At 38.1% G+C, this 1,153,433-nt stretch overlaps 2 protein-coding genes, 1 long non-coding RNA gene, 2 other non-coding genes and 1 pseudogene across 38 annotated transcripts; 3 read left to right on the forward strand and 3 right to left on the reverse strand.

The window, feature by feature from the left end:
• Positions 1-119,258: 119,258 nt before the first annotated feature.
• Positions 119,259-611,373, reverse strand: Rims1 (regulating synaptic membrane exocytosis 1). 34 transcript variants are annotated; one of them, XM_090338589.1, is made up of 34 exons: positions 611,093-611,373; positions 542,594-542,674; positions 450,484-450,552; positions 407,994-408,207; positions 404,209-404,220; positions 348,056-348,396; positions 342,239-343,047; positions 298,274-298,341; positions 294,520-294,630; positions 285,134-285,233; positions 280,915-281,038; positions 277,029-277,075; positions 274,081-274,193; positions 271,122-271,252; positions 270,311-270,482; positions 270,031-270,184; positions 267,529-267,600; positions 263,405-263,561; positions 262,386-262,511; positions 260,759-260,821; positions 256,101-256,190; positions 249,592-249,675; positions 234,914-234,985; positions 228,420-228,602; positions 227,232-227,344; positions 223,127-223,156; positions 210,336-210,448; positions 203,771-203,937; positions 178,629-178,864; positions 128,832-128,970; positions 126,505-126,617; positions 121,810-121,911; positions 121,175-121,314; positions 119,259-119,905 (listed from the first exon to the last, which is right to left on the reverse strand). In XM_090338589.1, the coding sequence occupies exons 1-34, from the start codon at positions 611,254-611,256 to the stop codon at positions 119,687-119,689; spliced, it is 4,929 nt and encodes a 1,642-aa protein (XP_090194715.1). In that variant the 5' UTR covers positions 611,257-611,373; the 3' UTR covers positions 119,259-119,686. The 34 variants fall into 34 exon arrangements, with proteins under 34 accessions (XP_090194715.1, XP_090194681.1, XP_090194680.1 ...); XM_090338555.1 differs by lacking the exon at positions 223,127-223,156 and having other exon boundaries at positions 178,629-178,837; XM_090338554.1 differs by lacking the exon at positions 223,127-223,156.
• On the reverse strand, positions 206,017-206,118 carry LOC150060131 (U6 spliceosomal RNA). Its single transcript, XR_016536536.1, has one exon. It is a non-coding gene; the product is annotated as a U6 spliceosomal RNA (small nuclear RNA).
• A 363,653-nt stretch (positions 611,374-975,026) lies between the features above and the next one.
• On the forward strand, positions 975,027-978,999 carry LOC150060132 (large ribosomal subunit protein eL39-like; annotated as a pseudogene).
• Positions 979,000-1,000,425: 21,426 nt separating this feature from the next.
• LOC150060133 (uncharacterized) lies at positions 1,000,426-1,041,159 on the forward strand. Its single transcript, XM_090337786.1, has 5 exons — positions 1,000,426-1,000,482; positions 1,010,570-1,010,798; positions 1,035,549-1,035,845; positions 1,035,895-1,036,663; positions 1,040,275-1,041,159. The coding sequence occupies exons 1-5, from the start codon at positions 1,000,426-1,000,428 to the stop codon at positions 1,040,291-1,040,293; spliced, it is 1,371 nt and encodes a 456-aa protein (XP_090193912.1). The 3' UTR covers positions 1,040,294-1,041,159.
• A 20,118-nt stretch (positions 1,041,160-1,061,277) lies between these two features.
• On the forward strand, positions 1,061,278-1,078,971 carry LOC150060134 (uncharacterized). Its single transcript, XR_016536495.1, has 3 exons — positions 1,061,278-1,061,470; positions 1,075,502-1,075,670; positions 1,076,965-1,078,971. It is a non-coding gene; the product is annotated as an uncharacterized LOC150060134 (long non-coding RNA).
• A 5,733-nt stretch (positions 1,078,972-1,084,704) lies between these two features.
• LOC150060135 (U6 spliceosomal RNA) lies at positions 1,084,705-1,084,811 on the reverse strand. Its single transcript, XR_016536515.1, has one exon. It is a non-coding gene; the product is annotated as a U6 spliceosomal RNA (small nuclear RNA).
• Between the last annotated feature and the right edge of the window lie 68,622 nt (positions 1,084,812-1,153,433).

Below are 1,153,433 nucleotides of genomic sequence, written 5' to 3' on the forward strand. Positions count from 1 at the left end.
AGGTTCAGCCATCAGTATGGAAACAAAAAAATAAAGCATAAGAAAAAGAAAAGAAAGTAAACTACGGAGGGATGAATGTATTATGTCTAGGCCAATCAAGATCAATATAAACAACAGACATCAACAGTTCCTTTGTAGATCTATTATCAAAACAATATATGTTCATTGGGATAGGGGAAAGAACAAAAATACAGAAAATATTCTTGATATTTAAATCATTTCATATTATCATTTTTCAGAATATGCTTGAAAGTATAGACAAATAGATAAGTAGGTGATGCACATTTTAGATAGATAGATGTACATATACATGTACAAACATAGCCTCCCTCTTTTATTGTCAAGTTATCTAATAATCAGTTTTCTTTTAATTTAAGGTACTATGACTATGTCAACAAATAGTCTTGCATGATATTTATCAGAACAATTGATGAACCAGGATTAATTTGATGAATTAATATAGCTGGACATTTTTTTGCCAGTCCTGGGGTTTGAATTCAGGGCCTGGGCACTCTCCTTGGACATATTTTGCTCAAGGCTAACATTCTGCCACTTGAGCCACACTGCCACTTGAGACATTTTCTGTGAATGTGGTTCTGAGGAATCAAACCCAGAGCTTCTTGCATGCAAGGCCAACACTCTACTACTAGGCTACACTCCTGGCCCTGGTTGGGCATTTTAATTATTGTCTTTATATGAAATTAGGTGTTTCTCTTCTTCACATTTCATATAGAACTATGAAATGGTGATCTTTTTTTCAAAAAAAATTTGTTTCTATACAAATAACCTGGTAAAATCTAATCTCTATATGAATAGTTCTAATTAATAACACTTTATATCCCTAGATATTTTGAAATTCTTTAGAACAGTCCCCTTCTACCTGATTTTCAGTACATTTCTCTGGGAGATGCTTGTGTTTGTGGAGGGGAGTTCCGTCTTACAAATACAGATATTCTATTATCCTCCTGATTACAGAGTAATGTCTAACTTTTCCATCAGTTAAATACAGCGCTTTTCAGTCTCAAGTTTTGCCTAGAGAGATTGCAAGTGAATGTGGACATGTCTTCCTGTGCATTCTAAGCTGGAAATGGCTTATAAATGAATTCACCAGATATCACTTCTTCATCTCTGAATTTCCTAAAAATTTTCATTTATCGTTACATAATGCCTTTCATTTTCCTAAATAGGAGGCTCATTAAAAAGGGGATTTAGTTTTGCCTTTTAATGGTACTGTGATTTGAACTTAACATTTTGAGCCATGTTCCCAGCCATAGATGTATAAAATGAGAATGGCAGTATTTTCTTAAAGATGATATGACTAAATGACTTCTTAAGTCTAGGAACAGACATTGTTGTTGCCATTTGCTTAGGCCCCAAGTGTTAACACATTAGCAATTTGAGTAATGAAACCAGAGCTTCCAGAATGATTGATATCTAGTTCCTACTGCTCAGTCTCATTAGTTCATTCATCCATTCATCAAGTAATTATGAAATACTCAATTCTGAAACAGCAATTGAAGTAGGGCTTCTGTGTATTCCATCAGGTAAACAGCAATACAAAGTCAGCATTGGCAAGAAAACTATAATTTTAAGACACAATAAAACTTCCAGAGACACACAGGAATGCTGGAATAAGAACAATGGACATGAGAAGAGAGAAAGGCAAAAGATTTTGGATATGTGATCACTTCCACATAGTGCTAGGAGTAGACATTTGGATGCAGAGTAGCAGTAGTGACCCTCAGGAAACGTGGCTATGTGGCTGAGAACGTTTTGATAGGGTAAGTTAATAGCAGATAGTGTCACAGAAACTCCAGTACATAGCCAAAGTAAGCCAAAATTAGTTTGGGCTTGGTGCAGTTGTCTCTAATAATGAGAATGTGGGAGGATGATAGCTTAATTTCTGGTTGGAAGAGCTATTCTGACCAAGTCAGTTTCTATCCATTAAATATAGTAAGATCTAAGATAGGTACAGTGGCCCAACGCCATATTCATACCTACTTGGAAGAAACCAGGAGACCACAGTGTGAGATCAGCTTGAAGTGGGAAAAATGTTCACAAGACTCCACCCCGACCAATGGCTGAGCATGGGGGTGCATGCCTGTATTCTCTGCTCTGGAGGAAACACAATCGCGATGACACACACCTGTCAGTCACTTGCAAAATGCTGAGAAGCACAAGGAGAATGGAAGCCCAGGGAACAGAAAGTGAGACCCTACCTCAGAAATAACCAACTGAAAAAGAATCGTAGTCTAGCAGGGGTGAGCCCCTGAGTTCCACCATACAAAAAAATAACCAAAACAAAAAAATTCATACTGGGGTAAGACAAGGAAGAAGCCTGAGATACAAAATATTGGAATGCTGGAAATGTTACCTTATGGTTTTACAAGACCAGGGACATGAATTCCTTAAGACCTTTGTGCTCAGCTTCTCTCTTATCTTTTTCTAGCTCTGACTCCGGAACACTGAAACACTTTAGGATACCCACTGTTTCCTGGCCTCCTCTCACCACGTCAACTCATACCTCAAAATAAGTTAGTAAGAGACTTGCCAAAAATAATAGAATACACATGCCTGAACACCAGATCTTCACTCCCAATCTAAAGATATTTGTCCTTACGTGTCTCATTTGGTGATTTCATCTTCTTTTTAATTCTTGGAATCCTGTAACAAAACAGCACATGCCTGTTAGCCATTTTTGGTGGATTCTGCAAAGATAGAGAACAATATACTTAAGCAAGTTGCATTTGACATGAAGTTGGCAAGGCTTAGTGAATAGACTACAAGCCAAGACCAAGATTCTAAGAGATCTTGACAAGCTGAAATGATGGGCCAAATATAATAAGATGAAATTTAACAGGAATAAATCTCTGTACTTTGGTCAAAATTCCAATGAAATAAATGCAGCCTGGGAAGTGTAGTTGAGATAGAATTCCTGTGAAAGTCTTAAAAGATTTCAGTCTAGACAGTTTCAATGACTCAATTGTATAGTTCAACCTAAACTTCATGCAATTTTAGCTTAAGCTGGTGCATGTCAATTATTGAAAAAAAGGTGATGAGAGCTCTCTTCTGTCACTTCCCCCAAAATAAGATAGCCCTGTTCTTCCTTTCCCTTTTCTCCTCTTCATCCTTTCTCTCCCCTCCCCTCTCCTACCCATCTCTTTTCCTCTCCTCTCTTGTCTGGATTATTTTTCTTTTTTGGCTCATTAATTTCAGGTATACGTTATTTTCTTTTCTATTCAGTGTTCCCTCAAATCTTCACCCTCAGATCATACAGTCATTTGAGTAACTCAGATTACAAGTAAGTTAACACTGCCAAACAACTCCCTTTCTTTAAGGAAAGCCTATTAGGACTCCTTGGTTTAAAAAAATGACATGCAATGTATTTAGGAGAGGGATTTCTATAAGATTATTAAAAAGTTGGGAGCTTTCTGGAAGAAAGTCCCCATATGTAGATATAGGGATCTGGAAATACAGTGGCAGACAGGAAAGTAGGAGAGAAAAGACTCATGAGTGTTCTCCTGCTGGGAAAAGCCTTCAAGCTTTCAGGACCAAGGTTTAATGGTGGCTTGTTTTCTATTATAAAGTATAATTTCCAAATATTGATTACAAGTGATTTTCATGTAACAAGTATGTGTTTCAGGGAATATAAGATGGAAAGACTTCTGTGTGGGGCAGTGAACAAGAAAATAGGAATGGAGCTTGGGGTGAAGGAGTTAACAAATGACTTCTAGAATTATCTTTCTACTCTACCGAGAGGAAGTTAGGCTTCTCAGGTAAGGGAAAGGTTATCTGCCACGACCATTTTCAACATGGCAGAGGATGGGGGGCTTCTTGGGAGGGTAACTGCATGGATTTGGGATAACCAATCATAAGACTCCTTGCAGCATATACCAATCAAACCAGGCTGTATGTCAAGGGACTCTATAGATAGCCAGTCCAGGAGAAAGACCATACTCTGGAACCCCTTCTTTCCCCTGTTGGTCATTCAAATAAACACACTCTGTTTGCTTTAACCATTTTCTTGCCCTCTCGATCATTAACTGGCCTACAAAATGAAACTGAATCCTAGAAAATATCACCCTGATTATTTCTAAGTAATTTCAGTAATACTGGTATATTTCATTTGGCATTAGAATTGTTCAATATGATCAAATTCAAAGGTCACTGTGGAATACTGGACAATTTCATAAAATGGAAGGGAAATTGACGATTGAAGTCTTTTCTAGGGGATTGCGTGTTTCATTTATTGAACTGTGTTTTTATTACTTGAATCCATAGTACAGTGACTTAAATATCTCTTCGGTAATTAGTAAGATTACAGCCTTAGGCGTGCCAAGGATGGCACCACTGAAATACATTAATGTGATCATTTGTGTGCTTTGGAAATCTGAAATGTGACATGGAAGTCATTTGTTGAACAAATGATTTATTGAGTTGTTTGTTTTACTGTTGGGTTTACTTTTAAAAAGCAAATAAAGGGCCAGGAGTTTGCCAAGTGATAGAGTGCTTGCCTAGCATGCACAAAGACCGGGGTTCAATTCCTTGGTACCGCATACATAGAAAAAAGCTGGAAATGGTGCTGAGGCTCAAGTGGTAGAGCTCTAGCCTTGAGAAAGTCCAAGGACAGTGCTCAGGCCCTGAGCTCAAGTTCAGGACAGGCAAAAAAGCAGATAAATTGTATTGATTCATGGAATTCAAATTCTGATTGCAATTCTCAGATTTTTAAAGAAACAAGTTAACTTATGCTTTGCTAACAAATCAGCTTCAAATATATTATATTCTTCAAAGTTCTTTTGCTTCATGAATATTTTCCTGCAACTTGAGCAGTATTCTAACTTTAGTTTCTTTATACAAGGATAGAAGAACATCTAGAAATCATCAAATCACCCATAACACTTTGGTATCATGACTGAGATCTACTAAAGTAGTTAATTCTTCTTCTCCACTGCTCTGCTGGCTTGGGAGAATGCATTTCTGGCTTTCTGAGTGAAGGTGAATTCCCAACATCTAGGAATACCTTACTTGTCTTTCTCACACTCATTCCATGTGGTGACATTTTGCATGATTCACGGGCAGTGACCCATTCCCACCTTGATTCAGGGTTCAGGTGATCAGAATTATCGGTCTCAGTCTTTTTTCAAGACTCATAACCTTTTTCCAGATTGTTGAGTAGACGTTCAAGAGATCTAGGGAGAAAATTTCTTCCTAGACCTAAATTATTGTGGGTCTTTAATTTAAAGGGATAGTGAGATTTCATGTAGGAGACATCCTTTAGGATATCTAATGACAACATGTGCCTCCAAGAGAGCAGCAAAAATTGTGTGGCCACAAAAGATGTGCTACAGCATGAACATAGAGATAGAGGAAGATCACAAGTGAGAGCCCTTGAAAAAAAAACATGATGTGAGTTCTGGACATGTATGTCACTGTGGGAGGCTCACAAGGAGGGAGTCTCTAAGGAGAGATCCTCTCAACACTTAACGGTTGTTTCACAGGCAACCCATTCTTAAGGTTATACTACGAGGTATGCCTGTAAGCCCCTGGGAACTGTGGGAAATGCAAGCCCTTATTGGCTGGTAAAATACACCATCCTTCCTTAGAGGATTAAAAAAAATTAGCCCTCTAGACTTCAGTGGAATAATTTTGATCCATAAATTTCCAAGTTAAAATGTCTTTTCTGTAACATTATACAATATAGCTTCAAAATGAAATGGTCACTTGATGACCATAAGAACACCATCCTCTAAGTAGAGCTGCTCTATAGAAGATTGATGAAATGGCCAGAGGTTCCATATTTCCAAGCATTCATCGCCTTATGCACAAATCCATGGACAGCCTGTAAAGCCCAGATGGAAGTTTCTACTCTGGCCATTTGTCCCCTTCACTATCTTCCAATATGGAAGCTCCCACTTTTAACAGAGTAATTGCTATTCTTTTATTCCTCTTTTATCTTCTGCCTTTTTTAAAAATATATAAATATATAAAATGAATATTCAAACATCCTTAGCTCAGCCATATCCTAGTAAAATACAGGCACTCAAGAATTAACTCTCAAACATTCAGGACTCAAGAAAATTGCCTTTAAACCAAATTATTGTTTACTGATAAAACTGCTTGATTAGAGGTTTAAAAAAAGAGAAAGTAGTCTCATGGACAAAATCTATGTGTTTCATTTTTTTCATAACTATAATATGTATTAATTAAAATGTATTTGTGTAAATTATTAGTATACAGAAGCAGTTTAATATTTCTTTCTACTTATTAGCTTAATTTTTTACATCTGTATTAATAAGGCTTTCTCAAGAACAATATTATAGAAATGGAGATATGGTCTCTGCCTAGCAAGTGAAAGGCCCAGAGTTCAAGTCCACCTAGTATATACCCCAGTGAAATATGCTAGAATAGTAGGCTTATATTTTTTGAAATGTTAATGAGAACAGCTATACATACATATACATATGCATATGTATTTGTATATATGCCTATATGTGTCTACATGTATATACATGAATATGTGTATATGTACATGTGTATTTATATATACATATATACATACAAATATACATATATATATATATGTTCTCAGTAACATTTTCAAAAAATCCCAGTGTGTTTTATCTGGATGACTATTTGAGTTCTTTTAATCTTTTAGGAAATTTAGTCGAAAGCAATAAGTCTAGGTTTATTTATGTCAGCCTTTTAAATGGCCAGTTTATTTTAGAGAATTCAAAACCTATTACTAGAACATATGACCTGTATGTCTAAACTAGATACCTTTTCAGAGTTAAAAATACGTCGGACCAGGAGTTTGTCCTAGTGATAGAGTGCTTGCCTAGCATGCACGAAGACCTTGAAAAAATCCAATTTCAGTGCTCAGGCCCTGAGCTCGAGCCCGGGAATGGCAAAAAAAAAAAAAAAAGTATGTGGACTTAACAGACAGTGAACAGAAAATGTTCTTTTTCTATCTGTTATTCACTGCATATAAACTTCATCAATGTTTAAGAATTTTGACAGGTCTGCTATTTGTAACAAGTACCATTCAGATTATATAGCATCACTGACATATGGTCTACATCTATTTCTTTCAAGGTGTGTGTGTGTGGGTGTGCTTTCTCAAGGCTACCATTTGAGCCACAGTACCACTTCCAGCTTTTTCTATGTATATGGTACCAAGGAATCAAACGTGGGTCTTCGTGCATGGTAGGCAAGCACTCTACCACTAGCGAAACTCCTGGCCAAATGATGCTTTTTTTTTTTAAAGAAAATATTTCTACTTATGGTCACTAGCATGTACCCTTCCCTTAAACTTAAAGTTTCATTTTTTATAGAATTTTAACTTCAGCTGTTCTCCTGTCCTTTTGTTACTCTATGGTTCAGATCTTCCTTGAAGCATCTGCGATAAGGCTGATAGATGGCAATTCAAAATACTTACTTTCAAACAAGCTAGTTTTATTTAAGTCTTTGCTCATTTTTTGTTTTCCTTGCATATTTTGTAGTTATTGCTTGTAGATATTCTCAGAAGTACAACTTCTAACAAAACATCCTAAATAGTGTTTTGACACAATACCACTATGACATTATGACCATTATGATATGCCATTATGTATGATTGAATTTCAGGTAATCCCAGCCTAAGAACCAGGTCTTCTAAACTTGCTGCTTAAATTCAGCTTTCTTGGTACTGAGAACACACGTTAGTTCTATTTCACCTCCCATGTTTCAACATTAAGAATTGCAGCATATACAATTAAGAAGTAGAACATCCCAAAGATGATGAACCATTAAAACCAAACCACAGAGGTTTCTTCAAAGAAACTTGTTCAGGTATAAGAAGAGATGTCAGAAAAGTAATGGAATCATTTTATCCAGGTGAGGTGGACAATCCCAGCACCTGGGACAATCTCAAGTTCAGGACAGCTGGGACTGCAGAGCTAGTTGCAGGCCAACTTGAATTGCATAGAAACTCTATCAAAACCATGAGTAAAAATGAAGTTGCTTGTGCTAGTCCTTCAACAAGGAAAGCCCAAAGATTTTAAAGGTTTTATGCATGATTTCCTGACAGTAAAACATTTTCAGGCATATCTGAGGGAAGGTAAATTAGCTGCTTACTTTAATTCACTTGGTTATTTTATTTGTCATTGTATATCTTATTAAGTTTGCCATGTTCATACTACAGAATACCTTTCATTGTTGGATAGGATGTCAATTCATTTTCTGACATCTAGAATCTTGTTGGTCCACCAGTGGAAAGGTCAGATCTGCAGCCTTCTCTACTGGAGCCTACCCAATGTTCCACTGCCCAGACAGGGCAAAACACTGCACCTGGAATACCCTTGTCCCACTTTTCTGCCAGAGGATGTTTGCAGCACATTTGTCCTTGTGGTATTAGGAAGACAAACTATAGAGGAGAAAAATTGCTGTCAGGAAACCAAGCATATCCTGGAAATGCAGAAACAAGATACTGATGGGAGGAGAGAGAAAATTTTTTTAAAAAGTTGTCATTGCTATGTAAATAGTGATGTAATTCACTTAGCAGAATAAAGAAAAATCATCACCAAGCTAAGCAGAGGGGACCAAGAGGATTTGGCAATGAATTCTGTTTGGACTCACATTGGGATCCCCGAGAGTGAGCTGTGCAGGTCTGTGCTTAGATGTGATATCTGTCTACACTATATTGTGCTCATCAGCCATAGCCCTAGGTGATGATTAGGACTTTGGAGAGATGACTCCGGAGAACTGTGTAATGGAGACAGAAGGTCGGAACTCAAGGGAACATTTCTATTTTAGGGACTATCAACAGTTAAGTCTGTGAAACCTGTGAAGAGGGTTCTATTTACAATGGCATTGTAGACATAAATACAAAGGTCCAGGTAAAGTGAGGGGGTTATAAAAGCTGAGAAATGCCCTGGGTGGAACATAGATATGGAAACTGATGTCTCAAGCTGTTCTTGTGAGAACAAAATTTAAACCATAGGGCAAAAAGCAGCCAATCAATAGGCCCCACAAAACAGAAAGATCCAATAGAAAGTATCCAAACAAAATCCATAAAGCCCTAGACTCTACCTAGGCTAGCTACCTGCTAGCCTACATAATAAACATTGGTTGCTCTTATCCTCTTGTCTTGGCAAATCAGTTTACCATCTGGAAACCACTTTTTGGAGAAGAACAAGAAAGTGGAGAAAACCTTGTTATAGAGGCCGAGACCAAAAATATGTAGAGTACATAGATCAAAAGACTAATCATGCTTACAGTTAAATAATGAAAAGAGGGATACATATTTATAGTTACTGAGGGTATTACATTGGAGTGGTAGATGTATCTAGCATAAAGTAAAAGTTTCTAAAGTTTGACTCATCCAACAAGAAAACATGGGGATATTCTCTATAGGACTGTGCATGTTCAAGTACCACTACTTGATAAGGCCGTTACATAATAAAAATTTAAACCTGTGGGTTTAAAAAAAATTTAAGGCCAGAAGTTTGGCCTAGTGGTAGAGTGCTTGCCTAGCACTCTACCCAGGTTTGATTCCTCAGTACCACATACACAGAAAAAGCTGGAAGTGTTGCTGTGGCTCAAGTGGTAGAACAGCTACCCTTGAGAAAGCCCAGGGACAGAGCTCAGGCCCTGAGTTCATGCTCCAGGCCTGGCAAAAAAAAATTTAAAAAGCCATACATGGTAAGATATAAAAGGAAGGGTGTGTGGGCCAGAGTTTGGCCTAGTGGTAGACCTGGGTTCGATTCCTTGGTACCACATACATAGAAAAAGCCAGAAGTGGTGCTGTGGCTCAAGTGGTAGAGCTCTTCCTTTAAGAAAACCCAGGGACAGTGTTCAGGCCCTGAGCTCAGTCCCCAGGACTGCACCCCCCCCCCCAAAAAAAAGGAAGAGTGTGGTAACTACTAGTATTTGACATGAAAAATAAGTATATATGTTATATATATGTATAAATATATGTTTTATGTATAGTGTATGATATATGTGAATTTTCTCATATATGAAAATTAAGGTGCTCATGTATAGCAAAAAAGGTATTCATAAAGATAGGTAACATTTCTGATTAGTAATGAAATAAAATATTCATACATTTTTGAAAACAATTACAAAATCAGAGCAAAGTTTTCTCCCTTGAATATGAAAGGAAAATAATGGCATATGCTCCATTAACTCCCAGTTCTTTAGTGAATATTCTTGTAAATGATGACACTACCTTACATTATCCAAATCCGCCAGCACTAGGAAGTAAATACAAATGTATCACTCCAAGATAATCCCAGCCCCACACTTCAGCTATATAAATTATTCAAGCAATGTCCTTTATAACAGAAGGATCCAGTTCACACTCAAATGACTCATTTAGTTTTCACATCTCTTTATTCTTCTTCTAATTAGAATCAATCTTTAGTTTCCTTTGGCAGTATGACCTTGAATCTTGGAAGATAAGTATCAAATATGACCTCAAATAACCTTGCACATAAGTTCTTCTTAGATTCCTTGCCAGTGTATTTCATTTCTTGTGGAGATACCATAAAGCGAAAGTGTATTTGTGTCATTGCATCATTTCATCTATTACTGTTTATGTTAACATTCATCACTTTATTAATTACTGAGAAGATATTCTTTGCCCTTTTTAATTAATATACATTTAGTGAAGTTGTCCTCTGTAAGTATATAAATCTCTCATCTCCAAGTTTCCAACTAAAATATGAATATGGATTCATTGATTCTTATTTGATTATACAGTCTATTTCTAAGTATTTTTTTATTCACATTGTCCTAGATTTAGCCACTGATGGTTCTTCAAGTGGATTCCTTGATCCTTTGAAATGTTCTCCTCATGCAACAATGAAATATTCCTGATCATCTTGTACTTTTTCTTCCCAACCTCGGATTCAGCCATTTCTTCAAGGATCCCTAATTCCTCTTAAGGTAGAATTATATTTAGTAACCATCATCTGAGTGCTATGCATTGTAGACATAGATACTAAGCATTGAAATTTTGATAGCTAAATTTAAGTGTCAATATGAAGAGAATTAGGGAAAATCTCTAAGATTTTGTCAATTATTATTCCGAGAGTGTCCATGGGGCTGGTTCCACATGAAAATAAGTTTTGAATTGATAGACTGGGTAAGATCAAATGTCCTTGCGTAGACTTCTCGAATCAGTTGAAGGCCTACATAGGAGAAAAATGTGGATTCTCTCACAAATAAGAGATATCTCTTCTTCTCTGACTGTTGTTGTGGTTTGTTTGTATTACTTTCAAATATCGCCGGAAACATTGGCTCTTTCAAGGTCTCAAACCTAAGCCCTTCACATTGAAACAGTGCTATTGACTTCCCTGATTTTCTCGCTTGTTGTTGCAGATTTTGGCATTATGTACCTCCATAATCTGCTTTGTGAAGTCTTTCTGTGGATCTACTGCTGCTGTTCCATATAGAATTCTAAACGGTGTGCCCACGATTATTTCTACATTTATCTCTATGTCTATCCAACCATCCATTTTGAAAAACATGACTTCAGATTTGCACCTTCAATTTCAATGTGACATCACCCCCTTCATCCTCATTTTCATTCATTTGTTCCAGCCTTCTGCCATGAGAACTCTGGCTCCCCTTATCATACTAAAGTTTTGAATCTTGTCAGTCAACCACTCAACCTCACCTCCTAGCCCTGATGCTTTCATCGCTCTGCTTAGGCTCTACCATCCTTGCTCAACCATTGTTCCTAATACCCCTTGAGAAGTCCTATCCTCTGTGCAGCTTTTCCCACCTTTCTTGTCTTTCTCAGGTAACTACACCAGACTTGGAGACTGCATATTCCTGTCCCCTCTTCCTTCTTGGGGACATCTTTTGCTTCCTGCCCATTCCTCCCATCCTGTGTGGAGTATCATCCTATTGGAAACATCCTCATTTGTCTTTTTTAGTTCAGTCCATCACACAGTATGGGAAGTTTGCAATAAATAAGTTTGACATTTCCTGGTTAAAACAATTCTCCACTTTATCAAGTATATTTAGAAAGATACCTATATGAATATGCATATTTCAAACTTCCTTCCGCTATATGCTATTCTCAAGCTTTCAGTTTTGGGATAATTGCTAAACATAGGAAGGAAATTTATGGCCTTGAGATATGTAAAGAGAATCCCATATTCCACTTGAGAGCTGGCATTCCATGTCCCACTTATACAAGTTGTGTTATTCAAATTTAGGATCATGGCAGCTGTGCTACTATACTTAGCTGGAGGGTAGAAATTGAGATTTAATTTTGACAAATTTTTCAACACAACTTAAACTTTATTTTGAAAAAATGGATTATTTAAGTCCAAAACACTTATTTAGATGTGTGCTTTTTCAAGCCCTCAACTTAAAATATTCACAATCTAGTTGGAAAGTCATATATCATGATAAATACCTCATGTCTGGTGTAGTTCCTGTGGCCAGGATTTTGTTTTAAGAGATTTATGTCTCTAGAGGAGAAAGTTGGCAAAATCCTTTTATGTTTCTAAAACTTTGTGATTGCTTTTTGCTCTTTCATTTAGAAAAACAGCAGGCACTCCCTCATTTGTGGAGCCCTGAAATGCTGACTTATGAAGTATAATATTTAGGTAATAAATTATGAGGTAGCTTTACCAATAGCTGATTATTAAGCTTAGCTAAAATGTTGCTGTCAGGCATTTGTGGCTCTTGTCTATAATCCTAGCTATTCAGGAGGCTAAGAACAGAGGACCGTAGTTCAAGCCCAGCTTTGGCAAGAAAATTTGGGAAACTCTTATCTGTAATTAACACTAAAAAGCAAGAAGCAGAGCTGTAGCTCAAATAGTAAAGTACTTATTTTGACCAAAAGAGCTAAGGGATAGCATCCAGTCTCTGAGTTCAAGCCCCACTTCTGGCATAAAAAAAATGTCACTTATTTACTTCCCAAACACCACAGCTATTGGGTAGCAATATGCAGTTTATTCACAACAATAGTTTTCCAGAAATAGGAAAGAAACAAAGTAATATGGAATCAATCTCTCTGTTTCTCACTCTGAAATGATTCTTATCACTACTTCCACTTCAAAAGGAGTACTCTCGAATTAAGTTTTATATTATTTATTGCATAAGTAATGAAGAAAGCATACCTCATAGTATTAGAGTACAATCAATGAGATTGAGTCCTTTTGCCTGAGAAATAGGATTCCATGTTTAGACAGCATAAATCCAGAAGATGGGAACCCACAATTCTGTGACTACAAATCCTGCCTCAGCCACTCTCAGCTGCTCCTGTGAATTCAGTGTGTGACCCGTGTCAGAAATGGGATCATAACAAGCTACTTAATACGATTAAAATACCGTGTTGGTGTTGACAGTGAGGATCAGACAGTTAGGAAATTGATGAATTTTGAGTAGCCCCAACCATTAGACAAATTACTTATTTATAAAAGAGGATGAGAAGAGTAAAATCTTCCTTTATCAGACAAAATGAGAAATATCTGAGAAATAAAGGGGAATATAGTTTAAAACTTAATACTGGGCCAGGAGTTTGACCTAGTGGTTAAAGTGCTTGCCTAGCATGCACGAAGACCCGGGTTCAATTCCTCGGTACCACATACATAGAAAAAAGCCGGAAGTGGTGCTGAGGCTCAAGTGGTAGAGCTCTAGCCTTGAGAAAGTCCAAGGACAGTGCTCAAGCCCTGAGCTCAAGCCCAGGACTGGTAAAAAAACAAAACAAACAAACAAAAAAAACAATACTAAAGAAGAGTATTGAGAACCATTGAAAAAGAATAGGACAGAGAAAATCAGAAAATATTTTGTAATTCCAGATCTATTTTCTTTATGGGGTGAAGAAGCTGAAGCCACCAACACAAAAAGAGACATGCAGCCTCTTGAACAAACTAGCCGATCTAGCAGTTGGTTTGAGGTATCAGCCTTAAACCCTCAAATTGGGAATTTGGCAGTTCAGTAACTCCTTTGGTGTGATAGGCCAGCATCAGACAGGACAATCTTTCACTTTATGCATCTCAGAGGATGACAGGATGGCACCATCTTTGGGGGAGGGTCTGGGGGGATGGCTTTTGAGGTATTAGGTGTTACTAGAAATTCATTGCATTTATTCAGTTTTGAGCCTTGCATCTGCCCAGAGAAGAATTCAGGCAAGAAATAATTTTAAAAAATGTATTAGGAAGAAATCTGGCAGATAAAAGAGATTATGTAGTATAATGCCAAAGGGAACAAGATGCTTCAGTTTATCTTCATCTACCTTCAGGGGATTGACAATAGAATTAGGTTTCAGTAGAAGAATTGGACGTTTGGGATAAAGGAGTGCATATCTGGTTACAGATGTGACCTCTTTCCTGGATTCTGAGATAATTGCATAGTGACTGTGGAGAGTACAACTTAGCACAGTCCAAAAAGAAGGCGGAGTTGCCAGACATCCTTCCTACTTTTAATTCATGGCAAGAAAACATTCTAAGTACCCATTACAAACACATTTTCAATAGACTTAGTGAGTTGTGTCTGAGATGGGAACACAGTATTAGCCTTGGAGTACATACTGCAATACTCCTTGAGAAATTCCTATCTCTAGAAAGTCTATTGAACTGCAGTTACCAGTCAAGAAGTTTTATGACATTTTAGGTTGCCTTAAAATTAGGAAAAAATGTACAGGTTCACTCTCTGAGGTGCATCTCAGGCAAAGCATCTTGCCTCCACTCATAGATGGATTAAGACTGAGTTTTCAGAGTGATCAGCTGCTTGTAAGTGGCCTGTAGCCAGGATGCACCCACAGAAACAAAATGCAATGATGGGGAGTTCAGAGTGAGCCAGTATAATGGAAGCGGCACATCAGAGTGAAGGATGGAGGGAAGAGTCTGACCAAGGTACATTGTGTACATGCACACATGGACACATCAAAATGCAAACTTCCTTTCCAGTAAAACAATACCTGAATGCTGTTTCAGTTTTGGAATCCCACACTGAGATTTTTCATTTACCTATTTTTCTCACCCAAGCTTTGCTTTCTTAGTGTGCCTGTATGTGTTTATTTCTTTGAAACGTGCTAAAAACACTTGGCACATACAAAATATCCCTCATTTTAAGTACTATAATTATCAGCTCTAATTGAATAAATGTGGAATATGTGTTATACACCATGCTCTGTAGCATATCCTGTGGGGACAGAAAGTGCTAGAAGGTTTACTGAGAACGAAGTGTGAAGAAGTGTTTTCGGGAATTGATTTAAGGTGTCCCTGTGTGTAAGAAGACATAGTAAAATGGAACTGGACACACAGGCTTGGCCTGCTGCTGTAAATCCTCTGCTGAAATAGCACTGAATCTTGCAGAACCAGAGTTATACTAGGGGGAGGCAGACAAAAGTGAAAATAATCAACTTGAAGGTGTTACCCAGCTGCAGAAAAGATGTCATTTGCTCTGGGAGCTCCAGAGAAAATTGACAGAGATGTTAGAAAGAAGAACAAGCACATTCTCACAGATTCTGTTTGCTGCACTGAGATGCTTGATGCTTTTCTGAAGTCCTGGAGGAAACACCTTCCTTGAGACCTTCAGGCACAGGAGCAAGGTGAATGGACCAATCATCCTTGCAACAAGGCTTGAATTGGAAGAATGGGTTGGCATGTCAAGGAAAGGAAAATCAATGAGAACTCAGGAGGCTCGAATTGTTGGAAGAGGTCTAAATTGTACAGCAGTACGACTCATGACTGGATTAAAAGACAAGGAGAGACAAGCGAGTGTTGAGTGGCACAATGAATTGTCCTATTGAAATCTGTTATGTTAACTTTGATTGACATGAATACCACAACTGAGGTCTGATCATTAGTTTTGTTTTAGATATGTGGATCTGAGTTACTGAAATGTTGTCACATGGAGATAGTTGATACAAATTAGGATAGAATTATCCTCTCAGAAACATTCGGTAAGTGAAAGAAAGGCAAAGAGGGCATTGTCTACTTTGTTTGGGAATTGCTAGTTTGGAAAAAGAGCAAATGACCCATACAAGTGTGGGAATACAAACAAAGAGGCAGATGAAAAAAGGAGAGGAATTTCAAAATATATAGTAACTCCGACATCCGTTTAGGCTATATTTGTGTTTTACTTTAGAACACTGAATTTCTTGCTTTTTTTCTCTTTCTTTCCTTCTTTCTTTCTTTCTTTCTTTCTTTCTTTCTTTTTTTTTTTTTTTTTGGTGGATCACGGGGCTTGAACTCTGGGCCTGGGCTCTGTCCCTGAGCTCTTCAGCTCAAGGCTATCGCCCTACCCTGGAGACATAGCCTCACTTCCGATTTTCTAGAAGTTAATTGGAGATCAGAGTCTCGGGTCCTTTTGTGCTCGAGCTGGCTTTGAACCTTGATCCTCAGATCATCCTGAGTAGCAAGGCTTACAGGCATGAGCTACCATACCCAGCTTAGAACACTGCATTTCTTTAAGGAAAAATAACCATATACTGTTTGTTAGGTCATCTACCTGTACTGATTTATAATTTTGATCATGTTAGGATAAGAGCTAAGGAATGAACTTTTAAAAATTTATGCCAGTTTGAAAAAAAGTCACACCCACAGGCAGTTTGGATTACTACACATTTTACATTGTAAATGCATTGATGAGTTTGGCTACTGATGAAAACATTCTGACTAAGGAGATAGGTAAGTAGGCTAACTGCCAAATGACATTGACAATAACCAGGAAAAACAGTAAACAGAACATGAGTATCCTAGTCCCTAGAGTCATTTATATACCATGATAAACAAATCAATGTAGTTTTTAAAGAAAGGAAATCTTTATTGTCTCATTAGGAAAACTGACACACATTATGGATTTTCTGTATAGTGTGGCAACAAAATAACTTTCAGACAATCACTGATAATTACAACCTTGGGAAACATATGCTGTGACCTTTAATCCTAATTACTTAGGAGGCAGGGATTTATAAGATCATGGTTCAGATTCACTGGGGCTCAAAGTTTGTGAGACATCATCTCAACCAATAAAAAAAATCTGGCAATAGTGATACATGTTTGCAGGCTGTGCTATGCAGAAAGCAATGCAGCTCAAGAAAAAATGCCAGACTGCAAACTAACTCAAGTAAAAAGAGTTGGAAACATGGCTCCAATAGTAGAGTACCTATCTGGAGAGCACATGGCCCTGTGTTCAAATCCTAGTACTGACAAATAAATAAGAAAGGGAAAAGAATGGTAAGAATCAACTTTCCTTTCATTTTATTTTCTACTCCTTCTCAAATCTGTCCCCAATAATTTCCTGTTATCCTCTCTCGCTTAGACTATTAACTTCTATGTATTCTTGTGTCTGGTTCCTCTCAGTCTTCATATCTGTTCTCAGCCATTTCAAATGCACAGCTGATGCTGCCATCCTTTATTCATGGATATTGCAAAGAAAATTTTAGGATAAACTTGAGGATGAAGACTGAATCCTTGTGGTGCAGGCAGTGTATAATGATCACACGATCTGACATTGTAATTCCTTCATTCTTCTCTCTGCAATTCAGGTGCAAGAAGATTGTCAGACAATCCTGCATACGGCGTGGCCCACACGTTCATCTTTTATACTGGGCTCAAAGGCAATTTCCATGACCCTCAGAGGTGGCTCTTGGAGAAATAAGAGGAACACTGAATTAAAAAAGCATGTTCTGACAGGATCAATGTCTGTCACCTTTGCTGGGCTAGAAGGGATCCACAGGATCACGTTTGGGTATGTTCATCATTGTAGCTTCGTATATAGGACAACACAGAAGGGCTCAATGTCTTTGGGATGAATGAAGGACACTAATGGAACTCTTTGAATTGAGGACAGCTATAACTGTTCACATGAGCAGAATGCTTATAAAACAGCCACAGTGATCTTCTTCCATACACATAGATCTGATTATGTTTTCCTGCTTGACAAAAAATTGTGATAGTGTGTTGAGAAAATGCCTTCAATAGAACATTTTAGGATTAATTGACCATGAAAAAAATTTTGAACTTATATGGCATTAAATGTATTCTTACATTTGTATTCTGTCATTGTTAGTATAAAGGTGATGTACAGGGGATTTATAGTTACTAAAATTACATAATAAGTACATTTCTTTTTGGACAATGTTACCCTTTTCCTCCCTCTCTCCCAGTTTTTCCCTCTCATCTCCACCCACAAGTTGTTTAGTTCATTTTCAATGTAGTATCTAGTAAGTACAGCTGCTGCACCGCTTACTCACTGTCTCTCTATTTCTGTGCCCCCCACTTACCCTCCCAAAGACAGATAAACGAACAAGACAGAAGAGAAAACAGAAACAATAATCAAGATTAAAACCATTTGGTTCCATTTCCTATGGTTCATTCTGATGCTATTATATATAATCAGAGTGCGTTCGTATTTTAATGTTCTACTTGGAAAGCTTATTTTTCTTTAGTTCTTGGTTCCAAGTTTGGTTTCAGTGGTGCTAGAGTTTGAATGTTACATTTAGAGAGATTCTCAATTGCAGCACTGTTACTATGCATGGTTACTTACAGGCAGCTCAAGCTAGAACATAGGACCTCAAAATTGAGAGTTAGAAATGGCATGATTAGTGCCTGCTTAGAACCAGAAGTAGATATAAAAAAGCACCAGTTGTCTTGATATGAGGGTCCCTAGTAATGTCTATAATGAATATTTGGACATCTCACAGGGGGTGCATTACTTGCTTTGGAGAAGAAAAAAATGTTTTTATTACATGGGACATGACAACACAAGCCAGTTTAATTTAAGTAGATGTCTGGTATCAAAGGGAATCTGATTGCAGTTTGAAAGCAATGTGAAATGTAAGGTAAAAGATGGTTTTTGATTGTCCTACAAAATGAGAAATAATTCACTGAGTACCAGAAGCCTGTAATCCTAGCTACTCAGGAGATTGAGATCTGAGAATCAAAGTTGAAAGCCAGCCTGGGCAGACAAATCCATGCAATTCTTTTTTCTAACTGACCAGAAAAGTCAGATATGGAGCTTTGGCTCAAATGGTAGAGTACCAGACTTGAGTGGAAATGATAATCAAGAACACAAGGTCCTGAGTTCAAGCACTGTACCAGCACACAAATACACACATGAATCACTGTCTGGAAATAGGCTACTCTGAAGAAAATCATGTCTGAATAAATGAGCTACTTTGAAGTAATTGCTACTACTAAGATTCTAGTTTAGACTTCTGCAGGGAGTCTGACCTTATAGAAATGCCCTGTTTATTAGCAGATAGGGCTTGCCAAACTGTAAACACTTCACTTGAGGCCACACACTTATCTCCAAAACAATGCAGAGCCACTCTCCTTGGCTTGACTTTACTTTGCAATACTTTGTTTCCATATGGTAAATGAGAAGTTTCCATTGAAGGACAAGAACAAGGAATAATCGTGCTACACGACTATGATTTTAATATTCTCAAGTGGTTGTTCTATGCACGTACTACAGTATCTTCCCATCTATAAACACTGCAAATACTAAGGATAAACTGTCCTGTTTTCAATCTCTTTTGCCTCAACTCACACCAACACAGCCTCAGTTTAATGAGGCTGCCAAGACCTATTCTAGGAGTTTGTACTAATCTTACCTTCTGCTGGTGCCAAGACACTATTTGTACAAACTCTCCCAAGTATGTTATTTATTGACTGACCCATGAGCGCTAAGGAGGGATCTCAAAGCATATTATACACACATATTTAAAAAAAACTGCCACATCAAAACCCACTATTTTTTATACTCCATCTAATTCTATAATTAACGATGATAATGTTATATACAGTTTAATATAATTCATTTAAAAATCTTATTGAATTTGTTTTTCTTGGCATATTTAGTTTACATTTTACAATTTAAATTTCTTCTGGAGCTGCCAGCAATCCAAAAGATGAAACACTACATAGGACATTAGCTGTTGATTTTTCATAATTAAAACAATCTCTATATTTTGTTATTAGCACATTTTTATTTTCTTGTCTCCCACACATTCAATCAAACTCTCATCTCATGTTTTTTAGAGTACAAATATTTAGACATCAATATTTTTATTAGTAGCAGTAATGAGAATACTGTCATTTGTATTTTTATTTTATATAAGAAAATACTGTCAGAAACTAGAGTAGTTATTGTCCATAAAAGTTTTCTGAAGAGATCAGGAAGGAATCCTTATATTGAGTCTTATCCAAGTGAAAAATCACTCTTAATTACTTTTATTTTGCTTCATTTATTTTTCATTTTTAATTTTTGTACCGGTCCTGGGACTTGAACTAAAGGCCTTAGTGCTTGACCTGAACTTTTCTGTTCAAGGCTAGTGCTCTGGCAACACTTGAGCTACAGCTCTACTTCCAGATGTTTGATGGTTAACTGAATATAGATTTCTCACCCAGGATAGATTTGAACTACATTCCTCAAATGTTAGCCTCTTTAATAGGTAAGATTGGAGGTATAAGCCACCAGTGCCAACTAATTTTATTTCTATTTTAAACATTTACCTTATAAAACTGACCTGTACATAGGGAATTATCATTTTATATTATTTAAGAAAAGACAAAAAGATGATTGGGAGGGGTGGGGAGAGGGAAATGGGGACAAAAAACATGAGAAGGGATATCAGTGTGTGAGAAGTAACGTACCTACTACCTGACAAATGTAACTGGAACCCCTCTATACCCTGTCAGTAAAATAAAAGAAAAAGAAAAACACATCATTTCACCCAAGGAGAGAAAATAAGTATACTTACTATATATTCAAAACAACTCAAATTATTTTTTGATTGGGAAGAAATTGTATGTTTTGATAAATGGAACTGACTGATCAAATTTCCTTACAGAAATAAAATCTAAAATTTCCAAACAATCCTTCAGAAGAGATACTTTTTACTATTAGATTTTGGCTCAGCTCATTTTCTGATGCATATTTAATAAAATAAGCTTTTAGCTCCCTTTTCTGTTAAGTACTTAGAGCTTTATAAGTAATTTTTATAGAGCTGCAATGGAAAGGGACTCAAGATTTCTTCTGCAATGTAGAAATCCTTTTGAGAAATTGTCTTGTATAACTGATCTGCTTACAATAAGATGTTCAAGGACAAATGACAAATATTCTGCTCAATAATTTAAGATGCTGTTGCTGAGAGAGCTAGAAATCATATTTGTATAGAAAATATTTTCTAATATTCTCTTATCTATTGGATCATGATATTGAAATATATCTAGAGAAATATGTATATACATGTACAATGAATTATATATGATGCTAGTTTATATATGTATATATGTTGGGTTCTTCTTAGACGTTTGGGAGGGAGGTAAAATGGTGACAGAGCCCATGAATAATCCCGAGAACACAGACCAGGGAAACCAGACTCCAGGTACAGATCTAACTTTATTTTCAAAACATGCTCACTTAAATACAGATCAAGCAGTGGCTACTTTATCATACCAGCAGCAGTTGTTGGGTCTTTCCTGAATGCGACCATCAGCCAATGGTGTCCTGAGACACACCCCACTTACCAGGAGTATCCAGGGGCTCCTGCTTGAGGTGGAAGCAGCCAGGGCCATCTGGCTCCAAACTGCTTACGTCACTGAGTGTGCCCAGGAGTGTATGTGCCTTTTTCTATGCCGCCAGCTAGGAGGCCCCACAGTTCCCCCTTTTTCTTTATTTATGGACACTCATAACAGACTGTAGGATGGGGCCCAAATGGTGTGCAAAAACATTAGTTAGACAGCATGCAGGCAAGCCTGGATAAACTCAACCAACTTAGCTAAAGCAAACATGGCTCCTGCTGCTGTGGAAATGAGCGTGGTGGGCCAAAGGGGACCAATCAAACCACACCTGACACCAGGGGGCATTTTGATATCTTTTTAACTCCCCCCTTGATTTGCCTCCTTAATTGGGTCATCCTATCTCTAATAATTCCTGAGTAGAAACAGCATTGCTGTTCTAGGGCTGTGCAAAAGCCTCCCTGTTGTAAGAGAAGATAAAGGCCTGTTCAACTTTGAAGGATAACACCCACAAGGGAATTGAGGGAGTTCTCCAATTGAGTAATAGATCTTTCTATTGTTGTGCCCTGAGATGGGGTTCCCAAAGAAAATCACCGAGATTGAGGCATCTGAAATGCAAAAGCAAGGTTTATTGCGGGTACAAGCCAGGCAGGGAACTCCTAGCACCCAACACCTTGAGGCGGGAGGAGGAGGAGTTGTCGATCAGGGTCTACAAGGTCTTTTTAAAGGCAAAAGCCACAAATTTACAGCCATGGAAGGGGGGTCAGGTCAGGTGAGATAAAGTAGGGATTAGGGAACTCACTGGGCTAATGGCCCATTCAACTGTCACAGAGTAGTTTTATGGCTTAGAAAACAAATGCCATCCCTTGAATTTATCTGAGTTTTGGTTAATTTTAACACAGACAGGTAAGTTCCTGGGACTTAATGGCACCACAATTCTGTTTCTTTATGTATGCTTTTAGGTCACTCATAGTTTATATAAACAGCAAGATGGCCACTGCCTCAGAATGGGGGTGCTTTTTTAGCTCCTCATTTCCCACTTTTTTTTAGCCTAGTCAAATCCTTGACTATTTACCTCCGTGCAAACAGGGTTATACCAGGTGTGTAGAATCATCAGTTTTATAACTCTGATCCTCTTTGTTTTATTAAGGACATCATTGCATTAATTACACATGGGCCAATCAACAGTAACAGTAACATTAAAATAAACACCAGAGGGCCAATAGTGGCTGAGAATTAGGGAAGTTGCCCAGGGAGGCCAGTTTCACAACCTCTCATATCATCCTTGGGACCCCTGTCTCCCTTTCTTGCTCATCTAGTCTCCTCTTTATAGCTGCCATGCTATCTTTTATTACTCAAAAGCAACCTTCTTCTCCCAGGGTGACCCCCAAACCTCTAGGAACAATATATCTAGTCCTCTTCTGTTCTGGAGGACAACTTTAGCTAGGGACCTCAGTGAGTCAGTGAGCTCATTGATTGACTTATGCATACGTCTTAGGTCAGCATCTGTTTGGGACGCAAGAATATCAAAGTCCATCTCTGAGAGTCTGAATGTCCAAGATCCTCACAAGCTGTCTTCACCAGGGCGTGATGAGTCCAGTAGCTCTTTACTGGAAACCAGCTGATAAACACGTCCCAAAACCAACTTGTGAGGCCTGTAAGGGCTGGATTGAATCAGGGTTAGCACTATAAATGGCTCCTGGGGCTGCCTCTGGATACCAGAGATAACACATGGCCTGGGGGAAAGTGTCAATAATTGTTGTCAGACTCGGGCAGACAGCATTCTTTGGTTTAGAGGGGCATACAGTGTGCCCTCCTAGTTCTGCACCCAAGAAAGCCCTCACAATTAGGAAATATACATCCAAGCATAGCAATTCCTCAGATGGGCACAAAGAATAGTTCCACATCAGTATACCAATCCTAACCCTATTTGTATTATGGCTAGCTCAACTACATGCCAATTTTACTTTTTTTTTAATTTTATTTTTTATTGTAATTAGTAAAAGGGTTACATGATATTTGCCAGATAGAAGGTGCATTAATTCACATACATTGATACCCTTTCACATGTCTTGGTACCCATTACCCTCCCCCCCAAGCCCCCCACCCATCTTGGTTTTCCCCCCTTCCCTATCAAATTTCAAATAACCAAATACAAATAAATTCAATATATCAGATAACAAAGTGAGATACTATACCAATATGAGATAACCAAGGGACAGCAAAGGAGATGAGAGACAACATAGTACATTAAGGACAACAATCATTTGTTATATGGCTTTTGTTTCAATATCCTGGAGGCCCTTTCAATTAGCTTCATACTATATGTCCTTATGTATCAAGGTTTTGCTCTATTGCAGATCTCTGCTAGGAGAGCCCAAGGTTTCTACTGGTTATGACAAATGAGGGAAACCATTGAGCCTAAGTTCCTTTGAGTCTGGCTTACTTCACTTAATATGATTTTTTCTAAGTCTTTCCATTTCCTAACAAATGGGGCGATGTCATTCTTTCTGACAGCAGCATAGAATTCCATTGTGTACAAATACCACAATTTGTTAATCCACTCATCAACTGAGGGACATCTAGGTTGGTTCCATATCTTTGCTATGGTGAATAGTGCTGCAATAAACATTGTTGTGCTAGTGGATTTAGTATGCCCTTGTTTCTGGATGGTTGGGTAAATGCCAAGTAGTGGAATTGCTGGGTCATAGGGGAGTTCTATGTTTAGCCTTTTGAGGCACTGCCACACTGCTTTCCATAGTGGTTGAATGAGTTTGCACTCCCACCAACAGTGTAGTAGTGATCCCTCCTGGCCACATCCCCTCCAGCATCTGTTATTATTCGTTTTCCTGATCCTGGCCATTCTAACTAGAGTGAGGTGGAGTCTTAGAGTTGTTTTGATTTGCATTTCTTTTATGACCAGAGATGTTGAGCATTTCTTCATGTGTCTATAGGCCATTTTTGTTTCTTCTTCAGAGAACACTCTAAGTCTTTGGCCCATCTTTGAATGGGATGGTTGTTACTTTGGAGATTAGTTTTGGAGTGATTCAATTTTTTGAGCTGTTGATATATTTTAGATATGAGGCCTTTGTCCATTGTTTGGTTGGTTAAGATCTTCTCTCACTCTGTAGGCTTCCTAATTAATTTACTAGCTATGTCCTTTGCCATACAAAAGCTCCGCAGTTTAATGCAGTCCCACTTATCCAGCCTTTCTCTGATTTGTTGTGATTCTTGGTCCTTATTAAGAAAGTTTCGACCTGTGCCAAGGAGGCCTAGTGTATCTCCTATTCGTTCTTGTAAAGTTTTCAGTGTGTCAGCTTTTACCTCCAGGTCTTTGATCCATTTGGAGTTAATTCTAGTTCAAGGTGACAAAGAAGGATCCAACTTTAGTTTTCTGCAGGTGCTTAACCAGTTCTGCCAGCACAACTTGTTGAAGAGGCTATCTTTCTTCCATTTTATTTTTTTGACTCCCTTGTCAAAGATTAGGTGGCCATAGGTCTGTGGTTTAATATCTGGGTCCTCAGTTCTATTCCATTGGTCTTCCAATTTTACTTATAAGCTCCATTCTCAAGACAGGCTTATACCATCTACTACATACAGGAACTCTCGAGGATTTGTCTTTCTCCCTTTTTGTAGAACAAACATAAGACAATTCTTTCCAGATCCTCACTTATCCATAAACTATTCTTCTGTTTCCTCAATTCCTTTCCAAAGGTTTTCTTTACTATACTTTTTCTCTCTTCTTTACCTGACTATAGCCCTCAGTCACATTTAGCACCTCTCACATCTAGACTGTTCAGCACTGGATGTAAAATTCCCTTCACCCATCCAGAGTCACCATAATGGCTTTGAACTTAGCACAGATAGAATGTCCTCGCAGGATGCAGTTGTGGGTTGGTGGTGGAATCAGGCAGGACAGAATATGTGGCAGCAGCCTCATCACTCAGCAGCTCCAATGGACTGTCACACCTCCTTCTGGGTCACCTGTAAATTTCTGCACAGATTGATTAGAGAAGCTTACCCTAAGGCCTGACTTTGGTGAAATCTCCCAATGATTTCCTGGTTGCTTTTCCTGAGCACACTCATTTTTGAAGGCTGGCACCCCATTAGTTTTTAGGACAATATAGGGTTGAGATTCCAAAGTAATACCAGGGTGACAACTTTTAGTAACCAGATTTCCTTTAAACGAGGCTAGGATTCCCTAGACAGGCACGGAAGAACTGAACCTGTAGCCATTTCCCACAAATGCTGTCTCCACTCTTGCACATCTATTACTACTCTTTCTCATGCCTCTAACTTATCTTATTTTCCAAAAATGACTCTGATCCCTTAAGGGGGGGGGAGTTGATGAGTGAAGATTCAGCTTCTGTAACTTCTTCAAGCTGATTCAGGGATGTTGTCTCTACACCTAGCCAGGAACCCTAAAACCTTAGCTCATTTTGCCAATTTTACCAAGAAGTTGACAAAATTACATATCAGGAGCAATATTATACTCCAAATTAGATATCATATTCAACATTTAACAACTGCACAAACCTTTTCTTTGGCTACAGTAGTGTAGCTTACTTAGCACCCATTTGCAAAAGCATTTACTTGATTGTCTATGGAGCTTATTCTCTGTGACCCTAACAATGCTTCAGTTGTCAGATCTAAACAGATCCAAGCCTCAGATCCACAAACTTTCCTGAATTTGTGGCTGGTGTCAAATAAAAATTCGCTCAGTTAGGGCTTTAAATTACCCACTATCACAGATGATTGACAAGTTCCTGCCCAGTTATGAAAGGCATGGGCATTAGTAAGGCATGCTTACAAATTATTCTATGACCTCCCAGCTCTGATTAATTTTGAATGGCCAAGCACGAGTGACTCTAGGATCTGACACCATCTCTGCCATCCAAGCAGAGGCTTTCTGTATCTGGATGCTTCATTTCTTTTGTCCCAGGAATGTCTCACACAGGGATTGGCTTTTCATTTCATTGACTGCTGGATTTGAACTTAGGGCCTGGGTGCTGTCCCTCAACTCTCCAGCTCAAGGCTAGCAGTCTGCCACTTTGAGCTCCAAAGCAACTCTATCTCGCTAGCAGTCTGCTGCTTGATTAGATACCACAGTCTCACTGGGACTTTGCTTTGCCCAGGCTGGCTCAGAACTGCAGTTTTCAGATCAATGAGTCCTTTATAAAGGCCACTTTACTTCCAATTAAAGCAACAAGGTGGTCAACACAGAAGTAGCCTCTAAGCATGATCTTACCTGGAACTTGGTGAGGGCCAAAGTTACATCTGAATCAGGATTGCTGTCCTCCATGGGTCTGTGGGAAATTGCTAAAAGGAACTTACAAGAGCAAGCTGAAATAGCAATTAGGCAATCATTTTGGTAGTCCTAATTTTCCTTTTATTTTCTCTCTTTCTTGAAATAAATATTTAGGACAACTTCACTCTCAAATTTTGTTCAGAAACCCATTTCTAATTAATATTTTTAAAACTTTGCTTAAACAATTAACACTTTAGCCTTTATTTGCATTTGAAGGGCCCTATGGGCTCAAGACAATCCCTCTGCCTCCAGGTCTCCTTTTAGAAGAGGCATTTTTTTTTTCTGTAGTTTAGGTTACTGCCTAGAACTCCAACAACAGTTTAAACTCAAGTTTTTCCTTAATGCAAGAACTACAAACATCATCAGTGCACCAAAAGTCCACACTTGTTTCCTTCTTTTTCTAAAATACATTCAATTGCAAACCAGTGGCATGAAACCAAATCATAAGTAGATAAACTTTTAAACATTCCTTTTGAAAACTCTTTTCCCCAATTTAATACATTTTAGGGGGCAGTTTAAGAAACACTAATCACATCAACTCTGACATTGATAAACAAATTCTGATACTTATATCCAAATTTTTAACTCAAGGTAATAAATTCCTAATTCCCTAATACCTCTGTGCTTAACAGGATACAATGTTTACAATGTAAACAGCTCTATGCATTACAATATCAGGTCATTTTAATGCAGATTTCAGAATCTTTAGTAAAATAACCAGTTCCTCTTTAAAATAATGCAATAACCCTTGAGACATTGAAAACATTCAAACCTAATACTTTTCTTGAAGTTCAAACTTAGATTTACCCAATTGCCTTTGTGTTTCAAGTATAAATTTACCCATTGTTTTACATAGCATGCTGACAATTTAACCTTGAACATGTTCACTCATACCCATTCACACACATTCATACTCAAAGATCTTAAAGCGCGCAAAATTAACATCAGCCGTTCATTTTCCAGAAGTTTTAGTATCACAAGAGTTTTGCCAATCTTACTCTTGTAGGTGAGAACCAGGTTCAAAACAAAACTTATTCACAAGACAACTTAATTACATAAGGAATTTAACGAATGGGGTTAGAGACAGAGGCAGAATCATAAAAGGCTTTGAGTTGGGGCCACACTCTCTTGTGCATGAGCTGTAGATAGATCAGTCTGGAGACTAGGAACAATGGGGGAGGGTGTCCATACATTATTTCAAAAGGAGTAAAGCCTAGCTGATAGGGAGAATTCCTTACTCTAAATAGAGCAAAAGGAAAAAATGATAACCAGTCTGCACTGGTGTCTAAGGCCAATTTGGTTAAAGTCTCTTTTAGGGTCCGATTCATTCTTTCTACCTGTCCTGAACTCTGGGGTCAGTAAGCAAAATGTAGCTTCCAGTCTGTCCTCAGTGCAGAGGCTATTCCCTAACTTACTTTTGAAACAAAGGTTGAAAGTCCTTCCTTCTATTCTTGGGGCATTCTTTGGTCCAGTGTCCTTCTTTCTTGCAATAAGCACATTGGTTTTTCCCTAATTTTAGTCTTCTATTTTATCTTCTGGCTAGGAGCACCTGCTCCATCTTACTTTGCTGTCCATCCAAAATCCTTTTTATTTGCCTCTCCTGCCTTCTATCTCTCCTATCTTTTCCTTTCTTCTTGTTGCTCATCAGTTTCTCTTCTATTATACACTTTCTCTGCCACAGCTACTAGCTCTCTTAATTCTTTCTCGCCTCGTCTTTCCAAGGACTGCAATTTCTTCCTGATGTCTGGCGCTGCCTGGTTGATAAAGGCTAAAATAACTGCTTGTCTGCTCTCTTCCAGCTCAGGATCATAAGGGGTGAACTGCTTGAAGGCTGCCATGAGTCACTCTAGATAAGCTGCTAGACTTTCGGTAGCACCCTGCTTAACATCATAAACTTTGGCCATATTAGTAGGCTTGCAAGCTGCAGCCTTGAGACCCGCCAACAGAGCCTGGAGGATAGACCCGGAGCCGCTCCTTACCTCCTGCTTCATTGTAGTCCCAGTTGGGGCCTTCAGAAGGGAAGGCTATTGCAATCTGGGTAGGGTCTGTGATGGGGTCTCCCGTGGGGCCCGGGATTAGTTTCCTGGTGTTTTCCAGGATCCTGTTCCGTTCCTCAGTGGTGAACAGAATTACCAGGAGCTGCTGGCAGTCCTCCTAGTTTGGCTGGTGGGTAAAGAGGACAGTTTCTAGGAGGTTAGTAAGGTCTGAAATGGAGGGGCAAGTGTGGGATCTTTTGGTCCAGGTGGCCAGAACAGTGGACTAGGTACCTGTGGAGGCAAGAAAAATTTAACCCAAGGGTATGGCCCTGTTCCTTTTTAAATAATCCTCTCCATGTAATTACATAGGGAATTTGGTTGGGGTGTCCTGTATGCAAATGGAAGATGATTTCTTGTACCTTCCGGATGGGAGCCAGGTCAAAAGTTCCACTGGTGTGCCACCCAACATTGAATGTGGACCACTCAGAAGAGCAGAGAGTAACCCACTTTTTCTTTTTAATTATTACACTGTTATTACTGGCAGTCTCCTGCACATCCTGCCAATGTGCAAGGGTCAGATCTAAAGGAGTGGAGGTGCTGCCTCCCATGTTAAAAGAATAAAATAGGAAGACTGGTAGACTAAAAACAGACAACAGATAACAAGCAACAAGTTTAAAAAGACAACAGAAAGTTCAGATGGCGCTCAATTACTTTCAATCGGGAGCTACCCAGACACACTCCACCTGGTACAGGGAGGAATCTTCCCCTCCCTGGGGAGTGTAAAACAGACGGATACCCTTCTGGTGCCCCCAGATGGCTTAGGGTCCATTGCCCAGGTAATCCCTCCAGGATCCCTCCAAGATCACTGTCCAGACACGTCTGTCCCAGTGAGAACCTGCCAGATACGGACGCGATAACCACAGACTGAAAGTATAGGTGGCAACAACACAGACACAGACAAACAGCAAGTGCTCTTACCGGTTACTGAACAACAAACCTTCTGGGCTCCAGAGGGTCCAGAGGGTTCCTGGGGGATCCTGCATGGGCCCCACGTTGGGCCCCAAAATGTTGTGCCCTGAGATGGGCTCCCCAAATAAAACCACCATGATTGAAGCACCCGAAATGCAAAAGCAAGGTTTATTGCGGGTACAAGCCAGGCAGGGAACTCGCACCCAACACCTTGAGGCGGGAGGAGGAGGAGTTGTCAATCAGGGTCTACAAGGTCTTTTTAAAAGCAAAAATCACAGATTTACAGCCATGGGGGGGTCAGGTTGGGGAGGGTGAGATAAAGTAGGGATTAGGGAACTCACTGGGTTAATGGCCCATTCAACTGTCAGAGAGTAGTTTTATGGCTTAGAAAACAAATGCCATCCCTTGAATTTACCTGAGTTTCGGTTAATTTTAACACAGACAGGTAAGTTCCTGGGACTTAATGGCACCACAATTCTGTTTCTTTAATTTATGTATGCTTTTAGGTCACTCATAGTTTATATAAACAGCAATATGGTTACTGCCTCAGAATTGGGGCATTTTTTTAGCTCCTCATCTATCATATAGCTATATAGGTCTAGGTGGGTTTCAGATGGGATTGGGGCAAATGGGAATCATGATACCCTGTTAGAGGCACAGCCCCAATTTCCTCCCCAACATGCTTTGAGGGAAAACAACAGAGTTGCAGTTCCTATGATTGTATTGTTCATAACCATATCATGGTCCCATGCCTGGGGGTCAAATTTATTACTCTGGGCCTCCACAGTTCCTGTTTCTTCTGCTTCCCATGCCAGGGTAGACATAGGACAAGGTATCTTTGAGTGTGGAGGCAGTGTCTGTGGCATCATATCTGGCAGAGCAGTCATTCAGAGCAGTTTTTCTGAATAGGTCAGTGTCTTAGGCTGTACTGGTGAGGTTGCAAAGGTCAAGGCAGAACCCAGTTCAGCTGGCTGCAGCTGGCAGCAATGTTGCTAAGAGGCCATTTCGTGGTGGCAGAAACTTATAGATTGCCTACTGCTGAAATGTGAGAGTTAGCAGTGATAATGGCACACATGAGTAAAAACAGGGTATAAGGCCCAGTATTTGGTCCTTCAGGAGACATGTTTTGGGCCTGTAGGACCAGGGCCTTAAAATCCCCCCAGGTAATATGATGACTTTTTCCTGGCATCTACACAGTCACTGGTTCCCTGCGCTATGTGGGGATGTATAATCGGCCAGGAATCCAGACAGGCTTTTCTGTTTCATCTGGAAAAACACAAGCAAACCCTCACCCCATTGTTAACAGAGGGACTGGCTCCTGCCAGGTGTTGGTAGTTGGGCATGGTAGTATAGTGCCCCAATGCTTATAAGTGGGAGAATGTCAAAATTTAAAAGGTTTAATGTAAATAAAACATCAAGGAGTGGAATCTGGGTGAAGATCCATCTTCTGTAACTTCCTCAATCTGACTCAAGGACGTTGTCTCTATACTTGGCCAGGGACCCTAAAAGCTTAGCCTATTTTTACAGATTGATAGGCACACAGCCTCAGGTTCACATGCTTCTTCCCTGAGTTTGTGGCTGCTGTCAACCCAAAATACTTAACACTTTAGTTAAACATTGCTCTTAAAACCCTTTTCCCCCAATTTAATACATTTTAGGGGGAAAGTTTAAGAAATACTAATCACATCACCCACTTTACCATCAGATTTCCAGTGTCAGTCTACAAGGAAAAGAGACAGGATGAAGCCCTGTCCTTTCTAAAAAACAGACAGGCAAAGTTTCTGAAACTGATAAATTCATATTTAAATATCTGATACTTATCTCCAAATTTAAACTCAAGGAAATACATTCCAAGTTCCCTGTGCATTTTGCTAAACAGAATACAATGTAAACAGCTCTATGCATTACAATACTAGATTTTAAAGTAATCCCTCTTTAAAACAATACAATAATCCCTTGAGGCATTTGACTTTGCTTGGAGTTTAGATTTAAATTTAACCAACTACCCTTCTTTTGTTTCAAGTATAAACTCACCATTGTTTAATCTTGAACATGTTCACTCACACATATTCACACTTAAACATCTTAAAGTGAGTATCGGCTGTACATTTTCCCGAAATTTTCAAGAGATTCAAATAGATAACAAAGATGTGCATGCACACACACAAAAACCACAAGGATCCAGATTTAGGAATGGTACCGATTTCAAAGACAAAACTGGACAAGAAAAAAATACCCAAGGAAAAACATGTAACATGGACAAGACAGAGAAGCAGAGACTTTTAAGTAACCCCCAAACTTCTGATGGCATGCCTGGCCTTAAACTATCAGAGTAAAGGAAAGACCATGGGGCCCTGAACTCAGGGGGCGCCTTCCCAATGGAGATCTCTGTTCCCTGGTAGCTGACTGGTGGAGGCCATTCTCAAGCAAAAGGGAAAGCAGAACCAGACATTGACAGTAACTCAGAACAAGAACAGAACAACTCGACTGACTTCTACTTACCTCTGAAGGCCTTTGCTTTTAACCTGGGCGTCTTTTCCAAAACAGGTTGTTATAGGAGCGGCGGTAAAGGAAAACCACTGCTTATTGAAAAAAAAAAGCCATCCTTTATCTCAATAACATTTATGCTATTTGTATATTTATATACAAATTATTAGGAAATGATGGAAGACTTGGGAGCCCTGGTTGGGTGGCCTCCATGGGCTGCATATTTACTGCAGGGAGATCATGAAGAAACCTGCATTTGAAACCTGTATTTGCCTGACCCTTTTGATAACAAGAATGGGGAATTCTGAAGCTGTAACTGTATTAATTTTAGTAGCTCCAATTGTTTTTCCTGCCAATAGGCCACTGCTCCACCCATACAGGGCATGCGATTTCCAACTTAACTGTAGGGGGAAATGGAAACGGTGGGAGACTGTGGCCCCTAGAATTGGGGGAGCAGTTTTTTGCCAATTTTCTCATAAATAATGCAGTCATCATAGAATGCCGCAATATCCATATCTTGTAAAGTGTTTCTCACAAGAGATTATTGGGCAGGTCCTTTAAGACCCACGGCTGAACAGCTCTGGCCAGGGCAGAGGGCGTGCCCTTGCGAAGATGCTGCTAGGCCACCTAAACCCTGGAGCCATGGCCTGCGATGGAGTTTCTAGGAGGCGGGAACTTCCTGCTTCCTAAGGAAAGTTCTTTTAGCTCCAATATCTATTAAGTAAGGCCTGGGAGGAGATCTGAACTCCATGCAAGGCCTTGGCGTTGCCCTGACTTCAGCTTCATCATTAAAGGTGCATTTCAATTGTAAAATGTACCCCCAAAAGTATTGCCTGCATGATTGTTTTCCAATTCTGGGAGTATTTAAGGTGGCAGGCATTGTTTCAAACATTTGTTCTACAAAGGTAGGGTACAGGCCATTCTCAGAAACTGCCTTCTGATATTGAAGCGGTTCTAGGCTGTGGTTCCCAGATAACCCTGCAGCGGATTGCTGTCTGACTGAGGCTAAAGGAAGCATGAGAGAGGGAAGGGCTCCCCATCCCAGGAGATTCCTGAGGAGGCTGAGGAACATAAGGGAACCTCCATGGAGGACCCACCAGGATGTGGGGGGGGGTCTGCTTTCATTTTTGAACTTAGATCAATCAGAGATGGATACATTTGCTGGCTCGCACCTTTATCTACAGGGGCAGGGTGGCAAGGGTGGGTGGTTGGTCCCTTATGTATGGGTAACACAGCCATCGTGGGTGAGGCCGCGCCTTTATTTACAGGGGCGGCAGAGCACTCTCCCAGGGGGCCCCTAGACATGGCGACAAGCACCAGGACCGAGGTGGCAGAACCCCAGAGGCAATTCAAAATGGAGGCAACAATGGGGAACAAATCAGTATGCTCCCCTTTCTGACCCTGCCAGGCTAGCCTCTCCCAGATGGACTCATCCTGTATCCTGCCTCCAATCCCCCCCAGGCAGAGAGACAGAACAGTGTCATAAAATTGCTCAAGAAAAAAAAGCAATCCTTTATCTCAATAGCATAAATATACAAATTATCAGGAATTGATCCTGCTCTCCAAGATCCCTTTCCACATAATTGCTTGAAGAGATCCACTTACCTGCTAGTTGTGCTCCGCGTCTGGGCACCAGTTGTTGGGGTCCTTCTCAGACATCTAGGAGGGGGGTAAGATGGTGATGGAGCCCACGAATAATCCCGGGATCACAGACTCCAAAGACCAGACTCCAGGTGCAGATCTAACTTTATTTTAGAAAAAGTGCTCACTTAAATACAGATCAAGTGGTGGCCACCACATCATACCAGCAGCAGTTGTTGGATCTTTCCTGAATGCGACCATCAGCCAATGGTGTCCTGAGACACGCCCCACATACCAGGAGTATCCAGAAATTCCTGCTTGAGGTGGAAGCAGCCAGGGCCCTCTGGTTCCTGACTGCCCACGTCACGCCCGGGAGTGTACGGGCCTTTCGGCACAGTCACAGAAGCACAGATAGCAACCTGGGCTTCTACTCCACCAGCTAGGAGGCCCCATATATATAAACTTCTATATTCATACAGTGATATTATATACATTATTATATAAAATGATAATTATATATTTATATAATGACAGCAGAGAAACACATAAATATAATATTATATATAATATTTAATATATTTACATATAATATATTAAATATTATATATCATATAATAGTAATATGATATAAGCCATCATATTAACCGAGTATATATTCATATGTTAGTAGATTGTATAACACATCACATTTATATATAATACGTATATATTACATTTATGTTTATATATACTTATGTATGTACTTTTATAAATTTTTTAGACATTCACTACTTTTCTTTTTTTAATTGAATCTTTTGTTGTCAGTGGTAATATATAGAGGGGTTATAGTTACATTTGCCAGATAGTAGGTGCATATTTCTCACACATTGATACCCCTTCTCATATTTTTGTCCCCATTTCCCTCCCCCTATCCTCTTCCAATTATCTCTCCCTCTCCTATTTCAAATAAACAAACATATATACAATATAATAAAGTCAGATACAGTAATGATATGAGATTCATTAAACAATATGAGATTAACCAAAAGGCAAAAAAAGGAAAGAAATAACATAGTACATTAAGAACAACAATCACACAAGTTAAAGCTCTTGTTTCCATATCCTAGAGATCCTTTCATTTAGCCTCATCCTATATGACCTTATGTACCTAGTGTTTAAACTATTGTAATCCTCTGCTAGAAGAGTCCTAGATGTACTTTTATACATTTTTATAAATATTTATATGTTAAATATGATTAATACCATCATATGAAAAATATATAGAGAAATTTAAAGATGGATATTTTACTATCATGGTTTCTAAAATTTTAGAGATCAAACTACTTCTAATGTAAAAAGTCCTCCTATGACCGTAGCTGTAATCTATATATTTATTAATTAAGAGGAAAGAGAAGCCCATTAGTCTACCTAGGGTAGACTTTAATTCATCCAACCACCATCTCTCTATATAGTAATAGCCTTTGCCTATAGTTATGAGAAGTAAAGTGCGGTGCGAACATTCATCTCTACTTCCAACTCACTGTCACTGAGGTAGATTCCAGCACCCAGTGATCTCCATGGCTAGGCACAGTTACTGAAGAGGACATTTCAAACAACTCTTTTTGAACTTTATTTGGAGTGACTTCTGGGACATTTCACAACAGGAAAATGTGTACAGTTTGAACATAAACCTTAGGGACTTTCAACTTCCTAGAAATTCCTGAGATATTTGCACTTCTATATGGTGACTCTCATGGAATTTCATCACAGGCTGGAGTAGAGTTATCCTTGGAATTGCTACTGATGGAACTGGAAGAGATGATGAAGGAGGGTGGAAAGGCAAAAGGGGAAGATATAGGGAAGAGCAAGAGCAGGTGAGACAAAGTGCATGCAAGAGTTCTCTGTGGTGTTACTAGTTTGTTAGCTTGCATTCATAGGTCACTCATAGCCAGGAGCTCTTTTTCCAAAGGTAGAGATAAGAGAAATAGAGAATTATGAATAGGAAAAAATTAGACATCTCCAAATGTATTATTCAGCTTCATGACTCTACTTTCAAACATCCAACAAAACCTATTTATGAAGAAAAAAATTTAATAAGCTGAAATTCCTTGAAGTTAAATACACAGATGGTGTATTGTAGGCTTACCTCCCAGTAAAGTTAGAAGCAGGGGACTATTCCAGGAACAAGCACTGAGTGCATCTTCAAGCAGAATTAGGACAGAAAGAGCAATCCTCTTGCAACCTATAGGAAGAATGACCTTCTGACAGCACACCTTCAATCACCACAGCACCTATGGACCTGGCCCTAGGCCCTTCTTTTAAAAGGTTCCATAGCAATTACAAATACCATCACTCTGAAGAACACCCCTAACAAATTACATGGTTAAGAATTTGAAACTAATTGGCCACAGTACTATTTTATTATATTTAATTTATACTGAGGAATCCAGATTTCAGAGCCCAACAAATTGATGCCTTCTTTTGTGCTCTGCAATGGGAAGTATTTATAAAATATAAACGTATTTAAAAAAACTATTGATTAAAGATGGCTGGAGTAGAAGAATTGAAAGACTGCCACTCCTCCATGTACAAATCCTAGAGAAATTGTTACACGTTTAACTGGTAATAGGTAAACGGAGTTTTGTGGGTTGTGACAGCAACAAAACAAAACAAAACAGAAGCAATGTACAGATCCATTAACACTAAATAGTAGAATGAATAAATGAAGTGTGATATAATTATATCATGGTTGTTACTAAGTATTGATTTTGATGGAAGATCATGACTCTGACAAAATACCTGAGTAAATGTGGTAAGAAAGTAATGATTTCTTTTGGCTCTAATTGAAGAGGTTTTAGCTCATTGTAACAGGGATGCTGTGGTAGAGCAGAGCAGCTCACTTCATGGCAGCCAGAAAAGAGAATGTGTGAGTTAGCTGCCTTTCTTTAACTCCCTCTCATTCCATCCAGGCCCCAGCCTGGGGGAACATGAAGCTCTTCCTCTGTAATTGACTCTCTCTAGGACATCATCATGTACACAGCATGTCCAGAGATGTGCTGTGCTAATCTTTGTGTTTATCAATCCAAGTTGTCAGTTAACCTTCATAGTTACAAATGACAATAGCGATATCACTCTTCACAGAAGAATCTTTTTTCCATATATTTTTATTGTAATTAATAGAAGGGTTACATTATATTCACCAGATAGAAGGTGCATTACTTCACATACTTTGATACGCATTCTCATGTTTTATTCCCCATTTCCCTTCCCCCATCCCTACCCTCATCTCGTTTTCCTCCCTTCCCTATTCGACTTCAAATAACCAAATATGCATATATACAATATATCAGTTAACAAGGTAAAATACTGTAACAATATGAGATAACCAAGGGACAGCAAAAGAAATGAGAGATAACATAGTACATTAAGGACAACAATCACTCATTATAAGGCTTTTGTTTCCATATCCTGAGGTGCTTTCATGTAGCATCATACTATATGGCCTTTTGTATCTAGGTTTTGTTCTATTGTAAATCTCTGCTAGGAGAGCCCAAGGTTTCTACTGATTATGACAAATGAGGGAAACCATTCCTTTGAGTCTGGCTTACTTCACTTAATATGATTTTTTTCTAAGTCTTTCCATTTCCTTACAAATGGGGGGATGTCATTCTTTTTGACAGCAGCATAGAATTCCATTGTGTATAAATACCACATCTTGTTGATCCACTCATCAACTGAGGGGCATCTGGGTTGGTTCCATATCTTTGCTATGGTAAATAGTGCTGCAATGAACATTGTTGTGCTTGTGGCTTTAGAATGTCCTTGTTTCTGGACGTTTGGGTAAATGTTAAGTAGTGGAATTGCTAGGTCATTGGGGAGTTCTATTTTTAGTCTTTTGAGGAACTGCCAACTGATTTCCATTGAGTTGAACGAGTTTGCACTCCCACCAACAGTGTAGTAGTGATCCCTCCTGGCCACATTTCTCACCCCCCTCCCCGGCATCTGTTGTTATTAGATTTCTTGATCCTGGCCATTCTAACTGGAGTTAGGTGGAATCTTAGAGTTGTTTTGATTTATGGTCAGAGATGTTGAGTACCAAGAAACACAACAAATCCGAGAAAGTCTGGATAATTGGGACTGCATTAAACTGCAGATCTTCTGTACGGCAAAGGACATAGCTAGCAAATTAACTAGAAAGCCTACAGAGTGGGAGAAGATCTTCACCAACCATACAACCGACAAAGGCCTCATATCTAAAATATATCAACAGCTCAAATAATTGAATCACTCCAAAACTAATCTCCAAAGAAACAACCATCCCACTAAAAGATGGGCCAAAGACTTAAAGAAAATCTTCTCTGAAGAAGAAATAAGAATGGCCTATGGACACATGAAGAAATGCTCATAGAAGAATCTTTGTAAAAAATGTTCTGTGAATAAAACATAGAAAAAGGAAAAATTGTTCTATTTAGATAGAGTTTGAAAACAGGGAAAACTAAATATGATATTGTTCATAGATGGACAAATGTTAAAACTACAATGACAAACTCAAGAATGAATTATACAAGTGGTAAGAGTAGATGTGAGCTCACCACAACATTTGAGAATGTGATCTAAAAAAGGCTCACAGAGGAAATTAAAGATGCACCACTATTCTAGACCTTAAGGTACGTGGTCTACATATGTACAGTGCTTACATAACTGGTAGAAAGAAGGTGTGAGAAGAACTAAGCAAAAGTACCATTTGTGGTTTCTACTACCAAGCAAAACCTGTGGTAATTAAAACAGAAAAGTCTTGTTCTATCTCATGTAATTTTTATATGTTGAGATGCTGGTTCTTCTAACTAAATTCTGGTTTTTTTAGAAGTAATACTTTAAAATTTTTTCTCTTTTAGCTAACATTACACTCCCTCATAATATCTGCTAAATATCTATAGGAGGCTATCTTAAACTATCTTTATCAGACAGTGGGAAATTAGCAGTACTTATCAATTTAAACTTTGGCATGATTTACATTCCTCCAAATATATGTCAAGAGTGGTGTGGTAGGGTTATATGGTAAAACTATTTTAGCTTTGTGAGGAATCTCCACACCAATTTCCATATTGGTTGCATTAGTTTACATTCATACCAGCAGTATATGAAGGTTCCTTTTCCTCCATATCTTTGTCATGTTTTTTGTTTTTTTCTCTTTGGGTTCTTGAAAATTGCCATTTTAACTAGGCTGATATGGAATCTTGGTGTAGTTTTGATTTGGATTTCTTTTATGGTTAAGGATACTAAACATTTCTTCACATATCTATTAGTTATTTATCTTTCTTCTGAGAACTGTCTGTTCCACTCATTTGCCCTATTAATAATTTGGTTATTGCCAGGTACCAGGTAATCATAGCTACTCAAGAGATCTGAAGTGAAGCCATTCTGAGCAGGAGAGCCCATGAGGCCCTTATCTCCAATTAATTACCTAAAATGGCTAGAGGTAGAGTTATGGCCCAAATAGTAGAGCATTAGTTTTAAGATACGCGCACACACACACACACACACACACACAAACATTTGTTCTGTTAATTATTTCTTTTACTATATAGAAACTTTTAATTTGATTTAATCTCATTTATCAATTTTTGTTCTTTCTGGGTAGTTCAAATCATATTAATAAAATAATTGCATATACTTATATTTTCCTATTTAATACTTTCAGATCTTACATTACATTAATATATTTTTATTGTTATTTTGTCAGTCATGCATGTGGCTTGAGCTGAGGACCTGAGCCCTGTCCCTGAGCTCTTTGCTCAAGACTAACACTCTACCACTTTGAGACATAGCACAATTTCTGATTTTCTGGTGATTAATTGGAGATAAGAATTTCATTGACTTTCCTTCCCAGGATGGCTTGGAACCTTGATCCTCAGATCTCAGTCTCCTGAGTAGATAGGATTACAGGCATGAGCCACCAGAGCTGGGCTGTATAGATAGAGGTCTAAATTCAGTCTTTTGCATATAGACATTTTTTTCCTCAGTACCATTTATTAGTGAGGATGATCTTTTTTATGCTGTGTGTGTTAGCTACGTTATCAAAAATTAGATGGCTGTAGGTTCATGGATTATTTCCTTCTGCACTGTTTTATTTGTCTTCATGTCTATTTTAATGCTGCGACCAAGCTGTTCGGTTAGTTTAACTTTGTAATATAATTTTCAGTCTAGTATTGCAATACCTCTCATGTTGCTCTTGGGTACAATTCTGAAGAAATGTAAATGAATACACAAGAGATACCTAGACACTCATGTTTGCAGCTCGTTTTACAAGAGTTCAACTGGGAATCAGTAGGTGCCCAGCAGATGAGTAGAAAGAAAATATGGTACATACGGCCCATGGAATATCACTTTTAGTATAATGAGAATTAAAATTATATCATTCACAGGAAAGTGGATGGAACTACAGAACATCATGGTGAGCAAATGAAGCCAAGCTTAAAAATCTAAATTTCTAAATACACGTGTCTATGCATGAGACATATGTGACAAAATGGATTGGAAAGCCAAGAAGAACTGAAAAGATAGTGCAATAGAAGAGGTTAATCTAAACTGATGTGTGTGTGTGTGTGTGTGTGTGTGTGTGTGTGTGTATGTGTCAGTGTGTGTGTGCATGTATGATATAACAGGGTAAAACCTTTTATAAATATTTTATAAAATTTTCATTTTATAAAATGAAAATAAAAATGAATGATAGGAGAGTAAAACAGACTCAGGTAGGGGTAGATACTAGCAGGAGAGTAGAAAGTAATAGAAAGGGAGAGAGAAAATATAGCTCAAGTACTTTACATTATATATATGAAAATAGAACCCTAAACTTGCTGGGATTATTTTAAGAAGGAGGAAGGAATGAGGGGACAAAGTTTCTTTAGGCACATTGTATACTGTAAAGAATTGTCACAAGAAAATTCTCCTTGTGTAACTAATGTATGCCAAAGAAAACATTTCTAAAAAAAGATTTTGAAAAAAATCCTCAACACGAGTTTAGTGAAAAATAAACTCAAGGTAAAAGAAGTCTGGGAGTGTAGCCTTTGCACATATGAGAATTGCCATGGAAACTTGTATTATGTTAAAAATGAAGGAATATTTTCAATGTCCTTCATCTAAGGTTACACGCGGTATTATAGTGATACAGAGAAACTTGGGTTTACACTCAGAAAGCTGAGTTAAATTCTAGCTCACCCACTTACTAACTACCTGCCTTGAGCAAACCAATTTTCCTGCTTCATAAAATTAAATAAGAATATTTGTTACTATCTGTGATTATATAACAATTCCATGAGATCATACATATCATATATTTTGTACATTTGGGTGTCAGTGAATGTTAGAAGATAGTAATGCTATTTTGTGAATAAAAATGATAAAAAGTCAATTTTGCAAGTGGTGCTACTTCTTTTATGTTAATTAATACCATTAAATTATAGAACAAAATTGTATTTAATTTTAAATGTTCTATGGAATATGAAATAACCGAGTTTTACAATTACAAAGAAAGGACAATCCAGCTTTTCCTTAAATATGATTATATGACAAAGTCTGATATATCTCATGTCCATTTTATAGCCTGTCAACTTTCTTGAGTATAATAATGTACAGAGATGGAGTGAATCAAAATTATGCAAGATGATTGAAAACAGCTCCCGAGACATTACACATGCATAAATATTGTCTTATTTTTAGACCTTACTGTATAAATCACTGTCCAATTATAGTCAACAATAGGGGAAGAAAATTTCAGAGGGTACAGTTACGCTATTAATAGTAAGCCTGGGCACTGGTGGCTCATGCTTGTAAACCTAGCTACCCAAAAGTATGAGATCTGAGGATTATGATCTAAAGTTATCCTGGGTAAGAATGTTTATTAGACTCTTCAATTAATTAGCAAAAAAAATCCCAAAAGTAGAATTATGGCACAAGTGGTATAGTGCAAACTTTGGTGGAAAATGTAATGGGAGACAGTGAGGTCCTGAGTTCAAGCCCCAGTTCTGGCACACATTCACACGCATGTGCACACACACACACCCAGTGTAGGGGAGACACTTAAATCTACAAAGCACCATAAAATATTCATATTTCTTTGATGTGTATAGCCAACACTCAGTCTTCTATCTGCCCAAATCATTCTGTTAAATTCAAGGGTTTATATTTCATTAGAGGCTCAGTACTTTATTTTAAAATGGAGCTGCACAGAAAAAGGGGAATTCTTTTCTAGTCCATATTCCTTTAATACAATGTGCAAAATCATTATTGAGAACCCTATAAGCATCTTTAATTTTTTGCTTAAAATGAAAGCTATGTCATAGCAGAGGTGTTTGACTAACACATAAAAATTATCTATATAACTGTTAATGAAGGTTAGTATACGCTAGTAATTAAAAAATACTAAAATCACATATCATATTGGTATTTCATGAAATAGAATGAATCTTGTATACTGTATACTTCCTAATTCCTCTGATGAAATAACTTTGTAAAGATTAATCAAATCATAGCATGCCACAGTTGGAGAGAATCCATAAAATCATTTGGCGACACTCCTAGTTTTTTGTTGGTTTGTGATTTCTATTTTGTGTGGGTACCATGAGTCAAAGCCTCATGCTCTGGCTTGGATTTTGCACTCAGGAGTGGTGCTCTACCACTTGAAGTACACTTTCACTTCCAGCTTTTGGCTGGTTATTTGGAGATATGAATCACATAGACTTTCTTGCTTCAGCTGCTACTGGGAGCCAAAAATCACTTGGCTAAAGTCCTAGTATTTGATGTGAGGAAGTTGAACCTTCAAAAGCCAAATGATATATGCAAGTCACCTGGTGAGATAGAAAAATCAGTTCTGTTCCTGGGGCCTGGCATTCTCCCAAGGCCCTTGTCACAAAGGGTGTCATGGCAGGTCTTGTAGAGATTTCTCTTAATATCAGAGGTTTCTTCTCTTTCTTTTCTTTTCTTTTCTTTTCTTTTATTCCTTTGATAGGCCTCGGATTGAACTTGGGGCCCTAGTGTGGGCCTTGAGCTTTATCATTCAAGTTCAGCACTCCACCCTATGAGCCAAGTTCCACTTACAGTTTCCATGATTGTTCATTGGAGGTAGAGTCTCATGTACTTTCATGTCCAGGCTTACTTCTGTGATCCTCAGATTTCAGCTTCCTGTGTATCTAGGATTACAGGTATGAGCCACTGGTGCCAGGCTCAGTATCAGAGTATTTTTAACCAGCTTTCAAGTTGGGGATTGTGCAAGGGATGGATGAAAAAGAGATGTCATACATTAGATAGGTGACCAGTACTGCAATGGCCCTTGGCAAATAATATTGACAGTTTAACATCTAAAATCTCCTATAGTGGTGATCTTGCTAGGGAAAAACCTCCATTTTTGTCCCCACTTTCAGCGGTTACTATAGGTACTAGTAATAGGAATAAATGGAGTAAGAGAAATAAAAAAGATAATTGTTATATGTGGGGCTCTGAAGTAGAACAGACATATAATTGGTAAGTAGAAAGTGTAAGATTAACATTCTTTATGAATACACAAATATTGAGTATTTGTTATCTTCTGGTCAGGCACTATCCAAAGTACATATAATAGGAATACAAGCATGAAAGTAGTGTATTTGTGTATTTAGCTAGCACTATAATGTATCTAATCGGAAAAGTTTAATATTTATATGGTGTGAAGAAAGAAGGGGAGGTGGATTTAAGCTGTGTCTATCCTCTCTTTCTCTTTCTCTCTCTCTCTGTCAGTCAGTGTTTCTGCCTGTTTGTCTCTTGTTGATCCTTTAGGGAATCTTTTTTTCTCTTTCTCTCATTTCATCTTGTCAGTCTCTTTTTCTAAACAAGAACTACTAAATCATATTCTTAACAGCATCTGACTCAAGATGAAAGAGAAGACTTCTCTGTAAAGATGAAAACAGAGATAGAAAAATATTAAAAACATAATGGTAGAATAGATTAAGAAGAATCAAAGATCTCACTGGAAAAGAGTAATAAAACAGTCAACTCTAATACAGCAAATTAAGAAAAGAAGAAACTCATAAAACATTAAGTATGAGAAATATCAGAGAATCACAGATTAAAAGCATATAAAAATTTTGGATCATATAACATATAAATCCTGGTTAATGTAAGGAAAGGTATTAATAATATAAAGAAATTTTCCAGAAAAACTGGCTAATGAACAAAAGAGAAACTGAAAAACCTTAGTTTTTCTTCCTCAGCAACTTTATACGCATGTTTTAATTCAAGGAAAAGATAACTACTATCACATTTGTGCTCCAAACTGAAGTAGAAGCAATATTACACCTTTTTTTAATCAACGTAGTTAAAATTCTCATGGTAAAATAAGATAAAAATAGTTTAATAAAGAAAAAACTAGAAACAGACCACTTTACTTACAAATATAATTACAGAAATCCATTATTTAATATCAAATGATAAACTGGGCCCTGGTAGCTCACAAGAGTAATACTAGCTACTCAGGAGACTGAGATCTGAGGATCAGGGTTCAAAGCCGGTCCATGCAGATAGGGGTCTGTTTCAAGTAGCATATCATCAGCCCTGAATATACAAGCCTAGGGAGAGTGGGTGGCCCTGAGTCTAAACCCCAGACACAATCACAGACACACAGACACACACACACACACACTTGTGTGTGTGCAAGCGTGCCTAGGGAGTATTATATATTAGCAGTATTATATGTTAATGATTATATAATTAATAATATATTAATAATCATAACCATTAGCATATTGCACTACTAATATATTCCATTATTTATTATATCAATAATATGCTCATATAATAAAATTATGACATTAATAATAAATATATTAAATAAATACATAAATATAAGGAATAAAAGCAAATTATTTCAGTACTAACACACCCACTTGACATAGGAAGCATAATACCTCCCTCAATTTCAAACCACACTCTCTAGAACTTAACCTCCTGAGTAGCTAGGTAACAGGGGTGAGCCTCCCACTGCACATGGCTAATTTTAGTTTATTCATCATTCTTCTAATACATAATGCAATAATATAGCTAATAATTTTCACTGTGAAGAAAAGAACGTGGAATGGGCACATGGGTACAGCTGATGAGTATGTTTATCTAAATGGTGACTTCACCGCATTGTGGCAATATTTAGTCAAAATCCAACTGTGCCTGAGAAATCTCTCTGTAATTAGGCTTTGTGAGGATAAGAGCACCTGTTTGGGAATTCATTTTCTTATTCATAAATATCCTCTCTTTCCTACGCATCCCTTCATATCTCTTCAATACTGACAGTTGTTTTTTTTTTGTAAATCCCCAGTGTTTCCATCTTAGTCACAATATGTTTCTGCTTTGTTTCCTGACAGATATCTGCCATTCATGAAGACATTTCTTTCTCTCAGAAAATTAAGGAACCAAAGCTGCAACATTCTTTCACAAATTCTAAAAAAAATCACTATGAAATCTAAAGATTTCCTCCTTCCCCCTTCAGAAATTCCAGTGACTAAAGGAATTTGCTTGTCTGATTATCTGAACTCTGATCTTTCATGTTGCTACTAAATAAGCAAAGAGAGCATCCATGCTGAGGGTTCATGAAAGAACAAAACTGCTCTATAAGTGATGAACAAATCAGTTTTGTTCCAACCTTTTATTTTTGAAGCAAGGTCTTGTATATTGTTTAGACTAGTCTTTTATTCATGTACTCCAGAAATCTTCCCACCTTGGTCCAAATCACTTAGTTGCCAAGCTTGTGTGTGGAGGATGATTCAGTGTGACAACAACATCCTAAGTGGAGAAGCTGTGCATGTATATTAAATGGTAAGGTGCTAGAAAATGTGTCCTAGCTGTTTAGAGGTTGAGATCTGAGGAGTGAGTTTCAAAACTAGCCTGGTTAGAAAGTTCATGAGATTCTTATCTCCAGTTAACTATTAAAAAGCCAGAAGTTGAGCTGTGGCTCTAGTGATTGAACACTAGTCATTAATGAAAAAAGTATGCATGCAAGTGCACACACAAACACGCACACACACACACACACACATAAAGGAAAAGAAAGAAAATATTATCTTCCAGTAGTTGTTAATAAAAAATTAAATAATAATTTTTCCAAAAAAATTTAACCGGATAAAATATAGCAAGTTCTAGACAAAATTAAATTTATCATGTAAAAGAATAAATATTAATATTTAAAGAAATAGACTTAAAAAAATTAAACTCACATGACTTCTAAATATGAAATAATGTGTAATGCCCCCAACAGATGCAAATTTCTTCTTGTCCATTCATTAGAATTAATACTGCAGGCCTATATCAGACTCTAGTGATATGCTGAGTATCTTACATTGATTTCTTGTTTTCTTTTCTTTTCATATAATTGATAGAAGGGTTACATTATATTTGCCAGATAGAAGATGTATTACTTCACAAACATTGATAGCCTTTCTCATGTCTTGGTCCCCGCACCCCTGCCCCTCTTCTTATTCCCCCCTTCCCTATTCTGTTTCAGATAATGAAATAAACATATCAGATAACAAGGTGAAATACTGTAACAACTGAACAACAAAAGAGATGCGAAATAATATAGTACATTAAGGACAACAATCACACATTATATGGCTTTTGTTTCTATATTCTGGAGGTCCTTTTCTTAAATTGATTTCAACTTCTCACACTTTCTACCTTTTATCCTTGCTGGATTGTCTTTATTCCATGTTATCTGGTGATGATCGATTTTCTAACATCTCTAAAAATGTTAAGGGTTTGTATGAGATGAAACAACAGGCTTTCATGAAGAGTCCCACGTTAACCAATGGCTTAAAGTGAATTGCTAACTTATGGTATGACAATAGTTCAATTACTGGAAGCTATGAGAAGAATCAAGCAAGACGTTTGTGCAGATATAGGAAATAACAACTTTCAGATCATTTAACCCAGTTAGTTATGAAGAATTTACTTATGATGTCCAAAGAGAAATTCAGGAAATGAGGACTTGGTGTGGTGTGTGTGTGCGTATGCGTGCATGCATGCATGCATGTGTGTGTGTGTGTGTGTGTGTGTGTGTGTGTGTGTGTGTGTGTGTGTGTGTGTACTGGTCCTGGGGATTAAACTTGGGGCCTGGGAGCTGTGCCTGAACTTTTTTGCTCAAGGCTTGGACTCTACCACTTGAGGCGCAGCTCTGCTTCTGACTTTTGGTGGCCAATTGTACCTTAGTTTTGTAAGGACTTTCCTGCCTGGGATTTGAGGGGTTTTTTTTTGCCAGTCCTGGGGCTTGAACTCAGAACCTGAGCATTGTCCTTGGGCTTTCCTCAAGGCTAGCGCTGTACCCCTTGAGCCTCAGCACCAATTCTGGGTTTTTCTATGTATGTGGTACTGAAGAATCAAACCCAGGTCTTGGTGCATGCTAAGCAAGCACTCTACCACTAGGCCAAACTCCCAGCCCGGGATTTGTGTATTGATCCTTTGAGTACTGATCCTCAGATCTTAGCCTCCTGAACAATCAGGATTTCAGGCATGAGCTAATGACCCTTGGCAAGATGCAGGGAATTTTTATGAAAGGATGGATGACTGCAAGACAGATCCAAGTAAGCTATGATGTAGCTATTTTCACATTCAGTAAACAAAAGGGGTAAGTTAAGACAATCAAATCAATATTAGAAAGAAGCACACAGCTAAGATAGCAAAGTAGCCAATGGCTGGGATAAGACAACAAACCAAGAATATGTTGCTGGTCCTAAAGCCACACCAGATGTCAGACACATTGTTGAGACGTGCTGGTTTGATCCCTGGTGTACAGATCAGTTCTATAGAGTTAAAAAGGAAAAAATAAAAGGAAAAGATGAATACTAGTGCTGTGTATTTAGAATATGCTTAAATCTGTGCACCCTCAGGGCTCCAGAACCCACGCAAGCCTGTGTCATATTATTGGAGGATAGTAAATGGCTCCCTGTGCTCTGAGTCTCTCCATCCAGCACCAGTGGCTTATTTGCTCATTTGATTTTTTATACAATGATGTCAACAAATGCTGCAAGCTGCCATGCAAGCCTAAAGCCAGTAACATTGGTTTTGTATTCCTCATCTGGAGGGAATGGAGTAAAAGCAGACACTTCCAAAGGTCATTTCTTCCTTCTCTTCTGTTCTGGCACAGGAGAGCAATAAGCTAAACTAGCATTGTGAATGCTTGTCATCAAAACGGGAATAGCAGAGATGCATCAGAGAAATGCGATGGAAATACCAGTTTCATGTGTTGGAATGTATATAAGATACCCAATCAAAAGAATGAGACAGGAAACAGTGACTGGTTGTACTTTTGAGTTCTGAAAGGGTCATTCATGTCCTGGCTTCAAGAAAAAGCATTTATAAGTTCAAGTTGGGCATTATTGAAAACATTGTCCTCCTAAGTTTCCTAAGGTCCATTGGATTTATTTTGCTTGGATTGAGTTTTGTTCTGGTTTGTTCAAGTAGCCTTTCTCTGCTCCTTTCCAATCCACCAAGAATGTCCTTTATCATCGCTAAGGTAGTTCAGCCATTCAACTTTACAAGTCTGCCAGGAAGAAATTCAAGCAGAGGCACGTTCTCTGTCTCAGTGTGTTTTGCCTTGCAAGGATTGCAGTGTACACTGGGTACTTTCAGGTCTCATTTTATTGACTAACTCATATTTTTCTACATAATTTAAGAAAAAAGAACATACTTTCACATACTCATGAGAAAATTTCAGCGTTACTGTCAAAAAGTCCAGAATCATGCTAAAGGAAAAATTTTTCTTCTTTTCATATATTTTTTATTGTAATTAATAGAAGGGTTATATGATATTTGCCAGACAGAAGGTGCATTAATTCACACATATTGATACCCTTCCACCTGTCTTAAACCCCATTTCCCTCCTCCCACCCCTATCCCTCATCTTGTTTTCCCCCCTTCCTGATCCAATTTCAAATAACCAAATACAAATATATCCGATATATCAGGTAACAAAGTGAAATACTGTAACACTATGAGATAACCAAGGGACAGCAAAAGAGATGAGAGATAACATAGTACCTTAAGGACAACAGTCATTCATTATATGGTTTATGTTTCTATATTCTAGAGATCCTTTCATTTAGCGTCATACAATATGGCCTTTTGTATCAAGGTTTTGCTCTATTGCAAATCTCTGCTAGTAGAGCCCAAAGTTTCTACTGATTATGACAAATGAGGGAAACTATTGAGCCTAAGTTCCTTTGAGTCTGCCTTACTTCACTTAGTATGGTTTTTTCTAAATCTTTCCATTTCCTAACAAATGGGGCGATGTCATTCTTTCTGACAGCAGCATAGAATTCCATTGTGTACAAATACCACACCTTGTTGATCCACTCATCAACTGAGGGACATCTGGGTTGGTTCCATATCTTTGCTATGGTAAATAGTGCCACAATGAACATTGTTGTGCTGGTGGATTTAGTAAGTCCTTGTTTCTGGATGATTGGGTAAATGCCAAGTAGTGGAATTGCTGGGTCATAAGGGAGCTTTATGTTTACTTTTCTGAGGAACTGCCATACTGCTTTCCATAGTGGTTGAACGAGTTTGCACTCCCACCAGCAGTGTAGTAGTGATCCCTCCTGGCCACATCCCCTCCAGCATCTGTTGTTATTACTTTTCCTGATCCTGGCCATTCTAACTGGAGTGAGGTGGAATCTTGGAGTTGTTTTGATTTGCATTTCTTTTATGACCAGAGATGCTGAGCATTTCTTCATGTGTCTATAGGCCATTTTTGTTTCTTCTTCAGAGAAGACTCTCTTTAAGTCTTTGGCCCATCTTTGAATGGGATGGTTGTTACTTTGGAAATTAGTTTTGGGGTGATTCAATTTTTTGAGCTGTTGATATATGTTAGATATGAGGCCTTAGTCCGTTGTATGGTCGGTGAAGATCTTTTCCCACTCTGTAGGCTTCCTAATTAATTTACTAGCTATGTCCTTTGCCATACCAAATCTCTGCAGTTTAATGCAGTCCCACTTATTGAGCCTTTCTCTTATTTGTTGTGATTCTTGGTCCTTATTGAGAAAGTTTCGACCTGTGCCAAGGAGGCCTAGTGTAACTCCTATTCCTTCTTGTAAAGTTTTCAGTGTGTTGGCTTTTACCTCGAGGTCTTTGATCCATTTGGAGTTAATTCTAGTGCAGGGTGACAAAGAAGGATCCAACTTTAGTTTTCTGCAGGTGCTTAACCAGTTCTGCCAGCACCACTGTTGAAGAGGCTGTCTTCCTTCCATTCTATTTTTTTGACTCCCTTGCCATAGGTCTGTGGTTTAATATCTGGGTCCTCAGTTCTATTCCATTGGTCTTCAGGCCAGTTCTTGTGCCAGTACCAAGCTGTTTTGATAATTATAGCTCCGTAATAGAGTCTAAAGTTTGGTATTGAAATTCCTCCTGTGCTGTTCTTTCTGCTAAGAAGTGTTTTTGCTACACAGGGTCTTTTTTTATTCCATATGAAATTTTGGATTGCCTCTTCTATTTCTTTAAAGAATGCCATTGGGATATTGATGGGTATTGCGTTGAATTTGTATAGCCCTTGGCAAGATTGTCATTTTCATGATATTGATTCTTCCAATCCAGGAGCATGGGAGGTTTTTCCATTTCCTCAGTTCTGCTTTAATTTACTTTTTCAGGATTTTAAAGTTTTCATCAAAAAGGTCCTTTACATTCTTAGTTAAGGTAATTCCTAGGTACTTTATTTTCTTTGAGGCTTTTGCAAAAGGAGTTGCTTTCCTGATTATTGCCTCATTCCTCTCACTGTTGGCGTAGAGGAAGGCAGTTGATTTTTGAGGGTTAATTTTATAGCCTACTACCCTTCCAAAGTTTTGAATCAGCTCAAGGAGCTTGGGAGTAGAGTCCATAGGATTCTTTAAAAACAGAATCATGTCATCTGCAAAGAGGGAAAGTTTTACTTCCTCTTTCCCTATTTGGATCCCCTTTATGCTTGCTTCTTGCCTTATTGCACTGGCTAGGAATTCTAATACTATGTTAAAGAGGAGTGGAGAGAGTGGGCATCCTTGTCTCGTTCCTGATTTTAGAGGGAATGGCTTTAGCTTTTCACCTTTAAGTATAATACTAGCTGTGGGTTTGTCATACACAGCCTTTATTACATTGAGGAATGTTCCATGGATTCCTAGTTTCTTCAGAGATTTTAACATAAAGGGGTGTTGGATCTTGTCAAATGCCTTTTCTGCATCTATTAAGACAATCATGTGATTTTTGTCCCTGCTCCTGTTGATGTGTTGAATTATATTAATTGATTTGCGTATGTTGAACCAGCTGTACCTCCTTGTGATGAATCCAGTTTGATCATAGTGTATAATTTTTTTGATGAGTTGTTGTAAACGGTTGGCCAGTATTTTGTTGAGAAGTTTTGCATCGATATTCATCAGAGAAATAGGTCTATAATTCTCTTTCTTTGATGAATCTCTGTCTGGTTTGGGGATGAGGGTTATACTGGCTTCATAGAATGAGTTTGGTAAAGAACCTTCATTTTCAATTTCGTTGAAGAGCTTGAGGAGTATTGGTGTGAGCTCTGCTTTGAAGACCTTATAGAATTCAGCTGTCAATCCATCTGCCCCTGGGCTTTTCGTAGGTGGAAGGTCTCTTATTGCCATTTCTATTTCAGTGCTTGAAATAGGCCTGCTTAGTTGCGTTAGTTCTTCTTGGTTCAGTGTGGGTATGTTAATATTGGCTAGGAATTTGTCCATTTCTTCTAGACTCTCAAATTTGTTGGCGTAGAGGTTTGAGAAGTATTCCCTCATGATAATATGGATCTTGGTAATTTCTGTTGTGATATTGCCATTTTCTTCTGTGATTTTGTTTATTTCAGTATGCTCCCTTCTTTTTTTGGTAAGATTTGCTAACAGTTTGTCAATTTTGTTGATTCTTTCAAAGAACCAACTCCTTGTTTTGTTGTTTCTTTCTATAGTTTTTTTTGGATTCCAATTCATTTAATTCTGCTTTGATTTTAATAATTTGCTTCCTTCTAGTGGGATTAGGATTGGTTTGTTGCTCTTTTTCCAGGAGCTTAAGGTGACACATTAAATTGTTGGTTTGTGATTTTTCCAATTTGTTATTGTAGGCACCCAGAGCTATAAATTTTCCTCTGAGTACTGCCTTTGCCGTGTCCCAAAGGAGCTGGTATTTTGTGTGCTCCTTTTTGTTAAATTTCATAAACTGTTGGATTTCTGTTCTGGTCTCTTCGATCACCTATTGGTGATTCAACAATGTGTTGTTCAATCTCCATGAGTTACAGAGTTTTTGTTGGTGGAGATGGGTGTTCAGTTCCAATTTGACACCCTTGTGGTCTGAGAGAGTGCAGGGAATAATTTCAGTGTTTCTGAATCTGTCCAGGTTTGTTTTATGGCCTAAAATGTGGTCCATTTTGGAGAATGTCCCATGTGCTGCTGAAAAAAACTTATATTGTGTTGTTTCTGGGTGGAATAATCTGCAGATGTCTGTTAGATCTAGTTGGTCTATATAGTTGTTCAATTCTAGGGTTTCTCTGTTGAGTTTTTGCCTTGTTGATCTGTTCAAAGGTGAGAGTGGTATGTTAAAGTCACCAACAATCACTGTGTTTCGATCTATGTATGGTTTCAGTGAAAGTAAAGTTTGCTTGATGAAGTTTGGAGCTCCGGGATTGGGTGTGTAGATATTTAGGATGGTTATGTCCTCCTGGAGGAAAGATCCCTTTAGTAGTATGTAGTAACCTTCTTTGTCTTTTCTCACTAATTTTAGTTTGAAGTCTATTTTGTCTGATATGAGGATGGCAACTCCAGCCTGTTTATGGGGGCCGTTAGCTTGATAGAGTTTATTCCAGCCTCTCACTTTCAAAAGATATTTGTTTTTTTGGTAATATGTGTCTCTTGAAGACAGCAGAATGATGGATCTTGCTTTTTGATCCAACTAGATAATCTATGTCATTTAATTGGAGAGTTAAGTCCATTGATATTGAGAGTCAGGATTGAGAAATATTTATTAGTTCCTGCCATTTTTACAAGCTTTCATTAGGGCCTGTGTCTTGATAGTTTTTGTGGTTCTTAGATGTTATGAGTTTTGGGTGCCATGTCTTTCTCTGTATTACATTTGTGTTGGTTTTTTATGTGTAGAACATCTTTGAGAATTTTCTCTAATGTTGGTTTGGTTGCTACACAATGTTGCAGCTTTTCCCTGGAATGGAATATTTTTATTGTTCCTTCAGTTATGAATGAGAGCTTAGCTGAATACAGTATTCTTGGTTGGTAGTTATTTGACTTCAGGGCATGGCATATATCCTTCCAATCTCTTCTTGCTTGCATGGTCTCTGCTGAGAAATCTGTGGTTATTCTGATTGGTTTGCCTTTATAGGTGATTGTTCTCTTCTCCCTGGCTGCTTTCAGGATCCTATTTTTGGCCTCTATTGATCCAGTTGGGATTATAATGTGGCGGCGGGATGTCCTTCTCTGATCAGGTCTGTTTGGGGTTCTAAAAGATTCTTGTAACTGGATGGGCCTGCCCTTCTGAATATTTGGGAAGTTCTCTGAGATGATTCCCTGAGTTATATTTTAAAGGAAACATTTTTCTCTCTGCTGGATAAATATATTTCTAAAAACAACAAAGTGATTTTACAATTTTTATTCTAAGAATGCTGTCAATTGGTATTGACCAAATTTTGGCTGGAGAGAGTCAGATTGTAAATAATTTTGCTTTTGTGGTTTCTATTTCAGCTACTATGCTGCTATAGCTTGAAAGCCATCATATAAATGAATGGTATGATTATGTCCCAATAATATATTATTTATGAACATGTCACAGCATATTAATATTTTTCCTACCATTAAACTATATAAAATGTCAGGTGTGGTAGTGCATGCCCATAACACCTGAAAAGATTGCTTGCTTACTTTTTTCTAAGATATTTATTCCCAATTGAACCAGCATAATGTGTAACCAGAGATGAGGTTCAAGTGATGGACAACCATCTTTGAGCAAAAAAGTGAGCAGAAACTTTCCTTTCCTTGAATTCAAGCCCCAATACAAGCTCAAGAAGAAGAGAAAGGCAGGAAGAATGTGAGTTTGAGGCCAGCCTGAATTTAGGAGCATGATCAGTCTTTAGAAAAAAATGGTCTGAAATGTACTTTTAGCTCTTAGTGATTAAACAAATGTCATCGGGCCAGATTCAAGCAGTGACAAGGCCTGGAGATCTGAGATCCAGAGACACTAGTGATTCAATATGTACCTATATGAAGAATTGATGCATTTCCTCCAGGAATTTTTATATTCTCAATTCCCTACAATTAACAGCTTAACATCAAGAAATCACTTTTAGTATTTTCAATCTCTTATACTCAACAGCATGCTGTGTGCATTACTTGAATGAACCACAAGGCCACATTTATGGATTGTAACCAGTGACTTTCTGAGGATCAGAGAGCTCTTGCAATTAAATTTCCGGGATTGTGATTGTCAGGACAAATAATCTTTGCTGATGATGGCTTTCTTCCTACTTGGAAGAAACCATGTAAGGAAATCTTTGTTGGGAAGGGTGTATGTCAATGTAAGCTTGGGTCTTTTTTTTGCCATTCCTGGGACCGTTCTTGAGCTTTCTCAAGGCTAGCACGCTACCACTTTAGCCACAACACCATTTCTGGCTTTTTCTGTGTCTATAGTACCAAGGAATTGAACCCAGGGCTTCATGCATGCCAGGCAAGCACTCTACCACTAGGCTACATTCCTGCCCCCTTGGGTCTTGATTATAACATTATAGCCATATTTATTTTTATGAGTGAAGAGAAATATTTTATTTGTAATTTCTCAGCTAGTCTCACAGCTCATGAACAATTGGCATATTTCTAGATTCCCAGTAAAATACTTCTTTGTTTAAAAGGCAAAGAAAGAAGAGTTATTATCTGATATCCACTGGAAGAGAGTATTCAGTATATTTTCATCCATCCTTGGGACTGACATTAGCTTCAGTGTTTGTACATTGAGTAGAATCTTTTTGAATATATTTCTAGAAACCACATTTCTACAATATGGCTCAAAATAATATGTCTGAAAACAAGTCCACAGTGAATCATACAGATAAAATTCATGATTGTTATACAAATAACCAGACAATTTGGAGAAAATAGACTTTCTTAAAATCAGGCGGTTTGTTTGTACATGGGTTTATTCAGCATAAGGTAACTCCTACAATACAATCTTTATCTCTGTGCTGTTTCAAAAAAACCAAAGAAATTGACATTTGAATGTGAACTGAGGAAGAGGGAGGACATATTTCCTAGTAATTGTCATTATGGTTCATGTCATGTGGCAAATTAAGATGAGCTATTTGTCTATGGTAGATATCATTTCTTTCTGAGTGTTGGGTAAACTGTTGTTCAATTCTTCTTTCTTGCTTTATCTTTCTTAAGGGTATCAGCTAGTTTTGTTCATAGAGATTTTTGTTTGTTCTTTTGCTGATTTGGGGGCTTGGGCTCAGGTGCTGGGAACCATCCGTTAGCGTTTTTTCTTAAAGTAGGCACCCTAACACTTGGCCAAGAATTCCTCTTCCAGCTTTTTGTGTATAATTGGAGAACATAATCTCACAGACCTTTCTGCCCATGTTGGCTTCAAACCTCTGATCCTCAGATCTCAGGTTTGCAAGTAGTTAGATGTGGGCCACTGGCCTGACAATCACGGTTTTACATCTATCCTGAAATGTGAACTATGGTCATAGTATCCCACAAAAAATAAAGAGCAACATCATTCAAGTTCTTAAATAAGGATTAAATTCAAAGACCTCTGCCATTTGCTCAATGTCTTGGTAATTTGGTTTCATAAATAAATCATCTTCAATTTCATGGTGTTTTATCTTTGCCATCTTTTTTGTATTGTTAATTCATTCCCAAGTCAGTGTTAATTTTCATAGTATCTTATTTTTCTATCTTTTTCCTATTGTTAATTCACTTCCCAAATCAGTGTCTCATGTTGTTGTTCTACCAGATTGTCCAAGAAATGCCTGTAAACCCTTTATCCACTATTCAGGTCTAACTGAAGACTTAACCCTCTGAAGAATTCTTTTTACAAACTCAATTATGTCCCTCAGTACAAACCATGATAACTTGGAGTTAACTACTTTATATATAAATTTCCATGTCCTTCCAGCTTGTAAGATCGTATGAAATAGGTATTTACTCTGATACTAACATTAGAGAAAAGGCTTATGATTTCCATAGCCAAGAAAGCTCCCCCATTATGCCAGAACCCAATGACATCATGAAATCATGCACTCTCCAAGATGGTGAGGGAGGGGATGATAAGTACTCGAATGACAGGTAGGTAGCTTTAATTAAGCCAAAAGTTAAAAATAAAATCCTTGATGGAGGTGAAATGTAAGATGTAGAGGCTGGAAATGTCTTTTGTTTCAAATGTTTTATTTTGCAGAGGAGATTGCAATCTAAGTAACGCAGAAGGTGGATAAGTAGCGTTTCTTTGCTTAGTTTGGGCAACTTTAAGGGAAAACTCAGAGCTGAAATGGTGACTGAGTGCCCTTCTTGCTTTAAGGAAAAAAGAGATTTTCATTGGAGAGAAAAGAATCGCATTGGGAAGGAACTGTTTTCAAGGGAGCTAACATTAAACTGATAGAAAAGATAGATCCTGGGAAAGCATTTCATTTTCTGCAACTGTTCAGAGAACCTAAATTATTCTGAAAACCAAAGGAGTTGCAGCTTTGGAAATTCCATTAGACATCATTTATATCATTAGAGAAGGTCATTGTTATCAGTGTGGGTCTTGCCTAGCCAAGGAAAATGGAAAAATAGGAGTAGGAGCTGAAGGACAAGATGGAAGGCACAGGTTACAGATGCAGCCAACAGACAGATGGTGAGTCTCATGCCTGGATTTGTTTTGATAACCATTACCTATGGGCCCTCTGAAGAAGCCGATACTTTGCTATCATGAAAGAGGACATTTGGGTCTGAAAAACTCGATCTGAAATCATTTTGTACACATTGTCCAGAAGGTACAGTTGTTCAGTAAGTTTTATTTTAATAACATGTTGTCACATTTAACTTGAATTCTGAGAGACCAGAGTTCTCTTTAGTGTCATATTTTTCTTCACAGAAGAAAGATTCCATCTATCACAGTGAGACAGACTATTGAGACATCCATTAGCTTTAAGGGCTTTAGAAAATGTTTCAAGCTTAAAAACAGAAGTGTACAAGAAAATTAAAAAGGAAAACACAGAAGTTCAAAAGCCCATCCAAGAATACAAACTGGGCAATTTTGACATTTGAAAAGTAAGTATTATACCCCTCTTGATGTGAAAGTTGGCACAAAGTATACTCAGGAAGAGAAAGAAAAGTGTTCTAAAAACTACTTGAGATGAAGGGAATTATATTCCATCCATGCCAAATGCACAGGAGGATATGTGCAACTTGAGTCAGCTGGAGTTCTTATTCGGCCATTACTAGACCAGACCTTCATCTGCTACTTCCACCTCAGACTGGTAGTTCTGGGCTAACAGCAGTGGCTAAGCAGCATGGGATATACAGGGCACCTTTTTACTCCTGAAGCACAATATGCAGTGAGCAACAACCTAGTACCCTGCTTACAATGTCACTTGACTTTTGTGGTGGTTTTCTTATTGTGCTGGTAATCGGGCTTGAATTTAGGACTTAGGCACTGCCCCTTAGCTTTTTCACTTGAGGTTACTCCTCTACTATAGCTCTACTTCCATCTCCTTAGCTATCAGTTGGAGATAAGAGCCTCCTATCCTGTCTTGCCCAGGCTGGCTTTGCATGCTAATCCTCAGATCTCAGCCTCCTGAGTAGAGCTCGCTATGATTATTGGCATGAGTCTCCTGTACCTGGCCATATCTGTTTTCTGAAGTTCTAATCCTGTCAAATACTGCAGCATTTTTTTTTTGCCAGTCCTGGGGCTTGAACTCAGGCCCTGAGAACTGTCCTTGGACATTTACTTTGCTCAAGGCTATTGCTCTGCCACTTGAGCCACAGTGCCACTTCTGGCTTTTTCTGGGTATGTGGTACTGAGGAATCGAATCCAGGGCTTCGTGCATGCTAGGTAAGCACTCTGCTACTAGGCCAAATCCTGTAGCATTTTAACTCCTGGCTAGTTACTGCAGCATTTTACCTCAACTTCAGTTGGTTTCAAGTTCTACTCCACTTCTCTCCCACCAAAGCAATGCAACACATTGTTCTATACTTGAAGGAGCAATAAATTAAAAAATAGTTAATTCTCTAGGTACTCAATGTCTTTTCATTTCCATTTTCTTGCCACTAGGCATCTAGAAGAGCAATCAATCAGCCTTTTCCAATATGCTTTTTATTTCAACTTTAATTAGAGTAAATGGGTATTGTGTAGGTCTTTCTTCTAGTTTTCTTTTCCCTTTTCAATTTAACCATACTTCTTAAGAAAATCATGTTTTCTCTCTTCAATATTTTTATTAGCATATATTAATGGTACAATATAGGGCTCTTTCCTCACTCTTTCCTCACTCTTCTTAATTTTTGTAGGTTATACACTGGATTCTGCATTCTCCTGCCTCTTCTTTCATTTTTCCAGCCACCCCTCACCTTTGACATAACCCCACCCATCTTAAGTACCAGCTCCCTGATTTTTTATTAAACTTTGACTTTGCCTTTCTATGGAGTTACATTATTTTAGTTCTCCCTTGAATCTACCTTATGACCTATTCAAATATATGTACACAATGTATTTTAATTATATATTTATATACATGTATGTATATGTACATGCACATGTATAGGTACATAGATACACACAATTTTAATTAAATATTTCCTTTTCCTGCCTTATTTTTCTTCCTCCAATCATCTATTAGCTTCCATATCTCCCCCCAGCTAGTTTTTCATTTAGGTTCATGTCCATTTCCTTGTTTCCTTTTTCTTTTTGTGCATCTTGGGGCTTGAACTTGGTCAAGCTCGTCAGCTCAAGGCTACCGCCCTACCCATGAGCCAAGTCCCACCTCCCATTTTCTAGAGGTTAATTAAACATAAAAGTCTCTGGTCCTTTTGTGCTTTGAACCTAGATCCTCAGATCTCAGTCTCCTGAGTAGCTTGGATTACGGGTGTGAGCCACCATGCCCAGCTTTCATGTCCATATATTTTCTTTAGCTCTAGAATACTCTCACACTAATGTCTTCACATATAAAGGATAAGTTTTCAACTCAGTGACATCTGCATATTCTCATTGGTCACTTAAAAAGTAGTTGTAGGAGCCAGGTGTCAGTGACATCTGAGAATCTCAGTTCAAAGCCAGACGGGGCATGAAAGACTGTGAAAATCCAAATAACCACCAGAAAACTGAAAGTGGCACTAGTGCTCAAGTGTTAGAGCACTAGCGTTGAGCTGAATTGCTGAGGGACAGCACCTAGGCCCCAAGTTCAAACCCCACAACTGACAAAAAAAAATGTAGTTGTAGGGAACAGGAGAAAACCTAAAGAGCAATGCTGATTTGTAGGGATTTGGGGATTTGTTTTACATGTTGAAAGTAACAGTTTTGTTTAAGGACTCAGAAATAAAAAATCAGAGCAAACTCTCTATTTTCCTCTGTGGGTTGCTCGGCTTTCTGGCTGTAGTGGTGCAGAATGGCATCTTAGTTACTTTCTGTAGCAGGGGATGAATGCCGGGCAGTGCTTGGTTACTGGGTGGCTGGCTTTCCTTAATAGTGCTGGAGTAAGAGCTTTCTTACTCCTCCATTTCTTGGCCACATATTTCTGGATGTGATCATTAAGTAAACAGAATCAGGATGTTGGGTCCAACCACTTTCCAAATGCTCCACTTGATGACAGACTGAGATGAGCACAGTGACATTTGCAATGTGGGTCACTTTTGTCCCCAAAGTTCCAAGCTGCTTAGGAGGAGGGCTGCCACCTACGAGATGAAGAGAAATACCAGCAAATCTTTAGGCTTTCTCTATGAGGATTGTGAGTTATGGTGGCTTGAAGGAGGAAAGACTTCACAGCCTGCTTTCTTAGTCTTCTCGTGGTATTATTCAGTATTGCACTTGGCCTTAAGCAGTTCATTAAGAGACCAGGGGCTAAGGAGCATCTCAGTTTCCCTTGGCTGGCTTCTAGAAGTAGCTAATTATGCTTAAGGTATAATTAATTAAGGTGAGCTAGCGTTACCAAAAGGCAATGAATAATGGTAAGAAAGGTAAACAATCTTTCCCCAGAGCCTGATAGGGATTACTGTAGGTACTTGCAAATTTATTCACACAGAAGCAGAGACATCCCAGTTGATTTGATGTCGCATTGCATTGTGAATTTAGAAAGAAGTTACATTTCAAATTGCTTCTGATGGACAGTGGAGAATGACAGCAGGGTGACATCAACGAAGATACATTCTACTCATAAATTGACAGGTGGAATTGAAATCTCTTTGTATAAATACTTAAAGATAATAATTTTTAAGACACTAAATTTTATACCTAATGGGAGGAGGGCATGTTGATTTCAAAGCCCAAAATGATAGAAAAACAAATCGAATTGTGGGAGTGGAGGAAAAAAACATCTTTGGCAGTAATAATGGGTAAGAGACATGATTGAAATTGAGGGACAGAGACAAGTTTATTGGTGATATATGCAAGGATGACTTCAGATCTCTTCTCTGATACAGAAAAATGACTTTACTGCTGGCTGCCAGTGGCTCACACTTGTAATCCTAGATACTCTGTAGAGATCTGAAGTCATACTGGGCAGGAAAACTCATTGAGACTCTGCTCTAATTAACCAGTGAAGCTATAGCTCAAGTGTGAATTTGAGCAAAAAAGCCGAGGTGCAATGTGCAGGCCTTAAGTTCAAGCCCCAGTATTTGTACAAAATAAAAGAAATGAACAGGGCTGGGAGTTTGGCCTAGTGGGAGAGTGCTTGCCTAGCATGCACAAAGACCTGGATTCAATTTCTCAGTACTACATACATAGAAAAAAGCCAAAAATGGTGCTGTGGCTCTGGTGGTGGAGCTCTAGCCTTGAGAAAGCTCAAGTACAGTGCTCAGGCCCTGAGCCCAAGCCCAGCACTGGCAAAAAAAAACCTCACAAAACAATATCAACAACAACAACAACAGCAAAAACCAAATGAACAAAACTAATTTTCTTGCTTAGCTAAGTGTTTCATTCAGTGGGAACCAAATAATAAAATATTATTGATGAATACCATTTAGGGCCCTATGTCACTTCCACTGGACTTTGGTCCAGACAGCTTTAGTGAATGCTTTAGAGATTTGAGTTTCATGTTTACTTAAAAATTCACAGGGTTCATATTGTGTTATGACTTCCTTGTGCATCAACAGCTAGTTTCTCAAGTGAATTTCGTGTTTCTGACAGAACCCAGATTTTTCATTTCATAATGTTTCCACAGCTAGAGAAAGATATTATCAACTTGCCTGTTGAGGGGAGATCATCAAAACAGTTTTATTATTTTAATGACAAAACTTCAGGGACATGATGAGCTATTTTGGGCTACGAGGGAGAAAGATTAGTATGTGTAATTTGGATGAATTCAACCTCAAATGGAAACCTAACCCTTTAATCATATTTGTGACAAGGGAACATATGATAGAAGTTGCCTTTGTGATTTTCCCTGGGAAAATACACGTGTATACTTCATTCGAATAATTAGCTGGTTGTAATGGGAATTGTGATTATTTAGAAGATAAAAATAGAGGTTAAACTGGACACGGGTGGCTCACCTGTCTTCCTAAGTACCCGAAAGGTTGTTATCTGGGGATTATTGTTCAACTGAGATTCTTCCCTCCAATTAATAGCAACAACCCCCAGATGGAAGTGAGGCTCAAGTGGTAGAACACCATCATTGTGTGAAAAAGCCAGATGAATGTGTGAGATTCTGAGTTCAAATCCCAGTACCAGCACCAAAAAAACAGAGATAGAAATGAAATAAGAGAAAAAGGGATAATTACAATAAAAAACATGTGGAAAAAAAAGAAGAAGGGAAATGGAGTTTCAGTCACGTAAATATAAAAGTAACAATTTAAGATATTTGTGATAAAAAAGAAGTTAGGGGCAATATAAACAGACTTAAGGTCAAGGAAGTCCAACTGCCATTGAGATTTACTTAGCTAGAAAGGAACTGCGTGCACTCATTGAAGAATAGAATCAAAGGTATGTTATACTGATTACAAATTAATATGTGTTTCCTTTTCTTTTTCATTTTATTGAATCTAGCTTTAAAAAAGGAGTGACCAGGAAACAATAAAACAAAATAAACCATTTGAAGGACTGTGTTCTTTAGTGATTTATTATATGGTTTATAATCTATTAAATATTATACAACCACATACATGATATAGATCTATTATATGGCTTGATATGGAAAGAGAAAGAAACTGATATCCAAAGTTTTATCCAAAATTTTAATTCCATATATATTTGTAAATAATTCATTGTCGATCATATAAATATTTGTAAAAGATTTTACTTTGCAAAGATGATAGTAACAATGCCACTCCAGCCAGGTTTTTCTCCCCACCCCCACCGCTTCTTGTCTCAAATCCATCCCACCACCACTCCACTTACACCCAAGTGGCCCTTTCTGACTGTTGGGTAACGAGATGCTTTGTATTTCTGAGACACATCAGACAGAACAATACTGATTTCATCTCGATTTTGGGACATTTGTTTGGGAGCAAGCCATTGAGATGGCAGGGCAGGGGGAGGAGAGGGCACCTAGAGAATCCCCTTGTAGGTGTTCATGCTCACATCCCTGGCTGAGAAGCGACAGAAGAGTCCTGCCTGTGACAAAGCCACCCAGATGATCTTCAGCGGAAGACCGCAGCTGCATGTCAGGCACGCACAATTGCCACGTGGTGTTTAGTTTCCCTGTCAAACAACCACACAAGGAAAGCTGTTATTTCGAATTATTCAAGTCTTGTATTGATTTTTCATGAAGCAATAAGGAGGGAAAATATTATTCTTAAAAACAGAAAAAAGAAGTTATTATTATCCTCCAAAACAGAGGCATAAATTTAGAATCAACCAGATTTACAATACCACTACACAGATACAAACTGATTTCAAAGGAAACAAAATACTAGCACCACCCTTAAATTTCTAGTAAAAGTTCTCTATTGAAGTATTTACAATGAGAATCAGCTCCATATTATATGCTGAAAATGGAAAGTTATGTAAACTCAAGCATTATTGCAAATACATCTTTGTACTTGCTTAAGAAGCTAAGCAAGGTGACCTTATGTATCTTTCCTACCTCTAACTTCTGTCATTCTGTCTTCATCGTGTGGGTGTTCAGTTTGCTGAAAAAGCCAGATTTCAGAACAGCTTTCTTTTGGAAACGATGTGTTTAAAGTTAAGGGAAAAAATCTTGCCTTCCACACTGTAGAAGTAGCAGCTCTAAAAATAGATGTAAAAATAAATTGAAAATGCATAACAATTGTGCTGCAAAAGATACGTAGACACTGAAAGGAAAGAAAAATAAAATAGATGCGCTGTTGATTAAATGAGTAAACTGAAGTATTTACAGTATGATAATCTTTTGGAAATGACTACTGATACTATGAAATAAATGAAGAAAACTGTACAATATAACAGTTGAATTAGCATAAAATCATAATTTTTAAAACTGTGATCTTAGAGTGTGAGTTAGGAGAAAGAAACCTGGGTTGAATCTTCTATTATTGTTACTATTGTTATTTTATTATTATATCAATTTATTATCTTTAAGTGGTTGCACCAAGGGGTTACAACTCAATATGTCAGCATGTAAGTACAATGGGCTTTTATCAATGTCATGTCTTTCATCATTCTTCCCATCTCTCTCAGCCCCACCCATCCCTTTCCAAGTTCACTTTCTTATATGTACATTGAGTATTTTTTTTTACCAGTCCTGGGGCTTGAACTCATGGCCTAGGCACTGTCCTTGGACAGTTTTTGCTCAAGGCCAGTGCTCTGTCACTTGAGTCACAGTACCACTTCCGTTTTTTTCTGTGTATGCAATTCTGGGGAATCGAACCCAGGGCTTGGTGCATGCTAGGCAAGCACTCAACCACTAGGCCATGTTCTCAGCCCTACATGGAGTATTATATCTGCCTTCTACCCTGGCTGTGCTGATTCTTAATTTTCCCAGCAACAAGGCTCAAATCCATGCTCAGCAAATGCAGACAACTGGGAACTACAATATGTCAAGAAAGTTTTCCTGTGGTGGAAAGATACTAAGGTGGGGAGCCAAGAGATTTGGATTGCATACAGCAAGAAGTACATTTCTTCTTCTCTCTCTGCATCCCACCCCCGCTGTCCTCAGACACACATCAACACCATCCGTTTTTAAAGAGGGAAAATGACTCCGTGTTCCTCACGTACATCTGCACAGATGGTAACAATAATTCATCAGTTTCCTAACAATTTATCATCACTTTCTAAGGGTGGAAACCTCAGTGGGACTGAAGTTGCAATGAGCTCAAGCATTGTGCTCAAGTGTCTGCTGAGTATTTCTGTATCTAATTCAGCTTGATGAAGGGGGGCTAAAGCTTACAAGTGGCTAGAACTAACTTAATTTAGAAGAAAAAATTGTTGATTTCTGAAAAAGTCCAAGCAGTGTCGATGTAAAAAACTACAATTCACATGGGATTTGAAACAGAGGTGAGAATTGACAAATAGAGGGGAAGCGATTTCTTGACCAGACTCTTAACCTTTGCACAAAGTGGGTACTTAATAAATGTTTATAGAGGAAAAATACAATCCTATCCTCAAAATGACTGATGAGTGTAATGGTACATGTCTGTAGTCTCAGATAATTGGGAGGCAGAGATAGAAGAATCACAAATAAGTTGGAGATCCTACTTGCATAAATGGTAAAGCACCAACGTAGCAAGTGAGAAGCCCCAAGATCAAAATCTATTACTCTATTACTGAAAGAAAAGGGCAATGAAGGCAAAATATCTGAAAGAGGACTTTAAAACTGTAATGGAGAATAGTCACACTGCTCTTCAGGAGGGTAAGTTTGGATGTCAGGGTAATAGAATCAAGGAGACCTGTACAGAAGCCCATGATTTCATTTGCTCTGCTAGAAAATTGGAAATCAATAAAATTGCCTTATTGTCAAAAGAGATTAGTCTGACAGCTGAATATGAGATGAAACAGAAAGAGAAATTCAAGTGATTTTCACTTGAATGTGAATTTCACGTCTTCCTGACTTTGGCAGTCTTGCTTTCAGTGTTTGTACAGTGTTTGTTCAGCACCGTTAAAGCAACCCTCCAGAAAGACGTGTGTGTGGAGGAAGGCAATACCTGCAAAGGCCTGTGGAAACATCTCTGAAGGTTTTGTAGAGATTCTGTGGGAGTGAAGAATGCTATAGACATGGGCGATGCAATTCCAACCAAGTCTTCTAGATGAAAGTTGAGGTGAAAGCATACAAAAGGCTATAGCCTTACAACTCGAAGGATGCATTGCACAGCTGTGATTGCAGAGCAGTCGTGAGTAATTTTCCCTCTTCAGGTCATGATAAATAAGAGAACCAACCAGGCTCTCTCGTTAGAAGACAAAGATAAGAAGATAGCTGTCTTTTCCTGAGACATGAGGGTAGACCTTACTTTGATACAAAGGAACAACAACAAAAATAAAACCCTTCTGTGGAGTAATTCCTACATGGAAAATCTGGCATCTTGTTGACTGCTCGGTATTTGGCAATATCTGTCATTTCACTTGCAAAATAGCAAGGCAAGATTGTCTAGATTTAATACAGAGGCTGCAGTTTGGACGTACCACTAGTCTGTGGCTTCAGGCAAATTATTAAATTTCTGTGTCTCTACAACCTTGTTCAAAAATGAGTGTGTCTCTCAAAGCTTTCATATAGACTTATTACTGGAACTTGACATTTTAAATTACCCTGGAAGTGCTTGGAAGAGGCCATGCCTCATGAGTAGTCATTGACACATATCAGCTACCCACTAATGTGTTAATTTTGTCTTTTTCTGTCTGTTCTAAGGGAAAAAATGTCCATTATTATCAACCCTTCTGTGGACAGATGCCAGAGGGAGAGAGGTGGCTTGCTTGGAGGCATACAATGAATTATTTCTTAACATGCAGAAAGAACTCTTTTTCTCATGTCCTCTTGATAAAGACAAACATTTTTTTCTCTTTCTCTTTCCCAGACAAAGCTAAAAAATATATATTTAGTGAGTTGAACAGACCCGAGTCATAAATAAATTAGTTGCACTTTGCTTTTCCTGTCTGGGAAACCTGAGAAATATTTTTTTCGCTTTTGAAAGGACAGAAACAAAATACCAGATGACACAACATCCCAATGTCTGTACCTGCAGCCCAGTGAATCACAGAGGAAATGGATAATGTCATACAGGAGACTCAGATATTGTTGGGATTATTCAGTCATTTTATGAATAAAAGTCACTAGTGTCTTAAAGTGGAGTTTGTTATTTAAGGAAGACTTTGTCCTGTATTTCCAAAGATGTAAATGGCAATTGTTACTTTGGAGAATCAGTCATAAAAGAAAAGATGTGGCTGTATTGAAAATTTTTGATTCATTTGCTTTTGAGATATCTTTGTTCCTTAATAGAATGTTTAAGTTGCCTTAATAGCCATAGAAATGATTAAATCTCCAATATTTTTATACATACACGATGTCAGACACAGTGTGCAATCATAGTAGGAACAGTCATATCTAGCTCAACCACAACCATTTCAATAGGTGTGAATTTCCTACCTTCCTGAGAGCAGAAACTGAAGCCACAGGAGCAAAAAAACCAATAACGGTGCCCACGCCTTGAGCTCAAGCCCAGGAGTGGCAAAACAAAAACTAAATAGAAGCCAGGCATTCGTGGCTCATACCTGTGATCCTGGCTAATTAGGAGGCTGAGATCATGGTTCAAAGCCAGCCCAGGCAAGAAAGTCCATGAGACTATTATTTCCTGTTAACCACCAGAAACCTGGAAGTGGCACTGTGGTTCAAGTGATAGAGAAATAGCCTGCCTCGAGCTGAAGGGTTCAGAGAACAGCGCCCAGGCCCAGAATTCAAGCCCCTCAGTTGACAATAACATAAATAGAGCTACAGCTTATGGGGATTCCTATCTAAACTGGGACAACCTGAGATTGACACTCTGATCAAGATGGATTAGGCATATGGATATGTGTAACTGTAGCCTCTTATATAATTATTTGTAGATTCAAAAATAGTAATAATAAAAAAAGCTGTGGGATGGCATACCTATCTAGCTACTCTGAGGATCACTGTTCAAAGCCAACCTCAGGCAGAGAAGAGTATGAGACTCTTATTAGTTAGTGTATAAACAAAAAAAATAAGATTCAATAGGAGACCTGGAAATCAATAATTTTCACATATTTGATGCATTTCTAGTTTGAAAATTCATTATGAAGTCAACGTTTTGGTCTTATTTTCTTGGCTTTCCTCAATGTGGCACCCCCATCGATTCTTGGTGTATTATTATACAAAAAGCACTTCTCCTGTGAAAGATTCCGAGAATGTTAGGCAGAAAGTAAACCTGAAGTTATTTGTGATTGTTTTAAAGTAAAACCTAGGTTGCCTAGGCACTGACAAAAGAAAAAAACAAAAAAACGGTCATTTCAAATATTATGCTTCCAAATGTCTTGCTGAACACCACCGTCGACTCTATCATTATTTATTACAGACAAGTTTCCATGTCTTACTAACAAGAGACTGTTCTTTCACAGATGTGATGTGTCTTGAATGGCATAGAATTCTAATGATGTGATTCGTGGGAAATAACAAAATAACATTAGGCATAAATACATAGCTATGAGCCTCTTGCCTTAGCATGTTTGGCATATGAAATGCAAGCACAACTGGTCTCTCTCATTTCCTCAACAATTGCTTTAAGACATTAGAGGAACATAGAAAATATCAGAGAAACATCAGAAATTTCAGGTGGTTTGTGCACCTCAATTTGTTTCATTGACAAATATGACATCAGGATAGTTTCCTTTATCCTATTCTTTTTCTTTCATAAAACCATAAGATTCAGTCTTTACTTACACATACTGTTATTTAGAAAACCTGACAAAAACGGTGAAGCTGGATACTTTTTAAAGGGAACAGGAGGCATGGCTGAAGAAGTAGAGCACCAGCCATGATCCAAAAAGCTAAAGAGGAGTTCAAGACTTTGATTTCAAGTCCCAGTACTGGCATAAAAGAAAAATATATACATATATATATATATATATATGTAATTGAGATTTTAGAGGGTCCATTTTCTGATCACAAAGTAACTATGTTAGAAGACAAAAACAATCCTAACTAGGTAATAGGCATATCTGCAACTTTAAAAAAACATAAATAGCATATGAGTCAAGGAAAAATATATCAGCATTGTACAGTATATTACATGGATGAATGAAATAGATCTCAAACAAACTATATTAAATTGTTAGCTAGTTGTCATCTTTTGACTATTCTTGGATTTGAACTCTGTGCTGTGTGTTTGCTAAGCAGGTCTTCTATGAATTGAGCCATACTTCAGCCCTCCTACATGAAAGTTTGTAGAAATTTTCTCATAATATATACACAAAACACAAAGTTTTTGAATTATCTACTTACTGCAGAGATAGTTATATAAACTAAGTACTGCCTCACTAACCAATTTTGTGATGTAACTTTGATGACTTTCAAGAATATAACACTTGTCTTTGACTCTAGTCACCATGCTGTCCTTTGAGTTTATTCCTTCTACCTGAAATTTCTTGTCACTTCTTCCACTACTGTACTTTTTCTATCAATTCAACTTTTTTAGTGTCTCTGCATAAATAAAATCATGCAATATTTTGTCTTTTTGCTCCTGGATCACTTTACTTAATCTCCTCTTTTCCAGGTTCATCCAGGATGCACAAACCAGAATTATATTTAAAACAAAATTATATTCCAGTATGGGTTTACACAGCTTTTGTCCTCTTTCCATCCACTGATGGTTGATTTGGATTCTTGATTAGGTGAACAGTTTTGAAGTGAACAAGGGAGTGCATACATCTCCTGACACATTCCATTTCCTCTCTCTACATGCCTACCAGCAGGATTTCTGAATCATATGGCAGCTCTACTTTAATTGGGCAATTTGTTTCCTTGCTGTTGAGTTATCTATGTTTATTATATATTTTGGATATTAATCTCTTATTGAATGTATGGCTCTCAAAGTTTAGAATATTTTATTTATTATCCATACATCAGAAAACACAATTTTGAAAGTAGAAGTAGGCAACTTTTTCAAGAAGTTCTGGTAGGAAAACTAAATTAAGCCAAAGAAAGTAAAGAAATTGTAAAATATCAGAACAGAAATTCATGAAACACAACTATGACAAAAACAATGAGAACTGAAGAAGCCAAAATCTAGTCCTGCTAAAAGTTTGATAAAGCAGACACAAAAAACTAAACCTTAATAATTTATCTGCAAGCACTTCTTTAAAATAGTAATGAAGACCAGGCACTAGTGGCTTACTCTTCTGATTCCAGCTTCTCTGGAAGCTGAGGACTGAGAAGCACTGTTTGGAGCCAGTCCAGTCAGAGTAACCACATGAGATTCTTTGCTCCAACTAACAAGCAAAAGCCAGAATTGGGGCTGTGGCTCAAATTAGAGTACCAAACTAAAGCAAAAAGAAAGAAAAAGCTGAGTGAGAGCTTGAGGCCCTTATTTCAAGCTCCAGCCCTAGTAAATAAACAAATAGGTAAGTAAATAAATCAGTACCTAAATGAAAAGAATGAGAAGTCAAATCCAAATGTCAGTGATTTCCCCAAACATCTAAAGAAGAAATAATTTTAACTTTACCATAGCTGTTGTAAGAATAAACTCTAAGGAATCCTAAACCCAAGGAAACAAAATTTTATAGGTCAATTTTATTAAAGACCCTGGATTATAAGAACTATTTTAAATCCATTTAAACTACAAAGAAATATGACAATATATAAAGGAGGAATATATGACTAGATTGACTTATTCTTGGGAATTTACCAGTGGCTTGGCATTCAAAAATCAAGTATTACGCTGGATGCATACGGTAGCTCATGCCTGTAATTCTAACTTCACAGGAGGCTGATATCTGAAGATTGTGGTTCAAATCTAGTACAGGCAGGAAAGTCTGAGAGACACTTATCTCCATTAAACTGCCAAACAGAAATGCAAGTGGTAGAGTATTAGCCTTGAAGACAAAAACTCAGAGTTACTGCCCAGCACTTGAATTCAAGCCACAAGCTGGTGCATGCACACACACACACACACATCAAACATTAGAAATTTCCTTATTAAAATATTAGGAAAGGGAACTTATAATTATCATTTCAACCACTGTAGGAAACAACACATTTAATGAAATTCAAAAGTTATTAATTCACAATTAAAAACATAACTAAGAAAAAAGAAGTTCCTCTTGTTAGAATAGGAGTAACCACCCCAAATTTTACTGGAACATTGTTCTTAATAGTCTATTTTGAGTTACTACCAACCATCACTATCAACAATTTCTTTTATCGAGGTACTGAAGCAACTGAAATAAGGAAAAACAGAACAAAGAAATTATATAGCACTCGTACAGATATATATATATATATGGCCATTCTATTTACAATAATAATGGTGTGGAGAAAAATTGAAAATGGTTAAATTTTCAACAAATGGTTTTGGAACAATTGGGTGTATGTGGGAGGCAATCGACTTCCAACCTCAGGTATTCACAAAGGTAAATTTGTGAATGTATCACAGACTGAAATGCAAAACATCTCTGTAAAGCTTCTACTGAATAATACAGAAGGAATGTCCTCATGAGTTTATAGCAGAGGATCATTTTTAAATAGGACACCAAACCTACTCAGCCTAACTGAAAGACTGATAAATTTAACCTCACTAAAATGAAGCAAACTTGTTCAGAAGGCACCACTGAAAGGCAAAGTTGGGGAACAAAATAGATATGCAATGTCTATAATTGGCTACAGGTGTATATCTCAATCATATTGACCCCAAATCATTAAAAGCAAGGAAAAATGAGAACAACTATCTTCACAAATGAGGAAATACAAAACTCTAATTCCCATGTAACAGAGTGCTGAATCTCATGAGGGAATTATAAATAAAAGACGTATTTTCTATTTCACACCTAGTTTGAGAGATTTTACTCCTAAGGGTTGGTGGAGATGCATAGCAAATAGGAATACTTCTTACTAATGAGAGAGGTTGTTAGGACTGTAAATAGCATAGCTATTATGAAAAACCATATGGCGATTCCTCCAAAACATTAAAATAGAACTACCATATGATTCAGTAATCCCACTACTGTGTATATAGTCAAAGGAAATGATGTCCGGATATTGAAGATATCTCAGTCTAATATTCATTACAGTACAAGTGACAATAGCCAAGAAATGGAAACATCCTAACAATCCATCAGACAATCAACAGGAAAAGAAAACATGGTACATATACACAATGGAATACTAGTCAGTCAGAAAAAAGGAAGGTTTGCAGCAATGAGATGAAAATGGAGACATCATATCACATGGTGATGTGAAGAGAAACAATGCAGACATGCACGTATGTGATGTCACTTGTAGGTGGAATCTAAACTATTTATTAGAAACTGAGTGGTAGAAAGAGGATGATTAGAGGGTAAGAGGCTGGGGGTGGAGAAGAATGGGAGAAGGTGGGTCAGTAGGTATTATGTTACAATGAAGTAGCAGCTAGGTGGGCTACTGCCTTGGAGAGTGGCAATAAAATAATATTCTGTATGCTTTCCCCCAAAAAAAAACAACTAGAAGAAAGGCTTTTTGTGTTTATTTAAACATCTTTTAATTTTTAAATATAATTTTATTTCATTATTAAGGTGTTTTACAGAGGGGTTACCATTTCATAAGTCAGGTAATAAAAGCAATTTTTTTTTTGCCAGTCCTGGGCCTTGAACTCAGGGCCTGCGCTCTGTCCCTGGGCTTTCCCAAGGCTAGACTTTTACCACTTGAGCCCCAGCACCGTTTCTGGCTTTTTCTTGGTATATGTGGTACTGAGGAATCAAACCAGGGTCTTCATGAATGCTAGGCAAACACTCTACCACTAGGCCAAACTCCCGGCCCCAATAAGTGCAATTATTTCAAACAATGTCACCATTTCCTTTGCTTTCCTCTAGTTTTCCCCTAAGAAAGGACTTTAAATTTTTCATTATGAAGAAATTATAAACATTTTGGTATATAAATTTGGTAAATTAGCTTTATACATATTGCATATATCTTGGAAGACATAGTAATATATTTTTGTATAATTCTACATATAAGTTAAAAAGTGAATTTTAATACTTTTGTAAGAAGAAAAAAGTATAAGTTGAGATTTTTTTTATCATGATTGTGTGTGTGTGTGTGTGTGTGTGTGTGTGTTTGAGTCTGTTGGAGCAGGGGCTCAGGGCCTTCTTCTCTTTTTTGGCTTTTATACTCAAGGCTGGAAACTTACTACTTGAGCCTGACATCCATTTCAGGCTTTTTATTGGTTAATTAGAGATAAGAATCTCACAGACTTGACTATTCTGGGATGGCTTCAAACCAGAAGATTCAGGCCTCATCTACCACAACCTGGCAAAAGTAAAATTTTAAAGTCTTTTCAAAAGAAAGTAGAAATTGGTTAAAAAAGGAAAACGTTTAAGAGCTGATTAAATATTATGAAAAATCATAATAAACACTTTTATTAATAAATATTATCCCTATATAAATGAATGGTTAAGTACAATAAAGTACCTGTTCAAGAACCTCCAAGGGCCAGGCTTTTGGCCTGACTCATGCCTGTAAACCAAGCTAGTCAGGATGCTGAGATCTGAGGATTATTGTTCAAAGCCAGCCTAGGCAAGAAAGAGTGACTGTTATCTCCAATTAATCAACACAAAGCTGGAAGTAGTGCTGTGGCTCAAGTGGAAGGAAAACAAAGCAAAAAAAAAAATCAGATGAGGGACAGCTCCTAGGCTCTGCGTTCAAATCCCAGGGCCAGCAAAAAAGACTCTCCAAGGCAGGCTGGCGCAGACAGTGAGGATACAAATTCAGACACAATGGTCCTGTGAGATCAGCTTGCTGTTTAGCAGGGTGAATGAGAAAATTCCCATGAGAGCGAATGAATTTCCCATGAATGAATGGTTTGGGGGCTACACAAGATTAGGTAAACACCATGCTTAGAGAAGCTACCATCTGACTCATACTTGATTAACGAGTTGCGAACCAGAAGTCTTGGGCCTCTTTTGTATATTCACATGCGGTCTCAAGATTTTTAGTTATAAGAAACATAGATTTGGGACCGGGAGTTTTGCCTAGTGGTTAAAGTGCTTGCCTAGCATGCATGAAGACCCGGGTTCGATTCCTCGATACCACATACATAGAAAAAAAAGCCGGAAGTGGTGCTGAGGCTCAAGTGGTAGAGCTCTAGCCTTGAGAAAGTCCAAGGACAGTGCTCAGGCCCTGAGCTCAAGCCCAAGACTGGCAAAAAAAAAAAGAAAGAAACATAGATTTGAAGTTGGCTACTTCTTTGGGAGGACAAAATCAAAGCCCGAGCAGGTAAGAGTGGGAGACTAGAGTCAATGAAGTGGGAAGAGCTGGAGGGTGCAGTCAAGAATTGTTTGTAGAAACAACAAAGGTAAGAAAAATAAGGGGAGTGATGGAAAAGGGTGAAAATGTTGAAGTATGACACAGAGCTGGATGAAATGAATTCTTAAACTGCTTTGAAAAATGGCAAAAACAATAATTCAATATATATTCTAAAAAATTAAGAAAAGTAAGGAAAGGGGAGGGCTGGGAGTTGAAAGGAGTGCCATGATGAAGATGCACTGGATTCTTGCTCTGCTTTGTTGGATGGCAACTTCTTTCTATAGCTAGAAAATATATTTAGGAAGGAAGGAAGGAAGGAAGGAAGGAAGGAAGGAAGGAAGGAAGGAAGGAAGGAAGGAAGGAAGGAAGAAAGGAATCAGACACTGGAAGCTAGAGTCTGTAATCTAGCTACTCACCCGGCTGAGATCTGAAGATCTTAGTTTCAAGCCAGTGCAGTCAGAAAATTCTGTGAGATTCTTATTTCCAGTTAACCACAAAAAGCCAGAAGTGGAGCTGTGGCTCAAATGGTAGTATGCTAGCCTTCAGCACCCAGAGTTCAACCCCTAGGACCAGCAAAAAGAAAAGAAAATGCAGTCCCACTTATCCAGCCTTTCTCTGATTTGTTGTGGTTCTTGGTCCTTATTAAGAAAGTTTTGACCTCTGCCAAGGAGACCTAGTAGATCTCCTATTCCTTTTTGTAAAGTTTTCAGTTTATCGGCTTTTACCTGGAGGTCTTTGATCCATTTGGAGTTAATCCTAGTGCAAGGCTTTAATTTCCTTTTTCAGGGTTTTAAAGTTTTCCTCTAAAAGGTCTTTATATTCTTAGTTAAGTTAATTCCTAGGTACTTTATTTTCTTTGAGGCTATTGCAAAAGAAAAGAAAAGAAAAGTTAGCTACAAATGTTATTTTTTTTAAGAACTCACTGTTGAGACATTATTTAAGGGCATGTACTTTCTTGTTTCTAAGTAGAGAAGAATGGAAGCATGAGAGTTAAATGTTCAAGGATGTTTGAGAATCTTGTAATGTCATTAACAAAATGTCCCATGACATTGAACTCAGAGGTGATCCAGTGCATGTGAAAAAAAATAGGTACATTTTTTAAACTTTTTATATCTCAGTTGCTTTGTAAGGCATACTCAAGCAAATATCCTTTCTCAAGATTTTTTTTTCATAGTTTGACTAGAAGTCAAAATGAAATACTCTACAGGGCAATTATTATCACACTGCATACAATTAAGGCACTGAACTTGTACATGACAGAATGCTCCAAGGAGCTGGACATAGTGCTATGTGTTTGTAACTTCTGCTAGTTAGGATGCAGATGTAGAAGGATCAAAGGTTTGAGACCACTCTAGGTGTTGGTGGTTCATGTCTATAATCCTAGCCACTCAGGACGCTGTGATCTGAGGATCATCGTTCAAAGCCAGCCTGGGCAGGAAAGTCTGTGAAACTCAGATCTCCAGTTACCCACCACCACCACCACCAACAACAACTGTGAATCAGTGATAGAACACTAGCTTTGAGCTCCGAAACTCAGAACAGTCCTCATGGATTCCTGCAAAGGTCAAAGGGAAAAACGAGGAGTCTCTTTCTGCCTGGTTGAAAGGTGACTTCTCACCTTAGCCAGAAGTTTCTGATTTCTTCTAACTCTTTGAGGAAATCAGACTCACATAAAAAGAATTAACCCCAGGCAATGGTAGAATTAAAAGTAATGCTATTCTCACATCTTTCTAATAGCTTATAAAAGTGGGCCTAAGAAGGAAAGAAGTAAAATGCAATGGCTTCTGTATCAAAATAAGCATTTTAGTTTGGTTATCTTTCAAGTAATAGTTTTGTGTTTCGAATCTACAATTGGCAAAGAGCCACAAGATGAAAGATGGAGTGCAGGTTAGGCAAGCTCATGTGTCTTAAAGTCCAGGTTGTCGTTCAGTGTCATGCACAAAGTACAAGGGGAAGAGATTGGTACTCTAGATTAAAATGAAAGTTCTAGACTAGCTCAGGTTAGCTCTAAAGTAGAGATAAAAGTATAATGAGAAGCAGATTTTTGTATATGTGTGCTGGTTCTGGGGATAGAAGTCAGGTTGTAGGCCTTCTCCCTGAGATTTCTTTGCTTCGGCTAGGGCTCTATCACTTGAACCACAGCTTCACTTCCAGCTTTTTGGTCTTTCTGGTTGTATGGACTTTACTGCCTGGGCCCCTGAGTGCACCGGAGCCTTTCTACTCAAGAAAGAAGCTCTACCAAATTCCTGAAATATGCTGTGAGCAATTTGTTTTATGTCCAGTCAGAAAATCTTGTAAGTACATCTGCATATATCAGTAGGCTATTAAATATATAGAAATTAGCTAGGTGCTCGTGGCTTGTGCTTGAAGCCAGCTTAGGTAGAAAAGTCCATGAGACACTTGTTACCAGTTAACCAACAGAAAATCAGAAGTGGAGATGTAATACAGTGGTAGAATGTTAATCTTGAGTGAAACAGCACAGAAAGAGCTTATAAGGTTCGGAGTTCAAGCCCCAGTGCCAGTACAAAATAAAAATAAATAGAAATAGAATGGGAGTGTTTTCAGTCTTTGTTTTTTTATCTGTTACAGTTGCTTAGAAATAGTTATATCTTAACATATAATGTGCTATCCAGTTATGTCTTTCTGGATATATAACAGGTTTCCAATGTATTTTTATTATAAATAATAGTGTAACCCAATAATACATGCAGAAATTTATTTTGTTAAAAATAAATGTTTTGTCAAAATGAATACCTGTGAAATGTTTACAGCGACTGTCCTTTAACAAGATGGTGCCAACACAACGCTGCTTTCCTTAATGATGTGTACCATATAGGCAAATCAGACAATTTATTTAAAGATAGAGTCTCTCTATGAAGCTAGGGTGGTCTTAAACTCACTGTGCAGCCCAGGTCGGCTTTTAGCTCTTTATGTAGACAACCTGGCTTTGAACTCAGCCTCCCACGTGCCAAGAGTCCAAGCATGGACTGTCATTCCCATCTGAGTAAATATATTGTCTGTGAATAAAATTATAGGAAGAAGATAATCAATATCCAAAGACACTTACTGTGAATTGGAAAATGATTGAGAGAAAAGATATTGTCTCTTGTGGACTTAAGACTTCTCATTTGTTTCTCTTTGAATATCCATGTCCCCTTCTTTGTTATTTTCCCATTTTCCACAATGGAACTAGGACTATGGCAAAGCTGTTGACATTCCAGCAAAAATTCCAACAAAACAGAGTATCAGATTCTGATTATAGATCCACAGGAGTGTGGAACTGATGGCTTCAATTGCTGAAGGTGGCTGTGGAAGATGATAAGCATGGATACAGTCTTGAGCACTGTGATCCCCAGAATAAGAGTGTTGCCAGACCCCAGAGATCTCCTTTCATGCTCATGTACAGTTCTGACTCTTCCCCCTGTATTGTTCTGCCACATGCATGATAGGCATGAAGACAGAGAGTGCTGAAATTGTTTTGGAGAAGGGGAAGTGGTAAGGGAGAACAGTTTGATTGAGGAACAAGTTTGATCAAGCTTCCATATGCATATATGGAAGTATCACAATAAAAACTCCCTTTGCACAATGAGCCTATGAGAGTCACTAAAGAAATGATGGTTAAGTTCTGATAGTCTGGTCTCTGTTAGAGCTTTTTCCCCAGAATTTTCACTGCTTCATTATTACTACAAATACATAGATGCTCTAGTATTTGATCTGAAACTTTTCTTCTCTGCCTATTCATCATCCACTCCCACGTCGACTTTTTAGTTCTGCTGCAGTACAAGAAATTTGAGATTATAGAAAGATGCTTATAGAAAGAACTTATAAAGTACATGAAACATAGAGCTAACCCCTTTTTGCAGTAGTTATTCTTTAAATAAGGTCTTGTCCCTTTTTGCCCAGGGCCAGATTCAGATCACAAACCTATAGCATCTCAGATTACAAGCCCAGGCCAATACATCCAAGAAGTGATTTTTTTTTTTGAGATAAAATCTTCCTACTTTTCATTGCTTCTTGCTAGCTTTTGGCTGGCCTTCAACTGTGATCCTCCTATCTCTGCCTTCCAAGTAGCTGGGATTATAAGTGTGAGACACATCACTTGGCCCTGCTTTGTTTAAACCTGAGAAAATTCTCACTCTGTGGCTTAAAAGGTTTGCATATGACAACTATGAATTAATTCAATCATCTTTCTCTGCTGAACAACTTGCCTCCGAGAACTGTTAGAAAAAGAAAAAAAAAAGGCTTCAAAGCAAATGGATTATTTACAGCACGAAAGTTTCAGAAATGAAGCAAGATGTTCAACACTGTTTGGCAATACCATGCCTTATCCTTTCCATGCCTCTTCTTTGTGCCAGACTCTCTGGCTCTGCTTGCCTGGCTGACTACACAAAACCTCCACCTTGCTACAGAGCAATCTCTGCTAAATGCAACCCCACTCAAGGTATTTCTCTTGCTTAAAAGCATCTCAGAACTCATTTCCCCACTGATCTATGAAGGCAAACATCTTGGCATTTTGTTTTGTAAAAAGACCCATCATGAGGGATTTCTGCTTCCCTCTCAACACATTCTTCATCTTCAGATGTAGTCCACATTCTAGAAAAATCTGGAATAGAGTTTCCAGGAGGATCTAGGCTCTCACATCACTCCTTGTACATAAAATGTCTTCATCTCCAATGTCATCTCTTTTTGCTTGGCTCCATTGGTTTCTCCTCACTTTAAAAAAAAAAGCTTTATTGTTATATAATTAAAATGGCATGTACTTCATTGATGTAAAGTATAAAACTCAATGGCTTTTAGTGTATTTATTTACCAAATAGTGCACTTACCCATAATCAATTTTAGGACATTTTCATTGTCTCAAAAAGAAGCTTTGTAGCCATTCTCCTAACCATCCTTCCCACCCTCACCTCCCATCCACAGGCACCTACCTGTTTGCCAGACTATGTTCTGCTCCTGTTTATTTGTCTTTTCTGAACATTTTATAGTAATGCAGCTATAAGAAATTGGGTCTTTTGTAATTTGGATCCTTTTTTATTAAAGATTTATTAACATTGAATTTTATATCGTATTTCAAATGTCATGTTTAACAAACAAGTATTTAAGAAGGGAATCTCTGTATACAATCACTGGCACTTAGGTTTTAGAACATAATTAAAATTAAGCATTAATCTATGTAATAAAACATTATGTCTATAGAGTATATAGCCCATCATAGATTTTTATATCTATGTAGTTATGTTTATATCTCCAAGACCATGTCCATAACATTGGGTACCCAAATATTGAGTCATTGCTATTGTACTGTTTGGAAGTAATACCCACATATTAAGGATACCATGTGCCTTTTGTTCCTTTGGTCTCGACTTATCTCACGCAACATGATTTGCTCTAGTTTTGTAACTGTCTCTGAGAAAGATTGCCTCTCTGTCTTCTTTATTCTCCCATCACCATGTCTCCTATTAGATCCTGAGTTTTCAGCCTCTGGATTAGCTAGGGTTATAGGTGTGAGACATGTGCACTGGTGTTGGGTTCTGTGTGTATGCATATATGTGTGTGTGTGTGTGTGTGTGTGTGTGTGTGTGTGTGTGTGTCCCAGTCCTGTGGATTGAACTCAGGCCCTGGGTGCTGTCCCTGAGCTTTGCTTTCTATCACTTAATCCACAGCTCCCATTCTGGCTTTAAGTTTTTGGTAGTTAATATGAGATAAGAATCTCATGGACTTTCTGCCCAGGCTGGTTTTGAACCATGCTCCTCAGATCTCAATCCCCATGATTAGCAAGGATCACAGGTCTATCCCATGAGGGTCTTGCTGCTACACTCAGATTCTGTCTCCTCTGCATTTATTTCTCTATCTCTCCTCAGTCTCAGTCCTACAATTCTGCACCCTGAGCAGAAATCTTACATCTCAAAAACTGAAAAATCACAGCTGCCCCATAATAAGCAGTAAGTGTTTACAAAATGAATGGACAGATGGGCTTATAATTTGAAGTACAGGACATTTAGTTTAGTAATTGCAGAACTGGGAGAGCAGCTAGGAAGCATGTGACCATGTGAGACACAGCTTTCCTCTTTGGCTATTGCATTAAAATCCACAACCTCATGCACAAATATTTTGATCAAATAGAAATCCCTATAATACAAGTAATATTACCTATAGAGATCAAAAGTTTTCCATGTTCCTTGGCTTTTACTGGAACTTCTGAAGGTGTTCAGATGGTCAAACACTGTGTTTACCAGAGCACGACGGTTCAGAATTTCATGGAAGCAAGAAGAAAGGACAGTTTCAAAGGAAATTGTAGGCCAGTGTTTCCCCAGCTGTCAGGATGTTGGTTCAGCTATGACAGCTGACTTATACCTCAGTTCTATTAAAGTCTGATGTGGGGGTACAGCTCATACCTCTGACTTAACCAAGTCTCTGATGGTTCTTGAAGCACTACTTCAGACATGACTCTCCTAGGGCTGTACACAGCAGGGACAATGGTCACCCTGGGGAGACCTTTTTGATCTCCCAGGGGAGATGGGTATATTAGGCTATGCAAATACTGGGAATTTTTAAACTATCATATCAAAAGTTTTAATATGTTTATTTTCTCTCTTACCCTCAATGAACCTTTGGGCAATTTAGCTCTCTTGCAGCCATACTATGAACCAAAGCTGCCCATATATCCAGTATCGATTATTCTTTACACTGTGGTGTTTCCCTGTGCAGATTAACAAATTATCAAGGTTGTTTTTATTTAATATTTTGTAAGGAACTTGCGGTGTGTGTGTGTGTGTGTGTGTGTGTGTGTGTGTGTGTGTGTGTGTGTGTGTGTACATATAGCTGCTATAACCCAGGGCCTGGACGCTGTCCCTCAGTTCTTGTGCTCAAGAATGGTGCTTCACTTCTTGAGCCACAGCTCCACTTTGAGCATTTTGATGGTTAAAAGTGTTTCAGTGATTTGTCTTCCCAGGCTGACTTCAAAGTAGGATCCTTAGATGTCAGACTCCTGAGTAGCCAGCTTATAGGCATGATCCACCTGCACCCATGTTTTGCTAACAAATTTTATGATCATTTCTTGTGACTCATAATACCAATTCCCATGAATGGAAACTCTTGGATTTTTATCAGTTTGTAACTCATTGAGATGTACTGAAATTCTGGACATAATGGTTTAAGAGATAAAATAGAAGAAAATGATATCCATGAATGAAATGGGAAAATATATTCTAGGCTGTCTCTTTTTTGGCAAAACCTTGATGAGATCATATTTATCCAAGGCTCATTTTTTACTACCAGGAACATTTAGCCATGTCTGGTCCCACCTTTGATAGTGAGAAGTGGGAGACACTGCTACCCTCTAGTGGAGATACAGGAGGAGGATGGGAATGTTATTAAACTTGATCTCAGCTCCCTACAAGGGACAACAAATATATATATATATATATATATATATATACATATATATGTACACGTAAAACATATATAACATAATGACACATATATGTATGTGCATGTGTTGCAATATAGTTATATGGTATAATACACAGATATACATGTGGTAAAATAGTATATAGAAACCCTCTGCACTTGCTGTTTAAAATTTAAACTTTGCTAAAAATTAAATTCTATTAATGATTATCAATCCCCAAATGTAGGTAATACTGAGGTTGAGAAACACTGCTTTGAAGAAAATCATGGATTTAAAAAGTTTTTTTTTCTATTTCTGCAAATATTTCCAAATGTTAGGGAGACGCCAGAAGTTCTGCTAAAGGATAGTAATCTTTCGTGTAGATGCCTCCAGAGTGAGTTCAAAATGTGCATCTCCTTTATTTTCCAAATCTGAAGATGATGTTATAATTGAGAAGCATATGCTCATGACATCACCCCTAGGATACAGCCATTTAGTGACAGCACAAATATAAACCATGCTGAGGTGAGAATTGGATTTACTTTTTTAAAAAAAGACACTTATGTCAGCAGATAAAAACTAATTTAGCAGTAAGAGATGAAAAATTTGGTCTTTGAGTTTGGTGATGAGGAATGACCTACTTTGTGGAGGATTTCATTTCTGATTTCCAGAATCCATATTTTCCTCAGCACACGCGCCTTCCATACCCCAGACATCTTGCAAGCCATATGGTGCTCTTCGGGAATGACTTTCATTTGATTTTCTCCTTTCTTTAGAGATACTCCTTTTATATTCACACTTGCAAAAAATAAATGCTGAAGTTCTTGAGGATGAATCTTTTGTCCAAATGCTCTTCTTTCTTGAAGTGCTTACACGAGGACACTTATCACAATAGAATATATCTTAGGACAAACCCACAAGTATAGCTTTGTGTATACACTTTAAAATCATTTTATGTAACTTATTTGGAAAAATGAAAGGACTCAATTTTCTTTTGGAGTGAGAATGTCAGTAGTTACCTTATGGAGAAAGTCCTTTGGGCAGGTACTTTTGGAGATAAGAATGGGCAGGCAAAGAACTGAGCTGGGGGTAGGTATACGATAATGCAAATGCCATATCCTGTGGAGTTATTGAATGCATAGCAGGGGGTCATGGGCGAAAAGCATGAGGCAATGTCATCCGTGACGTCATCAGTTCCAGAGGAAGGTGGATGAGAGAAAATGGCTAACCACTGTTCCAAAAGGCAAAACCAAATAAATGATGGCAATGGACTATCGGATGGTGTGGAAAGCTTCCAATCAGACAGCAGGACAGAAGAAAATTAATTAACTACGATTAAGAAATGGAACTCATTGTACCAAAACAGAATCTGATCACTTCCTGAAAAGTCTGCCTTTGCTTTTGACTGTTCGCTATGGATTCCCCTTCTCCCTGGGATGTTGTGTTTCAGCCAGGCTAAGGCTTGTTTGCTTAGACTGGGATCACCTGAAGCACACTATTCTGTTTTCCTCTAGTAGGAGACCTGTGCCTGTGAGGCCTTTGCCTAAGACCATTCCATTTTTCATATCCTAGAAGGTCATACTTGATAAAAGTCAGTGGAAGCACAATTGCAATCATTCTCTGGAGGAAGACACTTCGCCTCCTGCTTTATGTTCCAGATCAGTAGAAGAACTTTCTAAGTTGATGGCCAAGCAGCTTTTAAGCCAATTTCAACATGTAGTTGAAGCCAAAGAAACAAAAACTGACATCCAGGAAAATTGAAACACAGTTAATTTAAATCGACTGCAATTATTCACCCCTGTGTCAAAAAGGGTTTAAATTATATGACACAGAAAACCCTCACAAAGCCCCTGTCCCCATTTTTCCCTTCTGCTCTAACCTCTAACATGGTATCCAAACTCAACTCACCACATTAGGTCAAGGATCTCTTATTATTTTCCATGTTGTTTTAAACTCTTTATTCTAATTCAGAGTATTTTAGTCCTTCCAAACCTCCTTCCGTCCTACTTTCTAGCCACTGTAAAGATCAGAAAAGTCATATGCCCTTGCCAAGCAATGAAAGGTGGCTACTAATTGTGACTTCAAACAGGAAAGTCAGCATAATTTTCTTTACATGTACAAGACACTGCTCTTTTTTAAGGACAAAAATCACTATTAATTCCTATACCAATGGTTAGTAGAATATAGACACACAGGATTCATACTTTACTGTCCCAGAGCTAGGAAATGCATATTAGCAAATCCCTTAGAAAAAGTGATTTTAGCCTATAAATGGCTGCTTGAAATACTCTGATTGAAAGTGACTGAAAAGGTGCTGTCCAAACATTTCTTGATGTCTTAATGGAATGAATGTCTAGGCCAGTACTGAGGCATGCTCACTGACTTCTGTCAGAAAGATCCTATCTTGTACCTGGGTTAGTGAGGTCACTGGCAGCTGAGCAGCTCCTCCAGGATAGGTGTTCTGATTGCAACTCGCTCACCTTAGAGAGAGCCTAGAAATGGCTCTGGCTTTAAAGATAATGGGTGGAACCCAGGGATTGGAGGAAAGTATTGAATGGCAAGTATCCTGTCTGGTTAGTTGGCAGAAAAAAAGAATGCCAATGTCATCGTATGTGCATGCACACACACACACACACACACACACACACACACACACACACACACACACGTGGGGGGTATATTTTGGAAAACTTATAGTCCATATATTCACAATGAAGAAAAATAATTTCAAAACCCTTATCTTAGGGGTTTTGGGAGATCTGTGCTTTCCTTTTCCATTAGTATACTATGAATGCTTTAAAGTTAGAAAAACTGTGGCTGATAATATAGAATCCATCTACGGATCTAGGAACAATTTTCTACACATAAGCAAATGTGGATTTTATAACTCTTTACCTTCAAAATCAGTTTGTGTTAAGTGATACATTGAACATGATACTAGGTTATAGAGGTAGAAGATGAGGGTAGCTAAATTAGTCCTGAGGAAAGGATATCCAGGCAACTGAATCATAAAAATATTCCAGGTAACAACTGAAGATCTAACCATCAGCACTTCTTTACTCATTTCAACTCTTAAGAGTTGACAAAATGTATCCAAATATTTATAAGCTTTCTCTTCTCTGTGTAAATTATAGACTTTCCTATAACTAAATGACTCCCTTTACAACAAAAGGAAAATATCGAAATCATGCTTAAGATAGTTTTGTGATTCAGGCCAAGATATGGATTGTAGCCAACTTTCCTGTTTTCCAATACTGGTACAACCATTAGGCCTCTACATCTAGCAAGTTGTCTACTAACGTTTTGTACTAGTTGCTCTGTTTGTTCATTAGGAATTTAAGAAGATTAAGCTCTTAATATGTTTATGAGTAGCAAGTGCATTAGCACATTTAAAACACTTCAAAACATGTGCTACATGATGATTTTTTTTGACAGTCGTAGGGCTTGAACTTGGGTCTGGGTACTGTCCTAGTACTCTATCACTTGAGCCACAGCTCCACATCTGGCTTTTTGTGGTTAATTGGAGGTAAGAATCTTAGGGACTATTCTTCCAGGGCTGGGCTTTGAACCACCGTCCTCAGATCTCAGTTTTCTAAATAGCTGGGATTATAGGTGTGAACCACCTGCAACTGGCACAATTGTGGGGGGGGGTTTTGCCAGTCCTGGGGCTAGAACTCAGGGCCTGGGCACTGCCCTTGGGCTTTTTCCTCAAGCCTAGTACTCTACCACTTGAGCTCCAGCACCACTTCTGGCTTTGTTATGTATGTAGTACTGAGGAATCGAACCCAGGTCTTTGTGCATGCTAGGTAAGCACTCTACCACTAAGTCAAACCCCCAGCCCCACAATTGTAGTTTTTAATTAGGTAGCAAGGATGAGGATGAGAAAGGGAGAGAAGGCTCTTCCTAAGTATCACTCAATGTTTCCCAGAAGTGAGATGAAACTCAGTTCTTTTTCATAAGGCCAACTATTGCATGTTAACTGATAAACTACATTGAAAAAACCCTTCAATTTCTATTATCACAGCTTGAAAACACTGTGTTCATTAGTGTTCATAGTGATTTGAGTAAGGATTTTTAAACTATAATGAAAAATAAATTTCTGGTTGCCTGTGTTTACATGCAGAGATTTTTTTCATATATTTTTATTGTAATTAATAAAAGGGTTACATTATATTCACCAGATAGAAGGTACATAACTTCACAAATATTGATATCCTTTCTCATGTTATGGTCCCCATTTCCCTCCCCCACTCTCCCTGCTCATCTTGATTTCCCCCTTCCCTATCCTATTTCAAATAACCAATTAAGCATATACACAATATATCAGAAAACAAGGTGACATACTGTAACAATATGAGATAACCAAGGGACAGCAAAAGAAATGAGAGATAACAATACATTAAGGACAACAATCACTCATTATATGGCTTTTGTTTCTATATTCCAGAGGTCCTTTCATTTAGCGTCATACCATATGGCCTTATGTATCTAGATTTTGTTCTAATGTGAATCTCTGCTAGGAGAGCCCAAGGTTTCTACTGATTATGACAAATGAGGGAAACCATTGAGTCTATGTTCCTTTGAGTCTGGCTTACTTCACTTAATATGATTTTTTTCTAAAGTCTTCCCATTTCCTTACAAATGGGGCAATATCATTCTTTCTGACAGCAGCATAGAATTTCATTGTGTATAAATACCACATCTTGTTGATCCACTCATCAACTGAGGGACATCAGGGTTGGTTCCATATCTTTGCTATGGTAAATAGTGCTGCAATGAACATCGTTGTGCTAGTGGATTTAGTATGTCCTTGTTTCTGGATGGTTGGGTAAATGCCAAGTAGTGGAATTGCTGGGTCATAGGGGAGTTCTATGTTTAGTCTATTGAGGAATTGCCATACTGCTTTCAATAGTGTTTGAACGAGTTTGCACTGCCACCAACAGTATAGTAGTGATCCCTCCTGGCCACATCCCCTCCAGCATCTGTTTTTATTAGTTTTCTTGATTCTGGCCATTCTAACTGGACTGAGGTGGAATCTTAGAGTTGTTTTTGATTTGCATTTCTTTTATGGCCAGAGATGTCCAGCATTTTTTCATGTGTCCATAGGCCATTCTTATTTCTTCTTCAGAGATGTCTCTAAGTCTTTGGCCCATCTTTTAATGGGATGGTTGTTTCTTTGGAGATTAGTTTTGGAGTGATTCAATTTTTTGAGCTGTTGATATATTTTAGATATGAGTCCTTTGTCCATTGTATGGTTAGTGAAGATTTTCTCCCAGTCTGTAGGTTTTTTAGTTAATTTGCTAGCTATGTATTTTGCCATGCAGAAACTCTGCAGTTTAATGTAGTCCCACTTATCCAGCCTTTCTCTGATTTGTTGTATTTCTTGGTCCTTATTAAGAAAGTTTTGACCTGTGCCAAGGAGACCTAGTAGATCTCCTATTCCTTCTTGTAAAGTTTTCATTTTATCGGCTTTTACTTCGATGTCTTTGATCCATTTGGAGTTAATCCTAGTGCAAGGTGACAAAGCAAAGATGGATCCAACTTATTTTTTGCAGGTGCTTAACCAGTTCTGCCATCACCACTTGTTGAAGAGGCTGTCTTTCTTCCATTCTATTTTTTTTGGTTCCCTCATCAAAGATAAAGTGGTCATAGGTCTGTGGGTTAATATCTGGGTCCTCAGTTCTTTTCCATTGGTCTTCAGGCCTGTGTGTGCTGTTTTGGTCACTATAGCTCGGTAATAGAGTCTAAAGTTTGGTATCGAAATTCCTCCTGCACTGTTCTTTCTGCTAAGAAGTGTTTTGGCTATAGGGGGTCTTTTATTATTCCATATGAAATTTTGGATTGCCTCTTCTATTTCTTTAAAGAATGACATTGGGATATTGATGGATATTGAGAAGGCTCTTTTCCAAACTCATTCCATAAAGCCAGTATAACCCTCATCCCCAAACCAGAGATTCATCAAAGAAAGAGAACTATAGACCCATTTCTTTGATGAACATCGATGCAAAACTTCTCAACAAAATACTGGCCAACCGTCTACAACAACTCATCAAAAAAATTATACACTATGATCAAACAGGATTCATCACAGGGAGGCAAAGCTGGTTCAACATACGCAAATCAATTAATATAATTCAACACATCAACAGGAGCAAAGACAAAAATCACATGATTGTCTCAATAGATGCAGAAAAGGCATTTGACAAGAACTAACACCCCTTTATGCTAAAAGCTCTGGAGAAACTAGGAATCCATGGAACATTTCTCAGTATAATAAAGGCTGTGGAGGACAAACTCACAGCTAGTGTTACACTTAATGGTGAAAAGCCCACTCTCTCCACTCCTCTTTAACATAGTATTAGAATTCCTAGCCCAAGCAATAAGGCAAGAAGCAAGCATAAATAGGATCCAAACAGGGAAAGAGGAAGTGAAACTTTCTCTGTTTGCAGATGACACTATTCTGTACTTAAAGAACCCTATAGACTCCACTCCCAAGCTCCTTGAGTTGATTCAAAACTTTGGCAAGGTAGCAGGGTATAAAATTAACCCTCAAAAATCAATTTCCTATATGCCAACAGTGAGAGGAATGAGGCAACAATCTGGAAAGCAACTCCTTTTGCTATAGCCTCAAAGAAAATAAAGTACCTAGGAATTAACTAAGAATGTAAAGGCCTTTTTGATGAAAACTTTAAAGCCCTGAAAAAGGAAATTAAAGCAGAACTGAGGAAATGGAAAAACCTCCCCTGCTCCTGGATTGGAAGAACAAACATCGTGAAAATGGCAATCTTGACAAGAGATAGCTCCAAATTCAATGCAATACAGTGCTGTCTTATCATTCATAGATAGCTCTTAGTTTGTTGACTGATGCATTTTTCTCATCAATGTATTGTAAATGGAACCACTTTTTTGTGTGCGCATATGTGTGTGTGTGTGCATGAATTTAATCGATTTTTATTTTTAATTTTAGGAGGATTTCTTTCTTTCAGTTACAAAGGAATTCGGCCAATGCCTACTTTTTCAACTTTTCAGTAGTGTCAAGGGAGAAAAAACATCTTTCAGATGTGTGTGTGTGTGTGTGTGTGTGTGTGTGTGTGTAATAAGTTATTTATCTATAGGGCTAATGGAGGGCCTACCATCTTGTGAGGAAATACACTTATTGTTAAAATCTGGGGGCTAAGACATGAGAAAGGGTAATAATGTATGTGAATTAATGCCCCTTCTATCTGGCAAGTATAATGTAACACTTCTATTAATTACAATAAAAATATATGAGAAAAATCTGGAGTCTTCCTGTTAGTCATCCATCACCATCTGTACTGAGCCTTAAACTGAGGATCTCTCACTTTTCCTGTTTTTGTGTGTGCTCAAGGCACTCTACCAATTGAGCAGTGACCTTTCTTCTGGCTTTTTGCTGGTTAACTGGTAGTAGTCAGTAGTCTTATAGACTTTTCCACTTAGGCAGGCTTCAACCAGTGATTCTCAGATTTCAGCTTCCTGATGGCTGAGAGCCATTAGTGCCTGCTTGGGGCTCCATTTTTGATCATTTGAACTTTGATTTCCCCATTGGTAGAATCTTGCAGTGCTAGACAAAGACAGCAGGCCAAAGTTCCTGCTACCTAGGTAGCCATGAGGGTTAGAAAGTGGTACCTCACAGAGTTCTATTTGCTAAGCACAACAGTCAATAGCTTCATTCTATGTTTGACTTCTGATATTTTCAATTTAGGATGCAGAGGAACTGTAATGCATATTTAGCATCAGAGGTTATTAATCACCAAAAGAAGGGATGGAATCGCTGCCAGAAGTATTTTATACACATTCAATTTAGACCATTTGGCAGTTACTGAAAAGTGTACCTAAAATCCCATGTTCATGAGTCTGAAGTCCTCTGTAACTGAAAGAAAGAAATGCTCCCAAAATTAAGTTTTAAAAACAAGTCTGCCTAAAATTGTGGTGCTTTATAAAGAGATTATCCAGCACTTTAAACATTTTATTGAGAACCACAGTCATCTTAAACACTAGGTACGCATCAGGCTAAAATCACAAGCCAGCAAGCTTTTTCTTTCTTTTTGATTATTCATTTGTTTATTTCTGTCAAATGGTTGTACAAGGGTCATTCCTTCCCTTGTTCTCCCTCCATCTCACTTTCCCCTTCTCCTCATCTTCTCCTTCTCACCTTTTCCACATAAGTATATTTATTATGTACTTATCCATCACTCCTCCTTCCAGTCTTCTAGCCCCTCTCCAAATTCAAGATAAGTTTCAACAGTGTCTTTGTTTTCTCTTGGGTCTGAGGCAGGAAATTGAACTTGGTAATTGTGATATCTGGCACTCTACAGCTTGTACCACATCTCCAACCTCTTGACTGTCCTACGATGCTTTGTTTTCTCCCCATACACATTCAAAAATTGTGCTCCTTACGACTCAGATGTTTGGTTCTTTTCTTTAGCCCCAGAGAAAACCATTTCCATGAGTAATTTCCTCAGACGCTTCTGAAAGTCATAGCCTCCTCTTTCTCTTCCTCCTTTGCTTTCCTTCCACCTCCCTCCCTGTATCCTCCTTCTTCCTCCTCTCTCACCTTCTTCTTGTCTTCCCTTCCTCCTTTTGCCTCCTTCTCTTTTTCTACCCCTCTTCCTCCTTTTCCTCCTCTTCTTCCCACTCCATTACCATCATCTTCTCCTCTTTGTTACAATCTCTTACTCCAGGTCTTCTGTATTTTTAAGATTTTTTTCTTGTAGACATGAAATGTTCCTAGTACATCACCACATACCTGCTTAGTCATCTAAAAGGATGACTCCTGATTGTAATAATAAGTCTATTTCCTCACAAAATGGTAGGCTCTCCATTAGCCTCATAGATTAATTGAAGAACTTATCTCACTTTTTCTCTTATGTTCATACTTTGATTGTGCCTTTAAAAGTGAAATACTGGAACTGTGAACTCTAGTGGATTTGTACTTATATTAACCGGGCATTCCAATTGAACTGTATTCTTCTTGTTCTACTTCTAAATAATTAACAACTATTCAGAGGATATTTATATTAATTATTCTATGGACACTTGGAGATTATTGCTTTTCTCACACTTCTGCAAGTATACAAGATTTTGTTTCTGGACTTCTATCATGCAGCTCTGCCACACTTGGCTCATAAAAAGTGCAGTTAAGCCCCCCCCCCCTTTTTACATCACTGCAGCACACATTCAAAATGCGGCTTGCAGTGAAGAATCTGGCTTGGTTGCCATCAATCCCTCAACTTCTTTCATAAACTGGGATCTGATTTCAACCATCCTGTGATTGAAGCTCAGTTTTGAAATCATTAAAAATCACATTATATTTATCTTTCTATTAGTCAATGTTATTCTCTCTGGTGTTCAAGTGAAAAGAAATATCTTGATGTTGTCTTCCACAATCACACTCCAGTTCTCCTCCACTCTCCCACACCTTCAGTGAAGTTTGCTCCTTTAAGTATGAAGCACCCTCAGGGCTTTGCATATTAACTTTAATTTCAGTTAGTCAAACAATATAGACATACATTAGTCTTTAAATTAAAAAACTATATATATAATATACTTAATATGTATAAAATACATGTAATACATAACATAATAAAGAATATATATATATATTTCCTTACTCAGTCTTGAACTCATAGACTTGAGCATACTTCCAGTGCTTTGTGCTTTAGTTTTTTTTTTTTTGCCTGACACAACCTCAGACCATGAGGTTGGTCTGCTTCTGCCTCCCATGTGGCTGGGACTATAGATACTAAGGAACACTTTGCCAGTTTACTTTTGAAATGTCTCCTATTTACAAGTAAAAGGAAACCAACAACCTCCTCTACTTGAGACTCACACTGATCATTTCAGCTCATTGGTTAGCACTTTGCCAGTGGATCCATACCTCCAGTCCCTCTTCCTTTTTAGATTTTACAGATGTCTATTTCTCCCCTTGTATATAAGGTCAAGTTCATTTCAGGTAAGCCATCAAAAGGTTTAGATCTTATTTTTCTTATGATTTTTCTGTACTTTCCAAAACTTGTACATATTGCTTTTGCCACCATCTAGAAAAACAACTAAATGCAATTTCTTATTCTTTGGCTTTCCTTAGAAAAGTTTTCTGAAAGAACAATGCAATTCTGCACTCACTGTCTTTTGTTGTCTTACTTCTTTGTTATTCAGTCTGGTGACATGACCTGTGTGACACAATGCCATCCTTCCACCCACTAATGTTCTAGGTAACAAATGCGGTAATATCTGGCTCTCTCTTTTCACTTCTTTGCCCTCCTACCATCATGGCATAGGGCGCCTGAGTCTACCCTTCTTGCTTTCCATGGTGTCCCTGGGCAACAGCACCCCAGGCCTCAGATATCGGGGATGGAATGGCAACACACATATATATCCAGGGATTGTGCTTCTCATGGGCTCTCAAATCCAACCTCAACTCTCCATTAGCTGTCTCTCCTGAGTGTATTGCACAGTACCTCAAATTCAAGTTTCCTGTTCCCCCAATCCCTTCTTTCTTTGTTATCTAAATTAATATCCATTATCTCATCCTCCAAACTAGAAAGGGATATTTTTTCTGTATATTTTTATTGTAATTAATAGAAGGGCTACAATATATTCATCAGATAGAAGGTGCATCACTTCACAAATATTGATATCCTTTCTCATGTCATGGTCCCCATTTCCCTCCCCCCACCCTCACCCCTCATCTTGTTTTCCTCCCTTCCCTATCCTATTTCAAATAACCAATTAAGCATATATACAATATATCAGAAAACAAGGTGACATACTGTAACAATATGAGATAACCAAGGGACAGCAAAAGAAATATATAGCTTTTGTTTCTGTATCCCAGAGGTCCTTTCATTTAGCATCATACTATATGGCCTTATGTATCTAGATTTTGCTCTATTGTAAATCTCTGCTAGGAGAGCCCAATGTTTCTACTGATTATGACAAATGAGGGAATCCATTGAGCCTATGTTCCTTTGAGTCTGGCTTACTTCACTTAATATGATTTTTTTCTAAGTCTTTCCATTTCCTAACAAATGGGGTGATGTCATTCTTTCTGACAGCAGCATAGAATTTCATTGTGTATAAATACCACATCTTGTTGATCCACTCATCTGGGTTGGTTCCATATCTTTGCTATGGTAAATAGTGCTGCAATGAACATTGTTGTGCTAGTGGATTTCATATGTCCTTGTTTCTGGACAATTGGGTAAATGCCAAGTAGTGGAATTGCTGGGTCATAGGGGAGCTCTATGTTTAGTCTTTTGAGGAATTGCCATTCTGCTTTCAATAGTGGTTGAACGAGTTTACACTCCCACCTGGCCATATCCCCTCCAGCATCTGTTGTTATTAAAGTTCTTGATCCTGGCCATTCTACCTGGAGTGAGGTAGAATCTTAGAGTTGTTTAGATTTGCATTTCTTTTGTGGCCAGAGATGTTGAGCATTTCTTCATGTGTCTATAGGCCATTCTTATTTCTTCTTCAGAGAAGACTCTCTTTAAGTCTTTGGCCCATCTTTTAATGGCATGGTTGTTTCTTTGGAGATTAGTTTTGGAGTAATTGAATTGTTTTAGCTGTTGATATATTTTAAACATGAGGCCTTTGTCTGTTCTATAGTTAGTGAAGATTTTCTCCCAGTTTGTAGGCTTTTTAGTTAATTTGCTAGCTATGTCCTTTGCCAAATAGAAGCTTTGCAGTTGAATGCAGTCCCATTTATCCAGACTAGAAAAGGATATTTTATTTCTTTATTTGCTTTTCATATCTGGTCATTTACCAAATTACCTGATTTGCAGCAAATGCATGTCAAGAATTGGGTATGGCGTCACACATCTGTAATCCCAGATATTTGGAGGTAGAGACCTAGGAGGATTGAATCCAAGGACAGTCCAGACAAAAATTAGCAAGACCCATCTAAAACACAAGCCAGGCATGGTGGCATACACTTACAATTCCACCTAACAGTAGGTGGAGGTAGGGAGATCATAGTTTGAAGCCAGTCTTTAAAATGTAATCTAAGTCCCTCCTGGTAATACAACTAAAAGAAAAATCGCCAGAAGCACGATTCAGGTGGTAGAGAAATTGAACGAGGGGCCCTGAGTTTAATCACCACTGTATATCTCTATATCCATCTATTTTTCTTTCTGTCTTTCTTTCTCTCAATATCTATCTTACCATGTAGCTTTCTAGCTAGCTAGCGATCATCTATCTGTGTAAAAAAGTCACTTTGTATTTATTTCCTAGAAAGTGCCACTAACACGACCCTTAATAGCTGTGTCTGCAGCAGCCGGTCACTCTCCCAAACATAAATGTCTAATCCCAGCTAAGCTACATCCCCTACATTCCCATATAAATTACTCATTCTTACCATGGAGGGAAAGTCATCAAACACTAGTGGACTCTTGCATGCTAATGACACTTCATTAGGCTGGTAGCCAGGTTCTGTCAACATCTTCAGCATTTAACTATTTCTTCTAGGAAGTGAGATAACACTTTGCAACAACTTCCTTTGAAGTTAATTGTGATTCATTTGTTCCTATGTCTTTTTTTTATTTTAAGATCAAGCACTTTATTAGAAATCTGTTTGATGTTTGAGAAGACAAATTTAGTAGTTAAAATTATAAAATAGCAGTCACTTCATGGAATGTCATCATGGTTGTATTCTATTGCTGGTGTCTCCACTGTCACATTCCCATGAAGTATTTGTGTTACACGGGTATAAGCCAAGGGAGATTTTTTTAACTTAACCTGCTCTGGAACTCATCACTGAGTTGCAGAATCAGAACCAAAACTCATGCTTTTCACTGGGCTGATAAAGTGACAGACAGGTGAAAACTGCAATGCATCACCTGATCATTCTTCCCAAAATGAGAAATTCACTTATGCTCTGCCAGCCTTTTTTTCAGTGATATTTTGGTTTCTTGTGAATTAATAGAGGAATCACAGCATGGCAAAGGGAAATAATGTGGTCTCTGCTTGGTGCTTTTAACCCAAAGGCAAGAGGGGAGAGAAATGGGTTATGTCCCTGAGAAGCCTGTTTCATTTTTGTTCCCATGTCTTGAAACCAAAACATCCTTAAATTAGACTGTGAGTCTCCTAACACTGGTACTAGAATTATCTTTCTAAAATACAGAGTTGATCTTACTTTTCTTTTAAAATTATTCCAGAGGGACTCTCTTATCAAATACTTAAAATGTAGATCTCATCAGAACAACAGAACATTGAAAATGTAGATTCTTCTTCCTTTCTACTGCTGTCTCTCAGTACTTTTCCCATTTCTACCAGGAATTTGAGCCTCATCACTAGCAAACATGGGCCGTTTTATGAACTTCGGGTTTCTAAGCTTTACCTGTGCTCTCTTCCCTGCTAAATTGCCACCTCTCCTTGAGGTGAAAGTTCTTACTCACCAACTCTGTTACCCAAAGGCACCATTACCATCTCTTCCATCTACTCTCACAGTGCAGCGTATTGACTCTGAGTGTTCGGAGTGCTGAGGTGGAAGCCTAAGCTTTATATGCTGGCTGTCTTAATACACAGTAAGTTGCTTTCAGAAGAGGCTCTCATGGTAGATATGGCCAAGAAGTCTCAGAAGATACCTTTGCCGAGGAAAGTTCCACAGGCAAGGGAGACCCTTAGAAGGATTTGGGAATCCTGATGGCTTTAAGCTGTTCTGGATGCTTTGGGGATAAGGCTTACCCTGGCAGAAGAGCATGCATAATCTGGTAAACAGAAGCAAATAGAAGAGTTGCAACGATCGAGCTGTTAGAAACAGAAAATAACTTCTTTCCTTTGAAGGTATGGGTTCACAACACAGATGGAAGCAAACTTCTGTTCACCAGCATGGCAAAAGCAAGAATTTTAGAGCCATGGGAACATAAAGAACTGAGATATCCAGAAGATAAACTCAATGGCTGATTCCACTGATTCAGCTCCTTGACACTAAAGATCTACTCTGTTCCTGGGCCTTGCTGAGATAGATAAAGTAAAGATCCAAATAGTCCACAAATATATCAACAGGTGCTGTGGGTCAGGACCTCTGTTTTTCAGGAGTAGTGAGGGATTGGTCCAGGATGCTGAGTGGAAGCATTGAGTGGATTGTGGTGATTATGAATGTGAGTGCATGACTAAGATGTCACAGAACAAAAATCTGTCGAAGAGAGGTTAATTAAAATGTGAATTTGGCAGGCTCTAAGATTTTGGACAGCTTTAAAACTTCTAAAATATTGCCATGTTAATATGCCCTTAGGTTTCTTCTTATTTCTTTAATTGCCATCTGTTAAGTGAACTGTCATCTTGAAGTAGAATAAAGTTTTCAAAAGACTTGAGTATGAAATCTGCTTTCCAAAATCATTTGTGAAAGTTTTTTTCTTCTTGCTTTTTATTTTGAGTATTGCTCTGCCTAAGCTAATAAACCTTGTTTTCTTTTTCCCTTCTTTTTTTGGCTTAAATTACTTTTCTCAAGAATGGTCATTCTTACCACTATTTTAATGTTCTTGTGATGTAGTGGATGAAAACTTCAAATCATTCTGACCTTCTGAAAATCACATGCTAGTTTTGAGGAAGCAATTAAAAAGTACTGCTAAGAGCCCAGAGAACGCATACTCAGTAAATCCAAAAGATTATGAGACACTACTTTGAAAACGTACCAACAAATAAGCTGGAATATCTAGAATGAAAGGCTAACTTTCTAGAGGCATACAAATTGCAGATGCTGAACCAAGAAGATATAAACCACTTAACAGACCTAAATAAACAATGAGGTCAGAGAAGAAATAGAATAGTATCCCAACAAGGGAAAGTCTAGGTCCAAATGGAATCACAGCTGAATTCTCTAAGGCCTTTAATGAAGAACTAAACTAGCACTCCTCAAACTTTCCCACGAAGGAGTAGAGCATGAAAGTACTCTTAGTTTTAGCAGCTTCATATCCACCAACTATGAATTTGACTATAGCAGAACCCACTGCTATCCTTTTGAATACTTGAAATCATTTTCTCTATGACTGCATTTTATCAAAACAAAAGTATTAAGTGAGTACACGAGGTATGGTTGGTAGCTCATGCCTGTAATCCTAGATACTCAAGAGGCCAAAAACTAAGGATTAAGATTTGAAGCCAGTCCAAGAGAAAAGTCTATGAGACACTTGCCTGCAATTAATCAGCCAAAAGTAGAGGGTATGGCTCAAGTGGTAAAGCTGGTGCCTTAAGTAAAAAAAGCCAAGCAGGGGTGTTAAGAACCTGAGTTCAATCCCCAGTAGCAACATGTGCATGTGCGTGTGCACATACACAAAGAGGTCAGAGTATTCATCATCACTCTATTACATAAAAGGTAAAAAGAGATATTTATGTTTCCACATCCTGGCTAGTAAATAGGAAAATATGGGTGCCTTTTGAGCCTGCTAATTTTCTGGAGCAGACTTTGACCTTATCTTTTATCTACTTAAAACCTGCATCTTGCAGAAGTGTGATAATTTAGTTACTATGTATCCAGATCATGAAAAGAGGCATTTGTTTATGTTCCACATCCTGGCTAGTAAATAGGAAAATATGGGTGCATTTTGAGGCTGTTAATTTTCTGGAGCAGACTTTGATCTTATCTTTTGTCTACTTAAAACCTGCATCTTGCAGAAGTGTGATAATTTAGTTGCTATGTATCTAAATCATATTATATGTTAGGTTGTATTAAGTGCATCGAAGCTGAGCCTGGTGTGGTGGTTCATGCTTGTAACCCCAAACATTTAGGGAGTGGTCAGGAGGATCTCAGTTAATACGATCCTGGGTAAAATGTTATCAAGACCCTCATTTCCTCCAGTAAGGTAGTTAAGATAGTATATGCCAACAATTCCAGTGGCTCACATCTTTAATCCTAGCTACTCAGGAGGCTGAGATCTGAGGATCGAGATTCAAAACCAGCCTAGGTACTAAAATCAGTGGGACTTAACCACCAGAAAAGCAGAAGTGGTACTGTGGCTCAAGGAATAGGGCCGTAGCCTTGAGTTGAAGAGCTCTCAAGGACAACACCGAAGCCCAGAATTCAAGCCCCATGACTGAAAAAAAAAAAAAAAGCAAGGGATTTGGGAATTGCTTAAGTGATAGGAAGCTTGCATAGCAAACATAAAGCCTTGAGTCTGAACCCAGTATTTCTAAAAAAAAATAAAAGTGAAAACATAAAATTGTATAGAAGTCTGAAGACAAATGGGCATGTGAGACTTTCACCAGCTGGCTACTGGTGAAATGAGGTTTGACTCTATTACAGACATGAGCTATTCATTCTAATATTCCTACCCTAAGGACTTGATTGAGATTTTGTAGCTTTTCCTTTGTGCTTTCCATGTGCCCTGTTCACAGGCATTTTTGCCTTGGTTCCAATTCCCAAGTCTTCCATTTCCACAGAAGAGAAAATGTTCTCACCTTCCCATGGTCCAATTCAATTCCACATCAGTGGTGGTGGCCAGTTGCCAGTCTCATTCAGCCCATGCCATGACGGCAAAGGAAGGATTACTGCCGATGTAAAGCCACAAGACAGCCCACCAAACCCTAAGCCTCTTTCATCCTCAGCTTTTGATGGATGAGAGAATACATGCTAACTTGGAGCTGGTTCACAGATGACAGGTCATCTTCTGAGAGGTGGATGACAAGATCTCAGGTTGTAGCAGAGATGAGGAACACAGAAAACCAGGCACTCAGATTGTCCCTGGAGTGGATCAATAGTTAAAGCAAGCACTCTGTGTACACAGGGAAGAGCAAAAAGTACACACCTGTGGCTTTTCACTGGCATCAGGCTTTCTCCACACACACAACCTAAGCATACTTCCTACATTCAGTGACAGCTCCCAAGGGGATCTAAAGTGCTCATGTTTGGAGTCTCAAGGGTTTGCTCTTGCCTGAATTACTCCACAAATTGGTAGGTTATGTATTATCATAACTTAAGTATGCTCAGTGCATATTAGAGGATAGCCTGTGTCTTCATTACCTGCGTAGGCTTGATTGTCTATGTAGATTGTGAACTTTGGAGACAGAAGGCTTTGTTGCCTACTCATGTAGGGCCCAACCCAAGAAACTCCTGAGCATATGCTCAGCACATATTTATTTCCCGCTATGGAGTCTCCCATGGGCCTGCTAAAGAGGAGGGAAGAGCTGACCTCAACTAATTAGCTGAAATCTCTCAGCAGGATGAGCTGCTAATGCCCAAGCAATTCATTGGCTGGCACTTGCATCTTAGCAGCTTTCAGAGAATGGAAGAAATAAAGAAGTGAAGGCTTTAGTGGGAGAATCAACCAGCAAGAATTTGATGTAGACATCCATTAATGTGGGCTACTTATTTCTTATGAAAGTTCCTCCTGCGCTAAATATGACTGAGAAGTTGCTCTTGACTCATTATCCTACGTAGGCATAGCTTTTTCTGATGGCTGACCATGGTGCATTAAATCATCAATTTGCTTCTATTTTTCCTTCTTTGTGACAAACACAAATAGTTGCTATTGACTTTATTTCCTGCACCTGTTATTGCTGCCATTCATCTCTCCAGAGGGTTTTGCAGAGAGGCATTAATCTATCTGCCCCTAATACCAAATAAAACACTCAAATAAGTAGATGAACACTGAAATTCAAACTGATGCAATTTTCAGCTGAGTTTGTCTTGAATTGTAAAATTACATATACTAATCTGGTGCTGATAACTTTTTAAAACTTTTTTTTATTGTCGTAGTAATGTATAGAGGGGTTACAGTTACATCAGGTAGTAGGTGTATTACTTCTTACACATAGATACCCCTTCTCATGTTCTTGTCCCCATTTGCCTCCCCCACCCTCTCCCAATCATCTTGATCCCCCCCTTCCTTTTCCTATTTCAAACAAACAAATAATCGTATATACAATATACCAATTGATGGTGCTAATAACTCTTAGCTGTAATCCTACCTACTCTGGAGGCTGTCTGAGAATCACACCTCCAAGCCATCTTGGGCAGGAACATCTGTGAGACTCTCATCTCCAATTAAACAGCAAATTCCAGAAGTGGCGTTGTCTCTCAAGTGGTAGAGTGCCAGCCTTGTGTAGGAAAAAAAGAACAGAGAGGGTTCTGAGTTCAAACCTTAGTAATGGTTCCATACAATATATCGAGATCAGACAAGATCGGGCACGTTCAGGGTGGTATGGCCGTAGACTCCATACAATATATCAAATCATGAGTTATGAGGATATATCACACTGCATAATTTTGCTTTCATATTTTGAGTAGGAGCAAGGAGGTAAGTACACTGAGAGCTAACGAAGAGAAGAGAAGAAAATCCATGTTTTCTAAACATTCTTAATGAAACAAAGCAAAATCAAATGCCTACTTGTTAGTCTTTGCTAGTGTCTGTTACTTGAATTCTCATGCCATGGTTGATTTTAAAGTCTGTCTATGAGTTGGCAACGCTTCATGAAGCTCAAAGGATCCCTAGCAAGAGCAACTGAAAGAAAAATAGGCCAGAGCATGTTGTAGTCCATTGTCAAAAGCCAAAGGCAAAGAGAGAAGCTTGAAAGAGGCAGGAGACAAGAGACTTTTCACATGGGAAAGTGCATAAGGCTATCAGCAGACTTCTTAAAAGAAGTTTAACAAGCAAATAGAGAATATGAGTGACATTCAAAGCACTGTAGGAAAATCCTGCCAAGCACTGTCCTTCAGAAATGAAGGCAAGAAAAGACATTTTCAGACAACTAAAAGCTAGAAGAACTTGTCACCCCTACACATGCATGAAATTCTTTCTAAAAGTAGCCATTGGAGAAATGGCTCCAGTGGTAGAATCCCAGAGTTGAGTGAAAGATTAAGCAAATAGGTAAGGTTATAACTTTAGGCCCTACCCAGTACCACATAAAGAATAAAACAACAATAAAACCATAGATAGCAAAAGGGTAATTTTGGTATATAATGAATGGTAAACTACTATTAGAATAAAACAGCCTGCTAAGGTATAACATGTTCTTCCTAAGCATCTGGAGGAGAAGCCTGCACCAGGATTCTTCTAAGCTGACTTTACCACAGGTATGTTTAGAGATTGTGCCTAAAGTAATATACCCATTACCTGATGAATGTAACTGTAACCCCTCTATACATTACCCCGACAAAAGAAAGAAAGAAAGAAAGAAAGAAAGAAAGAAAGAAAGAAACCAAGAGTAGATTTTGACATGGTTGCTGGATTATTGGCTCAGTTAACTCTTGTATGGGCCATATAGAACCTTTAGCATCTACTTGTTGGGAAGAACTCATAATAAAAACAAGGAATAAAAATATTCCTAGAAATTCATCTCTGGAGAGCTGTAATTTATGGGGCATAGTCTGCATTCCTAGCCAGAGCAGACACTGGGAAAAGTGCCACACTACTCTTGGCCTATGCCTCTGACACAGCACCATTTGCTGAGAGGAAATGCTATTCAGCTATTCATAGCAACTTTCGTCTCTGTGTGTCCACAACCAGCCAGGAGCAGGTGCAGGCAGAAAAAGTGTCCATTCCTGGGCTTCTGTCTAGGGGTCCTCAGAAAACTGCATGAAGCCCATGTAGACTCTGCCACCCAGTTACAATAAAACCTTAGGCTTCACGCTTGACTCAAGCCATTCAGATGACTTGATGCTTGCCTTTTTTTGTCCTGGAAAGTCCCATTATGTAAACTACCTCTTCATTCCCTCTAGGCACACATACATCACCACTATCAAAATAATATCAAGTGGGAGATTGGCCCCTCTTTTAATTTGATAATCCCCAAACCCCTAAATCTCGATCACTCACTAATAATTACTAGGTATCAGAAAATCGTGGGCGTCTGAGTGACTATGGGTAGAGCACTCCAGTCTGTCTTCTTAGCTTTGAGGAGTAGCAAAAGACAAAGTGGGGAAAAATAGAGCTTGAAAACTGGCAGGGGTATAACACTCCACTTAGTGGTTAGTTATTTAAGTGCTGTCTTGCTCTAAGTTATTGTGAGGAAGGGTATAAACAGTAGCCATCTTGTGTTGGGTGATAGAAACATAGAGGTTCATCATTTCATGGTACATTGGAAATATTCCATAACTTTTTGTAATGTCCAGCCCTGTCTTACTGTAAGACTTGGACTTCTTCCATTCTTGCTTCTCACTCTTGGCCGATGGCATCCCAAGTCTGGCTCAGGAAACTATGATCCAGGGGTTTGCATGGTCAGAGATCTCCGCTCAGCACTCTGGCTACTTCTGGCTGTTCTGGGGCTGCACCAAAAGCTAGGGAGAGAAGAGAGGAGCTGATAGTCTGAACTCTAGCACCTGCTGTTTCCAGTGTGAGCACAAGTAGCCACATGCAGAATTCTCATGCATGCTCTTAAAGGTCTCACACAGACCGCCTGGATTAGGCCTTCTATAGCCCTAATCGTCAGGGAAAGGGGTGCAATCTCTGGTTGGTCATTTGCAGCCAACTTAACCTCAGTACTCTCTCCCTACCTGGAGATCTGTGCCAAAGGTATCTCACCCTGTATGGGAAAACTCCATCATGTGGGTCAGATCCACTGTTTAGCAGTCTCCCCAAATGAGTCTACAGATGCAGAGAAGAGTAAAACAGCAAAGATTTAGTGAAGATAAAGATCCCCAGAGCTCCTGAGAGGCAGCAACTCTCCAGGGGAGGATGCTGCCCAGGCTATGTTGTGAAGGTGAATAATGAGAGTCATGTGACTCTCAAGATCATTGGTTAGTAATCTGGCCATATGAGTCCTTGCATCCAACCCGAGGCTCCATGCAGTTGCATGACCTCTTCTTGTCTTCTTTGGTCCTTCTGACAGGGTACCATCCTGGTGTACACTCTCAGGGCCCAGTCAGACCCAGTTCTTCCAGGGACACTGAGCCATGAAGTGTTTTCCAGAGGCCCAAATATTCAACTGCTTAAGGCCAAGATGATGTGATGTCTAGGGCCCTCAAGGAGGGCGCCATTGCCCTGACTGTCTGGCGGGGCCTTTTGTGCTTGCAGCCGCTTTCCTGAGCAGTCCTCCTCATGATTTAAGACCAGCTCCCCTGTGTCTCCTCCTGCTGGAGGGGGGGGCATATTACAGCAGAGCTTCCTTCCTCTACCCTTCATCTTCCCCAAGGAGAGTCAGAAAATTTTCCTTTAATGGTGACAGAGTGAAAACAAGGAGGGGATGGTGGTGGGGGTTGGGGACAAGTTTCTGCAGCCTGGAAGCTTCCCCAGGGTAGTCACTCTCCAGTTTGGGCAAGTGCCTGCTTCTGCCAGGAGTGGCCCTTTGGAAGCCTTCCTTACCTAGCCTGTGGGAGAAAGCAAATCCTCTTTCTTTCTTTGCTTTTTTCTTTTTTTGTTTTTTAAATTCCAAAAATGTAATACTGCAAACTGGCAGTTTCCCCAGAGAAAACCTCTACTCCCAGCGTTTCACAGTCCAGCTCTATTGTTTATAATTCTCTTAGGTGAAGATGTTGAGTTAAATGTGACTAGACTGCTTTTGTTCCTCCTTTAGCAAATATGGCCCAGTTGGTTTGCTTTCTCCTCCCAGAAACCTGGAGCCTCAGCCAAAATTCTGAAACAACAGGGAATTAATTCACAACAGGAAATAGCACTTCTTGTATTTTGTAATCATTTTAAGGCAATGTTTTACCCATGGCATTTTGGGTGGGAAAATGCAAATACATAGTACAAAGTAATGTCACTCACTGGTTGATGTGAGAAATTCATAGGGATCAATAAAAATTACATCTTAAGTGACAAATATAAGACAATAGAAACACACAGATCACAATTTGTATCTGTGCCAATCACTAATCTCGAGTGATTTTAAAGACAGAGAACTATCACTGGACCTCTACCATTTCACTTAGAATTACCTAGGAAGATCTTTGTTATGTAAATCACAATAAAGAAAATAATATTTTTCAGAATATGAGGATTGATAAAAGCAAGGAAGAGGAAAGATTGCAGTCATAAAATTAAAGGTGTATCCAAAAAAAATAAGAATATGAAGGGAAGGGGTGGGGTATGGAGGGACCGGAGGAATTGATGCTTTGTCCAACGGCAACGCCTTCATGTAACCACTTAAAGGTTTAAGAAAGGGTATAAATGCACTTTACAGGATAGTTCCGTTCAATGTTATTAAGAAAATGTAAATTATTATAAAACAAATGTAAAAAATAAAAATGAAGGATTATTTGGTGCCAGGGAGGAGGCTGAGAACTGAGGATTGTGTTTAAAACCAGGGAGGGAAAGAAAGTATGTGAGCTTCATATCTCTAATTAACCACAATAACTCTGGAAGTGGCACTGTGGCTCAATTGGTAGAGTGCTGGCCTTGAGCAAAAAAAACTGAGGGAAGCACCCAGGCCCTGTGTACAGGACCCACCATCTGTCCCACTATCCCTCCCCCAAATTGAAAGAAAAGTTGACAGTGTTTCAACACTAGAAATTCCTGTCCAGACAGAAAATACAAGACCAAGTAGAGTTCCAGGTATTTTTAAAAGCAAGGGATAAAATTGATAAATGTACCTATGTGCCATTATACTGTGAATGACAAAGACTTTTAGATTGTTTTGTATACATTGTATCCATTGACAAGAAAAGCTTGAGGTGGGCTCGGTGACTGCTGCCTTTATTCCCAGGTGCACAGGAAGGAGGCTGAGAGTAGGAAGATTGTACTTCCAGGTCACACTGGACAAGGAGCATCTCCAGCCCCCTTCTCCATGGAGAATCGGGGTGTACTGGCACATATATGCCATGCCATCTCTGTTGAAGAGCTGTGAAAACTGGCCTGAGTTGGCTGGGCACAAGACCTCATCTTAAAATCAATCAGAGCAAAGAAATAATTAGGGTAGAGGTATGCTTCAAGGGACTTGCCTAGCAAGTACAACACTCTCAATTCAGGCCTCGTGGCTGTCAGAACGATTTTTTGTTTTTTTATAAAAAGAGAGAAGAAGGGGAGTGGGGCTGGGAAAGACTCATCAAATGGTTGTTTCGAAATTTCAAGATCTGAACGGGAGTATGGCCTAGTGGTAGAGTGCTTGCCTAGCATGCACAAAGCCTTGGGTTCAACTCTCAGTACCACATACACAGAAAAAGCCAGAAGTGGTGCTGTGGCTCAAGTGGTAAAACACCAAGCTTGAGAAAGCCCAAGGCCAGTGCCCAGTCCCTGGGTTCAAGCCCCAGAACTGGCAAAAAAGAAAAAGGATAAAAGAAATTTCAAGATATTTTTTTATCTCAAGCCAAGTATGTGCATGCCTCAGGCCTGTGAACCTAGCTACTAGGTACTGATAACAGGAGGGCCATGGTTTGAGACCAGTCCTTCCACAAATATTTGCAGCATTATGGTGTATCTGAGAGCACATCTGTCAATCCATGCTATCTGGGAGGCTAAGATAAGCGGAACCTCAAAACCTCTTGTTTTGTGGCCCAGACAGAAAAGTCCATGAGATGCTGTCTCCATGGAGAGAAGCTGAACAAAGCAACCTGTGCCTGGAATCCCAGCAAATGAGACCAAAAATGGGCAGATTGCAGTTCAGGTGCAGCCTTGCATGGGACCCTATTCTAAAACTTAACAAACAGCACTGAAGGCATGGCTCCATGCTATCACAGTAGCCTTGCAAATTTTAGGCCCTAAGTTTGAACTCCCAGGCCTGCCCCGCCCTCACAAAAATGTCTGAAGTTTTACCTGTCAGCCCTGAGTTTCAAGTCATTTAGAGCTGGGTTGGCACTGACTTCTTCTCAGTGCCATCTGGGCAGCAATATTCTCCCTGACTTGGGGGATGAGAGGGTATGGTGAATCAGCCATCTGCACCCCCTCACCCCTGGTGGTGTGTTAGGAGGCACGTGGCACAGAGGACAGATTAACAGAGAAGGGAGAATGAGGCAAGAACTGAGAAAACCCAGGGATGTCTTTTAGACTTGCTCATAGCACAGACAGATATGACTCGAAGGAACAAGCCAGGAAAGAGTCCTGTTGCCAAGCCATCGCTGAAGTCATTTGTTAAAAAAAAAGATAAAATTCATGAAGCTTTCCATTATTAGTTGCTCCAGCAAATAATAATGATAACAGTAAAAAAAATCATAAAATGTGGACCAGCAATGTGATTCCAAATTGCCATGTTCTGGAAGGTGAGAGAATAAAGTGAAGCAGACAATTGGAAGCTTTTGAATTCTACTGAAGGAAGCCTTTTTTTTTTTTTTTTTTGCCAGTCCTGGGCTTGAGCTCAGGGCCTGAGCACTGTCCTTGGACTCTCTCAAGGCTAGAGCTCTACCACTTGAGCCTCAGCACCACTTCCAGCTTTTTTCTACGTATGTGGTACTGAGGAATTGAACCCGGGTCTTCATGCATGCTAGGCAAGCACTCTACCACTAGGCCAAACTCCCAGTCCCAGAAGGAAGCCTTTTTGCTCCTGCAAATAATGATAACCATGATCATAGTAAAAAAGGTCATAAAATGTGGCCCTGTGATATGGCTCTCAACTTCCACATTCTACAAGGCAGGATTCTCAGGATGCGAAAGCCCTCAATGGTTGCCATCCACCCAGCCACGTATAGTTTCCAGGGACTCCATTCCTCCATCTCCTTCTCTCCCTTTACTCTTGGATTGCACAGATCCCAAAAAGAAGAACCCTCTGGGGTGAGCACGCTCCTGTGTTAGTGACAGTGGCTTTGCCCCCTGCCAATCCTTTTTAATGTTGGTAAAATCCAGGAATGAGCAATAGAGTTCCTCGTAAACAAAACTCTGTCAAGTACTGGCTTTGTTGTTCTTTTGTCTGTTTCCTTGGTGTATCTGTCACTGAATAATTCTAACAGAGCTGCTCATATCACTCTGTATCTCAGCGCTCGTGTCCAGCAAAACTAACAGCCCAGTTAATTTGGGCACAGTGAGATTTGTTATGTGTTATTTTGTCATTTTTAAAATCATTCACATTGAACTCTTCTGGGTGAGGAGTGAACTCAGATATAAGAAAAGGAGAATTTGAAATGCATTCAGGATGCTTCCTTTTCCTTTAATAATAGTAAAGTGCAAATTGACCTGTGTAAATCCAATGAGCTAATATCCACAAACATTTGGAATTGTCTATTTACTCTAAAACATATACCACAAGAGACAGAGGCAATGTCTATGGCTTGGATTCATTTTCTCAACTGACTAATGGACTAAAGAGCAGATACAGCAGGATTACCTAAAAGAGAAAGAATCCGTGAAATAGGCTCTTTATGTGATGCGGGTCCTGAAACTAGGTGTCTTGCCCTTAGGACTCTTCTATATACAGGGCCTTTTGCCTTCTCCTCATAAGGGCGAACTACTGCTCCTGTTGGTTGAGGGGGTGGGCACACGCTGTGAAGCGTCTCCTGATTGGTTTCTGTGCCTTGTGAGCACCACATGGACGTTTCCCAGTCACTGAATCTCCTGCCTCTGTTCACTAGTAAAACAAACAGACCCATCCAGCTCTAATATTTCAACATTTAATCATAATTTAGGGGCTTGAGCTGGCATTTTGAGCATTGAGCTGCTATTTTGGAAGGCTGGTTTTGACCTAAGCATATGCAATGCTTGCTTTTGCTGCATTTCTCTTACAAAGTCAAGATGAGCCTGCTTGACTGTTAGACAGCCAGGGTATGCTGAGTCCATTCAAGACCATATTGTCCAGGACTGTATCCTTTCTAGAATTGCCTCCGGGCAGTGATCTCAATAGCTGAGCAACTCCACAAGGAAAGGATGCATTTCTAGAGTGAGATGAAAAAAAGTATGTGAGGGGCAGCATCCCCAAGTACACAGATCCCATACACTGAAGGACACTTGGAAGCAAACAGTGTAAACGCTGCCATGTAAAAATAGCCAGTTTCAGAGCTGGGCAGTAGTGGCTTCACTCAGAAACTCAGGAGGCTGAGGACTGAGGTTTGAATCCACCCCTGGGCAAGAGATTTTATGACACTTACCTCCAATTAACCAGAAAAACAACCAGAAGTAGAGTTATGGCTAATATAATAGAGTGTTAGCCTTGAGGTCAAAACTCAAGGGCAACTGGGCACAGTGGCTCATGCATGTAATTCTAGCTACTCAGGAAGCTGAGATGTGAGGATCAAAGATTAAAGCCAGCCCAGGCACAAAAAGACCTGAGACTCTTATCTCTAATTAACCTCTAGGAAAAAACCGGAAGTGGGGTTTGGCTCAAGGGTAGGGCTATAGCCTTGAGCTGAAGAACTTAGGGACAACGCCCAGGCTGAGTTCAAGCCCCATGACCCACCCACCTGCACACACACACAAAGCTCAAGGGCAATGCCCAGGACTTGTGTTGAAGCCAAATAGCCAAATACTGGCATTAAAATAATAATAAATAAATAGACTCAGGAACAGAGGATTCTGAGGACCTAAGAGGAGAACACTGGGGAAGAACACATTGTTCCGGAGATGGCACTAAGAAGTCTAATTAAGACAAACAGTGAAAGCAGCAGCCATCCAGCACCAAGGTCCTAATGACAGGCAGATAAGCTCTAGGGGCTGGCGTGCAGTGATCCATTGTGTGAGGACAGACCCACAGCCCCTCACTGACGTGCACGTCGTGTGAGTGGGTGGCAGACTTACAACAGGGACTCTCTGCTTTCAGCTGCTAGTCGGTACCAAACCCTGGCATCTATAGCTGATGGTTATGGAGCAACCAGCAATGTGTGTTTTCTCAGGTAAAGTACTTTCAGACAGTTCCTTTGGGCCATTGAAAATCTTCTACTCGTGGTGACATGAACTGGTATGCAACGTAAGATTTCAGAACCAACCAGAAATCCCTAGACCACAAGGCTGGGTCCTTAGAAAAAAGTTGCTGTGGACACCTAGCATTAAGAGATCATGTTTGTAGTTCTAGCTGCTTGGGAGACTGAGATCTGAGGAACATGGTTCCTCTGAACGTGGTTCAAAGACTCTTATCTCCTATTAACTAGCAAAGCCCTGGAAGTGGAACTGCAACTCAAGTGGTAGAGTACCAGCCTTGAGTAAATAAAGCCAAGCAAGAACAAGGCTGAGTTCAAGCCCCAATACTGGCATCAAAAATAACCCCCCCAAACCAGTTGCTATTTAAGCACTAATATCAGGACCACTATCTAACCTTTCTGTGGTCCTGCAGAATCAGTGGGGCAGTATCGAGATGTGGAAATATCTTGATTCATCCATATTCAATTAGGGGAAACACTGAAGGGTTTTATTAGATGAATAGGGAAAAAGAGCCTCTCTGTACTACTTGCTTAGTTGTCAAAGCACTTCCACAAATTATGCTTTACTTTTCCTACCTTCTTACCTGTTTTCACTGATTTACAAGAGATGTTAAATAAGTTACACAAATCCATAGCTATCTTCGTTGGGTTGGGATGAGATCCGCTGAACACCTCTTTTTCTCTTGGGTAATGCTTCTTGGGCTTCTTTTAGCTTTGAAAGGAACAGTGATTTTGAAGTGATTCTCACAGGATCCTTAAGTTAAACCAGCTCCTTAAGACTTTAAAAAAACACTTTGGGCCTGGGAAGCTATCTCAAAGGCAGAAAGCTTGTGTGGCATGTGTGAGGACCTGGGTTCAGTCTCTGGTACTCCAAACGAAACAAAACAAACAAATAAAGGGAAGGGGGAAAATCAGATGATTGGGAGGGGGTAGGGAGAGGGAAATGGGGACAAAAACATGAGAAGGGCCATCAACGTTCAAGAAGTATCAAGAGGGGCCGGGAGTTTGGCCTAGTGGTTAAAGTGCTTGCCTAGCATGCATGAAGACCCGGGTTCGATTCCTCAGTACCACATACATAGAAAAAAGCCGGAAGTGGTGCTGAGGCTCAAGTGGTAGAGCTCTAGCCTTGAGAAAGTCCAAGGACAGTGCTCAGGCCCTGAGCTCAAGCCCAGGACTGGCAAAAAAAAAAAAAAAAAAAAAAGAAGTATCAAGAACTATCTGATGAATGTAACTGTACCCCCTCTATACATTATCCCAACAAGAAAAAAGAGGAAAGCAAATCATAAAACAAAAACAACAAAAAAAGAATTTATTGGGTCATTCAGGTATAGAATCATGTCATCTGCAAATAGGGATAGTTTAATTTCTTCTTTCCCAGTGTGGATCCCTTTGATGTCCTTCTCTTGCCTTATTGCTCTGGCTAAGGGTTCCAGCACTATATTGAAGAGAAGTGGAGAGAGTGGGCATCCCTGTCTAGTTCCTGATTTTAAGGTAAATGGTTCTAGTATACTAGTATACTAGTATACTAGCTGTAGGTCTGTCATATATGGCTTTAAAGAATGTACTGCTTATTCCTATTTTCTGTAGTGTTTTTTTTAACATGAATGGATACTGTATTTTGTCAAATACCTTCTCAGTGTCCAGAGAAATTATCATATGTATCTTAACCTTAGCTCTAGTAATATGATGTATTACATTAATTGATTTGTGAATGTTAAACCAGTCTTGCATCTGTGGTGTGAAGCCCATTAGATCATAGTGTATAGGTGTTTGAATTTGTCTCTGGTTTCTGTTGTGTAGTATTTTATTGAGGAGCTTTGTGTCTGTGTTAATCAGAGATTGGTCTGTAGTTCTCTTTTATTTGTTGGATCCTTTCCTGGTTTGGAGTGAGTGTGACATTGGCTTCATAGAGTGTGTGTAGGATATCTCCCTCTGCTTCTATTTCTCTGAAGAGTTTCAAGAGTATAGGTACTAACTCATCTTTAAAAGTCTTGTAGAATTCCTCAATGAAACCATCTGGACCTGGGCTCTTCTTAGTTGGCATGTTTCTGATTGCTTCCGCTATCTCATTGTATGAAATTGGTTGTTCAGTTGACTTATTTCTTTTTGATTCAATGTGGGCAGCCTATGTTTATTTAAAAAATCACCCATTTCTATCTAATTTTCCTATTTCATTGAATATAAGCCCTGGAAATACTTATTCATGATGATCTGGATTTTTTGTGTATCGGTTGTGATTGTTCCCGTGGCATATCTAATCTTAGTTATTTGAGTCTTCCCTCTCCTTTTTTTCGATTAACCTTTCCAGGGGTCTGTTGATTTTATTGACTCTTTCAAAAAAAACCCACCTTTTGGATTTATTCATTTTATTTAATTGGTTTTGATCCTCAGCTCTCAGTCTCCTCAGTGGTGGGATTTTAGGCATAAGCAACCAGAGGTTGGCTTGCAAATGCTCTTTCAAGAGGCAGAAGTGAAGTGAACGAGGTGGCGGAGAACTGAGGCTGCAGATCTATTTGACACAAGCCAAAAAGGTGTGGAAGCAGCAGAAGCTGGATGAAGAAAGGAATCCTTTTTTATTTATTGTTGGGCTAATGTATGGAGGAGTTACATTCATCAGGTACTAGGTGCATTACTTCTCAAACATTGATATCCCTTCTCATGTTTTTGTCTCCATTTCCCTCACCCTATCCCCTCCCAATCATCTTGTTTCCCCCCTTCCCTTTACTATTTCAAATAAACATATATAAAATATACCAAGTCAGATACAGTAACAATATGAGATTAACCATAGGGCAAAAGAAAGAGAAGAGAAATAACAGAGTAGTTTAAGGACAACAATCACACAAGATAAAGCTCTTGTTTCCATATGAAGAAAGGAATCTTTGCATCCTCTGGAAGGAATATGGCTGTGCTGGTAATTCTATTTTGGATTCTGGTATGCAAATCTGTAAATTCCTTTTCTTTGTGTGAGAGCACCAGGTTTGAAGTATCTGCTGTGTTAGCACTTGGAAATTAGTGCACAGCTCCTCATCAGTTTTGCCATGAGTGATAAACTGACCCTGAGCATCTTGCCTCACTTTCTGGACTGCCCCTATGATCACAGGCCCCAGGGCCTTGGCTTCAACCTGCATGTTGTGACAGGGATGCCCTGCACTGACACCAGTGTAGAAACAAGATGACTCATTTTATTTTTATTTTTATTTCATTTTATTTTTTGCCAGTCCTGGGCCTTGAACTCAGGGTCTGGGTACTTACCTTGGGATTGCTCAAGACTAGCACTCTACCACTTGAACGACAGCACCACGTCCAAGTTTTTTCTATGTGTGTGGTACTGAGGAATTGAACCCGAGTCTTCGTGTATGCTAGACAAACTCTCTTTCACTAGGCCAAAATCCCTGCCCCTAGATGACATATTTGTAGATAAGTAGAATAGTAGTAACTGTCAAGCCAGGCACATTTCGCATATACATATGAACTTTCTGTAATCTTAAGGAAGGTGAAGTGAAAAGTTAGGATTCATTTAAATTCTAACTTGTTTTTGTGCCAGTACTAGGGCTTGAACTCTTGCTTAGCTTTTTCACTCAAGGCTGGTATTTCACCACCGGAGTCACTTACAGTTTTGTGCTAGCAAATTGGAGATCAGAGCCTCTTGATTGATCTGCTCTGACCTGCAATCCTCAGATCTGAGCCTCCTAAGTAGTTAGGCTAACGGCGCGAGCCACTTGCATGTGATTTCTTGGTGAGTTACTTGGGGGAATATTTGTAGTCTAAAATACTGGAATTCTAAAACAAATGTGTGTGTGTGTGTGTGTGTGTGTGTGTGTGTGTGAGAGAGAGAGAGAGAGAGAGAGAGAGACAGAGACAGAGACAGAGACAGAGACAGAGACAGTGTGTGTGTATCCTGGGGCTTGAATTTTTGTTCTAGACTAGCTTTCTCCCATTTGAGTCACAGCTCCACTTCTGGCTTTTTGGTAATTAACGGGAGATAAGAATCTCTCGGGGACTTTCTTGACTTTGAATCATGATCCTCAAATCTCAGCACCCTGATACCTCCAGGTGTACAGCTTAACACAGATATTTTAATGTCATGGATAGCCTTATTACCCCTCAGATTTGGTCTTTAAGTTATATTTGCCCTTAAGCTTTAGGTTTAGTCAGATCTAATCTTTTTTAATTGTATCTCGTTGTCAGAGTAATGTACAGAGGGGTTACAGTTGCATTCATCAGGTAGAGGGTACATTATTTCTTGAACATTGATACCCCCTCTCATGTTTTTGTCCCCATTTCCCTCTCCCAACCCCTCCCAACATCTTGCTTGTCCCCTTTCCTTCCCTATTTCAAACAAACAATATATATATATATATATATATATATATACACACACACAATATACCAGGTAACAAAGTCAGATACAGTAACAACATAAGATTAACTGTAAGTGGGAAAAGAGAAAGGAAATAACTTCACATAGTACATTAAGAACAACAATCTCAAATAAATTTCTTGTTTCTATATCATTTCACTTAGTCTCATCCTATATGGCCATATGTACATAGCCTTTGAGCTACTGTGATCCTCTGTTAGGAGAAACCTAATTATTACCAATGAGGGAAACTGGTATGTTTGTTCCTTTGGGTTTGGCTTACTTCCCTAAATCAAAGTTGAACTTACCCACTGGAAAGGGCCTTAGGCCACAAGACTCTGCATGACGTTCTGCTGCCATCTCATGGCCAGAATGTGCCATAACACCTCTGTGTTTTCTGAAATTCCTGCTCTCACCAACAGAGGACAGGGGGATTTGATAGAAACATTTTGTTTATAATCTTGAATTTGTGGCATTTTGCTGTTATAGCAGAGTGAGATTTACTTCAAAACTGAATATGGAGAAGAACCATATAATACAAGTTCTCTTGTTAGTAAACCAGTGAAAATTCCCAAATATTATTCAGCCTCGGGGGTGGGGGGAAAACATACCGCCTAGACAGTTTTGAATTGCTAATTTGTTTTTACCAGCCCTGCTCACCTAGTGTTAGAGTGGCAATAGACAAGCTACTCGGGTGGACAGCTAAACTTTTAGGAAGCTAGAAATAAGAGAGCTTTATGCTGCTACCCTTGAAGGTGGCAGGCTTGTTAAACCAATCGGTGGCAATTTGGGATGGCTGTCTTACTCCCTACCAGTTAGGATTCTAACAATCTAATTTCCTAGGAGAGAGGCTACGGTAGCTCAGAGTCATACCTGGTGTTTGGTTCCTATGAGATGAATGGTATTCTTCTCTTACTCTCCACCTAAGTTGTTTCCTAAATTGACCTGGCTGATTCAAACCAGCATGTCAGGCGTCATGTCCTCAAACTTCAACAAAATGTTTAGGCACATAAAAGATCAAAACTGTGGTTGCAACACAAGTGAAAGTTACAGGACCTACTGATTTGTCCTCCATTCTACTACTTTTTTTTTTCTTTTTGCAGCAATTGAGGTTGAATTTAGGGCCTTGTGCTTTGCAAGGCATGTTTTGTTTCACTTACGCCACGCCCCCTCCTGTCCACACACACACTTGCTCTTTATTTCATGTATTTTTCAGATAAGATCCTACACTTTCTTCTCATATCCTTGGACCATAATCCCCCCTACCACGTCTAGCCAACTCTCTCCCTTAGTTTAAGATCTGAACCACGATTCTTCCATCTCTCCCAGCAGACCTACCAGCCCACTAAGCCTGGCCCTCCATTCTTCAGGTTAGCACAGACAGTGTGGGCTGTGTGAAGGATGGAGACCCATGGAGTGCATTTTGAGAACAAATAGCTTCAATGGCAGATAGAGGACCCAGATGCTCTAGAGGATGATTCCAGACAGACTGACATAACAACACAAAGATGCAGAGCTATGATGGTCTGCACAGGGAATCAGAACCCATGCCAAGGGGATTCAAAAGGCAACTTGACCTTGAAACTAAAGACTAAGTCTGGGGCCTAAAGCTTTGCTCTAAATGGAGCAGGGTTAGCTCACGCCTGTAATCCCTAGCTACTCAAGGCCTGAGATTGTAGGATTGAATGTTAATGGAGAGCCACCAAGCCCTGAGTTCAAATCCCAGTACTAGCACATGCAAAATATAAAAATAAGCTTTTTTTCCTATCTGCTTTATAACTGGAGCAGACTGTGATATCTTTTGGAAGATCATAAATGCAAATGTAGGCACAGGCAAAAGAGATCACAGTGGAGCCAAGCCATGCACAGAGGTCCCAGGAAATGAAAATGGGGCTACTCTCCCCCCTTCCCCAACCTGTCAATCTTCATGGAGATGCAAGCACGATGGAGGCAGCAGGTGAGACAGCAAGCTGTGCAGGCAGGAGCTGCCCCTATGGATAATAACACTCAGGCTTTAAGTGGTTGCCTAGCAGGAAAAGTGAATGAAGGTCTCTCTGAGCTCTCAGCAAGTAGCAGAGGGCAGAGCCCAGAGGCAGGGGCTGTTCACCTGCTCAGCTCTGGTTCTTTGGAAGTGATGTAAATTGCAACAGTCTTTCTCAGCAAAGTGACAGACTCCTTTTGATTGCTAGTTAAGTGTTTATTGTTTTCATTTAAAATCAATTGGTTTTACCAGGGGGTTGGTGGCTTTTGAATAGGTCCACTTATATGCATGGTGCATCTGGATTGAAATCACTCTCTCCTTTCATCCATTTTCCTCCTCCCTTTTCACACCAATTTCAACAAGGTTCATCATTTGCATTTAACAGCTGAAGATCTTCTTCTTGGACAAATTCCATTTTTGTGTTCCTAGTTTGCTATCTTAGAAGTATACTGGATTGTATTCTAATTGCTCTGCTTCTGTTCAGCATAATGACCTTTGACCTGCTGCTTGGCATTTCTAATTGATAGATGCTTAGAGGTGAATTGTGGGTGTGTGTGTGCACACACGTGTGCTGTGGTCATACCAGTGCTTCACCCATTGGACACTGGTGAGAATGAATGAGTCTGAGGATGTGAAACCTAGAGTTAATTTATACATATATGAGTTAACACCTCAGGGTGGCATCTGAGCGAATGACCTTAAGTATATTGAGTGAAATACAGTAGACCCAGGGGAAAACTCAAATGGTATAACTCCTTAAGAAAGACAAACTCACAATCCAACCAAATAAGCAGCAGGGAAAGGAAGTGGAATCAAAGGGAGGGGATTAGATGAATGACAGAGGAATGGGGTCTGAAAGCAGTCATAAAATTCAATGCCTAGAGTTTAAATGAAGAAAACTGAGGGGCAGGGTTGGCAGGGATGGGGGAGAATGATGAAAGGGATGCACTGACCACACCCCATTGCATCCATAAACTGCTTTGTTGAATGGCAACTTCTTTGTACAACTATTTAAATATAATTTTGTAAAAGTCTCTTGATATAGCTATGAAGCTCTTGTGATCCTCTGCTAAGAGTACATTCTTGGTATTTCAAATGAGGGAAGCCATGGGTCTGGCTTACTTCGTTTAATATGATTTTTCCAAGTCTTCCTATTTCCTTACGATGGGAAATGTCATTCTTTCGGATGGAAGCATAGAACTCCACAGTGCATGAATACCACATCTTCATGACCCATTCGTCTACTGAGGGGCATCTAACCATATAAACCATATAAACTACAAGAAATGGAAACAAGAGGTTTTTCTGGTTTCGTTTTTTTCTCTCCCCCGTTTTGTGTATTCCATGTTGTCACTGTCTCTTGTTTCTGTATCGTTTGTCTTGTATATAAGTTTATCTGATTTGGGGAAGGAAAAAGGGAATCACAGAAATGGGGTCACAAAGCGTGATCCAGTGCAAAAGTGACACTCACTAGACGACGTCGGAAATGACCTTTACAACTTGTTAGGGAGGGGAGTCAGGGGATGGGAGGAAAGAAGGGAGGGCAACAGTGTTCAAAAAGAAATGTACTCATTAGCTTACTTATGTAACTGTGATTCCTCTGTACATCGTCTTTACAATACAAATTTTTTAAGTATCATAAGATCCCTTTACATACACGATAGCTATTTGTTATTTTACTTATATCTTCATGGAATGGTCTCTTTTCATAGAAATGGAGTCCCCGTAATGGTGGGTCAATGAGGTTTTCTTTTTTTATGTTTATATTCCAAGTACTTAATTTATTATCTAAACTCCAGCCCTAAATCACAATAGCTAAATGTGATCAATCATTATTATCTCAGGCTCAGATGTCGGGAACTAAGTGGAAGAGCCAGCAAAAACCATTAGGTCTTCATACAACTCTTTCCTCTGCACTGTAGGCCGTGGGGTGCCAACTTTCTGTCTAATTCTAAAGCTAAATCCAATTACTTCCTATTTCAGTGGCAGATTAGTCATATGCTATCTTAATGCACACATGTTCATAGCTTGGCTCTGACAAGGCTTCAAAGCCTTTGGACCCCAACTAAGAGATAATCATATGCTGTGTAGACCAAACAATGTAATGACTGAGTAAAAGTCACTCCACTCTTTTAAACCTATAAATACGTGATGGTGCTGTGGCTCAAGCTACTTTGCTATTTTAAATGTGATATTGATTTAGTTGTGTGTGTGTGTCTTTTGGTTTTCTTCAAGGCTAGAGCTCTACCACTTCTGGCTTTTTTCTATGTATGTGGTACTGAGGAACCAAACTCAGGTCTTCATTCATGCTAGGCAAGCGCTCTACCACTAGGCCAAACTCTCAGCCCCAGTTGTGTTTTTGTCAGTGAATCATGGGGCTTGAACTCTGGGCCCGGGTACTCTCCCTGAGCTATTCAGCTCAAGGTTATCTCCCTAGCCCTGGAGCCACAGCACCACTTCTGGTTTTCTAGTGGTTAACTGGAGATAAGTGTCTGGGTGTCTTTAGTGCCTGAGCTGGCTTTGAACCTAGGATTACAGGTGTGAGCCACAGCACCCAGATTGTGTTGTGTGTTTTTTATAAATGAAATTAAACCTGAGATGGTCTGTAAAAATGAAAAGCTGTTGAGACTAGCTTCTAATAGTTATTTTACTAGCTAACATGTTGTGTTACTGTTAGATGAAGGTGATGACTATGAAGGTGAAAAATATAATTTAAAAAGAGAAAAATAAAAGTGTATGAAATTGAGAAAGCCTAGCCAGGCACTGGTGGCTCAGGCTTGAAATCTTAGCTACTCAGGAGGCTGAGTTCTGAGAACTGAAGTTCAAAGCCACAATGGGCAGATAAATGGGAGAGACACTCACTGTCAATTAACCAGCAAAAGCCACAAGTGCCTCAGGGAGTAGAATGACAGTTTTCAGCAGAAAAGTATAAAGCCATAAGTTTGTTTTGTTTTGTTTTCATATTAGGTTCAGAATCTTACCCCCAAATTTTATTTCCTTAGGATTGTGCTTAAGATGATTTGGGTAGATGCATTGCTTATGGGGTTTTTTTTTGGGGGGTAGAGGGGTAATGGGGCTTGAACTTGGCCTGGGCACTATCCCTAGCTCTTTAGCTCAAAGCTACCACCCTAACCCTAGGACAGGGAATTGTCCCTGAGCTCTTCAGCTCTGGGCACTGCCCTACCCTTGAGCCAAGCCCCACTTTCCATTTTTTTTCCCCCTAGAGGTTAATTGGAGATAAGTGTCTCAGGTCCTTCTGTGCCTGGACTGGCTTTGAACCTTGATCCTCAGATCTCCTGAGTGGCTAGGATTACAGGTGTGAGCCACCAGCACCCTTATTGGCTTTAAGTTAGCCTTTGATAAGGCAAAGTTCCATATATTCATTAAGAGTCTAGGAGGAAACGATGAGAAGAACCAGAAGCTCTGATGAAAGGCACAGAACTATCATTTCAACATGTCACATAACTTCAAATGATTTGGTAGAGTTCTTTCCTTTATTAGCACATTGAAACATTAGCAGAAAAACAATCTTCATTTGATTCTTACTGAGATTTATTGTTTTTTTTTAATAATGCCACTTTTCAGAAGTATAATCATGTGCTCACTTAAGACAGGCTGACAGAGTGAAAAACTTGTTGGTGATGCCAACTACCTTTTAGGCAGGAGAATAAGACAGATAAAGTGCAGTGACAAGTCATGTCCCCAATACCAGCAAGCAGACAACGAACCCCAGCCTCCCCTTGCCATGATCAGGCTCCCATTTTTTTTTTCTTTTTTGCACCATCGAACCCACAATGGAAATCTGGTCAGACATAGAACACAGATGGCTACTATCAGACATGAAAAGTAAGATTTATTAAACATGTTTACATCCATGAGTTGGGAGTTCATTTTAAAAGCACAGGGGTTGGGGAAGAGTGTTAAGACAAGTGGTCAGAATAGAAAGACGCTACCCCAATCCTATAGTCAGTTGATTGTTGGCCACTAAGACAGAACGGAATCTAGGACAAGTGCACCAATGCTTCAGCTCTCCTGCTCCGCATCTGAGCAGTGGTCAATCTGTGCCCTCTGATGATGGGCAGATAAAGTTCGGCATATGGAAATAATAAAGAATTTACTTGGTGCAGGCAGTATGTCTATGGATTAAAACCTAGTGTGGACACAGTGTCTACTTGTGTTACAGCCCCGCAAGGGGAATCTACACCAAAATATTCATTAGAAGGAATTTGGTCCATACTACATCACATTTTCCAGAGGGTTTAAAAAATAAAGTCCATCTATAGACATTTCACACCAGCCCCAGAAGAGGTGGAGTCTGGGTAAAACTTGCAAAATGTCTATAACAAAAATGGATGGCTTAGATTTCTTGGTTATTTTCAGTAGAGTAATTAACAAGCAAACTGTACATACATGCAACAGACAAGCCTATGTGAAACTAACATACATTTGTTAAATAACCTTTTGTTTCTTTTCTTTGTTTCTTTTTTTTTTTTTACAAAATGTGCATGCAGCTTTGAACAGTTCCAAGTCATGCTGCTTGATGTTTGTACTCACAAAAGTTGAACAACTCATAAAAGGAAGGAGAACGGACTGAAACACCTGTGTGGGTGCGTGCGTGTGTGTGTGTGTGTGTGTGTGTGTGTGTGTGTGTGTGTGTGAAGTTAGTTGCATGGTTACACAGAGGGAAATTCAAGGTCAGGGAAAACCTAAAATGAAGAGAATGCAAATGAGAATTTGACTTGGTTTGATTGCCCCTCCCTCCCCCATCCAAAAGAAAAAAAACAGTAAGATACTTTGAATTTAAAAAAACCAAGCTTTGTGCTTGCTTCAACCTCAAAGAAATGTAAACTGAAATTCAATAGAAAAACAGTAGTTTAGTGCAGAATATCCAGTGAAATACTGAACAGCTCATACCACCCTCTTTCCAGGGCAGGTGAGAAGTGTGCACTGGGGTATGGCTCAGAAGCCTGGGCATAGCTGAAAGTGTCTTAGGCTCCAATCCATTCCTAGTCACCAGCTGGGGAAGTCAGAAGTCGAGTTTGTCTACATCAGCAGAGTTGGTTTTGATATAAGGAAGGAAGAGAGGACTAGTAGGAGTATTTTCAAGGTACAAGTATGCCATTACTTGAAGCTCCCAGCATTCCTTGTAGATTGACTGCAAAGTCTTCCATGCAAAATAATGGAAAACATGAAGAACATTGCTGGACTGCAGACAGGGCTTCTGTGGCAGATGCGTCTTAGAAGATAACTTCTCGTCTTTTGGGTTTCCACACATAAGACTTTAACTATGAAACAAAAGCTAGTGAAAGGTTTCACTGGCCTCCATTTGTAGTTGTTGATGCAACAGAGACTACTTCAGCCCTTTTTATTTAGTGCTTTTGGAAAAAGAAAGGAAGGGTCTCTGTTAGCATCCTGAAACCTTTTATGAGACAGCCAAGAAAAGGAGTGGAAATAAGCAATACAATGAGAAGAAAACAAGAAAAGAAATCCAATGGACACAAATACAAATAAACAAAACAGAGCAAAAAGAACCAGATACGTTTCTCGAACACAGGGAATTAACACTGCTGTGGTCTGTGCAGAAATGTGTAAATTATGACTTTCGAAAAGTGAGAGTTTCCAGTTTATTCAATTTGGTGTGTGTTGTTGTTACTGTTGTGTGTGTGTGTATCTGAATTTTCCTCTTTTTCTATTTGTTAGAAGCATCAGTGACTCTCACTAGCACATTGATTCTTTCTCTAATTTGATAGATTGCCTTGTTCTGTCATAGAAAGCCATGTTTTAAACAACAATTGGGACATATTATTGAAAAACTACTACAGGCAAAACACAAATTGATTGTCTGTCTCCAACAATGCTTTTTGATCGTGAAGTATCTGGTTCAACTGTTATCCTGCAAGATAGAGGTTTATTGGAAAAATTCTGACTTCACTATGATCTGATGCAGGGAGGCCCAGTTGAACTTTCCAGAGAAGATTGGGAAGCCCGGCGGGTCAGGGGAGTGAGTGTGGGATCCACCAGTGAAGAGGGTGGGAACAATTTGTACCATCCAATCACCATGCTGGACAGATCGAGTTCTTCCAATAAGATTTGAGCCACACCCATAAAGCATTTATGGTCCATTCTGCCATAGTCTCCCCACACAATCACCTGTAGAGACAGAGCCATGGGACATCATTTGAACTTCTTTCTCTTTCACGCTTGAATTGGCCAAACAATACCAATGAGGACGCGTAGGTAAGAATCAGTAGTGTGAAGGTGCTTGGAGATATTGCAAACTAGATCTTCAATTGAATGCAGTGCAAATAATGTTTCCTTAGTCAATAAAATTATGACGTGCATGAGGCATGTTAAAGAAAGAAATAGATGCTTTCTCAGATGTAAATTCAGGACCTCTAATAATCAAGGTAATGGGCTATTAGAGATGCAGAACTGCAGAAACAACCTAATTCAGGGTGCCAAAGCATGCATTTACTGTGCAGTGTGCAAAAAAAGGTGGGATTCATTTTGTTTCTTTTTTAATCTGGCACCTTCAGGAGACTTGTCTAGAAACTCTGATATGCTCTGATGGCTACTAGCACAGTGCACGCACTAAGAGTTACACCATCTGGGTCAGTTTCCATTGGCTTGGACAAGCCCTTCCATTACATAAATGCACAAGTTCTACATTCTAGTCCTTTAGCCTAAAGGTTCTGTACTGTCACAGTCACATACTTTACCCAAGCAGGGCTGCTAAATCCTGCCCTTTCAACTAACTGAGCAATTTTGCCCAATTAAATTACTTTCTCAGGAATCATCTTTAAAATGAAGGTATTCAGGCACATTATACTTAGGAACAATGTGCTGGCATTCACCTAGTGACTAATGCCTGTAAAAATTTCTCCCCTTCCTTTGAGGTCAGGTCTAGTACAGAGTAATGCTCAATGAGCTACTATTAGCTCTATTTACTTTGATCTCTTTCTCTCTCTCTCTTTCTCTCATCTGTCCATCCATCATCCATTCATCCTATCTTCCATCACCTATCTACAGTTTCTCATCTCTCATTATCTATCTATCTATCTATCTATCTATCTATCTATCTATCTATCTATCTCATCTGGCTATTGTACCTATAATAGATATACGTCTATATCTCTATATCTATATGTATCTATCTATATATTTACTATCTAGGAGAAGATAATGAAAATAATGCAAAGGTAAATGAGGATGGAGAGAAAGAAAGAAGATAATATATTAATTGCCATGATCACATTCTAAATTAAATCCCTCTGGTTATTTATTTTTTTTTACTCAATGATCTACTACTACGTTTATTTACACACTTTTTCTGACTTTCCTTCTCTGTGGTTCACCATCACTGCAATGTGCTATGGATAACACAAATGTGACAGCATAGAAACACAAACTCCTACTGACCTGAAGCACTTTTCCCTGTGGACTTTCATCAAAAACCAATGACTGCTGATACAAAGGATCAAGCGTCTTCCGTGCAATTCTTGTCTTCTTCTTGGCTATACAGGCTCCATTTTCCAAAAGATATACTTTGACATAAGGAGCTAGACCAAGGTATATAGACACACATAAGAAATCAATCCTTGAATTCATTTATTTCATTACAGAATACCTTATCTGAAAATGAGAGATACTCTGACAATTTTCCAGAAAAACAGTAAAATCATTTAAAATATTCATTACATCCTTAAAACCCAGATATTACCATTTCACTTTCATGGATTACAGTTTGTATTTAAAAGCTCACTCCTTGCTTCCTATGCTTACATCTAAATGCTTCTAGTTTTGTTTTTGCACATATAAGCCCACAGAAAAACAATAACTGATATAAGCTATAAATCAAATATAATTCAAATTTTAAAAACAGATTTATGTTCAGGCAATAAGATATGACAGAAGTGTCATTTTTAAAAAACTAATTAGAGATATAGAATCAAGCACAGAAAATTTACTTGTCACAAATGTTTCAAATCACGGTCTTTTTCTTTTTTTTCCTAATTAATATTCTCATACCCAAACTTAATAAGAGATTTCCTTACCAGGTGTAGATTTGGAACCAGGTTTTTGTGTGAGGCTTCGTGCTCTAATAACTTCTACTTCTAACTGGCCCTTTTTATCTTCCATTCCAATTTGTATATCACCTGGGGTGGAGGCAAAGCAAAACATTTCCTTTTTTTCTCAGTCAAGAGATATTAACAAAAATTAAAATAATCTTAGGGATCCTGATATGAGAAACTACTATTTAGACAACCCCATCCCACTTCTCTTTTCATTTTCAAAACTGACATTGAAAGATTCCTTTCCTGAGTACATGATAAAAAAACAACTACCACACTGATGTATGTTCACGTGATTCTTGTACTCTAATAAGATTTCTTGTGCTATGCCATCTACTCTATCTGCTCATTAATAAAAATTTTAATAGGCTGTGTTAAAATCACTTAGAGAAAACTACCCATCATCTGCCTCCAATTATCTACTATGTAACTATCTATCCTCTATCATCTACCTATCTCACTGTCATCTAGTATCATTTATCTCCAATTATCACCTATCTATCCCTCTATGCATCCCTCATCAATGAGATCATACATTGTCCTTGTGTGACTGCATGCACCAGTGAATGGGATATGCTTCACACATTTAGCCAGGCCGTTGTTAATGAAAATATAGGTTAGTTATGTTGTCGCAAACATAAAAGCACTAAAATGAACAATTTTACAAGAAGTCTTTACACCTTTGCTTGAACATTTAATGTTCTAGGTCTTTATATATGTGGATCTCATTTTACAAATCTCAGATTTATAGTGTAGGTCTTAGACATACATCTAAGTTTTGTCACTCTAATAGGTTTATGAATCTTATTTTCTTTGAATGCTAAAGAAATGGAATTCTTTAAGAACCCATATGTAATTAATGGTAGTGAGGTTTGAACTTGCTAGGTTAAGAGCTCTACAACTTTTCAAAGCTTCCAGATATCTGTGCCTTAAGTTATTTTTTCACTTATTTTCTTTTTTACTAAAATAAACTTATCAAGTTTAATTCATTGTTTCCTTGACATTTCTTTGTGTATTCCATTTTTTGAAGTTAATTTTTCCCATGAAATTTTATCTTTTAGAGGAGAATAGAGACTAAGATTTGTCTTTACTATTTTTATTCATGAATGAAATTTTTTGATTTTTAACATTTTTATGACGTGGAATTTTTAATCTTCTTTATTATTTTATTTCTTGAATAAAATTTGTCTTACTATAGATTTTAAGCCAGGTGCTGGTGGCTTGTGTCTGTAATCCTAGCTATTTGGGAGGGTCAGTTCTGATGACTGCAGTTCAAAACTAGCTCACACAGGAAAGTCCATGAGATTCTTAACTCCTATTAACCCCCAGAAAACCAGAAGTGGAGCTGTGGCTCAAAATGGCAGAGCAAAAGTCTTGAGCAAAAGAGCTCAGGGACAGTGCTTAGGCCCTGAGTTCAAATCTCATAATGAACAATTACAACAGAATTTTCAATAATATTTTTCTCCTTAAGCACACGAAAATCATTTCTCTTCTTTTTGGGGGATTAGGAGAAAATAAAAGTTGTTATTTCATTTTTTAATATTGTGAAAAGTTTGGTTGCTTATTTGTATTAACTCCTTTTGTTCACCATGAGATACTGCCATTTAGATTTTGTTTGTGATCAGAGAATGGACAATCTGATCCTACCTTTTTTTTTTGCCAGTTGTAGGGCTTGAACTCAGGGCCTGGGCACTATCTTTGAGCTTTCTCAAGGCTAGGACTCTACCACTTGAGTCATAGCACCACTTTCAGCTTTTCCTGTGTATGTGGTATCAAAAAATGGAACCCAGGGCTTCTTGCATGCTAGGCGAGCACTCTACCACTGGGCTACACTCCCTGACCCTGATTCTATGAAGATAGATAGATAGATAGATAGATAGATAGATAGATAGATAGATAGATAGATAGATAGATGGTAGACAAGTGCAAAATGTTCCAGCAGTCTTCTTATCTGCAGGGCACCATTGTAAAATACTCACAGCTGTAAAGAAACTGGTAACTCCCAAGCTGCAATTTACCGTGTTTTTTTTTCTTAAATTGTCTGTACTTACTAATAAATATGCAATATATTCCTGAAAGTATACATCATTCTTAGTTGTACAACTAGTATACAACAAGAAAGGCTAAGAAACAATAGTGGTCAATGCCTTTCAGCGTCTCAGACTTTATATAACCATTGACTGGACAATTCAATCCCTTAAGCAGTTTCTTGTTTTCCCTTGGCAATTTTTCTCTTCCTCATCACTTGAGATGAGGTTCTAGAATTTCTCTAGGAAGTGCTTTTTTTTGGTTGGTTGTATGGAGAGCTGAACTCAGTGCTCATTATCTTCTTTACTCTCTCCAGTTTCAAGTTTTCTAAAATAGCTCAGCAACCAGTATCGTTTATCTAAGAGCTGTGTCTGTTATTCCTTTGGAATCTTATCAGAATAATTTAGAATTTTCAGTTTCATTCTTCCCATATCTGAAATACTCCTGTATATCAAAGCGTAATGTAAATAGCATGCCCCTAGTGATTTTTTATGGTCACCTCAGACTCACTAACTTAGCCTTATGAAGCACGATAGTAAGTGGTGAGGTTAGTGAAACTGTGCATTGCTTGTTGTTGTATGGTACACCTGTATTTTAATTTGTAATTGTTACTTTTTTTTTAAACTTTCTTCCTCTATATTTTCTCAAAACTATATTCTGTTGGGGTCGGTGTGTGTGTATGTGCATGCGTGCGTGTGCGTGTGCGTGTGCGTGTGTGTACTTGTGTGTGCCTGTGTGTGTGTGTGTGTGTGTGTGTGTGTGTGTGTATGTGTCCTGGGGCTGCAGTTCAGCCTGGGTGCTGTTCCTTACCTTTTTCAATCAAGGCTAATGCTCAACACTTGAGCCAGAGCTCCACTTCCAGATTTTCAGTGGTTGATTGGAGGTAGGAGTCCTTTATCTTACATTTAGTGTCATCCTTAAAAAAATTTTGGGCTGCGAGTTTGGCCTAGTGGTAGAGTGCTTGCCTACCATGCATGAAGACCCGAGTTTGATTCCTTGGTACCACATACACAGAAAAAAAAAGCCAGAATTGGCTCTGTGGCTCAAGTGGTAGAGCCCTAGCCTTGAGAAAGTCAAAGTGCTTAGGCCCTGAGTTCAAGCCCCAGAATTGGCAAAAAAAAAAAGTTACATTTTTATGTTTATATCACTCATTCAAATCCTTAGTCTATCCTGGTTGTTGACTCCATAAAGACAAAAACAGGAGGCATTTTACGACATCTATCTTAAGGACCGTAGCATGCTACATTTCATAAAAACAGTATTCAAACTTTGCCACAGCTTTTATTTCTGATTTATACTATCATGCTGGAAATCCCATCATTGTCTCTTGTGTGAGGATACATTTTTTTCATTGGATCTCATTTTCCTCTTTCTTTTTTTAATCAATGAAGAACAGTTTCTTTTGTTGAGATTAATCCTCTGGTGGTTTCTAAAGCAGTAAAATGCTTATAAAGACAATGTTCTTAGACACTGGGTCAGTCAACTATGAAATCATTCACTCATTCATTATTATTACTCAAGAGTCCAAGGTGAATCTACCTTTGTTTGGTGATTGAGATAACTCTCATTGTGCTTCCAGGCTGATCTCAAATTTACTACATCACTCAATATGGCCTTGGAATCATCATTTTATACTCAGTCTCTAAAATGCTAGGATTACTGGTATGTACTACTATGTTCAATGTAAATCTGCCTTTGCTAATTTTGTGTGGGTAATATAGTCATCTACTTTCATCCATTTTTCTGGGTTTACTTATGCAATCTTTGCAGGGATAATTTCATGTGATACAGGGAACTATTTGTTGCATGGGCTATATACAATTTTCTCTATTTGTCTTCTTCTTTTTAACTTTATTTAAGGTATATCCCGTCGATACGTTAAATATCCCTTACCCAAAATGCTTGTGGCCACAGTGCTTGAGATTTCATATACACTCAGATTTTGAAATATTTGCAAATATATAATGAGGTCTATTGAGGATCAGACCCAAGTGTTAACATAAAGTAAATACTCATAATTTGTTCTTGCATCTGCATTTTGACATGAGATCAGATGTAGAATTCCCTATGCCAATATGCAATATTTACATGTTGGAGAACTCTAGACTTAGGATTTGTAGAGGACGGGAGCTCTGTCAATAGTCTTTCAATTCACCTGATGTTTGATTCATTCTACGTTCTTTCTCATCTCAGAAACATGAATCGTTTCCCAGTATTTTTTAACTTCCTTCCTCCATCCTCCTCTTTGACATTTTAGTTGATTCTGAAATATTTTATGCTTATCTTTTTATAAATCGTGAAGAAGGAAGCAATTTAATCCACATGTGAACAGTTAAACAATTATAACAACATCCGACTCTGTGGGGTCCATCTTACATGCTGTGAAGTCTAATTGTGTGTCTTATGTTTGCATGGCATGCAGATGTCTTAACAAGGTTTTCTGGCAGTTCAAATCGCAACTAAAAGACTTTTGTCTCATTGTGTTTATTTTGTATAATGTCTCAAATAAAAAAGTGCACTGGAAATTTAAATAGAGCTCTATAACCAGAAATAATCTACTCAAAATATTGCTTCTCCTTTGTATGACAATTGTGCTGTCTCAAACAGCCTTAACAAGCAGGAAGCAAGGTTTGTGAGAATGACCCTTACCCATTGCAGGGGTGGCGAGGGTTTGGCGTCCAACCAGCTGGGCGGGTCCCAGTCCATCAAGAAAATCACTGAACTGACTGTCAGCACCCAGTCGTACTCCAGGAAAGATTAGGCTATTAACAACAGGACAAAAGACAAAAGAGGAAACATTAGGCCTTCTGTGATTTCTTTTTGTCAGGTACCCCGAGGCATTTTCTCCCAGATGAAGCCCTGGCTAGTTTTCACTCGACTAATTTTTATCATAAAACATAAGACTATTTTAGGACAAATATCATATGCTTCACTGACAGAAAAGATCTGTCATCTCAGCTCAAGTCGCAATGATCAATTCAGAAGGGCTCAGATATCATTTTTAATATTCTAAGTGCTCCAGACCCTTTAGTCCATATTCTTACATACATATATTGTGACTATAAAATATAAGATAATAATTTGAGTATCACTATATTTATCTAATTTCTCAAAAACAAAGGAGTATGAGTGCAAAAAAGCAACTAGTAGTATTTTGAAGATTACTATAGCATTGTATTCTTATTCACAAATAAACTGTTCATGTAATTCAGTTTTGCATGAATTAGATGTCTAAATAATTTGTGATTTTTATTTTGTCCAAATGAAAGTTAAGTGGTTAGACCATCTCTATTTTTCACTAACCTGGGATTTATTGAATGCCTTTATACACAGGCTGCAGAAGAGCAATGATATCCTTTTAGGTTTACTGATATAATTGTCTCTGGTTAACCAGTCCAGCGTTTATTAAGCACTTGGCATTTGATAAGTCTTTTTTGAACACACATGTCTTTCCATGATACCATTTTTATCTGTGTAACAATTTTGGCTATTTATATTCATGGAATAATATTTGCAATGTTATTGATATAGGTAATTAAATTGATTAGGAATGTATGCATTTTCACCTTTCTTTTGATTTTCATCAGTATGGTTAGTGACAACTGTTTCTATTGTGCTTTCATAAATTATTTTGCCCACAATCAAGAGGAAATAGATGGTACACACATTTTTATTTTTATCCCATTCAGAGACTAAGAAAATAGATCTGGAAGAGTTGACATAGCTTCTCTGGGGCAGAAATGAGTTTTATTTGACTTGTTTTTGTATCAGAAAATAATGTCTCTCATCTTTGATTTGTACATGGTACTCTAACACCTTTTCAGACTTTGTAGTGAACTATCACTCACTTTTACATGCATTGATTTTTGTGTTAGACTGTGTTTTGCTATATTCATACTTTCCAGGACCAACTCAGGAGGAAGAAAAATCACCATAGATATTAGCTCAGCATAATTTTCTTTCAATTTTTAAGCGACACAGAAAAACACCAGTCAAAGGAAAGAATGTGCAAGTGCTAGTTTGGCTTAGGAATGATTCAGATTTCCATAGGAAGAATCTCTGTAGTAGAGTTATTCTTCACCTAACCCACTACAGTATAGTAATTACTACTGATTTTCTAGTAAAATGGAGTTTTACCAGAAAAGTTCTTAGCATAGGAAAAAGCAGATTTTGTGTGGGATTCCACATAAAAGTTTAACAAATTAATCAAGTCAAAAATATTCAGTTATTTTTTTCAGAATGAACTAATTTTGATACTAAATATCATTAACCAGAAAAAAAAAATGATACAAAACAGATCCTGGCTTTCCCTCCAATCCCCTAGGGTAAAATTTAGTGTTACTTTGAAAACCATCCAATGTATAAGTGGGTTAACATTATAATATCTTAGAGCCCAAAGCAGTTTAAAGTAGAAAATCAGGAATTAATTTGTGTGTGTGTGTGTGAGAGAGAGAGTGTGTGTATTTGTGTGCATGCATGCACCAGTACCAGTAATGGAGTTTGAACTTAAGCTCTGGTTTAGCTGTTTTTCTCAAGATTGGCATGCTAACTCTTGAGCCACAGTTCTACTTCTGGCTTTTTGTTGGCTCGACAGAGATAGAAGTCTCAGACTTTTGTCGCCAGGCTGGCTTCAAACCAGGATTCTCAGATCTCACAGCCTTTTGAGCAGCTAGGATTACAGGCTCAGTGAAGCACTGGTGTCTGCCTGAATTTTTCACTTTCAATTCTGAATTGAGAATTTTTATGGCAGAGACAAAGTTTCCTTTATGGACAGAATTCATTAAAGGTGTCTTTTCTATCCTCTCTTTAAAGGCAGGATAATTTTGAGCCGCTCTGACCAATGGAAATCTATATGAACTCTGCACTTTTTTCTCTCTGGTGGGTTTGATTGGATGCTCAGATGCATCCCTAGGGACCTTTGCTGGTTTGTTGATTACTCTCCAATCTCTGGTCTCAGGGCCATGAGAATCACTCACTTTCCCTCTGAGCTGTAGCTGTTGATGCTGCCGTCAGTAGATTCCCGGCTTGGCTGTCTCACCATCTTCCTCATTTCTGCTGCCATGCCTGTTTCTGTGCTTCTCTGAATGGTGCTCTTTAACTTCTTGTGGCCCGACTCTGACAGGAGATAGGAAAAAGAAATGCTGAGTTTTATTTAGAGTTTGTCTTCAGGTATTACTTGGATCTGCAAGCGTAAAATTAATTTTCATTGTAATTAAACATTTGCCTAGAAGGCTAAGAGTTGGTGGATCATGCCTGTCATCATCCTAGCTAATCTGGAGGCTGCAATCTGAGGATCATGGTGTGAATCCAGCCTGGGCAAGAAAGTCCGTAAGACTCATCTCCAAGTAACCAGCAAAAAGCCAAAAGTGGAGATGTGGTTCAAGTGGTTAAGCACCAGCCTTCAGTGAAAAACCTAAAGGGCGATATTCAGGCCCTGAGTTCAAACCCTAGTACTGGTCTAAACATTTTATTAATCATAAAAATCAGAGTCTATGATAATAATATGCAAAATATATTCTCCACCAAGGTGAGATTTACCAATTTGAGTAGCAGCAAAAGACACAATTTGACTAAGGTTTTAGACTTTACAGAATTTCAGTGGATAAAATGAACTCGGTCTATTACTGCTGCTTAACTACAATGAAAATTTTGATTTCACACTGAACTATTACATGGAAAGATAATATTGAATCACTTAGTAGATTTCTCCTAATTCTCCTGGAATTTTCTAAATTTGTGAAGAAGACTGAGTACAGGCCCCAAGGGTGACCCCAAAATGTCTAGGAAACCATTTGGTACACTATGGGGGATACATATGGAGTTTTTCTTGGTCATTGTCATACTTGTCATCTGTTGTCAATGCCATCGTCTGTACTGATAATTTTCTAAGACCTATGATTATGTTAGAAATATGAAATTGCCCCTGGCAATACAATTGTCCACATTCGAAAGGGTTCCTCCTTTAAAAGGAGAGTCTATTGCAAGTATGAGGAATGCCATCATTTTGAATTATTGGGTAATATCCATTAGGAGAAATAATAATGTTTTATTTGGTGATTTTACAACCTTTTGTTTGTTTATGGTACTGGAGATTGAATACAGGATATTTGTACTTTCTAGGCCAGTGCTTTACCACTAAGCTATATCCCAGCCCACTAAAGCACTTTTCACATGTACTAGCTTGTCTAAGATGGCGTATATGTCACCTAATTTGGTAAAAGCACATTTCCTGAATTTGAAGACAACACAAATGTTTTGATTCCACTGCATGATATCTGATTGGCAATTTGGGGCTGTGAGTTCACTTTCAGTAGGATTGATTGGCTGCTCATTGAGTCCCTTTGTAAGATAGGGTTCACCATATAACTTAGGATGGTCAGGTCCTCATTACAGAGCCCAGGCTGACTTCAAAATCCCAATCTTCCTGCCTCAGCCTTCCAAGGGCTGGGATTACAGGCACGTGTGACCTACCTAGGACATTTCAGTTTTTGTTAAACTCTTTCAGTTTAGAACAACTTCGTGAGCTCCTGTGGAACCATAGCATGGAAATCAACTCTAAAACCTTTATTGAATGGATGGAACTAGAAATAAACATGTGAAGTAAGCCAGATGGAGCAAGACAACATTCTATGTTCTAACTCCAATGTGGAATCCAGCCTTAAAAATGGACAGAAATGTAAAACAAGTTCTGCTTTTGCAGGGGGTGGTGTGGGGCTAGGGAGGTTCCTAGACAGAGATGGATGGTGAAAGGAGAAGGTATAAAGGTAAATATAGTTAGAGGGTTTCATACATATGTATGAAAACAGAACAGTGAACTTATTGAACTAGATCTAAGAAAGGAGCTCAAGGGAGAAGAATAGAAAGCGTGAGTGTGACTGATGTATATATTGTACCCATAAAGAAAACACTAGAATTAATATAAGCTAATATAATTGATAAAAATGTGAAATGAAAAAGAACTTTATTATATATAATGTTTCAATAAGTGAGGACAAATATAGTGAAACCTATCTATGTAAGTAATAAATGCTAATAAAAGATTGGCAGAACAGAATAAATGTGAAATTAAGTAAATATAAGCTTAATGTTAATATAATAGATATATAAACAACATCCATTTATACAGATAGTTACACACACACACACACACATATATATGAAAGTAGCAAATACTCTTTTTCCATCTACACATTCTATAACTCTTTCTGATTCACTTTCTGCTGTTTGTTGCATATTATTTAATACTCAAATAATCTATGAGAAAAATACACGTACATACATGAACTATACAAAATTCCCCTATAAAATATACCATTGATAAGCCATCAGAAAGATAGTATTCTTCCTTCCATTTTTAGCCCTCATAAATCTTTTGGAAATTGTCTAATCAAGTATGTAAGAGTCAATGCACATTCTTCCAGATGTTTTGTGAATGTTTCCTAGATTTAAAAATTATTTTATTGTTCTTAAACTTCCCATAGGGTGTGTGTCTGTGTGCGCGCGTGTGTGTGTGTGTTTGTGTGTGTGCATATAGCTTCAAACCATCTCATTCTCTTGAGTAGCTAGGATTTCAGGTGTGAGCACTGACACCAGTCAGCCATGGCTATTTTGATCTCCCAGGCAATATTATAAATTGTTCCAATAGTACAGAAATAGGGCACACTGAATAGGCCCTACAGTTTCATCCTCTCAAAAGAAAGATGCTCGTTAATTATTAGGGCGCTACTTTGTCTTTGTATCCACTTGTTTATCCTCCTGGCTTCTGTGAATCACACTCGACTTTCCCCTTTCCCCAGAGCTTGCTTCCACTCAGTACTTGTGCTGGAATGTCCTCCTGTTCAGAACTTTCTGATGAGGATTTGGCTGTCTGGCGTTTTCATACTTTTTCTACACTTTCTTCCTGAACGACTTATGGGCTCCCAGATATGTGCCATCTCCAATCCCATTGCTGTAGTAAATGACAATCATTAATCTAATTGTTCACTTGCTCCATTTAGAGATCTAGCAGGCATTTCAACAGGAACACATCCAAACCAGAACTCTGCTGTCGTCCTCCATCACCAGCTACTGCTAAACCAGTGACTGGTTAGTGAATGTTCCTCTGCTCACTCACATGCTCAGGCTGAAACCCCTGTGATCACCCTTGACTCCTCCTTCCAACACACCTACCTGTCATCAGACAGTTACAGCTCACAATACCACCCCCCCCCGACCATTCTTCCTCCTTCCTCTGCTCCAGACCCACTTCAAGTCACTATCTACCATCACTCTACAGCCACCATTTTCACCGAGTGGATCTACAACTTCTGTTCTTCACATCCTCAGAATATTCTCTAACAGCCATGATGGGTCTCCAAAGACCACATGGGTTCACATCACACGCCTGTAATAGATCATCTGCATAATGAAGAAATCCAAAACTGTCAGCATGACCACATATATGGTCTGGTGTCTGGGTAACTCTCAGACCTCCCTGCAACCCCTCATTCCAAGACTATTACTCTCCATTCACTTTGTCTGGTTTGTGTCTCCTTCAACACTTCAAACATGTATTCTTACAGTCCTTTTAATTTTCTGACTCTCCATTCAGATCATTCTGCCTTACTCCTTTACTTTTTTTAAAAATCTCTGGTCCTGTGTCCCTTCCTCTATGTCAATGTTTCAAATCTTCTTTGCCCCTTTGCCCCTTTGCTATGATTTGTTCCTTTGTGGGTCATTGGGCTTGAACTCTGGGCTGGGCACTGTCCCTGAGCTCTACAGTTCAAGGCTATTGCCCTACCCCTGGGTTTGGGTGTTGTTCCTGAGCTCTTCAGCTCAAGGCTACCACCCTACCCCTTGAGCCAAGCCCCAATTCTCATTTTCTAGAGGTTAGTTGAAGATAAGAGTCTCAGGTCCTTTTGTGCCTGGGATGGCTTTGAACCTTGATCCTCAGATCTCAGCCTCCTGAGTGACTAGGATTACAGGCGTGAGCCACCACACCCTGTGATTTATTCTTTTCATAGCACTAATTCATTTGACACTAACACTTCATCTAGTTGTTGTCAGTTCTGAGTGAGAATTTAATTTCTAGGAGGGCATGCCTTGTGAATAGTGTTCATGGCTATCTGTGATATCTAGAAGAACTAGTTATGAACATGACGAGATCACACCAGGAGACTGCACAATTTTCTTATTCCATTCAATATAATGTAACACAAATATTTCTACATTGATGCGTTCCATTATATGACAATGGGCTTTGAAAATTAAACCATTTCTTTATTTGAATGTATTATGGAAAAACTTTTACAGAAAAAAATGATTCGAAGTTGATATACTAAGTGAATGGGAAAGAATCTATCCTTCATAAATTACCCTTAAAAGTCAATGTGGATGGGGTCTACCTAGTGGTAGAGTGTGTCCCTAGCATGCATGAAGACCTGGGTTCGATTCCTCAGTAGCACATATATAGAAAAAGGCAGAAGTGATTCTGTGGCTCAATTTGTAGAAGGCTGGCCTTGAGAAAGCCCAAGGACAGTGCTCAAGCCCTGAGTTCAAGTCCCAGGACTGGCAAAAAATATCAATATGGACATTTACAATCTGATCAACATTTGTATGGATGTCCCAATTTTCCATCCTGAAACCCTGGATTTCTCTTCTTTTTCTTTTTTTGGTCTCTAGCCTACTTGACTTGTTATTATAGAGCACACTTCCTGAAAACCTGGACTTCATTTATGGGCCTTCTAAACTTTGCTTGGCTTATTTTTGGCCTGTATTCACTTGAATACTATGCCTCTTTCTTAGAAGTAGCTCATTTTATAGTAGAACAATATGTTGCCCACACATATGTGCTGATACAATCCCATGGGGCGGGGGACAGAGGCAGGCTCCATGAGGACAAAAGAGGAGCACACCATGCACTACTCGAAAGCTGAAATCCTTCCAGTGCCAAAAGTTTCTGAGTGTTGGATGAAGTCTCATATGAAAAATTCAATAGCCGACATCATGTTGCTGTCAATATCCAGATTCACTTGAAAATATCAGATAAGTTCACATGGTGTGGATGAAATGTAAATCAATTTCATGCTTAGATGTAGTTCTGATTTCCCAGATATTTCAATATATAAAAAGAAGAATATATACATAAATGTTATGAACATTTAAAAATATGCAGAAGGGAAAATCTGAAACACTTCTGTTCCCAAGCACTTCAGATGAGGGACGTGTAACCATGTATTTGTGAACTACTTAGTCGAGTATAGTTATACAAATATTTACCAGAAGCAAAGTGAAGTAAAGCAGCTAGTGTGGAATATCAGTTCTTACAGACAGTAACATTGACCATAGCTAGAAAAATTAGGTGAAAACTTTAGAAATGGAAGAGATGCTAGAGAAACAGTTGAATAGGACCAGTAAATTCAGGTTAAAATGTTCACTCATACAGGTTATCCATTCATCGCTCCTTCCACCCACTGGCTGATTGACTGATCCATCCATCCATCCATCCATTCATCCATCTCACCTATCCACTCATCTGACAGTTATTTACAAGGCACCTGCTGTGTATCATACACTGCTCTAAATGCTGGTGATACATTTAAAAAATGAACAATTTCCTGCTGTTGTGGAGCTCACATTCTAATACATGTGAACAAATAAAGGTAACCTTAGGTGGTAATAAGAGAATGGCAGGGAATGACAGGATACAACAGCCATGGTTTTAGTGGAAGAGGAATTATGGTGTCATTAAACAGGAGGATGAAGTAAGGACAAAGCCATGAGGGAAGAGGGAAGTCAGACACTGCAGAACTGGTCTCAGAGGTTATGAAGGGAAGGAGCCTGAGTGGAATGAAAGCAGCGGCTGTCCTGTAGTGGCGTTGCAGTCCTCAGCTTCTCCAGTCTTTCTAACATCGATGAATCCGAACACAAAGTTGACTCCAATACCAGTCATCACAGACCCCTGTGGATGGGAAGTCATTCCAGAAGACCCTGGAGCAGCCACTGGTAATAGCTGATTTCTCTTGCATTCCCTAACACAGGTTCCAAATGGATTGTACTTGGTTCCATCTTCTTAAAACAAATGGGAAAAGAAAACTTGGAAACATTTATTGATTTGTTTATGTCTTTAATAGGAGATATCATGCTAAAGATATAAATACAGAATGTCTTCAAATTGGGGGGCAGTTGTAAGCCTTAGCAGTTTCCAATAAAGAAAATCAGCCCACTCAAAGAAAAGCAAAATAGGCCAGGAGCCTGGCCTAGTGATAGAGTGCTTGCCTAGCATGCATGAAGACCTGGGTTCAAGTCTTTGGTATCACATACCAAAAAAAACCAGAGTGGTGTTGTGGCTCAGGTGGTAGAGTGATAGCCTTGAGAAAACTCAAGGAAAGTAGTTGAGCCCTGAGTTCAAGCCCCAGGGCTGGAAAAAAAATAAAGTAAAAACAAGTAAAACAAAATAAAAAATGGACATTTAAGAGGGTATTAGATATTCTTTATATTTACTAATTGTGAAAACTTCAAAAGTATTTTTTAATTTATAAAACTTGTGTTTTAGAGCTTCTGGTAGAATATGGCAAATGGAATAAGGTCTCATTGTGTTCTTATTTGTGTCAATAAATATTCAGTGAGAAGAGCTTTGGGGGAACCAAGCAATAGGAAAGGGCCAATTAGAGTCTGCCTAATAGTTCCAGCCTTGAATCTATTTCATTTTAATTTTCAATTTTTTAATACCAATTTGCAATATGAGGGCGTGGATGACTTCTGTCCCATAGACATTTTACATATGTGGAAAGGATAAATTTGGAGAAATAAAATCCATGCAACAAAATGATTCAGCACTAGGTGCTGATTAGATGCAGATAAAGCAGCAGATACCAATCTCTGCGCTTGTGAACTCCCATTCCAGTAAACACAATGACTCTCAATGCAGTGGAAGTTAGCAGCAAAATCACAAATAGGAAGCTAAATTTCTGAATTTCAATCTTTTGATCATTCCACAATACCACAGTTTAGGAAAATGTAAAATCTGGTTTTCATTGTTTTACAAACAGAAAAATGGTTTACCCACAAAGACATATTCATATGTCTTTCTTTCTTTCTTTTGTTCTTTCTTTCTTTCTTTTTTTTTTTTGCAAGTCTTGGGCTTGAGCTCAGAGCCTGAGCACTGTCTTTGGACTTTCTGAAGGCTAGAGCTCTACGACTTGAGCCTCAGCACCATTTCCGACTTTATTTCTATGTATGTGGTACTGAGGAATTGAACCTGGGCCTTCATGCATGCTATGAAAGCACTCTACCACTAGGCCAGATTCTCAGTCCCTCTATCATTTTTATATGAACTTGTACATACATTTGTAGAACTTTGTGAAAATTACATGGTTTATGTAAGCATTAATGTGGATAATTATCTTCATTTATCTTTTTGTGCATGCCATGCTATAATTGTAATGCAAAATTATACATATGTGAACAGTAATAAATTCAACTAAAATATATAAAATGTTAGAAAATATAATTTAATAATAGGTTAATAGTACCACCATTATTGCTAGTTATTTGTATCTAGCTTCAATAACTCACAGAATGTCTACTGTCCAATTATGATATAAAATCTTTGGTTAGAAAACCATAAAGTATTAAGAATCAAAAGGCAGGTTACATATTTGCATATTTTATAATCACAAACATATGAAAAATCAGTATAATTGATAATATTTGAAGACAATATTTTACCTATGTTGTAAAAAAGCAAACTTTCTTCCCAGAGATTGATTATAAGAAGTTATTACTTATGGTTTCTTTCTCTCTTTGAATATATAAGTATTTTATATATTTAGAAGCTTATTGAGATTGGGGAGGAGGAAAGAGAGTGATGAAGAGATGATTCTGATCAAAGCTTATTGTACGCATACATGGATATGTCAAAATGAAATCACTTTATACAATTAATTGATGATAATTAAAGTGTGGGTGAAAATGTGAAATAAAGACTGACAACAAGCTGAAAAAGAAAATCCCCCCTCTCACTCTCTGTTTTGCTCTCTCTCTCTTACTCTCTCTCTCTCTCTTTTGCTCTCTCTCATGATATATATTCTCTACATATATTCCAGCTTCCCTCCAACTTGGGATCTGCTTGCCTATCTGCCATACTTCTGGGATTGCATTTTGTGTCACCCAAGCTTAGCTTAACAAAAGGCCTTTGAATTTGGAGAGAGTAAGTTAGGTGATAGTGCAGAAATTAGTATTTCCAGAAGCAAAAATAAATAAATAAATAAAAGTGTGTTGAATAGTGCTTTCAGTTTAGTAAGAAAAGACAAAACTGAATGACTAGACTGTAAGGGGGTATGGAGAACACTGATCTAGAGGAAAAGCTAGAACAAGTGCAAGGTGTTATCTGGAAATAACAGAGAGAAGCTGAGTGCCGGAGGCTCATGCCTGCCTCTTAGCTACGTGAGAAGGATGAGATCTGGCTTGGTATGGAAGTTCATGAGACTTTTATCTCTAATTAACCACCAAAAACTGGAAGTGGAGGTGTCTCTCAAGTGATCAAGTGTTAACCATGAGCAAAACAACCCAGGGAGGGGCCATGGGTTTAGCCTAGGGGTAGAGTGCTTGCCTAGAATGCACGAAAACCCAGGTTCAATTCCTCGGTTCCATATATATAGAAAAAAAGCCAGAAATGGTGCTATGGATCAAGTGGTAGAGCTCTAGCCTTGAGAAAGCCCAAGAGGCCAAGGACAGTGCCCAAGTCCAAGTCCTGGGTTCAAGGCTCAGGACTGGAAAAAAAAAAAAAAAGCTCACGGATAGCATCTAGGCCATAAGTTCAAGCCCTAGTACACACACACACACACACACACACACACACACACACACACAATAATGGTAGAGGGGAAGAAAAAGGAGAGAGAAAAGAATTCGGTAAGTTTGAAGATGCCCAGAATAATGAAAGTCTTCTCCTTCTGTCTTTTGTTAAACTTTCTGAGGCTGATTCTGGTCTTTATGTTGATTTCTAAAACAGACTGCCTACAAGCAAATCAATGGCTTTATCAGATATTCAAACAAAATAGCAGTTATGCAGTCATAGTGAAAGCTGGACTGTTTGGGATTTATTGAGCAACTACAGATAAGTTATCCGAGGGAAGTGTGTAAAGGCTAAGCTAATGTTATGATTCAGACAAGGAAAGCACCATATTTAAGGGTCCCTAAGTGAGAAACAGAATGTCCTGTGAGATAACTGTGGTTCCCAAATGATCACAGTTAAGGATTTTATTTTTTCTATTTATTTATTTATTCATTCATTCATTTATTTTTTGGTTTTTGTCCTTATCTAGGTGTAGCTCTATCTTCAGCTTTTTGGTGGTTAACTGGAAATAAGAGTCAAGGACTTAGCCAGGCAAGGTGGCTCTTGCCCATAATCCTAGCTACTCAGAAAGCTGAGATCTGAGGATCAAGGTTCAAAGCCAGCCAAGGCACAAAAGAACCTGAGACTCTTATCTCCAATTAACCTCTAGAGAATGGGAAGTGGGGCTTGGCTCAAGGGTAGGGTGGTTGCCTTGAGCTGAAGAATTCACAGACAATGCTCAGACCCAGGGGTAGGGCAGTAGCCTTGAGCCAAAGAGCTCAGGGATAGCATCCAGGCCCAGAGTTTAAGCTCCATGACCCCCCTCCCCCAAAAAAAGCATCAAGAACTTATTTATAATAGAGTTTCAAGTTTGGTATTCAAGCACTGTTCTTCCTGCTAAGGACGGCTGATGCTATTTGGAGTCTTTTATTATTCCATATGAATGTATGGTTTGCTTCTTCTATTTCATTAAAAATGATGTTGGGATATTGATGGGTGTTGTATTGAGTCTGCAGATAGCCTTTGGCAGGATTGCCATTTTCACAATGTTAACCATCCCAATCCAGGAACATGGGAAGGTTTTCTACTTCCTTAGGTCTGTTTGAATTTACTTTCTCAGGTTTTAAAGTTTTCATAAGAACACTCTTGAAGACCAGTGGAATAGAACTGAGGATGCAGAAATGAACCCACAGATATATGGCCACCTAATCCTTGATAAGGAAGAGGGGGAGGGGGAAACAGGATGGAAGAAAGACAGCTTCTTCAACAAGTGTTGCTGGCAGAATTGACTAAACACATACACAAAAGTAAAGTTAGATCCTCATATAACACCCTGGACCGGAATCAATTCCAAATGGATCAATGTCCTCTAGGTAAAAGCAGATACCTTCAAAACATTACAGGAAGGAATAGGAGAAATACTAGAGCTCCTTGGCACAGGTTGAAACTTTCTTAGTAAAGATCCAGAAACACAACAAATCAAAGAAAGGTAGGATAAATGGGATTGCACTGAGCTGCAGAGCTTCTGCATGGCAAAGGACATAGATAGCAAGATAAACAGATTGGGAAGATATCTTTACTAGCCATACAACAGACAAAACAGTTATATCTAAAATATACACATAGGGCTGGGAGTTTGGCCTAGCAGTAGAGTGCTTGCCTAGCATGCACAAAGAGCCAGGTTCGATTTCTCAGTACCACATACATAGAAAAAAAGCTGGAAGTGGTGCTGAGGCTCAAGTCGTAGAGCTCTAGCCTTGAGGAAGTCCAAGGAAAGTGCTCAAGTGTAGGACTGGCAAAAAAAAATAAATTAAAATAAAATATATATGTATATATGTACACCCAGAGCTTAAAAAAATCAATCCTTCCAAAACAAATCCTCCAAGAAACAACAACCCCATTAATAATTGGGCTAAAGACTTATGGTGAGTCTTTTTTTGAAGAGGAAATACCAATGGCCAATAAACTCATAAAGAAATGTTCAACATCTCTAGCCATAAAAGAAATGCAAATCAAAACAATATGAAGATTCCACCACACCCCAGTTAGAATGGCCATAATCAAGAAATCTAATAACTTGAGAACACTACTACACTGCTGATGGAAGTGTAAACTTGTTCAACCACTCTGGAAAGCAGTGTGGAGGTTTCCCCAAAGATTAAGAAGAGAACTCCCCTATGACACAGCACTCCCTTCTGGGTATTTACCTGAATAAACACAAACAAAGCCATAATGAAGCTACCAGGACAACTGTGTTCACTGCAGCATTATTTACTATATCTAAGATGTAGAACCAAACCAGATGCTCCTGTGTAGAATAATGGATCAAGAAAATGTGGCACACATACACACAATGGAATTCTATGTTTCCATCAGAGAGAATGACATCACCCCATTCTTAAGGAAATGGAAAGACATGGGAAAAAATCATATTTAGCAAAGTAAGCCAGACCCAAAGAAACATAGGCTCCATGATTTCCCTCATTTGTATAATTAGTGGATGTCTACTACGGTCCAAGCAGAGGCTCAATAGCTAGTTACATATGACCATATGAGATGATGCTAATTGAAATAAACTTCAAGATATGGAGACAAGAAGTTATTCTTTGTTGTTGTTTTTTAATGCCCTGTGTGATTTATTTTTTCTTTCATTTTTCCTCCTTTTGGTTTATCCCTCATTGTCACTGTATTTGTATCATACCCTGTGTCTTGTATAAGTGCGTATCTGATATAATAAAAGGGAAAAGGGACAACAGAATGGTGAGACAAAGGACAAAGGAAGAATCCAAGCAACAAACATACCTACACAGCAATATATTGGAAATAAACTTTAAAACTTGGGGGAGGATTTGGGAGAGGAGGGAAGGTGGAAGAAAAACCAGGGAGGGGATAACAGTGTTTGACAAGAAATATACTCATTACCTTACATATGCACCTGTAACTCCTCAGTACATCACCTTGACAGAAAAAAAAAAAAAGACTCAACGACTTTTCTGCCTGGGATGGCTTTGAGCTATGATCCTAATATCCAGCTGAGTAACTAGAATTTAGGTGTGAGCCACTTGTGACTGGCTCTATTTATTTATTTGCTCATTCAATGTGATCATTTTGTAGTGAGTGAAGACATTGAGATTCAAATCTGGAGAAGCAAAGAAGTGTCACCCAAAGCTTTGATCTCTTGTCCCTGGGATGCATAATTACCTATCCACGGACTGTTGTTTCAGTACTGTTAATGCTATTTTCTGTAGCATCAAGCCCTTGGGCTTTCTATTTATTTGTACAAAAGTGTGTGTTCTCCCCTTTGTGCTAAAAGCTCTGGAGAAACTAGGAATCCATGGAACTATTTCTTGGAATATAAAGGCTGTGTATGACAAACCCACAGCTAGCATTATACTTGATGGCTAAAAGCTGAAGCCATTTCCTCTAAAATCAGAACTGAGATAAGGATGCCCACTCTCTCCACTCCTCTTTAACATAGTATTAGAATTCTTAGCCAGAACAATAGGGCAAGAAGCAAGCATAAAGGGGATCCAAATAGGGAAAGAGGAAGTGAAACTTTCCCTCTTTGCAGATGACATGATTCTGTATTTAAAGAACCCTACAGACTCCACTCCTAAGTTGCTTGAACTTTGGCAAGGTAGCAGAGTATAAAATTAACCCTCAAAAATCAACCACCTCGGGCCCGGGAGTTTGGCCTAGCGGTTAAAGTGCTTGACTAGCATGCACAAAGACGCGGGTTCGATTCCTCGGTATCCCACATACACAACCAAGCCGGAAGTGGCAGAGACGAGACACAACCAAACTGGAAAAGTGGCAGAGACAAGACTGCGACAGCGACAGAGAGCGAAAGAAGCGAGCTGAGCTGAAGTGAACAGAGCCCAACCGAGTGGTGGCCGGAGCGAGCGGGGCCGGGGCGAGCGGGGCCGGAGAGAGCAGGACCGGAGCGTGCGGGAGCGAGCCGAGCCAGAGCCAGCGAGGCCGGAGCGAGCGGGGCCAGAGCGAGAAGGGGCCGGAGCGAGCAGAGCCAGGAGCAAGCGAGAGCTGGCCGGGCTGGAGCGAGCGGGGCCAGAGCAAGCCAGGAGCAGGGCCGGGCCGGAGCGAGCGGGGCCAGGAGCGTGCGGGAGCGACCCGGGCAGAAGCAAGCAGGGCCAGAGCGAGCGGGGCCTGAGCTAGAAAGAGGGCCCAGCCGGGCCGGAGCGAGCAGGGCCGGAGCGAGCGGGGCCAGAGCAAGCCAGGGCCGGAGCGAGCTGGGCCAGGAGCGAGCTGGGCCAGAGCGAGCGGGGCCTGAGCTAGAAAGGGGGCGGGGCCGGAGCGAGCGGGGGCCTGAGCTAGAAAGGGGGCCTAGCCGGGCCGGAGCGAGCAGGGCCGGAGCGAGCGGGGCCAGAAAGAGAAAGGGGCCAAAAAAAAAAAAATCAACCACCTTCCTACATGCCAAAAGCGAGAGGATTGAGGCAGCAATCAGAAAAGCAACTCCTTTTGCAATAGCATCAAAGAAAATAAAGTACCTAGGAATTAACTAAGATGTAAAGGATCTTTATGATGAAAACTTTAAAACCATGAAAAAGGAAATTAAAGCAGAACTGGGGAAATGGAGAAACCTCCCATGCTCTTGGACTGGAAGAATTATCATGAAAATGGCAATCTCGCCAAGGGCTATCTACAAATTCAATGCAATGCCCATCAATATCCCAATGTCAGTGTTTTAAGGACATAGAGGAGGCAATCCAAAATTTCATATGGAATAATAAAAGACCCTGTATAGCAAAAATAATTCTTAGCAGAAAGAACAATGAAGGAGGAATTTCAATACCAAACTTTAGACTCTATTACAGAGATTTAGTAACCAAAACAGCTTGATACTGGCACAGGAACAGGCCTGAGAACCAATGGAATAGAACTGAAGACACAGAAATCAACCCACAGACCTATAGCCACCTAATCTTTGATAAGGGAGCAAAAAATAGAATGGAAGAAAGACAGTCTCTTTAACAACTGGTGCTGGCAGAACTGGTTAAGCACCTTCAGAAAATTGAAGTTGGATCCTTCTATGTCACCCTGCACCAGGATTAACTCCAAATGGATCCAAGACCTTGTGGTAAAAGTAGATACACTGAAAACTTTCCAAGAAGGAATAGGAGATGCACTAGGTCTCCTTGGCACAGGTAGAAACTTTCTTAATAAAGACCCAGAAACACAACAAATCAATGAAAGTTTGGATAAGTGGGACTGCATTAAACTGCAGAACTTCTTTATGGCAAAGGACATAGCTAACAAGTTAAATAGAAAGCCCAAGGAGTGGGAGAAGATCTTCTCTAACCATACAACAGACAAAGACCTCATATCTAAAATATATCAACAGCTCAAAAAATTGAATCACTCCAAAACTAATCTCCAAAGTAACAACCATCCCATTAAAAGATGGGCCAAAGACTTAGAGACTTCTCTGAAGAAGAAATAAGAATGGCCTATGGACACAAGAAAAAATGCTGGACATCTCTGGCCATAAAAGAAATGCAAATCAAAACAACTCTAAGATTCCACCTCACTCCAGTTAGAATGGCCAGGATCAAGAAATCTACTAACAACAGATGTTGGTGGAGATGTGGCCAGGAGGGATCACTACTGCACTGTTGGTGGGAATGTAAACTCATTCAGCCACTATGGAAAGCAGTATGGCATTTCCTCAAATGACTAAACATTGAGCTCCCCTATGACCCAGCAATTCCGCTGCTTGGCATTTACTCAATTGTCCAGAAACAAGGACATACTAAATCCACTAGCACAACAATGTTCACTGCAGCACTATTTACCATAGTGAAGATATGGAACCAACCCAGATGCCCCTCAGTAGATGATTGGATCAACAAGATGTGGTACTTATACACAATGGAATTCTATGCTACCATCAGAAAGAATGACATTGCCCCATTTGTAAGGAAATGGAAAGACTTAGTAAAAAAATCATATTAAGTAAGCCAGACTCTAATATAGTCTCAATGGTTTCCCTCATTTGTCATAACATGGACTCTGTTAGAAGAGGTTTACAATAAGAGCAAAACCTAGATACATAATCCCATATAGGATGAGGCCAAATGAAAGGACCTCCAGGATGTGGAAACAAGAGCCATATGATGTGTGATTGTTGTTCTTAATGTACTATGTTATTTCTCATTCTTTTGGTGTCCCTTGGTCTTCCTCATATTGTTACAGTATCTTGTCTTGTTATCTGATATATTGTATATATGTTTATTTGAAGTAGGAAAGGGAAGGGTGAAAACAAGATGAAGGGAGGGACTGGGGGGAGGGAAATGGGGACAAAAACCTGAGAGGGGGTATCAATGTTTGTGAAATAATGCATCTTTCTATCTGGTAAATATAATGTACCCTTCTATTAATTACAATAAAAAATGAAAAAAGTGTGTCTATGTGTTCTGTGCAATTTGATAGTTATTTGTCATAGATCTACAACTGCTGCAGGTAGCTCTCTTTTCTTTCAGCATCTTTTTAATTTTTATTTTAATTTTATTTTTATATCGAGGTAATGTATAGAGGGGTTACAGTTAAATTTGTATTACTTCTTGGGCATTAATTTCCCTTCTCATTTTTTCCTCCCACTTTCCCTCCCCTACCTCCTCCTTTTTTCTCTATTCCTCAGTTATCTCACAGGTTATTTTGAATAAGAAAGGATTTCATGTGACTCATTCAGACTAAAGGCAAAACAATCTAACAGTTTTCCTTGGTTCTTGCTTACTGCTTCCTAGATTTTAGAAGCTACTCACTCTCAAATCTTTATTTTCCCTTAAGAGTAGCACAATTTTCATAAACAAATAACCCCATCCTCCCAAATGTTCTTTTTTTGCTGTGCCAAAACTTTTGACTATATTTTATTCTAAGACAGATAAGTATCTCTTCTGAAAATTTCATAGATCTGAGACTTTATGGAAAACTGTGCAAGCAGTCTTTGACTTTTATGGTTTTCCTTGTTTCTCTTATTTATTCTCCCAATTTATTCCTGAAAATCTCAAGGTACATTATTTTACTTCCTTTCTCTCATTTTTCACAGAAATCTATAGTAAAGAAATATATTAGCTAAGGACCTTTGGCTTGTGCCTGTAGTCCTAGCTACTTAGGACATTGAGGTCTGAGAACTGTGGTTTGAAGACAGTCCAGTAGGAAAGACCATGAAAATCTTATCTCTAACTACCAACTAAAGCTGAAAGTGGAGCTGTTGCTCAAGTAGCAGAACATTAGACCTGATCAGAGAAGCTAACGGAGAACATCCAGGCCCTGATTTTAAGCCCCACAATAGACACAAGAGAATTACAAAGAAAAGAAATATTGTGCTCAAAAAGCTGAAAGTGGTATTATTCAGAATATTTTCATGAAATAGATGGAACAAACCCACTGGATAACATTTCCCTGCAAAGCAATACTTGAAATCTTTTATGGTGATCTTTTATCCTCTCTCATGCATGTCTATAATGCAGAGGGACAAAATGTTTTCTTTTGCTCATAATAAATTTCAAGTTTATCTGTAGAGACAACTTGAGAAAAGGGCTTCAACTGTACCAAACACAGGTGTTTATTTTCAGCTTTTCAGAAAACAGCGATTCTCTTGTAGGACTGTCCTAACTGTCATGACTTGTCTTTTACTTCTGTTCAGATCCCTCCAACTAGCAAGTACAGCATCAAGTGTTTCTTTATCCTTTTACCAAACTGGTGACATTGTATGTCATAGCAAGTTCAAAGTTGTCTATGTTTTAAATAGTCTTCACTGAAACATAATGAGGCAGGCTCAGAAAGATTTCACGAAAGGTGTTGGTGGTCATTGATGCAAACATCTTTACCAACTCTCATTTTAGAGAAAATTAAGGAGGAGGAAATAATCAAATGTTGGGTTTCTTATCCTATCGACTGTTTGATTTCAAATTTTCCAAGTTGTTTCTAAGTATTATCAAAAGCATTAGCCACCAGCATCTCAGAATGCCACTGCATTTGGACAAAATACAGCTTTTTGAGGGCAGTCCTGGCCAAGGTGTTCTGCGTCCTTATCAAAGGCTGACACAGAGACAGAAGTGCTGGGGTGCCTTATGCACACAAGGAGACCCCAGGAAGTAGGACTAGAGGGCCACTGTCTGCAAGCCAGGGTGAGGAATCTCTGAAGAAACCAGGCCCGTAGACATCTTGTTCTCATACTTCTGGTCTCCAGAGATGTGAGGAAATTAATTTCTGTTGCTTACCACCCAGCCTGTGGTATTTTAGTATGGGTGCCCTAGCAGACTAATGCATCTAAACAAGTGGCTATCATTATTTAACATTCTATAATTATCAACTTCCAATAATGAATGTGAGGATTTAATACATACAGAGGAGATAACCTAAGTGGTCTGATGAAATTAATAGTGGAAGTTAGATTACCTCGATTAAACACCGTCTAAATCACTTATTAACTAATCTTGATGACCAGAAAGCCAAGCTTTAGATTTATTTGCCCCATAGAAATAATATGTTCAAATGTATCTTCTTCACCTTCCTTCAGACGAAGCTGAATTTCATTCATTTCGTATATGCACAGAATATCTTCTTCCTACTTACTGTACTGTGAAAGTAAAGCAATTCTTCAGGCTAAATGCCTGAATATTTTCCTGCCTGTCTCTGATTTTTAGCAATATTAGCTAAACCCTAGGTATTTCATTTTAGAAATGTTCACTGCTATCCAGTTTCAGAATGTAATTTGATATTCCTAGTGCTGGCCTATTTAAGGAAAAGGGATGGAAATACTTTAACTATATACAGTATTATATAATATTTATTATTATAATACTTTAACTACACACACACACACACACACACACACACACACACACACACACACAGCAACTGAAGAAGTAGCAGACCTAGGAGGCTTTCTAGAGTTGCAGAAGGCAGGTGAGGTGCATGTAGTGTGTGTGGAGGGGGGATTGAATAAAGACTGCAAATATCTGCAGAACAATTACAGAATGGTAGAAATAAACATTATCCATTTGACATGGTTTAATGACATGAGGACAATTTTTTTAATGAAGTTTTGATTAGCCAGGCACTGGAGGATCAAAGCTATAATCTTAGCTACTCAGGAGGCTGAGATCTGAAGATCCTGATTCAAAGTCAACTAGGACAGGAAAGTCTGTGAGACTCTTATCTCCAATTAACCACCACCAGAAGTAAAGTTGTGGCTCAAGCAGTAGAGTGCTAGCCTTGAGGCAAAAACAAAGTTCATGAAAGGGGAGAAGGAGGGCAAGGAATGATAAAGGGGTAAGATTGAATGGAATGTGTAACTGGATTAGAATATGTCCTAGGTATGGAACTGTAACATGATTGCATCCTCTGTATAACTAATGTACACTAAAACCAGAAGAAACCAAACAACCCCAAGACAAGTATGACATAAATGGGAAGGTTCTATTGTCTTTCATGGAGCTTTTTCCTTCCATAGTTCAGGGAACTGGGGGGCTGATGAGGAAAGGCAGTTGTGTAAAAGCATGCATTTTTCTATGGGTTGTATGCATCCCTGATCACCTGCCTGCCTGGTACTGGCTCCTGTCCTTCTGAGGATGATGCCCCTACAGGCACACCTGGGAATTGCAAACTCTATGGGTGCAATGTACCCATGGGTTCACCCATGGGTGAAATACTTGCCTTTGAAGGATAGCGGAAGAGAACTTTGCTGTGACAAAACTCAAAACCAGGAATGTGCAGGTAGAGAGTGTAATTACTACTTTATGATCCTTTCCATATTTGAGTAGTATTTCTCTTTTATTTTGCCAGTACTGGGCCTTGAACTCAGGGTCTGGATGCTGTCTCTGAGCATCTTTGTGCTCAAAGCTAGCACTAGAGCTACAGCACCATTTCCAGCTTTTTCTGAGTAGTTTATTAGAAATACGAGTCTCACAGACTTTTCTGTCCTGGCTGGCTCCAATCTCAGCCTCCAGAGTGATTATCGGTATGAGAAACTAATGCCTGGCTTTCTCTATGGTTTTAATGGAATGTGAAAGAATGACTTGCTAATATTTGATTTAAGCAGAGATCCTAAGGACAACTAGCTTAACAAGACAGATCAATCTTTCCAGAATGTTAACTGTGTTTTCCCTTTTCTTTCCTACTTTTTTTTAAAAAAATAAAACCAAAAAGTAAGAAGTGCAGATGGTCTGGGAGATACCTTCAATGATTTTAATGATTTTAATTTCTACCTTATTAATATAGATACTGTAAACCCATTGTCAGAATACTTTTTTCTGTCCAGTATTGGGAATGTAGCTCATAACTGTATGCCATACTTCTTGGGAAGTGATTTATCACTTGAACCACCAACAAACCTTCCCCTCCCTCCACCCATACCAGTAGTTCCTAATTTGTCAGATAGAATCCCACTAATTTTTTCAAAACTTCCTCCAGCTCACAATCCTCATAACAGCCTCCAGGGAGGTGGCTGCAATTACAGTGGTATCACACTCTGCTCAGAATACTTTCAGTCCATTAGACTGAAATTACAACCTGTTCCCTAGCAGAATTCCAGGTATGACAGTAAATACAACAGGAATCACATTTGGGATGTGTTTTTAGTTTTTTTTTTTTTTTTTTTTAAATCTAGATTTGGCCAGGGAGTTTGGCCTAGTGGTAGAGCGCTTGCCTAGTATTCATGAAGACCCAAGTTCGATTCCTTGGTACCACATACATAGAGTGCTAGTCTTGAAAAAGCCCAAGGACAGTGCTCAGGCCCTGAGTTGAAGCCCAGGACTGGCAAAAAAAATCCAGATTTATCCCTACTCAATTCAAATTTTGTCTCCTACGTTTAGACACCTGTATAAAGAAGGGTGCCAGTGGATCACGCTTGTAATCTTACTATTTAGGAGTTTGAGATCTGAGGACTGCAGTTTGGAGTGAGTCTAGGCAGGAAAAGTGCCTGAAATTATTGTCTCCAATTAATCAGCAAAATGGCTCAAGTGGCAGAGTGCCAGCCTTAGCATGAAAGCTCCTAGACAGCACACAGGACCTGATTTCAAGCCCCAGGGACTCCCGCCCTCATACACAAAGTTAGTTTATGGACTTAACTTTTAATGCCCAACAGACATACTTATTCTAGATGAATGGGCACTTAAAAGGTTTTCAAAATGGTAATATCGATTTACTGAGCCATACAGAGATAGTTTATGACTTAAGAGGAAGGGAAATGTTTCAAGATTGCTTGCAAAGATGGGAGGAGTCAATTCAGTAAATTTAGTAGAAAATCTAAACACTTAAGAGAGAATGAATTAATACAACACGCACACACACAGACAGAGACAGAGTGACAGAGAAGAGAGACAGAAAGAGACATATAGACAAAGAGACAGAAAGGAGGGAGGGAGGGAGGGAGGGAGAGAGAGAGAGAGAGAGAGAGAGAGAGAGAGAGAGAGAGAGAGAGAGAGAGAGAGAGAGAGAGAGAGAGAGAGAGAGAGAGAGAGAGAGAGAAAGACAGAAACAGATAGGCCTTCAGTCTCGGAAGGGAGAGAAACCAAACTAAGGTCAAAACTCCCATAAATGTAAGGGTGATTAGAATGTGATTCTGATTGGTTAAGTCCTTTCAAAGCAAAATGATCTGCTTCTCTCAGGCTAGCCACAAAGGTCAAAGCCATTGCAAGGATGAAAATGGGTCCTGGTGCCCCTTTTAGGCTTAGTGTGTCCGGAAGCTTGACCCTGTAAACATCATGCTTGCTCATACATATGCAGAAAAGTTTCGATTTGCACCTGTGTGCTTAAGAGAAAGTGAAAATTTGCTGGCAGTGGCTTTTTCACTGAGCCTGATTAGAAAAAGGGTTCAACAATCAGTTTCCTATCAAAATCCCAAAGGAAACTCATGAGATAAGGTAAGAAATAATGTTTGGTTTGGAAAATAGATATAATCCAATCTTAAGTTTTGAGGCCATTAAGTAGCAATACTATGAATGATATGAATCAGGTAACATTACTAGCTGAACTAGTGGTGTTGATGTACTCTGTTTATTTGTGCCTCTGCCTCCGTCTTTGGAACTTGAAAGCTGCAGTGCAGTAGAAGTGTAACCCTTTGAAAGGATGATACGGTGGCTTGACATTAACCAGTTTCAAAGGTGAGTTATCTTCATTTTGGGGAGCTATCTGAATTATTTCAAGCACTGTAGTTAGTGATTCTGTAGAGGACAAGCATGGAGCCACAGGCATGTCTACTTGCTGGAAGATGAAAAGTGTCAACTAATGATGCACACTATACTGAAAGAAATTTGACATTCTTAGAAGTCAATTTCTGTGTGTGTGGCAGTGCTGGGGCTTGACCTCGGGGTCTGGGCACTGTCCCTGAGCTTTTTTTTTTTTTTTTTATCTCAAGGCTAGAGCTATTCCAATTGAGCCACAACGTTTGGTGATTAAGTGTTGAAGATAAGGGTATTATGGAGTTTCCTTTTCAGGCTGGCTTCATACTGTGATGCTCAGATCTCAGCCTCTTGATTATATCTAAGATGACAGGTAAAAGCTGAGTCAGTAATGTCTGCCTGCCTCCTTCCTTCCTTCCTACCTGCTTCCTTCCTCCATTCTCTTCTCTTTCCTTCCTTTCTTTCTTTCTTTCTTTCTTTCTTTCTTTCTTTCTTTCTTTCTTTCTTTCTTTCTTTCTCTCTCCTCCCTCCTTTCCTCTTTCTTTTCTTTCTGTTTCTTTTTCTTTCTTTCTCTGTACCTCCCTCCCTCTCTTCTTTCCTTTTTCTTCCTTTCTCTTTTTTTTTCCCCACAAAATTTTGCTTGTTATGCTCAAGCCACTGTTTTAACTTGATTGCACACAATGAGTGTTCCAACAGTTGGAGGAGACAGAGGTATATTCTGTATTAACCACAACTAAATGTTTGTTTAAGCTACACTTGGACAAGATTGTGGAGCTGATAACTCTTTTCAAGGAAGAAACCACTTCACATAAGCTACCATGAAATGGAAAAAATGTATGATAATAAATCAATTTTTGTTTCTGTTAATTTTCAGTACTAGGGTTCAAACGTGTGCTCAACAGGCACCCTATTATGTCCGGGCTTCTTTGAACTGCGATCCTCAGATTCAAGCCTTCTGAGTAGCTAGGATTACAGGTGTGAGCCACCAGCACCCTACTCACAGCTCTTTAATACTTTGTTTTTCAGATAGGCTCTCATGTGAAAATCTTCCTACCTTAAGCCACCCCTCCCACATCGCTGGGTGACAGGTACACACAACCACACCTAGTCTATTGACTGAGATGTTTTTAAGCTATCTTTAATCAGCTGTACAATGAGATTTCAGTTCAGCATGTCAGTTTATGAGTATAAAGCCTCTTGATGAATGTCACCCCATCGGGGGTCTTGCTAACGCAGTCATAGGCTGTTTGATCTGTGACTTATGATGTGGGCTGGTCTTGAACTGCCCCACTCCTGATCTCTAGCTCTTCAGGAACTGGGATTGCAGTAAATAATGATTTTATAAATATATTTTGATGCTTGCACTAAATATATTAAAATGTTAAAGCAGTACTAAAACTAAACACTAAGCTGAAAATACAGAAATGTAAATGACAGGTGGGTGATGCAATTTAGAGGGGAACAGATCTGAAACTTAGTACTGCGACTTCTTTGTTTGTTTTTTGAAAGTGACCATATCCAAACTCTGTGTTTAAGGAGTTGAAGAGGCAGTAAGTTCGAATCCTTAAGTGAAACTCAAAGGTTTCTACTGTAAATAAAACTTCAATCTCATTTGTTAAAAAGATGAGGTTTCATTAGGAAAGCAATGAGCTATGTTCTTCATTCTTCAAGACTGTTTCTTTCCAAATAAACACACTTTGTCACACTCCATTTGTTTGCATTCAAATGGGCCAAGTCCAAAAGCCAGTCAGCATTATGATTATCTAACCTGTGGTCCAACCAGGATGTGGCAGTGTACAAAATCCCTAACACAGGACAGGAAGCCAGTCCTTGCAAACCCAGAGAAGAATCTCTTGATTCTGCTGTCTGGCTTAGAAACAGAGAAAATTGCTTTACAAACTTAATCTATAGTACAATAGGACAAGGATCTCCAGTTGTGCTTCTTAAAATTGCTCCTAGAAAAAGCACAGAAGAGGGCTGGGAGTTTGGCCTAGTGGTAGAGTGCTTGCTTACCATTCACAAAGACCTGGGTTCAATTCCTTGGTACCACATTCACAGAAAAAGCCAGAAGTGGTACTGTGGCTTACGTGGTAGAGCTCTAGTCTTGAGACAGTTCTCAGGCCCTGAGTTCAAGCCCTAGGACTGGCAAAAAAAAAAAAAAGCACAGAGGAAGAAATAGTATTGTGTGTGCCTGGAACCTTCACTTCTCACTGAGTTCATTACAGTTTCATTTCTGTATAATATAACCATACAATTTTTAACAACGAATATAATAGTCATGTTTTAAGTAAATATGGAGAAAAAAGGCAGTTTTGCAGTTTGTGAAAGCACCATTTTACCACTTGTTACATTAAATGTGCATGTAATTTTTTCCCTTTTTATTAAGGGATAAAATTTCAGCTAGGCACCAGTGGCTCATATCTGTAATTCTATAGGAGGCTGAGATCAGAAGATAGAGGTTCAAAGCTAGTCTGGCCTGAAAAATCTATGAACTTTTATCTCCAATTAGCCACCAAAATCTAGGTTAGGAGGTGTGGCCCAAGAGGTAGACTCAACATGGAACAAAAAGTTGAGATGGAAGCCAGGACCTCTGTTCAAAACCCAGTATCAGTGTGCACACGTGCATGTGTACACACACACACACACACACACACACACACACACACACACAGACTCTTGAAAGGCACAGATGAAAGTAATTATTTCAGTAATATATTAAACAATTCTTATTTGGAATATGGAGTTAATTCATAGATGTTAAATGACAAGTAAATATAATTTCAGTACAGAATAATACTCATTTCTCTTTGACCATTGGGTTTCCCTTTGTGTTTGGCTGAAGGCAGCAACACAGAAATAAAAGATCAACTAAAGCCTGGCACATGGGGCTCATACCTGTATTTCTAGCCACTCAGGAGGCTAAGATCTGAGAATCACAGTTCAAAGCTAAGAGGACAGGAAAGTTCATGAAACTCTTATTTCCAATTAAACACCAGAAATCTAGATCCAGAGGTGTGGCTTATTTGGTAGAGTGGCATCCTTGAGTGAAAAAGCTCAGCACTCAGGTCCTGAGTTCAAGTCACACACAAAAAGAACAATTAAATAAAATTATATAAATAATACTTCATGCAAAGAAAGAAGAATCACAAAAGAAAAGGAGAAACAATTTCATTCTTACAAGTACTTAAGTGCTTTAGATCAAGGTGTTTTTCTTTTTCTTGTTTTGTTGTACTAGAGTTTGAACGTAGAGCTTTGCACTTGCTGGGCAGGTCCTCCACAACTTGAACCAACCCCCTCTTATCTTAGATCAAAGTTAAGGGACAAACAGAGTTTAAAGATCTTAAGTATTCCAGACAGACTTTCATCATTTTTTAAGGAGTCCCATTTCCTGTATGAGGAACAGGAAATGTCTGTCTGTGGTTTGTCTCTGTCTGTCTGTATCTTCTTTAACCTTCTTCCGGAACCATCAGGTTGGAGTCTGCAGAGTCCCTTAATGGTGAACTTTCTCACTATCTATTAACTTCTTTGCTTTGCTACTTTAAAATGCATCATCATTTTAGGAAGAGGCATTTTTTTGATCATATCCATCTAATTTTAATTTTCTGGGAAAACAGATTGTCCCATCCTGACTCCCTTCCAATTCATTTCTTCACCAAACCTCTCCTTTAGTAAATAAGAACGCCTCTTCCTCCTCCTCCTCCTTCTTTCTATCCTCCTCCTCTCTATCCTCCTCCTCCTCCTCCTCCTCCTCCTCCTCCTCCTCCTCCTCCTCCTCCTTCTCCTCCTCCTCTTCCTCAACATTCCTCTTAAACACTGCCCTCTTTTTATTCTCTACATTATTCTCTTTAATTCTACTCTCTCAAATCCAGAACCCTGCAAATCTAAAATGCATAATCTATATCTTATATATCAAACATAAAATGTTTCATAGATATATATATATCTTTAAGTGCTAATCATTTTCTAACATATGCTCATATTTACATCTCTGTTTGCCAAGTATACATTAAATTCTTAAGCATTGTTATTATAGTCACTGTGGACTCAAAATTAAAAGAAGTTGACAATGCATTTGGGGAGAAAAAGTGAGAAATTCAACTAGCATAGGTTCAGAAGCATAAAATATGCCTAAGTGAGCAGTGAGGCAAAGGATCAAGTTATCACTTCTGCTGAGGTAAGTTTAACAACTTCCCACAAAAGAAAAAATATCCTTGAGCTACTGTTTGAAAACAAAATAAAAATTTGGTAGACGGATGAAACCTTGGTGAACCCCACAACCCACTAATAACAGTGTAGCTTCAATACTTTTACTGCCTCATCTCTACCTACTTTTCTTAATTCTTATAACTAATTTCTTCACATTGAGGCTCCTCAAATTTCAACTGGCTTGGTAAAACCGTAAATGATTTTCTTAGACAGAGTATGTTAGCTGGAAACCAGTGGTGAATGCCTACAATCCTAGTTATTCAGGAGACGGTGATCTGAGGAACATTTTTCAAAGCCAGTCCAAGAAGGAAAGTTCATGAAACTCTTATCTCCTATTAATCAGCAAGAAGTCAGAAGTGGAGCGGTGGCTCAAGTGGTAGTGCATCAGCCTTCAGCACAACAGGTCAAGGGCAATACCCAGGCCCTGAGTCCAAGCCTCAGGAAGGACTGGTACCAAAAAAAAAAAAAGAAAAAAAGGAAGGAAGGAAAGAAGGAAGGAAGGGAAGAAGAAACAGAGAAAGAAAGGCAGACTGTCAGAAAGAAAGAGAAAAAAATGTCATGTTAGACCTCTGTTCTAATCACTGGCTTTATCCTAGCATATCAATTCAGGAATTCTGAATTCATTACTTCTCAAGCCTGCCATATTTCCTTTGCCCTACATTCTGAAGAAATCTTCTGCTCAAGCCAACTTGTCAGCATCCAGTTCCTGCTAAGTTCCTTGCTTTTTCCTTCCTGTCTGGAAGCTTCCTCCCACCCTCAGCCCAATCTCTCCTACCTAGATGTCTTTATCTTATGACTCTGCTCTGTATTAATTATTCCCCTAAAAATAAATTAGTAAATGGTCAGTCCTACAGAAACAACTAATGTCTTATAATAGTCTTCCTCATATTTACCTTTTAATCTTGGTAATTTAAAAGAATATTAACTGTGTAGATGTTTTCATGGATGCCTTAAAGCAGCTCCTATCACTTAGGCATTGAAAAGGGAATTTAAGATATTGTTTCTGTAATGCATAGGGAATATAAAAATACTTCCTTTAGTTTGGCAGAAAAATACTATCTTTTATTCCCCATGAATAATAAGTACAGATAAAAAGCCAGGGGACAAGTGGGGCATGGTGGCTTATATCTGTAATCCTAGCTACTCAGGAGGCTGAGATCTGAGGATGGTGGTTCAAAGTTAGCCCACACACTAAAAAGTCCATGAGACCCTTATCTCCAATTAATCATCAGAAAATCAAAAGTGACACTGTTGCTCAAAGGGTAGGGTGGTAGCCTTGAGCTCAAGAGCTCAGGGACAATACCAAGACCCAGAGTTCAAGCCTCATAACAGACAAAAAAAGAAAGAAAAAAAGAAAAAGAAAAAGCCATGGGACATTTAACTAAGCTGGTTAAACTCGAAGATGGCATAAAACTAAACAGATGTTAAGATTCCTTTTAAGACAAATGACTAAAACTAAATTGGGAAATAGGGGAGGGAAAGAAATAAATCACAAATGTATTACAGTCATCCTAAGCATATTTATGCTTTCATTCCGTACATAATCCCTGCTTCAGAAGGTAAATGCCAAGTGTTAAACCAAAAATTAGGTGTTAATTCCATATAAGTATTATTCAGAATTTACAATAAAGATTAAAAAACATAACACAGCTGTATGTGGAAGACCTTTAGTTGACAATGGATAACTTCTTGGTATGCAGTGTGTCACCCATTAGATTCTTAGTTTTAGAATGAAGCAAGAAAGGAAGTCACCAATAAATATTATGTTCAATCTTTGATGGAACAACATTTGTTTTCAAATACAGAAATGTGAAATTGTTCTCTTGAAGAGAGTTCTCAGAACAGCTTTTAGTATAAACTTTGATGAAATAGCATACATCTAAGTCCATATAAATTACGTGTGACATCAGCATATAAGTGAGTAATAAGGAATTAGGGGAAAATATCATGGTATACTTTCTCAGGAATATTTCTGAAAGTACAACATACATCCTATTTTGGAACTTTCAACTTCTTAACAAGTATGTTCTCTTGCCACTTAGTTAAATTTCTCTTGATCTTGCCTGAACAAAACAAAATGAAAGGCAGAATTTTTTGGAGCCTATCCGGGAAAGATGTGGTTTATTATTTAAAGTGTAAAGTAAACATACTTCTGAATGTTTCCCAAAGAAATACAGTTAATTAGAGGTGTCAAAGGCTTCGAACTACATCTAAGCTACAATTTTATATAGAAATAAAATGACTTTCACTTGGTAAAAGCACTCAGATACACTTTGACACTAATAAGTTAAAGTACCATTGAGCATCAAAGGCAGCATTAAGTGAATCTCATTTTAAAGTGAATTGTATTTGGACACTATAATTTTACAAATATACCTGCATTTGTAACATCCTTATACAACTCCATCTATGACAAAGCCAATTTTACATTTTCTTTTCCATTCACTTGTTGATAATCTTCACGTACACCCACCTTGTGTGTAGCAAACTGCTACACACAAAGAAAGCTCCAGATGAGCCCAGAGATCTGGGTTTGGTTTGAGTTTTGAGAAATGCCATAAATGAACTAAAAAAATCAATTCTCTTAGGCTTTAGTAAACATATCAACTTACCTTATTTATCTTGCAAAACTTGAATATCAGCATTAAATCCTCATCCAGGATGAAGAGTGAAAGGACAACAAGCACTGATCTGCTTTCAATAACTCTGTTCTGCCTTTGTGGTCTCTGGGTGGGTTGTCTATCACAGTTCTCTGTGAATATTTCTCTCTCTCTCTCTCTCTCTCTCTCTCTCTCTCTCTCTCTCTCTCTCTCTCTCTCTCTCTCTCTCTCTCTCTCTCTCTCTCTGTCTCTCCCTGTCTTTCCCTCCTCCCTCTCTCTTCTTTCCCTTCCTCAACTCCTCCCTTTTTCTCAAACAGAAACAGTTTAATCAAATGATTAAACAGCTTCTGTCAGCGTGTTTTTCTGTATTCAATTACACTATAAGCCACAGAGTGTAAAATCGTTGAGCAAACTGGCCATGTACCATCTCTTAATCTTGAAAACTGCTAAACAGCCATCGTTTGAAAACTGTTCCATGATCACAAAAAATGGAAAACTGTATCACGAAGACACATTTAAACAAATTTACATAAAATATGCTGTATTTTTAGTCTTTAATTAAATACCATGGAGCCTCTGTAATTATGTAAGAAATGTCAGACGGTGCCAGTGGAAAGCTGGTTAAAAGACTTGTCCAGGGGCAGGGGAATGGCTTCCTATTAATTTCTTGCAGCAAATTCACTGACTGGAATCCACATAGTGTGCACTTAAGCTGTCAAAATGATCGCTTTGAAGATGCATTTATTAAACATTCAGGGCTTCAGCAGCTTTTTTGTGCCCTTTCCCATCTAGCAATGTCCCCCAAGGTGTGTACTTTAGTGGAGCTTGTTTACACACTTAGCTCAGTGCTCACTCACCTTTCCATGATCCATGTCAGTTTTCCTAGGATATTGCTGTGATCGACAAAAACAAAACAAAACAAAAAAAACTACCACCAGCCGCAAAACAGAGTCCTCCTAAATCAATTGCTTCGCCCAATTCCTTTAAGCTCCTGAAGATCTTCCACAGCTTGCACCCTGCACAAGGGATATGACGAGCACAGGACTGAATGCACGCCCCTGGAGGGCTGCCTCTTTCCACAACTGCATTTAGGATTAAAAAGATTTCAGTCCATACTGTCTTGAATTACCTCCCTCTCCCACTTCAACCTCAAGGCCTCTTTCATGCTATTAAAGACATTCCCTTCTCTTTTTGTGTGACAAGTTAAACTTGTCTTATACAAGTAAAATTTAGATATTTTAAATTAAGAATATTATTTCTTCTGGTACTGTGGCTGGGGCTTGAACTCAAGACTAGAACAACTTTCCCTGACCTTTTCAACTCAAGGCTAACATTCTGTCATTTGAGCCGCAGCTCCACTTCTGGATTTTTGATATCTGGTGGAAACTCTTGGATTTTGCTGTCAAGGGTTGGCTTTGAGCCACATTCTCAGCCTCCTGAGTAGCTAGGATTGCAGGCTTGAGGTATCAGTACCCAGCTTCCATTAAGATAATTACAATTGAAATGACAAGGGCTGAAAGTCTATGTAACCAAACTTTCTGTCTGTCCAGTGCTATTTCGGTAAACAAGTTCTCTTCCACTTTAGAATGTGGAGTCATCCCCTGAATTTGTTCAGGGCAACCTTCTCCATGCGGAGTGCCCCTGGTGGAATGACTGGAGCCCCTCTTCAAGCACACATTGTCAATCTGGGGAGAGCAGAAGTGGTAAACACCTCACTGAATTCCTTCCACTCTCTTCCACTGGGTGGCGCCATGGTGTGGAAGTCAGACTTCACCCTTGTAGGTGGAGGAGAGGGAGAAGGCTATGGGGCTGATGGGAATGATGTTCTGGCCTGGCCTGGTTCTGGCACTCCTGCTATAGATACTGGCACCCTGCTGAGGACTGAGTGGCAGTTGCCAGCTGGACCCATGGCTTGGATATGGTCAAGAAGTTTAGTCCTTAGCCAGTAACAAATAGGAGCTGCTGGACATAAGCTGGGGCATACTCACCCTCCAGGGAATACACCAGTGTTGTCCCATGGAACTGTGCTGCGTTCAAACCCATGCAACTTCCTGTACCTGTCTCCCTTTCTCACAGTCCATTCTGCTACTTGGTGTGGGATTGCGTCACAAATAAACAACTTCCAGTCTGTCTCTTAGGGAAACTCAACACAGAGAGGAGTTTGCCTCTATTTGTAAGGTTCAGCAAATCTTGGATAAATTTTAGCAGCCAACTGATTAATTAACTAATGATTTGAATGGCCTAAATTTTACTTGACAAACAGTATAAGGATAATAATACTCCTTCTACAGTAGATTCTCCATTGGGAACTTACCTTGGAAAGTGCCAATTCTGTGTAAGTGTGTGCGCGCGTGAATTTGCACACACTCGCACTGAGACTAGAACTCAGAGTCTGCGCATACTGCACTCGTATTTACGCTCAGGAATAAATACCATTTGAGCAATACCTCCACTTATGGCTTTTGGGTATTTATTGGAGTCTTATAGACTTTCCTGCTTGGGCTGTTTTCAAGCTGTGGTCTTCAGTTCTCAGCCTCCCAAGAAGCTTGGATTATAAACATGAACTACTGGTGCTGGGCTCTGTCACATAGTTTAGTAAAAATATTTAATGAAAAAATAAGCAAGGACTTGATCCATTCTTCTCACCCTAAATTACAGGATCTTTGTGTATCATCTCTCAGAATAAGAAACAAGACAACTGAACTGATTGAGAACATTGTGTATGATATTGTTGATTATAAATGCTATAATTAATATTTATATGATATAATTATTTGATATATATATGATAAGAGAATTTCAGCATAAAATGTTTGCCTTCATGCTGAAATTCCTAAATACATATTTTCTTGCTCAAGGAGCTCTTTCCATCAACTGTTGACTTTACAAAAATCTAAATCTGCCTATGGTAAGTCAAATAATCACCCCTCTCCCATTGTAAGTTAATGAATTAATATCTACAGCCTGTGAATGGACTCAGTTGCTCCATGGTCTGGAGCAGCTGTCTGGCAGATAGAACACGGATGGTTGCAAATAGAATTCTGCTTGCCAGTCAACTGAATGTAGAAAATAAAAGAACTATCCTGACCTGTTTGGGAGGGGCAGTAAACCACAAAGATAAAACTCATATGAGGAAGAGAGGCATTAAGGTTAGACTGATGTGCGGACATGCGATGTGGTATGAGACTCCAAGGTCAGACTGATATGCAGTCATGTGAGGCAGTATGAGACTTCACACCGCTTTGCAGATGGAACCCTGAAACCAGTCAAGGAATGTGGGCAGTCCCTAGAGTGGACTTTAGTTTCTACTGGAATTCTGACTTCAGCAAGAGTAACATAAGAAGTTCTGTTTTTTGTGCTCTTCTATTATATGAAGACACTTCTTGTACCAGGATAGTATTCAGAAAGTGTCACGTTACAAAAGGGATTTCCTTTCTCTTTTAGATTGTTAGACCAATATAGAAGGTCTTGGAGTAATTTTGAAAAAAAAAAACAAAACAAACTCTTCTGTTCTCCTTTATTAAGACTAATGAAACTGACCCTCAAACCTACACAGAGCAGTACAGACATAGTGGGAAATTAAAATCTCAGCTCTATTCTTTCACCGAAGGCAGTGTTACCTGAAGGCTGGCATATGGGTTTAAGAAGCAGAGAGGCATCTAGCTGTGTTACCTAAGCTCATACCCCTGTCCAGTCTTTTCCTTACATCTGCCCTCTCGTACAAGCTAGCTCTCCAGGCCTCTCAGGAATCAAGCACATCCTCTCCTCATCTTTCTGTCTGAACTCCTTCCATTCTCTGGAGTGTGAGTATCTCAAAACTTATCCTCTGGGATGGGAGTTTGGCCTAGTGGTAGAGTGCTTGCCTACCATGCACAAAGACCTGGGTTTGATTCCTCAGCACCACATACATAGGAAAAAAAAAGCTGGAAGTGGTGCTGGGGCTCAAGTGGTAGAGCTCTACCCCTGAGAAAGTCCAAGGACAGTGCTCACACCCTGAGCTCAAGCCCAGGACTGGCAAAAAAAAGAAAAAAACAATCAGCTTTCCTGACAACAAAAAGCCTACCTTTGTGTTCTTATCTGAGAGCAAAGTGCTAATTTATTTTTGCTCTGCTTTCACAATGTCTACTAAACAGAATATTTTATCAACAGCAATTTCTTGAAGCCTTTGCTAATCAGCAATCCTGGAATCTCAACAGTCATTCCCAAACTTTTTTTTCCCAGTTCTCCTAAGGCTTCCTGGTTTGACTTCATACTACAGAAAATTGTCTTGCAGAAATTTTCCAATGATTCTCTACCTCACTGTAAAGATCTGTCCAACTACCTCCATTCATCCACTGTGCCTTATACACACTCTTCCATTACATTTTATTAAACTATATTTTATGAAACCAATGTTTCTTGTCTCAATATCAGGACTAGATGGTGTGTGTGTGTGTGTGTGTGTGTGTGTGTGTGTGTGTGTGTGTGTGTGTGTGTGTGTATGTGTGTGTGTGTGTGTGTTGGGGTTCAAGACCTGGGCTCTGTCCCTGAGCTTCTCAGGCTCAATTCTAGTGCTCTACTGGCTTGAGCCATAGCACCACTTCCTGTTTATTTCTGAGTAGTTTATTGGAGATGAAATTCTCAAGGACTTTCCTACTCCTCAAGCTATTCTCAGATCTCAGTCTCCTGAGTAGCAAGGATTAGAGGTATGAGCCACTAGTGCCTGGTGGGGGCTTTGCTTTGTGTTTTTTGCTTACTCCAATGAAGGGCAGAAGAAAGGAACAAAATCGTGTAATTGTACAAATTGAGCAAATGCTTTAGTAATTTTCTGTGCCAAAGAAACGAAACAGCAAGACTATAAAAAATGTTTCTTTAGCTGGGGGTGATGACGTATTATTACTCAGGATGCTGAGATCTGAGATTCAAAGCCAGCTCAGGAAGGAAAATCTCCAATTTACTACCAAAATGCTAGAAATGGAGGTATGGTGCAAGTAGTAGACTGCCAGACACGAACAAAAGAAAAAGAAAGAAAGAAAAAGAAAAAAAACAAGCAAGAGAGGCCCTGTGCTCAAGATCTAGTATTAGCGCGCGCGCGCGCACACACACACACACACACACACACACACACAGAGGCTGTTTCCTGACAGGCAGCAGCTGTGTTTTAGGAAATCAATGAACACAACTGGGGTTGTGTAGGCATGGTTTGTAAAGCAGAAAAGAAATACTCTTAAACAAAAGCTGTTAGTAAATAGAAGGGAGGAGAATGCAGTCAAGAATTCAATGTATAACCTACTTAATTAAGGAAAGTGAGGGAAAGGCTGGTTAAGAAAGGGATGGGTAGGAATTTGGAAAGGTGTGACAGTGATCAAGATTCACTGTATTGGTAAACTGCTTTGTTAAATGTCAACTCCTCTGAACAACTACTTAAAGATTAAAAATAAAATAAGCATGACATCATAGAAAGTTTTTAAAGAATTCTTATTCACACCCCATATATTTTTGCATTTGCCAAGTAAAACAAAAAGAACTGATACTTTTAGCATAATGATTTCAATTACCAATTTCATAAACAGAAATATGGCTGAGCTCCAGTTATTAGCTCCAAGTGTGGAGATATGGGAACTGTTTAATATGTATGCGTGAAAATGAAATTAGAGAAGATTTTTAATTAAAGTGGATTTTGTGCAAAACAAATTCTAGAGCCACGGAATTTAGAGTTTGGAAAGATCAACATCCACTTATGTCTAAAGCTATTGTCAAAGCTATTGTTGCTTGGGAAACTGAGGCTAGAGAGCTAGAGACACTATCAAAGCCATACACAGCCAACCTTGGCAGGAAGAAATGGAACCTGGACCTGTTGACTTGAGTTCTAAGAAACAATTCAGTGAAAGACCAATTCTAATATAGCCAAAGATACAGAGATAGAGAACACTCCTAAGTTTGTGGATTGTACTTTAAACAACAACCTAAAAAGTCCCCTAAGCCAGCACAGGGGCTGGTATGGCCTCCTAGCATGCAGTAGCTCTGGTTTCTCATCTGAGCAGAGCCATGTCTGCATTGTGGGATGCACTGCATGACCAGGAGATCCTGGCAGCTCAAAGTACTTGCCTTCCATCTTCCCCAAGCCTTACAAAAGATTACACATGAAAGAACCCAAAGACATGAAAAACCTCAAGAGAAGCTGTTTCTCCAGAAGCTCCAGGGAATGGAATCTTTATTCTGTAGCCTATTTAGGCTGAATTCTGCATAAATGGTTGAATTTTTTCATACAGGTGGAATTTGGGTGCCAGATGAAATGTTTGATATCTCTGCAGTCCAATTAACTGTGCACATTGCTCTAGAGTGCAAGACGAGCTGCAGAGCAATTCCCTGCTGTGCCACTTGCCCTGCAGGTGTGTGTGTGTGTGTGTGTGTGTGCATGCAATTAAAATCCTGAGCTGTGTTCATGGGGAGAATGAAGCAGTGGTGAGAGGTTCTCTGAAGATGAAAAGTGAATGTGGAATGTAGAGAAAAATATACTATGCACTGAGAGATTTGGGAACAGTCATAGAAAAATATGAATATATATACACATATATATATATACACGAAGTGATAGGCTGAAGTCTCATGATTTTCAAGACACAATTTGAGACTTGATAGTTCCCCTTTAGGCAGGACCTTAGCCCACCTTTCTGACACAGGAAATGTGTGTGGATATGTATATGTGCACATGTGCACATGAATGCCAGTACTAGGGCTTGAACTCAGGGCCTAGACAATATCCCTTAGCTCTTCCACTCAAGGCTGATACATAGCCTACCACTTGAGCCACAGCACCATGTCTGGCTTTTCGGTGATTAACTGGAGGTTTGGTGTCTCATGAATTCTCTTATCCAGTCTGGCATTGAGACTTGAACCTCAGAGCTTAGCTTCCCGAGTAGCTAGGAATCACCAGTACCAGGCTAGAATATTTGTTTGTAAACCTACCCCAACGGTACATTTCCAAATTCTAGAACACATACTGTACAATTTTCAGTGTTTTGGAGCCTAAAGATTTGAAATTCAAGTAGTTATTGGTTCTTGGTTTCCAAAGGCAGGACACAATTAGGTTCCAAGATGGAATCAGGTGGACACATATGAGAGATGAGTAGAAAAGCTGACTAGGGACAGAATGTCAGACCATCTTTGGATCCAGATCACCTTTCAGATTATGTGAAAGAAATACATTAATGATGAAATCTGATTGCCTTAAAACCTTTTTTGAGATGTATAACATAAGAGTCAGTGCACACACATTAATATGAGAGCTATACATATACTATGTATATGTCAGTGACATCAAAAGTGTGTCTTAGCATTACACAATTTATTAGGCTCATTGTGACTTTTCGCTTTTATTTTCACAAGGGGAGGCAGAGACAATGGGTTATAAAGATGGATGGGTACAGACTGAAGATATGAGAAAACTATAACATGAGTGCTAAAAATCTATCTCTCTATCATCATGTAACCAATGACATAGTGTTTTGGCTTAGAAGCCTCTAGCTTGAAAAATTAATTGCTGCACAATTTAACAATGTGGAAATTTAATTCCATATCATGAAGATGCTTGAAGCCATTATTTTCTACATAAAAATGAACAATAACATATCTAGGTTCTTGTAGAGAAAGGAAAAAGTAACAAGGGAGAATAATTTTAAAATTAAAAACTCTTTTTTAGCCAGGCGCCAGTGACTCACATCTGTAATCCTTGCTACTCAGGAGACTGAGATCTGAGGATCTTGGTTCAAAGCCAGCCTGGGAACAAAAGTCCCTGAGACTCTTACCTCCAATTAACCACCAGAGAACTGGAAGTGGCACTGTAGCTCAAGGGTTCTGGAAGTAGCCTTGAGCTAAAGAGCTCAGGGACAATGCCCAGGCCCAGAGTTCAAATCCCAAGACCAACCAAAAACAAAGAAACAAACTCTTTTCAAGTTCAAATACATTACAATACTTCGTGATATTTTTGCTTTTGTATCTTAAAGTGTGAGTATGTATATTTTCTCCTTTTGAGATCAAGTTTTAGTTCTTTTTAAAGTAAGACAAATTTATGATATTTAAGATCATTTGTTTGTACCTATTGAATTTTTCAAGATTTATAAATGACAAAACCAATTAAAGATTGAGTCGAAACTAGCCCTGCAAGTTTTTATTCTTTCTGATTTTTCTTCTTCTTAAGACTAGCACTCTATCACTTGAGCCACTCCAAACTTTTTCTGGTTATGTGGTACTGAGGAATCCAAGCCAGGGCTTCATGCATGCTAGGCAAACAGTATACTACTAAGCTACCTTCCCAGCTCTCTACAGGTGTTTTTTTTTTCTTTTTTAACTTCCATATTGGCATTTGGTCAAATGTTATAAAGCCAGGGCTTGGCTGTGGCCCAAAGTGGTAGAGTGTCAACCTTGAGCAAAATCAAACAAACAGCTGAGAAACAGCTCCCAGGACCTGAGTACATGCCCCATTATTTGCACACACACACACACACACACACACACACACGCACACGCACACACGCACACGCACACTGCGTTTTTATTCCTCATAATTATTTCATCGATGGGAAGAAAGAAAATTACTAGGAATTAACAAGTTATGTAAATGTCTTGATGTATATCACATTTAACTTCAATGTTCTTTTTCTACATAAACTATAATTTTTCTTAATCTGATCAACCTCTTATTTTAAACTTGCCATAATTTCACATGAAAGGGCTTTGACAACTTTACAGATCTATAGAAAAGACAACGCTGCCTGTTGACATGTGAGCTGGAAAATAGCTTGGACACTAATTTGGGACAAGGCAAGAGCTTTTTGCTGGTTGTATAACAAATGGATCTGGGTGATGGAGTTTTAAAGGGCACAGTGGCTCTTTCCAAATGCTTAGCTGAATGGTATGCAATCAGTAACAACTCTAAGAATACAAAAGGAGAACAAAAGAATCATAAACTGGCATTGCCTTCAGTGAAATTGCTAAGCCATTAGCAAAATAAAAAGATGTGTACTGAATGGTGTTATCTGGGCCAGTGAATGTAGGACATCCTGATTCTGAAGAGAAAAGCACAGGCAGAAGTCCACAGATCATGTGTGTGCCTCCAGTGCCATTAGCAGAAGGAAGCCCACCCAACTCAGCTCTTACACAATCTCTTTGATTAGGCCCTGCAGCCAAGCAACTGATGGTCTAAACCACAGGCACCCAGGAACCTGGAATCATGGGAACCATGTTATTGACAGTAACTAGATGGAAATGTAGTGACGTCAGCAGCGCACCAAAAGACAAATGCCATCATTTCTGAGACATACCTACAACTGAAAGGAAATGATTTTATAGATAGGACCAGACAGGGGAATAGTGATTACAAGATGTTAGGAAAGAGAGAAGGGAAAAGACAGAAGGAAGCTGGATAAAGTGGCAGTTACAAGTGAGGCATAGTTCTAATGTGCCCTATAGTAAGGTAGATTTACTATTTATTACATATTGCATAAAGAACTAGAAGAGTCTTGACTGGGAATGCAGCCCAGTTCTTAGCATGTTGGTTTCATCCCCATCACTCAGTCAATAAGTAAATGAGAAGTTCTGGAGAATCTTAAGTGAAGAAATGGTAGGTATCTAATAAGATGAAAATGCTAATTATCTTGATTTGTCCATTACACACTGCATGTATGTACATCATTATCACACTGTATCCTATAAATATATAAAGTTATGCTATCTTAAAAACTGGAAAAAATAAAGGCAATTGTTTCAATGTTACTGAATTCCAAACTGAAGACTCTCTGGTAAAGAGATTTGCTTTACCATCCTATCAATGCTTGGAATGCCATCTCAATACAACTGGCTTCATTCTCTTCTTTGATTTTTTTTCTATGTAGGTTAAAGCTGATAATTAAGCATTATTGAACATCAAAGAACAAACTGAAAATAAGATCTTTGAGAAGAAACTTTTCCTAGTCAGATTCTGATAATCATACCTATCTCCTTAATAAGTCCCCAACTCAGATGAAATTAGTTGAAGACCAGAGGCCCTATCTTACGAGGTATGAAATTTCATGCAATATTTATTTAAAATTTAAAAAATGAACATACATTAATAGTAATAAGGAGTTTTATTTTGATCTGTGTGTACCACATACAACTTGTAGTGATTTGGAATTTTTTTTTTTTTGGAGGAAAGGTGAAGTCCTGGGGCTTGAACTCAGGGCCTAAGGGACTGTCTTGGAGCTTTTCTACTCAAGGCTATTGCTCTACCAGTTGAGCCAGCTCCACCTCTGGCTTCTTTGGTGGTTAATTACAGGTAGGAGTATCATGGACATTCCTACCTTGGCTTCAAGGCTGCTATCCTCAGATCTCAGCCTCCTGAGGACCTAAGATTAGAGAAGTGGGCCAAGAGAGCCTGGCTTTGTGGTGATTTCTTAAGATGACATTTTCTAGTTCTGTTCTTTTCATATTCAAAACAATTGAATGAATGCTTGGGTGAACTTCCTGGGTAGCAGCTGTAAATTGTAATTGATATTTAAAGCAACAAGTTGGCTGAACTATACCTGATTAGCAATCCCTAATGTTTATTTTTTTCCTGTGGATTTTAAATCAACATTCTCTCCTTTCTAGAACTCCTGCCCCACTCAAGACTCTGTTTCTATTATCCTTTTTCATAATGCAGATAAGAAATTAAAGATTCTTTCATTATACCTTCAAATGTAGAGTGATAAATTACTAAATTAAAGTGATAATTGATCTTTTTACATTTTCCAATTAGCACACTTCTACATCATCATGTAAGTATCACAATGCAAGTACACATTTATTTACAAAAGTAAAGTTATTTAGTAATCCATTTGCTTCAGTCTCTTTCATTTTTAATTCTCCTAAATAGGACTGGTTTTGGTTACTTCTCAGAAGATTTAAGCTTTTGAAAAAAGATAAAAAGTATGGTATTTTCAATTTGGAAAAGCACCCTCTAGAATTTGAAGTTTGATTTTGAAATGCTGATGTATTTTTTGTCTCACAGTTTTGGAAAACAATGAAATTAGGCTTCACTTATTGAGTGTGCCAACATCTTTAGGTTATAAAAGTTATAAAATGTAGATGTTTATAAAAATGTACAAAGTTATAAAAATGTAGATGATTTGGGAATAATAATCATGATTTGGTGACATAATATCAGACATGAATTACCCTTGTCTACAGGATCCTATGTCTTTATTCTCAACTCACAAAAGAGTAGACAACTTTACATATCTTACCTAAGTGTACTCTTCAAGGAAGGAATGTATATAAAAAGATACTGAAGCCAGGCACCAGAGGCTCAGGCCTATTAATATTCTATGTATTCAGGAATCTGAGATCTGAGGCTCAGGGTTTGATGGCAGTCTAGATCAGAAAGTCTGTGAGACTCTTACCTGCAATTACCCACCAAAAAGCTGAATGCAGAGCTGTGGATCAAGTGGTATACCTGCTAGCTTTTGAGTAAAAAAGCCAAGTGAGAGTACCAGACTCTGAATTCACACCCTAGTGTCAGCACAATACAAAAAAGAAGTAGGAGGAGATGGGAGAAGTACAAGAAGGAGGAAGAGGAGAAGAAGAAGGGAGAGGAGGAGGAGGAAGAAAAGGAGGAAGAGGAGGAGAAGGAAGAGGAAGAAGCAAAAAAACTGGGAACCCTGGAATTCTTTTATCCATCTTTATCTGTTATTCCCATTATCAATGGGATTTCCTTTCCCTCCCTTTTTCTGAATATGGTGCAGTAATGGTGAAGAAGTGGTCACTAGCAAAAATTCATATTTTCCCTCAAACTCTTCTTTCTTTACCTTCAAATCTTAAGATAGTAACTATGCACTCTTGTTTGTAAGTGTTAATACTTAAAAGAAAAAACAATAGACTCCACTGGTAAAAGGCAAAATGTATGTGATAATGAAATGATATCTAAGCAAAGAAGAAAGAAAAACGGAAAATATTAAAAAAAAAAACCAAAACATTACAGCAGATATCTGGCTGGGTGTGGGTGGCTCAGGTCTACAGTCCTAGTCCTAGCTACTCAGGTCTGAGCCAGCCTAGGCTAAAAAAAAAGTCCCCAATTGATCAGCAAAATGCCAGCCATGGAACTCTGACTCAAGTGGTAGAGAAAAACCTTGACTAAAAAAGGTAAGCAAGAGATTTTGCTATTGTTCCTGAGTTCAAACCCCAATATAGGCACACAGAAACATAGCAATGATAAAAGTTAATGCAAAAGAAAAAAAATGACTTTAGAATTGAGCCATTTAGAACAGGATGTCCCAGTGTTAAGCAAAATACCATGGTATGGCCCATTTTAATTTCTGAGTATGAGTATTCAAATGAAGATTCAAATTGCCTCAGATGCTTAATTTTTTTCTTTTGGCCCCAGTGGGAAAATAAAATAGAAAATGACTTGAATAAAAGACACATAGTTTAAAAAAAGAAATTTCAAGGTATGTTTCATTAAACTGAAGAAAGCAAATCTTTCTCATTCATAGCAATATGTGTATATGGTTGGGAGGGGAGAGAAATAAGAATCAATTGTTCATGCGAAATAAAGTAGATAACTTTTACCTATTTTTTGTTCTGGATATTTTGCTGGTTTCACATGTATATAATATCTGTGTCCCATAGAGTAGGTTAAGATTTATCCAAATAATTTAATATCTATTGATTTGATTATGAGCCTACAAGAAATGATTTAGGGGAAGCAGATGAGATGAATTGAGGGTGGAATGGAAGAGAGGCTGAATAGAAATAAATACAGATGTAAGGAAAGAGAACACAGGAAACTCTTGTGAAAGTTTGCCTTCAAGCAAACACTTGTGCATCTAATACAGGAATTATCTTATATTAGGGATATAATCATAAATAAAATAACACAGTTTCTGATCTCTCCATTGGTAAAAACAGGATCAAGACAAATGTTCCTACTACTTTATATAAGCAATGAAATTAGGGATCAATTTTTAGGGAAAATTTTTGAAGGAGTCTGTTTTCTTCCAGAGTGGAAAGTCACTATATATAGGAGATGGTATCCATAGGGGACCCAGAAAAAAGGAAATGTGATAGGAACATGGGGGGAAATGTCAGCCAGTCCTGTACTTTTAATCCCTGAGAATAAATACTATCACTCGTTTTTATTGTTGTTGTTATCATTATGCTATAAGCCATGGTGCCATGTACTTCAAAACAAATATTTAACAACAAAAAAAATCTTCTGTGCCGGTACTTGAACTTGGGTCTTGTCCCTCAGTCCTTTTGATCAAGACTGGCAATCTACCACTTAAACCACAGCTCCATTCTGTTTTTTTTTCACTGGTTAACTGGAGATAAAAAGTCTCAGAATCTAAGCTCCAATGGCTCACACTTGTAATCCTAGCTACTAAGGAGGTTGAGATCTAAGGATTGTGGTTTGAAGCCTTCCCAGTCAGGAAAGTTTGTGAGACCCTTATTTCTAGTAGATACCCTGAAAAGTAGAGCTGTGGCTTAAGTAGTAGAGTGTTTGCCTTGAGCGAAAGAATCTTCAGGGATTGCACCCAGGCCCAGAGTTCAAGTCCCAGGACTGGATTTTGAGTTTTGTTTTTTTATTTTTTATTTTTAAAGGAAAAGTCTCACAGATTTTCCTGCCTGGACTGGATTCAAATTGGTCTCAACGATTTTCATTTAATTGCCACAACAGTGTTCTGAATAGGTATCATGTATTATTACATTTTATACTTGGGGAAACTGAGACTCACAAAGACCTTTAAGTTTTTCTTTTTGCAAAAATCTTGGTCCCCTTTCCCCTTATATTTTACCCCTACTAAACAACTTTCTTCGCTTCAATTGCTTTTAATGTTGTGATAGTCTTCAAAAAGTCACAAAAAGAAAAAAAAAACAGAAAAAAGAGAAAATTTTGCAATGCCCCTCCCAGCAGTCTCCACACGACAGTTTAGAAATGGGGCTCTTTTCCAGAACTCCCTGGCAGGGTAAATAGAAACAGTGTCTTCTGTGACACTTTCTTGTCCTCACTGCCTATCACTTTCAGCTACAAAGATTTCTATATGCTTTATTTGAACATTTACTTCATTTACTATATTTAAGGTGTTCTATAAACAAGCTTCAACTCAACATGTCAGTGTGTGAGTAGTGTATCTTGATCAAGGCTACCTCATCGTTCTCCCGGCCAGTTCTCCCAACCCCATGCAACCCTTCAAGTTACCCACTTCCGTTTTCACAAATTCTAAGTAAGGCTCCAATCTGCTACCCATCCAGCTCATTCCAAACTCACCCTGGCACAAGATGGAGATGGAGTCTCATGTGTTCTTCAAAGCATTACAGCAAAATTACATATCAACTTATGTCGTTTAATATTGTATAAAGCACTGGGATGTAGCCCATGAAAAAGTGCTTGTCTGGCAATTGCAATGTCCTTGGCTCGATCCCAAGCACCAAAAAGAAAAAGTAACGAATTGTATAAAATGCTACACTTCTTCAAATGCATTTACTTACTCCAGTGGGATTATAAACAACAACAGCAACAAAAACAGCTAACAACATAAGCTCTCTCAGAACTTTCTGTGATACAGGCTTTCTAAAAGTGTGTGGCCTCAGACAAACAAGTACAGGGACCAATAAGATGGAAAAACAATAGCACCTCATGTCTGTGCTTTGAGGAGGGGCGAGGCTAATATATACAAAGCACCTAAAATCCTGGCTGACATGCAATCGTTGCTCAATAAACTGCAGTTATTATTGTGAATGGCTTTGGCAATACTACTAATCCAAACTCTCCAAATGAGTATCACAACAGTATACTAGTATACACAGTGAATTTGCAGTTTGTTTGCAGTATCACACATGTTTCATATCGTTTCTTTTTGTTTATCTGTACTCAAAAGGAAGTGTGGGTAAATAGTGTCAAAATATACGATGTACCTATGTGAAAACGGAACCAGGTAATGTAGAATTGGGTGAAAGGGGATAAGGTGACATAAACCAAGGCCCATATATGTTCATAAACTCACATGTTGAATTGAAATCTCCTTGTATATCTAAAAAATGAATAGTAATAAAAAGATAAGGGTGTAATAAAGCTGGATATCTGAATATCATCCGACACAATTCTCAGAAATATGACCTCCAATCAAGTCTCATGCTTAAAAATAATCTTTATATAAATATATATTCACAGGACATAGTCAGGTGCTGATGGCTCACACCTGTATTCACAGCTACTCTTGAGAATTAGATCTGTAATTGTTAGCATTATGCCTTAGAGGGCATTTAAATTTACTTTTCTCCTCCAAATTCCAAGATGCATATTAATGAAAAATTCTATTCAAACCAGTGTTATTTTTCCTATCAAGCCAACCTAAAAACACCTACAGCTTAGGAAAACTCAGAATTTATTGTCTGAGGCAAGGGAAAGAACAAAAATAGAGCAGCTGGAGTGTGTTTGGAAATACTCCTCCTTATTAGGGCATCTGCTCAGAAGATGAGTTACTATAGCTGAGTTGAATCTATTCACAGTAGTGAATTCCTGGGCCCGACAGTGGCAGTAAATACAAGAACCCCTGCTTACATTCACTTGATGGTTTTGCAGACTGCAAGTTGGTTTTTGGCACTGATATTTTGTCCTCAGGAAACAAAGAACATGAAACACTATGTTCTGTAGAATGTTTTCCTTGTGCAGTTAAATGAATCAAATAAATGAGGCACAAATAAGGAATTTAGGCTTAGGCAGATTGTGATCCATGGTAGTTTTCATTAAATAAAAAATAAAATTGGTAGGGAGGGAAGTACATATCTTTAGTAGGAAATGTTGAGATCTATTGTGAATAATCAACTGACTCAAGGAAATTTACCTCAGATCGTCAAAGAGACTAAAGTAGTTTTTGCCAGTGCCTATGAACTAACTTGTTATTTTCACAAATACTTAAATGATAGAAAACAACTTGTTAGAGTGAATGGTTGTCAGATGATGGTCTGTGATGAATGTAAAACATTCATTTTCTTGAGCTAAATAAAAACGTGATTTCCTGGTAAGTGTTCCTCACAGCATGGTTTTTTATTCTTTTCTGTGTAACTCGTGGGAAAAGTATTTTCACAGTAGAATTTAATATTCTGGACATGTTCCTGGTGTAGCCTGTAGGAACAAGGCAAATTTTTCAATCAATACCTTGAGGTCTAGTTAAGCACTATACTTTAAAAGTGAGTTACAGTTACAGTTTTATCAGTATATATTATTAATTCTTTCTCTCTGTGTGTGTGCATGTGCATGCTGATAATGGACTAGAACTCAGGGCCTACTTGCTTTTCCTTTCCAGGTTGGTATTCTCTCACTTAAGCTACTGTCCTCCTTCCAGGGTTTTAGTCATTAATTGGAGATAAGTGTTTCAGTTACTTTCTTGGCAGGCTACCTTTGAACCATGAGCCTCAGATCTCAGACTCCTAAGTAGCTATGATTACAAGCATGAGCTCCCTGTACCAGTGCCTATATTAATCTTGAAAACAGAATAAGGATAACCACCAAAAGGCCACATGTGGAGTTGTGTGTGACTGAGCCTTAAGCAAAACAAAGCTCCGGGTGCTCTTAAAAACTGGCAAGTGGAGCTGCTCAGTGGTAGGGAGGGCAGTCCTGAAATTAAAAAAAAATAGTTAATATGAGTTGCATAGTCAAGGGTGGCTGTAATTCCTGACAAAAATTGTTTTGTATATGCCTATACTATAGTTTGAAGTAAGAGCCCTGCTCCGTACCTTGTCTTTTTTTTTTTTTTTGACAGTCCTGGGGCCTGAACTCAGGACCTGAGCACTGTCCTTGGGCTTTCTCAAGGCTACTACTCTACCACTTGAGCCACAGCAACATTTCTGGCTTTTCCTGTGTATGTAGCCCTGAGGAACTGAACCTCAGGAACTTCATGAATGCTAGGCAAGCACTCTACCACTAGGCAATACTCCCGGCTTGGCTTTTTTTTTTTTCAATCACTTGAACCACCTCTACCTCTGTGTGGTAAATGATTTCTGAAGTTTTCTTTCAGATGATTAGCATTGTCAAAACTCAGTTTATGAATACACCACCTCTTAATCAATGTCACTCCTTTAATCACCGAGTAGTATGTTTAAGTTTCATACTTTTCCTCTCAGAGAAAAGATAAAATCATTGGCAAGGAACTAGAATAATTTTTGCAGTGCTCTGGGAAACAATTTTCTTTACAAATTTATATTGTCTGCTTTGCTCACAGAAGTAGCCCCAAATTCTGTGTCTGCAGCAACAGAGCTCCATACAGGAATGCAGAGGGGAAGGCAGACATTAGAAAATATTGAAATGAGGAAAAAGAACTCATAGAGCTAGTTGGGTTCTGAGCAGGGTTGGGAATGACAGCAAGGAGAGGGCAAGGCAAGAAATATGGATAGACGAAAGGTACTGCACAGCAGGGATTCTATCATATTGTTATAGGAGGGATTTTTTTTTTTTTTGGTGGGTCCTGGAGCTTGAACTTGGCCTGGGTGTTGTCCCTGAGCTCTTCAGCTCAAGGCTACCATCCTACCCTTCAGCCAAGCCCCACTTCCTGTTTTCTAGAGGTTAACTGGAGATAAGTCTCAGGTCCTTTTTTGACTGGGCTGGCTTTGAGATCTTCAGATCTCAGCCTCCTGAGCTGCTAGGATTACAGGCCTGAGCCACTGTGCCCCGGCTTATAGGAGTGATTTGTAATACATACTTAATATGTTTTAATATGTCCCAAACTGATTTGTGATTAAAAACGATCCTGAAACATTTTGCATAGCCAGAACCAACCACAATGTCCTGACAGTATTGGGAAAACAAATGTTAATTTAGTGATGGATCCTCAGCTGTGAAAGACACTCTAGATGATTGTCATACTTGTGGTCTGAACACAAACTATACTGTGCTTTCATTTTGAGAGACTCAGATCTTTGACCAATTTGTCTTTCCGTTCTCTTCAGTAACAGTGGATTTTTTTTTAATCATGGGTGGCATTTGACTTTACAATTTCACACTTAAAAATCTGGTGAAGGTGCATTTTGTGAGCATGTGACTTCCCTGACTTCCCGCCACTGGGCTGAAACTCACGTAGACAGTTCATTGTCTTATTTAGAAATGACAGTGTCAGACATTCAATGTTATTTCAGTCCAAGTCCTGTCCCAAGTTGAGGTTTTATTAAGGATTATCCTTTAGAATTAATGATATATTTCATATGGTTTGAGGATTTATGTCTGGGATCCAAGTAATGGGAGTAAATGCTCTCTATTTTTATCGTGTAATCATGTTGAAGTTATCTTCCCAAAGTCTCCTAATACATGATTCACTTGGAATATGTTTGAGAGGAGGGGTGGTGACAAGTCATCCATGTTGCCCAAGCTAGCCTTGAACTCAGGGTTTGGGCTGTTCTCCTGAGTAGTGGGTCTTCAGGCATGGACCCCCTCATCAGGCTTGTATCTGACATTGAACACAAATGACCTGCTATCAGCTCTTAGACAGTCTACCTAAAACGAATCCATCAGATTCCTCAAACATCTGTTGAACATCTATGGAGTTTATCCCATGGTAAGCACCATATCAGGCACAGGACTAAGAGCTAGGTAGAAAAAGAGGGATGAGCCAGGCATGGTGACTTATGCTTGTAATCCTAGCAACTAAGGAGACTGAGATCTGAGGATCACTGCTCAAAGCCAGTCCAAGCACTAAAATCGTGAGACTCTTATTTCCAATTAACCACTAGAAAACGGCAAGCGGCACTGTGGCTCAAAGAGCAGAGTGAGAGCCTTGAGCTGAAGGGCTTAGGGACAATGCCGAGGCCCAGGGGTAGGGTGGTATCCTTGAGCTCTTCTGAAGAGCTTAGGGAGAGTATCCAGGCCCAGCGTTTAAGTCCGTAACCCACAAAAAAGAAGAAAAAAAGAGGAGGGATGAGCCACAGGCCCAGAGTCCAAGGACATAACACTTTAATGGGGAAGGTTCCACACAAATATCTGACGCAGAAGGAGCAATTATTAAAGCCCCAGGAATACAAGGGAAGGGAAGTAGAGTCTGATCAGGTCTCTCAGGGTCTCATCAGTGAGGCCTATGCACTAAAGACAACAAACCAATCAAGATTTTCAAGGAAAGGCTAGGGAGACAAAGGGATGAAACGTAGAGAAAAAAAAGTCACAAGGCTGGACACTTGTGTCTCACACCTGTAATTCTAGATACTGGTTCAAAGCCAGCCCTGGCAGGAAAATCCATGTGACTCTTATCTCCAATTAGCCACCCCAAAAGCAAGTGGTATGGTAGTGTTAGCAATGATCAAAAGAGCTTGGGGAAAGTTCCCAGGCCCTGAGTTCAAACCCCATGACCAACCAGAAATAGAACAATTCACAAGCAGAAGATAAAAGGAGAAAGTCACACTGTACATGGAGTCCAATAGGAAAGGTAACAGAATTACTAATATATGCCACTTGACTTAGAAAAATGAAGAGGAGGGGCCGGGAGTTTGGCCTAGTGGTTAAAGTGCTTGCCTAGCATGCATGAAGACCCGGGTTCGATTCCTCGGTACCACATACATAGAAAAAAGCCGGAAGTGGTGCTGAGGCTCAAGTGGTAGAGCTCTGGCCTTGAGAAAGTCCAAGGACAGTGCTCAGGCCCTGAGCTCAAGCCCAGGACTGGCAAAAAAAAAAAAAAAAAAAAAAAAAAAAAGAAAAATGAAGAGGAATAAGGCCTAAGGAGAAACTATCAACTAAAAAGTACATTACTTACACAATAATTCAAACACAATGTTCTTCCTTATCTTAAAAGAATTCTAAAATTTTACACCTCGGAAGGTTCAGAAAATTCTGCTCAATCTGTGATTTTAAGAGAAGTTCAACTTTAGTTATTCACTCAGTATGATATAGAAATGTTTTGCTATTTTGTCTTCATAATCCTTATTTTGCAGCTATACATTGTAATCTAATCTTTGATTAGACTCCATGGAATTGTTGAGAAGGTGGATATCATTTGAAAGTCTATATAGGACCATATTGCGATGAAATTTAAATCAATAAAGAAAACGGCTGAATGTTTCCACAAGTTATCTAAACACACTCCCTACAAACACATCCCTATGGTGTTTCTATGTAAATGTAAGATAACTTCACCTGCTTATGCAGTGAATGAAAGACAAAGAACTTATTAATGGAAAAAGGAGAGAGCGAGGGAAGAGAAAGAAGAGTAAGAAATAGACACAGCCCTAAACACAGAGATAGAGAGAGGGGAAGAGAAAAAGTGAGAGACAGGGTGGGGAGAGATAGGCAGAGGCATATAGTGAGAGAAAGAGAGTAAAATAATGAGAGGAGTGGAGACAGAGACAATAGAAAGAGAAGACAAAGAATGAGATACAAAAAGTTGGCAGAGAAAGTGGGGAGGTAGGGAGAGAGAGAGAGGATGAAGATATCTCTTAAGCTTGTAGCAGTTCATCTTGGAAACTATTTTCCTTAAATTACAATAAAGAAGTATTTTGAAAACTGGTCATCAAAGTCTTTCTCCACATCCCACATTCTAGAGTAAAATGACATAAAAAACAATAACCGGGAATCACTACCAGGAACAAAACAAAGCAAAGCAAATAAAAAATGCTTCCTACTCATACTCAAAAGAAGCCAGAGCCTAAAAAAAGACAGGTAGTTACTCTTCACAATAAAGAGAAGAAACGTTCATTTTACTGAGATGGAGGAAAAGGCAGGTCCATCACAAGCATGTAGTTTAGCTACGTTTGTTCTAATGGCATGGTTTGTAAGAGAAATCTATTCAGATTTATTGCTAGTATATACTACATCAACTTCTACATTGCCCCAGACTTCCAAATTTCAAATTTATTTTTCATATATTCAGTAGAGTGTATCATTTAAAATGGGTATTTTTCAGGATGCTGAGTGTGCTATAAAAAGGATTTTATGACACCTTTCTCATAGAAGTAAATTTTGTGTCAAGTCTCTGGCTATGAAAGAATAAAAAAATGTAACCAATGTTTGCAAGATGAGAAAGAGGTGCTGCAAATATCAATGAGTTCAGTATTGAATTTCCCTTGTTTTTATGTAGTGTTTTATATAGCCAGGAATATATAACATGTATGATCAAATATACAATTTTTGTGCCATCCTGAGGCTTTAACTCAGGGTCTCAGCATTGTCCTATTTTGATCAAGGCTAGCACTCTATCACTTGAGGCAAAGCCACACTTCTAGATTTTTGGAGATTAAGTGGAGATGAGTCTCATGAACTTTCCTGTCTGGGTTGGCTTTGAACCATCATCCTCACACCTCAGCCTTCTGAGTAGCTTGGATTATAGGCTTGAGTCACTATTGCCCAATAATATCATGTGATATTAATACATGTTTTATCCTATTTTAAGGTACACTCATTTCTGCATTTGCTTAAATATAAATTTATATGCACATACATAAAAATCAAACACCTCAGGACACAAAGTTTTTAAGATTTGTAAGCAGAAAGAAATCCTTTAAAAACAAATTTATATGGACACATCAGCTTTGGCATTAATTCACTGACCCATTTTGTTACAGTAAAAATTGCTTCTGGGTTTCTACTTTCATCAAAACTGTAATAAAGGCCATTTGATCATATTTGTACAGAACTTTGAGGGCTATACTTTAAGTTGCACAACTGACACCCGTTTCCCTAAAACATGTAGACAAAGCCTAAATGACACGCAATTGAGTTATATATGGAACATTTTGAAAAAAGAAAACCCTGTTGCTTTTCTTGCATATAAATCAATTTGGATGTCTAATACTTCTTTGCATTTCCTTGTAAACATAGTTTTCAGTTTTTTAACTCAAAGGAAAATATCTGATCATTCTCATATACTGGCAAATAATAACTTCTTCACAGGAGCTGCACAGAGAAAGAAATACCACCACATATTTAACATATTTTTCTGAGGCAGAAAAAAAGATAAATTTCCTTTGCAAAGACGGCGCCATCTCACCAGCAGTCACAGCAGGAACATTACAAGTTGAAGGTGAGTTCATTTCACTCACCTGTTTGGCTAAGTTGGGATGTGCTTCTACTTCTTCGAGAAACGATGGCTACCACTTTGGCACTGAGGCTGGACCTTCGTTTCTTCCCACCTGCTCTGACGGAACCCACAGCTGTGTCTGACTGGCTGCCATCATTATGCTCCAGTGTGTATATCTCTCCACTCACGCTGGTGCTCTTCGTGATGGCTCTTCCTGAGGTCCCCATCCGTCTGCCTTGCATTTTGGGGGTAAATGAACTATATTTACAAAGTAAAAACATATATGCATCCATAAATTACAGGTCAGCGGAACTGCAGCTTTAAACCTAATTTATTTTTCAAATAATCCAGGAATATTTCTGGGGGGAAATCACTTGAGTAGCAAACCTCAGGCTACAAATCAAATACTCATATATATACATACACATATACATATATATACATATATATGTATAAGGTGGTTTTTTTTTTTTTGTAGGTCTTGAAATCTGGGCCTGGGTGTTGTCTCTGAGCTCTTCAGCTCAAAACTAACACTTGAGCCACACATGGTTTTCTGGCAGTTAACTGGAGATGAAGCTCACAGACTTTCATGACCAGGCTGGCTTTGAACCATTATCCTCACATCCAGCCTCCTGAGTAGCTAGGATCACAGGCATGAGCCACTAGCGCCTGGCTTCAGCTTTAAGACTTTCATTATTAATTCTAAAATATTTATGGGGCACAGTTTAAAACAAAGGCAATTCAAATCTGAACAATCCATAGGCTTTTACAGACAGCAAACAGAAATACAATCAGTGTTTTCCAGGGCCTAATGATACTTACCCATGACCTTCCGAATTTTATATTTTCTTACCATATTTGCCCAAACTGACTAATATGAGGCTCTATACCAGATCACTCCTTTATTTTTTACTTGTCATTTTGAATGATAGAATATACACAGGTTAATTAGATAGAATCTTCTAACAGTGGACATGACATTTAATTTGCAAGACAGACTACATCTTGGGAAAATTAAAAATAGTAAAGCAGAAAGCACTGTGATTATATGAAACTCAGGTTCACATATATGATATTTCTGTTAAAAGGGAATTCAGAGATACAGGAGTGAGGGTAGAAATGCCTAGACTTATGGAAAAGACAAAGCTGGTCTCTGGATCTTGTAGGAAATGTGGATTGAAAATTGAGACTCATTTGATGGGAATACTTAGGAGTTTTTATTTGCTTCAGTTCTACATGAAAATTCTAATAATGATATACTCATGGTTTCAATTCATTCCAATCAGCTCTTTATCATTTCAACATTTTAAGACATTCACAAATCTGATAGATTTGCTATGTACTGTATAAAAACTTTTCCCAAAATACTGAGTACTATATATGACTAGTCTAAAAGTATTTCCTGTGAAATTTATAACCTTAACCCCAGCAGGCTTTCTTTTCTGATAAACAGTACAACTATTTCTCCTGTGGCCTCACTGATTTACCTACCTTCCTATTCTCATATCTTTTCTTCCTCTCTGCTTGGATAAATATTTTTGCAGAATGTTGCTACTAGATCTGCAGGAAAAGTCAACTACTAGTTCAGAGTCAAAAGTGTTCACCCTTAACCAAATACTTGTTATAGATAAATTAGTTGCTTTTCAATTCTCATCAGTCTTTTTAAGCGCACTCCCCATGATGGTTGTTGATTGGTTTACTTTTCTTTTTATTGCAATCCATGGGCTGGTCTACATATACTTATTTTCTATCCATTCCCTAAAAGAAAAATCCACGACAATCTCAACTGATACTGAGAATCTACTATGAGTTTTGGCACAATATTACTTAGATTATAAAGACGTTTGAAAGTACAGGGAAATCTCTTACTCATATCCCCATTGTGAAAAGTTGTGATGGGTAAGGAGGACTGAGACCAAGTCCTCATGTTTACTTAACGCTCGCAATGAAATGCTGATAAGTAAACATTCTGTGAAAAAACAGAGCTCTGGCTTAACATGTTATACAACGACTGTGTTCTTCGGAAAGGATTATGGATTATAAAGGCTCAGTCGCTGTGTGAAAATGTTCATATAAAACGATATCTATCAAAATGGAAACAAGATGTTTTTGGTTTTTCATTTTTCCCTTTGTCACTGTTTTTGATATCTGCACTTTTTGCCTTGTAAGTATATCTATTTTGTCTTGTATGTAAGTCTACATATTATAAGTAGGGATGAGCACAGAAATAGAGGGTAAAAGGGTGACATAATGCAGCAGTGGTACTCATTAGAAACTATATTGAAAATGAACTATACAACTTGTGGTAAGGGGAAGACTCTGGGAGAAAATAAGCTAAGAGGTGACATTGTTCACAAAGAAATGTACTCATTACCTGACTTACATACTGTAACCCCTCTGTACATCACATTTACAATAAAAATAAATTTATAATGATTTATGAAGAAATTTAAGATACAAATTTTTTCTCAAAAAATTATGTATTTGGTTAAATGTTTAAAATTATTTTATATGATATGTACCCCTTCTTAATGGACTTGGGGTGCTGTGATGTGGGATGATGATCAGTGAAAAAATTAAGATCATTTGCACTCATTTAATTTACTTATTGATCTACCAATCAAGTTAATCTTTAGTACAAATATGCCTTTGACTGTCCTGGCTGAAGTTCCTTTCTTTCTTTTTTTCTTTTCCTTTTATTCTTTTGCTCTGCTTCTGTTATAAACAAAAACCAAAACAAAACCCATCCTGTTCATTTTTATGTTACGTAAGATGGTTCTTAGAGCATTATGCTCTATAAAGCTATTTACAGTTTCCTTTCCATCGTGATTATTGTCTCCAAGCCTTTTATTTTCTATTTTGTACTAATAATTTTCATACTCGGTTGTTATATATGTTACATGTAAGCAAACATATATTACCAAATTGGTGTCATTCCTATTGCTGAATGACTTCATTTCTCTGTAAGAAGTTGAAAAAGTGATCCATTTGCATATAATCAGCCTTGAAACACACCATTTAAACAATTTAAGCAAATGAAACTCCAACCTGTTAGCTCCATGTTTTTCCTTACAAGTTCTCTTTAAGGAGTTTTCTAGCATCTCCCACCCCTTTTCTTTCTGAACTAATCTGAGTCAAGTTATAGATTTTTAGTCCTTCAGTAAAACTGCTTTTTAAAAAGTCAGTCATTAATTCATTGACGGCTACATCCTACCTGGTCATAGTTTTCTTGATCTAGAACATATAGTCCAGTTTGAATTACTCTTATTATTCCAGCCTTTCTTTTTCTTAAATGACTATACCAATTTGTGTATATAGTTCTATGGGTTTCTCTGCTCACTCTTAGAAATAGCTTCTCATTCTGTAGGTTCTCTAAGATAGTTGAAAAGTTGCCATGCATTTCTTTCTGATAATTATGCTTTATTTTTAGAATTATGTGTTGATAGTGTGTCACCAAATGATCTTTTAAAAGTGCCACTAAACAATGTCCAAATGGAATTCTTGGGATAGTTGGAATCTTTAAGCTACTATGTTGAAGAAAGGCCCTTAATAGGCTCTCTCGCCTAGACCTGCCTTATTTCAGCTACTAGACTAAAACTAAGTGGCAACAGAACAGTCTTCCTTTTTTTTTTTTTGTGGTGCTGGTGTTAGGGCTTGAATTCTGGGTCTTGATGTTATGCCCTTAGCTTTTTTTTTTTTATTCAAAGCTAGTACTCTACCAGTTAAATTACAGCTCTATTTTGGTTTTTTAGTAGTGCACTAGAGATGAGTCTCATTGACTTTTCTGCCCGGGCTGGCTTCAAATCATGATCTCAGCCTCATAGTAGTTAGTGTTATAACTGTGAGCCCACTAGTGCCAGGCTATTTTTTTCTTCCCTAACTCAAGTGTCAATGTGTGTTTTTGTTCTGTTGTTTTGTTTCTAGTCCTGTTTCTAAGGAACCTCAGCTCTGATTGTGTGTGTGTGTGTGTGTGTGTGTGTGTGTGTGTGTGTGTATTTACTTGTGAGTAATCATACTTCTCAAATTAATGACAGGAAATCTATCCAAAGATGATGTTCATTAGACATATCAGGGATTGTATATTAAACGTTGAGTGACAATTGGTAGGAAATATGGTTGTTAGTCTTTCTGCATGTATATTTGTTTACCTACTACTAAAAACTTACAAAACTTATGAAAATGTCTGCTGCAGACAAACAAAATATTTCTATAAAATCTAGGTTTTCTTATGTTTCCATATTGATTTAGGTTTTCATGTTGATTTAGGTTTCCATGTTGATTTTGGCATTATGGCAGAAATGTAAAACTATAGTTTTCAATTCTTTTTTATTTTTATTCTTTTTGTGTCAGTCAGGCTTGCCGTCAGATCTTGGGCACTGTTCCTGTCCTTCTTTGTTCAAGGCTAGCATTCTACCACTTGAACCACAGCTCCACTTCTGACTTTTTGGTGATTAACTGGGGAGAGAGTCTCAGGGTCTTTCCTTCCCTGGCTGGCTTTGAAATTCAGTCATCAGAGCTCAGTCCCTGAGTAGCTATGATTACAAGAGTGAACCTCTGGTGTTTAGCTAGTTTCTAATTTTCTTTACTGAAAGCATTTTCTCAGCTGGTGATTAAAATATCTCTTACATTATGTGTTCCCAAGAGATAACCATGAGGGAGGACAATTTGGATGCAAAGATGTCTTACATTTGGCAAAACTCCTTTTCTTATGGGCCTACATAAAGCAATAACTGCCTCAATGATTCTAACATATAGAGCTAAGGTATCCCCACATATGAAAGAAATTGAGCTTCCATTACTTTGAATAGGTTATAACTTTAAGGAAAAAATTTAAGATGTTATTGGTCTATAATAATTTTAATATAATGACTGAAATCCACCAAGTGGAGATATCAAATTAGGCAAAGACTCTGGGCTGAACAAGCATACTAAAATATGATTTCATTTTACATGTATTAGTGCAGCTCTAATGGGGTTGGGAAGGACTGGAAATAAGAAAAAGTAGTGATGAGAATGTGGAGAAATTGGAATATTATTAGTAAAAATGCAAAATGATGTGCTTCAGAAAAGATTGGTGGTTCTGTTCAATTCAGAGTTTAACTTACAGTTTCTATATGATGTAATGTTTCATTCATACTCTAACCAAACAATTTCATTCCTATATATAAACTCAAGAGAAAACATATTTCTCACAAATACTTGCACATGAACATTCATACCTATATTATTTATAATAGTTAACTGGAAATAATTTATATAATATCTGTTGATGAATTAAAATTAGGAACTGTACAATGGGATGTGATCAACCAAAATAACCATCAAATATGGACTTGTGCCATAATGTAGATGAAGTTAAAAGCAGACTATATAAGAAAGCCAGAAATAAATGCCATACATATGATACAATTCCATATACTTGAAATATTTAAGAGTTAAACCCATAAAGGTAAACTGTAGATTGGGGATTTTTTTTCATGTGTAGAGAACAGGATTGTGGGTGGGTATGGGTTCTTTGGGGGATCTGACAATTACACTGCAATTATACTGCAATGATTGTATAATTTTATGAAAATCTTAGGAACCATGGAACTGCATACTTTGTGTCAGTTTTATACAATGCAAATTCTATCTCATTAAAAAGAGCTTTATGACTAAACTTATGACTAAATGGCCAATATGTCATAATTTTACTTTTTATGGTTGAAGTCAGTGTTGTCATGAACAAATCAGTTAGCCTGAAATTCTCTCTTAAACATCTACATAGTTTTACTTAATGGATTACATACTCTTTTCAATGAAGTGTAAGATTACAGAAAATGTAAAATAATGTAACTGATTTGAACTATATTTTTAATGCTTCAAGTAGTCACAGTAATTAAGTTAGTTAAGATGTAAGTCACCTGCAAAATCAACCCTAAAAGCTTGAACATACATTGTTCTGTTTCCTATAGATTATAGGCTCTTCCACAGAAATGTATTTATTATCTTTAAGTTGTTGCACAAAGGATTTGCCATTCAACAAAGCAGTTGAATACAGTCACCCCTTCATCAAGGTCACCCCTTTTCAAATTCTCACCTAATTTTCCCAATCCACCCCTTCTCTCATTTTTCTTAGTTTTGTAGGATATGTATTGAATTTATTTTTGCATTTTAACAAAGTAGTTTATGAATACAATATATCTTGATCTGTGTCACCCTTTCAACATTCCCTCTTCCTTTGACCTACCCCTTCCCTTTTTTGTTTCCCTAATTGTGGTATAAAACATGAATTCTTTCTTAAATTTATTTTGATCTTGAAAACTTGACTGTGTTCTCCTCTTCTTTCCTTCCTCTACTGATCTATCCCTCTCCACCTCCTCGTTTCTATGTACTCATTTCCTGGTGTATATTTTCTTGGACTTTAACTCAGTCTTTCTAGAGAATTAGACTATTTGATCTCTAATAGAAATGATAGCTAATAAAGAAGGTATACCTGGAATTTCAGCAATGGTTTAGACATGTAGTGGAAGTGGGGCTTGGTGGAGATAATGATTTAGCCTGTATTATAAACCTTACCTGTAGACTTAACCATAAAGTGGCACATCCAGTCAAATTGAAGATGTTATCAGTACTGAGACAGTGTTTAATTAAAACATGGCATATCACCAGTGGGAACATGTACATTGAAAAAATAACAAAATGAAAATAATAGTGTGCTTCTCAGAGTGAATTAAATTATAAAAGCCATCACTTGTTAAGGACATTTTTGGTGTGTATGTATGTGACAGTCCTGAGGCTTGAACTTAGGCCTCTGAGCTTTTTTGTTTGAGGCTACCACTCTAACTCTTTGAGCCACAGCTCCACTTCTATTTATTTGGTAATTAGTTGAAGAGAAGAGTCTCACAGACTGTTTTTCCTAGGTTGGCTTTGAACTATAATCCCCAGATCTCAGCCTCCAGAATAGCTAGGATTATAGGCATGTCACTGATGCCCCACAAAATACCTGTTGTTTGTTTTTTTAATCAAAGCACTTAGAAATGTTATGTTTTCAACAAATGTTGGAGTAGCCAGGTTCATTAAACATAAATTTCTGGACTTATAAAAACTGATAGACCTCAGCAAAACATTAACTAAAGACTTCAATAGTGCACTATCCTAATAGATAATCAAAAGGGGGAAATATCAATAAAGAAATGTCAGAACTAAATGAAACTATAGGCAAAAAAGACTTAAGAGACACAGAAAATTTATCCATCAGCCATACATCACACATTCTTCTCCATAGCCCATGTGCTTTTCACCAAAACAGATCACATTTTAGGATAAGATCTAACAAATTAAATAAAGTTCCTTTATTTTCTTAGACTATAATGGAATTAAACTAGAACTCAACAGCAAAAGATATTACAGATAATAGTCAAACATATGGAAATTGAAAAGCACCACTGAATTAATACATGAGGAAATAAAAACATTTCTAAAATGTAATAAAAAAAGAAAACATTACTTTCCAGGACCTACCTACCATACAGCAGAGGCAATGTTGAGAGGAAAACTAATAACTATGGGTGACTACAACACAAAACACACTACAACACAAAACAAAGAGCTCTCAAACAGTTTAGTGCTGAACTACCATCGTTTCCTCAAGAAAAACAAGTCTATTCTAAATTAGTAGATAAGTGTTAGGGCAGAAATGAATGTAATGAAACTAAAGGAATATAAAAAAGACTCAATGAAACAAATGCTGGATGTTTGAAAAATAAGATTGATAACTCCTTAGGTAATTTGACCAAAGTAAGAAATAACAAAATTAGAGATGACAAAGAGACTATCATACCAAATACTAATGAAATCCAAAGTATCATAGGGAATACTTTGAAACTACTCAAAGTAGAAAATCTAGCAGGCATGTATATATCTCTAGATTTAATTGATCTATAAATATTGAATAAGTATATGTACTCCTTAAAGAGATCTTTAACAAGCAATGAGATTGAAGCTGTAATAATCTTCCAAGAAAGAGAAGCTGAAGACCAGAAACGCTCACTGACAAATTTTATCAGATCTTTAGAATCAATACTAACATTCTCTAGAAGATGCTCTAGAAGAATCAATGCTAACATTCTTCAAAACTTTTCCATAAAAGAGAAAGGGAACGGACGTGACCAAATTCATTCTATGAAACCAAATTCCAAAACTGGACAGAGGGAGAAGGAAAGGAAGAAGGGTTGTGGGGAGAGAGGGCAGAGAGAGAATTATAATCCAATCTCTTTAGATGAACATTGGTGTAAAAATTCTCACTGAAACTCTTGTAAACTGGATTCATCACCTTATTAACAAGATTATGAACTATATTTCAAGCTGACTTCACTCAGGTATGCAAGTATGCGTTACATGTAACACATCACATAAGATTAAGAGCAAAAACTCACAACTGATTTAGAAAATATCTTTGACAAAACTCATCCTTTTATGATAAAAGTTTTAACTAAATTAGGACTAGAACAAATGTTTCCCCACTTAATAAAAAAACACAGTATACAAAAAAATTATAGTTAGGGCTGCGAGTATGGCCTAGTGGCAGATTGCCTAGCATTCACAAAGCTCTGGGTGTGAATCCTTGGTTACCATATACAACAGAAAAGGCTGAAAATGGTGCTCTGGCTCAATAGGTAGAGTACTAGCCTTGAGAAAGCTCAAGGACAGTGCACAGGCCCTGAGTTCAATCCCTAGGACTGGCAAAAAATATATATAGTCAGAATCACATTACATAAAGAAAAGCTGAAATCATTTCTCTAAAGCCAGAAATGAGCCAGAGAAATAATTCTTTTTCAATATGCCACTAGAATTTTCAGCGAGAGCAACAAGAAAGGAGAAAGAAATAAAAGATTCCAATAGGAAAGGAAGAAGATAAATGATCCTTGTTTGTCAATGATGCGATCCTATACTTCACAGATTGTAAAGATTTTATAAAAAATGCTTCTAGATCTTATAAATACTCTTGGAAACATAACAGGATATATATATATATATATACGTATACATGTGTACATGTATATATATGTATTATTTATATAATTGGCATTGAAAATGTGGTAGATTTTCTGTATGCCAATAATGAACAATGTGAGAAACTAGAAAACCAATCCATTCACAATAGCTTGAGTGATAACTTAGAAGGCATCAAATACCTCCTAAAAGTGCTTGATAAAATAAGCATCAGTTCAAATTCATGAACATACTTAGACTAGACCACTGCTCAGATTCAATGCCTTCAAATAAGCCAAGACTTCAGAATCATTGGTTCCTATAATTTTACTGCACCTCACTCACCTGCCTGCATACATGTCATTTTTGTTGTTGGTGGTGATGGTCATGGGGCTTGAACTCAGGGTTTACATGCTGTCCCTGAGTTCTTTCACTCAAGGATTGCATTCTCCCACTTTGAGCCATGGCACCACTTCTTCTGGGGGCTATTTGGATTGAGTGTCTCATGGACTTTTGTGCCTGGACTGGCTTTGAACTGTGATCCTCAGATCTCAGCCTCCTGAGTAGCTAGGATTACAGGCGTGAGCCATCAGCTCCTGATTCACATATGCTTCTTTGTGGGAAGTTTATGTAGTCTTCAGTGTTCTAACCTTTCACAAAATTTCTTATTTATCACAGGAATTACTTTTTAAAAACATTTTATGCTTAATCACATTATATTTGATGATACTTTACAAAGTTCATCGCCTAAAATGTCATATAAACTCTACACAACAATAATTTAAATTCATTTCTGGTCTTTATAGTGTTGTTTATTTTTTTTTTACCAGTGCTGAGCTTGAGCTCAGGGCAGCATGAAAGTATTGTCATCTAGGTGGCAGCGTGATAGCTGTCTGTTATCCAGCACTGGACACACTGCTGGTGACTTGAAAATGAAGAAAAGAAGTAAAGGAAAAGAAATAGTAACTGCTTTTCTCTGCTTAAAATGGCATGAACCAGTGCTCAGTTCTGTCATACACTGACATCGTCAAAGTAAAAGAGGAGGATCTGGAGCAACGTGTGCCACACATGCTATACCCGTGCACACTGGCAAGGACATGTTGCACAGACCCCAGGCTAGGGCTCACATGGCCTTCAGGGGGGACTGAGGTGGGGTGGGGGAGCTATTTTGTGATTACTGGGCACTAAACAATGTTGCAGAATTCTTAGCCAGGTACTCGAGGAAATGGTGAAGACAGAGTAATAAACCCAGACCGCACTGGTAACACTACTGACACGGTGGGTTCTCCTTTCCTCCCATCCCCAGCTGCCTTTATTCCAAGATTGGAGCCCTTCACATTTCTAACATTTTGCGTTCAATGGTAATCCAAAAGACTGCTTTTTATTTGTTCTGGGTTTCTGTTTCATTCTTGTAGTTTCATGTGTGTGAAAGTTAATCTGTTACAAAGTATTCTCATGTCTGGAATTGGTATTATTGCTTTTGCTCTTTTTTTTTGGTGCTATAATAATCTGTTAAGCTTAACTGCCAAATTCCACTTTTGTAAAAGTGCTTAATCTGTAAAAATGCTCAGCCACCTGTGTGTGGTTTCGACCTTGTAGTTATTGACTGAACATCATAAGGTGAGGCGGATGAGCACTGCATGCAGTTATAACCACTTTGGTGTGGTGCTTACCAGCCCAAAGGTGGAGAGCAATCACTGCACGGCTATTAAAATGACTCCTAGCTCAATTCACTGAGGACTGGTGACTTTATTGCTGTGAGTCCCATATGAGTAGCCAGGATACAACAGTGCCAGTCCTGGGGCTTGAACTCAGGGCCTCACCTCTGGCCCTGAGCAAAACTACTCAAGGCTAGCACTCTACGCCTTACTGTTCCACTTCAGTTTTTTTTTCTTTTGTGATAGTTAAGTAGAGATACGAGACTCAAGGATTTCCCTGCCTGAGCTTGCTTTGAATTGTGATTCTCAGATCTCAGCCTGTTGAGTCTATAGGATTAGTGACTGGGGCCAGTCAGCCTACCTTACTGTTTATTTTTGAGTAAGGGGAGAGGGGTACCAGCCATGTGTTGGCAATCTTCATAAGTAGGTCGTGTGGCTCGTGGGGTATGACAGCAGTCATCCAGAGTGCTGGCAATAGCTCTGCTGGAGTCCTGGTCACCACACTCTGTGGTATAACATGTTCTTTCAAGGAGCTCCAGGGCTAACATTTTCCCTAGTGCCATAGACACTCTCTAAACATTTTTTGTTGTTGTTGTTGAGATTTTCAAAGGTGTGACATTTATTGTTGAGATATTTATATTTTAATTAATAGTTGTTTTAAAGCCATCCCTTAGTAATGGCATTTTCACTGACTCTGGTTAGATGTCAGTGAAGTTAATAGCTGTTGTTCCTAATATATACTTAAAGAACTACTAAATCCATGGTAGGTAAAGATTTTGTAATGACCTGGCAGGCTTAGCTGCCAAATTGATTTTGTTTTTGTAAAAATACTTAACCTGCTCGACCACCTGAGAGTGGACAGGGCCACTGGCTTGTGGTTTCATCCTTGTGGTTATTGACTATGGAATCCTAAGGTGACATCATATGGTGACTACCACCTGCCTGTGGTGTTTACTTTTAAAATCTCAGCCCCACTGGACGTCAGAGCTGCTCTCTATCAGCTCAAAGGTGGAGAGCAGCAGCTGCCCTGCTATTAAACTGACTCCAGGTCCCTTCACTGAGTGCTGGTGACTCTGTTGCTGGGAGGATGCAGAGCCCTCCAAAATGGCTGGGATTACAGATTTAATTTCTTGTTTTTTACAAAACTAAGTAGGAAATATTAGCATCAGATATTTGTAATCTTAAATCTGTGGTCATAGTTCTTTCTTTGGGGGGATATAAATATTACTGTACTTGATCAGACAATTAAGTCTGAATTTAAGTTGAGAGCATATTTCATCCAAAGAGTAATTATTGGTTCTTGCTTCAAGGAGGTAAGAAAAATATATCTTAGATAATGTAATCATTAGTGTCCCTCTAAAGGCTCATGATATCAAACCAGTTGTAGGAAGTTAGTGCTGGTGGATTGTGCTTGGACTCCTAGTTACTCAGAAGGGTGAGATCTGAGGATCAAATTTCAAAGCTAGCCTGGGCAGGAAGGAAATTCAATGAGACAGACTCTTATCTGTAATTAATCACCCAAAAGCCAGAAGTGGAGACATGGTTGAAGTGACAGAGTGACAGCCTTGGGCAAAAAAGACAGTGAAAGTGCGAGGCCCACGTATAAAAATTAAAAAAAATCTTGTTAGTTGGTTTTTTAATAGAAGTGTCTAAATTCCATCTCTCCCTTTCATTACTCTGGAAATTGTACTATTGCCTAGGTGCTGGTGGCTCATGCCTATGATCCTAACTACTCAGGAGCCTGAGATCTGTCAATCACAGTTCCAAGTCAGTCTGATCAGACAAATTGTCAGGACTCTTAGTAACAAGTAACTGGCAAAAAGCCAGATACGGAAGTGTGGCTGAATGGTAGGTTGCTAGCCAGGAGCAAACAGGCCAAGCAAGATCTTGAGGCTGTGAGTTCAAGCCCTAGTACTGAGAAAAATAAATTCAATTCAGGGAGAAGAAGAGCATGTAGTTTCCTTAAGGGATTGATAATACAAAAAACAAACAAACCAAACAAGTGAAAGTCTAAAATATATAAATAATTGGCAAAGAAACTAGGAAATATATGGATTGATATAATACATTTAGAAGAAAGACAGCATCCAATAATGGAATCAGTTTTTATAATTTTTAAAATTGGGCAAAATGTTAATGGTAAAGAAATATTAGCAGAAATGAAGTGGATGACATTGCATCATTGCTTTTCACTCCTAGAAAGTTTACAAGCAATTTTTGACTTTACTTTTACTGCTTGAACAAATATAGTATATTAGAGATACAAAATTGGCCAAGAAAACCCATTAAATAGTACAGGAATGATAAGTAGAAATGAAATAAAAATAAGTGCATGAAAAATTGATAAAGAAAGAAAAATAAAACTTTCAACAAGTGACAGAAAATAAAATAGTATGATTTATTCCAAGTTCATTAAAAAACTAAAATATAAATCAGCTAGACAAGTGGGTATACACTTGTAATCCCAGTTACAGTAATGAGGGAAAAAGAGATAGGAAGATTGTAGTTCAAGATCAGCTTACGTAAAAGTTAAGGAAGCCCTAAATGAAACACAAACTTCAAAGGACTGGGGTAGAGTAAGTGTCTAACAAATCTGATGCCCTAAGTTCAGTAATTACTACTGCCTATCAAGAAATACCCATAATTCAATAAAACTAAATTTATTTTAATGTAATTTGAATTTAAGTAAAAATTAAAACATACTAGGAGTGACACTGAAAAAAGAAACCAAATTAAATTCAGCTCTACACTGCATATCAGAGCTAACAGAAAAATGTTTGGACACACAAAAAAAAAGTTAATGTGAAAGAATACTTATATTGAGCATTTTTTAAAAGCTTCTATTCTTACATGAGGAAAAACAGACTTAATGACAAGAATTATATTTAGGATTAAGAGATTTGCTATATGATGTTAAAATAGTTAACTCACAAGAAAGCTAAAATAATTCTAAATTGGAACCTGTAAAAGAAAACTGGACGGTATGAAAAAGGTCACAAACCTCTGCATTTTTGGACAGGAATGTAGCTGGGCAGGTATTCTGAGTAAATCAGTCATAGGATAAGAGAAGAAATAGTAGTTTTGAACAAGGTAAATTATAAGCTGTATACTGTTTATATTGAATATCGCTTAGTTGCTTAACATTCAGAGATATACATTCTTCCTAAGCACATTTGCAACATTTAAAAAAACTCAATAAGCAAGCATCAAATCATTCCAATAATCAGTTCCCAAGCAAAAACATCCTAATCACAGTATCATTAAAGCAACTAAACAAAAAATGAATAACAAAAAGCAACCAAATATGCTCCTTATTTTTGGAAAGTTAGACCAGCTTATAAATAGTTCATGAACAATATAAGTAAATAATATTTTAAAACTTAAATATATATATATAAATTGTATGAAAATGGAGATATTATGAAATGAAATTGGTGGGCAAATATTAAGTAGTATTCCAAAAAAGTCAGACTAATATCATTTGAAATTACAGGAGAAAAGTATTTTTATTCCTACAAATGAACATATATAATACGTGAGGAAAAGTATATTCTTCATGATAATATCAGAAATATTTGGTGCCAGGGGCTGGTGGCTCATGCTTATAAATCCTAACCATTCAGAAGACTGAGTTCTGAAGATCTTATTTTAAGGCCAATATGGGTAGGAAATTGGGAGTCATTTATATCCTATTAACCACTTAGAAAGCCAGAAAGGTAGGACTGGGAGCAAAGCCTAGTGGTCCAATGCTCGCCTAGCATTCACAAAACCCTGGATTTGATTCTGCAGTACCACATACACAGAAAAAGCCAGAAGTGTCATTGTGACTCAAATAGCAGAGTGCTAGCCTTGAGCAAAAAGTGTTCAAAGACAGGGCCCACGCCCTGAGTTCAAGCCCCAGGACTGGCACACATACCAAAAAAAAAGCCAGAAATGAATGTGTGGCTTAAGTGGTAGAATGTAATCTTGAGTGGAAAAATCTAGAGAAGAGGGCTGGGAGTTTGGCCTAGTGGTTAAAGTGCTTGCCTAGCATGCACAAAGACCTGGGTTCGATTCCTCGGTACCACATATAGAAAAAAAAAAGCTGGAAGTGGTGCTGAGGCTCAAGTTGTAGAGCTCTAGCCTTGAGAAAGTCCAAGGACAGTGATCAGGCCCTGAGCTCAAGCCCAGGACTGGCAAAAAAAAAAAAAAATCTAGAGAAGAGAACAAGGCCTTGAGTTCAAGCCATAGTAATGGCACACACACACACACAAATATATGTATATGTTGGGAAGATGGGTAATTAAAACAGAAGCTAGTAAACATAATGCTTCTAAGAGGTAATAAAATCAATTTAAAAAGTTAGATACTGAATAGAATAAAGATTTCAATTCTCCTCAAATTAATTTAGGTTTAATATATCACAAAATGGTTGATTTTTGTGGAATGTACTTAGATGCATTATACATACAAGTATACATATATAATATGTATTATAATGGGGCCGGGAGTTTGGCCTAGTGGTTAAAGTGCTTGCCTAGCATGCATGAAGACCCGGGTTCGATTCCTCGGTACTACATACATAGAAAAAAGCCGGAAGTCGTGCTGAGGCTCTAGTGGTAGAGCTCTAGCCTTGAGAAAGTCCAAGGACAGTGCTCAGGCCCTGAGCTCAAGCCCAGGACTGGCAAAAAAAAAAAATAATATGTATTATAAAATAAGAACAAAGGACAAACCAGCTGTCATACTACTGATGAAGAGGAAGAATTGGGTGAAGAAACCAGCTTTACAATATTCATCATTAGTATAATAAATATACTATATTAATTATAATAATGTGATATTGGCATAGAAATAGGCATGATACCGATGAAATGTAGGCCTTAATAAGATGGGAATTTTACAGACTTGACAGAGTCGGGTTATGATACAGATGCTTGCATTCTTATAATCATGTATTCATATATGTGTATACATATGCACATATATATCTCCCATCACAAACAAAAATGTATATGTAGACACACATATGTATATAAACATAAATGCATACATAAGTTGAATTTCATTCATCCATCAAGTATAATATTTGTAGGAAAATGGATGGATCTGGAAAAATTATATTAAATTTAGTAAGTTAGAAAGACAAAGCATACATGTTTTCTCTCTTATGGGAAGTTAGGTGTAAATTATTAACATATATAGAAAAATATTCAGAGCCATATGCATATATATACATTAAAATTGACAAAAGTATGGTATCTCTAAAAAAGAACTACAATAGTGCAATTCTTTTGAATAATGAATCAGGAAGTTGAAGCATGTTTTGTCAGAAGAAGGCAGGATTCAAGGGGTTTGGGATGTGGTAGAAGAATGGGCCAATAAGTCATAATATTCAATGCACATGTGTGAAAATAAAGCAATGTAACTAGAGTGGATGTGTGGGGTTGAGAGAGATTGAGAAACATGGGAGAGGTAACACGACTAAGATGCATGGTAGCCTTAAATTGAAACATCTTTGTAAATTATGTAAAGATCAGACTAAAGAACAAGAAAAGAATTTAAAAATTAAAAACAATAAAAGAAAGAAGGGCCGGAGTTTAGCCTAGTGGTAGAGTGCTTGCCTAGCACCAGCGAAGACTCAGGTTCAATTCCTCAGAAACACATACATAGAAAAAAGCCAGAAATGGTGCTATGGTGCAAGTGGTTGAGCTCTAGCCTTGAGAAAGCCCAAGGACAGTGCCCAGGCCCTGAGTTCAAAGCCAGAACTGGCAAAAAAAAAAAGACAGAACTGGCACCTGAACCAGGAGGAGATGTTCCCTGACACATGGAGATGGGATTGCCTGCCTAGGAAAGCTCGCTCACAGGACGTCAGCTTTAAGTATATTAGTTAATGTTTTAGACAATTGCTGCTCTACTTCTTTTTGACCATGTGACTTCAATAAGTTGCTTCACTTCTATTGTTATTTGCAAACTGAGATTGCTAAACTGGGCTCTTGGCGGCACACGTCTGTAATCCTAGATTACTCAGGAGGCTGAGATCTGAAAATCAGGTTTTGAAGTCAGCCCTGACAGAGGATCAAGGTTGGGAGACAAATCAGAGACTCCTATCTCTAATTAACCAATCGCAAGTAGAGGTAAGTAGCTAAAGCAAAACTAATAAAACTACACAGCGAAGAGGGTGCAGACTGGGAATCACCTGATTCCCAGGTGGAATCTAATGGTCTATCTAATGGTCTTACCATTAGATAGATGGTCGTGAATTAGGTTAGTAGTTGGTCTAGAATTAGATAGTAGTGGTAACAGTGCAAGTGTTTGCTAAATGAATATATACTTACTGTTGATTACTTGGCTATTATTGAAACCTGGAGATATTTAAAGTAAGGAATAGTTAATAGAATACTGCTAGTTTAATATGCCAATGTGTAAACATATGTTCACAGAATAAGGATTTCCTTGAGGGCCACTGACTAGAATTTTTCATCTTTGGTATGTTGAAATTATCACATAGGGCACGAATAGCGTCTAATTTAATTGTCATAAAGAAAATAAAACTACAAGGGCCTGGTGCAGTGGCTCTTGCCTGTAATCCTAGCTACTCAGGAGGCTGAGATCTGAGGGTCAAGGTTCAAAGCCAGTTGGGCACAAAAGGACCTGAGACTCTTATCTCCAATTAACCTTTTGAAAATGGGTAGTGGGGCTTGGCTCAAGGGTAGGGTAGTAGACTTGAGCTGAAGAGCTCAGGGACAGCACCCAGGCCTAGTTCAATCCCCATGACCCACAATAAATAAATAAAAAGAAAATAAAGCTACCAGGAAGTGTATTTCTGCAGGAAAGGAAGGGCTAAAATGCACTTTTAAAAGTACATGGAGGGCCGGGAGTTTGGCCTAGTGGTTAAAGTGCTTGCCTAGCATGCATGAAGACCTGGATTCAATTTCTCAGTACCACATACATAGAAAAAAGCCAGAAGTGGTGCTGAGGCTCAAGTGGTAGAGGTCTAGCCTTGAGAAAGTCCAAGGACAGTGCTCAGGCCCTGGGCTCAAGCCCAGGACTGGCCAAAAAAAAAAAAAAAAAAAAGTACATGGATAGGGGCCGGGAGTATGGCCTAGTGATAGAGTGCTTGGCTAGCATGCACAAAGACCCAGGTTCAATTCCTCAGTACCACATACATAGAAAAAGCCAGAAGTGGTGGTATGGCTAAAGTGGTAGAGCTCTAGCCTTGAGAAAACCCAAGGACAGTGCTTAGTCCCTGAGCTCAAGCACAGGGTTGGCCAAAAAAAGAGAAAAAGTACATGGACAGTTGAATTGAAACCCCTGAATACAACTACTTAAAGATAATACAAAAGATAATAATAAAGATAATAAAAAATAACAAAAATACAAAAGATGGAAGTAGTCACTAAAGATCTAATTATCATTTCCATCAATAACCCCACCTTGACAAGATATTCTGCTTGTTTTAAATTTTGGAAATTATATAACAATATTTTCATTTCTGTATATAAAAAATCAATGATCTTATAAAATTTCATTAAACATATATTAGTCAATCTTTAATAAACTAGAAGAATAGAAATACTGAGAGCTCTGTTTCCAACTATACCAGTTCTGTTTCCCTGCAAAATATCCACTTAAGTGATCATCCATAAAGTACATAACTAAGAAAAGCTATTCATCTGGACCCCACATTCTGTAACCAGACATAATCTAGACTACTGTAACTTATATTCACAACCAAAGCAATATTTTGTTATGACTATAATTGGTATGTGATACTATAATTCATTTTTATAACTGGGTAAATATCTTATGTAAAAATAATCTGCCATGCTCCCTTGTGTACATTTGATGTCCAAAAAGTCGAAGCATATAAAATAAGCTTCATTTAGTCTAAGCTATTAAAATAGAAAATCATTAGATGTACTATTTTTCTGCATAATTAGAAAATATCTAAAGGGTATTTGAAAAAATGTCTTCATAAATTTAATAACTCGAGAAATGAAGAGAGCATTTCAGATATTTGAAACATTTTTTCAAAAATAAGTATAACTTTCCTCAAAATTTAAGTATTAAAACTTGTAGAGCAAAAATTAAAGAATCTCCAAATAAACTTAAGGACATGTCCTTCAATATATACAGATTTGTATGTGTACTTAACATTAAATGCAAGGTTAGTATATTTATGGTTGCAAAGTTGCTATTTGTTAATAAAAGAGAGCTTGTAGAAGAAGCTTTTCTATTCTCTAAGCATTTTTGATAATGATAATATACTTTTAAAAGGAGCTAATAAAAGACAAAATATTTACCTTAAATTTAAGTTTGATTAGTAAAACCCAACAACATAAATTTTAGTAGAGCCTGAAGAACACATATCACAAGCTTAAATGTTGGAAAAATTTAGGTATTGACAAGTCTTCCAAAATTGTATATCTTAGAGCAATAAAGATTGTGTTCATGTTTTCTTTGAACACATAATTTTGTATAAACGCTTGGGTTTTATCTGCCTTCAGTGAAAGAGGGGTATTACAAGTAAGAAAAATAAAAATAAAAAAATAAGCTTCTTTTGTGAAGATAGAAATCAAGATTAAGGGGCTGGGAGTTTGGCCTAGTGGCAGTGTTTGCCTAGCATGCACGAATACCCAGGTCCAATTCCTCAGTACCACCAAGGAAAAGAACAAAAAAAAAAGCTGGAAGTGGTGCTGTGGTGGAAGTGATAGAGCTCCAGCCCTGAGAAAGTCCAAGAACAGTACTCAGGCTCTGAGTTTAAGCCCCAGAACTGGCAAAAAAAAATCATGATTTGTAGACTTCTTCTTGTTTCTATACATTCATTTTGTTATTAATCATGGTGTATCTGTTCATATATTTTTATAGTTTGTACTTAGATGCAGAAACATCTTTTGAGGTACATTCCATACAAAACTTCTTTCCCTCCCTCCCTCCCTCCCTCCGCCCCTTCCTCCCTCCTTTCCTTCCCTCCCATCCATTCATCCTTCCTTCCTTCCTTCCTTCCTTCCTTCCTTCCTTCCTTCCTTCCTTCCTTCCTTCCTTCCTTCCTTCCTTCCTGCCTTCCTTCCTTTTCTCTATGTGTCTTACTTCTCCCTTTCCACCTCTTCCCTCTCTTTCCCCTCCCCTTCTTCCTACTCCTTCTTCCCTTCTTTCCCATTCTCTGCCTTTCTGCCTTCCCTGCTTGTACTGGGGCCTGAACTTGGAGCCTGGTAATTGTCCCTTAGCTTTTATTTTTCAAAGCTGTCATGCTACCACTGCAGCCACAGCTCTGTACTTCCAGCTTTGTACTGGTTAATCAGAGATGCGCATCTCATAGACTTTTCTACCAGGGCTAGTTCTGAACAGCAATCCACAGATCTCAGTTTTCTAAGTAGTTAGACATTAGTCATCTGCCTTTAGAGACTGTTTTTTTCCCTCCCTACAATCACTTTTCTTTAATTTTAAACTTAAAAACTGCATTATGTTTTTGGCCATCTGAATGAAGTATTCAGTGAAGCAAGAGAGGGAACAGCTAAACCACTTAAAGGAAGGAGTATACACCCAAAGAAGACAGTATTCTTCTATTCACACAGAGCTATCCTTTAACCACGACATGGACAAGAGATATGACGTATAACCCTCATCCCAAACACATTTCAGAAGACAATGATGTGGAATGTTAATTACTAGGACGAAAGTGTACTGAGAACTGCTTTGAAAACATTAGTGTTTAAGTGACCACATGGATAGAATTATTCAGCAATGTGAAGTTCATGTCATCGGATTTCTTTTGCAGTCCCTCATAAGAACTCTAGGCAGACTTTTAACACACTGAACACTGGCTTTGGGAAATGCTGTGATGCTTTCTGAATCTGTCTACTGACTCTTCAAAGTCTATCCAAGGGAATGTGCAATAAAACATGTTTTATGTCACGTAATAAAGAGCAAAGACGTATACAAGGAACCAGAACATAAGCCCTTACGTACAACTTTAATCTCCTTGAGAATGTAGGCTAAGTTTTAGAAAATAATAAAGTTCAGGCCAGGCACAGTTGTACAAGCCTATAAAAATTCATTTACATGGGAGGCTTAAAAAGTAGAATTGAGACGAAGACAGTACTGGCAAGCAGTGTGTGAGATTCTACCTAGAAAATGAAGCAAAATGGAGATGAATGTGGCTTTGTACTCTAAATATATTCTATCATAAAAGTTGATCACATTTTTAAATTTTAAAAGTAAAGAAGAAGCTGGGCATTGGTTTCTCTCACCTATAATCCTAGCTACTCAGCCAAAGATCTGAGGATTGCAGTTCAAACCCAGCCAGGGCAGGAAAACCTGTGAGACTCCCCCCCCCCAATAAACCATTCAGAAAAAGCTAAAAGTTCCATGTGCTGCTGAGAAAAATGTACATTGTGTTGCTGCTGGGTGGAATATTCTGCAGATGTCTGTTAGATCTAGTTGGTCTATATAGTTATTCAGTTCTAAGGTTTCTCTGTTGAGTTTTTGCCTTGTTGATCTGTCCATAGGTGAGAGTGGTGTGTTAAAGTCACCAACAATCACTGTGTTTCGATCTATGTATGGTTTCAGTGAAAGTAAAGTTTGCTTGATGAAGTTTGGAGCTCCGGGATTGGGTGTGTAGATATTTAGGATCGTTATGTCTTCCTGGAGGAAAGATCCCTTTAGTAGTATGTAGTAACCTTCTTTGTCTTTTCTTACTAATTTTAGTGTGAAGTCTATTTTATCTGATATGAGGATGGCAACTCCAGCCTGTTTATGGGGGCCATTAGCTTGATAGAGTTTATTCTAGCCTCTCACTTTCAAAAGATGTTTGTTTTTGGGGGTAAGATGTGTCTCTTGAAGACAGCAGAAGGATGGATCTTGCTTTTTGATCCAACTAGACAGCCTATGCCGTTTAATTGGAGAGTTGAGTCCATTGATATTGAGAGTTAGGATTGAGAGATATTTATTAGTTCCTACCATTTTTAAAAGCTTTTATTAGGGCCTGTGTCTTGAGAGTTCTTGTGGTCCTTAGATGGTATGATGTTTAGGTGCCATTTCTTTCCCTATACTGCATTTATTTTGGTTTTCTATGTGTAGAACATTTCTGAGAATTTTCTGTAGTGTTGGTTTTGTTGCGACATATTGTTGCAGCTTTTCCCTGGAATGGAATGTTTTTATTGTTCCTTCAGTTATGAATGAGAGTTTAGCTGGGTACAGTATTCTTGGTTGGTAGTTATTTGACTTAAGGGCATGACATATATGCTTCCAGTCACTTCTTGCTTGCATGATGTCTGCTGAGAAATCTGGAGTTATTCTTATTGGTTTTCCTTTATAGGTTACTGATCCCTTTTCCCTGGCTGCCTTTAGGATCCTTTTTTTGGTCTCTATTGATCCAGTTCGGATTACAATGTGGCGGTGGGATGTTCTTTTCTGGTCAGGTCTGTTTGGGATTCTAAAAGCTTCTTGTATCTGGATGGGCCTGCCCTTCTGGATATTTGGGAAATTCTCTGAGATGATTCCCTGAAGTATATTTCCAATACCATTGACCTCTTTCTCCAGACCCTCCTCAATACCAATTAGCCTTAAATTAGGCTTCCTAATTGTATCTTGGACCTCCTGAAGCACTCTCTCACATTTCCTAGATTTGGATTGACTCATTTTCTGTTCTTTCTCTATAACAACTAAATTATCTTCAGCCCCGGAAATTCTCAGCTTTTGTATGGCAAAGGACATACCTAGTAAATTAATTAGGAAGCCTACAGAGTGGGAGAAGATCTTCACCCACCATACAATGGACAAAGGCCTCATATCTAAAATATATCAACAGCTCAAAAAATTGAATCAATCCAAAACTAATCCCCAAAGTAACAACCATCCCATTAAAAAATGGGCCAAAGACTTAAAGAGAGTTTTCTCTGAAGAAGAAACAAAAATGAAGAAATGCTCAACATCTCTGGTCATAAAAGAAATGTAAATCAAAACAACTCTAAGATTCCACCTCACTCCAGTTAGAATGGCCAGGATCAGGAAAACGAATAACAACAGATGCTGGAGGGGATGTGGCCAGGAGGGATCACTACTACACTGTTGGTGGGAGTGCAAACTCGTTCAACCATTATGGAAAGCAATATGGCAGTTCCTCAAAAGGCTAAACATAGAGCTCCCCTATGACCCAGAAATTCCACTACTTGGCATTTACCCAACCATCCAGAAACTAGGGCATACTAAATCCACTAGCACAACAATGTTCATTGCAGCATTATTCACCATAGTAAAAATATGGAACCAACCTAGATGCCCCTCAGTTGATGAGTGGATCAACAAGTTGTGGTATTTATACACAATGGAATTCTATGATGCTGTCAGAAAAAACGACATCGCCCCATTTGTTAGGAAATGGAAAGTCTTAGAAAAGATCATATTAAGTGAAGTAAGCCAGACTCAAAGGAAATTAGGCTCAATGGTTCCCCTCATTTGTCATAATCAGTAGAAACCTTGAGCTCTACTAGCAGAGATCTGCAATAGAGCAAAACCTTGATACATAAGGCCATATAGTATGAAGCTAATTGAAAAGACCTCCAGGATATTGAAACAAAAGCCATACAATGAATGATTGTTGTCCTTAATGTACTATGTTATCTCTCATCTCTTTTGCTGTCCCTTGGTTATCTCATATTGTTACAGTATCTCACTTTGTTATCTGATATATTGGATTTATTTGTATTTGGTTATTTGAAATTGGATAGGGAAAGGGGGAAAACCAAGACGGGGGGGGGGTGGAGGGGAGGGTAATGGGGACCAAGACATGTGAAAAGGTATCAATATATGTGAATTAATGCACCTTCTGTCTGGCAAATATCATGTAACCCTTTTATTAATTACAATAAAAAAATAAAAAAGAAAAAAAAGAAAACTCCTTACAAGCAAGGAGACAAGGCAAAAAAAAAAAAAAAAGAAAAAGAAAAAGCTAGAAGTGATTCTATGGCTCGAGTGGTAGAGTGCTAGCTAGCCTTGAGCAAAAGAAACTCATGGATAGAGTCCAGGCCTTGAGTTCAAGCCCCAGGACTCACACACAAAATGGTTAAGATGAATAAAAGAATTATAAAATTGATGATCATTTTAGGTATATGAATAAAAATGAGAAATAATATTGCATAGATCACAGTTGATCTTCATGTTGTTAGTGATGATGCTAGGAGATAGTGACAGAAAAACTACTCTTATTCTATGCTTTTCTATGAACTACAATACTTGGAAGACTAACCTGATGTCACTTTTTACCCCTCCTACTAGGGCCCAAGGCTCTTGGTTGGCTTTTTTACTAATGACTGGCTCTTTAATTGAGTCTAAATTCTTATGGGTTTTAAGCTACAGAAGAAGGAATGAAAGCAGAAAACAGCCAAGTGCTTAGAGAAAAACAGATGAACTAGTAAGAAATTTGTTATCCTTTTTAGACCTACCTCTCTGTTACATTCAACAAATAACACTACTCTCATTAATCCAGAAATCCTTCCATATTTTGCTTTGTGTCATAACAATGTTATTCAGTGTTTATCTGTCAAGTAAGAAATTTCCTCCTAAATTAACTTTGGCTCTAATACATGAGCATGTTCTACTCTGTATAAAAAAAAATTCAGAAATCCTTGCAAATGAGCCTAAAGTTAGTCTTTTCTTTATTGTCTTCCTGAAATGACACTTAAAATGGCTCATCTAAGTGAAGTGCTTAACAGGAAGATGAGAATCCCAGGACGAAGAAATCTTTGGGACACATTTTACTGTGCAAACAGCATCAGGCATTCAGAGTGCTATTTTTAACATTTATATTTGTTGGGACCTCACTCTCATCAACCAGAAAATTCCTTCCATCTAACTTCTATTTCTGAAAACTAGTTAACAACAAATTCCAGTTATGCTTCTTCCATGAGTCTGCACTCGTTTAGACACAACATGAATAAGTCTTTTTTTTTTTTTAGCAAAGGTATTTGTCACGCTAGAACCAAAGAGCATTATTAATGTTTCCACACAGGTGATGTAGAGGTCTTATAACTACCATGATGTAAATTAGCAATATGATTTTTCTTATCTTAATGAGCACACAATCTACTCAGAGAGCAGAATAACTGATAAGGGGCTGAAGAGTAAATGATAGCCTGTGAGGAAAATTTTCTTTTGTAAAAAAAAAAACATGTTTACATATCTTTCACATGGCAATGATAGTGTTGAGAAACTGTGACAGATATTGTCTTGCAAAATATGAAATAGCTTTCATTTGGTTCCTTACAGGAAAAAAATACTTTCAGATACTACCCTAAAGACTTCGTCTGTGGGTGTTATTTCATGATTAGGAAAACTGGCAATCCCTAAAGTTCTAACTGTAAGATTAAGCTGTATTGGACAGTACAGACTCAAATATTTTGTTGCTGGTGATATTACAGAGTAATTGAGAAAGCTCAAGCTGTCCGATTATTTTGGTATGATATTTCTAGACATTCTAGAATGTATATTCTGGGAACTAGTTGCATTTGATACCAAGGATAAAGATCCAGTCACTATAAACACATTGCCAACTCACCTGATTCTTCCTCTGGGGCGTTCAGACTGCTCTGACATAAAGCTTGTGCTGCTGAGGCGAGAGGCACTGCTGGTTCGAGAAATGGCAGACACATCACTGACGTCACTATCTGATGATTTGGCAGAGACGTTATCACAGCTTCTGTACTGATCTTTATGTATGGTATACTAAAGATCAAAAACAAGACAGGGTGAGTTCCAGTATCACATCATGGTGAAAAACAAAACAATATAAAAAGACATGGTGGTGAGGTTACTGAATATTAAACCATAAATAACTGTAGTGCATTTCTGTAAAAGGGTTGGAAACCAAATTAATTCAGATGATTAAGGTAACTGTTAATTAATTGCTACTACCTTATTAATTAATTTAGTAAGTGATTTCCAATATAAGAATGTTATATGCTTTCGATGATAACAAATGGCTTATGAAAATTGAGCACATTATATCAATGTCTGGAAGGAACATGTGATGAATTATTTGCAAATGTTTGAATGTAATGACTTCTTGCTTTTCTTTTTACTATTGCTTGTTTTATTCACTTTCAATTCCTATGTATACACTTTTACCTGTCTATACTTATTTACTTCATTTAAAGCTATTCGATTTGCCTATAGACTTTATTCGAAGACATCATAAGCTATCAGATTTCGTGTGTGTGTGTGTGTGTGTGTGTGTGTGTGTGTGTATGCATGCATGTGCATGTTAACAGAACACAGGACTTTAGTGAGGGTTTTGGCAAAGTTGCGTAAAGCAACAAAGAATAATTGGTCTGACTTTTCTTTCTAATGATAGTTTCCTAGACTTTTTCATATTTAAGTAATTATTCCAATATCAAAAATAAAATATACTATTTCTATGTGCATTTAAAATAAACATGGATTTAAATGGCATTGAACCTGTCTTTGATATTCATTCCTTAAGATTTTTAGAATCACCAGGCGAAAGATTGAAACATGCATACTTATCAAAGGAGTCAGTTATTTATACTTATTTCTGCTATGGCCCCCATAGTAACTGTCTTATGAAGTTTATATGTGATATATACTAAGGAGCAAGCTTATATAATCAGAAGAAGTTTTAAAACATAGAAATATTTCTTTTATCTTTTATAGTCTCTTGCTTTAGAAGGTAAGATACTAAAAATTCTTATACAAAAATTATATATAAATATATATAAACTATATACTATATTTTACATTTTCTACCATGCAATTTAATTGTATACTTTTTATACTTATGAGAAATAAAGGTGTGAAAATAACAACTGTTCATTAAACCTACAGAAAAATTACCTAAAACTTGAATTTGTATGTATGGAAAATATTTCTAAATATTATTTTATAAAATAATCCTAGACAATTTGATCATTTTTTCCTCATAAGCCCTCACATGGTAGTTTAATGCTAAGATATTTAAATAATAGATTTTATTCTTTATTTCTTGTATATTAATTGGTCAATTTTATATCAGTTATGAAGAACAATTACTATATTATAGAATATCTACAAAATTACTTCTCTAAAGAGTCATCAAAATTATATGATGGAAAACCATATGATGAATTGTAATCCAAAGGTAACTTAAACATGTTACTATAGCTAGAATTAAGGCTACTAGTCAAATTGGTGTTTGATCTTAAGTCACAGCTTAAAGTAATACACTGAATTATTATCAGTTTGGTATCAAATTGTTGTATCAGATACTATGATCCTGACTGGAATCATTAATTTTATCCAGAGCTATTTCCAATTTACAAGTAAGTGATAAAATCTTAATGAGACCATAAAGTAGAGCCTGGGTACATGCGTAACTTATAAATTACTGCTTTTAAGCAATTGCAACATTACAAATTGGTGTTGTACTCTCATGTTTTGAAACATACTGGAGTGATAGCTTGTTTCTGACAGAATAGTAAATAATTGGGATCTGATACTCTATGAATTTATCATCTATATGGCATTTTCATGCCAATCATGGCAAATAGTGGTTTTGCAATTGCCAGTATTAGACAGTAGGCATAGCATAAGGATGTATGAAAATATTTCTCCACCACGAAAGAATCCTCCTTTTTTAAAAGCTATCTCTTTTTCAATTTGTTTATATAGAGACCTTAGCTATTCTAGTAAGCAGGCAAAATGAAAATGTCAAAAGAAATTTTCTTTGTGAGAAAGAAAACACAGTTTTCTTCACAGTAGTTTGTAGTCTATTACATTCACATGAATGAAAGACAATTTACATTTTTAAAAAATAAAGAATGCTTCATAGATTTGCATGTTATCCTTGTTCAGAGTCCATGTTAATCTCTAAGTCACTCCAAATCTAGTAATGTGCTATGGAAACGAGCAAAAAATTAACATTTTTATGAATACAATTCTTGATTTATCCAAGCATGGTTTTCCTCAAGCATCATTTGTTAAATTTCCTGTTTAGCATTTCTGCATTTTAGTGGAATGATGATAATATGAGGGACACCATATCCCCAGGGGGGAAAAATTGTATTTATTGTACAGCAAGGAGTTAAGTAATTGGCGGGTCAGAGGCTCTAAACATAGAGCTTCTGTTTTTAGAAACAAGTAATAAACACTCCACAGCTACCTACAAAGATCATCTGATCAGTCTTGCTGGCTGCTTCTGTGTTAAAGAAATCTAAGCACTCTTTAAAATGCGAGCTTAGACATGTGAATTTGGGCTCCAACTCACAAGCCATCAGTGAGGTATGTAACTCTGAATAATATCAATAGAAAAATAGCATAGTGACACATTTTAAGGATACCAAAACAGTTTTGTGGTTTCTCAAAAGCAAACTTGGTGCTAATTCCTTAATCAGAAAGAATGTTAGAGTTCTTTAAACTTACAAATGAAGTACCAGGCTTAAAACCATCTCAGGAATGAGATTCAACTGATGTTTGCTTCCCCTCCCCCCAACAACAGAATTTTCAACTAAACTGTAGTGGGAAAATGGAGTGGAAAGATGGAAGGATCAGAGTTCAAAAGCCAACCTGAGGGAAAAACAGTAAGACCCTATCAGCAGATGAAGCCAGGAGTCCGGGAGCCCAACATTAATTCCAATTATGTGGAAAATGCAGAGGGGGGATCTTGCCTGAGAACAGCCCTAGACAAATGGTGACAATTATTTGCAAAAACAATTTTTTAAAAAGTGAGTGGAGATGATTCAAGTATGCTTGTGCAAGTGTGGTATGATTAGTTTGGAGCACAATACTTACTACAAAAAGTCAGAACTCAGAAGGCTGAGATCTGAAGACCATGATTTGTAGCCAGCCCAGGAAGAAAAGTACACAAGACTCTTATACTTGATTAACCACAAAAAACACACAGAAGTATAGCCATGGCTCAAGTGGTGGAGTTAACACCCTTCAGCAAAAAGAGCTAAGGAGGGGACTGGAGTTTGGCCTAGTGGTAGAGTGCATGCCTAGCATGCACGAAGACCCGGGTTTGATTTCTTGGTACCACATACTTAGAAAAAGCCAGCAGTAATGCTGAGGCTCAAGTGGTAGAGTTCTAGCCTTGAGAAAAATCCAAGGACAGTCCTCTGGCTCTGAGCTTAAGCCCAGGACTGGCAAAAAAAAAAAAAAAAAAAAGAGCTAGTACCCAGATTGGAGTTCAAGCTCCCACTGTTGGCACATACACACACACACGCGCATGCACACACACACACACACACACATCAATAAAGGAGACAAGTACCAGTGGCTCATGCTTGTAATCCTAGCTACTCAGGTGGCTAAGAACTGAGTATTATGGTTTGAAATCAGCTCAAGCAGAAAGGGTCCATGATACTTCTATTTCCAATTATCCAGCAAAAACCCAGAAATGAACCTGCAGCTAAAGTGGTAAAATGGTAGCACTAAGCTAAAATGCGATGACTTGACCCAGGCCTTGTGTTCAAGCCCCAAGACTAACACATAAGTACACACACACACACACACACACACACACACACACACGTTACTAAAGAAATTATGTTCAAAACATAGTCTATATTATATTCACAATAATATAGGAACATAGCTATAACAGTAAAAAAATCTTTGCATACTAAAATTTTAAAAGCTGTTTGATGTGAAAGAATAAAATATGAAAACTGAGAAGTTTTCATTATAAAATAAATATGAATTCGCTAAATGTCCACTACAAAAAAATGGAAAAAAATCATATAACCAGATTTGTAGTTTCAATTTAGGACAAATGTAATGAGAAAACTCTAGAAGCATTAATCCAAAACATGGTCATTGCTAATTAGTTATTTTATCTTAATTATTTCCTCTCCTATATTCTTCCAAGTTTTGTAAGCTATCTTACTTTTGCTCTCATTTTAATTGGAACTACAAGGTAAAACCATTTTAGGTGATATAGACATATCATTATATTCACTTGCAGTATAAATATATGTACTTGTGTATATATATACATACATACACACACACACACACACACACACACACACACACGGATTTTTAAATAAAATATCCAGATGCAATGAAAGGGAGGAGGACCTGAGAGACAAATTAAGTTCTATAAGAATCTGAGTTAGGCTGGAGTGTGTTTCAGTGATAGGTAAAGCAGAACCAATGATACCAAATTTCCCTAAGAAAAGGCTTTACTAATGGGGATAAAGCCCCTCCATTATTCAGGGCTTTTGTGTTCATATGTTAGGTAAATGAGTTTGAATTGTCTTTAAGTTGTAAATTTTTATAATCTAGAGAATTCTGTTATCTTCCAAATGAGGTAAACCTCCTTTTGAGTTACAAGGTCTTGCATAATGCTAGGTTAAGAATTGTACAGCATTTCTTGATGTTTTAATTGACTGATTTAGAATGATTGATACCAAACGGCTTTCAATCCTAGACCCTTAATGTTCTGATTTCAATACTACTTAGAAATCAACAAAGCACTTCTAGCTTTGATGAGGCCTTCCCAGTTAAAAGAAAGTTCAGATAAGTGAGTCTAAATGGAAATGCTGTCTAGTTATTATTGCATTTGTTGATTTTTTTTAAGTAGAGGATGATACGCATGAAGGAGACAGATAAATAAGCTGATTTGCTGGGAATATCATAGTGAATAAAGCACGGAGAAGATGCACAGAGCTGGCAAAGAGCAACTGGGAGAAATCATGGGCATTTACTTAGCAATTCTCTTTTGGCTTTTTGGATTTCTAAAACATTACTGGAAATGCTTCAGGATTTGGGGAATGCTCTGACTCACTTGGGCTTTGTGCGTAGTCCTGGTTGGATACTTTTTTTCATCTAACTTAGGGTTTTGTCTGGTAGACTGAATCAAAATGTATGCCTGATTCTGAGGGGGTATGAGTGATCATTTATATTTAATCCTCATTATTCTCAAAACAGGGGTTTTCAGACTATATTACACGGTATCTATATTGATTTGATATAGTTTTTATTTCCTTTTATTTCTGATGTTGTTATTTTCAAGGACTAAATAACAAAGGTAGGCCTGTAATGATTTCTGCCATTTTTGCAGTATTGTAAAAATAAGATTCACTAGACAATATTTTGGAAATGAACTTTACAACCTCAGAAAGGGTGGGGGGGAGGGAAAGTGGGAGAAAAACATAGAAAGGGATAACAATGTTCAAGAAGTAACATACTCACTTCCTATGAATGTAACTGTAACCCCTCTATACATCACCCTGTCAAAAAATTTAAAAAAAAACCTTATGGAACTAAAAATATAAAAATGAGAGAGGGTAATGAAAAGAGTAACACTGATCAAGATGTAATTTTACTCATAAATTGACATATTGAATTGACACCTACTTGGACAATTACTTAAAGATAAAAATGAAATGCAAAAGCAAATATTAAAAATGAATTAGAGGTAATACATATAAATATCAAAAAAAGAAATCAATAAGCAAAGGGAGAACATACAAAAAAGACTTAAAGACAATACATTCAAAATTATCCAATGAAGTGTAAAATTCCATGGTATTTTAATTAAATGTATTAGATAGCAATTTATAAACTCCTCAGTGTTTTTCTACAGATTAATATTGAAATATTAGGTGCTAATTAGCTTTTGAAATTGTGTGACTTTCAGTTTCTAAGAGTTTGAAATTAAGTTACTTTTCTTACCAAAGTCAGACATATAAAAACTATCAAATAATATGACTTTTTTTCATTAACAAGTCCCAATAGTCAACATGAACCCCAAATAATATTTAAGACTATGCATATGTATTATGATATTTTACATGCACTACTTCAGTGGCATTCAGGTAATTAATGCCTTCATATATTCTGCTTACATCTGTGAATTTAACTACTATCAACTTTAATATCAATTCTATACATTTTTGAGAGAAAGGCAAATTCAAGTTCCTTAGACATCTTTTAATAGGTGTGAGGTATGAAAATAACAAGAGGTAAGAGAGGGTGTTTCGGGATTTGGTAGCTCATACAACACAAGGTTATTATTCAGTGATCACGTCCCTTAGCTTTCAAGCCTTGCTGAATCCTGCCTGCTCCACACATGTTATGTGATTGGAAAGAGGGGGCTATGCGTTGGACACTTCTGATTTTACCTTGGAATATTGCTCACGATCGAGTTCTTGACTAGAACCAGACCCTGTTGTCTGCTTAAATCGATGCACTTTCATTTTCATCTGTCTTGTTCGCTCCTCCACTACTAAGCTTGCTGCAAAAACACACAATGGAAGCCTATTAAAACATGGGAAGCAGCCTTCAGGAACTGAATGGTATAAAATTTCAATGTTTTTGAACAAGGTTCAAAAATACCATGTGATTAATAAAACAAGCAAAATGCAAACTATACAGTGATAGTCACGATTAATGTCAGATGAGCATGTTTTAAACTACATAGAATGGGTGAACACAAATGTTAGTAACAAATGATCAATATGCTATTTCTGTAATTTCAAATCCCTTTACAACTGATTATGTAAGACCAAATTTAACTGTCCCAAGGTGTTGTCAAGAAATTCAACTGGTTGTTGATTCTATGCAATAGAGAAAACCAATTTGCATACTGTACACATAACACATCTATGCACATGTTTAACTGCATGCACAAACCATCCTCAGCTAGCAGTATCACCTAAAACTTGTTTACTTGGAAATCATGCTTTCTGGAGACATTGTAATTAAATCATTAATCTACCAGTAGCTTCTGACAGCATTTTTCCAGTGCCATACATGCCCTTGGATAAAACATTATCTTTTTCTTTTTTCATAGTTCTGTATGAACAATAGTATAAAATTCCTAAGTCCTGAAAATAAGATATATTAGTTTACCTCTTTTAAATAATGATATGTAAAGAAATACATCCCTTCTAAGCCTTTATGTATCTCCTAAAAAAGCAAGTACGGCTGTTTAGGAAAACCATAGTCTTCAGTAAGGTATGACTTAAACTGGATTTCATTATAAACCATATGGCTTTAAAATTCTGGGGTTTTTTTGGGGGGGGTTGATGGGGCTTGAACTGGACCTGGGTGCTGTCCTTGAGCTCTTCAGCTAAAGACTACCACCCTACCCTGAGCCAAGCTCTACTTCCCATTTTCTAGAGGTTAATTTGAGGTAAGAGTCTCAGGTCCTTTAGTACTCGGGCTGCCTTTGAACCTTGATCCTCAGATCTCAGCCTCCTGAGAAGCTAGGATTGCAGGCGTGAGCCACTGTACCCAGCAAAATTCCGTCTCAAGTTCAAAGGGATAAAAGGTATTAGTTATAGACAGCTCACATCTGTGTATTTATTTACTGTCAAGTTCCCAGACTACTCAAGCTACAAAACAAATATTAAGGTTTATTTTTCAACTTTATTTTTATTTATTTTTCTCTGTGGCAGCCCTGAAGCTTGAATTCAGGGCTTGGGCTCTGTCCCTGTGCTTCTTCTGCTCAAAGCAAGAATTCTATCACTTGAGCCACAGTGCCACTTCTGGCTTTTTATGGTAGTCCTACTGGACATAAGGAGTCTCACATACTTTCCTGACTGAGCTGACTTTAAACTTAGGTCCTCAGATCTCAGCTTCCTAAGTTGTTAGGATTACAGGTGGGAGCAAGTGGTGCCCAGCTAAAGGTTTATTTTTAAGATAGTGGTGGGTTGATGTGTGTAATACAAGGAGTGAATGGGAAAACTAGCAACCTTCGTTAAAATGTTTACGTCCATGTTAATACGTCTGATTGACTACTTCTGATTTTATCCCTTACAAGGAGCCTATAAAGAAATTGACAAAATTTTCTATTATAAAGTGCATAAATGTGGACTATCATTCTTCCTAAACAATGCTGCCATTGTTTCATTACCATTAAAAATAAGTATCTAAATAAATCTTATCATGTCAAGTACAGAGTATTTTCAAACTTTTATTCATACCAATACTATGTTATTAAAAGTTTTACACTGCTCAATTCAGTGAGTTAGACAGAGACACAGTCCATTTCTTGCATCGTAGCTGCATGAGTTTAAAGCAATGACACACACTTGTTTTACTTCAGAGACAATACATGGTGACTATCATTATGACAGAAAGATGGTTCAGTGAAGAGCTGAACGCACAGCAGTCCTGAATTCATTAACATAGCAAGAGTCAAGGGGCAGTACAGATACTATAGAAGAACAACTGAGAGGTGAAAAAAGTTGTTAGAATATGTTATCTCTGCAGGAAGCCATATGCAATATAAACATGAGTCCTATCTGCTCCTGTCTCATTTCAATGGCACATTACCTCGGGCACCTGCTCAGCCATTTGCAGTGAGCTTTGAAGAAGCAACGTATTTTATAATCAATTACATTCTATACTTAAAGCAACACAATTTAGAAATTCTCCCTTATAAATTAACATTTAAATGTTAGTTTAAGTGTGCTCACCAAATGATCACAACTTTAAGAATGAAAAAACAGTTTTATTAGTTCACAGATTTTAGTTCACTTTTATGATTTGTAGTCTGTGTGTGAGTGTGTGTGTGTGTGTGTATGCTGGTATTGGGACTTGAACTCAAGGCTTGGTGTTTTCACTGGGCTATTTTACTCGAGGCTCGTGTTCTGCCACTATATCATACCTCCACTTCCCACTTTTTGCTGCTTAATTGGAGATAACTTTCACAGATTTTGAGCCTGGGTTGGTTTTGAACCTTGATCCTCATATTTCAGCTTCCTGAGTAGCAAGGGTAAAAGGCATGAGCCACTGTGTCAGGCTAAGCACCTGTAGTACTTCAGAGTTGATGATCCAATCTCAGGATTAGTTCCTCAGAGCAGCTCACTTAAAGCAGCTTTAAAATGGTTCCAGTTGTGCTGGGAGTTTGGCCCAGTGGTAGAGTGCTTGTTTAGCATGCACGAAGACTCAAGATCTATTCTTCCGTACCACATATATAGAAAAAAGCCAGAAGTGGTGCTGTGGCTCCAGTGGGAGAGTTCTAGCTTTGAGAAACCCCAAGGACAGTGCTCAAGGCCCGTGACTGGCAAAAAAAAAAAATGGTTCCAGTGATCAAACCTTGCCAAGACAATGTCTTACGTCCCTAAGAGGATTATTTGTTTATGATACAGTTGCATTTAAATCTTGAACTTGCAACACTCAAAACTAAATTATAAGAAGAAAGTAATTCCTAAATATGATTTATCTGAAAAATATTTTAAATTAACTTCACTCATGTAGTAAAGGAAATTGTATACTAAATTTATTTTTAAAGAATTTGATGGGGACATTGTGTAAATAATTTGATGTATTGTGGGGGGGTATGTGAGTGCATCTGTGTTTGTGTGTGTGCGTGTATGTGTGCCCATAGTACTGAGGCTTAAACTCAAGGCCTTACCATCTTGCTTAGCTTTTTCATTTAAGGGTGGACTTGTAAGCCACAGTTCTACGTTTGGATTTTTGGTGGTTAATTGGAAATAAGAACCATCTTGAATTTGTCTGCCCAGGCTTCCTTTAAACTGTAATCCTCAGATCTCAGCCTTCTGGGAGCCAGGGTTACAGGCATGAATCATGTGATCAGCTGAAAATGATGTATTTTAATTGTCAAAATCAGAGGAAAAAAGTCTCCAAATTAATATTATCAGTGAAGTCAAGCTGGATCCTCTTGATTCCCATCAAAAGTGAAATGGTTGCTCTTATTTATTGCTCATGAAATCAAAAAATAGAAGCAAAATACAAACAACTTATTATTTCTATTATTATACAATATTGCATACATTTTTGAGATCTCATTATTTCTGGAAAACATGTATTTAGTGCTTAACCTGAAAAAACTTTTTATACAAGTTACAATGCTTCAATAACATTGTTTCATAAGTACTGGAGCACTTCAGTGTGATAGTTGAAGTTCTTGAATTTTGTTTAGAGAATTTGGTTGTTTTCCATTTAATTTCTCAGTTGTATATTGTGAAAGATAATGACATTATTATATGGTTCTATTAATTTACATTATTAACATAAAAGGTTATTCATCAAATATGAATTAAATTCCCCAATTATGTCACTATAAGTAAAATTAACCAGGCCCCAGAGAAAACTCAGATCAGAAAATTATTTTTTACTTTGTAAACCATGATTATCAGTTAAGTTTTTAAACTTTTTGTCTATTTCAATTCTAACAAAATAATAGATAAAATAAATAGAAAACATTTTCCAGTATCTCCCAAATGCTCACATTAAATTCATATTAAGGAACAGTTTGAAAGTTGGTAGCATTATAAGCTAACAAAATTATTAAAATATTTTGTGAAAGATTGGTTTTTAAGTTCTTAAGTTTCATAACTGTTACAGAGTGAAACTTTATAATTCTTTTCATTTTCTTTAGTAATGTATTTTCATTTGGTTTCTAAAATTCCAGAATATTTCTTATAATACACTTCAACTTTAATAAAAGCTAGAATGATCTCAACAATTTGTCTCGCCTAGCTCCTCAGATGTAATTGACTGAAAATTATAAAAATGCCTCTCAAGGAATTTGAAAGGTCAACATATTTCTCTGAAAGAAAAGCCTTATATTGAATTGTGCTTTATAAACCGTATTAATTTACTAAAACATATTTAATAAAGTCCCTTTTCTCATTCCAACTTACATTCATTTTCATTTCTAATCCGACATAATTTTCAGAGGAATCTACATGTGTCAAAAATATACCTGAGTTACAATTAAGGAAATACAGGAAATGGTGGTAGAGCACCAGCTTGAGCTAAGAGCTCAGGTCCAGAGTTCAAGTCCCACAGCTGACAAAAAAATAAGGTAGTAATAGGCAGGAACTAATTTTTACAATGAAAATCACAGCTGTGAAATCATTTTTGTGTCTTCAAAAATTCACCAAAGAGAATTCTAATTGGACCATCTAGGAACAAAAGAGAAATTTGTTATAATTTTTGAATGGAAGTTATATTGTGCTAAAAAGACAGCTTAAGAAAGCTATTTCACTTTTCATGTCACATGCAGTGGTGAGAATTCCTAACCTGGAGAAAACCTGCAAATGATTTTAGCCTATAAATAGATTCATTTTATATCCATGATCAAAGATGGATGATTCTTGGCAAAACTATGAAAAAGCTAAACTCATTTGCATACTTTCAATACATATTTTAATAGTATTATTAAAAGGCTTGTGAGTGAAAAAAATATTATTTTTGGAAAAGCCTAAGGCTGTAGTTTATCCTCTACAGACAAAGTGTTTATTTGGGAAACTGCTTGGATTTTTCTAGGCATTTGTAATTTGCTTAAAAATATCGTAAATAGGAAATGGCGCTGTGGCTCAAGCAGTAGGGGTGATAGTCTTGAGCTGAAGAGCTCTGGGACAGTGGACAGACCCAGACTTCATGCCCCATGATTGACCAAAAAAAATGCTATACCTAGTTATAATTAATTGCCATTATAATCTGAACATTAAGCGTGTATATATATATACATATATATAATGATTTAACTTAAAAACAAATTTTCTCTGATCTCAAAAAGCCCTTTTATCTAGCCAGGTTTACATCTGTGATCCTAGCTACTCAGGAGGGTGAGAATTGAGAAGTGAGTTTTAAAGCCAGCTAGGAAAGGCACTATCTCCATGTAGCCAGCAAGAAACTGGACTGGAGGCCTGGTTTAAAGGGCAGATGACCAGATATGAGTAAAAAGAAAAGAGAGAGCATAAGAACTTGTGTTCAATCTCTGATACCAGCATACATATACACAATGTTTCTTGTTTTTCTACCACATTTTAAAGTTTATATGAATTGGAAATATCAAATATTGTGTTTGTAAGGAGAAAGAATCTATATAGTAAATACTGATGAATAAAGTCTATAAAATCATATATATGATATATAATACATATGCATATATGCATATATTACATTCCTGTGAAATAATATTATAAAAAGAAGATAAATGATATTGTTTCCATCTTATTAAGCATGTGGCAGTAAAATGATTATGACCATTGGATTTTTTAAACAGTTAATACATGAGTCAAATGAGTCAAGTATGATATAAAATAACTGGACAATTTAGTCTATCTGGCTAGTGAGAGGGGCAACCATATTCTATGAACAGAAAAATATAAGTTTCTGCTTCCTTGAATTGTGGCAATATAGTGAGGTATGGGATTGAATTTGCCATTCAGAGACTTTCTCTAAAGCATCAGATCAAGAGAAGCAATGAGTTACCTCCTATATGAAAGTTACCCGGTTGAATGAGGTCCATGAGAGAAGCCACACAAAGAGTCTTAAACTTCATTCTTTGAAGAAATATTTTAAGAACTGTATGGGAGTGGAAAATCAAATACAAGAAACTATGGTGTGGAGGTAAGAAAGCAATACAAGATGAAAAATCATAATCAAACTCCATGGAGGCTAAATATAAAGACAAATTAATAGTGAACTGGTAAGGTGTTTGTGGTATTTGACTCTGGTATGAGACATCATGAGTGTTTTAACAATTGTTACTAGTGATAAATATGCTTTAATTAGTTGGAAGCTGTGGCAAAATAGTAAACCCATAACAATGGTAATCAACAAGGCCTAAACTACAGAAATACAGTCCTAGAGCTTTCATCAGCTACCAATGATTCTTGATATCAAGTGATTCTTGATAGAGCCCTCTGTACAGAAATTTTTACTTTTTGTTTTATTAATGTTTTTTAATTTAATTTGGTTCCTCATTCATTGCACAAAGAATCTTCCATTTTGTGCATCTTTTTTCAATAGGTTATTATTAATGTTTATACTTTTTCACATTTGTAAAAATGGAAAACTACTGTGAACTTGTCTTTTAGTGTTACCTAGTTCACAACAATATTTTAAATTTACCAATTTACTCAAACCATAGTCATTAAGGAAAAATTTAACCCACTGTATTTTATATTATAATTTCTATCAAGTTTTTAAATTAAAAATAAGCTAATTCCTTCAATATTCATCCTCATTTGGGGATTTATGTAAGTTTTCATGTAATACACAACTTCTGCCCCAACAACACACACTTAACACAAACATCAAATTTTGTTGTTGTTGTTGTTGTCAGTCATGGGGCTTGAACACTGGGCCTGGTTGCTGTCCTTGAGCTCTTCAGCTCAAGGCTACCACACCACCCCTTGAGACACAGTGCCACTTCTGGTTTTCTAGTGGTTAACTGGAGATAAGAGTCTCAGGGACTTTAGTGCCTGGGCAGGCGTTGAACAGTAATGCTCAGAGTAGCCTTCTGAGTAGCTAGGATTATAGGTGTGATCCACTGCTAAGCCCCCAGTCCAGGGGCCTGAACTCTAGGCCTGGGCTCTGTCTCTGAGCTTTTGCTTAAGGCTAGTTTTCTACCACTTCAGCCACAGTGCCACTTTAGGCTTTTTCTGAGTAGCTCATTGGAGATGAGTGTCTCCTGGACTTTCCTGCCTGCATTGGCTTTGAACTGCCTCAGATCCTCAGCCTCAGATCTCAGCCTCCTGAGTAGCTAGGATTATATGCATGAGCCACCAGCACCCAGCTTCAAATATCTGAAATATTACCACTATGTACAAATGTTTGAGTCCTGGGTCACTTTTTTTCTAAAGTAAATTCATTTTGATTTGCAAGCATGAAAACATTTCAGATAGTTTTCTTTGAGTCTGTATCATTCTCCCAGATGCAATGATAATATAAACAATGATAGTATTTACCCAGCATAAGAAACACAAAAGGCAACATTAACACTTGTTAAGTGAAAACCACCATATTGGTTTCAGGTAATTGTTAAAGAAAATACTTTCTTTTTTATGGATGGACCATTGAAATGGAACTTTGGCACAGGTAAAAGAGGGTATTTGTACAAATTACTCAAATCTCACTGCGGCCAAACAAAGACAATATCTTGCTCATTTCTACTAAATAAAACACTGTTCAGCATGTCTGATCAGGGGTGTCATTTCTCAGGATTAAAATCACAGAGACTCACAGTAATGCAGGAAATGCCTGTCCTGGCCAGGTAAGACAGCCAGTCCCTTGCGGAAACATTTGTCTTTACTCTTACGTGTTACACAGGCAAAAAAATTCAAAACATATGTAGGTAGTAGGAAGGAGCACTGTCTCCTTTAGGAGGAGCTCTTAGTACACTCTATGTAATTAGAATTTGGTAGGGGAGGGGAAATGGGGGGTTGGGGGGAGGGAAGGAGAGACTAGCAAAACCAGTCATTAAGAGGATCATGTTTACCCCAAACGATAGGATTTTCTATCATTTTAATTATTCCATTAACACATGACAACAAAAAGTCTGATGTGCTATAACTTTGCTATAATAGATTCTTCCTAAGTTACAATATTTGGAGAGAAAATACAATTTTATAGAAAATAAATCAAGGAGGCTGTCCACAGGGGAAAATGATGTGCCTTCCCTTGCCCTCTCCTACAGCTCCAACAACAGGGGAAATGCTGAACTCCCCTAACTGGGTGAATCATGTAAGTTTGGGATTGATAAATACCTGGAATGCAACCAGCTAGTATACTATGATACAATGATGCAACTTCAAGTAAGGTCACATGAGTAAGCAGGGGTCAAAACCACTTTTTCTGAATTGTTCTACCAGGGCTTGGGCACAATGAGTAAAAGGACACAGCTTAAATGACACCTGAGTTTTTGAGGAAAGGAAAAGAAGATGGAGGAGGAGGAGTGGGGAGCGACTGACAGAAACAGAGAGGGACCAAGGGACTGAGACACAGAGTTGGAGAGATGAGAAAGATGTACAAAGTTACTATTTTTTTTAACTAAAAAGAAGCTCTACACAACTATTCATAAATATTCCTAGGTGTTTTTAAAAGGTGATACCTTGGGGGATGCATTAACTTGCACTCAGGTAGTCTTTGGTGTGCTGTGTGTATGTGTGCATGAGAGTTTGTGTGTGTGTGTGTGTGTGTGTGTGTGTGTGTGTGTGTGTCCATACACATGCATCAAGAATAGAACCCAGGGTCTTCTGCATGTTCAGTGAGCACTTTCTCACAAAGCTGGCATCCTCAACTTCTTGAAATCTTAACAACAACAAGAAACGATTCACCTGGCCCATTTTGTTATTTGCTAAAGAATAAGCAAATGTAAGTAAAATTAAAACCCTTGTTACTATATGAATGTAGATTCAATGATGTGGATTAAAAAAAACACAAATTGATTTACATAGCTCAGTAGTAGTCAATATATAATTTATTTCTAGTATTCCACTGTAGCACTCTTTTGAAATAGGTTAATATCATTTTCACAAGAAAATTAATGGAACATAAAATTAGTAAAATTCATATATTCACATTATACTGATTATACTTAAATTTAAAGTCATAGTTCCATATAATTATCTTGTGTAATTTCACATTTACTCAGACCTCACCAGCTGAAAAGAAATGTTTTTGCTGAAGGGCAGGTAATTTTAGCATTTGGCAGAGAAATCTATCATTTAAAAATCAAATTGTCTAGAAAACAATCCTTAACTTCTATCTGGTTGCAGTGATTACTATATATTTCATCAGTGAAATGGAAAAGAAAACACTATATTCTCTTTGTCCTTGTTGAAATAAATGAATTACTTAGACACCAGTTGTCTTTCTTTACCCATGTGCCTGAGTCACACGTATTTTATCACAAAGAAAATTCATATTTGCAGACAAGACAGTGTGATGTGTTCTGATATGACTCAAAATTGCTTTCATAAGCCAAAACTTTAATGCACTTCTGAAATTCTATTTTCTAAAGGCATAAAAATTAAGAAACTTATGACAATAACATTTTTTTCTCACCTGGAAGCCATTTTAATTCTGGTTCAGTTTTGTTCTTCTTAAATCATTATTTCGATGCCCCAAACTACATTCATGGGCTCTTTAAAACTGTCTAAGAAATGTAGCAGAGAGGGAAAAATTGGCTTACTTTTAGAATGAATAATTGAAAATAGGCCTAAAAGCAGTCTGTGAAACCTACAATGATTCTTCTTCTCTCAGCTTTCAACATAAAAGGAGTTAAAAAGGAAGTGAAGTTGTCTGAATTCTAGTTGTTAAGTCCTCAGTTCACTTCTTTAGATCAATACTGTTTTATCTATTCAAATTCAGCATGAATGTCTTTTTTTTTTCCCTCAAGTTGCCTGGGTAATCTGAAGGGCAAGCCAGTCTTAGGTTAACTTCCTCATGGAAAGATAAGGAAAATGAAATGGGATTCTGTTCCATGAGGGGGATCTGACTGGGAGAATATGACATCAACAAGGCACAGAGGGCAGAACAGTGGCTACAGAAGTTTCTAGAAGCTCCTCACCATTTCCTTGTTATTTTAACCACCCGACTCTACATCTGTGAAACATCTCTTACTATAATGCTGTTTCCAGGGCTGTACTTGACAAAGGAATCTAACTGCTCTGGACTTGGAGAACAACAGCGTTAAGTACAAGGTTTGGGGAGGGAGACTGGAATCCAGTTCCTTATCCTTCCACTTGCCAACTGTATGACTGAGCCAGAGCCGAGTTTTAACTCTCAAAACACTGAGATTTCTCTTGGGAAAATGAGGGTGTCATTAGCTACATGGCAGGTTGCGGTGAAAATACAATGAGATAAATGCAAAGTGCTCTTGGATGAGTCATCATATACTAAATGCTTCATGAATTCTACCGTTAACGCAAAAAGCATTTTACATTTCTCTTTATGAGGATTTACATATGTATGTTGGAAAAAAAAAAAAAAGAAAACAGAGGCTCTTGAGACATGGAGTATCTCACTCTAGCCAGACTGTTTTGTTTTTACCAGCGGGGAACATTGGTTGTACAACAAGCTCATCTACAAATCATCCAAAGACTATGAAAAAATTCTTGACTTTATTTCTACATTTTCTGGGCTTGAAGAGCTACATGTGATAGCTAAATCATGCTTCCTTAAACCTGGGAGAAAAGACGCAGCTCATTCTGTTGCTTTATGTCATTTCAGATGCACTTTAGGTATACCTGTTCATTTATTTCTGGTTAAAGGAGATACATCTGAATTCTGTCTTGAAGGAGAATTTGGAAAGGCGATGACACTTAGCAGCTAGAACATACTGACTTTACAGAAACAGAAGTTGGACATGTTCTATAATAAAGTCATAACCGCACACATATGTCATACGGACTTTCTTATATGATTTTTTTGTTTCGATAAGTAAATTATAGCTTCGGTTAATATCGCCATAATGCTCTAAATGAAGGTTTATTTTTCTTTTGAATAAATGGTTGAGGGTTATGTTTTATCTCCAATATAAAGTCTATGGATAGTATCACAATAAATTTAGCATTTAAACCTAGCAAAATGCTTCTGAATCTAAGACCAAGTACATTGGCCCTTCTGTACTACGGAAAATAAAGTTGTTTCTGAAAACTGAATTATAAAATCGTAAGAGTCTCATAGATCACTGCAAAACTTGAGGGTCAAAATATCATGTCTCATGGGATATTTCACTTTTATTAGTATATTGTTATTACCTAAGATTTCATATACTGTGCAAGAATATGTCATAATTTTACTTTTACAAATTTAGACTAAAACAGATACTTGAATAATATCTCTCATTTTATGTTCGTATCATATCCTAGGAAATCTATGAGTTAGAAAATGTATTTGGGATTCATTTTTATTAAATTAGTAGGATATATGTGTTAAAACTAAGGACTCTCCTTGGTAGTCTACTACTAACCAGTGCTATGAACAGGAAAAGCTCTTCATCTTCTTGAAGTTGTGATTCCCCATTAATAAATAAGGAATGATTCTATTCTTAGTTCTAGCTTTGATGGTTATTATGGCTGCAAATTAACTCAACCGATAATATTTCAAATTCTGAATTTATATATCTTTATTAAAACATACAGCTTTATAATTTCAATGGTATAATTTAAATTTCAGTGGTATGTGTGTGTATATATATTTAATTTTTTTGCCAGTCCTGGGGCTTGAACTCAGGGCCTGAGCATTCTCCTTGAGGTTTCTCAAGGTTAGCACTCTTGTCACTTGAGCCACAGCACCACTTTTGGCATTTGCTGTATATGTGATACTGAGGAATTGAATGCAGGGCATTATGCATGCTAGGCAAGAACTCTACTACTAGGCTACATTCCCAGCCAATCAATGGTATATTATTATACCATTATATTATATTGCTGTATTAACCTCGAAACTCAGATTCAATTATCTGCTTATCAGTTAATGAAAATATTTAATGAGAAATAATGTGGGAATATACAGACTTGAGGTAAGTGTGAAGCCTACTGGACACTCATGGGCAAAGACTGAAAAAATTAGTAACCAAAGATACAAAGGAGGAGGTCAGCAATGTATTAATATATCAGCCTGAGTGATTTTCTTTCATGTGTATTTCAGGTATAATTTATGGGTCCTGGAATAATATTGAAACTCAGAAGGACAACATTTAGATAATTTCCTTCCAGATGCCTGAATGAGTTTAGAAAGTTCACTAAGGTTCATGCACATGTTAGATCCAGGGACTTTCTGTCCGTTAATTTTTAGGAGATATCCTAAACAGAGAGTACTTAATCCTTTATGTATGAGAGCAGGAAATGAGAACAACAAAATGGAAAAGAAACAAAGAATATGCCATGTATTTTCATTATAAAATAAATATTAATATATAATATGCATTATTATTTTCTATAGACTTGGTTTTAATCAATAGACTGAATAAATAAATTTTGAAATGAAGCTATTTTAGTCTTAAATTAATATTTCCTCTTTGAGGTAAACTACACACAATATTTGTTTAAAGTGTCCTATAAAATCAATTCAGGGGAAAAAATAAAGTGACCTGCCAGATAATTTTAATCACTATATCAAAACATACAGTTATATAACTTGCATATTCTAAAAGAAACATAACAGTAGCAAATAGTTAAAAAGTTACACTAATATTTACCTTTAGTGGAAGAGTAATATTTTTCTTGTTCTTCAATGAATTAAATGCACATAATGATGGAAACAAAAGAAAGAAATCAGCAAATTTATAGTTAGACATGGAAATATGAATTAACACAATGGCATGAGCAGTAAAAATGCATAACACATAAAGTGACATGATAAACTGCCATGATCAGCCATGGGGGTGGCTCAAATATGGTACTAAAATTAATCAAAGAAAAAAAAGTGAATACAGAAAGATAAAGAGCTAAAATAAAATGAGAACATTGGGCAACTAATATGTTTAACTTTCAAAGAGGTTTTTTGGTAGTATTTTTCTCACATTTTAAGCATTGTCTATTTTACCACCATTTTCAGTAAAATATTTGAACTTAAACCCCTTGTAGTTTTATATTGTAAATGTATTAAAAACGTACTCAATATTTATAACACTTTTACCATGTAAAAGGGAATTCTGTTCAAGTTGAAATAGCTTCAATAAATAAATTCCATTTTTACTATAACCAGTACACATTTTATTTTCCCCATAGAAACTATCCTGTAACATTTTCTACATGGAAAAATATTTTAATTTTTTCCTTCCTTGTCATATTCACTTATTAAAGTATTCCACATTAAAGTTACTTAGTTTTTTTGAATATTTTGGGTATTTCATAACTCCTCCTGAGTTAGCATAGTATTCACTGAGATATCAGGGCTCACCTAGAGAATTCTGAAGATGACTATTTTCAGAATTTTAGACAGTGTATTTAATAAGCAATTATAATGTTTACAAATAGTACACACAACCACTGGATGTGGTTAATCTTTCACTACTTCTGTAAACGGCATCCAACTGAGCACAGATAAAATCACCTGATTTGTTTTAAAAGTATACACATTCCTATGCAATCAATACTGTTGCCCCTGGCCTTGTTCTATATAAGGGATATGGTGGAATACATTGTTGAAATACAGAACAAGAAATCTGATAAAAGTCCTAGCTTTCACCTTTCACTCTTGTGAGTTACCTAAGTTACAAACTACTCTTCAACTACTTTTTATCACAAAATCTGCACTGTAACAATTTGTTTTCTTTTCTCCTCAGTCTATTCCAACATCACCAGACATCATACAGAAAACAAGGTAACATTTCCTATTTGAAAAAGAAACTTTAAAGTACTTTGCAAAATGTAATAAACATTAAAATATGTTTATTAACATATCTTTTTCCCTCTTTTATCATATGTTTGCTGGTCCTAGGGCTTGAACTCAGGCCTGGGCCCTGTTCCTGTGCTTTGGTGATAAAGGCTACTGCTCTAACTAGAGCCACAGCTCCACTTTTGGAATGTTTTTGCGTTTAGTTGGAGATAAGAGTCTCACAGACTTTCTTGCTCAGGTTGGCTTTGGATCATGATTCTCATATCTCACCCAACTGTGTGGCTAGGATTACAGGTATGAGCGACCAGCACCCATCTAACATATCTTTTAATATGCTAGCCTTTAAAACAGGAGGTATTGTTTTTATAGTACAAAGACAACAACAAGGTCAACCTCCTTTACACGAAAACAAATCAATAAACCATCTTGTCATAAACCTAAAACAATAATACAGACAACTGTTTTCAGAAAATGTATTAATAAAATTATTTTGAAAGCTATTAATAAGAAATTATATCAGTGCTGGGTGGGTACTTGTGCCTCATGCCTGTAATCCTAGCTACTAAGGAGGCTGAGATCAAAGGATTGTGGTTCAAAGCCAGTTCGCGCAGGAAAGTCTATTAAAACAGAAGTGGCATTGTGGTTCAAAGTGATAGAGCACTAGCCTTGAGCTGAAGAGCTTAGGGATAGCACCCAGGCCAGAATTCAAGCCCCATGAACAACAACAACAACAAAAATTTTACATCATTATCTAGGAATTTAAATCATCATCAGAAACATATAGAAATATATGCTCTTACCAATTGGCTGTTTAACAACTGTATTAAATAAATTCAAAAGTAGGCCAGAATTAATGAAGTACAAATAAACTGCAGTCAACATTAATCTTCATGTAAGAATTAAAATTTGGAAATACATTTGAAAGAAACAAGAACATAATGCTATAACTTTAAGAAAAATGAAATCCACTATGAATACACAGAAATAAACATGAAAGAAAGCCCATAGATCATATTAGAAGTCTCCCTTTGAAAACATATTTTATAAGAAGATAGTGTAGACAGTCATTTTTATCTACAAAAGTTCCACATTATGTATTAACATCATAATGTAACCATATCTATTACACTTATAAGACCACTGAGGTACACGCTTGCTGCCAGTTTTATAATGCTTAACTGCGTGACTTTTAATGCCATATACTTCAAGAAGGTCAAATGACCCACATGGTCTCCTAGTACATTTGTTATATTAAATATCAACCAATTATATTAAATTCCACCAATGTCATCCCCCTCTTCCACCTCAATTTCAATCCTTTCAAATTGATGAGTTCTTTGAAAGACAACTGTAAATACGAGTACCATAAATAGTAATACTAAGATACAGTGGAACATAGGACCTTTGAAAATCCAATACACAATCCAACTGATTTCATAAGAGCAATTCTTATTTCTATAGCAGTAACAGAGCTAGAATCTAGCCATGTGTGAAAATTATATTAATAACCATGTACACTTTGAACTCATACAGCATTTTACTTGCAACTGGAGGAAATGCAAAGAATTCAGGGCTCATGACTTTTTGAATACTGAGATGATTAGTGACACAGTATATAAGTAAACACCAAATTTTGAAGTTTTTTTCAGTTGTGCAACAGGAGTTCATGGATTAACTTTACAAAGGAGCTTTTATTTGTAAATAAATCAATTTTAGCTTATACATAGAATTTAAATACCATCAATGTTAAATTTTTCTTCTCAAAATGTTCCCAGAAAGGAGAAAAGAAAGTTTGTTAAACACATTGAATAGGTAATTCTAAAACAATAACTCTTATTGTAGGAAAAAACCCAAAAGCTTCACAAAAACTTTTCTTGACTGACTGTATGGATTACTTTATAACAACTCTGAAAACTAAGGCATGAAATACAACAGAATGTAAGGTTAAAAAAAATACAAACCCAGAATTTACAACACAGTTCTACTTACTAATGAGTTAATAACGTTTAAAGCCTACAAAGTATTTTATAATCAAATATTCTGCAAGGTGTAATATGATCCATAAGGCTATGAAACAATGAATTGATTTTCTAAGGTATTTCACAATGCTGATACATTTTATATAACAGTTCAATTAAGTGATTATGTACCCAGCATCCTCCACATGAAAGAGAATGTACACATTACTTCAGTAATAATGCCTGAAAAGCATTCAAAACTTAAGCTTTCAGTTGCTCCATAGGGAGGAAAACTTTCAATATGTGCTTTAAATAAATCTCCATTTCCTTTATAATAAAACTTCCAATTAGAAAGTATTCCAGTAGTATTAAAATCTCAAGTAAGAAATGTGTGTCTAAAAAATACTAAGAAGACCTGAGAAATTGAGCACATAATTTACATTGCTTTTACCTATTAAATAATTTAGTTCAAGTAGCTTTGAGTTCAGTCTCAGATATCAACACACACATATACACACACACACACACACACACACACACACACAAATTTTCTTCTACCCAAAATGTTTATTTGCTTAAAATGATTATTGACAAATGACATCCAAACCACCACTTTCATGTAAAAACATTCAAAAATCTAGTTAATGCATTCAATATGACTGTATTTAAGTTTTTGAAGTTTGAAAGTGTGCATGAAGTCTTCATACCAGTCACATCTCTGGACTGTCTTGATAATTTTAAATTTTCATCTTTTACCTTTAACTCTTTGAAACTGCTTGTGGATTTCACCATCCTGGGAAAAAAGCATTTGCTCAGCAACAATCATACCATGAGTTACCCAAACCACATGCTGTGCATAAAATTCTAAAACAGTTCATTTTTTAAAAAAATCAATCTACATCTAATTAAAACCCTCTATGTTTCATTTGTTTTTTAAAAGGAGTATCAAAGGAGGAGGTTCTCCACGCCAAGAGTTTTGGGCAAGGATGTGTCTCTGTGGGATACCTTGTTCTATACTGCTGCTTCTCACTGGCACCTGTGGAAGCTGCCGTCCCCTTCGGCTGCCCAGGCTGCTGTCTGCTGGAGGAGATTGGCTGGAACTTCCTTGTCTTTGCATTCTGCAGATAAAAAACAAAGAAGGCGGCTGCAATTCCAATCCAACCTCATCAAGACTGTTCGCTTCTTCCTGTTACTACTAAAATAGGCATAAAAGGAACTGGGCCATTGGAAGGAAACTCAACTATTTTTATAGCTATTATCAAAGCAATATTACCAAACAAAGGGACTAAACGTGACATCTACTGTCAAATTTACTGCTCTGCACAATGAGCTGGTTTGATTCCTACCCATTTCTCATTGGTTTTCTATAAAGTCTTGTTTATGAAACAAATTAATTCTTTTTGTGAGTGAGTGATCAACCAAACATATTTAATCACAGCCTTTGGATTTTAAAAAGACAAAAAATATAATGATGAAAGATCGATGCCAGAATGGGCTGTTATTATTAAATTGCTATATGCTTTAGAGCTGCTTGTAACAAGAGTAATTCTTACTGCAAACCACTTGATGCTACCAATCATTTTTACTATATTTCTAAGTAGGAAATACCTTGAAAAAATACTTTAAAGAAACCTGGACCCATGCTATGAAATATACTAATATGACTAATTCAAATTATCAATGAAAATTTGAGAAGCATGAAGTCATGTTTTCCTGTCCAGGATTCAAATGACTTGCAGGCATTCAGTTTTTCTTTATTTCTTGGCCCCCTATTATTTTATGTGAAGAGCTTTAAAATATGCTAAGACTTTATGAACACACAGAGGTTATTTTTAAATTCCTCTTATCACTTTTCACCTCAAATACATACTAAATTCTGTCATTCGTCATAAAAAATTCCACATATCTGATCAAATATATATGGATATGCCACAAACAAATGAAAGCACATAACACAGGCAAGTTTGCTTTTCAATGAGAGTTAATTGGTGGGGGCTATAGAATACAGCCAGCACAGGGAAGAGAGATGCAAGTAACTGAAGATGAAAGAGAGGTTTTAAGTACCACAGAGAGAGGATTCAAACTATGGTGTCATTAAATGAGTGAGTGAAAGCTGGGAGTGCTCAGGAAGTTACAACACCACACCAACACCTGGAGCAGGACACGAATACTGGCTGGACACTGAATAGCAACCTTGTCAGAAGTGGAGAAGGTGGCGCCGAGCCTCCGGGGGGAAGATGGTGCATAGAACACATAGTTCTGACACTAGAGTGCTCACTCGACCTGGAGCGAGCGGCATGCTTTCCCCTAACGACTGCTTGACCCGCTGCTCTTGGGGCTGCGTATCCCCTTCTAGAGAGACATGGTGGGAGAACCCTAAAACATTAGGGCCAAAAAAGATCTTCAGTCAGCAAGTTCAAATTCAATTCACACCAATACATATGTCCAAGGAGAAGCTGCTTATTCTGTACAAGAATGTGTGTGTGTGTGTGTGTGTGTGTGTGTGTGTGTGTGTGTGTGTGTGTGTGTTTTAAGAACCAGAAGACAATCCATCAATTATTGAAATGGAATTCAAATCAATGTGAATGTCTTGCAGTTTTTTTTAAAGAGGACTGATCTAGGTTTTTCTATTGTCATAAACCGTTTTTGATTTCTCCAATGTCAGAAACATCTGTCTTTATTCTCTTATTGTGATTGCTGTGGGTGAGCTCTCTCAAGTGCCTAAAATATACCTGATCAGATAGTATGAGACTAATAAAGGCAGGCTGACCAAATGAGTGAGTGAAATTACAACAGGAAGTACAGGGATAGGTCAAGAACTGGCCTTCAACAGGAAATCAAACACAAAAAAATATGACTATGCTCTTACAGTGATCATAATTTACTTTGCAACCAATAAGCTTATGGCAGAAGGATGCCTTTGGGGATTACTAAAGCAAAAATAATTTTACACAAATTATTGAATGGAAATTACTGATATGTGAATAAATCATAGATTCTCATAGGCACTGAAAAGAGGTTGGTTAAAATATGGCAATTATATTCATGTAGTGTTTAAAATTATGATGAAGCCATGTCTTTAAAGCTTAACTGGCATGTTGAGTTTAAATCCCTTTGTATAACTATCTAATTTTAAAAGTTAAAAATAAATAAAATATAAAGAATTGAAAACTAATTTGTGAAGTCCGGCTCTGGTACCTCATGCTACAATCTGATTCAAGAGGCTAAGATCTGAGGATAGTGGTTTTAAACTAGCCCAAGTAGACAAACGCAAGGAACTCTTATGTCCAATTAACCAGTAAAGTGATGGAGGCATGTTAAAATTGGTAGGGCAAAAGCCTTGACCAAGACCTTGTGGACTGATTTCAAGATCCAGCAGTGACATAAACCAACCAACAAACTAATGTGTGTATACTTGTTTAAGACAGTTTCGTGCTTTTATATTTTTATCATTTTTAGTATAAATGGAAAATTGAAATACCTACCAAGTATTATGCTTTCAGAGGGAAAGAGTTATCTCCTCCTTTTGAAGGAATGATGCGAAATGTGCTTACTGCATGGTTTAGTACATGAGAACAAAGTATAAATAATAATTACCAAAAGAGTATGAATGATTTCCTCAACTTATATTTGTACTGAAAAATATCCTCCTTTGCAATAGATTAATTTTCACAGAGACATGATTTTGACACAGATATCTCTTCCATTCCACAATAAAATGAGAAAAAGCTAAGCTGTCCATAACAAACAGGAACAGCTTAGGTCTTTAGTAATAGTATATTGTCTTCTCTGGAACCTGGTATAGTACTTCATCAGACTCTATTTTCAAACCTTAGAAACCTATCAGCTCCATTTCTAAGGAAAAATTAAAACTAACCGACAATAATTGCTATACCATTCATTCATTCTGAGTTGGATTTCTCATAAACTCAGCTGTATAAAATTGATATGGAGGAATCATACAGAATGTTCTTTTCAGTGATAAAGAAAAGATTTTACCTTTTTACTCTTTAGAAGTATTACTAAGAGAAGCTACTTATCTGAAATACATGTTCTGAATAAGGTTTGAAATTTACAGCTACAATTTTTACCCTAGTCCTGCGAAATGTTATGATTATTTCAATTTTACCAAAATCTTTCTGCATCTAATGCATTTTTAAACTAAGGATAACTTGAATATGACTTGGTATGTCAATAATTGAACTTATGTGGTATTCAACTGAATGGAAAAGGTAGAGAAAGAAACTTAGGGAGCTAATCAATGGCTTTTGGAGTGAATAATGTACAGAACCAGAGTATTTGACTTAGTGTTAAAGCTCTTGAACCACAAAAGGCTTCTAGAATCTGAAAAGAACTTATTGTGTTCAAGATCAATCACTTAGGACAAGTTCTGCTTTTTCCTTGGTAAGGAAAAGGTACTTGTCATTAGCCAATCTGTGGCAAGCCTGGAGAAAACACACTAAGAAACAAAAGAAGCCACTTTCCCTGCACAAGGCAGAATTGTGACTACAGGCTGAATTCTACGCATGCCAGCAAAGTAGGGAGATGGATGCGCAATCTGAAGTGAGGAAAAACCATATCTATGGTTTATTTGGGAAAAAGAGAACTAAGAAAATCCGTGGCCTCGCAATGCAAATTGACAGAATCCATGCTGTTGAAGCTTTTTCTTTTCAATAAAATGAGATGTGGTAAGAATGTAAGGATGTAAAAACAAGAGATGAGACTGAGAGGAACAATGTTAGAGAAAGAAGAGGAGAATGAATGATAGAAGAGAAAAACAACTATTCTTAACTGATCTTCAAAATGGGGTGATTTGCATTTACTAGATGCTGTTTGTCTCAGAGAATGAATGCATGTATATATAAATATAAATAAATAAACACATATATATGTACATACTTCCTCAATGATGTATTCTAATCTCTGGATGTTACAATTATTATTGTTTCATAAATTCAAGGGCTAGGGACAAAGATAAGTAAAAAATCAGAGCTAACATGTAGATTCATACAGATCTGTTTAGTTCTAGCATTGTTCTGGTAACACAAGACTTATTTCTTTTATAGAAAGTGTAAAATTGTAATTTCACATCTCAGGATATATGATTAATCTTATAACACAAAATGTAAGTACATGTCTAAGTATTGAATTATTTGGCAGAACTCAAGGGAATTGTGTTTTGATAGTTTGGAGGATGAATATATACAGAAGAGAGCCTTCAATAAGAATTCAGCCTGAAGGCCGAGAGCATGGCTTAGTGGTAGAGTCGCTTGCCTAGCATGCATGAAGTCCCAAGTTCAATTCCTTGGTACCACATACACAGAAAAAAAAAGCCAGAAGTGGTGCTATGGCTCAAGAAGTAGAGTGCTAGCCTTGAGAAAAACCCAACAACGGTGCCCAGGCCCTGAGCTCAAAACCAGGATGGGAAAAAAAAAAGAACTCAGTCTGTTATATTTATATATGTACATGAATACTCCAGCTCAACATACCTAAATGCTTCATATTAACCATTGAGCTCAATCCCACCTTCTTCCTTCATCTAAGAGTAGTGTTTTCACCTGAACCACAAAGTTCACAAGAACCTTGATGTTATAGTCAACTTCGTGGGTGAAAACAGTTATATTTCATTGCTCCTAGTGAAGCCAAGAAATGTATTCTGGAGCAATAGAGAGTGGACAGGCAAATGGGGGTCTACATGGTCATCAAATACCAGAGTGGTATTATATGGCTCTCCTGTGATGGCCTCTAGAAAGCCTTCATAGGCTTGTTCTAATAGTAAATAGTACAACATAAAAAGTGCACCTTCAAGAAATTTCAAACTGTAGTCTAAACAGAGTATGCCACAGACTGCCGAGTGTAAGTTCTACAAGAGGAAAAGTTACTAGAATGGAAATGCTGTTAGTAGGTCTTATAGGTGAATTTATATAAAGGAAAATGTTGTTTTATCTGGTCAAGGAGCTTACAAAGCGAATGTGAGGGACTACTTTAATTGGCTGGGCACAGAAGACAGAAACTAGTTCATGCTTGTATATTATACCTACCTGCTCATCACATTTTAAAAACATTTTCATCCAAGGCTACTTCTTGGTAGGTTTTGTTAGCAAAGCCTTTGTTAAGGTTTTGTTAAGGTATCCTGCTCATTTCATTTGCATTTGCAAGAGTTAATGCATGATTGGAAGGATGTTGTTAATTCACAATGATCAAGAATCAATATGTAGACCCTGGATGTACACAAGTGACAGAGTGTCTGCCTAGCAGATGTGAGACCCTGGGTATGACTGCATCACTAAATCAAAATCAAAATAAATGTATGTAGAATTTATATTGTGAATTCACTTTATTTGAAGCTAGCTATCAATTCAAGGTTTCTTTTGGAAAAATCAGAGCTGAAGTAACCTAGAAAATCCAAGTCAATTCTTGTTTTGTATTTACCTATTCAATTATTCAATTTAAAAAGAAATCTAGGCATATGATTTGTAGTCTAGTAAATGTCAATGAAGTGCTGTAATGAAAACCAAACAAATCTACATATATACAAGGTTATAGTTTTCTATTTTTGTTAACTTGTTTGCATTAAAGAATACGAAAAATGAAACATAATTGGTATTTCATGTATCTGTTAGAACTATTCATCTATTCATCCATCTGTTAGAACTCTGCTTTATTTCTTTCCTTGATGTTCAACTCTTTTGTGTATTTTTAAGTGCCCTGGCATTCTTGAAACCTTTTTGAAACAGTCAATATATTCACGGACCACTTTCCAGGAGTAAATTTTATCTCTACTTTACTTACATCTCTTAGCTTCCTTCTCTGGTCCCTCCTTTCCAGATCTCCATTCAATGGAAAATTGTCCTTTCTGGCTACTAAGTTGTTCCTAAACCATCTTACATACCCGGTACATAATTCTAAATGAAATCAATCATTGAACTGTACAGATTCCATGTGAACTAAGCCTACTATGATGATCTAACTGGTATCCTCTGCATCTTTTGATACACCTTCCAAAAGGCTGCCAAAAAACCCTGATCATTTATGAACCATGTTTAAAGCATATTAATGACTCAAAGATGCTGAGATTATTTAGCACAATATTAACATGCCAAAGACTTGTCATTCACTTTTTAAAGGATGTCTGCATTTTATTTTCAACCCTTTTCCAATCCCTTGATTTCCATTTTCCATTCCAAAAACTGGTGCACTTTCTCCAAACTCAAGAAAATATTTCAAATGTATTTTCTCCTTCTTTTCCTCCCTACGTCCTCCTTCCCTTCATCTCTCCCTCCTTTTCTTCCTTCTTTTTTTTTTTTTTTGCCAGTCCTGGGCTTGAGCTCAGGGCCTGAGCCCTGTCCTTGGACTTTCTCAAGGCTAGAGCTCTACCACTTGAGCCTCAGCACCACTTCCGGCTTTTTTCTATGTATGTGGTACCAAGGAATCAAACCCAGGTCTTCGTGCATGCTAAGCAAGCACTTTAAACACTAGGCTAAACTCCCGGCCCTTTTTCTTCCTTCTTGTGTGTGAGGTCCTGGGAATTTTAACTAAGGGCTTGTGTGCATTCCTGAACTTTTTTGTTCAAGAGTAGCACTCATACCACTCTTCTTCCACATTTTTTGAGTGGTTGATTGGAAATAAGAATTTCAAGGACTTGCCTGCCTGGCCTGACTTTAACCTGCAAAATTCAGATCTTCTCAGCCAACTGAGTAACTAGGATTACAGGCATGATCCATCTGTGCCAATAGTATTTCAAACCTTAAAGATTTTTCTTATATTGGTCCCTTTCATGAAACACTCTTCATGTTTGCTTTCATCCCTTTATTTAGTTTACTAATACTAATTAATGAAACATTTCATCATTTCTTCTAACCTTACTCATTTCTGTGTTTTCAATGGGCTTTTTCATAACTCTGTAGCATCTGTAATACATGAATGCACTGATTTATTTGCAACTGCTTTCCCAGACATATTCTCAACAATTGTAAGATAAAAGACAAGGATTTTGCAGTACTTAAACTCCTGAGATGATTTTATAGGTATAAAAATGGTCATTATGTTGCACCTAAAAATAATCCATAACTTGGTCTTGGATGAACTGAATACAAATGCTTAGTAATTACTTATAGTTTTTATACAAACTCAATATATATTAGTACTTGAAAAAGCACAAGAAATACCTTAGATTATCCATTTGTAAATAAGAAATTTGTTTAGATGATATTCAGATAGATAACTGAACCTCAGATATTTTTACATTCTATTGACAATATTTCACATCGTCTCATACATGCAATATTAGTTCCTAAAATATATATTGAAACTACTATTGATTTAATCCTTATGAGTCATCCCAATGACAAAGAAGAGAAAATTGTAAGTCCTCTTTAAACTTAATATGTAGTTAGAACAATGGAACCGATAACAATGATAGAGACGCACTGTACTCATAAATTGACATGCTGAATTGAAACCCCTTTGTACCATTAAAATAATAAAAATAATATAATAATTTAATATTTAATGGCTTCCTGCCACATTCTTTAATAACAATATTCCCACACACCAGCAGAACTGTTTACATGAACATCTTTGAACATCACAAAGTGGAATTAAGAACAGGTCATGTCAAATGAGAGTGTGAGTTCCCTTGAGGGGCCTAAGAAAACAAGAGGGCAGACAGTACACGCCACGCCTACCTTTCCGCCTCAGAGCCAGTGCCTTTCCTAGTCTGTTTTGGGATGCTAGATCTTTCAGACTTTCTGGAGTGCCTGTGAAATGAAATGTTAAATACAAAATATCTGATGAATAAAACTACAGTAACATCATACAGCGATTTCAAACATGACACATGAAAAATGGCAACCAGCTTATCTAAGTGGTCAGTCCATAGTTTTCAAAATTAACAAAAAAATGAAATAAAATAAAACATTCAAATTAAATATACAAAGTGCTGCAAGGCAGACACAAGTTGCCAAGTGGAGACATAAACAATGGATAGTGCATTTGTCTAAACAAGTATATTTACAGATTGAAGTGACATGGGACTCTGCTGGGCAACTTTGCCTCCGTGCTGAGAACATAAATAGGATGGCAAAATAGAATGATGGTCAATGTGAAGATAATGCAAAGGCAATGGCGTAAGTACTGAAAGACCACATGGAGTAGAGTCAATTTTACTTTCAAAGGCGGAAACTTGGTGTTATACAGGTTTATTTTTCCACTACAAAATATTATGAAGGCAAGAGAAGAAACATGTCACAATACAAAATGATGATGTAAATATATGTACTTACATCAACAACATCATTTTTTTAAACCATAAGAAAGAAGCCTTCATAATGATAAACCATTTTATTGTAGATTACATTTTGTACTGGGTCTTGTGTTTTGAACTCCAGGCCTGAGATTATTTTTGCTCAAGATTAGTGCTCTACCACTTCAGTAACTGTTCCACTTCAGACTTTCAGTGGCTGATTTGAGATAAGAGTCTCCTGGAGGCCTAGGAGTATGGCCTAGTGGTTGAGTGCTTGCCTCGCATGCACGAAGCCATGGGTTCAGTTTCTCAATACCACATATACAGAAAAAGCCAGAAGTGGTATTGTGACTCGAGTGGTAGAGTGCTACCCTTGAGAAATACCAAGGACAGTGCCCAGGCCCTGAGTTCATGCCCAGAACTGGAAAAAAAAAAAGGTTCACATGGAATTTCCTGCCTGGGCTAGCTTTGAAGGGTGATCTTCAGTTCTCAGCCTTCTGATTAGCAAGGATTACAGTCATAAGCCACTGGTCAAGACTTTCAGATGCCATTGTAGGAACCTAATCTCATGTTATAAAACAGAAAAGGTCTCCAATTTATTTTGCTTTGTTATTCTTTTCAGTGGCTTGATTTTGTTTCGTGTGTGTATGTGTGCTCTACTACTTTTTTTTTGAAATCTGAAATACATCTTCACATTGCAATATAACAATATACATAATATTACAGCTTTATATCTCAGGTGCAAAGTACAATGTTATAAGATATGTATCTTGTGAAAGTGGAATATACTCATCACACATAAAACTACTGTATATTTGAAATAAATCATTCTAAATATGGTAGTCTAGAGATCCATACTTTAAAAACAATTTAAGAAACCGTAGAAATGTGTATTTTAGGACTTCCCTCTGAATCTCTACAATTTATGCATATTTTCTCTCCTGATTGTCCTCTATCCAACAATATTGAGACAAATATGTTTATTAGTTAATAAATATATTAATTAAAAGCCCAATATTATGCCAGGGCCTGCTTCACATCAGAAATCAATATCAGTATCAGTTGTCTTAGGCCTGTAATCCAAGATACTCAGGAGGCTGATATTTGAAGATCCTGGTTCAAATCCAGACTGGGCAGGAAAGCTGGTTAGATTTTTATCTACAAATAATCACCTTAATCAAAACAGTGAAATGATAGTGCCCAGGCTCTGAGTTCAACCCCCCGCCCTGTGCCAAATTTAAAAAAAAGACAAGTAAGAGTATAAGACGAAAGATCCTGAGTTAAATCTGAGTACTGTTTAAGCCTGAGTACCAGCAAAATGAAGGAGGAGAGAGGAGAAAGAATAGGAAGGAAGGAAGAAGAAAAAGGAGGAGGAAGAAGAATGCAGGAGGGCATTTTACTAGTAGAAGACAAAAATTAAACAACAAAAATGATTTCATACAAGTACATTACATAGTGCAAAAGGTGATCAATCCAAACAACAAAAAGTAACCAGGGCAACAAATATGTATGGGGTTGAGATGCAGGGGAGAGAGGGTTAAGGTCATGACAATTTCATTGTAGTTCATTTAGTAGTGTCACTGAAGAAAAAGAGATGGCCGAGTTCAGCAAAATTTAAGTGAGGAGAGTTAGCCATGTGTATTTCTAAGGACAGAATGTTCCCAGCAAAGATACAGCATGTGAGTTAGCACAGGCAGGTATGTACCTAGTGTGTTTAAGGAATTATGAGACGGCCAGCATGGCACAAGTTGAGAGAGCTGAATGGGATCAGAAGATCCTGGAGGACAGGGAAGAGAGGAGATGCAGAATATGGTGAGACTTCCTACAAACTTCAGGCTGGGCACCGCAAAACACCCCAGGCATCTTTTAGAACTTACCTGCTTTTCTTCCTAACTTAAGTAATTTCTATGTTTCCAGACTCAACTGAGATGTCACTTCCTCTGTATCATCTGACAGCCTACTTCCTTTATCTCCTAAAAGGTCATGGCTTCATATACAGCACTGAATATGATAGTGATGACAATGGAAGCCTTATCTAACCTTCATGAGGACTTCTGTCTGTGCTAGGAGGACATCTTGGACTTGGTTTAGCTCATCCACTCCATTCAATACAAAGAAGATAGTACAGTTTGTCCTTTTTCTGAGTATGGAAACTGATGAAAGGATGATATTGAGCAAGTATATTATTACTCACAAACTGATATGCTGAGTTGATGCCACTTTGTATGACTACTTAAAGATAAAATAAAATTGAAATAAAAATAAGGAGATTGAAACTTGGAGAGCTAAAGTTTTTTCTTGAACTCATATACTCATATACTCTGTCAAGCCAGAGGTGAGCTGAGTCTTGAGTTTCAAGGCTGTATAGCATTAGATCTTTAATATGAATAAAATGTAGTAGCCATGAATTCTAGAGGCAAATTGAATATAACATGATCTCTGTTTCCAGCTAGCCGCATGATTTCATGCAAGTTACTTAATCTTGCTGTGCCTCATTTTTCCCCCCTACAGGCTCTGTAGAATAAGACCTCCAACCCACACGTTCACTGATTGTAAATGCTTCACTGTTACTTAGTATTTATATTCTAGTATTTGCATTTTTGTATGGCTAGATAGAATCTGGGTTTGTTAGCAGTTTCAGTGTTACTTAGAATCAGCAAGTCATGTTATAAAAGTATTTTTTATTTTTTTACTCAAATACTTGTACACAGGGATTTCCTTTTAACATGTCAGTTTGTTTCAGTTTGTGACTACAGTGCATTCTGGACAATGAAATCCTTTTCATCATTCTCTATCTCTTAAAACTCCACTCATGTCTTGATCCCCAAGACATGAGAAGGGGTATCAATGTATGTGAAGTAATGTACCTTCTATCTGGCGAATGTAATGTAACCCTTCTATTAATTACAATAAAAATATATGAAAAACTCCACTCATAAAATTATCCTGAAATGTTAATATTACATAGTTGATCATGTACAGTCACTTATTTCTCCATAAGGGTCTACAACTCATAGTCAATTTTACTTAACTGGGTGACAGATTTTTCTTGAAAAGTTTATACATCTTCACCTCTTATTTTTATTTTAAACTTTCCAGGCAAGATATACTTATTTTTTCTCTATAGATGTCATGAGAACTTAATTCTACTAAAGTATTTCTAAAGGTTTAGATGTGGCTCAAGTGGTAGAACTCCAACCTTCAGCAAAAGAGCCTTGTAAGAGGGGAGACCCTGATGGGTTCATGCTCCAGTACTAACACACACACACACACTCACACACACACACACACACACACTTAAGATTTCTACATTATCTTGCATGATTGTTATTCTTAATTTACTGTGTTATTTCTCTTCTGGTTTTTTTTGCCCCTCTGGTTAATCTCATGTTGTTACTGTATCTGACTTTGTTACCAGATATATTGTATATATGTTTATTTGTTTGTTTGAAATAAGGAAGGGAAGGGGGAAAAACAAGATGATTGGGAGGGAAATGGGGACAAAAACATGAGAAGGGATATCAATGTGTGAGAAGTAATGCACCTATTACTTGATGAATGTAACTGTAACCCCTCTATACATTATCCTGACAATAAAATTAAAAAAAAGATTTCTACAAAAACAATGTCTCTATTTTTCTTGCAACTTCTTAAAGTTATTTTTAAACTACTTCTTCTAACCATTTAATTCTCCAATAGAACTAATCTCACACTTACTATAATAATTCAGAACAAAGAAGAAATTGAAAACTTGTACAACTGAAAATTGTAGAATTTCAAGAAACATTAGTATTCAGTTAGTCCATCTACAATGTTAGCTGAATTTGAGCACGAATAAAGAAAGAGTCCAAAAAAAGTTATATGATCCATTGTGGTGAAGAATGCCTGTAATCTGCACTGCTCCGGAAAAAGAAAAAAAGAGGATGGTGGACTGAGGTTCACACGGGCAAGAGTTTGAAAAATTATCTAAAAAACAAGCTAAATGGAGTTGTGTACACATGTAATCCCAAATAATTTGGAAACAGGAGTAGAAATATTTTACTAGGATGTCAGCTTGGGAAAAGCATGAGATTCTATCTGAAAATCAAAGAGAAAAACAAACAAAAAGCAGAAGGACAAGGGAAGTGATAAGAGTGATAATTGCCTAGCATTTAGCTCTGAATTGAAGTTATAATTCCATCAAGAAACAAAAGTGGACTTTGTTGAGTAGCAGTAGCTCACTTCTGTAAACCTAGCTAGTCAAGAGGCAGAAATATGGGGATTTTGATTCAAAACTGACCCAGGTATAATATCTTTATCTCCCAATTAGTTGCCAAAAAACAAGAGTTGTGGCTCAAGTAATAAAGCCTTTAGCAGCAAATCTCAGGAACAGAACCAAGGCCCAGAGTTCAAGCCCCAAGACCAGTACAAAAAAACTTAACATAAAATATGAGACCTTAATGCTTACTGATAAGCATACAAAGTCCTATGACTTCCTTAGGCACAAATGTAATCACTTAACCAAATGTATGATGATCATTTTATTAATAAAATGAAATGAGAATAATGCCAGAAAATGGAGATTTTTCTAATGAAGCGTAGCCTAAATATTGTTTTAAAGTTTCATTTTCTATCAAGTGTGAACATTTCAAAACTGTACCATTCCAAACAAAGATAAGTATTAAAACCATTTTATGTGTTACTTCTTTTCTCCTCAATAACCAGTTTCAGTTAGGTAAGTTTTCAGAAGATAATGCAAAGTTTTCTAAACTTATCACAGTACTATTGGAGTATGATAATATTATACTATATTACTATATATACTATATTATATTATATATATGTTACCATGTTAAAGTAATAATATTATTTAAGTCTGTTTCATTAAAACATTTCACTTAAAAAAACAATATTTTGCTTTGCCAAAATGTAATAAAAATAGACCACACAATGTTTTCACTGAATTAGAATGATAAAACCCTAAGAATATAGGTGCATGTATGCTGGGTGATTAAATGGCTCATTTTGTGTTAATGTTGAATGTAAATTTCTCTCATTTAATTTCTAATAGGTTTGGGAATAAAGAAATAATTGGAAGTAATGGCCATAATCGGAGAAGACAGAGAGAGACATGCGTTGCAGCTACATTTACCTTCCTGCTGCTATTACTGATATTTGAATAATGAACTCATCACTGAGCAGACTCACTGAGCATAGGAATAGCATCCCATTCATACAATAAAAATATTTTTGAATGTACAGATAATAAACAATGTTCTAAATAAATGATAACAGTTGGGCTCATTCCTATGGTCCTAGTTACTCAGTAGGCTGAGATCTAAGGACCAAGGTTCAAAGCCAGGATGAATACGAAAGAGTCTGTGAGAGGCTTATCTCCAATTAACAAACAAAAACCAGAAGTGGAAATGTGGATCACATGGTAGAGCACCAACCTTGAATGAAAAATCCAAAAGAGAGCTCCCAGTTCTGAGTTCAGGCCTCAATCCAGGTGAGAGAGAGAGAGAGAGAGAGAGAGAGAGAGAGAGAGAGAGAGAGAGAGAGAGAGAGAGAGAGAGAGAGACAGACAGACAGACAGACAGACAGACACAGAGAGAGAGACAGACAGAGAGAGAGAGACAGAGACAGACAGACAGACAGAGACAGAGACAGAGACAGACAGAGAGAGAGGGAGGGAAGGAGGTAGGGAGGGAAAGAGGGAGGGGGAGAGGGGGAGGGAGAGGGGGAGGGAGAGAGAGTCAGAGAGACACACAGAGACAGACAGAGAGACAGGGAGACAGACAGAGAGACAGGGAGACAGACAGAGAGACAGAGAGAGCTAGAGACAGAGACACAGAGAGAGTCAAAGAGACAGAGAGAGATAAAAAGAAAAAACACAGGGAGACAGAGACACAGAGAAAGAAGCAAAGAGAAATGCAAATAATTTTAAAGCACTTCTACAATAGGTTGGCTTATATGGGACAACTGCCATGAATTTTGGAGTCATTTGTTTATTTCATAAATATTTCCAATGGAGAAAGATTAATGTGAAAACCTAACCACATGATGTGAAAACCTAACCACGTGATGCTACCATGTAACAAGCATATAAGGCACTATACATTTAATTACATATAAGTGAAATTAAAGACTCAAGATTTAATATTAAACTGTGTTTAATTGGGTTTATTAAGTTTAATAATCTAAGTAAAATCTCCCCAAATAGTTTTATCATAAACAACTTCTAGTATTTGAGTCAAAGAACATTAAATTGTATCCTCAAAATTTAATCCTAGCTAGTTAAGATAGCTAGAGGACTGTGGTTCAATGACAGTATGGACAAAAAAGTCATGAGACCCCACCTCCAAAAAACGAACCAAAACCAGGGTTGTGGGTGTGGTTCATGTAGTAGAGTGCCAGGCAAACCATTGGAAGCCCTGAATTCAAGCTGAGGTACCCCCAAAAGCAAAAACAATTAAAGCGAACAGGAACACTGATGAAAAAAAACATCTGAATCTTACTTTTGGAGACATTAACTTCACATACTAAAACTAAAGTGAAATCCTCAATCAAAACACCCTTGTATGACTATTTTAAAAATTATATAAAATATTACTATGGCTTTGTAATAGTTTGAAATTTAGATTTGATATTCCTCCAACACTGTTCTTCTTGCTAAGGATTGCTTTTGCTATTGGGGTCTTTGTTTTTTCCATATGAGTTCTTAGGTTACATTCTCTGTTTCATTCAAGAATGTTGTTGGGATTTTGATGGATATTGCATTGAATATGTAAATTGCTTTGGGCAATATTGCCATTTTCAATGTCAACTCTTCCAATCCAGGAGCATGCAAGGTCTTTCTATATACTTAAATCTTCAATTTTGTTTTTCAAATTTTTAAAGTTTTTGCAATAGAGGTCATTCCTTCACATCTTTGTTTAAGTTAAATCCTAGGAATCTTTTTTTGAGATTATTCCTGATTTGAATCTGGATCTTCTTATAATTGACAAACAGAAAAGCTACTGAAGAGCAATGGAACAGAAGACCTAGAAATGAATCCACAGACCTATTGCCATCTAATATTTGATAAGGAAGCCAAAAACATAGACTGGAAGAAGGACAATCTCTTCAAGGAATAGTGCTGGCAGAATAGGCTATCCACATGCAGAAAACTGAAATGAGATCTTTATATATCACCTTGCACCGGAATCAATCCTATGCTTCCATCAAAAGCATAAGGAAATGGAAAGACTTGGAAAAAATTATACTGTGAAGTAAGCCAAACCCAAAGAAACATAAGCTGCCTTATTTCCCTCATTTTCAATAGAGTATGTCTATAAATCTGCAAGTACCACCCAATGGATAGTACAAGATAATAATTATACTTAGACATGATTAATTTAACAGCAACCTAAACAGTCACACAATGAGATCAAAGGAGGAAATTCTTAGGAGATGATCACAAGGGCTCAATAGCTATATGCATAGGACATATAAAACAATGCTTACTGAAATGAACTCCAAGAAATGGAAGCAAAAGGTCTTGAATTGTTGTTTAAGATTCTTTCCTGCCTCTCTTTCTTCCTTTGTTTTATTCTCCTGTGCATCAGTTTTTTTCAATTTTTAAATATATTTTATTGTAATTAATAGAAGGGTTACATTATATTGGCCATAAAGAAGGTTCATTACTTAACAAATATTGCTACCTCTTCTTATGTTTTTGTCCCCATTTCTCTCCCCTCATCTTGTTTTTCCCCCTTCTCTATCCTATTTCAAATACACATATATACAATATACCAGATAACAAAGTAAGATAATGTAACAATATGAGATCACCCACAGACAACAAAAGAGATGAGAAATAACTTGGTACATTGAAAACAATAATCACATATTATATGGCTCTTGTTTCTATATCCTGGAGGTCCTTTCATTTAGCCTCATTCTACATGGCCTTATGTATCTAGGTTTTGCCCTATTGTAAGCCTCTGCTAGGAGAGTCCCAGGTTTATACTAATTATGACAAATGAGGGAAACCATTGAGCCTATGTTCCTTTGAGTCTGGCATACTTCACTTAACATATTTTCTAAGTCTTTCCTTTTCCTTACAAATTGGGTGATGTCATTCTTTCTAATGGCAGCATAGAATTCCATTGTGTATAAATACCACATCTTGTTGATCTACTCATCAACTGAGGGGCATCTGGGTTGGTTCCATATCTTTGCTATGGTAAATCGTGCTGCAATGAACATCGTTGTGCTAGTGGATTTAGTATGCCCTTGTTTCTGGATGATTGGGTAAATGCCAAGTAGTAGAATTGCTGGGTCATAGGGGAGGTCTATGTTTAGTTTCTTTTCGATTTTTTTTTTTTGCCTATCCTGAGCTTGAACTAAGGGCCTGAGCACTGTCCTTGGATTTTCTCAAGGCTAGAGCTCTACTACTTGAGCCTCAACACCACTTTCGACTTTTTTCTATGTATATGGTAATGAGGAATTGAACCCAGGTCTTCATGCATGCTAGGCAAGCACTCTACCACTAGGCCAAACTCCCGGCCCTATGTTTAGTTTTTTGAGGAACTACCGTATTGCTTTCCATAGTGGTTGAACGAGTTTGCACTCCCACCAACAGTGTAGTAGTGAACCCTCCTGGCCACATCCCCTCCAGCATCTGATGTTATTAGATTTCTTGATAATGGCCATTCTAACTGGAGTAAGGTGGTATCTCAGAGTTGTTTTGATTTTCATTTTTTTTTCAGCTTGAAAAACATCAATTTATTTCATCTCAAGTAGCGATTTTAATTTTTTACAGAATCTATTCCTCTTACTAGACTTTTGCTTGATGCACACTTATGATAAGAGATCAGAGGCAGCCACGGCCAAGGGCAGTTTGGATTTGGTTTATATAAATATAGATATTTTTTTGCCAGTCCTGGGCTTAAGCTCAGGGCCTGAGCACTGTCCTTGGATTTTCTCAAGGCTAGAGCTCTACCACTTGAGCCTCAGCACCACTTCCTGCTTTTTTCTATGTATGTGGTACCGAGGAATTGAACCTGGGTCTTCATACATGCTAGGCAAGCACTCTATCACTCGGCCAAACTCCCAGTCCCTAAGTATATTTTTTTATTAAAGAATTTATTAACATTGATTTTTACATTTCAAATGACATGTTTAAGAAACAAGTATTCAAGAAGGGAATCTCTATATACAATCACTAGCGCTTAGTTTTTAGGACATAATTAAAATTAGTCTAAGGGTTTGTATATCATAGAAACATAACATGTGAAAGGGTATCAATGTATGTGAATTAATGCACCTTCTATCTGGCAAATATCATGTAACCCTTTTATTAATTACAATAAAAAATTTAAAAAAGAAACATATTAATCTATGTAATAAAATATTATGTCTATAGAGTCAAAGGTTTTTATGTCTATGTAGTTGTGTTTGTATTTCCAATACCATGTCCATAGCATTGGGTATGCAAATACTGAGTCCTCACTCTTGTACTGTTTGGATCTAATAGACACATATTCAGGATACCATGCGCCTTTTGTTCCTTTAGTCTTGTCTCACTCAATATGATTCGCTCTAGATTCATCCATTTCCCTGCAAGTGCCATTATTTTATCTTGTCTGTTGGCTATGCAGAATTCCATTGTATGTATATATATATATACACCACATTTTCTGTATCCATTCAACTGCAGTATGGCATCTGGATTTCTTCCATCGCCTGGCTATTGTGAATACTCTGCTCCAGTTTTTAACTTCTATAACTTTTGTCGTGTGTGTGTGTGTGTGTGTGTGTGTGTGTGTGTGTACTTATTTATTTATCTGGTTTGGGGAGGGAAAGGGGGAGCACAGAAACAGTGGGACAAAAGCTGAACCAATTCAGCAATGAAAGCTATTAGATACTATGTTGGACTAAATTGTACTCTGTTGGAAACAACTACAGAACTTGGGGTAGAGGAGGAAGTCAGGAAGAGAAAAACTGGTTGAGAATGAGACAGAAGAGTGACAATGTTCAAAAGGAAATATTCTCTCATTACCCAATTTATGTACCTGTAAATTCTCTGTATCATCTTTATGAGAAAATTTATTTTTTAAGAAAAGAATAGGAAAAACAACTCAAAAATCTCAAAAATTAATAAGAATGCTTCATTTACAAAAATAGTTGAACTAGATAATTATAACATAAACTACCCTTTCATACCTCAGCGGATACCACCAAAGTTAGACACTTGGTAATTCAAAGTTATAGGCATTGTTTTGTGAATGGCTATTCACAGACTAGCCATTTAGAAAGTATTTGGTTAATGTTTTAGCCATTGGTTGATGTATTCATTTGGTAAATTTCAAGTTATAAGTGGACTTAAGTTTTATAAAGATTCTCAGAAGTATATACACATAGGTTAATGCCATTATGATGTTAAGAAACCCTAACATTTTAATATTAAAACTGCAATAAACTTTCACACTCTGATAATCAGAAATATTCCTCTGGGAAGCTAGTACTGTATACTTTTTCTCTTTTTTTGTTATCAAATATCAATTGTGCAAAGAAGCTTCATTGAGTTATTCCATCCAGTCATCTAATGTACTTTAAATATCCCCTTCAATTACTGTGTGTGTGTGTGTGTGTGTGTGTGTGTGTGTGTGTGTGTGTGTATTGGTACTGAGGATTAAACTCAGTGCCTGGGCACTCAATCTAACACTTGTGCCACAACTCCACGTCGGTCTTTTGATAGTTAACTGAAGGTAAGGGGCTTGTGGAATTTCCTGCCTGGGTTGGCTTCAAACCACATCCTCAGATCTAAGTTTCCTAAATAACTAGGATTATAACAATGAACCACCAGCACCCAGTCAATGAGTGCATTTTTATTATTTCTTAGAAGTAGTTTCCAGAAAAAATATTCTTATATGTAAACCTATATAATTTGATACTTTGCAAAGTATCAAGAATGTTACTGTTGAGCCCAGCACAAGCAGCACAAGCCTGTAATCCTAAACCTGGTTATTTAGGGGTTTTAGATCTTAGGATCATGGTTCAAATCCACAGAGGCCTATCTCCAATTAACTACCAATAAAGGTGGAAGTGGAGCTGTGGCTCAAGAGATAGAGCTCTATCTTTAAGCAAAAAAAGCCCAAGGACAGGGACAGACAGCACTCAGGCCCTGAGTTTAAGCTCCAGAACCATCATACACACACACACACACACACACACACACACACACACACACACACGCAAACACACACACACATTTACTACTGAAATTAATTTATGCTAGAATATTATGAGTTGTGTACATGCATGTCTGAGCAAATGCGTGCATATATTTATGCTGTGGAAAAAGAACTAAATGCTTTTTGACTTATTTCAACTTGCTGGTGAACCCTGCTGATGAGCAATCAATTACTTTTCATATGATTGAAAACAATCAATAAGGGCACTGAGGACAACCCTGTCCTGATTATGGAAACTGTCCCAAATTTGAACACACTGTGTTTTTCTCACTTCCAGTGTCCTAGGACCAAGGGCACCGGTTCCCAAGTCCTAAAAAATATTCACTCTACCCATCCTGATGCTCAGTAGAGACTACTGAGTGAGTGAAAAGAACAGGTACAGTGCGTGTAGTCACTAAGCTTTTTCAAGTGGATGATGTGTCTACCTACAAATTAGCCATTAATATTTTCTCATTTAGATGGGCAACTTTTATTCTTACTGATGAATGAAAGTTTACTGTCTATTATTTTCTTTTCTCTATAGAAATAAACTAGTATCAAGCTACTTAAGATGTATTATTTTCTGGTTTAATGTAGGATTTATTTACAAATAAGTCATTATAAAAACAGTGTATACACAAAATTCTGTATTTATTACATACATGAAACACAGATTATTCTGATTATTACCTAGCAAATATATTACCTAGAATATATATGTACATAAATAGAATATATTTGTAGTTAATAATCAGCATAAACCTTATCAATATGTATTTATAATTAACAATATAATGAATTCATATACCATTAGGTGAAGCTAATGACATCTTATGTATACTAAAAATTGAAACTATTATCAATTTCTATATTGTTCAATGAAAGCTCAGATAAACTTAGGCTTTCATTCATTGTATTGTTTTGTTTGAGAAGACATTCAAAGACTTCTCTGAATTACCTTTCCTAAAGATAAGTTGTAAGATTCCTTATCATCAGGACCTTGCCATTACTAAATCAGTTTTTATCAGCCATTGGACACTGTATATAGTAAATATTAATATCAATGCAGACAAATTATTTAATTTCCACAGTGATGTTCTATTCTTATTTGAAATGACTTTACCCTTGCAATAAATTTTAGACTGGAGTTTTCTCTAATTCTTCTAATCCTAGAAATCCTACTCTATAAGGAATTTTGTTGCAGAAGGAATTTGGAATTCCAAATACCTAAGACATGATTAGCTGGGAGTTTAGCCTAGTGGTAGACTGCTTGTTTAGCATGCACAAAGACCCGGGTTCGATTCCTCACTACCACATCCATAGAAAAAAGCCAGAAGTGGTGCTGAGGTTCAAGTGGTAGAGCTCCAGCCTTGAAAAACCTAAGGACAGTGCTCAGGCCCTGAGCTCAAGCCCAGGACTAGCAAAAAAAGACAAGATTAATATTTTATTCGTAAAAGATGTTCAAAAGCTTGAAGTGTGTTGTCTTTTCAAACATTAAGAAATGGCATTATTTTTAATGATGAAGTTTAGTTTTTCTTTCAAGTTAAAATCCTAGAGTTATCCTGATTATGTACAGAGAGACAATTCTATCACTCTTCCCCAGGCTACAATTATGGTCAAAAATAAAGAGCTGGCCAGGCACTGGTTTCTCACGCATACATACTCAGGCTAAGATCTGAGGGTCAAGGTTCAAAGCTAGCCTCAGCAGGAAAGTTTGTGAGACTTTTAGCTCCAATAACCATCAGAAAAGCGAGAAGAGGAACTATGGCTCAAACGGTCAAATGCTGATCTTGAGCAAACCAACTGAGAGACAGTGCTTAGTCCTTAAGTTCAAGCTCCAGGACTGGTACAGAGAAAACAAGCCAAAAAGAAACTTCATGCTTATACAATGAGTTACCATGTACCTGGCTATTCTCTTTCAGAGATAATGCATCTATTTTTTCTCTCACTAGGCTTTTATGCTCAAGACAGGCACTCAACCACTTGAGCCACAGGGGGACTTCTGGATTTTAATGCTGATTCACCAGAAAGAAGAATCTCTCAGTTCTGTCTGCCCAGACTGGCTTGGAACCACAATCCTCAGATCTCAGTCTCTTGAGTAGCTAGGATTATAAGTGTGAGCCAGCAGCAACCACTGTGTGTTAGGATTTCTGCTGATGAATGCATCTCCGACACACCAACGACACTTCAAACGTTTTGTGACCACACAGACAAAAAAAAATATTCTAAGGACTCTGCATGAAAAACATGCAATAAAATGGGAGAATTCCATTACTAAAAACTAAGAATAGTAAAGCTCTGGAGCATAGATGTCATGACCCGTCTTAGAGCTTCGTATGAAGCAAGTTCAAAGCACTGAAGCTGTTCTCTACAACGCACCTTGTTGAATGTACCTAGCCCATATTGGCTTTCAACACACAGTATCTGTAATGTATGTAATAATCAAGTGCTCTACATTAGACCATTTTTAACCCCAAAGCTTAAACTGTACCAAGAAAACAGACTTACATAGCAGTAAAGGTAATTGAGATAAAGCTATCAACAGATATAACCAATCTACCCTGACAGATTTTTTGATATACTTTAAAGCACTTGAGAATTTTTGTTTAACGGACTGCAATCAAGAAACCATGTGATAAATACACGTCTGGAAATTCAAACCACTGAAGTGAATGCTCTAAGAAAACTTTTCACTGATCTTGACTCTATTGATCTTCAACAACACCAGTTTCTATGCTGCTTTCCTTTCGGTAAATATTCTGAGGTGCTTTAAAAGAGTTAGGAGAAATTCCTTGCAGAGCTCCATATTTCACTCTGGTTCCTGGAAGAGAGAATGTTTTAACCACCATTCCTTTGGAACATCTTTCACTTGGTGTCCTACGAGTCTCTAAAAGCCACTTGTCCATCAGGAGGTGACTAGTACCTGTCATTCTCCGGAGACGCATGCTGGATTTGAATCCTGGGGCTAGGAGGTCGTCTCCTATCTAGGGAAGGGGACCATCTACCCCTGTTTGCCCAGTGAACAAGACAGGAAAAAACAGGACATTTAGTAACTTCTAAAATAAATACATGGAACACCAGGACTGGAATTAAGCCTCAGAAAGGCAAAGTGTTCAATTGTGCTTTCCGATTGAATCTTTCATTTTTTCTAATTTAGAAACACAATTTATAATATGTAGGAAATTTATGCTTAGAACTTTACAAATGGGTAGAGAAAATATGTATGATACTGTCATGAATCTATGAAATATTTTTTAAAAGATACTTGGTTGTACATGTCCAACATCAATGTGAATATAACTCATTTTAATGCTTAAAAATTTCACTTCATTCTTTCTTTGTTTGGTGTCTGTATCGAGTTTTGAACTCAGGATCTTGCGTTCTTCCTTGGCTTTTTCTGTTCCAGGCTGGTTATCTACGACTTGAGTAGCTCAAGCTACACAGGTCCACCTATAGCATTTTCTGGTCAACAGAAGAGTCTCATTGTTTTTTCTGCCCAGGATGGCCTTGAACCACTATCCTTAGATCTTAACCTCCTGATCTGCTAGGATTATAGGTGTGAGCAATCACACCATGAGGAATTTCAATTCTGTTTAAAAACAACAACTTTAATAAACCGCAAATATATATGTGATAACAGGTTCTGAAATTACTGGTTGCCAGATGAGAGGTATACATATAATAACAAGCAGGCTAGAGCTAGAGGATACAGGAATGTTCTTGAAGTTTAAATTTTATAATTAGTGAAGAAACTAGTTGGGCCATTATAGTAATAAAAGTATCTTGTCCTTTCATCAGAACTTGCCTTGTTGGATTTATTAGATCGTCTGAAGAAAATCAAGGATTGTCTAGATGTGACAGGCTATTTGGAGAAATCCTTTTAGCAACATTCATTTAGTCACTTAGAGAAGGACAAAGAACACAATATGGGCTGAGCTTCAAAGAGGTCATGAAGGAATTAAAAGACAAGCAATAATAAAATTTGTGAAAAAGAAAGAAAAAGATGTGGCAAGCACTTGTTGGCATGTTAGATGTGTACTAAATTACAAACATTTTTCAAATAACTTTACATTTTTTAATTGTCTGGAATCATTTAAATAATTGTCCAGCCTAATCTAAATCCTTAAAAATGTTTCAAGTTACTGGCATGGTTCCATGGATAAAACATTTTTATGATAACAAACATTACAAAACCCAACTGGTAATGTGTTTTTGGCTATGTAAATACTTTTCTGATGCAAATTGAAAACTCAGAAACAGAGGTAATATTTTGCAGTAAAGGAATGATTTCAACTTGAGAAGATTACGAGTAACTTTGCTTCCTGAAGCAAAACTCCAGTCCTTGTATTTAACATAAAGTAAAGATAAAAATAAACAAAACACTGTAATTATGAAGCATACAGTGAACTTTATGAAGGAGAAAGGTGTACAAATTGAGAAACAAGCAACTGTGAAGGCAAGCTATTAAAAAAGCTTATATTTAGCATACATATATCTTTATACTCAGTCCTTCTGAATATGCTGATAGACAGTATCAATATAAAAACACAATTTTTTCACACAATATTCTAGCTAGGATGAGAGCAGGATAAATTCACATGTACTTTCTCTAAAACTAAATGTCATTCTTTCTTCTTTCCATTTCTTTGAGTTCATTTAAAAATATTATTTTATATAATCATATGAATATAGCTAGTGAACCTTTGCATTCTACTCCTATGAATAACTTCCTTTGGTCTTATTGTCTGAATGTCTAGAGACCTGTATATGTCAAGTTTTAACTCACAGATTTGTGAGCTTCACATTCAAAAGCATAGTCTATATGCTTTTACAATGTGTAACTCTCCTATCACATAGAGGGGCTAAATTGAGATTTTTATCTCTTTATTTGCATCCATTTATTTGTTTTCATTTAGTGTGTGTGTGTGTGTGTGTGTGTGTGTGTGTGTGTGTTGGTATCAGGGCTTGAAGTAGGGTCTAGGTTCTGTCTTTAGCTTCTTCTCAAGGCTGATGGGCTTTGGCTTGAGCTAACTTTGAACCTCAATCTCAGCTCTCTGGAGTAGCAAGGTTTACAGGCAGAAGCCATCAGCACCTCCACTTTACTGAGAAATATGCAAAGGTTCAACTTCTCTACTTTCATGTCCTAACTTAAAAATCAAGGTATTTCAATCAGGACATTGAACTCCACTAGTCTTTTGATTTCTTTTTCATACCAACACACTTGCATAATTTGTACTACTTCAAAATTAAGTACATTACTAAATTAGTATTTAAATATTAATTTTTAAATTTATTAATAAGGAAACATGGTTGTTGGAAGGAAGGATTTCGTGTGTATGTGTGTGTGTGTGTGTGTGTGTGTCCGTGTGTGGTGGTCCTACAGCTTGACTTCAAGGCCCGAGTGCTGTTCCTGAGCTGTTTTGCTCGTTTAGTGCTCTACAACTTGAACCATAGATCAATTCCTGCTTTTATAGTGGTTAATTGGAGATAAGAGTCTCACAGATTTTCCTGCCATGACTGGCTTTGAACTGCTATTCTCAGATATCCACCTCCTGATCAGCTAGGATTTCAGGCATGGGCTTGAAATACTTAAATGCATAGTAATCACAGAAGACTATGAACGTAGTAGGACAATGCTGATAAATGATGGGATTGGAAAGAATGAGAATTCACAAGCCATTGTGTAATTTACAACATAGTTAAATGCTGCTTTCTTCTCTAGCACTGATAAATCTTAGAGTGAATTTGTGCTTAACTATATAATAAATGACATGCAGGAACATATCCACATCTGTTGGTGGTATATAATTTTTGGTAGAACATGCCCAAGTACCCTAATTATTTCTAAAAGCAACTACACAGATAAAATAATCATTCTATAAATGGCATGAATCAAAAACATTTCTTAGAAACCAAATCAAATGAGATTACGGGTTATGCAAATATATTTTTTCTTTCTATTCCTTTGTTCACATTAGACATCCAAAAACATGTCCCTCCCACATATTTTAAATAATATTTCACTTATTTCAATTAACATAGATACTTATACCCTGAAATAAGGTTTATGGTATGTATTTCAATTCAGTTTATAGTTCTTCATGTTCTACATGATACAGGGTACAAGGTAAATTACCTAAGACAATCTATTGTAAATAAATCCCAAATTTCTTGACTTAAAAAGCTGATTTATGGGGCCGGGACTTTGGCCTAATGGTAGAGTGCTTGCGCAGCATGCATGAAGGGCCAGGTTCAATTCCTCGGCACTACATGCATAAAAAAAGCTGGAAGTAGTGCTGTGGCTCAAGTGGTAGAGCTCTAGCCTTGAGAAAAGTCCAAGGACAATGTTCAAGCCCCACTATGGGAGTAATTGACTTAAGTTATGGTCATTTGTAACTAAGCAAATTTCCTATTCATGTAATCATTAGAAAATAAAATAGAAGAGCTTGTACACTTAAGAAGTATTTTATTAATATTTCTGTGTGAATAATTACAGTGAAAATTCAAAACCATTCTATTAACCTTGAATAAACAACCTAATAAAGTATATAAAGTGCACTGAGGGACTCCTAGATTCTTTGGGAAAAATGAACACATTTTTAATTCTTTTCATTTTTTTTGAATTATCAGTAAAATCAGATACTGATACTATCTTGACAGCCTCCTCCCTGTGGTAATACAAAACAATTTGCTGTAAACATTATTTAGGATGGTCTAACTACATGCAAATATTAGAAAAATATATCAGAATTGTCAAATCATTGACTCATCACACAGGATTTCACAAAGCTCTGGAAGTAATGTTGTCTAAAGAATAGGAAATTGTACCTACAATGGCAGCCAGTTAGCCAAGAGAAGAGGCCAGCAGTTCAAGGTCAGTCCTGGAACATGGTCAGGAATATGTTTCCTCAAAAATAAGTTGGGTGTCCAGGAGTGTGGGCTAGGGATAGAGTGCTTGCCTAGCAGGCACAAAACCCTGGGTTAGATTCCTGGGTACCATATACACAGAAAAAGCTGGAAGTGGTGCGGTGACTCAAGTGGTAGATCACTAGCCTTGAAGAAAGCTCAAAAACAGTGCCCAAGCCCTGAGGTCAAGCCCCAGGATTAGCAAAAAATAATAATAATAAGTGTGACATCATGTCAAATACCTACAGTCCCAATATCTTTGGAGACAAAGGTGGGAGGATCACAGTCCAAGGTAAACCCAAGGAGAATCTCAAGAGCCTATTTGAAAAATATTATAAGTATTAGAGACATTGCTCCTACCAAGCACAAGGCCCTAAGTTCAAAACCCTGGCACTAAATATAATTCTAAAAAGGTATTTTGTAAGATATTTTGTCGGTTCTTCACCGTTTTATTTACTATACGAATATTAGAAATTAATATAACCATCCTTGACTGACCACACAAATGAATCAGTCCCCTAGCCTCTCACTTCCTTCCCTCTACATATCTTGACAGAGAGCTCATAGGAACTTTCCATTGATTCCAGCCACCATTTTTTTTATTCTACTCTGATTTTTCTCAGCTTTGCTTAAGCATGTGTTCAAAAGGGACTTTAGAGACCCCATCTTCAAAACTACTAAGTATCGACCTGTAACCTACTTGAGGAAAACTTACCTCCCTTTATTTTCTTCTTATCAACAAACTCATCTCAATAAATTAAGGATCACTGATAATGCCAATCTATACGTCCTTGATTTTTTTAAATACAAAACAGTTTTGTCCAATGTATATAGTGAATAAAGTTTTCCATGCATTTTTCTTCCTATAGTAGAGGTGTATATGCTCATTTGACCTGGATAGTCATGTGTACAATAATTATGGATAGCTTTCTTATATCAGCTGACATAAGTGAATCATGTAATTTGAGATATTCACAGATTTGTGAACTCTAGCTTCAAATAAGCATGCTAAAGCGGCTATTCCATCAAAACACTTGTGTCACTCAACAGTAACAAGAATGGCTAGTTCCAGGTAGGAAGAGCAAAATAATTTTAAATATACTCAGGACGTGTGACTTAGTAGCCATAAAGGAATACAAGTTATCATACCAGTAGTTTTTATTATTATAATAGCGAAATGTTCATACAATAACATTTTAATACAATTGTTTATAAGAACTAAAACTTTCAAAATTTAGGGCTCCGGGTCTTGTCTAGCATGCTTGAGGCCATAGTTCAAATCTTTGTGCCACATACACAAAAACCACTTTTTAACATAGCAACTAGACAACTGGAAGATACATGTGTAGCTCAAGTTGTTTTTCTTTTCTCTTCTTTTTTCACTTTCTTTCTTCTTCCCTTCCCTCCTTCCCTCCTTTTCTTCCTTCCTCTAGTTTTCCCTCCCTCCCTCTCTCCCTCCCTTCCTTCCTTCCTTCCTTCCTCCGGAGTTCCCTTGTTTTTTTGTTTTGTTTGTTTGTTTGTTTTGTTTTGTTTTCCCCCAAGGCCAGTGCTATACTATTTGAGCTCCACCATTTCCTGCTTTTTTAAGAAAAAAAAATCTCAAATTTACTGGTTAATTGGATCTAAATTTCTTATAAACTTTTCTGCTCTAGCTAGCTAGATATTCAGATCACAGCCTCCTGAGTAGCTAGGGTTCCAGGTGTAATAATTTGTGCAGAAGCAGTCTGCAAATTCCTCTGAATGACTGAATGAGTTCTAATTTTAAAAAAGTGGATGGTTTTTTATCATCAGTAAACACTGAGTTAACTGGAAAGTTCAGACACAATGCAAAATTTAAATGCTTACAATTAGAAAACATTGCAAAACGTTATCAAATAATCCATATGAATTAAAGTCAGATTTATCAAACAGCCATTTAAAATTTTTCAGCAAAATTTATGAGGGTATATATTTTATGTATTCATTCTTGTAAGGCCCCAAGAAATCTCTGCTTATCACATCTTTTTTTGTCAAAATGAATTTAATACGGAACATCTTTAACAAAAAAAGATGGATTAGAAAGTGGCTATAGATACCCAAGATAACACATTGTCTAAATGCAATTCCTATTATTAGTTTATGAATGATTGTTGTCAGGTGTATAAATACTACTTATCAGTACAACTAATAAGGAGGTTATCCTCTCCTGCAGGAAATTCACTAGAACTTACAGTATTATCAGCATACTGAAGGTTCCCTGAGTAGTAAATTAAAGGACTGAACAGCAACAGAAGAGGGAAAGCAGCAGCCAGAAGCGATTATAAATTACATCAACCCATTTGTAACATTTTTCGAGCTATGTGCATGGCAACTCTGGATGCATCACATGCACATATCTCAAAATACATGTAAATCAAGGCAGAGAAAATGTAGACAATTAGCCAAGTGAACATGAATGGATAACACTGCAAGACTCACATGAAACAAAATGATCAACAAAATCACTAGTACAAATGATAAGAAATTCAGAAAGTCTTTATTTGATACCTTTCTCGTTCTGGTGAATGCAAACTAGTATCTGGTCTCAAGCAGTTAGTGCTAGCACTCCTAGCCCTGTCAAGTGAGGGCTGTAGTTCACTAGTGCCAGTGCATTGCATCCAGTGGTAGAAAGAAAGACAAAGAAAACAAAGAAAGGAAGACCATGTTAGAGAGTAAAGCATAAAATAATGATTTATTTACATAAAAGTAGAATCACGGTGATTCAATTCAGAAGAGTATGAGAGAGTTGACAGGATGACAAGTGTAAAATTTTGTTTAGAAGATGGAGCTAAACAAATATTATGCTTGTACTGCTTTGCATAATTTCTTTCAAAGGATCTCAGACTGAAATATGACAAATCACATCTACTTATATGAAAAACAAACAAACAAACACAAACTAGGTACAGGAAATAAAACAAAATGCCTAAAAATTCATTACCAAGAACAATGCTACACCAAAACAAAATGAAGGACATCAGAGATGAAATAATTGTACAGCTCAACTGTTTTGGTCCACAACACCAGACAAGGGAAGAGGAAGATAACATTTCTGGTGTTCTTACCTAACCAATATTTCATCAGTAAATTTCAGTATTCTTGTGTTAAAGCATTCATGATGAAAGAGAATGTTCTGTCTAGTCACTGATTTGCTCTTAGCATGTGCAGGCAGAATTGAGCTTCACAAATTAAAACCATACACAAATAAAACAAAATTAATTTCCATGATTAAAATCAACAAGTACAACAACAAATAAATGACAAACAACTGGAATTGAGACATTTGAGTGAGATTTCTTTTAGAGAATTAGGTCTATAGGAAGTTTTATAGCAAAGGCAAAAGTTGGGTGTTAATTTAAAGTCTCTCTGTGCAATGAATTTCTAAAGAAAAATGTATATTAATTGTCCAGTTTTGGTAGGCAGAGGGGTTTGGGATTCGTTTATAATGGGATCACAATGTGGCTCTTACCTGTAGACATCCCAGTGAGAGCCGTTCTGTAATAAAGGCATCGTGGGTGGTAATGATTTACATTGTTTAATAAGATGTCTGCAATGTGGCAATAAAAACACGTAGGACACAGAAAAATACATGTGAAGCAAATTTCACTAGCATAGTAAAAATCTAAAAAAACCTAGAAAGCTAGGTGGATAGATCTTTGAACAGTCACAATAGTTGTTTGAATGTAGGATTAGAATAAAATATAAAATATGCAATCACAGATTTCATAATGCTCAATACCTTAATTAAAAATATTAAATGCCTTAATTAAAAATACATGCTAAGCAGATTCTGTGAATGTTAAAATTGAATGCTTAAATCTGTGGCTTAATAGCTAGCTTCTTTTATAGAACCAAACACATATGGATAAGTACAAATCAATAGTTTGGGTAATTTGAGAGATAAAGTATGACTGAATAAACTTTGGAAATCCAAAGAATTGATGAGTTTGGTCATGGGATTTAATTAATATAATGAGAGAAAGAACAAAAGGATCTCAAAGTGATGGCTTAAAAATAAGTTTTTTTTTTTTATTTATCAGCTGTGGCTCCATATCAATCATGGTAAAACTTACCATCACAGACAGGAAACTAGGCCTAATCAGTTAATTTCTTGATAATTTAATAAAATTTTACAATGATAACTGTTAATTATGAAAATCCATCATCTACTATAGTTTATATTGAAGCACAGAATGTAGGGAAGAGAATCTGCATTTATCAAGATATGCAGAGTATCTAGTGTGATCATTTCAATGCTCAAATCAAGGACAATTCCTTAAAGCAAGAATATAAAAATGTACCCTAGTTCCACTGGAAATACAAGTTGAGGGAAACATTTTAATGAACAGATTGAGACTGTTTTCTAGAAACTTCTTTGCAACCCCTATCCTTGGGAAAATAAGTAACAACTTGCTGTAAAATTTCCTGAAAAATGATTTTTCAGGAATACTCCAACAGAGATCCACATAACATGAGAAGCACAGGGGAAAGTATAAACTGAATATCTAAATTTGCATGAGTACTCTAGTGAAACATTGTCTATAAACAATGTGTCTATAAACAAAAGCCGGATCAAGACTCTAACTCTGTTTTCACAACTATAAAATAGCTGATGTACTACTCAATAGAGTGCTATGTGGATTAAATGGGATAATATGCACAATATAGCCACAAAAAAGATAGCTACAGTATTTTCAGTACCACTTTGTGAGAAATAATGCATGAAAAATGTATTTCATAGTGAACAGTTTGGTACAAGTAGGCTAAATAATATGAAACCTGTGCCTTTAGTACTTTAGATTTCTTTAATAGTCATAGCAGGGAAGACTTTAGTTTGTAGAATTTTCAGTCTACTTAACTCAAAATTATTTTTGGTGCTAGAACATCTCAAAAGCTAGTTATTTGGAAAATATGAAGTAGATTTGATATTGACCCTTTACTGTGATTTGATAAAATTAAACTTTGAGTTTTTTCCTCATGTATAAAATGGAGAAAATAACAGTCATAATATACTATGCTCAGAAAACTAAGATAAGGTACACTAAATGCTAATACTATATTTGGTACTCAATAACAGTTTTACATAGATTTACTGGAAGGTAGGGAGCCCTCATATTTTAATTTTATTTTTGCTTATTGTTCACACTTAAAAATTCAAAGTAAACATGCAATGAAATATTTTTAAAGCTTTGGAGAATATTTAGCTATAAAAGCTACATTGAGGGCTGGGAATTTGGCCCAGTGGTAGGAGTGCTTGCCTAGCATGTACGAAGACCTGGGTTCGATTCCTCGGTACCACATACATAGAAAAAAACTGGAAGTGGTTCTGTGCCTCAAGTGGTAGAGCTCTAGCCTCGAGAAAGCCCAAGGACAGTGCTCAGGCCCTGAGTTCATTCCCCATGACTGGCAAAAAAAATCTACATTGATAATAAATTTCTGAAATTTATTTGAAACCAAGTTAATTATTTATATATCTATATATGCTTATTTATGCTTGCATATTTAATTATTCAAATACTGCTGGAAACTTTTTATAAATGCATTAATAACAGATGTGGAAAACACTGTATACACATGAAAATCCATGTATTTGAATTTATGTTTTCAGTCATTACAGAAACCAAAATGAATGAGAAGTATTTGAAAACTAAGGGCTAAAAGGCAGTTGTTACATTTATGGACAGTTGTACTAAAAATGCATTTGGCACTCAAAAATAAGTGGGACAATTAGTTATAAAAATATCAAGAAGGAGATGGAAAAAGAAAATACTAAGAGACACATATGGCTCTACCTTTAATTAGTTCTTCTTTCAATTCCAATCTTTCTGTTGTTGTTGTTGTTGTTGAATGATCATTCCCAGGGATTGATCTGTATTAGCTGTATATGCAACTATTAACAGTATGACTAGTAATGAAATATACATGATTACTGCATGAATCAGGACATGATTTTGTGAGCCAAAAATGAATGGATTTCAGAATTATTAGTAAAATGTCCACATTCAGAGTAAGACTATATAAAATGATGCCTTCCAAATACTGGTACAAAATAAGGACATGGAAAAACTAATTGATCTACTTTATTTAGACTACTGATGTATAGCCTAGAAATATACATTGGATGCCAGGTACACACAGGTACCTTAATAAATGCAAAGTATATGTGCCTGTGCATGTATGGCTGTGTGTCTATTTTGTTTGTAGTCCCATCTAAAACAGTAAGTAAAAACATTCAGAATTACTAAACAATGTCCATTGACAAAGTGATTGCCTAGAAGAAAGGCTAATGATAATCTAAAACAGTATGGCTTCAGAACTGAATGAATTTTTCAGCATTTTTAATGTATGTTTTCATCTATTGGTTATTATTTCATTGTCTTTTTTCCCTGTGGTGACCCAATAAACATTGTAGTAGAGATCCCTAAGGTAATTTTAGAGTTGCAAAATGAATATTCTGAAAAAAATGGTCTTTAGATATACAATTCAAAATCTAATAAGACTGTCATTAGAGCTTTAAGCTCTAATTTTGAGGAGACCATTACAGCCTTTTTCTCTAATCTGAAAAAGGCATATTCACTCACATGTTTAAGGGAAATTTTGTAATGAGTTAAGAAGTTAAAAGGTCTAACATACTTAAACAAGAAGGAGGCTGAAGCTCTCGCACTAAAAATGCATTGGTAACATTTTTATAAAAAGCAAACAACATATGAATAACATAACAGCAAATTCCAAAAGGAAAAATAAATTACAATAAAAGACTAAAAGTGAAATTACAGTCATGAAAATTGTAAGACTGCCATGCACAGACCAGAACTGGTGACTAGACAGATGATACATGTGCAGAGGGTGCAGAAAGTGCTCAGATTGAGTGTCTGGAACTGTAATTACAGATACCTGGTGCCTGGGTTTTCTGGATGTGAAAATAGTTTCACACAGGCTCACCAGCAGGTTTTGAATTTTGAACTATGAATAGCCAAGTAGTGTATCTGGATGAGAACTGAAATATATTCAGAAACTTTTTCATCACTTCCATATAAGGTAAAACAATTTTTGAATACTCGGTGAATTTCTACTTGTCATAATACTACTGAGGAAAAGACGGAAGAATAGGAGAATGGAAAGAGAGTCATCACACACAGTCACCATTACCAAATCCCTGTAATTACCTGGTAGTGTGTAGGCATTCTGCACTTCGTCCTCGTTTTGCTCTGGGCAGCATAAGAAGCTCACTGCACAGACAGGATGGGTGGTGAGTGAAACAGATAAATTATGAGGCATTAAATGATATGGATTATGCCGATGGTATGCCAATGGAAACATGAAAAGGGAAGAAACCAGATTGTCTGCACTAGCATACTTGCTTGAGAGGTTAAAGAAAAATAAATAAATAAATAAGTAAATAAATAAACAAACATGACAGCATTTAAAAAGTTTAAACAATAAAGTACACACATTGGGGCTGAGGTCTTAGGTATGGTTGTTGATCTGCTAGTGTGTTTTAAAATCATTTTGTAGAACATAAACTCAAAATAAAATTAAGCTTTCCTAGTAAGGTAATAAGGAATGTTTTCAAGGATAATAATTTGAATATTTAAACAAAATATGTTCAGCCTTTCTAATATTAACTGGAACTCTGAAAGATTTTTCTACCTTTATAAGCAAATTAATTTGTGATAATTGTCTTGGCTTTTATACCCACTGAAAATGAAATGGCATATTATACATTTTTCTTGATCAAGTAGGAATGGATATGATTGGGAATTTTTAAACTAAAATTCTACCTTTTCTATGAACAAATTAGATACACTGGAAGTGATACTTGTTAACAAGCCCCAATTAAATTCAGAGACCTGATGAATGTGACAAAGTGGTGCTTGCTCAGTTTAGCTCACCTGAGCAGTCTAAAATCCTATTCTTCAGAGCAGTTTCCTGTCCCAGCATCCATCATTGATATCGCTATTACCCTCCTGATGGTCGTGACCCCACATCCCAGTCCATGAGGTAGTTGGAAAAGTCATTCTGGACTTTGTCCTTGGTTCCATGGTAAAGAATCACTCAGTAGCACTATCATTTCTCTATACCTCACAGGCACTTAAAAAGTCAGAAGAGAATATCCAACACATACTGGATATTGTGAAGCTTTAATCCAGTCTCTGAGCTTCCCATCTGCCTCATAATCAATACAAGCACATGATTGCAAGGCTCTAGGGACAGACTGAACTACAGGTTCATGATGCAAAGTTGCATCATAAAAAGTGCAGAGCTAACATCATATTCATATAAGACAGAACCCATCTGCATATCTTACATCTTATAGACATTTATGGAAAGATATTTTAAAACCCATTTCTCACAAATATTATAGGATTGAATTTATATCAGAAAATCTGCAATATTTGCTGTCTTTCAGACAACCCATATTCAAAATATTTTCATTATAAAGTGTTTCATTTTGTAATTTTGAAATTACAAAACAACAGCATCTCAAATATAGTGACTCCTAAAAGATTAATATTTGAAAATTGCTCACGTAAGTGCCATTCTATAATTTAGGTCCGTTATCTTTTCAGCCGGCTAAATATAAAGCACGATTGAAAAAAAAACAATATAATGTTGGCCCATTCGTTCCTAGAGTTACCTTTATGTTTGTATGTCTTAAACATTTCCAGAGTGAAGTTTGGAGTTGAATGATGAAATATTTCACTTTTTAACATACTATGCCACACTATTTGAGTGCATCAAATTAAAAGAACGAACAACTTACAAGGTTAAGGTAATAATTTGGACAAGTACCTGTCTTGTTCAGATAAATATTGACTTTCCACATCTCTGGCTCTGTGGTCAATGGGAGATCGGGAGGCATCATGGTGTCTGGTTGGAGAGCGTGATCTTCTGGTTGGATGAATTTCATCTAAGCTCCTAAAATTGATTACAAAAATACTGTCCAAAAGTACTGACCAATACCTAGCCATGTTGCACACATTAAGGAAAATAAATGGACAGAAATTGGCAAAGAAATAATGTGTTGGAAACAGTGTGGATATCATCCTCAAACCAACTTTTATTTATTTTTCTAAGTTTCATTTTTGTGCCATTCCTGAGGCTTCAAATCAGGGTCTCTTCCTCTTACTTGGTTTTTGGCTCAAAGTTGACATTCTGACACTTTAATCCATAGCCTCACTTTTGTTTTTTTGATGGTTATCTGCAGATAAAAGCCTCACAAATTTTCCTGCCTGGGCTGGCTTTAAACTGCAGTCCCCAGATCTCAGCCTCCTGAGTATCTAGGATTAAAGTTGTGAGCCACCAGCACTCAGATCTCATACTTGTTTTAATCGATTATTTTAAAAGTATGCACTCTGTTTTGCTTGAGGTCCATTTCTTCAACTTCCTTTTTACATCACAACCAAAAAAGGGACATAATGATCATCTCATGCCTTCAACCTTTGCTACAGGGCCAAAGGAAGATAAGATAGGATAGTACATGTGTTTTAGTCAATTTTTCCTGCACTGAAACTTCTCCAACTACATGATACTAAATTTCCTTTAAGCTTTCCCTCTGCCATTTTCCTCCGTAGTTTTGCTTCATCACTGCGAGATTTCCCCTAAGAGGAATACGAGATAGATATTCAATCCTTTACCTGGAATATAACTAATTTTCCATTCTCTAGAGAATTTCTTAAAACTAAAGAACAAAGTATTGCTTAAGTTGAGTGAAGAGTATTTTGCTGCAAATGAGTCTAGATAAACATAACCATTATTTCATTGCAGATTGATTCTTATGGCAATTCACACCAAATCTCTCGAACGCCTACCTCTGTAATGGCACATTTGGTAAACGTGAACGCGGCCTTCCCTGATCATCGCCGCGATGAGGAGATACTGAGCGTGAGCGGTGATGAGTAGTTCTTTGCTGTTCCGGTACTGTTAATGTGGTTCCTTTCATTTCTCTAGCACTAGACCTATAACCCACTGACAAGAATACATATACACACACACAAAAGTTAGGGTTCTTCTATCAGGCAAACATTAAAAAAATAAAATTCTACAAACGCAGCCATCAACCTATTCATCTTAAATGCCATGCAATCAGTGGTGTTAGCCTTGCCTTCCAATGTAGTATGTATACGTACACAGAGTGTGACATATACATGCATAAGAACGGTTACTCTCTGGTTCCAAGCTACTATGAGGGTACCGACTACGAATGTGACAATTAATGCCTCAGACATTATGATGACTTGGGACTCTATTTTAATTAAAGGAACAAACGAGTTAGTGGCTTTTCAACAACATACATCAGGCAGTTGATTGTGAACTAATAATTGGCAAGTCAATGCTTAGAAATTAGGTATCTTTTTCAATTTAAGTAAGTTCTTTATTTGAATCTTCTTCTAAAGATAAGTTAGTTTAGATGAATTGCAAACAGATCCACTAATAAATTAAGAATAAAAGTATCCTATCAAAAGTCTAGGATAAAAAAGAAAACTGCTAGACTACCTTTAAAAAAAGGAAGAGTAGAAGAAATGGAGTATTACAAAAAATAGATTGTGACTTTTGCAAACCATAGATAACATATGAGTGAAGATGATGATGGTAATATATAGAGAAAAATTAACATTACTAAGATATCAGATGTAATCTGGCTATTTCTCCCATAGATTTTTGTTAATATAGCATAACTTAAATAATGCAGTTAATGAAAGTGCAAAGTTAAAACTAAATTATAATGGTCTTTCTCCTTGAAGTATAAATTTCTTTTTTTTAATGTCATCTCTAATTTGATTCAAAAATGGTAATTTCAAATGTCCAGCAGCCAAAATCTAGAATGCAAGGAAAATAAAATTATAATATGTGGTGAAAGAAAATAACAGTTATATTTACAACTATCCAAAATGTACAAGAACCATGCAAACAGAAGTTTAGCTGGGTAATTCAATTTTTTGTTCATCTTTACGGCAAAAGTCCTGTGTTATTCTTTAAATGCAAAAAAAACCCCACCTCATTTCTAAAAGCTAATAGGTTCCTACCAGTTAATCTGATGCAATGTCATAAATTCATGTCTAACCTGTGAGGAAGATCTTTATAAGGAGTTCATCGAATGTAAATTCACAACCTACTGTATTTATCTTTCCAGAAAAAGTATTAAATGTATGGATCAGACTTTAGAAAAGTCAAGGTATGTAGACATTTAAGATTTGCTCTGGCCGAGCATTTTGAACTAAGTATTTGCAATTCTTCTGGTCAGCTGGGGACTTCAGCAATATAAATTTTCTCTTCACACTGTACATTTGAAAATGAATAAGCTATTTTTATAATCTATCTCTAACAGTCAAGTAAAATACACTGTGCTTATTAATACACTCATTGACTTCATTTTACCTTATTGCATATTTTCTCAATACGTCATCTTTTCAATTCATTTAAAAGATGTGCTACAGTGTGATTCACTACATTGTATTTGTGTCACGCAGCTTTACATACTACCATCTGTGCATTATTGGATTAATAATATCTCAAAAATATTAGTAAACTATATGACTATGAAGAGACTTTTGAAACACAAATTTAAATTTATGATTGATATAAACTTTTATAAGTCTATTAAAACATAGGCCCAATGCATTTTAAAATACTAAATAAATCTGGGTGCTGGTGTCTCATGCCTGTAATCCTAGACACTCAGGAGGCTGAGCTCTCAGGATCAAGGTTCAAATTCAGCTCAGTCAGGAATGTCCCTGAGACTTTTATTTCCAATTAACCACTAGCATTAAACAAAACAAACAAACAAAAAACTCAAGGAAAGGACCCAGAATTTTTTTTAGAATTTTGTGTTCATTCGTGGTATAGTAGATCCCATAACTCACTTTGGTGTTTTTTGTTTTGGGGTTTTTTTTTGTTCCCATAAGTTATTTTAGCTGTTCAGAAATAGATGTCTCAGACCAAAAGAAAAAAGAAGAGAAACTAATCATGTTAGTAAATTTTTAATCAGCACATCAACTGTGCTATGTCATCATTAAAACAACAAAACTTTAGGGGAATACAATGTGAGATCAATCCATGGAGGAAAATTTTATTTGCATAAGTTGGTGAAAACATAACTCCTAAGTCAAGAATTATGTTATATGTAATAGCTATCCTATCTACTATATTAACTTATTAATCTCCCTACATGAATATGTCCATGGATTTAAATTTAGTCATTTTTTGTTTCAATTTCATAAAAAAAGAAATAAGCTGTTATATTTATTCCAAAAGTTTCTGTTGAGATTACATACAATTGCTATGATTATTTAAGAAATAAAACAACTGCTGGGCACAGGTGGTTCAAAGCTTGTAATCCCAGATACTCAGGAGGCTGAAATCTGAGAATCATGATTCAAAGCCAGTCTCACTAGGAAAAAATCTGTGATGCTCATATCTCCAATTAAGCAGCAAAAAGCTGGCAGTAGAGCTGTGCCTCAAGTGGCAGAGTGCTCGCCTTGAGCCCAAAAGCACAGAGATAGTTCCCAGGCACCGAGTCTGACACAAAGAAAAAGAAGAAAGGAAATAAAAAGAACAAACAAAATGTTATAAAATGTTATACAGTATTATTCAAATCTGCCTCTTATGCTTTGATTTCAAAGCATAATATCTAAATATATAGCTTTTGCTTTAACAATATGTGGTTTCCTACTTTCAATGTGTGGTGTGGGGACTGAATCCAGGACCTACAAGGAACTATAAAAGTGATCTGTGCTTGATCTACACAGGGCCCTGCAGCCCTTCTGTTGGTATTATGTTTGTGAGAAAGTGTCTTCCCAACTTTGCCTGAGGGGGCCTCAACCATGGCAATTCTTCTACCTCCACCTCCAGAACAGTTAAGACTACATGCATATGCCAACATACCCAAGCCTATATGTTACTCTCGTACATGATTAATTCTATATTTTCTCTGAATTATAGATAACAGATCCAATTCTCCATACCTTTCTCCTATGTCTAATGAAGTTGTATGCACTACATCAAATTGTGACTTTGGTCAGTAGTATAGGGAGTCAATTTTTCTAAGGTTGATAATTTACCCAAACTATTATTGCCCTCAAAATAAGTTCATCTCCTGTTGAAAAATCACATAAATTTGAGGACACATATAAATGCAATTCAAATGAGCTGGCTTTAATAAACCACATTTCTTCATCCCAGGATTCTTGAACCCATTACTTATGTAAACATTTAATTTCCTTTTATTAATAAACCAAAGGAAATTATTTAGAAGTAACCATTAGTACTTGATTTTATACACTTTCCTGATTAAATTCAGACGGAAAGTGAACATTTGAACTGTAGAATAAGGCCCCAAATCTTAAACCACTATATAATGGCAAAATGGTTCATTTCAGATGCACTTTGCATCTTTCTGAAGCATTTCCTTATTTAAAGACATGTACACACACAATCTAGGCAGTGTCAGTGGTGAGCACATCACAAAAGCATTAAAAGCGACAGCCATGCCACATGCAATTTCCATCTCTGCCATGCATCTTCCTCAGTATATTCCATGGACGGCTCTACAGTATTTTCAGAAATGGAAGAAGAGAACAAATCACAGAAATGCAATATATAAAACACAGGAGAATGGGATTTTGAAACTAAGAAAATCAACCACATCCTTTCAGAATGAAATTCAACTGTTTACTTTTGCTCGGAGCATCGTGAAATCCAGAATTTGTTTTCCCTGACTAAATGCTGCTTCGCAGAAAGAGCCTGATTAAATGAAGCCAACTGGGATGGTGTTCATAGATGCTAGTTCGCTTTTTCTTTTTCAACGTTTCAGCAACTGGAAACACAAGTCACCATGGAATAATATTATACTGATTTTTTTCCTGTGCTGCAGAAATCCAGAAGTCTGGCAGTTGACACACAGAGAAGCTGAGCCATGCTCTTTGTATTCACGCACCTGGAGGAACTACTCCAATACCATCATCAACCTCATAATCTGAGATGTCACTATCACTGATTCGCTGAGATCCTGCACAACAGTAAGGCAAACAGATACCTCTGTGTCTGCATGGTAAAGGACAGGCTTATTTTTTTTCTTAAGACTAATTATATTGCTACTAAATGATGTGAACAGAATAACATAACTTAAACAGATAGTTGAGATTTCAAGAAGGAATTGTTTGCCAGGTACTGGTACTGGTGACTCAGGCCTGACTGAAATACTAGTTACTCAGGAGGTTGAGATCTGAGGCCCAAGATTCAAACCCAACTCTAGGAAGAAAGTCCATCAGACCCTTGTCTCCAACTAACAGCCAAAAGCCTGAAATAGAGCAATGGCTCAAGTGGCAGAGTATCAGCCTTGAAAAGAAAAAGGCCAAGTGAGCGGGTAAAACTATGTGTTCAAGCCTCAGTACTGCTACAAAATAAGTAAATAAACAACTGAAAATACAAACAGATAGACAGGCACATAGATAAATAAATGTATGCTCTCAAAGTGTTGTATTTTCTCAGAATTTCTTCTTTACTATACTGAAGACATAAAAGCAAAGGAGCTAGCTATAGGGAATAAGACTTTGTTGAGATTATTTTTCATTTAAAATTCTACTTTAAAACTTCTACCAAAGTGAAGAAATTAACCTAAAGAACCTTCTTGTGCCTTCCAAGGATGCTGCTGAGCAGAAAGGCTCCAAAAGATTTCTCTTGGCTGAAGCTCTATGGAGAAAGAAGTTTTGACAAGGCATTGAGGCCATTTAGAAAATACATTTTGCTTCTAAAATTAGCCATTCTGTGGTATCAAAAATAAATTTGGAGGAAATGATTGATCAGAGAAGAACTAACATGTAAAATCCAAATGTAGGGGGAAAAATCAGTTTGGTTAGCAGTTACCAAAATGAAGCTTCTAAGTTTCAACCGTTAAATGAGGTATTTGCTCACAACTCAAAAATTACTGTGTGTGTGTGTGTGTGTATGAATTTTGTGTTTGTATGTGTGTATGTACTAGGGCTTGAATTCCGGGCCTCACACACATACTTGGCTTTTGCTGCTTAAGCTTTTAGCACTGCAGTTTGAGTTATAGCTTCCCTACTGGCTTTTTGCAGGTTAATAGGAGATAAGAGTCTGAAGGATTTATTTGCCAAAGCTGAGTTGGAAACTTCATGCTCAGATCTAAGCCTCTTGAGTAGCCAGGATTATAGGTATGAGCCCCAAGCACCTGGCTTGACTAGATATTGATAGAATTTCTCTTTTCTTAATCAACAGTAGAACATCAATGTGCTTACAGATAATTTAAAAACATTTTTAAAATGCTACAAAAGTGACAAGTAATAATATGAGGGTACCTCTAATAACTATAAAGTTAAAAAGACCTTATTAAATCTCAGAGTCAATACTAACAGCACAAATGACCCTAGCCATGAACCAAAGAACAACTCAGTCTCTTAAAAAATTACTATCCGGACCGGGAGTTTGTCCTAGTGCTTGCCTAGCATGCATGAAGACCCGGTTCGATTCCTCGGTACCACATACATAGAAAAAAGCCAGAAACGGTGCTGTGGCTCCAGTGGTAGAGCTCTAGCCTTGAGAAAGCCTAAGGATAGTGCTCAGGCTCGGAGTTCAAGGCCCAGGACTGGCAAAAAAAATAAAAAAAAATTACTATTCCCTTTATCATCCAAATCCATCCGGGGCATAGTAAAGTGGTGGGCATTCTCAGCTTGTGGGAAACCCTGAGATGAATGCCAGCACGCATGCAGAGAAATGGGCATCGATAAAATATGTTCGTTTTTAGGAATGACAGCCATTTTCTTAGATATTTCCAATGATTATTTTTCTAACAAAAGAATTCACATCCTTTTCTGGTAATTTTTAATTTATTTATGTATTTATTGATAGCTTCAAAGCACAATCACTAGAGCTTCAATCTCCTGAGTAGTTCAGATTACAGATGGCAATGTCTGGATGATTTTTGTAATTTCTTACTGAGACTAAGCTTTCTTCTAGTAGAAACACATTGTCCGAACCAGACTTACAGTCTCCCCAGTTCAGATTCAGGTTGCAGGGTTGTGCTGAGAAATACATCTTTCTGGAGCTGGGTTTTCAGAGTGTTTTGACATGTTAGTTAACATGTTAATGACTATATGACTTAGCTTATTATACAGTTACCATTTGTAAGCTACTCGGTCAAGTGCATGATAGAACGCAAATAAAAATACACTAGCCTCATCTAAGATTGAATACAAATATTTAAAAAATTCCTACCCAGACGTTTCTGCTTTCCAGCTCTATGTGATATATGCAACTAGATTGTGAAAATGAAGAAAATACTACTGCCGAGTATTTACAGAGATGAAAAGGTTTCTGGTAGTTTGACAGCTCATAAAACGTTTGTAGAGTATTTTGAATGTTAACCTTCTTATTATTACAAAATCTTTAATCTGTGAGAACTAAAAAGAACTCAACCTACTTTGTAGCTTTTTACCAGAGCTTTCTCCATGAAGATGTCGTCTGGGAGGGAAGGGTGATGGCTGAGGCAGAGGTAGCGAAGATTCATCATGGGTCTGAAGTTTATACCAGTGTGGCTCATCGTCTAAAAGTGCTGTCTCCAATTCTATAAGGATCTGAAAAGATAGTTCTCAAATGAAGTCCGGCACCTTTTTCTAAACACTACATAAAAATACGCAGGCCAGAAATAGATTGCAAAGCATCAACAAACAATTGAGTTAAATCTTCCCAGCATACAGCACCTCTCCAAGAAATTGGCTTTCTTCCTCTTGTGCTCTTGGCTGATCCCACAGAGTTATTTCTAACATCCGCTCTCGAAAATCGCGACGATGTACGTGGGAATAGACAAAAGTTTGGTTCCATTTGGGTTCTAGAACTTTCTTTACGGTTTTGGTCCTCCTTTTACTTTTGTCACTAAAAAAATAAAGATGGTTTGTGAATGAACAAGCAAAAATAAGGATATACTGCCATCTACTGTAATTCCATGTAATAGTACCATGAGAATTCACTGGAAACCCAAGATCAAGAAGTAGTTATGCTTCTAGGTACATACACAAACATACATTTTAATGATGTGTCTGTCTATTATAGATACATAGATATAGAAAGAGAGACAATTATTTAAAGTTGGCAGGATATTTTCAAATTAATAAAAGTCTCCAGGAACCCAGGGCACCTAGCTACTTGAGGGGCTGAGATCTGTGGATAATGGCTTAAAGCCAGCTTGGTCAAGAAAAGTCTATGAGAATCTCATCTCCAGTTAACCATCAAAAATCTGGAAGTAGAGTTGAATGGAACAAATCAAGCAAGAGCATGAGACCCTGAGTTTAGGCCTTAGTATGGGCAGAAAAAACCAAACAGGTAAATAACAAGTAAATGAAATAAAACAAAATGAAGGACTCCAGGGGATATATGTTTTTTCAGAGATGACATATCTGTTCCCTCAGGAGAAACAAAATTTATTACATTTTGAAGATGCATGTTATAAAAGAAAATTCTACTTTTTCCATTTGCATAGATTTAAACAAATGTTTTTCTTCAATTATTTACTACCTTCTATCTGGAAGAAAATACATTTTTACATAGGGATTCCTGGGTCGACTGTCTGCTCTAGGGGGTAGATCTGTTGCTTGTAGAACATTCACAATCAGCTGATGCCCCACTCTGTCATACCACAGCTTTACCTAAGAGCAAAGAAGAAACACAGGATTCTTTATAACTTTCGTGAGGTACTTAATGCCTAAAATCATGTTACATTTATACTTAAAGAAAGGAACTGTGAATTGCAATAATGTGGAATTTTACACATTGCTTTTGGTAACCACTGCTTTACTTTTTAAATAACTTCTAAGTGTCAATCCTGAAGGATAGTATCTAACAGTATGGAAATGAAGCTAGCAATGTTTCAAGTTAGAGAACATCGCAATCATTATCCTTTCTTATGTATCTTAATTATGGGAGGTGCAAAATGTATTTTGTACAGTTGTACAGATAGTTTAAGCATTTAAATTAAATAAATTTGGTAACGTTAGTTAAGGTATGAGGGACTGGGAAAGATCAGAACATTACTTAGCATGTTTCAGCTTGACATGAAGCACTACCGAATGTTTGCTGGCATTTTCCCATTTATCTTTTAATTAATTAAGCAGTACTAGTTCTAGGGCTTGACCTCAGTGTGTGGGTGCTATTCCTTAGTTTTTTCTGCACAAAGCTAGCCCTCTGCCACTTCAGCCAGGGCTCCACTTTGAGCTATCTTATAGATTTTCCTACTCAAGCTCTCTGTGAACCATGATCTTCAGATCTTCAGAGGAGCTAGAATTACAGGCATGAGCCACCACCTTTCAGCTCCACTTTATAAGATGATCATTCAGTTTTTTACTTATTTAAAAATATGTGTTCTCTCTTCTTTTAAAAGTCATACATTATGAATTTTCTACTGGCATTCTGTAATAAAAATAACAAGCATACTTTTTACATTCTATTTTTATGAGTGAAAAGGACAAAACAAAGGAGAGCTTAACACATAAGTGATTCTTTCAAACTAATGAAGGCCAGAAAACATACCTAACAAGGATTTCAAGATAACTAGACTAAAGAAAAATGGGAAAATAGAACAGCAACATAGGGACCAAGACATGAGAAAGGGTATCAATGTATGTGAAGTAATGCACCTTCCATCTGGCGAATGTAATGTAACCCTTCTATTATATGGGAAAAATGGGAAAAAAGAACAGCAACATATAACAAAATAGAAAGAATTAAACATTAGCTAGTTCAGTGTGTGTACCAGCAGAGAAAATGTCCAGTTCTTTTTACTTTAGGTTATTTTTTATTTTATGGTTAAAAAAACAACATAAACATACATGAATAATGTGCATATTCACATATATCTTATTAATTTGTATATAGTAAGTATATGTTGGAACATGTCTAAGAACCATGATAACAAATAAAACTACAGTATTTTTTTTTTGCCGGTTCGGGGCTTGAGCTCAGGGCCTGAGCACTGTCCTTGGGCTTTCCTCAAGGCTAGTGTTCTACCCTGAGCCACCACACCACTTCTGGCTTTTTCTATGCATGTGGTACCAAGGAATCGAACCTAGGTCTTCGTGCATGCTAGGCAGGCACTCTACCACTAGGCCAAACTCCCGGCCCAAACTACAGTATTTTTAAAGGTAGAGTAAGGGGCTAGTTCTATCTAGCCAGGGGTGGGTGGCTAACACCTATAATCCTAGCTACTCAGAAGGCTGAGATCTGATAATAATTCCAAGCCAGTCCTGTCAGAAAAATCCATAGAACTCTTACCTCCAATTAACTAATAAAAAGCCAGAAAGTGGAGCTGTGATTCAACTGGATACAGCATCAACCTTAACCAAAAATTCTAAGCGACATTGTCCAGGTCCTGAGCTCAAACCCCAGTACTGATGTACACACCCAAGAACTTCGATCTCTCTGAATCCACTGAGCACAATGGATTACCATCCTCTTAACATTACTGGGCAATAGTAAGAAAGATGCTTATACACCCCCCCAAAAATGTGTCAAGGCAGATAGATACAACAGGTTATACTAAGATATCCGATGTACTACTAATAGGACGAGATAAAACTTAAATAAAGCAACAGCTTTCATATACCTTCTTTGACTCATCAAAACCAGGAGAGGAGTAATAAAGATAGACTTAAAAATGCTTGCACTACCCAGTTGCTGGTGGCTCACACCTATAATCCTAGATACTAAGGTTTAAAGCCAGCCCAGGCAAGAAAGTCCATGAGACTCATCTCCAATTAGCCATCAGGAAACCAGAAGGGGAACTGTGACTCACAGTGATAGAGTAGTAGCTTGAGCACAAAGGCTCAGAGACAGCACCAAGGCCCTGAGTTCAAGTCCCATGACTAAGAGAAAAAATATAGAAAGAAGGAAAGAAGAAAGATAGGAAAGGAAGGAGTGAGGGGTAGAGGGAGCGAAGAAAAGGAAACCTGCATTATCAAAAGAAAAACAAATTCTAATTAAATTTCTTTAGAACAATGTGAAGCCATTTTTGTTTCGTAATGTATTTCTCATATCCTGCTTTCTCCAGCTTTCTGTAACGTAACCGTGGTGAGTGAGTGCCTTGCTGACATGTTTCATGTTATTTCTGCAGCCAATACCTTAGGAAGCTAAACAAATTATTTGAAATGTAAGCACCCCAGCCTCTCGGCTTAGCAAGTGGTTAAGTAAAATAAAAGTGATTCCCCAAGTCAGTTACATGCTCAATAATTACATCCTTTGATATACTTACCACAGGAGCGAATATTTTACAAAGGTTAGCATTTATCGGTTAATATTTCTAGAGCACTTATTAGAGATATTCTCTCTCTATATATATATGAATAATGAAGTAGCTGAAGAAATGCAGAAAGCAACTCATGAAGAACAGTAGGACATCAAAGAATTATGTATTAATTGTGAGCTTCAAAAAGACACTAAGAAAACATTAATATGTTCCAGCCAAGTACAAAGCAGTACATACAGAGAGCTGCCCTGGTAAGACTTGCGGGGCATCTTTTAGAGCTCCAGGGCTTGTTGGAGAAATCACAGAAATAGAAGGCCTTTCCATCTTCTGAGATTCAAAGGAACTTGAACCTACAATGGGAACAAATTGTATCATTTACCGAACTCTGAAAATTCCTGTTATTTCTAGAAAGTCAGACTATGGAATAATCTATGGGCAATAGGATCTAATTAAAAGGGACAGATGACCCATTTAGTATTTTGTCTTCTTTGGATCTACATGGCTGGAGGTGACCACTCTGCTTGGATTCTTGTGTAAGTTCACACACAGATGTACAGTAATGAGCAAATTCACAAGTGTCATCCTAGCTACTCAGAAGGCTTGAGGTCCGGGGAACAGGGTTCACTCTTTGACTCCACTTCTGAGCCTCTTCATATGCCTCCAAAGACAGACAAACAAGATAGGTGGAAAAAAACCTTTTATTTCATCAAATATCTTTAGGATAATTGTTCCTCAGGTGTCACAATAGAAACAATATTGCTTCCAGTGAAGTTTGCTTCTAATAATTAGTAACTGGTTTATTTACTGACTTACTTGTTTCATTTATTTTTCTGTGCTGGTCCTGTGTTTTTTGGTTTGCTTGTTGTTGTGTTTGTTTTGCTAAAGTCTATCACTCTACCATTTGAGTGCCAGCCCCATTTTCACCATTTTTCAGTTTATTAAAGATACGACTTTCCTGCCCAGGCTATTTACTAACTGAGATCCGGAGATCTCAGCCTCCTGAGGTTGGGTTTCAGGGTGAGTCACCAGGGCCAGTCTAGTTTATCTTTTAATCTTGTCAGTACCTACTCATGTAAGTCTAGTTCCATTTCCACCTTCATGTTGGACGCTAGGTCACATATAACATCAGAGCTCATCTTTAGCAGTTACAAGAATGCCTTTACTATGGGAACCTGGTCTCTAGTCCTTGTTTATGTTAATCTTGTGCATTCTTTCTTTGAATCACTATCATTGATTTGTTTCCCCTAACTCACTTTTCACTAGTTTTATATTGGAGAATATCTGCCAAAGCCAGGTTCTTATAGCTGATGGCTCTAACCCTAGCTACTCAGGAGGCTGAGATTCAAAGAACACAATTCAGAACCATCCTGGAGAGACATATCTGGGCAACTCTTATTTCCAAATAACTAGCAAAAAACCCAGAAATTGACATGTGGCTCAAGTGGTGGAGCATCAACCTTAACCAAAAAAAGCTAAAGAAGAATGTGAGTCTCCTCACTACTGACACCAAAAATAGAAAAGAAATCTAGAGAATCCAGGGTAAGTGTTATTCTACCAACAGTCCATTATGAAACAAGTGCTTGCGACAATTCTCCACTATCAATGAAAATTTCATTACTTATTTGTATTTTACTACACCCATATCATTTATCTAATATCTAACCTTGAGTGATTCTAATTTTTTCACATTGATTAACAGCATCAATTAGCTTCATACTGATATACATATACCTATATACATCAGAGGGGCTCCCTGGACTTCCCTTTTTTCAAATCTTGACACATTTAACTTCAGTGAATTTTTCAAATACCTTCTCATTGGCTTCTTTGTCTTACCTGACACTCATTACCAGTGGAATTATGCAAATATGCTTATGAGGCTTCTGATTATCAAACTGAAAATTTTAATATCTCTGTAAGTACATCAAGCTGAACCAGGATTAGTTCAGCTGAGAGTGTGTCCGCATAGATATAATGTGAAAGGTGTTGGGCTAAAGATTTTTATGTTCCAATCATTACAGCAACAAAAAATTTTAAATGTAACAAGAAAAAACCTTAATGAAGAATGTTTGCAATAGCTGATACATATATAATGTAAATAGCATATATATTTCTTATGTTTTTATTGTTATCATAAGAGTGATATACAGAGGGGCTGCAGTTCTGTAAGTCAGGTAAAGACTACATTTCTTTTTGGACAATGCCATCCCTTCTCTAGCTCTCTCCCAGTGCTAGTACTAGGGTTGAACTCATGGCAATATATTCTCATTTGACTTTTCGGCTACAGGCTGTTCTTCTACCTGTTGAATCACGTCTCCACTTCTGACTTTTTTTTTTGCCAATTCTGGGACTTGAACTCAGGGCTTGAGCACTGTCCTTGGGTTTTTTCCTCAAGGCTAACGCTCTACCATTTGAGCCACAGCACCACTTCCAGTTTTTTCCTATTTATGTGGTACCGAGGAGTTGAACCGGGGTCTTCATGCATGCTAGGCAAGCACTCTACTACTAGGCCAAATTCACGCCCCTTCCACTTCTGACTTTTTTTTTTTGCCAGTCCTGGGCTTAAGCTCAGGGCCTGAGCACTGTCCTAGGACTTTCTCAAGGCTAGAGCTCTACCACTTGAGCCTCAGCACCACTTTTGGCTTTTTCTAAGTATATGGAACCAAGGAATCGAACCTGAGTCTTCGTGCATGCTAGGCAAGCACTCTACCACTAGGCCAAACTCCCAGTCCTACTTCTGACTTTTTGCTGCTTAGTCAGAGATAAGAACTGCATAGAGTTTTCTGTCTATGCTGGCTTTAAGGTGCAATCAGATCTCAGGTTCCTGAGTTGCTACAGATTACAGGAAGTGAGCCAAGATGAACAGCAACATCAATTAATTTATATGGGGCAGTGGAAGGAAATGGTAGGTACTTATTTCCAATTTAGTTCAAATATAATTTCTAGGGTCGGGAGTTTGGCCTAGTGGTAGAGAGCTTGCCTAGCATGCACAAAGACCCGGGTTCGATTCCTCGGTACCACATACATAGAAAAAAGCCGGAAGTGGTGCTGAGACTCAAGTGGTAGAGCTCTATCCTTGAGAAAGCCCAAGGACAGTGCTCAGGCCCTGAGCTCAAGCCCAGGACTGGCAAAAAAACATGAAATTAAAAATATAATTTCTAAATACAAAGGAATGCTATACTCACTGGACTCCAGTGGAGGATGAGAGCTCTCAGGAATCCGGGGAATGTCACTAAAAGAAAGAGGTGTGTAAAAAATCCCATTAGGAAACTTAGCCTGCCTTCCACCAATCACAGCCTATTCATCATACTTCAAAGATGTAAAAAATAAAACTCATTTGGGGTCCTTAAGATGTAGAAATGGAGAAGAGTTACTATTTAAGAGATACTCATATGCATGCATGTCAAAGACACAAAAGAAACTGCCATAAAAAACGTGTCATAATATAGTCCATAGCAAAACATAGTAACATGACACAATCGATTTAATATTGTGGCTAGACTCACCACAATATTCTTACTACCAAAACAGTTAAGTTTTGGAAATCAAAACTAAAATGTTAAAGGTAATATTTCAACTTCCATTCTACAAAATCAAAATGACAGAAATCTTACAAATTAGTAATAAGGCTTTATAAACACATCTGAAGGCGTTTACTGAATGAAAGGTATGGAAACATCTCGATACTAAAATGATCTCATGAATATCATATGGAAAAGCTAAAAAAATAAAAAAGATGATTGCTTTGGAAATTAAAGATGAGTCAAGCTTGCAACAAAAACCAAAACTTGTGATATATGTGCATATATATATGTGCCTGTAGGAATATATATATATGAATTTATATACTGTTATATACAATACATGATATATGCCCATATATAGTTTATAGAGATATATATCTCTATATTGAAGTTAGCTAAATATATGTCTACTTATTGTATGCTTAGAAAGCAACTTGTGAGTACACTCATTTCTGCCACACTCTCAAATTATCCTAGAGGAATATTTAAGATAATCTCAACTTAATTCATTGGCTACTCCAACTTTAAGACCTAGAACACCTCTGTTTATGTATAGAACTACAAAAGATTACGTTCCCTCTCCTTTTCTAAAGATATTTTAGCACTGATTTAAGGAGGTATATGACATGCCAGCATTAACATGATACATTAAAGTAGACTGGAGTTAATGAGTTGCAACACACTTATCAGCACATGATTTTAAGACTTTCTAACAACTTACCTTGTACCTAAGTCCACTGTGATTTTTCTTTACATTTTGGAGGAGGATGAAAATGAAAAAAAAATTTCTCTACTTAAAAGGTTACTTGACGTTTCATTCACATTTTTTGTGCAAACTAGTTTCATGATCACTTATAAACTTTAAAAATGATGAAACATTCTATGTTGGACTGCAATTGGAAGACAGCCTCTCATGAGGCCTTGTAACCCACTGAACCAGCAAACCAACAAAATCCTGAGTGTGTGTGTGTGTGTGTGTGTGTGTGTGTGTGTGTGTGTGTATGTATGCATGTGTGTGTGCAGGTGTGATACTGGGGTTTGAACCTAGGATCTGGCTGTTCTGCACTTATGGCTTTGGGGAATTCATTAGGAATAAGAGTCACACAGACTTTCCTACTCAGGCTGACTTTGAACCTGGACATTCAGATCACTGGCACCTGACTAGCTAGGATTATAGATGTAAGCCATCAGCACTTGGCTTTATTTGTCTATTTTATAAGATATATTTTATTCTAAGTTTTGTGTAACTGATGATTTACATAAGTCATTTACATGAACTTATAATGAAGCATAACAGTAGTTATGTGTCTTTGAAAGAGGGATGGTAAACAAGTAGTTAAAAAAGTTAAAGTAAATTTTAGTAAAAAGCATTTGTTTTGACAGTACTAGAATTGGAACTCAGGGCAGTACATTTGCTAGGGAGGCACTCCACTTCTCAAGTCACAACCCTCAACCCTTTTTGCTCTGGCAACTTTCCAGGTAAGTCTTGATGTTTGCCCCAGTCAGTCTGTACAGAAATCTGCTTACTTACATGTCCCACCAGAAGCTGAGAAGACAGACAAGTGTGATCAGGCTTAGATATTTCAGATGAGGTGAGGCTTCACAACCTTTTTTGCCTGTGTTAGCTGCAACTAGACCCAATTCATGAGTTGCTAGGATTATATACTGAGCTACTGTGTAGAATCTTCAATTTTTAACTTTTAGTGTTAAATGTTTCCAGGATATTCCCATACCTGTATTTCCATTTAATGCATTGCCACAAATTATATGGTAGTTTTCATAGCAATGATAAAGGTTAAGAACTGTGTTTTGTAGGTTAGAAAAATGATTGCTAGATCAAGAACGCAGATGCATCTTAACACTGATCAATGTGTAGGTAAAATATAAAGGGAAATTATGATGCTAGTCAATGATGACATTATTTCCTGATTCAAGTTAATGGTAGTAGCTAAATGGGAAGTACAGAAACATAATCAACAGTGTGTTAATTAGAAAATTTATGTCTGCTTTTTCATTTAAATTGTGCCCTTTGATTCCATATTCCATAGTTTAAGATTTGGCTATGCAAATGATAATACTATAAGTGATTTCCATGCAAAATAAAAGAATGGATTTCCAGTCTACTTTAATTGTTTATTGATTTTTAAAGTCATCATAAATCAGTGTTTTAGCTGGTAATCTGATAATCTGTTCCATATTTTATTTGAAAATTTATTTTTGTACTTTTGTCTCATTTTCCAATTTACTTACCTCTATTCCAGTCTTATATTTAAGTCAGTCCTAGAACATATGCCATGTAAAAACTAGCACAAATTACCATATTCTTTTAAAAATCTTCATGTAAATGTACAATTTTTTTCAAATGTCTTCAATGCTTATTTTATTACTCACCATTTAAAAGTAATTAAACTTGCCTTACTTTTAGAGTTTTATGAACTAATGTTGTTCTTTGATATATTATTAAACACTTTTGATTCTGTGATATGAGGATATTTCTATTTTCTTGTATGTTTTATATTGCCATGTAATCATGAAGACAATAAAAACGGTAAGTTAGGTTTTCAACATAAATTGTCTTGAATTAATGGCTGTATATTATCTGGGAGAATAAGAAATCATTTTCAAGACCATATTCAAACATCAAGTCAGCTATAAGGAGCTGTGCACAAAGCCTCCTAAAAAATCATAGATTGGCAAAATGAATATTTACCTTGAACTTTGTGCATTTACAAGAAAAAAGTTAACACTGTGAGGAAGTCTAGATAGATGGGGAAAGCATTCCACTGGCTAAAGATAATTATGATGAGCACTGAGGTAAAAAGCATATCAACTATCACAACCAATTTAAATATTTGCAGTTCTTGCTTTATTTTAAATATAACTTGGCACTCCTTAATAAATAGGTTGAAAAAACTGTCTTCGTAGAATAATTTAAAAGTATCATAGGCTGGGAGCTTGTGGCTCACATCTATAATTCTAGCTTCTTAGGAGACTGAGATCAGAGGATAGTGGTTCTAAGCCATCCTAGGAAAGAATCCAGTTAATTACCAAAAAGCTGGAGGTAGAGCTCAAGTGATCGAACACTAGCCTTGAGCAAAAAAAGCTCTGAAACAAAGTCCAGGCCCTGAGCTCAAGACCCAGCATAATTTTTAAAAAGTTCACAAAGATATATAAAATTATTCATATTCTAATCATAACAAGAAAATGTGCCTGCTAGTGACTCCTTTAAAGGAAATGATGTTCCTTAAAATAACTAAACAGTACTAATCCTACCAATGAAAGAAAATATTTTACTAAGAGTTCAATTGTGAGAACAATATATCCATAGTTTTTGATATTTTACTTGTTAATTTGTGGAGCTTCAGAAATAGAAATCCACTGTTTTTTAATTTTTTTAAATTTTAGAAACCTAAAACGTATGCCAATAGTTGATAAGAAAAGTCTATCCACATTATCATGTGCTGTATGAATGTATAAATTTCTTTTTTAAAACCCTGCTAATACATGTAATTTACTAAACTTAAGAAGCAAGTTTTTTTAGCCTTACCCAATAGGCCTTGAAACAATAATTTCAACTTGAGGTTCTGATTTTGATTCTAAAATAATGTTGTAAACTTCTTCATTTGTAGCTCCAGGCAGGGGTTTACCATTCCATTCTAGAACTTCATCCCCTTGAATTTAAAAAAAAGGGTATTTTTTTACCTTATATATTCTGTTTATTTTTCTTATCTTTTCTCTTTCTTAACAAAGAAATGCAAGACAGATACAAATAGGTTAATCTTGTAGGTTCTGCTCTTAAAAGCAAATTACATAATGTCAGCTAAATGCTTCTTCTAAAAACCTTTATTCTTTTCTTTGTTTTGCCTTTTTTTAATTTACTTCCTCCCACAAATGTTAGTGCTCACTGGAAATACCATAATATAAAACTGCCTTTATACTTTGAGATAGACCAGAAACATTATTATAGAACAATCTCATGCTATGGGATTGAATTAGCATAGTCTATCTGGGAACATTAAAAATAACAACTGGCAGTATGCCTCATATAATAAATGTACACAGAACTGTAAGTGAAAAATTATTAAACCGTGCAGACATTGTTTTACTTTAGGTTAAGTGCAGAAATTAACGCTTGCCAGCATGAGTTTTTCTATTACAAATCAGTCTATTTGTCTTCACTGGATGCACAACAAAATAGAAATGTATGAAAGGATTTGAAGTCACATTCAAGGGTAACACAGGGAAGAGTTACAAAGCAAGCAGATGTAAAACTGTTGCATGACAGTTAACCCACTTCCAGATGTTCAGAAAACAGACATTCTATAATCGGTACTGGATTTGAAAGAACAAATAGGAAATGCTTACAACAATTTTAAAGACATGCTGCTAATTTTTTGAATTAATCCAAGATTAGTCAGGGAGTGTAGAATGAAGTTTCATGAACATATATGAGATAATATCTAATTGTAGTCTGAGCTAAATTTCCAAGATAGGTCATTTGAATACAGATTTATTCTCATGTATAAAAAGTTTAGGTCCCAAATAGTTTTCATCCCAGAACCCTTAAATTATAATGGTAAATTCAGCTGAAAAAGCCCCACTTGGGAGACAATTTGAGGTGTTTTCATTTGTTGAAGACATGCTAGTTTGTTGTTCTTAGTCTCTAGAGTATAGTAGGAAGAGAGTAGTAATAGCAATGAGTAGGAGTTACATTAGTGAATCAATATCATTAAAATGTAAATATAAATATACAGGTACAAATGTGAAATCTTTTTGTTTTAGAATAGTTCAAATTTACCTAAAATAATTGAAAGGAATTGCTATAAAAGTTATTTTCAAGTACTTCTTATTTTCCTCTAGGGATTCCTTCATTCAAAAACAGAAGGTAAATACTGAAAAAAAAATGTGTGCGGTTTTGCCTTGTTTACAATACTAAACAGCACTGAACAAATAAGAGGGTTATTACCAATTCTTAACTTCTATGTAGATAGTCACCTTTAGGAAAGGTGTTCAAAGAGGCAATATATAAATGTACATCATTGTTCAGGAAAGAGAAGGAAAAGAAAATTAAAAAGAAATGAAGGAAGAAAATCATCTTAAATTTACAATCTGTTGAATGCTTCAGATTTTTCTAAGAAAAAAGTAGCTTAAATAAGTATAGGCAATCACATTACAGATACATATGTATGTGTATATGTTTGCACACATACATATATATGTTAGAAAAAATTTGTAAACAATACTTACCCTGATATAGTCTATTCCACTTTTAAATTAATGAACACAAAAAAACTCCTTTTACTACTCAGCAGTGAATTACAACCTGTGTTTGTAAAAGTACACTATAAAATTCTCCTTCTACATAGCAACCTGTATCTTTTTATATCAAATTAAATTAATAAGTATTTATTGCCAGATCGATAACTTGTAATCCAGAAAGCAGTCTAATAAAATGTACTTATGCACTGATAACATTTTAGGTATAGATTTAAACAAGAGGGCACACATATGAAAGTGATATTTTTTCTATCTTTATATATGGTGGTGGAGAAATAAGATGAGAATAAATAACTTTAAGAAAACCTGTTTCATGCAATGAGAGGAGTTCATTCATGGTACTGGAAGAGAACCCCGTGGCACAGGTGCAGTCTCAGGAAATACTTGTGCATTGGGCAACTTGAGATTAATTTTGAAGGATGGAAAGACTTTCAATAGAACAGAAATGCAACCTGAAAGATGAACTGTTGCTGGTCAAGCTTGCCAGAGACCTACACGTGGACTGATATCGCTTGGTGAGCTGAAAATGCTAGGAGACAAAGCTACAGAGTGTTGGTTCGAACAAGGGATGATGACCTGGAGACAGAGAGTCTCAGTCACCAGGCATTCTGAATTTTAGACTGTTAAGTCAAGCAGCAGGGAAGTGCACAGGTTTGAAGGGGGCAGGACTGCGGGAAAGATGAATGAGGTGCATGATGATAAAAGAGCGCTGTAGCTTTTTATAAACCAACAGTGTTTTCACGCAACAGTTCCTATATTACAATATATATTAAACAGACTGTATGGTCAAGTGCACAAAAACTAACTTTTTTCAAATGTATTTATGTTTTAAAGTGTAAAGTACACTTACGTACTTTCTTTTCCTTGAGGCTTTGTAACATTACAAGTTTAAGTTTCTTAGGTTCTCTGAGGCTCAGTTAATAAATGAAACGACTTTTAGGAATATTTAATAGAAAATAAGTCCTTTAATTAGTTATAATATTCCACTAATCCTTCCTTCCTTCTTTCCTTCCTTTCCTTCGATCTTCCCTATTTTCCTCTCCTGTTTTCTCCCTTGTGTTTTCTTTTCCCTCCCTTTGATGCCATCAGTGAGGCCTAAACTCAGGTCCTGAGCTCTATCCTTTACCTCTCTTTGTTCAAAGCTTGCGCCCTACACAAGTTGCCTGGCTACTTTTTACATTTTGTCAGTTAACTGACACTCATTGCTTCAGACTTTCCTGCGTGGTCCTGTGTTACACTTGTCATCCTCCTCAGATCTTAGCCTCCTGAGTAGCTAGGATAACAGCTGTGAGCCACTGTCACCCAGCCAGATTTCTTTGGATCAAGTTTTCTTATATTACTTAACTCAGGATTCTTATACTTTTGAGTCATTAGACCAAGGACTCCATTTACCAAGTCTTCTTGAAACATGCACTCATCTCTGCTCAGAAACAATAACGCATCATACTCTGCATCCCACCCAAGCTGTCTAGTGTTTGGAGAACAATCCCAACTTAGGGCTTTCTACCAATACCACACCTGTTTAACAAGTCTTGGTTCAAAGTAAAGCACATGGATCATTTTGGAACTGCTATACTTCAATCAACTACATATGCACACTTAAAGTGTCCTAGAATGTTTTCAAGTTCTCAAGAACTACAGATTTTGAGTATACAGATTGGAAGTATGAGCTGGAAATAGTCTCTTTCTGCATGCTATGGGGTAATTAATACTTAATGCTACAGATCATATGAGTGTGAGTCCTGGGGTTTGAATCCAGTGACCTTGTGCTTAGTAGGCGGGTAATCTAACATTTGAGCTAGCTCTACTTTCTGTACAATTGCTTGACAAATGCAGAACCAGATACTCTGAACATAAATTTCTAGTAAACTCTATAGTGAAATAAATGGAAAGAAAAGTTAACATGATTTTAACTAACAAAAGTAAATGGTTAAAATTGTATGGATACTACATATACAGTATATAACTAATTTCATTGTGTCATTTCCAAATACCAAAGAGGTGGCAATTCTCCATACATACAATATATGCCACATTAAATATTTTGTTGCTTAGAAAAATAAAATAGCACATCATGAAAAACTCTACTGCTAAATAAGTGTTTCGGAACAATTATTTAAGACTGTAGTAACTGCTGCAGCTAAAAAAGGAAACAGAAGAATGAAAACATCAAGTGAATTTTTTTTCACAAAGTTAAATTGTTTTAGATTAGAAGTTTTTAGGAATCCAATGAAATGAACTGCAAAAATAATCCTTTATTATTTTGTATCAATGTGTTTTCTACATAAATAAGAGAGTTCCACTCTTACAGACTCCAAATTGTATTTAGTACAGCCATCAGGCAGTGTAATGGGTATCTCCATGAGGACGGTGAATTCATGCTTGACATTAAATTAGTGATGTAGCTCTGGTACATAGATAATAGCAGATTGAGATCCACTACCTCATGCACAGAGACTGCACTGGTGAAAGACAAAGAAGGACTTTACCTGCTCTGAGATGGCCAACCACATCTGCCAGGCTGCCCTTCTTCACTTTGGTGATAAAAGCACCCAGGCGTCCCAAGTCAGTCATTTTTCCTCCAACAACCTAACAATCGAAAAGACTCTCAGTGACATGTAACTTTACTTTGAGGAATCATGCCCAGATTCTTTTACAATGTCCTTACAATCAATTAGAGGGACTTTAAGAAAAACATCATACATTCCTGATTAAAAGAACTTGCAGTACAGTGTACAAGTTTTATTATAAATGAGGTTACCATGTAACGAACAACAGTACCAATAGTAACAAAATAAAGAAGGAAAATAATTAAAAAATAAAATAAACAATAAATAACAATACAAAGTTATGATTAACAGTATACAACAATTAGTGCCAAATCGCCCTGCCTTACTATTAAATACCAAGTGTTTCTTTTTAGCACTGTTTATTTTTTTTTCTTTCTGTTTTGTGCCAGTACTGGGGCTTGAACTCAAGGCCTGAGAACTGTCCCTGAGCATGGTCTCTTCAAGACAAATGCACTAACACTTGAGCCACTATTCCACTTCTAGCTTTTTCGTGGTTAGTTGGAGATAAGTGTCTCATGGACTTTCCTATCTAGGCTAGCTTCAAACCTTGATCCTCAGATCCCAGCTTCCAGAGCAGCTATTTACTAGCTAGGAGGAACCTGGCACCTGGCTGGGGCTCTGCTTTTTAAAAAAATATTTTGAGGGGCCGGGAGTTTCCCTAGAGATAGAGTGCTTGCCTAGCATGCACAAAGATGCAGGTTCAATTCCTCGGTACCATATACACAGAAAAAAGCCAGAAGTGGTGCTGAGGATCAAGTGGTAGAGCTCTAGCCTTGAGAAAGTCCAAGGACAGTGCTCAGGCCCTGAGCTCAAGCCCAGGACTTCCACAAAAAAATATTTTGAATAATATCTACAGATTTAGATCTCTGTATGTAGTAGAAGGTAGCACTCCAAAGTCATGAAGAATCAAGTGAGAACAAGCCACAATTGGCCATCAGCATGTGTAACAATGGCAACAGACTAACTGTGCACCTAAAATTAATAATCTAAATTATCATATCAACTAACATATGCCTGCTTCTGCCTAACTCTCAAAGTCACAGCTGTTCACTGAAGTTTTCATGTGGCATTCCAGTACACTGAAATTTGAACTCATCTGAGAAACTCTAGATCAATCAGTGCAGGGACTCAAACATACTGAACCAAACATAATAAAGGATGACTGTATTGAGGCTGACCTACGGTTTCTAGGAACATCCACATTAATGCAGGTAATAAGAAGTATTTCAAAGCAAGAATAAGTAATAGTAATAAGAAGATAGAATGAAACATATGAATTGCATTTTTTTCTGTGTTGGATTTCAAATCCATCACCTCGTGAATACTCAGCAAGCATTCTATCAGTAAGTTACAAGCCCTGTTCCAAACATCCGGCTTTTGTTGTTGCCTGGGCACTGTCCCTGAGCTCTTCAGCTCACCACTACCATCCTACCACTTCAGTCAGAACCCCACTTCCTAATTTCTAGTGATTAATGGAGATAAGAGTCTCACAGTTTTTAATGTCTGAGCTTGTTTTAAACGGCGATCCTCAGATCTCAGTCTCCTGAATCACTAGGATTGCAGGTGTGAGCCACTGTGCCAGACTGACCTGTCCATTTGAATTTAAAATCACCCTTAAAAATGTTATATTTAGAAAAAAGTTGAATTTCCCTAATATATCTGATACACAAGGTGGCATGGGTCAAGATGTATTTTATTCATAGACTAACTTCTAAAATTGAAACTCCTTTGTACATCTACTTAATAAAAATAAATAGTAAAAATAAAAATCTGAAAATAAAAATACTTCACATATAACACTCTATACCCATTAAAGAAATTAATTTTATTTGTAAATTTTAAACTCTCTCTCTCTCTCTCCTCCCTCTCTCTCTCCCTCTCTCTCTCTCTCTCTCTCTCTCTCTCTCTCTCTCTCTCTCTCTCTCTCAGCACTTTCCACCCCATACTCCCTTTCTCTCCTTTCCTATTTTCTTCTTTTCCTGTTCATTGTTTTTTAATTCTTTTTTACTTTATTGTCAGGGTAATGTATAGAGGGATTACAGTTACATTTCCCAGGTAGTAGGTGCATTACTTCTCCCATATTGATAGCCCTTCTCATGTTTTTGTGCCCATTTCCCTCCTTCCACCCCCTCCCAATCATCTTGTTCTCCCCCTTCCCTTTCCTTTTTAAAATAAACAAAAAACAAATCAACATACATAAAATATATTAGGTAACAAAGTCAGATACTGTTAACAATATGAATTTTTTAAAAAGGGCAACAAAAGAGAAGAGTACATTAAGAACAACAATAACACAAGATAAAATTCTTGTTTCCAGATCCTAGAGATCCTTTCATTTAGTCTTATCCTATTCATATAGGTACATAGGTTTTGAGCTATTGTAGTCCTCTGCTAGGAGAGACCTAAATGTGTACTAATTTTTACAAGTGAGGGAAATCATTGAGCCTAAGTTCCTTTGGGTCTGGCTTATTTCACTTAACTCAAGTATTTCCATTTCCTTACAAATGGGGTAATGTCATTCTTTCTGATGTTAGCATAGAATTCCATTGTGTATAAATACCACATCTTGATCCAATCATCTACTGAGGGGCATCTGGGTTGGTTCCAGATCATAGCTATGGGAAATAATGCTGCAATGAACATCATTGTGCTAGTGGCTTAGTGTGTCCTTGTTCCTGGACATTTGGGTAAATGCCAAGGAGTAGAATTGCTGGGTCATAGGGGATTTCTATGTATAGCCTTTAGAGGAATCACCATACTGTTTTCCATAGTGGGTCAATGAGTTTAAACCCCACAAACAATGTAGTAGTAATCCTTCCAGGCCACTTCCCCACCAACATCTGCTGTTATTAGATTTCCTGAGAATGGCCATTCTGACTGGAGTGAGGTGGAATCTCAAAGATTTTTTGATTTTGCATTCTTTTTTTACTTTTTCTTTTTTATTGTAATTAATAGGATTACATCACATTCATCAGATAGAAGATGCATTACTTTGCAAACATTGATACCCTCTCTTATGTTTTGGTCCCTATTTCTGTCACCCCACCCCACTGCATTTCTTTTATGGCCAGAGATGTCAAGCATTTCATGTGTCTATAGGCCATTATTATTTTCTCTTCAGAGAAGACTCTTTAAGTCTTTAGCCCGCCTTTTAATGAGACGGTTGTCTCTTTGAAGATTTGTTTTGGAGAGATTCAATTTTTTTACCTGTAGACATATTTTAGATATGAGGCCTTTGTCTATTGTATGGTTAGTGAAGATCTTCTCACATATGTGGGCTTTCTGTTTAACTTGTTAGCTATGTCCTTTGCCATGCAGAAGCTCTGCAGGTCCATGCAATTCCATTTGTCCAAACTTTCTTTAATGTGTTGTGTTTCTGGGTCTTTATTAACAAATTTTTGACCTGTGTCAAGATCTAGTGTATCTCCTATTCCTTTTTATAAAGTTTTCAGGTTATCTGCTTTTTCCTCAAGGTCTTTGATCCACCTGGAATTAATCCTGGTGCAGGGTGACATAGAAAGTTTCAACTTTAGTTTTCTACAAGCGCTTAACCAGTTCTACCAGCACCACTTGTTGAAGAGGCTGTCTTTCTTCCATTCTAATTTTTGGCTCCTTTGTCAAAGATTAGGTGACCACACATCTGTGGGTTGATTTCTGGTCTTCAGTTCTATTCCAGTGGTCCATAGGCCTGTTCTTGTGCCATTACCAAGCAGTTTTGGTTATGGTTACTATACCTTTATGAGTCTAAAGTTTGGTATTGATATTCTTCCAGCACTGGTCCTTCTGCTAAAGATTGTTTTTGCTATACAGGGTCTTTTATTATTCAATATGAAATTTTGGATTGCTTTTCCTATTCCTTAAAGAATGATATTGGGATGTTGATGGGTATTGCATTGAATTTGTAGATTGTCCTTGGCAGGATAGCCATTTTCATGATGTTAATTTTTCCGATCCAGGAACATGAGGTGCTTCCAACTTCCTTAGTTCTGCTTCAATTTCCTTTTTCAGGGTTTAAAGTTTTCATCATAAAGGTCTTTTACATACTTAAGTTAATTCCTAAGTACTTTATTTTCTTTGAAGCTATTGAGAAAGGAGTTACTTTCCTGATTGCTGCCTTGATCCTCTCGGCACATAGGAAGACAGTTGATTTTTGAGGGTTAATTTTATACCCTGCTCAAAGTTTTGTATCAGCTCAAGCAGTTTGGGAGTCAAGTCTATAGGGTTCTTTACAGAATCATGTGATCTGCAAAGAGAGGAAGTTTCACTTCCACTTTCCCTATTTTGATTCTCTTTATGCTTGCTTCTTGTCTTATTGCTCTGGCTAGGAATTCTAATACTATGTTAAAGAAGAATTGAGAATGGGCATCCTTGTCTCGTTCCTGATTTTAGAGGGAATGGCCTCTTTCGCCATTAAGTATAATGCTAGCTCATTATACTGAGGAATGTTCCATGGATTCCTAGTTTCTCCAGAGCTTTTAGCATAAAGTGGTGTTGGATCTTGTCAAATGCCTTTTCTGCATCTATTGAGACAATCTTGTGATTCTTGACCTTGCTCCTGTTGATGTGTTGAATTATATTAATTATCTTGCATATATTGAATCAGCTTTGCATCCCTGTGAATCCTGTTTAATCATAGTGTATAATTTTTTGTTGAGTTGCTGAAGATGGCTGACCAGTATTATGTTGAGAAATTTTGCATCAATATACATCAAGGAGATGGTTCTATAGTTCTCTTTTTTCGAAGAGTCCCTGTCTGGTTTTGGGATGAGGGTTATGGTGGCTTCATAGAATGAGTTTGGCAAAGAGCCTTCAATTTCAATTTCACTGAATAGCTTGAGGAATATCCAGTGTGAGCTCTGCTTTGAAGGCCTTATAGAATTTAGCTGTGAATCCATCTGGCCCTGGGCTTTTCTTAGATGGGAGGTCTCTCATTGCCATTTCTATTTCAGTACTTCAAATAGGTCTGTTTAGTTGGATTAGGTCTTTTTGGTTCAGTGTGGGTAAGTTAATATTGACTAGAAATCCATCCATTTCTTCTAGATTCTCAAATTTGATGGCCTACAGGTTATGAAAAGTATTCCCTTATGATGCTCTGGATCTTGGAAATTTCTGTGGAGATATTTCCATTTTCATCTGTTATTTTGTTTATTTGGTGTGCTCCCTACTTTTTGTGGTAAGATTTGCTAAGGGTCTGTCAACTTTATTAATTTTTTCACAGAACCAGCTCCTTGTTTTGTTAATTCTTTGTATGTTTTTTTAGACTCCAATTCATTTAATTCTGCTTTGATTTTAATAATGTGCTTCCTTCTACTGGAATTGGGATTGGTTTGTTGTTATTTTTCCAAGAACTTAAGGTGTACCATCAAATTGTTTGTTTGAGGTTTTTCTAATTTGTTAATGTAAGCTCTCAGAGCTATAAATTTTCTTCTGAGTACTGCCTTTGCTGCGACTCAAAGGACCTGGTATTTTATGTGTTCCTTTCTGTATATTCCATAAACTGTTGAATATCTGTTCTGATCTCAATGACCCACTAGAGATTCATCAATGTGTTTTTCAATCTCCATGCGTTACAGAGTTTTCATTGGTGGAGATTGGTGTTCAATTCCAATTTGATGCTGTTGTGGTCTGAGAGAATGCAGGGAATTATTTCAGTGTTTTTGAATCTGCACAGGTTTACTTTATGCCCTAAAATGTGGTCTATTTTAGAAAATGTTCCACGTGCTGCTGAAAAAACGTATATTCTGGTATTGCTGGGTGGAGTAATCTGCAGATGTCTGTTAGTTCTAGTTGGTCTATACAATTGTTTAATTCTGAGGTTTCTCTGTTCAGAGATCTGGCTGATCTATCGATAGGTGACAGTGGTATGTTAAAGTCACCATCACTGTGTTTAGATCTACGTGCAGTTTTAGTATAAGTAATGTTCATTTGATGAAGTTGGGTGCTTTAGCATTAGGTGTGTAGATATTTAGGTTATATCCTTCCAAAGGAGAGATCTCTTTAGTAGTATGTAATAACCTTCTTTGTCTTTTCTCACTAATTTTAGTTCGAAGTCTATTTTATCTGCTATGAGGATGGCAACTCCAGCCTGTTCATGGCAGCCCCTCACTTTCAAATAATGTTTGTTTTTTGGACAAGATGTGTCTCTTGAAGACAGCAGAAAAATGGATCTTACGTTTTGATCCAACTAGACAGTCTATGCCATTTAATTGGAGAGTTAAGTCCATTGATATTGAGAGTTGATTGAAAAATATTTACTAGTTCCTGCCACTTTTTTAATTTTGTTAAGGCCTATGACTTTTCAATTCTTGCTGCAGTTTGTTGGTATGATTTTTAGGTGTCATTTCTCTGTCACTAACATGTTGATTTTCAATGTGTAGAACGTCTTTGAGAATTTTCTGTAATGCTGATCTGGTTGCTACATAATGTTTCAACTTTTCCTTAGAATGGAAGGTTTTTATTATTCCCTCATCTATGAATGAGAGCTTAGCTAGGTACAGTATTCTTGGTTGGTAGTTATTTGTATTTAGGGCATGACATACATCATTCCAAGCTCTTCTTGCTTGCATGGTCTCTGCTGAGAAATCTGTGGTTATTTTGATTGGTTTTCTTTGTAGCTGACTGCTCTCTTCTCCCTAGCAGCTTTAAGAATCCTTTTTTTGGTCTCTGTTGATCTTGTACTGATTATAATGTGGCAGTGGGATGTCCTCTTCTGGTCAGCTCCGTTTGGGGTTCTAAAAGCTTCTTGTATCTGGATGGGCCTGTCCTGGATATGTGGAAAGTTCTCTAAGTTGATTTCCTGAAGTATATTTCTAATTCCATTAACCTCCTTCTCCAGGCCCTCCTCAATAATGATTAGCCTTAAATTAGACTTCCTAATTGTATCTTGGAGCTCCTGTGGAGATCTGTGATATTTCTTAGACTTGGTTTGAATTATTTTCTGGTCTTTCTTTGTATATTCTAGGTCATCTTCAGCTCTGGAGATTCTCTCTTCTGCACTGTCTAACCTGGTATAAATACTCTCTACTTTGTTCTTCATCTCCCTTACTAATTTTAGTTGGTCATTTTTGCTGCTTTGCATCTCTTGTTTTAGATCTTGTATGGACTTCTTTACCTCCTTGATTTTGATTTGAGTGCTTTCTTTTTAGTCCTTTAGCTCAGAAGCTTTATTCTCATTGGATTTTTGTTGGAATTCATTCAGCTTTCTGTTTGTGAATTCATGAATTTCTCCATTATTCTTTGATTGGCTTCCTCACATTCATGTATATCCTTCTTTATGTTTTCAAACTTTTCATTGATCATGGTTATCAACTGCATTTATAGAGCATTTAGAGGACTCTCCTCCAGGTTTGCCATTGATGGCTCTATTGCTTGTTTAATTTGAGTGGGAGATGCAATTCCTTGATTTGCCTTTTTTCTTGAGTTTCTTGTTCTGCCCATTTGAAAATGGGAGCAAGACTAATACAACACAAGATTACAATTTTAAGATAATAACCAACCAAGTGCTCTATAGCTACATAAACTTCAGAGGTTCACAATTTTAAACTAATATTTTCACTCTCTCTTCCTTTTGTGCACTTAGAAACAAATTCAACACCACCACCGAACACAGTGTTAGAACCAAAAAAAAAAAAACACCCTAAACAAACAAAAAACAAGCCACAATCCAATCACTATGAAACTCAAATCACTCTATCTTTAGTAAAAATGAAAGAATACATATTTAGTCTGGTCAACAATGATCAGACCAGAGCTAAAAAGATATTATGAAAAACAAGAGGGGGAAATAAGAGAAGAGTAATGTAGAAATGTAAGAGTAATATAGTAATGAAGAAAAGGAGCAGAGTGAAGATAACTTTGACCTAAAGTGATAGAAAGGAAAAATAAATGAACAAATAATTTAAAAAATTAAATGTTAAAATAATAAAAATAATATAGAAAAAAACAATATATATATACACATAGGAAATCAACGATTAAAAAGTCACATCACAATTATGAGTTTTTAAACAAGAAATACTAAGATTAAAAACTGAAAGATTAAAAGCAGGGGATTGAGTCAACAAAAATATAATTTGAAACAAATCTGTACACATGAAGGAGGACTACTACTTATTGCGGTTACTATGTTTCTAGAAATGACCATAATAACAGAAGAAAAAAAGTGTGGGGGGGGAAGGATGGAGAAAAAAATGGCCAAAAAGAAAGTAACAAGTAAAAATGAAAAGAAAAAAAGTAGTACAATTTTCAAAAACTATGATTAGAAAAAAAAATATTCTTCAGTTTTTTCAGGGAAGAAACTTGTGTCTCTACTGAATTTGGGATTCAGTCTGTTTATGAAGTCTATTATCTCCTATGTTTTGGCTTAGTTGATTTTTCCAATCAGTTTGCTTGACTGGGAAGAAAAAGTTCTGCCTTACAGACTTGGGGTCTTAGTGACAGCTCACCCAGGTTAATTTACTGGCAGCGCTGTGAGCTTTATGTGTCCTGCAGGAGAAAACTGGCTGTTTTCTGTAGCTTGAATATGAATGGAGTTGTATTCTACTGGAGTTCCAGGCCAGCTTCAGAACTTACTCTGATCCAGCCTGGGCCCACTATTATTTTAGGGAATTCAGCATAGAGTAGCCTTGAGGTGGAATGCCTCTGGCTTTGTTTACAGAGGGAGCAAAGCTGTGTAGCCAGGGAAGGAATTGCTCTCTCCAGAGCAGGGAACCATTGCATTGAGATCCTTTGCTCTATTGAGAGATGGCACTGCAGACACCACTTCTCAGGGTCCAGTTATCTGCTAGTTGGTCTGGCAGGGTCTTTGCCAGTTCCCAAGATGGCACTGCTGTTGGTTTGTGGGGGAGGAGCTACCTTCCCAATGCAAGCAGGGTGAGAATGTCTTTGTGAGGTACTCACTTCCCCTTGGTTATTTGCCTGTGGATGGAAGGATGAAAATTTCTGCTCATAGTCACCTGGTCTGTGCTGTAGGTTAGTGAGGTGCTGAGCGCTCAGGTGACCATGACTTTGTCTTGGCACAGCTGCAGCAGCAGCTGCTGCACACCACTGCCACTGGTGTGAACTCAAAACTGTCTTCTTAAGCAGGCTGCTTGACTTTTTCCTCTCTGAATGACATCGATGCACTACTACAGCTTACTTAGAATCATTCTTTAGCTATAAACTTTCCACTACAATGCTAAAACTGGTATCGTGGTAAAAGCTCAGAAAGACTCATTCTGAACCTCGACCATCTTCCCAGAATCCCCTGTGAATGCAATTTGTGTGAGTATTCACTCCTTAGAAGTATTTTAAAGCATCATACTTACTTTAAGTCCAAGTAATGCACCTGATTCTTTGGGCATGGTTGTTCTTTTGTTAAGGATAACACGTCCAATTAACCGATCACCCTCTTTAGACGGCTGCCACGTTACAGGATGCTATTAAAATATAAAGTTGAAAAAGAACATGCTTTCTTTCTTATAGACACGCAACTGTTGAGTGTAACTTGATGCACTACTGTTTGTTAAGATACTCTATACGAAATCAAGGGATGAGTGTATTTAAAATTCTAATCAGAAAATGCTGAGTTCACCTTCCTTGAGATCCTGAAAGCATCTGGATTTCAAAAATATAACCCACTATTCCTTTATTAAATTTGTTTAATATATAACTCTAAGATATATACAACTACATGAATAACACAATGAACTAATAAATAATGTATCAAACAGGGTTCTGGTGACTCACACCTATAACCCTACCTACTCAGGAGGCTGAAATCTGAGGATCACAATTCAAAAGTAGCCTACGCAAGAAAAGCTCCATGAGACTCTTTGCTCTAAGGAATCACCAAAAAGCCAAAAGTGGAGCTGTGGTTCAAAAGGTAGAGCACTTGTCTTGAGTGAAAAAAAAAACCTAAGAGTATTCTGGTCTTGAGTTCAAGCCTAGTACAGACACACACACACACACACACACACACACACACACACACACACACACCCATACACACACACACCATTACAAAAAAGCTCCATAGCAAATTCTTTATTCCAGAGGACACTATCACTAGCCTGTAACATTTTTCATTTAATTTATTTTATTTGAGAATAACACTCATTCAATATGAGCTAAAATAGTTGTCACGTAAGTTAATATCTTAAAAATGGTTTGGAAATAGAGTTCTTGACATTTTACACTATCTCTGCTTACATAAAGAAAAGGGTTCATGTCAATGGAATTCTTAGCCAAAAGGTTCTCAAATTACAATGGTTTATCTTATAATACTTTTTACACTTTACAATCCTACAAAAGGGTTACACGCTGAGTAGAAGCCACACATTGAATTTCAGTCTTTTGTCTTGGTTGGTGATAACTTGGCTTTGTGCTCCTGTATGAGATGGATGGTATGTAGTGGAATCACAGCTCCCAGAAGGCTGTGCAATTGGTAAGCAAATGGAGTGCCCAGACCCCACATGGAGGAGCTACTATACAACCAGGATTCCAAGACAAGTTTATTAGACCAACAACATTTTAAGTTAGCAATATATTTTATCCCAATATAATCCCAACAAAATGAAGAACACTGTGCATCTCAATCTCATTTAGAAATATAGTAGATACTAATTAATAAAGCTTTTTGTTTTCTTATATTTTGTAATCTCAAGAAAAATATGGAAAAATAAGGAAATTATGAAAATAGAAGAGTGACTATTAGAGAGGAGAACAGGAAGAGGGGAGACAAGAGAGGCATTTTCATTGTTGCAGGCAAAAATGAAAATGTCTCAATGAAACATCATTGTTTTGCATATATGCTGGAAGGGCCTGAGCACTGTCCCTTAGCCTTCTCACTCAAGGCTGGCACTCTACCACTTGAGCCACCTTTCCATATCTGGATTTTTTGGTGGTTAAATAGAAATAAGAGTAAAAAATCATATTAAGTGAAGTAAGCTAGACTCAAAGAAACAGGCTCAATCTTTTCCTTCATTTGTCATAATTAGTATGAACTTTGGACTGTCCTGGCAAAGGTTTACAATAGAGCAAAACCTAGATACATAAGGCCTTATAGGATGAGGCTAAATGAAAGGACCTCCAGGATATAGAAACGAGAGCCATATAATGTGTGGTTGCTGTTCTTAATGTACTATGCTATTTCTCATCTCTTTTATTGTCCCTTGGTTATCTTATATGGTTATAGTATCTTACCTTTTTATCTGATATATTATATATACGTTTATTAGTTTATATGAAATTAGATAGTGAAGGTGGTAAAACAAGATGAGGGGCAGGGGTGGGAGGAGGGAAATGGGGACAAAAACATGAGAAGAGGTAGTAATGTCTGTTAAGTAATGTACCTTCTGTCTGGCTATTATAATGTAACCCTTCTATTAATTTCAATAAAAATATATTTAAAAAAAGAAATAAGAGTCTCACAGATTTTCCTACCTATGCTGGCTTTAAACTGTGATTCTCAGATCTCAGCATCCCAAATAGCTGATCACAGCCATGAGCCACCGGCCCCCAGTTGACATACATCATTTTTCACAATACCAAAGAACACTGGGCAAGACCTTTGCCAGCTTGGATGGACCATCATCACTTTCTTGGCTATCACACCAGAAAAGTCCATGCTGGTTTTATCTATCAAACCAAACTTGATGCTACCATGGACTGATACGGGTTTCTGCACAAGGGTACCCTCATTTGTCTTTTCTGGAGGCAGAATTTCTAATGTTTTAATTCCCAGCATTTTCTTTCATGTTGCTGTGAGAAGATGAAGAAAGCAGCTGAGATTTCTCCTCTAGCACTTCAAATGATTTGATTTGGTAGAACATGAGCGCTATGTGACTTGTTACCCTTTTATCTACTTTTTTCATACTTTTGAAATCTGCAACGAATCTACCTAATGAACTATATCCTCTCTATCTTCTCCCTAGCACTTCTCTGCTGAAGAATAAAATAATGTGGGTTGTTTTGTTTGACTTTTTTTTTGAGGAGTTGAGAGGATGTACATTCTTTCACACACTATCTAGTGCTCTATGAAAGACTTTCAAACGGGAAGAGAATGAGAGCATTTGATTATCAAGGTAGTATATTTCCTCAGAAGCATGAATCAAGATTTATTATCTAGGAAAATGCTGGAGATCCAATCTGGATTGGATTTTTGTGTGTGCCTGTCAGTACTGGAGCTTGAACTCAGCTGTTAACCTAACCTCTGTCCATTTCCACCCTACCCCTTGAGCCACAGTGCCACTAACCGGTTTTGTAGTGGTTAATTGGGTTAATTGGAGACAATAGTCTCACGTCTCTGGGTCTTTAGTGTCTGGGCTAGCTTTGGACCTCGATCCTCAGAGCTTAGCCTCCTGAGTAGCTAGGATTATAGGTATAAGCCATTGTGCCTGGCTTACTTTATTATTTTTTTTATTATCAGTAGTTGTACAAAAGAGTTTTCATTCAAAATGTGAACCCATGAGAAAAATGCATCTTGATCCATGTCATCCTTCCATCATTCTCTCCCACCTCTTCAACCCCACCCACCACTCAATTTTCCTAGCTCCATTTTACATATGCACACTTATTATTATGACTGCATTTGGTCACCTTTCCTCCCTTCATTCATCTATACCTCTCCCCTTAGCCTCACTCCTCCCACGGACACTTCAGGGCAGAGCTTCCTGGTACTCATTTTTTTAGACTGTAAATTCAAATGAGTTACATAACTGGAATTCTCTCCTGCATAGTCCATATTTTAGTCAAAGTATTTGTGCATGTATGTATATGAGTATGTATGTGTTTGCATATCTATTTATAAATTAAATTTCCACGTATAAGAGAAAATAAGAAAAAAAACAGCATTTTCTAAAAGACTTCATTAGAAAAGATTTCACAATAATGTGTACTTAATTAAAAATGTGTTGTAGTTATTCAGGAATCATTACTCCTGAGATCAAGGCTGTCAAATTGAATTGCTATTTGTCCTCGTAAAATGAATCATGCAGCAGAAGATGATTAGTATTGATCAGCACTGAGTAAAGGACAGTACATGGCACACAAAGGAATGCCCTCACGTTGTAGAAAGCTTACCGAGCTAATAGGTGACACCTCCCGACTGTGCCACGTGGCAGGATCCAACCAATAATAATCCAAGTCACCTGCATAATGATAAGAGAAAAAAAAGGCAATGTCGTTTAAGCATAGAATGTATCACTTGAAATAATACCTATTCAGACTATGAAGTAAAGTGTTAATAGTATTATCATCGTGAGTGTGTACATACGAGACTGACAAGTCTGTCAGTCATAAAGGTTACTTATTACTTGAGTCACTGGAAAGAATGAGAGTGTGACCAATGTACTTCATACAGTAGAAGAACTATCTTCTCAACTCATAGACTAACACAGAAACATACAGAGAGAACTGGGTTAATTTTCCCTTCTGCTCTTCTGCTCATCATACTAAGGCACATCCTGCCATCTAGTGGTGTAAGTTAAACCTGCATTAGCTGAAGTGAAATATTAAATGAGCCTTCCTTTCCAGTACACTGAACTATGTTGCATTTTCTGTAACTATTCTTTGGTTTATATTTTTTCTTATTAACAACAAAGCATGGCATGGAGATTTAGTATATAGAGATAAGAAAATAAACTTTAAGCTGGGCCCTGGTGATTCACACTTGTAATCCTAGGTACCCAGGGGGCTGAGATCTGAAGACTGTTCTGAAGACAGCCCTGGGAGAAAAGTCCACAAGATTTATCTCCAATTAGCAATCAGAAAAACCAAATGGCAGAGTGCCAGCCTTGAGTAAAAAACTAAAAGAGAACAGCCAGGTCCTGAGTTCAAGCTTAGGGGAGATAGAGAGAGAGGAAGGGAGGGAGGAAGGGAGATAAGATACTAGATTTTTACTAGAATACTTTAGATCATAGAGAAGTTGCAAACAAATTAAGAAAGGAAATGTTTGTTTCCTTTGCATTTGCGATTCTTAAAACTACACGTATATGAATAGCTCTTTCTTTCTTTCCAAGGGCATATATAGTACTACAGTTGAAATATTACCAATATAAATGTTGTTATCCAAAAGAAAATTTTGCCATTTGTACCACAGCAAAATTACTTGTGCCCAGTAATTAGATGTACTGATTTCTTCAATCTTGATTCTACTTGAAATAATACAATTAATTAACAGTGCCTCTGAGATCTATATACTCAGGGGAGTATTAGTCCCTAAAGAAGAAAAATGTTTTCCTTAAATTGAAGATATTTTAATAAATCTTTCAAGCTCAAAGTTCATCCCACAGTAAAGACTATAAGAAAAACCAGCTTATGAAATCTTCCACTAACTGACCCATGTCTTAACAGTTGTGTTCTATGAGACCTTGCCTGGCTGTTTCCACTGCCTCACAAAATGGAGCATCTAGTTTCCATTATCTTGTCCTAAGTCCAGACATACCTACACATATTTATGAGCACAGAGCAGTCTTCATATGCAGAGCACCCAAAGTTGATGCTGCTGGCAAAATTCACTGTGCAGTTTGTCATCTAAAAGATTTACTGGGAAACCATCTTGAAGAGATTCTAATTTATTTGTTCTAATGATAGATACAGATAGATAGATAGATAGATAGATAGATAGATAGATAGACAGACAGACAGATAGACAGACAGACAGATACGCATGTACGTGTGTACACACATACATACTTGATACACTGGTATAAAAATATATGATACATCCCTGCACTATTCACAATAGCCACTACAGATGAATGGATGCAAAAAATGTGGTATATTTATGCAATGGAATTCTACATAGCCACCAGACAAGATAAAATAATGGCATTCACTGGGAAGTGGATGAAACTAGAGCAAATTATGTTAACTGAGATAAGTCAAGACCAAAGGAACAAAAGGCGCATGGTCTCCTTGATATGTGGATAATAGATACAAATAGTATAAGAACGATGACTTAACATTCAGGTACTCAAGGTCATTGACATGATCTTGGAGATATAAATATAACTACATAGACACAGAAATCTATGATGGGATATATTCTACATACATAATGTTATATAGATTTATATGTATCTATGACACACAAAGTCTCAGTTTAATTTTAATTATGTTCTAAAACTTATGTGCCAGTGATTACATATAGAGCTTCCCTTCTTGATGTTTGTTAAATATGACATTTAAAATATGCTGTAAAAATTAATTTTAATAAAATCTTTTAAATAAAATAGATGATACATAAATAGATCATAGACATTATATACACACAGGTATATAAACAGATGATAAATAGATTAGATAGATTGGCAGAAACATGCATATACTGGTATATAAATGAATGATAGATAAATAGATTATATACATGATAGAAAGTTTGAGCAATAGGTATATTATAGATATATATAAGTATATGAATAAATACTAGTTGACAGATAAATCAAATAATAGATGCATACATACACACACTAGTATACCAAACAGATGGAAGATTGGTGATATTACAAATGGATACAGGTATATAAATGGATAAAAAGAGGATAAAGATTGACAGACACAGACACATGCATACATACATACATGATAAATAGATGATAGAAAAGACTGAGTAATAAGCAGATAGATGATAAATATGTACATGGGTATATACAAAGATGATAGATAACTTATAAATTAAAAATACATATATGGGGCCGAGAGTTTAGCCTAGTGGCAGAGTGCTTGCCTAGCATGCACGAAGACCTGTGTTCGATACCTCGGTACCACATACATAGAAAAAAGCCAGAAATGTTGCTTTGCTCAAGTGGTAGAGCTCTAGCCTTGAGAAAGCCCTAGGAAAGTGACCAGGCCCTGAGTTCAAGGCCTAGGACTGGCAATAGATAGATAGATATCTAGGTAGGTAGGTAGGTAGGTAGGTAGGTAGGTAGGTAGATAGATAGATAGACAGACAGACAGACAGACAGACAGACAGACAGATAGATATGTCCATATGTCTTTATGTCTATATTTGTCAGATAATTCCGCTGCAGCCAGTATGGTTTGATTTTTTTGAAGTCTACAAATTTTGTAGCTAAATTTTTCTGTCAATTTTATTGAGACAGAAGAAAACAATTACTAAATACTGCTAACAAATGTAAATGTAAAAAATCCAGTATTTTAGCATTTAACATTTATGTTTTAGCAAACAATTATATCTCTTTCATATTCTGAGCAGCTTTACAGTTTTGTTGTCACTAATTTTGTTATAATCTACCAAGTCAAGAAATACTAAAATCTAAAGTTAAACTTATTTGTTTTGTCTAGCCATATGATTGCAGCTTCTAAAGATACTAAATTGTTTTTTGCCAGTCCTGGGGCTTAAACTCAGGGCCTCGGCACTGTCCTTGAGCTTTCTCAAGGCTAGCTCTCTACAACTTGAACCACTTCCTTCTGTGTATGTGATACCAAACAATCAAACCCAAAGCTTCGTGCATACTAGGCACACACTCTAACACAACCCAAGGTACTGAATTTTTAAGTACTTTATTTTATCTTTATAATTCATTATTATGAATGGGATAAGCAATACCCAATAAGACTAAAATATTCATAGTCAAGTATTTCATTAACATAAAATACTTCCCTTGAATCATTTTCTAAGAGAGGTTGAAAGCTATTGACTGTCAGGTGTAGACATAGCTTCAAAATGTCAAATTCACAGTATTTGCTTGTAGAATAAGAAATTACCTTGGCTTTTGTATTCAGTGTAACTATAAAAGAGCTAACTTATTTTTATTTAGTTGGAAACTTATTCAGTCTACTAAAATGTCTCAAAGTCCTAAGGAGACATGTTCTACGTAGAGTTGTGTCTACTTCTCTTTTGAGAGGGGAAGAGGGAGTATTTTGTAAAGAGGTTTAAGACAAATTCATTACCTAGCCCTTGGGAAAAAAACATAGGCTCATTAAACCTACCAAACACAGAAACTTAAATGCACAAATGTCCATGGATTTTTAGTATATACATTCATTTTATTTGCACAAATCAAACATGTATTAAGAATACATGTCATAAAGAATACCTGTGTCACAACAAGTATTCAGAAAACAGAATTCATTTATCCTAAATCCAGGTCACTGTGACTAGGGTATTCTAACATAGAGAGCTACACATCTCTGTGAGTTAAAATTCTGTGTCTTTGTGTCCAGTTTCAAAGCACAATAGGTTCTAGTAACAATATCCCTTACGCCAACATCATCAGTTGAGTGAAAATGCATTACAAATAATATGTTTGCAATGCATGTAATATGTTTAGCATATACATATGTAATATGTTTGGTATATGTGTATTCTAAAACTAAGAGCTCCATACTTCTAACATAATATTAAATACTTAATAATTTATGTGAGATTTACTTGTTCAAGTTTAGCATATACTAAATGCACATAGATAAAGGAAAAAGTATAAGCAACTCAGGAGCATACCACTTGAATACAGTATTAAAACATTTAGCTGGTGAGATGCTTATCTTCAATTAACTACTGGAAGATCTCAAGTGGAACTGTGGTTCAAAGTGGTAGAGCACTAGTCTTAAGCAAAAAGAGCTTAAGAACAGCACCCAGGCCCCAAGGTCAAACCCCACAACCAACAAAAATATGTTCAAACTTCTGGAACATCTGGAGAAAACACATGAAACATTTTAATACCGTTATAATGAGTGATGATAAAAGAATTCATACTAATTCTAAGAACAATCCCCAATCCAATTCCAAATGTATATTTAGAACTCTGCTACCTGTTTTCTAATAAAAATCAATTCTTTCTTGCTAAATAAAATACGTTGTTGTCATCCAAAAACTTACAAACTTTATAAGTAAAAAAAAATCATAAGAGGGCTGGGAGTTTGGCCTAGTGGTAGAGTACTTGCCTAGCATGCATGAAGACCCGGGTTCGATTCCTCAGTACCACATGCATAGAAAAAAAAGCCAAAAATGGTGCTGAGGCTCAAGTGGTAAAGCTCTAGCCTTGAGAAAAGTCCAAGGACAGTGCTCAGGCCCTGAACTCAAGCCCAGGACTGGCAAAAAAAAAAAAAGAAAGAAAGAAAAAAAATCATAAGAATCATGCTTCCTGTATATTTCCTAAATCTCATAAAATTTTTTGTATTTACTTTGTTTCATTATCCACAAAGGATATGTGTTAAAAACAAGTAATGTAGTAATCCTCAATTATTTTAACATAGCAAATGTACGAATGGAAGTATTGTATAAAAATCTGCTATTGAGTTAATTTGTGTAAATGTATGCACAACCTAAGCAACATGGTTCTAAGAATCACTTTTCAAGTTGAACCTAGTAAAGGGATTTCAACAGGCACCTCTCATCTCCAGGCAGCACATAGTAAACAATACATTTCTATTCTTGTAATATTCTACAAGGCATTCACTTGAGCAGCAGTAACTTCATGGGAAGAAATTAAAAATCTAAGTTTAAGGAGTAAGATATCAACTTTGATTAACATATGGAAACACCAGTGGATATGTTTTCTTTCACTTTTGTTATTTTTTAAATTAATTTTAATAGTATCCTTAAGTAATTGTATAAAAGAGGTACTATAAACATAAACACAGCAATTTACGAATAAAATGCCTCTTGGTTTTAGAAGATTACATAGTATAGATACATTCTTGCGAAGGGGAAGTTATATTCTCCCCCAATAATGTGTAGTAGGGTAACTAATTTAGAATGAATTTTCCATAATTTGCTATAAAGAAAGATTCTGGAGTCTAATTTCACCTAAGAGTCAGGGGCAAGAATCTAGTATTATTTCAAAGGAATTGGTTTGTGGACACTGAAATAACATGGAAAGACATCGCTTTAAGTTTAATCATTAGTCACACAACCTGTGAAATAAATACTATATACACTGCTGCAAACCAATCAATTGTATTTCATGAGTGAACAATACCTTGCATAATGGACTGTATCTAAGTTCCTACTGTAGGAAAAATATTCATTCTCAAATATTTGTGGATGGTTTTGTTCAAAATCCAATTTTTATTCTCCACATATATTTGAAGACAAGTATTACATAAAATCTGGCATCTGAGATTTGGGGGCTTCAGGAAGAACTTTATTAGTACTAAATCGCTTGAAATCTAATTTGTTTCTGAGTTAGACTGAAGTTCTTTGGAAGAATTCCATTATTCCTATCACGTTTTACAATAGCTATGATAGAAAAATAGCTAAGCACTGATCGGTGAATATATGGAGAAACTGGAAACTTTGTGTGTTGTCAACGGGAACATTTGGTAAAGACATTGTGGAGATTCCTCAAATAATTAAAATGGAAATAGGACACAATCTGGTGATATCTATGGAAATATATCCAAGAGAATTGGAATCAAGAACTGGATCTCATATTCATTGCAATGCTGGTAACTCTAGCCTAAGCATGGGAGCAGATGTCCTTTGACAGTGCATGGATAGAGACAATATGTAGGAACACAGTGGAATGTTACTCACGCTTCTGAACAAGAGAATTAGCTATCTATAGACACACTCACTAGAAATAAGGCTAAGTGAAACAAAGCAAACACTGAAGGACAGCTACGATACTGAATCCCTCATATGAAGAATCAATCTCAAACTTCTGGATGTACAAAGTAGAACAGTGATTGACAGAAATTAGGGGGGAGAGATATTTGTGAAAGGATACAAAATTTCAGTTACACAAGATGAATGAATCCTACAGATATACTGTGCTGCCAGTGTCCAGGACTTGCTAAGTATCACAAGAAAAAATGATAACATTTAAAAGAATGACATCTCCCCATTTGTAAGGAAATGGAAAGTCTTAGAAAAAATCGTATTAAGTGAAGTAAGCCAGACTCAAAGGAACATAGGCTCAATGGTTTCCCTCATTTGCTATAATCAGTAGAAACCTTGGGCTCTCCTAGCACAGATTTGCAATAGAACAAAACCTAGATACATAAGGCCATACAGTATGACGCTAAATGAAAGGACCTCTAGGATATAGAAACAAAAGCCATATAATGAGTGATTATTGTCCTTAATGTACTATGTTATCTCTCATCTCTTTTGCTGTCCCTTGCTTATCTCATACTGTTACAGCATTTCACTTTGTTATCTGATATATTGGATATATGCGTATTTGGTTATTTGAAATTGGATAGTAAAGGGGGGAAAACAAGATGAGGGGTGGGGTGGGGGGAGGGAAATGGGGACCAAGACATGAAAAAGGATATCAATGTATCTGATGTAATGTAACCCTTCTATTAATTACAATAAAAATATATGGAGAAAAAATAGCGATTAATAGAAAGGTTTGGAGGAAACATGGAGATGAGTGACGTTTATGGCTTATGGTATAACCATAATGTGTTTTCTGGTCTTTATACTCATGTTTCAGACAACTGCACACTACAGTGTTTGCTCTGAACATTACAACATAATGAAGAGGTTCTCACATTTTTTTCTGGGTGCCAATGGCTCTTGCCTGTAACCTAACTTGAGTAGTTAAGAGGCTGAGATCTGAGGATCCCAGTTTGAAGCAAGCTCAGGCAGATAAATCCAAGACTCTTATCTTCAGTCAACCAGCAAAAAGCCAGAAGAGGAGGTATGAGTCAAATGGTAGAGCAGTAGCCTTGGGCTAAAGGCCCCGAGTTCAAATTTCAGTACTAGCACAAAACATAAAAATGAAAGTAATGTCACTGTTTTAATCCCCCCTTGTTTTTAATGTTCTCCTCATCATGGAACAAATATCACCGTGCTTTTTCTTTGATTTATAAATTACATGAAGCAGTAGACTGAACTTTAATATATCAAGTAGATTAGAAAATTTATTTAATTACATTTGTTATGTTGATGAGATTTACTTAAACCCAACAATATCTGCAGACCCAAAAGTCTCCACAGAGAGATCCTATATTTTTGCTTGAAAGGCAGTAGTGCTCGTCCATTCTGCAGCTTTAGAACACAGGAAAGGACTCTCAGTAGCTGGTTAAAAACAAGGGACATGTCTTCCACCCATATGGTTCAGTCAGTTGGGTCATGCTGGTGCATATTATTTGGCAAATTTGAAAGCTAATTTTGGGGCTGCCACCGCTATCGCCTTACAACTCTACAAAGTATTTTTATGGAACTCAGAATTTAACTGCAAGCTGAATTCTAATCTCAGTCATTCATATACTCCATTCCTTCAACAACTCCAGAGCTATCATGCTAGCATTTTATTGTTCTCTCGACAATCATGGGCATGAGATTGCTTTATAACTATAAAGTATCACAGAAACACAAACCTTTATTACTGATAAAGTCAAACACAAATGATTCACAATAACTATACCCATAATCATTCCAACAAATATATTTTCATGAAAAATTATGAAAAGATACTTCATTATTCCTCTCAGTTTATTTGACACATGAAATGACCACAGAATCTCACTGTATCATATATTCACTATTAACATTATTATAGCTTATGATACTATTTCTGTTTCTTATAAAACTATGAAAAGAAATTATTGCATAGTACAAAACAAGTATTGCACTTGAACTCGGAGAACTGTGGCTCTAAACCTAACTGTAAATTAGGTACATAATCTCCTTAAAATATGAAAGATATTCCCTTCACTAAAGTTTCATAGTGATGAGATATATTAGCTTCATGAACATTAAATAACTTTAAAAATAAAGTTTAACATTTTTTCATATAGTTAATATGAAATTGTGGTGTTAGCAATCAGAATTATAAATAAGTGTCATAACTAAAATATATTCATATCAATAGTATCAGTAATATTTGAAAAATATGCTTTAAAATATCTTAGGAAAACATTTAAGTCTGTTTACATGAAATTACTAATTGTCATGATAAGAATATTTTAACATAGATATTAGGTGCCAAATATATGTTAGTTCTTATAGTCTAGTAAGTGATAATCCTAACTAAATTTCCTGAGATTTCTTTTCCTCTTTTTGTGACTGACATAAATGACCTAAAGAGCAATAGGACTGAGGGTGAAGAAACATGCTCTCAGAGCTTGTTAAATATATATAGCATGTATACCTTGATGACATCACAGGAACTTTATGGATTTACTTTCAATAAACTAATAAATCTGAAAACATCAAATATGCGTGAGGCAGTATTACTCAGTAAACTATTTTTGCCTAGTTTGGAAAGTGATAAATTTACATACATTTAGATTTCTAAGACCACAAACAAAGCTTCATGAAAAGACCAGAACACTCCCTAACTTCATGATGCTTCAATACATCCTTATCTTTCCTGTGCTGTCTTATGCTATGGTCCCAGAGAAAGATGGCCAATTACAATTCTCCACACTCTCTAGCAACAGCAAGAACAAGAAAGCACTAGTGCACGTACAAGTTCACACAAAACTCTGTTCCACAGAACTCTAAAATAAGAATGTATCAGCTAATGAATGACAATAAAAATGCTTCTACAGAAAGCTCTCCAAGCTCACTGATTATAGGACCAAAAACTTTCAAATATATTTTAGAAAGGAATAATTGCATGTGTCTATCTCATGATGCTTAAAGTCAGCAAAATTTCTCCCCAAGAGGCATCCAGCCATACAGTACTAAGGTGTGCTGAATGATATCACAAAACTCAATAGTCTTGGGAAAAGTTTTCCCCCCAACACAGTAAACTGTCCAGAAAGAAGAATCTGGTAGTGTGGTACTCAGGAGGGAAATATTTTACTACAACTTTGCAACTGACCAGGCTTCCACATTGACATTGAGAATTCCATTCACGGGGGAGACAGGTTGTCACGTGCAAAGCCTCGGAATAATCAGCCAGGAAACCCTGTGGAAAAAATCGGGGTTTATTTGTTTTCATTGTTTGGGGACTTAGATGTCAACCACAGGCTTAAGACACTGCCGTGTTGGACCGATCACCTTCTAAGAATGCATTCTAGAAGAAATACTTTTGAAAAAGGATCACTGCTAGTCTCTATGCAGACCCAGACAGTTCTAGAAACCCAGCATTAACGTCCAATAATACCGAGTGCCAAATCAATTCGACTTTGCCTCTGTGTCTCAAAGAGGCAAAAATGAAAAGTAGAGCAATCGATACATTGTCATGACTTTCATGATGTAAACACGAATAAGATTCACACTGACCATAATGGTCAACTCTAAGAGTTTACAAAACTAAACGGAGACACTTAGGAGACGTCAACACTGCTTAGGATTTGAAAATGTAGTATTAAGCTCTGAAATGCAGAAAATGTGATTCCACTCTAACAACCATCTTGATAATATAAAATAGATAATTTTGAAACCAGAGTTCTCTCACAAGTGAGGGTACATGTTTTCTTTTTTGCTCTTTTTATTTATTTTCGATTTTATTTTTTGGTGTCCTTTGTTCTGATGTGGGAGATGCAAACCAAGTATTCCTAAATAAGAAGACATAAAAAGATATTTGGAGCTTGAATATTCCTTGACTGGCACTGAGGAGCTGGCTACACACAATGAAAATATTGGTGCCCTAGGCATACATATTTTAAGAACATTTGTATTTTATGCCTCACCATTATTGCTATGAAAACTGCAAAGTGTTCATATTCATAAACATTCCCACCTGCAGCGGGAAAAATGTAGGTCACAAATCATGGCAAGGTCATTGGTTTAAACCTCTGCAGCAGCAGGCAGCAGTGGCATTTTAGCAAGGAGTGTCCTTTACAAGCCCCTCCCTCTCTATGACAGAGTATATAATTTAGCATAGTTAATACACACAAATCAATGGGCTGGGGAAAGGAAACAATATTCAAAAATACACACCAACAGACAGAATTTTTTTATCATTTTTATTTATTGTGTACATGTGAGTGCATGCATGCATGTGTACTGGTAGCAGGGCCTCCCTCTATTCTTTGTTTTGTTTCTTTTTCATTCTAGGCTGGAATTCTACCATTTGAGCCACAACTAAACTTTTACCATTTTTCAGGGATCGACAGGAGATAAGAGTCTCGTGAACTTTTCTGCCCACACTGGCTTCAAACCATGATGCTCAGATCTCAGACTGCTGAGAAGCTATCGACGACAGGTGTGAGTTACCAGCAACCAACATCAGAAGCTAGAAAATATCAGTCTTAGAAAACCCACTAGACCTTCACTTACAGCATTACAGTAAAAATAAAAATATTTTATTAAATAAGATGAACACTGTATAGGAATGAAGAATTGGCACAGATCAAGACATTCACAACCAAAAAAAAAGGAAAGAAAGAAATTCAAGATATAAGGAACACAGAAACTGAAGCAAAAACAAAACAAAAATGTACAAAGGAAACCAAACAGATTAAAATTCCACCTGCTTTCAATACTGATACTATGACTAGCTCTGTATATAAACCTTAACTATGAGAAAATTTACATGAACACGAGTGTATAGAAGATGGATCAAAAAATGTTACAACAAAATTTATTACACAACAACCAAAACGCTGATGATGTGTGTAAACTGTCCTTGGACATGTTTTTGCTCAAGGCTAGTGCCCTGCCACCTGAGCCACAATGCCATTTCTGGCTTTTTCTGTGTATGTAGTACTGAGGAATGGAACCCAGGGCTTCACGCAGGCTAGGCAAGCATTTGACTACTAGGCTAAGATCCTAGCCCCTCACCTGCATTCTCTGTAGTGTGCATGGCCAACTTACTACAAGCCAGATCAACAATCTAACCTCAGAACACCACTCTCACTCAATTGTTTTTGCTATGATTCCTGTAAATGTCTGAGGCTCCTCTGCCCTGCCTTCATTTCCCTCTTTCGGGATCTGGATCTGCAGAAGTGACACCACATGTGTCTGGCTACTTCAGGATGTTCTAGGTGATGTCACACTCTCTTCTATTCCATTCGGTCACCCCACAAAGTCCCTTGGTCTTTCTCCCTTCTTCTTCTATTATAGGCCATGTAGTTTCTCTTTTCCATTCACTAATTTATCACTAGTCAAAATGTGTCTTGTGATATGTGCCTAAGGAAAATGTGTCCATATTTAAATGCTTTCCAAGGAATTACAATCCTCTCCTTTTTTCTTTCCACTATAATTCCCCCCTCTCCTTCTCCTCCCTTCCTCCCCCTCCTCTCTCCTCCCTCCTTCCCCCTCCCCCCTCTCTCTCTGTCTCTCTCTCTCTGTCTCTCTCTCTCTCTCTCTGTCTCTCTCTCTCTCTGTCTCTCTCTCTCTCTCTCTCTCTGGACCATTTTGCTTTTGCCATTTTGCCTTGTGTTTCCAGGGAAATATATTTGCTTTCTTCAGACATATTTTGCACTGCTTGTTAAAGTTCCCAAATCAGAAATCGTTCCTTTTGTTTTCTCCCCAGGCTATCAGAAATTACAGTAAGTACTTTCTAGGATGCCAGAGTTCCTTGCTGTCCCTTGGCTATCTCATATTGTTACAGTATCTTACCTTGTTATCTGATATATTGTATATATGTTTGTTTATTTGAAATAGGATAGGGGAGGAGGGAAAACAAGATGGGGGAGGAGATGTAGGGAGAGAAATGAGAACAAAAACATGAGAAGGAGTATCAATTTTTGTGAAGCAATGCACCTCCTATCTAGCAAATATAATGTAACCTTTCTATTAATTACAATAAAAAAATGGCTCTGATACCTTTGGCCTCTGTGTTCTGAAACAAAAGAGAAGAGGAAATTTTCCTTTTGTTCTGTTTGGTCTTTGTTCATGTTATATATAATTTGGCTTTATATCCCATCCAGAAATGTGGGCAAAACTGGAGCAGTCATGGACTCAGGTTGGAGGACAGGGAAATGGTTTTGTCATGGTTCCATGCCTCTCAACAGTCTGGCTGCAGAGTAGCCATCTCTACCAAGATGAAACATAGCAGGACACAGAAAAGGAGTCCTCTACATCTTACTACTCATTGAAGGAAATCATAATTGATCTATGCTGTGAGGTTTAAGAATACACTAGAATAAAACATTGTTTTGAGTGTTATATTTGTGTCAGAATTGGGCAAAACAACTCATTTGGCCTGGAATTCCAGAAAACAACTTTAAAATTAGTTGTAATTTTATGTATACTATCCAATCGAAATTTTGGAAGAATGCTTACACACATGCATAAAATAATAATTGATAGAATGTGCATTTTTCCTTGTTTTACAGAGATGTACAGGGAGTTGAACTCAAGAGCCTCAAGCTCACAAAGTAGGTGTTCTACCACTTCAGTCATGCCTCTAGGCTCTTTTTGCATGTGTCGTTTTTGTGTGTCAGTACTAACTTAAACTCAGAGCCTGGACTCCTGACTTAAAGTTATTCTTGGAAGGTGAATTTCTATATAACAAATCTGCATGTCATACTTTGTAGTATATACGAGAACTAGAGATCAGAGAATTAGTTATAGAAAATACAATATAGTTCAGAATGATCTCCCTCCCCTCTCCCCACTCTCTCTCTCTCCATCAGTCAGTTCTGGTGCCTGAGCTCTTTTGTTCTACCACTCAAATCACAGCTCCACTACAAGATTTTTTTCTGGTTAACTGGACACAAGAGTCTTCGAGACTTCTCCCTGATTGGCTGGCTTTAAACCACAATTCTCAGATCTCAGCATCCTGAGTAGCTAGGATTACAGATTACCAAGTTTTTATGTGTGATTTAATCATGACATGCCTAAACCAGAACTTTTTTTGCACAAGTTGTGTTTATGAATATCTTTAGGATGGTTTCTAACTGGTATTGCACAGATAACATATGGAAGCTACTGTCACTCTGGAAAGAAATGGTTATTTTTTTTTATCTCAATCAGGTCTAACTAATGCAAGATTTTGGGAATTAATTCTCAGACTCAAACTAAAGGTAAAGAGAGGGCTATTAGATCAAGGCAATAGAAGAGATCTTGGAATCTGGTTATTTAGCTGAAGGATCATAAAACTTCATTCTGTCAGAAATATATTTACATTTAGCTCTTTTAAAATTTATTAACAGTTGTGTTGTATAGAGAAACAATTTAAGATTACTTTTTTTTTTTTTGTCCATGGTGGTTCATGCCTGTAATCCTGGCTACTCAGGAGGCTAAGAACTTGGGATCATGGTTTGAACACAGCCCAGGCAAGAAAAGTCTGGAAGACTCTTATCTCCAGTACACTACTCAGAAAAAGCTGGAAGTAGTGTTGTAATGGGAGAGCACAACCTTTGATAAATCCAAGACCCAGGACTAGTGTGTGTGCGCACGCACACACACACACACACACACACACACACACACACACACACACACACAAAGATTCATTTTTCTCTCTAGGTATTGAAAGTATTTTATTTGATTGCTTAAAAAATTGTCTAGGTTCTACATAAAGCCATATAGTATGACACTAAATGAAAGGACCTCCAGGATATAGAAACAAAAGCCATATAATGAGTGATTGTTGTCCTTAATGTACTGTTATCTCTCATCTCTTTTGCTGTCCCTTGCTTATCTCATATTGTTACAGTATTTTACCTTGGTATCTGATATATTGTATATATTTGTTATACCCAATGTTTAAAATCCCCCTGAAAGACCACCAGAGACCACGACCAATGCAAGCAATGAAGGGCCATTTATTAGCAAGCTCGAGCTTCGTCCTCCGCGTCTTAGAAACCAGTGACACTTAGAGACCTCGAGTACAGAATTAGCCATAGGTCCTCCTCCTTATTTGGCTTGCTTTGTTACTATTTTAACCAAGCTTGCTTACTCTCATCATGCCACGGTGATGAAACAACAAACTTATGGACTAACTCTACTAAGCTCTGAGGTAAGCATAACCATATTCATTGCAGTATTATTTACCATAGCTAAGCTATGGAACCAACCTAGATGTCCCTCCGTAGATGAATGGATCATGAAGATGTGGTATATTTACTACATGGAATTCTATGCTGCCATCAGAAAGAATGACATTGTCCCACTTGTAAGTAAATGGAAAGACTTGAGAAAAATCATACTAAGGAAAGTAAGCCAGACTGAAAGAAACATAGTCTCCATGGTTTCCCTCATTTCTAACAATGAGTATACGATTAGGATTCTCCTAACAGAATATCATAATAGCTCAACATCCAGATATGCTCGTTCACTCGAAAGGGATCTAGGCCCATCGTAATTCAGCTCTGGCAAATAAGCTATGGGGAGTACAGTAGTGTGTTCACACATTCAAAGAGCACACTTAGAAAAGGCAGTTTCAAGCAAAACTTCCAAAGACAGATGCAACTTCTCATTAGCAACCCTGTATTTCTCATCAATACTCCTAAGAGCCTTTCAAATTAAATAAATATGTACAAGTCTCTTACTTTGTGCTCAATTTTTCCATCACTTTCACATCTTCATTGAATAGCTCCAATTCCAGTAAAATCTCAAGGCCTATAAAAACTCTTTCAGCGAGATCTCTATGTAAATACCTATTAAAATAAAACCGGCCTCTCAAGTTGGAGAACTACAATATGCTGTCAACTCAAACAAAATACACCCAAGGCAGCCCGGAAGTACTGAGGAAAATCAATCCTATATACATATCAGTCCATATAAATTGCAGTTCCCTACTTGTTCAGAAATACCTCTTCAAAAAAAAATCTTTCAATCACTCATAATCCCTTTGCTTGTACCAATTTCATTTAGAGACTGAAACTTGGGGTAGATTTCTTTTATGTTGTAAAACAATAAAGCCTGTGGAAATAGCAAGTGTTACCAGGTGAGGTGGCTCATGCCTGTTATCCTAGCTATGCAGGAAACTGAGATCTGAGGATACATAGCCAGCATGGGCACTAAAATCCAATTATCTCCTATTAACCACCAGAAAGCCTGAAGTGGTGCTGTGGCTCAAGGGGGGCAGTAGTCTAGCTGAAGAGCTCAAGGACAACGCCCAGGCCCAGAGTTCAAGTCCCATGACCATTAAAAAAATCAATTGTTAAATGTACTTTTTGAACCAGCACAATTTGAGGCTGGTCTTGGGCCTATTTGTTAGGTATACATGAGAAATGACTTCCTTCTGTAGGCAGGAGCTTTTCTATCACTGAATATCATGTACTTAAAAAACTCAAGTTATATGAGCACTTTGATTTGATCCATGATTTCATTTAATGGACCTATGCCTTCTTTACCTGTAGAAAAACTTGTGTGTGAATAGGATTTTTCTGCTAAGAGTCCATTGTTTCTTTTCTTTCTTTCTTTTGAAATTAAAAACAAACAGTTAAATGGTCTCCAGGAATGAGTGATTTCATCTAAGACTGCTGCATTGGGTTGGTGCTTTTTCCCTGAGCTCTCAGAATTATCCTCTCTCGCAGACCTTCAAGCTCAATACTATGCTTTCATTAAGATCCCTGCTTAAAACAGGTACTTAAGAACTCAAGTAACCATACTCACGAAGAATAAGCTTTGCAAATGCAGAGAAAGAGCAAGGGAAATCAACTCAGGAAGCACCTTCATGTGCTGTCTATACTCTAAGAAAACACATTTTTTTTAAATCTTTACTATAAAACAGGCTAGAGGAATAGCACATAGGGATGAGGTGATAGCTCTTCCCTAAGGGTGCCTTCAACAATTTCAAAGATGTACACTAAAAGGAAAATATGTAAAACTATTTTAAACTGTATATAATCTAAATATTATTAAAAATCTTAATCCTGAAACCAAAGTGAAGTTTCCAAGTGGGTCATGACCCATGCCCCCACCCCCACCAGGAAATAAACGTGTGCCTCAAAAGGTAAAGCTTCAGCCTTAAGTAGAAAAAAGCCAAGGAAGAGCATGAGGCCCTGTATCAATAAAGACATACACACAAAAGCATAGAAAAAAACAATTATTCCAATTTGTATCTACTTTGAACTGAAGAACAAGGCAAGACCCAACATACTCTAGATATTAAAATAGGTATTGAAAGAATGATAGTTTCTACACACAAAAATACTTAAGCTATTAGTAATAGTAGATATTTTTTGTCTTTTATGTTGTTATTGTTCAGATCCTTGGGCTTGAATTCAGGGCCAGAGCACTGTTCCTGAGGGCTTTTTGTTAGCTTTTTGTTTTTTGTTTGTTTGTTTGTTTGTTTTTGCTTAAGATTAGCACTCTAACACTTAAGCATAGTTCCATTTCTGGCTTTTTTGGTGGTTAACTGGAGTCTCACATGGCTGGCTTTAAACAGTGATTCCCTCTTCTCATTCTCCTGGGTAGCTAGGATAACAGATCTGCGCCAGCCACCAGTGCCTGGAACCAGCTGCATTAGTAAAATGAAGTTTGGTAGGTCTTACCAGCTATGATATGCAACTCCCTTTTCTGAATTCCACTCTAATATATTCAATATCTGTAGTTCATAACACTAAAGATTTACTTCCTAGATTTTCAAAAATCTGACAAGTCACAGAAACTTTCTCGAAAACAACTATTTTAAATTAACTGGGTATTCAAAATTTTTGGTTAGATTTTTGCAACTAGTTAACGAACTCTTTATATGATTATGACAATTCCATTCTTAACCACAAAAGATGGCCAACTTGAAGCAGCTATATACAAAATTTGAATGTATTTGCTAGCCTGAAACTTACAGATAATACTAATGACTGGGAAGTATTCTGACTATTAATTTTATCATAGTATAAGATAATTACTAATTCTTTCATTATTTTTCTACTTTAATAAGTTGACATGCTTCAGCTCAATGACCTTAGGAAACTAAGGACATGAATTTATTTAGTTCGTTGGAAGTATCTGTGGATTATGTGCAGAGTAGAATATATACAATATCTCACTGAGATTAATTCTGTCTTTTGTTTTCTATCTAGCTTCCAACATTTTTCCAACAAAGCTCTTCCTGGAAACATTCACAGGTGATACTTCAAAACAAAAATAGTTTCTTCTTCTTGAAGATCTTCCTAACCATGTACTAATATTATCACATGAAATTTGGAAGTTGGAAGCTATTAGAGCATAGAATGCTCTATAGAAGGTGACTCATCTTTATTGATCAAGTTATTGCCATTGTGAATTTGCGTGGGCTTATGAATCACACCAGTGTATTAGATCTTGATAAGAGAGAATAGTCAACATGTATGTGATTACTCAACATTTGTGTGAATGCATGGGTGCGTGAATCATCATGGCTCCTCAACCTTGTTCTTATAACAGTCAATTACTAAGTATGGCCATGAAGACCAGACACATGATCTTTAGCAAACACCAATCATTAGCCACTCAGTAAGCCCACGATTCCATGTACAGTAAACTCCTCTTCTCACTAAGGAGCTTACTTAATTCACCTGGACTTGTGAATGGTAACCAACATCTCAGAGGCACCCATCTGGTTCATGCTTTGTGAGTGACTGCTTTTCCAAGTGCTTCAGTCCTTTAGAGTTTTGACTTTCCATTAGCCGGAAATGGAATTCTTGAAGGCAAGGGTTTCCTCAGTCGACCCTGCTGACACTGAGGGGTCACAAGGTGAATGGCAAGGCAGCTCATGGCCCCAGCAGTTGCATGCAGGTTTTCATGGGGCTGTGTGTGGCCTGGCATGTGACATCTCTCTCCCTCCCAAGGAATGCAGTGACTTGGGCAACCTCAGAACAATGCAGATGCTCAGCACTACTTGGGAAAGTCAGTTCAATGAAGTCAAGAGATTTACCAGGTTAATATTGTTGAAGCCATAACCTTTTGCTACCCCCTAAAAAAAAAAACCTCACACTGCTGACATGCCATAAATAAATATAATCCTTTATCTCCTGTACTAAGGAAAAAATATCCCCATTTAAAAGTGGGATCTTTTTCTACACTAAGACATCCTCTTTAGACAACCTGGAGTACCTTAAAAATATTAGGCCATTCCAATGGAGGCTAGCATGTGAGTCTTTTTCAAAATGGGCAGAATGGAAGTAAGAAGATGATAGTCATTCTTTACCCAACGTCACACACGCAGATCTTCAACCCCAAGACCACACTCTCTCCTCCCACCATTGTGTTTTAGGCTCTCGTGTTCATATCCAAACATTTTTCTCCCATCAGTCCGAAGTTGAACATCACACAGAAACACAGACATTTCTGCAGATGTGATCTGCTAGCAAGGTTTGTGGATGAGGGAAAACCTTGCCTCCATAGCCTTTGTCTAAACACTTGAAAAGAATAATCTGAATAAACTTATATGTTTCTATTTTTAAGATTCTGTTATGATGCTTTTTGCTTTTAATTTGAGTGAAATTCAGTACTTAGAGAAAAGAGATCATCCCTGACTGAACAGAAAAGGAAAATATACATCTTCTGAGTTAATCATATTTTCACTTGAAAGTTCAATGTGATAATTAATGTGCACTTCAGATAAAATTATTTAAAATTCTAAATTACCTTTAAAAAGTTGTACAAGGGGTTTTGACTCAGCATGCCATTTTATGTGTACAAGACATTTTGATCAATGTCACCTGAAAGTAATTTCATATAATACAACTACATAATCACTATTGCAATTTAAGATAATATGTTTATGTAATTTCTACTTTCAAGCAAAATATACCTTATTCTCTACTGGAAGAATCTAACTGGTACATTTTAATATCTATTCTTGTGACTAATTAACCAATAAATTCCAGTTCTATTCACCTATAAATTAATATGATAGCTAGTTTACCTGTTCCAGAAAGCAACGTATGAAGTAGGAATCGTAGAAACCCAGCAAACTTAGTAACAGCAGTATTGGAAGAGTTAAATAATTGCTACTGACATCAAATCCCGAAATTCTGACTAGCAACAGCAGCAAATCCACAACACAATAAAAAAAGAAAAAAAGCATCAAAATACAAATTTTTAAATGACATTTCCTGTGACCCTCGCATTCTCAATCAAACTCAAGAATGTCTGCAGTGTCCAACATTATACAATGGTGACACTAAAAAAGGCCCTAAGTGCTGCTGTCATCAAAACAGAACTCTGCAGTGTATAGATTCTTACTGACTAAAGCTTTCATCTCTGCCCCTCTGTGCTGTACCAAGAGATTCTCAATGTAGCAAACACCAAAGCTCAACTAACCATGCAATTAAAGTATTTCCTAAAACAATGCACGATACTGCTGCCTTCCTGCAGCCAGAAGAAGAAACGCTGTGATTCCTGAGAGCTAGCCCAGAAAAAAAGACTCCGGCAGAATGCCCTGGAAGCCCTTCTTGTTATTCTCCCAAGGAGAGTTCACTGCAGTATACATGGGCTAGGAGGATAAAGTTGAGCAGCCCCCTACAGCTGTCATGTGGACCCCAGAAAACTCACCTGGAATGATTTGTTCCCATTATCAATCCCTGATGATGATCCTGCTCAGGACTGTGGAACAGATCATTCTCTCTGCAGTTTTCCTAACTGAGGAATCTCACTGAAGCCAATGGCATCAACTGGCTCCAGGACGCAGAAGCCAGGAGTGCAGGAGTGATCGTTGGGAACACGCGCAAAAAGTGCTGGTTCAGGCTGTTCCGCTCTGGACAGCCTAGTGCTAATGGTGGCTCACTGCCAGGGGTCAAAAGGACATCACCATATAGGCTTGTTTCTCCAGGGAGTTGACAGGAGGAGGAGGAGGAGGAGGAGGAGGAGGAGGAGGAGGAGGAGGAGGAGGAGGAGGAGGAGGAGGAGGAGGAGGAGATGTTTGTGATTTTTTTAAAGATAGATTTGGAAAGATATATATCTGATTAGTTCATAGTACAACAGACTTTTTTTTTTTACTAAGTCAAAGAATAATTGTTCTCTCATTGGGTCACCTATTGTTATCCATTCCATATCTTGTATTACAGAATAACAGCAATATTCACAATTATTAGTGGATTTGAATTGTTTTTTCCTCCTTGAGCACATTTTCCTCATATTTCATCGAGGTAGGTCACTTGGTTTCTAGAAAAATCAGCCAAGTATCATGCACCCTTCTAATCTACTGGAGATTATTACATATAGACAGGAAGAAAGCCTCTACGTTGTGTCCCAATACAAACTGGTCAAATGAGGACAGAAGCAGGAATTGGGCACATGTGTCATTAGTTTAAATCAAAGTAGACTTTAGCTATATGCATTTGTCTAAAATAATTATCTAGTAAGGAAAATGAATACTGAATGGCATATCATATTGTCTTCTTGAGAGCAACTGAAAAATATGCTTCAAAGGAATTTAAATATTTTTCTCTTTTAATCGTGATGGTAGGGTAACATTAATCAGGATGCATTGTAGTCATGAATTACCGGTTGAATTAATACCCTTTTGTACAACTGTACAACTACTTAAAGATATTATATATATATATTTTTATTTATTTATTTAGAGTTTCCCCCCCCCATGTTTCATGTATTTTGTAAACTGGCTTTTTTCTAAAATTGACCGAACTTTTGAGGAATAAACAATAATTGGAAGTAGGTTATATGACAAAATATGTGGTTAGTCTATCAATTTCATAACAAAACCAATGTGACTTTGGTATTACAGAGGAGAGTCAGGACAGCTTATTTACTTTCTCAAGGTCACATGGCTCATAAGAAGCAGGGTTGAGGGGCCAGGAGTTTGGCCTAGTGGTTAAACTGCTTGCCTAGCATGCATGAAGACCCGGGTTCGATTCTCGGTACCACATACATAGAAAAAAAGCCGGAAGTGGTGCTGAGGCTCAAGTGGTAGAGCTCTAGCCTTGAGAAAGCCCAAGGACAGTGCTCAGGCCCTGAGCCCAAGCCCAGGACTGGCAAAAAAAAAAAAAAAAAAAAAAAAAGAAGCAGGGTTGGAAATTGAATTTGGCTTTGTCTGATGTGAAAGCTCCATATATGAATATTCTTTTAATGCACTAAGATCATTATTATAACTATTTTTGTGGTTATCCTCCAGGTTGTGCCTGTCTTGGTGAGCTCCCTCTTGGGAAGTCATGGGCGGAGGGGATTGGGAAGAGGTAGGAGGGCAGTCCTAGAGCTAGATTCTCTCCAAAGTCACTTCTGGAGCTGGGGACTACACTTGGTAAGCATGTATTTCTCATCAGGGCCCCATGATAAAGAAGACATAGTAATGAAATGATTTCTAGACTGAGACAAGAAACAAAAGAACAAATGGAAGTAGAGTCAAGCTTGCAAGGACTGCTTTACCCTACTCTGCCAAATCTCTACCACAGAATTTTCTCTGCTTGAAACTGAAATTGAGATTTGACGTATCTTACATTCCTCTGAAGATTCAAGTCAACTGAAGTAAAATAGTTTCAGCACTGCACATTGTTATTATTGTTCATGGGCTTTAAGAATTTCCTTGTTTATGGGTGAGAAATAATGCACCTTCTATCTGGTAAATATAACCATAACCACTCTATACATTGAAATAAATATATATATATATAAAGAATTTCCTTGTCTATATTTCTTTCCCTACTGCCCCCATTTATCACCTGATATGGAGAAATTTTAAATTGTACAACCATTTTCTAAATATTTATCTAATATTGATCTAATATTTATCTCTCCTTCCATCTCATAAATTTATATTAATTGCGACATAATTACCTTGAATTCTTTAAGGTGCCTTGACATTAGGAAATTTGTCACTAGTCATAAATTGCATTTCTAACAGAAAATCTTAAAAAACCAAGCCATGTCTGTGCTTTCAAAACTACAGAGTAAAAACCAAGACTCATACTTGGAATTAGTTATGGTAGGTCTTTTTCTAAAATGTTCTCTTACATATTTCTGGATACTATATATAATGCGATCTCATGCGTGTAGCAAATTTCCTTCATTAATGCCACTATGAACATTAGAAGTACAAAAAGTCCTTCTATTTTCGTTTCATCAATGCAGAAATGTATGCTACCAATACTTACTCATTTCATGCATTTCTTATTGGAAGTAATTCTGTCTGAGCCACATGCATCCCTTGTGAATTACATTACAATCTCACATTCAGCTGTAAAATCCATGGACACTATAAAGAGCCCTGGGATTGATTTCCCTTAGGAGAAAACACATTAAACCTAACATCAATTGTGACTTTGCACTTTGTCACATACACCACTTGACCTTGTAGTATCACAGGCTAGGTCAAGGCCTGTGTTTGTAGAAATTTTCAGTTCTTTCCCCCAAGCCCCAGATCCATTCTTTTGAAGAGGTGCCACTGACTTCCTACTTTTAAGTTGATGACTGTACTAATGATAATGCTGGTTTGTCATACATTTCTCATTCTTTGTAATAGTATGAGATAGGAAAGCAGACACTACACTGAATACAAAACAAAACCCATGCACAATTAAACAACTTATTATTCTTTCCCTTATTTTCACAGAACATTGACTTCCTAATCATAAATCTTGCTTTACTTGAGGACTACATAAGAATATAAATCATCATTGTGATCCATCATTTTACAGTCATGGGGCTATCTTGTTAAGTGTATAATCTTATTTCATAGAAACAGATGTAAGCTAAAATTGGCCATTAGCCACTCACCATCACAAAATAAGGAGTTAGACTGGAAATTTAAAACACACACACACACACACACACACACACACACACACACACACACGATCTAAAGAAGTCTGCATAGAATCAAAGAGAAAAATAAGCAAGAATACCGACATCCCATTTACCAACATGTGTTGCTTACCAGCACGTGCAGGTTGGCCCTCACTTGTGCCCACTGCATAATCCACAATCCCGACTCCTTCCCACCCTTCTGAAGAGATTGGGATTCCAGATGCACACATGGCAGCCACTGGCAATATCAGTCCAGTCTGTGAATTTTCAGCCTGGCCGTGTAAAGCACTCTCTGCTGCTCAAGATCTTATCTAAGAAGAGCAGGAAGTGGCTTCTCTACTAGACTAGGGAAATAGACATGGACAGAAAACCTGGGTATAAGCGTGACAGTCCTGCTGCTTGGGTGATTCCAGCAATCTGCAGGATAGTGGGCAGCTGCCCGCAGTACTCCATGAGCAAAATGCCATGCTCAGGTGTCAGTGGCCTGGCAGGGTGGAGGCTGGTAGCATTTACTGATGAGAAGCATATTGGCATCCCGGTTGGGTTTTAACCAGATCCACAGGATTCAGGAAATAAGCTCTCTGCCAGCTGACACTATGCTCCTAGCGATTCCTTCTGTTTACTTACCACCCAAATTGCTCTAACTAGTGTCCTTTATCCTGCTGGGAGCTTATTTGTGGAGAGGGCTAAATAAAGGAGTTTTATGACAATGAAATGGCCTTTGGTCCACAGGATAGGTTCTTGAAACATGATTCTTCTGCTCTTGTTCAGGACTACTAAAATTAATTTAAAGGGAGCAATGCTTACTGTTACATCTTTGATTGGGAAAGTAAAAGGTATCTGTGTGCCTTCCAGAAGTATAAAAATTCAGGCTGTGGTTGTCTGATACACCGTATATAATACAGGTTGTGTACAATATTTATCTCATAACTTCTTAGCAGAAGCTCTGTCTTCTTATTGTTGTATTTTCCTATCAAAAGCAACTTTTGAAAATGTCCTTCTACCATTTCTTCCTACCATATACTATATGGTGCAACATCTGCAGAATGTAAAGTTTTGTTCCTTCGGATAGACAATGTGTTTATTCCTACTTCATGAGAGAAGAATTGTTTTCTATTTTTCTCTATCATAACTGTATATATCACATATACAAGAATGCATGTGTGATCACATTTTTTTCCTTCTGGCAACTACTCCTTCTTTGCATTAGGATCTGAGAAGTAAGCAAGATAGAGTATTAACAAGATCAACATTTTGTGTGTGTGCAGGGGCCTGAACTTAGGGCCTTGCATGCTTAGCTTTTTCTCTCAAGGCTGGCACTCTATCAGTTAAGCTACACTTCTACTTGGCTAACTGGAGATAAGAGTCTCACAGACTTGTTGCCCAGGCCTCTTTTGAACCTCAGTCCTCATCTCTCAACCACCTAAGAAGCTAGGACTACAGGTATAAGCGTTAGTTCCAGGCTGCTAACCTTGCTTTACCAATCCTTGGGCTTGAACTCAGGACCTGGGCACTGTCCTTAAGCTTTCTCAAAACTCTAGGACCGGGAGTTAGGCCTAATGGTAGAGTGCTTGCCTAGCATGCAAGAAGACCTGGATTCGATTCCATAGTACCAAATACATAGAAAAAAGCCAGAAGTGGTGCTGAGGCTCAAGTGGTAGAGCTCTAGCCTTGAGAAAGTCCAAGGACAGTGCTCAGGCTCTGAGCTCAAGCCCAGGACTGGCAAAAAATAAAAAACAAAAAACAACCCACTCTACCACTTGAGCCACAGCACTACTTCCAGCTTTTTCTATGTATGTGGTACCAAGAAGTAGAACCCAGGGCTTCCTGCATGCTAGGCAAGTACTCTACCACTAGGCAACACTCCTGGTCCAAACAGAAATTATTTTTTTTAAAGTTTTGGTCCCCCAGATGGCCTCTGTCATTTTATTTTACTTTAGTTTTTGCCAGTCCTGGGCTTGAGGACACATGTATATTATCTCCCAACTCTTCCTGAATACTCATCAAAGGTGACAACCCTCTACTCCTCTATAGCTGTCCTCACAAATACAATGTCCAATTCTGGTTACAATTGTAGCTTAAAAAAATAAGCCAAGGTATTTCCATGTAGACAAGTATCAAATAAATGCCAAAACTTTAAATAACAATGATATACAGTTTATAGCTCTAGTACATTTGGACCTAGGATATAACACGTTGGAGTAATTCATTAGAACTCAAGAATCCACAGCAGGTCAAACTCTGAGCAGAAGAGGATACACATATCAGCTTTTAATCTATCATATGCAAAACCTCAGACTCTCTTAATAATAGCAAGCTCATTAAACTTTATAGCCAGTAGTAGGAAACAACACTTATGAAAGGTTATAGTATAAAATTAAGATCAAGTCCAAAGTATGTTCTCCACCCAATGCACATAAGTCTTTCCATTGTTTCACACTCTGAACCTATGTCAGATATGACTGTTTCTCTTTTCAAGTTGCTTTGTTGTTTGTTTTGTTCAGCATCCCTGCATTAATGCATCCATCAGTTCTTTCTTCTAGCCAAAATTCTGAATGGTGACACATTATGCACTGCAGCAGAGAAAAAATGTCTAGGCTGGGTTTATACCTTCGAATTTTAATGTTCAAAAATGTTTACCTTCACATTAAGAGTTATGACTCTTTTACACTACAAATAGGTGTTATGACTCTTTTACACTACAAATAGCTTAGAGGATTTGAATTCCTCAACAACAAGCTAACTATTATTTAGACCACTATTTCCTTTTACATCTGAGGACTAACATGTACCTGTATCTACTATATTCTTTTTCATTTCTGATTCAAACAATGAATCTGCTCCAATAAAACAGTTAGTATGTTACAGGTTTAGATCTTTTATAAGATTACCATGTATAATTCTGCTATGCTTCAATCCCAGAACAGAGGTTTATGGAGAACATAATGCATGGCTTAAAATGAAAGGAGACTTTTCTAATCAAATATATTTAGGACAGATTGACTATTCTATTCCATTCTAGAAGAACCACAATGCATTTACCACTAAAGGTCATGAGAAATCCTTGCCTCGAGGATATTTATAGCAATGGACAAATTGATTTCAACATAAACACTTATTTTTGGCAACACTTAATAGACCCATTATGGCCTGACATTAATATTTGCTGGAGAGATAGTTGCATTAGTAATGTTTTTGTTCTGATTTGTTAAAGATATTCTTAGTAACAATGAAAGAAGTATTGGATTCCACTTTAGAGATTTAGAATTGCTATGTAGGTCTATGATGTTTTGGGGGTATCTTCTGTCTATGATACCATAGGCAGAGTGCATGACCTGCTTTGTCAGTGGGATATCTGGTATCTGTGATTCTTTTTAGCTATCTCCTTCCTGTCTCTCATAGATATGCTACGGTATCAAAGTCTTCTATTTATTCAACTCTACATAATAACAATGAAGCAACTGGCCAGAAAAAATTAATTAATAATAAATAAATAAAATAACAAAACACAAAACAAAAACTGAGCTAACAAGTCATTTTAAAAATATTTTAATTACACACACACAAGATGAGGGGTTGGGGTGGGGGGGAGGGAAATGGGGACCAATACAGGTGGAAGGGAATCAATGTATGTGAATTAATGCACCTTCTATCTGGCAAATATCATGTAATCCTTCTATTAATTACAATAAAAAATATATGAAAAAAAACATATGCTAGGTACCTGTGACTCACTCTTGTAATCTTAGCTACTTAGAAGGCTGAGATCTGAGAATCGAAGTTCAAAGTCTGCCTGAGCAGGAAAGTCGGTGAGACCCTTAGCTCCAATTAACTCAACAGGCTGGAGTGGCGCTGAAGTTCAAGGGGGTAAATACCAGGTGCTGTCATGTTTATTTTATCTACCTGACTCTCCTATCCTAGGAAGTATCTCCAATCATGTCCTCAAGTAACACTATACATTACCTAGTCAGAGACCCAGAGTGGATAAATAGAGATTGACCAGTTCAAACTAAACCAGGAGCAGATAATTCAGACATTAGTAAATTTCTCTGTAATAGAAAGAAACTATGTACCAAAAGAAAAAGAAAAGTTGGGGATGGGGAGGAATTCAACTAACATCAGCCAAACCATAGGCTCTCTAAGCAACATTTCTTGTCAGTTGCCTGTGCTTCATAATTTAAGTAACTGATGCTAGCTGAGTAGGAGAAGTTTTGAGCTTGGAGCTAGATAAGAAAGGCATTACTGCAAACACCCAAGAGAACATTTAATGTTCATCTGTTGGTTGGAATTGTACTACAATGTCTGTAGTGCAAATTTGGGCACAAAATATAATAAATAGAACTAGATTTTTCTTTGCCAGTCCTAGGCTTGAACTCAGGGCCTGGGCACTGTCCTTGGACTTTCTCAAGGCTAGTGCTCTACCACTTGAGCCACAGCACCATTTCTGGCTTTTTATTATGTTACCAAGGAATCGAACCCGGGTCTTCATGCATGCTAAGCAAGCACTCTACCTCTAGGCTAAATTCCCAGCCCCACAGAACTAGGTTTTACTTATAAAATAGATCGTATGTTGTTTTCCATGGCTAAGAAGGAATGAGCTATGTTGTTTTCTTTTGTAAAGCTGTCCTAGACAGTTCCGTGGAAGGTACTGTGCTCATCAGGAAGAAGTAGTGGAAATCACGGCCCAGAAGCCATCACTCAGTGCCTCCATGTGTGTGCACTGGACATGTCGACTAGCTTAGTGACCCACTGAGTATCAGGGTTTCTTCTAGGACCCCCATGGAATAAATGAATAATGATAACCTTAAAAACTTGCATATGGACTCTTCAGTAAGATTTCAGGGCTCTTAGAGGCCCACAGTAGCACCTAGCTCCTTTTGTAGCAAGACTGAAGGCTTCAAGTTAACACCAGATGGACAGGCTCTTCATAAATCACATTGTTAGGAATTGGTTCTTTGCAGTAGCACCATAGTAATAGAGTAACTTCGCCTAGTCTTGTATCCCAGGCCATACTTGAGGAAGGCAGGGAGCTTTGGGAAGAAACCCTCAGAAGAAAGCATATCATGTCTGATTGCTTCTACCTCAATAACTCCTGGATTGTTGTGGTTGCTGTTGTTTTGGCTTTGTGCTAGTTCTGGGACTTGAATTCAGTGCCTACGTGCTGTATCTCCATTTTTTTTTTCAACTGGAGGTTGGCACTCTACTACTCTACTTCCAACTTTTTGGTGGTTAGTTAGTGATAAATGTCCCTGCCGAGGCTAGATTCAAACTGCAATTCTTACATCTCAGCTTCTTGAGTAGCTAACATTGTAGGCATGAGCCTACAATCTTGACATTATCAAGATATCTTTAATATCACCTTTCTTGGTTTATCTGATGGCTGGCACCAGAGTGTAGGGCGAGGAGATCTCTGAGCTGTATGAAGTTTATATTCCTCTCTCTTTCACTGTGGAAAGACTTCATGTTTCTGCTCAAAACTTACCCAATTTTAAGTATATTTGGAGGTTAAGGTTTCCATTAAAGAAAAACAAATGTATAATACCCAAAGTGCTAAAAGAAGTAAGGAGAAAAATTAATTTAGCTATTAGATTGAGGAGAATGATGGAAGGGGTTACATTGATTAAGATGTACTGTACTCATAAACTAACACACTGAAGTAAAACATCTTTTACAACTACTTAAAGATAATTTTTAAAATAAATAACAAATGGTTTAAAAGAAGAGAAAGCAAAGCCAAATAATATCTAGTAAATAGGAAACTGGGATGAAGCAAGTATAGAGAACATGTTTATAATAGAAATGTAAAAATACAAACAGGAATGTGGATTTGTCTCTATAATGCCTGGTGTTAGTGCAGTCTTTTGATTTCCAGAATGTAAGACCTTTGAAGGAGAGTGTTTTTTAAGGACAATTAATAAGTTTATACCTCTAAATAAGCCAGAAGAGAAGGCCAGAAGCAGAAATTCTAAGTCCATGTCTCCAGCCAGAGAATGGGGATGCCACTGCATAAACCCTTTGATCTTTGACTCTTGGGCTTTGCAGTCGCATTTCTAATCTCTCTGGTTTGTTTGGATCTTGGAGCCTGGAACGATGTGGGCAGGCTCAGAGGAAACTAGTTGCACAGAGCAGCTAAAGAATGCATTAAAACAAAACGAAAAAGATGTTGGAACAGTTGGTAATGGAAATAATGTAAAAAAATTGAAATTTTTACCCAGAATACTAAATGAACAGGTATTGGAAGGATTCCAGAAATGAAAGATTGTAGGAAAAACAAAACAAAAAACAACCATGTAGCTGGTGCCTATAATCCTAGCTACTGAGGAGGCTGAGATAGAAGGATCACAGTTTAAAACTCGGCAGGAAACTCCATGAGACTCCTACCTCCAATTAAGCACACACACACACACACACACAAAAAAAAACCAGCAGAAGTGGTAGAGCACTAATTTTGAACAACTAGAAGCTCAGGAATAGCGCCTAGGCTCTGAGTTCAAGCCCTGTCTGTGGCAGGAAAAATAAAACTGGAAAGGAAGGAGTAAGAATCAAAATAGCACATTCTGGATTGCCATTCTTTTATTAACCTCCACTAGAGTGTGTACACACCGTGTGAGAGAGAGGAGGGTATGGCTTCTGGACTAGAGCTCATGACCTGACACAGCAGCTCCTGGAACAGGAAAAGGAATGTCACCATCTCAATTAAAAAAAAACCAAAACAACAACTCTTGAAGCCATTATTGGAGTAGAGAAACTGAATTTTTTTCAATATCAGTGGTTAAACAATGGAAACATTTTGGTATCATTGGATATCAAGGTGTTTGAGTCTTCTGAAAATCAGTTTGCTTTCGGTTGGGGTAGAATTTTGGCAAACTTTGGCTGCCAATGCATGTGTTTGTTCATTGCTTCCTTCAAGACCTGGAGCTCTTGGGCCCCAATGTGAAGCTCCTAGGAGACTTGAAGACAGGGCAGTGCACCCAAATCAACTACGTGAACACCAATTTGGTAGGCTTGAAATACACAAACAAGAGCTCGGAGCCATCCTTTTGTTTTACAACTGGATCCAATATTTAGGTCTTTAGTAAATATAGACTAGAATACAAATCTAGAACTATACTTTCTCTATTTGATGTGATTATCAGTTTCTAGCATAAATATAGCTGGTGCGGTCAATTAGTTTCAAGTTTTCCAACCATGAATAGAAAAGGGCTTCAAGAGCAGAGAATCAAGAGGATCTTAAAACCCATGATGTTCTCTTCTCTATCTTGAAAGAATTCCTGTTTGCCTCTGAAGTCTCTCTAACATCTGAAAACTGTGTTACTCTTGCTAAATTGAACCCAAAGTAAGGACAACCTTTTCATTCACTGGATAAAATGGGTCAAAAACACTGCAGTATGAGTCTGCATTTTAATGTGATCCTGAACAAAACTTAGTAAGAAAAAGTAAGTGGCAATGAAACCTTGAATATCAAACCTTTTTCTGAATGGACTGAAGCATAAATGCTTCTCCTTAAAATGACCTTCAGTTAATCATGTTTAAAATTGTTCTATATTAAAACGGAAAGCATATATTTACATGTAAAATTGGTATAATAATTACTTGTAAAGAGGGAGCCCAGATGTTAATTTAGTTTCAATGGATTCAAAAACAGGGATTTTTTTTTCAGATGCAACTAAATGACTAATATTTCTAGCTATATGGACTAATTTAGAAAGAAATATTATTGAATATAATCATGCAAGATTTACAGACTTAATTTCTTTTCCTTTTATAGAACTTCCTTTTATTTATAACTCATTTCAGAATCAAGGAGGTTTTGAGGTTATTTATATATTAAACAGAAACTGAAAATCCAATATTTTACCAAATTGATTTCCAAATTTGGCTTTATGTATATTATTCGAGATCAGGACTTAACAATCAGCATGTTGACTCAGAGTAGTCTCTATCTCTGTCTCTATCCCTTGGCAATATTTCAGTTGCATAGACGATTAAAACAGCTAATGTCACTGATGGCTCATGATTGTGATCCCAGGTACTCAGGAAGCTGAGAACTGGAGCCAGTCCAGGTAGAAAAGTCTGTGAGACTCTTAACGCCAATGAGCTACCAAAAATCCAGAAATGGAGCTATGGCTCAAGTGGTAGAGCTAGCTAGGGCAAAAACAAAAAACATAACTGAAAGCACTCAGGGACAGAGCTTAGGCCCTGAGTTCATGTTCCAGGATGTCACACACACAATAAAAGGAACTAATATCCCTTGGTAAGAACAAAGTAACCTACTCTTAATCAAAAGTAATCAGACTATCCGTAATCTACTTATCTATCAACTACCTGTATTAAACCAAAGTATCAAACATCTGAAATCAACAGTCCCTTTCGCAGTAGTAGGGAGGGAGGATAAATATTTTCTTCCCCCAACAATGACAAGCATTTGGCCTTTTCTTTTTTATGATTATCATTTGTATTGCCAAAGAAATTATGCCAGTTAAATGTCCTAGGTATAGTATTAAATGTCAATCTATCCAGCTCCAATTGACCTGTAGCAATCACTTGCACTTGTGTAATAGAATAAACTAGAGATTAGAGAAATCACTTGATTAGGGATTCAAGACAGATAGAGGTTAACAGGTAGAGATAGAAGTCTCAGATATTGTACTCACCAGCTTGTAGGGAAGGGCCAGGCAGAAGTGAAGAAAAAGAAAATCAGAAAGGAATGAGATGGGCTCTCAGAGAAAACTAGTGAAGACTACTAGCTCTCCTCAGTATATTTCCAAAGCCAGATAGGTGCCTGTCATATAATTAGGAGCTCAATGAAAGATTAACATACAAGAAATTAAAGAGAAATGACTAAAAAACAGATTTTGTTTTTGTGTGTGCTGGGCATTGAAATCAGGGCCTTGAACATGCTCTAGCATGTAAACACATGTTAACGGTAAGTTAAGTACTGTAGTTCTTTTCTTTATATAATCCTATATTTACATATTTCTCACCCTAAAATATGAATAGGATTGTGTGTGTGTGTGTGTGTGTGTGCGCGCGCGTGCGCGCGATGCTACTGGGGCTTGAATTCAGGGCCTAGGTACTGTCCCGTAGCTTTTCTGCTCAAGGCTGGTCCTCACCATCTTTTTTGTGGTTAATGAAGATAAGGTTCTCATGAACTTTCCTGGACAAGATGACTTTGAACCATCATTCTCAGATTTCACCTCCTGACTATGAGCAGGATTTTTAAACGTATTTTCTATGAGAATGGTCAAATACCTATGTCTGCCTATCTCACCTCTTTTCTCCTCTCTAAAGCTTGCTTCCCTTACCTATCAATTTTAGCTTTAATTTTTACATGGACACACCACTGATATTGTTTGAGTATCGTACACAAGTACTTACTATAATAAAACTGCTCTTATGCTGATAAGCAGTTCTGTTATTGAATTGCTATATTATTAGTGCTGGATCAACCAGAATCAGGAAAAAACAGTGATAGTCACTCATTATTTAAAATTCTATATTTTTATTTGCTTATATTTGAAGGATGACTTCTTTAAAGGTTTGATTTTGTTTTTTAGCTTTGAGTTGTGCCTTTCTATTGTTCAAAAACATGACTTTTCCTCCCAACTCAATGATGTCACATAGCTGATTAGTCATTAGGTACTTCTTGGAATTTATGACATTCTTCCCAATAAAAGTATTGTTTAGAATCTCCTGGAAATGATTTCCAGCTTCTATATGGGCAGATTGCTTTGTGTATTTCATGGCATCCAGGATTTTTGTTTTGCTTTGTAAAACAGATTCCTTGATTAGTTTCACTATTTCTTGTTATATTCCCCAATTTCTTGACTACTCCTATTTTGTTTTCTGAGTGCATAAGTGCATATATCCTTATGTAATTTTTTCAGAAAGAGATTAGATAGTAGGTTTTTCTAAGAATCTAGAGCTGACTGATGGTTTTGATGAGCATGGAACTTTAAATTCATTGTTACTTTGCTCAGAACATTGAAAATACTCATCTATAGTCTATATTGCATTACTGATAACTACCTAAAGGCTTGTAAAGGCATTTACGTTGTTTTTCCACATTACATGATTTACTTTTAGTTTGCTTGGGTTGTTATTGTTTGGGTTGTTTTTGTTTGTTAGCACTACTTGGGATTGAAGTCATGGTTTCCTCAAGCCTTTAGCTTTTAGGTTTCATAAAGGGTCCCAGTCTTTTGCTTGGCTGACCTCAGACCTCACTCTTTCTTCCTATGCTTCTCAACAAGCTAAGACTATAAATCTCTGCCACCATGTACAGCTTGCTTTTTTTTTAAAATAAGATCATGTTAATTTTTGCCTGGGCTGGTCTAGAACCATAATCTTCAATCTTGGCCCTTATACAGCTGGAATTACAGGAGTGCAGCACTACACGTGCTCACGACTTAAGTTTACTTTTTAAGTTTCAGAAGTTTAAAATTTTGGTCTATTACCTTTAATGATTTTGAAGTCCATATGTTTTTGAATTGTAACATCTGCACATATCTCCTCTGAACATCCTTTGGGTTTCATGGGCTTCCTTATAGTTGAGTTTCATAGTTGTCATTTTCTGGACCCAAAGCAGTTCATAGCTTCTCTTTTAATGTTTCCTATTCCTATCCATATTAACTGGCTGGCTACTTTGAAGTGTGTTTGAAATTGGGAGTTGTTGGGAGCCAGAGTGGAATCAAACTGTACTTTGATTTGCAGCAGATAATTGCTTTATTGTCTTATTGTTTTTTGGCCTTGTTCTGTTCAATTGATCTGAGATTTACCATATGAATGTAACCCCCAACAGTTCCCTGATTTACCATCTGGATGTAACACCTGGAAGTTCCCTGGTTTCAAGAAGGGATATAAGCCTTGAGTTTGGAAATAAACGGGGCTGTAGTCTTTACCTGGGCTGCAGACCTCCCGGACCCCATATGTTTGTCTCTCTATTTTTTCTGGTCCCTGCCCCCTATTTCAGGAATCCCAATTTGCTCCTGGTAGGCCCCGGCAGGGAGTCAGGTATATGGACTATTCCATTCAACTATCCCTTGTCTAAATATATCAGTGCAGAGAATTTTGGTATCCAGAACTTTTTCTTTATGTTGAACTTGGTTTACAATGTTTTAACCTGGTTTTTAATGTTTCAAAAATATTTTCAACAGAACATCTTTGTATCTGGACAGCAAAACTGCACAGGGCATCAGGATCAGGCATTGTAGATGTACTAAACTTCACTGAGAGGTGCAACCTTTTGTTCTGTTTAGTATAAAGCAGTGCAGTTCTTGAACTACCTCTTACTTCTAGAATCAATGTCACCATCATCTGTAGTGTGTTCTTCGTATCTCAAAGTTCTTGGTATTTGTTTATACTTATGACTGAGGCTTCGGGCTGGTGGCTGTTTACACATGTAATCTTAGCTATTCAGATGTCTGAGATCTGAGGATTGCAGTTTAGAGCACCCTTGAGCAGGAAAGTCCATGAGATTCCTATCTTCAATTAACCATGAAAAGGCTCAAGTAGTAAAGCACCTGACTTAAGTGAAAAAGCTAAGGGATGGCACCAAGGCTCTGAGTTTATATTCCAATACTGGCAGTCACACACACACACACACACACACACACACGCACTGGATGGATTTTTGTATGTAGCATATGAGTTTGCATATACATAATTTTTTTACCAAGAAACCTCTAATGAACATTAGGTCCCTCTGGACCCATTTGTGAATGTAGCTGGTGCCCTTTACTCTAGGCTAAATAAATTGCAAAGTACTATGTTATTGAAGTGTGGGGTTTCCAAAGTGGAGAAGCAGCAACTATAGCACATCAAGTTTTCCATTGAATGTCTTCTTATTTACCTAGGATTTAAATACTGGTCCCTCACTGTGGGAACAAGCAGGAAAAGGAGAAGGATAATAAGCAAATGCAGAAAAGTCAGTTGTAGTTTTTCTAGTGACATATATTGACTGACTGACTAGGATCTGAAGCTTGTGTGAGCATGTCCAGCTTCATGGAATTTAAGGCTTGTGGCTGGGCCCTGAGAGATATCTCATAACAGATGACTTTTTCCTCTACCACCACACTCTTGCCTATTTGGTGAGGTGTCTGTCTAAAGCAAGATACTCTCCCCTATCTTCTATAAACATCTCACCTTCATCTTCACTTCTTTTTCTCTTTATTTTTATTAATATTTTGAGGGAGCTTATATGACAAGGAAAACAAATGCCATTGGGGAAGGAGAAAACACCTTTAAGGGTTATATTATCATCATTATTATTTGTGCCAGTACTGGGACTTTAACTCAGAGACTGGGCACACTCCCTTAGTTTTTTGATTGAGGTAGAGAGGACCCTCCCCTCGGGGTCTACCCAACTTTGTCTGCCCTCAAAGCCTGCTTCTATCCTGGCTCAGTTAAGGAGACATCTAGGGACAGTGGAGATGCTCCCAAGGTGGCCTCAAAGGGCAACCCAGCTGGGGAAACCTTTACTGAGGAGTGCTCAGGGTCCCGGTGAGTTAGCCCTACCGCTGATCAGGAGGGAAAGGGTTTAAAGCCTCCCCCCGAGGAGGGATTGCTTGTCCCCTTTGATCCTGGGGCCAGGCCCCTGAGCCCTACACCAAGAGCTCCTGCCCCAGAACTTGCGACAGACAATTGGGGTAAGGAGCAACCTCCTCCATATTACCATCCTTCTTCCCTCGAAAATTCTTCAGAAGAGCAGGTTAAGCTGCCATCCTATAGAATTAGTGGTGACTCCTCCCCACCCTGCATGGCTTTCCCAGTAAATGTTAACCCTGTGAGGCAATAGAACGGCCCTATGGTATCCCTGGGAGGCCCAGGACTTAAAGACCTTAAGAAAGTGGTCTCCTTGGATGGGCCTAATTTGCCATGGGCCGAGACCATCCTCCAAGGCCTGGCTCACCAGCAGTGCACCATCTAAGACTGGAAAAATATAGCCAAGGCTGTGCTCCCTGACCCCCCCCTTCAAATGGTGTGCCTTTTTTTAATGAGGAGTGCCATGCCCAGGCCGAGAGGAACCAGGCTGTTAATCCCCCGGTCCCTGTGACTTATGGGACACTATCAGGATCCGTTTTTCCACAGGCCTCCAGCAGGCTGCTATCCCTGCCCCCTACCAAGAACAGGTGTGGGCTGGCTGCGTGGAAAAGATTGGAAGAAGCCTCCTCAGAGTCTCCAATAGCAGGAATTACTCAAAAGGCTACCAAGAATCTTGCCACTTTTATAGAAAGAGTAGAGTGGAACCTCCAAAGAAAGTTCCCCTGGGGCCCCTCCAAGATCAGTTTGTCAAGATGCTGGTCTGGGAGGGGATGACTGTGAAAAGCATAATTATATACATATTTAGGTGGGACCGTATAAGCCATTTGTATTTTTACTTGTATTCATTTGTACTTGTACAAGGTCGGACTTGAGGGCCAACGAACTAGGCACAGGCCTGTTAGCCTGCTTGGCCCCTTGTCGGGTTTTCTCCACTGATCACATAGTGGGTCTGTCCCTTCACCCATCAGCCAATCAGTTCAAAGCGCAGCAGCTCGCTAAACCGACCAACGACTAGTCACGACCCTCCTCCCGTTTTGTATTGCACCAATCATTTAATAGAATCGAAGTGCCAGTGCTTACTGGGACCTGCCCCCTACCAAAGAATGTATTAAAGGTGCTGTAATTTTGTGCACGGGGACGGGCCGGGGACCGGGCCTCTGGTCTGCACTCGACTATCAGTGCGCAGAGACTCGTGCTCGAGCTCATCAATAAATGACTCATTGCAATTTGCAGCACCAAATATAATGCCCAGAAACTTGAAGCCCCCCGGAAGAATCACCAGAGACCGAAGATCAATGCAAATTGCAGGAATGAAGGACAGATCTATGGGGAGGTGGATAGTTGCCACTAAGGATGTAGGCACTCAAGCCTACCAGTCACAGACGCTGGTTGCAGCCCTACAAGGCCAAAGGCTTCAATTGCCGAGGCACTTTTCTACCACCCTTACCTCTTTCAATGGGGCTGGAAGAGGAGTTTGTTATAAGTGTGGCCAGCAAGGCCACTTCTAAAGAGATTGCTCTAGGGGCTGGATAAGACCTGATCCCCTACAGGGACCTCTTTCAAACCAGACCAAAGGCCAAACTCCACCTAAAACACCCTATCCACATGCAGGAAGGGATTCCATTGGCAAAGAAATTGTAAATCTAAATTTGATATTGAGGGAAAGCCTTTAACTAAGGACGGGGCACCCTCCAGCTCCGTCACCCAAAGGAGACATCTCATCCAGAGATCCACCTAGAGCTCACTGGGCCATCCCAGCAATCCCAGGGATTAGGCCAAAAATGGATATCTTCATAGCAAGGAGGGGGGAAAGGTTCTGCTGCCTGAGTGACACCAGAGCAGATCGGACAGTACTAAGAAAGGAGGAGGTCCCCCACAGTGGGAATGATTCCTGAACCCCAGTTGTTAGGGGTGGGGGCTGACACCAAGTCTGAAGAGGCCAAGCACTGGCTTCCTTGGAAGGATGTGGATGGTAGCCAGGGGGAAGTGCGCCCCCTAGTGGCGTCTGGCCTAACAGCCAACCTACTGGGATAGGATATTTTGGGAGAGGCAGAGGCATTCATCATCACAGACCATGAAAGGATATATAATGATACACTAGAGGAAGAGGATCAACAGCAATTCTGCCTATCAGGCCATCTTAGTAACTATAGGGGGGACCCGCCTTTGGAGGCTGCAAGGCGGAACACTCCTGCACCCCGTGTAAGGCCTCACCCCCAATCCTAAAGGCCACTGTTTCTACTGCTCCCTCCCCCCATCCAATGGCTACCAGGCCCTCCAGTTTGGGTGAAACAGTGACTGCTTCTTTTATATAAATTACAAAAACTAAGAGAGATAATACCAGAACAGCTGACTCTAGGGCATATCAGGCCCTCTCTAAGCCCTGGGAATACTCCTGTGTTTGTCATACAGAAGTCCGAGAGGAAATGGAGAATGTTACAGGACCTAAGAAAGATTAATGAGCGGATGGTTCATGTTGGTACCCCCTTGTGAGGGTTGTCTTGGATCTCCTCCATCCCTGGAGACTTGACCCTCATTATGATTGATATCAAGGATTGCTTCTTTTCCATTCCTCTAGATCCCCGGGATTGTGAAAAATTCACCTTCTCTGTTCCCTCAATCAATTTCCAGGGGTCAGATGAAAGATGTGAGTGGGTGGTGCTGCCCCAAGACATGGCCAATAGCCCAGCCTTTTGTCAACATTATGTTTCACAAATTCTGCAACCCCTTCGGAGGAGATCAAATATAACTACAAATGTACATATGGGTGATATTATTATTGGGGCAACTGACAACAAGACATTAAGCTCTGTCTATAAGGAACTCCAGATTCTTTTAAAGAAAGGAGGACTACATATATCTAATGACAAGATCAGACCGTTTAAGATTCTGGGGGCTGAACTTTGACTGGATTCTGCCTGTCCTCTCAAACCCCAATTACTCTTATCATCCTATCCCCAATGCTCCCTCTGTCTCTGGATTCTTCCCGGCTCTATTGTCAGCAATATTGAGGTATGATTTTCCTTCTCCCTTTCGTTCACAGGAGTGAGGAGACCACACTGGACGCTCTGCCTACTCATAGTCTCCTCATCCTGGGCATCATTATCCACGCCTCCCACAAAGACATTCAATAATTCCCTTCTCCCCTTCATGGGCCCCTTGGTTCCTTGTATTCACATTCAGACCTTGTGTGATAAGCTCCTTCAGTTTCTTAGAGATCAGGTTCAGATTAAAGCTGTTCAGCTAATGGTGGTCCAACAACACTATTCTGTGCTATGAGATGCGGACTGGGAACCCTATGAGGCTGGCCCCGGCCCTTACCAGGATGTACAGGTGTAGACCAGAGGATAGAAGCGTTTCCTTTGGGGATGTTGGCCATCTCCCCTACTTAATATCTCCATTTGGGTCTGCCAACCCTACAGGTGAATTGCCTGAAGAGCTAGAATGGTAGTCAATGGCGGGTAAGATCCCCAGAGGGGGCAACCTAAGACAGGCACACCCTCGAGTAAGGCAAGCATCTGCTAATGAAATGAAAAAGAGGGAGATGTGGAGCACGTCACATTAGGGAAATGGAAACCTATGCTGTAAAAGGAGGCCTAACTCGTGCCCCAGTGCTCATTCCCTGGTCTTGAGACCCCACCTGGCTGAGATGGTGCCTGTTGCCCGGTAGGAAGGCGTGGCTGTGGTTAACACCACCTCTGGGATAGGCCCCGGACCCTTCCGCCCTCTCGGACAGCATAGTGAGAGTACCTCCCCCCCCCCCCTGCCCACCTTTGTGCTGTTAGGCTCCTGCATCCTGTGTTAGCTGAATGGACTTCATCAATAAACGAGTTCCTGACTTGACGGGTCTCCCTGATGCATCCAATTGTCCTCTGGCAAGGGAGGGCAGTCAGCCCTTTCCTTTCTTGGCTTGTCCTGGTTGGGGCGTGTTCTCCCTATCCTGCCTGTAGGTCAGGAGGGACCCAGGACTAAAAACCCTGACACTTGAGACTGGGTGGTAACTTAGTGGTAGAATACATTCTTACCATGCACAAGGCCCTGGGTTCAATCTTGAGCACAGCATGCACACATGCACATACACACATACACACTCCACAAAACAGAAATACAATTAATAATGAAGGTGGTATATATTTTGGTTGGCTGAAAGATAGCAAGAATGTCAAGAAGGAAGTAATGTCAGGTTCTTCTTCAGACTTCCTGGAGTAGGATTTTCTCATTAAGTTCTTCATAAGTATAAGTAACTTAACAATGCTAAGCAGAGCAGCCAAAGTTTCTATTTTTCTTTCTAGAACTTCCATGTTTTTTTTTCTCCTCATCTCAGTAAGCATGTTGCTCTCTTCCTTTAGTCATAGATTTCCTCAATCAAATCTTTACTACAGCACCTCTAAATGGATTGTAGTTTGTACTTCATATAAATCAAACAGCCATCTGCCATTGTGTTTTACTTCTGTGTAGAGAAAATTACATTAATATTCTTAAATTAACAGATCTGCATTTTTCGCTTTTCAAAATAGTAATATAATCATGTTTCTGTGTGTGCTATCTCTGAACTCACAGCCTCATGCCTTGGCTTAGCTTTCTTGGTCAAGGCTCGTGCTCTTCCTACTTAAGACACACCTCCACTTTCAGCTTTTTGCTGGTTAACTGCGTAAGGGTCTACTGGATTTGTCTGTCTGGCTTTGAATTTTGATCTTCAGATCTCAAGCTCCTGGGTTGCTAGGATCATATGTATATAAACCATTTAACTGATGAATGTGTTGCTGAGTGTCAGTGGCACATCTGTAATTCTTGCTACTCAGGAAACCAAAATCTGAGGACTGTGGTTCAAAGCTAGCTTGGGAAGAAAAGTCCTATTGCCAATTAACCACAAAAACAAAAAAAAAAAGCTGGAAGTGGAGCTATACCTCAAGTGGGACAACATTAATGATGAACCAAAAAGCCTAAGGGCAGCAGTAAGGACCTCAGTTCATGCCTTAGGACCAGCACAAACCAAGAAAACAAAAGCATAACAAAACAAAAAGAATTGTGGTATATGATCCCAATTTTTATATACTCTCAGTAAATAGACTTCACTGTCAATTGCTCTGCTTTATTAGCTGTATGTAAGAGGTTTTATGGAACACACTACATTGTTTTCAGATGTCACTGCAACTGCTTGCTTTTTGAGTTAGACTGCTGAACATAAAGCACAATTTTATACTATGTTAAATATCACAGAGAAATTTTCTTTTTGCAGGAGGCAGAGGGAGGAGGATTCTGGGGGACTGGTTGGTGCCAGGGCTTGAAATCAAGAGCCTGGATCTTCTCAGGTTGCCACATGACCCAAACCTAAAGTCTGGCCTTTATTTTTTGTTTGCTAGATTTATTTTGTTTAAGAAATGGGGTCTTGGGGGCAGTGAGTTTGGCCCCGTAGAGTGCTTGCCTAGCATGCACAAAGACCTGGGTTTGATTCCTCAGTATCACATACATTGAAAAAAACCCAGAAGTGGTGCTGTGGCTAAAGTGGTAGAGCTCTAGCCTTGAGAAAAACCCAAGGACAGTGCTCAGGCTCTGAGCCTTAGCCCAGGACAGGCCAAAAAAAAAAGAAAAGAAAAGAAATAGGGTCTTAGGCCTGGAGTTTGGCCTAGCGGTGGAGTGCTTGCCTTGCATGAAGCCCTGGGTTCAATTCCTTGGTACCACATTCACATAAAAACAAAGGCAGAAGTGGTGCTGTGGTTCAAGTGTTTAGTAAAGCGCTAGCCTTGAGAAAAGCCCAAGGACAGTATTCAGGCCCTGACTCCAAGCCCTAGAACTGGGAAAAAAAGAGAAAGAAAGAGAGAGAGAGAGAGAGAGACAGAGACAGAGAGAGAGAGAGAGAGAGAGAGAGAGAGAGAGAGAGAGAGAGAGAGAGAGAGAGAGAGAGAGAGAGAGACAGAGAGAGAGAGAGAGACAGAGACAGAGAGAGACAGAGAGAGACAGAGAGAGAGACAGAGAGAGACAGAGAGACAGAGACAGAGAGAGGAGGAAAGGAGAGGAGAGGGGAGGGGAGGGGAAGAGAGGGGAGGGGAGGGGAGGAAAGGGAAGGGAAGGGAAGGGATTGGACTGGATTGGCTTCATATTGCAACTCTTCAGATCTCAGAGTGCTGAGTATTTAAGGTAATAAATCTGAGTCGCCAACACCCAGTTGAACAAAGCAACCATGCTCTAATTGTCCTTTACAATCACTTATTAAATTCTATTTTATTTTATCATTCTTATGAACCCAGGATCTTGGGCAGGTTAGGCAAGCATCTACTATTGAGCCCTTCATTTAGGAGAGATCTTCTACAGCATATGCCCTCCCCCCTCTTTCTATCTCTGCCTCTTGGTCTCTGTCTCTCTGTCTGTTCCCCCCCCCCGCCCCCATCTCCCTCTCTTCCTCTTTTATGCCAGCATTTTCTTCTATTTAAGGCTGGTGCTCTACTGCTTGTACCATTTCTCCATTTTCAGCTTTTTGGTTAACTGGAGTGAAGAGTTTGATGACCTTTCCTGTCTGGGCCAGTTTCAAACTGTGATGCTCAGATCTCAGCGTCCTAAGTAGGTAGGGCTACAGGAGTGAGCCACTAGTGTTTGGCAGAGTATCACATTGTATTGTTCATTTCTCCTTACAGAATAAGAACTCTGAGAGGGAAGACGCCTACCACCTTGTACGTTAGGGCTTTGCTCTTTTTAAACTGAATGACAGAACAGTAAAATTAGAATGAATTTCAAAAGAAGCACAAAATTTTCCCAGGCATTTATAATCCTAGCTACTCAGGATGCTGAGATCAAAGGATCTGGGTTCAAAGCCAGCCTGGGCTGGCTGGAGATAAGAGACTCAGCTCTTATCTCCAATTTGCCACCAAGAAGGTGAAAGTGGAACTATGTCACAAGCCTAGCTCTGAACCAAAAATGCTCAAGAACAATCTAGGCCCTGAGTTCAAGCCCCATGACTGGGGGAGGAAGGGAAGGAAGAGGAGAATATTAATATGAGATTAAAATTTTTGTTTAGATGGTCATTATCTCCTGGGACTTTTGATGCTGTTCCCTTTTGAACCCTTAAGTGTGGCTATCATGACTCAAGAACTAAGTTTTATGTTAATTTAATCTTAATCTTCTTAATTGTTAAACAGTTATACTTGGCTGTTATTTTGTACACTGCAAATTTAGACAGAAAAAAACGGTTATCCCATCTCCTTATTCAAAAATCTTTTGGAATGTGAATGTCATAACTCAATCATTCCCAACACTTACATTAAACACGTCACATGAAAGAACTGCATGAAAAGCCTGAATGACGTAATTCCACAAATTAGAAAGATTAATGGGAAATTTGAAAAATCCTACCTTTGTGATAAGAATGTGTACAAGTGAGGGGAGGGATTAGAGAGTGAAAAAAAAAAACACACCTACATAGGTACAGCTTTTGCTTTCTAGAAAAATACTTTCCCACAAAACGAAATCAACTTCAAAACATTTTACAAGAGTACTTATTAAATTTCTCAGATCCATGGGAACCAACAACAATAAAAATAAAAAACTCTCCCAAATACGGAGTTCAAGGCTATGATTAAAAATTCAGACAAATAAGCAAATAAAGATCAAGTCACCCCCGCGCCTGCCTGCTATCTGCATGCTTTCCAAGGTTGGCCTTTCATCCTGGCTCGCACACACCTTTAATTCCTGCACACCTAAACCCTGAAGCCCAGCGCGCAGGGCCTGTGACCCTGCCACGTGGGAAGCACTCACTGGGACACAACCTTGTCTCTTCGCTCCTTCAGCGGGCGCTCGACCACTTGAGCCACGCCTCTAGCCTTGCTTTGGGCCGGTTATTTAAGACAATGGACTTTCCTGCTCCATTTAGCTTCCACACTTGAACCTCCAGAGCTCCGTCTCCGGAGCAGCTGGGAATAGAGGCGTGAATCGCCGGCCCCAGAGCGCACAGGCCGGGGCCTGAGCCCTGCGGCACACGGGGTCACCGGCGTGCCGTCCCCGGGCGGGATGCGCGGGGGCCCGGCGGCGCTGCGCTCCGCGCGCGGCGGCCTCACCTTTCTCGCTCACGCTCTCGCTCTCCAGCTCCACGTCCTCGCAGCTCGTGTACTCGGGCGTGGACACGCCCTCCTCCTCCGAGCTGCTCACCGACATCTGCCGCTTCTTGCCGCCCCGCCGGGAGCGGTGCGGCTTGGGCGGCGAGGGGCGCACGGACTCGGACTGGTCGGAACTCAGCGAGTCGTTCCGCAGCATTGTCTCCACCTTCTCCCGCTTGGCTTTGCGGAGGAGAACGGCCGAGCCGGGGTCCAGGCGGCTCTGCTTCCTGAGGGGCTCCGGGGCGGGGGGCTCGGGGGCTTCCGCGGGGCCCGGCGCGTGCCGAGGCGCCCGGGGCTCCGCGGTCCTCTCGGGCGCGTAGGCGCGCGGCGAGTCCGGGCCCGGGGCGCGCGGGCCGGCCTGGCTCTCGGGCTCCGCGGGGCCGGCCTCGGTGTGCGGGAGCGCCACGTCGCTGTGGCGCCGCTCGTGCCGGGCGCGGGACACCCGGGCGTGCATGCGCATCTGCTGCTCCTCGGGCGGAGGCTTCACCGGGTACCGCGCCAGGTTCGGGTCGCTGCGGTACCTGGTCTGGTACTCCTCCTCCTTCCTCTGCTTCTCCTCGGCCGCCGCCTGGCCCGCCTCGCGTTGGTCCCGCACGTCGGGGTAGTCCTGGGATCTCCCCTTCTCCAGCCTGCGGCTTTCCCGCCTCTCCTTCCGCTCCCTGTCTTCCGTGGCCCCTTCCCCGGGTGGCGCGGTGGCCTTTGGCACCCGCTTCCGATCGGCCTTCGGGGCTGCTTTGCCATTCTGCTCCGAGACCCCCGGGGCCTTCTTCCTGTGATGGGCAAGGAACCACAGGGAGAGCAGTTTGTCAACGGAAAAGATTGCCTAACTCCTTCCACTTTCAGATGGAGAGCATGTGAGCTCCGACTGACTACACACGGAGACAGCCAGGGGCCTGCTGGCCACTCATGGAATCCTAGGGTGGAGGTTGGAAGCCAGCCTGGGCAGGAAAGTCCATGAGAATCTTCCTTCCAATTCACCAGCATAAAAGCAGGAAATGGAATTGTGGCTTAAGTTGGGAAGCACCAAGGTTTAAAAAAATTTTTTTTTTCAAAAATGCTAATCGAAGATATGAGGCCCTGAGTTCAAGCCCCAATGCAGGCAACAAATAATTAAATAAATGACAAAAGGCCACATACCTGTATAATCCATTAGCTATTTTGAAATATGCTCCCACTCTGTATCAAAGACTTAAGATCTTGTTTACATGATCAAATATTAGACCAATAAAATAATTAAGAAACCAATCAAGTAGATGGATGTTTAATGCCCCTTTCTGCTCATAATCCAAGAACAAAGTTGATCTGGGAGCAAAAGGCCACCTGTATCAGTTAAAAACCAGATATATTCTTTATGTGTATATGGACTATACATACACCTATATTTTCTACATATAATATATTGTCTATTTACACAATATTGTCTATACTACCATATATTTGGCAATTTTTTCTTCTAACATATAGAGAAATATATATAAAAGTGAGCAGGTCAGGAATCAAATGTAATAGTAGTATTTCAGGAATAGTGGGATAATTTCTGACTTGATTATGTGTACCCAAACATGTCTTCAGTTTTCCAGGAACCATTGATTGAATCATAGCTTCTGACTTCCTTGGATAACACTGATAGAAATATTGTACTTTATTTTCACTGCTGAATATCAAACCCAGAGCCTCCTGTGGCCTAGACAAGTGCTCTAGCACTGAGCCATGCTCACAGCTTAGAAATTCTGCCGTTTTTGAAGATGTTACTCATTCTTCCTCCTTCCCCAACTCATTTGAGAATAGGGTCTGAGAAAAGAAAACAGTTGTATTTTTCCTTTCTCCCTAAGCTGTAGAAGACACAGGTCAAGATGAATAAAGGACCAGCCTCTGCAGTCTTCGAATGATGAGAACATATCATGCAGTGTTAATCTCTGCTCTGCACTGGAATACACCTAATCTGAGGAAGTTTCATCCATTTTTCCAGGAAGTCTGGGCCAAGCATTGTGGATTTACATGCTCTATTGTGCCTTTGAAACTGGGCAAGTTCAGGCTTGTGTTGGTGCTCTGAGGTCATAAGAAATGAATTTTGAGAATTAGTATCATAAGGGTACTTTCCCAATGAGGATATCATGAGTAAAACTTAAAAAAAAAAAGCACAGAACAACACTGAACGAGGGCAATTTCTATTGTGAGCTAACGGAGATGTAGTTGCTAAGATGGATGGGAGGAGAGAGAGATGCTGTAGTAATAGAGAGAAAGGGTATGACAAGACAGAAGTTTGGTCAGTGTTACTTGACACACTTAGATCCCGCTGGCTCTCTGAAGTGAAAGGTATGTAGATCTAAAGGGGAAACTGGAAGGGAAAGATGACGCTTTACTATGTAAGTGGTTTAACATGATGAGACATGGACATTATTAAATTCAGCTCTCACAAGACTGTGGTGGCTGTCCACAAAGATCATAGCTCTCTATACAAGCATTGTATATTGTTGCATACAAATATTCTTATAGCTCAGGAAAGCTCTCTTGCTCTTACAGAAGTTTATACTGAATCTACATGTATTTCTCTTGAAATGCTGATAAATAATGCTTACTTACCTTGCATTCATGATAGTATTAAAGCAAAACAGCATCTCTGAAAATGCTTTATGAAAGAGAGTAGTATTACACAGATGGAAGCTGTTTATCGGTCTCTGTTTCTTTATGCCACTAATTATACTTTTTCTCATCCTGTTTTTTTTCCCCACTGGCTCCTGATCAATGTATAAACTGATCAGGCAATCATCAGGAGTTAGATGCCAGTAGATCACACCTGTAATCCTAGCTAATGAAGAGACCAAAATCTTAGAAAATAGTTCAGAGCCAGCTTAGGCGAAAAAGTCCATGCCTCATCTTCAGTTAACTAGAACAAAAGTAGGAGGTAGAGATGTGGCTCAAGTGGTAGAGTAACAGCTTTCAGAAAATTAGCCCAGTTAGAGCAAGAGGCCCTGAGCTCAAGCCCAGTATGGCAAGAGGAAAAAATGAAAAGCCAGGTGCTATTGGCTGACACTTGCAATCCTAGCTAGTCAGGAAGCCAAGATCTGAGGATCATGGTTCTCAGCCAGGTCAAGCAGCCAAAAGTGTAGCTATGGCTCATGTCCTAGAGCCTTAGCCTTGAGCAAAATGTTCAGGGACAGCAACCAGGCTCTAAGTTCAAGCCCAAAGACCAGCACCAAAAAAGTTGTTAAAGAAATCTTCAATAATGAAAAAGAAAAAGCCCATCATCTATTTCAGTCCTGCACCAGTAGCCTGTATTCTCTGGTGCTTATATGCCCAAGTCTTTATTACATCATCAATAGACATGCTCGCTTCTATCAAAATTCAAATTTGATCTAAAAATCAAAACAAAATGTCTCAGCCCTCATTCTTGAAATTCATGTCATGCTCCACCATATGTCAAAATGGAATTGTGTTCTCTTTAGCAACTTGACAGTTCCAGAATCTTTTATCTGCTTAAAATTTTATATTTTATTTAACTCTGCATCCTTAGTTTTCTTTTCAATGTGTATGTGCTGGTACTGGGGCTTGAACTCACTTGCCTTTTTCCCTTGAGCCACACCTTCACTTGTGGCCTTTTACTGGTGAATTGGAGATAAGAGTCTTACGGACTTTTCTGATCAGCCTGAAAAAAATATTTAATCCTCAGGTCTCAGCCTCGCAGTAGGGAAGATTACAGGTATGAGCTACTGACCCCCAGCCTGGGGATTTTTGTTTGTTTGCTGCATTTTCCAAATATTAGTTTACCACTCATCCACACTAAGGAACTTGTGGTGTCCTTTCAGTCTCCTCTCCAAATAGTTTGGGGCCTCTTTTCATGGAATCTTCTTTGACCCTATTTTTCTCCCCTATAAATCCTAGATATCTTATAAAGCTTCCTTCAGAAGTCTCTTCATTTCTTTCCTAGTTTCTCTAAATCAAATCCTGGTTCATTGATACGTATCTATCTTCTGAAGGATGCTATGTGTTTTCTCCCTGAATATCTGCAGGAAAAGAAGAGTATGTCTTGACCATCTGTGTAACCTCTGCATTCTGGCACAGAATCACTCATAATAAACACAGTGGCTACTGATGACTGCTGGCCAAAGCTATGGAAAAACCTATAGTGTGCCAGCCTCTAAACACAGGCTCTCCTTTAGTAATTGACATAACTGTTTGAGTCCATTAGTACTGCCTGCGTGGCATAGCCAGGGCTGTAACCCTGACTTCCTTTACTTTCAGGTCTTCGATCTTATTGTATAAGCTTTGTTAATGTACCCACTACCTGATGAATGTAACTGCAACCCCTTTATACATCACTCCAACCATAAAATTAAAAAGATTTAAAAAAAACATAATCAGAAAAGTTAAAAAAAGGAGATCCAAGTTCTTCCTTGAAGCCCCATTTCCTACCCAATGGAATAAAAATGAGTTATACAGATAAGCCAAGTACCATGACTCAATCCTGTAATCCTGGCTGCTTAGGAGACAGAAATTGAGTGATTATTGTTAAAGGCCATTTCTGGCAGAGTTTTGTAAGACTCCATCTCTCCTAAATAGTGCTTGCTTGCTTTCCCAACTACTGGGTGTGCACAAGTAGAAAATCACAATGCAGGCTAGCCTGGGAAGGAAAGGAGACCCTACCTCAAAAATAGTCACTGCATCAAGTGACAGAGTCGCGTAAATGCTAGGCTCTAAATTCCATCCCCAGCACAGACAGGAAAGAAAAAGAAGTTACACAGACAAAATAGTCAAGCGTAATCCAGATCTGAACTTTGATTTCTCCCGCATCTCAAGCCACAGGATTATAAAAGTTCTACTGAATCCTGGTTAAACTTTCCTAATGGATACAGCGGCAAACCTAGCCTTGAATGTATTGCAAATGAAGCAAATGATTGAAATTAACTACCTAATCCTATTTTCCCTTACTTGAATCTAGTGGCTTTCCAGTACACCTGGGATAAAATTTATGCCATTTAACACCATGAACTCAACCGCCACTTACCTGCTTTTCTTCCTCTATTTCTTGCACTCTAGCATTCTTTTGTGTGCGTGTGTGTGTGCGTGTGTGTGTGTGTGTGTGTACATGCCAGAACTGGAGCTTGAACTCAGGGGCTTGGTGCTGGCTCCTAGCTTTTCCCATTCAAAGCTGGCAGTCTACCACTTAAGCCACACATTCATTTCTGGCTTTTTGGTAGCTATTTAGAAACAAGCAGCTCACAGTTCTTCCTACTGGGATTGCTTCAAACTCTGATCCTCAGATCTCCGCCTCGTAAGTAGCTAGAATGACAGGCTGAAGCCACTGGAGCCCAGCCAATGAGTATTCTGTAAGAAAAACTCACAGTGAAGTTTGATCACAAGTCTGTGCTGACACACCTGTGACTTCATCTTGCCCCAGTCAATTCCTAGCTACTTTTCAGAGTTCAGCATAAAAAGAAATGTGTCCATATTCCTTTCAGTAGGTCAAGTTCCCATAGCATATATGCTCATAGGACATTCCTTTAGAGTACAAATTATCTTCCGTGCACACTAGTATTCATGATTGGAAGTTAGGAGTTTAGTCGGGTGACTTAACATGGTTTTGCATCTGTTCAGGATATGGCAGAGAGCCTTGGCATCAAGGTCTCCTATGTAAGGATACCTTTTATAGAGAGAAGAAACACCTCAGGCCAGTTGCTGCTTTCTGTGAATTCCCAGCTGAGAGTTCCCTGCCCCACTTACTCTTCCCAATAGAAGTAAACTTCTGGACTGTGGCTTTCAGGATGGATGAATGATTACCTCTCTCTTGGAGGTTCGCTTCTAGACCTAGATGAAGCCTGCTTCTGCTCGGTGCCCAATGCTTGCTGGGAAGAATCTGCCCCTTTGCTTCTGTCTGGTGGAGCACCTGGGGGCGCGGTGTCCTGGGAGGAGGCGGCTGCAGTGCTGAGGGGTGTCTGAGACCTAGACCTTTCTTGGAGCCGTGCTTTCTTCTCTCTGGGGACCTCAGATCCAGCACCTGTGGCTGTGTCACTCAGGGTTCCATCCTGACTCGGATGCTGGGGGCCGCTTCCAAAGAACCACGCACCAGATTTGGTTAAGATTTCTTGCTGCTTTCGACATAAATTGCATACCCACATAACCTATGTGAAGAAAAGAGAACAACATTTATTTCCAGTATATTCTAGGGAAGAAAGAAATGTCTTCCTCTAAATATTTGTTCTGACAAACTCCTTTCCATCAACCTGCCTAGCCTGGTCTAAAACCCATCTTGAAAGCAAGATGTCTCTGGGAATCCAGAACCAAAGATTTTTCACGCCATTTAAAAATAATAATAATTCTGAGACTCCGTTTGCCTTATATCTGCCAGATTTTGTATAATGGAGTCTGATGTTTCATTTACACCTTCTAAGTAGTAAAACTTGTAAGTGAGGTAGACAATCGATTAGAAAGCTACTATAAAGAGATTTAGGATTAATATTTATGTCAACCAACTTCAGCATCTCAGTGGACTTAGAATATATCTCTCTTCTTAGAAGCCATTCATTATTAAAGCCATTCATGAAAGCAATTTCTATGAAAAGAAGCAGCAAAGAGAAGGTCATGCCGTATATTTTCTCTTTAGCAATAAACTAACCTCAAGCTTTATTTTTAATGATATAGGAAGTAATAATCTATGGTGAAAACTATCAAAGTAATAGGTCTGAGGCTGGATTTTATGCATACATGAGCATTCCAATGTAATACTTTCCTAGCAGAGCTACTGTGAAATTGCATCACCATTTTGCCAGGAGTTATACAGACTTGCATCACAATTTTTTCTGCTCTTGGTGATATCTACAATGAATACAAAACAGAGCCACAATCCTTATAAAAATAATGTCGACCAGAGCAATGAGAAGTAGATTTTAAGCCCCACTTGAGGCAAGCTTTCAACTATGATAATAAATACGAAGAAAAATCCATTGCATGAGCATGCATCAAAATAATGAGTTTATGTTATGTAGCTTCCCTTTAAAAATACTAGTCAAATCTAAATTTTGCACCATGTAGATAACAACTCTTTGATTTCATAAGTCTTTCATAAGTCTTATTATTGTACAGTACATGAACTAAACATCAAATTTGAATTGCTTTAACTCACACAAATAAGATTTTAGATAACCATCAAAAATAGGTCCTTTTCTATGAAAAAGAAAAAATGACTGCATTCCTTAAGAATGTATAAAAATAAAAAATAAATAAAATTTGTTACTCTTGCTGTTTCAAACATGAGATTAAGCTAAATAAGCAGGCAACACATGTTCAGACAAATGATAGTGTTTTGTTAAATGTCTAAGTAATTTCTTTTTTTCACACCTTCATTTCTTTTTATTCTAACATTGATAAGTACAAAAGGTTCACAAATACAAAAAATTCTGTATCGCTGTATGTTGGGGCCTAGCCTCCATCCCTGAAGCCTGATTCTGGCTCAGCTGCAATTAAAGGGCTTTGTCCAGGCATTCGGTCTTTTGCATACCTCTCTTAAGGCATTTCTGTGTACATGACTCGATTGAACCCCCCGCAGTTTCGCAGGTCTCGCAGCAGCTCAAGTCTCGCGCGCTTTCCTGCACCTGTCCTGCCCACTACCTGAAAGCCCCACCCAGACCCTTAGTGGTAGCACAGGGGCCCTCTTCCTATTGGCTAGCTTCCCAGTGCCCACCTTCTCCTACCCTAACAGTATGTAACTAATTGTGGGACGCAATAAAGAAGGAGAGCATCAGAGAGCATCGGAGAGATCAGCAGAGATCAGCAGAGAGATCTGATGCGCTTTCATGGTTAACACTGCTTCTGACTCAGCGTGGTTTTTTCTTCCCCGGTGATTGGGGGAGGGCTGGGTCTTCGACACTTACCATCTCGCTCGGCTCCCGGGGGACTACAGGCTGGCCCTGTGTGTCCCTCCCCGTTCCTGTGTTGCTGCCCCAGAGAGGAGCAACAGCTGTATAGTAGTTAGAAAAATCTATGAAAAGGCAATTTTTAAAGTTGGGTAATATTTATCTAAGGGATAGTCTTCTTGATGAGTGGCTGTAAAAATGTAAAAACTATCTCGCAGTTATTGCATTGTTTTAGTGCCCCATTTTTACCCTTATGTGTTAATTTTGGACAGATTTCTTATCTGCATTTTGCTAACGTCTACCTCTTAGTGTTTTCAAAGACAACAACTTTATTTTTACCATCAGCCAGTGATGTACTATTCAAAGGAAGATTTTCACAACATCTTCAGAAGCAAGAAAAACTGGATTTGGATTTATCATTGTCTAAGTAATTTCTATAAAATTATTTACACAATCTTATTTATTGTCTCATCTATTGCATAATATAAAAGTCAGCAAAAAGCAATTACTAGATTGGACAAGTTTTCTATTTTTTAACGGATATAGAAATGCTTGTAAGAGCCATAGAAGGAAACAAAAACTAAATTATCAATTAAAGTTAACATTTATAGTTCATGTACAATGTATTCAGAAGGTAAAACTTACTGGATAAGTAAATATAAATAGATATTCTATGTAATGGTTTTAAATTGCTTTTTATTTAAGTCTGTACACTTCAATATTACTTTTGAAAATTTTAGCACAAGTTAATTTTATTATAGCAGATTAAGAGTGATAAAGACAAGCAATATTGCAGCAAGTGAGAGTCTTTGACCATATTTTAAACATTCATTTCAAAAAAATTTTGTTAAATTCCAAATTTTTCAAACCATGTTTTATGGTGTAACATTCATTATCTTACAACCATGGGGTGAAACTATTCTCCATCAGGGAAATAACTATAAAAATACTAGTACTTACTTTTTATCAAATTACTACCTCTCCATCTCTGTTTTAAATGATGAGTTATTAACATTAGGAAATTTAACAATTAAGAAAGTTCTAAGATAAATTACATGGAGTCTCACTCCTGTAATCCTAGTTACTTAGGAGTCTGAAATCTGAGGATCTTGGTTCAAAGCCAGTCTAGGCAGATAAGTACTTGAAACTCTGGTAGCAATACTCTTGAGCAAAGAAAAAATAGTGACAGTGCCTGCACCCTGAGTTCAAGCCCCAGGACTGGTACATGACCTCATGCGAGCGTGCGGGCGCGGGTACACACACACACACACACACACACACACACACACACATGCACAAAGTACTTACAAGGATACATATATATACATATATATGATGACAGTAGAATATTATCATAACCTTTGATACAGTTCATATCAAATATGCAGTCCATTTATGAAAGTATCCCAGATACTAGGAAGGTTATACATGTTTATGGTTTTCTTTTAGTTCAGTATGACGTATTATATTTGCTTGAGTTTATAAATAAATAAAAAGTAGTGAGGGAAGAATTCTTAGCAGATATAATTTTAAAAGAGAATAAAGCAGCCTAGACTCTGTTGTCATGCCTATAATCCTAGCTACTCAGGAGGCTGAAATCTAGGGATCATAGTTGGATATCAGCTTGGTCAGATAAGTTCAAGATATTTTTAAATGTATTTTTATTGTAATTAATAGAAGGGTTACATTATATTTGCCAGAAAGAGGGTGCATTATTTCACAAACATTGCTACCCTTTCCAAGTTCAAGGTATTTTTATATCCAGTATCCAATACACCAGCAAAAAGCAGGAAGCAGAGATGTGACTCAAGTGGCAGAGCCCTATTATTTACTGAAAAAGCCAATTGAAACCAAGACCCTGAGTTCAAGCCTCAGTACAAGACAAAAATTTTAAAAAATAGGAATGCTATTTATTATATTCTCAATTTGTCTTTTTTTTTTTTTTTGCCAGTCCTGGGCTTGAGCTCAGGGCCTGAGCCCTGTCCTTGGAGTTTCTCAAGGCTAGAGCTCTACCACTTGAGCCTCAGCACCACTTCCAGCTTTTTTTCTATGTATGTGGTAGCGAGAAATCGAACCCGGGTCTTCATCCTTGCTAGGCAAGCACTTTAACCACTAGGCCAAACTCCCGGCCCTCAATTTGTCTTCTTTTCTTTTTTCCGTTCTGCTGCCTCTCTCTCCCCCTCTCCCTCTCCCTCTCCCTCCTACTCCCTCTCCCTCCCTCCCTCCCTCCCTCGCTCTCTCCCTCTCTCCCTCTCTCTCTCTCCCCTCCCCCTTTAGAGACTACACCATGCAGGATTATAACTTGATTTAATAGCCTGGGATGTACTCCAAAGTGATCTAAAGTGAAGAAGGTCTTGGTAATAAGTTATCTTAACAATTCACAGATGTTAAGCAATTAGAAAACACAAACTCAAATAAAAGGCTAGTGTGATGTGACATGGATTCTGAAACTATATATCATATATCAGAAAAATAAGGAGCAATAGAATATGTTGGTTTGATCTTTTACTTTAACGGCATGCTAAATTTCTTCCCCATTTAATGAGTCATTAAGGAATATGTGTAACCATTTTATAATGCCTATATCAACTTTTATCTAGAGTAATAAAAATCACAACAGTATTTATAAAGAGACTTCCACAGGCAAAATAAGTTTAGAAGGAAAAAAGTGATGTTCTTTTATACTTGCCTTTGTGTAAAATGTTTATGAACACAGAGCAGAAGAAATTTGCCTTACATACTTTTTATGATATTAGCAAGGTCATTCATCCCAAAGTGCTCTGGATTCTGTTTTTATTTTTGCCAGTCCTGGGGACTAAATTCAGGGCCTGAGCACTGTCCTTTGGCTTTCCTCAAGGTTAGTACTCTTACCACTTGAGCCACAGCACCAGTTCCAGCTTTTCTATATATGTGGTACCTAGGAATCAAACCCAGGTCTTTGTGCATGCTAGGCAAGCACTCTACCACTAGGCCAAACTCCTGGCCACATATGTTCTTTTTAATACTAAATACCTAAGGTAGACTCTTTAAAGCAAAATGCTCTCATAATAGAAGAATCCAGGGGCCGGGAGTTTGGCCTAGTGGTAGAGTGCTTGCCTAGTATGCATGAAGACCCAGGTTTGATTCCTCAGTACCAGAAACATAGAAAAAAAAAAGCTGGAATTGGTTCTGTAGCTCAAGTGGTAGAGCTCTAGCCTTGAGGAAGCCCAAGGACAGTGCTCAGGCCCTGAGCTCAAGGCCCAGGGCTGGCAAAATAAAAAAGAATATAAGCCTGCTCATTTAAAAAAACCAAAAAGGTATTACATTTTATATATTATTATATATATATATGGTATATACAATAGAATACCATATGTTCTAAGATACCTATATATAACATTTATATGCATATTATATTGTATATAGATAGTAACTAGATAGATATTGTATGTATGTTTGTGTGTGTGTGTGTGTGTGTGTGTGTGTGTGTGTGTGTGTGCTGGTACTGAGGATTAAATCCAAGGCCTTGTACTCCTGATTAGCTTTTTCACATAAGGCCAACCCTCCACCATTTCAGCCACAACTCCAGTTCAAACTTTTTGCCCATTCATTGGAGATAAGAGTCTCAGGGACTTTCATTTCTGAGAATATCCATTCTTAGATCTCAGCCTCCTGAATGTCTAGGATTGTAGGCAGAAGCTAGCAATACAAGCATCCTTTCCGTATTTCATTCTATATTTTATAGATTTAATCTTGGACTGTAATTTTCAAGTTTTTATTGTACCAGTTTTGATAAATATGAACTTAAAAACTGGATGTAGTCAACCTTACAGTTGCTGTATTTGCTGAATATTTTTGTGTATTTTCATTTTTTTTATTCAGGGAAGCAGAACTTGTTCCCAAGGAAAAATAGAAACAAAATTGCCAAGGTTAAAATTTGCTACCTTGACAAAAGCAGAAAAGGTAGCAGAAACTAGCTGATGACACAATAGATAAAAAGTGATTTCTTTTTCCATATATGCATATGTGGTGTGTGTGTGTGTGTGTGTGTGTGTGTGTGTGTGTGTGTGTGTGTGTGTTCCAGTTCTGGGGCTTGAACTCAGGGCCTGGGTGCTATCCCTGAGCTTCTTAAGCATAAGACTAGTCCTCAACTAGTTGAGCCACAGCTCTACTTCTTATATTTTTGGTGATTAATTGGAGATATAAAGACTCCTGGACTGTCTGGGCTGGCTTCTAATGGTGACCCTCAGATTTCAGACTCTAGAGTAGCCAAGGTTATAGGCACGAGCCACTAGTACTTAGTGAAAAATCATAAGATTTAATAAGTTACAACCCTATACTTTCATAAATTGTACTTTAAAATAACAGAATAAGATGCTATTTAAATAATATTACATACAGTTACAGAATAGTAAGCTGGACAACAAACAGAACAGGAAAATCAGAAAATGGAGATAATAACACATTCCTAGAAGTTGCTTTGAGTGTGGGAACGGATTAGTGAAAGAAAAGGAAGTGGTGTTTTAAGCCACCAGGGAAGAGCTTAACTGAAATCCTTACAGAGTTCAGAGTATGTCACACTGGAAATGGCAGCTACACTGACAAAACTGAGATGAGGAATCTAATGAGAGGAAATGATTTACATCGAATCTACTTTTCCCTTCATTTACCATTCTTCTGTCTTCCTTTAGCTCCAACACTACTTAGATAAATCTCAACTTTTCTTTCCACTGACTCTCCACAAGGTGGACCCTTGTGTAGAATCCACTTAGCTAAATGAAATCTGCATTTATTTTTCTTTCCTGTTCAGTCTCAAGGAGACTCAGTAGCAGCTCCTTCCTTTTACCTCAATGGTATAAGGAAACGTTTGGGCTCTAGAGTTAAATTGCATTAGTTCTCATCTTAAACCCCAGAAGTATATGCAACTCATTCAACCTGACTTGTATTAACCATCCAAGATCCAGGGCCATTCTCTATACATGAGGATAGGCCCTCCTTTCGTAATGAGCTGTTTTGAGTCGTAAGTAAGTCTGATAATCTATCTAAATTATATAGTACTGTGCTTGAAATTTAGAAATGCTAAATTATCTACTAATGATATAATAATGACTAATTATCAAAATGATTGTCATCATTATTATTTTAATGGATATGAATATAAAATATTGGAGGAAGCTATCAGCACCTTACAAAACTACAGATTAAATTTTAATTTGATCCTTAGAGGTACAAATATATATGTATGTGATTGTATGAGCTCTGAGGGTTGTGGTTCAAAGAGAGCCTGGATAGGAAAATATTTAAAGATTCTCAATTAACTACCAAAAAGGCTTAACTGGAGTAGTGGCTCAAGTGGTAGAGTGCCAGCATTGAGCATAAACATTCAGGAAGGGAGACTAGACCATGAGTTCAAGCCCCAGGGCTAGCACAAAAATAAAAAGAAATGAAAAGAAGGAAAGAACAACAGCTTGGTTCAAAGCCAGCCAGGGCAGAAAAGTCCATAAGACTCTTATCTCCAATTAATCTCCCAGAAAACTGGAAGTGGCAATGCAGCTCTCAAAGTGGTAGAGTACTAGCTTTGAGCTGAAAAGGTCAGGAATAGGGTAGAGGCCCAGAGTTCAAGCTCCATGAGAGACAAAAAAAAAAAAAAGAAAGTCTCTGGCTTCATTGACTTTATTCTGACCATCTCATGATTAATGTTGACTGCCAATGTTTCTCAAATTGCGTATAATTTTTTGCTATCCTGAATCTATGTAGGTCATGGCACATCAGAGTCAGCAATGAATTCTGAGTAATGGTGAAGGGATCAAGATCTAGGACCAGTACTAACTACTCAACTTCCCTCTCTCACTACTGTACTTATTACAGGTCATATCATCCCTGCATTTCAGCCCCTATGTTTAGAAACATCAGAAAATAATACTAAAAATGAGTTCACTGACATTATGTGAGGATTAAATGAGATAATACATGCAAGTGTTCGATACACAGTGAACATTCAATAACATTAATACTAAGATATAAGATTTACTCCTTATATGTTTTCAAACTAAAGGTAAATATTCTTTTTTACAACATAAATCGTGTGGCTCTGTACATTTTTTTTTATTTGGACAGGTGTGGTAGGCACTGTTCTAGTTATCTGGGACACAGAAGTGACAAAAATAGACCGAACTTCTATTTATGAGGTTTTGTTCCCTTGAAGGAAGAAAGACAAAAGCAAAACTTAATGATTGGAAAACTCAGTGATTTTAAGATAAGCCAGGTGTCCCTAATAATAAGACACCAGAAACAAAGATACAAAGATAGAAAAGTCTAGACCTTCCTTCCTTCCTTGCTTCCTTCCTTCCTTGCTTCCTCCCTTCCTTCCTGCCTTGTGCTGGTAGTGGGGCTTGAACACAGGGCCTTATGCTTTCACTTGGCTTTTTTGCTCAAGTGGTACTCTACTATTCTATTATGTGAACCACTCTTCCACTTCCAGGGTCACATGGGATTTACTGCCTGGGCTAACTTTGTACTCTAATCTCCCATCTAGGCCTCCTGAGTAGCTAGGATTACAAGGGTGAGCCACAAGCAACAAGTCATGGTATTTCTTTCCTCTATGTTCGTGGTTGTTCTCACGTTTAGTTCTTCCCCCATGGTTCTCCATGGGTGCTGTCTGCCTTGCATTACTGTCCCATGGTCCATGTAGCACTGTAGCCTCCTTTGCCTATCTCAACCTACGTGTGTTCTTGGCTTCCCAGCATCAAACTAGCATCAATCAATCCATGATTGGATCAAAATAATCTGCATCTCATCTTACTATCTGCATGATGCAGTACTATATCTGACGGATGGCTAACAACATACTATATCTGATGGATGGTTAGTAACGTCATATTACATTAATCATTGACTATGAAAGATCTAAGACATCACATATAAATTACTATATTCGGTAGGAAACAATGGAACATGGAAAAAATGGAGACAGAGACAGAAAGTAGCATTCTAGATACTCACACACAATGAGATCAAAACAGGATACTCTTAGGAGAGAAACACAAAAGCACAATGCCTCCAGGCCTCTTCATATTTATGTATAATTATATCTATAAATTGAAACAAACTCGAAAATATGGAAACAAGAGTTTTTTAAGTTTTATTTTTCAATGATTCTTTTTTCTTTTCTTTATGTATCATGTATTCAAATATCTACCCCTGGGTGGGTGGGGGAGAACACAGAACTTGAGGGAAAAGGGTTGAAAAGGATTACAGTGGAGATCAATGGACTCTGATGAACGTGTATGTGAACTATACAATTCATGGGTGGAGAGAAGACAGAGGACTGGGAGAGAATGAAGGAAAAGAAGACACTGTCTAAAAGGAAGTATACTCATTTCCCGACTCATGTAATTGCAATCCCTCTGTATATCACCCCTATAATAACAATAAAGTAAATTAACATAAAAAGAAGGAGGTAGAGATAGACATGGGAGGAGTGAGAACACAACCCTAAAAGAGATCTAGAGTTTTGAGTAGAGTTATGGGACTGCATTTCAACCTAATAATGTCTGACATGTTTAATAAGTTAGTTGACAAAAATGAGTTTTAACAATGAACCTGAAAGTGTATGTGAGAATCCAATGAAATTCTAAAAATTGAATGAACACCAAAACCAAAAATTAACTCAAATTAGGCAAGATAGACAACAGGATTAATGAATTCAAATTAGGATATGGAACGCAGGGGGAAGTAGGGAAAGCAAAGATGTAAGATGCAGGACAGAGATGATAAAAGAAATGCATGGGAAGTGGGAAGAAAGTTCCATATACAGGCAATGGAAGTACCAGGACAGACTATAGACCATGGTATAGAAGCAATACCTGAAACATTACAATTGCTAAGAATTGAATGGCTACACCAGTTCCTTCCTTGTGTGACAGTATTTGGGATGGCAGTCACAGTTAAAGTTGCCCTTTAACTGGTATCAGTGGTTTGACTCTGAAGAAACTCCCTTTCTGTTATCTTGAATAACTAGGAAACAGCCTCTTAAAATATCCCAGCCATTTCTTGCCTTCATGTTGGACTTCTACCTTCCAGAGCTGTAGGACATAGATGTGTGTGTGAAGCTACTCAGTCTATGATGTATTGACATAGCAACCTCAGCTTACCCAGCAAAGGAAGAAAAAAAATGCCACAGATTTTAGATTCATTATGGCTAGATATGAAGACTCACACTTGTAATCCCAGATTTTTGGGAGGCAGAACTGAGAGGATTGACTGTTGAAGTTAAGACAGGCAGAAAAATTTGTGAGGCATCCATCTCAATATGAAAGGGGGGTGTAATAGCACTTACCTGCCATCACAGCTATATGGGTTGCATAGGATTGAGACCCAGGCCAACCTAGACCCTGGGTGCTGTGGCTCGTGCCTGTAATCCTGGCTACTCAGGAGGCTGACATCTGAGGATCAATGTTCAAAGCCAGCCCAGGCACTAAAGACTGTGAGACTCTTATCTCCAATTAACCACAAGAAAATTGGAAGTGGCACTGTGGCATCAGGGATAGGGAGTAGTCTTGAGCTGAAAAGCTCAGGAACAGTGCCCAGGCCCAGAGTTCAAGCCCCATGACTGACAAATCAAACAAACAAAAAGCATTAGGCCTTATTCAAATATTGGTTAAGGTAAAATGGACTCAGGGCATGCTTAAGTGGCAGACTAACAAGCACAAGGCCCTGGTGTCAAACCCCAGTAATGAAAAAACAGAGAGAAACGGGGAGGGGGGAGTAGGGAATAAATTACTAAAAACAAATATCTAGGCACACCATCGCAAACTATAGAACAACAAAAAAAGGTTTTAAAACAGCTAGAAGGAAAAGAGTCATTATTTTCAAAATAGCAATCTCAAAATGAATAACTGAGAACTTAACAAACTCAGAAGATAAAGAAGTGTAATTCTTTTTTGGAAATGAAGGAAAATGAATGCTAAGTAGAAGTCTCTAAAAGTGAAACTATCCTTTAGAAATAAAGACAGCCCAATTTTAGCAAAAAGTGAATGTCATAAGCAGAAGCAGAGGAAAGAAAATCATAAAAAATTTGCAATAGTAGGAAAATGAGGCCAAACAAACAAAAAATAATGAACAAACAATACTGTTTGGAAAATCTAAGTGAGGGCTGATGGTAAACAAGAATAATGTAAAATATTAATCAGAGAGAATACTCATAATAATAGCATAAAAGTTTATGGGGCCGGGAGTTTGGCCTAGTGGTAGAGTGCTTGCCTAGAATGCACAAAGTCCTGGGTTCAATCCCGGGTACCACATACATAGAAAAAAGCCAGAAATGGTGCTGAGGCTCAAGTGGTAGAGCTATATTTGAGAAAATCCAAAGACGGTGCTCAGGCCCTGAGCTCAAGCTCAGAACTGGCCAAAAAAAAAAAAAGTTTGGAGAAGATAAATCATATCATTTTAGTAGAGTGTTTTATTTTCCAGGAAGTAGCAAATATATTCATGAATAATTAAAATTAATAAGATTTTGTGAATAAAACATAAAAGAATAGTCAAAAGTATCTTAAGGTTATGCTTATAGAAGATAAAATACAGAATAGAATTCTCAAGAAAAAAATAGGAAACAAAGTTAGATAGCAATAAAAATGTAAAATGAGATAAAATATAAAATATAGAATAATTTATATAACTATGTAAATTGTGTGTAGGAACAAAAGGGGGAAATAGGGGAAAGAAAGGAAACAGTGATATTACCTAAGCAGCACTGTATTCATAACCTGATTTATACAATTGTAACACCTTTGCACAATAATAATAAAAATAAAGAAGCTTTAATAGAGTCCTCCAATAGAAGAAATCCCAAGACCTGAGGTATTCATTGCACAAGCTTTCAGACCTTTAAAGAGAAACAAATACCAATACACTAATATTCTTAAAACATTTCTTTTTTTTTTTGCCAGTCCTGGGCCTTGAACTCAGGGCCTGGGCACTATCCTTGGGCTTTCTCAAGGCTAGGCAAGCACTCTACCATTAGGCTAAACTCCCAGCCTCCTAAAACATTTCTATGAGATAGTAAGGGAAGGAAACTACCAAATTCATTCAATGAAGCCATTGTCACATTCACTCCAAAATAGAAGAGGGGCACACCTACACACACACACACACACACACACACACACACACACACGTCTACTCTTATTCCATGTAGCACAGTTATTGCTAGCCTGAGCAATAAGGCAAGAAAGAAAAACAACAAAAAGGATCCAAATATAGAAGGAAGAAGTAAATTATCCCTATTATCCCTACTTGTACATGAAATAATCTTAGATTCTAACATTTTATCCTCCATACTAGATCTGACAAACATCTTCAATAATATAGCAGGATATAAAAATCAAAATTATAAGCCAGTTGCTATGTGCTGAGGCCTCGAATTCTAGTTATTCAGGAGGCTGAGATCTGAAGTTTGAGGTTTGAAGCCAGCTTGAGCAGGAAAATCTCCAGTAAACTACTCAAAAAAAGCCAGAACTAGTGTTGTGGCTTAAGTGGTAGAGCACTAGCCTAGAACAAAAGACTCTCAGGGACACAGCCCAGGTCCAGCATTCATTCAAGCCCCAGGAATGGCAAACAAAACATAGAAACCATTCACTTTTCTGAACAATGGGCATTTGAGAAAGAAATTAGGAGAATAATTCCATTCACAACAGAAAATACCTACCAATAAATTGAACTAAGAACATAAAATGATTCTGTAGTGGAAAATAAAATTGTGATGAAGGAAACTAAAAATGACACCTGAAGGTTGAAAGACCTTCCGTGTTCATGGATTGACAGAATTAATATGGGGAAAAGTCCTATAGTACCATAAGCAATCTACAGATTCAGTACAGTTCCCAACAAAATTCCTGTCACAGAAATAGAAGTCAGTCCTACAATTCATATGGAAGTATAAAACACCTACAATAGTTAATCTTGTCCAAAAAGAGAAAAAGTAATTCTGGAGGTGTCACAGTAGTAGATTTCAATACCACAGAGCCATAGTAAGAAAAGGAGTATAGTAATGTATGAAAGCAGACATGAAGACGAATTGGACAGAGTAGAAAAACCAGAAGCAAATCAATGCAGTTATGATTTTTAACATAACTGTCCAAAGCATGCATTGAGGAAAAGACAGCCTTTCCAACTCAGAGCGCTGGAAAAACTAGACATTCATCTTCAGAAGGCAGAAACTAGATTCTGTCCATTATTCAATCTGTACTAATATCAAGGATGTCAGTGTAAGATTTCTTTTTTTCTTTCTTTCTTTTTTGCAAGCCCTGGGGCTTGAACTCAGGGCCTGGATACTGTCCTTGGACACTTTTGCTCAAGACTAGTGCTCTACCACTTGAGCCACAGCACAACTTCCAGGTTTTTCTATGTGTGTGGTACTGAGAATTAAACCCAGGGCTTTGTGCATGTTAAGCAAGCACTCTCCTACTAGGCCACACTCCCGGCCCAAGATTTCTTCATCATACTGATTCATAGCCTTTGAAGTTGTATCTGGTAGTTGGATTGTTGGATTGTATGATAAATCTATTTTTAAAACATTGTGGACATTACCTATCCAAATCACAGTACTTTGTGGGTCTACCCATCCGTTTTGAATGCCATCAAAGCATTGGCTAGTGTGTGTATGTGTGTGTATTTGAGTGTGTGTGAACGTGTGCCTCAGGGTTGACTGGGGCTTGAACTCAGGGCCTCATTCTCTTGCTTGTCTTTTCCTCTCAAGGCCAGTACTCTGTCAGTTGAGTCAAAACTCTACTTGTGGCTTTGGCAGTTGTTTGGCAATGAAAATGTATGTCTTGGACTTTACTGCTAGGATTGGCTTGGAACTGGAATCAGTTCTCAGTCTGAGAATCTTGGATTACAGTTGTTAATCACTGGTGTCATCATCATCATCATCATCATCATCATCATCATCATCATCATCATCTTACCATAGAACTATAAACCAGGAAGTGTGATACAGAGAGAGTAAAAGACAAATGGTGGGAGAGAGAGAAGGAAAGGAAGAGAGGTTTTCTTTCTAGAAATCAAGCATTTTGATAAGAAATGGTAATTTACCTAAAGGAACCATATAGATATTATGAGGTGGTATAATCACTTTCATGTTAAAACTTATAATTGATTCTCTACCTTAATTAGGTACGATTTATGGTCTTAAAGAGGTTCTTCTGCATTTTTTAAAACCTGGATAGAATGCAAATGAATTCTTTGTTTTCATATTTGGGACATTTCAAATTTTGGAATATATATTTATAACATTTTAAAATACAGCAAGAGGGCCGGGAGTTTGGCCTAGTGGTTAAAGTGCTTGCCTAGCATGCATGAAGACCCGGGTTTGATTCCTCGGTACCACATACATAGAAAAAAGCCGGAGTGGTGCTCAGGCTCAAGTGGTAGAGCTCTAGCCTTGAGAACGTCCAAGGACAGTGCTCAGGCCCTGAGCTCAAGCCCAGGACTGGCAAAAAAAAAATAAATAAAATACAGCAAGAGTCTATAGTTTTCAAAAGAGTAGTACCAATAAACACATAAAACCAGCCATTTGTTATACACATTACATTTTCCAAAATAACATAGTTAGGAGATACTATGACAGATTATTGGGTTCTGTCTATATTTCCCAGCAATCTTCTATGAAAATAATTCTCACTTGCAGTTAAACAATGCATCATTAAATTAGGTTTGCCTTCTTTATTTGTCTTCAGAATCTTTCCAGTTTCTTCTATAACATCCTCCAGTGGTGACAAGTACATAAATCCAATTTTGTTTGATTGCAATTGGCTACAGATGACTTTGTTAGTTGGTAATATAATATAATACTGTGAATTTTGATTGCTTTGCATAATATAATAAATGTACAAACTGCTATCTCTTTTAGAGAAGATTGGAGGTGTCCATGCATTTTTCTTACTTATCACTCCATTTTCTTATGAGAATAATACATTCTGGTGGTTCTTTCACAGGGTAAGTGTGCAACATCTGTTTGGATCAGTTCTAAAATTTTGACAATAAGTAAACTGAGACAGAGGGATTATACATTACCCAAGGTCTCACAATGCAAGAATAAACAGTTCCTCAAAAGACTAAACAGAGCTCCTCTATTTGAAATTGGATAGGGAAGGGGGGAAAATCAAAATGAGTGGGGGGAGAGGGGAGGGAAATGGGGACCATGTCATTAGAAAGGGTATCAATGTTTGTGAAGTTATGGGCCTTCTATCTGGTAAATATAATGTCACCCTTCTATTAATTACAATAAAAGATAAATCTTTAAAAAACAGATTTCTAACTAAATTCAGTCATATTTTCCCTCTAAGGGAAGTTAGAGATACCAAATACAACTTAGACTTGGGACCTGTAAATAACACTTTTTCTTTCTTTACAGTTCATGTTGTCATTTTTATATGTCTCTCTCTGACAAAAATGTAAGGATTTTTATCTTTTAACTTGATGTCCGGGACTATGCCTTTTATCTGTTGTTTACTATGTTTCAACCCATAAATAAGTCACACACAAACACAAAACAAAGAATAAGCATGTGATGGAATGTGAAAGGGTAATGGAGAAGTGTTTTGTCTCCTAGTTTAAGGCTCTATTAGTGCCAGTATCTCCACATATAATGTCATAAATCAACACACAAACGCATGTGCTAGATACATCAGAACATTAGGGAATTGTTTAGTATCAATTAAGGATGCCCTAGCCAGATGCTACTGGCTAGTGCCAATAATCCTAGCAACTCAGGAGGCTAATATCTGAGGCTTGTGGTTTGAAGCCAGCCCAGGCAGATAAGTCCATGAGATTATTTATCTCAGTTGAATTAGCAAAATATTGAAAGTATTGTGGTTCAAGTGATAGAGTGCCAGCCTGGAGAGAAAAAAAAAGCCAACATTCAGTGTGAGGCACTCAGGTTAAGGCCTAATACTGGCATTAAAAATATAAAATAATAAATTAAGGTTCTCATAAAGTTACTGAAAAACATTCAGACAATTTCTTGGAGAGAAATATATCACAGTGGTAAAGAATTCTTTGTTTCTTCCCAGTTGTTTTGTGGACAAGCTATATGACATTTGTATGACTTTGAGTTCTCCCAGATTAATTCAATTAACATTACTGAAGTATTTTGAATAAGGCCTGACAGATAGCAAAGTGTTGCTTAAGAGATCTGGGCCTTAGCTGGGCACCAGCTCATGCTTGTAATCCTTGCAACTCAGGAGGCTGAGATCTGAGGATCATGGTTTGAAAGTGGCCAGAGCAGGAAAACTTGTAAGACTCCTATTTATGATTAACCACCATGAACCAGAAGTGGAAATATGGCTCAAGTGGTAGAGTAATAAATTTGAATAAAGAAGCACAGGGAAGAAAAAAACAACAAACAAACAAACAAACAAACAAACCCATGGACAGCAACCAGGCTCTGACTTCAAGCTACAAGATTGGTGAGCGTATGCGCGCACGCGCGCGCACACACACACACACACACACACACACACACACACACACAATCTCAGTATTTCCAATCCAACCCTAACTTTGCTAATCTTTAGTGGAGGGAAAGGAAAGGGGAGGAAATGAAGAGACACTGTTCTTGGTTATTGCTGAAGAGAGAATGGTCCAGGTTTCAGGGATGAGGATGGCATTTTAAAGGAACATTTTTCCTTTTATTGGTAGTATTCAGTCTAGCTCAGAAAATGGGGCGATGTCATTCTTTCTGACTGCAGCATAGAATTCCATTGTGTATACCACATCTTGTTGATCCACTCATCAGCTAAGGGGCATCTGGGTTGGTTCCATATCTTTGCTATAGTAAATAGTGCTGCAATGAACATCGTTGTGCTAGTGGATTTAGTATGTCTTTGTTTCTGGATGATTGGGTAAATGCCAAGTAGTGGAATTGCTGGGTCATAGGAGAGCTCTATGTTTAGTCTTCTGAGGAACTGCCATACTGCTTTCCATAGTGGTTGAATGAGTTTGTAGTTCCACCAACAGTGTAGTAGTGATCCGTCCTGGCCACATCCCCTCCAGCATCTGTTGTTATTAGTTTTCTTGATCCTGGCCATTCTAACTGGAATGAGGTGGAATCTTAGAGTTGTTTTGATTTGCATTTCTTTTATGACCAGAGATGTTGAGCATTTCTTCATGTGTCTATAGACCATTTTTGTTTCTTGTTCAGAGAAGACTCTCTAAGTCTTTGACCCATCTTTTAATGGGATGGCTGTTTCTTTGGAGATAAGTTTTGGAGTGATTCAATTTTTTGAGCTGTTGATATATTTTAGATATGAGGCTTTGTCTGTTGTATGATTAGTGAAGATCTTCTCCCATTCTGTAGGCTTCTTAATTAATTTACTAGCTATGTCCTTTGCCATACAGAAGCTCTGCAATTTAACGCAGTTCCACTTATCCAGACTTTCTCTGATTTGTTGTGATTCTTGGTCCTTATTGATAAAGTTTCAACCTGTGCCAAGGAGGCCTAGTGTATCTCCCATTCCTTCTTGTAAAGTTTTCAGTGTGTCGGCTTTTACCTTGAGGTCTTTGATCCATTTGGAGTTAATTCTAGTGCAGGTTGACAAAGAAGGATCCAACTTTAGTTGCCTGCAGGTGCTTAAACACTTCTGCCAGCACCACTTGTTGAAAAGGCTGTCTTTCTTCCATTCTATTCTTTTGGCTCCCTTATCAAAGATTAGGTGGCCATAGGTGTGTGGTTTAATATCTGGGTCCTCAGTTGTATTCCATTGGTCTTCAGGCCTGTTCTTGTGCCAGTATCAAGCTGTTTTGATTATTATAGCTCTGTAATAGAGTCTAAAGTTTGGTATTGAAATTGCACTGTTCTTTCTGCTAAGAATTGTTTTTGCTATACAGGGTCTTTTATGAAATTTTGGATTGCCTCTTCTATTTCTTTAAAGAATGACATTGGGGTATTGATGGGTATTGCGTTAAATTTGTAGATAGCCCTTGGCAAGATTGTCATTTTCACAATGTTGATTCTTCCAATCCAGGAGCATGGGAGGTTTTTCCATTTCCTCAGTTCTGCTTTAATTTCCTTTTTCAGAATTTTAAAGTTTTCATCAAAAAGGTCCTTTACATTCTTAGTTAAGATAATTCCTAGGTACTTTATTTTCTTTGAGGCTATTACAAAAGGAGTTGCTTTCCTGATTGTTGCCTCATTCCTCTCACTGTTGGCATAGAGGAAGGCAGTTTATTTTTGAGGGTTAATTTTATACCCTGCTACCCTTCCAAAGTTTTGAATCAGCTCAAGGAGCTTGGGAGTAGAGTCTATAGGATTCTTTAAATACAGAATCATGTCATCTGCAAAGAGGGAAAGTTTCACTTCCTCTTTCCCTATTTGGATCCCCTTTATGCTTGCTTTTTGCCTTATTGCTCTGTCCAGGAATTCTAATACTATGTTAAAGAGGAGTGGAGAGAGTGGGCATCCATGTCTCATTCCTGATTTTAGAGGGAATGGCTTTAGCTTTTTGCCATTAAGTATAATACTAGCTGTGGGTTTGTGATACACAGCCTTTATTACATTGAGGAATGTTCCATGAATTTACACAAATAATTTTTATACACTAACCTGAGATGGTTGCAATTAAAAAGATCCTAGAAATCTAGAAAAACTCAACACATTTCCTTGATAAATATTAAATTCTGCGATTATACTGCTGTCCTAATTTAGTTGATTACTTTTTCTGTTAAAAGTAAAACATACCCTAAGCCAGAGGCTACTCAGGAAACTACTCAGGATGGTATGGTCTGAGAATCCCGATTTGAAGCCAGCCTGAGCAGACATATCTTTGGAACTCATCTTTAATTGACCAGCAAAAGGCCAGAAGAAATAGATAGCAAAGCACAAATGATAGAACAGCCATGAATGTAAAATCCAAGTGACAGTATCAGGCTTGCATGAAGCTAAGACTTTAAGCCCCAGTACACACACACACACACACACACACACACACACACACACACACACACTGGGTTACATACCATTCCCACTTAAAGTCCTTAATTTTTTTAAATCCCTAGAAAACATGATTTTCAGTCACATTTATTATCACCAAGACTCATCTAAAACAAATATAACCATGATTGCCATGATTGTGGCTGTCATTATTAGGCACTTAAAGACTTAAAATCTGGAAACAGCTTTCAATGACAATAATATATTCTTCACCTTAAAGTGTTCTTAAGTTGAGGAAGTTAGTTAGGACATAGATTGAAAAGGTAAATTAAATGTCACACTTAGGAAAATGAGATGTGAAAAACCCAAATCACGGCACACATAGAGGGGCATGTTAAATTGTAACCCTCTTGTATAACTATTTGAAAATGAGAGGAAGGAAGGGAGGAAGGGAGGAGGCAGGGAGGGAAGGAGGGAGAGAGGGAGAACTGGTGCTATTAGAAGTTTTTGTTTATTTACTTCAGGTTCTACAACGTTGAATTGTGACATAAGATTACGCTTAAGGCATACATTTAAGGCCATGGAAGCTTGAAAGATTTCTCCACAATAAAGCATATCTAGTGGAGACAAAATATTCTTTAATATTTTCACTCATGAGTATGGATACCATCTTGATGTCCTGAATTCCAGAGTCTTAGTTTTCTCATCTCCTTACAATGTGTAACAGGCAACACCTTAGAACACCTTCAACTCCTAATCTATACAAGAAAGAGTTAAGTAGGATTGACTACTCTTTATTTTCTGATACAATTCATATTAGTTAATTTCACAAATGCAGTTTGTAATCACATAAATCACAAATTTTGAAAAATTCAGCATATATTTAGGACCTAGTTCTTGGTATGACTTCATAGAGTTATACTAAACTTTAGCCCTTGGGTCGATGTTGTTCTATCATATACAGACTTAGATATGTAATGGTAGCTTTCTATAGCAATGTCAGCTTGAATCTGTATGTTAATAGAACACTTCAGAATCTTTTTTTTTTTGCCAGTCCTGGGACTTGAACTCAGGACCTGGACACTATCCTTGGGCTTTACTCAAGGCTAGCACTCTACCTACCATTTGATCCATAGCACTACTTCCGGCTTTTTCTGTGTATGTGCTGCCAAAAAATGGAACCCAGAGTTTCATGCATGCTAGGCAAGCGCTCTACCACTACGCCATACTGCCGGGCCCAGAACCATTCCTTATGGCTATAGGAAACTATAGACCTAGATAGCTTTATTGTTAGTTATCTCTGACCTTCCATTTCTTTTTTGTGTGTGCTCAGCATCTCCACAGTCCCTTCACTGTTCTTTGATAGATCACTTCCAAAAGCTCTCCAAAAAAACTAAAAGCAATGAACATTGTTGTGCTAGTGGGTTTAGTATGTCCTTGTTTCTGGGTGGTTGGGTAAATGCCAAGTAGTGGAATTCCTGGGTCATAGGGGAGTTGTATGTTTAGCCTTTTGAGGCACTGCCACACTGCTCTCCATAGTGGTTGAACGAGTTTGCACTCCCACCAACAGTGTAGTAGTGATCCCTCCTGGCCACATCCCCTCCAGCATCTGTTGTCATTCGTTTTCCTGATCCTGGCCATTCTAGCTGGAGTGAGGTGGAATCTTAGAGTTGTTTTGATTTGCATTTCTTTTATGACCAGAGATGTTGAGCATTTCTTCATGTGTCTATAGGCCATTTTTGTTTCTTCTTCAGAGAAGACTCTCTTTAAGTCTTTGGCCCATTTTTTAATGGGATGTTTGTTACTATTCACCATAGCAAAGATATGGAACCAACCTAAATGTCCCTCAGTTGATGAGTGGATCAACAAGTTGTGGTATTTGTACACAATGGAATTCTATGCTGCTGTCAGAAAGAATGACATCGCCCCATTTGTTAGGAAATGGAAAGACTTAGAAAAAATCATATGAAGTGAAGTAAGCCAGACTCAAAGGAACTTAGGCTCAATGGTTTCCCTCATTCGTCATAATCAGTAGAAACCTTGGGCTCTACTAGCAGAGATTTGCAATAGAGCAAAATCTTGATACATAAGGACATATAATGTGAAGCTAATTGAAAGGACCTCCAGGATAGTGAAACAAAAGCCATATAATGAATGATTGTTGTCCTTAATGTACTATGTTGTCTCTCATCTCCTTTGCTGTCCTTGGTTATCTCATATTGGTATAGTATCTCACTTTGTTATCTGATATATTGAATTTATTTGTATTTGGATAGTTGAAATTTGATAGGGAAGGGGGGAAAACCAAGACGGGTGGGGGGTGTGAGGGGGGAGGGAAACGGGTACCAAGACATGTGAAAGGGTATCAATGTATGTGAATTAATGCACCTTCTATCTGGCAAATATCATGTAACCCTTTTACTAATTACAATAAAAAAAAACCTAAAAGCAAACTTCTGTAGATGGCTCTGAAGTTTTATTTAATAACTAAAACATTGTTCAATCACGTGCCATTTGTTATTGAAGTGTCATGCTTGCAACATGATCTCATAGTTCCTGGTTACTATGTGTGGTTATCCAATACTCTAAGTGGAGTTTGGTATTCAGAAGCAGTACTGAATCTCAATACTCAGCTGATTATCTCTACCACCGCACAGAGGAAAAGCTGGTACATTCTGGAAGCTCCCACTGAAGGCCTGTCTCTTCCTTGCCTTGGTCCTGGGTTATCATGGCCACAGAAGCTCTGGAGTCACCTACTCACAAGCTTCTTGGCTTCCCTACTTGCATTGGGATCTGAAAGTAGCCACTCTGTTTAAATATCTAGTCATCTGGCTGAGACTTTGTAAATCAACTATTGTGCTTTAGAATCCTTTATAACTCCAACTCTCACAAAGTAACAAAACAGATTGTTTTTCCTTAAACCATGCATTTAAGAAATGTCTAATTTCGGGGCCGGGAGTTTGGCCTAGTGGTTAAAGTGCTTGCCTAGCATGCATGAAGACCTGGGTTCGATTCCTCAGTACCACATACATAGAAAAAAAGCCGGAAGTGGTGCTGAGGCTCAAGTGGTAGAGCTCTAGCCTTGAGAAAGTCCAAGGACAGTGCTCAGGGCCTGAGCTCAAGCCCAGGACTGGCAAAAAAAAAAAAAAAAAAGAAATGTCTAATTTCATTCTACCTTCCTAATGGAAATAGAATCAAGGCAGATGATACATCCTAGTTTACTGAAATAACTTTTCCCCTGCTAAAAATCCCATGTTAGGTATCTCAAACCAAATGATATTCCTTTCTTGTCAAAATCTTGAGATCATGATATTCCAAAGAATATCCTGGCTAACCTACTAGTGGGAAATAATGGAAGTTTCTTCCATTATTAAGAATAACAGGGCTGGGAGTTTGGCCTAGTGGTAGATGTGTGCTAAGCATGCACAAAGCCCTGGATTTGATTTCTTGGTACTAAATACACAGAAAAAGTCAAAAGTGGTGAGATATCTCAAGTGGTAGAGCGCTAACTTTGAGAAAGCTCAAGGACAGTGCCCAGGGCCTGAGTTCAAATACTGGGACTGGCAAAGAAAAGAGTAACATAGGCACACCATTCAGCATGAAAACTATATTCCAAACATAATTTTATCCACTACAGAGCCGCTTTATCACACTTAGAAATAACTATAATAACAATGGTTATTAAAGAACATGTAGAAATCACTTGTTTAATAAAACATATCCAAGAGAAAGGCAATTGCACGTATTTTTGTTTTTAATAAATTACGACTGCCCAATTTTTCAAAATGCATTTCCTAGGTTAGGTAAAACATTTGCTTCCCATCCTAAGTCCATATGTTTTCTTGCTGGTGGCAATGTTTATGAAACACTGAGAGCTATTTTCAGGATTTTACAGTTTTCGTAAAACACCCTCCCTGCTGTTTATTTCATACCTGCTAACATAATCTTTCCTTTATGGTGCTCTATTTAGTTACCTTGGAAATGATATCATAACATAGCAGAAACACCTGTCATTGCAAGATGATGCCTGCTTATTTTTAAGCCGGAGTTAACCTCATTTCTCTCTCTCTCTCTCTCTCTCTCTCTCTCTCTCTCTCTCTCTCTCTCTCTCTCTCTCTCTCTCTCTCTCTCTCTCTCTCTCTCTCTCTCTCTCTCTCTTTATATATATATATATACATTTATATATATATAAAGAGAGAGAGAGAATAGAAACTGATTTCACACTGAGAAAAGGCTGCCACCCCTTTGTCTCTTTCTTCTTATTATAGATGCTCTGGAGATATGATAAATTTTAGAAACATTATAGAAATAATTGTCTATTTTCCCCAAAGAAGGGGAAGTGACAGTTTTATCTGTGAAAATACATACTGGTTATTTTGAGTAATCTTTGGAATGTTCTTTCTGCCAGAAAAATCACTTTAAAGTAGTGAGAAAGTCTCCTATTGTGAGCCAAGGATAATGAATGTGTTTTCCTGGAAATTGACACTGTAGGAGAAACTATCATAGTTGGAGTTAGGTCTACTTGATTCATCCATCGCCTTGTGAAATACAGTTTATCATTACAGGGTTAACATTCTTTTTCCATAAAGTAAGAAACAGAAATCATTAACCCAATGGTGAGAAGAATTAGCAAAATATTTGGAAGAGAGGGGGAGACAGTTAAATTGATTTCCACTCACATACTCAGTTTAAATTCTCAAAGAATGATCCTCTTTTAAAATATATAATATCCTTTGATTGGTGTGCCTACAGTTTTCTGAAGTATTATAGTGTACAGATCGTTCAGACTCTTCAGTGCATGTGCTATGAAACTGAGAGTGTTGGAAAGAGAAATTTAGTTGGGAGGGATAGGGAAGAAAATAAAGGGGATTAATAATCAGTGTGCATTGTACTTGTAAACTAATACATTAAAAAGCAACATCTTTGTACAACTACCTAAAGATAATTTTTATAAATGAAAGTAGTTTAAAAAACTGAAAAATCTCATATTGTTACAGTATCTTACCTTGTTATCTGATATATTGTATATATGCTCATTTGTTTATTTGAAATAGGATAGGGAAGGGGTAAAACAAGATGAGGGGAGGGGTGGGGGGAAATGAGTACAAAAGCATGAGAAGGGGTAGCAATGTTTGTTAAGTAATGCACCTTCTATCTGGCAAATATAATGTAACCCTTCTATTAGTAAATTAAAAATTGAAAATAAAAATAAAAATACTTTAAAATATGAAATTGAAATATCTCCCAAGATTGCATGAAAAAAAGAAATCAATAATTCCAACATGGGAAAGAAGACAGGTTTTTAAAAAATCAAATATTTTAAACAAGTATGAATTATCAAAAAAAGATGTGCATATGTATATGTTATATACTATAGATATGATATATGTATCTGTGATATATATAATAAGTTATATGTATATGACCTGATAATAACTAAGGCAAATGCAAAATAGTGCATATTTTTGAATCAAAGTCTCTCTTTTTCATCATCATCATTGTCATCATTATTATTAATATTATTATTATTGATGGTGATGGTAGTGGTAGCGATGATAGTGTGTGTGTGTGTGTGTGTGTGTGTGTGTGTGTGTGTGTGCGCGTCTGCATGTACACTCACACCAGTCCTGAGGCTTGAAGGCCTCAGGACTTGGCTCTGTCCTTCACCTTCTTTTTGCTCACGGCTAGCACTCTATCACTTGAGCCACAGCTCTACTTCTGGCTTTTTTTTTTTTTTTTGAGATAAGAATTTCACAGACTTTCCCACCTGAGCTGGCTTAGAACTGCAATCCTCAGGTCTCAGACTCTTTGAGTAGCTAAGATTACAAGGGTGAGCCACAAGTACTCGGTGAATCACAGTAGCCCAAGCTAGCCTCAAACCTTTCTGACTTCCAACAGCATTATACAAGTGTTACCACTGCACCGATCTGTTTATCACTTATACATAATATAACATATCTGGTGAACAGATTGCAAGCTCTATTTCCATTGTAAATAAGAATATCAGAACATGAAAAAATTTAATAGGCTACCTAATTCAATATCAATCACTTACCCAGTGTGACACATTTGTGTAATGGCTCAGCTGGGGTGAGATCACTTTAATCCAAGTCTAGTAACTTTCATTTTTATTTTAAATCTCATTATGCAGACACAGGTCTAAGCATACTAAATTGTATAAATGTATTTTAAAATAACATGAAGCTGGGCAAGGTGCCTCACGCCTGTTATCCTAGCTACTCAGGAGGCTGATATCTGTTAATCAAGGTTCAAAGCCAGCTTAGGCACAAAAAGACCTGAGACTCTTATTTCCAATTAACCTCTAGAAAACAGGAAGTGGGGCTTGACTCAAGGGCAGGGTGGTAACCTTGAGCTGAAGAGCTCAGGGACAATGTCCAGGCTCAGTTCAAGCCCTATGACCCACAAAACAAAACAAAACAAAATAACACAAATGCCAGGAGCTGGTGGCTTGCATCTATACTTCTATCTATTCAAAGGCTGAGATCTGAGGATCATGGTTTGAAGTCAGCCTAGGGAGAAAATTGGTGAGACTCTTATCTCCAGTACTGTAAATTATCCCTTCAAAGGCCAGAAGTAGTGGAGCTGTGGTTCAAGTGGTAAAGCTCAAGCCTTAACAGATTAGGGATACAGCTTATGACCTGAGTTCAAACCACAGATTGGCACCAAAAGTTATACCTATATCAATATCTATCTGTAGATAGATAGATAGATATAGATAGATGGTAGATATATTGATAGAGATAGATCAGTAAGGAAAGTTTTCACTTCCCTAAAATATCTTTATAAAATTTAGAAATTTAAGTGTCTTTCCTTTAAGCTTATAAAATTTGAATCGTAAAATCCAGTATATTTCATTTTTATTCCCTCTATTTACCCAACAGATTTTCATGCAAACTGACATACTTGAAACTGAGGAAACATGTTTTTAATCCTGTAGCATAGCTGCTAATTTAATCTCTTTGAGCTATAAAGATAGATACTTGACAGTTTAATATAGAAACATTTTGTCATAATACTTGATATTTTTTATGGCAAGGCTAAGTTGAGTCCTGGCTTGTTTATAAATAAAAAATATTTCATTGCAGGAAATTTCAGAGTAAATAAATGTAATCTTAAACAACAACTCATAGTTTCTAGTTTGTAACTTCCAAATGCATCTTAGTAGTAGTAATCCATTTTTATTAATATTTTAAAGTAAAAATTTAAATAATCTTTTTCTATTTGCGTGCTAGAGTATGTTTGTTTATAATTATAATACTGTTTTCCTGAGTGAGAAAATGCACGTATAAACTATACATACAATCCTCTGTATGAATGTGTATGCACCATTCTGTGTGTATAGTCAGTCTTGCCTCTGACTGACTTGTTACCAATAAAGCTAATATAAATGAAAAATAAATAAATAAAATAAAATTTGGAAATTTCAGCTGTTACATTTCCATGGTATTGTACAGAAAAGTTTAACTTGCTTTGTAAAATATCAAAAGGGGATTTAAATAATTACTACTTTTCACCTTCCTTCCATTTATTCAAACAAATTGTGAATCCTAAATTTGTTGACCAACATCCAATCTGATCATGGAGGGAAAAAGATTTTAATGAGAACTTGGTGCTGGTGACAGCACTATGTATACAAATAATATAATCGTGACTTTATACACAATTCTGGGAAGGATAAAATTGTAGAATTAAAGTTCTTTAAAATTCCATTGGTGTAACTATGCTACAAAGGGACAGTTTAGCAAAATGAATATCAGGAAGCTGAAACTTGGTTTGCTGGGGCAAATTATGGGAAGAGGAGCCAGATGACTGGAGAGGAAGAGTATGCAAACACAATCACAGTAGTCAACGTCCTTAGGTAAAAATGGAACCAGATAAACTGAGGGGATGGATGGATTTGGGACAGATTGGGGTGAATAGTGGAAGGGGTGACATTGAAATGCCTTTGTACAATTACTTAAAGACTATTCATAACTTCACTTCATTTTTTGTTCTTTGGAAAAACTTTTTCAGTGCTGTTCTCTTGAGGCTTAGCTGACTTGTTTTTTTTTTATCGCTGAACAGGGAGGAGTTAGCTTCTTTTCCTTTTCTTTTCTTCTTTTCCCTTTCAACATTCCAACAACTCCTTATTCAAACTACACAAATCTGTGCTTCCTGCCTAAACCAGTCCATTTTAGATTTTGAAGTTCTCTCTTCATGAGAACAATGAGAAATGATCAACTGGAGTATCTGTCAAAAGATCTTCTGGAACACTGCAGGCATTACTGGATCTATACCACTCTCTCCCACCCCCCGCAACGCCTCCACCACACAAGATTTGTCTTGTGCTCCTGGCTCATGCCTGTAATCCTAGCTACCCTGGAGGTTGAGATCTGAGGATCTTGGTTTGCACCCAACATAGAGAGGTAAGTCTCTGAAACGCTTAATCTCTAATCACCCAAAAGCTAGAAGTGGAGCTCTGGCTAAAATGAGGGGGAAAAAAAAAAAGCAAAAAACAAATCGGGGATAGCACTTGCACTCAGGCCCTGAGTTCAAGTCCCATGACCAGCATGCAAAAATAAACAAAAACAAAAAAAGAAACAGAGAAAACTTTGTAAATTATCAAATGTTTTCTGTCGTACCCAAGAAAGAGAAACACTGTTTTGCCCTAAGTTTTGACCATCCTGTCCTTCTCAGTGGGTTCTTCTCCTCATCTTAAAGTCTGTGGAAGATGTACTTTTACTGAAAATTATCTCTTTAACATCAATATGACAATAGAAAAGCATTGTGAGTATATGCTATATGAATGCTGATATCTTCTAGAGAGAGAAATGTAACTAAGAACTAAGAGATCATTTTTCTAACCCTTGCCAACTTGAGCTGGAAAAGGCTATCCAAATATCTGTATTCTCAGTCTTAGTACCCAGTGGGATTGAGACAGATTTGACAGCACTAAAAGCAACACAATAGGAATCTGTTTTCTTGGGGGAAAAAGGGGACACATTTTTCTCGTAAGCTAGGAAAAATAAAAATTACCATTATGAATGCCTGGAGGCACTAACTTTTAAATAGAGTAATCACACCAGGTGGAAATATTTAACTATAATATGATACACCCTATTACAGGGACGTTTCCTCATGCTTTTCAAAGGCTCTTAGGCAAAATATTAAAATACTTAAAACATATCTAAATATGTTGAGATACCGTAGAAGGGTTTTATATCTGGATACTCTTATTTACAGAATATTTTATCTCTAATTCTGTTAACCAGATAATCCCTTGCTTTTCATTTATACTGCTTATAGGCTGACAAAATTTCTCATTTATTAGAAAAACAGTGTTTCTGAATGGTAGTTCTCAATTTTAAATTAATAATAAATTGTAAAGGAAAGAAAAAAGGTGGTGAATTCATGTGATTACTTTCAAATCAAGTTTGCAGTCTTTTAAATTCATTTAACTGACATAGCAAAATAATGTTTTACTATGGATCTCTGATTAGAATTGTGTTCAAAACTGAGTGTCAGAGACTCACGCCTTTAGTCCTAGCTACTAAGAAAGCTGATATCTAAGAATCTCAGCTTGGAGCCAGCCCTGGCAAACAAAACCATGACACTCTTATTTCCAATTAATGAGGAAAAAGCTGGGAGTGTGGCTCAAGTCATATAGCTCCAGTCATAAGCAAAAATTTCAGGTGAATGTACAACGCCTTAAACTAAAGCCCAGAAGGCCCACCAAAATATTATATATGTGTGTGTCAGACACACACATATATGTATACACATGTTCACATGCACGTACACACGCGTGCACGTGCACACACACACACACACACACACACATACCATAGCGGCACTGAGTCATAAATTAGATGTCCAAAAGAATAAAGGACATTCATATTATGGAATAGTAGAGTTAATAACAGACTTTTCCCCTCTTTTTTCTTTCTTTCTTTTTTTTTTTTGCCAGTGCCAGTCCTGGCTTGAACTCAGGTCCTGAGCACTGTTCTTGGGCTTTCTCAAGGCTAGAGCTCTACCACTTGAGTCACAGCACCATTTCTGGCTTTTTTTCCCTATGTATATGGTACCAAGGAATTGAACCCAGTCTTCGTGCATGCTAGACAAGCACTCTACCACCAGAATAACTCCCGGCCACAGCAGAGGATCTTTAGGGTCCTGTTAAAATCCAAATCTTCTTAAAAATGTGTCCTTTAGGTATTACATCTTATTATTGCCAAACATGCTTAACACGTGTTAATACATATATATGAGTTTTTATCTAATTATGACAAAAATCCTGCTCATGGGTAATTTCCAGAGAAGCCAGAAACATATCCATAGGATTGTACTGACTGGGCTCTAGTGGCTCATGCCTATATCCTTAGCCACTCAGGAGGCTGAGATCTGAGGATCATAGTTCAAAGCCAGCTCAGGCAGTAAAGTGTCTGAGATTCTTATCTCCAAGTAGCCAGCAAAAATTCTGAAAGTGGAGTTGTGGCTCACTGACCTGGTAGAGCTCCAGCCTTGAGTGAAAAATCTTAGGAACAGTGCCCAGGACTGAGCTCAAGCCCCACTATCAGCACTTATACATAAACCCACAAACTCACATACACCAAAACACACCTGAGCAGCACCCAAAAACCTGTCCTGATAAACGAACACTACAATGTATAACTGGCCAAACCTTAAACCTCTAACACTACTACGTATTTTAAGTTTTTCCCCATCAGACAGTGAAAAGGATGCTTCATTGCTTGTTGTTGGTAGTGATCTTTTTCCACTAGTTTGTGTTGAATATTTTGGATTGTTTTTTTTTTCCTTTTTCATTTGTGTCCCTAATTTTCTCTTTCCCCATCTTCTGAAACTTCTACTAATTGGAATTTGACTCCTGGGTTAAATGTCTATCATTTCTGATACAACATTTCTCTTCTAATCATCCAGTGAACATATCATCTAATTGTCTTAATGATCACTGATTCAGATTGTAGCAATTGCTTACCCTTCTACTTAATATTATTTATTTTTGTCCTCTATTGGAGCTTGAATTCATGGTCCTGCATCCAGTTCTGGCTTTTGCTGCTTGGTTGGAAATATGAGTCTTGGATTTTTCTGTGTTGAATTATGATCCTCACAACTCAGCCTCCCCAGGGACTAGAATTAAGAGGTGTGAGATACCAGAGCTGGGCTGTTCATGGGTTTATTTTGTGCGATTATTGTTCTTAATGTACTATTATTTCTCTTCTCTTTTTGTGTCCTTATGGTTAATCTCATGTTGTTACTGTATCTGACTTTGTTATTTGGTATATTATATATGTAGTTACTTGTTTATTTGAAGTAGGAAAGGGAAGGGGGAAAAAGATGACTGGAAGGGGGTGGCAGAGGGAAACGGGGACAAAAACATGAGAAGGGGTATCATTGTAAGGGAATTAATGCACCTACTACCTGACAAATGTAACTGTGACCCCTCTATACATTATCCAGACAATTAAAAAATAATTTTTGCATACATATTTCAATTCTTAGTTCCCCTGTAGTTTCTCATTGTTGTTTTTTCTACTAGACTAGTTTTATATAATGTATGCAAATCTCTGTAAAAATGTTTCTGCCATTATGAAGGGCATAGGGTTACTTCTTTCTAGTCACTGTCGTGTAATCAGCAGAGATGATTATGGGTTTGGTGTACATGGCAGAATGTATTCATTGACTGCTTGTTTGCATGGTGTGTGCATAAAACAAATGTGCAGCATGAATGGTGATGATCACAACTCTTACCAAAAACTTCCCTCGAGTTTTCACTTGTCAAAATAAAGCTGGCTATTCTCGGATGATGGAACGCTCCAGTGACTTCCCACTTGTGTAGCCGTGTTACTTTCCTTCTCCAGGTTATCCCAAGTGACTCCTCTTCTGTCCTGTCAGCACACTGACCACAGCGGTGACCACAGCTCTGGGGTGTTAGCGTAGCAAGCCTGAGTCTTACTAAGTAGCTAATTCTTAGCTTTGCTTTACTTTCCCATTGCCTTTGTTCGGGGCTGACAGAATGGTTTGATTTGATAATTAAGTGTACTTTTGGAGAGTATCTGAAAATTATTCTTATAATGACACTATTTCATACTTAGTTCTATTGTGTTTGTATCTTGTATATGTGTGTGTGTTTAAATAATATTTGTAGGTTACAAGGTGTTTAGGTATAGGTAAGGCTGAGTATTTTATCCATTCTCCTTAATGATTTATTATTTTTCATGAACTATTATAACTTCAAACCAAAGTTCACATTCTTCAAAGCTCTCCAGGTTACCTCAGACTATTTTTCCCTTATGCATCCCATTCTAGCTCTCTACCACTTATGCAATGCCTCCTTCAACCATGTTTTTTTTTCCCAGTTATGTTTGGAGATGGAATCTATTGATCAGTTTTTCCCTTGCTGCCTCAAACTGTGATCCACCAAATATCAGCCTCCTGAGTGGCTAGGATTACAGATGTGAGCTGCCTCCACACCCCGCTCATAATTAGTCCTTTCTCCCATTAACTAATTAAATCATCTGTTAGCCTTACTGGTCTTCGTTAACTTATGTGTTTGTGTACATATTAAATGTGCTGTTCATGAGACAAAGGTCCATGTCAGTATTCCTTTTCTTTTTCAAAATATAATTATAGCCATGTGAGTGGCTCATGCCTGTAAAAGTAGCTTCCCAGAAGGCTGTGAATTACATTTTGAAACCAGCTTTGGCAAGAAAGTCTATGAGACTCCGATTGCCAATTAAGGAAAAAGCCAGAAGTAGAGCTGTGGCTCAAGTGGTAGAGTACTAGCCTTAAGCAAAACAGCTCAGGTATAGTGAACAGGCCCAGAGTCTAAGCCCCAAGACTAGCATAAAAATAAATAAATAGATATTTATTAATTAAGGAACACTTAATTCAATTTATTAGGATCACTATCACTATCAGTGTAATATAAAAAGAGATGTCCTCTTGTTAGGAATGTATAATATACATCATGCTAAGTACATCATAAATGCTAGCAATCACTCTTCAAACTTTAAAAGTACACAGTTTTGTCCCTTTGTGTGGATAGGAAACGGCTGCTCATTGTAGTTAAGTAGATCATCCTAAACCTCAATCTCATGAGTACAACAGTCAGGTTTTAATTATTTTATGCTTCTAAGCTCAGAGACTTAACTTTATTTTTCTGGATAGTAATAATACTAATATTAAGGCACATTAAATTCTCAAATTCCCATCCCCAAACCAACCAATATAAGCTAATATTTAATGGCAATGACATAATTCTATGTATTGCAGTGGCTCAGCCCTGTAATCCTCAGGAGGCTGAGAATCATGGTTGAAAGCCAGCCCGGCAAAGAAAGACTGTGAGAATTCTATCTCTAATTACTCACCATTAAGGCAAAAATGGAGCTGTATTTCAAGTGGTAGCGTGCTATCCTTGAGTACAAAACCTCAGGGACTACACCCAGTCCCTGTGTTCAAGCTCTAAGGCCAGCATACACACACACACACACACACACACACACACACACACACACACACACCTATGTACTTTGTGTCCATAGAATGTAGGAAACATTAAAACACACACATATACATATATGTATGTATAAAGATATATTCATATATATCTACATGCAATTACAGATATGTGTGTATAGACAAACAAATACACATATAACAAGAAAATATTATAAAAATGTCAAAAGTAGCCACTACTTTTACTAATCATGGTAGGTCCAACATTTGCAAATGATAATCTTTTATTATAATTTTTTGTCAGTCCTGGGGCTTGAACTCAGGGCCTGGGCACTGACCTTGGGCTTTTGGACACCACTTACAGCTTTTTTCTGTGTATGTGGTACTGAGGAGTCGAACCTGGGGCTTCATGAATGCTAGACAAGCATTCTACCACTAGGCCACGCTCGTGGTCCCTCTGATAATCTTTTGACTAAACCAGAAAGACAGGCACTGTTGAGTCTACTCTGCAAAGAGGAACAGACATCATGTCTGCCTACTGTATCTAGCTACAAGGTATGCAGCCTGCATTTGAGTTGAGGTCTGTCTAGCTCCATCTGTCACCTCGTTAATGGTATCTTTTATGTAGTTGGGGACTAGCACGGAAGAGCTTTGAGTCTCTATTATGTCTAGAATAGCTGCTAGGGAACTTAAACCCATCTATATTATTCACTTTCTCTAGGGCAGTGGCTATTCTCTCCCTCACAGAGAAGAAAATCTAGCTGCAGAAAATCAAATGCCCTCCACAGCCAGGAAGCAGAGGATCAACAGCTTGAAACCAATTTGTTTAACTCCAAATTTCATGTTGTTTTTTTTTTCTCTCCCAAGGGCCGTCAGTGTAAGTAATAGATATATTTTATCGTGTTACAACAGCTGAGACAGATAGTCGAGTGCATCCAATGTGCTAAGCCATCTGGACTCTGCATACCACATATGGAGGTTGCTCTATTTGTGAGATCTTGATATGAACTGGGTCTAATGGCTTACATTTATAATCTTAGTACTCAGGATGCTGAAAGCTGGAGGTCTGAAGTTCAAAGTCAGTTCATATAGAAAAGTCTGTAAGACGCCATCACTAACTATTGACCAACAAAAAAAGCTACACTAGAGCAGTAAAGCAGCCTTGAGTAAAAGGGTTCAAACCTTGATCCCAGCTAAATAATGTAATTTAATAAAGGGAAATTTAAAATAACAGAATAAAATGATAATTTGTGCCTGAATTTTCATGTTTTGACTTTCCTCTGAAGCTGCCAGATGTGTGTCGTTTGTGATACTGCTAATTGGCCAACCATGTTGAACATCTCTATGTGTGTCTAATGGCCGTTCTTATTTCTTCTTCAGAGAAGTCTCTTTTTAAATCCTTACCCACTGATTAATGGGGTTGTTGAGGGATTTAATTTGAGGATTTGTTTTTTGGGGATTTAATTTTTTTCACTCTAAGCATAGTTTAGATATGAGGGTCTTGTCTGATGTATACCTAGTTTAAATATTTCACATTCTGTGGGTTATATACCTTGCTAGCTATGTCCTTTGTCATTAAGAAACTCTTTATTTTAATATTATCCCATTTATCCAGACTCTCTTTGATTGTTGTGTTTCTGGATCTTGACTTAGGAAGTTTCAACCTATGCCAAGGAGGCCTAGTGTTTTCCTGTAATATTTTCAGGGTGTCTGGTCTTACATTGAGGTCTCCAGTTTTTACATGTGTGTAGATAATTCTTCCAGAACTATTTGTTGAATACTCTTCCTTACATCCTGTGTTTATTGGCTCCCTTATCAAAGGCTATAGGTCTGTGGGTTCATTTCTGGGTCTCTGGGCCTGTTTAGAATGTGTGTTAATATAATTTGGGTTAGTGTTACTTAAGACTTAAGTCAGTTTGTAGACCAATATAGGTGTCATTAGTTGATGCCTATGAGATTGTCAGAATTGTGAGAAATGCTGGTTGCTTGGATCCCTATCCCATACCTACAGAAATAAAATTTCTAGGGGCAAAACCTCACAATTTTCACTTAAGCAAACTATTTAAAGAATTTATAGGTCCTGGCTTACAGTTCTAAGCAAAGGGATTTAGGTAACAGTTTTCTCCTAGTGAATTATGGAAGAGGTCATATATGACCTTGAGCAATTATATGTTCATTTCATTTCCTTGTCCTGTCAAAAGGAGAATATAATTGTATTTTTTTAAATTAAATAAAAATATATGAAGAATTGGTGCATGCATACGAGCATACAGTTGTAAGGATATTTTGTGCTTAATGAATATTAGCTCAAACATTTCTGGCTTTATAATTAGTAGTATTTCCAAGTGAAGTGCTTTGCAGATTAAACCTGTGATGTTACTGACACTATTGTTTTTAATGTTGATGATTTTATATTTAAGTCACCAATCTCTTGCTTTGTCTTCAGGGAGAAACTCGCCTATTTTCTTTTTTTTTTGGCCAGTCGTGGGCTTGAGCTCAGGGCCTGCGCACTGTCCTTGGACTTTCTCAAGGTTAGAGCTCTAACACTTGAGCCTCAGCACCACTTCGGGCTTTTTTCTATGTATGTGGTACCAAGGAATCAAACCTGGGTCTTCATGCATGCTAGGCAAGCACTCTACCACTAGGCCAAACTCCCTGCCCCAAAAGTCGCCTATTTTCTAGTTTGTTGATTACAAGAAAATTACCACACCATTGATGGTGCAGAAGGAAGACTGATGAGTTCAAGCCCCAGAAACAGCATAAAATAATAAATTAAATAGGAAAGGATGTCTTGGGCTGGAAGCAGGTCAAGTGGTAGAGAAACTGCCAAGCAAGTATGAGGTCCTGATCTCAATCCCCAGTATCACCAAAATATTCAAACAAACAAATAAGTAGAATGTAAGCCCTCCCCTCATAAAACCGGACAATTTCTTCTCTTTTTTGCCTAGCTTTATGGTGAACTTATAAATATTCTTGCCCTCAAAGAATATGTGTTCCAAAATATATGATCAAATAATGTGTTGTTTCTAGAATTAATACGTCCCCAAATAAAGAATCCTAGGAGAAAAGTATATAGTATCAAAATAATGTCAGTGCTGCTATAGTAGAACTTAGTAGATCAAACTCACAGTGTCTCTGAACCAGATTTCTCTAAGGAGATTATCCATCACTGTGACCCATTTCCACAGCCAACTTCTACCTTGATATTTTACTTTAAAATCTATGTAGAATACACACAATTTATTCTCACCTGCAGCAGCACCGATAAAATATTGGCCTAAAAGTAAGAAGCCTCACAGTAAAGAAGGGAGTATATGAATAAATATGCTTTTCCTTACAAAACACAAAATAATATAGTTAGAAAAATGGAGCATAGAATAGCTTAGACTATATTAAAATAAATGCCATTAAAATATATCAAATAGTACTTTCTGAAATAATCACCTAGTCAGAGTTTGTGTTGGCATGAATAATTGGCATATACAGAGAAAAAGACAACTTTATTTTTATGTTTATTTTTAAAAAGACAATTTTAACTTCAAAACCGCTAACAAGATAACAGGGGAAATATCTGGTACTTCTAATTAGTGAAATTAACTGATTAAGCGCTTTCTGATTGTTTTCCAGGATTTAAAATTATCTCATTCTGAAAAAACATGCAATGAAAATGTTTATAGGAGGAAACACAGAAAAATCATGCAATAGCTGAAGGAAAACAATGAATTATCTAGTTTTTGGTGTGAGCATCTGGCCACATTTACTCATTACAAATTGTGGGCTTGCTAGGTACTGATGATTCATGACAATAATCTCAGCTACTCAGGATGCTGGGATTTGATGATGGAAGCTCAAATTCAGCCTATGCTGGAAATTCTGTGAGAGTTTTATCTCCAATTAACCAGCAAAAAGCCAGCCTAAGGAGAAGTGCGGTTGAAGCAGTAAAACATTCAATTTGAGTGAAAAAACTAAGAGACAGCATCCAGGCCCTGAGTCAACTCACAATGCTGGAACGAAACAAAACCATACATAAGTACACAGGGAAACACTTGTTCTACCACTTAGTATGATCCATGTGCCATTTCTTAACATATATTCCCATGCTATTGAAGTTCTTATGGACAATTGCAATACTTTACACATAGTAACTGACAAGGGAAAACTGAGGTAAATGGTTATCTTTCTATTAGTAAAATGCTGAAAATAAATAAATGGAGAAAAAATAAAACTATACATAATAAATAATAAAAATAATAAACAATGAAATTGAATTTAAGTAAAGAAATTTCTTTTCTACTCTACAGGAAGGAGTAGGAGATACCCTAGGACTCCTTGGCACAGGTCGAAACCAATTAAAGAAAGTTTGGACAAATGGGACTGCATTAAACTGCAGAGCTTCTGTATGGCAAAGAACATAGCTAGCAAGTTAAATAGAAAGCCCACAGAATGGGAGAAGATCTTCAGTAGTCATATAGCAAACAAGGGCCTCATAGCTAAAATATACCTGCAGCTCAAAAAATTGAATCTCTCAAAAACAAGTCTTCAAAGAAACCTCTATCCCATCAAAAGGTGGCCTAAAGCCCCCCCACTCTTTCTGGACCTTGAACTCAGGGTCTGAGATTGTCCTTGGACTTTCTCAAGGCTAGAGTTCTACCACGAGAGCCACAGCACCACTTCCAGCTTTATTCTATGTACGTGGTACCGAGAAATCGAACCCGGATCTTCATGCATGCTAGGCAAGCACTGTAACATTAGGTCCAGCTCCCGGCCCTTACAGACTTCTCTGAAGAGGAAATAAGAATGGCCAATAGACACATGAAGAAATTCTCAACATCTCTGGCCATAAAGGCAATGCAATCAAAACAATTTTGAGATTCCACCTCACTCCAGTTAGAATAGCTACTATCAAGAAATCTAAAAACAATAGATGCTGGCTTGGATGTGGCCAAAAGGGAATGCTAATACACTGTTGGTGGGAGTGTAAACTTGTTCTATCACTCTGGAAAGCATTTTGGTGATTCCTCAAAAGGCTAAATATAGAGCTCCCTTATAATCTAGCAATCCCATTCTTTGGCATTTGCACAAATGTCCACTTACCGTAGCTAAGAAACAGAACCAACCCATATCTCCCTCAGTAGATAAATGGATCAAGAAAATGTGGTATTTATACACAATGTAATTCTATGCAGCCATCAGAAAGAATGACATTGCCCCATTCATAAAGGAATAGAAAGACTTGGAAAAATCTGTATTAAGTAAGCCAGACCCAAAGAAACATAGGCTCCATGGTTTCCCTCATTTGCAATAACTAGTACACATCCAGGATTCTCCTAGCAGAGGACCATAATAGCTCAAGAGCTATGTGCTTATGACCATAGAAAATGAAGATATGGGAAATTAACTCTATGATATGGAGACATGAGTTTTATCTTTGTGTTTGCTGTTCTTAACCTACTGTGTGAACTTCTCTCTCTCTCTCTCACTCTCTCTCTCTCTCTCTCTCTCTTTCTCTCTCTCTCTCTCTCTTTCTCTCTTCTCCCTTTATCTTATGTTGTTACTATATCTGACTTTGTTATTTTGTTTATTTGAAATAGGGAAAGGAAGGGGAAAATCAAGATGATAGAGAGGGAGTTGGGGGAGGGAAACTGGGAGAAAAGTTGGGAAGGGTATCAAGTTCAAGAAGTAATGTACCCACTAACTATAACCCCTCTATATATCACTCCAACAATGAAGTACAATTGGAAAAAAAGCTCCTTTCTGTTTTCTTAGAGCATATATTTTATTTATTTATTTATTTATTGGTGGGTTGGAGCTTGAACTTGGCCTGGGCAATTTCCCTAAGCTCTTCAGCTCAAGACTATTGCGGTACCCTTAAGCCAAGACCCACTACCCATTTTCTAGAGGTTAATTGGAGATAAGAGTCTCAGGTACTTTGGTTCCCTGGCTGGCTTTGAAACTTCATCCTTAGATCTCAGCCTTCTAAGTAGCTAGGATTGCAGGCGTGAGCCACCATATCTGGCTAGATCATATATCTTTTAAACATTACCTGAATCTCTTTTCAACTTTAAGCAACATTCTTTCTTAAGGACCTAGAGCCATACACACACACACACACACACACACACACACACACACACACACACACACACATATATGTATATATGTGTTGGTTGTGGGGCTTGAACTCTGGGCTTGAGTGCTGTTCCTGATCTCTTCAGCTCAAGGATACCGCCCTACCACCTGAGCCACAGCCCCACTTCCAGTTTTCTGGTGATCAGTTGGAGATAAGTGTCTTACGGACTTTTATGCCCAGGTAGGCTTTGAACTGCAATCCTCAGATCTCAGTCTCCTCAGTAACTAGGATTTCAGGCATGAGCCACCAGTGCCCGGCTTCGGGCCATGTTTTTTAAATGCAATTGTAAAGGAAGACAGAGCCTCCCTCTAAAGCTAAGGAGCCACCTATTCCACTTTGCCAACTAACCTCACAAGGACAATAGATATTCATTTCCTCTTGGAATGAAGTCAACTTTTTAATACATACAGTCATCCAATTACTGGGTTGGTCACCAATATAACTAATTCTATTATCATCAATTAGCCAGCAAAAAGCCAAAAGTAGAGGCATGGCTCAATTATTAGAGCACAAGCTTGGAGCAGAACAGCAAAGCTTGAGGAGGAGGTTCTGTCAGAATTTTAATGTTTAGAAAATAGTAAATTTCTCTGCCTTTACTTTTCAACAATCTGTTAATGACTTTTACTTGTCATGACCTGCATGACTGCTGCATGTATAAATCTCCACGAAATAGTGCATGTTGGAAATTGCCTCACAAAACATTAAAACATTGCATAGTAATTTACATAAAATTACAGAAATGTCTCTTGGATTGGCTTACATTTGCTAAATTGTACCATAATAAGCTCATGTTTTCCAGCCATCCAAATAATTTACTTTATTAATGCAAAAGTAACTAGAGATCAGCAATGTTTTATACAGTTCAAATTCTCACCTTACACCTTTGAAAAGACTTTCAAGATAAACTAGAGAAAAATCACTCCAAGAATTAGTTTGATGTTTGACAAAGTACATAAAATATTCCCATTATTTAAGAATTAATATATTAAAATTACATTATTTTCTGTGCTTATGTGAGGAGTACAAGTGAAATAATCAAATGCATATTGCATAAAGCATTTGTTGATATAATACTGTTACTTGAAAATTACTTCAATTTTTTCTTTGATATTTTACTATAACTTTCATATTTAGTATATGTTTTCTAATTGCAATAACTTGGATCTATTATCACTACTGGATTTCATTAATAGACCACTCAAGCCAGTGAAAGATGGAGGAATCAAGAATTTAAGAACAAAAATTTATTTGAGGCAATACCAACATTAAAAGTACCAAGTAATCTTTGAAACTATTCACAAAAAATCATTTGATTTCTTTATTGATATATATCCTTTAGTAAAAATTGTAATTATTCATGCAGACTTTAACATAAAGACTCAAAATTGCTAGTGCTGGTGGCATACATCCTAGCTTCTAAGGAGGCTGAGACCTGAGGATGGTGGTTTGAAGGCAACTCAGGCAGAAAAGGCCAAGAGACTCCTATTTCCAGTTAAATAGCAAAATGCTTCAGTGGAGATGTGGGTGAAGTAATAGAATCCAGCTTGAGCAAAAATCCAAGTAAAATCATGAAACTCTGAGTTAAATCCCAGTTTGGCATTCAAAATAATAATAAAATTATACAGACTCAAATTATTAGGTTGTTATTCAAAAGCCCTTATATTCTTTGCCTAAAAGTTAACTATTTCAAAATTATCCAACTATGTTTCAATTTATGTTTACAATTTCCTAAATTTTAAAAGTTACTAAGTCCAAAATATGAATGAAATCCAAATGTAGCCTAAAAAAATAAAGCTGGAAAACAAAGAATTTTTGGAAGACACAGTAGAGATTGGAATCAACTAAGAAAAGAACTGGAGTTGTGCTTCAAGTAGTAGAACACTTGCTTGTAAGGCCTTGAATTCAGTCTCCAGACTGTACACACACACACACACACACACACACACACACACACACACACACACACACATCAACTGCGTAAAACCAATTATAAGGCCGGGAGTTTGGCCTAGTGGTTAAAGTGCTTGCCTAGCATGCACCAAGACCCGGGTTCGATTCCTTGGTACCACATACATACAAAAAAGCCGGAAGTGGTGCTGAGGCTCAAGTGGTAGAGTGCTAGCCTTGAGAAAGTCCAAGGACAGTGCTCAAGCCCTGAGCCCAAGCCCAGGACTGGCAAAAAAAAAAAATTATAAGCTTAGGATCCAAGATAGACTAAAGAAAGCTGGGGAGGTAAATAATATTTCTCAGAATCCCTGGGCTAAACAGCACACAGTCCCAGGATAAGAACTGACTGAGAGTAAACAAAGCTAGTGGGATTCTCATGGTATAAAGGGCATGCCAGTTGAGAAGTTGTGTGTTGCCCTGTAAACAGAACGCTGATCCTGAGCTTGACCTAACCTTCTTCACACATGGTTTGAATCTACCTTTTCCAAGCATTACTGTTTCCTCTGGAAATCTATACACATTAGAATACAGTGCCCTTATTTATGGAAGGTATAATGCCTAAAGGAACAAGTAGGTTTATAGTTCAGAAAGAAGTAGTAATATAGAGTAAACTTAAATGTCACAGCAGGGGAAGTGGTATTCTGGGATAGGAAGGCAGTAGTAGTTTTGTCTGGCATAGTTACAGAAAACCTTTTTGATAATTTAAGATGTGAATCTGAAGAGAGTTTAGGAGTGAGGAAAAGAGTTTGGGAGTGAGGAAGAGAGGTAGTGCTATAGGAGATATCAGAGCTAAGAGAGGATGATTTTTGTTTTTTGTTTAATATGCACTAGGACAGGGAGAATATGGTGAGCAGAAAACAGTGAGTGGGGAGAAGACATAGGTACATGTGCTTTCCAGATTATATGTGGTCCTGTGTGTACTGGTAGGTTTTGGCTCTGTTACTAGAGGAGATGAGAAGTTATCAGAGGACTTTGAGGAGATAAAATAGAGTCTACATTATACATGAAAACACTCATTCTGGCTCATAGTCTTTGAGAATTAAGCAGTCAGAAGAGGTCAGGGCAGACATAAAATATAGTTTGGATTATAACATTAAAAACACCATTCTAGGTGGTAGTCTTTGGGATTTGAGACGTCACAAGATCAACAGGCCACATTAGTGCCCAGTGAAACAATTCAGACTGGGTGAGTCTTGGGCGAGGTTGGCAAGGTAAAGGGAGTAAGAAGGAGCAATCTGAATATTGGTGGAACACAGAGCTAACAAGATTTCCTGAGAGATTGGATAAAAGGTATGAAGGAGAGAGAGAGAGAAAGGTGAAGTCAGGTTTTCATGGTTTGGCAGTTTGTGCAACTTGAATAATGGAATCCCCATTTACTGCGGCAAAGATGACTGAGATAAGCCAGATCAGCTGGTCAGAACAAGAGTCAATTTTCATCCACATTAAGTTGAATATCTTACTAGTACTTTGGAATGCCAAACTGAGGCTTCTCCAGTACTCTTTTCAGTTTACTAGGCCAATTGCAGCTATGTTCTATATACCCGAGAACAAAAAGACATCTGCATTGGCTGGAAAAAGTATGCCCAAGGGAAGTATCAGATGACTGATACTAAAGACATGGACCTAAAAAAAATCAGGACAAAAAGGCTATTCAGGATGCATGTGAGCTGGTGTACTCAGGAGGCTGAGATCTGATGATTGCGGTTCAACAAGGTAAGTCCATAATACTATTATCTCCAATTAATCACCAAAAATTGGTGGATAAAGCTCAGGCACAGTGCCAGGCACTGAGTTGAAAAATCAGGATTCCCCTCTCCCCCAGTCCAAAATAATAGTACCAATCTGAGTAGTGTGTAGTGAGAAGGAAAACCAGGGGACCAAGCCTTGATTTCCATGTGGCCTGGCACATGGAATAGTTGGACTCATAGAAAAATGAAAGTTCTCCTCTTTATCTAAAACAAAAACCAAAATTAGACAAAGGATCAAGCTTAATTTCAAAGATGAAATGATAGTTACAAAATATTTTTGTAAAATGGTAGACATTTCTAAGGTATCAGAGCAAATGGTTCTTTAAAATATCATATTTGATGGTCTTAATTTTTGAAACCTACATAAAAATATTTATTTTGGCTGGGAGTTTGGCCTAGTGGTAGAGTGCATGCCTAACATGCACAAAGACCTAGATTCGATTTCTTAGTAGCACATACATAGGAAAAAGCCAGAAGTGTTGCTATGGCTCAAGTGCTGGAACTCTAGTCTTGAGAAAGCTCAAGAACAGAGCCCAGGCCCTGAGCTCAAGGCCTGGGACTGGCAAAACTAATTCATTTTGGAAAATAGACTTTCCATGTAAATAGGACAATATGATATCAGAAAATTTTTCTTTCACATGATTAAAAACTCAGGCATAATGAAGTAGGCATGGAAGCATAAAAAACTCAGTATCAGGTATTAGTTGTTCATGTATCCCCACCAACAATGAGTCTTGTATATTTCCCTGGGTATCTTATTTGAATATTTTCTTGTGATTGTCATACATGGATTGGCTTGTAATAAAAAAAAAACAAATGAAGTGTACATACACCTGAGTCACTGACTGATAGCATTGGTCTCCTGAGTCCATCTGTAGTTTAAGAGATACGGACATATCTCTAATTCCCTATGAGTTACTGAAAAGCCACATGGCATCATATCTTCTCCATGGAAGATTTAGTCTTCTACATTTACACATACGTTTTGCTATATCACTTTATTGACCAATAAAAACACTTGTCTGATTTTATAAAAAATAAATCTTTTACAACACAGAGGTTCATATATTATGCACATAATTATTTCACACCACTATAAAGCAATTCAAAAATGCAATTCTTAAAACAAAATATTTAGGCTGGATATGTAGTGCAGTGTTAGAAAACTTGCCTAGCATATGCAAGGCCCTAGGCTCAAACACTAGCACCATGTGCCAAAAAGAATAATCTATATTTATATACATCTATAAGATGGCTAGATGTAGATTGTTATATTGAGATATATAAAGTTATACTTATTATTACCTAGTAACTTATTTTCCTGCCACAGTAAAGCAATTTGAAAGGAATTATATTCCTACACCTAATTATAAATAGATACATTTACAAGAAAATATAGAGATAGATTTAGAATGTACCAGGTGCTTTTAGCACTAAAAGTGTCCATGACTAAATGAGCAGTCATTATACCTTCTGCTGGCAGTGAGTTTGGGGAAATTCTACTCATTTTTCTTGCCAATCCTGGGGTTTGAACTCAGGGCCTGAGCACTGTCCTTGGGCTTTCTCAAGGCTAGAACTCTATCACTTGAGTCACAGCACCATTTCTGATTTTTTGCTATGCATATGGTACCAAGGAATTGAACCCGGGTCTTTGTGCATGCTAGGCTAAACTCCCAGCCCTCTACTCATTTTTTAGCATAGCATTGCATGGAAGTTATTTTAATTGGAAATGGAGATATGCCCAAAGAGCACCAGCCTTGAGCAAAATAGCTAAGAGCAAACACAACCAGAGTTCAAGCCCTAGGGGTATCAGCACAAAATAAACAATTATTATGCACCAACATAGTGTTATATTCGCATTTTACAACCACAAATGCACATAAACACTTTTTTTGTCTGTTGTGGGTCTTGAACTCTGGGCCTAGATGTTGTCCCTGAGCTCTTCAGCTCAAGGCCACTGCCATACCCTTGAGTCACAGCGCCTCTTCCACATACATACTTTTTAAGCTGAATTTGTTGAATAATCTATTTGTGAAAGAAAAGATTTATAATGTGGATTTTCCATTGGATACAGAATTTAACACAGTCTTGATAAAATGGCTCCTTCAATAAATTTATGAATGACTAATAGTAGGTAACTTAGAGAAAAGACTGCTTTTGATTATCAGAATTAATTTTCATGGCAGTTTGATTAAATAAAAGTGAACTTAGTGACTGAATGCAATTGAGTTTTCTCGAGTGTTGAATAACTTACATTAAAGTGATCAGAAAATTTGTTGACACAAAGAAAAAGAAAATTACATTTATTGAAAAGAGTAACTTTCAAAGTGTGTGTATATATGTGTTTATATGTATGTATGTGCTGATGAAAGAAAATATAAAATAGAAATGGGTAAGTGAATAGATTAACACAGAGCTATGAAAAATTGATTTTCCACTAATGATATTAGAAGCAATATAACTCCCATCCACACACCAACAATTCAATCATAGTTGATAAGGATTAATCTTAAAACAATAATTAAAATTATCCAGAAAATATCCACAGGCCAGAGAGTAAATGGAGTAACATTTATTTAAGAAAGTCCCTCCAATTTCCATAACACAGTAAGAGCTTGTGTCACTTGAGATATAAGCAGAAATTTCTTCCTCAATCAATCATCAGTAAGATGGAAGTCCCTTTTAGAGTGGTGTTACCCGGAACAGGTGTCCCTCTTCTTTCTGCTCCCCACTGTCTCTCTTCTGGTCTTTTCTTCCTTAGTTCCATTTTTTTTCTGTCTTTCTCTCTACTTCTGTGCCACCCCACTTCTCTCTCTGACAGAAGAGCTTGCTGCATGTGTCTGGCACTGATCAGTGTGAATATTACCTGACCTTTTTCATTAGCTATTCCTGCCAGTAATGTCATCTATCATACCTTGGGGAAAGTTTCAAGCCTGAAAGTCAAGAGCTATGTGAAGAATGAGTGCCTGGAACCCTCCATTAAACTTGTCTCTGTTGGAGTTTCTTCCACATGGATGTAGACTAGGGTAAGAACTGTCAGTTGGCTTCTGCTCTGACACTGCTGTCACATCACAGCCTTTTAGTGGGAACCATGGGGTGAGATGAAGGACACTGTTGTCTTTTCTATGCCCTCTAGACAATGACGCTGAGTGTCTGACTTAGAGGAGAGACAGTTTCCAAGAGGAGAAAGCTCTGTAGCCTTCTCTCAGAAGACTGGCTTTATTGTAGAGCAGAATTTTAGAAGACAAGAGTAGCAATGTTCAAAACAGACCATATACGTTTGGTGATCATTTAAGAAGCTGATGTTTCAGGACAGCATCAAAGGAAAGAGTGCACAGGCTAAATGCTTCATGGAAATGTCTAGGGATAGAAACAGCTAAGAAGAGCCTGGAAATACAGGTGGCAAAGCAAGACTGGTTCCAAGATTTCCCCTGCAAAGGGACTCAAGTTTAACTAGATCTGATGAGAGAATAATTTATGCATCTGAACATTACTTCCAACAATGTAACACCTGTTGAGCAATTACTGGTATATACCAAAAATGGCAGGACAGCTAGAGGCCCGATGGGCTTGACAGCCTAGACCATATCAGATGCAGGAGCATCAGAGGTGAACTCGACAGGGAAAACACAATTCACTGAACTGTATGGCTAGTTCAGGAGACAAGAAAGAATGGAATAGGCAAACACAAGTATGGACAATGGGAACCATGCTGTGTCCAGAACAGCCACAATGGATAAAAGCTTTCCAAATTTGATGAAACACATCAATCAATAGCTTGAAGAAATGCAACAAACTGCAAGAGAAATCTAAATCCAAAGCTGGGCACAGTGGCTCACGCCTGTAATTCTAGCTACTCAGGAGGCTTAGATCTGATTATCAGGGTTCAAAGTCAGCAAAGGAACAAAATAACATGAGACTCTTATATCCAATTAATCACTAAAATACAAGAAGTGGGGCTTGTCTGCTCAAGGGGTAGGGCAGTAGCCTTGAGCTAAAGAGCTCAGGAACAGCATCCAGGCCAAAAGTTCAAGCCCCATGACCCACAAAAAAGAAAGAAGGAAAAGAAAAGAAAGGAAGGAAGGAAGGAAGGAAGGAAGGAAGGAAGGAAGGAAGGAAAGAAGGAATCTAAACCCAGGCACATATATATCACAATAAATGTGGAAAAACAAAGACATTCTCCAAAAAAAATATAAGTGAATCTGGGTAAAAAGCCCAATGACATTGCCTATGCCCTGAGGACTACTTTAAAAAAAAATAGTATGAAATCAAAAGCATGAGCCAGGCACAGTGGTGCTCACCTGTCATCCTAGCTACTCAAGAGGCTGAGATCTAAGGATCAAGGTTCAAACGCAGCCCAGGAACAAAAGAACCTGAGACTCTTATTTCCAATTACCTTCTAGTAAACAAGAAGTGGAGCTTGGCTCAAGGGTAGGGTGGTAGCCTTGAGGTGAAGAGCTCAGGGACAACGCTCAGGGAGAGTTCGAGACCCATGATCCACAAAAAAAAAAAAAAAATTCCAAACCCAAGCACATAAATATATCAAAATAAATGTGGGAAAACAGAGACATTCTCAAAAACAATATAAGCGAATCTGGGTAAACAATGGAGGTCATATAGAAATGAGATACTCTCCTTAGCTGAAAACAAGCTGCCCCTTCACAGCTGAGGAGTAAGGAAGGGTATTTCAAGATACCAACAAAAGCTGAGAGGGTTGCTGGCTAGGAGAATCACCTCAAAGAGGAAGAAGTTTTTGAAGTTGAAGGTGACAATGGATCTTAATGTGAATCTGCATGAAGAAGCAAAAAACAATGTTAACGATAATTACATAGGTGGGAATAAATGCATAATTTTTTTGTTCTCATAAGTAATTTTCTTTACTTTCCTTTTTCTTTTTGCCATTCCTGGGGCTTGAACTCAGGGCCTGAGCACTGTCTTTGGGATTTCTCAAGGCTAGCACTCTACCACCTGAGCCACACCACCACTTCCTACTTTTTATGTATATGTGATACGGAGGGAAGATAAAACACTTAAACAGTATCCATAAGAATGCTGAAATAGGGGCCGGGAATTTGGCCTAGTGGTTAAAGTGCTTGCCTAGCATGCATGAAGACCCGGGTTCGATTCCTCGGTACCACATACATAGAAAAAAATACAGAAGTGGTGCTGAGGCTCAAGTAGTAGAGCTCTAGTCTTGAGAAAGCCCAAGGACAGTGCTCAGGCCCTGAGCTCAGGCCCAGGACTGGCAAAAAAAAAAGAATGCTGAAATAGACAGAATATCACCAAATAGACAAGTCGCCAATATAGGTGCTAGAGAAACTATCTGTGAGGAAATCTACTGGACAGCAAACATATTTAAAGCTGTGTGACAGATGATAGAAAACCTTGTTCTTCATGTGTGAATATCTGCACGATACTAAAAATTCAGATGATTAGACAAGATACCTTATGTATCCTAAAAGAATAGTCCTTTAAAATGGAAAAACCTCCCATGCTCCTGGATTGGAAGAATCAACATCGTGAAAATGACAGTCTTGCCAAGGGCTATCTACAAATTCAACACAATACCCATCAATATCCCAATGTCATTTTTTAAAGAAATAGAAGAGGCAATCCAATATTTCATATGGAATAATAAAAGATCCTGTATAGCAAAAACGTTTCTTAGCAGAAAGAACAGCACAGGAAGAATTTCAATACCAAACTTTAGACTCTATTACAGAGTCTATAATTATCAAAACAGCTTGGTACTGGAACAAGAACAGGCCTGAAGACCAATGGAATACAACTGAGGACCCAGACATTAACCCACAGACCTATGGGCACCTAATCTTTGACAAGGGAGCCAAAAAAATAGAATGGGAGAAAGGCAGCCTCTGCAACAAGTTGTGCTGGCAGAACTGGTTAAGCACCTGCAGAAAACTAAAGTTGGATCCTTCTTTGTCACCCTGCACCAGGATTAACTCCAATTGGATCAAAGACCTAGAGGTAAAACAGATACACTGAAAAGTTTACAAGAAGGAATAGGAGATAGACTAGGTCTCCTTGGCACAGGTCGAAACTTTCTTAATATGGACCAAGAATCACAACAAATCAGAGAAAGGCTGGATAAGTGGGACTGCATTAAACTGCAGAGCTTTTGTATGGCAAAGGACATAGCTAGTAAATTAATTAGGAAGCCTACAGAATGGGAGAAGATCTTCACCAACCATACAACGGACAAAGCCTCATATCTAAAATATATCAACAGCTCAAAAAATTGAATCACTCCAAAACTAATCTCCAAAGTAACAACCATCCCATTAAAAGATGGGCCAAAGACTTAAAGAGAGTCTTCTCTGAAGAAGAAACAAAAATGGCCTCTAGACACATGAAGAAATGCTCAACATCTCTGGTCATAAAAGAAATGCAAATCAAAACAACTCTAAGATTCCACCTCACTCCACTTAGAAATGGCCAGGATCAAGAAAACTAATAACAACAGATGCTGGAGGGGATGTGGCCAGGAGGGATCACTACTACGCTGTTGGTAGGAGTGCAAACTCATTCAACCACTATGGAAAGCAATATGGCAGTTCCTCAAAAGACTAAACATAGTGCTCCCCTATGACCCAGCAGTTCCACTACTTGGCATTTACCCAACCATCCAGAAACAAGGACATACTAAATCCACTAGCACAACCATGTTCATTGCAGCACTATTTACCATAGCAAAGATATGGAACCAACCTAGATGTCCCTCAGTTGATGAGTGGATCAACAAATTGTGGTATTTGTACACAATGGAATTCTATGCTGCTGTCAGAAAGAATGACATCGCCTCATTTGTTAGGAAATGGAAAGACTTAGAAAAGATCATATTAAGTGACGTAAGCCAGACTCAAAGGAACTTAGGCTCAATGGTTTCCCTCATTTTTCATAATCAGTAGAAACCTTAGGCTCTCCTAGCAGAGATTTGCAATAGAGCAAAGCCTTTATACATAAGGCCATATAGTATGATGCTAAATGAAAGGACCTCTAGGTTATAGAAACAAAAGCCATATAATGAATGATTGTTGTCCTTAAGGTAATATGTTATCTCTCATCTCTTGTGCTGTCCCTTGGTTATCTCATATTGTTACAGTATCTCACTTTGTTATCTGATATATTGGATATATTTGTATTTGGTTATTTGAAATTGGATAGGGAAGGGGGAAAACAAGATGAGGTGTGGAGGTGGGAGACAGGGAAATGAGGACCAAGACATGAGAAAGGGTATCAATGTATGTGAATTAATGTACTTTCTTTCTGGCAAATATAATGTAACCCTTCTATTAATTAAAATAAAAAATATATGAAAAAGTATAGCCCTTTAAAATATGGATTTCAGTTTCAGAGTTAATTTTGGGTCATTGCCTGGAAAATAAAGCTACTGTATTTTTATGTGTTAAAAAGTAATCTTTTTAATAACCCACTAAGAAAAATCTTTGTCACCTTGGCATAATTAGTTCCAAACAGAACCGAAGTTATTTTAGATTGTAGAGAGCTCTTCTCTAAATTATTTATGTAGATTATAAGTAGTCATATATTTTTAGAGAATAAGGAATTTCCAGGGAAGAGAGAAACTTAACTTCTAATAGTATAATTGTGTTAGCCTTTTGAGAAGAATCTATTCCAAAGAAATTTCTGATTCCAAAGCATCTTTATGAAATAATGTAAATGTACCTAAGCAAATGGAGTCATTGAAGAAACCAAAGTTGACTAATTTTGGTTAAAGCCACATGAGATATCATTTTACTTTTCATGCAACTAAATGGCTATTAACCTAAAAGGCATATAATATCAAGCACTAACTTGAATCCTTTATTCATTATGGCATACTTTTTTGGACAAACTATTTTGTAAAATGTTAAAAACAGAAATATAGTCTGTATATATTTAATATACATTATACATGACCCCTAAAGTACCTCCTTTTTGGTGTATACAAAAAAAAAAACCTGTCAGTTTCTATTTCAAAACATCAGAGAACTTGGCCACAGTTTCCTCTAGTGCTGCATGAAATTTGTTCCTGGGCTTGAACTAGAAAAGCTTCCTTTTGTACAGTTTGGACCAGTTCTATTCACCCCGCTGTGGATCTTTATATAACAGTAATTTGAAAAGTTACAATTTCTAGCTCATCGAGAGATGAATGGATAATGAAAATGGGACAATACACAATGGAGTTGTACTCAGCCACTGAGAGGAATGACATGGGAAGGGATGGGAGATACATGAGGGAAAATGATGACAGAGGTGATAGTAATCAAGATGCTAATCTGATGTGGCACTGAAACCCTCGTGTACAAATAATTAATAAAGAAGAAGAATGAAGTCGTGTCTGTTATTGCCAAATGGAGAGAACTGGAGAGCATTATAATGGCATTAAGTCAGTTGCACAAAGATGAGTAGAATGTCTCCATTCTACTCATAGAAGCTAGAGGTAAACAAAATAAAACAACAATACAAGATACAAGACAATGAAAGCAAAGGAAGACTTCTGGAGAGGGGGAAGGGTGGAGAAAAGAAGAAGGGCTGGGCCAGGAGTTTGGTCTAGGAGTAGAGTGATGACCTAATATGCAAGAAGACCAGGGTTCGATTCCTCGGTACCACATACATAGGAAAATGGTGCTGTGGCTCAGTGGTAAAGCTCTAGCCTTGAGAAAGTCCAAGGACAGCGCTCAGGCCCTGATTTCAAGCACTGGGCCTGGACAAAACACACACACACACACACAAAACAAAAATACAAAGCAAAACCAAAAAAAAAAAACAGCCAGAGAAGAAACGGAATTCTAGAGATCCTCCAAAAGTACCAGAGACTTCTTTAAAAAAACAAAAAACAGACAAACAAAACAGTCTTGTTGGCACAGTGGCTCATGCCTATAATCCTAGCTACTCACAAGGCTGAGATCTGAGGATCATGGTTCAAAGCCAGCCTGGGCACTAAAGGCCATGAGAATAAAAAGGAAAACAAAAGAAGGGCTATGGTGGGGAGAAATAGTGTGGAAGTATATCCCATGCATGGAAATGTCATAGTAAAATCCCTCATCGTACAGTTTGATATTTACCAATAGACACTGTTTTGTAAGTTATCTCATGTAACAGTTTTTGCAGCCATTTCTTTCTAGGATAATCACAACAAAGTTAACAAAACAACGTGAGAAATCAAATCAACCAAATTGCTAAATGCAAATCCTCTTCTTGAGGCATGCTAACTTTTTTTTTCTTGATTGTCATATTTATTTATGCTTCTATACTTTTCTAGATAGGGAAGGTGATAAATTATCATCATTACCTCATTAGCTCATATGGATAACTCTGAGAAGGTATTTCATAACAATAGTAAATATTTCATGTAATCACCTGAAGTACTTAAAAAATCAGCAGCTCTTACTGTACTGACTTGCTTGCCTTTAATTCTGGCAAGAGAAAAAGCAAAAGTCCTTCTTTTCTGCTTCAGTCAGACAGACAAGCAGCCAGAGTTGCTCTCTTATTTCACTGAAATCATACTTTTTAAAAGTATTTTTAAAAATAAAAACATTTATTTCATCAGCATAGAATTTAAAGTAGTTTATAACAGTAAACACCAATACAAAGCTCTTAGGGGCAGTTTAAAGTTTGTGATTTCACTTAGTATCTCATTAATAATTCCCTTTATAGAAAAATCATCCTCTAGTTACTATTTCGTACATGTATTTGTGTGTGTGTGTGTGTGTGTGTGTGTGTGTGTGTGTGTGTATGTATGTATGCACGTGCGTGTGCACAAAGAGAGGGGGGGAGGGAGAGGGAGAGGGTGAGAGAGGTGGGCCTGGTCGATGATTTCCCTCATTTGTCATAATTAGTGTAAACCTTAGACTTTCTTGGCAGAGGTTTACAATAGGGCAAAATCTAGATACATAAGGCCATATAGTATGATGCTAAATGAAAGACCCTTCAGGATATACAAACAAGAGCCATATAATGTGTGATTGTTGTTCTTAATGTACTGATATTTCTCATCTCTTTTGTTTTTCCTTGGTTATCTCATATGATATATTGTATATATGTTTATTTGCTTATTTGAAATAGGATAGGGAAGGGGGGAACAAGAAGAGGGGTGGGGATGGGGGAAGGAAATGGGAACAAAAACATGAGAAGGGGTAGCAATATATGTGAAATAATGCATCTTCTATCTGGCGAATATAATGTAACCCATCTGTTAATTACAATAAAAATATATTAAAGAAAAAGAGAAAAGAACTGAGGGCCTGGGCGCTGTCTCTGAGTTTTTGTGCTCTACCACTTGAGCCACAGCTCCACTACCTTAAGAGTCAGGATTACAGGCTTGAGTCACCAGTTTCCATCTATACATGCACTTTCTAAGGATATGTACGTATAACTTTCACATTTTTGAAGTAATTAGAGAGATAAGGCTTTGTTTTTCAGAATAATGCAGACATATTATAAAATGTTCTTAACAAGATTCACTTGTTTTAGAAACACAGGCAACCTAGAAATGTAATAAGTTCATTTTTACTTACTAGGTTCATAAATTAGCTTTCAAAAATACTGATGAAATTTTTGAGAACACTCAAAGGCATTGGATTTAGAGGATTCAATACAGTTGCCTTACTAGTGAAATAGTGTGGAATTTATTAAGGGAGGTATCTAAGTTCAATCTTCTGTCGTCAACGAGAGTAAAACAAACATCAAAGAATTTAAACAGGTTATGGAGAATCTTACTTTATCTCTATATACTTAAGGATTTCAAAATGAAAATCATAATTCTACCAATGACAATATGCATTGTGTAAAATAATTTTTGATTAGAAGCTGTTACACATGTTTGTTTCAAAGTGATTCATTATTATTAGATATGATTTTGACTAAAGATGAAGTTTAAAATAAACATTTTCCATAGTTTTCTTTTTAAATTAATGGGGGATTCTTTCTAGGCATGCTTAGCAAATAAAGGTGAAGTAATTGAAAGAATAGCTGCCCAATTTCCCTGTTACTTTACAAGAACCACCTTACCTTAGTTTTCTCCTTTGATATTTAAGAAATAAATTGGCTTTAAAAAATCATGTTGCAGTAGTTCTAAATATTTAATGCTTGGCTGAAATGTTGGTGGAGGGAACAGATGTGGTCGGTAAGAAGGGCTACATGTCTCCATGTGTGGAGCAACCAGGGGTCATCAGATGTGGATAGGCCACAACCCAGCTTTGTTTGTCCCTTCCTTCCTTCCTTCCTTCCTTCCTCCTTCCATTCCTTCGTTCCTTCTTTCCTCCTTCCTTCCTTCTCTCCCCATCTCTCTCTCTCTCTTCCCGCCCCCTCTCTCTCTCTTTCTTTTGTGCCAATCCTGGGACTTGAACTTAGACCTGAGCATTGTCTTTGGGCTTTTAGGCTCAAGACTAGATCTCTAACACTTGAGCTACAGCTCCACTTCTGGGGTGTGCATGTGTGTGTGTGTGTGTGTGTGTGTGTGTGTGTGTGTGTGTGTGTGTGTGTGTGTTAATTGGAGGTAAGCCTTTCATTGACTTTCCTGCCTGGAATGGCTTCAAACCACCATCCTCAGATCTTAGTTTCCTGAGTAGCTAAGATTACAAGTGTGAGTCACTGGCATGTGGCTTTCATTCTTTTCAACAATAAAGCTGAAGCAGGAGCTCAAGATGAAACTGTCCCAAACACTCATCAAAATAGTAATAATAATAATAACAAGAAAAACATGTTTTGTATTAAAATAAGATTTCCCATTCAGTTTATTAAAATCTGCAACGTGAAATTTGAATACTGTGATTTTCTGTGGGGTAAAGAAAAGTAACCTATGTTTTGCATTTGGAATCTTGTGATTGTATTACATATTGTGACAGAGATATTGTGCTGTTTCTTACACTGATGTTATTCCTAAAAAGAGATTAAAATTAATTTGTGCTTGACTTAGTAAAGGATATTTATATTTTGGCCATCCTTAGGTCATTTTGAGTATCTTAATCATATTAATTTGCCCGTTTAACAGAGCAGGTAGGATTTATTTCTATTGTTTTCATCAGCCTTGTCAACCACAATAGCGTAAGTATACACACACATACACACACAGATATGCACACCATTTATGCATAATATATTTTCTCTGCCAATAATAAAAGAGCTCACATGAATAAAGGAATAAAGAACTGACAATCAAGCACTTTAAAAAAATACTCTGTTATTCTCTTTAACATGATCAAGTGAAAGCCTGGTTTCAGTTTCTTTGGACTGAAAGACATTTCATTGAATTGCCTTAAGGGTAAAAACAGCGCATAAAAAAGTTTGACTAATGGGGCCAGGAATTGGCCTAGTGGTAGAGTGCTTGCCTAACATGCACGAAGACCGGGGTTCAATTCCTTGGTACCACATACATAGAAAAAAAACAAAAAAAGCCAGAAGTGGTGCTGAGGCTCAAGTGGTAGATAGCTAGCCTTGAGAAAGTCCAAGGACAATGCTCAGGCCCTGAGCTCAAGCCCAGGACTGGCAAAACAAAAAAGTTTGACTAAATATTTAAACATCAAGTAGCATATACATGAATTATACTCAATATGCAAAAAAGTTTATTGAAAGAGATTTCATTTAAGTATTTCTTCTCTATTTTCCATTTAAAAGCCACAGAATCCTCCTTATTTCTCATTATGCAGTTGTAATATAATAGACACAGTAAACACAAATAACTTACTGTAACATGTAACTGGAAGTTCTATCAGAGCAGCAAAATGCTGCTGTTAGTTACTCCTGTAACTAACTCATCATTGTGTCTTAGCAATACTAACTCATCATTCACTTACTCTTTTATTCTTTGAATGAATTTGAAGTTAAGCACATCAAATGTGGACTCATTCAAGTAATATATATAAAGCCTAGGTATTTCTGAATCACATTATTGCATTTAGCTAGTTTCCCTTAAAAGACCCTAACTACCACAGGCAAAACATGTAGAGCAAACAAATTACCTGATGTACAAATCAATCTGTTTCCTCTCCATTGAAATAAGCAATAAATATATAATTTGAATATGTAATATGAAGTATAGATGACTATTTAACTTAATGCTGAGTTTGTTAATTAGGCACAGCAGTACATCATTTAAAGTTTACACATGTAAACACATAGTGGTAATATGATCAATCTCAAATATTGTTTGCCTCACTTTCAAATTGAGAGACTAATAAGCTTATGATTTACAACAAATGAATTCATAAAGGAGAGATTAACTGAAGACTCCACTTGGATTCTGAGTCTCCAAGTACAAAGAGCCTTTGTGATTGGATAGGAGTTAAAAGTAATAACTCACTGAGTTAAAATGACCTTTCATTCCCTTGTGGAGTAAAGTAATTGAAAAAGAAAAGGGCAAAATGTATCAATCTAACAACTCTGCTACTCATTCTATAGAAAAATAACTACATTTGGAGCTCCTGATTTGAACTTGACCCATCTTCTATAAGTCAATACATTCCTTACTTGCAATAAAGTTTCAAATCATCTGCCCTGTGCATCTAATAGCCGATTAGAAAAGTTTATTGTTCCTGAAAGCAAATGGAGTAATCACCAAAACTCAAAGAACTAAGACAAATAAGCTCAGAATTACTTGCATATATTAAAATTTCACTGTCCTCATGCACTTAGATTACCTCGACTTCACATACTCATGTAAAATACTGTCACATTCTGAGAGGCTCATTTTATTTTCATTTTCATGAAAACTAGAAGTGAGCTCTTCCTGGCATTAATGTCTTTTGAAATACAGCAATTAATATTTTCTGCAAGATGACTATAAAAAGTTCAATATAAAATGTACTCTATATAATATAATAACAAATAATAGAAAGGAAAGCATGTATTCTAACCACTTTGTCCTCCTTTGAGAAAGCGTCCATGGAAGCAGAGGAAAGGGAGAAGAAAGAGAAGAGAAAACAAAAATGAGTCATACATTCATAAATACATTTCAATAAAACAGGTGTTTTTTTCTTCAAAACATTAAACTAGGTATTTTTACCCATAAATGTGTTCATTGGACTTCCACACTGCCAACTGTGTGGTAGATTTAAATAGTTTGCCAAAAATTTGGACCAGTAAATCCACATTTAAAATATTCCTCCAGAAAGAAGAGTTGATTCATTTATCACATGTAGATTATTATTTTATTAAAACACCTAAATGGCATTATCTGCAATCAATATAATATTATAGTCACAATTTAAAAATACATAAAATGGGCAATGTTTGTAACAGATCATTGAAAGGAAAATACGTTAACTATTTGGCTATCCATTATTCCAAAAGCAATATTTACTTGTGATATAATTATGCCAGGGATGGAAATTTCAAGCTGGGACCTTTTTTGTTTGTGTGTTTTTGTATACTTTTCCAGAGTTGGGTTGATTCATGGGTGGGTAAACTTCCATTTCCTCCTCTTCAAAGAGAAGTGCTTCCTAGATCAATAGTCTTCAAACACAGTGTCCTTTGAAAACCTGAGTCTGACCCTGAGGATTCATCAGTCACTGGCTGCATTGCTAAGGCTGGCCTACCTCCCATCGATAGTAGAACTGAGAGAATTCCAGAGCCCTGGGATCTCAATAGCACTGGAGCTCAGCTGAGTCACACCTCGTGGACCATTGCCAGCCTCTTACCATACTATCTGTGCTTTACTTTGCAGGCTCCTAAGTGTTTAGATTTGCACTTCAAGGTCTCACATAATTCCAAAGTATCTTTTTAGAAACACTAAAAAAAAAAAGAATTCACAAATCTATCTGGTGTAATTTCGATGTGCCAGACATGATGTTAATAGCCAAGCTTGTTCAGATGCGCTTTAAGATAACCTCTGAGCATTACTCATAATAAATGACTTTTTTGGAGAAGGGAAAAAGTGAAACTGATAGAAGCATGGAACTTAAAAACAAATATTATAATGGAATGAATTTAAATGATTTTTATTTCATTTTCATAACAACTAAGGAATGTAATGAACTGTTGTTCAGAGAAGTTAATTATCTTCCCAAAGCAACAGAAATAATAATAATCTTACTTTAAAACAGAAGGTATATCTATTATACTTAATGCCTCAGTTCCATGGGAAGAGATATCCCACTTAAAACTCAAAATGCCAAAGAGTACAATGTCCATTGTAGATAGTTTATTTAAACCGCCATTTTCTAAATAAAAATATGAAAAGTCTGCCCAAGTTTCATGTTGTTTTAAATAAAACTGTACACAAATTTTATGTATGATTAGGTGATAAAAAGAAACAAATACCAGACTTTCTTTCATCTATGATAATCATAATTGTTCTGTATTATATGCAGACCCAATCATTTCCAGAAGTGGAAATGCTTCCATTATACTAGCTAGAAAACTTTAACATCCAATGGCTTCTGAACTGTTTATTAGAATTTAGTTCACAATTTCATTTAAAAAATATTCTTGAAGCTGGGCACCAATGGCTCACATCTGTAATCTTAGCTACTCAGGAGACTGATAGCTGAGGGTCACAGTTCAAAGCTAATCTGGCTAGGAAAGTTTATGAGACTCATCTCCAATAAACTACCAAAAAATTTAAAAAGCCAGAGTGGGGCTGTGACTTAAATGCTTGTACACTAAACTTGGGCAAAAGAAGTTCAGGAACAGAGTCCAAGTCCTGAGTTTAAGTCCCAGGCTGGCACCAGAAATAACAACTACTGGCTAACATTTATTTATTATTTATTTATTTGTTTGTTTGTTTGTTTGTTTATTTGGTCATGGGGCCTGAACTCTGGCCCTGTGTGCTATTCCTTTATTTATTTATTTATTTATTTATTTAGTCATGGGGCTTGAACTCTGGCCGTGTGCTATTCCTGAGCTCTTCAGGCACCCGGTTTTGGATAGTATTTTAAAGTGACAAAAATTGGTGCTGATCAGTAAGGGAAGTAGTTTATTTAAGTCAAATAAAGACAGTATATCTGTTGAGAATGGGTTGCAAATAAATTGAATCTCACTGCGCACTGGTTGCTCATACCTGTAATCCTAGCTACTCAGGAGGCTGAGATCTGAGGATCACAGTTCAAAGTCTGTCTGGGCACTCAAGTCATGAGACTCTTATCTCCAATTAATCACTAGAAAATGAGAAGTGGGGCTCTGGCTCAACTGGTAGAGTGCTAGTCTTCAGCTGAAGAGCTCATGGACAGCACCTAGGCCCAGCGTTCAAGCCCCACAACTGAGAAAAAAAAAACAAACCTGCAAATCTTAAAAAAGAACAAGAAAGGTAAAAGGTGTATTTTCTAATTCTTAAATAGCTAAGAAACTTCCATAAGACACATGTGGCAGTATATTACTTTAATGGGTCAGTAATTTTGAAATTACCATCATGGAATTTAACTGTATTGCTTAATATATTATTTTGTTTTAAGTTTAATGGCATACATATTATCTTACATTTTACATTAATTCATTCTGAAAATTATTGTTGCATGTGGGGCACGTCACATCAAGGGTAAAGGGCCTACCTCGTGGCCCAGTGCTCACGTCCTGGTTTTGGAGCTGCAACCTGCCTGTCTCCTGGTTGGGAGGTTTGGCTATGGTTTGTGATGTAAAATAAGGCTACCTTGAACCCATGGATTGGCCCCCCTGACCGCACCTACCTCCCCCTGTCCTGCCTACTTTTATGTTAATAGATTCCTGCATCTTACTTTAGCCCCTGGTATCTTCCCATTAAACAAGTCAGCTGTGACATTCTCCCTGGCCCTTCTGTGTCTTCCCTCTGGAGAAGGGAGGGCTGGGTGAAGGCGGCCAGCCGGCCCTATCCTTTCTCGGTCTCCTCTTAGTCCGGGCGTGTTCTCTTTGCCTTTCCTGCTGGTCAGGAGGTAAAGAGTGCTAAAAACCCCGACAGTTGCATGAACTCAAAGTGGTTAACAAGAATTGATCTTAACTTTTTTAATGAACTAAAAGTAATTACAATAATTGATTTCAAAACTTCCTAATGGCTTCCTAGTATACAACGATATTAAATTTATATTTGATATTCTTTTAAAAACGAATTCATAGTTGGGCACTGATGGCTCGCATCTGTATTACTAGCTACTATTTGAGGATCAAGATTCAAAGCCAGTCTGAGCAGCAGAGGCTGCCCTGAGACTGTATCTCTAATTAGTTAGCTAAACGCCATTCAAGAGGCATGGCTCATGTGGTGGCACACTAACACTGAGGGAAGAAAGCTGACAGTGTAAGGATCTGAGTTCAATCCCTGATACTAGCACAACAAACAAACAACAGCAAATGAAGTAAACTGATGTTGATTAGAACAAGGGTCATTTATTGTGCTTTATGGAAAGTAAGATTTTTTTCTGGAGGGGGAAGGAAGGAGTCGGTCCTGGGGCTTGAACTCAGGGCCTAGGCGCTATCCCTGAATGTTCCAAGTTAGCATAGCACCACTTCTGGTTTTCTAGTGAGTCACTGGGGACTTTTCAGCCCAGGCTGGCTTTGAACTATGATCCTCACACCTCAGTCTCTTGATTGGCTAGGATGACAGGCAGGTGTGAGCCACCAGTGCCTGGCCAGCAAATTACGTCTTCAGAACTAGTATTCCTCCTCTGTGCATCACCTTTAGAAGCACACCCCCACATTTCTAAAGAGCCAGAGGGCTGCGCGCACGCGCACTCACGCTGTTGGAGCGCAGGGACACACGGCCTCCGCAGCGCGCGCAGAACTTGGTCCGACAGTAAGAGCACAGGTGTCCACACCCGTCTGCGAACTTGGTTTTGTGGCAGATGCCACACGTGGGCGCGTCGTCCTTGGGCTCGCCTGGGTAGCGTCTGGCTTCTTCGCCTATTTTTCGCACTTGTTCTTTATAGCTTTCAAACTGTTGATGCAATCTCCTGGGTAGAGAGAGAAAGAGAAAGGGCGGGGGAGAGAAAAAAAGGTAGGAAACTAAATAAATCATGGCAGACAAAAGAAAGGTGCAACTTATTTTTTTTTTCATTTTAAAAATTGTATTATTAAGTAGTTCTGCAAAGAGATTGCAGTTCCAGAAGGCAGGTTATGAGTTCAATGCCCCCTCTTCCATCTTTCTCCCAACCCTACCCTCAAAGTAAAATAGATCAATTTTTATACAATGGCATTTGCTCATCTTCCCGCCATTGTGTCTTCCCCTAGCATATACCCTACCAAAAAAACATTATCCCCCCTTCCTGGTATTTATTTTGATAAACAGTTCCATTACTTGTTCAAAGGTTGTTAGATCTATGAATTCCTCCCCTCAGAATAGAAGCTTTTTATGAACAAAAATGAGCTATTTAAGTGAAAAAGAAAACATTTCCCTCCTGACCCACAAAAGTGAGAAGTGTAATGAGCATGTATTCCACTCACTGTGGTTTTGCTTATTGCCAAATGCGGACAGGAGCTGTCTAGGCATTTTTCTTATGTTAGCAGTGGGTTTTCCACTTCTGGCTTTCTCTGTTCCAGTCAGATGCTTTGAAAACATTTCAACTTCAAATTTATTACTGTATACTGTATGGTTCTTTCCAGCACTTTCTATCTGATTTAGTTTTTATTTTATTTATTTATTTTTTGTGGGTCATGGGGCTTGAACTCTGGGCCTGGGCACTGTCCTTGAGCTCTTCAGCTCCAGTCTGTCACCCTACCCCTGGAGCCACAGAGCCACTTCTGGTTTTCTAGTGGCTAGCTGGAGATAAGAGTCTCAGGTTCTTTAGTGCCTAGGCTGGCTTTGAACTGTGATTCTCAGATCTTAGCCTCCTGAGTAGCTAGGATTACAGACGTGAGCCACCACACACAGCTTAGCTTTAAAATTTTTATAAGGAATAAAATTCAAAAATATGAACTTCAGGATCTTGATTTGATAACCGCTCTTTGGAACATGATGGATACTTTGAAAAATAGAGATTCAAACTACATTGTGGGTAACTGTCTTCTTTTGGCGGTGTGACTATCAAATTATTAATACACATTTTTTCCAGAATATTCCCATTTTACAGGATTGAAGTTTTTCTTTCTGTGCTGTCCTCAATAAAACACAATGGTACCTACAGAGTTCCTTAGGGAAAGGACAACTTCCCTTTTCAAATGAGAGTTGAGGACTTTGTCCTAAACTAAGCCAATAATCATTGGCTCTTGGACTAGGAGAATCCCGGAGGAAATGGCTGATGGAATTCATCTGCTCATGTGAGCTAGTTGACTGGATTGGAGTATCTGCCAAACACAGGATGCTGCCATGAATCCAGGCAGGTGGCTTGATGCACTACATCTAAAGTTACAGTAGGGAAATGGGCTCCCTAGACACAGAATCAGGTAAGCATTGAGATTTCATTATAATTTTACTTTTAACATCTAATAGTTCTTGAGAAGTCTCTATTCATTAGTTTCTGCTTTGCCAATTGAATATTTTCCTATTTAACCCTCAAAAGTAAAGCAAATATATGTACTACCACAAAACATAATTTAATATCTGAAACTACTCCCAGTCTAAAGGCCAGCAAATTTCATTTCTTAGAATAATGTATGTAAGCAACATTTTATTTAATGAATTCAATGGCTCAAGCCTTGTAATCCTAGCTACTCAGGAGGCTGAGATCTGGTGACTGAAATCCATCCCAAGCAAGAAAGACTATGTGATTCTTATTTCCAGTTAACCTGCAAAAAGACAGCTGTGTCTGGAGTGGTAGAAGGTCAAAAAAGGTAGGGCCAAGGTCCTGAGTTCAAGTCCCAGTACTAGCACACAAAACAAATGTGATCATATAAAATAGTACTGAAAACTTAAGTAAAATAATTATTAGAGAATTTGAGAAAATTAATATTTCCTGTAGGAAAACAGAAGTAAGCTCCAAGAATAAAAAGACTGCAGGAACGAGTACTTAGTGTAAGAACCACCAAATCACCAAATCAAATCTATTTCACAAAAGATAAATAAGTACAAAGTTGGGCTTAGGGAAGCCCATCCTATAAATTTTATTATGAAACATGATTTCGTGTGAGCAATGCTATACTTGAGTGAAAGGTCATATTGTAGGCTCTATCTATAGTTAGTCTTTGTTGCAACTACTCATGTCTACTGCCCAGCAAGAAAGTAGCCATAAATGAATGCATGTAGATATATTCCAACAAAACTGTTTACAAAAATAGATAGTAGGAGGGAGGCATGGTGAATGATTTCTATAATCTCCACTACTTTAGAGACAGAAATAGTAGCTCTATCTGCGACCAATACCAGCAAATAAGATTCTGTCTGAAAAGCAAAAGACTAAGGATGTGGCTGAAGTCATAATGCACTTGAAAGCCCGAGTTCAATCTCCAGTTCTGCAAAAATTAAACAGACAGATGACAGACAAACATGTAAGACAGATTTTCACCCCTGATTTAGTGTATGATTTATATTAATGTACAACGGTTTGAAAACTAAAGCTTCTTTGTATTTTTAATCTCAGAAATAAAAGAAGTCCAAACCAGAACACATCTATTTCAAGCCAGATGTCAGTATCTTCCTCTTGTAATCCTAGCTACTCAGAAGGCTGAGAACTGAGGATCCCTGTTAAAAGCCATCCCAGACAGGAAGCCTCTTAACTCCAATTAAGGGCAAAAAGGCCAGAAGTGGCTCAAGTGTTAGCACTCTAGCCTTGGGCTAAAAACGTTCAGGGACAGCACTAAGGCCTGGAGTTCAAACTGTAGGGGCAGGGCACACACACATGCATTTATCTAAGGAGATATTTATTTCTGGATATTTTTTATTTATTCATGTTTCTTCATACGGGGTATACACTCCACAATGTACCTACACTTCTATCTCTCTCAAGAATCTTTGCACCACATATACTTGCAAAGAACTCAGCACGAACAGGAAGCCTTACCCAAAATGCAATATCACAGAATTTTGTTTGCTCACTCACAGGCCACATGAGTCTATATCACTACTATTTGTCTATATGACACCTGTCTTATAAGAACTAAATTTTAGAATGCACAATTTAATTACTAGTTATGCTGTATAAACTTGCTAGTACAAAGTTCATGTTTGCTGAATAGAGTCTGTATATGTGTATCTCATATATATCTTAGTCTTTTGAGAAGGGAAAATTTGATTTGTAAGATAATAATGCCATTTTAATTGTTTTCAATTAGTTGTAGAACAGGATTTCATATTAAAAAGTTCATTGATGTATTTAAAGCTTTTTAATCCCAAACCTATCTCATCCAGGTTTTTAAAGCAAGCAACTTATAAACAAGTTTATATTGAAGATAAAACATCCTGAAAAAAAAATCCTATCTCAATCAGTCACTGAAAATTCTGGGTAATATACTGATAAAATAACTTTTATTCATGTTTGAGTTGGAGAGGAAATAGGCAAAATCCTAGAAGAACACAAATAAAATGGAGCAGGTAAATCACAAAGTAGTAGACCTTTGAAGTAGACCATTTGCCTTAGTGCTAAGTATTAACAGAATTTCATTTAACATCTCATGTAGATACTGAAAACAAATCCTAGTTAGGTAGTCACCAAAATAACTGAGATAATATCCACAGTATCCTGACTGGTAAGAGAAGAAATAAATAATAAAGTCAGATAAAATTGAAATGAAGAAATACATTGATTAAGACACATTGCACTTGTAAGTTGGCATGTTGAATTAAAATACCTTTGTACAATTTCATAGTTTTTTTAAGCCAAAATAGAGTAATTAAAAACTGTGCCATGCACAGAGAAAGTACATACCACTTTCAGAGCCACAGTAATAAACTACAGCAGCTTTACAAGAAAAGAACAATCACATTAAAATTTGTGTGTGCATGTGTGTGTGCGTGTGTATGTGTGTGCATATGTGCATGCATGCATGTGCTGCTCCTGAGGTTTGAACTTAAGAACTAGGCACTGTTCTTCTATTTTTTTTTTTTGATCAAGGCTAGAGCATAGAGCCACAGTTCCACCTTCAGCTTTATTTGGTGGTCAACTGGAAATAAGTCTCATGGGCTGCCTGGCTGGCTTCAAACTATGATCCTCAGATCTTAGCCATCTGAGGGGCCAGGATTGATAGGTCTGAGCCATTGGCTCCTGGCTACATTAAAAAATTTAAACCACTATAGTCGAATATAGACACAGCAACTTTGAAATAAAACAATAGAAATTATTGTCAAGATAACTGAATAAAAATAAACAAGGACACAAAAGGCCTTGTTATAACATTTAAGAACAGAAGCATTATTAATAATTAAGAGCATAACCTAGTATTTAAAAGTACTGTTGTGCATAGTAATTCTAAACTTGATTGCATTGGATACAACATATATACAAATCTAGGATAAATGTAGATATCTACCTTCATAATATATTTCTTATAGATCTTTCTCTGTAACTGACAGACAAAATAGATGAAAATGGTAATAAATGATGTTTTAATAACACAAATAACAGTCTACTGAGTAAATATACATATGTATATATACATAGATATATACATAACTTTGTATTAAGTTACATATACATAAATATAAGTTTATCTGTCAAGTAGAGTAACATCCTTGTCCTCTTTGATGTCTGCCTTTTAAAAATCATCTTTAGGACCAGGAATTTGGCCTAGTGGTAGAGTGCTTGCCTAGCATGCTCGAAGATCCAGGTTTGATTCCTTGGTACCATATACATAGAAAAAAGCTGGAAGTGGTGCTGAAGCTCAAGTGGTAGAGCTCTAGCTTTGAGAAAGTCCAAGGATAGCGCTCATGCCCTGAGTTCAAGCCCAGAACAGGCAGAAATAAATAAATAAATTATCTTTACTCATACAAAAAGAGTTGCCACTTATAAAGCAGTTTGTGAGGGCATGCATGATGGATGGGCGCAAGATGGCGGCGATTCAGTGTGAGTCTTCTGCACTCTCACCAAGCAACCAGTTCTAGCATCTTAGGGGAAAGTTCATACCCAAAGATCCATCCTCAGTAAGCTTTAGCACCACAGAGATCTCAGTCAAGGAGGAAAAGGGCAGGAAACCAGCACAAGAAGACAGCGTGGAGCGGCGGCCGATCGGAGCCACCGTGGAGACAAAGCCTCCCTCTGGCACCTGAGCAGACAGCACTCTGCGGCAGTGCAGACCCCCGGCTCCCACAGAGCCACACAGAGCCTGCGTGAGCCCAGAGCCGTCACTTGGCCATGCACGGACCTGCCAGCTTCATGGAACCAGAAAACCCAGCAATTTGTGATTACCTCCATGGAGATATTTTCACTTATGCCCGAGGAACAGCATTAGGAAGGAATCCCCTTTCCCACCAGCCAAGAGCAGCGCCATCTTGACTGCTGGCAAAGACCTTGCCAAACCAACTGGAGCCTGAGAAGTGGTGGTGGTGGTGGCGCCATCATTCAAAAGGGCAAAGGTTTTCCCAGAAGCAGCTTAGCCGGATGTCCTAGCTAGCAGCTAGCGGAAGTTCCTCCCCCTGGGCAGCCCGCAGTCCTGGTAAACAAAGCCACTTACAGCTCCACAGGCTTTTTTTTTCTGCCCAATCAAGCAAATTGATCAGAAAAACCACAAGGTCAAATCGCAGGAGAAAAAGACTTTTCTTTGAAGTGTTTGGATCTCCCCAAAAATAACCAAACTGAAGAATACCCCCCCTTTTTTCTACCTTTTCTCACTTGTATTTTTATGTGTTCTTAGGGGTTTTTCTGCCATTTTACCTCCACTTTTTGTTTTTATTAATGTTATGATTCTTTATTCCCCACCCCCCTCCACTTTCCTTCTGTCATTGTGGTCGTTCCTAGAAACATAGTGACAGCACTGGGTACAGACTGGATACAAATGATATTTTTATTGATACAGTCACCTGCTTTTTAATCTGCTGGTCCTTAACCCTAGCATTTCTTGTCTAACAACTCCAAATTGTGTGGGATCTCCTCCCACCTTTTTTTCTTATTTTTCTTTTTTTTTGTTGTTGTTTACAGGATCAATGGAGACCAAAGAAAGGATCCTAAAATCAGCCAGGAGGAAGAGAACAATCACCTACAAAGGAAAATCAATCAGAATAACCACAGATTTCTCAGCAGAAACCATGAAAGCAAGAAGAGAGTGGAACGATATATGTCATGCCCTTAAAACAAATAACTACCAACCAAGAATATTGTACCCAGCTAACATTCATAACTGAGGGAACAATAAAAACCTTCCATTCCAAGGAAAAGTTCCAACATTAAGTAGAAACCAAACCAGCATTACAGAAAATTCTCAGATGTTCTACCCATTGAAAACCAACACAAACATGATACTGACAAAGAAATGGCACCTAAAAATCATCCAAGTTATATACTGCAAGAACTGTCAAGCCATAGGCTCTAATGAAAGCTTTTAAAAATGGCAGGAACTAGTATTTTTCAACCTTAGCCATCAATATCAACGGACTTAACTGTCCAAATAAACAGCAGACTGCCTAGTTGGATCAAAAAGCAAAACTCATTGTTATGCTGTCTTCAAGAAACACATCTTGCCCAAAAAACCAAACATTTTTTGAAAGTGAGAGGTTGGACTAAAGTTTATGAAGACAACATCCCTCAGGCTGGAGTTGCCATCCTCATATGAGATAAAATAAACTTCAAACCAAAATTAGTGAGAAAAGACAAAGTAGGTTATTACATACTAATAAAGAGATATCTCCTCCAGGAGGACATAACCATCCTAAATATCTACACACCTAATCCCAGAGCACCGAACCGCATCAAGCAAACTTTCACTAAAACCACACATAGATTGAAACACAGATTGTTGATAACTTTAACACACCACTCTCACCTATGGACAGATCAATGAGGGAAAAACTCAACAGAGAAAACTCAGAATTGAGTAACTGTATAGACCAACTAGATTTAACAGTCATCTGCAGATTATTTCACCCAGGAACATTACAATATATGTTTTTTCAGCAGCACATGGAACCTATTCCAAAATAGACCCTACCTTAGGACATAAAACAAACCTGTGCAGACTCAGAAACAATGAAATTATTCCCTGCATTCTTTCAGACCACAAGGGCATCAAATTGGAACTAAACACCAATCTCCACCAACAAAAACCCAGTAACTCATGGAGATTGAACAACATATTGTTGAATCACCAATGGGTCATCGAGGACATCAGAACAGAAATTCAACAGTTTATGAAATTTAACAAAAGCACACAAAATGCCAGCTGCTTTGGGACACAGACAAGGCAGTGCTCAGGGGAAAATTTATAGCTCTGAGTGATGACATTAACAAATTGAAAAATCACAAACCAACAATTTAGTGTCAAACCTTAAGCTCTTGGAAAAACAGCAACAAACCAACCCTAATCTCAGTAGAAGGGAGCAAATTATTAAAATCAAAGCAGAATTAAATGAATTGGAGTCCAAAAAAAACTATAGAATCAACAAAACAAGGAGTTGGTTCTTTAAAAAAAAATTAAGAAAATTGGCAGACCCTTAGCAAATCTTACCAAAAAAAGAAGGAAGCACACCCAAATAAACACAATAACAGATGAGAAGGCTAATATCCCTACAGGAATTACCAAGATCCAGAGCATCATGAGGGAATACTTTTCAAACCTTTATGCCAACAAATTTGAGAATCGAATCTAGAAGAAATGGATGAATTTCTACCCTATGTTAACATACCCACACTGAACCAAGAAGACCTAATCCAAATAAATAGACCTATTTCAAGCACTGAAATAGAAATGGCAATAAAGACCTTCCATCCAAGAAAAGTCCAGGGCCAGATGGATTCACAGCTGAATTCTATAAGGTCTTCAAAACAGGGCTCACACCAATACTCCTCAAGCTCTTGAATGAAATTGAAAATGAAGGCTCTTTGCCTAACTATGAAGCCAATATAACCCTCATCCCAAAACTAGACAGACATTCATCAAAGAAAGAGAACTATAGACCCATTTCTTGATGAATATTGAAGCAACATCAACAGGAGCAAGGACAAGAATCACAGGATTGCCTCAATAGATTCAGAAAAGAGATTTGACAAGATTCAACACCCCTTTATGCTAAAAGCTCTGGAGAAACTATGAATCCATGGAACTAATCCTTGGAATAATAAAGGCTGCATATGACAGACACACAGCTAGCATTATACTTAATGGCAAAAAGCTAAAGTCATTCCCTCTAAAATCAGGAAAGAGACAAGGATGCCCACTCTCTCCACTCCTCTTTAATTTGGTATTAGAATTCCTAGCCAGAGCAATAAGGCAAGAACAAGCATAAAAGGGATCCAAATAGAAAAAGAGGAAGTGAAACTTTCTATCTTTGCAAATGTCATGATTCCATATTTAAAGAATCCTATAGATTCCACTCCCAAGCTGCTTGAGCTGATTCAAAACTTTGGAAGAGTAGCAGGTATAAAATTAACCCTCAAAAATCAATCGCCTTCCTATATGCTAACAATGAGAGGAACGAGGCAACAATCAGGAAAGTAACTCCTTTCTCAATAGCCTCAAAGGAAATAAAGTACCTAGGAATTAACTAAGAATGTAAAGGACCTTTTTGATGAAAACTTTAAAACTCTGAAAAAAAATTACAGCAGAACTGAGGAAATGGAAAAAACCCCCATGCTCCTGGATTGGAAGAATTAACATCATGAAAATGGCAATCATGCCAAGGGCTATCTACAAATTCAACACAATACCCATCAATATCCCAATGTCATTCTTTATAGAAATAGAAGAGGCAATCCAAAATTTCATATGGAATAATAAAAGATCCTGTATAGCAAAAACATTTCTTAGCAGAAAGAACAGCACAGGAAGAATTTCAATACCAAACTTTAGACTCTATTACAGAGTCTATAATTATCAAAACAGCTTGGTACTGACACAAGAACAGGCCTGAAGACCAATGAAATAGAACTGAGGACCCAGATAGTAACCCACAGACCTATGGCCACCTAATCTTTGACAAGGGATCCAAAAAAATAAAATGGGAGAAAGACAGCCTCTGCAACAAGTTGTGCTGGCAGAACTGGTTAAGCACCTGCGGAAAACTAAAGTTGGATCCTTCTTTGTCACCCTGCACCAGGATTAACTCCAAATGGATCAAAGACCTCAAGGTAAAAGCAGATACACTGAAAAGTTTACAAGAAGGAATAGGAGATAGACTAGGTCTCCTTGGCACAGGTCGAAACTTTCTTAATAAGGACCCAGAAACACCACAAATCAGAGAAAGTCTGGATAAGTGGGACTGCATTAAACTGCAGAGCTTCTGTATGGCAAAGGACATAGCTAGCAAATAAACTAGAAAGCCTACAGAATGGGAGAAGATCTTCACTAACCATACAACAGGCAAAGGCCTCATATCTAAAATATATCAACAGCTTAAAAAATTGAATCACTCCAAAACTAATCTCCAAAGTAACAACCATCTCATTAAAAGATGGGCCAAAGACTTAAAGAGAATCTTCTCTGAAGAAGAAACAAAAATGGCCTATAGACACATGAAGAAATGCTCAACATCTATGGTTATAAAAGAAATGCAAATCAAAACAACTCTAAGATTCCACCTCACTCCAGTTAAAATGTTAGCGGGGATGTGGCCAGGAGGGATCACTACTACTACACTGTTGGTGGGAGTGTAAACTTATTCAACCACTATGGAAAGCAATATGGCAGTTCTTCAAAAGAATAAGCATAGAGCTCCCCTCTGACCCAGCAATTCCACTACTTGGCTTTTACCCAATCATCCAGAAACAAGGATATACTAAATCCACTAGTACAACAATGTTCATTGCAGCACTATTTACCATAGCAAAGATGGAACCAACCCAGATGTCCCTCAGTTGATGAGTGGATCAACAAGATGTGGTATTTGTACACAATGGAATTCTATGCAGCTGTCAGAAAGAATGACATCCTCCCATTTGTAAGGAAATGGAAAGACTTAGAAAAAATCCTATTAAGTGAAGTAAGCCAGACTCAAGGGAACTTAGGCTCAATGGTTTCCTCATTTGTCATAATTAGTAGAAACCTTGGGCTCTCCTAGCAGAGATTTGCAATAGAGCAAAACCTTGATACAAAAGGCCATATACTATGACACTAAATGAAAGGACCTCTAGGATATAGAAACAAAAGCATATAATGAATGATTGTTGTCCTTAATGTACTATGTTATATCTCTCATCTCTTTAGCTGTCCCTTGGTTATCTCATATTGTTACAGTATTTCACCTTGTTATCTGATATATTGTATATATGCATATTTGGTAATTTTTAATCTGATAGGGAAGGGCGGAAAACAAGATGAGAGGTGGGGGTTGGTGTAGGAAATTGAGGACCAGTACGTAGAAAGGGTATCAATATACGTGAAGTAATGTACCTTCTATCTGGTGAGTATAATGTAACCCTTCTTTTAATTATAATCAAAATATATGAAAAAAGCAGTTTGTGAATATAATATATCTTGTTCAATGTTTCTCCTTTCAACATTCTCACTCATCTCTCCCTTATCTACCTCTTCCTCACTGTTCTTCATTTTGTGGGATTCTTGATACTTGTGGATTTTTTCTCCCCCTTTTCTCCTCTTTTATTTGTCCATCTCTTTCCCTGATTCCCCCATACCCATGCCTTTAGAGTATGTTCTTCCTGGTGTTTTGTTTTGGTGAATGTTGACTTTGCTTTTCTAAGGAATTGCATTATTTGAGATCTCCCTTGAATCTACTATATTTCAGTTATACATTTGTATATACTTGTGTGCCACCTAATATATTTACTTATAAATTTATGAACTAACTCTAGCTTCCACACTTTTTCTGTCTGCCTATGTTTAAAGCATGCATACCTAAGCTTTTCAAAACTGTATTAAAATCCAAACATTTTAGTAAAATTCAAAAATTTAGTAAAACTCTAGTCTCCAAAATCATTATGAATATTTTGGATTTTAAAACTGAGGATGAGGAGGTACATGATAATTTTAAGTTTTCATACTTATTTTTGTATGTGGAAAGCATTTCACATTGAAAAGAAAAATCTACCTTTATGTCAAGTATCATTGAATAAAAAGTAAACAATATTTAGAATTGGAAAAAAGAAGATATTTAATAGTGGCACATTGTGAATAGAATCAATCACCTGTCCAATTGATTTTCAGAATAAATACATATATTTAATCATATGCTAACTTGGTGAATAAGGTGTCACTTCTGTTTTATTGATAAGAATTGAATTTCCGTCTGGGCCTTGCTTTTACTTTCCACCTGAGCACTTCATTTTAAAACTCACACCCTTTAGCTCTTATCCTAAAGTCACAAAAAGATGTAAGTTCAACTCACAAATCAAGGTTTTAAAAAAAATAAAAACATGAAAGGGTTAATGGGCAGACAATGTCAACTTTGGATTATAGCTGACTGATGATATGTGAACAAGATCTGAAAATGGAAAAGCAAGGGTGACACCAGTAGTCTCATGTCATGAAACTTCTACAGATTCTTTGACTGTGCTGAGTGACCCTTTAATTTATTCTCCAGTGCCTCTCACACTCAGATTGACTTCATGCTACTGTGTCCTTTTGGAGGAAATTGGACAGTTTGTATCCTCAGGGTCAGTTTTGTTAAGCCTTGAATCTCAGATTGTAGGGTTTTCTGGTGCACAGGGGGAAGCAGGCAGTAGCACTTCCTTCTCCAGGAGACATAACTTTGGGTTAGGCTGAAGAGGCTTCTCCAATGAGGTGTGAGTTTACACTCTCACTTTCTCTAAGACAGATTTTAGAGACATTCCGACAGAAGACCACCACCAGAGGGCAGCATTCTCCCAGATATTCCTCAAAGAAGCATGGGGCAGATAGATTTCCAACCCAAGCTCCTGACACCATTCATGCAGACAGCCCTTCAAACTCACCAGGACTTCCCCCTTTCTGGATGAGGGTCCTTGGAGGGCTGTATCTACTTACACACTCTTCGAAGACTGGAAGAAGGAAATAGGTATAAAAGCAACAACTACTCACACCATTTCCATAGTCTTCAATTGTTTAGGTTCTCTCTTAAAAACCAGCTTAAGGCTGGGCGCCCACTGGCTCATGCTTGCAATTCCCAATTGCTATTTGGGAGGCTAAGATCTCAGATTGCTGAGAAGGAAAGGTCATGAGGTTCTTATCGCTAATTAACCACAAACAACAGGAGGTGGAGACCTGGCTCAAGTGTAGAAGTGACACTTTGAGCAAAAAGCTGAGGTCCAGCAACAAAGTCCCAGGAGCAACAAAAACTTAAAATAAAATAAAATCAATGTTAATGACCTTTTCTCCATTCATACTCCCCCTTGTAATATTGAGAATTCGCCCCCTGTCAAAATGGCAACTTCGTAGCAAAATACACCACTGGAACAAAGATACTGGTAGTAAAAACAAGAGTAAAATATGTATGTTTTCATGCTTTAATCTATATCTGACCTATAACAGCATTCTGATTACTAAAAGAAAATACACCTTTTGTTATATAGTATCCCTGTCAATTTGGGGCTTCAAAATATAGTCTTTTTGTAGAATTTGTTTGTACGTTTCAATTTTAGAATGAATATTTCTCATTGGTTAGCAAGGTTGGCAAAACATTGTCATAAATCACGAATGTAAATTATCTGCATAGAAAATGGAGTATTTAAGGCATGTAATGTTATCACAAGGAAACAAATACTGATAGTCAACTTAGGTTTTGTTTCCTGAATCTGGTTTTATCATCATGTCACTGATAAAGAAAAACTACTACATCTAAATCTGGTTCTTAGTCTCTATGGACTTAAAGAAAGAGTCCAAGAGACAGAAGGAGAAGCAAAGAGACAAGAATTTACTGAAGGAAAAGGTAATCTGAGATCCCCCTAAACAGCCTGGGTCCCCAGGGAGGTCCACACAGTTGGGGGGTGTTGTGGCGAGAGCAATTCAGAACCTTTAGGAGACAAATATGTGACCTTCAAGACTCTTAGATATCTGTGGGCTGCACTCTTCCCCAGCCCCAATCAGAGGTTACCATAGCCCTCCAACTACCTGTCCAGTCCAGTCTTGTCTCCCAGAGGTGAGGAGAATGAATTGATGCCCTGCCAGCTCCACGGCCCAAAGCAATGGAGATTTGCTTGCCAGAGGCCTAGAAACAGGACATCTCAGAGTCATGGTGAGAGATGCATCACTTCTATGGGAGGTTTTCCCCTCCATATTCGAGACATATAGTTTTTTTTCTGGATCTAATCACTATGTATCACTGCATTATGCTAATTGTTATGCATTCTGTTCATGAAATATTAGCATACCAGTTGTAAAATAGGTCAAATTCAGTGACTAACACTGCATATGTTGAAGGAAGTAAAAATGAGTGCCTAAAAAGCTAAATATCCTTTTGTAAATGTCTGAAAATCTAGATATCCGGTGAATGCAAAATAAATGACCTAAAGAGGCAATTATCAATAACATTCTTGCCACTTACTAGACATCTTAAACACTTGTTATAAATCAAGGCACACAGTGAGACACTGGCTAATGAGACATAATGGAACACAGAGAAATCTTTGTAGTTAGCGAATCACCTCACTTATTTCTCCTGAGTTTTTCATTCTCTGGTGCCCCAAATAGGAACAGAAACCGATTCAGTCTTACTTCCTGGATGTCCTTGACAAACTCCAACCACACTATACTGGCTTTTCCCCGAATGGGTGGCTAATATTTAGAGGTTTCAAAGGGTCCAAAGATAAGGTCCTGAAGGAAATGGAGAATTTTCACCAAGGTGATGAGAACAGAAAGTGAAGCATTGTTTTGCATTTGTACACAACGGGAAGGGGGCATGCACCCAAAAAGCAGTCAGTGAGAATGATCTCTGGGCGTCTTCTCAACCTTGGTACAACATAAGCTGGGAGTCATCATTCTCTCCACTGACTGTGGGGTTATCACCAATGGACTGAGAAATTAGTGACAGGGAGACCAAAGACAAGACAGATCTGAGAATTTTCAACTCGTTAGGAACTTTGAAAAGACAAGTTAGATGTCCAAAAGGGAGTTATGACAAAATCTAAAATTTAATATTTTACAGATCTGATAGATTGGCAGAAACTTTGCTTTAAATTGTTTTTCTATTGTTGAACCAATCTTGACTCTAAAACAGTTTTTACTTAAAAGAAGTTATAAATGGTTTAGGAAGTAGGTTATATATAAATATACGCTAGGAGACAGTGAATTACACAATTGGGTAGTTAAAAAGTTATCTCTTGTCCTCACAGCAAGGTTGTACCCTTTTTAGTGAAACTACCAATTTGATTTTACCCCATTATAGAAGACAGGTAACATTTACTCTCTTATACAATTGAATGCATTCTTTTAGCATGGGAATAATGCCTTCTTGTAGGAGAGTTTCACCGACACTAACAAACATCACAGACTTGTGGACAGGAAGATTACATAATTGAATTTTGTTCTGTGAGGCTATTATTGGAAGGGGGAAGGAAATGGGGCGTTAGCTGGATCGTAAGAAATGCACATCTCTATTGGGGAAGCTGCAGAATCCGTCTCAGAGCAAATCACTGTTGTTGGCACAGTTCACCTTAGATAAAACAGCTTCACCCGGAAGGCAAGAGGGGGACTGAGAGAAGCTTATTGAGAACATTCTAGGAAATAGTGTGAGAGTACAAAGAAAATTGCATGCCTAGATACTACGTTCCAGTTATTTCATTGTATTATTAAGAAATTATGATAACTATCAGAAAATAAAATGAAATTATATATGAGGATAATCTACGCATTATGTAACTTTTTGAAAGCTAACTGCCAGGACTTAGGGATTGAACTCAGGGCCTTTTTACTATGTCTTGCAGTTGACACTCTGTCACTTGAACCACAGCTCTACTTCCAGCTTTTTGCTGCTTAAATGAGTACATGTCTCACAGATTTGTCTGCCTTATCTGGGTTTGACCTGAGATCTTTGAACCCAAGGCCCTGAGCAGTTAGGATAACAGGTGTGAGCCACTGGCACCTAGCTAAAGCTAATATACTTTGATTCTAAAAACAAAATGATTAATTTTCTTTAGCAAAATATAGTATAGCCTCTGTTCACTGTGTTAAGAGAGGCTGTTCATGAGTAACAAACTTGTTCTACATATGCTGATAGTAATTTTGCAAGAAGCTCTTATGCTCTACATATTTGAAAAATTTTAAGTTATGTACAAGTATATAGTATCCTTCAAAAAGAACAGATTACGATCTCTAATCTATGAAATTTAGGTAAAATCAATGTTGTACTAATGGATTTTCTCATCTGATTTTAACTTCTTTTAGCAGCTTGGACCCTTACCAAGTACTAAAATTTACTTAATAATTTGGTAATATTCGTTTATTTAGATTACCTTTTACTCAAATCTAATCACAAGAATATTCCATGTGGCTCTATGTATGGACAAGTGACTGTGTTTGGAAAGGAGTTTGAATTACACCACTCTCTTGATATGCTGTGTCCTTCTGTCAGGGGAATTTTGGGTGAAGTAACCTTGGCTTCCTGCTTCTTCCTCAGAACATAGTCCTCCATTTTGCCGTCTTTATTTTCCACTTTTTCTTTTCTTCCTTCCTTTTTTTTCCAAGTCTGGGACTTGAACTCAGGGCCTTGGGATTTCTCAAGGCCTAGTGCTTTACCACTTGACCACAGCGCCACCTCTGGCTTTTTCTGTGTATGTGGTACGAAGGAATCAAACCCTGGTCTATGTATGTGGTATGGAGGCATACTAGGCAAGCATTCTACCACTGGGTCAAACTCCCAACCTTCTTCCTTGCCCCCCCTCTCTCCCTCTCCCTCCCTCCCTCCCTCCCTCCCTCCCTCCCTCCCTCCCCCTCTCTCTCTCTCTCTCTCTCTCTCTCTCTCTCTCTCTCTCTCTCTCTCTCTCTCTCTCTCTCTCTCTCTCTCTCTCTCTCCCTCCCTCCCTCCTCTCTTTTCTTGTCTTTTCCCTTCTCCCTGCCTTCCCTTCCTCCCTCCCTTCTTTCATGATGTTCAGAATCAAACCCAGGTCTTGCCTGGGTTAGGCAATTGTTCTTTCACAGCGCTACACCATAGCTAGAATATTATTATTATCATTATTTTTGCAATTTCTCTAGTTCACAAGTTGTTTCATAGTTTGTATCTGTGTTTGATTTGCTTTACTGGAACTCTCCAGCAGATGGCACTAATGGTTTTATTTTTCCATTTCATTATTTTATATTGTTAATTAAATTATTTTTCTTTTGAAATATCTAAAGTGTTAAAGAAAAATAGTAAGATCAGCAGGGATGTAACTTATTAAAAATGTGTTTTAGAGGTGACTGAAAAAAGAACAAATGAGATTTATTAAGAGATTGCAATTTTTGTTCTTTTAAAAAGATTCTCATGCTATCTACTCTTTGCATCTATTGACCTATCTATCTCCACATTAATCTGACATCTCTCTGTGTGATATTACATACGTATATTTTAGAAAATGTATCCTATATTGTTAGTGTGTGTGTGTGTGTGTGTGTTTTCTTCCATTGAGCACTGTGAAAATGTATTTCCAAATCAGCTTCCCGCAGTGCCCTGAAAGCACAGGGAGACAAACCTCAGGAAAACAGAACCGCACAAATGATGATTAGCTCTTAGTGTCTTATGGCCTGTTACTTCAGTCAAGCATTTATTTTTAATTCTGTTTTCAATGTACCATAGGAGGCCACTCCTGAGTAAGTATTAAATGAAGACATCTCAGGACATGGAGACTCACCAGCATTCATTTAAAGCTCTGCTCTGCTCTATTTCCCAAGAAGCATCTTCTTCCTGCACGCCCCCCCCCGAAATGATGCACGGCTCAGCGTGTATCAGACACAGAAATGGGAATTCAACATGGTGGGAGGAGGTTACTCACTGCTATTTAATACTGGGGGCATGTCAGAGTTCTACAATGAAAATCTACATGAGAGTGGGTTATTGGAGTCTTTCCAGTACAATTCAAAGGGGGGAAAATCAAATAGATTGAGAAACCATGAAATAGGAAGTTAATTACAAGTAAAGTATTTACAAAAGCACAAAGAAAAATTTTATGAAAGCCCTCGTAACAGTGAGTAGATTTCATAAAACCATCTTATTTAAAACATCAATCTCCATAACAGGAATATCTATATGATAGACATGTGATTATTTAAATTAATCAAACAAGGCACCATGTTTTGAAAGGGAATAGATCAAACTATTTAAGGCTTAAGAATTAGGTTCGAGGGTCTTAGTATCAAATCTACATTTAGCTATTTCTTAGCTTCATGACCACGAAGAAATTATTTAAGTCTCACTATGCAATTCCCGCATTTACAAAGTATTGGTAATAGTACCATCTCCATGGGGTTAGTTGGGATAATCAATTAAGTAAAGGACTTAGCACAATGTCTAACACATGGTAAAAGCTCAATAAATATTGGCTAATATTATACAGAGACATTGATAATGCATGAGGGAAGAGAGTACTTTGCTTTTAAGTTGCTGCATACACCTAGCCACTTAACTTCGAAAGGCATCTATGATTGGCTGGATTTCTTGGCACATGGTTATCATTATAAATGACTTAGATAATTAATCAATAGACTACTGGTAAGGGGCTAAACATTCATCTCATAAGTTGACAGCCAGTCAGAAAGACAAACCCATCAATGTAATTTGTTTGTGTAAGTCTAGGAGACACAATTATTTTCCTGAAAAATCTTCATCATTTTTATGGCAATTGCTAATTTCCCCCACTACCAACAACCACCACAAAGAAGAGGACAGAAAGTGGAAATAGGATGAGGAGAAGGAGGAGGAAGAGGAGGAGGAGGAGGAGGAGGAGGAGGAGGAGGAGGAGGAGGAGGAGGAGGAGGAAGAATAGGAGGATGAAGAAGAGGAGGAGGAGGAGGAGGAGGAATAGGAGGATGAAGAAGAGGAGAAGGAGGAGGAGGAGGAGGAGGAGGATGACAAAGAGGGGAGGATGACAACAATGAAGAAGAGGAAAAGAAGAATGGACATTTAAAAATCTAATGTTTAAAATGTATTATCAATAGGCTATTTGAACTTAAAAATGTAAAATGCTTGAAGCACAAAAATTCCCAGTGCTCTGAAAAAGTGAGTGTATGAATGATACCTAGAAAGTATCTAACCCATTAAAGACTCAATTTCCCTTTCCCTAGTTTTTGCCTGCAATGATAGATAAATTTCTTACATTGAATATATGCTTCTTCAGAGTGAGATAAGTAAGTTTTGTCACATTTTCTTCTTTTCATGACAAACTATCTGTAATGTGATAGCTAAAAGAGACTTTCCAATGTTATTTTGGCAAGGAATAGCGTATGCTTCATTTTTAGTATTTGATCAGCAATTTTTCCCAAATTATCTCTAAAATTCTCCAAATTGCTTGTGTCTCAGAAATCATAGCTCCCTGGGGGTGGGGTAGTGGTGAAATTTACACCCACATCTTAAGACACAGGCTCTCTAATGATTCTATATTTCGAGACACATTCTTCTGTGGGTCAGATTTGTATCTGATTTGCTTTATAACACTTGCTTTCTGCCTCCAGAAACTGAGTATTTCTTTGATTATGTCAATACCTGAGAAGATGGCAAAGCCAAAGTCCCCAAATTTACAAGTTTTAAAAATATTTACATTCCTTTATTTATTTTTAAATTTTTTAATGACAGGGTAATGTATAGAGGGGTTACGGTTACATTTGCCACGTAGTAGCTGCATTACTCCTCACACATTGATACCCCTTCTTATGTTTTTGTCCCCGTTTCCCTCCCTCTACCCCTTCCCAATCATCTTGATTTCTCCCTTCCCTTTCCTATTTCAAATAAACGTATATACATTATACCAGGTAACAAAGTCAGATACAGAAACAATATGAGATTAACCAAAGGGCAACAAAAGAGAAGAGAAATAACATAGTTTATTAAAAAGAACAACAATCACACAAGATAAAGCTCTTGTTTCCATATCCTAGAGATCTTTTCATTTAGTCTCCGTCTATAAAACCTTATGAACCTAGGTTTTGAGCTACTGTAATACTCTTCTAGGAGAGTTCTAGATATGTACTAATTATTACAAATGAGGGAAACCATTGAGCCTATGTTCCTTTGAGTCTGGCTTACTTCACTTGATATGATTTTTTCCAAGTCTTTCCATTTCTTTACAAATGGGGCGATGTCATTCTTTCTGATGGCAGCACAGAATTCCATTGTGTATAAATACTATATCTTCTTAATTCAATCATCTACTGAGGGGAATCTGGGTTGGTTCCATAACTTTGCTATGGTAAATAGTGCTACAATAAACATCTTTGTGCTAATGGTTTTAGTATGTCCTTTTTTCTGGACTTTTGGGTAAATACCAAGGAGTGGCCAGTTTTCTGAGTTCAAAACATTCATATACTCTTCCTTCTATTAGCCTTGATACTTTCAAGTTAACTAAGACTTTAAGACAATATTTCTTCATCTGTCAACTGAGGATAATAATGACCATTTTAGGAACCTTAAAACTCTTAACTACTCAGATCGGAGAATCTATGCTGGACGCTTGCCTGGAAGTCTGTGAGACACATCTCCAATTAACCATCAAACAGCTGGTAGTGGAGCTGTGGCTCAAGCAGTACAGTACCAGCCTTGAGCAGAAAACCTAAGGGACATCTCCCAGTCCTTCAGTTCAAGCCCTAGTACTGGCATAATGTCAAAACATATATAAAAAAAGAACACCAACTTACGTGGTAATTATGAAGATTAAAACACACAGTATCTGCAAAAAGCCCTTAGGGAAGTACTGGACAAGTATTTGTTATTTTGCAAGGCTTTGAGAGCTAGTGAAGAGACTTTAGATACAATATCTAATTTCTCCTACACCAGGGCTATTTTAATGGACTGACTTATAGCTTACATGTAGGATATTGAGTGCGAAGATATAGTATCTGACTTAAATTCAGATTTCTAAAAGCAACCCCACCAACTATCCTACTTGTTCTTTTTCTCTCCCTCCCCACTGTGTATGTGTGTACACATGTATCATGATCCTGGGGTTTGAACTCAGGGCCTGGGCACTGTCCTTGAGCTTTTGTTCTCAAGTCTTATGCTCCATAAGATGAGCCACAGCTCCACTTCAAACTTTGTTGGTAGCTATTTGGAGATAAGAGGTCTTTCTTGGGCTTTCTTACCTATCCCATTTCTGATGTCTGAATTAAACATCTGAAGAAGGAGGGATTTATGTCTCATTTTTCAAAGCAGGGAAATACAGTTTCTTGGATTGGACTTGCACAGTTTACTGAATTAGTCAGTTATTCCAAGGTGCAGTAGTTTCTCAGTCATTTGGGAGTGTATTTCAAGACAACTTGACAAGATGTAACTTCTTCCCCATTAAGTTTGCTAACTAATCATCCTTTAATTGAAACATTGTTAGTATGCATATAAGACCTCACTATCACATAATAATAAGCAGGTGTTGTAAACAACTTCAATTCTTTGATACTTGTAAAATGGAGTTGATAAACCAAATAATTCAAATGTAATGCAAATGGGAAAGCCACAGTTACAGAAAATTTAATTCATACAAATAGATAGGCAATCTATATCTGTCTCATGTGACTTCAAACTCCTCCAACTATTTAATCAACTCCAGACACTCCTTTCTACCAAGCCATGCCTGAGAATAATTAGTCTATTTTTAATACTTGCTATCTTGTTATATTTAGATACTAAAAATATGTCATAATCAGCTTGCGCTAATCACAGAGCACACAAAGCTTTAAATGTCCATTTCACTTTTCATAATGTTGCCTTATCTATGAAAAATTTTGAATAATATCAAGGAACTTCAAGTGTCGACTGCATTTAATGCAGCATAGTATGTCAGAATCCTGGCTGCTGTTTTTTTGTCCTTCTAATAATCCAATTACATTAAGCATAGTCTATTTTGAATTCAACGATGTGATCAATTTTACGGCAATTTGTTAAAAAAAAGAAAACATTTTGCTTATGAGAAGCACTCTTTTATTTTCCTTAAATACTTGAATATTCTATTCCCACTTAACCTTAAAAATCTGGGTCCAATCTGGGCATTTGTGACTAAGTGCCTGGAATCCCATCTACTCAGGCAGCTTAGAACTGCAGATGAAAGTTCAAAACTAGCCTAGGCAGGAAAGTCTATGAGATTCTTATCTCCAATTAACTACAACAAAGCTGGAAGTCCAGATATGGCTCAGCTGGTAGAGCATTAGCCTTTAGCATAAAAGCTAAAGGACAATGCCCAGGCCCTGCACCCATATAAATACATATAAAACCCCATGGCTCCCATCCTTCCTTTCTCAGCCTTGCAATCCCTTCACAAAATCACATATAGGCCATCAGTAAATATTTAGAAATAAACTGGTCTCTTCAGTGGAGTGGTCAGGAAATATACTCAGTCATTCTAAGGGAGAAAAAAGTCTTCTCTTTCATGTCTCTAAGCATTAGTGCCCATTGTCTTTTTTAGGATTAAATGTAGTGGCATATGGACAGTAGGTAGAGATGGAGAGAGAACATTTGTGGTTTACTTTTATTATCTGAAAACCTTGAATGTTAGTAACTTTATTGACACTATTCGTATTCCTGATGTTTATAGGCTAAGTGGAGCATTTAGAAAAGACATCCCTGAAATAGTGACACGTGAGCAATGATCTGAAAGGATGTAAAGAGAGTGACTCAGCCAGGTGAAGAGGAGACCTTAAGGTGGAGGATCTGGGGGAGGACCCGGGGCCGAGGAAGGAGGCAGAGTATGGAAGCCTTACAGATTCATCATGAGGATTGGGTTTTCACACTGGGTGAAAGGAAAGAACCTGAAGGCTGGAATGTAGGAGTCAAATGAATGGTGTTACATTTCCCTAAGATCCCTGGAGCTCCAGGTTTCCAATAGAGAGGAAGAGAGTGAAATTATAAATAGCAGACTTTTCTGCCCCACCTGGCCTTGAACCATGGTCCTAAGATCTTAGCCTTCTGAGTATCTAAAGTTATTAGTGTGAGCCACTGGCACTTGGCTGGTCCCTAGTTTAAACACCATTTTGTGCTTGTTTTGTAATAGCTTTATTTTCCTATAGGAAATTATCCAAACCTAACCTGGGATGTTCTGATTAGCTTCCTCAAACATAATAACTGGCTTATAATATGTAGAGTGTGTGTTTGTGTGTGTATGTGTGTGTGCATAAACCTACGAGATGATCCAAGTTACAAACACCCTTGTAGATACAGCACCCTTGTGTATGAACTTTGCTGGATGATCCACATTCTTGCAAAGCCTCAAGGTCTTCATGTCATTAAGAGTTCTCATTACACCGTGCTATAAATACAGCTATGGAAGGAAGGAGTGGGGAATGAGTGTCGAGGCTGAGGAACTGCTCCTTTGAGGAGCGTTTTGTTTGTTTCATTGCTTGCTTACTTGATTCGTCATGAGCTTTGGCTTTTCCTAAATCTAGGAAGTTGCTCCCATCTCATGTTGCAGGCAGGTAGTAGAAGATTGAAAGGCCCGTCAGGATGGCTGCCTACCTTCTCTTTCAGAACAAATGCCTCTGGCTCTCATTAGCAGAGGCGCACAGAACTCAGCAGGTAGCACCTGGAAAGTGACTGGGCGCTCTGGGCATGGCTTCTGCAGCCACCAAACTTTTGTTTAACATAGGCATTGCTGCCAACTCAGTAAGATAATTTTTTCACAGGGCAAGGTTGATCGGTCAGGGGGATGATGGATGCAGTACTGGTAAATGAGACTGGGCAGAAAGAGGGGAGTAGAGAAGGTTTGGTGTGACTACAGGCAAAGGGAGAGGTAACATTTCATATTTATTACTCACATCTAAATCCTGGTGTGTACAGTATGTCTCCTGCCTAAAAATAATTTAAACAGCATGGCTGGGAGGCCTGCTGATTTGTTACCGTGTGTGTCCTAATGCTCACCTTTCTAGATAACAGTATGAAGGGGTTGTGTGTGTGTGTGTGTGTGTGTGTGTGTGTGTGTGTGTGTATGTGTGTGTGTGTATGCATGCACCAGTACTGGGGGTTGAATTCAGGGCCTGATTATTGTCTCTTCACTCTCTTGCTCAAGGCTCTACCACTTGAGCCACACCTCTACTTCCACTTTTTGTTAATTAGAGATAAGAATCTCGAGGATTTTTCTCCCAGGACTGACTTTGAACTTATATCCTCAAATCTCAGTCCTCTGATAGCTAGAAATACACACATGAGCCATTGCCCCTGATCTAGTATAAAACCTCTTCAAGACTTCCGTAAACACAGTACCCAAGTATCACCAAGGCATCACATTTCAGGCTTCATGCATACATGGATTATTATCGTTTTTATAAACATTTGGCCTTCACACCCCAGAGGTCTCTGGGGTTTGTTTCAGCTTTGAATGCCATCAAAGTAATTAGAAATGTCAAGGTATGAGCAAGATAAGAGTGTTTGTGTAATTTCTCATAAAGCTTTGCTATCGTCTAAATAAAACTACATCTGTCTTTCACTTCTGATTAAATTGAGACTAAAGGAAGAAATCTTTCAGCCAGGAGCTGGAAGCATAGTCTAGTGGTAGAGCATGCATGAAGCGTTGGGTTCGATTCCTTGGTACCACATGTACACAAAAACCCAGAATTGTTGCTGTGGCTCAAGTGTTAGAGTACTAACCTTGAGAAAGCCCAACGACAGTGCTCAGGCCCTGAATTCAAGCCCCAGGACTGGCAAAATCTTTCAACAAAGATCCACGGTTCTTCCTTCAGTAAGGACCTGTCACCAGGAAAAGCTAAGCTCTTTTGAACGAATGATTCAGATAGCAGAGAGTCCACGCTTAATTTTCCTCATCTGCAAGTCAAGGATGATAATGATTCCTTGTCGGGATTGTAGAAAATATTGAATACAGGTTTGCGGGTCAAAAATTTCCTAGTTCTCTTTCATCCCTCCTCCCCAGTTCTTTGTTCTCTGCTCCTATAAAACAGGATAGGGGAGTGTAATCAGAAAAGATAAGTTCATAAGATCGGAGTTTGAGTTACAATCTCACCTCTTACATCCTGGGGAACAGATAGAGCCCCTTGCTTCTTCTGAAACAGGCTTCTTTATTTCTGTAAGAGTGCTAGGATGTTTGCTTATTAATTCCCACATTCCACAAGTAATGATGGAGCATGACTAGACACCCAGGTGCGGCTCGGAGCACGCCTGATGCAAGCATAATTGAGTGTTTATTCATAGGCAACTTGAATTCAACTAAGATTGGCAAGTGTCAAAACATATTTAAGAAGAGTCTATGTAATGGAAAAATATCAGGTAGCTTTAAGGACTATGAAGAGAAATCAAAGAGGATAAAGACAATCAGTTGCTGACAGGGGCAGGGCAAGGCTGTATTTATAAGATCAGAGGGGATGCCTGCAGGTTGGTGTACCAAAAGAGGCCTTACAAAACTGGCTTTTGCCACTCTGGGGAGGTAGATTCCTGGCAGGGGGAGGAGAGAGAGCAAAGGTTGGGCTGGAGACAGCTGTGTTCTTGGCAGACAAGGCAGCGCTGGGGAGAGGTTGGAAACAAAGTCCAGGGAAATGAGGTCAAGACTACATTGATTATTGGGGAAGGGACTTTCAACTTTCTCCTAAGTGAGGAGACAGTTCATCACAGGGTTTGAAGTGACAAACTGATATGATGAAGTTGAGAGCAGAAAGAATTGCTGTTTTTTGCATGGAGAACAGACAATCAGCTGGGAGGTCCAGGAGAGAGACAAGATCTTTCAAGACTTTCTTTGAAAGAGTCTGTGCTGAAGGTGGGAAGGAAGCATCAGTGAGAATTTTTTTTAACAGTCTTGCCAATGCAAAGCATGGCTCCAGCAAGCCTTGGAAGCATACTGTAACTACTGATTAGCTATGCAACATTAAACAAATTATGCTAACTCTCTAAAGCCTGAGTATTATGGATTTAATATTTGGACCTTCCAAAATTTATGTTTAAGACTTAATCTCCAATGCCATGGATAGTATTGGAGGGAGGCTGTTGAGTGGCAATTACCATAAAAGACTAAGGGTTGAATGGGGCAGGACCAAGACAAGGGAGAAAAAGTATAATTTTCTCCTTCTCTACAAAATTGAGGGCACAGTTCTGAGCTGGCCATCTGCCAGCCAAGGAAGAGAATCTTCACCAGGGAACTACATTAATAGATGCCCAAATCTTTGCACTTTGTAGATTCCAGAAATAAGAAATAAAATCCTGTGGTTTCAAAAACCCAGTCTATGCTACTTTGTTATGGAAGCTTGACTTGACTGATACACAAGGTTTCATTACTTGTAAAAGGAGGATAAGATTTTCTATCCAAGAGGATTGCTGTGAGATCTAAATGAAATAAGATAAGGGGTTTAGCACTGTGTTCAGAACATGTGAATCTGCTTAGTAAGTCATAGCAGTATTTAGGATAATTAAAATTTTTCTTAAGCCTTAAGGAATAACATGATGACAGAGTCCAATGAATAATCTATTTTAAAAAAATACTTACAGTTTGTCAGTGAATATTTAATATTACCAAAAATATAGGTCATATATAATTACAGTGAACAAAGGCATTACAAACTGAAAATGAACTGAAATAAGTGACTAGAAAACTTCATCTTCAAGACAGAAATGTGATGCCTGAAATCCTACTTTCTCAGGAGGGTGGAATAGGAAGACCAAAATGCGATCCTAGATAGCAAAGTCCATATGTGCCCGGACTGGCTTTGAACCTTGATCCTCAGATCTCATCCTCCTAAGTACTAGGATTATAGGCAAATCAATAAACTCTTATTCTTTTTATGGCTACCTAAAGATAATGATAAAAAGAACAACTAGCAAAAATTTCTGGCTAGAGGTGTTACTAAAGTGATTTAGTGCCAGCAGAGCAAGCAAGATAAGCAATGTAAAACTCTTAGCTTCAATGATATTATAATATTTGAGAGAAGAAACATTAATTCTACTTTTTCTCAACCATTTTCATGCCATTTCAGCCATGTCCACAGTCCTGTTTTGTTCTTGGAGAAATGCTTTATTTCCTTATTTTTAATTTAGATGGCTATTTAAAAAGTCTGGTGTGAAAACGCTAGCTTTCGAGGTAGAATTCTATAAAAACAATCCTTACTCATTAAAAAATGTAAGATACTATACAGCTATGGCTTCCAGATTATTATGTCTAAGCATATATTGTGAAACATACAGACCTAAAGAGAGAGTAATTGGTGTTGCAAAGATATCAGATTTGTAAACAAACTCAAGATATAGTAATATGTGTGGTTATTTTCAGTCCTTAGAGACAGATCTCACAGAATGCTTTTAAAATAAACTATGGAAGATAATTTTTCTATAGTTTGAGGAATTATTTTTATTTATTGATTTATTATATTTTTCCACGTTTTAACTTGAATAGATTTTTGGCTAGAGAAGTCAATTATACACATAAAACAGGGTCAAAGGAACCCAGGCTTCTCAGTTCATTAGCAGACCATTGGGTTTAACATGATGGATCCCTCATTTGACAATCATTTGATTTGGACCTTGCAGTTAACATGTTTTCTTTTATGAAATTAAATATGGAAAATTTTCAATAGCGAGAAACAATTGGGATCTCAGTATTAAATTTCATGTGAAAGACAAAATGAGAATTATGTCTGCTAGATGGGACAGAGATTTTTTTTAAACCCTCATTTGTTGGCATAAGGAATATTTTTTATCTACTGTGTTTTGGGCTTATATTTGAATTCAGCTCAGTAGCAAATTCATGTTGCATTCAGAGTTCTTCTTCTTCTCTGTATTATGCTAGGCAATGAATCTCAGTCTTAACCTTCAAGTATCTGTTCTGATTTCATTGAGATAAGTACTCAGTTCTGGCAAAGATATGATTTGCATTTTATTTGTATGGGAAACCAGTGCAGATTAGCACAAAAAGACATCTAAGAGTGACAACAGCTACAACACAAGGACTGATTTCAAGTTTAAATTTTGCAGGTGCTAAAAACCAGAAACAAAACCAAAAATGGACTGGATGGAAGAAATACAAATGGTGATCCAAAAAAAGGAGCATAGGTTTAAAGAGACACGAGTGAGTATTTTAGATCATTTTCTCCATTGAAAGGGTTCTCAAATGCCCTCTGGAGAGCTCCAAAACATATTTCTTTATTGATTTTATCCTCCCAAAGTTTGTAAAACAATAAATACTGTCTTATACTTTTTGGAGAATCAGAGAATATAGAAAAATGTTTGGATTATATTTCCATTAGTATGAGAGCTCTGTCTATTTTATTTACTGATATATCCCGCAAACTATAATGGTATACAAGTTTAATATAGATTTATTTTTTTTCCAGTCCTGGAGCTTGAACTCAGGGCCTGGGCACTGTCCTTGGGCTTTCCTCAAGACGAGTGCTCTATCACTTGAGCCATAGCATCACTTCCGGCTTTTTTCTATGTATGTGGTACCGAGGAGTCAAACCCAGATCTTCAAGCATGCTAGACAAACACTCTACCATTAGGCCAAACTCCCGGCCTGGATTTGTTTTGTGATGGTAGATGATGGGCTTGAACTCATGGCTTGAGCCATGTGCCTTGCCTTTTGTGCTCAAGGTTGGCTGACACACTACCACTTAAGTTTCCCCTCCACTTCTGGCTGTTTGGTAGTTGACATTTTTGCTCTCATGGGTTTCTAAGCACAATCCTCAGACATCAGCCTTAGGATAGCAAGAATTACAAGTGTGAGTCACTGGTACCAGGTATATGGATTTGTTGAATGAATGAGTGTTGGGGAGAATTTTAAGTTGGTGAAAGCCCATTAACTTTCCAGTCATATCTTATGGCTGAGCCATCCAGTGATTAAGTTATTGTAGACAAAAGTTGACATTAAATTTTGTGTTACAGACCTGGCAGCTCTTTGAGGACAGTGGGCATATTTTCTCTCAATGTTGTGAGCTTCTTTTTGTCTTGCTTTGCACAGTGCCTTCCATAACAGGTGTTCCTGCATTTAGTGTTGAATGAATAACGGATGAAATGTATCTTCACAAATATTCAAGCCTCTCAGCAATATTCTAGCCAGAGTTGCTGCAGACATTACAAACACTTCTCAGGGAGATAAAGGATACCTCAGTGAGATTTAAAATTCCACATTTACCAGATTTAACGTGGACATTCTTTTATGTTGAGCCGGGGATATGGGTATCCTCCATCGCTGTCATAGACTTCACCCTTTTGGCTTGTCCAGAATAAACAGAATCCTTATTTTTTTCATAGGACATTCATGCAAAGACTTGCAATCTGCTCTCTTCTGTGTCCCCTCCAAGTCTCCTTTTCCCCAGGCGAAGTCATTTATCATCTGGCATGATTTTATATGCCTTTACCATCCTAATACCTCTGCCTGCAAAGGCTTCCGATATCTATTCTACTATGAAAGTAGGGCAGTTTAAATCTGAATCAGTTATTTAGGTGTATTCTTACTCTTCCTTATTTTATATACTGCATTCATATTTATAGCTTCCTATCACCTTACTTTCTTGTTGCTGTTGTTCTTAGTCATAATCATATCATCGACACCTATTTGAATTTACTGTCCACTAACCCCCTATGTTTTCAGGAGCTACATTGTTCATAATTGTGTTCCTGCATTATTCAGACTAACACACAGATTTTTCTTTCTTACCTGTTGCAAATTATTGTTCTTTCCTGGTCTGTTCCTTCAGTCTGACCAGAATCTTGGAATGTGATGAATTTGTTTAACTTATTATTCAAAGATTCCTATCTTGTGTAAATAATGAATATTCCACCTGGTTATTTCAGAAATTTGCACACATTTTCTGTTTTTAAGTATTTTTGTTATTTGTTTTTGTCTGTTTCTTGTGCCGGTACTGAAGCATGAAATTGGGGCCTGGATGTAGTCCCTTAGTTTTTTTTGCTCAAGGCTGAGACTCTACCTTTACCATCTGAGCAACAATTCTAGTTCTGGCATTTTCTTTCTGGTGGTTAATTGGAAAGATAAGGATCTCATAGACTTTCCTATCCAGGCTGGCTTTGAACCTTGATCCTCAGATTTCAGCCTCCTGAGTAGCTAGAGTTACAGGTATGGGCCATCAGTACTCCGTATACATTTTCTGTTAAAGCCAGTATTGTAAACATTTTAGGCTGTGCATCCTGTATAGTTTCTGCTGCTCTGACCATTCAACTTGTCATTGTGCTATCCATATGAAACAACTGAAGACAGTTGTGTTCAACCAAAAATCTTACTTGTACACACTGACATTTAAAGTTAATGATACTTTCCTGTTACATAGTGTTATACTTCTTTCGATTTTCTTCAACCATTTAAAAATGTAAAAGCCACTCCTATATTACAAGCTTTCCAAAAACAGGTAGCGTGGCCCTTGAGCCATAGCTTGGTGATTCGAATCTAAATCATTACTCAAAGAAATGTGTGTGCCAGAGCCTTCACCAACTGCTTGGCATACATGCACCCTTCAGAATCAGGGATGAACAATAAAATGGACTGAGAAGCCTTACAAGTGTGAACATAGAAAGATAAATCTTCATAAAATTAATTAGCGAGAATTTCAGGAATGTGTATCACAAAATGACACCCTGGGTTCCTTATCTACAAGTTCTAAAATTAGATTTTGCGGTATTAGCAAGGATTTTTTGAATTTCTTTTGAAGAGTGTCTATGTTTTTCATGACTGGATGTAATGAGCAAGAATGTAATTTTATATTTGTAGTCATTGTAGAGTTAGACTTGGTTTAAATTCACTTCTTACAGGTGAATTTCCTCCACCTGTAAATTTCTTAGGCATAATATTATCACATCATTGCAATCAAAGATCAATAAAGGTTAATTAATATGACACTAAAAATAGCTCACCTATTTTCCATTTTGTATACTTTTGATCTACCTATTTTATAAAATGATCCAAGAATGATTTTGGTAGGTCAATTTTACATGTTGTTGCCTAGGAAATAGAATCTTTTCTTTCATATAGTAGTTTAGTTAATTCATAAATTAACATGAAATAATTGAACATAAGGTGATAAAGGAGAAGACAGACTGTTTGGTAAGTGAAAACACTTTGTCATATTAAAACATATACAGAAGCTGGTGCTAGTGGCATAGGCCTGGAGCCCTAGCTACTCAGGAGGCTGAGATATGAGGATTGTAATTTGAAGCCAGACCAAGCAGGAAAGTCTGAGATGCTCATCTCCAATTAACCATGAAAAAATCCAGAGGTGGATGTGTGACTCAAGTGGTAGAGCACCAGCTTTGAGTGAAAAATCCATGTGAGAGCTTGAGGCTCTGAGTTCAAGTCCAGTTCAAGCACAAAGCAAGCAAGCAAACAAATAAGCAAACAGCAAACATATACAGCAATTTGCTGTACATTTTCCAGGAAGCAACAATTCATATTGCTATTCTGAGCAGCAAATCTCCACTCCCACTTCACCCATCACACAACTGAAGCCAAATTTAAATCAAACATGGATGAAAATCAAAGCCAGGAAAGCCTGGCTGGATTGGATGGGTTCTGATACTCTCTTGATCTAATTCAACACTGATAACCCTATGCTTCAATTTCCCAGTGAAAATGAAAATCATGTGATTACACCATGTTCAAAAATGATTTTTAAAAAAGGAGAAAAAAGGGGACAGCATCTTTCAAGAGTATCAGGGAAAAGGGAAGGTTTTGAGCAACCAGACACAGATTGTAGAGTGGGCTATATTAATGCAGATACTCAGGAGACAATGCAAATGTGAAAGAAATAAAAACTACTACATCATTCTGAAAAATCTTAAGATAGATAAAAATCTCTCTCTCTCTCTCTCTCTCTATATATATATATATATATTCATTTCTTTGTTGCTGTAGCCTTAAACCTGCAGAGTGAAAACTTCCTCAAGGAATTTGATAATGATTTTTATCACAAGCACTTTAGTTTGTCCTCAAAGGCTCCACACACCAACCAAACCCTCTATTAGAGAAACTGGCTAGTAATCTACGTTCCTCAAATTCTCTGATTATTTAGGGCCTTGAGCTGCTTTTTCCTTTTGCAATGCCTTGACAGAAGATGTGACTATTTTAGATTCCTCTTCCACTCAGCATTAACAGCACAAAGCACCTAGGTGCCTCTGGAATCTCTCAGAGCAGTAAAATCAGCAGCAGGAAAATTAGGTCTAGCTTCTCATTCTCCCCCTCTGCCCAATTTGATGCAGTATTAAATTCACATGTCCATAGCAAGCCAATACTGCGTTCATTTCTTTAGCTATGACAACCATTGCTAGCCTCCAGTGTCTGGTAATAATCACATTATTCCAAACATCTTGCCTTCTACTGCAGCCTCAACTACTCTTCTGCTGCTTGCTTCACGTCAGTCTCATTCAGCCATCCTGATACCTCATGAATGGATCTCAAGGTATTGCATTATTTTTGCCCACCCCTGACAAGACTGTTGCAAGCCTGGCCTTCTCCTTTCAGTCTTCTTCTCGTTGCTTGAATTCTCTCTCTCGCCCTCTCTCCTTCCCTCTCCCCCCCTCCCATTTGCTTTGTCCAGCTTTATTGCTATCTGTTTTCCCTCTCACACATCAGTTTTCTGCTTCAGAGAACAGTTGAGCACTCCAAAAATTAGTGACTAAGAAGCAAAGGCGGATTTTATCTATCAGTGGTTAAGCCTGGTGAATTTCTGTGAGCAAAATGATTTCAAATTGGTTTGTATAACAACTACCAATATCCTGTAAATGAAAAATTAATAAAAAGGCTACAAACTAAAAAGAAGAAAGAATTGAGGGTGGGCATCTTGGCAGTGAGTGACTAGGGAGGCAGATGGTGCATAGTAGAATAACATTGAATATTAGAACATTCTGTTTGGTTCTAAAATGCTAGATAGCAGAGATCAAAAAATGGTGCTCTGTCTTCTGTGATGCACTATCTTTTTCTAGGTATGAATCTCATGCTGTAAAGGAAAGGTACTCTCCTGTCAGTGAGATCAACTCAAGTTACTCTGTTGACCTGAGCTATGCACAAGTGGTTCATCCCTATCATTCTAGCTACTCAGGCTGCTAAATGCTGAAGATCCCAGGTAGACGTTAGCTGGGGCAGGAAATGTGTGAGAGTCTTATCGGTAGCAACAAGTTGTGTGTGGAACATTAACTGTGTAAAAGGGTTTCATCACGGTAAAGATTGAAGAGTTTAGTCTAGGCCCTGTTAGGTTTCCAATCCCCATTGGGTATCTTTATGAAGATGTTAAATAAGCAGTTATTTGTGATGATTAGAACAAGAAAGCAGTTAAAGATAGACATATACATGGAAGGCTTGTCTAATGTTCATATTGTTCTAAGATGTAAGAACTATTATTATCTCCATTTACAAAATAGAAAACAGGCTTGGAGAACCGAAGTGATTTGCTTCTAAGCACAGAAGATTATAATAAAAACAAAAGAGAGGAATCTAAATAGTTTTTTTATAAATAGCTGGACCCATATCTAAATTGACTGAGGGGATGAATCGAAGTGCAGTCAAAAGAAAAATAAACCAAAAACAACCTTCACTATTGATCAAGACTCCTGCACAGCATTAATTATAATCATTAATTGGCCTCAAAAAATGAGTCTGGTTTTCTAGTCAGTAAAATGCAATAAAACATTTCATCAAGTCACAGATAATATGTCTCATTTGCCAAAGATAAACCTGGAAAGCAAGGAAGCAAATAAAAGAGGTCAAATATATCTACATATTATATATTTGGGTATATTTGGTACATACATTATATATATATTATATATTTGGTATCTACAGATTTAAAGGGAACATTGAAAGCTATAAATATGTAAGATGGTAATGATAATAAACCAGCAGCACACTCTTGTGTCTCAGCTCTATTTAGGTGTTTCAAGAAAGAGAAATGGCTGCCAGGTGCTTGTGATTCATACCTGTAATCCTAGCTACTCAGGAGGCTGAGATCTGAGGACTGAGGTTCAAAGCCAACTGGGGCACAAAAGTCCCTGAGACGCTATCTCCAATTAACTGCCAGAAAACCAGAAATGACACTGTGGCTCAAATGGTAGAGCCATAGCCTCAGAGACAGCGCCCAGACCCAGGCCCAGTATTCATGCCCCAGCTCAGAGAGAGAGAGAAAGAGAGAGAGAGAGAGAGAGAAGAGAGAGAGAGAGAGAGAGAGAGAGAGAGAGAGAGAGAGAGAGAGAGAGAGAGAGAGAGAGAGAGAGAGAGAGAGAGAGAGAGAGCTGGCTAAATCCTTAGTATAATCTGATTTTCTCAATGTCTTTCACCGCTCTATGTAAACTAGAATTTCCTTTCCTCTGTTTCTTATTCTGTTATTTCTTTCATAGCATCATTTGTAATTCCTAGATATCAAATGCTTATTTTCGAAGTACTGTAATTAATGTCTTATCTGGTTCCAAAGCTCAAATTTGAATTTTGGCTCCAACAGTTTACCCTTGTGGTCAAAGACTTTCGAGAATTTCTCTGTGCCTTATGCAAAGAAACTGTCAGATGAGATAATAAAGTCTTGTTTATGTGGTTACTATGAACATTAAATGATATATGATAGGTAAAATTCCTGATAAATTATCTGTAATAAGGTAAGTAATCATAAAAGTCACTATTACTGAGGATTATTTACATCATTTTGCAGGCACTCTGAGTTCTTTCCTTGTTTCTTTTTCTATAAAAGTAGAATAAACAGTAAAGATAACAAAAAGATTAAACATTTTTTTTTGCCAGCCCTGGGCTTGAGCTCAGGGCCTGAGCACTGTCCTTGGACTTTCTCAAGGCTAGAGCTCCACCACTTGAGCCTCGGCACCACTTCCGGCTTTTTTCTATGTATGTATGTGGTACTGAGGAATTGAACCCGGGTCTTCATGCATGCTAGGCAAGCACTCTACCACTAGGCCAAACTCCCAGCCAAGATTAAACATTTTTAACACTAACAGTTTTACTATTGAAATGTTAAAGTTGAAGGGATGTTTGAGAACTCTGGAAATCTTATTAGTAAAATCAGGTAGGGTCAATTCTCTCTCTTCCCCCCACTCTGCTTTTCCTTCATTCCCTATCCCCCGCTTTATTTTGTTCCAGTATTAGGACTGAAACTAAAGCCCAGCTATTTCTGGGCTTTTTCACTCAAAGCTGGCACTCTACCATTTGAGCCATGCCTCCATGTTCAGCTTTTTGCTGATTGATTGGTGGTAAGAGTCTGGTGATAAGAGTCTCACAGACTAAAGCCATATAAGGAGTGATTGTTGTCCTTAATGTACTGTGTTATCTCTCATCTCTCTTGCAGTCCCTTGGTTATCTCATATTGCTACAATATTTCACCTTGTTATCTGATATATTTTATATATGCTTAATTGGGTATTTGAAGTAGGATAGGGAAGTGGGGAAATCAAGAAGAGCGGGGGTAGGAGGGAGGGAAATGGGGACCATGACATGAAAAAGGGTATCAATATTTGTGAAGTAATGTACCCTCTCTCTGGTGAATATAATGTAACCCTTCTATTAATTACAATTAAAATATATTTAAAAAACAAAAACAAAACAACAAAAAAAGAGTCACAGACTTTTCTAAGTGAGCTGGCATCAAACTGAAATCTTCAGATTTCTGCCTCCTAAGTAAATAGCATTCTAGTCAATTCTCCTTTCACTTAAGATTTTTAGTAAATTTTAGTAGGATATGATCACTCAGTATTTCTTAACATAATTCTTCCTTCTGCGAATTTACTGGCAATCTTGGGTACAGCTAAAAGATGACTTTTGGCAAGAAGTTTAGTAGTCATTGAGGAATGGTAACCTCACTCTCAAGCTAGTATTGGGTAAAAGACCAAATCAGATCTGATAATTCTTCCACTGCCATTAGCCATTACCATCCACAATGATTTCTGTGGACCAGAGGCTGTGTCCCAATTATGGGTGATTCATACCTGACCGTATCACTGATAGTGCATGTAGATTTTGTTATGTACAGTGGATTTTGCAGATTCCACTCATTTAGTTTACTGTCTCCACTTCCATTTTCTCAGAAAACGACTTTTAGAAGCATTGTTTTCACAATGATGACAGGTGACAAGAACGCTGATGGTTTTGTTGCAAGGATTCAGGGCCATGGCAACTATTGAGAAAATGCGGTGTCTTTGGAAGGATACAGAAGACAGAGCCAATGGCAGCAAGGACAGAGCCCCAGCTACAAGCAAAAGGAAGTTCTAGAAAAGGACTAGTTAGCTGAGTCAGTAGCCACCCCAGAGTTGGAAACCATGTTCTCACATCTACTGTCCCTATGAAGGCTCGCTCCTCTGAAGCACTCTTCTTTTACAAATGTCCTTCACAAACCTTCCCTTCCAGGATTCCCATAGAGCTTCATCAATAAAAATGTTCTCCCTTCACCACCAAATTAACTTCTTCCTCATCCTCTCCTTTCTTCCCACTCTTTTTTCGCTCTCACTTCTCTCCACCACACTGTGCCAACATTATCTAGTCTGGACTACCTAGATTTTCCAGTATTGGCCTTCCATTAATTATTCTTCAAATGTCAAGTTATGTTTCCTTCAGAAAGATCCTTGCTCTCATTTCCTCCAGAAGTTCTGAGTCCCGTCATTATATGACCTCCACCAAATTGTAGCTTCTCTAGGCAGATATTTTAAAAAGGATTCAGAATAAATATTTGCATATCACTGTTTTCTTCAAAACATCCATGCTATATTTTGCCAGTCCTGGGGCTTGAACTCAGGGCCTGGGTACTGTCTTGGGCTTTCTCAAGGTTAGCACTCTATCACTTGAGACACAGAACCACTCTGTCTCTAGGCCAAACACCCTGCCCCAACTCACTAATGCTATTTTTATAAAAGTGATTGTGGTATTATATGGCATACACCATGGCTATGTTTTAGCAAATCCATGTCTGCTGAAAGCCTATGCTAACTCAAGCAACAACATAACCCTGGCATTACATAGCCACACCAGAGCCCAAATGCTCCCCTCACTTTCTTTCAAAGAGAACACACCTGGATATAGGCAAGAGAATTCTAGAAGAACCTTCATAGTCCAAGCCTGCCCAAACCAAATTTTAAATTCATTTTTAGATGGTGAAAAAAAGGAAGTTTTCACAACTTTATCATCAGCAACTTTTATTATCCTAGATGTAAAAAGGTCAGTTCTTCATTTGAGAATTGATGCTTAGTGAGACTCAGTTATTTGGTCAGGAAAATGGCTGGGAACTGTGTCAAAAACTTTGCATTCGCAGCTCCCCTCAAATGAGTGCACCTCCTCTCCTTCATTCAAACCCGCCTTACCTTCCATTCTGCTTTCTTTCCCTCCTGCTCTCCTTCCCCTCCCCTTTCTCTATCCTTCTCCCTCTATTCCTTTCCTGTTTTTCTCCTTGCTCTTCTACTCCCCTCCCTGCTCCATTTCTCTCTCAGCTTCACCTCTCTTTCAGTTACTTTGACAAGCTTCCTGTAGGTGCTGTAGGTGTAGGATCATTTGGGGATTCCAGTCATGACAGGTGACTCCCGGGAACCCTACTCTCTTATTTTCTCATCTAGAGACTGGAAAGCCTATTTAGCAAGTTACATGAAATAGGTTTGGTTTGTGTATTCACAGGAATTATCAGGTCCCTGAAGGAGTCAGCAAGGCAGAGGAGCCATGAGAGTCACATGGAGGGATATGCCAGGTGGACATCTGGTTGATGGAGGAACTGAGAAAATTGGAGAAAACAGAAAAGCCTATGCATGGGGGTAGATGTTTGAGAGACTATTTGTTGGGAGTTTGAGCTTGACATTGGTGCATTGGTGCTCTCTCTCATGTTCCCACAATATTGTATATGACCATCTTTGAGCTAGGACCTCTTCCGAGGCCATTAAATTAAAATGAGATCTGCAGTGTGACTAGAGTCATTGAAAAAGAGAAGACTGGCATAATCAGTAGAAACCTTGGGCTCTCCTAGCAGAGATTTACAATAGAGCAAAACCTAAATACATAAGGCCATATAGGATGGCTAAATGGAAGGATCTCCAGGATACAGAAACAAAAGCCATGTAATGGTGATTGTTATCCTTAATGTACTATGTTATCTCATCTCTTTTGCTGTCCCTTGGTTATCTCATATTGTTACAGTATCTTACTTTGTTATCTGCTATATTGGATATATTTGTATTTGGTTATTTGGAAGGGGGAAAACAAGATGGGGGTGGGGGCCGGGGGGAGGGAAATGGGGACCAAGACATGAGAAAGGGTATCAATGTTTGTGAAGTAATGCACCTCCTATCTGGTGAATATAATGTAACCCTTCTATTAATTACAATAAAAATATATGCAAAAAAGAAAAAGAGAAGACTGGGACATGGACAATATAAAGGAAGATAAAGGGGAAGACACTGAGAGGATTCAACAAGCCAAAGGGAACAGCCTTGCCATACATTCATCTTGCATACTTTGCTTCTAGAATTCTTGGAAAATCTATACTTAAGAATGTGACTTCCTCCGAGAGCAAAAACATATCAACATGAAGCTCCCCTGCCTGCTGCAGGAAGACATCAGTGCGGTAGGTGAAAGTTCCTCCTTTGTGCTATCAGAAGTCTACTATTTCCTGTCTGGTCATTCCTGGAGGCTTTGTTGCTTCTTTGGTTAGCATGACATGACTTGCCAGCCTTTCTCTGCTCCTACAAATGTTCATGGAGTTCGGATCTGGTGTTGAACTTGCTGTGCATTGAGTTATGGAGTTGGGTGATCTGATTTATTATTTGTATTTGCAAGTGATGCCATCGTTGTTGGTATTTCCTGCCTCTAATTTGGTGCAGGCTATACACTGTCCAATGTCTATTACTTGTATTTCTTGCTAGACACCTTTCTCTAACCACTGAAGCCGGTTTTGCCTAAAGTATATAACATTTATGAAGTCAGGAAATTCATATATTTTTTCTCCATGACTGATGAGGCTGTGGGATATATCTATATCCCACACCTTTAGTGACATAACTGAGGATTATGTTTTCACACCGATATCAGTGGGTTTTAATTGGAATTAACTTGTACAGACTCTTTTCTTGTACCTGCTGTTATGGGTTCACTTGTTTCCCCCAAAGAAGATACACTGACAATCTAACCTCCAATTAGTTCAAAAATGCCATCTTAATTGGAAGCAGTCTTTAGAGTCTCAAAAGGAGATCTGATGACATATAAGAAGAAATGTGGCCACAAGGGAAAAGCAGGCAGGGAGAAGCTTCTGGAAAGGGGAAGTTCCATGTGAGGCAATGGATTAGCATGATGGTTTATAAGCCAAGGAATGCAGAGGCCACAGAAGCTAGGGATGTGGGTGGAGTCTCTCTCTTGTAAGCTTCTCAAAGAGGGCAGGGTTCTCACAACACCTTCATGTCTGAATTCTAATATCCATGCTGTGACACAAGGTCTTCGATTGCTTAAAGTCATTCAGTGTTGGCAGTCTTGAAGGAAATCCTGGAAAACCATCTACCTGTCTATTCTCTCACTGGTAGGTTCGGCCCTCTGGCCACCCCTTCTCTCTCTGCCAAACTCTATCTGTACTTGGACTTTAATCCTAGAGTCTGTTTAATTAAATTGTTTCTTTTTCAATTAAATGGTGAGATCCTTAAAAAAAATAAGCATTTTTCTCTTTGGAATCCTTCTGATAGTTAGCAAAATTGTCCCCTTATTGCTTCATAAAGGTATAGAAAGGAAGAAATGTGGGGAGCAAAAAAAGGAGACAGAGTAATGAAAGAAGTGATACGAAGACAGGGTTCAAGTAGTTAGTTGCATATAAATATAGATAAATAAATAACTAACCTAACCTGAGTAAGTGAGGCTAATATGTGGGAAAGGCCACTTAATGTTTATGTCACAAGGACAGATGTTCTCATTATTCCTACACTGTGTGTGGGGGGGGCACACTCATGCGCACCAATAATGGGTCTTGAACTCAGGGCCTGCTTAGGTGTTTTGCTCAAGAGTGGATCTCTACTACTTGAACCACAGATCTCTTCCTAACTTTTTGGTGGTTATGGGGAATCAGAATCTTGTGACTTTTCTTCTCAGGCAGGTTTTGAATCATGATACTCAGATCTCAACCTCCTGAGTAGCTATGGTTACAGGCACGAGTCACAGGTGCACACTCCTTCTATTCTTTTTTGACAAAATAAATATTATGAAAGATACAAGTTCAGTAAAAAAAATTTCCAGACATTTTTAAAGTGCTTTAATAGACTGAAACTATATATTTAAATGCTACCCACTGGAGGCTAGTCCTCTATTGCAATTCTTGTTGAGAGATTTACAGTGTCAACAGCAAATCATTTCCCTTCTACTCTTCTTATAGGTGATGTGCAATGTACCTCTCCGGCTCTTGCTGACATAGCCGGTCTAAATAGCCAGGCTTAAATATATTCAAATGAATATATTTATAACAATTAAAATTTCCCTCCAGGAGAAATGTGAAGATGTCATTGTGTTGTATATTTTTCTGGAATTATTGTCAATGTCCTTAAGCTATTAAATGTAAGGTGTGACATGACCCTTATGAATGTTCTTTTTGTTTTATAGTTGGCTACATTTGCTGAGATGCTGAAACAAATGTGAATGAAAACTAGATAAGGCCCTACAGACAGTCAACTTTAGCCTCTCTCTGAGCTACTTTATCTGTACCCAGGTATAGGTTTTGAGAGCCAAGAACAAGAATCTCAGTGGACACAAAAGAACGAAATGAAACATTCTAAGTGTAAACACCTGCTTTTGAGTAAGTTACTAATGAGCTGTCTGGATTATTTTGGTTGTAATATTTGGAAAGCCATCTATGACTGGGAACAGAATGTTCCTTGTAGATCTAAAAGTGAACAACTCTCATTTGGAAATAGTCTTTGTTTTGCTTTGGTGTTAGTGGGGCTTGAACTCTGGGCCTTGTACTTTGACATTCCCACCCCACTTTAGTCATGTGGCTTGAACTCAGGACCTGGATGCTTGTTGTCTATGAGCTTCTTATATGTTCAAGACTAACTCTCTACTACTTTGAGCCAAAGTTCCACTTCTGGTTTGGGGGTGGTTAATTGGAGATAGGAGACTCATAAGGACTTTTCTGCTTCAGCTGGCTTTGAAGTTTGATCCTCAGATCTCAGCCTCCTGAGCAGCTCAGATTACAGGCATGAGCCACCTGTGCCTGGTTTGACTTGGTTTTTTTGACTCAAGTCTAGCATTCTACAGCTTGAACCACACCCCTACTTCCAGCTTTATGTTGGCTAATGGGAGATAAAGTTCTCTCAGAGATATCTTTTTGGGTGGCTTTAAAATAAGATCCTTCTGTTTCAACCTCCTGCAAAGCTGGGATCACAGGTGTGAGCTACCAGTGTCCAGCAATAGTTTTTCTTATAATTGGGACATGAAGGTATAAAATATTAATAAAGTTATACCCTGGTACTCCCTAGTTCCTTTTGAATTTTTGAACAGTAAGGACTATTAAAAACCAGGCTATGTCATAATAATTACAGAGAAAATACATTAAACAAGAAGGCCAAATATTTGAGTACATAAAGGCTCTCGAGTGTCACATAATTACATACTTCAAAAATCAATATTTTAAATATATATATCTGTCATGTACCTAATTAAATTTCAAATACAAATATCAACATCCATGTCTCAAAGGATGTTACATAAAGCATGTTGGAACAGCCATAAGAAATTGTACCACATGTATGTGATAGCTCAACTGAACAAGACTTCATTATACACTAATTGAGACAAACTGCATTAACAACCTCAAATAGTATATATTTGCTCATTTGAATCAGACAAGTCAATATAAGTTAGTCTAGAGAGGGGAATGGATAATTCCTAGCAACTCTTCTGCAGAGATGGAATTGAAATTTGAAATTTTACTTGAGCCCCCAAACTGTGCTTTGGTATTCATACATGAATGTCATGGAAGGAACTTGAAGAAGAGAGGATAGCCGAAAAGTGGAGGGGTGTCATGTGAGAACAGGTAGACCCACTTGATTAGAATAATAGTACCCAGTGAAGGATAGGAGACTATAAGAAAAAGAGAAGACCAGGATATGCAGGCCTTAATACTAGATCACAGGTTCATGGGAAATTTGGGGGGAATTGTAACACACTGGTTTTGATGCACTTGAATCTCATGAATCTGGAAATAGAGTGTAAGATGCAGTGGGATAGGAAGGGCCTTCTAGACCAAGAACAAATCAAGGCCAGCAAGATGCTGTAGAAAGCAGTCAACTTATGGTCTGAGTACTAACAACCACAAATTTGGCAAGGCAAATTCTTCCAAATTTTCTAATATCCAGAAACGATGCAAATTTACATTAATGTAAATGTTTTAAATTCATAAATATAAATGTATTAAAAATAATTTGTATTGACTTATTGTTTGACACTTAAAAGCTGATTAAGTCCATGGGCTGACAATTATCAATTGAACAATCTCTAATAAATAGGACCATCTCTAATAAATACCTAACAATGAGATTTGCATAAATTACCAAAGCCTTGTTTTGGACAATGGCATGATTACATGTTTAATCATTCTTTCTTGCAGCTTAATCAGTCAATAAATTAACTTTCAATACATAATAAACAAATCTAAACTAGCATGGCTTAGAAACTATTTCAATATGTCTCCTAAAAAGATACCACAGTTATTCAAAATTATTAAATACGTAGTTTGTAGTTTAAAAAAGTTTCTAGTGAAACTCTACCACAGTTACATGCATATTTTTGTTCCTAGTGATATTCACAGACTTCAAATTAGGAGTAATAAGTTGAGAATAGACTACAGGTGGTAAGTATGTAGTTGTGAATGAAAATTTCTTTCTATTATGGTTTATGTATTAAATGATTGCCTGAACTAATAATTTTAATCTTTTAAGTATTCAGGAGCGTTTTCCCCTCCCACAGTCAGTTTTAATACTGCAAATACGAATACTCATATTGATTAAACTGCTCACGTAGTTTCTGAGCAATGACCCTGTTTGTTCTACAGAGTAAAATGGTCTTCCTGACACTCCATGTCTCTCCTATCTGTGATAAAATTTTGTAAAGGATGTTCAGAGAATTAGGAATGTCTTTGGAAAGGGCATAAAATAAAGGAGGATTCCTCTGACCGTAATTCACACTTCTGCTGTTAATTATGCAGAACCTAGAAGAGGAAACCAAAGCATGAAGGAGAGGAAATACCAGTTTCTCTCTGGGCCTCCCTCTTCTCTGCCTGGAAATCTGGGAGCACAGACACATCTGAAAATGCTCCTGGAAAGCAAGGGAGAAATAAGACAGACTCAGTCAGGTGAAGATAAACTTGGAAACTTGGCAAGGCAGCCCAACCCCAGAGGGGCTTCCACAATTATGACTGGTAAACCCTATTCTGTATAACAGGTAACCAGGACACCTGTCATTTTCTGATGATCACCCATCTGTCGCTCTGAGTCTTTTGTAAAGTTTACTATAAATGATCAGGATGGGGTCAGCTCAGAAAAGAATGGGCATGCAGGAAATCTGCACTGACACAACTTCTCTGAGTGAACAATCCTGAAAAAAAAAAACAGTGACTTCTGAGAGCAGAAGCCATGTTTAGGAAGCCAAGCTGAGAAGTCTTTCCCTTTTATCAAGTCTTTAAGATGTGGTATTTGTACACAATGGAATTCTATGCTGCTATCAGAAAGAAAGACATCGCCCCATTTGTTAGGAAATGGAAAGGCTTAGAAAAAATCATATTAAGTGAAGTAAGCCAGACTCAAAGGAACTTAGGCTCAATGGTTTCCCTCATTTGTCATAATCAGTAGAAACCTTGGGCTCTCATAGCAGAGATTTGCAATAGAGCAAAACCTAGATACATAAGGCCATATAGTAGGATGCTAAATGAAAGGACCTCTAGAATATAGAAACAAAAGCCATATAATGAGTGATTGTTGTCCTTAATGTACTATGTTATCTCTCATCTCTTTTGCTGTCCCTTGGTTATCTCATATTGTTACAGTATCTCATTTTGTTATCTGATAAATTGGATATATTTGCATTTGGTTATTTGAAATTGGATAGGGAAGGGGGGAAAACAAGATGAGGGGTGGGGGTCGGGTGGAGGGAAATGGGGACAAAGACATGAGAAAGGGTATCAATGTATGTAAATTAATGCACCTTCTATCTGGCAAATATAATGTAACCCTTCTATTAATTACAATTAAAAATATATGAAAAAAATTTGGAACAACAACAACAAAAACCACATTTGATTTCTTTTAAGAGAAAAGAAATCTCCTATGTGTATTCCCTTAAGAACCAAGTATTAGGGGAATTAAGTTCAAGAGGTTGTGGGAAATGTTTTGTGGAGAGATATTGACTTATTTTCTAAGAACCCAGACGATGGTGCTATGTTCAATAGAGGAACATTTGTGAGGAGAAACATCCCATTATAGTCTTTAGCAGTCATAATCATTGTGTGATTACTTTTGTGTCTACTTCCTAGGGCAATCTTTTTTCTAGTTTGCTAGGAAAATGTATGTTGTGTCTTTTCAAAAGTGTACTTGTTAGCCAGGCACTGGTGACTTAATCCTAGCTACTTTGGAGAACGAGATCTGAAAAGCTAGGTTTGAAGCCAGCCTGTTCAGGTAAATCTGAGAGACTTATCTTCAAACAGCTGCAAAAAAACAGTAGTTCAGTACCAGCCTTAAATAAAAGAGACAAGCAGGTTCATAAGGTCATGTGTTCATTCTAATACTAGCAAATATATTTACACACACACACACACACACACACACACACACACACACACACTCACCACACAGAAGGTACACTTGTTTTTAACAAGTAAGATTATCTGGATAAATGACACAGGTTTCCCTTCAGTTAGACAGCACTTGCAATAGTTTTGTTTGTCACATAGCAAACATTTGGCTTACTTATGATATGTTTGAATGTTCAGAAAAAATCCAGTTCATAACACATTACCTCAGACAAATATGAGTTTAGATGACCACACCTTACTTTTATGTTTGAAACTATTATATGTACAGTTTAAGAAAATATTTGCAGATAACATTATATGTGTAGTTAGAAAAACATAATGCAGTTTATGACATATCTTTTGTTGCAGCTACAAATGAAAAATAATTTTAGAGCAGAGATAAATCAGCACATCCCCTAAAATTAAAGATATGTCAATATATTCTCCAAAGAGATGACAGTCTATTTACTTATTTCTCCTTAATTGTCTTATCTTCTTTCATTTTTAAATCACAGGAAGAGTTCATTCATTTTGTAAATGTAAAAGTGCTAATTAATTTCAAAATTCAGATTTTTAAAAAGCATCCTAAATGAAAAAATCTTATTCTAGAAATAATTATTGTATCTGAGATTTAAGGGAAATACTAGAACTCCTGAGGTTGACATATGGAAATAAGTCTCTAGATTCATTTACCAATGTCAAAATATGAACAGCAAGAGTAACTTGTCTTTCTGGTTTGAAGTTTCACTTCATTGTTTCACTTATGCGTAATATGCATCAGGCATGCACTTGAAATGCGTTCAAAATGTCTCTTGGATTTGGACAAGAGTTTCCTCCCTGTGTTGCATTTATTTCATTTTCAAAAGACAGTTAATATCTTCTTCACATACTTGTTTGTGAGTCCTTAAGAGATACAGAACACAGGAGTGGGCTTTGTAGATAGCAGACATAATAGGTGCAACTATTATTCCTATTTTTAAAAGTAATAAAATTCACAAAAACCATGTCCCAATATGTCCGTAATTTCTTCAGTTCTCAATTGTCCCTCTATACTGAATATCTGGCTGAGTGTGGTTACGTTACTGTAATGCCTGCCACTTGGAAGATCGAACACGTTGTCTAATACTAGCCCAAGCAAAAGCATGACACCTAATTTGAGAAAAATAACTTGAGCAAGTTCAAGCCCAAGTTTGATTATATCTACAGCATACAGTAAACTTCCTCACAGTTCAAAAGCATTTTTTTCTTAGATGTCTATTTTTTTATCATCCCCAGTTAGCCACCAAAGCTTGCCTAATTTCTAGGAATATTTTTCTCAAATGAATGAAATGTTTCTTGTTAAGATGATCACTGTGTATGTTTTTCTGAGCAACATCCATGAACTTTCAGAGATGCCAAGGAAACTCTGAATAGGTGGCAAATTTTTCTGAGCTAATATTCACTACTCACCAATACAGTCTCCTTCTAGAAGCAATGAAACCCGGGCCCAGTAAGTGATGACTCACATCAGAAACTAGGCTGGTTGGGTGTTTCTTTCTTTTTTTAATAATTTTTTAATTGTGATTAATAGAAGGATTACATTACATTCAACAGATAAAAGGTGCATAACTTCACAAACATTGATACCCTTTCTCATGACATGGTCCCCATTTCCCTCCCACCCTCCCACCACTTATCTTGATTTCCCCTCTTCCCTATCCAATTTCAAACTGGTTGGGTGTTTCTTAAACACAAACATATATTCCTCCACAAAAGCTTTGTAAGTGTCTAATGAAACTCTATTTGGTTTTAGAAATTGTAGAAACAAAAAAACAATTTATATATAGTATACAATATATACTATTATATTTTTCATATATTCAATATATAAATACTTAGCATATGCTCTATATAGTGTATATAGGTCTATATATGTATATCTATATATGACATACCTTAGTAGAGTGCCTGCTTTGTAAGCAAAAACCTTAAATTTGAACTCCTTTCCTACCCCCTTTCCTCCGTCCTTTTCTCCTCTGCATACATAAAAAAGTTTGTTTAGTTTAAAATCATATTTGATCTTTTCTTTGATGCCTTAAAATATTTGCTTTTATATAATTTCTACTTTTGAGTTTCAGTTACTTCTTATTATGCCAATTTAATATAAAATTTTGTGCCCATAATTATATATTTTATTCAAGCTTTTTAGGGAGCTAAATCGATATTTCCTTCCTTCCTTTCCCCCTCCTTCTTCTTCCCTTCTTTCCTTCCTTTTCCTCCCTCCCTCTCTCTCTTTCTTTTCTTCTCTCTCATTCTTTTCTCTCTCCTTCCTTCCTTCCTTCCTTCCTTCTTTCCTTCCTTCCTTCTTTCCTTCCTTCTTTTCTTCTTTCCCAGGTACCACACAATCTCAGTCAGCATTTTTACTCACCACTGGTGTTATACCCCTTAAGCCATGCCTCCCATCTACCTGGTTAAGATTTTAGGAGCCAGCCAAGAGCGGATGGCTCATGCCTGTAATCCTAGCTACTCGGGAGGCTGAAGTCTGAGGATCTCGGTTCAAAGCCAGCCCAGGCATGGAAATCTGTAAGACTCTTAGCTCCAATTAACCACTGGAAAACCAGAAGTAGCACTGTGGCTCAAGTGGTAGAGAACTAGCTTTGAGCTGAAGAGTTTAAGGACAGCAACCAGGCCCAAAGTTCAAGCCCAATGACTGATAAAAAAGAAAAAAGAAAAAAGACTCTAGGAGACTGTTCCAGCATCTTTTCACTTTTCTACCCAGTTGTCTTCAAATCCTCAGATCTCAGCCTCCTATGTGGCTAGGGCTACAGGGGTGAGCACCAAGGCTCAGCTTCATTTGTTTTTTTACTGGTAAAAGTTTAAGAAAATATTTTTTCCCATCATATCCACCATTATTTCTGTCGTAGATCTGAGACATGCATTTGAAACACAGCTTCTCCAGAAGGAAAATCCTGGACAATCACTACCAGCCACGACAGAGAACATTTCAAACTATAAAATGCAATGTATGGTCAGGGAATTCAATGAAGTTTTAACAACCACAGATATAACTGAATGTGCGCTGGTTTCCAGTGGTTCACAACTGTCACCCTGGCTACTCAGGAGGCTGATCTGAGGACCATTGTTCAAAGCCAGCCAAGGCAGGAAAGTCCATGAGACTCTTCAATTAATCACACAAAAAAGCAAGAAGTGGGAGGCTGTGTCTCATGTGTAGAATGCTAGTCTTAACCACAAAAGCTCAGGAAAGACACATAGATCTCATCTCACACACACACACACACCCCAAACACACTCGCGTGTGTAGCTTGCCCATAGATGTTTAAATAAATGTTCCAGTATCACCAATAAAAAATGTACTCTAGATTTTTTTTAACCAGTCTTGGGGCTTGAACTCAGGGCCTGAGCACTGTCCTTGGGCTTTCTCAAGGCTACAACCCTACCATTTGAGCCCTGCATGATTTCTGGCTTTTTCTGTGGATGTGGTACCCAGGTACCTGGGTCTGCGTGCATACTAGGCAAACACTCTGCCACTAGGCCAAACTCCCAGCCTGTGTACTCTAGATTGCCAAGTTTGCTCTGGGTTGTAAAACTGTAGCAAAATGTAATACACCATAAAAACATAAAAAATGACTCATTTATTTCCATTTTGCTTTCATCTACTACTATGTCATCATCACTTCAACAAAATTTCTCTAGCCTTTTAATAAATGCACTATTGGTTATTTTCACATGCCCTAGATTGAAAAAAACCCAGCTCAATAGCCACTCAATTATACAATTCTTCACAAAGTAAACCACTTTAGTTAGCTAGATCACAAAGGGACGTGCACTAAAATAAAAGTTTTTTCAACAAAAATGTGAATTTATATACAAATGTGAACTGACCATGTAATTATACATTGATTTAAGTTTTTTCAAGAGGAAAATTAACTTTGGAAGCTACATGTTACTTCATTCGATAGAGTAAACTTAAATTTGCTGAAATATTACCATTCCTGTGGTCTCTGACCTCTACTCTTTTCTAGACAACACCATGGTGTAGTTTTGTGTGTTCTTTATTGCCTGTCTGGAGCTTGAACTCAGGGCTTGTGTACTGTCCCTGAGCTTTTTTGTTGATGGCCAATGCTCTATCACTAGAGCCACAATTTTATGGTGGTTAATTGGAGATAAGAGTCTCACAGACTTTCCTGCCTGGGTTGGTTTTGAACTGCAATTCTCAGATATCAGTCTCCTGATTACAATCATGAGGCCCCAGGACCTGCTTACCATGGTTTTTTGTTGTTGTTGTTTGTTGTTCTTTTTTTTTCCTCCCCACCCCAACATTCCCCCCCACCCTTTGGTAGTACTAGAGATTAGGACTGAGGGCTTTGACCTTGCTAGGCTGAGCTATATCTTGATCCTTTTTTCTCACTTGTTATTTTTAGGATAAGGTTTTCCTTTCTGCACATACATACATAGTAGATCCATGGTCCATTTACTTTTGTGTGTGTGTGTGTGTGTGTGTGTGTGTGTGTGTGTGTGTGGTGGCGGTTGTAGGGCTGGGTGCTGTCCCTAAGCTCTTTTGCTCAAGGCTAGTACTTTGAGCCACAGATCCAATTCTGGTTTTGGAATGGTTAATTGAAGATAAGAATCTCAGGGGGACTTTCTTACCAAAGGCTGGTTTTGAGCTTTGATCCTCAGAGCTCAGCCTCCTGAGTAGCTGGGATGATAACCGCCAGCAGTGCTGGGGAGTTGACCTTCTATTAAGGCTCCTGTCACAGCCAGGACCCCAGGAGTGGGCCACTTCATTAGCCTCCTCTCTGTGGAGCCATAGTCTTGTCGGCTTTTCCACACAGGCTAGACCAGCTCCGATGACATTGCCAATCTCAGCCTTCCGCTTAGGTTGCTTAGCTTTCCATGGCAGGTGTTGTGGGATTGCACTTGCATATCTGCTCAGAAGGAGTTTAATGACCTTTTCTGTCTGGACTTACTTCCAACTGCTATCCTCCTATTCTCAAACTCACAGTTAGCTAGGATTTCAGGTGTGAGGCACTGGTGCCTAGCTGATAACAGCAAATTTTAAGGAGACTTTACAGTAATAAGGGTTAGAATTGTTATCGTACAAGGACAATTCCAGTTTTGTCCTCTGAGATCTATAGCCTAACATCTCAGGATCCTGCTTCTATAGATTATAACCAGGCATTCCATCTTACAAGCCCAAAGAGGCAGTTTCCAGAGCGCAGACTCTCTCAGCAGCAGTGATAGATTTTTTTCAATTGTACTGTAAATCAACATCCTACAGAAACCATTTCATAGAAGATTTATAATTTATTTTGGCTCGTGTTTCTTATTGTTCAGTCCATCATGGCAGAGTGGGAGGGGCATGGCAGAACTGCTGACATCACAGTGAATAGGAAACAGTGAGGCATACAGGAACTTGGCCAGTTCAAGATTTAGTTCCCCAAAAAGACCCTTAGTGATCAATTTCCACTGAGCAGGCACCCTCTTCCACAATTCCACCCCACCAGAACTCCATTTAAACATTGAATTCTCATCATGTATTAAATGACTCATTAGATAGAACTCTCACAATCTAATTAGATATGGAAACATCCTCAAGGACACACCCAGAATTATGGTTTTCTAATCTCCTGTTTTTCAAGTAGACACCCCCCCCAAAAAAAACCCTAAAGAACAAGCAAAACCCCAAACCTGAACCACCACTGCCAACATAACTAACAATGCATCTGTTGGGGTTTAAATCTGGATCCCCCTTCTTTGGTTGTACTAGGATATGAAATCAGGCCTTCATAATTGCTAGGCAGGTGCTTTAGAACTTAGTCATAACTCAAGTGCAAAGTTACTTAACTTTTTGTCTCTCTTTTCTCAATGACTTAGAACAATAGTGCAAAGGAATCTTCTATATCACTGGGAGAATAATGTAATTCCTTGTCCTCTTCCCTTATCTCTCACATACCAAAATGAAAGTATTGCCAACATGATGCTTTGAGAACAAAAAAATTAAAACACCCAGGACCAGTTCAAAGTGCGTCCTATTCTATCTATTCTCAAAGGCAAAAGAAGACAGGCCAAGTCCTTGCTTTTGTCACAGGGTGAAAATGAGGAAGGTGAGAGAAGGTAGAATCTTTTTGGGAAAGTATTAAGTTGATTCTCCCTTCATTTTTTTTGTTTTCCTTTCTGCAAGATGAATACACCTGATAATTCCATTTACCAAGTGATGATTGTCTCAAAAGTGGATGTGATGCCACCAGAAAAAAAGGTGCAGTAGAAAGATAGTTGGAAATCTTCATTTCCAAAACTTTCTATCAAATGTAGCCACAAAGAAGGAAGATAAAGTGGTTTTCCCTGTCTGTTTCACAAAAACACTGTGAAGGTGAAGACTCTCTAGAATCTTCTTAAAAGTCTTCCACAGGAGTACCAGGAAGAAAGGCCCTTAGGCCTTTATCCTGGAGAGGAAGCAAGCTGAAGGCTGCTCTTGTCACAGCAGCAATGAAGACTTAACAGTGGAGGTCAGACTTGTCCTGGCTGTACAGGAGAAGGTTCTCCTGCCCCCTACTCAGCCCCAGAGCCAGAGACCAAGAGTAGGAGTTCCAGGAAGGTAAGAAAGTAGCTGATGAGCTACCCTCCCTGGTATATTTGGGCTACAAATGTTTCACACTGAAGAGAAAGGTCCATTGAAAGATATGAAGAAAAGAAATGGGGTCAAATGTAAAGTTAAGGTTGTCAAATAGTACTTTTCTCTCCATTGATTCTTTTTTTTTTTTGCCAGTCCTGGGCTTGAGCTCAGGGCCTGAGCACTGTCCTTGGACTTTCTCAAGGCTAGAACTCTACCACTTGAGCCTCAGCACCACTTCCGGCTTTTTTCTATATGTGGTACCGAGGAATTGAACCCGGGTCTTCATGCATGCTAGGCAAGCACTTTAACCACTAGGCCAAACTCCTGGCCTCTCCATTGATTCTTATTAAGTGACAGAACTGGACAAGATAGCTTTAAGAGATATGGACTTGAATGAGTTAAGGAGGCGGTTTCACTGTAATCCTGAGCCTATGGAGTTGAGACTTCTCAGTAAAACAGTACTTTTTTGGGGGGTCGGGATAATGTTACAGTTAGGTTCATCAGGTGGTAGGTGCATTACTTCTCACACATTGATACCCCTTCTCATGTTTTTGTCCCCATTCTTCTCTCCTCATCCCTTCCCAATCATCTTGTTTTCCCCCCTTCCCTTTCCTATTTCAAATAAACAAATAAACTTTAGAAAATATATGCTCTACCAGATGCCAGAGCTTATGCCTGTAATCCTAGTTTACTCAGGAGGCTGAGATCTGAGGATTGAGGTTCAAAACCAGCCCGTGCACCAAAGTCCATGAGACTCTTATCTCTGATTAACTACCAGAAAACTGGAAGTGGTGCTGTGGCTCAAAGGACAGGGCGATAGCCTTGAGCTGAAGAGCTCAGGGACAGCACCCAGAGCCAGGGTTCAAGCCCACAACTGACCAAAAAAAAAGAAAGAAAGAAAGAAAAGAAAGGCTCTTAGTTAATTGAAACTTCTTTGTAAGATAATAATGATTTTTAAAAAATCTTGACAGTCGTAGTACTATACAACTGTGTCCAGGATCTGCAGAACCATAAGAAGTTTTCAAAAACGTCATCACTATTTCACTTTTTAAATAATGATAATAGTTTTCCCTTTATGCTCAATGGTGTCGTTCAATTCTTTTTGAATTCTTCTGAATTCTTAAAATTTTCTAAATGCAGAATTCTTCAATTTTATATAAAAAAGGTGCCATGGCTTACACAAACAAGGTAACCTGTGCACTACTTAATATTTTTGTTATGAAATAAGTGGTTTTTCTGGAGAAAACTGATGGGGTGTATTAAAATAAATGGTTAAGCAAGCACCAATAGTAAAAGTGCTAAAAGATGTTACTACACATATTTCATTTTCCTTTGTGTTTAATTGTGTTGTACTATTTCCTTTAAAATTACCCTTAATATTTTTCCTTAAAACATAATATGACCTGTGCATGTATATACAATAGAAAGATTATACCAATGGTCATTTTAGGTACTGGAATTGCAGCAAAACCATATTTTCTTTTATGTGGGTCAGTGAACCCTGTCTATAATTCAGAATCCTACAAGCCTTAAGCAATTTGGAGAAATTATTCTTTCCTTGATGCTAAACTTACACACTAACACCTCACTTCTTCATTCTTAGATTGTCCATTTTCTTAATTCTGCTGAGTATCATCATTACTATTTACAATTATAATAGTTATTACTGCTTATTGCTATTTATTTGACTGTACCCCAGACAAGCCATAATTAGATGCAACAAATGTGATCTTTTGTATTTAAAGGAAACTTTTTTCACCCTTTCATCTTCCTGTCACAGGGTCAGTTCCTAGACACAGGCATTGAACACTTGAGGCTGGTTGCTCTGTGGTACCTACACATCTGGGGGACCCACTCCATTCCAGGGTACAGCTTTCTGTTTCTTGTATCCTCAAGCAGCCAGGATTTATGCTGTTGCTTCCTCCATCCCACATCCTGGTTCCGGATCTCTTGCACCTGACCCCTGATCTTGTTCTCTGAGGCTTATAATTGAATCTTCAATGGAAGCTTGGTTTATGCTGAGCCCATTCCCTTATAGCCTGTGTGCAGCCACAGCCTATTTTTCCTGCAAAAGCAGAAGTAGCAAGGAAGCTCCATCTCTTTCCCGAGTCTAGTTCCATCCTCATCTTACCTGCCTCCACTCTAGACTATACCTACCACAAGGTCAGGATGGTGATGGCATGTCAAGAGTTAAAACTGAATCAATGGTGACTTGTGATTGTCTGCAATTTGTTTCTCTCCCCTTCAAATATTTTAACTCCACTAAAAATTCATGTCCCTTAATCTCAGGCATGAGTAATAAATTTACTTTTTACTCGCAAACCATTTCCCATGCTTAATGTTTGAAAGGTATAAAAACAACTTTGTTATGGTAATAACGTTTTTGCCTCAACACTTTTCTATTTAATCCTATTTCTCAGCAGGCTTTGCTGAGGAGACATTTCATTCACCAGACCCAGTTCTTTCACTTAAGGCATTATTACTACCACTCTGAGGACTACAATTCTTCTTCAGAATTTTTCTTTCACTTACTTTTCTTGTTTTCTACATTCTACTGACGTAGCCAAATAAAATCTCTCATGTACCTCTTGAGAGAGGAACATTTAGGCCACATTTTGCTGGAAGGCCCCCGATGAATGGGAAAGAATTACTGTCCACTTTAAAGGACAACATACTGCAGACACAGGACTCAAGAGAATGCTACAACATTACTGCAAAAATGAGCAGAGGCTATGCTAGCTAAGCCCAGCAAAGGCAGGACCTGAGAGAAATGACTGCATCAGTCACTACTGGCACTGCATAGTTGATAAAAATGATTCAGAGGGGAATCCTTGTGAATTGGAAGTGAGAGCCTCTGAATTACGGATCCAGGGCTAGATCCTTACACAATAAGTCAAAATGGCTTTTGCAATAGTATAGTAAAATTTATTCCTAGCATTCCTATGGAATGCCTTTGAACCAACCAATCTCCAGAAAACTACTGAAGTTTCATTTAGGTAATAGTATTTTGCAAGTATAAATTTTATGTAACATGTACCTACAAATTAAGGGATCCTTATAAATCTGAATCTAAAGTTCAGTCTATCTCACACACAAAAAAGATCAAAAGACATCCAGAGACAAGCAATCTTACTAAAAGATTCTTTTAAGTAAAAGCAATATAGCTGTAACTATTTCTCTGTCTTAACTTCTGGTCACTGAAACTAGAATTTGTACCACTGCTACAATACAAAACTTCATTTTGTTTTTCAGTCTATCATTTTACATTTGACTCTAGATTTCTTATGGTCTCCTAAATGACACTGAAAACTAGTATTTGGAAGGAAAATCATTTGAGACAGAAATTTTTGAGGTGGATTCACCAAGTGCTTTCTATAACTTTGTAACCTAGCAGAACTTGATAACCTATTAGCACAGCACTGGGAAGAGAACTCATCTGCTCTAAATAATGCCAGCCTGTGCTGCCTTCGCTAAGCTGTGATTCCTGTGTGCTCTCTTGTCTTCAAAGGGACAAAGGTATCACTGACAAGCAAGAGTATCATTCTTTTCTTGTTAAATGGAGAACTGAGGTTTCTCTTTCATATAGATATACTGCTGAGAATTTTATCAGCCCTGTTTCATTTTTTTTGGTTGGTTTTGAGGCCTTAACTCTGGGTCTAGGTGCTGTCCCTGAGCTCTTCAGCAAAGATTAATGCTCTATCACACAGCAACACATCTGGTTTTCTGGTGGTTATTGGGAGTTAAGAATCATACAGACTTCTGTGCTTGGGCTGGCTTTGAACTGTGATCCTCAGACCTCAGCCTCCTGATTAGCTAGGATTACAAGCGTGAGCCACAGGAATCGGCTAGCCCTGTTTCTTAGTGATAAGCAAGAATGAAAACATGCCTGTCAAAACTGCTGTCCACACTTACTTAATATGTTTGTGGGTATATGCATGTGACAGTGTATAGGTATATATATATATATGTATATCTATGCATATATATATATATATATACCAGATCTAACTTCCACATTTGAGAGAAAAAAATCATGTATCCTTTGTCTCTCTGGACCTGACCTACTTCATGTAATATATTATTTTTCAGGTTCATTCATTTCTCTGCCAAATTCCATTATGTGCATGCATATGTGCATGTGAAAGACAAGGGAGAATTCCAATGGTTGGTCAACAAATATACAGTCTAACAAAAATGATGTCATGAAGCTAGAATTTGAGATGTTAGAGGAATGAAGACAAAGGCTGGAGGTAAATGAGGAGAGAAAGAGTGAGAGAATGCAGTTGTGATATTCAACGTATATCTCTGAAAACTGAGCTAGAAAACTTGAGGGACTGGGTGAGATCAGGAGAGATGGGGGAGAATGAAGAAGGGACGATGTTGATTAAGATACATTATACTCACAAACCAACATGTTGGATTGAATCTCCTTTGTATAACTACCATTTTAGTATCCTCCATTATCGATGGCTATCTTAGTGTTTCCATTATGTGCCAACTTTTTAGCTTTCATTAAGGTATAAAGTTTACTTTCGGGAGCTGAATTGAACTCAAAAAGCATGGGACAAGTTATTAAACAAAACTCAAATTGGTCCAGAATGAGTATAAGTCTATAGTAAGTTGGCTGCTGTATTAAATATAAATGGCAAAAATTCAGTAAAGAAAAATTGTGTTTTCTTTGGGTGCTAATAGCTCGTGTAATCCTGGTTACTCAGGAGACAGATCTGAAACATGGTTCAAAGCCAGCCAAGAAGAGTCCATAAGACTCATATATCCAATTGTCCAGCAAAAAGCCAGAAGTAGAGTTATGGTTCAAGTGATAGAATGCCAGTCTTGAGCAAAACAAAGCCAAGTGAAAAGGTGTGGTTCTTAGTTCAATTCCCAGTATCAGCATGGGAGTGAGTGCATGCACACACACACACACGCACACATACACACACAGAGAGAAAGAAAAAAATGATGTTTTATAAGGCATTTCCCATTTTTGTGGTATATCTTCTTTTCCTTCTTTTAATTGTTAAGCTTTCACTTCTGATATTCTAATTTTATTGCTGAAAATTGAGTCATCTTTTCTCCCAGATATGAGAATCCTCATTCTACAGGTCATGTTCATTATGTTTATGCATGGTTCAACAACTTCTTATGCAGACTGCATTGCTAGACACCATTTATTAAATGAACTGTTAGAGGGGTGGCTATCGTGGCTATTACCATTCATACTTTGTCTCCTCTACTCTTCTCCATACACCCTCTGGTGGTCTTGGTGATTTACACCTTCTTCCAATTGTCTAAAACCCTTGCCAGTGTATCTTCTTAGTTCTCTCATCTTCTTCAAGGATTCACTGAGAAGTCACCTTCTCATTGAGGGTTTCACCAACTACTTTAATAGTTTTGTTAGGACTTATACTCTCCATCATCTCATTTTTCCAAGTTATTTATGGTATTTCAATAAAACATATAATTTGATAATTTACCTTTTTCTTTCCTCAATAGGATGTAAGTTCCTGATGAGGGAGAAAATTTTGTTCTACTCCTTTTATCCCCCAAACAACTCGAAAGTGCATCAACTACTTTCAAACTATTTGGATGAATAATTTGCTTTGCTAGCAGTGTTAATGGGTTCTCCTAGCAGTACCATCTAGTGGTGGTGAAAATAGGAAATGGGGGCTGAAAATGAACTTTCCAATACTGTAAGATTTATAGCTCCTAAATGCAAGCAATATCAGGCCATTTATTCAGTCAGATCACACATTGTTCATAGACTTAGCAGAAAACTTATCAGGAAAAATAATGTTAGAAACCACCTAATCCAACAATGCAGTAAATAGTAATTCCTTTTCACGTGTTCAAGGTTTAGTGTAAATTTTACTAAAGTATTTAAAATATTTATGCCTCCTGCAGTTCACTCCCACATTGCCAGGTTGCCCCAAATGGCTGTAATAAATACTTCATAGGTAAGCTTTTTTTTGAAAGTTATGTCTAGTTTTATTGTTGTGTGTTCACTCTTTTCTTTCATATATAATGTCATTCCTTCAAATTTATGATTACGAAGTAGATCTGGCATGTTACTCCATTGTGGTATTGGATAATAAAGTAGCATAGCTCAGCAATATCAATGAAATCATTATTTCTAGAATTGCCCAGAAGAGAATTTGTTCACTTCCATCTGTACCAAACCTTCAAAGAAACTGAAAATCTGAGCATTACACAGTTTCGCTGAAATTTCGTTCAGCATCGTTGGGCGCCACAATGGTGCTTCTCACAAAGTTCTGGTAAGTAGCCATGCTTGATTAGTTTATTCAAAGATTTTCAAAACCGCAAAGGCACCACAAATAGAAAATCCATTTCTGTAATCCATTTCTGAACCAAACAAAGATGCAATGTGCAACTCATCCTAGAAACCTGGGGTTACTTAAAAAAAAACACTGTGATTTTGTTCTTAATGTACTTTGTGAAGTTATTTCTTTTCTCTTTTTTTCCCCTTATGGTTAATCTCATGTGGTTACTGTATCTGATTTGATACCTGGTATATTGGATATATGTTTATATGTTTATTTGAAATATGGAAGGGAAGGGGGGAAACAAGATAATTGGGAAGGGATTAGGGGAGGGAAAAGGGGACAAAAACATGAGAAGGGATACCGAGGTTCAAGAAGTAATGCACCCACTACCTGACTGTAACCCCTCTATGCATTATCCTGACAATAAAACACAATGAAAAAAGAAAAAAAATCTGAAATTTTTAAAAATAATTTTATTGTTTCTTTACATAGGTAAGTGTAAATTATAAAACATTTCCATTTGAGCTGTATGAAAACAATGTGTTCACAATTGCATATCATTATTTCCCTACAGTAAAAGAATTTTTGCATAATTTATTTAATAAGATTTATTATCCAAGGACATATGACTTCAGAATTTAGTTACCCAATGAAATAAAACTAAAGATAGTCTTCGGTTTATATGTATTCTTTAAATTTTAATATCTATTTTAGACAAAGACCCAAATCATAGGGATATACTGACTACTGTAGCTTATAGTTAATGAAGACAGAATAAAAGATAATGTAAGAGTAGAAATAGTTTAAAATGGACTGAAACATCTATTCTTTTTTTTTTTTTGCCAATCCTGGGCTTGAGTTCAGGGTCTGAGCACTGTCCTTGGACTTTCTCAAGGCTAGAACTCTACCACTTGAGCCTCAGCACCACTTCCGGCTTTTTTCTATGTATGTGGTACCGAGGAATCGAACCCGGGTCTTCATGCATGCTAGGCAAGCACTTTAACCACTAGGCCAAACTCCCAGCCCCAACATCTATTCTTTTATGATACACTGGTCTGGACCAAATGTCTAAGCAACTACCACTAAAAAGTAAAATACATTCCCCCAGAATTTCATGTTTCCCAAAAATGAAGCCTGCAATTTCAGTTCTCAGTACTAAGTTTTCACACAAATCATTTGCGTTAGGCTCTGGATTCTGCCTTATACCAAGGAACTGTGTCCTGTTTTGTAAAATTGAGAGAGTTCCACGGTGGCTCACAACTGTAATCCTTGCTACTCAAGAGGCTGAAATCTGAGGATTGCAATTAAAGCCACCTCTGGCAGAAGTCTGTGGGACACTCACATCCAATTAAAAAGCAAAGAAATTCAGAAGTGGAGCTATGGCTCAACTGGTAGAGCACCTGCTGTGAGCAGGGACAGAACTCAGGCCCTGAGTTCAAAGCTCAACACACACACACACACACACACACACACACACACACACACGGAAGCCAGTTGTTAGGTTTCAGCTATGTCATGTGCAAAAATGGTTCTTGGCAATAGCTTCAATGGGTAATGCATTCCCTCAGCCAAAGCAAGTGTGTAAAATGGTTCTTAGGTGGACTCCTTGAACATTCTCAGGAATCCTTGCTCATTAGCCACGTAGTTCTTTTTTTCCCCTCCTTCTTTTTGATCACTTCAAAACCTATTGACTCCAGCAGCTAGGCCATATCCGTTCAGATTCATCACTGTCAACAGCTCATTCTACCAAAGAAACCTCTTCCTAATCCATCCACCCTGATTCCTACAACTCAGAGGTGGCCACAAGAACAGAATCAAGAAATACCTAACTACCAGCTGATGTAAACATATAACCAGCAACAAAGTTAGTACCCATGGATTTAGGCTCAGGAGTTTAACAACTCCTTGAGAATTCAAGAGGCACCAAGCCAGTTATTTCAGCATTCACCTGTGAATCATTTTATTTTGCTTTTACTTTATCAGTGGTAAATTTTGAAAAAAAAATTTCCTCAAAATGATTCCAACTTTATGATGAAAACTTAAAAAAAAAACTTGAAAAAGGAAATTAAAGCAGAACTGAGAAAATGGAAAAACTTCCTGTGCTCCTGGATGGGAAGAATTAACGTTGTGAAAATAGCACAACTGCCAAGGGCTATCTAAAAATTCAATACAATATCCATCAATATCCCAATGTCATTCTTTAATGAAAGAGAGGAGGCAATCCAAATATTCATATGGAATAATAAAAAATCCTGCATAGTAAAAGTAATCCTTAGCAGAATGAACAGCACTGGAGGAATATCAATACCAAATTTTGGACTCTATTACAGAGCTATAGTAACCAAAACAAATTGGTACTGGCACAAGAACAGGCCTAAGGATTAATGGAATGGAACTGAAGACCCAGAAATCAACCCACAGACCTATGGCCACCTAATGTTTGATAAGGGAGCCAAAAAAATAGAATGAAAGAAAGACTGCCTCTTCAACGAGAGATGCTGGCAGAACTGGTTAAGCGCCTGCTGAAAACTAAAGTTGGTTCCTTCTATGTCACCCTGCACCAGGATTAATTCAAGATGGATCAAAGACCTTGAGGGTAAAGCAGAAACACTAAAAAACTTTATAACAAACTTCTAGAATTATTAAACTACTTTAGCAAAGTGGCAGGATACAAAATTAACCTTCAGAAGTCAGGAGCCTTCTGGTACACCAACAATACACAAACAGAAGGCCAAATCAAGAAAATGATCAGATTTGCAATAGTCCCCAAAAGAATAAAATACTTAGGAATATACTTAACCAAAGAAGTAAAGGAATTATTCAATGAAAACTACAAAAGCCTAATGAAAGAAATTAAAGAGGACACTAGGAAATGGAAAGACATCCCATGCTCATGGCTAGGGAGAACCAACATAGTGAAAATGGCTATACTGCCAAAATCGATATACAAATTCAATGCAATCCCCATCAAAATCCCAAAAACATTCTTTACTGAAATAGAAGATATAATCCAAAGATTCATATGGAACAAGAAAAGACCTAGAATAGCCAAAACAATTCTAGGCAAAAAGAGCAATGCTGATGGTATTACAATACCAGACTTCAAACTCTACTATGGAGCCATAATAACAAAAAACTGCTTAGTATTGGCACAAAAACAGGCCAGAAGATCAGTGGAACAGAATAGAAGACCCTGAAATAGAACCATATACCTATAGGCAACTTGTATTTGACAAAGGAGCCAAAGATATACAGTGGAACAAAGACAGTCTATTCAATTATTGGTGCTGGCAAAACTGGGCAGCCACATGCAGAAAACTAAAAATTGTCCCTAGCCTTTTGCCATGCACAAGCATTAACTCAAAGTGGATCAAAGACCTCAACGTCAGACCAGAAAACGTGAAACTATTGCATGATAAAGTAGTAGAGAACTCATAGGCACAGGCAAAAGATTCCTGAACAGAATCCCAGGGACACAACAGATAGGAGAGAGACTCAATAAATGGGACTACCTAAAAATAAAATGTTTCTATACAGATAAAACATAGTTGCAAAAGTAGAGAGACAGCCAACCAACTGGGAAAAGATATTCACCAATAATACACTTGACAAATGCTTAATATCCAGTATCTACAGGGAACTCAAGAAATTAATCCCCCCCAAACCCAATAAACCATTCACTAAATGGGCAAGGGAACTAAAGAGAGACCTATCAGAAGAAGAGATTAAAATGTCAGAAAAGCATATGAGAAAATGTTCATCATCTATGGTCATAAAGGAAATGCAAGTAAAAACAACCCTAGGATACGACCTTACCCCAACAAGAATGGCCAAGATTTTGAACTCAGACAATGACAGTTGTGTTGCTGGCAGGGTTGTGGAGAAAAAGGAACCCTACGACACTGCTGGTGGGATTGTAAACTAGTTCAGCCACTCTGGAAAGCAGTGTGGAGGTTTCTTAAAGAACTGAAAATAGACCTTCCCTATGATCCCGCTATACCACTTCTGGGCATCTATCCTGAACATCATAACCCAAGATATGATAAGGACACCTGCTCAGCTATGTTCATCTCTGCACTATTCACAATAGCCAGGTGACAGAAACAAGCCAGATGCCGTACTGCAGAAGAATGGATACAGAAAATGTGGTATATATACACAATGGAATTCTACATAGCCAATAGACAAGATATAACAAAGGCATTTGCAGGGAAGTTGATGAATCTAGAGTGAATCATGCTGAGTGAGACAAGTCAAGACCTAAGGAACAAAAGGCGCATGGTATCCTTAATATGTGGCTATTAAATCTAAAGAGAACAAGAACGAAGACTCACTATCTGCATACCCAATGCTATGGACATGGTAATGGAAATATAAACATAACTATATAGATATAAAAACCTATGACTCTATAGACATAATGTTTTATTTCATAAATTAATATGTTTCTATGACATACAAACCCTTAGCCTAATTTTGATTAAGTTCTAAACACCAAGTCCCAGTGATTGTAAGTAGAGATTCCCTTCTTTTTTTTTTTTTAGTAAGGGTTTTTAAATTTTATTTCAAAAGCTTGGATAGCTTCAATATCCAGGTTGTAGCAAAATCAGGACACCTGTAAAATATCTTACAATACATTAGATTCCCAAAAGGTACCAAAAAGTACAGTAAAATTAACACTTCCATTACAGGAAATATATGACCCAAATAATATAAAATTAAAAGGTGACACTGGTTTTCTAAAATGCAGTTTACTCTTTACAACCAGGGTCCACAGGTCCAGGCTGCAGAGCAGCCAAAGGAAGCAGACCCTCAAATCTGGTTCTGGGTAACCTGGTAATAAAAGCCCCTAATGCCGCTCTGGCCTGAGACACCACACGCTGCCTAAAAACAACTAGAGCTATTCCCTTCTTGAACACATGTTAAACCTGTCATTTAAAATATGATGTAAAAATCGACATTAATAAAGAAAAAAAAGTACTATATGAGAGAACAGTATCATTGTTACTTACAAATGTTAATTTTAATGATCAAGTCAGTCTTTTGCTCATTATAGTTGGTATGAGGGATTTGCATGTGGTTTGAACTTGCATTTCCCTGTGATTAAAGCTGTCATACATCTTTTCATGTGACTATATGCTATAATTTTGTTTGGTGAGGGACCTATTCCATTATTTGTCTCTTATAAGAATTGTAATGTTATTACTTCATTATTTTGGGTCCAAATCTTTCATTGGAAACCAGATTTACATATTTTTGGAATCATAGGGCTAACAGTCATTTTCAGAACAGTGTCGTCTAAAGAAAAGTTTCAATTCTGATTAAATCCAATTAATCAGTATTTTCATTTTAGCATTTATACCGTGTCTGCTTCCAAGCATCTCTAATAGAAAAATTTTAAACAATGATTCCCATGATTTTTTCAAACTTCCTTATAGTTAGTGTGTGTGTGTGTGTGTGTGTGTGTGTGTGTGTGTGTGTCTGTGTGTGTCTGTGTGTGTGTGTGTGTTTGGTGGTTCTGGGTCTTGAACTCAGGGCCTAGGCACCCTGCTTTGACTTTTTCATTTGAGGATTGTTTGCTACCATTCGAGTCACACTTCTGTTTCTGGCTTTTTCAACTTAAGACCCATATGGAATTTTCTGCTTGCTCGCTTTGAACTACAATCCTCAGCTTTCTGAGTAACCGGAATAATAGGGATGGGCCAGTACTGCCCAGTGTTTACAGTTTTAGTCTTATTAATAGATTTGTTAACTATATTGTATTCAACTTTTGTGTATGACATTAATCTTTGCATGGAGCTACACAGTTGGTTTAGAACTATTTCCTGAGTGACCTTGGCACCTGAAAAAAAATTCCCCCTCACACTTCTTTAGTAACAAAACCTATGTTTTTACATTTGTTAATGTTGTATAGAAATACAAACTACTTTTGTTAAATGCTTTTAGAAAACACTCTATAATACGTTTTTAAAATGGTTAATAACAGGTCAAGAATCAAAAATGAGAAGAACAAGAGAGAGTATGTATTTGGCATATATGTGTCAAAATAGGTACAGCAAAGAAATATTAGTTAATTATATTATGGGTAATTTAAATTTTCTCTTTAAATGAATTTTTACTTTATTAGTGGACATTAAATTATAATGAAAATTGAGATTTTATTCATTAACATGTTTTGTTCTGAGTAGCATCTTTGTTTAGGTTATATATAAAAGTAATAATTGAAGCAGTAAATAAAGTTGGGCATGACAGCAGCATGAATAAAGTAGACAGAAAAGTGATGAAAGGTCTACTTACTAGCATCTAATCATTTGCTTAAAGTAATATCAGCTTATATGGGACTATTTTTTGCTGAATTATGTATTTTCAGGCTCACTATTTTAGAATTAAATCAAGTGTACTCAATGGAATACATTCTCCAAAAGCCAGTGGATGATTTAAGCATACAATTCAATTCAATTGGGCAATCACAACCATTTTTTGGTCTTACAATTAATTTTATTTTTTTATTGTCACGGTAATGTATAGAGGGGTTACAGTTACATTTGTCAGTAGGTAGGTGGATTACTTTTCACACATTGATATCACGTCTCATGTTTTTGTACCGATTTCCCTCCCTCCATTCCCTTGTTTCCCCCTTCCATTTCCTATTTCAAATAAACAAATAAATGGAATCACAGCCATTTTTAATGCTGAGGCAGCGCTGATCTCCTCCCTTCCCCTTCAGAGGTCCTTAGGAGCTGAACTGTCTGCAGGAACATACAGAGTCAACACCAGCCATCAAGAGGCATCAAAGGGGAAATGCTTGATATTTTGGGGAAGTTAAGTTTCTTTAGTTGTCTTTTTTCCTTTCCTTTTCATTTCTTTTTTTCTCGTTTGTTTATTTGGTCTATCATGGGGGCTTGAACTCTGGGCTTGGGTGCTGTCCCTGAGCTCTTCAGCTCAGCGCCAACTCTCTACCACTTGAGTCACAGCGCCACTTCTAGCTTCTTGGTGGTTCATTGGAGATAAGAGTCTCTCGGACTTTTGTGCCTGGGTGGGCTTTGAACCCTGATCCTCAGACCTCAGCCTCCTGGGTAGCTAGGATTATAGGCATGAGCCACCAGCACCCACTTTTCCTTAGATTCTAAGAGAAAAAATAGCAACAACAATTACTAACACCATTGCTTCTTTATCATTTCCCTTTCTAGGTCTTGTTTTATAAGAGTGATAGCTTGTCAGGTCGGAACTTGCCTTTTCAGGAATTTCTTCCTTGCATTCACAGAGTCACTGATGTAAGGAACCTTGCAAGAATGAGTGTGTGCGTGTCTCATGAGTACTGAATTCCCCACCCCAGAGTCAAAGATAAATTCAAACGTGGCAATATTATAATTAGAGCCAAGTGGGTGTAGTGTTGCAGCTAAAAAAGCAAAGTTGAAGTTAAAAAATCTTAGCTTTATATCCAGGTGTCATATCTAGCTCTTGCTTAATCCTGCTGATGATTAAAATTATATTTCTCGGGATCATTTTAAACATTTCAAGAGCAGTATTTCTTTCATTCATGAATCTCATAGACTATTCTTTTGACCTAGTATTTTCAATGGCCATTGTGGAGTGTGTGTATGTGTGTGTGTGTGTGTGTGTGTGTGTGTGCATGTGTGCATTTGAGTGCTGCTATAGGGGTTTGAACTCAAGTCCTGGGCACTGCCTTTTCTGCTCCAGAAAGGTGCACTGCCTCTTGATCCACATTTCCACTTTTGGATTCTTGCTTGTTAACTGAAAATAAGAATCTTACAGACTTTTCCAGTAGAATTCTTTGAACCTCATTCCTAAGATCTCTGCCTCCTGAGTAGCTAAGATTACAGGTGTAAACCACTGGTATCTGGCTAGATCTTTAAACTTGTTAAGCCTCTATTACCTATCTGCTAAGTCGAAATGATGAAAATTCTACCCTATAGATTTGCTGTGATAATTAGATTTTGAAACACACCAGGTGATTTTGTCCACATGATACTTACAATATGCTTAGTAAATGATGGAACTACATAAACCTTTGGCATCAATACTACCTGATTACTCATGCATATGCTCAAGTTATTTTTTGCCTAATGAATGTTTTGGGGCATGTAAAGGGAACTCTGTGGGGCTATTTCTCATGAAACAAAAGAGTGACACATTTAAAATATGCTACCAAATAGATATCACATGGGTATAAGGTTGATATAGCACTCGAGAAAGAAAAAAATGCCTGCTATTTCCTTAATTTGAATAGGTAAGCATTCTCCTTATAAGTCAAAACTTTGTGGCCCAGGAAATGTGTCCAATAGCTTTTTAAAGATTTTACATTATACTACATTGCTTTTTTTTTCTTTTTTGCCAGTCCTGGGCTTAAGCTCAAGGCCTGAGCACTGTCCTTGGACTTTCTCAAGGCTAGAACTCTACCACTTGAGCCTCAGCATCACTTCTGGCTTTTTCTAAGTATGTGGTACCAAGGAATCGAACCCGGGCCTTCATGCATGCTAGGCAAGCACTCTACCACTAGGCCAAACTCCCGGCCCCTACTACATTGCTTTTAATGCCATATGTTTTTTAAAATCTTTCTGAGTTATTCAAAATTGAATAGAAATGCAGGAATTGGCTTGGATATAACAAATGGAATGAATGTAAAAGGTCAACTGTTGACTTTGGCAGCTGGATTCAGATATTTAGAGCTTGCCACAAGGCCAGAACACACAGCTCTGTTTTCTGAATAAGAAGCATCTTACTCAGTCACACAACAGAGAGATAAAAGTAACAAAATTGTATATACATATTTTTCAAAACAAAAAACCATTTACATAAAGTGCACCTGGGGATACATAAACGTTGCCCCATATACATGCTACATATATGCATATATACACAGCCACTTATTAGACACATATGTGCATATGTATGTACACATATGAGACCCAGGCATGCACACACTACACATGCACATACATATAAGACACGTAGAGGTGCACAAAAATTCAGTGCACTATAATCAGTAACTTCTAGAAAAATATATTGCAGATAAATTTCTGTTCATAATAAGGTAAGTAACATAATAAACAACTGACATAATTCTCAGATAAGAAAGAGGCTTAGGAGGATATTTGAGAGTATAAAACCTGTTACTATAATCAACAAATCATATAGTTTCATATATAAAAGTAATACCTTAAAGACAAATTTTAAGTTGATAATTTCTTCAAAGAAACCATGAGTGCATGGTTTATGTGTGTCCCCAGCCTCTGTCAGGGATTTGGGTTGGTGTTGGCATTGGTTTTCATCTTTGTGAAGAAAAGCCTAGGGGGAGATCCAAGATAATGAAACAGTGAGGTCATTCTGTTTGTTCTTAGTTCTTGGTAAGATGGTTGTTATCCATTGTGAAAATGGCAATAGTGCCCAAAGCTATCCACAAATCCAATGCAATAGCCATCAAAATCCCAACAACATTCTTCAATGATATAGAAGAAGTAATACAAAAATTCATATGGAATAATAGAAGACCCTGAACAGCAAAAGCAATCCTTTGCAGGAAGAACAGCGCTGGAGGAATAGCAATACCAAACTTCAAACTCTATTACAAACTAGTAATAAAAACAGATTGGTCCCGGCACAAGAATAGACCTAAGAACCAGTGGAGTAGAATAGAAAACCCAGAAAGAATCTGCAGACCTATAGCTACCTAATATTTGATAAAGGAGCCAAAAACACAGGACGGAAGCAAACAGCCCCTTCAACAAATAGTGCTAACAAAATACATGTCCAGATATATGGAGACTTATATAGGGATCTATATATCAGGATATCTATATAGAGGGATATCTAGATCTAGATCTAGATAGATATAGATATAGGAATATAACTATATATAGATACTTATATATCACCCTGCAGCAGCAGAATCAATTCCAAATGGATCTAAGACCTGAGGTAAGAGCAGATAACCTGAAAACTTTACAGGAAAAGATAGGGGAAACACTAGGACTCCTTGGCACAGGTCGAAACTTCCTAAGATCCAGAAAAACAACAAATCAATGAAAGGCTAGATAAACTGGATTGCATTAAACTTAAGTGTTTCTGCATGGCAAAAGACACAGCTAGCAAAATAAATAGAAATTCTACAGATAGAAGAAGATCTTTACTAGCTAGATCTTTACAATGGGCCTCATATCTAAAATACACTTAGAGTTCAAAAAATTACCCTATCCCATAACAAATCCTCAAAGAAACAACCACCACATTTAAGTCTAAAGACTTAAAGAGTGACTTATCTAAAGAAGTAAGAATAGCCAGTAAACACATGAAGAAATGTTCAACATCTTTGGACATAAAAGAAATCAAAAGATCATTGCGATTCCACCTTAACCCAGATAGAATGGGGTAAGAAAATTAATAATGACAGAGGCTGGTGGGATGTCACCATAAGGGAACACTACAACACTGTTGGTGGGAATGTAAACTGGTTCAGGGACTCTGGAAAGCAGTAAGAAGGTTCTTCAAAAGACTAAACATGGAGCTCCCCTATGACCCAGCAATCCCAATTCTGGTCATTTACTCAAATAATCACAAACAAGGTCCCACTAAAGCTACCAGCACAACTATGTTCATTGCAGCATTGTTTACCATAGCTAAATATGTAACTAACTCAAATGTCCCTCAGTAGATAAATGGATCAAGAAAATGTGATGTGATGTGTGTGTGTGTGTGTGTGTGTGTGTGTGTGTGTGTGTGCGCGCGTGATGGAATTCTGACTATCAGAAAGAAAGACTTGGAAAATTTTGTTTGCATTTCCTTTTTATTTCCTTTGCTTCCCCTTTGATTTATTCGCTGTTTTCACTGTTCTTGAATTTTGCGCCCTTTGTCTTATATATAAGTTAATCTGATTTGGGGAAGGGAAGGGGAATCACAGAAACAGCTGGGACAAAGGGTGAACTAAAACAAAGACAATACTCACTAGGCACTATGTTGGAAATAAACTTTACAACATGGGGCAGGAAAGTGGGAGAAAATGAGGGAGGGATAACACTGTTCAAAAAGAAATGTACCTTACTTATGAAACTATAACTCCTCTGTATATCACCTTTACAATATAATTTTTAAAGAGGGTTATTATCTGAAAGGAGCAGGCCCTGCTCCTCACATCATTTTTCTGCACCAGGCACAACACAACTGTTTGCTACTAAAAGATTCACAATACTAGGTCCCTTTGGGGCCACCCTTTCCAGAAGCTAAACCAGTGTATCTCCTCATTCTGCCTTAGTTTGGTTTCAGAGCCTCCAAGACTGTGTGCTAAATGAACTACTTTTTTTTTATTAACAACCTATGCTCCATATTTCATTAGTAATGGAAAGCTAACTAAAAACAAAGTGAAATAATCAAATAATCTTTCATCTACTCTATGAGTTATTAAGTTCATGTTAGCTTTCCAGGGTTTTTCAGACTTTAAATGCAATTCATGGAACTGGTATTATTAATGGCTTGCTCAAACATTTCATCTCAAGTATCTACAAACTTTATAAAATGGCAATAATAGCATATACAAAACTATAGATTTCATTCTTAAAAAATATTACACGTGTCTCCTAAGTATATGGGTCAAAGCCCTAAATTATAGTTAAGAAATTTTCTAATTTGAATCTAGGCTTTATACTGAGGACTTTATATTTCTGTCTTTAGAACAGAAGTGTTGGTCTAGATGCTGAGCCAAAAATTAGAAACATATCTAGAAAGATATTTCTAAATATCATAATGTCATCTTATTTCCTGGAAGAGTCTAGGACCACTATATTCTATATTCTGTTATTTCTTTCCTATGATTCCAGTGTGAAATAGATCTTAATCTGGACACTCAAGTGAGTTTTCACTCATTTTCCAAAAGAATTTCAAGGGTGACGGAGTCTAATAAACGAATGTAAACAATAGAAAGGCTTATGCCTTTCTATATTTCTATTTTTCATTTTAGAGGTGGATAAAACTAAAAGTCTGTACAGTATTGAGCACCTTTATTTCACACAATACAGCTCACCATCAGTGAATCCCAAGAACTGTTTTCAAATATTTCTTGTGTAAAAAGAGACTTGTGCTTTGAGCCATATGTGTAAGTCCTCCCTTATATTCTTCATCTGTCTCTCTCTCTCTCTCTCTCTCTCTCTCTCTCTCTCTATATATATATATATATATATATATATATATATATATATATAAATGTTACGGGAATATGAGGAAAAAGAAAATATGTAGGAAGTATGACCATAAATTATATGGCCTAGATGTCTTTCATTTTTCTTACCGATGAGTTTATTGTCTTTCTGGTTATAACAATGTTTTGAAGTACTATGAATCTGAGCCACTGTTACTGACATTAAATAGATGTGGTGCATTACTCACTTATTTCAGCTATTATAGTGAACCACAACCATTGGTATTTCTGAATATAAATTTTACAATGCAAATATCTTTGCCTGAATCACAAAATCAAATAGAATATCTGTTATAAAGACGATATTATTTCTTAACATCTCCTATAGCTGGATGAGCAGAGGCCAGGGTCTGGAAGTCTGGACACTTGGGTACATTTAGGGAAGGGAATGTTTCTTGATCATAGAAGAAGGTTTTAACCTTTAAACAACATGGCATATGAAATCATGAGATAAAACTGAATACCAAGAATCATTTGAAACTCAAATGATTAAAATGTTTAAATGTCAGCATATTTTGGTCAATTCAGTTATGGGTTTCTTTATACTATAAATACTATATGTACATATATATATATATACTACATCTATATATACATAGATACTACATCTATAAGTATATTTACTTTAGACTATCTACCTATATATACACTTTATATAATATAACAGAAAAAGGCCACTTTAGGAAAAGGATTAAAATTTTCTCTATTTGTGATAATAAGAGAAATGTGTCTCAGCTGGGTGCTGGTGGGTCATGTCCATAATCTAAGCTATTCAGGAGGCTGAGATCTGAGGACTGCATCTCAGTCAGCCTTTGTAGTAAAGATTATAGCACAATTGTCTCCAATGAATATCAGAAACCAGGTAATGGAGCTGTAGTTCAAATGGTAGAAAGCTAGCCTTGATCAAAAGAAGCCTAGGCTCTGAGTTCAAGCTTCAGGATCTCCAAAAAACAAAGACAAAGAGAGAGGGGGGGGGAGGGAGGGAGACAGAAAGGGAGGGAGACAGAAAGAGACAGAGATGGAGATAAAGAGACAGAGAGACAGGCAGAGACAGAGAAAGACAAAGAGACAGAGGGAGAAAAGAAAAGAAAGAAAGAAATGTGTCTCATATGATTGGATTTTCATTATCAGTATATAACATAATATAACAACTATTAAATTGGATTCTATAATATCTAACATTCATTAAGACAATATAGTGTTTAGCAATGGAAATTATTCATTATAGTATGCTGCTAAATACCACATGTAATTATAACATTACTAATGTTTGTTCTTCTTTAAAAGTATTTAATGAATGGTGGTTTTAGGAAAAGAAATGACAAAAAAATAAGAAAAAGCTTCAAAAGAATTAAAAAACAAAAAAATCAAAAACATCATTTTCACATTGATCTTGGTACAAGAAATAATTATTTCAGCTAGAAAATATAAATTCATGAGAGATAACAAAAAAGATATACACTTTATTTCTATATTTTTAATTGGTACTGGGGCTGGAACACAGGGCCTCAAGTTGTCAGATGTTTTTCAAACAAGCCTGGCACCCTACCACTTGAGCCACAGCTTCACTTTCAGCTTCTAACAGGTAAACTGGATCAGAGCCCAGGTGATCTTTAAATATTGATCCCCAGATCTCAGCCTCTTGATTGGCTCAGATAGCAGGTATGAGCCCAAAACACCCAGAGAACACTTAAAAAAATATTCTAGCTCAGCCAGTTCCAAGCAGTAGGAAAATACCTCATTATGGTAACTTTGAGAAATCCCAACACAACGTACGTCAGAGCCTGGTTTCTTTATTCCTAGGAGGATTTTGCAATGCCCAGAGCAGCAGGAGATGCCCTTATTATTTCTAAGGTCCATGTATTCTGAACAAAGTTCCTTTGAGGAACAGAGTATGCTGTTGGGGCTCTGTTTCCAGCATTGTCTCGCCCCAGTCAGTGATTTTCCACAGAGATGACCTTATTATTTCCCCTTCCTAACCCTGATCATTGTTTTCAATACTCCATTTCTCCGTTACGATGTCAATTTTCAAAGGTGTGGTATTTAAAACCCATCACTCTTATTTCAAGTAGTATTGATATCCAAATGCATTTCCATATTTGAACCCTATCGTGTTTCTCGACTGATCCTCACATCAGAAGCAACATGTTTATTTTTCCACATTTCATTGAATTCTGAAAACTATTTACCCAAAGGTTTTATTATTTCCTTTTTTATCTTTAAATAGTTGTACAAAGGAGTTGCCATTTAAAAAGTAGCTCATGAATAAAATCAGTGTCACTCCTTTCAACATTTCAAGCCCCTGACTCAAAAGTTTTAATACTGTGGCTTTTAGTTTCTAATATGATAGTGTTTACAAAGGACCACAGATAATCAAAGCACAAAAAAGAGGTTACTCATTTTTAGAATTATCTTTGAAATGTCACTGCATTCAAGAAGTTTAGGTTTTATCCCTATTTCCCCAATTCTATTGTTTAAATTTTTCTTTTATCCTTCCTTTCTTTCTCTCTCCCTCCTTTCCTCTCTCCTTCCTTCTTTCATTCCCTCCCTCTCTCCTCTCTTTCTCTCTCTTCTTTCTCTTCTCTCTCTCCCTCCCTCCCTCTTTCTCTCTCCCTCCTTCCTTCTTGCCTTCCTTCCAGTACTAGAGATTGAATTTAGAGAGTCAAATTCTCACTTAGCTCTTTTGATTAAGATTGGTGTGCTCTACCACTTCAACCACACCTCCAAATGCTGCATTTTGCTGGTTGATGGCAAATGGGAGTCTCACAGACTTTTTTTTTGCCAGTCCTGGGCTTGAGCTCAGGGCCTGAGGACTGTCCTTGGACTTTCTCAAGGCTAGAACTGTACCACTTGAGCCTCAGCACCATTTCTGGCTTTTTCTAAGTATGTGGTACCAAGGAATTGAACCGGGGTCTTCGTGCATGCTAGCCAAGCACTCTACCACTAGGCCAAACTCCCAGCCCCTCACAGACATTTTTTGGGTGTGTGCCTGGGCTGGCTTTGAACTGTGATCCTCAGGTCTCAGCCTCCTGAGTAGCTAGGATTACAGGCATGAGCCACCAGAGCCTTGCTGCTTGACTTTTCTTGCTAAAGAGTTCCATACAGTCACGTGGAATTTGGGAAGGCAGAAGTTGGCATTTGGTTTTTACCCAAAGGAGACAAGCAGAAAGTTTATTTTCCCTTAGTCTGAAAAGATGACCATACCAAGTTGAATACAATCAGGAACCAATGAATGAGTGATCACATTGCTTAAAGCTTGAGCAATTTCAAGTGCCAGTGTATACTCCTTGCCATTATACTGAAACAGCTTCACTTCATTTGAGACAAGTGTGCCATGACACCACTCAAAACAACCTAAAGCACTGACATGAACATTTTTTCCATATCTGAAATACTAAAATCATAAAGCCAATGCACTGTCTCAAAACACCTGGGAACTGGCGACTCATACCTATAATCCTAATTACTCAAAAGGCTGAAATCTGAGGATCTAGGTTCAAAACCCGCCTCAACAGAAAAGACAATAAGACAATGATCTTCTATTAACCAGCAAAAAGACAGGAGTGGAAGTGTGGCTCAAGTAGTAGAGCAGCAGCCATGTATAAACAAAGCCTAGTGAGAGAGTGTGAGGCTGTGTGCTCAAGCCCCAGTACCAGAAGCCCAAACCTATAACAAAACAAAATAAAAAATACCCCTGGTAGCTACTAAAAATCCTACAAAATACATGAAACATTTGGGGATAATAAATGTGTTTTGAATTTTTTGTCAATCCTGTCAATAAATATTTATTGAATATCTACAATCTTAGAAGACATGAGATAGGATTTCCATCTTGGAGAGGAGCTTTCCATCTTCTTGTAAGGAGTAGAATATGCAATATGGGTTTTTAAAAAAATTTTGTTTCTAGTTTATTTTTAAGGTTTTATTAACATTGATTTTTTACACCATATTTCAAATGTCATGCTTAACAAACAAGTATTCAAGAAGGGATTCTTAAATTTTTTGATTGTTATCATTTTGATGTACTCATGCATGATTTTGTTAATATTCACATTTTGTTAATATCCTCTGCAAATGGATTAGTGTTTTCATTTATCTGTAACTCTTGGAGCCCTTTCTATGAAAGGGCATAGAGTGACAAAGTGTAATTCAGTAGAATACCAAATGCCCGGATTACATATCCCTTTATGAGGATACCAAAACATTTTTATTCTTTAAGGAAGAATAGCCATTTTTTTAATGTCTGCCTATACACACCCCAAATGCCACTGAATCTTGACAGTCACTTCCTTCTTCAGTGCCACCTGCTCCCTGAACACCCACCTACAATTGCTAAAAATCCTCCTGTCATCTCAGTCACATTCCAACATAGAACACTGCCTGCCACCCCCACGCTCAACTCTAAATGGTCTTTGAGTTAAATATATATATATATATATATATATGTACATAGCTCAATTCCTGAAGGGACTCGTGATTGCAAAGAGTTCTGAGCTGGAAGAACCTCATCTTAATGTGTACGAATCACAGCTGCCGCGTCTGGTATGAATGTGATACTTTGGTTGCTAGAAGAAAGTTCAGGCTAAGATGTATTTATTGATCAAAATCGAACACAGAGGGGCCAGGAGCTTGGCCTAGTGGTAGAGTGCTTGCCTAGCATACATGAAGCCGTGGGTTCAATTCTCGGTACCACATACATAGAAAAAGCCAAAAGTGATGTTGTGGCTCAAATGGTAGAGCTCTAGCCTTGAGAAAGCCAAAGGAAAGTGTCTAGGCCCTGAGTTCAAGCCCCAGGACTGGCAATAAAAAAAAAATCAACATAGAGGTGGTGTCATTTCCTCCTGCATTCAGAATTCCCTGGCTTCCCACTTCCATTTCCAGATTAAGGACAACTATTTATATGAATGACAGAACTTATCCTAAAAAGCAATGCTTTCTGATGAGCATGACAAGATGTCTATTTTTTTCACTTTTCTTTAAGTAATTGTACAGAGTTTCAATTGCACACGTCAGGTTATGAGCACAATGCATCTTGATCACTCTCACTTTTCCATTCTTCTCAACTCCATACCTCCCCTTTATTATCTGATTCCATTTTCATGTTAGTACCTATTCTTTAAGCACTCACTTGCTATATGCTGAAGATGAGATCAATGCTAATATAAAGAGGACAAGTTGGTAGAAGATAGCATTTCCATGATTTTATTGGACTTTTTTCAGTGCCAGACTTACAGAGCTATGGTCAGAAATGAGTGTCTCAATGTCAGGGAATATGTTTATATGACCTTGTACCTCTAATGCCTGCCATAGTCCTGGTCTCAAATTCATGTATGATTTATGGATAATTGACTGGAGAATGGATACAGAGTGATGCATGCGTGCACATCCAAGCAGATCTGTGAACCAAGGAATGGGCAATATTTTTTCACAGAAGACATGCCTCATGTTATTACAAAATAGAAGAGCTGCCTCTTCTCTTGTGCCATGTGCCTCTTCTTTACTTAGAATTCTCTGTAACCTAAGTCTTTAGGAAAAACGCCAACTCTTTGAGGGATAATAAACAGTAATGCTTTTCCTAAATGGGAATGTGGGAATTTTTCCTCTGAAACTACTTCTGGTTCTGTGTCACTGACTGGGTTTCATGGGCCAGGAAGTGACACCAGTTCCTGTCCTCCACAGCAGTGCTGTTGCTCTCACAGGAAGGAAAGAAATCTGGGCCATGTTGCCATAAATTGCCAGCAGAACTCTGGGAATCTGGGTATTTTGGGAATGAAATTGTGACTTTCCTGTGTCTTTCAGGATATCCTAGTAAGTTTGAATCCAGGGAATATAGTAAAACAGCTGTCCCCTTGTCCCATTAAATTGAAGAAGAGAAGAACTTCCTTCAGATTTTCTTTAATAGGCTTTTCACTAAAAAAAAATGAGCTGGACTTTTCTAACTAATAGTGTTACTGACATAATATAGTGCGTTTCTTCTCTATCTCTTGAGAAGTTGAACACGGTACCCACTAAATTTGGAAAGTTATCCTAAACTTTACTGTATATAAACCATTAATTGAGATGATCAGATCTAAAAGAAGAAGCTACCTTTCCTCTTATTCCCATGAATGAGTATTTGAGCCTCTGGGGGAAGTCACTTAAAAGAAATTGAAGTTTAAATGGACTGGATTTTTTCGGCTCTCTAAAAGAATTGCACACATTGAGTGTACAGGGGCTCATGCCTGTAATACTAGCTACTCAGGAGATTGAGAAATGAGGATCTCAGTTCAAAGCCCAGGCAGGAAAATCCATAAAACCCTTATCTCCAATTAACCATTACAAAATCTGAAAGTGGAGCTGTGACTGAAGTGGTAAAGTAATAGCCCTGAGCAAAAAGCAAAAACAAACAAAAGTTCAAGGACAGCACCTAGGCCCTGACTTCAAGCCTTAGAACTAGCATACCCCCCAACACAGATACACACGAAAGATGGATTGCACAATCTTACAGATTCAAATACTAATTGCCTATAGAGGCATATTTTTCTAACTAATCCAAAAACAATGAAAAAAGCATTTTGTTGGATGTCTGATGTGACATCACTGAAGACACAAGGGGCACAGAGGAACTTGTGTGCTGTCTTTAGTGGGCCAATTTGTAATAAAGGTATCTACTGCCATGTGAAAATCATTAACACAGCAATTTCGAAAACACTGACCTTGGATCTTTAACTGAACTAAAAATATACATTGAGATCTTATCACATTGTGTATGGTGTATGTATGTAGGTTCTTCTTCTGTGGCTTGAAGACAGGGTCTAGGCACTATCCCTTTGCATTTTTGCTCAGAGTTCACAACATACCACTTGAGCCCCAGCCTTATTTCAATGTTTTTGATAATTAAGGAGCTAAGAGTCTTACAGCCTCTCCTGCCTAGGTTAGCTTGAAACTGCAGTCCTCAAAGCTCAACCTCCTGAGTAGATTAATCACATTTAGTCTGATAGAGTCGTTCAATCTTCAGCCCACACTATTTATAGGTATCTGATGAATTCATAAAGCAAGACAATAATAAGTAGCTCTTATTCGGTTACTCTTAATATTACTTTTTGGAAGTTATTCTTTACCTAGATCTTCCTCAGTCCTCACCAGTCTTTAGTTTAGTTATCATCACCATGTTCCCTTTAATAGGTAAACCCATTGAGCCAGAGATAGGTTATTTTACCCAAGTAGCACAGCCAGTTAATTGTGAGGTAAAGGTTTGACCTAATGCAGTATGGTTTTTCAGCTTTTACCAGTGGGCAATGGATGGCTGATGCATATAGAAACCAATTAGTTTCTAGTTGTTAGCTCTGGTCCTTAATGTCCAACTCAATGAATTTTAAGGATATTCCATTCAATTAATTTCTCTCTTTTAATTACCCAACAATTATACATCTTAATTGCTCATAAAAGAGAAGGCACACTCTCTCATATTTACATACCTGGACAGCGTCAGACTGTAAAAGGCCTGGGAATAGTCTCAGCTTGTTAACTTGCTAACTAGTTAATAAGTCATTTACCATAAAATGCTGTGGCTGGTTCCTTAAGATCACTTAAGTTTAAGTGACTTTAATATTCTTTGAAGCTCCAAATTCCTACAGTTCTGTGGTCTCTTGATGCTTTTTCCTTCGGACTCCATGACAGCAATTTAGATCATGAAGAAACAGTGTTTTCTAGTGTAAATGGAGTGGTCTTGTAAAATCAGGTAAAAGGCACGCAGCTGTATTAGGAAAAAGTAGTATCTGAAAGACCCTGAAAACATTCAGATTCCAAAAACATTCCCACAGTGTGCAGTTTGAGAAATATTGACACAAAACCAACCAAACAAACAAGTGGGTACAGGGGGTTTTAGGGGCTCAGACCTGTAATCCCAGCTTCTCAGGACACTGAGATCTGAAGATCAAAGTTGGAAGTCATCTCAGGCAAGAAAGTCCAGGAGACTCTTACCTCCAGTTAAACACCAAGATGCTGGAAGTGGCAGAGCACTAGCCTTGAGCAAAAATATCTTAGAGACAGTGCCCAGACACTGAACTCAAGTCTAAGTACCAGCACTGAAACAAATAGGAGCCCTAAGTCTCGTACTACGGAAATGTCTTTTCATTGTGAATCATCCCTACAAAAGAGAAACTTAAGCTATGTTACTAGTGAATTACTACTGTATTTAAAAAACAGAGAACTCATTTAAATGTGATTTTCATAGAAACTAATAGTAACTTTTTAATGTGTTCTAGTGTGGGTCAGGTTTATAGGTTTTAAGTATAAAATTTTTAGAGACACAATTCATTGGTTTGTCTGGAATTTACCTGAGCATTTATATTTTATCTGATAATCTTCCTGATAAAATGAAACACCCTCTGGCTGCAAGAACATAAAAACCTAAGGGATAGAATTAAAACCAATGAACCTCTGAATATATATGTAAGAAATGCAGGCTTAAGGTATCAGTTGACTTTCTCATTCTCTAGATGTTTATGTTTGCCCACTATCACAAAATTTTTTCATGTTGGAGGAAGACTATATTGTATTTCTGGTTACTACTAAAATGGGGTATGTATGGAAAATCATTTTTAAAGTCCTTTTCTATAAGTAATCATCATGAAGTTTGTGTGTGTGTGTGTGTGTGTGTGTGTGTGTGTGTGTAACCACAGAGACGAGGTAAGTGTCCTTCCCTACAAATCTTTTCCTGAGTGTTTGTCATCCTATCTGTACAAATCCCTGTAGGTATGGGTCTTCCCTTAGAACTCCTCTGTATTTTTTAGATATAGAAATGCCCCCACAGCGTGTCATATGGAATTGGGTTTGGGTTACAAGGCAAGAACAATTGAACAAGAGCGTCTGTATCACTCATCAACGTTCCTTAGACCTTTCTGCAAGTAAGCATGAGAATGTTAGCAGTCATGTGACAGAAATGATAGAAATAGAGACACATGAACTGTAAAATCTGATGTAAAGAATTTCTTCCTCAGATGCTTCTTTTTTATACTCCACTTCTTCCCATTCAATTTTATTTTGCATATTTATTTTATTTTATTATTTTGTTGCTTTAATTTGCATGTCCTGGGACTTGAACTCAAAGACCTGGCTGTTGTCCCTTAACTTTTTCCACTCAATGCTAGAGCTCTACCACTTGAACACACAGTTCCACTTCTGGCTTTTTGCTTCTTAACTGGAGATAATCACATAAAACCTTTCTGCCCAGGCTGGCTTTGAACTATGATTCTCTGATCCCTGAGAAGTTCCTGAATAGCTAACAGTGCGGGACTGACCTGCCTATGCCCCGCTTCATATTTTTTAAATTCTATATATTGTCACGAGGAGTTATGGTTAAATAGGATTAAAATGCAATTTCTATTTACAGAAGATTTACACAAATAGACCTCTATTAAACAAGCTCTTATGAATAAATATAAATCCAGAATGCCTCTGGGGAATGCTGTCTTCATTTTCCAGTTACCATTTCCAAAATTTGAAAGCACCCAATTCTGCAGGACTGGCCAAACTCCACACCCAGCTATTGTTGTAGGGAGGGCTACGAGAAAAGGCCAGGAAGCTATTCTCTGGTGTCTGGACATAAAACAAATAAGGAATATCATTAGTAAGCTGAAGTTCTTTTGAAGGACTGTCAATTTTGTTCTCTATTCTCATCTACAACATTCTTTGTTTAATTCATGATGATTTGCTGCATCTAGACCCACACAAAAATATTTTCGAATCCATTGCATTCATGCTATCAAGCCACTTTCAATTGCCAGTAACATGGTACCACAGACTGGGTGACACGTGAGGAAAAGAGGTTTGATTTGACTCATGACCCATGTGGGCCCAAGGTCAAGAGGATGCATCTGTTGATGGCCTTTTTGCAGCACCCTTGAAATGACATAGAGCGAGTAATATCAAAAGACAGAGAATGTGTGAGGGTATGTATCACTTTTGGCCTCTCTTCCTCTTTTTATAGAGTTGCCAGGAGTCTAAAGTTTTTGCCTAGAAAGCAATAAAAAAAATACATGGAAGGAATTCAACCCATGACAAGTATATACTGGATGAGAGAGAACGGAATGGTGTATAGGACAACACAAATAAAGTTGTATAGGATTATGAGTGTGTTTTGAGCATGTGTGAGAGAAAGAGTTAAAGAAAGAGAGAAAGGCGGGAGTGTTTGTGTAGAATTAAAGATGTACTGTACTTTACTGTTTACAAATTGCCACATCGTGCTCAAGTTTAATCCCCATTGTGAGACAAGGAAACATGCAAGAAGAAACTGAGCCCAGCTATGGCATTTTTAGGTGAAACATTGGGGAAATGATGGGGATTCGGTATGATCATTAGAATCCTGGCAGCTCTGAGCAAACATTCATTGATGTACCTTAATTATTTTACTTGGCTAACTTGGTTCTTTCCACTTTTGTGATGATAGCTTTCTCAACTGTTCTGCCTCTTCTCTTCATTGGTAAAACAGTATATTGCTACCCACCTCAGAAACACTCAACAACCAGCATTTTAGTAATAAATAAGTAAATAAATAAATAAATAAATGATGGAGCAAAATGAACATTTATTAGAGCCTGACTGTTTCACCACAAAAGAATCCTAATGACATTCAACCATCTTTCAAGTCGGCATGGCCTTCACCACGACATATCTCACAAGCTGGACCACACTATTACAGGGTTGTTTTTGTTGCTTCCTGAGTATTTACCCCGCGGAAGCCTCACCCTCACCAATTATTTAGCCCCCATTTTAGTTCACATCAATTCAAGAGAGACTGAATTCTATAATTACTTTTCCACATTGAGGAACATTTTCTATATTTTTGATCCTAGTTGCAAGAATAACACTTCCTTATTTGGAATCGCTAACAAATTATACTCCAGTAACATACTGCTATTCTAGGCCATACATGAAAATCCTTCATTGGGTGAATAAGTTGGGAAATAAAGAATGAAAGTAAATGCTCAGTGGAAGTATTGTTTGAGCATCTATACAATACTAAATATATAGGAAGTGTGGGAATTAAATTCCCACCCCATTCTAACACTTCCGCCAGTTAAAAAAAACAAAGGTGATAGTTCTCCTTTCAGTATTTCTTTCAATATAGCCCCAAGCTGTCAGCTTGTGGTTTGTTCTTATTGCTATTTATGGCCATCTGTGGCCACTAGCTAATGCTCACAGGTAAGCAAAGGTTTCCAAAGGCAAGTTCTGTAATTACAAGATACAATGTCTCCAAGATTAACATGCAGATGTGTGGTGCTTACTTCATTTGTTTGCATTCCAACAAGAATTATCAAAATGCCTTCATATGATTTTGTTAAAAAGATTGAGTTAGAAAGACACAGGAAATATACTTCAACTGTATGCTCTTATTTTCTCTATGTACTCTTTTCCAATAATAGATCAGTTAGACAAAGAGTTTGAACTAAATCTACTTTCTTTGATCTCTTACTTCTTTAGTTACAAAGTATGAATAGAAATGGAGGTTAGCAGAGGAAAATAATGCTTCTAAAATTTCATTTTGCTATGGCTATGATGTAATTGTGTCTAAAAAAACACATACATTTGTAACATAACTCCAAAAGATGTCATCACATCATTTGAGATGTAAAACAAATAAACAAACTTAGTATACAAACTTAGTATAATAACTCACATGTAATCAAGTACTGTCTTTTATAATTCATGATACTTTGTGATGATAGAAATAGTGGTGAATTATAGCAAAAACTGTTGGAAAATATCCCTTGTATGTTTTGGTACATTACTTTTAAACATCCACCATAAAAGTAGTAATTGTAGAGCAGTCTAGGTAAAAGTTTAAGTCACAAGAATGCTGTAGTGAAAGTGTGGGCAGATTCTATAGTATCTGATGCAGAAAAAGCTTTTCATGATCAATTAAGCTAACTGCAGTAATTGGTTACCACACCAAAGCTTGGTCCAAGGAGCAACAACATTGCATTACATGAAGTTTGTTAGATGTGCAGAATCTTAGCAGCCATCGTGTATGACTAAATCAAAATCTGAACTTTAACAAGAGCCTTCAGCCATTGCTTTGTACATGAAACATTGTCCAGCACTGGTCTCTGTACAGCTAGTATATAGTCTGCCTCTAAATACAGTTTGACTTTGATAGATTTTTTTCAGTATACTTTAGGCCTTCTCAAATGTTGACCCACTTGTATCTTCTCAGGCCAAGCCATATGATCTAGAATTTCCTGTCGATGTCATCTGTCCTTCATATCATTCACTCATTTTCTCTTTTACCTGGGATGTTAATCAATGCATCTGTTTGCTTTGCCTAAGCAAAGACAGCTACTGCTATAGCTTCTAGTAGTTATATTTTCTGAAAATATTATTATTTAAAACAAGGCATTGAAATTGCACAAGGAGCTATTTATGCAACTCATAAAAGTTACAGAAATGTTTTTATGTTTTTCTGCATTTGGTTACAATATTTTCTATACTTGACCAAAGGACCCATAGCATGAATGAGCCTCTGACATGGCAAAATACGTAAGAAGAAGTTGTAGAATGGAGGCACATTATAGGCAAGAATAAGACTAAAGTTGATCTATTCATTAACTTTATGAAGATTTTGCCTGGAAATTTCAACAGCAGCTTTCTTCTGAGATTTGTCAAGACAAAAATCTTACAGCTCAACTAAGCATTCATTTTTGTACCACTGAGACCCATTGCTGAGAACATAACATGTCAATCTAGTCTACAATTGGCTCTGTAGTTTCTAAAAGAAAGGGAAGCATATCAAAAGTTTATAATGAATTATCATCTTTTAACACCCAAATGGCTCTAAGAAATTATAAATTTAGTTTAAAAATACATATTCTGCATACTTCTAAATCATTTTTAATCTTTAAAATATTTACAGTAATATTCTACTTTAATATAAGCAAGATCATTGAAAACTATTCATACTTCCACTTCTTTGGGGGAGGGAATTTGGCAGAAAGATATATTGACTCATCTCGATGTGATAATTCAGAGGTGAGAAAGGAAACAGTTCTTTTTCCCTCATGCAGAACATGACATTGGTTGAGGACAAGCCTGTCAAACATTACTCAGCTTCATTGTGGGTTTATCTGGCAGACTGCAGATTCCCAAATTCCATATGAAATTCCAAGTCACAAAATATATTTTCAGCTTTCTAGGTATAGGCAGAGGTGAAAATAAGACATTCAAAAGAAATGTTTGCATAGGTAAGTTATAGCAACGAAATGATAATAGAGATTTTTAGACCAAATGTATTTAGTTGTTTGACAAATGCTTTTAATATCAGTCTCTTATTAAATTAACTTTTAGAAGCACTATAATAGAAATAGGATGCTGTTTCATCAATTCAGTGCTGCCAGACTGCATAAGCCCAAGTCATGGTGAAATCATATTGTCACATCTCAAACTATTTTGCAAAGAGTTTACAAATAATTTTACTCATTTTTTTAACTCAGGGCCTGGACATTGTCATTTACCTTTGGTGCTCAAGAGTAGAAGTTTACCACTTCTGGAGTGTGAGTGGCTAATGATATAAAAGTCTCATAGACTTTTCCTGCACTGTAGTTCTCAGACCTAAGCCTCCTGAGGGGCTATGATTACAGGCCACTGGTGCTCACCAAGCCAAACATGATGTTTCTGACATACTACCTAAACTACAGAGAAAGTATAAAGCTGAAAACCACTATAAATATGATGAACATTTATAAGTACTCAAAATTTGTATTGTGCAAGGTAAATCGGATAATCCTGGAATTTCAAATATTGTCTTTATGCTTCTAACAAAAATCTACAAAACTTGCAGTAATCAGGGTAAGCCATACAGTCTTACAGGATATCTGTATGCTAGTAGACTGCCTAGAAAATACTGAGACCAAGGAAATATCTTGTAGTTCTTTTTAGCAAAGAAAGAGAAATCTAGAAACTCTTAAGTGAAGAGTGTGCATTCAGTTCACTTCCATGAATTTCAAAGGGAGGTAGAATGATTTTAGTTTACAGAAAAGAAATTGCTGTTTTATACAATTACTTTGATTTGTTTAAATTTTCTCAGGCTATTCTGAAGGACTTCCCATGACAGGTCTTTAAGAATTTTGGTGATCGAAATATGAATATTTCATATAGCTTTTCCCTGTGGTTGTTCCTTCAGAGTGGAAGTGTTTACAGAAGAAGAATATAAAAACTATACAAGTCAAGACGTCCAGGCTAATAAAGCATAGGGCCATTGGGGCCCCGGTCTGTTGTCATCTATTTTGATATAAAGCAGATAGAGGAAGAAGAAGAAGGAGAAGAGGAGGGAGAGGCAGAGGAGGTGGTAGTGGAGGAGGAAAAGGAGCACAAGTAAGAAGTAAGTAAGGTCTTAAAATGCATGGAAAATTAAGAAGTCTCAGTTGGCTGCACGGATCATGGATCATAGTCAACCAGGCCCTGAGTTCAAGTCCCAGGATCATGATCATACACACACACACACACACACACACACACACACACACACACACACACACACACTGACATTGCACAGTGAAAACAAATTCCTACATAATCTAGTGGGGTTAGATAGAAAGCATTTGTTAATTAGTTGAGATATCAAGTAGATGTTATTTTTGTTTTCATTTTTCTTCTTGAAGGAAGAAATGAGAAATCTGGATAGATTTCCTTATTGAAAATCCATATATTTCAGTTTGTATGCAGAAGGACTTCATGAAACCCTTTCAGAACCCCAGATGAGCAGCCTCTTCCCAAGTTAAGAATAATCATGGGAGACAGAGGGAGAAAGTTGTTCTAGATGGAAAGTTTGGGGAACCTACGGTGGCAAGTTATTTGTACCCAGTTCAACTGACACTAGAGAGCCACTGAGTTTTGTAATAAAAGGATTCAGACATAATATAAATACACCATTAGCTATTTTGTGATAAATCTGGTGTGGAAATCAGGTCTGCGTGATTTTTCCCATTTCAGACAGAACATGCATTGGGGCTGTGCTAGATAAATAAATCAGTGTGGCTGGCTGTTCTTCAGGAAAATATTGGTAGCCTCTAAAATGTTACTAAAGACACATACCCTATGTCATTCCCCTTAATTTGGAGTTAGAACTGATACATGTCAACATCAAGGAAATACAAAGATGTGATTTTCAAGTCTAGGTCAAAGGGAAACTACAACTTTTACCTTTTTCTCTTGGATTGCTGGCTTCAGTGGACCCTGGCTGAAGTCTCAGGTGAAGCAGCCTGTGCACACAATGGAAATGCATCTGTAGAATATGCCTCTCCTAGCGGCCATTTCAGCCATCTCAGTCTGTTTGGGAGTGAATTTTTCTGCTCTATTGAGCCCTACCTCTACTTTGGTCTTTTTGGTGGTTATGGAGATAAGAGTTTCTCAAATTGGCTTACCCAGGCTGGCTTGAAAGGCAATCCTTAGATCTCAGCCTCATTAGTAGCTAGGATAATAAGCCATTGGCATCTGCCTGCCTGGCATGTAGTCATGCCTTTAATCAGGCATCTACTGGTATCGTCCTGTGTACTCATTAGGAAGTTCAAACTTGAAGGACTCACACAAGTTCTCAAATTCACAACCCACAAACGTGAGGACAATAATAAATGGTTTCTCCAAGTCCTAGATTTTAACATATTTTATGTGAATGAAGGAATTCCTAACTAACAGAATGTGTTCACGGACATCAATTTACTGGGTAAAACATTATTTTAGAAAGCAAGTACAACTTTCCTTTTTATGTGAAAAACTGACAGAAAACTTAGGCGAGGTAAATTACGTATTTTTTTGTAAACTGTCTTTGTATATAGAAAACATTTGTGAATCTATTAGATTTGCTTTATAGAAGCAGTACAGACAAAATGTAGGAGTTAATTTGAATTTCAGCTCTACCACCTATCTAAGTTATTTTACTTGTTCACATTGGGGCTTGGTGACATATGTGTCCTCTTTCCAGGCAAGGTAATCAATTGGTAGAGTCAGCCTCAAAGAGGCAAATGCATGTTCTAGTCTAACATAAACGGAAGATAAACCAAGTGTGAAGATCATAGATTTCAAGAAATTCTAGTTCATATTTCAGCTGTATTACTATTACCATAAATTAGACAAATTATACTTTCTGGATTTCAGTTTATCATCACTCCCTTCAATAAGGCAGGGAAATATTGTAACAATTAAATAGGTAACCTGTGAATCATGCGTAATTCTCTGGTTGGTTTAAAGCAGCCTGTGGACAGATCTTATTGACTCTGAGTTATTTTTGTTCTATTAAGTTGGAACACTGTAGTGCTTTCCTTTATATTTTAGTGAAGTTATACTATATAAACTGATCAGCACTATATTTAAGCTACGTACTTGGTAAATACATTTGTGATGCAAATATATAATTTAGAATGAAATGATTTCGGTTTCAATATTTTACAAAAGCGTGGTATAAGTGTAGGTCTTAATAATTCTATTAGATATAGAAATTCTTTATACATAGCAGAAAAATGAGAAAACTTATAGCTCAGCATATATAGCATTCTAAATTCAATCCCAGCAGCAAAAGGAAACAAGTGCCATAAAATAAAACAGAATCCAAACACAGAGCTCTCCTATGATCCAGCAATCTCATTTCTAGGCATTTACCCAAATGTCCAGAAACAAGGACATACTAAAGCTACCATCACAATCATATTTATTGTAGCATTATTTACCATAGCTAAGATATGGAACCAACCCAGATGCCCCTCAGTAGTTGATGGATCAAGAAAATGTAGTATATATACACAATGGATTTCTATGTTGTCATCAGAAAGAATGACACCGCCCCATTTGTAAAGAAATGGAAAGATTGGAAAAAAATCATAGTAAGTGAAGTAAGCCAGAATCAAAGGAACATCGATTCCATGGTTTCCCTCATTTGTAGTAATTAGTATAGGTCTAGGATTTCCTCACAGAGTAACACAATACCTTAAGAACTCTGTATATGTGATCATATAAAATGATGCTAACTAAAATGAACTCTAGGGTATGGAAAGTAGGGGTTTTTCTTTGTAGTTATTGTTTTTAATATACTATGTGAAGGTATTTGTTTTTTCTCTCATTTCTTTCCCCCATGGTTGATCCCTTGTTGTCACTGTATGTGATTTTGATATATTGTATTGTATATACATTTATCTGAATTAGAAAAGGGGTAAGAAAGGAGAACAACAAAATGGTGAGACAAAGGACAGAGAGTGAAATATGTAAGTGATATTCATAAGACAAAATGGTGGAAATGAACTTTATAACTTGGTGGGGAAGAGAAAGTGGGAGAACAACATAGGAGGGTAACAATGTTCATTACTTTATGCATGTCCATGGAATTGTAACCCTCTGGTCACCACCCTGACAAATAACATTCAATTAAAAAAGAAAAACAAAACAGAACCTAAAGCTGTATTAATGTTTCTCATGTTTCAAGTAACATAAGGATAAAAGTTTTTGTCTTTTTCTTAAAATTTTGATTATTGTGGCTCAATTTATAGAGTACCTGACTAGCAAGCATGATGGTTTCAAACCCCAGTAGAAAGAAAGTAAAAAACATTGATTATATTAGAAATAACAACTGTATTATTCATTCTCTACATTTAATATGACATTAGTCTTTTACCTGATTTAAGAATCTTCCTAAGTAATAGAAACTACCATTTTCTTTTTGGCTTCTGAATTTCTCTATAGAAAGAAAAACAGGGGTTGAGAATGTGGCTTAGTGGTAGAGTGCTTGCCTTGCATACATGAAGCCCTGGGTTTGATTCTTCCGTACCACATACACAGATAAAGCTGCAAGAAGTGCTATGGCTCAAGTGGCAGGGCACTAGCCTTGAGCAAAAGTGCTGAAGGTAGCCCAGGCCTAGCTACTCAGGAGGCTGAGATCTGAAGGTAATGGTTTAAGGACACTAAAATCTGTGAGACTTTTACCGCCAATTATCAACTTGAAAATGGGAAGTGGGTCTGGGGCTCAAGGGGTTACCTTGAGCTAAAGAGCTCAGGGACAGTGCCCAGGCCCAGAGTTCAAGTTCCATGATGCCCCCAAGACACACACACAAAAGTCCTGAGTTCAAGCTCCAGGACTTGCAAAAAATTTAAAGCACAAAGTAAAATAATTCAAAATCATTATAAATTAAAGCTGTGATTCAAAGTAAATAATAGTAAGTTACTAGTGACTCATGCTCATAATCCTAGCTAGGAAGGAGTTTGAGATCTGAACAAATTGGTTCAAAACTAGCCTGGGAAGTAAAGTGTGTAAAACTTTTGTCTCCAATTACCCAAATAAAAAAGCTGGAAGTGGAGGTATGGCTCAAATGATAGTGGACTAGCTTTGAATAAAGAAGCCAAAGGACAGTGGCTATGCCCTAAGTTCAAGCTCTAATACAGGTACAAAATAAAATAATAACTGCCTTTCTCCAGTATTCCTTTATTAGTAGACAATTGTTACATGAGAAAATAGCCACATATAGCTTACCAAAGGAGCTAAAATTGGTAAAAAAAAACCTACCTGAATTTGTGTTTTCTTGTCATTTAACTAAAAAATCTTTCAACATTTTATACTACATTTTGGAAAATATTATTCAAAAGAAAGCCTCTGTCATCCTAGTTATTCATTTCCCTGAGTCTTCTTGTTTATTATATGGATTCCTCTTTATCTATACTTAATATGATCCTTCAAATGAGTTAGACATAGTTCAGGTAAAATGAGTTTACATTCTAATATTTTAAATGGGAAAAAATTAAGGATTTCTATTCCATCCCCAACCATCAGTTTCACAAACTTTGACTAAAACCTTCTTAAATACATACAAGTCACTAAGGATTTCTGCATAATATAAAGCATTTAGGAGACTAATTACCTACGTATTTAAGGCTTAATAAATTCATTAGAATTTTTTGCCTGTGGTTAGCCACAAAATACAATTATATCAAACACTTATTGAGTAACTGTTCGTTTCGTCTATTGCTGAAACAAATAGGTATTGGAATGCTCATGCACATAATATATTAGAAAATAATAAAAAGATCACCTGTTCTCCTCACAAGGCTTTCCATATATATATATATGTATATGTCTACATGAGTATATGACCATACAACATACAACAGTGTATATACACATATATGCATATATGTATGTGTGAAGTTATATATTCCAAATTCATACTTCACTTGAAAACAAACAGTTTTGTCAATGCCTTATTAATGTGGTTTTAAATTTGTATGCTATTCCCTGTCACTGTTCCTGAAAAGCAATATAGCTTACTAACTAAAATGTCACAAACAATTATAGGATCTTACTAATACTGACGATTACCTCCACTTCTACTCCTAGCCGGTTAGGTTTTATGACAAAGTTCCTACTTGTCTCTTAAAGCTTTGGTTTCCTCTGTTCTAACAAGATAACTTATCATTAAAAAATTCTCATCATACATAAGTGTGGAAGAAAGCTTAATGCAAATGCGAAAATCTGAATTTAAGCCCATATAAGAAAACAACACAAAATGAATGCTTGTGTGGAAAAACAAGGCACTGACAATGATGCTCCCATTGCTGTTGCTGATCATGGTAATGGTAAATAAAAGTTTTCTATTATTTACTCAATGCTGTCCAAAGGTTAGGACAGCCATCCTAGAAAGACTTTAGTGATATGGGTCTTAAGTAGGAAAACTTGGATTTTTTCCCCTTCTACTGTTAAAAGAGATTTTCCTGAATATGCACAGATATAGACACATAATTTCAAAGATAACATTATTCTTCTTTTCAGAAGTTAATTATAACACTGAACTACATCATCAGCGTTATGGTAATCTTTTCGAAATCCCTTCTAAATACTTACTAATATTAATACTTCCCAGCACTGGGATTATCCTCTACCAGAAATGGCATTGCAGTCAAAGAATTCAAAGCATCTAGTTCATGCACCAACATCGAATCCTTTGGGAAACTTAGATTTTTTATTTTTCTAAAGTTTACTCTGGCGCATGCTTGTAATCTTAGTTTTCCAAAAGACTGAGATCTGAGGATCAGAATGCAAAGTCAGCCCAGCCAGTAAAGTCTGTAAGACACTTATATCTAATTAATCACCAAGCCAAAAAAAAATCCATAAATGGCTATAAGACTCACGTGGTACAGCAGAGCACTGGCCTTGAGCGATAAAGCTCAGGGTAGCAGCTAGATCTTGAGTCCAAGCTCTTGTACTCCCCTCCTGCACTTTGCTATGGCTACTCTGTAGATTACTTGAAAAAGATTTTCTATTACAGTTATTTTTTCTAAAACTTCCAAAGAATTTAGAAGAAATGGTCTGCTGAGGTTGAGAAATGGTTGCATTATAGAACATTATCATTATCATATTATTGGTAACTATTATTACTAATTGTTACATTACATTAATAGAATTTTTAAGAAAATAATGTACAGAACCATTTTTTGGTACCAGAAATTGAACTTAGGGCAGAATGCTTTTTGGGTAGGCGTCTTGAGCTACTTCCAGCACCATTTCATGTGGTTATTTTTGAGGTAGGCTCTTTATGTCCTCTGATCTTCTCCTACCATATTTTTCTGTGTCACTGAGATACAGAAATGCACCCCATACCCAGACATTAGATGGCTTTGAACTACAATCTTCTGTTCTTCCTCTCCCAAGCAGCTAGAATTCCAGGCTTGAGCCATCACAGACAGCTGCAGAACTAACTTTGAAGCACTGTTCAGAGAATGTAATTTGTATTATTTTTCAAGTAAAAGGCTTTGAGAAGTGAATGTTTCAGAAATGGTGGAGCTAAGATGGGAACCGAGGTTTTGTTTTGTTTTTAGGACTTTGTTATATTAGCTGTGAAATTGTTTAAGATTAGATATGGCTCAACACCACAATAAACAACATAGGTGGGAACAGGCTTGAAAATTATGTGCCCATATTTTGTAAGATCTTAATAGTAATGAAGAATTCAATTTGAGAATGAAAGACACCATCAATGCATGCAAATCACATATCATTGTGGTAGGAAACTACAAAACAGTTTCCTTCCTTCCTTCCTTCCTTCCTTCCTTCCTTCCTTCCTTCCTTCCTTCCTTCCTTCCTTCCTTTCTTTCCTTTCTATACTGAGGATTAAACCTCGGACCACCCGTAGGCTAGGCCAACATTTGATCTGTTTCCCCAGCCCTTTCATTTCTACTCTGATTTTTTAGTTTTAGTTTTAATTTTTCTTTTTTTGGTTGGTTGTTGGGGTTGAACTCTGGGTCTGGGAGCTCCCCTGAGAGCTTCAGGTCAAGTTTACCATTCTACCACTTGGAGCCACAATGCCACTTCTGGTTTTCTGGTAGTTATTTGGCGTCTCACAGGCATTGTGCCTGGGCTGGCTTTGCATGGCAAACCTCAGATCTCAGTATCCTCAACAGATAGGATTTCAGGCCTGAGCACTGTCCTTGGACTTTCTCAAGGCTAGAGCTCTACCACCTGAGCCTCAGCACCACTTCCGGCTTTTTTCTATGTATGTGGTACTGAGGAATCGAACCCGGGTCTTCATGCATGCTAGGCAAGCACTTTAACCACTAGGCCAAACTCCCGGCCCCAAAAGGCACACCTTGTGTGTGTGTGTGTGTGTGTGTGTGTGTGTGTGTGTGTGTGTGTGAACTCAGGGTCTGAGCATTGTCCTTGAGTATTTTCCTCAAGGTTAGTGCTCTTCCACTTGAGTTACAGCACTACTTCCAGCTTTTTTCTATGTATGTGGTACTGAGGAATCGAACCCGGGTCTTCATGCATGCTAGGCAAGCACTTCAACCACTAGGCCAAACTCCCGGCCCCAAAAGGCAGACCTTTTGTGTGTGTGTGTGTGTGTGTGTGTGTGTGTGTGTGTGTGTGTGTGTGAACTCAGGGTCTGAGCATTGTCCTTGAGTTTTTTCCTCAAGGTTAGTGCTCTTCCACTTGAGTTACAGCACTACTTCCAGCTTTTTTCTATGTATGTGGTACTGAGGAATTGAACCTGGGTCTTCGTGTATGCCAGGCAAGCACTCTACCCCTAGGCTAAACTCCCAGCCCCTATTCTGTTTTTGAGATAGAGTCTCACTAGCCTTGCTAAGACTGGTCTTCAACTTGCTGATCTGGAACCCCTGCCTCTGCACCTGAATTTTTTGGATTAGAGGTATACATAACCATGGCAACTATAACAACTAATTTTTAAAGCCCGCCCAGTGTTAATGTCCACACTTCCTGCAGAGCCAAGATAGTACAAAATGAATATAACTATTTAAATTGTAATACAAATTCAAACTGTTGCTTACTTATACCAAAGATTCTCTCAAATAAAAAAGATAACAGAGATCACCTTAGTAACAACTATAATGTTTGCACAGGACTTTCTTAGGACAAAATAATATTCCGTATTCCCACCTATAGTTTTCATACCTGACTCATACTTCAATACTGTCGTTAACAAATGTTTGTGACCTGATTTTCTGACCAGAATTCGTGTTAACCATAATCTGTCAAGGAATCACTGATAGGATAACAGTTTAATGTTTTATTAAATTCTGAAATTAAAGGCCAAGAACACATCTGTGAGATTACACATGACCCTCTACCAATATCCACAAATCCAGTGGCACCTAGAATACATTTTCATCCTACCAACTCAGAATTCTTATGGTTCAACATGACTTCTCTTTGAAGCCAATCGGACAGGTAATCTATAAGACTGAAAGGCTAAGGGACAAGCCAGGTGTTCGTGGCTTACTTCTGTAATCTTAGCTATTCAGGAGGCTGAGATATGAAGATTGAGGCTGGAAGCCAGTCTTGGAAGAAAAGTCTGTGAGACTCTTATCTCCAGTAATCCATTCAGAAGAGACAGAAAGCTCAAGAGGTAGAGTTTTAGACTTGAGCAAAAGAAGCACAGGGACAATGCCCAGGTTATGAGTTCAAGCCCCAGGACCAGCACAAGCACACATAAAACACTAAAAGCCAATGATTAATTCTATTTCCATATATTTTCTGAATGTTTAGCAGTATGGTCTAAATTTATAGTCTACAATTAACTGAAATGAGAAACTTCATTCTTTATGAGGCTGCCAATTCATTGGTCAATGAATTGCTAAACCTAATGGCCAGTTTTCAGTCCTTGTCTGTTCATTCTGTTCACTGACATCCTCCTTACTTGGCCTAGAGAACCGGCCTTCCAGACAGTCTGCTTCTATCTCCATACTCACATGGAGAAAAGCCCAGACCCTTGGTTCTATCTATCAATCTTCTCATCCTTTATAGTCTTACCCAGCCCCTGACTATAAATTCCAATTATGCACTGGTTCCTTTCAAAGTATATCTCCACTTCAGAGGTTTCCCTAAATTCTAGATCTAAGTACCTAATTTTTTTCTTCTGTATTTCTACTTGGGCTGCTTATTAGTCATCTCAGATATATCTTGTCTGAAATGGAGCCCCTGATTCCCTCCATCTTTTCAGAAGTTTTCCCCATTTCAGTAAATGGAAATTCCATTTTTACATTTGTTCAAACCAAAAATAGTTAGTTACTTTGACTTTTTTCTTATGTCCCATATTTTAAGAGTCAGGCCATCCTCTTAGCTCTACTCCCAGTATGTATGTTTTGAATCAAAAGAATACTTAAAACCTGGACAACTACTACCCTTATCAAAGACATTGTCTCTCAACTGTGTTACTGCAGGATCCACCCAGGGTGTCCTTATTTCTAGGTAGAAGAACCTCAATAAAATATAACCTAGATCATTCACTCCTCTGGAAGTAATGCTGCAATGCCCACCCCACTTCAAACAGTACTAAACTCAAAAGTCCTTCCAGTGGGTGACAGAGATAGGCCACTTGGGGAGCTCTTTGGCCTCATCTCCTGCTACACTTGTCCCTGGACTCAGCTGCAGAAACACAGGACTCCTTACTGCGCTTGATTATTTGAGGGTACAGTTCCACCTTCTGGATATCTTAGCTGCCACCCCCTCACAATTCTATCAGGTCATTGCTGTAAGCCATTTTCTGACTTAGGTCTTTTCCTGAGCACTCTATTATCTTGTAACACTCCCTCTTCTTCCTCTCTTCCTTTTAAAATTTCTCTCTTTACACATTTGCTTGAAAAATTTTGAAGTATCATGTCAGTTTGACATGAATCTCTTTCAGTAGAATTTAAATAACAGGAGGGCAGAAATTTTTTTGTCTCTTACTGAGCATCACCAGAATCAAGAACAATCTCTGACACGTAGGAGGGGCTCCTAAATACTGATAATAAATGCTTTGGGTCTTCTATATCCATTTGGACACATTCAAACTCTGTCTACAGAGACACTCAGTACCATCTCATGAAGCCAAGTTCAGGTTAGCAGACTACTACACTAGCAATTTCTATAATATTCAAACACGGAAACCAATTCTTTGGTTTCACTATTGCTCTAGCCAGCAATATAGCTCACCCTTATGTGTATATAATACAAACATCAAATAATCAAATCAGAATATTAGAATATTAACTTAGAGCAAGGCTAGGATGGCTATGAATGCACACAGGAAGATGGCAGCTTGCTCTCTGTTACTCCTGTCCTGATGAAACTTGTTGTTTGCTCATTTCTTCATCGAAGGCCATCGATACTACACCCTAACCAGCATGCATGTGGCACATTCCCTTCCCCAAGCAATCCTACAATGAATGAATGGTCTCTGCTGAGTTAATAAGATCAAATGCTTTCATTAACTCCATGAATGCATCAGAATTGCCTCACTAGGGCCAAATGAATCACAACTCCTATTGCATGACAATTGTCAGCTCCAATATCATGCACACTGAACTGACCAAAACACTATAAAAAATATTTTAGTTTTCTTCCATGGCTTATGCTTGTAATCTTAATTACCCAAGAGGCTGAGATCTGAGGATCATGGTTTGAAGTAGTCCATAGCAACAAATCAAGAGACTCTTACTTCCAATAAACCAGAAAAAGCCTGAAGTGGAGATATGGCTCAGGTGGTAGAGCACTAGCCTTGAATGGCGAAGCAAGAGTGCAAGACTCTGAATTCATACCCACATAAAAAAATGTATAGGAAATGTATATTTTTATATATTAACATAATGTCATTGTTATTCATACAGTATATAATATACTACTTATATTATGTATGTAAAATATATTTTATATATTTACCATAATAGGAATTTGGGTAGGATTTTAAATCATCCATATCATATCATCATCTACTTGGTGTACATATAAGTGTTTAACTAATATCTCTTTAAAATTTTATAGCTCATTCTCTTCTAAAATGCAGTTAAAATAAAAGTGCTTCCAGAGTGGCCGAGTAAAATTCCTGTCCTCCATAAAAGCAATGAGAACACTGGAAGAATTTGTCAAGATCAATCTTTCTAGGAGTCTGGAAATTAACTACATGTTTGTGACAATCCAGGGAATCATTATTAGAGAAAGTTTTTCTTACTAGGCAATGTCTGCTTCTCATTCTTCTCTTCTTGACACCACAATATCTTTCAAAACCAGCTGCTCTAGGACAAAAGTTTATAAAACTTCTAGGATCTAAGATTGTCTAGGAAATTTCTAGGATTTAGTTATTACAAAAACTAGGGAAAATATCGAGCAACCAAAGCCATAGTTTGTCAAAAAAACAGAAATAATGACAGCATACATCAATGAAATGGAGAGGAGAAAGGCAGCATTACAGGAACACCCAAAGAAGACACAAACATTGCCTCCAATGGAAATCACAGGTCATGTGTGTAAAAATTATGAACAAATCACTAGCCAACAAATCTAGAAACAAAATAATATTACATACCATCATCAAAAGTAGGGCTACAAGGTTGGTTTAATATCTATAGGCCAATAACATAACACAATATATTAATAAAAAAGGACCAAAACTACAGGCTCATACCCAGATATAGATAATAAAATTTGGCAGAAGATAAGCATTTTCATAATAAAAAGAGTCAGAACTTTACGAATAGAAGAATACTTGCTCTTTTGCTAAATATCATCTCCAGAACACCTATTGCCTACCAGGTGATGAAAGACTGAGTTCTTTTTCATAAAGACCATGATGTCTGCTTTACCATTTCTATTCAAAATTGCAGTGCAGAGTCTTGTACAGGTAATTGTATAAGTGAAAACAAAATGAAAGAAACTCAGAAGAGATGAAAAGGAATATATAAATCTTTATTTGCAGATGGCATAATCTTTTTTTCCCAGTCCTAGGGCTTGAACTCAGGGCCTGGGCACTGTTCTTGAGCTTTTCAAGGTTAGCACTATACCATTCTGGCATAATCTTTTATACAAAAAACTCTAAAGAAGCAATACACACATAACCCTTTTAGAACTAACAATCTCAGCAAGATTACAAATCAGTATAAAAATTGCATTTCAATTTTCGGATAATTTTACAACTTCAAAATAAAAAGAGAACTAACACAGTTTTTTTAATAGAAAATAATGTGATCTCACATTTCTCCAAAGAAGTTACCTAAATGGCTTATTACCATAAAGGTGAGCTCTTTATTTGCTAGATTTGCACAGCAAAATCAAAATGAGCTACAACTTCATGCACATAAAATAGCTAATTATGGGCAATAACAAAGTAAGAATGTTGGAAAGTTGAAATCTCATTATGTCAGGGATCATACAATGGTATGGCCACTTTGGAACAGTTTTCAGGTTCTACGAAATGTTAAATACAGGATTTCTATATGACTATTTATGTAACCAGGAGGATGAAAGCATGCACCCTGACAAAACGTTGCATAGAACATTCATAGTAACTAGTCATAATGGTTAAATCATAGAAACAATCTAAATATCCATCTGCTCATAAAAGATAAACAGAAACAGAAGTGCTACACCTACCTAGTGGAATATTATTGGAATATTATTCAATGAAATGTGGTGATTATGTATTAATAAGGTCAACGTGTTACAAGGATATACCTTGAAAAAAACACAATAAGTGAAATAGATGAATTTAAAAGGACTACCAATAACATGGTTGCATGTGTATCAAATGTATTTACCATATTTGGCAAATCCATAAAGACACAAAATAGATTGAGGTTGACAGATAATATTTATTACTTTTCTTTTGGAAATGATAAAATATTTTGTAATCACATGGTGATAGTTTTTTCAACTCTGTCTATAGCCTAAATTTTTTCTCTGAATTTTACACATGAGCAAGGTATGAGGTTAAATCCACAAACACGTTATTTAAAAGTATCACCCTGGGATTGATCTTAACTGCAACAAGCATATGAAATGAAGAAGAAATTTGAACCAAGAACAAATATGATGGATTTAGTTATAAATGATATTGCTTTCTGGAGCCAATTGGTTTTCTCTTCTGTGTTCTTAATGTATTATGATATTTCTCATCTCTTTTATTGTCCCTTGGTTATCTCATATTGTTACTGTATCTTACCTTGTTATCTGATATATTATATATATATATATGTTTATTTGTTTATTTGAAATCGGATAGGGAAGGGAGGAAAGCAAGAGGACTGGGAGGGGTGGGGGGATAAATGGGAACAAAAACATGAGAAAGGGTATCAATGTTTGTGTAGTAATGCACCTTCTATCTGATGAATATAATGTAACCCTTCTATTAATTACAATAAAAATATATTTAAAAAGAATAAAAAAATCTGTCCTCTGACCAAATGACTGTGAATACAAAAGTTCATATGTGTACATTCTCCACATACAATTTAATCCAAGCACTTCTAAATTATTCCTGTAGTCCATAATAGCTGAAGTACAAACTAAGCAATCTCTACTAAGCAATAATTTGGATTATGAAGACTCTAAAAGTTTCAAAAAGCTTTTTACCATATTCTAAAGACAGTCCAGACTCTCTCAATGCCGAGAATCTTCATGACAATCACCACAATCCTAGCACACTTATCCCGCTGACCTAAATAGGAAGCCTTTTGAAGCAGTATACACCAAACACACAAGCTTCTCTCCATTTTCAGCAAGCATCAAGCTCATGCTTGAATTTAATGAGAAGCAAATAAAGTGTTCTTAAATGGTAAATGATTTTTATAAAGCTAGGCAAAATAACCTGTCTCCTAGAAACTGATTAATCAGCAAAAAGTTCCTTATCCACTCCACATTTCCCTTAATGGGAAGAGTGAAGAGAGAAGAAAGATGATCTGTGGCCTCATTTCTCAAATTACTTCAAATCTATTTGGTTAAAATTACAAGATAGATACAGTAGTAGATATACCTGCCTACTCTTTGAGTACTTCTCTTAGAGCCCTATTTTAGAATATATTTGTTGTAGCAATGATAATTTTGGTAGAGGTATAGAGGCAAAGTGAGTTCTCATTATTTATGCATGTGTGGACATGCACATGCACATACATGCACACAAAACTTATACCCACACAGGGGTCATGGAGCTTGAACTTGGCCTGGAAGCTGTCCCTGAGCTCTTCAGCTCAAGGCTACTGCCCTACCCTTGAGCCATGCCCCACTTCTCATTTTCTAGAGGTTAATTGGAGATAAGGGTCTCAGGTTCTTTTGTGCCCGGGCTGGCTTTGAACCTTGATCCTCAGATCTCAGCCTCCTGACTAGAGAGGAATACAGGTGTGAGCCACCGCACCCTGGCCACACAGAAATGTATATATTTGACCCTTTTTAAGTTCAAATTTAGCAATCAGTGGAAATATGAAGCAGAGTCATTTTTGGTCTTTCCCAGTAGCTGACTGTGTTATACATCTACCTACCTACCCATTCATCCATCCATCCATCCATCCATCCATCCATCCATCCATTCCTTCCTCCATCCACACAATCAGGAAAGCATTCTTGTGAAGCTCCATGGAGAAAAAGACAGCTAATATTAGGAAATTTAGGATTTGCTACCATATAATATAGAAAGGATATTGGTAAAGAAGAACACTTGGAAGTGAGCACATCCTGGGCTGCAGAAATACAAGTAACAAAAGCAAGCAAAGAGCTCCAGGACCTGACAATTTAGACATAACCACGCCCATGAACTTGATGAGATTTTCTCTCCATATCCAGCCAACAGTCATCTCCACATTGCCTTAAAGAATGGTTTTTCCAGGCTTAGGTCTGAGGATCCCTGTTGGAAGCACTCCTTCCTGCAGGAAAGTCCATATGAGACTTAATCTCAAATTAACCAGTAAAAGGCTGGAAATGGAATATCGGTTCAAGTGGTAGAGTGCTAGACTATGCAGCGAGAATAATGGAAGTGATGGTATTGATTAAATACCATTGTTTAATACCTGTACAGAGTTGTACAGGTATTTAAAGATAATTATAATAATCTAATAGACAGTGCCCAGGCCTTGAGCTCAAGCACACACACACACACACACACACACACACACACACACACACACACACACACACAGAGTTCTTTCCAGTCTTCCCTCTTCATTTTCTTATGTTCTGCCTACCCAGAAAAGCAACTGCTGTGGAGGCAAGGTAAAAGTAGTATTTAATGAGGACCAGAAAGCACACCTATCACACTGCTGGAGTCAGATGCCAAGATAGACTGGTAGCTTCAGGCCTATGTTCCTCTCTGTGCAAGGAACAATTACTGCACCAGGCTTTTATTCCTTTATGGGATTTGGGTTTGGATTTGCCAATTTCTTTCCTTGGATAAAAGAGTAAAAAGCACTGCAGGTGCTATTTTTCCCCATTCTTTTATCTTTGGACTTCTTCATCTGCGTAGCCACTCTTATCTTACCCAATCCTATTTTTGTTGCATCTTGCCTGACTCTGACCCCCGCTTCTTGTTCACAGTTGCTAGTGATCTTGTTTCTGAATGTAGAAATTTTTTTAGCCTTTGTTCAATGGAATCGGATGAAGCCTCTGCCACTGCCCCAGGCTGCCAGGCTTGCTTCTCTGCCGGAGACCAGGAACTCACAGAGGCCACAGCAGCTTCTGTGGAATCCACCCTGTGCAACTTTGGTCTTTTGTTCTCACCAATCTCACTGAGATATTTTTAAACATTTTTATCTTTAGAGTGCTATTTTCAACATTTCCCCCCCTCCTTTCCAGACTTCTAGGATCTTGTTGCCAAGTCTGAAAATAATGGTGCTAGGGATGCTATATCATTCTTCATAGTCTACGCACTTGAGAACTTTGTTTTATTTTATCTTATCTTATTTTTTGGTCAATCTCATTTCTTCCTCCCCTGAAAACTTTGGTGACAGCTCTTCTCAAAGCACGGATCAGGCAACTTTTCAAAAGGCTTGACACTCCACACTTCTTTTAATTTTTCTCTTTATGTTCTAACCCCACTGCAAGTGATAACTTTTCTACAAATTACAGTAGAGTATGGAGTTAGAACAAACTGAAGTGCTGAGAGGTGAGGGATAGGGAATTATATCCAGTCTTCAGGATTCTTGCTCACATAATGAGAATTTTTAGCAAATGTCTTTTCATTATAACTATAGTCTGAACATTTTATTGGTTTCTAAGGACCGTTTGATCATCCTCTATCTCATGGATCAGAATGAAACAAATGGACATTTCGTATTCTTTTGAGGACTCCTCTGTTCTCAATATCTTCAGTTATACATTTATTTTGTGGAAATTTTTGTACATTGTTCGGGGACTGGTTGCCAACTGTCATGAAGGATGAAAAAATAACCTCTAGAAAAAGTTTATATGCCTGTCGACAACTTTAATGTCTACAGTTTATATCCAAATGTACATCAGAAATGAGTTTTAGACAAGTCAAGCTGTCAGCCTAAATTTGCCCATGGCAGTGAATATTTCTCTTTTCTCCCAAACTTCTTTACTGAGTTCTTATTATTTAGTCAAACTTGGCTGTTCATAGAATAGCTAGGCATTAGCTAGAATTCCTGCCCTCAAGAAGAGTATCTTCTGCTATATTTAGCAGACTAAATATAGTCAGGAGAGATGGGAAGTGGGCAGGGATAACAGAAAATGCTCTTAAATTGGCACACAGACCAAGTACAATGGACTAGAGAATGAGATGCTTTTTTGGGAGATGAAATGGTATCTTAAATGTTTTCTGATGTTTGAATTAGTGCAACTTTCTTTCTTTATGCTACCTCTGAGATTTCTAGTGACAGAGAAGACAAGAAATTCATGGTCTTAATTGAAATGGGAAATATAGTTACCAGAAGCAGAGTGTGTGTTTTGTTGTATGGGTCAGTCCTGGATTTGAACTCAAGGCCTCTAGCTCTCACTTGACTTTTCCACCCAAAGGTACCACTGGAACCACACTTTTGTTTCCAGCTTTTTCCTGGCTAATGGGAGATATGAGTCTCTCAAATTTATCTGCTTGGGCTGGCTTCAAACCTTAGTCCTCAGATCTCAGCCTCCTGAGTAGCTAAGATTTCAGTCATGAGCTGCGTAGCTATGTTAAATCAAAGAACATACAGAACATTTAGTAAACAGTCGGTGTAATCAGTGTCTGTCTCTAAATATGATTGCGACAGAATGAGAATCGTAAAATATTGGAAAAGTGAGCTCAATAAGGTTCACAAGAGACTATGTGGGAAGAATTATTGCTTGGGAGTCAATAACTCATTTCTGTAATCCAAGCTACTGAGGAGGCTGAGGGATGGAGGATCTCAATTCAAAACTAGCCTCCAGAGAAAACTCTTGAGATTCCCTTTATCAAGCAAACAGTGGAACTGGAAAAGTGGTTCAAGTGACAAAGCTCCAGCCTAGCAAGAAAATAATCAAGAGGCCCTAAGTTCAAACCCAAAACCAATAAACCCCTCAAAAAAAGAAGAAAATATAATTGAGAAGGATCAGAGTAGAATAAATATATGAAAAGTACACGTCATTGTGGTGGGCTGGGAGTGCGGTGTGGTGGTAGAGTCCTTGCCTAGCATGAACCAAGACCTGGTTGGATTCTTTGGTACTACATACACAGAAAAGCTGGAAGTGGTGCTGTGACTCAAGTGGTAAGGCACTACCTTTGAGAAAGCCCAAGAACAGTGGCCCAGGCCCTGAGTTCAAGCCCCAGGACTGGCATAAAAAAGGAAAAAAATAAAAAAAAACAAGAAAAAAAAGTCATTGTGGAGAAAACTATCACTAAGTTCAAAGCTAAGGAAGGAATAGGACAATAAAAACAAAATAATATGGTGAGATGTGTAAACCCTGGACACCTCTGTAAAGGCAGGGGCAGGTGTGAAGAAAATACATCAATGCAAAGTTACTTGCCTCTTCCTTTCATGATTTTAACATCTTACCATGTATTCATATCCAAGAAAGGGTAAAAATTCAAGTTTGTGCTTGAACTCTGCCTCCCTTCTCACTCTCCGAAATTCACTGAAATGAATGAAGAAAACAAGTCCTAATTAACTCTAATGTCCTTCTCTAGAAGGAAAGTTTATAGATACTGAAAATAAAGTACATGAAATTAATATTTCACCTTTGGAGAACTATCTGTGCAGTATTGGGACCCCAACTGCAATGAGATAGTGGAATTCCACCTTCAACTATCTTTCTCGGGTAAATAACAATGGAAATGATAAAAGAAAAAACCACACACCAGCATTTGGCAGTGACACAATAATATCTTTTGGTTGAATTATGAAGAAGCTATTATTTGTTTTAAAATAAATTCGAAAAAATAGTGGACAAAGTCTACTAGTGTGGCTCATGACTATAATCCTAGGTACTCGGAAAGCAGAGATCATGAGAATTGAGTTCAAGGCTAGCTCAGGGTAATTAGTTTAAAAAAAAAAAACCTGATCTCATTAAAAAAAAAATTCTGGGAAGCTGGCACCAGTAACATATATCTGTAATCTTAGCTACTCAAGAGGCTGAGGCCTGAGAATCAAGATTTGAAGCCAGATCAGCAGCAAACCCATGAGACACTTATCTTCAGTTAACTACAAACTACAAAAATGAATTGGAACTGTGACTCCAGTGGTAGAGTGGCAGCCTTAAGTGAAAGCTAAGGGTCAGCACAAAGCCTGGGTGTTTAAGCCAGCACAAGTAACAATAAATCATCATCATTATCATCATAATAAAAATGTTTAAATGGTTATGCTGGTGTGAGCCTGTAATCCTAGCTATACAAGAGACCTGAATTGTGAGACAAGGCAAAATGACAACTAGGAAGAAGAGTAGACTCAAGCTGCCACACAGGAAAGGATGAAGAAAATTCTTTTTAGGTGAGGGTTCTCATCAGGAGTCTGAGGAGTTAAAGGCCAACCATCCAGGAATCTATCCAGGGAGTACAAAATACCAGATTGGACCAACAAAACCTCATGTAATAAAGAAATACCTCAATTGAGTTGAGGGGTGATGCAATGGTTCAGTGCTTGTATAGTATGTGGTAGAGCCTGGGTTCAATCCCCAGAACCAACCAAAAATATAGGTAACTATTTCTGAAAATTCAAATACTAAAGACCAGTTTTAGTGTCTCGGCCATAATCCCAGTTCTTATTATTCAAGGATCGGGACGATCACATTTTAAGGCCAGCCAAAGTAAAATATATTCATGAGATCTTCATGTCAACTAGTAAGCAAGACAGAGGGAAAGGTGATACCTAATGAAATCCTGGGATCCTTCTTAAAAGAATTTAAAACATTGTGTGGGGGCTGGCTCTTGGAGTCAAGAGCCTGCGTGATAAGTACAAAGCATATCCCACCTAAAAATAAACTAATAATAATAAAATCAAAATAAACTACTGAATACTCTGAGCTAAGACCAAATTACCCAGGAAGGAAAGAAGAGCCTCTTCTGAGGGCAGCTTTTTCAAATTTTGGCAATAATTTATTAAATAGTTCTGATGGTATTCTCACTTCTAATTCTGGGAATAAATATGTAGCTTTGCTTTTGATTTCTACACATTTGCATATTATTTTACAATTACAAATATTATTCATTTTCTTTTGTTTTGGTGCTTGTACTAGGGCTTGAACCGAGGGCCTCTCATTCTCACTTGCCTTTTTCATTCCAGGTGTGCACTCACTCTACTTGAGTCACACTCTGTTTCCAAGAAGTTTTTAAGTCATTTTTCTTATTCTTCTCTAGCATGGTATTACTAAGAAACAGGGAAACCTGAAAGATAAGTTTTAGAGAAAGATACTAGATGTGTAACTTTGAGTACTGAAAACAATTGTAACTTGATAAAAAAATAATCAATGCATTAGTTAGTCACTTCTATTAGAAAAATTACTTTTTTGTTGTTGTTGCCAGTCTTGGGACTCAAGGCCTGAGCACTGTCCTGGGGCTTTCCTCGAGGCTAGTGCTTTCTCTGTGTACGTGGTAATGAGGAATCGAACTCAGGGATTCATGCATACTAGTCAAGTACTCTACCACTAGGCCATGCTCCCAGGCAAAATTACACATTTAAGCTGAAATATTTTTTTCTAGTCCTGAGGCTTGAATTCAGGGCCTGGGAACTGTCTTTGAGCTTCTTTGCTCAAGGCTAGCAATGTATCACTTGAGCTACAGAACCACTCCGGTTTGTGCTCTGTATATGGTACTTTGGAATCAAACCCAGGGTTTCATGCATGTTAGCCAAGCACTCTATCACTAAGCCACGTTGCCTGCCTGAACTATATTTCTTGTCTTTTCACCCTTCCTTGGGGAATGGTGAACACACCTTGCCCTCTGTGATGTGATAAAAATTATTTCCATGTTTGCAGTTCTTATTCAGTAACACCTCCTGTGAAACACCTCATTCCCTAAGGAGCTATTTAAGATTTTGTGATTTTTAACATCCCTGCCTGATTGTTTAGACTTTAGAGAAGAAATTAATGAGAGGAACAACCATTTAAAACACATGAGCTTTGTTCACACCTCATTAAATATTTTAAATGGCTATTTTATTTTTATAGCTTTTACATTCCTTTTGAATCTTAGCAGGCATTCTTTTTATAACCAAGAATTTTAAGTCTTTCTTCAAAGAACCCTTGTTGCATGTAAGTAATCTCTAATCTTCCAAACACTCCAGCTTTACATCTGTTTTCCAGTATTCTAAAATACATCTATATTTAAAAACTCATACCCTCCTAATGTTACTTCATGTTAATCATTTTAGAGGCAGGTAATTGAATTCTTCATTAATATGAAACATTTATTTTACCTCTTTTCAAATATTGTATATAAGCAAACTTGGTCTTCCTTTGAAAGCAATTAATTCATTTCAGTCTTACATATTTTGAGCAACGTAGTCCTTGAAAGAGTTTCAGAAAAAATATTGTGAATGTATTAAGGAAAAAGTGATCATATAAAACATTTCATTAAATTTCATAAAATGTCCACAAAACCACCCTGCTAGAAATCAACTTGCCACTGTATAAGCAAACTTAATTATTTATAATTATAGATCTTATATTTCTGATTAGTTGATTAGTGATTACCTATCTATTATAAGAACCTATAAATCAATTTCATTATGAATTTGGACATCGTACCATTAATCAAATTCAGGCTGATGTAGATAGACAGATTATAATGTTACTTTGCAAAACACCTAATAGGCAATAGCAGGGTGGTTTTCCAAGATTATAGTGCCTTGTTTTTATTTCTTCTTTATCCCAAGAGAGGTCTGTATAAATTTGGGTCCCTGTCAGTTCATCTGCATGTGGCATATCTCTCCACAAGGGCCATGAGTTGAAAGGACACAATCCCTTTGCACAAGGTCACAAGACATGAACTGATTAATGAGTGAATGACGGACTGGAAGGAGATGTGGACTGGTGGATAGTTTTGTTACTTTCTGCCCTCTAGTTTGGGCGAGGTAAAGAAAACGCATCCAATAAAACATCTCCACTTAGTATTCACTTGGAAATAAGGTTTTAATATGTTACATAGTTTTGAATTTTGACACGTATGCTATCTATAGCCAACTTGACTGCTGAAAAGTTAAGATTGACTTAACATCATAGCATATGTTACAAATGAAATTTGAGTTTTAAAGGTGCTACAGAGCGAATATGTCAGTATCTTCAAATCTCATATATTTAAAATTTTAACTCTCTGTATGGCTAAACTTGGAGGTGAAGTCTCTAAGAAAGTGATTAATGTTAAAGGAGCTCAGCAGGATGTAGCTCAGGCAATAAGATTAGTTTCCTTATAAGAAGAGATGTGTATATACAACAAAGCACAAGGAGAGGCTGTCTGAGGACTAAGACATGCCATTTGCAAAACAGGAGGTAAGCCCTCACCAGAAACCATCCCAAGCGACATCTTGATATTATCCTTCCAACTCCAGAACCATGAAAGTATATAGTTCTGTGTTTAGGCCATACTGAACCTGGTATTTTGTTATGGCAACACAAATTGTGAAATCAATTATTACTAATAGAGAAGAGGTAATAGAGAACACATTTAGTAATTAAATACATATATACTCACATAGTCACATACATCATGTTATAGGACAAAAAAAATCACAGACATAGAAGCTTTCCTAAATTCATCATTGTATGAGTTTATAATTTAATACTTATCCGGAGGAATACAGAGAAAAATAATCTGAAGCAGAAAGGGTTGAAGAATTGACCAGACTTTGGAAATTCAATTGGGAAACAATTATTTCTCAATTAAATGATTCTCTTCTCATTTTCAGCCATGCCTTTTAGGCATATTCTCAGTCATGTGAAGTTTTACTTCATGTTGTATCTTTTTGATATAATGACTCCAAGGAATTCCCTACATCACGTTTTTTTCCTCCCAGGGAACCACAGATCTGATGAGAGAGAGAGAACATCAGATCTTAAACTGGGTGCCAGTGGCTCACACCTGTAATCGGGAGATTAAGATCTGAAGATCAAGCTTCAAAGCCATCCTGGACAAGAAAGTCTGTGAGACTCTAATCTCCAATTAATCAGCAGAAATCCAGAAGTGGAGCCACAGTTCAAGTGGTAGAGTGCCATCCTTGAAAAAAAGCTGATGGATCTTGCTCAAATAGTATGCCCAGGCTCGAAATTGAAGGCCTAATAACAACATGAATATGCATTTTTGTGCACACGCGCATCTGAATACACACACACAGAGTGAAAAGATTATTATTTCTATAACTTTATAATTTGAAGAAAAATCAAGAACCTACCTCATTTCTTGATATATCAATGGACCTAACATCTCTGGCTAGCCATAAAAGAAATACAAATCAAAATAATATTTTGAGATTCTGCCTCATCCCAGTTCTAGAATGGCAATTATCAAGAAAAAAAAAACAATAAGAGATGCTGGTGAGGATGCAGCCAAACTGGAATCCTATACAGTGTTGGTGGGAATGTAAACTTTTTTAACTACTCTGGAAACGAATGTGGAGGTTTCTCAAAAAAAAAAAAAACAAAACAAAATAAACAGTAACAAGATGATTGGGAGGGGTGGGGGAAGGGAAATGTGGACAAAAGCAAGAGAAAGTGTATTAATGTGTGAGAAGTAATGCACCTACTACCTGGAAAACTTAACTGTAACCCCTCTATACATTACCACAACAATAAAAAATAAAATGTTTGAAAAAATAAACATAGAACTACCCTATGATCCAGCAGTTCCATTCTATTTATTGAAAAGAGGCCAAACTAGAATACAGTAAAGCCACCAGCACAACCATATTAACTGCAGCACTATTCACCGTAGCCAAGATAAGGAATCAACCCAGATGTCTGTTGGTGGACTAGTGGGTCAAGAAAATGTGGTAGATATACACAATGGAGTTTTACTCATGCATTAGTAAGAATGATATTGCATCATTTGTAAAGAAATGGGATTCAGACAAAATTGTTAAATAATTCAGGCCCAGAAAGACAAAGACTGCATGTTTTCCCTTATATGTGAAAGCTAGATTTAATTTATAATGTTATAAGTAAATACTTGGTTGGTATTCAAGTGTACATAAATGTATTAACTGAAATATGTTAGATTCAAGGGAGATCTCAAATAGTGTAATTCTTTAGAAAGCCAAAAGCAAAGTTTAGCAAAATCAAATATGAGAGAACAGGCACTTAAAAGATGTAGGAAAGTGTTGAAGGGAAATGGGTTGACAAAGAGAAGAAGAGAAAAAGCAGATAAGAATCCATACATATCCTAGAAAATTAAGAAGAATAGGAGAAGGTGAGATGGGTAGGGGAGAGTTGAAAGGAGTGTGTTATTCATAAATTGCTTTGTTAAATAACTCCGTTCTACAACTAGTTAAAGATAACAGTAGTAATAATAGGAATATATAAAAATACATAAAAGGAAGATCAACTGTTTTTCAATAAAGACTAGGTTTCAAACTCATGTTTCACTGAAACTCTAACAAAAGAATCAACTCAGAGGTGGGTGTATGAGGAATATGAAGAGTTTATGGGTAGACAATCAGACTCTTCTCTCCAATTAACAAGCAAAAAGGCAGAAGTGGTGGTACAGCTGAAGGGGCAGAATGACAGCACTATGCAAGAAAAGCTAAGAAAACACACTAGGACCTCAGTTCAAGCTTCAGTGTCACCTTTGAGGTGAAAAAGCAGAGCAATGACATGTTAGGTTGGGCCATGTATGTCTCTTTATCCTTTCTTGGCTATTAAGCATCCCAATGCAGCTTGGAAGCCAGGAAGACACCGTACCAAAATTTAAGAAATTTGTTATAATATATAATATATAAAGATCTAAAATATAGCTCTATTTTACTGAGAAAATTGGGACTTCAATTTTTCTTTTTATACTTTTTTTGGATGTTTTTGTTTTTCTTCTTCAAAAGAACAGTTGGTGATGCTGACATGTTCTTTGATGTTAATGATGACACGGTACACAGCAAGACCAGGCATCTCAATCCAAATTCTATCAACGAATAAGGCTCAGGGATCAAGTAAGACTGTCTAAGTGAAAGGGCCCATTAAGGCAATCAAAAAAATTACATTTAAGACAGGACAAAATGTCCCTCTGACATTGTTAAAAATGGCTGTTAAAGAGTGCTGTTCAAATGTTTCCCGTTAACATGCTGCCTTAGGTTTATAACTCCTAAAGACAAGTGTTTCTTACCGGCACATTTCTCCTTTCAATGCCTGCTCCCCAATATCTCCACAGTCATAATTTCTGTTTTGGTTAGATTTTTATGATCTATAAATAGCTGTACAAAGGGGTTTCAATTTAACAGTTTATGAGTACAACATGTTTTGATTCAGTGACACCCCTTCTATCATTTCTCTCCATCTCTCCTAACCTCACCCATCTGAGTTTTCATAGTTCCATTTTCACATGTATTCATTGACTATTGTGACTTTATTAGACCACCCTTCCTCTATTTGTCTACTCCCCTTCCCTTGACCTTGCCTCCCCCAACTCTTCAACTTCCAGCTTCCTGGCATGTATTTTCTATAAGTCAGTTGTTTAAAAGGACACCATTGACATCTTCTCCTGCATGTACTATGCTTATAGTGAATAGGTGTGTACAGTGCTTATGACCCTGTACATATTTACATTTATATTTATAAAGTCTATTTACGGTCCAATTATGAGAGTAAACAGGCAGCATTTGACTCTCTGGGCCTGACTGAGTTCATTTAACATAATCTTTTCCAGGTCCATCCATTTCTCTGTAAATGATGCAATTTAAATTGTTGATTTACAACAACTACCCTCTCGACAAGGTAAAGGAGAAAAGACGGTTTCTATTGTGCACCTTTACTGGGAATGTTTTCTCTGTGTTTGTAATAAAGCCTCTTGCACGCCCCCAGTGCTTCTGGTTTATCTTTCTGAAGATCAATTTTAAAGTAATAACACTAAATTTCTCATATAAACCCTCCATATTGAAAGTGACAAGGGAGATAAAACTAAACAAAAGTACCTGGGGGAATTTACATTACTCTCTTCAACAAACTGTCTCAATAAAACACTAAAACCATCACTGATCGCTTCCTTGCTGTCACTGACTTGATGTTTCATGCTGCTGAAGTGTAGTCCCTTGCAAATGTAGTTTGAGAAAGAAAATAAAGCACTTCACTTATAGAAAAAGAATCACAATGAAAATGTTGACTATCAAAATTTCAGAAATGTTGTTCATTCCATGGATAGCAATTTAAAATTTTTTTCAATATGTAACCAGTCACTAGAAATAAAAATGTGTCAGGGAAGCAGAGTTATAACTCAAAAGGTAGATTCCCAGTTTTGAAAAAAAACAACAACAAAAGAAAAAACAAAGGGAAACCTATGTAAGGGCTTGTGGCCCTGAGTTTAACATTCAGTATTGGTGTAAAAGTAAAAGACAAATATAAAAGCCTATCAGGTTCATATCTGAATAACTGTTCCTAAAAAAATGCAGTTTTTTCATATATTTTTATTGTAATTATTAGAAGGGTTACATTATATTCACCAGATAGAAGGTGCATTACTTCACATACATTGATACCGTTTCTCATGTCAAGGTCCCCATTTCCCTCCCCCTATCCCCACTCCTCATCTTGTTTTCCCCCTTCCCTATCAAATTTCAAATAACCAAATAAACATATATACAATATATCAGGTAACAAGGCAAAATACTGTAACCATATGAGATAACCAAGGGACAGCAAAAGAGATGAGAGATAACATAGTACCTTAAGGATAACAATCATTACATGGCTTTTGTTTCTATATCCTATCATTTAGAGTCATTCTATATGGCCTTATGTATCTAGGTTTTGTTCTATTGTAAATCTCTGCTAGGAGAGCCCAAGGTTTCTACTGATTATGACAAATGAGGGAAACCATTGAGCCTATGTTCCTTTGAGTCTGGCTTACTTCACTTAATATAATTTTTTTCTAAGTCTTTCCATTTTCTTACAAATGGGGTGATGTCTTTCTTTCTGACAGCAGCATAGAATTCCATTGTATATAAATACCACATCTTGTTGATCCAATCATCAACTGAGGGAAGAAATGTAGTTTTTAAAAGTGAAAATTTTTTAAATTTCATAAATGGAAAGAAATCTCTCTCTCCTGGCCATTTAATACAAATTTAGATAGAATCCTTAAACTATATTAACTCCATAGTATTATAAATCTGGGAAAAATAAATTACTTATATAGCTTCAACATACAATTTATGAAAAGCTTTTGCTGTTTCAAAACTCCATGTGCACATAGTCCGACAGTTTGTGATTGTTTTGTCCTTGTGAACCTAAAGTAAACAAAAAGAAAAACAAAACAGGCCTGGGAGTTTGCACTAGTGGCAAAGTGCTTGCATGGCATGCATGTAGACCCGGGTTCGATTCCTCACTACCACAAATATGGAAAAGCCAAAAGTGGTGCTGTGGCTCCAGTGGTAGAGTACTAGTCTTGAGGAAAGCCCAAGGACTGTGCTCAGGCCCTGAATTCAAGCCCCAGGACTGTCCCCTGCCAAAAAAGGAAAAAACCCAGATTATTTTTCTCCATGACTGGATTCCTTCCAGAGAGTCTTCTCAGTTAAAAAAAGAAAACACAAACCAAAACAAAAACTCGGCAAGTGCTCAAGATGCCAACCACACCAAAATAGCAATACTCCTGTTGAAGTCTGTCTGCATGTCGTGAACTTTGGGTATGAGAACAAACAAACAGGTGACTGCAAAGATGCCACCTGGACTTTTCCACTCCCTAAGACTTGAAAGCAAAATAAATTTTAAAGTCAAAGTAAGAGAGCCATAGTGACCTTGAGGTGAGGAAATATAGAAAACATGGATAAATACACTTCACCTTTCAAAATGTTCAAAAGACCCTGGTAGGCACTATATACCAGAAGCCTAGGCTGGCGGAACACAAATTGGAGCTATGCCTGAGAAACACAGCAAGAGTCTACCTCAGAAATTTTCAAAGTTAGTGTGTCTCAAAGTGAGGTTCTCTGTTGTAACAGATTTAAGGTGGTGCTGGTGACTCAAGCCTGTATTCCTAGCTAAGACTTGAGGATTAAGATTTGACACCAACCCAGACAGATAAGACTCTTAATTTCAATTAAGCAACAAAATGCCAGAAGTGGAGGTGTGGTTCATTTGGTAGAACACTAACCTTGAATTCATTAAACCAAGCCAGAACATGAGGACTCGAATTCAGGCTGGGTGGAGGGGGTGGCTAGCCTGCCCCCTAGACAAAGGAAGCAGTTTATCTGCTAACAAATAATATTGCAATTGAATTTATGAAGTCTAATTTGTCTTTTAAAATTTAGATAGGAAGAATCAGGTTCCGATTTATTTGTTCACTTAAATTATAGTTATCAGTCCACTGGAAAAAATAGTAGAAGTCATCTTTTCTTTTAGACAAGGTCTCATTGTATAGCCTGGGATAACTTTGGAATCAAGATCTTCTGGCTCCACCACTTGAAAGCTGGGATTAAAAGCATGTAGTTCTTTTGTAGTTCTTTGCCTAGTTAAATGTATTTTTTTTTAACTAGAAAAGACTAAAGCACATTTTCTGGGTGAATGTTGGCTGTTCCATAAACTCTTGGGATACCACCTGGGCAAAGCTTCTCTGAATCTCAGCCTTGTATGTCAAGGAAATTAGAGTAGATGGACCATTTCAAGCTCTCTATTTAAAAATTCTGACCTCTTTGCTCTGCCGTCTTGAAGATTATTATGCATTCCAAGTACAACTTACCTGTACCTTCATCTGTGTAAGACTTTCTTCAATTCAAGACAATCCTAAAATACACGATAAGCTCTACTTTCCATGTGAGTATTAGACTGCGGCATGGCTGCTGAACTGAAAGTCTCTGAAGACAGGGATGGGGTCTATAACCTTCAAATGATTTATCCTAGTGACTTGTATATAGAGTGTGCTTACATTGGATAAGTAAATAAGTGCCCAATAAACTACAATAAATTCTGAAACTATTCATTGAACATTCAGTCATTTCTATGACCTAAAAACTTTACAGGAGATCTGGGATTTAGGATGCTCAACTGAAAAAGGAAAGAACCATGGAAATTTTAAAGTAAACAGTACAACATTAGACAATTTTTAAAAAGGCTCAGATGTTCTAGGGAAATTGATATAAAATGCTGTTAACTTCTTCAGAATTTTTTTAAAATTAAAAGGCAAGTGACTCATAATCTTGAGGAAATCTTAAAAATAAAGTGTAATTTAGGGGCTGGGAGTTTGGCCTAGTGGTAGAGTGCTTGCCTAGCATGCACGAAGACCCGGGTTCGATTCCTTGGTACCACATACATAGAAAAAAGCCGGAAATGGTGCTGAGGCTCAAGTGGTAGAGCTCTAGCCTTGAGAAAGCCCAAGGACAGTGCTCAGGCCCTGAGCTCAAGCCCAGGACTGGCAAAAAAAAAAGTGTAATTTAAAGGAAGTCACAGAAAGAATCTGTTACACTATTTCATTCAGTATGGTTTAAAGAAAACAGTCTTTGATAAAATAAATAGAGGCTAGTAATTTGACCTCGGAAGAGACTCACCAGTCTTTCTGTATTCTTTCTTCTTTACATAGAAGACAAAAAGAAGTCCCTGAGTTCAAGCTCCAGTACCATCAAACACACACACACACACACACACACACACACACACACACACACACACACGGCAACTATGGTATTATGTCAAAATACCACTGCAATGCAAGTAATGCTATGAATAAGTCTCATTTTTACAATCACTTATGTTGTAAACAAACTGCAAGTATTAGTGTTTCAGGAGAGAAAAATAAGGTGAATATTGTTAGTAAAGATCTCTGAAGTGTATTGAACTTAAGGTTGTGATAATACAGATAATAACAATGCCCAAACATAGAGTATGTGTCATATGCTAGTCAGTGTGTCAGGGAGGTATTATTTTTCATGTCAGTAACACATGTATATCATAATGTTCCAAGCAAGAGATGGGTTCTTTCTCTACCCCAGTCCTTCTGGAGTGAATTTCAATCACTATAATAATTGTTGACAATGGGGTATGTATGCTGTTACCCTTCTTCCTTGGCGTATACATATCATCCTTCACATATGAGGGTTAAAAATTATTATCTTTTGGGGCCGGGCATTTGGCCTAGTGGTAGAGTGCTTGCCTAGCATGCACGAAGACCGGGGTTCAATTCCTTGGTACCACATGCATAGAAAAAAGACCGAAGTGGTGCTGTGGCTCAAGTGGTAGAGTTCTAGCCTTGAGAAAGTCCAAGGACAGTGCTCAGGCCCTGAGCTCAAGGCCCAGGACTGGCAAAAAAATTATTTTTTGGTAATTGTACAAAAGAGTTATCATTCATGTTCATATAATGCCATCTTCATCAGTGTCATCCCTTTTATCGTTCTCCACCATCCTTCCAGTCTTACCCTTTTCCCTTACTTTTCTCAATTTTGTAGGATATACATTGACTTTTATGACTGCATTCTCCCCTCCTTCCTGTATTTATTCTCTTCCCCCTTCCTCCTGATCCCATGCACCTGTCTGCCCTTCTAAAGAATTACATCATTTTAGTTCTCCCCTGAATCTACCATATTTCACTTAACACAATTAAGCACACTTGAATATCTCCCTGAAATGTTTATTTATGTTCTTATAAATTAATTCTAGGTCCGTATATGAGGGAAAACATGTATCCTTTGTTTCTGGGCCTGACTTACTCAACGAACAGGATTTTATCCAGCTTCTTCCATTTCTTTAAAAATGATGCAATATTATTCTTTCTAGTGGATCAGTAAAAATGTCATCATGCATATATACCGTATTTTTTCTTGATCCATTCATCCATTGAGGGGCATCTGGGCTGATTCGATACCTTAAGCGTGGTGAGTAGCACTGCAGTGAACACTTTGCTTATGGCTTTACTGTATCCAAAGAACTTGGAACAGAAGCAAGGCAGAGATGGAATTTCAAGCAAAAGGATAAAGAGAGACAAAGATATGGCAGAAGGAAACAATTGGATGTGATAAGGTGGAGATCAATGATGCAGATTTGGTAAAGATGGTGGTGTGATTTAGAAGCAATTAGATATAAGGGGCAGAGTTACTGAAGGTAGCTTGACATAGATCTTCATGTTAATTGAAAGAATTTAGATTTGCTGCCACAGGAAGCAAAGAAACATTTATAATTGTTATAGTAACATTTGCAATAATGGGACAAATGATTAAGCATCCTTTCAGAACTGGAAGAAAACCAGCCCTGCGGTCTGCTGACCTACACATATTTGAGCTTGGTGTTCTTTTCTAGACCATACCATATGGACTTTGGCAGTCTCAGTTTCCTCAGGAACTCCTTGAGTAACAGAACCAGAACAACTCTCACTGTTCAAATGCAAATGTTTTCTCATCAACTCAAAATTGCTCCTATTATCAAGTTCGAGAAATATCAAAACAGCAAAAGTCCTCTAAGGACACAATCAGTGACACATGAGAAGCCATTTCCTATTCCCAGTCCTCTCTTCTCTTTTCACAGACTGAATGCAGAGATGGAGGATGCTGGGTCAAACAACGTTGAGCTATTAATTCCACTTTCTTCATTCTCTGAATATTTTTGGTTTTAGTCCTTCCAGATACCCTTGAAGTGATAATGATACTCTATCATAAGCCAATCAACTGGTTCAGTGAATGGGTATTACTCTGAGCTACATAGTCAATTTCCCCAAGGTCTTTGTGCTTGGTATTTGCTATGGCCTACACTTGTAGCCATCCTGAATTGGTACATTGAAATTTAATTCCCAATGTGATAGTTGTGAGGGTGGGACGGGGTCACTGGGAAATAATTTGATCACAAGGGTAGAGTTCTCATGATGAGGATGGTTGCCCATGCTAAAAAGAGACAATCTGCTGGTGTGGCTCACACCTGTAACCCTGGATGCTCAGGAGACTGAGATCTGAGGTTCAGAGCCAGAACGGGCAGGGTAGTCCATGAGACTCTCATCTTTAGTAAACTACACACACACACACACACACACACACACACACACACACACACACACACACACACACAGCTGAGGGTTGAGCTGTGACTCAAATGGTCAATGCACTGGCCTTGAGTAAAAGATATTCAGTACCACACCCAGCTTCTGAGTTCAAGCCTGGCACACAAACAATAATAATAATAAAAAGAGACACAGGAGATTAGAGTCATTTTCTTTGCCCTTCCCCATATGCTGGCACAGCAAAAAGGTAGTATTTAGGGGCCAGGACTTTGGCCTAGTGTAGAGTGCTTGCCTAGCATGCATGAAGACCCGAGTTCGATTCCTCGGTACCCTATACATAGAAAAATGCTGAAGGTGGTGCTATGCCTCAAGTGGTAGAGCTCCAGCCTTGAGAAAGCCCAAGGACAGTGCTCAGGCCCCTGAGTTCAAGCCCCAGGACTAGCAAAAAAAAAAGCAGTATTCAAATCAGGAAAAATACCTTTAACAAAGCCCAACCAGGCAGGCTCCCTGATCTCTGATTACCAGACTTCAGCACTGTCAGAAACAGATGTTTAGGGTTTTAAAAAAAACCATCTATTTTTTTGTGTGTGGGGGGGGGGATGTCATGGGGCTTAACTCTGGGCCTGGGTGCTGTCCATGAGCTCTTTAGCTCAAGGCTATTGCCCTACCCCTGAGCCACAGCCCCACTTCCCATTTTCTAGTGATTAATTGAAGATAATATTTTCATAGTCTTTAGTACTTGGGCTGGTTTGAACCATGATCCTCAGATTTCAGCCTTCTGAGTAGCTAGGTTACAGCTGTGAGCCACCGCTCCCAGCCTAGTATTTTTTTTTCATGTAATACAAACTAAGACAATATTTTACAGATCCCCCTTGGTTATAACATCAATACTACCATAACAATTTTTCTAAGAAATAAAATGTGGACTGTCAAGTGAAAGCTGGTTAATTTTATCATATCTGCCATATTTGGAATCTGACTGCTTTGCCTTTTTATGTTTAAGTCTTTTTATTTCATCCTTTGATTCTGTAGACATCATTAGTTTTGTTTTTCAAATAATTGGTTTTGATAATCACCTGTTTCTGGAGTAGTACTATTACCTTTGAAACAAAGACCCCAAATTCTCTGTAGAGTTCCAGATACATACATATGCTTCCAGAATAGATGTCTTTACCAAATTGGTTGCAGCCTCACACCACAACACCTGCTATTCATGTTCTCGTGCTATTCATGTGCAAGCCATGCTAAAGGTTCAGTATCTCACTGTAATCATCACAGCCCACGTTATTTATGGGTAAATCTTTTAAAGATCATGCTTAGTCCTAACATATCAAGCTTCAGAAGTCCTAAATAGACCTCTGCACTTACTTTTCCTGCTCCTAATATGCTCCTAATAGGTTCCTGGTCTCAATATCAACTTCATGACTCAAAACAGGAAATTCAAATTCATTTCTGTGTCCTCCTCATTCCACATCTATATCTAGTGTTCAGATCTGCAGGGTTTTATTTTTTTGTATATTCACATCCTCCACCTCACTGTCAGCTCTGTCAGTCCCTGGCTTCACATATGGCCATCATTCATCTGATGTAGAGCCTTAGCCTCCAATCTGGCTGTCCTGATTCAAGCACCTCCACTTCCTGAGCCATTTCCCCCAACATTGGAACCAAGAAAAATATTGAGAAATGAGCATGGCACTGGTGGTTCATGCCTGAAATCACAGCTACTCCAGAGGCTGATATCTGAAGATCACAGTGTGAAGCCAGTCTGGGCTAGAAAGCCTATGAGACTCTTATCTCCAATGAATTCCAATCAAGTAGTGAGGCACTAGGTTTGACTAAAGATGCCCAAGATAGAACCCAGGCCTTAAATTAAATTTCTAGAACCAGCACTATGTATATGTATATATATATTATATATAAATATACACACATACATATATATGTATATATATGTATGTATCTCAATATGCGTATATAGGTATGTATATTGAAATATATATATCGAGTAAGACAAAAGTTTAGCAATTATTAGACAAACATGATGAAGCATTCTCCCTGTTAAACAATATGGACACCACTGGAAAAAGCAAAAAAAAAATGCCTGGCATTTTCATTTGTCTCATCTAGCAACCCTATTTTCTTCTGTTGGGAAGAAATTTTTTAACAGAAATTTCACCAGGTTGGGAGACTATGGAAATTCATTAAGTTTATAGTGTGTGTGGTGGTTTATTTGACTGTGTGATTCCATATGTGTGTGAGCTAATATGTAGGGTGTTCTAGGCAAAAGTGTTTTCAAAGATAGAATAAAGGTAGTGATGTGGGAAAAAAGGGATAATCGAAGAAAAGCCAAAATGGAGGAAATAAGAAAAGTGCTGATTGCTGAGCATAGTGTTTTCCAATTTCCATAGTTTAAAGACTTCTACCTGTATAGATTTCAAATAACTTAGGTTGTGTTGTCGCTTTAATCATCAAGTTGGTACACTTAGGATTTCTAATACTCTAACTAAATGAAGGTGAACAACTCAAGAGTATGAAAATAGATAACATGTCACAGAATGACAGAGAAATGATGGGCTTTGAGTATATACTACCTACCTTCATTCAGTATACTTTAATTGCAAAATATGTATAATTTGCATTTTAATAATAGTGGTGGTTAACACCCAGATTGCAGAATTACTACAAGTGTAACAATAGTCTCTCATGAGTTAGTCTGAGCTGTGTTAAACACTGCATGTTGGGTAGCACAAGTCTGTATTGGTGGAGTATAATTTCTATATTCCAGGTTAAGTATGTGAATTAGTACAGCAATGTCAGCGACTCTGTTCAAAATAATCCAACAACTTTCATATGAATAGAAATATAAACAATAATAGATACATAAAGAGAAAATATAAAGTTTACCACCTGGCCTTACAAGAATCAATTTACAGAATCCTGCTTGGTTCTGTGTGTTGAAGTTAAAAGAGTGATGCATGTCAGAAGTCTGAGTAATAGCTTCATTCCTGACTAGGTACTGTGTTCTCTCAAAACAGAATGGAAAAAAGAAAGAAGGAAGGAAGGAAAGAAGGAAGGAAGGAAGGAAGAAAGAAAGGAAGGAAGGAAGGGAAAAAGAAAGGAACTGAAGGAGGGAAAAGGAAAGACAAAAAGAAGGAAGAAAAAAAGAACATCTCTTCTTTGTAAAGAAAATTAAAGTTTTAAGTGTCAAAAGTTTTATAAACACAAATTGCCAAATAAAAATCATGGTATTCCCAGGTTTCTTGACTTTCTTTGAGGTTGCATATTTTCTGCTTCCATACAAAGCAATGGTAGAACTTTATTTCTTATTTTGTAGGTCCAGTAATAATTTCTTTCCTTTCACCTTTCCTATTCCTATAAAGCTGATCTTCTGAACACTGGCTCTGAGTCCCTGTGACATTTTCAGTCTTTTTATTTTTTTGTCTATCATGGGACTTGTACTCTGGGCCTAGGTGCTGTCCCTGAGGTCCTATCCCTTGAGCCACAGGGCCACTTTCGGGTGTCTAGTGATTAATTGGAGATAAGAGTCTCACAGACTTTAGTGCAATCCTCAGATCTCAGCCTCCTGAGTGGCTAGGATTACAGACAGGAGCCACTGTGCCTGGCAACATTTTCAGTCTTTATCTCCCATTTCCCATTTTAAATCTATCCAAGAACTAATCAGCATTTCAGAATAGGGATGTGTTTCTTCAGCCCTTTCTCTGCTTCTTAGATGTAAGTGCGTCCCATAAATCTGATGTTGAATTAAAAATGTTCTCCCTGTCTGTAATATATTCTGGTCACAGTTGTTAAGCAATTTCTTATATCAATTTGAAATCAATCAACAATAGGTAAATAATAAAGTTAATGAGATTTAGTGTGTAACTAAAAGCATGTAGATACCTGGGAGATTCTGGTAGCCACATCCAACCATTCATTTACTTTTAACAAAGAAATTTCTAATTTCTAATCTTCTCCCAAGAAAGAACAATGACATACACAGATATGTGTATATATGTATATGAACTATGCATATACATACACATATGTATAAAGTGTTAATATATTTTCCTATATAGATACATTTATTATACAATGTATATAGAGATTATATATTATATAATATGCATCCTGTATTGTATGGGTTACATTTATAATTCGCTTACATACAATTATATGTAAGTAATATATATACAATGCAGTGAAAGGGTATCAATGTATGTGAATTAATGCACCTTCTATATGGCAAATATCATGTAATCCTTTTATTAATTAAAATAAAAAATAACAAAAAACACATTGTATGTTGTATATTGTATAATATAGTATATAAAATATATTGTGTATTACACATTTTGCGTTATGCATGTCACATATCATATGTATTCTCCAATTGACCAAAGTATGATCATATGTATTATTCAATTGACTAAAGTATGCACAGAGGAATGAAATTCCATGGTGCAATTTGAGCAACTAAACTCTTGAATAATGAAAAAACAGTTTAAGAAAATGGATGTCAGGAGTCTCAAACCTGCCTTGACTGACTGGGAAGATGAGGGCTAAAGGAAGGAGGCAGATGAATAGAACATGGAGTGGTAGCTGAGGACAGGCAGAGTACTCAACGTGCACTTGTGAAAATGGCAGTAGGAAACATGAGGAAATGGGTAGCGATGGGATGATGGAAGGGCCAGAGTGCTGATCACACTAGCAGTTTACACAAACTTAGGTGGGCTAAATGAAACCCGTTGTTTATAACTATTTGAAGATAATGATTAAAAAAGGAAAAAGATACTAGCAATTTCTCTACCAGTGTGGGAAAAAAGATCGAGTTTCTGTTGATCATAGGAGTTCTTTCATTCTGATCACATGCTATTGGCTGGGCCTTCTCATATAGAACTTAATTTTTTTTTTGCCAGTCCTGGGCTTGAGCTCAGGGCCTGAGCACTGTCCTTGGACTTTCTCAAGGCTAGAGCTCTACCACTTGAGCCTCAGCACCACTTCTGGCTTTTTTTTTCTTTGTATGTGGTACCTAGGAATTGAACCCGGGTCTTCGTACATGCTAGGCAAGCACTCTGTACCACTAAGCCAAACTCCTGGCCCCTAGAACTTAAATTTTACATTTAACATTTAAGTGAGCTAAGCATTGGGCACAGAGAGTGGGAGTATGCGAGCTGGAGAAAGTTCTAAGTCTCCAATCCCATTTCAAAACTATTGACTCTCTTCCCTTAGAATCAGGAAAGCTTGCAGGATACCAGGGGCTCATACTTGTAATCTTAGCTACTCAAGAGACTAAGATTGGAAGATTGTGATTTAAAGCCAGCCTAGTCAGAAAAGTCTATGAAACTCTTATCTCCAATTAATTGGGAGGGGAGGGGAAGAAAGCTAGAAGTGGAAATGTGGCTCAAATGGTAGAATACTCGTGGAGCACAAAAGCTCAGGGACAGCCCCCAGGTCCTGAATTCAAGCCCCAGGACTGGCACATACACACAAAATAATAATTAGGAAATAATAAGGAAATCAAACACTTATGGCAGATACAAGACTTACACAAATATGAGATGGAACATCATGTGTGCTTGTGGTAACACAGTTGAAACCAAAACTCAAGGAGGAATTAATTGAATGGGATATTTTGTCATGTAATTTTTGAAGGGAATTGTGTTTGGGCCTAGACTTGAGCCACAGGTGAGATTATAACTGGTAGGATAGATGTCAAGGGTAAGAAAATTAGATACAGAATTAAATAGGGCCTTTTGGCTTGTGGTGAAAGAATAGAGGAAAGTTTCTTCAATGAGTATATAATAATATGGTTTTTCTGGGAATGGCTCTGTGAAAAAAATCAATAGCCAAGAACTGGACTAGGCAGGGTTTGGAATTTATGTACAAACTATTGGTCCTGAAGGCCTCTGAGAGAGCAGCTAGCAGTTGGACCAAAGCCAGGTGGAATGAAGCACACCAGCAAAAAAAGCAGGAAATACAAAGGCCAATTAGGTTTCCAATTCCACAGAAAGAGAAAGACAGCCTAGCAAAAGAGAAGGCCATTGAGAACTGACAGAAGGAACAGATGTGAGTGATGACTCCTTCCGAATAAGACCTGACAGGACACCATGGCTGACTGTATGCAGGGAATGTAAGGCAGAGGGCTGAGGAAGATGACTCAGGGGGACCGTATGAGTGAGTGCAAGAAAGGAAATGCCACTGATGCAAGACAGAAGGTGCAGAGGATGTGTGTGTGTGCATGTGCGTGTGCACAAGTGTGTGTCGCTTGTTTTTGTTGGGGTGTTATGTGGAAGGAGACACTAATCTCAACTCTCTTTTACTTAGTCTAAACAGCATATGTGAGCATCACTGCAGTTAAGGTGAACACCGTTCATGGGATTCCAAGACTCCCCCCCTTAGCTGAAAGCCAAAAAATAAATGTTCTCTCCTAATAACAAAACAGCTAAGTTCTATGTTCATGCATGCACACTAGTATATGTCACTCAAAATATACTTTTTCCCAGCCGGAACTTTTTTTTTCAGAAATTTCATCCAAAAGATCGGTGGGTTGGAGTTTAAGGCCAAGCTAGGCAATATAATGAGACCACTCTCATATTTAAAAAAAGAAAAAGAGCCAGGCGCGGTGGCTCATGCCTGTAATCCTAGCTACTCAGGAGGTTGAGATCTGAGGATTGCCCTAAAGTCTGTGAGACTCTTATCTCTAATTAGTCACTAGACAAATGAAAGTGGCACTATGGCTCAAGGGATAAGATGGAAGCCATGAGCTGAAGAGCTCAGGGACAGTGCCCAGGTACAGAGTGCAAGTCCCATGAAGGACAAAAAAGAAAAGAAAAGAAAAAGAAAAAGAAAACAAAAAAAAGGTAACTGGAACTGCAAATGAAGCAAAATCCACAAGTTTAACACCTTTGCTTTTTTATTGTGTAGGTACTAGGACTTGAACTGGGGTTCTTGATACTTTCTGTTAATCATTATGCTCAAGGCTAATGATTGTATCATTTAAGCCAATTCTCCACTTCTGGCTTTTGGTGGTTAAGTGGGGACAAGTGTCTTATGAACTTTTCTGCTCAGTCTGGCTTCTAACTGAAATCCTCAGGTTTAGCCTTCCTGCGTAGTTAGGATGATAGGAGTATATCACTGGCACCTCACTTTTAACACTTTGAAAGCCTCCCAGATTTCTAGAGGGTAGAAAATGGCTCTCCATCATTGCTTGAGAAGAAGGAATTAAACACTTAAAATGAAATCGTCACTTTTCTGATCTACCTGTTTCTCTCCCATTTGATGTTTATCAATTCCATTTGCCATTATTAGTAAGTGGAATGGCAAAATTGATTGGGGTCATTTCTCATTTGGCACTCATTAGTCAAATCAGAGTTCAAATTTTAAAGAGTAATTTATATCAGTTTCCAAAGGAATAGGATTTTATGTGTATTACACTTATATATATATGTATTAATTTCATAGATGAAATACTTTCACAAACCCCAGCTTCTTCCTTCAAACAGTGAATATTGGTGGAGGGCAGTGGCTTAGGCCTGAAATCCTCTCTGCTCAAAAGTCTAAAATCAGGAGGTTAGCAGTTCAAGGCTAGCTCAAGTAAACATTTATGAGATTCCATCTCAACCAATAAGAAGCTAAGAAGGAGGAAGCATGCATCTCATTTCTGCTATTCAAGAAGAAGTACAAAGAGAACAACTGAGGTTCACATGGGCCTGGTCACAAAGCAAGGTACTTTTCAAAAAATAAGAAGAGCCAAAGGGCTGAAAGAATGACAAAATTGATCAAAGGCTTACTCACCGACTAGGAGGACCTGAGTTCAAAACTCAGCCCTCTAAACCACACACAGAGATGTTGATGGAAAAACAGAACACAAGAATGAAAGAAAGAATTTTTTTGATAAATGATCTAAGGACATCAGATGACACATGCCTGAAACTACCACACTACATCTTGCCATGTGAGTAGCATAAAAATTATAGGACTAGGGTCTGTGAACATGTCCTAGTTGTAAGAGTGCTTGCCTAGCTTGCTTGAAGCCCTGCATTTGATTCCTCTGTACCACATACACAGAAAAAGCCATAAGTGGTGGTGTGGTTCGATTGGTAGAGGCCTAGCCTTGAGAAAGCATAGACAGTCCCTAGGCCCTTAGTTCAAGCCAAATTATAGGCTTGAAGATGAGCTTCCCTTTCAACAAAGCAAACAAAATGTCTACATATTTATGAACAAAGAAATCCTGCACATCACTATCAATTTTATATATTCTTCTGGGTCTCTACTAAATGTTGTATTCTCCATGAATTCAATCCAGCTTAGGAAGAAGACACAGTTGTGACTTTCTTGGTGACTATATATAGTGCCCTAAGAGGTCTGGCATTCTTGTCTTCGGATACTGTGAGTCTAGCCTTGGGCTGAGTGAAAGAGAAAATTTATGGATCTTCCCTCATGCAACTCAAATGAGTTACCAGGAGAAGCTACCGCTGGAGCGTGGAACATGAGCTCTAGAGTCAAATCCAGGCTTCATTCTCAATGTATATCTCCATGGTCAGTAATTTACTTCTGTGTGCCTCAGTTTCCTCATATGTAAATTGGTACTCTCTCAACTTTTTTACTCAAGGCTGGCATTCTGCCACTTAATCCCCAGCTCCATTTCCAGCTTTTTACTGGGTAACTGTAAGTACGTGTCTGCCCAAGTTGGCTTCAAACTGTCACCTGCAGATCTCAACCTCCTGAGTAGCTAGGATTGTAGGTATGAGCCAACAGTACCCAGATGATAATGGTACTTTTATAAGCTTTGTGAGAGTTAAATACAAATGAATTACCTGAAATACAAGAGTATATAAATCAAGTTGTTGTTAGCAAAGAGCTAAAACTTTCATCTTTATGCATGACTCAGACCTGTGAGAAGTTTTTAAATGGAAGTTATGAGCCCTTTTCCTTCTGATGTTCTCATATGGAATCCCTCGTGGCTCAGTGTTTTGTTCAATGGATCATTCCAAGGTACCAGAAAGGAAAGGCATGTTTTACAGAACGTAATCTTAGAGCTATAGGCCTTCTCTGTTTCCTTTTTTTAAAAAAAATTAACTTTGCTAAGGTCTTCTCTGAAAAGAATACAGGATCTCAGGGCCTGGAGTTTTGCCTAGTGGTAGAGTGTTTGCCTAGTATGGACCAAGACCTGGGTTCGATTCCTTGGTACCACATACATAGAAAAAAAGGCAGAAGTGGTGCTGTGGCTCAAGTGGTAGAGCTCTAGCTTTGAGAAAGCTGGAGAACAATGCTCAGGCCCTGAGTTCAAGGCCGAGGACTGGCAAAAAAAAAAGAACAAAAAAAAGAATACAGGATCTCTTCATGGCTACATGATTGTATTTAGTTTTAAATGTCTTTCAAATATTTCACTTGAAAAATACCATTAGCATAAATGAAAGAATTAGCGATTAGGATTCCAGAATATAAACCTTAAGGGGCACATTCAAAATATAGCAATTATAATGCAAGACATCTGCACATCTGAATCACATCCTCTATTAGCAACCCAGGTACCTGAGTCCTCGATGTGGACCTGCCTCTGTCCTGAGAAGTGCCTACAAATGCCACAGAATGATGCCTTGTGCTTTATCTCCCTGGGCAGGTCAAAGGTACAAATAACTAATGTGATGTGAAGTTGCCAAGAAATAAATTCAGCCAACAGTCTATGCATAAAACCTCAGTTTCTAGAGGACATCTTTTTATTTTCATTAAAAAATTTTTTTTCATTGGTTGTGGGGCTTGAACTATGGGCTTGGGTGTTGTTCTTAGGATCTTCAGCTCAAGGCTAGCGCTGTACCACTTTGAGACACAGAGCCACTTCTGGTTTTCTGGTGGGCAATCAGAAATAAGAGTCTCTAGACTCTCTAGCCCAGGCTAGCTTTAAACTGTGACCGGCAGTTCTCAGCATCCTGAGTAGCTAGTATTATAAGCATGAGCCACCAGAGCCTGGCTAGGACATCTTTTTAAAAAAGAACTTTTTGCCAGTCCTGAGGCTTGAACTTAGGGCTTGAGTCTGTCCATGAGCTTTCTCAAGGCTAGAGCTCTACCACTTAAGCCACTGCACCACTTCTGTCTTTTTCTGTTTGTGGTACCAAAGAATCAAACCCAAGTCTTCATGCATGCTAGGAAAGAACTCTACCACTAGACTACACTCCAGGCCGAAAGAAAACTCCTTAATTCCCTATGGAAAAAAATATCATTTTGTTAAGATTGGGTGAGGACTAATTCATGAAAACAGTTAAGAACTAGTTAAATTCCATGAAGCTTAAGGCCCAGGAAGAATATTTTCATTTGATATTATATCAAACTATTACAAAGCTGGATGCTGGTGTTTTATGAGTATAATCCTAAATATTCAAGAGACTGAGTCTTGAACTTTCGGAGCAGAGATTTCTGTGAGACTTTTATCTCCAATTAACCAGAAAAAAAAGATATAGAGGTATAGCTCAAGTGGTAGACCACCAACCTTAAGTGAAATAGAAAGAATGAGGACTTGAGTTCAAGGCACAGAACACTCTCTTCCCCTCCTTCCCTCATTCCCTCCCTCCCCCCTTACACACACACACACACACACACACACACACACACACACACACACAAAACCAAACCAAAATATAAGGGATTACCACAGTTTTTCACATATGGAATCAAACTCTTTTAAATACCCATGTACTAAAGAAAGTTTTTTCTACTCTGAGCATTCAGAAAAATTAAACAAAATATTCTCATTATTGTTATGGTAGAAAGAGGGGCTTTGGAAGACTTTGTGAATTGGCATAAACGGATTTGCATTAACCAGAAAATCTCATAAAGCGAATGAAGAGTATAAAAGCCACACATTTTTAAAAATCCTGTCACTTTCTAATTATAACTATGATTTGGAAATGTCAATGTTCCTAGCATGCTCTGTTTTCAAGTTACTGGCTGTACTTATTTTATTCTACAAGACAAAAACATACTTTTCTAGTTAGACATTTCATATTTTGAAAAATAAAATATCCATGCCTATGACAGGTGGTATTAATTGGAACTGTACACTTGAAAATGAATATCACTTATTGTATAGGAAAAATTTACTTCAGCTAAAATATTATAATTTTATTTTTTACATTATAATTTTAAAGAAATTTCATGGCTAAATATATTTTAGATAAGTCTTGCCTCTGAAACGTACTTTCATTCATGAAAGACGTTCTCTCTTTTCTTCAGTAGCTTTTATTCAATAAGTAAGTGAGACTTATTAATATTTTATTGTCTTTAGTTGCACAAACAGGTTTTATTTCAAGAGGGAGAATATTTTCATTTGGTATATATTTTAAAATATTTATTTCCTCGTGTGTACCCAAATACTTACATGCTTATTAAATCTTCTGTCTCAATAGTATATTAAAGTGAGAAGTATCATAAAATTTACATAAAATAGAAAAAATATCTAATCACCTTTCAATTTTATTTATTTTCCCATTTCAATTTGTTTTTACTTATAAGACCTGAAGTTATATGAAAACTATCTAAAGGAATATTATTGAGCCCCCTAACTTTTTTAGCCTTTAACATATATTTTTGTACATACTTAAAAATTACAGCAAATCTGTATGTTTGCTTTAGGATTTATGAACATAAGCATATTAGATGATGCCACGGTGTACTATGAAGCCTCTTTCCCTACATGCAGAAATGGAAATATTCCTGTTCTCTGTCCTTGCTTCAAAATGCCAAAATGAATCCCTTCTCTCCCATCTCCATTGCTGTCAGAAGAGTGGAATTTGCTCTTCATGATGTGTCTCATTCATCATGAGTGTTTCCACAAAGGTCTATTAGCCTTGTTCCTCTCCATTTGTGTCAGTACAGTGCCTTAGAAGTGCTTCAAAGGACTCTTCATACAAGCTAATCATAAACTCAAAGGTCTATATGGCCCCTAAAATGAAACAGTTTTCTAATCCATTGCCCTTTCCTCTTACTGTGTAGGGACTTCTTTCAGTTGTCATTCGCATACAGGGCAAGAACCATGGTGTCTACTGTCTTGTCTGCATAGTAGTCCCTCCCAAGGCTTTTCAGTCTTTCATCTTTTTATTTTTTGTTTTGTTTTAATAAATCTCTCCTTAACTTTCACTAACACTCAGAATCTTCCACCAGCAAATTCTATAAATAGATTTCTCTGTGTAGTTTTCTACATCTGAATCCCTTAGTGCAGGCTCTTGCTAAATCTTGTTTTTTATTTTTCTGTTCTCTGTTCTTTTCATTTAATTTTTTAAACTTCTTATCAACTTTAAGAAGCTGTATAAAGAGGTTTCCAGTTAATAGGTGAATTTATGAGTACTATGCATCTTGATTAATGTCAACCCTGTTCACAATTTCCCCCTAAATTACTTGTTTTAAAATCTATAGTAGTTCGTGACTAGACAGTCTCCTCTGTAGTACTCTATGCTCAACAAGCTCAAGTGATACCATTAAGCTGAAACATGCAGATAGGGTCCTCTAAGTCTCTGTCTATGGACAGAGAGGTATAACAGCAAAGACTGATTGAAGAGAAAGATAAGTAGAGCTTCTGAGAGTTGAGAGGGATCTCAAGCCAGGGCACCGAGCAAGTGTGTCAAGGAGAGACCTACATGATTCTAAGGTCACTGGATAGCTTTGAGCCACATCATTCCCCAGACACCATAGTCTTTCTGTTCCCTTGGATCTTTCATGTGCCCATTTCTGGGCACATTTCCAGTGTCCCACCAGTCTACCATTCAAGGTAAGTCTTCCAGAGGCAATAGGCTATGGCATATGCCCAGGGCCTTGTGTGTGGACCTGTTGAAGGCCATGGTGGTGTGATGACCAGGACACAAAATACTAAAGCTCTGTGGGAAGGAGCCCCTTGCCTTATGTGACAAGATAGCTACCCATAGAGTTTAATTTCTAGTGATCATGCAGTTGTGCCATGCATAGTCCAGGAAGTAAGCGGAATGGCTACTCAATTTAGTTCACTGACAGTTATGTTGTAGGGGGATCTCTTCTCTATCACAACATGACTCCATGGAGTTCTTGTTTGCTTTCTTTAAACCTGATGATTAGAACGCTACTGGAAATCAGATTGGGTATCATTCTGGATCCACAAGTCAGTCACTCTCTATGTGTCCTACCAGGAGACAGATGAAAATCCACATGACTGTATATATGTTGATTGCTGAATTCTATTATATAAATCTAAAATGAATACAAATATTAATATATTGCATAGTTTTGATAACTATGTATAAAAACAATCCAAAGATTTCCTTTAAATTATTATTGACATTTCAGTCATTTTAAGCCCCCTGCATGAGTAGTCATCATTTAATGAATACAATATATATATTTAAATGTTTGTGGAGTTCAGGAAGATGAAGCATGTGTGCCCTGGGTGGCTCTGGGTTCCTTGTTGGTCCTGGATGACACGATTCCTCTGTCCCTCTGATCAGTGACACACTGCTATTTATGATTTTATTGTGTGATTGATACACACTATTTTACTCTCTTCCCAGACAGGGCCACACTAGTTCTTTGATAGAAAAGAACTGGATAAAAATCAGGCATGAAATATACCGATCTGTCAGGATAAGGTAATCTCCTGTAAAAGAGACATTTGGCCACAGATCACCAGATTTCCACCAGGATGAAGTAACCAATAGAAGGAATATTATAAACAGCTATGACTACCCACCCAGAGGCTCATCAGAGAAATAAAGTTTATAGCAACTCTCCAGAGAGGGTACAAGATCAAATTCAAGAAAAACAAACACATACTAAGGACCTGCAATGAACACAAATGTTAAATAACACCAGCAAATGATGTTTTTAGCCTACTATTTGCTCCTTCTCAAAGACTGCACCACAAGTTGACTAAATACTAATTACTCATCCCTTAAAAAAATCACATTATGGTTTCAGATTCTAAATATCCTTCCATGAACAGCCAATCTCACAGCATAACTTTTTCCCTTAAACATATTTCTAATTTAGACCTTTTTATCATGTCACATTCATTTTTTAATTATATAACTATCTCACCCTGTCACAACTTGAGAAGAAACCTTTAGACAAGAATTCTCAATATAGGGACCGGGAGTTTGGCCTAGTGGTTAAAGTGCTTGCCTAGCATGCATGAAGACCCGGGTTCGATTCCTTGGTACCACATACATAGAAAAAAGCCGGAAGTGGTGCTGAGGCTCAAGTGGTAGAGCTCTAGCCTTGAGAAAGTCCAAGGACAGTGCTCAGGCCCTGAGCTCAAGCCCAGGACTGGCAAAAAAAAAAAAAAAGAATTCTCAATAAGATAAGCAAGTAAGAAATCTATCTCATTGATCTGTATCTTTTACTTGAGGAATAAAAATTCAAGAAAATTCAACTTCTTGAACTCTGTGAACATTTTAATGTATTTAATGATTTCATGAAATGGTGACTACTCAGGCAGGGAGCTTAAATGATTGAAATCTGAATAATAACTTAAAGGAAATTGTTGGATTGTTTTTATATGTAGTTATCAAAAATATGCAATATATTAATATTTGCATTCATTTAGGGTTCTACAACATTTTCTACCTCTCTGTGGGTGTTCAGTAAACTTTCTTGAAAAGTCATAGATAAGGCTTGATCATGGTGATTTTCATTTGTAATTTCATGTGGAGGTGGGAAGGTCCAAGCGATCCTTGCCCAGGAAAAAGCCTCAGACCTTCTGTAAAAAGTCAAATACAGGACAACAGGAAGGAGAACATTGTTCAAATGGTAGAGTATTGGCCTAGCAAGGGCAAGGTCCTACTATCACTCCCCAGTACTGATGCCTTAAAACAACAACAACAAAAACCATCAGAAATAAAATCAACTACTTGTACCATTTCTTTTTTCAGATCTCTTATTTCTTCCTCAAGCCACTCAGAAGAGAGCATTTCTACCTACATACCTGGTAAGCCTTTTATGGCAAATACTATCAATGATCTAGACATGAGCAAAACCATGGGATATTTTTAACTGTTATTTACTGACTTTCTGTTTTCTCTGACAGTGTAGAAATCTCCTGTGAATCCCATACTACCTTAATGCTAGCCCTCGCCTTTATAAACCATTGTTTTCATCAATTGTATTAGAAAAACCTCCTTACTTTCTCCATGCTTTAATCCCTAGTGTTACCTAGGGCCCTGTGCTATTTTTCTCTCTGGTGATCTCACCTACTTCTCCACTTAACAAGTGCTTCATTCATAGATTCGAACGTTAGGCTCCATCTATACCCATAGCCACTATATCAAAATCTGAACTTAATCACTGCACATATTACTGAGACGGAATGACATCTGCGACTTCTTGGTCAAGGTCTCTCTCACTCAAACTATTAATATGGATTTCCTGTGTCACCCTTCCTCCCTCAAAAATTTTTCTTACAAACAGGTTCAACTAGCTATAAAGCATCATCTGTATCACTTCTTACGCCAATCTGGAAATGTCTCCTTCACACACCTTCAGTACACCAAATCAAGACAAGTATATGTGTTTGGATTATTAATCTGTTGGCTGAATTAATTGTATCTGGTTTTGCAAACATCACATTCATACTCGATTTTCCCCTACTTCTGTCAAATAATGTAAATAGATATGTATATCATGAAAATCTGGTTATGTCAGTCTCTTGAAAGTCATTAGTGTAATTAGTTGAAATTCCTTAGTATAATTCACATAACTAAATGTAACATACATTACATTTAATAATTTGACTCACTTTTCACATGCAGAATCTTTTTTGAGTGTGTATGCCAGTTCAGGGACTTGAACTCAGGGCCTGAGCACTGTCTTGGACTTTTTTCAAGGCTAGAGCTCTACCAGTTGAGCGACTGCACCACTTCTGAGTTTTTCTATCTATGCAGTACCGAATAATTGAACCTGGATCTTCGTGCATACTAGGCTTACACTCTGCCACTAAGCCAAACTCCCGGTCCAGCATACAGAAAATTAATTCTGTATTAACTTACTAATCTTACGTAATTAATAGTTTTCATTCTCTCATTTAAAAATTTCAAACAGGGGCTGGGAGTTTGGCCTAGTGGTAGAGTGATTGCCCAGTACGCCTGACACTCCGGGTTCGATTCCTTGGTACTGGATACACTGAAAAAGTAAGAAGTGGTGCTATGGCTCAAGTGGTAGAGCACTGGCCTTGAGGAAAGCCCAAGGACGGTGCTCAGGCCCTGAATTCAAGCCCCAAGACTGGCAAAAAAATTAGAAAATAAAAAAAAATTGCAAACAATTTCTACTTACTAGTGGTTGTTGGTTTTTGGACCTACTAATGGATGGTGAATTATAACTTTAAACATTTTTTAAATGTTTAAAAATATCTACTTTGAACTTGCTCTTTCTGTATATCTTACTTGAAAGACATGTATACATTTATAGAGAGCTCAATTTACAAATACCACTGTACCAAAATAAACAGAAATAATGACTCTGAAATTTTTTTTTGCCAGTCCTGGGCTTGAGCTCAGGGCCTGAGCACTGTCCTTGGACTTTCTCAAGGCTAGAGCTCTACCACTTGAGCCTCAGCCACTTCCAGCTTTTTTTTTTCTATGTATGTGGCACCGAGGAATTGAACCCGGGTCTTCGTGCATGCAAGGCAAGCACTCTACCACTAGGCCAAACTCCCGGCCCCTGACTCTGAAATTTTTTAAGTCACCTGCAGAGAAGTGCACTATTTTTATCCAAAGCACATAGGAGGATCAAAGGAACTATGACAAAACAAAAGAAAAAGTTCTTGAAGCTGTTGCCTCTTCTCCCATAAACTCAGAATAGACACCAGGTTCAATTTTACTAGGTTCAATTTTAGTTATGACAGATTTCCACATCTGTATGTCTGAGGTTTTTTTATTTTTTATCCATAAGGAAAGAAGGAAAAGTCAGGTTGGAAAAAATGAGAATTGTCACTGCTTAGCTAATAAAGTCCAGTTTAACACTGAAATTGGAATGAATGGGACCAACTGAAGTGGGACTTAGTGTGTTTGGAGGGGTGGTGCACTTGCTTGAGTACTCTGTATAAGTACTGGAGTCAATTCCCAGCACACAAAAAAGTGAAAACTAAATACCACTGGAACTTCATAAATGGTAATTAATTTAAAAATCTACCTTAATTCCCCAAAAATCTTTCTCAAAAATTACTTAATCCCAATAAAGACCTAAGTTTTCTGTGAATTATCAAGAATTTTTCTAACATTAGAAAGCAGTCTTATTTAAGAAGATGTACAGAATATGATCTCAGGCTTGGTGGAAAGTTCTTGAAGACCCAGCTATTCGGGAAGCTGAGGTGAGGCAGAGAGAACACTTGAACTCTGGAGTTTGACATCAGCCTGGGAAACATAATGATACCATTGCTCAAAAAGACATAAAGAGAATAATGGTCTGAGGGTCTAATCTACAGCTAGGACCAAGTCATGAGTTCAAAGGCCAGAACTGCTCAAAAAATTGGAGTTAAAAAAAGAGAAAACTATAGAAAGGAAATATAAAATGCTTCTTCCATTTGTTTGCATTTATCAGTGCAACTATAAGTCACTTCTGCTGTGGTTAAAACTGTTTTATATTTTGGAAAATACTATAATTATATATAGAAGATGGTATTCAAATATGCTACTGAGAAAAAAATTATAACACATTTACTGAGCCTCTGGAAAACCATTTTTAAATGTGATAGCTGAAGCATAAATGACTTCAAATTATTTTTCCTGTATGTAATCCACTAAACATAGGCATTCAATGATCAAAAGAGAAAGCACACAGAGAAGAAATCAAATTTATGACCTTTGAGTTTTAAACGTACCTTGCTCTGAAGACTGCTAAAAAAAAATCAATGTAATAAAATAGCACAACCAATCTTCTAAATAAAATTATATTCCTGATAAGAATTATCTTTATCTAATTTTTCTCATTGTTAATAGAAAATTGGCATAGTAAAATAGTCACCAAAATTTAATTTTCCTTCTAGTCCTTTTACTGCTGTATGACTTTATCTTGTTTTACATTAAAGAATTCTAAGACAGCTGAAGAAATCGGTGGGAAAAACCTCCTGAAGAAATTGTATAACTGCCTTCAACAACTACATTGCTGCTTAATAAAATTAATGCTAGGAAGCTGGAACTCGGGTTATAAGAGATCTGAGGTCAAAGGGGTGCAGAAGAATGAATAAAGCAAGTGGGAGAGTACAATCATAATATTCAATGTACACATATGAAAATGGAACTAGGAAAATGGAAGAAATTGGCAGGTTTGGGGAAGACAAGGAAAATGATCGAAGAGATGATATTGGTCAAATGCATTCTACTTAGAAACTGCTGTTGAATGAACCCTCTCTGTACAACTACTTGATGATAATTTAAGAAATAAAGGAAAAGACATATTTCTTCAAAAGCTTTTGCCATGGTCCTTGGAAAGTAGCATTTCCCTGGTCATAACTACATGGCTGTAGTGCTTGAAGAAAATTGCTGCTACTGCTGCTCCTAAGACATTTGGATGCAATTTTCACTTTTCTTACCAGAACATCACTATATTTAGAGAAGTGAATAAATAACATTACTCTGCAGAATGCTCATATTCTTTACATTTTATCTCATCAAACACCACCAGGTTTGCATGCTTGGTTTCTTCTCTATGCCCTCATCGCCCCTGTGGTTGATCACTTAATAATAAGCCATACCTACACATAAGAAAACAATAATAATTACTTTAATTTTACATTACCTTTAAGTAATGTAATGAAAGTTATTTCTTTATTGACACATTCAGGTGCGCTCTCTCTCTCTCTCTCTCTCTCTCTCTCTCTCTCTCTCACACACACACACACACACACACACACACACACACACACATCCATCTACAAATAAGAAATAAGATATTGTATGTGTGTCGGTGCTGGAGCTTGAACTCAGAGCATCACAGATTTGTTTAGCTTACTTTTTCCCCCTCACAGTACTCTATCACTAGTGTTACATTTTTACTTCTGGAGTCTTTTTTCACCATTCCTGGGGCTTGAACTCGGGGCCTAAACACTGTCGTTGGGCTTTCTCAAAGCTAGCCCTCTACCACTTGAGTCACAGAACCACTTCCCAGATTTTTCTATGTATGTGGTACAAAGGAATCCAACTCATGGCCTCAAGCATGCCAGGCAAGCACTCTACCCCTAAGCCACACTCCTGACTTAACTTTTGGCTTTTTGTTGGTTAATTTGAGATAAAAGTCTCATACACTTTTCTGTCTGGGCTGGCTTTGAACCTTGATCCTCAGAGTTCAACCTCCTGAGCAGCTAGAATTACAGGTGTGGGTCACCAACTTTCAGCACTCTCATCATGTTTTATACTCCAACCCACAGACCTTTTGAAACCAAAAATAAAAGAATAAGAAACAAACAATTAGAATTGCAGTTATTCTTGAGCCCTAAGATAATGTTTCCCTGGCCTCTAATTATTTGGAGCCTGTAATAGGATATTATCACTTCATGAAATTTTTGATTCAGAGCTCATGTTTCTGGACAATTTTATCTAATTGAATAGTAGCCTTCTTTAAGAAAAATATGCACATACCAGAAAAGCCAGAGTATATACTCCAACATGCAACGTGATTGAATGAATCTGTACCCAGTGATCTGTGTAAGAGAGTACATTTTTCAGTCAATAGAACCAGTGCCATACTTACGGTGGAGGCTGGTGGGGCTGGCTTTCAGCATTTCTTGGTGTTTTGCAGGCAGCAGTCTTCACCATATCCCTGACCACACACCTGGGGCGCATGATAGACAGCACAATGCACTATTAATTCTAATAAGATAGAACAAATCTGGAAATTAAACACAATCTAAGGGAAAGTATCCACAAGCCCCTACAGTATTAACTTCCTAGAAAAGGCTATGGAGTTGCAAATCTTTGACTTGACTTTCAAATATTGAATTAGACCCAAATAAAGTCTGTGTTGGCCTCCATATTTGATTTTTTTCTATAAGCATTAATAAAATGATTGTCAGCAACTTTTCCCATAGCTGGAAAGCTAATGAAAGATTTGCCCTCACCATGTGAAGACATCTAAAAGCTTGAAAGTAGGAACAGTTGTTGTGTTTGATGTATCAAAAAATAAAGCAGAATAGTCTACAGTATTGGCTATTATACTAAGTGACATAATCACCACACAACAGGCCTGACAAGCCTCCAGAATGCTCCATGTTTCAAATCCCCTTTCCACAGAAGAGAAATGATAATTGGAAGGAAATCTGCACCTATAAAATCTACATGTGTTTGTGTGTATGTAAAATAAGAGAAAGTATTTCTAAAATGTAAATTAAAAAATTGTAAAAATGCCTTTTTGCCTTAAATCCTTTACCATAAAATAAATAAATGCAGAGATCAGACAGTATCACACAGACCCAAAGGGCAGCAGAAATAGCTGGCTTCTCTTACTGAGGTAACAGGGCATAAAGACCATGGGGGAGATTCACTGGGTAAAATCAGAAAGTAACTTTAATTTGTAGCTGTACTTAGAAAATACGATATTCCTTTACCTCCAAAGCTTTAAACCAAACACCACAACACTGAGTAAGGGAAATCTTGCTGATAAAAGCAAGACCTTACACCTTAGTTTTTGGCTAAGGGGAACTGTTTCTTAAAATCCCCGAATTCCTGGAAAGTTTTGGTGGAAGCTTCCTGGAGATTAGATGACAATGCCAGTCTTTGTTTTTGTTTTTTTTGTTTTTGTTTTTCCCAGCTAGGGACAGTGGTGCTACAGTGCTGGAACCACTATTTTCCCAGAGCTAAAGCTGCATGGCAAATTCTCCACTTCTGAAAGAAATGATACAGGGAGACAGGACACAGAAACATGCAGACACACACTGACAGACACAGATGCACACACGTACACACACGCACACTGCTCATTTCAAACAAGATCAAAAGAGGCTCAGAAGTCTCTATGTCACACAATGAGAAAGAAAATGGCGCCATTTTAAAGCCTCGACTCTCCTGCTGTCAAAATAAAGGTAAAAGAATGTGATGTTATGGGCTGGGAGTTTGGCCTAGTGGTTAAAGTGCTTGCCTAGCATGCACGAAGACCCGGGTTCTATTCCTTGGTACCACATATATACAAAAAAGCCGGAAGTGGTGCTGAGGCTCAAGTGGTAGAGCTCTAGCCTTGAGAAAGTCCAAGGACAGTGCTCAGGCCCTGAGCTTAAGCCCAGGACTGGCAAAAAAAAAAAAAAAAAAAAAAAAAAAGAATGTGATGTTACTTAACAGCTATTGCTAAATTCTCAGTGGATTGGTGAGAAATATCTACAGGATCCATAAAACCTTGTTCCAGTCTCAGAAGGAGAAAGCCTTTCTTGTATCAGCTTTAAGACAACTGGAATGAAGGTAGTTGTTAGAGAAACAATATATTATTTCTGAGTCCTGGAATTTCCTTCTAACATATTTATATTAGATACAACACCTAGAAAGTAGCACAGGAAAATCATGAATTATTCTCACATAACTAAAAATAGCCTTGGCAGTATATTTAATCTACATGATCTGGTGTGTGAAAATACCAGAAACATCACCAACATGGAAAAATTTTAAGGAAGAAAAATCATGTTTCCTCTGTTTGTTTTTCTTTCTCTCAAGTTGCAGGCATTTATATAAAGCATCAGACTAAAAGACATCAGCTGGGCACAGTAGCTCAAGCCCATAATCCTAGCTACTTGGGAAAAAGATGGAAGAATTGGGTTAGTGGCTATCTGTCTGAATAAATGGCTGCCTGCCTCAATGTGTGCCTGTCCTTCTCAGCAACACAGGAAAGCACAAATAGGTGGATTACATAGGGGCCAATCCTGACACGTAAAATAGCTAATCTGAAAAATTACCAATGAAAAACGGGGCTGAAGAGGTGGAAGCATGAGTCTGTGAGTTCAATTCCCAGTCCTACCCCAAAAAACAATAATAATAATTCTACCACCTAGAGATTCTTTTACATATGCTTTGAAGTGATTATTGTCTAAGAAATTAAGAATAGCCAGCATGGATGGGTTTCCAAGCCAATTTTCCCCCCACAAGCGAGAGCATTTACCTAGCCTCAAAATCCAGTGGTTTGGGTTTTAAACTACAATAGTTGACACTTACTACAGGATGTATGTGCTAAAGAATATTTCTGATAAAAAATCTCAGTTGAATTTCTGAATGTTACTTTTATTGGATAATAAAAACAAGGGCATTGCTCTTCAGAAATTACATAATTAGAATTTAACTTAATTATAATCCATAAACAACAGAATATCATGTTCCATCACCGTCTCAGCCTGACCATAAGACACACATCACTAGTGATATAACTACCAAGTTTGAATTTTGTTTCGGATTGCTAAGTATTCAACCAATAACTTAATCATGACAATATCTATCTACATTTCTAATCTGAATTATTTTATATAAAAAGTCTTCTACATATAAGAAAAGAAAATGCCAATGATCAGAACAAGATACACCAAGGTTACAATAGTTTAGCTCTTAAGACTTTCATTAACCTGCATGGATTATTTGTCTAAGATTCAGTAATAATCAAATTGTGTCTTAGTTTAAAGTGACAGAAATGTTAGAGTTTTGATAACTCTAATGTATGGAAATTACCTAGTTCTAACAATTTCCATTGTCTTCTAGGCATTAGACATAATATAAATAGGGGCCTCTTGTTCCCCAAGAAACACAGCAATGGTATTTCAGTATGTTGCACTTCTGCGCTTGATTGCCTCTTCAGCTAGACACACATTAGGAGACCACAAATGCTGTTGCAATGCTAACTTCCTGGAATCACCACTGCTGGAAGGTCAAGAGCTTTAACCTCTTAGTCTTTGCGATGTCTTTAATGATAGATTTAACAAATATGGACTCTGCAGAGCCTCCTAACTGCTTATAAGCATTCCCTCCACTCTCAAGGTTTGCTGAAGACGTATGCAAATGAGATATTCTGCAACCACCTCAGGGGAATGCTCCTCCTGACTCCGCCCTCAGCACTGCTGGATTTTATGAATGACTGCAATCAGATCGATGAATGGCTGCCAACTGCCCACTCAGCCACTTCTACTCTTCCGTGCACGTACACATGGAGGAACTCACATTGCCACAAGCCTGCAGATGAGGCCGTGTAAGGCTTTCATGTCTCCAAACAGGAACTAAATGTGCTTCCAGAAACTTAGAGTATGTGAATTAAAAATTCTAAATGCCTTCAAGAAACACAATTTACATAATTACTTTCTCTCCTTTGACTTTCCATTTTGGTGCCTATAATCACACACACACACACACACACACACAACTTATTTTATAAAACTTTATCTCAATAAATAGCCTTGCATCATTTCATAGCTTTTATCTGATAAGTTTACAGTACAGTAACTGACAAAGGGTAGATTATAGTTCTTTACATTTCTTTTATCTTTTTCTTACTGTTGAATTTCAGGCCAGACAACAGTTAATTGTAATTGTGTGAGGAAAGGAGTGTACGTGTCAGCTTTCAAAGTGTTATTGTGCCAGCCAGGAAAACCACAAGGTGTCTAGAGACAAGATGTCCTAGAGAATTAGGCAATAGCTATTGAAACAATTAAGGATAGGCAAAGGAAGCATTTTACAAATATACAGTCTTCTGATTTGTTGGTCACTGTTTTAAACCACAGAATTAGGAAAAGAAATCAAACAAGAAGAGTCTATAGGTCAACTTTGCCTTCTCAACCTCCCATTTTACACTTCAAGTCTATCATCAGTATGCTGAAAGTCAAAAGGTATCAAAATTCCTAATTTTTGCCTAGCCCTCTCTCCTTAGCTCTCAGTCATACAAACTCCTATCTCCTGCTGATTATTTATATTTGGATATCTTAACAGGCCTCTAAAAATCAACACCTCCAAAGGAGTTCCACTGATCAACATGCATTGTTCCCATAAATTAACATGTTGAATTGAATACCCCTCTAAACAGTCTCTTAAAGACACCTTTTTAATTGGGTGGAGAGAGGGAGGGAGGATGAATGCAGTGATAATATTCAGTGTACAGATGTGAAAATAAAACTAGACAACTTGAGGGGGGTAGAGTTGGAACAGATGGGGTAAAATAATGTAAACGATATTGATCAAACTGTACTGTATGACAATGCGTGTTAAAATAAAAATGGAAGAGTAAAATAAAATGTATAGAGATCTGTGAAGATTTGTTTGCATTCCTATTTATCTCGTCATTCCTAAAATTAAACATTTAGGACAACAAAATGGAGGTCCATTCCTTTAAACCAAATCCTCCAGCAGCCATTTCCATTTCCATTTCCTGTATCCAGCTGTTTACATACTTGATTCTTCTTTTTCTCCCACATGCTGTACCTAATCCGCCAGATGGATTACATTTTCAAACTATGCGCAAAAGTTGACAATTTCTCATCTCTTCCATTACTGCCTCCTTGTACTGAATAACATCATCTTTTACTTAAATTCTCACTAAAGATTTTTCAACAGCTCACCCAGCCTTTGCCCATATTCTCTTCCTAGCATTTTTCCACAAAGTAGTAACCACAATTCCTGACATTTCTGCACTGGCTCCTCAGTTCTGCACAGTGAGATGACAGAATCCTTGGAATATTATCAGGTCTGCCATGACTCATGGAGTTCACCTTCTGCTACTCTCCCCATTCCCTTGTCTTGGGGATCATTTTTTTTTAATTTCCTTTTCTTTTCTTTCATTGTAAAGGTGATGTGAGAGGAGTTACAGTTATATAAGTGAGATAATGAGTCTATTTCTTGTTACCCATTCCCTTGTTTTCTCCCACCAATCTTTACTCCTCTCTATAATATTGCTCCTGGAAGCTGGTATGACACTTTTACATCATGCAAGTCTTTGCTCAAAATGTTAGTTTTTAGGACCTTGATGGTTTCTACTCTACTTAGGTGAATGAATATGATAAAAATGCTCCATTGAATTTATGTTTATGCCTGTTGACTAAAGTCTATTCTCTTTTGGAACAAGATAAAAGGTAGTTCTCAGCAGATGAAAGACATAGTGGAAAAAATGTTTACTATCAAATTACTGCTTTGAATCAGTGAAGAAACATTTAACACTGGGCTTGCTAATATTTGATCAAATAACACATTAATATTATATTTGTATATAAAAAATCTTAAGAATAAAGAGATCATCTGTTTTCTGATCTGAGTTTTCTGTTCAGAGTAAGGACTTCTTATTTTACATTTATCATTTACCAAAATGTATATAATATATATCCTTTATTTTCACACCACCTTGCAAGAAAAATTGGTTGCCTTATTTGACAGTAAATATACCAAATGATCTAAAAGACTAAATTATTTTTCTAATATAAACATACATTTTGATATTTTAAAAAGCCAGGAATTGAATTAAGCTTATTTCCTATGTAATATTCACTCCGCATTTGGCTTTACAGCATAAAAGACAGTCGATCAGCATCTTCAGATTGGTTTTAGAATAAGTGGATTTATGATACTAGTACACTGATGAACATGTTAAAATAATCTCATTTAGTTGAGTGTTCTTTAAAATTATTCTATATTAGTCTGGGTATAGGTGACTCACACCTGTAATCCTAGGTAGTCAAGAGGCTGAGATCTGAGGATGACACTTCAAAGCCAGCCAGGGTAGGAAAGTCTATGAGACTTTTATCTCCAAAGAAGAAGAGTGCTCACTTTGAGCCTATGTTCAAAGTTCAAATCCAGTACTGGCCCACACACAAAAATGATCCTAGTATCTCAAGAGCATATCATCCCAATACACCAGCAGAACCACTGTGAGCACTGTATCACTTGACACCACAGCAGAAGATAGAGGTGGCTCAACTAGAAATTAACGGTGACTGTAAGACCTATAAGATGGAAAATGTAAGATGACTAAGCTGATACTGAGAGAATTTATATAAAAAGAACTCAATGGAGACTAAATATTCATTTATAAGACACAGTACAACTGATAAGAATTACTTCTAATTCATTCCTTCAAAAGAAGTCCTCCAAAATGATCTCATTCCCATTCACAAACTCTAAAAGAGGAATAATCAAGAACGATAGTATTATAACATTCATTTCCTGTAAAAATTTGCATATTTGTGTTATTTTCATATCAAACCAATGAATATGATGATGGTTAGCCATAAGAGGGAGATGGAGCAGTGAGAATCCCACATAAGGAAAGGAAAGTGAATGGTGATATTGTAAAAAGCCAGATGTTTTAATCACAAATTATCAGGGCCTCTGTCATTTCCAGCACTCACCCGGGTAACCCTCTGAAGTTGGATCTCCATTTTAAGAAAAGCATTGAAAATAGATGAAGTCAATTGTTAACTCTAAGGAAAGGGAAAACAGATACCAACTTTTGCAGTGAGTGTTAAGGATACTGACCTTCTCTGTAAACCCCGACAGAAAATGCTAACATTCTAAAGGCAGGGACGATTTTCTACCGAAATGAATAAGAAAGTGTAATTCTAAAAAAGTAATAGCAAGTTTTTCAAAGAATGTATATTTCTGTATTAAACCTTTCCTATTGAATACTCATTAAACTAGAGTTCAATAGGTTTGATTGTATATGATTTATCTTAAAATAGTTCCCAACATTTCAACAGTATATTTATCAATCTCTATAATTTAAGCTATTATTTTATGTTACTAATATTGGTTTATCTCCAGTCATCAATTCTTAATATTTTATACTTAACTATGAAGCTATTGTATCCCTTGGTCCATATATCTTAACACGTGTAAGTTTTTTACAAAAGCCATTTGCTTCTCGCAAAATGCATGTCTATAATCCTAGCTACTTAGGAGGTTGAGATCTGAGGATTGCAGTTAGAAGCTAGCCAGGAGAGGAAAAGCCATGGACTCTGATGTTTCCAATTAATTATTAAAATACTGCAAGGGTAGTTATGGCTTAATTGGTAAAGCACTAGGCTTGAGTAGAAAAGCTCAGGGATAGTGCCCAGGCCCTTACTTTAAGTTCCAGAAGAGGCAAAAAATGTACATAAGTTTAAATATATGTAAATTAAAAATATACATAAGTCAATTGAGGTAGTTCAGTCAATGTAATGTAACTCAAAATATACGTAAGTTAATTCATGTAATTCAACGCATCAACAATAACAAGGACAAGAACCAAATGTTCATCTCAATAGAATCAGAAAGAGCAATTGACAAGATTCAACATCCCTCCCTGTATAATAAAAGCTCTGGAGAATGTAGGAATGGGCTCATTCCTCAATATAATAAAGGATATATATGACAATCTTACAGCCATCATTGCATTTAATGGTGAAAAGTTACATTTCCTCTAAAATCAGGAAGGATGCCCCTTCTCTCTCCTCCTCTTCAATACAGTACTGGAATTGCTAGCAAGATGTATAAGGCAAGAGAAAAAATTGAAAGAGATTCAAATAGAGAAAGAAGTAAAACTATCTGTCTTTGCAGATGACATGGTTCCCTCTTTAATGAACCATACAGATTCCTCCCCCAAGTTATTTGAGCTGATCCTAAACTTTGGCAAAGTGGTATGGTCAAAAATCAGTATCTTTTATGTATGCCAACAGTGAGAAGATCAAGACTTAAATCAGGAAAGCAACTCCATTTTGTAATCGTCTCGAGGAAAAAGAAAAGCTAGAAATAAACTTAACTGAAGGAGGGAAGGAATACAAGAAAGGGTAGGAGAAACACTACGGCTCCTTGGAAAGGGTCAAAAACTTCCTGAATAAAGATCTATAACACAATAAATGGAATACTGCCTCAAACTAAAGAGTCTCTGCATGGCAAAGCACATAACTAGCAATATAGATGGAAAGCCAACAGAATCAACGATTTTTACTAGCTATGCACCAGATAAGTCTATCATATCCAAACTAAAGTTAGAACTCCAAAAATTAAACCCTCTAAAATTAAACCCTCCAAGAAACAACAACCCAATTAATAAATTGGCTAAAGACTTCTCAGAAGACTTCTGAGAGATTTCTCAGAAGAAGAACTGCCAATAGACCCAAGAAAACAATGTGCATAAAAGAAATGTAAATCAGGGGCCAGGAGTTTGGTAAGAGTGCTTGCCTAGCATGCATGAAGACCCAGGTTTGATTCCTCGGTACCACATACATAGCAAAAAGCCCAAGGACAGTGTTCAGGCCCTGAGTTCTGTCCCCATGACTGACAAAAAAAAGAAGAAGAAAAAGAAAAGAAACTTAATCATTAAGGGGTACTGTGGATCAAGTGGTAGAGCAGTAGCCTTGAGCTAAAGAGCTCAAGGACAGTGTCCAGGCCCGGAGTTCAAGCCCCATTTCAGACAACACACACGCACACACACGCACCAAGGAATGTAAATCAAAACATCACGGAGGTTCTAATTCACCCCAGTAGGAATGGCTATTATAAAAAAAAGCTAATAATAAGAGATGCTGGTGGTGGGATGTGGTCAAAAGGGAATGCTACAATACTGTTGGCGGGAATGTAAATAGGTTTGACCACTCTGGAAAGCAGTAGGGAGGTTCCTCAAAAGACTGAACATAGAGCTCCCATATAACCCAGCAATCTCACACGTGGGAATTTACCAAAATGATCACAAACAAGGCCACACTAAAACAACTATTTTCAATGCATAGTTATATTAAGTGAAGTAAGCCAGACTCAAAGGAACATAGGCTCAATGGTTTCCCTCATTTGTCATAAATAAAATGTGCCTATAAATTTACAAGTAAACACACTGGATGGTAAAAGTTTTTTTTTTTTGGCCAGTTTTGAGCCTTGAACTCAGACCTGAGCATTGTCCATGGGCTTTCTCAAGACTAGCACTCTACCACTTGAGCCACAGCACCATATCTTGCTTTTTTCTGTGTATGTGGTACTTAGGAATCAAACCCCAGTCTTCATGCGCATGCCTGGGCAAGCACTCTACCACTAGGCTAAACTCCTGGCCCATTTTCGTTTCTTTTTTTTTGTGGGTCATGGGCTTGAACTCAGTCTGCGCACTGTCTGTGAGCTCTTCAGCTCAAGGCTATCATCCTATCCTTAAGTCAAGCCCCACTTCCCAGTTTCTAGAGATTAAGTGGAGATAGTCTCAGGTCCTTTTGTGCCCAGACTGGCTTTGAACCTTGATCCTTGGATCTCAGCCTCCTGAGTAACTAGAATTACAGGCATGAGCCATCACACCCAAATGATAATTTTTTTTTTTAAAAAGTACACTTGGACATGATAAATTATACAGGTTTCTAGACATTCACACGGTGAGACCAAAGGAGAAATCTCTTAGGAGATGATCACAAAGGCTCAATAGCTCTGTGCATATGATCATATAAAATGGTATTTATCAAAATGAAATCCAAGGACTGTACACAAGAGCCTTTTCCCCTTTCTTGCTGTTTTTCTTTCTGTACCTTTTGTCTTATTTGTATGGTTATGTGTTTGGGGGAAGGTATTGGAGGGGCACAAAAATGGAAGGACAAAGGATGAACAGATGCAGCAGTGATATTCACTAGACATTAGATTGAAAATGTAGTATAAAACTTGTATGTGGGGGGATGGGAGGAAAAAATGGGAGTAAGTGAGTGATGAGGTGACACTATCGAAAAAGAAATGTAGTCATTATCTGCCTTTTGTAACTGTAACTTCTCTATACATCACCTTCACAATAAAAAAAGAGGGGGGGGAAAGAGAAGGAATTGAGGGGAAGGGAAAGAAAAGACAGGGGAGAGAGGGGGGAGGGGAGAGGAGGGGAGGGAAGGGAAGCAAGAAGGAACAAGAAGCAACCGCCAACCTGGAAAAGTACTCAATAAAATGAGGGCTATGGCCTAATTATGTTATGCAGATAAGGGTGCAACTTACATGTGTTTAAAGATGGAAATTTCAATGGGTTCATGAATAAGAGGGAATATAAAAAATGGAGACAGAAAATGAACTCCATGATACAGAAACAAGAGGTTTATCTTTGTGATTGTTGTTTTTAATGTACTATGTGAGGCTATTTCTTTTCTCTTCTTTTCCCCTTAAGGTTTATCTCATGTTGACTTTGGAACCTGCTATATTGTATATACATTTATTTGTGTATTTGAAAAAGGGAAGGGAAGGGAAAAACAAGATAAGTGGGAGAAGGTGGGGGGAAGGGAAAGTGGGAGAAAAACATGGGAAGGGGTAACAATGTTCAAGAAGTAATGTACCTACTGCCTGATGAATGTAACTGTAACCCTTTTGTACATCACCCCAACAATAAAAAAGAAAATGGACAAAAGACAGTGCATTTTTCTAGTTATGAGAAGATTTGATGTGAGTGAAGTAGGAATGGGAAATAAGTTTCATATGGAAGTAAAGGAGAAAAAAGAATAGAGGACGTGAAATGAGAGCTAGGGAAAGACTTGGAGGAGAAGTCTTCTCTCCTAATTCCTACTCAGTTACTAGGGACAGAAATTTCAGCTCAGAACTATGGTTCTGTGCCAGGGACAGGGGGCTACTTTCCCTGATGCTTCCATGAACTAGCAATTACATTTGTGTTGGTGAGTGGAATTACCTGGTCTTAAAAGCAGTAAGGATTTGGCGGTTTCCTCTTTTGTTTGTTGAGTGTAAGCTTCAAAAAGGTCTCACTAATTCTTGAGTTTGCAGCTTCTTTGAATCAGGGTTAAAAGACACCTCTGACAGGCTTCTGAGTCTAGCTCTCTTTTTCACTAACTCATGTCTTTGAACTGTTGAGGTGAATCTATCTGTAGCCTCGCTGAGAAGGCTCAGTCTTTTAAATTCATAGAGAAGAAAGAAAAGAGAGGGAGGAAATGGAGGCAAGGAAAGAAGAAAAGAAGGGAAAAGGAGAGGAAAGGGAGACAGGGAGGGGGAAGGAGGGAGGAGTACGAAGGACAAAGGGGAAGGGGAAGGGGAGGGGAGAGAAATAGTGGAGGGAGAAGGACAGGGAAGAGGTAAGGAAGGAGGGGAAAGAGATCATTTCTTGGAATTTTCAACCCCCAGTCATTAATACGAGCATCATAAAAAGCAAAGGATATCTAGCTTTCTCCAGCGAGGGAGGGAGTGAGCATGATCTGAATTAGCAGATCCAGCCTGTTTTGTCCCCCAGGGATGGGACAGGTGGTGGCTTCTTGTAAGGAACACATATCCATGAGCTCCAGTTGCACAGATCAAATTCCACCCATTTATTTTCCATTGAAGTAATATGCATTCTGGTCTCAATATGACAGTAATACTATTGGCAAAAAAAAATCTGAATTAACATTGGTTAGGGACAAGACTGTTTATTGCCTTTTTTACTTCCATTTTCATTAGTAGAGTATTCTAACACCATTCACAACTAATTTACGAGCCTTATAATTCCACTGAAAACCAGTATTTCTAAACTTCTAATTTTGTCCCAAACCAGAATGGTCATAGCCTTGCCGTCCTAAGAAGTACTGACTTGCCTGAGATACATTGTCTCCTCTCCAATAACAGCAAGTTAAAGAGAAAAATTGATGCTTTCAAAGACATGCAGAAAACTAAAACTGTTCTTAAGCCATTTGAAACCTCAATTTAGAAAAATGGAATAAATTGAGAACTAAAGACTAAACAACAATGAAACAAAACAGGAAAATAATATCTAACAAGAGGTTTATCTTTGTGATTGTTGTTCTTAATATATTATATGAAGCTATTTCTTTTCTTTTCCCCTTACGGTTACTATATCTAACTTTGTTACCTGGTATATTATATATACATTTATTTGTTTATTTGAAATAGGGAAGGGAGGCGGGAAAACAAGATTATTGGGAAGGGGGTGGGAGAGGGTAAGGGGGGACAAAAACATGAGAAGGGGTATCAGTGTTCAAGAAGTAATGTACCCACTATCTGACATGTGTAACTCACTCCTCTATACACTACCCTGAAAATAAAATACAATTAAAAAATAAATAAAAGCACATTCTAGAAACTAAAGAAAATCTTCAAAAAATTAAAAACAGAACTTTTAAATGATTCAGCTATGCAACTTTGAGTATAGAGCCCAAAATAATCAGTTAATATAGCAAGTATATATATATATATATATATATACCTATATATATACCTAAATTTAGAGCAGCACTATTCATGATAGTCAATTCATGGAATCAGTCTTGGAACTTAGCAAGCAAAAATGGATAAATTAGATACATATATCTATGTGTGTGTATGAATATACATATCCATTATGAATGTAATTGTATCATGCGCTACAAACAGAATGGACCTGGAGATCATTGTGTTAAGTGTGATAAGCCAGGCCCACTAAGACAGACTGCACATTTTCTCTAATTTTTGGAAGCCAGGAAGAACAAAACTACATAAAAATAAAAGGGTGAAAATGAATGCAGGATGTGGAAGGGAAAGGGAAAAGGAGAATGGGCTCTGAAGACTCAACATGTAATCTTCTCTACATGGAATGTAGAAATTTGAGGATGGTACTTTGAAGTCAGTTAGGCACCAATTAGCTAAGGAAGAATACCCAGGCCTGAGTTCAAGCTTCAATACTAGTGTGTGTGCATGCACACAAGACACACACACACACACACACCCATTTAGTTTGATAATAAACAGCATAATCAATGCCTATGTAAATGTAAGAATCATTGCTAGAGGTATTTCACAACTAACAAGTTTTTGGCTTTTTTTTTGGATCACAAATTCACATCTCTATAACTAATAATTTTAAGGCGTGACTGTGTGTCTAAGAATGCCTTTACTCCACAAAGCATTCATTCTCTTCTCCCATCTGATATGGAGAGAGCTGAATAAAAAGCTACTGAGAGGTCCATAATGGATCCTTGGTGGACCAAATTGAATTTTAAACAGATAAAATAAAATGAGAATATGAAACTGGGAAATACATTAATGAAATACTTCAGGCATTACTTTCAATTAATGATAACTACTTCTTCAACTGATTCTCTTGCTATGAAAGTCAATGAGTTAATATAGATAAATATGAATGTGAATTTTATATGGACTATGAGTTGAGCATAGATGTTAAGTGAAATATAAATATGTGATACTCACAGGATCATGAAACTGAGCACATTAACTAAAGTATGGTATATGGAGGGGGATTGTGATGGGATAATTTGGACAACTAATTTGCAATTTGATAAATCGACTATAAAAGTAGCTAGAAGTTGAAATGAGGGGAAAGGAGTAGGAGTGGTGGTGGTAGTGGCAGTGCCAGTTGATTGGTTGCGGTCAAAGGGAGGGGACAGACCAAAGAAAAGTTGAAGAGTAGGCAAATTCAGTAATAATATTCAATGTATATGTGGAATATTTGAACTAGGAAAATGGAGGGGATGCATAGGGTTGGGAGAGAGAGGAAAAATTATAAAAGGGATGACATTGACTAAGATGCATTGTATTCATAAACTAACATGGTGAATAGACACACTGGGTACAACTACTTATAGATAATTAAAAAATAAAACTGGCCACTTGTGGTTCATGCCTATAATCCTAACAACTCAGGAGGCCGAGACCTGAGGATCATAGTTCAAAGGCATCCCAAGCATGAAAGTCCATGAGACTCCTATCTCCAATTCACTACCCTGAAACTGGAAGTCGAGCAGTGGCTCGAAATGGTAGCATGCCAGCCTTGAGCAAAAAGAACTCTGACATAGCACGCAGGCCCTCAACTCAAGCCCCAGGACCAGCACAAAACAATAAAAACAACCAGTCCAAGAAATATACACTATTTGTTTTTGTTATAAATAAATGCATACATATTTTGGTGAGATCATAATGCCTCATTTACCTAAGACATGACAACAGTAATATCTGAATTATAATTCTTTGTCTTATGCTTTCTCCACTGAGAATAAGAAAGCAAATAAATGTGTAACCCACTTTTTCCTTTTATCTGCACTCAAAGTGACAAAAAATAGGAAGAGACTCTAGGTAAATATCAAAAAGTGGCATTCAGTGACATCATCTAGAAAACAGAACTAATTAGTCCTCAAGGAAAGCCAGTGTTCTGCTCTCTTCTTATCTGGCAGGGCCATCATTTCTTGGAGTTTTGGATAGTTCAATGTCTCAAAATTTTCATTTCCATCTATGACTTCCTATTTTCTACCAGTTATTTCTTTTATTTTTATTTTTATTTTTATTTTTTTGTCAGTCATGGGGCTTGAACTCTGGGACTGAGCTCTTCAGCTCAAAGCTAGTGCTCTACCACTTTGAGCCACAGTGCCACTTCTCATTTTCTGATGGTTAAATGGAGAAAAGGGTGTAATAAACCTTCATGCCTACGCTGGCTTTGAACTGCAATACTCAGATCTCAGTCTCCTGAGTAGCTAGGATTACAAGTGTGAGCCACCAGCGCCCAGCTTTGTCTATCACTTATTAAATCTTTCTATGCCTGAAACTCTCCTAACAATTGAGCCTCAACAGACTGCTCCTCTGAAATTTCACCTTCTAAATTCTGCATGGTAACCCATTAAATTACTGGTAGCTGACAGTTCTGTAACCACGTTATTGTCCTCCCTCTTAGGGTAAGAAGTCAGTTTGTTGGCCATTCCCTTTATGGATCTCTAGAAATTGCAATTTCTGATTTACATTTACAAATTCCAAGACTGCTTGAGGGTCTCCTACAAAATTCACTCTTTCCTCTTCACACTTTGTTTCCCATTCACCTCTGTGTCCAATGCATTCACAGTTGTTCTGTTTCAGAGTCTTCTATCCATACATTTCCCTCATTCACAAATCTCTTCCTCTTACTACCCCTAAACTAGCCAGGTAAATAGAATTCACATGTCTAGAACACCCGCGGAATCACAGTGGCTGCCAACCCACATCCCCTCTGTCTTCCTGCATTCTGGTTTTCTCATAATTGTGAGTTCTTACAAATCTCAACTCAAATGCACAGAACTGCAGGAAGGTAGCCAGGCTAAAATCTCTCATTAATCTTCACCAGCATCTTCTCCAAACGTGGGTCCTTTTATGGCCATGAAGGGCTGATTCATGGCAGCACTGGGAAGAAGTTCAAAAAATAGCTACTTTGGAGATGAGACGTGCAACTGTAGCATGTTCCTAAGACTCCCCGAGATGCCAGCTGATCATGACATCTGTATGGAGCTATTTGTAACCGATGAACACTTACTGAGACATCTGCTCCGGGCCACACAACCATGCCACATTCTGTGATCACAATCTTGCTGAAAATCAGTCTGCTCATCAATAATAGCAATAACTCACTTACTGAGCATTTATAACATGATGGAAACTCATTTTATTCTTTGTCTTTTTTTGGGCCAGTCTTGTGCTTTGGACTCTTGTCCTGCTTGCTGTCCCTAAGCAACTTTTGCTCAAGGCTACCAGTTGATCTAGAGCAAAAGTTCCCACGTGTGTGTGTGTGTGTGTGTGTGTGTGTGTGTGTGTGTGTGTGTGTAATTGGAGGATTTTTCACACTTTCCTGCCCAGGCTGGCTTCAAAATTCAATCCTTAGATCTCAGCCTCCTGTGTAGCTAGGAATACAGGTGTGAGCCACGACCACCAGGCCTGTGTGTGTGTGTGTGTGTGTGTGTGTGTGTGTGTGTGTGTGTGTGTGTGTTTGTATGCTGGAACTAGGCTCCAACTTAGGGGTTGGGCACTGTCTCTTCACTTTAGCTTTTCCATTCAAGACTAATGCTCTTCCACTCAATCTGCAGCCTATCAGCTTTTTGCTGGTTAACTGTAGATAAGGATTTAATTCCTTACACATAGAAAAACTCTCATTTGCTCTTTATTTCAGTTCCCTTTAGTAAGCTGATTAAGGTAGCTTTAGAAAGTCCTGTTTTGTAGAAGTTCTCACAGTACTAATTCCTCAAGCTAAACTCTATTAAATTACTATGATGTTTTATTGCCTTGAAGTTGTTTAAATTAATTTTAACTAAAAATTTAATTACCTTCCAACACTGGTAAAAGCAAGATTAATCATAGGAATATTGAATTAAACATGCAATAAAAGTTCTTTTGCCCCTAAACTGTTAAATATAAAAGTATGTTTTATAGTATAAAAGTCTAGTCTATTATATTATATTTTTACTATGTATACCTTCTCTGTGTTCCCAGGAATTGTAAAATAATCTGTTATATTACTATAACATATAATAAAGCTCACCTTATTTTTATTGTAATGTATACACCTTGATTTTTTAACGGTTTCTAGACTTCTATGTAATAGCTGGATTTATTTTACATACATTTCCTATTTATGGATACATGTACATAGAAAGATACTAGAGATTTTAGAACTTTAAGAATGATATCTGTATATGCAAACCACTAGCTTCTATATCACACATGCTTCTACAGCTACCTAAACCTACAGAACATTTATCAGTTTCAAGGATTAATTCTATTACGTACATTCCAGACTATTAGACTACCCTTTTCACAATGTTTTGTAACTTAAATACACTGCTGACAAATCTGTCCTGAAAATAGTCTTCAGCAAATTTGCTGGCTAACAGGTTATTTTACATTCCTTAAGTTCAGTGGTTCTATGCCCTGCTTTATCTTTTCTTCATTTTAATTTCTTCTTTCAATGAGCTCATATATACCAGAGATCTATCCAGTCTAGGCATATTTCTTATTCATTCACTTATGTTTTATTACCTTTAAGCAGTTGTAAAAAAGGGTTTCAATATGACATGAGTTCGTGAGTACAATGTCTGCTAATCACTGGCACCCTTCTGTTGTTCCCATCTCTCCTATTCTCTCAATTTACCTAGTTCCATATTACATACATTTATTGAATATTATGACTGCTTTCCTGTTTTGCCTTTGCTAACACTTCTCTTACATAGTGATCTTTTTTTGCAAAATAATTTCTCTCAAGTTAGATAAGCATCTCTATCAGGTAGATCATACAAAACATGTTACATGATCAAGCTATATTCAAGGAAAGTACTTCTGGTATTTCTGAACATGATCACATGTTAAGCATTCAAAAAGAAGGCTCCCTTGGGTCTTAGCTCAGACTTAGAAGCTGATGTTTGGGGTGAGGAATTTTAATATTATTAGCTCCCTAGTATTTATGATGTGTTCAGGCAGGTGACCACAAACTGCTGGTGAAGAATGAATCATTCATTCATCCATTCTGCTGTGATTGATGTGCCTCTTCCCTGGAAGAAGCGAAGCCACAAGAAATCTCTGGAACTAACAAATGAAAGAAAGGCTGGGTAAGTGGGACTGCATTAAACTGCAGAGCTTTTTATGGCAAAGGACATAGCTAGTAAACTAATTAGGAAGCCTACAGAAGGGGAGAAAATCTTCACCAACCATACAACAGACAAAGGCCTCATATCTAAAATATATCAACAATTCAATCACTCCAAAACTAATCTCCAAAAAAACAACCATCCCATCAAAAGATGGGCCAAAGACTTAAAGAGAGTCTTCTCTGAAGAAGAAATGAAAATGGCCTATAGACACATGAAGAAATGGTCAACATCTCTGGTCATAAAAGAAATGCAAATCAAAACAACTCTAAGATTCCACCTCATTCCAGTTACAATGGCCAGAATCAAGAAATATAATAACAACAGATGCTGGAGGGGATGTGGCCAGGAGGGATCACTACTACACTGTTGGTGGGAGTGCAAACTCATTCAACCACTATGGAAAGCAGTATGGCAGTTCCTCAAAAGACTAAACATAGAGCTCCCCTATGATCCAGCAATTCCACTACTCAGTATTTACCCAATTGTCCCGAAACAAGGACATACTAAATCCACTAGCACAACAATGTTCATTGCAGCACTATTTACCATAGCAAAGATATGCAACCAACCCTGATGTCCCTCAGTTGAGTGGATCAACAAGATGTGGTATTTGTACACAATATAATTCTATACTGCTGTCAGAAAGAATGACATCACCCCATTTGTTAGGAAATGGAAAGACTTGGAAAAATCAAATTAAGTAAAGTAAGCCAGACTCAAAGGAACATAGGCTCAATGGTTTCCCTCATTTATCATAATCAGTAGAAACCTTGGGCTCTCATAGCAGAGATTTGCAATAGAGCAAAACCTAGATACATAAGGCCATACAGTATGACGCTAAATGAAAGGACCTCTAGGATATAGAAACAAAAGCCATATAATGAGTGATTGTTGTCCTTAATGTACTGTTATTTCTTATCTCTTTTCCTGTCCCTTGGTTATCTCATATTGTTACAGTATCTCACTTTGTTATCTGATACATTGGATATATTTGTATTTGGTTATTTGAAATGGGATAGGGAAGGGGGAAAAACAAGATGAGGAGAGGGTGTGGGGGGGGAGGGAAATGGGGACCAAGACATGAGAAAGGGTATCAATATATGTGAATTAATGCACCTTCTATCTAGCGAATATAATGTAACCCTTCTTTTAATTACAATAAAAATATATGAAAAAAAAGAAATATCCAGAACTTGGACCAAACAATCATCACATTTCATTAAACATCTTTGGCTGAACTGCATTTGATTAGTATACACTAAGCCTTATTGGTAGCCACTACCAGATTATGCTGTGGCTGGGTGCTGGTGGCTTATAACTGTAATCCTAGTTACATTAGGAGGCTGAGCTCTTAGGACTGAGGTTTAAAGCCAGCTCGGGCACAAAGTCTGTGATACTCCTCTCTCCAGTTAACCACCAGAAAACCAGAAGTGGTGTTATGGCTCAAGTGGTAGAGTGCTATCCTTGACCTGAAGAGCTCACATACAGAGCTCAGGCCTAGAGTTCAAGATTCACGATCAATCCCCCCAACCCCCACAAAACAAACAATAAGCTGTGTACACTCACATTTTGCATTTTCTTTTAGTGGTGAGGTAGCCATACATTACATTACTTTGGTTCCCTCTATCAAATCTCAAATGAATTTTTTCAAAAATTTGCACAAATTGATTGTCAACACTCCTCAATTACTAACACTTATGAAGGTATCTTTTAGTCATAGAACCCTGGAACTATGGAGTGAAAGTTAAAGAAAGTAATTATGGTAACAATTCTATTGACACAGTTACCAGATTTATAATTTCATCTTGTTCCTGGGTTTATGTGAAATCATTTTATGATAAAAGCAAAATAATGTGATCGCAAAAAAAGACAATGATTACAACATTACAATTAAAGAATCTTAATGTATATTTCCTCTTTGTGAATTGTTTATTTAAAAAATATATTTTCCCTAAAATCACTGGGTTTAACTGTTGTATGTATGTATGTATCTATTTATCTATCTGTCTGTCTGTCTATTGTCTATGTATCTACCTATTGATTATCTTTGTATATTTGAACAAAGGCATTTCCATTCAAAAATCTGTTTATACATATAATGAATCTTCATCATTGTCACCCTTCCATCAGTCTTACAAGAAAATTTGAGACTTCATATTTTTTTCTAAGTTTGAGAAACTTAAGCCATGTTACACACTATGTATGATGTCCTGTGTGGAGCCAAATGGATGTATATTAACTGATTCTTGCTCTGATGACATCTTCTTACTAACTTGGAAATGTTATAGAGTATTAATGTCATTGAAGAATATGTTGGAGAAATGTTTCATATGGGTTAAATAGGTGCTATTAGAAAGAAAAGTTTCATAGTCAAATAAACTAAAGCAGCATTAAGAAACTTTTTAAATGAGGTGAGCAAGGTTTTCTTCTAAGTGCATAACTTTTCAGAATCTTTAAAAGACTGGTACTTATGATCACCTCTAAGATTGTATAACATGTACCTTGGTGTGTGAGTGTGTATGTGTGTGTGCATGCCATGCATGTACACGTGCACACACATGTGCTAGTCCTGAGGGTTGGGCTCAAGGTCTGGGCACTTTCCTTGAGTGCTGGCATTCTACCACTTGAGCCACAGCTCAACTTAAGGTCTTTTTGGAAGTTACTTTGTGATAAGAGTCTCAGACTTTTCTGCCTGGGCTGGCTCAGCCTCCTGAATAGCTAGGATTATAGGTGTGAGCCACCAGTACCCAATAATATCTACCATTTTTGAACACAGTAATTGAAACACAGAAAAGTGCCTATTCTCAACAATCAGTGCCTTGGTAACTTATTACAAATACTACCATAAAATAGCAAATGCAGCATTTCACTTGTGAATGTGAATAGGAAGTGAATATCATTACGTCCCACTCTCAGTTTTCAAGTACTACCATGTTTACTTAAATACATGCAACCACATGGCACTTTTAGGGTGTGTGTTTTAAGGACATTGTAATACAGAGTACATGCTTTTCTTTTATTATGAAATTCGTGGATCACACACACATGCTATTCAGCAAATTCAGTAATGTCTATGTATTGAGTATATTTTTTCTTACTCACCTAATAAACAGATTTTTCACAAAGCCCTAGCTTTTCATTAGGACGTAAGTCATAAATAACATATGAAAGTGTACTATGCAAGCTGTAAGAAAACAGACAATAGCATATATGTATATACTTTTCTTGGCAGCTTCTAAATTAGATATGTGGGAAAAGGAATGTATTCAATTCAGTAGCAATATTAGCATGACTATGTCATGCTAATACACAACAAGTGAAGACTACAGACTCAGACTTTTCATCCATTTTCTTTTTCAGGCAACATATTTTTGCCTGTAGAGAAGCTTCTCTGGCCTATCAGTAAATTTCTAAGGACAGTGAAACTGTCGTTAAAATTATGTATTTACCATACTGAAAACTTTTCTATTTTTCTTATATTCAACTTTTTAGTTTTGTAATGATTTTATTATCTTTAAGTAATTGTGCAAAGGGTTTCAATTTAACATGCCAACTTATAAGTATAATACATTTTAACCAATGTTATCCTTTTTACGATTATATGTAAAATGTATTGATGGATCAACCAAAAAACTAGACCACTGGCATAAAAGGTAAAGATGATGCACAGATCACTCACGATGATATTGCTGCACAATTCATAATGGCCTGCTTGTGTGAGAGGCGAGTTTAGTTTTGTCATTAGGTGATTGAGAATTACTGATACTTCAAAAATAATGAAGTATGTATTGTTTAATTTCTCTTAAAGGTTTAGATTCCCTCACCTCAAATCAAAAGCTACCAATGCATACATACATATGAAATCACCGACTTGGAGAAAATAGTTGTATCATGTATCTTATAAAAACTGTAAGGCATGTATATCCACATACATGTATATTACATATACATATATAACTCTAAAGAATTCTGATAAATCAATAAGAAAAACAATGTATCCTGTGACCTACGCTTGATTCCTACATAGTAACCAACAAGAAATGAAACCATAAATCAACAAAATGATTCGCAGAGGAAGTTTCACAGAAGACCTATTTTAAAAACCTAATCCTGAGGATAACACAGAAGATCATTCATTCAATAGAACAAAGTCATGAAACATTTAATAGTATGGATGAATATTAATTATATAATTAATTGAACAAACAGAGGAGATATATGTGTTCTTATTAGGTAAGAATTTTTTTGCCAGTCCTGGGCTTGAGCTCAGGGACTGAGCACTGTCCTTGGACTTTCTCAAGGCTAAGCTCTACCACTTGAGGTTCAGGACTACTTTTAGCTTTTTTTCTATGTATGTGGTACCGAGGAATCGAACCTGGGTCTTCATGCATGCCAGGTAAGCACTGTACCACAAGGCCAAACTCCCTGCCTTAGGTAATAGTTTTTTAATAGAGTTCAAAACAAGGCAAATGGAAATCGAAGTTGGCAAGAATCAGAAAGTAGTTGCCACTGGTTGGGAAGGATTCGGTATGGGATGGTAAGTAATGAACTAGTTTATTGTTTGAATTGTGTTAATGTAATTGTCAACACTTATCAGACTAAGCACCTCAGATCTGGAGGCTTTGTTGTATATAAATTATACATCAGGGAAATGGAAAAAAAAGAATGCAAAATGCTCATAACTTACAGAAATGCTATTTTCATGAAAATAGAACATAACTTAATGTGATTTGGAAAACAATCATTCCTGTGCATGTAAAGTCATTAATAAGTTTTTTGATTACGCACTCCAATTTACTCCTTTATACTTCATCAGACAAAGAAAGGTAAATATTTTTTCATATATTTTTATTGTAATTAATAGAAGGGTTACATTATATTCACCAGATAGAAGGTGCATTACTTCACAAACATTGATACCCTTTCTCATGTCTTGGTCCCCATTTCCCTTCCCCACCCCCACCGCTCATGTGGTTTTCCCCCCTTCCCTATCCAATTTCAAATAACCAATCAAGCATATACAAAATATATCAGATAACAAGGTGAAATACTGTAAAATATGAGATAACCAAGGGACAGCAAAAAAGATGAGAGATAACATAGTACATTAAGGACAACAATCACTCATTATATAGCTTTTGTTTCTATATCCTAGAGGTCCTTTCATTTAGCATCATACTATCTGGCCTTATGTATCTACATTTTGTTCTATTGTAAATCTCTGCTATGAGAGCCCAAGGTTTCTACTGATTATGACAAATGAGGGAAACCATTGAGCCTATGTTCCTTTGAGTCTGGCTACTTCACTTAACATTATTTTTTCTAAGTCTTTCTATTTCCTTACAATTGGGGTGATGTCGTTCTTCCTGAAAGCAGTATAGAATTCCATTGTGTATGAATACCATATCTTGTTGATCCACTCATCAACTGAGTGGGTTTGTTCCATATCTTTGCTATGGTAAATAGTGCTGCAATGAACATCTTGTGTTAGTGGATTTAGTATGTCCTTGTTTCTGGACGATTGGGTAAATGCCAAGTAGTGGAATTGCTGGGTCATAGGGGAGCTCTATGTTTAGCCTTTTGAGGAACAGCCATATTGCTTTCCATAGTGGTTGAATGAGTTTACACTCCCACCAACAGTATAGTAGTGATCCCTCCTGGCCACATCCCCTCCAGATCTGTTGTTATTAGTTTTTTTGATCCTGGCCATTCTAACTGGAGTGAGGTGGAATCTTAGAGTTCTTTTGATTCTCATTTCTTTTATGGCCAGAGATGTCGTATATTTCTTCATGTGTCTATAGGACATTTTTATTTCTTCTTCAGAGAAGACTCTCTTAAAGTCTTTGGCCCATTTTTAACAGGCTAGTTGTTTCTTAGAGATTAGTTTTGGAGTGATTCAACTTTTTGAGCTGTTGATATATTTTAGATATGAAGCCTTTGTCTGTTGTATGATTAATGAAGAGCTTCTCCCACTCTGTAGGCTTTCTAGTTAATTTACTAGCTATGTCCTTTGCCATACAGAAGCTCTGCAGTTTAATGTAGTCCCACTTATCCAGACTTTCTCTGATTTGCTTTGTTCTTGGTCCTTATTAATAAAGTTAAGGAAGGTAAATATAAATATAGTTAAAGGTAAGGAATTGTTTCAGGTGGGAAGACTTTCTCTCCAGATAAATTTTTGTTTCCATAAAAGCTTTATGTGAATTTCTAGAAGGAAAAACATCAATGATAATAGAAGAGGATGAAATCATCGGAAAAATAATGAGAAGCAAGTTGGAATGTTAACATATATTCACAGGCAATATATATATATATCAGTGGATATATATGCATATGTATATATTTCTCTATCCTTGAAGGTTTTGTGCTCCTTTATATTTTATTAAAGTATTGATGAGCAATATCAAATCTTTCCCATCTCACTTCAATGGCTCCATCTCTCTGTTGTTGGTGTTCAGCATACCATATTTCTTAGCCTTGTAGTAGAAATGTGTACTCCCTACTTTTTGATTTGCACATGGAATATGGCCATGTTACTTGAATGGACAATGGATGTTAAGTTTGAAATGCTCCTGTTTGCCATGTTGAGATGTCATTACCATTGGGAAAATCGGAGATGACAGATAGGACAAATCCAGCGCAACTCTGAAACCTGTAGCAGAGCCATGCGTAAGTGAGTTCCACCCAGCTCATTTAAAGATGCAGTCAGCAGGGTCACCTATGGTATATATTGACAGGCATGCATTCCATTGATGCTTGGGAAAGAAATGCTATAGCCTGTATTTGTTTGGGTGACTTCTCCACTCCCTGCCAGAATCACCTCTTGCCCAGGTGGGTTGTTTCTGAGCAGTTTTGAGCTTTCTGCCCACTGCAGCAGGTACATTGCTTAGAATTGTTCTTAGAATACTGTTTGTGATATCAGGCTACTTGCTTTGTAGATAGCTCATTCTTCTGTTCTTTGCCTGAGATGAAGTCCCATGATTCCAAGTAAACTGCTTGCCTCTGGTGTGTTCAGAGGAGGAAAATGAAACTCAGCAAGTCTACTTTTCCCATTTCACAAGTGAACATTTTTGAAAATTATATGAGGCAGTCTGGTTCTAAAACCCATTGAGGTGGGTAGGAAACAATTAATGCTTACCAAAATGTAATTAATGGTACATGGCAAAAGGGAGAGGAGAAGATAATTACATATTTAAGAAGTTTTTTCTTGTTAATTTGTTACAGAATCTTATGCTCCCATGGCAGAATGCATTCAAACACAGGGTAATAGATCACAGTTCAAGTCACAAACCCTGCCCCCAACCTATCTCCAGTCCTATCTACCCTGAATCTACATTGATATTGTACTGAAAGGCATAAAAATACACCAAAAGCACTTGGATCAACAAATCTTAATATTATATAAAGGTATTCAGTGGAGTTTGCAATGCACTTGTTAATCCCCTGGGACAAGGCAGCCTTTGCCTAGACGAGGTATACTGGTACTGCACTAATTGCTTTTGCTTCTATTTGGCAGGATTGGATTAGGTATGCTTTGGCTTTACTTATATTTTCCGGGAGTAAAATTAGATTCTCCTTAGTGGATAGAGAAAATGCCAAGCCCATGGATATGAGTGGCCATGATTTTGTAAGGTCATTGTTCGAAATCTTCATATATCCCAAGGGTAATCCAGCTCTGGGAGTTGGGAGGAATTCCCAGGTCCCTTCAGCTGTCAGTGTTTTTTTTCTTACTCTTCCCTGTAGGTCAATTCTGTCCATCCCTATTGCCAGCCTTTTCTAGCAGCGAGATGGCTATAATCTGCAGAACAGTACTGGTGATGTTTAGAATACTCAGTTTTGCCCACTCATTATGATGCAACCAGGGCAAAGGGCCCTTTCCATTAAAGAACCCACCATGGAACTTGGGCAGTTCCAGATACAGAGCCCTCAGAGCACAGTTCCCTGCCCTTGAGCAATTGTCAATCTGGGCCTCTGGGTATCTTGTGGAAGACCCCTGGAAGCCTTGCACATAAACAGCAGTCCAAATGATCCCCAGACACATGTGCAGGCATTGGTAGCTAGACAGAGAGACTAAATAGCACAGGGTGAGCTTGAGGCAGGCTTTTATCAGGATTGAAGAAGGATATAGCCAGCAGACTGTGCAATGATTTTGAGAATCACGTAGCTCCCTGTCCCTGCACAACCCGCGTCAGGGGTTGCGCTTCCTGGGAACCTCTCCTGTCTAAAGGGAGCTCTGGATAATAATACACTTAGCTCATATTTTGTGTGTGCTGGTGGCTGAAGCTTGATCTTGGAGCCTGGGTACTGTCTCTGAGCATTTGTGCCCAAGGCTAGTGCTCTGCCACTTGAGCCACAGTTCCACATTCAGCTTTTTAGTGATTAATTGGAGATCAGAGTCCCACAGATTTTTCTGTTAAACCCAGAGCCTGAACTCAAAGGTTTTCTGTGTTTTCTAGCTGTGAACTAGATAAGTGAACTAGTAATTCTTCCATCTGCAACAATCATGAGTAATTTTTCAGTAGCATTCGGTTGTATTTCCTTGATGCTCAAAATGAAGGGTTATTTAACAACCAAACAAACATGGTTCTATTATATTTAAGAGACAGAGATCTAAAAGGGGGAAATTTCAAAATTATGTTCATAATAACCACCTGTTTCGATTGTTTTGTAATCAAAGCTTGGACAGGACAGGAGAGGAGGAAAGTTCATCCAGTTTCTGCAGCCACAGCTCACAACTGGTACTTTTTCACATGTTTAAGGGCATGTAAGTTTGAGTCGCAGTCCAGGAAAGATGAATACAGTAAGCTTGAAGAGAAGCAAAAAGCAAATAGGCCTGAGGAGAAGCCCTGCTTGTTCCAACCGATTCTTCTCTCTCCAGCAAGTTACTTGACACTTTAGCTTTCCCCAGCTATTACATCCAAGCTGCAAAGAACTCTCACAAAGAAAATCTTAAGCTCTCTACACATTTCTAGAGACTAACTCAGTGATTAAGTATGTTTCTCCACTATCTTCCCTTAATCAAAACAGCAGAGAATGTACTGTACATATGAAATACAAAGTATTCAACAAATAATGTGTAACACTCAGATCAGGAAAGGTTGTTCTCTGACATATCAATTGGAACATAAATTACCTCATGAAATACAGAAGAAAATACAGAAAGTATGAAAGGCATTTGACTAGTAAATTTTTATGACTTCATATCAGACATCCCTAACCCCTGCTTGCATTAAAGAGTTTTCAGTATAACTCCAAACCAAGTATTTATCTAAGAAGTGAGTGGCAGTGCATAATTCTCTTGGCTAACCTCTTATTTAATGGAAATTTCAAGAAACTCTCCCAGAATACCAACCCATGTAGTTATTTTTGGCTTCTTTCCCTCTGTATCTTTTTTTCCTTTCTATCCCTCCCTCCTTCCTTCTTTCCTTCCTCCTGTTCCTCCCTCCTCTCTGCTTCCATCTCCTCCCTTCTTCACTCCCTCCCGCTACTCTTCCGTTTTCTACTCTAACTGTATTTACTTTGCTTTTATCCATGGCCTTACTTTATCCATGATTTATTTTTCACCGAGCTTCAATTCTGAATTCTATCTCATCCATTTTATTAGACAAAGCACACACATACACCCCACTAATTTTAGTAGTAAACATATTTCCCCAGGAATATACTTCAGAGGCATTAGACTTGTTCACACACACACACACAAACATCAATAAAGGCAGAGCTCTCCTGAGCTGCAGAGCTCAGACAAGTGTACTAGTAAAATCTTGCTGCGCTTGAAATATTTAACATTAAACCAGGAGGAATTTAATATTGACAATTTTTCCTAGGACTCAGAATCCAGAATCAAAGTCTGCATTAATTAGTTTTACATTTCTTCAGTTACCCAACCCATATGGGCTTCACTTCTCTTTGCAATGCTTAATCTATAAATCTTGGTAATGCTACCTGTGCCCACCTACAATTAGTGTGCTTAGTCAACTGCTATATTTACCTCCAAAGAGGAACATATAGCAATTAAAAGATAATTGTCGAGTAAAAGTAGCAAAGTATGCTAACATTACAATCACCTAAAAACAAACACAGAATGGCACAGAGATGGGAGGTGATAGCACACCATAAGGTATTTTTAGATTGATAAACTGTAATACTTGAAAGCTTGGCAAGGTCTGATTCATCACTACCTAAATTTGGTGTTAATATGCTTCATTTCCATCTCTGGCTTTTATGTTAAGTGCCAAGAGTTTTAAACTGTAAACTTGAACACAAAGATCAGGGTCATGCATTTTTAAATGATTGTTAAAGCAAATACCAGGGGTAATGCTGGGTCAAATGGATACAAATTTCTCTAAGGAATATTTGCATGTTTTCCTCATCCCAGATCAGCAGTTGAGAGAGAACTTATAAAATAGTACTTGACATAGGAATGTGAGTATGTGGAAGTATATTTATTATTACTTCAATCATCACAGGTTTAAGGTAAGGCCTACCAGAAAGAAGACTGAGTTGGATTTGTGTTATGCAGATTGTGGTTTCCTACAAAATTATCAGATAATTAAGGGATACAGTGAAATGTCCTCAAGATTTTAAATGATTCTCAAAAGCTACAAATTTGATAGCAGGCATGGAATGACTGTACTGAGATGGAAATCGGAATGAAAGATAGGACTATGACCAAGTCTTAAAGCTCAGTTTGCTTTTTCTTAAATGTTACATGATGAGTAAGCTGCGGTGGCTAATGCCTGTGTCCTGCTACTCCAGAGGCCGAGACCTCTGCACTATTCACAATAGCTAAGCGATGGAAACAATCCAGATGCCCTACTGCAAATGAATGAATTAAAAAATGTGGTATATATATATATATATATATATATATATATATATATGGAAAATTCTACATAGCCAACAGACAAGATAAAATAATGGCATTCGCTGGGAAGTAGATGAATCTAGAGCGAATCATGTTGAGTGAGACAAGTCAAGACAAAAGGAACAAAAGGCGCATGGTATCCTTAATATGTGGATATTAGATCCAAACAGTACAAGAGTGAGAACTCAGTATTTCGGTACGCAATGTTATGGACATGGTCTTGGAGTTATAAACATAAAAATCTATGATGGGCTATATACTCTATAGACATAATGTTGTATTACATAGATTAATATGTATATATGACATACAAACCCTCAGCTTAATTTTAATTACGTTCTAAAACCTAAGTGCCAGTGACTGTATACAGAGATTCCCTTGTTGAATACTTGTTTGTTAAACATGACATTTGAAATATGATGTAAAAATCAATGTTTATAAATTCTTTAATAAAAATATAAAGCAGCTCAAAAAAAAGAGGCTGAGAGATCCAGACAAAAAAAATCAGAAATGAAGGTTATAAAAAAAAAAGAGCAGAAAGGGCAAAACTTACAGATCAACAGGCTTTATTAGGGAATGAAGCCTGGCTGAAGGGGATATGATGTACTCTCCCTACAACTAGGGTCTCTTTAAATGTTATTCAGAAAGGGTGACTAGGGGGCAGAGCAGATGGAGGCAGAGGCGAGGATGGGTGAGCACTGTTATTTCTGACTGAGTAATTTCGAGCTTTCAGCAGCATCTGTGTCCACCATGGGCGTCAGCATGGGGCCTGGCCTTGGACTTAGGCTCTCTTCCAAGATGGTTGGGTGTACTTGTTCAAGGGAAGGGTTTAGGAGATGATTCAGTGAGGTCTTCAGGAAGGACAGTGTTAAGATATGACAGCTGGGGAGGGGGATGTGAGTGCTTTCATTTCAAGTAATTTTCCATTGGAGGTATGGCTCAAGTGGTAGAGTGCTAGCCTGGACTAAAAGAGCAGAACCTTGATCCTGAGTTCAAGCCATCGTAGTGGTGCATGCACGCATACACACATAAATGCACACATGCAGCGTATATGATGGAACTGCCCCACTGATTTCCCCAAGCCTACTGACGTACTGGGATAGAAATGTTATGGGAAGTGTCTTCAAAGTTTAACTTTGAGGCAGAGCTGACAGCTGACAGACATTATTTAACGGAACCACCACATACTACCCTCACCACCTTCACCAAGAGCACAAACACTGCACCAAAACCATCATCTCCACAATCAGCAGCTCTTCCTAGTATCTCTGATATTTGGTCCTGAAAATTTAGGAAGAAATCATTGATTGCCCAAAGAACTTTGTTTTGATTGTCAATGCCATCAAATCATCCAGATGCAGAGATGCCCGTCTCTACAATATTGGAACACTGCTTGGATCCCTGAACACACATACAGGTCACTCATCAGGTACAGGCTCTGTTATTGGCTCTGTAATACGAAGATCAAAGAATCAAAGATCAGAATCAACTGGGAGAAAAGGTAAGAAAGGCACTTGAAGAAACAAAGACAAATACTGCCAGACTTTTCTGCCCAGGGTGGAAAAAAATGTCTTCATTTCTGGCTTTTTTTTTTTTTTGATGGTGTTCAATTGGAGTTAAGCATCTTACAGACTTCTGCACAGGCTGGATTCCAACTGAGGTCCTCAGATCTCAGCAATCTGAGCAGCTGGGATTATAGGTGTGAGCTACTAGTATTCAATGTGACTAGCTATTCTCAAGTATCTTCAGATATGATAGAACCTAGCATTGTAAAATCAGGTTTTATTTCTGAATCAGTTCTTAGGATCTGCTTGTCAGATTTTCTCTCTGTTTTTTCTTTTACTTTTCATAAACATATGTATATTAGTTTTGATACAAATGCCTATATTTAAGTATAGGACATTACTATGCATTTCTCCTCAGTTCTTATATGACCCTTTTAAATGCCAGAATACTAACCTTTCAGTGAAACTCAGAGCTTATCTTTGAACTGGAAGCAATTACTTCCTTGGTGGCTGGTATATTTAAGTTTGGTATGTTGAAATGGGAGTTATTCATGAGTACATAAAAGCATGATTACAAAAATCAAATGAGTCAAAAAAATTACTGTCCACAGTAACTTAATTATATTTGTATTTATCTCTAATTTTTGTGGCTTCATAATTTAAGAAAGGGTCAAATGTGGCCAATCTTTTAATGTATTTGTCTTTTGCTTATATTAATTGCACTTTGTATTTCATTCTGACTTTTCCAATCCTGACCTTTACACACATGCGATATAAATACTTATGCCAGATGTCTTTAGATTTGGGCTATGTAAACATCATTTCCATTTGTAAACTTTCAGACAAGCTTTGGATTGTACAAAAAGGAAAATTTTGTTTTTCATGAGGAAAGATGAATTTCAAATTTATTAAATAAAATGGAAATCATGAAAAACTATTTTAGTCTGATCTTTAAAAACAGTAAATTCTGACAGGGAAAAGCAGTGAGCAGAGAATGAAGGAGCCCTGGGGTTTAGACATGACACATAGTTACCTAGATAACTACTTACTTTGGTTTTACAGGACTGAAATTGTTTTGAGGATTGAACTCCAGGCTTACTAGACAAAGCACTACTTTAGCTATGCCTGCAGCGCCTTGAACCTTCAGTTATTTTTTCAGGTAAGGTCATGTACTTTTTTGCCCAGGTTGTCTTCAATTTCCATCATTCCTTCTGTGCCTCCCATATAGCTGGGGTTACAATTCCACATTAATAGTACTAGACCACTCAATTCTACATAACTACCCCTGAAGCCTCATCTTTTCATCTATAGAACGACAGAAAAGGCTAGGAGTGGTGACACCTGTCTATACATTTCAGCTACCCAGGAGGCAGAGAGCTGGAAAACAATGGTTCACAGCCAGCTAGGAGAAAAAGCAAGACCTTCTGTTAACAACAACAACAAAAAAATCTGAGTGTGGTGATGCATGCCTGTTATAAAAGGCTGGAAGTACAGCTCAAGTGCCAGAGAAATTGTCTAGAAAATGTCCTATATTCAAGTACCAGTAATAAACAAACAAAAATGAGAAGAATGGCTGACTGATCTTTAAGATCTTTCCAGCAGCAATATAGACGATTGAATATGTAGGAGATAACCATGACAAAAATAATACCAAATTGCAGCATTTGGACATCAGCTTTTCTTCTGAAAATCTTGTTAATCAGAAATTTATGTTAACCATTGAAATTGAAAATAATTCACTTGAGCCATTGAAAATAAATTGAGATAAAAGCTATCATATTTAAATACATTTAGAATATTAAACATCTCAATTATCATTGAGATAGCTTAAAATAGTTTTAAAGCATTCAATTATCATTTAGATATGTAAATGTGGTATGATGTTTAAAATACTTATCTAAATGGTAATTTGAACTTCCTTAACAGTTATCATTTAACATGATTAAAACTCTATTCCTCTGTCTTCTGATAAGACTAAAGTGAGAGACAGTTTATTAGAAATATAAGTGCTAAAATATAATTGAATGCTAGGTTTTCATCATTGTGAAAACAAAAATACCTGAGAAAATCATGGGAGGTAGGAAGAATTTATTTTGGTGCACAGATTCAGAAATCAGCACATGGCCTCTTGGTTCCATGTCTCTGAGCTCCGGATGAGTCAGAGCACACTGGTGGGAGAATGTAGTGGTGTAGAGAGGCTCAAGGCTCACCACTCACCACATGGCAGCCAGGAAGTGGGGAGGAGGAAGTGCAGGGGGTAGGGGAAGAGGAGAGAAAGAAGGGAGGGAGGGGGGAGTGGAGTGGCACGACATAAGAGAGACAGAGAGAGAGAGAGAGAGACAGGGAAAGTGACAGGGTGGGCCAGAGGAACAGGCAGTAGCCCAGGGAAACATGTACATGGTACTTATGAAGACATGATGTCAGTGATTCATTTCCCAGTCCGGTCCCATCTTTCACAGCTTTCGCTACCTCCCACAGACCAATTCTGAATCCATCAGTGGGCTACTGATAAGGCCACTGAACTGGTCAGGACCCCCAGAACTAAATCATCTTAGAAAATCCTCACCTCAGAGCAATGCTTTGGCCTGGCTTCAACACATAAGCCATTTAGATAGACCCTTTTAGACCATAACACACACACACACACACACACACACACACACACACTCTTTCTCCTTCTCTCTCAATATATGATATATATGATATATGTATATATAATATAGCACATAATTATATGTATATGTATTCAAAATATAAATAAATATAAATATAAATTATATGTATTTATGCATATATTATACATTTAGGGATATATAATTTTTCAATGGGCCATGAACTTTATTTTTGTTGAAATAATTACCGTTTTATTAGTGGGGGCAATACTGGGGCTTGAAATCAAAGATTTGTATTCTCCCTTGGCTTTTCCGTTCAAGGCTGATGCTCTACCAGTTGAGCACACCTCTACCTCCAGCTTTTTGCTGATTAATTAGACATAAGTGTCTCATGAACTGTTTGGGCTGGGCTAGCTTAGAACCATGATCTCATTCTTCAGAGCAGCATGTATTAATCATCAGTGCACATCTGAAACAATTAGTGTGTGTGTGTGCGTGTGTGTGTGTGTGTGTGCGCACGTGTGCGCGCTGCACCTGAGGTCTGATCTTGAGCTTCTCTGTGCTCAAGGCTAAATGCCCTATCACTAGAGCTATAGTGTCACTACTGTTCTTTTTTGTTGTTGTTTTCTGTGTAGTGTACTGGAGATACAAGTCTCCTGGACTTTACTGTTTGGGCTGACTTCAAATGACTATAAGCATGACAAAAGAAGTTATATCACTGGGTGTGGTGGCTCATGCATGTAATCCTAGCTACTAAGGAGGCTGAGATCTGAGATCGCGGCTCAAAGCCAGCCCCAGCACTAAAAAGTCCATGAGACTATTAATCGTCTCCAATTAACCACCAGAAAATCAGAAGTGGCTCTGTGGTTCAAGTGGTAGGGTGGTAGCCTTGAGCTGAAGAGCTCAGGGACAGTGCCCAGGCCTAGAGTCCAAGTCCCTCCATGGACAGAAAGAAAGGAAAGGAAAGGGGAAGGGGAAGGGGAAAGGGAAGGGAAGGGAAGGAAAGGAAGAGAAAATATATCTACTTCTCTTTTTTTACACATTCAGTTATCATGCATTCAATTTTACTCCTCTTTACTTCCAACTCTCCTTTTTCCTATATTACCTTGAAGAAAAGTTTCTCTCAGCCAGACAATAGATATCAGCAATTTGCCTATTGTGAACAATAAAAATATTACTCATGATTTTCTCAAATCAAAGACTACAAATGGAGATTGAAATAGTCTCTTATTTCTCTGACAATTACAATAGCTATTTTCATTGCAAAGTCCATTGCAAAGTTCCACTGTCCTGGAACACATAAGAATAATTTTCTTATTCTTTCTCATGCCATGCCAGGACCATTATTTTTTATTTTGGATTTCACAAATGAAAACCTTCATATCTTTAGGTGTTTCAGTTGAACTTTAGTAATATTTTATTATAATTCTGGGTTTTCAAAATCCTTCTTCCATATTGAACTGCCTTAGGTATTTCAGAAGTCAGCTTCATTCTATCTCAAATCTGTTTCCTCTCATTAAAATAGATGTGAAGGGAATCAATTCTGCTTTCAATTATACTGTAGGTGCTGCTTAATGCTAAATGAGCTTTTCAGTAAGTATATAATAGTTTCCTACTTTACTAAAAATGACCCTACTGTCTTGTTGAATTGTCTTCTTTCCTATCCCTAGTAATGTTTCTAATTATTTTCTCATCCTGTTTGATTTGAGTATGATGCAACGTCACCATTTCCCCCAATCGTTTCTCCACATGAGATCCGTATTTTTAGGTAAACTAGTTTGATATTTCTTCAATGTACCAGTGCTTATTCTGGCATACACATATTCTAAAGGAGGAAGAAGAGAAACAATATGCGCTCTGCCTGTCACCTCTATTCCCTGACTACCCTTTACTCTCCTCTTGAAATTCCAATATGTTGGTCATCAATCCATGGAGCTTCTATTGATCAAGTGCCAAGTACATCAGCACTCTTCTTGTCCCCAGAGATGATGGAGAATGAGCTGAAACAGCCTCAATCCCTGTGCTCTTAGTAAATATCCTCTATCAGGGGAAAGACCCAGCATTCCAAGAACGATGCACATAAAATGATCATATAAAATGCAGCCAAGAAAAATACATAAAGGAGAGGTGCCACAAACTATTACTGCATGTGACAGGTCCAGGTCTATGCATAGGATCCTTAATTTCTGTGACCTAAAGAAAGCCAAGTGATAAAGATTTGTGGTTTCTTACTAAGAATGAATTTTGGATACATTTTGTCCAAAAATTATATTTTTGATGACAGATTTATTGGGTGGATTTTTTTGTACTGAAATTTAATGGATTCTTTTCAGCTTCAAATTCTTCTCCAGAAAATATCTCATTCAAAATAGTAGCTCTGAAGTAGTAGTTTCCAAAATTCTTGCACTTTGGAATTTTTGAAGAGACTTTTCCAAGTCAGGGTTTCACCTCTGGAGATGCCAGTTTAATTGATACAGTTTGGGAATAAAAAAATAAAAAGCTAATGAGGTGCCAATGGCTCAGATGTATAATACTAGCTCCTCAAGAGAGTGAGATATGGAGGATTTCAGTACAAAGACATCCCAGGCAGAAAAGTTCTGAGCCTCCATCTCCAAATAAACCAGCAAAAAGCTTGGCTGAGCAAGCAAGATGAACCAGAGTTAGGTACTTCCTGCAAAGAAGGGAAGGTGGAGAAAAACCTAATAACTAATGAAGAGTAAAGAATTCTGCTCTCTCAGGTGCAATCTAGAAACTCAGGGAGTTGATGAAGGATAAGAAGAACATTGCTGGCTGATCACTGACAGATTAATAGAATATGTAGATATGTCATTTTTAGTGTATGGATATTCTTCCTAATTTTCTTAGTTCACCAATTCAAATTGATTTTGATATATCTTCCATACAATAACCTATTAAAACAAAAGAAAGTCAATTGGAATTTAATCATTGTAGAGTGATGTATGAAAACAGACCATTTTTGAGCATTATTTGAAATAATGAAAAGGAGGAATTATCCACATATTTAATCAACTAAATATTGGTATATGGATACAACAGAATATCACTAAACAGTACTGTTCCACATCTTCTGGATGAGATATTATCAACATGTATTATGGAATGAAAAAGGTAAGACTTTAAAGTATTTAGAATGAAATTATTTTTCTGTAGTTAGCAATAGGTGTGTAGAGACCAACCTTGAGCAACAAAGAAAAGGGCAGTGCCCTACCAATGAATTCAAGCCCTAGAGCCTGCACGCTTGCACATGTGCGTGTGCATGGGCACATGCACACACACACACACACACACACATTCTCTCACACACACATACACATAAATATCATGAAACCATTCAAGTATCAGAATAACATCAAAAACAAGCTACTAACATCTATCCACTCCCAGCTTTTTGCTAGTGAGTTGGAGATAAGAGACTCATGAACTCTTCTGCCTGGACTAGATTTGAACTAAGTTCCTCGGATCTCATCCTCCTGAGTACCTAGAGCTAGGATTATAGGCATATGCTTGCTATTTTATTACATTGATCCCAATATATTCCTGTTTTCTAAAATCACTGGTAAACTACAAAGCAAAGGCTATGTATTATTTCAAATAGAGTCAGAATATCAGGATTGCAGATTCTCTGGTAATTAAACAATATTCTTTCATATCATTTAATAATGTCTGTCTCTACTAGGAAATAAAAAGCTGCCAGATATTCACACACCAAAGTTCATTGTTTCCAACTGAATACTGTATTCCCTTAAGAATTTTGATAGAATTTGTCTACTCTGACAATTAATATCATCCGCCTTTATTCAGCCAAAACTAGCCTTTCAATTCTAATTCACAGTGACTCTTCATCACAGCATAAACTAATACATATGCAATATTGTTTGAGTTTATTATGTTACTCCGTTAGCTGTAATAATTTTACAAGCCATTGCACAAAACTGTGCAATAACAAGTAAGAAAATTGTGAGTCAGTCAAGTCTAAATACTCTAAATGTCTTTATCCCTCAGAGTGAATCTCTTAAGTGTGAATGTGTCCATTGCTGTTCTGTCAGTTTCAAATAGAAGGCTCCTGAAGAGTGAAAAATAAAAGTATCTTTATCATCATCCATGTTCCTCTTTTAAAGAACACAGGGAAAAGAAAATTATTAATTACTCTCTATCCATTTCTTATTCCACCATGGGTCAGTTCAGACAATCTTTGAATGCTTATAGCTTAGCATAACAATGTGAAAAAGGAAAAGAACAATGATCTGACTAAATAGATTTTAAGATCTTGATTTGTCAGTTGTTGGGTATATGAGCTCCACTACCCACTAGACATAAAATGTTTCACATGACAGGACAGGGCATAGGCACTGTCACCAAAAAGCTAGAACATTCTTGACAGAAAGGAAGTGGGACATCTTAAAAAGTAGTGTGTTGTGGGCAGGGAAGGCTGTCAGAGCTGATTAGCCATCTTTTCATGAATAAAACAAATCAAGGGAAGCATGGCATAGGTGGTTCATGATCGTCATCCCAGCTGCTCACGAGTCCAAAATCTGAGGACTGAGATTTGAATCCAGCCCTGACAGAAAAGTCTGTGAAACATGAAAATGCTCAATTGGAGAGAAGCAAAATTCAATATTTGAAAGGCAATTTAGGAAAGCATTTACTTTCCTCAACTGTCAGAAGAATAGATTCTGTCCCCTTACCTATGCAGAAAGACAATCAAAATACAGCCATGCACTCTTTATGTGCACATGATATGCCAATTAAGAAGAGATGAATTAGAGAGATGAAAAAGTGTGTGTGTGTGTGTGTGTGTGTGTGTTTCTTTTGCAAATTCTGGGGCTTGAACTCAGGGCCTGGGCACTGTTCTTGCACACTTTTTGCTCAAGGCTAGCACTCTGCCACTTGAGCCACAGCACCACTTTTGACTTTTTCTGAGTATGTGGTACAGAGGAATCAAACCCTGGGCTTTGTTCATGTGAGGCAAGCACTCTACCACTAGCTACACTCCCAGCCTGTGCCCACATTTAAAAAAATTGTTTAGATATTCATCAATTTACAGAAAAGCTTCAAAAGTGGCGGAAAATTTTCTTTTTCCCTTATCCTGTTCCTACTGTTCCCTTTAATGTTACATCACATTACACTAAAAAAATAATAATAACTGCTATACTTCTTTTGTAACTACAGACTTTCTTTGGATCCCACCACTTCTTCCACTGTCTTTTTACTATTCCAGTGTCCAAGTCAGGGTCGACACTGTATTTCGTGTTACAGGTTTTATGTAAACAAAATATTGTGTGTGTGTCTGTGTGTGTGTGTGTGTGCACGCCCACATGCATGCACTTGCCATTCCTGGGGCTTGAACTCACAGTCTGGGTTTTGTCCAATAGCTTTTATATCCACTCCAGGTCACCACTCTACCACTTGCGCTCCACTTCTGGACTTTCATTTGTTAATTGGGGGTAAGAATCTCATGGACTTTCCTGCCTGAACTGGGTTCGAACTATGATCCTCAGATCGAAATATCCTTAGATGCGAGGCTTACAGGTGTGAGCTACTTGTTCCTGGCTCAATGAAATATTTTTAATGCAGATGAATCTTGTCTTAAATATTGTGAATCAGAGTACGGAAATCTACTATGTGATAATTCACTGTTACTTTTAGGTTTTGCTTGTTAATCTCACACTGGCTCCAAAGAGTTATAAACTTGAGTACATTCTCACACTGGGGTTTTCTCATCTGCTTCCCTTCCATTCTCGGTGGCAAAACCTCCCGATTGTGTTGATCGATAGTGTGAAGCTGTTGTGGTTGTTGTCTTAAGGTTGCCTTCCTAGAAACTGCTGGCTGTGATTTGCTGTTTCTAAAACCTATTTCTTGTCCTTCTTTTTAAGCTCTTTCGATCTTTCGATACTATGAAAGAGCCTTTTGACTTTTCAATTATTTTTACTCTTGGGATGGAATAACAGTTTAGACTCCCTAACGTTTTTTGCCAGCCCTGGGCCTTGAACTCAGGGACTGGGCACTGTCCAGGGGCTTTCTCAAGGCTACTGCTTGAGCCATAGCACCATTTCCCACACCAGTGGGGAAATCTCATTAGCTTCCCCTCAGAGATACACTTGCACTCAGTCTCTACTCATCAGTCCATTCTCATTACAGCTGCAGTTCAAACTATAATCCACTCTTCCCAGGATTCCTGGGACACAGTGCTGAACAGTTTCTTCCCTTCTATTTAAGATTTTCCCCACACAATCCTGCATTCCTACATCACTCTTGCACTGGCTTTTCAGTACTTAGAATCTATTCCACTACTGAGAGGTTTTTTTTTCCTTTTTTTTGTTGTAATTAATAGAGGGGTTACAGTTATATTCACCAGATAGAAAGAGCATTACTTCACACACATTGCTACCCCTTCTCATGTTTTTGTCCCCATTTCCTTCCCCCATCTTCTCCTCTCATCTTGTTTTCTTCCCTTCCCTTTCCTATTTCAAATAAACAAATACACATATATACAATATTCCAGATTACAAGACAAAATATTGTAACAACATGAGAATAATCAAGGGAAAACAAAAGAGATGAGAAAACACATAGTACAGTAAGAACACATTCACTCATTTTATAGGTCTTGTTTCCGTATCCTGGAGGTCTTTTCATTTAGCCTCATCCTTTATGGCCTTGTGTATCTAGGTTTTTCCCTATTGTAATCCTCTGCTAGGGGAGTCCAAGTTTTGTACTAATCATTACAAATGAGGGAGATCATTGAGCCTATGTTCTTTTGAGTCTGGCTTACTTCATTTATTATGATTTTTCTAAGTCTTTCCATTTCCTTACAAATGGGGCAATGCCGTTCTTTCTGATGGCAGCACAGAACTCCATCGTGTATGAAGTTTGTACGAAAACATTTACCCATATTCTCAAGCCTCACAACTTTTCCTCCTAGTTCCTGAACTTCCACAGGATACACGTACATGGAGCTTGGACCAAGTGTGTGCTCTGCTAGCTCATGCTATTATCCCAAGCACTTCCTCCTCCCTGAAATTCTCCCCTCTCTGATAACAGTATTTTTTTTTCTTTCTCTACTCCATTCATGGCTCTGCTTTAATTATTGCTCCTTGGGGTGGAGGCTTGCTGGAACATTTGACCTAATGTTACAGCTCTGTGATTCTCTGATGTGTATGTTTTTAATTGATGTGATACTATATAATTCATAATAATAATAGCAACAAATGGGAGTTAGGGATTTAGCTCAATGGAAAAGCATTTGCCTGGCAAGTACAAGGCCCTGAGGTCAGTTGTCAGCTCTGGAAAAAAAACATAACAGTAACAAATGTACATGTAGCACTTGTATGCCAGACACTAGTTTACAAACTTGGTATGTACAAATTTGAATCTACCCTATAAATTAATTTTGCTATTCTCACATGATTTGTAGAAAAATTGAAGCATAGAAGGTAAAAAGTTGTCATAGCCTTACAGTAGGAGGCAGGCAGTAAATATAAGGCTATACTCAAGCACTGGAATATAAATGCTCACAGCTCCACTTTAAATCTGCATTTAAAATCTGCATTTAAATCTGCATTTAAATCTGCTCTAGCAGGGTGTAAGCCCTATGAAGGCAGAATAAATAAGTAAATTCAGTGTGAAACCACAAAGGATTTACCTATAAGTTTAAAAAATCCTTTACTGAATATCTCTTTTGGATAATTTAAAAATATCTTTCTTGGGAACGTGGCTTAGTGGTAGAATGCTTGCCTAGGATGCATGAAGCCTTGGGTTCGATTCCTCAGTACCACATAAACAGAAAAAGCCAGAAGTGGCACTGTAACTCACGTAATAGAATGCTAACATTGAGCAATAAAAGAAGCTCAGGGACAATGTGTAGGCTTTGAGTTCAAGCCCCAGGACTGTCAAAAAAATGTTTCATTATTTTAGAAAGCAGTAATCTCCAGATTAGCAAATTAATAATGTCCTAGTCTTTAAATAAACTTAGAATAGGGCCAATTCTAAAAATTCCAAGTACCAATTTGTTTAGGTGACTCATTAGCCACTGGAAGAATAGCAAGTAGTGAATTTTTTTTTTTTTTTTGCCAATCCCTGGCTTGAGCTCAGGGCCTGAGCACTGTCCTTGGACTTTCTCAAGGCTAGAGCTCTACCACTTGAACCTTAGCACCACTTCCGGCTTTTTTTTCTATGTATGTGGTACCGAGGAATTGAACCCAGGTCTTCATGCGTGCTAGGCAAGCACTTTAACCACTAGGCCAAACACCTGGCCCCAAGTAGTGAATTTTTAAAATACATCTACAAAAGTGAAGTTTCAGGGCTTCTCAGTGGGACAATGGGTTGTTGTCTGGAGTCTGTTAGAAAGGCTCTCTAACCTAGGAAACAGCTTCCAACACTTCCTCCAACACTCTAATCTATGAAACAACCTTTTGAATGTTAGTTACTGCAGTTAAATTGTGCTGGAAACAAGTTAATTATCAGGTTGAAAAACTCTCCCTAGAACTCATTCCAACTTTTCCAAGTATTCACCACTAGAACTGTGAAATCTGCATTGGAAGGAAAGGAGGAGGAAGAGGAGGAGGAGGAGGAGGAGGAGGGGGGGGGGTCTTCCTAAACACCACCATGTTTTCCCAGCATCCCCTTTTCTCAGCACCACTTTATTTTTTTAATCTGTCAAGCAGTTTGTTAGCGCTTACTATGAATAAACTTGGTAATCCTCCAAAGAGGCACAGAAAAGTTAGAAGTCATTCTCAGTAATTACTCTTTTTCACACTGAGCAAAAAGCAAGTGTGTGCAGCAAAGGATCCTAGGTAACTTTAAGAGAAAAAGACTCACAGGTGTTTGCAAAGAAGGCCTGTAAAACAATTGGAAAAAAAAGCTGGGAACACCTACGTAAGCAAACAGATTTCATGTTGCTGGCCTTTTATATGCAGAGCTGTTGTTTAAAGAGAAGCAGATTAGCTCATATGTCACGAGACTCATTTCTTCCAGAGAAGCACTATCATAGTTGGCAAGGGAAGGAAGGCATTGTGTGAAGTTATTTCTTTTTTCTTTCATTTTTCCCCCTTTGGTTTATCCCCTGTTGTCACTGTATTTGATTTTGGACCCCCATGTCTCGTATATGCATTTATCTGAATTGGGGATGGGAAGGGAAAGGCAAATGAAAACCAATGCAACTCACAAGACACTATGTTGGAAATGAACCGTACAACTTGGGGGCAGGAGGGGGAACGGGGAGGGGGAATGGAAAGTGAGAGAAAAATAAGGGAGAAGGTAACAATTTTCGACCATTTTGGGGTAAGGAACAGTAAATTCTCTGAAAAAATAAATCCTGGGAAAGAAAAACTGTAAGTATTTAACATCAGACAATGCAGGTTCTAAGTTGAACAAGTATGAGTACAGGGGTTCAGACTGCTAGGAAAATACTAGTCAACCCACAATTTGAGAATTGGCAGACTTTATTCACGACTTACACATATTTTTGCTTCTTAGAAATTCGTATGTGCTGGGCACAGTGGCTCACCCCTGTAATCCTAGCTACTTAGGCTTCTGAGACCTGAGAATCATGGTGCAAAGCCAGCCTGGGCACTAGAGTCTATGAGACTCTTAATCTCCGATTAACCACTAGAAAACCAGAAGTGGCATTGTGGCTCTAGGGGTAGGGAGGTAGCCTTGAGCTGAAGAGCTCAGGGACAGCACCCAGGCCTAGAGTTCAAACCCCACAACCGACCTTACCCCCCACCGAAAAAAAAAAAAGAAACTGGTATAATTATACACAGCAAGTTCCTCAAAAAGGATTATATCAAAGTAGTTTTTACACTTATATATTTAAACTCATTAAAATGGCAAATATTTGCAGAGTTTAATATCCATTAAAATATAGTTTAAGCCAATGGCCTACATTGGTAATTCCAGCTACTCAAGTGGCTGAGCTCTGAGGATCGTGGTTCAAAGCCAGCCTTGAGACTCTTCTCTAGAATGAACCAGCTAAATACTTTAAAATCTAAGAGACAGACAGCATTAGGTTCTAGTACTGGCCCCCATAAAAATAATAGAGTTTAATCTGAGGCCTTGCACGAAGCACAGGGTCATGTACCTAGCATTACTCTGATTCTCCTGAACCCTGGATCCTAGAAAAGCAGCCACACATAGGAAGCGTGTTTTCTGTTTCCTGGCATTTGCTCTGTTTAATGCTGAAAGGATCAGCAATCAGAGGTCACTTTTCCCTAAAGAGATAATGTAGTCCTTAAAGAGCAAATGATGAATGATGGTACCTTGGATAAATTACAAAATTGTTGGATGAAATGAGAGGGTGTGATGATAACAATTTCCACTGCATTTGGGCAGTTTGGGAGAGGTCTCTATTTCATAATCCATAAATTTAGTTACCACTGGCATATAGATTTACCCAAGTACCCTATATACAAATTCGACAACATTTCAATTGCTAAATTTTTTAATTCTCTCCACACACATCCAAGAATAGTTTCACACCTTTATAAATAGAATTTTGACATTTCATTCTCACCAAAATTCTACCTAGAGTTCTGAGAACTAATTTACCCTTAGCTTCTTACTATAGTTAGAAATTTCTCACTGTGATATCTGTGTTCAAATGTCTGATTAGAGTTTAATTTCCAATAGAGCATTTTTCCATTCTTAAACTTGCTGTTTCTCAGAAGAAATGTCTGGTACATAGTCAATGTTTTCTCTAATAAGCATTAGAAAGTGCAGCATTGGGAATAAGAAGAGAAAATAAGAGGATGGGAAAGGAGGGGGAGTCTTCCCTTGAGTGGACCTGTCCTAGAAAAGTATTCTTGGGGCACATAGTTGTAAGCTGTAAGACAAAGTCACACAACCTTAGGAGAACTCGTTTTGAAACAAATCCAGCAGTATGTGGATTTCTCAAAACACCTATTGACTTTTGCACTGAAGACTCAGAAGAGTTCAATTAATACACAGAAAAGTTAAATGAATCCAGGCTGTGGCACAGAGGGAGTTAAGTCTTCAGCTGAAGTGGACAGAAAACAGCAATAAGCTGTAGTCCTCAGGGTATGGCTCAAATGGTTGAGACAAGGACTGGAAAGCACAGGGGCCTGAGTGCAAATCTCAATACCACATAAAGGGAAAGAGAGAGGAAAGGGGATAGAAGGAGGGTGGAAGACAGGGTGAAAGGACAGGAGGAGAGAGGAGTGGAAGGAAAAGGGATGGGAGAGGAAAGACGAGGAAATATATAGTACAGAATAGAATAGAATAGAATAGAACAGAAGCATAACCATGTTGTGTATATACCGTTACATTACATAGCAAGCCCTGGGATTTATATTTTCCTTATCAATAAGGAATGCAAAAGTGATTCTCACAGATGATGGGAAGTATATGTTGTGCATTTTCCAGAAGTAGAAAAAGAAGTCAAATGTTCAGTGCACTGTTTCCTAAAATGGGCTGTGAAAAACTGAACACAGTTGTTCTGCTGATTCCTCCCACACTGGCAGCAGCAGCTGCCCTTGTGAAGGATGAGGTGGGCAAAGCCAAAGGAAGACTCCCAAGCTCTCACAATGGCACAATCCACCACACTTGAGAGATGGAGAAGGAAAAGAAGGCCCACATCCTAACCTTAGCTATGGAAACCTGCTTTGCCCATGAATTGAGGAGAGCAGCAGGCTGGGATTAGGTCCAGTGCTCATGTCAATACCCAGAATGCCACAGATTTGGAAAAGGTTCCTATATTCTGAACACCAGACATCACAAGATTCAAGCTTATGTCGAAATCCTTCTTATATATATTTTCTTTTCTTTCTTTTCTCTCCTTTTTTCCTTAAAGGCAAAGCTGGAGACATTTCTAAGTTCCTATGAATAGGCCCTTAGCAACCATACTGCATAAGATTACATAGCATTGTTCAGGATATTATATTATGAAAAACTCACTGTAGACAGTGAGTGCCAATGGCAGTGGAGATATGTAATATATTCTATGAATATGTTTAAGCAGATTATGAAATTTACCAAAAAATCCCAAAAGATAAACTGTCTTTCCCAAAACATCACTAGGTTCTCCAAAGGTTGTTTAATGTTTGCCAAAACTTAATATATTTGGTGGTTTCACAACTAGCCACACTTTCAAGCCCCTCTTCTCTTTGCATCCTAGTTGTCATTTGTCTATGGATTGGTGACCCAAGGCTACCTCTGAGGAACATTTCATTATAAAATTCTTCTTGAAAATACTTTACAATGTAAAACTGTATTACTAAACCCTTCAATGACTGAAAATATTCCCCAAATCTCCAACAGGTAAGTCCTTTACGAAATTGTGTTCAGAAACTGGGTTCAGAAGAGTTAGAACCTGTGAGCTATATTCAGGCATAAACACATAGAGTTCAGTAATCAGATGACAGGAGCTCTGGTTGAATTAAAAAAAGGGAAACTGAACATTATTTTAAGAACAAAGGGCGGAGTGTGAAATTTACGAAACTTTCATGAAGCTCATCTTCCACATTTGTTTTTTACTAGGATTTTGAAATGAAGGTATTTGGTTTTTGTTTGCAGAACAATGCTGATACACCAACTTTTTTCCATACCACTGAATTTACAGTAGACAGCATATACTTTTTTAACATTCTATTTATTTTACTAATAGATTTTTCTGTTGGGCAATATGATTCAATACCTGACACATAATGAATATTTGCTTAACCGCGGGTTAATTTCTAAGGCCTAATATTTTGTGAAATATTTCTTGAGTACTGCTGGGACAGTTTCTGTACCATGGAATAGGTTTGAGGTCATTACAAAAGGTTACAGGTCATTCACTCTGTGAGAAAATAATGAAACCACTCTTGGAAACATGATTAGGATCTTTGAAATGAATAGACTAGCATATAAAAGAAGAGTCATTGAAGGCATACATTTCAAATGAAAAATTTATTTTAACTTGAGTTATGAGCAAAATTACAATAAAAATGTGTCACATGTAAATTTGATACCAATATTACACACATCAGAGACAAAGCAAGAAACAAAGACTCTTGAGAAGGAAGGAATGGTGAGAAACAAAGAAATGGAGGATCAAAAATATTTTTTTTCAAATGATTCAACATATATATGTATTTATATGTATATACACCATATACATGAATATATTCATATATTTAAATACAAATATATAATTATATACAATATATACATATAAATATGCAAATGTACACAAATATCCTCATATAATTAATAATATACACTATATAAATGTATATAAATATATTTATAGATACATTTGAAATACATATATTTGAAGTGGATCTATAGAAGAGAAAGAAAAGGAGAGGGGGAGAAAAACTAAGTGAAGATTTCAAGTAGTTATAATGACAGGAGTATGCCTTCTTCTAAAACAGGTACTCTACTCCCTTCTCATGTAACTTTACAGAAAAGACAACTCTGAGCTCCAGGTCTTGTGTAGATACTAATGCCTGAACTCAGGACCTTACACTATCCTTGTGCTCCGATTTAGCTTCTTTTGCTCAGTACTAGCACTCTACCACTCGAGCCACAACTCCACTTCTGGCTTTTTGCTGGGTAATTGGACACAAGAGCTGCACTGACTTTTCTGACCAGACTGGCTTTGAATTAAGGTTCTAGGATCTCAGTCTCTCAAGTAGCTAAGATTACCAGTGTAAGCCCCTGGTGTGCCAGACAGGGTCTCCTAATCTAAAAAGTATAAATTTTATTATCAGCCTTGCCAACAGCTAAAAACCACTCTAGGTACATTAAAAACTAGCTCTGACATGTATATAAAAATAATTAAGTCAAGAATTCCATACAATTGTTGTTTATGGTAGTACACCTCTGGATTTCCTAATGCAAGTCACAGCAAAAATAGTACTTGAACAAAGAAATTAATTAATCAATTTAAATGAACGAAACATTTTTTGAAAGCCCAGAGAGCCCAGAGGAAAAGCGTGGAGAAAGTAGAGCTGGGTACTGGTGGCTCACATCAGTAATCTTAGCTACTCAGGATGCTGACACCTGAGGATCGTGGTTCAGTCAGCCAGGGAAGGAAAGTCTGTGCGACTGTTATCACTAACCAACCACCAAAAAGCCAGAAGAACTGTGGCACAAGTGGTAATATGCTAGCCTTGAGTGAAAAAGTTCAGGGACAACATCCATGTCCTGAGTCCAAGCCCCAGGACAGGCACCAAAAAGTCGAAGGAGGAGGAAGAGCAGGAGGCGGAGGAGGAGGAGGAGGAGGAGGAGGAGGAGGAGGAGGAGGAGGAGGAAGAGGAGGAAGAAGAAGAAGAGGAGGAGGAGGAGGAGGAGGAGGAGGAGGAGGAGGAGGAATCCAAAACTTCCTCAGCTACCCTGTAGTATAGACTCATTTTGTCTAAAAGACAGTACCATCTAGGAATCTGTACTAAAGAATGTCAAATTCATGTCACGAAAAGTAGGCCAGTTAATGTACTCAGTGAGTCTGTTTCTTAAAATGAATGAAAGAAAATTTCCAGCCTGGTATAGTAGCTCACACCTGTAATGCTTAGATAACTCAGGAGGTTGAAATCTGAGGATTGTGGGTGAAAGCCAGTTCAGGCAAGAAAGTCGGTAATTAGGAAAGGGAGAGGAGGGAAATGGGGAAAAATATGAGAAACGGTAGCAATGTTTGTGATGTAATGCACCTTCTATCTGGTGAATATAATGTAGCCCTTCTATTATTACAATAAAAATATATTAAAAAAGAAAGTCGGTAATTAACCAGTAAAATATCCCAAAGGGAGCCATAGCTCAAGTAGTACAGTGCTATCTTTGAGCAAAGGGAAAGCACCCAGGCTCTGAGTTCAAGCCTTAGGACAGATGCCACCCCCCAACCCTCCCAAAAAAACAAAGAAAAAAGAAACTTTTAGACATGTTCAAATAAACACAATGCAAACTGGAAAAAGGGGTAGAAATATTAATATGGGGGAAATTAAGGAAGTTGAAATTAAACTATATTTAACTTTCTTATTTTACCTTTTAATTATCTCTTACAGATTTAAATACCCATTATTGGCAAAACAAGCATTTTACTCATTGACTTTGGCTCTGGGTCTTCATTTTCTAAACAAAAATATATGGTGGTAGTAGCAACACTGTAAAAATGTTAATTACCAGATGAAAAGGTTCATTTGGGCTTGAACAAAACATATTCTGCTGAAGGGAAAATAATAGGGATGCTCAAACTTTCCCAATTACTGTGTAGCAAACTCAGCATCCTCTTCTAAATATACTCTCTGCCTTGTCCACTGTTTCTGTTGTGTGGGTGTGCCTGTGTGTGTATGTAGCGTCTGTGTGTCCATGTGTGTCTGTGTTTGCCCATGTGTGGGCCTGTGTGTGTGCTCCTCTATGTATATGCCTGTGTATGCCTGTGTGGTGTGTGCCTGTGTGTGTCTCTGTGTATGTTTACATATGCTGGTATCTAGGGCTTAAACTCAGTATCTCAGGCTCTCATTTGGGTTTTTCCCTGAAGTCTGGCACTCCACTGTTTGAACCATACTGTCACTTCCAGTTTTTTGCTGGTTAATTGGCAGTAAGAGTCTCTTACATTTTTCTGCACAGACTGACTTCAAATATCAATCCCCAGCCTCCTGACTGGCTAGGTGTGAGCCACTGCCACCTAAAGCCACCACTCCTGTTTTGTCTGTCACTCCATGGAGCCTATAAATCAAGCAAATATCTAGATGCAGCTACTTACATGAAGTGAGAGAAGCTGACTGCACCTACAGAGGCCAGCCCTCCTAGAGCAAACCAAAGAGATAAATCGCCTGCCTGGTAATGCCTAGCCCCTATCTGTACAGCAAGAAGTTCTCCCTTCAAGTACCCTGAAGCGGAGTACAATCTTACAGAGAGGTAGGTTTTCCTAGCAGGGGAGAGCTAAAGGACCAAACCAAAAAGAAAATTGTTTAATCACCCCCCCTCCCTGGAAATGACTGGCATTATAGAGCTATGGATGCTTTTTTCTCTCTTCTGGGAAAATTCCCCCACGGAGGTTCTCATATTTCTGTCTCCTAAAGAGGAGGAGTAGAGTACAAACAGTGTAGAAAAAAACGACAAAATGCTCAAATCTACCCAGATTACTCATTAATTCATCCTGAAAGAAATAAAAGCCCAAACTAAAAGCCAAAGTGTGCCCTCTTTTCACAGGGCAGGTTTGAGAGGGATGGCATAGAAGGTATCAGAAAACTTGATGAAAGAGTCCAAGAGTAAATGGATACAAATTACCTCTCCTATATCACGGATTCCTCTTGCTAACCTAACCCTGGCCGAGAAACACTTAGCTATGCCTGCTAAATGGAAAGAAAAAATAAGGATGAATTCTGGCTCTTATAAGACATTGCCAATTTAAAAAAGATGCTTGAATCTTTTAAGACATTTTCAAAAATGGTATGAGAAATAGTTTCTAATTATGAGTTTATGTGCAATATACAAGTCTTTATTAAGTATAAGAAAAGTATTTTAATTATAACCAGCAAGCTCAAGCTAACAGCCTGAATGTGGGGGGTTTTTTGGTAACTTTTGGTTACCTTTTGCCTATCTTCACATTATGTTTGATCTCAGCAAAGGTGTGTAATTATGATACATATATACACACAAATGTATATATGTATATGTATGTATATATGTGTGTCTCTGTGTGTGTAGATAGATAGATAGATTGTCCTCATCACTCGTCCTTTTGTTTAAAAATATTAGCATTGTTTCCACTGTTCTTTGGCATAATTCTGCATTCTATATATGTTTAACCAACATTGCAAACCAGAGCATTTTAATTTTTAAAAATACTTTTTACATTGTATTCAGCATGTAGTATAAACTATTCAGGAATATCACTGACTTAATGTGTGTTGGAAAGAAGTCTTAATTTCTTTTAAAAAAAAGCATTCCTGTAAATAGAATTTTGCCAGTTGGAGGTATTCTTCTATACTCCACACTCAATCTGGGGTATTCTTCCCCACTGAGTACAAACCATATGAATTATGCATGTAAATTCTCATGAACTTGTCTGGAATTATAAACTGAAAAGGTGAGCCAAAATGTTGCCTTAGCCAAACAAATGTGAAGAATTAAATCTATAAGCATAATGCAAGGTAAATCTATTCCAATGTACAGCTAAAAGAAGGTTTATTACAGGGCTTCAACAAAAAGCACACAACTTCTTCTGGGTGTTCCCAAAGCTTAGGTAACTGCATTGTGCTAAAATAACTACAATGAATAAGAATATTCTGTTTCAGCACAATGTAGGAACTAAAGCTTCAATTGTGATTCAAAATTGCTTTATACCATATCAACACAGCAAGTACTGTACAGCTGAACTGGAACAAGGCTCACACAGAGTAGATGTACTCAAAGAGATGTAAGTACCAACTGTATAGTACAATGTAAGTCCAAACATTATAAAATGATTAATGTTACAGGCAGAACTTGTTACTGGTACATTTGTATTAGGAGTTGTGCAAAGCAAATTACACAGTCATTGTGAGTTCATCTGCCCTTCACACCCATCTCCATTTCATAGATAAGACAGCTAGAGATAAGGAATGACTTCAGTCAAGATCACATAGGAGGTGGTGAGCCCACATTCAAATCCAGGCCTCCTGGATTCTGAAATCCATACCCCCAGGCACTCTCCAGCCTACACCCCACAGTAATTTCTTGCTGGTGGTAAGGGTTTACATTAGACAAACTGTTATTGTCACTATAGTATCTAGTTGTAGTTATAGACAAGGTTGTTGCTCAGTTGGTCCCAAGCAACAAGTAGTTTGCTGTATACCTTTAACATAAAATTTGTTTTCTCTATTTCCTATGCAGTAAAGGAATAACAATAACCATCACACAAAGCTTTCTAAACCTTTCTAATGTGCCATATTGTATTCCCATATTATGTGGACCAGTGGGAATGTAATAGAATACAACCACTTTCCTAGGAAGTCTAGTTGCTAATTGTCTTCTCTACTAGTTGATATTTTCAATACTTTCTACTTTAGACACCCCAAACATTCTCTTTTATTTAGTGAAACAATGTTCTCCTAATCTTATCTTACTGCCCTGGTCACTTCTTTAGTGTCTGTTCAGGGTCATTATTCTCTTTCTTTTCTTTTATTTGTTATTGTAATTAATAGAAGGGTTATGGTTATATTCACCAGATAAAAGGTGCATTACTTCATACACATTGATATCGCTTCTCATGTTTTTGTCCCCATTTCCATCCCCCACTCCCTCCCCTTCTCTTGTTTTTTCCCTTTCCCTTTCCTATTTCAAATAAACAAATAATCATATATACAATATATCATATAACAAGGTAAGATACTGTAACAATAAGAGAATAGCCAAGGGACAACAAAAGAGATGAGAAATAACATAGTACATTAAGAACAAAATCACATATGGCTCTGGTTTCCGTATCCTGGAGGTCCTTTCATTCATTGTTCTCTTTCAACTTCGAAAAATGAATTTTTCTTAAGGTTTGTTTCTAGACCTCTTCCTTGTCAGAACTGACTCATTCTCCCATACCTGTGTACAAGTGACAAATACTTACATCTCATTCCAATCTCTCGTCCAAGTCCCTGACCTGCAGCCTACTTGACTTGGATTTCTCAAAGTTAATCATAAAGCAAAATAATTAGGATGCTGGATTCCTTATAGTGAAATCAGGAACCAAATGTAGAGAAGAATATGAAATAAAACCACAATGTTGCCAAGTGCCAGTGGTTCATGCCTGTAAATCCTAGCTACTCAGGAGGCAGACATCTGAGGATTATTCAAAGCCAACCCATGCATGAAAGTCCTTGAGATGCTTATCTCCAATTAACCTCCAGAAAACCAAAAGTGGCACTGTGGCTCAAGTGATAGAGTGATAGCCTTGAGCTAAAGAGCTCAGGGACAGCACCCAGGCCCAGAGTTTAAGTCCCAGGGCCAGCAACAACAACAATAATAAAGATCTGCCCTCTGTTCCAAAGCTAAGGCACCAGTTAGAAATCAACCCATACCCATCCATTACAAAACTAAATGAAAGGAAAATGCAAACAAAATGAAACAGCCAAGACTTCTGCTTCAAAAATGTCTCTCAAAAGTCATCCTACCAAAATATGTATTTTCTTGCCGTGCATTTGTCATCGATTTTAAGTTTACAGAGACATCTGTTGAAATAAAATGCACCTCATCCTATCAAAAGTTAGAAGCAGAAGCATTATTTTGAACACAATACCCAGCATATCTGAAGTGCTCACACAGTTTTCACTTTAAGGGTAAATGAATGGGGAACCATTCATTTTCTTTGGCCCTTGAACTGGTTTCTTATTTGAAACCTAAAAGAAAATCAGTTTTCAGCTAGTTAGAGAGTCTTCTACCTTGGACTAAGAATTTGCTATTAATTGAACCAGCCATGCCAACATGGAACCAGTAGATGTTAGACTGTCTCTTCCAATTGGCCACTTGCATGGAAAGCCATAGGAAGGATAATGATTACAATAAGCAAAAGAAGCCATATCTGGATCATGCAAATTCTGTAAATGAGATGAACTGACCTTTTTATAAAAATATGTTGAGGGGCCTGGAGCATGGTCTAGTGGTAGAGGGCTTGCCTAGCACTCAAGAAGACCCAGGTTCAATTCCTCTGTACCACATTCATAGAAAAAGTCAGAAGTGGTGCTGTGACTCAAGTGGTAGAGCTCTAGCCTTGAGAAAACCCAAGGACAGTGCCCAGGCCCTGAGTTCAAGCCCCAGGACAGTCAAAAGAAATTATGTGGAAGTCGGATGCTGAAGGCTCATATCTGTAATCCTAGCTACTCAGGAGGCTGAGAACTAAGGCCCCTGGCACAAAGCCAGCTGGGACACAGAAGTCCTTGAGACTCTTATCTTCAATTAACCACCCAAAAAACAGAAGTGACACTGTGGCTCAACGTGGTATAGTGATATCCTTGAGCGGAAGAGCTCTGGGACAGCAACCAGGCCCAGAGTTCAAGCCCCACAAACAAACAAACAAAAGATAAAAAGAAATGTTGAGTTCACTATATTCATAAATTGCTTTGGTGAATGGCAACTCCTTCATACAATGACTTAAAAATAATAAAAAAAAATATTCAAAAAGTATTAAAACCTGTTAACCTCCTTCTAAAAACAACGGATGAAATCTCTGGATGTGTAGGTATGAGAGATTATGTGTGCAATGCTCGTGTATATTTGTCCCGACCAAAGTTCATGGACACACGTATGAGGAATCCTGTCACTCTTTCCATCAGCTCTTCCCTTCAGTAATTCACTGACTAACAGTTCACCTCAAGTTCCTTCAAATGAAAAAGAGCCAAGGCAATCTCTTCTGACAGTGAACAAAAACCAACTAACTTCTAAAGAGACATATGTGGCGATTCATTGCTGTAATATCAGCACTCAGTAGGCTGAGGACCGTATTTTCAAGGCCAGCCTGAGCATACAACAATGAGACCCTGTATTAAAACAGTAAAACAAACAAAAACAAAAAAAGAATATCATCTTAATGTATACATAATTCAAAAGCATAATAAGAAAAGCTACTGAGGATCATGAATAAATGACTACACATTGAAAATGTATCTTTCGGGGAAGTATTAAAAATTTAAAATAAACTTTCACAATTAAGAAATAATGGTATAGTGTAAATATAATTGCTACAAATATATTGCAGTGGAAATCTTTAAATAAAATATTTCATAGTTCCTGGCCATGATCCAGAGGCTGTTCCATCACTATTATTCTGAACAAGACTCAATATCATCAAAACTCCAAATCAATATAGTAATAAGAAGTTTATTTGGTGTTGGCTATAACAGGATGTAATCTTAAAAAAAATCAGATCAGAAGTGGAAAGCTGGAAAGTTGGTAGTTACAATTATATCCATGTAATGGGAGTGAAAAGGGGGGAGGATAACAAACACTAGACTGAAGGCCCAGAACAGCTTGGAGGTAGAGGGCTTTCATCCTGCTTTTCATTTATTAACAATGCAAGACTGCAGTAATCGGGCTAAATCCTCAATGGCTAATCTGTTGACTGCTATGTTCATAGTCAACTCTTCATTTGATGGCCAGAGCACTGTTTAGAAAAGTGTTTATTAGTGATGTTGCTTTTGGTATAGGATTTTACATGTGCATTGGGTATTGGCCAGCCCTTGTGGACACTACTAAGTGTCCATCAACATACTAATAGAGTCCAGTTTCTGAGGGGCAAAGATCCTTGCCTTTTGTGGCTAAGGGCACACAGACTGCACAATACAGGGAAACAATACTATGCAGCAGAAATACAAACATGACCGACGTAAGACATCCACTTGTCAAGAGTTTTGAAGTCTAAAGGATCACTTCCCTCAGGTGTATTATTTTAATTAAAAATATGGACTTTGTGACATTGTTTGGTTGCCAGGAAGTCTCTTTTTGTTTCTGTCTGGATTCTAAGCTTTTTCTAAGTGGAAATCTAGAACTTTGCAATTGAAAACAAATTGAGTTTGAACCCTAGCTCTGTCAGAGGATCAAGTATTTGATCCTCTAAAAAAAATTGTAATTGGTCTAACACTTTATGGTCATGTGCATCTGATCTAGTGGTAAATATCAAATCAAAAAATTTATACAGGCCGGGAGTTTGGCCTAGTGGTAGAGTGCTTGCCTAGCATGCACGAAGACCTGGGTTTGATTCCTCGGTACCACATACACAGAAAAAAGTCGGAAATGGTGCTGAGGCTCAAGTGGCAGAGCTCTAGCCTTGAGAAAGTCCAAGGACAGTGCTCAGGCCCTGAGCTCAAGCCCGGGACTGGCAAAAAAAAAAAAAAAATATATATATATATGCATTATATTATTGGTCAGTGATGTATTTATTTTGTTTTGTTGGTGCTGGTTCTAAAGCTTGAATTCAGTGCCTGGCAATGTCCTTGAGTCTTTGTGCTTATAGCTAGCACTGTACCACTGGAGCCACAGCTCTTTAGTGGTTAACTGGAGATATGTCTCATGGATTTTCCTGCTCAAGTTGACTTTGAACTGTGATCCTCAGGTCTTGGCCTCCTGAGTAGCTATTATAGGTGTGAGCCACTGGCACCCAGCATTTTTGATACTATTTTCATTCACATCTTCTCACACTGACATTCAGAAATATTCGCTAGCTTGTCTTTCAAGTCCATGAATAGTAAATCAAGAACACAGCATATCAGAAAATGTTATCTCCTAATATCCAGTTCTTATTTCCTTATAAATTCTGTTCAATCTGCTTCTCTCACATTTTGTTTTCAGAACAGAATCAGTTGACTGAGTTCCCAAAATAAAAATAACAGTCCCCATTTCATTGTCTTAGGTGATGCCCCAGTCCACACAGTCTTTATCTACTTTATTCATACTTTTAAAACTTGAGCACCTGTTATATGTTAGGAACAGTGCTTTTATAAAGGATAAAATAGAATGACCCTACTCTAAGGCGTTTACTCTGTATTAGGAGCAAAATGGTGAGTGCATAGATGGCAGATATTAAATATGAAACTGGGAAGCCTGGGAAGATATACTCGATGAAGTGATATGAAAGGCTATGTAAAGATTAAACAGAAATTCCTAAAAAGTATGAGGGAAATCACTAAGTTGGGACTTAGTGATAAGAATTAGGAAGAATGGGGCCGGGAGTTTGGCCTAGTGGTTAAAGTGCTTGCCTAGCATGCACGAAGACCCGGGTTCGATTCCTCGGTACCACATACATAGAAAAAAGCCAGAAGTGGTGCTGAGGCTCAAGTGGTAGAGCTCTAACCTTGAGAAAGTCCAAGGACAGTGCTCAGGGCCTGAGCTCAAGCCCAGGACTGGCAAAAAAAAAAAAAAAAAGAATTAGGAAGAATGTAGCAGGAAGAGATGCATGGATAGGATAAGAACAAAGTGAGTAGGACACAGATTATTAACATTAAACTTTACCCTGGAAGAAGGGTGGTATTCTTTTCATTATTCTTATCTGTTTGCCTTTTTGGTGCCAGTCTTAGGGCTTGAACTCAGGGTCTGGGTGTTGTCCCTGAGCTTTTGTGCTCAAGGCTAGTGTTCTATCCCTTGAGGCACAGCTTTGATTCCAGCTTTTTTGGTAGTTCATTGGAGATGTGAATCTTCTGGACATTTCTGTTCAGGTTGGATTGGAATCTCAATCCTCAGATCAGCCTCCTGAGCATCTCTGATTACAGGCATGCATCGCTGATGTCTGGTTGAAGAAGGCTGGTTTTTTTGTTTTTTGTTTGTTTGTTTTTTTTGCATGAGAAGGAATACAAGAAAACTATGCTACACTGAAAGTCAAGCAATGGCTGATTGATTGCAAAAAGTCTGGAGTTGCCTTCTAGACAACCAGGTAATGCATGATATGAATTCAGAATTTCGCAGAAAATTCTAACGTCTCTTTGATATGTAAGTGCTGTTGAAACCACTGTTTGAAATTGACCAGGAACTGGACATAAAATGGGAAGAACAGAAAGTTGAGAATAGAGCTTAAGAGAAGACTAAAATTTGAGGATCAAGAAGTGAGAAAATGGGAAAAATAGAAATTTTGATGGCAAATTACAAGGAAATAGAATTATCAAAGGAATGATAAGAAGGAGCTTTCAATCAATTCTCTATTCCTTAGTATTTTCCTAACATATACGCCATAGTCATAAAAAATGCTGGTTAGTTCATACAACAGACAAAGGCCTCATATCTAAAATATATCAACAGCTCAAAAAATAGAATCACTCCAAAACTAATCTCCAAAGAAACAGCCATCCCATTAAAAGATGGGCCAAAGACTTAGAGAGTCTTCTCTGAAGAAGAAATAAGAATGGTCAATAGACACATGAAGAAATGCATGACAACTCTGGCCATAAAAGAAATGCAAATCAAAACAACTCTAAGATTCCACCCACTCCAGTCAGAATGGCCAAGATCAGGAAATCTAATAACAACAGATGCTGGAGGGGATGTGGCCAGGAGGGATCACTACTACACTGTTGGTGGGAGTGCAATCTCATTCAACCATTATGGAAAGCAGTATGGCAGTTCCTCAAAAGACTAAACATAGTGCTCCCCTATGACCCAGCAATTCCACTACTCGGCATTTACCCAATCGTCCAGAAACAAGGACATACTAAATCCACTAGCACAACGATGTTCACTGAATCACTATTTACCATAGCAAAGATATGGAACCAAACCAGATGCCCCTCAGTTGATGAGTGCATCAACAAGATGTGGTATTTATACACAATGGAATTCTATGCTGCTGTCAGAAAGACAGACATCACCCCATTTGTAAGAAAATGTAAAGACTTAGAAAAACTAATATTAAGTGAAGTAGCCAGACTCAAAGGAACATAGGCTCAATGGTTTCCCTCATTTATCATAATCAGTAGAAACCTTGGGCTCTCATAACAGAGATTTACAATAGAACAAAATCTAGATTCATAACGCCATATAGGATGAGGCTAAATGAAAGGACCTCTAGGATATAGAAACAAAAGCCATATAATGAGTGATTGTTGTCCTTAATGTACTATGTTTTCTCTTATCTCTTTTGATGTCCCTTGGTTATCTCATATTGTTACAGTATTTTACCTTGTTGTCTGATAATTGTATATATGTTTATTTGAAATAGGATAGGGAAGGGGAAAAACAAGATGAGGGGCAGGGATGGGGGAGGGAAATGGGGACCAAGATATGAGAAAGTGTATCAATGTCTGTGAAGTAATGCACCTTCTATCTGGTGCATATAATGTAACCCTTCTATTAATTACAATGAAAATATATGAAAACATATCGGTTAGTGAATATTAACATATATTAGCCCAAGTGAGTTTCATGTACATTTCCATACATACACACAATGTATCTAAATAAACTCATCCATCCTTCTACTTCAATGCCCTCCAATTTTATTTATTTATTTATTTATTTATTTATTTATTTATTTATTTAGTGTGCGTGTGTGTGTGTGTGTGTGTGTGTGTGTGTGTGTGTGTGTGTGTGCTGGACACTGTCCTTTCAGTTTTTGCTAGTGGCTGGTGCTTTTTCTTTTGAGCCATAGCTCCAATTCCAGCATTTTGGTGGTTAATTAAGTCTCATGGACTTCCTTTCTCTGGTGGGCTTCAAACCAGCCTCAGGTTACAGATCAATAATCATCAAATCTCAGCTTCCTGCATCGCTAGGATAATAAACATGAGCCACTGGCACACAGTTCTTACTACTTAATATTTTTTTAAAAAAAATTGTATAACCTTAGCAAATAGAATATTTATTTTTTCTGCTGCGTAATTGTGAGATTTTGCTTGTTTAGGATTTGCATGTGGGACTTTCAGAGAGGTAAACTATGCTACATATATGGAATACAGGAACTTGCCACCTTCCTGATTTTCAGTCATAGCTGTATTCAACAGTGGCTATGAATATTTAGGTTCCTCTTGCTATTCTGATGCCATGGAATCCCTCTCTAATGCCTGTGTCTGCAACATTGCTTAGATCACAGAATCACTTTTCACATCAGCATCAACTTTTTACCCCACGTAGTTAAGTTTATATCCCAAGTGGCTAGATTGGACCTAGCATACACAAACATCTACAAAGTCAGATATTTAGCCTCACTAGAGAAATATTTTACTCAGTTAATTTAAAATGACATTTTCATAAAATTGGCACCATTGTCACATAAGACTTCAAAGTTAAAGATACTTATGATTTTTGCTTTTTAACAAAATTTAATATCCAAACTAAAAGAGACTGCACCTTTTTTATTCCTTCTATTTCAAGTGCCAAGATATAAAATACATGCATCTTTTTTTCTAGAAGAGAAAGATGAGGAAAGAGAAGTTCAGCTCCAATATATTACAAGATAGACGTAACAGAGGAAGAAAAATCTGCTAAGCTCTCTAAAATATAAAAGAAAAAGTCATTTGGTTAGTTCATTTTTTAAAAAATTCTTTCTGCCAATACTTCAAATAATCTTTCTGACCTAGATAGATATCTATGTGTAGATATATGCTGTATTTAGAGATATACTGTTTTAAAGAAATATGCATATACAAATAGGCATATACAGAGAACTTTTTAAATATTAAGAAGTATATGCATATTCATACAGCCACATATAAATATATTTAGGTAAGATATTATATATGTATATATATTGAATATTTCAAGTAAAATCTGCTTACCTTTTCCAAAATGTTCATTGAAAAAATTGGAAAAAAAATCCTCGCTAGCCACTCTTTAAACAAGTTTCTAATTTTTTTTAAGTTGTGATTTAGTCAGGCACCAATGACTCATGCTTGTAATCCTAGCTACTCAGGAGACTGAGATCTGAGGACCATGGTTCAAAGCCAGCCTGGATATGAAAGTCCCTGAGACTCTTATCTCCAATTAACCACCAGAAAACCAGAAGTGGTGCTGTGGTTCAAAGTGGTAGAGCACTCGTCTTGAAAGGAAGAGCTCAGGGACAGTGCCTGGGCTCAGAGTTCAAGCCCCATGACTGATACACCGAATGAAAAGTAACAAGACAGAAACAGCACACAATAGTTGTGCATCTATGAGTTATAATTTTAAAGTAACCTGATTTCACCAAGAGCTGGTATCTCAAGCCTGTAATCTGAGCTACTCAGGAGGTGAGATCTGTGGATAGAAGTTCAAAGCCAAAAATCTTTTAACTCCAAGAAAAAGTTAGAACTGGAGGCATGGTTCAAATGGTACAAGCATCAGCATAAGGTCATGAGTTCAAGACAAAGTACCAGCAGAAAATAAAGAATCCCTCTTTCCTGAGATTAGGAATACTCTTCAAATATCAATCAGTAATACAAAGGAATAGAATTGCAAGCTGAAAAATAAGTAAACTACAAAGAGTATAGCAGGTGCAGCAAGAAAACTATCAGTAGATGCAACTATACATATTATGCATGAGTCCCTTGGTAGAAACGAATCAGCATATGCCATTTGTATATACTTTTACGATACTTTAACTGGTTTTCAATTCACATATCTAGTCTACCAAAACATCATAACATCCTCTTGACAAAAGTTACTTCATTTAATGAAGTATACACTAAATAATATATATTCATCAGAAAGAGATTCATATAATGTAAATCATTAGCAAAGTATTCTGATCTGCATTACATAATGTTATCTTCTCAGTCACTAACATTTTTAAAAATCCTCAGTACTGTGCTTAAGTGAATTAGTTACTTAGGAAGTACATGAAGTTACTTTCAATATCATGATCTGATCTTACTCTCTAATCTTTAAAGGAATTATCAAAGCTCTGTATGGTATTTTGAAATCTATTTAAAAGAATTTGCGACTAGCAAAGGTAGGTTCTCTAATCCATAAGAGGTCCCTCTACACCACTCAAAGGAGAATGTTCAGGAAGCCTTATAGACAGCTGAGTTCTGTGTTCAATCTTGCCACAAAGAGTACCATCCGCTGAGACTCCACACAAGAACACCTTGCACAAAGCAAAACCATCCCTATTCACCACATAATGATTCTTCAAGGCTTTTTTTGTTGTGGAAGGGTCAGAGTAGTCCCGCAGCTTGAACTCAGGGTTTTGGGTGGGTGCTATACTTGAGCTTCTTTTGCTCAGGGCTAATGCTCTACCAATTGAGCCACAGTGCCTCCTTTGGTTTTTTTGTCTGAGAGGTTTACTAGAGTTTTGATGGACTTTCTTCCTGAGGCTGGCTTTGAAACTTTAGTCTCGGATCAGTGAGCCAGCAGTGACGAGCTTCAAAATTTATTTTAATCTAAAAGATGCTTGCATGGCTTATTGGTAAGGTACACTTCAAGATTATTAATTCCTCGACTTTCTCAAGTATTACATGAAACTTAAACTTGAGAGAAGTACTTTCCCTAGTCATGGCAGGAAATTGATGCGAACAAATGAAGGTAAATCAATGCACAAGTCACTTACGTTATAAACAATTATGAGTTTTTCTTTCAATAAATATTTATATCGCCAGGAAGTTTCACAAAAGAAAAACAGAAGTACAAAAACTTCAGCTACGTGTGGGTAGATAATGCCTCTAATCCTTGGTGTTCAGGAGGCTGAGATTTGAGGTTAGTGGACAAAAGCCAGCCTGGGCATAGACATAAGACTATCATCTCCAATTAACCACCAAAAAAACAGGGATTGGAGTTGTAACTCAGTTGTAACTCATGTGAAAACCTTGAGCAAAGAAGCTCAGAGAGAGTGCCCAATGCTGGGTTCAAGCCAGGAATCACACACACACACACACACACACACACACACACACACACACACACACAGGAGAAGGAGGAGGGAAAGGAGGAGGCAAAAAATGAAAATCTCAAGCCAGTTCTATAATCTACTCCCCTCTTGTGATCAAGCAAAAACCAACCTACACCAAGAACCTGATCCAAGAGAGTGAGATTTACAAATCCATTCAATGAAATTTATGTAAATATGCAACATCCCATAGGCAATAGACTGGATACACATACATTGTCTGAGTCATGACTTTAAGTATGAGATTCCTGTGACTGTAAAGTTTCAGAAAAAACACAAGGCAATGTGATATTTTACTGGACATTTCTTACTAGATAATTAAAATATTTAATTTCTCTTAGCAGCAGCATATGCACGTGTTACTATAATATTTTAAACACATTTGACCCTGGAAAAATAGTCACATGTGTTTTGTGGAAATTTTTATTTTACTTTTTATTTACTTGAAAAATAATGATATGCATAAGCTAATTGGCCTACAGGAGTTAAAACTAGAGATTTAGTCACCAATAAAGATGACTGGTGGTTTTGACTTTTTAAAAAAGGAACATGAGAATGTTATTGGTTCAGAAATATTCCTTGATATGTAATGAGAAAGAATGAAAAATACCCAAAAGATAAGAACAACTTCAGATCAGGCTCTGAAAGAGTCTCTCTTTTAATTTGTTGCCAAATTCTTACCTTGATGTAGCCCTGCCGTACTACATAGGCCTAGTGGTAGTATACGGCTTATGGATCATTAAAAACAACAGCAAGAGATGATGCTAGGGCTATCTATATTTTCAAAGAGTAAACTAAATAATGGTATTTTTGATGCAGTAATTTGAAGTTTAAAAGTGTCTCAATTTTATGATAGCAAGGTTTCAAATCAGAAAGGAGGCATTATAAATTCTATTGTTGACAGAGACACGAATACTGAATGAGTTCACATGTTATTATGCATACCTATAAACTGTGATAGTGTTAGCTGGACACTAGTGTCTCATACTCATAATCTTAGTTACAGGAAGCTGAGATCTGAAAATCACAGTTCCAGGGCCAGCTGGGGGCTAATCTATGAGCTCTTACCTTCAAATGCACAATAAAAAGTCAGAAGTGGTGGTGTGGCTCACATACAAGAGGGCAGTCATGATTGAACAAGAGTGCAAAGCCCAGACAGAGTTCAGTCCCCGGGCACGCATGTGTACACACACACACACACACACACACACACAGTAGTATCAAGATCAAAATCCAGTCCAATCTAATCCAGTCGTCTACTGATTGCATAATGCCCTCTTACTGGGACAGTTTTTAAATGATAGCAACACAGTCACAGTCAACTTGCTCTAAGAAGAGGACCTTCTGCTCTTGTTCTTTTGAAACTTTGGTCTTTGGCTTCTAGTGTCAAATGCCATAAGCAAATGTCCAGCTCAACTGGGCCTTCTACTCAGATTAGCAACTAATAACGACTGACAGACTGTACACCAAATGGTAAGTCCAGGAACAGAGTAAAATTTGTAAACATCCAGCCAAATGCCTGACTGATAGAAGTTAAACAACAAATGTAGTTATTGCACCTCAACGGATGAACTAAACAAACTGCAACAGTTACGCCCTTATATATTGGTGTACTTTTTGAAGACAAAAAAAAAAAAAAAGCAGAATGCTTCCAGTATAGGAGTTCTGTGCCTGCAATTCTAGCTACTAGGGAAATAGGAATCTGGGGACAGCATTTCAAAAGCCAGCTCAGGCCTAAAAGTCCATGAGACTCCTACCTCCAAATATGCAGCAAAAAGCTCTTCAAGTAAGGAGCAAAAAGCTCAAAATGAAGCAGTGGCTCAAGTGGTAGAACTGTAACCTTGAGCAAAAAAGCACAAGAAAGGTACCCAAGTTCTGAGTTCAAGCACCAGGACCAACACTTAACAAAAACAGTAATGAGTTGGAGTCAATGTATATAGGTCTGGAAATGGTTTACTTTAGTTGTTATGTGACTTGAGAAAATTTCATTTGAGTTTCAGAACCAACTCTAAAATATCTAATTTATATCACAGAACTAAACATAAACAGGTGCTTAAAAACAGAATATAATCCATAAAGATAAATGGAAAGCAATACAATGGATTTTATAATCTATGGCTCAGCAAACCCATCCATATGCTTATTACAGATGTAAGAGAATATTGATGTGATTTTTAGACACTCACATTTGATATCTCTCCGGGAAATGCATTAGAAAAATCATTCCCCCTATTTAAAAAGTTGAACAAATATCCTCAAGATGTTGTGCTTCCGTTGTTCAAGTTGGCATACCATATATAGTTCACACAGGCTCCCATCTTCTATTTCTAATTTAGTAATCCAATTACTTAAATGACGGTGCCTTATCATTTCTGGGTAAGCAGAAATGCATACAAATGTAAAGGATGATAATACTCATGCACAAACATCATGTTGCAAGGGTTGTTTCTTACTCTCCACCCTCTTTGATAACACCTCATTGTTGCCATATTTTTAGGCTTCTCTTTTCTACATTTTTCTCCATGAATATCTGGAAACTCATTACTGGACATACAAATTTGCCAAGACAGGTTTCTGCTGGAAATGGAAACGTACACTAGAGTTCAGAATTCACTTTCTCCCTGCTTAGCCCTGCCTACAAATAGGTTAAGGAGGCTTGAACTCCAAGGCCGGGGTACGTTTTATTCCCACATCTCTGTGCACTTTGAAACCAGTAGACATCTGCTTATGCTTTATCCTTTGTCTTCACAAATTGCCTTATTCCTTTTCATCAATCCTTTCGATCCCAACATGATAGGCTATAGTTATAGGATACAGATCTCCATTCCAAAATATGATATCTGAATATTCCCCCTCTACGTTCCATTCTTTTCCTACTTAAATGAGCCTTTTGGCATTTCAGGCTATATAACAAAACAAAAATCAAACAACAACAAAATTATGTTCATGTCAGAGAGAGAAAAGCTCAATATCAATATTCTTCGTAATTCAACACACTAGGTTGTTCGGGGTTTGTTTGGTTTCTTTTCTTTTCTTCTGGTGCGGGTCCTGGAGCTATTTGCTAAAATATAGCCCTCTACCACCTTGAACCACAGCTCCACTTTCAGCTGTTTTGGTGACTAATTGGAGATAAGAATTTCATGGACTTTCCTGCTAACGCTGGCTTCAAACCTTGATTCTCAGATCTCAGCCTCACGAGCAGCTAGGATTATAGGCATGAGCCACGGGCACCCCAACAAACCGATTCATTTGTCTTATTTCCTTCATGGGGAGGAGAACATGAGTAGAGGAGTTTCTGAGATTTCTTTTTCATTTTCTTTTGCCAAATGAACCCAACTAAACCAAGCAAGCATTATTGTAGCATGAAATGCATTCAAAGGGCTCACTTTAAAATCAGGGTATCATTTTTTCTTTGTAAAAGATATGTACCCTATACCCAGATATATTCTACCATATTTTTTTGCCAGTTCTGGGGCTTGAATTCAGGGCCTGAGCACTCTCCTCGGACTTTCTCAAGACTAGAACTCTACCACCTGAGCCACAACACCACTCCTGACTTTTTCTATGTAGGTGGTAGCAAGGAATTGAACCTGAATCTCTTGTATGCTAGGCAAACACTCTATCACTAGGCAAAACAGCCTCTACCATATTTTTAAGGCAGATGTTGATGAAAAAAGAAAAAAAGTATCTTGGAAACATTTGGAATTCGACTAAAATGTCTGAATTAATCCTGGTTGGGTCATGTTTTTGAGTCAAAGTAGGAAACTATTGGAACACTCTCTTGGCAAAGACGAGAAATGCAACAGTCAGCTTACCTTGAGACCACAGGTCATATGTACATTTAAATACACCTAATTCCCTATTTGGTATTAGATGAAGTAACTACTAAGGGCAATGCCCGACAATACTCAATAAGTGGTAGTTATTAAATATTTTAATATGATTCTTGAACTCTTTCCTCAAACCATCCCTTAGCTTTCCTTTTCTGATTTTTCTCTTCTCTATTCTGTAGCTCTTTTCACTATGAAGTTCTTATAGAAAAGGAATAAGATTTTATATCTAATGAGATCTTCACTGTTTTAGGTGTCAGATAATACAGTTTTCAGTCCATGTAATATATTGGCTTATGATGTCTAGTGACAGTAACTTGAAGGAGTATTTATTGAGGAAGTCAGGGTCTGAAAAGGCTCCAATGTGCACGCGCACGCACGCGCTCTCTCTCTCTCTCTCTCTCTCTCTCTCTCTCTCTCTCTCTCTCTCTCTCTCTCTCTCTCTCTTCTCTCTCTCACACACACAGTCCTACTGAGATTACAAAAGTACCTCTAATCTACAGATAATTAAAACAATTGCTAAATACAGTTCACAAGAGTCAACTAGCTTAGTTAAACGACAATTACATTTTAAATTAGTTCACTCTTGCCAAAATTAATTTATTTTTATGATTAAAGTATTTTTAATTTCATATAAAGATTTTTTAAACTCTTGAGGGGACTGTAGCTTGCTTGATTTTTTCCTTTCATATATTGTCTGACATTATCAAGTCTAAATCCAAGTAGCAATTTACAACCAAGACCAATGAAACTACACAAATATATTTTACTTGACACTTTGGTATGTTGCTTGAACGTATTCAACCCATCAATTTCCTTATTCTTTCTATTAATCCCTATCTTTACACCTTGTGTAGAGTCAGGAAAGAGATATACAGATGCTGAAGATCTTGTACTGTGATTGCAGACATGAGTTTGAAGTTTACCTATTCCATTCTAGGATTTCAGCTTTATAAGGTTTTCACTGAAAATAATTTTTCATATATAGAATATGATGAACCCATATTACCACAAAAAAGTTTTCTGTCTATAAAAATATCCCAAGGCCCTATGCAAGGCTGCTACTTCCCAATCTATTTTCATGACAAGTTTAGAAAAGGTGTGTGCATGTGTATATGTGTGTGTGTGTGTGTGTGTGTGTGAGAGAGAGAGAGAGAGAGAGAGAGAGAGAGAGAGAGAGAGAGAGAGAGAGAGGTTATTAGTCCCTATGATCTTCACTTTTTAAGACATAAAGTGTTCCTAGAAATAGCAGGACAGCACTATTTCACTACCTGCAGACAATATGACATGCTTACATGATGGCAAACTGAGATTCCAAAACACTCACTAACCCCTCACTGCACAAAAGGCCAATACATTAACAGCAGGACTGATTGATAAAATTAATGCAGAGGTCCAGGATCACAGAGGACTGTTGTATAACAGCATCACATTCTGCAATATTCTGTGACTCCATGCAATAAAGGAAGAAATATTTTTGCGGGACAGTGTGAGAAAAACCAGTGAAAAAGATGTACTGGACAGAAGTAGTTAGCCAACACTCTTCATTTTTATCTGTACACATGAGCTCACATAATCTTACAATTGTGGCCCAAGTGGTTTAGTAGGCGTGGAACCCCATCCTATAACCCTGCCACCCTCAGTTCAGATCCATTTGTCTTCACCATGCTTCCAACAGCCAATGACAAGGCATGATGGTCACTACATTGTACTGTGGGTTCTTTTTCCCTAGCTGAACTCTTGTCAGGCAGCAGCCCCTCACTGTCACTAGCTGCTGGAGGCCTCTACCCACCTGCTGTCTGCAGCAAACACACCCAGAGGAGAAGCAGCAGCAAATCTGCAAATCCTGCCCAGTGGAAAAAGAATCCAGGACAGGAGGCAGAGAAGCTGTGCAACCAGTGAGGACAGACAAACTGACAACCAGACAGACAGACAGCAGCACCAGCAGACACAATCCATTATTTTCAGTCTCAGAAGAGGGGAAGCCTGCAGTGCCCTGGATGTCATTCTTCTAACTAGGGACAGGCAGCAGATTAACAAGGGTTCTGCCTCCCACAAGCCAGCAGGCTTAAATTGTTTTTTTGGTTATTTTTTTTATGATGGGGGGGGTGAAAAGGAGCAGGCAATTCAGAAATCTGCTGCTGTTGATAAAACCAGGCCAGCTCTGGCAATAGATATTTTTCTTCTTGTGAGTCTATAATGCAAGGGCAGAGATGACTAGATTTCTACTATTTTCCTATGGCTTGACACCTATCTCTTTCCCTCAAAATCACCCCCCTCCACACACACACACACACACACACACACACACACACACACACACACACACACACTTTAGGTGGCAACTGCACTTGTTGGGAATCCATCAGTCTGTGAACACAGCCTCCCTCTCTTCCTCTCCTGGAGGCACTGCTGCAGGCAGGAGATCTGAACCTTCCCTGGCAACATCTCTTCAGGAGGCAATTCTAAGGGGGTCAAAAAGAGCCCTGCAAATGGGTGCCCTGGGCCTTCCTGTCACCCCTTGCTCCTTACCCACCATTCCTTGCAATCTGCTAACTCCAAATGCAACAGGTTCTCTTTGGCCCTTCATACCAATTGCCTGCCCCAGATTCACCTTCCCACTAAGCATGGAAAAGCAAGGAGACCATTTCTGTCAGGCCATCTAAATTCCCTCAGGCCAGAGAACTTTCCTGACTACAGTGAAGGCTCCTCTGGTGGAAAGTCAGGCTTGCAGTCCCTATCAGCTCCACTTCACAGGTGATGCTAAGGAGCCAGGAAAGCCAGCCTGGATAGCCAGTACCTTGTAAGCAGTTTTTGTCGGAGGCAAGCCATAGCACCACGTCACACACTCCTGCACCACTAAGCAATCAGCCCTCTCCCCTCTCTCTTCATCCCCAGAAAAATGGGGCACTAGCAGAGTCGCCCTGAAGGGTGGATGGGTTCTAAAGAGGAGATGATGTGTGCAAAAGCCCTCTCCCTTCTGGGGCTGCTCTTCCTTTAGCAATGGAGCAGGCCTTAGAGGTTTCTTGGAAACCAGTGAAGAGAAGGCTCTATTCTTTTTTGCGTGTGTTTTTGTTTTTTGTTTTTAATTCAGGGCAGACTCTCCATCAACATCTCCCATGATTAAAAACTTTGTATTGCCAATGGCATCGTGGCATCGTGGCTAGGTAAGATCTGTCTCCACACAGATTTTCTGTGTGGAAGACTAGGAATAAAAATGAAACTGGTAGAGGCAGGTTACCAAAGATGGCAACTGCCCTCCCCCCCCAAAAAATAAGACCCAGGCTTGATCTATGAGATGAATGAGTATCCAAATGAACACTAAAAATACGCTTTTTTATTATATAAATACCAGCACCCTTCACAGGGCTAACTCAGACCTGCCAAACAACTCTAAAAGAGAAGCTGTCTTCTTCACCCCCAGTACCTCCCCTCCTTCGGCTCACCCTCTGACCCCAAACCTGACCCCCAGCCTAGACCTCCCCCCACGGTGGGCCTAGCTTCTCTCCACTACCATACATCCCACCATCCCCAGCGTGGTCCCCTGCCCACCCAAATCCTCCTCCGGAGCACCCCAATCTCCAGCTCGCATCTTCCTGCTCTGAGCATGGTGATCTCACTGGCATCCTCCTCCTCCTTCCTCTGGACCCCTTACCCTTTTCTCTGCTCCAGCCCAAGGCCTCTGCCCCCGATCCCCAGGCAGGCATCTCCCCCCTCCCCCTTGCCCGCCCCTCCCCCACACTTGGCCAGGAGGACTGGGTGAGAGAGTGGTGAATGGGCCAGAGGAGCACGGAAGGAGGGAGGGAAGGAGGGAAGGATGGATGGATGGATGGGTGGGTGGATGGATGGATGGACGGATGGCGCGGCTGGCTGGGGCTGGCTTACTTCAGCATGGCTTCTTCTTTTTCCTCCTCTTCCTTCTGCCGGTCCATCACTGCCATGATGATGTTTCTCTCCTCCTCGGTCAGGTGGCTCAGGTCCGGCAGCTCTTGCATGGGGGGAGGCACCGTGGGTGGGCGAGGACCTCGGGGCCCCACGGCCGAGGACATTTTCGTGGCCTGCCCGCCCCCTCCGCTCGCTCTCTTGGCTGGCTCTCTCACTCTCTCTTGCTCGCCCGCTCGCTCGCTCCGGGGCTCACCTTTCCAATGCACGCCCGGCCGCGCGCCCCGGCTCTCCCGGTCACAGCCGAGCCCTCCCGGCGGGAGCAGCGGAGCCGGGGCGAGCCGGAACCCCGTCTTTCATGGTGGTGTGCCCGCACTCGCGCGCCGAAGCTGCCTTTGTTTTGGTCGCCCAGGAGAGGCTGGAGCCGCCCGGCCGCCTCCCGCAGCCAGGCTCGGCCGGCGGGGGCGCGGCGGGGACCGGCGGGGGCGCGGCGGGCGCCGGCAGACCGGGCGGGGCGAGGGCTCGGCGGGCTGCGCGGGGCTCCCGGGCGGGCGTCTCCGGCTGGGGCGCGGGGCACGGGGCGGGGCTGCAGCCGGCCCGGGGAGGAGGCTGGCGGCGGGCTGGGCCGCCTCCGGTTCGGGGCTGCCTGCCTTGCCTGCCGGAGGAGGAGAAGGCAGAGTTTGGTGTCAGTTAGGCGGAGTCTCCGAGAGGCTTCGCTCCCCGGCGACGCCGCTGCCGCCGCCGCCGCCGCCGCCGCCCGCAGACATAGCTGCCAGCCGCTGAGCTCCGAGCGGAGCCGCTCCGCCCCCGGGCACCACCCGCCCACGGGCACCACCCGCCCACTCCCCGGGTCCGAGACACGCGTGCCCGGCCCCACCCCGCCCGCGCTCGCCAACGTGCGCGCCACGGCGCGCCCTCCCAGGTACCCCCACCCGTGAGTCATCCTCCCTCCGCCGGCCCCCCCGGGCCCCCTCCCCGGCTCCGTCTTCACCAACACCACGGGCCACCATCCTCATCCCCACTACCATCTTCATCACGGCGCACGGTGATGGTAAATGAAGACCCACCGCTGGATGGATCACCCTCTGGACCCGTTTTCCCCGCTTCTTGGTAGCCTGTCTTTCTCCTATGTCAGAGGAATCCTCATGTGCAAAAACACAGTAGCTTTTCTGGGTAATTGTCACACACACACACACACACACACACACACACACACACACACACACACACACACACACACACACACGTCTTCACTGCAGTGTCTTTTCTGACCCATTCTGCAGGACAGGTCTGATCTGATCTGCAAGTGAACCTCAGGTCCCCTCTCACCATACATACCCACAAGAACTCTAATTTGCCATGGGAGACTGAGTGGCCCTGTGGCAGCAGATGGGTGCTTGTGAATGGGCTCTCTACTCTAATCCCCCCAGCCATCACGTCCTCGCTTGCTTCTTGGCTTCTCTAGGTACTTCTTCAGAAACTCCGATCCCAGATAAGAGAAACAGCCAACCACATCCATCCCCCTTGAATTTAAAAAGCTTCTGTTCCATGCCTGCTTCAACGACAGGTATTAAGGATTAGCCTCTCTTGCTGATAAAGGTAAAAATTAATAGACGATCCTTTCCAAATAAGTAATATTATCGGCTTTGAAACCTGGAGACTGAATTTGGTTAATGCAATTACAACAGAATCAATACAGAAAAGGGCTCAAATTGAGCAATTTCCCAATGAGGAGCTCTTAGAAAGGGTGATAAGACAGCTGATAGTTTCTCTCCTGAGAAATTCTTTCCCTCTAGTTCCAGGAGGGAATTAGCACGCTTCATCCCCTACCCCACTCCCAGTGTGTCAATAGCAAATATGATGACACTGAGGTTTCGGAATCTTAAAATCATATTTATAAGGATGTAGAATTTAGTTGGTTTTCCTTTAAATGCAGCTGTTGCTTCTGCATGGACACATTTCTTTCACTGAGGAAAGGCTCACTAAGTCCCATTTCATTCCTGTGATTAAATCTCTTCTAATTGGAGATCTGCCACCTGTGTTCCAGTTAACCATTTCAGGTCACCATTAAATTGTTTTCACTAACTCTACCAAATACATATCAAAAATACATGGGTTAAGAGCAATGCTTGGTGTTTAGTAAGTGCTCAACCATACTTTTATTTCTATTTTATTTCATTAATGTTATTGTTATTAATTTTCTTGTGCCTCTCCTGGTGCTTGACCTCAGCACCTGTGTGCTGTCCTTGAGCTTTTGTGCTCAAGGCTAGCAGCTCTACCACTTTAGCCACAGCTCCACTTTCAGCTTTTTTGGTAGCTCAAAGGCTTTCCTGCCCAGGCTGACTTTGAACCTCAGATCTCAGCCTCCAGAGTAGCAAGGATTATACCAGACCTTGGCTCAATAATGCTTTATAATCACGAGTTTAACTTTCACAAGTAAATTGCTCCTACTTTGACAGTATGACACTGTGACAATCTCATTGAAATAAACATATAATTAATAAAAATTTCCAGTTATCTATTGTTATTACTATTATTATTATTTATGTGCAGGTCGTGGGACCTCAACTCAGGGACTTGAGCACTTGTTTGGATTTTTCACTCAAGGCTGGTACTCTAACACTTCAGCCTCTTCTCTGGCTTTTTTTTTTTTCAGGCTAATAGGAGTTAAGAATATAATGAACTTTTCTGCCTGAGCTGGGCACAATTCTCAGATCTGAGGATTGTAAATGTGAATCACCAGCACACAACTTCCAATTGTTTTACATAAATGTGCTGTCTTAGCCATATTTCCTATTTTCCTCTAAGCAATTGATAAAAAGCAACTTTAATTAGCATTTTTTTCAATTTTTTTTAAATGGTGCTTAGTGCATTGCACTTGATGTAAATGAGGGAAGGAAAAAACCTGTGCGGGCCCCACCCATGATTAAGTGAGCATGCTCAGTTCATTTCACCTTTCCAGCTCTGTCTTCTCATCTGTACAATGACGAGGACATTTATGTCAAAATGGAGATGTGAAATAAGATATATTTGAAGTTGCTATCTATGTAGACAGTACTTGGAAATTCTTTTATCTAATTTCTGGATCTCTCTAAGAGATGTGTTAGGCCATCTCTCAATTATTAATGCACAGAAGGATTGAAGTAATAGAAGATAGTTTTCCTTCTGCCAGATGCCTCTATGAGCTCGTCAGTATGGAAATGTACGCATGCAACAAAGGCCTTGTCCTCCAGTGGTTCATGACCAAGATGTTTCTCATGAAATTCTTCTCAAATACTAATAAAGAAATTATATTTAAAAAAACCTCAGTGGACACTAGAACAAGCTGAGCAAAGCACTCGAAGGCAACAACCTAATGAAGAATTAACTGTGGTTTTTTAATTTTGCTTTGGCTGCCATAATAAAACACCACAGATGGGTGGCTTATATAATAGAAATTTGTTTGCTCAGAATTCTGGAAGCTAGCAATTTAAGATCAAGGTGTCAACAGGTTTGATTCCTGCCCCCCCCCCCAAGCTTGTAATTGGCCTTTTTGGTGTGTCTTCGCATGGTCTATTCTCTGGATGGCAAGGAAAAGAAATCTGTTTCTTAGCCATCTTTAAGGTGATAGCTACTCTCCGGGGATACACATGTCCATGTGAAATGACTGAATGAGGAGATTAATAAACAACTGAACTGACCTATAAATCATTTGAAGGTTTGTACAACCCATCAGCGTATCCTTTTCTGTCAGGAGGCGTTCTGAAGACTTTCTATAATGCAAAGGAAAAGTTTCTATAAATTGGCTCTAGGAAAGCAGAACTTTTTCTTCCTTTAGTTAAGAAAACAAACATGAAATGTAAGTGTATGACACTGATAGCTAGTTTGTGGAGATAACTGTATCAAAAGTTTTCAGAGAACAGAAAAAATGTGTACAATACCTCTCTCCTAGAAAGTCACATTAAAAATGTACTAACATGTTATACTAAATACTGGGATGCAATCGTTTATTGCAATAAAGAAAGCTGTCTGATGAAGCTTGGTTTACCATTTTCCAAATATACTGGTCGATAGATCTATTCTCTCCATTAGCTGAGACCATGCTTCAGAGACGCTTTGCAAAAAATACTGATTTATAGGGCCTTGATTTCCAAAAATGCTAAGTAGGAGTTTCCAAGGAAGGGTCCTGTGAACAGATATTTGAAGGATGAAGGAGCCAGAAGGTTTAGCAAAGAGTGTTAAAAGAGCAGGAAAATGCAAAGACAAGGTCCTGAGTCAGACAAGGGCAGTGACCTGCAGGAAAAGAAAGTAGGCCAGAGAAGCAGGATCATTGTGAGCAAGGAGAAAATAGCGGACATGAGCTCATAGAGAGACAAGGGAGCCAGAACAGGAAATGGCATTTTTAGTCTTGGGCAGTGGCAAGCCATTGAAGAGCCTAACCAAGGGGTTGAATGTTACATTCTGTATTTTTCAAGTGATTAACTGTGGGTGCCAGGGAGACAGGTGGCAGCAAGGGACAGTAGACACAGGGGCGTTTGCTTAGGAACAATTAGATGGCCTTGGGGATAGTGCTGAGGAAAGTGAGTGGGAAATATGCACGTATCCAAGATGTGCATTCTGAGTTGAATCTAGGGATCTGAAGACTGATGAAATGCAGGATTCATGGAGACATATCAATTACAAGTCCTGTTTTGATCTCAGCAGTAAATCAATGAGTTATACTGAGATGGCTAGAACTCAGCAAGAAATACAGAGGTGGGGCGATCTCCATGAAGACACTGAGATGGGAAATTTGTGTGCTGGTGGGGACATTCACGTATCAGTCTTTCATCATCATTAATACCATTATCATCATCTAATTTCTCAAAAATTGAAATACATTTGGAATTAAACTGCTAATCTCTTTCACCAAAATATTTTTTACTACAGATTAAAGGAAAAGCAATTTAAAAATGTGATGGTGTTGTTGTTTTAGGTTATTTCTATCAAAGATTGTCCTGAATGCTAAAAGAGCCCTCATTAAGATCTTGTTGTTGAAAAAAGTGAAGACTCAATTAATATATAATTAACAGCATTCATATGTATATTCATATAAGAGCTAAGGATAAAATACTAGTCATATTTTTCTCTAAGGAATAAATAAGTAATGCATTTGTGCGTTAAGATCCTGTATACACATTATTATTTGTTTTATTTCTAGATGGTTTTTAAATAAGTTTTTGCATATGCTAGTAATGGGACATTAACTGAGAGGCTGGGTGCTGAGTGCTGTCCCTTTGCTTTTATGCTCAAGGCTGGCACTTTACCTTTTGAGCAACAGCTCCACTTCTGGCTCTGTGTGTGTATGTGTGTGTGTGTGTGTGTGTGTGTGTGTGTGTGTGTGATTTATTAGATATTAGAGTCTCATAGACTTCACTGAGCTGGCTAGCTGGCTTCAAATCATTATCCTCATCTCAGCCTCCTGAATAACTAGGTTGACAGGACTGAATCACTGGAACCCAGCGGTTATTTTGATATATCTGTAACACCAACTGAGAGACTATTTGAATCCTCAAGTTTTGACCTTTTCAAATACAGCTCTGTATTTTCCACCATCATATGTGTGTCTGTTAGAGGACGATGGTCTTTATCTATCTTGTATCAAATGAGTTAGTGCCCGTGGTGCTTCATTATTATCAATAGCACTCTCTTTAATGTGACCAGGTTTCAATGGTAATTTTTATTTTGGCTGTCATGGGGCTTGAACTCGGGACCTGGGTACTGTCCTTGAGCTTTTTTGCTTAAGGCTAGTATTCTACAACTGTGAGCCACAACTCCACTTCCAGTTGGAGATAAGAGTCTCATGGACTGTCCTACTGGGCTGGATTGGAACCACGATCCTCAGATCTGTCTTCAGAGTATGGGCATGAGCCACCGGCCTACACAATCATTATTCCTATGGTCACCTTATTTATATAGTTATAATAATTTGCAAAAAATATAGTTTTTTCTGGCTTCAAAGAACAGTTGGCTCTCAAGATGTTTTACTGAAAGTATTTGGCTGGAGCTGGATATCAGATTTTGGCCCCAATTCAGCCAAATACCTATTTCAATCTGCATTTTGGTAAGATTCCACTATTGTCATTTATTTCATGAGCAATTCAGTGTGTTGGAATGTTTTCTTCCTTGTATCTAGAAGGACTGTCATCATGTTGTCTAGTTATAGTTCATACCAGCCTTTACATGCTTTGGCAAGAAAGGAATATTCTTTGCTTTTCCTTTCTGAGTTATTTCCTTTTAATACTTGTCTCCTGATTCAGAATCAGAGTTCATGGTGATCTCTCCCCATATTAGTCAAGCTTAGAATTTTTAATTGGCAATATTTCCGAACAGTTTCTCTACATTCTGTTCTTTTCCAGTTTTGTTTTTTTGCATTGAATAATTTCTCTTTTTTTTTCTTTATTCCAGTACCAGCATTTGAATTTATGCCTGGGTGTTGTCCCTTTGCTTTTTTTCATTCAAGGCCAGTGTTCTACCACTTGAGCCCACAGCTCCATTTCTGGCTTTTTGCTGATTAATTGGATATGAGAGTCCTACAGATTTTCCTATCGAGGCTGGCTTAAAATCATTATTCTGAAAAGTCAGTCTCTTAAGTAGCTAGGATTACAGATATGAGCCACCAGCACCTTGAGTGATTTGTTGCACATACTTCAGTTTTGATTGCATATAATATAATGGACATTTGTCTTCGGTGCAGTAACTACCTTCTGGCAATATATTGCTTAGAGTGCTCTGAGTGTTAATGCTGAATAAACTGAAGCCCTAAGTCTTAATGTCACTCTTTCCAGTCTTGGCCAGCTAGGTATCAATCTTTGTCTTAAAGAGTATGACTTTTAGTTTTTCTCCCCAATGCGGAGGTCTGAACTCAGTCTCACTTTGTCTTGGCTTGCTTGCTTGGCTAGAGTTTCATTACACAAGCCATACCTCCAGGACTGTTTTTTGCTGTTATTTTGGGGCTGTAGTTCCGTGGACAGCATTTCTGCTGCAGATCTCGGCTTGCTGAGTAGTTAGGATCAAACGTATGACCCATCCTCTTCCAGCAAGTGTAACAACCTAATTGACTATGGATGAAATACTGCTTTTTACTTATCTACAAAACTAAAACCATCTTAAATTGAGAATAGATTTGGCTAAGAATTCCCAAGAATAAATTCTTGTATAAGCACCCAATTTTTAATAAGTTACAAAATATTTTACTAAATTTAGTATGTAATGAATTGTTTCTTTATTAAATAGTATTTTTGTTTAAACAGAGAGGCCTAAACAATCAGATTTAAAATAAAGACAGCTTACTAGTCATTTTGCCTAGTTTCCTCTTTTCTTTCCCCAAATTTGAGATAGGTAATCCAGCTCACTGCCACCAGTCCTGCAGGCAAATGAGAACTGAGAGAGTTCAGTGTCTGAGGTCTATATTGTGGCCCTACAGACTTGAACTCTACAGATGTGAGAAAAGCATGCTTAAGCTTGCGTTTCCCCATGTATAATATGGGGGCCATTTTATTTCTTTTCTGTAGTCTCCAAATTTGCACAATGCTATTACTATGTTTTGGTGTTTCTGTCCTGCATTAATTATGGCGCATGGACTGTACTGTCTTGATCTTCTAAGCACGGGCATGCACTATTCATGTCTTTGTTCATAGTAGCTTATGTTGAGTGCTGCCTTTATTTTTTGTGTTCCTGAGGATCAGAAGAAAAAAGTATTTTCCTGCCTGGATCCCTCCAGTGTAGCTTTCCAATTACTATTTTCCTCCAACATACATTTCTCCCACTCAGCGGCTCACTTTCCTCTTCTTTTGGAGATTTTCTTCCACCATCCTAATCGTTTACTTGTTAGGTGGTCTCCAGTCCCAGTGGGAATCTGCACATAGACGGCACTCCTGTTTAAGCTTCTGCCCAGTACCTGTGTTACCTAGGTAACTAGCATACCTGGAGGAGTTATCACCCCCTTCTCTAAGGTCACATCATAGACCACCCAGTCACACCTCCTTCTGACCAAGGTAAGTTCCTAGGCTCTGAGGTCACATCTACATCCAGTGTGGCCACACCTTCTCCCTGCCAGGCCACACCTCCTTACTTTCCTCCTGCCCCCTTCCCTACTTAACTGATCCCTCTACCCCCACCCCCCATCCCCAGCCTGACTCTCTCTTCTTTTCCACCTACATCTCCATCCTGCACGGGGGCCAGCAGTTCTGAATAAACTTCCAGCCTGAAGACCACATGGTAGGTTCTTTCCAGTTAACCAAATGAAAACCAAACACTACTGTCATTTACCAAAGGCATTAGCTCATGGTTTTCTTTTGCACTTCAAGATCTGCATTCATAGAAAATATATCCAACACCCCAGACAGCCGGTCCATGAACACCTTCATCTTGTTATATCTGAATCTCCTCAGATGCACTGGATTCAGCATCTATTTTTATGGACAGTTCTTAGACTCTGAATACTAACGATCTATACCTTCTCCAAAATCAAAGTTCAGACCTCCCATCACAAACTGCCTGTACTCTCATTCCCACAACTCTCAGACAAGTTGAATGCCTACAATCCAGTGATAACTTAGGATTTCCTTGGTATTCAGCTGATAACCTGTAACTTCTTAATATAAGGGTGTCTGTGCCATAGTCTGTTGCACATTTTTCTGGAGATGAGCAGGAACAGAGAGTATACAGCCTTTCAGAATCATGGCTTACAGTGCTCAGAACCATTAGAGTTGGTTATCATCTTTCTGTATCTCATGTGGAAGAAAAAGCGAGGTTTTAACAGCCCCTTCATGTTCCTAACCTCATGATCTAATTATGTATGAAAGACCCAACATGTTAATACCATCACATTGAGGGTGATGTTTGCACATACAAACTTGCTGTGTGTGCAAGGGGAGGGGGGAACATACATTTAGACCAGAGTAGCAGGCAATGTTGAACTTTATCAGAAGTATGGTACGGTCTGGGGAGGAAGCTCAAGGGTAGGGCTCTGGCCTGGCATGCAGGAGGATCTGTGCTTGATCCCCATTCCTGTAAAAGTAAAAATACCAGGATAATCAAAGTAGGTTTATGAGGGTAGGAATTTAAATATGTTATATATGACTTACTTGTAGTTCAAGTAAAGCTATCTAAGGGTTAAATTCTTCTCAGTTCATTCTTTCCTGGATTTGTAGAGAGTTTCCCATTGCCTTTAAGCCCTCTTCTCTCTGCATTTTTCTCCTTCGAAACACAGTGGTTCAAAGATTGTTCACCTCTCTACTAACTGAATTTTGCATGTTCTCTTAATCATCCCTAATCACTCTACTACCACCATCTTAATTCCATATGTCTTTAGAGATTCAGCTACATAGACTTTGTAATACTTTGTCAAATCAAATGCCCTTCTAGTAGTTTTTTAGGGGCAGTAAAAGACAAAAGGTACAATAGAATGTAGTACATCTATTCATCAACTACCCATATGTACACATATACACATGCAAGGATAACACCTTTTTGCATATCAAATAAAGGGAGTGCTGGACCAAGAGGCTAGTTGTCTAGATTCTGGCTCCAACTAAGATGATTTTGAAAAAGTGGCTTAAAAATGCTTGCTGTGTGGGGCTGGGAGTTTGCCCTAGTGGTAGAGTGCTTGCCTAGCATGCACCAAGACCGGGTTCAATTCCCCAGCACCACATACATAGAAAAAAAGCTGGAAGTGGTGCTGTGGTTCAAGGGTAGAGCTCTAGTCTTGAAAAAAGTCCAAGGACAGTACTCAGGCCCTGAGTTCAAGCCCCACAACTGGCAAAAAAAATTCTACTATGTGAAATTAAGTATTATGCTAGTATTTTTTTTCTGTGAAGTAGTTAATATTACATAAAAAGTAAATCAGAAATAGTAACCCACTAGTTTGCTGATTCAAAACTGTTCATTTAAGCCAGGCACTGGTGTTCGTGCCTGTAATCCCAGTATTGTAGCTCAAAGCCAGCCAAGACATAAAAGTTCCCCTGAAGCATTTTATCTCCAACTAAACACTCAAATTCTACAAGTGTCATGTGGCTCAAATGGCAGAATGCTAGCCTTGAGCATCGAGAAGCTCAGAGACAGCAGCCAGGCCCTGAGTTCAAGTCCTATAACCACCACCAACAACAACGAAAGGACTGACAATTTATCAAAATCAACAGGTACTAGGAAAATGCAAATGGTATTTTCACCTATATTTCTCTCACCCACATTTAGCTTTCAGGATTGATCTCAACTTCAGGAGTGGAACTTGGTCCACTAGGGTAAGCTGTGAAATTCCTTTCTTCCACCATTGTGTGTATCATTAGTTTGTTCACTCAGGAGATGGCATGGGTCCTCTAGGATTAGTCTAATGTTTCAATGTTAGTTTTTGAAATAATATATTTTCTTCTACATTGGAAGACATTTTATCTTACTATATTTTAGTCCATCTGTATTACTATAACATACACCGGGAGTAAATTCTCAATCCTTCTCTAAAATAGAGATAAACAAAATAAAATAAGAGAGGGAACCATTAATTTCATATGGCCTTTAACAATCACAATAGCCATGACAAAAATAACATCTTTATTTTCTTTAAGACATATTTCTACTTATTTTCCTCATTCTACAAATTTAATCTTACATATCGCAATAGACTCTGTTCCAGAGATCTTCAGACCTCCTGGCTTCTAGTAAAATCTATATAATAGTGAGAGTTGACATGGTTCACTGAGATATTTATTCCCTCAGATGGCTGAGCACAGATAAAAAGCTATGTTCTCAAATTAATAAATCGTCTATATTCTCTCCCAAGAAGGAGATCTCAGTCCATGGATTGTTTATTCAGTGTTGCAGACATTGAAAGACTGAATCTTGCTATGCAGTGTAAAAAGAGGGAATGCTAACTTTGTTCACAGTTGCAACTCTGGCAGTGAAGTTTTCTCCCCATCCAATGAAAACTTCCTTGCTTCCTCACAGATGTTCCTAGCAATATATCACAATAAACCTCCTGTGTGCTAATCATAGAGCTTTAGAATCTGTTTCCCTGGGAACCTGGTCTGCAACAGTTGTTACTAGAGTGGTCCAAGAATTAGACTCAAGAATGGGATTGTGAAGTTAAATCACCTGCTGTCTGGCTGGCAATGAAGAGTCCTTCATTAATGTAAGGTAGAAAATGCAGGGTCCTTGTTGCTTGGCAACAATGTAATTGTCAAAACTTTTTACTGAGAGTGAGGTGGATTGGGACATCAGTAGACAGTACTGAACTTTGTGAGTGCAATACCTCTAATGCATGTGAAGCTGAAGTTACAGAACACATAGAATCTGGTGGCTTCCACTGGGTTTACTTGATGCACCAGTGAAAGACCAGAATGGCCTAGTGTGATTAGCCATTGTTAAAAATCTAGATGAATATAACAAAAGTGATTCATTGGCAGGTGCTATGACTTGAATAGGTTGTCTCCAAAATTCAGGTGTTGTCAATGTGGCTGTAATCACAAGATGGGACTTTAAGAAGTGTACAGGTTTCTCCCTTGTTTTAAATAAAGTACTGGCTTAAACTGTTCATTGTTCAAAGAAATTACCTTCTTGGAATCCTCTCCTATATATACCATGCTTTAGATGGTTGTGTATATGATAACATCTATATGTATAATCTAAATCTAATGTCTACATATGAGAGAAAACTTGTGTCCTTTTTCTCTCTGTGCCTGCCTCAGATTTTTTTCCAGGTCCATCCTATTATTAGCAAATAACATAATATCATTCTTACTGAAAAATAAGTAAAATTCCAAATCTATCTTATACACACATATATACATATATACACATATATATATATACACCCATGTGAACATATACATATATATATATACCTTAGATAGATATATGTGTATGTATATCACATTTTCTTAACAAATACCATACCTAGAAGCTAGAACATGTAGTGTCAGGGATGATAAAGTCAAGGGGAGAGGTAGACAAATGGAGAGAAGAAAGGTCAGTGAACACAATCATAATATTCAACGTATATATATATATATATGTGAAAATGGAACTATCTAAGTTGAAGGGATTGGTGGGTTTGGGAGAGAGTAAGGAGAGTAAAAAAAGGGGTGACATTGATGAAGATGAATTGTAGACATACACTGACATGTTGAATTGAAAGTCTTTTTGCACAACTACTTAACATTTATCAAATATTAATATATATTAAGTTCTACATAAGCATAGCACTGTATAAGACTGAGGTCCTTATAGAAGATGCTTCATGAGGCGTTTGGTACTTTGGCCCTTCTTTCTGCCAATGACTTTTTTTCCCATCCAGAAGATGCAGCAAGCATCAACTATCTAGTGAACAGACATGCTTTACCAGAAAACACAACCTTTGTCACCTTGAGCTGCAGTGTCCCCTGGGAGAATTTTTTAAATTTTACTATGGCTTGAATTCTGGGCCTCGTGCTCTTGCTTGGCTTTTTGCCACCTCAAAGACAGTACTCATATCTCCTGTTAATGGGAGATATGAGTCATGGGTGAAGTTAAACCACAATCCTCAGACCTCAGTCTTGAGTAGTTAGGATTACAGCGTGAGAAACCCACAAGTACCCTAGAAGGAAATTCATTTCTGTTCCTCATGATTTACCCAGTCTCAGGTATTTTGTTTTACCAGCACAGAATGAATCAAGGCAACAGAAGATTGGAAAAATGCATAAAAGATGTGTTTCACACCCCGCAGTTATTGTAAAAATAGTAATACTCCTTAGGTGGCTGAATTCTCAACTTCAGCAGGTTTCTCCACTCTATTCTGATCCTAAATTTTGAAGGTTTGGAACCTCCCAGCATGAAATTCAATGTTTGAATATTTGGGTTTAAGTACGCAGAAAGAGTAAATCCTCAGGTTGCTTCAAACAGTTTGATAAAAATGCCCCCAGTTCTTTATGTTCCCTTCTATTTGAAAACAGATACAATGTCCTCTTTAAGGTGTTATCTTCCCTCTCTTTTTGGCCATGACACCAATAACTAGGATAAGTGAATACAACCCACCTACTGTAGCATTGAAGCTACTAAGAGAGGCAGAGACTATACTTCAAAAGTATAACCATATTATCTAAGGATCATGTATGGAGCTGGATGTTCTAAGTGCTGGATGAAGCAGGACTGAAATAAGTACTGTGGGATTGTCCAAGACCCAAGTGGATGCATTTTCTCAGGAGGCAATACACAGTGCCTTAGCAAGGGACTCTGGGAAAATGTGGTGAATGGTTGTACTGCATGGATCTCTGATTGTTGAGAGGATTTCCCATGAGTGCTCTCAGGGATGCCCTTTGACACCAGCCCACCTGCAAGGCTGACCTACTCACAGACCATGTTCCTTTGGTAGTGTCTTCCTGGAAAAATTGCTTCTGGACCCCTGTGACCCTTTAACCTAATGAAGACAATATGAGGTAGCTGATGATGAGATGTTTGGGCTGCATGGTCATTTTATTCCCTAGTGAATGTACTGTATATGTTCCAGTGCCCAGTGCCACAGTAGGAGCTCTTGTTATTTCGAATAGTGTGTAATTTACCACTGGAAATGACACAGTCCTGTCTAAAACCATACAAGTTCATATCACTCATGCCTGCAATCCTAGCTTCTCAGAACTATGAGATCTGAGGTTTATACCAGCTTGGACAGAAAAGTGTGGAACTCAGTGGCTCAAATGGGAGAGCTATAGCCTTGGAAAAAATATCTCAGGATCAGTCCCCACACCCTGAGTGCAAATTCCTGGACAGGCACCAAGAAAAAACAAATGTTCATAATGTGATTCTCTTTATGGGAAAGTGTTGGGGTCCTTCTCGGATGTCTAGGAGGGGGGTAAGATGGTGACAGAGCCCACGAATAATCCCGGGAACATATACTCCGGAGACCAGATTCTTGGTGCAGATCTAACTTTATTTTACAAAATGTGCTCACTAAAATACAGATCAAGCTGTGGCCACCACGTCATCAAATAGGGATGTCCCTGAATGTCACCTTCAGCCAATGGTGTCCTGAGACACGTCCCACTTGATCCAGGCCGGTGGGGCCAGGCGCCCTCTGGAGGCTTACTGGCTTGAGAAGATGATAGAGAAGAAATGTTGTCCTTATGTGTACAAAAGGTCCCATGATCATCTTGATGTCTGCCCACCTAAAAGCTTTATTTGTATTCCAAGTCTAAGAATATTGGTAGGGTATATTTACATATTTACATCTTACCACAGATTCAGATACATTTACTATTTTTTTTCTTTTGTGGTCAGTTGTGAATTCTTGGCCTGAGCTCTGTCCCTGAGCTCTTTAGATCAAAGCTGGATCTCTACCACTGGAACCACAGTAGCACTTCGTGTTTTCTGGTGGTTAATTGGAGATAAGATTCTTATAGACTTCATGCCCAGGCTGACTTTGGACCTCTACATTCAGATCTCAGCCTCCTAAGTAGCGAGGGTTATGGCACCAAGCATGCTATTTCTTACATATTCAGCTGTAGTGATATTATGTTACCATGGAGTGGTTGAAAATGATGTAAGATAGTATGGCTAGACAGGATAGGACCCTTTGATAGCCACTGAAAGTGATTATAGATTTAATCCTAGAGAAGGCAGAAATGGGTCATCTTGTCTACTGTATTTATTGTGAACTTTTCCTTGTATTCTTTCATTATGATGAAACAGAATGCTCCTATTTGATTAATGATTATTTGAAGATATTTTAACTCAAGAAAATAAAAACGTAAAGAGTATCGTCCTAACCATAGAAGTCATAATTGTTCAAATAAATTTCACAGCTTTGTTTTCAAATGTATCATTGTGCTTTCAGTTTTGATGAATAAATATTATATGTGCTGTCTCTTGGTTAAAAAAAGATATTTTAACCCATTTTAACAAGAATATCACATCTGATAAAGCCACTAAGATTAGGGCCACTCTGTGTTAGAGCATCAACTTTAAACAAAGAAACCAAGCAAAAGGGCAAGTCCCCGAGTTCAAATCACAGTACTGGCACACACACACCACACACACACACACACACACACACACACACACACACACACACACACACAAAAGATAAATTGTCACATTTTCTTTTTTTGTCTCTGTCTTAGTATGTCCTTCAGACTCTGTTTCTCTCCTTTCCCTCCTCTGGTCCCTCCTCTGACTTACCATTCTGTCTTGAGTTTTTTTTTCCTTACAAAAAATTTTAATTTAAATTTAATTTTATTGTCAAGGTGATGTACAGAGGGGTCTTAGAAAATGGTGATCTGATTACACTATGATCTTCAAGGGTAGACTATTACCATCCCTTATAAGCTCTCCAAATTTAGCTCCTTTAATCCTCCCTCAGATTCCAGTTTTCTCACCTCCAATCCTTCCTACTTCCAAATTCCCTGAGTTTCTACGTCCTCAAACTATGCTTTTCTGTCTTGAATTTTAACATATTTTCCTAGTTAGCAAATTTAAGTGTAAGTAATGTCTCTGTTTGCTAAGACTTAGGCATTGAGATAGAGCACCCTACCACTGGTATCTTTTAGGATAAATATACCCTTTAAAAATGAATCATACTTAAATTATAAATGCATTTTGTAGAATGCTTGTTTCAAAGAAAATTTCTCATAGTAACTGTGTACCCAGACTACAAAAGACTCAACATCATTTTCCTGGTAATGTTTTTGGACTCAGCAAATGAAAAATACAGTAGCAATCACTCAGATATCAGTGTTTCCAAGAAAGGAACTGACTTAGCTTTTTCTCCATATATTTGTGATAATAGACTAGAATTATTTTACCTGACAAGGATAAACATCTCCAGTTGTGATGTAAACATTAAAAAATACTACCAGATAACTCATATTTTAAAACTAAGAAGTGAATATAAGGATGACTGTTCACATTTCTTCTTTATCAGTCTCATGTAGGACTTGATCAAAGCAGAACCATATATCTTATACCAAATGTCAATGGATGTATGCATTTCCCTTCATCTAAGTAGATCCAGTGCACTGAAAATGAGAACTAAACCTTCCCATGATCCCACTTGTTGAAGAAATGAAATGAGAGTCATTCTCTCACTAGCTTCTACAGTAACTAATATGTAGTCTCTGGCTCAATTTGTTCAATATGTATTGAATGCCTGTAATGTCACTGGAAAAGATGCACGAGAACGATCAATTGAAAGATAAAAGGCTACACTGAAATTTCCACTTACAGTGTGAAATGTAAAGAACTTAAAAGCTGCAAGTGTGAAATACCACATGAAATTGGCCCCCGAAAGGATCTGTATACACTGAAAAGCTACAGATGGATGTCACAAATGTAAAAGATGTACTGTCTTGATTGGGATACTGGTGGAAGTCCAGAGGATAGTTTGAGAGGGTGAATGAAGGTGACCATGAACGTATGTGAGAGTGGAACAATAAGTCTTGCTAGAATTGATTTAGGTAAAAGAGGGTCATGAGCCGGGTGCTGGTGACTTACGCCTGTAACCCTAGCTACTCAGGAGGCAGAGATCTGAGGATCGCAGTTCAAAGCCAGCCTGGCACTAAAGTCTGTGAGAGTCTTATCTCCCATTAATCACCAGAAAACCAGAAGTGGCACTGTGGCTCAAGGGGTAGAGTGGTAGCTTTGAGTTGAAGAGCTGAGGGACAGTGCCAAGCCCAGGGTTCAAGTCCCACAACCGACAAGAGTCGCGAAGGGGGTGAGTCTGATCAAGCCACAATGTATGCATATATGGCCATATTAAAGTGAAATTCCCTGTACAATTAATTAATGCGAATTAAAATTTAGAGAGAAATGAAAAATACTACAGGTCTTTTAACTACAACACAAGTATCAAATTTAAGAATTGAAATGTGCCAAGGGATAGTGGCTCACTACTATAATTCCAGCCACTTAGGAGGCCAAGATCTGAGGACTGTAATTTGAAGCCAGACAGAAAAGACAAATCCTACACAGGCTTATCTCCAATTAACCTGTACAAAGCTGAGAGGATAAAGGTAGCTCAAGTGATAGATGGCTGGTCTTGGGTGAAAAAGCCATATAAGAGCAAGAGAACCTGAGCTCAGGCTCCAGAGTAAAAAAAGAGTGAAAATAGTACTAGAAAAAAAATAACATAATTTTTCTCTCATTCTCATAATAAGAAAAAAGCAGAATAAACAGAAATAGATAATGTTTTTATGGTCAAAGTTCCAGAGCAAACTATTATCCTGAGTCTGGAGAGGAAGAGGAATATACAAATTCACAACTGATAAGATGTAGAAGCAAGCTAGATGCCCCTCAGGAGATAAATGGATTGAGAAAATACGGTATATACAAAATAGAATTCTATGCTGCCATCAGGAGAAAGACATCGCCACATTTTTAAGGAAATAGACTTAGAAAAAAATTATACTAGTGAAGTAAGCCAGACCCAAAGAAACATAGACTCCATGGTTTCTCTCATTTGTAATAATTAGTCTAGGATTTTCCTAGCAGAGCATCACAATAGCTCTATAATGGTGAGCATATGACTATATCTTTCCTTCTTTTTTTTCCCATGAACTCCACCTGAGCACAGTCCTTGGGCTTGCTAGAATTCTACCACTTGAGCCACAGCACCACTTCCAGCTTTTTCTGTGTATGTTGTATCGAGGAATCCATCCAAGGCTTCATGCATGCTAGGCAAGCACTCTACCACTATGCTACGCTCCCAGCCTAACAAGAGGTTTTCCTTTGTGGTTGTTTTTAACATACTATGTGAAGTTATTTCTTTTTTTCTTTTTTTTCCATCTATGATTTATCCTCTGTTGCCACTGTAACTGATTTCAGTACATGGCGTATTGTATGCATGTTTATTTGAATTAGGAAAGGGAAGAGAAAATAGGAACAACAAATGATGAGACAAAGGACAGTGGGTGAGCCAATGTAACCATGATATTTACATGACATGTTGGAAATGAGTAGGGGGAATCTGGGGAGAGGGAAAGTGAAAATGGGAGAAAACTGTGGGAGGGGGTAACAGTGTTCAACAAGAAATTTACTCATTATCTTACTATGTAACTGCAACCCCTCTGAACATCACCCTGACAATAAAATAAAATTTTAACAATTTCAAAACCGAAATTGGCTTACTGGTAGAAACACTTCACTGGTGATTTTGAGAGGTTCTTGGAGATTGTACATAAATATGGAAATGAGAAACTTCTGGAAGATGCAGTCTTAGGATGACCCAAATGTTTCATCAAGTTTACCACTGAGAACACCATTGTGTTCTCATAGAGAAGAGCCAAGAAAAACGTTGTCTTGTCTCTGGTAGAGAAGAGCAGAAGCAGTCACAGGAAAGGAAGAGAGCAAGATAATTTGTCCTACAACATATCTCCACTGACCTACTTCTCCAATCAGATCCATTTTTGATGGTTCCACCACCACCCAGAAATCTATTCAAAGTTTCAATCAACCAATGAATCAAGCCTTCACATTCTAATGATCTCTGAAACCTCCCAAAAGACAAAGATGTGCTATACAATCTCCTAGGTGTTTCCAGCAAAGTTGACAACTTAATCATGACTAGTCTACACTGTGACAATGCTGTGACATCTACATAGATCTACGTAAGTCACGATCTTCCATCCAGTCCTTCAAAGGGCTCCTGCTCATCTCACAAGGCATCTCTGTTAGTCCCTTTAGTCTGATCATTTCCAGTGTACAAGCTTAAGTCTCCTCTGAGACTCAAGTCCAACTTCCTTTTGGGCCCCTTCAAAAGAAGAAAATTACATCCTTCCCAGATACAAAGGCTTAGGGTATAAACATTACTCTGCATTTAGGGCGACTTTATCCACATGACACAGCCCCACTACACTTCATCTGGCATCCACACATTCTTTTGATATCAGTGGTGATGCCCATGTGACCCCATAAATCCTGTCTCCTATATGCCATCAAAGCCAGTGATGCCCAAGTCAAAAAATGGCTGTGCCTCATTGATCCCTGACTACGTTGCCTTTAAGCACATATGTTGCAGAGGAAACTCTGGGAAAACAACTTCACAGGTGGTCCCATGTAGAGGGCAATTTCCTCCAGGGCAATCTTTCAATGAGTTTAGTTTTTCACCTCCTTGGCCTCCCTTTGAGTGTGGTTCAGCTGGTTCCTGAGCTGTCTTCTACGCATTTTTCCCATCATCCTCATGCTAAAGTACATGACTTATTTTTAGTGATACTGATCTCGTTAGAACCCATGCTTTCCTTAGTCTCAACTTCACTTTCTGACAAAATTGAGTTTGCCAGTGTTTTCTGTTTGGGGTTCTGCCTCCGATTCTTTTCATAAACATGGCAAATAGCCTGCGTGCTTGCCCACTATGAAACTTCCACCACCAGCACACTTTCATCATCCAGAAAAATCCCAGGACCTCTCAAAGAAATGGTATTATGAACTCCTTATTCTCTCACACCTGAGCTTTTGGGTCTGGCTTAATCATCATTGCTCAATTCTCTGATCACAGGCTAGCAATCTGAAAAATATTTCTGTCAGTACAAAGAACAACCACCCAACAACCATCACCTTGTGTACCCTCACAGAAATCATACTGAATGCACTGGATGTGATCCTGACTCATTTTCAGTTTACTTCAACCTGTTTAGGGTAGATAACTGAGAAAGAAAGACATAAGACACAGTAAAATAATTAGTATTAATTAATCCAGTAAATATTTGCTGAGTGCTCACAATTTGCTTGGCACTACATCAGGAGCTAGTGACAGAGAAATAAGCAGAGTGTAGCCTCCAGATGCATACATCTAGGTGGTAAGATATAAAAGAAAGCAACAAATTCATCAATACATTGTGTGTCAGAATGTGGATCTGAAGAAATTACTATGAAATGTGGAAAGAGTGAGTGTTGCAAAAGGAAGAGTAGATAGTGCAAGGTGAAGAGAAAAGTATCATTAGATACTAATGAGGTAACATGGGAAGTGAAGTTGAAGGGGAGGATGAGAAGGAGCATTAGCAGACAATCAAACACATGGAATGTCCTTGTACTATCTAAGGAAGCTTCCACCAACGCAAGGGAATAAAATAACACATTCACTTTAGAAATGATTTTTTTATAGATACTCATTGTGTAATTTTGCTTGCATACTTGACATTCAAGGTAGTCACCACTATGGGAAATTAGTTAAATAAATCCTGAAAGCATTCTATAAGACTGTGGAATAATAAGAAATAAAATACAAGTAGCATAGCACATATTGTGGTATTTTAGTGACAAAAATCACTTAACTTAAAAATTCTTAACTTTTCCTGTGATTAAAACTGTAAAATCATAGCAAAAGAGAGAGAAAATCAGATTTATTTAAACACTGTTAAGTATCCTCTAGAACTGTATTTCAAATATTCATATTTCATGTTATGATTATTTTGTTTTATTTAAAGATTCATAACTAAGCCAGAAGAAATAACTTTATGGATCACTTTTTTTTGTTAAAACACAGCTGTAAATAAGATAGCCAATCATTATTTGGGAAAAAAAAGATAGCCAGTCATTGGTGATTCTGATTATCAGGGTACCGATTTCCAGTTCATATCTTGAGTTCTTTATCTTTTTATTTACATTACAAACACATGAAGTACTGTGTATTGGATACTTAGTGATTTTTATTGGTGATGATGGTGGTGGTGATAATAAAATCAACAACCACTGCCATTGATGACTGCCAGAAACTGTACTTTGGTTGAATGTCCTTAGCAAATCTACAATGAAGGCAGTAAAAACTCTGTTTTACAAAAGGGGACACTGATGTATAAGTATGTTATGTCATTTGCTTACCGTGACATCTCTGAAAAGTAGTAGGGTAATATGAAAAACTATCTTTTTTTCTTCCTTCCTTCTTCCCTCCCTGCTTCCCTCCCTCCCTCATTCTTTTTTTCTTTCTTTTTTTTTGTTGATTATGGGGCTTGAACTAAGACCTGGGTCTGTCCTTGAGCTTTGTTATTCAAGACCAATATTCTACTACTTTGAGCCATAGCTCCACTTCTGGTTTTCTGGTGGTTAAATGGAGATAAGAGTCTCATGGATTTTTCTTCCCGGTTATCTCAGCCTCCTGAGTACCTAGGATTATAGGTATGAGCCACTGGATCCCAGCTCTTTTCCTGTCCTTTCTTTTCCTTTCTTTTCTTTTCCATTCTTTTCTTTTCTTTCCTTACCAATCCTGGAGCTTGAACTCAGGGCCTGGGCAGTATCCTTTGACGCTTTTTGCTCAAGGCTAGAGCTCTGCCACTTGAGCCACAGTGCCACTTCTGGTGTTTTCTGTGTATGTGGTAACGAGGAATTGAACCCAGGGCTTCATGCGTGCTAGGTAAGCACTCTACTGCTAGGTCACATTCTGGGCCCTCAGCTATATCTTTCTTTAATGTCCATTTCAACTGCATGTGAAATAAAAAAGCAAAAACACTCTAGTACATCCAAGCCACACAAATTATCTTTTATTATCTGTCTTTGAGACAAGTTAAAATTATCCATTTTAAATGTATTTTGTATGTAGATAAAAGGGAGACCAAGAGAGATGTAGGATATTTGACTTCTGTAGCTTTTTGAAAACAAGCCATGCCCTGGATTAGGTTCAGTCACTGGATTACCTAATATCCTCTTCTCCTTACTGAACAGAGGCCCCTTCCCCCAAAACAAAGACAACAGAGACCAAACTCCACTCCTTTTCCTTTAATTGTAAGCTTCCATATATTTGTGGCCTATTATTACCTTTTCCAAATTATCAAGAATCAATGCATTAAAACACCAAAAATATATTTTCTTATACTTTGGAAGGTCAGAAACTGAAAATGCATGCTTTTGCCTGTACCAAGCAAGGAGTCAGTCAGCTAGTGTTGGAACCTGAAGCTCTAGATGAGGGGCTACCTCCTTACCCCTCTAGATTCAGGAGTGTCTTGTGTTTTCTAAGCATGTGCTTCTGCATGTCAGACTTGAGCTTCCTTAGTCACATCTCTAACTCTCCTGGCTTCTTTCTCTTATCAGAACTTTTGAGATTACTTTGGTTTAGCCTCATAATCCAGGATAATCTTTCCATCTCAAGAACCTGAACTCGATCACATCCAACAATTTGTTTTGTGTCAGGATGTGTACATCTTTGAGGGGTTATCTTTCAGCATATCACACTCAACCTTAGCTGAATTCTCAGATTCTGACTTTGAAAAGTTACAAAATTTAATGCCTCTGAAACACATTTTATCTCCTTAGATATTTTAGAATATATCCTAGGCCATCCCAGAGCTTTCCTACATGTAGTTATTAGTCAATATACTTATATCTAAGTGTTCTTTTTTTCCCCCATTGTGGGGCTTGAGCTGTGGGCCTGGAAAGCATTCCTGAGCTCTTCAGATCAAAGCTAGTGCTCTACCACTTGAGCCACAGTGTCACTTCCAATTTTCTGGTGGTTAACTGGACTTTTGTGCCCAGGCTGGCTATGAACCATGATCCTCAGATCTCAGCTTCCTGAGGATTGCAGGCGTGAGCCACCAGCACCTGGCTAGTTAAATGTTCTTGCTTAAAAGTTCACTTAAACATTGGTTGGACTGAAAGTGTGGCTCAAGTGGGAGAGTGCTTGTCTAGGAAGTTTAAAGCCATTAATTCAATCTTCAGCACAACATAAACAAACAAAACTTATTTGTTAATTTCTAACCCTTCAGTGTGACAGGGTCATGGTGAGAGCACTCCATTATGATTTCCAAAATATTTGCACTAGTATCACATTCCTGTTGACAGTTTATAAGGGACCCATTTTCTTTGCGTTTTTACCAGCATTTACTGTTGTTTATTTTCTTGATGATTGTCATTCTGACTTGGAAAAGATATGATTTTAGTGTAGTTTTGATTTGTCTTTCCTGTTTGGCTAAGTAATTAAGGATTTCTTCATGTAGCCATGTAGTCATTTTCTGAGAGCTGTCTGTTTAATTCATTAGTCCATGAATTAATTGGATTATTTGTCCATTTGCTCTTTGTATAGTCTACATATTAATCATTTAAATGAATATACAAGAGAGATATCACGTATCTCATTTATTGCACCACTATTCTTCTCAGCATGACACTTCCTCTAGCACTGTTCACATTAGTCAAGCTGTGGAATCAGTATACACGCTCAACAAGCAATAAATAGACAAGGAAAATGTGGTACATATATACCATGAAGATAAATGGACTTACTTCCAGGAAAATGTATGTAAATAGAGATTAACAAACCAGTCTACAAGATTGGAGTTTACCTCAAGATTGCCTAGCATCCTTTTGGACGACTTGATACGGGTCAAATTCCTTGCCCTTTCTTTAAGCCTGTATATATCTGGGTCCTGTTGATATTTTACCAACTTACCAAAAAGTCATGGTATTAAAATATAATATGTATATGTATATTTATATATACTTATGATAGCAAGTCATACATATGTGATAGCATAATGGAATCCACTTGACAAAAGTGGGCAGGAGAAGGGAGAAATGGCAGTAAAATGGAGGAGGTAGAATTTTTTTTTGCCAGTCCTGGGCTGGAGCTCAGGGCCTGAGCACTGTCCTTGGACTTTCTCAAGGCTAGAGCTCTACCACTTGAACCTCAGCACCACTTCTGGCTTTTTTCTATGTATGTGGTACTGAGGAATGGAACCCGGGTCTTCGTGCACGCTAGGCAAGCACTCAACCACTAGGCCAAACTCCCGGCCTGGAGGTAGAATTTTTATGATACACTGTGCACGTGTATGGAAGGCACCATGGTAATGAAATCCCTCTTATTATTAATGTATGTAAATTAAAAATAATAAAATATACATCTTTTCTCCAGAAATATATTTGTGCTTTCTGATATATTACTATGGAAAAGTCAAATACAGCAAAGTAACATAGGTTAAAGATGCAAATTTTGGCCTTTGAGCCAATTTTATTAGTTCTTACATGGACATTTTACAACTAACAAACTCATCTAGGAGGGATAAAAAAGGAATGCAAGAAGAAATCACTAGTATTCTGAGAACAGAGAAATTTTTAGGCCTTGAACTGCATATGAAATCAAAGCGTGTGGCCCACTGTGTGAAAGGCATGTGATTATTCACCAGAGCCCTGAGTTGTGGTTTTCTGAGGGGCATTAAAAATTTCTTATTCAGATTATCTGAACAAGTGGCTTTAAGGCAATAGATATCTTTAAAAGTCCAATGTGGAATGAAGTTTGATTTATGCTGATAAAAGAAACCAGACACAAATAATTGTATACTTTCATTTTAATAAAGTATCCAAAATAAGGCAAATCTGTACATATGGAAATTAGATTTGTGCTTCTTAAGGCTAGAAGAGCAGAAGAGGAGAGAGAAGGGTATCAGGAGTACACAAATTATTATTTTTGAGTTATAGAACTCTTTTAAAATTGGATTCTTAACTGGGAGCAGTGACTCATGCTTGTAATCCTAGATACTGAGGAGGCTGAGATCTGATAATCAAGGTTCAAAAGCCAGCTTGGGCACAAAAGGACCTGAGATTCTTACCTCCAATGAACCTCTAGAAAACTGGGAAGTGGGGCTTGGCTAAAGGGTAGGGTGGTAGTCTTGCACTGAAGAGCTCAGGGACAATGCCTAGGCCCAAGGTAAGGGTGGTAGCCTTGAGTTGAAGAGCTCTGGGACATCACCCAGGCCCAGGGTTCAAAACCATGACCCACAAAAAAACTGGATTCTTGTGATGGTTGTACATCGCTGTCAATTTATTAAGAGCTATTGTATTACATCCTTAAAAATGGATCATTCATTTTATATAAATTATACCCCCCAAATCTGTTAATGATAAAAAGTGAATGTACCACTTATCTACCAAATATTTATTTCTAAGTACTTTTCATTTTTAAAACCTATTATACAAAAATACGTGGTTTGAAGTTATTCTATAATAGGAGTTATAAGCAGCTTAATATGTTCAACAATAGAGATTAGTTAAGTACATTGTAGTAGACTCGTATGAATTCAAGGAAGATAAAATCATGTCTAGAAGAGGAATAAAAAAGGAAAATCTTAAGGACATACTCCAAGTAAAAAATGGACTACTAGATCTCTGCTCTATGGTACCAAACTTTTAAATAATGTAATGATAACAGAGTGTTGACACACAGCACATGTTAATTCCATTCTTGCTGAGTTGGGTCACAGAAGGGTCTGCCTGCAATAGTGACTATTACAAATGTTCTCATTCTAAAACAGCTTGCACAGAAAACAAAAAGAAGCATCCTATTATTATTTTCTTTTTTTCCTCCATGCTCTTTGGTTCAGGGCTTCCCCACGTGAGCCATACTTCCAACCCTCATCCTGCCATATTCTTCTGAGAAATGTCAGTAAGTAGAACAGAAGAAAATATTTACTTTCTTAATGGCTAGAATATTTGGCCTAGATATGACAAACCAAGTGAGAAACAAATGCCTGTACCATCTGAAAGTTCTCACCTACGGTGAGAATGGTTCTCATCAAACCAATTTATACTTGATGTATTCATACACTGAGAGCCTCTGCCCTGTTCGTTTATCTCAAGGGCAAGCATATCTGTTGTCTAAGCATTATTTTCAGATACTGGTTCTGCTGCTAGAGAAACAAAAGGAAATGAGGCATGTGTATTTCAGTTACTATATACACTTACCTCTGCTAAATTAAAAGTCATCCTTCTCCTTGTTTGTATCTTCCTAAGTTTTCATCAAAGTGCACATTTCTTCCTTACATGTTATGCATACCAATTTAACCCGGGCATCATACTACTCTAGTGCATCAGATTCTCCATCTGAAAAATCGCATCATTTTAACATCTTTGCAAAATATCAATAGGAATCATTTCAAAACCATCCACCTTTTGATGGCAAGAGTCTAAGTTTTCTTAGATTTGCTGTGTACTATTTTATACTATCAAATAAACTTTCCATTTTGTATACCTTTTAAATTGAATTGCACTTGTAATCTAAAAGGGAATGTCCAGTTATCTTCTTATGCTTTTTTTTCTTTCACCTTTTAACAATAAAATAAAACTGCAATCAACAATGGTCTGGTGCAGCTTCTTAACTTTTGTTCGGTTTATATGTCAAGTTGGAGAATTCTTTGTGGTGGAGAAGGTGTTGGGTATTGTGAGATGGTTCATAGCATCACGAGCCACTAAAATACCAGGAGTGCCCAGCCTCTCTGCAGGTAACTCTCTCTGTCTCGGTCTCTCTCTGTCTACAAGTCTAAAAAAAATCACCTCAACTGAAAACTCCTTTGTAGTGGTTCCTTCTTTGTCCCTCTAAACAATGGTCATTGTAAATCTGTGTTGTGCTGGCTTCTCCAGGGATGCAGTGCGTGGAATTCTCTGCAGGAAGAGACTGACCTCTTCAATCTGTAAATATCCCTGTGAGCCCCTTGCTGTGCCTTTCCAATGACCAAAGGTTCTGCAGAGTAATGTCTGGGTAAACCCTTGAAAGCACAGGAAACTTTCACATGATGTAGTTCTCTTATGCCTTCTACCAACATATTTATTCTCCAGTTTTGGTCATTGGTGACTATGAGCATTGAATCATATGATAATGCCAACCATACCTGAGGAATGAGGCTCTTGTTGCAAACCACTATGCATAACTATGAAAGATGTTGTCATCTCAGTCAGCTACCAGGGATGCCACTTACCCTTAAACATAGCCGACGTGTCACTGATTTCTTTTGTACAACTGTCTTTCCAGTTCTTTTTCATAGTGAAAATTTTACCTTTAGCTTCCAGTGACACTCGGGTTATTGGAACTGGCAAGTATCAGCAAACTTCTACCTATTATTGGAACATTTGATTAATAACAGTATTTCCTTGGGCTTTAAGGTCATTAGAGATTTAGAACAATTGTCAGCAAACTTCCACTTATTGTTGGAACATTTGATTAGTAACAGTATTTCTTTTTCTCCCAATTATGTATAACTGGCTTGTGTACTTAGCTACATGAATCCTAAGAAAATAAAATGCTTATAAATTGAGGTTTCGCAATTTTAAAACTCAATTGCTTGCTAAATCAATAATGCACAGTACATCTGTAATAATTGTTACATAATCATCTGCTCCTCCCAAAATCTGGCTTCAAGTTATGCACTGATTTTTAAAAATACTTTTCATCATCCAATAATACAAATGTTAGGCTAAATGCACTTCCTTTGTAAATACTGAAATACCAGATGCTTTCTGTAACTAAACAAAAGCACAAAACTTGAATAATTTATCACATGAGGTACCTATTTTTCATCCTCCTATTTGAACTGTGCAGAAGGGTAGTCAGGACTTCAGATGCAGTGTGGTCTCACATCCTCCTCATCCTCCTCATTCCTGGCCAGCACCAATCTGTCTTCTCTTCACAACGCAGCTTTATTTTTCCTCTTCCTCACCGGTTCCCCCTTGGCTACCTGGAGTGGATTTCATTGTTTCCCAGGCTCTTCTTACAGCTTCCTGTGTCCATTCTCACTCTCCTTACCTTGCATTTTGATCACTTCTTCCCAGGCTGCTCTTGCTCTCACTACATTGTATTCCAGAGACAATACCTCCATCTTTGAATAAGCACTTATTACAGCCTGGTTAGTGGCAGATAGTATAGTAGATAGAGATATTGGGAATGATGTTTTACTTAAAGGTGTTTGCCATCCAGGGAAGAGACAGGAAATCAATTGCAATACAAGAGAGTGCCATGATGTAGCCAAGCTGAGCTTCCTATATAGAAATAAGCCTTGTGTGTCTCTGGCTAGACAGGGACTCAGAAAAGGATTTCTGAAGGCAGGAGAGGCGAAATAGAGCTTTGACAAGTAAGGAATATCAACTCGGCAAGGGAAGAATGGCCCATAAATGAAGAGCTGAGGTGGGAGCGAATATAAGGGTTGGGGCTTCAGGACCCATTCCTTGAATGTCTCTCAGCTCCTCCTGCGCATACTCATGCACACAGGACTTCCATGAGTCTACCATGGCACTGTGATACTATAGAGCTATTTCCAAAGAAGAAAAGCAGGTAACAACTGCTTTGAATATACAGAGGAAAAAGGGAGGAAATTCTTAGATAAAAAGAGGAGAGGAAAGTAGTATCTTGGGACTCATAAATAAAAAGAACAGTGATGAAGTTGTATTAAAACAAAAACTATGCTGGAGATGTTATGTTGATGTGACTGGCAGGATTCTAGAAAAATCTATCTGAAGCTGTGGAACATAGTGTCTGGTGCTGTCATCTGCACTAAAGTGGGGATTTTCTCCAAAACTACTCAGTAGTCTGGATCAGATGTGGAAAGAGGGGGACTGAACTGTGCTAAGCCAGATCTAGAGATGTTCATTATATTAGCAAATATAGGGCATGAAAATAGTGAGTATTGACAAATATTAAGAAAGCAAAGTGGACAAAGGGTACCCACATTCTCCACCTCACCCTATTTATTGAGATAAAATATAGCATGATATGCTACCTACATCCCTAATCAGGGCAGACAAGATGAACGGGAAGTTGAAAAGTAGAATGGAATGAACCATTGACTTTTGTCATTTAAAAGTACAAATGGAGCCTTTGGATCATCATTGCTTCTTTTTCTTTTGTCTTTTCCCTTTCTTTTTTTCTTTGAGTCAGTCTGCCTATATTTACTGGGATGACCTCAAACTCTTAGATAGCTGAACTATCCTGAACATTCATTGTAACTGAGCTGAAATGATGTAAATTGTAAGTACACAATTTATTCTTGTTTAATTCTTCATTTTTATTTTACTTGCTTAAATTAAGATCTTTATTTTAAGTACTGTGTTTCTCTAAGTAGTTATAAAAGTAAAAGACAGAGACGGCATGACTCAGAAACACATAATGAACAAAAATATTCATAGTTCATTTATCATTAGCAAAAGGCTTCTTGGAATCCCAAAAATTATATCTGGAAGGCCTATACCATAATAATTAGCAGAATTACTGAATTTAAAATGACTGGTTTCCCAGATGGAATACTACATTTTGGATCTCTGGAGATATGTTTGGGGGAAGTAGCATTATCAAAGACAGACTGTGTAGCATTCCCCCAGTTTTTAAGAAAATGCTCCTTAGTATAGAATGACAGCTTGAATATGCTCCTTTTCCTGAAGAAAGAAGAAATTATTATGCCTTAGAGCTAACTGCTACAGCCTTTGTAGTTGATGTGGGAATAATTTAAGCAGCAGTTCAGTAGTAGTTATTAAAGTTTTAAAAATCATGTTTATTAGCATGCTTTGTCATGATTTATTCTGTGATATCCTATCATCTTGGCAAGAGTCATAAAATGTCAAGGCAACAGAAGTGTTGGTTTCTCAAAGAGAAAGGCCTAGCTCCAGTCTTAGAGTCTGGTGTGGAGGGAAGTATGAGCCTCTTAGGCAGTCTAGCAGGGTCTTAAGAGTCACAGAACCCTAGAAGCAGATAGGACCCCCTAGAATTATCACTTACAGGAAACAGTAGAAACAGGACTGAAACTCTTTGGGGGAGATATTCAGAAGTGATGCTCTCAAAAGAACTGGCACATAGGGGTCGGGAGTTTGGCCTAGTGGTTAAAGTGCTTTCCTAGCATGCACAAAGACCCGGGTTCGATTCCTTGGTGCCACATACATAGCAAAAAGCCGGAAGTGGTGCTGAGGCTCAAGTGGTAAAGCTCTAGCCTTGAGAAAGTCCAAGGACAGTGCTCAGGCCCTAAGCTCAAGCCCAGGACTGGCAAAAAAAAAAAAAAAAAAAGAACTGGCACACCTATGGCTGAGCACATTTCCCAGCATGCAAGTCATGGGATTTATGGTCTTAATGTAGTTCTCTTCCTTATTTTTTTAAGTTGTACAGCTGGGCACATTGACTCACGCCTGTAATCCTAGCTACTCAGGAGGCTGAGATCCGAGGATCCAAGCTCAAAGTCAGCCTAGGCACAAAAGGTCCAATTAACCTCTAGAAAACAGGAAATGGGGCTTGGCTCAGTGTAGGGTGGTAGCTTTGAGCTGAAGAGCTCAGGGACAATGCCCAGGCCAAACTCAAGCCCTAACGCCCCCCCACCCCCTCACAAAATAAATTGTACAAAGAGATTTCAATTCAACATGTTTGTTCATGAGTGCATCTTCATTAATGTCACCCCACCTTTAGCGTAGTTCTCATTTTTCTTTCATATGCTGAATTTCAAAGCTCAATTTTACCTGTGAATTAGATTCAGTATATGATCAGAAAAGTGTGAGGATGCCGATTGCTCACATATCTGTAATCCTAGCTACCTGGGAAGCTGAGATCTGAGGATCATGGTTCAAAGCCAGTCCAGGCAGGAAAGACTCTTATTTTCAATTAACTACCTAGAAGCCAGAATCGGAGATGTGGTTCAAGAGCATTAGCTTTAGTTCAGGAGCATGAGAGGGCTGGGGGTGAGGAGAGGAGCTATGAAGAGAAACGGAGGCCATATTTCATATGGCAGCTATATATTTTTCTTTATATATATATATATTTTTCTTGATTTATATATTATATATAATACAGTTATGCTAGCCTAAAATATTCATTTCAAGCTGGTGCTGGTGGCTTGTACCTGTAATCTTAACTACTCTAGAGAATGAGATTTGAAGATCATGGTAGCTCAGAGAGAAAAAAAATCATGAAACTCTAATCTCTAATTAATCTACAAAAAGTCAGAGGTGCCGTTGTTTCTCCAGTGGCAGAGTGCCATCTGTGAGTGAAAAACAAAACAAAGCCAAACAAATATCAAAGTGAAGCCCCTGAGTTTTGCCCCATTACTAGCACCAAAATAAATAACAAAAACACAAAACAAAACAAAAGAAAATAACCATTTAGTGAGATCATCAGGTAGTTACATGAGTAGGTATTATAAAGCACTTTTTGAGCTAGGTTATTGGTCTGATATTATCTCTTTGCTCATCGTTTTATTAGTTTAACATATTGTAAGTATGTCAGCTTTAAAAAGCAGAATATTCTAAAGAAACAAATCTTTGGATTGGTCATTTGTAGAGGTGAATGGTTAGGTTAGGTCTATTTGCTACAAAAGCAATCTTGAGGACTGGGAGTTTGGCCTAGTGGTAGAGTGCTTGCCTAGCATGCACAAAGACCCAGATTCGATTCCTCAGTACCACATACATAGGAAAAAGCCAGAAGTGGTGCTGATGCTCAAGTGATAGAGCTCTAGCCTTGAGAAATTACACGGACAGTGCTCAGGCCCTGAGCTCAAGCTCGGGACTGGCAAAAAAGAAACAACAACCAAAAAAAAAAATCTTGACATACTTGCAAGGGATCATAAGGAAATGGAAGGCAGGTGGGGGGGGGGGGTGGATATTGTGGTGGGAATGCAAGCAATTAACAGTAAACCAGCATCATGATCCTTAGTAATATGCCTGGTGAGGAAAAATCACTTATAGGATAGATGTGACATATGGATATGAATAAATAAGGATTTATTTGAAAACTTCACACACCAGTGGACAGAGTGGAACCTTCCAGTTTTAAGAAAACCTATATAATGATTTGAAGCGATTGGGTAAATGTTAAAAAGCTGAAATAGTTACACCAAATTAATCCTTATGGTAATATAAGGGACGTATAACTCCTTTAAATAAAAGAATTGTTTCTGAGTGCCAGTGGCTTACATCTATAATCCTAACTACTGGAGTGGCTGAGATCTAAGGCTCTTGGCTTGAAGCCAGCCTGGGGAGAAAAGTCTATGAAACTCTTCATCTCCAGTTAACCAGCAAAAAGCCAGAAGTAAAACTTGGCTCAAAAGAGCTAAGCAAAAGTACAAGGCCCTGAGTTCATGGCCTGGTATTGTCACAAACAAGCACAAGGATTGCAGCTTATAAAACTAACTCTAATGAGACATAAATCTCATTGAAATTCAATTTAAAAGTGGGAAAAGATTTTTCTGATCAAGCATATAAAAGAATCAGAAGAAATGTAGACAAAAATGTAAAACTGAACAAATTTTTAAAAAATCAACAAATCTTCTTACATCCATCAGAGGAGTGAATTTGAAAGTAAATTACTATCCCCCAAGTTATAGAGCATCATCAACTTGGTAGAGCAGAAACCTCAGACACAAAGTAACCCAAAAATACCATGGATAAATGGGTTTAGTCTCGCTGTGGTCAGGTCTGAGAGTTGAAACCTTAAAGGAGATGGAGGTAGAGGCTTGAGAAGCAAAAGAAAGAAATCACTAATTTCAGAAGTAAAACAGAAAATCTTATTAAGGGAATATGATTCTCTGAGGATAATAAATATTAGTACATTCAACTTTATGCCCACAATTTGATAACTTAGATGAAATGAACCTATTCTTTGGAAGGCACAATGTGCCAAAATTCACAGGAGAAGCAATCAGAGTAGGCCTCTTTCTACTGATCCTGTTGAGCCTGGATAAGCATCTGACAGTCTGTAACAGACTGTCATATTGTTATATGTTCACATTGGTTCCAATAAATTCAGTGACAAAAAATAAATTTTGTATAATATCATTATAAACATTTGTAAATGTTACAAACATTTCTATACATACATATCTATGAGTGTGATAACTACTTATAAATAATATAAACATTCATTTATTTATATTGAAAATGCTTCTTAATTCGTTCTTTAAAGCCAGTCTTACCATAATACCCAAACCAGACACTACATATATGTGTATATATATATATTTATCTATAAACAGTTTGTAATATATCAACATAGATACACAAATTTTAAGCAAATAAAATATCAAAATGGACAAGAATGAAACACTATGACCACGCAGGAACTGGTGACGTTTTTGTATATTAATATAATCATAGCTACTTAGCAGGCTGAGATCTGAGGCTCATAGTTCAAAGCCAGCCTGAGCAGGAAGTTCATTGAGACTCTAACCTCCAATTAACTACCAAAAGAAGCTGAAAATAGACCTGCAATTCAAGTGGTAGAGAGCTAGCCTGGAGCAAAAAAAGCCAAGGCCCAGAGATCAAGTGCAGCCCCTCCCCTACCATCAGATAAACAACAAAGCAAGCAATGTAATATATCAGTAGTTTCAACAATTTAAATCACTTTATAATGTCACTGGATGCAGAAGTGCATTTGACAAAATCCAATGTTCATTTATAATTAATCAAAAATGAACTCTCAGCCAGGCAAGGTGGCTCATGCCTGGATGGGAATCCTAGCTACTCAGGAGGCTGAGATCTGAGAATTAAGGTTCAAAGTCAGCCCAGCACAAAAGGATCTGAGAATCTTATCTCTAATTAAACTCTAGCAAGTGGGAAGTGGGGCTTAGCTCCAAGGGTAGGGTGGTAGCCTTGAGCTAAATAGCTCAGGCCCAGTTCAAGCCCCATAACCCACAAAAAAAAAAAAAAGAATGAACTCTCAAAAAAAAACTATGAAGGGAGGATTTCCTTTCTAACTTCCAAACGCTTAAGTTCTTAGGAAACTTAGAAAAATTGAGAAAGGTAAGGAAGGAAGAAAAATAATTGCAGATATAAATGGAATGTCAAAAACTACTAATTCAAAAAGAGAGAGATTGGGCCGGGAGTTTGGGCTAGTGGTAAAGTGCTTCAATTTCTCAGTATCACATACATAGAATAAGCAGGAAATGGTGCTGTGGCTCAAGTGGTAGAGCCTTAAGATAGCCCAAGGACAGTGCTCAGGCCCTGAGTTCAAGACCCAGGGCTGGTAAAAAAAAAAAAGATAGAGATTTCCACAATTTGATAAACAGAGGAAAAAGTTCCATAAGTCTGAGGGAAAAACAAAAACAAAGCGACCCCTCCACCAAAATAACCTTCCAAAATGTGGCCTCCTTTGTAAATCGAGCTCCAAGACTGGAGAGGAGACCTGGGTGCTGCCTGGGCCGGGGACACACAGGGCCCTGATCCCCCTCCTCTGTCCCCAGAGATCCTTTGGTTCTGTATAAAAACTGCCCAAGAGATGTGAAAGGGTCAGATGTTTGGTTATTTAGTTCAGCAAATTGTAAGCTTGGGGTTAGATTAATTTGAGTTCGGGAGAATAAAAAAGGGATTTCCACAGTTAAATTGGTAGGCTGTGATTTATGCCCAACACAAAAGCAAGTACATACATGTCCAACTTAATTACAAAGCTGAGTAATTGCTCTGGTGGTGAGTCCAATACATTAAACTACTTTAATGTGCCCGATTTTTTTTTCTCAGTAGAATATGCAAGCATGCAGCAACAATAATTAGAAATTTCCTCTGCTGTTTCAGGGTGGCTGTGGATTTCAGGATTGTCATGTCAACAATTCCACTTTATTTCACAACAACTGAAACTGTCTAGCAATCAACTATTTTCTTTGTTGGTCCTAATGGCCCACACCTGTAGTCCTAGCTACTTAGGAGGCTGAGATTCAGAGGATAATGGCTCAAGCCAACCATGGCATAAAATTCCCTGAGACTCTTTCCATGATAACCAGCAAACAGTTGGGCTGGAGACATGGCTCATGCATGGTTGAGCACCAGCTAAGCAAGCAAATCTTTCAACAGAGATCCTGACTTCAGACCTCAGAATTGTAAAATAAATACATAATTCTCTTTCCCTTTATGAATTCAACAGAGAATTTGACTGAGTCCTATGGGTAAGCATTGTTCTTGCATTTGAGATATTTAAGAAGCAAAATAGATAAAAGTATATCACCCAACTGGGATAACAGGCAATAAGTAATATCAATAAGCAATGAATTATAATGCACTATGTAAAACATTAGGATGTGGTAAGTACTAGGAAATTTAAGGCTAAATACTTGGGCAGATTATAAATTTTAAATAGGGTCCTAGGGATAGCTATTAGAAAGGAGGTGAAGGACTTAGTTTGTGTGAATGTGGGAGTGACACTCTTGGCAGAGGAACCACCAGATTGGTTTAAAGGACCTGGATTCTTCAGGGCATGCCTATACGTGGATGTGGATAAGAATAGGCCAAAGCCTTATGGCCTGATCCCCAGAACCTGTGAATGTGTTATCCTACATGGAAAAGGGGAATTAAGGCTGTCTTGGAATTGTCGCTACACAGCTGACTGGAAAATGAGGAGTGTGTAATGGATTAGGCTGGGGAGCTGATGCAAGCACGAGGACTGCTAGAACAGACAAGGGACATAAGAGTTTGGTGTGGCATGCTGTTGATTTGCTGATTGAGGAAAGGAGTTATGAACCAGAGAATGAAGACATCACCTAGACAACAGCAAAGGCTCAGAACAGGCCTGAGGATATCCTATCAGGCCTGTGTCAGCCATCTACAATCTTCTATAGGAGAAACAAATGTGTGTGGTTTTAGACTATGAAGTTTGGGGTTGTTGGTGTAAAAGCAAATGCATTGATAAATGAAGTGATAGTAATAAAATTGATAAAGAGGGTGAAGGGGCTTTGATGGCATTGTAAGCACTGAGATTCTATTCTGAATAAAGAGGGAATTCAGTTTTGTGAATTCACACAATGTGAATTGACAGACCAGCCTGTGGCTGCTATGTAGAGAGGAGGAGTAAGATGGCAGAAGAAGAAGCAAGGAAATCTATTTGCACAGGGGCAGTGAACAGGAAGACGAAGAAGTCCTCTAGAAGTGATGGGAGACAATCAGATTTTGGCTTTTCTTTTCTTGTTTCTTTATTGAGTCACTGGGATTTCCTAACCAATTGGATATAAGTCAGGGAAAAAGAAAAGTCTAGAATGATGCCCAGATATTTGTTCTGAGATATTTGCTAGGAAAAGAAAACATTGTGGGGCCTGGAGTTTGGCCTAGAGGTAGAGTGCTTAATCTAGCATGCACAAAGACCCAGGTTCAATTCCTCGGTACCATGTGCTTAGAAAAAGCCAGAAGTGGTGTTGTGGCTCAAATGACAGAGCTCTAGTCTTGAGAAAGTTCAAGGACAATGCTCAGGCCCTGAGTTCAATCCCCAGGACTGGCTAAAAATGAGAGAAAACATTGTGGAGTAGTGATCACTATTTTCATTTTGGACAAGTTGAATTTGAGATACTTACTAAGTACTTCCGTGTCTCCATATAATATATATTATATATGTGTGTATTTGGAATTTCAGTGGATATATAAATGCAGGAGTTCCAAGATTATAGGTTTAGATTAAAACACACACACACACATGTTGGGGACCGACTGTGGGGTCAATGACCTTGGACCTGACCTTGGACCTACACAACTGTATACACAAGGAAGTAACTCTTATCATGATGACTTTAAGCAATGTCAATCAGTTCTTATCATGATGACTTTAAGCAATGTCAATCAGTTCTTATCATGATGACTTTAAGCAATGTCAATCAGTTCTTATCATGATGACTTTAAGCAATGTTAATCCTTTCTCATTTATCCTATATGTGATTTGTTTACTATTTTGTATGAATGTAACCTCTGGCAACTCCCTAGTTTTAAGAAGAGTATTTAAGGTCGGAACTTAAAATAAACGAGAGAGTCTCTTAGGCGGCAGTCTGGAGCTCACAGTCTTCTTGGACTGCTGACTTGGGCTGTAGTCCTCCCGAACTCCATCTGTTTGTCTCTCTTCTATTTTTTCCTAGTCCTTGCCCCTATTTCAGGAATCCCAATCCGCGAACCCTGGTTTGCTGCCGGCTGGCCCCGGCACACACACACACACACACACACACACACCCCTCACACACAAAAATTCACATATACAAGATCATCAAGGAACTAGGGAGACAGCATAGAAGATGAAAGACTGAAGCTGTGATTTTGATTTTATTCTGAGATTAAAGATTTTCTAAAATTCTTACCATTCTACATTATGAATTATGTTACTTTATTTTATTTATCCTTAAAAAAAGAGTATGTTGAGTCAAAATTGTATTAATGAAACAGATTTCCAGATAACTGAGGTGAAAGAGAAAACTCATCTGTACCATGCAATGATTTATTAATTAGTTAGTTTTTTGCTGTACTAAGATTTGAACTCCCAGGTGTCATGCTAGCTAGTCAAGAACCCTGCTGCTGAGCTAGGCTTTTTGTGCAGTGGTTATTTATTTTATCTTCTTATTTTTTGGTGTTCTGGAGAATGAAGTCAGCATCTCCTACTTGCAAGCCAGGTGCTCTACTGCTTGAGCCAACAGTGGTTATTTCTGAGATAGGGTCTCTCTTCCCAGACACATACCTGGACGCCATCCACCAATTTTAGGCTTCCCATTGTAACTTCCCCTTGTAAGATAAGTGTATCCAACTACATCACCTTCTTCTGTTGAGATAAGTTTTAAGACTTTTCTGTCCAGGCTGGCGTTGAATATCTACCCTCCCAATCTCAACCAACAACCACACATCTAAGATGAAAGGAGCTGTAACTTAATTCAAACATGGGCTGGGAAAAGTCTTATGAACTTTTTTGACCGTACTGGCCTCAAACCAAGATCCTCTCATCTTCAGCCTTCCAAGTACATAGGTTTACAGGTATGAGCCACTGATGGCTGACTTCAATTCCTTTTTTGCATAAATTAATACTACAAAGGAACTTCAGAGTGATATTTATAGGATTCATATAATTGTATAAATTTATCACTGTAAAGTTTGAAGAAGTTCACTGTCTCAACTAATAATGACTGGGAACTAAATTTTTTTTTTAAATACTAGTACAGGTCCTCCTAAAATAATGTTTAAAAGCTGTACTGCCCTTTCTCTTACAGTTCTACTTTTCCTTGTGTACCCAGGTTTTCTGTTCTCTATCTGACTTTTATCTGCTGTTGTGAGTCAGTCAATTTCACCAAAGCATTGGCAGAAAATTGACAGCAATGACTAAATTTTCTATTTTTTAACAAATGATTTGAAATGATAGGTTGTCAAATTTTATGAGGAGTTAAGTCAATATATATATATATATACATATATGTGTGTACACACATATACATATTGCATGCCAGTCCTGTCCTATTCAAGGTTAGTGCTCTACTACTTGAACTACAGTACTATTTCCAGTTTTTTCTTGGTTAATTGGAGATAAGACTATCACTGACGTTTCTGACTGGGATGACTTCAAATAATGATGTTCAGATTCCAGACTCCTGAGTACCTAGTGTTACAGATATAAGCCACCAGTGCTGGCCTACTTTTACCACCAAAATGAAGTTGAATTTTCTGATTTAACAATCATTAATTTAGTTGCTAAAATAACAAAAATAGCTACAAAGTATTAGTTTTTCTGATCTTTTCCTACTGTATTCTTGGTAGAGTTAATGATATACATTTGAAAGTTGATTGAACTCTTCAAAACACAACTCAAGTTCTCCTTTTCTTTTTACTAGTAAAATTTATAGTCCTAATGTGAATAAATTCTTTTAGAATAAAATTGACAATCACACAATATGTAACTAAAGATTTTCTTTCATGTAGTTTTCATATAAATTACAATTCCATATATTTAAGTCTAATCAAATGTTACTCCTTTCTTGACTTTTTCTGTTTCAACACAAAAGAGCTATTTCTTTTTTGCTGTTAACCATCTAGAGAAAATGGGTGATTGGCTGAACTTTGTCTGCAGGTCAGATTGTGCCCACTCTTGCTCCAAATATTGCATATCACGACAGAAACAATTGTCATTATTTTGTAAATCGTTTACCAATTTCTCTTCCAACAAGTCTGGGTCACTGATCAGCCTGATTTCTGCCAAACTAGTACCAACATGTGTTGTCACAAACCCTACTCCTTTCTAAGGTAATTCTTGAATCCAGGCAAAAAAGAAAACAGAAAAAAGTATCACTTAATCTACCTACATGTCAGTATGTAGAACTTATGTTAAAAGCAGTAACTTACAGATATAATTTTAGGCTTTAATTTTACTCTAGCAATATTCCAATATAAAATAACCAGTTAAGTAAAGACACATTCATAAATAATATTTTAATATTTTAACATATGCCAATATATAAAATATAATTAATTATGTACTAACATGTAGTATAAAATATTGATGTTAATAATTACTAATTATATAATTTGTGGTATATTAATGCTATACATTGTGTATTAATGTGTTTAATATTAAATGTTAATATATTTATACTCTATGGTGCATAATATAATATTACATGTGTATACATATTTTTGTGTATGTGTATGTGCTAGTACTTGGGCTCTAACTCAGATCTTGAGCACTGTCCTTTAGCATTTTTGCTCAGGGTTGGTGCTCTACTAATTGAGCCACCTATGTCTTTTTGGTGGCTAATTGAAAATAAGAGTCTCATAGACTTTCTTTGTTTTGAATTACAATCCTCAATCTGTTTCCTGAGTATTTAAGATTACAGGCATGAGCCTGATTTGGGGTTTTCTGTTTTGGTACCTGATCTTAGGTTGTGATTAGATTTTATTTCAATCCCTCATTCATACCTATTTGTTCTTCTAAATACCTTGATTTCATGATTCACCATGTAAGCACCACCTAAATCTGTTTCATCTTGAAGAGCTAAACAAACGTTTATATTCAATTAATTTGTTGGTGAAATATTAAATAGCACATAGCCAGAGACAGTGTTGCTTGAATTCTCAGTTAAGACCAAAATCAACTGCATAACTCACCTTCACACCCACGGTTATGGAAGACTTTGTCTAATGCCCCCAAATACAGATCGCCTCACATATTTCTGAAAGATAGATGTTAACCGGTTGACATAATTTTCCAGACAATTTGTAGTATATCTAGTAAATTCCTTTCACCTATTTTTACTAGCTGTAAACCCAGTAAACACTTCTGGACTATTACTAAGCTCTATGTCAAATGCTCATTATTTCTAGCCACAATACACTTTTTCTTTCTGAAGGCTGAAATTTAAAACTTTACTCACCTCTCATATTCTGCCACCTCTTCTTTGATTGATAATTACTCTAAATAGCATTTTTGTGGATTTATTATACAGATGAGCTAATATTATCACCAATTATTCCTGGTTTGCCTAGTTTCCTCTGGTCTTTGCTCAGATTCCCTCTTTTTCACAGAAACATGCCTCCTCCATTTCTAAGAATGTTCTTGAATTTAAAAGGTCCAAATGGACTGGGAATGGATGTACATGACTTTATTCCCCATCCTGGAGAGGTTTACATAGTGAGGCCTTGTCTTATGCAACAACAACAAAATAGATGAATAGATGAATGAATGAATGAATGAATGAATGAATGATAAATTCATTTGGGGGAGCTTAATTTTTCTTTATATGCCATATCCAGTAAAATGTATAATCTGTAATGAAAACTTGCCATTTGAGTAGAGTTTGAATGAAATGTCATTAAAAAGTGGACTTTTCATGCAGAACATGAGCCAAGCAAAGCTTTGCTTTGGCATCATCTTTAGGGAGTTTGGAATAGCCTCTCTGAGTTCCACAACATGAAAACACACCCCAAGTGAGTATTCAGCTAACATGTGCTACTTGTGTTTCCTTCCACCAGCATCAGCCTTTCTGTTTCCTGTGGGAAACTGCTCACCTGGTTCCCATACATCGGAATTCAAGAAATAATAAGACAGAAATGGAAATCCTCATTTGCTTCCATTCAAAAATGTGTGACATTGAAGGCCAACATGTAAGATTAAAAAATTAAAGTTATTTTTATATAAGGTTTATAAGGGGGCCCCAATTAATATGTCTAGTACATCTTGAACGAAGTCACCCCTTTCCATTATCCTCCCAATAAGTCCCATCAATTTTCCTACTTCCTTTGCACAAATGTACATTGACTAGTAGGACTATCAAACAATACAGAAATTTAAATCTGTAACTCCCCTCTCTCAAGTTACTGTATATATTGTAAATATATAATATGATATATATGAATCCTAGATATTATAAATGTACTACAAATGTGTGACATTTTAACTGCTTGTCAAACATAACACTGCTGACCTCATCTAACTTATTTTTATTACTGAATTCCTTTGCTTCCATATTTAATTCCTTCTTTTTTTAAGAACGCATCACTTTGGTAGGTCTAACCTACCAAGCTGTTCCTCAAAATATATTCTAATGGCACATTGGTTTCCTCTGGTTTTGTATACCTTCACTGACTCTGCTCTAATCACTCAGTCACAGCTCAGTCATTTTTAACAAGCAGTAAAACGCTCAGTTATATGTCATTGTGTCGACCAAACCCTGATTGTCTTCTATAAAAATCAGGCTTATTCTTCCTCTACTTCTATGATTTTTCTTTTTCCTACTAAAACATGTAAATACATTAGATATCCAGCTAAACCTTTGTCGATTTTCCATTCATCTAATAATATATGAGCATTTATAGTGTGATCATGGATTATGCATTGTGCCATCTGAAGCACATAGGAGGTGCCAATTAAATGTTCAATAAACTAAAGGACTCCTAAGCATATGTACTGAAACATATCAACTAAAGCATGGTATACTGTGGGGACTCCTAGTTAGTGGCATAGGAGCCTAGGCTGCTTGCCACCTGTACTTCAGCATGTACATAGTGACATACACACTCAGTGACACAAGCAGTCAGGAGCCAGAGGGCACCTGGCCCCTCCCGCCGGGAGCAGGAGCCCCTGGATACTCCTGGCGAGTGGGGCGTGTCTCAGGACACCATTGGCTGACAGTCGCATTCAGGGAGGTCCCTATTTGATTATGTGGTGGTCACCATTCATCTGTATTTAGCGAGTGAGTTTTCTAAAATAAAGTTAGATCTGCACCAAGAGGCTGGTCTTTGGAGTCAGTGTTCCCGGGATCACTCGTGGGCTCCTTCGCCATTTTACCCCCCTCTTAGATGTCCAAGAAGGACCCCAACAACTGGTGCCCAATGTGGGGCTCGAACCCACGACCCTGGGATTAAGAGTCCCATGCTCTACCGACTGAGCTACTTGTTTCTGGTAATGACAAGACAGTTTGTCCCGAAAGGTTACAATTTACCTTCCCTGATCCTCCAACCCTCACATCCATGCAAACCTTCCTAGGTAACCTTGCATGGATTAGGCCTAGTTTTCCTATAACATCAGGACAACTTAGCCTTTTATTCAACTTGTGGAAGGGGTCTAAGAGACCTGAGGAGACATTAAAAATTACCGAGGAAGCACAGGAGGCACTGCAGCTTGTCAATTCTAGCCTCCATCAGGCCTTCTCCACCAGTATGATCCCACGGGTTAGAACTGTGGGGACTTGTTTTCCCCACTAAGGGACTGCCAATAGCTACTCTTTTTCAGCTTCTCTCTCATAGTCTTTACTGAATACATCTTGCGTACTCTAATGTCCCAAAATATTGCCCTTTTTGGATGGAGTGTTTTGTCTTGCCCTTATCATGATCAGGACTAACCTTACCCATTTTGATTGAGACTTAGACAAAGTAGTCTTACCCTTGTCCCAAGATCTTTTAGCCTGGTGCTTTAGTGCACATTCTATTGCTCAGACTTTTGCATTGGCTTATCAGGGGCTCATTGATAATCATTTTCCTAAAAATAAATTGTTTTCCATCTTACCCTTAATGCCTGTTTTACCCTTTAGGCCTTTAAAAACACAACTGCTAATTAAAGCTGCAGTTGGCTTTACCGACTCTTCCCGGAATGCTTTCAGGTACGGTTTACACCCAGCTGATTCACAAAAGCCTCGCCTATTTAGACAGACTTTTTTGTGGCTCAGTCCAACCTGGAGAATTATTAGCTATGCTTGCCCTACTCCATGACTACTCTGGACCATTAAATCTTTTTTGTGATAGCCAATACGCAACTAATGTGGCTCGAGCTCTCCCCTTTTCCTCCCTTAAGCCATTGGAAGACCCACTACACCTGGCCATGCAACAATTAAAGGTACTGCTGGAGCTTACAGGGGAACCTTTATATTTGCTGTATATCAGGTCTCACTCTAACCTTCCTGGGGCTTTAGCTGAGGGCAATGAGGAAGTGGATTGACTAGTGTCCTCCTTCCTTGCAGACCCCTTGGAATAGGCACGATCTTTACATTCCCGTTTCCACAACTCTGCCTCTTTCCTTCATACCCTGTTTCCTGACTTAACGAAACAGACTTGCAAGCACTTGGTTCGGGCCTGCTCCTCTTGTAGCCCACTTTTGCCCATAGGCTCCCCTCAGCCACAAGGAATAAATCCCTGAGGGCTGAAACCTAATGCTCTATGGCAGGTGGATGTTACCCATGTCAATAAAGATGTACATTTCTGTATGGATACCTTTTCCTCCTTTATGTTTGCAGTAGCCCAGCCCAAAGAAAACACTCATATGGCCATAGCCTCCTTAAACCAGGCCATGTTAGTAATGGTGTTCCCTTTTCTTTAAAGACTGACAATGGACCAGCCTATTCCAGTTCTGCCTTTGCTGCCTTTTGCACAGAATGGCGTATTAAGCATGTCACTGGCATCCCCTTTAACACACAGGGACAGGGTATTGTTGAGCGAGCTCACCTGACGCTCAAAAAACAAATAAAGAAGGCGAATACAGACAGGTATCCAAAGCATAAGACCTCAAGATAAGCTCATTGATGCATTATTTACATTGAACTTTTAAAATTTTGATTCTAAAGGATTTTTCCCTGCTTATAAGCACTGGGGCACCATGCTACCTTGCCCAACTCCCCTGCCCCTTGTCTGATGGAAAGACCTGATCACTAACACCTGGCAGGAGCAGGCCCCTCTGTTAACAATGGGGCGAGGGTTTGCTTGTGTTTTCCCAGATGGAGCAGAGAAGCCTATCTGGATTCCCGGCTGATATATACATCCCCACATAGCCCAGGGAAATGGAACCAGTGCAACAAGCACTGCAGAAGATGAGCCTGATGGAGACGATCCCTGAGCCCACCTTGAGGACAGCCCTCGATCAGAAGCCCATCAGATTGCCTGGGGAAGGGGGGATTTTTAAAGCCCTGGTCCTACAGCCCCAAAAAGGACCAACTATTGGACCTTATATTCACATTCGGACCTTGTGTTTCTCACAAGGTTCTTAGAGATCAGTTTCTTAGAGATCAGGTTAAAGCTGTTCAGCTAATGGTGGTCCAACAACACTATGCTGTGCTATGAGATGCGGACTGGGAACCCTATGAGGCTGGCCCCGGCCCTTACCAGGATGTACAGGTGTAGACCAGAGGATAGAAGCGTTTCCTTTGGGGATGTTGGCCATCTCCCCCACTTAAAATCTCCATTTGGGTCTGCCAACCCTACAGGTGAATTGCCTGAAGAGCTGGAGTGGTAGTCAATGACGGGTCCCTAGGGGTGGGGGGGGACAACCTAAGACAGGCACACTCTCGAGTAAGGCAAGCACCTGCTAATGAAACAAAAAAGTGGGAGATGTGGAGCACGTCACATCAGGGAAATGGAAACCTATGCTGTAAAAGGAGGCCTAACTTGTGGCCTAGGGCTCACCTCCTGGTCTTGAGACCACACCTGGCTGAGATGGCACCTGCCCTCCAGTCGGAAGGCATTGCTATGGTTTGTGACATAAAGTAAGGCCAACTCTGGGATAGGCCCCGAACCCTTCTGCTTTTTCAGACAGCACATGATCCCCCTTCTTTGCATAACTGCTAACTCTGAAGTTTCAGGAGCAGGCAATTTACAAGTTCCTGCCACCACAAAATGGCCTCTCAACGACATTGTTGCCAGCTGCAGCCAACTGGCCTGAGTTCTGCCTCCACCTTTGAGACCTCACCAGTACAGCCCAGGATATAGACCTATCCAGAAAAACCACCCTGAAAGACTGTTCTGCTGGCTATGGATGCCACAGATGCTGTCTCCACACTCTCCTCAAAGCTCCCTCATCCGATGTCTACCCTGGCATGGGAACCAGAAGAAACAGAAACTATGAGGGCCCGGAGTAATAAATTTGACCCCCAGGCATGGGACCATGATATAATTATGAACACTATAATCATAGGAATTGCAACCCTATTATCTTCCCTCAAAGCATGCTAGGGAGGACATGGGAGCTGTGCCTTTAACAGGGTATCATGATTCCCATTTACCCCAATTGCATCTGAAACTCACCTAGCCCTAGTCCTCTTTGGCCCACCACGCTCATTTCCATAGCAGGACCCATGTTTGCTTTAGCTAAGTTGGTTGAGTCTATCGAGGCTTGCCTGGATGCCATCTAGCTAATGTCTTTGCGTACTGATTGGGCCGCATCCTACATTTCATTATGAGCATCCATAAATAAAGAAAAAGGGGCAACTGTGGGGACTAGTAGGAGCCCAGGCTGTTTGCTACCTGTGCTCCAACACGTACACACTCAGGGATGCAAGTAGTCCAGAGCCAGAGGGCTCCTGGCCCCTCCCACCTGGAGTAGGAGTTCCCAGGCAAGCAGGGCGTGTCTCAGGACACCACTGGCTGACGGTCACATTCAGGGACGTCCCTATTTTCTGAAGTGGCTGCCCCCACTCTGTATTTAAACAGTGCGTTTTCTAAAATAAAGTTAGATCTGCACTGAGAGTCTGGTCTCTGGAGTCTGTGTTCCTGGGATTATTTATGGTCTCCTTTGCCATTTTACCCCTTGTGGACATCTGAGAAGGACCCCAACAGTATACTTAGGGAGAATCCCAGTGGTATAACTCCTTTGAACAATGAACTTACAACTTAACAAAATGAATATCAGGTAACTGGTGCTGTGGTCAAAGAAAGGGTATTAGATAAATGAAGAGAGGAAGAGAGGAAAAATATACTCATCATATTCAATATGTGTGAGAATAGAACTAGGAAAATTGAGAAGTGTGGGGCTGGGAGAGTTAGAGAATGATGAAAAGGACGACATCAATCAAGATGCATTATACTCAGACTGACGGTTGACTTGAAACCTCTGCACAACTATCTAAGGAAATTAAAAACACGAACTAATGGCTAGATTCAAATTGTTTACTTGGAGGCTGAAGTTGTCTTTTTGTGCTGCGTAAAATGTTCTTATCAGACAGTCACTGATTTTCAATATTCTTGCTCATACTGTGTCACAAGAGATAAAATATAAAAATATATGAAGGGGCTACTAAATCCCTTTGCAGGCACACTCTGCTGTGTTTTCACCTTCATCAATGTGGATTCTGCAAAGGGAAGCACACACGGAAACAATATTCTTCCCATGCTGTCCTCAGACAATGAAAGCCTTAAAAATCCTCAGAAATGCCAGTATAGACTTATGAGATGAACCAATCTGTCCACAGTAAGTTGTTCTTCACAACTTAAATGAACAATGGTGCCTCCAAGGTTCTGTGCTTAAAGAAACATGCAGAATTCCTTTTTATTTTATGAATATATATTTAAACATGCAGAATTCTTTTTTATATATTTTTATTGTAATTAAAAGGAGGGTTACATGATATTTGCCAGATAGATGGTGCATTAATTCCTATACATTGATACCCTTTCACAAAACATGCAGAATTCTTAAGATAAGTTTATTGTTCTCATTCAAATAATGTTTAAGAAGCTGAATCAACTTATAAAAAACCTGTTTCTTCTTCTTCTTCTTCTTCTTCTTCTTCTTCTTCTTCTTCTTCTCCTTCTCCTTCTCCTCCTCCTCCTCCTCCTCCTCCTCCTCCTCCTCCTCCTCCTCCTCTTTCTTTTGGGGCTGAGGTAACAAGGAAAATCAAGTGAATTAAAATCCCCAATGAAACTGGGTATCTCTGGCTCAGGAGGCTTAGATCTAAGTATTGAGGTTCAAAAGCAGCCTAAGCAGGAAAGTCTTGGAGACTCTCTTACCTTTAATTAACTACCAAAACCACAAAGTGGCACTGGGGCTCAAAGAGACAGATCACTTGGGGAAAGCACTCAGGCTGTGAGTTCCAGTTCCAGAACTGGTGGAAAAAAAAACCAAAATAAAATACAAATTGAATCCTAAGTGAGATGCACAAGACATACACACCATCAACAGGGTGCATGAGAAGAGAAAAATGACATTCAGTGGGACTCATGTTTTCCCTAATACATGTAAGTAGGTATAAGTTATAAATATACATAGACATATATGTATTATATTATATGTAGTACATTATATATTATAAATATATAAACATATGCAAACATACACACACATACTAACTAGAGTGTGGTGTAGGCAGGGGTGATAGTGGTGTCAATTCTCTCAACTAACTTAGGATTTAACAAAATGCATATTAGAAAGCTGAATATATGTTGTTTGGTGGGCAAATGCAGTCATAAAAGACAATGTACATCTGTGAAATTGGAGCCAGTTAACTTGAGATGGGGTTGGGAGAGAAGGGGAAGGATAGAAATTTTGACATGCATGTTACTCACAGACTGAAATGTTGCATGGAAACCCTTGGGAAGGGTACTTGAATAGAGCAGATAAGAATAGAGTGGAAGCCATACCCAAAAGAACATAGGCTCAATGGTTTCCCTCATTTGTAATAATTAGTACAAAATTAGGTCTCTCCTAGCAGAGCATTACAATAGCTCAAAACCTAGGTACATAAGGTCGTATAGGATGAGGCTAAATGAAAGGATCTCTAAGATATGGAAACAAGAGCTTTATGTTATGTGATTGTTGTTCTTAATATCCTAAGTTATTTCTCTTCTCTTTTGTTGCCCTTTGGTTAATCTCATATTTTTACTGTATCTGATTTTGTTACCTTATATGTTGTATATATGTTTATTTGTTTATTTGAAATAGGAAAGAGAAGTGGGGGGAAACAAGATGATTGGGAGAGGGTGGAGGGAGGGAAATGAGGAAAAAAACATGAGAAGGGGTAGCAATCTGTGAGAGGTAATGTACCTTCTATTTGGCGAATATAACTGTAACCCCTCTATAAATTAATAATAATAATAATAATAATAATAATAATAATAATAATAAAGGATAGACTGGAAGCCAGGCATGGTGGCTCATTCCTATAATCCTAGCTACTCAGGAGGCTGAGATCTGAGGATCAAGGTTCAAAGTCAGCCCAGGCACAAAAGGACCTGAGACTCTTAAATTAACCTCTAGAAAAATGGAAAGGTGCCTTGCCTCAAGGGTAGGGTGGTAGCCTTGAGCTGAAGAGCTCTGGGACAGCACCCAGGAGGAGCTCAAGTCCATGATCCCCTACACCCTACCCCACACAAACAGAGTAGAGATACTAACCACTCTTAAAAATGAATGCGGGTGGAAATGAGACTTTAGAATTTGTAGTAGGGTGATAGCCTTGAGCTGAAGAGGTCAAGGACAGCACCCAGGCAGAGTTCAAGATATATGACCAACAGAAAAAAGAAAAGAAAAGAAAAAAATACAAATTAAGCAATACCCTTAATGGTTACACTTGACAATCCAAAAATTCATATGGAATAATAAAAGACCCACTATAGCAAAATGAATCCTTAACAGAAAGTACAGCAGTGGAGGAATATCAATACCAAACCTCAGACTCTATTACAGAGTTATAGTAATTGAAGCAGCTTGATACTGGCACAAGAACAGGCCTGAGGACCAATGGAATAGAACTCAAGACCTGGAAATCAACCCACAGGGCTGTGGCACCTAATCTTCAATAAGGGAGCCAAAAAAATAGGATGAAACAAAGCGTCTTCAACAAATTGTGCTGGAACAATTGGTTAAGCACCTTCAGAAAACTAAAGCTGGATCCTTATATGTCATCCTAGACCAAAATTAATTCCAAATGGATCAAAGACATTGAGATATAAGCAGATACCCTGAAAATTTTACAGGAAGGAATAGGAGATGCTCTTGGGCTCTTTGGCACAGATTGAAACTTTCTTAATAAGGGCTCAGAAACACAAATGGGACTACATTAAACTGCTGGGCTTCTGTACGGCAAAGGACATAGTTAGCAAGATAGTACAAATTCTACAGAGAAGGAGAAGATCTTCACTAGCCATACAACAGACAAAAGCCTCATATCTAAAATATACTTACAGCTCAAAAAATTGAATCTCTCAAAAACAAATCCTCAACGAAACAACCATTCCATTAAAAGGTGGGTCAAAGACTTAAAGAGAGATGTCCCTGGTGAGGAAATAAAAACAGCCTATGGACACATAAAGAGATGCTTGACATCTTTGGCAATATAAGAAATGCAAATCAAAGCAATTTTGAGATTCCACCTCACAACAGTTAGAATGGCCATGATCCAGAAATCTAATAAAAACAGATGCTGGTGGGGATGTGACCAGGAGGGATCACTACTTCACTGTTTGTGGGAGTGTAAACTCATGCTGCCACTATGGAAAGCAGTAAGGTGATTCCTCAAAAGACTAAACATAGAGCTCCCCTGTGACATAGCAATCCCACTTCTGGGATGTCCAGAAATAAGGCCACACGAAACCTACCAGCGCAACAATGTTCATTGCAGCATTATTTACCATAGCTAAGTTATGGCACCAACTCATATGCCCATCTGTAGATGAACAAATCAAGAAAATGTGATACTTATACACAATGGAATTCTATGCTGCCATCAGAAAGAGTGACATCACCCCATTCGTAAAGAAATGAAAAGACCCAAAGGAACATGGGCTCAATGGTTTCCCTCGTTTGTAATAATTAGTACACATTTATGATTCCCCTAAAAGAGGATCACAATAGGTCAAAAGCTATGTACATATGGTCATATAAGATGAGACTAAAAAAATGAACTCTAGGTTTACCTTTGTAAATTTTGTGATTATTGTTCTTAATGTACTATGTGCAATTATTTATTTTCTCTTTTTTCCCCTTATGGGTTAAACTCATGTGATTACTGTATCTGACTTTGTTACCTGGTATATTGTATTTTTGGTCATTTGTTTATTTGAAATAGGGAAGGGAAGGGAGAAAACAGGATGGTTGGGAGGGGTGTGGGGAGGGAAAGGGCAACAAAAACATGAGATGTGGTATCAGTGTTTGAGAAGTAATGCACCCACTATCTGACAAATGTAACTGTAACCTCTCTATACAATACCCAGATAATAAAGTAAAAATTTTAAAAACCCACTCTGAAAGCAGTGTGGAGGTTTCTTAAAGAACTGAAAATTGACCTTCCCTATGATCCTGCCATACCACTCTTGGGCATCTATCCTGGACATCATAACCCAAGATATGATAAGGACACCTGCTCAGCTATGTTCATCTCTGAAGTATTCACAACAGCCAAGTGATGGAAACAAGCCAGATGCCCTACTGCAGATGAATGGATATATATATATATACATATATATACATATATATATACATACAATGGAATTCTTCATAGAAAACAAACAAGATAAAATAATGGCATTTTCAGGGAAGTGGATGAATCTAGAGAAAATAATGTTGAATGAGACAAGTTAAGACCAAAGTAACAAAAGGCGCATGCTATCCTTAACATGTGGCTATTAAATCCAAATGAAAAGTTTGAAAACATACAGATACGTGAGGAAGCTATAACTAAACAAGATGAAACCATAAAGAAGGTGATAACATGAACAAGAGGAAGACATAAAGGAGGCCATAATAAAGGATTTACAAATAAAAATGGTCGAATTCATAGAATCCACAAACAAAAAGATGACCGAACTCCAACAAATGTCCAATGAGAGTAAAGCTGCTGAGCTAACTGCTCAATCTAAAGCAAGAGATTCAAGGAATCAAAAATGAGCAACTGGAAGGAAGATGAAGAATAAAGTAGAAGATATTGATAGCAGGTTAGACGATGCAGAAGAAAGAATCTCTGGGGTTGAAGATAACCTAGTTGTTATAGAGAAAGAACAAAAAAATGAGTCAAACCAAATCTAGGAAATATGAGAGAACACTTCAGGAGGTCCAAGATACAATTAAGAAACCTAATTTAAGGCTAATTGGTATTGAAGAAGGTCTGTAAAAAGAGATCAATGGTATTGGAAATATACTTCAGGGAATCATCTCAGAGAACTTCCCAAATATCCAAAAGGCCAGGCCCATCCAGATACAAGAAGCTTTTAGAACCCCAAACAGACCTGACTAGAAAAGGACATCCCACCGCCACATTATAATCCATACAGGATCAATAGAGACCAAAGAAAGGATCCTAAAAGCAGTCAAGGAGAAGAGAACCATCACCTACTAAGGAAAACCAATCAGAATAACCTCAGATTTCTCAGCAGAGACCATGCAAGCAAGAACATATTGGAACAATATATGCCATGCCCTTAAGACAAATAACTACCAACCAAGAATACTGTACCCCGCTAAGCTCTCATTCATAACTGAGGGAACAATAAAAAACCTTCCATAACAAGGAAAAGTTGCAACATTATGTAGCAACCAAACCAGCATTACAGAAAATTCTCAAAGATGTTCTACACATTGAAAACCAACATAAATGTGATATTGACAAAGAAATGGCACATAAAAATCATACCAGCTAAGTACCGCAAGAACTGTGAAGCCACAGGCCCTAATAAAAGCTTCTAAAAATGGCAGGAACTAGTAAATTTTTCAATCCTAACTCTTAATATCAATGGACTTAACTCTGCAATTAAACGGCATAGACTCTTTAGCTGGATCAAAAAGCAAGATCCATCATTCTTCTGTCTTCAAGAGACACATCTTGCCTAAAAAAAAACAAACATTTTTTGGAATAAAGTTTACCAAACTAACATCCCCCATAAACAGGCTGGAGTTGCCATCCTCATATCAGATAAAATAGACTTCAACCTAAAATTAGTGAGAAAAGGCAAAGAAGGTTGTCAGACAGATTAATAAAGGGATCTCTCCTCCAGAAGGACATAACCATCCTAAATATCTACACACCTAATTCCGGAGTACCGAACTTCATCAAGTGAACTTTAGTTTCACTAAAAACAAACATAGATTGAAACACAGAGATTTTTGGTGACATTAACACACCACTCTCGCCTATGGACAGATCAACAAGGCAAAAACTCAACAGAGAAACCTCACAATTGAAGAGCTATATAGGCCAACTAACAGACATCTGCAGATTATTTCACCTAGGAATATCACAATATACGTTTTTACAGCAGCACATGGAACATTTTCCAAAATAGACCACATTTTAGGGCATAAATCAACCCTGTGCAGATTCAGAAACACTGAAATTATTCCCTGCATTCTCTCTGTCCAAAAAGGCCTCAAATTGGAACTCAACACCAATCTCCACCAATGAAAACCCTGCAACTCATGGAGATTGAACAACACATTGTTGAATCACCAATGGGTCATCGAGGAGATCAGAATAGAAATCCAAGAGTGTATGAAAATTAACAAAAAGGAGCACACAAAATACCAGCTCCTTTGGGACACAGCAAAGGCAGTACTCAGAGGAAATTTTATAGCTCTGAGTGCAAACATTAACCAATTGGAAAAATTGCAACCAACCATCTAATGTTGCACCTTAAGCTCTTGGAAAAAGAGCAACTAACCTTAATCTCAGTAGAAGGAAGCAAATATTAAAATCAAAGCAGAATTAATTAAATGAATTGGAGTACAAAAAAAACTGTAGAAAGAATCAACAAAACAAGGAGTTGGTTCTTTGAAAAAAGTAACAAAATTAACAGACCCTTAGCAAATCTTACAAAAAAATGAGGGAGCACACCTAAATAAACAAAATAACGGATAAGAATGGTAATATCATGACAAAAATTAGCAAGACCCAGAGCATCATGAGGGAATACCTTTCAAATCTTTATGCCAACAAATTTGAGAATCCAGAAGAAATGGATAACATACCCACACTGAATGAAGAAGACCCAGTTCAAATAAACAGACCTATTTCAAGCACTGAAATAGAAATGGCAATAAGAGACCTTCCATCCAAGCAAAGCCCAGGGCCAGATGGATTCATAGCTGAATTCTATAAGGTCTTCAAAGTACAGTTCACATCAATACTCCTCCAGCTCCTCAACAAAATTGAAAACAAACTCATTTGTCAAACTCATTCTACAAAGCCACTATTACCCTCATCCCAAAACCGGATAGAGATTCATCAAAGAATGAGAACTATAGACCCATTTCTTTGATGAATATTGATGCAAAACTTCTCAACAATTACTGGCCACCTGTCTTCAGCAACTCATCAAAAAAATTATACACCATGATTAAACATGATTCATCACAGAGATACAAAGCTGGTTCAACATATGCAAATTAATTAATATAATTAATTAACATAATTCAACACATCAACAGGAGAAAGGACAAGAATCGAATGATTGTCTCAATGGATGCAGAAAAGGCATTTGACAAGATCCAACAGCCCTTTTTGCTAAAAGCTCTGGAGAATCTAGGAATCCATGGAACATTCCTCAGTATAATAAAGGCTGTGTATGACAAACCCACAGCTAGTATTATACTTAATGGTAAAAAGCTAAAGCCATTTCCTCTAAAATCAGGAACAATACAAGGATGCCCACTCTCTCCACTCCTCTTTAACATAGTATTAGAATTCCTAGCCAGTGAAATAAGGGATCCAAGTAGGGAAAGTATAGCTTTCCCTCTTTGCAGAAGACATGATTGTATATTTAGAGAACCCTATAGACTCCACTCACAAGGTGCTTGAGCTGATTCAAAACTTTAGCAAAGTAGCAGGGTACAAAATTAACGCTCAAAAACCAACTGCCTTCCTCTATGTCAGCAATGAGAGGAATGAGGCAAAAATCAGGAAAGCAAGTCCTTTTGCAATAGCCTTAAAGAAAATAAAGTACCTAGGAATTAACTTAACTAAGAATGTAAAGGACCTTTTTGATGAAAACTTTAAAACCCGGAAAAGGGAGATTAAAGCAGAACTGAGGAAATGGAAAAACCTCCCATGCTCCTGGATTGGAAGAATCAACATCATGAAAATGACAATCTTGCCAAGGGCTACCTACAAATTCAACACAATACCCATCAAGATCCCAATGTCATTCTTTAAAGAAATAGAAGAGGCAATCCAAAATTTCATATGGAATAATAAAAGACCCCGGATAGCAAAAACACTTCTTAGCACAAAGAACAGTGCAGGAGGAATTCCAATACCAAACTTGACACTCTATTGCAGAGCTATAATTAGCAAAACAGCTTGGTACTGGCACAAGAACAGGCCTGAAGACCAATGGAATAGAACTGAGGACCCAGATATTAAACCACAGAACTATATGGCCATCTAACTTGGATAAGGGAACCAAAAAAACTAGAATGGAAGAAAGACAGCCTCTTCAACAAGTGATGCTGGTAGAACTGGTTAAGCATCTGCAGAAAACTAAAGTTGGATCCTTCTTTGTCACTCTGCACCAGGATTAACTCCAAATGGATCAAATATCTCGAGGTAATAGCAGATACACGGAAAACTTTACAAGAAAGAATAGGAGATACCCTAGGTCTCCTTGGCACAGGTCAAAACTTCCTTAAAAAAGACCCAGAAACACAATAAATCAGAGAAAGTCTGGTTAAGTGGGACTGCATTAAACTGCAGAGCTTCTGGATGGCAAAGGACATAGCTAGCAAATTAACTAGAAAGCTTACAGAGTGGGAGAAGATCTTCACTAACCATACAATGGACAAAGGCCTCATATCTAAAATATATCAACAGCTCAAAAAATTGAATCACTCCAAAACTAACCTTCAAAGAAAACCATCCCATTTTAAGATGGGCCAAAGACTTAAAGAGAGACTTCTCTCAAGAAGAAATTAAGAATGGCCTATGGACACATGAAGAAATGCTGGACATCTCTGGCCATAAAAGAAATGCAAATCAAAACAACTCTAAGATTCCACCTCACTCCAGTTAGAATGGCCCTGATCAAGAAATCTAATAAAAAACAGATGCTGGAGAGGGTATGTGGCCAACAGGGATCACTACTACACTGTTGGTGGGAGTGCAATCTCATTCAACCATTATGGAAAGCTGTATGGCAGTTATTCTAAAGACTAAACATAGAGCTCCCCTATGACCCAGCAATTCCACTACTTGGCATTTACCCAATTGTCCAGAAACAAGGATATACTAAAGTCACTAGCACAACGATGCTCATTGCAGCATTATTTACCATAGCAAAGATATGGAACTAACCCAGATGTCCTTCAGTTGATGAGTGGATCAACAAGATGTGGCATTTATACACAATGGAATTCTATGCTGCTTGTCAGAAAGAAAGAAATTGCACCATTTTAAGGAAATGGAAAGACTTAGAAAAAATCATCTTAAGTGAAGTAAACCAGACTCAGAGGAACATAAGCTCAATAGTTTCCCTCATTTCTCATAATTAGTAGAAACCGTGGGCTCTCCTAGCAGAGATTGACAATGGCGTAAAACCTAGATACATAAGGCCATACGGTATGATGCTAAATGAAAGGACCTCCAGAATGTAGAGACAAAAGCCATATAATGAGTGGTTGTTGTCCTTAATGTACTATGTTATCTCTCAGCTCTGTGCTGTCCATTGGTTATCTCATATTGTTATAGTATTTTACACTGTTATCTGATATATTGGATATATGCGTATTTGGTTATTTGAAATTTTATAAGGAAGGGTGGAAAACAAGATGAGGGGCAGGGGCTTGGGGAGAGAAATGGGAACCAAGACATGAGAAAGGGTAAAAATATATGTGAAGTAATGCACCTTCTATCTGGTGAATATAATGTAACCCTTCTATTAATTACAATAAAAAGTATATGAAAAAAGTAAATAAATAAATAAAATGAAAAAAATCATGACTCTATAGACATAATGTTTTATTACATAGATTAATATGTATCTATGACATACAAACCCTAAGCCAAATTTTAATTATGTTCTAAAATCTAAGTGCCAGTGATTGTTTATAGAAATTTACTTCTTGAATGCTTGTTTGTTAAACATGTTATTTGAAATATGATGTAAAAATCAATGTTAATAAATTCTTTAAATAAAAATATAATTAGCTCTAAAAACAAAAAAAATGTAGTTGCACTTAAAGTGGCGAAAGCACACCTATTGAAATGACATGAAAATAATCTACACTCAAACTTGGAGATTTTAATATCAGTCGTTTTTAGTTGATACAATAAGTACAAAAATGCTGAGTGCTGGTGGCTCATGCCTAGCTACTCTGGAGACTGAGAACTGAGGATAGTGGTTTAAAGGTATCCCAGGCACAAGAGTCCATGAAACTCTAATCTCTTATTAACCACTAGAAAAATGGAAGTCCTACTGTGGCTCAAAGTGGTAGCCTTGAACTGAAAAGCTCAGGGACAGTGTCCAGGCCCAGAGACTTAGCCCCATGACTGACAAAAAAATACATAAATACAAAAAAGCAATGGCGCAGATCCAGGAGCATAGCCTAGTCGTAGAGTACTTGCCTAGCATGCATGAAGCCCTGGGTTTGCTTCCTTGTTGCCACTCACACAGAATGAGCTGGAAATGTTGCTGTGGCTCAAGTTGCAGAGCATTAGCATTGAGAAAAAAGTGTCCAAGGACAGTGCCAGACCCTGAGTTCAAGTCCCAGGACTGGCAAAAAATAACATAAATAATCAAAAATAGCCATTATAGATAACTTGATCAATACTATCTGCAACATTTATACAATTTATACAACTGTCTATCCAACGTTTTTTTTGCCAGTCCAGAGCCTTGAACTCAGGGCCTGAGCACTGTCCTTGGGCTTTCTCAAGGCCAGAGCTCTACCATTGAGCCACAGCACCACTTCCAGCTTTTTTCTATGTATATGGTACCAAAGAATCAAACCCAGCATTTTGCATGCTAGTCAAGCACTCTTTCATTAGGCCAAACTCCTGGCCCCTCAAAAATTTTTTTGTAGTGTATATGATTTTAGCCACTGAGATATATTATTGCCTGTTCCCCTAGAGAAATCCCAATAAATGCATGGGGATAAAAAATATATATGTTTTTTCTGATCATATTGGAGTTAAACAAGAAAAATGAAAAGAAACGAAAAAAATATTGAATGGAACTAAAAATCAAATTACAATGTTGTAATGAGTGAATATGAAAACAGTGGAGGTAGGCACGGTGGTTAATGCCTACAATCCTAGCTAGTAAGAATACTCAGATGAGAGAATCAAGCTGCGAAACCATGAGGTTCAAAGTCCATGGGAGTCTTACTTCCAATTAATCACCAAAATTCAGAAGTGAAGCTGTAGCTCAAGTGGTAGAGCACAAATCTGAATAAAAGAAGGTTAGAGGAAGAACCCAGGCTTTGAATTCAAGCCCCTTGTTCAACACAAAACAAAAACTAGCATACCAAAATCTGTGTGGGAGTTGGGTAATGCTTACAGGGAAACATTTTATAAAATATATTTGAATTGGAGATAGGTCTCCAACAAATGCTCTGATAGTTCACCTGAAGAATCTAGAGGTAGATAAGGAGTAGAAGTAGTTGTCACACTTGATCTTTCTTTTCTTCTCACCAAGACTGAGTTTGTACTCTTGGGCAGCCCTGAACTGGCAAGTAGAATCAGGCTCAGCTACACCCAGCAACTCTAATCCACCATTCCTGAGGAGACTCTAACACACACCTTAATATCCTTAATTTCCCATAGATCTAATCTACTGATCAGGCAGTTTATTTTGTGTGTAGGGGAGTTGGGGGTTAAATAAGGAGAGAATTATAACCAAAATGATTGAAATCATGAGGAAAAGAGTAGAAATCAATCAATCAAATCAGGAAATAATAGAGAAAATCAGTGTAACAAAAATAAAGAAAGAAAGAGCCTTTTCACAGTGTCATAAATTGAAGAGAGAATATGACAGATGCATTTGTCAATGAAGGATGGTTGTATGCAAGACAGTGATAGACTAAATAGAATGAAGATCTTTGAAGTTCATATATCACCAGAGTTCATACAAGAAATTGATTGGTTGAAAGCTCTGTTTATTAATGATGTGGATTTTATGACCAACCTCTTTCAAGTCCATATGGCTTTCCTAACAAACTAAAATGTATAAAAAAGAAATAAAGCCAATTCTATACAAACTCTTTCAGAAAGGAGAAGTGATGAAACAGATTCCAATGTACTTTTTCGTATGATTTTACTCAGATACAAAAAAGGGAATACTTTATACAAAAGGAAGTGATTGAACATCATTCTTATAATAAAGATGCAAACATCTTTATCAAAATACCAGACAATTTTGTTCAATATTATTAAAAGATAATATCGAATAATATAGGAATATTATAGAATGATCATGTGGTACTTAGGCCAGAGTACAACAAAGGGTGAGTTCACCATTCCAGAATTAAAATATTTACAGGCTAGCTGCTGATGACCCTTGCCTATAATCCTAGCTACTTAGGAGGCTGAGATCTGAGGATGGAAGTTCAAAGCCAGCCCTGGCAGAAAATTCTATGAGATTTTTATAACTACCAAATAGTTAGTGGTATGGGGATAGTTCAAGTGATAGAGTAAAAAGGCTAAGGAACAGTGCTCAGTCCCTGAGTTCAAACTGTAATATATGCAAAGAAAGAAAGAAAGAAAGGAAGAAAGAAAGAAAGAAAGAAAGAAAGAAAGGAAGGAAGGAAGGAAGGAAGGAAGGAAGGAAGGAAGGAAGGGAAGGAAGGAAGGAAGGAAGGAAGGAAGGAAAGGAAGGAAGGAAAGGAAGGAAGGAAGGAAGGAAGGAAGGAAAAGAAAGAAAGAAAGAAAGAGAGAAAGAAAGAACGAAAGAGAGAAAGGAGAAAGAGGCCAGGAGCATGGCTTACTGGTAGAGTGGTTGCCTAGCATAAACGAAAACCTGGGTTCGATTCCTCAGTACCACATACACAGAAACAGCCAGAACTGATGCTGTGACTCAAGTGGTAGAACTCTACCCTTGAGAAAGCCCAAGGGCAGCCCAGGCTCTGAGTTCAAGCCCCAGTACTGGCAGAAAGAAAGTAGTAGGATACAGTGGCTCATGCCTGCAAACCTAGCTACTCAGGAGGCTGAGATCTGAGGATTATGGTTCAAAACCATCCCGGCACTAAAGAACTTGAAAAGTCTTATCTCCAATTAACCACTAGGGAAATAGGAAGTGGGGCTGTGACTCAGAATTAGGGTGGTAGCCTTGAGCTGAAAGAGCTCAGGGACAGAGCCCAGGCCCACAGTTCAAGCCCCACAATCTGAGAAAAGAAAGAAAGAAAGAAAGAAAGAAAGAAAGAAAGAAAGAAAGAAAGATCAAAGAAGGAAAAAGAAAAAAAGAAAAGGGAAAAGTAACTTACCACATCAATAGTCTTAAAAAGGACGAATGCCTTATCAGATCTAGAGAAAACACTTGGCAAAATTTAATATCAAACTACAATAAAAAATATTCACCCTTAGTAGACACTATGTTGAAAATGAACTATAAAATCTTGTGGACAAGTACAGGAGGGGAAAACAGAGAAAGAGAGAGAAAAGAGAGAGAGAGAAAAAAAATTAAAAATGTAGTCGTTACCTGACTTATAAAATTGTAAGCTCTCTGTACATCACCTGTATATTATAACAATTTGTGTATTATAACAATAAGCTATTTAAGAATTTTAAAAACATGAAAATACAAAACAAAAACTATTATCCAACTAGTGATGAAAAGAAATTGGAAGAAGTAACTAAAAATCTGCTTTGGCTGGGATCACGAATTCTGAAAATGTAAGACAAAGGCTAGCATCTAAGCCCCCAGTATGCAGCTGTGTCCTTTGCGCTGAGCTATTCTCTCTTCCAAAGGCAGGATTTACCATCAATAAGCATTTTGTGACAAAAGGGAAACTTCCTCCTAGACAGGAAATGCCATTTTCTTATCATCCTGTGGCAAAATTTCTCCAAACCAAGTGAACAACCAAAGCCACAGACTACCCACCTGACAGCAGGAACTGACCTATCCCTGCTCTCCACAAGTGGAGAAGCAAGAAATAACAAGTTCAAGCCATACCTGACATGTGAAAATCCTGGAGCTGGGCCTGGGGTCTGAAAATGTGGGTTCAAAGTTGTTCAACCTGATCAAAGTAATGCAGTAAAAGCCAGCAGTTCACCTCATTCTAAGTGGTGATTGATAGGGGAATTTTAAAATTCGACATTTAATTAGAGGCCATAGCTAGCATGACAAGAAAAATGAGAAAAGGACATGCTGGTGAGGCAGAAAGAGCCACATATAAGAAGCTAAGAAATGTGCAAAAGTTACTATAATAAACAATTTCACAGAGGGAAAAAATGAAATCAATGTGTTTAGCAGTATGTAATGGCTTTACTTTAATCTGTCATTAATATTCTAGTCTTGTTTGCTTTTAGCATTACTGGGTCTTGAACTCAGGACTAAAGAAAGTATTGTAACACTTGAGCCATAACCTTATCCTGTTTCATGTTACTTGGTTTTTCATGTAGGATTACAATAAATAAGCCTTGTTTATTTAAAAACTTGTGTATTTTTAATTTTTTTGTATAGTTTTTGAAAATAAGCTGAGTGCTGGTGGCTCATGCCTGTAATTCTAGCTACCCAAGATGCTGAGATCTCAGGATCATGGTTCAAAGCCAAGAAAGTCCATGAGACTCTGTCTCCAGAAGCCACAAGTGTAGTTGTGGCTCAAGTAGTAGAGGACTAGTCTTGAGCAAAAAAACTCAGGTTCAGTAGGGGGGAGGAGGAGGAGGAGGGAGGGAGAGATATTCAGAGTTAAATAAATTTCTTTTGCCAGTTGCTTTAGGGCTTGAAATCTGGGCCTGGGTGTTATCCCTGAGTTCCTTTTACTTAGCTAGTACTCTATTCCTTGAGCTACAGTGCAACTTTCACCTTTTTCTGTGATTACTTCAAGATAACAGTCTCACAGACTTTCTGGCTTCGAACCTCAATACTCAGATTTCAGCATACTGAGTAACTCGGATTACAGGTGTGAGCCACCAGTGCCTTGCTTTAAATACAAATCTTAAGCTAAAAGATAAATTGTGAAATAAAAAATTAGCATTTACAAACTTTGAACTATATTTTCCTTATACACACCATGATACAACTAACTATAGGATCAACTAACCATTTACGTAAGCCTATTCTTTTATTCTGTGGCTAGAGGCCAGAGTCTGGGTGTGTTGCAGCCCATGCACTGGGCTTCACTGTGTGGTGTCCATCTGGCCACTTGTTTCAGTACAGTCAGGGGCAGCTAGGGAAGGACGCATTGGAAAGAAGAGGACAGGGCAGCAAAGTCTCTGGATTTCTGTAATGGGCTTTAGACAAAGATGCAGAGAACTGTGGCATGCTCTGTGATTCATACTTCGCCAACCACTAATTTAAATTACTTATTTTTTAAGGTAATAAGTAACTTTAGTGTAATGGAGTTTTCTTTAGTGTAAAATGACTGATTTTGATTGGATAATATTGAATAGATTCACCATTTCCTGAAATACTAGTACTTTTCTAATCCTGTATCTTGGAGGCAGATTCTCTGGGTGCTTGCCTGGACTACTTCCATTCAAAATTGCCCTTTGCAATAGAATTCAGGCAGTTTCTCTCCTACGTTCTTGCTTTAGAATAGCATTGGCATGATGGATCTTGTTACGAAATGCTTTCTGATATTGGCATCATTTTCATTAATTCAAAGATAGGTTTTTAATAGTCTGGAGGGCCTGCTTGACAAAATGAGAAAACAAAATAGAAGTTTTAGATATGCCAAGGAGACTTCAGGAGGTAGGACATGTGCTTGTGAATGGTATGGGAATTTAGATTTTGAATTCTGCTCATTTCGTTGCTATTCAGCTGCTATTTGATTCTCTAACTTCACAACAGAAAGCATTTTAACTCTTCTTTTTTTACCTACTGATGTATATTTTCTTTTTGTTTTGCTTCTGAATTTCCTTTTCTCCGAAGGCCTAAAATGTACTTTACTTCATCTCTCTTCTTTCATCTGCTAACCTCTATTAATCCTCCCCATTCTCTCTTTTCAAATCTCTACTTTCAACTTTGCGGTAAGCAACATGGAAACATACATTGCTGTGAAATTTAAATCAGCAGAAAACGTAGAGTATGAAGAAGACTTCTGTTAGAACAACTGTATTTTCACAAGCCTTGAAGAGACAGGAAACAAACAAACACTAACCTCTTCAGAACCAGAAAGTCAGGAATAAAGAGAAAGATTTGGAATCATTGGCCAGGTCCAGGTCTTATCATGCCTAACAGGTACCACTAAGGTGTTTGTTTTCATGACAATTCATTGAGAGGACAATTAGAGCAAGAGTTTTAGGGGAAGAATTGAAGGCAATAGAATGTTCAAGAAGGACAAATCTCTCTGGCCAAAGGGTGACACTGAGTTGGAGGAGGCTAAGAGCAAAAATGAGATAAATACCTGAAGCAGAGATGGCTTTACTGGCCCTAGAAGAAAGAAATCTGTTGATTAGGATTTCCGTGGTGATGTAAAAGGGGAGATGACACTAGATCAAAGGAGTGGGAGGATACAGCAACATTCATTCATTCTGTGTGTGTGTGTGTGTGTGTGTGTGTGTGTGTGTGTGTGTGTGTGTGTGTTGTGATGGGGATCTTACAGATGCTAAGTAAATATTCAACCATGGAACTATGTGCCTCAGACTTGATTTCTTAATTTTAATCTAAATGTTCAACTCTTGACAGTTGAATACTTTTTATAGTTATAGTCGTTCATACATAAACACTGTATCCATTTTCCCTTGCAAATATATTAATTACTTGTTTATCATACAGGTAACATTCTGGTTTTCCACATTTAAAACAGGCTTTATACTGTTCTTTTAATGTTTAAACTTGTATTTCATCCTTTTCTTCTCTGAAAGTTTTTAAAATTATAAACGCACTGTTTTAGGATTTTATTTGAAGATCTCCTTTTATACCTTAAATGACATTTACTTCTGCAATTTTATACAAATATTACTGACCAAGAATGATTTTAAGGTGAATTATTGATTCTATTTTCAACCTATGCAAGATGTGAATTTCCTCAATTTTAAATTTAAAAAATTCAATGGAAAGTTCATTCTTTCATCCTTTATCACAATTTCAAATAAGGAATTTTTCTTATATAGCTTATAAGAAGGCACTTTGTGGGTCTCAGAATTTTATGAATGTGTTTTTGTGTTATTGACCCATAGTTCAATCCTCAGGCTTCATCTTCCCATCTGTACCCCATTTGCCATGAAAAAAAAAACAAATCTGAGAAGTTTAATCCCCTCAGGAACCAGAGTCTCATACCTGTAATTCTAGCTACCCAGAAGGCTGAGATCTGTGGGTTGAGGTTCAGAGCCAGCCTAGGTAGGAATTTCATGAGACTTTTATCATCAATTTGCCAACAAAAAGCTAGAAGTGGTAGAGCACCTGTCTTGAGATCAAAACCTAAGAGATAGTGCCCAGGCCTTGAGTTCAAGCCCCAGTACTGACACAAACAACAATAACAGTACAACCACCAAACAAAAACAGACTATCCCATTGAGTCCTTTTTCCTGCCTCAGTTAGCAAGTTAGTTACTCTCAACAAATAGGAATGTTTGTCCTCTGTCTACTCCCAGGCTATTTTAACTTACACTACCCTGAAATTTGTTTCATTTTAACCGAGAAATCAGTGATTGTTTCTCTGTACGTGTAGCACCTGTCAGCCTCCAATACTCATTTTTCCTTGTAATGAGGAAGTTGAATAAATTTTGTATGTCTGAAAAACCTTGGTGCAGAAAGCTTGGCAAGGCCAATTTATAGTTTTCATGAGCATGCTCACGGCTGCATATTAAAAGCAGACTCCATCAAGGCACTGCCATTTCATTTCACTTGCATTCAGAAAAATATATTTGTCCAGTGTATCACACCATTACTATCTAATTTATGTAAAATAATGATACATTCTTACAAATAAATATACACACATTTTCTAAAAAGCTACTGCTGGGAAAGTATAAGCCAAAAAACCATTAATATAAATATAATGTTCCCCAAAGCAATAAAGTTGAGTAAGCAAAAGCAAAACATTGAAATAATTCAAAAATAAGTAAGTCATTGCTAAGAAGTGTGGCTCTAATGTGACGTTTTCCAGCTTTAGGGCCCTTCCAGGAGGTGACAACACTGTGAACCAGATTGTTGAACATTCTAGTCACTGTTATAGAGCTAAATCTTTGTTGAAGGCCTGTGGCCAGAGCACTGCAAGTCAATGGGACTGAATACATTTTTAAAGAGCTGACTGTCCAGTCTCCAGAGTCACCTGCACTTTGGAAATTGCAAGTGAATTAGGCTTTTATAAAATGCCCTCAAGTACGAAAGGGCAATTAAAATAATACTCACATTGTATTTGTTATCTTGTAAGTTTTTCTAGTGGAAACTAGGCATTAGGTGGGCCTTGTTTTGCCTAAGACATAAAGAGATAATAATCAAAGATATAAGTTGATGCCTTAAAGATTCTGTATGCACTAAATGTATTCTATTAAATATAGAGTTATATAACATCCACCTGAGTCACCATCATCACTAAATGCACTAAACATACATTTTTCTATCACTAAAAGAGATTTCAGGCCAAGCAACACCAGCGGTTCAAACCTGTAATCCTAGCTACTGGTAACGTTGAGATCCAGGTTAGTCTAAGCAAAAAGTTTGCTTAGATTGAGATGAAGAATCTCAGTCAATACAGTAAGTAGGTGCAATGTCATGTGCCAATCAACCCAGCAACACATGAGAATTACAAACATAAAGAGGAGGTCCTATTTGAAAAATAACTAAAACAGGAAAAAACCAATATCTGGGTGCATTGGCTCCAGAGTATATGACTAGCCTATGAGTTCAAATCCTAGTATCAAAAATAAATAAATAAAAATAATATATTTTCATACATATTACCACATATTGGCTTCATACGCAGAAAACGCTTATTTAAACCGCTTGATCAAATATAAAGGTGAGGGACAGTTAATTCCTAATCATTAGGACATTTCCAATATTAGTTCCAATCCCAGTTCTGTTGTTGGAATGGGGCCCTGTGAACAATCATGTTCATGTTCATGAGCTGTGCATTCTATCAGAAGCCCTGAGTTGTAACGTGAAACTGGGTGAGGTCTGACCTCGGCATCGCCTGTGTAATGTGTATGGATAGACAGCATGGATCACTCTTCCAATGAAGGGAGCAGAAAGAAAAAAAAAACTTCAGAAACAAATGTAGGCTTTGTAAAGTATTGCTGGAAATACTTTTTAAAAGACATTTATTGAGGTTTTTAATTAAAAGTTATTAACTCGATAATCATGTAAGTTGTTTCCAAACTGAGACAATTCTGAGGGTGAGTTTGTTTTTATCATTACACTGAGAAAATAAATATTTGCTAAGTTGTCTCAGGAATAAGCAAAGCAGTCACTCAATGCATTCGTGATTGTGGAATCCTGATTATAGACTCAGATAGAGTTTAGAGAAATAATAGTAACTGGCTCACACTTCTGAGTTTTATCATTTCTAGAAACTATATATGACATATTAATTGACATTTAGGATTTTTCACCATACTTAACTATTCTTAGTTGAAAGAAATTTTTCTAATAGAAGCACAAAAGTATCACTGTGTTCTTTTGTAGCCACTAGTTTATAAGACAGAACTAAATATATTGGAAATATGGCAATGCACAAAACAAAAAACTTAAATATACATCAAAAACACTTCCCATGTCAAGATTATGAGAGGAATTAATAATTTTCTTGATGAATTTGAGATGTTGTTTTATTTATAAAAATCATTAATTTGAATACATTTAAAAATAATTTCTAGGTAATTAAAAATGATAGGTAAGTTTATAAAATCACGACATCCATGTGTTCATATATCCTTCCAATATATATTTTCCAATATATATTTTCTGAGATTTGTCTTATTAGGGATGAGGCAATAAATGAACCAAAATGAACATTATCACATTCTTCTGGAGCTAATATTCTCATAAGGAAGTGAGAATGACAACAAATTAGGAGACTTTACTTCTCAGTACTATCTAGTGTTTATCCAATCATGCTTGGTCAAAAAGGAGAAGACTAAGCTGGATGCAGGTGGCTCACACTTGTAATCCTAGCTACTAGTAATCCTAGGTTGAGATCTGAGGCTCTCAGGTGGAAGCCAACTCAGGCTTGAGACCACCTCCAATTAATCACCAAAATCCAGAAGTACAGGCAGTGGCTGAAGTAATAGAGCACTAGCTTTGAGTGAAAGGCCAAGGGACAAAGCCCAGGTCCTGAGTTCAAGCCCCAGGTAAGGTATATAAGATGGTCCCAGTTTCTCATTCCATATAATTTTCCTATTGCATAAAGACTTCTTTACCTCATTTTCTAACACTCTGAAATGTTCATATTCCAATAACTGAATAGTTATTAGCATCTCATATGATCAGACTTAACAGTTACTTCATGAAGAGTTGTGATTTACAAGAATGGTGATTTACAAAATTGTGATTGATGTAGAATTTGTCTAATTTTATTTCTTGGATCACAAAGTTAAATAGTTGGTTAAGCCAAAATCAATAAGATCTTAGGGCTATAAAGAAACAGTGCTTTGAAAAGAAATCCAATGATAAAGTCAGCAAAGCCCATGTAACTTTTCCTATAGAGTTATATGAGCACAGCTCAAATAACTTTGTTTCTACCTTCCCTGACAACTACTGGCCTCGATTTCTTTCCAGCCCCAGACTTATGCAATTTTTAACATCTCAAGGCTGTTTTCCAAGTTGGTAGATTCTTACTCTGTTGTATGTTTCTATGTATTTAGCACTTAATCTTGTTCACTTCCTACAAATTCTCATTTGTTGACTAAGACCACTGCTACTATAAAATTGGCACTTTTTTGAAATGTGTTTCAAAGGCTGGAAAATGACTTTCAATTTATATAGCTCATGGGGTTTTACACTACCTTCAAATGTCCTTTTAAATTGTGTATTTTATTCAGTTTTCTATCTAAAAGTTTATGTGTGAAACTATAGTTAGACATTCAAGGAATCCTTATAATCCAACTATATATTGTTTGCATTCTAACTTAAGTCTTGAGTGTGTGTGTGTGTGTGTGTGTGTGTGTGTGTTGCACTTAGGACTTAAAGTAGGTCCTGAGAAATGTTCCTAGCTTTTTTGTTCAAGGCTAGTTCTCTTCCACTTAAACCACAGCTCCACCTTTGGCCTTTGTTGGTTAATTGGAGATAAGAGTCTGAACCATTATTCTTAGATCACTGCCTCTTGAAATGGAATTATAGCTATGAGCCACTGGTGCCTGGATAAATTAGCTCTTAATTTCTAGGGGAAGAGCCAAATTAACTTTAGCGGTTTGCTTTGGGGTGGATAATATTAATTCAGTTAAACTTTAAAACAAATTGGAATATGGTCAATTGGCTCTTTGATCCATAGTTACCTTTGTTAAAGCTGACCTACAGAACGTGTTGAAAGGAATTTAGTGACATTCTGTGCAATTCTTCTTGTCATTTTTCTCCTGGAAATTCTTCATGTCATGACTTATGAATGTAGATGATCAATGAAATGAAAAGTGACATTGTGGTCACCTCAAGGAGGCCTTGCAATGTACACATTTCCTTCTAAAATCATGAAATGTCACATGTGATGTGTCAGTGGCTAATGCTGAGCCCCAAATCCTATTTGGATACTGGTTGACTCTTGTTACTATGGGATATGTTCAGTTGGTATTGAGTGATTGTAATAGAGTTTTGCTTTGGAAGGGGGTTATTTGGGTTCTGGTGCTAGGACTTAAACTTGGGGTCTTTCACTTTTGTTTGGCTTTTGTTGCCCAGGACTGGCAAGGAATTTCCAGCTCTTTTTCTGGTTCATTGAAACCAGCCGACTCAGGGATGTTTCAACCCATGATCATGGCTTCAACCCATGATCCTCAGATTTCAGCCTCCCAGACATGAGCCATCAGCACTGGACTGGAACTTTTCTACTGTGGTGAACTCTTCACAGTGAATTTTAAATCAGTTCTCTAACAAGTAAGTCATGGCTTATCCCAAACATTTAAAAGAACTAAGTGTCTGACATACAATTTTTCAAATAAGTCAATTACTGGTGTTACACAAGTGATTTTTTTTCTATTGAAAACAATAAAGATGCAAAGGCCATGTCTAACTTTTGCTTAATTGTCTTATATCCTGTCCTATGACCTGTTTGATACCTGTGGTTCACTCTGTGCTTGTTAAATAAAATGATAGCCTCACAACATATTCCAAAGCCTTTCAGTGGTGATATAGAGTATGAAACTTTTGGATTGGATTCAGAAGCCTTCAGTTTCCCAACAATTACATCTTCATCCTTCTGAAGGCAAAAGAGGAAAAAGAAATCTGACCCTACAATCAATTCCAAGTTTTAATTTTTTTTACCACAGTTTGACATTAGAATTTCAGTTGACAGTTGGTTTGTACTTTATATCAATAACAAGCTCCCTAAACTGAGATAGCCAAAAATATAAAGTTCAGTGAAAGATGTGTGAAAATTTTATGCCTCTTGATTTTAGTATTTATTTCGTGATGGCATTCTCACTTCTTATTTCTCAAAGCAGATTCAAGTTTTCTAAATGTTACATTCCCAAAATAAATACATAAACAATGAAAGGAGGATGACAAATAAACAGGCAATGATTTGGAAAAACCCAAAAGACAAAAGAGCAAAAAAGGGTGCTGTAGTTATAGACATGGAGGATGCAGTCGCAAGCTGATAAAAGCATGTGTTACATCAAGGCATTTATTTCCAGTGTCTTCTTAAATCATTTTGTATACATGGATTTCTTTAAAGTGTAGATTATGAAAATAGGAAAAAAAGTTTTAGAATATATCAAGGTAAAAGGAAAACATAAAGAATACATTTTAGTTAAGTCAAATACTCTATACAGAAAAGTAATGAAGAAATAGTATCACTATATATAGACACACTTGCATTCTGTCTGTGCTTTAGCCAAAATAAAAAGAAAGATAAGTTCAGGATGCATGAGGACAATGTTGTGCAGAATGTACATTTTCGAATCGGCTTCTCTAGCTCCTCTTCTGAACGCTCTTCTGGTACCATGTGGGAATTCTGCTGTGGCTAAACAGTGTCACGCTCAGCATTCCCATTAATAGTGTTTTGTGCAACTCTTACCCTGCACATCAAGATCACATCCTCAGCTCTGAATTTGCCCAAACACTCGGGAAGAATCTTCCAAGGTGGAACTGGAGTGTAGGTGGAAGGTACAAATAGGAAGCCAGGCAGCTGGTGGGCAGACCAGCTGATAGAGCTCACAGATACTTTAGTATTTTATAAGATTTGCAGCATCCACTCCAGACTTAAAGAATTCTCACATGGGAAAAATATGCGTCTCCAATATAACTTATAATGGTGATTGGTACTATGTAAACATTTATTGAATAACGCATGAATAAAATGTATATCAAAAAGGGAAAAAATGCTTTATATTTGAATGGCCCAGAGTGAAATCATGGTGTATGCAGAAGTAACAAAGCTCTAATTTTCAAGTTAGAAACACTTCACATGACTATTTCACGCATTTCCTCTCTCATCCTCCTCTCCAGTTTCCTCCTCGCTTCTTCTCTGCCCTTTACTACTCTCTGCACCCCTCCCATTCCTGTCCTTTCTTCCTCTCTTTAAATCTCTTGTCATTATTGGTGGTGTTCATGGGGCATGAACTCAGGGCCTGAGCTCTTTTACTGAAGGCTAGTGCCCTACCACTTTGAGCCACATCTCCACTTCCAGTTTTCACTTGCTGTTCTATGTGACATAGCCCATGGCCAACCTAAATATCTGAAGAAATGTTTAGGCACCAGAGAACACTCATCCATGAGAATAAAAACAAATGAGAAGAAGCCTATAATTCATTAGCTTCTCTTCCTTAGGAGTGTTTCCAGGGTCCAGTTGAGGGAGGATTAAAGGAAGTGGAGCCAGAAGACACATTGTTGAAGAGATGCCACTGGTGCAAGACCAACACAGATAAAGCATTCAGGAGCCATGAGAGAAAGGAGTAATGCACAGGATTCTGAACACCTGCAGAGAGTCATCTCAATCGCTCAGCTGGACACAGACCAGCACACCTGTAATGAGGAAGCAATCTCATGTTGGTAAAATAATTGGATCAGTACCTAGAACTCCCAGAAGGCCAAGCATAGAACCTGTTCTCATCAGCAGACTTGAGCACCTAATAATTCACGGGACATTAAATCTTGAGTACTTGTAAAGAATAAGTAGAAGCAGTCTAAGCACTGAAATGTTCATACGCTAAATGTTGTAAAGATACAAAGGTGATAGCTCAGTAGTAAAATGAACAAAGAACTGGGTTTGATCCTCAGTGCTGAAATAAATATGGTTTATACACATATATAATAATTAATATTAATATATTATATAGTACATATACACACTATATTGCATATATTATCATATAAGTATATATAATATGTATGATGTATGAATCATATGCAGTATACATCATTCATTATGTAATACAACAATATGAATATATACCATATCATACTCTCATACACATATATCATATAATACATAGAAATATATAATATGCTTTATAATATCTACTAAAAGCTTATAATATATAGTATACAACATATAGTATGTATTATGCATATGTATAGATATTAGATATTGTACATATAATATAGTAGTGTAGATAATACATTACATATGTATGTTATATAGTATATATTGTATATATAAATATCAATCTGTTGCATGGGTTGCATATGTTATATGTAATATTATATATATTATATTCATAGGCCATGGTAGTAGCTCAGTGGTAGAGCATGTGTTTAGCCTTTGCGAGGCTTTGTATTCAATCCCCCAGAATTTCCATCCCCAATAAATAAGAATGTTACAAACACAAGTAGAATGGATTGTTAATGGATTAACCACTTAAACTTCTCCCTGGGTTTCAAGCAAGGAAAAGCAGAGTTTACATCATCCTCTAAGCAAATGTGAGTGGACATACAATTGCAGGAAAAGGCAACCCCTTGTGAAGCTGATACTCAGTATCCTGAAAGTGATACAGATGTGAGAATCCACTGACAATGGCATTAAAATGCACTGAACATCTTCTACATATTCAAAAAATTGCGTAGATACATGGATAATGCAGGAATAAAAATTAATCTACTACGGCAGAAGATGAGAGATTGGATCAGTGACAGTCATTAAAGAATACAACACTGGATAAACTTGAGACATTCTCTAAAAGGAAACAAGGAAGAAAAGGTACAAGATGAAAGGGGTGTTGGCAAATAATAAAGTGGTGCCCAAGTGGATTCAAATATATATTGGCATCTCAAAGGAAAAGAGAGATAGATTTGAGAAGTTCCCAAATTTCCAAAGTTAATTGAAAAAGGATATTCCAGATAGAAGCTAAGCAAATCCTGAAGAAAGATTTTTTAAAAGACTATCTTATCACACTGTTCAAAATTAGCAATAAAGAGAAAAATTTTGAAAGCAGTCACACCTGGAATTCTGTCTACTAAGGAGGCTGAGATCTAAGGAACACAGTTGGAAGCCAGCTCAGGAAGGAATGTCAGTGAGGCTCTTATTTCTAATTAACACAAGAAAACTGGAAGTGGGACAGTGGCCCAAAGTGCACAAGTGCTTTCTTTGAGGAAAAAAAAAGCTCAGGTACAGTGCCTAGGCCTGAGTTCAAGCCCCATGACAGGAAAAAAAATAAAAGGTAGAGAAGAAAACGATATACTATGTGACCAGAAGCTAGGACAATCACAACAGATTTCTATGTGAAAACAATTCAATTCATGCTGATAAGCTAGGGGAATAATGTCTTTAAAAAACTAAAAACCTTTAAAATTTTGAAAGAAGACCAGGTACAATGGCTCACACTTTTAATACCAGCTACTTAGGAAGTAGAAATGTAGACGATTAAGTAGAAAGTTAAGGAAACCCCTACTTCACCAAGACAAGCCAGTCATGAGAGCATATTCTTGTAATCATAGCTATGAGATGTGTAGATAGGATTGTGAGGACCTGACAGGGCAAAATTTGAGGCCTTCTGAACAATGGCGATAGCCAAAATGATTGGGGGTTGTGATTCAACTGTAGAACACTTGCCTCGCAAATCAAGGCCCTGATTTAAAACTCCAGAACCACCACCACAATAATAATAGCAAAAGGAATATTACTTGCAAAAGTAAATAAAATTCCCTCAGCATCAGAAATACATTTTTATAATTTTAAAAATTTTGTTTTGCCAGTCCTGGGGCTTAAACGCAGGGCCTGGGCACTGTCCTTGGACACCTTTTGCTCAAGGCTAGCGCTCTGCCACTTGAGCCACAGCTCCATTTTCAGCATTTCCTGTGTATAGAGAAATTGAACCCAGGACTTTGTGCATGCTAGGCAAGCACTTTACCACTAGGCCATGCTCCCAGCCCAGAAATACAACAAAGCTGAAGACACACACACACACACACACACACACACACACACACACACACACATACATACACACAAAGAAGAAACAACATCCATCCATAATAAATGTCCCCTTCTAGGTGCTGATGGCTCAAACCTGTAATTCTAGCTGCTTAGGAAATTGAGATCTGTTAAGATCATGGTTCAAAGCCAGGCTGAGCAAGGAAGTCTATGAGACTCTTAATCTCCAGTTAACCACACATACACAAACAATCTGAAAGTACAGCTGTGGCTTAAGTGTTAGAGAGCTAGCCTTGTGCACAAAAGCTCAAGGATAGTGCCCAGGCCCAGAACGCAGGCCCCAGAATTTAAAAAGTCCCTGGAAGAAATGTAGAAAGCATTTCAGGTAGCAGAAAAATAATACTGGATGAAGATGAGGATTTACATGAAGACTGACCATATCCAGCCCCTACATGGGTAAATAGGTAAGATATTTGAATTATTATTCAAACATCTATTAAAGAAACCTACTTAACAAACACAATGGCAATGCATTGTAGGATTTATAGCATTTCAAGTACATGGCAAAAATACCCTAAATTCTATGTAAGGGAAGGAAAAAGAGAACGTATGTTATGTATCCTACTTGTGAAATGGTATACAGTTTAAATAAAGGTATATTACAAATTTAAAGCAACACCTAAAATGACAAGGTAAATACTGCTAATATGCAATAAGGACATATAGTAATTTTTTAAAAATCTATAGGGAGGCAGAAAAGAAAGAAAAATGAATAAGCAAAATGGGATGATAATAAACAGAATGACAGGCGAAAGACTAACTAAATCAATAATTGGTTTTAATGCCAATTGTCTAGATACTGTATTTAAGTGGTAGGGATTATCAGAGATAATTAAAAAAATCAAGACCCAATTATGTACTTCACAGAAGAAATAGATTTTAAACTTTACAGATGAGTAAAAGATAAAACACAGATGGGCCAGGAGTCTGGCGTAGTGGTAGAGTGCTTGCTTAGCCTGCACAAAACCCTTCCTTGATACCACAGACACAGAAAAAGCCAGAAATGCTGCTGTGGCTCAAGTGACAGAAAGCTAGCCTTGCGACAAAAGTGTCTATGGACAGTGTCTGAGGTTAAGGCCCAGGACTGGCAAAAACAAAACAAAACAAATCCATGAATAAAATATATCACGTTAGTGGTAATGAAAGTGCGGTTAATGACTATGTTGATAGTAGACTACATATTTGAGAAAACTATTACCAAGAAAAAATATCATCATTTCAGAATGATAAAGTCTAAGGGATGCGGAAGCCACAAAGGTTTCTTTCAATGTGTCACAGAAAAAAAAAAAAACATAAATAGCTCTCTGTCTCTTAAATACATGGAATGCATTATTTAAACTCTTTTCACGAACGATTCTAGGGTAATGTGATTTTACCAGAAGATGTCAAGAACTATTTGAAGAGAAATTAAGGTGGATTCTATCAAATTCATCCAGGAAAGTGATCTACCCAGACCACGATAACTTTAATGGCAAAAAACACACAAAGAAATTATGTTTAAAACTATAAATAAATAAACCTCATTTACAGAAGAAGTATGAACAGCATTAACATACCCAAACTAATGATCTCCAAAGTGAATCAATATAATCAATCACATTAAAAAGTTTAAGAGGTGAAATGATTTGACCATATCCATATTAAAAAACATTTGACAAGGCCAGGAGTTTGGCCTAGTGGCAGAGTGCTTGCCTAACATGCATGAAGACCCAGGTTCAATTCCTCAATACCACATACACAGAAAAGGCTGAAAGTGGTGCTGTGGTTCAAGTTGTGGGAAAGCACAAGGACAGTACTCAGGCCCCAAGCTCAAGCCCCAGGACTGGAAAAAGTAAGTGTAATAATAACCTGGCAGGCTTAGCTGCCATCTTATTTTTGCTTTTGTAAAAATTGCTTAACCTACTCCACTACCTGCGTGTGGTTCCATCCTTGTGGTTATTGACCGTGGGCATCCTAAGATGACATCAAACATTGATGAGCAGCCGCAGTGAAACTGAGAGCTGATCTCTCTCTCTGACTAAAGTGGAGAGTAGCCACTGCATGGCTATAAAAATGACTACTAGCTCAGTTCGCTGAGGGCTAGTGACTCCATTACTGGAGGTTTCAGGGCCCCAAAAGTGGCTGGGATATTTCAAAACTCATGAATATATTATTACACACAAAACCTGGGAAAACTTGGGCTACAAAGTAACTTGCTTGTGATGGTAAGAATCGCTGTTAGTAAATGCATGGTTAACATCAGGCATATGGATGTTAAAACTAGGTCTATGAAATAAAAATTATTTTACAATGCACTAGGTTTTCTAACAAGTGAAATAACTATGAGAATAATGCCACACAGACTAATAAAAGGAAGTATATGTGAAACACCAGTGGCTCATGCCTATAATCCTAGCTAGTCAGTAGTCTGAGATCTGAGGATGAAGTTTAAAGCCCCCCCCAGCAGGGAAAGTCTATGAAACACTTACGACCAATTAAGCGCCCTAAAAAGCTGGAGGTAGAGCTATGGTGCAAGTGGTAGAGCACTAATTCTGAGCAAAAAAAAGCTCCTGGATAATGTCCATCCCCCAAGCTGAAGCCAAAAAAGAAAAGGAGGAAATACAATTGTTCTATTTCTTTATCTTTTTGGCAGGTGTTTAATTGGAAATAAGAGTCTTTTTTGACTTTTCTGCTCAGGCTGGCTATGAATTATAAGCCTCAGATCATGAGCCTTGAGAGTGGCTGGATTACAGGCATCAGTCACATGTGCCTCACAAACTTACTAATAAAGAAACACTTGGATAGTTTCTAAAAGTTGATTTGTATATAATATACATGAAAAGATGTTCTTGTGATGAACAATGAAAGGTGATTAGAAAAGTGCATACTAAAAAATGATTCTATTATATATGAGAATCATATATATATATATAAAGAGAGAGACAGAGAGACAGAGAGAGAGAGAGAGAGAGAGAGAGGTGGAAAGCTAAATTAACTCTATGAACATATTCCTTACTATGAGACTACTCTAGTTTTAGGTATTAATGAAGGAAAGGGAATTCATGTCTATACAATGACTGGAAATTTTACACCAGTGTTTATCTATAAAGTGGTTTATCAGAAACTGTTCCAAAATCCATCAGCAGATAAATTCATTAAAATAGCAGAAACAGGGGCCAGGAGTTTGGACTAGTGTTAGAGTGCTTGCCTAGCATGCATGAAGACCCAGGTTCGATTCCTTGGTACCACATATGTAGAAAAAAGACTGAAGTGGTACTGAGGCTCAAGTGGTAGAGCTCTAGCCTTGAGAAAGTCCAAGGACAGTGCTCAGGCCCTGAGCTCAAGCCCAGGACTGGCAAAAAAAAAAAAAAAAGAAAAATGGAAGTGGAGCTGTGGCTGAAGTAGTAGAGCACTAGCCTTGAGCTGAAGAGCTTAGAGACAATGCCCAGGCCAGAGTTCAAGCCCCACGATTGATCAAAATAATAATGATAATGATAATAATAATAATAATAGTAATAACCAATCTCTAACCCCATTATTTTTTTTTGCTAGTCCACGAGCTTGGAGTCAGGGCCTGGGCACTGTCCTTGAGCTTTCCCAAGACTATAGTGCTCTACCACTAGAGTCACAGCACAACTTCCAGCTTTTTCTGTGTATGTGGTACCACGGAATTGAACCCAGGGCTTCATGCATGCTAGACAAGCACTCTACCTCTAGGCTACACTCTTGGCCCAACCCCATTAATGTTATGCCTCTGAATTTCCCTTTAGTTTCAATCTATTTAGTCTTTCAATTGATTGTCATCTCTTTTCATGTAGGTACCTTATACCACCACAGTTTAATTCTCGAGGTGTTCTCTTCCTTCCTCCTGAATACTTCTCACATTCATATGGAGAATCCCTTCCCTATCCTCTCCAATACCAATGCCTGTTATCCACCCTTCTCGTTTTTATCTATACTCGGCTAACTACTCATTATCTCTTATTAAAATTCAGGACCCTGCTGGGCATTAGTGGCTCACATTTACAATTCTAGCTATGCAGGAGTCTGAACATGAAGATTGAAGTATACAGTCAAAGACAGGTAGACAGATATGAGATTCCTATCTCCAATTAAACCAGCAAAGCAAGCTGGAAATAAAAAGCTGGAAGTGGAGGTGTAACACAAGTGGTAAAGTGCTAGCTGTGAAAGCTTGAGGCCCTGTATTTAAGCCTTATTATTGGCACGTGTGTGCACATACACATATGTATGCACACAAATTAGGCCCCTAAATCTATTTTTATAAAATATGCTAACTTCCAGAAATTCAGATTCTAACTACCTGTTATTTATGTAATAAAATTTCACATAATATTCCATTAATATGTATACTTTTCATGCATCTGTTAAAAATAAATCAAATGAAAATTTTAAAATGGAAAAATTCTGGTGTGGAATAACATGGTACATATATCACATAAAAATAGAAGTTAAAATGGCATCAATTTTTTAACTATCCACATTGAGATGCCATAATTTTCAATACACAGTCAGAAAATTCATTAAATATTGTAGTAGAATAAGAACATTTGAATATCACTGTAAGATTCAGAAATTTTATCTCACAGCCATGTTTCTCAGAAGCAATTTAAAGATGTGAACTGCAAAGCAAGAAAGTCAATGTGGGATCTAGGTAGCAGAAGAGAGGTAGAAAGAATTCTCTGGAAGCTAATATCACAGCATAAGAAACCACCTGAGCCGTCTCAGGAATTTCTCAATCCAAAATGGACTGCAAGACTCCACAAAGCAATACCTCTGAAAAACTGTGAAAATGGAACAGGACACAATGGTTAGAACTGGTTCAAAGAGTTTGAAAGAAACAGAGATCTTTTAAAATGACCAAACAAAGCAAACTTTTAGCTTGGGTCTTACCAAACCTTATACAAGAAAATAAATTATAGTGTGCTATTTTTGGCTGAGTAAAGGCAAGATTTACAAAGTCACCCAATTTAAACACAAAATACACATTTATCTTGTATAGGGCACTTAGGCAGGCTGGTTTAGAGGATCAACTTCTCAGGTGCCTTCAAGAAAAAAGTTGCTAACACAGTAATAACAAAAGAGGAATGAAAACTAATTATAAATAGGAAAGCATGGCAGGTAGAGTGGCTACCTAGCAAGTGAAACCCTACTTAGAGTCAGAAGAACTGCAAAACAAAATAATAAACTTTTCAAAAAAGCGAGTAATAGGGCTGGGAGTTTGGCCTAGTGGTTAAAGTGCTTGCCTAGCATGCACAAAGACCGGGTTCAACTCCTTGGTACCACATACATACAAAAAAGCCAGAAGTGGTGCTGAGGCTCAAGTGGTAGAGCTCTAGCCTTGAGAAAGTCCAAGGACAGTGCTCAGGCCCTGAGCTCAAGCCCAGGATTGGCAAAAAAAAAAAAAGCAAGTAATATTCTTGAATATTTGTTTGTTAAACATGGCATTTGAAATATGATGTAAAAAAGTAAGTAATAGAGAAAGAACGAAGTGTTGAACGTGATTATTTCTGAGGATCAAATCTAGAAGACATAGTTGAATGCTGCTGGCTGGCTCCTGAGTATAATCTTAGCTATTAAGTTGATTAAGCTCTGAAAGATCAGAATTCAAAGCCAGCCCAGGCAGAAAAGTCTTTGAGAGTTCACAGCCAATTAACCAGAAACTAGATGAGCTAGAGGTATGGCTCAGAAAGTAAGGTAGAGTCCAGTCTGAGCAAGAATGCTGAGTGAGCGCTCAAGGCCCTGAGTTCAAGTCTCAGTGCAGCAAAAAGAGTAAAAGGAAGGAAGGAAAGAAGGAAGGAAGGGAGGGAGGGAGGAAGGAAGGAAGGAAGGAAGGAAGGAAAGATTCTACTAGTTGGCAAGGGTATGGCACAAGACTATCATTTAGAATATAGTCCTTTTCTAAAGGAAAATATAATCATTCACATTAGCAGTAGCGGCTGGATGTAAGTGGCTCCTGACACAGCTGAGATCCGACGATCACAGCTGGAAGCCGGCTTGGGTAAGGAAGTCCTCCAGACTCTCATCTGCAATTAACTACCAACAAGCAAGTGGAGCCTTGGCTCAATTGATAGAGCACTAGCACTGAGTGATAGTGCCCAAACCCTGAGTTCCTGACCCAGGACTGGCATGCACACACACACACACACACACACACACAGACAGAGAGAATTAGCAGCAGGAATGATCCTGTATTTCTGTTACAGAGGTACTTAATCTCCAACTGAATCACGCAGACTCTTCACACAAGGGAATTTCTATTGGGATTCTCCATCTGCTCTGACTATGGTAATCGCCTTGTTTGGCTAAATTCTTTCAGGGCTCTGTGAATGTGCCAAGTACCTTTATTCATATCAGAAGCATATGGAACAAAGGCAGTTCACATTCTGAGAGGAGAGGGGGAAAGAAAACTCGCAGAGCAAATCAGGGATAATGGAATGCTTGTAGCTTAAAGAAAGAAACAACACCTGCTTTAAATCCTTTCTACAGAATGAGTTAAACTTCTCAGCTTGGCACTTGATAGTCACCTGCTGTAATAAGATCACAGTAGGTGAGGCCAGCCCTTAGAGAGGAAGGTGTGAGTAAGAAGTGGATGGGGAGGAGAGGAAGGACAGAAAGAGATGATTTCCCAGACAGATCTGTAGTTAGTTACTATGGGAGCCTGAACTCAGGGCCTTACACACGCTTGGCTTTTTTGCTTAAGAATGATGATTTACCACCTGAGCCACATTTCTATGTCAAGCTTTGGGGTTTTTTGTTTTTTTTTTTTTTTGTTGTTGTTGTTTTTGAGTAATTGGAAGAGATAAAAGTCCACGCTAAGGCTGAGAATGTGGCTTAGTGGTAAAGTGCTTGCCTAGCATGCAATGAATCCTTGGGTTAGATTCCTCAGTACCACATACACAGAAGTGGCATTGTGGTCAAGTGGTAAAGTGACAGTGTTGAGCAAAAGAAGCTCAGGGACAGTGCCCAGGCACTGAGTTCAAGCTCTAGGACTGGCAAAAAATGTTTAAGTCTTGACCACAAAGGTTGTATGCTTTCCTTTATATGGAGATTAGATTTAGCTTATAAACTTGTAAGTAAATACATTGTTGGGTGGTATGTCAGTGCATAGAAATATATTAACTGAAACAAGATAGAGTCAAGGGAGAATTCAAATAGTATAATTCCTCAAAAAGTCAAAGTTCAATAAAATAAGCACTAGGAAGCCAGTACTTGAAAGGATGGAATGAGATCAAGAGGTAGACAAATGAAGAGGAGGGGAAAAATACAGTAAAGAATCCAATGTATATTCTACAAAATTAAGAAGAGAAAAGGAGTAGGGATGGATGGGTGAAAGGAATGACCTTGATCAAAATGCATTATATTCATAAATTTGTCAAATGGCAGCTCAATTGTACAACTACTTAAAATTTTTCTTACAGAAAGTGTCTCATGGACTTTTCCTACCAGGCTGGCTTTGGAACCACGATCCTCATATTTGAGCCTTTTGAGTAGCTAGGGTTACAGGGACTACTTGTTATGGCATCATTTCAGATACATTCTGCAGGGTCCTCAGGGATACTGAAAATGTTCTTGATGAATTTTTATAGATACTTGATGCAGAATTTTGTGTATTATATGTGATTTATTATTATATATCAAAGAATTTGCTAGCTGCACCTTGTCCAAAGGACACACTCTGAGAAGATTCTGAATATGCTTGCTCTTCTCAATGAATACAAGCAAATGCTTGTTGGAATTCTCTGTTGCATATAATGGAATCCTTATCTTCATCCTCAACAACAGGGACAAGGTAGAGGGCTTCCAGGGCTGGAATTCTCCATCTCCTCATTGCAACTTATGTCCTCATTCTAAATGTGAATAAAAGGGAAGGAAGTAGAGATTAATATGTGTGATTTTGACTCATTAGCCATCTTGCTGGAGATAGAGGTAGATCATAAAGTCTTCTTAGGTTTTGGGGTATTGTTTTTGGTGCCAGTAATGGGGTTTGAACTTGTGATCTAGGCACTGTCCTTTAGCTTTTTCTCCCAAGGCTGGCACTCTACTATTTGAGCAACTGCCCTACATCTGGCTTTTCTGTGGTTATTTGGAGATAAGCGTCTCATTTTCCTGTTTGGACTGGGTTTGAACTGCAATCCTCAGATCTCACTCTCCCGAGTAGCTAGGATTACAGACATGAGCCAGTATCACCTAGTTCATAAAAACGTTTTATGTCATCATATGAACTAATGGCAAAACAGATCATCAGACAAAGGACAAAGTCAATAGCTTCTCTTTCAGGAGAAGAATGTCTGTTAGGATTGGAGTTAATATTAGAGCTCTTAGCTCTTACTGAGAAAGAGAAATGTGGGGCATGTAATATATCTTTCCCCTTTGTTTTAGAGAGGCCAGTCTGGAGAAGGGGGTCTTATAGGAGTAGAATGCATTCAAGGCTGTCTTGGCTCTCCTTGCAGGATTTGCTTTTTGTGAAGCTGTGGTTTGATTCACACAGTCCTCATTACCATCCAAGCAAGTAAAGCACATGACATTCTCTTCCTGACAAGCTTTCTCCAGACACTTCATCTCAAGTAACCCTCTCACATCAGAGTGTTCACCACAGATTTTGTTGTCATTTTACTCAGGAGGAAGATGTTTCATTTAGAACAAGATAGAAGGCCAAGAAATGATGAGAATTCCTGTCTAAACTTAATAAGAGGATTATTTTTGGTGAAGAAGATCCCAGCCAGTCTCCATGATCTCTTCAAGAGTTTTATATGTGGAAATTCTACAATGAACACATAATCATCTCTGCTGTGGCACTTGCCATGGAGTAGGTGCTGCAAATATTTTTTTAAGTCTCTGAAATAGATGGGAAATTATGAAGAGTATTTAAAAGGATGGATGCTCTGATACAGGCAGGAGTTCATGAAGGATCAAATTTCATTTCCAATTTATGCAGAGCATGCAAGCTTAGTGAAAGAGCAGGAAAACAAGCCCTGGCACAGGAAATTCTTTCAGGAAAAATAAATCCAAAGCAGGAGAGGTGACCCATGGAAGATGCTAGCATGGAATGCCCAGGGCCAGTGTTTTAAAAGCTCAAAGAAGATGCTATAAATTCTCATGTGTGGCAGCCAAGGTGCAGCCCCCGGTGGCCCCTTCAAGGCCTGTGGCACTTCAGATCTCCTTTTCTGTCTCACTCACCCAATATATAGGCAGCAATAAATAATGTCTTCAACTTCCTTCCACACTAAGCATCCTTGTGACCTTGCTAGACTAGAAATAAAACTAAGAAGAGGAATATCTTAGCTACTCAGGAAGTTCATATTTAAGATCACAGTTTAAAGCCAGGAGAGGCAGCAAAGTCTATTTGTGGTAGAGCACCAGCCCTGAGGGACAAAGCTTAAAAATAGTGCCTAGGACCTGAGTTCAAGCCCCATTACAGGTGTGTGACACAGACACATACCACAGAATGAAGTTTAATGTTTACGCCTGTATCACGTTTGTTAATAGCTTAGATTTACAATCTCCTAACAGATCTTGGGGTTTGAACCCTACTCTCTCAAATAAACAACTTTGTGACAGACTTAAGAATGTCTATTTTTCTGTTATTATTAGTTTTCTTGCTAATTGCCATTTTAACTGAGGCGAGGTGGAATTTCAATGTTGTTTTTGTTTGTATTTCTTTTATGGCAACCAGAGACGTTGAACATCTCTTTTTATGTTTCTATTGGACAGTCTGGTTTCTTCTTTGGAGAAGTCTTTCTTTAAGTCTTTAGGTCATTCATTAATTGGGTTGTTGCTCTGGGGATGTTCTTAGAAGGTTTAATTTTTTGAGCTCTAAGTATATTTTAGAAATGAGAGCTAGGTACTATTGACTCATACCTGTAATCCTAGCTACTCAGGAGGCTGAGATCTGAGGATCACAGTTGAAGGCCATCCATGGCATGAAAGTTCATGAGACACTTATGTCTCCAGAAAACCAGAAGTGGCTCTGTGGCTCAAGCCCTGAGTTCAAGCGCCATGACCAATCAAAAAAAGAAAGAAATAAAAAAAAAGAAGAGGCCCTTTTCTGTTGTATAGCTAGTAAAGAATCTCCCATCCTGTGGCCTTTCTGTTTATCTTGCTAGCTATATCCTTTGCCATGCAGAAACTCTGCAGTTGGATGAAATCTCATTTATCTGTTCTTTCTTTGATTACTTTCTTTATTTAGGAAGTTTTGACCTGTGCCAAGGAACCCTGGTTTTTCCCCTATCCCTTCCTGTAATATTTTCAGGGCATCTGGTCTTACATTGAAGTCTTTGATCCATTTGGAATTGATTGTGGTGCAGGGTAATATAGAAAGATATAACTTCAGTTTTCTGCACATGCATAGCCAATTGTGCCTGCACTAATTGTTGAAGAGGCTATCTTTCTTCCATTCTGTCTTTTTGACTCCTTTATCAAATATTAGGTGGCTATAGCTCTGTAGGTTCTTTTGGGGCCTTCTATTCTATTTGATTGGTGCTCAGGTCTATTGTTGTACCAGACCCAACCTGTGTTTATTATTATGGCTTTGTTATAGAGTTTGATGCTTGACATTGATGTTCCTCTAGCACTGTTCTTCCTGCAAAAGATTGTTTTTGCTATTTGGGGTCTTTTATTATTCCATATAAATTTTTTGATTGCTTCTTCTATGTTATTGAAGAATGTTGGCAGGGATGTGACCAAAAGGAAATACTACTACATTGTTGGTAGGAATTAAAATTTGTTCAGCCACTCTGGAAAGCAATATGGAGGTTCTTCAAGAGACTAATCATAGAATTCCCATATGACTCAGCAATCAAACTTCTGGGCATTTATTCAAATGTCCACAGACCAGGCTGCATTAAAGCCACCAGCACAATCATATTCATTGCTGTTGCTTACCATAGGTAAGATAGAGAATCAACTCAGGTGCCTCTCAGTAGATGAATGGATTGAGAAAATGTAATATATACATATATAATGGATATGTACATATACAATGGCAAGGGAATATAAAGACTTGGGAAAAATTTTTACTAAATGAAGTAAGCCAGACCCAGAGAAACATAGGCTCTATTGTTTCCCTCATTTGTAATAATTAGAATATACCTATAAATATACAGGTAAGCCCAATGGCAAATAATTACACTTGGAAATGATTAAACAGAACTCCAATCATTCACACAATGAGACAAAAGAGGATATTCTTAGGAGAGGATCACAAGGGCTTACTAGCTATGTGCATATGGTCACATAAAATGATGCTTATCAAAATGAAGTACAAGAATGGAAGCTAGAGTTTTTACTGTGCTATTTGTGGCTCTTTTTACCCCCTTTCCTTTTTTTCTTGGCTTATTCATTTCTGTTGCTGTTTTTTTTTCCTGTAACCTTTGTCTTATATATAAGTATATCTGACTTGGGAAGGAAAAGGGAAAGCTCAGAAATGGTGGGACAATGAATGAACCAATTCGGTGGTGATACTCACTAAACACTATGTGGGAAATGATCTATACATCTCTGGGGGGAGAAAAGTCAGTAGGAGAAAATGTGGGAGAGAATGAGGGAGGGGGTAACGCTGTACAAAAGGAAATGTACTTATTAGTTTACTTATGTAACTGTAACCTCTACATCACTTTAACAATAAAATTTTTTAAATTAAAAAAATTCTATTTTTCAGCACAAGATTCAAACAAACTAGACCTTCTGATTGTATATAGATGGACATACAGTAAAAAAATAAGGGTCTTGACCTTCTCAAAACTGACAGACAAAATAATCTTCAATATATGTGGCAAGAAATGTGATAAAGAGAATTATAAAACAAAAACTGTAAATCAGTGAGGACTCTGAGGTGTATATACTTTTGCCACTGAAAGCTTTTGTAATCACCTCAAAGAATTAGATTACAATACAGAAAATATTTTAGCATCCTACTCAGGGTTTATAAAGCAAGCTCTCAATATCTGACAATGTTTGGAATCTTTGCTGATTCATAGAGAAGCCATGAAGCAAGCTGCCTTTTTCAGCTACTGGCAAACCAGGTACACAAGTGTACTCTACAAAGCTACTGAGACTATTTAAAATATCTATTTCTTTAAAAAAAAAGAAACATGGGAGGTATCTTTTATCTTTTTACATATTTTTATAAGCAGCAAGTTATTGAAACCTGCCCGACTTTTTTGACACCATGAGTTGTCTGCAATAGCTACAATATTAAAGGCTAAATTATCTTACTCATTGTTGTATCAGAACAAAGATAAAATTATTTTTCTTTGCCTTTATATTTCAACAACTTTAGAACTCCATAGGTTGTCCCTATGTGTTCTGTTATGCAAAACTGAATGTGTGAAATACATATGTATGGACTTTTTTGAAGTCAGATTTATATTAGATTCAAAGTTTCCTATTAAAGAATAAAAAAGTTATTGCTTATAGAACAAAGATCATTCAGTGCAACTTTATATAACCTGAACTGGTTATCAGAGGTAAGCAAAATCAACCTTCTATTATCTGATACTAAGCCAAACCCTCCACGTTGCCTATAAGGAAATTGAAATCACCTTCAATATAAAGCAAGGGAGAAGATTAGAGCTTGCTACTCAATTCACGACTTTTGTCTTTGAAGAACTCTCTATTTCTCTTGACTAATCCATTACCTTCCTTTGCTAGTCAGCTGTAAACCAAGTTTCAGTTTCTAAGACAAATCTGGGAGAGTTTAGAGGAAGCAGGCTACAAAAAAGCTGGGATGCAAATATCACAGATAATTCTGGAGTGTATTCAGTATACCAGAATGCTTATTGGGAAGTGGGCAATAAAGACTGCACACACAGCTTTGGATTAAATGAGGAGTCTAGCAGAAATTGGACTAGAGCCTACAAGTGTTATACTTGGACAATGAACTTGTTTGCCACATTACATTTCCGTATTGATACTTTGAGTGAAGCTGAGTATGCAGGTGGGGAAATTTCAGGATGGGCCAGCATTCAGACTGTGTCATGGGTATTGCTTGATTTTTTATTTTGCAAGATTTATAGTGAAATCAGGTACCAACATGTAGAGAAGGATATGGACTAAAAAATTTGTGGATCTTGGGGCTTGAACTCGGCCTGGGCACTGTTCCTGAGCTCTTCAGCTACCCTTGAGCCAAGCCGGGAAGTCTCCTGTTTTCTAGAGGTTAATTGGAGATAACAGTCTCAGATGTTGGGCTGGGAGTTTGGCCTAGTGGTAGTGTGCTTGCTTAGCATGTACAAAGACCCGGGTTCGATTCCTTGGTACCACATACATAGAAAAAACCTGGAAATGGTGCCTTGAGAAAGTCCAAGGACAGTGCTCAGGCCCTGAGCTCAAGCCCAGGACTGGCAAAAAAAAAAAAAAAGAGACTCAGATGCTTTTGTACCCCATCTGGCTTTTGAACCTTAATCCTCAGATCTCAGCTTCCTGAGTAGCTAGGACTACAGGCATGAGCCACCGCACTTGGCTCATGAAAAAAAATTTTTTTTAACAAATTGAAGTTTAAAAAATAACACCAACAGTGTGTGTTGGATTTTTTTTTTTGCCATTCCTGGAGGATGAATTCAGGGACAGATCACTGTCCCTGAGCTTTTGTGTTCAAGACCAGTGCTCTACCACTTAAGCCACAGCTCTACTTCCAGCTTATTGGTAGTTAACTGGAGATAAGAATCTCACAGGCTTTCCTGCCCTGCTGGCTTTGAATCTCAGATCTCAGCCTCTTAGGTAGTGTGAGCCACAGATACCTGGGTATTCATTTAATCCTTTCTTCACCAGCCAGTCTGAGCAAATCCTCCATCCACAATCCATAGTTGCCCCTGGAGCAGAAAGACCTCCTTAACTCTCCCATTATTCCTTCAAGAGCTGCACATTAGAATTTTTCCACTCTTCACAACGGTCTTTATAAAATCCACAGTGTTGTTCTACAGCTTGTGTTGCACATTGCCTTTCTGGTTCCAGTGTTTCATATCATTCTTCAGTTCTTATTATCTTAATCCTTTGAAAATAACATACACAAAAGGATAGACTTTACATTAGTGTGCTGTTAAAAGTGAAATATACCATTTATATATACATTATAATATTTCTATTCGTTATTGACCTACTTAGTACAAAATAGGTTTTATCTATATGATTGCAATTAACTTTCACAGAGGTCATGCATGTTGGTATATACCTAAGTAAACAAAATTTCAAAATTATAGAATGAATTTTTCAAATTTTACAATCTTCAAAAAGTAGAAACATATCCAAACATATCCATATTCAAACCCACATCTTGTCCTTCAGTTTAATACTTTATCACTAAATTATAATTCATTTCAATTTTCTATGAAGAGCAGATAAGTAGTATACCTAAAGAAACTTAAACAGTGAAATGAGATTTGCTTTCACGATGCTAGATATAAATATAAGGTACAAATTGGGAGATTCAAAGTACTGGTGTTTGTAAGTTGTTGTATAGTGTTTACATACTTAATGATAGAACTTTCATATCTTATTAGTTGTATATGTAATTGCTTTTGTGACATATTTAAGTTAATAATATTATGCTCTTTTTTCAGAGTTGAGGACCCAATTTAGAGCCTTGCACTTGCTGAGTAACTGCTCTTCCTCTGAGCTAAATCCTCAACTCCAATACATATTCTTTTAGCATCAGTATTGGGATTTAACTTAGGGCCTTATCTGTCACTTGACTTTCCATTCAAGACCATTTCTCTATCTGTTGATCACAGCTCCTCTAGTGCATTTTTGTTGGTTGACTGGAGTCTCACAGACTTTTCCCCATGAGCTGGCCTTGAGTAGTGATTTTCAGATCTCTGCCTGCTGAGTAGCTAGTATTACAGATACCAGGTAGAAATGTTTTGTTTTCAAATTGAGGAATTCAAATTTACTTAACAAGTAAAGCACATCCTCAGTCCTTTGAGATTCAGTTTATAATTTGGATACTTTTAGATACTGTCTTCTGCTGCCTTTGCCCAGTCTATCCTCAAGCCATAGGCTCTTTTATAACCCTCCTACCTTTACCTCCAAAGTAGCTGAGATTACCAGCATGTGCTCTCTTAAGATGATTTTAGTCATTCAGGTTCCTTCTTAACTGTTGACTGCAGATATTCTGACTGGGAAACAGGACGCCTCCATTCAGGAAATAAAATTTGATTTGCAATTTCAATTGCTTGTGGTTTCCAATTGGTTACATTAAATGTTTTGTTCATTTGGAAATTAAATATTACCTAGGAAGGGAAAAGCCCTGTAAATAGGAATTTTATTAAAAAACAAAACCAAAGCAACTTTAGTGGTCTAAAATAGAACATTATTTGCCTTCAATATTTTAAGTATATCCTTCATAAATTAAGTCACTCTTTTCCATCTTGAAAATGACTGAGTCTTTGCCCACCCGTTTTTCTTACACATATGCGGCACATCTGTATTACAGATTTCCACTAATAGAACATCAGGTGAGGAATGAGACTGAACCTGAATATTTTATTCTGTACAAAACTGTATAACAGCTTTGAAGGTGGCCTGCATGCAATTAGCTGAATACTTTTCATTTATTTCTGTATATTTTGTCTTCAAAGTATAAATTGATGAGGATCTAGAATAGAAACTGAACTGAGCACATGTTTCATAACTCCAAAAGAGAATAAAGTGTAGATGAATGTAGACAGAGAAGACCATATAGAATTCTCCTACTTTTAGACCCCCAACAAGTTATTTTCTGAAGTGGTTCCAACTCTCTGGTTAATCCTGCTTCATTGAGGGCTCAATCCAATTGCCTTTCCTCTACCCCAACACTCGAATCTTATGCTTATATTATTTTTTTGTTTGGTTTTGTTTGCCTTCAAATCTCCCTATATTGGTGTCTCTAAATCCAGGCTGGCAACTCAATTCTGACTTTCTAGATGCAACCTTTATATGACTATGTGATTTGAGATAGGTTGATGTTACCCTGTGCCTCTACTCCTTAAAGCAACCCCAGTGATTGAAAAGAAAGATACTACCTGAATGCTGATGGCTCACACCTATAACTGCAGGAGGCTGAGATCTGAGGACTGCAGGTAGAAGCCAGTCCAGGCAGGAAAGTCTGTGAAAACCTTATCTTCAACCAATCACAGAAAAATAAAAGTGGAGCTTTGCCTCAAATGGTAAAATGCCAGCCTTAAGTGAAAAACCAAGCATGAGGCCTTCTGTTCAAGCCCCAATACTGGCAGGCACACATATTAATCAGAGACAGAGACAGAAACAAAGAGAGACTGGACTAAAGGAAAGAAGGGAGGGATGGAAGGAGGACGGAAGGGAATGAGGTAGAGGACAGGGAGGGAGAGTGGAAGGGAGGAAGGAGAAAAACACCTCTAATACGTTTCTCAAAGTTATGTGTTGGCCACTAGGTAGGCAATGCATTTGTGTTGTGAGGTAGGGTGATGTTGTAATTATAAGAGCTCAACCTTCATGGGATGTATTAAATGTTGTTATTGTGAATATGGGTTTGTCATCATAGAGTACATTCTTTTCTGCCCTTTTCCTTACTCATGTGGTGTTTTGATCTAGTACCTGGAACTTGAACTTTTCAGCTTCCAGAATTGTGAGGAACATTGGCTTTATGTAGCATTCAATTAAATTATTTTTCAAATGAATTTCAGAACATCATTTGATAAATAATTTTCTAAATATTTCCTGAGACACAGAAGAGAGGAGTAGATGCAGGAGTGAAAAAACATAGGTCATGGACTCCAATTTCAAAATCGTTAAGGTTTGGCCACAGTAAAGTTAAATAAAATGGTTTTTTAAGTAAATTAAGAGATTTCACAAATGGGCAGATGCAAAAGCACTTAATAGAGGGATTTAAAAACATTTAATCAGAGTACTTTAAAGTGAGATACTAAAATTTAACAGCAAATTGTGAAGATACTAAAATATATACCTTGTGTCAGGTTTGATAAGGGGCCACTGAAATTGAAAAGAGGACTTTAAGGCCTTAGGAAGCTAGATACAATCGAGTACCACCACCATGCTGATTTTTATTAACAGAACGCAAGCAGAACGAATGGCCTGCTTTGAAAGGTTTATAGAATACCATTTCTTTTTGGCCTAAGATATTCCTGCTCTTCTCTCTAAGACATCTCTGCTGGACTGGTAGGTCTTTTGCATGGAAACCCAAGAAGGAATGGATCACAGAAGTGTATTTCCTTAATCTCCACTAGAATAATGGAGATTAAACCAAACCCCTTTCCTAACGAGATAGAAGAATTTTAGCAAAGATCTTTAATATTAAAGAAGATGAGCAATATAATGACTGGGTTGAGAAAATTATGCTCAATGTACCTTATAAAAATTGAACTGTGTAACTTGCAGGGTATGATGGGATTGATAAAAATGGGCAAGAATGATAGAAGGCATGACACTGTTCAAAAATGCATTGCACTGGTAATCTGACTTATGTAAAGAAATGTCTTTGTACAATACTTAATTAAAAGAAAGGAAGGATGAGCCAAGGTAAATGTTCTAGTTGCAGTGGTTCCCTTAATTTATTTCATTTTACTTATTTAATTTTTACTTACTGATTTTTAAAATATTTTTATTGTAATTAATAAAGAAGGTGCATTAATTCACATACATTGATACCCTTTCACATGTCTTGGTCCCCATTACCCTCCCCCCCACCCCCACCCCTCATCTTGTTTTCCCCCCTTCCCTATCCAATTTCAAATAACCAAATACAAATATATCCAATATATCAGATAACAAAGAGAGATTCTGTAACAATATGATATAACCAAGGGACAGCAAAAGAGATGAGAGATAACATAGTACATTAAGGACAACAATCATTCATTATATGACTTTTGTTTCAATATTCTGGAGGTCCTTTCAATTAGCTTCATACTATATTGCCTTATGTATCAAGGCTTTGCTCTATTGCAAATCTCTGCTAGGAGAGCCCAAGGTTTCTACTGATTATGACAAATGAGGGAAACCATTGAGCCTATGTTCCTTTGACTCTGGCTTACTTCACTTAATATGATTTTTTCTAAGTCTTTCCATTTCCTAACAAATGGGGCGATGTCATTCTTTCTGACAGCAGCATAGAATTCCATCGTGTACAAATACCACATCTTGGGGCCGGGAATTTGGCCTAGTGGTTAAAGTGCTTGCCTAGCATGCATGAAGACCTGGGTTCGATTCCTCGATACCACATACATAGAAAAAAAAAAGCTGGAAGTGGTGCTGAGGCTCAAGTGGTAGAGCTCTAGCCTTGAGAAAGTCAAAGGACAGGGCTCAGGCCCTGAGCTCAAGCCCAGGACTGGCAAAAAAAAAAAAAAAACAAATACCACATCTTGTTGATCCACCCATCAACTGAGGGACATCTAGGTTGGTTCCATATCTTTGCTATGGTGAATAGTGCTGCAATGAACATTGTTGTGCTAGTGGATTTAGTATGTCTTTGTTTCTGGATGGTTGGGTAAATGCCAAGTAGTGGAATTGCTGGGTCAAAGGGGAGCTCTATGTTTAGCCTTTTGAGGCACTGCCATACTGCTTTCCATAGTAGTTGAACAAGTTTGCACTCCCAGCAACAGTGTAGTAGTGATCCCTCCTGACCACATCCCCTCCAATATCTGTTGTTATTAGATTTTTTTATGCGTGCTGGTCCTGGGACTTGAACTCAGGGCTTATGTGCTCTCTCTGAGCATCTTTGCTCAAAGAGGCTGTACCACTTTGAGCCACAGCTCCATTTCCAGTCTTTTGATACTTCATTAGAGATAAGAGTTTCATAGAATTTCCTGCTCAGGCTGGCTTTGAACATTGATCCTCAGATATCATTTTCCTGAGTAGCTAAAATTAGGTGCCATGGTTGGTGGCTTTCCTTTAAAATCTTAAACTTAGACCCTGTGTACTAATGGTGAGCCTAATGAGAAGGGTTCAAAACAATTCTCTAGAGGAACAAGGAAGAAAATGTAACAAATGAAGGGGTTGATCTCTTAGTGCCTGTCCCATGTTAGCCTCTGAATTTGATTGAGTCATTTTTAAACATCCTATCTCAATAATAATAATATTATTAATAATAATAATAATAATCTCAAAATGAAACAAGTAATCATATTGGCCAGAAAATAAGTGTGGATTGTAGAAACTATTTTTTACAGAGCTTATCTATGTAATTATGCCAGAAGAAAATTGAGTAAAACAGGATGGAGGTAAAGTTCAGTGCAAGGCCCTGGATGAGTTTCTCACTGACCCTCATCTCCCCCAAAACTGACCAAAGAAAACACAAAAGAATAGAAAATACAGATTATAATAGTAAGGGAATAAAAGACATTGAACTGTTTTTGGAGTATGTGATAGTGGCTTCTTCTCAAGCAAATTTCCCAGCCCTTTCAGCTTTAATTATTTGTCCAATTGTCCCAGGATGGCCTGGACTACCATCTTCCTTCTCATGTCCCCTGCATAGCTGATACCACAAGTATGATGACCATGTCAGGCTTACTGATTGAGATGGAATCTCTCTAGGCTTTTCCCTCTAGAATAGCTTTGAAGTTTGAGTTTACCAATATCTGCTTCCCATAATTGAGATTTTTTTAATTTGACTGATATATATTTGGAAAAATTCTGTCAATTGGCCTATTGCACTAATAAATAATGTGACAATTCAACATAAAAAGAATCAAATGGGAAAAAAGAATTTTTAATTTTTGTGAAGTAATAATTAAAGGCTAGTAAAGGATTTCATGAGTAATACTTTGCAGACATATGCCTTTTGTATTTGTTTATGTGTATTTATATAGATTTATGTGTTTTGTATCTTGCATTTATTTCATTAGTTTAGATTTTAACACAGATTAAAGTCTCCAGGGGTCACAAAAAAAAACCAGAACTGAGGGAGCTTGTGCTGTTTCTCTATCATTTTGACAGCTGGTCTATTATTACTCTTTAATTGTAGTTCCACATGAGTTGGAGACAGAAGTCATACTTCAAATGAGCACCAGCCATTCCAAACTGTTCAGAAAGTTACTCCCCAAAATGAATGAATGAAGCAGAATTTATGTCTGGTGGATATAGGCCAGCTTGTTCAAATGAGAGTTCTCCAAATTCATATCCATATACAATATATCATGTATGCTGAAAGGCAATAACTGCACTATTCCAATTTGAGGTCAATTATGTATTATTCATACTAGAAAAGAATCACAGAAATTATTTAGAACTAGGGCCCACAAAATATTCTTCTTTGATGATGTTTTATTCCTGACACTGTGTGCAATGATCCATTCCTGGTAAGAATTTTTTTACTGACTTTTGTTCAACTTTATTGCTTTAGATTTCCTACATCAACAGTTTCTTCTTAGAGTGTGTGTCCAATGAAGACAACCCTGATTGACATTGCCTTAGCCAAATGGCTATTGACCTGCAGGAAACCTGAATATTCTCATGAATATTCTCATTTGGAAGTGATGCACAAGAAATATGGAAAAACTGAAGATAGGTAGCCGGGAATGTTAAGATTACATGTGCGGACAAAGTCATTATCTGCTTTTCACTTGGGGTGTTGAGTGTGTGGATACCACAGCATTTAACTTGGCTCAGGTCATCTGGAATGAGCTCAAGAGGGCATATCATGTGAGACAGAAACTCAGGAGAAAATGACAGACTAGATGCTTCTACTAGAAGAATATCAAACAATCAGCCAGAAGACTGTTCCTTAATGCTGGGGAAGCATGTAAATTAGGAGGTCACTCTGGAGAGACACTCATCAGAGTGTGAGCACAACCGGTACCAGCAATCGCACAACCATCCTGATGAGAAAGTACATGTTGTATTAAGAAATAAAATGACAATTCTCTTCCATTTCTTTGTCTTCTTTTCTGTTCTTTCTCAGTTTTGGAGAAGGCAGAGAAATAGCCCAGGTTGTGGGAGAGAAAGAGATAAAAGACGATGGTTGAAATCACAATCCAGTCAAGTTCTTAATGTTTAATTCTCCACACCATAGACCAATTCCGGCCTTGATAAAGAAAATAATGTCAAAATAAATGTCGGAAGGAATTGTGCTAGAAATAGACCAACCTTTTTATATTTCAAAGTGACCTTCAATTCTGTCATTAACTAAGAGATGAGAGATTCTATAAATCCCATTTGGAGGCAATAGTAGAAACAAAGAGTGCATTCCGGAACTGAGCTCATCAATAAACTGGTTGCAGTATGATCCATCCACAAACTTCTGATATGTCAATAATAGAGAAAGCTGATGAGCCATTAAATTCCCTGAAGAACATTCTACATCCTTGACTTCCTAAACGTTTGCAGACATTAGAAGTCTTCCTTTGTCAAGCCCCTCAACCTCTTTTCCATCAACATTTTTTGTTTTTATGTGACTGCTAAAATTTCAAGTCTCTTACCAGCAGGTCTTGGGAAGTTGATACCTCTGCCATCTTCAAGTTTTGGCCTCCTCTCTTTAATTAATCAGAAACTCCATATCCAAAGCAAAACTGGCCTTTGTAGAAGAGAAAGGGGAGCCTGCCATTCTTTTCTGTCTGGTTCCTTTTTCTCCCATGCCCTTCCTTTCCAGTCTATCCACATGTGAAGAAGATAGCTACTCACTTCAGCTCTCCTTTGCCATCTGCTCTCCTGAGCGTTCAGTTCACCCTGTCTCTCAGGGCTCCGAGCAAGCTACATCTGCCATCAGAAGTTGCAGTTCAGTCCTCAGCCTGCTTTCTTTCCCTGCTTACTGCCCTGCACTTCAGCAACTCTTACTAATTCCCTAATTGAGTGTCACCTGCTAGGGTTTTCATTTCATCTCCCAAAGTATTGCATAAGTCTCCAAAACCTCTTCAACACACAACAAATTCCCCAATTGAATTGAATAGAAATTCCTTAGTACAACTACTAAAGATATTTAAAACTGCATCCAGATAATGGAAAAACACATCGAAGGTAACATAAAACACATCAAATTTTATTTTTCAAATTCTTTGATTATTTTAAAAGTAAGAGAGCATTTATATAAAATACATCCATTTTCCGATTCTTTTTATTATTATCTTTAAATAACTGTACAAAGGGGTTTCAGTCTAACATGTGAGTTTATGTATATAATGCGGCTCTATCAACACCACTGCTTCCATCATTCCCCCCATCAATCCCAAACTCACCCATGCCTTCAATTTTCTTGTTTCCATTTTCACACGCACACACACACACACACACACACACACACACACACACAAACACACACACATATATATATAATACTATGACTGCATTCTCTCATCCTTGGTCTCTCCATTTGCCTACCACCCTCTTTTGAACCTCACTCTTCTAACAAAACATAGTTTAGCTTCCTGGCATTCATTTTGTTAAAGTGCAAGTTTAGTTGTGCAAAGGAGTCACACTACTGGGATTCTCCTCTGCATATATCATACTTTAGTTGTTTTTGTGTGTACGTATGACATTGTATATGAAAATGACAATAAGTTTGAAGTCCACTTTAAGAACACATGTATGGTTTGTGATACTTTAATGAGGATAACATATTGCTAAAACAGCTTGAGGGGTGTTAGGACACAAATGTGGAGACTGACTTATTGGTATATGTGTTTCTTCACAGAAAAATAATGCTTCAGCCGGGCACCGGTGCCTCATGCTATTCAGGAAGCTGAGATCTGAGGATCATGGTTCAAAGCCAGCTCTGGCACAAAAGTCTGTGAAACGCTTATCTCCAGTGAACCATCAGGAAACCAGAAGTGGCATTGTGGCGCAATGTGGTAATACACTACTAGCCTTAAGCTGAAGAGCTCAGGGACAGCACCCACGTCCAGAGTTCAAGCCCCTCAACTAACAAAAAAAATATTTTTAAGTGCTGCACATTATGTTGAAAATAAACTAGGCAACTTTGGGATGGAGATGAAAGGGAAAAACTGGGAGAGGTGGCATTGTCCAAAAAGAAATGAACCCTTTACCTGATTTATGCAGTGGTAACCCCTCTGTAATAATAACGAGAAAAATTTTTAAAGATTTTAAAACGTCTGAAATATCTAATGAGCATGTTCAAATCTTCCAGAAAGGTTTCTAGAAGATGTTTTGGAGCTGCAGAGAAGCTGAGGAGCAGAGCTTAGTCAGGGAGGAGGAAGAAGGAGAAAGGATAAACACTTTTGTTAAATCATAAGAACTGTGAATTTTCTGCTTCAAAGCTCTTTAAATGTAGCTGTTTGTACTTATAAGAGGTTGATCTAAGAACTTTATATCATTTTGTTTAAAATATGCAACAGTAGGTTCTTGATATATTCATACTGTATAATTCTTGGTTTACTATTCTTACATTACAGAGGCTTAGACAAGTCTTAGAGAACAGGTTAAGGCACACAATTCCGAATTGGCCTCCTCCAAAATAGAACGTTTTCCACAATACAACAAAATGACCACATTTCTTGTGAGCTTATGGCCCTTCGTGATAACAAAAGTAAGGTATCTCCATGCATGCAGAAGTGTGCTCTCACCAGGCACCAGTGACTCATGCCTGTAATCTCAATGATTCAGGAGGCTGAGCTCTGAGGATCACAGTTTGAAGGTAGCCCAGGCAGGAAAGACTGTGAGACCAGTTAATGTCCAATTAACCTCTCAAAAACCAAAAGTGGAACTGTGCCTCAAGTGGTAAAGCATCCGCTGTGAATGAAAAAAACAATAGGATGCTGTCCATATCGTAAAGTCAAGCCCTAATGCTGGCGTCAACACAGGAAGAGTGTGTGATTTGTAAACACACAATGATTCTGAGCAGGGATGAAACTATCACAGACCCAATAGAGTGATATCTTACATCACTGGGAAGATGTGAAATGCTAGCCTGTCTTCATTTTATATTTTTTATACTCAGGAACACAAGAACAACGACCAAAATTCATATCCTGAATAACACTCATGTTTCAGATATATTTTCATATATTTTATTGTAATTAATAGAAGGGTTACATTATATTCACCAGATGGAAGATGCATTACTTCACATACATTGAAACCCTTTCTCATGTCTTGGTCCCCATTCCCCTCCCCCACCCTCTCCCCTGATCTTGTTTTCCTCCCTTCCTTATCCGACTTCAAATAACCAAATACGCATATATCCAATAAATCAGATAACAAGGTGAAATACTGTAACAATATGAGATAACCAATGAAGAGTAAAAGAGATGAGAGATAACATAGCACATTAAAGAGATCTGGGTTGGTTCCATATCTTTGCTATGGTAAATAGCACTGCAATGAACATCATTATGCTAATGGATTTAGTATAACATGGATAATTTCTTTGTTGAGTTGGTTAATCACATATGTATTCATAGTGTGACATTGCTAATGATTCGAGTATAAGAATGATAGTGAATTTGCAAAAAGAATAATCAGAATTTGCAAGAGATAATATTGCATATATTAGTTGTCTAATTACATCTTAGTTACCTATGCCAAAGTCTATAATAAACTTAAGTATGTATAAATATAAGAACATCCTTCCAAAATGTATGAGTGCTGGAGGGCATTGCTATGAGGATTATTATTTTCATTTTTCAAATTAGGGTTGCTCACTCATCATAGTTACTTGCTCAAATTTTCTCATTAATAAGTGGTAAGACGAATTAGAACACAGGACTGTCTAAAACATGTCTTTGCTTCAATATTCTGATTTAAGATTGATCTCTAGATTTGTTCCAGAAACTTTTCCCTTGTTTTAGGTTTCTCCTCATCCTGAATGGAAGCATTCAGCTTAGTGTGGAAGGCAGTCAGCATCACATATGCGTGTTAAAATGTTGGACTGTTTTCGATCCTTTCCCCTCCCTCTCTCCCTCCTCCCTCCTTCTTTTCTTCCTCCTTCCTTCCTTCCATCTTTTTCTTCCTTTTCTTCTTTCTTCGTGTGTGTGCTGTCATTAGGATTTGAACTCAGGGCCTGGGTACTGTCCCATAACTTTTTTATTTTTTGCCATAGTTCCTCCTCTGGATTTTTGGTGGGTAATTGGAGATGCAGAGTCTTATAAATTTATTTTTCCAGACCTGCTATGAGCAATGGCGACCGATCTCAACCTCCTGAGTAAATAGAATCATAAATGTGAGCTATCAACAGCACACTCTGGATTGTCCTTTCTGGACTCTTGACTTCATCTGGGGTCGTACCAATCAAACCATCAAATGAAATGAGAATGAACCAATGTTGAAAGCATCATCTGACTACTTCCTCATGTATGGCACCAGTTTTGACTGTTATCTTGGACTTCCTACGGGAAAGGCCTTGAGACATGTATAGATGAACCTCAGGTTCACTTAAGAAGAGGCATGTAATCCATTGCTTCTAAGGATCAATTCAGTAAAAGAATAAAGCTGACACATAATGTCAGGTAACAGTAAGTGATGAGGACAGAGCTGAAGTGGACAGTATGTAATCTGTGGCTTCCAAACTAAGTTGCTCACAGCTCACATTGGAGTTGAAGTAAGCCTGGGAAGATAGCTACATAGATAGGGCTTTTCAAAACCACATCATCTAAAGAAAAATCTTATAAGAGCACACATCCTATGTAGAATTATTGTCATTAGCAGGTCAGAATATTATCATTTTCTATTATATTAGTAAGGACTTTTGTTTAAATTCCACAAAAATGGGCTCATTTTGATAGAATAGATTTTGTTTTCCTTTTCTTTTTTGTGCCCATCCTTGAATTAAGAGCCTGGGTGCTATCCGTGGATTTCTATTACTCAAGGCTAGCACTCTACCATTTGAACCACGACTTTACTTCCTGCATTTTAAGCTGACTTCGACTTTTCAGTTGTTAATATTTCTCACCTTTTAATGTGGCTTCCTTTTTGTTTTGGTAAGCTTCCTGCAATAATATATATGGAAGGTAAATATTAGCAGACCATATACTTTGTTTACCAGTGACAAAAACTCCCATTGCTATTTCTGCTTTAGTGTTGTGAGAGTAAAAGCACTGAAAAATGTTTAATAATATGATAATCTAGTGAACTCAGAGCTTCACACTCTTATTTCTGGCTGGTGTTCTATCACTTGAGACATTCCTCAAGCCTAGCGTTTTGCTTATTAATTAGAGATGCGTGCTACTGACATTCTTGCCCAGGATGACTTTGAACCATGATTCTCCAGCCACCAGCAACCAACTTGTTAATATATTTTGAAACTATGCTGTTTTCAAAATAGGCTTCATAGCTCTTAAAATTACACATCTATAATATTTGATGTGCATATAAAAGTGCACAAAATTTATTTGCTCTTGGAAAGGAAACACCTGTGAATTGGGCACCTTCTTTTTAATTTTTTTTTTACCAAGGTGGGGGATAAATAGTAGATTTGTACTCATGTCTGACCAACCACACACCCAAAATGAAAGAATGGATGGAAAATGTTTTTAAGAAACTGGGTATATTTTAAATAGGTTGTAACTCATGTCTTCTAATAAAATAAAAACTAAATTGTGTACAGAAGTATCAAAAAAGAACAAAACTCCTTTGTGAAGTCACAGAGATTTTTCTGGCAGAAGTAAATTGCCATGTAACCATCATGCTGGGAAATGAATCTGCCAGAGAGAGTGAGGTTCTGTATTCTATCAATGCCTTCCTGCCGGGGCCAACCGGCAGCAAACCAGGGTTCGCAGATCAGGGTTCCTGAAATAGGGGACAAGGACTAGGAAGAAAAAGAAGAGAGACAGACACACCGGGTCCGGGATGTCCGCAGTCCAGGCAAAGACTGCCGAGAGTGCCGCGTTTATTTTCCACTCCCCCTTCTCCCCTCCTCCAGACCCCGGGAACCTCCAGGTGTTACATTCATATGGTAATTCTCAGGTCATTTACATAGAATAGGGCCAGAAAGCAATAAGACAATAAAGCCATGGTCTGATGCAAGTCAAGGTACAGTTTGATTCCACTCTGGCTCCCAACATATCCCCCGTTTTTTATTTTAAAAGAAACACAAGTGCAATTTTTACTCTTTTCTATACCCCTAATTTATCCTGTCACATTTTCCAAAAATGACTTTGGTCCCTTGGTCCAACGGGGATTGATGGGCGGAGATTCAATTTCCGTGACTTCTTCAAGCTGACTCAGGGGTGTTGTCTCTGTGCTTGACCAGGGACCTTAAGAAGCCTAGTCTGTTTTATCAAGGGGTTGCAAGGATTAGATATTAGGAACAATAATTTACTCCAAACTAGAGATCATATTTGACATTTAACAACTGCACAAACCATCTTTGGCTACAATAGTGTAGCTTACATAGCACCCATTTGCAAAGGCTTTTTCTTGATTGTCTGGGGAACTAAATTTCTGCAACCTTAACAATGCTTCAGTTGTCAGATCTAAACAGATTAATAGAGACACAAGCCTCAGATCCACAAACTTTTCCTGAATTTGTGGCTGGTGTCAAAAATAAAAAATAAAAATTTCGCTCAATTAGGACTTTAAACTACCCACTATCACAGAAGATTGACAAGTTCCTGCCCAGTTATGAAAGGCACGGGCATTAGTAAGGCATGCTTACAAACTATTCTATGACCTCCCAGCTCTGATTAATTTGATTGGCCAAGCACAAGTGACTAAGATCTGACACCATCTCTGCCATCCAAGCAGAGGCTTTCGTGTCCCAGCAGTGTCTCTCCACACAGGGATAAACATGCCATTGGCATTTCACTTTGTTGGTTGCTGTAGTTGAACTCGGGGCCTGGGTACTGTCTCTCAGCTCTCCAGCTCAAGGCTAGCACCCTACCACTATGAGTCCCAAGCTTGGTACTTGAGTGCTTCCCCCCAGCTTTTTAGCTCAGAGCTAGCACTCTGCCACTTCAAGCTCCAAAGCAACTCTGTCCCAGCATCCTGCTGGCAGATTAGACACCATAGTCTCACAGGGACTTTGCTTTGCCCGGGCAGGCTCAAAGCTGCGGCTTTCAGATCAATGAGTCCTACAAAAGCCCACGTTACTCCAATTAAAGCAACAAGGTGGTCAACACAGAAATAGTCTCTAAGCATGAGCTTACCTAGAACCTGGTAAAAGCCAAAGTTACATCTGAATAAGGATTGCTGTTCTTCTCCATGGGCAGCTGGAAGTTACTTTGGTAGTCCTGATTTTCCTTTTTTCTCTTTCTTTAAACATTTAAGACAACTTCACTTTCAAATATTGTTTAGAAACCCATTTCCAATGTTCTTAATAACTTTTACTGATTCTGGCTTAAACAATTAACACCTTAGCCTTTATTTGCAATTGAAAAACCTTTAAGGGCACAAAGAACTCCTTCTGCCTTCAGGCCCCCTAAGGCCCAAGGCACTACTCTTGCCTTTTAGAAAAAAAGGGCTCTTTTGCAGTTAAGATTACTGTCTAGAACTCCAACAACAGTTTAAACTCAAATAATAGTTTTTCCCTAATTTAAGAACTATAGACATCAGTGCACCAAAAGTCTAAGTCTGGACTTAGTTTCCTCTCCTTTTTAAAATACACCCAATAGCATGGAGATAAACCTTTAAACATTCCTTTAAAATACTAATCACATTATCCACATTTTACCATCAGATTTCTAGTGTCAGTTTGCAAGAAAGGACAGGCAAAGTTTCTGACGTTAATGAACAATTTTACATTTAAATCTCTAATACATGTTTCCAAACTTTAACTTAAAGTAATAAATCCCAAATTCCCTAACACCTCTGTGCTGAACAGGATACAATGTTTACAATGTAAACAGCTGTATGTATTGCAATACCAGATTTTTAAAATGCAGATTTCAGGATCTTTAGAAAAATACTTTTTACCAGTTTTTCTTTAAAACAATGCAATAATACTTTTAAGACATAGGAAACATTCAAACCTAATAATTTTCTTGAAGTTTAGACTTAGATTTACCCAATTGCCTTTGTTTCAAATGAGCTCAACCATTGTTTTATACAGCATGCTGACAATTTAACCTTGAACATGTTCACTCACTCATTCACACACATTCATACTCAAAGATCATAAAGTGTGCAAAATTAATATCGGCCGTTCAACTTCCGGAAGTTTGTGTCAAGAGAGTTTTGCCAATTTTACTCTTACAGGTGAGAACCAGGTTCAAAACAAAACTTTTTGCAAGGCAACTTAGCTGGAATTTATTTTTCCAGGGCTTGTTACAACTGCAGGCATGGGGGAGCGGCCAAGGTAGGCCCAGAAATGTTCAAATAAATAACAAGGATGTGTGCTTGAGTACGCACAGAAAAACCATAAGGATCCATACTTAGAAATGGTACCAATTTTAAAGACAAAACTGGACAAGAAAAAATATGTAACACGAACAAGACAGAGAAACGAAGACTTTTAAATAATCAGGCATTGACATATAACAAGAAAATTGGACTCAATCAGATACACTTAACACAAAAAAAAAAAACATGAGCTCAAGTGAATGTTTTCACCAAACAGTTAATTTTAGATTTAGACATGTCTTGCTGGTGGGACTCTCAGGTATGCCTTGTTATCGACAAGAAACTCAGAAGGGGAGGGGGGGTCAAGGCGTCCCTTGACCACCCAGGCCTCTGTTTTAGGCCCACAGTGCACCTTTTCAAACAAACAAACAAAAATAAAATAAAATAAAACGCAGACATACAGGGGGGTCGGCCGACTTCTACTTACCTCTGGAGGCCTTTGCTTTTCACCTGGGCATCTTTTACAAAAAAGGTTATTAAGAAGAGGGCTGGTAAAGACAAAATAATGTCACATATTAAATTGTGTAGAGTCAATGAATATGTTAAAAGGTCCCTACATAATAGTAAAAGGAGGAGAAACACAGCTCATATGAATGTGTGGAACAAGTGGATCAGTAGCAGTCCCAATTGACATGCACAAATAACTCAGGTCCTTCCCACGTCGCAGGATGCACCACTGGAGGGTTGGGGGTGTAGGCCCAGTGAGTCGCTGCTTGGATGGCCACTGTCACTCTCCACGATCCGAACGCAGCGTTCAGGCAGCCAGCGGGCGTCATTTTCTCCTTGTGAAAAAACACATACATGCCCTCGACCCCAGATTAGAACAGGATCGGGTCCATGCCAAGCACCAGTTAGGGGATCCTTCCACTTTACTAAGGCAAAAGCACGCTGCTCTCTTTTTTCCCAGAATCGCTGAGCAGCAGATAAATTATTTGAATCCAAATTCAAAAAATTTAAAACAAATAAGGCATGATTAAGTATATTCACAGGGGTAGCGGGATATGACTCTCCTTTCTGTATTTTAGCAATTTGATGTTTTAATAATCCATTAGCTCTCTCCACGATGCCTTGACCTTGAGGATTGTAAGGAATGCCTGTAATATGAGTGATATTATAGGAATGGCAGAAGGATTGAAATGCTCGGCTTGCATAGCCAGGGCCATTATCTGTTTTTATTTGCGAGGGAATCCCCATCTCAGCAAAGCATCGAATGCAGTGAGAAATACAATGTTTAGTGGCTTCCCCAGCAAGGGGGGTGGCCAAGATAAAATTAGAATAAGTATCTACAGTAACATGAACATATTTTAATCTGCCAAATGATGGAACATGGGTGACATCCATCTGCCAAATGTGATTAGAAAGCAGTCCTCATGGATTTATACCTAAATGGGGGGCTGGTGAAAAAGGGACACAGTTGGAGCAAGTCTTAACTATTTGTCGTGCTGCTTCTCTAGATAATTTAAACTGTCGGCGCAAGGCTCGACTGTTTTGATGGTGGATGGCATGTGACTGCTTAGCAAGTTCAACCTGAGTTAAGTAAACTCTGGTGGCGGAGTCAGTAACCGCATTGCCCTCACTTAAAGGGCCAGGAAGATTAGTGTGAGCTCGAACAAAGCCAAAAAAACAAGGGTGGTTGCGAGAACAAAGCAAAGTTTGTACTTGGCGAAATTGGGTCTGGATATTGGAGTTAGTAGTTCCAATAAAGGGAACAGTTTCTATGACTTGAAGAGCACGAATTACATATTGACTGTCTGAGTATAAGTTAAAGGGCTCGTCTTGTAACAGGACGAGTGCTTGTAAAACAGCCTCTAATTCCACCTCTTGGGCGGAGGAAAAACCCGTAACCCAAGATTGAGTTTTCCCATTAATGGTCAAAGCAGCCGTTCCATTAGAGGATCCATCTGTAAATACCAAAGCGGCAGAAGATAAAGGCGAGGCCTGTACTATGGAAGGAAATAGAAACGTATGACACGCAGCAAATTGGAGAAGTTTGTTAGACGGGTAGTGATGCAAAATTTTCCCCGTATAATTGGCCCAAGCAATGGCCCAAGGATCGCAATGGGCGAATAGCCAATCTTGTTGTTGTAGATTATATGGGACACAGATAAAATGAGGTTCCTGACCTAAATATTTACGGGAATCCACTCGGCACATATGTATCAGATTAGCTACCAATTCGTAGTAGGGGGTCAGCACTTTGCCGGGTGTTGATGGTAGATAAAGCCATAAAAGTGGGCCATCCTGCCACAATACAGCAGTTGGGGAGTGAGAAGTAGCTAAAATGTAAACTCCCCATGGTTTAGAATAGTCACAATAGGTTACTTGTTGCTGGGAAATTGCCTTTTCTACAATTTGGATGGCCCTCCTGGCGTCAGGATTTAATTCGCGCAAGGATGTAGGGTTGGTATCTCCTTTTAAGAGATCAAAAAGGGGTTTTAACTCTCCTGTGGAGAGCTTTAGATAAGGCCGAAGCCAATTTATATCTCCTAAGAATTGCTGAAAATCATGAAGAGTTCTTAAGTGTGAAGCTTTTAATTGTATTTTTTGGCTTTTAAAATAGTGTGGGCCTAATATATGGCCTAGATATGTAAAAGGGGGGTGTTCCTGAACCTTTTCAGCTGCTATTATAAGGCCAAAGAGGCTCAGATCTTGCTTTAGTTGTCCAAAGGCTTGTCGTACGACGATAGGGTCAGAACAAGCCAACAAGATGTCATCCATATAATGAACAATATAAACAGAAGAAAATTTTTCACGAGTGGAAGAAATGGCTCTAGCTACAAAACTTTGACATAAAGTTGGGCTATTTGCCATGCCCTGTGGGAGCACAAGCCAGTGATATCACTTCATGGGTTCTTTAAAATTAACAGAGGGGACGCTGAAGGCAAAGCGCTTACAGTCTTGAGGCGCCAGGGGTATAGTATAGAAACAATCCTTCAAATCTATAATAATCTTATAAGTATCCTTTGGGATTGCCATGGGTGAAGGCAAGCCAGGCTGTAGGGCCCCCATCAGTTCCATAGTGGCGTTGACTTTTCTCAAATCCTGTAACAGCCTCCATTTACCTGATTTTTTCTTTATAACAAAAATTGGAGAATTCCATGGAGAGTTAGAAGGGGCCACATGTCCCAAGTCCAGCTGTTCCTGTACCAGCTGCTGTACTGCAATGATCTTTTCCAGTGAAAGAGGCCACTGTTCGACCCATACCGGTTCTTCAGAGAGCCAATTTATGGGATCAGCATGAGGGGCAGGACAAACTACAGCCCCTGTTAGAGAATACCCTAATCCTTGTCTCGTAGGGTGAGACTGGGGTTGGAGTGGCTCTAGCTCCCCCTGTGCTGCTCGGCCTAGTCCCCTAAAGGGGAGGAGGCCTTGATCAAGTAACTGCTTAGTGACCGCAGCACTAGGACTAAACATATACACTCCCATTTTTTCCATGATATCACGACCCCATAAATTAATTGGCAGATGATCCAAGACAAATGGCTGAAAATGACCAGAGTGCCCTTCCTCATCTCTCCAAACAAGGATCGCACTGCTCTGCTGTGGGTCAGTTGCTTGCCCAACCCCCTGTAGGGAAGTCATAGAGGTTGTCAGGGGCCATTGGGCTGGCCAATGTTTTTTAGATATCACAGACACATCTGCTCCAGTGTCTAATATTCCTTTAAAGGGCTTTTCTTATATAAATATAGTCATCTCAGGCCTCTCTTGTTTTATGCTTTGTACCCAATAGATATCAGAAGATCTAAATCCTCTCTGTCCACATGGGGAATTAGCAGTCTCCCCGGGAGGTAAAGGCACAAGTATTAATTGTGCTAATTTTTGACCCGCTGGGATCGATACCACGTGTTTCGGGGCAGAGGCCATAACTTTGATTTCTCCAGTAAAATCCTGGTCAATTTTGCCAGGTGTAATCTGTATCCCTTTAAGGGCTGAGCTACTTCGCCCTAACAGCAATCCAGCCACTCCCGGGGGAAGGGGGCCGAAGACCCCCGTGGGGAGAGCTTGTGTCCCCATCTCTGGGGTCAATACTGAGCAGGTGGAGGAACAGAGGTCCAATCCTGCACTGCCTGGGGTGGCACGGAAGAGGCCGGAGACTGATCTTGGGGGGTTGTTAGAAGATGCACTTGTGGCCGAGAAGAGGGAGGGACTGCCCCATGGTTTTGCGGGGCCAGGGGCTGGCCCCTTCTCCAGTTTCCCAAATACGGGCGGCCATTGCGATTTGTTGCTGACTTGCAATCTTTAGCCCAGTGCTTCCCTTTACCACAGTGTGGACATGTGCCAGGTGATTTTTCTCTCTTTTGCCTGGCCTGGCGTGGGCATTGCGTCATCCAATGTCCTATTTGTCCACAAGAAAAGCAACGCCCTGGGGGTCTAGCATCCCGAGAATGCCGCTGACCTCTATATTTTAGAAACTCAGTAACAGTCTTTCCTTGAGGAGCGGCGGCTAAAGTAAGGCCTTGTACATGGGAGGGTCCAATATCAGCACACAGTGAAATAAAGTCCGCGATTCCTCCCTTATTCCTATGGGGACTGATAGCCGCCTGACAGGCGGCGTTGGCATTTTCATAGGCTATGTGTCTAACTATACTCTTCCTTGCATTCTCATCTTGTACTAGGCAGTCTGCAGTCTCCATTAATCGAGACAAAAATTCTAGATAAGGTTCATTCGGTCCCTGTTTAACTTCTACTAGATTTTTTGTACGATTGGAATTGTGTAACTTTTTCCAAGCCTCTCTCGCCGCAGCATTTATTTGTAAATAGGCCTCCTTTGCATAACCCAATTGATCTTCGGTGTTTTTATAGGTTCCCTCTCCTAACAACTGATCAAAAGTGTAAGGCAGGTTCTTAGACCTATTTGTTTCAATTTTAGCCCGACACTGTGCAGTGAACTCTGTCTCCCATAATAAGTACTCTCCTGCACTAAGGCATGCTCTGGCAATCCGCTTCCAGTCATTTGGGCATGCAATACCAGCACACGCGGCCTCCAATATTACTTGAGTAAAAGGGGCAGTTGGCCCATATTGGGAGCAGGCACTCTTTAAATCCTGTAATAGTTTAACAGGAACAGGTTGATGGTATACTTGTTCATCATGATCAACTAAACTAGGGAAGCATCGAGGCCCTGAAATATCTTCCCTCTCTCTAGCAGTCTGAGTCAGGTTTAATTGCGATGCACTGTGCCTGGTTGTAGTGCCTGTTAAAAGGGACTTGTTGCTAGGGCCTTTAGGCTTGCCTAAAGGTTGAAAAAGGGATTGAGGCCGTAAGGCTGCAGCCGGAGGCGGTGGGTGTGAGGGGTAAGGTTTAGAATCAGACACCATAGTGGCCTGAGGGTCATATTTCTTTCCTACTTCTGGGGGGGCTCTCTGCTCTATCCCCATTTTCGATAGAAGATGTAGCATTTCTTCTAACTTCTTCTCTATCGTAGCCACCCGGCCCTCCATTGACTCATCATAACTTTCCTCCTTGATATTCAAACCTGAATTCTGATACTCAATATCTACTGGTTGTTGTTCCCTTTTCAAGATCTCACTTAGACTCTCTTGGGCTGCGGCATATGGCTCAGCCTCAGGTTTTTCAGAAGGGTCCTTTAACTCATAAATTTCCCTTAATTCAAGATTAAGTTCAGCATTCTCATGTAGAGGATCTATGCATTCACTTACTATATTCCATACATCAATAGCCTCTTCTGGGGTCTTTTCGGGGCCATATACATTATAATATTCTTGAATTCTTTTTCCCATCCGCTGCCAGGTTTTTTGGAATTCCTCCTCTATAAACCTCGGGCATGCCTCCTCGACAAACTGTAGGAAGCTCTGAAGCACCCCTTTTTCCGCCCACGTTCCGTGGGCTTCAAGTAGGCCTGTTAAGATCGGTAGATATAACCTATGGCTATTAACTTGACCCATAATTTTTACTCCTGACTATACACTCTCTTAGGATCCTCTCTTAATAGTCCTAGGATGTGTTACTCACCACAGGGAGGGGTCCTTCACCTTCGTCCCAGATTTTCAGGGTCCCTGTTCGGGCGCCAGATGCCGGGGCCAACCGGCAGCAAACCAGGGTTCGCAGATCGGGGTTCCTGAAATAGGGGACAAGGACTAGGAAGAAAAAGAAGAGAGACAGACACACTGGGTCCGGGATGTCCGCAGTCCAGGCAAAGACTGCCGAGAGTGCTGCGTTTATTTTCCACTCCCCCTTCTCCCCTCCTCCAGACCCTGGGAACCTCCAGGTGTTACATTCATATGGTAATTCTCAGGTCATTTACATAGAATAGGGCCAGAAAGCAATAAGACAATAAAGCCATGGTCTGATTCAAGTCAAGGTACAGTTTGATTCCACTCTGGCTCCCAACACCTTCCAAAGCTTAAGAAACATGGGCTGGTCAGTTCAACAGGCTAACAGAGTTTATTTATGCCTGTCCTTATTTTCATGAGGTACCAATAGCTGATCTTTAAAAGGCCAAATTCTACTTTCTTGATCTAAGAAAAACTGTGTTCCTCATTGGCAAATCCTGTCTTTAGTTCCTTATTAGCCTCATTCATGATTTATATGTTAAATTTGTCCTAATATACTGCTGCTGCTGCTGGTGGTGTGTGTGTGTGTGTGTGTGTGTGTGTGTGTGTGTGTGTACCACTCCTGGCCTGAATTCAGGGCCTGGGCACTATTTAGCTTTTTTGGCTCAAGGATGGCATACTATGGCTTGACCCAGAGTTCCACTTGTTTTGTTGTGTGTGTATGGTTTTAATTAGAGATAATCTTACAAACTTTCCTGACTGGACTAGCTTCAAATGAAGATCCTCAGATCTCAGCCTCATGAGTAGCTAGGATTACAGATATGAGATACTGACACCTGACATACACACCACTTTAAGAGAGTTTCTAGACAGCACAGGAAGGAGAGACAGGATAAGCCCAAAGACTTTGTAGGTTGTGAGAACAAAGCTAATAATTTGAGGAGAACAAGGTAGCAAACTATTTAGGACTTGATAGTATTGACTGGATGCCCAAAATACCAAAAAGACATCTAAAGAAATACACTAAAGCAATACATCTAAGTGAAAATTAATTTATATTCATTGATATGCATTTAGAAAAATTTAAAGAAAATCCAAACAAACAGAAAACAAAATCAAACCAATTGTTTTAAAGTCTCAACAGTGTATTGCAAAAAAAGCATGACATCACATCAGATTCACATGTCTTAATTGGTTTTGTGACTGAGAATAATCCAGGTCAAAACATGGTTCCAAAGTTTTGCCACTTCATCGAAGATTATATTGATAGTGGGAGAATAAGAAGTGACATAGAAAAGGGAAATGAAACATACAGCTATTGGTTACAGCTCTGTGTCAACTAAACATGTTTCTAGGAGTTGTCGGCTTGTAATTGGCAGAAACTTAATCTCTTGTTATGAGAATAGGTTATATCCCATTCTTGCTTTAATAGGTTATTGTTTCTTATATATGGTGAGATATTTAAATCAAACTTCAGTATGTACATTTTAGCTTAAATCCCAACATAATAATTAGTAAGATGTGAATACCACTCATGCCCAACAGAATGATTAAAAACATTAAAGATTGTTACTGCCAAGTGTTGGTTAGAAGGATAGCAATTCAAACTCTTGGACTGCTGGTGGGAATATAACATGGTAAGCAACTTGGGAAAAGCATTGACAGTATTTATGCAGGTGATATTCAAGTTCTGTTATCCAAAAAATTACACTTCTAGATACTGTCAACTAAAGGCACCCATATATTCACTGGATATTGAGTTTGAGGATATTCCAATCATAAACAGTGAAGCAGAGATATAAATTAAAGTACACTTCTGGAATATAATAGTAATGAGAGCAAATAGACTGAGACCACGTGGCATACCTCACATAAATCACTTACAGGACAGGCTGAGCACCAGAAGCCAAAGATTTACACTATAGGATGAATTCTCCTTCCCAGATAAAATTATTCTATGCAGCTGTTTAAGGGTGAATGACTAGAGGAGAACATAAAGAAGTCCTTGGGGCTTAATAATGTTCTGGGGGGTTTTTTTTGATCATGGGTGCTTTTAATATGTGAAAACATATAAAACTACACCTTTAGTAAATATAAGCACATTCTTATGTAAGTTGGATTAATAAGATTTTAAAGAAGTATTTGACATTCAATGTACCAACTTCCTACAAGACAGTAGATCCTATGTTTTTAAAGCACTAACCATGGAAAATGTTTCATAAAAGAAAACAACAATAAAGAAACCTAATACAGGCTTCTAAGGAGCAGCATGGCTGGAAATTAATTGCTACATTGACAAAAACAATTTCACAAATCGACTTCAGCTTTTTGACAGCCTATTTTCCTCTTTAAAGATTACATTTTCCTTATAATAAATGGATGAATATTTGTAGGACAATCATTCAGAAAATGGAGAAAAGTAAAGAGAAAATTGTAGAAAGCTTATAATGAATATAGCATTTTAGAATATGCCCTTTAATAAACATATATAGTTATTGTCTTTCTTTGAAATAGTACATATGCAATCTATATTTTCAATTTTTAACTTCTTACTCTATATTTCACACCAATAATTGTGGAATGAGAATTTGAATGCGATTTTTATATCTAAAGCACATGTTGAATGTGACTATATATTAATTCATCCTGAGAATGAACTGAATTTTACTTTTCCAGCTTATTTGAGAGCATAATTGACAAAGAGGAAGAAGAAGAAGAAGAAGTAGAAGAAGAAGAAGAAGAAGAAGAAAAAGAAGAAGAAGAAGAAGGAGGAGGAGGAGGAGGAGGAGGAGGAGGAGGAGGAGGAGAAGAAGAAGAAGAAGAAGAAGAAGAAGAAGAAGAAGAAGAAGAAGAAGAAGAAGGAGAAGAAGAAGGAGAAGAAGAGGAGAAGGAGGATGAGGATGGGGAGGAAGAGGAAGAGGAAGAAGAGGAGGAGGAGGAGGAAGGGGGAGAAAAGAAAAAAAAAAGAAAGATAGGTAAGGGACTAGGAGTTTGGCCTAGTGGTTAAAGTGCTTGCCTAGCATGCATGAAGACCCGGGTTCGATTCCTCAGTACCACATACATAGAAAAAAGTCAGAAGTGGTGGTGAGGCTCAAGTGGCAGAGCTCTAGCCTTGAGAAAGTCCAAGGACAGTGCTCAGGCCCTAACCTCAAGCCCAGGACTGGCAAAAAAAAAAAAGAAAGATAGGTAATTACTCTGAATATTTGTGAAAAATGAGCAGAAATTTTCAGTTTTGCTTCTGTTGTTTTGATATTGTTCAGCAGAAAGTAATTATTTAATATGAGAGTATTGTATTTCATTGTTTTATTTTCTTATCTGTGGGACTTGTACTCAGAGACTGAGTGCTGTCCCTGAGCTCTTCTGCTTAAAGTTAGTTCTTTACCACTTTGAATCACAATGTCTCTTCCAGTTTTTTGGTGGTTCATCAAAGATGAACAGCCTTGGGCCGGGAGTTTGGCCTAGTGGTAGAGTGCTTGCTTAGCATGCACGAAGACCTTAGTTCGATTCCTCAGTACCACATACATAGAAAAAGCCAGAAGTGGTGCAGTGGCTCAGGGTGGAATACTAGCCTTGAGGAAAGCCCAAGGACAGTGCTCAGACCCTGAGCTCAAGCCCAGAACTGGCAAAAAAAAAAAAAAAAGATGAACAGCCTTTCCTGCCCAGGCTGGCTTTGAACTGTTATCATCAAATCTCAGCCTCCTAAGTAGCTAGGATTATAGGTGTGAGCCACCAGTCCCCAAATTTAACCGTTATTTTTTTTACAATATTTATTTTATTATCTTTAAGTAGTTGTAAAAAGGACTTTCAACCCAACATGTCTTATTTAAAAAATTATTTATGAAAAGAAATACATTTTGTCCATCTGAAGTTACTATCTTTCCAACAAAGATTCTCAATTTGACTTCTCAAAAAAAAAAATAAGTTCAAGACTCCACTCCCAAGATGCTTGAGCTGATTCAAAACTTTGGTAAGGTAGCAAGGTATAAAATTAACCTTCAAAAATCAACTGCTTTCCCATATGCCAACAATGAGAGGATCCAGGCAACAATCAGGAAAGCAAGTCCTTTTGTAATAGCCTCAAAGAAAATAAAGTACTTAGGCATTAACTTAACTAAGAATATAAAGGACTTTTTTGATGAAAACTTTAAAACCCTAAAAAAGGAAATTAAAGTAGAACTGAGGAAATGGAAAAACCTACCATTCTCCTGGATTGGAAGAATCAACATGGTGAAAATGACTATCTTGCCAAGGGCTATCTACAAATTCAACGCAATATCCATCAATATCCCAATGGCATTCTTTAAAGAAATAGAAGAGGCAATCCAAAATTTCATATGGAATAATAAAAGACCCCATATAGCAAAAACAATTCTTAGCAGAAATGACAGCGCAGGAAGAAATTCAATACGAAACTTTAGACTCTATTACAGAGCTATAGTGACCAAAACAGCTTGGTACTGGCACAAGAACAGACCTGAAGATCAATGGAATAGAACTGAAAACCCAGATATTAAACCACAGACCTATGGCCACCTAATCTTTGATAAGGGAACCAAAAAAATAGAAAAGAAGAAAGAGAGCCTCTTCAACAAGTGGTGCTGGTAGAACTGGTTAAGCATCTGCAGACAACTAAAGTTGGATCCTTCTTTGTCACCCTGCACCAGGATTAATTCCAAATGGATCAAAAACATCAAGGTAAAAGCAGATACACTGAAAACTTTACAAGAAGGAATAAGAAATGCACTAGGTCTCCTTGGCACAGGTCTAAACTTTCTTAATAAGTACCCAGAAACACAACAAATCAGAGAAAATCTGGATAAGTGAGACTGCATTAAACTGTAGAGCTTCTGTACAGCAAAGGACATAGCTAGCAAATTAACTGGAAAGCCTACAGAGTGGGAGAAGATCTTCACTAACCATACAACATATCTAAAATATAACAATATCTAAAATATAACAACAGCTCAAAAAATTGAATCACTCCAAAACTAATCTCCATCCCATTAAAAGATGGGTCAAAGACTTAAAGAGAGACTTCTCTGAAGAAGAATTAAGAATGGCCTATAGACACATGAAGAAATGCTCAACATCTTTGGCCATAAAAGAAATGCAAATCAAACCAACTCTAAGATTGCACCTCACTCCAGTTAGAATGTCCAAGATCAAGAAATCTAATAACAACAGAGGCTGGAGTGGATGTGGCCAGGAGGGATCACTACTACACTGTTGGTTGTATTGCAACTCATTCAACCACTATGGAAAGCAGTATGGTAGTTCCTCAAAAGACTAAACATAGAGCTTCCCTATGACCCACTAGGCATTTACCCAATAGTCCGGAAACAAGGACATACTAAATCCACTAGCACAACAATGTTCATTGCAGCACTATTTATCATAGCAAAGATATGGAACCAACCTAGATGCCCCTCAGTTGATGAGTGGATCAACAAGATGTGGTATTTATACACAATGGAATTCTATGCTGCTGTCAGAAAGAATGACATGGCCAAATTTGTAAGGAAATAGAAACAAGTAAAAAGAAAAAGAAAAACAATACAGGAATTAATAAATCATTTTCAATTTGGTCTCATGAGAGTGCTATCGAAGTTTTTAATAATGATAGAATTTTGGTTTATATTGTCATTGGGGGAACTTTTATTAAAATATATTCTCAATCTGTTACTGTCAATATGATTACCAAAGTCTGTAGATAATATATCCTCTAAAGTCTGTAAATAAGTCTCTTTAGCTTTGGGACATAAAGCATTTACTCCAGGGAAAAGACAGGGATGTTTTCTGCTTCCTACTCTGACTCCCTAAACATATGCCAGTGTGTAACAGTGATAATGTTAGTACTTGTGATACAGCTATTATCTCTAAAGGGATTAATAACCTGGAAGAAGACTTTCTAAATGAACTGTAATAAAGATTATAAACAATAAATTAAAATGAAAGGAAGCTAACAAACAAACTTTTCTATAACATCCAGAGGTGAAGAAGAGGAATGAATTACCTGTAGCCGGGTTTTCTCTTTAATTATTCAGATATGAAAAGGAATCATCCAAAACAGATGCAATTTACCATTATATTGTGCTTATGGATTTCAGATCCAGGGTCCCAGGTTAAGATGGAAGAGCACCTATGTTCTGTGGACTGGGGTAAGGACCATTTCTCCTCTAAACTAACCTCCAGTCCCTTCATTTTCCCCATCATTCATTCTTTACTATGTCCAACTGAAACTTTCTGGTATCTAGTCCTGCTTTAATGCTCACATGAAATCCTAACTACACCCCTTCCAAGAAGCATTGGGTTTTGTAATAGGATATAGCTACACTCATACTCGCTTACTCTTCCTTCTTTTTCTCCCTTCCTCCATCCCCTTCCTCCCTTCCTTCTTCCCTTCTTTCTTTTTGCCCCTTTCTTTTCTAGCAACAGTGAGGTTTGAACTCAGGATTTCATGCTTGCTAGGCATGCACTCTGCTACCTGGCATACATCCCAGCTCTGTCTTTTGTTGTTGTTGTTGTTTCGTTTTAATTATTTTCTATAGAGCTTGTCATGATTTTTCCACAGAACCAAGCCATACCACCATCCTCATCCTCCTGCATGGTAGGAGACCTGACCCCCAGGCCTGGCGACTCTTAGTTTCTCACATGGCCCTCAGCGGTCTCTGGTTTTGTCCAGATAATCTCCTTATCATCATGGCAACCCACAGCCATATTAATATGCATATAACATTGAAAGTCTAAGCAATTTTGTGTATAACCCATATACCAAACCAAAATATTGCTTTATTCCTTTATAACTTTTAAGTTACGTGCTTTCTTTTGCACATAAAAAAAGTTAGTTTGCCTTCCAAATATTTTTTGCTGAATAAAGTAATGTATTAAGTAAGGTTTTCCTCAACTTACAAGGTACCAAGTGAGCAAGCTAGCTAACGGCAGGGGTTTTTAAGGTAAGCAATAAATCCTTCATCCCACAAAAACAGCAAGCAGAGCATCGTTACATAGGGTAGTTTTCTGATTCTCAGTTCCCACAGTGTCATGTGATGTAACCTGAGTGATGTTTATTGTGTTAGAAGAGAATCCCAAGTTTAGAAGAATACCTTTCAGAATTGACAGCATATCTGGACTTTGACCCGGAAGAAGATATTGTCATTATTACCCCTGATGCTTTCTGTGTCCCGGAAGAAGACATTGCCTAGAACATCAACACTCTGCTCAGTACACAGTCTTGGAAAGATAGTTTAGAACCCTCAATCAGTGCCTGTGCTTACAAGACAATCCAAACGGTAACAGACTTGTGTCATATGTATCACTGTTAAAATTTTCCTAACAAATGGGATATCTTCTAGTTCATGAAAATGAAAGCTTATGAAATGAAATTAATTTTTTAAAATTTGTTTATTTTATAGTATAAGTAAATACTGATCAATTGACCTATGCTGGCTATGGAGAGTTACAAGCCTAAAAAGAGACAAAAAATTAATTGCACCAAATTACTGAGAAATGTAAAAAGCAGAAGTTGGAAAACAGAAACAAAAATAGTATAATTTCCATCTTTCAAAGGATGTATTTCTGGCTGGGAGCATGGCCTAGTGGCAGAGTACTCACCTAGCAAGCAAGAAGCCCTGGGTTCAATTCCTGGGTACCCAGAAAAAGGCAGAAGTGATGCTGTGGCTCAAGGATAGAGCTCTAGCCTTTCAGAAAACCCAAGGACAGTGCCTGGCCATGAGTTTGAGCCCCAGGACCAGCAAAAAAAAAATATTTGTAATTGAAAGCTTTTTAAATCATTAGTGCTTTTATTTTTTATATTTGTGGCAATTTTATTTTTGTTAAACAATTGTAGCATACATACTAACTACTTAAAGATAATAAACAATTAAAAAATACATTATAGCTTTCCATTACACCTTAACAAAGATGCAGGAAGAATTCACTAAAGTGGTATAACAAGTCTAATATGGGAACTGATGCTTAAAGCTTGTATATTGTATTCCTTCATAGGACCTTCCGTCATAATTAATAAAATATACACTACAGAAAAAATAAAATTGTACTTATTGTAATGTAATAAACACAAATAGGTAATTATTGGTATATGGATCAAATTTAGGGAGAAAAACAAGGCCACATATAGCCTAGATTTGGTCTCCAATCAATTACACTAAGTACAATGGTATTTTATGAACTATTTATTTAGTATATATATATATATATATCTATAGTATTTCTTTTATTACATATAAATTTATAGAATAATAGATAAATCAACTAAATCTTTATAAAGATGATATTTTATGATCCTAGTAAATATATTTAGTAATTATGTTATAATAAATTTAATGAAGCACTATCATTGTTATCTCTTCAATATAACATGAAATTGAGTCCCATACGGTTCTGCTGGGTAGATAAGTTGACTCACTGTGCAAAGAGGAATGGTCTCTTTGTTGTATTAGTTTTTGTGTCCTACACTTGAGCCACAGCTCCACTTCCAGGTTTTGGCTGGTTAATTGAAGATAAGAGCCAGGCTTCAAATCTTCATATTCAAACAAACAGTTGTTTATGTTTCACTACAGATCACAGCCCTAAAACTCATCAATTGATAAGGATGGGATTTGAACCCAAGTATGCAGAGAATAGTGGATTAGCAGTTCATCTCTTTAACCGTCTGCCACTTTTTCATCTCCCATTCCTCTTTAATGGAAATAAAGACACAAGTATTTTCTGTCAATTGAGAATTACAAAGAAAACCACCTGCACAAGCTGACAGGTTATCAATCTCTTAATTTAAATGAGAAGAAAATATTAACAATGTCTTAGCAATGGGCAGAAAGATATGTACCAAAAGGTTGCTCAAATTATTCTCCTATTAGATTTCTCTTATAGTTTATTTTTAATATTACCTGAGATAGAAACATTGCTTTGGAAACAAGCCAATAACATAAGACGCTGTAAGTCTAGGTAGGATTCTCATGATAACTTCTCCTTAGTAAGAAATGTTTTCAATACAGTGCATTTAATCTCTTTTTCCCTTATAATTCTTTTGCTTCCTGGTTATATATTAGCAACAGAATTAAAAGTAATAGATCTATAATCCATATCATAGGTGTATAATTATCAAGTCTATATTTGCTGGATTATTCCCAACTTTTGCAATGTGTAACTGCTTAAGAAAAGTGAATAGGAGAGGATGACTCTGAGCAGTCTGTCAGACTCAGTAATACCTGGGCAGGTAAGATGCGGTTAGACTATTCCAACAGAACCTGAGTTATTTTGAAATTGACTTTCTAATGGCTTCCTTCCATCTGTGGGGCATCTACACCTAAGGCACATAATCAAACACACACACACACACACACACATGCACACACACACACAGAAAAGAAGAGGAAGAGAGGGGAGCTGGAAAAGGAGCAATGTATATAAACAACATTGAAAAGGAGAAAGTAAATGTTTATAACATCTGTATCTGCAAGTGTTCTAGCTTGAGAAAAAAAATGCAGGATTCAAGTCTAAGCCAAGGACTGGGGTGTGGAATTCTCTTGAGGATGAGAACAAGATGACTGGAGCACCCTGGACGGAAAGTTCATAAAACCCCCATCTCAGCCAATGGCTTGGCACATGACCCATTACCCTCATCCAGTGCTATGCAGTGAGCTGTAATGGAGAGGATTGCAAGTCCATGCCAGCCTGAGCACAAAAGTCTGTAAAACTCTACAGATGGAAGACGGATAATGTGGCTTGTGCCTGATCACTGAAAGGAAACAAAGTTTGAAAATCTGGAGGATCATAGCTCAGGGAGATACATGGGTAGGAACTGAGACCCTGAAAATCAAGGCTAGAAGCACGGGCCTAGCAAGCACAAAGTCCTACATTCACACTTCAGTACTACAATGACGGAAAAAAAAACTCAAAAATCCCTTTTGTTTCTTTTAAACATTTTTTTTCTTGTGTTGGTACTAAAGCTTACACTCAAGGCCTTTCTGTCTTGGTTGGCTTTATTTTATTTTATTTTTTAAAGACTGAAGCTCTGCCACTGGAGTCACATCACATCTCTACAGGGTGTTTTTGCTTGGTTAATTGTACACAAGAGTCTCTCAGACTTTTCTGCCCAGGCTGGCTTCAAACTGTCATCGTCAGGTCTCAGTTCCCAGAGTAGCTAGGATTGCAGGCATGAATTACCAGCAGTCAGATTCCAGGTCATTTGTGAATGGTAGCAACGAGTGTATTAAAGAAAGAGCAGAAAACTAAAGTTGGATCCTTCTTTGTCACCTTGCACTAGAATTAACTCCAAATGGATCAAAGACCTGGTGGTAAAAGCTGACACACTGAAAACTTTACAGGAAGGAATAGGAGATACACTAGACCTCCTTGGCACAGGTCGAAATTTTCTTAATAAGGACCAAGAATCACAACAAATCAGAGAAAGGCTGGATAAGTGGGACTGCATTAAACTGCGGAGCTTTTGTATGGCAAAGGACATAGCTAGTAAATTAATTAGGAAGCCTACAGAGTGGGAGAAGATCTTCACCAACCAAACAACGAACAAAGGCCTCATATCTAAAATATATCAACAACTCAAAAAATTGAATCACTCCAAAACTAATCTCCAAAGTAACGACCATCCCATTAAAAAAATGGGCCAAAGACTTAAAGAGAGTCTTCTCTGAAGAAGAAACAAAAATGGCCTATAGACACATGAAGAAATGCTCAACATCTCTGGTCATAAAAGAAATGCAAATCAAAACAACTCTAAGATTCCACCTCACTCCAGTTAGAATGGCCAGGATCAGGAAAATGAATAATAACAGATGCTGGCCAGGAGGGATCACTACTACACTGTTGGTGGGAGTGCAAACTCGTTTAACCACTATGGAAAGCAGTGTGGCAGTGCCTAAAACGACTAAACATAGAACTCCCCTATGACCCGGCAATTCCACTACTTGGCATTTACCCAACCATCCAGAAACAAGGGCATACTAAATCCACTAGCACAACAATGTTCATTGCAGCACTATTCACCATAGCAAAGATATGGAACCAACCTAGATGTCCCTCAGTTGATGAGTGGATCAACAAGTTGTGGTATTTGTATACAATGGAATTCTATGCTGCTGTCAGAAAGAATGACATCGCCCCATTTGTTAGGAAATGGAAAGACTTAGAAAAAATCATATTAAGTGAAGTAAGCCAGACTCAAAGGAACTTAGGCTCAATGGTTTCCCTCATTTGTCATAATCAGTAGAAACCTTGGAATCTCCTAGCAGAGATCTGCAATAGAGCAAAATCTTGATACATAAGGCCATATAGTATGAAGCGAATTGAAAGGACCTCCAGGATACTGAAACAAAAGCCATATAATGAATGATTGTTGTCCTTAATGTACTATGTTGTCTCTCATCTCCTTTGCTGTCCCTTGGTTATCTCATATTGGTATAGTATCTCAGTTTGTTATCTGATATATTGAATTTATTTGTATTTGGTTATTTGAAATTTGATAGGGAAGGGGGGAAAACCAAGAGGAGTGGAGGGTGTGGGGGGGAGGGTAATGGGTACCAAGACATGTGAAAGGGTATCAATGTATGTGAATTAATGCACCTTCTATCTAGCAAATATCATGTAACCCTTTTACTAATTACAATAAAAAAAAAAGAAAAGAAAGAGCAGAAAACAACCTCAGCAGACTGGATCAACTTCAATGGAAAGTTGAAAAGGGATACCAATGTGACCTGAGGAGAGTCAGGAGACACATAACAGAAACGGGGTGAGGGGACTTGAACGGGGTCCTGAGGTGAAGGTGGCTGGAGATCACAAAAAGTTTCAGGATGGACTTTGCAAGTTTGTAGTTTGGGCCTGAAAGAATTTACACAGGCCTGATTCCCGGAGCCGATTGTGCAGACTCACTGACCAGTCCTTGTTCTTCCAGAGCGGAATGCTTCTGGGACTTAGGCACCTGTCACCTGGGTGGGGGTAAAGGGGAAGAGTGGACTTGCACACTTTGGGGGTTCGCAGGATCCCATCAATAAGTAGTTCCAAAACGATCTCTCCTGACCTCGTAGAAAGGCGATTGCCCGGCAGCTGAATTAGCACGGTACATTCAGTCCTAACCACAACACCTCGGCAAGGCTCTATTTGGGGGTGGTTAAGGAGACTTACTTAGTTGAAGTGTGACCGACCAGTGGAACGGCTCCTGATCCTCTGCCATTCATTTCCTCATGGGAGAGAAGATGAGGCCGTCTGCATGGGTCTGTGACCAAGGAAAATGGTTTCAGAAGGAGCCCACCCAACTCGTGCCTCATTCTCAGACTTCTCGCCTCAAACATTTTGAGATCAGCTGTTTCATCGCCGCATTGCGACAGGCGAGGGTTGATACCTTCCAATGGCTGCCACACTCACGCCACACCCACGAGGCAGACTTCATGCCTTCCTTCAGTCCATTTTTGGAGCCAGTCATATGGGATCAAGCCTGTCATCTTAGCTATTCTGGAGGCAGAAAATCAGGATCAAAGTGTCCCGTCTGGACAGAGGCCTCTAGAGACCATTTCAATCACCCGCTGGATTTGGTGGTGCTTGCCTGTTAGTCCAGCAACTGGGGAAACTCAGCGGCTGCCCACAGTGATGGGCATCGGTCATCTCGTGCCAGGGACAGCGTAACTAACGCTGGAAAGCAAAGTGAGGCCCTACCTCAACACATAAGCAATGTAAGTACAGATCTGGAAATGCAGCTCAAGCGGTGATGCACTTGTTTAGCAAGGGTGAGGTCCTGAGTTTAATCCTAAGACAGCAGACAGACAGACGACAGACAGACAGACCGACAGACAGACAAGACAAAGGGAGAGGAAAGAAAGGGGAGAAGCATAGAGAAAAGAAGAAAAGGAAGGAAAGAAAGAAAGAACGAGAAAAGGAGAGAGAAAGAAAGGAGAGAGAGGAAGTGGGGGGGGCAGGAAAAGAAGGGAGGACCAGGAAACAGAAAACAAGAGAGGGAAGGACAGAAAGGAAGGGGAGAAGAAGTGAGAAGCTGGAGGAAGGAAGTGGAGGGAAGAAGGGAAAGAAAAAGAAAGGAGAGAGAGAATGCAAGTCTTTCGAGCTACAGAGATAAATACAAAAATATTTTTCAAGATGATTACCTTCAGATATTTCCATGAAGGAACGATGTTGCCAGTCAAAAGCAAAAGCAGAAATCTGCTTTGAAACCATTCCCTCCCTCCCTCGCCTTACTGTTCTGAGCGTCTGTCTCTAATCCTTTGAATTATCCTTAACCACCAGCAAGCAACCCTGCAAGCTTTCTGACCTTTACATCAGTATCTGAACAGATGTTCACCCTCACTAATAAACAAGAAAATGGAAATGGAAAAAAAGAAAGCAATGGGTCGGTTGGGGGAGGGAAATGGGACAAAAACATGAGAAAGGGTAGCAGTGTTTGTGAAGTAATGCACCTTCTATCTGGTGAATATAATGTAACCCTTCTATTAATTACAATCAAAAAGCAAGCAATAGGTGGTTACAAAAATTAACCCTTCAAATTTACGCCCTCAGAAGGTGCAGTTTAAATTTTCTCCAGAAGTGACTTCAAAATATGAATTTGGTGCCACTGTTTTTTTGAGATGCTATGGATGTTGCACAAAAAATGGACAATTTCATTATATGAACTTGGGATTCGGCAAAGGGACTTGAATATGCTTAAACTATTACACTAATTCACAAAGCAGTAGATATCAGTGTTATTTATACTTCAAATCATCCTGAGATTTTTAAAACAATCTAATACTTGCATTTCACCACTAGAGATCTTTTTATTTTACATTTTTTAAATTGTTATTGTATAGGTGATGTACAGAGCGGTTACAGTTACATGTCAGATAAAGAGTAAATTTCTTTTTGAACAATGTCATCCCTTCCCACTTTTTTCCTCCCACAAGTTGTATAATTCATTTTCAACACAGTGTCTAATGAGTACCACTCTTGCATTTGTTTACTTTTTGTCCCTCCATTTCTGTGCTCCCCTTTACTCTCTCCAAGACAGATAAATGGATAAACAATATGAAAGGAAAAGAAAGCAGAAACAGGAACAAAGTAAAAGAAACACTTGTTTCTATTTCAGGGAGTTTATTTTCATCAATATTATTTTATATGGTTAGAGATTCGGGCATGTTGTGCACTTGTGATCCTCTCCTAAGAAGATCTTCCTTTGGTTTACTGTGTGAGAATGCCTAGAGACCTATAGAATTTATTAGAAATACTTACTAAGAATGAGTAGATAGTATGACATGAAATTTTTTTTGGGTTGTTTGTGCTTATTTTAGCAGAGATATGTACTCAGTGTCTCCCAATTGCTTGGCTTTGCTTGCTTGCCTGGTGTTCTACCACTTGATCCAACTTTCATGCTCCTTAATTAGAGACAGAGTCTCTCAAACTTGTCTGCCCAGACTGGCTTTAAATTGACATCCTCTTTCCTCTGATCTAAGTGTTGAATTTCTAGGATTACAGACATGAACCACTGATGCCTGGCTGGACACAAAGATGTGTGTGTGTGTGTGTGTGTGTGTGTGTGTGTGTGTGTGTGTGTGCGCGCGCGCGCGCGCTAGTTCTGGGGCTTGAACTCAGGGCCTTTGCCTTGTCCTTGAGCTTGTATGCTCAAGGCTAGTACTCTGCCCCTTGAGTGACAGCTTTATTTCCCACCTATTAGTGGTTAATTGAATATAAGAATCTCATGGACTTTTTTGCCTTGGCTGATTTCCCACCATGATCATCAAACCTCAGCTTCCTGAGTAACTAGGAATATAGGCCTGAGTTCCCAGCACTAGATGACAAATATTTCTCAAGGCTCTCTTGGTTTGATACACATATAATCAGAGTTGTGTATATAAAGAAAGAGCAAGATGTACATTTTCCCCAAAAGTAATTAAACGTAGAGGATTTTATTGTTGCTATTGTGGTTTTTGTTGTTGTAGCTTTATTTCACAGCCACTTACCAGCATTTTAGAATATCACGATTATATATAACATGAATTCACAAATGGTCCTTACAGAGTTGGAAGGAATTCCACCAGTTCAGCTGATGCTTCTCTCTCTAATAAGACCCAATGGATGCTATCTGTGTCACATTTAAAGCTCTGACATGCATTTAATAGTGTTCAAATGGGATTCTGATAGTTTTATATTGTAATGCTCAGTACAAGTGTCAGTATAAAGCTCTGGAAAATTTAAAGTCTATAGGCAGTCCAAGATTTCCTTTTCATTTATTGACACAGATTTTACTTCATAACCCAGCCTGATCTTTACTCATGTTATGGCCTGGGTTGGCTTGGAGTTTGCTATCTACTGTCTCAACATCTTAATTGCTGGGATTCCATTTATGTGCTACCACCTCAGGTCTCCAGGTGTGACCATAAATTCATTTTAATATTATAATAAAGAGAAAGAACTAATAGCAGGATTAACCCGACTAGTGCTATTGCATAATCCACCATAGAAATAGTAAATGGTCATTCCATTATTTTCCATCTGGTTAAGCCCTTGAAATAAAAAGGATTGCTACTCTTATTCTCTTTCATTATTCCACTAGGAGTGTGTGTGTGTGTGTGTGTGTGTGTGTGTGTGTGTGTACATGCATGTGTGAGTGTGCGCATGCGTGCGTGCGTGCGTGTATGTGCTTTTTGGTACCAGAACTTGGACTCAGGGCCATATGATCTTGCTTAGATTTCTCTGCTCAAGGTTGGTGCTGTACTTATCCATACCTCTACTTCTGGGTTTCTGGTAGTTAATTGAAGATAAATCTCTCACATTTTTCAGTCTGGGCTATCCTCAAAGGATGATCTTCAGATCTCAGCCTCCCAGATAGGATTATAGCTCCAGTGTTTTCAATAACAAGGCAGACAGCTAAAGACGAATATTCTTGCCTACTACTGTGGCTAATATTCTGCAACCCATCTACTCAGAAAGCTGAGAGCTGAAGATCAGGATCACGGTTTAAAGCCAGTCTCAGCAGCAAAGTCCTTGTTCTCTCCAATCAACCACCAAAATGCTGAAATTGAAGGTATGGGATCAACTGATAGAGCATCAGCCTTGAGAGAAAAAGCTGAGGGACAGTGGCCAGGCCTCGAGTTCAAGTCCCCATAACCAACAACAACAATATAGTCTGCTAGCCCTTAAATTTTAGCTCATTCTCTCAAATCTTGTCAGTCCTCACTGACTTTGATCACAAAACCTGGGGAAAACCTCCCCTCTTCTTTTCTACTACGTTTTCCTTACAACACCAAACTCTCTCACATCAGTTTTATTCATCTGTTAACGGTGCTCACACCCACTCCATTGTTTGAGCAAATCCTCCTTTCTTTCCACACAATAACTCTCACATTCAATCTAGACCTAAATGCTGTGCTCACACATAAGTATAAAGTCATCCTTGTATCTTTTTTTCATATATTTTTATTGTAATCAATAGAAGGGTTATATTACATTCGCAGGATGGAAGGTGCATTACTTCACATACATGGATACCCTTTCTCATGCCTTGGTCCCCATTTCCCTCCCCCTCACCCCCATCTTCATCTTGTTTTTCCCCTTTTCCTATCGAATTTCAAATAACCAAATACGCATATAGCCAATATATCAGATAACAAAGTGAAATACTATAACAATATGAGATAACCAAGGGACAACAAGAGAGATGAGAGATAACATAGTACATTAAGGACAACAATCACTCATTATATGGCTTTTGTTTCTATATCCTGGAGGTCCTTTCATTTAGCATCATACTGTCTGGACTTATATATCTAGGTTTTGTTCTATTGCAAATCTCTGCTAGAGGAGTCCAAGATTTCTACTGATTATGGCAAATGAGGGAAACCATTGAGCCTAAGTTCCTTTGAGTCTGGCTTACTTCACTTAATATGATTTTTTCTAAGTCTTTCCATTTCCTTACAAATGGGGAGATGTGAGATCCCACTTAGAAAAGAACCAACACAAAAAGGTGGAGGTGTGACTCAAGTGGTAAAAGCTCCCCTTGCAAGTTCCAGGTCTTGAGGTCAATCTTTAGTAGTGCCAAAAGCAAAGAAAATTAAGAAAAAAGAGAGAGAGGAAGGAAAGAGGAGTAGACATGCTTATATGCTTATCGGGAAGCTAGACAATATACTAGGAAAATAAATGACATATGCTATACATAATTGGCAAGCATAAAATGAACAATGCAGAATAATGGGATATGGCATTTTGGATAAGCAGAGAAATGGTCTTGTTTTGTTTTATTTTATGTTTGCCATGAGCTATCTGATTTATCTATTTGTTATTTTTCAGTAGTTGTCCAAGGAAGTTTCAAGTCAGTATGCTTGTTTATGAGTATAATGCATCGTGATCAGTCATTCCATCCACTATTTTTCACCGTTTCTCTCAAACCTATCCATTCCCTCAAATTTTCACATATATACATTGAATATTATGAATATATTTACTCATCCTGCCATTCCCCTCTTGAGCTACCTGCCTCCGGACAACACCTGTTTCAGCTTACTAGATTTCATTTTCTTAAACTATTACTTAGTGGTCCAAGGAGATCTATCATTCCAATCCTCTCCTATGTATATCATACTTGAGTGAACATGTTTCTTTGTCTACGAAGATGGCCCAAATAGTTTAAATGGTCTCATGGAAGTTCTTTTTACAAAGGTGACCAGTGAGGTGTGTTTGAAGAATAATTTATGTAATGCCATATGATTGCTTGAAATATTATCTTGGCATTTACATGATATGTTGTACAATAAATTCAATCACCTCATCTATGTTCTACACAGCTTGTCACCTATAACCTCTCAAACACTCTTTATTCTCTGAGCTTCAATCAAGCTAATATGTGCTTTTCCTCTCTTGTCCATCCATCCAATCATTCAGGTCTTAGTACAAAGTTTCTGATGTTCAGATTAGGTACCTTTTCTTTTTGCCAGTTCTGGGCCTGGGCATGCTCCAAGCTTCTTTTGCTCAAGGCTAGCACACCACTTCCAGCTTTTTCTGTTTATTTGATACTGAGGAATTGAACCCATGGCTTTGTGCATGCAAGGCAAGCACTCTACCACTAAGCCACCTTCCTACCTCCTAGATACCTTTTCTTATTTAGTACTGAAGTGCGGCCACTGCCTTTTCAATATCCATTGTGGATTTCTTTGGGTCCCATCAATTAAATAAAACTTTTGTTGGAATCTCATCTATCTTGTCTATGGGATTTTCATGGTTTATTGAATATTTCCTGAGTCTTTTATAAGTCAAGCTCTCTTGACTCTCACTCTCTCCTGACTATCCTTTATACTGATTATGAAACTAACTGGGCATCTGCTTTGTGACTTTGTGACCTTTTTAAGGATTGAATGTTCTGGTCCCATAGCCAATGGGTTGCTCACTGTGGTGGTTATGCATGAAGCACACAAAATATTTGTTGGATGGAACTATACGTTTTATTTTACTTGGAATTCATCATAGACTTTTGGTGGAGGAAATAACCATTAGACTCTTTACACTAATTTTCTTATCATCTGGGGTCCTAATTTCATTTTAAGGTCTGGTTCAGTGATCATCATTTTATTGTTCTTTACGTTTTATTACCTATACCTTGAAATAAAATATTATACTGTCATTCTACCATACTTATCTAAATTACATAGAAGACTCTGCTATAGATGCACCAAAGTATTTAGGGTCTCCAATCAATAACTGAAATAACTTTATGGCATCATTGTTACATAGATAATCGTTTACATACAATCTCAATGTTTTGATCTGTGTGAGTTTCCACAAATCTTGAAAAAAGTTGCTGCCAGCACCAGTGGTATATGCCTATAATTCTAGTTACTCAGAAGACTCATATCTGAGAATCATAATTCAAAGCAAGCCCTGGCAGAAAAACCCGAGACTATATCTTTAACTAACCAGTCAATAGACAGAACTGAAAGCATGGCTCAAGAGGTAGAGTATCAGCTGTGAGAAAAGATAACTGGGCAAAAGCACAAGGACCTCAATTTAAGTACTGGCACACACACACAAAAGCTGGTTTCTTGGTGGAAATAAGATTGCTGTGTTTTAAGAAAATTAACAGAGAATTCAGTGATTAGCATGTTTAGAGCCCTCTAAATGCATAGGTGTTAATTCGCTCTTTCTGTATTCCTCATTAAGTGTGATGTTGAGAGTAAATCATGCCAATTTTAAGCTGAAAAGTTAATATTATCCAAATGATCTCATCACTTCTGTTCAAGAAAAAAAAAACTTGCTTCCTAACAATCTGACAACACACTTCTGAATTAAATGTGGCATTTCCCTGGCACATTTATCAGTTTTAAAATCACAAATCAGAACAAAATGGAAATTGAAGGAACTCTATACAAATGAAAGGACAGACTGCAACCTTCTAATTTCTAACTTGTAAGAAGGACTTACACAGATTTTGGCTTCTGCATGAAGTTTCACTGAGCTTTTTGAAACTCAACATGAAGTGGAGCCTTGAATACCTGGAACCTAAGAAAATGGTTCAAGCTTTATCCAGGGCAAATGGTTCCATAGATACTGAGACAGGAATATCCTATTCTGGATGAGAAGCAATGGAAGTGTGAAATTCCCTCTGAATAAGCATATCAGTCATGTAAAAGCTATTTCTCTTCTGATCTTTATGTCATGGCAATTTTTGTTTTTTGACAGTGTAATTATACAAACTTTTTTTTGCCAGTCCTGGGCTTGAATTCAGGGCCTGAGCCCTGTCCTTGGACTTTCTCAAGGCTAGAGATCTACCACTTGAGCAAGAGCACCACTTCCGGCTTTTTTCTATCTATGTGGTACAGGGATATCGAACCCAGGTCCTTCGTTCATGCTAGGCAAGCACTCTACCACTAGGCCAAACTCCCGGCCCCTTGTACAAACTTTTAATTAAAACAAAAATCCATCATATTATTGTGCTTTTTTGATCATCATGCCTAGCAATGAATATGAAACTGGAGATGAAGAAAAGAATTAATTGGTGAGTGTCAACAGGGAGCCCAGCTCAGAATAATATGTTTCCTCTGATATTTAAATTTGTTTTATTCTGCTCTGTCTCAAGAGCACTAGTGCCTGGCAATGAAGGCTATGGTGTTCATAATTGTGCCAGAGAGACGTGACTGAGGAAAAATACTGAAATAACACAGCTTCTCACAGATGAGCAGCAAGAGACAGACAGCCATGACTTTGAAGATGGGCTCAAACTAGGTTTTCGTTTTCCCCTTTTTGTTAACTTTCTTCTTACCCTCTCCTGGGTTTATCACTTCTCACTTCCTGTAGGCTTCTACTGTAATCACACTGATGCATGAGGCAGATTAGAGGCCAGTCTCGTCTCAGTCTTGTAGCCCACGTCACCCACATGTGAACCCCTAATACTTTATCATGAAAGGAATTACAGATTCGTTCTCAACTTTTAAATAATCCCTACAAAATGAGAGACATGATATCAATTAAAGCAGGACACTGGAAGAATGTCTCTAATAAGAAAGGGATCTATTTTTATAATCCCATTTAACATTAATGATAAACAAAGCAAGCAATGTGCAAAAATAACTGTGATGAGGTTTGGGTTCCACTGAAGGAAAAACAAGTTAAATCCAAATTTAGGCTCTGAATACACCACTAGCCAAGCCCCAGGTTTCCCTAGGTGCTGCAACCCATATGGTCTGTGAAATCCCCCACGGTCTTTGGGCCCCTTGTCAGATGGCCATATGGACAGGCTGAAGTCCCAGAGAGTTAGCGGGCTGGGCAACCTTTCGCTGGCCAGCTTTGCAGAGTGCCTTTGCTTGGTGCCTTTGCCGAGGTATATATTTGTCCTAATTGTTGATTTCAAAAACCTATACTTTTGAAAAATGCTGTCTGTTCTTGTTTTGTTATCTTTTGAGTTTTTTTCCTTTAAACATTTTGACTTTCCAATTATATAGCAGGTGTTCTTTTCCTTGGAATACACCCAATGGCCTTTCTTTAAATAGTGCCAAGAACACCAATTATATAGTCAAATAACACTAAAAGTAAAGTTTTATAATTTAGTCATATTAATTAAAAATAATTAATCAGCTGAATCAAATTGTGATGTTTCTTATTTCGGTGTTCAACTTAAAAATTCCTTATTAAGAATTTTATTTTAAATTATTTTGTATTTATTAAAAAGACCAAATGAAAACTAATCAAATGTTTAATTCTTAAGCTTTTTAGCTTTATAGCACCGGTGTTATGCCTAATATGTTAATAAATTCAATATTATGTAGGCATATAAATATTACATAAGAAAGTATGTGTTGTATGCATGAATGTATGTATGTATCTCCTAATCACAGAGGAAGAAAGAATTGTAATGATTTAGGGGTGTACTATGTATCAGACTCATGCTTACACTTTTATTATATAGGAAAAATAAACCTAAGGCAATAAGAAATCATAAAGTTTAGGCTGTCTCAGTCTGTTATGTTTTTTATTTGCTCTTTCATCCTTCAAATAAGGTACAAGAGTCTGAAACATAAATCTTGGAGTCGCTAGATGGAACTTTAAACAGACATACTTCCAAAGGCAAACTAGAAGAGTACAAATACAGTAGTAATTCAATGCCATCAGAGCTAGTTTCTAATCTTATAGACATTATTGAGTAAATTTGTTCATCTCAATCATATAAAATAGATAAAGCAATATGCACTGGATATGGTGGTCTTGAAGATTTATTCAAAAACAACTACATAAGATTTTTAACCCACAATAAAGACATAGTCAAGAAATACCTACCCTTTCCCCTCTTTTTAAACTGTAAAACTTGGCTAGTTACCTGTATTTTCAGAATCAATTTGTTTAAAACATGTAAATAATAATTTCCACCCTCTGAATGATTGTGGGAATTCAAAGAGAATTCATGTGTACATTAAATTTAATGTAGAATAAACTGTTGCTTTGCTGCTAAATAGGAAGCAAGGGTAAGCTCTTTTAGCTGAAAATTACATTATTGATTAAAAGTTATTATTACCTTGTTATTATTTTATTATCATTTTATTGCAGATATTTACAATTAATTAAAAGCAATCATACTCTCCTTATTATGACCCCCAAAATAAATGTGCTTCTAGTTTATATCCAATGAGAAATTTCAGAGAATCTGGATAGGATGAGGCTCTCCTATCACTAACACATGTCCATTAAAAACTGTAAAATATACTGCTTTGACCCTGGTACTGGGACTTGAACCAGGGGCTTCATACTGTCACTTGGCTTTTTCTCTCAAAGCTGGAACTCTACCACTTGAGCTTGAACTTAGGGCCTGGGCTCTGTCCTTGAGCCTTAAGACTAACACTCTACCACTTGAGATATGGTGCCACTTTCAGCTTTTTTGAGTAGTTTATTTGAGATAAAAGTCTCATGACCTGAGCTGGCTTTGAACTACAATCCTCAAATCTCAGCCTCCTGAATTGCTAAGATTATAGACATGAGCCACTGGCACCCAGCTTCCTCTTCATGCCTTTTTTATGTTAATTGGAGAAAAAAGTCTCCTGGACATTTCTGCCTAGGCTAGCTTTGAACTGAGATCCTCTGATCCAAGGCCCCTGAGTCTCTGGGATTGTAAACCACTTGTACGGTCTTTTTATTCCACCATTTTAACAGATCTTCCCTACTGTAAAACAGCCACGTAAGTCATTTTATAAATTACATGGTTTCTGAATAGGGCTGCTTTTCCTTGCCAAGTTTTTTTTAGAATGTAATGATGTTCTCTGCTGCTGACCACACTTGAAAATGGGGTTTCAAACAGCATTCCCCAGAATAAAGCTTTAAATCAATCAAGAGAGGCCCCAGAATCAGATTCAGAGCAAAGGGATCCAGTTTCCAAACAGAGCACTTGGTGAACTTACTATGGAATAAGTGCACACACACACACACACACACACACACACACACACACACACACACACACACATTATTGAAACAATTAGAGATCTAGTTCTCCTTCAATTATTTATCAAAAAGTTTATATAAAACTAAGGCATGTTCTTGATTTTTCAACCCAAAATCACAAGAAGATTCTAAAATAAGAAATTTTCTTAGGATCCCATTTGTTTTCACACTTTGCTAATTAAAAACCTGTCCATGTACTACAACTAAATTTAGATGAAAAGTGGTTAGGAGCATTTATAGCTTTCATTTTCAATTTGAGGTTTTGGAATTTCGTGCTTGATAGAAGGGGTATTTGGGGGTCTGTAATGCATGGGATTGCAGAGAAGATAAACACAATAGGCAGCAGTAGGCTGGTGTACCAACACAGTAGTCAGCTACTGTGTAAATCCTATTACTCTCAAATCTCCTGATACAAAAATATTATAAAAAAATATTATCAAAATTGGCAGAACGGGCAGGTATGGTGGGTCACACCTGTAATCTTAACTACTTAGGAGGCTGAGATCTGAGGAGTGCAGTTTGAATCTAGCCTGGACAGGGAAGTCTATCAGATTTTTATCTTCAATTAAGCACCAAAAATCAAGTCATACAGTATCAGCTTCGAGTACAAAAGCTAAGTGACAGTACTCAGTACCTAGTTCAAACCCTAGTAAACTCACAGAAATACACACACACACACACACACACACACACACAGCACCTAGGCAGTACCATATCACAGAAATTTACACTGCCTCTTCACTATGTAGAAAAACATATATGGCTTTTTCAAAGAAGTCACCTCATATATATATATGAAATCACCTTAAGCACAGGTGACTGACTTTTGCATCTGAAGACACAATCCTAAGCAATCTGCTTTTCCATAGTGTTAGTAAGAAAATTTGTAATCTGACAAGTTTAAAATGAAAAAAAAAACTAATGAATTCATGACAGGTGGGATTCAGTGTTGTGACATTTTTATCACTGTGCCATAGACTTAAGGAAATTTGCAGACACATGGCTTTATACAGAAATATCAATATTAATGTTTAATTGCCCTTTAGTATTTTGATGAATTATTCTGATATTATAGTTGGTCTTAAATATGCTTGAATGCTTGAATTTATCCACAATTCTCACACACTTTTTAAAAATTTTGTAGCCTTTCCTCTTTTTTTGTTTTTGCTTTAGGTCAGTTGTAGGGCTTAACCTCTGGAAATGAGTGTTGTCCCTAAACCCTTCAACTCAAGACTAGGATTCTGGAGGTTAATTGAGGAAAGAGTCTCATGGATTTTCATGCCTGGGCTGGATTTGAACCATGATCCTCAGATCTCAGCCTCCTGAGTAGCTAGGATTGCAGGTGTGAGCCACCAGAACTGACTTGTAGCCTTTCTTAATATAGTGTATGTAACAGTAAGCATATTTTGGATGTTTAAAAATAAAAAAGAAACTCTATTCCCCAAGAAGAGTATTATCACCTTCTCAACAAAATTGGATCAGTTCCCAGCCAAGAAATAAAGGCATAAATTGATGTTTTTTCTACTTGAGGTGATTAAATGTGATGAGACTATGCAATGATTCAATTGGTCAAATTACAAGAATGAGTTGAGAACTATCATTCTTATAGTATATTTGTTACTTTCAGATCTTTAAAAGTAAAGGATTTACTAATCTTTCTTTTTGTTGTCAGGGTAATGGATAGAGGGGGTTACAGTTATGTTTATCAGGTAATGGGGTGCATTACTTCTCACACATTGATACCCCTTCTCATGATTTTGTCCCTGTTTCCCTCCCCTCACTCCCTCCCAATCATCTTGTTTTCCCCCTTCCCTTCCCTATTTCAAATAAACAAAGAAATGTATATACAACATACCAGGTAACACAGTCAGATAGAGTAACCTTTTTATCCCTCTTGTATGCTTGCCTACTCTAGAATCACTAATACCGATACAAACACAGTTATGTGTCTAGGAAGGACAAAAGTTAGCTTAATCTATTTACCTTTCACTTCCTCCCAGCCACATGCAGAATCCCTCCTATGCTAAGCATGTCTCTGCAGATGCCAGCTTCCCCTCCACTAGAGATGATTCTCGAGTGTATCAGGGGAATGAGGAAGAAGGAATCATCTAGCATGACCCTGAATGGAACCCAAATCACAAAATCCATAGGGAGAGGGGTGGCAGGAGATCTGAAATAGTATGAGACCAAGAAGTGTCTGCTCTATGTTCCTCCCATTCATTTTTTTCTCCTCCTATTGGGTTATTGATTCTCCTAAATCATTCATATCATGGGAGAAGCCGGAAGACTTGCTCTGAAGAGTCAACTCTGTCACAGACTTTAACAAATCCTTTTTGCCTTCTTTTGGTTTTCACTTTCTTTTCTATATAGTGCATGGATTAAAAAAACAATTGCTGTGCAATACCCGTGGGGTCACACAGAGGTAAAATAAAACCTATGTGAATGCCCCCATGTTTTACAACAGGAGTCTTACCATAAAATCCAAGACCCATTACCATACAGTGTTTTTCTCTACCAGGCAAGGCTATTGAGAGGAGCAAATTCAACACCAGAGGATGGCTAGGTTAAATGGCATCAAAACCCAGTGGGGAAAAGATAGCCTCAAAGAGCTAGAGAAATCCACCTTACTCTGTTTAACTCAAGAATAAATAATGAATTGGTTTCATTATTCAACAATCAGTATATTCTATTCTTGAATAAAACTTGCCAGTGTTCCCCCATTCTTCTCTCTCTCCTACTTTCTTACAAATACTTGTCTTTCTATATGCACACACAAATATGCATACATATCACTTCCTAATAGCAAATTTCCAGCCCGATCTCACTATTAGCTAAAATTCAGTTATTATGAGTTTAACTAGTACTGCTTGATAGATACTTAATAGTAGTCATGGAATCCAATATAGTTGTACAAGGAGAATACTATTTCATCATATTGGTTAAAGCGAAGCCCCTTTACCTGAAAATATATTCTAGTCCAATAACTGAAAACATGGAAAATGTCACTGCCAATAATATCTTTTGGGAAAAGGGCACATTCATCCATCACTATCTCAATTTCAGTTATCTCCCTGCCCTTGCCCATATGTACTAATTATGAAATATGGAAATATTTTGTCTTCAGGCCCATTGAAAGGCTGGAATGGTTGAGACTATATGCCTTTTGCTACTACACAAGCAAGAGATGTAATACAGGTACTGTTAATCAAGTCCACACAAGTGAGGTAAAATGTCCACATCTTTGAGAATGGGAAATTTAATAGGAATGAAGAGATACACCTTGATTAGAAAGGTTCTAGAATTTTAGAGACTGGGGTTTTTATGTCCCCTAAAATTTACATGCCGAAATCTCATCTCAAAGTGCTGGTATCTGAAGTTAGGAGTTTGGAAATCGATTAAGTCATAAGGATGGGGTTTTCGTAAATAAGTCAGTGATGGCAGGAAAGTCCTTGAGACTCCTATCTCCAATTAATCACAGAAAAACCCGGAAGTGGATCTGTGGTTCAAGTGGTGGAGCACTAGCCATGAGTATAAAGAAGCTCAGGGACAGCAACCAAGTCCAGAGTTCAAGCCACAGGACTGAAAAAATATAAAATAAATGACAGAGAGAGATCCTCTTTTGTCACTTAGGGAGAGAGTGGAAAAGATGCTCTGAAGGAATCAGGAAGCAGCCCCTCTCCAGCTGTTGAAAGTGTACATATCTGGGTATGTCATGTCATGGCCTCTAGAAATAAACTTCTGCTATTTATAAGATATCTTATTTATAAGGTATGTGGCTAGATCTGTTTGATCCCAGGGCTTGAACTCAGGGCTGTGTGTGTGTGTGTGTGTGCAAAAGGCTGGTTGGAGATCAGAGTCGCATGGACTTTCCTGCCCAGTCTTTGAACTGTGATCAGAGAGGATTACAAACATGAGCCAACAGTACCCAGCTTGTTTAGCAGCATTCTTAACCTCTAATGTCTAGAAGACTGTGGTATTGCCAAATGTCCCCTGGAAGGACAAAATTACCCTTTGTTAACAATCTAATCTGATGTTTAAATCCTTGTTATTTTTTAAAATAGTACGTAGTTGTACAAAGAAGTTACAATTGTATAACTCAGTAATGAATACAATACATCGTGATCGATATCACCCTTCCCCTTTATATTAATTATTTTTGTACCAAATACTTTTCCTATTAATTACTCAAGATAAATATAGCTGTGAATACAATTTGGTAGCCACACTTTCCATCCTAAAATAACACAGAGTGGGTGCTTGCATGTATTTGGGGGGGGGCCTCTAGGATGGAAACAGGATCCTTCATTCCTAGGAAATGTTCATGTTCTCTCTTCAGAGCTTCTACTAATGATGAGGAAGCCCAGCCAGGGAGGACTGAGGCCCTCTTACAACTCATAGGGGAGGGGTGATCAATGTAAACCTTTTAGGGCTTATTTTTTAACATGATTTTTTATTTTAAATTGTAATTTTTATTGTAACAAGGTGATGCACAGAGGAGTTAGTCGGCAAGTGAGTACATTTCCTTTTGAATAGTGTCACCCCTTCCTCATTTTCTCCCAGTATTTCTTCCTTTGTCCCCCTTCCCCTAATTGTATAGTTCATTCCCAACATAGTATCTAGTGAGTACCACAGCTGAAATGGTTTACCTTTGTTCACCTTTCTTGTACTTCTTCCCTTCCTCAAATCAGATAAACATACGTACAAGACAAAGGGTTAAGACGGGGTTGGTTGAGAAAATCCAAGTATGTACATTCCTTACAAATCAAAAATAGTGACAAAAGGGGGAAAAACAGATGAAAAAAAAGAAAATGAACCACAAACAATACAATAAAAATGTTTGTTTCCATTTCTTGGAGTTCATTTTGATAAGCATCATTTTATATGATTATATGCACATTGCTGTTGAGCTCTTGTGACCCTCTCTTGGGAATTTCCTTTCTTCTCACTGTGTGAATGTTTAGAGTGCTGTTTATCATGTCCAAGTGTAATTTTTTATCTTTACTACCCATTGGGTTTACTTGTAAATTTATAGGCACATCCTAATTATTACAAATGAGGGAAAACCACGCAAGCTATGTTTCTTTGGGTCTCACTTACTTCACTTAGACAATTTGGCTGGACACTGGGGGCTTACTCCTAACTACTCAGCAGGCTAATATCTGAGGATCAAAGCCAGCCTGGACAGCATATTCCAAGAAACTCTTATCTACAATAAACCACCAAGAAAACAGAAGTGGGGCTATGACTCAGTGGTTAACATCAAGCCTTGAACAAAAGAATTGAAGGGTAGCGCTCAGGCCCTGGGTTCAAGCCCCATGACCGAAAGAAAGAAAGAAAGAAAGAAAGAAAGAAAGAAAGAAAGAAAGAAAGAAGGAAGGAAGGAAGGAAGGAAGGAAGGAAGGAAAGAAAGAAAGAAAGAAAGAAAGAAAGAAAGAAAGAAAGAAAATTGAATACTGTTGCTTACATCTATTTTTCTTGGATAATATCACTGTCGATCTCAGAGAATTCTGTCCTTCCACCTATTGACTTCAACTCCTACTGTTGTCTTTTGGACACTTGTCTTCCATCTCAGTGGACAGATCCTGGCTTCATCACTGTGATTACTAACCTGCTATGACCTAATGTGTAACATGTGGAGCTTCTTCTGACTGAGGTGCTCAGGTGGCTCAACCTTCTGTTTGTACCTTCTCGAATTGAATCCCCGTGGAAAACAATATAGACTTAAGTGGCATATCATTCACTGATGAGTGAGCTAATGCTGAGGCCCAGGAAAATTCGGTGGCTCTTTTGTGACAAGATGTTCCTGTTGGATCATTAAGGTAAGAGTCAGCAAGTTATCTACTTTATTCACTCCAAGTTCTTGGAGTGCCCCAGAATTTCTGACCAGATTCTATTCATAGTACCCTTGTCTGGACACTTGAGATTTAAGAAATACCTGCTCAACCCCATTCCTGAAGACCTTTAAGAAAGTAGGTCAGATTGCTGTGTTTTCATTGTAGACCGTCTTTGTACAAGAAACCAAGCAAGGACTTCTTGTTGTTAGAGCAATTATTTTCTAAGGAGTGTACTTACTTGGATTTTCTCAAGCAAATCAATTCAGAATACATGGAATTCAAATCACTGTTTTATCTTATTTGTGGAAATTAAGTGGAAGGAGGAGAGCTTATTTTAACTACCACTTCAAGTAGACTGGAAAAGCTAGGACTTGCCCACAAATGAAAATTTACTTTATGATGTTACTTTTCCTTTCAAAATTATTATTGTCCTATTTAAAATAGATGAATATATAGCTGTAAAATGCTGAGTGAAAATAAATGACATATCTACTGCATTAGTTTAATGTGTTTTGTGCATTCATTTTTTCAATGGTGCCATTGTTTTAATGGAAAGAAGAAGAAACGTAGACTGGGAAAATAAAAAAGGAGCGTTCCCTCAGCTCTAGCTTAGTCATATGCTTCCACGATTCATTTCTACATGATTCTGTTTTTACAAGTCAATCATGTAGACAATGTCCTTAGAATAACAGATTATGGCTCCATGAAGCCAATGTAAATAGATTTTCCCAGCAGAGATTAGAGTAACTGGTATATTTTTTGGTGTTGGGGTAGGATGGGATCTCCCTAAAGAACAACATAGAAAAAAAAAGGAAAACATTTATGGGTTAGCTTGGTAAAATTTATCTGGAAAAAGCTTTAGCCTGAATAGCAACATACCAAGTAATTGAAAAGATCAATCGATAGTTTCAGTCTTAGGAGACATTTTTCACCTAGCAGAAAAGTGTGGGATCAAAAAACTTCTAGAGGGCTGGGAGCATAGCCTAGTGGTAGACTGCTGGCTGGCCTAGCATGCATGAAGCCCTAGATTCGATTCCTCGAGACCACATACACAGAAAAAGCCGGAAGTGGTGCAGTGGCTCAAGTGGCAGAGAACTAGCCTTGAGAAAAAAAGAGTCCAAGGACAGTACCCAGACAGTGAGTTCAAGCCCAGGACTGGCTAAAAGAAACAAAACAAAACTTCTAGAACTATCCACCATGATTTCTTTTCCTTTGGAGACATGTTTTTTTTTGCGGGGGGGGGGATGTTTAAGGTGGGTAAGACACCAGGAGAGAGGAAAGGTAGGAAAATGAAGTCATCATATTCCATGTACGTATGTGAAAATGGAACCACATAACTTGTAGATGAGACTCAGGGTCCAAAAGATGGGGGAAAAGGTGATGGAAGGGCAGACATGGATCAAGATGCATTGCTCTTATGAACTGCTTTGCTGAACTGAAATCCCTTTGTATAACTCCTCAAAGTTAATAAACTTTTGAAGTCTTAAAACTTTGCATAAACAAGATGATAGCTACTGCTTTGTGCTGTCACATTCACTTTTGTCATCGTGAGGTCCAGGAAATGCTAGCCCAAAATGTCTAAGCTGAAAGAATTTAAGATGCAGAAAGAACTCTCCTGGTTTCTGCCCTCCTCCTGAAAAGCAGGTAATCATGCTCAGGAAAGATTTTCTGCCCTTGCCTGAGGTGGGTACACAGCCTGCTTGTGAGCGTTGCTCTCCGTATAGCCATAAGGAAGGACAGGACACAGGAAGGAATCTGAACCTTGCAGAGTTTCCTCTGGTTTATTACTACTAGATCAAACCCCTGTCTACTTTGTTCTATCAAGGATGTCCTCTTCATAAAACCTTTTGTAAATATATTCATGCTCCGTATAGAGGCTTAGACATCACATAAAGCGTATTAAATATGCTTGCTTTCCCCTTTGTCAATCTTTCATTATAGGAGCCTAAAGAAGGCACCTAAAGTGGGTCAGGGAGTGGAATGTTTCTTCCTATCCTTTATATTAATTTGCTATAAAGGTAAATTGCTACTCCAGAACTTGGGTGCTTGGTAGGAAAGAACTTTTAAATCTGAAGTTCATATTCACTATAAATCCCTTCCAGGCAGCAGGAAGATCTCAAATAGAGGACTACATTTCTGACTATCTCTTTTTCTTTTGCCTGCCTTCTCTCTTTCCCTTCTGCCTGCCTTATCTTTCCCTCTGTCCCTCCCTCTTTCCTTCCTTCCTTTCTCCTTCCTTCCTTCTTTTCTTTCTCCTTCCTTCCTTCCTTCCTTCCTTTCTCCTTTTTTCCCCCCTTTGTTGGTACTAAGGCTTAAATTCAGGGCTTAGGCTTTATCCTTTAGCTTTTTTGCCCAAGGCTGGCATTCTACCATTTGTGCCACACCACCACTTCTGGCTTTTTTGCTGATTAATTAGAGATACTTTCCTGCCTAGGCTGGATTTGAACCATGTTCCTTAGATCTCCTAATAGCTAGGTTTATGGGCCTGAGCCACTAGCACTGGAAATTCTCTGGCCATTTCTTAAATACTTCTTAGGTGACTTCCTGGGATACATAGAAGGAAAATACTCTTGCCAGAACAGAAGATTCAGGAAATCTGGCATTTGAAGAGTTCATGGTGAAGAATAAACAGGTACAAATTGTGTGCTGTCTCTTTAGTGAATGGCCATCAACAAGATTATTTGCTTCTCAATTAAGGCAACTGCTTTGTATGAAAAAATAAGTTATCATTTATAATGTTTTTGTTCAAGAATCTTTATTAATAGCTTTACGTATATTAAAACTGGGAATTGTGTTAAAAGAGACCCCTTTGGACTTATGAAGTAAAATAGTTTACATTTGAATTTCAAATGAAGACCGAATACTTCTTTTACTTATATATTGTAGATCCAAATTTTGTCTGGGACATAATTAAATAACAAAATCTATTGTTCATAGTAGGTACAAAGTCAACTGAGTGTTATATATGTAAATTTGCTAAATCTGACAAGGCTAAATATTAACGCTTACTAGTTAAATTTAAAATGTGTTAGAATTGGGTACATGGCTTTTTAGCAACAGAATCAAGATTGTACCTCTGACCACACAGATATTGGATCTATAGTTACATCACAATAACTAAGTTCATAAAAATCTATTTACTTAGAGTAAAAGTAATAGCCCAGTAGATCATCAGATACCCAAGTTAGTCTATAGGTCCATGCAAACACATAAGCACCTCTACCACAGGCAAAAATAGATCAGGCAAAGTTCGTTTTCAGACACAAGAAGCTGATTAGAATATGAATGTTTGTGGCTGAAAGTTTCAAGCTGGCTGGAACATTTAGCCCACGATAGGGAGCTTGGCAGTAGGAATTTAAGATATAAAATCCATATTTCCTGATTGAGTTTTGCTAATAAGTGCATCTGTGGCTCCCTTTCAGAAGCTCACAATATTCTTCTCACCCTTACCTTAGAATTGCACATCCTTCTGTTAGTTAGCTTAATAGCTTCCGTCATCTTATATCAACTCCTCCTGTTAGAGATTGTTCTTATCCATTATGTGGTGATTTTGAAATTTCTCTCAAAAGGCAATCACATTTCTTTTATAATATTTTTCTATTTTTTATTGTAATGTATAGAGGGGTTACAGTTATATTCACCAGGTAGAAAGTACATTACTTCTCACACAATCGTACCTCATCTCATGTTTTTGTCCCCATATTCCTCCCCTCCTCTCACTCATCTTGCTTTCCCCCTTCCCTTTCCTATTTCAAATAAACAAATAAAGGTATATACAATTTGCCAGGTAACAAAGTTAGACACTGTAATGTGAGATTAACCAAAGGGCAACAAAAGAGAAGAGAAATAACATAGTGAATTAAGAACAACAATCATAGAATATTAACCTCTTGTTTCCATATCCTGGAGATCTTTTCATTTAGCCTCAGCCTATATGACCTTATGTATCTAGGTTTTGTGCTGTTGTAATCCTCTGCTAGGAGAATCCCAGGTGAGTACTAATTATTACAAATGAGGGAAACCATTGAGCCTATGTTCCTTTGAGTCTGGCTTACTTCACTTAATATGATTTTTTCTAAGTCTTTCCATTTCCATTCTTTCTGATGGCAGCATAGAATTCCATTGTGTATAAATACCACATCCTGTTGATCCAATCATCTATTGAGGGACATCTGGGTTGGTTCCATCTTTGCTATGGTAAATAGTGCTGCAATGAACATCGTTGTGCTAGTGGATTTAGTATGTCCTTGTTTCTGGACGATTGGGTAAATGCCAAGTAGTGGAATTGCTGGGTCATAGGGGAGCTCTATTTTGTCTTTTGAGCAATTGCCATACTGCTTTCCATAGTGGATGAATAAGTTTACACTGCCACCAATAGTGTAGTAGTGATCCCTCATGCCCACATTCATATTTCTTTCATTTCCACATTCTTTTTTTTTTTTTGCCAGTCCTGGGCTTGAGCTTTTCTCAAGGCTAGAGCTCTACCACTTGAGCCTCAGCACCATTTCCAGCTTTTTTTTTTCTATGTATGTGGTTCCAAGGAATCAAACCCGGGTCTTCGTGCATGCTAGGCAAGCACTTTAACCACTCGGCCAAACTCCCAGCCCCATTTCCACATTCTTAAGGAACATTATTGTACTCTTTATATATGTACTGTACTTTAAATACATATAGAATTGCTAGAAGATTCATCTATCTATATAAGAAAATGCTAATATTATTTTGTACCAATCTAATATTTTTTCTGCACAATCTCATTTAATGCAAGGAAGATAGCACAGGTATAGACTAGCAGAGAAAGTCTCTAAATCTGATTGAAATAGATTGTACCTAGAATGGCATTGTAGATTCATATGCAAAGGAAAAACAAAACTCAGAATAAAAGAACACCGAATAGATTTGGCTTTCTTCTGTGATTGAACTATTATGGACACGTAAAGAAACCATGGTTGAACATTGTGAGAATAATATGAAGAAATATGCATGGGCTTTGGGAGTCTATCTATTTTCCAGTCACCTTTCCATGAGGCAGGGAGACCAGTATAGATCTTGTCATGGGCCGAATCCTTGTACTGTCTATTCATATGTTAACTTCTTATATTATTATTATGTTGGCCCTTGGTACCTCAACCTGTGACTGGCTGAATGTGGGGAAAGAGTGTTTGATGAGGTGACAGTGAGTGAGAGTGTGTGGTCTCCTGGGTAATAAAACTGGAATGCTTACAATATGAGGAAGCTAGAATGACTATTTACAACACAGAGGCAGGCCACCCAAAAGTAAATGCTATCAACACCTTAATCTCAGACTTCCAGACTTCAAAACAATCAGCAGAGAAATTTCTGTTGTTTAAGCCATCTTGTCTGGGATACTTTGTTTAGACAACCCCAGCAAACTCTGAACATGTTTCTTAATAGCTTAGATCCTAATTTTAACTTTAAAAATAAAAAAGCTTAATCTTCAAAGGTTTAATGGGATTATTAAATAATTAATGCCCAGAATAATGCTATGAGAAATGAAGTTACTCAAAGAATATAAGGACTATTTCTTTTACTTTGGTTCACACCATGAAATAGCAGAGTCATTAATTATCCTTGGCAAATTCATTAAAGGTCTGATAAGTGTAAATGCACAAATCAATATTACATCCCAATGTTTTCCTCAGTTTGAAAATAGAAAGCTAGCATTTCTTATCGCCAACTGGTTTTGTACATACTACATTTTGTTGATTGTGCAATGCATCTTTCACAATAACTTAAGAAAAATTTTCAATCGGTTTAGACTTGCAGAAAATTCACAGAAATAGTATAGAGTTCCACACGGATCAAACCCAGTTATGTCTATTATTAAACTCTTACATTAGTATGATACATTTGCTATAATTAATAATTAACAATGATACATTATTAACTAGAATTCATACTCTATTCATACTTCCTTACTTTTTTTTTTACTGTAATGTCATCTTTCTTCTCAAGACCTCATCCAGACTACATTACATTTAATTGTCATGTTACTTTAGGCTCCTCTTACCTGTGATTGTTAGGAAAATGGAGGAGAAAGGAAGGAAACAGGCTAGACTGATCTTCCACAGGCCATGACTGTTTATTGCTTTAGCACAGCAAGGGACACATCACACATTTCCATGCAGGATTGGAGACTGTGTGTCCGAGCTGGGGAAGGAGCTGGATTTTATGGGGTCTGAGCAAGGAGGCAGAGATGAATGCAAAAGCCATTAGGTCAAGGGAGGTAGGAGGCTTCTCTATTGGGCCTAGGATGGAATGTTTACAGCCTGACTTAGATATATTGTCTATTGGAGTCAGGCCATCTGCTCTTATAGCCTGCCTGGTATCTGTATGCACCTAGAAAACAGGGTTGGGAAGGGAATGTCAATCCTTCAGTGACAGTTTCTCAACTTTGGCTATTCACTTTTATTTTATTTCATTAATTATCTTCAAGTAATCTAGCAGAGATGATTCAATTCAACATGTCAGTTTATGAGTACAAAGCATCGTGATCAATGTCGCTCTTGTCTTTACTTTTTGTATGAGCCTGAGAGCATTGAGGTAAATTATTAGATGCCTCTTTGTTGCAATGTGCTGATATTATTCTAATAATTACACTGGAGTTCTGGATTTGGAGCAGAAAGACTAGAATGCTGAAGATCTAGTACCATTATCACCTGCTTGATTTCTTCCACTTTGCCTCAGTATAGATTCCTGAGTATATATTTTATACTTTGGGCTAAATACAAAACTATTTTTACATTTTTACTCAAAATCTGACAGCGTTGACCATTGGAAATTGTTCCCTAGGCTTTAAGTTAGCCTAGTAACTATGTTTCCTGGGACTGTATTTTTTTTCTCATGAGCAATATTTGACATTCGAATATAGTTTTTTGGTCTTTTCATAATACACATGGTTTTGCATTTTTAAGTTGGTTTAACTAATAATATCTCATAATTAAAATTGCTAATGTTTTTCTTTTCCTTAGGCATACATAAAATAATAGGGTGCCTTCCAATTAGCTGCATCTTAGATTCAACAGAAGTACAAAATTATAACATGATAGGAACCAATTTTCTAAAATACTGCTTTCAATTCTTAGCACCCTTGCCCAGCCAAGCTTTGAAAATTTTCAGAGATCATTTTCTTTAGAAGTTGTCATTGCTTTGGTATTTTCTGTTTTCTTTATTAGGCTCACTGCTTGCTTTTTCTCTGTTGATCATTTGAATACAAATGCACTGATTTGCAAAAACAATGACTTTGTGTTCAGATACAAGCATATCAACAAGGATCATTCCTTATTCTTCTGGCTAGTTGTATGATTTATATGCTCTGGTGTCTATTTTAAGACCATCCTTTGAAAGGCAAAACTGTACTTAATCTGAATAATCATAAATAAGATTTATTTTATAATTCTAATCTCTTCAATTTCAGCAATAAATTCCATGTGGCTAAGGGGATATCTATTTGCTCATAATAGAATTTTATTTCATCTGTCTTACAAACATGACGCCATATCATTATACTTGGCTTTACAGAGAAGTTCAGTTTTTTTTCATTTTATTTTTTATTATTGAGGTAATGTGTAGAGTTGTGCAATGTGTACAGTTAAATTCACCAGATAGTGGATGCATTACTTCTCACACACTGATACCCCTTCTCATGTTTTTGTCCCCATTTCCCTCTCCCCACTCTCTCCCTATCATCTTGTTTTCCCCCCTTCCCTTTCCTACTTCAAATAAACATATATACATATATATATGGTATATATATGGTATATATACATATATATATATACCAGGTAACAAAGTCAGATAAGGTATTCAGTTATTTTAAGTCTCTTCATTCATTCAGAAATATATTTACCCAGAACCATTTATGTATCCTTTCCTAGAATCATGGCTGTCTTGATCGGCCTTTGAGTGACTAATGTGAACTTCATTAGTTCATGTTAGACATTATCAAAGGAATCTGTATTTAATTACATTATGAAACAAAAATAAAGCAGTTCTTAATATACTTTCTCTCCAAAAATTGTTGAAAATAGATGATGAGAGAAAATCTGAGTAGCTCGTTTAGTCTTCCTGGAATTATTTCACAAAGTTTTACAAAACCAACTCAACTGAATTTTGTGACATCAATGATATTACAATGTATTTCTATTAAGTAAAATATCAGTTTTCACATCACATACAGAAAATTGAAGCCTAGAGAATTTCCATATAATTTATGGCAAACCAATAATCAACATGTCCATTTCTAAGCTATGAAAATAATTATCATGAACTAGTTCTCATGTCAATATTCTATTTATTCACCAACAGTGTTAAGCTAGATTAGCATGAAAACAAATAATTCACCCATCATATTTGATGCTTTTAAGACAGCAAAGATGATTTATACTTTACAATAGTACTAATGCTTGTCATCAAGCATGTTTAAAAATTCTTTTAATGGAACCTAATAGCTGCTAAAGTGTTATAAGAAAAGTATACGAAAATTGAAATCTTTATGAAGTCTCCATGAATATTCAGTTATATACTACAAAATACAATCTGATATAGAAAAGCAAAATTGTAATCTACTGAAAATCTTTCTGTTGAATAACAAAGACTTTTTAGTACCTAAATAGCATACTAAATTTCCAAAGCACTTTATATTCATTAATTATTCCCTTAAAACCCCAACAAGCAAAATGGTTTGGCCAGTTTTCAGTAATGCTGATTGATTGCAAATTTAGGGATTCGAACCATGGATTAAGGTGATGTGGCTAATGCAAGATTGATGAAATCTGCAAAATACACATCTGATTGGGAAACAGCCCATTTTTCTGCCATGTTAGTTCCCCTAATGGATCATTTTATTTTATTTTATTTTTTTATAGGTCATGGGGCTTGAAATTGGCCTGGACGTTGTCCCTGAGCTCTTCAGCTCAAGGCTACTGCCCTACCCTTGAGGGAACCCCCACTTCCCATTTTCTAGATGTTAATTGGAGATAAGAGTCTCAGGTTCTTTCTTGCTAAGGCTGGTTTTAAATCTTGATCCTCAGATCTCAGAGCCACAGCACCCCTGGCTTAATGGTTCATTTTCAAGTTGCATTTCTCAGTCTTGATCCAATCTGTGATAACTTCAGTTTTCTTTCTTCTTCTTCTTCTTCTTCTTTTTTTTTTAAGCTTCCTAAGTGATTCAGAAGGAAAAGAACTTAAAGATACCATTCATTTTCAGTTACTATTACTCTATACTCTATTAACTAATTATTCTGCAAAGTATGCATGGTACCAAACTGATTCCAATAATATGGACAGAAATAAATATTGCCCAAAGACTATGTACAGAGCTTTAGGGATTATTTTCGTGACTTTAGCTGGCTCAATTATATTTTTCTTTTTCTTTTTTTTTTTTTTTGGTTGGTCGTGGGACTTGAACTCTGGGCCTGGGCCAGAGCCCTTCAGCTCAAGGCTACCATAATACTCCTTAAGCCACAGCACCTCTCTAATTACATTTTTATATGGTATTATTGAGGTCAGTGTTAGTCTAATACTACAGATGAAGTCTACATTGTTTGCTATGACTGGTCAATTCTATTACTATATTTAGTAATGATTCACAGAATGCCACAGAACAAAGAGACAAATGGCAGTCTAAAAAGAGGCTAAAGACTCAGAATTAGTATGATATTATGCTTATACTGCATAGATCTTGAATCCGTTTTTATTCTGCTTACTTAAGGAAACTATAAAAAACATACCTGAGACAGTTTTTATAAATAATATATACTTGCAGAGTAAAATCTAGATTAATTATTTAGCACAACTATTTATATTTATCTTCACTCTCTGTGTATTTAAGCTGGTATATTTTTAAAATGCTCCAATCCGCATTTTGGTAATAAAGAACAAGTTAGTATTAGATGTGAAAGCTGATTATTTATAAATGTTTGTATTCTTGTCATTGAAAGAACCAAACAGTAAAAAAGAAAAGACTTACACTTAGTTGATATAAACCAAATGTGGTAGCCAATGTCAAGATCTGAGAACTGTGTACATAGCCAAAATAGACAGAAAACTCTATGAGACTCTTATTTCCAATGAACCAGCAAAAAGCATCTGTACGTGAAGATATGACACAGTGGGGAAGCACCAGTGTTTTGTAAAAATGCCAAGCAAAAGTGTGAGGCCTCCATTCAAGTTCCAGTACCAGCACAAACCAATCAAACAACAGCAACAACAACCACCACCACAACAAGATATCCTATATGATAGAAAGTTTCTATTCTCTTTTGGGGAAAAAAAAATCATTAGCTGGGTGCTGGTGGTTCATGCCTGTAATCCCAGCTATTCAGGAGACTGAGATCTGAAGATCACTGTTCAAAGCCAGTCCAGGCAGGAAAGTCCATGAGACTCTTATCTCCACTTAACCATCAGAAAACAGGAAGCAGTGCTCTTGCTCAAGGGGTAGCGCAGTAGCTTTGAGCTAAAGAGCTCAGGAACAGCACCCAGACCCAGAGTTCAAGGTCCACAGACTGACAAAACAAGCAGCAAAAAACAATGATGTTGGAAAATAGATGGGTGATTAGAGATAGGAATAGCGTGAGAGACATGGGGTAGTGGGCGGAGCTAGATAATGGAATTGATTCTATCTCCTGATTGTGCGGGTGGTCACATAAATCTCTACATGTGTAAATCTTTATAGAACTTTACACCAAAATAAATTAAGACATAAAAATCATATTCCTCATGGTCCCAAGTTTATGATTCAATAATGAAAGTTCCAGGGACTCTGGAGGTAAGCACATATGTGTGCATGTTCAAGGGAGTCAGTATTAATGAGCCACACTTGGAGAAATGATGTGTTAAACTGATGAAGACTGGAGTATAAATAATTCTAATTAATAGTTATGTGATTTTGGATACTATTACAGCGTCAATTAGAAACTCTTCCCTCCACTCTTCCTTCCCCCCCTCAATTATACATATTGGAGTCCTGACATTAATAGAATGTGATGTAAGTAGGACATTCGGTCTGTAAAGACTGGTAATCAAGTGAAAGTACAATCATTAGTTGAGTCTTCTTTTTAAAAAAGAGACATGGATATAATGTAAAAATCAATGTTAATGAATTCTTTAATAAAAACAAAGTTTAAATCAAGAAGATGGAAAGTGGGAAAAGATAGATTCAGACATTGTCAAACAGAAAGATCACGGGACCTATAATAAAAGACTTGGTTGAAGTGCCTGCAAACAGAAATGCCAAAATTTCACAACAAACTGCCAGAAACTCAGAGAGAGACATATAACAGATTCTCCCTTTTAGCTTACAGAAGGAACCAAAACTATAGCTATTTTGAATTCAGACTTCCATCTTCCAGACAGACCTCTGACACAACCAAGTTCTGACTTAAATCATCCAGTCTGTGATGTTTATATATCAGCCTACGTGGTCCATTCAAGCTCCTTGGCTCAATTTTCTAATTAAAATTCAGAAATAATAACGTTCTCAGCTGAGCACCAGGAGCTATTACCCTTAATCCTAACTACTCATAAGACAGAGATCCAGAGATTTAGAATTTGAAGCTAGCCAAAGGAGGAAAAGTTTGTGAGATTGCATCTCTAAGTAATCAGCAAAAGGCCAGGCTAGAAGCATGGCCAAATTGATAGAGTGCCAGCTGAATAAGCAAACCAGTAAGCAATGCCAGCAAGTTGGAGACCCTGAGTTCCAACACTAGTATGGGCCAAATAAATAAATAAATAAATAGGCTTTCTCATTCATATTGCAAAGAAGTGAGATCGCGTAAGTTGATTCATTTTTCAAAATTACAAACACCAGGGAATTCATTCAATCAGCGTAAAATTTATTTCTTTCCATAATATAAAAAAATATATAGAATAGATAGGTCCAGATTGTTGTGTTTGTTTGATACTATCAAGAACCAAAGCTGTTTCTAGTTTTGCTCCCCCAAATATGAGATTTTCCAGGTGCTGGTTGGTGTGCATGGTCGTATACCTAGCTACTCAGGAGGCTAAGATCTGAGGTCATGGTTTCAAGCCAGTCCAGGTAGGAAAGTTCATGAGATTCTTATGTCCAATTAACTACCAGAAAATGGAAATAGAGCTGTAACTCAAAGTGGTAGGGCACTAGCCTTGAGCAGAAAAAGCTCAGGCCTTGAGTTCAAGGCCCATGACCTACAAAAAAGAAGAAGGAGGAGGAGGAGGAAGAAGAGGAAGAGGAAGAAAGAGAGAAAGAAAGTGTCTTGTCCTCACACCTGTAGTATGCATACTGAATTCAGTGTAGTACATCACAGCCCTGTGTAGAAGGATGAATAGAAAAAAGAGAAAAATAAGCCAAAGTACAATCCTTACCCTTTTCAAAGAACCTCCCCACACAGTGATTTCCAGTTGTATCAGTTTTGCTCCATGAACTGAAAGTGCTACTATCAGCAAAGAAGCCTGGACAGTTTGCATTAACTGGGAAGATTACACTTCCACCATAAGAAAAGAAGAAAATGCATATCACATCTTAGGAGATATTCTGAAAATTGTTCTGTATTCAAGAACTAGAATACTGATATTATTCCCTTCCGTGTGTGGGTTTATAAACAAAGTGCTCCATATTTTTAAATGTTCTTTAAGTAGTAGCATAAAGGGATTTCAATCCAACATGTCAGTTAGTAAGCTTATCATGTTCAGTGTCATTTCTTTCATTATTCTACAAGCCCTGTTCTCATGTACCCCAGGTCTTCCCACCCCTAAGTCACAGGTTCCACATGTGTACAGTGGGCGCTGTGGCTGTGTACACCACACCGTTCTTCTGTTCTTGCTCTCATTAGTCCTCCCCCACCCAAAGCCTGTCTCAGTTTCCTAACATTTGTTTCACCAAACTGTCCATTCATTTATCAAGAGTTGCAATGTAGCAATATACCCATTTATAGACCGTACGATAGTCATTTTGAATGTGTATCTGTGCATACAAACCTGTTTATGGTTGCACATATAATTATATTTTAGATCTAACTTCTGCATGTGAAAGAAAAAACTGGGTTGTGTCTGATCTTAATTTATTTCACTTAATTTTTTAAATGTTATTGTCAGGATAATGAATAGAGGGGTTACAGTTACATTCGTCAGTTAGTAGGTGCATTACTTCTGGCACATTAATACCCCTTCTCATGCTTTTCTCCCTGTTTCACTCTCCCCACCCCTCCCAATCACTTGTTATCCCCCTGTTGGGGCCTGGTCTCCATCTCTGAGGCCTGTTCATCATCCCAGCTCAGCGGCCATTAAAGAGCTTTGGCCTGGCATTCCTCGCATACTTCTCTTGAGGTATTCACATTCCTTGCATACCTCTCTTAAAGTATTTCTGGGTATGTAACTCAACTGAACCCTGAGGTCCTCTGCCAAGTCTTTCCATTACCTTATGAGTGGGAAATGTCAATCTTTCTGATGGCAGCATAGAATTCCATTCTACTGAGAGGCATCTGGGTTGGTTCCATATCTTCCCTGCAATGAACATTGTTGTGCTAGTGGCTTTAGAATGTCCTTGTTTCAGGGCATTTAGGTAAATGCCAAGGAAGGGGATTGCTGGCTTATAGAGATCTATGTTTTATCCAGATCCATTCATTTCCTATAAATGATGATATGTTATTCTTCCTGATAGATAGAATTCACATGTATATGTTTATTTTATATATGTGCATATATTATATATATTGTTACAGTGTTAATCAGCATTGAAAAATTCAAGTATTTTTTGTTAATGCATTTGATATCTATGTCTATCTATCTATATATCTCTCTACCATGATATGGGATAAGTTATTATATCAAATGCTATTATATACCATACATGTTAAAAGTGAATGATATCAGATAAACATTTGTTATTTCTTTTAAAATTAATAAACTATATTAATATAAATAGCTTTTTGTGAAATAACTAATAAGCCACAGTAACATAGTTTATTTTTATGAAAAATAATCTCATTTTTCAAAAATATTGTGAGGTTGGCATTGTTTTACATTTTGCTAAAATCCCTTGCACATCTTGCTTAATAGAACACAGCTGGACTTTCATAAATGGTGCATCATTCAATCTGTCTCAGCATGCTCTTTTGGTGAAAGTATATGAAGCAAATCTGGCTTCCCACAGATGCATAGTCAGAAAAGAGGACAACATTAAGAGGCTTTCCAGTAATCAAGGATAACCATCACTGGTGATATACTAAAGCCTAACACTTTTTATAATGGGCCTTGAACTCAGGTCTTTTGACAGTTGCTTCATCAAGGTTGATGTCTTATCCTTTGAGCCACAGTGCTACTTCTGGCTTTTTTCTACCTGGCTGGCTTCAAACTGTGGTCCTTAGATCTCAGCCTCCTGAGTAGCTAGGATTAGAGAAATGAGCTACCAGAACCCAGCAATTATCACATCCTTTTAAAGAGCTCTTTCCATCACCAGCTTCCATACTAGATTGTGTTAAAGCCAATTATTCTATGCTTTACTAGGAATAGATGCTTTATTCATAAATAATTTTTGATTTCTAGAATCCCTTAAGTGCTTCAGATCATACTTTGAGAACAAACACTTTCAATGAATTATTAGGATTATTCACACTGAAGTGTGAGTAACTACAATCCTGAAATTAATATAATTTTAAACAAGGAATAATATGTAGATATGTTAATAAATACCCTTATTTTATAGAAAAAGAAGCAGCATAAAGATGCCTTATTTAAGTTATTTTGAAATAAATTCATCCATTTATGCATATACCAAATGTTAATATGTAAAATTAGGAATAGTGTTCGGTTCCTCATTAGATATTCTTCTGAATATTACTTGTGCTTTGTTTTCTTCTAACTTTCCAAGTTTGTAATAATTTTTCCTTTCCTGTCCTATATTTGATATTTTCTACAATTTGATGCACTATAAGATAATATTTCCTTTTCATTATCTTTCAATAGTTCACAAAAGAGGTTGCACATAACAAAGCAGTTTATAAATACAATGGATCTTGATCAATGTCACCTCTTCCAACATTCTCTCCCATTTCTCCCAACTCACCCCTTCCCTCATTTTTCTAATACAGAACATATGTCAAATCCTCGACTGCATTCTTAACATCCTGTTCAATTACAGGTAGAAATTTCATGCTTATCTGCAATAATCATTTATTTGTAAGATTAGATATTCAATTTTGGAAGAGTGATAGATGTTTGTTTCTTATTGAATTTCTACTACTACAAAGCTAGCGGCTTATATGACTGCTATATGTGGCAAACATCGCAGTTGTCACCTTAAAACAGAGAATATAAAGGCTGATGTTCTAAAAGAGCCTAGTTCTTTTTTCTTGCCTTGCCTAGATACACACAGAGGTCTCAACGCGAAATGTCCAGTCATATTTTAGGATAAACCTAGCCTATTCTTTAACTAACACACATTGATTTAGGAATATTGTGGACTTTGAGAGAGAACGTTTGTTGTGTATAGCCATGGAGGATAATCTTACAGCCATCCCAGCCCAGCCTTCCCTGACTAATAGAAAGGCAAAATTAAGAAGATTAATTCAACATGATTAGAAGTCATCAAATGAATTGTTTAATTAAATGTTTTGAGTCTGATAACAGTTCTAATTCCCAGCAGAACTGTATTCTGTTTGTGTCCAGGGAAGGGAGAGAAAGAAGATGAATTATAAGCCAGAAGATTATATCATCTGTAATGAAGGCAGAAAAGTTAACAACAGTTCTCATCTGGTCTTAAAAATATACAAGAAACTAGTAGTTGACTAGTTTATAACCATTCCCGTGAATGTTGCCTTAAAAGTACACAGGGAACTACCAAAACAAAAAGTGCATAAAATACAGATTAAATTTAAAACTTTTACTTAAGGTTTTACTAGTATAAAAATTTAAACATTTCATGAAAGGCCCCAAATTTGTAACAAAGATGGAGTACTAGTTAACCACACCAGGGAAAAATTAGTAATAAATGACTCCACAATCTGCAGCTTAGTATCAGAAACAGAGCTTGTCACATGACATTTTGCCTGTATAAAAAAATTCTTTCTTGTTTTGTGTTGTGGAAGATAGGTTAGTGTTATTTGGCTGTTGAAATCTAACCAAGCAAATGCCTGAAAAACAGTGACAATGGTTCTTGCCCAGTGGATATTTTCATGCCTCAGAGAATTCTAAGGATAGCCATGCCATCCAAGCCTTTCCACTGGAGTGAATAAAGTACACACTAATTTGATATCCTCTGGGTAAAATTTAAGCAAGATTTTAAATTTTTTATTTTCTATATATTTGTTCTTCTTATTGCTATCATAACAAATTACTACTAAAACGTAAGCAAGATTTAAAAATTCTTATTTTCCACATATTTTTATTGCTACCATAACAAATTACTACATACTTAGCTTAAAAAGGGTGTACTTTTAATTTCTTTAAGTCTTTAAGTCAGAAATCTATCCTAGGTCTCACCTGGGCTAAAAGGAAATGAAGGCCCCCCTTCAGGCAACCTCCTTTCCTCAGAGGCCCTACTCCTTTTCTGGAAGCTAGTAGGGAGAATCATTTCTTTGTATTTTCTAGTGTATAGACGCTATCTAAATTCATGGGCCCCAGATCCTTTCTCTCTACCTTCAAAGCTGGAAATATAGCATCTGCCTTTCTGTTGTCATGTCCCCCTCTTACTACAGCTAGAAAGACTTCTCTTCTTCTGAGGACTTCCATTAGATTATTATATAAATACATCTAAATCTTAAATATATGTTATAGCAAATATAATATGCTATTGTATGTTAGATATATATATATGTCATGGTACATATGTTATATTTCTCATTGTTTACTTCTACTTGAAGCTTCATCCCAGTTTAACTCAGGCCTTAAATTCCTTCTCTTCTGCTTCCTGGGTATATTTTGAACAAGTTCCTTAGCCTCTTAGAGCCTTCATCTATAATAATACCTAAGTCACAGGGTAGTTGAAAAGGTTAAGCTAGATAATGTATATAAAGTGGTTAAAATCTTACCTGGCATAAAACTATATTCAATAAATAATGATGATTGTAGAAACTTGTATTGCTCTTCATTTTCTCTATGGACCAGATTTCGCAGTGGATGGAAACACTCAGTTCTCTCAATTCTACATCCATTCACAAAGAATCCACCAGTTACCTCAATCTTTGCAGAGAACTCAAGGTAAAGAAGGGGACAAAATAATCAGAATGGGGCCAGGAGTTTGGCTTGTCTAGCATGCATAAAGACCCAGGTTCAGTTCCTCCAGGGAAGAGGGGCAGGTACAGGATGGGCCAAGAAGGCGCCACTCAGAAGATGGGTATGAATAAGAAGGCTAAACAGCACAAACAAACCAGAGTACAGAGCCTGAGGAGAGCAAAAGTCTTGTATGATTGGAGCCTGATAAGTGATGGTGAAAGTGCAGGAAATTATACTAAAAAAGAAGACATGCATCCAAGTTTTGAAGCATTTGTCTTAAGCAAACACTTGAAAGTATTGTAAGGGTAATGAGAAATGATTCAACCATGGGAAGGAGGAGTGGACCAAGTGGTAGAGCACCAACCTTAAGGAAAGAAGCCAAGTATGAATGTGATGCTGAGTTCCAGCCCCAGTACACAAACATAGACACACATGCACATACACACACACACAGAGGAATGTACACACATATGCACATCTGCACATGAACACGTGTGCTCGCATACATACACACACACCACACACACACACACACACACACACACACACATGCAAGTGTTGGTTGCTCTCACCCAGTCCTATGAATGGTACCCCTCACTGTCCTGCCTCCATGCATTGCAAGAACATTTTATTTACACTCGCTTATCCCCCAGTACTGGCAATTGAACTCAGAATACATTCTACTTACATTATAACCCAGTCCTTTTGACTGGGTTGGTCTCCAGCTTCACTATACCTGCTTCTGACTCCGAGGATTCACACAATCTATGAAAGCCTGTGGGAGAATCTCAAACACTACTGTTAAACTCCACTCGCAGTGGAATTGCCCAGGTGTATGTCATCGCAACACATTTTTTTTAAAATTTTCAATACACTTCTTAAAGGACCTTAGAACTAGTGTTTCTGAAACATTCACAGCTGTCACAGTGGTATCAATGATGGATGAAAAGTCAGAATGAAGCTAAGACTACACACACTTGAACATAAATAAAGGCTATAATAGGTAATTCCACAGAACGAGGAAACAACAGCAGCTCTTTCACTGTCATGCATAAAGGCCTGGCAGCAATAATTCCACCTGACTGAAAAGGAGCATTCCAACAAGCTTCCAGGAGCACCTTGCTTCGGCCTCGCAGTGGCTCCCTGCCCACCTGCCTGCCTACCAGGTGAGCTCACTGAAGCTCATTCCTGATGATTCAGTGTCCAGGTGCATAATTCTCCTGCGGTGCCTGTGTCTACACCAGCAATCAGCCACGGCCCACAAATCGATACCTCACAAAGCTCGCTCAGGAGCTTCATCTTTCTCTGTCACTGTGAGATATCTCTTAGCCAGAGAAGAGACCCGATGCTCCTCGTTAATAATTCAGGTAATTTGTACTCAAGGAGACAATAGTAAACAAGTCAGAGGACATTTTTCTTTTAATCATGTCTTAACCCCTCCTTTTTTATTGTAAAAATCTAGACCATATTGATTTACTTACACTGATATATATATACACATAATGCATCAATACATAAAGATAGCATTATATGTAATTATATACACTGAATTATATGTTATATAGTTTACATAATTATATAGCATATATTAGAAATTACCTAATTAATTGTATGTTACATAGTTTACATATTTATATAGGTATGTAATTATAAATTTTATTATATAATTAATTGTATATCACATAACATTCATAATTATATATAACTATATGAAATATAATGACATTATATGATATACTAACATAATATATTTTTATATATTATATATCTATATAATATATATGTAATTATCCAGTAACAAATAATGACTTTTTGAGTATTCTATACACACATTAATCTTTCCCAAACTCAATTGGTCCAAATTATCTAAACTCAAATGATCAATATTAGAAATGCAGCTGCAGTCACGTCTTGTGTTACCTTACCTAACACTACTACTCTGCTCTTTTTCTATCCCTCAGAAAGCTACTGACTAGCTATCAGGACCTTTTCTTCCCTAAGACATAGTAAGAGATAATCTGTGAGCTGTCTTTTTTAATGAATCATACTCTAGACCAAAGTATTCAAACTGAGATAAACAAAAACTTATAGAAAGGATAAATAGAACAGAGCACCCCGAAAACAAAGCCTGTAACAAACATTTTCCTCTATATGAAATTGATATATCTAATTGATATTTCACTCATCTCTCAGTTTTTATACAAAACTGAATCTATGTATGCATGTAAGGTATGAAATAAATGTTTAAGTACATTAAAATCTTCTAGAACAACTTTTCCAATCTCAGCCTAGTCCTTCTCTGAAAATATGAAATGTTGCTGTCATGAAGTTTATGTATGTCTGCTTATTTTTTTAAATTCTTTTGATACATCCTGACATATCTCTAAACAACGTATTGTTTAGTTATATTATTGTAACCCTTGTAAAAATATGTGCACTTTTTGTATAACTTTACTTTTGTTCAATATTGTTCGTGAGATTTCCCACAGTGACTCATGCAACTCAATGTTTTTATAGCAATCTAGACATGCTAGTCTGATTATATTTATTTTTGGCCGGGTGGAAATTGGAAATTTGGTTTCTAACCTTTTTGTTTTTTCTGATCAGTCATGGGGCTTGAACTCTGGGCCTGGGCATTGTCCCTGAGCTCTTCAGCTCAAGGATAGTATGCTGTCAATTGAGCCACAGGCCATTTCCATTTTCTGGTGGTTATTTGGAAGTAAGAGTCTCTGGGTTGGCTTTGAACCACGAGCGTCAAATCTCAGCCTCCTGAATAACCAGGATTGGAGGCTTGAGACACTGGTGCCCAGCTGTTGTTTTTATTTTATTTTATTTTAAGCTTGTTCCAATACTAGGTCCTGAACTCAGGGCTGAGTTTCTATCCCTTAGCTTTTTCACTTACAGCTATCATTCCACCACTTAAACCACAGCTCTACTTTTGGCTTTTTGTTGATTTATTGCAGATGGAAATCTCACTGACTTTCCTGCCTGGGATGGCTTTAAATCACAGTTCTTTGACCTCAGCTTCCTTAGGAACCAGGATTAAAGTCATGAGCCACCCGCACCCAGTTTTCATCCTTACAAATTCTGCCATTAGGTTCATTGTAATTGTTTTTTTTTCCCTTATGGAATTAAAAATGTATTATTATCTCTATGTAGCTGTACAAAGGAGTTGCCATTAAAAAAGCAGTTTATGAAGACAATATATCTTGATCAATATCACCTCTTTCAACATTCCCTCCCTATCCACCCTCTGTCACTCGTCTTAATTTTGTAGGATATACATCGGAATCTTATCTGTGTTTCCCCTCCTTCCTCCCTTCATTTGTCTAACATTTTTCTCTTGACTACACTCTACCCCTTTTGAGTACCGGCTTCTTGATACCACCTCCTGTAAGGTGTACCTCAGAAAAATAAAACTTGTCCCAGCTTCTTCCTTTCTTCTTCTCCCCCTCTCCCTCCTCCTCCCTTTCCTCATCCTCCTCTACTTCCTTCTCCTCCTCCTCCACTTGCTTCTCCTCCTCCTTCTCCTCTTCCTCTACTTCCTTCTCCTCCTCCCCCAGCTCCTCCTCCTCCCTCTCTACTCAGTCATGTTTTAGAAACATTGTTTTTTTTTTTTTTTTTTTGCTTCTGGACCACCATGTGAATGAGCAGGTCTAGTCTGCTGCCATGATTCTCTGTCTCTCATAAATCCCAACCCTGGCAAGAAGGGAGCCAAGGGACTAAAAGCTGAAGCCATGAGCCAAAATTAGGCTTCTATTAACATTTCTCCTTTTAATGGCTTCTCTCATGCATTCATCCGAACAATGAAAAACCTGTTTGACTCAGTGTATGTAGATATAAATCACAATTTATTGTGAAATTTGGGAATATAAGTGGTTTTTCATTCACTAGACACATGGCTAAATTAGCTCAATAGTTTGAATGTGTTAACTGTGGCTTCTTTTGACTTTTGTGTGTAGAAAATGTGGTTAGAGGACCAGGAGTTTGGCCTAGGTGGTAGAGTGCATGCCTTAGCATGCAGGAAGACCCAGGTTTGATTTCTTGGTACCTCATACACAGAAAAAGCCAGAAGTGGTGCTGTGACTCAAGAGGTAGAGCACTAGCCTTGAGAAAGTCCAAGGACAGTGCTCAGGCCCTGAGCTCAAGCCCAGGACTGGCAAAAAAATGTGGTTAGATGTGAATAATGAGCATTTTATTCCTAAATTCTTCCTTGCATTTCTTTTCAAGACTTAATTTACCAGTCAGTACAATCAATACAATGTTGAATAAAAGTGGTGATATTTTGTTTTTAATCTAAATTGAATGCTTTAACAAGTTCTTATTAATTTTCTGTTTCTAGATTTATTAAATGGAACAATTTACAAAGTTATAGAAATTTCTTTATGTATGAAAAGATGTTTAAGAATAAAAAAAATCGATAGGGAAGGGGGGAAAACCAAGACGGGTGGGGGGTGGGGGGGGGAGGGAAACGGGTACCAAGACATGTGAAAGGGTATCAATGTATGTGAATTAATGCACCTTCTATCTGGCAAATATCATGTAACCCTTTTACTAATTACAATAAAAAAAGAAATAAAAAATAATAATAAAAAAAGAATAAAAAAATCTTGAAATGGCCCATAAGTGGCAAGATCGTCATTTTAGTTCATTATGGAAATGAAAATTGAAGTCTTTCTTTTCTAGAAATCTTGAGTGATATCACAACTGATGATATAAAAACTTCCCAATCGGCTGATTAGGGTGCCAAACTATATAGCCCTTTCTAAGGGCAAGTTGGAAACACCATTGGTTCTGTATATCTGTCTGTCTGTCTGTCTTTGTATCTACCATCTCCCTATTATTTATCTATATATTTATCTATATATTTATCTTTTGACACTGCTCTATTCCTTCTAGCTTTTTATTCTTAAGAATATATATCTTGGCTGGCACCCATGGCTCACACCTGTAATCTTAGCTACTCAGGAGGCTGAGGTGAATACATAGGAAGATATTTTTGGAATGGATTAATGAATTCTAGTATATGCACAAACTGGTGTTCTGTGATCATAAAAAAGAAGGAATTTCTATGAGCAGATGGATATAATATCAAATAGAGAATTGAGGCAGAAAAGATTATCTATGATATTCTGCCTTTCATATGAAAATATTTATGCCGGGTATGGTGGCTCACACCTGTAATCCTAGCTACTCAGGAGGCTGAGATTTGAGAACTGAGGTTCAAATCCAGCCTGGGCACAAAAGTCCATGAGACTCTTATCTCTAATTTACCACTAGAAAACCAGAAGTGGCGCTGTGACCAAGGGGTAGGGCAGTAGCCTTGAGTGGAAGAGCTCAGGGACAACGCCCAGGCCCATTTCTGACAAAAAAAAAAAAAAAAGAAAGGAAGAAAGAGAGAGAGAGAGAGAGAGAGAGAGACAGAGAGACAGAGACAGAGACAGAGACAGAGAGAGAATGAGAATGAAAGAAAATTTAAATGTATTTTCTCATTCATGAAGCCACAGAAAGTATAAACAAGTAACTTAGGAGATCAGTAACTGGAGAATATGACAATGCCTCCCTAGATTTGTTCAGAAATTGATCCCCACAACCTGTGAATAGGAAATGATTTTTTTAATTTTTATTTTTTAATTGTTTTTTATTAGTGAGTTAATATATAAAGGGGTTGCAGTTACATTCTTTGGGTAGTGGATGCCTTACTTTTTGAATATTGATATCCCTTTTCATGTTTTTGTCTCTCGTCCCCTCCCCCAGGAAATGATTTTTTTTACAGATGTGATTAATACTGCAGGTTTTGGAAGATGATCTTAAATTATACAAGGACACAAATTCTTTGAAGAGACATTTCATTTAAACAAGTTGAAGCAAGACCAAATATTTGGAGGGATTATCTGTAATCCATAAAAGCAAGCTAAGTACCAAAAGTGAATAGGTTAAAAAAGTAGAAGACCATGGAAGAAGGTGAACCCTTCTGATAGCTTTTTATTTCTTTTGTGTCAATATTGGGGCTTGAACTCAGAGCCTTGTGTTCTTGCTTGGTTTATTTCACTCAAGGTTGGTGTTTTACCACTTGCACCATCTGGCAGTTTGGTCTCATAGTTCTCCCCTCCCAGGATGTGAAAATACTTCTTGTGGTAAAGTTGTAACAATTTCCTATGGCTACTCAGGAAAATGATTCAGTTACCTATAGGAGATGGAAGGAATAGAAGAATGAAAATGGTATAAGAATGAAGAGAAGGAAAATTTCTAATAGCACATCTTTTTCTATAGCTGATCTTGTGAAACATTTTAATATTTCAGCAACTTGAAAAATTTATCAGGATACAGCAGAAATACCAAATGGAATTTGCACAGTTAAAGTTGTACTTAACTAGGAGCCAGGAGTTTGGCCTAGTGGTAAAGTGCTTGACTAACATGCACCAAGACCTGGGTTCAATTCCTTGGTACCACATACATAGAAAAAGCTGGAAGTGGTGCTGTGGCTCAAGTAGCTGAGCTCTAGCCTTTAGAAAGCTCACGGACAATGCTCAGGCCCTGAGTTCAAACCCCAGGACTGGCAGAAAAAAATGTACCTAACTGCATTATGAATGAACAATATATGGAAAAGATGTAGGGAAAAGAGCTAAGCTAAATGGCTTTGGAGACAAGCATTTGACAACATTTTCGGGACTGAAGACGAAAATAACTGCACACAAATATTATGGTCTCCCTGGTCAACTTGTTTTCCACAGAGATATAAGTTGGCAATTATGATGTTAACTATGTAAGAGGATTGAGGAAAAAGCAAGTTAACTGTGGATAATGAAATTTTCTTAGTTGTCAGAAACAGTAATTTACCAATAAGGAAAGGAGCAGCAAGAATGAATTCAGAGGTAGGATGAGAACTAATGATATCAGCATAGATATTTTATATAAATTTAAATACACAGTTATAAAGAGTTATATGTGCCCATTAATGTTGAAAGTGTAATATGTTATACAGTATATAAAATAATGTTGCAAAAATAATATAACGTATAATATTAATTATACTTTTTAGCTGTGTTTGAGATGGAAGCCTAAAAGCAGTAGTATTTCAGTGACAATACCCATTATTTTAAGCTTATTTTAAAAAGCATAAAATAACATTTTTTTGCCAGAAACCACTTAGTCCAGAAAACAGAATGTGGAGAAAAAAATTGATGGGGACATTTTATAGAAAACATAAGAATCAACAAGAAGTGGCCAAGACTGAGGGGTGGGGGGGATACTGCAAAAGTACTTGCTAGCACTTTTTGAAAGTATCAAGGAACTAAAAGACAAAAGACAAAAGGAAAGCAATGAGAAACTGTCTATGAGACAAAGGAGATATGTATGTGATTGTGACTTAAATTCTTGTTTATGTAAAATAAATTAGCTGGACAATGGATGAAAAGGGACATAGTACATTGTCAAAGTCAATTTCTGAACTGTCTACCCAAACTTAATGCCTGGCCAAATTTAGAAAAAACATACATGACATGAGGGTGATCCAGCTGCGACATCTGTCACCCTAATCGGTCTCCCGAGTTGATTGGGCTGATCAGGCTCCATGTGTGTTCTTCCCGGTCCTCGGTCAAAGAGGACAACCATCCCCGATAGAGGAGAACCAGTCTTCGGCCAAGTGTGTATGAGTCGCGGCACTCCTGGCTAGAACGTCCAAACAAGCACTCAAGAAAGAGCATACAGAAATCGTTTGCACCAGTTTTGTAAGTTTACCTAGTTAGGAAAACTTGAAAAGAAGAAGAATTCAGAAAATCCTATGTATTCTTGTTTTGTAAATACTTTTATGCAAATATTCAAGATTAAACTTCAGCCAGTGATATTCCTACAGCTAATAAGATGATAAGATTTGTTTTAATGTATTCAGCTAACATGGTGAATTACATAACTAGGAAAAAATGAAGAATAGACATTGGAGAACTTCTGCAATTGCAGAATTCACAATTCTGTTCTGATTTCCATTATATTTCTTCTTATAAAAAGTAAGTTAGGGCTGGGAGTTTTGCCTAGTGGTAAAGTGCTTGCCTAGCATGCAAGACCTGGGTTCGGTTCCTCGGTACCACATACATAGAAAAAAGTTGGAAGCGGTGCTGAGACTCAAGTGGTAGAGCTCTAGCCTTGAGAAAGTCCAAGGACAGTGCTCAGGCTCTAAGCTCAAGCCCAGAACTGCCCCCCTTCCCAAAAAAGTAAGTTATTCTATTTCTCACTTCTTTAGGTGTAAAAAATAATTAATATTCAGAATGGAAAATGTTGATATGAATTTCTGTTTATATCTTAGTTCAATGACAATTTCTCTTGTAATTTCTTACAATTAGATCTGAAAATTGAATGTTTTCCTCTCAAGTATTTTGATAGAGGATATTTTTGAGTGCAGGAAAAAAGAAACTGATCACCTTTATAATTTCAAGCATTTGTATTGCCATCTTTCCACTTTACTGTATTTTTCTAAATTGTCTTCGTTCTGTCACATTTTAAATAAGAAAAAGATATTTAACAAAATACAAATGTTAGCCAGGAGCAGTGGCTCATTCCTCTAAGTCTAGCTACTCAGGAGGCTGAGATCTGGCACAAAGGACCTGGGATTTTTTTTTTTGAAAGTTTCCAAATATATTTTAGTTTTTCAGATAAAACAAATCCAGGTCATTGCCATTATTGTACAATGTGTGAAAAGAATATAAAAGAGTCATTTATATCAAATGACAGTTTCTACTTTTATTTAAATCATACAGTAACACAATTTTTCCCTCTTCTTCCTCGTGGATATTATTCTAGGAGGACCTGAGATTTTTATCTCCAATTAACTTCTAGAAAATGGAAAGTGGGGCTTGGCTCAAGGGTAGTGTGATAGCCTTGAGCTGAAGAACTCAGGGATAATGCCCAGGCCCAGGGGTAGGGCAGTAGTCTTGAATTGAAGAGCTCAGGGACAGCGCTCAGGCAGAGTTCAAGCCCCATGACCCCCCCCCACAAAAAAACAAATGTTTTAGAAAGCATTAAAAGAAGCTATTATTATATATTATCCAAAATAGAATAAAACCAATCAATAAACTTGGTAAAAACCAATCAAATAAACCAAAGGAATATATGAGAGGAAAAAAACAAATTTTGACCACAAGTATAAAAACTTGTAATGAAATACCATCCAAATAAAAATATATTCAATTTAAATTCAAAATATCTTGATACATTCACTAATAAAAATAGTAATGATAACAATTATTTTTAAAACCACCACATCATGTGGAATTGTCAATTTTACTTCCTGATTATGTTGAACTAAACTAATTATATTCTGTGACAAAGGATTATTCATAGGGGACCATACTGTGTTTCCTGAAGGGCTACAGCCACAGGCAAATCGATATTTTTCAGTCACATTGCTAATGAACTGTTGAATAACAACATCCTATATGAGGTTCCTTGTTAGTGTATTTATTCAGACAGAAAATTGGCAAATCCCAATTACCTTCTTCATTACTATATATTCACCCAGCACCTAATAAATAACTATCTCCTTCTCTTCCTATATGGCATCTCTTCAGCTAGAATCCCATTGGCTGAAAGTATTCTACATCCTTTGTTACTATTGATCAAGCTGAACACCCTGGGAACCTACACACAGGAAGGTTTTAGAACAGATAAACAGATGATGTGTTTTCAAGGGAACACCAATTGAACAATAACTAACTCTTAGAACAGTAAAGAGAGCCAAGCACTAAAATCATAACACAATATGAAGTGTAATTTCTAATTTAGGAAATTATTGAAAATTATTTTTTGTTTGTTTTTGTCGGTCATGGGGCTTAAACTCTGGGCCTGAGCTATTCAGCTCAAGGCTAGTACTCTAGCACAGGGAGGCACAGCATCACTTCTGGTTGTCTGGTGGTTAATTAGATATGAGTCACACAGACTTTCCTAACTGGTCTGGCTTTGCCCCAGGATTCTCAGATTTCAGACTCCTGAGTAGCTAGGATTACAGGCGTGAGCCACTGGCAGCTGGCTGAAAGAAAATATTATTTAAAAATTGAATCCTCCTGGGCCAAGAGTTTGGCCTAGTGGTAAGAGTGCTTGCCTAGCATGCACACACACACACACACACACACACACCACACACACACACACACACACACACACAGCTTTCCCTAATGCTGTATCTGTCTAAGCTTAGCACCTCCAACATCCTCAACCTTCTTTATATCTCTTATTTAAATTTCCTGGCCTAATCCAGGAGGCACTCAGCTTCAAAGTCCCTTGCTCAGACTTACTATATTTTTCTTGCATAAATTTCTGAATCCAGGTCCATTATGGCAAAAAGGTCACAGAGTAGAACTCAGGCGCCACATGTTTAAGAAACTGCTTAGATGCCCTTCTCTCATTGGGAAAGGTGCAAATTTCCTTAAAAATGAAATGATGAACCTGGAAACCATTTGGAAGCTGTATTACCAAATTATTGAACAATATTCTTTAAAAAGTCATTCTGTGAAGCATAGGTCAAACGAGATGGCATTTTTCTCTGTAGAGGTATATTTATGGATAGACATAACTCACTCAAGGCAGGGGAACATCTAGTATTATTATTGCTAGCAAGGTATAATACATATTTTCCATTGTGACTTTCAAGAACATTTTAAAGAAAAGTCAATCCTATTGAATCTACAATTGATTTGTCTCCTCCAAAAGCTTATTCAACACCAGGAAGAGTGAATTAGTAATATGTGTCTACAATTCCTCAGTGGAGAGGAATTTGAGGCTTTACCCAGGCTTAGTGTGCAGATGGAAGAGAAGAGAGTTGTGGTCTATGTTGGATGATTCTGCTGTATCAGGTACAATGAGAAATCAACCACAAGATGTAAGATTGACATACAGATTGTGTGAGTCTTGCTAGTTGGACTATATTTTTAAAAGGCTAATTAATATTCTAAGTATAATTTAAAGTTTAATTTTTCCATATTCTATAAACAGCTCCTAGATGTCCTGTCACTGCTTAGATGAGGGTGATAAAATTCTATGAAAAAAGTAATGAATTTTGTATTGCATGAGAAAACCATTAGGCAGATAGTTATAGAAAAAAAGCATACATAGAAATGGAGGATAACTCTAAGGAAGAAACATTGCCAGTCATCATAAGAGTTTAGACTGCCAATACTGGTGACTCACACCTGTAATCCTACTAGTCTATAGGCTGAGATATGAGGATCTCTGTTTAAAGCCAGCATAGGCAGTAAAGTCTGTGAAACTCTATTTCCAATTAATCAACAAAACACTGACATGAGGAACTGATCAAGTAGTAGAGCACCATCTAAGAACAAGCTAGCTTGGGTAAGAGTGTGAGACCCTGGATTCAAGTCCCAGAAAAATAAATTATATTAAAATAATAGCAATGGGACATCCAATAAGGTACTTAACCCATCTTAGTCTCTATAAAATGTTAGTAATATATAATAAATAATTACCAAAAAATCAATAATATACTTGATGTATATAATGTGTGTAGTTAAATTACATTATAGCAGTAAGAACATAATTTGTCAAATACACACATTTATGTTGAACTGTCTCGTTTAATCATGCCTAAAGTAATATGTTAGCTGGTATGGACAGAGGCAAGGAGACCTTCAGAGCCCAGGGAGCCAGGGTCACGTGATCACAGACTTTGCACCTGAGTAATCCTGGAGAGGTTATTAATCTCTCTATAAATCGTTTTTCTGTTATATAAAAAAGCAAGAAATACAGTATGACCTTATGGCACTAAAGGAAATGATACACTGTTCTTAGAACAGTGTTCAGAAAGAACATAGAAAATGCTATAAATATAACAAGTAGTGTTATTATACTTAATAATACATTTTTTTAAAGTCAGGCATAATGGCTCATGCTTGTGATCCTATTCAGGAAACAGATCTGACAACTGGGGTTTGAAGCCACCCTAGACAGGCAAGTATTTAAGATTCTTATGTCCAATTAACCAGCAAAAATCACAAAGTAGAGGTGTGGTTCAAATAATAGACTATGAGCTCTGAGTTAAAAAAAAAAAGTAATGGCAAGTGCACAGGCCCTGAGTTCAAGACATTGTACTGGCACAAAACTAACAATCATAATACACAGCAGACCTTCTTACATGAAAAAGCAACACAACAAGATTTATGACTTCTTTAATAAGAAATCTATGTTGTTTCCACTGGTGAATTCTAGGCAGCAGTAATTAAAATCAGATACAAAGTTACGCATTTTTTTCAGTTATTAGTGGCAACACACCTGATTAACCAGTTTAATTAACGAAAACATCTAGCTTCCTTATATACGATAAGGAAACTAAGAAACTCCACAGTTTCATGAGCTATCAAGATGGTTGCCATCCTCCTCTTCAAATCTCAGCTCTTTTCTTCTACCCATATAGGAATAGAGGAAAAGGATTGTTCTTTGCTGACAGGTACACAGGTTGCCAGGTTACCATTCTACACTTAAAAAAAAGAGAAGATTCTGTTAAGGAAGAAAGAAATATGGCTGCTGAGTGGGTAGCTGTGTCTCACACCAGCATCATGATTTAAAAATGCTCTGAGTTGTATTTTTGAAGGCGAATGAAATAACTACCTGTAGCAAGTTGCAAGTCTATGTAATATTTAGATACGAGAATCATAAAGGGTGTGGATAAGAAAAGACAGAAGAGCCATCGGCGCTTTGGGCAAGATTTCCACAGTGAATTTTAAACATCATTGTGTGCATAAATCATAAATTTATTTTCAGAAATGCAAATGAGGCACCTAGAAAAACTGAAAATAATATAAGCTAGGATTTTTCTATGATCACGTCCAACTAACATACATCACCTGAATGATCAGAAATGTTTTCTGAGATGACATTTTTAACTCAACTTCTCCAAGATCTTCTTCTAAAAATAATCTGTCCTTTCTTCATATCCCTCCACAGAAGAATTCTGGAGACATTGATTAGGCTCTGTTCGTATGTCTACTAATGTTCCTCATTATGTTCTTTCCAGCTCCATTCCAAAAACTAAGGGTCAATCTACCTAAGCTGCCCACCTTGAAGCCCTTTCTCAGCTCTTAACACAGAGGTTGCTTCTGCTAGCTCTTTCACTGGATCCTCATCCTCTTCAAATTTTAATAATGGAGAGTACGCAAGGATCCTGGGAGATGGCAAATTCAGTTATTGCTTTAAATACCATCTCTAGCCTAGCACTGGTGGCTCATACTCGTTCCTCACTGCTTAGTAGCTTGAGATATTAGCATCAAAGTTTGACACCAGCCCTTGGCCAAAAAAAAAAGTCAGTGAGAATCTTGGCTCCAATTAACTACCAAAATGGTGGAACTACAGGTGTAATTCAAATGGTAAAGTGCCAGGCTGAAGCCCAAAAGCTAAGGGACAGCATTCAGACCTGAGTTCAAGCCCTGGTACAAACAACAACAAAAAAAATCTAATGCCAAATGGAATCCAGTTCAAATCTCCATTCACAAGGGTTTGTTGGTGGTGGTGTTGTTTCTTTGTTTTGTTTTGTTTTGTTTGTGGGTCATGGGGCTTGAACTGGGACTAGACGCTATCCTTGAGCTCTCCAGCTCAAGGCTACCACCCTACCTTTGAGCCAAGCCCCACTTCCCGTTTCCTAGAGGTTAATTGAAGAAAAGAGTCTCAGGTCCTTTTGTGCCATGGCTGGCTTTGAACTTTGATCCTCAGATCTAAGCCTCCTGAGTAGCTAGGGCTACGAGCGTGAGCCACCTCACCCAGCTCACTATGTTTTTTATACAAGCCCTAAAGACCTACATTCTCAACAGGCATCTTAATCTTATCAAACTTGACGCTTTACCCTGACCACATCATCTCCTGCGCCAGAATGTCATCTTACATAGGTGTCCATTAAACCACATTTATTCCTTCATTTGCAGAGGTGCTAGGCTTGACATTGTCTTTTCCTCATCCCTCTCTTTATGATCCCTTACACTAAGAGCCCTTTTATATTCTATTTCCTCATTCCATACCTAGCATGTCTCATTGCTCTCCCTACTTTCCCCTTTCCTCCTGCAGTCTGTTCTCCATATGAGAGCCCGAATAAGCATTCTGACATAAATGACATCGTTACTCTTTCCTTCTGATTTCCTTCAAGTAAAATCTAGTCCCAATTTTAAATCTCAATCCCAATGCATCACAGATGGCACAGGACACAGCGTACTATGCGTTCTCTCATCTTCCCTTGCTTTATCCCATATCTTGTTCACTGTATCCAAGTCACTCTGCCCCACTCACTCTTCCAGAACATCCCAAGCTTGCTCCTTCTGCCTTTGGTTGGCATGATCATCTCTCAGATGATCCTTCATAATTCTCTTCAAACCATCTCCCATCTAAAATATCAACGGTTGACAGGCACTGGTGGCTCACTCCTGTAATCCCAACTACTCCGGAGACTGACATATGAGGATCCTGGTTCATAGCCAGCTGGGGCACAAGGTCCTGAGACTCTTATCTCCAATTAACCATCAAGAAAACCAGAAGTGGAGTTGTGGATGGAATGGTAAGGCAGTAGCCTTGAGCTGAAGAGCTCAGGGACAGCACTCAGGTCCAGAGTTCAAGCTCCACAGCCAACCAAAAAAAAAAAAAAAATCACCTGTCTAAAATATCCCCTAACCCTCATAACTAGCACATGCCGAGTTGTGTGATTATTGTCTGTGACCAAAGATGCACAGCTGTCTGGAGTGTGAGACAATGCCCTCCTCCTGCTACGCCATCACCCCGCACTGTGGGGTGGAAAGTGATCAAATTAGTGAATGGCTACTTGCTGGGTGATCATTTTTGTTTAATTTTATCAATTGAGTTACATTTAAAACTGTCTTCACTACTAGAACATTTTCAATAGGTTTATTTCTTTCCAACAGGTAATGAGAATATTTCGTTTTATGCTAAATATATATTAGATACTAATGAAGTATAAAACTTACTTTATACAGCCTAGCACCTAAGAATTTTTTCTTTTTTGGTTTCCAGCACTGGGGCTTGAACCTAGGCCCTGGATGCTGTCCCTCAGTTTGTTTGTTTTTTTGTGTTTTGGGGTTTTTTTGTTTTTTATTTTTTGTTTTGCCAGTCCTGGGCTTTAGGCTCAAGGACTGAGCACTGTCCTTGGGTTTTTTTTTTTTTCTAAAGGCTAGAGCTCTACTACTTGAGCCACAGCACCACTTCTGGCTTTCTTCCATATATGTGGTACCGAGGAATTGAACCCCGGTCTTTGTGCATGCTAAATAAGTACTCTACCACTAGGATAAACTCCTGGTCCTGTCCTTTAGTTTTTCTTTGACTCAAAGCTAGTGTTCCAGCACTTCAGCCACAGCTCCATGTTCAATGTTTTGGAGATTAATTGAAGACAAGAGTCTCATGGATTTTCCTGCCTGGCTTGACTTTGACCTTTAATTTTATAAACTCAGCTTCTTGAGTAATTAGGAAAACAGGCTGAGGCCTCCAGTGCCCTGCTAAGTGCCATATTTTTACCAGCATTATGTTTCACAAATTGATATCTTTTATAAACTGAACTGTCAACATGTTTTATGTCTGCAAGAAATGATATTGAAATCACAGTCCATTGACTTAGAGTGCCTTTGCCATTTGGGGGCCATTTGCTATAATCCAATAGTTTCATAATCTAGTTGAAAATCATCCACTAGCAAATGCTATGATTTTTCTGAATATAGCAATTAACACCTTGACAACACAGTCACTTTATATTAGTGTGAGGCTTGACACTACTATATAATTTGTTCCTATTCTATGCACAATATTTTGATGAACTTGTTTTTAACACATTCTCATGAAGATTGTTGCCCTTCTGCAGATATTAATAGTTTAAAAACTTATACATATAAATAGAGTAATGCCTGGATTATAAATAGAGTAATGCCTTAAAGTATTCATTAAGAGATCAGGTTCACAAATAACAAGTGAGTAAGTGTACACAAATCTCTTGTTTTCTAGCTGGTAGTAATTTCTTACACATATTAATAAAACTGTCAAAGTTAATCTAATTGGGAAAGGATCCTGAAACTTGGCGTGAAATGCTATTTTTTTTCATTTACATGTTTTTAAATTTTTTTATTGTCAGGAGAATATATAGAGGGATTACAGTTACATTCACCAGATAGTAGATGCATTACTTCTCACACATTGATACCCCTTCTTATGTTTTTGTCCCCTTTCCCCTCCCCCCATCCATGCCTGAAATAGTCTTTGCAAACTCCCATTTTCGCTCTTGGAATATCTATTTTCTGGCTTGTACCTACTTTTCATGAAACCATTCTATTTGGTTTGAACAGAAGAATCCAAAGAGTCCTATACTGTGCTTCTGTTCATGGGATATTTGTTCTCTAAGGGTTGTGTGCTTTCCTTTCTTTTGTATGTGTCCCTTTCTTCTTTTCTTTACCTTAATTAAGCAGCTTCCACGTTCTTGCTATTGCCCTAGATTTTACTGATCCCATTCTATCCCGATTGGCTCTTCTCCTAACAAAATAACATTTCCTTTTCTCGTTTCTTGACTTTTACTATTTTCTTAATTTTGGTTGCAGGCAGTTTCATCAAATCACCTGGAAAGACCTGCACAGCAAATAGTCACCAAAGTTGGCTCTCAGTATCTAATTGATTTCATCTTGATGACTAATGAGATGTCAAACTTACTGCAAACATGAAAGGCCTGATCTGTTTCTGGAATCTTCTTCTGTGCTCATTGTCCTGATCTGGGATTCTCATTTCCTTCCTCTAGACTTCTCCAGCTCACAGGCCGCATATCTTTTCCCCTTTGTCTTCCAAATTACCATCTTATAGACGAATTGTGAACAACTGCTTGTAAGCTCCAGTTTCTTTCAAATGGGTTGATTTTTAATTATAAATTACATGGTTGAGTTCAAACATAAAATTATTTTAAAGATCATAGCTGTAAGTAAAACAACATACAATAAGATGGAAACAAATCATAGCTAAATTACTACAAGGTAGGTAAGACACAAATAAAAATTTGAATCTTATTATTTTCCCTTTAGGTATAAAATTTATGCTCTCCTCTCATCTTGTTAAGTAAAGCATATTTTCATAGAAACTTTCATAATTGCCTTTCATCTACTGGGTTTCAGATCTTATTTACTATTCCCTCTCATGTGTACAATATTGAGTCTGAAGTGCATATTCATACTTTTAATATGTTGAGCTTAAATAATAGTGCTTGGAAAGCCCACCAGCAATGGTGAGGACCAATGCCCTCTGGATGCTTATAACGCTTTGCTTTCTTGTCTATCACCAGGCTCAAAAAGGGCATCTGCATCCGAATGTTGGCGTGTCTCTGAATTATCCCTAGCTGTAATGACATCACAGATTTTTTTGAATACCAAATTCAAAGAGATAAACATCCATCCAGAGATGGATCCATCTCATCCAGAGATGAGGTAAAGATAGGATGTTTAGTTCCTCAATGTGTATGTAAATTGTATATTCTCTTTGTGGGGCTGTGATTTCAAAGCCAAGGTCCATATTGTCATTCTTAGTTTACTTAGATAATCAACTCAAGGTCTGCAAATCTCCCATGAAATAAAACAATATAGGCCAAAGGACCATTGATGTATCATTTACCTTCTGGTTTTCTAATCTAATAACCTTAGGAAATATACTCATTCATACAAGAATCTAAAAATAATAATATATAATACAGCAAGTATTTATTTTTGTATAAGAAAAATGCTAAATCATCGCAATAATTTTTACTTTATTCTTGTGCCAGTAACTGGAGCTTGAACTCAGAGCCTCACATTAGTTAACTTTTTCCATTTAAGGCTGGCACTTTACCACTTAAGCCACACCTCTAATTTCAGCTTTTTGTTGCTGTTGTTAATTAGGCTTTGCTCCCTGAACGGGCTTCAAACTGTGATCTGGAGCTCTCAGCCTTATGAGTAGTTAGGATTACAAGCATGAGCACCAACACCCACTTAAATCTTCATATTTATTTTCACACTTAAAATTTTAAGTCATTCAGGCACCGGTAGTTCATGTCTGTAATTTAGCTACTCAAGAGGCTGAGATCTGAGGATCATGGTTCAAAGCTAGCCTAGGCATAAAACACCATGAGACTCTTATCTCCAATTACCCACTAGAAAACCAGAATTGGCACTGTGGCTCCATGTGCTAGAGCACTAGCCTTGAGCTGGAGAGCTCAGGGATAGTGCCAAGGCTCAGAGTTCAAGCCCCATGATGGCCACAAAAAAAAAAAGCAAAACAAAAACAAAAACAAACAAAAATCAAACAATCTCTTGAAGAGGATTCATCTTTGTTTGATAACCATGAAATTGAATCTCCATGTATTACACAAGCTTCCTAGAAGACACAGCTGATGAGAGATAAAGGGGAGTTCATAAATCCCAGGTTGATGGTCTCATAGCTTCCTCACCACAATTCCTTGTAGAACAAGGATACTTCCTTATTCTTTTCTATTAAATAAGCACTCCTCATTGAGACCCTCACAATTTGTTTCCTGAATTATGAAAACAATATTTGTGTTTTAAGATAAAGAGCAAGAGACCAATAATGGAAAGGCCTGGAAAGTCCTTAGATGGATGTTGGATCTTGCTAATTTAATAAATGGCATCCTTAGCAGGGCGTGGTGGCTCACGGCTGTAATCCTAGCTACTCAGGAGGCTGAGATCTGAGGATCAAGGTTCAAAGCCAGCCACGGCACAAAAGGAGACACGTATCTCCAATTAACCTCTAGAAAACCGGAAGTGGGGCTTGGCTCAAGGGTAAGGCAGGTTGGGTGGTAGCCTTAGCTGAAGAGCAAGACTGTCCCTGATTCAAGAAAGAAAGAAAGAAAGAAAGAAAGAAAAAAAGAAAGAAAGAAAGAAAGAAAGAAAGAAAGAAAGAAAGAAAGAAAGAAAGAAAGAAAGAAAGAAAGGAAGGAAGAAAGAAAGTCATCCTTTACAGAGAGCTTTCTTAATACAATTTCAACCACAGAAAAAAATCACATGGGGCTGGGAGTGTGGCCTCGTGGTGAAGTGCCTGTCTAGCATGCACAGGAAGCTCTCCATTCAATACACAGAAAAGGGCAGAAGTGAGTCTGTGGCTCAAGGTAGAGTGCCAGCCTTGAGAAAACTTAAGTACAGTGTCCATGCCCTGAGTTCAAGCCCCAGGAGGGGCAGAAAAAGAAGGAAAGACAGAGAGAGAGAGAGAGAGAGAGAGAGAGAGAGAGAGACAGAGAGACAGAGAGACAGAGAGACAGAGACAGAGACAGAGACAGAGAGAGACAGAGAGAGAGAGACAGAGAGAGAGAGAGGGGGGGGGGAGGGAGAGGGAGAAGAAGAGGGAGGGAGGGAGGGAGGGAGGGAGAGAGAAAGAGAGAGAGGAAAAGAAAAAAGAAAGGAAGAAAAGAAGGAAAGAAAGAAAGATCACCATTTACTAAAAAGAAAAAGCATACCTTCAAAAGAGTTTTTCTAACCTAGAACATATTTGACATATTTGAATAGCATTTCAATTATAGATGCTTGCAATAAAAACAACTGAAAGTTATGGGTTTCTCTCTGTATAAACAAATACATCATGAATCAATAATCCGTATGGTATTTAATTCAAAGAACAATTTTATTTTATGAAAAGTTTGGAGACCAGGAGTGTAACCTAGTGGTAGAGTGCTTGCCTAGCATTCACAAAGACCCAGGTTCGATTCCTCAGTACCACATACCTAGAAAAAAACGGAAGTAATGCTGTGGCTTAAGTGGCAGAGTGCTAGCCTTGAGCAAAAAGTGTCCAAGGGCAGTGTTCAAGCCCCAGGACTGGCCAAATAAATAAATAAAATGTTTGGAAGCCTGTAAGCTCACCTACTCAGGAGAATGATATTTTGAGGAGTACTATTTAAGGTCAGCTTGGACAAACGATCAGAAAAACCCAGTCTCAATGACTAAAATAGTCATGAGAGCATTCCTTTGCTATCCTAGTTATACAGGAAGCAGTAGGTAGGTTAGAGCATAGAGAGCTTTTCTGAAAAGAAATCAGCAAAAAGGTCTAAGAGTGAAGCTCAAGTCACAGAGCACTGGTTTAGCAACCATGAAGTCCAGGGATCAAGGGCCAGTTCTAATATATATTTATATTATAATATATATAAAATCATAGAATACTATATATTGTACATTACATATATTATGATGCTAATATAATATTGATATATTATATGTATAACATGTAATTTAATAACTAACATATGATATAATATTATAGAATTACATAAGGTATATAAGTAAATTTTAACAAGATAATGATAATATAATTATAGTTCTATGTATAGCTATATCATATATCATGCATAATAATGGTATATAATTAATATATGTACTTAAGATAATTAAATCTGTATATTATAATGTACAGTTTTACATAGCATGCATAATTACACAAAATTATAGTACTAATATTGTATACATATTATAGTTTATAGCCATAAATAGACTTATATGATATAATTATAAATACTTTATACATATAAGTGTATATTATATTTTATGATATATTATATATTAAAATTTATGGAGCAAATCTGTAATTACAGATATACACAAACAGGATTGAAGGGGAGGGTGGCAATTTGATAACATCTATGACTAGTACATGCTTGTACTTTTTTTCCACCATGATCTTTGAAGAATTTCGTTTTTTTTTTTTTTTTGGAGGTCATAGGGCTTGAACTCTTGGCCTGGTTGCTGTCCCTAAGAGCCCTACCCCTGGAGCCACAGCCCCACTTCCTGTTTTCTGATGATTAATTGGAGATACGAATCTCATGGACTTTAGTGCCTGGGCTGGCTTTGAACCGTGATCCTCAGATCTCAGCCTCCTGAGTAACTAGGAGTACAGGAGTGAGCCACCACCCCGGCTCTTTGAAGAATTTCTATGGGATTGGTACTTGAGGATAATTTTCAATATTAATTAGAAAATTATATTGCTTTCCAAAACATGATTCCATCGTAATTGTGTATGCCATCTTACACCGTTAAATCCTTTACACAGTCCTCCTAACACCAGCCAGGTCAAAGAGGTAGCACAGGTGCTACAGGTGCTCGCAAGCAATGCTTGGCACGTCTGCCCTGTTCAGTATCCCCGGGGGCTGGGCTCATTCCGAGCTTCCTGACGAGGCCAAAGCCCACACAATGTATTTTCCATGCAATATTTGTCATTCACCTCAGTCTGGCTCCAGATCTGCCCCTGGTTTCAGGCCTTTGAAAAAGGAATAGACCAGCCGGGAGTTTGGCCTAGCGGTAGAGTGCTTGCCTAGCATGCACGAAGACCAGGGTTTGATTCCTCCATGCCACATACATAGAAGAAAGCTGGAAGTGGTTCTGTGGCTCAAGTGGTAGAGCTCTAGTCTTGAGGAAAGTTCAAGGACAGTGCCGAGTCCACCTAAGGAGTCTTAGAAATCTTTGGCTTCTTTTCCTTACAAAGTTCAAACCTTAAGTGACCCTAAGAAAAGTCCTTATTATTCCTCTGGGCACCAGTCTGGATACTTTTTCTCTTGATCAGGACCCCAAACCCTAGAGTCCCACAAACCCAAGTCATATTTGTGGAGAGTTCACTCACACAATACACACTCCAGAACCTGGATTATCGAGATACTTCTCAAGAGAAGGTTCTGGGAAAGGAATGAGTGCTGCCATCATCAAAGAATTCAAAGCAGGCTGGAGAACTGCCCTGGGTGGCTGCCCCAGCTCTGAAATCTCTCAGAAAGGACTCTCTATAGGCGGAAACGCAATGCAAAGAAACCATGCTGGACGCTGGTGGCTCATAAATGTAATCCTGGCTGCTCAAGAGGCTGAGATCTGAAGATTACGATTGAAAGCCAGCTTTGGCTCACAAATATATGAGACCTTTATCTTCAATGCACCAGCATTGGCTCAAATAGTAGAACTATGCACAACAACAAATCACAATACTGCCCCAATCCCCAAAAAGTGGATGTGTGGCTCATGTGGTACAGTGCAAATATTGCATTTTAAAAAATTAAGCATTAACGGAATGTCTTGAGTTCAGACCCCAGTCCCCTGTCCCCCTGCCCCCTGCTATACCAGACATGACAAAAATCCAGAAGTGTCATTGTAGGTCAACAGTAGAAAGCCAGCCTTGAGCCAAGAAGCTAAAGGACAGCACCCAGGCCATGAGTGCAAACCAGCACAAAACAATTTTTAATGGTCCTTGAGAATTGGTAAGGGAAAGGTGAAATGATCACCTTCAACAAAGAATAGGTTTTTGATTAAAACATTTTAGTCATCAATCTTTTAAAATAATGTTAATCTTAGTTTCTAAGAAAATTAATTTTAATAGAAAACAAGTATGGATTCCAAATGCAAAGGTGTATATGTGTCTTGAAAAGGGTGAATTTTGTCCTTGGAATATGTACTGTTTAGTCTAATAAAATCTTTTGAAAGGAAACCACAGAAGCCGTTTCCCTCCTCCCCTTCTCAAAAGGGAATTCATTCCATCAGTCTTGATTCATTGCAACAGATTGAAATTATATCTTCTTTGTCTCTGCTGACCTTCATCTTTGAATGAGACTTTGTAAGTTCTTATATTAAATTGCTCAAGAGATTTTGGTGTCAGTTGTAATTTCCAGGAATTGAGAGTATGAGGAAGGGAGGAGAGGAAGAGAGGCAGGCAAAAGGGAGGAGGAAATAGGGGAGAGGAGGTAGAGAGAGGGAGATAAGAATGGTGGGAGAGATAAGGGGGAGGATACAGGAGAGCAGACACTCTGGGAGAGTTATTGTACACTGGAAGAAGCTAGGAAGAAGCAGCATTGAGGTTGAAGTCCCAGGTATTCAGCTTTCCAGCTGTTTCACTCCACGCAAATCACTTACGCTTTCGGAATCCATTTCCTTATCTGGAGGAAGTCTTCCAAGTCCAAAATGAAGCAGCGTATTGACAGGTCTTGGTATTTCATACCTGGATTCCTGCCTATATCAGAGGCTGAGGTCTAAAGGATTGCAGTTCAAAGCCAGCCAAGGCAGAAAAGTCCATGGGACTCCATTTCCAATTAACAAGTAAAATGCTGGTCTGGAGGTCTGATTCTTATGGCAGAGTACCAACCAAAAAAGCAACCAGGCACCCAAACAGAGCAAGAACAAGGCTTAGAGTTTGTATTTCAGTACAATCCCCCAAAGTAAGCAACATAACTTTCTACGACTCTTTGTTGAGTAAGTCGTCCACCTGATGGACTTATTTGACAAGATATAAAATAGCAGAGAAACTTTTCCTTTTCGCTAGAGAAAATAAAATCTGTTATAAAAGTTGCACAACTAAGTAGCCTTAGAATACAATAATGTCTGTTATATTGCTGGGAGTTACGCATGGCCCATCTCCATGGCTTCATCAGCTATCAAATAGGAAATGAGATTATATTTCATTTTAAATTCTAATATTTCAGCCTCACTGGTATAGCAACCAAAATTGCACTCTGTTCTCTGATTTCTTTTGCCTTCTGGCATGGCCACAGGCCCCTCCATTCCCTCAGTCAGGCTAAGACAACAGGGAGGTTTCTAGAGACTGATTGCTTGGGGGAAACAGAAGTGTAGCCCCAGGAGAAGCTGAATACTGCTGCTGTTGGAAAAGGTCACACCATGTGCCCCGCACCCAGCCCTGTAACAGGATGGCATTTGATCAGGAGCCACTAATGCTTACCATCAAAAATATCCGTGCCTCAGGTATGAGGGACTCCAAGGTGAGCACCCCAAATAGCCTCATCATTCTTCATGCCCCATGCTGAGTCAGAGAGACCCATGCCCTGTGTTGGGTATCTTATGGTCAACAGTGTGGCCTATGATTCATTCATGTATTTACTTACTTACTTACTATTTGTGCTAGTACAAGGGTTTGGACTCAGGGCCTCATGCTCTCATTTGGCTTATTCATTAAAGAATAGAGCTCTACTATTTAAGCCACACTTCCACTTCTGGCATTTTGCTAGTAACTGGAGACTAGAATCTCATGGACTTTCCTGCCTCAACTGGCTTTGGACTGTGATCCTCATATTTCAGCCTCCACAATAGTTAGGATTATAGGTGTGAGCCACTGGTGCCTGGTTTATGACACTGGATGGGAACACTAAAATTCACAGTACATTTCCCGATACCATCTTAAGTAATAGCAGTATTTTAGTAAAGGTGGAGCAAAAGAAGCTCATTCCGGTATCTTATCTGGAAAAGCAAACAGATTAGGTTTAAAGATTCCTCTCGCCACATCTAAATCCTTATCTTCAGTGAAAAATTATTTGCATGAAAGGTGGAAGGAGGCATTATCTAACACAGAAGTAGCCCAAGCAGGTTCACTGGCCAAATCTAGCTTGATGTCTTTTTATAAAGTTTTCCTGGGACATAGCCATGCTTCTGATTTACATATCATATATGATGGTGATGCAGGATTGAATAAGTGTGACAGATACAATATAGCTTATAAGACTAAAATATTTACTATGTTTGTCTTTGAAGGAAATGTTTTCAACCCCGATCCAAGTTGAGAAATTGTAGATTACAATTAGTGGTGAAACACAACTAAACACATTTATAAGCATTTCTACTTCTCACCCTATTCTCTCCCACAAAGGGTGAACATGAGAGTTACACATGATGTTTGGGACTGAGGTAGCTATGTTTTCTAGATTCCAGAGTGTTCCTCTGATGCATTAATTACTCTCCTCTGCACTCTCTGCTGTGTCCCTAGTTCAAAAGAGACATCAGAGGGTATTCTATCAGTTTTTCATCTTAGCAGTCAAAGCCCTAGACTCATTAACGTGCATTTTGACAGTCCCCTTAGCCATCTAACCTGGGTGGCCTTTTCCTCTCCTGGGGAACATGTCATTTGGTTTTGATTTTGTTTCTTTGTGCTGGCCCTGGGACTTGAACTCACGGCCTGGGTGCTGTCCTTGACCTTCTTTTGCTTAAGGCTAGCACTCAACCACTAGAGCCACAGCACCACTTCTAACCTTTTTCTGTGTAAACTACTCCAATAAATGGAGATAAAAGTCTCACAGACTTCTTCCCAGGCTGGCTTCAAACTGTGATCCTCAGAGCTCAGCGTCCTGCATAGATAGGCTTATAGGTGTGAGCCACCAGTGCCCAGAGGAACATGAGGTTGGTAAAGACCAGTGTGGAAGGATTGCAAAGCATCTGAGTTTCTCACTCATATCTCACACAACCAGTAACTGAGTCCTCACTTATTTCTGCCTGTAAGTTCCCAATTTCTAGTCCCAACCTCTTCCTGCTTCTCTGACTTAATGAAGAACAAGAGACTTAATGAGGAAATCTAGGGTTGTGTGGGGGGAGGGGAAGATAACCATACGGCCCTGTGGAGATTGTGATTGGCTGTAGATCTGATGGTATGCTTGCACAATGATTTGCAACAGTGGAAAACCTTGGCTGTATAGCTGTTTAGCCTGTGTCTAAAAAGATTATGAGTGTTTGACCTTTGCCAATATTCTTGTCAAAAGACAGAGTACTATATATTTATCTTAGTGGGGATATTCCTGGATCCCTTATCAAAATAGCTGTTGTATTTTCCTTGATTTTTGTCTTCCACCTTTTGGAATGTGCCTTCTTGAGGATTTTCCTGTAACTCCTCTAAATAAACCTTAGCCAGTCTGGACCTAGAAAAGTGGGAAGTTGTGGGAGATAATCAGTTTAATCATCTTTGTCCTTCCACAGTGGTAATTAAAATATTAATCATTTAATAAACAATATCCTGAGATATCATCGCATGGGCCTTTCTGTATCCACTGCCCTTGGATCTGCTGTTGGCTGCTAGATACCTCACAGAAAGGGTTTCTTGGGATTGTGCGTTCCCACGGGTCCATGGTGGAATCCATAGGACCCTGAAAGGGATTCTACGTTCCTTCTTCTGCCAGTCCCAACCACCTCTCAAGGAAGGACTGCTGCTTTGCATTCAAGCCTCATGGAGTCTAAGAATCCTCAAAGTGCCCTTGCACCTCAAAGTAATACTGTTTTGTCTTCTTTTCCAAAAACAAAATTGTATGTGAAACACCACTTCAAGATCATCTCACTCTTCTTTGCCATCTACTATTTACTCCCTTTCATTTCTTCTAGTATTTATTTGCTAGGCCTGAACTCTGGAAACATAATAACTAGAAATAGTCCCAATTCTGAGACTATTCTGCTTTTTTTTTTTTGCCAAAACACCCTTTTCTTAAAGTCTTCAGTCTTGAATTGGAAATAAAGGAGTAAAGGGAAGCAGGAAATGCCAGGGGGAAATCTGTTAAAAGTTAGTTAATATTTCAAACACATAATCCCATTGAAACCAATTATTCTAGTTCTTCCTCTCTAAGCAATACTATACATCATGTTCTCTCCTCTCTGCTTGTCTTGCACATAAAGCCCGCCCTGCCCTCCTCCATATAGGAGGCATATAGGAATGTATTTGTATTATAGGTAAGAGATAAAGGTTAATTTCTACATATTTCATGACTTATAGGTAAAAATCATATCAAATTATATGTGCATGGATGTATGTGGTGTGTGTGTGGGTGTGTTTGTGTGTTTTATGTCAGTAATAAAAGGAAAGTTAAAAATTGTCAGAGGAGGGCCAGGAGCATAGCCTAGTGGTAGAGTGCTTGTCTAGTATGCACATAGCCCTGGGTTCAATTACTCAGTACCACATACACTGAAAGGTCTGGAAGTGGTGCTGTGGTTCAAATGACAGAGTGCTAGCCTTGAGTAAAAGTGTCCAAGGATAGTGCCCAGGCCTTGAGTTCAAGCCCTAGGACTGGCAAAAAAAAGAGGAAACAGACATGAAAGAAATAATACAATTGACACATACCCATAAAACTAACAATAAAGCTAGCATACCCTAGAAATTTTGATATCTTCCAAACCCTCTTCTCCCAAACTCCTTATCCAGTATTTTGACACAGAATTTGACGGGGAATATTTGTTTCTCATTTGGAACCCTCCAATATTTCTAGAATCTTCTAAAGTTTCCCACTGTGACTAAAAAACTTCCACTTGCTCAGAGATTTTGAGGGTCTGACTCGGGATGACAAACGATCCTAGTCAAGATGCTCAATTTTGAATTCTCTAAAGTAGGAAACAAAACAGGGACAGAAAAAGGCACCACCACAACAATGCCAGCAAGACACAAAGATACGTGTGGAGAGATGGTGGCTTGCTGTGAGGATATTTCTTTTGTTTCCATTATCTTACCCACAAGATTCCAACGATTCTCTTCTACCAGGTACCCTCTATAATGCTTTCATTATACTGCTACTAGCCCGACACAAATGGCTCACAACTGTGCTCCGAAATCCTAGCTACTCAGGAGGCTGAGATCAAAGGATCGAGGCTTCAAGGGAGCCTAGGCAGAAAATCTAAGAAACTCTTCTCTCTAGATAATTAAACAGTAAAAGGCTGGGCTAGAGACATGGATCAAGTGGTAGGGTACCAGCTGAACAAGCTGACAACCCTGAATTCAAACCCCAACAGCAGTATACGCCCCTCCACACACACATATACACAATGATCCAACAAACTGTATATTCAGAGTGTAAAATGGTGTGGTCAAATTCCCTGTCATTTGTAACAAATTCCTGAATAACAGTTTAAAGAAGAAGAAACTACCTATTTGCCTCTTTTTTTCTCCACAGTTCTAACCAGCAGATTCTGGGGCAGCAGATGAAGAAATGCCCATACAATGATTAATGCCTATTTTACTTATGGGCCAAGGAATGACTTCAAAAACAGACTTGATAAAACTGCACAACCTCTGCTTTTATAGACTCAGATTGTCCTGGGGCTAGCTTGAGGATATTCACAGAAAAATAAACAACAAAACGTGTACATTCTAAAGTGGATAACAAGAAATCAGGAAGTACTGGAGTAGGGAGTTTCAGTAACAGATCTAAGATGCCAGGAATTACTGAGATAAGTAAACACAGGGGCTACTCCAGTCTTTTGATGGGATGGCTGTAGAAGGTCACACACACACACACACACACACACACTCACACTCACACCACACCCCAAGGTTTTTCACTAGCATCATTTAAACACTAGTCAAATCTCCTGAGCCTGTCATGGACCCCATACTCATTCTCCCTCTCTCCCTCTTCCCCCATTTCCCTCTCTCCCAGCCCCCTCCTTCTTTTCTGGTGCCAGTACCAGGGTTTATCTTGCAGTCTTGAACTTAGGGCCTTGCAGTATTACTTAGCTTTTTGGAGCAAGGACGACATCCTCATCTATCACTTGAGCTATACCTCCATTTCTAGCTTTTGGTTGGTTAATTAGAGACAAGTTTGTTGAATTTTTCTGCCCAGGTTGGCCTTGAACTGGGATCCTCAGATTTCAGCATCCTGAGGAACTAGGATTAGAGGCATGATCCACTGGTGCCCAGCTTGGAAAGATTAGCTGGTTCATTTAGAGGGCCCATCCATCTTTTCAGGTTATGATGAGTTGCAACAAGAATAGCCTGGAAGAGGAAAGCTTCTTACCTCATGGCAACCAGGAAGTAGAGAAACAGGAAGAAGCCAGGACCAATGTATACCTTTCCAAGGCATGTTCCTGTGCTGAACTTCCTCCCAATGTGTCCTCACTTTTACAAGTCTCCCACCTGCCAAGAAGCTATTCAAATTTTAGACCCATCAGTGGATCCACTGATTAGGTCAGCACTCTGATAATCCAGTTATCTCTGAAAATCCAGTCTGGGACACACAGCATTGTTCTTAATCATCTTGGTGTCTAGGAGCTGGGAATGTGGCTTAGTGGTAGAGTGTTTGCCTAACATGCATGAAGTCTTTGAGTTCAATTCTTCAGTAGCACTGTGACTCAATTGGTAGAGTACTGGCCTTGAGCAAAAGGAGTTCAGGGACAATGCACAAGCCCTAAGTTCAAGCCCTAGGATTAGCAAAATAAATAAATAAATAAAAATAATCTCGGTGTCTTTCTATCCAAGCAAGTTAGATTGAAATCAAGACTACTATGGATGGATAATATCAGTAGAATATGTTTTTTTGCTAGATACAGAATTCAATAAATGCACATTTCACAGAAAGATCCCCATAACAGAAATATTCAAGAACTGTTGCCGTCTGATTTGCTATTCCATTTCTACCTGGAAAAAAGTTTTAGATGAAATCTTTTAGAGGAGACTCCTCCTAAGGCTGGTTAGGTGTAATCTCCAGAGAAAACAAACTTAGCCCATTGTTACTTGCCATAAAGAATCCTCTCTTATTAACAGCGTTGAACAAGAAATGCAAATACCTCTGGAAGATTTATTTCCATACGTTTTACTGAAGATTTTTTTTTTGGTCCCTTGTGGGCTTTGAACCCTGGGCCTGAGCTCTGCCCCGGAGCCCTTCAGCTCAAGGCTCAAGGCTGGCACTCTACCACTGAGCCACAGCACCATTTCCAGTTTTCTGGAGATTAATTGGAGATAAGAGTCTCATGGACTTTTGTGCCCAGGCTGGCTTTGAACTGTGTTCCTCAGATCTCAGCCTCCTAATTAGCTCGACTTACAGGCATGAGATTTTGTTTCTTTGTTTGGTTGTTATTGTTGTTTTGCCAATCCTGGGGCTTGAACTCAGGGCCTGGGCTCTGGTTTTGGACACTTTTAGCTCAAGGCTACTGCTCAGCCATTTGAGCCACAGTGCCAATTCTAACTTTTTCTGTGTATGTGGTACTGAGGAATGGAACCCAGGGCTTCATGCATACTAGTCAAGCACTCTACCACTAGGCCACATTCCCATCCCATTACTAAAGATTTTAATGGGAGGAATTAAATTCAGAAGCTGTAGTACTCAACTTAGTTAATATGGCAGGTCATACGTGCTCTACCCAAAGCCCTTTATCTGACCCATTTACCATGGAGGATTCAGCAGTTCCTCCACCATGGGTATCTTCCTAGTCTAGAATGTGGATTTTGCCTGTAACAAGCCTAGCCTTGGGCCCAATCCTTACTTAATAGTGCTCTTCCTCTCCTCCCTCCCTCTTCCTCTCCCTCCCCTCCTTCCTCTCCACCCCTTATTCTCAGATCAGAATTGGGAAAGATCCTCTTTTAAGTCATTCAAACTACCATTATCTCATTATGATTAAAATCTCTCATGAAATCGCAATTCGTTCTAAATAGTTAATGTTCAGAAGAAAGTATTTACTCCCAGTATTTGCAAAGTTTACATAAAAGAACATTTTAATAAATTAAATATCTCTGAAGTGTCGATTACACCTTATAGAAACATTTCCCATCTAATCAAATGATAGAAATGTTTCCCATCTAATCAACTGATACAATTCAATTATGTTGCTGAATGTTGTGCCAGATGCAAACAAATGTGGTCCACTGTTATCAAATAGTCCTCTTCAGTCCTCACCATAATATGCATTTATCATATCCTGACAGCTTTCCTCATTTATTATTTCTTGTCAAAATTCCTTATTTTCTCCAACATTTCTGCATCAAAGGCCAGGTGCCTGGGGGAGGGAGAGAGCCAGAGGGTAAGAGAGAGACCCGAGGATCCGTTGAATCATTTGCCTATAGCTAGATTCCTAACACATTTGCAATCACCTAAAAAGATACTATTATCAAAACTGAAGGATACAGTTGGCGCAAATGAATATGTCAGTTATTAGAGAAGGAAAATTAGGGAGCAAATCAGAAAGCTTGAACAATAGAGACCAGAAACATAGCTCCCATCTAAACTCCCATGTACTCTGAAGATGGAGAGAGGAAGATCATACTTTGAAGGCAGCCCCACAAAATGTTAATTAGTCAACTCCTGTCTCAACCAAGAAGCCAGGCATGAAGACATGTATCCATGGTTCCAGCTGTGGAGAGATATAGGTAGGAGGTTTGTGGTCGAAGGCTGACCATGAACTTTGATTCTCCTGTGAATGCTGTGGACAATAGCAGAGATGACAGGTGTGATCCTTCCTGTGCAATGGCTGTGTTTAATAGGACATTTCCACATGGATTGTATATGTGATCTCTCCAAAGTCCTAGAAACAAATGGCTGCAGAGATTCCAGATGCTCCAGAAACAGCAGAAAGATAAGTGATGTAAAACCTATCAGCACAAACTTATTTAAGGGAGTCTATTATTACCTCGCAAACAAAATATGAAAAGCTGCTAAATGCTTAAAATTGAAACTATTTATTAGTCATAGTTTTCCAACAGTATTTTTATAAACACCACAGAGGAAAATTACCTTTTTCTTTTATCAAGTCTGTCAAAGCAAACATTTCACCAGACAAAGAAAACAGACAAGAAAGCTTCCATTCAATACATTACAGCAGGAGCACGATCAAATGCACGCTAAACTCAATTCTGCAGTAAAACAAGATACGTAGAGAATTTTTAAGAATTGGGTTGTGTACAGGGAAGGAGAAAGTGGTTAATGTAGGCCATTTATTTTCTAGTTGGGCTTTCAGAACAGATTTCCTCATGCTTTTCAAAAATTTATTATTTTTGTTATAGAGGTGATGTACAGAGGGGATACAGTTCAATAACTCACACCTTTTTTTGACAGAAGGTAGTTTTACCGTTAGTAGCAAAACTTCAAAAGAAAGTTAAATCAGTTAAACGGATATATCTGATAACTGACAGCCAGGGTTGGGCTCACTTCTTGGATTTCATTTCAGAAGAGTAACTTCCAGAACCTTCAGAAAGGGCTCTCCTCCATCCCGACACTGGCAGGAGGATGGAAGTTTTATATACGTTTCATTAGGGACACTGAAAAAATTGTGAATACAGGTTTTCTAAAGTAAATGCTCTCATAAAGCAGAAATCAAGGGCCCATCATTAGGAAAACGTGGTCTAAAGGCAATGAATGTAGCTGTGAAGCGTTGGCCACAGAATTTACAAGGTTTCTTTGACTCATCACTATTGAGAATTCATGCTCTGTTTTTTTTTCTTCTCTCTTTTCTTTTTAAATAGGACATTTAGAGCAACAAAAGCCTAGAGCAATGCCTCCTCTTAATAAAAGTTCTATGATCATTGTTGATGAAATCCCATTTGAAATTTATTGTCTTGATGTTAAGAAAGTGCACACTGGCTTTTTAAAACTAATCTCCGATAATATGCAGGAACCTTTTGCTGGCATCATGCAATTGTATTAAATAATGGCATAAACACAATTTTAATTGGAAATGTCTTTACCTAGTGGCCAAGGATATTCCTAAGATATCTGACATAAACCTTCAATTGTGATGGTTGAAAATCCTATATCCTCCATCTTTATGCTCCAGGTAACTTTGTACAAATCTTTTAAATTATTTTTTATTATTATCTTTAAGTAATTGTATAAAGGGGGTTCAATTCAAAATGGCATATTTATGAGTACAGTTCACCCTGATCAATGTCTCTCCTTCCATGGTTCTCCCCATCTCTCCCCACCCATTCATCCCTTCAAGTTTCCGGCAGCTACATTCTCATGTGTGCACTGAGTATTATGACCAAATTAAATTTTGATTATAGACAAAAGATAATATTTCATGATTTAGTAGGTGAAAACTAAGTAAAACATTTGCTTTTAAAATCACACATCAACAAAAATAGGTTACACAAGCCACCAAGTAACAAAGAAGATGGAAATTGGTGAATTAAAAGAGCTTTAATTGTGTTGGCAACTATTGAAAAATAATAAATCCTCCTGAGTATCTTATTTTGCACAACTATCTTGGTCCAGTATTAATAGTTGTAAGTAAAGAACAATGTCTCAATTTGTTTCAGAAAAAGATGAAGCACTGTTTTAAATATTAATTTTTTTCCTGAAGCTGAAGGCTAGCCTTCCAAAGAAATTAAATCCTGATATTGAATAATAAACCAATGGCAAAATTCTGACTCTGTAGAGATACCAGCTCTTATGCCTTGCTTTAAACTTAACTTTTCTCTTTTTACAAAGTTTCTTTTTCTATCTTGGCATGCACAAAACCAAGTAGAATATATTAGTCTGTTTTCCACTGCTATGACAAAATACCTGTGATTAAAAAATAAAAATAAAAGAAGCAAGATTTATAAAAATCAAAGAAAGATTTATTTCGTCTCACTGCTTCCAAGATTTCAATCTATGTCTACTTCCAACCACTGTGGGCCTAGGGGAATCAGAACCCCATGGAAGGAAGGCATGGCCAGTGAACAAGGAACAAGAGGGGGCGGCAAGTCTGAAAACTCAGATGGTTCCAAGTGCGTGCTCTCAAGGACTTATTTCCTTCCACTCATTTCTATGTCCTACGTTTCCATCACCTACTACTAGCCAAAGGTGAGCCCAGCAATAAATGAATCCAAAACCGAATTCAAAGACTTCATGATCCAATCTCTTCTCAAAAGTCCCAACTCTGAACATTGTTACCTTGGGAAACAAACTGCCATAACTAAGACCTTGAGAGACAGAGTTCGTGCAAACCATAACCCCAGGCTCACCTATTCTTTAACCTATATTTCATCTCAGTTCAAAAATTCCCCAAAAAGCTGAGAGTTTGGCCTAGTTATAGAGTGCTTGCTTAGCATGCATGAAGACCCGGGTTTGATTCCTTAGTACCACAGACATAGAAAAAGCCAGAAGTGGTGCTGTGTCTTAAGTGGTAGAGCATACTAGCCTTGAGAAATCCCAAGGACAGTGCTCAGGCAGAGTTCAAGCCCCAGGACTGGCAAAAAAATAAAAACAAAAAAAAACAAAAAAAGAATTCCTAAAATTTGATTCCCATCTTAGGTATCGCCTGTAGAGTGACCCAAAGTAAACTTTCTTGAGCCAATATCTGTTCCAGCCTATATTATAATTGAAAGTGAAGACAGATGAGATACAATGAAACTAAGAACTAGAGGGGGCGAACAATTTCTAGATAAGAAATATATAAATTAGAACATTAATCCAAAAATCTGTCCGAGAACAAGGAGAAATTAAATTTCCACAATAAACACACTCAGCTGAGTTGATTCTTCACAGAGATTAGATTCTAAAGTTGGCATATATTGAAAGACCAAGTAAACACAGTTATGTTAGCTGTTCCTTGAATAGCCTCAAGTTCCTTTATTCCTGTGGTTTGTTGCAGGAGGCTATGACCACAAATGTCCAAAAACTAACCAACCAGTTTGGTGATTCGAGCACAATGTTATCTTCCACAGCTATCTCCTGAGTTGCTGGGATTATAGACGTGTGCTACCATTCCTGCTCTTCACCATGCCACTTTAAGACATTGACAAAATCACCTTGAAGATGATCTGTTTCTGTCTATGGGTTACTGAGGAACATTACCCTCATTCTGTGGAAATTTGCTCCAGGTAGCAAAACAAACACGTATTTCTATCTCAAAATTATTGTCTGTATTGTCTAGCTCACATTTACTGTTTCGTCAAATAACAGTGGGGGGATGACGGGGAGGGATTTGTGGGGCCTGAATTCAGAGCCTGGGCACTGTTCCTGAGTTTCTGCATCCAAGGCTAACACTTTACAACTTGAGCTTCTGGCTTTTGGGCAGCTTATTGGAGACGAGAGTCTACGGACTTTCTTGTCTGGGCTGGTTTTGAACCATGATCCTCAGATCTCAGCCTCCTGACTAGCTAGGATTACAGATGTGAGTCACCAGTTCAAATGACATTTCTTTATTAGGCTTAATTATAACCTTCTTGATTGGAAATCTTTGAAACTAACAGTATCAACCTGCAGCATCACATAGCTCAGAATATGTTTAATAAACTTAAAAACACCTTTTCCTTCTTTTCTCATCAAGGCCAACCTCAACCATGAAAATTCATGTTTTGAGGCCAAGCATGGTAGCTCAGTCCTTTAAGCTCAGCTGAAATGGAGAATTAAGAGTTTGAGTCTAGGGCCGGGAGTTTGGCCTAGTGGTAGAGTGCTTGCCTAGAAGACCCGGATTCGATTCCTTGGTACCACATACTTAGAAAAATCCAGAAGTCATGCTGAGGCTCAAGTGGTAGAGTTCTAACCTTGAGAAAAATCCAAGGACAGTGCTCAGACCCTGAGCTTAAGCCCAACACTGGCAAAAAAAAAAAAAGTTTGAGTCTAGACTGAGCTACGGAGTAAATCTGACACCCATTTGGGTTCTAGATTGTGACCCTTTCTCAACCTGTCACTCCCAAAATAATCTTGTTGGTAGCAAATCACAATGGAGAGAGACAAACTTCTCTGAACTCTCAGTGTCACAAAAAACAAGCAAAGTCTGAGTGTGTCATAGCCAAGAGAAGCATTAAATAACAAGGATGACTTTATGCAATGCAATGTGCAGTGTGTGAGGAGAAAAAATTACTTTAGGTAAAAAGAAAAAGTAAGGAAATCTTAATAATGAATGAATTATAGTCAATAATGCATGATTGTTGATTCATTCATTGCAAAAATGGACAAAATGTAACTGTGGTTTCCGGATGTGGTTGGTTTATTTGGGCATTGTCGATCCTATTGTCAATTTTTATTGTATGTCTAGAATTCTAAAAGATGCTTTGGATTTTATTTTTCATTTGATACAATAGTGTATTCTCCATTTATCAATAAAACATTTTTTTGCAAAGAAATCAGGATGGATCACTTATCTTAACATATATGTCTACAGAATAAATGCAGTCACTTTGAAATTGACCTTCCTCTCGTCTAGAACAGCCAAGGAATAAGGAAAATGCAACCTGCAAAAATGGTTCCATTTCTATAGCTGGTCACCCTGGGTTGTTTTGTTTTGTTATATGAGGAGACAAAACCATCACTAATACAGTATACACATCTGATAGAATGAATCCAAAAGTCCCTTGAATTTATATATTTTCCTAGAGTTTTATCTTGAAAGCCACATTGATATGTGTGTGTGTGTGTGTGTGTGTGTGTGTGTGTGTGTGTGTGTGTGTGTGTGTGTGTTAGAACTGGGACTACTATGCAGCGTCCCCATATTGTCATGGGCTTCTACTACTTGAGCTGCACCTCTATTTTGGCTTTTTGCTGATTAATTTTAGATAAATCTCATGGACTTTTCTGCTTGGGCTGGCCTTAAATCATGACCTTCAGATCTCAGCCTCGAGTACCTAAGATTGTAGGTGAAAACTATGAGTGCCTGGCTCAATGTTTTGTTTGTTTATTTAATTAAAAACAAAATGTAGAATTTAAAAGAAATAACTTCATATATAGAAATATATTGACATTTATGGTTTAATAATATAAATGGGCACAAAGTTTTTCTTTTTTATATCACCCTGAAATATACACCATTCAACGATTAAAAATGGAGAGTAAAGGACAAATATACATTGATCCCCAAAATAAGTTTGTCAAACATTTGAATTGTTTGGAATGAGTTCTTTTCTATTATTTTTTTTCAGAAATAAAGTCTTCAGGTGCCTACTTCAAAATAAAATAAAATGTAGAGATTAGTTTTCAGGACTTGAACTCAGGACCTAGACACTGTTCTCGAGCTGCTTTTTGCCCAAGGCTAGTGTTCTACCACTTAAGCCATTCACCTTTTTCTGAATAGTTTATTAGAGATACGAATCTCACAGACTTTTCTACTTGAACTGGCTTTGAACCATGATCCTTAGCTCTCAGCTTCCCGAGAAGCTCAGATGTGAGGCCCTAGTGCCTGGCTAATTTTTAGAATTTTAAGAAATTAAATTTGAATGATATACAAACATGAAAATTGTATATTGTTGTAGACTTATTGTGTAAAGCTTAACCCAGGTCAAATGTATCCATATCTTCAAACATGTATTATTCCTTTACATTGAAAACAACCCAAATCCTTTCTTCTAGCTTATTGGAATACACAGTGTGTAATTGTTATTGATGTCTACTCATCTGTGCGACAGCACACAGAATTTCTTGGAATTATACAATGGTAACATGGTACTTACCGATCAGCTTTTCTTCTTCCACCCTAACCCTCTCCCAAAGGAGCTGGTGATGTTTATTCTACAGATGTCCCTCCTCCACAGTCTAAGCAAATTTGTTTCCAGGATCACCATGGATACCAAAATCTGCACATGCTCAGTTCCCTTACATAAAATGATGTAGTATTTGCATACAACCTACACACATTATCTTGTATGCCTTAAATCATCTTTACACTAATATAACATAATTCAATATAAGTGATTTGAATATCGTTGTCATAGGGTCTCATTTGGGGACTATGAGAAAGGAATACCTATAATTCAGTACAGACACAATCTTTTTCAAATATTTTCCATCCATACTTGGTGGAATTTGGGATATAAAACCAGAGCATTAAAGGAGTGTATTCTTCTGACATAATTTTTTGTGTGTATATGCCTGAGCTCAGGCCCTCTTGCTTGCACTTGTCCTTTTTGCTTAGGGGTGACACTGCCACATGAGCCACAGCTCCATTTTCAGCTTTTTTTCTCCTTAAGCTGAGACAAGAGTCTCACATACTTTTCTGCTCAGGGTGGCTTTGAACAGTGATCCACAGATCTCAAACTCCTGAGTAGTTAGGAATCCAGGCATAAGTCATCAACACCCAGCTTCAAGCAATTTTTTAAGAAGTGAAATTAGTGCTATCTTGTCAGATGCCAGTGGCTCAAGCTTATAATCTTAGCTATTCAGTAAGTTGATTTCTAAAGATGGCAGTTTGACACTAGTCTAGAAAGAAAAGTCTAAGAAACTCTTATCTCAAATTAACTGTCAAAAAACCCAAAACAGAACTGTGGCTCAAGTGATAGAACACTAAAATCTCAAGGATAGCACTCAGACCCTGAGTTCAAGGCTTAAAACACAAATAATAATAATAGTAATAATAACCCATAACGTTACCAATCTGGGCATTGATGGCTCATGCCTGTAGTTCTAACTACATGTTAGACTAAGTTTAAGGTTGGTTTAGGCAAAAAAGTTCACTAGTTTCCTTCTCCAAAATGAGAATCAAATCCAGGATTTGAAGTGGTAGAGTGCCAGTTTAGCAAGCAGGAGAACCTTACCATTCTCGCCTCCCCTGCCCAGAAGAGGAAAAGTGTTGCAAAGGACAAATGAATCAAATATGGATAATATTGCTCAGCACTGACTCAACAATTTTTTGTGCTGGCTACAGAATAATTTTTTTCTTATACATTATAAAAACACTTGAAGAAATACTGAAAGGCAGTTCATGGTATTCAATCAGAGACATAGGACAAATATAGGCATCTGTTATTTTTCTTCCTGATTTATGAGGTATATTTTAAAGGTTCTAAGAGTATGGGAAATTCTCTTCAACTTCATCAAAACTTTTGCAATGACATGACTAAAGACTTCAGTTTGGGGGTTCATACAACATTTGTGTGAAATTCTATGAAAATTCTTCTAGCTCAAAAGTTGTAAAAAAAAAAAAAACTAGAATTGAGTTGGATGTAAGTGATGCATGCCTGTAAGCCCAGCTATGTGCATGGCATACAGAATTACAATCACAGGCACTGACCTAGGCAAAAGTGAGACTATCTGAAAAACAACTAAATCAAAAAAAGGACTGAGAATGTCATTCAGGTAGTAGAGCATACATACCTAGAGAGCATGAAGTCCTGAATTCACCTCAAATTACCAAAATACAATAAGAAAAAAACCAAAATTAGAGATGGCTCATGACAATAAATCAGTGGGCACATATATTATACTTTGTAATTAATCTCAGCAAAAAAACAAGTACAGGGTGTCACTGCCACTTTGTCCCTTAAAATGAGAACAACAACTAGAGTACCGGCTTCAGGTACCAGAGGTTTTCTTGGCATTTGCCATCTTAGCTTCTTGTGAGACAAAGATCATAGTTTAAATCCAGACAGGGCAGAAATGTCCTTCACAAAACACACCAGCATTTTTCAATTATAGCTATTTTTCTACACAAAACATCTATTTCATAAAAGAGGAAAATAAAAAAAGGAAAAGTCCATGAAATTCCATCTCCAATAAGCCAGCAAAATACTGGATTGGAGATGGAGCTCAAAGGATAGCACCCCAGCTGTGGGCAAACAAGCTGAGCAAGAGCATGAGGCTCTCAAGTCAAACCCTGATACTTGTCCATTAACAACAATAATTGTTATAATAATAACAAGAATACTAATCATGCATATGAATAGAATTTATTATTGCAATAATAATAGTAATAACATATAATGTCTAACAATAACATATAATAAATATATTTAATCATTATAATATTCTAATTTATAAAGCATCATTTTTACATAGAAATGCAACAATGTATCTTTTATGCAATTAAATGCATAAGATTATATAAGTTATAATCTTTATTCTATGCAATAAAATATTATATGGTATATTATATTATTACTTATAACATGTTATAAGATATATAATATTAAAATATAGCCTATTATAATACTTTGTATAAGATATATTAAGATATGTACTCTCTATATACTATATTATATGTTATATAATCTATAGTATGACTATAGTAAATTGTATTATAAATATATAACTACAATAATGTTTGGCACTCTATAATTTTATATTTATGTATGAATAGTTTAATATACTATACGATAAATAAATATTTATTACATAATGTATTATTACATAGATTATATACTTTATACTATACATGTATTTTATATTCATGTATTTTATGACATATATCTGATTTTGTATTTTATATAACACTTTATAGATCATATAATCAATATACATTATATGATTATAAATACATTATACTAAATATTATAATTATATAGTATCTTATGTCATTGTTATGCATTATTACACTATTACTATATTTTTGCTAGTATTCCAGAGCTGGACTTGGCATAATGAGCAGAAGAAAAGTACTCCCGCTTAGATAGGAATTCTCTCCCTTAGGAGGGAGGAAAAACTGGGCACTGTATGTGTGTGTGTCTGAGCGTGCACGCACACACGTGTGTCTCCAAGAGCATGCACAGGTACATGGATGTATGTGGTGTGTTTCAGTGGGTGCGTGTGCTGACTGTATACGAGTGTGTGTGGTGTGTGTGTGTCCAGTGATGTATGAAGGTGTGTGCACGAGTGTGTTTAAGTGCGTTCGAGTACACGTGTGTGTGCGCTCGTGTGGGTGGGCATGTGTTGGTGAATGTCCTCGTGCGCGCCTGGAGTGGAGCCTCCGTGTGGTCTCTGCGCGCAGGCTGCGCGGCGGGCTGGCTCCGGGCTCCTGTCTCCGGCTCACCCCTGGCTCACCCCTGGACAGCCTGCCTACTTCAGAGGTTCTAAGACAGCCAGGGTAAAGAAGTCCGCAAGACTCTATCTCCAATTAACTAGCAAAATGCTGGACTGGAGGCACAGTTCAAGAGCTACAATACCAGTCTCCATACCAGAATCACAGAGCAGTCAGTGTAAGTTGAGCAGTGTGCAAATAGGAAACTGTAGGTCAAAGGAGTAGAAAAGGTGGCAGAACAAAAGCCAAGCTGCAGTGGGTTTTTCATTCATCCTTAAAACTCCGACAGAATTTTACTTCAAGAATATTTCCTAGGAGCCGAGCGTGGCGGCTCACACCTGTGATCCTAGCTACTCAGGAGGCTGAGATCTGAGGATCAAGGTTCAAAGCCAGCCCGGGCACAAAAGGACCTGAGACTCTTATCTCCAGTTAACCTCTAGAAAATGGGAAGTGGGGCTTGGCTTAAGTGTATGGTGGCAGCCTTGAGCTGAAGAGCTCAGGAATAGCGCCCAGGCCGAGTTCAAGCACCCATGACCCACAAAAAAAGAAAAAAAAGGAAAAAAAATAAAAAGAAAAGAAAGAAAGAAAGAAAGAAAGAAAGAAAGAAAGAAAGAAAGAAAGAAAGAAAGAAAGAAAGAAAGAAAGAAAGAAAGAAAGAAAGAAGGGGAAGGAGGGAAGAAGGCATGAAGTAAGGGAGGAAGGAAAGGAGGGAGGGAGAGGGAGAAGACAGGATCCTTAGCTTTATCCCAAATCTAGCACCCTGCCTCTTGAGCCACAGTTCCATGTCCAGCTTTTTGATAGGTTGTTGGAGTCTCACAGACTTTCCTGCCTGGACTTGCTTCAAACCACAAGTCTCAGATCTCAGCCCCCTGAGTAGCTAGAAAAACAATATCCAGTTTGCCATACATTTTAACTCACAAAATATTATATTCTTATCTTTCATAGTGGTTTTGGACACAGTAACTTCTAGATATGTTTTTTAAAAAAGTGTTTCCATTCATAAAAGGCCAGTCCTTGCCCTTAGGTTTTGATTTCAGCTCTCCAGTTCTCAAAGTCTGACTTTATCGGTAGATCTGATCCATCTTAGCACCCATGTATTTCAGTGGCAAGCCTCTTCCTTCTTCACAATAATCCATCTGTCTCTGTACTGACTTAGCCCAGTCTTTCATTTTCCATAGTCCTACATTGATTTATGAAAAAATAATCCACAGTATTTCAAAAGAATCTTTTGAAATTGAATCACCAGCTAAGAAACCAAGCTACCTACTCACTCTTGATAAAAACTGATAGAATTAAAATTGCTTCTGTACATGGAAACATATGAAAGTATCAAGAATATTTTATATCCTAGACTCATGATTAGTTCTTTTCTTTGGGAATTTGTATATATCCATTTTCTGAGAGAAAATTTCAAAGCTGGTCACTCTGGTCCTTTTCTCACTCGACAATGAAATATTAAGGCCACTTTTAACATGGAGATATATTCTCACACGAATAAGAAATCAAGAATTTTCAGTTTAAAGTTTTAAAGCTGAACACAGGTAGCTCACATGTGTACTGCTAGATACTCAGGAGGGTGAGACTGGAAGGCTGTGTTTCGAAGCCAGCCTGAGCAGAGGTCTGTAACAATCTATGTCCAAAATAGCCAGAAAAGTCCTGGGCCAAAGAAAGTTGTATAATGTTTTAAAAGCTTCAAGTTAAAAAATAAATAAAGGGTTGCTTGAATTTTCAACCAAACCCGTTTCCTAATTTTGATTGGGAAAACATTATATAAGTAAGTCATATGAAAGGTCATTCTTGGTTAAAGCAAAGCCCAAATTGCTTATTCTAAATATCTGGATTTCTAGCCTTTCTTTGGAAAATGTTTCTTTTTAAAATTTATTTTTAAGGGGCTGGGAGTTTGGCCTAGTGGTAGAGTGCTTGCCTAGCATACATAAAGCTCTGGGTTCAATTCCTCAGTACCACATACATAGAAAAAGCCAGAAGTGGTGCTGTAGCTCAAGTGGTAGAGCACTAGCATTGAGAAAGCCCAAGGATAGTGCTCAGACCCTGAGTTTAAGCCCCAGAAGTGGCAAAAATATTGTTAAATTAGTAACAACATTGCACAAAATATATCTATGTTAGTTTCCAGTAGTATTTCCTCCTATCCTTGAGGATGTGTGTGTGTGTGTGTGTGTGTATGTGTGTGTACATGCATGTATAAAGAGGAACTTTTCTATTTTTATTCTTTTTCTATTCTACTCTGTTCACTACTTCTTATAATAACATTTATCAAGTAAATATGGATGGTAATTATTTCTAACAATATACAGATAACATAAGGTTAAAAGGAGAGCATGGGATTCTTGTTTGTTTGTTTTGCTTATTTTGTCAGTCATGGGGCGTGAACTCAGGTTCTGGGTACTGTCTCCTGAGCTTTTGTGCTCTAGTGCACAAAGCTAGTGCTCTACCCCTCTGAACCACAGTGCTACTTTGGGTTTTCTGACCGTTAATTGAAGATTAAGAGTTTCACAGCCTTTCCTGCCTGGGTTGGCTTTGAACCCCCATCTTCATATCTTAGCCTCTTGAATAGCTAGGGTTATAGACATCAGCCGCCAGCACACAGCAGAGCATGCTATTTTACTTACTTGCTCACATACCCTTGAGTCCGTCCCCTTTACTGCTGTTCTTATAGGCACAGTGATGGATGGGTAGAACAGCACATGGCTGGTGATGAGCATGCTGAGAGGAACCCCTGCATAACCACTAACTACAAAGGTTTCCAAAAGTAAGTGAAGAACAGGGTAAACACTCAGATTTAAGAGAGACAAACAGAATTTCCATTTAAGAATATTTTACATGCTGCTTATTAATCCCGATGCCAATTAAACCAATAATTACCTCAAAGCCTAAAAAGAATGGAGTGACAATGAGCAAAACTGACCCTGCAGTCAGAATCTTACTGAAATAAGCTGAGGATTGGTGGCTCATGCCTGAAATCCCAGCTACTCAAGAGGATGAAATTTGAGAGCTGTGGTTTGTAGCTAGCCCAGGGAGAAGAGTCCATGAGACTCTAATCTCTCGCCAGCAAAGAGCTGAAAGTAGAAGTGAAACTCAAGTGACAAAGCACTGGTTTTGAGCAAAATAGCAAACCACCAAGCAAAATTACAAAATTGCAAGGCCCTGCATTCAAACCCCATTGCCAGCATACACACACACACACACACACACACACACACACACACACACACACACACACCTTACTGAAAGCCTACCAGGCAGAGTAACAGGAACCCCAAACTACAAGTGTGAACAAACTCATATTTTGATTAATAAGATCCTTGAAAGTGTTTTATGTTGATTTCACTTAGCAATCTTGTACTACACATCATCTTTGAAAAGAGGCCTTTTATCTCCAATTTATTCAGACTATGTGCCAAAAATTTTGAAACATTCTAGTTGCTTAGTCCCAGCTATAAAACAAGCATGAGTTCTAGGGATGTGGGATAAAATGTCTAGCTATAGATTTAAAAGTTTAGCTAAAATCTAACATAAAATCTTATGTAATAACGAGGTAGTGGGGATGACTGCCACTATATAATTCCAGATAAAATTAAATTAATGATGATTTAAAAACATGTACCTATTTGTTTAAAGGTTGGGTGACCATTATGACAGATACATATATATATATATATGTATGTGTGTATGTACACATATATGCATGTATGTACATGTATACATGTATCTGTATATGTGTGCATGAATATACATCACATAGCAACAGGATGCTCTCATTTCCTGCCAATGACATGATGTCATTTTTCTTTACAATTTTGTGATACTTCTTGGTCTATTCATATCACATATTCTTTATCCATTCATCTCTTGTGGGGTACCTCTACTGATGCCACCATTTGACTATTATGAACAGTGCTGCAATCACCAATTTCTGAGTGCTACCTCATTCTTCTGACTGGCCTTCACTTTCTCCTTGCTAAATAAAATCTTCAAAAATTAAAAAAGAAAATTATGTGAGAAATGAACAATGCAATTTATACCTGCAAGCCGATGTGTGAGTGTGGCAAACCTACACCAGGTTCCCACAGAGATAGATCAGTGTTAGGTTCTCACATTTGCCTGGTTTCATTGTGTTGGTAATAACAGCTCTTTGGAGCTCTGACCCACACATATCATTTATATGCAATTCACCCATTGCAGGTTTAAAATTTAACATATATTTGCAATATATTTGTAGACACAGGGGGTCATCTCAGTTTTAGAACATTTTCATCAGCTCAGAAAGAAACCCCTTATTGGTTAGCCATTTCCTGCCGATGTTTTTATTGTCATAGCCCTAAGTCTCTTAACTTCATTCCTCTGTAGATTTGCCTATAAGTACATTTCAGGTGACTACACAATACGGTCTTGTGTTACTGGCTTGTTTCATTCACATAATGGTTAGTTTTATATGTCAGCTTGTCTGGATGGAGAGGCATCCACACAGCTGGCAACGCATTGTTTCTGACGGCATCTGTCGGGGTGTTTGCTGAGACATTGACACTTGAATTAATAGACTCAGTAAAGATGTGCTAGAGACTATTCAATATGCTGAAGGGATAGAGCAAAAAGTAGAGGAGAAAAGTGTTGTGATAACACATTCTGTAATCCCAGCTACTCTGAGTGACAGAGATTGGCAAGATGGAGCTCCAAGCCTGGCAGAGGGGAACATGAAACTCAGAAATAAGCAAAAGGCATTGGGTTACGGTTCAAGAAGTAGAACACCAGCCTGGCCTATCAAGCACAGGCCATGAGGTCAAACTCAGTTACTACTAAAAGAGGAAAAGAATGATGGAAGTCCGCCTTTGAACCCTCCAGGATTCCTGTTTTTCTGTCCTTTCTTAATGCTTTTCAAACCAGCTCACCCACTGGAAACCCTGTGTGCTAGACTTGGTAACTCCACTGTATGTATTACAAAACTACATTTTATGACAATATTGCAAATATAATCTTGCCATCCTAAAAAAAAAAAAAGCAGGCATTTTTAGCCTGATGCTGGTGGCTTAGTCCTGCAATTCTAGCTACTCAGGGGGCTGAGGTGTGCAGATTGTGAATCACAGGCAAGCCCAAGCAGAAAAGTTCCTAAGATTCTTTTCTCCAGTTAGCCACTAAAATTCTGAAAGTGGAGCTGTGGCTCAAGTAGAAAAGTGTTAGTCTTGAGCAAAAAAAGGTAAAAGACAGCTGCACTGAGTTCAAGTCTCAATACACACACACACACACACACACACACACACACACACACACACACACACACATTTTTGATAAGGTTCCTAATACGTGTAATATAGAGTAATAGAGGAATTGCTCTAAATGTTTCAGTTTATATGTGATTATAATACCTTCGCTGCAAAAAGTATGATGTTCAATTCAGTCAACAGCCAATAAGTCCAAAAGTGTTTAAATAGGAGACCATTATTCCACAAAATTTTATGCTATGGACTATACCAGGCTTAGTTGGTAGTATCAGAGTCTTGAAATGACAATATTGTAATATATGGATTATATTGCACATTTTAAACACAACAGCCTGCCACGTGTTATCAAAATGTTATTTGAAATTGAAGATATATAAGGCAGCTCACATAAGCTGTATTCTTCACAAGGCATAACAGCTTTATTGGTCTTTTTAAGGTACTAAGATTTGGATTCAGACCTTCATGCTGGCTAATCAGAGGCCCTTCTTCTTGAGCTGCATTTCCACTCCTTTTTTAGCTCAGATTATTTATTTTCTGTTTTTTTTTCTTTTGATCTGGTAATAAATCTTAACGTCAGGACCTCACACTCTCATTTGGGTTTTCATTCATGACTGATTCTTTACCACTTGAACCATACCTCCAACTCTGGCTTTTCTTCTGGTTAATTGGAGTTAAGAGTCTCAAGATTTGTCTCCCTGGATTGGCTTTAAATATTCATCCTCAATTCTGTTTCCTACTGTAGCAAAATGACAGTTGCCCATCATCACAACCAATGTTTTCTGTTAAGATAGAGTCTGGCAATCTTTAGTTTGGTCTGAGCTGGCCTGAAACCATGATTCTCCCAATTTTACCTTCTTGCTTATTTGGGATGAAAAGTATGCACTATCAACTTAGCTTTCAATAGAGACAAAGTCTTGAAAACATTTTGCCAGAGTTGATCTCAAACCATGACCCTCTAATAGCCAATTCCTGAGTAGCTAGATTTACAGGTGTGAGCCACAGCTTATCTCCACAGTGTGCTTTTGAGGCACTCTCTGAGAAGTCAAGACATGTGTATATTACTTTATCACACAATTCAAGAAGTTCTTCTATTGCAAATTACTTGATTTTGTTATAAGATTTACATAATGATTTTGAAGTATAAGAGCTGAAAATCTCCAAAAGATGAAGCCAAAAGCAATTTTTTTAAATAATGAAATGGTAAACTGCACTTGTGGAATTGCTTTTGGATACTAGAATAGACATGAAATAAATTAATGGAAAATACTGAAGTGATAAGTTTAATATTGTGGTTTTAAGAGATATTATGGTACAAGCAAAACTAATCAATTTAGATTATTCAGTTTAATTATTTTCACTTCAGGGAAATTCCTAAATCATTAAACATAGTAATTTCTAAAGTTACCCTGGGTCTCTGATTATATTGTTTACCTAATGAAACAGTAAACAGATCACCACAAATTAAAAGCTCCCAAAGAAGGGAAATGGCTAAAATAACTTTTCTCTAATATCAAAGAGTAAATAAAAATAGTTAGCTGAGGCAAGCTTAATGAAACAATATTATGGACCTGAATTCAAGTATGAAGGTCTTAAACTTTGTTTTAAAGAATAACATAATCATATAGAAACAAAAGCCATATCATGAGTGATTGTTGTCCTTAATGTACTATGTTATCTCTCATCTCTTTTGCTGTCCCTCGGTTATCTCATATTGTTGCAGTATCTCACTTTGTTATCTGATATATTGGATATATTTGTATTTGGTTATTTGAAATTGGATAGGGAAGGGGGGAAAACAAGATGAGAGGTGGGGGTGGGGGGGAGGGAAATGGGGACCAAGACATGAGAAAGGGTATCAATGTATGTGAATTAATGCACTTCCTATCTGGCAAATATCATGTAACCCTTCTATTAATTACAATAAAAAATATATGGGAAAAAATTTAAAAAATAACATTATCATGATAATTATCATAGCTTTATATATTTAATATTTGAAGATTTCTATAGCCATGGGATTTGAAATAAGCACTCATGGAGAAGTGTGAATCCCATAAGTTCAAGGAAAAAACTGAAAATACCATAATCCATAATGAAGATTTCCTAACCTTTCTACATTTGTGCTGTGTTTACTTTGAAGTGAGTGAATTTATGTATTATAAGTCTTTTCCTGGTGTCAATCACCTAAGAAACCCTTTTCTAAAGGCAGTTTCCCACACTCTTGCATAAACTTTGAGGATAGAAAGAACATATCCCTAGGACTTTATCATGACCATAGATAGAGGCAACTATCATAAAGCCGCATTTCTGTAAGGCCTTTCTCTCTCCACTCACCTCCCCCCCACCTTTCCTTCCTCATTCTGCCAATACAGAAGCTGAAGCTCAATGCTTCATACTCTTACTTGGCTTTCTTGTTTATTGCTGGTGCTCTACAAAGAAAAGAATTCTCATAGACTGTCTTTGCAGGCGTTGAACTGTGGTCTTCAGATCTCAGTCTACTATGTAGCTAGGATTATAAGTGTGATCTACCAACATCTGGATTCATGTGAGCTATATCTCTTGAAATCTGGTAGTTAGTTTAAATTGAGTTAATTTCTGTGCATAAAAATTTGACATGTGACTTTCAAGTAGCATAATAAAAATAATGTGCAATTTGTAAATATATGTCTAACAGTATTTAGTTATAGGTGGGATACATCACAAAGCTTAAGATGTAAACTTCAGGAAAGCTAAGCTGCTTAAAACCACTTTAGCCAAAGGTAGCCCTAGCTTTCAAAATGTTCAGTAATAATATGAAAACATCTAGAAATAATATAAAGCTACTTTCTCTTTCACATATTGATCTACTCTATTCTGTTTTCTAAAATCCTCATTGTGAAATAATACACATATATAAATAATCCATATACATTTGACTTATTCTCCTAACATTTGAAAATTATTTTTCAAACAAAAAATGCATATACAATTCTCTATTCATTTCTGCTTTATTCAAAAGGAAGGATTTCATTTATTTTATGTGATTTTTTTCATCTTTAAATAGTTGTACAAAGGTGGTTCAATCCAGTATGTCCCTTTATGAGGATCACCCATCTTGATCAACATCATCTTTTTCATCATTCTCCTTTATCTCTCTGAAACACACCTATCCCATCAATTATCTGATTCTATTCTCATATGTGTATATTGAATATTAATGACTACATTCACTCACCTTTGCTCTCTCCATTCACTGGATGCCCTTTCTCCTTTCCCTCCACCCCTGTCAGATAAAACCTGTTCTCCATTTCTGAGAATCACTGGGTTAAATAGTCAGTTAATCTTCAAAGGAATTATACCACTGAAATCGTCCCCTGTGTATGCTATACTTTATAGCCTATTTGTGTATATATACTTATTACCCTACAACTGTTTCATATATGCTTGTATATCTTTCAGATACACTTGTAAACACAGATAAATTTTATGAACAGCATGTAGTAGCAGTTTAAAAAACACTTGAACTGACTTACAGCTAATTACATGTTTTCTCAAAAAGTAATATCGGAGTTTGTTTCATGTATTACCTTTGAACTAAATAAGAATCTAAACAATCACCAGAGGAAAGCTCAACTCAGGCTTTGTCTCATTCTTTGAATTTAGTGTTTGTAAACTCACTGACGTGTGCTACTAAGCAAAACAAGTTTGCTGTCAGTCAGTTAGAAGTCAAGTAAACAGAATTACAACTCAACCTAGTGTAGCTAACCAGTCAATACAGGTTGCTGGAACAACAGAGAAAGAACCCAGAATCTTACCTCTAGGGAAGAAAGAAAGGTTCTTTCTTATATGGGAATGTTTCTGATGATGGCTGTCTCAAGCTATTGAGTTTGGGAAGAAAGAAGTTGGGGAGAGCAGGAAATGTCACACAATACTTTCTAAGACGACTTAGAGATACGAGCAGGGAAGATTTGCTCAAAGCCTACAGAAAATTCCAAGAGGGAATGGAGAACAAAGGATGCATAAGAAAAGGAAAAACAAGTTCTTACTTTAAAGGACTCATGATTGCCAGGGTGGGAGACATGGATGTGATCCTGGCTACTCAGGAGGCTGAGCTCAAAGTTGGAAGACAGCCTAGGCAGGAAAGTCCATGAGACTCTTATCTCCAATGAACCACCAAAAAGCTGCTGTGTCTCCAGTGGTAGAACGTCAGACTGGAGCAAAAAGGCTAAAAGAGTGCTTGGGCTCTGAGTTCAAGCCTTCATACCAGCACACACACACAAAATAAGCCTTTACTATGATAGTCCATTCAACAATCAACTTGAAGTATAATTTTTATTGTCTTGTATTTAGTAATACTACAGTTGGGCCTCAATGCCTTGTACTTACTCTGGTGCTCAACCACATGAACAATGCCTCCATTTCAGCATTTTGCTGATTAATTAGACCTCAGTGGCTAGGATTACAGATGAGAGCCACCCAGCTAGAACACACTCTATGTTAAAATATGTTAAAAAAGAAAAAAAAAACCAAAACTCTATGTCTTAGGTAGCCTTAGTAGTGTGACTTTGAGAAATGCCTTCAGCTCTGTGAATCTGGGTTGTCTTCCTTCAAATAGGGAAACTAAAATAGCTATGCAGAAGGGTGTTTAGAATTAAAGATCATTTGTGCAAGGCCTCTAGCACAGAGTCAGTCCTCAGTGAGCTGTAGACATATTTTTTTTTAGGTAAGAAAAAGGAAAATTTGACATGGGCAAATTTTCTGATTTCAAGTTACTCTTTTTAAATCCACACTGGCAGATGCTAACAGGAGAGGAGCAGACCTGGGACTGCGCTGTCATGCTAATTTCAGGTCCTTAGTGAGTCTCAGGAGCTAAGAGGCAGAAACTTATGCAAACAGGCTTGTCTTTTAACTATGTAATCAAGCTGACAAGGCCATGGCTGAAATTAATAGGAATGTTGTGTCCAGGTGGCCTTGGGGATGGAGCAGTGTAATTAACCTGCCCACATCCTATCCCCAAAGAGAAGTCGTGGCTTCATTACTGGCTGTGTTTGGTTCTGGCTGTTAATTCCAAACCCATGGTTTCACCATCAGCTGCCCTTTCAGAGACCAGAGGAAAGTAAATAATGGCTGTCAGGAACACCATTCCCCTGGCAAACTAATCCTGTCAGAAATTTCAGGGGGAAAAAAAATAAGGAGTGAGCAGGTGGTTTAAGCAAGTTTGCACTTCTGATTTCTTTTGTATTATTTTAATTACTGTTCTTATTATCTTTAAGGGATCGGATGAAGGGGTTTCAATTCAGCATGTCTAACTTAGGAGTTCTGGGCATCTTGAGCTGTGTCTTGTTGACCTTGAGTCAATGTGGATGGATTCAACACTGTTCTCCCCATCGACTCCAAATCCCGTGTTGAGAGCCACACATCCTTGGAAAGAGGAGGATAGGATTGGTGTGCAGCCAAACACAATGAAGAGGTTGACTTCCAGAAAGTGCAGCCTGGTAAATGGCGTAGAAGGGATGCAACCAAGAAAGGAAAAGACTTCCTATGGCAATGGCTTCTAGTTAGCATTCCCTTAGCTCCATTTACTTTTGCCATTCCCAAAGACAGACGGAAAGTCAGGCAAATCCTTCCCCTGGTAGCTGCAGCTGGCCCCTTTCCAGTGATCATTAGAACATGTTGGCAATAGAACATGGCTCTGGTCTTTGCAGAGCTGGCTGCCATCTGTGCCAAAACAAACAGGAATGGAAATAGTAACAGCAATAATGTTATTACCAGAGCAGGCATGGGCTAGCGGTTGAGGATGGTGGCTGGGAGGGACAACTGTCAGTGAGTTTGAGCAGCTATCTTGACTCTGCAGCCTGTGAAGGTCATACCAAGGGGTTTATGTCTTGCAAAAAGGGCAAGAATATGAATTCCATTTTCTTTCCCTTTTTTTGTAAGCAAACAATTCTTTAAAAATTAGTTTATTTTTGGTGGCTGGTAATAGAATCCAAGGTTTCCTAAGTAGGCAAGTGCCCTACTATTGCGCCACACCACAAACCAGATCAAATAACTCTTCTTCCTCTTCTTCTTCTTCTTCTTCTTCTTCTTCTTCTTCTTCTTCTTCTTCTTCTTCTGCTTCTGCTTCTGCTTCTGCTTCTGCTTCTGCTTCTGCTTCTGCTTCTGCTTCTTCTTTTCTTCTTTCTTCTCCTCCTCCTCCTCCTTTTCTTTTTCTCCTCCTCCTCCTCCTTTTCTTCATCTTCTCCTCTTCTTCCTCCTCCCTGATCCTTCTTCTAGAATATTTTCAGAAAACAATTTAGAGAATTTTTTTATATTTATCAAAATCTTTAAGAAAATGTCTTTAGTTTGATCCAAAATGTAATTTCAAAGACTATACACTAAAGGAATAATTTTCAATTCACACAGATTTTGAAGTATAAAATGTCCATTTCTAATGTAAATTAAAGTTTTGCATCTAAATTAAATTTCTGATCTACTTCTAATTCAGTTCTAATCTAAATTAGAAGACTTTGGATAAATAGCAATAAAACAATCACGCCAAATAAAAATTATTTACAGCTATTAAGGAAAAGGCTAAATCTAATTTTTAGTAACAAGAGAAAAATTCTTCTTGCTTTTAGTTTCCTTAATCTTCATGGCAAAAAAGAACTTGAGTGGTCTCAAATAGGAAGGGTTTGTTGTGGGCTACTCCTGGGGTTTGAACTCAGGGCCTGGACCTATCCGTTAGCTTTTTCCACTCAAGGCTGGCACTCTCCCCTTTGAGCCACAATTTCACTTTTGGCTTTTCATGGACCACAAATCTGTGCAGTTTCCTAAAGCATTCTGAAAGACATCTTTACTCATCCTTGGAGGAAAGTAAGGTAAATATGTCCAGTTAATCACTGAAAATGGCTGAAATTTGAATCTGGGTCTTTTTTTCAAGTATTGTATATCAAGTGGTGTAGCTTAAAGGGGAACAGAGGGAAGAATTTTCCAAGCACACCAGGACTTGTTAAGCCTCTGAGTGGTGCTTCTATCACTTTGAGCCGAGAAGAGAGGTGGAAAATTCTCCAGATATATTTTTAAACATCTGTAACTGTAGTGTAGTGAGTGTGTTAGACAAATACCAGAGCTGAAGGAAACCTAGAGAAGATGGTGTTAGCAAAATCAGCAGAGATACAATAGTACAGTGAGGGAGGAGTAAACAAGACAAATTGGAAAGACATTTAAGATCAACTGAACTTGAAAGGTGATCATTTGTGTGGATGAGTGAGTAAACAGTAAAAAAAAAAATACAGGCTAGATTTATAAGTTCATGTAATTAACTGAGACTGAAAACAGAAAAGCCAGCAAGGGAAAGATAATGAGTTCAAATTTAAACACACTCAGTTTGTATTGCTAATGGGGCGATGCCCACGAGGAAATTCTATATATGCATCTGAACTTCAGCAAGGGCTCAAGACACCTGGACACAGGGTGTGACATGTCACAAGTGTATCCACCATGGCTCAAAAACAAGTGGACATGAGAAATCCAATCAGAACTTTTTGAGGCAGTCCTGGGGATTGAACTTAAGGCCTTGTGTGTAATACCTATCATCTTTTAATTAAAGGCTGAGAAAAGGGAAATAGCTGAAGATAAAGCATAAATATCTTTAAGAAAACCTCCTGCAAAAGCTTCAAAATAACTGGAAACATTAAAGAATTAATCTACCAATACTGCAGTATCCTAGAAGGCCAGAGGAAAGATCACCATGACTTTCAGACTAGGGCAGTGTTAATGGGGTTATGGGTGATGAGAAGTCTTTTTCCTAAAATATACCATGTTAATAAGGAGAAAAATTATCCTACCTCATCAATAGATGATAGAAATTGATTAAACCCAATGGATATTTAATGTTAAGTGCTTCCTTAATATTACTCTGTACACAAATACTCGGTACATATGCATAATGCCTGTGAATCTGTGGAGATCTAGAAGATCCAGAACTGTTAGCTCAGGCAGCCATAGCTGTGATTTATTATAGCAAGTGACTATAAAAAGAAGGCACCAAAGAAAAAGGTTCAGGGGTGAAATTCATAGAATATCAGATACAAGCTTGCAAGAATCCACTAGCAGGGATTCACATAGGGTAAGCTGAAGGCCTTCACCAATGAGTTATGACCACAGAAGTGAAAGCTCTACCAGGACATTCACTACAGACTCAAGGGCCAGGAATGTGGCTCAAGCGGTATTGCACCTGGCTAGCAAGCATGAGACCATGAGTTCAAAATCTATCACATAGCTTCTGTCTATCTAGCACTTTCTTAGCCTCAAAAGAAAACAAGATATTTAGTATCATAAGTATTCACTGGATTTTCTAAATGGCGGACCCACGTCTTTTTATATGTCTCTCTCTAATAGACACACAAGGCAGATAGATGATAGGCAAACAGAGACAGAGATCGATAGAAAAATAGGACAATACATGTATGTTAATCAATATATACACATGTGTGTCCTGTTTGGCACAGCACTATTCACAATAGCCAACAAATGAAAAGAACTTCAGTGTTCACCCACTGATGAAAGAGTCAAGAAAACTTAGCATGTATACATGATGGAATTCCATGTATCCTTAAAAGGGACAGAGGTGGAAATAAATTATGTTCAATGACATGAGGCAGTCACATTATAACAAGCACTCTGTAATCTTGCACACGTATAAGCTTGAAATAGTTGATTCTATAGAAGTTGAGAGCAGCCTGGGGGTAAACAAACACCGGAAAGGAGAAACAAGGAGGGGTTGATCAGTGGGTACATTTGAGAGAGTAAAGCTTCCATTGCTACTGCATAGCAGGGCAATTAGAGAGGATAGTAGTGTATTTTAGATTTCAAGAAGCCAGAATAAATTTTAAATACTGTTTTCAGAAATAAACAAAGTGTTTAGAAAGATACTTTTACAATAATTTTAACATTACACAACTTAAACATGTATGAAAACATCACTTTTTTTTGGTCAGTGGGACTTGAACTCAGGGCCTAAACTTAAGCTTGTTTTGCTTAAAGCTAGCACTCTACCACTTTGAGCCACAGGGACACATCTAGTTTCTTTGTGGTTAACTGGAGATAAGAGTCTCCCAGACTTCCCTGACCAGGCTGGCTTCAAACTGAGTAGCTAACATTACAGGCAAACATTACAACATCTGACCAAAACATTACATTTTATACCATAAATATATATAATTTTAGATTTCAGTTAAAAATCACATTTTTTTTTCAGTTCTGGAGCTTAAACTCAGGGCCTGGGCACTTTCCTTGAGCACTTTTGCACAAGGATAGTACTCTGCCACTTGAGCCATAGCACCATTTCTGAGTGTGTGTGTGTGTGTGTGTGTGTGTGTGTGTGTGTGTGTGGTACCAAGGAATAGAACCCAGGGCTTCATTCATGCTAAGTAAGCACTCTACCACTAGGCCACACTCCTGGCCCAGAGTAAAAGGAAAAAAAAGAAAGGGGAAAAAATATCAGGATGCTATTCAGATACAGAAAACTAGGAGAAATGATCTTTTCACTGTTACTGAAAACCTTCCTTCAAGTGTTAACCAACAACATTAAATGACGAGGAAAAACAAACACAATGGACAGTATTGCTATTATTATTTATGAATTGTGAAATTTTTATTTGAAGTTTGCTGAAAATCTGCTCGGAAAACAACAAAGATGATAATTAAGAGTCAGAAAAGATAAGTGCATGAATTTGACTCTGTGTGTGGGGGGGTGGGGAGTGTGGCATAGTGGTAGAGTGCTTACCTCGCATTTATGAAGACCCAGATTCGTTTCCTCGGTACCACATACAAAGAAAAACACTGGTGCTGTGGCACTAGCCTTGAAAATTCCCAAAGGCAGTGCTCAGACCCTGAGTTCAAGCCCCAGGACTGGCCAAAAAAAAAATAAAAAAGAGGAGAGAAATGATGTGAGAAGCCATTGTAACTACAACTGAGACTCAGGGGGTTCAGAAGGAAACACAAGTCTGTATATTGACTTTGTAAAGTATAATTGGATGCATTTTGCTCATGCTCTATGCTGCGATTACAGGCATGTATCTTCATGCCTATAATCTTCCTTTCATTTCAGTTTTTAATTTTATAATATCATTAGTGAAAAGACTATAGATACAAGTAGTCAAATTCTAATGTGGCCTATCATGTTCTTGCTTTTGTTATACACAAAATACATTAGTATTAGTATATAATAAGTATGTTAGAGATAGTTTGGAGCTTCCTGTGGGTAAGGAGAGTGAGGAACCCCAGCTTTTGCTTTCTAATTATTCCATGAATGTCCTTACCTTTTTAGCTGTTGTCCTTCTGATGAAAATTTCCCAGGTCTTTTGTTCTTTTCCCCTAAGCATTTTCTCCTCTTACTCCTGTCATTGCATGCAGTCAAGTTAGTGCTAGTGTCCTTATTGTTTGTATTATCAGGTCTGTGCTACCACAAACTTGCATTCCTCTCACTATTCATTCATCCCAGGAGATATGTGTTTATCAATCATTCATCCTATAATTAATCGGACTGATTAATTGAATGATGACATATGGGAAGGCATTTAGGCAAAACAAAATACTTCAGGACCCAGGAAATTGAGAAGATTATAGAAAATGGAATTCTTCCATGAGACTATAAGACGTTTCTTGTGTAACCTATTTCTTTCATGGGGCTTGAACTCAGCCTGGGCTCTGTCCCTGAGCTCTTCAGCTCAAAGCTACTGCCCTATCCTTGAGCCAAGCCCTACTTCACATTTTTTAGAGGTTAATTGGAGATATGAGTCTCAGGTCCTTCTGTGCCCAGGCTGGCTTTGAACCTTGATCCTCAGATCTCAGCCTCCTGAGTAGCTAGGACTACAGGTGTGAGCCACTGTGCCTGGCTCTTTTTCCTTTTTAAAAAATTTACCAGCGCTAGGGGCTTGAACTCCAGTTCTCATGCTTGGCTTTCTCAGTCCATCACTGGAGCCACTCTCACTTTTGGCTTTCAGGTCATTAGTTGGAGATAGTCTTATGGGTAATTCTGCCAGAGTTGTCTTCAAACAATTATCCTCAAATCTATCTCTTGACTAGCTAGGCTTTCAGGCATTAATCAACAGTGTCCAGAGTTCTTTCTTTAATTGACCTGGTGCCCTGCATGGAGAAATAGAAAATTATTATTGAACTCCTGCAGTTGGATAAAATATACCTAAAGTATGAAATAAAAATGCAGGTGTTTTGGAAATATAAACACAACTACATAGACATAAAAATTTATGACTCTATAGGCTAATGTTTTATTACATCGATTAATAAGTATCTATGGCATACAAATCCTCAGCCTAATTTTAATTATGTTCTAAAATCTAAGTGCCAGTGATTGTATATAGAGATTCCCTTCTTGAATACTTGTTTGTTAAACATGTCATTTGAAATATGTAAAAATCAATGTTAATAAAGTCTTTTAAAAATGCAGGTGTTTCACTTCTTATTTTATGTTTTCTAACAAGATGACTAGATCTTATCACTAAGAAAGGAACTTTCTAAAAAAAACCTTTCCTCTGGAGTTGTTGTACTAAGCTCTTTTTATTTTTGGGTACAGGAAATGAAAGTTTTTATTGTCAAAACAAGCATGATGTTCCGCAACTCACCAACCATGGCAGTGTGTTCTAGAAAATGTGTCATTTCCTTTGTAATTTTTCCTCCATCTTATAAACTTAATCAGGTTCTTCCATCTTACGAGTAGAACATACCCAGAGAAAGAACAATGATTTATATACAATTCACTTCATGTTCACATGTTTATTTCTCTTAAAAACAAATGAGTCCAGAACACCTAATGAATTTTTAAAATTTTTACTTTTAGTTTGTATTTCTTTATTATGGAGGGAAGAGATCTGAAAGCCCAAAGACACATATACTCCAAGGAGACAGATACACAATCAATAATAACCTTTAAATAATCTCAGTAATAAATAGGCATAAAGAAAAAAAAGCTAGTACATGAATCATCCAACATAAAAAAGGATGAGGCTAAGGGAAATGAACTCGAGGATATGGAAACAAGAGGTTTATCTTTGTGCTTGTTGTTCTTAATCTACCACATGAAGTTATTTCTTTTCTCTTTCTTCCCCTTTATGGTTAATCTCATGTTGATCATGTATCTGACTTAGGTACCTGGTGTATTGTACATATGTTTATTTGTTTACTTGAAATGGAAAGGAAGGGGAAAAACAAGATGGGGAATGGGGGCAAAAACACGGGAAGGGTTATCAATGTGTGAGAAGTGATACACCTACTACCTGAAGAAAGTAACTGTAACCCCTCTATCCCCATGACAATAAAATACAATAAAAAAATTTTTAAATACCTGAGGCTGGGAGCAGTGGCTCATGAAATGGGCCTTGCTCCTTTGATGCCTCACAAAGCGCTTATTAAACACAAGACTTACCTTACTATAATTCCTAATTTAGTACTTTTGGTGCTAGTATTGGAGTTTAACTCAAGGCCTATGTACTGTCCCTTGCTTCTTCACTTATGGCTGCTGCTCTACCGCTTGAGACACAGCTCCACTTCCGGCTTTTGGATGGTTAATTGGAGATTAAAAAAAAAAAATCTCACAGACTTGCTTGCCTCAGCTGGCTTTGAATCTTAAATCTCAGATCTTAACCTCTTGAATAGTGTAGGATTAAAAGGTGACCCACCAGGGCTGGGAGTTTGGCCTAGTGGTCGAGTGCTTGCCTAGCATGCACGAAGACCTGGGTTCGATTCCTCAGTACCACATACATAGCAAAAAGCCAGAAGTGGTGCTGAGGCTCAAGTGGTAGAGCTCTAGCCTTGAGAAAGTCCAAGGGCAGTGCTCAGGCCCTGACCTCAAGCCCAGGACTGGCAAAAAAAAAAAAAAGGTGACCCACCAACAGCCAGCTTAACATCTGTTTTGAATATGTCTTTTTCCAAAAGAAAATAAAAACAACCTTCTGTCTTCCTCTTAACAGTAACTCTAGAAAAATTCTGGGCTCAGTGGCTCATGCCTGCAACCCTACCTATTTCAGGAGGCTGAGACTTGAGGATCACATTTTGAAGACAGCTCAAGAAACAAAAGTTCATTGACACTGTTGTCTTCAATTAACCAGCAAAAGGATGGAAGTAGAGTTAAAACTCAAGTGATAGAATGCTAACCTTGAGGGGAAAAAAAAAACCTCAAGAACAGTGCCCAGATCCTGAGTTCAAGCCTCAGTAAACGCGCACCCCCCCCAATAAAAATTCTTCTACTTTTAGAATACAAAGTTGGTAAAAAAGTGAACTCCATGAAAACTCTGCCACAGCTTATGAATATAGTGCTGTCCACAAAGGCCTGACAAGCAATGTAGAGCTGCAATTATTCTTGGACTAAAACTTGAAGAAAATAAAACCCCACTAATTCTCTCATTCTTCTTTCAGTGGATTGCTCTCAGGAATGTCTTTTTTGTAACAGAGCATTATCAATATGAAAGGTACGTTATACCATTTAGAGAAATTTAGTCTTAGCTCTTCAAGCTTGAGATTAATATTTTCCTCTGTCAAATGTCTGAGTCTAGAACATACGGATCAATATAAAACAATTTGTCATCCCAAATCCAGTGGAACAATTTCCCTGCAAGATTTAAATTCTAGGATATACCTCTGTTTATCATTTTATATATGAAACATATTAAGAAAAACAGAACCTGGATCAATTATATCTGATTTTACAGGATTGTTTAGATACTTATTTCTCCATTGTTTGGGGACATTCTCATGATTAAAAATCTATTCAGGTAAAAATCTTGGGTCATGTGATTGAAACACTCATATACTACAATGAGTCAACATAAATATCTCACTGTCTCATATTATATACTCCAATCATATTTCTTATGAATTCTCCTTTGCTTGTTATTTTCATAAACAACCCCAAAGATGACACTGATTCTGGGGGACAGGAGTTTGACCTCGTGGTAGAGTGCTTGCCTAGCATGCACGAAGACCCAGGTTGGATTCCTCAGTCACACATACATAGGAAATGTCAGAAATGATGCTGTGGCTCAAGTGGTAGAGCTCTACCCTTGAGAAAGCCCAAGAACAGTGTTCAGGCCCCAGTTCAAGTCCAAGTACTAGCAAGAAAAAAAAGAAGTCATTGATTCTAAATTGATCAGTTAACATCTCCTTTTAATGATATTATTATTGAGTTCATTACTTTTCTCATCTGATAACTTCCCTTCCCTCTGACTTTGAAATGCATACCAAGATTCTAAAGTCTCAAAATCTTCAAAAACAAAACCATAGAACATGAAAAACTTGAATTGTGTCTCATTGCTACAAGCTTTGTTATTGTTGCATGTCTATTTTTCTATTCTTTCATATATGGATAAATGAATTAGATTGATCTTTCCTTTTTGGAATAAATTAGCTTAAGGATAATAAAGTAAAAACCTACCAATCTTCTCTCCAAAAACATTGTCTTACTCAGTGGCTAAGATCACCTATGTGAATACAGATATAAATATGGGTTCTTCTGTCATAATTCCTCTATTGTTTATCTACAGAATAAAGTCTAAACTCCTGTGGGAAATGATGTATAAAATAAAACCCTTCAGGCTCATGCCTGTAATCCTAGCTACTCAGGAGGCTGAGAGCTGAGGATCAAGGTTCAAAGCCAGCCCAGCACAAAAGGACCTAAGAATCTTATCTCCAATTAGCTTCTAGAAAACAGGAAGTGGGAGTTGGCTCAAGGGTAGGGCTGTAGCCCTGACCTGAAGAGCTCTGGGACAGCACCCAGGCCAAGTTCAAGCCTCATGACCTATAAAAAGGAAAGAAAAAAAAACAACACCAAAAAAAACCAAAGCAAAAACCTTTCATATCATGGTCATATTTATCTCTGCTCTCTACCTTGTAATGATAGTTCAACAAGATATGTGTTTATATGATTGATTACAGTATACCCACACACACAGTATCTTAACTATCCATCTACAATCTACTTTTGTCCATCTATCTGAAATATATCGTTATACTCTCCATCTTAGCTTACGTCCACTTCTAAGAAAGCCTTTCATACTGCCACCTCCAGGCTGAATGAGATGACTCATCTTGTGCCGGTACAAAACTGTCTTTTTTTTTTTTTTAATCAGTGCATTGAATGTTATTGTGTTCTCATTTTCTATTAATAAATCTTATTATCTATTATAGTGACCTTCTGGAGAAAAAGAACTGTATCATATTAATATTTTAGTCTCCTAGCTGGTAGTAACAGGAAGTCACAAATGTTTGCTGAATGAATAAGTAAAAAAAGGTTAATATTGTAACTTATAGGAACAAATACACTTTAATCAATTAGTTCCTCTGTCGGCAAATAGGTACATAAACTTAATACTCAAAGAATCAAAAGACAGAATTTGATTATTATAATCCTGTAAACCTTTGTTGCAAGATTCCTTTCTCCTTTTTTTATGCCAATAATGGCTCTTGAACTCATGGCCTTGCACTTTTGCTTGGCTTTTTTACTCAGGGCTGGAGTGTTACCACTTGAACCCTGCTGTGACTTCTTCCTTTTTTTTTCTGGCGCAATGTATAAAGTCTCATGGACTGGGGGGAGGGAAATGGGTACCAAGACATGTGAAAGGGTATCAATGTATGTGAATTAATGCACCTTCTATCTGGCAAATATCATGTAACCCTTTTACTAATTACAATAAAAAAAAGTCTCATGGACTTTCCAGCCTGCATTGACTTCGAACCTCACCCCTCAACTCTCAGCCTCCTGAGTACCTAGGATTGTAGGCATGAACCACAATCACCAGGCTGTAAGGATGATTCTGCTCATTTGATCTGCTTTTCATTATGAAAGCTTGATTCTGAAATAATAAATAAAATTGTCTTTTCTGTGTTAGCTCAGAAGGGCAATGGCAACTGTGTGGCTCGTGGAGTGAGGGCAGAAAAGCCTACCCAGTGTCTCATTCTCTGATATATAGTCTGTGGATTTGGTCAAGGTGCTCTGCACTTGAATTCTCAATTTCAGTGCATAAAATCATAAGTCTATAATATGGTGCAACTCAGGAGCTCTCAGTGCAGACAAATGGCATTGCTATGTGGTAAGATCACGTAAATATACATCTCCTTGTCCTTTGCATTTCCATCTCAGCACGAATTTACATTTAAACAAATAATCCAACGAAGTAATTTTATATTTCTTAAAGCTACTACTTGTCAACTTACCCTACCTATCCTGAATTCTTGCCTGTACCTTCTTTTTATTCTAGTACTGGAGCAGAAATTTTGGCACTTACTAGGCTTTCTTGTTCACATCTGGTAGTCAGTCTACCACTTGAGCCATGCCTACTGTCCAACTTTTCGCTTGTTATATTGGAAATGGAATCTTCAGGACATTTCTGCCTGATGTTGGAGGATCACCAAACTGTGATCCTCTAGATTGCAGTCCTCTCAGTAGCTAGAGTTTACATGTGTGAGCCACCTGCACTCAGTTTCTCATGCCCTATTTCAATGCTCTACTGAAAGCTCTTCCTCTTAATCTAGCCAGCACAGGCTTTTCCTTCACTATTCCTGTGTTGCACTAGTATCTTTCTTCAAGTAGGCAGAAAAAAAATCTACTTGTAACTGGGCCAGGAGTTTGGCCTAATGGTAAGTGCTTGCCTAGCATACCTGAAAACCTGGGTTCAATTCCTTGGTACCACATACATAGAAAACGCCAGAAGTAGTGCTGTGGCTCAAGTGGTAGAGCTCTACCCTTGAGAAAGCACAAGGCCCTGAGTTCAAGCCCTAGGACTGGAGAGAGAGAGAGATTGATTATAGTATTTGAGGATTGAGCTTTCACTGATGTAAACCTTACTTATCTTTTTTTTCATTAGTTTTTTTTTTCTTTCAGTGCTAATTATATTCTGCTACTACATGTGATCAGCTAGCCATATTTTTATATCTAATACATAAGAGTATTGCTCACAGACTTTCTAAAGTAGATTTACTTTCTTGTTTCATTTTTTATTTGTTCTCCCGTACCTTTAGTCTTTAATCTTCTCTGAAATTTATTAGCTAAGAACTAGAAACCGCAAGAAACATTGTTGCCATTTTCTTTTAAGAATTCCACAACTATTATATTACCTTGCCAAAATGAATTTTTGTTTGTGAATTTTTGTTTCAACATTTAAAAAATATTTCCTCTCATTAATTTAAAACAAATAGAAAAGGGCACACTGGGACAATGTTTATTTCCTTAAGCAAACGGCAACAACAACATGTGAACATAACCCTACTAGAGATATTGGAAGTGTCATTATTCCAGACAATTTTGGATTTAAATTGACAGTTTACTGAATGTATTATTATTCAAATAGTGGCCAATCTCTCCAACTATATCAAAGTCAATGACCAAACTAATTCCTAATTCTTTTATTTGAGAAGTTGTGTATCATAAAATTCCTGTGTTAACAGTATATGCTATAATTTTATCTATGAATTCTATATATTTCAAATAGTCTCAAAAGACTGAATCAATTGTAATTTCTTTTTTGTCTATGTTCAGAGCTTCAACTCAGGGCCTGAAGGCTGTCCCTTATCTCTTTCCTTTGAAGGCTGGCATTCTACTACCAGAGCTATAACTCCACTTCTGGCTTTTTTTTTCTTTTGCCAGTCCTGGGGCTTGAATTCAGGGCCTGAGCACAGTCCTTGGGCTTTCTCAAGGCTATCACTTGAGCCACAACACCACTTCTGGCTTTTTTCTGTGGACTCAACCCAGGTCTTCATGCATGCTAGGCAAACACTCTACCACTAGGCCAAACTCTCTGCCCCACTTGTGGCTTTTTATTGGTTAGTGTCTTGTAGACTTTCCTGACCAACCTAGCTTTGAACCTGGATCCTCATATCTTAGACTCCTGAGTACCTAGAATTACATTAGTTGAATTACATTAATTGAATTACATAATTCTAGCTAATTACAATTAGTTGAGCCACCAGTGCCCAACTGTTACTGTGAATGCACTGTATATTAGCAAATCACTATCATTAATATTTTCTGTGTATATCACTGAGGTTATTGAAATTTAGATTTTAGTATTCCTGTTTTCAAAATTTCAAAAATACATTTTGATATCAATTTCAAATGTAAGATATAAAATATTATCAGCATTCCCCAGGAGTAGAACATTTTAAATGACTAAAATTACTAATACAGATTTTTTTATAAAAAGACTAAAGAACTTTAAAAGAATTCCAGTTTATCTTACCTTCTGCATATTGCTTTGAGTGTCACATGAAACTCTACATTCCTAACATTCCCTGAACCAGCCCCAGAGTCAGATAACTATGTTTTCTCAAAGTTATCTACTTATATCATGTATCTGAGGGGAACTCATCAATTCTGTAATAATTCCAAATATTCTGACTAATATAAAGTCATAGCGAAAGAAGAAAGAGTGCCATCTAGTGAATTCCTTTAGTAATCTTTCCTACTCATCATTCATTTGAGACCCTTTTATGGGATACCTATTGGGGACACACTCCACTTAAGAAAATTATGCTAATATCTTAGCTCTGAATATCTTCTACATCCCTTTTCCTGACATTATGTCCGTACCTATGTCCTATGTCTGGAAGTTCCATGTACTTCATTAACACTTGCTAAAACTCTACTCATTTATCAAGATAGAGCTGAAGTGGTACTTTCTCACTTTCCACTGCCCTTTCCTCAAAATAGTGACTTTCAGTAGATATTGTGCTTTGGCCACATTATCTGTCACCTCTTAGTTTCATACATAGGTGGAGGGTTATCACATATTCTGTTTTTGTTTTTATTTACTTATTTTATTATCAATAAACAATTGTTCAAAGAGGTTTCAATTCAACAGGTTAGTTTATAAGTAATGTATAATGCACCTTGATCAGTCTCACCCTTTCAAAATTTGTATGTCTGTCTAGCCTATTCAACTCTACTTATTTATTTTTTTCATATATTTTATTGTAATTAATAGAAGGGTTACATTATATTTGCCAGATAGAAGGTACATTACTTCACATGCATTGATACTCTTTCTCATGTCTTGGTCCCCAAATTCTTACGTTGACATGCAATAGTTAAATTGTGTTGTGTGAATCAAAAGATTGATTTCTTAAAGGTCATTTCTCTTTTGTACTACTACTAAAACTTGCTATTTAACAAGATTTTCAACTATGTTTTGTCAGTATGGAAGATTCTGATGACTAAAATCCTTATATCTTTAAATTGGCAGTTACTTGCTAACTGCTTGTGAAAAAGATGTTTATCCACTATGGACATTTACTTCTGGATAAAAATGAAGTAATAACTAAGTATCAGTTATCAATCACTATATAAAACAGACTCAGAAGATATTCAATGAATTGAAATTGTACATAATTTTCTCAATGTAAGAATCGACAGTAGAAAGACAGATAATAACCAGAAAATGATTACTTAATAGACCTAGAAAAAGTTCTTGTGTTGTAAGGCAAATTATACCTTAAATCAGATATAAATCTAGTCATGAGAAAATAGAGAGGCCACATTTTAGAGGCCAATCATGAGCCTTTATTAAAAGGCTAGCAACTGCATGGTAGACTCCCATTTCAAAGACCAGCAGCCAGCAAATACAAAATACAGTTAGGAAACAGGCCAGAGAGGAAAGAAACAACAAAAACAATACCAATAAGCCCATTCAACTCCAGTGGAGAGCTGAACTAGGACATCATGGTGACCAGAGAGCAGCCAGGAGACAGGACACAGGACACCAACATGGAGACATGTGACATGGGGTAATGGCACCTGAACTGGTCTGAGCCTAAGTAGAGTCAGGGTAGGAGGCAGGACTGCAGGATTACAGGTCTAGTAACCTACCAGCCAAGTGCCCACCCCTTTCTCCAAGGATTCGGGCATATCCCTCACCTGGAAGGTGGTGGCTTCATCTTTCCCCACCATGAAGACAAGATGCCAGACCCTACCGTCTGCCATATGGCACCAGCCAGACCTGACCTCCCTACTTCAGTAGCTTCTTTACTGCGACTTTATTCTCTTTCATGGAACCAAATTTCCCATCTCACCACTGGAAGATCCTCCCAGGAAGATCCCATTGCCAGTCTGCAAATCTGCACAGCGTCCCTCTCGTGTTTAAATCTCCTCCAGAACCTGTGTTACCTAGGTGACCGGCACACCTGGACACAGTTACCACCTCCTTCTCCTCTGAGGTCACATCCTGGAAGATGTGACCTCCTCTGAGGTCATTCCTTGGCAATGCCTCCTCAGACCAGGGTGGGTTTCTAGGCTCTGAGGTCATATCCGCATCCTGCATGGCCACACTTCCCTATATGGCTACATTTTCTGCCCCCTCTTTTTCTAGTTAAACCCAGGTCAAGAGTTCCTCTCCCCTTTCTGCCACCTGCATCTCCAACTTGTGCCTGGGTCAGCCGTTTGGAAATTAAAGTTCTTTCTCCTGACTGAATACTATGTGGTGTTCTTTTCTCTGTTAACCTAATTAGAATCTAACATCCTCAGCCTCAAATGGGCACTCTAGCACAGAGTAAGTTCTGTATAACAGGAAAACCAAGGAAACCAAGGTCCAAAAGCCCACACCTCTAATCCTAGCTACTCAAGAGGCTGAGCTCTGACTAGAAAAATTCTAAACCAATTGAAGCAGAAAATCTAAGCGATTCATCTACAAAATCTTAAAGTGGGAATGTGGTTTCTGTGGTTGAGTACGAGCCTTGAGGGAAAAAGGCAAAGAAGAGTTGATGGCACTGAGTTCAAGCTCCAGGCAGGTGGCTGGGCTCCAGAGGCAAACAGAGGTTCTTCAAGTAAGAATCAAGGCTTTGCTCACAGTGAGGACAAAATAGAAGCAAGCCTGGAAGGACCAAGTGTGAGGGACGGAGGGGAATCACATCCTTGAATGAGGTGGGAAGAAGGCCGTCAATCCAGGCAGCTGACAGGGTTAGAAACGTGGTGCCTTCTACTCTACACCAAAATTGAGAAGAAACTTTTGATAGCAAGAAGAAAACATCCAAAAGAAAACAGATTGATCCCATCACAAAATCCTTGTCTTAGCAGGAACCAGTCTCATACTTTATATGAGATCTTGGACCTTAGAGCAAAGAGAAGGGAAATGTAACAATTCTACGTAAAATTTATAAACTGTGTAAATGTTTAAAATCCTAATACCTAGTCAGTATCTCACAATCAGGAGTCTCTAGAGAAGAAACCTGGACTTCAAAACTTTTTTTTGTTGTTTTTGGTCAGTCGTGGGGCTTGAACTGTGGGCCTGAGTGCTGTCCCTGAGCTCTTCAGCTCAAGTCTACTGCTCTTCCATTTGAGCCACAGTGCCACTTCTGGTTTTCTGATGGTTAATTGGAGATAAGAGTCTCACAGACTTTTGTGCCCAGGCTGGCTTTGAACCATGATTCTCAGATCTAAGCCTCCTGAGAAGCTACAGGCATGAGCCAGAGGCACCTGGCTTCTTCAAAACTTTTTACAAGCATTCATTGTGATAATGACCATTCAGTGTTGAAGACCATTGTTCTAGCGTGAGTCAAGCATAATAAACATACTTTGCTCTCTCTAGAGCAAACCAAACTCCTTCACGGATACTCAATCAGCTGCCTTTGGGCTTGGAGAAAAGGAATACTTATTCAGCCAGGATTTTTAACATAAAGTTCAGGTACAGGAAGCTGAACAGAGAACCAGAAATCTAGCTCAAAAGAAACAATGCAAGGTTGGATGCCAGCGGCTCACATCTGTAATCCTAGCTACTTAGGTGGCTGAGATCAGAGAATCATGGTTCAAAGTAAGCACCTGCACTCTCCCTCACTTTCTCCCCTCCCAGCTAATGCTCTACCACTTAAGCCACAACATCACTTCTGGCTCTTCTGGTTAATTGGAGATAAAAGTCTCATGATCTTTCTGTTTGGGATGGTTTCAGTCCTTTTTTTTTTTTTTTTTTTTTGGTGGGTCATGGGGCTTGAACTCGGCATGGGCGCAGTCCCTGAGCTCTTCAGCTCAAGGCTACCTCCCTATCCGTGGGCCTGGACATTGTCCCTGAGCTCTTCACCTCAAAGCTACCGCCCCACCCTTGAGCCACAGCCCCACTTCCTGTTTTCTAGTTAATTGGAGATAAGAGTCTCAAATCCTTTTGTGCTGGAGCTGGCTTTGAACCTTGATCCTCAGATAATAGCCTCCTGATTAGTAAGGATTATAGGCATGAGCCACTAGAGGTCATCTGGAATATATTTTCAATAGTTGTGCTTTTTGCTTTGATAACATGTTTAAATCCCAACTAAATGTCCTGTTCATGCCCCTCCTCCTCTTCTTTTATTTGGTAAGTTGTGAGGCTTTCAGGGCTTGGGTATAGTCCCTGAAGTCTTTTACTCAAGGTTAGCTCTTTGAGCTACAGAACCACTTCCAGTTTTCTGGTGGCTGATTGGAGAGAAGTCTCACAGATCTTCTGCCTGGTCTGATTTTGAACTGGACCATGAGTCATAGATCTCAGCTTGCATAGCTAGGATTATAGACATGAGGTACTGTCACACAGCATTTGTGTGTGTGTGTGTGTGTGTGTGTGTGTGTGTGTGTGTGTGTGTGTCTGTGTGTGTCTGTGTCTGTGTTTTTGTGTGTGTGTGTGTGTTTGTGTGTCTATCTTGGAGTCTGTTTCTGCATGTCTGTGTGTCGGTCTGTGGGTCTTTTTGTGTGTCTCTGTGTATGTGTCTGTGTCTGTGTTTGTGTGTCTGTGTGTCTGTGTGTCTGTGTGTTTTTGTGTGTGTGTGCCTATCTGTGTGTCACACAGCATTTTTTAATGTTATAGATTAAATCAGAAAGAAGTGTATGGATTCTAGGTGCCCTGTATGTGAGCCTGGCTTCTATGAATTACCAGTTGTATGGCTTTGGGAAATAACCTAATTTCACCATTGGTGAACCTAACTTCACACTATTGGTGTGCCCAGGCACACCAATTGTAAAAGGAAATTATAAACCCTCCCCACAGTATGTTATTGAAAAGGTGATGATTGCAAAACACTGCAGTTTCCAGCTCACAGCTTAAAAATTGTGAGCTACAATTGTGAGCTTCAAACATTTCTCTCATTTGTGGGAAAGTATTTCCTCACATCAACTAGAATTGTAATATTCTACTTTTTTCAATTTTCTTTTATTTATATTTATTATTATTACCTTTAAGTAATTGTGCAAAGGAGTTGCTGTTTAACACAGCGGTTAATACAATATGACTTTAAAATGTTTTAATTGTAAGGATGATGTATAGAGCAGTTACAGTTTTATTAGTCAGATATTAAGTGCATTTCTTTTTGAACTGAATTACCTCTTCCATCATTTTTTCCCAGTTTTATATCTCCTGATCCCTCTCCCCCATAAATTGTGTCATTTATTCCCAACATAATGTCTAGTGAGTATCATTGCTGAATTAGTTCACCCTTTGTCTCACCATTTCTGTAATATTTGATTTCTTATCTTTGGTTTTATTCCAATCCTTGAAAATGCTAGGCATGGAACACAATTACTTTGATGGTCTCAAATAAAATAGAAACATTGCTACACTCCAATACAACACCTTTCAGGAAGAAAATTAACCTATGAATTCTGATCTCTGTTTTGGAGGGCAAACTAACATCAGAGGCAGTGGAGTATGATGGTTCATGCCCGTTATTCTAGCTCCTCAGGAGACAGTTAGGGATGAAAATGGATCGAAAACAGCCTCAACATAAATGTATATCTGTACCTAGCTCTGAATAAGTATAAGTAGAGGGTCAGGAGTGTTGCCTAGTGATAGAGTGTTTGCCTAGCATGCATGAAGCTCTGGGCTCAATTCCTCGGTACCACATACAGAGAAAAGGCCAGAAATGGTGCTGTGGCTCAAGTGGTAGAGTGCTAGCCTTGTGAAAACCCAAAGGCAGTGCCCAGGACCCGAGTTCAAGACCCAGGACTGGCAAAAAAAATAGTCCAGGCTGGCTCAAGAATAAACTTGAGGCCCTCTATGAAAAATAACTAAAAATCCAAAAAGACTGGAGTGTGACACAGTGATAACTAGCCTGCCTAGCAAGTGCAAGGCCCTGGTGGTACCTCTGGTACCACCCAAACCAAATAAAATAAATAAATTATAGACATTATGTCTTTCAAGAAGAGAGAAAAAAAGAAAAGAAATTGATAGCCTTGTGGCTGTGGACTGCAAAGATCTGGAAAAGTCATAGTGAGAAAAAATAGTTACTATGCATTAGGGAAACAGCTGACATAGAAGGATGGCTTGTGTCCAGCCAAGAAAGAAGAGGGAGCCAAGAAATAGGAAGTGTGGTCACAGAAAATTAGAGTTGGTGGTTCACACTGGTCATTGGAACTACTTAAGTGGTAGAGGGTCAGCAATGAGCAGGTAAACCCAGGAAGAAAATGAGATCCCAAGTCAGCAATAGGTTTTTAATCATATGAGATACAGCAATCCTCAGGGCCTGACACTGTCCTTGAGCTTTCTCAAGTCTAGTGCTCTACCATTTGTCCCACCACTTGAAGCAATACTTCCAGTTTTTTTCTGTGTATGTGGTATGGAGGAATCGAACCCAGGGCCTCATGCAAGCGCTCTAGGCAAGCTCTCTACCACTAGACCACATTCACAGCCCCAAAAGAGGATACTCCTAGGAGTTGAACACAAAGAAACAATGTCTATGTGGATCTGATTAAAATATTTATCTACATGAACTCCAGGGAATGGAAGCAAGAAGGTTTTTCTCTTTGTTGCTGTTTTAGTTTTCTTTACCTTTGTTCATGTACCTGTCTGGGGGAGGGTAGGGTGGCACAGAAATAGAGGGACAAAGAGTGAGCAAATATATCAGTGGTGTCACTAGACACCTTGTTGAAAGGACTATGCAATTTTGGAGGTGGGGGAAGGAGTAACATTATCCAAAAAGAAATGTACTCATTACCTGATTTATGTAAGTACAACCCCTTTGTACATCACCTTTATAATAACAATAGAAAGAAATAAAAAGAAAGAATGGCAAGTTTTATTTCTGCTCACCATTTCCAAGTTTCCAGTCTGTGATCAGCTGGTTGTGTTGCTTTCACTGTGTGAAGACACTACAGTCTGTTGAGGAGGCCATGATAAAGCAAAGCTTCTTACCTCACAATGGCCAAAAAGCAGAAAGAGGAACTTCAAAATGCAGGACAAGCTGGCCGTGTATAGAATCTGTAAGTTGTCTTTTGATGGTGTCCTGTAAAATGTGAGCTGAAGCTAATGAATGAAACTATGGAAAAAAAAAGAAAAACTGGAAGATTCAAGAGTGAGAGAAAAACCTTGCTGATACTGCTAGTATTTATTTCCTTAGGCAAATTCAAACATATTTAGGATAAGGTACATCTAATGCTCTTACATTTTACAAAGAAGGGTTATTGGTTTGATTTATGATGCATTTGTATGTTATGTTTTGTTTTTACATGTTTTTGAAACCAAGCTGAAAGTCAAGGAGACAAGTATATTGAATCAGGGAGACTGTAATGAAAATAAGAGAGTACAAGGTTCAGAGACTAACCTCAGTCAAAGGTAGGCATAATCGCAATGTGTGTATAGGGTGGGATTTCAATCTCCATAGAATCACTTCTCTCAGGTAAGACACCAATGCCCAAGAATGATGAAGGCCTTAGGGCCTTTCTTGGACTAGGAAGAGCTATTGCATAAAATATAAAGTAAGTTAAAGAAGTATATGCCAAGGGTTGCTAAGTGCCCTTGAGTGTTCAGGTGAGTTTGATAAGGATGATTTGGCCCATGTGGTAGCAAGATTTTCTCCAGCAGTCCCCAGAAACCAAAAGCTAAGTGCCCATTTGTTTTCAATGGAAGTCAGTCTTTCTCACAAATATAGAGAAAAACACACAAGATAGCTTTTGATATAAATGTAACACTGGTGGAATATTAAATGCACATTCATTGATTTATTCACTCAACAAAAGGTCACTGTCTTCTATATTCTATGAACAAAATTTAGAGCCCGGGGTCAAATGGAAATAAGACATTAATCAAAATGGCTCACAAATAAATGGAAAATTGCAAAAGAGAGCCCACTGGGAAGAAAAAGAGGAAGTGACTTTAACAGCATTGAATAATGGATAGTTTTTCAGGGGAGGAATGAATTGAAAAGGCTTCCCAAAGAAAAGATGTGAAGACTGTGCAAAAGTCTGAGAACAAGGAGAGCAATTTGTGATCGGGGTGGAATAAAATATAATGTGTGCAAAGTGGGATGAGATGGAGATTTGAAGCATGCAAGCCCAGGGTATATCAAATCTGAAAGTTAGGGAGATGGAAATAAACAGAACTTATCAAGAGTCATATTAAGAATTTTCCTTTTCTTCCTGTCTTTTTATTATCTTTAAGTATTATACAAAAAGATTGTCATTCAACAAATCAGCTTATGAATATAATCCACCTCTTCCCTCAATTTACATTCTTCCTCTCTTTCTCTTGTTTTTCTTCCCTCCTTTCTTTTCCTTTCTCTCTCTAGCCTCTCATTTGTTGTTGATGTTGTTGTTGTTGCTGACCCTAAGGCTTGAACTCAGGACCTGGAACTGTCCTTGAGCTTTTTCCACTCAATCACTTAAGCCACAGCACCACTTCCAGCTTTTTTGGTGCTTAATTGGAAAATAAATCTCATAAAGTAGTTTCCTGCTGGGCTGGCTTTGAACTGTGATCCTCAGATCTCAGACTCCTGAGTAGCTAGATTTATAAGCATGAGCCACTAGCACCCAGCTTCTTAATTTTGTAGGGTAACATCTCATTTTAAAGACTATATCTCCCTCCCTTTTTCTCCTTGTTTATCTACTTACTCCCTTTCACTCTACCCTTTCAAGTACACAATTCCTGGTGTTTACTTTCTTGAATTTTCCTTTTGTCTTTAGACCAAAGATGAAAAAGTTAAATAGAAAGAGATTAACACAGTTTAGATGAATCTATAATAATTTTTCAAAAGAGAAATGCTTATATATTACACCAATTTAGCATTACTTTTATGTAATCAAATTCCTTGATGATATTAAATATAATCAGCTTTCTAATACTTGGATCTGATATTACCTACATTTTTCAGAATTCATCTTTACAATGATTGTTACAAAGTAAGAAAACAGGGAAGCCGTTTTGAGAGGTCAAATCTTGGAGTCTTTGTTAAAAGATCAATACTGCATTGTGGACTCCTGTCTTAAAGATCAGCAGCCAGCAAATACACTGCACACTGTTAGGAAACGGAAATATGAAGACAAAAGAGGACAGAAAGAACAAAAACAATACCAACAAACCAATTCAGCTCCAAAGGAGAGCTGAAGTGGGGCACCACAGTGATCAAAGAAGAGCCAGGAGATAGGACAGGAACATGGAGACATGTGGCATGGCATAATGGCATCTGAGCTGGTCAGGGCCTAAATAGGGTCAGGTCCGGGACCAGAGTCACAGGAAACTTCCAGTCCCTGACTGACACGGTTAATAACTTACCAGCCAGTCCCTGGCTCAAGGGATTCAGGTACACCCATCACTGGGTAGGGGGAGGGAGCTTTCCTTTCCCCCACCATGAAGATAAGATATTAGACTCTACCGTGGCCAAAATGGCACAGGCCAGACACAAACTCCATAGTTCATGATCACTGATGGAATTATATTGAACAGCAGTTCTCTCCTTTGTAGATAAACTTCTAAGAAATACTGATGTTCTGTTACAGAGCTTGCTCTATTTTATGGCTTAGGAAGTGGCACAGGCAAGAAATCAGGAGTAGATTATATAAAAAAAACAATGGGTTACCTTAGGAATCCTAGGCATGTTGGCAGATAACTAGCCTTCTGATTTTCAGCAATTCCTTAACCTTTATGGACCACTGTTATTCATTCTCGAATGCAATATACAAAGAAAGAATAAATGGGTAAACTATGACCTCCTTAGAGTATCCTCTAGACATAAAGCTTAAAAGAATTACATGAGAACATACAACTATGTGTAAATAGCTTGTTATTATTTCCATATTCTTTTTTCATACATTTTTATTGTAATTAATAGAAGGGTTACATTATATTTGCCAGATAGAAGGTGCATTAATTCACATACATTGATACCCTTTCTCATGTCTTGGTCCCCATTTCCCTCCCCTCCACCCCCAGCCCTCATCTTGTTTTCCCCCCTTCCCTATCCAATTTCAAATAACCAAATACAAATATATCCAATATATCAGGTAACAAAGTGAGATACTGTAACAATATGAGATAACCAAGGGGCAGCACAAGAGATAACATAGTACATTAAGGGCAACAATCACTCATTATATGGTTTTTGTTTCTATATCCTAGAGGTCCTTTCATTTAGCGTCATACTATATGGCCTTATGTATCTAGGTTTTGTTCTATTGTAAATCTCTGCTAGGAGAGCCCAAGGTTTCTACTGATTTTGACAAATGAGGGAAACCATTGAGCCTATGTTCCTTTGAGTCTGGCTTACTTCACTTAATATGATTTTTTCTAAATCTTTCCATTTCCTAACAAATGGGGCGATGTCATTCTTTCTGATAGTAGCATAGAATTCCATTGTGTACAAATACCAAAACTTGTTGATCCACTCAACAACTGAGGGACATCTGGGTTGGTTCCATATCTTTGCTATGGTAAATAGTGCTGCAATGAACATCATTGTGCTAGTGGATTTAGTCTGTCCTTGTTTCTGGACAATTGGGTAAATGCTTAGTAGTGGAATTGCTGGGTCATAGGAGAGCTCTATGTTTAATCTTTTGAGGAATGTCCATAGTGTTTTTTTTTTTGTTGTTGTTTTTGTTTTTTTTTTTTTTTTGCCAGTCCTGGGCTTGAGCTCAGGGCTTGAGCACTGTCCTTGGACTTTCTCAAGGCTAGAGCTCTACCACTTGAGCCTCAGAACCACTTCCGGCTTTTTTCTATGTATATGGTACCGAGGAATCTATCCCGGGTCTTCATGCATGCTAGGCAAGCACTTTAACCACTAGGCCAAACTCCTGGCCCTTCCATAGTGTTTTCCATAGTGGTTGAACGAGTTTGCACTCCCACCAACAGTGTGGTAGTGATCCCTCCTGGCCACATCCCCTCCTGCATCTGTTATTATTAGTTTTTTTGATCCTGGCCATTCCAACTGGAGTGAGGTGGAATCTTAGAGTTGTTTTTTTTTCATATATTTTTTATTTTAATTAATAGAAGGGTTACATTATATTTTCCAGATAAAGTTGTTTTGATTTGCATTTCTTTTATGACCAGAGATGTTGAGCATTTCTTCATGTGTCTATAGGCCATTTTTTTTCTTCTTCAGAGAAGACTCTTTTTAAGTCTTTGGCCCATCTTTTAATGGGATGGTTGTTTCTTTGGAGATTAGTTTTGGAGTGATTCAATTTTTTGAGCTGTTGATATATTTTAGATATGAGGCCTTTGTCCATTCTATGGTTGGTGAAGATCTCCCATTCTGTAGGCTTCCTAATTAATTTACTAGCTATGTCCTTTGCCATACAAAAGCTCTGCAGTTTAATGCAGTCCCACTTATCCAGCCTTTCTCTGATTTGTTGTGATTCTTGGTCCTTATTAAGAAAGTTTCGACCTATGCCAAGGAGGCCTAGTGTATCTCCTATTCCTTCTTGTAAAGTTCTCAGTGTGTCAGCTTTTACCCCGAGGTCTTTGATCCATTTGGAGTTAATTCTAGTGCAAGGTGACAAAGAGGGATCCAACTTTAGTTTTCTGCATGTGCTTAACCAGTTCTGCCAGCACCACTTGTTGACGAGGCTGTCTTCCTTCCATTCTATTTTTTTGGCTCCCTTGTCAAAGATTAGGTGGCCATAGGTCTGTGGTTTAATATCTGGGTCCTCAGTTCTATTCCATTGGTCTTCAGGCCTGTTCTTGTGCCAGTACCAAGCTGTTTTGATAATTATAGCCCTGTAATAGAGTCTAAAGTTTGGTATTAAAATTCCTCTTGCGCTGTTCTTTCTGCTAAGAAGTGTTTTTGCTATACGGGGTCTTTTATTATTCCATATGAAATTTTAGATTGCCTCTTCTATTTCTTTAAAAAACATTGGGATATTGATGGGTATTGCGTTGAATTTGTAGTTAGCCCTTGGCAAGATTGTTATTTTCACGATATTGATTCTTCCTATCCATGAGCATGGGAGGTTTTTCCATTTCCTCAGTTCTGCTTTAATTTCCTTTTTCAGGGTTTTAAAGTTTTCATCAAAAAGGTCCTTTACATTCTTAGTTAAGCTAATTCCTAGGTACTTTATTTTCTTTGAGGCTATTGCAAAAGGAGTTGCTTTCCTGATTGTTGCCTCATCTATTTCCATATTTTTAGATTTCCAAGTTACTGTGTGAGGTCAATTCTTTCCTCTAAATGTATAGGAAAAAGAAAAATAAGAATTAGGTCCTATAGTAAATAACAATAAAAAGTATTAAATGATTGTAATAATGGTCATGATTTATTATTAAGAATAAGAAATGACATTTAAGTATTATTACAAACCATAATTGAAAGAAAGGGTCAAATACTTCAAAGAAATTCAAGCAGGCACTATGAAATAAAGAAATCGCACCAAATTTTGGTGGCTCATATCTTTTTAATTCTAACTATACAGAAGGATGAGATCTGAGGATCAACATTTGCAGCCAGTCCTGGCAGGAAAATCCATAAAAGGCTCTTAACTCTAATTACCACATGAAAAAGCCAGGGGTAAGGATGTGGCTCAAGTGGTGAAGCTCAAGTTGGTAGCAGAAAAAAAAAACAAAACATTGGAGAATATGAGGCTGAATTCAAGTCCTAGTATTGTCACACACACACACACACACACACCCCAAAATGACTTCAAATACAACTGTAAATTATTATCTTTATTATCAAAAACAACAAGGGGCCGATAGCATGACCTAGTGGTAGAGTGCTTGCCTAACTGGCATAAAGCCCTGGGTGTAATTCCTTGGTACCACATACACAGAAAAAGCTAGAAATGGTAGAGCGCTAGCCTTGAGAAAGCCCAAGGACAGTGCCTAGGCCCTGCGTTCAAGACTCAGGACTGGAAAAAAAAATGACTCAAATACACCTGTGATTTACTTAGCATCTAATAAGCTGATTAAAGCAAAACAAGATTTTCTTGTGTGATGTTATTATGAGTCTGAATGTTCTTTGCAATATTTATGATTCATTTCCCCCCAATTATTAACATACTGTGAATTATCTTTCAGATATAAAGATTTAGCAACATGTAGAGGTAATATCCCTAATTTTAGCTACTCCAGAGATGGAATTCGTATTTCCTTTTTTGTTTTTAGAATAGCCCATACTAACATGTGTACTTCTGTAAACATTTAAACCTTTTACGTTTAACATTTATCTTTTCTGAATATCATTTGGAACTTAGTAATTATGTAGATAGTTTGTAATTGATTAAGCTAATAAACTCTGAAACTTTAGCTTTTCTAATTTTTCAGTATTATGAATGATATGATGTAATGCAAATCTTAAAATATAAACACTTGTTTGCCTTGCTAATACTGTGAAGCCTGATGTCCTATGAAATGACATGATTCACTTGAGCATTCCTTAATGTTCTTAGCAAATGCACAAATTTGCCTTTCTGTACAATATAAGAAACTACCAGGCCAGACAGAGATACATACTGGACTCCCAACAACAAGAAGGCTGAAGTCAGAAGATCAGGAGTGGATAGAAGCTTCATAAAAGAGATCCTGCTTCCAAAAATAAAGTGGTGGTGTGGCTCAAGTAGCAGAGTGCCAGTAGAGAGGGCAGGAGAGAAGAATGATGGAAGGGAAAGAGGAAAGGAGCCTTGCAGATTGACTTATGAAAGCTATTTCATCTAATCTCCTTTATTTTTCTTAGCTATAGTACTTACTTTCAAACGGTTTTATTCAGAAACAAAAATAAAAATAAATCTAAATGTCACTCTAGAAACTGGGAATATTGAATGGTATTTCTTAAATCTTTGTTTTCTATTAAAAGCCTAGAAATTTTTCATAGTACTTCACACAGAGAGCCTTTCATAAGAGAAAAAAAAATAACCGAGTATTTTGTTTCCCTAAAACTCCCTTTAAGCAGCTACAAACATTCTCTGCTTTTTCGCCTATCCTTTAATCCTATCTGTTCCTGTTCTACCCTGGCCCTCTTGTTGGCTATTCTGGTGGGACCCATTGTTCTAGGCTCAGCCCCATCTTCCTTTACAGAGAACAGTAATCTAGAATTCTGACAAAGAATTCTTCCACCTTATAATATATAAACCTATTATTACTGGGTTAGATTAGAAGCTCTAAGTAGCAAGCATTTTGTTTGTTCATTTTACTACTAAAATTATACTATGGAGTATATGCGAATCTGAATGCATATTTATTTAATGAATGAATGAATGGATTTTTGAATTTTTCCCAACATGTTTTTGAGGAGGAGACATGAATAGTCTGGCACAGGTGAAATAAGAAAATGAGAGGAGGCAAAGGAGGAGAGAAGGCCACGGGCAGAAAGAAGTGTATTGAAAAACATGAACAAAATCCTTTAGTACAGCCAGGAAATCTATTTTCTGACCCATCCCTTCTTCATCTTGAAAGTCCATTCATCAGTTACTTTGCAAAATGACAGGACAAAGAAACATCCAGATCTTCAGGCATAAGTAGCGGACAGTCTGATACCCACTAAATGTGACCCCAGGCTCTCATTAAGTGCTCTTTCTATTCATATTGTCTGGCTGTTAAAAAGGATACTTACTATTGTTAAAGAGAACGTATTGACTGGGATTTTGAATCCTAACTTATAGGAATTAGAAAAACTTTGAAACAGCAAATACTGAAAAAGGAAAGATAGTAAGATCCAAAGTATTTGTGTGTTTAAAAGAAGTATGCTTAGACCCGGAGGTGTGGTTTAAGTAGTAGAACACCAGCCTTGAATAAAAAAAAAAAAATCTGAGAATGAGAGTCTATGATTTCAAGCCCTAATACCTACACAAAATAAATAAGCAAATAAATAAATTACACATACTTTGGTCTCTATTAAGGAGATTCTGAGTATTTTCTTGTTGAAAAATATATATATATAGGAAGATGCAATAATATTCAACATCATCTAAGTTCCAGGAAGAAAAAAGATGGAATCTGAGAATATTCTCTGTAGGGAAGGTAAGATTTTGATATTTGTTTAGCTGTTACATGAAAAGAAAACATCTAGTGTTTGAAAATTTAGTCTGGCCAATATAATCATCTAAATTTAGCTTCTAGGAGATCAACTTATTTTGTATCTTGAAAGTCCAAATTTGGCTTAGAAAAGATTGTCAATCTCAGTATAGCCCTCTGAAATAAAGGTAAAATGTTCCTAAGACCTCCATCCAAGCCAGTGATGGGTGGTTGGTAGCCCTGGTAAGCAGGAGAACAATCACTGTCCAGTATCCCCCCCACAAAGAAAGACCCTTTGGGAAAATAACAAAGAAAAAGCAGGGGTGGGGGGGCTCAAGTGATCTGTCTAGCAAGCACAAGGCCTTCATTCAAACCTCGATATGGCCTCAAGTCCTCAAAATAATAACAGCTAACACAACAAAATCTTCAATCAAGTCAGATCAAACGGTAGAAGAAAAGAAGGTGGGGGAGTTATAACATATAGGAGACGTCCTCTATATTTATCTGCTTTAATACACCTAGGGAACAAGAGTTTGAATCTCTGAAGAAATTTTGTTGGTGAAGCCAAAAACTGTGCCCTGTGTAATAAGAGATGGACCCGAATTTCTTCCCACACATCCTCCTAACACCTCATGCAGGCTCGCAGAGTGAGTGCTGTTTGCTCATTCCTATAATTTTGCCCAGCCATTCACAAGGTTGTGACCTGAGGATCACAGTTCAAAGTCATCCCAAGCAGGAAAATAAATGAGACTTTTATGTGCAATCAACTATTCCTCCCTAGGAAAAAGAAAAGAAAAGAGAGGCCAGGAGTGTAGCCTAGTGATAGAGTGCTCTCCTAGCCTGCATGCGGCCCTGGGTTCATTTCCTTGATATCACATACACTGAAAAAGCTGGAAGTGGCACAGTGGCTCAAGTGGCAGGGTGCTTGCCTTGAGCAATATATGTCCAAGGACAGTGCCCAGGCCATGAGTCAAACCCAAGGACTGGCACAAAAAGAAAGAAGAGAGAGGGGAGAGGGAGAGGGAGAGAGAGAGAGAGAGAGAGAGAGAGAGAGAGAGAGAGAGAGAGAGAGAGAGAGAGAGAGAGAGAGAGAGAGAGAGAGAGAGGACAAAAATCCCAGGATGGAGGTATTGAAGTAAGGAAGCCGAGTCTAAATTCTTACAGCCATCCTGGTCCCTCTTGCCTAGATCAAGGTGAGCTAGGAGACTCTACTTCAGAGAAATGCAGATGTCAGAGCCTTAGGAAGGCTTTGCATAGAGAATGCTTCTACCTGGATTTAAGTCCCTAAGTGACTTTAATTACAAGCCTCCGAGTAGCCTTTAAGTATGGAAGATTGAGGCCTATGGTCCCTATGGTACCTGAGCTTCTACCTGAGTATGTCCCTAGAAACTCTGGCAACTTATCCTCATGGTGGGAGAAGGTGAAGCCCCATCCTCCCCTCCCAGGTGATGGGTATACCCGAATCCCTGGAGGCAGGGGCAGGAAGTTGGCTGATAGGTTACTAAACCTGTCAGTCTCAGTGCCTGAGATTAGGAGTTTCCTGTTGAGGCAAGATAGCTGAGGGAAAATGAAACATGGTAAATAGCTGCCAGGGATTCAAAGACCCAAGCTTAAAGCTTGTCCACCCATGCCCCTTAATATTAAGGGAACAAAGGCATTTTGGAGGAAATGAAACAGGATAATTTAAGGAAACCAAGGCCTGTGAAGACAACTCATGGTATTCAGAAGTGCTATCTTTTCTTCAAAGGGGGACAGCAGAATGCATTTCTTCCTGAGGGATGCATAGCTCACCCAACTTAACAGCTAACTGACAGAATGTATGCCTTCCTGAGAAAACTCAAGCTATCTGCCCAAAAGACAGATATTAGGAGCGCCTCCTTGTTTCAAGCTTCTGTTTTATGGCAGAATGCATTCTTACTTGGAAACTCAAAGTAACACTGGGTGTAAACCGGGCATGGTGGCTCATGCCTGTAATCCTAGCTACTCAGGAGGCTGAGATCTGAGGATCAAGGTTCAAAGCCAGCCCAGGCACAAAAGGACCTGAGACTCCTATCTCTAATTAGCCTCTAGAAAATGAGAAATGGGGCTTGGCTCAAGGGTACTGCGGTAGCCCTGAGCTGAAGAGCTCAGGGACAGTGCCCAGGCTGAGTTCAAGCCCCAGGACCCACAAAAACAAAAACGAAAGTTAACACTGGGTATAATTAGAGCAAAGATAAAACACCTATTTTTGGGTAACATTGAAGCCAGACCCCCTGCCTTTACTCTATAGATATCCCAGGAGCCAGGGAGCTGTGTGCTTCTCCATCTCTCTATGAGAGCACCCACACTCTGGAAGATTGTGACCTTGCCGTTTTGTTTGTCTGCTTTTTGTCCATTTGTCTGATTGCCTGTTTGCTTATTTACTCAATAAATCTCTGTCACGTTTTCTTACCACGATACTTGTCCAGAAAGTCTTATTTTGGGATGGAAGTCAAGGACCCTAAGTGAAGAGTTCCCATATTTAAAGGGAAGCTTCACAAAACCTCCTGTCTGTCCTGTGACACTGTGAACCTGCCCCCTGACCTGACCCGATTTAAGCCTGGAGTAGTTCAGGTGCCATTAAGCCATGCTCTATGTCTCCATGTACCTGTCCTGTCTCCTGTCTCCCGGCTCTTCTCCAGCCACCATGGCGTCACACTCCATCTCTCCATTGGAGCTAAATTGGTTTGTTGGTATTATTTTTGCTCTTTCTTTCCTCTCTGGCCTTCATGGCTCAGTTTTCTAACTGTGTTAATGTATTTGCTGGCTGCTGGTCTTTGAGACAAGAGCCCACCATGCTGCTGCTCTTGCTGGCCTTTTAATAAAGACTCCAAGATTTGACCTCTTGAAATGTAGATGCTCCGTTTTCACACCTGATAATGGCATGACTTAAGTGGTAAAGCACTAAGGGGCCAGGACCAGACCTTGAGTCCAAGCCCCCGTACTTGAGTACACACGTGCACACACACACACACACACGTAAATAATTTTATTTAGTTAAAATAAGTCTAGTTTTTGGTTTTTTTAACTGAGTTAATTGCTGAACGTGACAATTTAGGTAATTATGGTGGACTTTATAATGCTAAAATGTGTAACAACCTATAAATGCTATAAATGTCCCTTTTCTGGAAAAAAAGAGGTAGTTATAGAGTTAATTAAATGAAGAGTCCTAAGATGGAGAACATCCATATGGGCCCTAAATCTATTTAAGGAATGGCCTCACAGAGACTCAGTGAGAAGAGCAACAGGAAGGAGAGGTGATGTAAGCACAGCTCAGGTAAAGAGGCAGCCAGCTGGAACTTCAAAGGCCAACAGTCAGGTCTTTCCTACAGCGTCTTGAGGGAGCACAGCCCCACTCGCTTATGAACTCCTGGTCTCAAGAACTGTGAGAAAACAGATTTCTCTTGTTTAAGTCACTTACTGTGTAGTGATTTGTTATGGCAGAATTAAGAAACTAATAAGCCGTCCAGACTAATCTATATTTTAAACATGTGTTGAGGATTTAGAGAATTAATTCCCCCTTGAGAAAGCCCTGGACAGGCCCTTTGATAGATAACATTTCATACAGGTCTCGCCCTGAATTAATTGTGTGAATTTCAACAAAAAAGCCTTCCTGTTATTTCCTTTATGTAGAGTTCAACTAGGTGCACTTACATTTTCATCCCAGCTCTAAAATCTACATGTTTTAATATTCTTACAGTAATTGATAGTGTAGCAAACTAATGAAATCAGTCCTTCTTGTACACTCTTAAGCACACACACACACACACACACGCACACACACATTAAGAGGTAAGCATTAAATTTTCTGTTAGTAGAAGACAATGAAGATACTGAATGCTCACAACTATAATCCTAGCTGCTGAAGAGCACTAGCCTTTAGCAAAAAACCCAAGTGAGAAGGTGAGACTCTGAGTTCAAGCCCCAGAACTAGTATAGGGAGAGAAAAGAAAGAGCAGGGTGAGAGGAAGAAGAAACAAAGACTGGGCTAATTAATTGTAATCATTTTTTTACACTTATACTGATTCATTTGATGATCTCTATTATAAACTTACTATAGCATCCCATCTCATTAAGAGTTAAAAAGTGCACAGTGGACTGATAAGCAATAGAAATTGAATATAATGAATAACTAGGCCATGATAATGGAAAAATAGCAATTATACAAAACAGAAACTGTATTATCCCAGGGAGGAAGAAAAAGGTCCAGAAAAGACAAACTTGGGAAGGAGTTCTTCTTCATTGCAGAGGCTAATGGGCATCATATAGCAGAGAAGGTCAGGCTCTGTCTGGCTTTGTTGGGTGAATGGCAGGTCACATCCAGTGTCCAGAGGGTGATCAGCCACTAGTAGCATGGGCAGGGCATGAAGAGTGGCTGGCACAGAGGCTTCAGCATACCAGAAATGAGAGAGCTAACAGAAGAAACAGCTACCTATGTCTTGACACTGTGCATGAGAGCCTATGGCAGTCTGCATGGAGTTTCTGATTCACAGAGCTTCAGAAAGGATATTATACACATCATAAAAGGTCTGCATTGAGGATATCTGGCTAAGCTGGTCTCTACCAAATAACCTCATACCCACCCTGCTCAAATGAGTCCCTAATACACACCAGGCACTGCAGGAACCTCTGCCTCCTATGTTCTCCTGTTACCTTCTAGAGAGAAAATGTTGAGTTCCATTTCCACATGAAACGCTTAAGGAATTCTCTTTTTTATTTTTTTAGAATATACTGAAGGGTACATTTGAACTGCGAGGAATTAAATCAATAACTATATACTTACAATGTAACAATTATCTATCATACATATGTCTACTAAGGCTTGGAGATGCTCATATAGCCACTAAAGAACAGAGTTGAGATGATGGACAGAGACACAGATAATAGATAAATCATAAAACTAGGCTCTACCCACATCCCAAAAGCAGTATGAAGAAGATTGTCCACTTTAAGTAGTTCACAAATTGCTCTATATTTCAAGTCCATTGTTATACTTATGACCACAGGGTAAAACTTTATCTGCAGGGAAATTTTCTGCTTCCTTTTTAGAACACAAAGATAAATGCAGGACCACCCCCATACACTTCCTAGCCTTCCCTTCAGCTCCAGGCTGAGTAAATATCTTCTTTTGTTAATTAAATGTCCCTCCCTGTGGGAAATGTACCAGGGACTGAGTGCTGGTGGGTCTTGCCTGTAATCCTAGCTACTCAAGAGGATGATATCTAAGAATCACAGTTCCAAGCAAGCCCAGGCAAAAAGTAGTATGATATTTTCTGAAAGAAGAAAGAAAGAAAGAAAGAAAGAAAGAAAGAAAGAAAGAAAGAAAGAAAGAAAGAGAAAAAGGAGGGAGGGAAGGAAGGAAGGAAGGAAGGAAGGAAGGAAGGAAGGAAGGAAGGAGACAAAGAAAGGCGAGAAGGAGAAAAAAGGAAAGGAAAAAAGGAAGGAGAGAAAGAGAGAAAAAGAAGAGAGAAGATCCTCTGAAATCATGCTGAAAGACCCCAAGTCAGAATCATAGGACTGCCATTCTAAGTTTTAGCTCATGCTTATAACCAGGTGTTTTGCTAACTAAGGAATTGGAGCCTGCGGGCCATAAAACTACTCCTTGACAATTGAATGAGAACTTCCCGTCAGTTCCCCCAGCTTGGGAAGCTCCCTAATCCTTATCTTATCTCATTCAACCACCTGATGGGTGTAAACCTGAGATTTAGCCTATTCCCGTATTTTGATTGTTACTTAGCTTACTTTTGTATTCTTTGGCTATTACCAAGTTCCAGGTAAAATCATGCTTGGAAACTATTTCTATGTTGACCACTTTGTCATTTCTAAATTGGAGTAAAGTGGCCTTTTTGTAGGACTCATTGATCTGAAAGCCGCAGTTCTGAGCCAGCCCGGGCGAAACAGTCAGTCCCTGTGAGACTGTGGTGTCTAATCTGACAGGGGAGTGCCATTAAGGCAGAGTTGCTTTGGAGCTCTAAGTGACTGAGTGCTAGCTATAGCACTCAAGCACCAAGCTCGGGACTCACAGTGGCAGAGTGCAAGCCTTGAGCTGCAGAGCTGGGGAGCGGCACTCAAGCCCTGAGTTCGGGACTGAAGTGGCAGGGTTCTAGCCTTGAGCTGAAGAGCTGAGGGACAGTGCCCAGGGCCTGATTTCAAGTCCAGCAACCAAACAAGTATTCCTGTGTGGAGAGACACAATGGGGACACAATGTGGAAAGCCATATCCAAGAGTCACTTGTACATGGTCACTAAAAATTAATCAGAACTAGGATGTCATAGAATAGTTTGTAGGCATGTCTTGCTAATGCCCTTGCTTTTCATAACTGGGCAAAAACTTGTGTAAAGCCTAAACCTACCCTTTTCCCTTAGTAGTAAAAATGGATTGCAGCAAGAGCCCCTCACCCTCCAAAGCAAGAGCTCACATCTTGCTGAATACCAAGGATTGTCTCCTCATACCAAGGATTGTTTCCTCATACCAGGGGCCAGAGATGTGCAACTTAGCACGAACACTATCTAAATGGTGATTGGTCAAATTGTATGGTTTGTTCTAAAATTATTGGCTGCCTGCGTGCAGACCTTGTTGTAATGCTTTAAACTTATTGGCTAAAGAAGCGCGGGCTCTGCTGTAACGGAGTGTGTGGACCTATAAAAAACCAGCCCCAGGACAGTTCGGGGCTCTCAGCCACTGACCCGAACCTTGCGGATCTCGAGGTCACGTGTACCTGGGAGCCCGAGCATGCCCGAATAAAACCCTCTTGCTCATTGCATCCAGTGGTCCGTGTGTGCGTCCTTGGGTGCGGGTCTCCGCGGCTCTTTCAATGCATCCTATTATAACTTAAAATTCTGATTTCATCATTGATCACATTGTAATCTAAAACAATTCTGATTTACATGTAGCTTGTAGTCTTCCTGGATCAGAAACATTCTTTTCCTGTGGCCAAATCTTCCTTTTGACCACAAATCATTCATTTGCCTCTTGCTAAATTCTTATTTGTTAAGTCCCCAGTAGCCAAGACCTTTCCTGCTGGCTCTTTTGAAGGTTTCTCCATACTATATGCCAGCTCTGAGCCAGGAATCCAATTTTTGGACCAGGATATTGGCAATTGAGTCCCAGTGAGACTACGCTAGCCACATGTATAGAAACTAACACACTCTGCTTATTGATGTTTAATACTTTGACCTGGAAATACTTTAGAACCATAAATATATGGAAAGTACCAAACTTTCCTCTATTTATTTAGTAAATAAATAAAATAGTATTTGATGAAATAAAACAAAGCACCCAAGGTCATCACTGGGAAAAGATATATTTGGGAAGTAGAGGGGAAGGAGTATGTATTATCAAAGCACATTATATTCGTGGATGGAAATGTCATGATTGAACCCTTCATCATATAATATATACCAATCAAAAGGGAAAAAGGTCAGGGCCAGTGGTTCATGTCTATATTGGTAGGTATGCAGGAGGCTGAGAGCTGAGGATTGCAGTTCAAAGCCAGCCCCTACAAGAATATCCATGAGACTCTTAGTTATATTATACTACCAAAAAAACCTCGAAGTGAAATTATGTGTGGCTCAAGTGGTAAAGTGGTAGCCTTGAGCAAAAAGAAGCTTAAGGACAGTACCCAGGCCCAGAGTTCAAGACCCAGGACTGCCACAAAAAGAAAAAACAAGGGGAAGCCGGGAGTGGTGGTTCATGCCTGTAATCCTCTATACTCAGGAGGCTGAGATCTGAGGATTGAGGTTCAAAGCCAACCCTGGCACTAAAGTCCTAGAGACTCTTATCTTCAATTAACCACCAGAAAACCGGAAGTGGTGCTGTGGCTCCAGGGGAAGGTTAGTAGCCTTGAGCTCAGGAACGGAGCCCATGCCCAGAGTTCAAGTCCCACAATCAGAAAAAAAAAAGAACAAGGGGAATGTGGGAAACTGAGCAAGAAGACACTTAGTTTCTGGGTCCTAATATTAATTCTTCTGAGTGACTTTTACTTTCTCTTTACTAAATAAACTCTTTGAAACTGTTTTAAAAATCCAAAAGAGGGCTGGGAGTTTGGCCTACTGGTAGAGTGCTTGCCTAGCATGCACAAGGACCCGGGTTCAATTCCTTGGTAACACATACATAGAAAAGCTAGAAGTGGTGCTGTGGCTCATGTGGTAGAGCACTAGCCTTGAGGAAAACTCAAGAACAGTGCTCTAGCCCTGAGTTCAAGCCCCAGAAGTGGAATTTTTTTTAATCCAAGAGAAAACATCAGAAATCAAATAAATTATCACAAATATTTTAAAATCAAACCATAAGGGAAGATGTATCCAATTATTAATACTTTATATGAAAATCAAATGAATCATAGCAGAATTACTTAGATCCAAACATGAGACAGAACAATATTCAAAAATAAATATGAGTCAGGCACTGGTGGCTCACGTCTATAATCCTAGCTACTCAGGAGGCTGAGATCTAAGGATCACAATTTGAAGCCAACCTAAGCAGGAAAGTCTTTGAGAGTTATTACTAATTAATGAGTAAAAAGCAGGAAGTAGAGATGTGGCTCAAGTTGTAGAGTGCCAGTCTTGAGCAAAATAAGCTAAAAGACAGCACTCAGATCTTGAGTTCAAAGCCCACACACAAATGTGTATTTATCTCCCTAGAACAGACAACATTTGAGTCCCAAATATAGTTAGTAGACTTCTATGATTGTTGGTTTGAAATTCTTTTCTTGGTTTATTCCTCAACAAAAATTTGATGTAGAGGAAAACAGAATCTTGGAACCTTTGGTTTTGCTCTGAAGAGATATAATGAGACTCTGGAAGGAAACCACACTCAGTTCACAGAACTTACAGAATATTTTTAAAGTCATTCCAGATTCAATTTTGAACATGTCTCCCATCATATAATGGTCACTCTAAATGTTTTCTAATTTTTATTTCATGTATCCAAAATGTGAATAATTGAACTTTAATTTACTACCAAGATAAGGAATCAGTACACCTCATTGTTAGATGACTACAAAAGCAGTCTGTATTTATAGAATAACAGCTTTTACACAGTGCAAAACAGTCTAACAGCTGTGTGACAGCTCTGATGGATTTCCTGAGTGGAAGAAACAGATTGCAAAATTCAAAGAAGCAAAGGTAGAATTCTCAAGCCAAAATACTGAATGAGCTGGATGCAAATGTCTCATGCCTATAATTTTAGCTAATCAGGAGGCTGAGATATGAGAAATATAGTTTGAAGTTTGCCTGAGATATGAGGAACATAGTTTGGAGTTGGCCTGTGTCTGTGAGACTTTTACCTACAATTGACCAAGACAAATCTAGAAGTGGAGCTGTGGCTCAAGTGGTAGAGGGCCAGCTTTGAGTAAAACAGCTAAAAGACAATGCCCAGGCTCTAAATTCAAGCCCCAGTGCCAGCACATATAAACACACACAGATGCACACAGACACAGACACACACATAGATAGATAGATAGATAGATAGATAGATAGATAGATAGATAGATAGATAGATACATGCATTAAGAGGGACACCAGAGATTGGCAAGGGCTTTTGCCTCTGTGTAAGAAGTCCCTGAGGCAGAGAACAAGTCACTAGGTCAGAGCCAGCTGAACCATTTGAGAATACAGGAAAGGCTGAGGATAATTCAAATTATTTTCAGCCACAATGGTGAGAAAAAAAACCACTATTTTTTGCTAGTCATGGGCTTTAACTTAGGGCCTGGATACCGACCTTGAACTTTCTCAAGGCTAATGTACTACCTTTGAGTCACAACCCCACTTCCAGCTTTTTCTGCGCATTTGGTACTGAGGAATCAAACCCAAGGCTTTGTGAATGCTAAGCAAGCACTATACCACTAGGCCACATTCCTGGCCAGAAAGGACACTTATAAAAATATTAGATAGAATATTTAGAAAGGTGTTGCTTTGACAGCAAAGAAACAATTTCAGTCCAGAGCAAGCCTTAAGAATATGATCAGTGCTTAGTAGCCTAAAATCCACACCTGGCATCTAACCAAAAGTTATAGATCAATTAAGTAGGAAAAGTAAAGTAGGAAGGAGAAAACAATCAATCAATAGAAACAGCTTACGACAATATAGATTATAAAATGAGTAGAAAAGGGACATTAAAATAGTGATTAGAACTATATTCCATCTGATCTAAATCTGAATGATTTAATTACTCTTGGCAATATTACTACATTTAGAGTTTATGGTATTTTATTGTCAGGATAATGTATAGAGGGGTTACAGTTACATTGGTCAGGTAGTGGGTACATTATTTCTTGAACCTTAATACCCCTTCTCATGTTTTTGCCCCCCTTTTCCTTCCCTCCACCCCCTCCCAGTTTTTCCCATTCCCTTCCATATTTAAACTAAACAAATAAGTGTATATATAGTATACCCAGTAACAAAGTCAGACACAATAACCACATGACATTAACTATAAGTGGAAAAAAGAGAAAAGAAATAACTTCACACAGTACAGTAAGAACGGCAGTCACAAAGATAAACCTTTTGTTTCATTAACCTTGTCTTCATTTCATTTAGTCTCATTCTGTATGACCATATGTACATAGGTTTTGAGCTATTTGATCCTCTGCTAGGAGAGTCTAGATGTGTATTATTACAAATGAGGGAAAACATGGAGCCTATGCTTCTTTGGGTCTGGCTTACTTCACTTAATATGGTTTTTTCCAAGTCTTTCATTTCCTTACAAATGGGGCAATGGCATTCTTTCTGCTGGCAGCATAGAGTTCCATTGTGGGAAAGTTCCACATCTTCTTGATCCAATCATCTACTGAGGGGCATCTGGGTTGGTTCCACATCTTACCTATGGTAAACAATGCTGCAATGAACATTGTTGTGCCACTATGGAAAGCAGTATAGCTATTCCTCAAAATACTACACATAGACTTTCCCTATGACCCAACAATCCCACACCTTGGCATTTACCCAAAATATTCAGAAACAAGGACATACTAAAGTTATACTTTGAGTTTTAAGTCAAGAATAGATGTGAAACAGGGCTGGGAGTGTGGCCTGGTGGTAGAGTGCCTGCCTAGCATGCACAAAGCCCTGGGATTGAGTCCTTAGTACTACATAAACAGAAAAAGTCAGAAATGGTGCTGTGGTTCAAGTGGTAGAGCACTAGCCTTGAGAAAGCTCAGTGATGGTGTCCAGGCTTTGAGCTCAAGCCCTAAGAGTGACAAGAAGAAGAAGAAAAGAAGAAGAAGAAGAAGAAGAAGAAGAAGAAGAAGAAGAAGAAGAAGAAAAAGAAAGAGGAGGAGGAGGAGGAGGAGGAGGAGGAGGAGGAGGAGGAGGAGGAGGAGGAGAAATGTGAAACCAAAGCATAATTACCTTTCTTGTTGTGATAGAAAATTTCAGGAACTCTAGCCCCTATATAATTCAGTTATTAAATTTCTTGCTATGTCCTTTGCCATACAGAAGCTCTGCAGTTTAATGCAGTCCCACTTATCCAGCCTTTCTCTGATTTGTTGTGTTTCTTGGTCCTTATTAAGAAAGATTCTACCTGTGCCAAGAAGACCTAGAGTATCTCCAATTCCTTCTTGTAAAGTTTTCAGTGTATCAGCTTTTACTTAGAAGTCTTTGATCCATTTGGAGTTAATCCTAGTGCAGGGTGACAAAGAAGGATCCAATTTTAGTTTTCTGCAGATGCTTAACCAGTTCTGCCAGCACCACTTGTTGAAGATGCTGTCTTTCTTCCATTCTATTTTTTTGGCTCCCTTGTCAAAGATTAGGTGACCATAGGTCTGTGGGTTAATATCTGGGCCCTCAGTTCTATTCCATTGGTCTTCAGGCCTGTTCTTGTGCCAGTACCAAGCTGTTTTGGTCACTATAGTTCTATAGTGAGTCTAAAGTTCGGTATTGAAATTCCTCCTGCACTGTTCTTTCTGCTAAGAAGTGTTTTTGCTATACGGGGTCTTTTATTATTCCATATGAAATTTTGGATTGCTTCTTCTATTTCTTTAAAGAATGACATTGGGATATTGATGGGTATTGTGTTGAATTTGTAGATAGCCCTTGGCAAGATTGCTATTTTCACGATGTTGATTATTCTAATCCAGGAGCATGGGAGGCTTTTCCATTTCCTCAGTTCTGCTTTACTTTCCTTTTTCAGGGTTTTAAAGTTTTCATCAAAAAGGTCCTTTACATTCTTAGTTAAGTTAATTCCTAGGTACTTTATTTTCTTTGAGGCTATTGCAGTGAGGAGTTCCTCTCACTGCTGGCATAGAGGAAGGCAGTTGAGCCTACAGAGTGGGAGAAGATCTTCACTAACCATACAACAGACAAAGGCCTCATATCTAAAATATATCAACAGCTCAAAAAACGGAATCACTCCAAAACTAATCTCCAAAGAAACAACCATCCCATTAAAAGATGGGCCAAAGACTTAAAGAGAGTCTTCTCTGAAGAAAAAACAAAAATGGCCTATAGACACATGAAGAAATGCTCAACATCTCTGGTCTTAAAAGAAATGCAAATCAAAACAATTCTAAGAGTCTACCTCACTCCAGTTAGAATGGCCAGGATCAAGAAAACTAATAACAACAGATGCTGGAGGGGATGTGGCCAGGAGGGATCACTACTACACTGTTGGTGGGAGTGCAAATTCGTTCAACCACTATGGAAAGCAGTATGGCAGTTCCTCAAAAGACTAAACATAGAACTCCCCTATGACCCAGCAATTCCACTACTTGGCATTTACCCAATCATCCAGAAACAAGGACATACTAAATCCACGAGCAGAACGATGTTCATTGCAGCACTATTTACCATAGCAAAGATATGGAACCAACCCAGATGTCCCTCAGTTGTTGAGTGGATCAACAAGATGTGGTATTTGTACACAATGGAATTCTATGCTGTTGTCAGAAAGAATGACATCGCCCCATTTGTCAGGAAATGGAAAGACTTAGAAAAAATCATATTAAGTGAAGTAAGCCAGACTCAAAGGAACATAGGCTCAATGGTTTCCCTCATTTGTCATAATCAGGAGGAACCTTGGGCTCTCCTAGCAGAGATTCACAATAGAAAAAAAAAATCCAGATACATAAGGCCATATAGTATGACACTAAATGTAAGGACCTCCAGGATATAGAAATAAAAGTGATTATTGTCCTTGATGTACTATGTTATCTCTCATCTTTTTTACTGTCCCTTGGTTATCTCATATTGTTACAATATTTCACCTTATTATCTGATATATTTTATGTATGCTTAATTGGTTGTTTGAAATAGGACAGGGAAGGGGGAAAATCAAGTTGTGAGGAAGGGGGGAGGAAAATGGGAAACAGGACATGAGAAAGGGTATCAATATTTGTGAAGTAATGCACCTTCTATCTGATGAATATAATGTAGCCCTTCTATTAATTACAATAAAAAATATATGAAAAAAAACAATTCAGTTATTAAGTCCCCCTCACTTTTTGTTGTTAACTGGAGATGGAAGTCTCACGGACTTCCCTGCCTAAACTGTCTTCAAACCTTAATCCTCAGATCATAGCTTCCTGATAGCTTGGATTATAGTTATGAGCCACTGGTACCCAACTAAATTCCTTCTTAAAAAAAAAAAGAGTGGCAGGCTGGGAACATAGCCTAGTGGTAGACTGCTTGCCTAGCATGCATGAAGTTCTGGGTTTGATTCCATATACTTAGAAAAAGCTGAAAGTTGTGCTGTGGCTCAAGTGGCAGAGCACTAGCCTTGAGCTAAAGTGTCTAAGGACAGTGCCCAGGCCCTGAGTTCAAGCACCAGGACTGGCCAAAAATAAAAGGTAAAGGTAAAGGTAGTTTTTCCCTGCCTTGAGGAAACTAAGAAGGTACTACATTGCTTCTGTCTGCTGACTTTTAAAAAAGATCACTTTTTGGATTTATTTCTGTACATACTTTATCACTTTATAGGATCATCAATGCCAAAACACATTGGTATTTTTTGAAAAGAAAATTCAAAATTTCAATCATTCAAAACAACCATTGGTGTAATAGATTTAGTTGAAAGCCTATATATAAGTGGCCAAAGAAATCCAATCAGGTCTGTAGGCATGCGCACAGAGTGAGCCGAAAAGAGGGTATTCTTAGGAGAGGAACACAAAGGTGCAATGTTGATGTATATCTGATCATGTAAAACAATATTTATCGAAATGAACTCCAGGAAATGAAAACAAGAGGGTTTTTTTAAAAAATTATTGCAGTTGTTTTTTTTCTTTTCCTTTGTTCCTTTCTCTGTTTGGGGGAGGGTAAGGTGGCACAGAAATGGAGGGACTAAGAGTGAGCAAATACAGAAGTACACACTATGTTGAAAGTGAACTGTGCAACTCGTGGATGGGGTTGCAAGGGGAAAGGTGGGAAAGAGGGAAGGGGTGATACAGTTCAAAAAGAAACATATTCCTTATCTGACTTATGTAACTGTAATCCCTTTGTACATTACCTTTACAATAACAATAAAAGTGCATTAAAAAGGTGAAATCATACTGTCATACTTAGCAGACAGGAAACCTTGGGCTCTCCTGGTTCTTGGGCATGGAGTGTGTTAATACAATCACAATCCTGAGGTAGAGTCAGGCCAAAGGGCCTTAACATTAGTGGAACATATGTTTAAGCAACAAATGTTATCCCTCCAGATATCCAGGATATCGTTCATCTTCTTCTTTGGCTCACAAAGAAACTTCCTCCTAGCTAGCAAAATTAGTCCAATCCCTTAAATTATCTTACATGTGGGGGTCTAGCCTAGCTCCTTCAGTTAAATTAGAAACAAGGGGTTTTATGGTTGTTTTAGTGAGAGTAGGCTATGCAGCATGAGATCTAAACACTACAGAAATCTAAGAGATGGCAATAGTTATCACTCATTTCCATTCACTTTGTTGTGTGTTGGTATTGGGATTTGACATCAGGGCCTTGAGCTCTCGCTTCGATCTTTCTCTCAAAGCTGGCATCCTACCACTTGAGTCACATTTCCACACCTATCTTTTGGCTGGTTAATTCACCGTAAGAGTTTCGCGGACTTTTCCTGCCTGGGCTGGGTTTAAATGACGATCCTCAAATCTCAGCCTCCTGAGTAGCTAGGATTACAGGTACTAGCACCTGGCTCTCCTGCACTTCTATTCCTTTCTCTCCATGAATCTCAGGAGCTCATTACAACTCATACTAAGTACCTGTAGTAGGCTGGCTACTCATCCTTTGATATCACTGTCATCTTCATTCAAAAAGCTACTGCCATAAGCTTTCTGTCATCATACAACACCTTTCTTTTCATAAAGAAAACATTGAACTTGATTGTCTGGAAAAGCAGTTACTCAGTACCGATCCTGACTCCCCTGCTTACTGGCGATTTTAGGCTCCCTCTTCTCTGAAATAGGCATGAAGTTAATGATACATATATATTTCACAGGTTTCTGATTAAGGATGAGGAAAGGATTTATGTAGACTACTAAATGTTTTAAACATGTGGTAAATGATGGCTATTTTATCTATTTGCCAATATTTAGGAACAACAACACCCTTCTAATAAACTCGCTTCTTATTTTACACACATGCCTACACCCACTGCATTCTCACCTCTGCTCTTTCTCATGTTGTTTTTAGTTTTTTAATATCTTCTGCACCATATCTGGTGACTCTCTCTAGCCCTCAAGATTCACCTCAGGCCCCACTGAACTACTAAACCATCTTAGCTTTCTAAACCTTGTTCTTGTTTGTTGGTTTGATTTTAGATTCATAACTAGTCAAGCAACTTCAATATACTGAGTTTTAGTTTCTAAAATATTTGATTTTTTTCCTTCATGCTATTTTTGTGTTCTTGACAATAATTTGAGATCCTGATGATAGGGAACTAGGTATTTTACAGATGATTCATTGTCTCATAGAGAAGATCTGGTAAGAATAGGCTAAGAAAATCACTTATGATTTATTGACCAAATGAAAGATAAAGTTCAACAAAGGATGGAACCTCTTTTAGCTAGTCAGAGGATAACTTGAAGATGGTAAACAGGTTAAAGTAGGAATTCAGCCTGAGTAACAGATACACAAAAGAAGAAAGCAATACATTTGAAAACTTCCAAACTGAGAGATGAAGAAAAAAATATTCTTTGCATTCTAATGCAAGTCTAAGTAATAACTTAGGAAACTTTAGAACATTTTTGTCAAGAAAGGAATCAAGCGACACTCACTGAAGATTACAGTGCTTCTTTAACACAACATCCGTAACTATGTATGTGGTATTAGGGAATGTGGTCATCAAATCAAAAATGTCAGAAAGATATGAATACATATATGTGGTGGAACTAGGTTTGAACTCACAGCTTCCTACATTGTTAGGCAATTGCTAGACCACTTTTATCCAAACTGCTGGCCCCTTTGCTCTGGTAATTTTTGATACAGGGCCTTCCTGTACTGTAATTGTCCTATTTGTGCTATATATAATAGCTGGGATGATAGGCACCCATCCTCCCACTCTGGTTTTTCTGTTAAGATGAGAGCTCGCAAACCTTTGACACAAGCTAGTCTGAGCCTCTTGAGTGGCTAAGGATATATATATATATATATGACTGAGATAAGGATATATTAATATCACAAGTCTCTGATTCTAAACCTATGGAGCTATGAAACAATATATTGAAAGAGTTTCTTCATCTATCTCCAGAAGAGAACATTCTTTTTAACCATCAGGAGAATGTGTGTCATAGAGGCTGAAAAAGAGTGGGACAGGCTAGGAGTGAGGCCTAGTGGTAGCGTGTTGACCTAGCAGGCATGAGGCCCTGGGTTCAATTCCCCGGAAATACATACACAGAAAAAGCCAGAAGGGGCACAGTGGCTCAAGTGGCAGAGTTCTAGCCTTGAACAAAATGTGTCCTAGAACAGTGCCCAGGCCCTGAGTTCAAGCCCCAGGACTGGCAAAAAAAAAAAAGAGTAGGGCTTCCAATACCTGGATTAATGGAAATGTTCCACAATAGCATCTATGGATTTTATTCCACCAACAAATAAGTATTCTTAACTCTAATTTGTTTTCCTTCGTGGATCTGACCAAGGAGGTAGGATTAAAGTCTTTGAGAGCCAGTGGGATGTTATACAGCACATTTAGAAAGCTATGTGGATTCATAAACTACATCTAATTGAAAGTCAGTTTTTGTGTGCTGGTACTGGGGATTGAACTCAGGGGCTTGTCCTTTAGCTTTTTTGTTCAAATCTGTGGCTCTATCACTTGAGCCATTGCTGCACTTCCAGCTTTATAGTAACCGGAGATAAAAGTTCCACACTGGCTTTCAAATGAAATCCTCAGATTTCAGTCTCCTGAGTAGTAGGATTATGGGTGTGAGCCTCTGATGCCTCGCTTGAAAATCAATTTCTGAAGAGTCTGGTCATCATATATATGCACTGAGGCTCAACAGGACTATGGAAAACACAATGAAGAAATGTCCTCAACTTTAGAACTTTACTTCAGCAGCAGAGGCTATAGTGAACCATCAGAATCCAGCCGGATTGTAAAGCCAGGCTCTCACCCCAGCAACCAAGAGTAATGATTCTCTTGCTCAGCGGGGGAAATATGCTTTCCCTCCTTGTAGTCTAATTGATTAACACTCAACAAATTCAGTAAGCTTTCTTTGTCCTCTTTGCACTCTTTCCCACACACTTCTTTGTTAGATACTTTTACCTGATACTCCTGGGAACATTTTTGCTACTCATCTGTATATTGTTTTATATATAAGAAATAACTGTCGTATATACATACATATATATATATTACATATGTGTCTGCATGTATTGATACTGGGACTTGAACTCAGATCCCGGGCTGGCATTCTATCCCTTGAGCTCTATGTCTGATCTTTCGGTGGTTAATTAAAGATTAAAAGTCTCACAGACTTTCCTACTTGGCTCATCTTCTGAGATTCTCAGATCGTAGCCTCCTGAATAGCTAGGATTAAAAGTGTGAGCCACTGGCACCACTTTGCCTCATTGTTTTATTTATTTACTTATTTATTTTTGCCAGTCCTGGGTTTGAGTTCAGGGCCTGAGCACTGTCCTTGGACTTTCTCAAGGCTAGAGCTCTACCACTTGAGCCTCAACTCCACTTCTGGCTTTTTTCTATGTATGTAGTACCGAGGAATCGAACCTGGGTTTTCATGCATGCTAGGCAAGCACTCTACCACTAGGCCAAACTCCTGGCCCTGCTTCATTGTTTTAAAATGGTCCATTGACTAGTCTGCTAGCTTGCAATGTTCCTTAAGCTTCATCCTTAACTTATCTTTAAGTCTTTAGCACCTTACATTAGACCTTGTTGAATACACAGCAAGTACACGATACATTTTTTATGGAGACCTGATTTGTTCATTTATTACAGTAGAAGACAATAGACTTCTCTATGTAAGTTTCTTTATGGGTATTTGAATTAAATTTTCTAGCAGAATTCAACCTTCATAACATTTGCATAAAAATGACAGGTTTTGAATATGGAATGATGCTCAAGTCAGCAAATGGTTATATTTCCCAGTAAATATGTTTTAAGATTCATACATTTTATGAAATGTGTGTGGTACTTTCTATGCAGCAAGAATAATTTTAGGGCTTTATAAATAATAACTTGAATTTTATCCCCATAACCTATGAAAGAAGAAATACTGTCTTTTTTTATGGTTGGAAAGAGAAGTTATGTAGATTGCTCATCCTGGAAGAGAGGCAAGGTGGCCTAGAGTCCAATGCCTCTCTGCAGGCCCAATGGATTTGCCAGTGAGTCTCCATCAGGAAAGAGACAGGCATATTTGTACATAAGTACCTCATTGTATATGTCATGTCCTCTTTTTCTCCCTTTTCTAGATTTCTCTCTCTCTCTCTCTCTCTCTCTCTCTCTCTCTCTCTCTCTCTCTCTCTCTCTCTCTCTCTCTCTCTCTCTCTCTCTCTCTCTCTCTCTCTCTCTTCCTTGCTTGCCTTATGGGGGGAGAGGGGGTCATGGGGCTTGAACTTGGCCTGGGCACTGTCCCTGAGCTCTTCAGCTCAAGGCTATCATCCTACCCTTGAGCTAAGCCCCACTTCCATTTTCTAGAGGCTAATTGGAAATAAGAGTGTCAGGTCCTTTTATGCCCTGGCTGGCTTTGAACCTTGATCCTCAGATCTCAGCCTCCTGAGATCTGAGGATTACAGGCGTGAGTCACCACACCCGGCTTATCTAGGTTCCTTTAACAGATATTCTTTCAGTTTTACATTTTAGAAAAATACTTTACTGGATTACTTTTTTTAAGGAGTCCACACTTACAAAAAGGAAATATAAAATAAAAACAAAATTTCACTAATCTTCACAAAATCCACTTGAGAAATACATAGTGTTAAGGAAATATTTAAAAGTGAGTATTAGCTAAATTCTCACCCCCTTAGGACAAGAATGAATAATGACACCATCCTGCCCTGAGATTAAACACAAACATTCTTTTAAGTCTTAGAAAGGATGTGAAAGGATCTAAAGCTCAGCATGAATACCTCCTATTTTTCTTTCTTTCTCTCTCTCTTTTGCTCCTCCTCCCCCTCCTCCTCCTCCCCCTCTTCCTCCTCCCCCTCCTCCTCCTCTTCCTCCTCCCCTTCCTCCTCCTCCTCCTCCTCCTCCTCCTCCTCCTCCTCCTCCTCCTCCTCCTCCTCCTCTTCTTCTTCTTCTTCTTCTTCTTCCTCTTCCTCTTCCTCTTCCTCTTCCTCTTCTTCTTCTTCTTCTTCTTCTTCTTCTTCTTCTTCTTCTTCTTCTTCTTCTTCTTCTTCATCGTTGTCTTTCAAATCAGAGGACAGCTCTATCTGGTCTTCAGTGTCCTGTCCTTCACTGTGCTTATGGAGACATATGCTGTCAGAACAACGATCATAAGGCTCTGAATTCAGTTCCTAGTACAGAAGAAAGAAAGAAGAAAGGAGGGAGGGAGGGAGGGAGGGAGGGAAATCTAACATGTGAACTAAACAGACAAAAGAGAAATTCTAGATATGCTAAACAACTGTGCATTTGTTTGTCCTGTTATTTTAAATACTTTTGGAAAACACTTCTCTCACCCTAGCAATTTCCGTATTTCATATACTGATTTGTCTCTGTATCACTCAGCTCTCAACCATGGTCTACTGAGAAATCTGACTACCTTATTTCTGCCCCTTATAAAATTTACTCCTTCCTTCCTTCCTTCCTTCCTTCCTTCCTTCCTTCCTTCCTTCCTTCCTTCCTTCCTTCCTTCTTTCCTTCCTTCCTTCCTTCCTTCTTTCCTTCCTTCCCTCCTTCCTTCCTTCCTTCCTCCATTCCTGGGGCTTGAACTCAGGGCTTAGACGCTGTCCTTGAGCTTTTTTTGTTTGGATACATCCCCTAGTTTCATTGTAACAAAGCAACATGTACACTTTTAATGTTTAAAACTGAGCATCATCTTTCCTTTCCAGTAAAACAAAGGAAAATTTAAAAATAAATGAACGAAATTACAACAGAAAATGTCAGTTCCAAACAAGATCCTACAGGGTCTGATGATTCTCCCATAGTGTCAGGGCTCAAACCATCATTAGGAGAGAATTGTATTTTTGAAGTGTCTTCTTAAACTGCAAGGATATATATTAACATCACAATTACACATACTAAGGGATAAGTTATGTTGTCAAAATGCCCACTTAACCCACCCAAACATCTCAAACCTATACTTTGCTGACCTTCTATAACTCCATTTTTAAAGTTCTTTTTCTTTTTCTCTTTTTTCAATATATTTTTATTGTAATTAATAGAGGGGTTACATTATATTCACCAGATAGAAGGTGCATTACTTCACAAACATTGATACCCTTTTCCATGTCATGGTCCCCCATTTCCCTCCTCCCTTTTCTTTTTCTTTTTCTAAACAAGAGAAAGACAGATACATGAAGGAGAGGAGGATAAAAGAGAAGTAACTAATAGAAAACACTGATGGATATCAACCTTCTTTTAAAAAAATTTTTCTCCAGTCCCTTGGAGCAAGTGGCAATCTCCCACTTTGGGCTCTGTCCCTGTTCTTTTTTTTTCAAAACCATGGTCCTCAACTTATTTGGGGGTGGGGAGGGAGATACCTTTCTCAGAATACAATGGGGAAAAATGAGGGGAGGGGGTGGGGAGAGGGAAATGGGGACAAAAACATCAGAAGGGATATCAATGTGTGAAAAGTAATGCACCCTCTATCTGGCAAATATAACTGTAACCCCTCTATACATTGAAATAAAATAAAAGAATATAATGGGGAAAGAATCTCCATTATACCTCTGTTCTAAATTCATTTTTATCCTTTTCTACCTGGACAAAAACCATATGGAATCAACACCAACACCACCTACTCAGTGGGAAAGAAGAAAAGCCTCTGTTTCTTTGCTCTGATGGAGGCACCAAGACCTGTGTAGTATAGTAGCACATAGATAATAAGCTTTTTTCCTTGTTCCTCTGTATGCTGGGATCAGAGATTACGTGGTGTCTAAGGGAATATGGACAGTCCACTTACCCCTGAGCTTTTGTGCTCAAGGCTAGTGCTCTACCACTTGGAGCACAGCACACTAACACTAACAGCACCACTTGCAGTTTTCTTGTGGTTAATTGGAGATAAGAGTCTTGTGGGCTTTCTGTTGTTCAGATCTCAGTCTCCTGCATAGCTAGCATTATAGACATGAGCCACCCAGCACTTGGTTTCTTCTTCCTTCCTTCTCCATGCCTACAATATCTCTCTGTGTGAACAAAATTATTGGTCCCAAGCTATTTCCTTTCTGTCTCTCAGAAACTTCCATATGTTACTGTCTGAAGCTTTCTAGTATCCTGCAATCCATCCTTTTGTGTGTCTTGGCTATTGCTATTCTGGGAAGGTGAGTGGATCTGAACCCACATCAACAGGGAGAATAGAAGTCTCTCCTTGACTTTTGTAATTGAAATTCCCTTACTTTGCAGGGCACGGTGACTCATTAAATGAGTGTTGTGGCTAAAAGGGTAGAGTGGGAGCCTTGAGTTGAAGAGCTCAGGGACAGGGCCCAAGCCCAGAGTTCAAGTCCCGTGAACAACAACAACAAAAAATCTCTTACTTCGTTTGCATATGCAATTTTCTCCCTATACATTTGCTTGCAAAATACGATTTTTCCAAATTAATCTCCTAAATCATCTTCTTAATCAATTTTCTGAGCACTTCACATTGTGTGCAAAAATTAACTTAAATGGATTATAGGTATAAATATAAAAGCTGGATTATAAAACTTTTAAGGAAAAAAAGAGATAAACCTTTGCTAGCTAAGATTAAGAACATAATTACTGGCTATAACTCACAAAGTGAAATCTCTAAAATAAAAAATGAATAAGTTGGGCCAGGAGTTTTGCCTAGTTGTAAGAATGCTTACCTAGTATGCACAAAGACCCAGGTTTGATTTCTTGGTACCTCATACATAAAAAAAATCCAGAAGTGGTACTATGGTGCAAGTGGTAGATCTCTAGGCTTGAGAAAAGCCCAAGGGCAGTGCTCAGGCCCTGAGTTTTAGCAGAAGAAGAAGAAGAAGAAGAAGAAGAAGAAGAAGAAGAAGGAGGAGGAGGAGGAGGAGGAGGAGGAGGAGGAGGAGGAGGAGGAGGAGGAGGAGGAGGAGGAGAAGAAGGAGGAGAAGAAGAGGAAGAAGAGGAGGAGGACGAGGAGGAGGAGGAGGAGGAGGACAAGGAGGAGGACAAGGAGGAGGGGGGGGAAGAGGAGGAGGAGGAAGAGGAAGAAGAAGAAGAAGAAGAAGAAGAAGAAGAAGAAGAAGAAGAAGAAGAAGAAGAAGAAGAATAATAATAATTGGGGGAGAGGGGGAGAGGGAGAAGGGGTGGGGAGGGGAGGGTGAGGAGGAAAAATTGAATTGCATAGTAACTAAAAGCTGCTTTCCAATAACTCCATTAACATTAGAAAAAGAATTCACAAACGGGAAGAAAATATTTTCAAATTATATTGAACAACATACATGCATCGTAATATATAAAGACTCCTGGCAGTTAAACATAACAAACATCTGACTTAAAATAGAAGCAAAAGATTTGAACAGATATTTAATCAAGGAAATATATGAGACTAAAATCCATGTGATAAATAATATTATTAGTTATTACAGAAATTGAACTGTAAATATATCAGAAACTGGAAGAATAATAGATCTAGGCCAGCCCAGGCAAAAGGTTAGTAAGATTCCATTGCAAATAAATAACTATATGGTGGTATGCATCTGTAATCTCAGCCATGCAGACGGAGTATATCAATCTAAGGGCTACCCTAGGAAAAAGATTCAAGATTATGTTACTCTAACTAAAATAACTAAAGCAGAAAAGGGTTGTGCTTAAGGTATGCGTAAGTGATAAACCACCTGCCTAGCAACTGCTTAAACTAAGTTTAAACTTATGTTCCACCAAAGCAAATAAGTTATGTAAACAACCTAGAGTTTGGGATTTTGTTTCCAGTTTGGAAAAATATAAACTATTGATTTTTATTTCTAGATAATAAAACTTCAGGTAAGCAAAAGATATTGTGAAACCAATTTCACATATTCAGCAATTTTGGGTTAAGATCTATTTGTTAAATTATTCAGAGATCTATCACAATTTTATAATGAAAATAGAAAAAAATAGTTCATTTTACAAAGTGAAGAGAATAAGACAATATCAAATGGAAAGATTTGTCAGATGTCATAGAATTTCAAATTGAGAGAAAAATTGTGAATTTTTCTTAAAGTAGTTACTAACTGATGCCTAAATTTTTCTCAATAGCCCTCCCATAAGCCTTTGCAATCTCTTTTGCCTGACCATCCGAGAGAACTTGTCATCCCCAGAGGAAAAGTTTCTATCTTTGCAAAACACAGAGAAACCAAACACAGTCCACAGCTGCCTTCCATGTGAAGCCTGGTGGTAGTGTTGGATGGGAGTTCAATCGGCAAAAAACAGAGAAGCCACATTTTGTGAGGTCAAATTGGGAGTCTTTATTGGGCAGCCAGTGACTACAGATGGACTCCTGCCTCAAACACCTACAGCCCAGAATCCAGCTTGAACAAAGCTTTTAAACACACACAAAAAACCACGTGTTTGAGGGTAGAGCTCCAAATCCACAAGAAACAGACCATCTGGGAAAGTAGCTCAGGAGTCAGCTAAACTTTAGGGAAACAGTCAAGTTGAGCAGATCAAGCCATTTCGAGAGATAACAACCAAACTCTATCAGTACTAAATATCATGACAGATGTAATTCGATGAATGGTCTCTCTCTTACTTCTAGCTTTTCAGAGCTGTGTGGAAAGCTCCCTCCATCTTGCAAGGCACCACGATGGCTGTGAAATTAAGGCCATGTTACTTAGGCTCCATCTTCTTATTTAGTAGATAAAGGCCAATCTCATATTCAGATGTCCTGGCTTCCACTATGCATAAGTCTCTGTAGGTAAGTCAGGCATTTACCTACTTTAACACCTGTAATCACATCTGTAGTCCTACTATTGAAGAGGCTGAGATCTGAGGATACTGTTTCAAAGCCTGTGTGGGTAGGAAAGTCTATGAGACTTTTATCTCCAATTAGTCACCAAAAAAAAAAAAAAAACAACTGGAAGTAGAGTTATGCCTCAAGTAGTACATCACTAGCCATTACATCACCAAGGGACAATGTCCAGGTCCTGAGCAAATACCCCTAGAATGGCACCAAAAACAAAAACAAAACAAAACAAAAAGGTGGCTACTAAACACACACACACACACACACACACACACACACACACACACACACACACATATCAAGTAAAAGGAACTGGAAACTTTAAAAAAGAACATAATTTTAAAAAGCAGATTTGCATTGAAGCCTGGTTTGCTCATTCAATAACTTCATCTTGTCGTTAAATCTAAAACAAGAAGATTATGCCTGATAGTGGTGGAATGTATCTGAACCCTCAGCTATTCAGAAAGCTGAAATCTGAGGATATTATTCATAGCCAGAAAGGACAGATAAAACTAAGAGAGTCTTATCTCTAAAACCAGAGAAAAACTAGAATGAATATGTGGCTCAAGTAGCAGACTAACAGAGCATGAATAAGACCCCCAAGGAAAAGTGCAAGACCCGGTGTTCAAGCCCCAGCACTGGCATAAAAACAATAAATAAATAAGTAAATAAATCAATAAATGTAATACATTGATACTACTTGAAGTTTTTGGATGTTGGAGATAAGAAACCTAGTGTGAGAAAATCAATATTCAATAATGAACATATATATTCAAAATTCTTTTTACACTGGCAGTAAATTCACAGTTGTACAGGCTAGAAATTGATCTCTACCCCACAGATTACAGGTTAAGAAACTCTGGTTTATATTTCTATGAAAAGAATCGTGTAATCAAATGCTCTAGAATAAATTATGTCTTCTTTATTGGTGTGTGGTGTAAACAATAGATTACACTGAATAAATAGGCAATTAGATGACTGCAATGATCTATCCAACAAACACAGTCATTATTCAATATGAGATAGTATCTGTAAATAGTAGTGAGGTGGAAAATTAATTAAATGTAGCTGAAAAAAATTTAAATTATTTAGCTTTACCTCAAAATTCCCTTCAGAAAGAGACAGATCTTGCAAGGTAGAAATGGACAGTCTTTCTGAAAGCTTTTTCTCTATCTTTTCCCAAAGTTGTTTCTCTAATTCAAAATGGGAGTGACTCAGATGTTCTAAGAACTTAGGCCAAAGCCTGGCTCATTTCTTTAGAAAATCAGCTGATTTCAAATAGTCTGCAGAAAGCCTGTGCCTTGTGTGATGTGTTCTGAATTAAATCTCAGTAGTGTCCTGATGACCTCCAGGACCTCTTTGCCAAGCTCTCCCAGGACTTTGACTCCCACCAGAATCACTGAGTAAGATCCTGCCTGCAGACAACCAACTGTCATATGCACTAGGTCATTTTCCATGAAAGTAAAAACAGAATCTTAACAGAAAGTCTTTCATTCTCAGTCATTTATGTACAGATGTGTTCCACCAGCATGAAGGAGAGCATTCTCAAGATTAATAGAGTAATATAAGCCACATATTTCCTATGTAGTTTTAATTCTTATTTTGGAAAATCATACTGTAAGGAAAACAGATTGGTTACCTGAACTAATTTCTTTCATAATTCTACTCAGCTACAGTATGTAATAGCTCACTACAACTAGGTTTTTTTTTTCTTAAATTTGGAAAGAGCTTTTTTTTTTAAAATACATGTCCCCAGTTTAAAAAGAAAATCTATTTTGAGTTTAAAATTGATATCACGTATGTTATAACAGATTGTATAATCACTGGATCTGAAACACTCAGCAGTCTGCCTACATTTAAGAGCCGAATATCCATATCTCACTAACAGTTTTGTAGAATATTCTGCAAAATTAGTCTTCATTTCCATTTTTCACCATCCCTAAAAAATTCCTGAGTTTTCTTTCCAGAAAGTAAAATTGGCCATTTTCCCCCCACAAATGTGTACATGGACAGGAAATATTGTTTCAACCCTCTAACATAGGCCAATAATGAAGAATTCTAGCACTATTTGTTAGGCCAACAGGATTTTGCATTCTGTGCTTAGAGTTTTTGATTTTATTGAAAATAAAGACAAAGTTGAAACAAGAATTTGGCAGCCAAGGAGATTTGACATCCAAATATTTTTTAAACATTTTAACTTGGAGTAGAAACATGTTCTCTTCATTAACCTCAACACCACCCCATTTCATGATGCCAAAGAAGCCTTTCTGATACTGCTTTTGAGCCTGCTTAAGAGGAACAGATTCTGCTTTAAAAGTAAGAAGTGAAGAGCTAGCTGATTTTAATCCACAGATAAGACATCAAACTTTGTTTCTCAGAAGTATGTATGGCTGAGTCAGATGTCAGTGACTCACTGCTATAATCCTAGCTACTCAGGAGGCTGAGATCTGAGGATCTCAGTTCAAAGCCAGTCCAGACAAGGAATTCTGTGAAAGTTTTAATAATAATAATAAAAATAAAAAGCCAGAAGTGGAGCTGTGGCTCACATGGTAGAGTGCTAGCTTTGAGCACAAAAGCTATGGACAGTGTCCAAGCCTAGAGTTCAAGCCTCAGTCTTGGCAACAACAACAAAAGTAGTGTGTAGATTTCAACAAGGCTCAACAATCCCTTTGGAATGCATCTGTCCCTGTTAGGTCTGCTCCAGAGAACAGCTCCTTCCCTCTTTCTTCTTTGTGGAAGACAGCCTTACCAGAAATCACCTGCCTAAAACTAGTCATCACCTGTCAGTCACTTGACTGTGAGTCAGCAAAGAACCCCAGACTTTGAGGTCACTTTTATTTTACACCAGGCCGGGGGCTTGAACTCAGGGCCTGAGCACTGTCCTTGGGCTTTCTCAAGGCTTGTGCTCTACCACTTGAGGAACAGCACCACTTTGGCTTTTCCTGTGTATGTGGTACTGAGGAATCAAACCCAGGACTTCATATATGCTAGACAAGCACTCGTAGTATTATCATTATCATTATTATTATTATCATCATCATTATTTTATGCATGCTGAAAATAGTCTTGAAATGGTTTTGTAACTTGTCCCAACATGTCCAAAAATAAATTGGCTTCTGAGAGCTAGAAGTCAAATCCTAAAATGTAGAATTCCAATTTCTGTATTTTTAATAGTGAAAGAAAAATAATCCTCTGAAATTATTAAAAGATCCAGACCATTATTTGTAGTCAAGATAGGAGAAGTTGCGGCAGCTATGCTTTTTCTACTCCAGCAAGCCTCAGAAAGCATTCTGGCTTAAGCAGAGGTCTTGGCTCTCCACCAAGGAGTGTTGGCCATACACTCTAGCCAGCTGGGGAAGAAAAAGCTGGGCAATGAACAGTAAAGAGGTTGCCAGGGCAGGGGATTCTGACAAGAAGCGCCTTGAATTCCACAGCTTCTGGAAGGGTGATTCCCAATATTTCACATGCTCTTGGTTCGGCAGGTCAACAAAACTCCTTTATTCAAGAAGGGCGTGACCTATCAGCTCCAGTTCCTTTCTTCTCTTATCCTTCCTTGTCTCTCCACCCTCCACTGGAGTGTTTCTCCTCTGGTTATACACTAGTTAGGCTTTTCTCCCTGGATGCAGAAGATATTCAATTTCAGTGTTTCGCAATTTTAGACTAGTTAAGTTGATGGAACACTAACCAAATCAAGTCTATCCAAGTACTAGTTGATCATAGCCATAATCCTAACTACTCAGGTGGCTGAGTTCTGAGAATTGAAGTTCAAAGTCAGACAAAAAGAAGTCTGTGACACTAATCTCCAATGAACCCGCTAAAGTTCAAGCCTCAGGGCTGGCACAGCACACGCAAAAACAAAGTGAAGGTGTGGCTTAATTGGTAGAGCACAAGCCTTAAGGGAAAAAGCTAAGATACAGTTCCCGGTGCCTGAGTTCAAACCCCATAATCAGTATATATGTGTGTGCATGCACACACTCATGCACACCACAGTATTAATCTACTTATCCCCGAAGAAATTTGGGAGTGGGAAGCAGAATGCAACTCTGTTTAGAAAAGGTACCTGATTTCAAATGCAAGTTTTCGTATGATGGTGACTCACAGAAATGAAGAGGAAATTATCCTAATGAGCAAGGTTATAATTTCCTACTTTTTGTCTAGAATGATTCATGCTGAAATCTATTTGGGAGGGACTAAATGGTAAACAGTGTTTTTACATTGCATAGCAATTATTTTGGACAGTCAAACATACTAAAAACAGAATGCTCTGAGTACATTCAAAGAGCCAGCAGTGTGTTTGAAGATGTTAAAGCACCCTAGAGGAAGGAATCTATAAATAAGATCTCAGGGAATGGTAGGTCATGCAGGACATTCTAGAATATTCTGAAAGAGTTTTGAATTTACCAGTTCTGACATTGGAAAAATTATAGCTGCAGGTTTGAAATAAGAAAGTAATGAATTATAATAAACTGGACAGGTCTGTGGTGAGAGGCTCTGAAAGTGAGGCTAAAATTCCAAGAGAGAAGTCAGTAAGACTCTTATCTCCAGTTAACCACGGAAAAGCCAAAAACAGAGCATGTGGCTCAAGTGATGGACAATGCCAGGCCCACCTGAGTTCAAACCCTAGGAGTGTCGTCATTTGCACACATGCATATACATGTGTGCACATGCATATACATGTGTGCACATGCATGCACGCGTGCACACAGACACACAGATTCTGAAGTGAATACACCCATGGTAACCTCTTCTGTCCCTCTGCTCTCCCCCTCCCATAAGGGGAGGGGAGGGGGATGAAGGGAAGAGGGATACCCTGACCTGCCTTGGATAATCTGCTGACTATCCAGGTTCAAGAACAAAATGAAATCCCTTCTGCTGGGGAATGCTGGCGATACTTTAGGTCATCCGTGCCCCTTAGGCTCTCTGCTGAGCCACTTGCTTCCCTCTCAGCAGCTCAGTGAGCATCTCAGGTAGTCTGTATCTAGCTGACTCAGACCTGAGAAGAGCCAAGCTGAGCAGGTGTGAGGGTGGAGATATGTCCTCATTCATACAGATCCCCAGTGAATCTGGGGAAAAGGAGGCCACCCCTGGCCTGGGCTGCTGGAACCTCAGGCTGCTCTCCAGAACTCAGGGGCCTCAGGGATCAAGCAGCGCATCTGACTAAGGAAATGTCAGCAGCATAAATTGATTGCATGGCCAGTATTAGGCTATATTTGCAGCCTACTGTTGGAACACAGACGTTGCCAGGTTTTTCTCATTTCTCTTTATTTTGCTCAGCTTTTGGTTTCAAAATACCTATTACACATGACAATTATTGGCTATCATTGCTAGGACCGAAAGGAAGTAATTTGAAAAGTATAATGCCATTTGAAAATGCACAACCCCTATCTGTCATGTACTCTTATTATTTCCTGATGCCTCATAGAGTTTTAATGAGCTGTACTTCTATAGAAATTCACAATATTGAAAAAGTAAACCCGAAGTAAATACATTGCACACAAATTCTTAAGTCTGATCATTATCTCAAACAAAACATAAGTTCTTGCCAAACAGGAAATCGTGTTTCTTGTAGTTTTACAGTATTGCATTTTTAGATTTAAATATTTTATGCATTTTCATTGGGCTTTGTATACAGTATGAGAAAAGGGTGTAATTTCATGCTTCTGTATTTAGATTACAGTCTCCCAAGAACAGATATCAGAAGAGGGCTACTGTGCAACATGGTGGGTTTTATACTTGAATATTACTAATGCACGTATTCTTACCACAAATAGAGATGGGAGAATGCCCGTGTCTACTACCTTGATTTAGTCTTTTTACCAAGTGAAATAAGATGTTATTGGTCAATAAAATAAATGAAAACCAAAAATATATCAAGTAAAACAAAATAAATGGGGAACAAAGCTACTTAGGATGCACAATTGTTCATAATACTTTCTCAAAATTTCAATATAGTTTGTTTATAACCCAGACTCTCAGCTGTATGTGTTTTCGTGTGACCAGTCATTCATGGCAATTGAGAATCAATCCTATAGTCAAGATCACTGGGCAAACTCACAGATTCAGAAGGTTCAGTTGACAGAAAACAAAGGAAAAAGAGAAGATAGATTCTCCCTGATTGGCCATGCTAAAATATATTTCATGATATTTTCTTCCAAACTTGAAAACTTTTGCTAATTTTAAAGAAAAAAATAAACTGAAAAACTTCACAAAATAACACTAATTTGTATGAAAGCAATACCAATTCTACCACAACAGACCTAATAATTTCAAGTATTAACAGGGTTTATTGAAACACTGGAGACATGAAGGATCCTTTATGTATCTAAAGATGGAAGAGAAAGGATTGAGCCCTACCTAATTCCCAGGTAACAGGAGTCTGAAAAATTTAAGCGTAGGTAGTGTTTTGTGTACCTGAATACATAAGGCCAGATAGTATGATGCTAAATGAAAGGACCTCCAGGATATAGAAACAAAAGCCATATAATGAGTGATTGCTGACCTTAATGTACTATGTTATCTCTCATCTCTTTTGCTGTCCCTTGGTTATCTCATATTGTTACAGTATTTCACCTTGTTATCTGATATATTGTATATATGCTTGATTGGTTATTTGAAATTAGATAGGGAAGGGGGGGAAACAACATGAGCGGCGGGGTGGGGGGGAACGGGGGCCATGACATGAGAAAGGGTATCAATGTATGTGCACCTTCTATCTGGTGAATATAATTACAATAAAAATATATGAAAAAAGTGTTTTGTGTATGTGTGTTTTTGATTTTGTTTTGTTTGTTTTTTAATTTTAGTGTCAGGGTGATATATAGAGGGGTTACAGTTATATCAAGGTTGTGAGCACATTACTTCTTAGACATTGTTACCTCTTTTCATGTTTTTCTCTCACTTTCCCTCCCCTAACACCCTAAAAAGTTTCAAGAAAATCTGTTAGCCACTTCTGTAATTCTGTCTATTCTGAAAGTTGATATCTGAGAATAAAGGTTCAAAGCCAGTAAGAACTTTCCTGAGATTCATCTCCAATTAAGCACCAGAAAACTGGAAGTAGAGTGGTAGCCTTGAACGAAACAGCTCAAAAACAGCACCCAGACCCTGAGGTCAAGCTCTATGACAGACAAAAGCAAAAAAAAAAAAAAAAAAAAAAAAAAGAAGAAGAAGACATGTCACTAAGACTTGAAAGAGACAACATTGTCACAAATAAGTGTTCTATGGGAATTTGTGAGATAGAGAAGTCACATTTTGAGAGGTCTAATCAGGAGTCTTTACTGAAAAGTTAGGTTAGCAACTGAAAATAGATACAGGTCATCAAAATACTTGCACCCTTAAATACTATTAGGGAACTGAAGCATGAGGTTAGTAAAGAGCAGAAAATATCAACAAACCAGATCAACTGTAACGGAGAGCTGAGGAGGAATGCCACAGTGACCTGAGAAAAGTCAGGAATGAAGTAAGAAGCTGAGACCAAGTGACTTCTAGAGCCATCCTAGTACCTCTTTCTGGGTGGAGGGAGCTCACTCCCCAGTGCTGAAAAGCCTAGAAGTAAGTGATAGGCCACTCACTAAATGCAGAGGCATTCATTAAATACTCAAGGTGAGCTGGAAGAGCCCCATTTCAGAAAAATAGAGATGTCATAGCCTTAGGAAAGCTTTGCATAGAAAATGCTCTGCTTCTGCATTGATTAGCTCCCTAAAGAGCTAATCCCTTGGTTATGAAGGAAGGCTTTGCCAGATAAACGAATTCTTGGTTTGTAGTTGCTTGCCTACAAGATTGAGGCATATCTTTCCTACATGGAAAAGTTCTGCTGGTTCGTGAGCTTGTACTTGCATATGTCCAAATCAGATGTGCTTTTGTTGCACTTGAGTGTCTCCACCCCAAGTATGTGATTTTTGTTTTTAAAAGCTTAGTGCAAATTCTGTTTAGAGCTTCAGATCCATGGGATAGAGAGTCTATCTGTAGATGCCAACCTCCAACAAAAACTCCCATTCAGTCTTTCAAAATGTGACTTCTTTGTTTGTATCTGATTCTTACAACAGTGCAAAATGGTGGTTGAGGTGCTAGAGCCTAAACAGGGTCATGGGCAGAGGGCAGAGCCACAGAGTTCAGAACACCCCACAGAGTCTGCTAAGACCTTCAGTATGCACTCTCAAGGATCAAGAAAAGAACTTTTAAACCTTCCATGATAACAAATAAAAGAAAGAAAAGAAACATATAGAATATAAAAAAACAATCTTCAGGGCTGGGAGTTTGGCCTAGTGGTTAAAGTGCTTGCCTAGCATGCATGAATACCCGGGTTCGATTCCTCGGTACCACATACATAGAAAAAAGCCGGAAATGGTGCCGAGGCTCAAGTGGTAGAGCTCTAGCCTTGAGAAAGTCCAAGGACAGTGCTCAGGTCCTGAGCTCAAGCCCAGGACTGGCCAAAAAAAAAAAATCTTCAAAATTTGTGTCACACTGAGGTATGGCTCAAGTGGAAGAATGCCTGACTACCTGACTAGCAAACACAAAGCCCTGAGTTCAAATTCCAGTACTGCAACAACAACAACAAACGGTATTCTACTCTCTTGTTTTCGGTCTCATTAGAAAACATTAAACTTGTGAAATGATGATTAAGAAAAATATTCATTGGTAAAATAAGTTTAGGGTAATATTTTCTTTTTTTTTCTTCAGTCACCGCTCATGGATTTTATTATTGCTATCATTTATTTTTCCATATATTTCTTATTGTAATTAATAGAAGGGTTACATCATATTCACCAGATAGAGGGTGCATTACTTCACATACATTGATACCCTTTCTCATGTCTTGGTCCCCATTTCCTTCCCCCCACCCCCAGGGTAATATTTTCTATTCTTATTTCATTTTGCCTTTTACAAAAATTCTAAGAATTTGGTTTCTTAAGGAAAGGAAAACTTGTTTAAATTTTGTTTCCTATTTTGTGCCCATACTGGCAGAGTGCTTGTTCCTTGGATTTTTTTTAAAGCTAGTGCTCTACCATTTGAATCACAGTTCTACATCAGGCTTTTGGTGGTTAATTAAAGACAAAGTTCTCATAGATTGTTTTTCCCAGGTTGGTTTTGAGCTACTCCTTAGCTAGGAGTAGCTGGGATTACAGTTATGAGCCATAAGCTCCTAACTCAAATGCTTGTCTTTCCCTTTTCCTTTGTTTCTTCCTTCCATCCTTTCTTCCTTCTTTCCTTCTCTTTTCTTTCTTCCTTTTTTTTTTTTTTGCTCTTAAAACTATCCATTCCAAGTTGGGCGCTGGTGGCTTAGGCCTGTGAGCCTAGCTACTCTGAGGATTGCGGTTTTAAACTTGCCTGCACAGAAAGTCTTTGAAGCCCTTATCTCCAATAAACAACTCAGAAAAAGAAAAAAAGATGAAATAGCATCGTAGTTCAACTGGTAGAACACTAGCCTTGAACACAAAGAAGCTCATTGACACCACCCAGGCACTGAGTTCAGGCCCTAGGACCAACACTGCCAGAAAAGGAAAGGAAACAAAAGCCCTGATTTTATCACTCTCTGGCCTAAAGTCTCATAATGATTAACTAATGTATCTATAAGCTTATATGTTCAACTGCAAAAATTGTCAACATTTGATTTCCCTGGATCTACCAAAAATACAATTTCATGTAAATCAGCAAAACAAAAGTTAAATTAAGTTCCTATTTTTCTACTTTTCTTTGACCATATTACATAAAAATCTTGTGAAGGAGTTTTTCCAAGGTACATTAATTGTGGTCAGACTTACAATATGAACGATGAAGCAAAAATAAACACTACTTTACTTCAGTGATTCCCCAAGTCAAAAGCTGTAGATACCATTCTGAAACTATAAGCAATAACCTAAAATCACATTGTCTTCTGCTTTTAGGTAAAAAGAACTCATGTTAACTTCAGTAATTTTGGTTCCTAGGCCAACGGGCACACTCCAAGGAGTAGAAAACAGGCTATCAGAATGTAGTACAGATGAGGGTCCCCAAAGCACAGACACACGTCCTCAATGTAATGTCCAGCACTCGGAATTCTGTCTCCACTCAAACACAAAAGCCAACACACATTACAGAAGTTTTTGGTTGCCGTCAGGCTTTCTCTGCACCACCATCCAATCACCTTTACTCTACCCATTCATAGCTCCCATGGGAAGGGGAGAATCTAGAGTCCCACATTTTTTACACTGGAAATTCCTCGTGGCTTCCTTTAGGGTCGTTAGCTGCAGCAACTCTTTCTGCACGTAGCCATGGTACAAAGAAATTCCTATCTTTTCCAGTGTTTGCTTGTTTTTAACTTTCTGATCAGAATCTTATGAAAATTAAAATCAATACATAAATAAATGAATAGCTGACATGAGTAGTTTTGTTTTCTATTAGTAATAGACTTTCCAATTTCTCACTGTTTCCAAGACACCTTCATGTAGAACCCGATGGGATATAACTGTTCCCCCACTGCTGTTTCCTTAGGAATTCCTTTGTACCTCTATTAAAGCACATATCAGGGATTGCCTTGAGTTAGAATTATTTATGCATGTATCTATTTTCTGCCTTGGATTAGGGAGCCCCTTCAGAGCAACAATCATAATTTATTAACAGTATCTCACCCTCAGCGGGCAGGGGGTCTTCCACTGAGCTCATTGCTTGTAAGCACTACTAACTTGATCATTTCATCGAGCATATACTGTTTTCTTTCTCAGAGAGGGTCAACATCACCTCTTTCTTCCAACAACATCAATGAAGTTAGAAGTCTCCTAAGTGGGAGTGAGATTTAAGTCATAAGCATATATGAAAACATATACAAGGTCATAGGTACACACAAATTGACTAATGTATGGAAGATTTCAGTGATGTAAACCCTCTGAACATTTAACAAAATGAATACTAGGAAACTAAAATAGGTTTCTCTGGGGTTTGGAGGAAGACAAAGGAGGAAGGGCTGGTTGATGGAGAGGGGAAGGGTGGGCAACTGCAGTCAAAATAGCAATTGTATATTTGTAAAAATGAACCGGATGAATTGAGGGGATAGTGAAGTTGGACAGAATAACAATGACAGAGCTGAAAAGTGACCCAGTTGCATTGTGCTCATACACTGACTTGTTGAATTGAAACCCCGAGGTAGTGGTGCCATGGCTTAAGTAGTGGGGCACTAGCCTTAAGCTGAAGGGCTCAGGGACAATGCCGAGACCCAGGGTTCAAGCCCCACGACTGACCAAAAAAAAAAAAAAGAAAAAAACACTTGTATAACTACTTAGAGATAATAAGAATAACTATGTTGAAAAAGAACTATACAATTTGTGAGAGGGGATGAGAGAGCAAAACTGAGAGAGAATGAAGAAAAGAGTGACATTGTCCAAAAGAAATGTATTCATTACCTAACTTATGCAATAGTTACCCCTCGTACATCACTTTCATAATAATAATTTAAAATATTTAATGAAAGATAATAAAGCTTTTTTAAGTTAGGCAAATGTAAATGGCAGAAATATGCAGTCTAGATATAACTTTTTATATTATTATATTTAGTATTATTATCATTATGGAGAATTCCATTTTCCTGAAGACAGAATTCTTTTCATGCCTTCAACATAGGTAAGCGATGCAAGTCACCTTTCTTAATAAGACATTTCTTTCTCACGATTTCTTGGACAAGGGCAGGGGTGCGTATAACTTTTCTTACTTAAATATCTGGGGCAGTATAGTTTGGGGAGATGAAGAAAATACATGGTCTCTGACCTGCTTTTCAGTGTTACCTGAAGGCTATTTCTGTGAATGACCTCAGCCTTTCCCCAGTTCAAAACACTCTTCACACCTAAGGAAAATTATATTCAGAGAAGGGAAGAATCATGCTCAAAATTCATGTCATGAGAGGAAGCGCCTAGGCTCTGAAATGGAATTTAGGTCAACCTATGTGGAAAGCAAGTGACCATTTGAGACAGTTTCAGAATCTTCTAATTTTAGGTATTATACCATTCTAATTCCCAGGGTTATCAGCTCTTACTATTAAGTAGCTGGCAGAAGGAAAAACCAGGACAGAGTTAAGCAAGACAGAGTTATAAAGTCCTCTGTTTAACAGAAGAGTTTAAATAGTAGCTTTAAATTTGGTTCTGTTGTAAGGTAAATCCAGTCAGTAATGTAGACAGAAGCCACATTTTTGACAGGTGGAATTGGGAATCTTTATTAAAGATTGGTGTCCACAGATGGTCCTGTCTCAAAGATCTGCAGCCCCAAACATAGCCTACACGAAGATTTTTAAAGACAAAAACCACATATTTGAGGTGGAGGCACTCAAGCTCAACAGAAGTAGACCTTAGGTGGAAATATTCAGGTACAAGTTCAGGTACCAGCAGAGCTTTACCATCTAGGAAAGATACGCCTCAATCTTCCACATAGAGGAAATTTTATAGGCTACTCAGAGGCTGGTGACTCAAGCCAAAAATGAGGTCATCAAGGCAGAATCAGAGCATTTTCTATGCAAAGCTTTCTTAAGACTATGGCATCTGGGGGGTCAGGAATTTGGCCTAGTGGTAGAGTGCTTGCCTAGCATGCATGAAGACCCGGGTTGGATTCCTCGGTACCACATACATAGAAAAAAGCCGGACTTGGTGCTGAGGCTCAAGTGGTAGAGCTCTAGCCTTGAGAAAGTCCAAGGACAGTGCTCAGGCCCTGAGTCCAAGCCCAGGACTGGCAAAAAAAAAAAAAAGACTATGGCATCTGCATTTTTCCGATGTTGGGTTTTCCTAGCTCACCTTGAGCTAGACATCTGCAATTAATGAATGGCCTATTTCTCATTTCTAGACTTACAGCACTGGGTAGATAGCTTCCTCCACTCAGTCTCCTCACTTCAGTCCTATACAATGCTATTCCTGTTGGGTTCCAGGGAATCAACAAACTTAAAATTAAAGCTTGCTGTAAAGAGATTCCCATTGAAGCTTGCTTGTATAATCCTAGCTACTCAGGAGGCTGAGATCTGAGGACTGCAGTTTGAAGCTAACAGGTGCAGAAAAGTCCCCAGGAGACTCATCTCAAATTAAGCACTCAAACCCCAGAAGTGGTGTTTTGGCTTAAGTAGCAGAGTGCTAGCCTTGAGCAAAGAGGCTCAGAGATAGCACCTTAGCCCTGAGTTCAACAAAAATAACCCACAAAAATAAATAAAGTAAAATAGCAGGAACTAATAAAATAGAAGTGTGCTTCTCAGATGAATTAATGAAGGATTCATAAACTGCATACCAACTTCCTTTTATCTTTATTTTCATATCTCAGTGAGTGGCTTTTCTCTCTTGAAACATTTATATCAATTCTACTTCACTCCCTGATCCTTATAATGATAAGAGAAAGGGAACAAGGTCTCATTTCCTTTAAAAGTTTGAGCTAAAAGATTACCATATGTCTTCCATTCACGATCAGAATCTAGACAATGCTTAGATGCAGGTTCAAAGGTAGACATGTACCTGGCTCAAACATCTATTATCATAGCAAAAGGAGAGAACAGAAATTGGAGGACGAATCAGCAATTCCCGATGAACCAAGGAATGTGCAGACGAAATGAGTTACCCATGCAAAGTGCTTAAAACAGTACATAAATTATAGGAAACCTGTGATGAGTGCTAGCTATTATTAACAGCTCATAATACTAACACCAGGTATTACGCTCATGTCTTCTGTCTCTTCTGGAAACAGCAAAGTGCAAACCATGAAAAATATTTAGTTCCCTTTAATTTTAAAATAATGAATTATTAATGTGAAATGCATGTTAATTTTTAAATGAAAATAAAAAGAACAAAAGAATCACCTACCTAACCTTCTGATTATAATAAGCTGTATGATTATAATAAGAATCACTTTGGGGCAATAGAATTTCTCAGCGTTATTTTTAGAAAATCTATATGTGCACATCAAGGTATTAACCAGGGAAATTAGAAAACCAAAATTCAGGGAAAAAAATCAATATTTGCTTTGGCATATGATCCCTTATGTTTGAGAGAAACAATTTCTAAACAAAAAGAGTTGACAATTACTGAGCTTTTTCTTTACAAGAGATCAAAGGACTTAATTTGTTTGCTTAACACCTCTTATCCAGGAACACACCCAACAGAGTTTACAAATACCTACCTACCCATTACATCTGATAGAAAAAGGTTCCCCCCAATCTAAACATGAAAACCAAGTGAGATTAGTAAAGGTAATCTTGTTAAAGCAGCAGATATTGAGGCATTCAGAGGCGAGTTTTTTCTCATAAAGAGTTCCTTATGAAGTCAGTAATGTACTAATTCTTTATAGTACTGAAAAACTAAACTCATTATTTGTCCAGTGAATGAATTTGTACGTTTTAATACTGTTTGTTACAAGAGAACTGTTGGGCCGGGAGTTTGGCCTAGTGGTTAAAGTGCTTCCCTAGCATGCATGAAGACCCAGGTTTGATTCCTCGGTACCACATATGTAGAACAAGCCGGAAGTGGTGCTGAGGCTCAAGTGGTAGAGCTCTAGCCTTGAGAAAGTCTAAGGACAGTGCTCAAGCCCAGGACTGGCGGGGTCTGTATTAGGGCCTGGGAGACAGGTACAACAGGCTGCTAGGTTTAAAGTCAGATTGACTGGGATTAAATCCTAACATTTTTTTTTTAACTGACTGTGTGTTCCTGGGCAATTTACTTCCTTTCTGTAGGAAATTAGATTTGTCATCTAAAATAGTACCTATGGAATAGAGTAATTATGATTAATCAAAATCAAATGCCTAAAGGTCTAGAGCAGAAACATATAGGAAGTGTAAACTGTTTAGTAATGTTACCAATCTGAAAGTTTTACAGCGTAATGGATATTAAACCCTCACTTTTTGCATAGTTTTGTCACTAGATACATGTGAGGTTTTGGTAAAGCTTCCCTTTAAATATAGGAACTCTTCACTTAGGGTCCTTTGATTGCATAATAAGAATTTCTGGACAAGTCATGGTGGTAAGAAAAACTTGGCAGAGCTTTATTGAGTAAATAAACAGGCAATCAGACAAACAGACAAAGAGCAGACAAACAGAAGGGCATGGGTATACTATAACAGTGTGTTGGGAGATAGAGACAGAAAGGCAAACACATGCAGAACACACACACACACACACACACACACACACACACACACACACACACACACACACCATGGGGCCAGGAGAGCCTCCTTGGGCTGCTGGGGTATGCAAAGATAGGTGTTTTGTCTTTAGCAATCACACCTTGGTGTTACTTTCTGGATTTTCAAGTAAGAATATATCCTGACAAAAAACAGAAACTTATCATTGAGACAAGGAGGTGCTCTGTTATCTGAATTTTGGGGCAGGCGGCTTAAGTTATCTCAGGAAGACATATATTCTGTCAGTTAGTTATTAATTCTTGGTTTAGAAATGTATCTTAGGAAGATATCCCTTAGGAAGAAATGCATCTAATTGGCTCTCTGGAAGCAAAGACAACACTTCTATGTTTCTAAATACCATATGAGTTGCTGTCACTAGGCCTCAGTTTCCTTAAATTATTTTGCTTCAGTTTTAAAAATCAGAAAACTTTTATATCTACTGCCTTATTTTATTTTCATTGTATTTTTAAATGAGGATCATATCCCTATTTTAAAGCCATGGAAACAGGCACAGAGACAAAAAATAACTTGCCAAAAGTCGCCAACCCCAGAAACAGTAGAAACAGGGCTCTATGCATAACTTGGTGCTTCTGTGAGTCAGCTTTCCCTGCAATAATCAGAATACTCACAGTGATGGAACTTAGGTGATATGGTCCAAGCAGTTTTATCTAACTCCTTATGACTTGTGCCAGTTGACCATGCCTTAATGGGAAACACTGAATTAGTCAGGGAAAGCACATGACTTTGCCAGAAGGTTCACACCTGAAAAAGTCCCAAAACTGAAAAAGGACAAGAATTTTGAGTTCCAAGCTAGCCTGGACTACTGAAAGAGACTTTATCTCAAGAAAAGAAAATGGAAGGGAAGAGGAAATGAGGGAGTGGAAGGGAGGGAAGGAAAGTTTTAGGTTTAAATTAAGTTAGGCTGATGAAAAAATAACTGCCACTTGTCTTCTGGCATGAAGGAAAACATTAATCGGAACTGTAGCTGGCCTCAGGCCAAATCAGAGGAGCACATGGCTGGCAGGAGAAGGGGTAAGCCACGCTCTTGCTAGGGTTTTTCTAGGGAAGGGATGCAGGAGAAAATGTGGTCAGGTGTAGCGAGGTGTAGAGGAGAAGAGGTAGCCAGGTGTGGAGGTGGTGTAGCCTGGTGGGGAAGGTATGGCTACATTGGGTGCAGATGTGACCTTGCCAGATGTGGATGTGACCTCAGGGCCTAGAGCCCTCTGGTCTGAAGGAGGTGGTCCAGGATGTGACCTCGGAGGAAGAAGAGGAGGTAGCCACCTCCACGTTTGCCATTTACCTAGGTAACGTGGGCCCTGGACGGAGACTTGAAAGTGAGGGAGGTGCCAGTGTGGCCTTCTTGAGGTGACCTTATAGGAAGGGAAGGGAAAGGAAAGGAAGGACAAAGAAGGGGAAGGGAAGGAAAGGATGAGAGGAAGGAAGGAAAGGAAGGGACAAGCAAAGGGAAGGAGGAAGGGGAGGGAGACGAAAGGAAGGGAAGAGAGCAGCATGGCACACAACCTAAAACCAATACAAAAAGCTCTACCCCAAGAGAGAGGGCAGTTGTTATGTATTTTAGTTATATATGTATATATATATATATATATATATATATATATATATATACACATTTTTTTTCCAATTTGGTGCATGGGAACAGGTTCACCGTTCCACCCTAATCTCTTCCACCCCTACCTCAGTTCCTTACTATTGGCACTTTTACTAGTTATGAAAACATTACTTTAGGCCTCCCTGGAGCCTGATAGTTGCCCTTAATTCTACCTATACAGAGATTGTGAAGGTGTCACCAAAAGGAGCCCTGAGTAGTTCCAATGAGGAGTAGGGGCTGGGAAGCATGTACTGAGGGGCCAGCGAGCTCAGGTCATGGGTATTGAACATCAGAACTGCCTAAGGAGAGCAGTACAGAGAGACCATCTGAATCATACATAGTGCAGGAGACAACAAAAATCTTACTTCTTGTAAGTGCCAGGCACTGGTGGCTCACGGCTATATCCCTAGCTACACAGGAAACTAAGATCTGACTACCGAATTTAAAGCCAGGAGAGAACCAGAGAACCAGCACAAAGCTGGAAGAGCACTAGATTTGAGTAAAAATGTCAAGCAAGTGTGTGAGGTCCTGAAGTTCAAGACCCAGTACCAGCACGAAAATAAACGTTAAGTTAGTTCCTCAACTCACTTCTATCGAGTCTACTTCTCATTAAATAATTGGCTTGGTAATTTAAATGTGCTTCTGATTTGTTTCTTTCAACCATAAATCTAAAGTGAGGAGATAATATGCCACCAAAATCACCTATGTTAGGACATTGAAACAAAGTGCTATAGATTGTACATATCAAATCATGACAGAGAACCCTAAGACCAAAGAATATGCAGAAGGAGTTGCCCTGAAATGAGAAAGAAAAATGGCATGGAGGTATTAAAAGAACTTGGAAAAGAATTCAGAAACACAGAATCCTTCACATCATCTCTTCTTTCTTTTTTCTTTTCTTTCTTTTTTTTTCTTTTTTTGTCAGTCATGGGGCTTGAACTCTGGGCCTGAGCCCTGTCCCTGAGCTCTATCAGCTCAAGGCTACCACCCTACCCCTTGAGTCACAGCCCAACTTCCCCTTTTCTAGTGATAAATTGGAGAGTCACTTGGTCTTTACTGCCCAGGCTGGCTTTGAACCACGATCCTCAGATCGCAGCCTTCTGAGTAGCTAGAATTACAGGTGTGAGCCACCGCACCCAGCTTCATCTCTTCTTTCCCTTGAACTTTTTCTGAGATACCCTGTGACTTTAAAACACTTCAACTGGTTCAAGACAGATTTCTGAAGTTTATTACAAAAGAGAGAGAGAGAGAGAAAGCAAATACTTGTATTTCTTATTCCAGAAAGCAATACAGGGTTCAACTGAATTCATTCTGGGTGTGCAAGTATGCAATTCAAATATGAACATTTGTATTTGTTCCAAAGAGACTGACAATTCTAAGAAAATAATAGCGAACAGTCAAAATGCTACATCTAGCAGAGCACTGTGGCTCACGCCTGTAAACCCAGATACTCACAAGGCTGAGATCTGAGGATCATGGTTCCCAACCAGTCTGGGCAGGAAAGTCTGTAAGACTCATATCTCCAATTAACCAAGAAGCCAGAAATGCTCAAGTGCCTCTCAAGTGATAGGGCACTCACCTTGATTGAGAAAGACGAGGAATAACACCCAAGCCCTGAGTTCAAGCCCCAGGATCAGTGCAAAAGGAAAATGGAAAAAGCTAAATCTAACCTTAACCATCTTTGGTTTTGAAAAACTAGTTCCACACACCAGTGATAATGGAGGAGGGTGACAATGGTTAGTGAATTCTGTCCCATTAATATTGTAATTTTGTTGAGCAAAGAGGGCGGACATCTGCTCAGATCATTTGAGAATTTCCAAGAGTCACTTTCCTCCGTCCGAAGTGGTGATGGTGGACTGTACACTTGCCCCTCCTCTCCTAGACAAGATCTGCTTACATCCCGGATCGGAGATGCCTGTCTCCTTTCACGTCTACGCTTCTTCTCCCCAGGAAAGAGGACACAGTTGGCAGCTTCCCTTTGCAAGCGCTGGGTTCTGTAGTGTGGTGTTCCTTTCTTTCTTTCTTTTTTTTTTGCCAGTCCTTGGGCTTGGGCTCAGAGCCTGAACACTGTCCTTCAGCTTTCTCAAGGCTCGAGCTCTACCATTTGAGCCACAGCACCACTTCTGGCTTTTTTCTATATATGTGGTATCAAGGAATCGAACCCCGGGTCTTTGTGCACCCTAGGCAACCACTCTACTACTAGGCCAAACTCCTGGCCCTGTGGTGTTCCTTTCTTGTGCAACTTAGGTAGGTATATCTCGTTCTCATAATTGATGGATGAGGAATTTTTGTTTGCTGAACTTCGGAAGTCTGTACCAGAAGGTTACAATCTAACATGACCATAATGGGGGAATTTGGGCTCAGGAAACTGAGAGGAGATACTCAATAAAGACTTAAATATACATTTCCTAGTTCTGCTATAGGCCTTATGTTTGCAAATGAAGGGATATCTCAAATACTGTGTAGTTTTGCACTTAATGTTTTATTCCAAATTGTCCAACACAGTCCTAGTTTAGACGTATTATCCAGAATAATTACATATCCTTCTACTCTCGCAAGTTTCCGTATTTGAAAAGTAAATCATATGGTTACACAGTAAACAATCCATTTGGTCTCAAAAAGTAGGAAAGTTCAAGGTTATCTGATGTGTGTGTGTGTGTGTGTGTGTGTGTGTGTGTGTGTCCATATGTGTGCACACACATGCATTTGTCCTGGGGCTTGAACTCAGGGCTTAGGCACTATTCCTATGCTTTTGTGCTCCGGGGTAGAAATTTACTACTTGAATCAGCTCCACCTCCAGCTTTTTCTTTTTCCTTCCTCCTTTCTTCTTTCTTTCTTCCTCACTCTCTGCCTAACTTCCTTCCTCTTTCCTTCCTTTCTTTTGTGTTTAATTGGAAATAAGAGTCTCATGGACTTCTCTGCCTGAGCTGCAAATCTTATATCTTAGACTTCAAAGTAGTTAGGATTACAGGCATGGGTCACAGGCATGCGAAGTAAATGATATAGGTCAGTGATATAGGCTGTCCCCCCAAATTCCAAGGCCATCCTTTGAACTGCAGATAAACTGTGTTGTTTAGACCCATAGAGGATTTATTTATCCTCAGCTCTGCTTTTGGTCCTTCTGCTGTTGCCTTTGTTTATGCTGGGGTTTTGTTACCACCCAAGCACGTGACTTTTGTCTTTAAAAGTTTGCTATAATCTCTGTTCTGGGCTGCTGCTTTGAGACAGCATGAAAATGGCAGCTTTTTAATAATGACTCCCGATTCTATCTCTAAGAATGTGGCTTCTCTGTATCTTGCTGACTGGTCCCTGGCTTTTTTGTTTGTTTGGTTGTTTGTTTTTTTTTTTTTTCAGTTTTTAATATCTGGTAATTCACTCCTTCAGTTTGCCAGCTCAGGCAATCTGGGTAGGCTGCTGTTGAAATTGAAAATGGTTCCCTGAATCTTCTCCCTTAATTCTTCTGGAATGCAGAACGAGTGTTGAGGTACACATTGTCTTCTGCTTCTTCGATAGCATATTTAGGCTCTACTTTTGTCTGCTGTATTTGTCCAGAATCATCTCCTTCATGTATGTATATATATATATGTATGTATATATATATGGCTAAGACATTCCAAATATGAAGTATAATACATGAATGACATATTTCTTAAATAAGCAAATTACGGTCCCCAAACCTAGCAGCTTAAAGATTCATATTGTTTTCAGTTACTAAGACTATTGTTTACCTGTGCCAAAGTTGTAGAGCAACATTGCTCATCTTACAACTTAAACAGTTGACTATGGATTTCTCCCACAAAAGGAAAATACAGATACAACCTTTAATCATTTACATTAGATTAGTGTCAAGAGGCAAACACAAACCACAGAATATAGCTACTTTGCCATTCCATCCTCAGCCTGACTGCTTGTTCTATTGTGTGTGTTTGTTTTATGGACATTTCTGTGTTGCTATATCCCACTCCTTATAAGATCTGCCTCGGAAGTACCACACTGCATTCAGTCTAATTACACAATGGTAATAATTCTTAAGAACCATGTCTAACTTGGAAAAGAATAACGGTAGCTAGGTATTGGTAGCTTATACCTGTAATCATAGCTACTCAGTAGTCTGAGGCCTGAAGGATCACAATTCAGGGCCAACATTTCTAGAAAAGTTCATAGATTCCACTTCCAAAATTAATCAGCGTAAAGCAAGGCTAAAGGCACAATTCAAATAGTACAATACCAGCTAAACACGCACTCAAATAGAGCAAGTTCAAGGATGAGTTCAACCCCTAGTGCTGTCACCAGATATAGATGAGGGTTTGTGAAGTTTTCTTTATAAGTCAAGCAGGTCCTTGACTTCAGAGGCATAAAAAGAATTTCTGAACAAGTCACGATGGGAACAAAGCAAAACAAAACAAAAAACCAAAAAACTTGGCAGAATTTTTTTGTTTTGTTTTGTCAGCTGTGGGGCTTGAACTCTGGGCTTGAGCTCTTCAACTCAAGGCTAGCTCTCTACCACTTGAGCTACAGCACTACTTCTGGTGTTCTAGTAGTGAATTGGAGATAAGTGACTCACAGACTTTAGTGCCTGGGCTTGAATGGCAATCCTCAGATCTTAGGCCTCCTGAGTAGCTAGGATTACAGGTGTGAGCCACCAGTGGCTGGCTTTTGGCAGGGTTTTATTGACTAAGTAAACAAGTGATCAGACAAAAGGCAGACAAGCAGAAAGGCAAAGGCACATTCTAAAGGAATGTGGGTGCTCTCAGAGGGAGATAGAGACACACAGCTCCTTGGCTGTGTTTACATGGTAAAGGCAGGGGGTCTGACGTCAACGTTATGCACAGATAGGTTTTAGCTTTGCTTTACATCACTCCTTGTACTTTCTGAGCTTCTACATGTTTTAGGCATTCTTTCCAAGTAAGAATGCATCCTTCTAGAAAGCAAATCTTTATCCTTGAAATAAGGAAGGTGTCTTTTTGTCTACATTTTAAACTGGAAGTTTGGGGAAAATGTTTTTCTCGGGAAGGTATATATCTTGCCAAGCAAATATTAATTCTTTGGGTGAGCAGTGCATCCCTCAAGAAGAAATGAATCCTGTTGCTTTTCTCTGAAGCAAAGATGGCACTTCTATGTTTCTGAATAACATACTCATATTCCTCAAGTTCTCCTGTCTCTTTTTCCCCTAAATGACTTTTTTCCCTTAATCTTAAGGGAAGTAGATGAATGACTACCTCCTGTATTTGCTTTAAGCTGACCATACCCCATATTCCCTTTGTCTATCCTGCCTCAGTACCAGCCCAAAAATAAAGCAAAAGAGAAAAGCAATGTTGAAATAAAGTTAAAAGAGCTTTTTAAAAAGAGGAGGCATGGGCAAGGAGTTTGGCCTAGTGGTAGAGTGCTTGCCTAGCATGCACGAAGACCCAGGTTCGATTCCTCGGTACATAGAAAAAAGCTAGAAATGGTGCTGAGACTCCAGTGGTAAAGCTCTAGCCTTGAGAAAGTCCACAGACAGTGCTCAGGCTCTGAGCTCAAGCCAAAGACTGGCAAAAAATAAATAAATAAAAACAGAGGAGGCATAACAGCTGTAGAAACAAGAGTAGTAAGCACATCACTGTTGATATTGAACACACACACACACACACACATACACACACACACACACACTTCTCTTGTCATTATCTATTTTTCATAGATTAGTCCCAGGACTCCTTCTATAAAATATAACCTATATACATGCTCCTGTATGCTTTAAATCATCTTGAATTTTGTTCAAATCCAGGATATGACTACATTCAATGAAATTAAAATGCTTTTTTAATCACTGGAAGAGAGTAAATTCTGTCTTCAAATTTTAAAACTAATGTTAATTCAAACAAATTTAATTGACATAGGAAGTTCCTGTGGCCAAGAACCCTAGTGTCTCCCCTGTCCCTTCCAGTAATATGTTCACAGTATGTGGCCTTCCATTGAGGGCTTTGATCCATTTGGAATCGATTCTGATCCAGGGTAACAGAGGAGCATCTAGCTGCAGTTTTCTGCATGTGGATAGCCAATCTGAAGAAGCCATCTTTTTTCCATCCTGTGTTTTTTGGCTCTGTTATCAAACATGAGGTGGCTCTAGGTTTGTGGGTTCATTTCCCCGTCTTCTGTTGTATTGCTTTGCCTACTCTTGTGATAATACCAAGTTGTTTTTATTACTATGGCTTTGTAATCAAGTTTGAAGTTTAGTATGGGTAATCCTTCAGCACTATTCTATACTTCCTCCTAAGTGTTGAGGCTTTTTGTTGGGGTTGTGTGACTTGAACTCAGGGCCTGGGCACCGTTCCTTGAGCTCTTTTGCTTAAAGGTAGCACTCTATCACCTTGAGTCAGAGCTCTACTTCTACTTCTAGTTTTTGAGTGAATACTAGAGATAAGAGTCTATTGATGATTTTTTTTTTTTTTTGCCCTGGCTAGCTTCGAAGCATGATCCTCAGATTTCAGTTTCCTGAGTAGCTAAGATTATGGGCATGGCCACAGATACCAGATAAGGACAGAATTTGCTAGTAAGGTTTATTATAATTATTATTCCATATGATCTTATTACTATTAATTCTTTTATTGGTCTACATGAATTTAGGATTGCTCCCTTTATTTCTTTTTTTTCAAACTCATTTTTTATTGTAATTAATAGAAGTGTTACAGTTATATTCTCCAGATAGAAGGTGCATTGCTTCACAAACATTGACACCTCTTCTCATGTTTTTGTCCCCATTTTCCTCCCCCCACTTCCTCCCCTCATCTTGTTTTCCCCCCTTTCCTTTCCTATTTCAAATAAACGTATATGTGATATACCAGAAAACAAGGTAAGATACTGTGACAATATGAGAATAACCAAGGGACAACAAAAGAGATAAGAAATAACATAGTACATGAAGAACAACAATCACACATTGCTCCCTTTATTTCTTCAAAGAAAATGGTTGGAATTTTGATGGGTGTTGCACTGGGTTTGTAAATTGCCTGGTTGGTATTACCATTTCTACAATATTAACACTTCCCATCCAGAAGCATGAGATTTTCCCATTTACTTAAATTTTCTTCAATTTCTGTTTTCTAAGTTTTAAAGTTTTCATAATAGAAATGCTTCACATATTCGTTTAAGTTAATTACACTGTTGATAGGAGTGTAAACTTCTTCAACCACTCTGGAAAGCGGTAAGGAGGTTCCTCAAAAGACTAAACATAGAGCTCCCCTATGACCTAGGATTCCCAGTCCTGGTCATTTTTCCAATAGAATGCATACAATGCCACAATAACTCAACCCAAACAGTCATGTTGATTCCAGCATTGTTTACCATCACCAAACAATGGAATTGACCAAGATGCCCTCAGTAGACAAACAGCTCAATAAAATGTGGTATGTACACACAATGGGATTCTATTTATCCATCAGAAAGAATGATACTGTACTATTCATAAGGAAATGGGAATACTTGGGAAATATTATTTTAAATAAAGTAATCTACAGCCAAAGAAATGTAAGTTGCATGGTTTCTTTCCTTTGTGGTAACTAAAATGTGCCTATAAATCCACAGGCATACACTCTGAATGGTTTTTTTAATGCACTGGGACATAATAAATTATACAAGCCTCTAGATATTTATACAGGGAACCAAAGGAAAATATGCTCAGGGTGGATCACAGAGGCTCAATAGCTATGTTTATATGAAAAAAAATCATGTTAGAATTATTCTTTCTATTGTCTGGGAAAAAGGCATTTATTAATCTACTCCAATCTCCATGTTTAACCACAGCCAGAAACACATGTAGCAGAATGGAATAAAATACAGAGGTAGAATGAGGTATGGGGTGGCCTAATGATAGGCCTAATGATATTACTACATAGTGATATTCCATTCCTTTTAGTGGTTCTTATACAGGGAGGGGAAAGGAGACAGAGACACACAAAGTCACACACAGAGAAAGAATGATAACTAACCCATCTTAAAGAGTCATACCAAGTACTTTAAAAATGTTATATAAAATAGTCATTCTCAGAATATTTAATAACTGTTAAATAATTTACCTATCTCTCTATATTGTGTTTTTTCTGTGAAGTTCGTGTGTTTTATATATTACTTTAATATAATGAGCATCAGAGTTGTAAATATAACTCTTCTATAGTATTATGAAGACTGTTATTATATTGTGTTTTCTGTGTATATATATTTTCCTATTACTATACATACTTTTAGCTTTTATTCTAAGAGGCTGCTAAATTACTCATAAACATTTTGTCTATTTAATGTTTTGTTTTCAATGTTTGTTTGACAGGTCTAAAGAAGTGCTCTGCCTAAAATGAGGGTTTTTTGTTTTGTTTTGTTTTTTGTTTTGTTTTGCTACAACTAAAGAAAAACCCTCTGTGCTCTACTCAGCACCCACTAACTGTGAAATTCCTATGTGACTCTAGGCATGGTATATATACAAGCTTCTTTCCTTGGCCATCATTTGTTTGCAGTTGGTACAGATGATCAAAAATGTCCTGCAGGACAAGGACACCAGGTACTGATCTCTAGAGGTCTTTCTGTTTAAAGAAATCTCCTAAGTGCTACCTTGCCAGGCACACTCTAGTTACTTGATTCTCCTCCCCACTTATCTCTGTCTCCTCAGTCCAAGGACTTCACTGAGGTCTGTCTGGTTTCCTTCCCTTGCATTACAACTGGGAATTCTCTCCAGGATGGTAAATACCATCATCAGAAGGCTCACCTCATTCACTTCTTTGGCTCTCAGAAACACTGCCTTATTGTGGGTGGCCGATGTCCTAAAAGCTCTGTCTCATACTCTTGAGAACATTTTTCTGTTGAGGCCAGAGAAGAAATCCAGTTATAGCATTTTGGTTGAATGTGTAAGCACCTGGTAATTTTTCTTAAACTGGACAAAGTAAATTGAGACATGTAGGAGATAAGAAGTGAAGTAGCAAAGAAAATGAAAAGCCCAATAAAGGGCCATGTTGGAGAATCTGAAGGTATTGGAAAGGCCCAAGGGAAAAAGCACCTTACAAATACTTCTAGGTCCTTCCTGTTTAGACATTCCACCTGTGTGGTTATAATACAAGTTTTGTATGGCTGACCTGCCCTAAAATGCATGCACCAACCTTTATTTAGAATTAATTTTTGATCCTTTGCCCTTTTATGAGTTCTTAGCTTCAAAATGTCAAAAGACTTTAAAGGTTTAATCAGCATGATGTCATCTAACATTCTGTACTGTGCTTTTTCATAGTACCTGCAATTATTACACCTGTTTTAACTCTCATTAACTTTCTTTTAGATCTTCTGACAAATTAATTAAAGTGATGTGAAAGTGATCATATATTATAATGTTAAAACTCAACAAATAGTGTACTGCAACACCTAATTCATCAGTTCAAGAAATGGTTTTAGAAACAACATGAGAAGGCACTTAACTCTTAGAAGAAATGTATCCATTGGTTTTAACCTTTATTTCCTGCCTACCTTTATGACTTTTGCTCAATTTTACTGCATGCATTACTCTGGGAATCTTGAGCAAGCCAATGAACGCAGATAGAGGGCTATTTGCATTCTGAGAGGATGCCTTTCCAGGTGGATGTGAGAAGGCTCCCTTGAACTGGAGCAATGGAGCCTATCAAAAATTAAGATAACTTAAATAATCTGTGCTCTGGGTATGTAACGTAATGAATATGATTGAATCCCCAAGAACCACAAATATGGACCATGGCAGCAAGGTGAACAAGTATAAACAAAAACCAGATTGAGAGAAAGCCAACGCAACAAAACAAACACCAAGTTTTATACTAAAAGTTTTATAGCTAAAAAATATTCCACAAAACAATCAAGTTTAAAATAGAATTTGGAGAAAAATTAATTTTAATGGCTTCTCCAGCATCTCTTGGGTGCTACATTTACCACTTGAAACATGTACCTCACTTAATCCTAACAGTAATTAGGAAAGAATCCTATGCCCATGTATGACAGATGAGGAAACTGAGGCTAAATTCTGTTGTAGAAATATTACTTGAATGCAGGCCTACTTCAAGTTTGTTTTCTTCTCTTTTATTAACTCACGTAAAATACCTAATAGATGCACACTGTTCCGAGGTGAAAAGATTTAAAATGGCTCAAAACAAAGCTTCCCTCTTCTCTCTATACCCAGACACCCAAGCTATTTTTCCTTTCAGTTACCTTTTGTGTTACCTCAGTTATTTTAACAGTTATTTAAAAAGTTTAAGATTGTTTCCATCTTCTCAGATAGCAGGTTCCTGTATTTTTATAAAATATTCCTCTTTGTGTGTGTGTGTGTGTGTGTGTGTGTGTGTGTGTGTGTGTGTGTGTCTCAAGTACTGGTACTGGAACATGAACTCAAAGGCCTGTAACCAGTCCTTAAGCTTTTTCAAGGCTGGTGCTCTACCACTGGAGACACAGCTCTGCTTTCAGTTTTGTGCTGGTTAACTAGAGATCAGTATCTTACAGACTACATTGATCCTCAGATCTCCGCCTCTTGAGTAGCTAGGATTACAGGCGTGAGCCACTACACGCGCTCCCCCCTTCCCCCCCCGGGCTAAATACCGTAAACCCTTGAATTTCCATTCTGATCTCTTTAATGACCCACTGGTCATTCAACAATATATTGTACAGTTTCCATGAATTAAATAATAATTTTCTGTGATGGCTTCTGGTGTTGAGTTCTAATTTTATTCGATCATGCCTAAAAGAATGCAGGGAACAATTTCGCTACTTCTAAATTTCCACAGATTTGCTTTGTGACCTAAAATATAATCTATTTGGGAGAATGTTCTGTGAGATTCTAAGGGGAACATATACTGGGAGACTGTTGGGTGAAATATCCTGTAGATGTCGGTAGATTGGTCAATGCAATTATTTAGCTATGAGGTTTCTCTGTTGGGTTTCTGCTTGGGTGACAAAGATGACAATAATATATAAAAGTCAACATCAGTGTGTTTTGACCTAATGTGTTTTAGGTTAAGTAGCATTTGTTTGATAAAATTGGGTGCTCCAACCTTTGGTGTATATATATTAAGAATTTTTCCATCATCCTGTAGGAGAGATCACTTTTTATATCTTATGTCCTCAGTCTCTTTTATTTGACATTAGTGTTGCTATCCAAGCCTGCTTATGAGGGACACTGAAAAACTTCATTCTACCCTTTCACTTTCACAATATGCTTGTTTTTGTGGGCAAGAGGAGTCTCTTGAAGTCTGCAGATGGAAAAGTCTTACTTTTTGATTCAACTAGTCAATGTATGTTATTTAATTGTAAAGTTAAGTTCACTAATATTGAGAGTTAGACTAAGAAGTGTTTGGTTGTTTCTGCCATGTTATCCAACTTCTTAGGGGCTGTACTTCATAATTTCTTACTATATTTATGTGGTTCTGAGGAAAGGGGTCATTTCATTGACAGTATTGTCTTCTTATTGGTCTTTTATATGTAGAATATCTTTTTTTTTTTTGCCAGTCCTGGGCTTAAGCTCAGGGCCTGAGCACTGTCCTTGGATTTTTCTCCAGGCTAGAGCTCTACCACTTGAGCCTCAGCACCACTTCTGGCTTTTTCTAAGTATGTGGTACCAAGGAATCGAACCCAGGTCTTCGTGCATACTAGGCAAGCACTCTACCACTAGGCCAAACTCCCGGCCCCTATATGTAGAATATCTTTAAGTATCTTCTGTAGTACTTGTTTGATAGAAATAAAGTATTCCAATTTTTCCATGTTATGGGAAGTTTTTATATGTCCCTTTATTATAAAGGAGAAGTTTTCTGGGTACATTATTCTTGGTTGGTAGTTGTTTGCCTTTAAGGTGTAGCGTACATCATTTCAGGCTTTCCTTGCTTTGATGGTCTTACTGAGAAACCTGTGGTTATTCTGACTGGTTTCCCTTTATAAGTCTTTTCTCCCTGAAAGATTTAAGATCCTTTCTTTGGTCTCTATTAATATTGTTCAGATTGATATGTGTGGGATGTTCTATTTTTGTTTGCTCTGTTTGGAATTCTAAAGGCTTCCTGTATCTGAAAGCCTATCATTTTGGAGATTTGGGAAGTTCTCTGCTGGAATTCTGTTAAATAAATTTTCTATCCCTTTATTATACACCAGTCTTAAATTAGGTCTTCTGATTGAGTCCTGAAGTTCCTGAAACTGTTTTCATGTTTCTTGCATTTATTCTTTATAATATCTAATCTGTCTTTGATTTGTGACACTCGGTCTCCTGAATCATCTATTCTGCTGTCAAGACTTGTTTCTTTGTTTTTCACTTCCTGACCTTCTGATTTACCACTTTTGTGACTTCTGTCTTTTTATTGAACCTTTGTTTTAGGTCTTACTTTCAACCAAACCCAAACAAAAAGATAACAGTATAAGCCAACCAGATGGAATCAATATGGAAACAAATACAGTCAAACTAACAGACAACATAGGGAGACAAGGAATTATTTTTAAAAGAAAGAGAGATGGACCAAAAATAAAGGAAAGCAAATTAAAGTGAAATTAAAAGAAATAGAAGGAAATATTTCAAAAAAGGGAAGGATAAAAGAATAATGAAAAGGAAAGGAAAGGAAAAGAAAGGATGAAGCTAAAACCTACAATCTAAAAATAAAAACAAATTGAACAACCAAAAATATATTCAGTGTTAAGTATGCACACAAGACACAGGCTTAGCAATCATCATAGAATCTCTATCTAAGACTAAACAAAGCCACAAAATAAAAACAAACATACAATAACAAGAAAAAATAAGAAAAATAAAAACCATAAAAGTAAGCTCTCCAATTTGTTTGGAGGAGCATTTGTCTCCTGATGTCTGGTATGCAGTCTCTCCGTGGAATCTGCTATAGTTGCTGTGATCTGCCTCTGCAGCTATCTTAGCACTGGCTGTGTCTGATGTCGGTGTTCCTTATTTCATAAGTAGAAGGCATTCTCTGGTGTTTGTAGGTTGGGATCCAAACTGCCGAATTGCAGGGACTTGGAGTGTAGTTGGCTTTTGGTATGAAGGTGTCACTGTTGCCTAGATTCTCATGGACAGTGTAATTGGGAAATAGCTAGGTTTATTCATTCATTCATTCATTTTTTAAAAAAAAAATTGCCAGTCCTGGGGCTTGAACTCAGGGCCTAAGCACTGTTCTTAGGCTTTCCTCAAGGCTAGCGCTCCGCCACTTGAGCCATATTACCATTTTCAGCTTTTCTAGATATGTGGACTATGGAATTAAACCCGGGCCTTAGTGCATGGTAAGCAAGCACTCTACCATTAGGCCAAACTCCTGGCCATAACTAGGTTCTTAAGACCTGTCTGTACCTTACATCAGAGTGTATAGATGAATTCTCTAATCAGTTTGAGTGGCCAGAATAATGTTCGACCATAGAAACTTGCAGTCTCTGCAGCTGTCCTTGCAGTCTAGATTAGACAGCACTGGGAGAGGGCAATGGCTGGTTGAATTAAAACAGCCTTGATTCTGCAGAGAGATTAGAGGTGGGCAGGACTTGGGTATATCTAGAACCTGTAGCATTTCCCAATATGGGGGGTAGGGAGATGTTTAGTACCTCAGTTCCTTCTCTTAGCCCAGCCTGAAAACATACTTGGCTTTTTAAGACTTCCCTGGTTTTTGTTGTTTTTCCAGTGAGACTTTTAGTTGTGTAAGTCCAAGGTGCTCAGCTGGACAGGAGCCAGGCTGGAATTTGGCTGGAAGGCCTAGCTTGTTCTTGCTGAGGGGCCAAGCCTCCTCCCCCTGGGCGGGTCTTTTGTTTGCCACCACAAAGAGGGTGATGGTGGGAAGGGTTGGATCCGATTCCTTTGCCCTTTTTAAAAAAGTAGTACTACCTTCTCCTGCAAGTGTTTCAGCCCAGGTGCTTCAGCAGCGTCTTTGCCTCTGAAGGTTCGTGCATAGCCTGCAGAGTCTGCCTTGTGCCTGCCACTGCTGCCTGTGGCCGGTGCCTTTCCCATTTCATTCTTCTTATGCAAGCAGTTCATAATCTTCTTCTCTGGGGTATATTGTTGTATATTCATAGATTATTGGTGTGACTCTAGGCTCGGAAAGTCTGATGAGCCCCCAACACTCTGTTTCTTTGGATACAGCTTAAGTTGTTCCTTTTTCTCTTTCCACTGTCTTCTGTGTTCCCTAGAAATATAAGAAGGTAGAATTACAGGCATAAAACACCAGCTCCCAGTTTGCTTCCCCAACCCTCCCTCCACCCCCCAAGTCTTGGGTTTGAACTCAGGGCCTGGGCACTGTCCTTGGACACTTTTTGCTCAAGGTTAGTGCTCTGCCACCTGAGCCACAGCGCCACTTTCAGCTTTTTCTGCGAATGTGGTACAGAGGAATTGAACCTAGGACTTCATGCATGCTAGGTGAGCACTCTATCACTAGGCTACACTCCCAGCCCCTGCCTTTTTAAATCTTTAAAGGGAAGAGAAAATGAGCTAACCTTCCCCTAGACTGTTATAACATCCTTTCAAATGCATAGTTGGATAAAAACACCATTACTGATGAGCCTACCTATCCTTTCCCTTAAGAGCTTCTTTTGTCAGTCCTGAGATTTGAAATCAGGCCCTTGGGCTCACTCATTGTCTTAGTCCCTACCACTTGAGTTGCAATTCCAATTCAACATTTTGCTTATTATCTGGGGATGTGGTCTTGAGTTAGTATAGACTAGGGGAAATGAAGCATGGTAAATAGTAGCTAGGAATTTAAAAACAAAGCCTGTATTTAGAAGCATAGAAGTGCTGTCTTCTTTAACCCTTAAACTCCTTCCCTAAACTGCAGTAATACCAAAGAATAAAGAAAAGAGCAAGAGCGCCTTTCGCCATCTAACCTTGCCTGTTGACTCCAAATAATTAGTGTGTTCTGAAAACTAAGAAAACTGAGAAAGGCCTTCATACAAAAATTACATGTATCTTAGAGAAGCATATACCTGAGGAAAAACTCCTCCCGGCACAAAGTTCTTATCTCAAGAATGGACATCTATCTTGAAAAAATTTAGAAAGGATGGCAGAATGCACCCTTTCTTTGGTTGGATGCCCAAACGTAATGATCAAAGTTTAATGAGCAATAGACCATGAGTTCAATTGGTTAAGGGCGTAATACCAAAAGTGAGCAAATGTGCCAAGTGAGAGAACAACAGAAAAAATCACTTATCCTAAAATTACCTGTAGTCAAAACCTGCCTTTATCATATATGGTCTGTTAAAGCATACCTCTGGCCTTTCTGCTTGCTTGCTCACTCACTTGATTACTCAATAAAGCTCTGCCAAGTTTTCTTACCATTGTTACTTGTCTGGAAATTCTTATTCTGGATTGAAGTCAGGGACCTGGGATTAAAACCCTAATTGGAAACTAGATGGAAACTTCACAAATCCTCCTCTGCAACTGTTGACAATTTTAAAGACTTTTCTGCATGGACTAATCTTTCTCTTTGCTAATCTCAGCTATGAACTGGGCAGTTTGGATTCACCACAAACTTCTTCCCATGATGTTCTTTATACTTCTTAGATCCAAAGGCAGTGAGATGACCGACTATAGATGGAAACGTCTAAACCATATTCAAAATGAAGCGTTCTTTCTTAGTAAGTGGTTTATCGGAGACTTTTAACCCATTTCTGTTTATTAAAGATAATGCACCAAAGCTGGGCAGCAATGGCTTATACCTTTAATCCTCAGAAAGCTGAGATAGGGATATAAAGCTAGTTTGATCTGAGAAACTCATCTTTAACTAGCTAGCAAAAAGCTGGAAATAGAGCTATGGCTCAAATAGTAGAGTACCAGCCTTGAATGAAAAAGCCAAGCCAGGCTGACTAGGTGGCTCAAGCCTATAATCCTAGCTACTCAGGAGGCTGAGATCTGAGGACCAAGGTTCAAAGCTAGTCTGGGCACAAAAGGACCTGAGACTCTTATCTTCAATTAACCTCTAGAAAACAGGAAGTGGGGCTTGGCACAAGGGTAGGGACTGGAGCTGAAGAGCTCAGGGACAACACCCAGACTGAGTTCAAGCCACATGATCCCCCCCACCCCCGACACACACACAAAAGCCAAACAAGAGTGAGTCCAAGCCCCTGTGTAGGGGTGAGGGGGGAAGAGGGGAAAGGGGAGGGGAATGAAGCAAATAAGTAAGCCAGATTCGGCAGAAAAAATACAGTGTCTGTCTTTCCTCAAATGAAAGCAAAAAGCAACATCCTGTATTTACCTGAAACTAAAATGTTTTTAGGACTAAGAAGGAAGTCAAGTGGAATAATTATAATCAAATTAAAATAAATGAAGAGTTGATGTCGTGGCTCACACCTGTAATCCTAGCTATGCAGGAGGCTGAGATCTGAAGATTGCAGTTCAAAGTCAACTTGGACCTAAAAATCCATAAGATTTTTATCCCCAGTTAACAAGATGACCAGAAGTGGCACTGTGACTCAAGGGGTAGAGCTCTAGCTGTGAACTGAAAAGCTCAGGGACAGTGCTAGGCCCAGAGTTCAAGCCCCATGAACAACAATAAATCAATCAATTAATTAATTAATTTTTAAATGAAGAGCAACAATAAAAAAAAATTAACAAACCTTGAAGTCTACCCTAGCATAAGGATACTGTGCAAATTCTATTTCAAGCTAGTCATTTGTTAGTTTTGTGCCTTTTGACAAAATATCATACCATCTGAAACCTTGCATTTTATAATTTTGAGACAGAGATATGCATATAAACTCTACCTGCATTACTATTTTGGTAGGAAGATGAGATGAGATGAGATAAAGCACATAAAAACACTTTATAAAGCAGTATGCATGTGCAAAGTAAGGTATTATTTTTGTACGATGCTTAGTATGAAAAAAGTAAAAACTAAATTCAGGAACCTATTGCATGGGAACATCTTCATACTTAAGATATTTAGTTATTTTTAAAGATTCCCCAGAGCCCTAAGCATGGTGGTCATTGGAAAAAGAAAAAGAAAACACCCAATAAAGCTTGGCCTAGGAAATCTGAAAGAATGTCTGAGCCAGTTCCCTTTACCTTCCTTCTTACCATCCTCCATACTTCGCATATTTCAAGTCTTAAGCCACTGCAAATATGAATGGTTTTTGAAGGGATAAGTATCAAGCTTCAGAAACAGTATCTGCAGTCACATGTGCAGCTAGTGCAGTCAGGCGTGGGTTGTGGAATAGACAGGCTCAGTATGCAGACCAGGAAAGAGCAGTTTCAGCCAGGCACCACTGGCTGCTGCCTGTAATTTTAGCTATTTAGGAAGCTGAGATTTGAGGACTGAAATTTGAAGCCAGTCTGGAGAGACAAAACTCAAGAGACTCTTAACTCCAATGAAGCAGCAAAAAAAGCCAGAAGTGACAAAGCACCAGTCTTGTACACAAAAGCTAAGTAAGGGACAACACCTAGACTCTTATGTTCAAGCCTCATAAAAGCACACACACACACACACACACACACACACACGTACACTACTGCCATTGAATCTCACTGCCTTTACCTTTTAACTAGAATCTTTAAAATAGGAAAGATTTTTGGAAATTGTTGCTTTAAGGATAGAAAACATGGAAGCACTCAGAAAAGGAACTTCATCTTGTTGCTATTCCTATTATTGCAAATATAGGCATGAAACAGACACAAGTGTTCTTGCTTACTTAGCAATGTCCTATTTTTCCTTAGCTATTCTGAAAGACTGAGTAAGAACACCTTTTTATGCCATTCTCCTTCCTGATTCTAAAAATAGGGAGCAAAAGCAATGTGATAGTGATAATATAAAAATAACTACCATTTATTGAGTACCTGCTCCCATACCAGGCAGTTTAAATACACATATTTGTTCTTGGCCTTTGGAAAGCATTGCTGGCGTATCTCCTGATTCTTATTTACAAATTCTGTTATGACAAATTAGTTGTAATAAGGACTTCATAATTAGGTCAGGTACTATACCTAGTGAATGCAATGTGGAGAAAAAAAGTGCCGTGTTTAGTATTGTTAACCAATAGAATGAAAATACATTTTGATTAAACTTTTCTAATAAATGAAGAATAGCCATAAAATGTATTTTTATGACTTGACTTTGTGCATCTGCTCAAAATGTCCACTTCCTATGTAATGGACACATTACATAAAACACTATTTTCAATGGAAATGTTTTTTTTAATTTTAGTTTTTCTTTTCTTTTTTTGTCAGGTGATGTATAGGGGACTTACAGTTGCATTCATGAGGTAGTGGATACATTACTTCCTGAACGTTGTTACCCCTTCCCATGTTTTGCTCCCACTTTCGCTCACCTCACCCCCTCCCACTCATCTTGCTTTTCCCTTCCATTCCCTTTTTCAAATAAACAAATAAATGTATATACAATATACCAGGTACCACATTCCGATTCAATAACAACATGAGACAAACCATAAGCAGAAAAGAAGAGAAAAGAAATAGCTTTATAGTTCGTTAAGAACAACAATCACAAGGATAAACCTCTTGCTTCCATATTTTGGAGTTCATTTTGCCTAGCCTCGTCCTATTTGGCTATACCTAGATAGCTTTTGAGCTATTATGATCCTCTGTTAGGAGAATCCTGGATATATACTAATCCTTTCAAATGAGGGAAGCCATGGAGCCTATGTTTCTGAAAATGTTTTTATAGCCAGGTGCCAGCGGCTCATGCCTGCATTCCTAGTGACCCAGCGGCTGAGATCTGAAGATCACAATTTCAAAGCCAGGCCAGACAGAAAAATCATTTTTCCAATTTAACCACCAAAAAAGCCAGAAGTGAAGCTGTGGCTCAAGTAGTACAGAGCCTGCTTTAAGAAAAAAAATATATATATATGTATGCATATAAAGGGACAATACCCAGGCTCTGAGTTCAAGCCCCATTAACAGCACATGCACACAAAGTGTTCTGAATAAGGACAGTAGCTGAAAGTAAAAGGGAGGAGAAGGAGAGGAAAAAGGAAGGAGAGAAGGGGAAAAAGAAATAACACAGCATTCATTTCCTTTTTTATTGCAGAGCATGAAATTATTGTTTTACCCATTCATTCTGGTTATGATTGAATAAGATCCAAGACAACTGAACTGATTCTATTGTGGAATCTTTTTTTTTATAAGTTGGGACTATTTCTTTTAATGAGTAAGAAAATTTAAAAAAAAATGTTTTTGGTTGGCTTGAACTCTGGGTTCTGTGCTGTCCCTGAGCTCTTCAGCTCAAGGCTAGCGCTCTACCACGTAGAGTCACAGCACCACTTCCGGTTTTCTGGTGGTTAATTGGAGATAAGAGTCTCATAGACTTGTCCCGGGTGCTGGCTTTGAACCACGATCCTCAGATATCAGCCTCCTGTGCAGCTAGGATTACGAGGCATGACCCCCGGCACCTAGCTCAAATTAGCTTTTTAAAACAGAGAGGAAGGAAAGTCATTTGACATTTGTTATTTGAAAGTCTAAGGAGAGAGGCTATCCTTATGGGTACAGCCAGATCTAGAAGTTTAAAAAATAGGATTTCCCTTCCCTCTATCTTCTTATTTGTAATTCTTCAATAATGGCTTACTTGCAGGCAGGTTTCCTCACCAATCAAAAAAGTCAAATACCTGTTCTACCAACCTTCTGTCAACTGATAAGTATACTTCCAGGAAGAAACAGTGATTCTCATGCCAGAGTACCTGAACCAGTCTACCAAAACAATGATCTTTTACTTAGATTCTGTGTCCAGAAGCAGAGAATCCTCTTGCCCAAGACATTCTAACTCTTGTCCAAAGAAGGGATTGAAAAAGAAGCAGCAAGTGTGTAGTAAAAATGCCTAGATAACTTTACTATTTGTTTACAACTTCCTTTGATATTTGCCTCTTTTCCTCTCTATGTGGATGGTAGGAACATTAAACCATAATCAGGCAAGAGTCTGTTGGTTATATTTAGAGTCTCATTGCTTTGTCCTTTTTTGTGTGTATCTTTGTGGCTTTCCAGAGCAGTGGCAGTAGGATCTTTAGTTGACTTAACATTGGGATTACCTTGCCGCAGGGGTGAGGCTATCTCTTATCCCTGATTCTTCACTTGAATGAGACACATTTTGATTGGAGCAGACAACCATTTTCACATAGGGAGACCTTTTAGACATGAGTAATTTTTTTTCTGCACAAACAGTGTAAACAAAACAATGAATCCTAGAAACAAGGCAGTTACTGATATGCATAATAACTATATTTACCAATCAAAAACTGTGAATAAAAGTCTCAACAAAAATATCCTGTGCTGTTTACATAGTGAGAACAAAGAAGGGTATTTTTAGGAGAGGATCCCAATGGATTAATAGCTACTGTTTACAGTTATTTCTTTTTTCTTTCCCTTTTCCCTTTGGTTTATTCCTTTATGACATTTTTTATTTCTATACCTATTGTCTGGGAATGTAATTTATCTTATTTGGGGAGGGGAAAGAGAATCACAGAAATGTGGGACAAAGAATGAACCAATTCAAACCTGATATTCACTAGACATAATGTTGGGAATGAACCTTACAACTTGGAGAGTCAGGAGTTGTGAGGGGAAAAGTGGAAGAAAATGATGGAGGGCAAAACATTCCTCAGTAACTCATGTAACTATCTCCTCTGTACATCATCTTGAAAATAAAATTTAAATTAAAAAATCCATGTTGATTTATCATTTGTGAGCAGTAATTTTAGAGTAGCTGGTGACTCACCAGGAATACTATTTAGGAAGCTAAGAGCTAAAGATTTCAGTTCAAAGCTAGCTGGAGCAGAAAAGTCTGTGAGACTTAACCACCAGTCAGAAGTAGAGCAGATAAAATACTAACCATGAATGGAAAGAGCTAAGGGACAGTTGAACTCCAGTATAGGCACACAAAAGGAAGGAAGGAAGGAAGGAGGAAGGAAGGAAGGAAGGAAGGAAGGAAGGAAGGAAGGAAGGAAGGAAGGAAGAAAGGAAGGAAGGAAGGAAGGGGAGGAGAAAGGGAGGGGAGGGGAGGGGAAGGGAAGGGGAAGGTGGGAGAGGGAAAGGAAAGGGAGGGGAGGGAGGGGAGGGGAAAGTGGGAGGGGGAAAGGAAAGGGAGGGGAGGGGAGGGAAGGGTAGGGAGGGGAAAGGGAGGGGAGGGAAGGGAGGGGAAGGTGGGAGGGGAGGGAAGGGAGGGGAAGGTGGGAGGGGAAAGGAAAGGGAGGGGAGGAGAGGAGAAGGGGAGGGGGAGGGGAGGGAGGGGGGAAGGGAGGGGTGGGGGGAGGGGAGGGGAAAGTGGGAAGTGGAAAGGAAAAGGAGGGGAGGGAAGGGGAAGGTGGGAGGGGGAAAGGAAAGGGAAGGATATTTGAAAAATAACCTGAAGGCTGTAAAGAGTGCTTTTAAGTAGCTATCTGAAGGACGTCAATCCATTCAGGGCAATGAGCTGAAGACAGGAACATTCCTGGCACATTTGAAGAATTCCTGGGAGGCCAGGATGACAGGAGTTAAGACAGAGGAGTTAAGACATAAGAGGCCAAAAGAGAGGTCAGTGTAAGCCATTATAAGGATGACTAATACAGTACAAGTGTGAGATGTTGAACAAACATACTTGGTAATGAAAGAAGTTTTAAAAAAAAAGTTAAAAAGTCTGGATTTATTTTTAAGAGACACAAGGAAGCCGGGCTCTGGTGGCTCACACCTGTAATCCTAGCTTCTCAGGAGGCTGAGAACTGAGAATCAAGGTTCAAAGCCAGCTCAGCACTAAAGTCCCTGAGACCCTTATCTCCAATTAACCACCTGAAAATCTGAAGTGGCACTATTGTTCAAGTGGTAGAGTGCGATCTTTGAGCTAAATTGCTCAGGGATAGTGCCCAAATCCAGAGTCCAAGCCCCACAACCGACCAAAAAGAGGGAAGAGAAGAGAGAGAGAGATAGAGAGAGACAAAGGGGGGGGGGAGAGGGAAAGAGAGGGAGCGATTTCTAGAAAAATTTGGTGTGAAGGGTAAGCAAACCCCAGTTTTCAGCCTAGAAAACTGACTCCAGCGTTTATGAACCAAATCTCTGATAATTTACTGTACCTCTGGTGACACAGAAGGTTTATAAAGCTATTAAATGAGATATGTTTGCTGAGCATCTGATACTTCATGGAGTGATTATGTCACCTCATTTTTTTTCCTTTTTAGACAGTATTAGGGCTTTCTAAGCATGTGCTCTACCCCTGACCCAAATTTCAATCCCTATTTAATGCTGGTTATTTTTTTATTCTTATTTTTATTTTTTTTTGCCAGTCATGGGGCTTTGAACCCAAGGCCTGTCCTTGGGCTTTCCTCAAGGCTAGGGCTCTTCCACTTGAAAACAGCACCACTTCTGCCTTTTTCTGTATATGTGGTACTGAGGAATCGAACCAGGGCTTCATGCATACTAGGCAAGCACTCCACCACTAGGCCATGCTCTTGGCCCAATACTGGTTATTTTTAAATAGAGTTTAGTCCTTGCCTGAGTATGTGCCTGGACCTTGATCCTCCCTTCTTTTTTTTTTTTTTTTTGCTTTCCTCCCCAGGTTGGCATAATGGGCACATGCCACCAAGCCCAGCTTATTCTGTTGAGCTGAAGTCTCACAAACTTGTGTGTGTGTGTGTGTGTGTGTTTCAATCTGGGGATTGAATTCAGGGCCTGAGCACTGTCCTTGGGCTCTCTCAAGGCTAGCACTCTACCACTTGAGCCATAGCACCACTTCCAGCTTTTTATATGTATGTGGTACTGAGGAATCAAACCTGGGTCTTCGTGCATGTTAGGCAAGCCAATTCTGGGGGAAAATACATACTTGGAGCGCTTATGTCCAATTAACAAGCAAAAATCTAGAAGTGGAGGTATGGCTCAAATGGTAGAACGCCAGCCTTGAGCAGAAACGCTGAGTAAAAAGCACCAGGTCTTGAGCCTGGTGTATAATCTAGTCCACTTGGCAGTTATTACTCTTATCGAAAGTGCATTGTTTTAGTATTGTGCTCAAGTCTTGTTGAGACTGCATGCTCAGGATAGCCCTGAGGGATCAGTCATTCTTTAGCAGCAGGAGTCTGAGGCAGCAGGCCTCACTATATTAAGGTGCGCTCCCTCGAAAGTGAGCCATGTCAGTGGAAAGTCAGTGTTCTGTGACACCTCCTAATTTAACCAAATGCTTTTCTTTAACCAAATTATAGTAAACACCTAAAACTAATACTCAGCTGCACATTTTGGAGAATTTATCAACTGTATTAATTAACTCGAATAAGCTATATTTAAAGATACATTTGTTCTATTATTTAGTATAAAATTTAGTATTTAGTATAAAATTCTGAAGAATCCAGGTGTTGGTAGCTAATGCCTCTACCCCTAACTACTCAAGAGGCTGAGAGCTGAAGATCATGGTTCAAACCCAGCCTGGGCACTAAAGACCGTGAAACTGTCATCTCCAATCAACTATCAGAAAACCAGAAATGGTGCTGTGGCTCAAGTGGTAGAGCACTAGCCTTGAGCTGAAGAGCTCAGGGACAGTGCTCATGCTGAGAGTTCAAGTCTCACTACCGACAAAAACAAAGAATCTGAAACTTTTTATTTTATTGTTTTTATTAGCCCAAGAAAGAACAATTTGGACTGTGAATGTTCAAAAATCACAAGAAGAGCTACCATTTCGTGCACACTTCCCTTATAAATGACAATGTATTAGTTACAGTATCTTGTGTGTTAGGTATCATTGTATTAGGTACAGTATCCTCTAGTTCTCAATAAAACCCTTCACACCACCACCAGGTTATCTAGGCAGAAGAGATACCAGTTCTAGGACCTTGCATGGCTTGTAAGTGACAAGAGACATTTGTGAAGCCAGGGTTCTTTTCTCCCTCAATCCATATTTTGTTGTTGTTGTTACTGTTTCCCTTTGCTCCTTTTTGTGGTGAGAAGGTACAGAACCCATTTACCTTTAACCATCCTTATTTTTGTTTTTTGTTTTTTTTCCAGTCCTGAGTCTTAAACTCAGGGCCTGGTCACTGTCTTTGAGCTTTCTGTGTATTTTTCTATGTATGTGGCACCAAGGATTTAAATCCAGGACTTTGTGCATATTAGGCAAGAACTCTATCACTAGGCCAAACTACTGGCCCCTTTAGTTTTTATTTACTGATTCATTCTTTCCCTTAACCAGACTTCAGAGAACTGAGTATGGAAGCTTTAGAAGTAACCAGAATTCCAAAATATATTCTGCAGGTTCAAAGCCAGACTCTTATCTACAGTTAACCAGAACAAAAGCCAGAAGTGAAGATATGGCTCAAGTAATAGAACAGCAGGTTTGAGTACAAAAGCCCAGTGACATTACCTTTCTTATGTAAGTGTAACCCCACCGTTCATCACATTTACAATAAATTAAAAACAAAAACATTTTACAAGGCCAATTGAGAGTACGAGGCCTTTAGTTCAAGCTTCAGTACAGTTGCACGTATATACACATGCTCACACCCACAACTTTATATAATATATATTCATTTTATTTCATTATTCAAGTGAGAAAACAAGCAGAGACATACAGAACTTCAGCAGTCAAGCTTCAAAATAATGGGTATTAGATCTCAGCCTCACTCCAGTCTGCTTTTAACTATTAGCTCTACTTCCTTGTTGTTTTTTCCCTTCGAACACCATAATTTTATATTTAAGCATCTGAAACAGCTTACCTCCATTGGCACAATTCTATTTAGATCTGGTCCTAGCAACAGCAGCTATTTCTTTATTTTCATATTGTAATTGGCAGTAACTTAGAAACCACTTGCTGTTTTCCAACTATGTCCATTAGGCGTCTATAACCTCAAACATTCAGCATCTCCAGTTGTTCACCTCCAGCTTCCCTTCTGGCCTTTTATCAAGGAAATCAATTACAGGCTCATGTTCTGGCCTTTCGGGTACTGTCCGGTCCATTCTCATACTACATGCTTAGCATAATTGTGTGAATTCCATTCCCCTGAGTTCCTAGCTTTGAAACATTGCTGAGCCCTGGCACCACCAGACACCAAACAAATACATAGTCCAAAGACGGCCCACAGTGGCCTCATTTTAGGTGAACCCTTTTCTGCTACTCAGGGGCTGTATTTAGTTCTCTTGACTCTAATTGTTTCTTTCATGAGCATCTCCACAGTTACAGTTGGCATCCATGATGATGTAGTCAGAATATCTGAATTGGAAAAGTGAAGTTAATATATGTACATATGAGTCAGGTTTTGTAAGATGTGTTTATTATAAACTATAAGCTATATCCCAAATCATCAACATGAAATAGAGAAACCATAGCTAGCTAGCTAGACAGACAGAGGTAGATGTGATAGATTATAGCTTTATAGATACAATAGATACTAAATAGACAAGTAATTGTCTATGTTGAAAAATAATAATATCCATATGTATATATATATGTGTGTATATATTTAGTATCTTTACATATCATTACATATCCATAGAATGGATATGTATGTGTGTATGTTTTCATCCACAGGCCATAAACTCTCCTAAGTGGCATAATTTTAAAAATCCAATTTCAACATGATAATCTTGAGCATTCTGATTTCTATAAATAATATTGATAATATTTCAATACTGTATCTCCAGGTATTCCTTCTAGGAACAGAGTCCTTATTTTCTCAGTCTAGGTTACTCTGTTCTCTGTACAGACATTGGACAGGATGGCTATTCAAAGTTTTTGTGTCGAACTTCAGTTTTTCCTCCATCATATTGTCTAATATATGCCTGAAAGATTCTTATGCAATAATACCATTGACTTCTATGATATTGAAGAATAAGGTATCAAAGGATGAATCTACATAGTACCAAAATGTTCCTGTTGCATACTAAATTGGAAGGACATTCAAATACTAAATTCAAACACTAAATTGGAAGGACATTCAAAGTCACTTTACAGAAAGAAAGAAAGAAAGAAAGAAAGAAAGAAAGAAAGAAAGAAAGAAAGAAAGAAAGAAAGAAAGAAAAGAAAAGAAAGAAAGAAAAAAGAAAGATGTAAGGAAGGAAGGAAGGAATTAAGGAACGAAGGAAGGAAGGAAGGAATCACCTTAAACAACCTTTCCCTCTACACAGCAAATAAAGGCATCTGTTTATAAGATTTAATAGACATAACTTTTAATTAACAAGAATATTAATGATTTTAATTCTGGAACCCTGATCATATTCAGAGGCAAATTTAAAACTCTTAGATTGGCAGCTAGTAGGAAAAATGTGAAATCTATCAGGATCCATTTCATTTCTGAAATAATACTGGCTCCATCTGGTGGCTAAAGTAGTACTTGCCAATAATTTTTATCACAATAAACTCTTTTAATTGAAAATGTCCAATTAGGTTGAAATATTGAAAAATTATACCGTAAGTATGTTATAAAAATATGCAATTTCTGCCCATAGTTTTCTTCTTCCACAGAAAATATAAGTATTAAAATTTTGTTTAAATTGATACTCAAAGAGGCAAAATTTCACTCTAAGAAAATTAAAGTAACTTCCAAATTCTTTCCAGAAAATTTTATAATATTCCAAACATATTTTAATGCATTTTACTAATAAAACTACCAAAATATTATTACAAAGGCCATATAAATTGTATCAATTTATTACTGAATATATATTTCTAATTAAAATATAAAGCACAGCATAAATTATTTAGTGATTGAAAATACCCATGGGGCTACTTATTACTGTTTTCATTCCTTCAAATAAGACTGAATGAAAAGACTTTTAGCTTGTTTGTTTGTGTCAGTCATAGGGCTTGAATTCTAGGCTTGGGCACTATCCTTGAGTTTTTGTGGACAAAGCTAGAGCTCTACCACTTGAGCCACAGGTCCCCTTTCAGTTTTTTATGGCTAATTGGAGATAAGCGTCTCATGGACTTTCTTGCCTGTCCCTGCTGACTTTCAACCTTCATTCCCAGATCTCAGCCTCCAGAGTAGCTAGGATTACAGGCATGAGCCATCGGCATCCAACTTGAGAAGACTGTTCTCGTACAGAAGGAATTCCCCATTTTGTGTTTAGCACAGGAATTTTTAACCTAGATTTTTATGAAACTTCATGGTAATCTTCACATGCTTTGTTCATGTTAGAACACAAGACCTCTGGGGTTTTTTTGTTGTTGTTTGTTTGTTTTGCTTTTTTGTTGGTGTTGTTGTAAATTCTCACATTAGCTCCTTGGCTCCTGAGTGATTTTGGAAACTCCCCTTGGTAAGTCAAGCCCTGATGGCTCACACCTGTAATCCTAACTATTCAGAAAGCTGGAATCTGAGAAACCTTCTTCATAGCCAGCTAAGGCAGGGAAATCTGTGAGGATTCTTCTCTCCAATTAACCACCAAAAAGCCGGAAGTAGAACTGTGACTCAGGATGGAATCAGTTTAGGAAATTGCATCTAGTTGTGCATTTAAGGTATGTTAATCTGTTTATACTTTAAAAACATATGCACATTTTTAAGCTCAGCACAGTGACTCCTGTTTGCAATTCCAACTAGTGAGGAAGCTGAGACCAGAGAGTCTCAGGATAGTTCCTGGGCCTACATCTCCAATTTGCCACTAAAATGCCAGAAATGGAGCTGTAGATCAAGCAGTGCAGTGTCAGCCTTAAGCACAAAAGCTCAGGGACAATTCTCAGGCTGATTTCATATCCCAGTACTGGCACAAAGCAGAATGAACAAAGCAAAATGAAAATAAATATTTTCATAAACTTAGACATCATTCTTATGATCCCATAGTGAATATGTGCTAATTATGTATTAAGGGAAATATATGGCAAATGTTATCCAAACCTTAAAAAAAAACAACCAGTTTCGCTAATGGCCAAGTATGCACGAACTTCTCTTGGACTGTGAACCAAATTACTACATCAAATAAATATTATCTGAAATATGACTCCTGCTTCTAAAGTACACCCATATGACTCTTCTAATTCTTCTTTTACAGCTGGTCCAGTGATGTTTAGAACATGCCAGATTCTCACTACTTGAGAACTAAAATGATGTGTTGATTCTTACCATCTCTACTAGAAAAAGAAAAGAAACAGGAAAAAAATAGGTTTAAAAGTGAAGAATGTGTGCATTTTAGATAATACGACAGCATCACAGTGAAAACATAACTTTGCAAATCCCCATATCTATTTCTTGTCTCGTTCTAAGTTCATCCAGTTATTTAGCCCCATGAAAATGAATCCCAGGCCTTCAAAGGCATTTCTTTTGACCAGCTGCCAGCTGCTCCTGAGGCAGTGTGAGAAGAAGAGTGAGTGGAGAGGCACTGCAGGAGAAAATGGGATTTGTTTCCTGGTCTGCAGCGCTCACCCGCAGCTGCTCAGGCACTACAATCTAAAGAGCTCACACCTCTTCTGTGCAGAGTCTGCAGTATAGGGTACTTGACAGCACTTAGCAGTGATCACCTGCCAGCAGCAGCTTCCTTCTAGCAAGCCTTCCCCCCACAGGCTGATTTGTGGCTGATGCTCAATTCCCATAGCCTGTGTGGTGCTCCTCAAATTTAGATCCCAGGGGACTTGGTGGTTCGTGGTACCCTGCAGCCATTTTCTTCCAAAGCATCTTCTGATGTCTTTTTATTGGTTTGTTTGTTTTTATTTTTATTTGTTTCCTTTTTTTGCCAGTCCTGGGCAAAACCCAAGGTCTGGGCACTGTCCTTGAGCTTTCTCAAGGCTAGTGCTCTACCACTTGAGCCACAGCGCCATTTCTGGCTTTCTTCTTTTGCTTTTTCTTGTTTATCATTGCACTTGAACTCTGGGCCTGGACATTGTCCCTGAGCTCTCCAGCTCAAGGCAACTGCTTTACCCCTTGAGCCTCAGTGCCACTTCCAGTTTTTTAGTAGTTAATTGGAGATAAGAGTCTCATGGACTTTAGTGCCCTGGCTGGCTTTGAACCACGATCCTCAGATCTCAGCCTCCTGAGTAGCTAGGATGATAGGCGTGAGCCACCATGCCTGGCTACTTGTGGCTTTTTCTCTGTCTGTGGTACTGAGGAATCCAACCCAGGGCTTCATGCATGTTAGGCAAGTACTCTACCACTAAGCCACACTCCCAGCCCCTGACGTGGTTTTGTTCAGGAGTTCTTAACAATGTTCCTGACTATATGTCCCAGAACTTGCCAGCAAGTTCTATCTGCAGGACAGCGCATTCCTTCCCAATGATCCTGGGTGGTTGGCCTTCCAGTAACTGTGACCTCTCTGTGTCGCCCTCAAACAGTGATTGCTCCTTAAAGTACAATTTCTAGTCTTTAGAGTTCTTTCCAATTCTTGCTAGGCAGTCCTTGAGATCAAATACAGTTTCAGGGAATAATTCTTCATATTGAACATTCACTATTCCTTTGTGTGCTAGTTCTATTTTCATTGAATAACTGTGATATAGCTTCATGCTTCTCAATCAAGATGTTTAAAGGAAGCTACAGTATATATTCAAATAATATTCATATAAATATACTTATATAAATAAGTGTCTGGAGGGGTCTGGAGTTTGGCCTAGTGGTAGAGTGCTTGCCTAGCATGCACGAAGACCCAGGTTTGATTCTTTGGTACCACATACATAGAAAAAAGCCAGAAGTGGTGCTGTGGCTCAAGTGGTGGAGCTCTAGCCTTGAGAAAACCCAAGGACAGTGCCCAGACCCTGAGCCCTAACCCAGGACTGGCAAAAAAATTTTTTTAAAAAATTCATTAATTCTTTCATATATTTCATATATGTGGACAATATATGAACATGTATTATAAATTCATAATAATATGTGAAAATATATTTTATATAATTTGTATATTGTCCTATATTTTAAATTTATAAATGAGACTAACTTTAATTGATAAGATATATGCAACTATGTATTTCATTTATAGAAATTTCAATTTTATATAAAAGTTATTTTAATATAAAAAGTTTTAAAACAGATATTTGTACCATGAAGATATCACTAACAAGTGTACTGACCACAATTATGCTACGTTTTTTTAACTAGTCAAATATGATTGTTTTCCCTTAAGATAAACTTTGACAGTAAAGAAGATGAGATACACTAGGATGGTACATCTGTGTTATTGTGGTAGTCATTTGCCAAACTGGCCCCTCTGAACCTACTGTTTACATATGTGGGTTATTCATCTCCAATTTTTCCACTCCACTCAGTGATGGGAATACGGCATGGCTTGGCCACTCAGCTTTTCAGTCTTCTGAAGATGACCAGGGGCTTGAGATGGACAAAGAAAACACGTCTGTATAATGAGAAATGTTGATGGAACGTTAATTTTGTTGGGGTTGCTGAGTTGTTCGAATGAAAACCTGGATTGGCTAGCAACTCTGTTTGCCAGACCACAGGAGAAAACTTCAGATAAACATGGAAACATGAGAGCATAGAATCAAAAACGTATTAATGACAAGGTTTAACGATTTAGATCTTGCCTCTGTCTTGCAGATATCTGAGGTTTTAAGAAATAAAATAAACCAGGTAACAGTGGCTCTTGCCTGTAATTCTAACTACCCAGGGGGGGAAAAATGTCTGAGATACTCCTATCTCCAATTAACCACCAAAATGCTAAAAGGGAGGTGTGGCTCAATCTGTAGAGCACCAGGCCAAAGTGAAAAAGCCAAGTGAGAGCATTAAGTCCTAGGTTGAAGCCCCTGTACTCACACTAAAACAAGCAAGCAAAGAAACGAACAAAATAAAATAAAATATCTTTAGCTAGTTTGAGTTTGGTTATCTCCTGAGTCAGTATATTTTGGACCACTAAGGTTTTGTGATTAATTTGAGTCACTAAATAAAAGCCACTACATAAAGTAATCCATCTCAGTAACTCATTGTTTCCTTAGGTCAAAGACTCAGATACTAACACAGCACCCTCTGCTGGAGAAGGAGGATTTGACCTCCACACACATTGCTGTGATGGCTGATGTCGGCAGTACACTCTTCTTGCATGATCAGAAACAAAGCGAAGCTACTCACTACTCTAGGTTAGACAACTTGGTTTAGAATATTTGGGATGAACATTTGGGAAAGTGGTCAACATAAAATTTTATGTTTCTCAAGAGTTTTATAATGTGTGACAATTGTTTTTATTGTATTATTTTATTTCTCATCTCTTTTGTTGCCCCTTGGTTAATCTCATATTGTTACAGTATCTGACCTTGTTATCTGGTATATTGGATATACATTTATTTGTTTATTTGAAATTGGAAAGGGAAGGGGGAAACAAAATGAGGGGAGGGAAATGCGGACAAAAACTTAAAAAGGGTATCAGTGTGTGAGAAGTAATGCTCTATCTGGCGAATATAACTGTAACCCATCTATTAATTACAATAAAAAATAAAAAATGTGTTTCTGCTTTTTTTTTCGCTGGTCCTGGGGCTTAAACTCAGGGTCTGGGCACTGTCCTTAAGCTTTCTCAAGGCTAGCACTCTGCCACTTGAGTCACAGCACCACTTCAGGGTTTTCTATGTATGTGTGGCACCAAGGAATCAAACTCAGGTCTTTGTGTATGCTAGGCAAGCACTCTACCACTACACCACACTCATGGCTCCTTCTGCTTTTAAAAAAAAAAAAAACTATTTTACTTTCCAATTGTTTCATAGAGAGATTAAGATAGAAGTAGACCGCAAAAATGTAGCTCTGTTTGTAGTCAGATCAAAACCTTACATGTAGCTGAGGCAAAGGTAAAGTTTTCTGCTCCTCTCTCTGTCTCTCTAAGAGCAAAATTAGAATTCTGCCCACACCCACCATGTCTTATGTCACTTAATATGATTGACTAAGGGATGGATCTTTTTTAAATTCTTCAGTCTTTGTTTTTATTTTCTAGACTGCTTGTCACCTGCCCTAAATACGTGAGAGGTTTGTATAAAATATAAAAGCAACTTTTAAATGAAATACAATGTGTGACATAATGACAAAAGCCGGAAAATTGTGTGTTTCAAGGGACATGCCATTCTCCTTTCTGATCCCTGTTTTGTTTCTGTCAGTGTCGAGAGTGACAGGCTGGAGGGCCTGATGTTTTGTCATTTTATGTCACAACCGTGATATTTAAACACAGGTCTGTTTGTAGCTATTTTCTTTGATAGAAACTCTTTTTGGAAAGATGCCAAATACACATTTTCTCAAATACGAAAGGTTATCTTTTGCCCCTCTTCTTTCCTATTTAAAGCAAAATAGTGCTTTGTTACAATCTATTACCAAGGTTAACTCCATCCTTCAATCTGTTACAATTTTCTTTGAGATACGTATTTTTATTTATCACAACAGTTTTTCTTTTTGTGTAATTATACTTAAAATTGAAAACTAAATGCTAATTTTTTAAAGTACTATGATGTATTTGTTCTTTCTGATTATTTAGGGGACTCTCCCTATGTTTCTCCAGAAGGTCTCAAATTATTTTTCTTTGTTATTAAGACTTTTAGCTCTAAGAATACACTTGGATGTTTTTATTTTCTTTCTATCTATCATCTAGCCATATGTCTGCATAGATGTCAATATATGTAAACATATTCTTGCTTGGCTTTTTTGCTCAAAGCTGGCACCACATCTCCACTTTTGGATTTATCTTCTGAGGCTGGAAGAATGCGATCTCAGATTCCTGAGTAGCTAGCATTACAGATATGAACTGAAAAAGCTCTGTTTTGTTTTTGTTAGAGGAAAATGGGCTTAATCTGGTAGTTACATAGCAATCCTGGAACACATTAATTCTACTTATTATAGAATGCTATCTAATATATCAGTTAAACTAACTACATCAAGACAGGCACTGATTCCTCACACTTGTAAGTCTAGCTACTCAAAAGTCTGAGCCCTGAATACTGAGGTTCAAAGCCAACTCAGCAGAAAAGTCTTTGAGACTCTTATCTCCAGTAAACTATCAAAAAGCCACAAGTGGAGCTGCAGTTCAAGTGATGGAGGCACCCTGAGGAAAAAATAGCTTAGGAACAGTTCCAGAACCAGCACAAAATTAATTAATTAATTAAATCTATCAAGAAACAGCTTCCTATGAAATTTTGTAGACTCCTACTAATTTGTGTAGGATATTAACAGTAAGTGGCCAGCTTTAAGAAGTATGGTTCTGAGTATTCTATTATGGTAACATATTTTTATTGTTGTTTGTTGGCACTTTCTCCTGGAAGCTGAGGACGTCTTTTCGAATTATTCTAACAGAAAATACTTACTATCACTGTTAAGGGAACAGAATAAATATAATTATTTCTTTTCTGTTCTTCTGAATAGATCACTCTGTTGACTGCTCAGATCTAGCCACTTTTGCTCTGGAAATTAGTGTGTCTTGCTCCTATGGACATACCATTGATTTAGCAAGTATCTGTCTTAGAAAACTGTAAGTAAAAATTTAGGGGAGAATAATGGAGAAAGTAACACTGATTAAAATGCAGTGTTGTCATAAACTGATATGTTATATTGAAACCCCTTTGTGACACTACTTAAGGATAATAAAATTATTAATTAAAAAAGAAAATTTAAGCAATTCCTTACACTGCTGAAAGCTTAAACATACTCTAAATAGTTAAAATTAATTTTTAAAATATGGGTTAGGGCTCTTCTATAGATGATCCCACTATTGTTTAGATTGTATTCATTAGGGTCTTTTGTTGCTCAAAAGAACTGGAAGTGTTCATAGTCAACTATATGTCACTAAAGTTGTCAAGGTTCATCAATTTAAGTGGCCTAGAATGGTGGTACATACCTGTAATCCTGGCACTTGGAAGGCTGAGGTAGGAAGATTAGAAGTTCAAGGCCAATCTGAGCTACATAGACTCTGTCACAAAGATAAAATGAACTCATAAGCCAATTAATGATATATCAAGTTACTTGTAACAATAGAAAACCAGCATAAATTTTGCCAGGCAAGACAAAAACTGAAGCATAATATACTATATAATGAATATCTAATACAATCCAATGTAATTGATTCAATAACATCCAGTATAATAATTCCACAGATGAGACAAACCTTTTCAAAGGAGTTGTCTCTAATATGTGATTGCTATAAAAGTTACAAAAGGAAAAGTTAAGTAGATTACTTCTTTTTTTTCAGTAAATTTTTTTATTGTAATTAGTAAAAGGGTTACATGATATTTGCCAAATAGAAGGTGCATTAATTCACATACATTGATACCCTTTCACATGTCTTGGTACCCATTTCCCTCCCCCCACAAGTAGATTACTTCTTAAATAAAAAAATTTCAAAAATATATCATGTGTCCACTTTTCACTTATTGTGAACCAATGAATAAAATGTTTAAAAAATGTTTATGTTGGGAGGGGGTAGAGGAATGTAAAGTAAGAGAAAAACTTGGGAAGGGGTAACAATGTTCAAGAAGTAATGTACCCACTACCTGATGAATGTAACTCTAACCCCTCCATACACCACCCGACAATAAAAAAATGTTTATGAGTCATTGCAGTAATTTTTTTAGGTAAGTGACTTCAGTTGATGCATAGATCGTGCATCATGCAGAACAGGGTTAAGTGGTCTGTGGTTCAGTACTTTTCTAACTATAAAAATTCTTTTCTGGGTCCTCCAGCCTTATTTGATATTGTTCTAAAAATAACTCCATGCTTCTCACTACCTCCCATGTACACAGTTCTATTTTGGTGCACCCACTTTTATGCCCAGTGCCTAACATTTTATTGATGGCATAATTTCCAAACAAACAAAAAATTAGGTTATTCAGATTCATTCATGGATGGCCTTCATGGAATATGTTTTCTTTTTTCAACATCACATACTTATTCTTAATGCAGTCCTAAGAGGAAGTCATTATCATTCTACTTTATCAACAAGAGGAAGCTAAGAGGTGAAAAGGCCTGAGAGAAGGAAGACTGAAATTGTGGAAGTCCAGATCATCTTAAAAGTCATTAAGAAATATGATGCCGCTGTGGTCTGGAGGATGGCAACGATCCAGGAATCTTGATAAGGAAGGAGAATGACCCAGAGGTTGACTGTAGACTGCAGCAAAGAGTGGACTCTGAAATAGATGGGAAACCCCGTAGAGATTTCTAGGGAAGAGAAAGAGTCAAGACTGGACAGCAAGGAAGAGGGGTGTCAGTTCATTCCAGATGAGGGACGAGAGGGCTATGAAGAAAAGATGTCTTGCCACGAAAAACAGGTATCAGTTGAAGAATCAGTAGAGAACATTCAGAAGAGGTTGGGTTCATTACAGCTGTGCTGAGGGTTTACCAACATTTTCGTGAGGTATGGTGGGAACATTTCATTTTATGTGGTTATAATTTTTGTGCTTGTACTGGGGATTCAACTCAGAGTCTCATTCTCTTGCTTGGCTAATATCCTACTACCTACTTCTGGCCAAGTGGAAATAAGAGTCTTATGGACTGCTCTGCCAGGCCTATCTGTGAACTGAAGTGTTCAGATATCAATACCTTTGGAGTAATTAGGATTATAAGCATGAGCCACCCATGGCTAGCAATAGTGGAAGTATTTTTAGATTTTAAGGAAACATAGGAAAAAGAGTCACAAAACAAAGATAGTTATGTGAGGCTGCAGCCATAGGGACCATCAATAAGAATACATAGCATGGCAAGACTTTCCAGATGCTCCGTCAACACTGAGTATTACAGATTCCTGTAATCCTCACTACTCAGCAGACTCAGGTCTCAGGATCACAGCTCAATGCCAGCCTGGGTAGACAAACCCAAGAGACCTTTATGTCTAATTAGCCACCAATAATATCCAGAAGTGGGGTGCGTGGCTCTCACAGGACAATACCAACCTTGAGTGAAAAAAAAAATGAAGGAAGTCTGCAAAGACCTACTACTAACAAAATGAAAAAATAAACAAGTGAATAACTGCTTTGAGTATTAGCTGTAAGGGAAAGGGAAAATGTCTTCAAGGAGAGTCCAGATAATTAGAGTTTCCACCTGACTTCTAGTGATGAAATAATTGAGTGTATAGAGTGAAAGGCTTTCCTTTCCCCGAATACCTGAATTTATCACTACATTCTGCAAATGAACTGCAAAGCCCAAAGAAGTAGCATCACCCCATGTGGTGGCAAGGCTTCTAGAGAGAGTGTGAAGCCCAAACACTTCCTCTGAGCCTTGTATCTGTATGTGCAAATAGCTCCTCAGCTCCCAAATTATACCCATCAAGACATTTTTCTCACAATCCTACTTCGAAAGTTTCCTGGAAAGAGATTCTGATGTCTAGTTTAAGTCCAAGCCTAATTATCTGTACCCAGAGGCTAGATGATAAGATACACTGGGCAGAGACCTCAAAAGATGTCTAGTAGAGTTTGGTCAAAAACAGTATTTTAAAAAAACAAAACAAAACAAAAAGAACAGCTTTAAAGCCAGACACCGGTGGCTTACACCTATAATTCCAGCTACCCAGGAGGCTAAGGTCTGAGGATGGAGGTTCAAAGCCAGCCCCAGGAAGGAAAGTCTGTGACACTCTTATCTCCAAATTAACCATCAGAAAACCAAAAGTGGCGCTGTTGCTCAAGGGGTAGAGTGCTACCTTTGAGCTGAAGAGCTCAAGGAGAGTGCCCAGGCCTTGAGTTCAAACCAAAAAAACAACCAAAAACAAACAAAAAAACAAAAAGCTTGCAGTAATAAGACTGACATCAGTAAGCAGAAGGTAGTAAATACTAATGGGAAAGAAAATGAATACAACAATCGCCCAATTTTATTGTGGACCCTTTGCCCAGATTGGCCTGGAACCATAATACTATACCCCTGCCATCTGCAAAGACAGAATTACAGGTTTGTATTGCCACGCCCAGTCCAGCACTCAAAGAAAAATTATTTAGAATGTAACCACCACTTAGGTTTAACATATATTTTAAACTAAGCTACTTTTGGAGGAGTTTTAGATTCATAGCAAAACTAAATAGGAAGAAGAGTCTCATACACCTCTTACCTCCACAAACAAATTCCTTTCTATCAATTGATAAACATACATTGGCATCACATTTTTCTCCCAGTCATTGAGTTTACTCCTGATGCTATATATTCTCAATATATTATGTTTCTTTCAATCAGGATCTTCAGATCTCCGCTTCCTGGATAGAATTGTGGACATGAGTCACTGAAATTTTTAATTGACTTTCTCAAGTAAATGTGTTCAATGATTGCATAAAAGAAATTGTGTGTGTGAGAGCCCACTTGTGGTTCATGTCTATAATCCTAGCTATTCAGGAGGGTGAGATGTGAGGAACAAGATTCAAAGCCAGTCCCAAACCAGGCAGCAAGAAAGTACATGAGACTCTTCTCTCCAATTAACCACCAGAGAACTGGCACTGTGGCTCAAAGTGGTAGAGAACTAACCTTGAGTGAAAGAGCTAAGGGATAGCACCAGACTGACGAGTGAAAGCCACATGACTGACAAAATATAAATAAGAAATCATGGTGTGTGTGCGCGTGTGCGTGCGTGCGTGTGTGTGTGTGTGTGTGTGTGTGTGTGTGTGTGTGTGTGTGTGTGTGTGTGTGTATGTGTGTGTGTGTGTGTGTTTGGAAAGCATAATGAGATTTCAATCTGTAATCTCCAGGGCTGAAGGTGAGACTTGCTCTAATTCTACCTTTTACAGTAGCCACACTAGTTTTATTCCCATTCCATCCTATTCATGTGACAAAATAATTGCTGAGTACAATAGAAATATTTTTAAGCTACCTTCCTCTTTTTATTTACCTCTGCTCAATACATTTTGTGTAAGAAACTGTGCTAAGCTGTACGTTAAATAGCGAGAGTCTGTGTATGTGGATGGTAAGAGAAGAGCTTCAAGAAGATGTATTGGAGACTAGAAAAACACCATAATGACCTATGTTGGTCTTTCCCTGTAGGAAAAACTATACTAGGAGTTGTTAAAAAAAAACAGTTTCCCAAATATAAGTCATACAGCTTGTTTGTCTTACCATTTTCAACCCCAGAAGTATGAGAAATAGTTATTTAAACCAAGTACCCATGATATAGCCCTGTAATTCTAGCTACTCAGAAGGATGATATATGAGGATTACAGTTCAAAACCAGCACAGGCAGAGACGTCCATAAGACAATAATCACCAATTAGCCAGCAAAAAGCTGAAAGTGGTGGTGTGGCTCAAGTGATAGTATCCAGGCTTGAGTGAAAAAGCTAAGTAACACAAGTGGTTCAACACACACACACACACACACACACACACACACACACACACACAAACAAATGGGTACTTAATTCCTAGGGGTCTTTTATAGTACTTGATTCTATTGCAGTGTAAACCTCCTTTTGGCTAAGTACTTTCAAAGTCATATTTCCTAAATGACACAACAATTGGAAAATAAACCAATTTCTACCTTGTTACCTTGATGAACTGGTAGCCACAGCGGATGCTCAGAAAATCTCAGGTAAAAAAGTCTTTATAAGACAGAAACACTTAAGAGAAAAGAGTCCTTTACCAATTGTAATCCTGTACATATTTCTTCCTCTGAAGGAAAGCCATTTCTTTCTCTGCAGACTACTTTCTCCTTTAATGACGTTGGCCTTGACATTGAACTTGGACTCCACTGGTCTCTTGCCCCTGGGGAACTATACATTTTGTATATAGCAATGAATAAGGCATTTTTCCTAGCAGTGTGGCCTTCTAAATCACAAGTTTATCCCATCAGCCAGGTCTAGGCCAGTATTTGCTGCCTCTCCCAAGCTGAACAGTTCTTGCAGACTTGAGAGAGGCCATTAATAGTAAAACTTAAAGCTACAGAACATTGAAAGCTTCTAAGGGCATTTCTCAGAGTATGAAAGATCACAGATAACAGGGAGAGATTCTGTTTTCACATTTTTTTATTTCTTCACTTAATTAATTAAAAAAAAAACAGTGGGGGCTAGGTGTCGGGTACGTGCTTGTAATCATGACACTGGGAAGGCTCACTGGGAAGAGCCGGTTTAAGGCCAAGTCTGAAATACAGAGCAAGACTGTCTCAAAAACAAACAAATCTAAGCCTAAGCCTAAGCATAATTTCTCAGTCTCATCTGAGTTGTTCTTGATAGCTAGCACCTTTATGATTCAAACCCATCCCATAATCAAGATATGTCAGTCCCATCCTCAAGAAGAATCACAACTCCATCTCTCACCACTTCCACTGCGGAAACCAGCTCTCTCCAGACTGGTACAACCACCTTAGTTCATCTTCTTGTATATTCCTGAGATAAAGCCACCTGCCTGCAAAGAGATCTTTGTAAAATGAAAATCAGAACATATGGATTTTTCTACAAATCTTCCAGTGGCTTCTCACGGTTTAGTGATATAGTTCTGTATCTATTTTTCTCATCTTTCTTCCTAATTCTATCAGATTAGCTTTCCTTCTCACTTCAAACATGGCAGTCTACTTCTAGATCTTTCTGGGTTTCTTTCTCTAGTCTTTTCATGTTGCATTTTCATGATCAATTATGCCTCAATTCGAACCTTACTTCTCAGATAGGTCTTCCCTCACACCCATCCCTCCAGCAAACCTCTCCTGCATTACCTTCTTCCTAACATTTTACTGATGTGATTAACTTTTAACCCTTCCTCTACATTAATTATCAATTGCTAAAGGATCAATTACCTCAATCTTTACCACTTTAAACCCAAACGTGTATTATCTCACATAGTTTTCTGAGTTAGGAACTGGGGAATGGCTTAGGTCATCTGCTCTGGCTCCATATTTCATATGAGGTTGCAATTATAAGTCAGCCAGGCCTATAGATAATCAAGACTTTTTGAGAGAGTGGACACAGCAGGTTGGCAGGATTGTGCTGGCTCAGACTTTAGCTCCTCACTACATGGGCTTCTCCATACAGCTCTGGAAGATGCTTCTAATGTGGTACCTAGGCTCCCACAGAGCAAGTACTCCCAAAGAAAACACGACAGCCTTGGGGCTAACACATTAGTGATTCCAGTAATAGCCTCTCAAACCATCTTGATCAAGATGTGAATGCAAGGAAGAAGAAATCAGGGAAGAGATGATAACCTTGGGTGCTGGCGCTCTGATTACCATACACTGCATGCTGTGAGCTCCACTCAACATGTTCAAAACTATCACATGAGTCAAAAACAGTACTCAATATTCAATTTGATTGATGGTTACCTAACTGTTTTGTGTCCAATTTGTGTCTCGGTATGAGTTTGAGTCTACCCACAGCTATGTATAAAAAAAAGTACTAGCTAGAAATCAAAGGAACTAAGTTCCATCCTGGTTTTGTTCCTCTTAATTACACGTGCCCCTCTGAAAGTCACTTAATGTTCATGACCTTTAATATCTTCATCCATAACATGGATTTTTGTTCTAACCTTCTGCTGCTGTCTGTTCTTCTGCTAGATAAAGAATGAAGAGGCGGGCCGGGAGTTTGGCCTAGTGGTTAAAGTGCTTGCCTAGCTTGCATGAAGAGCCGGGTTCGATTCCTTGGTACCACATACATAGAAAAAAGCCAGAAGTGGTGCTGAGGCTCAAGTGGTAGAGCTCTAGCCTTGAGAAAGTCCAAGGACAGTGCTCAGGCCCTGAGCTCAAGCCCAGGACTGGCAAAAAAAAAAAAAAAAGAATGAAGAGGCAGAGGAGTGGTGAAGTTATAGAGAAGCCAAGGGGCTTGATCTCTGAAGTAGATTGGTCATGCCTGATTCTGCAGGAGACAGTTACTACTGACAGAGGATTTAGAGCTGGACTCAAGGGCACTCTGGGAAGAAGTGCTCTTTTAAGTAAGTGACTGGGCCACTATGGGAACAAAAAGAGCCATATGAGCCACATGTTGTTGACCAAATATTATGCCCACCATCTTTAGCCCCATCTACCTACAAGTTTCCCTTGTGTTCTCTTACTTCCCAGTGCTCTTCTATAAAACAAATAGGATTAATTAGATAATCTGCAATGCTAGTCTCCATGAAAAATGGCATGATGAATTTGTAGATCCTTTCACAAAACAAGATCATATTGTCTGGGTAAAAAAAGCATCATCATTATTATTATTATTATTATTATTATTATTATTATTATTACTAAAGAGTCAGGATAATAGTTAACCAGTCTGCGAAGCACCTTGAGGTGCGCAGATTGAACATTGGGTTGGGTCAGTAGAGTCAGGCCACACATTGTCAGAAAGGATTCTGAAAACAATGAGAGCTGGGACTGGCATTACAGGCAAACCTGACTTCAGTCCAGGTGTTGACAAACTCACTTCCAGCTAAAACTTTGTTGAGAGCTTTTGAGGTTTCTGGGGGTGAGGAAAATTCAAAACACTATAGGAAAGCTTTTATATTTTAACCAGGGCCCAAGAGGGCACCCTCACACCTCTGTTGAAAGGAAGGGAAACAAGCTCTGCAACAAGTCAGCTGTGTTTTGTGCATACTCTAAGTGTATACTGATTGTGGAATTCTAGAAAGCATCCCTCGGGCTCCATGTGTTGCCACAGGCCTCAGCCTGTGACACTCACTCCCCTCCTCCACCTTGTTAAGAACTCTTCAAAGCACATCAAATTATTCAATACAAAAGACACTTGCTAAGACGACATGTTTTATTTCAGATTTTTCTCTGCTTTTTTGTTTTACAATTTTCCCTTTGGAGTCAGTAGGAGTCATCGGGTCAGGTGTGTTGTCTCAAGTCAAAACTAAGATTTGTAGCTTTTTAAAAACATATAATATGTATAAGATATTTCTTAAAATTTGGGCATATAATTTGACTTTGAGATCTGATCTCTTCCCAAGTGTTTGTCTTACTAAAAACCCAAACCATTTGATCTTCACAACAGATGATACAATATGGACAGAGACAAAGACACAGCGACACAAAGAGGCAGAAAAGTAAGTGCCTAAGGGAATCGTAATCTTTGTATCTTATAAGAATCCCACATTTCCCATGCTTTTAAGAACTCAGAAACATCTTTCATATATGTTTACAATAAAATCTGGCCTGTAAAATTCGGGAAAATGATGTAACGGATATATTTGAACAAACAACTGTAGTTAAGATAAAGTGTCACTGATTTGTTTGTGGAACTGGACCATTTGAAGTAGAGTAGGAAGCTCAGAGAGGCTTACTCATCCTCCTCCTTACCAGTTGTAGCTGGTTATAATAAGCTTAAAACATGGAAGCATATTGTCACAGCTCTGGCCCTAGGACCTGAAAGAAAATATCAGGATTCTAAGCAATACAAACAATGCTACCAATTGTACTGCATGGCACATCTGAAATTTTTTGATGCTTAATCCCTCAAAGCCACCTTGAAACATGTGCTGAAGCCCCAAAGAGTGATGAATGAAAAAAATCCACAGGGATTAAGGAAGTCATTTCCGCTAGACAGAAACATATTTTCTCAGCTGTTCTGGCTCCAATGAGGGGGGATTTTCCCTAAATGCTGCAGACCTCTTTGGGTCACTTTCCTCCTGTTCTCTGGGGAGAAGAATGATTTGTTATACTGGGAATTTAAGAGTAAGGACATGCTCAGCTCAGTACCATTCTTCATCAAACCCTTTCATCTTGGTCATCTTTCAGGCCTACTTGATATCCTCCTACTCTACTAAGTTGGGGAGATCGCATGTCTCCAGCATTACACACAAAATGGGTTTGTTTCCGTGGGGGTTAGTTCAATTAATACAACTATTTATCTTTAATTAAGTACAAATTTTAATAGACTGTCATGGCAAGTTTCCATATACTTTTGTAAACCTACAAACAAAATTTAAAGCAATATTCCTGCTAACAAAATAATTGGTCAGATTGAAAGCTAATATTGCGGCTACTCTGTTCTGGGAAAATAGTATAAGTCTACTCAGGGAGGCTGAGATCTAAACACAGGGGTTTGAAGCCAGCCTGGACAAGTATAAGTTTTTTGTTTTGTTTTGTTTTAAATAATCCTGGGCTTGAACTCTGAGCCTACACACTGTCCTTGATTGAACTCCTTTTGCTATAGCTGGAACTCAGAGCTGGGTGCTCTCTCCCTTATTTTTTTCCATTCAGGGTTGGCACTCTACCACTTGCAACACAGCTCCATTTTCAACATTTTTCTGGTTGAACATCAGTCACCATATCTCAGTATCCTGAGTAGCTAGTATTAGAAACATGAGTCATTGGTGCTTGACAAATTATTTTGTATTTTAAACACTATTCCTAGGAATTGTAAAGTGCCACATTTTTCTTTTTATAAATCTGGAAGCATTTTAATTGACTTTTATAAAATAATGTCTTTCCTGTTGTAGCTAGTTCTCTCCCTATGGAAATATGTCTTACAATATTTTTAAAGAAATATGTATGCTAAGGTGGGAACTCTTGATTAGCACACAACCACAAGTTTTCTTTTTTTCTTTTTTTTTTTTTGATGTCCTAAGGCTTGAACTCAGGACCTGGGCACTGTCCTTGGACTTTCTCAAGGCTAGTGCTCTACCACTTTAGCCACAGCACCACTCTGCCTTTTTCTGTATATATGGTACAGAGGAATCGAACCCAGGGCTTTTTGTCTGCTACACAGGCACTCTACCACTAGGCCATGCTCCTGGCCCCAACTACAAGTTTTACATAACATGTCTAGTTCTGTTTTAAAAATTACTTTAGATTATTAAGTGGAAAGATAGAAATGAGATGTAAGTTTCATTTGTTCCAAGAGCCAGCTTGGGAAGAAATATACTTGGTCAGCAACATGGTTATATACTGAACAATAAACAAAATACCTACAATAATGCATTTATTCATTTTAATCCAATTATCTGTTAATATGTATTGTAGGCCTGTGTTTCCTTCTTCACACGCTTTATCCTACATGCTGAAATCGTGGTTGGAAATTTAACTTCCTGGGCTCGGAGTTTGGCCTAGTGGTAGAGTGCTTGCTAGCATGCACAAAGCCCTTGGTTTGATTCCTCAATACCACATACATAGAAAAAAAAAATCCAGAAGTAGTGCTATGATTCAAGTGGTAGAGCTCTAACCTTAAGAAAGCCCAAGAACAGTGCTCAGACCCTGAGTTCAAGCCCCAGGACTTCAAAAAATAAAAAAAAATGAAAAGAAATCTAACTTCACTAATGACAAATATTGTCTTCCTGCACTTCGATTATGCAGTAAGTCTGGGATTCCATCACCTTTTGAAGCTTCTTCCTCAATTAAGCACCTGAGTATATGTGAACATGACAACATGACTGTTTAATTGAATTAATGTATTCATTTGTGAGTGTGTGAGTGTGTGGGGGGGTACCAACACTGAGACATGAACTTAGTGCCCCTTACATTTTTGCACAAGGATAGCATTCTACCACTTGAACACAGTTGCACTTCCTGCATTTTTGTTGGTTCATTGGAGGTAAGAGTCTCATGGATTTTTCTGCCCAGGCTGGCTTCAAACTTCAATCCTCAGATCTCAGCCTCCTGAATAGCTAGGATTACAGCGTGAGTTACCTGGCACCTAGATGTTTATTTTTTATCTCTGCAATTAAATTGATACATCATAAAGATAAGGAATCACGGAGCCTTGCTTGACCTGGAGCTTTCATTGTGACAGTATTGAAAGGGAGCACAATAAAACACTTTTTCTTTAATGGAAACTCTATGTCACTAACCATCTTCGTGTCTTAGTTAGTATTAAGGTCTGAACGTATTAATAATTCCATTTTAGCCCCTAATAATTCCATGGAATGTTTAGTTTATTTCAGTGTTTATATTGTGAATCAGTATGTGTGTGTGTTGTGCATTGTGTATGAATTGGGCATGCTGAACACCTATTGCAGACCCTTCTCAATTTCTTCTGAAGTTATCTTGAATATCCAGGTCTATCCCTTAGGCTTTGCTTGAGAGTCATAAGAAAGATTCATCATTTCACTTGAAGGTTCTTTCCACTTTTTCCAGTAGCAACGTAATTCATTCCTTAAAAGCCACAATGGGAGCCAATGGCTCATTGTTTATAATCCTCACTCTCCAGAAGACCAAGATCTTAGGATCAGCATTCAAAGCCAATCCAGGTAAGAAAGTCTATAAGACTCATATCTCCAGTTCACCACCAAAAACCAGAAGTAGAGCTGAGCTGCAGTGACAGTGATGGAAGACTGGAGCAAAAATGCTAAGGGAGTAGTGCCCACACCCTGAGTTCAAGCCTTAAAACTGAATGGATGGCATTTTCTTTACTTTTTAGGATCTAACAAAGAAGAGATTCAAATTGATCATCATCTTCATTATGTTTCCTCTGGAACCACTTAATGATTTTGGAATTACAACATAGTTGAAGAAGAAAATTGGGGAGTTATTTATTTCAAGGAGGAAATGAACAAGATATGGTAAGACCCATGAAACAGATGGAAAGACACAGAAAATGAGGAAATGGAAGCTGCTCTCTGGGTTAAGCAGTCAACACAAAGATGGGGTGACAAGCAGTTTTTCATCAGCCAATTGAGTGAGTTTTAATTTACTTGGACCATATAAATACATGAAGTTATTTCCAAAACAGTTACCCATTAAGTGTCATGTGCCAAGATTTCAATTTATTTTGTGAAAAGGTATATGACTTGCTATTATGTAGGATATAAGAAGCATTACAACATAAAAGGAATTTCTAAACATGAAAAGTACTGTTTACTGCCACCCTAACACACCAGATTTGTGGTCACTTCCCTGACTTGTCCATTTCCATGCTCAGAACAGGCCATTTGCAGTTTAAAGCTCCCTGTATTGTCTTCGCAGAGTTTAGTTCAGTGTAGCATAGAAATTTCACTTTTCATCGTAGCTCCAACATCTAACACACTGCAGGACATAAAGTAGGTAATGAATGTGTTTCTGAATAAAAATGAAGGAATTAAAGTGTAGCTCTCATCATCACATGTCCTTGGGTCTCACTAGTTTGTAAATGTACAGGCCAATTTTTAAAATACTAAGCTGAGTTTTACTAACTCTAAAGCTTTACCTGCGCTTGCAAGAGTTTCTGTTCCCTGCAATCTTTCCTGAATATTTACTTCCCCGGATTCTTCCTAGTGTCTGCTGTTTCTAAGAGTAGCTTTCAGTCTGATGCTAGAGGCTCACACCTAGAATCTTAGTGTGGTTACTCAGAAAGCTGAAATCCAGAGGATCCTGTGTAGAGGCTAGCCTGGGCAGAAAAACCCACAATACTTCATCTCCAAAATCTCCAGCAAACATCAAGGCTGCAGACAGGGTCCTCAAGTGAGATAGCACTCACTGAGCTAACCAGAGGCCCTGGATTCCAACTTGCACTGTCTGAGACATAGAGACAAAGAGACAAAGAGAGACAGAGCTCTTTCTCTGTCAATCATACTAGCACCAAATGTCTCAAGGCCACAAAGGAGCTTATTAGGCATCGCCTTCCTACCTACTTTGATCACTCAGTCATTAGCCATGACAACATCATACTCAGGCTTGAAACATAGCAAAACCTGACAGGCACAATCCATTTCTGGTTGTGTCAGTAGATTGGCCTCACAGAATCAACTCACACTGACATGAAAGAGAAGTTGTTTTTGTTTGTTTTTAGTTTTTTGCCAGTCCTGGGGCATTTGTCAAGGCTAGGGCTCTACTACTTGAACCACAGCACCACTTCCAGCTTTTTCTGTGTATGTGGTACCAAGGGATCAAACCTGGGTCTTTGTGAATGCTAGGCAAGCACTCAACCATTAGGCCATGCTCACGGCCCGGAAAAGTTTGTTTTTAATAACTTTGTGTTTAAGAAATCAATTTGCTGAGCAATCTGGTCTTAAAGGGCAAATAAATAAAATGGTACAGCTTTTAAAAATACTTATTTCTATTTCATCAAAATCATTATTAGTAGTAGCAGTAGTAATATTTTGGTTCTGGCAGAATTAGGTTGTAACTCAGGGCCTTGCACTTGCTAGGCCAAGCCACTTGAGTCATACCTACAGTCCTTTTCCTTTTGATTATTTTTGAGCTAGCATCTTGTTTTTCACCCAGGCTAGCCTGGACAGAAGTCGATCTAGTTGATGCTTCGTGTTATAGATGGTATGACAAGCATGCCCCACCATACCCAGCTACCAAGGAAACACTCTGCCACTATGTTATGCTTCTTGTCCCATTCTTTGCTCTTAAAACCAGTAAAGTCAGAGCGTAACAAAGTCACTTCTCAGTTCCCAAGTTCAATCTGTTTTTGCTACATTCATCCTTCCAGACTCTTAGTGAACCTTAATGCTTTTGACATGGCCTTTCTTTTGAAATTCTACTAATAATCTACTTCCAGTAACTGTTAGCTTTGTGGCCCTAGGCAAATTGAACAATGGAAGAATAGAATTTAAAATGAAAAGAAATGAAGTAAAAGGGAGATAAGTATTTCCCCTTTCCCATGTTTCAGGCTGGATTGTCATGATGTAGCACCTTTGGCTCTCAAGAAATAATGTTTGGTCTATGTAAATATCACCTACTCCAGTTCCTATGAGCTATGTTCTGTGTGGAGAAGAAATGAGAAATATGACAAGCTACCTGTGGATAAGGGAAGTGATCTCAGACCTAGAAGCTATGTCTGATTTCTTAAAGAGTGCTCTTCAGCTTCATTCTAACCTTTCCCTTTCCAAAGAGTTTTTCAGAGAAGATTAAGCCCATCTGAGTAGCAGATAATAAGTTGATTTCAGGTACTCTAGCTGAGTCTCTAAAACTGTGTGCGGCCAGTTAAAAGGTACCTGTTAATAATAAACTATAGACAAGATTTTTCAAACAGAGTTCACTTGGAAATTCAAGACACTGAAAATGCCAGCATTTGTGGAAATTGCTTAATAATCCAAATATTCCTAGAATTTTCAGTGTGTTGATGATTAACCTTAGCTTTAGCAAGGAAGCTAATCATGGGTTTGAATACCCTCCCTGCTGAGATTTTATATGGGGTTAAATGAGCCAAACAGGAGCCTGAGAGATGAGCTACTTCTTAAGAGAAAGAATACTTGTTCCCTGAGCCATGCCTAGAGTTTGAAGGCCTGAGATACTTCAGAAGGGACAGGAAGCTAAACTTTTCAGAAACAAATTTTGAGCACCATACTGTAGGAATATGAGAAAACAGTGCTGAGTCAATGGTGAGAAATAGAAGGGCATAGAATGAGGTCAGAATTTCAAAGATTAGGGATTGAGACAGTATAGAGCAACTAGAAGCCATGGAGGAAAGAGTATAAGGTTCAGACTACCACTTAAAAGGACCAGGGCCTGGAATTCTGAATTATTAACAATCATAATTAGGGAATAAGGATAATGTATTTATATCATAACAATTTGATGGTGATCAAAGACACCCACAAAATAACACTTCCACAAAATAAAAATCAAGTATTTACTTATATCAATTAAGCCAAATTAGGTAAGAAACATCTGCATGGTTAGATGTTAAAAAGACAGGAAATATACAACTTAAAATATAAGAAATACAGTCCACTGAATTCTCTTTGACATAATTCATGTTAGCTATCTCATTCTATCATAGTTCTTTGAAAATATAACAATGTGTTATATATTACTCAACAGATTATTTAATAAATGTCTTACAGATGGAAATTAAAGAACTACATAGACCACTTTTCCCAGGATTAAATGGTTCTATACTGAAAAATACCATATTTATTATTCTCTTAGCCTGAGATAAATGACCAGAAACTGTCCTTCAAATTACAATAAAGGTTTCCTTCCAGGTCTTATCAGTTTGATACTTCCATCCTAGAGCTATGCCACATGAGACAAAATTCCAGATACTTAAGCAGACAAGAGAGACAGAGGAGGTAGACTGAGGCACTAAAGCCAAGGCCTCAAGCTAGATCTGTCTCCCTCTGTCACTGAAGTATTTATCTATACTTATTTATGTATGTATGTTATTGAGGCATGTATCTATACAGTTGAACTTAAGGGAAGCTGAATACTGTCAGGAATGATAATGAATCTTTTGACTATGGCCTTTGGAATAATAGTAATTAATCAAACAGCTTTTCTTGGACAGAAATACTTCTGAACATGACCCATGTTTACATTAGGAATAAATAGCTTACAGAGTCAACAGGCTATGTGCTTGATATAAGTTCCTCAACATTTGCTTTTATGGATATATCCTTATCCTTTAGCTTACTACATACATGTATAATAAATAATCTATTTAATATATCATATATCACATGAAATACATAATATGCAGTATATAATATGCAGTCTGTGATATAATATACATATACCTGGCAGTATATATATTTTATATATACATATTTTTCTTGCCAGTAGCAAGATTTGAACTTAGAAACTCACCCTTGCTCAGCTTGCTTGCTCAGTGGGCACTCAATTGCTGACCCACACCTCCAGACTGGCTTTTTGCTGGTTATTTCAGAGATGGAACCTTGTAGACTTTATTGCCCAAGTTAGTTTTGAATTGTGATCTTCCATTACAAGCATGAATCACTGGTGCTATCTTATTTTATAAGCATCATGCTTCTCTGTAAGTATCAATTCATTGAAAATAATCTACTTAGGCATAAAGGTAACTTGAGAGTGTCAAAGAATTTAGCATCATATAGTAGCTGTTATGGATAGGCTTCCCTTCAGATCTCAAGCTTTAAAGATTTGGACATTAAGCTCACTGAGGAAGAGACATGTGCCAAGTTCCTAAGCCCAGGGAGGCTGAGCCACTGTACATGGTGCGTGAGCTCCAGGGCAGGGGCCATTTGGAAAGAACAAGGTCCAGACGTAGCAGGTCTCAGGAAACCTGGAAACACATACTTTAATCTTCAATGGCATACATTATCTTGAAATTGTCATTTAGAACACCAAGAAGGGAGTAGGCATGAAGTTCAATCAGAATAGATTTGTGTGTGTGTGTGTGTGTGTGTGTGTGTGTGTGTGTGTGTGTGTAAAATGAGCTCTTTGAAATAAGGCAAAAATGAGGTCTGGACAGAATTTAGCTACTGACCTGAAAACGTGAGTAAGTATAGAAATCAATGACAAAGAAACAGAGGGACTAGTATTTTGGAATAAGGCCAGGAAAATGGAAATTTCTACCAGCAGAGAAACATTAGAACTTGAGAAGCTTCACTACCAGAGGAGCATAAAGAGCTGAAATTCCCTTCTCTCAAACCGTTTCAACTACTTCTCATTACTCTCTCCTAAGTCAGCTTACATAGCACTACCAGCCAGGCACCAGTGGCTCATGCCTGTAATCGTAGTGACTCAGGAGGCTGACATCTAAAGACTACAGTTCAAAGCCTGCTTATGCAGGCTCTTCTCTCCAATGAACCAGCCAAAAGCCAGAAGTGAAGGTGTTGCTCAAGTGGTAAAGCACCAACTTTAAGCAAAACAGCTAAAGGATAGTGTTCAGGCCCTGTGCTTTATCTCCAATATTGACACAAGAAAGAAAGGAAGAAGGCGTTTCCAAATGGGCAGAACAAGAAACTCAAGAAAAATGGCAAATCAAGGAATAGCATCTCCCACCCAATATAAACAGGCAATGGAGCAGTCTGTGGCAAAACTAGAGGAGAGTCCTCTAAATGCTATACAAATGCAATTGATAAACATGATTAATGAAAAGTTTGAAAACATACAGAAAGAGATACATAAGGAAGCCATATCTAAACGAGATGAAACCATAAACAAGGTGATATGTGAATGAAAGGAAGCCATAAAGGAGGCCCTAATAAAGGATTTACAGAGAAAAATGGACGAATACATAGAATCCACAAACAAAAAGTGGACTGAACTCCAACAAATGTCCAATGAGAGTAAAGCCGCTGGGCTAACCACTCAAATGGAAACCAAGGAGTTAAAGAAGTCCATACACAATCTAAAACAAGAGATGCAACACATCAAAAATGAGCAATTGGAAGGAAGGGAGATGAAATAAAGAAAGTTTTGACAGCAGGTTAGACAGTGCTGAGGAGAGAATTACCAGGGTTGAAGATAATCAAGAGCAGGCCCATGCAGATACAAGAAGCTTTTAGAGCCCCAAACAGACTTGACCAGAAAAGAACTCCCACCGCCACATTATAATCCATACAGGATCAACAGAGACCAAAGAAAAGATCCTAAAAGCAGCCAGGGAGAAGAGAACAATCACCCACAAAGGGAAACTAATCAGAATAACCACAGATTTCTCAGCAGAGACCATGCAAGGAAGAAGAGATTGGAACAATATATGTCATGCCCTTAAGACAAGTAATTACCAACCAAGAATACTGTACACAGCAAAACTCTCATTCATAACTGAGGGAACAATAAAAACCTTCCATACTAAGGAAAAATTGCAACATTACATAGCAACATAACAGCATTACAGAAAATTTTCAAAGATGGTCTACACATTAAAAACTAACACAAATATGATACTGACAAAGAAATGGCACCTAAAAATCATACCAGCTAAGTACCTCAAGAACTGTGAAGCCACAGGCCCTAATGAAAGCTTTTAAACATGGCAGGACCTAGTAAATATTTTTCAATCCTAACTCTCAACATCAATGGACTTAACTCTGCAATTAAACGGCATATACTCTCTACTTGGATCAAAAAACAAGATTCATCCTTCTGCTGCCTTTAAGAGACACATTGTGCCCCCCAAAACAAATATTTTTTGAAAGTGAGAGGTTGGAATAAAGTTAATCAAGCTAACACCTTCCATAAACAGGTTGGAGCTGCCATCCTCATATCAGATAAAATAAACTTCAAACTAAAGTTAGTGAGAAAAGACAAAGAAAGTTTTTACATACTAATAAAGGGATATCTCCAGGAGAACATAATCATCCTAAATATCTACACACCTAATCCCGGAGCTCTGAACATCATCAAGCAAACTTTACATTCACTAAAACCACATATGGATTGAAACATAGTGACTGTTGGTGACTTTAACACACCACTCCCACCTATGGACAGATCAACCAGGCAAAAACTCAACAGAGAAACCTCAGAATTGAACAACTGTATAGAACAACTACATCTAACAGAAATCTGCAAATTATTTCACCCAGCAACATCACAATATTTGTTTTTTTCAGCAGCATGTGCAACATTTTCCAAAATAGACCACATTTTAGGGCATAAACCAAACCTGTGCAGATTCAGAAACACTGAAATTATTCCCTGCACTCTCTCAGACCACAAGGGCATCAAACTGGAACTGAACACACATCTCCACCAACAAAAAACCCTGTAACTCATGGAGATGGAACAACAAATTGTTGAATCACCAATGTGTCATCGAGGAGATAGAACAGAAATTCAACAGTTTATGAAATTTAACAAAAAGGACTGCACAAAATACCAGCTCATTTGGGACACAGCAAAGGCAGTACTCAGGGGAAAATTTATAGCTCTGAGTGCTTATATTAACAAATTGGAAAGATCGCAACCAACAATTTAATGTCAAACTTTAAGCTCTTGGAAAAAGAACACTAAACCAACTCTAATCCCAGTAGAAGGAAGCAAATTATTAAAATCAAAGCAGAATTAAATGGAGTCCAAAAAAGAATCAACAAAACAAGGAGATGGTTCTTTGAAAAAATTAACAAAATTGAACAGACCCTTAGCAAATCTTATCAACAAAAGAAGGGAGCACAACCAAATAAACAAAATCACAGATGAGAATTGTAATATCATGACAGAAATTACCAAGATCCAGAGCACCATGAGGGAATACTTTTCAAACCTTTATGCCAACAAATTTGAGAATCTAGAAGAAATGGATGAATTTCTAGTCAATATTAACATACCCACACTGAACCAAGAAGACCTAATCCAACTAAACAGACCTATTTCAAGCACTGAAATAGAAATGGCAATAAGAGACCTGGCCCAGGGCCAGACAGATTCACAGCTGAATTCTGTAAGGTCTTCAAAGCAGAGCTCACACCAATATTCCCCAAGCTCATCAAGGAAATTGAAAACGAAGGCTCTTTGCCAAACTCATTCTACGAAGCCACTATTACCCTCATCCCAAAACCAGACAGAGATTCATCAAAGAAAGAGAACTACAGACCCATTTCTTTGATGAATATTATGCAAAATCTTCTCAACAAAATACTGGCCAGCTGTCTTCAGCAACTCATCAAAAATATTATACACTATGATCAAACAGGATTCTTTACAGGGATGCAAAGCTGGTTCACCATACGCAAATCAATTAATATAATTCAACACATCAACAGGAGCAAGGACAAAAAATCACATGATTGTCTGAATAGGTGCAGAAAATGCATTTGACAAGATCCAACATCCCTTTATGCTAAAAGCTCTGGAGACACTAGGAATCAATGGAACATTCCTCAGTATAATAAAGGCTGTGTATGACAAACCCACGGCTAGCATTATACTTAATGGCAAAAAGCTAAAGCCATTTTCTCTAAAATCAGGAATGAGACAAGGATACCCACACTCTCCACTCCTCTTTAACATAGTATTACAATTCCTAGCCAGAGCAATAAGGCAAGAAGCAAGTATAAATAGGATCCAAACAGGGAAAGAGGAAGGGAAACTTTCCCTCTTTAGAGATGACATGATTCTGTATTTACAGAATCCTATAGACTCTACTCCCAAGCTGCTTGAGCTGATTCAAAACTTACACCCTGGAGGTAGCAGGGTATAAAATTAACCCTCAAAAATCAACTGCCTTCCTCTATGCCAACAGGGAGAGGAATGAGGCAACAATCAGGAAAGCAACTCCTTTTGCAATAGCCTCAAAGAAAATAAAGTACCTAGGAATTAACTTAACTAAGAATGTAAAGGACCTTTCTGATGAAAACTTTAAAACCCTGAAAAAGAAAAGTAAAGGAGAACTGAGGAAATGGAAAAACCTCCCATGCTCTTGGATTGGAAGAATTAACAACATGAAAATGGCAGTCTTGCCAAGGGCTATCTACAAATTCAACCCAATACTCATCAATATCTCAATGTCATTTTTTAAGGAAATAGAAGAGGCCATCTAAAATTTCATATGGAGTAATAAAAGATCCTGAATAGCAAAAACAATTCTTAGCAGAAAGAACAGTGCAGGAGGAATTTCAATACCAAACTTGAGATGCTATTATAGAGCTATAGTGACCAAAACAGCCTTGTACTGGCACAAGAACAGGCCTGAAGACCAATGGAATAGAACTGAGGACCCAGATATTAACCCACAGACCTATGGCCACCTAATCTTTGACAAGGGAGCCAAAAAAATAGAATGGAAGAAAGATAGTCTCTTCAACAAATGGTGCTGGCAGAACTGGTTAAGAACCTGCAGAAAATTAAAGTTGGATCCTTCTTTGTCACCCTGCACTAGAATTAACTCCAAATGGATCAAAGACCTCGAGGTAAAAGCTGTTACACTGAAAACTTTACAAGAAGGAATAGGAGATACACTAGGCCTCCTTGGCACAGGTCAAAACTTTCTTAATAAGGACCAAGAAACACAACAAATCAGAGAAAGGCTGGATAAGTGGGACTGCATTAAACTGCAGAGCTTCTGTATGGCAAAGGACATAGCTAGCAAATTAACTAGAAAGCCTACAGAGTGGGACAAGATCTTCACTGACCAAACAACGGACAAAGGCCTCATATCTAAAATATATCAACAGCTCCAAAAATTGAATCACTCCAAAACTAATCTCCAAAGAAACAACCATCCCATTAAAAGATGAACCAAAGACTTAAAGAGAGTCTTCTCTAAAGAAGAAATAAGAATGGCCTAAAGACACATGAAGAAATGCTCAACATCTCTGGTCATAAAAGAAATGCAAATCAAAACAACTCTAAGATTCCACCTCACTCCAGTTAGAATGGCCAGGATCAAGAAATCTAATAACAACAGATGCTGGAGGGGATATGGCCAGGAGGGATCAATACTACACTGTTGGTGGAGTGCAAACTCGTTCAACCACTGTGGAAAGCAGTATGGCAGTGCCTCAAAAGACTAAACATAGAGCTCCCCTACGACCCAGCAATTCCACTACTTGGCATTTACCCAATCGTCCAGAAACAAGGACAGACTAAATCCACTAGCACAACAATGTTCATTGCAGCACTATTTACCATAGCAAAGATATGGAACCAACCCAGATGTCCCTCAGTTGATGAGTGGATCAACAAGATGTGGTATTTATACACAATAGAATTCTATGCTGCTGTCAGAAAGAATGACATCACCCCATTTGTAAGGAAATGGAAAGACTTAGATAAAATCATATTAAGTGAAGTATGCCAGACTCAAAGGAACATAGACTCAATGGTTTCCCTCATTTGTCATAATCAGTAGAAACCTTGGGCTCTCCTAGCAGACATTCACAATAGAACAAAATCTAGATACATAAGGCCATATAGTATGACACTAAATGCAAGGACCTCTAGGATATGGAAACAAAAGCTATATAATGATTGTTGTCTTTAATGTACTATGTTATATCTCATCTCTTTTGCTGTCCCTTGGTTGTCTCATATTGTCACAGTATTTCTCCTGGTTATCTGATATATTTTATATATGCATATTTGGTTATTTGAAGTTGGATAGGGAAGGGAGGAAAACAAGATGAGGGGCTGGGGTGTGGGCAGGGAAATGGGGACCAAGACATGAGAAAGTATATCAATGTATGTGAAGTAATGCACCTGCTATCTGGCGATTATAATGTAACCCTTCTATTAACTACAATAAAAAATATATGAGAAAAAAGAAAGAAAGGAAGGAAGGAAGGAAGGAAGGAAGGAAGGAAGGAAGGAAGGAAGGAAGGAAGGAAGGAAGGGAGATAGAGACAGAAAGGCATACAGACCTAAGAAAAAGAGAGAGACACACAGACAGAGACTGGGAGAGAGACAGAAAGACAGAGAAAAGACAAAATAAGAAGTAAAGTGCTACCAATTTTTAACAAACATGGCAGAGTTTATGCATCCAAATGAATGTTATTTTGGATGGAGTTGTCATCACTATGGGGTAGTTTGGTTAAAATTGTTCAAATGTTTTTGCAAGTGCCTGTTTTGGAATTACTTTCAATAACAGTGTATTGTTATTTTCAGTGATGACAAATCAATGTCCTAATTGATTTTGAACAAATAATTTAATTAAAACAGCCACTTGAAATTAAGTTTTTTGCTTAGAAGATATTGCCAAGCTGGTTAATATTCATTTAAATTTTAAACACACATATAGATAAAATATCACTTAAAATGAATATGATTTTACTTAACTTCACAGTTATGAAAGATGCTAGTTATGGAGCATTAATATATTACTCGGAGATATCAATTGGCACTCTATTAATTACCTATATTAATATCAACATTTTAAAATAATGTTTGATATTAAAGTTGCTTTTACAACAGGTCAGTTCAAAATGAGAACTTGCATTGTGCAACTGTAACCCTTCTGTACATCACCTTTACAATAAGTCTTAAAAATTCCTGTAACTAATAATATTGTAAAGGACTAAATCAATGAGGCTGAGAGTGTGGCCTCATGGTAGAGTACTTGCCTAGCATGCACGAAGCCCTGGGTTCAATTCCTTGGTACTGCATACACAGAAAAAGGCCAACCTGGTGCTATGGCTCAAGTGGTAGCATGCTAGCCTTAAGCTGAAGAGCTCAGGAACAGCTTCCCAGAGTTCAAGCCCTGTAACTGACAATAATAATAATAATAATAATAAATATTATTATTAACAATGATAATTATTATTATTCCTACAACCAATGAGCAAGATATTTTACTGAGGCATGGATATAACGACATAAAAGAATGCCTTGTTGCCTTAGAACTAAAAGCATCCACAGCTTCTGAAGGAGTGAGTTTTGAAGTGCCCTTTCCACAGGTGTGTCTCCTCACCACAGCCAGTCACTGTGGACTCTGTCCTCTGTCCTGTGCGAGCCTCGGCCTAGCTCCTCATGTGGCTCTGCTTCCTGGCACTCCTCTGTCTCTTGGAGCTTCTCCTCTGGCCCATGGTCTGTGCTTTCATTCCCACACGTCAACCCCCCATATACATACTACATATATACAATAAAGATAACATATACTATATATATATATATATATATCCCAGATCCCTCCATGCCCAGTAATGGCATCTGCACGGGCCAGGGCCTTTTCCCCTTCTGTCTTTTTCTAATATATTTCCCTGTGGTTCTTATTCAGCTGCCTACAGTTTGCCTTCCCCATCCTACTGGATTTTTCCATTATGCACGACTGTGTCGGCCCCTCCCCCAGCGATGACATCACCACGAGGCAAGAGTTTCCAGTTCCTCTAGTTATTACACAAAGAAACAAAGAAATCTCAGGGACAAAACCCAAGTTCCAGGACTGGCACAGAAATACAAACAAACAAACAAACAAAACCCACTCAGGCCAGGAGTATGGCCTACTAGTTAGTAGTAGAGTTCTCACCTAGCATGGGTAAAGCCCTTTGGGTTCTATACCTTTGTACCACATACACAGATAAAAGCCAGAAGTGTCATTCTTTCTGACAGCAGCATAGAATTCCATTGTGAACAAATACCACATCTTGTTGATCCACTCATCCACTGAGGGACATCTAGGTTGGTTCCATGTCTTTGCTATGGTAAATAGTGTTGCAATGAACATTGTTGTGCTGGTGGATTTAGTATGTCCTTGTTTCTGGATGAAGAATGACATTGCCCCATTTATTAGGAAATGGAAAGACTTAGAAAAAATCATATTAAGTGAAGTAAGCCAGACTCAAAGGAACTTAGGCTCAATGGTTTCCCTCATTTGTCATAAGCAGTAGAAACCTTGGGCTCTCCTAGCAGAGAGTTGCAATAGAGCAAAATCTTGATACAAAAGGACATATAGTATGACACTAAATGAAAGGATCTCTAGGATATAGAAACATAAGCCATATAATGAATGATTGTTGTCCTTAATCTACTATGTTATCTCTCATCTCTTTTGCTGTCCCTCGGTTATCTCATATTGTTACAGTATCTCACTTTGTTACCTGATATATCGGATATATTTGTATTTGGTTATTTGAATTTGGATAGGGAAGGGGGGAAAACAAGATGAGGGATGGGGGTGGGGGGAGGGAAATGGGGACCAAGACATGAGAAAGGGTATCAATGTATGTGAAATAATGCACCTTTTATCTGGCAAATATCATGTAACCCTTCTATTAATTACAATAAAAAAATATATGAAAGAAAAGCCAGAAGTGGTGCTGCGGTTCAAATGGTAGATCACTAGCCTTGAAAAAGTTCAAAGACAATGCTTAAGCTCTGAGTTCAAACCCCACCACTAGCACAAAACAACAAAACCCACAACTGTATCTGTAATAAACCTTCCAATGTATTTGTATTTATATACTGGTACATGCACTTCTTTTTGGAAATATTCTAAAGCTGGAATTGCAGAGTAGAACATTATAATGCTTTAGGTAGTTGTTGTCACTGCATGATTGCTTTCTCAAAAGTTTGGAACAAACTCCCCCAGGAGCTGTGTGGAAGATTTTCTGACCAGGGCTGGTGGCAAGCTCCCACTTTTCTTTTCTGAAGTTTGAGTTTCTCTGAAGGGTAAGAATTTCCAAGTAATTTTTGTGTAATTTTCATTTCCCTGACTCACTAAGGAGAGTATATACTGTCCATTTTCTTTATTTGTCATTTGCTTTTCCCAGTAGCCATTTGCATACTTGGAATATAATTTATTTTCAGCATCTTCTGTCTTCAGTTCAAGGAAATCACCCTACCCCTTGAGCTACAGTGCCACTTCCAGTTTTCTAGTGGTTAATTGGAGATAAGAGTCTGACATATGTCAGTGCCCAGGCTGGCTTTGAACCGTGATCCTCAGATCTCAGCCTCCTGAGTAGCTAGGATTACAGGCGTGAACCACTGTGCCTAGCAGTTCCAGTAGGTCATTTCTCCATCATTTCATCACTGGCATCCGTATGTATCACCTTGGTGTTTAAGATATTTGGAAATGGGGGCCAGGAGTTTGGCCTAGCGGTAGAGTGCTTGCGTAGCATGCATGAAGCTCTGGGTTTAATTCCTTGGTTACCACATACCCCCCAAAAGCCAGAAATGGTACTGTGGCCCAAGTGATAGAGCACTAGCCTTGAGCAAGCTCAAGGACAATGCCCATGCCTGAGTTCAAGCTCCAGCACTGGCAAAAAATTAAAAAAAAAGATATTTGGAAATCATAAACCACTTTTAAAGTAGTAATATTAAAATTGCCATGATCTTCCTCGAATTAGTGAAAAAAAATTCACTTCAACAAATACTGTAGTTGGGGCCTGGAGTTTGGCCTAGTGGTAAGAGTGCTTGCCTAGCACTCTTGCCTCAGTACCACATACACAGAAAAAGCTGGAAATGGTGCTGTGGCTCAAGTGGCAGAGTGCTAGCCTTGAGAAAAGCACAAGGACAGTGCTCAAACCCTGAGTTCAAGCCCCACAACTAGCAAAAAAAAAGAAAAAACAACAAATACTGTTGTGGTCAGCTGTTGAGGAAACCCTGATTTGAGAGAGTAAGTGAAGTAGACTGAATCTTCCCACAGGCCTCTTATATCTGAAACCACTGCTTTCCAAGGGTTCTATTAACAAGAACAATTTTCATACAATAATCACTAAAATTCAGTCGTGGAGCGGGGTATCCGTGTTTCGAGCCTCTAATCCTAGCTAACAGAAGGCTGAGATCTGAGGATTGCAGCTGGAAGCCAGCAGGGGCAGAAAAGCCCCTGTGAGACGCTCATCTCCAAGTAATCACTCAAAAACTGGAAGTGGTATTGTGGTTGAAAGTGGCAGAGGGCTACCTTTTTTTCATATATTTTTATTGTAATTAGTAGAAGGGTTACATTATATTCGCCAGATAGAAGGTGCATTAAATCACATACATTGATACCCTTTCTCATGTCTTGGTCCCCATTTCCCTCCCCCCACACCTCCACCCCCCCCCATCTTGGTTTTCCCCTTCCCTATCCAATTTCAAATAACCAAATAAAAATATATCCAATATATCAGATAACCAGGTGAAATACTGTAACAATATGAGATAACCAAAGGACAGCAAAAGAGATGAGAGATAACATAGTACACTAAGGACAACAATCACTCATTATATGGCTTTTGTTTCTGTATCCTAGAGGTCCTTTCATTTAGCATCATACCATATGGCCTTATGTATCTAGGTTTTGCTCTATTGCAAATGGCAGAGGGCTACCTTTAAGCAAAAACATTCAGGGACAGTGCCCAGGATGCAAAGTCTATGAGACTCTTATTTTTTGCCTCTTAAGAGTCAAAAGTGATGATGTGATTCAAGTGATGGAGTGCCTGTCTTGTGCAGAAAATGCCAAGAAGCCAGAGCATGAGGTCCTGAGTTCAAATCCCAGTACAAGCAATGATAGGAAATAGAAATTCAGTAGTAGGAAAGATGAAAGAATGTTGAAGGGAGGAAGTGTTCATCTTATTGTCCTCTTACAGGAAAAAGAAAACCATACAAAGTATACTTTGTGCTTCCTGCTGTTTCTCCCTCACCATACCCCCACCCCTTCCCCTGACTCCTGGGGTTTGGATGTGATTTAGAAGAAGGAAATGTTCAGGAGAGAAATAAGTTTCTTAAAGTTTTTACAAGCAAATGACTTAAGGGATTCGATTTTTTTTTACTAAAATAACAACTATAAGCGGATATTTATATAAAGAGTTAGGTCAAACCTAAGAACTTAAGGGTTTATTTTTAGGTTTATGCTTGGCCAGGGGGTGGATGTGGTAAATGAATCTTTTGCTCTTAAATGGGCATGCAGTTAAACACAAAATATTTCAGAAGTCTGACAGAAGAAACTTAGAAATATCAGCTTGAGTGAGCATTATTAGGGAATCTAAAACAATAACAATTTACTTCTGGGTTTTAAGTTATTGTTATTAAACTTACTTTCAAGATTTAGCTGGGCACTGGTGGCAAATGTACTACTCAGGAGGCAAAGATCGGAGGCTCAAGCATGGGAAGATAAATCTGATAGAGTTATCCAGCAAAGTCTAAAGTAAAGGAATGGCTCAAGTAATAGAACATCGGCCTTCAGTTAAAAAAAAAAAGTAAGGCCCAAGTTCAAGCTCCACTACCTATGCATTCACACACATACATACATACACACACACACACACACACACACACACACACACACACACACACATACACAGATTTAATACTCACAGTCTGTATTATTTAAGATGGTAAAACAAATATAATAAATCCTGTTCATAGAAACACAAATAGAAACCCTCACTGCTCCAGCTAAGTAATAAAAGGCTTATACTCTGCCATGAAACTCATAGCCACAGGAGGCCCTTGAAATGTAGAGTTGTACAGAAGTGCTAAATGCACACTCAAGTTCAAAACCAAGGGTGAAAATATGATATAAAATAGCCCATTAAAATGTTGTATTATTATCTATTCAAATGATATCAGCTTAGATAAAATCTGCTGAAGAAAACTTCATTAACATGGATTACCCCAGTTTCCTTTTCCTCTTTAAAATGGAAGGTAAGAAAACCTGAAAATGGCATATAGGGCTCAGAAAAATCTTTCCACAGTTGATTACTATAGTAGAATACTAGAAGCAAGAGCCAGGTACTGAAGTCAGTTTAACTGGATTCAAAGTCAAGTTAGTCATGTGCCAGCCAGAAGACCTAAGACAAGTTACTCAGGCAATCTGTGTTTCAAGTTCCTTGTGTGGAAATTGTCTCATAAGACTGTGAGCATTAAGGATGCAGAGCCTGGCCAGAGCAAAATTCACTGAGTTGGTTCTGTCATTCTTCCTTCAGAATCCAAAGAACGACATTGTTCTTTCTGCATGAGAGTTGTTTTCAAAAGGAAAAGGAAAATGTAAGTTATGGTCAGGAATTTGCTGAAATGATGTTTCTCTTGTCCTTCTGTCTAATGTATTAAATTTATTGCAATCAATTTAGTGCATTGAAAATAAATCAAACCATCATTCTAACATGGAGCATTTTCAAGATTTATAAATTCTCTAGCGGCTATTTTTTTTAACCTCCTTTAGCTGAGTCCAATTCTTTGAGGGGGACCATGCAATCAGACAAAATCACAGGCGTTTCCTTTCTAACAATATATCTTACTGAGTTTAAAGGATGGAGGCCTTAGGTATCACTAATATAATTAATAATAAGTGCATAGCTCCCTGACAAAGTGGAGCTGAGAGTGAGAATATTGTTACTTTGATTAAACCGTTGCTACTCATTAATACCTTATCCTGAGTGTTTGACATACTTCAATTCATTTCAAGCCATATAATACACTGAACTAGGTATGATTATTTTCTGAGAACAGGTTAACAGCTGACCAGGTTAACTAATTATCAGACGTCTCATAGAGTGACAGAGTTGAAATTAGAACAAACTTTGCCTCCTTGGGGATATATAATACTAAAGTGTTATTATTTCAATGACAGCACAGATTACATGTTCTCATTCTATAACAAAAACATCATAGCCAAAAATATGTAATATATTATATTATATAACAAGAAATTGAACTGTATCCATAATTCTTGTAGGTCAGTCAGTATGTTGTTTCTGCACTAAAGGAAATTTCTTATTTCCTTTGTCTCTAGTTCCACAGTCCATGATATAACCCTGTACATACTTACTTTGCATTCAATGGTTGTTGAGTGACTAAGTGTCTGAGTTTGTGTAGACTAGCCTTGCCTAATCAGGATTTTTTTTTATCAGATCCATGAAATGCCAAATGCCAACGTGATGATTTACTCAGCTATCCCAAGTATGTGCATAGCAAATACCACTCTGGATCTGTCAGATAGGAGTTTATTCATGACGTACAGGAATGCATCGGGACAATCAGGCTTAATTCCCCCTAAGATCACACAGAATCCCTCCTAGCTTAACTCACGGGAAATTTCAAGTTTAACTTTTGACTTTAAATGGGGTGGTAAATGAAAACCTGGGCCAAAACTGGTCCCAAATCCTGTTTCTTTAAGGTCTCTAAGCTAAGAAATCACCTACATTTTTACTATTTATTTTTTAATGTAAAAAGGTTATGAAGCACAGACTATGAGGCCTATCATGTCAAAAATATCCACTATCTGATTATATAAAGAACAAACATTAAATGATATCTGCTTTACACTTTCATAGTAATGGATTCAAGTGGATCAGGAGTCAGTCAATTTACCTGATATGTTCTTGGGCAGGGCCTTATGCTTTCTTGGCTAGTGATCCTACCACTGGAGCTACTTGCTGGGGCTTTGCCGTGTTGATTCTTTTCAAGATAGGGTCTTGCTTTTCAGCCCAGAAGAGCCTGGACCACATTGCTTTTATTTGTATTTCCTTGTATAGCTGAGATGACAAATGTGTGAACTGTGTCTGGCCACTGTGCTTCTGCTACAGCTAATATGACAGGTATACAACACCATACTCCTCCACTGGATACAGTGGAATCTTACATTTTCCTCCCTGAGGCTGACCTAGAACTGCAGTCTTTCAGATCAGCACTGCCTAAGTAGCTAAAATGTGAGGCTTGAATCACTATGCCGAGATTTTTCTAATTATTTTTAGAAATCATTCTTCTAATATTCAAAGTTCGTAGAGTCTTCCCTGCCAGTATCCTTTGTCTATAATATGTATAATAATATATACATATAATCTATTTTTGTTTGCACATTGGACAGCAAAAAAACAGTTTTGCCAACTTCAGCCCAACCAGAGCCCCTCTTCAGCAGTATAGTACAGCCTTAATGATATTGCTTGCACATTTTTAGGTGTTAAGAGAGAAAATTGATTTGGGGTTTAATTAGTTATTGCTTATTGGATGGGAATGTTAGACCTCTGAGAGTAAATTTCCTCATTCAGCAGTTCATTTGTGTCCAAGACACTTCTCAATAATGCTTTTCTGCCATACTATGTATACTGATCCTCTCCTGCTTGCTGTATCTTGCAGGATCTGCCTAGCAAGTGCATAGCCATGAGTTCAAATCTCCGTACAACAACAACAATGAACGATTCCAAGATGTAGTGGTTTTCAAGAACAATCTTTACTGTTTTACAGTTTGAGGTTCAGGTTAAGCTTTGTGGGGTCTGCAGGCTCAGAGTTTCTCACAAGAAATAACCACGGTGCCAGCAGAGATTTCTAGTTGTCTCAAGACTCATGTGCGATATGGTCTGACTAAAGGCTCACTGCCCCATTGTCGGCAGAATTCACGTCTTTGGCAGCTGTTGATAAGAGGCTGCCATCTTCTCTATAGTACCACATGGAGATTTTTAAAGTGCAACTCCCAAAATGGCCACTGGTTTCATTATAGCAGAAGCAGGAAACAGGACCGAAGTCCCAGGAAGTTGTAAACTCCTTCAGAAGTGGGATCCTATCCTCTTTGGTATAGTCTACTTACACATACAAGCTATGGAATCCAGCTCACTCTAAAGGAGACTTCACAAGACATGATACAGGCCCTCTTAGAGGGCTGGGACGGCATGGAGTATGGTGGAAACAGACCAGCATGAGACGACTAGAGCAAAAAAAAGCCACACAGAGCAGAGTGTATCTCATCTCAAAGGATGCATGTGCTGAAAGGCAGAGCTTTGAAACAGAAGAGAAATAAACTTCCTTGCTCTGTGGTTTACAAACTATACATCTTTGGACGGGTTACTTTTTCTCTCTATCTCTGTTCCTTAAGCTATAAGAAAAGATTAAAGCATGGATGGGTTGTGCTTATAATCCTAGCTATTCTGGAAGCTGAGATCTGAAAATCACAGTTCAAAGCCAGCCCACTCAGGAAAATCTGTGAGACTCATCTCCAATTAACTACCAAAAGGGCTAGAAGTGGAGCTGTGGCTCAAGTGGTAGAGTGTTAGCCTTGAGCAGAAAACCCAGGCCCTGAGATCAAGCCTCTGGTGGAGAGAGAGAGAGGAGAGAGAGAGAGAGAGAGAGAGAGAGAGAGAGAGAGAGAGAGAGAGAGAGAGAGAGAGAGAGAGAGAGAGAGAGAGATGGGGGGTCAGACAGAAATAGAAACAGAGAGAGAATAAAATCTATCTTGAAAAGTAGATCTAAAATATAAAAATACCCAGCACAATACTTGGCATACAGTACCTGGTTAGAACTAGTAGTTAACATCATTTTCCTTCTTACTGATGGTGTATTCTATCAAACCAGAAGTTAGTACTTTTTTAAGTCACATAGCTCTGTAAAATGAGAATGTACAGCTAGGTATGATATGTCTGTGCAAACTACAATGCAGTAAGAATAATAGCTTCCATTAGCTTAACACCTCAGACTCATCCAAGTGTTTTCACAGCTTGATCTTACTTGATCCTCACAAGCTGTAAGAGCTTCACAAGCCCAGTTTGAGGCTTATCTAGAGCCTTATTTGGAAAATGGAAAAACTGAGAAACAGAAAGGTTAACTGAATTGCCTAGTGTGAAATGAATTATTAGACAAGGCAGTTTATCAGGACAAGGATCTCTGAGAGGATGTGGGAAAGATTTGGAATGTGTAGTGATGATCAAACAAACACCAGGGTGAAACCAGAATTCCTAGTGGGGGAGGAGCCCCATGATCAGGACTCTAGAAGCTTCCATATCCCAAGGGATGAAGAAAACCCAAGACCCCACAACCAGGATTCTAGCATGACCAGCAGAGCACACCCCAGCTAGAGCTCAGTGCAGATATGTAATTAAAAGGCCACCGCAGAGTAATCACGTTACTGACATAGAAAAATAAGAAATGGAGATAACACAGCCCTTTTCATCCTGAATGGTGCCATCCTCAGATCTCAGCCTCCTGAGTAGCTAGGATTAACATTAAGAACCACCAGTGCCCAGCTTTGAAAATGTCTTTTTAACAGGAAATACAATAGCTATAATACCAAGCCGTTTAGAAAGAGTGCTATCCACCAATATTCATTTGGACAATAAGACATAGTCTTTATGTCAAAATAAAAACATTTTGTACTGACACCTGATGTTAAGAATATGTCACATGAAGTAAAAGAATTTTGCAATACTTGTCAAAAATGTCTTTAAAAGGCCAGGAGTTTGGCCTAATGATAGAGTGCTTGCCTAGCATGCACAAAGAACCAGGTTCAATTCCTCGGTACCATATACATAGAAAAAAGCCAGAAGTGATGCTGAGGATCAAGTGGACTTCCTCTAGCTTTGAGAAAGTCCAAGGACAGTGCTCAGGCCCTGAGCTCAAGCCCAGGACTGGCAAATAAACAAACAAACAAATAAATAAATAAATAAATGTCTTAAAAGTAAAGAAAAACTGTTTTCCCCCTATGGCTTATATCAATTATCATTGTATTTGATTTCAGAACCTGGCATTATATATGTATACACACACACACATACACACACACACACACACTATATATATATATATATATGTATACATATATATATATGTATATATGTATACAGATATATAGTGTGTGTGTGTGTGTTTATCTAAATTAAAGAAGGGAAGGGAAGCAACAAAATGGTGGGACAAAGGGCAAAGGGTAAACCAATGCAAAAACAATAATCACAAGACAATATGTTGGAAATGAACTTCACAACTTGGCGGGGAGTATAGGGGAGGGAAAGTGGGAGAAAAACCATGAGGGGGTAACAATATTTGACAAGAAATATGCTCACTACCACCTTATGTATGTAACTGTAACCTTTCTGTACATCACAGTAAAATTAAATTTAAAAAGGAATACGTTTTAAGATCGTAAACTGATTTAATGCCACAATTTCATGCAATTGTATGAGAACTATGTTTACAGTTCTCTCAGAACCTCAAACAAGGGTTAGTAAGACACACAGGTGGCAGGCATTGTGGGAGAGTTGAGCAAAGGTTGTAAGGGATCCTGGGGCATAGCCCTGAGCTCACTGGCTAGGGACACATGTGGCTTAGCTTATAAATGCTGTTTAGCTTATAAACTCTCTAAAGAATACTGCTTATCCACTGCTGAAATGTCCAAAATGAAGACATCAACAGATATATGTGGCAAAGTTCCCTCTGAAGTCCCACAGGTTGTGGAAGGGGCAAGCAACTTCCTCGGGACTCTTGTAAGAAGACCGATTCTACTCTGAATCCTCTTCTTCATGATTCAGTCATTTCCCAGATCCTCTACTTTTATTGTTCATTGGTGGTATCATTCTTGGGGGTTGAACTCAGGTGTAGTAGACCTCTACAACTGAGCCACTCTTAGAATGCTTCTTTGTGCTCATTTTTCAAGATAGAGTCTAACTGTAATAACCTGGCAGGCTTAACTGCCAAATTATTCTTGTTTTTGTAAAAAAAGAAAAAACTGCTTAACCTACTGGACCCGCTGAGTGTGGTTATGACTTGTGGTTATTGACTGTGGGCGTCCTAAGGTGACATCATACGGTGATACCAACTGTGTGGAGTTATGATCAGTTAAAAACTCAGCTCAACTGAAGCTTGGGGCTGCTCTCGATCAACCCAAAAGTGGAGAGTAGCCACTGCACTGCTATTAAAATGACTCTAACTCAGTTCACTGAGTGCTGGTGACTCTATTGATGGGGAGTTCAGGGACCCCCCAAAATGGTTGGAATATTACAGTTTCTGCACAGGTATGTTCCTAGACTTCAATCTATCTGTGCTGGCTTCCTATAGTTGCTGGTATGACAAGTATGCACTCACATGCCTGGCTTCTTCCATTGAGATGGAGTCTCAGGACTTTTCTGCCTGGTACTGATCTAGAACATTGATCCTTGGCTTCGCACAAACCTAGCATGACAAAAATGAGCCATACCTATACATAAGTTAAGAAGGGGTCTTGGGAACTTTTCTGCCCATGGTTAGCCTCTAATCCCCTTATTCTGATCCTCCTGATTAACAGCATAATGGGTGTGAGTTACCAGCACCTAGCAAATAAACAAAAACTTAATATCATCGTGTTTGGTTAGGATCTTAATCTATGAATTTAGCAGAACACAACCATTTCTAGCAGAAGTGTCATTTCTACACTGGTTTCAGAGAAATGGAGACATTAAGCCCTAGAAGTTAAGGAAACAAGATTTTTTAGTGATAGTGACCTAGTTCGACAGACTACGTTTAAGTAGGGAAATGACAAGATTAGAATTGTATTTTAGAAAAATCACTTTGGAATCAGAGACAAAGATAAAATGGGGGGAAGAGAGATTCGAAGCAAAATAATTTATTCCTAGAGAAGTATTTTTTTGAAAAATCTGTGCCTAATCAATGTGATCTAATTTTATGCACATTTTTCCACTGTGTATTTTATACCTGGTTCTATTTTTAACTTATTGTTAGTGATTCCCATTAGAGTCTATTTTAAACTGGAGACTACTCTAATTGGAGCCCTGGATTCTGAGTCCTTTCCAGAATATGAGATATCATGATTAATGTTACTTGTCCATTAACTTCCTATAAACACTGTGCTTGGGCTGGGAGTTTGGCCTAGCATGCACGAAGACCTGGGTTCAATTCCTCCATACCACATCCATGGAAAAAGCCAGAAATGATGCTGTGGCTCAAATGGCAGAACTCTAGCCTTAAGGAAAAAGCCCAAGGACACTGCTCAGCCCCTCAGTTCAGCCCCCAGGACTGGCATGAAACAAATACTGTGCTGGGTTCTGATGGCAACTATTTTGTCGGGAGCTTTTTGTTTGTTTATTTCAGTGATAGTTGGATTGCAACAACCAGACTGGACCAGCATGAGATAAGTGGATGGCATTTCTATCTCAGTGGGGGAGTAAGTGCATGTGTTCTATGAGAAGGAAAGAGAATTGAGCATTAACTAACCAGCCAGCCAGCCAACCAGGGACAGACATTAGCACTGTTCAGGTTCTCCTTGTGTGTTTACACTCTATTGGAGTAGATGATCATGTGACTTGGTTTGACCAATAAGATGTAAGCAAAGGTGAAACTCCCCACTTTAGGGCAGAAGTCTTTGAATCGGATATATCAGTTATTATACTCTCTTCCTTTCTTGTTGACACAATAATAATCAACCCACCAGTTCAAAGTGGAATTCTCTCTATCTAGCTGGGTCACTCAGGGCCTATAATAAGCAGAAATTATGAATGCATTTCCCCAGCAAGATGTAAACTTCAGTTTTAAATGACTGACGGACTAGAGGATTGTTTGTTCTTACCATCATGATCAGCGAACATAGATAATGAGCTACTAACCGCAGCTTAGAAGTTATAAGACTAAGGGCTACAGTGCAAACAATAACTGGGGAATCCTTACTGTTAGCATCTCCACTATCATTCTTCTAGACCAGCTGTGTTCATTGTGCAACAAATGTGATTTGTTATCTTAATCATCTTTCTTCCCTGTCCAAAGAACAATACCCTGTCCTATTGTTTCTTCTGTCCTATTGTTTCCTATTGTTACATTTAGCAGTTAGTGCTAATACAAATGGCCGATACTTATTTCCCCGCCTATGGTATTCAGTGGCATCCGCACTGTGTGGGCACATTTCTGAGCCCCAGCAGACTCAGGTAAGCAAGATGACAGGGCCTGGCTCTCATGAAGCCAACCTTGTAGTAGGAGAAGCAACTGAAGTTAGCAGACAAGGGATTAAGAGATCATGTTGAGGAGCTAAGAAGCGCCCCCGATTCTGAAGCAGCAACCATCTTGTTGTTTATATTAAACTATAAGTGACCCAGAGTGCCCATAAATTAAAGAAACAGGATTGCAGTGTCCATAAGTTCCAGGAACTGACCTGTCTCTGTTAAAATTAGAATTCATGTAAAATCCAAGGATAGTATTTGTTTTCCAAGCCATGAAACTACCCTCAGACAGCTAAATAGGACTCAACCAGAGTGGGAACTTCCCGTTAGCTCCCATCGTCCCTAACCCCCACCTCATCTTACTCAAACACCTGGTTGCTAAAAATCTACTGTCTTTTGCCCCACCTCATCTTACCCAAACATCTGGTTGCTTTTGCCTTTATAAGCCTTGTAAAATTTCAGCTTGGGGCTTCATCCTAAGCTCCCATATCAGTGTGAGGATGAAGCCCGAGCTGCAGCCTGCTAGAATAAAGCCTTGCTTTTGCATTGTGGAGCATCTGACTCTCAGTGGTCTTCTTGGTGGTGGTCTTGCAACTTGGGCATAACAGTTGAAGGCTCATCCGGGATACCCCAGAGACCCCCAAGACCCCAGACCTCAAAGGTAAGAACCCAGAGCTACTGATTTGTCTTGTCCCATCATCTGTCTGTCTGTTTCATTCTTGCTTTGAGGACGGCCGCTCCAACTCGTATTCCTCGAAGGGATTGCCGAATTGGACGCACTTGTACGGCAACACTTGAGAGAATGGGAGACGTCTCAGACCCTCCACTCGTAGAAGGGGAACCCGGGACTCAAAAATCAACTGCCTTGCCAGGAGTTTGGCCTAGTGGTAGAGTGCTTGTCTCACATGCACGAAGACCCGGGTTCGATTCCTCGGTACCACATACATAGCAAAAAGCCGGAAGTGGTGCTGAGGCTCAAGTAGTAGAGTGCTAGCCTTGAGAAAGTCCAAGGACAGTGCTCAAGCCCTGAGCCCAAGCCCAGGACTGGCAAAAAAAAAAAAATCAACTGCCTTTCTATATGGCAACAGTGAGAGGAATGAGGCAACAATCAGGAAAGCAACTCCTTCTGCAGTAGCCTCAAAGAAAATAAAGTACCTAGGAATTAACTTAACTAAGAATGTAAAGGACCTCTTTGATGAAAACTTTAAAACCCTGAAAAAGGAAAGTAAAGCAGAACTGAGGAAATGGAAAACCGTCCCATGCTCCTGGATTGGAAGAATCAACATCGTGAAAATGGCAAACTTGCCACGGGCTATCTACAAATTCAATGCAATACCCATCAACATCCCAATGTCATTCTTTAAGGAAATAGAAGAGGCAATCCAAAATTTCTTATGGAATAATAAAAGACCCCATATAGCAAAAACACTTCTTAGTAGAAAGAACAGTGCAGGAGGAATTTCAATACCAAACTTTAGACGCTATTGTAGAGCTATAGTGACCGAAACAGCTTGGTACTGGCACAAGAACAGGCCTGAAGACCAATGGAATAGAACTGAGGACGCAGATATTAACCCACAGACCTATGGCCACCTAATCTTTGATAAGAGAGCCACAAAAATGGAATGGAAGAAAGAGTCTCTTCAACAAATGATGCTGGCAGAACTGGTTAAGCACCTGCAGAAAACTAAAGTTGGATCCTTCTTTGTCACCCTGCACTAGAATTAACTCCAAATGGATCAAACTCCTTCAGGTAAAAGCTGACACACTGAAAACTTTATAAGAACGAATAGGAGATACAGTAGGACTCCTTGGCACAGGTAGAAACTTTCTTAATAAGGACCAAGAAACACAACAAATCAGAGAAAGGCTGGATAAGTGGGACTGCATTAAACTTCAGAGCTTCTGTATGGCAAAGGACATAACTTGAAATTAACTAGAAAGCCTACAGAGTGGGAGAAGATCTTCAATAACCATACAACAGACAAAGGCCTCATATCTAAAATGTATCAACAGCTCAAAAAATTGAATCACTCCAAAACTAATCTCCAAAGAAACAACCATCCCATTAAAAGATGGACCAAAGACTTAAAGAGAGTCTTCTCTGAAGAAGAAATAAGAATTGCCTATAGACACATGAAGAAATGCTCAACATCTCTGGTCATAAAAGAAATGCAAATCAAAACAACTCTAAGATTGCACCAGTTAGAATGGCCAGAATCAAGAAATCTAATAACAACAGATGCTGTAGGGGATGTGGCCAGGAGGGATCACTACTTCACTGTTGGTGAGAGTGCAAACTCGTTCAACCACTATGGAAAGCAGTATGGCAGTTCCTCAAAAGACTAAACATAGAGCTCTCCTATGAGCCAACAGTTCCACTACTTGGCATTTACCCAAGTGTTCAGCAACAAGGACATAATAAATCCACTAGCACAACAATGTTCATTGCAGCACTATTTACCATAGCAAAGATATGGAACCAACCCAGATGTCCCTCAATTGATGAGAAGATCAACAAGATGTGGTATTTATACACAATAGAATTCTATGCTGCTGCCAGAAAGAACGGCATCGTCTCATTTGTAAGGAAATGGAAAGACTTAGAAAAAATCATATTAAGTGAAATAAGCCAGACTCAAAGGAATATAGGCTCAATGGTTTCCCTCATTTGTCATAATCAGTAGAAACCTTGGGCTCTCCTAGCAGATATCTACCATAGAACAAAATCTAGATACATAAGGCCATATAGTATGACAGTAAATGTAAGGACCTCTAGGATATAGAAACAAAAGCCATATAATGAGTGGTTGTTGTCCTTAAGGTACTATGTTAGCTCTCATCTCTTTTGCTGTTCCTTGGTTATCTCATATTGTTACAATATTTCACCTTATTATCTGATATATTTTATATATGCTGAATTGGTTTTATTGTAATTAATAGAAGGGTTACATTATATTCACCAGATAGAAGGTGCATTACTTCACAAACATTTCTCATGACATGGTCCCCATTTCCCTCCCCCTCCCCCCTGCTCATCTTGATATACCCCCCTTCCCTATCCAAAAATCTGTAAACCTGAAGTCACTTATCTGGGCTTCATACTTAAAGAAGGCAAACGCTGGCTGTTGGATGCACGTAAAGAAACCGTGCTGAAGATCCCTGTGCCTAATACAGCCAGACAAGCCAGAGAGTTCCTGGGAACAGCAGGCTTTTGCTGGCTATGGATACCTGGGTTTGCAGAGATGTCCAAACCTCTATATGAAGCTGCTAAAAATCTTCTCGCATTTTATTGGACTGAGCAAATGCAAAAAGCCTTTGAGGCAATTAAGAAAAGCTTTTTGGAGGCCTCCGCCTGAGGCCTACCTGATATGAGTAAACCATTTACATTATTTGTGGCAGAGAATAAGGGGATAGCAAAGGGAGCGCTCACGCAACCAACTGGACCTTGGAAACGGCCGGTGGTCTACTTGTCAAAGAAATTAGACCCTGTCACAGCTGAGTGGCATCCCTGCCTAAGAATAATAGCTGCTGCAGCTCTCTTAGTAAAGGACGCTGATAAATTGACGTTGGGACAAAACCTGACCGTGACCACTCCTGACGCTCTAGAGGGAGTGCTAAAACAACCGCCAGACCAGTGGATGAGCGATGCCCACATGGTCCGTTACCAGACCCTTCACTCAACCCCGCGGCGATCAGCTTTTGTGAACCCACAGCCTTAAATCTGGCTACTCTGCTGCCGGATCGGGATTTGGAAGCGCCTCTGCATGACTGTGAGCAGATCCTGGCCCAGGCACACAGCGTCGGGCCAGACTTGCTGGAGTCGCTGCTTCCACATGTGGTTCACAGACGGCAGCAGCTTTATTCGGGATAGAAAAAGGTATGCGGGCACGGCGGTCACCATGGACACTGATACAGTGTGGGCAGAAGCACTCCCCCAGGGAACATCTGCACAAAAAGCAGAACTAGTGGCACTAACGAAAGCCTCACAGATGGGAAAGGGAAAGAGACTAAATATACGGACAGCCCGTATGACTTTGCCACCGTTCATGTCCATGGAGCCATCTATCAAGAAAGGAGCTACTGACAGCAGAGGAAAAGGCCATTAAAAACAAACAAGAGATTTTAAGTCTCATCCAGGCCCTATTGGAACCAGCAAAAATTGCTATTACTGTCCCGGTCATCAAAAGGGAGTTGATGCCGAGACTGGAGGGAATAATCTGGCCGATCAGGCTGCCAAGGAAGCAGCCCTCCAACCTAGAACAGAAGTGTTTACTTTAATAGACCCAGGGTCACAAGCGTTGCCTCCTGTGCCTCAATATTCCCAAGAAGACTTGGAATGGATAGCAAAAATTCCCATGGCCCACAACCCCCCCCCACAGAGAAGGAAACAAAGACTGGTGGAAAACTTGTGAGGGGAAACTAATCTTGCCACAAGAACTGGGTAAGGGGATTCTTAAGAGGATCCACTGAGTTTCTCACATGGGAACCCAAAGAAGTAGGACTTTCTCTGACACTCCAAAATGAAAATTCGGCAAGGAAGTCAAATTATTGAGGACATTGTTAAAAATTGTAAGGCCTGTCAGCTCACCAACGCCTCCAATCAACCGGTTACAAAAGGAGCTCACCTCCGCAGGGATAGGCCAGGTACATATTGGGAAGTAGATTTTACAGAAATTAAACCTGAAAAATTTGGATACAAATATTTGCTAGTTTTTGTAGATACCTTTTCAAGATGTGTTGAAGCCTATCTAACAAAGCATGAGACTGCGAATATTGTGGCTAAGAAGATCCTGGAAGAGATCCTACCCAGGTATGGCTTCCCATCCACCAGTGGGTCAGACAATGGACTGGCCTTTGTCTCAAAAGTAAATCAGGGAATAGTCTCTGCACTGGGGATGGATTGGAAATTGCATTGTGCTTATAGACCCCAGAGTTCAGGGCAGGTAGAAAGAATGAATCGGACTCTAAAAGAGACCTTAACTAAATTGGCCTTGGAGACTGGTGCAGACTGGGTGTCACTCCTTCCTTTTGCTCTGTTTAGAGTAAGGAATTCTCCCTAGCAGCTTGGCTTTACTCCTTTTGAAATAATGTGTAGGCACCTCCCACCCATTATCCCTAGCCTTCAGACTGAATTGCTTGCTGATTCGGATGATACTGAATTTTTGTGTAAATTTGATTATTTGCAGCTCGTGCACAAAAATGTGTGGCCCCAATTAAAAGCATTATATGATTCCACTTCTGTCCCTAATCCTCATTTGTTAAACCAGGGGACTGGGTGTTCATCCAGAGGCATAACCCAAAATCTTTGGAACTACAGTGGAAGGGACCCTATGTAGTGCTACTGATGATCCCCACTGCCCTCAAGGTAGACCGCATCACTGCTTGGGTCCACTACTCCCATGCCAGACCAGCTGACCCCTTTGCCCTGGACGAAAACTACCATGGTGAAACATGGGAAGCCTCCAAGCATCCAACCCAGCTGCTTCGTATTTGTCTAACAAAGAGAAAGTTAGACTGAATGCTATAATCGCTATGATTATTTTCTTTTACCTCGTTCTCCTGCTACTAATGTTAATACCAACCCCCACACCCCTTTTAACTGGACATGGGTAATCGATAATCCAGTGACTAGGGGGCGACAGGTCCTCCAGTCTCCTACTGGACCTCAGTTCCCTTGGTTCCCTGACCTAAGTTTTGATTTATGCACCAAACTCGCATTTACTTCTGGGCTTGGCACCTGTAACCCCCTTCCCCCTAGACGTGCATATTGTGCATTTTATGTCTGCCCCAAGCTAGGTGGCTATTCAACCTGTGGGGGGACCCAGGAATATTACTGTGCCCATTGGTGATGCAAGATTTTTGCCACAAATTGGAAAGCAAAATGGGGAGTCCTAATAGATATAATGAGGACTGGACCAAAGATCAAGCTTAAGTTTACAGATCAAGGAAAAAAAGGACCAGACTTGGGGACTGGGTAAAACATGGGGTCCCCGGCTTTATAAATGCTATTTGGGAAGAGATAGCTATATCTCAACAGGAAACACAGGCATTCTATTTACTCTCAAGCTTATTGCCAAACCTATAATGAACATGGCTGTGGGTCCCAACTCAGCATTAAAGCCAAAACCACCCACTGCCAAGCCTACTGCTAAGCCAGCCCTGAGTCCTATCCCAGCAAGATCTCAGGGACCATCTCTTCACCCCACCCTAGCTCTGGGTACCGAGCCTTCACCCAAGTATATTTCTACTTATTTACCCCATAATAAGAATTCCTTAGTAAATTTAATGCAGAAATCCTGTATGATCCTAAATCATACTCAGCCTAATCTGACCGAATCTTGCTGGCTTTGCTATGATGTTGCTCCTCCACTTTATTATGAAGATATTGCTGTCTCTGACAATGCGTCCCAAGCCAATAAGGATGAATCTTGCCCGTGGAAGTCAAAGGTGGGACTCACCTTAACCTGAGTCACTGGCTCCAGTACTTGTGTTGGAACATCAGGGAAAGGAATGGCCTTTTTGTGTAACCATGCTATTAGCATTGAATCAAGAACTGACTACTGGCTGCCTCCTCAAGATGCTTGGTGGGCCTGTTCCCAAGTAGGCCTAACCCCTGTGTACACTCCACTGTCCTGAAGAATCTTAATGATTCCTGTGTGTTGTTTTGACTGGTGCCCATCATAACTTATTATTCAAACCCAGATTTCCTTGATCATTTGCAGAACTCTTGGAGGCAGCTCAGTTCAAAGCATAGCCCCAGAATAAAAAGAGAGCCCCTCACCGCCATTACCTTGAGATTACTGGAGGAACTAGCCTAGGAGGACTTGGTACAGGGATAGCCTCCCTTGTCCAACAAGAGGGTATTATGATGACCTGCGGATGGCTATAGACGAAGATATCAAAAGGATTGAGGAGTCTATCTCTCACCTCCAAGAATCTCTAACATCGTCATCAGAAGTGGTTCTCCAAAATAAAAGAGGCTTTAGATTTACTGTTTCTATTGGCTACGTTGGGTGATGAGTGTTGTCTTTATGTTGACCATTCAAGACTAGTAAAAGATAACATGGCTGAGGTCAGAGAAGGACTAGAGAAGAGACAAAAAGAGTATGAGTCAAGACATGGCTGGTTTGAAAGATGGTTCAATTATTCCCCATGGCTTACTACCCTAATATCTACTCTATTGGGACCCTTGGTGATTATTATTCTGTTACTAACATTTGGGCCTTGCATTCTAAATAGACTGGTACAATTTATGAAAGACAGATTGAATACTATACAACTGATGGTACAGTGAAATAGGTATATACCTCTTCCGGACAGAGAGTTGCTGGGGTTTAGTTTGGGGACTGCATCACAGGGCTGTGCTTCAGGTCCCATAAATCAGAGGAGGGGATGAGGAGCTAAGAAGTGCCCCCCATTCTGAATCAGCAACCATCTTGTTGTTTATATTAAACTATGAGTGACCAAGAGCGCCCATAAATTAAAGAAACAAGATTGTGGTGTCCATAGTTCCAGGAACTGACCTGTCTGTGTTAAAATTAGAATTCATGTAAAATCCAAGGATAGCATTTGTTTTCCAAGCCATAAAACTACCTTCAGACAGCTAAATAGGACTCAACCAGAGTGGGAACTTCCCGTTAGCTCCCATCGTCCCTAACCCCCACCTCATCTTACTCAAACACCTGGTTGCTAAAAATCTACTGTCTTTTGCCACCTCATCTTACTCAAACATCTGGTTGTTTTGCCTTTATAAGCCTTGTAAAATTTCAGCTCGGGGTTTCCTCCTAAGCTCCCGTGTCAGTGTGAGGATGAAGCCCGAGCTGCAGCCTGCTAGAATAAAGCCTTGCTTTGCATTGTGGAGCGTCTGACTCTCGGTGGTCTTCTTGGTGGTGGTCTCATGACTTGGGCATAACAATGTCATCATTAAGCTGGGTGCTGGTGCCTCATGCCTGTAATCCTAGTTACTCAGGAGGTTGAGATATGAGGATTGTGGCTCAAAGCCAGCCCAGGCACAGAGTCTTAGTGTGTGTGTGTGTGTGTGTGTGTGTGTGTGTGTGTGTGTGTTGTGGGACTTGGACTCTGGGCTTGGGCGCTGTCCCTGAGCTTTTCAGCTCAAGGACCACCCTACCCCTTGAGCCACAGTGCCACTTTGGATTTTCTAGTGGTTAATTGGAGATAAGAGTCTCACGGTCTTCTTAAAAAAAAACAACTAAAGCAAAAAGAATTTGGAATATGATTCAAACACTTAATTTAGCTCCTTCTCTGCAAGCATGAGGTCTTGAGTTAAAACCCTCAATAGTGAAAAAAATATAGGCACATAGGGGCTGATGATGAGATGCCACAGTAGCCCAAGCAAGAGATTAGGTTGATGGAGAGAAGACAGAGGAGTCAGGATCTTTAAAGATGAATTGGTCACATATCAATGATAATCTGAAATTAAGGGATAAGGAAGCCAAGAAATTAGGATTCTGGCTTTAAGTATCTAATGGAGGTGAGGTTGAGTACCTAAGCTGAGAAAGATGTCAAGTAGGTACTTGAACTCTTTTAATTAAGGCACAGGAAGGAAGGAAGGAAGGAAGGAAGGAAGGAAGGAAGGAAGGAAGGAAGGAAGGAAGGAAGGAAGGAAGGAAGGAAGCAGGGGAGGCAGGGAGGGAGGAAGGGAGGGAGGGAGGGAGGAAGGGAGGGAGGGAGGGAGGGAGAGACAGAAAATTAGGACAAGAGAGAGAAGGAAAGAAAAGAGAAGAGCCAGGAGTCAGTGGCTCATAGCTATAATACTAGCTATTCAGGGGGCTGAGATTTGAGGATTATGATTTGAAGCCATGCTGGGCAGGAAAGTCAGCGAGATTCTAATGTCCAATTAACTACCAAAAGGGGGGGAAAAAAAAGAGTTGAAGTGGAGAGCTGTGGCACAGTGGTCGAGTCACCCTTGAGTTAAAAAAAAAAAAAAGCTAAAAGCTAAGGCTAGTATCCAGGATCTGGCACATACACAAAAATAAATTGATAGATTGGACATAGACAGACAAACTGACCAGTTTCATTTCTCATCTGTTGTTTAGAGAAGAGTCCTCCCCTCTTGGCATACAGGGTTCTGACTACACAACCACGGGCTTTTCTTACTAGATTCACCCTTCCTCTTGGCAAGATTTTACTCTTTGGCCCAACGAATAAGAGGGTAAGACTTGATGGACAGATTTGATGGCTCATGTCTGTAATCTTAGCTATTCAGGAAATAGAAATCAGGAAGATAACAGTTTAAGGCCAGCCCAGGCCAAAAGTTAGTAGGACCCTATATAAACCAATAAACTGAGCATAGTGGTTTAATCCTGTCATTCCCTGACCTCCTATCTTGTCTGGACAAAAATTAATCACATATTCAAAAAATAACTAAAGCATACAGGCCTCAGGGCTGGCTCAAGTGACAGATTATATGTGCTTTACAGGTATGAGGCCTTCAGTTCAAGGCCCAGTACTATTTTTTTAAGAGAGAGCAAAAATGAGATCCTGAGTTTACCCGAATGTTTTTGCTTGCTAGCTTTGTAGCACGTAGCACCAAAATAGCGTCACCTTTAAACATATGTCTTTCCGAAGAAAGACACAGAAGGAAGCAATAGAATCAGATTCAGTTTTCTACTTGAACAAGATAAAGCTTTCATTCAGCTTGGTGTTCATCACATATTCTATTCTAAACTCTCAGTGTGTCCAGCAGGCAGGGCCAGGGGAGTAGGAATCACCATTTCTTTAGTGTACCCAACACCCACTACCCAGGCCAAGACATCTGTTTTCATCTGATCTGGTGCACAAACTCCTTTTCTTTCTTGCTTAAGCTTCCCTTCCCAGGACCATGCTATCTTGCCTTTTGAAGTACAAAGTAATCATACAGAAGCTATGTATATATATGCACTGGCTGGGGAAGGAAGGGGTGGGGTATTTCACTTCCTCCAGACTTTGGAACTTCAAATCAGTCTATGTCACAGACTTTCTCTTTATAGATGCCTAGTGGTAAAAGCTCAGATGGAAGGGAAAAAAAACCCAGTCATTTCCAAATCTTAGACCATTGCTTAATTTGACCTCTCTGAGCCTCTATTTTTCATATAAAGATCAACAACTTTACAGGGTTTTCTTGAGGGTTAAATGTGATAACATGTAAAATGCTTACCCCTGTTGCTGAAACTTAAGAAATTCTCAGTTGTATTTGTTTGTTTATTGTGCAGGTACTGAAACTTGAACTCAGAGCCTAGGTACTGTCTCTTAAGTGTTTCATTCAAAGCTAACAACCTAAGGATTTTGATTCAAAGCCAGCCTAGTTAGAAAATGCAGGAGGCTCTTATCTCCAATGAACCACACACACACACACACACACACACACACACACACGCACTAAACCACAAGTGGACATATGGCTCAAGTGGCAAAGAGCCAGTCTTGAGGGGAAAAATCTAAGAGACAGTGTCCAGGTTCAGAATCCAAGCCCCAGTACTAAAGAAAGAAAAAGAAAGAAAGGAAGAAAGAAAGAAAGAAAGAAAGAAAGAAAGAAAGAAAGAAAGAAAGAAAGAAAGAAAGAAAGAGAAAGAGAACAAGAAAGAAAGAAAGAAAGAAAGAAAGAAAGAAAGAAAGAAAGAGAGAAAGAAAGAAAAAAGGAAGAAAGGAAGGAAGGAAAAAGGAAGAAAGAGAGAAAAAGAAAGAGAAAGGAAGGAAGGAGAAAGGTAAGAGCAAGTGGAAAGGAAGGCGGGATGGAAGGAAAGGAGGGAGGAAAGAAGGGAAAAAAGGAGGAAGGGAAAAAGGAAGGAAGGAAGGAAAAGGGAAAGAAAAGACAGAAGAAAGGAGGATGAGAAATAAAGGAAAAAGAAAAAATTCAAGTAAACTATCAAATAGTAAAGAAAAAAACTGCTATGTCAGCATTGACCCATATGTGCAGTAAAATTCAGTGATTTCATCCAGTCATTTCAAAATAGCCCTTCTTTTTATTCATTTTTCTTTTTTAGAAAATGAGAAATAAACTAAAACAAACCCCCAAAGCAGAGGAGATGAGTTATACATAATCTCCACACTGACCACCGCCAAATGATTTGTATTTCTTCTTGTAGTTTGAATTCAAAAGGAACACTGAGTTCTGGAATATGATCATTCATCTCCTGCTTCTGTCTCCATAACAAACATTAGGCAATAGATCAGAGCCTCTGTCAATCAGAGATAGGGCTTTTAGCTGCTCTTTTGAATACTGACTGATCACAGACCACGCCCCCGGAATCTCAAACATCCTGTTAGGTCAGAGAGGCTCCATCCAGACATACCTAGAGAACTTGGGGGGGGAGGAGGTAGGGGGGTCTCAATAGCCTTCTTTTTATTCTGTGGACATGTCATAGTTGAGGAGAGTTTGTAGAATACTTCCTCCACCCTTGTTTGTTACTTAAAGCAATACCAAGATGTAATTTGTACGGAGGCCAAAGCTAGGGACAGGCTGAATATGTGAATACTGAGGAAGTGGTTTCCTTAGCAATAACAGGCATGTGAAAGTCAAAACTTCCTTTCCTTCTCATGTGACCTTTTTTTTTTTTTCAAAGCAATTCAGATAGAGGACAATGGAATTGAATTCCAAGCACCCACAGTGTTCATGAATTGGTAAGCAATGATTCGCCAAGTACCCAAATTACTGTAGACTGCTTGAGCATTTTATTAGTGAAAATGCTTTGTTTTTTTTTTCAAATTTCCTTCTTCCCTTTGTATATGAGCTTTCCTCATTTCTATGAGGCCACTTATCCCCTGCTCTGAGAAAATGGAGAGATACAAAGCAATCCTTACACAGTGCTTAATAGAGAGGCTTTAGAATATGCATGTGAGGCTGGGTCCCAGTGGCTCACACCTGTAATCCTAGCTACTCAGCTGGATGAGATCTAAGGTACACAGTTTGAAGCCAACCAAAAGTAGTCAGTCCTTGGAGATGACTCAGTGAGATGCATCTCCAATTAGCCAGCAAAAAGATGAAAGTGGAGGTGCAGCTCAAATGGTAGAATGCCAGCTAGCCTCAAGCAAAAAAGCTCAGGGTAGCACCTAGACCCAGAAGTCAAGCCCCTGTCCTAGAATAAAATAGATCTAAATATACAGATCTATAGCCAGTCTATCTATCTATAGCCCTGTGATAAGAAACATCTTAAACAATGTGCATAACTATTTTTCATTTACTATTTCATAGTTGAAGTTTGTTATTTACTCAGAATACATAATACAATTTAGTATGGGGAAAACATTTTCAATTTGGACATTTAGACATTCCATTTGTAATATCCCAGCCACCTGCGGGGGGGCCTGAACCCCCCCCCCACAGCATTAGAGTCACCAGCACTCAGTGAACCAAGCTAGGAATCAGTTGAATAACAGCACAGCAGCTACTCTTCACGTTGGGCTGATAGAGAGCACATGGAGCCATCACTGGGGCTGAGCTTTTAAAGGTAAACACCACATCCAGGTAGTAGTCAAGGTAGGATGTCACCTTACCGGGCCCATAGTCAATAACCACAAGGATGAAACCACACTCAGGTGGTCCAGCAAGTTAAGCATTTTTACAAAAACAAAAACCATTTGGCAGCTGAGCCTGCCAGTTTATTACACCATCAGCTGACATTTTACAGACTCATTCTAGAAGAAGAGAGAGGATGGCGCTTGCTTTACAGGAGCACAAACAAAACACACACTCTGCTTACTCCTCCAAGGCTAGAGAGTACCAAGCTATTTAACCAGTGATAGCAAGCTGGGATCTTAAAGTGACACACTGTTTTGGCTTTAGTTATCAGATAGTTTTTCTCAAGGAACATAGTTGAGAATGTTCCTATAGATGCTTTAGTCCTTTGTATAGCTTGTGAGCTGTGACTCACAAGAGCATCTCCATTATTCAGATTCTTACCATGTAAATTTTGTGACTCAGCACTGTAGAGAGTGTTGCAGACACACCTAGGACCCAGATAGCTGTGTGTCTGTGACCCTGATCCTGTGTCACTGTTTGTATGTCTCATATTGGGTATTTTAAGTATTTATATAGTATGTAAAGGAAAGGCTTAGCACAGAGAGTCCTCTTCAATAATAATTCAATAAACATGAATTCCAATTCTTTCCTGGACTTTTCTCCTCATTCTGGTATGGAACAATCAATGTACTCTGACTCCCCTCTGAGTATTTCTCCTGGACTCAGAAGTGGTCCAACACAGTTGTCATTTTAAACTATATCTTCCTTAGCAATTGATAAAGAATGACCCCTAATTAAAGTGTAAGTAGCCCTTAGCAAATTCAGTGATCACTTTCTCCAGTGTTTGTGAGATTGATTAAGGACAAATTAGCTGAGTACCAATGGCTCATGCCTATAATCTTAGCTACTTAGGAAGCTAAGATATGAAGATCAGAGTTTGAAGCCAGACCAGGCAGAAAAGTTCATGAGATTTTTTTTATCTCCAACAAACCAGCAAAAAGCCAAAAATGGAGGTGTTATAACGTGAGATAGAGCCTTGACCTTGAGCAGAAAAAGCTAAGGGATGACAACTAAATTTAAGCTTCAACATCCGTTCAAAACCAAACCAAACCAACAACAAAAAGATAATAGGGCTTTCCAAACAAACACTCAGAGTTATTTTCCAGTCTCAGACAAAGAGAGTGAAGATTCAAGCGTGCAGCATTCTCCCTGTCTCAGTACAGGAGGTCTGGGACAGAGGTCAGGTTGTGGAAGGTTAGTTTTCATATGTCCCCCATAGCTGCCCAGCAGCTGTGCTGCTGAATCAGTTGATGTCATGTCATTGCCACTTTAACTAATCACTGAAAAAATGTTTGCTTGCCACCTCACTCCAGTTAGAATGGCCAGGATCAAGAAATCTAATAACAACAGATACTGGCAGGGATGTGGCCAGGAGGGATCAGTACTACACTGTTAGTGGGAGAGCAAACTTGTTCAACCACTATGGAAAGCAGTATGGTGACTCCTCAAAACACTAAACATAGAACTCCCCTATGACCCAGCAATTCCACTACTTGGCATTTACCCAATCGTCCAGAAACAAGGGCATACTAAATCCACCAGCACAGTGATGTTCATTGCAACATTATTTACCATAGGGAACCAACCCACATTCCCCTCAGTAGAGGATTGGATCAAGAAGATGTGGTACTTACACACAATGGAATTCTATGCTGTGATCAGAAAGAATGACATTGCCCCATTTGTAAGGAAATGGAAAGACTTGGAAAAAATCATACTAAGTGAAGTAAGCCAGACTCAAAGGAACATAGGCCCAATGGTTTCCCTCATTTGTCATAATTAGTTCACATCTAGGACTCTCCTAGCAGAAGATTATAATAGCTCAAAACCTAGGTACTTAAGGTCATGTAGGATGAGACTAAGTGAAAGGAACTCAAGGATTTGGAAACAAGGGTTTTATTTTGTGTGATTGTTGTTCTCAATGTTTATTTGAAATAGAAAAGGGAAGGCAGAAAAACAAGATGTTTGGGAGGGAAATGGGGACAAAAACATGAGAAGGGGTATCAATGTGTGAGAAGTAATACTACTTGACAACTGTAACTGTACTCTGATCTCAATGTCATTCTTTAAAGAAATAGAAGAGGCAATCCAAAATTTCATATGGAATAATAAAAGACCCCGGATAGCAAAAACACTTCTTAGCAGAAAGAACAGCGTAGGAGGAATTTCAATACCAAACTTTAGACTCTATTGCAGAGCTATAATTATCAAAACAGCTTGGTACTGGCACAAGAACAGGCCTGAAGACCAATGGAATAGAACTGAGGGCCCAGATATTAAACCACAGACCTATGGCCACCTAATCTATGACAAGGGAGCCAAAAAAATAGAATGGAAGAAAGACAGCCTCTTCAACAAGTTGTGCTGGCACAATTGGTTAAGCACCTGCAGAAAACTAAAGTTGGATCCTTCTTTGTCACCCTGCACTAGAATTAACTCCAAATGGATCAAAGACCTCGAGGTAAAAGCTGACACACTGAAAACTTTACAAGAAGGAATAGGAGATACACTAGGCCTCCTTGGCACAGGTTGAAACTTTCTTAATAAGGACCAAGAATCACAACAAATCAGAGAAAGGCTGAATAAGTGGGACTACATTAAAATGCAGAGCTTTGCTATGGCAAAGGACATAGCTAGTAAATTAATTAGGAAGCCTACAGAATAGGAGAAAATCTTCATCAACCATACAGCGGACAAAGGCCTCATATCTAAAATATATCAACAGATCCAAAAATTGAATCACTCCAAAACTAACCTCCAAAGTAACAACCATCCCATTAAAAAATGGGCCAAAGACTTAAAGAGAGTCTTCTCTGAAGACACATGAAGAAATGCTCAACATCTCTGGTCATAAAAGAAATGCAAATCAAAACAACTCTTAAGATTCTACCTCACTCCAGTTAGAATGGCCAGGATCAGGAAAACTAATAACAACAGGTGCTGGAGGGGATATGGCCAGGAGGGATCACTACTACACTGTTGTTGGGAGTGCAAACTCATTCAACCACTATGGAAAGCAGTATGGCAGTGCCTCAAAAGGCTAAACATAGAGCTTCCCTATGACCCAGCAATTCCACTACTTGGCATTTACCCAACCATCCAGAAACAAAGACATACTAAACCCACTAGCACAACAATGTTCATTGCAGCACTATTCACCATAGCAAAGATATGGAACCAACCTAGATGTCCCTCAGTTGATGAGTGGATCAACAAGATGTGGTATTTATACACAATGGAATTCTATGCTGCTGTCAGAAAAAACGACATCGCCCCATTTGTTAGGAAATGGAAAGACTTAGAAAAAATCATATTAAGTGAAGTAAGCCAGACTCAAAGGAATATAGGCTCAATGGTTTCCCTCATTTGTCATAATCAGTAGAAACCTTGGGCTCTACTAACAGAGATTTGCAATAGAGCAAAACCTTGATATAGTATGAAGCTAATTGAAAGGACCTCCAGGATATTGAAACAAAAGCCATATAATGAATGATTGTTGTCCTTAATGTACTATGTTATCTCTCATCTCTTTTGCTGTCCCTTGGTTATATCATATTTTTACAGTATCTCACTTTATTATCTGATATATTGGATATATTTGTATTTGGTTATTTGAAATTTGATAGGGAAGGGGGAAAACCAAGATGGGTAAGGGGGGTGGGGGGGAGAGTAATGGGGACCAAGACATGTGAAAGGGTATCAATGTATGTGAAGTAATGCACCTTTTATCTGGCAAATATCATGTAACCCTTTTATTAATTACAATAAAAAAATAAAAAATAAAATAAAATACTAAGTCCCAGTGCTTGTAAATAGAGATTCCCCCCCCTTGAACACTTGATTGTTAAACTTGTCATTTAAAATATGATGTAAAAATCAATGTTAATAAATTCTTTATTTAAAAAAAGAATACAAAATACTTGCTTGTCATTTGAAGTAGAATAACCAGAGTAGGGCAATGGAAAATGGCTCCATGTAATAGCCCAGCCTTTTTGGGGGGACCTAAATACCCCAGAAATAGCGTCACCAGCACTCAGTGCACCAATCTAGGAGTCATTTTAATAGCAGCACAGTGACCATCTTCAGGCTGATAGAGACAAGTCCCAAGCTTCAGTGGGGCTGAGTTTTTAAAGGTAAATACCACACATGGGTTCTCATAACGACACACAGGGGGTTGTCATCAAATGTCACCTTATGATGCCCACAGTCATTAACCACAAGGATGAAACCAAACGCAGGTGGTGGAGCAGGTTAAACATTTTTTCAAAAACAGTATTTGGTGGCTAAGCTTGACAGGTTACTACACTCCAGAATGCCAAGTAATTGCTTGCTAAAATATTTTCAGTCTATTTGTAGTTTGACTAAGCTGATCAGAGCAATGAGTGTGCAAGAATTAGGCTTGACCTTGGCTAAATCACTTTATCTCCCTAGTCGTTGGAACCTTAGATTTGATTACAGATTTTCAAGCCATGTTTCATAGCACTTTAGAATTCTGTTTCCTGTGAGGTAGGAATGAGAGACTCCTAGGAGAACAGGATTCTGGGTAGACAGGATCAGTCTAAGGACAGTGTTCAGACCCTGAGTTCAAGCCTCAGGACAGGACTGGCAAAAAAAAAAAAAGCTGGAAGTGGAGCTGTAGCTCAACTGGTAAAGTGCCAATCTTGAGTAAAAAACTAAAGGAGAACATGAGGCCCTGAATTCAAGCCCCAGTACCAGCACACACACAAAATGTGAATAGCACTGCATACATGCCACCAGACAACCTTAGGAAGAATGAGGGTAGAAGGCCTACTTTTTCTAGCTATGTAGTCATCCTGCAGCGAGCTCCTACACAGCATAGTTTTTCATAGGTGAATTATTTATTACTCGTTCCCCATTATCCAGAGTCTTAAGGCTGGAAGTAAAGCAGCCAATCTTTTTGGCATGGCTTTCTCCCTGTTTAAAAGGCTATTGTTGAACTGTTCAAATTGGGATGCTTTGATTGTTAGCATGTTCAGCAGGCTGTGATTACAGTAATTACAGACCTGGGAAGGTCAAATGACAAAACTGAATATAAACTGGAACTGAATATAACTAGGCCAACCCACTGCACTACTTATTCCTGCACCCTTTGGGCTTTGTTTTTTTCTTGTTGTTGTTGTAAGAAAATAAAAAGTGCAAATCAATGATTTCACAATTTGGCTCTGACTACTTCGAACTACTATTCAGGGAACGGAAGTGAATGTATTTTCTGGCCCAGGTACATTATTGGTTATGTTACCTTTCTCCCTAATCATGAACTTCAGTTTATGAGATGTGTCTAGACATTTTTAAAGCATGTCCTAGCTTTGATGGGCTTATCAGACTGTTTTCTCCCTTATTTTTCTACTTACAAGAGTCTGACACTGAATTAAAAGTGCACAGTTACAGGTGTTTTTTGTTGTTGTTGTTGTTGTTGTTTGTTTACACATGTATTATTTTGTGGACTATTTGTAAAAAACTGCTTTTGTATAAGGATAACACACAAAGCTGTATGAAAATAAATAGAATGGCCTTTGTATATTTGCTTAGCCCAAGACAAGAATAAAATTAATTCTTAGGTATGGTACATACAAAATAGGCTTTCCCTTTCTTTGTGCTTAATAGTAGTTTCAAACATGAGTATACCTAAAGCACAGTCTAAATAATAATTAAGTAAAAATTAGAATCCATTAATGTATATATTATATAGAGTAACAGAGATAGGTGAGGTATATAAATAAATATATATGTGTATATATGTATATATGCATATATTTCAACACAAGATACAATACTACTTAGTACCAGGAAAATAAGCTGTGTATGAACGAAACCAGCATAGCACAGGAAGATGGAAATTAATCAATTCACAAAAGACCCCAGATATTTCATCACTGAGTGCCAGCCATCTGAATTTTGGCTTCCTGAACTTTTCCTGTCTCATCCAGATAGTTGTTTTAAGGTAGAAAAGAGTGGTAATATCACAGGTATGATTGCATACTTCAAAATCTTAAAGGTTCTCTGACCTCAGAGAATCCAAAAAGGGTGACACAGACTCCTTTTCACATTTTGATAGAAATGACATTGTTAAAGGAACATTTTAAGGATAAAATGATAATTTTCATAATAAATATTAAATGAACCTGTATTCTAGATTTTATTTGGCTCATCAATTGATATGGAAAATAGTAAAATATTACAATGGGTTTAAAAGTGAACACCATGAAACACACACACACACACACACACACACACACACACACGCAAAAAGTAATTCTGGCATGAAATCATTTACAAGTACAAAGTGGGAAATAATCAATTGCATTTTAGCCCACCAGTCTATTTCTATCACAAAAGTCTTGTGCTTTATTATGTCTTTTGCAACTTTCAGTGTTATAAAATAGCTCAGAGACAATGGAAGATCCACGTAGCCAAGATAGTGTATTAAACTGGACATTTAACTCATTTAACCCATGCCATTTCCATTTGGAAGTTTCGTGAATTTTTTCATAAAAGACTTTGTTCAGGAAACTAAGATGATTTCTGTGTGCAAATCCTTCTACTTTGTCAGCTGTTTTTCCTTACTCTCAAAGGACCTTCAGTCATGCATGGATTCATAGAGCCATCTTGCCTTCCTGACTTTCTATTCACTCTGCTGCTGAAGGGCCTCCAAAAGCCATTATAAGCATGTCTAGACACATGCCAATGGTCACTAAACAGAAGAACAAAATGCCCATTTACTGGTCACTTGCACCCATAACCCATGGGATAAGGCCACCCAGGACCTATACTGATGAACAGAGAAAATGACTGAGAGAGTAGAAAGCAGCTTTGTTCCTGGTGGTCTGGAGAGGAGTGTGTGAGTTGCTTAGTTTGTGAATTGCACAGCCTGGCTAAGGATGCAACCTGCTGCTCAGAAATAGAAATTTGACTTGGTCTGTTTGACAAAAAAAGGATATTTGATCAGGTGGGGCCTTCTCAGTCAGACCACTTACAGTCCTTCAAATATTATTGATATCAAGATAGCCCATGAGATTTATTCTGTGTGTGAGTGTGCGTGTGTGTAGATGCATTTGCACATATGCACGTGCATGCCAGGCCTGGGGCTTGAACCCAGGGTCTGGACACTGTCCCGAAGTTTTTTGAGCACAAGGCGAGTGTTTTTCCATTTAGACTTTTTATCCCCTTAGAGATAAGAGTCTCATATTTTTCTGTACCAGCTGGCTTTGAGTCACAATCCTCAGATCTCAGTGTCCCAAGTAACTAGGATTACAGGTGTGAGCCAATGGAGCCCAACTATATTTATTTTTGTGGCACCAGGATGCCTTTTAAGTGGTACGTATAAGTGGCAAGGCACCTGCCTTATTATTTAATCCATGCGTCCAGTCCTATTTACTTTAGTTTAAGGATATAGACTTATATAGAGACATATCTTTTGCCCAGGGCAAAAGATATAAAGCTTCTTAAATCATGATCATCTTTTCTGTTTCTCCTGTATAGGTGGAATTATAAGCATACCCTGCCACACAGCAAAAGATGCCTTTTATCATTACTGATTCTCTTTTTTGGTAGGTCATGGGGCTTGAACTCTGGGCCTGGGCGTTATCACTGAACTCTTCACCTCAAAGCTAGAGTTCTACCCCTTGAGCCATAGCACCACTTCAGTTTTTCTGGTAGTTAATTGGAGATAAAAGTCTCACAGACTTTTTGTGCCCAGGCTGACTTTGAACCGCAATCCTCAGATCTGAGCCTCCTGAGTAGCTAGGATTACAGATGTGAGCCACCGGTGCCAAGATGAATTTTTTTTTAATTATTGACTATTACAGACCATTACTAGTCTGTTTTTCTCTCAGACTGGAAGTCCTTCAAGAACAGTGACTTGGTTTAGTCATCGTTTATCTTTAACATCCATCATAATGTTGACACATATATGATTATAGACATGCTTGTACTCTATGAGAAGACTGCTTGGCCTAGTGCTGTGATTTGCTAAGGGTTGGCTCTCTTTGCTTACGGGCAGCATCATTATGTAACAAAACCACCATAGTGGCAATATAGCTGGGTATAAAGAAAAGGCTTTAAAAATTCAGTTTCAGTATTATGTTGTCAGGTATTTATATAACGGAGAAACTCCCATTCTCTCCAGCAGCATTAAAAAAAAGGAAATACAGGAGCTGGGAGTGTAGCTTAGTGATATAGGGCTTGCATAGCCTGTATGAAGCCCTGGGTTCAATTCTTGGTACCACATGCATAGAAAAGGCCAAGAGAGATGCTGTGGCTGAAGTGATAGAGTGCTAGCTTTGAAAAGGATTATGACGGTGCCCAGGCCCTGAGTTTACGCTCCAGAACTGGCAACAAAAAAAGGAAAAAGATTGGGCCGGGGGTTTGGCCTAGTGGTAGAGTGCTTCCCTACCATGCATAAAGACCCAGGTTTGATTCCTCAGCACCCCATACAGAGAAAAAAGCTGGAAGTGGTGCTGTGGCTCAAGGATAGAACTCTAACTTTGAGAAAAACTCCAAGGACAGTGCTCAGGCCCTGAGTTCAAGCCCCACAACTGGTTAAAAAAAAAAAGGAAAAAGATTGCATCTAAAGATTTTCCAACTTTCAGAGGCCCAAAGGGTTGAATTGAAATATATCTTTGGTGCATAGCTAATGTGTGAGAAAGGCTACTTTGCTGAGCCTTTTAAAAACCCAGCAGATAGGGAGGTATTGGGTGATCATAACTATGATCCTAGCTAGTCAGGAGGATTCTGTTTCAAAACGAGCCTAGGAAAAACTGTCCATGTGAGTCTTACCTCCAATTAACCTACAAAATGCTAGAAGGGAAGGTATGGCTCCAGTGTAAAATGCAAGCCTTGAGAGAAAAAGCCAAGCAAAGACATCAAGCCTGAGTTCAGACCCCATTATGAGAGAGAAAGAGAGGGGGGGGGGAAGAGGGAGAGAGGGAGAGAACGAGAGAACGAGAGGGAAAGAGAGAGAGAGTCTATTTATAATAATAAATACACATATAATAAATATTTAAAGCACTGCCTTGGGGAAGCCCCGACTGTGTAATGCCCAAATGCCCATACATCTAAATGGGCATTCTGTTTTATTTTAATTGGGGTGTGCTAATTGTACAAAGGAGCTTTAGATTTCCATGCGCACACACATAGTGTTCTTTGATCATATTCATCCTTATTATTCTTTCCTATATCACCTCTTTTTTAAAACAATCTTTAGTGGGTTCTATTATTCCACTTTAATGAAGATATTGTGTGTTTGCTTTTAAGTAATGGTTGCCTTTTGAGATAGTGCAATGACACTGGTGAGATCACTAGAGTAGCCATTTTTTTAACTTCTCTATTAGATTCAAATATAGAGGCTTGGGACTATGCTCCCAAAGAAGACAATCTAAGAAAGGAACCATAAACCAAGATTGAGAACCACCATACTGTGACAGTGATTAGAAGAAAGAGGAGAAACCAGAAGAAATCTAAGAAAGACAGTGAAACAGGTTAACAAACAAACAAAAAAAAAATCAGCCAAGCTGAGCATCTGAGACTCACATCTGCAATTCTAGCTACTTAGGAAGTTGTGCTATGAGGAGCACGGTTTCCAGCTAGCCCAGATAGATGTTCGTGAGACTCTTATCTTCAATCAAACAGCAAAAAGCTGAAGGTGGAGCCGTAACTCAAGTTGTAGAGGACCAACATTCAGGTTCTAAGTCCAAGCCCCAGTCCTGGGTGGGAGAAGGGAAAGAGAAAGAGAGTAGGAAGGAGGAAAAGAATGAGAAAATGAAAGAATAAAGGAAAGAAGGAAGGAAGGAAGGAAGGAAGGAAGGAAGGAAGGAAGGAAGGAAGGAAGGAAGGAAGGAGAGAAAGAAAGAGAGACAGAAAGAGAGAGGGGGGAAGGAAGGAGGGAAAGAAGGGAGGGAGGGAGGGAAAGAAAGAAAAAGAAAGAAGGAAAGAAAGAAAGAAAAAAAGACAGACAAGTCAATCAAGGAACTAAGGCCCATGACAGTTTTAAACTGGTAAACCAAGATCTGGCTGACAAAGAAATGGAAACGGGACTACAGGAAAAGAAAGTGAGGAAATAGGAAATAGGACAGTAAATCTTTGGTATCACAACCTTATAGGAAACAGGGGGAAAAAATCCCACCAATCAGAAAGACATCCAACTCTCACTATGTAAGCCAAGGCCAAGCTCTGTAGCACAAGAGCGCCCAAGATGGCAGAGATAAACTGAACTGCCATATTCTCTTTATTTTTCTATGCCATATGCTTTCTTTCTCTGTCGTATTTCCCTTCTAATCAACGTTTCTATCATTTTTACTCATGTTCACATCCTGCCTAAATTCTTCTTTTGCCACACACAAAGATCTAAACTTTCCGATAATGTTCAACAGCTGGTATATTGACTGGGAAGTGGGAAATGAAACATGTCTTTTCCTGCCTTGGACCTATTGAATGGTTTCAGCGGTATAGTTGCCAATAAAGTTCAAAATGTGTTTATAAGTCCCTTTTCTTAGCTCACAAATCTTCTATTGCTTCATTAAATATGATAACTTTGTGTCTGGGGATTTACAAAACGAATGAAATGAATGGTGTTAAGCCTGGGATTAAAGTAGTTGGTGGGTGTGGTCACTGAGCTGCGGTTCCTGGGAATGCCTGACAACTGGAAGACAGAAAAGCTTTATACCATATATAGACACTTACTAGGGATGCTGTTGGAAAGCTGAACTGGTTGTTACTTGACTGTCAAAAGAAAGCATCTCCCTGAGAACCAGACAGGAAAGGCCTATGGTAACAAGTCAAAATCTTATTCCAAGAGTTTATGACAACACTAAGAATATACTTTACAATATTTGTCTCCTAAGGAATAAACGGGTTCATGAGCGCTCTGTGGGTACCTTCCTGGCTTTACTCCTTTGACCTAACAGGCCTCGAAGGCTCACAGATGCCTTGGGAGGTCAAACGTTTGAGTCAGAAAAGAAGAAAAATAAGGAAAGGGAAGGCAGAAATACAAAGGGGGAATGCAGGAGAAACAGAGTTAGCCTTGGTGGAGTGAGTATTTATTTGTTAGTGCTCGCTAACCACCTTGACTTCAAAATAAAGGTAATCTTCATTTGATGGAGCAGGTAGCATGTCACAGGCTGATCAATCAGGATAGCAGAAACTGACCAATCAGGACAGGAGTGAGCTGAACCCCCTCTTGGTCCTTTCATTTTGGGCCCAGATGCAATGACTAAGGCTGGTGGTGAAGAACCTTCCTGAAAGTGGCTCTGCTCATCACTGGGAAAGAAGCTTACTGTTTTGCTCAGTCTCCTGCCCCATCCCCTGTCCCCACCCCATGCTTCTTTATTCCCTCCCCACTTTCTCCTCGCTCTGCTCACTTCTCATATCTTTTGCCTTTCCTCCCACTTTGCCAGTGTGTTCTGCTGCTTTATAGCTCTGCTCTTTGGAATTCTGTGGGTGGCAGGGGATTTCTCCTCCATTTCATGTGCTCAGTGATGCGGAAAGAGAAGTCTGAACTCTGACACTCCGTTCTGCAAGCTTCTTGATGAAAGGACAAGTGATAGTCACAAATCTTAAAACAGGTGTCAGAGGCAAAATGGGAGATACCTTGGTACAGCAATGGCTCCTTTCTCAGCTCGTCCCCAAATGTTGGCATGTTCCCAACAGCATCAGTTTGCAGAGAATTTTATTTTTATTCAAGCTCCAGACAGGATACGCTATGAATGGTTCATTGGATAAATACCCATTCTCTCCCTCCACTAAGCCCTACATCTGTCTCTCTTGCACTTTGCAATTTCTTTCTTTCATTAAATTCCTTTGAAGTCTTGGATTATTTTTTTCCCTCTGTCTTTGAAAATTCCTTCTGCTCACAGATTTCAGAAGTACAAGTGCCTTAAACTTTTCCCTCCTCTTTTGAATTAATACAGTATTCCACATTTTTTCTTTCCATTTTGGGGGACCAACTACTGGGTTGTTTTATATTACATTTTCATTTCAGAACTGTTTGAAAATGGAACTCATGCCATGCACGTGAATATTTTGCCTCCTCTTAGCTGATTTAATCAGCATGGATACCATTATTCATGCAATTGCATGAATAATTTATCTTACTGTGGTAAAAGTTTAATAAAAGTTTTCTTGTCTTTATCAAATTCCATGTTACTCTTTGTTCATTTTATAGTGGCAACATAATCAGAATATAAAACAGCTCATATCAAATAGTGATGAATGACAAGCATTTCATTAGAAATCTAGTGGAGTTTTGTGTCCCCCTTTTATTTATGACTAAATAAAATTTTATTCATGGAGAAAATATAATTTTTTGTAGGTCGAGGCATGACCAACATTAACCAAAAATACCTTAAAAATCAAAATTATATCATTATAACCAAAAATAAAATGCCCAAGTTTATTTAAGCTATGCTGTAGGTTTCTGCATATGTCTTCGTGTCTATACTTATTTTCTTTACTATTGAGTCCCCAAATTAGCCAGTGTAATCAACAATATCTTCCTATAGATGAAACATATTTTAGTGAAATTTGCAATTTTCCTTTATTGCTAAAATAGGAAACTTTATAAATAACAGCTATCAACACATAATCTACAGTAGAGTAAAGACATATTAGAATCACACAGAGATGCTGGACATGCAAGCATGCAATTCATTTCATGACATCAAATGCTAAGTTATTTGAAGGTTAGAAATTCCTTTCATAGATGGCTCTGAAAAAAGAAATCCAAAAAGTAATATATTTGATAAAATATGAAAACACAGATGATGTAAGTATAGATGGAGAAAGACTGGTCACAATGCAGATAAGGTTCATTGGTTAATTGGCCTATGTCTCTCATTTTATATGCTTGGGGGATGATGTAGTTTCAAAATCCCATTTTGAGCTAGGTAGCTTTTGTCTCACATCCGTGTGAATGCATTTGGGCCAGCTTCTTACCAGGCCTCCTCCCAAGACATTCAGAATCAAGAGATTCCTGATCAAGAAGCAAATGCAAAATAATCACATTCCCCAAAGAATTTGGATGAACACTGGGACAAAATCATACACAACCCAAAGAGAAGCCACTGGAGGAGCAGCAAGCTGGGCCTACAAGGCCTGTGAGGTGGTACACACTTCTGTGCTCTATCATGGCCACTGAATTAAGCTGAAGATGATGATACTGATTGGACAGCTGGGCATTTTAAATCAGGAAACTGATTTGTCTTTGGTTGTCTTAAATGAATAAATATGCAAATCCTTTTCAAAACAATAAAAGAAAAAGAAATCAGACAGCGCATTTAGAGTAGTGATAATAAGAATAACAATAATAAATCATGTATAAAATAATATCATACCAGGGACCTAGGATGAAAGCTTATAATGAAATGTCTGATATTTTCTACGAAAAAAAATTTTATTTATTTATTTTTTGCCAATCCTGGGCTTGGGCTCAGGGCCTGAGCACTGTCCTTGGACTTTCTAAAGGCTAGAGCTCTACCACTTGAGCCTCAGCACCACTTCTGGCTTTTTGCTATGTATGTGGTACCGAAGAATCGAACCCGGGTCTTTGTGCATGCTAGGCAAGCATTCTATCACTAGGCCAAACTCCCGGCCTCTATGAAAAAATTTTAAATGTGGCCAGACATCAGTGGCTTACTTCTGTGATTCTAACTACTCAGGAAGTTGAGAGCTGAGGCAGCTCGGGAAGGAAAGTATATGAGACTTTTACTTCTAACTACCTAACAATAACAACAACAAAAACAGCAGCAGCAGTAGCAGCAGCAGCAGCAGCAATAAAAAGCCAGACGTAGAGCTGTTATTCTAGTAGTAGAGCTCTAGACTTAAGCAAAAGAACCTCAGGGACAGTATCCAGGTCTTGAGTCCAAGCCCCAAGGCTAATACAAAAAAAAAATTGTATCTGTTCATCCCATATGGATAAACCCGGGGCTATAAATACTTCAGGGCCAGTTTAGATTAAAGACACACATGATTAGGAGGGGGTAGGGGAGGGAAATGGGAACAAAACACGAGAAGGGCTATCAATGTGTGAGAAGTCATACATCTACTACCTGGTGAATGTAACTATAACCCCTCTATACATTACCAGGACAATAAAAAAAATTGTTAAGCCAGGACAATTTACAGCAGAGCAGGTAATATCAGAGGGGTTACAGTTACATAAGTAAGATGATGGATATGTTTCTTATCCAATATTGTTAACCCCTCCTTACGTATTCTTTAGATCATGACTTAGGTGGATAGCTGATAAAGGTTCCCAGGACAGAGCCAAGAAATTGAAACCCTTTGTTTGTATGACTACTGAATAAATATTTTTAAATCATAAAAAATGATTGCCAAACACATTTAGGTCAGATCAAATTTTGCTGCAGAGCTTCAATTTTTGTTTTCTTAGATTCTAGATCTGTTCATACATATGAATAAGCTTCAGCTACTGACATACTTTGTGCTAAATGTTCTTCCTAAACACAAATGCAACAAGAAACACGGAGTCTATTTGATAAGGCAGTTTTAAGAAACCAATATTTACATGTCTGCTAAACAAAAAGCCCCTATACATTGCTATTCTTTTTTTTTTTTTTTGCCAGTCCTGGGCTTGAGCTCAGGGCCTGAGCAATGTCCTTGGACTTTCTCAAGGCTAGAGCTCTACCACTTGAGCCTCAGCACCACTTCCGGCTTTTTTCTATGTATGTGGTACCGAGGAATTGAACCCGGGTCTTCGTGCATGCTAGGCAAGCACTTTAACCACTAGGCCAAACTCCTGGCCCCAACATTGCTATTCTTACAATAGGGAAAAGACCCATGCAGAGCTATGCAATGGCTCTCAACACTTAAGCTTAGAGCTGGCATGTTTCCTTCCATTCATTCACTTTATCATGAATGAAGCTAGTTATATGGTAAAATCTGATATTAGGAAAGCAAAATCTTCCCACCTGGATGGCCCCTGGGAATATCCAAGGAAAAGACAGCATTAATGCACTCCATGTCTTGTTTCTTCGTAGTGTACATCTTTTATTAACTAGATCCTATATACACTGAGTAACCCAATGCTTTCAACTAGTGAGAAGACTGCTCCTGTGTGAAAAGAACATTTCATGGAGAGAAAAAAAGAGCTGTTCATAATAGAGATTAGTGACTACAACTAAAGAATATAAGAATTACGAACATAAAATCACATGTTATGGGGGAAGGATATCATGAATCTCATTCTGGTGACGAGGCTGGACTTTAACTTCTGGGCTCAACTGACTCTCTCATCTCAGCTTCCTGAATATGGCCACTATGCTTGGTTAAAGCCCAGAAGTACAGCAGTACCTCTATACATTACTTGAGTGTTCTGTAGCCGGGAGACAGGGAAGGAAAGGCAAGAGAGATGCTGTAAGGTCAATCTAACCAACCAGTAAGAGAGCTGAGAAACCACCTTCAATTTACCCCAACCTTTACCTGGCTCTACAAGACACTGGCAAACACTAAGGGAAATGCAGAGCAGGAAAAATGATTTCTGGTTTTTGTTTTGTTTTGTTTTAAAGATGTTTGGAGGCTTAGAAAGCCAGAGGAACTTGAAAATAGGATGAACATAGCAAGGATGTCATTGCAATGTAAAACATCAAGACATTTGCAGAGCTACACTGGTGTTTAGATTTAGAAGTTTCCATCTTGCTAATAAAATACATGAATCTGGGAGCAAAAGGGCAGTAAGTCCGATCTGCAATCCTAGTTACCTGGCAGACTGAAATCAGGATTCCTGTGCATACATTACATGGAAGGCTGAGAATCCAAAGAAGTGCAGTTCTAGACCAGCCTAGGAAAAAACAAAAACTTCATTTGACTCCATCTTAACAGAAAGAAGCTGGATGCCTGTCATCCCAGCTACATCAGATAGTATAAATTAGGAGGGTTTTAGTTCGGGTACAGGTGGAGTTCAAAGCAAAATCCTATCTCAAAATGACAGGTGCAGAGCTTTGGCCCAACCAACAAGGGGACCTGAGTGCAAATACTAGGACAGCCCTAAAACAAAAATAAAAACAATTTTTTGAACTCTATATAAACTGATAGAGCTAACAAAAACTACAGACCAAGTTCAACTTGAGATTAGATTACTTCCACGTTATCCCTCATAGCCAGCTACAGGCAAGGGCATTGTTTTCTTCAGCAAGGCATAGTTGGATGTTTTAATGATATTATAAAGGTGGCAGACAGCAGGGTTACAGTTACATAAGTATGATAAAGAGTACATTTCTCTTGGGACAATGTCACCCCGACCCTTGCTCTATATTTACAATTTTAATTACAGTTTCTGGCCTAAAATTTATAATTGTGTAATAGGAAGATATTAGCCAGGGTAGTATAACCCCTAATCAATACAACAAAGTCAATAGAAAGAAGCACCAACATGATCAAAATGTCAGCAAATAAAAATCTAAATTGAGGGGCTAAGGAGGATAGCCTCGTGGTAGAGTGCTTACCTAGAAAAAGCTCAAGGATAGGCTGGGAGTTTGGCCTAGTGGTGGAGGGTTTGCCTAGCATGCACGAAGACCTGGGTTCAATTCCTTGGTACCACATACCTAGAAAAAGCCCGAGGTGGTACTGAGGCTCAAGTGGTAGAGTCGTAGCCTTGAGAAAGCTCAAGGATAGTGCCCAAGCCCTGAGGTCAAGCCCCAGGACTGGAAAAAATTTTTAAATATAATGTGACTAATAAATTTGTTTTCAAAAATATGGAAGAGGCAATCAGTATATGAGAACAATTAAAAATTTTCATTTTCACAGAATATTGGAAGCAAAGAGTCAAGGAAATTCTAAGATTCAAAATATACTAACATCAAATAAAGAATTCATTTCATTTATTCTACAGCAGTGTAGAAAAGTGAGTTAATCAATTCAGACAAATTAATTGAAATTATTCAAACTGAAACGCAACGTAAGTAGAACTGAGAAAAGTATCTAAAACCAATTGACAATATGAAATGATAGAAGGTAAAGATGCTGACTCCACAAACAAAAGGAAAATATAGTCAAAGATTCACTGGCCAAGAAATGTCCACACTGGTAGCTATATCAGCCTACATAGCCAAAATGAAGAACATAGTGAGGCTAAGAAAAATTAATACAAAGCCAAGCCTCTGAAAACTAAGAGATGCTCATTCATAGAGGGAGGTGGGGAATAACAACTATCTAACACTGTAAAAATACTAAACAACAAAAGAAAACTATCAATTCAGAATTCTTTGACCCATGGAAATTTCTTTCCCAAATTTAAGTGAAATCAAGATATGTTAGGGCAGATTCCATTTGAGAGATATGAGAGATTTTTTTTTTCGCTGGTTGTGGGACTCAAACTCTGGGACTGGGTTCTTTCCGAGTTCTTCGTGGTTACTTGGAGATAAGAGTCTCACAGATTTTTTTTTTTTGTATGTGGGCTGGCTTTGAACTGTCATTCTCAGATTTCAGCCTTTTGAGTAGCTAGGATTACAGGCTGAACATTTGAGAAGTTTTGACATCTTTTAAAAAGACTGAAGCTGAGTGTTAGTGGTACATGCCTTTTATCCCAGGTACTCAGAAGGCTGAGATCTGAAGATCACAGTTTGAAGAAACCCCAGGCAGGAAAGGCTGGGAGACTCTTACCTCCAATTAATCTTTCTCTGTCTCTGTCTGTATGTCTCTGTCTCTGTCTCTGTCTCTCTCTCTCTCTTTCTCTCTCTCACTCTCTCTCTCTCTTTCTCTCTCTCTCTCTCTCTCTCTCTCTCTCTCTCTCTCTCTCTCTCTCTCTCTCTCTCTCTCTCTCTCTCTCTCTCTCTCACACACACACACACATATACACGCACACTGACATGGAGCTGTGGTTCAATTGGCAGAAACAGCACCCACACCATGCATTCAAGGCCTAGGACAGAGAGAGAGAGAGGGAGGATGGGAGGAAGGGAGAGAGAGAGAGAGAGAGAGAGAGAGAGAGAGAGAGAGAGAGAGAGAGAGAGAGAGAGAGAGAGAGAGAGAGAGAGAGAGAGAGAGAGAGAGAGAGAATTGAAAAAAATTCAGGTGAGGATGCTAACTTTCTGCAAAGAATATATAGCAAACTGAGATCTATTTTCAAAAGAATAGCATACTGATGAGTTTTTCTAGAAATCTGTTATGATTTATTTTTTCTGATCTTACTATAAGACCCATAGCTCATCTGATTTGTTATGGATAATTCAAGTGACTTTACATTAGTTGAGAGACAAATCGTGAGCGGCTTAACTAAAACATGGACTGGTTCTGGGGCATATTTCTCATAAGTACAATCAAAATACAACATGAAAATTAATAATAACCCATTCTAAAATAATCTATGTACTCATTTAACAAACATCATGTACTGGTAATTCATTGTTGAATGCCAACAACTTCAAAATTCAGTCATTTAAATTAGCAACCATTTATTTTATCTACAAATTCTTCAATGTATACAGATTGTGACAGAAGCAGTTCTTTATGCTATATGGTGTTAGGTAGTTGAACTAGATAGGGCTAAATAATGTACTTCAAAGATAGTTCAGTGGCATAACTGGACAAGCTGATGGCAGCTGTTGGCTGAGGAAGGTGGCTGGGGTACCGATTTTTCACACGCATGACTCCACTGGTCTGCTTGGGCTTATTCACGACATGGAAGCCCAATTCTATGAGTAAACAATTCATATGATAGAGAACATGGAAGCTACCAGTCTCTTAAAATAGGGTCCCAGACACTGAATCACTTCTGCTGAGTTCTATTTCTCAAAATAGTCATCAATCCTACCCAGAAGAACTTCTGTGTGTGTGTGTGTACTGTGTGTGTATGTGAGTGTGTAGTGTGTGTGTGTGTAGTGTGTGTGCGTGCGTGTGTGTGTGCGTGTGTGTGCGTGTGCGTGTGTGTGTGCGTGCGTGTGTAGTGTGTGTGCGTGCGTGTGTGTGCGTGTGCGTGCATGTGTGTAGTGTGTGTGTGCGTGTGTGCGTGTGTGTGTAGTGTGTGTCTGTGTGTGCGTGTGTGTGCGGTGTGTGTATGTGCTTTTGCGTGTGTCTGTTTGTGTGTGCATGTGTGTGTGTGTGTGCGTGTGTGTGTAGTGTGTGTGTGCGCGTGAGTCTGTGTGCATGTGTGTGTAGTGTGTGTAGTGTGTGTGTGCGTGTGTGCGTGTGTACATGTGTGTAGTGTGTGTAGTGTGTGTGTGCGTGTGTAGTGTGTGTAGTGTGTGTGCATGTTTGTGTGTGTGCGTGCATGTGTGTGTAGTGTGTGTAGTGTGTGTGTGCATGTGTGTAGTGTGTGTATGTGTAGTGGGTGTGTGTGTGCGTGCATGTGTGTAGTGTGTGTGCGTGTGTGTGTAGTATGTGTGCGTGTGTGTGCGTGCTTGTGTGTGCATGCGTGTGTGTGAGTGTGTGTGTCTACATGTGTGTAGTGTGTGTGTAGTGTGTGTGTGCGTGCATGTGTGTACTGTGTGTGTGCGTGTGTGTGCGTGTGTGTGCGTGTGTACTGTGTGTTTAGTGTGTGTGTAGTGTGTGTGTATGCGTGCGTGTGTGTGTAGTGTGTGTGCGTGCGTGTGTGTGTGCGTGCATGTGTAGTGTGTGTATGTGCATGCATGTGTGTGTGCGTGTGTGTGTAGTGTGTGTGTGCATGTGTGCGTGTGCGTGTGTGTGTGCGTGTGTGTAGTGTGTGTCTGTGTGTGGGTGCGTATGTGTAGTGTGTGTGTGTGCGTGTGTGCGTGTGTGTGTGCGTGTGTGTGTAGTGTGTAGTGTGCGTGCGTGTGTGCGTGTGTGTGTGCGTGTGTGTGTAGTGTGTGTAGTGTGTGTGCGTGTGTGTGTAGTGTGTGTGAAGTGTGTGTGTGCGTGTGTGTGTGCGTGTGTGCGTGTGTGTGGTGTGTGTGTAGTGTGTGTGTGCGTGCATGTGTGTGCGTGTGTGTAGTGTGTGTAGTGTGTGTGCGTGCGTGTGTGTAGTATGTGTATGTGTAGTGTGTGTGCGCGCATGTGTGTGTAGTGTGTGTGCGTGCGTGTGTGCGTGTGTGCGTGTGTGTGCATGTGTGTGTGCATGTGTGTAGCGTTTGTGTGTAGTGTGTGTGTAGTGTGTGTGTGCGGGTGTGTGCGTGTGTGTATAGTGTGTGTGTGCCTGTGTGTGTAGTGTGTGTAGTGTGTGTATGTGTGTGTGCGTGTGTGTGTAGTATGTGTGTGCGTGTGTGCGTGTGTGTGTAGTGTGTGTGCGTGTGTGTGTGTAGTATGTGTGTGCATGTGTGCGTGTGTGTGTAGTGTGTGTGCGTGTGTGTGCGTGTGTGTGTGCGTGTGTGTAGCGTGTGTGTGTGGTGTGTGTAGTGTGTGTGTAGTGTGTGTGTGCGCGTGTGTGCATGTGTGTAGTGTGTGTGTGCCTGTGTGCGTGTGTGTGTAGTATGTGTGTGCATGTGTGCGTGTGTGTGTAGTGTGTGTGCGTGTGTGTGTGCGTGTGTGCGAGTGTGTGTGTAGTGTGTGCGCGTGTGTGTGCATGTGTGTAGTGTGTGTAGTGTGTGTAGTGTGTGTGTGCGTGTGTGTAGTGTGTGTGCGTGTGTGTAGTGTGTGTAGTGTGTGTGTGCGTGTGTGTAGTGTGTGTGTGTGTGCGTGTGTGTGTGTAGTGTATGTAGTGTGTGTTATATGTGTGCTGAAGCTTGCAATCAGGGCTCTAGCATTTTCAATCAAGGCTAGTGCTCTACTACTTGGGACACCCCACCACTTCCAGCTTCTTGCTGCCTATCTGGAAATAAGACTCTCATTGACTATTCTGCCCAGGCTAGCTTTGATCTACGATCCTCAGATATCAGTCTCCCCAGTAACTACAATTGCATCTTGAGAAAGTAGAATTGCAGGCATGAGGTACTGGCAGTCACCAGGAGTCCATATTTTAATGAAAGAATTGTGAAAGATATCTGTATCCATCTTTAATCCACCATACATCTTTTACTTTATTCCATTTTTATAATATTTGGTGATTTAGAAAACACTTGGTTATTAACTCCTCATTTAATTTTCATAACTATCATTCACGTAGAATCAGTAGAAATAGCTGTTCCCAGTTTACGTAATAAACAGGTCCTGAGACATTAAATGACTATTCCAGCTTATTTATGAAGACAGGCTCTGATTTCAGTTTGCTGATATCAAATCTACATTTGTTGTTGTTAACTTCAATGTGCAAACGGTTTTTATGTAAGTTCAATGTATAATAAGAACCTCAAATTTCTGTCATTTTATGGATAATGGATTTTCCATCCAATCCCAGAATCATTCAAGTCTTTCCAAACTTTAGGAAGAATACTACAATTTCAATTGTGAAAGAATCTAAAGACAAGAATGCTACAAGTTGTCCTTGTACACAAGATCAACCTGTCACAAATTCATTCAATCTTCCTTTTTTTCCTGAAGAAGTAGCTCTCATGCCAATTCTCCTTAATTGTCTTGTATTCTTTTTCTGGATTCTCTGAATCATTTAGTCTTAAGATTTTGCATGCACTTTTTTTTTTTTTTTTTTTTTTGCCAGTCCTGGGCATGGGCTCAGGGCCTGAGCACTGTCCTTGGACTTTCTCAAGGCTAGAGCTCTACCACTTGAGCCTCAGCACCACTTCCGGCTTTTTCCTATGTATGTGGTACCGAGGAATTGAACCCGAGTCTTCATGCATGCTAGGCAAGCACTTTAACCACTAGGCCAAACTCTCGGCCCTCACGCACTCTTTCTTATGTATTTATGTATATCTTGTCACCAAAATTGAAGTTCCTGAATAACAGAGGCCAAAAAACGAGCCATACTCCTTTTCTTTGCCTTAAAGCTCCATCGTGGAAATTTATACATTGCAATTACTCAATAAATACGTTAGAAGAAACACATAAGAAATTTCAAGAGTATAGTGTAAATTGTGTCCATGTTGAGATTCCTTTATTTTATTCGTTCTAGAATACTCCTCAAGACCCCAGGTAACCTTATTCTTGATTGCTTAGAATTTATCAAACTACACAGGCACATTCATCACCATGATACCTTTCAAAATCTCATCCATTTTATTTAACATTCAATTCAGGTTTCGACACCAACTTCAAGTAACTAAATAAGCAACCATTGAATAGAAACAGGATACCAAGAAGCCAACCACCTAAGAAATAAAACATGTTTTTATTTTGCTTTAGTAGGAAATAAAAGTAGAATTCTGTTATCAAACTATAGTTTTATTTCTAGCTTTAAAATGTTCTAAATTGATCATGTGGAAATAAATTTCAGAGCTGTAATATACACAATTTCCATTCGTCTGGAATACACAAATTGGAGCTATAGAAAACCATATGTCCTTAAGCTGAAATGTTGTTTTGTGTTTTGTATTTTCTGGGAGATAGTGACAGACTGCAATGTTCCAGGCAGCACTGGACTAATAGCAATAAAACTAGTGACCCAACAGTGAGACACTAGATCTGTGTGGGAGTTACCTCTATACATGGCATAGTGTGGGGTGACTCAAGGTCAGTCTTCTCTCTCTGAAGCTCTCTAGCATAGAACTCCCAGAGTTCATCCAGAAATCAAATTTGAGCAAAGCTTTCTTAAAATAAATTAAATTGAACTTCAAAGCAATAAATGATTATTTTGTCTCCCAAGCCATTAAGCAATAAATGAGCAACTAGACATTGACTACTAGAGCTTTAAAATGAATTGGTTGGTGAGAGGTTAGATTAAAAACTATTAGTGAACCATGCTCATTGAAGCATTATTTACCATAGCTAAGATACGAAACCAACCCAGACGCCCCTCACTGGACGAATAGATCAAGAAGATGTGGTATTTATACACCATGGAAGTCTATGCTGCCATCAGAAAGAATGACATTGCCCCATTTGTAAGGAAATGGAAAGACTTGGACAAAATCACATTAAGTGAAGTAAGCCAGACCCAAAGAAACATAGGATCCATGGTTTCCCTTACTTGTAAAAATTAGTATACATCTAGGATTCTCCTAAAGGAGTATCACAATAGCTAAAAAGCTATGGACATATGGCCATATATAGGATGAGGCAAAGTGAAATGAACTCCAGGATATGGAAGTAAGTGGTTTGACTTTGTGATTGTTGTTCTCTTTTGTTTTTATTGTCGGGATAATGTATAGAGTGGTTAGTTACATTCATCAGGTAGTAGGTGCATTACTTCTCACTCATTGAGTGAGAACCCTTTCTCGTGTTTTTGTCCACGTTTCCCTCCCCCACCTCCTCCCAATCATCCTGTTTTCTCCCCCTTCCCTTCCCTATTTCAAATAAATGTATATACAATATACCAGGTAATAAAGTCAGATACAGTAACAACACGAAATTAATCATAAGGGCAAAAAAGAGAGAAGAGAAATAACATAGTACATTAAGAGTGATTGTTGTTCTTAATTTCCTACATGAAGCTATTTCTTTTCTCCTCTTTTCCCCTTAGGGTTTATCTCATGTTGTTACTGTATTGGAATGTGATACCTGGTACATTGTATATACGTTTATTTGAAAAGGGAAAAACAAAATGAGTAGGAGGGGTGGGAGAGGGAAAGTGGAAGAAAAAAATGGGAAGGGATAACCATGTTCAAGAAGTAATGTACCAGCCAGGCCTGGTGGCTTGTACCTGTAATCCTAGCCACTCAGGAGGCTGAGATCTGAGGATCGGGGTTCAAAGCCAGCCCGGCCACTAAAGTCGGTGAGACTCTTCTCTCCAATTAACCACTAGGGGTAGGGTGGTAGCCTGGAGCTGAAGAGCTCAAGGACAATGCCCAGGCTCAGGGGTAGGGCTGTAGCCTTCAGTTGAAGAGGTCAGGGACAGCGCCCAAGCCCAGAGTTCAAGCTCCATGACCAGCAAAAAAAAAAAAAAAGTACCTATTACCTATTATCTAAGGAATGTAACTGTAAACCCTCTGTACATCACCCCAACAATAAAATTTAAAAATAAAATAAAAAGAGTCTCACAGACTTTCCTACTGAGGATGGCTTCAGACCGTGATCCTTTCATCTCAGCCTCCTGAGTAGTTAAAATTACAGGTGTGAACTGCTGGAACTCAGCTTACTGTGTATTGTTTTTAGAACAGACTGTTTTGTTTCATTTTCTTTTTTTAAAGGCACTTAAAAAAAACTGTTAGTGAATACAGAAAGCAGAGACTGAGGTTAGTTAGTTAATCATTTTCCATGTAATTTTTTCCTAACAACAATAAAAAATACTTGATGCAATTCTATGAGTTTACTAATTTTATTTCTTTGTCCTTTTCAGATGCAGAATGAAGATTCTCTGTTGGAATCAATTACATTTCGTTTTCTACAAAAATCATTCTCTGTTGACATAAAGATTTAACTTACTTAAATGATCCTAATTAAAATCCTATAATTTCCAAAATGGGTTGCAGCCTATGAGAAAACATTTGAGTAACATAATTTAGTCTTAATGCTTATTATTTCAATTACAAAGTAAATAGATATCATATTATATCAGTATCCAAAAAATGTATACAATCAACAGTTTTCCAGTGAGGACAACACCATAAATTTATGATCTGGTATGTTCCTCTGCTTCAAAAATCTATAATTTTATTTAAAATTTTTAAATATAGTTTTTATTGTAATTAACAGAGGGTTACGTTATATTCTTCAGATAGAAGGTGCATTACTTAACAGACATTGCTTACCCCTTCTCATGTTTTTGACCCCATTTCCCTCCCCCCTTCCCTATCCTATTTCAAATAAACAAATAAACATATACAATATATCAGATAACAAGGTAAGATACTGTAACAATATGAGATAACCAAGGGACGACAAAAGACATGAGAAATAAGACATGAGAAATAACATAGTACATTAAGAACAGCAATCACACATTATGGCTCTTGTTTCTATATCCTGGAGGTCCTTTCCTTTAGCCTCATCCTATATGACCTTATGGATCTAGGTTTTGCTCTATTGTAAATCTCTGCTAGGAGAGCCCAAGGTTTCTACTGATTATGACAAATGAGGGAAACCATTGAGCCTATGTTCCTTTGAGTCCGGCTTACTTCACTTAATAGGATTTTTTTTCCAAGTGTTTCCATTTCCTTACAAATGGGGCGATGTCATTCTCTCTGATGGCAGCATAGAATTCCATTGTGTGTAAATACCACATCTTGTTGATCTACTCATCAACTGAGGGGCATTTGGGTTGGTTCCATATCTTCGCTATTATGTTTAAATTTTAGAACACACACAAAAAAGAGCTAGAATGAAGAGCAGAATGTGAAAGCTTTATCTATCATTCTACTTTACAGTAGGGATGCTGAGATCTGGAGGCCTGCAGTTTAAACACAGTTCCATCTCAATTAAAAAAAAAGCGAGACTAGCAGAACACAACTGTAATCCTAGCTACACTAACAGCCCATGGAGGAAGACTGTGGTTCAGTCCTACCATGGCAAAATGACAGACTATCTCAAAGATGAACAGAGAAAATAGAGCTGTCAGTGTAGTTCAAGTACTGGTGGGGGGAGGGGCTGCCTGGAAAATATGAGTTCAAATCTCAATACTGCCTTCTCCCACCGCCCCCCCAAAAAAGAGAACAAAAACTTAGATTTTGCCAACTGCCAATGGCTCAGGCCTGTAATCCTAGCTACTCAGGAGGCTTAGATTTGAGGATCACAGTTGGAAGCCAGCCTGGGCAGGAAAGTTCCCATAAAACTCTATAAACTGCTTAGAAAATGCCACAAATGGCACTGTGGATCAACTGGCAGAGCTCTAGCCTTGAGCACAAGAAGGTTCGGGGATAACATCCAGGCCCTGAGTTCAAGCTCCAAGACCAGGAGAAAAAAAAAAAAACTAACACAAAACATATCTAGATTTTAAAGCATGGTAAACTGTAGTTCCAACCCATAAGTACAAGAGATGAGCAAGAAATAAGCTACGGGCCTGGTGTGATTCTAGTTTGGGGACATGCAACACTGAACAGGAACAATACTCCTGCCTGGTATCAGGATCTGAAGTATGATCTCTTGATCCAGCAGCTCTCTGTCTTCCTCTCTGCTGAAAAGACACACAGAACATTCCACTAAGGTAACTACAGTACATGATCTTAGTGCGTTCTCATCTCCAATAAACTGCTGAGAAAACGCCAGAACTGGCACTGTGGTTCAAGTGGCGGAACACTAGTCTAGAGCTGAAGAAGTTCAGGCCACAGGGCCAAAAAAAAAGAATTACAATTTAAAATGATAAATAAAAATGGACAGGTGCCAGAGGCTCCCACCAATAATATTAGCTACTCAGGAGGCTGTGATATGAGAGGACCATGGTTCAAACCCAGTCTAGGCCGGGTCCTGAGACTCTCACTCCCAACTAACAACCGAAAAATAAAAAAGCCAGGAGTGGAAGTGTGGTCCAAATGGTAGAGGACTATCCTTGAACAAAATAACTTCAGGGACAGTTTCCAGAGCCTGAGTTCAAGCCCTAACACCGCTCCTGTCCCACCTACCCTCCAACACACACGCAAAGTAAAAAATTAAAAACAAAGGCCTGGAATTTGGCTGAAGTAGGGGAATGTTAACTTTTTCTTCTGCAGTGCCTAGAAATAACTCTTTATAAGTTTGACTGACCATTTGACAACCACAAGACTGTGCTGTGGCAGCAAGAAAGCAATCACAGACAATAGAAATGGACATGGCTGTGTGCCAATAAAACGTTATTTATAGAAACGAGCCATGAGCCAGATATGGACGATGAGCTATAGTTTGCAGACTCGTGATGTTAAAAAATAAAAGAAAAAGAAATAAAGTCAGACAGAAATATAATAGGAACTGGGGACAGAAAAATACCTACCCCCAAAATCTTGAAATGAAACATGTGGGTGTTTATATAAAAACATGACCAAAAAGATCATTGATCCATTGTTTTTATATTTCATTTCTTCTTTAGTTAGCACACATTGGGGGAGGGAGGCTCATTGTGATACTTCCACATATGTATACAAAGTATCTGGATTAACGTCAGTGATTCATTGTTTTTAAAAAGAAGATAGAGGAAGAGGGGGGAAAAGAGAGAGAGAGAGAAAGGGGAAAGAAGAGAGGGAGAGGAAGGGAAAGGGAGAGGGAGAGAAGCAGGAAGAATGAGTGAAAGAGGAGAGGAGAAAGGAGAATGGGAAGGAGGGAGGGAGGATGACAGCTAGAGAAAGAAGTAAGAAGAGAAGAGCTCTGGAAGCCAGAGGTTGGAGATTGAGAGCAAGAGAGAGAGGAAGACAAAGATAAAGAGAGAGAACCAAGCCTGTGAATTTGGGTGGAAGTTTTTTTGTTGTTGTTTTGTTTTGTTTTAAATTACACATAATTGCATCTAGATTTTGTTAGGAAATTAAGTAATATGAAACAAATCTATTTAGCATTTAAGGATAATGACAAAAAGAATAGAATAGGAATAGACTCCAGAACTTCAATCCAGGCAGATGAGAAGATCTAGAGTCACCAAAAGGATTATAATAACCTTCTTCTCCAGGTGAGAGATCACACTGCATGAAGCCCATTTGGATTCAAGTGTAACCAAGGGACTTCTTTTGTTCAGTAGAGGGGAATTGCCTTTGGCCATCTAGGTGAAGTACTAAAGTAAGAGCCACTGCCACAGTTAATCTTTTCCTTTGTAATAGAAACCTCTTACATTAAGATGGAGTCCTGTCAGGGAGTTAAATGAGCCAATGTTCAACGATTACGTGGAATACATGAGAAATAACTGATTTGAAGCCATTGGAAGTTTAAGTTCTGTCAATCCAGTAGCCAAAGTTTTTCCTGAGTGTTATATTTTAGGTAAATTGAAAACATGGAAAGAGTAAAACTAAAGGCATCAGAAAAGCCTGGAAAATGGTCAAAATAAATACATGAGAAATCACAAGAAAGATAACTAAATTAAACTCATCCAGTAACACATTTGTCAGCACTGATTTAGAATTAATCATATGATTCTAGACATGCATGATGATGCATACATTTAATCTCAGCACTAAGAATTCAGAAGTAGAGGGAAATGGGGACCAAGACATGAGAAAGGGTATTAATGTATGTGAATTAATGCACCTTCTATCTGGCGAATATAATGTAACCCTTCTATTAATTACAATAAAAATATATAAGAAAAGAATTCAGAAGAAGGCTTTGAATTCAAGGTCAGCTTGAGCTGTGTGCCGAGACTTGACTGTAAAACCATAAATCAATCAAACTTAATCATATGTCACACTTCAAAATTGAGAGAGGGTGGGGGAAGTAGTTTGTTGCTTGAGTGCTTGCCTCAAATGAACAAGGTCCTGGGGTTTGATCTCCAGCACTGCCAAGAAAATAATGCAATACATACATAGTCCATTAGTCTAAAATGCAGACTTGTCAAAATCTTTTGGGGAAGAAATGTTTAAGAAAAGAGAGGACAGCAAACAGGAGAGGGCGCAAGAAATGTTTAAGAAAAGAGAGGACAGCAAACACAGGAGAGAGCGCATTGTCCTGAATGTACATGGAGGTGTGGCTCAAGTTGTATAGCTTCAGCCCTGAGCAAAAAAGCCAAGAGAGGGTACACACCATGAGTTCAAGGCACATGGAGGTGTGACCTCTGAGAATAGGAAGAACAAACTGAGGAGGAGATGGAGAATCCGAATGGGCTTCATGCAGTGTGATCTCTCACCTGGAGAAGAAGGTTATTGTAATCCTTTTGGTGACTCTAAATCTTCTCATCTGCCCGGATTGAAGTTCTAGAGTGAATTCCTATTCTTTTTTTCATATATTTTTATTGTAATTAATAGAAGGGTTACATTATATTCACCAGATAGAAGGTGCATTACTTCACATCCCTTTCTCATGTATTCCTATTCTTGTCAACTCCAGCACAGGTCTTGGCACATTAGCCTGAGTTCTTAAGTCAACCTGGCTGGGGAATCTTCTACGACACACAGCCACCAGTGGGTGTGCACCAGTCTTCCCAGTATGCCCATTTCCTGGAGTGGCCTAGGAGAGTTGAGGCCACAGACACAAGCACAAGGCTGATCCCTCGGACTGCAGCAGTGCATGATATTCCTGAAGCAAGAGAATCCAGTCACGCATTGTCACAGATACTGTCAAGACAGAATTATAAACAAAAGGATAGGAAATCTGTGTCAAGTAAAACCTACACAAAAGAAAGGACTATCAGAATGTTGATATTCAACAACGTAAAGTTCTTAAAGGAAGAAAAAAAACTCAACTGAATAATAATAATAGTAATAATGGATTTACACTGCATCAATTAGCTAAGTTGAAAGCAAGTTTTTTAAGAATGCCTTTCCTAGGAGTTCCCACACTGTGGTTGGCTTCCATAAGGATTTGCATGAAATTTGGAAGGGAGAAATCAAGTAAGAGCCACTTTGTGCTCAGCAGCTCAGCTGTGGAAACACCTGGGGCAGCAGCTGGGCCCAGAGCTTGGCTCTTGCTGAAGTTCCTCCAGCTGTGACATCTCTGAATGCTGCACCAGCTTGTGCAGCTTCTCTTTGCAGCGCATCACCAACAGAGGCAGCCTGATAGCAGAGAGACAGACACGAGGCCCTGTTGGTTACTGAAGTGTCTATCTCAGCCTCATTTTTGTCGATTTATTCTTATCCTCTCCATTTCATACCTATTCTCTCTCCTAACTTTTGGGCCTAAAGCCTCAGCCTACTACCACACAAGGAACAGTACGTGCAGTTTTACTCGGATGGGTGTTATGTACAATCCAACTCCTGTAATAAATAAATGCCTCTTCCACATTACTCCTGGTGATTCTGATTCTCTGATCATATTGTAATGGAGAAAAAATGATCAAAGTAAAGAAAGCTAGATGCTTATGGCTCAAGTTGTTCTCCCTGGCTTCTCAGGAGACTGAGATCTGAGGATTGTTGCTCAAAGCCAGACTGGGCAGAAAATTCCATGAGACTTTTATCTCCAATTAACTACCAAAAAGCCAGCAGTAGGGCTGTGGCTCAGGTGATAGAGTCTTAGCTTCAAACAACAATGCTAATGGACAGTACTTACAACCTAAGTATAGGCCACTGTAACTATATGCATGTGCATGTGCATGTGCACACACACACACACACACACATTCACCCATAAAGACAATGGGACAATTATGAAGAACAATGAGGAGAAATTGACCAGATCATAATCACAGGACAAGTTAACATTAACATATGATTAACACATGAAGTCCATTACAATGATATTGATGTTACCACCCATTAAATTCAGAAAACACAAAACCAAATGTTCAATATACAAGGCACAGAATTGTGGTATAAAATGTTTTCATAAATGGTAAAGAAATTATATAGCACTGGTTATCTGATATTACCAGTAAGTATGTGGTAAAAAATGTATGTGTGGCAGGAAAGATTTTTAGTATAACTAACCATCAAGAAGCCAGAAGTGGAACTGTGACTTAAGTAGTAAAACACTAGCTTTGAGGGGAAAAAAGTCTCAGTGCCCAGTCTCTGAGCTTAAGTCCTAGGATTAGCATTTTTTTTTTTTACCAGTCCTGGTGCTTGAACCCAGTGCCTGGTCACTGTCCTTGGGCTTTCTCAAGGTTAATACTCTACCACTTGAGGCACAACACCACTTTCAGCTTTTTCTCTGTATGTGGTGCTGAGGAATCGAACCCAGGACTTCACACACGCTAGACAAGCACTTTACCACTAGGCCATGCTCCTGGCCCTGGCATTTTCTTTTAAAAGGAAAATCAAGTTGCCTAGTGCTCATGCCAATAATCCTAGGTAGTAAAGAGGCTCAGACTTGGAGAAGTCCACTTCAAAGCCAGCCTGGGAAGAGAAGCCCAAGAAACTCTGAGAAGGCCAGACTACAAGTATGACTTGAATACTAGAGCAACCCAGTCATGAGCAAGAAAGCCAGGGGAGAACTCAAGGCTTTGATATTTTTGCCCTGGTACCAAAAGCAAGAGAGTTTACTATAGAGACTAGATTCTAAAATATCCAACTATATACTAGCAAAAAAATTCAGCAAATAAATTATGCAACTTTAAAGAAATGAACAGTATTTAGAAAAATGTAACTTACTAAAAAAAAACTCAGAATGAAATGGAGAACAAAAATAAGGCAAGAAAACCTATACAAATCACATTGTGAACATACAGATATTTATTAGAGTCTATAGAAAACATAGGCCAGATTGCTTTTGCAGTAGTCTGGTCTCTGAAGACTGCTTTATTTGAAGTGTCAAAAAATTCCATAAAGCAATAACAACAAACAACAATGAATATAAAGCAAGTATTTGCAATACAGGAAATACTGACAATCTTATATACAATTATACATACTTTGTGCTAAATAAATTATAAATAAATATAATTAAGCCGTCTATTAAATGTAAGTATATAATGAGCCAGAAATGTTTACTCAGTTGCCAAAATGATTGACTATAATAAAATTTTAATTACTTATACACCAGAGTAATAGGTAAAAGGTGAAAAAAATAATTATCCACATTTACTATAACACAGAAATATGTGTCAAGCTTATTTAAGTACCTGTAAGTAAAAACTAAAAATGATAGAAATAAAAATGTGAAAAGCTGTATGTGTTAGATGTAGGGAAGAATGTACGAAATGAGACTCAACTAGCAAGCTAACAACTTCTAAGACAAGATGTGTGGGTGGTTGTAAGTGGCTAACCTCTGTAATCCTAGCTTCTCCTAGAAGCTAGAAGGCTGAGATCTTAGGATCACAGCCAACCTGGGCAAAAAAAGTCCCCTAGTCTCTTATCTCCAATTAACCACCAAAATCCCAGAAGTAAAGGTATAGAGAAAAAAAAAGCTAAGGAACAATTCTCAAGCCCCAATAATGCCCAAACCCTGAAAAATAAAAATATCATTTATACCCAATGTGCTTAGAAACAAGTGAAAATGAAGTATAGAAGAGAATATGAAATTTTCTTTTTTTTAAAATTTTTTTATTGTAATTAGTAAAAGGGTTACATGATATTTGCCAGATAGAAGGTGCATTAATTCACATACATTGATACCCTTTCACATGTCTTGGTACCCATTTCCCTCCCCCCCCCACACCCCCCACCCATCTTGGTTTTCCCCCCTTCCCTATCAAATTTCAAATATCCAAATACAAATAAATTCAATATATCAGATAACAAAGTGAGATACTATACCAATATGAGATAACCAAGGGACAGCAAAGGAGATGAGAGACAACATAGTACATTAAGGACAACAATCATTCATTATATGGCTTTTGTTTCAATATCCTGGAGGTCCTTTCAATTAGCTTCACATTATATGGCCTTATGTATCAAGATTTTGCTCTATTGCAAATCTCTGCTAGTAGAGCCCAAGGTTTCTACTGATTATGACGAATGAGGGAAACCATTGAGCCTAAGTTCCTTTGAGACTGGCTTACTTCACTTAATATGATTTTTTTCTAAGTCTTTCCATTTCCTAACAAATGGGGCGATGTCATTCTTTCTGACAGCAGCATAGAATTCCATTGTGTACAAATACCACAACTTGTTGATCCACTCATCAACTGAGGGACATCTAGGTTGGTTCCATATCTTTGCTATGGTGAATAGTGCTGCAATGAACATTGTTGTGCTGGTGGATTTAGTATGCCCTTGTTTCTGGATGGTTGGATAAATGCCAAGTAGTGGAATTGCTGGGTCATAGGGGAGTTCTATGTTTAGCCTTTTGAGGCACTGCCACACTGCTTTCCATAGTGGTTGAACGAATTTGCACTCCCACCAACAGTGTAGTAGGGATCCCTCCTGGCCACATCCCCTCCAGCATCTGTTGTCATTCGTTTTCCTGATCCTGGCCATTCTAACTGGAGTGAGGTGGAATCTTAGAGTTGTTTTGATTTGCATTTCTTTTATGACCAGAGATGTTGAGCATTTCTTCATGTGTCTATAGGCCATTTTTGTTTCTTCTTCAGAGAAGACTCTCTTTAAGTCTTTGGCCCATTTTTTAATGGGATGGTTGTTACTTTGGAGGTTAGTTTTGGAGTGATTCAATTTTTTGAGTTGTTGATATATTTTAGATATGAGGCCTTTGTCCGTTGTTTGGTTGGTGAAGATCTTCTCCCACTCTGTATGCTTCCTATTTAATTTACTAGCTATGTCCTTTGCCATACAAAAGCTCCGCAGTTTAGTGCAGTCCCACTTATTCAGCCTTTCTCTGATTTGTTGTGATTCTTGGTCCTTATTAAGAAAGTTTCGACCTGTGCCAAGGAGGCCTAGTGTATCTCCTATTCCTTCCTCTAAAGTTTTCAGTGTGTCAGCTTTTAAGAATACGAAATTTTCAAAGGCTGTGAGTTTTGCAGTTTAATTTATATGAAACCAATTCATATCATCTTTGATCTTTTTTCTTTACTTAACAAAATCATTATATTTGAGAAATGGACATTGGATCACTACATGATAAATTTCCTAATTTTGCTAGTCTCTAAATTTAAGAACATTTATTTTATGAATACTTATTTTTTGTCAGTTGTGGAGCTTGAACCCAGAGCCTGAGCACTATTACTGAGCTCTTTTGCTCAAGGTTAGTGCTCTACCACTTTGAGCCATAGATCTACCTCTGTGATGGGGTAGTTAATTGCAGATGAGACTTCTCTGCTTTGGCTGGCTCCTAATCTCAATCCTCAATTTCAGCCTCCTGAGTATCTAGGATTACAGGTATAAACCACCAGCTTAGGCAAGATTCTTTAAAAGCTTAAAATCCTTCCTGGATGTATCAAAGAATCAAATGACATAAAGTTACAAGAACTTTGGTAGACTACAATTCACAGCTTGAGTTGTTTTAATAAAATAACAATGTACCTTGAAAAAAAAAAGCTTAAAATCCTATTTATTTGCATCAAAGCTAGGTTGTCCTTTTCCCACCTTGACTAATTCCTGACCCTTCTGAAGTATTTGGTAAATGTCAATCAAATGAAATAAAATGTTCCACGATTAAAAAGAAGCCCTCCAAATTAAAAAGAAGTAATATATTAGTGACAACCTATGAGTTCTATCAAACCTGAACTAAACATTTATTAGTGCTTACTGAAAGGACCAGTAATGCGTGCGCTATGAATTCTGGTCTGCTGTCACAGGCTGGGGCCTACCTACCTCCTCAGGGCCTCAGTTTCATTTGCTATTCTAATTCTGTTCCTTAATTATCTAGCAAAGACAGTTGCTGGATTTGTCTGTTTGTTTGGTTTGTTTTGTTTTCCAGGCCAGTAGTAAAGATTTCTTTAAATTAACTGGGGAAAGATAGTGTTGGAAACGCAGGGAGTCTAAATAAATAGCATTGTTACATTCCCATTTCTAGTGCCATATGTGAAAATAAGCTGAAGGGAAAAGTGCCATATGGTTTATTTGGTTCCCTAGAAATTTCAAGTTTGTAGTGACATCCTTGGAAGCAATTTGAAGTGGAGAGTTACTGTTCAAAGAAGCCCAAGAGAAAGTCGTTCTATTAAGTTCTACTGACAATAACATTTCAGAGAGAATCTCATGGGGTTCCCCACCCACTGACATGGAGAGAGTAACATCGTGTCAGATGATGTGGAGCATGAAGATTGGGGAATCCTTCAGATTGGAGCGATTCCTGACAGTCACTAAGGGAGAGGTAAGTGAAATGTCTTCAACTTCTGCTGTGCCTAATTGCCACCCTAATCACAATGAAATGACTATGTTTAGGTGATTATAAAAATAAAACGTGTTCTATCCAGTTCACAATATGCTTTCTCTAGGGCCTTCCTTTTCTTTGGTTGTTTTATTTTGTTGTTGTTATGAGTGTGTGTGTGTGTGTGTGTGTGCATGTGTATGTGTGCGCACACACATCCCAGTACCAGAGCATGAACTCTAGGCCTCAGGCTCACTAAAAGCTGGTGACTCACCCCTTGAACTACACCCCACTGTTAATTGGAGTTAAGAATCTCAGGGATTTGTCCGCCTCAAATCATGATCCTCAGATCTCAGCTGTCTTAATAACCGGAACTGCAGGCATGAGCCACTGGCACTATTTCTTCCTTTGCTACTTTTTGGTTTGTCTACACAATTATTGTAGGTATACTGTTTTCATACCAACTTAATATTTTCCTATTTAGATAGAGATGATGGCATTTATTATTTGTGACTATGAGTGATCTGATGTCTGACACTTACCTGACTATAACTGGAGACAATGTTTACTACTGCAGAAACTAAACAGGTTATGGAATCAGAAGGACTTAATTGAATGCTACCCTTTGGATTACACCCACAACAAATTATTTATTCAATCTTGTTTCCCATCCATGAAATATAATTTATAACACCTCACAGAAAAAAAAGTTATGAGAATTAATCATTGCTTAAGAATGTAAAATATGTGTCACACAATAAATAATCATCTTCCCTACTAGAGAGAGTAAGTTAATAAAGAGCTGCCAATGTTTCGGTATTTTGTGGATTTTAAACCAGTTTTCAAAGGATTAATAACTGAGGGAATTCAAATATGTCTGCAACTAGCAATTTAATCTTATGAAAGAATGTCCATTTAAGCATAATAATTTTGTACATTATCTTAAATTTGTGCTTGATATTATTTGTTGGAGCTACAAACTCGGTTTAAATAATATTTAAATAAATATTTACTTCGACATATTCATAAGAATACAGATTTGTACTTCCTAAGATTTTCTAAAATTTAATGAAACACTGAAAACCTAAAAGCCTAGAATAATGTATTGCTCACTTAACTTTTTGAGGTAGCAATCTAAGATCACCAAAAATAGAGTAATATACTAGATCTTCATTAACACATCCAAAGCCTTCATTGTGAAGAAAATCGTTGCTTTTATTAACTCATTTATTCACTCAGCCAATCTATAAAAAGTTATCAAGTTCTTTGGAATAGATGTATGGTTCAAGTAGCAGAGCCTTGAGCAAAAAAGAAGTTACTAAGTTCAAATCAAATGTGAGTTGTACTTGTATTTGGTCACTACAAGAATGAGTTTTTCTCCTTCAACAGGACCCATCTTTTTTCTCCTCTTAGGTCTCTGTAACTTGCCATTTCTCTGTGAAACTGAACTTCAAAACAAAAATAGAAACCATCCTTTATATCACTTAAAAAACATGTAGTCGGGGCTGGGAATTTGACCTAGTGCTTGCCTAAAATGCATGAAGACCCGGGTTCAATTCCTTGGTACCACCTACATAGGAAAGAGCTGGAAAGTGTGATATGGCTCAAGTGGTAGAGCTCTAGCCTTGAGAAAGTCCAAGAACAGTGCTCAGGCCCTGAGTTCAAGCCCCAGGACTGGCAAAAACAAACAAACAAACATATAGTCATACCACACTTTGGAATCACATTGGGGAAGTTGTTTAATTACACAATTTTTATGTTATACCAAAGTACTCACAAATGTTAATATTATCAGGGCATTTGTGCTATTTATATTAATGGTAATGCTTTTTTAATATATATTTTTTATTGTAATTAATAGAAGGGTTACATGATATTTGCCAGATAAATGGTGCATTAATTCCCACACATTGATACCCTTTCACATGTCATGGTCCCCATTTCCCTTCCCCCCCGGCAATGATTTTTTTTAAATCACTCATTAGAAGATTTAGAGTGCTGTTATTTGAAACTTGTTAGCCGCTCATGTGGATAAAAATATATTATAACTTCTTGGCTGTGAAAATAAAAATAATAATCATAAGAAATAGAATGGCTGAAGATTGGATGCAGAGAATGCTAAGCCAAGCAATTCCTGCAAGAATCCTGGAAGAAGATAGTCATGGGAGAAAGAAACCCAGCAATAAACCAGGAGAAATAGGCATGAGGGATGGGAGGATAGTTACCCAAAGAAGAGCTAATTTTCAAGGTGATAATTTCAGTGGCATTACAAATCCATCAGTAAAATTAGGATATTCAACAGCTGTAAAAGTGAAGGCAATTTTAGATGAACAACAAAAAATTGTTACACTCTTCCCATAAGGTTTGGTTTGCTTAACTTGGTACCAATACTGGGGCTTAAACTCAGGGTCTGAGTAACTATCCCTCAGCTTTTCCTTTCAGAGTTGGCACTCTATCACTTGAACCAGAGATCCATTTCTGGCCTTTTGCAGATTGATTGGAAATAACTGTCATTGGGTTTGCCTGCTTGAGCTGGTTTTGAACCTCAGTCTTAAAATATCAACCTCCCGGGGCCGGGATTGGCGGAATTGGTACAGTGCTTGCCAAGCATGCACGAAAACCCGGGTTCAATTCCTCGGTACCACACACATAGAGAAAAAAAGCTGGAAGTGGTGCTGAGGCTCAAGTAGTAGAGGTCTAGCCTTGAGAAAGCCCAAGGACAGTGCTCAGACCCTGAGCTCAAGCCCAGGACTGGCAAAAACTAAAATCAACCTCCTAAGTAGCTAGGATTACAGGTTTGATATGACTCAGCAGTTAAAGTCCACTAAAAATTAATTTTCAATTTATCAGTAGTTAACACTAAACACACAAGATTGAGGGGCTGAATGACGTCTTAGTTTCAACAGTCTTACCACATACCTTCCTTTTATTCTTTCAAACTATAAAGATGAAGCAGTAGGGCTAAAATCATCTATGAGCTGCTTTGAATAACAACACAGCATTTGCACAATACCAACTTTCTAAATGGTTAAACAATTTGTTTAAGGCTTCCTTGGTAGTATAAGCAGCTCTAAAATATGTGTTGGGATGTGATCATTGGGAACTTAGAACACATAGGGCCTCAGTCTAATGATACAGTAAGAGAAATAATGTATCTGCCCATACTCTCAATTCAATGAATATTTTCATGTTGAATGCTGACATGGAGGAGATGTAGACTTACGGACTGGACTATTCAGCTTTGTGAACCTTGCAGGCCTCTGAACATAGAATAGAAGTATACTAACACAACATAGAACTTATGAAAGCTTCTGTCTTTTATAACGACAGCTCTTAGGGGCCAGGAGTTTGCCTAGTGCTTAAAGTGCTTGCCTAGCATGCATGAAGACCCGGGTTCGATTTCTCGGTACCACATACATAGAAAAATGCCGGAAGTGGTGCTGAGGCTCAAGTGGTAGAGCTCTAGCCTTGAGAAAGTCCAAGGACAGTGCTCAGGCCCTGAGCTCAAGCCCAGGACTGGCAAAAAAATAATAATAATATATATATACATATATATATAACGACAGCTCTTAAAGGGCAATTTCAGGATATGTTTATCATTGAATCTATTTACACTTGTATGCTAATAAACACCTTACACACATAGAGAGATACACCCCAGTTCCCAAATAGCTCACAGTTAATAAATATGATGAATTGATGAAGGGAACAGTCACAAGTTTCTCTAAGATTTGACCCCTCGGGGTTCGTAATGGTATAAGTTACTTCTGAAGAGTTCCTATTATATGTCTTTTGAAACAAGCACAGTCCAACACCTTGTGAGTAGATAATATCTACATTGCTTTTCTGTTCTTTGGGACCATTTTTTATCATAAAGTTTAATTGTGGTACAGAAAACAAATGCAATAATAACTTTCTCTGGAAAATAAAAACCATACTGACTGTAGCTTGAAATTATTTAGGATGAGACATTGATGAGTTCGATTACCTTATTCTGAAAATGCAAAAAGGTTTCATTTCCAGTCTTGTACACATACTCACAGTGGCTGAGCTTAAATCCAACATGGAAAGCAAATGCTGAAAAGCTAGGGGCACTCAGTGGGCTATAAGGAGAAGAAAGAAGATTTGGTTAGAATTTGAAGTTTTTAACAGTCTGCTTTGCCTTTTACTCTGTGTTTAAAGATGAACTTTAAGGATTTCAGCATAGTCAAATCCTCCTTTTGTTATCATGTGCTTATTCAAAGAGTTCACTCCTTCACCTGTAAACCAATCCTCTCTTGCTGTCAGCAGCTCTCTCCAGTAAACTTCCTGAATGGTTTAAGTTGCTTCCTCATCAAGACAGGCAAGAGCATTTCGTGGTGACAACTTTGTGAGAAAGGCAATAGGATTGTGGAGGCCCGGAGCCTCATTCATTCTGGCATGCAGATATCCATCAGTTGGATTTTTTTATTCAGTGAGGAAACATATCATTCCTTCCTTTTTGATTAAGCCATTACTTCCCGGATCAGTCATGTAGAGATATTCTTTGATGTTAGATGTTGGGTATTGAGGGTGCTTGTGGAACTCTTGGTCTTTCCTTTTTTGCTCAGTATGGTGGTGGTTTAATCCCTACACAATCACAAGAATCTGAGCACCCCAGTAAACCCCTCACTGCTGCTATATAACCACCCTCATACTCATAGAGTCACTAAAAGAAAGAATGAACAATTGTGATGCCTTGTTCAAACTGATCTTCTCTCACACCTGTCAGATGTCAAAGGAATGAATTCTCATGTCACAGAGAGTACCAGGCTGTTTGGGGACTGCTTTTCAGTTGACATATGGTTATGGAGACATGCTCAGAGATACAGCAGCTTTAAATATCTCTCTCCGGAACAATATCCTTTGCTAAACTGCTCAGAGCAAATCTTTCCTTAGTTGCTTCTACTCCAACAAATTCCTGTCTGTGCACTTCAAAGATGTATTATCTTTCTAATCTCCTTCACTGATCTTCTGTAATTTTTTTTTTGCCAGGACCCTGGCCCCTTTCTATTATCTTTTATTAGCTTATCATTATATTAGATGATCTGTTATTAGCTTATAATGGATTCTTATTCTACTATCTCATTACAACTTCTTCAAACTTTTTTTTTTTTTACACATCCTGGGGATTGAACTCAGGGTCTGAGCACTGTCCTTGGACTTTCCTCAAGGCTAGTGCTCTACCATTTGAGCCACAACACCACTTCCTGCTTTCTGTGTATGTGTTACTGAGGAATCGAATGTAGGCCTTTGTGCATGCTAGGCAAGTACTCTACCACTAGGCCAAACTCCTGACCCCACTTATTCAAACTTGTGTGTGTATGCTAGTCCTAGGGCTTAACATTAGGGCCTAGATGCAAAGCCTTAAACATTTAGATCCCTAAATGTTCCTCATCCGGGGTTGGCACTCTGCCACATGAACCACATCTCCACTTCCATTTTTTATGATTAATCAGAGATAAATGTCTCATAGATGTTCCTGCCTGAGCTGGCTTTGAACTGCAATCCTCAGATCTCAGCCTCCTGAATAGCTAGGATTACAAGCATGAGCCACAAGCGCCCAGCTGATACATTCATTGAATATAGCATTTGTACAAGCAGTACTAACCTTACATACCATTATTTGATGAACTTTGACCAAACGAACACTTCTGTGAAAAAGCTAGAACCCTATTTGTGCCCCCAAATTTTCCCTTATACTAAAGAGTAACAGTCTTCACCTCTCATCACTCAGATTAGTTTAGACTATTTTATACTCCATGCAGTCCATATTAATGAGTCTGTCTAGACTTTTTCACTCAACATGTCTATGAGGCTCATCCCCATTCTCATAAGTGGCAGAGCATCCTTAGATTCCATGGCTCTGGGTCATGCTGTTGTGTACATCCACAGCACTGTGGCTTTGCCTTCTATTTTGGCTCAAGTTTGGGATGTGACACTGCCATGAACTTGACAGTATCTCTAGGAGAATTCAGTGCATATATTCAGTGTGTATATCTCACATTGCTGTGGAGTGTGTGCCTAGAAGAAGAATTGCTTAATCATGTCTTCTAGAAATGCTAAGTTTGGCTTACTGTCACATTTGAAGTTGCTGTGAAATTATAATGAAGTACAAAATGCTACCATATAAACAAGGTTTCCTAGAAAATAACGTGTTCACGTTTATAATCTATTACATGTTTATATGCTATTTGCTATATTCCAACCTGTATTCTTAGTACTTTAAAGGATTGCTTTATTTGGACTCTCCTAGGAGATAGATAATATAGATAGAACTGAAATTAGATTCTAAGCAACATGGTGCTGAAATCCATGACTGTGATTTTCAGGATGTTTTCCATTAACACTAGTAACTATTTAATAAAGAATAGTTTCAGTCACTTCTGTACCCTTTTGTAGACAAAGGTGCTAACTGGTTAAAACAATAGTGCCCAAGACAGTTAGTATAAAACTGATGGATATTTCCTTTTTTTTAAATTTTTTTTATTTGTGGGTCATGGTGTTTGAATTCTGCTGGGCGCTGTCCCTGAGCTCTTCAACTCAAGGCTACCACCCTACCCCTGGGCTGGGGCATTGTCCCTGAGCAATTCAGCTCAAGGCTACCATCCTACTCTTGAGCCAAGCCCCACTTTTCTTTTTTGTTTCATATATTTTTTATTGTAATTAATGCACCAGATAGAAGGTGCATTACTTCAAAAACATTGATACCTTTCTCATGTTTGGTTTCCATTTCCTTCCCCCCACCCCTACCCCTTCCCTATCCGATTTCAAATAACCAAATATGCATATATACAATATATCAGTTAACAAGATAAAATACGTGATAACCAAGGAACAGCAAAAGAGATGAGAGACAACATAGTACATTAAGGACAACAATCATTCATTATATGGCTTTTGTTTCTATATCCTGGAGGTCCCTTCATTTAGTGTCATCCTATATGGCCTTATGTATCTACATTTTGTTCTATTGTAAATCTCTGCTAGGAGAGCCCAAGGTTTCTATGATTATGACAAATGAAGAAAACCATTGAGCCGGGCCCGGGAGTTTGGCCTAGCGGTTAAAGTGCTTGCCTAGCATGCACAAAGACCCGGGTTCGATTCCTCGGTATCCCACATACACAACCAAGCCGGAAGTGGCAGAGACAAGACACAACCAAACCGGAAAAGTGGCAGAGACGAGACTGCGACAGAGAGCGAAAGAAGCGAGCTGAGCTGAAGTGAACAGAGCCCAACCGAGTGGTGGCCTGAGCGAGCAGGACCGGAGCGAGCAGGACCGGAGCAGCGTGCGGGAGCGAGCCGAGCCAGAGCCAGCGAGGCCGGAGCGAGCGGGGCCAGAGCGAGCGGGGCCAGAGCGAGCGGGGCCAGAGCGAGCGGGGCCAGAGCGAGAAGGGCCAGAGCGAGAAGGGGCCGGAGCGAGCAGAGCCAGGAGCAAGCGAGAGCTGGCCAGGCCGGAGCGAGCGGGGCCAGAGCAAGCCAGGGCCCGGAGCGAGCGGGCCAGAGCAAGCCAGGAGCAGGGCCGGGCTGGAGCGAGTGGGGCCAGGAGCGTGCGGGAGCGACCCGGGCCGGAGCGAGCGGGGCCAGAAAGAGAAAGGGGCCAAAAAAAAAAAAGAAAACCATTGAGCCTATGTTCCATTGAGTCTGGCTTACTTCACTTAACATTTTTTTCTAAGTCTTTCCATTTCCTAACAGCATAGAATTCCATTGTGCACAAATACCACATCTTGTTGATCCACTCATCAGCTAAGGGGCATCTGGGTTGGTTCCATATCTTTGCTATGGTGAATAGTGCTGCAATGAACACTGTTGTGCTATGGATTTAGTATGTCCTTGTTTCTGGACGATTGGGTAAATGCCAAGTAGTGGAATTGCTTGGTCATAGGGAAGCTATATATTTAGTCTTTCGAGGAACCACCATACTGCTTTTCATAGTGGTTGAACGAGTTTCCCACTTCCCATTTTCCAGAGGTTAATTGGAGATAAAAGTCTCAGGTCCTTTTGTGCCCAGGCTGGCTTTGAACCTTGATCCTCGGATCTCAGCCTCCTGAGTAACTACAGGTGTGAGCCACAGCGTCCTGCATATATTTCCTTTTTTAAAATGTTTTGCCATGGGGCTGGGAGTTTGGTAGAGTGCTTGCCTAGCATGCACGAAGACCCAGGTTCAATTCCTCGGTACCACATACATAGAAAAAAAGCCAGAAATGGTGCTGAGGCTCAAGTGGTAGAGCTCTAGCCTTGAGAAAGCCCAAGGACAGTGCTCGGGCCTTGAGTCTAAGCCTCAACTGGCCAAAAAAAAAAAAAATGCTTTGCCAGGAGTCCAGAGTTTGGCCTAGTGGTAAGAGTGCTTGCCTAGCATGCACAAAGACCAGGTTCAATTCCCTGGTACCACATACATAGAAAAAAGCCAGAAGTGGTGCTGAGGCTCAGGTGGCAGAGTGCTAGCCTTGAGAAAAGGCCAAGGACAATACTCAGGCCCTGAGTTCAAGAAACCCACGACTAGCAAAAAAAAGTGTTTTGCCTGTCCTGGTGCTTGAACACAGGGCCAGGGTGCTGTTACACTGTACTATTTGAGCTACAGAGTCACTGCAGGCTTTTCTGGAATGGTTTACTGGAGATTAGAGTCTCACTGCCTTTCCTGCCCGTGCTGGCTTTGAACTACAATCCTCAAGTCTTAGACTCCGGAGTAGGTAGGATTACAGGCATGAGCCCCCGGGACCTGGGTCTGGATATTTCTTAATTAAGGAACCTCCATCTTTTTCTTTCTTTTGATCCTACATACTGGCCCATTTTCCTTTTTCCACAGAAACTATCTTTGATTCTAAAGAGGTTCTCTCTCCCTTGCTGCCTGGTTTAAAACACAATCATTTCCATTTCCCCCTGAAGCTCTGGAAATTTCTGTGTGGTACAATTGGGTTACAAGTAATGCTTCCTTTTCAGAACTACATTTCCTAAATCCGCTGGTGGCTCATACTTGTCATCCTTACTTGGGAGGCTGAGATCCAATTATTTCAGTTGGAAACAAGCCCAGCAAGAAAGTCCATGAGATTTCCAAAATAATAAAAATAAAAATAAAATAGCAAGATATGGAGCCGTGGTTCAAGCAGTAGAATCTTGAGCAAAATAGTTGAAGAACCAGCACAAAAATAAATAAATCTTTTTTTTTGTCAATCGTGGGTCTTGAACTCTGGGTCTGGGCGCTATCCTTGAGCTCTTTAGCCCAAGCTAGTGCTCTACCACTTGAGCCACAGCACCACTTCCAGTTTTCTGGGGTTAATTAAAGATGAGCCTCATAGACTTCCATGCCTGGGCTGGCTTTGAATGTGCTCCTTTGATCTCAGCCTCCTAAGTAGTTAGGATTACAGGCATGAGCCACTGTCACCCGGCTAATAAGTCATTTTTAAAGACTGTATTTCTACATTCCTTTGTGCCCTCCCCAAGGCCTACTTATGGTTATTTCTCTTCCTAGGGAAAGATAAGAAGCAGAGAATAAATACATTTGATTCCAGTATGTAGGATTCTTCATATGATAATTATAAAATGAAGTCAAAGCATAAATTCTAGCAGAGGGATGGGAAAGGTTTATGAAGCATAGGCAAAGGAGTGAGAGTGAAGAGATTTTAACACTTATCAAAACACTGGAATGGACTAATCAGAACACAAGGTTTGTGAGTCTTCTGAATGTCCACCCCAGCATGTCAGTGGAGCAGAACTAGATAGAAGGTTTGGCCAGACCATAGATCATTTCGAAGGCCAAGTATAATGCTTTGACTTTATTCTCTAGACCCTACAGAGTTTCAGAAGAGCCCTGGGTATGGCTGTGACACAAGAAAACTATGTTGCCCAGCCTTTTGCCTACTAATGGCCCAAAGCCACAGAATAAAAAAAAATGTTTTTGCTTCCTCTTGTAACTTTATTTCTCAATAACCTATGATCTTAGCCCTGTCATAACTTTCTGTTCACTTATGTCTGCTTGTTCCAAAGAAACAAAGCCTAGATTTTTATTAGTTGGGTTTGAAAACTTGGGTGAATACAAGATTATTATTTTTTACCCTCCCTCTCCTACCCCTAGCCCGAAAATGCAGATAACCAGCTGAGCTTCTGGCTTGTATGTGCCAACAAAACAACTGAAATAAAATGCTCACCAGGGGATGCACACTACAATTGGAATGCCCCTCTGCCAGCTGGCTACTCCAACACTTGTGATTCTTTTCATAATGTTTCCCACTTTGAAACTACTGAGTACGCCAAAGAAGCAAAGGTTGAGCTGGGCCGATCCCAGAGGAGAGAAACAAATGGAAGTATGTGGAAAGATATTTCAGATACATCTTTTTGAATGAATCCCCTTTAGCCCAGTTACTTTTTCTTGTATCTATTCTTCGGGGGAAAGAGTTTTCATTTCTCCCATATGAACTAAGTGGTCTGCATTCCTGGGGCAGAGGGGATTTAAGAATTCTTGCCATCATTTTTCTCAGACATAAAATGAAGGTAAAAATATCAACTATAGTTGGGCATAGTGTTGGATTCCTATAATCCCAACTACCTCAGAGGCCAAGGGAGGAATATTGTGAGTTGGAGGCTACCTTTTTTTTTTTTTTTTTTGCCAGACTTGGGCTTGCGCTCAGGGTCTGAGCACTGTCCTTGGACTTTCTTAACGCTAGAGCTCTACCACTTGAGCCTCAGTACCACTGCTGGCTTTTTTCTAGGTATGTGGTACCGTGGAATCGAACCCAGATCTTTGTGCATGCTAGGCAAGCACTCTGCCACTAGGTCAAACTCCCGGCCCTGAATTGGAGGCTATCTTGAGCAACCTTGTCCCAGAAATAAAATGTTAACTCTCTTATTCATTAAGTATTGAGAGTTTAGTGAGGTACAGTGAATAAGAAAAGAAGTGAATTTGTTCTACTAGTATTTGTGTTAGTATGATACTTGATGTTTTCTATCTCTTTCTGTGCCTTTTCTTTTTTTAGAAGTCAATGCTCTTTACTTTGAAACCAGGCCTATCATTTTGTTTAGCTACACATTAACTCAGATTTTGTATCCAGTTTGAGTAAATGTTTACATAAGTGAGTCCACCTTTTTGGCAAAAATCTAATGCATTATGTTTACTTTTTGAACTTTCCTTTGCCAATATTTTACATATTTATTTTTGTATAACTATTACTTTTATTTTCTGAACTTCTATCTCTTCAGTAGAATAAAGCTATCGATGAATTACAAACTGCTCTAAACCTGTTAATCACTCCCAAGCATAATTCATTAAAAAGAACTAAACTTTAAGCAATGTAACACAAAACTGAGATATTGAATTGAAACCCCTTTGTACAAATTCTAAAAGGTAAATTTTAAGGAAAATCTGGTCACTGGTAGCTCATATCTGGAATCTTTACTATTCAGAAGGCTGAGATCTAAGGATCACTGTTCAAAGCCAGTCCAGGCAGAAAGGAATGTCCATGAGACTCTTTTTTCCAATTAACAACCAACAATCCAAAAGTGGAGCTGTGGCTCAAGTGGTAGAGTGCCACCCTTGAGAGAAAAAAAAAAAAAAAAAAAACGAGGGCTGCTCAGTTCTGAGTTCAAGCCCCACTATGATCATATGTACACAAAATAAGTAAAACTCAAAAAAAGAAATGTCAAACAAAATGAGAGAAGTTTAACTGCATTTTTCTCTAAGCTAGTGGTTGTCATTGAACCCTTTTCTCATTTTCCAGACAAGTTAGGACGTTCTAACTAATCCTTCTCCAATCCTAAAATGATCATTTTAAGATCATTGAAATGCTTACTAGCTCTCTGAATGAAAATATTGAACCAATAATGATGCATATTCCTGAAACTTAAATGTGAGGGTATCACACTTGGTTGGTTGGGTAACTTTCATCCCTTGGTTACTGCTCCAGCTGTACCCCCAAAGAACCATATCAGAGGTGTGGCTTGCTAAATACCTAAGCATGAAGGATGCTCACATATACTAAGAAAGTAGAACACTATGCTAAAATGGTGTGACTTCACCTACAATGGTTGATTTTGGAAATTGCTGCTGAATTATAATCAATACTTTTACTTTTTCACCTAATGTCTTAAGATGGGAATGATTATACATTTTCTTAACATTGACCCTGATGTTAAGATATATTTTTCTTATTGAAAGAAAATTTTGAAGTGTTTCAAGCACCTCAAAATAATTCAGGATCAAGGTCTAAAATGTGGAGTGACACTCTATGAGTTTCAGTGAGATTTATATGAACAAAAGCTTGTTGTATAATTTTATAAAGTGAGTCAACAGGAATCATTATGCTCAAATAAGAACACACTGGCATGTGTGGAGATCAATTTTTTGAATTATTTATTCTCATCATTGATTGCCTAATTAAGTAATGTGGATACAAAAATTCAAAGTGCACTCCAGAATTGAAGATAGGCTGGCAAAGGTAAGTCCTTCTGGCTTGGAATAATCCATGTGAGATATCCACAGTGGTCTATTTTAAAGGGGGAGTTGATTCACAGCCACTCTGCCATGCTTCTCCCAACTTCTCACCCAAATTTGCTAACATTTAAAGAAAAAGATAAAATACAAAATCAAGCGTAATAATCACACTTGTAATCCCAAGTATTGGAAACCCAATGCAGGAGAATTTTGAGTTTGAGATCAGCCAGGATTTTGTAATGAGACCTTGGTTCAACAATACTCATCACCCCCAAAATGCTGAAAATAAAATAAAGTAAGCCTGTCAATCGTACCTAAGTTAGAATCTGAGAGGCAGAAAACCTGCTTGGAAATTCATTTGCTCATACACTACAATTTTCTAAATATACAGCAATGCAAAGACTGCAATTTGTTAGAAAATTCTAACATGAGTAAGAAAAATGTTGATTAGAAACTAGGGTGTATATTTAACTAATGGTTGGCACATTAGCCTGTTTAATATTGACCTTTTGAGAAAATGAGGATGCTGAGATGTATATTCAACAGATAAAAATATGACTATCTATTTAAAATGTAAGTAAAAGGAGAAAATCAAAACCAATAATAAGCAGAAAGTGGCGCAACTGAAGAAACAGAAAAAGAAACGAAGCTCTCAATTTCTATATTAAAAACTTCTCTTAAAGTTGTTGTAACTCCTTTAGCATGATGTTTACCTACTTTTATAGCATATCAAACAATATTTTCCTATGAAATATTAGAGATTTATAAACACAATAGAAGGGATAAAAATGAGATATGAGGGCTGGGAGTTTGGCCTAGTGGTAGAGTGCTTGCCTAGCATGCACTAAGACCCAAGAAAAAGCTGGAAGTGGCACTGTGGCTCAAGTGGTAGAGCTCTAGCTTTGAGAAAGCCCAAGGACAGTGCCCAGGTCCTGAGCTCAAGCCCAGGACTGGCCAAAAAAAAAAAAAGAAGAGAGAGATAATCTAAACAGTCACAAATGATTGAAAAGAAATTTTAAAACTGTATCACATACCCTTAAAGACTCTTAGTAGGCTGCACCAGGAATTATAGATACTAATGTTAACAATAGAATGATTGGTGCATCATAAAACTATAAACAGTTTAAGAACTTAAAATATTTAATACATTAAATCTGGAATGAAATAATAAATCTCAAATTTCCACTGTGAACAGTCAACCCATATATACGTATATGTATATGTATATGTATATGTATATATATACATATACATATACATATATATCCTGCCTCTAATCCCAGCTACTTAGGAAGTAGAGGTCTGGAAGACTACTGTTTAAATCCAGACTAGGCATAGAAGTCCATGAGACTCCATCTCTACTTAACCAGAAAAAAAAACAAACAAAAAACCAGCAGCCTGAGTGGAGGAACTCCAATGACAGAAGAATTTGTGAGGTGTGTGTGTGTGATGTGTGTGTGTGTGTGTGTGTGTGTGTGTGTGTGTGTGTGTGTGGTGTGGTGTGTGCCAGCACCCTGTCTTGCTCAGCTTGCTTCCTCTCAAATGGTGCTCTACCAGTTTGGTATTCTCACTGATTAATTGGAGATGGAGCGATACAGACTTTTCTGCCTAGAAGAGCTTTGTATCTCCATCTTCTTATCTTAGCCTTCATGGCTTGAGCCATCAGTGTCAGGTCATCGCAGAGATTTTTTTGTGGGTCGAGAGGCTTGAACTGGGCCTGGGCTTTGTCCCTGAGCTCTTCAGCTCAAGGCTACCGCCCTACCCTTGAGTCAAGCCCCATTTCCCGTTTTCTAGTGATTAATTGGAGTTAAGAGTCCCAGGTCCTTTTGTTCCCAGGCTGGCTTTGAACCACGATCCTCAGATCTCAGCCTCCTGAGTAGCTAGACTTAAGCCACTTTGTCAGGCCTCTCAGAGCTCTTTAAGGCCACATCTGAAGATTTTTTTCCCAGAAAGCAGAGAAATAATAATGAGAAGATGGAAATCCTAAGAAAGAAGAAGGTATCTTGTCATTAAAAATAGAGAACCAAATGTAAACCCAAGAGTTACAGATAATCATTAATAACAAGAAAGACAATTTTAGCCAGGAGTTTGGCCTAGTCGTAGAGTGCTTGCCTAGCATGCATGAAGACCCAGGTTTGATTCCTCAGTACCACATACATAGAAAAAAGCCAGAAATGGTGCTAAGGCTCAAGTGGTAGAGCTCTAGCCTTGAGAAAGTCCAAGGACAGTGCTCAGGCCCTGAGCTCAAGCCCAGGACTGGCAGAAAGAAAAAAGAAAAAAGAAAAAAAGAAAGACAATTTTAATAGATATGATAATAAAATATATTTGGGGTGGGAAAATTACCAAATCTTTACATAAATATTACCATTAAAGAGTTGAGTATTTTGATAAATAATTCTTACAAGACAGTGTTACTGGACATAAAGAAGAATGATATTACACTGTTTGCCGGCTAGAATTGGGTATTATCTGAATTAAATAAGCCAGTCTCATAAATAAAGACATCTTGTTTCCTCTCATATAGGAAGTTTAAGATAAAAAACTAACAGGGGCTGGGAGCATGGACTAGTGGTAGAGTGCTTGCCTACCATGCAAGCTCCCCTGGGTTAGATTCCTTGTTACCCCATATACAGAAAAAGCCAGAAGTGGTGCTGTAGCTCAAGTGCTAGCCTTGCAAAAGCTCGGGAACAATGTCCAGGCTCTGAGTTCAAGCCCCAGGACTGGAAAAAAAAAAAAACTAAAAAGGCATGAATGTAAAAGAGAAGAAACAGACATGTGGGAAAAGAAAATGAGGTAGAAAAGAGGATAGAAAACAGGTAATAATAGAGAGTAAATATGACAAAAGTACATTACATGCTTATATGGAAATTTCATAATGAAACTCCTTATTGATTTTAAAAAGATTAAAAGCACTTACTATATTAAAATCCAAAGCCCTCAGAGAAGTGAAGAATGCAAAAAATAACTTATATACTAGAAAGAAAATTAATTCAATAATTAATGTTTAATTTGATCATTCAGAATGGAAAATATTAAAGGTTTCTGACAAAAATTGAAGCTCATGCTATTTATCAGACCTTATTTTCCATGAACAAAATTATAGAAATCAATGTACAACTGTACTGAGAGGAAAATTTATATGAAAAGAAGTTTCAAGAACTGTATTCCCAGAGAAGTTGATCATAAAGAATATGAGAAACTCATAAAAGAGCTAGAGATGTGGTCAAGTAACAGACGACCTGCCTAGCAATTCCCAGGACCTGAGTTCAATCCAAATATACACTCCCTCTCCTCTCCCCCCCAAAAAAAGGAAGAAAAGAAAGAAGAAAGGAAAGCAATTAAAAAATTCTAATGATTTTCTTAGATTTGCAAAAGTTCAACAGAGAACTACCAATGTGTAGTTTTGAAAAAGGTCATTGACCAAAAGGTGAACCCTCATGTCTTAATATACTATGTTATTTCTCTTCTCCTTTTTTGCCCTTATGTTAATCTCATATTGTTACTGTATCTGACTTTGTTACCTGGTATATTATATATGCGTTTATTTGTTTATTTGGAAAGGGAAGGGGGAAACAAGAAGAAAAGGATATCAATGTGTGAGAAGTAATGAATCTACTACTTGACAAAAGTAACTGTAACCTCTCTATGCATTATCTTGACAATAAAAAACAAAACAAAAAGTGAAATCTAACAATTTTGGCAATAGGGCTACAGGATGGAAAAGTAAACATATAATGGAAAATATTAATGTAATGAAAAATGCCTAAACTCAGAGTTAAGAGAAACATGGGCATGAAGGAAAGAAGAAGCAGAGACAGAAACCAAAATAATTTCCTTATTTTGTATGGTAAGAGGCAAAATCTAGTTTTCTTTTCTAATTCTGATCATTAGTACAAATTAAATCACAATTCTGTCTTTAATAATAAGAACCAAAAGACGGTTTTCTCAATTCCAGGCATGGAGGAACATTATAAACCATCCACACTAGTATTAGGGTTTATAAGTTGATACAAGTTGTTACTAATAATTATTGTCAACAAACTGAAAGCTTCCTAACTGAAGGCAACAAAAATTTAGATCCAGTTTAAAAAACATTTAACTACATGATACCTATGAGAGAGAATCTAAAATGAGATGAGATAGATAATTAAAAAATAAAAGAATGAGAAAATATACATTAGAAATCCACATAAGAAAAGAGAATATGTTCTTTCAGAAGAGGCAAAACAATATTTACAGTGACCAGTAGAATCATTATATGATTATATATTTGTGTGTAATTACATGATTTCAAGATGAAAACGTGATGACATTCAAACTTAAAAGTTGAATATGAGATTATTTCCTATTATACAAAACAAAGATATTAGAAATATTAGAAATAGAAATAGAAAGAAATATTGTCATGGCGACCTTTACTAAACATCTATTGGCCCTTCATACAATATACAATTAATATGTATAATTAGTGAGTTTCAATGTATACATACCTGACTTGTCTGTTACATGTCTGTTACACATATTTTATTTTCAGAATTCATAATTCTTTTTAAAAAAATCCTAGCAAACACTCTCACAATAAAAATAACCTAAAGTTCTCAAATCAGAACTTCATTTGACAACCCCAATCTAATCTATATTGTTTCAGTTTAAATAAAAATCCCCAGGGCCAGGAGCATGGCCTATTGGTACAGTACTTGCCTAGCATGCACCATGATTCAGGTTTGATTCCTTGGCACCACATGAGAAAAAAACGGAAGTGGTGCTGTGACTCAAGTGGTAGAGCTCTAGCTTTGAGAAAGCCAAAAGACAGTGCTAAGGCCCTGAGTTCAAGTCAGAAGTGGGGAAAAAAAAGATATGCATAGTGTATTTACCCAATTGTCCAGAAACAAGGACAGACTAATCCACTAGCACAACAATGTTCACTGCAGCACTATTTACCATAGCAAAGATATGGAACCAACCCAGATGTCCCTCAGTTGAGGAGTGGATCAACAAGATGTGGTATTTATACACAATGGAATTCTATGCTGCTGTCAGAAAGAACAACATTGCCCCATTTGTTAGGAAATGGAAAGACTTAGAAAAAATCATATTAAGTGAAGTAAGCCAGACTTAAAGGAACTTAGGCTCAATGGTTTCCCTCATTTGTCATAATCAGTAGAAACCTTGGTCTCTCCTAGCAGAGATTGGCAATAGAACAAAACCTAGATACATAAGGCCATATAGTATGACGCTAAATGAAAGGACCTCTAGGATATAGAAACAAAAGCCATATAATGAGTGATTGTTGTCCTTAATGTACTATGTTATCTCTCATCTCTTTTGCTGTCCCTTGGTTATCTCATATTGTTACAGTATCTTACTTTGTTACCTGATATATTGGATATATTTGTATTTGGTTATTTGAAATTGGATAGGGAAGGGGGGAAAACAAGATGAGGGGTGGGGGGGGGAGGGAAATGGGGACCAAGACATGAGAAAGGGTATCAATGTATGTGAATTAATGCACCTTCCATCTGGTGAATATAATGTAACCCTTCTGTTAATTACAATAAAAATATATTAAAAAATAATAAAAAAAGATCTGCATAGTGTATAGAAGGAAGTAAAAAATCGCCTGGACTACCATATCTCTGTGCAGAATATGCTGCAGTGAAAGGAGCAAGAGCACAGGATAAACTGGCTAGAGGAGCGTGTGGTATAGCAGGAAAAGGAGACAATTGCCAAGTGTATCACAGATCTAAAGATGCTGGCGAAGAAGGCTCAAGCACAGCCAGTTATGTAAATGAACCTCCCATCAGAGATCAGAAACAGTTGCTGAATTGAAATTTATGTGCAAAAGTCTTTCTGTATTACCATCTATTGAAATCAGTTTACTTCTCTTAAAAAGGAAAAGTTCAAATTTCATTTAGTAAACTAAATCTATTGTCCAGTTTCTCATTCTTAACTGTCTTTTGAGTTACAGTATCACTTTTAAAATAAGCAGTTAGCTTTAATTAAAATGTGTTATTAATTTAGGATTATTACCAAGTTACAGTTTAATTTTGTAACTAATTTTGCCATCTTCCAATAAAGTGACATCATCTTCCAGGTTTAACAAACAAACAAACAAAAGATCCCAAATACTTTTCATATTACTAGTGCCTTTCTAAATAGCAATTGAAGAGAATAAAATAAAAAGTAAAATTGTGTATAGACTTTAAAATTATGAAAATAAGACTATTACTGTATGTCCAAAGCAAACATATAGCCTGAAATTTATTTTGGTTTTAACTGAAAAGATTTTTAAATGAATTAAACTCCATTTCAAGAAGCTAGAACAATGATGAAATATAAACAAGAGGAAGAAAATATGAAAAATAAATATAAAATCTTATTTCAAAAAGAAAATGATGAAAATAAGACCATTACTGTATGTCCAAAGCAAACACATAGCCTGAATTTTTTTATTTTAACTGAAAAGATTTTAAAATAAATTAAACTTGATTTCAAGAAGCTATAACAATGATGAAATATAAACAAGAGGAAGAAAATATGAAAAATAAATATAAAAATTTTATTTTGAAAAGAAAAACAATCAAAATGACAAATACAACATTGAACTCCCACAGAAAAAGAAAAATCCACATGATTATAACCAAATCTAATTAAGAAAAATGATCAGTTAAAGCTAGAAATAAGAAAGAACATATGATTTTAAAAGGTTCTAATGACGAATTTAATTGTCACTTAAGTACAATATTTAAAATAATATTAAATACCTTTAGCTGAAATGTTTCATAATAAGGATTCAGAGAAAATGAAGAAATAAGTTAACAGTCATATTTTGTAAAAAGTTTATTATCTACTGAAGAGCTGAAACTGAGAATATTTCCAAGTTGTCTTTTCAAGACAAAGAAACAAAACTGCTTTCAATAATGACTTTCAGTGTTCAGAAAAGAATAATTGATAGCCTGAATATTATTCTTGTCCATAGATAAACAAGAGGAAAGATATTCAGTGTGGTTCTTGAAGTTACGATGATCATCATAGCAAATGTGGACATTGAGGAAAATATTAAGATATGTAACTCAAGTATCTTAAAGCAGAATCTTCCCTGTACACTTAAGAAGTACCCTAGGAATTCAAGTACATAAATTCTAATGGATATTAGAATAGGCTACAAAGCTGATGAATATTTCAGCAAGAAAATAACGATAGAATTCAATAAGCATTGTTGAGCTTCAAAATTTCCTTAGTAAGCTCAGAATAAAGGATTTCATCAACATAATAAAGACTATTTCTTTCTTGGGCCAACATCATATTTTATAATAGAAGCATCATAACCAACTCAAGAATATCAATAAAAATAATAAAAAAAAACCAAGCCAAGAATATTTTAATATTCATTATCATTTTAAACTGTTCAGAAAGTGGTCATAAAACACATACACACAAAAATCACAAGATATATTTGCTAATTTTTAAAAATTACTCAAATAGGCAAATTATTTTCAGTACCATTTATTCACTGAAGTAACAGAAAAATAACATTTAAAACTTCACTGAATCAAATAGCATTACTGAAGAAATTGATCAAATGCAAGTCAAGTATTATATTATTATATTGCTTAAAATATAGTAAAAATAATAGAATATTTTATTCATAAAACAACCAAAATATCACTACATATTAATGTATATGTATATAGGATTAGTCATGCAAAGGCCCGTAGGAGGTGAATATGATGGAAGATACAAAAAAGCTGTGAGAAAAACAAAAGCTTTCCTGGAAAGAATGCAACTGCTGCTAAATTGGGAGAAAATTTGAAAATAATGTTTGTAAGAGAGGGGTAATAAATTATATTGGACTGGGAGCATAGCCTAGTGGTAGAGTGTTTGCCTAGCTTGCACGAAGCCCTGGGTTCGATTCCTCTGTACCACAAACACAGAAAAAGCCAGAATGGTGCTGTGGCTCAAGAAGTTGAATGCTAGCCTTGAGAAAGCCCAAGGACAGTGCTCAAGCCCTGAGCCCAAGCCCAGGACTAGCAAAACAAACAAACAAACAAAAAGATTATATTTTCAAAACAAATTAAAAGTGTATCAGAAGGATGAACCAAAGAAATATTTGATTTTAATAAGGAATGTTTGCCTCCATGCAATATGACAATAGATATACCAAGGGCATAGAACATATTGAACATTTAGTACATTCTAAAATGCAAAAATCAAAATAAAAATGCTTAGACAATGAAATAATAAATGAATCAAGACATGAGATGATTATTAATTCTCAGATGGAAATAAAATGATTTGTACTAGAAAACAAAATAAGCTGCAGAATGATTTAGAATTTTAAAGTTAAAAACAAAAACCACACACACATGAACCTAGAAAAGAAATTTATCTCAGGATGTGAAAATTCTTTCCAACTATAAAGCTTTAAAAGAAAGACCCTCCTCGCCCAAATAGAATACATTTTTTTATTTGAAAAGGAATATCAAGAACTGAAGTGAAATTTCTACCTCCCCAGAAAAAATTAATTTGATCGATTGATTGACTGATCGCAAGTCCTCTTGTTCTAGCTTGGTTGCTCAGCCTCATGAGAAACACCTCCACTTCCAGCTTTTTACTGGTTTACTGATAAGACTCAAGAACTTTACTACCCTGGTAAAGCTTTGAACTGGGATTCTCATATTTTATTAGAACAATGTAAGTCACCAGCATCCAGCTTTAAATATAAGTTTTAAATGAAAATGAAAATGACATAGATTGACGACAAAAAAGTACTCTTCAAGTAATCAACTCCAGGTAAATCTTAAAACCTACATAGAAAAATTTATCAAGAGTTATACATTGAGGAAAAAGAAAGGAAAGACAAAGAAAGAAAGGAAGGGAAGGAAGGAAGAAGGGATGAGGTGAAGGGGGAAGAAAGAAAAGGAGGGAGGGAGAAGGAGAAGACAGATAAAGAAAAAAAACAGGAAAATTAAACAGGAGTGTTGAAATTCTTTCGTTTTGTTTTGTTTTGAAAACTCTAGTTTTCACTTGTCTATGCCCAGCATTGTTGAATGTGAGAAACTGGGACACGGTTTCTGGAAAATAAGTTTGGAAGTCTGTATCATTAACTACTGTCATTCAGTTTAACAAATTTACTTCTAGCTAATTCTCTTTAGGAAACTAATTAGGGCATGATTGAGGCAGGGTCATTCAGTGCTGCATTATCGACATATTTAGTTGAATTCAGTTTCCTGGGATGTCATACAATGCCAACTTCAGTAGCAAGGTGTATTTGCTAATAGTAAAAGTAGCAAACTTTGAATATGATCTAATAAATTACTATGGATCTAGGCACTTAGTGGCTCAGGTCTCTAATCCTAGCTACTGTGGAGGCTGAAATATGAGGCCACTCTAGGCAGGAAAGTTCCAGTGATTCTTATTTCCACTTAAAAAATGGAAAGCAGGAAGTAGAGCTATGGCTCAATTGGCAGAACACCAGGCTTGAGTGAAAAAACTAAGCAAGAGCCAAAGATCTCAATATTGGCACCATTAATTAATGTCTAGATTTCTTTAATATCACTATAATATCACAAGGTGCTTTATATTAGGAAAGGAGAAGAACCATATCAAATGTCCTAGGAGGAAATTTCCATAAGCAGGAAATTTCTATGCACCAGACCCTTTCTTGAAGTGCATATTCACTGGCTTGAGACTATTGTACATTTATGTATGTGTTTTTTTGTTTTTGTTTTTATTTTTTTTGTCAGTTGTGGGCTTGACTCTGGGCCCGGACGCTGTACCTGAGTTCTTCAGCTCAGCGCCACAGCCACAGCACCCCTCACAAACTCAGAGTGCCTGGGCTGGATTTGAACTGTGATCCTCAGATCTCAGCCTCCTGAGTAGCTAGGGCCACCACACCCAGTTATTTATGTATGCTTTAAAGGAGAACTATTGCCATGTGACAATGACTCACATCTATAATCCTAGCTACTCAGGAGATGGAGATTTGAGGATCCTGGTTTGAAGCCTGCCTAGGCAAGAAAGTCCACGAGAGGCTTATCTCAATTAATCACTAAAAAGTTGTAAGCGAAACTGTGGTTCAAATGGTAGAGTGCTACCATTGAGCAAGGAAAGAAACCTAAAAGACAATGTCCAGGCCCTGAATTTAAGCCCCTTTATAGAGGAAAGGAAGGAAGAATGGGAGGGAGGGAAGGAGGGAAAGAAGGAAGGAAGGAAGGAAGGAAGGAAGGAAGGAAGGAAGGAAGGAAGGAAGGAAGGAAGGAAGGAAGGAAGGAAGAAAGGAAGGGAGGGGGGAAAAAAAGCAGAACCATTTGAAGAATTGATTATGGTACGGTCTCTGTTTACATATGGAAAAAGGTTGATGGGGTGGGAAAATTGTTCCCAAAACAGGTTGAAACCAGAACTTAGAGCTAGACATATCTAGCCATGTAGTGTAAGGAAGAAAAGGAGGGAGGGTGACCCATAGTAGAAATGGTAGTCTCTCTGGGTACATTTTTTTTCCTTTCCTCTTATTTTTCTTTTCTTTTTTTTTTTTTTTCAGTTGGCTGTGGGGCTTGAACTCTGGACCTGGACGCTATGAGCTCTTCAACTCAAGGCTACCACTCTACCCCTTGAGCCATAGCACCACTTCCGGTTTTCTAGTGATTAATTGGAGGTAAGTCTTCCAGTCTTTAGTGCCCAGGCTGGCTTTGAACCTCAATGCTCAGATCTCAGCCTCCTGAGTAGCTAAGATTACAGGAGTGAGCCACCACACCCGTGGTTTGTTTTTTGGTTTTCTTCTTTCTTTCTTTCTTTCTTTCTTTCTTTCTTTCTTTCTTTCTTTCTTTCTTTCTTTTCTTTCTTTCTTTCTTTCTTTCCTTCTCTCTCTCCCTTCCTTCCTTTCTTTCTTTCTTTCTTTCTTTCTTTCTTTCTTTCTTTCTTTCTTTCTTTCTTTTCTTCTTTCTTTGTTTCTTTGTTTCTTTCTTTCTTTCATTCTTTCTTTCTTTCTTTGTTGATAGTACTTGGGTTTAAACTCTAGGCCCTAGGCTTGCTAGAAAGAGCCTTTACCACTGAGCCATGCCTTTAGCTTGATTTTTTTTTGATATTCTGGGACTTGAAGTCAGAGCCTGGGCACTGTCCCTGGGCTTCTTTTGCTCAAGACTAGCTCTCCACCACCACTAGAGCCACAGCACCACTTTTGGTATTTTTTCTGTTTATGTGGTATTGAGGAATCAAACCCAGGGCTTCATGCATGCTAGCCAAGCACTCTACCACTAAGCCACATTCCGAGTCCCCCCATATTTTTCTGTTTTTATAATTTTCTGAGTTTTGCAAATTTTAAAGAGTGAATAATCCTTAGTTGTATGATTAAAGGGAAATTACTAATGCAAAATGTTGTGAAATTATACAGAAATAAAGGACACGTACAAAACAATCCTGCAATCTTTCTTATTCTAATCCATATGCCAAGAATTTGCTTTATTTAATCAATTCCATCACATGTTAAAATGAAAGTCTCTGGCAGACAAAATAACCTGGTCTTTATCTGACCAGCCTAAAGTGATTCTGTGGCTCTTTTAGTATTGAACACTTAATTAAAAATAAATAAATATGTACATTTATAATAATATATCTATGACATGATTTTATAATGTGTAATATGTATGAATATGCACATGTGTATACACACATACACATGTATAATCATAACATTTATTTCATTCTTTGAGGGAAAGAGATATAAACAAAAAAGGTCATAGGTTACCTAATGGTATTTCAGTGCCCTTTGGAGATGGGGGAAAATGATACCAAAAACTTTGTCTAAATTCTTGTAGTAACCAATAAAAATATTATTAAATAATATGGAAACATCTTACAGAGCTGTGGAAAAGCCCTGTCCAAGTTCCTGCTGTTTTCCTACTCCTGGAATCTCACCCCACAACTATCTTGTTAACAATTCAGTATACTAAAGGACATGCAACATTGCAACAAATGCATTTTGTGTTTTCATTTGTTTCTTCGGAAACTACCAGACATTTTCTTTTTTCTTTTTGTTATACTGGGGCTTGAACTCATGGCCTGGGCACTGTCCCATCACTTCTTCATTCAAGACTGGCTTTCTACCACTTGAGTGGTAGAGAGAAAGGCTTTGAAGAGAAAGAAAAATCTTGATTCACCTATCTATAGCCTCCTGTGGAGCTGGGATTAAACGTATCTGCCACCATGCTCAGTTTATTATTTTTATTGTAGCACATTTATTGGAAACCATTCAGAAAATATAGAAAGGCTTGTATATGACCTTTATTCTATTGCACAATTAACATTCAGGCGCTGATCTTTCTAGTTTTTATTATGTTCTTAAAAATACATGTATTAGGGCCGGGAGTTTGGCCTACTGGTTAAAGTGTTTGCCTAGCATGCACGAAGACCCGGGTTCGATTCCTCGGTACCACATACATAGAAAAAAGCCGGAAGTGGTGCTGAGGCTCAAGTGGTAGAGCTCTAGCCTTGAGAAAGTCCAAGGACAGTGCTCAGGCCCTGAGCTCAAGCCCAGGACTGGCAAAAAAAAAAAATAAATGTATTACACTACATCTTAGGTAAATTGCAATTTAGACACAAGTCTGTATGACTTAAACATATTTGCTGAATGATATACTAAGATAAAAATTTATCCTACTAGAGATATTTAGATTTTTCAAACTATTTTTCATTTTTTATTTCTGCCAGTCCAGGCACTTGAACTCAGGGCCTGAGTTCGCTCGTTCGTTCTTTCTTTCTTTCTTCCTTTCTTTTTATTTTTTTTTTACCAGTCCTGGAGCACTGTCCTTGAACTTTCTTAAGGCTGGTGCTCTACCACTTGAACCACAGTACCACTTCCAACTTTTTCTGTGTATGTGGCACTGAGGAATCGAACTCATGGCTTTGTGCATGCTAGGTAAGCTAGGCCACATTCCCAGCCCCCTGAGCTGTTTTCTCTCAAGATTAGCACTCTACCACTAAGCCACAGTTCCAGTTTGGGCTTTTTTGGTAATTTACTGGAGATAAGAGTTTCATGGACTTACCTGCCTGGGCTGGCTTCAAACTGCAATCATCAGATCTCATCCTCATGTGTAGCTAGACTTACAGGTATGAGCCACCAATGTCTGACTATCAAACTATTTTTAAAGCAGTAAAGCACAGGATATTATTGATCTATCATGCTATGTTTCCTCAGTAATCTCCATGTGCTGAAATTCACGTTTCTGTTTCTCTAACCTATAAGCGTTAGATTACCAAGATAAAGGAATTTAAGCACAACTACGTCTTGATTATCTGTTTATTTGCTAGAAATCAAAAGCCAAGGGTCAGGAGTTTGGCCTAGTGGCAGAGTGCACCTAGCATGCATGAAGACCCAGGTTCGATTGCTTGGTTCCATGTACATAGAACAACAACAACAACAGCAACAACAAAAAGCTGGAAGTGGTGCTGTGGCTCAAGTGATATAGCGCTAGCCTTGAGGAAAGCCCAAGGACTGTGCTCAGACCCAGAGTTCAAGCCCCAGGACTGGCAACAAACAAACAAAAAACTTTTTTAGCCAGATGCGTGGCCCATGCCTGTAATCTTAGCTACTCAGGAGGTTGAGATCTGCTGATCTTGGTTCAGACAGCCAGGGCACTAAAGACCATGAGACTCACTAGAAAAGGGATCAAGGGGTAGAGTGGTAGCCTTGAGCCAAAGAACTCAGGAATAGCCTCCTGGCCCAGAGTTCAAGCCCCATGACCCACCAAAAAAAAAAAATCCAAGACACTCTCTCTCTCTCTCTCTCTCTCTCTCTCTCTCTCTCTCTCTATATATATATATATATATATATATATATGCACTGTATGTACATATATACATATATGTATGCATTTTTTCCAATAAGCTAAGTTCCCAACTATGATTTTCTGTTTCATTCTATTATCTATCATGTAGAGATAGGTGCCTAAAGTCTGACAATTTTTCAAGAATTTTAGAAGAAGAAAGAGAAGATTTCACATTTTCAATTTCCTCTTATTTTCTTATATGTCACATGAACACAATTAAACAAAACAAAAGATAACAAAAAAACCCTCCACAGATCTTTAGGCAAGATCATTCATGGGTTCAGAAGATTTCACTGAAAATTGATCCTTGACCCTTATAAATCATGTATCCCCTCTCACCTCACATACAAGAAATCTTTTTGCATTCTTTTCTGCTTTGTAGACCCTGTCTTTCAAGATCATTTGGGTTGTCTGCCTCTGCCTGGCTCCTCTGTTTTCTCCCCAGAGCTATTTACACACTGGGTTTCTTGCCTGCCTTCCAAGACAATGGAGACACACAAGACAGCAGAAGAGGCAAGGATTTGTTATTATAGGTTTTTTTCCTTCAGAAAATCCTCCCAATCAGCAAGTCTATACCTTCAGTCCAAAAGACAAACTCAAGAAAGGACTAGATAATTCTAATTTTATAGTATTAGCCAGTATTCAAAGTATATATCAATACGGGGAGTGGGTGGTGGGTGGGGGGAGGGTAATGGGTACCAAGACATGTGAAAGGGTATCAATGTATGTGAATTAATGCACCTTCTATCTGGCAAATATTATGTAACCCTTTTATTAACTACAATAAAAATATATTTTAAAAAAAGTATATATCAAAGTAGTCAGACAAACACAGGAACCAGTAGACACAGATCTACTGGTTAGATCTGGTTAGATCTACTGTTAGAATGAGGCCACCGATCAAATCTTATTAACTGGTGAATTATCTCTTGATCAGTGAATCACCTTTCCATTACCTACAAAATGGGCAAAGAACCTTAGCAGCCCACATATGGTTTGCAAAGCATATTTGAACAGCTACTTCCATCCTTAATTTATTGTAACATCCATTACTATCCTTCATTTCTAAAGTCCCAGAGAAATTAATGGCCTGGTTATATTTCTGTTCAATTAGCAGGGTCAGACATGTCTCTGAATCAAAATAGTAAGCCTAAAGCCCTTTCATTCTTTCAAAATTTACATATATATAAGTACATATACACATATAATGCATACATGGATATGAGCTGAGAGGGAGTGGCTCACTCCTGTTATCGTGACTATTTAGAAGAATGAGATCACAATTTGAAGCCAGGCTGAGCAGGAAAATCTATAAGAATGTTATCTCCAATTAACACCAAAAAACAGGAAGTGGAGCTGTGGCTCAAGTGTTAAGAGCATCAGCTTTGAACAAAGAACTAGGGAAGGCACCCAGTTCTGAGTTCAAGTCCCTATACCAGCATACACACACACACACACACACACACACACACACACACACACACACAATTATATATCTGTATGTATGAATGAAAGCTTCCCTCCTCCCCCATTATTGTATTTATTTTCAGACAACTTTAGGAAGATGTTATTTTACATGAGGAATGCTTTGGATAGAGTTCAGAATATTACAACAGATATTGGCCACCAAATGGCAGTAAATCAGGAAATAAAATTTAACAGATTAGAACTAAACAGTACACTCTCATGGAGTTTTGTGTAGTTGTCTTCTATTTCTGTAATCTTATTAATTTTTTAAATCTCTCCCATCCGCTGTGAGTGATCCTAACACTTATTCTCTAATCCACACATTCGCCCCCTCTCCTAATCACATATCTTTTTCTTTGGGTAGCTGCAATACAGCCTCTAAGCCTAACAGATTCAATTCCCATCCATCTGTGGTGTGCTGATTCCAATAGAACCCCCTAGAACATTTCACAGTGGCCCAATAGTGTCCTTCCTGGCAGAGAACATTAGCAATGAATTCCATCTGAGAAGTTGCAGACTCAAAAGCTCAGAAAATGATAATTCCTCAAATCTTTGACATTCCAGAATTCTAATTTCTTTTGTAACTTCGACAGAGTCTTATCATCATTTTCATTCATTTCTCAAGCTATGAAACTCACAATGAAATATATTTTCTACTTGGTTTTTCCTGTGTGCTGAGTCAGTTATAAATGATACAATTACTTCATCAAAAAACAAACAGGCATTTAGCAAACACTCTCCCCATACCCAGTCTGTCCTAGAATCTGGGGACCCAAGGGCACAGTTGTTCTCAGGCACATGCGCGTACACATGCATGCATGTGAGCACGCGCGCGCACACACACACACACACATGCACACCCCTCCCCCTACACACTGCTTTATTAAGATTTGCTTATGAAGTGTATAAAATAACTTCACTGTATATGTTATGCATTATATTTCATTTCTTTAAAACCACCTTTTATGTTGCTAATGTTCCTGTTCAGTGCACAGTGACCCTAAATCTCATTTTGTCATACTCTAAAAACTTTCAGTTGTGATTTCCTAACATATGTTTGTCCTACATTAATTCTTTGTTTCTTTGATTTGTGCTAGTACTGGGACTAAGCTAGGGCTTGGGTGCTGTCCCTTAGCTTTTGCCCACAAGGATAGTGCTCTACCACTTGAACCACATATCCATTTCCAGCTTTTCTGGTGGGTAGTTGGAGGTAAGTGTCTCGCGGACTTTCTTGGCTGGACTGGCTCTGAACTGTGACTATCAGATTTCAGCTTCCTGAGTAGCTAGGATTACAGGCATGAGCCACTGGTGTCTTTCTTATCCTACATTAATAAGTTTGTGCTAAATTCATAAATGAATGTTAAATTCATAAATTCATGCTAACTGCATAATTTTATGCAATGTTGACAGCTTTCATCAAAGCAGGTCAAAGAAGTATACATTTATTATAAATCAAATAAGTATACATTTCTTCTTGCACTCAGTTACAAAAACTCCCAAAATTCTAAGGGAGAATTTTAATCATATTTGTTCCTAGTTTCTTCTAGTTGTAGATAAATAAAACAACACTGGTTGTTTTAAAATAATGTCATTTAATAATAAAATTACAAATATGTGTCTATATTTTACTTGTAGTTTAATATGTTTGACAGTCAGATAGCTAAAATGAGATGCGATTCTTTTACTTTAGCTATTCCTTAACACCTTTGTAACTATTCTAGTCATCATATTTTACTATTTTTAGCTCTGCTGGTTGTAGTTTAGAAATATACTCTTTATATTTCTATTTGGGTGTTTTTGTGGCGGGGAGAGGCGAGTACTTGAACTCTGGGCCTTGTCTCTGTCAGTTAGCTTTATTGCTTGAGGTTGGTGCCATACTACTTGAGCTACATCTCTGCTCTGGCTTTTTTTTTTTTTTGCCAGTCCTGGGGTTTGAACTCAGAGCCTGACTACTATCCTAGGCTTTCTCAAGCACTGGAGCCACAGCACCACTTCTGTGGTACCAAGGAATCAAACCCAGGTCTTCACGCATGCTAGGCAGGCACTGTTACCACTAGACCACTCCTGGCCCCACTCTGGCTTTTTGCTAGTTAATTGGAGATAAGAGTCTTGTGGATTTTACTTCTTTGGCTGGCTTCAAATAGTGATCCTCAGATCTCAGCCTCGAGTACTTAGGATTACAGGTTGAGCCACCAGTATTCAGCTATTTCTATTTCTTGTCCCCAAATTTTAATCTTTATTGACCTTCTTTCTGGTACAACAAAGATTTTCAACTCTACTCATCTCTACATTTTATTCTCTTCCTTTCCATCTTCTGCCAATTAGCTGTACCTATGTTTTCACTTCCTTGGGGTTAATGAATTGATAAATATCTTTATTTTAATATTCAAATCATGTTGAGTGTTTATTGTTTGGTGATATTGAAATTTGAACTCAGGGCTTCTCCTTGCTCACCAATCCTGGGCATGTTGATTTGCTTTTCTGAAGAGAGGATGCATTCACCTTTGTGTTAAGTAATCCAATTTAACTGTATGCTTGATGCAAATGACCTATAACTTCTAGTTTGCTAAAATATGGATGACAAAATTAAAGATGATAGTGGGAATTTCTATTATAGTTCATGTCTCATTGTCATTATAAATGAACTGCGTTTAGCTCACTAAACTCAGGACTTATCTGTAGTTCAAAATGGTATTCATGCATGTTTACCACACTTTGTTTCATAAAGTAATTTGAATAGCATAAATAAGTCAAGCAAATAATATACATGAATTATAATAAACCAAGACATGATAATGTTTATTAAATGGATGCACTGATATGCACTTATATTCTCAGATATATATCAGATTAAAGCAGAAGAATTACTTGTGCCTAGGGTATTGAAACCAGACTGGACAACACAAAGAGACTGTATAGCTGTATACATTTTTTTTTTTTGCCAGTCCTGGGCTTGAGCTCAGGGCACTGTGCTTGGACTTTCTCAAGGCTAGAGCTCTACCACTTGAGCCTCAGCACCACTTCTGGCTTTTTTCTATGTATGTGGTACCGAGGAATCGAACCCGGGTCTTCATGCATGCTAGGCAAGCACTTAAACCACTAGGCCAAACTCCCGGCCCCTACATTTTTTTTTAAAGGAAGAAATTACAGTGAATCAGGCCATGATATTATGATACATAGATTTATTTACTTCTGAGCTTCAAATAGCTGAAGAATGAGACATAAACAGTAAAGAAAATTTCAAGGAAAACACACTTTGTAATATTTAATTCTGAAAGAAGCTTTCCTGAGGGACTGTGATCCAAGGTAAAACAGGGAAGGTAATAAAGTATACCCATCATCTGTGTTTTTTTAAATTTTTTTCATATGCATATAAAATATTTTTGCCAGGAATACAACACAATGAGAAAATTGTAGAGTCAGATTCAGAACTTTAGAAATATATTCTTTGTGGGCAGGGAATTTGGCCTAGTGGTTAAAGTGCTTGCCTAGCATGCACAAAGACCTGGGTTCGATTCCTTGGTACCACATACATAGAAAAAAGCCAGAAGTGGTGCTGAGGCTCAAGTGGTAGAGCTCTAGCCTTGAGAAAGTCCAAGGACAGTGCTCAAGCCCTGAGCCCAAGCCCAGGACTGACAAAAAAAAAAAAAGAAATATATTCTTTGTGAAAGTAGTATTAAAAAAAAAAACTTTCCAGGATCGGGGTTTGGCTCAGAGGAAGAGCCCTTGCCTGGCAAGTGCAAGGCCCTGAGTTCGGTCCCCAGCACTGGAAGAAAAAAAAAAAAAACTTTCTAAGCTAGGTACCAGTATCTAGCTACTCTGGAAGCTGAAATTGGAGGGATCACAGTTCAAAGCCAGGCAAGGCAGAAAAGTCTATGAAATTCTTCTCCAATGAATTTATTTAGTGCCTAAGCCCTAAGTTTAAGCCCCAGGACTAGAGAAAAAAAAATGACATAGTTCACAGAAGTAAGTTTCCCTTATCCGTGTCAGAAATAGAAAAATGGAGCTAATTATTTTCCTATTCTCTATAGAGGTATTATTTCATTATCCCTAACAATATCATTTGCAGGTAAATGAATTAGATATAGGGAATTAAAGCAAAGTCAGTCACAGAAATCCAGAAGTATTTCAACTAACAAAGTCCATGAAAAATAAACCTAGTTATTTGAAATACTCATTGATGAAGCTATCATAGTATGATAGTCTTTTATTTTATTTTATTGTTGGGCTATAGTTACAGTCATCAGATGGTGGGTACATTACTTCTTGAACATCGCTCCCATGTTTTTCTCCCGCTTCCTCTCTGCCCACCCCTCCCACTCATCTTGTTTTCTCCTTACTTTCCCATTTTCAAACACATGAATAAATGTATATATAGTATACCAGGTACCAAAGTCAGATACAGTAACAACATATGATAAACCTTAAAGGGAAAAGAAGAAAAAAGAAATAGCTTCACATCTGAACACATTAAGAACAAGAACCATACTGGGCACAGTGGCTGTAATCCTAGATACTCAGGAGGCTGAGATCTGAGGATCGAGATTTAAAGCCACCCTGGATACTTAAGTTGGTGAGACTCTTATGTCCAACTAACCACTAGAAAACAAGAAATGGGTGGGAAGTGGGGCTGTGACTCAAGGGATAGGGCGATAGTCTTGAGCTGAAGAGCTCAGGGACATCGCCCAGGCACAAAGTTCAAGCCCCAGGACCCCCCCCCCCAAAAAAAAAGAACAACAATCACAAAGACAGACCTTTTTAAACATAAAGTCTTATTAGCATGGATGTCTTGGGATAAAGTAAACAAATTGCATTATGACACTTAGAATATATAGCCAGAAATACAACATTTAGGCTAGGTGTGGTGGGTCATGCCTGTAATCCTAGCTACTCAGGAAGCTGAGATCTGAGGATCAAGGTTCAAAGCCAGCCCAGGCACAAAAGGACCTGAAACTCTTATCTCCAATTAACCTGTAGAAAAAAATGAGAAGTGGGGCTGGCTCAAGGGTAGGGTAGTAGCCTTGAGTTGAAGAGCTCAGCAACAACGCCCAGACCCAGAGGAATGGGAGTAGCCTTAATCTAAAGAGCTCAAGGACAGACCTCAGACTGAGTTCAAGCCTCACGACCCACACACACACACAAAAAAAGTAAACAAACTCCAAAAATGCTTATAAAATTAGACCCAAGCATTAGTAATTTCCATGTAAAACTATGTAAACTAGCAGACGTAAGATATGGTGAAATTTTATGAATAGACTATTAAATTGAGCATTGTGATTCATCTTGTCTTGAGAAATATGTTACAATAGGAAGCATCTTCCCTAAATAGGCTTCTCTCCTAATATACATTTCATTAAAGAAGGAAGAAGGGGAAGAGAGGAGGAGGGGAAAGAATAGGAGGAGGAGGAGGAGGAGGAGGAGGCAAGAAAGGAGGAAGAAAGCAAAGGGAAGGAAAGAAGAAAAGGAAGGGAAGGAAAGGGGAGGAAGGGAAGGAAGGAGGGAGGCAGGTGAACCGAACTCTGGAAGTACTGCTCTGTTTTTCCCCTTTTCTTTACAGGAGTCTCCCCATGTTTTTCAGATCGTCCTTAAAAGCATGGGCTCAAGAGCTCCTCCTTCCTTAACTTCTTACAACAAACTCCAGTAGCAGAAACTCCAATTACTTAGAAGTACTTAGTACTTCTTCATTTTTGAATTACTTTGCCCTGGAATTTCAGGCAGACATTTCCACCACACCTGTTTTGAAAGAAACTGATAGGGTAAAAAAGAAATCAGGCTAAAAAATAATAAAACCTTGCAGTCAAATGAAATATTACGAGGCTGCAAGTGGACAAGTATTCTGACAGAAAAGCAGAGAATAAGGGGGCTGCTTTCACTTGGCACAGTATCTTACTCAATACAAAGTGCTCGACAAATGCTATTTTGGTTGGGTCACACTCAATGAGGCAGGCAGAGCCCACAATATTGTCCTCTAATTATAGTTTATCATTAAGACCCTTTCCAAAGTAAATCCAGCATTTGTATTTTTTGACAACTCCTGGTCTTAAGCATCATGCTAATATTGGAAGGCATGGTATGTTTAAGCCTTGAAACCTCATAACTGTGTTTTGTTTTTTGTTTGGTTGGGTTTTTTGGTACTGGGTATTGAATGTAGAGCCTCTGAGTGTTCTACACTCTCTCCACAACCCCACCTGCTTTGTTACTTCTATTATTTATTGGTCTTGGGTTTACATATTACCTCCTGTGTAGTATGGATTACCATACCAGATGTGGTAATTCCTCTCTCTCTCTTTCTCATTTTGGATTATTGTATAGATCATAGTTTAAAAAAATAGTCATCAAAGCAATTTATGCAAAAGGAACATGTCCCAGGTACAAAAATTTTAAAGGCAAAATTGATTACCAGAAGAAATAAATTGAGCATGCCCAATATTTGAAGTGTACAAATACTGCAATTTTATTTTCAAAATAAATAAATATGTGCACCAAATACCTTTCAACTATGGTGAATCTGCTTTGAGGGAAAAATCTCAAAAGTTCATTAACTTTATATGAACAATGTAATAAACTTATAACTGCAGGGTGCCTATTTATTGCAAGGTACTCGGATCAAAAGCCAGACATTTTGATTTTTAGCCTCTGCTTTACTGGAGTCTTTTACAGACAGATGGAGCTAGCTTACATATATATCATCTATGTCTGCATTTTATTCAGGTATTTGATTTCCATTGAAGATAGGTCATGTGACTTTATTGTAGAAATACGGTCACAATATGATTTCCATGTGGAAACCCTTCCTTTCTTCCTTCCTCTCCTTCCTTCTTCCTTTCCTTTCTTTTTTTTCTGTTTCCTCCCTCCCTGCCCCTCTCCCTCCCTCCCTCCCTCCCTCCCTCTCTCCCTCCCCTGCCTTCCTGCCTTCCTTGCCTTTCTTTCCTTTCACCAGTACTGGTCCTTGAACTCTGAGGGTCTGGATGCTGTCCCTGACCTTTTTGTTTTGTTTTGTTCAAGTCTAGCCACAGCCCCACTTCAGGTGTGTTTCTGGTTTTGCTGGTTATTTGTCGATAAGTGTCTCACAGACTTTCCTTCCCAGGCTGGTTTAGAACTCGGACTCTCGGCTCTCAGCCTCCTGAACTGCTAGGTTTACAGGTGTGAGCTGCCAGAACCATTTACAGACGGAGGGACACACGTCCGTGCCAATGACAGTAGGACTTTACCTACTGCAGACACCCGGTGCTCCGGCAAATTCCTTAACAGAATCCTCAAGAGTCCTTGCGTGAGTCGTTGAAAGTTGTTGATGTTTTTAAAGGGAAAACCTTAACTCAGTGCTGCAACGTGTGCAGCTTTCTCCGGCAAAGGCGTTTGCAGGACAGCACTAGTGTCCGGAGTGCCCGATTATCTCATTTGGGCGCCGGACCTCCGCTGGAGACTGGCTTGGCCGCACAGCCCGGACTCCTCCGGGTACGGGCGCCGGGATCTGGGCCCGCCTCTGCGCTCTGAGCCGTTCCTTCCCAGCGGATCAGGGCGGGTGTGTTGCCGGAGTAGCATGCCATTGGCCGCACGCTCGGGCTTCCCGACACCTGATTGGGTGGTTCTGCCCCCTGAAGGCCGAGATCATTGGAGGGCGCTGGAGCCAGGGGGCGGAGCTAGCTCCCCCGGATTCTTGACCGGGCGCGCTTGTCCGCGGAGCCGGGCACGGGGCGCGAGACTGGCGGGGCGCGGGCCGCGGGCGGGCGGGCGAGCGAGCGAGGGAGGACGGCGAGGGGAGCGGCTCCGCTCCGTCGCAGAGTCGGCGAAGGCGTGCAGGGACCGGCCCTCTAGCCGGGTCTTTGGGAGCATTTCCTTGCTTTTCCTCGGCGAAACCTCATCTGTCACCGGCTCCCTCTCGTCCCCCACTTCAGGCTGGGCCGGGCCCGGCCGGCGGCGGCGACGCGGGACTCGGGCGCGCCGAGCTTCAGCTGTCAGGAGAGCGGCGGGGCGGCTGGACACAAAGGACGCGGTGGGCGGCGGCGGCGGCGAGGAGGGGCGGCAATTTGTGGAGCGCCAGGCCGCGCCGGTTCCGACCAGCGCCGCGGGGTCTGGGTGCGAGGCCGCGGAGACAATGCGCCCGCCCGGCTGGGTGTCCCTGCGGGCGCCGAGACCGGACCGTCCTCGGTTCCCAGGCGCCAACTTGCAGGCGTCTCCGCTGGCCCCCGCCCTCCGTTCCCTTCCTTCCCGGGAAGCGGCGCCCCCTCGCCCGCGGCGGCCAGCGCAGGAAGTCGGTGGACGGCCGAGGAGCCCGGCAACTTGCGAGCCGGGAAAAGTTTGCTGCGCCTCCGCGGCGCGGCCCGCCCCTCGCGTCCGCGGTGGGCGCGGGTGGCTTTCCGGGCTCCCGGTCCGCTCGGCCGGGTGCCGTCGGCGGGGCGATCTCGGGCGAGGCCGGCGTGTACCGGAGGGATCCGGCGGCCCGGCCGCTGCGGTGAGTCGGCTGTGGGACGGGGGACGGCGCCGGGGTGGACAGAAGGCGTCGGGGAGCCGCTCCTACTTTTTGGAGCGGGCGCGCGGGCCGGACGGGGGAGGGGGCAGTGAAAGTGCGGGGACCCGGGAGCCGCGGACGTGCCGGGGACTCGCGGACCGTCGCCGTGGGAACCCGGCAGGGGCGCGGCGGCCGCGGCCTGGGGGAGGGGGAGAGGTCAGAAGGTCGCCGAGCTGCCCCGCCTGCTGTGCTCCGCTTGACCTTGGAGCCATGATTTCACCACTTCGGGCCGAGCCCCTGTCGGGTGGGCCAGGCGACAGCGTCCCCGCCGCCTCCAGTTTTAGAAACGTTTCTGTCTCGGATTGAGATTTCTCCCCCGCCCTTGCTTGGGCCTCCACGGAGTGCGGGAGTTAGGAAGCGCTAGGCCGTGTTTACATGCCTCCCACTTCACCTTTCGGTCTACTTCGAACTAACTTTTAAGCCGTGTTGTTAAAGCGAGCTTCGGGGAAAAATTAAAATTAATTCTTGCTTATTTTACGATTCTTAACACGGTTCTACTGTGCTGTAACGTTTGGATTCCTTGGGCCAGGCTGGGGATAGATTGCCAGGCCTGAGGGGCGGCCGAATGGCAGGGACCCCAAAATAGCTCTTCTGCACTGAGTTTAGGGGGAGAATCAGGCAATTACAGTGCAAAAAACAAAACAAAACAAAAAAAACCCGGAAGAAATAGGACAGGTGTTTGTGTTTGTGCTTTGGATTTCTGTATCGCTTTTTTGTGCTGAAAACTTTTCTCTTAGGGAGGGGGAAGCGTGAGATGGGTGAAGAGTTCTCTTCTGACAAAGAAGGAAAAGAAAACGTCAATTGTTACCAAAGTCAATCTTAAAGTCACGTAGAACAGTAACAATGCAAGTACATCTTGATCTAATTTTAATGAAGGATTGAAAATAGCTACTGTGTTGCGTATCACTGGCGCGAAGACAGTTCACTTACATAATCGTCTTTGTTGGGATGTGTTATTGGCATGTATAATTCTGATAATGAATGTTAAAAGGTTTGGTGTGGTGTGGTTAATGAAACGTTCTGTCATTGCACACTGTTTTGCAAAATAGTAAAGTATTAACTTTTTGTTATGATGATGCCCATGAGAAATGAAATCCAATATTTTAGCCTTTTTCCTGACCACATTTCTCTTAAATTTTGCATATAAACATTGTTAATAGTGTGTACAGAAGTAGTTATGTATTCTTCATTTGATGAAATTCTACAGTTATCTCACCATTCAGGAGAGATGTGTAGTGTTCTCTCCTCTCGGAGTTTGTAACAACAGAAGTTGATTAAGAAATAATGGAAGTTTGTGTAAATATGGATATGTAGCAAATGCTCATTGACAAAAAACCCAGTATTCAGATAAAAAATAAAGATCCATTTTGCATAGCTCTAACTGTTATTGCTAAGCTTTAGTGGAAAGGAAAAAGGCAGCAGAGACAGAACTTGCAGAATAAGACATCTTAATTCTGGTATCTTAACCTGAAAGTTTATAGCTTAAAATAGAGTTCTACATTTTAGAAGGACAGAAAGAGTGTGTGTGTGTTGGGGGGGGGGATTTCTAGGAGAGCAATTAACAATGTTGATTTAACATAGTGCATCTCATGACCTAGTTTTGTTTAAAGAACATTAGTCTTTGAAAAGGTAGTTTCTTGAATAATCAGGAGCTGTTTGCATTATGATTGAATGGCTAATTAAATGTCCTCATTATAGCCATAATATTTCACCTGAGTGATGTCTGCTTTTAAGCTCATTTTTAAATATGAAAGAAACCTTTCAATTTTATGAAGGGGGAAAAAGTGCCTTTTGAAATTAATTCAATATTCAGTAAGAAAAATTATCTAATCTTCCACTGAATGTAAATTAAGTACCAAAATAGCATCTTGAAAGGTCTCTAGAAAATACTGCAAGTAGAGGAGGAGACCCATTGTGGACTACAGTGAGCCTGTGTCAAAGTCTGTTTGGTAATACATGAAAAGTAGTATGCTATTTGTGATCCTGAAAACTTCAGGAAAGCCTAGTAGTCATATTTAAAAGTTAGCACTCATCCTAGAACTCAACTTTATAGCATTGTTTTCTCACTCGGATTTACCACCTGGGCCACCTTGTAAGAAGTTGGAGCAGTGTATTTTTAAGGCGTGGCCCTTTAACCACTATCAGAATCACTTATGGTACTTGCAAAAGGTCAGACTTCTGGACATTGTCCACACTTACAAAATGTATCCATACAAAAATGAATAGATTTAGGAGGAAACCTAAATCCATACATATTCTTAGTTTCATCCTGAAGTAGAAGTAATCACACTAAATTTCAGTAATTTTTATTAGTATTGACAAGTGTTGGCTTTCCAAAAACCCCAAAGAAGTTCCTCAAATCCATAATACCAGGCCTGTTGGTCTCTCAACTTAGTCTGTGGCCAAGCATCCTCTTAAGAACTGCTTCTGCACAGACTCAGAGGAGGCTTCGTTAGGGAACAAGGCCCAAGAATCAAGAGTTCATAGGCCTTTCCTACTAATGAGATATTAATTGCTATTCTCCCCAGCCTGTTGGTGATTAGTGGCACTGACAGTTCCAGTCTCTCTTCAGCCAGGGAGAGGGATATCAAGCAAAAAATGGATACTAGACCTAAGAGAAAAAAAAATGCTGAATAGAGATCTGCCACTTAGTAATCTTCAATATTTACTGGAAGATTTTAGGGCAAAAAACTAGGCATTTGACTATCACCCGTGTATGGCTTTCCCCTTGTCTTCTACTTTTACTGTGGAGACTTTAATCTACTGCTAGGTACTAGGTGCTCAAGCCTATAATCCTAGCTAGCCAAGAAGCTGAAATCTGAGCATCATAGTTTAAAACCAGCCAGGCAGGAAAGTTCATGAGACTCTTATCTCCAATTACCACCAAAAAACTAGAAGTAGAGCTGTGGCTCAAATGGCGGAATGGCAGCCTTGACAAAAAAGCTAAAAGAGGGCACCCAGACTCAGCACAAGCGCCATTGCTGCCACAAAAACAGACAAGAAATTTCATTTACAGATTCATGTAAGGTATCATAAATCTTCGTGTCCCTAATTCCAACACATAAGTAAAAAAATCTTTTTTGGTTGTAATATATAGAGGGGTCACAGTTACATTCACCAGACAAAAGGTACATCACTTCTCACACATTGACACCCCCTCTCATGTTTTTGTTCCTGTTTCTCTCCCCCTACCCCCTCCCAATCATCTTGTTTTCCTCCTTCCCTTTCCTATTTCAAATAAACAAATATGTAAGTAAGGATTTTTATAATTAGTTTCTTACGGGGAAAAATGTAGGAGAGAGTAGCAATATGCTAAAGAGTATATACTAGATTTTGTTCTAATCTTAGTTTTGAGATTTTTCTACCTTCATGCCTTGAGATACATGCTTTCCTGACACATGTAGGTTTCAGTTTCCTTACTAGGAGATGTTTTGAAAATTGTGTGAGAGTGTAACTTAAAATACCATCAGTTAATGACTGACAACACAACTATACACAGTACATACATAGCTTTATATGTCTAGTAACTTTCAAATTTCAAATTTCTTCTTTAGGCCTGGAGAATTGCTGTAGAAGAAAGAAAAGACACTGGAGGAGATAACTAGCTTTCGCCACAATGGAAGAAGGTCACCTTACTAAACAGTAATTGCTGAGCAGAAGGAAAGGGCTAGAAAGATGATAGAGACTAAAGTACGAGGTAATAACTTAGATTTCATGATGTAGCTTCCTGGCTCAGATGCTACCTTCCTCCATTTTGTACCACCTTATTTGGCACGTAATTATATACTTTCTGGGTTCACTTTGAGAAACACTGATTATGTGGTCTGCCTCAAAAGTTTTAACCCTGGTTTTGGATTTTGCTATCACTGATTCTTACCTTTCCAGGGAGCTAAAGATGGTAGCAGTTTCTTCCCTTGGGATCAAGCTTTGACAGTTATTGTGGAGGGGAGATTTCTATGATGGGAATGAATCAAAAACTCAATTCTCAATTTGTTTTTCTAGAGAAAGATTTACCACCAAAACATAGATAGTGTTGTGGAGAGGTTTTTGTCCCCCAGACTTTTTTTTTAATATATTTTTTTATGAAACAATTTATTAACATTAATTTTTACATCATATTTCAAATGACATGTTTAACAAACGAGTAATCAAGAAAGGAATCTCTGTATACAGTCACTGGCACTTAGTTTTTAGAACATAATCAAAATTAGGCTAAGGGTTTGTATATCATAGATACATATTAATCTGTATAATAAAACATTGTCTACAGAGTCATAGGTTTTTATGTCTATGTAGTTGTATTTATATTTCCATTACAATGTCCATAGCATAGCATTGGGTATGCAAATATTGAGTCCTCGCTCTTGTACTGTTTGGATTTAATAGCCACATATTAAGGATACCATGCGCCTTTTGTTCCTTTGATCTTGCCTTGTCTCATTCAACATGATTCGCTCTAGATTCATCCACTTTTGTCCCCCAGACTTTTTAACACTGCCTTTATTTTCCTGGGTTATTTATACTTGTCAAAGTATTTTCTCTCCCATCAATTGATTTGGTCCTTCTAATAGCTCAGTAAATATTATCAGTATAGATTCCTGTCAAATACTTCAAATCTTTCTCTGTTCAAGTCATTTATGGAGAGTATAACTACAGAAATCCTAGATACCTTACATTGCCCCTAAATTCTTCATAATATTTGCCATGATGTATGTGACAATAGTTGTCAGTGCTTCTGTTGTTTACAGTAGTCTACAATGTTTAATGCAAACACAATTTCTGTTTGGTTATATTTTCATTTGTTGAAATAAAACCTTGCTCTGTAGCTCAGATAGGACTGGACTAAATTGTAGCCCAGCCTGGTCTCAGCTTACCCTTCCTTCTTTCCTTCTTTCCTTCCTTCCTTCCTTCCTTCCTTCCTTCCTTCCTTCCTTCCTTCCTTCCTTCCTTCCTTTCTTTCTCTTTTTCTTTTTCTTTTTCTTTTTCTTTTTTTCTTTTTTTTTTTTTTTTGTGGGTAGTGGGGCTTGAACTCAGCCTGAGCATTGTCCTTGAGCTCTTCAGCTCAAGGCTACTGCCCTACCCTTAAGCCAAGCCCCACTTCCCTTTTCTAGAGTTTAATTGGAGATTAGAGTCTCAAGTCCTTTTGTGCTTGGATTGGCTTTGAACCTTGATCCTCAGATCTCAGCCTCCTGAGTAGCTAGGATTACAGGCATGAGCCACCACACCAGCTTTGGTCTCAACTTTTCTATCCACTTGCCTTAGCCTCCTGAAAGCAAGGATTACATGGATATACCATCAGGTACAGCACAATTATAGCACAATTATATAAATCTATTTTCAGTCCATGGTTAGTTAAATCTTGGATGTGGAAGCCAACTTTATTTTTAATTTTGTATTTATTAAATAGCATTATCTAATAAAGTTATATTTTATTTTTTAATCATGAGTAAAATACTTTATGGTAGTCAGAACTCTAGGATAAATGCTGGGTGACTCTTCTCTGGTTGGCATTGTAAGCCTGCATATATATGTACATATATAACATGCACATTATGCTTAAATTAAGGATACTCTTAAATTATGAGATGGTGTTATACATTGACCAGACTTTAAGAATATCTCTTCAAAGTGTGCTGACATTTAATTGACCTTTGAAGGTTCATTCTGTTAATCATACTCAAAGTGCCAAAGCTATGGTTGACTGCTCTGGTGTTTTTATATTCAGTCGTGCTTAGCATATAAATTCTCTAGCATAATTGCTACTTAGCAAAAGTTTCCTTTCTTCTCTAAAATATTTTGAGTAGTCTTTTTTTTTTTTTAACTTTGCTTCAGGCTGGTTAGTGTTACAGGTTTGAATTGAAGTATTTTCTTGTTGGTTCTATAGGGTGTGTCTTATTAATATAGAAGTAATGGAAATTTCTTGCCTAAATGAAGGGTACTTTTATTCCTGCAAAAGCTAGAATTCTTTAAGGAACAGTTTAATATTTCAGTACTATATTTTTAAGTAAACTTGTTACATTAGTATAGATTATTTAATAGTAATACATTCTTATTAAACAAGCTTCAAAGGAACTATTTTAATAGAAAACACATCCTTGAGTTGTAAGTAGATTTTTACTTTATTTTGAACTAAGTATTCGGAAATATAGAAAAAGTCAAATGTATATTATTTTCAAACTTGACATTTTATTACTGTTTTCATATTGTCACTAGAAAGCATTTGCTAAAATATTTTAAGATTTCTAGGTTCTAAACTTAGGGAATTGACCTTTTAAAGTTATTTTTATTATGAGTAGCTGTATTATAGGTTTCTACATTGATTTTTTTTTTAATTAGATCTCCCTGTGGAGTGTAGTCCCTAAACACATAATCCTGTTGCCTCACACATCCAAGTGTTCGGATTAAGAGCATTCACCACTACAGCTACTAAAAGGACACTAAATTATATGTGTAATTGTCACAGAAATGTTTGTAAAACTTTTTACTAAATTTTGATTGAACAGTCTTTACCCACTTTCATATTTACATTTGAGACAGGCATATATATGTATTTATATTTACTTTTTGTATGTTCAAGGCAGTTATTAAGTAGGAAAATTAAGCCAGAATTTTCATGTTCATGAAGCAATATATTGTTTAAAATGTTTTGTCATTTTATCAATTTTTTCTTATTCACACAGTACAAATGTGATCTAATCCCATTGTCATGGAACTAACCTTATTTTCTCATTGTCAGTATTGATCAGTTTTTCTGTATCTCATCTCATTAGAGCTGTCCTCCTTATTTCATTATAGCTCCAACTCAAATGAAAAGTGAGGCTTTTATTTAGCCAAACATTTAGCTTCAGACTCTATCCTTTTTTTTTTTTTGCTACACATCATAAATGAAGTAATATGTAAAGAGTGAAGATTCTTGTAATGCTAAGTTGTCAGATACAGGAGGAAGCCCCAGGCCAAGGACTTCCATTTCATAAGCTGAGGTTTCAATAAATAAGATATATTTCCTCCTTAATAATTAGTATCTTAGGAAAAGTATTGACTGTACAGCTTTAACATAAAGGCTGTCTTCTTTAGAAACCTTAACTTTTAATCTGTAGATGGAGGATGCATTAACAAAATCAATATATTTGCTATTCTTTCATTGTTTATAGTCTGTACGGTCCATTTTACCATCAGAAATGCTTTTGATAAGCAAGCATTCTACCAAGAGAGCCAGATCAAGGACCCTATCATTTAGTATTTTATTTATTTTTTTAAGATTTGTGATTAATAGAAGGGTTACATTATATTCACCAGATAGAAGGCGCATAACTTCACAAACATTGATACCCTTTCTCATGACATGGTCCCCATTTCCCTCCCCCCCACTTATGTTATTTATTTATTTATTTATTTATTTATTTATTTATTTTTGCCAGTCCTGGGCTTGAGCTCAGGGCCTGAGCACTGTCCTTGGACTTTCTCAAAGCTAGAGCTCTACCATTTGAGCCTCAGCATATTAGGCAAGCACTCTACCACTAGGCCAAACTCCCAGCTGTATTTTATTTTTGAAATAGGATCTCCCTAACTTTTTCTGGGGTAGCTTGAAACTTCAGATCCACAGCTGCAGTTACAGACATGGGTCACCACTCCTAGTGTCATAAAGAGATTCCTGTCATTTGGATCTGGGTATATGTGTTCTCAGATGTTTTATTTTATTTAACAAAGTCTTGCATTTTTTAATGTATAGAATACTGGAGTCAGCTCTTTATAAATATTAGTTTATATTAATTCTTGTAACTCTGAAGTTGTAAATATCTTCTTTTCATAATGGAGGAAAGCTAAGGTGTACAGTTTTATCTTACAGTAGGCCTTCCATAGGATTCCTTTTTAATAGTTCTAAGAAGCAAGTGAGAGCTGTACAACCTTTGTATTTTGCCTCCTCTTAGCATTTCTTGGTTGACTCAAGTGTTGTGCCTCTTAGTGCTTCTCCCTCAGCTGGAAGGTTGAGTTTTGCAAATAACTAGAGAATTTCTTTTTTCCAGTTTTAACCTCCTTTGTATATTCCTTTAAAATATTATATAGTGTTTACATGATGATATGTAGAAATTGATGTTAAGCTACAGAATGACAGGTAAGACAGTTGTCATGTCTAGAAGAACTGAAGATGGAAGATGGGAAAGCAGTTGGAAGTAGAACGTGTTTAGAGAGACATCCTGGAAAAGAAGAGAGAAATTAAGGGGGGAGGGATGGTGGAAAAAAATGAAAGGAGAGAATTGCTGATTTTTATTCACACCCACACCACCCTCCCAAATTCCCAGTTAACAGAGGCAGTCATTCCCTTTTGCCTGACATGTTCTTCACCAGTGAGTCAATCATTGTGGGAGTAGAAAATGTCTTCCCTTTTCCTTTTCAGACTTGAGTGTGCTGCTTAAGATGCCACTGGTATCCAAATAATGAGTGTTTATACAGATATTGTTTCTCTACAGCCCTTGTGGATAGGGATTATAATACAAATAATACTGTTAGCAGACAAAACTACTGTAAGCATTGCTCTGTTTATTTTAATAGTTAAAAAACTTACTGAGTCCTAGACTTCTAAGCACATTTGGAAAACACTACAGCAATTTTTTTAATTAAAGAATTTATTAACATTGATTTTTACATCATATTTCAAATGATGTGTTTAGCAAACAAGTATTCAAGAAGGGAATCTCTATATACAATCACTGGCACTTAGATTTTAGAACATAGTCAAAATTAGGCTAAGGGTTTGTACATCATAGATACATATTAATCTATGTAATAAAACATTATGTCTATAGAGTCACAAGGTTTTTTGTGTCTATGTAGTTGTGTTTATATTTCCCGTAATATGTCCATAGCATTGGGTATGCAACTATTGAGTCCTCACTCTTATACTGTTTGGATCTAATAGCCACATATTAAGGATACTATGTGCCTTTTGTCTACAGCAATTTTTAAGAACAGTTTTAGAAACAAAGAAGAAATAAGAAAAGTAGACTTTAAAAAGTAGTTTATTAGCAGTGGTGCTGTGACTCAAATGCTAGAGTGTTAGCCTTAAGCTGAAGAGCTCTGGGACAGTGCCCAGGCCCAGAGTTCAAGCTCCACGACTGACCAAAAAAAAAAAAGTAGTTTATTTTCTTAAATAAATATAAAGTGTGTGTGTCCTCTTTTCTTAGTAAATACTCTAGGTGAAATAGAAGTATGGTGCTTCTGTTCATAGCATCTAAAACTAACTAACGTTAGAATACGAATTCTTTGGGGATTTGAGGATTTGTGGGGTGATTGTTCCCAAATTATGTGAAGTGGTTTTCCTTTGTCAGATCACAGGTAGGTCTCACTGATTTTTTTTTTTCCTGTAGTAGTTCAGAATAACTGAAATTATAACTCACCCACAAACCCCCGATACTTGGCCAGTCTTATTCTCCAATTTTCTGATAAGTCATTTTCTGTCCCTCCCTAAATTTCATTTTTTATTTTGCTTTCTATAGAAATATAGATTATTCAGTAGCTTATATGAAAAATACTATGAAAATATTATGTTTAAAAACAATGTTGAGCTAACTAAATGTTGCTTTGGAGAACTTAATTTATTTTAAAGTAGTTTTTAATTCCCCAGGCAGAACATGAAGATCACATCCATGAAGATCACATTGTTACCGGGTTTACTTAGATCTTCATCTATAAAGTAAAGATATTTTTCTTAATCTTGCATGGCAATAGCCTGCTGTTCAAACATTGAGGAATAAATTACTCTTAGGAAATAGGGGCAAAAGGAACTTTTCTATGTTTTAGATCTATTTTTTATGTTTGTCCATTATTTCTAATTGTCATGGAAATTTTTATTTTCCTCTGCTCTTCTCCATCCACATTGTACATGCTAAACTGCCACCCTACTCAGTTTTTCTATACTTATAGAGTCTAGAAGCTACTAGACTTTCTCAGACCTCCTCCCTCCTGCTTTGTTCCCTCAGGCAAGAGAAATAAAACAAAGGTTGATGGGTTCTTTGTTTGTTTTGCCCCTGCGGCTTGAACTCTGGCCTGGGCACTGTCCCTTTTGCTCAAGGCTAGTGCTTTACCACTTAAGCTACAGCAACTTTTTTGGCCTTTTCTGAGAAGTTAATTGGGAATAAGAATCCACAGACTTTCCTGCCTCAGCTGGCTTGGAACCAAGATCCTTAGATCTCAGCCTTTGGATTACAGGCATGAACCACTGGTGCCTCACTTTCTTTTTTTAAATTTGGGCATCTGAAGTGATTTGGGCAAGTCATCAGTTGATTTTAACACAAACCTTCCATTAGTACTATTAACTAGGTGAATATAGCAAAATGTAATCAGAAGTTTCTAAATAATTGTTCTTTAAGAATAGAAATATGATTTTTATCTTTTAGGTTTATGGTTATTTTTATCAAAAGTCTAGAAAATTCTTTGTACAACTGGCTTTTAATAGCCCCAAATACTTTTAAATCAAACTATTCACTTGCAGCACAATGTTCCTGAAAGTGTCTTTGAGCTATTTTAAATCAAATTGCTCATTCTTTTATGGAATGATGTAGACGTCAGGAGACTTGATTTAAAAGTTGGTCTCTGAGTAAGATTTTTTTGGTTTTATTTTCTCAGTACTTTGCAACTACTCACCCCCAGTATAAGGTGTATGAACCACTTCCGCTGCTTTCAAAACCCATTTTCTGTAGGGAATAGTATTGGAGACAATTGAGTTCTGCACAAAGCTTTATAAGTCAACTAACTACATGATCTGTAAATATACTCTCAAATGATTTTATAGTCACGCTATTTTAAAAAGTGTGTGGGTGTGGGAAGTGATGTTGAATGAATTCAGGGTAATTGGTGGTTCTTTGTATTAAGAAAAAAAATCACACTGGTTAAGAAAAGTGTGCTTCTATGATTTGTGTATGTTTAATTAAAAAAAGTTCTGAACCTCTGTCACTGCATTTCTCACTCCATCTCATAAATTTAAGCAAAGAAGAAATTAAAGTCATAGGATTTTATAGCTAGAAGGATCTTATAGAGAATCTGATTACGCCTTACTGAAGTTGAGAAAATTGATGTCCAACGAGGTCAGTGAGATCATTTTTAGTTTAAAAGCCCAAATAGCATTTTAGTAATTTGTTTCCATTAGTAGATGGCTGTTCTATTTAACCTGCTTTTCATATTCCTAATCAGATGGTAATAATAAGGACATACAGCTAACATATACATTCTCCTTTTCTCATACATCCCTTTGTGACATTTCAAAGAGAGCTGTAAGAGGCAGGTAATGCAGTTTCTGTTCATAGAGAAAATGTGCTCAAGCTCTTCAAGTAAGAGATTTCAACTGCAGACATTTAACAAAGTATTCCCTGTCTTCCTTCCTGGACAGACTGATTAGCTGGTCTCAGGACAGTTCACTGTAAGAAACAGATGGGGAAAATTGCATCTTCATGCGATGATCTGGCTCTCAACTGCTATTATCTTTTGTTTCAGTTTCATCATTTTTAAGGATGAATTAAAAACATTTGTTAATAGGGCTGTGAGCCTTTACATTTTTCAAAAGAAAGATAGGAAATTTTTAATAAGGCTAGGTACAGACAATTCATGCCTGTAATTATAGCTACTCACTCAGGAGGTTGGGAGATCAGGAAATTCATAGTTCACAGCCAGCCCTGGTAGAAAAGTCTTTTAAGACACTATCTCCATTTAATAAGCAAAATGCCAGGAACATGGCCTAGTAATAGAGTGCTTGCCTAGCATGCATGAAACCCTAGGCTCGATTCCTTGGTACCACGTACACACACACACACAAAAGCCAAAGGTGGTGCTGTGTCTTAAGTGGTAGAATGCTAAGCTTTAAGAAGCCTCAAGGACAGTGCCCAGGCCCTGAGTTCAAGCCCCAGGGACTGGCAAAAACAAACAAAAGCCATACTGGAGGAATGACAGAGTGGGAGAATGCTAGCCAACTGTGAGCAAGAAAGCTCACTAAGCTAAAGGCCTTGGGTCCAAGCCCCAGTACAGAGGGGAAAGAAAAGGGCGAGGTACATTTTAAGAGTTTCTTGACCAAAGTCTTGAAAGTTCACTATATACTGTGGAGCAATCTGGTAGCTGCAATGGCTAGGAATTGTGGTGCAGAAAGAATCAACTCACAGGAGTTGATGCCCTCACCCTGCCTTTCAGAGATTTGCTTTTGTAGAGACCTAATCACAAGAAATGACATATATACTGACTATTTTACACTTGTGGTATGAGATGGTATTTCTTATATCTGAAATGGATCAGCATTTTTTAACAATTCGTAATAAAGACATATTAAAGAAATATGTAAGACAAAATGGTAAGGAAGAACCTTAAATTTTTAATATGCTAACAATTCTTTTTACATAGTTTTCTTGGTTTTTCTCTTAACTTGATGGCATTGCTAACATTCTCTGTCATTTGTGTAACTTTGAAACCATTTTTAATGACTGCATGATTCCAGAATCAGCCAGTTTCAAAGCATGCCAATCTGGCTATTTTTATGGTAATTGATTATGATACTAGAGTGTACAAAATTATTAAGACTAACTTTGTCTTTACACATGCTTCCCAAAATAAAAAAAAAATGTAGCAGATTGCTTCCCAGTCATTTTTATTTTATTTTTAAAATTTATTTTTGCCAGTCCTGGGGACTGAACTCGGGGTCTGAGCACTGTCCTTGGGCTTTCCTCAAGGCTAGTGTTCTACCACTTGAGCCACACCACTACTTGCAGATTTTCTATGTATGTGGTACTGAGGAATCAAACCTGGGTCTTCATGCTTGCTAGGCAAGCACTCTACCACTAGGCCAAAGTCCCCCCCCCCCCCCAATCATTTTTAAACAGCACCGAATCACTTAACTTGCTGAAAGTATTGGTAGAAACATTAGCTGTGGACCTAAACTCGAAAAACATGTTTTTCAAGTTGTGAAACTTACAAACAAAATGTCATTGTTTTTAGAGAGTAGGTCTTGCTCTTGCTGTACTGTCCATGCTGGTATTAACTTTTCAGCACAAGTGATTCTCCTGTGTTGGCCTCCAGAGTAGCTGAGACGAAAAGGGGCTGTTCCTGAGCTTGATTGCTCAAGGCTGGTGCTCTCCCACCTGAAGCACAGCTCCACTTCCGGTTTTCTGGTGATTAATTGGAAATAAAAATCACTCACTTTCTTGTCTTGATTGTCTTTGAACCACAGTCCTCAGATCTTAGCTTCCAGGGCAATTAGTATTACATGCCTGGTACCTGCCCTAAATAAATGCATTTTTTTAAGGCAGATTTTATTACAGAACTGGGCTCTTGTAAAATAATTTATTACCAAGAAGGAATAGTACAGTAATGTTCAATTACAGTTTAGACAAAAAAAATTCTGCCATATTGTTATCACAGTGAAACTTATCCTAAATTTACCAGATACTGCTTTAGAAATACAGTCTGTTTCAGCAGAAGCAGGGGAGTATTTGTGTGAGTGGTTCTCTGAGGCCAGAAGGGAAGAGCTGAACCAGCAGGTAGTCTGGGGGAGGCTGCCTGAGAAGTGCTGACAGAGAAGTGCCTGAGGAAAGGGAGGGAAGGGTGGAAGGAATGAAGTGGAAAGTCCCTCAGTAGCCTGGCTGCTGGGGTACACTGACCCTTTGGAATCTCCCATCCTAACAAGAATATCTGCCAAAGTAAAAGAGGAGGGACACCTGGCTGATGGGGGTGAGTAGAGGAAGTAGAAAGATAACTAAAAGCTGGCTGGTAAGCTATGACAGGGCCTATCTTAGAAGGATCAGTCATCAGTACTTGGTCACCAGTGGGTTTTCTCTACTGGTTGTTTTTGTCAACATTTTTTTGTTCAGTTTAGGATAAAAATACAATTGCTATTGAACTGTTATTAACTATCGTATACTTATTCAAACCTTGTCCTCTGTTACTGCACATCAGAGCAGGAGAATTGAGTAATGGTGTGTGATTTCTGTGCTGTGAGCCTTGTGTCCTCATCTGAACCATGCTAGTAGTTATATTTATGGTAGTTGCTGCTTTATCATGCTATGACAGGGATAAAGTGAGGAAGGGAATAGAAGACATTGCTTAGCATGCAAGAAATAGGTGAGGTTACATTAAAATTAAAACTTCAGGGCTGGGAATCTGGCGTAGTTGGTAGAGTGCTTGCCTAGCATGCATGAAAGCCCTGAGTTCGATTCCTCAGCACCACATACACAGAAATAGAACTAGAAGTGGAGCTGCAGCTTAAGTCGTAGAGTGCCAGCCTTGAGCACAGAGAGGCTCAGTGCTCAGGCCCTGAGTTCCAGCCCCAGGACTGGCAAAATAAATGAAACTTCCCTTAAACTTCATTACCCCTTCATTTTCACTGCCATTTTATTAAAGAGAGCTTAATCTGGCAAAAGTAATTCTCATTTCTAGAGTTTTATGCTTTGTAGTATATGTACTATACTCTCCAAAATAATGGTTTTTTTTCTCTAAAATTAGACTATTTCAGGTTTTTTTAAAGGTATCTTTCATATGTGCATAATCCATGAAAAATTGTTCCAGTTAATTCCTCCAGCTCTCTGTTGGGTTTCACAAGGCAAAGACTAGGTGGATCTTTAAAAAAATTATTTTAAAAAATTTTAAGTAGTTGTACAAAGGGGTTTCATTTCAACAAGCATAATAAAGAGTATCTTGAATCATGTCACCCATTCACCACCCCCCATCTTTCCTAAACCAGATGAGTTTTTATTTGCATTGCTTACAAAATAAATTTAAAAAGATTCATCTTCATTGTTGTTAGCAGAAAATATTGTGAGAATTAGTAGCTCTTGCACAGGATTAAAAACAGTGAGAACTACTAAAATGAATCAGACAAAGTAAAGATTAAATTTTGTTTGTACATTCAAGTCAGTTTCATCTCAGATAGGTTGTATGTATACTTTTAGGAAAGAGACTCGCATTTTTCTTCGGGTATAATTCTAAAAAGAATAATTTTCAAAAGGGACAGGCAGAGGCAGAATGCCAATACTATCAATGCAGCTTCCTGGACTCCAGGGCCTTAAAGAGAGGGAAGGTGGAAAGGGCACTGGGCCCTGCACAGACAGGGAGCCCACCAACCATTCCTGGAGCACCACTGCAAGCATGCACACCAGAGGGCAGGGAGCTCAGCTGAACATGGGAGGAAAAAGTAAACTGTAGGCAGGAAGTATATTCCCATTCTCTATGTGTACAGGCTACCTTTTCTGTTTTCATGATCATGGAGGGGGGGTGGACAGCAAGTGCTGATAAGTGCCTAAAATCTCATTACTCAACTATGGCCACTTAAAGATTCTGATCTCTTAAAGCTCATAACATTGGGTATGCAAAAAGTGGGAGGGTAGGGAACTTGAGTGGCTAATAAAAGTTTTATATTATTAGTTATGCATAGCTATTAGTTATGCATAGACTGATGAGAAAGTACATTCTAGAGTCATTTAAAAGAGCTCAAGATGAAATCACTTAGAATACCTAAGAATTTGAAACTTTATTTGGGGTTGGCCCTCAACTCAAGCCCAGGAGAAGGAATTAATCCTTCATGGCTAAAACAAGAATGATATGGGGAAGAAGTGCATGCATCTCCAGCTGCACTTGTGGTGGAGCCTTTACTGACAAGCAGTGGAATGAGTGGTTTTGAACCAGGTAAGTTGTTTACTGTGAGTACTTACAGGGATATAGAAGGCAAATCAGGGTTTAATGTATAAATTGAAACTTTGCTACCTTTGCAATGCATGATTTTTTAAATGGATTTGCTTATCACATTTTTTCAAATAGTGTGCTTTTATTTTTAAGCAAATTTCTTTAAATTACATTTTCTGGATGAGTGGTTTTCTGCTTGAAAGGTATAGCAAAATCATTTGGCTAGCTTTTGCAAAATGACCAGAGCCATCAGCTTTCCCATCTATTGAATGAGAATTGGAGCATGGATAGAGCAGGAGGAAACTGAGGCATGTGGGGTTAAAAAAGGCTGACCAGGTAATCAAACTGTTGTCACCTTCTAATAATTATTATTTCCAGTGGAGCCCATGCTGCTCAATAACCACAATAGTAACGGCTTCAACAACTAAATTATCAAAATTAGTTAGCATCTTTTGGAATAGATTTCACATCGATTTCATCTTGCTTATATCTTGCTAAAAACAGAAACTTCCACATGCAGGCTGTGAAGTATTTTATGAATGCTTATTAAATGCTTTTCATTGATGAACACTCATAACTAAGGTCTAAGTCTTTCATGCTTTACATTTGAAAAATTTTATGTTTATTCATAAAGCATTATGCTGAAATCTGGGTTTTCAAAATTATGTGAAGATTGAATACTGTTCACATTTTGTTTATGGAATTACTTTTCAAGGTCATTTGTTTAGTATGTACTAAGGCATTTGCTGGTTCTTATTTTTAATTTAAACTTATCATTTTTTTTAATGGGAAGATTCTGAGACAATTGGGAGATCTGTCATTTTGAGAGAAATTGATGAGAGTAGAAATTCTTTTTGTAAACATTCACTGATGTACAATGTCCTCACGGTGAAAGTTTGGTATTTATCTGTTCTTATTAATGAGCTCCCTGCTTGTCTCTTGGTGAGAAGTTCATGAGGTTGGTATCTGCAACTGAGTTTGGAGGCTTGACTCAAGCTCTGGTCAGCAGTGGTATATGAATGCCCAGTCGTAAGAATTTCTGGAATGTAGAATTGCACAGCTCTGATAAAAGTTTGCTTTGTTTGCCTATGTGACTTAACCCATTAAGAAAATGTGATTCCCTAGGAAGTTTCATAGTTCAAAGTCCTTAGTTAATAAAGGAAACGCCACAACATAAGTCAGCGTGTTTTCACCTGCTGCCTGAAAGATTAACTTTCTTCCACTGAATGTGATACTTACTCTTTGTTTGAAAATGTAATTTATGAAGCTCTTTATATGTGTTAGTTTGAATATATATGAAACTTCTGTGAGGATTTTGTTTTTCTTTTGTGTTGATAGCCTCATCACAAAACCCCAAAGATGTCTGCCACTTAAGAACTTTAGGATAATTTTATCTAAAACCAAATCTCTAAGAAAGGCACACCCACCCTTAATCAGTTGAATCTTTCAGTGGACAGGAAAAGTTGGGGGCGGGGTTGAATTACTTCAGTAAAGTAGTGACTGAAGTGACTGACAGAGGTTAACCTTCAGTTTTCCTCATTTATTTTCATAAGGGAATGGGAGTGGAATTCAAAACATTGAAATTTAGAGTTAATGTGCGTCACTCTGCTGCGAGTGATGGGTTCTGTGTTTTTCCAGTGGGAAACTTTGATCCACACACTGACCCATGTCTGTATATGCCTCCTTGACTGTATGCTTTTCAAATCCTGAATGTTGCTTGCTCTTTCAAAAATCAGCTGACTGTACAAGTCCTCTCCATGAGCAGATTTCAGAACTATAAAGCAGCACGTCTTTTTCGCATGTCAAGAGCTAATAACTTTTCCTATTTATACTGATGGTCTGAGTTTACTTAAGTGCAACATTTAGTGTCAAGCACACTCTTTATGCTTTTTGGATAATTTAGTTTCTTTGTTGACTTTTGCTCGCAGAAGGCTTTTCATTACATTACATAATGCACAGAGACCTGAACAATTGCCTGCTTGTTTCTTGTAACAGTAATGTTTGAAGGTCATTTGCATATATTGTTTGTAGTATATCACCAAAATGTTATAGAAACTTGATGGGCCTCCATGAATGAAGCTTTTTGCTTATTTTGAATTTGAGATTTGTAGAACGTTTACTGGAATTGCTGCCTGTGCATTTTTAGAAAACACCTGATGGGCACCCGTCTTCAGGTGAAACAAACAGAAAACTGAAGAAGGTATCTCTTGACAGTGAGCGACTGTAAACATCCTCGACTGGAAGCTGTGGAGCCACAAATGAGCTTTCAGTCGGATGTTTGCAGCTGCCTACTGCCTCGGACATCAAGGGAGCCACTTTTAGGAGCAGTAATCTTGTTTACCAAATCCAAAGGCCTTGGTTCTCTTTGATACTTTTTTTTTTTTTAACAAAGCTTGAGTAAAAATGATATAAATTAAGTAACTTTTAAGTTACCTTTGGGTTATTTGTAGATAGCTGTACCCTTACAGGAGAAGTATTCTGTGTATGCTAAGGATATGCAATATCTGTATATATTTTTTAAAAGGATGCAGTGTTCCTAAGAGAAATGAAAGACTTTATTATAGTATTTTAATTTTTGAAGTATACTAGGATAATATTTTAGTCATTCTAAAAAGCATCTTGCTTTTTTTCCTATTTATTTTTTTATATGAAATTTCACTGCAGATATTTAGAACCATTCACAAAAATTAATGAAGTTAAATTATTTGAAAAGAGGGGGAAAAATACACAGTGAAGAGTTACTTCACGTTCCCATTACTTCAATTGAACTTTAGCTTTAAAGTAACATTAGCAGATTTCAGTAATAACAAAGGATCTAAATAAACTAATACTAAGTCCATTACATCTTTCTTGAAAAATCTTTGCTCTTATTTTCACTGACCAATATAATATTTTTGAACTGTTTGTGTTCTCAGTCCTATCCTTCCAATGACACCTGCAACAAATTCTACATTAAATACATGATGTCAATTTAAGACTGAGAATTCTGCCATAGATCTCTCAAATCCTCTCTAATTTGTCTTTTTGTAAACCTTTATTTTTCTTGCAACACATTTGCATATTTATTTAATGAAGTAGAACTGAAGCACTTTAAAATGAAACAAAGGTGGTTTCACGAAGGTAAAAATTCTACTGTCTCTTCCCTATCTGATCCTCACTGGTGACAAGAGGTGATTGAAGCAGTGTGAGCATACCACTATTTAAAACGAAGACCATTCTAATAGCTGGGTGGAGGGACATAGTGATCTGCAGTGCCTTTGCGTTTCCTTCTTACATAAAGCCATCAAGTGAGAAAACTCAATTAGTCATGCCAGCCATGTGAGGTTAGCTGGTTGCCACTGAAACCAGGGGGTTGGTGGGGGCTCCCTGGGGTGTGGAATTGAGAATGTGGCCTGTTTTAATAGGTGAACTGAAATACTTAGAGTAAATAACTGAGCTGTGTCCGGGGGAACCTTTCTCTGTTTCCGAGGGAAATGGCCATAGGTTTGAAGCAATGGGTAAGCTCCTAGTTCTTTGACCTTCCCTTACGTTCTGTGTTTTTCATACCTTCCCTTCAGCGCACAACCCTCTAAATTTTCCATTTTTCATTTCTGTATATTTTCATTGTATTACTTATTGGAATTTTTTAACTTGTAAAAATGACAGCATTCTGGGATATTTTTCTGTTGTTTGAAAGGGCCTCATGTTTGCTGGGCTTGCTTGCTTCCTCTTGCTTGCTGTGCTCTTGTCACCTGGAACTCACTTCAGTCCTGGCAATGGAGTCTAAAGAACATTTTTGTTTGGCTGGCCTCCGACCATGATCTTCCAGATTTCAGCCTCCTGATTAGCTAGGATCATACGAGTGAGCTACCAGCATCAGGCTCAGGTTATTTTAAGCCTACAAACCCAGTAATCTATTCTGATGTGTTTTGAAATTAATACGTATGATTTATTATGTCTTGTGCTCCATGTTTCCACAATAACAATCTAAAATGCTGTTAAGTACAGTATACTATTTTTAATTGCAATAATACCTAGTTGCATTTTTAAATGGCAAAAATTTATAGTACATTTCTAATTATTGCACCCTTAAGATAATGTTTCACATAAATTAGAGGCCTCCACTAATTGCTTTTTCACATGCTTTTTCTCGGAATAATTTAGAAGTTTCAACTTTATATCAGAGAGCAAAAATAATCACATGAACCAGGACACAAAGGTTTTCTTTTTCTTTCTCCTTCCCCTTTCCCTCCTTCCAAGCACTGGGCTTTATGCATACTAGGCTCAAGTGCTGCTAATGAGTTCTATCTCCAACCACCTAAAATTCTTTTAATTAATTTATTTTTTGGTCAGTCATGGGGCTTGAACTCTGGGCCTGGGTATTGACCCAGAGCTCTTCAGCTCTAGGCTAGCTAGCACTCTACTACTTGAGCCACAGTGCCACTTCCAGTTTTGGAGATGAGTCTCAGGGACTTTGGTACCCAGACTGGTTTTGAACCACAATCCTCAGATCTCAGCCTCCTGAGTAGCTAGTATTACAGGCATGAGCTACCAGCGCCCAGTCCTGTAAAATTCTGAAAATGGACTGCAGTAGGCTACTTATAAATACCTTCTAGATAACTACAGCTTGAATATTGCTGTAAAGGTGTCATTAGTTATAAAATAGATTTCACCCTAACTGTTGGAACCATTTAGTTTTCAGTTGTGTAAAACAAAACAAAACAACCTGCTACATCCTTGGGAGATTTATTTTCTGATGACACTGGGGTTTGAGATCAGGTCCTTGAGCTTTCTAGACTAACTCTAATCCTCCTCTCCTAATCTCTACCTTACAAGTAGCTAGAATTTTAATCACAAACCACTAGCTGGCAACAGAGATTTCCCTTAAGAAAAGCTTCCAAATATGGCAGTGGTGATTCATTTATATACTTTCCCTGACCTTAAAATTGATTTGAATGTGAACTTCATTTTATAGTGGTGCTATAAATATTGCACATTGTCCATGAGAGAATAGGGACAAGGTTATGGAATGTTCTAGTGAAGGCGAATCTGGAATGGAAGCTAATATTCAGACTTGTGAGATACTCTGCCCTTCACGAAGTCAGAATTGTTTTGTCCTTGAAGAAAACATCTTTCCCGAATTGCATTATTGTCTTAATAACAACACTTACTTGAAGTTGGTGATTGTTACTCTGTATCAGAAAAACAATAGGATATTATTTCTCTTTGTGTGGTGACATAGTGAAATCTTAAGAATGCCTTTCAGTAAATCATCTTAACAGACTTAATATAATGGACCACTTTCTTTACAGGATACTGTGTTATAATGAGTATTGAATTTTTTTTTGTTTATGTGTGGTACTAGTTGTTGACCTCAAGACCTAAGCAGTCTCCCATATTCCAGTCTCATTTTCTCTCTCTCTTTTTTTTTTTCACATAGGCTCTCTTGCCCTACCTGACTTTTAACCTGAATACTTTTACCTCCTTCTCACAGCTGTGATTATAGGCATGTGCCATCACACCTGACTGGTGTGATATTCTGAAAAGATAGGCTATGTCTGGTATCATTTCCCCTAATTGTTTGTGTGAACTGCCAATAAGATAATAGAACTAAGTTGTTAAAATTTGAGGGTTTTTTTTTTAAATGATGATTGTTTTTCTTATTTTTTCCTCTTCTTGGCAAAAACCCCGTAAGAGGAAACAAATCCTGTCCTTTGTGCTTTTTATTAGGAATAATGGTTGGTGAAATATTCTTAAATAGGCTTGCGTAGTGGTTGTTCATGGACAAGTTATCACTTGCTAATGTACTTTTGAAATCTGCAGTGTATATGTAAAGTTGCCAAGTTATAGTTATTCTGCCTCTTCTGATTTGTAGAGCTAATATAAGCTTAATGATGTAGTATTTTGAGAGTAGAGGCTTTTTGGCATAAATGTAAACAAAGTAGATTTGGGGGTTCATTAGCACCAATGCTAAATGTGAGCTTTCTTCACAGACTTCAGTGCCACATGTGGTTAGAGAAGTCAAAGAGTGAGATCCATCAGGTACTCTTGCAACCCTGAGTAACATTAGAGTCTTTCTGTAGCTCTCAGTTCAAAAAATGATAACCTTGAGCTATCTGGAAAGCATGTTGGAAAAATATATGCAATGTGAGAATGTACCAAAACTGGTTATTGTCAGTATACTTCCTTGCAGAACCTGACCACTATTTCTGATATTTATGTGTATGTGGTGTTACTAGGGCTTGAACTCAGGGCCTGGGCACTGTCCTTAAACTTTTTCCACTCAAGCCTGGCACTTTGGTATTCGAGCCATAAATCCACTTCCAGCTTTTTGGTGGTTACTTGAAGATAAGAATCTTGCAGAACTTCTTGAACTGCACTCAGATCTCTGCCTCCTGTAGCTAGGATTACAGATGTGAGCCCTGTGAGCGGCTCAATTTTTATATAAAAATTTGTACATAAAAATTGTATACAATGGCTAGAGGAAAATAGGAAATTACATGTAAAAACAGGAAATTACATGTGAAAACACATATCTCAATGACATAACAAAAAGGTTTTTCATAAGCTTTCCTTGACCATATCAGATAAGTGTTTCCTCAATTTTCAGCATACTCATTTACCCAGTAAACCTGTATTTTACTTAAAGTAAGTTTTTTTTGTTGTTGTTTTTTTATTTTTCTAGTCCAGGGCTTGAACGCAGGGCCTGGGCACTGTCCATGGGCTTTCTCAAGGCTAGAGCTCTACTACTTGAACTACAGCACCATTTCTGGAGTTTTCTGGTACTGAGGAATCAAACCCAGGACTTCATGCATGTTAGCCCCAGGCAATCTTACCACGTGGCCAGACTCCCAGCCCTTAAAGTAAGTTCTTAAATAAATTAGAATTGAATAATGAATTAGGAAATTTGCATATGGTTTGCTCTTAGGAAGAATAATATTCAGTGTTATATTGAAGTGACCATCTAAATTTTTACAACTTAGCTTTAGATTCTGGGATGATTATGTCAATTTCACTTTTTGAAATTGTTATTTTTAAGGTAATGTACAGAGAAGTTACCATTTCAAAGGTCATGTAATGACATTTCATTTTGTTACCACTTCTTTCATTCCCAATTTTTCTTTCTCAGCCCCACTCCCAAGCTATATAGTTTATTTTAAACATAGTGTCTAGGGAGTACCACTGCTGCATTTGTTCACCCTTTATTCCTCTATTTCTGTGTCCCCCCCTTTGCCCTCCACCAAACTGATAAATTAACAAATAAGACAAGAAACAAAAAATACCAGAAAGCAAAGAAATAGATAGCACCATCTTCACCAGTGACAGCAAAAACAAAACAAAAAACCCTTGTTTTCATTTCCTGGAATTCACTTAGATAATTATTTTCTATGTTCAGAAACATAGAGGTACAGAGAACTTCTGGGTTCTTCCCCTAAGATTATTCTCCTTTAGTCTCAGTGTATGTGAATGCCTTGAGTCCTGAATAATTTATCATGTCCCAGTGTGTTTAAGATATATTGAGGTGTGGTCACCCAAATTTCTACAAATTAGCTTTAGATTCTGAACTGACTTTATCAATTTCTTTTTATATATATTTTATTGTAATTAATAAAAGGGTTACATGATATTTGCCAGATAGAAGGTGCATTAATTCACATACATTGATACCCTTTCACATGTCTTGGTCCCCATTACCTTCCCCCCCACCCCCCCACTCGTCTTGGTTTTCCCCCCTTCCCTATCAAATTGACTTTATCAATTTCTTAAAAGTTGATTCTAAAACTCTAAAAATAAATCACAATGAGTTAGAAATTATAAAATTTTCAAACTTCTTTAAAAGCATAAATTTAAATTAAAATGTAATATGTGGTGCAATCATTTAGATCTATTAGAATCTATTCACATTGTTTACACAATGTGTAAGAACTGGGCGTTTATAATACCCTTTTTTCTTATTGTAATGATAAATATAGAGGGGTTACAGTTACATAAGTCAGGTATTGAGTATATTTCTTCTTGAACAGTGTAATTTTCTACTATCTAATTACAACCACTCTGAAGAAAATCATTCCACCTTATCCCCCTGAGGGAATGAGATAACTAGTGCCAGTGAAGTTAAAGTTAGAAACAATATAAATAAGGAATGTTTTGTTACAAAAGAATAGTGAATGTTAGAAAATAGAAGTGTCCATCATTGAGGTTGGTAAGCAAAGTGATAAGGTAGGCCACAGACTCAGAGGACCCAAGTCCCATGGATACCAGACAATTTTCCTGTAGGAAGTTTCCATACAAAGTACATGTTAAGAAGAAGAATAGAACAAACAGCAGCTTATCACTATTGTATTATCACTGCAAGCCCAGTGTGGAATTTTAATGAATAGGGTAGAATCATTTATTTTGCACCCTTCCAGCTTAGAACCCCCAATTGGACACACTGAAAGATACTGAATAATAGAGAATGTCTGAAGATGAAAGAAAGAAAGAACTGCAACCTGTCTACTCTCTACCACATGCTCTTGGGAGAAAAGATATCCATAAGAATTCTGTACAGCTGGGCTAAGGACTATTTCCTTTCATTTTTCAACCTTCAGCTGAGCCCAGTGGTCAAAAAAAGTTCATAAACCTGTCTGTTGTGGCAGCATTCCTATGTGTCTGGGAGTGTGGGGGAAGAAGAGAAGGTTGGGAATAGGGAAGGAAGGGTAGAAAAGGTAAGGAAGTGATAAAAGGTGTTCGTATGTACATGTCATCTCCTGGAAGCCAATATTTGCCCTCAAGAAGTTTTCTTTCTGGTGAAATAGATAACTTTCATCTGTTTTACTAAGTAATGTTGACACATGCTCCCCACAAGTAGTGGAGTAATGAAATTCTAAGTGATATTTATTATTTACCACACGTCTGGACTCTTCTAGTGCTTTATTTGTGTTGGCCACAGTTGAGGTCACACAATACCATTGTGAGGTAAAGTAGCATCAGAATTTCAGAGGTAAGGATATCAAATCACAGAAAGTATAGATGGCTTAGGGGTACTCAGTAAATGGCAAAGAACCTTAAAGAAAATTCTAAGGATCATATAAGGAAGAATGCCTAGATCAAGCTGCAAGGTTGTGGAAGGCATTTGAGGTATTCTCTCCTCAGGTTGAGGACAGGAAGTACCAGGAATGTTTGCAGAGAAATGCTTGAGGGCAAGGAGGGTGTGTGCCTGGAGAGATTGCCAGGCTGGCTGGATTGCTGCCTGATTAGCCTCTCCATATGGAAGAGGGATCTTGGAAACAGCAGTTAGAAACAGTGCTGGAATATCTTGAAAGTTTTGAAAATGTTGCACAAAAATATCTCTCCTAAGCTTATGGCAAGCTACACTTTCAGATAGTGTTGAATTATAGGTTAAAGTTATTATGCAGATATGCTTTGCTTCCCTTGAAAGCTTCAAAACAGGAGACAGCTCTTGCTGCATCTGTAAGTAGGCTGCTGTTTTTCTTTTCTTTTTGTGTTGTAAAGAATCATTCATGCCAGTGTGGTTAATGAGCGTTAGCAGCTGTTAAATGAAATTATGTATTCTGTTCAATGAGAGCCTTCTGATGCTGCCATTCTGACCATCTTGATATCTTCTATAGCACCAGGATACATCTAAGTCACAATAGCCAGAGTTGTGCTTAGTCCAGAAGATTTTCAGATTTAGAACACCTAGAAAGATGGCTATTTGGGGGAAATACAGTCATCAGAGAAGTTTATTTTTTCTACATTGCACATTCTCTCTTCACTGAGGATTGGATAGAATTCTAGAGGGAAAATATTCCCAATTTTCAAAAAAAGTTTTTAAAAACAAAATTATTATTCATCAAATTATGCACAGACAGGAACTTTCAGTCTTCCAAAAAGAGAACATAATCAACTTCATAGTCTAATGAGGCTGCAGGAATTGAGTGGAGTCTTGGTTCTTCAAGCTGTTTCTTTGTTCAACCTCTGTCCCTTTTAGAGCTTTCTAGAGAGGATTGTGAGGCTGAAAAATGTTCAGCCTTCCAATCAATTGCTGCTTTAAGTTGAAACTTTAACAATTAGTCTTCCTCATGTATTTCTCTAGGATGGACCCTTTTTCTCTAGAGTATTCTAAAATGTACCATTTCTCCTTGTACCACAAGAAGTCACTCCTCATTTTGGTGTTACCAGGTTCTTCTCTGAGTTTAGGAGCTTAGTTAGATTTGTCTCTTCTTACACTGTTGAGTTTGGTTATTGCTGGTACTTTTTGGTCCATATGAATATAAACTGCCCCAAGCTTCTCACATTGCCTGGAAGTTAGTAAGCTCTGTGTTTCATCATGTAAAAATGCCTCTTTCTTCAGACACCTAATTCCTTCTCACCATTAGCATTTCCCCACTGTTTTTACTGTAAAAAAGGTATTTACTAAGCATATATGACTATCTGCTATGTGAAAACAAGTTTGTGAATGCCAAGTTACTATCAAATAACTGCTAAAGGGTAAATTCTGGTGAAACATTATTTTAACCAATTAAGTAATACTTAAAAATTGGGCCTGCAAGAATCAGAGGATAGGCAAAGGAAACCTATTTTATGAAGGATGGACAGCTTCCTTTTGCTCCAGTTTCATCTTGCATCCTGGTTCTATATGGACCATCTCTAAATGGCCAATTCTTTATTATGTGCATATTCCATATTAATCTAATCGTGCTATTCTGATCATTAGCTACATCTGTCTGTAAAACTATAGCAATGTGTACACATACATGTTCTTCTTATGTCACTTGAGCATTTCATCACTTTTTTAAATGCTAGTCCTGGAGCTTGAACTCTGGGCCTGGACATTATCCCTGTTCAATGCTAGCATTTTATGACTTAAGCCACAGCTCCACTTCTGGCTTTTTCTGTGATTAATTGGAGATAAGAATCTGACAGACTTTTCTGCCCTGGCTAACTTTGAACTGAGATCCTCAGATCTCAGCCTCCTAAGTAGCTAGGATTAGAGGTATGAGCTACTGGCACCCAGCCATTTCATCACTTTTTAAGAGGAAATTATTTTGATGAAGAGTGATGTTGGAGATATCTTTAATAGTATAAAACTAGAAAGCTGGGTGATCTCTCCATGACTTAGTCCCTGCTTATATTACTAAAGAGATGTTAAAGTTACAGCTCTGGACACTGCCGAGCTCTATGGCTTAACTATCTGCTGACACCTAGACCATTTCAAAACATTACTTAATAACACATTTTTAAGTACTCTGGTACCATTTCAGCTGAATTAATCTCTGAACTAACAAATCTTACTTGTTTTCCTGAATCTTCAAATAGATATGTAATAGACACCATATATTCAAAGACTGATACAGGTAAAACCATTTATGTAGCTTAGCCACAAACCCTTGTTCTCAACATTGTGGGCATTTAAGATGAAAACTGCCTCTGGCATTGTATAGCATAGTAGCAATGTTAGCCTGCTGACTAAACAAATACAATCACTAGAGTGAATTCCTAAATTCCAGCTGGCCTCTCTTTTTGCTAGAAAAATTCACTCCCTTTTCTCCCACACAGCTTCCTACTTTTATTAGATGAAGGGTTTTCAACTTAGGAAATAATTGCCACATTTTCAAAGTCATCAGTACAGCAGTTTCTCACTGTTTATATGTTAAAACTAATATTAAATAAGCCTCACTGAAGCAGAAAAAATTACTATGTGTTTGAATCTGTCCAAATATTCATCTAAATTCTCATTATTAAAACATATACTAAAAGTCCCAGTGGGTGACTGCATCTCAGTATTTCCTTTGGAGGACTATTCAGGAGACTCCCTTCCAATAGAGGAAGTGAGTTGGTGAGGACTAGTGTTCTTCATATCTCTCTGCAGGACTAGATCCTTCATATCTCTGGAGAGCTACATTCTTTGTTTACAACCCTGACATTCATCGGGGCTGGGGGACAAAGTCACATGTGCTTTGTCTGTTTGAGCAGTGATATTCCCACTTGGCAAGAGTTTGAGAGGAAGTATTAACAATGCGATTTTAGCAACTTCAATGTCCTAAGGAATGTTTGTATATTTGAATGGGTCTAAGGAAGTTCATTTTTTCTCCCCCCCCCCTGCTAAGTGGAGGGTGTTTAAGGGTACCTGTAGATTTATTATAAGGTTGGACTTTGTGGAATCATTTTTGCCATCTTGTCCTTCCTAAGAAGACTAGTCATCAGAAGAAAAAGTTAAGAATTCCTTAACTGAATACTGCTCTTAAATATTATGCTTAAGGGAATTTTTTCACTAACAGCTAGCATTTTGGGGGGAAGGTGATTTTATTCAATAACCAGAATTCTTTTTTAAAAAAATTTTTTATCTTTATTGAAAAGGTGATGAGCAGAGGAGTTATAGTTACATAAGTAATGATTACATTTGTTTTTAAACAGTGTTACTCCACCATTCCTTCTCTCCTGCTTACCCTTCCTTATTCCCCTCCCCCTCAGGTTGATGTCCAGCCTGGTGTCAAGTGAGTGTCATTGTTATCATAGTTCATTCTTTGACCTGTTTCTGTGATTCCCTTCCCTTTTCCTGGTCAAATAATCTTATATACAAGATACAAGGTACAGAAAGTTAAGATGAAAGAAAAAAACAAAACACTACATACGGAACATAACTCCATATTTTGGAGTTCATATTGATAACACTTCATTATATAAGGTCCTATGTATTAAGCAATTGGGTTGTTGAGATCCCCTGTTAAGAAAATCATGAACATATTGCATATTTTATAAATGAGGGAACCAGCAACCTACTTTACTTCACTTTATATATATATATATATATATGTATATGTATATATATAGTTGTTGTTTTTTGTTTTTTTGGGTTTTGTTTTTTTTTTACAATCCTGGGCTTGGGCTCAGGGCCTGAGCACTGTCCTTGGACTTTCTCGAGGATAGTGCTCTACCACTTGAGCCTCAGCACCACTTCTAGCTTTTTTCTATGTATGTGGTACCGAGGAATCGAACCCAGGTATTCATACATGCTAGGTAAGCACTCTACCATTAGGCCAAACTCCCGGCCCTTAATATATATATATTTTTTTTCTAGGTCTTTTTGTTTCCTTACAAATTGGGCAGTGTCATTCTGATGGAGGCATCGAACTCCATTGTGTATATTTGATCCATTCATCTACTGAGAGACATCTGGATTGGTTCCATATCTTAGTTATGGTGAATAATACTGCAGTGAACAAGATTGTGTTGGTAACTTTAGTATGGCCTTGTTTGTGGTAAATGCCCAGAATTGGGATTGCTGAATCCTAGGGGAGCTATATGTTTAGTCTTTTGAGGAACCTCTATACTGGTTGGGCAAGTTTGCACTCCCACCAACAGTACAATAGCAGTCCCCTTTGGCCACATCCCTGCCAGCATCTGTTGTTACTGGGTTTCTTGATAATGGTCATTCTAACAAGTGAGGTGGAATCTCAAAGCTACTTTGATTTGTGTTTCTTTTATGGCCAGAGATGTTGAACATTTCTCCCTGTATCTCTTGGCCATTCGTATTTCCTCTTCAGGGTAGTCTCTAAGTCTTTAGCCCACTTATTGGTGGGGTCGTTGTTGTTTATTTGGAGATTTGTTTTGGGGAAATTTAATGTCTTGAGCTGTAGAACAGCTTAATATCTCTGATCATGAAAGAAACAATACATTTATTTTCATTCACATACCTGTTTTTAAGACCTGGTAATCCCCTCAACCCTGAACCTGAAGCTTGAACTTAGTGCGGAGGTGCTTGAGGCTAGTTCTCTTATCACTGGAGCCACAGCTCACGTCCAGTATTTTGGTGGTTAATTGGAAATAAATGTCTTAGAGACTCTCTTCTTCCATCCTCATCCCTGGACTGGCTTCAAACTGGGATCCTCAGAGCTCAGCTTCTTGAGTAGCTAGGATTACAGGCATGAGACTGTGATCACTATAAATACTGGCTAATTACCCATGTACTTTTGGATCTATTATACACTGGACTTATATTTAGACTTCGGTAACTTTTCTCCAGTCTTTAAAAATGCAGTAACCCTAATGTTGCTTTACTTAGTATAGGACAGTCATAGCATCATAACTTCTTCCTCCTGTAGGAGCAGCAAATTTGTAGTCCATATCTCTATCAAATGGCAGGCCCCCAATTGTACAGCCAGACAATTTTTGGGTCAGGATGCTAAATCCTACATTATATTGTTGCATATATAAAATTCATCCATTCAGTAAAGATGTATTTATTGAGCCTCTGTTCACATAAAGATATCGCAGAGAATGATGCAGCTTTTATGTTGCAGGAGTTAACATTTTAAAAGAAAATAAAACCATGGAAACAGTGAGTGCATGGAAGGGTTTCTGGTAGAAATGCTCTTGAGAGTTTTAGGAGACAAGTGAACTGAGAGAGTGTAATAAGCCAAGTGTGGGAACCAGAAAGCAGGTCAAAAAAACCATTTATGGCTAAAGTGGTAGAGCACCTGCTTAGCAAGTGTTCGGGCCAAAGTTCAAATCCAAGTACTGGAAAGCAAAACAAAGCAAAACAAAGCAAAAAAAAAAAAACAAAAAAAACAGTTGCATTTATTTGAAGAGAAGTGGGATCGCAGGTTCTCATGCGTCTGAGAGCCTGACAATAGCAGACATTTTCTAGGGAGGGCAGGAATCATGTCTGACTTGTTCACAGTTGTCTTACTGATCCTTTAGTAGAGTAACAGCTTAAAAATGATCAACAGTGTCCTTCCTGAATCCTTCTTGAGAAGGATCTGAGGGAAAAGGTAGGAAGGTTTATAATATGGGTGTTGATTTTTATTTTTTCTCTTTTACTATGATAATATAACTGACTAGGTCTCTGAAGATATCCTTGAGGAGAAATTCTGTCTGATCCTAATAAAATCAGTGAGATTTCTAAGTACTAAATGCAGAACCAACCCTCTCTACTTGGGGTATTTCCTATATGATATTTAATTTTCATCTTTAGTAGTATCAGTTAACCTACAGAATAAAAAGACTGAATAGACAGAGCTGGGAGATAAGAGTCTCCAGTGGTGGGAGTTTTGCAGTCAAATGCAGTGTGGAGGTCTGCAGAGATGTAACAAATTCTCAGAAACCAAAATTCGGAGTGCTTTGTTTTCTGAAACATTTAATAGACTTTTCATGCCAGTAATTCAAGTGTAGACTGGTGATAGCTTTCACGCACTAGATTAACAGACTGTAAAAATGGCGCGGTCATCGGAAGTAAATGACTTTGAACTTAGAACTGCATATAAGAATTTGGATTCTTTTGCCGAGTTCAGGGTTGGGGAGGGGATGAAACCTAGCAGAACAATGAGTCCGTTTTTCACTACACTGCCGAAGTCTAATGTTCTTAAGAGACTTTTCAAAGAATTGCTTATGCAACATCCTCCTCACCCACTGTTTCTCCAGAGGGCTCATATTAATCATTTTCTGAAAGTCCTTTGTTTAGGTGTGTGCTGTACTTGAGCTGACTCTTATTCTGACTGCTAAGTTACTCAAATCCTGTGCACACATCTCAGAAGAACTGTAGGTGGAGAGCTCTTAGGTAATCCAACCCAAGATTCCTGTTTAACCCAGTCTTCATTTATTTTCCCCTTGTCCAAGTACAGAGTCTAAAGCTGGGTAGTTCCACTAAAGGCCTAGGAGAAGGGAATGCTCTTTGTTCTTGAAGCCTGAACTCTAGTAGCCTGCTCCTGGGTGCCCAGTTTTCCTGCCCTCTTTAGGGATGTCATAGCAGGGCCTGTGTGCCCAGCTCACAAGCTACTCAATGAGAAATAAATGCTTCATTTCCTTCCTTCCTTCCTTCCTTCCTTCCTTTCCATCTTTCTTTTCTCTCCCTCCCTCCCTCCCCCTCTCTCTCTCCCTTCCTTCCTTTCTTCCTTCCTTTCTTTCTTTCTTTCTTTCTTTCTTTCTTTCTTTCTTTCTTTCTTTCTTTCTTTCTTTCTCTTTCTTTTTCCTTCCTCCCTCCCTCCCTCCCTCCCTCCCTCCCTCCCTTCCTTCCTTCCTTCCTTCCTTCTTTCCTTTCTTTCTTTTCTTTTCTTTTCTTTCTTTGTGGGTCATGGGGCTTGTACTTGGCCTGGGCGCTATCCCTGAGCTCTTCAGCTCAAGGCTACCACCCTACCCTTGAGCCAAGCCCCACTTCCCGTTTTCTAGTGATTAATTGGAGATAAGAGTCTCAGATCCTTTTGTTCCCAGGCTGGCTTTGAGGCTTGATCCTCAGATCTCAGTGTCCTGAATAACTAGGATTACAGGCATGAGCAAATGTTTCTTTTTCTTATCACTGCCAGAGTCTTCCCTTCTGTCATATATCTTCCTTGGTGGTCTGCTTCTTGAAATGCTTTCAGTCTCATTTCTTTCTGTAGTAACTTATTGTATAAATGTATGTCACACTCTGGTATGTAAACTTGTCCAAATGAAATTAGGCAGATATGTGATGCCAAATATGTGCAGATGACTCACTCCCTGCTTCATTTAGTTGCCTGATCAAATATCACTTCAGTAAGAATGGCCTTACATGACCCCCATCTCTATCTAAAATAGCTCTTCCTCCTTGCTGGTAGATTTACCTTTTTTTTTTTTCAAAATGCAAAAGCAAGGCTTTATTCAGGCAGGCTACAGCTCAGGCCAGATTTACCTTTTATATTTTCCTCTAGAGCATGTATTACCACCTGTCGTATTATATGTTAACTTCTTAGTTGAGTGTATTTGTCACTTCATGAATATTGTGATGTAAGGTACTCATTGCTAGAGCCCTGTAGCCTAGAATAGTGCCTGGTATATGCTAAATCCTATCATTTTTGTAAACAAAGATGCACCTACTAATGTATTTGTCAGCTGAGAAACTTGAGAGTTGCTGTTATCATTGCTTCTATTTTAAGATGGGGTCTACATTGAACTGCAGTTTCCCAATGTCATACAAGTAGGAAAGGAGTAAGGATTTAAAAGAATTTGGTTATTTATATAACCACATAAATACCTCAAACCAAGAGTGAAATATTTTAATTATGAATATTTTAATAAATAGATATTTCAATAAGTATCTCAAGAACAGGATACCTTTCTGGAGAAAGTATAATAAATATAAATGGCAACAATTTTTTTGAAATGTGTCTGCTCCCTATCAGAATTCATGAGTCTAAGATGTCAAATGTAAATGGAGCTAGTGGTTAATCTTAGAGTCACCTAAGAAGCACTCAGGTTTCTCTCCATGGTCCTCTTACTAGCAAATAACTAAGAAAGGTAAATGTCCAATTTGGTTTTGGTTTATTTCTCTGGCCTAATTCTTAGGTGACTTCTCATTTCTCCTTAATTAGTACTGGTTTATTTTCTTCCCCTTCAGGTAGGAAGGAAAGGTAATAGAGAATATATCTTACAAATTCACATATTCTACTGCTTTTAACCCTTCAGATGACTCTTGCTATCCCAGAAATACTTTAGCACTGATGATAAAGCAACTAGATCTGAAGCCCTTCAAGGTTTCATTCAGTTTGAACTTTTTGTTGTTCTCATGCAAACTCTTAGCCTTTAGATGGGTTAGAATGAAAATGTGCAGTCCTTACATAATTTTTGAGATCATATGATTCTAGCTTTTTCCAAAAAGACCCAACCTGAGGGAAAGGTGGAACATAGAGTAAACATGGCAAGAAATTTTGATTTTTTGCAAAGGTCACAAGAAAATAAATTTTTTTATCTTAACACTTTATGTAAGTTTATTTTTAACTGAAAAGTTTCATTTTAAATAAAAAATTTGCAGTACATTTTAATGTATGTATAAACACAGAAAACTAAAACATTACAACTGAAACAAAGCAGCCAAACATTTGAATACTAGTTTATTATGTAAGGTTAGCACATTTTTCTTTGTTCCATTCTACTGAGTTCTGTTTTTCATCGAAAGCAAACTCTGTCATGTTAATATACAATAGCCACAAAAAAAGAAAGAAAAAAAAAAAACGACTTCATGACTCTCAGTGCTACTAAAAAAGCACTATCAGTTTTCTTAAAATGTGAGTCCTCAGGTTTCACCTGGGAAGTTTTTATATTGTTTTTACCATTTTAAAAATGGGCCATTATTATGTAGCAAGCAAAACCTTTTATCAGATCTACTTAAAATAAGCACTTAGTTATATATGTTTTAGCTTTGTGAAGCTAAATGCTCACTTGTCCTTTGTGTTAAAATTTATTAAAACATTGAGAAATTAGTAACATAAACTCAAGACTTGCATCAAACCTAAATATTTTAGTTTTTGTTCATTACTCTTCAGTGTTTGGGAATTTTGTAGAGATGCAATCATATAGTATAATGAAATGTATATTTAAAAAATCATATATAGATACTATGCTTGTGTTGATAGAATACATTCTATCAAATTTCTGTTTAATTTGTTCACATTTCATAGGTTTCTGTTTTGCTTTCTATCACTCTGCTTCTTTACAATAAGTTATCTTAAACTGTGTCATCATGTTAAAATTGATTTTTTTTTTTTTTGTGGTGAGTTGGGCTAGAACTCTTGGCCTGGGCGCTGTTCTCGAGCTCTTCAGTTCAAGGCTAGCGCTCTATCACTTGAGCCACAGCATCATTTCTGGTTTTGGCAGAGTCTTACTGGTTGGCTTTGAACCACAGTCCTCAGATCTCAGCCTCCTGAGTAGCTAGGATTACAGGAGTGAGCTACCAGTGTCCAGTTCTATGTTTTTGTTCTTTTTTTTTTTTTTTTTAGCTTCACATGAATATAAGATGCACTTGAGCCATGTATATATGTTTTTGTTTGGTTTTGTAGTGCTGTGGAATGAAGCTCAGTGCTTTGAACATACTAGTCAGTCAGGCTACCAGTGACCTACATTTTCAGCCTCTTGGTATATGTTGAAGATATAGTTTAGTAGTTGCAAAATACTCAGGAAGTTCACTGAGGCCAGGTAGCAGTAGTTCTTACCAGTAATACTAGCCATTTGAGAGTCTGAAATGAGAGGGATTGTGATTTAAGACTGACTTGGGTAGCATGGTAAGTAACAACCCTTTCACCCAGCATCTGGGCACCTCAGAGGCTCATCCTCTCATCCTAGTTAAGTGGGAGGCTGAGATTGGGGATTGATGTTCCAGACCAGGCCCAACAGAAAAGTCTACAGGAGTCCATGCCAAAAGGCGAAATGAGGCTTGGTAGCACATATCTGTCACCCCAGCTATTGTGGGATGGAAAAAAAAAATAGAATTAGGATTTGGTGTATGTTCATGAAGGAACTGAGAACCTAAGTCAAAAATAACCACAGCAAAAAGGGATGGAGGTGTGGTTCATTGGTGAAGTGCCAACATGAGGTCCTAAATTCAAAATTCCATTATTGCCTGCTCCCCTCCTCACACCCCTCCCCCCCAAAATAATTTATTGCCCCAAGAATTTGTTCTTGGGAAGTCACATAGCCCCAAAAGGAGGTATTCTTGTTTCCATTATGGAGTAGACAAGATTGATGATGATATTGTGTCATCTCCTAAGTTCTCTAATGTCTACCAGCATGGAAGATTGAGTAGCTGGCAGTAGAATGTATGGACATGATTTTAGCATGATTTAGTATGAAGTTAAAACTCAGGCAAGGGCTAGGCTTATGGCCTAGTGGTAGAGTGCTTGCTTACCATGCATGAATCCCAGAGTTTGATTCTACATACACAGAAAAAGTCAGAAGTGGTGCTTTGACTCAAGTGGTAGAGTGGTAACCCTGAAAAAGCTCAAGGGCAGTGCCCAGGTCCTGAGTTCAAGCCCCAGGACTAGCCAAAAAAACCCAACAAAATCCCAGGTAACACAATGACAACAAGTAGTGGCTCTGTTTTTCACAAATGGACAATGGATAAGTTGTAGGAAGCTCCACTTAATAAGAACCAAACTTATCTGCCAAGTTGCAGTGTTCACACCTGTAATTTTAGCTACTCAGACTGAAATCTCGGGATCAAGGTTCAAATTTAGCCTCAAGAGAAAAACTCCGGAGACTCTTTATGTCCCATTAATCAGCAAGAAGTTGAAAGTGGAGGGGTGGCATTAAAAAATGGACCCAAAACAATCATGAAAACTATCTTAACTGTAATAAGCTGATTAGTTGATGCTTTAGTCGAAATGTAGGAGCCATTATAGACCAGTGGTTAAGCAGTGTTAGCTCTAAAAGATAGCATCAAGTTGGGATTGGCTTTTATATAGACTGGCCCAAAATGCCTTCTCATGACAGTTTAGTCAACTTCCATTTAACATAGTTGGTGATGTAGAGTATAGGTCTACCATTTAGTTTGTGTTTACTGTTTGTCATATATTGCTTGTCCTTTTATGTTAAATGTTTATGATAAACATTTTTGCATGTTTAAAAAGACTATGTTGGCAGGGTACTTGGTGGTTCCACCTGTAATCCTAGCTACTTAGGAAGCTGAGAGTTGAGGATCCAGGTTCAAAGCCTGCTTAGGCAATTAAGTCCACTATCTCCAGTTAACTACCAAAAAGGCAGAAGTAGAGCTGTGGCTCATGTGGTAGAGCACTAGCCTTGAGCAAAAAAGCTTGGGACTACATCCAGGCTTGTGCCTTGTCTCATCTATTTATGCTTGCTGTGTGACAGTGCACCCTTGTATGATATTTCTATGCAAGCAACAGTGTTTGGGGTTAGAGTGACACCTGGTGGTACTTTTATTTATCTTATTTGGAACATTTTGTAAGGAGTCATTTTATCCATTAGGATGTATCTTAACAGCTTCTCCCTTCATTGCCCCACATCCTCTTTGTAGCAGGAAACCGTACTGTCATGTGCCTTTCTCCTTTTGGGTTGAGAAAGCATCTGTGACCTATGTACAGGGGAAATTTAACTAGGACAGGAAAAAAAATAAAGGCAGTGTTCTCTGTAGTAATAGTATGGTAGGAAATTGTTCTGAAGATGTATGCTTTTGCAAACATACATTATATATATATATATATATATATATATATATATATATATATATCAGGTGTCTATCAGTTTCTAAAAGCTGTAGTTAGACAGGGTTTTACAATAACCGCTCACAAGTTCATTAAATCTCTTTAAAAGGCAGGTTTTTTGTTTTTTTGTTTTTTTGTTTTTTTGCCAGTCCTGGGGCTTGAACTCAGGACCTGAGCACTGTCTTTAGGCTTTTTCAAGTCTAGTGCTCTACCACTTGAGCCACAGCCTAGGCATGTAACTACCAGAAAACTGGGCCTGGCACTGTGGTTCAATATGGTAAAAAAGCACTAGCCTTGAGCTGAAGAGTTCAGAAACAGTGTGTAGGCCCAGAGTTCAATCCCCACAACTGACCAAAAAAAAAAAAAGGTGAGAGAACTAAATTAAGTAAATCTCCATGACTTTTAAGAGCATAGTACTCCATCTACTTTAAAGCAGTATTGTTGATTGGAGTCCATTGTAATACTGCAATGAGATGGTATATGTTTGGTTGTCCTGCAGGAGTGAAGGTAAATAAAACCCAACTCAAGCAAGGACCTTAAAGAAGCTGTAAATGCAGTTATGTAATACGTGCTGCTAAGTTTTCACTGTAATTTCTTCATAGTTGTTCCTTGGAAATTGTCATTTGATTGCTTGTTCCTGGAACATTGTTCCTGCCTATTGAACTGTGGTAGGCTTGAATTTTGGTTTCAGCTGGCAGATGTTTTTTCCTGGGACATGTTCTTTTGCTTCAGCAAGATGAAGTAGAATGAAGGTCAAATGGCAAGTGTAAGCTAGCCCGAGAGGAAGCTAGGCAAGAGAAGAGGTTGGGGCAAAGTAGTTCAGAGGTAGCCATAAGCTGAGAGAACCCGGGAATTTTCCATCTAGATTCAAGGTGGCCTGACTTTAGGAATTAGTAACACCCATGACTGGGCAGGGAATGCACAGCTAAAATTCTTGGTACACAAGATACATTAAGCTTCAAGAACAGTGCCAATGTTTTTTCTCTAGTGAATCATTCATGCTTGCTTTAAAGCTGTTACATTTTAACTTAAGACTGAGAGAGAAAGCTGCTATGTGACCTGAAAGGTGGAAAGTACTACTAGGATCTTAAAAAATAATAATAATGGATAAAATAAATCATCTAGGGGAGGGAGGTTAGAAGCCAGTCTTGGCAGAAAACTTTACTAAACTCTTATTTCTAAAATAAAAAGCTGGGCTAGAAGCATAGCTTAAGTAGAGCACCAGCCTAAATGCAAGCCGCCACAATACCATCATTAAAGAAAAAAATTCTCCAACAAACTAAAAGACAGATTTTGAATACCAAAATGTGCCAAATGGTATCTGTTAAACGTTTGAAAAAATAATCGTGTGTGTATGAATGTGCATGTTGTGTGTATGTGTGTGTGTATGCATAAGTATTCAAGTACTTGCACGTGTGCCCACTCATTCACATGTCTCCCTACTGAGGTTGAACTCGGGGCCTCATATTCTCACTTGGCTTTTTCACTCACTTGAGCCCCTGCTTGTTCCACTCGCTTTTTAGTGACTTACTGGAGACAAGAGTCTCAAACTTTCTTGCCTGAAGGCTGGCTTCAAACTGCAATCATCAGAGCTCAGTCCCCTGAATAGCGAGGATTACGGATATGAACCTCTGACTCCTGGCTGAAAAGATCATTTTATAATCTAGAACTTAAGATGCCCAAATCTTAATTGATCAGAAATTGGCTTTATGTGACTAAAATGCTAATTAAGTCAGGAACTCTGTTGAAGTAAAATGGTCACATTATAAGACCTCTTGAGATTCTTTCGTTGGCGGTCAAAACTGTCATTTTATGTTACTGTTGTTACTTTAATGACTGTGAGACTATGATTCTTTCCAGTTGGAATATTTTAAACCTTTAAATGATTATTTAGTATTCAAATACATAATATTTTAAAATAAGATAAATATTAGAAATATTTTAAACATTTAAAAACCTGGCTGCCTTCAGGAAAGGTTACCTTTCCATGCCATACTATTGCCATTTAAGGAAAAATTGCTTGTAACATAGGCCATTTCCTAGCTAGAATTTCCTTAGAAGAATTAAGCAATCACTCTTTGAATTATTGGAGAATTGTAAAGTAAGTTTTCAGAAACTGCTGTTTTCAGATTTAGAAATTGAATAAGTACCTTCAGATTAAGTTGGCAAGTGTTAGATACCATCATTCATTCATCCCTCTATCCTTGTCTTAACCCAGAACTTCATTTAATCCAGACACACTCTGGCTACATGCTGCAGCCCAATGAAGTAAAATTAAACATGGTTTCTTCTCACCTAACTTGGTTTGAATGCTGTGGTAGAGGAAGATGTTGAGAGCTGTGAAAGACCAGAATGGAAACTTCCTCCCAGGATGGATACGCAGGAAAGTAAGGACTGCAGTGTGCTACAGGCAGTCTTGAGAGGGCTGGGATTTGGGATTGGAAACTATGAGCAGTCAACTGCTAGAAGCTGAACAGAAGTGCAGAAACAGTCCAGGCACCAGTGGTTCATATTGTAGTCTCAGCTACTCAGGAGCTGCCAGGAAAAAGGAGAAAGAGCAGAATAAAACCAGGCCTTTGTGAATATTTCAGTGTGTTTCCATCCCATCTGTCCTGGCAAAAGTAGATGTTCACTGACATGGGGGTTTAGACACTTTGGAAGTCGTTGTTGGTTGTCCTCAGAGCTTTCCTTCAGCACTTTCCTTCAGCACTTCTCACACTTTTTCCTTCCTGCCTTGTTGCCCAAGCTAGACTTCACAGTGACTGTGTTTCTTCTCCCCAAGTGGTTTTCAATTCGTTGTATGCATGTGAACGTGCTGCTACTGAGGCTTGAACTTAGCCTGATTGTTGTCCTTGAGATTTTTCACCCAAGGCTGACAATCTACAATTTGAGACACATCCCTACTTCTGGGTTTTTGGTGATTAATTGTAGATCAAAGTCCCATGGACTTTCCTTTCTGGACAGCCTTGGAACCAACATCTCAGATCTGAGCCCTCCTCAGTAGCTAGGACTACAAGTGTAAGTTACCTGGGCCTGATTTCCCCTTATTCTTTATTCCTTGCTTAAGGAAGGGCTCATATTCTCTCCTAAACCACTGCAGTATTTTTTCCCCCATATAGCTAAAATGTCAATTGTCTGATGGCAGACTTCAGTAGCCTGGCATATAAGAACCTCGCCTTCTTCTCCCCCTGCTGCGTCTCCCTCCTGCCCACTGGTCCTTATCCTCGTCCATTGCTCTGCTCACTGAGTTCTTCACATCTCAGTGCTTGCTATTCTTATCTTTTTTGGTATATTCTTAGCTATGTTATCTTCTTCCAAATCCACATTGGCACCATCTTCATCCCACTGGTCTTACTCAATATGCGAAACAGCCTGGCATAGCTGCCAGCACAGAGACATCTTTGCCCTCATCACAACACTTGTCACTCGTAAACAAAGCTTTATGTGTCTGGCTTGCAAAGTAGGTTGTGCTTTGAGGGTAAGGGCAATAGTGTTCACTTCTCATTTTTTAACGTAGAATTAAAAACATTGATAAGTCCCCACAGACGTTTTTGAATGGATGAATGAGATCCTGTTTGGAACTGTTTCCCACTTTCATTTTCATGTGCTTTCTCATCAAGGAAGGGTTGTTCTGTGATGTATATTATAGATGACTTCACACAATTATTTTTTATATTATAGATCAATTTAGCAAATGAAGTCCAAGAGCCTTTGTTAGCAAAAGAACTCAGCAGCAATGTATGCTGGTGCATGCCTGTAATCCCAGCTACTCAAGAGGTCAGAAATGGAAAGGATGAAGGTTCAAGGCCAGCCCAAGGAGGAGGAGAGGAAGTAAGAGCCTGAGTTCAAACCTCAGTATCACCAGAAACAAGGAAAAAGAAAAAAATGGAAAAGAGAACTACTTCTATTCATGTGTATGCCACCAATTATGGATATGTTAGCAATCTGCAGTACACCATTTTATGCATGTTATTTGTATCCTAACTAATTTACTTTGTTTGCTCACTTGATTGAATTTATGACTAACCTAGGGCTTGGTTTCACATCTTCCCGGAGACGGAAAGGGAATAATATGCTCTTTAAGGATGGAAGAGGTGAAACTTTTGAGACCATTTTGGGAAAGCATAGAATATTGGTAATCCAGGATTAACCGAGTACATGAGCATGCAAGGTTAAAACTAGAAACATCAGGAAAAAGTCCTGGAACGTGCAGAGCAGGAAATGAGCCTAGATCCAAGCAGGCTGTAGGAAAGTCATACGGAATTTCCACCCTCCTTTCCACCCTAAAGGTGATACTTTTCCCAGTGAGGTGTGAAGAGCATCTCAGCCTGCTTCTGGGTTGCTACTTCCAGCCCCGCCCTAGAGCACACAGGGACAGACACTGTAAACATCCTACACTCTCAGCTGTGGAAAGTGAAAGCTGGGAGAAGGCTGTTTACTCTCTCTGCCTTGGAAATCATCTAAGGATAAGTGAAGTTGGGATGTTTCTCTGTCTTACAGTTTGTTCTTATGAGGTCAACCCTTACGAGGAAAAGTAGTGAATTAAATTCATGCTAAGCAATGTAACATACTTTCTGAAATCACCCATTCTTGAACTGCCTGGCCTTTTTTAAAAGAAAAAAAGCTAAGCATGGTGGCCCATGTCTGTACTCTCACCACTCAGAAAGGCAGTAGGATCACCAGTTTGAGGCCAGCTTGTGCTGCATAATGAGACCCTATTTCAAAAGAAATAGACAAAAGGTTACCAGATACCCTAGAGATGGGTGCTTTGGTAACTAGCGCGAGGTTGCACTATGGGTTGCTGTGGTCTGATTTGTAAATGTGACAAAACATTAATTGCCTGCATACTAAGGTAAACAGTTCTCTGTTACCCTGAATAGAATTTTAACACCGAATCTGGCTTTATTTGAAGTGAAAATTCTGATGCCCTGGGACTTGCTAATTTATCAGAGATCAGAGGCAGTTTGGAAGTCCATGGTAATGAGATACAATGTGCATAAAACTTGCTATTTAAAGTGGGAATTCAGTTGTGCATTTCAAGAAAAGATAGGATTGTGGGAGGCTGTTGGAGGTGGGCGAGGGAGGTGGCATTCAAGTAGAGAATTTTAAGAAATCTACAGAACTAAACCTTAACCAGGAACCTTGTAATTTTGTACTCTGCTTCTTTTTCCAGTTGAATATTTATTGAATTCGACTGAGGGCCTTGTGCATGCTTGTCAGGCCTCTGCCCAAGTATTTGTTATTTTTTTTCCCTAGCTAATTTAGTCTTAATATAATTAATTTTCCTAATTCTCTTTTCAAGAGAATATTTAAATAATAAACTATATTCTTATAAAGATTTCTTTAAAAGGGCAAAATGATGTTCTAAATGTCAATTTTAAATATTAAATCTGGACAAGTTTGTTTGCATGGATACACTGGGAATATCAGCATTGATCTAGTCTTCTAATCTAAATGGCCTTCTGTTGACTTAAAGGTATTGCCATAGCTTTTTATTTCCTTTCCTAAGTCCAGATGTAAGACAATAGGAGATTGTTTCCTGGGGGTGTCACAGAGGGTATGTGTAAGCACAGTGGGTGAGCTTTTGTGGTGCTAAGGAAGAATGTAGATGGGCCAGTCTTGCATCCATCAGTAGGGACACTGTTGAAACTCTTACTGAGCCACTCAGCTTGACTGAGTCATTAACCTTTCTAGACTTTCTGCCTACAGGCTTAATGAAACCTCCAAGACACTGCTCTCCAGTCTTCTCAAAGAAGTGACTGTTGTGAATATCTGGAACTTTCTATGCCTGGAGATGCAGTCTCTGGGTAAGGACCCAACCTACTCAAAGTAGAAGAAAGGGATCTCTGAGTAGTTTAGTTATTCTTACCAAATGAAAAGAGGGACATGGGAATATTCCAGATATAAACTTTCCATCATGAATATGGGAAATATGAGTATTTCAAAATTTATTGAAATACCTGCTGAAATTTCCTCCAGTAGTCAAAAAAAATGTACTGACCACCAGTTGCATCACATCTCACCACAGGGGAGAGCAGGGACTCAGAAATAATATGTGATGATAGATTTTGTTTATTTTGACTGTGTAAAATAATTGTATTCAACAGTATCCTGCCTTTCCCAGACTTCAAAACCAAAAATTTATAAATATTTGGGAACATTTAGTATAAACTTTCAGATATAAGCCACTCTTCTTCAAGAGGTGTTCTCATTGTGATGAGGCTACTTAGAGGCCTAAATAATAGTATTAAAAAGCATGATTGAATGGTCAGTGTTATGTACATGTATTTACTGAGAAGATGCTCTTAAGCAGAATAATTACTCAAAAGTTACATGCTTATATAGCATATAATATATATAGTCAAATTGTTATTGTATATAAAATTTGATTTCACTTTGTTCAAGTTTATACTGTAAGTAATGCTAAGGATGATTTAATTTATATTCACATTATATTTGTGTATTTATAGAAAATACTAAAAATTATTTTGATGTTAACATTTTATTTGGAAAAACATAAACTCTGATGAACAATTTGTTGTAAGCCTAATTGTGTCACTAAAAACTTAATAGTGGTAAACTCAATAGCATATACTGTACCTTTTATTTATGAATTCACAATCTCTTTGTCTCTATTTAACTTAATAAGTACTTTATACATATGTGTTAATTTCTTTTTAATTTTTTATTGTAATTAATAAAAGGGTTACATGATATTTGCCAGATAGAAGGTGCATTAATTCACATACATTGATACCGTTTCACATGTCTTGATACCCATTACCCTCCCCCCCACCCACCGCCCACCCATCGTCTTGGTTTTCCCCCCTTCCCTATCCAATTTCAAATAACCAAATACAAATAAATTCAATATATCAGATAACAAAGTGAGATACTGTAACAATATGAGATACCCAAGGGACAGCAAAGGAAATGAGAGATAACATAGTACATTAAAGACAACAATCATTCGTTATATGGCTTTTGTTTCAATATCCTGGGGGTCCTTTCAATTAGCTTATCGAGGTTTTGCTCTATTGCAGATCTCTGCTAGTAGAACACAAGGTTTCTACTGATTATGACAAATGAGGGAAACCATTGAGCCTAAGTTCCTTTGAGTCTGGCTTACTTCACTTAATATGATTTTTTCTAAGTCTTTCCATTTCCTAACAAATGGGTCGATGTCATTTTTTCTGACAGCAGCATAGAATTCCATTGTGTACAAATACCACAACTTGTTGATCCACTCATCAACTGAGGGACATCTAGGTTGGTTTCATATCTTTGCTATGGTGAATAGTGCTGCAATGAACATTGTTGTGCTAGTGGATTTAGTATGCCCTAGTTTCTGGATGGTTGGGTAAATGCCAAGTAGTGGAATTGCTGGGTCATAGGGGAGTTCTATGTTTAGCCTTTTGAGGCTCTGTCATACTGCTTTCCATAGTGGTTGAATGAGTTTGCATTCCCACCAACAGTGTAGTAGTGATCCCTCCTGGCCACATCCCCTCCAGCATCTGTTGTTATTAGTTTTTCTGATCCTGGCCATTCTAACTGGAGTGAGGTGGAATCTTAGAGTTGTTTTGATTTGCATTTCTTTTATGACCAGAGATGTTGAGCATTTCTTCATGTGTCTATAGGCCATTTTTGTTTCTTCTTCAGAGAAGACTCTCTTTAAGTCTTTGGCCTATTTTTTAATGGGATGGTTGTTACTTTGGAGATTAGTTTTGGAGTGATTCAATTTTTTGAGTTGTTGATATATTTTAGATATGAGGCCTTTGTCCGTTGTTTGGTTGGTGAAGATCTCCCACTCTGTAGGCTTCCTAATTAATTTACTAGCTATGTCCTTTGCCATATAAAAGCTCTGCAGTTTAATGCAGTCCCACTTATCCAGCCTTTCTCTGATTTGTTGTGATTCTTGGTCCTTATTAAGAAAGTTTCAACCTGTGCCAAGGAGGCCTAGTGTATCTCCTATCCCTTCTTGTAAAGTTTTCAGTGTGTCAGCTTTTACCTCCAGGTCTTTGATCCATTTGGAGTTAATTCTAGTGCAGGGTGACAAAGAAGGATCCAACTTTAGTTTTCTGCAGGTGCTTAACCAGTTCTGCCAGCACAACTTGTTGATTTCTATCTAGTAGTAATCTATTCCTATAAACTGTCTTAGATTTCTCAATATCTAAATATAATTCCACTCCCTTCAATTTAAAGCTACCAAATGTAGGTCCTAACTTGGTTTATAAATAAATAAACACCAAAAAAAAAGTGAGTCTTTAGATCTTAGCTTCCTGTGTATCTAGGATTACAGCATGAGCCACCAGCACTCAATCCTATTGATTGTTGTTTGATTTTCTTTTGGGGACAGGATCTCATTATGTAGCCCAGGCTATACCTAAATTCAAAATCCTATTGCCTCAGTCTCTAAAGTGCTGGGATTACAGACATGCACAACCATAGCCAGCATTAATTTTTAATTTTTAGTATGGTTATTATGATTAAACTTTTATCCTTTTATTTGTAAAAAAGTTGTTAAAATTCTTTTAAACACACTTTTATTTTATTTTTTGGTCAGTTGTGGGACTTGAACACTGGACCTGGGCTCAGTCCCTGAGCTCTTCAGCTCAAGGCTAGTGCTCTACCACTTTGGGCCACAGCGCCACTTCCACTTTTCTGATGGTTCATTGGAGTCACGAACTTTTGTGCCCGGGCTGGCTTTGAACCGCAATCCTCAGATCTCAGCCTCCTAAGTAATTAGGATTAGAGGTATGAGCCACTGGCACCCAGCCTAAACATACTTTTATTAAGGAAAGAAATCTTCCATTTCAAATGCCAGATTTGAATTACAGACACTTATAGTCAACCAAACTAAAAGAGCACTTTCATAGGTCAAGTGACATATACTAACACACTCTTCACTGAACTTTCCATTTGGAGACTGCAGCGCCATGTCCTGCCCTTGCTCTGGATGCCTAGACATTGGAGATTGTCCATCACCTGCTTTCCACTTCTGGGAGATTTGAGATAGTCCAACTCAATAAGAAATAGTCGGGACCAAAATCACAGTAATGCTCCACCAAGATCCACAATCTTAAGGTAATTTGTTTTCCAGGAAAATGTGAACTACACACACAATTTTCAATCTCAGTTTAAAACATTTCTATGTACTACCTGGGACATTATAGGTCTGGAAGATAGGTATGAGCTAGATAATCTTAAAAATGGTCACAACTAATAAGTATAGCCTTAGAATGCTTCTTATTTTGTCTACTTTAAGGTTTATGGGGTAAAGTGGTTCTTTCTGTGATCTGCAAATGCCCATCACTTAAAAGAAAATCTAATGGTATCCAAGATTTTACAGTCTCTAGGAAACTATGAACTTCCAGCTGTAGTTACATTTTAAACATAAAATTAAATTCTAGGCTTAGATGCTCCTTTAAAAGTATCTTTAATCTGGGGGCCGGGAGCGTGACGTAGTAGTAGAGTGCTTGCCTAGCATGCATGAAGTCCTGGCTTCCATTCCCCGGAACCACATACACAGATAAAGCCAGAAGTGGCACTGTTGCTCAAGTGGCAGAAGACTAGCTTTGAGCGAAAAGTGTCCAAGGGCAGTGCCCAGGGCCTAAGTTCAAGCCCCAGGACTGGCAAAAAAAATTATTTATTAATATGTATAAATATATATTAAATAATATGTAATGTTTACATATTATATATTCAGATAATATAATATATATTTATATATATTTAATCTGAATGCTCATACCTATAATCCTAGGTACTCAGGAGGCTGAGATCTTACGACTGTGGTTCAAAACCTATCTGGTCAGGAAAGTCTGTGAGACTCTTGTTTCTAGTTAACCATCAAAATGTCAAAAGTGGAGCTGTGGCTCACATGATAGAGTGCCAGCCTTGAGGAAGAAAGCTAAGGAACAGCACCCAAGCTCTTAAGTTCACACCCCTGCAATGACATACACACGACAAAATGCCTTTTAAACTACCTTTGAATTTTAAAATTCAATATAGTTGCTAGCTCAGTGCTGGTGACAACAAACTGCATGCAGTTTTTCAGGGAGTTCAGTTCCCTTCCACTGCACCCAGTCATGGCATTGGACAGCAAGGGGAAATGAATGTCTCCACCTTAAGGAAAATTCTGATTTCATGGGCATGACATTTACTGTACATATTGACAAATGTATTCTATGAGTGAACCTTTGAAAATTCTTCAAGAATAATCTTCAATTCCCTTTGTGGAATGCAATTAGATTGTTTTGTTTTGGTTTTAACTGGCTATCCTTTCACAGATCTTCAAAAAGTCAGTACTGGGCAGCAGTGAGCTTGACCTCTGTTCTAAGTATAGCCATCATGGCTACAATTGTATTCATCATTATAGGACTCCTTGCTTGCCAGCCAGCAACAAATGCTGATGTCCTTCCTATGTGAAAGAATATTTAAATACTTTATTTATATGAAATGGTGTAATCATAAGTAATAACTGAATATTATTCATCAGATAAAGGATTTAGGTTATGCTAACAAGTCTTAGAACTGGGCTTTCACCCTAGGCAGTGTGGCACCAGAGTTCTGTTCCTAATCATAAAGTGATATGCATGCACAAGTCTCCTTCCTCTAAGTTGGGTGTTATCATCCCAGCTTTTCAGGGGAGGAAGCTGAAGTTGAAATAATTCAAAATAATGTGGTACACCCTGGCCTGAGTTGCAAATCTGCCCATTCTTTTCTCCTTTGGGCGTGGGAGAAGACTGGATTTCTCAAGCATCATTCTGAGTTTAGTGTGACAATGTGATTTGCTTTCAGCAACATTGAAAAGAGAAGTGAAGCATTAGGAGCCTGCTGTCCTGAGCACGCTACACTGTATAGTCATATACTTGTCAAGAAGGAGCCTGGCTACCCTGAATATTTGAGGGACAGTTGGACGGAGAATCATGGGATGAGCATGTGGGACTATTGACTAGCATTGAATTTATACAGACACAAATGGGTCAATTCCTGTGTTTACAGATGGGGCTAGGGGAAGCAGACAGTTTTTAACCATATCAGGATCCGTTCTGAATTTAATAATTTGTCAGAATTGTTTGTTCAAACTTAAGTAGCTTCTTGATGTCACATAGAGATCTTAAGTCTAGGTCTCAGACTTATCAGTTAGGAACTCAAGCTACTTTTGTTTGTTTGTTTCCCTTTCCTTCTGTCTTTATTTTATTTTATTTTTTGCATTTGCTTTTAAAATTTTTAAATTTATTTTATTTCATTTTAATGTATAGAGGGGTTACAATTATATTCGCCAGATAGAAGGTGCATTATTTCTCACATATTGATAACCCTTCTCATGTTTTTGTCCCCATTTCCTTCTCCCCACCCCCTCTCCTCATCTATTTTCCCCTCTCATTTCAAATAAACATATATTCCACCAGGTAACAAAAGAAAGTGTAACACTTCACGAATTTGCATGTCATCCTTGTGCAGGGGCCATGCTAATCTTCTCTGTATCGTCCCAATTTTAGTATATGTGCTGCCGAAGCAAGCACCTTGTATCTTTATAATAATAATAAAAGTTGAATGTGGAATCACTTTAACCCATTAGCTGCATAGCACTGACTCTCTTAATGAGTGGGAGCAGCAAGAGCATGAAAAACTGAGCATCTTTTCCCAAAGTCTTATCTTAAAACCTAAACTCAATGATTGGAATCCATCACTGCCTCTTTTGTTACCTTTGTTACTGAGTGACTTCGGAGATGCTCAGGTAATACAGGAAAGACAAAGGATGCTTTATTTCTTCAATGAGCAAGACTAATTTTTTAGATTAGAGGTTTCTTTTTCTATACTTAGACACTGATTAGCTTTCCACTTTATTTAATCACAAAATTCTTAACTCTTTACTCACCAACTCCTTTCAATATTGTTTAGTTTGTTTTTAATCTTACTTCATTACAGAAATGACTAAAGGTGAATTCTGTGTGTATGTTTAACCTCGGAAAATATCTATTTAATGACCCTGAGCTAGTTTTTGTAGAATAATCCATACAGTTAATAAATTATCCAGATTGGAGGTGAAATTGTTTGGGAATACAGTGTAATGTGTGGGGATGTAATGATGGAATCCTCTCCCAATACTTCACCCCTCATATAACTAATACAAGAAAACTATATTTAAAGAAAATTATATTGGTCGTGTCTTTTTTGGTTTTACTTTGGAAGAATTACAGACTTATAGAATGGTGCAAAAAGTTGTATGTCAAGTTCCTGTGTGCCTTTCAGTATTTCCTCACAAATGGGAGTTTGAGACAAAATTTGGTTTAAAAAAGCTAACCGGATGAGATGTGCGTGTTTGTCTGCCAGTTTCTCACATGCCCAGATTCCTAAACCACTACCATGATTAAAGAAATCTGTTCCTGTGTTCATTTAATCTTAGACATTAGAAATCATAGTTATCTCAAGCCTATTAATGATGACTTTCTTGGTTTCTTCAATAGCATGACTTTAAAAAAAAAAAATTAATTCTTGCCGTACCAGACATTGAACTCAAGGCCTTGCACTTGCTCTGCTTGCTTGTTTGGCTGGCACTCTACACTTGAGTCATACCTGCATCCCTGCTCTTGGTTAGTTTTGGACACCGTCCCTGAGGGTTTTTGCTCAAGGCTGGTACACTATCAACTTGAGCCCCCAGCTCCATTTCCATTTTTTTTTTTACTGGCTAATTGGAGTTTCATGGGCTATCCTGCTTGAGTGGGCTTTGAACCATGATCCTTAGATCTCAACCTGCTGAGTAGCTAAAAGTACAGGTATGAGCCACTGGCACCAGGTGAAGCTTATTTATTTATTTATTTATTTATTTATTTATTTATTGCCAGTGTTGGGCTTGAACTCAGGGCCCATGCGCTGTCCTTGAAGTTGCTCAAGGCTATCACTCTACCACTTGAGCCACAGCACCATTCTGGCCCTTTCTATGTATGTGGTAACCAAAGAATCAAATCCAGGGCACCAGGCATGTTAGGCAAGCACTCTACCAGAGGCCAAACTCCCAGCTTTAAAAAAAAAACAAAACAGTTTTTTTGACCTTCCATTTAGAATACTACAGACATTGACTGTATTGAACTTATATAGATATATGTTATGTAAGAGAAATTGACAGTGATACATTCCTATAAGATACATACATTGGTATATTAATTAGAATCTTTTTCTGCCCTGACAGGTGATAAGTCTCCATGTTCAGTGAATTAAGTTGTGATTGGGTCATATGCTGTATGGGACAAGTAGGCAGCTATCTGGCAAATGGATTGTCATTCTGCTTAAAGCAAAGGAAAATTAAAATGTTATGGCATGCTAGAGAGGAAAAAATAGAATATATGTGGGTGTATACGTTGGTGATACTCAAAATAAATGAAACAATGAAATATACAGAAAAGTGCATGTGTGGATTTCATTGAGAAGTAACTGCTGTAGGGAGTAGAAAGACAAAGGATTACATAACATTTAAAATTACGCCCAAGAATCCTGAGTTTTATGTTAGTCATTTGACTACATTTGCAAGTAGTCAATATTAAATGACTAAGATAGATTATATTTTACCAATAGTTTGTCATGTACACTTGAAAATCACTCCATTAAGAATCATCCATTTTTTTTTAAAAAAAAGTATCATCAATTTACACTGGCCATCAATTGGACCAGTGGCTTATATGTGTCCTAGAGGCTGAGAACAGCAAGAACATGGCTGATGGTGGAATACTCAGGCTCCACAATTAATAACTGGACTCAGTGGTGATAGCTAAACATCACCAGTGGAAAGCTGAGATTTGGAGAAAATCTGGACAGAAAAATTCATGAGTTCCATCTCAGCAGAAGGAAACTCTGGGTATGGTGGTATGCCCCTGTGATCCCAGCTACAATGAATAGCCCAAAATAAGTAGATTCTGGTTCAGGTAAATGATTGCTCTAAAAAATTACCACAAGCACAAGGCACTGAGTCCCAGTATTGAAAAACAGAAAAGAAAAAAAAAAAAACAAAGAATTATCAGCTTGGGGCTGGTAGTGCAGCCTAGTGATAGAGTGCTTGCCTAGCATGCGCAAAGTCCTGGGTTCAGTTACTCTGTGCCATATACACAGAAAAGGCCGGAAGTGGCACTGTGGCTCAGGTGGCAGAGCGTTAGCTTTGAGCAAAAAGTTTCCAAGGACAGTGCCCCGGCCCAGAGTTCAAGGCCCAGGACTAGCAAAAATAAAGTAAGCTGGTTTCAATTCAGAAGTCTAGTTTTTGTGGAGTCAGTTGGCTAACTATGCAGATACATCACAGAAGACATGTAATTTCTCATCACATGTGGAAAGAGACTTGAAACTTCTAGCACCAGTTATGTGGCTCACAGAAGAGCTTAATGGTCCCTTCCACACACACCAAAATAAAAATAAGGGCTTAGATGTGAACTTTGTGTGCCCCAACCCCAAAATCTCTTGGATCAGAGCTGAAGATACACACAAGCAGAATATGATGTAATATAAGAAAGATCATTCAGCTATGAAGATCGCCAAAATAAACTGCACTCATCTGGAGGCAATGAGACCCTGGTCTGGAGAAATTCAAGCCTGGATTTAGGAACCAATAATGGTAAGTAATCTAAACAATGGGATGGTTTTAGTTCCTTCAGTCCTGAGATTTTATTAAATGTATACCAGCAAATCCCAGGTGTAGCTCTTACTAACTTCATGAATATCACTTACCTTTGTTGGACCTCAGTTTCCTGCTGTTCAATAGACTGAAAGGTAATAGAAGCTTATAAAAACTGTTAGAAGCTGAAATGAGGTTGAAGAACCTTAGCAACAGCTTGATTTCAAACTCCCTTCTCAGACGAAGAGTGAGATCCACAAGGAGATCTGATAAACCATCTAGGCTCTATGAGTAATGAGGTGTACACCACCTGTGTTGTTAAGCATTGTTAAGGGATAGATCACACTCCAACCTCCAATTCATGTAGAAAAAGAAATTCTGATAAAGCTTTCAAGCTTCCAATATCTGCAAATGTCACAGTAACCCTCTTGCATGTGGAGAGTGGGGACTGGCAGGGATTGGAAATGGTGCCTTGAAGAAGACCAGAGGAAGCAGGGAGTTTAATTCTGTACCTGCAATGCTACAAGGCAGGAAGTGAAACAGTACCGACTGAAGTATTAAGATCCAACTGGGATTTGCTGGAAACCAAGAAGGAGTCTTAAGTATATAGAACCAAAAGAGGAGCTTCTGAGAAATGGGGGACATTAGAGAGAAAGGTAGGAAATGAGGGGAAGGAGAAGGGAGAAAAAGAAGAGCAAGAGAGGGGAGGGAGGGAAGGAGGGAGGGAAGGAAGGACTTAACTGGGGATAAGAGTTTCTTGTACTTTCCTGTCCTTCCTGGCTTTGAACCAAGGTCCTGAGTAAAAAGGATTACAGATAAGCCACTAGTGCCCAGTGTAACATTTTTACTTAAACCATAAAGCAGGATCATTTCATTTGCATAAATGCAAAAGCAGACAAAATGAAACAGTATTGTTTAGGAGCTTATATTTAGGGAGATTTGCTAAAAAATTAATAATTAGCTTGAAATTTAGTGTGGTCATGTCTTCCACATGAGAGGTTGTCACTGGAAATGTAAATGTTAAGGAGCTCATGATCTTCAAAGCTTCAAGGCTTTTTTTACACTTGAGTTTACTCAATTCATTAAACCATGATTTTTAAATTTTGTAGATACTGTAGGCATATATGTATATGGATATATACATATATAAACTATTATGATGGAGAGAGTAGATTTTTTTTTTTGCCAGTCCTGGGCTTGAGCTCAGAGCCTGAGCACTGTCCTTGGACTTTCTCAAGGCTAGAGCTCTACCACTTGAGCCTCAGCACCACTTCCGGCTTTTTTCTATGTATGTGGTACCGAGGAATCGAACCCGGGTCTTCATGCATGCTAGGCAAGCACTTTAACCACTAGGCCAAACTCCCGGCCCCGAGAGAGTAGATTTTTTTCCCCTCCAGTTCTAGAGCTTGAACTTAAGGCCTGGACACTGACTTTAGGCTTTCTCAAGGCCACCACTCTATCCCTTGAGCCACAATACCACTTCTGGCTTTTGCTATGTATGTGGTATCAAGGAATTGAACCCCAGGGCTTTATGCATGATAGGTGAGCTCTCTACCAACAGGCCATGCTCCCTGCCTAAGAGGGTAGATTTTTTTCAAAGTTACACAGAAGAGCTAGGTACTGGTGGCTCATGCCCATAATCTTAGCTACTCAAGAGGCTGAGATCTGAGAATCACAGTTCAAAGCCAGCCCAGAAATGAAGGTCCAAGCTCGAGTCTTGAGCTGAAGAGCTCAGGGACAGCACCCAGGCCCAGAGTTTAAGCCCACAACTGACCTCCCCCCACCAAAAAAAACCCAATTACATAGAAATATTGCAGTAAACCTCTGCCTTCTGAGCGCTGGGATTACAGGTGTGATCACTGCCCAGCTAAGCAAACACTTTCCATAGGACATAAAACTAGGCTTGAAAAATAGAAAGGGATCACTTATTCTTTATTAGATATCCCAGATCAGTTCTTTCTCCCCCTACCCCCAGGCCTGGGGCTTGAACTCAGTCTGTACACTGTCCTTGAGCTTCTTTTGCTCAAGTATTACCTCTCTATGACTTCAGCCACAGTGCCAGTTCCAACTTTTTTGGTATGTGGCACTGAGGAATTGAACCCATGCATTCTAGGCAAGCACTCTACCACTAAGCCACATTCCCATCCCATTAGATCAATTCTCAAAATTAGCCTGTAGCTGGGCATACCTGTGGCTCATGCCTATAAGGCTAACTACTTAGGTAGCCTGAGGTCTGAGCATCTCAGTTCAAACCTGGCCCTGCCAGAAAAATCACCAAGACTCATCTCCAGCATCCAGCACAAATCTGGAAGTGAGATGTGGCTCAAGTGGTAGCGTGTCAGCCTTGTATGAAAACATTATTTTAGTTGTGCTGGGGATGTAGCACAGTATTAGAGCACTTTCATAGCACATGTGTGGCCCTAGATTTGATCCCCAGGACTGGAAAAAATTTTAAAGTATAACGATAATATCTGATGACTCCAGTGGCCCAGAAGATCCACAGACTTACAAAGTTTTATCATCTCAAGAGTAAGCATGAAGAATCAGCGGAATTTTATGCTTCATTGACAGAGTGCACAGCTCTTTAAAAATGCAGTTCAAGAATGCATCACACCAACCTGGATTGGTTGTGGCTTTGTCAAGCCATTAAACCATTTCATGAGTGCTTAAGTCTTTAATGGGAAAAAATGGCTCTCAGTGTTATAGAATGTTCATTTTGAAACTTTTCTGATTATTCTTGGTGTTGAAAAAATTGAAGGATTTAATAGACACTTGAATGTCTTTATTTGTGAATTATTGTTTGATATATTTCCCCATTAAAAGCTCATTCTTGATGTGAAAGTGTTTGGTGTTACTGTTAATTCTCCCTGTGTTGTAAATCGCAAGAATTTTGCAAGTGAATTGTATTCAAATTTTATTTGGCATATTTTAATATATAAGGCTTTAATCACTTTTGTTTATATGGTCCATTATTTTGTGGAGGTTTGAAACATTGCTTTACTGCTTTTATTCATCTTTGAATTATATAAATATTACATATTTGGCATTCTAAGAATATTTAACCCTTTCTGTGAGGCTGGATTAAAATGTGAGGCCAGTCCAGAAATAGGGCTATAAGACTCAAAATTAGGGCCCGGGAGTTTGGCCTAGCGGTTAAAGTGCTTGCCTAGCATGCACAAAGACCCGGGTTCGATTCCTCGGTATCCCACATACACAACCAAGCCGGAAGTGGCAGAGACGAGACTGCGACGGCGACAGAGAGCGAAAGAAGCGAGCTGAGCTGAAGTGAACAGAGCCCAACCGAGTGGTGGCCGGAGCGAGCGGGGCCGGAGCGAGCAGGACCGGAGCAGCGTGCAGGAGCGAGCCGAGCCAGAGCCAGCGAGGCCGGAGCGAGCGGGGCCAGAGCGAGCAGAGCCAGGAGCAAGCGAGAGCTGGCCGGGCCAGAGCGAGCGGGGCCAGAGCTAAGCCTAGCCGGGCCGGAGCGAGCAGGGCCGGAGCGAGCGAGAAAGGGGCCAAAAAAAAAAAAAAGACTCAAAATTAGGCATGGTGATACCAGCCTTCCATCCTACCTAAGCAGGAACTATAAATGGGAGAATCATGATTCAAGTTAATCATAAAATTGGGAATATTTGAAATATACTAAGAGAAAAAAAGTTCTGATAGCATGGCTCAAGTTGGCAAGCACCTAAAGTGTGGAGTCTTGAATTCAAGTTTCAGTGCTACAAATATTTTTTAAACATTTAAAAATGAAATTCAGGGCTGGGAGTTTGGCCTAGTGGTAGAGTGTTTGCCTAGCATGGACGAAGACCTGGGTTTGATTCCTTGGTACCACATACATAGGAAAAGCTGGAAATGTTCTGTGGCTTAAATGGTAGAGCACTAGCCTTGAGAAAGCCAAGGACAGTGCCCAGGCCTTGAGTTCAATCCCTAGGACTGGCAAAAAAAAAATGGAATTCAAACTAAATTGAAGGGCTGGGAGCATGGCCTAGTGGTAGAGTTTTCGCCTAGCGTGCACACAGCCTTGGGTTTGATTGCTCCATACCACACACACAGAAATGGCTGGAAGTGGTGCTATGGCTCAAGTGGTAGGGCAAAAAGTGTCCAAGGGCATTTCCCAGGCCCTGAGGTCAAGCACCAAGACTAAGAAGAAAACAAAATAAAACTAAAACTGAAGATTTTTTTTTCAGCTATCAAAATCTGGTGGTGGAGACACAGGAATAACACACATTGCTGAAGAGTATAGAAAATGACACATCTGTATAATGTAGACTGCTCATCTCTAGCAAGCCACATACATCCAGATGTTAATATGGAAATCTCTATGTAAGTTTATCTGAGCATGTTTCCTCAGCAATACGAAATAATGAAAATATGTATTCACAATCTCTCATGGAATATGATTGATAATTTTCAAGCACAGGTGATTGGTTAGAGAAGCCATAAAATTTACAAAAAAAAAAATGCAACAGTGTAGCTAGAAAACAGAATCTGGCTGAGCGCTGGTGGCTCATGCCTGTAATCCTAGCTAGTCCTGAGGCTGAGATCTGAGGATTGCAGTACAAAGCCATCCTGGCATAAAAGTCCTTAAGACACTTATCTCCAGTTAACCTCCAGAAAACTGGAAGTGATGCTGTGGCTCAAAGTGGTAGACATTGCACAGGCCCAAAGTTCAAGCCCCACAACCACGAACAACAACAATAAAAAGAAACAGTTTGAATTACTATAAACATAGAATGAGTTCCAAGAAGTGTGTAATTAAGTGAAAAGAAAAAGATCATTTTCAAAAACAAAAAGTGACTACCAAATGGAACCCAGGAAGCACATAAAACAAATGGGATGGTTATTTACGACAGCTCAGGAAAATTGGATAGAAGGAAGAAGAGGAGAATACGTGGCATGCCTCTGATCATATCTTTTGGAGTCTTTGGCTTGTTAGCTTTAGGTAGTTGTACAAAGGATGGGCCAATTTACAAAGCAGTTTATGACTGCAGTGCTTCTTGATCAGCATCATCTTTCAACATTCACACCCCCCTTCCTCCCACCCTTTCCTTTTCTTCATTTTGTGGTGTCTACAGTGTGTTTTTTACTTCATTCTCCCCCACATTTCCTTTTGAGAACACACTAATAGTCTGCATATTCTGAAGTGAAATCTGGACCAGTGAGAAAGAAGTACTAGAACTGAAAACAAATGGAAATGCCTACACTTACTTGCATTGCAAATGACACCTGAGCCACAAATAAAAAGAGGGCAGGAGGGCGGGAGGGAGGACTAAAGCAGTTTATAGATACAGTATTTATTTTCCACCTGCATTCTTGAAAGCCTAAACATCCTAAACTCCTTGATAACTTCTTATTGAAATGGCCTGGGCAAAACAATTCTGAAAGTGTTTTAGGTGTACTGAACAGTTGAACAAATATACTGATGGTGTTAGAAGCTACCACTGTGGAAGAAGAAATATTCATATATGGAATGCTAGAAGACAAGAATGACATTTCAATGATGGGTTGAAGCTACAAGTATTACTGTAAATTCATGATTTATAAAATAGGCATGTGTTCATGAGTATTGCTGAGCATCTAAATGTGTATGTACCTGTGTCTTTATTGGTATCCCTGTATGTGCACATATACATGTGTTCTCTTTAATGAGAGAGCCAAAGACCATACATAGAAGCAATGAGTAAAACTAATACCTGATGCTGTCTCCAAGAACAGAATTAAAATACAGTTAAGTGTTCAAGGTATAGAGGAAGTTTGTTTGACAGGAGAGTTTGAAAAAAAAAAAAAAACTCTTCTTTAGGAGAGGGGCCTAAAGAGTATAATGGAGCCTCTTGGAGGCTCTTTCCTTGTCTCCTCTCCTGGGCTTTGCAGTGATGGCTTGGGGTCTTCTGCATGCATTGCCTGGCTCTTCCCAATAATTGAACAGACACTCATGGCATTATGAAAAGAAGCAGCAGCATCTGAGCAGGAGTCCAAGGCACTATGGGAAAGAGAAGTACCATTTTCACCTCTCTCTACCTAACAGTTCCCGTTTTTATCCTTACACTCAAACATTGGTTCTCACTGAAAGGAACCACAATGTCTAAGCAAAATCAGATTCCAATTCCCAAACAGAGTAGCTGGCTTCCTTAAGGCATGGCATGCCCATAGCATTCAATACTTATGTTCTTCTTCTCTTCAAATCCTTGGCATTTCCACTTACTTTCTTTTCTTGTTGCTGTTTTTATACTTCTTTAACTGATCCAAGAAAAGGGGTACATATTAATGGGGAATCATGTTGGTTTGATAAGGTACACATTGCACAATGGTTAAATTCCCCAGCCACTCATGAAAATGATTATCAGTCTTTTGATGGTTCATGAAGTTCATAATGATACTCAGAATATTAAACAATGTCAAAAATTTTTATTTTTTGTTTTATGTGCCACCTTTGGGCCAGTGTATTAGCCCTTACATTTTTTTTTCTGGTTCAAAGCAGACACTTAAGCCACTGTTTCATTTCCAAGTATTTTTGCCAGTCCTGGGGCTTGAACTCAGGGACTGAGGACTGTCCTTGGACTTTCTCAAGGCTAGAGCTCTACCACTTGAACCACAGCACCCCTTCTGGCTTTTTGTCTATGTATGTGGTCCGAGGAATCGAACCTGGGTCTTCATGTGTGCTAGGAAAGCACTCTACCACTAGGCCTTTGTTTTTTTTTTCTTTTTTTAAATCTCATCTACCTACACACATTGTGTGACCTTAGAAGGTTACATAAAAGTTGGCTCTCAAAATCTATCTTAGTAAGCTTTCTTCATTTGCAGTTGTCCCAACATTTCTACTTTCATGTTTCAATGTGAAAGGCGGCTAGAACAAGAGCTCCCTGCTCTCTGGCAGGCACTTCTTTTGGTTGCCCTGATACTGCTGAATTATTTTCCCTTTTCTGGCATACCAGAAGAGGTTCAAATGGCTGCCTTTATAAGATCAAGACACAGCCGACATCAGACTAGTTACACGAACTGTATCACTATGAGTTTGATGTTTGTTTACTTAACTTGCTTTTCTCTGGATGAAAGGAAAACATAAGCATTATGGAAGGAACCTAAGATTTTCTTCTCTGTTTATATCCCTGAACCGTCTAATACTATACTTTCAAGTGGCTTATGGGAAGGATTAAAATCCAAGGGCAAAAGTGACAAATAGACACTGTTTCTATTGTCAGCCTCTGAAGTTTCACGAGCAGACTAAAAGTTCACTCAAGGTCGATGAAAATACTACCAGATGCCAAGAGGCCGGAAGCCAAGATTTGTGCCTTTGTGCAGAGAACTGAATAGTTCCCAACAGCTACAGAAATATTGGAGCCTTGGCAATGATGGAAATATTCTAATGAAAAGGAGGGCAAGAAAGGAAGACATGTTTCTGAACTAATCAGCTTTAGGGACAGATCCTAGCCCTCTAACATGAAGGCAGATAACTGAACATGTAAAGCTACAAAATGACATTTATTTCTCCTTCTTATGATGGGTTTTAGTACTAAAGGTTGAAATAAAACTGAGATAACCTGAGGTCTTTTAATGTAGGGAAGTAACCCACATGATAATAAAGATTCAAGTTTACAACAAGCAAATCGGATAATTTGCTAGACGTGTGTGTGTGTGTGTGTGTGTGTGTGTGTGTGTGTCATGGGACTTGGATTCTGGGCCTGACTGGCTTCAGCTCAAAGCTACTGCTCTACCCCTTGAGCCACAGCCCCACTTCTGGATTTCTCATGGTTAATTGGAGATGAGAGTCTCACATACTTAAAAGTCAGGCTGACTTTGAACCATGATCCTTAGATTTTAGCCTCCTGAGTAGCTAGGATTACAGGTGTGAGCCACCAGCGGGCCCAGCTAATTTGATATTCTAAGGTATGTAGAATGTGACTCACAAGACATCTGAAAATGTTATTTTCCCCAGTAAATTTTAAAAAATCATAAAAATCTTTAGAAATTACTGTGTGCTTCTGAATATATTATGTGCTTTCTTTATTCATCTGTTTTGAAGCTATTAAGCAGCATAGTGATAATGAGCTGTTCTGAAACTAGAGCTGCTAAAACTCAGAAGTGCTTTTGATGCAATGTGGGTTGAATTTTTAGGATATAAAATACATGGCCAGGTGCCAGTGGCTTACACCTGTAATCCTAGCTACTCAGAAGAATTAGAACTGGGGATAACAGTTCGAAACCAGTCCAGGCAGAAAAGTCCATCAGACATTTATCTCCATTTAAACAATAAGTGAGGTGGCTCAAGTAGAGTATTTTACTGTTAATTTACAAAGTATGTAAAGACTTCACAAATGCTTATACAAATATTTTCTTTCTCATAACCAAAATCTGAATTTAATATCTTTATCAAAAATGAATTTATTGCTTTAGTTTCTATAACAACTTGTTAGATATTGGCCTGTAGTAACAGAAAAGAAACAGAAGAGGGCACTTTAGTTCTCTGACAAAGTAAAGCCTTTCAAAAAATCTTTCGTTAAGTCAATGAAACAGACCCTAAGATTTAAACTACCGGGTAGGGATTAAAAGAAAGTGTAAAGTAAATTTCTCCCCGCTTCTGTAGCCCAATCAAAGGTAAACTTCAGCTTCTGTCCCAGATCCATCTGCAAAGCAGTTCTGTACTATGAAGAACAAAACTGTCCTGAGAACTTTGAATGACCAGAGACCCATCATTTCAAGTCTATGAACCCATTCTTTTCTTTTTCTGTCTCTGTTTTTTTTTAAATATTTTTATTGTGATTAATAGAAGGGTTACATTATATTCACCAGATAGAAGGTGCATTACTTCACAAACATTGATACCCTTTCTCATGACATGGGCCCCATTCCCCTCTCCCCCCCCCTGCTTATCTTGATTTCCCCCCTTCCCTATCCAATTTCAAATAACCAATTACAATTAAACACATATAAAATATATCAGATAACAAAGTGAGATACTGTAACACTATGAGATAACCAAGGGATGGCAAAAGAGATGAGAGATAACATTAAGGACAGCAGTCACTCATTATATGGCTTTTGTTTCCTTATCCTGGAGGTTCTTACATTTAGTGTCATACTATTTGGCCTTATGTCTCAAGATTTTGTTCTGTTGTAAATCTCTGCTAGAAGAGCCCAAGGTTTCTACTGATTATGACAAATGAGAGAGACTATTGGGCCTATGTTCCTTTGAATCTGGCTTACTTCACTTAATATGATTTTTTTCTAAGTCTTTCCATTTCCTTACAAATGGGGTGATGTCATTCTTTCTGACAGCAGCATAGAATTCCATTGTGTATAAATACCACATCTTGTTGATCCACTCATCAACTGAGGGACATCTGGGTTGGTTCCATATCTTTGCTATGTGAACCCACTCATTTTGGACAAATACTCATCAAGTAAAAGAAGAAAAAGAAAACATTAAATTTCTAACAATTTATGCAGGGCATTCAAAGTTCATGCCTTGTGATTCTAGATACTCCAGAACCTCAGACCCACCATTAGGATTGTGGTTTGAAGCCAGACCAGAGAGAACAGTCCAACAGACTCCATTCCCAGTTAGCCAACAAAATGCTAGATTGAGTTGTGGTTTAAGTAGTAGAGCACCAGCTAAACAAAGCAAGCAAGCTTAAGCAAGCACAAGGCCCTGAGTTTCAAACTCCCAATGCCAGAAGGAAAAAGAAAAACTTGACATGTATTCATTTCTAGATTTTCCAGTCCATGAAATGTACAGATTGAGTAGTCCAAAGAAATAGCAATAAACTGTATATATCTGTCTTTATTTGGAAATCACTAATAATTGACGTATCTGGACATGTTATCTATTTAGTTTCTTCCCAGATCATCTTTATCATTTTTCTTGTCATTATTGTCATAATTACCACTCATGTAAACTTTTGCTTTTTTTGTGGGGGGGTCATGGGGCTTGAACTCTGGGCCTAGCTGCTATCCCTAAGCTCTTCAGCTCAAGGCTACCATCCTACCCCGGAGCTACAGGCCCACTTCTGTTTTCTAGTGACTAATTGGAGATAAGAGTCTCTCATTCTTTAGTACCTGGGCTGGCTTTGAACCGAGATACTCAGGTCCCAGCCTCCTGAGTAACTAGGATTACAGGAGTAAGTGGCTGGGGAATTTAACTATTGTGCAATATGTAGCCAATGTGCAATATGTGCCTTTCAAATACCCTCTTTTTAAATGTCGTTTCTTTTTTTCTGGTAGTACTGAAATTTGAATTTAGGGCTTTCTGCTTGCAAAGCAGGTACTGTACTTTTTTTTTTGTATTTTATTGTTGGGGTAATGTGTGGAGGGGTTATAGTTACGTCAGGTAGTGGGTACTTCTAGAACATTGATACCCATTCCCATGGTTTTTTTCTTACTTTCCCTCCCAGTACCCTGCACTCTACTTCTTGATCAACACCTCTAATTCTTTTCTTTTTTTTTTTATTATCATTCATGGGTTTTGTACTCTGGACCAGAGTGCTGTCCCTGAGCTCAAGGCTATCACCATTTGAGCCACAGCGCCACTTCCATCTAACTCTTTTGCTGTGATTATTTTTGAGGTAGGTAGTCTTGCTTTTTGCCCAGAGTGACTTTGTCTATAGTCTTCATTTATACTTTCTGCCATTTTTGAATGACAAGCATGCAATACTATGCCCAGCTTTTACTGTTGAGATGGAGGTCTCACAAACTTTTATGCTCAGGTTGACCTGGAACCAATATTCTCCTGTTCTTAACCTCCCTTGTAGTTGAGAGGACAGAGCTACGTCAGTATGCCCAGCTATGGGTCAACATGGGAGCTCACAAACATGGCCTTGAACTGCCATCTTACAGATCTCCTCCTGAGTAGCTGGATCAGAGCTATTATAATTTAAAATAAATATTTGGAACATAAAATGTTTGTAAACATAATACATGATTGGACCTAGATTACATTTTCAATGTGTAAATGGTCTTAGAAAATTCACAATTCCCTGGGCCTCAATCTTTATATTTTATAAATGACATTCTACACTTCATTATCAGACTCTACTATAATGTCACCTGTTCTTATTTTGTATCTTGTTCTAGCAAATTAAGTTATCTATGTTCTAGTTATTTATGGATACATTGTGAGACTTAACTCTTTCAGGGTTCCAAGATTCACTTGAAAATGTTACGATGTTTCTCCTTTAAAATGCTGTAAGGGATGCCTCACTTAAAATGGACAGTCATTGCAGGCGGTTCGAGGACCTGCAGAAATCAATACACAAGCTTTATAATACTACATCAACAATCTCTGACATGGGATGGGTGCTGGTGGCTCATGCCTGTAATCCTAGATACTCAGGAAGCTGTGATATGAGGATTGAGGTTCAAAGCTAGCTCATGTAGAACAGTCTGTGAAACTCATAGTTCTAATTAACCACCACCGCCAAAAAATATCCTGGAAGTGGAGACATGGTTCAAGCGGTACAGAGTTGGGCTTTAAGCACAAAAGCCAAGTATTCATAAACTGCTTGCTCCTTTGTACAACTACTTAAAGATGACAATAATGATAATAATTAATACAACTGCAAATCTTTGAGATATGACTTGCCACAACTGGTTCCTGAGGTATTTGGAGAGCTCACCAGACTCAACCCTCTTGCCCCTTGCCTGATGGACCAGCAAAAAGATGCAGAATAGTGAGTTTGAAAGCTACAGCGGCACCAGCTTTGGCGGAGCCAGTGGCTACACTCCATCTCTGGTGGCTTAAGGTAAGAGACCCTGACACAGGCCAAAAGGAAACCAAGAACCCCAGATCAAAAACATAGCACCCTAAACTATATCTCAGCTGCCTTCTGCCAGTCTCACATATGAAGTATTCAAAATTGGGCATGTTGAAATCTCACAGGTTACTGTAGTGGGAATAATCAGACATGCAGAAAAGGCTCCAGCCAATATTGTTTACAAAGTAGATGCATAAAAATGAGGTGTGTATGGCCCAAGGCCTGAAGGATTGAACTTTCAGGATCTCAGGAACCAGCTCCAACATATGTCTATAGTCACAAGCAAGGTGTGGATTTTCTTAGCAACCAGGGACATATTTATTCTACTGTGGATGATGACCACTTTAAGTCCACTGATGCATAATAACTGAATCTCCCTGGGTGTCAGAGATGTTTCCAGCTGGACCTGCTTCTCACAGTCTGTTTGCTCCAGCTATGTGTGTTTGGCTAGGTGACTTCTAGGAAGGCTTCATGCTGACCGTTTCCTGCTGTCCTGTGTTTTTGCTGTTTAGAAACTGAAAGGAAAATGAGTACTTGACATGGAGGTAAACCATGGGAGGTTTCTTAAAGAATTTCCAACTAAGCTTCTAGGATACATAAGAGTGTAAGAGGAATGCTACAGAGAGAACAGGGTAATATTAGGACTTGGGGCTTTATTCTTTTTTTACTATTATTATTGAGGTAATGTTACAGTTACGTTCACCAGATAGTGGGTGCATTACTTCTCACATATTGATATCGCTTCTCACGTTTCTGTCCCATTTTCCTTCCCCCAACCCCCTCCCAATCATCTTGTTTTCCCCCCTCCCTTTCCTATTTCAAACAAACAAATAACCGTATATACAATATACAAGGTAACAGAGTCAGATACAGTAATAATATGAGATTAACCAAAGGGTAATAAAGGAAAAGAGAAATAACATAGTACATTAAGAACAACAATCACACAAGATAAAGCACTTGTTTCCATATTCTAGAGGTCTTTTCATTTAGCCTCACCCTATATGACCTTATGTGCCTAGGTTTTGAGCTATTGTAATCCTCTGCTAGGAGAGTCCTAGATGTGTACTAATTATTACAAATGAGGGAAACCATTGAGCCTATGTTCCTTTGGATCTAGCTTAATATGATTTTTCCAAGTCTTTCCATTTCCTTATGAAGGAAGGAAGGAAGGAAGGAAGGAAGGGAGGGAGGGAGGGAGGGAGGGAGGGAAAGGAAGGAAACAAGATAAGAAAAAAACAATCATGGGCTAGGTATGTGTGGCCCAAGTGGTTGAACACCTGCCCTGAGTTCAAATTGCAGCATAATCTTGCAAAAAAATTCTGACAGTGATTCAACCCAGGTTGTTACATATCTGAGGTCTGTTATTAGATAATGTATATGATGTATGTATATGATGGTGTGGGTTAAGATGAAAATTAGGCCATGTCACGACCTGAAGGCATGACCTTAATCTCATAAGCAGCAGGAAGTTCATTGAGATGTTTCGGCACAGAAATGGCAGATAGGCATTTTATACGGCAAAATCTGCAAATAGACTTTGAAATAAACCATAGAAGAAAAATGGAAAGGTAGTCTACAGACGTAATAATCTAGATGAGGCATAGTGCCAGCCTGTTGCAAAATTTGTCCAAAATTAGCAATGTTCTCCTTTCTAAGATAGGCCTACTTTGATCCCATGTAATAAATAATGGGAGAGTTTTCAAAGACTTGAGAACATTTTGAAAGCCAACAAATGATTATTCTGCAATTGCAAAACCAGTTATTTTATTTTCCATGGGAGGCAATTGGTAGGAAATGAGCGCCTTGCTTTTTTTTTTTTTTTTAATACCAGTGCTGGAATTTGAACTGGGTGCTGTCCCTGAGCTTTTGTGCTCAAAATTAGCATTCTACCACTTGAGTAGTACCTCCACTCTAGCTTTTTGGTAGTCAGTTGGAAACAAGAGTCTCAGACTTGCCTCCCTGGACTGACTTCAAATGGCAGTCCTCAGATCTCAGCCTCCAGGGTAGCCTGGATTTCACCATGAGTTTCAGGGAACTGGATGCACTTACACACTTTTTTTTTGTCTGCAAGGAGACTTATGTAGCCAAGGCCACACTGAGAATGTGGGAAGTATGTACCCAGCAGAAATGATGGAGGGCTTTGCTCCCTGTCTACCTCCAAGTTCAATAACAAAAGTTCTGACCAATTTCTCTATATTCCTAGGGCAGAAAGGATTCATGTTATATGATGCTAAGCCAATCTGGAAATGCCTTTCCAGTATCTAGCAACCAAACTAACACACCCAGCTAACAGTATTTCTAGATGGGAGGTTCATTGCAAAAATTCAGTGAAAATTAAATTTAAAAAATAGATACAAAAAATGACATACTTGTATTCATAGTTTGTCATCTAGGAAACTTGCACACACAGCCTTCTGCTACCATATGCCACCAATCCTATCTATCTTCTGTAAGGAAAGGAAAAAGATCATTAGTTAAACTATGAGGAAGGTCGGAGGGATGCTTTCCACTTCATAAATAGAACTCTGGCTGGGCGCCAGTGGTTTATTTCTATAATCCTATCTGCTTAGGAAGCTAAGTTCTGAGAATCACAATTCAGAGCCAGGTAGACAAATCTTATCCTCAGTCAGTAAAACACTGAAAGAGAAGGTGTGATCAAAATGTAGACTGCCAACTATGGGGAGAAAAAGCCAGAATATGAGAATATGAGGCCCTGAGTTCAAGCCCCAATACTGGCACAAATGAAAGAGAGAGAAACTGGCTAAGGGCTCTGAGGAATATGACCATAAATAAGGCAATGACAAGGAAATTTGAGAAAATTTGTTCCATTCAAATATTAGCTTATTGATTCCATAAAAGAAAAGTGAATATCTCATGATCTGGATCAATCCATCTTCCAGCCTCATGGCCACATCAGGTCTACACCCAATGCACATAAGCTGCTAGAAACATCAGAATATTTCATTTATCTCTCACCTACTGTCCCCTTGAGCAGGACTTACCTTTCCTTGCTCTTTCCTGTGACTTTGCATCTGAAGAAATCCTATCCAACCCCAATTTCCATTCCAAAGCCACCTTCTCCATTTACACTTATGTTAAACCCCTCTGTCTACCTCCTGCAAGCAAAAATAAATAAATAAAAATCACAATTACCCCTGCCTCTGGGACTGCATGTGTGTGTGTACTGGAGCTTGGACTCAGGGCCTTGATGCTGTCCTTGAGCTTTTTTGCTCAAGACTAGTGCTCTACCATTTGAACCACAGCTTCATTTCTGGCTTTTTGATGGTGAATTGGAAATAAGTGTCTGATGGACTTTCTGGCCTTACCCAGCTTCAAACCATGATCCTCAGATCTCAGCGTCCTGAGTAGTTAGTTATAGATGTAAATCACCAGCACTTGGTGTGGGACTATGTTCAGATGTTTCACATTCATCATAGCATACAGTTGCAAATATAGTGCCCATCTTGTTTTTCCCACTGAATTGTGCATTCCTTAATAGAGCCTGGCTCAATTCCTTTGATATCCTAACCACTCACATAACCTTGGCACGTATTAATGAGAACATCAGTGTTTCCAGGGGCAGGGGGAAGTTGCAGAGAAGACATTCTATTCAAAAGGCAATTGCAAAGCCAGGCTCTGGTGGCTCATACATGTAATTGTAGCTACTCAGGGGGCTGAAATATGACAGTTCCATATTCAGTTCAAATCCAGCCCAACCAGGTAAGTCTGTGAGACTCTGATCTCCAATTAACTAGCAGAAAGCCAGAACTGTAGGTGTTGCTCAAGTAGTAGAGGACCGTCCTGCGTGGAAAAGCTAAGGAACAGTCCCAGCCCTTGAATTCAAGCCTACAATCAAGAAAGTAATTATAATAATCTATAATAAAGTCATATAAGCCTAAATATGTAGAGTAGAACTAGGAATGAAAATTCAAATTCATTAAAATAGAATAGATTAAATGGGTGATAAAACATGGAAATGAGCAGTAACAAGAAATTGAATATGGTTATGACAAAGTTTTCTGGTTCAAAAAAAAATGAGAGAAGCAGGATATTGCCCATATGGGAGGGGAGGAAGACAGGGGAAGTTAATTTCTGTTTCAGGCTATTGAACCTGACAGGCATAGAATTTCCATTTGTAGGTGGAGAGCAGACAGTTATTGATACAAAACTGGAGCTTTAAGAAAAGTTAAGGACTGGGCTGGGAGTTGGGCCTAGCAGTAGAGTGCTGGCCTAGCATACACAAAGACCTGGGTTCTATTCCTCGGTACCATATACATAGAAAAAAAGCCAGAAATGGTGCTGTGGCTCAGGTGGTAGAGCAGTAGCCTTCAGAAAGCCCAAGCTCAGGTCTGGAGCTCAAGCTCTGGACTGGCAAAAAAAAAAAAAGTACAAGGGCATCAAATTGGAACTGAACACCAATCTCCACCAACGAAAACCTGTAACTTGTGGAGATTGATCAACACATTGTTGAATCCCCAATGGGTCATGGAGGAGATCAGAACAGAAATCCAACAGTTTATGAAATTTAACAAAAAGGACCGCACAAAATACCAGCTCCTTTGGGACACGGCAAAGGCAGTACTCAGAGGAAAATTTAGAGCTCTGAGTGCCTACAATAACAAATTGGAAAAAAATCACAAACCAGCAATTTAATGTCGTACCTTAAGCTCTTGGAAAAAAGGAACAACAAACCAACACTAATCCCAGTAGAAGGAAGCAAATTATTAAAATCAAAGCAGAATTAATTAAATGAACTGGAGTCCAAAAAATTATAGAAGAATCAACAAAACAAGGAGTAGGTTCTTTGAAAAAATTAACAAAATTGACAGACCCTTAGCAAATCTTACCATAAAAAGAAAGGAGCACAACCAAATAAACAAAAATCACAGATGAGAATGGTAATACCACAGCAAAAAATACCAAGATTCAGAGCATTATGATGGAATAATTTTCAAACCTTTATGCCAACAAATTTGAGAATCTAGAAAGAATGGATGCATTTCTAGCCAATATTAACATAAATAAGTTCCTGCTTGACAAGACTCCCTGCTGTGCCTGAAGTTTGGGTGGGCAGTCAGGACTGACCTTTCCTAGTCTTGCCTGTGGGGGAGTGCTCCTCTCTCTTTCTCCTGCAGGTTCGGAAGGAAGGTGTAGGAGGGGACATTAAAACCCCCATACCCCAGTACTGGCAGAAAATTGCTTGAACTTCCAAAGCATACAAAGATATATTTTGCCTTTTTAATTTCAGAAGTTAAAAAATAGATTATATAGCTCAATAGGAGATAAAGGCTTGGAGCTGGGGTTGTGAGGGAAAGTAGTCATCTAGGATTCTCCTAGCAGAGTATAACAATAGCTCAAAACCTAGGTAAGGTAGGCCATATAGGATGAGACTAAATGAAAGGATCTCTAGGATATGGAAACAAGAGCTTTATCTTATGTGATTGTTGTTTGTTAATGTACTGTGTTATTTCTCTTCTCTTTTTCACCCTTTGGTTAATCTCATATTGTTACTGTATCTGACTTTGTTACTTGGTATAGTGTATATGTTTCTTTGTTTGAAATAGGAAAGGGAAGGGATGGAAATACGATGATTGAGAGGGGGTGGGGGAGGGAAATGGGGCAAAACATGACTAAGGGGTGTCAATATGTGGCAAATATAACTGTAACCCCTCTATACATTACCCCAGCAATTTTTAAAAAATGATTCATTTTTACTCTCTTTTTTGTTTTTTTTTTTTCCTGGTACCAGGGCTTGAACTCTGGGCCTAACTGCTGAGCTTTTGTACTCAAGGCTAGCACTCTACTAATTGAGCCGCAGTTCTACTTCACACTTTCCGTGGTTATTTGGAGATGGAAGTATTTGAGACTTTTCAGCCTGGGCTGGCTTCAAGCCACAGTCCTCAGATCTCAGCCTCCCGAGTGGCTAGGATTACAGGGGTGAGCAACCAGTTCCTGGCTATTTTACTCTTCTTGTAAAAAATGAATTGTTGTTGGGTGTGGCAGTTTATGTCTATAATTCTAGCTAATCAGAAGACTAAGATGTGAGGATCAAGACTAAAATGTGAAGCAAGCTGAGGCAGAGACATCCAAAGGATTCTTCAGTCAACTAGAAGAAATTCACCAGAGGACATGTGCTGAAATAGTAGAGCTCTAGCTCTGACTGAAAAGCCAAATGGAAATGCAAGGCCTTGAGTTCAAACTCCAATACCAGCACACACACACACACACACACACACACACACACACACACACACACACACACACAGAGAGATTACTAAAATTCTCCAGCTGAATAAACATTTGTGGTTGTTTTTCCTAAAATCTTAAATCCAGAAAACCTTAAAGAGTACCTTCCAGGAAAGTGAGAGGGAGACAAAGACAGAAAGATACAGAAAGAGAGAGAGAGAGAATCAATATCAATCCAGTTACATCAATATCAATCTCAGGGTTAAGGGCCAGGCCTTGTTGAAAGCTAATATATATTAGAAGTCATTATTTGTCACTTGACTTTCTCCTACTGTCACTCAAGATCACAGGCTGTATTGTTTGATGCAGCGAGGACTGCACTGAAATGTCTGCCTTCCTTGAAGCGGAGTGCTTTTTATTGTCTCATCCCTATTTATTATGAAGAAGATATGTAGATTTCCATCATAACTATTAAGATTCATGACTTTTTTCCCAGTGCCATTTTCAGCTCAGTTCATTTATTTCACTGAATTTAGAACTCAAGACTTGTTTAAATTTACTTTTAGCCCATCGTATTTTAAACATATTTACTGAACCAATTTGGGAAAGTTGATAAAATTCAGTTAACCAGTACGCTTATTCAGAGATAGAATATAGATAGTGGAGGGTAGGGAAAGAGAGATAGTATTGGGACTTGAACTCAGGGCCTAGGTACTGACCCTGAACCTTTTTTTACTCAAGGCTAAAACTCTATGACCTGAGCTAAGCTACACTTTCACTTCTGGATTTTTTGGTGATTATTTGAAAATAAGAGTCTGATGTCTCCTTAATAGGTAGAATTAAAGGAATGTCTCCAATGCCCACCTTGACTATATAATAAGTAAATAAAACATTCAGAGTCATCTCACTCTGTCAAAGACTTAAATATGATACTTGATGCATTTCTGCAATGAAATTGGCTCCAGCTTTGGAATCAAGGGCAAGTAAAGACTCAAGAGTGCCGGGTTGGAGCGGGAGTTGGGGAGGAGTCGGGAGTGTCAACTCTGGAAAGAGACTGCTCCTAGTCAAAATAGATGAGACGATTCTTGACTGGAAATGAATTTTATGAACAACTGTATTTTATACAAAACCTAATTATTCCAGTAAAATGTCTTTGTGTGTTTTGCATGCTACTTGTGTGCATGTTAATATCTCCCTGCAAGAAAGTCTCCCTGCAGAGGGCAGCAACCAAATAAATCTTGTTTTTTTCATTGTAGTATGCTAAGTCTCCACTACACCACCTGGCATAAACTACCTTTTGCCAATTTGTTGCATAAATGAATGAATTACCTAAAAACTCTCAAGACCTGGGAGATGTTACCTTTCTTACTCAGAAAAAGCTCTCTGTGATGCCCTGTCTTTTCTCCTCAGAACACCTCTCTCCATTCCTACCAATGAATGTTTTTATTTTAACACAGACCAATGTTTATTTTTTATTGTAATTAATAGAGGGGTTACAGTTATATTCACCAGATAGGAGCATTCCTTCACACACCTTGATACCCCTTCTCATGTTTTGTCCCCGAACCCCTCCTTCCACCGCCTCCCCCGTTAGACAGATGTTTATAATCACAATGGTCAGACATGTTTTCTTTAGTGTCTATTAACAGTCTTTTTAATTGCAAGGCATACTGAAAATGCTATTATACCTTATTTAACTATATTTTATTTGGCCTCTTCTGCCTCTTAGAACTTCCTGCTCTCTGCTGGTTCTGTATTTCTTTCCAAATATTCATTCCAACATTCCTTCTCAGAGGGCAGTTCTGTCCTTCCTCATGGCAACAAGAGATTTTGTAGGTTGAAACATTCTCCAAACTTGAGGTCAAACTGTATAGTCCTAATAATTCTCATTCTGTAGAAAATGTGGGTTGTTGAAAAAGGTCAAAAAAAGTGTGTTATATCTCAAAATAATCTACCCACAGATAATATTTTTTGGGCAGTCCTGGGGCTTGAACTTTCTCAAGGCTAGAGCTCTACCACTTGAGCCACAGCACCACTTCCAGCTTTTTTCTATGTATGTGGTACTGAGAAATCAACCTGGGTGTTTGTGCATGCTAGGTTAGCACTCTACCACTAGGACAAACTCCTGGCCCCAAATGATTGGTTTTTATCTCATTCAATCTAGTACTTCTTCCAGAGCCAACCTCCTTAAAAATGTAATTTATGTTACCAATCCTGGAGTATTTTTTTAATGTCCAAAGCAGTATTTTATGGATGAAGGAAACTGGATTTTAATGCAATTACAGTGTTATTTAGTATCAGTTCTGCTGTTATAAATCTCCCCTAACTATATTGTTTCCACATTGTGCTTCCTCACATACCTATCTTGAAACAAAAACTCAGGTGTTTCCATGAAAGGGAAGAGGTTTTGATTTGAAAGCTACCTTTTGTTATGTTTTGGCCAGTATTGCTTCATATATTTTGACTCTGTACTAATTGATGTCTATAGGTAAAGAACTATGGATTTTTTATGCTGTATTGTTCCTTCTATCACAGAACAATAAGTTCTTATTCTTCATAATGCTTTTTACCTTTAGGTTTGAATTCTGACAGAACTATTACCAACTCAGTTTGGTTTTGATTACTATTTACCTAGAATTGGCTTTTATCATCTTTTTCTTCTCACATGTTATTAATTGTACAATACTTCATGTGAATAGCATGACTTTTTGTTTGGTTTTAATGATATCTGACATAATATTTTTTAAATAGATGAATTGAATAAATTTAATTAATTTATGCTGATAGTTCTAGTATTTTATTTTGTAGCCATAGTTACTTTGTTGTGTCCTGTTGGGAGCCAGAGTGGAATCAAACTGTACCTTGACTTGCATCAGATGATGGCTATATTGTCTTATTGCTTTCTGGCCCTATTCTATGTAAATGACCTGAGAATTACCATATGAATGTAACACCTGGAGGTTCTCTGGGAGAGGAGGAGGGAAGAAGGGGGAGGGAAAAATAAACGCGGCAGTCTTTGCCTGGACTGCGGACATCCCGGACCCGGTGTGTCTGTCTCTCTTCTTTTTCTTCCTAGTCCTTGTCCCCTATTTCAGGAACCCCAATCTGCGAACCCTGGTTTGCTGCCGGTTGGCCCCGGCAGTGTCCTATGGTATTATTTCTTTTATTTTCTTATTACATTGATTTTTTTGTTTTATTTAGGTGTGTGTGTGTGCACATGCACGTGCACGTGTGTGTGGGTGTTTATGTGTGTGTATACCAGTCCTGGGGCTTGAACTCAGCCTGGATGCTTGCGAAAGGCTAACATTCTACCACTTAAACTACAGTTCACTTCCAGCTCATTGGTGGTTAAATGAAGATAAGAGTTTCACAGATTTTCCTACACATAATTGATTCAAATTGCTATGCTCAGATCTTAGCTTCCTGAGCAGATAGAAAATTTATAGATATGAGACACTAGAACCTAGCTTCATATAGTTCTTATGTAAAGTAAACTTTATTCAGTATTAAGCATGAGTGAAATAGCTCACTAAGCTAATTAAATACTTTAATACAATTTTCTTTGCTGGTACAGTATGACATATACATTGAAAATCAAATGTAGGGAGATGTGGCTGTTCTTAGAACTCTGTTTCAGTTTCCAGCTAGTTGAACTTTTGTATTTGACAACTTGAGTCTCAATCCAAAAGTCCAGAATAAGCCAATGGTATCTATTGAAGATATAATTCAGGGAGTGGAAGAAACTATGCTTTGTAATGGATAATCTAAAAAATTCATGAATTGGAGAATAGTAACCAATATTTGAGTGCTTACAATGATTAAACATATTATTTATCATCATTGCCTCATATTATCCCAATGAGACAAGGTTTATTCATGAGAAACGAAGGCATAGAAAACCTGAGCCATAGAAACAGAAATGTTGAGTGACTTGTTTAAACACAGAATAACTTGTTGTAAGTTACACAGCTATTTAAGTAGCAATTCTAATAATCCAAGGCAGTTTGACCTCCAGACCTTTCCCCACCTACTTGCAAGTGTGCAATTCTAACCATTGTATTTTATAAAGATCTTTCATAACATCTATCATCAGTGATCTACAGGTGATAAGTCATATCCAAATTTCAAGTAAATACCTAGAAATCAAGGAATAATCCATCAAATCAAGATTCCAGCTTCTTAAAGATGGTGACTTTTAACATGCTATCAACACTAACTCATCTCTGGTTGTTTTAAAAACAGTCCTCATCTTTCAGTCAAACATAACAAAAGGTAGCTTTCAAACCTGCCAATGAACTTTTAATGCATCTCAGACCCTGGAAGACATGATTCCAAGGTACATCTTCTGTTCTGTGATTTAGTAAAGTGAATCCATCAGGTCCTTTATTCTCTCCTCAGGAAGCAGCAGAAGAAGAAAGTCCCATAACCCTCTTGGTCTATTTGGAAGGAAGGGGTAATAAAAGACAGATTCCATCTTAGAACTACATTTCACTAAGAGAACAAGTGGGAAAGTCTAGATATTAGCATGTCTTCTAAAGGCTTTTTATCTGCCTTATGAATGCCACATTTGGACCACTAGTAGTTCTGATGACATTTTGGATCGACTCAGGACAAAGTGGAAAGGTTGCTGATGGCAGAGATAATCTGCGGAATGAGAAAATCTTTGCTACCTAAGCAAAGATAAAAATTATCCAGACTATACTAAGAACATAGAAACTTAACAGCTAGAGAATGGGTAATCTGATCAACAAATGGGCAATTGAATTGAACAGTTCTCACAAGGAGAAGTACAAATAGCTAATGGGTACATGAAGAAGTGTTGAACATCTTAGCTACAAAGGAAATGCGAATCAAAACTGCATTAAGATTCCATCTCACTCCAGTAAGAGGCAGCAATCAAGGAAATAAATGCTAGTGAGAATGTGGGACACAGAATCCCTCATATACTGTTGGTGGGAATGCAAAGTAATGCAATCTCTCTGGAAAACAGTATGGAGATTCCTCAAAAGCATAAAACAAGATCTTTCTTATGACCCTTGGACATATGACTCTTGGACATATATCTAAAGAAAGGTTAATCAGTATAACAGAAAAACACCTGAACATCCATCCTTATCACACTGTCCACAGTAGTCAAATGATGGACTCAGATGAGATGCCTAACAACAACAGATGAATGAATAAAGATATGGTAAACATGCTTTATGGAATATTTGCATATCCATAAAGAAAAATCATGTCATTTGCAGGAAAATAAATTCAGGACATCCTACAGAGCCAGACAAGCCAAGCTTAAAAAGCAATTTGTCATATGTTTTTACTCATATGTGCAAGCTAGACCTAAAAGACAAATATGCTCATAGACATGTATAAATATCCATACACATAATTACTTGGATGGTTATGCATAAAACATGAATCCAACTAAGAGACTAGTCAGGAAGAGAAGGAGAGGAAAGAAGAAAAAAAGAGGATAACTATATAACATACCACACGAATATAGGAGAGCAGCATAGAGAAACTCAGCAAAGAGTGATAACCAATAGGTGGGTGGAGGGAAGAGAAATAGATCCAGGGTAGGTAGGACTGGCGCAAGGGATAAAAAGCTGTTGGAGAGGACAAAAGAGGATAAATACTGTCCAAATAGATTACTTACCACCATTCAAACAGAAGAAAATGTGTTGGGAATGCTGTTGGGGCAAAGAATGTGATAGAGGGGTTGAAATTGGTTGGAATAGAGTATAAACATATGGTAATGTAACAATGAAGTCTTCTTTGTACAATAAAACAAGTCTATTTCAATGGCTTGATATCTAGAATACAGAATATACAAAGAGTGCAAGAAACTAAAAAGCTAAACAGAGACTTCTCACAACAACAAGCAAAACTAGTCAGTGGGATATGAAGGACTATCATTCAACATTTCTGGCCATAATGAAAATGCAAATCTCAACCCTGTTAGAATGGCCATCAAGAATACAAACAACAAAAGATGTTGGTGAGGATGTGGAGGAAAAGGAACCCTAATACACTATTGATGGCAATAAAAAGTTGTTCAACCACTTTGAAAGATAATTTAGAGATTTCTTTAAAAAATTAAACATGGAACCAGCATATATGATCCAGCAATATCACTCTTGGGTATTTAGCCACAACATTTCAAGCCACTTGTACAACCCTGTTCATTTCTGCACCATACAATATAGTCAAGGGTTAGCCATGGACTGGATGCCCCTCAATGGACAAATGGATCAAGAGAATGCGGTATACACAGACAATGGAAATTTACTCATATGTTAGGAAGATGATATTACATCATTGCAAAGGAATGTGTATGGACCCCGAAAAAAAATGTATGTTTACTGAGCTAAGTTAGTCCCAGAGAGATAAAGGATGCCTGTTTTCTTTTCTCTTATATATGGAAACTAAATCTAATTTGTAAATATACAAATAAATATGTGTAACTGAAGTGTGACATATGCACAGCAGAACTCAAATAGTGTAATTCATTAGAAAAACAAATTCATGGTCCAACAAAATGAATACCAGAAAGTTGGTACTTGATATTTAAATGAGGGAGGTTAGGGGAATGGGGAGATAGATGAATAAAGAGAGGAAGGGGGATGTAGTTATAATATATAATGTATATCCTATGAAACTATGAAAATGGAGAGGAGGGGTTAGGTTGGGAGCAATGAGAGAGAATGATGAGGGGGTGATATTGATTAAGATGCATTGTACTTTTTAACTGACCAGTTGAATGGTAATACCGATGTCTATGGGTACCGTTCATTATACCCACCCCTACAGAACCTCTAGTAGAAAGAACTAAGAAACCTAGTTATAAGGTATCAGAATTCCTGTCCTTAGGCCAAAAACAGATGCTATGAAAGTGTAAGTAGATGGTAGGAAGGCACAGAAGTTGTACCCCTTCCCTGTCATGGTGCCATGGAACCACTGCTTGGATTCTTTATATTTTCATTTTGGTACTAGTACTGAGGCATGGCCTCGGCACTGTGCCTTAGCTTTTTCACACAGGGCTGGTGGTCTATCACTTGAGCCACAGCTCCACTTCTGGCTTTTTGATGGGTAATTGGAGATAACAGCCTTGGAGACTGCTTCCTCAGGCAGGCTTTCCAACCCCAATGCTCAGATCTCTGCCTCCTCTGAAGTTAGGATTACAGGTGTGAGCCACTGACACCCAGGTTGGATCTCTTTTCAGGGGACCCTGCATGGGGAGCACACAGGCCTGCTGTGTTCTACAAGTGCTCCTTCAAGTCCATATACTAGCCAAACGTGTGGTGGATAGGGATATTTGAGGCTGTCTAGCAACCCAAGGTAGGGATCCTAGTGCTTTCCTTTCTTGTCTTTTCCACCAGTCTCATTCACAAAAAAATAGCTCATGTGTCTAACTCCAGCATGTCATTTGCTTCTTGGAAAATTTGAACCAAGATGCCACAACAGCTGGCTAAAAATTATATTATGTAAAATAAGCCAGACCCAGAGAAACATAGGTTGCATGAGTTCCATTTGTAGTACCAAGAATGTGCCTACAAGTTACAAGTACACACACTGGAAAGTAAAAAGAAAAAAAATATACCGGGTCAGGATCAATTATCCAGGTCTCTGGGCATTCACATACAGTAGAACCAAAGGAGGATATTCTTAGGAGAGGAACACAACACAGTGCAGTATGTGTGTGCATCTGATCACATAAAATCATATTTATAGAAATGAATTCCAAGAGGATTTTCTTTGTTTCTGCTTTTGTTTCCTTTTCTTTTGGTCTTGTTTATTTGTCTTTGGGAAGGTGAATGGGAGATATAGAAATGGAAGAACAAATGATGAACAAATGCAATAATGGTACTCTCTAAACTCTATGCTGAAAATGGGTTATACAACTTGTGGATGGGGCCAGGAGGGGAAAACTGGGAGAGAGTGAGGGAAGGGTTGAGATTATTCTTTATAACCCCTCTGTACATCACCTTCATAATAACAATTTCAAAATGCATGAAAAAAGTATGTCATCTGGCCGGGAGTTTGGCCTAGTGGTAGAGTGCTTGCCTAACATGCACGAAGACCCGGGTTTGATTCCTCGGTACCACATACATAGAAAAAAGCCTGAAGTGGTGCTGAGGCTCAAGTGGTAGAGCTCTAGCCTTGAGAAAAATCCAAGGACAGTGCTCAGGCCCTGAGCTTAAGCCCAGGACTGGCAAAAAAAAAAAGTATGTCATCTTCTAAATAGCAAAACTGGGAACAATGCACCCCAAGTCAAGATGACGCATGCCATTTCTCATCAGGAAATGGCATTGATGACAGAGGTTTATGATTTGGTTCACAGAAACCTTGAGGGTATCTTTGACCCCTTGAATATGAGTGATTGAAAAAATCTCCCTAAAGATCTCACATTAATGTAGAAATCTGCAGTGGCAGCTAACAGATCAATGAATTTGGTAGTTCACAAATGAAACAAACATGCAACTTGTCTTATATGACTTACGTAATGCAACAATAATCAGACCTCCATGTTTGTAGACAAACCCTAGTCAATCAACTCAGGAGAACTATGAGCCAAGTCTATGGTGGCAAGAAAATTAGCGCTACATTCTCCATATATCACTGAATTAAGAAAGAAGTCACACCCTAATATAACTAGCTTCTAAGATGAAAGAAATGTGATTATAAGATTAATAGGTTGATAGTTCATATTAGAGGACTGCATTTCACTAGGAGATGCTTCAACTCAGCCCAGGCAATGCTTGCAGGTAACCCAGGGGAGATGGCTGGGAAAGCACCTTCACAGCTGTTCTCAAGAAGAGAGTTTACATCAGCATCATTTACATCCACCACAGTTAGACCATCTGCGTCAGCAGCTAAGTCCTGGCACAAGTTGGCTCTATTTTATACTCCACCCACATCCGCTACAAATGAATGCAGTGGAATTAGGCCAAAGCCCAAGAATGGCTTGTGGATAGTTCAGCCAGGAAGTAAGGACTTCTTAGGGAAAATATTCCTGCTCCATCCCAGGAACCCGTTAATATTTTTTAATAAAAAGCTAGACTGTCATGGTTTGTTCCCTACAAGAAACTATTGTCAGAAAGTAATAACTTCGGTCCTGAATCTTGTGGAGTATTGCTGGCAAGGTAGAAGCAGTAATTTTTCTGGACACCTGCAGACATCTGTGTTCAATTTTAATCACATGTTCTTTTTCCTGTGCAGATTTATCTTGTTTCTCTGCTCCATTTAAGTGAGAAAAAAGAAAGCTCCTGCAGACAGAATTAAGGACAGATTTAGAATTCTCTCCTAATGCTCCCTAAAATATTAAGGGTTTTGTTCCTTTGGTAAAGGAATTCTTGCTCAGACATTTTACTTTCTCAGCTTCTGGTAGGACTGATTGTGTGTGTGTGTGTGTGTGTGTGTGTGTGTGTGTGTGTGTGTGTGTGTGTGTGTGTGTGTTTATGCCAGAACTAGGGCTTGAACTCAAGGCCTGGACTGTCTCCCTTAGCTTTGTCACTCAAGGTTGGCATGCTACCACTTGAGCCACACCTCTGCTGGCTTTTTGATGATCAGTTGGAGATAAGTGTACCTCAGACTTTGCTAACCTGGCTAACTTTGCACTGTAATCCTCAGATCTCAGCCTCCTAAATAGCTAGGATTACAGGCATGAGCCCCCAACATCCAGTTTCTGAGTAATCACCTGTAAAAGGAACCAGCCCTGGGCCGGGAGTTTGGCCTAGTGGTAGAGTGCTTGCCTAGCATGCACGAAGACCCGGGTTCGATTCCTCGGTACCCCACATACATAGCAAAAAAGCCGGAAGTGGTGCTGAGGCTCAAGTGGTAGAGTGCTAGCCTTGAGAAAGTCCAAGGACAGGGCTCAAGCCCTGAGCTTAAGCCCAGGACTGGCAAAAAAAAAAAGGAACCAGCCCAAATTCATTCTGAAAATGTTCCAAGAAATTTGATTGTGTGAGAGAGTAAGATCTATAGATTTCTGGCTTTTCAGTCACCAAGGAAAGAATTAAAGCTAATAATTTGAAGAAAACAATGAATCATGTGAAATTCTTTCTGTGGAGAGCAAGGTACTAGTTAAAACAAACCAGGACAGACTTAAAATAAAACTAGGTTAAAAATCATATTAAGTGAAGTAAGCCAGACTCAAAGGAACTTAGGCTCAATGGTTTCCCTCATTTGTCATAATCAGTAGAAACCTTGGGCTCTACTAGCAGAGATCTGCAATAGAGCAAAACCTTGATACATAAGGCCATATAGTATGAAGTTAATTGAAAGGACCTCCAGGATATTGAAACAAAAGCCATATAATGAATGATTGTTGTCCTTAATGTACTATGTTATCTCTCATCTCTTTTGCTGTCCCTTGGTTATATCATATTGTTACAGTATCTCACTTTGTTATCTGATATATTGGATATATTTGTATTTGGGTATCTGAAACTTGATAGGGAAGGGGGGAAAACCAATACGGGGAGTGGGTGGTGGTTGGGGGGAGGGTAATGGGTACCAAGACATGTGAAAGGGTATCAATGTATGTGAATTAATTCACCTTCTATCTGGCAAATATCATGTAACCCTTTTATTAATTACAATAAAAATATATATTAAAAAACTAGGTTAAGATTTTTTTAAAATGGAAATCAGAGATTCCTCTATGAAGATAATCAGACATTAACTTTTAATAAAATCTAATTGTCATCTCCAGCTAGCCTCCTTCCTTACCACAAACTGATTGCTTATTTTTCCATCTCTTCTGGAGCAGTAATCTTTTCCTAAAATAAAAGCTACTTATATCCTGAATTAAAATCTTTCTTTAGGGTTTGGGTGTTTGCCTTGCAAGTGCAAGGCCCTGAGTTCAGTCCTCAGTTCTGAAAAATACAAAAACAAAAAGATCCCCTCCCAACAAACTTTGTTTAGAGATATGTGTACATGTGTACAGAACACAGAGAAGAAGGTGAGTGAATATAGCTATTACACCCAATATCCATGTAAAAATGGAGCTAGGTAACTTGGCTGGGTCTGGGAAAGATAGGGAGAGTGGTGGGGAGAGTGCATTGATCAAGATGCATTGTTCTCATAAACTAACATGTTCAATTGAAATTCTTTTGTACAATTACTTAAGCATGAAAAAAAATTAAAGAAATATACTGACCAGATGCCAGTTGCTCATGCCTATAATCCTAGAGACTCAGAAGGCTGTTATCTGAGGATTGCAGCTCAAAGCTAGCCCAGGCAGGAAAGTTCATGAGATTCGTATTTACAATTAAGAACCAAAAAAGCTTTATGAGTGGAGCTGTGACTCAGTGGTAGAGTGCTAGCCATGAGCAAGAAAGCCCAGAGACCAAACATAGGCCCCAAGTTCAAATCTCAGTACTAACACACACAAAGAAGAACAAAAAGGACATTTTCCTTAATGTTACCAGTGTCTATTTCACATTTTAAAGGAAAACTTTTATAGACATCATTCTGGAAAGCCAGTGCTGTGTGTGTGAGGATCAGGGTAAAATATGTTCAATGTCACAAGCAACCTTTGTTCGCGAAGAGTAAGAAATTTTACTTGCACTGCATCTTTTTGAAGGGTCACAAATTGCTTTACTGCTGTCATTGCACGGCCAATCACTTTGAAGAATTATAAAGGACACACAAAAATGTGATCTCTGAAGATGAAAGAAGAGAGGTGCCTTTTCTACCTCATAAAAAAGGAAAAAGGAGTGTCACAGGAAATGACAGACTGCTGATCTTACATGTGCTCCAGTATGAATCATCAAACCTGTCTTTATAACTCCTAAGTAACTGTAAACAGCATCAAAGTGGTTAGGTTTGGTGGGGCTTTGCTTTATTTACTTATTTATTTTTGCCAGTCCTGGGCTTGAGCTCAGAGCCTGAGCACTGTCCTTGGGCTTTCTCAAGGCTAGAGTTCTACCATTTGAACCTCACCATGTACTATGTATGTAGTACTGAGGAATCGAACCCAGGCCTTCGTGCATGCTAGGCAAGCAATCTAGGCCAAACTCCTGGTCCTGATTTGCTTTATTTTGAAGCGGTTTGAATACCAGTGGGTTTCTAAGTCCCCATGGCATTTAATAAGCTATGTGGTACCAAGGACTAAGCATGGGAAGATGTGGCTCTATCCATTTCTCCTTTCCATGTGACTCTAATAAATAATTTGTCTTCTTTTTAAAAAAAATTTATTGCAAAGGTGATGTACAGAGGGGTTACAGTTACATAAGTCAGGTATTGAGTACAGTTCTTTTTGAACAGTGTCAGCTCTCCCTCATTTTCTCCCAGATTTTGTCTTCCTGACCCCATTTCCCCCGAGTTGTATAGTTAATTTTCAGCATAGTGGCTGGTGAGTATCACTGCTGAATGACTTCACCCTGTGTCCTACCATTTCTGAGCTTCCCCTTTCCCTCTCCAAACCCGATGAACTTACACATAAGACAAAATGTATAGAAATAGAAATAGCAACAAAGGGGGGGGGAACAGAAAAAAAGAACTATGAAAAGTAAAATTAAAAAAACCTATTGTTTCAACTTTTTGGAGTTCATTTTGATAAGCATAACTTTATATGATCAAATACATATATAGCTATTGAGCTATTGTGGTCCTATCCTAAGAATATCCTTCTTGGGTCTCACTGTGTGAATATTGAGTCCTGTTTAATTTATCATGCATTGTTTACCACAGCCAAGATAGGGAATCAACCCAGATTCCCCTCAGTGGATGAATGGATCAAGAAAATGCCATATATATATATATATATATATATATATATATATATATATATATGAATTCTGTGCTTCCATCAGAAGGAATGACATGGCCTCATTTGTAGGGAAATGGAAAGACTTGGGGAAAAATTATATTAAGTGAAGTAAGCCAGACCTAAAGAAATATAGGCTGCATGGTTTCCCTCATTTGTCATTATTAGCATGTGCCTATAAATTGATAAGTAAACCCAATCGATAGTAAAAGACAAAAAGGTACATTTGTCTTCCTGTTTGTTGGATTCTTCACAAATGAATCATATAATACTCCTTATCCATAATCCTTTCAATCTGCAACCTTTGAGAAACTTAAAGCTTGGGTCTGAAATCCCAAGAATATTTGTATTTATAGCAAATATCATATAGGGCCTACTTGGTCCTTGCCTGACAGAATTTGTTCCTTAGATGAAGATTTGGGATGGAAATAGGCATGGCTGGGAGATAAAATACTATGTCTCTTTCTCCCCTTGGTCCACAGCTGATCAGCATAGGCATGTATACTTCATTCAAATATTGCTGATCAAATTGTTTTTCCTAAGACAATGCCTTTTTGCTCAAGGCATTACCACTTGAGCCTCATCTCCACTTCCAGATCTTTGCTGGTTAGTTGGAGATAAGAGTCTCATGAACTTTACCAGCTTGGACTAGCTTTGAACTGTGATGTGCAAATCACCTTCTAATATAGGATCCTAGGCATAAGATTGTGAAATAATGGAAAGGAATGGTCCAAAGGGTAGAGCCTTAGCACCTCTCCTAACCAAGCAAGACCTTACAGTGTCTAGGATCTAACTGGGGCCTGCAGTGCCACACAAGACCCAATTCCTATTTCTTCCCATTGAAGTTCCACTGTAAAACCCTCCACTTCCACAGGGAATAAACTAGATGCGCCAAAAATCCCCTGTCCCATGCCCATGGAGTCATGTTGACATCCAATGGCTGGGCCCTGATTCCAGGAGATATTGACATAGGGAAGTTGCTTTGACTTCCTGAGATAACATTTCTTTCATGGCTTATATGAGATTGAGCTGTCAGAATGGCACCATCACCAGCTGACTCGAGAGCTCTACAATCCTCAATGGATCCCTGGCAATTAGTTATAGAATACCTCACTTTGTGAACTTTGCTTTATATGTGATTAGACAATTTATACAAATATATAGCTATTTATATAAGCAAGTAGAATGTAAATTTATATGTATATATATTAAGTTCACATTTCATAAAGACTTTCTTTATGTAGCTATATGTTCACCTAAACTAGATTTATATTTATATACATCTTACATATGTGTATCTATATTTATATATATCATATGTATATATGTATGTATAGACATGTATGTGATATAAATACACATATTATGACATATATAAATAAATAAAACCAGTGTTGGTACATGTCAGTAACAACCTATATATGATTAAAGCTTAAATATTTTCCTCAAAATAATGCCTTAGAAAAGAAAAACGAAGCCAGGATCAGTAGCCCACTCCTGTTATCCTAGCTACTCAGGAGGCTGAGATCTGAGGATCCTGGTTCAAAATCAGCCCAGGCACGAAAGTCTGTGAGACTCTTATCTCCAGTTAACTACCAGAAAGCCACAAGTGGTGCTGTGGCTCAAATCTGGGATGAGCTACTGGCACCCAGCCCCATAGATTTTTTTTTCCAGAGGTGAACAACTAGGCTCTCCATACTTTTATCGTAGATTTCTAAGCACAGCTGTGAGGTCCTTTGGGGTTTCCTCATCTTCCAATTGTTGCTTTGTTCTTTCAGTTCTTCAAAGCCAACAGTGCACATCACCCATCTCCAACTGCTTTTGGTTTGCAGTCGTGCTCTGTATTAGGTTCAGGTGCACAGGAAAAGGCAGGCCTGCGTGGAGGGCCATCTGGCTCCAGGTTAGCATTTAGAACCACTTCATCATTAGCATTTTGGAATTCTCTCCAAATGATATTATGCACTGACAGGATTCTCATTATGTGTACAGTTTTCAATGTGCTCAATTGCCAGCCCCTACTGCTTAGATGGTTTTTAAGCATAATTCCCGTGCTCTCTTGTAAATAGTACTTTTTCCCTGTATCGATGCTGTTAAATGTAACAATTTAAATATGCCACATATTTCATAAATATTGTATGAAATTTCCTGTTTTTTTTTAATGATTCTGGACTCTCAGCATTCTTTTGATCATTTCCTAAAATTCTTAAAAAGCATCTCTCCAGCTTGGCTCTAGACCATTTGGCAAAATGTTGTGCTTTGCTAGCATGGTATCTTTGATAGTATTCATATCCGGTATCTCATGTATCATGTAACTCTTGTATCATTGATACAGGTCATCACAACGCGTGTCACATGGTTTTTATATGTAGATATTTATCTGTACTGATGCAAAGGTGATGTTCGTTAAACCTGCTTCCAGAGAACTACTTTCCAGAAATACCAGGTAACTGAAGCCCAAGACAAGGGGAATCCTGTAATTAAGAGACATCTTTCACAAGATCTGGGTTGTTCCATCACCCTCTTTGAGCTGTGTGTCATCAAGGGCCTACAGCACCCATCCCCACATCATCATGCCAATCTTACTAGTGACTGCAAGCATGGAATTCAGTAGATAATACACGAACATAAAATGAGTGCCACAGAACTAAAAAAATATATTTTTACAGCATGGATTCTGACAACTTTGGAGAAACTAGAGAAAGGAAAATATCACAAAACAATCATGACAAATTCATTACAGGAAATGCTATTATACACAACTGAGAGTAAAGCTTAAGCACTACAGGGATCCGTACACAGATTAGGAGAAAATCTTCAAGTCTTTGCTCTGTCTGCATGTGAACACAGAAGAAAAGAATGGTACATGAAGGATTTCTTGTTTGGCAAGAAAAATGAGATAGTGATCCAACCAACATTTCCAGAACCCTCCTTGCCCAAACATATCAGTGTTAAATCAATAGATTGACAAGTTGATTTGTTACAAGGAAATGTTTAAGAATATCATTTATCAAGGGTGGCATTGATCAACTTGCACTGTATTCATAAACTTGCTTTATTAAATAGATACTTCTCTGTACAACTTCTAAAAAGGAATAAAAATGTATTTAAAAAGGAATATCAGGAAATGGAGCTGTGGCTCAAGTGGTAGAACGATAGCCTTGAGCTGAAGAGCTCAGGGTCAGCGCCCAGGTCCAGAGTTCAAATATCATTTTGAAGCCAGGTACTAGTGGTTCATTCATGCTTGTAATCCTAGCTACTCAGGAAGCTGAGATCAGAAGATTGTGGTTCAAAGCTATGCCAGACAGGAAAGTCTGTGAAACTCTTATGTCCAAGTCTTATGTTGTTATTAGATTTCTTGATCATGGCCATTCTAACTGGAGTGAGATAGAATCTTAGAGTTGTTTTGAGTTGCATTTCTTTTTTTCCCCACATATTTTTTATTGTAATTAATACAAGGGTCACATTATATTCACCAGAGATCTGAGGAGAGCAGTTTGAAGTAGTCATCCCAGGTAGGAAAGCTTAGAACACTCTTATCTCCAGTTAATCACCAAAAAGGTAGAAATGGAGCTCTGGCTCAAAAGTTCAGGGACACTGCCCAAACCCTGAGTTCAAGCCCCAGGACAGGCATATATAGGTACACACACACACACACACACACACACACACACACACACACACACACACACTACAAGACTTAATAACCAGATATAAGCAAGAAAGATATAAATGTACAGGGAATAGCTCCATTTGGTTTAATAACTTAACCAGTTATTAAAGTTATTACAGTGCTTACAGAATTTTAGAACTCTAAGAAGTCTCCAACTAAGGAGGTTAAAGCAGAGAATTATTCAGCTACTAACTCATGGTCAGCCAGATTGCTAGCACAGCCAACCTGAGCCAGGTGCCACAATCCCTTGGAATATGTCATGATCCCTTGGAAATCTGTCCGAAGTGACTCGTTACTAGCAACAAAAGAGTGGTATTTAAAAGTAATTACTTTCCTTGCAAATTATATTACATTTATGATTATTCTTGTAATCTGATGCTCATTTGCATTCCACGATTTATTCCTGGGCAGGATTCTTTCCTGCTAATAACTCAGAAATGAAACATTCCCTCAAAAAGCCCTCAGGAGAGGGTTATGCAAACCAAGCATTACTTATCACTGGGGAAAACAAGCCTGAGAAAATCACATGAGCTAGTAGAAAAATTCAGGACTTGAAAAATTCAGGATATCTTGAGATTTGTAGAGGATTATATTCTTAAAGAACTTTGTTTTATAACCAATTCATAATGGAGGGTAGGATGGATATTTTTTAGTCTTCAAACAGCAAAAAGGAAAAATTTTAACATGCCATTATTAAATGGCCCAAGAGAAATAAACTCGTGAAATGATGCTGAGTCTCATATTTCTGTACAGGCCTTTTTTTCTTCTGCTCCTTAAAGACCAACTACACTGATCTGGAGAGAATTATATTTTTATCCCATCTAACAACTTCTGTTTCGTAAAGGAGGTTAATAACTTTTGTAAACTTGGTTTTCATAACGTGGCATTTGAGCATGTCAACTAATGTCTTATTCAAATGCTTAGACTAAAACAAAACATCTTTGACTTGGGCTTACTTCTGTAAACCTCAATTTTCAAAAGCTTTCAGTGTCAATTACCTCCCCAAACAAAGCAGTCCACATGCCTCTTGATAATGCTTGGAGCTAAATGCTCAGAGCTTCACACCATCAATCGCTGGCCTGTTTATACTTCACAAGAAAATCTAATTTCTTTAGTTACCTCTGAGAGTTAGGTTGCCTTAATCAATTGCATTCCAAAAGAAAATGACGATCTCAGAAGTAAGCCCAAACTTATTCAAACAGGCTTGTAATCAAAATTTTGAGCAGCAATGGTACATTCTAACTCAATTCATTTGAGACATGCTACTCAGCAGTTTTAAGGATGTATTTTCTAGACTATACCAAGGTCCCTTCCCATTAGGGGAAATAAATTGAATAGAATGCAATTCATACAATATTAATAACCTGCTCTACTTTATAGCTTAGTAATAAAGTTATTTATGCTGCCAGAGGCATTTCATGACATTACTACTAAGAAGCCAGTCCTATGCCATTTGCAGATGGCAGAGTGGCAGTGCTTCCCTGGCAAGACAAAACTGTGCCCAGAGGGAATGCCCCTGTGACAGAATCTTTATATGACACAGAAAAGCAGAATTAGTGACCAAGTCCTTCCCTCTCCTATTTTTTAGGAACAAATGAATGGCAAGCATTGTAATTTAGAAGAACACAATCTGGATGTAGTTCAATTAGCTTGACACCTCCCAAATTTCTCTCTCTCTCTCACCAAATATATCCCTTCAGGATGTAAATGACACATTTTTACCAGGACCATTGTATATTGGCATAAAATTGTTCCCAACCATGATATCCTCATGTACATAGATACATTTTAACATTCATTATATATCTCTATATTGCATAGTTCTTTATCCATGTTATGTTATATTGTTTCCTATATTCAGTTCTAAAGCAATATTCATACCTTATCCTGTGTTTCTGTTTCCTAGTGCATCTGTCGCAGTGATAAATAAAAACCTTCAGCTCAAGAATTATTTGTTAAAAAAAATCATGCTTTCATTTTCCATAATCAAGTGTGGGTAAGGTGAAGAGAAGAAGGTGGCATAAATAATTCAAAATGGCAGATAATTGGAAAGCCATTTGTATTTTACTTTGAAGTGCATTAAGCCTGGCTATGACTTTGTAGACCATTCTGTCTGCAGAAGAACCAGAAACATGAGTTGTATGCTTTTGTAAGCAAAAAGATGAAAGAGACTTGATTGCTAGTGGCTCATGCCTGCAATCCTAGCTACTCATTAGGCTGAGATCTGAGCATCAAGATTTGAAGCCATCTTGGGCAGGAAAGTCCATGGGACTCTTATCTCTAACTACCCAAAAAAACTGAGAAGTGGAGCTGTAGCTCAAGTGGTAGAGAGAGAGCTGGCCTTAGGCATAAACGCTCACACACAAATACATGAACACACACACACACACACACACACACACACACACACTGAAAGGGAATGGGGTACATTTATTTAAACTTGTCTATTCAACATCCATTTTCTGATTCATTATAGCATTCTAGTAGTTTCTTATATTATTATCTGTCCTATCATGTGCAATCTTGTTGGGAAGGTATATTCAGGAACGACTCAAAGTTCCTTTAAGTTCCCTGTTACTGCTTGGCATATCTAAAGGCTGATATCGCACATTTGGCCAAGTAAGCTCTCATTCCCATGACTTTCAATTTCAGGTTATGAGAAACAAGAGCAGAAAAAGACAGTACATTCCAGAAGTCTGCTAGGACACATTTCTTATGATGCCCGTAACTCGAGCATCAAATAGATCTCTTGTCATCTGCCTATAGTTCCCAGCGAATTCACTTTCAAAAGGATATAATATAGCTATTTTCTGTAGCTTGCACTGAAATTACTACAAATTCCCTTAGAAGCACGGGATGGCAAATCAGAACACAAATGCAGTGTGCCACAAAGGTGCTTCAAAACTAGCCCTGAAGAAAAGTGGGAGAAGAAGTGGGTTGGGAGGGGTGGGTGAGAATGTTGAAAGGGTTAACACTGATCAAGACACACTGCATTCATAAACTGCTTTGTTGAATAGCAACTCCTTTGTACAACTACTTAAAGAGAATTCAAACCCTGAGAAAAGAAAGTTCATGAGACTCATCTCCAATTACCCATCAAAACCTGAAAATGGAGATCTTGCTCAAATAGTACAGCCAGCTTTCTGTGAAAAGCTAAAGGACAGACCCTGAGTTCAAGCTCCAGTACTGAAACAAAAACGAACAATATGGAGAAGTTGGAGAAGATGGAGAAAAGGTAGCAACTGCAGAAAGGAATGGAACTGTACACATCCAGATGGTACAAACCCCTGCATCTACTCAGTTGGTCTTGGGTCCCAACTTCCTAGAAAGGCCTGCTGTGTATTTCATTGGAATTTCATTCATCCCTTTAAATATACCTTCTGTGTGCATTCAGAGCATTCAAAATCAAAGTCACTGGTTAAAGTGAGTCAACTGCCTCTACAAAAATCTCAAAGCACTAATTATTTAAATTTTTCTATTTTTAAATTGAGAGCAATACTAATTAGCACTTAGGATTTTACTTATTTTGTGAGTCTTAGGACTTGAACTCTGTGCCTGGGCACTGTCTCTGAGCTTTTTATGCTGAAGACTAGCACTCTACTACTTGAGTCACAGCTCCACTTCTGGTAGTTAGCTGGAGATAAGAATATCACAGATTTTCCTACGTTGGCTGGCTTTGAGCCTGAATCCTCAAGTCTCAGCCCCCTGAGTAGTTAGGGTTACAGGTGTGATCCCCTTTGCCTGGCAGCACATAGGATTTTGATGAGGTTTCAATAATATCCAAGTATAGCAATCAATAGCATGTCTTCTGATATATCAGACACAGGCCTTATCTACCTGCCAGACAGTCCACACTACTGCTGAGCATGCAAGGCATTTCCCTTTGCCACTCTAGGTATTTCTACTGCCTCCTAACACAATAGGAATGTGAGATGAGTTAAATCCTGCGTTGAGCCAACTGGGATTCTTGGAAAAGAAAAGGGACAGGATAAAAGCTAGGCAGATTCAATTCCCATTTTTCTATGTCCCTGTAGTTTCTCCAAGGGCTCCCTTAGAGGAAGCCCCTGGTGGGTCTGAAAGGAAGTAAAACACTTACAATGGTGTTGTAAGTGTAAGAAACAATAATCTTGGGTTGATAATTCAGCTATGATCCTTGGATTCAGGCAGAAGAGACCAAGAACCTGTTCCCTATATTCTGTGTTTCTTACAATCTACTGTATCCATTATTTTTTTGTCTTCACTGCTAATATTGAAATAACCCACATCCCTCAGTTGAATTACAAAGATAACCTCTACTTTCTTGATAGTGTAAGTATGTGTGTGTGTGTGTGTGTGTGTGTGTGTATGCATGCATGTGCACGCGTGCATGTGCATACATGTGTGTATATGGATGCCAATATGGGGGCTTAGATTTAAGGCCTTTATTCTTTCTTGGGTTCTTTGCTCAAGACTGTAACTCTACCACTTGAGTAACATCTTTACTCCTGGCTTTTTGCTAGTTAACTGGACATAAGAATCCATTGACTTTTCTCCTTGAATTGTCTCTGAACCAAGATCCTCAGATCTCAGCCTGCTGGGTAGATGGAATTACAGTTATGTGCTCCTGGCATTCAGCTCCAACATTGTTTTCTAATATTATAATTGATCTATGCTATTCCCCATAAAATTCATTATTCACACCCCAACTAAGTACTCTTTCACAGCGTGACATTCATTATGTCATTGCTTACTTAAATTCTCTAAGGACGATTGCACTGAGGGTTCAGAGTGGAGATAACTGCCATTGCATATAGTCTCTCATGACCTTGCAACTTGCTCGCTTTTCCTGTGTTCCCCTCCTTAAGTCCTTGTCCTGTTCGTGTCACAGTCCTCTAGCATATACGTTGCTTTTTTGTCTGTTCTTTAAGTAGCGTTAGTCCATCTCTGCTTTAGATGCTTCATGATTTTTTAAATTTTAATTAATTAATTTTATTTTTATTGTAATTAATAGAAGGGTTACAGTTATATTCACCAGATAGAAGGTTCATTACTTCACAAACATTTACACCCCTTTTCATGTTTTTGTCCCCATTTCCCTTTCCCCACCCCCACCCCTCCTCTTGTTTTCCCCCCTTCCCTTTCCTATTTCAAGTAAACAAATAAATGTATATACAATATACCAGATAACAAGGTAAGCTACTGTAACAATATGAGAATAACCAAGGGACAACAAAAGAGATGACAAATAACAGAGTACATTAAGGACAACAATCACTCATTATATAGCTCTTGTTTCCATGTCCTGGAGGTCCTTCCATTTAGCCTCATCCTAGATGGCCTTATATTCATGATTTTTTTTAACAGTCTGACTGAGACAAGAAAGTGTGTTGGAAGTTGAAATGAGGCTCCACTTCAAGGTGGTTCTGGAACCACCTGCCTACTTCTGAGCAAGGCTCAGACTATGGAACTCTTGGAGATTCCTTGGAGACCTTTTAGTTCTCTAAACTACTGAAGCTTCCCATGCTGAGTCTGAGTGAGCTGAAAGAGCTCATGAAAGCTGTAGAAGGAAACAAAGGGCTTGTCATTTGCCAGGAAATGCCAGGACTTCCTACCAGACATCAGACGATGACAGCAGCTGTCTAAGTAAGTACCACTGCCCACAGAGCCAAACCCTGGGACAATCCAGATCCTGCAAAGTCACCTCTTATCAAAATAGAAATGAAAGTAAAACAAGGAGATTTTTGAAAAGCTTCCCTGTATGTTAAAGCATGCATAACTGGACTAGGGAATGTAGCTCATGGAAAAAACAGTGAATTGCTTAGCATGGCTGAGGTGCTGGGTTTGATCCCCAGCACCAAAGCAGTAAAACCAAGGAGGAAAAAAGGGAAGAAAAAGAAAAGGGAGGAGGGGGGAAGGGAGGGGGCAAGGCACAGGAAGAGGAGGGAAGGTAGAGAGGGAAAGAGGAAGAAAGTGGAAGGGTGAGGAAGAGAGAAAGGGAAGTGAAGAGGAGGGGAGGGGAGGGAGCAGAGAAGAGAGGAGAGGAGAGTGAAAATAGCTACTGACATTCAGTGGGTAAACTGCCTTAAAACTAGCATTGAATTGGCTTGGGTTCATAACGGGACTTGATTCTTTCTACATGGTACTTAACAGAAACAAAATCTCACTAATGTATTTTTTAAAGTATTTTAATGTTGTTTTATGGAGAAAAATACTTTTATAGTGCTCAAAAAAAAGAGTAGAGAGGGATCCTAGAGCAAACTTAAGTATACTCTAGAAATACTGATGAAAAACAATTTGAATAAAATAGAAGAGCTTATAGTGATTTTTTCTTGTCAGTTGAGGGTCTTGAACTTAGGGTCTGGGTGCTGTCTCTGAGCTTTTTCACTCAAGGCCAGAGCTCTACCACTTTGAACTACTTCCAGATTTCTAGTGATTAATTGGAGATAAGACTTTCATGGCTGTAATATCCTAGCCATTTTTGAGGGGGGGGGGCAAACCCTCAAGCATAGAGTCACCAGCACTCAGTGAGTCAGCCAGGAGTCATTTTAATAACACTGCCCCTCTCCACCTTTGGGCTGAGAGAAAGCAACCCTGACCTTCAGTGGGGCTGAGCTTTTAAAGGTAAACACCACACAAAGATGGAAGTGACCCTATCATGTCACCTTAATATGCCCACAGTCAATAACCACAAGGATGAAACCACAAGCCAGTGGTCTTGACCACTCACAGGTAGTAGAGCAGGTTAAGCTTTTTTTTTTTTTTTTTTTGTCAATCTTGGGCTTGAGCTCAGGGCCTGAGCACTGTCCTTGGACTTTCTCAAGGCTAGAGCTCTACCACTTGAGCCTCAGAACCATTTCTGTCTTTTTTTCTATGTATGTGGTACCGAGGAATCAAACCTGGGTCTTTGTGCATGCTAGGCAAGCACTCTACCACTAGGCCAGACTCCCGGCCAGGTTAAGCATTTTTACAAAATCAAAACCAATCTGGCAGCTAAGCCTGCCAGGTTATTACAATGGACTTTTCTTCCTGGGCTGGCTTTGGACCATGCTCCTTAGATCTCAGCCTTTCTAGTAGCTAGGATTACAGGTATGAGCTGCTAACACCTGGCTCACATCATTTTTTTTAACCATGCATAAATGGTTTGACTAGAATGAGACTTTTTAGGTTTGCAAGAAACTATTTGAGGCCTTTAAGTAAGCTTGAATGTGGGAAAACATATACCAGAAATCTCTGCAGCTCCTTAATCTGGACATTGTTTGCTATCTGAATTAACCTTTAACTTCCAGACCCTTATGCTCCAACCTGTTTGGACTTGATGGCATGTAAGCAAGTGGTGTTAGCAACTGGAGTCAGGCTCTAGCTTCAGATTCTATGTAGGCCCTTTGTTACTAGAGTGGCATTGAGCACAATGTCATATAAAGACCCCTTCATCAGGCTCTTCCTGAAGGTTTAAACCCCATCCTGTTATTCCAGGTGCCTGTGCTGTCAGACAAAACCCCAGGCATGCGCAGACATGCTTTTCATGCAGGCAGGGAAATCAGACCCAAGCCTGCCCATCAACACTCCCTGGTGGGCCTAACTGAAAGTCCTGCCTGCCTCCCCAGCCCTAATAACCTTCTGTATAACCGCTGTCTTCTTGTCTTGTGCAGACCCCATAAAAGCTCAACTCCAATCCCAGTGCTTGCACAACCTCTGATTCCTAGGGAAGGTTGCTGCCCCTCGCTGCTGTATCTCAATTAACAGTTCCTAGCCTTTTGAGACTGAGTTGGGCCTTTTCCTTTCTCTGTTTTTTTTTTTTTTCCTAACACTTTCAACTTAAGGAAATCTCTACCTAGGATTTGTACTGACATTCTAGCAGTGTATCAGTGTATCAGTGTATCAGACATTGCAATGTACAGTCTGATCTCATTTAACAATTATTTCTAATATTTAGTTGCTGTGGGAAAAAAAAGCAAAATATGATGCAACTTCTGATGTATCTTTATGGACATCATTTCACTTCTTCTTTTTCAACTAATGGTTTTAAAATTCTTGGTTTTGTTGTTGGTGCTATTTTTGGTGCACTACTGGGGCTTGAATTTAGGGCTTCATGCTTGCGTAGCAAGGCTAAGCATCCTACCACTCGAGCCACATCTCCACTTCCAGAATTTTGGTGGTTAATTGGAGATAAGGTCTATACGTGTCTACCCCAAGTGGCTCTGTAATGTGAGCCTCAGATCTCAGTAGCTAGTCCTTAATATCAAGGATTCATGATGTCCAACAAACTTTACCTTGGTTCAAATACTACTTAGTATTTTTTTTAATCAGAGAACTAGTCTTAAGCTTTAAAAGCCAGTAAATGAAGAATTTAAGTACATATTTTTACCATTTATTTCTATTGAATTTAAAAAGTGTGATTATAACTAAATAATCCAAACAGAAAACATTGAAGAAAACATCATCCAGACATAGAAACACAACATTATCAAGATTCCCATATGGGCTAACTTTGAACTTCATGTCACTAACCTCTCCACAAAAGGGGAACCATTGTCCTAACCCTCCATAGGCGAATCCCTACCCCAACTTTCTTTGGCGAGGAGACTCAGAGTCTCCACCTTTAACCTCATGGTGAGTCTTGCCTATATCTGTATTCTATGTATGTAGGATCATGCAATATCCCAGCCATTTTGGGGGCCCTTTCAACCCCAGCAATAGAGTCACCAGCACTCGGTGAACCAAGCTAGGAGTCAATAGCAGTCCAGTGCCAACTCCCCACTTTGGGCTAATCGAGAGCAGCCCTGCCCCTCAGTGGGACTGAGCTTCTAAAGGTAAACACCACACACAGGTGCTCATCACTGAATGATGTCACCTTCTGATGTCCACAGTCAATAACCACCAGGATGGGTGACAGGCGGGTGATCATAACCACATGCAGGTGGTCAAGCAAGTTAAGCATATTTTTTTTTACAAAAACAAAATCTATTTGGCAACTAAGCCTGCCAGGTTATTACAGATTACAGGGCACTAAGTCTTGTGTCTGATCTCTTTCACTCAATATTTTGTTTGTGAAATCTTCAAAGAAACAACCATCCCATTAAAAGATGGGCCAAAGACTTAAGGAGAGACTTCTCTGAAGAAGAAATAAGAATAGTCTATAGACACATGAAGAAATGCTCCACATCTCTGGTCATAAAAGAAATGCAAATCAAAACAACTCTATGATTCCACCTCACTCCACTTAGAATGGCCAGGATCAAGAAAACTAATAACAACAGATGCTGGTGGGGATATGGCCAGGAAGGATCGCTACTAGAAATAAGGACATACTAAATCCACTAGCACAATGATGTTCATTGTAGCACTATTTACCATAGCAAAGATATGGAACCAACCTAGATCCCCCTCAGTAGATGATTAGGTCAAGAAGATGTGGTATTTGTACACAATGGAATTCTATGCTGCCATCAGAAAGAATGACATCGCCCCATTTGTAAGGAAATGGAAAGACTTGGAAAAAATCATATTAAGTGAAGTAAGCCAGACCCAAAGAAACATAGGCTCAATGGTTTCCCTCATTTGTAATAATTAGTACATATCTAGGACTCTCCTAGCAGAGGATTACAGTAGCTCAAAACCTAGGTACATAAGGTCATATAGAATGAGACTAAATGAAATGAACTCTAGGATATGGAAACAAGAGCTTTGTCTTGTGTGATTGTTGTTCTTAATGTACTACACTATTTCTCTTCTCCTTTGTTGCCCTTTGGTTAATATCATATTGTTACTGTATCTGACTTTATTACCTGTTATATATACGTTTATTTGTTTATTTGAAATAGAAAAGGTAGGGGAGGGAAGATGATTGGGAGGGGGAGGGGGAGGGAAATGGGAGCAAAAACATGAGAAGGGGTACCAATGTGTGAGAAGTAATGTGCCTACTGTCTGGCAAATGTAACTATAGTCCCTCTATACATTACCTCAACAATAAAAATTAAAAAAATATTTTGTTTGTGAAACTAAACTTTACTATATATATATATATATATATATATATTTGTAAATGGTTTACAATCATTATGATATAGAACTCCATTTTCACTTAAATGACAGTACAGTTTCCTCATGAATCCTGATATTGACAGGCAATTAGAAGTTATCATTACATACATAGTATATTATATAAAATCCTGGCTGATATATGTAGAGATAGAGGTAGATATAGATGTATAAACTTCTGGTTGCCTACATATATCCCCAGAAAGTGAATTACTGAGTCACAGGGTATCTGTGAGTTCTGCTATAGCAGCTGCTGTCAACTAACTTTTTCAAAGTGTGACACCAATTCATAGTTGACCATCAGTAAATGAACACTCCGTTCCTCCCCATCCTAAGCAGTACTAAGGACTTTTCATTAAAAAAAATTTTAGTCAGGTAGCGGGAGTTTGGCCTAGTGGTTAAAGTGCATGAAGACCCAGGTTCGATTCCTTGGTACCACATACTTAGAAAAAGCCAGAAGTGGTGCTGAGGCTCAAGTGGTAGAGCTCTATCCTTGAGAAAGTCCAAGGACAGTGCTCAGGCCCTGAGCTCAAGCCCAGGACTGGCAAAAAAAAAAAAATTAGTCGTTTTCACAATTGTATACCACCCATAATGGTATTCCTAAATCAAAGTCCTTAAACTAGCCCCTTTTCTCTGTGCCAAAATGTCTAAAAAAATAACAGCACATAGTCTTGTGAGGATGCGCAGTACCCACACCTAGTGATGCTGTCTCCCCAAATACAAATCTCATGTTCCACATAGACTCAATGGTTTCCCTCATTTATCATAATTAGTATAAACCTTAGACTCTCCTAGCAGAGGTTTACAATAGGGCAAAACCTAGACAAATAAGTCCATATAAGATGAGGCTAAATGAAAGGACCTCCAGGATATAGAAACAAGAACCATATAATGTGTGATTATTGTTCTTAATGTACTATGTTATTTCTCATCTCTTTTGTTGTCCCTTGGTTATCTCATATCGTTACAGTATCCTACCTCATTATCTGATATTATATATATAAATATATATATATTTGTTTGTTTGAAATAGGACAGGGAAGGGTGGAAAACAGGATGGGGGGAAGGCGTGGGGGAGGGAAATGGGGACAAAAACAAGAGAAGGGGTTGCAATGATTGTTAAGTGATGTACCTTCTATCTGGTGAATATAATGTAACCCTTCTATTAATTACAATAAAAATTTTAGGAAAAGAAAAAAAAAACAAATCTCATGTTCCAGATCTGGAAGAGCCATGCTGGTCTTTACCATCCTTGGAAAGATCCCAACACTTAGTAATTTCTAGGTACGTGGCAACTCTCCATCTAATGCCCCACTGTCCAGTCCAGTTAAGCTCAGGTCCTCCCTAGAAGTGCTTCCCTTTTCTCCTCTGTCTTTCTTCCTTTCTGTGAGTTTTATGCTAATTGTGGACTTGACATTTTCCTTGTCATTCCTCATCCTGGACTCTTCAGGTCTAAGACAGAGGCCTGACTTTAGAGGCGAAAAGAAGTTTAGAGCTTATATGTTCTGCCTGAATCTTTCCTTTTATTACTTCAAAGGCAAGGGAGGGGGGTGGGGAGGAATGCTGAGATACTGGTATATTATTACACCTACTTTTCATCTGTCTCCTATTCCAAGCTTGTGGCTATAGGTCCTGGAAGTTTCTTCACATGAGCATCCACAGTGGTGTGGCAGAGAATCCAAGAACCTGGAGTCAAAGGCCATTGCACTGTTGACATTGAAAGCAACCTTTTGTTGGGAGTCCAGAAAAGAACAAGAGAACAATGTCTGAGAAACAGTGAATCTAGGAGCAGAGATTCTCCTCATAAGATGGGAAAATTTCCAGAGATCCCAGAGCTCTGCATAAGGATGGCAACTTGTGCTGGGCATAGCAGCAGTGCCAGGGGCAAGTAATCTGTAGCTGAAGACTACACCAGCTGCAATGGCGCCTGTCTGGGCAACTGGCAGCAAGCAACAGAGAGCTTGATTGGACAGTGCTTTGTTCAAGGGGAAAAGGAGCTGCGTGCTAAGGTCCTTACATTGAGAATCTGGTGAACAGAGCACAGTTCTTCTGTCTACTCCATCTAACCCTTTGTGCAGAGCACAAAGTAGAACACCATGCTTGGCCCTGCATAGAAGGAGTGACATGTAGGGAGGTCTCTCTGCTGCACCAGAAATATTGGCAACCTCAGCTTTGGCAGCCAGCTTGTATTTTCACTTACTCTGGAGTAGGGATCCAGGAGAGTTTAATGAACTACTCTGTTTTAAGTTTAAATATGATGTATGCCAGTTGAGATTATGATGGCCAAGCAATTGAAGCCTTTCCCTATGATCTCATACTATGTGATTTCCTGAACGGGAGAATGAACAACCCCAGGGTTGATGGAAGTGAGTATTCTGGCAGCCTCATGAGGAAGGCCTCAGAATCTACATTATGTGATTTAAAGGCAATAAGATCCAAGATGCTTTCATATGCTTGAGTTTATTAGCTACACCTGGAAGATCTGAATTATAGTTCCTCTTAAAAAATTAAACCAAGTTTTTGCGTAGTGAAACCACAAAACTCAACTTGCAAACTGACAAAAGTAATTATACGTGGACAGCTCCAAATAAATATATTTTAACTCATCCCATGTGAATCTTAGAATACAAACTTAACTTTGAACATGATCTCATAATGCTTTCCATATCAAATACTGAGAATCAAGATTGCAATGGTAAAGGTCTGACAATTACATACGCGCACCTAAGTTGATTACTTGTGAATAGCTTATCTTTATTCCATCGCTTTTTGCTTTTTATACAGGAGAGGCAAAAATAAATGAAATGTAGTTGCAGTCATATTAAGAGATACTCTGAAATATCTGCAAGTGTCTGAAACTAAAGTGATTGTTCTGTGAATGTATAGTAATAATTGTTTTTTTCATATATTTTTTGTAAGTAATAATTGTTTTAATCACAATTGGAAGTGCTTGAATATTATATAGGTTGGTTTTGGTACAGCTAAATTAAGTTATTAAAATTGGAAATCAACTTTTTAATTTAGAGAAAGAAATAAACATTATACTCAAAAACATCTGAAAGCACAAAAATTACATTAATGGCATTCTTATTAAACTAATGTCATTCCTATCTAGAATAACTGTAATTTTCCAATAGAGTTTCTTTGTGGATGTAAGTCAACATAATAAAGCACATATTAACTTAAAGCACGTGATAGCTTTACCCCTGTCAACTTTTCAGAGAAAGGACAAGAAGAAGTCTTATAATAATAAGTCTTGTAAATAATTTTTTTCCTGTATGTGCCAGTATTAGGGCTTGAACTTGGACATTCATGCTCTTGTTTAGCTGTTTTCGCTCAATGTTGCTGGCACTCTGCCCTTTGGGCTACAACCCTACTTCTGGCTTGTTGCTGGTTAATTGGAGGTAAGAGTCTCTCATATTTATCTGCCTGGGCTACCTTTGAAACTCAATTCTCAAATCTTAGCTTCCTAGTAGCTAAGATTATGGGTAGGAGCCACTGGTGCCAAGCATAGCAAATGTTAAGAACAAAAGTCAAATTTGATACTCAGTTATAAGATTTTTAGTGCCTTTCTTTTGAAAAGTTTGAAGTAATTGAAAATAGATAATTTTGTTTTTTGCCAGTCCTGGGCTTGAGCTCATAGCCTGAGAACTGTCCTTGGACTTTCTCAAGGCTAGAGCTTTACCACTTGAGCCTCAGCACCATTTCTGGCTTTTTTCTATGTATGTGGTGCTGAGGAATCGAGCCCAGGTCTTTGTGCATGCTAGGCAAGCACTCTACCACTAGGCCAAACTCCCAGCCCCGAAAATGGGTAATCTTTTTTTTTCTTTTTTTAAAATATTTATTGTAAAGCTGAGTTAGAAAGTTACATAAGTCAGGTAATGAGTATATTTCTTTTTGAACAGTGTCACCTATTCCCTCATTTTCTCACTTTTTTTTTCCATTCTAACCTGGCTCTCCCACAAACTGTATAGTTGGTTTTCAACATAGTGTCTAGTGAGTCTCACTGATGAAATCGTTTACTATTTGTCCCATCATTTCTGGACTACCCCTTAATGTCCCCAAAGAACAGAAACCAAAAACTGTGACAAAAAGGAAAAGAAAACACACACACACACACACACACACACACACACATACACAAACACCACAAGAAAGTAAAGTAACAACAACAAAAAAACCCCTCGTGTTTCCATGTCTTGGAGTTCATTCAATAAACATTATTTTCTGTGGTCACATACACATAGCTATTGAGCCTTTGTGGTTCTCTTCTAAGAATTCTCCTCTGGTCTCACTATGTCCTAGTATAGTTTTTTTGTCTTTTACAATCCATTGAGTTTATTTGTACATTTATAGGCACATTCTAAGTACTACAAATAAGGGAAACCATGTTTCTTTGGCTCTGGCTTATTTTGATTAATATAATTTTTTTTCCAAGTCTCTCCATTTCCTTATAAATGAGGCAATGACATTCTTTCTGGTTGAAGCATAGAATTCCGTTGTGTTTATATATCATAATTTCTTGATCCATTCATCCACTGAAGGAAATCTGGGTTGATTCTATAACTTAGCTATGGTAAACAAGGCTGCAATAAACATGACCATACTGGTAGCTTTAGTGTGTCTTTGTTTGTGGTCAGTTGAACAAATGCCCACATTTTTTTATTAAAAAAAAGCTCTATATTTTGAGGACCCTCCATACTGTTTTCCAGAGTGGTTGAACAAGCTTACATTCCCACCAAGAGTATAGTAGCATTTCCTTTTGCCCACATCCCTGCCAGCATCTGTTATAGTTAGATTTCTTGATAATGGCCATTGTAACTGGGGTTACATTGTTACTGGGGGTGAGGTAGAATCTCAATGTAGTTTTGATTTGCATGTTTTAATGGGCAGAGCTATTACATTTTTTTCATTTCTTTTCCTTTTTTATTAAATAATTTTTATTGTGATTAATGGAAGGGTTACATTACATTCACTAGATAGAAGGTGCATAACTTCACAAACATTGATGCCCTTTCTCATGACATGGTCCCCATTTCCCTCCCACCCTCCCCCTGCTTATCTTGATTTCCCCCCTTCCCTATCCAATTTCAAATAACCAATTAAGCACATATAAAATATATCAGATAACAAGGTGAAAAATAAGATATGAGATAACCAAGGGATGGCAAAAGAGATGAGCGATAACATAGTACATTAAGGACAACAATCACTCATTATATGGCTTTTGTTTCCTTATCCTGGAGATCCTTACATTTAGTGTCGTACTATTTGGCCTAATGTCTCTAGATTTTGTTCTATTGTAAATCTCTGCTAGGAGAGCCCAAGGTTTCTATTGATTATGACAAATGAGGGAGACTATTGGGCCTATGTTCCTTTGAGTCTGGCTTACTTCACTTAATATGATTTTTTCTAAGTCTTTCTGAAAATGGGTAATCTTAACAATTCACTTTCTAGAATACTAAAAGACAAGTGTAACTGCCTTTAGTGTATCAACAAGGAAACCGAAACACAGGGGATTTTGCCTTTTAAAAAAATTTGTCAGGGTGATGTTCAGAGGGGTTACAGTTACATTTGTAAAACAGTGAGTTCATTTCTTCTCAAACATTATTACTCCTCCCACATTTTTCTCCCTCTTTCCATCTCCCAAGTTTCCCCCCCACCAAGTTGTAAAGTTCATTTCCAACCTATTGTCTCGTGATTATCCCTGGTACTTTGGTTCACCCTTTGTCCTTTGTCTCATCATTTTGTTGCTCCCATTCCCTAACCTAATTTAAATATACATATATACAAGATGCCAGGTACGAAAATCAGGTACAGGTACAGCTACAACAGGGGATAAACCATCGGAGTGAGAAAACAAAAGAAAAAAAGAAATAACTTCACATAGTACATTTTAAAACAACAATCACAAAAAACCCTCTTGTTTCCATATCCTGGAGTTCATTTCACTTAGCATCATCTTATATAGCCATATGTACATAGCTTTTGAACTACTGTGATCCTCTGCTAGGAAAATCCTGGATGTGTACTAATTATTATAAATGAGGGAAACCATGGAGCCTGTGTTGCTTTGGGTCTGGCTTACTTCACTTAATGATTTTTTTTCCAATTCTCAGTGAATTTCTTAAGAGCACAGTCAAGCATTAAATCATTCAATCTGCAAGTACACTTTAATAGCCAGGCTTTTTTTTTCACCATAGGGTAACTTGCTTATTCTTTATCCCTCAAAATGTTCTTTACACTTAAACCATGCTAACAGATTATTTCTTCCCTCAAACCCTCCATGATCTTTAGGTGGTGATGAATGATTGGGCTAGCAGTCCTGATTCCCAAATCTAATCCAGAAAGCATTTTGAATAATTTCCTTAAAACATACATGTGCTCATTTATGGCTATATGAGGAGTAGTGTTATACCCAAATTCCTAGAACCCCGAAAGAACCACCAGAGGCCGAGGTCAAAGCAAAGAGGCAAGGGTCGTTTATTACAAGTTCGAACTCAGACCTCTGTGTACCTGTAGCGGGCAACACTAAGAGGCCCGAACAAAGGTTTTACACAGCTTTTATAGGGGAATTCCATAGTTACAATCACCTGATTGGCTGTTTGGTAACTTTGAACCACTGGTCACTTCAAGATTTGTCAGAGTCACCCGCAGAAAACTAAAGTTGGATCCTTCTTTGTCACCCTGCACTAGAATTAACTCCAAGTGGATCAAATACCTGGAGGTAAAAGCTGACACACTGAAAACTTTACAAGAAGGAATAGGAGATACACTAGGCCTCCTTGGCACAGGTCGAAACTTTCTTAATAAGGAACAAGAATCACAACAAATCAGAGAAAGGCAGGATAAGTGGGACTGCATGAAACTGCAGAGCTTTTGTATGGCAAAGGACATAGCTAGTAAATTAATTAGGAAGCCTACAGAATGGGAGAAGATCTTCACCAACCAAACAACGGACAAAGGCCTCATATCTAAAATATATCAACAACTCAAAAAATTGAATCACTCCAAAACTAACCTCCAAAGTAACAACCATCCCATTAAAAAATGGGCCAAAGACTTAAAGAGAGTCTTCTCTGAAGAAGAAACAAAAATGGCCTATAGACACATGAAGAAATGCTCAACATCTCTGGTCATAAAAGAAATGCAAATCAAAACAACTCTAAGATTCCACCTCACTCCAGTTAGAATGGCCAGGATCAGGAAAACGAATAATAACAGATGCTGGAGGGGATGTGGCCAGAAGGGATCACTACTACACTGTTGGTGGGAGTGAAAATTCGTTCAACCACTATGGAAAGCAGTGTGGCAGTGCCTCAAAAGGCTAAACATAGAACTCCCCTATGACCCAGCAATTCCACTACTTGGCATTTACCCAACCATCCAGAAACAAGGACATACTAAATCCACTAGCACAACAATGTTCATTGCAGCATTATTCCATAGCAAAGATATGGAACCAACCTAGATGCCCCTCAGTTGATGAGTGGATCAACAAGTTGTGGTATTTGTACACAATGGAATTCTATGCTGCTATCAGAAAGAATGACATCGCCCCATTTGTTAGGAAATGAAAAGACTTAGAAAAAATCATATTAAGTGAAGTAAGCCAGACTCAAGGGAACTTAGGCTCATTCGTCATAATCAGTAGAAACCTTGGGCTCTACTAGCAGAGATCTGCAATAGAGCAAAATCTTGATACATAAGGCCATATAATGTGAAGCTAATTGAAAGGACCTCCAGGATATTGAAACAAAAGCCATATAATGAATGTACTATGTTGTCTCTCATCTCCTTTGCTGTCCCTTGGTTATCTCATATTGTTATAGTATCTCACTTTCTTATCTGATATATTGAATTTATTTGTATTTGGATATTTGAAATTTGATAAGGAAGGGGGGAAAACCAAGACGGGTGGGGAGTGGGGGGGGAGGGAAATGTGTACCAAGACATGTGAAAGGGTATCAATGTATGTGAATTAATGCACCTTCTATCTGGCAAATATCATGTAACCCTTGTACTAATTACAATTAAAAAAATGAAAAAAAAAAGATTGGTCAGAGCTCAGGTGTCTAACCACTGAGCATTGGGCTGTTGCCACCTGGGGTTCAAGTCCGGGCTACTTCCGGGAACATGTGTTTTTGATTCCTAGTACATGGGCCCTGAGCAAGAGGGGGAGGGGGTCATTCCCAGAACATGGGACAATCTTGGCACAACATTAGTAATTGTGATTGTTGCAGGGAAGTGAATGTGACATGCATAACTTTTCAGATGGTCTGTATTGTCCATTTTTAAAATCATTTAATGATTTAAAATATATTTAATGATTAAAAATGAAATAAAACAAAAAGTGGGACAGGAAAAAATATTAAGTTGCGTAAGCTAGCACTTTCATTTATAGCAAAGGCAATATTCTCAAATTAGGACTTAGAGGAGACATTTGATCAAGGAAATGATAAAAATCCTAGCCACCCAGATTGTGTGTGTGCGTATGAGAGGGGGGGGAGAGAGAGAGAGACAGAGAAAGAGAGAGAGAGAGAGAGAGAGAGAGAGAGAGAGAGAGAGAGAGAGAGAGAGAGAGAGAGAGAGAGTACATGTGCACTGTCTCTTAGCTTTTCATGCTCAGGGCTAGTGCCTTACAACTTGAGCCACAGCTCCAATAATTCTGGCTTTTTTGCTGTTTAACTGGAACTGGAGAAAGTAGTCTCCTGGACCTTTCTGCCCTGGTTAGCTTTGAACCTTAATCCTCCGATCTCAGCCTCCTGATTAACTAAGATTACACACGTGAGTCACCAGCCTCGGCCTGATATTACCATGTTTAATATGCTTATTCTTGTTGTTGGTGGCTGTGGTTTTATGTTCTTGCTTCTTTTTTTTTTTTTTTTTGAGGCAAGGTCTTTTAGCCTATAGTTTAGATCAGTCTTGAACTTCTGTAGCCCAGTCTGTGAATTTAGAATTTGACTGTGAATTTAGAAGTTGACTAAGCCTCAAAGAGACCCATGACTCTTGGTTTGGTCATGTGAGGATGAATTTAGGTTTCATCTCATGTATGGGAGACTACTGCAGTTTGTAGCTACAATGTTAATCCACCCTCTGGTGACTTGAAGGCATATCAGATTCAAGGAACAGTAAAAAAATATTCCAAATAGGCAGTGACTACTACGAAAATTTACCTATCTTCCTAAAGTCAAAGGGGAGAACTTCCAGACTCAGTAATTAAGGCTCTCAAATGGCTGATAGCTAACAATTCCTGCTGTCAGGCTGAGTCTGATGAAGGTTACAAGACCTGCTCATGTGTACTGGTTAGAGGAAAGGCCAAATTACCCTTAAACACCTCCCTCCCCAAAACACAATGGCCTCAATGAAATAAAACATTCCTGGAGCCTGTGATTCAAGCCTATAATCCTAGCTACACAGGGGGCTGAGACCTGATGATTGAGGTTCAGACAGCTCAGGCAGACAACTTTAGAACCTCTTATCCCCAAATAATGAGCAAAAGAGACAAAGTGGAGCTGTGACTCAGTTAACAAGCGTGCCATCTTCGAGTGGAAAAGCCCAGGAAGAGCAAGAGGCTTTGAGCTGAAGCCCCGGGGCTTGCCAAAAATATAAAAATGAACAAAATGTAACAATATGAGCAAAAGGGATGAGAGATAACAGTACATTAAGGACAACAATTACTCATTATATAGCCTTTTTTTCTATTTTACATTGTTATTTGATATATTGTATATATGCTTATTTGGTTATTTGAAATAGGTTAGGAAGGGGGAAACAGGGCCAAGACACGAGAAAGGGTATCAGTGTTTGTGAAGTAATGCACCTTCTATCTGGTGAATATAATGTAACCCTTCTATTAATTACAATAAGAGCATATGAAAGAAAAGAAAAAATGATTGGGAGGGGGTGAGGGAAGTGAAATGAGGACAAACCTATGAGAAGGTTATCAATGTGTGAGAAGTAATACACCTACTGTTTGGCGAATGCAATTGTAGTCTCTATACATTACAATAAAAGAAAGAATGTTACCTTAAAAAACAAACAAAATGCACTAAATTGGATATATTTATTATTTAGCTCTTTGTAGAGAAAGTTTGCCAGTCCCTGCTCTAATTCATTGGACACTTACTGAGAAGTAGACACTAGGTTCTGACACACGTCAGCTCACACTTATGCACTATTAAAAAGCATGCACTCATGCTGGGCAACAGTGGCTGGACCCCTAGTTTTGCAGGAGGCTGAGGTATGAGGTTCAAAGTTTGAAGCTTGGGAGGAAAGTCCATGAGATTCTTACAACAAACTACAAGAAATGCAACTGTGGTACAAGTGGTAGAATGCCAACCTTGAGCAAAAGAAGATTAGTGACAGTACTCAGGCCCTGGGTTCAAGTCGCAGAACTGGCACCCCCACACACACACACACATGACACTGAAAGACTGATTATAAGCAAATGGGTCGTGCACACAGGATTTTTGAGATCTGTTTTCAAGCTGTGTGCTGATGACTCATCTGTAATCCTTGCTACTCAAGACACTGAGCTATGAGGAGTAGGATTCAAAGCCAATGAGACACTCTCATTTCCAAACACCCAGAGAAAACACCAGAAGTGCCGGGGTGGCACAAGTACAGAATAAAAGTCTTGAGGGTAAAAAATGGGAATGAGAGGCCCTGAGTCAATGTGCTCAAATGAACACACACACACACACACACACACACACACACACACACACACACACATTAATACACACACATACAAAATACATTGAAGTGCCCAATGTCTCCACTGAAAAAGAATAAAGACATATATGTCAGTATATATACACATATTTAGGTAGATAATATATAATATGTGTACATGTACATCTAATATATCTAACGTATATTATTATATCTAGGTAGTGAATAGTCACAACACCTAAGCTTTACTGTCTATTTCTCTGCTACTATGTAAGATTAGAAGTTTAAAAAGGCATCCAAGATTATCGTTCTACTAGGCTAACTCCCTGTAGCAGGTTTAACTATCTTCTTTGATTCCATTTTTTTGTATATATTTTCATTGTAATTAATAGAAGGGTTACATTACATTCACCAGATAGAGGGTGCATTATGTCATATACATTAATACACTTTCTCATGTCTTGGCCCCATTTCCCTCCCCTCAACCCTGCCCCTCATCTTGTTTTCCCCCCTTCCCTATCCGATTTCAAATAACCTAATACGCATATATCCAATATATCAGATAACAAGGTGAAATACTGTAATAATATGAGATAACCAAGGGACAGCAAAAGAGATGAGAGATAAGATAGTACATTAAGGACAACAATCGTTCATTATATGGCTTTTGTTTCTATATCCTGGAGGTCCTTTCACTTAGTGTCATACTATATGGCCTTATGTATCCAGGTTTTGTTCTATTGTAAATCTCTGCTAGGACAGCCCAAGATTTCTACAGATTATGACAAATGAGGGAAACCATTGAGCCTAAGTTCCTTTGAGTCTGGCTTACTTCACTTAATATGATTTTTTCTAAGTCTTTCCATTTCCTATACAGACTTTCTCTGATTTGTTGTGATTCTTGGTCCTTATTAAGAAAGTTTCAACCTGTGACAAGAAGACCTAGAGTATCTCCTATTCCTTCTTGTAAAGTTTTCAGTGTATCTGCTTTTACCTCGAGGTCTTTGATCCATTTGGAGTTAATCCTGGTGCAGGATGACAAAGAAGGATCCAACTTTAGTTGCAGTTTTCTGCAGTTGCTTAACCAGTTCTGCCAGCACCACTTGTTGAAGAGGCTCTTTCTTCCATTCTATTTTTTTGGCCCCCTTGTCAAAGATTAGGTGGCCATATGTCTATGGGTAAATATCTGGGTCCTTAGTTCTATTCCATTGGTCTTCAAGCCTGTTCATGTGCCAATACCAACCTGTTTTGGGTCACTATTGCTCTGTAATAGAGTCTAAAGTTTGGTATTGAAATTCCTCCTGCGCTGTTCTTTTTGCTAAGAATTGTTTTTGCTATATGGGGTCTTTTATAATTCCATATGAAATTTTGGAATTCTTTAAAAAATGACATTGGAATATTGCGCTGAATTTGTAGATAGCCCTTGCAAGATTGCCATTTTCACGATGTTAATTCTTCCATTCCAGGAGCATGGGTGGTTTTTCCATTTCCTCAGTTCTGCTTTAATTTCCTTTTTTAGGGTTTTAAAGTTTTCATCAAAAAGGTCCTTTACATTCTTAGTTAATTCCTAGGTACTTTATTTTCTTTGAGGCTATTGCAAAAGGAGTTGCTTTCCTGACGGTTAACTCGTTCCTCTCATCATTGGCATAAAGGAAGGCAGTTGATTTTTGAGGGTTCATTTTATACCCTGCTACCTTGCCAAAGTTTTGAATTAGGTCAAGCAGCTTGGGAGTGGAATCTATAGGATTCTTTAAATACAGAATCATGTGATCTGCAAAGAGGGAAAGTTTCACTTCCTCTTTCCCTATTTGGATCCCCTTTATGCTTGCTTCTTGCCTTATTACTCTTTACTAGGAATTCTAATATTATGTTAAAGAAGATTGGAGAGAGTGGACATCTTGCCTCATTCCTGATTTTAGAGGGAATGGCTTTAGCTTTTCACCATTAAGTATAATACTAGCTGTGGGTTTGTCATACATAGCCTTTATTATACTGAGGAATGTTCCATGGATTCCTAGTTTCTCTGGAGCTTTTAGCATAAAGAGGTGTTGGATCTTGTCAAATGCCTTTTCTACATCTATTGAGACAATCATATGATTCTTGTCCTTGTTCCTCTTGATGTGTTGAATTATATTAATTGATTTGTATATGTTGAACCAGCCTTGCCTCCCTGTGATGAATCCAGTTTGATCGTAGTGTATAATTTTTCTGATGAGTTGTTGAAGATGGTTGGCCAGTATTTTGTTGAGAAGTTTTGCATCAATATTCTTCAAAGAAATGGGTTTATAGTCTTTATTTGATGACTCTTTGGTTTTGGGATGAGGGTTTTAGCATTTCCGAAGAATGAGTTCAGCAAAGAGCCTTTGTTTTCAATTTCATTGAAGAGCTTGAGGAGTATTGGTGTGAGCTTGGCTTTGAAGACCTTATAGATTTCAGTTGTGAATCCATCTGGCCCTGGGTTGTTTTTTGATGGGAGGTCTCTTAATGCCATTTCTATTTCAGTGCTTGAAATAGGTCTGTTTAGTTGGATTAGGTCCTCTTGGTTCAGTGTGGGTATGTTAATTTTGGTTTGAAATTCATCCATTTCATCATAGATTCTCAAATTTGTTGGCATAAAGATTTGAAAAGTATTCCATCATAATGGTCTGGATCTTGGTAATTTCTGGTTTTGTTTGTTTATTTGAATCAGGGAAGGGAAGGGGACAAACAAGATGATGAGACACAGAACAAAGGATGAACCGTGCTAAGAGTGATATCCACAAGACAATATGTTGGAAATGAACTTTACAATTTGAGGGGGTGGGAGGAGGGAAAGTGGGAGGAAAACATGGGAAGGGGTAACAATGTTCAAGACGTAATGGACTTACTATTTTACAAATGTAACTGTAACCCCTCTATATATCAACCTGATAATAAAATTCAAAAAAAGAAAAGTTGGCAGAAGAGACAAGCAATAACAAAAATAAAACAAAATTAAGATAATGAGTACACTTCTTTTTAAATATTGTTACTCCCTCCCTTATTTTCTCCCCCTTATCACTCCCTATTCCCCTTCCCACATGCCTATTTTTTTCCAGAGATTTCCTTATGCAGATCTATAATCATTTCAAGTTTCAGATCTCACAATAAGAGCTTTGGTCCACTGGAAGTTGATTTTTTTTTTACAGGGTTAGTGATATGAGGCTTGATTCAGTCTTCTGCATATGGACAACTAGTTTTCCCACCATCACATGTTGAAGAGTCTATCTTATTTTGGGTTTCTTCATGAAGTCAGATGGCTATAGCTGTTGAGTTTACTGCTGAATGTTCTGTTCTATTCCATTAGTCTTTACATCTGTTTTGTCTCAGGACCTTGCTGGTTTTGTTACTATGGCTCTGTATTACACAGATAATTGTGATAGCTCTAGCATTGATATTCACTCTTACTTAACATTTTAGTCTTTTATGCTTCCATGTGAGTTTTAGGTTGACTTTTCGGTTTCTGTGAGTAATGCTATTGGGATTTTAAGAGGAATTGTGTTGAATATATAGGCTGCTTTTGGTAGATTAGCCATTTTCATGATATGAGTCATGTTTTCCTGATTTCTTTTTCAGCCTGTCCCTTGTTGGTATATAGAAAAGCTCCTGGGTTTTTTGTATGTTGGCTATAGGTTGATAGTTCATCCAATTTAGGAGTCATGATGTACTCTTTAGAGTCTCTTAAATACAGGATCCTATCATCTGCAAATAGGTAATCGTTTGATTTCTTCTTTCCTATTTAAAGAAATTGTATGTCATTCTCTTTCCTGATGGAAATAATGATGTGATAAATCAGGTAAGTTTTAAATGGTAATGATATGTAAGTTTGTATGTTGAGAAATCCATAGAAGAGTTATTTTTCAATCTTTTTTTTCAATCTTAACAATAAAATTTTAAAAATAGAAGAGTAGGCAAAAAATAAAACAAAAATAAGATAATGAGTACATTTCTTTTTAAACATTTCAGTATTACACTGCCTAAGAATAGATTTGTATTCTGTATAATCCATAGAAGAGCAGCTTTCAGCCTTAATGACTCAAATTCTTGGCAAGTGACTTCAGAGTTGACACTGGACAGCCTTGGTCATTTTTGAGTCTTTCTTATATGTGGAAGAGTGCACATCCTTGTTTTGTTTTTTGGAGTTTTTCTTGCCAGTCTTGGAGCTTGAACTTAGGGCAGGAGCCCTCTCCTTGAGTTTTCTCAAGGGTAGAGCTCTATTACTTGAGCCACAGCACCACTTCCGACTTTTTCTGTGTACGTGGTACCGGGGAATGGAACCCGGGTCTTTGTGCATGCTAGGCAAGCACTCTACCACTAGGCCAAACTCCCAGTCCCACTTGGGTTTTTTTGGTGGTTGTTGTTTTGTTTGTCCTGGGGCTTGAGCCTGGGCACTGTCCCTGAACATCTTTATTAAAAGATTAGCTCAAGACTAGCACACTACCACTTGAGCCACAGCTCCACTTCCTGCATTTTGGGTAATGTATTGGAGATGAGAATCTCATGGACTTTCCTGCCCTGGCTGGCTGCACAGCACAATCCTCAGATTTCAGCCTTCTGAGTCACCAGTGCCCAGCTCAACATCCCTTATTTTGTTCCTGACTTTAAGAGGGAATTATTTCATTTTGTTCCTGATGAAAATGCTTACCATCACACCAGCTATTGGCCCCAAAGACTCATGAACCTATTTGGCTGTGGCTGCCCTCAAAATATTACCGGCACATTCTTAGCCTAGTATCTGATTACAGATATGAGTCAGTGTGATGAGCAAGTGCAAGGGTTTTCCTAAGACTAGCAGAGATTCAAGTCTTTCTTAGAGTTGCTTGTAATGAATGCTCATAAAGTTTGAAGAATAAAAGGGACTATTTATTTCCTTCCATCCACTTAATCTTCCAGTTTCCATTTAAGAAAAGCTTAAAGTGAGTGTGTTATTTCAACTTGGATGCCAACATACAGTTGAAAGAAAGTCTCAATCAAACAAGGGTTATGATCTGAAAATTGAAAATTAAGGAAAACATTGCTTCACATGTGGCCTTTAGTGTCAATGAGAATTTCTGTCTAAATTGCAATAGAGAAATCCCCAACTCTGCTATGAACTGCCAAGGGAATTTCCTTGATTCTGCCAAAAGTTCCCAGTGGTTTTCTTATGGAGAGAGAAACTCATGCTCACACTTCCTCCATGCATGTAATTTAGCCAGACATTAAAACAGGTACTTTACTGTCTATGGAAAGTAATTTTAAAATTACTTCATTTTATTTAATAGTTCAAGCCAAGCAGAAAAATTCAGACCATGGCTTTCTCGTCTTTATTTTTAACCTTGAATTTGGAACCAGTGATTAAATCATCTTAAAGTCCACTAATGCTAAGTTAAAAGCAACAACAGCAATTATGAAATGTTTTGACCATTATCTTCGTAGTGTCATACAAATAATTTATTGTAAGGCTTTTATCTTGAAGAAGAAATCATCTCACAAAAATTTGTGATGAAAAATATTATTTTCACTGAATGGATATTTTTTTTATATATCCTATACCAAAGACACAAGAATATATTACAGCACATTGTAAAAATTCCATTCTCTGCTGGGTGTGGTGGCTCATGCCTGTAATCCTAGCTACTTAGAAGGCTGAGATCTGAGGATCAAGGTTCAAACCCAAAGGACCTGAGACTCTTATCTCCAATTAACCTCTAGAAAACGGGAAGTGGGGCTTGGCTCAAGGGTAGGGTGGTAGCCTTGAGCTGAAGGGACAGCACCCAGGCAGAGCTCAAGCCCCATGGACCCACAAAAACAAACAAACAAACAAAAACCTCCATTCTCTGAGTGGCAGAGGGAAGAACTTGAAGTTTTCTTCAGTGAGTTAGGCCTAGCGGTTCAAGGAGTTTCACATAGTCAATGAGCTGAGATCTAAAGGTACAGAGCTGTCCATGGCCAGAGATGATTGGGCTCAAAGACTCTGGTGAAATATTTGAACCTACCTCGTAATCTGCTAATTATCAACACTAGCTGATCAATAAATGCACCCAGTGGTGTGACAGCACTCATTACTGCAGTGTAGGTCAGCCATTGCCTGCAACGATACTCTTAAACCCATTATGGTTGTTAAAGATGGTCAGTTGAGTTTTAAAAGGGCCATAAACTAAGTTCTTCAAAGTAGTTGCCATACCTATGAATAGGATTCTTAGGGAACTTGCACTATTTTTTTTTTCCGGTCCCGGGGCTTGAACTCATGGCCTGGGCACTGACTGTCCTTGGGCTTTATCAAGGCTAGCACTCTGCCACTTGAGCCACAGCCCCATTTCTGGCTCTTTCTATATATGTAGTATTGAAGAATTGAACCTGAGTCTTGGTGCATGCTAGGAAAGCACTCTATCACTAGGCCAAACTCCTGGCCATTTTTGTTGCTTTTAATTGGTGTGTTTGAGCCCATTGCAATATATTAAAAAGCAGATTTTGCTTCTTTATTCTTGATGAATAAGTTGTCAACAACTTTTCTTCTATCTACCTACCTATCATCCATCCAACAAACACCTGCTGAGTAACTGCTATATATTATCAAGATGTAATGCTTAATGGAAAGGGGTAAGAAGTGGGAGATAAATCCTAAATATATTAATTACATGATGGAGTCAAGTGGCTATACATAACACGTATGACAAAGGTAGGCTCGATAGGATGTGACAAGAGCTTGCCATACAAAAAAAAATAAGAAAAAGAAAAAGTCCAGACAGAGGGAATACACACAAACCATAGTGAAAAGCATTCAGTGAGAACTACATTCATTAAAATGAAAACAAGGATATAAAGTAGATATTCATCCTCTTTCCCATTTCCTGCCATAATGAAAGGTTCCACATCAGGGCTTGACAGAGAGAAATAGTCATTTCCAGAATAAAATTTCTAAATCAAAGTGACACATTTCTTCTTTGTACCCTTGTGGACCTTTTGCTTTATAAATAAAAAAACATCTAATTTCTACAAAAGACAGGAAAGAAGGAATGAAGGAATGAAGGAAGGAAGGAAGGAAGGAAGGAAGAAGGAAGAGAGGGAGGGAGGAAGGGAGGGAGGGAGGGAAGAAAGGGCCACAAACCACACATTTACTGAGTAAAGAGCCCAGTGTATCGGTTTTTTCTAGCACTGAATTTGGAAATTGTAACACTTCTCCATGCCTCTGTTTCATTTTCTGTAATTTTAGGATCCACATTATGCCAACTCTAAAAGTCTGTAATTTCCTGTCTAGTTCCTGGACATTAAAATAGAAAATTAAGGAGCATGTTTGAAATTAATTTAGATTTTTGTTTTCCAAATAAGGTGTAAATATTTCATTTCTATTCGAGTCAATGCAAAATTATTTCATATCTTGTGGATAATTCACATGTGGCATTCTGAGAGGATAAAGGGTTGCATAAAACAATACTTCCAGTGACCTCATTTTGATGTCACAGTATGGAGATACCTACAATTTGAGATTTTGAAAGGTAAATATATATATATATATATTACAAGATTATTCATTCTTTAAGTTCTAATTATAAGCTCACAGTTCATGTCAGGAATCACGTAACTGAAATCTGAAAACTGGTGTGAAGGAAGCCCAGGCAGAAAATTTCATGAGAATCTTATCTTCAATTAACCACCAAAAAGCTGGGAGTGAAGGAGTGGCTCAAGTGGTAGTACACCAGCCTTGAGCAAAAAAGCTAAGAGACAGTGCTCGGGTCTTGAATTCTAGCTCTAATACCAAGTAAAAAGAGAAAAATGGTCAGTTTGTTATCACAGAATAAATCAAATGCACACTTTAAGTTTGTGTTAACTATTGTGTAAATTAGTGTTAACTGGGCCAGGAATGTAGTCTAGTGATAGAGTGCTTTCCTAGCATGCACAAAGCCCTAGGTTCAATTCCTCAGTACTACCTACACAGAAAAGGCTGCAAGTGGCACTTTGGCTAGAGTGGCAGAGCGCTAGCCTTGAGCAAAACGTGTCCGAGGACAGTGCCCAAGTCCTAAGTTCAAGGCCCAGAACTGACAAAAAGAAATTAGTATTAAGTATCCATTACTTCCTAAGATAGGAAGTGACTATCTACTTGGAAGATCAGAATTCTGTTTACAAAAAGAACCAACTCAACAGGAATCACAGATACTTGGGAAACAGAGGTAGGAGGATTAAGAGTTTGAGGCCGGTTGAAAATGTTAGCAAAATACAAATAAATGTTCTGAGGATATAGCTGAGGTGTTAGAATGTCAGAGACTGGGACCTCAGATTCGTACACCTGCAACTGTGCACTCAACAGGCACACGCACGCGCACGCACGCACACACCACACACACACACACACACACACACACACACACACACACGTGCATCATTTCCTGATTATGACTACAGGTCTTCAACTCTGACTCCAACTCTAGCTCCTCTTTCCTTGATAGAGAAAGAATCGTTTCAGAAAGTTACTGAGGAAGTAATGAATACCCGTTTCATATATTACCATTACAGTGAGGGAAGCTTTCCGTCTGGTCAATGTTAGTAAGTCTTATTGGAAACCATCAGTCTTAATAACTTCCTCAGTAAGAACAACATTGGAATTATAAATAAAACGTAGGTTTACTTTTATTTATGTACTTCCTTCACATAGATTAGATTGATTTCCATGCAAGCAAACATTCTACAATTCCCCTTGTGACTAAGCAGCTCATTCTTCCATTTTACCAGCAGCCACTGTGAAGAAGTATTTAGAAAATGGCTCCAGATATTTATTCTATAATACTTTAATGAAACTCCCAAAACGTATGTGACTTACCCAAGGCCAAACACCCATGTTTAAATGACAGATATCAGGTGCCAGAGGCTCATGCCTCTAATTCTAGCTACTCAGTAGGCTGAGATCTGAGGATTGTAATTCAAAGACAGCTCCCAGAGAAGAGTTAGACATATCTTCAATTAACCAGCAAAAAGCTAGAAGCAGAGCTGTTGCTCAAGTGGTAGAGCACTGGTCTTGATCAAAAAAGCTAAGAAAGAGTGACAGGCTCTGAGTTCAAGCCCCAGTACCAGCACACACATTCAAATAATAATAATAATGATAATGATAATAATGGTAATGATATTTTATAACAACAAACTTTGGATTTGTCTTAGTAGTGTTGAATAAGCAAAAACGTTATAAACAAAAATACTATTACAGTAAAATTAACAAACCTGATCTTTCTGAGTTTTATTTTTAATCACCCTCTTCAGTATTCTATTTTTAAATGCTGTTCCCATTATTCCTATATATTCACAGAGATAATCCCCAAAGCAAGATAAGACTCCCATGTTCCCTGAATTAATCTGCTGAGTCAGTTACTGTGCTGAAAGCCAGAATCGCCCACAGAGCCAAATTCTCATCATCACTTCTACCCAGGCTGTAGTTTCCTTCTACTCCACAAACAACAGCTACTTGAAGCTTAAAATAAAGAATACTGTGAATAGTTCCTTTACAATTTAGGAAATTTTATATTTTTCTAAAAATGAGGCTCAGTTCTGCTTATTTCAATATCATGAGATTTCATTTCTCATGAGATTTTTTTTTACATGGCTTCAGATAATCTGTGGAATAAAGCAATACTTGTATTTTCCTATTTCCAGAACATGTCCATTCTTCCTTGATGACAATTACTTACTTGTATGCATGCCTTTCTATTAGACAACTCATCCAAAAGGCTGCATTTAGAAATCATATCCAATTTCTAGTTACCTTTTATCTTCTAAGCTCTTCTCTTATCCTAAGATTTTTCCATCCTTTTGTTTTCTTGCTTAGAGGTCAATATAGCCAGACCCCAATTTCTGTTTTTCCTCATCTTTGTCTAAATTGTGCTGTGATTCCTGCAACCTCTCCATTTCCATCTCACAAGTGGATTTTATAACAAAAAATTAATTTATAAAAACAATCCTGCTTAAATGAAAAAGTCATTTGCTCAAGTTACTTATATTTATTAATTTGCATGGGTTATATTGTTAAACCTTTATGTTGGAATGCTATTTCTTTCTCTCTCCCTTCCATCTTCCCTCCATACTTTACTTTCTTTCTCCCTTCCTCCCTCTCCCATCTGTCTCTGTGACTCTGTCTTTCCTTTCTTTCTGTGCCAGTACTGGAACTTGAAGCCAGGGCCTGGGCATTGTCCTTGGGCTTTTTTTGCTCAAAGTGAGCTCTCATCACTTGAGCTACAGCTCCATCTCTGACACTTTTTTGATAGTTAATTCGAGATAAAATTCTCTTGGACTTTTCTAGAAGAGTCATAGATGTGTACAAGTTATGACAGATGAGGGAAATCATTGAGCCTATGTTCTTCTGGGTCTGGCTTACTTCACTAAATATGATTTTTTCCGAGTCTTTCCATTTCCTTACAAATGGGGCGATGTCATTCTTTCTGATGGCAGCATAGAATTTCATTGTGTATAAATACCACATCTTCTTGATCCAATCAT

Source organism: Megascapheus bottae, chromosome 8 (assembly GCF_031878675.1).
Source record: "Megascapheus bottae isolate mThoBot1 chromosome 8, mThoBot2.hap1, whole genome shotgun sequence".
Classification (NCBI taxonomy): domain Eukaryota; kingdom Metazoa; phylum Chordata; class Mammalia; order Rodentia; family Geomyidae; genus Megascapheus; species Megascapheus bottae.

Bases quoted from the DNA above. Each gene is read 5' to 3' on its own strand.
- Rims1 (XM_090338589.1), bottom strand. From the start codon at position 611,256: ATGTCCTCGGCCGTGGGGCCCCGAGGTCCTCGCCCACCCACGGTGCCT. The intron at 274,194-277,028 runs GTGAGTATAGCA...TTCCCATTGTAG, and splicing joins TCATCCTCCACTGGAGTCCA to GTTCAAGTTCCTTTGAATCT. The intron at 121,315-121,809 runs GTAAGGAAATCT...ACCTTGGTCTAG, and splicing joins TGGTTCCAAATCTACACCTG to CTCCTTATGTCAAAGTATAT.
- LOC150060133 (XM_090337786.1), top strand. From the start codon at position 1,000,426: ATGAAGATTGGGGAATCCTTCAGATTGGAGCGATTCCTGACAGTCACT. The intron at 1,000,483-1,010,569 runs GTAAGTGAAATG...TCCTACCCCTAG, and splicing joins TGACAGTCACTAAGGGAGAG to CCCGAAAATGCAGATAACCA. The intron at 1,010,799-1,035,548 runs GTATGTGGAAAG...CAACGTGTGCAG, and splicing joins GAGGAGAGAAACAAATGGAA to CTTTCTCCGGCAAAGGCGTT.